At 38.9% G+C, this 1,153,433-nt stretch overlaps 8 protein-coding genes across 19 annotated transcripts; 6 read left to right on the forward strand and 2 right to left on the reverse strand.

Moving 5' to 3' along the window:
* Window positions 1–12,552: 12,552 nt before the first annotated feature.
* On the forward strand, window positions 12,553–15,278 carry SMIM15 (small integral membrane protein 15). Its single transcript, XM_075079374.1, has 3 exons — window positions 12,553–12,622; window positions 12,836–12,911; window positions 13,523–15,278. Exon 3 carries the CDS (start codon window positions 13,550–13,552, stop codon window positions 13,772–13,774), a length of 225 nt encoding a protein of 74 aa, XP_074935475.1. The 5' UTR covers window positions 12,553–12,622; window positions 12,836–12,911; window positions 13,523–13,549; the 3' UTR covers window positions 13,775–15,278.
* Window positions 15,279–15,994: 716 nt separating this feature from the next.
* NDUFAF2 (NADH:ubiquinone oxidoreductase complex assembly factor 2) lies at window positions 15,995–88,975 on the reverse strand. Its single transcript, XM_075079373.1, has 4 exons — window positions 88,732–88,975; window positions 39,959–40,048; window positions 30,768–30,808; window positions 15,995–16,357 (listed from the first exon to the last, which is right to left on the reverse strand). Exons 1-4 carry the CDS (start codon window positions 88,964–88,966, stop codon window positions 16,100–16,102), a joined length of 624 nt encoding a protein of 207 aa, XP_074935474.1. The 5' UTR covers window positions 88,967–88,975; the 3' UTR covers window positions 15,995–16,099.
* Window positions 88,976–89,013: 38 nt separating this feature from the next.
* On the forward strand, window positions 89,014–119,930 carry ERCC8 (ERCC excision repair 8, CSA ubiquitin ligase complex subunit). 4 transcript variants are annotated; one of them, XM_075079369.1, is made up of 12 exons: window positions 89,014–89,152; window positions 91,237–91,332; window positions 91,482–91,583; window positions 96,370–96,493; window positions 98,065–98,146; window positions 98,784–98,852; window positions 100,925–100,991; window positions 103,720–103,823; window positions 106,347–106,471; window positions 111,040–111,237; window positions 116,375–116,461; window positions 118,187–119,930. In XM_075079369.1, the coding sequence occupies exons 1-12, from the start codon at window positions 89,076–89,078 to the stop codon at window positions 118,253–118,255; spliced, it is 1,200 nt and encodes a 399-aa protein (XP_074935470.1). In that variant the 5' UTR covers window positions 89,014–89,075; the 3' UTR covers window positions 118,256–119,930. The 4 variants fall into 4 exon arrangements, with proteins under 4 accessions (XP_074935470.1, XP_074935472.1, XP_074935473.1 ...); XM_075079371.1 differs by having other exon boundaries at window positions 89,031–89,173; XM_075079370.1 differs by lacking the exon at window positions 89,014–89,152 and adding an exon at window positions 89,299–89,548.
* An 18,040-nt stretch (window positions 119,931–137,970) lies between these two features.
* On the forward strand, window positions 137,971–168,443 carry ELOVL7 (ELOVL fatty acid elongase 7). 3 transcript variants are annotated; one of them, XM_075078740.1, is made up of 9 exons: window positions 137,971–138,088; window positions 138,197–138,361; window positions 156,749–156,842; window positions 158,557–158,747; window positions 160,600–160,680; window positions 161,095–161,151; window positions 162,929–163,034; window positions 165,864–166,000; window positions 167,278–168,443. In XM_075078740.1, the coding sequence occupies exons 3-9, from the start codon at window positions 156,779–156,781 to the stop codon at window positions 167,479–167,481; spliced, it is 840 nt and encodes a 279-aa protein (XP_074934841.1). In that variant the 5' UTR covers window positions 137,971–138,088; window positions 138,197–138,361; window positions 156,749–156,778; the 3' UTR covers window positions 167,482–168,443. The 3 variants fall into 3 exon arrangements, with proteins under 3 accessions (XP_074934841.1, XP_074934840.1, XP_074934839.1); XM_075078739.1 differs by lacking the exon at window positions 138,197–138,361; XM_075078738.1 differs by lacking the exons at window positions 137,971–138,088; window positions 138,197–138,361 and adding an exon at window positions 139,679–139,766.
* A 2,647-nt stretch (window positions 168,444–171,090) lies between these two features.
* Window positions 171,091–196,191, forward strand: DEPDC1B (DEP domain containing 1B). Of its 3 annotated transcripts, XM_075078635.1 has the most exons (11): window positions 171,093–171,227; window positions 171,815–172,080; window positions 177,120–177,255; window positions 179,518–179,645; window positions 184,604–184,734; window positions 185,797–185,844; window positions 186,296–186,436; window positions 192,163–192,329; window positions 193,780–193,956; window positions 194,628–194,813; window positions 195,133–196,191. In XM_075078635.1, the coding sequence occupies exons 1-11, from the start codon at window positions 171,180–171,182 to the stop codon at window positions 195,292–195,294; spliced, it is 1,590 nt and encodes a 529-aa protein (XP_074934736.1). In that variant the 5' UTR covers window positions 171,093–171,179; the 3' UTR covers window positions 195,295–196,191. The 3 variants fall into 3 exon arrangements, with proteins under 3 accessions (XP_074934737.1, XP_074934736.1, XP_074934738.1); XM_075078636.1 differs by lacking the exon at window positions 194,628–194,813 and having other exon boundaries at window positions 171,091–171,227; XM_075078637.1 differs by lacking the exons at window positions 171,093–171,227; window positions 171,815–172,080 and adding an exon at window positions 172,809–172,946.
* Window positions 196,192–223,230: 27,039 nt separating this feature from the next.
* Window positions 223,231–837,087, forward strand: PDE4D (phosphodiesterase 4D). 5 transcript variants are annotated; one of them, XM_075078147.1, is made up of 18 exons: window positions 223,231–223,364; window positions 264,073–264,240; window positions 311,938–312,063; window positions 393,852–394,087; window positions 712,084–712,275; window positions 725,859–725,895; window positions 730,726–730,799; window positions 731,975–732,024; window positions 786,467–786,579; window positions 819,826–819,919; window positions 823,445–823,617; window positions 824,606–824,704; window positions 824,795–824,959; window positions 826,713–826,812; window positions 830,496–830,650; window positions 831,171–831,293; window positions 831,781–831,963; window positions 832,558–837,087. In XM_075078147.1, the coding sequence occupies exons 3-18, from the start codon at window positions 312,022–312,024 to the stop codon at window positions 832,966–832,968; spliced, it is 2,247 nt and encodes a 748-aa protein (XP_074934248.1). In that variant the 5' UTR covers window positions 223,231–223,364; window positions 264,073–264,240; window positions 311,938–312,021; the 3' UTR covers window positions 832,969–837,087. The 5 variants fall into 5 exon arrangements, with proteins under 5 accessions (XP_074934248.1, XP_074934249.1, XP_074934250.1 ...); XM_075078148.1 differs by lacking the exons at window positions 223,231–223,364; window positions 264,073–264,240; window positions 311,938–312,063; window positions 393,852–394,087 and adding an exon at window positions 471,419–472,034; XM_075078149.1 differs by lacking the exons at window positions 223,231–223,364; window positions 264,073–264,240; window positions 311,938–312,063; window positions 393,852–394,087 and adding an exon at window positions 544,792–545,984.
* A 31,297-nt stretch (window positions 837,088–868,384) lies between these two features.
* RAB3C (RAB3C, member RAS oncogene family) lies at window positions 868,385–1,001,262 on the reverse strand. Its single transcript, XM_075078935.1, has 5 exons — window positions 1,001,166–1,001,262; window positions 992,031–992,258; window positions 938,158–938,276; window positions 887,111–887,235; window positions 868,385–876,742 (listed from the first exon to the last, which is right to left on the reverse strand). The coding sequence occupies exons 1-5, from the start codon at window positions 1,001,187–1,001,189 to the stop codon at window positions 876,555–876,557; spliced, it is 684 nt and encodes a 227-aa protein (XP_074935036.1). The 5' UTR covers window positions 1,001,190–1,001,262; the 3' UTR covers window positions 868,385–876,554.
* A 53,413-nt stretch (window positions 1,001,263–1,054,675) lies between these two features.
* PLK2 (polo like kinase 2) lies at window positions 1,054,676–1,060,760 on the forward strand. Its single transcript, XM_075078434.1, has 14 exons — window positions 1,054,676–1,054,978; window positions 1,055,411–1,055,518; window positions 1,055,677–1,055,793; window positions 1,055,989–1,056,118; window positions 1,056,399–1,056,486; window positions 1,056,904–1,056,999; window positions 1,057,230–1,057,428; window positions 1,057,522–1,057,669; window positions 1,058,093–1,058,190; window positions 1,058,826–1,058,949; window positions 1,059,211–1,059,451; window positions 1,059,551–1,059,680; window positions 1,059,765–1,059,875; window positions 1,059,997–1,060,760. The coding sequence occupies exons 1-14, from the start codon at window positions 1,054,751–1,054,753 to the stop codon at window positions 1,060,186–1,060,188; spliced, it is 2,010 nt and encodes a 669-aa protein (XP_074934535.1). The 5' UTR covers window positions 1,054,676–1,054,750; the 3' UTR covers window positions 1,060,189–1,060,760.
* Window positions 1,060,761–1,153,433: the final 92,673 nt, after the last annotated feature.

Here is a 1,153,433-nt window from a genome sequence, read left to right on the forward strand (position 1 = left end):
GGAAAATATTAAGCACAAATTTAGGAAAGGTACATACTGCCCCACACATTTTTTTATAAAAAAGACTCTTTGCTTTAAACAATTTAAATGCTGTAAACACAAGAAATTGCTTACAAAGTAAGTTTTCTTGTACATAAAGAACTGGTGCATGATAACAGTTACTGTTGCAAAAATAAAGTTAAAATGTTCATAGTAGAATTTATTAGTCTTGAGAATCTGGGATTTTTATTCTTTATGAATATGCCTAGCATAAAAAGGGATGTGTTGATGATGAGGTTGGATATCTGGAGTGTTCTGTCCACTTCTACACTCTCATACAAGGGAGACATGGAGACCAGAACAAGTCCAGCACATGTCACTGAAGATGGTTAAGGGCTTAGAGCATCTGTCCTATGAAGAAAGGGTGAAAGAGTCAGGACTGTAAAGTGTGGAAAGGAAAAGGCTCAGAGGAATTTTATCAACCTGAATAAATGCCTGATGGATGGGGAGGAGAGGGTGGGCAAAGAAGACGGAGCCAGACTCTTCGTATTGGTGTCCCAAGAAAGGACCAGAGGCAATGAGCATGAACGAGAAAACTCCATTTAAATGTAAAAAAACACTTTACTACTGTGAGGGTAGCCAAACACTGGAACAAGTTGCTCAGAGATGTTGTAGAGTCTCCACCTTTGGAGACAGTCAAAACCCTACTTGCCATGGTCTTGAGCATCTCTGTTTAAGTGACCCTTCCTCAAGCTGGACTAGATGATCTTGAGGTGCCTTCCAAATTCAACCATTCCATGGTTCTATGAAACTAGAGGATGATGCTGGCATTAAAAAGTGTTTATTACCTCGCCACAAATACATTTAGATCAGAAATTCAAAAGTTACAAACCTTCAGAATAAAAAAAATCTGCATAAACCCTCCAAAAGGAAAAAGTAGTTTAGCAGTTGAATTTGATCAGTTTATGAAAAGGATTAGAAGACATGGTTTCCCACAATAGCCTGTAGTAAGACTAATCCACTTAGAAGATACCTTCCAGCCTTAATTTCCAAAACTAGGGTTTTTAGAGCATGAAGTATGTAAGGACATTTTAGTCGTCCTGATCTAGCCACAGTCAATTTGAATTAAGAGGTTGCTTCCCCTAATGGCCTACCAGCACTAGCATGTATGTAATTGCTCCCTAACCCAGTGCTGTTAAATGACTTAGTTTATCTTAACCACACTTTAAACAGAGTTTATCTTAAACATGTTTTTAGTAGATGGTTTTAAACTAGATAATTTTGACAGAACTGTTAGAGACAGGTCCAGTTGGATGGTGGCGCCTCACGTAAAAGCTTTGGCAAGTAACACTGGGTGCCAGCTTAACTTGTATCAGATATAAGCAGAACAGTTCAGCTTACCGTGCCCAAATTTTCAGGTGCATTTTATTTTTTTTTTTTCCAGACATTAAAGCAAGTCAGCTCAGACTAAATAAAGATGCAGTTGGCATATCAAGCTTTGTTAGGGCCCTGAGTGCACCTCTTCTCCAGAGATTGTGGCCCCACCTCGAGTACTGTGTGCAGTTTTGGGAGCCTCAGTATATGAAGGACATCAAACTACTAGAATGTGTCCAGAGGAGGGCAAGCAAGATGATTAAAGGTCTTGAGGGCAAGACTTAGGAGGAACAGCTGAGGTCACTTGGTTTGTTGAGCTTGGAGAAGAGAAGGCTGCGGGATGACCTCATCATAGCCTACAACTTCCTCATGGGGGCAGCGGAGCGGGATGTGCTAGCTTCCTCTCTGGTGACCAGCGATAGGAGACAAGGAGATGGCATGAAGCTGCATCAGGGGAAGTTCAGATTGGACATTGGGAAAAGGTTCTTCACTGAAGAGAGTGGTCAGTCCCTAGAACAGGCTCCCCAGGGAAGTGACCATGGCACCACGCCTGTCAGAGTTCAAGGAGCACTTGGACAATGTTCTTAGTCATATGGTTTATTTTTAGGTAGTCCTGTGAGGAGCAGGGAGTTGGACTCAATGATCCTTATGGGTCCCTTCCAACCTGAGATATCCTATGATTCTGAGATTCTTTGTTTCTATGATTCCATGAGTAGTAAAAGAAAGACTGGGGAAACTGTGGGCTCGCTGCTCAACTAGGTGGGTGCCCTGGTGATACAGGATGCAGAGAAGGCAGAGTTACTGAATGCCTTCATTGCTGCAGTTCTTACTGCTAAGGCTGGCCCTCAGGGATCTCAGCCCCCAGAAGAGAGAGAAAATCTGGAGAAAGGAGGACTTCCCATTGGTTGAGGAGGATTGGGTGAGAGATCACCTAGGCAAACTGGACTCTTGCAAATCCATGGGCCCTGATGGGATGCACCCGCGAGTGGTGAGGGAGCTGGCAGATGCTGTTGCTAAGCCACTCTCCACCATCTTTGAAAGGTCATGGAGGACAGGAGAGGTACCTGAGGGCTCGAGGGTAGCCAATGTCACTCCAGTCTTCAAAGACAGCAAGAAGGAGGACCCAAGAAACCATAGGCCAGAGAGCCTCACCTCCATTCCCAGAAAGGTGATGGAGCAGTTCATCCTGAAGGTCATCTCCAGGCATGTAGAGGACAAGAAGGTTATCAGAAGTAACCAACAGGTGTTCAGCAAGGGAAGATCAAGCTTGACCAACCCGGTAGCCTTCCACGATGGCGTGACTGGCTGGGTAAATGGAGAACAGTGGACGTTGTTTACCTCCACCACATCAAGGCTTTTGAAACTGTCTCCCATAACATGCTGTCATGGTTTTGGCTGGGATAGAGTTAATTTTCTTCACTGTAGCTGATACAGCACTGTGTTTTGGATTTAGTATGAGAATAATGTGGATGACACACTGATGTTTTAGTTGTTGCTAAGTACCGCTTACACTAGTCAAGGACTTTTCCAGCTTCCCATGCTCTGCCGGGTGCACAAGAAGCTGGGAGGGGAGGGGGCATAGCCAGGACAGCTGATCCAAACTGGCCAAAGTGATATTCTATATCATATGACGTCACGCTCACTGTATTAACTGGGGAGACATTCAGAGTTATGGTGTTTGTCTTCCCAAGTAACAGTTATGCATGATGGAGCCCTGCTTTCCTGGAGATGGCTGAACACCTGCCTGCCAATGGGAAGTAGTGAATAAATTCCTTGTTTTGCTTTGCTTGCATGTGCAGCTTTTGCTTTACTTATACTGTCTTTTTCTCAACCCATGAGTTTTCTCACTTTTACTCTTCCAATTCGCTCCCCCATCCCACTGAGGAGTGGAGTGAGCAAGTGGCTGGATGGTGCTTAGTTGCCAACTGGGACTAAACCACAACACATCTTCATAAGTAAGCTTAGGAAGTGTGGGTTGGATGAGAAGACAGTAATGTGGATTGAGAACTGGCTGAACGGCAGAGCTCAGAGGGTCGTGATCAACAGCGCAGAGTCTAGTTGGAGACCTGTACCTAGCGGTGTTCCCCAGGGGTCTGTGCTGAGTCCAGTCCTATTCAACATATTCACCAATGACCTGGACGAAGGAACAGAGCGTACCCTCAGTAAGTTCACTGATGATACCAATCTGGGAGGAGCAGCTGATACACCAGAAGGCTGCGCTGCCATCCAATGAGACCTGGACAGGCTGGAGAGCTGGGTCATGTGGAACCTGATGAAATTCAACAAAAGCCAGTGTAAGATCCTGCACCTGGGGAGGAACAAGCCCATGCACCAGTACAGGCTGGGGGCTGACCTACTGGAAAGCGGCTCTGTTGAGAAGGACCTGGGAGTGCTGGTGGACAACAAGCTGACCATGAGCCAGCAGTGTGCCCTTGTGGTCAAGGCGGCCAATGGTATCCTGAGGTGCATTAAAAGGAGTGTGGCCAGCAGATCAAGGGAGGTTATCCTCCCCCCTACTCTGCCCTAGTGAGGCCACATCTGGAGTACTGCGTCCAGTCCTAGGCTCCCCAGTTCAAGAAAGACAGGGAACTACTGAAGAGAGTCCAGCAGAGATACAAAGGTGATCAGGGTTCTGGAGCATCTCTTTTATGAGGAAAGGGTGAGAGACTTGGGTTTGTTCAGCCTGGAGAAAGAAGACTGAGAGGGGATCTTATCAATGCTTATAAATATCTAACGGGTGGCTGTCAAGAGGATGGGCCCAGACTCTCTTCAGTGGTGCCCAATGGCAGGACAAGGGGCAATGGGCACAAGTTGGAACACAGGAAGTTCCACCTAAACATGAGAAGAAACTTCTTTCCTGTGAGGGTGACAGAGCAGTGGAACAGGCTGCCCAGGGAGGCTGTGGAGTCTCCTTCCCCAGGGACATTCAAAACCCACATGGACACAGTCCTGTGCCCCCTGCTGTAGGTGGGCCTGGGGCGTTGGACAAGATGATCTCCAGAGGTCCCTTCGAACCCCTGCCATTCTGTGATTTAGCTGCCTATAGCTCAAGCTCAGCCCTGGCTTCATACAGCTCTGTGGCCTTGAGTCAGAGGGCTGTGTAAAATAAGTGGTGTAAGAAAAAGCTGTGGGCAGTGGCATCCTGTCCACCTTCACTCCAGAGCTGTTTCTAAGGTTGGGCTCTTGCTCTCAGTCTCTGCCTGAATTTTGCTGCAGGAATGCCCGTGCTTTATCTTCTACATTCCTGAGCCTTGACTCTTATCCTGACCTGCTTACTTGAATTTCTGGCTTGGTGTTGGACCTGTCTCATCACTACAGAATTGCCTGGTGATCTGAACTGTTGGCTGAGCCTTGCTACCATCACTGGGCCTGCTCTGCTCTTCATGCTCAGGTACTGTGGGACTGCACCCTTGTCAGTGAGGCCACCGTCCTGCCTGCCTTGGCCCCTGGCTCACCTTCCCTTACAGAGTGGCCTGCCCTTGCTGCTTCCTGCAAAGTATGACTGTGAACCTTTGGAGGGTACAGAAAAAATTCCCATGCTAATTCTGTGAGTAGAGCTTTTAAAAAGCATGAATACAGGAAGGAATATTTCCACCTTTAAAAACATATCTGATCTCTTCCATAAAGGCTTTCTGCTACTGAGAGAAAGGAAAGTCAGATGAGTGTCCAAATCTACTGCTGTTGTATGCCTCAGAATGGAGAAATAGACAAGGAAAAAGCACCTGATTTTCTTGCAGGGCTGAAACATCCCAATGGCAATTTTTAGGTGTGTCAGCTCAACTGTCTGAGCTTTGCAAGCTAGACTACCAAGCTGTTTCTAAATGAATCAGATGTATCCTACAGGATTTGGTGACAATCTAAGTTACACAATTTTAGTTGGTTGCTTTTGCTACAGGATGCCTGTTCTGAGTGCATACTCCATACATTTGAAACGTAGAAGTGGACCTGGCATTGGCTAGGATAGGCAAGCTGGCAGTTACCCAGATTGATAGGCATGTCATTAACAATTCAATTTGAAGAACATACATTTATGGTGTTTTGCAAAACTCTTGCTGTTACAATAAAGGTAAATTTATGTCAGTGAGATGTCACAATTGTGAGGGAATTTCTAAGAACAATACTTCCCATAACTTGAATCAGAAGGAAATAAGTACAAGTTCCACAGGAGTGAATATCTTATCTTTTCTGATTGTCTTTTGAACATGCAGTATCATTTAAGTATATGATCCTGAAGCTGAGGTGTTTCAGACCACAAAATCAGCATCGACTGGTCTACGTTTAGATATTCCAGTCTTGGCATTGTTCCTTTACTTTTGATCATTCTGCTTTGCTAAGAATGAACTAAAAAGCTCTTAACTTCAGGTGTTCTAACTGTAGCATGAAAACTAGGGAAGAGAACATACTAGGATTTTCTTTTTTGCTAAAGACTACTTTGCTGCTGAGTAGAAGGCAGGAGGGATGTACACGTAATGCTAGCGACTGCTATAGCATTCCGTTCTGTAGGACAAAGAAATCAAATAAGGTGCAGACTCCCACTTCCACTGAAACAGTTTCTTTCCATATAAGACAGAGCAGGAAGCAGCCAACAATGCTGGCTGTCTTTCAGATATATATATATTACACTTATCAGTTAATTTAATACTGAAATGGGCACTCATTATTGGTACCGAAGATTTATACAACATCTTTCATCAGCAGAGAGCTCACAATACTTTCTAAAGTGTTTCTAAACACACATAAGCAAAAGAAGATACTGCCATGTTCAGATGGAAAATAGCAGGTATATAACATACAGGAAAAATGGTACCATAGCATATAGGTCTAGTTCCCCAAAAAGAAATAAGGAATTAGAACTAGGGTCCTTTGTTATGACAGCAGTCCTGACTTGTTAAAGTATATCCTAAAATGAGAGTCTCAAACTCCACTTTTACCCTGGATCACCAGAAAACCTTCTGTTACCCTGTAAAAAGGAAATCAAAATCATTGGATCTCTGAAAAGGAATTTTTGTTTAGGAAAATGTGTCACTTGAACTAGAATTTAGCAAGGACACGAGAACAGATGTGAGAGATAATCCCTGGCTATGTGATGAGCATTTCAGTGCACTGAAACACTACACAGTACAATTATTATTACTACAAGTGCTAGGACATCATTCTTACACAATATGCAGAGCACAATGATTCAAGTAAAGAGGTTCTTGCAGGCACTATCCTGGGACTTTTGTTCAATTCCAGTTAGGGACAGTATGACCTGGTGAAGCAGCTGTGACACTTAGCAAAGCAGTATCATTGCTTCCTACTGCTCTTGGAAAGTAACTATTAAAATGTTAACTATGCTCTGCTCTTCTATGAAATATGATGGATTACACAGAAGTATGGTTCTGGTTCTTTAATTCTTCTCAGAACATACACAGTACACACAGACCAGGCTAAGTTTCTTACCTCAGAGTGTACATCAGTTATGTTCTAAAAAGAATGTCATTTAAGACTTAAATGTCAGTCAGTCTCCTCAACTGTGGCTTCCCTTCGGAAGAAGCCACAAAATGAACCTGCTTGTACACATTTTTGGGCAGATGTCTAGTTACCCACTAGAAACATCAATTTATAATAAGTTTTTATAATATAACATAGGGTAAGACCACAAATAGAAGTAGTATTAGAACTGCACCCATATTTCCTGAATTTGAAAAGGTTCTGTTTTGATCCATTACTTGCATATGGCTTTATAATGGACATAAACTGCTGGTTAAACTCAGGCTTCTACAAAATCAAGGAAAATCTGAATCCTAAAAGTTAAACTAATAGGCATACTGGCACTGCTTCTTTTATTCAACAACCTCAAAATATATTAAGAACGTGGATAAATAGTACCACATACATATACATAAAGACATGAAGTTGATTCACCAAAGGATATGCTGTTTGGTTTGGGTTCATTGCACTTCAATCTGGCATTTAACTGAGGTGTTTAAGTTGGGAACACGATCCTCAATCCTTAGTGCCCTCTGTGGTCCATGAAAGGAAACAGGCAGCTTCAGAGAGTGACTTGCATCATGGTGGGCCTGAATCACTGCTCAGAGGCACCAATCTTTCTCTGTTGCCTTTCTCCATTTTTCCTGGGACATCAGATATCTGTGGAGATGCCTAAAATTTTCAGAGTCAGCCCAGGCCTAGTATCACAGTTGGTATATGACTCTGTGATTATCAGTTTCTTGCCTGAACTTATAAAGGTGTATTGATGCTGATTTTTTCTCTCCTTCCCTTTAATATAACACAAGAAAATCCAGTTAATACTCATATCAGTCATGACTATATCAGAATACAGTAATGACCTAGGAGAAGAAAAGATCTCTATTATTTGAATAACTTCCATTTGCATCTTTGATAATTCTTTTCCCTTTTTGAACTGGAAGAAGATATAAAATAGGAAAAAATGAAGGATAGAGTAAGGCCTGACACACTTCAGTTCTTCAGTTACATGATTCATTATAAGGGTAGTAAAACCAATGCCATTACATAAATGAGTCTACCTAGCACACAGAAGCATTTGATCATTCTTTAATGGAACATTAGATATACATACTTCTATGTTCTGACACTTTCATACGATACAAAAGTGTGCAGCATGTTACTTGGCCTATGGGCGATGCACTGCCCCAACACATGCTTTATCCTTGAAAGTATATAACAGCAGAACTATTTGTAAGGATGGTTTGAAGTGAATTAAGTAGAGCACAAGTATTATGCATGAGTTTGACTACTTTTGTCTTGGATACTGAGACCTAGCTGTGTTGAATGGTAGCCAAACTACAAATATAAGGGGTTGTTCATGGAATTTACAGAATAAAGTTATACAGCAGATACACTTAAACATAAAATACCAATGTTTTTAAACAGAGATTTGCAGCAGAAAAAGAATCCTTAATCCCCAGTAGTATAAAGGAGTTCTGTCGGCTTAAGTAAAGCTATAAAAACTAGAATGTTTATTGGCTGTCACATACTATGGATGTATCATACCTCGTCAAAAAAGTGCCAATAAAGGTCTCACAGATTAGAGGTTTTACAGGTTGGAGAAAAAAGCAATAGCCAAACTACCTTTCAAAACTCTTCATAAAAAACACCATTGTGCTATGGCACAAGAATTCTACCTAGCTCTTCTGAAACCAGCAATACTCAGCAGGTGGAGTACAGCATGCCCAGGACATTAAGTATACATGAAGATCACTGGAGAATTCATGCTGTATGTAGGAAAGAAAGTAGCTTCAAGGAACTCAGAATTTACAAATAAAAGGGTAGTAAGAAATTACACTGTGAGAAATATTTAGCAGCTTCCTTATACAGAATGATTCTGGACCACTGATACATGTCAACATGTCTGAGTGAAATAAATATGGTTACTCAGAGCTTGTCTTCACCACACATGCTCACACACTCACCATCTTTCAGTCACTGTTGGCATGAGAAAGGCTTCGCTTTCATGTAACTCTTCCATTTTCCATGCCTGCATTATATTCTCAGCAGATTTATCTGCATTTTATCTTACTTTATTATTGCTGGATTTCTGGAGTGCCATTTCCATTCCTTCGCCCACTCATTCTTTGAAAGTGTGACAATGGACAGTAATGCTTGTCCCCTGCAACATGCTCTCATTAAATTCTATTGAAACAGAACTTTTAATGCTGTTAATATATGTTTATATATATATCTATAAAAATTAACTACTGATTTAATTTTATAAAAGTTGGTGGTTCATAATTTCATACTATATTATATTTTGATGCTAATTCTGTCGCTGCTGCCACAGAGGTTATGTAGTAGCTGAAAAGCTTAACTCTATCCTAAGTGAAGTTCCTTCCTAGCCTAGATATCTGAGATGACATCTAGGTAAACCATTACGATGTTTAGTATGAATTGTGACTTTCACGCTTTAAACAATGTGATCTTCCATCAGTGGATCCTGTCCCACTCCTTCCTAAACCCTCCAGTTTTCTTGGCCATCCACTTACAACTGACAGATACTAAATTAAAGCTCGTCTGTCTTAAAATACACACAGGCACATACATAGCTATAAATAACAGAACTGGGTCATTTAAAGGAATTCTAGATTAGATGCAAAGGAAAGTAGTTAACTACCAGAATTATAGTTAACATAAACATATGCTTTATGTGGTCTTTTGAAGTATTCGGATTGTGCTGCTTTGTCCAAGTTGTAGTAAATTCTGGAATTTCTGTTCTCGATGACTACTTGAGGTACAACAACTAACTCAGAAAAGCAAAACAAGTACCCTGATCTCCTATGGCCTTTTGGTTGATTTATTCTGAATTTGGTAGAGTGCAAGCCCCAAATGAAGCTTTCCCGTCGGGCAGTAATCCCATAACATCTCTTCATTCCTAACACAGACGCACTGCAGGTTTCAGTCAAGGATGTAGCCTGGGCTTCTCTTGTCTACCTAGGCTGCCTACTTTCACAAATCTTACATGAGCAAAATTATTATGTACGAGACCTCTACTACTTTGCCAATATAACTGGCCAACCTCTTTGGAAGCTATTAGGGTAGAAGGATACCAGAAAAGGTAACTGCATAAACCCAGTTTTCTTAGAATAGCAAATTAAAAATCCTTACTTTTTATTTCTTCCCTGCCACAATGAAACAGGCACTTTTCAAATCAATGAGGCAGAGAAGACACAGAAAGACAGACAGATGAGACTATTACTACTATGTGAAAGACTGCAACTGGAAATTAATTTTGCAGCAGGTGTAAAGGTGCTGATATTAAGCAGCTTGTATATAGCTGTTGACTAAGTTAGTGCTTATTTTGGCTTATGTACCTGATTTTGACATCAAGCATCAGAAATATAACTGTGTTCCCTCTAGCCTGATACGCAATTTTACCAGAAATAGGCTATACTTATGCAATAGCTCACCTACTTCCAACATAGCTACACAGCATGCAAAAACATCTTATAATGATACCAACAAATACACTGCCACAGACTTATATCTAAGCTCCAACAAATTTAGATTGTTATATTTGCTAATATTTACAAATTACAGACCAACAGGGACCCGTAAATTCTGTAACAGTTTTAATGCTCACGAAAATGGCTGAGTAACACATGTACAGAGATGCATGTACAGGTATCTACACCAAAGGTCTTGCGAGTCTGGGGAGGTCCTCACTTGACTCTTGCAGAGGGACCTAGATAGATTGGAACATTGGGCTATGATTAATGGGATGACATTGAACAAGTCAAAATGTCAGATTCTGGGTGGGGTAACAGCGGGCACAAGTATGAACTGGGCGAGGAGTGGCTGGAGAGCAGCCCTGCAGAAAGGGAGCTGGGGGTGCTGGTCGACAGCAGGCTCAATAGGAGCCAGCAGCGTGCCCTGGCAGCCAAGAGGCCAAACCGCATCCTGGGGTGCATCAAACACAGCCTAGCCAGGCGGGCGAAAGAGGTGATTATCCCGCTCTGTTCAGTGTTGGTGCGGCCTCACCTTGAGCACTGAGTGCAGTTCTGGGCCCCACAAGTTCAGAAGGGTGTTAAGGTACTCAGATGTGTCCAGGGGAGGCAACAAAGCTGGTGAAAGGGCTGGAGGCCTTTCCTGTGGGGAGCGGCTGAGGACTCTGGGCTTGTCTAGTTTGGGGAGAAGGAGGCTGAGGGGCGACCTCATTGCTCTCTAGGGCTTCCTGAGGAGGGGAAGAGGAGAGGGAGGTGCTGAGCTCTTCTCCCTGGGATCCAGTGACAGGACGCATGGGAATGGTTCAAAGCTGCTCCGGGGGAGGTTTAGACTGGACCTTAGGAAGTGGTTTTTTTTACAGAGCGGGTGGTCAAACACTGGGACAGGCTTCCTGGAGGGTGGTCGATGCCCCAAGCCTGTCATTGTTTAGGAGGCATTTGGAGAAAGCCCTTAACAATGTGCTTTAGCTTTTGGTCAGCCCTGAATTGGTCAGGCAGTTGGGCTAGAATATTGTGGTAGGTCCCTTACAACTGAAATATTCTATTCTATTCTATTCTATTCTATTCTATTCTATTCTATTCTATTCTATTCTATTCTATTCTATTCTTATTCTATTCCAATTTTCAAAAGATATTACGAGATCCTGAACACTACAGACAGGTTTTGAATAAGAGTGAACAAATAACGGAAATTTGCACATAGCACAAAATGGCATTCAACACGCTCAATTTAAAGCAGTTTAGGTTAGTCACATCTCTTGTCAGTGACTCTCTCATTGACAAAACGTATTTCTGATTTGCCTGTTTGCTGCCCTTTTAAGAACACCAGCATCCACAGCAAGAAAAGACATACAAAAGCAGAATGCCCTTATGGCATTTGCTACTATGCTACAGAAAAAGAAACTCCTGCATTGACCAATGCAAGTGACTGTAAGACCTTCTCATTTACCAAGCTGGTACTCTATGATTAACTATGCGTTGGAAGCATAATGAAGTTTTTATCCACATCAGTGTGTGCGTGCACACGCGTGTGTATGAAGGGAGAAGGGAAGGCTTGGTGCAATACACATAAGGTGAAACCTCAAACACGGAGTTTTCGGTATAAAAATATGAAAGGCTTTAACAGTCACTGAGGTTATACTGAGACCAGCGGAGTATTTTCGCTGAAGTCAGTTCAACAGGGAGCAGCGCAAGAACCCCAGCTCTGACAGCAGCATGCACGCACTGCACAGCACTTTCACCTCCGGAAACTGTAAGGCGCACCGCGCAGAGTCCATGAAGGCCAACAGCGAGGGCCAGGGTTCCCCAAAGGCGCGGGAGACACCTGCGGCGTCTTGCCAAGCTACCGGCAGCAGTTCCCCGCGGTCTGCCTGCAGAACGTAACCGCGCGCTTGAGCAGCACTGCAATGGGAGAGCAAACGGGGACGCTGCAGGCCGGTGACGCCACGGTGCACGCCGGGCACCCGCCCCAACCTCGCAGCGGCGCCGGTGGGTCACGCAGGGTGGCTGCCGGGCCGCCCCTGCGCGCGAGCTGCGTTCCGCCGCCAGCCTCGGCACGGCGCCAGCACCGCGTGCCACACCCCCGCAGCAGCGGTGCAGGCCGCGCGCCGGGGCGGGGCACCGCCGGGGTCGGCGCAGGGCGGGGCGGGGCGTGCGGGACGCTGCCCCGCCCCCGCGCGACGCCGTGAGGGGCGGGGCGAGGCCGCCTGGGCAGCCGGGCCCGCCCCCCTCCGCGGCAGGCCGGCGCGGGCGGGGCGAGCGCCTCCTTCCTGTTTCCGCTCGGCAGGCCGGCGCCCGCCGGGGCAGCGGTACGTGGGGCGGCGGGAGGGACGCGAGGGGCGGCAGCGCGGCGCTGCCCGGACCCCCGCCCGCTCCGGCCCGAGCCACGGCGATGCCTTCCCGCCGCCGCCATCCTCCGCCGCCGCCCGAGCGGCGTTACCTATGCCGGGCGGAGGCGAGCGCCGCTGGGCCCGCGCCGCGGCGGCCGCCGTTCCCTCACGGCCTGTCTCTTCTCTCCGCAGGGAGCTCGGCGCCACCCTTCCGCGGTTCGAGGTGCCCGCAGGGTGCCGGAGGCGGCGCCGGGATCCGCCGCCGCAGGTGAGAGCGGCGCGGGACGGGGCGCGCGGCCGGCCGTTACGGGGCGGGGCGGGGCGGGGCCGGGCCGGGGGGACAGCGGGAGGCAGCCGGTGTCCGGGTGGCTGCTGCGGGCCCAGGGGCTCCGGCTCCTCCATCCCGCGGGTCGCTCGCAGGGGACCGGTCCGGAGGGCTCCGCCGTGCTCGGTGCCGGCCCGGTTCGGACACTGCCGTTTGCGGGCTGACCGCTGCTGGCTTGCTCTCCACAGCCCTGACCCGCTCCCTCGCCTCCCCCCGTAAAACCTGCAGATGAGCCAGCTGGGCTCTCTTCCCTTCTCTTCTGAAGAAGCACAGACCTCACTTTTTTTCCACGTAGCAATTTTTTTCATGGTAGTACCTGAAGCTCTGTGGGATTAAATGCCTGATTGTTTTGCAAATGCTGTACTTTAAAGTAAGGTCGACACCGAGTTCGTATTACACTTATGTTCGTGTACTAAGCTCTGCTTTTAACTTCTAGTAAAAAAGAACTTGCCCTTTAATAACGAAACATGATGACTTATATTAAAAGGGCGATAGCTGTGTATGTGCTCTTTATTTTCTGAATACTCAGAAATTATTTTGGTATTATTTCATAGGGTTTTCCCAGCAAAAAAACAGAGAAAATGTTTGATGTTAAGGCTTGGGCGGAATACATCGTGGAGTGGGCTGCAAAGGACCCCTACGGCTTCCTTACTACGGTGATCTTGGCCCTTACACCATTGTTCGTAATTAGTGCAGCGCTTTCATGGAAACTTGCAAAAATGATCGAGGCCAGGGAGCGAGAGCAAAAGAAGAAACAGAAGCGCCAAGAGAATATCGCAAAAGCCAAACGAACGAAGAAGTATTAAATGGAGGAAAAAAAAAGGCCTTTTCTAATCAAACACTTGTACATTTTGTTGTAACTATCCTTTGATACTTGATCCTGTAATTTCTTGAAGTATGACATTTAATCCCTTCAGCATTTTTTTTCTGCTGAGATGATTTGTGTGAAAGTTTGCCCAAGTGACACTTGTTGCAATCTTTTAATCTGCTACTTGTGTTCTAGTGCAGGTTGCCTTTCTAAATTTGCATGTTAAATTAAAAAATCTGTTGGGTGGCTCTGGAGGTAGATTTTTTTTTTTTTCCCCCTCAGTTCAAATTAGGGGGAATATGTGAATGGTAAACTGGATTATAGAAAGGCAAGTTTTGGTATACTTTGGTATACTTTCAGCAGAGCTGCAGAGATCATCTAGCTTCACAGTGAGATAGCATACCTTTAAGGATGCTGCATATGGCCCTGTGGGTCTTGAGCTGCGTGCCCAGAAGAGCTGCTGAGTTGTCTTTGATGGTGGGGCTTGTCTGCAACAAGAACCTAACTTAGCTTTTCCCGTTTCCTGACCTACCAACCATCAACAGTCTGTAAATTCAGCCCAAACTCTAGGAAACTGATTGCTTGTTCTTATGACCTTCGTCTGTCTTAAGCCACTCATGTTCTACAAAACACACTACTATGTTGTTTGGCTCTCCCTAATGATGCATGTCACCTGCAACTAATTTGTTTCTGCCTTCAGAAACTTTATGCCTCAAAGCATAGCCATAAATGGGGTGAGACCAAAGACCCCTGTGGCCTGGTGCACTGTGTCCTAGTGACCTGTAGCAGGTGGCGGTGGGAGAGTACAGGAGGATGTACTGCTGGTGCCAGTACTTCTCCTGCTTGCTAACCTTCTGGCTACCTTTGACTTAAGGACCTTTTGATCTTTGGGATCTTTGTTCTCATGGCCTGTGAAACTGCTGCCTTCCAGGCTGCAAAATGCTGGCATACTGGAAAAAGTCCAAGTGAGGTTTGTGTTGTAAATATGCCAATATTACTTAATATTAATTCCAATTTATGTTTTTCTAACAGAAGTAATTTTTCAAAGCCTAATTTCTATTAATAGTCTAGTTCTAAAGAGCTTGTGGCAGTCATCAGGTTAGACATGGCATATTTCTGAACAGCAGCACAGGGCTGTGCTTTCTAGCAAGTAGTCCTTCATTATGTTTAAAAATAAAACCTTAAAATCATACCGTTGTTCAAATGAGGAGACCTGTAGAGCTGGCTGACACAAAAGGGGATTAGAACTGCGGAGCCCAGCTGGAAGGACTTAAAGCTAATGTGAAGTATTGTTGATCCTCTTTCAGTTTTGTTGGTCAAAGCAAGCATTGTTAGCAATGACACCTTGGCATTTCATAAATACATGGGGTTGTCTCCACTGTTTTCTCTGTGTTGTCACATTTGTATGCGTTCCACCTTTGATACCTATACAGCCTGAAACACAGAGCAGAACTGATGAAGGACGCACTGCATAAATAAATTTGATACTTTTTTCCAAAAAATTTTGTGGTCTTTATTTTGACTTGAAGTTCTCAAACATTATCTCTAAGTAAATCATCTGCACATTTTATATATCTAAGCTATGGCCAAATGGATCTGATCATTTAGGGAAGCTCCTGCATACACCAGAAATAAAAATGTCTCAGACCCTGTGTTATTTTCCAGCAGCTTTACCAAGTGCTTCTAACCTCTATTACAGTAGTTACATGTAGTTTAGCTCATCCTGATTTTATCCTGTGCTTACTTCTGGCTGCAAATCAAGCACCATGCAAGTATGTTGGTTGCTTTAAGTTAGAGGAATGTCTCTCAGATTAATACAGCGTGTAGTGTCATAGTGATTCCTGTTAAATCAACTTTTCCATCCACTTGCCAGAGGAAAGCACAATGGCACTGCCAAGGGAATTAATAAGCATTCTGAAGAACTATCTTAAATTGATGCCTAGGTTTGGGAAAATTTAAGTGTACTGATTAACATTTGTTACATCAAAAACAAATGAGTCTTCAAGGAAAAAATCAATTTAGAATTAAGAAAATTAAGTTAGCTAGAAAACCTCCTACCTATGATTTCATGAGTAAGTGATGAACAGCAATGGTTAGAAACTTGCTTATACATCCTGTTATTAAAAACTTGTAATACATCCTGTTTTTTCACTACACCCAAACATTTTACAGTAGTTTGTCATGACTAAGCCTATTTGAACAGTTCTGCAAAAATAAATGAAACTTCAGTATCACTTTATTGCACACTCACTTATATACAACAGCTGTGTATGTTGTCTGTTAAAATATTTATCCATTAGCAATATCTGTACGTGACAATCATTTATTTATTGTGACTGCTACCACTGCCTGGTGGCATCCAGGAGCCTGGCTGAAAGGTGCTCGCAGTGCTTGTTGGATCTTGCGAAGGCTCACTCTTTCCATAGTAAGGGGCTGATGCATGGCCTTTAACACGAGTATGAACTGGTTCAGCAACAAGTCCCTCCTTGTATTCCTTGGCCTGAAGGAGCTTATCCTTTTCGGATACATCTTTGATTTTCTGTTTCATTTCTTGTCTGTAATTTTCATTCTTGAGTATCTCCTAAGAACATAGTAGAAAGATAAATAAATAAATCGGAAGTAAATGCAATACACAACGTTGGAAAAAAAACCCACAACATTTTAAGCAGTTATTGGTTTTCCTAATCTTATAATCCAAATTTTCAGGTACCTAGGTAAAATAAAATGTGGCGAAATTAATAGTGTGCAACTGCAATTTCAGCCCTAATGTTTTGATTGTGTTGTTGAAGCAAAACTGCATTGTGGTGTCCCAGTTTCACTATTCTTTTGGATCACAAAGCAAATAACAGTCATCAATGCGTTGAAAAGGCATTAAAAATAAGGCTACCTTTTAACTGTTTTCTGGGTAGGACTTGCTACTGTATAGCTACTTATCACTTGCATTTCTTCCTGTAACTCACTATGCCTAGGACTTTAGGTATCTGTGGCCCAGAGTGCAGTTTTGGGAGAAGCAGATGTGCAACCGTGACTCTGCTAGTACATAATCCGAAGCCATACCAGATTAATAAATAAATAAAACAATTAAAAAATACCAAAAAGTTATATAAGGAGGCTGCTAAATTTGAGGGGGAGAAAAAAGCATTAAAAATCACTGACGGAAACCCTGCCCCAGAGACTCGGAAGACACCTCAGCAAAGTCAAGGAATAGCATGGTCCAAGAAGGAAGGGAGACCAACACACCCTCAGCTGGTGGCTGCCTGGCCAGCAAAGGTGAACTGGGTATTGCGATGAGGCCACTAAGCAGAACACTGCTTAGGTGAGCTGTATGTTAGCTCTTGGTATCTAGCAGGCATGTTAGCTAAAATAAATGTACTGCATTCACAAAGGGTGTAAAATCATACCTACTGGCTCTGCACAGGTGAAAAATTCAAATAAAAGTGTTCTAGTTTTAGAGGTAAATAGATAAACTGAAGCAACAATCTGACACATGATCCTACTGCAAAGCCAAAACACCCACTCATGATGTGTATTCAGAGTGGCTTGTACAACCTCCTGATTTAGCTTCATGAAACTCTGTACTGAAACATGGTTGTGTATGGGTTAAAGCTGCCAATGCACTAATGAACATGACCTGAATTAGGATTTGGCTGTTTCCACTGAGAAATGCTGAGGGCAATAGTTGAAGCAAGTGCAATTACTGGCTTGTCCACAGGTAAAATAGAAAAACAGCTGTCAGTACACTGTGCCATATTGTTCAGAGGAAAACACATGAGAACTCCCAAAGTAAACACAAAGAAAAAAGCCCTGAAAAATACTGAAGATTGTTTTTTATCTGTTAGCATATGTTTCCTATCAGAAGGACAATTTGCAAATTCTGCTAACAGAACTTCTCTGTGCTTTTGTTAGGGCAGATAGTGAAAAGTATTAGAAACCAAAGCAGAAAAGTGATAAGAATTTTTACAACACTTTGAACCCAAATGCAACTTAACTGTAATCAACATCATTTAATGAGGAAGCTGCTAATATCCATGTTTAGAGTGGGATACAGGAGAAAAAAGGCTGAACAGCTTTCTCTGGATTACAAGTACATGGAAGCGCTACGGAGAAACTAGACCACTACACTTCTCTCTGAGTAGAAGACCATGACATTATTTTAGGAATGGCATTAAAATACATGTGATATTGCCAAGAGTTGACAGAACAAGTATAAAAACATTTAATAACATTTTAAAAGGCAGTATGCATAGAGCAGAGGCAAAACACTTCACATACCTATATAGCATGCAAATACACAAGCAGCACATAAATGACTTTGCAAACTATAGGGAGGGAGGAGAAGATCCTCCCATGCTCAAATAAAAATACTGCCAAGCATAACAAGGTCAAACTTTCAAAAGTCATTATAGCAAAACCTCATTATAACACCTCTCAATTCTGTCTGTGTTTGCCACGTGCCTGTATAAATCTACCATGACCTTAATGATTTCAAGGGGATCACTCCTTTGGTGCTTGCATTACCCCACTACTAAGAAACAAGGTTAGATACCTTTGTGGTATCTGAAGACTGCATCACAGCCTCTGCTAAAACACCATGAAATGATTCATTAAAATATGAATATGAACAGCTACTTACTAACTTCAAATCTTTTTCCAGTGATTACTTTAACAAAGTTATCTTGGTCAGGTAACAGCAGCTGTAACTAAATTCCAAATGCTCCAAGTCCATTTTAAATGTTGATGTATAACTGTCATCTGGTTTTCAGGCTCAAGAACAGTGCTCTTAATCAGCTTTTACTGGCTGAAGTATAGTTGTGATCTAGTAAAATAACCATGTTAATCTTGAAAAAAACCATGAGGAATAATCCACATTAGCAAACACAGAAAAAAGATAGTGAAGTGACTTGTTCAGAATCTTCTACACAATCCACACCAGGGCAAAAATTTTTCAAGTTCAAAGTGTCTGCACACATCCATTTTATGTATTAAATTCATGCCACTAACATGTACACTGAAATCAGGGTTTATGTGCTCAGACTAAAGAAAATGTGAATCAGGAACCTTGCGTCAATTGGCACGTTAGAAAATTTGGGTCAAATACATAAGTTTTCTTAGCATAAACATCTTGTCCTTTGATACTGGGAAAGTTTGTTCTGCAGAATTCTGTCACAGGCAGTGAGTCATTCCCGTTTCTAATATTATCACCAGCAAATACTTCATTCTCAATTCTCACTAGAACATACACTTTTTTTTTTAAAACATTGTGATTGTATTTCTAAATACTACTAGTTCAATTGCCATAGCCACTGCAGTTTGAAGCATTTATGAGACTGAAGTTTCCCTGCCTTTACAGGCATTTAAATAAAAGATCCAAGCAGTTCTAAATCTGAATAGCATAATCAACTTGGTTCAAAATGCAAATCATAATGAAACTATTGTATGCATATTTATAGAAGGAATTATCCTTAAAACACACCAGAAATGTGTAGGACCTTTATAACTGATCTTCCAAATTTGGCTTCAGTTGATCTGCATGGCTCACTGCAATTAAATACAGTGAGTGTTAGAAAGGTTACTCTTCAGATACCCTCCTGGTTATACAGGGCTCCCTATCCCCTGCTGAACAGCAGTGGAGACGCCGACATCTGCTGGGCTCTTCTACACATGACTCGTAGCCTGTAAATCTGCGTGGCACTACAGGCCTTCCCAACTCACCTGCACACGGCTACACTCTCACTTCGAGGCCCTGTTGCTACCCAGCCCTTTACCGCTTGATATACTGTGAACAGTGACTGCTGGGAGCTAAAAGTACTTTTTTAATTACCCTAGCAGGTTCAGAGCAATTCTTTCCTCTTCCAAGATGAATGGAAATATTTCATAAAATGGCTAGCTTCATTATAATCTGCCCCCCAAAACACACCATTTAAATTTTCTGCTGAAATATAAGAACATGAATATGTAATATGCTCTGACCTTTAGGGGAAATACAAAATCATTTTATCCAACACAGAGGACGTGGTATCTACCAGGTAACTGCAGTTTTCTAGGGGTTAGCTTGTTCTTCCAACTCTCTCTTCATACAAATAAATGATATAAGCCCTTTGAACCTGCAGTTCTCAGGAGGCACATGACATCCAGAGTATCAGAAATGCCCTTAGTCGTTTTCATTAAAAGAGAAATCTAAGGATTTGCATTATGCTGCAAAACTAAAAAATGAAAAATGCTTGAAGACATCCAGCCATGTTTTATACCAGTTGAAATCCGTACATGTAGATGTTCACCTTGAAAACCATCAGCTCCCAGCATTTGGAAGAAGATACATACAATGTGGTGAGAACTAGGTCCAATTACATGTTCCACAGTTTACTTTTAGGTGGAATGTAAAAGAAAAAATTCTACTCACTGCAGGTAACAACTTGTCCAGCTTTGCTGATTATTGTAACCCCTATGACGATTTAAATCCTTCTAATGATTGAAGCTGCATGCCTCCCCTCCTTAGAAAGGCAGGGTTTAAGGGAGTGATCTCTAAGGTTTTCTTGAAGAACTTAACGTTATTAAGGAAATGCCAAAGTGACCCTATGTGGAGTTTGAGGCGGCTACTTTTCATCCAGCAACTGATGACTTCTGCATATTCTGACATCTTAGTAGTGGTAACAGCTGCATGAACAAAGAATGAAAGACGGCCTGCCCATGGGGGCAACACAGCCCAAGACATGTTGCTGCCTTCCGAGTGCATTGCTGCAAAAGGGATCAGGCTGTATTTCATGCCACTAGGATGAAATTTCTACTTTTCTTGCAAACGTATTTTTGTTTAAAGCACTCGCTCAACTCTGACAGCTGAGACGTATCACCAAGCATCCTCTGCTGTTTGGAAACTGTATTCACCTCTACTCCAGGGGAGAAAGATCTACAAGTTTGTCTCTAGTCAAATGACTTTCAGTGCCTACCATGCTGTACTGTTTTGTAGGCTGTTTTGTAGGCTGAAGATTTGGAGTGCAGCATTCTTCCACTTTTAAAGGATCTCATGTTGTCACTGCTTTCCCTTTGCTGAATAAACTTGTAGGCTTATGGAATAAAATAAATTACTTTAAAAAGTTCCTCCTGGTAGGAAAATGTCATAAATACAAAAAAGGTTTCTCTAGACTTGCTTAGTCCTTCAGCTGGGGTCTTGCTCACTAGTGACTAGCCTTTGCTGAACACTTCTTGCTGGTCTTCTCCACAGGCAAATACCTGTTGTCCTGGTTTTGGCCGGGATAAAGTGAATTGTCCTCCTAGTAGCTGGTACAGTGCTGTGTTTTGGATTTAGCATGTGAATAAATTGATAACACACTGATGTCTTAATTGCTGCTCAGTAGTGCTTACACTTGACAAGGACTTCTCAGCTTCTCATGCTCTGCCAGGTGCACAAGAAGGTGGGAGGGGGCACAGCCAAGACAGGTGACCGCTACCATATGACATGGTGCTCAGTATATAAGCTGAGAGGAGTTGGCCGGGGGCAGCGATCGTTGCTCAGGGACGAGCTGGGCATCAGTCTGCAGGTGATGAGCAACTGTATTGTGCTCACTTGCTTTGTACATTATTATTATTACTACTACTGCTACTACTACTGTTACTTTATTTCAATTATTAAACTGCTCTTATCTCAACCCATGAGTTTTCTCACTTTTCCAATTCCCTCCCCCATCCCGCTGGGGGGAGTGAGCAAGTGGCTGCATGGGGCTTAGTTGCCATCTGGGGTTAAACCACGACACCTGTACTTAATTTCTATCCTGCAGCACCTCCTGAACGCCACAATCTGAGGAACTCATCTCCTTCCTCTTACTGTTTCATTGGTTATAACCAATATTGTACCAATATAATTGGTTTTATAACATTGATTACAACACCACTTGCTCCTCATTGAGAATTTTCAATCTCTTGAAGGCAACAGGCAACCCAAACTTGTGAACAAGTAGCTCTAGGGATACAGATGGCTAGACATACACTACCAATGTAACTGTCCAAGAGGGATTGTTTAAAGGTTATTTTAACAGACTGGTACTTGTTTTGTTTTTGTTGTCTCCAGATGATTTTCTAAAGACACTATACCCAAACCTATAAATCCAAGGGCTTTTTTGAGCAAGATGTCACATTTTATTTCAGGTGGGTTTGTTTTTGATTAAATTAAAAATAAATAGCTTCTTTATGTTGTCTTAGAAACTATTCCAACTTCTTATGTTGTCTTAATTACATGTTGAAATAATCATGACTTCTCTTGATTTGAATAGGGTTAGCTAACTATTATTTGATGCCAGAACTGAGAAACATTTGTACAGATTAATGTTCTTTGTTTGAACTGTACAGACACTACAATTCATCAAATATTTGCATTTTGGTATCCTGTTTTTTTTATTTTTAATCATGAATGAACTTGAACTTGGAACTCTGCCTGTTAAAAATTCATGAACACAAGTTAGAAAAAATTTTAAAAATACAAATGGAAAGGAAAAAATCTGTTTTGGGACAGTATTAAAAAAGTTGATTGTTATAACACAATTTAACAGGTCAGATTTTTTTCTTCACTGACAAACCAACTAGAAGTCCAGTGACGTGCTAGAAGTTAAGCCAATTCACCTGGTTTTATAATACTGCCTAACTGGTTAACGAAACTCCATTTTCCAGTTTGACAAGTTAAATAGGCAAGATGAAATAATCGGGTATTACATCATATCTCAGGAGTAGGAGGTAGCGAGAGGACCTCGTCACTGGGAAGCACTGAATGTTCTGGTCCAGGGCAGGTCTTGTTAACTCTGCAACTGAGCATGAGCTCAGTGGTTGGGAATAAGAAATAACATGGTAAATGAAGGGCTGTGTCAGTGCACGGCAAACACAGAGGAGCAGTTTGAATTACAAAGGCATATCTGGCTTTGCTAAAGCACTTATTTAAATCAAACACTGAGCCAACTGACTACTAATATTGTAAAGAACATACATGCTAAATATCTTTGGTCAATCAACAATCAACTTTAGGCAAATCAATGTAAGATTTGCTTTATTCAGGTTTAGTTTTATAGCAAATCTCTTATCAGTTCCAATTCTAAAATATGGACTTTTTGTGCACCCAGTGTGGTTTTTTTAGTAGGATGTACCCTGCATAATTCAAAAGTAAACTGATCTGAATGATCTTTGTTGGATACATCACGATTTATGGCATCGCTCATTGTCTAGGCTTTGTAGAACAGCTTTTTTGACCTTTGAACATAAACCAGAAAAATTATCCAAACAAATTATTAAGCTAACATAGCTGCTGTTTTAAAACAGGCACTTTTGCCTGCAACCTGCAATAACCCCTTGAAGACAAGCAGATACAGAAACAGACCTCTAACAGTCCACTGGTTTTTGAAAAGTGAAACTGGCTCCTATTCTGTTTTAAGGGGAAGGTAACTCCTTAGGATCGGTTGTTACAGTTCACTCAAGATGAAGGCTGTTTGCACATTTTGGGTTCCTAATCCTGTAAATGAGAGGTGTGCTAATTCTTTGGAATCAATCAGTAACAGTCCAAAAATTGCAGTTAAGGTTTAAAGCACTCCACAATTAGTATGTAAGTGCTAAACCAATATATTGATTACAAATATACCTAGAAATACATGCTTTGATGACGGCCCAATACTTAGTTTTAAATGCAGTGCTAATACCACAGCTACTACCAAGCTAAATCAGTTAAATACTAATTCTAACTCACAGCAATTTTTGTTTAAATCAAATCTACAGAGAAGCAACACTAACCATTACTAAATTACTACATATTGCTAATTCTGAGCTACAGAATCTCTGGCATGAGCTGACATAGCCTCTAGGGCACCACAGTCTAGCACACATGTGTTTGGAAAGAACATGTAATGAGAGGCAAAAGGAAGAGAAAAGGCACACACACTGGAACGTAGAGCATGTTGGCAACATGTGGAGACAGTAGGGGTTTGACCCTGAATTATTTTTATAATACTGCAGAGATTTTTGTACAGGGCTACATACATGTTTAAGACCACAGATGAAAATGTGAGGAGCAGCAAAAATCACAGGCTATCCTGGCACCACTTCACTCTGCCCTGAATAAAGGGCAATGCACAGCCTTGAGCAAACACAGAGCAAACAAGGAACTGTAGCTGTGACTCAGTCCCAGCTTGGTCCTTGCTTTCCCCTTACTCTACTATGATGTAATCTGTACCAGCCCTTTTCCTGGTACGCATTACTTCTCTCTCCACCCCCATTCAGTTGTACTGACAGTGAATTAGGAGACAGAGCCGATGCACCACATGAAGAGGAGTAGCAGAGCAGCATCAGCTCTCTCCCCTACAGACTTGGGATCTGCAGCATACACAAATGCAAGTAACGGGACAAATTGGTGCCTCAATACTCTTTTGTGGAGGCTGATAAGCACCTATGTTTCAAACCTGAGGAGCAAGTTAGAGCAAATAAGAGAGAAATACTCCAAAAGATGATTGCTTCTTCAAGTTTGGTTTTTGGTTTTTGTTTTTTTTTTTTTTTCCTGTTTTTTACCTCACTTCTCTGACCACTTCCTTCTATTTAGACCTTTGTAGCTCAACTCATTATATTGTCAAATTTTACTGCCCTTTTACAGTGAGTAACAATCCCCTCTGGAATCACATACAATTTACTATGCAAAACGCTATTTAGTGCAAGTCAAGTCAATTGAATACGTCCCAAATTTTCAGTCCTGGTTGTGATCCTGGACAACAATGGTGGAAAATATTTTGCTCAGAGAGCTGTTTATCCCTGTGCTTTTTTAATAGCTTTTCCCAGAACTGTAAATCATATTCTACAGCTTTTTGTGGCTCCAGGAGTAAGATACTAATTTGCTAAGCCCCATTATCTATGCACAAATGTGCGATCTCCATGTCAGAGTTCTCATTTTAAAACTTCACAGCTGAAGCATCTGAAAGATGACAGAAGTAAAACTATAACATGCAATTGCAACAGTGTCAAAGAGTTTTTCTAAACTGCATCCCACTCTGGTTAAAAGAATGTGAATTCTGTGTAAACTAATCTCCATGACTGAAGCTAGTTTTGATCATACCACCTCTCAAATAAATAACACTTTTGATCAAATAAATGGGAAAAGTGGTTATGCATTGTGGCAACCAAACAGAAGTAATTTCAATGTAATTATCAGGGAGGGAGGAAGGAGAAACAATCACTGAAACCTTATGCTTATTACAACTCACTGAAGTACACTCTTCTTCCCTTGACAAGGAGGTTGTCAAAACAGATAATTATGGAAATGCTAGAAATAGTCTGAAAGAAGACAGGAGCTGTCACAAAAAGTTTCTTTTTTTAACATTTTACCTTCTATCTAACGGTGCAGTTCAGAAGCCACTGAGTTTTATTACTGTGTAACAAGCACATAATGCGTGAGAAAAGCAGTCATTTACTGTGGTTTTCTATTTCAAACTATTTTCAGGCTCTTGACACTAATTAAAGGAACATGCAATTCTACTTTACTTCACATGAAATATTAACATAAATACATATGCATACAAAGCAACAGTGAGGTTTCAATTTAAGCTGAGAATACTTGTAGCTATGCAGCCCTCTGTGCACTACAGAGGAAGCACCATCTAGCTTAGCAGTGAAGTGACTTCTAGTAGGAAGATCTGTGTTCACAGAGTAGCATGACTACAGGTACACGCCTGGCAATTGCAGGATAGCATGTTGACAGGTTCAGAGAGAAACCACAGTTCTCTCCATACCAGTTTCTCTGGGCATTGCCATGAGAACCTTCTCTGGTTTGCCTCATGCATTTTCTGGCACCCCAAGATAGTCTGTAACTTTATTTCTATCTCCATTCTGCAGACAAGGCCATTAACCATGCCAAGTTACTGAGGTATTCTTGAACCTCAGGGCACTGTCAGAAGTAGTGTGTAACTACAAGGTCTGTTATAGGAAAAAATGAGGGTTAGATTTCTAAATACTTTCAGGTACCTCATGTTACAGACAGCAGGTTCTTTAAAAGCCCCTACAAATCTGATGCCCTCTGAAATCGGAAATACTAAAGAAATTAAACAGAAGTTAGGCACAGAAAGGCTTAAAAACTCATTGTACGCCTGATATTTTTAAGGTTTGCTATATCCTTAAAATATGCCTCATAGTTCTTTCCAGGTTTAGAAGCTGAAGACTCAATGTGTCTTAGATACAAGATACCTACACCAATTTTGATACAACTCCCACTATCTGTGTGTGGGAAAAGCTGTCTGTGTGTTACATATGCACTGATTGTATAAAGACGAGAGACAGAGAGGTAGATACTCTATTAGGAGAGGCACCATAAGTAAAGCTTACAAGTGTCTTATGCATTCAGCCACTATCTCATTTAGGAGCTGCACCAACAGAAAATGACAATTTCATTCATTAGTATTTTTAATATATTTACATAATGCTATCTCCAATTTTAAATTAAGCTTTTTTTTTTTTTCAACGGGAATGTGATCCAGAATGAAAACAGGAGATGTAGAATGCAACAAAGCTTGTGAATGCCATGTAAATTTGCCTATCAACAAAGTGCTAAGAAGTCTCTTATCAACAAAACTGCCTGAAATCCATGAAAGTGCATAAAAAGAGACATACCCACACTGCTCCTATAGGTGTTACATTGTGTAACATCTTTTAAATATGGGGAGTTCCACTTTGGTGATGGAATAGCAACGTAAGGCCCAAAAAAAGGAGTCCTGAAGAGAAGGACTTTCCCCCTGGCTCTCAAGAGCATTTTTTCTTTCCTGCAACCAAGAGGTGAAAAATCCAAAATATAAAGATGCCATGTTTTAAATCAGGAGTGAAATATGTAGCCAGAAGGAAAAGTGGGAAGCAGGAGTGTGTGCGGGACAGCACACTTACGTAGCTCATCAACCTGGTTGACGAGCCATACTGAAAGTGGACTATGGCTCAAATAATGGAAGTGATTAGTCTCTTAAAGATATAATTTGTATGGATGAAACATCACTCCTATAAAACAACTGCTATATCCCAAGACAACTTTTGTTAATAAATTCTGACAACATTAATGCTTAGCAGGTAAACTAATTTGCATATAAAGTGATAAATTATTAAATCTGCTTCCACAAAATAGCACCTGATTAAAAATATTTTAATATTTGTAGCCTTTAATTAATTTAGAACTGTAAGCCCTCTAGACAAGAACATATTTCCTATTTGCCAAAAACACACTACATACACCTAGTTTCCTATATACGTAATGAAGAAATGTAATAGACTACTTAATTATTCATCACTTGTTAAATTGTTTAAAATATAATTTACAGCTGCACAGGAATAAAGGTAATGAGAAGTTTTCCTCAGCCAACCATATATGACCATACACAATATATATAAAGGCACAGATGACAGAATGCTATTGTAATGCAAAAATGTACATATACAAGCTCAGATTCTCACCTGTTATAAAGCAGTATGTGTATATGTATGTGTATGCACACAAAAACGCTTCCACTAGGTGCAGACATGATCTGAAATTTTCTATCAAGATGGAGTCCCTGATTACCGTAGGAACAGAATATGTTTAAGCACAAGATAAGGAACAACTTGATCTGCATTCATTTGCAAAGTTATCACCCTCATCATAACTGAGTTGAGAATGAGGCTTGGCATATTTCAAGCTGTAACAAAATCAAAAGGCAACCAACTGTTTCCAGTATCCCAGAAGCTAGCTTTTAAAACTCAAGGCTTCCAGCCACTAACATGCCTTACGTTACTGGTCAGACTAGAAATAACCATGGCAATGAGCAGCATTCTTGGGTTATGACTAGCCCAGTACACAGAATTCTAAGTGACTTCCTCCAAAAATGGGGGGAAGGCAGTGGGGACAGAGAGAGGAAAGAAATTATAAAGTATGTGAAACACTTAACACTGAACAGGTTGTCTTGTGAAGTCACTGGAGTATTCTTCCATAAAAAAAAATAGAATCTAAAGAAAAAGAGATGTAAAGCGATTTCTTCTGTGAGGAAATGAAAGCCTTATAATGGAAACAAAAAAATACCAGTTTGTGGAAGAAAGAATGGCCTGAACCCAAAACATTATCAACATCGTCAACAGACTTAGCTGGTGTCATGACCCAGCTACCTTGACCAGTGTAAGGAAGGGCAACTCACATTCATCCTCACTGAAGTGACTGACACATCATCATGATTATGAATGACGTTTTGTTGGCCTACAGTATTCATCAAAACATTGGTTCCCAAAATGTGGTCATGAGGGCTCTCAGTAAGGACAGTGAGATCCAGTTGATTTGTGAAGCCACACCTCTGTAATATTTTCAGTTAAAGTTTGATCATAGAGCTCATCGTGAGATCTGATAGCCTGAGCAGTTTGGCAACCTCTATCATCTATAGCTGAGAGCTGAATGAAAGACAAGTCTGACAAATATAGAAAACCCAAATATAAAATACTAAAGGGGGACGGTAGGCAAACAGAGCAGAGAAGGGGAAGAGAAATGTTAATAAAGTTTAACATATGTCATTTGATATTAGAAAGAAAAAAATATTATGATGGGCAAAGGACAGGAAAAAAAGGAAAACCATTAAAAAAAAATGGTATTACAGACCACAAAGTTAGGAACATAGGCACAGCTCCAGAAACTTATGCTTTAGGAATTGTAATGCTTTTTTGTGGTGTTACAATACGATGTTGACAGTAAAGTGTCATTAAGCAAAAATGCAAAATTTGTGAGCTTTGCATCCTTTTTCAGAAGTAGTCTTGTCTCCTGAGAAATATGTGAAAGAACAAGGAGATTTGTCATACAGGGTTTCAGTATGAAATATTGTCACAAATATTCCCTCGTTCCATAGCTGTCAAACAGCAATTTACCATATCAGCATTACCATCAAAAAGGGAACATAATACAGAACAGCAGCCAGTAAAGTTTATGTAGCTAAAACACTAATGCCAATCAGTCCTACAAATAGGGACCAAACGGTATTCTATATGTGCTTCACTAGTATAATTATATTCATAATGATATTGTGGTATAAGGGTTTGTGGTATAACAGTTTCAAATCAGGAGAAAAGTAGCTCATATGTATCACCCTACACTAATAAAGGAAAAAAAATTAAGCTGCACTATCACATATTTAAAATGTGACTGCAGTATTATTTTCAAAATATTAGTAAGAATTTTCCTAACATACATATATTTGAACTACCTTTTCTAATTCCGGAAAAAAACAAGTTAGAGATTACTTGAAAGAAAAGATAGCTACTTTTCAAATTCCTGGTATATCACTTCTACTCCGACAAGGTCAATGTACAGCCTTGCAGGCAGAGCACTAGCTGCTAAGTTATTTTTCAGACCTATTACCTCATGAAACTGAAGATATAAGCAGTCCTGTAACTCTGAATGCACTATTATTCCCAATAGTATTTCATTGTCCATAAATTGCTTTTTCTGGAAGGTAAAATATTTAGAACAGTATTGATCCACAGTTCTCTCACCTGTGGAGACTCCTTGCTCCCTATTTTGAAACAGAACCAACACCTCCAACAGCAGGACAAGCTTTATTGCACCAGTTCAAAACCCAAGGCTGCCCAGATTCGCTGCAGGAGGTTTATCTTAGAAAAATTATCATGGCAGTCTGGTTTATGCAAATAATAGGACAAAAGGTGTGCAACACCCCCCACCTTCAAGTATCCTGAGCTGGTAATTTCAACAATAAAAGCTGTATGTATATGGTTAGCATAAGCCAGAGCTACTTTAAAAATCTGGCCAAGCTTAGGCAGAACAACTGCTGCAGTACCGCTTCTGCACAAGTGCACAACTTCTGCACACTAGAATGAGGCAGGAGAGGGGAAAAAAATATTTAAAAATCACACTTAATACTTCCCTGAATGTTAATGCAAATAAAAGTTAATCTGCTTCAGGTCCTAAAAAGATTTGAGGATAAATGTAACTTAAGCTTCTTCCATTCACGGGTGCATTATAGCCCTTATTACCTCTACAACCTCAGTGGCAAGTGTGAAACGGAGGCAGAGAGAATTAGCTGAAAAGCTGTAAGTTGTGTGGGAGGTCATTTGAATGAGTTACGGCTGTAAACATCAACTGACAAGCTTCCCCAGGTCATCTTAACACACAGGTGGGCAGGACAACTTTTCACAAATGAGTATATTCCAGAAGATCTCAGTGACCAAATCTTTGCCTAGAGCATGCCAGCATAACTTCACTGAATTTGACACAGTTATTTCTACTGATGCAAGTCAAGTATCTGCCTCTGTGGGTGTCAGTTTGAATCTTCTGTAGTTAACCATGCCTCATCTACTCACTCATACCTAGCTGGTGCTTAGCAACTTGTAATACAAATCCAGGGCAAGTAGCATATGTGTGTGCATCTGCATACACAGATCAACAGCCTTTGTAAAGAGTGTTCCACTCTTTACAAACTCATCAGCATGAAAGACTGTAGGATATTTCCCTACTTCATTCCATAACAAACCACTTACGGAAAAAGTCATGCCTGCATCTCCCCCATCTCATTAGCACTGTAAAGTGCTAGTGCAATTTGTTTTTCTGTATTGATAAATCCACTGGCAACTGGATGTGAAATCTGCATTTTAATGTCAACTACCATGAAAAAACATTGCATTAATACATAGAGGACCTATTTTAAAAATTCATAGCAGTAATTTCAGAATTTGTTTCATTAAAGAGACTCTTGAATGGCCATGATCATCTTAAAGAATCTATGTAGATCATCCTGAAGAATTCATCTAGATAAAAGTAACAACTAAATAACATTGGAGTTTATATTTCCAGTTGGCTTTCTTTTTCCTAAGTGTTAGATATCTAGTTTTTGTATGATTTCATCAATTAGGCAAGCAACATGTAAATTCTCCAGCAAAAGTGACAAATTACTGGACAGATAAGTCTGCTATAAATTAATTATTGTAGTTTAATTACAATAATGGAAAAATTAAAGACACTTCATCTTTCTCACCTCAATGGTGGGTGGATCATTTCTTTTTTTTCTTATCCATGCTGCAAAAGAAATAAAAATCAAATTGATTATTTCAAACATCATGGACAGTATTAAAACTCAAAATTATGATGAGTTTGTAACAGAGAGCAAATGTGTATATAGACAATTACAATAAAATTTGCCGCAACCTGGCAAGCCATATAATTTCCCAAAATACTAAGATCCAGGATGTTACTTCTCCTGTCAATACTCTCAGTCATCACAGAGGGAAAGGTGGTGGTGCGGAGGGAATCAGCTCTGTGAGGAGAGCTTGGGCACAGTTTACATACCACTCTGGCTGCCAAAACAGGCCTTAAAAAGCAGGGCTCATGGCCCAGGCCCATTGTTGAGCTTGTTATAGAGCCGAGCTTCACCCTGAGAAAATGATAAGATGACCGCTGAAAAGGATGAAAAGCCTTTGACCACTCCGTAGCAAAAGGACTCCTGTATATGTCTCAGGCATTGCTAAAGCTGAAAACCTATTTATGTTAGTGCCACCTAGAATTCCTTTACAGGGATGCAAGACACAGCCCCAAACCTAACTGAAGGTCTGCAGAGCCTTGACTGTACCATGTCCTACAGCTGTGTGGGACTACCCACTGCACTGAGGCTCCCTCCATCTCAGTCAATTCATGCTGGAAAAGAGAAGAGAGGAATGAAAGCAGTGGCAATGACAATTGCCCTGGGGCTCAGGTTCTCCATGGTGAACCAATATCAATAGACTTACGCCCACTCCCATTGCAAACACTGATGGTTAGTGTGGGACTGACTGGAGGTAGCAATCCAAAGGGACCCCACTGCAGACAGAGAAGCGGCACTCCATCGGGTCTTGCTTCATTCAGCCAATGAATTATTAGAGGTAGCTCCAACTATTACAGGCATTATTTAGACAAACAAATTACTCGACTGTGGACAAGGCAATATCCAGCACTCTCTGAAAGTATCACCACCACAGCATTTTTTCATGCCTTTTCAATCCACACAATTGGTTAGCACTGGGTTCTATATTTTATAGACATTGGTCTTTTCCGCTCATATTTTTCAAATGAATGAGTAGCAGAATGCAAGTGGCCAGTAATGAACAGAAGGACAAACATAAGGAAAGCCTGTTCCAAGTGCCGAGACGTGGCAAAATGTTCTTTTGTATGGTTGTTTTGATAATTAAGAGTTTTGTTACTGTGCTTGAAAATCAGAGCAAAAATGACATTTATCATTATCACCCAGTCAAATTCCTGTTCTAACCTGCAGCTGTCTATAAAGTATCAGAAATGCTTTAAGAAGGAACTATTCCAAATTTTAATTTTCTAATACTATTGGTGTTGTATTTTGAGGGGAATGAATCAGACAGCAAGTCCAGAACACTAAAAGCTGCACAGTCATAACGTCACCTACCACTGAAAATGCAGTTACACATAGGGTGAAACACTAACGCCACTCTGCTTCAGCAACATTATGAAACTGGTTTTAGGAGGAATAGCTTCCATTTAACATAAAAATGGAATTAAGGGAAACAAAATGGCATTACACAGTTTGGAATTTAGCCATGATGGCAAGGCCAACAGACTTAACTCGAGGTTAATGGTAAAATACCTGTGATGATATGAAGCAAGGTACTACTTTTGGTTCTTGTCTATCAGATGACATTTTCTGAAGATAAGCTCTTTTAAATACCATTCTCAAACACCTTTTCTTAAAAGCAGTCCCTGTCAGCTCTTCTCAAAGGTCTTTTGGTCCTAATGAAGATGAGCCACAAGTTTACCATCGTGGAGAAGCAACTGAGCACTGAATAGTCAACATCACCCTTTCTGCCAAAGTTTTATGTTACTGGAAAGAAAGAAAGCCCATTAAGATAATCCAAAATACAACTAAATGACTTTCTATTAAATCTATGGAACTGAAAGATATTGCATGTACCTGAAGCATTTTCAAACATTTAAATTTTATGAGGATTTACAAATGCAAAATCTGGCAAGGTCAGAGACTAAACTGGCATGACTGAGACTGGCACTTCTCAGCTGGCAGCCTTGCAGAAACTCTTTGTAAAAGGACCAACAGCAATATTAGAGAAAAACATAGCACACAAGGCTTTCTTCCTGACAGAATTAGTCTTTCTCTGAACTTAGCAACAGTTCCAACAACATCCAGAAAAGCAAAAAAGAGGTAGAAGTACAGGGCATAGTGAAGAACATAGACCAGACACTAACTGATACAAGAGTCAGCTGGAGAAAAAAGGAAAAGCAGTAGTTTAAAATGTTTTGTAAAAAATTAAGTCTTAAACCTTCAAAATTTAAGGGATTACTTTCAACTAAGTATCATCTTCTGCCTTCCCATACCTTGGTTCTATCACATAGATGTACAGTACCACTGGTTTCAATTCCACAGCTCTCAGCACCTAAAAATTGCTTCATTTTTTTTAAATTGCCAGTATTTTCTTACAACATGAGCTGCATTTTAACATCAACTGGTTATAGTTAGTGATTCCTAAAGAAAAATTCTTAAAATTTGAAATCCTACAAAAATTAAGCTGCAGTTAGAAACTACTGCTGAAATACAATTATTACAATAGATTTTCTTTCAATAGCAGATGGGACCTTTAGGCAGTTATTTGATTAATGATTTTCAGATTAATAGAATACTTCTATTAAAAGATTTTACCATTTAAATATCTGCCTCAGTTTAACAAACCACAGACAGAACAGTGAAGGGTAACACAATGACACGTGTTCTGTGAACAGAAGCTGTGAAGCAAGGAACGTTACATGACACATTCTCATTCATTAATAGATCTCAATTAGTATCAACGCTCAAAAGCAATAATAAACTTTAATTTAGGAAGATTTCTCATATCGAACATTCCAATATCAGACTGTATGTATTTAAATACGCAAATAATGCACACAGTTATAACGATGTGCTATTTTTCTTTCCAGCTATAATAAGCTGGAAATGCATGGTTTTATAGGAGCTATCAACCTTCCTTCTTTCTAATAAATGTCTGAACTACAAATCTTTTTCAGTTTAACCCTAAATAACTTGCTGATACAAAGACTGGATACCATTTTCCAAATAACTACAGGTAAATTCATTTTAACATCTCTAATGAGCTGCATTAGAAAATCGTTATTTAATGAAAAATTCCTTCACTCCTATGCAACTGAAGAAGAAATACAGTAACAAAATTTACTAAAATCTCTTTATAGCCATAAGATTAAGTTAGTTAGCTTTATACAATATTCCCTCTGTGCAAATCCATTTCTGAACTATTCCACATAAAGCACCGCTCAAGATGTATTACAAGATTAAAAGCAAAGAAAACATCACCTGAATTGAGTGTATTTTAGTACACTGTACTTTAGTGTCTAATAGTTTTTTCAGTCTTTCAAAAGCAATACATTTTTCTAATAGTTCACCTAACCACTCCTCAGTCTTCGGGGAGAGGAATGGGAAGACTCTGATATATTTAATTCCCACCAGTTTTCAGGTGGTTCTCTTTCAGACAGAAAACTTAAAAACCCTTTCAATTTTTTCTAAGGTATCAACAAAATTTTGAACATCCAACATAAGGTGCAAAAAACCACCAACTCCTCATAATTCAGGCTTAAAAGAAATTAATGGTAACAATTAAAGGAAGAATGAATGTATACAAAAATACGACCAGTGATTTACTACTGAGTTAGCACTGATTTTAACAAAATCCAAGCAAATGATATCTTGAAATTAAGATACCTTGCATTCTCTTTGAAAAATACAGTCAGGAGTATACAACTTAGCAACTGATAAGCTCCCCCACCTTTCTTTGCACTCTCCATTACTCTTTTGGTCAATGCAGGTTTAAATTACTGAACAGATTTATACCACAGTTAAATACTTGTTGATGGAAACAAGGCAGGTAGGTGCTTTATTACATATTATTTGAATACCATATACACACATGCATACACTTAATTAAAATGTGTCCAGTGACAGTTATAGCTAGAAAAGATTTCCACATGAACATTCCCATTCCCTACACAAACAAACTGCCCTCACCATTGTCAGCCAAGATGTTTTAAACTTGGTAAAGTAGAGAAGGTAACGTGTGTACCGAGTGCAACCAAAACATGCCTCCCTGCCCCCCAAAGCTTTGGCAATGTGAATCATTGCCTCCTTTCAAACTAGTTATGCTGCTGCTTCTAATTTTATCTGGATGGCACTTCTTGCATTCTGTACTTATTGTAAAGCTACTTTTGTCTAAAAGGAATTTTGCAAGATAGCTGGACATTCCCTACCTTAAGACCCTTGCATTCTTTCATCAGTGCTCATTTGCATTCTCATTAGTATGCATGAGATTTTCATTGAGCTTTAAGGCTCCTACTGGCACATAACACACTGTAATGAGTGTAAAAGTGAGCATGCAAATTAAGAATCCCATTAATCATTAAATTTCACCAGGAAAGAAAAAAAACAGAGACTAGGACTAGATGGGCAATAAAATGCTGCATGAAGCATGCAATCTTATGAATCTCTATAGGTATGTAGAATTACTGATCTCCTCTCAGGAGCACTATTGACATGTCCCGAGGAGGTAGATTACACATTCTACAGAAGATGAACATTCAGAACTAAGATTACAGAAAGGTTATCTGTTGTGTGCATCCCTATTGCCTAGGGAAAGGTATGGACTCCCACTCTACAGTAAATACAAGAGGCTTCACCTAAACAAAAACAGGTAATATGTGAATTGTGCTTATGGATTACATTCTGAATTCAAAACTACAGTACAAAAGGAAACACACTTTGGGATTTTTAAAATAAGAATTGACTTAATTTTCGTTGTACAAATAGCTAACACTAAGATTAAGGAGAACACAAGGGATTATGATTCTATTCTTTTAATATTGAGCATGTTTCAGTTTTACAAAAGCCTTAATGGCCATTCAGAATGTTTGTAAAATTCACAGGTCTGAGAATCTGGGAAATTTAATCCTGGGGAGCACTCAAAACTACCATCTTCAGGAGAAAAGTTACAGGCAAACCCTTCAGGAGTACGCCCTCGGCCCTGTGTTCAGTAAACTCTCAGGACTAACACACAAACATCCTCTCCAGAGTCTGAGAAACATCTTGCACAGACTGAGTCTGTAATCTGGATGATTGGTTTATCTACTTGCTTTAGGTCTTTCTACTTTGTCTCAGTTACCTTATTACATGTTTATAACTTGATAAACGCAGCACCAAAATCAGTCCCTTAGTTTACCAGCTGTCCAGGCTGCATGTCTGAGATACACAATGAGATTTAACTCAGACTCTCTTCAAATTTCCCTACAGCCTGCTCCCACTCCTTAAGCAAACCCTTGTCCGTGATTTTATGCAAGTTCTGCTCATACAACTCATGCCCTTAAGTATTTCCAGGGACACTACTTTATTCATTTGGATCACAAGAAGCTGCTTTTCTGGTCACAGCAGCATGGTGTAGGGAAACAAGGAGAGGGAAAGGCTGCTGGGATGACTGCTTTTAAATCAGGCAGCCATTAATGATTATCCACAAGTGAAAAAACTGAGCCCTGGCACAACAAAGACAGCAAAGGTGAAAGCAACTCTCTGCAGATTCCAAGAAAAAGGAGAGGAAATAAGGCAACAGAAACTTCAGCACAGTCCTTGAAGTGAAAAGCCTGAGAAGGCTAGGCGAGGAGACTGATATTGCCAAACCAGCCAAAACTGAAGCCGAGAGGCCAGAGACGTCAAAGTGCATACACAGGATTTGGAGAGAAGGCCCGTGGAGAGGTAAGCATGTGCTCAGTACAGAGGACTTAGAATACTAAAAATCAAAATAATTTCCAGAAGTAAAGAGAACACAGAAGTAACAAATATTATAAAGCCTTCTAACCTTATATTCTTCTTTTACTGTTCAGAGAAAACAGCAAGTATTTTAGAAATCCTTCTGCAAAGCCTCAGACTATTTGCTGGAATGATCAGCATCTACAACACCAAGAATTGTAAAGTGAACACCCACAGAAAGAATGCATTGGGAATTTCAAGAGTCTAGACAGAAGATACAGAGTGAAACTTCAGCACAGGTCTTGTGGGCCTGGTAAACTTCTTGACCAATCTTAAAGAGGAAAAAATAGGGAATTGAATTGTAATGAGCCTTTCAACAAAGTGTGTCTAAAAACCTCATATTAAACCCTTCCACTCAGATAAATGGCTTCCATAGTATTATCTGAACTCTTACTCTTTCCATTTTTTCCCCATTTCTTACTCATTGAGAATTTTTCATTTTACAGAAGGCAGAAAAGTAGTGAACCGAACTTCAGAGCACTCCACATCACTAATTCACAACCCAATATATAGCAAAGGCACAATAGTTCTCTGAACAGCCTCTATACCCACAGCAGAAGTACCAGTTTTCACTTTTTAAAATTATTTTATAGTTCCACAAAACTGTTTGTAATGTTCAGTCTGGCATTGGACATAAAAATACAGGTTAGCCTTTTTTGTGAAATTCTCGTACTTTATATGTCAGAAACATGCACTATACATCCATTCTGCTTGAGGAAGGCACAGGGCAAAAGAAGATGCATGCCTCTTCTCTTTCTGTTTCTAAAGAAATTCAGCACTTAAGAGGAAAAGACAGTTACCTATCTGCATACTGTAAATTTTACTTTTCTCTGTGAAGTCTATTTGATGCTGATAAAATCACTAAGAAAAAAAAACACAGCTACAAAGATGAGGAAGCTAAGCTTTAAAAGTGTAAACGGAGTTCATAAAAATGGGACTGGCCAGTTGCCTTTTCTTCTTTAAAACAAACCTGAATAAGATGGCTTGACTTGCAAAAGTGTCTCTCAGGTCTGGCAGCTGCATCTTTTTATGCAAGTCCATACTGCAGGGTACCTGACTCCAGGGGTCTTGTACTGGTGCTTGCCAAAAGCACCCTTCCAAACAGCTGTACCCTCCCATGTACCACACTGTCAAGTTATATGGATTTGTGCTAACGTTTCTGAAGAGAGATCCAGTGCAGGCTTATCAATGCCACATCAATTACATCAGTCCTAAGGAACAGGTTCCTATAGCAAGTTGGTTGAACCAGTCTAAGACCCTTTGTGAAAGGGTGATTAGCCCACACCCATCCAAGACTGTCTGACTGCCCATGTTGTTTCCTGTTAACTCCAGCCAAGTGCAGGTAGAGTGTGCAGGTAGAGACTATCAGGTTGTATTTTTTGGCTCTGAAAAGTCAGCAGCAGGTCTTAGGTGAGAATTCATTCACAGCAGAGTTACCTGAGGCTTTATACATGCTTCTCAGTGATGGTGGTGCAGAGTGATTGCATGACAGTCACACAGACCTGAGATAACCAGCAGTAACTGGTGGTTTTGCCACAGTTGGCAAATGCTGGTAATAGGCTTGAAACACCGTTGAGAAGCTTTTAGCTGTTAATACTAGCCTTAGCTGATCATTTTAAAAAATCATAGGAATCAGTGTAACGACAATGATAAAATGCAAGCCGGGAACATTTGATATTTCTCTACTGACTCTGCTAAGGAACATAATGGGACCAAAGGTTTTTTTTAGGTATCACGTCCCTAAGGGGCCAACAGTGAGCGCAAAGGAAAGAGAATGATGTCAAGCAAGTATATTGCAATATTTCATCAAAAACCACTGTAGCTTCCATTAATCTGCAGCTCACTGACAAATTAACCACAGTAATATGTGTGTATGAGAAGGATTTTTCTTTCATGAATTCTTAAAATAATTTTCTGATCTCATGCAAACTCCCAGCAAGCAGAATATTCAATGACAAGAAATTCCCCACTTTAACTACATATTGCTTAAAATTTGTTTGCTTTAAACCTATCAACTTCTGGGAGATGCCTATATATTATTCTCCCCAAAAAGCATGCTGAATGATGGATAGACTCTGTCTACTATTTCAGGAGTTCCTTGCTTATGCTATAGTCCGGATTTTAAGCCACATTTAACCCCACACTTGGCTTGAGCTCCTACACCCTCAAGGACCAACACACACTCCCTCTCTCCTTTCTCTCTTTGTCCCAGGGCTGCTCAGCTAATCCTAAGGAACACCACTGTCATGGTTTCGGCTGAGATAGAGTTAAGTTTCTTCACTGTAGCTGATACAGCGCTGTGTTTTGGATTTAGTATGAGAATAATATTGATAACACACTGATGTTTTATTTGTTGCCAAGTAGAGCTTACACTAGTCAAGGACTTTTCTAGCTCCCCATGCTCTGCTGGGTGCACAAGATGCTGGAAGGGGAGAGGGCTCAGCCAAGACAGCTGATCCAAACTGGCCAAAGGGATATTCCATATCATATGATGTCACGCTCAGTATATTAACTGGGGGGCATTGGCTGGGGGGGAAGTCATCATGGCTCAGGAACTGGTGGCGTCAGTCAGCAGGTGGGGAACAGTTTCATCACTTGTTGGGGGTGTGTGTCCCCCCCAGATGTCACCTCTCTCTTTTGTTACTTTTCTTTTCTTCTTATTCTTAGTAGTAGTAGTATTAAACTCTTCTCATGTCAACCCATGAGTTTTCTTACATTTGCTCTTCCAATTCTCTCCCCCATCCCACAGGGGTCGGGGGAGTGAGAGAGCAGTTGTGTGGTGTTCAGTTGCTGGTTGGGGCTAAAACACAAAAACCTCTAACCTCCCAGAATTTCTTTCTATGTCCAAATTTTTGGACAAAATTTTAATCAGTAGCAGTGGAGAAAATAGTTAATTATTAACAGGTTCTCCAGCATACTACAAGATTGTGCAAGGAAGAGTATAGGAAGCCAAATACTGCTGTAAAGAAAGAAGCCCCATCACTGCGCCACCAATAATTCAACTAACCTACAAATTAACACTGTAGTGAAGGCATAATTAGGAAGTGTAACACATGTAGTTTTGGTTATTCTATCAGATCTCCCTCAGGCACAAGTATTTTAACATTTAATAGGAGAAAGACATGATCACACAGGCTTTATTTACATTTTTATTAAGTACTGATTTCCTAAACATAATTTATCCTATTTGTAAAGGGGTTACTTTAAGAATTCATAATAACTAGGCAGTTAAACAAAAGTCTGCATTACTCAAAATGAATGATAACTGACAATAGTCAGGCTTTCCATTAAAAGCATTGAACCTACATTCAATGGCAAAATTATCTTGAAATAAAACAAAAAATTTCAGGATTTACCTTCCCATTCTGTTGGAAAGTCACCCATTTCATACAGATATGCTTGACGATTTATTGCTTCTACAAATCTTCTTTCTGGTATTATCTGCCCTATAGAAAAAAAAAAAAAGGCAGTTAAATGTATTTCTATATTGTATTTAAATTGCTGATTATGTTATTGTTTTGAAAGAACTGTAGTTACACAAGTGCAATGACGTCTACAGGATAAAAAATGAAGGAATAAAATACTCAGAAAATTATTACCATCTAGATGTCAGTTTGAAATGCTATGTGTTTCAGTAACTTGAATAAAAGCTTGCATGGTCTAGAGTTGACTCGGACTATTAATAACAAATACATTTCAACTCAAGTTATCCCCCTTAATGAATCCCTCCCTTTGAGAATGCTTCTCTGAAGAACTGTCAATTAGTTTTCTACCAACTGTTTTTACCCTCACCTTGGTATTTTCCACACCATTGCTGGTGAGGGATCAGAAACTTGATGCTGTCCTCAAGTCAAAAACCAGCACTGAAAGTTCACTGGTTAGCTTTGCAAAGCAGTCAGGCCACATCATCTCCAATCACTGGCAACTGCCCTGTGCATGTGAGTTTTTCACATATGCATCGAAACTAAATATTTTCTGTGTTAAAAAACAAAAGCTAGTAGGTAGCTGTCTGATAGCGAACATTCAGTATATTGAAAGGGGACCCAGTGTGGACAATCTGGATCTACATCCCACGCACAGATTATCCTACTGCCAAAGAGGAAGAATTAAGGTTCAACTGGTGAAGTAGCACACAGCAGACTGACTGTCAGATGTCATGCTACTGTACAGAGACAGAGTATTTTAATTTGCTTTTTAAAATTAGCCGATACTGGAAGGATGTGCAAGTTCTCCATCTCTCACAGGGAAAAAAACCTAACAACATTCCCCAGGCTTCTTCTGCCAGCTTTTTCTCTTCTTGGGAAGCTGATATGGAGAAATCTGGCCTTTTAAGGAAACACAAAGAGGTATCGGCATAAAATATTTTTGTCATAATTATGTGATTAATGCAGTTCATTCCTTCAGTATGCTTTCAACAAGTATTTAAAATGAAGTTATTTTAAAACTGATAGCAGTCATCAGTTACCACTCAAAATTAATAGCTAAACTTAATACTATTGTTTGTTATTAAGTATTTAATACAGTAAAATAAGAACTTGTATAGAAACTGCAATTCCTTTTCTAAGTACTTTCTTTAGCTTTATAATATTTCTTTTTATTTTTAAGCAATGCAACATTTTTACTGTTTCAGATATGCTATCAGGCAAAGAAAATAATGTAGCATACTTTCACCTCCAAGATCAGGTATTTTTAATCAGTGTTGAAAGATACACGATTTATACTTATTTGTTTTATAAGTACACAATTCCTATGTTGAAGATATTATACTTCATTCACTTGCTTTAAAATAATTTCCTTTCAACAATACCATGTATAATTCAATTTCTCAAACTCTTAATCTACAAAGCAAAACAAAATTACAGAATTACGTTCTTCCCATACAGGTTTCCAGAAAAGCTGAAGACCTATCTAATTAGGTCTGATCCTATGTAAGTCTCAGAACTAACACTCTTCTCCACTGTTGGAAATTCACTAGATTTCACTGTTAGCACAGAACCTTTTAAAAAGCAGTCCGTAATTTGACTCCTATACAGGTAGAACAGCCTAAGTAAACTGACGTAAGCAAAAGTAATGAAGAACTGTAGTTTTCTACTTGCTTCCATGACTCGTGATTGATGTTGTGTCTTTATACATTCCCAAATAAAACGTTTTTAACTAATCTACTTTTAACAAAATACACCACTTTATCTTCTGCTACAAGCTTTTATAAGACACATGTAAAAAATTATTTCTCCAGATCCCACGCTCAAATCACATTGTAGAGCCAAACTCAGAAAGTCATTTCGCAAAGATGTTATTTTGAAGAATCATCACACAGTAGTGCTGGTGGCTTTTAAGCCTCTCTGCATTTGTGATGTACACACGACACTTCACTTCTGCCCGATTTGCCTTGTCCACTAGGTTTCTTTTGCAGACCACCACTGACAAATAGTTGACATAGACTTTTCTATTGAAGATCACGCTCAGTCCACTTTAGATGTAATTAAAACGTTTTACAGTTAAGAAGTGTGGTTTTTTTATATATGAAAGGTATTGACTGTCTTGATTTATATAGACTAATTCATTCACATGTTTTCAAATAAACACTGTGTTCTCTGCTACTCCAACTCAAGAAACTTCACTTCTAAGTATATACAGGAAGCAATTACAAATAGCAATATAAGAACCAGTATTTAGAGTTTTAACTTTAAAATTAACCTCATTTTCATGTGACCACTAGATCTTAGAAACATAGAAGCACCATTAATACTTCAAGTCGGGTTTATATAAGACACAACATATCCAAAGAATAACAGCCAATAACTTACAAAACAAAAACCAGATTACTTCAGAAAGAATTTAACAGATGTACGGAATACATAGCACACGAAATACTGAAGTAGCCAAGATTTGCAACTTTGCAGGAGTTACAAGCAGGCAAAATGGCCAAGGAGTCTAAGAAATGGACAGATCTTTCAGCAAGTGATACAGTATTTACACATTTTAGATTTATATACTTTCTTACTGTACAAATATATATATATATATAAAAGCCTTTTTGTCCCAGTCTATCTGAAAGTCAATGTGTGATGGCTGAAGTGAATTTGTATAACGGCCTGAAAACAAGAGAGTTTAAGAGAAGTTAGGCAGCCTGCCAGCATGAGAAAGGGGTAGCCAAAGCTGGCAGCGAAATAGTAAGTGAAATGTGAAGGTGTAGCAAATGACTTAAATGAATTATCTGCTAAATTTCTACAGCCATATCCATTGTCTATGAAGCCTAGAAACTGAGCCGTATTTCCACAAAAAAAACATGGTTAACTGTAGATATGCACAGATATTATGAGTATTTTAATTTTTCCGTTTCCTCCAAGGAAGAGCTCCTCTTCTATGAACAAAACATCCTAGTTGTTTCCGCTGCAGTCACTAAATCTGATATATCCACATTTACATTAAGAAAAACCCACTGAAGAACCTTCCAGATCAAAATAAAGTTAAATAATTAATAATCCCACATTTTTATTGTTCTATAACCAAATAGTTTTAAGAACTTGATATGGGAGGAATAACCATATATACACACGCTATTTTAAAGATGTCCAGCAGCCCTAGATCGATTTTCACTGTTCACAGAACTGTTATGTGAAACAGATTTCTCTGTTGACCTCCAAACAAGTTCGTCTAATGTGTACAGCTAGAACAAACTATGATCAGTAACAAGATAAACGGGACTGTCAGCAGGTAACTTGATGGTTTTGGTACCTGAACTGTGCAAGAGCCCCTGTCGGCTATAAAATACCAGTATGTTTTGCAATAAGCAGATGGAAATGGGACTCTTTCACACATGTGTATGTATGGAGGTACCACATTAAAGCAACAATTCGCAATTCTCATTCAAACTGAGTTAGTCTCAGCTGTACATGAGAACTCAGGACTAGGAGACTTTTGGCTTGCTGATTTGCACTGTCTGCTCAGTAAGAGTACATGGAGGAAACACTTTATCAATTACTTAGACAAAAGAAATTTTTTTTTAATGGACAGATGGAATATGCAGCCTTTGTTAATTAAGACAAATGGACTAAATTTCAGTTGCACAACACTGCTGTACTGTTTATGAGGAAACAAGCATTTTTAAAGCATACCTATTTACTGAAGCTGTATGTACTCTGAAGACATTAAATTGTACTTCATTTACTAATGGTACGTTATTTCACCATCAGTAACACAACATAAACTTTACCTACTGGAAACAAAGGTTTCTAACGTTTTTTTCAGCAGTATCTTACAAAGCTCAACACAATGGACCCCCATTTCTTTCCTCTTGTCTAGTAACACCTCAACAAGTTGTAGTTTTTGCTAAATATGAAGCAGTACCTAAGTTAGCAAAGCAACTGAACTACCAGCAGCTCTTCACACAAAGCAGAGAAAGAACTACTTTTCTAGAGGCAACAAAAAAATAATTATTTCCTCTATAGGTTGCAGGAGTGGCCCATCACCTTCAGAGCAAAATACAAAGTTCTCATCTCTATTGGAGGAGAAGGAAAAAAGAGTTTGTTGTGGAGAAAGGGAAAACCAACCCTTTTAAAGGTGAACATTACTTTGTGCAAGCCTAGATCACTCCTTTGGATAGATTTTCACTTGAGGGACCCTGTTCGTTTCCAACTGTCTTCATGTTAGCTCCTGGTCAGAACTGCAGTATTTCTGCAAGAATGAACTCCACCTTAGGATATATGTCAACATTTTTAAGATAATACTTTTTCCCCAAAGAATTTTTACTTTATTTTTTCAATATTTACATTTCTATGATGTTAATTAATTTTAATAACTTTCAATAGCTCATCATATTTATTTATACAATAAATCAACAGAGAAGTCTGAAATAAAATACAAAAATTTTAATATTTGCTCCTAACGTCTATCACTTACACACGTAGTTATGTTTTCTTTAATAATTCATATACTTGAGGTCATCTAAACTCTTTATGCTTTACAAAATCATAGTAGAAACTCATTTCAACTTTTAAGAGCAGCAAATAAGGCCATAGGATGCTTTGTTCTATGGTTCTGATTTCCATTAACCTCAAAAGAACCAGGATCAGTGATTTCCAGTTTCACAGTGATGCAGGATCAAGCAATATTAAACTTGGTACGTAAGTGCTGAATGAGCAAGTCCAAAAAGCTGGAAGTACCAGGCACTCAGGGTCAAAAATAATGCTTTGACAGTGCCAGTACCATAGCTATACCATCTTAGTATAATTTGTTATTTTGTATTAATTGCTGTTCCTACTACCCCACACTGCATACCAAAATAATTGTTCTCACCTTGCCCTGATTTCTTAAAGCATTTACAACTAATGTTCAGTAAGGAGGAAATGGTCTGCCATGTTTAATTCACATGGCTAACAGATTTTGCCAATACAATTCATTAACTATTATCTCTATCCCACTAACAATGCATTTGACATAATACAAAAAGGTTAAGGGTAGGCGCATATTGCAACAGAAACTGAAGACAGCCAAGATAGTTTTGAGAGAGTTTATTTACATCCCAGAAACGCTAGCCACAGCAAATTCAGAGCTTTGATAATTTTTCCCACCTTATCTCTGAGTTTGACAGTCTTCTGGACTTCAGCCCCAGCAGGTAACACTAGCCCAAACAGCATATACATTTACTGCAGCCTCTAGGCAATGTACAACCCTGCAGTCTACGTAGTTTAAACATAGATAAAATCTGACTTATGGGTCTGGGTCTCTTGGAGGTGAGTAAGCTTTTTGGTTTTATTTCTCATTAAGCAACCAGAGAAGATGTCAAATTTTGATGTGGAATTTAGATGAGAGAGTTCTAGCTTTGCCAGAGCATGTGCAACATCATTCCTTTTGTCAGAAATGGGTATTAACATAATCACAGCACATCTGATGCTGTCCCAGAAGGCTTTGCTTGTCCTCTGAAATTTCCACTGACACGGACTTTTCCCATCTTGACAGCTTCCACTGTCAGTTTCCCAGGGAAAGGGATCTGTACTTAAATCACCTTCAACAGCTTCTCTAGGATGGACTGTTTGTGCTCTGGAGAAGTCCTCACTCTTGTAAATGTGACCAACATGCACTTACAGTATTGTTAGCCTGATTTTGTCCCAAATTTTAATGCAGAAAGTAATCTCAACAAATCTGACTCTGGACACCATCTAGATTCTGCTCTTCTTACAAGCATACCTGCTAAACATTGAAGTTCTTGCAAACAAGACTTACTACCCAACTATTTACTAGCTAGCAATTGATCTATAATTCAATCCCTGGGAAAGTTATGAAACAAATCCTCCTGGGGCCATCACAAGTCAAACGAAGCACGTGATTGGGAACAGCCAACATGGCTTCAGTAAAGGCAGATCATGCTTGACAAATCTGGTGGCCTTCTATGACAAAGTGACTTGCCTGGTTGACAAGGGGCGGGCAGTGGACATTGTCTACCTGGACTTCTCCAAGGCCTGTGATACGGACCCCGACGGCTGCCTCCTGCAGAAATTGAGGCATTATGGCCTAGACAAGTGGTCTGTGCAGTGGGTGGGGAACTGGCTGACAGGCCACACCCAAAGGGTGGTGGTAAAGAGCTCCTTTTCCAAGTGGCAACCTGCCACAAACGGAGTCCCCCAGGAGGGATCAATATTGGGCCCAATGTTATCCAACACCTTCATAAGTGATCTGGATAACAGGATCAAGGGTAGCCTGATGAAGTTTGTGGATGACACCAAATTGAGCGGGGAAGTAGACACTGCAGAAGGGAGAGCTGTTCTGCAGGGAGATCTGGATAGGCTGGAAGAGTGGGCCAGCAAGAACCTTATGAAGCTCAGCAAGGACAAATGTAAGGTCTTGCACCTGGGAAAACATAATGCGGGAGTGCAGCACAGACTGGGATCCACCTGGCTGGAGAGCAGCTCTGTCAAAAGGGACCTGGGGGGTCCTGGTGGACAGAAAGCTCAACATGAGCGAACAGTGTGCTGCTGCAGCCAAGAAGGCCAACAGGATGCTGGGTTGCATCAAAAAGGGCATCACCAGCAGAGAGAAAGAAGTCATTATCCCGCTCTACTCAGCGCTGGTCAGGCCACACCTGCAGTACCGTGTACAGTTCTGGTCCCCACTATACAAAAAGGATGTGGACAGGCTGGAAGGGGTCCAGAGAAGGGCCACCAAGATGATCAAAGGACTGGGAAGCCTGCCATACGAGGATAGGCTGGGAGAACTGGGTTTGTTCAGCCTTGAGAAAAGGAGGCTCAGAGGGGATCTCATCACCATGTACCAGTACTTAAGGGGCAGCTACAAAGAAGAGGGAGGCTCCCTTTTTACAAGGAGTCACATGGAGAGGACAAGGGGGAATGGACACAAGTTGCTCTTGGGAAGACTCCGATTGGACATGAGAGGGAAATTTTTCACAGTGAGGACAGTCACCATTGGAATAATCTCCCCAGGGAAGTGGTTGACTCGGCCACGTTGGACAACTTCAAGAGCCTTCTGGACAGGGTGCTGGGACATCTTGTCTAGGCTGTGCTCTTCCTAGAAAGGTTGGACTAGATGATCCCTGAGGTCCCTTCCATCCTGTGATCCTGTGATTCGGTGAATATATACACCCTTGGCAAGCAAACAAAACCCAAATAAACCTATGCCCAGAAGGAGGACCACACATTATTCCCTGAAACAAGAGCCACATTCTTTATTTCTGAGAAAATTTTCATTTCTTAAGTGCAGGAAAATTATTTACATGCAGATGTAACAGGAGAAACTGCTCAAGTTTCAAGTATGACTGTAAGGAAATTAAAAACCTTATCACGTTAGATAAAGAAATTTTGCCAATTTTCCTTAAAGTAAACAAGAAAGACTTAGAACAGCACCTTCCAAACAAGCAACAACTCAATCCTACCCTTTTTAACCCAACACAACACAAGTAATGTTGCAGGGTAACCAGGCCTATATTGATTCATTCTGATTTGATACAGCAATTTCTATCTTTTGTTTGCTAACTAGAATGATTTTGATGCTGTTAGCTTCTTTGTTTCTTTGGACAGATATATTCTGTATTTAGCTTAATGCAGAACAAGCTTATCCCTCAGCCCTCTGAAAAGACAATCTGTCAGACATCTAGAGTGTCCGGCTGCAACATGATTCCATTTTGCAGTTAAAACCAGCTATGCATATTAAAATTTTGCAGTTTGACACAAATGGCAGATTTTTTCTTCCCCTTTTAAATCAAAAGGCCTATGCTCGTGAGGGTCATTGGTCCACGCTAATCACATTTTTGCTTAACCACTCCATTGCATACATCCAGTAAGTGACATATTGAATGTATATAGACATATGTACATATACACATTTTCTGTGACCCATTACCTAATTATGCTTTCAGAAAAAAAATACTGTAACATAATATGTGTAAGATAGGTAACAGCAATGTTCAAATGACAGTTACTCAGCCAAAGTGCTGATAGTAAAGACGTGGCATAGACCAATGAGACTTTGGAAAAACACTGACAAAATTAGCAGGAAGGACTGGGGTAGGATGGGAGTGGGGAAGAAAAAGAAAAATAAAAAAGAGAAAAAAATTTAAAACGAACTCTGAGTTTACAAAGTGCATTTGCTGTAGTTAAAATGTGCATAATGAGTTAAAAAAGAAAACAACACAGGCTTTGGGTTTTATTGTTTTTCAAACGCCCATGTATCCCTCCACTCTCCTAGTTGTATGTCTATGATATATTTTTGAAGACCTCCCTAGTCTAGGACTCTGCCCTACACGTGTCTGTCAAGAATGACATTTTTCAAAGGTGATCTACAACAGCAGACCTTGCTGAAATCAGAAGTAGGTGTCCTCTCAATACACTGTTCCTCCATTCAGTTTACTAAGACCAACCATATAGTACCACATCATTGTTAGTACGGTTACCTTTACTGAAAGAGCTTAGTACATTTTAGAACCAAGTCTTCAAAGGTGATCTTCAGAATGTTTCTCAATTCAAACTTTAAGCAAAATTTAGTAGGAAAAGGGTCCCAGAAGTAATTTAAACTAATGATTAGAGAATCAAGAAATTCAAAACACTAACATACAGGTGTCCCACTTTCTCCTTCAGACCGGTCTTTTAAAATTAAAAACCGTATTTCTGCCTGATTGCTCCAACTGCCAATAGTTTAACCATTTCTATACGGATTATGGCCAAATGTATTTAAATGTCTCTTAACTGTTTGCTGAAGTATAGACAAGTATTTTTTTCTAAATTAAAACAACTTTTGCTATGGAAAGCTAAAGTTTTAAAGAAAATTTACAATAAATGTTTCATTTAAATATTATACTTCTGGTTTTATAAACATCATCAAAAACTCTAGAAAGTATTCTAGCTAATCATTAATGGAAGATGCCACTTTTTACTTTGGACTTGGCAGGAGGGAATCTGCAAGGAGCAATCTGATATTTTTATGACAAGTAAAGCCAAAACACACATGCACAAAAGTCAATGAGCTTTCTATTGAGTTTAATGGCATCAAGCCACAGCCAGAAATACAAAGTATAAAATACATCAAAAAATCGATACAGTGTGAAGAACTGTCCCTGAAGAATAACCAGGAGCAGGTCAAAAATTTATGGGTAAGATTCAGAGACAGAGGCAACAACGGGAACCTTGTGGTTGGTGTCTACTACAGGCTGCCTGATCAAAGGAAGCATACCGACGAAGCCTTCTTCCTCCAGCTCTAGCAGGCTTCGCGCTTGCAGGCTCTCATCCTACAGGGGGACTTCAACCACCCCGACATTTGCTAGAAAAGTGGCATGGTGAGCTGTAGGCACTCCAGGAGATTCCTAGAATGCACTGAGGATAACTTCTTGAGCCAGCTGATAGACAGCCCTACCTGAGGGAATGCAATACTAGACCTGATGGTCACCAATGCAAGTGAGCTCTTCAGTGATGTCAACATTGGAGGCAGCCTGGGCTGCAGTGATCATGCACCAGAGTTCACACTTCTGAGCGATATGGGAAAAGCGAGGAGTATAGTCAGGACCCTAAATTTTAGGAAAGCGGACTTCCAGCTCTTCAGTGAATTAGTTAGCAGGACCCCCTGGGAAACGGTCCTCAGGGGCAAGGGAACAGAGCAAAGCTGGCAGATCTTTAAGGATGCATTCCATAAAGCACAAGAGCTCTCAGTTCCCAGGTGTAAGAAATCAGGCAAGGAAGGGAGGACACCCACATGGCTGGGTCGAGACACGCTGGCTAAACTAAAGAGCAAGAGGGAACTGCACAGGCAGTGGAAGCAGGGACAGGTATCCTGGGAAGAGTATAGGGACACTGCCCAGCTGTGTAGGGATGGGGGTCAGGAGGGCCAAGGCATGGCTGGAGCAAGATTAAAACTGGCCTTAAATATAACAGAAGACAAGGAAACCAGAGAGTTCTCTGGATCCAAATGTTCTGCAGTATCTTCTCTACAGCCAAATAAGCAAAAAAATAATAAAACCCCCTCACCACTCCCCATAAAAATCGCCAAACCCTCAGCTCTAGCCAATGACAGCAAGTAAAACAAGGACCAAATCAGCATGTGCTCACAGCCCAGAAAACCAACTGTATCTGGGGCTGCATCAAAAGCAGTGTGGCCAGCAGGCTGAGGGAAGTGATTCTGCCCCTCTGCTCCACTCTGGTGAGACTCTACCTGGACTGCTGTGTCCAGCTCTGGAGTCCTGAACACAAGAAGGATGTGGACCTGTTGAAGCAGGTCCAGAGGAGGCCACAAAAATGATCCGAGGGCTGGAGCACCTCTGCTATGAGGAAAGTCTGAGAGAGTTGGGGTTGTTCAGGCTGGAGAAGCAAAGGCTCTGGGGAGACCTTATTACAGCCTTCCAGTACCTGAAAGGGACCTACAAGAAAGCTGGAGAGGGACTTGTTACAAGGGCATGTAGTGACAGGATGAGGAATAATGGGTTTCAACTGCAAGAGGGCAGATTAGATAAAAGAAAGAAATTCTTCACTATGAGGGTGGTGAGGCACTGGAACAGGTTGCCCAGAGAAGTTATAGATGCCCCCTCCCTGGAAGTGTTCAAGGCCAGGTTGGATGGGGCTTTCAGCAACTTGGTCTAGTGGTAGGTGTCCCTGCCCATGGCAGGGGGTTGGAACTAGAGGCCCTTTAAGGTCCCTTCCAACCCAAACCGTTCTATGGTTCTATAATTGTGGGCTTCTGAGCAGTCAACATGTATTCACCTACATCTGTGTCATAAATGTATGAAAAAAGGCATTCTGTGTTCTGTATTTACATTTTAGGATTGACAAATTTAATAATCTGGAAATGCTAAACCTGTAACTTCCTGAGGGATCAGAGCCCATGGCTTTTATATATGTTTAAGCAAACCTTATGTTTTGAAAGCCTGGTATATCCAAGACTCTGGTGGTGAACTCATGTGAAAACACCTTTTAGGGCAGTTTGTCCAAGTAGCAAGCTCCTTCAGTGGAGATTTAAAAACCCTCTGCTAAACGCCCATTGTCATTGCAATCCCCAGGCTCTCTTCATCTGGTAGCAGGATGCACCAACACCAGTTTCTGTTCCCTGCTCACTGAAGGACACTACAACTTTACAAAGAACCACTGCTTTGTAAATGACTCTGCAATAAGCTTACTAGAAATATCCAACATTACATTCTTTTTGCAACAAAAGTGTAAATGATACTTGTACAAATGTCACTTCCTCGTAGAGCTGATGGATGCTTGGTGCTCTGTCATGCGGAAGCTTTCTCCCAACTGTTCTTCTGGTTTGTTTTGGTCTATCAGATTCAAGAAACAGTCTTCTACGAATTACTGTCATAATGTGAATAAATCCAGGAATGAAGTACTGAATATTTTCTGTAAATGTATGAAAAATGGCTTAAAATGGGGATTTAGCATGTATAAAGGGAATTTAGCAAGCAGATAGAAAGTGTACAATAACTTGTACTCTAGAAATAAAAACATAATGCAGGAAGATAAACAAGAAGGCAGCCATGCAGGGAAAAGAAATGGGGAAATGACAGCAAGGGTATGAATTGTAAATGAAATTAAAAGAAAGTTACAGCTGTGGAGAACATCAGTTAAGCAATATGACCCAATACAGCAGCGGTAACAGTCTGGTTTGGATGATTAATTATATTTCAATTACAAATAATTTGCCAAAGCTCATTTACCATCTCCATTTTTTTTCAGAATAAATGGAATTATTACAGCTAGCTGCACATACACTCTCAAGGAGCTAATGCTATTTCTGTTTTTTAGGAAGTTCTAATAAATTTTACAAAAGGATTATAGGTTTGAGATTCACAAAGAGAATTCAGTCTTATGGTCTGAATACAATTACAGCTGATACTGTGTATAGCACTTGAAGGATTAGAGAATACTAATACTGCTATTTTATTATGTTTGCTTTTCTTTGCAGAGTATAGGGGAGAACGCTCATGTATTTCAGCCATAGTCAACACAGGAGTGCAACTTCTAAAGCTGCACTTGCACTATTCGTATACGTCAAGACAGAGCATTTTAAGAATGTAAGAGGTATATATATACATAAATGCCACCTAGTGCTTTCACTAACAGAAGTCTCACAAATACAGACTCAGATGAAAAAGTGGGATGCAGATACATCAAAGTAACACAACAAATAAACTCCTACTGTAGTTAAGCTGCTTGTTCTCACCTTGTGTAAAGCAATTACACAAAAACTCTTGCAAACTTCGCATGTGAGCAAGATGTGAATAGAGGTCCTAATATTTCAGACTCAGGAGGTAGAAATGGTCCCCCTCTAGTTGGAGGTGTGGCTGAAAATCTGAGTAGAACAAGACTGTGCTCCTGACCCCCTCTGCAAATGTCACAGTCAACTCAAGAAACACATTGAATGAGTATATTCTATTCAAATAAGCCTGTCAGTTCATCCAGATGGTGAAAAGCTTCTCTTCATAGCTTGAAATATGGCTTTGGGAAGAAAACAAGAAATACTGTTGTAAAGCACAACGAAAAAGGTGACAAGGGATGAAGCAGTGGGTAATATCAGAGAACAGGGCCTAAACCTGGTGTGGTCCTCTCAGAACACCACATGTGGAACCCTGCCAGTCCGCTTTGCATTTCACTGTCATTTTTAGCTAGGGTGATGACCACCAAAACACCGTTTTCAAAGGAAAGCTGATAAAGGGAACAGGTTAGTGTAGAGTCAGAGGGACAGCCTCTAGGCAAGAGAAGGACTGGCGTGATCTCAGAAAAGAGTAAGAGCTCTTCCTTGGGAGAAGAGGAAGCAATTTAATACAACAGGACAAATGACTACAGCACGACCCTGAACACACAAATGGTTTGCAGTGACGTCCACTAACTGTAGCCTACTGGAGTCAAGAGAAACACTATACAGCTTCAAGGAAGTAAAATACCTAACAAAAGACTGAAATAAATGTAAATAACAGTAGAGACTGCCAGGGCCGCCAAGTAAGAAAACATTTCCCATTTTGTCATGCAGCTGGGTCTGACACGAAGTTTGTACTTTTATAAATAACCTCATGGCAAAGATATGTTTTGTGAGGTGAGGCAGCCACAATTGACACAACCAGGTAAAGTGGCAACCAGAACTCCTTTTCCTCAGCTCTTGGATAAAGCAACCTAAAGGGCTGTGAAGACACAGACACCGACATGACAAATGCTGTTATTCCACAGTGTCCTAGTGTGCACACAGGGCACTGCTGCCTAGCTGAGAACACAACCACGGGTCTGAAGGGCTGAACAGCAGAATCTTGCAACCATGTTTTGCATCCAGAAGTTTTAATCATGCTTTATATAAAACAATACTGAAGTTTCTGTTTGAAAATGCAGACCTTTCACTTGGATTGAGCTTTAAATGGTTCCAAAGAATCACATTTGAGATGAAACAAAAATTGGTATTGGAAAAAAACTAAGAACATGAACATTACCTGACCTGTGAAAGAAGCACTTATGTTGAACTGATAGCTCAAAACATATCACAAAAATTCCCTGTGCTTCAAAATACCGGTATTATGTAGCACGTACGTATTGCAGTAGTGAGTTAAAACAAAAGTATGTTATCATCACTTATTTCCAACTTGAAAGTTAAATTTTCTACTCAAGATAAACTAACTGAACACCTTACCCCATAAGCAAATCATGTCTTTCACTGTAAGACAGTAAAAATATTATTGAAGAGGGCTTAATATTACAGATATGACATGGTCTTTATCATAGGGGTATACATCCTGAATCCAAACCTCTCATTTCTGTTCTAAAAAAGAGAGGAAATGCCCCATCATTTGTAATTTATAGTAATTATTATAATAGCGTTTGACCATCAGGATCCTTAAGAAGCTGGGTAGACAGTTAACAGGTCAAAAAACTCCCCACAATTCTACTCTTGTATCCTGATTTGTTTAAAATGTATGACGGCTGAAAGGTGGGGTGCTTAAAATGAGATACCTAAAAAAGGGTGTACACTCATTCAGAAACAACTTTCTAAACATGCTTCTGACTCACTAGTTTGACACTTGAAATGTGAGTGCAACATATTTTCATCTTCATCACTCATTGTATTTTTATTTACTTTCAAGTTTGCTTGTAATTACAACAGATTTCTGGTATGCATTTTCACATATCTTTATTATATACATATGTTACATATTCAATATTAAAAAGTTATTGAATTTTAAAATAGGAAATATATTGGAACCATAATTAGTAAAATGTTTTGCAAAAGAATGCTATACTAATGCTTATAGCAACTTAATTGTCATTGTTTTTCAGGTTAGTATGTACTTCTATAGATTTTAATATTTGAAGTTTGCAAAATGTCATATTTCATTACATATAGGAATTTTTTTAAACCTTCACTTGGTTAGAGTTTTAAGAAAAATAAGTATTTCAAAGGTAACTAGTTATTTTTAAAAATGAAATGAAACAATATTTAACAGAAAGTACAACAGTTTAGTGGATTAACATTAGCAACCTGGAATCATTTATCTTTAAACTGCTGAAAATTTTTGCCTGATTTAACTCTTACCTTACATTGTCAGGTTACTTTTAAACCTTTGCTTAGAGAGTTTTTTTTCTTTAAGCTGACCAGTACTAATCCATTAGTTGAAGTATTTTCCAGTAACACTGACTTTGGAGAAAAAGAAAAAACGTTTTAGCTGGTTTTGGTGAGCTCAGAATGGTGTAGGTGGTGAAGAAGTAAAAAAAAAAAAAAAAAAAATCAAATCACATTGCCAAGGTACTGCAGCAGTGCCTGACCTGTTTTCAAAGCTACTTTGAGCAGACAAAGGATAAATTGGGACAGCAGGGAGCAAGAACTATCTGAAAGACCCGAGTCAACTCATTAGTTTATTTTTCTACTCAAATCTGAAGAGTTTCTGTGGTCACTTTGCAAGTTAGAAAAACAAATGCACATGCAAAAAGCAACATGCAGTCGCCACGTAACAATTTTTCCTACTTTCTACTTCCACAGTTCCAGTTAACTAAGCAAATTTTAGACTAAACGGTAAATACTGAGGTCCATGGGCATTTGCAATAAGTGCACACCTAATCATCAAGTATTTAAATACTCAGTTGTGTGCCCATTGATTTTAGAGTATTTTGCTGTTACTAGAAGCTAAAGCACTCAGTGCAACTATTGTAGCCAGTAAGCACACATAAAGGTTTCTACACGAAAGCATTTATGCTGGTGCCAATGAAAGAAAAGAAGAAAGCCTGCCTTTGGACTGCAATTTTTAGACTTGCATAGCTTGTAATAACCATAATAACAGTTGTTTGATACATGGAATTTATGACCACTGAAAGAACAAGCTGCGAGGCTTATGAACTCTACAACCAAAGAACTTCATTTCCAGGTACATCAAAGGCTCGTAGGTTCCTAAAACATATTTTAAATCTTAGATGTAAAATTAAAGAGAGTTACTTTACTACACCTAACAGTTTAATCTCTAAAACATAAACTCTCAGAAATAATGACATTCATAGAGATTCTCATTATTGCAAAGTTATTCAATTAATCTCATTAGAATTCTGAATAATTTCTTTCTGGTTTGAGCAACTATGTCCCTGTGATTTTATATTAAGATATCACACAAACTCTTTCATTCTTAAATGTCTCCATAGACTAAGAAACCTTACTGATATGAAGACTAAACAAGACTTGTCTCTAATCATACTAAAGCACAGCTCTGCACTGTCCAGCTACGGAAAACTCCCTTAACAGTTTCTGACCTCAAAAGAAAAAAAAATTTACTCTCCTAAGCTTGGCAAGACATGATGGAATTGCAGCATAGTATGGCGCGGGTGCAGACTACTAACTATGAGGAAAAGGCTTCTGAATACAACTCAGTAAGTATAGCTGCCTTGCTACACATTGGGAGTTGCATGCATAAATCTCTGACATCACGATGAAAGAAAACAGATACACAGTAAACCTTCCCATTGTCTTAAGATGCAAGGTATTTTGAAATGAAGGTGCTAATGGAGTTAGAATCTCTCAAGGATGATAACAATGATTCTGCTTCTATCAAAAAGAAGATACTTCAAAAATATTTAACCTGCCCTCCCACCACCCCATTCCTTCCATGAAATCATGAACAGACAATAATATACACAACCTTCTAAACAGAAGATAATTCTGTTCAATTTTATTATACTGTTTGTCTCAGTGATGTTTCTTACTAATTGTTTTGGCAACATGGACTTGTTTTTGTGAAGGCGTGTTTGCTTTTTAAGTGACCAATGTAATGAGAGTTGCTACTCAGAAAAATAAGCACAGATCTTGCAGAGCCTCTCCTATCTGTGTGTGTGAATGAATGAGAGGGAGCACTGCCAGAGATGGGACAAGATTTTCACCCCTAATAAAGATGACCTACTTCTGCACATTTCTACAACATTCATTTTCCATCCTGGGCATTTATTATAAAATCAAATTATCTGTATGATAAACCTTCTGTAATTACCAGTAAGAGCCTTATTTTTCAGTTTAAGGACACTTGATTTGCAGTTGCATTTTGCATACTGTACAGATGACTAAACATCTATTTAAACATCAAATTCAGACATTTTTAGTTCAAATCAATTAAATTGAGAAATCATTTCCTTCTGGCTGACTATATTTTTCTTTAATCCTGGTCAATGTAGGACCTTATTACGAGTAATTTGCTACTATAAGGCTGAGGAAAAAATGCTAGCCTCACAATTTTTGTCATTTTTCCCTCACTTCCCCTGCAGGCTACTACTGTTGATGGACTTTATGGAAATATAAATTCAATCAGCAGCTGCAAATTTCATGAGACGTCCATCTTCATGCTGAATTTCTAACTGAGTGTCAAAACAATCTGTGGATTTCTCCCTGATGAAACACACTTTGAATTGTAAATTTCTGCAATTTCCTCATGTTATAATTCGAGCTGCACTAAAATAGAGCTAGCCCAGATATAGCACCTACCAGCTTGAGCCAAGGCGTTTTTCCCCTCATTATCTCTAACATTGAAAGGGTTAAATAATAACTAATGAAAAATGACCTGTTTTTTTTCTTTTACATAAAAAATTAAATAACATTTTCTATTCTTTGTAGTAGAATATAATAGAAAGGCCTTAAATATATTCTAAATGGTCCCAAATCAGTTATTTGAACCTGCTATTCATTTTGCAGTATTTTGAGTGATAAAACGCGAGAAATTAGCTGCAATAAAACTTAAAGAATTTCCTTTAGTGTCAAAATGGTGCAATAGATTCAAGGAGAGCAAGTTCAGTTCACAGAGAGAGTTTGTTTCTTCTAAATCTTGACTTACTTTAAATGTTGATGGATAAAATATATATGTAAATTACTAAAATTGAAACTTAGTACAGTATTGAACAGTTTGCTGTTCTCTGAGTACCGTACAGCAAAACACAATTTCTGATTCAATTACTGTTTCTTACAATAGCTTAGAAAGTACAAATAACCTAACAGGTATATTATAGCAGCTTAATTATTTTGCTTTAGAAGCATACTTGTTTCCCTCTTTTGTAGATAATAACATGAAATATGTAAAACAATACCACTTTTCCTATTTGCAAGCAAACCAAATGGTCTGTTTATTACATGTTCTTCTCATCTCCTTCCCATATATAAAAATACCATTCACAAAGAGAAATTCACTGATAAAAACAATTTATTGATTCATGTGGTTAAGAACTGGCTGGTTTTCTATTTGTTTCTCCTCTCCAGGAACAAATAAGTGTAATGGGGTGGGCTTACTGAATGTATTTCACTAACGCTGAAAAGAATGATTGCGTTTTGGATGTTTCAATACAAATACCATACTCCAAAACACAAGACTGTCTGTCAGTTTACAGAAGAATCCAATGGGGCACTTTTATACAGGTAATTCCCAAAACGAGGAAAGAAACCTAAAAATGAGCAGCTACAGAATAATTCTTTTACAGAAGACTTCCAGCGTACTGAGGTTTTATCGCAGCTTTTTTTTGGTTAAGCCCTCCCATCCCCTCCTGCTTTCCTGCACTGCATTCTCTTTAGTGTGAACTTGAACTACGTGAACGTTGATCATATTATCAAACTCTCAAAACTAACTGATCTATGCAATTTCCCCGACCAGTTTCTTAACCTTAGGTATTACTGACTGACTTAAACCAAAACAAAACACCACCACAAACAAAAAAATCCATACCAAGAAAACCTGTATATGTAGATAAATAAGCTTTATCTCAAAAAAAGGCCCAAGGAAAGAATGCTGGCATACAGCCACAGAGGGACACTAGTTAGGTGAAATCTTACACTCCGTCAAATAAGCAGGACAGAGGGGCAAGTCGCCCAGAGAAAACTACTGGGCTCCCTTTTAACCCATGCTTATTAAACTGACCCTTATAAACTTGCTATTATTTCAATGAAAGCTCCCTGCTCAGCATAACAATAAAACCCCCACTTTTTTTGAAACATTTCAACAGACCTTTGGTGTTGCTTCGTTGAGCCACAACATCCCAGACCAAATAATACCAGGCTTTTATTTCAGTTTCACAAAATCATATATTTATTAGCTTTAACAGCAAAACAAAAGCACACACACCGGTCTCTTCTCTAATGCCAATAATTTAATACAGTAAAGCAGATGTTCTGTAGCACACACAGAGTTTCCAGTCAAAAGCTTTAGCTACTGATTCTGCTAGGGTAGATGGCAGATTGTATTATAATAGCTGAATGTATTATAATAGCTTTCATTGTAACAGCTTCTTGAATATTGCATTATTTAGTTACATTTATCTGTGGAACCTGCCAGAAAGGAAGGGAGGCATAACAAGAAAATCTGGCTCTATTTCTCAGAAGTATCCAGAGTACTACTGATAGAGGTCACGGTAATATATGTGAAGGACTGGCACCAAGAATTCATTCTAACTGTATTAATATATCATCATGGGGCATTTGCTCCTGTTCAGTTTTAGGGTTTAGCTTTGTCTCACATTATTTCAAAACCTCACCTCTATTTCTCTAAATCAATTACTTCTATTTTATTAATATCTTTCATGTTGTAGGCCATGATGCTTTACTAAAGTGCGGAGTGCTGAAGCACTTCCAAACGGAGCTGATTAAACTGCCATCTAACACATATAAGTGCAGAAATTTCCAATTTCTGTGTGGGCTCCGACATGCCAACTTCCAGCTTCCTACCAAAACTGAAAACACCAAAAAGTACTCTAAAACCTAGGCATGAAAATGAAAATTGAAAAGTGTTAATACACAACACAGCTTCACAAAAGAAAACTCACTGTAGTGCAAAACCGACAAATGCGATCCCACAAAACCTAAGATGTGCAACATATTTCTTCAGTGCCATCTTCTGGCATCATAGTTCCAGCTACTAAACAAGCGTGATTTTTTTTTTTCCTTCCACTATAACCTTGCAAGTCGTCAGCATATCAATTACATATGTATGTTTAACAAGAACAGTAAACTTATGCACTTGAAAAGTGCATTAATCTTGAGTGAAATAGTTTTAGAATTTTATGTCAAAAGTTGTATAATAGGGGAATTCAGTCATCTATGGATATTTAAAAAATGCATCAAGTAGTAACGTCACAAGTCAGATAAGCCTAGGATTAAACTAAACTTACATTCTAGCAAGGTGTCACAAGTATTACAAATAAACGGTCATTTTTATGGCATTGAGGTACACCACCTCTAGAAGTATTCACCTCCTTCCATATGCCCCCAAATTAACATATTGAATTACTTGACTTTCAACTACTTGATTGAAATACTCGACTTCTGACTCAGAACTGAAGATATGTTTCTGGGCTCAAAAGTTGGTTATTTTTTTCTGAAAATATAATTGGTTGTTCTAATAAAAATATTGCCTTCTACCTATAAACCTTGTCTTGCTCATCTCTTAACAATCATGGCTAAAATTTCACCACAGTATTTTCCTTGGCTTTTCTACTCAATAGCCAATAATATTAAAGAATTGATTTAGCTTTTTTATTAAATAACACCTCTGGCACACACACATGCAGAAGTTCATGAAGACCTCCTTTTTCCGACCTTCTTCCTAAAGCAACTGGATAAGTTTGTGAATTGCAAGACAGCTAACAAGGCTTTGCTTAGAAAGGTTGGTAGCACTGCCACCTTGTGAAGCTCACTTTTGTTTTAAAATACAGCATCATCATTGACAGTATTAGAGGCAGGCAAAGGCATGAGTGAAGTGAATCATAAAAGGGGCTTGATAAACAAAAGGGCTTGATTTGACTCTGTTTTTGTAACTCTCAGTTACTTTTTCAAAGGCACTTTCTAACATGACAATCTCTAAGTAAGGTAATCGTTCCACTTACAAAACTCTAAAAATGTCCTCTTAAAAATTGCATGAAGTTTAACCAAGCCTTGTAATGCAAAAAATAGTTTTCAAAACAAAAAATATACAGCAGTTAAAACTACATTATTTGCAGGACTGCCACCTAATTCACCACATGGCATAAAAGATATGCCCTCTCTAGGAACATTAACTTTTGAACTTTCTGTACAGTCTCCATTGTTTATGGCATATTAACAAGGAAACATGGGAGTGATACACAGAGAACAGTTTAACAGTGCAACAGCAGCAAGTTGTCCCGTGGGATATCCTTGTACTTAAATGCTCTCAGGAACAGTTTGTGGAAAATCACTTGGACACTAGCAAGAATGGAGAAAAGAAACAGCATGGCAGCTTGAAAACTATGTGTCTTTTTGGAGATACCTTGGCTCTTAGGTGCTTGCATTTTCATCTCCCTTCTGCTTTTCTTTCTCGCTGTGGCCTCTCCTGTTGCCCATGGGGAGAAGGAAACAGAATCAGAGTGCTTCCACAGCTGCTGGATCCATAGAGAAAACTTGTCATATTAACCAAGTAAAGCCCTAGTGAAATTAAAAAGTGAATGGAAATCCTTGTTTTATCCCTCAGGAAAAGACTTACAACAAGCATTGCTAGGATGTCACCTATATGTCACCTATAAGAACATTGCATCACCCCAATACACACAAGGTTCATCTTTTAAAAGAAAACATGGTCAATCTCCAGTCTCAAAAATAGGCCTCAGTATAATATTAATTTGTGTGTATGTTTCTGGAAAGCCTTGCATTCCAGAAGTGTTGCAGCCTTTGCAAAACAATATAAATAATCATGTTGCTCAGTGAGATTCAATGTCATTATATTGGATAGATAGTCTGGAAAGCCTCATTTCGAGTAAGGCCATGGTAGTTAATGCAAAATCGGGCAACTTATTATCCTATTTCTGTGATACTACACATTAAGTCTCATTTTCAAATATTTTCCATCAATGAGATGATCAACAATAATTTTTAGTCATTAAAAAATATCCTAAATAGTTTGTGTGCAGAATGTGAGAGAGTTCTGCACAGCTTTGATACAACAGGAAGAAGACAAGCATTAAACTTACTTTTTAGGTATCTGCCATCAAATCCTAGCCTTCTGTGCTCATTAATATTTACAATTGCATTCCTAGTCCCTCCTAAAAGTAGCACACATTTCAATGGTTGTTTCATAAACCTGTCTTTCTTTCACTTGCTGCATCAAAGATTAGCCCAAACACCTTTCCGTTATTCTTGTATTTGCTCTTAAGGGAAAAAAACACGCCAACAAACCACCACCGCTACCAACAGAAAACTATTTCACAACTGCTTCAAATGACAGTGCTTCTCCTCTCACAAACTTCCCTCCCTGGAGTCCATGAGTCTCACAGAACCTGGCAGCCAACAATGCACACAGAGATGTTAAAGGCTCTCTAAATTGAATTGCTTTTGTAATCTGCATCACTAATAGCAGGCTCAGAGTACTGCACTGATGAAAAAGTATAGAAAGGAAAGCACTGAGGAAAACAGGAATGTGGGACTTCCTTATACAGAGGTGTGCACAGGTTGACAACCTGTTAAGTCAGGTGGCTGAACTGCAGGAAATGGTTAAGAGGCTGCGCAGTACTAGAGGAGCTGAGGCAGAGATAGACAGGTGGCTTCAGAATCATGTTCCTGTGGCAGACACTGCCGAGAATGAGGCACCGTGGACCCTGGTGACTCACAGAAGCAGGATTCCACATCAGCCTGCGCCCTCCACCATCACAATCAGAAAGAGATATGAAGCCTTAATGATTGAGAACACCCATGAGCAAGGTCTGCAAAGTCCCCTGCAAGGGGAAACTGTACCAGCAACATATAGTGGACATTGTAAAAAGAAACGACGAGTGCTCGTGGTGGGTGACTCTCTGTTGAGGGGTACTGAGGCACACATCTGCCAACCTGACAGGGAGTCATGAGAGGTATGCTGCCTTCCAGGAGCCAAGGTCCGAGACGTGGGGGAGAGGGTGCCACAGCTCACCATGAGAACAGACTACTATCCACCACTACCATTTCATGCAGGCATGAATGACACTGAGAGCTGTAACCTGGGTAAAATCAAGGAAGACTTTTGAGCCCTGGGGGAGCAAGTGAAAAACGTTGGTGCCCAAGTGATCTTCTCTTCCATTTTGCCAGTTCGAGGGAAGGGAGCAGCCAGAAACAGGTGCATAATGTATATCAGTTCCTGGCTACGTGGCTGGTGCCACCACGAGGGGTTTGGCTTTTATGACAATGGGGTGTTCTTCAATTACGAAAACATGCTAGGGAGGGATGGAATCCATCTCTCTAAAAGGGGTAAGGGAATCTTCAGCAGTAGGCTGGCTAACTTGGGGAGGAGGGCTTTAAACTGAAGGACCTGGGAGGTGGGATCCGTTGCGAAAACACTCACACCAGCACATCCAGCAGGGGAGTAAGTCAGGCCAAGCAGTGTGGTGATAAAGGTTCCTTAGCTGTTTCCCAAGAGGTGAAAGAGTAATCACCTCAAGTGTATGTATACAAATGCACGCAGTCTAGGTAACAAACAGGAGGAACTGGAGCTCGGTGCCCACTCAGAAGGGTATGACATCATAGGAGTAACTGAAACATGGTGGGACAACTCAAATGACTGGGGGATTGCAATAGATGGTTACAGGCTCTTTCTTAAGGACAGGCAGCGTAGGAGAGGTGGAGGAGTTGCACTCTACATCAAGGAACACCTTGAATGTATCGAAGTCAACTATGGTGATTGCGACTGCTCTATTGAATGCCTCTGGGTTAAAGTCAAAGGGGTCATCTCCAAGCAGGACCTCACAGTGGGCATCTGCTATCGACCTCCTAACCATGGTGACAAAGCCGATGAAGTGATATTTGGGGCACTAAAGCAAGCTTCTGGCCAACGGATCCTGGTCCTGATGGAGGACTTCAACTACCCAGACATCTGCTGGAAGAACAATATGGCAGCTTGCATGTCATCTACCAAGTTCCTGCAATGCATCGAGGACTGTTTCCCGATACAAATGTTAGATGTGCCAACCAGGAATGAGGCGCTGCTGGACTTGCTATTCACAAACCGAGAAAACCTGCTTTGTTTTATCTCGGTTAGTGATAGCCTTGGCTGCAGTGATCACAATATTGTGGAGTTTGGGATCCTGCTGAGTGTGCTGAAGGTCAGCTCTGAGACAAGGGTTCTGTATTTTAGAAGAGCAAACTTCAGTTCACTCAGGGCTCAGCTGGGAGGGATTCGATGGGAAGCTTCCAGCGAAGACAAAGGAGCTAGTGAGTGCTGGGAATTCTTCAAGAACTCTCTATTGGAAGAACAAAGCCAATTTATCCCCTACATAGGAAATGGAAGTAAGTGGAACAAGAGGCTCCCTTGGCTCAACCATGATCTCCTGGGTCTACTCAAAACCAAAAGAAAAGCATACCAGAGATGAACAAGTGGAGGATTATCCATCGAGAACTACAAGGGCATTGCCAGAGTGTGCAGAGATGCAGTTAGAAAAGCAAAACCCCAACTCAAATTGAAACTGGCTGTAGATGTCAAAAATAACATGAAAGGTTTCTTCAGACATGTCAACCATAACCCGAAAAAGAAGGAAAACATAGGCCCACTGTTCAACAGAAAAGGAGGGTCAATCACCAATGATGCTGAAAAGGCAGAGGTCCTCTACACCTTCTTCACCTCTGTCCTTACCAACACTGTCAGGTCCCAGGCTTTGGGAAAAAAATTACTGATTGATCCAAACACTGACCCACCATCAGTGAAGAAAGAGTTAATACCTGAATTATTACAGGAGCTTGACCCCTACAAATCAGTGGGTCCTGACACCATCCACCTGAGGGTGTTGAGAAAGCTGGCTGACATCATTGCAAGGCCACTCTCCATAATATTCGAGAAGTCGTGGAGAACACGGGATGTCCCCAAGGACTAGAGGAAGGCAAATGTTACCCCTATCTACAAGAAAGGCCCGAGGGAGGATCCGGGTGACTACAGGCCCATCAGCCTTACTTCAATCCCTGGGAAAGTTATGAAACAAATCCTCCTGGGTCCATCACAAGTCAAACGAAGCACGTGATTGGGAACAGCCAACATGGCTTCAGTAAAGGCAGATCGTGCTTGACAAATCTGGTGGCCTTCTATGACAAAGTGACTTGCCTGGTTGACAAGGGGCGGGCAGTGGACATTGTCTACCTGGACTTCTCCAAGGCCTGTGATACGGACCCCGACGGCTGCCTCCTGCAGAAATTGAGGCATTATGGCCTAGACAAGTGGTCTGTGCAGTGGGTGGGGAACTGGCTGACAGGCCACACCCAAAGGGTGGTGGTAAAGAGCTCCTTTTCCAAGTGGCAACCTGCCACAAACGGAGTCCCCCAGGGATCAATATTGGGCCCAATGTTATCCAACACCTTCATAAGTGATCTGGATAACAGGATCAAGTGTAGCCTGATGAAGTTTGTGGATGACACCAAATTGAGCGGGGAAGTAGACACTGCAGAAGGGAGAGCTGCTCTGCAGGGAGATCTGGATAGGCTGGAAGAGTGGGCCAGCAAGAACCTTATGAAGCTCAGCAAGGACAAGTGTAAGGTCTTGCACCTGGGAAAACATAATGCGGGAGTGCAGCACAGACTGGGATCCACCTGGCTGGAGAGCAGCTCTGTCAAAAGGGACCTGGGGGGTCCTGGTGGACAGAAAGCTCAACATGAGCGAACAGTGTGCTGCTGCAGCCAAGAAGGCCAACAGGATGCTGGGTTGCATCAAAAAGGGCATCACCAGCAGAGAGAAAGAAGCCATTATCCCGCTCTACTCAGCGCTGGTCAGGCCACACCTGCAGTACCGTGTACAGTTCTGGTCCCCGCTATACAAAAAGGATGTGGACAGGCTGGAAGGGGTCCAGAGAAGGGCCACCAAGATGACCAAAGGACTGGGAAGCCTGCCATACGAGGATAGGCTGGGAGAACTGGGTTTGTTCAGCCTTGAGAAAAGGAGGCTCAGAGGGGATCTCATCACCATGTACCAGTACGTAAGGGGCAGCTACAAAGAAGAGGGAGGCTCCCTTTTTACAAGGAGTCACATGGAGAGGACAAGGGGGAATGGACACAAGTTGCTCTTGGGAAGACTCCGATTGGACATGAGAGGGAAATTTTTCACAGTGAGGACAGTCACCATTGGAATAATCTCCCCAGGGAAGTGGTTGACTCGGCCACGTTGGACAACTTCAAGAGCCTTCTGGACAGGGTGCTGGGACATCTTGTCTAGGCTGTGCTCTTCCTAGAAAGGTTGGACTAGATGATCCCTGAGGTCCCTTCCAACCTGTGATTCTATGATTCTGTGATTCACACTTATGCCAATCTTCTGATGTACCCAATAGAATAATTTATTTTGAACTAACTCCAGGTTCCTCTTTATAGTTTGGCCAACTTTCTTATGCTGTATCTCTTTTTAATAAGCAATGTCACCATTTTTTACCCAGGTAATTCTTCATCTTAGTATCCTCTTTCCTACCCCCATTCAGTTCATCTAGTTGGACTATGACTTCCTATCTCGTCACAGGCTCAAAAACAGAGTCAATGCATTCTTGAACCTCATCTCACAGAATTTGAGAGAAAACAGCTGAAATGGCTCAATACATTACAGAATCACTTCAGAATCTTTCTATCCCCACTCCCTCACTTACAAAATGCATCAGAACCACATTATGGTAGTGTCAGTCCACGAGCTTGCCATCTTCTTCAGGCAGACTATCAACCCTTGCCTAGAAACTACCTCCTATATACAGTTTCAATTTCACCTAGCTATGGGTTATTAGTTAATAGAAGACCTAGTTATGAGGTCTTCTATTACATAAGATTTCAAGGTAACATCTTTATTTTAAAGTGCTTACACTTTAAAAATATTAAATAGTGATATTATGACTTAACCTACTGCATAAACTTTAACTACAGTTACGTAACGTTAAAGTTCCAGTCTGCAAATAACTCCTCAGAAATAAATTTGAACCTCTTATGAAGAGGCTTACGATAAAGCAATATACAGTAAATTACAAACTTTGATCTGAGAATGCAAAATGTTCTAAATTAAGAGAAATATCAACTTCATCATCTGTGAGCTCCTTCAGCATGACAGAAGGCGAGCCACGGAACACAGCAACCCTGAGAAAAAGGAGCACATGCAGCTAATTCAGTGGTATGCCAGCTACAGATGAGCAGCGTAGTCATACAGGGGTAAAACGTTACTGCTACTTGTGAATTGTTACTAAAATTAAGCACAGTGGTTGCTATACTTTTCATACCTTGAGGGTGTAAGGGGGAAGTAAGTGCAAAATCTAGTGAATACTGCATACATATCATAACTTGCCTGGCCACTACAGCACCACAGAAATTACAGAAAAACCACCTCATCATCTGAAACAGGTTGATTTTAAGTACAGAATTACTTTTTAATCAAAACTGTACCAAGAGACACCTGGGGAAGTGGGACAAAATAAAAAAACCCAACAGATTATGCTGTCAATTTTAGATATGATAATGTGCTTCAGAGGTAACACATTCTTCTACATGACAATTGAACAGATGGAATTTCTCATTTTTTTTTCTTAACTGGACCAATACTTATAATTCAAAGTAAGCTGAAAGCTACTCTCTTCTAAGAAGCAGGTGCACCACCCCAAAAACAATGAATTGAATGCTGCAGAGATTAAACTGACATTATAATATCATTTTTGCAATACTTCAAACCAAATGTTCAAGGAACAACAGACATTAGTGCACAGTGCATTAATGTGAGAAAAAAATACACATTCCATATATGGTGGAGAAAAAAAGAATAACAACTCTTCAGCATAAGACTCCCCTGAATATTAAATGTCTATCCATTTCTGTTCCCTTTCCGTCCTCTGAATTTTTATTGCTTCAAAGACCAGCTGTAAATGGACTAAACCCTAAATACCAATCACTACCCAACACTGAAGCTCCCATTGAAAACTGCTTTTTTTACCTCTTTAGTCTCTCTAAATCCATTTCTTTCTAACTATATTAATTACAAAGTAAAATCTGATTTGATAGAAGTCTTTGTCCTCTCTCACCTTATCTCCAATGTATGCTGTTCAGTCTTTCATGATACTTCCTCTATATAGCCTGTCAACAACACTGCTTTCAAAAAACCGCACCATAATCTTTCTTGCTATAGTTAAATTTTCTCTCTTGCTTGACTTGCTTGGCTTCCAGCATTTTCTGGTGTGTCAGCGTTTTGAACAGCAAGATAAGCTAGAAAGCTCCAGTGTACTACAGGATTGGCAGCAACTGTTCTAACAGCTGCTCTCAGAAATACATAACTAATAATTATCTTGCAATACTTCCAAGGTTACTGCCTCATGGCACTGGCTGTCCTTGATCCCCTCATCTTTTTCTGTATTTCATCTCTGGAGACACTGCAATCTTTGCAACACAAACACCCTTCAGACATATATTTTGTAGTACAGAATGCCATAGCACAATGCCAATCTGTCATGGCTTGTTTCCAATACAAACGATGCTGAGCACACTCCATAGGTGTTTTGAGTTTACTATCAGGGTTCACCAATCTCATACAGAAAACCAAATTCTTCCCTTCTAAGAATTTCAAGACTTGCCTCCTCCTGCCTTAAGAGCTCTCTCTTTCTCTCTGACACCTCCAAACAGATGCCTGATCTTCATATTAAAATTAGCATGGCTAAAACAGATCTTATTCTCCGTTCTTTCCCCACAATCATGATGAAGAATGCCATCACTCTTCTCCTTTCTTTCTGGTAGTGTTTTAGAATTGGAGCTCCAATTCTCTATACTCAGGAACTCTCTCACACATATAGTTTCTTTCTGCATATGATTTTTTCAGGAAAACTTTCCTGATTTTCCACACTACTAAATCTGTCATCCAGGCTCAATTACTATGACATAAGTTTCTTTTGATTTGGCATATGCCTCCTACCCTAGTCATGGATTTATAATACTGCTGCAAAGATTGGTTTTCTAGTCAGAAACTGTCAGCATTTCAATTCTGTCTTTAGACCCTTCACAGGATCTCTATTTCTCTCTTTGGCTACAAGCTACTTCATTACCAGACTCCTCCGAACTGTCACCTTCTCCTCTGTCTTCCTATAGCCTGAGACAGTTGACTCCTATCACATACAGGTCTGTATCAATCCACCTAAATTTGTTTTCTGCCTCCTTGGCTAGACAGGAGATTTCCATGAATATCCACAAACTGATTTCAAAATTTTCCTTTATCTTCTATTTTGCCATGAAGTATAAAAAAATCTTCAGCAACTCAGGCTGCAGATGGGTTACATTTTTGCTAATGAGGATGACCATACTATCCATATTTATCTGAAGTACCTTTTCTTATGCATAAACTTTAAACACTTTGGATAAAGACTATCCTTCTGTCTAAAGGACCAAGCAGGTACTCAGAGATGCAAGACTATGGTTTGTGGCTCATAAGTGTAATACACCTGCAAATAAAAAGAGTAATACCTGAAAACAAGTTTAAACTACATGGGTGGGAGAAATAGCACTGCAATAGCCAGGAAGATAACACAAAACTACAGAGGCTGTTCTCGCTCTTTGCCCATAACTATAACCATAAAATACAGCAAATTTTGAAGTAGTATTACAGCAGGGTGTTTTTCTCCTATTAGACCAAAAATTTGAAATAAGTGTATATAAACAAACACATTTCACCACGTCGCAACTGAACTTCATTCTTCTCCTAATGCAATTCTGGTTTATTCCAGGTTCAGAAAGAGGCGCTTCTTTTTAATATTTTTTTGGTAGAATATGGGAGAAAGAAAACAGTTCCCTACATAATAAAATTGCAGTGAGGAGGAAATTAAATATTTGAGATTGCCTAACTTTTTTTAAAAAAAATACATTTGAAGGGAGAAAGATACAGTAAAGGGGGCTGCCAGAAGCAATGACCAGGAATCATCACTCCTATTGTATTACACCAAGCAATGTCAGCGTTAAGAGTAAACATGCCTATAATCCACTCAGCAGCATATATAAATCCCCACCTCATCAATATGCAGAACATATAACCTAGTAGCTGTAATTCTAGCATTAAGTAATGCCTAACAATATTTTGTCTAGACTGTTCAATACATCTACTCTTTCTAGCCAGCCAGGAAGCCAGCCACTGAAGCCATACCTGGTCTCAGGACATGCCCCCCAACAAAGGAAAAAAAAACAAAAACATTTTTAATGAAAAGTCGCTAAAATTTATTTCCTTCCTTCATGCATCTCTAAAGAGGGCCTGCATTTGCACTTTACACATCTGGACAGAACAAAGCACCACACTGAATTTGCCTTTGGCTTCCACTCTGCAACTATGACAGATTACCAGTTTCTTATGTTTTAGCTCGCACTATTTATTTCCACTTAATTTTCTACTTATATTTAGTTAGTTGTACTCCTACTTCATGTTATGCCATACCTTCCCACTACAGAAGGATTTCACTCATGAACTCTGCACCCAGGGTAATACATCTGCGGGGATCCAAGAACACTTCAGGAAGTGAACACAATCCATTTCACTCAAAAGAGGCCGCGAGACTGCAAGTTGACATATTTTTATCACTAGGTCTGGTAATCAAGACAAAGGAGCTTGTCTTGATTGTACCACCATTTCCATTACAATCCCTTTTAAAGAATAGCAACCAAGCTTTAAAAATTTGCCCCAAACCAGATTACTGAATGTATTCAAACTGCACAGTAAGCAGAAGTATGTGGATATTGGTAAGCAGTCTGAAACAATTAATATATAAACTTCTTGCTATTCCAAACTTTTAAGCAAGGACAATTCAGATTAATTTGGGCAAACTGCAGAAGATTTTAGAAATGTTTTGAGCCAAAAAAAATTGTTCAACATAACAGTTTTTCCATCAGAACAGATTCATACCTTCTAGCAAGGAATAACTAACACAAATCCCTGACGATCAGTGTCCATCTTCACCCACCGTCTGATTCATTCTTCTCCTTATGTGAGAGGGTGGCAATGTAGGAAATTCAGGAAAGTGCAGCTGTGTCTTCCTGCTGTTCTTCACGGTAAAGCCCACAATCCATTGAAGCAAGATATTCATAGCAGCAGGCCTCCAGAGTGAAAACTTAGATCATTCTTTAGATGTGGACATCCAACAAAACAGTATCTTAGTCTTCCATCTTCCCTTGGGTGTTTGCCTTTTCTCCACCCCCCCTACTCCCAGAATTACACTGATTGTGGTAAGGTGACTCCCATGGTCAACTAACAATATTTATAGCTATGCAACCATGTGACAAAACTCAGTGCAGAGCCTTTTTTGGGTCATGAGGTAGAAATTCATATTAAAAGAATTAAAAGTCCTGATTTCTTAAGTGCTTTAATAATTTACATATGCATTAAGAATCTGTGATGAATATTCTTCATACAAAAAGTTACCACACAAACTCACTACAAGCTTAGAGACATAAAGATTATGTCTGACATACAGACACAATTTGTAAAAACCTGATAGCCAGCCAGTGCACAGCTGTCTCTCAGGAGGGTTAGGATGTGTTACTGGTTGAGGCTCGCTTTCTTTTGTAGGCGTGACTGGAACTGGCTCCAAGGTGCTTGAGTGACCCATGTTTGTTCTTTGTTTGAACTGTCTGCTCACCAGCTCCCTGAATGTTATTAAAGCAAAATATCAAACATAAAACAACTGGCCATGCAACTATGTGACTTATGCAATTAGCACATTTCTTGCTGCTTTTCTGGAACACTGAGGCTGTTTTGGTAGGCTGTTGTTTGTGGTAAGGCATTCTAGGCCTCTGGTTTGGATTAGCCGCCTTTCTTTTACTGAGGTGAAGGTGTGAAGCCCCAAAGAAACCAAAGAGACTAGGTCAGACCTATGGACTGTACTGAACTGCCTTGCTGCACATTGGAACAGCAGAAACTAGGCAATCAATTATTCGTCTTTGAAAGAGATTGCCTCTGTTTCTGTTTCAGAGGACAGAGTTAATTGCACTCGGGAATACTGTGGCTGTTGCAAAAGTCTAAAAGTTACTATGACCTCCAAAGAAACTGGGCCTTCATACCTTCTTCCCCCTCTCAGAGGAAAGCAGTGGCCTGACACTGACAATGAGCTCCTCAGTATTACCTTACCATCGTACAGGATCTGTGCAGACCATACAGACCTTTGCTCCAGATGAAGGTAAGTCAAATGTTAGCAGAGATTCCACTGTCAGAAACTTTCTATAGTCTGTTAAAATCCTCAGTTTGGCAATCTTCTTTCCTGGTGAGAGGGTTAAATGGCTTCTTCCAGGACTGGAAAAATGTTTAATATACCTGCCAAAATTCCCTGATCACAACAACAAATCAAACTAAACTTAATATTTCAGCAAATACTACCACTCCTTTCTCATATAAAAGATCCATGTTTTGTTCTAACACAAAACAAAAACCAGAATCTCATAGGTGATCCTATAAAAACTGACTATTACACAAGGTGGGTTGTGTTCCCCTGGCAAGTCTCTTGGGTTCCCCTGCCCATAGTCACCAACCTCCTACGATGCTTTTAGCTCAAAGGCTCCACCTTCCTCCTTTGTCCCAGCTTCACAGCTCATTGGACCATTTGCTCATCTTTTTCTACTGTGATTTAAACTGGCAGAACAACAGGTCTCATGAGAGCCACTGCCAGCTTGAGGGAGAGAAGGTAGGGAAAGAACAAGATCTCTCCTTTTCAGCAACAGCAAACTTATGTGAATCAACTGAGTCAACCTCACTTCACCTTCAGGTTCACAAGGGATCCTGGCTCCAGTTTTCTGGACTTTATCACTTCTTATCACATAACTGGGTCAGACCCAAATCCAGGAGCTGTCCATTTTCCAGCTCTGGCTTGGAAATTGCTTACACGACATGTGTTTTTGATCCGAGATGAGAGAAATGTCACAAAGCCAGCTGATTTCATAAACTACTTGTCATTTTCCCACTTAATTATTTCAAGAACAACCTAGGAAATTTTGGTGCCTCACACTGAAGCAATGCCATGATTTGCTTACAGACACTGTATTCTTAGTCCTCAAATCAGGAAGGGACTAAGCAAACTTTTTTTTTTTAAAATGAGAAAACATCCATATACCAATGTCAAGTATGTTTTAATAGCATGGACAAATGTCTCTTTCATCTGAAGATATTCTTACAAAGATAAAAAAAAAATTACACCAACTAAAAAAAATCCCAGCCAGATAATAACCACAACTTACTTCTAAAACTAATCTCTTTATTATTTTATAATCATTATACTAGGTTCCATTCAGAATTTTCCTTTGCATGATAAGGTAACAGTGGCAAAGTTCCCAATGCTATTACAAATATAAGCTAAGAAAAAAAATACTAGTACTTTGCAAATCGCCACTGGTTATTTACAGACAGGTAAAATGAACAGTGCAGCCCTTTATTCTTTAGATTTACTAAAATCACTCCACACTGAACATGGATCAGCAGTTCAACTAGCATTTAAAGCTAGAAGAGCCACTGAAAGTAGCAGATCTGCCTTGTTCCATTTCCTAGGTGCTTTTTGCTCCCTTACGCTGTTGCACTTGCACAGCTTGTGCCATGAACCAGAGCAGGTAACTACTCCTTCTGAAAAAATTAAGCACACTATGTTATAGAGATAACAGACCTGGCACAAGGCTGCAAAAACACTTGTAATAAGAAAGAGGTAGAGGCACATCTTAGAAGACAGAAGTGAGCAGCCAGACAAAGGACAAAGACTGCTCTGCCTTTTTTTGACAGAAATACTAGCTTCCACTAACTCTCAGATCAGATATTTATTTTACCATGGAAATAAACTTTGACGTTAATTTTACTACAGCCAAGTAGTTTCCCACAAAATGGAACCATGAACAGTTTGGTTTTTGGCAATTTTTTAGAGGCCAGTGTTTCCAGCATCTTGCTTAGATCAAGTATTCACAGTATCTCAGCAGGTATTTTGCAAGAATGGCAAAAAGCTAGGTTAAATTCCGGAAGAGAACAGACATTCCATCATTGACTTCAATGGAATCAGTTTCTTCTAATTTCTTACAGAAAAACAATGAAAGTCTGTTTTATAATAATCTGATGTAGTAAGAGAGAAAGCATAACAGATGGGTCTGGCCATGACCAAGTCATCATTTACAAACAATCATTTCTTGACTGACTAAAAATAGAAAAAGATACATTACATCCACTTAAGAAAGTCATATCACTAACTGAAACATTCACAGCCCCACAATTAGAGGTTGTTTACATAAGGAAAAACCTTTTAAAGCTTCTAGAAGATCGGTTCATCTGAAGTTTAAAATAATATGTAGTTTCGATATTGTGATGACTACACGAACCACCATTCAATATTTCAATTTCTAGCTACTATGTTAGAAAAAGTCACCACTTCTCCAGTACAAGTAGGCAAGATCTAATAGGTAAACAGACAACTGTAACACTACTTTTAGCTCTAATTTTGAAACAGTCTTTGTAGAGTGCCCTGGTAACCAGACTCTGAGGCTTCTCTCTTGCTTTATGTGAACCTTTCACAGATCTTGTATACCATGAAGCTCTTCATCACTAAAACTTTTTTTAAAAAACATTTCTTTCAACACAGAATGAATGCTTGTTGACAGGGAAACAAGAAAAGCTGCTAGATACAAACGAATTAAGCTAACACTGAACACACTGTGCCCTGGCCCTATGATGGTCTGAAAAAGTAGTAGCAAGGACCACCTTGAGTAAGGGCACAGGACCACCAACAAGACAATACCTAATGCAAGATGATCTGAAGTGGTGATCCAGGGACCAAGCAAACAGTACCACGCCACAACATCCTCACAAGAATGACCAAAAATTGGCTTATCTTAAACAACTATCCTTGAAGTTCTTTTAAATTGCAAGGTCTTCTTAAATTGCCCATGTTTTTTTCCACACACTGCTACTGTAAGCTGTGCCTTCCGAATTTCTTGTCATTTCTTCAAAAAATAATCTTTTGTGATTGGTTTGGTCACATCAGCAAAACAAGTGTTCCTTTAGTACCCTGCTGCTGGTTGCAACTGCTTGAGATAACTGCCTGCAGTCCTACTGGAAGCCATAGATTCTGCCACTCTGCATGACTGGGAACTTTACTTCTCTCCTGGTCAATTCCTAATTGCCCAGTCTGCAGGAGCAGCTGGGAGGCTACAAAAGGAAGTCCTCTCTGAAATCCAGTTTATTGTACCTATGATGCTAAATTAAAAAGATGTTCAGTTTCTCTCTTATGCTCCCTACATTCAGAGAAACAATACCAACAATGCAGCTCACTTAAGTTTAACAGTGCACTAGTAAATTTCATTACCAACCTACACGATTAAACTTTATACTAATCAAGCATGAGCTATACTCCTGAATGAATTCCTCCCCTGCTTCAGGTGGAACCTCACCCCGGCTACTATCAGCCTTTGGGGTAGTGTATCCTGATCCAAACAGCAAAACATGATAAATACTATTGCAAACCAAATGGGGGCGGGAGATAAATTTAATTTTCTACAGAACAAAATATGAAGGAGCAACTGCATTCAGTTAATTTATCTTAGTTTCTTCACTATATAATATCTTCCTGTTACAACTTAAATTAGACCATTCTTGACCATACTAATGAGTTGCTGCTATACACTAAGCAAAAAGAAGAAAAAAATCAATACTGTTTATGGATAGGGCTGAAAAAAGTGGGCAGGACTGTGAGGCTGGGGAAACACCGGTAACATTCTGCTATTCTAAGCTGCCTCCTTCGATCATCTTAATTTAAGATTTCCCAGTCGAAAAGAGACAGTTACTCCATAGCACTGGAAGCAAAGCCTCAATTTATGTCCTGGACCTTTCTGCATTCTTTTTACAGATAAATAAATGACTGACAGGAATATATAGTTACTATTGAGGGTGTGGGAAATCCAAGTTGCTTAGAAAACTATGGTGTTTGGAAATTCTGCATGACAGGAACTTCTGCTGCAAGACTGGAATAAAACCCAAGCCAATGTAGACAGGCTGCTAGACACAGAAGTACCTATTTGCCAAACAGGCATTTTCTTCCAGCGTGGTTTCAAACACCACCCCTGTACAAATACCGATGACATGCAAGTAATGGACCCTTACATAACTGCACTCCCCATTCTCTGTTAACTATAACAATCTAACATTTTTAGCTGAGGCGATGCCGCTCTCACTGACATCCATTTTCACTTTCTCATTGGTTATCACTGACTGGATGTGACCCCCTTTCCAGTACATTAGTTCTGCTAGACTAAAGTCTGCTATGGCTAGTATCTTCAGGGTGCTCCTCAGGCACTGTAGTGGTCATACCACGGCATAGTGCTATATATCTTTCCATTCTACCTTTGTGGTTGTATTTCTGTGGGCCAACTTTTCCTCATCCCTGAGTTCAATATTTGTCTTACAGGTACAAAACATCAATCAGTGCACGTGCTTCGTGAGTTCCAAAGCTTGTGACATTTTCAGTTCCTACAGCACTGACTACTGCCTGCAGTAGTCTACCAGAATGCACCCATTCTTTGGCCTCTCCTGATCAGAAGCACTTTTCATACTGACTGTAATTCCCCTTGATGGTCCCTCCAGGTCACCTAGACAAGGGAGGCTAATCAAATTAGTCCTTTACTTCAAGAATGGTGAAATGATAATCCCTTGTGTTTCATATGCACATGGCCATAAATAATGGATACCTAGGAACTAAGATCCTATCTCCCTGTTTCGTCGTTTCCATTTCCTCAGCCTGTTGTGGTCATTTTTAAGTATTCCTCCCTTCTGCGCAACTCCTGCACCCAGAGGCAGAGCATAAAATTGACTCTTCCCTCTCCTCAAAGCAAAGCAGTTCTTATCTCTCTAAATCTGCCCTTAACACTACCAAGCCTCTTATGACAGAAACTTCATTTGGTATTTTAAAAGATCTATAATGAAAACAAAAAACTTATGGTATAAAGCAGAAGTCAAACCTAATTCCTTACCACCTTCTCTGTTCTTCAGAGGAAACTGAAAAGGTTACAGTGGCCCGCAAGGTAGCATACCAACCTTCCTCAGCTCCTTTCATTTAGCCTCTCTTTTACTACACTTTGTCAACTGCACCCTTTTGTTCAGCTCTTTACCCTTCTGTTCTCTCTTCAGTTTTAAAATAATAGTGTAGCCCCTCCACTTTTATTTCAATGCTTTAATTTTTTTTCTAGTCTTATTTTACAGTAATAAACCATTTCTAAAAAGATATAGAAAATAAGATACCAGTAAAAGTGGACATTGGAAATTTTCATATGAAAGTCAAAATTAACAAAGTATTGGGACAGTATTTATAATATGGTTAATCCAAATTCATATAAATAATCAGCTGAAATTAATCATACAGACACATTGGAAAACGTTTCCTGTACCAGCTACAGACACACTTCAAGTTTCTTTTATATAGTAAATCTATTCTTTAGTTTGCTAGTACAATTGCAAACCCTAAAGCTTTCTACAGAGTAAGTCATTTGTTCTTATATATATTAATGACCAATCTTTTTTCCCTCCTTTTGAACAAGAAAAAATAAGTTGAATTCTCCATGTATTTCAGGATAAGGAAACTAGAAGTGATAGAATTTAGCCACAAAGGAGGTGTGACGATATGCTGACAATCCTCATTGATATAACGATCATGTTTGTAACACACATAGCTCTAGTGATTACGTTCCAAGGACGAAATACAGGCAAGACTCCTGAGTTTCATAAGCCCTATTTCTGGGACAATTGTCCTTCTCCTGCCATTGTGAACCCACACAGGCTCACCTGTGCTAACTTAGGTTGGAATGATGTAGTGGTGAGTCACACCACTTTTTAATACGCAGATAGGAGAACAAAGCACGAGCAACTTCATCAAGACAGCACAGGTACCCTATAGATATTTTAACTCTTAGAAAAGACATGCCTAATGAAATATGTTTGTAAGAATTACCAAAAGGGCTGCTGTTTTGACCCTGCAGGTGGCAGCTGTTTAAGTCAGGAGGATTAATAATATCAAGTGAGTTTTTTCCAGCTATTAAAAACATGTATCTGTACAGCACTTCACTGCTTCTATCTCTGTATAAAGTAAACAGAAAGCTATTAACACAAGGAAATTTTTTAAAAAATATTTGTTACTATCTGATTTTTGGCCATCAAACAGACCTCAAAACCACCCCAAACCATCACAGACCCCCCCTCCCACCTCTACTGCAAGAATCAAAACAGGTTCTCAAAACAAAACAACAATAATTAAAAGTAACAACTGTACAGCATATAAAACATAATTCTGGCAGGAAAAATTCAGCAAGATCAGCATCTCAGTTTAATATCAATGCATACACTGAAGATCAAACCTGGCCATAGCAACAGATAACATGCAAGTTACTGCCTGTCCACATGACTACTTATTGCTACTTCTCGTTTTCAAGTCAGCAAGATTAACGTACCATGCCTGTTGTCACTTCACTTCTGGCAGCTGAAGGAAAAACATTTCACTGAACCCGAACACTGTTTTTCAATATTAATGCTTTTGTAATCTGCAGTGAGCTCTTCACAGCGTAATTGCTTTACCGCATAATGTATCACCCAGACTGAAAAAGTATTTTGTCATTCCGGAATTACTGTCCCAGAAGCTGGCAATCTGCAATGTAAGTTTTATTCTGTGCAAACACACATACATGCAATTCTTTTGGAGCTAGGTTTCTCTGTTACGTAGCTTCGCCCCGAAGGAACATTAAGTGAGCTGTCAGTATGCACTGTTTCTGAAACAACGTTGCCACCATCTGGACAAACCTGCAGCTGCCAGCTATCACTGGATGCGAGAGTATGCCTCTGGAGAAAAAGTTCCTGTGTGAAAAAAAACCACTTTCTCAATATACTTATGTCTGTATCCGAAATATTTAAGCCTTTTAAAATTTGGTTTCATATTCATTAATAAAAATTCAAATTCTGTGTTTCCTTAGTATCTTAAAAATTAGACATGTAAAACTAAAATGAGTTAGTTAGATTTCCACCAACACTTGAAAAACTAGATTGCAAGACTTGTTTTTTATATTCAGCAATATTCTGTAGAATTATCTGCAACGCTTGATAATCAGTTTAAAAATGCTTCATACAGTCAGAGTCAGTTTGTCTCTTCCTCAGACTTCATTCCTGTTAGTGAGAAAGGTAATATTCAAGTCAAAAGAAAACCAGAGCTCTAACCCCAGAAGTTACACTTTGGAAATAAGATGTTCATTCCACTCTACCCTATTCACTGTAAAGCACTACAGGAATGTTTCAGACTAGTCTTCAACTTAAAATTTTATTTTATAGCAAATTTTGAAAAAAAAAAAAAATTAGAAACTCTAGTCCGCAGTTCTGATGCACAGGAAGGCAACATGTTACTGTATAAACCAGAAAACAAGCAGCTACAAAAACAAGCACAGAAGATTCCATTATCTCAACAGAATTGTAAATTTTTCTAACTTTAAGAAAAAACATATCTATTTTTATTGAAGCCTTGATTCAGTAAGATTAGGACATCCTACATGCTTCATGCAATTGAAAAATTAGTATATTTTCCTTACATCTTTTTCTTATTTGCACATTTCTGGTTTGTAGAGAAAAGGAGTTTACAAGACACAGGCCTTTTATGCAAACCTGAGTGGGCATTTCACATGAACAAAAGGTTTCCCACAGAAGTGAGTGCTTACACTCAATTAGCAACAAGGTTTACAGAATCGCAGAATCACAGAATGTCAGGCGTTGGAAGGGACCTCTGGAGATCATCTTGCCCAACACCCCTGCTTGAGCAGGCACACCTAGAGCAGGGGGCACAGGACTGCGTCCAGGCGCTTTTTGAATGTCTCCAGGGAAGGAGACTCCACAACCTCCCTGGGCAGCCTGTGCCACTGCTCTGTCACCCTCACAGGAAAGAAGTTTTGTTTCACATTGAGGTGGAACTTCCTGTGTTCCAACCTGTGCCCATTGTTTCTTGTCCTGTTGATGGGCACCACTGAAGAGTCCAGTCTCATTGCCCTGACACCCACTCTTCAGAAATGTAGAAGTATTGATAGGATTCCCCCTCAGTCTTCTTTCTCCAGGCTGAACAAACCCAGGCCTCTCACCCTTTCCTCATATGGAAGATGCTCCAGTCCCCCGATCATCTTGGTAGCTCTCTGCTGGACTTGCTCAAGCAGTTCCACATCCTTCTTAAACTGGGGAGCCCAGAAGTGGACGCAGTACTCCAAATGTGGTCCTCACTAGGGTGGAGTAGAGGGGCAGGATACCCTCCCTTGACCTCCTGGCCGCACTCCTTTTAATGCACCCCAGGATACCATTGGCCATCTTGGCCACACTGCTGGCTCATGCTCAACTTGCTGTCCACCAGCACTCCCAGGTCCTTCTCAACAGAGCTGCTTTCTAGTAGGTCAGCCCCAAACCTGTACTGGTGCATGGGGTTGTTCCTCCCCAGGTGCAGGACCTTGCACTTGCTCTTGTTGAATTTCATGAGGTCCCCCTGGGCCCAGCTCTCCAGCAGGTCCAGGTCTCGCTGGATGGCAGTGCAGCCTTCTGGTGTATCAGCTGCTCCTCCCAGATTGGTATGATCAGTGAACTTGCTGAGGGAACACTCTATCCCATCATCCAGGTCATCGGTGAATATGTTGAACAGGACCGGACCCAGCACAGACCCCTGGGGAACACCACTAGTGACAGGCCTCCATGCAGACTCTGATCCATTGATCACAAGCCTCTGAGTTCTGTTGTTGAGCCAGTTGTCTGTCCACCTCACTGTCCACTCATCCAACCCACACTTCCTTAGCTTGTCTATGAGGATGCTATGGGAGACAGCATCAAATGCCTTACTGAAGTCAAGATAGATAACATCCACTGTTCTCCCTTCATCGACCCAGCCAGTCACACCATCACAGAAGGCTACCAGGTTGGTCAAGCATGATCTTCCCTTGATGAATCCATGCTGACTACTTCTGATAACCTTCTTGTCCTCTATATACCTGGAGATAACCTTCAGGATGAACTGCTCCATAACCTTTCCAGGGACAGAGGTGAGGATGACGGACCTATAGTTTCCCAGGTCCTCTCTTCTTGTCCTTTTTGAAGTTTGGAGTGACATTTGCTTTCCTCCAGTCCTCGGGCACCTCTCCTGTCCTCCACAACCTTTCAAAGATGACAGAGAGAGGCTCAGCAAGAACATCCACCAGCTCCCTCAGCACTCGCAGGTGCATCCCATCGGATTTGCGAGGATCCAGTTTGCCTAGGTAATCTCTGAGCCAATCCTTCTCAACCAATGGGAAGTCTTCCTTTCTCCAGATTTTTTCTCTCTCTTCTGGGGGCTGAGATGCCCGAGGGCCAGCCTTAGCAGTGAAGACTGCAGCAATGAAGGCACTCAGTAATTCTGGCTTCTCTGCATCTGCAGAGAAGATCACCAGGGCCCCTTCCTTGTTCAGCAGCGTGTCCACTATGGTCCCAGCCCTTTTTTACTGCTTACTTTTTAAGAAGCCCTTCTTGTTATCTTCGACATGCAGTACCAAATTTAATTCCAAGTGGGCCTTGGCCTTCTTCGTTGCATCTCTGCACACCCTGACAACATTCTTATATTCCTCCCAATTGACCAGCCCCTTTTTCCATGTACTGTGGACCTCCTTCTTCCATTTGAGTTTCTCTAGAAGCTCTCTGATCATCCATGCAGGTTTCCTGGCTCCTCTGCCTGACTTCTTCCTCCTGGGGATGCACCAATCTTGAGCTTGGAGGAAGTGGTCCTTGAATACTGTCCAGCTCTCTTGGACCCCCCACCTTCTAGAGCCCTAGCCCATGGGATTCCTCCTAACACGTCTTTGAAGAGGCCAAAGTTGGCCTCTTGAAGTCCAACATCTGCCACTGGGTAATGTCACTTCTGTTTCAGATGGTATTTATAAGAATACTGAGAAATATGTTTAGCTTGCCAGTTTCCTTCTTAAAGCTGGTATCATCACAGGCTCAGGCCTCATATGCCCCCTAATACAGAGTTTATGCAACATGTAAAAACCTGTGGATACAGAATGGTTTGGGCTTTTTCCAGCTGCTCCTGGTAGGCTGCAGCTCCAAACCATGTCAAAATTGAGTCTGATATCTCCCCATAGGAAACCTTAAAACTTAAGCCATGCTTTTAGCATTGATACATAATCTTTTAAAGAAACTACCACTTTGGTGTTGATTTACTGTTCTTATAACAGCTTGCCTATGCTGGTATTTCAGAGAGCACTCATTTTAACTCTTAATCATTACAACAGATGACAGTACAAATGAAGATACTGAAAAACTTTAATGGGTAGCTTACATTTAATCAGTCTTTAGAAAAGATGAAAACTATATACCATATCTTAAATATTTAATGCCTCTTATCTTGCTGCATGCTTTTAATAATTTGGCTATTAAGGGTGTTTATAAATGATTTTCATTGGAAAATGGAATCAGCTATTTCCTTTAAGAAATACCCCGTTGTAATAAATGCATAAACTGTATGAGGAATTTGTTTTGTAATTAAAAAAATATGAACATTTTAAGTATCACTCCATGTTCTGCAGCAAGAACAGTTTATCATGTAGCAAAGCTATAGCAATGCGCTGACAGCATGTTATACAATAAAAAAAATAAATGCATTACATTGATAAATCTAGTCTGTTTAGTGAAATACTTGTCTGAGATACTGAAATGAGTCATCAATCACCACTACCCAACTGTCTATTCCCACCTTCTATCACATCCAGTTTGAAAACTGGCAACTGAAGAGTCATCTCAGCGTTAATGAGTTACGCTGTCCTCTCATGACAAGCACAATGCAGTTGTACTATTTAATCACTGTCATCACTTTAAGGTAATCTTGTTAAAAAAAATACAACTTGCAGAATGCCTTTAAATATAGAGTCATGTTTCCTTCCAAATGAGTCTACCTCACCAGAGCACTGAAGGTGTGACTTGGCTTTGAAGATGATAGTTTCTTACCACCTGAAAATAACAGTGTCTCATAAACATTACACAATATACCTTCAGTCCCACTGTGTCTGAAGGTCCAGGTTTTCAGAAAACTACCTTAATTCTGAACTTTTGTATTCCTGTATGCAGAATGGTTCCTTTTTCATGGTCTTTGCCTCTGTCTTGACACTTACGTTCTTCTTAACTCCTATTTTTAGCAATTACATTCTTTATTGAATCTACTAACTTCTTAGTATTGTGACCTTCTCTCTTTCAAGGGAATTAACACAATCAGACTCAAATGCCTCAGTTTTACATTTTCCTTCCCTTCCTCTCCAAACTGCCAATCCTTTCTATACTCACCCAGCAGAACTATGATATCCTTGCAAGCTCTTAACTGCCATTACTCATTAGAGCTTTTTTAAAAAAAAAGGCGGAACACCTGTTAGAATCAGCACCTTTGCATGTCACTGACAGCTGATACCACTATTTAAATCTCTGCAATGATTCCCTACACCACAATGAAACACATTTAAGTTGCCAGCTCTTCTTCTAATAACCTAATTATCTGGATACAGTCAAAATCAGGAATGCAAGACAACTCTCCTGTGACTACAGACAGGTAATGGTGGTCTCGGGGTACAGTTGCTACATCTTGAGTTTGACCTGGGCATCCCAGATTTTAGGATATTTGTGAGACTATATCTACAGTAGTGATGTGTTTCAAAGCAAGTGTGCTTTTGTAGTGAATCCTCTGTTGCCTCTATTTGCCACGTGCTGATTTGGACCTTGAAGTAGTTTGTGTGTGCACAACTTTGCTTTTTTTAAGAAGAAATCCTCACTTATAAAACATTTCAAAATTTAACAGGATATTAGGTGTCAAGGCAATGTGAAGGTCACGCCTGCAGCATTTACCTAACACTCTCTTACCTTTTTGAGAACTTCAAACTACATGTGTTGCAGACATTCAGCCCTGGGAAACAGACTAAATTTAATCTGAAGTAAACTCTCTGAATCACATGAGATGGAGGTGCAAGGAAACTCAAGATCAACCACTCGGATCCACTGATCTGCTCCTATCAAGCCTAACTAATGCAGACATGGCCCCAGGGTTGAAGGGCATCCTGGACTCTGGACTGAGCATAGGAGAGAGTGGTTCACAACTGAAAGAAACTAAACATTAATTCCTTGCACCACAGGTTCCATGTATTTCTATTCTAAAGCTTTGTCAGGGGCTAGGCAGGGCAGGCCAAAAGAAAGCTCTCAGCCAGCTTTTGCTTGAAAAGCACAAGGCACAGATACTACCTACGCTATCCATTCTCACCTCTAGCTGAAGGTGGGATCTCCCTGCTGGTCTGACACAAAGCCCACCCCCAGGTCCTTATAGACCTACCACATCCAGGACATGCAAGAGGAAGCAGCACCTGTCTGTTCTGCACTCTCCTTCTGCAAGAGCTTATTCACTCAAGTACAGTACAAAGCAATAAAGCACATTAGGCTCAGCATTGTGCTAGAGCTAATCGGTCCTCCCCAGATCCCAAGGAAAGCAAAGCATGGTGCAGACACACTGTAGTGTCTTCCCAGTGGAACCCGTACACAACAGCTCAGTGTCTCTACAACATTTTCTCTGCAATTAATTTGCTTTCAGTGCTGTTCCCATCCTGCACTGATCTCTATATGGCTAGAACACAAGGTAAGACATGAACTATATATGCTGCAGATTTTCCTAACGTACAATAAGTAATGCTCTCCAACACTTAAAAAGAGAGCATTGCTTCAATATGGTTATCTTCCACACTTCTAAATTCCTAACTTCTTTAAAAACTGAGCTTGGGAAATCTTCTACATGTGGACATTTTATTTTCTACAGACTAAAATAAATTTCCTTACCCATCCCACATCTTCAAGCTTCTTCACAAGTTTTAAAAGCCCCCAAGTCCTCGTGTGACCTGCTGAGTACACAAGTGTGACCAGCACAGGATGGTCTTCAAAAGTGTTATGAGAGCAAGTTGGTTACCACCCCACCCAAGGCCATGGGTGTAACCACCTGTGGTCACTTCCCTAGTGAATGGATTCATAGTGACGGAGTGAACTGACTGATCCTCAGCCACAAGATACTACAAACCTAAGGGAGGACTGGCATACTTTCCTGCTCTGGAATAGACCAAACCTAGTATCTTTGCTCTGCTGACATCACAAGGATCACCATCCACAGAAGTAAAAGCACAAATCACTGTGGAAATGAGTCACCAGTGGGTGAGGAAACTGAACTGATATAGAATCTCCTACATCCAAGTAGCCCAAAGTCACACGTGACTGCAGTAAGAGGCTAGCTAGGCTTAGGGAAGACTCTATCTTAAAATAATAACAAACACTCATGAGGAAGTCTGTTTTGCCAGGAAAGTGGATAATGATCTGTAAGGTGGAAATGGAGGGAGAAAATGGGTATCCAAATTAAGAAGACAGAAATGAAATTTACAGCTGCTAATATGATACATGCTACACCACAGAAAATTTGTCAGTTGTGTAGATCCATGTTCTCAGAACACGTTAACCGCTACATCATATGCTCTTTGTTTAGAAATAAGCAAGGCTTGATCTTAGCTGATTGCCCAGCTGAATCATATGACAGTTGACCTGCTGTTAGATGCTCAGAGCTACTTCCAGTTCCCTCCTGCACAGATTGAACTGCAAATTTAATAAAAATACTTTCTTATTCTTCATCCAAATCACTAAGAAAAACTTTGACTAATTCTGGACTTCAACAGACAGCTGGTGCATCCCTCTGGATACTCACCTCCAGCTAACAGGTAACATTTCCAACTATTCCAGGAACAGTTTCCAACCTGCTATGCACCCACATAGCAAATTCATAATCTAGAGTCTTAAATTTTGCATACAAAAAGATCTAAACACCATTGCTGTATTGTGTACTGAGTAAACAATTTTGATAAAAAACTATCTTGTCAAACCAACAATTTCACATCAGTTTTTACTCACTATCTGGTGAGTATACTTACAAGTTATTACTTGTTCCTCTATTTTTCCTGCAGCCATGCCAGTTAACCTGATTCACAGAGGGTTTTTTTCTTTTGAGGTCACTGAAAACATTACGATTTAGCTAGGTTAATTTATTTCTATACTTCTTAGCCTTCATCCACATTACAGTAATTTGTACTTGTTCCTTTAACAGTCAGAGGAGGTACAGGTATGAATTGTCCTACACACCTTTTCACTTATTCCATTTAGACATTCACCGGCTCTCTCCTATCCATTTTCTGTTTTCATTCTCTTTATTTCCCTTTCATCCTTAATGATCATTACATCCCACATTTCATGGTCAAGTGTGTCTGATTGTAACAGTGAGTTCCATCAATTAATATAACACAGAACAAGTCAACAGAATAAAAAGCAATGTTTGAACACTTTCATGAAAAAGTTTCACCAACAGTTTCTTCTTCCTGTGGGGAGGTCTTGCCTACTTCATTCTGCGTTCTTTCATTCTGCTGATGCTGAGGGGTTAGGGGTTTTTAGATCATCTAAAGTGCACAGTGTCAAATATATGTCAGTAAACTAAACAGAAAACAGAATTTTCAAAAGCAGTATTTTCACACAGAAATCTAGTATTAGTATTTTTCACAAGTGAATAAAACATTAACCCTTTGCCAGATATTTTTTTCTTATTCTACCTGTTAATATTTTTAAAAATACACTATCTTTCCCAGATAATATGCATTCAACTGAGTCAGATCAGAGGAATTAAAAAGCCTAATAGCAAACTACTAGATAGCAAAGGAAAACTGAGGTGAATACGGTTAGGAAGTATTAGAGACTCTGTAAAAGTTCTACCTGTTGATTTTGTTTCAAGACATCTTGTATACCCTTATGCTATCTAACAGCATTCTTCATTCCCACTTCTGTGCCAGTTCTAGTTTACAATTTATTCTTCATCAAGTAATTTTAATCCATTCTTCTATTAAAGTCTTCTGTAGGAAGGTCAAATAAATGACAGCGAAAAATCAGCAGTGGTGAGAAAGAAAATGGGGAAAAGATCTCTCCCTTTTGGTGGCAGTAAAATATCGCATGTGCAAGGCTGGTGGTGGAGAATTTTCAGCAGGTCAAGACTGTTGTGGTTTAGCCCCATTTAGCAACAAGCACCACGCAGCTGCTCGCTCACTCCCCCCTGGTGGGATGGGGGAGAGAATTGGAAGAGTAAAAGTGAGGCAACCCATGGGTTGAGATAAAGACAGTTTAATAGGTAAAGCAAAAGCTGCGCGTGGAAGCAAAGCAAAACAAGGAATTCATTCACCACTTCCCATCGGCAGACAGGCGTTCAGCCATCTCCAGCGAAGCAGGGCTCCATCACGCGTCGTGGTTACTTGGGAAGACAAACGCCATCACTCCAAACGTCCCCCCCTTCCTTCTTCTTCCCCCAGCTTTATATACTGAGCATGATGCCATATGGTATGGAATATCCCTTTGGCCAGTTTGGGTCAGCTGTCCCGGCTGTGTCCCCTCCCAGTTTCTTGTGCACCCAGCAGAGCCTGGGGAGCTGAAAAAGTCCTTGACCACTGTAAGCGCTACTTAGCAACAGCCAAAACATCTCCACATGATCACCACCGTTTCCAGCAAAAATCCAAAACATAGCCCCATACTAGCTACCATGAAGAAATTTAACTCTATCCCAGCTGAAACCAGGACACAAAGAAAGTAAGACAAGTGGCACAATGAGAGAGGAGAATCTAGTAGCAGAAGAGTATTGGTAATTCAGTAGACCAGCATCGTGTCATCTGTATCACTAAAATACACTTCATGTGCAAAAGCCTCAAGATTTGTAGAAGTGCTCTTCTCACTCACATCAGCCAGAGTTGCAACTGCACAGCATTTAAAAGCATTTAAAATTTTCCTCCTATTTCAATTCATTACTAACTTTAAAAGCCTCTTATACTGTGCTCCTGCTGAGTTCAATAGCTATGTCCCACACCTCCTGCCCTCTTACCGGCATTACAACTACCATATAATTATGTTCTAAATACAGAGATCAATCTAAAAGTTTAAGCAGAGGGCTTTCACTGTGAAAGACATGCCAACATAAATTCAAATATTGAGAAAAAGACTGCAAATATTTCTGATGAAACAAGTAATTTTTGCTGGTAAATATGGACTGACACTGGAATAATCACACACAAGAAATCTGACTGTAGTTTTTACTACTTCCTATATGCTAGAAAACACAGCCTTCTGGACATCTCTCAAAGCCACCATGAACCCCAACAGTGAAAGGCCAAAAGCTGAAAGCACGATGCAGAAAGCCTGGAGATGTTACACTGTCATATTAACGCAGAGGGAAAACACACTGCTGACGAAAGGGTGTGCACATCACCTTCCAAAACACTTGTTTAGGCAGACCTGCTTGAAGTCACTGCTAGTTGTTCACAAAGTTGCAGAGCAAAACAGGTCAAGGGAACTGCTCTGAAGGCAAAATAACTCCAGAAGATATTACATGTTTCTCAAGGGAAGGCACGTGTCCCCTCCCTCCCTAGCTTCCTTTTAAGAAGGGTACAGACTTCACTGACTGCACAGCCTCTGACTTTCTGCTTCTCCTTGTACTCCAAAGAATTAATATCAGGCAGAAACTCTACACAGCCTGGGGGTGCTCTAGTTGATGTGGTCATACAAAATATATGGAGTTTAGCAAGCAGATGAAGAAGCCTGCACAGGGAGAGAAAACAGGGCTGTAAAACAGTGTAGCAGGTGCACTTAGACACCTGCAGGGAAGCTGCCTTCAATGAGTTATACGTAGCTGTGCAGTGTAAGTATTAGCATCTATGGAGAACGACGTGAGGACGTGCCATAAGAGCACCCAGGCTCCCGGAACACGGCCAGAAACCTACAAAGCTATTTTTCGTCAGGAGTGCAGCGAGCACACGCAGAGGCATTCACTTAAAAACGTATGCAGAATTGCTCTGAATTATCAAGAAGAGCCAGTTTGTTTACTGCTGCCCACCCGCCTACTGCAGGGTGATGCCAACGCTCTAAAACCTTCTGACGGCCGGCGTCAGGCTCTCCCTTGCACCAGAGCACCAGCCTAACGCCAAAGTGAATGCGGTTCCGAAGCGAGCGGCGCAGGACGGGCCCCGCCCGGCCCGCTCGGCCGCCGCTACCCTTCCTTCGCCCCAGAGCCCGATCCTTTCTAACCGGCCACCAGCGGCCGGGCCGCCAAATCGCCCCGCTGCGTACGACAGACAGACAGACAGCAGCAACGCGGCCACGGACCAGGCAGGACCCCCGCCCGCCCATGCCTACCTGCGCGGGTCTCGTGCTTGGGCACGCGGTAGTACTTGTTGCCGAACTGGTCGGTGCCCACGAGTTCCTTCTCGGGCCCGAGGAGCCGCAGGCGGAGGGCGCGCAGCGCCCGCCACGGACGGCTCATCCCGGCGGGGAGCAGCCGCCTCACGCCGCCAAGGTCGCCGCTGCGGCTGCCGCCACCACCGCTAGCGAGCGCCGCTACCGCCGCGCTCCGCCCATCGGTGGCGGGCATGCCAGCAAAGCTGCTGGCCATTGGTGGAGACCGGCCTGTCCCGAGCCAATCCCGACCACCCCTTGCCCCAAGATCGCGGAGCGGCACGGGGCGACTCAGCCGTCTCGCCATGTTGGGGTTCATTTCGGCCCGTCAGGCCGGGCTCGACGATCCAGTGCGGCTGCGCCGGGCTGAGTCCACCCGCAGGTAGCGGGGGCCGGCGGGGAGGTGGGGCCGAGCTGCGCTGCGCGGCGGGGGGTCCGGGACGGCCGCCTCAGGCCGGCGAGGCTGCAACAGCAACCCCGGGCTCCGCCCCGCCGGGAGCCCTCGCCCGGCATAAGCGGGGCCGGCCTGAGGCGGGGTGGGTAGGTGTGAGCTGGGAGGGAGTCCCGGGGCCGGCCCAGGCTCCCCGGCAGAGCCTTTCCCGTGTCTGCCGTGCCTTCTCCCGTCGGCCTTCCCCGCGGGCCGGTAACGGTGCTTTGGCCGGCTGTGTGGGCGCAGGGTGGTGAACTGTGCCTCGATGTGGCTGCCCTGCCTGTCCTAGCGGCTTTACCAGGTGCTTGGGTTTGCATGCGGCTGCGCTCTGCTTTGTGGAGAAACAAGGTTTGTGAGGTGCTTGTGTGCCCGCGTCATTTTCCCCTCTGTCTTCCCAACACTTGGCCTGTTGGCAGGCTGCAAAAGAATCAGATGTGAGGGTTTTATTAAGTTCCTAACAGATATTGAGGAAAGTAGTGACTGCATAGAGAGGCTTATTAATATTCCTGCTGAAGTTTACAATGGGGTAATATTTGCTCCTTGTCAGAGAATCAGTTTTGCAGCTGTGTTTCAAGGTAAATCCAATAAAGCCAACCGCAGTTCCGTCAATCGGACAACTCCATTAGCAGGAAGGATTTGTGTTGGTGATTCACCCATACAACGATGCAGCTTTTGTAGGTGTATCATTGTAAAAAGAGCCTGTTTAAAATCGAAATTAATTTTGGTGATTCAGGAAGCTCTTTTCTGTGTGCATTTTGACAACATGATCATGCCCTTTCTGTGCCCTCAGCACTTGTGTAACTTGTGTAGCGTCGGTGTTATGAATGGAAGCACAGTGGGTGGAATTTATGTTACTTGGACAACTGTCTACTTAACTTTTCCCTTCCTAAACATTTTAATTCCTATTTAAAAAAAAATCTCTATTTTTGGTGGGTTATATTTATAACTACATTTTAAAGTGATATGTTTTAAAACATTTCCTTGGAGAGGTTTGTTGCTTCACTAAAATTCTATCCTGAGCTTGAAAGTTTTAAGCTAGATATCTTGTATTGTCAAAATTCTTATTCTAGGTATATTCTTACAAATCCTATACCACATCTTTTAAAAGAGCTTGAATGACTTGCTGCTTTTGAAGCATACCTACAGACATGCTGTTGGGGGTCTGCCTGAGCTTCTGACATCAAGATTTTTGCTGCTGAAGCTGAGTAGTGGCACTCAACTAAAAAGCTGTGAGGCAATCTACTTAGTTACATTTTTGCTGAGAGTAGTTCTTACAAAACAGTGCTGTAGAAAGCATTGATCATCTTATAAGGCTAATTTTATATTGGGTAGTATGGTTAAAGGAAGCAGAATCTTTTTTTTTTACTATGAAATATTAGCATATTTAAAGATACAGGCTACTACTAATTAGTACAAGATACTAATGGCAGCTCAGAAAAGTTTGTCTTGGAAGCTTCATCATGTGGATAGCATCGTTTTTATTTAATATTACAGAAAACATAACACACAAACCTTGTTTCATTAAAGGAAATACTGTAATTTGTTAAACTAAATGAATCTGTCCACTAGGTGTCCGTAGTTCCAAGTAGGATGAAGCTTGGAAGGATGGTACATGATGAAGGTTCAAAGTAACTAGTATTTGTTGCAACTACAACAAATGCTTCTTAATGTTTCTTTTCCTCAGTGTTTTCAAATTACATTCTGGTTTGTGTTTCATATGTTGACACCAAATGCAGTTTTGCTATTTCTTTGAGCCTATTTTATGTATTTATTTCTCTCTTACCTTCCAAACAATACCAAGGTAAAATGTTTTGGGTTTTTTTCTGCCAGCTTCACAGGACTTACGTCCAGTCTTGTATCATGTCTGCAAGTCTAGTTTTGCAAAAAATAACGTGGATGGGATAAATGCATTGAAGAAGCACAAAACTATAGTTTGAGCAGTTCAGAGCTACATAGTATAATGTTGTACAATTCTGTTGTTCTTGTTGTTCATATCTCTGTTTTTCTTCTTTGTCTTCTTGTTTTGTTGTTTTAAGGGTTCTAAATTTGGAATTAAATAAAGATAGACATGTGGAAAGAATACATGGGAGTGGTATCAACACCCTTGATATTGAGCCTGTTGAGGGAAGATAGTAAGTATATACCTGAGTTGGTAAAAATGTATATGAGAACTTTACTGTGTTTTGGTACTATGGATTTATTTTCTTCCTGAACAGTCAATTATATTGAGCATATTGAGATTATGAGTGTTGTAACTTGTCTGCATTATTAACATTTTCAGCATGTTATCCGGTGGGTCAGATGGTGTTATTGTACTTTATGACCTTGAAAACTTGAGCAGAAAACCAAATTACACATGTAAAGCACTTTGTTCTGTGGGAAGGTAGGTACTCAAAAATTCTATTAAAAGTTCATGTGGTATCTCTTGTGTGACTAGGATTAAACTCACAAATTAATGTGTGTTCTTATTTCTAGCATAAAAAGACTGTAGAAAATAATGCAAGAAATCTTTGCAGGCTAGCATGATGCATTATGTTTTTTGGCATGCAAAAATAAAAGCAAAAAACCATGTAGGGATTTATGTCATTTACTAAGTCGCAGGAGTTAATTGGTTTTTCTTTATTTGTCTCACAGTTATATGTACAACGACTCTGATATTCTTTGAGTAGATCTTTGATAGTTCAAAAGTTAAAACGAAGGGTGTTAATTCTACTCATATGGAAACTAGAGAGGCTTGTGTTGCTGTAGACCCCACAAAAAAGTCAGAGTTAGTACTCCTACCTCATGTTTTAGCACTAGAAAAAAGAAAAAAAAAAAAAAAAAAAAAAACCAACCCTCTTAGAGGTCACAGTTCCTCACCTGTGAGTTTTCTTATTGTTTCATGTTGAAATTTTTTGACTCTATGCCAGTAATGATGAGGAATTAATTTTGGGTCTGTTGTAGAAATATTCCTTGTATCCCGCAAATGCATATAATGCATGCCTCTCTGAATAATTATGTGTTTAAGCAAAAGTAAAATAATCTTTGCATAACCTTGCTCATCTGACTGGAAAAAAAAATCTAATACAGATTTGCAGTTGTTAGTTTTATTTCCCCTCTCCCTGCTCCCAGCTTTACTAATAGCGATTTTAAGTTCACCAGGTGTTCACCAGGTGCAGAAGTAATTAATATAGAACTTATTAATAACACGTTTGAATTAAGGCAGATGTGTTACAAAAATGGAACATATTTCTCTGAAGAACAGGGTACTACCATACTGCCTGTAATCTGTATGAAGACTCAACACCTTTATTGATTTGTCAGGTTTTCCCTGCAGGCAGAAAAAATTTGTCCGTTATGGGCATTAAGCCTTCTAGCAAAAGCTGTTTTTTCCCTTGTAGGCTATCTAGTAGGTTTGGACTTCATCTGAGGCTTACAATAAGATATACACTGCTGTGTAAAAGATTAGGAGCTACATTTCCCCTTGTTTTTTCCCCAGTCTTCAAATTATTTGAGGTCTGAGAGCTTCATGAATAAGGTTGGCAAAAACAGATTTGTAACAATAAAAGGCCTAAATGGTATCTGGGACCATAAGAAAGAAAAAGGGTAATAGAACGTGCATCAGAACAAATGGTTAGGAACAGAATCTACTGCAAGTAAGCTGCACTGGGTAAGTGTTGATGGCTGGGACTTCTTGAACAAAATTAATTAAAACTGTAATTAGGGACAACTAATGACAACACATCCCCAAATCTCAAAATGGAAGTTAATTCTGAAACAGATACAGCACACTGAAGAAATACATGCTGAGAAGACACAGCATAAAAACGGGCAGATCTGTGCGAAAATCATGCCACTATTATCTTCAGTTAGGCCATCAGAAATATTCCATACTTGAAAATTCTCTTTATGAGCATAGTTAGTTGGTGGTTTGTTTCTTAAGCAGGTGTTAATTTGCGTAGATTCAGCTTTTATTTCTTGGCAGTTGAGTAGAGACATAAATCACAGTAGTAGAATATGATTTTGTGTGACAGTGTTCTAAATGGTAGCCTTATTATTATTGCTTAAAGTAACATTAGTAGGGTTTTTGCCTCAATTATTTATTCCTGGTATTCATGTAGCTTCCTAGTACGTTTTACATACTTATTATAGCTAATTAGCTACAGATGCAGCTTCAGATATCGGAATATTGTAAATTAATTTATAATTACCAGCAAGAAGCACTTCCCATCTGACTATCTGGCTCCTATCTTTGAAGCATATGATAACGTGTTGCAAAAGTTTGACTGTGTTCCAGGTTCGCAGGGCACAAGGCAACTCTAGTCTCGAAATTGCTTAAAGAATAAACCCTTGGAAGAGGCTCTCTGCAGCTGTTTCTGAATAGACACTGAACTGGGCCTGCTGAGGGTCCAGTAGTTTAGAACATCAGAGGAGATAATTCCTGATGGTAGGCTGTGATTTACCCAGAGTTTCTCATCTAGAATGTAAAGCAACTATTGCAAAAACCAAGAAGTTTCCTCGTTCCACTGGGAGTCAGCACACAAAGCTTTATGTGGTTTCAGATGATCCACACTGTCCTGTGGCAAAAACTGGCATTGGAGAGTTACCAAACAGTACCAACTTCCAGATAGTGTATACGTGATGCTCGTGTGCAAGGTAGTCTCCTCTATTCAAAACATGTCTAGGAAGAATGAATGCCAGTGACATTACACAGAATTCATTCTGTATTTTTCTTTGGTAGAAAAGGTTGGGGTATTCTGAGTAACTGGGGAAAATATTGCATATAGAATGAACTGGGAGTAACATACAGCCCTGAGACATGAAGCCAGGTTGAATGGCATGTGGCCACTACTAAGCTTAGCCAGATCAAAGGTGATTCCTGTAGAGCTACTCAAGAGTGTTTTAGTTCATTCCTCAGCCCTCTGGATTATGGGAGAATTGATTGTTCTGATGCAGTGCTGAACACAGTACCATGTGGGGCGCTTGTAATTGTTGTAACAGGAGAGTTAGTGCCATCAGCTTGGATTTTTCTGCACAATGCATGCAAATGCTTCCGCAGGAGTAAGTTCATGCCAAGTCAGGCTTGATCTCCTGGCACTGCAGGTACTGAAGTTTTTTAGCTTGACCCCCCTGTAGAATAACTGCACAAAATCTGTTGATTTTTAGCACCGTGGCAAAGTAATGGGCTGTTCTAGGGTATGCTTCAGAGATAAGCAATGCAGGAGTTGTTAAACTAAGCTCAACAGTTGCTCAGTAGCTCTTGCTTAGTATTGTCAGTGTTGGTTTCTGTGCTTTCTAGCGACCCAAGTAAGCGGGAAGGTATATTAGCTTAGGTGTAGTACCAGATCTATACAGAAAATCTGCATTTCTATTTACCCAGTGATGCCCCTGAAATAGTTACTGCTTTAGAGGCCAGGACACTTGAGAGAACAATGCAAAGATAAGAGCTGAAGTGAAGAGATCCTGCATGCTCTTCACTAGCTGCAGATGGAGCCAGCTGGACAACCTTCGTGTGTGTACTCTGTCTAGATAGGATGGGATTAGTTTTCTTCACAGTAGCTTGAATGGTGCTATGTTTGGGATTTATGAGCAGTCTTGATAATACACTGATGTTTTAGCTATTGCTGAATGGTGCTTGCATAGTGTCAAAGCACACTCTGTTCCTCACTCTGCCCCCTCAGCAAGTAGGCTGGGGGCAGACCAGAGGCTGGGAGCGAACACAGCTGGGACGCCTGACCAGAGTTGACCAAAGGGTTATTGCTATTCCATACAGTGTCACCTGCAGCAATAAAACTGGGAGTAGTTTTCCATTGCTCAGGCTCTGGCTGGGCATCAGTCAGCCTATGGCGAGGGATTGCTTTTGCATCACTCACTTTTCCTTTTTTTGTGGGTTGTTTTGTTTCTTTTTCCTTACTAAAGTGTCTTTATCTCAACCCACATGCTTTCTCACCTTTGCAGTTTGGATTCTCTCCCCTATCCCACTGCAGGGGGGCAGTGGTCAAGCGGCTGTGGTGGTGCTTAGCTGTCTAGGGTTAACCCACAACAGCATGGTACTTCCGAGTCTGGGAGTATGGGTTTGGGCCTTGAAGCTGGATCCATGTGGATCCAGCTGAGCTATGAGTGGTGTAGTAGGTGTGTGAAATGATCTGTGTTGTTCAGAGCCTGGGTGGTTGAATCATATCCTGCAGCTGTCAAGATTGACTCTGGTGTCCTTTCTTCCCACCACTGTTAATGTATTATTAATTGTATTACATTCTGTTACTATGCACAGTTGAGTTGAAAATTTTGTGGTGGTGTTCTTTCTTTTCTGAATGCAAAAGTAATTACCTCTCAGTAAATCAGTCCACTGCTATCTGGTAACTTCAGTATACAGGAATTTCCAATAACTGCATAGCTGTAATTATTAGCTAATAATCATGAATTTTTTGAACTGTATATGTTATTGTATTTTTCAGTGGATCCATTTCTAAGACGGAGGGATTCCACAAGCGTAAATGGTTTGTAGTGTTAGGCTCTCACTTTAAAGATCAGATTCCTTAAACATTAGAAGTTAAAAAATTCAAAATATGTTCTTGCCTTTTATGCCTCAGACTGAGTGTCTTAACTTGAGATATGCTACAGATACCATATTTTGAAAAGGTAAATGATCTCTAGTTTCTTGAAATGAGGGGTCTTCGAAGTAATTAACATTGATTGAAAATCAGCTGGCCATATGAGGATAGGCTGGGAGAACTGGGTTTGTTCAGCCTTGAGAAAAGGAGGCTCAGAGGGGATCTCATCACCATGTACCAGTACTTAAGGGGCAGCTACAAAGAAGAGGGAGGCTCCCTTTTTACACGGAGTCCCATGGAGAGGACAAGGGGGAATGGACACAAGTTGCTTTTGGGAAGATTCCAATTGGACACAAGAGGGAAATTTTTCACAGTGAGGACAGTCAACCATTGGAATAATCTCCCCAGGGAAGGGGTTGACTCGGCCACATTGGATACTTTTAAGATTCGTCTGGACAGGGTGCCGGGCCATCTTGTCTGGACTGTGCTCTTCCTAGAAAGGTTGGACTAGATGATCCTTGAGGTCACTTCCAATCTGTGATTCTGTTTAAACTGTTTTCAGATTGTTTTTGAATATAAAGACAATTACAAGACAATAATCAAGACTCTAAACAACTGGAATCTTTTGCTTGGTTTTAGGAGCCATCCTGATGTACATAGATACAGTGTGGAGACAGTCCAGTGGTATCCTCATGATACTGGCATGTTTACATCCAGCTCATTTGATAAAACTTTGAAAATATGGGATACAAATACTTTACAAGTAAGAGAGAATTTCTACAGCTTGCAGGCTTCTTTGTATGTGTGTTACTCATTTTGCGTCTGCAGTTCACCCAGAGGTCAACAGGACCAGGCATCCAGGAGGATCAAAACCAGCCAATTTTTAGAACTGTTGGTACAGCAGAGGGTGGCATGGTTCTGGCGTTCATGCATATCTTGGTGTGTACCTGTCTGTTCCTGAAGAACTGAATGTCTAAACTCTATGAGAGCCTGGAACCCTTGGGACAATTTCTTTCTGCTTTTGCTTTGAACAAGAATACAGCTAGTTGAATTTATGCTATGTAAACTTGTCTGCCAAGGACTGGTCTGAAGTTCATTCTTGGGGATTGTTGAATATAATGGTAGTGTACAGCAGGGTTAGTTATTTTTAGTAACCAAGGCCTATATACTGCTCTTGAGGGACTGGTGGTCTTGGCATTCAGGGACTTTAGGTCCAAAATCCTGCTTTTGTAAGTACTATAGACACCATTTCTAAAAATTGGTGGGGAATGAGAGAAACTATTAAGAAAATGCTAACCAATGTAGCAGGCTTTAATAAAGTAAACAGATTCTATAAGACTTTAGGTTGCTTTGACTTGTTAATCCTCACATCTAACTGTTGAACTATGCATTCTGGACTGCAGTTTATCCTGTTTGCAGTATGTGTCTATTAGTGGTTTTACACTGATGCTACTTGAATATTGTTTCATGCATGGTGTCAAAAAAATAAGACATCTGTCATCCCAGGGATGAAACAGAAAATAAATTTTGACCTCTTTTTGTGAGGTGTGAAGCTGTGTTTGCAGTTACTAAATCTTCTCATAAATGCAAAGCTCAATTCACTTCCCAGGTAGTTCTGTAAGCATGACTTAAAAGATGCTCAGTGTTCATGTGAAGGTTATTGACTGAGCTGTTCTGCCACCAAATGGTGTATTTGAAAACACAGACAACTTAGTTTCAGGGTGCTGGAGTTTTTTATATACAATATTTTAGAATGAGACAACAAAAGCAATTGTTCCTGAAAGTAATTGTACTGATTAGTAAAGCAAATATTATATTTCATTAATTTTTAACACTTAAAAGGGGGCTAATAATTTTGTATGTTTGTTCTGGGGTGTTTTCATTTTGGCGGGTTTTTTTTGAGGAATTTAAGATAGTATGTGATGTTTGTCAATGACAAGGGGCTTCTAAATTTAGTCTTAAGTGCTTATTTCCTGTTGACTTCTATCTCCATATTATAACCTACTTTTTTGCTGTTTTTTCTTGCTAGCTTTTAAAATTTTTGGTAATTTAGAAATTATTTCCATTCATGCTTCTGATTAGCCAGTTTTCCTTGTCCTTCTTTTGGGTTCTCTCTGAGCTCTGGCATAGTTGTTCTAATGCTGGAAACAGACTTATTTGCTTTGCGATGTTTGTGTGATCTGGGTTCTAACCAGGAAAGTTATTGCTAGTATGTAAATACTAATATTTGTATTAGTCTTATTTGTAGCTGTTACTTGAAAAATACTTAATGATAAGGATTTACATTCTGGTAATATACTTGGCTCTGTGATAAATTAATCGTTTTATTATCAGCCTGCAGATGTATATCACTTTGAGGGAACAGTCTATAGCCATCACATGTCTCCAGTTGCTACAAAGCATTGTTTAGTAGCAGGTATGTATGTGTGTGCGTGTGTGCATTTAAGAAATGCCCTATGTATTTTGGGGTTATAGTAAAATGCGGGTAATATTTGGTTTTTTATTTTTTTTATTTTTACATAATTGAGTCTTTGTAAGACATAAGGTCACTGGTAAAATAAAATATTATCCATTAGTTGGATGATGTCGATGAGAATATCACATTTCTTATTCTGAAATAATGCATCAATCAATTCTCCTTTGAGATAAAAATTCCTAGCTATAATTAGGTTACCTTTCATTACATCAGTTAGCATTTCAACGTTATTACATCCAGACATAGTGAATTGTGTTAACTGGGGTGGCATGTGTTGCTTACATGTATGCAATTTAACTACCTTTAGCAAAAAATAAAAAACTTTAAAGAGGAGATATTTTTAAGTTTCATAAGTACTGTCCTGTTTACCCCCAGTTTCTGAATTTTGTTTGTTATATGGTAAATTTACTTGGACTAAAACTGTAAATCTGCTAATAGAAAGCATTGCTCTGACTAAATGAACTGTTATGCAGCTAACATTTTTCTTCTATTTCTTTGTCATTGCTAGGATTTTTTGTTGTTGTTGTTCTCTCAAAAGCTTGGGTGTTTTTAGCTGTCTTTGTTTCTCTTGTTACAGTTGGTACCAGAAGCCCCAAAGTACAGCTCTGTGACTTGAAGTCTGGATCCTGTTCTCACATTCTGCAGGGTACTTTTTAGTCTGAAACATAAACGTTAAACAATAACTACTTTGAGTAAAACAAGTCCTGTAAAGAAACACTGTGTACAATGTGTTCTTTGTAAGTAACATGACTTATTTATTGCCAGCTGTGAAAGTTACACTGTGGCAAAGGTTCTTCTGGGTGTTACTGCTAATGAAGTGGAGAATACAAATATTAATTAATAGTTATTACAGATGTTTGGGCATTTTCATTATATAGTCATTAGTGATTACTGTTTATTACATCGTTAACTGTGGGCACTGGTTTTGTGTTCATGGGAAGAAAAAAACCACCAAAACAACAACAACCAAAAAAAAACCTTCACTATTTTTCACAAACTATCCTGTGGAGGTGCTTGCTTGGATTTGTTTAGAAGTTTCTGTGTAACAGGCAAGATACTACTTGCTATAGCAGGGTGGTATCTAATCCTTTGTATTTACCTAATCCAGTAAATGTAGGGATTTGTTGTTGCATAATCCATTATTTTTTGCACTTAATGAGCATTTGCCTTTAATGTCTCTGTTCTAATGTTTACTTTTTGGGGTATGGGTGTATATGCACATGCTCAAGTAAAGGCAATTACAAAGTAAACCTTCATGCTTTAAACCACCAGGGCAAGACCCAAATCTGATATAGAAACTGTACAAAACTGCAAATGCAGTACTGTTTCTTCAGTGCCCAGCTCAAGTCTAAAAGCAGCCTAGGTGCTTTCATGTGATGCAGAGTTTAAGCCAATAAGACCTTGTGAACTGAATCAGCCACATTGGGTGTCTCAATGTTCTGGTTCTAGAAGTGAGAGCACCACAGAGTGCAGACACAAAAATAATTCTGTAGACAATCAGTGTGGTTTCAGCAGGGCTTCTTAATTTTGACACAAGAGTTAGTGCTTTCCAGGCTCAAGCTGGTTGTGTCTTTGTTCACAGCCTGGTGAAGTGCAATATCTGAGGAACAAGTGGAAGCAGATTATGTCCTCCACTAAACGTAATCTTATCACCGAAGCATTCAGTAGTGTCTTGAAAATAAGTATGAGTATTTTTCACAAAGGGTAACTCTAGCAGCTGAAATGAAGATGAATGGTTGGCTGTAGACTACTTAATGAATCAAAATAAATGTACATACCCTGAGCCTTCCAAGTGTATCCTGTAGTACCTGTATTATGGAGATTTTTTTCCATTATCCTGGGCATGACAGCCCTGTGATTACTTCAGGTAATGGAAAACCATCTGCTAGAAGATGTACCAGAAACAAAGTAGTTCACATAGCTCTAAATTGCGGTAGCAAAAATGTATTTTTATAACTTGGTTTCTTTTTCAGCCATGTGTTTCTAATATTATATGAAATGTGATTGCAGTCTTTTAATTTAGAAGACCTTACACTTCCTATAGTCTGTATTTGTCTAACATTTTTTAAATTTTCCAAGTTTTAAAGTGCATGTGTGTGCGTGTGTGTATATATATATGTATATATTACTTGACACTAAGCTGCACTGGGTATGACACTGCTAAGAAGACAGTTGTCTTAATATTGTACTATTTCAGACCTAATTAGGGAAAAAAAATCCCAAATTCAGGACAGGAGTATTTCAGGATAAGCTGAAAAAAGTTTTAATCTTAAGTACATATGGTAAATGTGTTTAATAAAACATTTTGAAAGAATTTGAAGAAAAATAATTTAAAAGTTCCTTCTGCATGTGAGAAGACCAGTGCTAACACAAAATTTAATAGCAGTATTTGAAGTAAACTCAGTAGCTGTCACTGTGCTGTAATGTGTTTTGCATAGGTAAAACCATCTTTGTTAACAAAAGTTACATTAATATTTCATGTATCACTTCCAGCTCACTGCAGTCCCACTCCAGCAAGAGGAAGAAAGAGAAATAACTTCTAGCCCAAAATAATATATTTTCACAAAATTCAAATTAATGTTACAATTTAGGTTATTGTTCTCTATTGGTGGATCCAACAGAACTGAGTATTGCTTTTACTTTTAGTTATTTACATTAAATGGTGTGTATAAATATTTTCCTAGAAAATCATATAAGCTTTTTCATCTTAATTTTTAGGTCACAGGCAAGAAGTACTAGCAGTGTCTTGGTCTCCACGTCATGAATATGTTTTGGCAACAGCAAGGTAAGGATGTTGCTGGACTGTTATAAGCACTAAAAATGTCTGGTGGTAAAATGTAACACAGTCATTATGTATGTTTTAGAGTTAATCTTTATCATTTACTTTAACCGCTTCAGTTTTATAGATCTTTGTTAGAAAAACTAAGCCTGAAAAGCTATCCAAGTGATGTTTATTTTATAGGAAGATTGTACGGAATTTTGAAATAGTAATTGCATGGAAAGGTACAGGAAACTGATAAATCATTATAGAGATACTTACTGTTTACTAGTGTGTGCAGTGCTAATCTGTTTCATAACAAAGTAAAACATGTTTAAAACATGTTTAGCTCAAAGTATTATCCTGGTTAATCATGCTCAATTATATCAAGGAGTGTAATGCAGGTAGCTTAGCTGACAGGCCATAACTTTCCAAGCTGCAGTGATTTGGTGAGTATGGATTGTATGTTGATATTCCTGGGTCTTTTTTTTTTTCCTCCAGCCATTTTCAGTCTAAAAGATCCTCATGGCTTTGCTATAACTTCTGCTTATGTTAGCTTTTGATTATAATGTGACATTTTGCTTCTCAGTTTCATAGTTGGCATGTGTTTTCTTTTGAATTGCAAAGGGGAATGTCCATTTTGTAAGTTGAGAGATAAATTTGAATTAGTTGATATCAGAATTGCATGCCCTTGACTTCTAATGCCAAACTTCTGAAAGGCTCAACAGAGTTGGGAAGTTTTCTAACAGTGTGATCTGTTTGTTTGTTTTAGCAAACGAAAATGTGTTTTCTTGTTTTTTCCGTCACAGAAATAGTAACAAATTTTGTTTATTAATATTGACTTATTAATGTTTCCTGAAACATTTTGCTCCAAAGTCGTATAACTATAAACTGCATCTACCTATGTTGTGATACTGCTTTATTATAACCGGATGTCAAACATGTTTCTTATGGCTCCATTTCTTTATTCAGTGCTATAGATGGACTACTAGTTCCTAAAAACATAAATCAGTTTTGTCATCTGTTAAGAAAAATATGGGCAAGAACTGGCAACACTGAGATATGAAAAGGTAGTGAGGAGAAACCGACTGGTACTGCTAAAGAGAGAATCTGGACTAATCTTGCGTATCAAGAGATGTGATTGTTTTCCAAGACAATTTGATGTTTGCTTGTGATCACTTCAGGGAAGGGAAGGGAAAATAAATTTTGGGGTTTTATGTGGCTCGCATGTAAATGTGTTATTTCAGATTTCCCTATATGATGCTTGGCTCTTCCATCGCTTTGGAAAGAGGCTGAAATGGTCAGAGAAGAGACATGTTTTCTGGGTGTCTCACTTCAGTTTCAGACACTAGAGAACGTTATATGCTCTTTCTTCCTCATTAGAACTGGCCAGAAAAGATTAGCCAATAGAAACTGCACCATCAAAAATGGACGACTGTAGCCTTTATAAGGAAGCTTTTTCTATGCCTTTGCTAAGAATATTTCAGTGAACTACCTGCAGTTTGTATCTCATTTTACAGTCAGCTCAAACCTCAGCGATACCTCTACTTACAGTCTTAGAATATTTGTTTGCAGCAAAGTAATATGTTGTCAGCATGCTCAGCTGGAATACCACGTGAAGGTTAAGAGAATCAATCTGTTGTGGGGGGGAGCACAAAAGAACAAATTAGCTATTAGCTCTGTCAGATGCAGAACAGATAAGGAATAACAGTTGGTTTTGCTTTGGCCAGTTGGTATATGTATACCATATCTTCCTGATACTAATGCACTGATCTAACTTGAAAACACACAGGAAGAAGCATGTAGCACTTCAGTTAGATGATGTGGTTTATGTTTTTTTGGTTTTGGGTTGTTTTTCTTTTTTCTTCCAAGAGGACAGATAAGTTTCTGGGAACTGTCCAAATATTTTCAGTAAATACATCTACCCTGGTGATTTAGTGCATGGGAAGCGTTTTTAATATGAATTTGCCCCCTCTCTATACCCGGGAGTCTTGTGGTAAACACAGAAGTATAGTGCTGAAATGCTCAAATCAAGCTGTACATCAAGGTGCCATACAAAGTGCAGGGCCCGCAACGTTGCTGCCTGAGCATGTACCTAGCGCCAACGTTTATCATAGCTTTTGTTGCTTGTAAAGACAGAGTGAGCAAAGCATGAGTATGCAGCCTGGGAACCAGAACGAGTCACAGCAGCCTGTACATTGGCCTTTTCCTCCTTGTGCCACCCTGGTAATGGAGACAAAGCCAGTGAGTTACTACAGAAGCAACCTCTCAATATTTGTCTGCCATAGCACTGTATGACAACAGAGCATGTAGACCTATCCAGCCTACGTGTATGTAGCCAACCTGTGTACCAGTCATACTGTAGACCTGTAATACAAGAGCCTGAGTTCCCAGACAATTCTGGAGTCTGTAGGTACAGTTGAATCAACAGAAGAATTAGCAAGTTTATTCCTAGCCCTTGTATGTATGCAAGTGTGTTACGTCGTAGACAGAAGCAAGTGTATTGTATTGTAGACAAAAATTCACTCTTAACTTAGGTGCCTGTACTGTTTCTTCTATATTTATTAATTTATGTAAATGACTGTCTGAAGTCTGTCTTAAAAATCTTTTAATGAAATTCTGTTAGCTTGAATGTGACTGCATAAGTAGTTCAGAGTAGTTGCTGGACCCAGGTGAGTACCGGGTAGGTTGGCTAAAGACAGGTGAACCAGAGTGCACACAATTTCCCTAATGTATGCAAATCTGTTTTTCTTAGTGCTGACAGTAGAGTAAAATTATGGGATGTGAGGAGATCATCTGGATGTCTGACTACGCTTGATCAGCACAATGGAGAAAAGTCCAAAGCATCTTCTGAGTCAGGTAAAACAGAATATAGCTAGTGGTAATCCATATGTAACTAGAAGCATTCTTATATTTCATAAATGCATTGAATAATAAGACCAGCAAGGACAGTAGTGATAATCCTGTTGTTACCTACTGTGTAACACAGGCCGCTGAATTTTATTCAGTTATTTCTATTAGTGACAGTGTGGTTAGGGGTCTTGTTTAGCAACATCTCCTTGGCAACAGTGTTGTATCTGTTCTAAATGTTTTTCCCTCTAAAATGGGAAATTTTGCAATCTGTTTTATGGAAACTAGAATTCATTCCTGCTGTAGATAGGTTTCATATAAACAGCAATCACTTCATATTCCATAAGCTGTTCCAGTAGTTAATTACCATCCTTTAAAAACAAAGACATCACCAACAAAATCCACAAAAGCACATTTCTTTCCTGTTTAAATTAGTCTTGCTTCCAATGCAAGCCTCTAGAATACTTTGTCATATGTGGTGCCATAAAATCAATAATAATCCTTTTATACTGCATAAAGTATACAACAGAGTATAAATTTATTATTATATTTAATTTTTTAGAAAGCTAAATTACACTTTTATTTCAGTACAGTTAATGCATTAATAGTGCCTTGTATCAGTTATTAGCTACAACATTAACATTTTTATTTATCATGAGGTCACATTACTGTACCAAAAAAAAAAAAAAAAAAAAAAAAACAGCAAAACAAAAACCAACCACCTAAATTAAAGCGAAGCACCTGAACTTTAAATTTTGGTTCATGAATTTTGGTTAATTCCAGACAAAAGATGTTTATTTTTGGCAGGCCAAAAGAGTACCTGAACAGTCACTGCTCTGAGGTAAAACTACACAGTATTTGGAATTGAATCACAAGGTACAAACTGTGTAACATGGCTCTGAACAAAGGGATTTGCAAAGCAAAATCATAGTGATTAAAGCTACATCCAGTTCACTTGTTATGTGCAACTTCAGTTGCATGTGGAAATATAGGTGCAAATCTCTGAAGTCAAACCAATTTTCCAAAATGTACAGTTAGAGGATATGAAGTAGCAGTAAGTATCTGTTTTAATAACCATGCTCTCTGCTATGTAAACTGTTGTGCGGTAATATAGATGTTAGGTTTTGACAATTTTAAATTTCATTGAAATTCAAGAAATTTATGAGATGAAAATGCTCTAAAGAAATCTAAGACTTCTGAAAAAACAGAAATTTGGACAAGTTTTGTTTTATGAAAAACAAAATTCTACATAACTCCCAAGATAATTATGCCATTTTATCGATTCCTTTGAACGATATGTTGTCTTGTTCAGACACAACTTTCTTTTCAACTTTATTTCTCTGACAGGTTCAAGATTATTTTTTGATAATCTAATAGCAATCAGATAGATCAGGGTATTAAATATATTGAAATATAGCTGAACTAAACCAAATGCAGCTAACATTTTTTTATAAAATCTTTGAAAAACAGATAACACTTCTTACCTAAGAGGTATGTCTAAATTTTGTACTGCAGTATAATGCAGAGATACCTTATAAATTTTTCCAGTGAGTTATTTTATAGACACTATAGCTTTATAAACAATATAGAATATTCAGTTGGAAGGGACCTACAGCTATCATCTAGTCCAACTGCCTGACTAATTCAGGGCTGACCACAACTTAAAGCACGTTGTTAAGGGCATTATCCAAATGCCTCTTAAACACGACAGGCTTGGGGCATCAACCACCTCTCCAGGAAGCCTGTCCCAGTGTTTGACCACCCGCTCTGTAAAAAAAACGCTTCCTAAGGTCCAGTCTAAACCTCCCCCGGTGCAGCTTTGAACCATTCCCATGCGTCCTGTCACTGGATCCCAGGGAGAAGAGCTCAGCACCTCCCTCTCCTCTTCCCCTCCTCAGGAAGCCCTAGAGAGCAATGAGGTCGCCCCTCAGCCTCCTTCTCCCCAAACTAGACAAGCCCGGAGTCCTCAGCCGCTCCCCACAGCACAGGCCTCCAGCCCTTTCACCAGCTTTGTTGCCTCCCCTGGACACATTTGAGTACCTTAACACCCTTCTGAACTTGTGGGGCCCAGAACTGCACTCAGTGCTCAAGGTGAGGCCGCACCAACACTGAACAGAGCGGGATAATCACCTCTTTTGCCCGCCTGGCTAGGCTGTGTTTGATGCACCCCAGGATGCGGTTTGGCCTCTTGGCTGCCAGGGCACGCTGCTGGCTCCTATTGAGCCTGCTGTCGACCAGCACCCCCAGCTCCCTTTCTGCAGGGCTGCTCTCCAGCCACTCCTCGCCCAGTTCATACTTGTGCCCGCTGTTACTCCATTCTAGGTACAGAATCTGACTTTTTTTCTGTGAAATGTCATCCCTAATGGATGATCATAGCCCAGCCAGATGCTTTTATAAACGAAGGGTTAAATTATTAATTTACTGATATGTTACCATTTAAACAACGTTTTCACTACCATACATTGAAATAAAAATGTGTATACAAAATAGCAATTCTTCTGTAGAAATCTGAACCAGCTTTTTTCCTGACAGCAAGCACTGCTCACAATGGGAGAGTTAATGGTTTATGCTATACGAATGATGGACTACATCTTTTGACCATTGGTACAGATGATCGGATGCGACTCTGGAATAGCTCCACTGGAGAAAACACGTTAGTAAGTTTTCAAGAATCTTCAGTTGTGTTTTTACATAGCTTTTTTTCCAGATTTCTTGTTTCTACTTATTATAAAGAAGAGTATAAAGAAGCCTGGATCTACTTAAATATTGAACGTGCTAATTTTAGGTTCATTAATTTGTAGGCATAGCTGAAAACACTTCAGACAGTAATGAAAACCTCAATATGCAGTGACTGTTGGTAGAAATTTTTTTTTAATATAACTTATTGGTTGTCATCATGCTATCCACAGGGCAGGTGTCTATACCTGAGAGTTTCACTGTTTGACTGCTTGGCTTTCTTGCAACTTTCTTTGTGTTTCTGTGGATCCTCTCTGGTGGAGTTATATAGCAATGTTAAAATATCTATCCTTCTACATTTGTATACAGCTGAACGGGGAGGGATGGGAATGGATGTTAAATCTCTGCTGCCGCTCCAGTCCTTTCTATGGCTTGTTTTTTGCTGAAGGTTCCTGGTTTAATTTTCTGTTCAGTAAAGAAAATTTGCCATCTTTATTTTGAAAGAAAGACATGCTAGGTAACTCAGTTTCCATGGGATTTTAGCCAGTTTTGATCATGGTCTGTCCTTTCTATCAGAAAAGGAAGAAATTTTACTCTACCTTAGAAATCTTTTACTTCTGCTACTTAGTTTCAGAACACAGCAAAAAGAATTCCTTACAGACATTTAAATGAAAGGACTTTTCTATCTCCACACTACCCAGCTTGTTCTCATCACTTCATATGCAGACATCTTTGTCTTCAAATCACCATCACCAAAGTAGATAATACCGTTGTTCACTCTCCAATCACCAGCTGGATCACTGTTTTTTGTTTTTCTGTCCCTGTTAGTTCCTTGACTTGTTTCATAGGCTATTTTACAATTTTGTTATTTGATGTGGAATAGCTTGATCTTGCCTTGCTTTTTCAAGTGCAGAATTGTATTGTCCAGAGTACTGTATTTTCACACACTACCCAGAGGTATTGCTTAAAATATTTGTCTGCTGGTGGCTTGAAATTAAATTCATGTACTGGTAATAAAAGTTCACACCATAGTCCTTTATTCCCCCTACTAGCCAGTCCTTTCAATCTCCATAATTTTTTTCTATACCTTTCAAAAGGTGTAGAAATTAAGCCATGCATATGTTGTGGGTTTTTTTGAGTAGTAAGCCAAATTTGGGGCCAAATTTGGATTGTTTCAGTTAGTAAGAGAAATTAATGTTGGAGTCATACACATCTTCCATCCATCCTTTATCACAAAAAGGAACAGAAGGTTCTGATTCACTGAGTATAGGAAGAATCAAAGAGAAGGAAGCAGGTTTTCTGTTTGTCTGTGTGTTCAAAGGACAAAAACAGCATTTAGGATCTTCAGTTCTTGTTTTGCCAGTTCTTGTTTCTCTTGCTCCTCTGTCAATCAGGAACATTTACACTGAATATATCCGTATAACTTCCTTTTCCCAGCCTCGATCTCCCTTTCATTTTATATGCCTTTGTTATGAGCAGTGTTGTGGCTTGGGGACTGTTGCTGTTTCATGTCACATGCTGTGTAAAGGAGTTTAATTGCGTTTTACCAGCAGAGTAATATGCCTCTGAAAATGACTTGCATTAACAAGATTTAACACAGTCAATATTTACAAACGTTGTATTTACAAAATGAGCAGTATTATCCACAAAGGACATGACATAAGCTCTGCCTCTCATGAAAATATCCTCTCAAAATGAAAAAATATCAACCTACTTGTATGCTAATCAAACTCTCTTTGTATACGTTTTTATGATGATTCAGAGGTATTTTCTCAGGACTCCTTTTTATACTTTTCTTACATAAGTGCTCTTTGCTATGAAAGACTATACTTTAAAAATAGAGCAACAAGTAGTCATCTTTCTTGCCTCGCTCATGCTGACTGATGCATATATTTGCCTCAAACTTTGGACCAGGCAACTGATGTAGTATGGATCAAGAGCCTGAGAAGGCAAGACATTCGTATTAGAATATTTACCTGTTACACTTTACAAATCTGTTAGCCTGTAGTCAGAAGATTTCACACCTAGGATTTTTTTCCTTTAAAGGCCATGAGGTTTAGGTATGGAGCTTTAAAATTAACACAGAGAGCTTTGCTAGAATTGTATGCATAAGTGAATATCTGTTTTTCAGCAGAAATTAAAAGCATAAGCTGTAGGACAATACTACTTGAAAACAGAATATTTTATATATAATGCTATGTATTACTAATAAATTTAAATCTAAAATACTTTTATTTTTGTTTGAAAAATGCTTCTTTTAAGTCATAAAACAATGTGTGAATTTCAGATGTTCACAGTGGACATCTCCCTCTTCATGAAAAAAAATGTGTATGTATTAGTTGTCAAAATTCTAATGCTTTGTTTTAATTAAGTTTATTTAGAGTTAAGCTCCACTGTTCTCATTAATACATTTCTATATTTTCTCATGAATACACTTTTGATGTCTGATAGGACCTAATTAATATGCAACTGGAATATTTCCTAGCATGTTGGGAAACTTTCCACTTTCAACCTTTGCAGAGATTTTTATGTGTATAGGACTTGTCAAGAGCTTGGATTGTACAGATGCTAATATGCTATATTTCTTATACTACTTTTATCTGTTGGACTTCCCACACACCTCACAAGCCAGGTCTTAGAAATGTAGTATTTGTTCCTATCCCAGCTACCCTCATAGGAAACAGTATGGAATTTCTCAGTCATGATTTAGCTTTCGTAGAAGATAGGCTTTTTCTTATCACTCTTAACTAGTCCGTAATAATTTAGCAAGTTATTCTTTATTTGCTTCTCCTTCATGAGTATCTTCCTTCTAATCCCTTTACCGTCTTATGCCGTCTTACTGATTGCCCTGCAGTTGTTTTCATACTGCCTGTTCATCTCCTACTGTTTCTTGGTAACTCATGAGAGAGAGATAAAGAGTCTTTCCATACACTGCAGATGCGTTTCCTCTGTTCCTTCTTCCCCAAGCAAGGGATGACTTGCTCAGAAAACCTCCGGCTGGTTCTTGCATTGTCTAGACTGATGTTTCTGTTCTTTGCCATCCTACTGGCATATATGCTTCAGAAATGTAGTTTTCTGCAGCATCAGTCAACTCTGATATCCAAAGGGCACTTACAGGGGAGAAGGTAGTATAGATCAATTTTTATTCAGTCAGTGCACTAAAGTCTTGCAGTATTGGGACCAGTACTGTTTAATATCATCAATGATATAGTGGGATCAAGTGCACCCTCAGCAGGTTTGCAGACAACACCAAGATGAGTGGTGTGGTTGACATGCCTGGGGGATGGGATGCCATTCAGAGGAACCTGGAGAAGCTTGAGAAGTGGGCCCACGGGAACCTCAGGACGTTCAACCAGGACAAGTGTAAGGTCCTGCACCTTGGTTGGGGCAACCCACAGTATCAATACAGGCTGAGGGATGAAGGGATTGAGAGCAGCCCTGTGGAGGACTTGGAGTGCTGTTGCATGAAAAGCTCGACATAAGCCGTCAATGAGCACTTGCAGCCCAGAAAATCAATTGTATTCTGGGCTGCATCAGAAGAAGCATGGCCAGCAGGTCAAGGGAGGTAGTTCTGCCCTTCTACCGCGCTGGTGAGACCCCACCTGCAGTGCTGCGTCCAGCTCTGGAGTCTGCAGCAGACAGGTGTGGACCTGTTGGAAGGGTCTAGAGGAGGGCCACAAAAATGATCAAAGGGTTGGAACACCTCTCCTATGAGGACAGGCTGAGAGAGTTGGGGTTGTTCAGCCTGGAGAAGAGAAAGCTCCAGGGAGACTTTATTGTGGCCTTTCAGTACTTAAAGTGGAGTTACAAGAAGGGTGGGGACAAACTGGTCTTTAGCAGGGCTTGTGGCGATAAGATAAGGGGTAATTGTTTTAAATTAAAAAAGGGTAGATTCAGACAAGATATAAGCAAGACATTTTTTATGATGAGGATGGTAAAACACTGGCACAGGTTGCCCAGAACGGTGGTAGATGCCCCATACCTGGAAACATTCAAGGTCAGGTTGGACAGGACTCTGAGCAACCTGATCTAGTTGAAGATGTCCTGGCTTATTGCAGGGGGTTGGACTAGATGACCTCTAAAGGTCCCTCCCAACTCAAACTAGTCTATGGTTCTGTGATGTATAACTGTTGTAGATGTGGAGTTCTTGTAACAGTTTCAATATCTGAGAGAAAATTATTATGTTGGATCATCTAGGAAGAAGTTTAAGGCAGTAATTGCTGAACCAGTTCTAATTTCAGTGATAGTTAAGGTGCTTAGTACAGATCTGGCATGCAATAGCCTATGCAAATTCTATTTCTAAGTGTGGAACTTCTGATTTTTAGGCATATCTTTCTTAGAGTTGATATTGAGAGTGAACTTTGATGAACAGAAAAACTATTCTCTTGTTAGACATCTGTTATTGGAAATCTCAAGAGTTGTATTAACGTTGGGAGACTTAAAATTAATTTTATTAGGTATTAAAGATTAAATGAAATTGACCTTTTCAGGTAAAGTTATTTCCCATAAATTTAGTTAATAGCTAACTGTTTAATCCTTTGTTTTACAGGTGAATTATGGGAAAGTCTGTAATGAAAGTAGAAAAGGACTGAAATTCACCATCTCTTGTGGCTGTAATACAGAGTTTGCCTTTGTACCATATGGTAGTACCATTGCTGTTTATACAATTTTCACAGGAGAACTGATAACTATGCTTAGAGGGCATTATAGTACTGTTGACTGCTGTGTATTTCAACCCAATTTTCAGGTAAGTAAAATACAAATGTTATTCCAGACAACCTGGAATATTTATGCAGATTGTCAAACCATGTGCACAGAAAGCATTAACTTTTCAGGGATGTGCTTTAATCAAAGATCTTGACATAACAGGGAGTTCTGTGGCCTGTGTGTCAAGCAAGAAAAGTTTGGTCAAGCTTTTGGGATGGCCCTTTCTGTATTGGGTTCCTTCCACTGTTAATTTCATCTCATAGGTAATTTTTCAATATGCCTGGATATATTGTCATTAATAAATTGTCTGCATTAAGGCTTTTGCCTGTTTTCTTTAAGAATGGAGGCATTTGTCTTTTTCTGAGGTACCTAAGGCTAATCACAGTAAGAAAGAATGTGAAGTGCATTTAGGTGAAGTGCATTAGTATTGCTATCAGTACTGAGAAACCCCTCAAGTACTTTGCCAAGGTGAGCTTGCTCAAATGCCTGTAGTTATACCAATCACTGGATCTATTAACAGTTTGGATGAAGTGTTGAGAACGTGATGAGCTTCTTAAATTAATCTGAGAACATTTCACCTAAGAAATACCATAGCATTACAGGGACTCATGGTGCCGAGAGCCTTTTTTTTCTTTTCCTCTGCCTTTTTTTTTCCTTTTCCGTTTCTCTCGTAATAAAAGACGAAAGGATAACAGAGCTTAATTTGTTATGAGATACTTTACCACACATTGTTCTTGTGGTTTGTGGTGTGGCAAGGGCAGAATGAATGTTAGTATGGATTTTAAGGCTGTTATGTAGTTGCCCTCAGGCTCTGAGGATTATACATCATGTTCCAGCTCCTCCTCTCTCATCTTTTGTTTCTGAAGTATCAGGCACAAATATTTGAGGCAGAAAGGGCATATGGCTATCTTTTCATGACCTCATACAGTATATCATAGAAGTGAATCTGGTAGCTCTTTCTTTGAGTCTAGTAACTTTAACTGAAACAGTATTTCCCTACCACTGAGATGGACTTCACTGAAAGTTTTGGCCACATTACAGAGGAGGCAATAATGCCCAAGATAATCAGCCTTGCTAGAGCTGGAAAGCCATTCTGGCATGATTAAGGCAGTGAGATATGAGATCCACTGAAAGGTGGAATATTCACATTATAGCTAAGGCATATCTTTCTGGACTATTCTTGACTAGCTTAAAAAGCCCTTTGTGTTTAAGAATAGTTTCCCTATAAAACTGCTAGTATGTTTATATTAAGTCATCTTTGGTGTTCTTCTTCAGAAGTTGAAGATGTGAGGCTCACTAAATATCCCTGTAAATCATGTGTTTCAGCCCTGGAAATGCGTATCTCTTCATAGTGCCCCTATCTTGGCTCTTACAATCCTTAGAAAAGGATCACTCTTGTGTGAGCATGCACACAAGAACTGCATCAGCCACTATAGCTGTGGGTTTATGTTGGCAACAACTTCATTTGTTTATTCATTGTGATTCCTGATTCTCTTTCAGAATCACCCTTTTCCAGAGTTCAATTCTGTATTCTAGAAGTGTGACTGGATTTTCTTTTTCTTTAAATGCTCTGCATTTAGTTGTGTTAAATTGTTGCTCTGACGGAATAACGTTACTATAGTCAGTGTGTCAACACCAAAGGTGTAGTCGTAGTGTTATTTTGGCTGTGTTTACACCTATACTTCCAAATAGCTCATTCTGTCTTGAGACAATAACATATGTTCATCAGGCTTCATATAATTCCAATGGAAATGATGATTTCCTAGTTAAAATTTTTCTGAGAATGCAATTGTTTGTAAAATTTATTGTTTCCTCGTTTATTCCACTCTTGCAAACAATATTAAATCAGTGTGTTGCAAAGTTATTCATAGCTGTGTATTTCTATTTTCAGTTACTAGTTGTAAATAAAATCAGTTTTGCTTGACAAAACCTGTTTTGTTGCAAACTGCATTGACTGATGTTTAAATTCCTATATCTTAACTCTACAGTAACTGAATCGTTTTATCACCTTTTCCATTGTCTTGTTTAGTATTAAAGAAATTTCAGTTAGTTCATTTGTATCTGTATCATTCCACTTTTTTCTTTCCTTATTTTTTTCCTAATGGCATATTAGCTCTCTTTCAGCTTTTTAGTATTTCAATACATATTAAAACATATAATTAACTTGAGCAAGCCAGAATTTTTCTTGGACAACTCTTCTAAGCCTCTGCTAGAAGTTATGCATCTACTGGTGAAATGTGTAGCAAATGGCTTTCTAACATTTTTCTTACTTATTAGCACATTTGAAATTAGTACACTATCTTCATATGAAACAAGGTCTACATCTTTTCTGTTTATGTTCTAACATTTCTATCTAGTAGTGAGTCTCTGTCACTGTTAAGAGTTTTGTTTATATTAATAGTCTTAACTTCTTCTGCTGTCTTTAACCTTGCTGAGTGATTTTTGTCCTACCTACCCCCAGATTTGGTCCTTAGGTTTTCTTACTATTTTTTATAATGTTCAAAACTCGTGATTGATGTTGGTTGGTGCCAGTCCCTCATGTTCTTTCTGTTCATCAACTGTATTTGAATCACTATCTTTGTTTCACCTCATTACTGGAATAGGCTCGAAAGGAACTCCAGATTTGCACCAATTATGTATTTGGGGTGAGAACTATCTTCTGTTTGCGCAGAACCTTATAATCAAATATGATCGCTGATACCCAAGCAACTAGCTATTTGCAATCCAATGATATTGGTCTTTATCTGTTCTTATGAGGTCCAAATTAATTAGCAGGTTTGTGTGGAATACCTTTTGTGTTTGAGATATTGTATGGCACTGTTTCCACAGAGTGGTGTGAGATTTAGTTAATGTGTGTGTATATATGCCTTTTGAGATCCTGGGAATGGAGCCATAAAATCCACTGTATTATTGTTGGCCTAAATTGTTCTTACATAAATATCTCTGTAAAGTTAATAGGTTGTTAGTCTGCTTGAGTAATAAGAACTGCAGAATTTGACCCTTTAATAAGAGCCATTAATTTAATAGGAGGTCGGTAATTTCAAGGGTGGTGTGGAAGAGGAAGTCTTCATTGTGCAATCTCTTAGGTGATGTTTACTATTGGGTCTAATATGCTATATACCATTGTGCCATGTTAGCTACTTAAAATAATTTAAGTAAACAAACAAGACCGATGTTTCCCTTTCAAAAAAGAAATGGAGTAAAGCACCATGCACGAATAACGTGTAAAATATTAGGTATGCATGAGGAAACAATTTTGCTTTCAAGTATATATACTTCTACTGTTCAAGAAATGCCAGTGACATCTGCAAAGGTATTTGGCAAATCCAGTGGTAGGCTAATAAGTAAAGATAATGGAAAGTTAAATTAAGTTTTATTTCTCAACCTTTCCTCAGAGTCTTAAAGCATTATATTTCCATATGTTGTACCGTAAACATGCATGGGGCATGTTTGGAGTACAATACATGTGCATGTCCTGTACTGTACCATAAACATGCATGGAGCTCCCTGGCTCTTCTTTTGGCTGACTTAAGGTATGAGTCACCATTTCAGGTTGTAGTAATTAATTGTAAGTATTACCCAATGCAGTGGATATTAACTGAAGATCTTGCAATGCCAGGATCAGAAAGTGAGACAAGTGGTAATAAAGATGAAATAGAAGTATGCTGATGTCACTGTGAGATTGCTCATGATGAGATTTATGGCGTGGGAAGGTTTTAAAGTTCTAGTGATATTCTGTATCCTGACAAAGACAGGAGGCATGAGTAGAGTACTGCTGACAGGATAAAGTGGGATTTGACCTGTATCTTGGTGTAACTTTGACCTGTCCTCTTTTAAGCAAGACAAGTAAGATGTTTCTCTCTCATAAAATTATAGAATCTAATCTTGTGTTTCATGCATGAATAACTTAATGCATGGGACCAGTTTTACAAAAGTTGAGTATGTCAGCTCTCTTGAATAAGATTACCCACATAAATGGGTGTTTACAGGAATTAGGCATTAAGTTCCTGTACTGTCAGCGTAATTCATACAGTTCTGGAATTAAATGTGCCTAATATAGGAGGCTTTCTGTGAAGACAGAACTGTACTAATTTATTGAACTTATGTTGAATCAATGTATTAATAATGTGCACTTATACAGAGTTGCTAGTGTGTTAAAGCCAACCTGCTTAAAGCAAGGGTTTCATACTGTCAGCCTGAATACAGAAAAAATACTTCATATGTTTCACTTGGGTAGTTTAAATGCACAGCAATACTCAAGTGTTGTCAGATACCGTATGTAATATGCTGGAGTATGATTCAAGATGGAAGGCATACGAGAATACCATCATGTGTGTCAATTTAAGTAGCACTTTGGAAAATAGAAGCATTATTAGTGCAAAATATACTGCAAAAATGGTGTAGTATTTCTCATTAGCAACATTTCTTCAGTTGAAAGTGACAGAGATGTCTGTTTTTCCTATAATGAAGAACTAACAAAACAGCTATATTTGACTGTTAGGTGTTTGGTGTAGAGACTGTTTGCTTCCATGTGTTTGCAGGGTGCCTTGCACAATGGGATCTTGGTCCTTAGTCGTTATCATAATAGAGTTATTTATATTAAAAATAATAAATTGGTCTTTTTGATCTCTGCCTTCCCAACAGGATACAGGCTTCAAATTGTTCTTTTTGTTCTTTTCGTTTCCTAGGCATGCTAAAACTATGTTTACTTTTCTACTTCTTTGTTCTATACTTATGCACTCTTCTAACATGTATTACTAGATGCTTTTGAGTTATTTTTTTTAAATTATAATTAAAAATATTTTCTTTTTTTCCTTTCTCCATGCAACATCTCATCTTTTAAGCTTAAGTCATCACTTAAGCTTCCAAACTGGTAAAATAGGTGTCTTTTTAGGAGACATAAGCAGGGGAAGAAGAAAAGTGCATTTAAGCAATACAGTTCATTTAAATATGGGTAGTGCTGTTTTGGTGAGCAATCTGGGAAAAAAAAAGATCTATTCATTTTGGTTTGGCATATTATTTAAAATACCGTTTATCAGGATTATAGTACAAATTAGAAATTGTATATTTGTCTTTATTTTTAAATAAATATTTCATACCTTTGTTTTCCCAACATTATATCTATGTCACTCATCAGTAAATTTGTGTAAATGTAGTTTTTGCTTCTTTTCCTAAAGGAACTTTATAGTGGTAGCAAAGATTGCAATATCCTTGCGTGGATACCAGCTCTTCGAGAGCCAGTTCCTGATGACACTTCTGAAAAGGTAATGAATTTGTGAGTTTGAGCTATACTTTTTATGACCGTTATACTTGGTGGGGGGATGGTGTGGAAATTAAATATGATGTGTTACACCATCAAAATTTGTAACAATTCTTAATTAAGAGGAGAATCACGTATTGTTGCTCTGTGATCTTTTGATCTGTGGGGTTTCGAGACAGCATATTCTTTCATAGTCTAGTAGGATCTTCTGCAGACTTCTAGCTTCTCATTTAATTAAAAGTAGTACTTGTCATTTGGCTATCAGTCTTTTAACTTCTACTTTAGCTTCCTTAGTGTCCATACTGTTTTCTGTAGTTTATGCTATTTTGGAATTGGAGAGGTGCCAAAGACTATATTTTAAATTGTTTAAGAGTATACTGTGTGTTGAACAGTAGAGATTTAGGCATGCCACGCTTCACACCCAAATATTTTTGATGCAGAGGTATGATAAAGAAGATTCTAAATGAGCTTATTTTAGTGTTTGAGGCAAGACATTTAGGCTGTTATAGGGAAGATCATATATAATACTGTTTTCCAAGAGAGTACTTTCTTAGTATATGAGCTGGGCAATAACAGTGAACAGTTTGAGGGGGAAAAGTTCTAGACTTTAAGGAACTGAAACCAGTCACAGAATCAGAGTCTGGAAAACTGTACTAATGTTAAAAAAATCAGAATCTATTAATGTTTTGGCTCAGTGTACAAAAAATCTGCTTTTTAAAATTTCTGAAATGTTCCATTTTAGGGAAATGATAAGCATAAATTTTTTGTAACATTTGCTTTGCTTTTTAAGGCAACTTATTTCAAAACTATCCTACATTTAAGTGAAGAAGAAAAAAGTGGTTTCAATGTTTAGTTGACCTAAACCCAAAATATGTTCAGTTGCCCTGAAATGAACACTTTTGCTGTAATTGAGGCTTTTGATGTGTGTGATTTTTTTTTTTTTTTCCTTAGTCTGAAAAACAAAAACAAACACACAGCAACAAGATTATTTACCCAACTCTGATTAGAACTGCCCCTTTAAATTTTTCATGGTAGAGGTATGTAATATGTGCCATTGTTTTGAAATCTGTTAAGCTACAGCTGCTGTTCGCAAATGTTGTAGATGAGCAGTGCCTCTGAAAGCAGCAGTTCTGCTGTCCACAGGCCACTAGTTCCTGCTCCCTCTGATGTGCTAGAACGGCCATTGGAGTGCCCTGTATGAATAGAATCTGAACCCAGGATAGCTGTAAACCAGAAAAAAATTTTACCCCACATCAAAACTGTGATTTGGTGCACTGTGTAGCTGCACAAACCCTTTAGCTTGTCCCTGGGTGGGCTGAGGTGAGAAATAGTTGTTGGATGAGGATAGAGGCCAGGACTACTTCTTGAGACAGTAGTGCTTAGTTATGCTGGGCCAGGGAAATTACAATTTAAAACCAGTAACTCAAAACAAACATAGTAATATCTATCTGCCATATTTTACACCAGACACCTGTAAAACTACCAGTCAGTGCTCCAGATATATTTTTGATGAAATTGGAATTAAATAGAATACTATTTCATTTATAATTTAGCCTGTCTCTAATAAGCAGAATGGCCATAGTAGTAGTTAAAAAAAATCCGGTACCCATGAGAGACATCATAGTTTGTCTACATATAGTAACTTAAGAAATGCCTTTAGCATTGCCCTTATTTGATTTTAATACTTTTAATTAAGCAAACTACTGATTTTTTTTTTCATTTTCTTTAGTGTCTGCCTCAACAGCATTTAAATCCAGCATATGAAGACGCATGGAGCAGCAGTGATGATGAAGGCTGAATTTCAATTATGTGCTGACATAAAATTGACATTCAGGCACTGCATCTGTGGACTTTATCCACAGAATTGGATATTGTCAGATTTATTACAACTGGATTTTTGGTACAGTTCTGTCAGAGCAAGGTCTTTCAGAAATAAGTTTCCACTGTTCTCTGTGTTCTTTCTTCACTGTTACAGTTAAATCTAAAGGATTACTTTTTCATACTTACTGATTTTTATACTTACCGTTACACATTGGTATACTTTATCCAGTGTTGAACAGCTGATTAAAGGGAAAATAAAAGCCCTTGGGACCAGTTACTATTGCATTGTTTCTGGTATCCCTAATGCATAAGGAGGCAATCCCTATGTTTCCAAGAGACCTGATACAGAGGACTTTGCCTGAAGGAGGACTAGCTCAGGGATGCTTCCAGCTTATTTTTATCAGATGGAGCAGACTATTGATTTTCAAGTGCTTATATGCTGTGGGAGCCAACAGGATTTTGTGCCTATTCTTTTGCATTTTCAATTTTGCATAAGTTTCTGCATAAATTCAGTATTCAGTTCAGGAAGAGGTATAGCTGGGATCATCTATTCAAGTATTTATATGGTGACCCCATCAACTAGTATCTGAATCTGTCCCAGAAAGTTAAGAATAAAAACTATTTTAGAGGGTTTTTTGTTGCTCCTGTTAGCCAGCTTTTAAGATCAGCTTTCTATATATGAATCTCTCTCACTTCCCTAGTCAGCATGAAGAATTCCTGGACAGAAACAGGCTTAAGGTACAGTACATGGCAGCAAGTGGATCACATTTCAAGTTAGAAATATCAGATATAGTCCTTTGAAACTTTTCATCTGAATTTGTGGTCCTAATGCCTGCTCTGCTTTGAAAGGGAGGAGCTTTGTGAGGTTATTGTCTCATCTCAATCACTAGTTCCTGCTTCAGATATAGTGTAGTCACCAATTTGAGAGCCAAGTTAGAAGTTCCCATCAGATGTAGATGCAGCTCTATTGAGGAAAAATTCCTTCCAAAACGAATCAGATATTAGGACCACAAATTCAGATGGAAGGAAAAAAAAACTATACAAATAAATGAAAGATAATTTAATCTTTGTATAGTGTGTATTATATCTATTATTAGTATGCATGTTAGAATTAATTCACAGTGCTTCTATAATTTAATATCTATACAAGATAGAAGCTGTCAGTTCCTGTATCAATCTAGAGTCTAGGTTTGTAAAATGATACCAGGTGAGGAGAGGGCATATCAAGAGAGTTGTAATTAAGCAAGCTTCATCTGTAGTGCATATTTGCTGGGAGAGACACAAAATTTAAGTTGCGCTATTAAGTGGGTTAGGTGCAGGGTGGAAGACTTCTGGAAGTTTTGGCTGAAGTTAATGACCAGCCTGAGACTATTCCTGTAAAGTGACAGAGAAGAGAATTTTCTGGGTTTTTTTTCAAATTATAGTTTTCATTACCAAAGGTAGCTGTTCCCCCTAAAACTGGAAAAACTGGGGAACAAATTTGAAGAAAGATTATACATTTTGATTTTTGTTTTGAAGATTACTTTTTTGTGTGTTATAATTTTACATATCATTTGTATATGCCAACTGCAGTGCATGTATTTGGTATGTGAATTTCTAAAAATGTGCTCAATAAATCACAGTTATCAAAGAATAAATGTATTTTTTAAATGACCTATAAATGGTGTTGATTTTAAAACAAACAAACAAAAATCTCACCAAAAAACCCACCGGCTCTATGGTGGACTGGGAATGGTATATAAAATGGAAGAGGTAGAATGTTGCATTAATTCTCCTGTTTTTTGGAATGGCCTTTCTCAATTGAGTTCCTCTTCCTCTGCTTTGTGTACACAATTATTGACATTGGAAGAGATCACTGGAGATAATCTAGTCCAACCTCTCTGCTTAAAACACAGTCCCCTAAAAACAGGTTCCTCAGGCTTGTGTCCAGTTGGGGTTTGAGTATCTCTACAACCTACAAACCTCTTCCTGTGTTTGAGCATTGCTGGAGTGAAAGTTTCTTAGTAGGTTTAAATGGAGTTTTATGTATTTCAGTTTGCACCCATTGCATCTTGCCTCATCATTGGAAAACACCGAGAAGAGTCTGACTTCCTCTTCTTTATTCTCCCTCTCCCTGGCTCTGTCAAGATATTTCTACACATTGGTGAGATCCCCCTGAGCCTTTTCTTTTCCAGGCAGAACAGTCCTAGCTCTTTCAACCTCTCCTCATAGGAAGAATCACCTCCCTCAGCCTGCTGACAGCACTCTTCCTAATGCAATGCAGGATGCTGTTGGCCACCTTTGCTGCAAGGGTACAGTGCTGATTAATGCCACTTTACTGTCCACCATGAGTGCTGAGTCCTTTTCTGCAAAGCTATTTGCCAGCAGGCTGGTCCCTGGCCTCTTCTCGTCCATGGGCTTCTCCTCCCTGGGGGTAGGATTTGGAATTTGCCTTTATTGATTGTTATGAGATTCCCATTTGCCTATTTCTCCAGTCTACTGTGGTCCCTCTGAATGGGAGCAGTGCAACCATTGGGTGTGTCAAGCAATCCTCACAGTCTTGTAGCTTTTAATGTTGCATCTCTGTGGGCTCAAGGAATTCAAGCAATCGGGGTCTGTTTGTACGACAGTTTGGGGAGTAATCTGCAGAAACGAGCTGTGCTTGCAAGGACTCGATCATTCCAAGAAACAAAACCTTAAGTCCAGTTTGATTGACTTAATTTCTTTTTTAAGCTTGTTGAAGGCACATTCTGTTCTATCATCAAGGTCTTTAATGAAGATGTTGAACTATATTGGCCCCACTGTCAACCCCTGGGATACACCACTAGTGACTGACCTCCAACTGGACTTTGTGCCACCCGTTGCAACCCACTGGCCCTGGCCCTTCAGCCGTTTTTTAATCTTACTGTCCACTTACCTAGTCTGTACTTTGGCAGCTTATCTGTAAGGGTGTTTTGGTAGAGTGTCAGGAGCCCTGCTAAAGGAAAAGTAGAGATCACCTGCTGTTCTCTCCTCATCCACCAAGCTAGACACTGTGTTGTAGAAGGCGCTCAGGTTGGTCAGGCAGGCAAGTTCTTCCCATCATAAATCTACGCTGACTGATACCTTCTTGTCCTTTATCTGTCTGGAGGTGACTTCCAGGATTATTTCCTCCATCACCTTCCAAGGATTGGTGGTGAGGTTGACTGACATGTGTCTTCTGGATCTTCCTTCTTGAAGACAAGGGTGACCTTGGCTTTCTTCCAATCCTCAGAAGCATCTGCTCACCATGACCTATCCAAGATAATGGAGAGTGGTCTTGCAATGGTATCAGCCAGCTGTGGGTGCATCTAGTCAAGCATTGGGCTTGTGCATGTCCAGTTTGTGTAAATGTTCCTTAACTGATCTTCTTCCACCAAGGGTATGCCTTTCTTGCTCCAGACTTTCTAGTGGTCTCGGGAACCTGGGGTTGCTAAAGTCCAGTCTTATCACTAAAGAGCACAGTGAAGAAGCATTGAGTACCTCAGCTTTTTCTGTGTCCTTTGTCTCCAGTTTCCCTGCCCTGTTTAGCAGTGGGCCCACATTCTCCCTAGTCTTCCTTTTGCTGCTGATATACCTGTAGGTTTTAGTTTTACTTTTCATATTCCTCACCAGATCTAACTCCACATGGGTATGGGCTTACCTAGCCCTATCTGTACATGCTAAGACAGTTCCTCTATACTCTTCCCTGCTTCTGACACTCATATGCTTCCTTTTTGCACCTAGAGTTTTGTCAGGAGCTCCATTTTCATGCATGCAGACTTGCTTCCACCTTTGCTTCATTTTCTGTACGTGAGGGTGGACCATCCTTGAAAATCAACCAGCTCTCCTGGACCCTCCTTCTCATCAGGGCCACATTCCATAGAATTCTTCCAGACAGACCCCTGAACAGGGATCTGTCTGAAAACATGGAAACTTTCCTCTATACTTTTATGGGGATCATTTTCATACTGTTGCTGAATAACTTTTTGCATATTGGTTTTGCGTATGTTGCGCGATGAATGCAATGTGGGATTCAGCTCAAGAGGAGGTGGGCTGGGGATTATTTGCCCAAGTGTCTATCCACCCCGGTACCTGTCAGCCTAGTGTCTGAAGCTGTTCCAAACAGTTGAAAATAGAAATTAGTTGCCTTGGGGGCTTATTGCTCCTAGTAACAGCTAGCATCTTCTACACAGGAATCTTTCCAAATTCTTTTCTGGTATCAGTGATGTCATTCTCCTTTTTGACTGTTGTCCTCTGCTGGAAGGAGAGATGTTTCTGGTGAAGGAAATTTAAAACATCTGTGTCTCATCTGGGGGAGAATCCAGGCACGTTCTACAATCCGGCACCTGCAAACCTTCCATATAATGGCAGTAGCTGCTAGGTGATACTTCGTTTACAAGATTTGAAACCTCTTGGACCTAGCCAGAATCTCAAACACCAGTTTCTGTGAAAATTCTACTTTGAATAATGGCATATATGTTATTATTTTCTTTGGTACTTCTAGTTTTCTGTAGATGTGGCAAATTTATTATTTAAGCTTTTTCTAGGAAAGAAGATTATTTTATTTCTGCTGCATTCTTATGGTAGCTGTACTTAGTTACTAAGTGCTGGTATCTTCAAAATGAACAATTTTAAAGGACAGTGAAGGTAAGCTGTATATTATTTTTCACTAGAAAGAACCAAATACTAAGCTAGCGGTGTCAGTTGCAGCTATGCATGTCTTGCTTGTGTGTAAGTTAAATGTGATAATTAAATCTGAGTCTTCCCCTTCATTTGTGCCTATTCTGCTTCTATGCTTATAGCATGTATTTTTATAGTATCAGAGCTCTTTCAGAACCAGAAATGCAGGACTGGGGTAGTACAGACTTAGTTGCATTTCCCATCCTTATGTCAGTCAGGAAAAAAAAACCACATTTGAAAATCCAGTCAGGTGTCAAAAGGGGTGCTGTATTCATGTTGAAATAAAGGTATTCACTTGAGAGTCAGCTAGCTGATAGCTGGATTCTAGGTTCCTACTAAAAACAGTAGGAAAGTTAAGAGTTTAAAAAGAGAGCTTAAGCTGGAATGGACTGCACTCTTATCGTAGTAGCGGTACTGTGATTTAGTAGTCATACTCTGTATCAGAATACTCAGAGAAGTGCTTTCATCTTTCAGGCTGTTCCAGGAATTGACTATTGCTTAGAAGACTTGCTTTGCTTGCCAAGGCAGACATTTTCATTTGACCTTGAAACAGTAGGTACCAAAAGAGGGAAAATAATTTATTTGTTCTTACAAGACATCAAAGTATTTCCTTTCCATTCTAGCCTAAGGAAACAGTGGAGGTAGGTGTCAGCCTGAGCCAGCCCGGTTGAAGAAATCCAGAGGGCCTAAGACAAGGCTCCTTCAGCTTGAGTGAAAGTTGAGTTTTGCAGAGACAGTAAGATTAGGACTATGTTTATTTATGTCTATGTTATGATGCTCAGAAAGAATCTGGTATTGAGACATACAAGCAAAAACCTGGTTCTTTTTTTCCTCCTGTATACAGACATGGAAGAAAGCATTAGCACGTGAGCATTTAAATATGGTTAACTCCCAAGTATTGGGAAGAACAAGTTAACACCAAGTGCTTATCTCCCTTTGCCCTTTTCTCTATCACCACTACACTCACTTTTGTATACAGGCTGAAAAGACTAAAAATTTACATATTTGTTTGCCACCTTTTTTTGCATTGTTTGGATTTATAGTCAGGCCAGTTTCTCACTGCACAAGATATCTGTTTCTTTTAATCAAGACTGAGTTCCTCATACACTCAGTCAGCTCAGGGCCCGGAATTTAAGACCCCTGTCATTGTAAAGCAGAAAAATTCTTAGATTTGGAAACAACAATAGAATTTACTTGTATTTTTTTCCCTTATGTTTACCCTTCTGTTATAGTCCTTATACTACCTTGAGTGGAGATACAGAGATATATATTTATACACGCACACATATACATATATATGCACACAAGATATAAATATATTTAAAATACCACTACTTCGGCACCACTGGAGGATAGTCCTTGGCTTTCTAACCTCATGCAGGTAAAGGTCTAGTGCATACCACTGAGAACTGAAAGCTCTTCAGTGCACGTTGGCCTAGGATCTGCCGCAATGAATGGGTAAGCCCGCTGTTAGCTTAGTACAAGTCAAGTTTGAGATACTTAGTCAAGTTACAAGCATATCAGTTAAACCACATAAACTGTCCAGATACATGTTTTTGGCATGTAAAATATAGGATCTAACATAGTTAAAGCAATCTATAAAGAGAACTTGAGTATTGGCCATGTGCTTAGCTGCTAAGATTTGTGCTGAGGTTTTGACACCTGAGAGTTGTTCTTCAAAGCAGTATACTAGTCTCAGTGGACAGCAGTTAATGCTTATTATACCCAACTAAACAAAACTATGTAAAACATATCAATAAAGTCTGATATTCCCACTGTTGGAGAAGATCAGCTTTGTGACCACCTGAAGAATGTGAATATAAATAAGTCTATGGGACCTGATGAGATTCCTGAGGGAATTGGCTGATGTCATTGTCAATCCACTCTCCATCATATATGAAAGTCATGGCAGTCAGGTGAAGTCCCTGGGGACTGGAAAAGGGAACCATTGCACCCATTTTTAAAAAGGGTAGAAAGGAGGACACCGGGAACTACCGACCTGTCAGCCTCACCTCTGTGCCTGGGGAAGATCATGGAACAGATCCTCCTAGAAGCTATGCTAAGGCATGTGGAGGACAGGGAGGTGATTGAGCAGCACCATGGCTTTACCAAGGGCAAGTCCTGCCTGACCAACCTAATGGCCTTCCATGATGGGGTGACTACATGAATGGACAAAGGAAGAGCTATGGATGTCATCTATCTGGACTTCTGTAAGGCCTTTGACATGGTCCCCCACAGCATCCTTCTCTCTAAACAGAGAAGATGCAGATTTAATGGGTGGACTGTTCAGTGGATGGTGAACTGGCTGGATGATCACATAGAGAGAGTAGTGGTCAACAGTTCAATGTTCAGATGGATTAATGGTGTCCCTCGAGACTGTATTGGCACCAGTACTGTTGCATATATTAATCAACGACATAGTGGGATTGAGTGTACCCTCAGCAAGTTTGCAGATGACACCAAGCTCAGCCGTGCAATTGACAGACCTGAGGGACAGGATGTCATCCAGAGAGACCTAGACCAGCTGGAGAGGTGGGCCTGTGTGAAGCTCATGACGTTCAACACGACCAAGTCCAAGGTCTTGCACCTTGGTAAGGGCAACCCCTGGTATCAACCCAGGCTGGGGGATGAAGGGATTAAGAGAAGCACTGCAGAGGACTTGAGGGTACTGGTGGATGAAAAGCTGGACATGAGCCAGCAATGCGTGCTCACCACCCAGAAAACCAGCTGTATCCTGGGCTGCATCAAAAGCAGCTTGGCCAGCAGGTTGAGGGAGGTGATTCTGCCCCTCTACTCCGCACTGGTGAGACCCCACCTGCAGTGCTGCGTCCAGCTCTGGAGCCCTCAGCACTGAAAGGACATGGATCTGTTAGAATGGGTCCAGAGGAGGCCACGAAAATGATCCGAGGGCTGGAGCACCTCTCCTATGAGGACAGGCTGAGAGAGTCAGGGTTGTTCAGCCTGGAGAAGAGAAGGCTCCAGGGAGACCTCATTGTGGCCGTCCAGTACTTAAAGCTGGACTACAGGAAAGATGGGGGCAACCTCTTTAGCAAGGCATGTTGTGACAGGACAAGGGGTGATGGTTTTAAACTAAAGGAGGGTGGATTAGGCTGGAAAGGCAGAAAACATTTATTACTGCGAACACTGGCACAGGTTGCCCAGAGAGGTGGTAGATGCCCCATCCGTGGAAACATTCAAGGTCAGCTTGGGTGGGGCTCTGAGCAACCTGATCTAGTTGAAGGTGTCCTGGCTTATTGCAGGGGGTTGGACTAGATGGCCTTTAACGGTCCCTTCCAAACCAAATTGTTCTATGATTCTAGCATTCTAAGTCCTTTTGTGTGGTTAAAGCTGAGTTACGAAATGGACATGCCTTCTTCCATCCTTCCCTTGGTTTTGTTTTCTTTTAGTCTATTTTATAAAATCAGGGCTAATAGAGGATAAAAAGGGATGACTGAGTGGCCAGGAATTCAGGCAGGTGTATAACTACTCCCCACAGCTTCATGCCTTCTAATCATATCTCTGTGCTCTGTAGTCAGCCTTACCCACCAGCCCACACGTTCTGCCCAGATGACAGCTAACCAATGTCATCCACCACACCGGCAAGCCTTAACCACCCCCAGTCCTGCCAAATTCCACCAAGCCCAAGACACTGGAAAAAAATATTTGGGGCTATTAAGCCATCTTTCTATTTAAATATGAAAGAAGTTTTCATTGCATAGGCATACAGCTTCATTCTTAATTTTCATTTTATCACAATTTGGTTTCAATATTAAGGCAGAAAGAAACCAGGCTATTTTTAGTTACGCATCTTAGCTTTGTGCTAAGAAGGAGACTTTCAGTTGGTCACTGATCTCTGTATGCTTGGAAGATTAAAAGACACCCTTTTCTTGCAACTGTGGGACAGAAATGCGTCTGCAATCCTGAACAGGTTTTATAGTAAATTTCCTCATGCCAGATAGGAGATTAAAATCAGCAGTTTAAATCAGTCCAACCAGTTATTTTTACAGCCATGTGTCTGTAAACTAGAGTAACATGTTTAAGCAAGAATAGGGTAATTTATTCAGCCACAAAAATAGTATGCCTTTGTTTAATAAAAAATAGGTTAACATGTGGGGGAGAGAAAGGGGGCATTATAAAAACAGTTTTTGCTGTTCTTAGCAGCCACATTTGAAAGGTACTGAGCACTTTGCTTTTGCGTTGACTGCAAAGCCTTTATTTAACAGGATACTTGCTTTATATTAGTTACAGGTCTTATCCTCCAACAGAATTATTAAAACATTCTAAGAAAATTTGGAATCACAGTTTTAGTAAAGTTAGCTCAAAAACATATTAATAATAAATTAATAAATATATTGTGCTCTTGCTTATGATGGAGATCTTTGGCAAGAATAAACTTATATTTGGTAACCAGCCAGTTCCATTTGTTGACACTTAGTCCTCTTTGTCAGTAGTTCAGGATAGCCTCTGAAGGAACTGTAGCTATTAACGCCTCTTTGCAATGTTTTACTTTCATCCACACGAATACGTCTTGGTCTGCATAGTGGATCTTTAATCAGTCAGTGCCATTTTAAGAAAGGAGGGTAGCCTGGGAAAAAGAAAGAGGGAAAAGAGAATCCCTTCCTCTAACTTAGGGTACACCTGTTCTGCAGTCATCAGCATAATACAGAGGTGTTAACTCTAGCTGTGAGCAACCCCACCACAGGCTAACGTACCTTTCTGGGATGCTGCATCAACTCACCTATACAGACGTTAATACTGCCACAGCTAGTGTACTTTGTGTTAATATGCTTCTTTCCTGTTTTCTCTAAATACGCTGTGTCAACAGGGCACAATGGATGCAGCAGTTTGGGGTGCCCATGTTTTCTCTGATAAATGATATACCAAACAGTAGGTGTATGGTAAGAATATCAAGTTCTCATATTTTCTGCCAGTCAGTAGGGAGTGTCTTGCATTGCTCAACTGTTAATTACTGTTGCTATCGCCTCCTACACTGTTCTGTTACACCTCGGAAATCAGCTGATTATGATTCTCATGCTAGCAAACATGAAAAAAAAAATGTTTTGGGACTATATAAAATAGTAGATTTGGATGAAGATCTTTTTTTTTGCCCATCACTAGTTTTTCCAGGTGGAGTATTGGCCCAGAGAATATATTTTCGTACCTGAATCATGCATTATGGCCTATGTGAGCTGAAGTTAACTGTCTTAAGTACCCGAACGGTCTGATGCTGTTCTGTGGTTTTGCATTGCCACTAGTGCAACAAGAGCCCTATAATGAGCTGTTCTTCTGCACATCTTCTGTGGGAAATGGTCACATTTGGCACTTACTTGGAGCGTATTGCACATTCTCAGGGTAGTACCTAAATTGTTTCCCAAAGAAAAAAATTGCATCTCTAGAGTTGCATAGAACTTTGCCATCTGAATGCTATTCATCATTGTTTATAAAGAAAGTTTCCAGGACATTTAACTGTTTTGCAGGCAGCTAATATACCTGAGGGCCTAAATGAATGTTTGAAACAGCTGCTTCATCCTGTTCTGCTCTATGGATAACTATTAAAGTTTATGTTGACTAATGAAGTATATCAAAGTAATTTAAATAACGCTCAGTGATGGGCTATTATATGAAATGTAGATACCTGTGAGACATGCAGAAATCCAGAATATAAGAATTATATTGCACTTAGCAGAGTTCCCCTGTGTTGGATTATTGGTTTCAGTACTTTAGGATGCTTGCTCTGTGTGCCCTAAACATGTATAAGGTCTCACTGATACATACCTTATCAGTAGGAAGGCTTATTATATATTCTAGTAGCCTTGAAAACTGCGCCAGCAAAGGGGTTCTTTTTGTGCCAGAGTAAGCAAAAACGATGAAAGTCTAAGGGTGGAAAGTGATCCAGTAGTTCACAAGACTGCTCAAGCATTAAGCTTGACAGGGACAAGAAAAATGAAGATAGGAAAAGCTAAAAAAGGCACCATTCTAGTTTATAGAAGGGAAGGTAGAGCCCTGTTTGTGCCCCAAGACACATAGGATATGCATGTTTGACAATCTTCCACGCTGCAGTGGTGCATCCCGAGGGCCAGTGCTCACTTCTGTCGTGTCCTCATCCACGAACCCTTAGGTGAAGATCCTGCTCCACGTGGGCCAGTGCATGGGAGCTGTGAAAGCAATGGCTTTGACACTACTCCATCTTACCTCTATCTCTCTTGCTTCACCTTGCGTCAATTAAATTCAAATCTTTCATAGTCCCCAACTCCTGCCTCCTCTCCAGCTCTCCCAGAAGGATGTTTATAATCATTGCTGTTACTTTGCATCTCCTTTCTCTGCAGCACACAGTCATGCCCACACACAGCTCTCTACGCCAGGACTTAATCCTGGCCTGTCTCTACACTGAGGTCCTCAAACTTTTACTAATTCAATATTATTCATCCAGTTCTTCTGCTTAAAATTGGTAGTTCTATTTCCTTTTGAAATATCACCTAACCTTTCTGAGCAGTCCTTAGGCCTGTCGTCCCCTTTCTTCTCCATTTTCTTTTGGCTGGCACGGCTGCATGCTTAGATGCCTACAGTGGTTTGCCACTTCAGATACAGTTTTGAGCAGATGAACATGAAAGCGTTGATCTGAAAGCTATTTGGCTATGTTAAAGCAGAACTGTACCCACAGAATAAGGAAAATGGGAGGGAGGTTTCATTAGCTTTTTTGTAACCCTGTGTTAATATACACATGCAGTTTCCGGAATAACATTAACTGCTTGTTAACGCACTTGGACCAGCACAATATTTTTCGATGAAGAAGCAGCTCATTAGTTCCCACATTTGCAACATTCGTTCATTAAAGTTGGTAGAAAGGAGTTGTATTGAAAACCTGGCATTTAAATATTATTTTCATTTTATAATTGACCTATGTTCATCATTATTTCCTCCAGTCACCTGCAGCATCTTCAAACCTTACAGTCATTAAAAAAAGTGATCATATAAATTTGTTCAAGGTCTGGTTTATCTAAAAAGAGACTTAGCTGAATAAAAATATAGCTGAAGTATTGCAGAAATCTTTGAAAATCAGCAGCGCTACTATCTGCCACACTAAAGATTTTTTCAGTTTCATATCTTTGTGCAATATAAAACAGCTGCCAGCTTTGCCGTTTATCTTCATTTGTAGACGCAATTCTCCATGATCTTTCTTTACCCAATTCACATTTCTGCCTTTCTCCCCATAATTTCTTAAATGCCATTTCACTAGTTCAAACTGACTTATTTAATTTCTCTTGAAATGTTCTCACTGTCTTGTCTCCTGTCACCATATATAAGACCAGCAGCCTCCATGATACGAAGCTGCAAGCTCTGCTCCATCCAGTGTTGAGATTTTACCACTTTTTCCTGTAACTATTCATAAAATCTGGCCTAACATTTTTTTTTGTGCCCAGAGTCCACTAACTTTCGTCCCCTCTCCTCCCATCTTGATGGCTTCCTCTTCACTTACTCCCACATTTCCAGTCTGCCACTTATTTAATGAAAGGTGCCACAAATTTTAAGATAGCTCCTGTGCTAAGATCTAGCTATTTTTTTACCTTTTCTTTTTTACCTTCTTTTTACCTTCACTTTTATTCTCCCAACATATCACCTCCTCTTTAAATCACCTTTTTTCTCTTCAATACATTTCACAATTCTTACCTAGCCTGCCTGCATAAGCTTTGTTCATTTACTCTTCCAGCAACTATCTCCACCCTTTTTACTTTTTACTACCTTACTCTGAGCTGGTCTACCCAGATTGTAACTTTTCACTCTTACCAGATTTCAAGACTCACTTCTGTCATTATGTCTTTCGAAAATGAGTCAGACATTAGTTATGTTTACCTCTAAAATATTAACGAGATGTTTCTGCATTGTGCTTTTAGCTGCATCCCATGATGTCCCATTGTTGTGGGTGTCCCAGGCCATCATTAACACAGAAAATGGACAACTCAACATAGCTGACAAGCATTAGACTTTGTTTATTTTGCATGATCACATCATCCACAACTCTTCCTTTCTATTGTCCTAAAGCTTTAACCCCTTCATTGTGTCGGGACTCATATCACTCAACGCTATAACATAGGTATATTAAACATATGACTTGTTTAATATAGGAAGTAAACCTTCATCTAACATTAGCAGAAAAACAACACAGTGTTTTATTACACCCACAGGTATATCCCAAACTATTACAGGATAATTAACCAAGAAATACAGGGGATATCTAAGGTACATTGCATTACAGTGCCTTGACAGATATGCTTAACTATGTTAAAAGCTGTTGCAAAACTGCTTTGAGGAAAACAACAGTTCTCCCAAATCTTATAAAATCTGAGCTCATGCTGCACAAAGCAGAAAGGATTTCCTTGACTGGACTTGCAGAAATCTGCAAGTAAGTAGATATTCTGCATTATTCCAAATCCACCCAATGTTATCCCACACTCAGAGCCATCACCTATTCAAGAAGACAAAGGCATTACCAGAGATGACAAAGTCGGGGACAGTCAGCAGAAAGAGCCCTGTTTGTGTCTCCACCATCTCTGCCTGGGCTGCAGCACAGCAGCCACCAAAGCCTGCAGTGCTGGAGCCCCTCAGGGCTGTTAAGTTAAAGACAGGCTAAACAGGCACAGGGGCATCCTTGGCAATTGGGTGAGTTCAAAATGGCTAAAATTAACTTTGCTTCACCTCTCCTCAGGTTGCAAAAAGGAAAGCTCTGGTGCAGAACTGGATTGCTTCTTTACTTCCCATGGACGAAAATCCTGCTGTGTCCTGGCAAAGTCTTAAAAACAAATCCAGCATAACGGAAGAAGTTTGTAGGGGAAACTTCCCTACTTTGTCTACTGCGGTTATTTCTCTCCTGTTTTTCTGTCTCATCCGTCTCCACTTTTTATTTTATGACCGTTGTCATCCTCCCCACCTTTCTTTGTAGCCTGTTTGGAAAAATAGTGTGTTTTCTTAGGAACTCTAATCTAAAAGCCCTTTAACTGTTAAAGATTAACCACTAAAGCACCTGTGGAAAAGCACACATTTCCCTGACACCTGACTCTAGCTTGCTGCATTCTGAAACTCAGCTATTAGTAATGCTTCAATAGCTAATTCAGGCTTAACAGGTTGACAGGAAGGCAAGCTCAGATTCTACATGGAAAACATACAAATGCAGGCTAATATCATATGTCTGGGTGAGGAGCCACAAATGCCTCTAACTGTGGGCAAGGATGTATAAGAACCCGTCTTTCAGTGGCACAATTTGTTGGGGATTTTGATTTTGATGAAGCTTTCTAGTGAGTTTTCTGAGGGTGGTTTGGGTGCCTTCAGAGTGGGAGCAGAGGGCTGCACACATGCCTGTGCACAGAGGAAAAGGATGAATGCAGCAAATCAGGCCCAGGTGGGGGGCATCAAACAAAAAAAAGGGCTTTCTAGAGAGGATGATGCACACGTGCAGCTGGAAAAGCAAAGCTCTGAAATTATTATTTCAATGCATACAGCATGCTTCTGTTAAGAAAACTCAGTGCTATGGAACTGGTAGGAGTTTCCCAAAAGGTTATCTACACTCATGTTGAATTTGGGGGCCAAACATGGTCTAAATGATAAAAACTTTACAACTTTACCTGGATTTCCCTACAAGGTTAACAGATATTTGGACCTTTCCTTCATACAAGGTGATCAAAAGCATTTTCCAATGTCAGTGAGATGTTTCCTACACATTTTGTTTAAACCCCTTTTAGTGATATTGAAATATTTATTTCTACCTTACCACATAATCACAGTAGAAGCCATTTCACCATTTAAACTGAATTAGCTAAACTATTTTTAAAGAAACAGTATAAGGCAAAATAGACCATGAAATTTCTTTGGTTTTAGGAATTTCATTGATATTTCAAATGGCTTTTCAATTTCTACCTTAAAAATAGAAGTAATTAGTTTTATTATAAATTATTTTCTGATTTGGAAGCATCTAGATCCTGTAGCAGAATCAAAGACCAAACATCCCAGGTCAAGAACTAACCCAGCTAACAACCAAAAACAGAGTTGGAGAAAGAGAATGATGTTGGCTTTTCTCAATTATTTCATTTTAATTGGGTTTTTGTTGTTGTTGATGGTGGTGTTGTTAATAAATTAACTGGTAGTATGTAGGATGATTTAATTCAGTATTTCTGCAATTTGCAGAATCTTGGACCAGAAGGATTGGGGGCTATGTCCTGACAAAGAGGACTAATTCTTGTACGGCTTGTATATGAAAATACTGCCACCAGAATAAACAAAGATGCTTGGGGATAACTTCTTGTTCCTCATCTTCAGTACATGACAATGGGACATGTTGCCTTAAAAATGGTAAAAGAGAACAGTAAGCAATAGTAAGTAATTTAGTCCTTTTTTTGTGTCACAATGACATTATATCTGCCAAGAGAGATTTCAGCTGCATTCATATGTATGAGTTTGTGTAGCCTTTGAGATTTTATATGTATGCAGAACTCATTATAAATAATAAAGGCTAAGATCAAGCCAAGAGCAACCTAGAAGAAAAGAGACTGAGATATCTCTGAAAACCTCAAAACAAGTTTAAAATTTCCATTCTGTCCTCTTACTGCATCTCTTAGTAGAAAAGGTGAGCACAATAAATATAATAAAAGTTTACCTCAGCCATAGTAAGTCCCTGAATGAGACAATACTTGTCAGGGAGGAAAGAGAGTGGGGAGAAATATTCAGAGTATTCTTTAGAAATACTTGAGAAGCCATGTTAGAATCACAGAAAAAGACCAGTAGCCTCAGTTAATGGTTTTCTACTATCCAGTGGTTAAGCTTCGAAGATAAACTATTGGCTTCTAAGAATACATAATTTTTCCTATGCTCTGTCTAAAAGTCATCATTTTACATGTTTGTGAGTGTCATGTGCACAAACAAGACACTACCTCCAGTGCAAAACTGGTCTATGAATGTAGGTCTTGCAAACTTTACCAAAGATTTAGCCCCAAAAATTTCTCCAGATGGAAAACATCAGACTGTATCATTTCATAGTAACATGCTAATGTATGTTAATGCAGAAGTAACAATTCCTTGAACAGTAACAACCAAGGAAGTGTAAGCTTTTTTTGAAACACTGGATTTTTAACTAAGGTTCAACACATTGTAAAGAGTTGCATTAATCTCAGCCAATCTGTTTGAGCTGTTCTTATAAGTCATTACTTTACCTGTGGCTACCCTACAGTGAGTGTAAAGGCATGACAAAATGGGTGGAGATATGAAAACAAGTACACTTAAAAGGATTTTTTCTCAGATCCCACCTACACTGAAGAGTCAAATAATGCTCTGCCATCTGATATGAAGCCAAATTCCCACTTCCACCTTTTACTCTTGACCTATTTAAATTCTCAGCCCCAACAGTGAAGAAATAGCAGGAGAGAAAGACGACAGCACCTACTATGAAGCACACTGTGAGACATAACGCAGTTTCAAGCAGTTCCCTAACATGTCCCCAGATGCAGTTGTTGAAGATGACAGAAGTCTGCCTGGGAGAGCATCCTCTGAGAGAATATAGGCCCGGGATATACCCTGTAGCAAAAACATACCCTGTTGCATTTAAAGTCTCTCACTGACAAGTCTAATTTCTCAGCTAGAGCAGGAAGATGGTAATCTTTTTTGGAAGAAACTATTTGGTTCACTGAGTTTGGACTAAAAGTCTCACTGGTTTGGTTGGCTGGTTTTTCCCCACCTTCCTTGCACACTGCTTTTAGACTCCTTCACAGAATGTTTTAGGTTTCGTGGCATATTCTCCAAGACAGAATGTGTTTTTTCCAGTCACACTACTATTTGTGTCTTTCAGCCTTTTTTAAGCCTGTTTCATAGCTCTGCTGCCCTCCTTTAAACACTTAAAGAAGACAGCTTATCTGCAAAAAATCATTGTTCTGAACTGTTGCAAGTGACATTCATGGTGAGTAGTAATAAAGCAATTTCTCCTCTCTGCTCCACTCCTGCCATGGTGCCAATTAAGTACAGCTCAGTTTTGTCAGGCTCAGCAGTTTGAAGAGTGTTGGCTCAGCCCTCAAGGAAGCTTTAGTTACTTGCTCCGTGTTTTTTGTTGCTGTGGTATGCTACTACAGGCACTTGAGCTGGGAAGAATAAAAGGAGTTCAGGTATGTTTATGTGAACTGCTGTGATAGTAACATGAGTGTGTGTCCTTCTTTAGAAGGAGAACTTTAATCACATTGGGAAGGCATGTATTTTCTTGCTGGTGCATGGTATCAGCTCAGGTAGTTCCTGCGAAAATGTCAGATTTGGTTGTAAAGGTTAAAGAAAAGAGGGATACAACAAGTAATGCTTTGAATAGAAGTTTCTATTATATTCTAACACTGTCTGCCTTCTTCCTCATGGAGGAAAAGATAGTGATGTGTGTGCATGTCTGTGCTAGCTGGTCAGGAGCGTGTAGAAAGGATTGGAATTTTTTGTTTGGAGAGAACTAGGGATAGACTCCTGTAAGTGAATGAGAACTGTTGAGCACAGCTTAGCTATTTGCACATGTGATTTTATTTTCACTTGTTTTTTTTTAAGTCTTAAAACGCAGACTGTGGCTTCTCTGCTACCCCTGGGAGAGAGTGTAAAAGGTACCAAAGAGAGAATATGCGAGAAAGAATTATATTCTTGATGCCTATTTCCATGGCATGAACTTGCTGGCCGAGAGGAAGGGGGAGACCAGGGGCAGAACTGAGCGGGAAAGGTGGTGTTGTTGTTGGGTAACAACACTGTGAGGTGGAATCTGCATCATCCCCTCAGGGCAGAGTGTTGAAAGGACCAGCCAATGTAACAGAGCTGCAACATGTTAGTGAGGTTGACTCTTTTCTTCACGTATTGTTTCAGAGATGGGACAGATTAAAATTAAAAATGTGGTAATGCAAGATTATGATTTTTGGGAAAAGGTTTGCAAAGTGTGTTGGCTTTGGCTTTCTCATTACATTCAGTAAGGCTTCTTTGGCTGGCTGCAATGCACTTTTTGCAGGTGATTTAGTTCTCCTTCCCGGTATAGATTGAGTTACAATCAGCCTGCATTTAAGCAATACACTCTGAGGAGATGTGTCACTACCAGTTTTCATTTGAGGAGCACAGTGTGTATATAATAAACTGTATTATATAATATGTGTGTATATGCATGATATGTCTATTTATATATACAGTATACTATACATGTGTATATGTGCCCTTAATGTATATGTACAATACACACATTCTATATAAACTTTAAAAATAGATAGATATATCATTGAATGTATATATATCACATGTATATCATATACATACATGACACCATTACAGTACCTCTGTTAAACATGCCCTTTAAAGACATTTTTCATATGTTTAAGATTATTGCTTCTACTCTTGCAATAGCCATTTTTGGAGTACCTTCCTTCACTCCTGCCTACCACTAGTCTCAGCTGCATAGTAGAAAAACAATTTTTCACGGTAAGGGCCTAATGAATTTAATACTGTTACTTGAGATAGGTGGGTTTATATGGAAAGTTCCCTACCCGAATACCTTTTCACATTTGCAAAAATTTATCAAATTCACTGTTGTTCAAATGGCAAAACTGGAGCTCAACCTGTAAGTAAACCTATAACTGTTGAAACAGAGCTGACTTGACAATATTGCAGTAGCTTGCGGTGGGCTCACAGTGTCAAGAGACTGTGCAAAACCAGCAACAGCTACTCACTTCTGTAGTTACCTGCAGTGTATGTCCGCAGAGAGAGGGGGGGGAAAACCTTCTTGCACAACTCAGCTCATCCATAGACAGATGAGCAGGACTGCATCATCTTCTCACCTTGTGCTACAGCAAAAGTGATGATACATGTCTGAAGAGGAATTTCTCTACCATTTGGAAACTGCTCCTGGAAGGTCACTGAGAGCATTATGCAAGGACCCATGCATGGCCCTCTGGAACAGCCCTAGGCAGAGAAATGTTCAGAAATGCATCAGCTACGCAAAGGACACTGTTGCAGCTCAGAGGATTAGGTAGAAAAAAGCATTTTTTTTCTGAAATAAGCGGTAAGCGAAGCCAAAACTCCAACTGGAAAATGAGAAGGACCACCAAGGGCCCTTTTGTTTACAGCCCAGCTGCCAAACACAGCAACACACTGTGCCATTACAGCTGTGGGATACATGCCACTTGCAGCAGAGCCTGCCTGGGATGAGTTTGGCAGTTGTGACTCAGGAACACCAGTATAGGTGCACTGGCAAACCAGTTGTTCTCTAGGAAAGCAAAGCTTGCAAACAAGGTCTGGGTAATGTTTGCATCGCTTCAAGATTGGTATGCAGATATCTGTTGGTGTTGTTTGGATGACTACCTTGCTTGGTTACAACTTACTATTTCAGCAAAAGCTCCCAACAGTGTTGGTGCACTAGGGAGCGGTTCTTGTGATTCTCCTGCTGATCAGCCCTGCAGGCTTCGAATACAGTCCTAGAGAGTACTGATCTCTAAAAGACTCTTAAAACACCTTATTGACAGAATGACAGTCTAAACATCCTTTAGTTAGTAGAAAAGTAGCACCTGAGCTATTTGGATTCTAGTAAGGCAATAAAATAAGGAGAAGCGTTGGTTAGCAGTATTCACAGCAAGCACAGCTCTTCATTCAGTGTCGACCCAGAGTTAAGTATTCAGCGTCGACCCAGAGTTAAGTATTCAGCATCCTGTGAAATCCGGACAGCTGACTTCCATGCCTGCATTCATTCCCATCTTGCCCTCTTCTTGGATGATGAATGTAGGGAACTTAAAAGATTACTTAAATTTACAGTAAATCTCATGTGCCACTTTCGTGTACTAAGCACTGAGAAAACCTGGTTGTTCCTAGCTGCCTCTTTTACAACTTAAATGCCTCGGACTTCCTGTGTGTCTCTGCTTTCTTTGTATGTGCAGGGCACAGCTGTCTCCTTCATGCTGCCCTTCCCCTGCTGCATGTTAATCATCTACCTGCCACGAGCAGGTCAGCCACTGTTTCTGCCCTCTCCCAACCCTCACAGACTTGCTGGATGTTTCGAATTACCTTTGCTCCTGAAGTGCATGGAAGGCGAGGCCACTGACTCTATGGAGCTCCAAAGAAAGAAGTAGCGGCTGCCGTTGCTAACACCGTTGGCATCCAGTGTGTTAGCTTGCATCTGGTAATTGTTAATTTTTTCCATTAACGACAGCAGCCTTGCATTTGGAAGTCTACAGGTGACCTACTTATTTTTTATTGCTATGCTCCACAGTGTCTCATTTTGTTTCAGCCAGAGCAGCCCTATCAGGCATGGCAAAATACATATTACGACACATATGAGGAATACTAGTTCCTTGCTGAGCCACATAGCCGCCATCCCTCTGGACAAGTCAAGACTTATTCGTCTCAAGGCTCCCAGGGGCTCTGTCTGAGCAGGGATGTGCTGGTCACTAAGGTCTGTTTGCTGTTTTTGTTGGCTGATGTCTCAGAAAAAATGTTTTTGACCCAAGAGATCAAAGAAAAGGTTTCGACTTCTGAAAATTAAGGGGGTGGGGGAATGGGGTGTTTTAATTTTGTTTTGTGATTTTCCCTTCCTAAGTAAGACATACAGTATTGCTCAACAGATTATAATGTTTCTACATATCCTTTTTGGCCAAACCCAGTGATCTTATTAAGATGTCCTTCCAAAAGCCTCAGGATTTCTTCACCTGCCATAATCCTAACAATTCCAACAGGAACATTAAGTAAATCCAAAAGCTTAAGGTCTTCCTCCTAATCTCCAGCCTAATCAATTGCCCAGTGATGTGGAGTTTCTGCAGGACATCTGTTACAAGCTATGTTTCTCCATCCCCACCCCACCACCTGTTTTTCAGCTTCTCATAATATTTCCACATTCTTAACAAGTTTTCTATGTTGGTTCTTCCTCTTGTGGTCTCAGACTTCTGGTCTGAGCTTCTTGCTGTCCTCCACCTCAGAGGCCCCTTCTGCACTTACACGTTGACTACGCGTTAATTTCACAGCATCAGCTCACAGTCCCTTCATCTTGTGCTTTTCTGCACATCACAAAAGGACTTTGCCTCTTTTCTTCAATTTGCCTTCATACTCTCTCCTTGCTTTTGCCTCTTCTTTCGACTCAGTCTATCATCTCCACGCCAACCATCTCAGAAAGCTGTAATTTATAGCCTTTTGTGGACTAAAATGACAGACAAACGAAAGCGGAGCACCTGTTTACCCGTCACCGTTCCCTGTGCCCCGTACTTCTCTAGATGGGAGTCAGCGGGGGGTGTTATCTTCATCCTCAGTGGCTTCTAAGAGAGGAGTACTGCCGTCTTTCTGGGGTAAGAGCGTGCCGTAAAGCATTGCGCTAAAGCTGAGCAGCTGTGCTTTGTTTTTTAAAACAAAGAGTTATTACGTCTTCCTAGTATTGCCCTGAGTGACTCTTAGCTGCTGCCGCCGATCCCGGAGCAGGGTCAAGGAGCCGCCCCGCAATTCGGCGCTGGCAGAAGGCGCTCGTGGGAGGGGGACCTGGGGGCGCCTCGCGGTCCCCCCGAACACCGCCGCGGCGGCTCTGGCAGCAGCCGGAACCCCCCTTGCTCACAGCGCCGGCACGGGGGAGCCCGGCCCTGGGGGCGCCGGTGTCAGGGGGGCTCCGAGCCCCCGCGCTGCCCCCCGGCACGGGCAGGGCCAGGGCCGGTGACTCACGGTCGCGGGTGCCGGCGCGCCGGGGGCCGAGGCGGGGCCGGGGCGGGGTGGGGCGGGGCCGGCCGCCCCCTCCTGCGCGCCCTCCCGCGGGCCTCCCCGTTGCGCCGCGCAGTTGCTGCCCGGCGGCTGTGGAGAGCGGCGAGCTGCGTCGCTGCTGTGTGAGTGGTGCTGGCGGGAGCGGGGAGCGGGAGCGGGGAGCGGGGAGGCGCCCGCCGGGGGCCCGACGCTCCCCCGCCTGACGCCCGCTGGGCGCCGTGGCGTGGGGCGCCGTGGCGTGGGGCGCCGTTGGGAATGGGCACCTCCGGCGTCCTTTCGCGGGGTCCCTTCCGCGCTTGTGCGCGCAGGGCTGGGCGGGGTGGTCTTAGGGGTGATTCTGGCCGACCCCCCCCCCCCCCCCCCCCCCCCCCCGCCGCTAACCCCCAGCCCCAAAACTCCCCGATTGTGCTCGCATCCCCAGTGCCTCTCCTGCAAAGCCCCCGGCTGCGCTCCGCTGTGTCTTTTCCCTCCTCACTCCATCCTCTGGCTGCACCCCAACACTGCGGGCAGCACCTGCATCCCCGGTCCGTGTCCGTACCTGCACCCTACTGTGCCTTACCCACAAGCCCTCAGGCTGTGCCCCATGGCACCTGTTTCTGCTGGCTGTACCTCACATGCTGCACTGCCTGCCCCTCAAGCTTTCTGGCTGCGCCATGCACTCCATGGTGCCTGTCCCTCTGTGTCCCCCCCCACTGACCTCACCTTCCTGTCTTGAACAAGTAGCACCAAGGATGAGACATGGCAATGCCCTTCATCTTGCACAGGAGGCTGCATCAGGAATTTTAATTTTGAAAAATGCCTTTTCCATGCCACACACCCCAGAGGAGAAGGGTGGTCCCAGGCATCAAGAAATGGAGACCTACTTCTTTGCAGGGGCAAAGGTCAGAGGCAGCCAGAGGAGAGGTGTGGCCCATGTGCTTAAGATCATGATAGTAAAATGTGAGGCTGGAGGGATAATGTATAGTCAGCGTTTGTCTAGCAAGTTGAAAGCGGGGCAGCTCTCTGGTTTGCTGCCTTCGTTCTTTTCAGAGCCCAGTTTCCTCTGCTGCTGTGCGTGGTGGGTCCGTCCCTGAGGACTGGCAGCAGCAGTGAGGCCATGAGCTGAGGAAGCTGGTGGGTGCCAGCGTGTGTGGCTGGCAAGGCTACATTGAGCCAGTCTCTTGGACTTGGCCTTTGCAACTGTGGATGTCACATATGTTGAGTGTTGTAATTGCATTCATACTTACTTTGTAAATACATTTTAAGTATTGTGATACTTTGGCTGGGTTTTGGGTGTTACTACCGCTGGGGTAGAATTTGGTGGCGCTTGAAAAGGCATAGTGAGGCTGCAGACCAACTTTTACTAATTTCTTTGCTTTCTTGTGTAGGAAATAAAGATAAATTAACTAAAGCTGTTTGGACAAACCAGAAACCTCACAGCTGTGTACGGATATCCTCTTCCTTACTCCGTTTTAACTCAGCCCTTCCCAGACCTCTGTGTAGGTCTGTACTGAACATTGCCATGCGGGAGAAGTTTGAACTAGTTTTTCTGGTTGTCAGAAGCAGCCTGGGAACAGGTGTGCTGCCTGACTTATTCTGCTGCTTGGCATCTGGGGTGCTGACTAGGAAGCATTCAGGATTCCTTGGAGCTGCCTCAGGTGCAGGTAGCATTGTTGTTCATCAGCGTGGCGTTAGGCAGTGTGGACATACTCTGAAAATGCTTCACTGAGGAATGGGACCGCTTGTACTTACATGTTTGCTTGAAGAAAAAGGACAAAGAACTAGGATACAAAAACATAGCCAAATGTAGGCTTAAAGTCTTCCTAGGCAGCACCTCTGTTGCAAGTGTGGGGAATAATGCATCTTTATGGTATTTCATTACAATGTGTTGATCAACTTTCTATTAAATAGTATTTATTTACTGGTAGAATGAGGCAGGTTGTGGTACAGGAAGCAATATTCATGGAATGTGTTGGAAAGATGCCATGTCATTAGTCAAGTAATACATGCCAAATAGGATTTAACTAGTTATGAAGCTCACTGAATACCATGAAAAACATATCAACTAATTACATATCAATAAAAGAACTAATCAGGTACATTTCTGTATCCTGACATGACTTGACAGCCTTTGCTGAGTGTGCTCCTCTTGCTGTGCTGTGCCCTTCCTGGCTTCATTTCACTTTGCTGCAATAAACCAGGAAACTTTTTTCCTAACGTGAACTCCTGTTCTTTCTCTTGAATCTACTTCTGCCCAGTGCTTCTGGTTTAATCCTTATCTTATCTCTTCCTCTGGCCTTTCCCTGTCTGGTTGCTTAAGACAGATTTCTGGAGGCGTGGGCAGATGCAGAGCGAGGTAGAAGGGGTGAGCAGTGAGTGGAATGGGCACGGGAGGTACGTGGGCAGTGAGGGTAGTGGGAGGACATTGCCTCTGTGCTGTGTTCAGGTGCAGGAGGTGAAGCTGGAGCTTCATTAGTTGCTTGTGAAATCATGTTTGTTGTATTCCGGATCTAACTTGGCAGACTTCAGGTGGCATCTCTCCCGCCCTGATGCCACTCAGCCTTGGTGTGGCTGTCAGAGGCCACTGTCCCATAATTCTGGTCAAGGCTGGTGTGAGCTCCCTGGTCTGCCCCAGCCAAAATGAGATTGTTTAGCTCCTGAGTATGAGTTAAACTAATCTGACTCACTTTGTCTGAAATGGATTAAGGACCACTTGTAAAATAGGGGTAGTAGAGCTATGACACATAGGCAAGGATGAATAGGTTGGGTAGTGTCATCTTCAGTGGCACAGTGTGATTTTATAAAAATAATTTTATAGCCTAGTACTCATACTGACTTCAGGCTAGTGGATATCTGAAGCTTTAAGCTACTTCCCAAAGCCCGGGTAGTTGAAAAGGAAGAAATACTCCATTCCTCTCACTAATCCTCTGTCACTCACCACTGCTCTTCACTCTTCTGTTTTTTTTCCCCCGAAGTCACAGCAGGTGATGCACACAGGTGCAATGTTTGTATCAGTTTCCCCATTGCCCAAGTACACATCAAGTTTGGGAACTGACAGGTTTTTTTCTATCGCAATTTATGGATGCCTCAAAAAACAGTTCTGGCAGGCCTTCTGAATGTTTAGGAGGAAGCTGGTCTGTGCTTGGAAGCTGCTTCTGAGGTCGAAAGGGATAGGAGCTAAGCACTGAGAAACTTGAATAGAGGCTATTCCAATATTAAGAATAATTGTTGCTGTAGAACAGATTTAAAGCGTGTTACAAAAGTTTCACGATTGTTCTAGGTTTAATATTAGGATCTTCCTGCGCACTTAAAATTACATGTTATTTAAAAGTTGGGTAATTACTCTGCATTGTTGGACAGTGCTAGGGAGCAGGTCCCATGTGCTTGCCTAGGGGCCTCCCTCCTTACCCAGGATCAGTGCTGCATCTAGAATGTAAATGCAGCCTAAATGATGAAAAGTAAACCTTTTACTCCTCGGAAAGATCAGATCATTAGAACAGAAACATAACATTAACAAAATAAAGAATTCATTTTGTAGGCCTGATTGTACTTTTTTTAACGCAGTTCCTTTAAAAGGCAAGAAAATGAAAGCCAGAGGGTCGTGCAATAGCTTTCCTTCCTGTAGCCTGTTGTCACGTGTTCAATCTGCAAGAAGTTTTGCAAAGTTGCAAGTGATGTAGCACTTAAGAATTTTTTTCTGTCCTTCAGGTACTTAGTTGAAATCCAAAAAGTAAAAAATTATTTAAGCTGAAATTAAATATGTATGTTTACATTAAGGGGAGACACCAGAGCAACTCATGTGTCTCCTTTCTTTAAAAGAAACTATTGTCTTTGGTTTCAGTGTTAAGTGCTGACCATTGAACTGGAAATGCTGAATAGGTTTTTTAATTTTTTGTCTCTTTACTAAATTCATACAGTAAAATGCTTTCTATGTGTCTGTTGATATATGTCTTGATTTTTTATTTTGTTTTCTGCATGTATTCTGCTATTTATATTGTCTGCTTATGATGGTTACACAGAACATTTTATCACTGAAGACATTGACTAGAAAGGACCTGGAGGTAGTTCATAAATTGAGTAATGTGAGAAGAATACACAGTTTATAGCACCACAGGTGTAAAAGTGTCTTGGTTGTTATCTTGGTTCTGGATGAGAATCTGAGAAACTGAATTTCAGTAGCATTTTTAACTTTGAAATCCTCAGCTAGCACACAAAACTAATCTCTTAAAAACTACTTGTAAAGCTTATCCAGCCCAAAGCAAGCTCTGGGTTCCACCTGCAGAATGGCACAGATGTCACAAGGACAAATACAGGTGTCAGTAAACTCTATGAATCATCCTATTTGCCAGGAGCAATGGTATTCAGATTGCCCCTGTTAACTGTGTCAGGGCTGTATTACTTGCACCATAAAAGCAGTGAACACCGACTCTTATCTCCACTCCACTCATGATACCAACTTAGGCTGATGTTGTAGTTTCGCCAGCATTTCTTTTATCCTGAGTGCTTTTGCCCTTGTGTCACCTTTCTGTTGTGCTGGTATAACCCTTGGTGAAGACTGGCGCAGAAAAGCACTGCGGAACTGGTCTGGGTTAAAAATGCCCTTTTCTTTTCTGTGAGGCTGTCTCCCCTGCCCTGGATCTGTTTCCCAATCTATTTTATTATGCAGCCAGAAAAACAGTTGTTCCAGCACAAGTCAAAGGTGACATTGGAGCAGGTATGACTAATGGGGGGAGACGTTGATTAAAATGGCATTAGTACCATTAAAAGTGCACGTATCATTACAAACTTACCCTGTAGACAGTCAGGCTTGCTCTGCTTGAGCAGGCTGTGTTCAAGAGTAGCTGCTTGTAGCAGCTTTATGAATTCCTACACACTGCCTGCGTGCATGTAATTGTATTGTGAATTCTTTGTAGTTTGGATTATATTTTATATTTATGTGGTGCCTGGCCCAATGCCTGGAGCCTCTGTTCAAAGTCTTTTTAAAATTTTTTTTAGAACAGTACCTTGCCAAATGTGTGTGAATAAGAATGTAGCTTTGTATGGTGCACTGCAAAAACCTGTACAAATGAATAGTATGTACGGTGCAAAAAGCTGTTAAGCTTCTACAGGCATCTCCTGGACTGGAATTCAGGAGAATGCTCCCATCCCAATGACAACGTTCTGGGTTTATGGGTACGTCTGAGATAAAAGCATAGCTTACTAAGAATAACTCTATTCCTTTTATTCTTTGTTTTCTAACAAAAAAAAGGGGACAACTCTTGCTGGAGTCTGAAACACAAAGATCAGTTTGTTGATTTGGGAATAATTTGCATTGTATCATCAGTCCTGAAATGGCTTAAAGCAAAGTCACAAAAACCTGATCCAATGCTTCGGTGCATGCTTTTGGAGTACAGGTATGGTTCATGTTAGTACCATGCCCTTTCTTTCAGGAAAGTTATTTGAGTTGACAAGTAGTTTTTATTTATTTTTATTTTAATTGGGTTTTGCCTGATCTGTTGAAGTAAAATGGCTGGAAATTGTGACCAGCAGTTGAAGCTGATGTTTTTTGATGTGTACCTGAGCAGAGTGCAAAGTGACTGGGAAGGAGAAACTCCTTCTTTTAGAACTGTTGTCACTGGTAGAGGAGAAAAGATTTTTTGTGTGTGTGGGGGTGGAGGGGAGAGCAGGTGGGGGTAAAGTGTTTCTGTTTAGTTACAGTTTGAAATACAGTATTTGTCAAATGTATCTGATTTTTTTGTTAAAGACTTTACAGCCAATATTTTAAATTATTTTCTTTTGGTAAAATATTTTTTAATTTGTTTTTAATGTAAATGTATTGGCTGAAGCAGCAAGAGTATCAGGGTTATTGGTCAGATGTGCCCATTTATTCTGTTAAGTAAATACTGTGGTATTTGTTTACCATGTAGCATTATGAATAGATGGGGATGGGCAGCATGGAAATGTCTATAGTCTCTTCAGAGAAGTAGTAGCTGGTAATTTGCCTTCTTCTGTACAGGAGAAAATTACTTAGATTCAGGTAAATTGCAAGTAAATTGTAGTATTTTCATTTATAACATCCACTACAGTATCTTTTTTGTTTAGATGTACAGTTGGAAATATCTGGGTTAAATACATTCTTTAATAACTTTTGTAGTTGCAGTTCTGTGGCTTGTCGTTTCAATACTGGAATAAAAGATTCACTTTTGAGTCTTTAACTGTACATAATGGGTCTGACGAGCTCAATGAAATTGGGGAAGTGCCCTGTCCATCCTTGCCTTTTGTGACTGAGATGTGTAGAAGACACTGTGTACAAAAGCCAAGAGGCTAATGGAATAAGCTCAGTGTTCACTGTCAGCTTTGAAACTAAACCTTTCATGAAACTACTTGTGAGGTGTATTCCTAGAAATGTCGTTACACATATTAAATTTTTTGTTCACTTTCATTATTACTGTTGTGCCGACAACATTGTTTCTGCAGCACCTTTTGTTCTGTGCAAAGTTAGGTTGTAAAAGAGGAGTCTGCTGGAGTTTGTTTCAACATGAAGAAGTGATAAGACTGTAAGGCAAGGCTGTAAATAACTCTGTGAATATATCTCACGTTCAGGAAGACCACTTATTTTAACTTCTAACCATGATCATGACTCTTACGTTTTGGAGAAGGAAGAAGGTGGGGAGGAGGAGGAGGGAGCGTAAGACAAAGGAGCTGTTAGAGCTCTCTGTGCCTCCCTTCAGCAAGTCCTTTAGCGAGTGTTTGAAATGTTACGGGGCGAAAAAATCTTTTCAAAGAGCCTCCTAGGGAGGTGCGGTTCCTGATGTTTACAGTGCTCAACAGCATGTCCGCTAAGCTGCGTGGTAGCTTAAAAAAAGGGGCGGAGGGGAAGGGAGGTGTCAGTTCTAGGTCAGCTGCCTTTAAAATTTATGCCTGCCTAAGGCAACGCAAGCAAAATTGGAGCAGAAGGAATGCATTATTTTACTGCCTAGGATATCGGCCTAGGACCCAGGGGGTGGGGAGGTTGAGCAAGTGCAAGGCAGTGGGAAACAATGCTAAAGGAAATTAGCCTACATCAGCGTGGAAGAGTGGTGTGGGAGCAGTTCAGCTTTTGTAAATTGCTGCATTAAAGAGTGAGCAAAATATGTTGCAACTCTGCACAGGTGGTATCTGTGTTACTAATATTTTGAACTGAGCAAGATTACAGATGATGCAATAAAAGTTCCACAAAATGACATTGACTTTGCAATGTCAATTTGCCACAGCAATTACAGTGACAGTAGCTCATGCTATAGGCAACATGTGATTGTAGAAAAATACTTCTTCCTTTGGTAATGATGAGTATTTTTCACTTTACTTGCTCACCTCTTCTTTCTTAAGGTGAGTATTGTGTACTTAAGGTAATTGTATATATTTTTTTGTCTTCCCTCCCTATGAAACTCCTTTTTCATGTTACAAAAGGCAGCACAATCTCCCTGTCTTTGTCCACTACAGGTGGAAGTTTATGGTCTAGTTTTTCTGTATTTATTATTCTCTACTGCTGCACGGCTCTAGGTACATTGCCATTGATTACTTGGTTACAAGATGTCATTGGAAATAAGAAGGCTTCTCTGCTTTTTTCCTATTGGTATTGGCTAGATGAGCAAGACGTTACCTGTGTAACAAGTCTTGTTCCCATTTGTTTTAGTCTTCTCTGGAAGCTGAAGTCTACCTCTGCATTTCTTTTTGTTTAGCTTCCATGGAGTACCCCCCACTGTGACTATTTAATGACAATTTATGCCATTGTTCTAGTAATGATTGGTAAACACACTAAGTTCTTTAGGCAGCAAGCTTGCTTCTATTGTAATTAAATGGATGTATGAGATTCTTATACGCAGTTAATGCATATGAGTTCACTCCTAACTGTTAATGAAGGTAGATAATATGATGGAACCAACCCAGTGACTCAGCTTGCCCCTGAAGGAGCAGGACGGTCTCACTCGTGTCCCTTCTCATATTTTGACGTAAGTAACTTTAATCAGGCAGGCACATACAAGCAATAGTACTCATAACCAGAGTCAATTCTAAGCCATCCTACCCAGAGGTTCAAGAATGATATAGGGTTCAGGTAACGGTGTCACAGGGGAGAAGAAGGGAGAGCCTCTGACTGATCACAGATGTTGGCAACATTATCTGAGTTTGTTGTGCTTGTGGTCTGCCTTTTGCCAGGTATAATGGGAAGGTATTGATAACTGATAGTAGGGTGCTCTTACCTACATTCCATATGCTTCATCTTAAAAGGGGTGTCTGGTAGAAAGCTGAAGAGTATTACCAAAGCATTTAAATAACTACAGTGTGTACTCAAAAAAAGCAATCTTCATCAGCACAACGAGAAGAGATTGAATGTCATTTGTCCTATTTTGTGGACACATCCACAAAGCCCCCTCCTTTTTAGTCTTACAAATGCAAATTTTTGATGTCATCAGACACCTCTGATCACTTTCATTCAAAGAATTTAGTTAGTGCTTGCAATCCCTCTACCTTTTCAGAGCTTACCTATAAATTGTGTCTTAAAAATAATGTACCTTCCTATGCAGGGTAAAAAACCTAGACTGTGCTATCTTTGCGGTGTGGATAAATACCACTCCTTACCCTCCTAGTTCAGTAGAGTTATATTCTGGTTTGCTTGGTTGCTAACAGTCTTTATGCACTTTGGAAACATGGCAGTTGTATATAATTCTTACATATATTTATCAGAACTGTCCCTACTGCAAAGGAAAAAAAACAGAATGAGTAAAAGCTCAGCATATTACAAAAATGTTGGCTTGTAGAGGAATGAGCAGGAAGCACTGGGTGTATGCGTTAGCATGATTGTGTAGCGTGGCTGAAAATACTGGATTGTGTTACTGCGGGGGCTACAGCCCCCGGTTCTTGTTTTGTGAAAGCCTGTTTAAAGTGACCCAAAGCTTAGTTGATCTGATCTTGAAAGAAAAATTGAAATGCTGCAGAAAGTTTTCTAGTTATATAATAAGCAAGGAGGAAAAAGAAGGATCTGTTAAGTCCTTTGGGTAAGAAGATTAACCTGAGTCAGATAGGGCCCAATTACTAGATCAATACTTTGCCAAAGGCCTTGGATAGAGTAATACTATATCATTGTCTAGTGGAGGTGAGGTTGCATTAACAAAAATAATTACATTGTGACTTCTAGGTGAAAGTTGTCATGTGGTATGGTGCCACAGGGCTCACCATCTAGGCAGGGCTGGGTGCCTTTGTGAACTGGCATTGCTGAGCTAGAATGAAACTTGAAGGAGCCAAATACAAGTCATGCACTGTGGGACCAGTGAGAAGAGCTTCTTTCCTGAGTTGGTTTCAGGAGCCACTCACCGTAGCAGCGGAGTAGGCAGGTGAGACTAGCTGGCTGCAGGATGGCTGACATGCAAATGCTCAAGTAAAGAGTTCTTAGTAAAGGCAGGGGAACACTGCTAACAAGTTAGAATTCTAGGAGCTTTTCGCCTGCTTATGTTGTTGCCTTTCTCCGAAACATTGGGCATACAAGGAGAGGAGACTGGGGAAGATACGTGGATGTCCATGTTCACTTCCCAAGTGAAAGTGGGAATCTTTTCAGGGGCCTGCCCAGAGTCTTTGTCATACTTGAGTTAAACGAATAACTGGGTTCAGTCTTGTAAAGAAACTTCTTTCTAGCCTATGGCTGCAGGGATTGTTTGGACTTGATGTGTCTTTTTATGTGATGTGGGACGTTAGTCCCTAGGATCACTTTCACATGCATCTCTGCAACCCCAGGTGATGCATATAAGATATTGGCAATGCCAGATCTTTTTCTGCCTTACTGTAGCACAATGTAATTTTTGTGCCTTCGGTTCTTGTGTTGTAGAGTATCCCTTGTGGCGTGTGATGGACTGAGTGATGATTTGCTGAGGTGCAGTGTGAGAACTTCTTGGCTATGGATCTAGTACATGATTGTCTATGAGTATGCATGACTGGACATGACCCTGTCCTCCCTACACGATTTCGCTATCAGCTTAAAGGGATCTATGACAGGGCTGCTACTCCCACCTTTCTCCCTGCCTGTGGCATCCCAGATTACGTGTCTCAATGTTTCCTTTGCATGAGCCTTTCATTTGGGTCAGTGAGCTGCTGTGGCTTGTCCTGTAGCTGCCTGAGGACCAGACCCATCGGCAGTGACGCTGTGGAACTGCACGTTGGGGCTTTCCCGTTCCACTGTTGCTGGTGGTTGGATCAGTGTACGTGGACCAGGAGAATAGCATATGATTCTGGCTGTGAGTTGGGCACAAAACGGGGCTGTACCCGTGAAATAGTTCCCATAGGAAGGGGCTTCTCTGTGCCTGTTGCCAGTGTTCAGCCTTGCTGTGAAATCTGCAGTATCAGTTTTTTTAACAATTTATATGCAGGTGTGGAAGCAAATGCAAATTGGTCTTTATTTTACACAAGGTCAGAATGGTAAATCCATTAGTCTGGCAGAAAACCAGTCTGAAGTGTGATTGAAATGAAATTTGTTTTTACTGGTTCTGCTGCTTACAGAATACTTTATTCATATGGTGAAAGACAGACTTGATACTAGTTTAAAAAGCAAAGCATTAAATAAAGAGGTACCATGTAAATAATTCAGTAAAGATGACTATACAAGCTAAGTATTAGATCTCTTATTGAATACTGCCAATGGGGAATTTTACAAGTCGACATTCTAATATAGTTTCTAAACCTCTTTCATCTGTTTTTAGAATGTCCAATTTTTTAAAAGGAATTTGTATTTATTTTAAAATTTGTTATTCTCTCCCCAATGTCTACTCTGAAATGTCCATACAGAAATTGTTTATTCACTCTAAGGAGTTAGGATTTGTGTTTTAAAATGGACTGGCTTCAAAGACAAAGTTTGAAATTTAATCAAGGTAGTGACTAACTTATATATCTTTCAAAACTTGGCAATTTCTCAAAGCACATCTTGCATAGAGTTGCCTCGCCTGTCTTCTGTCACTTATTTGGGAAGAACTGTCATCTAACAGGAACAGTGTTTACAATCAATATTACTGAGGGGAAAAAAAAAAGGCCACCAACACTAAGCAGGATATAGACAACTTGCCTGTGAGATTAATCTTTCAAAAAATACATTGGGTGGTTCAGAGAAGGTGTAAAGGATGGGGAAGGTGATGGAAACTTCCTTCAGGGAAATTGGTAACAACAGGCAATACCCAGCTAAAGTTTAAAACTTTATTGCAGAATATAGGTGAGTAATCTGTTTAATGTAATAGGCAGTTTGTATTTGTTTGCCGCATGGCATAATGGAGTAATGTAGTTAAAATAACTGCAATTATGTAAGCACACAGCCTTGGGAAATAGGAAGGGCAGAGCTGGCATTTCCCAGGTAAAGCTTAAGATACCATCTGTGAAACATCTTGATTTAATTACCTTCTGAACTTCAAGAGCAGAATTAACGACAGTATACCAAGTGATTCTGAAACAGGAAAGTTTCATAATTGTGCCTGAATATGTACGCCAGTATTACTGTCATTTCTTAAGCTATCATTTTGAAATCAGACCTGCGTGGGTCAATGCTTTCTGCAGGCTCTCCGCACCTCCCAGCAGGCTCTGCTGGGTAGAGGATCCTCCTGTCATTACCTGCTTGCCAGGCCAGGGATGATGCTCTAGAACCTTTGCTTTTGGGATCTGCCTGGGGTGGAAATTATCTCACAGAAGTTTTGCACTGTATTGTCATGTTCTCCAGTCTTTTGCTAAGAGGTCCCTGTAAAAGTAGCATGTCCATCTTTATAACAATTAGCTTTGCTCTCTAATGCAAATTCTTAACTTTAAGTGTTTTAAGTTCCCACTGAGTTTTAGCATTTGTTTTCTGGAGTGACAGAGCTTACATTAGACTGCTTAATTTTTCTTGGTTTTCTGTCATGTTCTTTTGATTCCTTTTTTTTTTTCAGTAGCCATCAACATAAAACACTTGTTCTAGAATTACTATTTAGAAGCAAATCTTGAGATCTGTTTTAATATTTAAAAACTATGTAGGGGGAATAAATGAGCATCAAGAATGGCAAATATCTTTCATGTGGGTTAAGCAAAGGAATGTGAGAACTTCTTGTTCTCTTTTAAAAATAAGGAATGTTTGAGGCATACCAGTAATTCCCATTACAAGAATCACTAATAGTTTTGTGTACTAACTGAACTTGAGCACTTCCAACAACTTACTACCTACTACTTGTCATCATTAGACATTCTCGTACGGTTTGCTGTGGTATTTGTGGCATTTTTGGCTGGTGTAAATGATCTTATCTGCCCTTGCCCTTCCAGTACAGGTAATGGTCCAACTTGCAATGGATTCTGCCAAGCTATATGCCTTACTCAGCTGCAGTTACTGAGCTCCTTCAGCTGTCTGCTGAGCTGCAGGGAACTGGAGGCCAGCAAATGACTTTGCTCTTTTAGCACAGCCCTTTTCCTCTTTTGCCTCACTTATATCTTACACTTATTTTTCATAATGGCAAAGACACATTGTTTAAAGATGTCTTCAGAAAATATGTTAGTACAGCTGGCTTGAACGTAGGTGCACAATATTACTTCCACTGACATTTTTAAATTAAAAGGAAAAAAAAGGCACTTATTTCTTTCAAGAGCTGAGTATTTTCCATGTGTTTTAAAGATTATTTCAGTGCTTATTTTCCAAATGCATGTGCTTGAGAGGACTGTGTCTCTGTTCTTTAGAACTTTTCAAGCTGGACAGATAAGCTTTTATAACTGCATTTTTTTTAAGTTTATGTAAATTGCTTCCAGGATGTCATTTTAAAAACCCTAATTTTGAAAGTGACTATGCTGGTGTGACTTCTATAATTTTGAGAGAGTTTACTACAATCTAGACACTATTTGAAAAAGAAAACTCCCTACTGTTAGTGCATTTTAGTTGTGTTTTTAAATTTTGGTACATGCAAAAAGTGGAACATTGGAAATAAAAATCCTGATGTGCTGATTCTGTAAGTCCATTAGCAGGTATGTAAACTAAATATATATTTCCCTGATAGAACTGTGGCTATACAAACGCTTACTGTGCAGGTGAGTTTATAGCATGGAGAACTAAAGTTATGTATTTAACAAATGGCCTTCTCTGCCCCCAAGTCTTTGTCCCTTCAGGCTAAATATTTCCAGTCTCACATTTAGAGGATAAGTTCTGTAGACTTCAAAACTGCCAAACATGATGGAAGATTGTATTATGGTCAAAGCATTACCAGGTTACATCTTAACAACATGGTTGTACTGTAAAAAAGCAGTCCTTCAAAAATGATTTGGTTTTTTGCTGAAGCACAACTGGTGGTTTATCTTGTGTGTGGGTACGTGGTTTTTTACTCTTCTATGTAAAAAAAAAAAAAAGGCAAGCCTTGATGGTATTATTTTCCAGTGTGTATGAATTTCTGTGTGAAATAAGTATAACAGGACAAGAAAAAACACATTCCGTGTTGCTATTAGCTCTACTTGTAGGTAGTTAACAAACAAAAAATCCTGAAAACCTAACAGTAATGCAAACAATTGTTCATAGAAATGGACTTACAAAGGAAAGCTAGGTAGCTAGTTAAGATAATAAGTAGAACTGTAAAGCACATTGAAAGCGAAGTAGTAGTGTTATATATGAAAGTTGATTTTTAAATCTAACTGTAGAAAAGTTTTGCATAGCACTGTCTTTCTTGCAGACATTACTCGTACTCTCAAAATAATGAGTTTTAACTTATTGTACTCTGCTGACCTTCAGATTCAGGGTAATTGATCAGTCAGTATGTCTGTGTGGTGAGGCTGTGGCAGCCCCCTGGCTGGTACATCCTTCTCTCAAGGACAGTAACTGAACTGCAAAAACTTTAAAAGTTTAGCAGCTGCTGTGGAATTGTGTCTTGCTTGGTTATGAACAGAAAATAAACCTTGAAGGCTAAGAGCCTGTGCTGTCTTAGCTCTTGTAAAATGTTTTAAAAGGTGAAGAGCTGCAGGTGCTAGGGTCAGGGGACGTGGCACAAATGCCACTCAGTATGGCAGGGGCTGGGAAGCAGGAGGATTTGCTATTTTCAGCTGCTGCCTTTCTACTACAAGCAGAAACAATCTATTGGTTTATCTGGTTCGAGATAAAAAGCTTGCTTTTGGTCCCAGTGCCTAGCAGGCATAAAAGCTGCTGTTTAAACACCGACAGCACATTTGGCTGACTCCTAATGCAAAATTAAAGTCGTGTCAACAAGTCAAGTGGATAATTGTAAAGAATTGTCTGTTTGTGAGGTTGCATTTGTCGGGATGAGAGGTTTGCACTGTAAGAGGAAGGAAAAGTCAATCAACACCCCTAAGCCTGTAATAAATAGCAAATCATTTTGAGCCAGCATCCATGTAGAATTTTCTGGATTTTTGAGAGTGTGTTTCGAAGTGATGGGTTACTTGTTTAACTTAAGTTTTGGTCAGCATGTTGAGAGAGCCAGTCTGAGTTCCAGTAACATCTTCATCAGGATGAGAGCAGGAAAACTGACTGGCAGGGAAATCAGTAAGCTATTCTTATTATTGAGGAACTGATTATATATGGTATGATTATTTGCTTTCAGTGAGTATATTGAAATATTGAGCCATACCGTGCACAAGGTGTCTGTAGGCTTTGGTAGAGTATCGTAACCACTGAACAAAGTACCTTGTTTGCCATGCCTTGTCTCTTTATAGACTATTTTCATGAGACTGAAATGGGAAGAATACTGGATTTTAAGGATAACTTTTTGTAATAAATCTATTTTAATAAAATATTCATAAAGTACAGATTTTTAATACTTGCCCCTGGCACCAGCTACATACAACTGAGTTGCCTGGCTGTCGTAGTTAGGCAGTCTGAAGTATCTGCAAGACAGGGTTGGCCTTATATATGTTTGATATCATCCAACGTTTGGTTTACGGAGCGAGGTGGCAGGGATATTTATAATTTGTCTGTAACCATAAAAATCTTTTCTCTCATGTGATTGCTAGTGACAAAAGGAAGAGGACCGCTCAAGTTTCCACTAGAAAAGGAAGAGCATATCCTCTGCTGCTGCTTCTTTTGCCAGCACCTTTATAAATATACAGCTTTGTAGCAAACACCATAATATGTACACAGGGCATGTGAAAACGGTCAGCATAAAGGCAGTGACATTGAGTTGGGAAATGCTGATGATGGAGCATGGTATTTCTGAAAAATGTGAACTTTGAAGAGACTTACAGAGGGAATCTTTTCTGAACATGAAATTGATGGTGATTGCAAATGTTCAGATGCACAGGACAGAAAAGCAAGCAGGAAAACAAGGGGTAGCAACATGAGAATTGGGAGGAGGTAGATCAGATGAACTCTAATGAAGGCAGGCTTGTCTGTGTTGCATCTTGTAATGAAGGGTGGGTGTAGTGTAGTCCAAGGTGCCTAAACACTCCTATGAAATGACAGTGACCAGGAGGTACTTGTAGAAGTGGAGATAAGGGTGAAATTATTTTTCAGAAATGTTAAGGTGAGGAGGGATGAGATGATGATAGTGGGGAGATCTGAGGAGAGAGGCCCATTGTGAGGGCAGAACTGTTTGGCCCATCATGAGGGCAGAACTGGCTCGCCAAACCTGCAGCTAGCTTGTCCTGGGGGAGATGCAGAAGGGCAGCCAGCAGAAAGCTGCTGGTTATCAAAGCGTGCTGCAGCCTGGACTAACAAAGGTGAATACTCCACAGGGGTATGGAGAGAAATTGTATGGCAAAGTAAAACACTGAGTGGGAAGAGAAAGCTCAACATGCACGACTGTTGTGCTGCTGCGGCCGAGAAGGCCAACAAGATGCTGGGTTGCATCAAAACGGGCATTGCCAGCAGGGATAAAGAAGTCATCATCCTGCTCTACTCAGTGCTGGTCAGGCCACACCTGGAGTACTGTGTACAGTTCTGGTCCCCGCTATACAAAAAGGATGTGGACAGGCTGGAAGGGGTCCAGAGAAGGGCCACCAAGATGACCAAAGGACTGGGAAGCTGCCATACGAGGATAGGCTGGGAGAGCTGGGTTTGTTCAGCCTGGAGAAAAGGAGGCTCAGAGGGGATCTCATCACCCTGTACCAGCGTTTAAGGGGCAGCTACAAAGAAGATGGAGACTCCCTTTTTACACGGAGTCCCATGGAGAGGACAAGGGGGAATGGACACAAGTTGCTCTTGGGGAGATTCCGATTGGACACGAGAGGGAAATTTTTCACAGTGAGGACAGTCACCCATTGGAATAATCTCCCCAGGGAAATGGTTGACTCGGCCACATTGGATACTTTCAAGATTTGTCTGGACAGGGTGCTGGGACATCTTGTCTAGGCTGTGCTCTTCCTAGAAAGGTTGGACTAGGTGATCCTTGAGGTCCCTTCCAACTTGGGATTCCGTGATTCTGTGAAATATGTTGGGATTTTTAAAAAGTGTTTTCTAGGGACAATGAGGCAGGGAAAGGGCTGATAAGTACTTGATTTTTCAGCAAAACTCAGTATTTACATAAGCATACTTTGAAATTTTTTACATGTGTAGGTGGTGCTGCATGCAAACTGGATGTGCTGGATAATTTTTGTAAGTTAAAGGTATTACCAGTGGTGCTATGACACTTCATGATCCTGATGTGGAAACAGTTGATTCATCAGAGTGTGATTGGCATACTAATTATGACATAGCTAATTATTGTATTTAAAAGGAGTATGCAGACATATTGGTACCTTTCTTCCTTCCCGCCTACCTTAGAAAAAATTCTTAGTTAGAAAATTAAAATTTTTAATAGTAATTGTTGCAAGGTTATACTTCATGTATCAGTGGCTTGGACTTTAAGTGAGGATGGTAATAAAAATGAATGTAAGTATCTGCTCTTTATATTTCCCCTTAACTGTAATGTTAAACACAGCATGGTTATTTGAGATAATGCTCTATGGCACAGAAGCACCTTGTTTGGTATGTAAAGGTTACAAAATCATACTGTGCATAACAGCTCAGCTATAAATTGTCCCCAAGCATAGTGCAATGTGGTCAGCTAATGCTCCCTGATCTGTATTTCACATGTAGTGCTTTGTTATCCCTTGCTATTTTTTCCATTCTGTTTCGTGAAAATCTTTTCCAAAATCAGTTTATTTTATTATTTACATATTTCTGTTTTGGTTTGTTTTCCTGCAGGCAGCATCATAAAATCTTAATAAAGTGAAAATGGCTTTTAGTAATCTGACATCAAAGGCTGTACTCCTGTATGATGAATGGATTAAAGATGCTGGTGAGTCATTTAAATCTAAAATTTACTAACTTTCAATAATTTTGAATAGCAGTGTGTAGCTTTTCTAGGTGGACTGTTCATGAACTTAAAGCAGCTTTGTCTTTCCGTAAATCTTTCTAAGCCTTGCCAGGTTACTATTGACATTTTTAACTATAAAGAGCAGACTAGTTTCTGCATTTTAAAAAAGGAAAAAAGGAAAACTCAGCTAGTTTATGGGTATAACCTCAGACTAAATACAGAAGAACCACTGTCTGCACTTTAAGAGTTTCTGGCTTGCCTGAATATATAGTTTGTTTTTCCTCTGTTGCTGAGTGTAAAGCTTTAACTCTCTTTCATTATTGAACAATGGTATTCTATCAGTTTATTGAGCTTAGGTGCATGGTGTTACTGTATTTTGCTGTTGCAAAGTTAAAGAAATAAAAACCATGATAAGTTACAGTATCTTGAAATTAATCCTCAGAGTAACTAACTCTGTCATAGTTCTGTTTTGAAAAGCAATATTGGTCTCTTGTTGGAGCTGCTATGAGGATATTAAACACGCTTTGCTTTAATGTTGCTGTTCTGTAGTTCTGCACGCTTATGAATAAAAGACAGAGAAGATACCAAGTTTGAGGTTAAGATCCATCAGTTGCAGTGCTTGAATGTTGTGGGTTGAAAATTACTGACTTGAGACATTTGGCCATGAATTAAACCCTTAACAAAAATTGCAGTCATATAATTTCACCCCCAAAATACAGCAGCAAACCATGAAGGCAGCAGTTTACCGGGTGAATGGTTAAATGTGGGGTCATTCAGAAATCAATCTTACAAAAGTCAGTTTATGAAAACGAAAAATATATGTATTAAAAATACATTAAGTTCATATCAGCTCTCCTCCTTATGGAGAAATGTGGAAGTCTCTGGTGATCTGGGACTCAGTGATAAAACACAGAAGGGTGCAGTGGCATCATGGTGAAGCTCAGAGGGAGTGCCTGCCAGCCTCAGCTGCGGAGACAGGGAGCAGGGCGTGCAGAGGAGGACTCTCTGCAATACTTCTGTCTGGGATAACTGGGAATGAACTTGCAACACTTTTGCCATTTGGAGGCTTGCAATGTGAAAGTGTGTGTTTCATGGTGCTGTGAAAGTGATGAAGTGTCTGGACTGAATAGGCACAAGCCTCAAGTACTGAGCTATGAATCTAACTGATGGGACAGAAGGTCTTCTAACTTTAAAATCCCCATACTTATTATGTCTAATGTCATACTGCTTATAAAGCTCGAGGATCTTGAAAAGTGGGGCTACTCCCCATCTGTGACTTGAACTTGTGAAATAAGGTTCATGCTTTTCCAGAAGAATGAAGTCTCATGTGGAAATGCAGCCTCAGTGATCTGCTTGTGCATTGCCTTTCTGTGCCGCCCTCTGAGCCCTGCTCGTGTGCAAAAACAGACTTTTCACGAAGGACAGCTCTAGACCAAAAATCGTGTCACTCATGATTCTGTGTCTCTTCTTCACTACATGTGAAGAATTGATATTAAAAGAAGCATTGATTCCTACAGGTGCTAAATCTTGTTATCTAGTCAGTATGGATTTGAGGTGAATGGACTCGGAGGCATGATCAGTGACAGCAAAACCTAAAGTATTACGAATTATTAAGTACCTTTCTGAAGCTGTTTTAGGATTTAGGAAATACTGGAAAAATCTGATTTCTGTTTTTTTTTCTTCCCCCCCGTGCCAGATCCAAGACTGGAAGGCTGGCCACTCATGTCTTCACCTTTCCCAACAACCTTTATCATTGGAACCTACATTTATTTTGTCACTTCTTTGGGACCCAAACTAATGGAAAATAAAAAACCTTTTGAACTCAGGCAGATAATGGTGTTTTATAATTTTAGTGTGGTAGCCCTCTCTTTATATATGACTTATGAGGTAAGTACTACTTTTATGTGTAATGTATTTAATTATTTTGTCTTGAACTATCCTTGTACTGACTTTTAATAAACCTATTAGTATTATTCCCACTCTGCAATTCTCAAAAAACTATTATACTGATTGTTATAATTATGTTCTGCCAAGCAGTATGCTGAAGTAATTGAGCTGATACTTGGAAAAAAGGGAGTAAGTCATACCTAGAAAGAAGGATTGTAAAATATTTTGTGTCACTTTTAATTTTGTAAATTATATATAATTCTTATAACTTGATTTAATTTCCCTGGGCTGTAGGACATAAAGCAGACAATGTGTTTTTCTTAGTTTGGTGTAATTGTTTCTGTCCTACTACGTGATAGTTAACACTACACAGTCAAACACTGCGTAGAGCTTGTTTACTGTGGAATAATCTTCAACTAGATCTGCCTTTTAAAGGACAGAAGTTAACAATATCTAATTTGGGCATCTTCACTGTTTTTTTAAACAAACAAACAAAAACCAAACAAAAAAACCCCACAAACAAACCAAAGAAGCACCCAAAACTCAGACCATGAAAGTCTTTAGCATTGATTTTCTTCCCCCACCCCCAAAACCAGTAAATGTTCTTTCTCTCAGAAGGAATGTTGAGATTTTGCTGTAGTTCAGAACTCAAGCAAATGTTAGACTTTAAGAGTGGAAAGCCTGATGAGTTGTATAACGTTATGGGTTGAATGACCTAAAAATCCTTAACTGTGAATGGTATAGACTATGTAGAAGCGTTAATTTAGAACCTGAAGCCTTAAGATAGCTAATGTCTGGGTTTTTTGGTTTGGGTTTTTTTTTTGTTGGCTGGTTTGTTGTTTTTGAAAGGGTAGCCATTTAACAAAAGTATTGTGTGAATAATAGCCTCATACATTTGCTTGCTGAAGCATCACTATGCTAGAACTGACCCTCTTTGTGTTAAATCTGGCTATTTCAGGTTTGGCAAACTGGTAATGAAAAATTGTCAAACCGTTGTGCTGAATGGTCAGGATACCTTTCAGTTAGCTCCATCTGTTAAGAGAGCTGAACCTCCTGTCGTGCATGAGTGGATGAAATGATCAGTGGACGAGAAGCACTTCATAAACACCTGTAAGATACAGTAGTCCTAGTGGCTGGCAGGGGAATGAGCTAAGTGTAATAATAACAATGCTGCTCTTGTCCAAGCATTAATATATCCCAAGAGACAAGATTAAATTATATTTGTTACAGTCCTTTGGTCGTTTGTGTGCTCTCAGCTGTAAAACTCTAGCTTCTCATCACTCGTATTAGTGAAAGAGTAATTGAACCATGCAGTTTAATTAAGCAAAATTTTAGAAACTATGATACTAAAAACAGAGTGTATATTGATTCATGCCTTGTCTTTAATGGTATTAAGCCATGTGTTCTGTCGTGCTGGTTTTCTTTCAGTATTAAGGTGCTATGCTGCTTTCTTTCCAGTATTAAGATGTTTGGCTATGATAGCCATTTTCAAAAAATTTCAAAATGTTTGATTTGGTTTTGTGGTCTGGTTTACACAATAAGTTGCTTTTTTAACATTGGCTTTGAGACGTAGCTGGTTTTCCTCTTCGGTTAGTAATGCTGTGATAATGGGTGTAGGAAGAATTTCTTGTCCATAGGCATGGTCCTGGAATTAGAAATTCACTAATCTGCAACAGCAGAGGATTTTATGGTAGCTAGCCCACACAGAGGTAGGTGATCGAGCGGGTTGCTGGTTAAACGAGTTTTTAATATTGTTTTCCCTCCTGCTGAGTGATTGCAAAACTAATCTGAAATTAATGAATTTTTCAAAAGACAAAATAAATATTTGCCTTTTCCCTTTTCTTTGCTCCAGTTTCTTATGTCGGGTTGGGCCACAGGGTACTCATTCCGGTGCGATATCGTTGACTACTCAAGGTCACCTACAGCTCTAAGAGTAAGTCACCAGACACAAAGCTGAATTGTTGTGCTACACTGACTTTGTTTTTAGAAATGCTTTTTGAACAACCAAGTGCAGTACTGTAGAGTGGAATGCACTAAATGGAAATGCCCTCTTGCATAACGTAGAGCATGTGAGCTAACTGGAGGGGTTGATTGTTTGGGAGAAAGAGGGAGGCACGGTATTTGTTGACTTGTTCTTCTTTGTTTTAAAATTCCTTCAGGATTAAAAAATATTTTGTTTTTAAAATAAAACCAAACAAACTGTACATTTAAATATTTCTGTCAACCTTGTGATCCTACTTACTTGTCCCAATACTTTTTTTTATATGGTTACTTATTTTTCCTGCAGCTGCTTAGTTTTCTTTATGACTATTGCAATTTGACCATTTTTGTTTTTTAACTCTTGCAGATGGTACGAACTTGTTGGCTTTACTACTTTTCCAAGTTCATTGAATTATTAGACACTGTAAGTATTTGTAGCCTAATCAGAGAAGTAGTGATGTTTCCTTTTCACAGTAGAAGAACCAGTGCTGTTGGGGACTGGGAGCATAAATTGCTTTTTATTTAGCCATCCGATCTTCAATTATTGGAATACCATCAAGGTGTTTACCTATGTCTCCTTTCATCTTATTGTCCCATTACACTGCCATTCTTTGATTATCAGGAAAAATACTAATGAGGGAACACACCTTTAAAAATTTAGGAAGCCCTGATAACTTCTGTTTAACAGCTGAATACACTAATCTGTTGTGCTATGGCAATGCTTGTTTCAACACTGCAGATAAGAAACAGCGTTGATCATGCTGAATTTTTTTTTATGTCATCTTCAGATTTTATCTTTTAGATTAAGAATGTTTGTATCAGCACCTCTGAATGCCGCATAAATTGGTATACCTACCTGCTCTAAATTCATGTGTATGCTTTGGGGGTCATGACTCTAGCTGTGTTTGATATGACTATAACTCTAACCTGTTTCAAAGAAAGTCTGAGCAGCAACGCATTGAAGCAGAATGCACAACTCATTGCCAGCAGCCGTCTGCCTTCCCCTCTTCCTGCGGCCAACACCTAGTAGGGTGCATTTAGCTATTCTGAAACCAGCTTCTGGGTGTTGGAATCAGCTGCGATTTCATTTGCCTGTTGTGTGGGGCACAACAGTGGTTATTCAGGACCTGACTCATGAGCAGTTAGGAAGCTCTACAACATGAGAGCAACGTTAGCCATCTAACTTTCATCTGCAAATACTCATGATTCAATACTGGAAGATCTTACTGACTGAGCCAAATGGAATGGTAATGGAAGGGCCAGGAATGCTAAAACTGGACAAGCCTGACAAGTTTAGTCCTCTATTTACCTTTACTGGTTAGTCAGCTCCTTTTTAATTAGTCCTGGGCCTGAAAAATTATTTTTTTTAAAAATGTGTTTTGTTTGAATCCACCTAGTCAGGTACCTGTTTCTCAGCAGATTTTTGGATTTATCGCAAAAGTAATTTCTTAGCTGTATTTAAGTTAGCTGTTTCCAAAAGTTTTCCCTGGCACACCAGAATTCTCTTCTGCATTCCTTTGCTTGTCATTTAATACTACCCTTTGCATGACCTGACTTCTCTCTACACAGTTTTCTTGCTCTGTTTTCCCTTAACACTTCCCTCAATGTCTGTCCTTTTAAAATGTGGCCCATCAGTATCAGTTAAGAATACCTACATGTATTCTGTCCAATTTTGCCTTTTTCCAATGGTAGCTAAGTCAGTGTTCATAATAAACTAATAATGAAATTATTTCGTTTGTTTAATTTATAATGAAATTAATGAAATAAATACAGAAATGCTTTTTCTGTAACTTAATATTTTCTACTGTCTCTATGTGTTGGTAGTCCTTTGGTTAATTTTCTCAAATGGCCTTGCTTTTGTAGTTCAGGGAACTTAAAATCAGATGCTTCTAGATACTTACCCATCCAAGCAAGTCCATCTTATGCTGTCTGTTGCACACATAGGTGATGGCTGAACCTTGGACATTTGCTTTTGAAGCTTGCCCTGGCTTTTGAGACTCCACAGGTGGATTTTACGTACTGATTTTTTTGAAAACTAGTCTGCATATCCAAAGCCTCAGTTTCTTCTCCCAAGACTGCAACTATGAAGAGTGTTTAAATGTATAGTAGTGAGCAGCCAGCACTGTTGCATACAGTCTTCTGTAAGTATGTTGGGCCCAATTATCTCCTGTAACATTCTGTTCATTAAAAATCTGTTTCAGATATTTTTTGTGCTGCGTAAGAAAAACAACCAAGTTACATTCCTGCATGTCTTTCATCATTCCATCATGCCATGGACCTGGTGGTTTGGAGTCAAATTTGCTGCAGGTAGTGGAGAGAGAGTTTAAGTTGTACATATCCTCTGGTAGTAAAAGTTAACTATGCTAGACAAAAATACTTAAAGAACAGAATTAAAATCTTGCAGACATCACTGCTTTTAAATTGGGATATCTCTAGTATTTTGTGGAACATCTGAGATCACCATGATTATTTAAATGGGTGTGGAGTATTCATTTTTCCTATTTGATAGCATTTTGTGCAGTGTTTTTTTTCTTGGGGGGGTTGGGGGGGAGAGTGGGGGAACGGGGAGGAAGGTGCAGAGGAGAGAGCAAAGAGCATTATTACATGAAAGAGATGTGGCTGCAAAATCAGACATGCTAGGGGACACATATGAGGCAGATAACTCTGTTGAAACTACTCCAAAGCCATATGTCCCCCCGAAATATAAGAATGGAGTTGGAGGGGAGGACTGTGTTCTCAGGTTTTTTGCCTGTTTTAGGTAGCATAATTGGTGTTTATTTACATCTAATACTTTGGCTTTCACAAAGCTACAGAAATATTTTCTGGACCGTACTTATTACAGAAACTTATTTGAATTGTACAGAATTGAAAGTTTGTCCACTTCTAGCTTACCTTCACTTTTTCCTTTCCTGCTCTGTGTCTGTGTGCATAGATACATTAATATAGCTAATTATTCTATTAATCTAATTAATCTATTTAATAATATAACTAATAATGTTGTATTATTAGTGTGCACCACTAACATGTAGCTTGCCATGAGAATAACATAATAAGCACAGAGTGGAGAAATGCACATTCATCTAATAGTTCGTCTCTAGGAGGGTGTGGGGTTTCTTTCAGGAGTTTCTACCAAGAAATAGATTTATTTTGTACGTATTTCTTCTCATGTTCTCTCTGGCATGTTTTTTTTTCTCCCAGAAAATTGGTGACAAATTGATGAAAAGAACCATTGCTTATTAAATCTGATTTGTTGCTGTCTGTTTTATGAATACAAAAATAAGACCTGGAAGCAGTCCAGATTTGTAGAGAGGATCTTTTGAACGTGTCCAGTGTGCAAATTATCCTACTGTATAAAAGGATATACTTCTGCTTTATTTGATGAATTTCTGTTTTAGGAAGGTGGTGTCTTGATCATTTCTTTCTCAAATGTTGATGAGTAACTGGTATTTTAAGTTAATGGTGAAATTCTGAATAGTTTTCTCAGCATACAGTTCAGTGTGTTCATAGAATTGCCACATAAAAAAGCCCCAAACCCAGCAAGTAACAGCCCCTCCTTTTCAACCTTGAAAAGTTTCCATTTATATGTGATTAACTTTCTACCTTTTATCTGCACATCGGATCAGTATACCAGCTACAGGCTTCTGATTTTGCGTCAGATTCACATTTCCCATGCGATAATTTGACAGATACTTTCAGCAAAGTGTGCAAGAACTGTTTTGTCTTCTGCTAGTAATAGTCCCTCATAATCATGTAGAGCTGTGTTTATTCCTACAACTCTATTGCTTATCTTTAAGCTAATCTTTCCAAATACTGTTCTGTTTGACAACTTAAATTTTTTTCTAAGAATTTCAGTCCCGCTGATGATTATCTTGTATTCCGTTTCATCGCTGTTTGTCCTTCTCAATAGTTTGAATGGAGATGCTGATTGTTCTCTGATCTGATGTTTACAGGAAATGGTAAAATGGTGCTTATGTATGGTGTAGCTTTTTGGAGCGTATTTTTGTACTGTTGATTAGGTTGTTTTTTCTTTTCTTTTCTCTGCTTTAACTATTTATTTTTTTCTTTTGAATGTTCATTGTGCAAGCCAAAGAAAGTATGTACATTTGAACTGTAAGAACACTCAAATTATTTTTAAAAATACGTAGAGCTAAATTTCAAAGAAAGTTTGCAATCACAGCTGGAGGAGTTCTATCAAGCTGGAATATTAGTGTGAGCTACTAAAATCACAATTTTTATTTTTAACTTTAATGATTCTTAATGGAAAACTGGTGCTTTTTTCTCACTAAATGCCTGCTTTTATGTCATCTTGTTTTCTTCCTGATGCTCGCTATTTTTATGTTCATATTTCTCTTAAAAATACTTTTCTGTCTGCCACTTCTTGAATCATTTTTACCTATAATTTCTTCTGTTCATTAAAATAAAATCACTTTGTGCAGGATCATCTAACTCCATAGTTGATCCAATGGAAAAGGAAGTATTTCCTTACTTTGTGAAATGTTCCTATCTTACCAGTTTCAGTCATGACTTTGCCCCAAATGGGGCTACTTGGCCTTAAATTTCCTCTTCGCTAAGTATGGTTTTGAGATGGACAATGGATTTGTGCGACCCTCACTTAGGTCATGATTACAAAATCTTGCTGTCTGAAACTGTGATTCTTTTCCTGGGAATCTGGAAGTCTGCTGGGGAGGGAATTATTGCTCATCCTCCAGAGCTTTGCAAAGTTCATCATGATGCCTAGAGAAGAGGTATAAAACAGGAGGAACACTGTTTCTACTAAATTCTCTGTATCTCCATAACACATATGCTTTGATTAAAAAAAAAAAATAAAAAATTACCACCCCACCCCCCCACCCCCCCCCGAACGAAAAATTACACTAAAACCTTTTACAGATAATTAGAACAGCTAGGTTTTATTACTGGTTTGGAAATGCTTAGATAAGCTTTTTCTGAGAAAGGAAGCTGATGCGATATCTCGGAATTGGTGTTGACCCAATTCAGGTTAAATACCTTGACAGTTTTAATGAAAGTCTGTAGGGTGTTGTGGTATGTGTTTTTTTTCAAACCAAACTACTAGGATGTGAGGAAGCTTTCAAAATATGTGACGCAATAATACTACTGTGTTTTGTTTTTCTACAGGTGGTTTAGGAACATTTCATGCTTTGCTGAACTGTATTGTCCATGTTGTCATGTACACTTATTATGGAATCTGTTCTTTGGGACCAGCCTATTATAAATATTTGTGGTGGAAAAAATACATGACAACTATACAACTTGTGAGTAACTTTGTTTGATGTACATACCTCTCAGAAAGCTCATTGTGCCTAACACAGACTTAATAAAATACATTTGTACTTTTTGTATGTTCATGTGTGTAGCTTACAGTTCATATAAGGTTTACTGATGTTTTGAGTAAAGCAAAAGTTGTGACCTCCCCTCAGTTATATACTTAAATCTGCTGACTTCAGCATTCACTGTAATCACAGATTTAGACACATGACCTTTTCAGTTATGCAGTACCTTGAAATTATATTTACGAAACTCATTGCCTGTATAAAAGTTATTAGATTGTGATTTTACACCAAGAGAATATAATTAATGTACAGAATACGCATGTGACTACTAGTGATGATAGGGAAAAAGTATTTCTTCAGCATTTCATGTCTGTTCTTTCATAGAAAATGTTTGCATTTAAAGAATTCATATCTCTCTCACTCAGAGCATTAAAAAACCACTGTTGCGGTAATTACAATTAAGTGTTTTATCAGCATTAGATCACTTTAGAAAGGTTACTGCTCTGGGTGACTTTTCATGCCTGGCTTTTTTTAAAAGCTGAAATTTCAAAATTCAGCTTCTGATTAAACAACTAGTTTAGCCTCAGCAAGGATGCTGATGGAGGAGGGAAAGGAGCTGGGAGAAGCAGCCATGCCTGGCTGCTTGCACCAGGTCTGATGTTAATAGAATAGTTCATGTAACCGTGTGTAACTGAACAGTCTAGCTTGAATATTTATAACTTGAAGTCTTTTTGTCTTGGTGGCACTACCAGTGGATTATTAACTTGGAGTTCATTTGGAATTTTTTTAATCATCCATTAAATTGTTTTTTGGGACCTGCGGACCTCTGTGTCATATGCTAGCGTGCAAGGAAGGTGGGAATTCATGCTCACCAATCCTATAATGGTCACCTTTTTGTTTTTCTGCCTAATTTTTCTGCATGAGCCTCCCATTTGTCAGAGGTCAAACACTTTTTGTTCTTCTCTGAAGTGGATGAGGCAAATTCCCATTCTCCTAGTATGGGTTTCTCAGTGCTGCCTGTAATTCAATTTGTTCCAGGACTTTTCTTTCTTTACTCTGTGAAAATACTTTTCGGTGGAGTAACATTTTGGGAGAGGGGCTCTAAAGGTGCAACTGTAATTTTAAAAAGCACCCCCTGCCCTGGCCTCGCAACACCTTCTATTTTTCTGTATGCAAGTTATGCTGAACTTTTTAAATCTTCTGTAATAAGTTTGTCATGTATTTAAAAAGTATTTATTTTCTTCACCTTTTTCCTCCAGGTCCAGTTTATTATGATTACAGTCCATATAGGACAAATCTATTTCATGGAAGATTGTCCATACCAGTATCCAATTTTCATGTTTATTATTTGGCTATATGGCTCTATGTTTTTAGTCTTGTTTCTCCACTTCTGGTACCACGCTTACACGAAGGGACAAAGACTACCGAAGATGGCAAGAAATGGAATCAGCAAAGATCAGTGAAACAAACTCTTGTCTATAAAAACCAGAAAGTGAATATGTCAATGTGGAAACTTGCACTACTTGACAATCAAGATATTTAGGTGCACACACTACATGGTGTATATTTTGTATGTTTTTTCCATGACAGAATTTGTATTTTTACTTTAAGTTATTTGGGATTCAGAATTCAGGGGGTGGGAGGAGCAGTGTGGATCTGTAATTAACAACAACAAAAAATTTTTTTCAAAAACTTATTTGTTTATCCTGTAAGAAATCACCTATTCATTCATTTCTATCTAGAAGATGTATGAAAATAAAGATATTCATCTGGAAAATCAGAATTTGTATGACAAGTACTGAGTACTTTGAACACAAAGGGGAAAAAATTACTTCACCTTAAATGTTGTAAGTTGTTGAGACTGTCAGCTGCATTTTCTTAAAAGAATTAATCTTTTAACAGAAGTACTGTTTATAGAATAAAGGTTATTATTAATATAGTTGATACATAAACATTGTTACATGTGTTTACAAACTATATTACTTTAAAGAAAGGAATGTATGTTAATCTGTCAAGGTATGGTGTTTTATTTGAAGATCACAGATTTTGGGGTATACTCTCTGTTACTAAGAACTTAATTCATTTCACGTTCTACTCACTTGAACATTATTCTAGGTGTTGGAAACCTACTAATTTGAGGATTGTCTGAACTGTCTTGTAGTGTAATGACAAAAACATCATACTGATTTGTTCACCAAAGTAGCCTAATATACTTCTTACTCAGTGTATCTATGGATGTATTTTGATATTGGCAGCCTAGGCTGCTTAGGGGGGGAAAAAAAATCTTGTAATTCAATAGCCAAAATTTTAGTCCTCAAATGACTTAAAAAATTTTTTTGTGATTGAAGCCTAAGTATCACCTAGCATGATTGTACTGTGCTTTATTTTATTTCCATTATCTATTGAAATACATGCCTAGAAAGATTTTTCTGCTGTTTTTTCATTATTATTATTATTGTTTTTAACAACTTTAACCTCAAGTTTCTCCATTAATAGCACCAGTTACCTTGTCTGGAACTAGGCAAAATGATATGTGACATTTTCTGAGCTGCTGAGTGTTGGGCAGGCAGGGGTGACAGGGCATGACTCCAGTCTGTGTAGAATTAACTAGTATGTTGTTTTCCATGGTTAGGCAGATTGTTAGGGTCACGCCTGTATAGACATCAAAACGTAGTTGTTTGTATGCAAGATACTTTGTACTGTATGAATTAAGGAATTGGTGCATGCAACAGACCTGTAAATGAGGATTTAAAGGAGTTTGAATGAATGGTACCTTTAAAAGTACTGGGTTTTACTGTGTTCACTACTAATGGAAAGGAAGCTTGCAGTATTTGTTTTTGTGCTTGATCGATCTGTGGGATTTTTCAAATAGCCAAAACTTCGAGGCAGGCTTTAATTGCCTCCCTGTTGTACAATTCCAAGAAAGTAAGTTTTGTTACCTGAATTCTTTTATGAGAATACTGACATTTAGGGTGCATTGTTAATGTTGAGAGAATTTCAACTTTATCTTGGACATGAGTTGCAAATGATTTCTTATGAGATTACATACAAGTTTTCTTTGTAAAACAAATAAAAACATGTTTTATCTTTCCACTATTTAATCCCTGTAGCTATTAACTGTCATGGCAGACTGAAATGAGATCCCAGAAAGGATTTGGATGGCTTGAGATGTTTGATCCTGGAATTCTCAGTGCTGAGTTTTGGCTTCCTGACATGCAGAGGGGTGCTTTAGCACAGAATCTGAGGCAGCTGGGAAGCTGCTCAGGGGCCATACATGTATTCGGTGGGAAAAGCAGTCACAGGTGCCGTCTCAAGTCCTGCCAGCCTCCAGCCTGTGTGCATGCCCTTGGCTTCCAAAGCAGGGAGTCATCTCCTAAGGACAGAGCCCTGTTGCTGTTTTTTTCAAACAGCTGGGAAGGGTGCCTCTGATTTATTTTTAAAGCTTGAATGGTACCTATTTTTATATAATAATTTACTGAGTACTGATGAAGAAAGTGGGACAATTTGGTTCATCTAGGCCTTCTTGAGCCTGAGGGTTCAAGCATGTTTGGGAAATGTAGGCCTTTCGGGGAAAGGCTGTAATAGCTAGTCTGTAGTGAACACTGGATGATGCTGCCCTCTGCTTCCTCTGGAGAGAAGGAGGCATTACTCCCTAGTCTGGCAGATGACTCCAATGCTGATAGGGGAAGTCCTAGTTCTCATTCCTGAATTTGCAATTATTCCACTCCCCTGCACCCTGCAAATATGCATGGAGGAATGCATCTTGCAGCTGGGAGTGAGGGGTCAGATACTCGTTTGCTGCTTTGGGGTCTAGATCTGCAACAGATTCTTCAAGCTCACTTGAGCTTAAGTAGGATACGTGATCAAAACTAAGCAGCTCTGCGGATGGACAGATGCTGAACAGGAAGGAACCAGGAGGAACTTCCAAGTCCAGCAGTTGTGCCATAGCCAGCTGCCTCCAGAGTCAGTTGCTTATGGATTACTTAGCAGGAGCGGAAACTGGAGATGCTAATCATTCAGTGGGCTGTCAGCAAGTGCCTTTTCAGATTCCTACTGCATAATTTCTTGTGCACTGGTTTAGTTTTCTGTAAGTTATGGAGTATTCGGAGAAAGAATGCACTGTTTCAGTGAATTGTGTGGATGTATCCTAAGAGGCTGCACATAGCATAACTATGCTACTGACATCAGTACAAAATGTTACTAAACCCTGTCCTATGCACAATGTTGCAGCCTGTGAGAATCAGTGTCTTGATCTAGACAGTTACATTTTTCCTACCTAAAATTTGTGCATCTTACATGCTGAAATGTATGATACGTTAGAGTTGTACTAGAAGGAGGAGCGCAACGGTCAGAAAAATTGTTGTAGTGACTTTACTGATAACGAGGGGACTTGGGTTAAAATTTTGTAATCCTTTGATTTGGTGGAGGAGAAACACTAGTATTACTAGCTAATCTTCTCCTAAGAAATTGAGCCTGGAAAATTGGTTTGGGTTTGTTTTGACGGTGGTTTTGGTTGGGGTTTTTTGGTTGTTGTTTTTTGTTGTTTTTTTTTTTGTTGGTTTTAGGATTTTTTGGGGGGGAGGGGTGTCTTTTGGGGGTGTGGGGTTTTTTTTCCGTTTTGGAGTTTTTGTTGGTTTTGGGGGATTTATTTTTTGTTTTGAGTTTTGGGGGTTTGTGGGGTTTGTTGTTGTTGTTCTGGTATTTTTTTTTTTCGGCGGGGTGGGGGGGTGTTGATAAATGAATGAGAAGGCTCTATCAAGGTGGCAATTGAGCAGACTCTGTTTCATTGCCACGGTTTGACCGCTCGCGAGGCGGAAGCCTGGCCCCCCTTCTCGCTCACGGGGGGCCGTACGAACCGCAACAACGCGTGGTTAGCCTGCGTTTCAAAAACGCAGTAGCGCCTCTCCCGGGCGCCACAAGGCCCCGCCGCCTCGCTCGCCCCGCCCTTCGCCCCCTCCCGCCGCGGCGCCCGGGGCCGGCCCGCGGGAGGGCGGGCGGGGCGGGGCGGAGGGTCTTCTCGCCAATCAAGGGCGGGGCGGGCCCGCCACGTGCCGTCGCCACCACCCAATAGGCGTAAGACGTTGCCTCCCGGGCCCGGATTCAAACGGGCGGCGGGCGCGGCTGCCGGTTTCCGTGGAGACGGGAAGACCCGGCAGCGTCCATGGAGCCGCGGCTGGTTGGGCCCGGGCCCTACCGAGCCACCCGGCTGGTAAGTGTGTCCCCGGGGCCCCTGTGGGGCCCTACCGCCGCCCGGTGCGGCTCCGCGCACGGAGGGCGGCATTCTGGGCTCTCCTGGACGCTGGCCTGGCCGCCTGGGTCTGCCCCGCCAGGCAGCGAGCCCTGCGCCTCTCCCGGGCAGCCGCTGGTCCGGAGCCGGCGGGGCGCTCCTCAGCCGTCCGGGTGTTGGCGCTCCCCAGGCTGAGCCCTGCGCGGGGCGGCTGGACCTGGGCGCCCCGCGGAACTGGGCTGGAGCGGCGGCAGAGGCCGGCAGAGCCGATCCTCGGGGCAGCCTTTCGTCACAGTGAAGAGCCAAGGGGCGGTTAAAGCTGTACCCGCAGAGCCGCAGGTAGTGGTACGGGGCTCTAGATCTTTCAGCTTCCTAAATCTGGTGTTTGTTCTCAGATCTGAAGGGTTTAAACTGTACTTTTAGGTTTTAGTGTGGTTGTAAACGCAGATGATCAAAGTAGTACGTAGTTCCGCGCTCAGATCTGGCTGCATTCTCATCTCCCTTGGCACAACTGAAACGCTTCTAGGGGAAGAGCTCCCGTAACGGTTTGCTTTGTTCCTCTTCCCTAGTGGAACGAGATCATAGAACTTTTTCGTGCCGGGATGCCTTTACGGAAGCACCGGTGTCGGTTCAAAAGCTACGAGCGTTGCTTCAAAGCCTCGGAGGCGGTGGACTGTTTACATGAACTGCTTGGCTCTAATCAAAACTTTGGCCCAGAAGTGACCCGCAATCAAACGGTTAAGTTGCTTAAAAAATTCCTGAAAAACCACGTTATCGAAGATATCAAAGGAAGATGGGGCAAAGAGGACTTTCAAGATGATGGCCATTTATATAGGTAAGCCTGTATACGGTGACTAAAAAATTTTGGGTTTGGGAAACAGGGAGTAACAACTCGTGTGTATTGGTCTTACAAATGTTTTTGTAGAATGCCTTTGAAAAGGTGTTAATGTCTCTTCCCTCCCCCTTCTTTAGTGAAAGGCAGCTGTCATGATTTAATATTTGGCTTGGGGTTTGTTGGTTTTTGGTCTTTTTTCCTTGTTTTTAAAAAGTTTTGAAGGGCACTTTTGCTCGATTACACTCTATGAATACCAACAAAAACTTTTGCAGCTTTTACAAGGTAGTGAGTTCTGTTTGCCCTTAGTAGGCATCAGGTTTGTCGGTGCTGGAATAGTGCATATTGGGAAGATGTTAATGGAAGCCAGGATGCCTTTGAGCATCCAACTCCAATTGTCTTCCCTCTCCCCCAACCCCCTGTTTTGGATGCTGTTTCCAATCCTGAGAGAAGAGAAAAGCCCTCAGAATTTAAAAGTCATTAATGAAAAAGCCTTTTTCTATAGTCTTTGTGTTGTAGGTCAAAGTTGTCTTAAGAAAGACAGAGTTATGTTTGCCCATCCTCAAGGATTCTTGCTTACTTATACTTGTTTAGCCTCTCAGCTGGTGGCATGTTAACAGAGGAAAATAATTTTCTTTGTAATGAAAACTTAGCATTAGTGGAAGGGTTTTTTTGACCCCTTGTGACCTCAGTTAAGGTTTGGGTGTCCAGAAGTTGTGGGCTCTGAATTTTTACCATCTTGTATTGTCCTGTTTAGTGAAAAAGTCGTATAAAAATGACCATTACCTTAAGTATGGATCTGTAACTTATGGTGAGTCGTCTTCTGAGGAAATGGGAGCTATCTTCATGCAGAGCAACAGGAAAAATAGGTCAGCAATAATGCTATGTTTCTACTTCTCTATATATTATTATATGCTTAAAGAAATCTTATGCATTACTTTTTTTTGGTAACGATTTCATAATATTGTCTTTGGAGAAATGCAGGTAGTACTGAATTTCCACTTGATGTAGATAAAGTCAATTTTTCATTTTGTTCTGTGATCTTAGTTAGTTTGTAGGGTGTGCCTACGCTTTATTGCTGTCTAGCCTGTACACCTATGCTGTAAGTACAGTTGTTCATTACTGTCTTATATTTTAACTTGGAATACTTTAAAAGTAAGAGGTAAGTATGATGTAATTCACTTTGCCATAAGCAAACCTGGGTCAAGATACTTCTTGTAAAAAGAACTATGGTTTATGTTAAACTTTTTTTTCCTGTGCAGTTCAGTTGATTTGCAGTCAGACTGGGTCATATTTGTATTTAGTTGCAGTAACAAATTAGCACCAATTCAAGTTGTTCATTATGGTACTGTGTGACATCTTTTAGTAAAAGCAGTAGCTGTTTTTTAGCCTGCCATCTGAAGGAAACGACAACGAATGCTACAGCTTCCCTGCCAAATCAGTTAAATATTCAAACCAATTTCAATCAACTTTAATAGAAAAAATTTAAATAATTTGGAGGGAATAAAGACTGAATGTTCTCTCCAAACTTAGTCCCATAAAGGGAAATTGCATGTTAAAAATGTTACATTTTAGAATTTGGGACTCTAAGTTTGGAGGACCAGTGTATCCAAGGACTTGCATCTGGTGATATTTTGAGAAGCTCACCCAAGAAAGTCTGTTGCTAAGTATATAGAAACAATATACAGCTCTGCAGTCTGTGAGCTGAAATGGCTGGGAAAGCGTGCTGAGGAAGCATTATGCATGCTTGTCCTGTTCTTAAATTCTTCTCTGGCCATCTGCTCATGGCTGCTATAGAAGGGCAAGATACTGGGATAGTTTACCTAGTCATTGGCTAGTTCAGGTTGGAAAACAGGCATGGAAGACAAGAAGAGCTGCAGAGGATCTTAGTCTTGACTTCGGGCTGGAGAAGGTTAAATGTAAAGGAGTGGTGTGGAGTAGGCTTTCTACTTGTTTAAACAGAGTTAGAAGAGCAGTTGAGTGCTGGTACAGCACAGGGTGGTAAGTGTGTTATTGGTTTGGTATGTTCCTAGCTGAGTCCTGCTCTGCCTATTCTTCTTAGGACAGCACTACCTGTAGTTTTTTTTTCACTGGTGCCATAGGTTTCAAGTACTTTGCCTCCTTTCTCTCTGGGCATTGACTCTTTGTCAAAAGATTAAATATGGGTTTTGGTAACCACTGGTAGTATGCTGCATCTCTTTGGTTCGGGTTTGATGTGTTTGTGTGGTTGTGGTTGGTTGGTTGGTTTGTTTTGCATTGGCATTGTGACACATTCAATATATTTTGTTCTTTTTCTCCTTTGTATTTTAAGCCATGACTTTCCTGAGCTGCTGGCTGTGGAAGTTGTTTGGGTGAAATATTTCTGTGCTTTTCATTTTCTATGTCCCCTGCCTAATGATCTGCTATTGGGCAAGAGAGGTCTTTTGTTATATCTATCTTAATGATGTTCTTTTTCCACCTCCCGTTCAAAAGCTAACTGAAAAAAAGTTACTAAAGTTATTAACTGAACAGGTTTTTTACTAAAACTGTGTATCTTTCATGCATCTTGAATTGGAGATAGGTTTTTACTGCTGGGCTTGGTGCATAAATAAACAATGTATGCTACTCACAGTTTTGGTGTTTGGCTTTAAGTATTAAAGCATGCTTTTCTCCTATTTATGGAGTTCCAGCCGGCCTTTATGTGTGTATTTAATGTTCTGGCAGCACCCTCTGGTGGACATTCCTGATGTTACGTTGCAAATACGTTTCTCACCATGTTGATACAGGTAACAGTACAACTCGCTTTTAATTCCACTGACAGTGTTTACTCTGGAAATCTTGATATGTTTCATACCTTTTCTATAAATTCCTGTGTTAATTTACTGTGACTGTACACTGTGGTGCACAGGTGTTTCATTCATTACCTTCACGCGTAAGTGTAGATGTCTGCTCTTGTTCACTCCACAGAGTACGAAAAAGAGATGTTGCTGATTGTTGATTTGCCTGAGAGTATTGGGCAAGTATTAACTGTGAAGGTGACAACTAGTGTGGCTTCTAGAAACAGCAAAGACTGACTGTCTGTGTGTCCTGACTTACTGGCTCAGTGTAGCCTGCAATAATAAATGAGAAGTTACAGTTCTGGAAGATGTCAGGTGTTACATTTTTGGAATCTAAGGAATTTTATTAAAAGTTGGTACTCTGCATTGCTAATAAACTTCTGGGAATTCAGCTGTGGGACTTGTTATACCATCAATACCTATGTTAGTTGACCCTGTTCTCTATCTATTGCCCTGGACACAAATGGGTACCTCTATTCCCTCCTTATATAAACTCCTAAAACTAGTGTTGCTGGTGCTAAACCATGTTAATCTTGACATGCCAACCTTGAAGTGCTCCTCAGCTGCTAGCTTTAGGTAACTTTATTCTGTCTATCATGAAACCAGAGGCTTTTTATTGTTCATCCAAAATCTTGGCTCTACCTAGACCTTGCAGTAATGTTACCTGAAAAAAGGGGATGCACCTCCTTTTTCTGCTTTTAAGAACTCATTCATTTACTGGTTGGTTGAGAATCAGGACAGCAAATGACATAAAGCTAAAAATTGTGAAGAACTGGAGGGCAAACAGGGAAGTGTTGAGAATACTGTAATGCAAAGGAATAAAAGGCTGCAGATGTTTTAACATTAAACTCTAAGAAATATCGAAGAAATATTGAGTAGTTGAAAAATAGTTGAGAACACTCAACGCCTGAACATCTGCAATGTAATCTGAGTTACTTTCAAAAGGCAGAGTAAATCTTGCGGGATTAGTACCAGGTGCTTCTTACTTTTTCTCCGGGTTTATCCGAAGGAAGTGTTACTTCCCTGTGTTGCAGGTATTCAGATGAAGAGTGTTGTGGAACCTGTCAAATGGACACAGTGTGCACGGTCAAAATCATAATGTGTTTAATCCATGCAGTATAACACTATTGGACTAACAAAGCTGCAATATTAAACTAATTTAAAAACTAATTAAGTGTTGGAACTGCCTTTAGAGGAAACCTGAGGATTTCCTGAGCATTACAATCTTTCTGGTAGGATATAAATGCATGCTATCCAGCTGTGTACAAGCTCTTACTGCAAGGTCACAGACATAATTGTCCTTTACGTTCTGATTAAAGAGTGAGTGAGGCTGAAGCAACTTCTTGAAGCATGAGGAATCTTAGCATCTAAAACCTAGGAGTGCAGGTAAACAAGGTCTGGTCTGGTCTGGTGATATGCTGCCATTGAACCTGATTTGCCTTTCTGATGTGCTGCCACTAATTCCTGTGTACATGCTCTGACCTAGGTTTGGCAATAATTTAATACTGATGAAGCTGGAGATGTGACTGAGCTGAATGTGATCTGGGACAGTTTGTTTTCCTTGTGTTCTGCAAGGACTAGGTTAGGTTTTATTTCTGCTAATTTCTTCAAGGCACTGCTTGAAATGCCTTAGAAAGTGAGTGAGTTTCCTGCACAACCAGCTGGAAAAAGACTGCAGAAAAGAACTGCAGGATATGATCTTTGCATAGAAAGCATATAAACACAGAAGAATAGGGTAGTGTGGACAAAACTTTGTGTGAACACTTGCATGCATGCTAATTAAATCCATGTGTTAGTCATGTGACTTGTTTATGTAGCTTTGCTTTAGGATGTGCATGCTAGCAGTGCTCTTGGCACAGGGAAAATCTATCCAGAGCTTTTTCAGCAGAATCAATGTCTTTTAGTGAAGACTGAGTCAGTTGTGTATACATAGGCAGCTGCTGTTATTTGAGATGCACTGGGATTTCAGACATTCGCCCAAGGCTCAGCTGTGTTGTGGGAGGTACAAAGGACCTGACCTGCTCTGGAGCAACAGATGGAAGCCAAACAAGACACCTTAAAATGTTTTATGTGCCACTCAACACCAGTCTTTGGGCAACTAAGTCGCACTGTGAATGTCCAATGTATTTGTTGTATTTTTGCATGTGACGGCCTACTACGGTTTTGCGATGGTAAATACAGAATAGGGTGGAGTTCAGAGGCATTAAAAGTATTCTCTAATTATAGATTTCCTCCTTCCTCACCACTGAAGCCATATCCAAAGAAACCTTCGTGTGGAAAAGAAGTAATTAAATTTCCAGATTGGAATGAACCGAATGCTGGCACTTCCCAAGAACACATCCCAGTGAAATCAGTCACAATGGTAAGATATACAGTTTTAATTTCCCCAGACGTAAGCATATTTGGAAAGCAAAACTGAACTAATGATCTCTTTGTTGTGGCACAAAATACTTGGTTATAAAATTAAATATAAAGTACTTTTATTTTAAACTTATGTGAAGTAAAGTTGTTCTTAATGTTTGCTGGGCACGCTGGCTTTGCGTGTTCTTTTTGCTACAGAAAATTGTCTTGAGCATCCTGAGTTCAGTATGGTTGTATTTGCCCATATGCTTGCGTTCCAGTCTGCTCAAATTCCAATAGGGCATTTATTATACTTCGAGACGAAATAGCTTCTTTACTGTCACTTACACTGTAACTCTTATTCAGAGACTTCATGTAGCGGAATATATACAGTATTACTTCCTTCCTAGCTGCTATGAGGTTGTTAGTGATTCAGTTTCCTTTTTGATAAGGAATATGTTGTGGCTAAGGAGAAGTGATCCTGGTTTCATTGCTACCCATTTTGACCTTGGAGAATCATCCTGCCCCATACTTACCTGGACTGATCTGGCCTTTGTAATTTTTTTTTTTTTTTGTAAATTATAAAAGCTGTTGCTTTTATTAGTAAACCAAAATTGTACCAAGTCTTGCCGCCTGGACGTCTTAAAAGCCTAGGCTTCTGGAGTTATGTATATTCTAAACCCTTCCTCCTGTGTATCTTGTATGTGAGTGTTCTCATATTTTGTGAACTCTTGGGACTTCTTCGATAATATTGGCCTTTTTCGTAATGCTCATCAGTGCAGGACTCTAGCCTTGGATTTCTTGGTGATCAATAGTCTGTTTGGAAAAGTAGCTCCTACCATTGTGCTGGACATCTAGTGGTCCTGAATGAATGGTTACTCAGTATTTGTAATCCAGATCAAGTGCACCTTCCATGTACACCAGTCTTCTGAAGAGGAAGAAGCATAGTCCTTAGAACTTCAATAGTAGGTAGAAGATTAAAAGGGAAGAAAGAAAAGACAGTGCCAAAGACAAGTAAGGACGATAGAGTATTTTAGTTACTGAGCAAGTATCTGCTGCAGTTTTAACACGTTACAGCCTCTAACTATCTGCTCCAAATTTTCATCCAAGCATCGTGGCCTGATAAGAGTTAGCAAAAGACTACTTATATACATCTGACTCGTGACAGCGTATGGTCTGGCATAACTCAAAATATTTCATTGACAGTTTGGTTAATACAGGGGACCATAAGTTGAAGTAACTGAGGCAAAGGAATGAACTTCTTTCTGCTGGCTCTTTTATAGAAAGGTGTAGCTTCCACTGGAATGGCAAAGTAGATAGGTAGCTGAAAGTGGTAGCACCTTAAATTGCTTCAGATGAAATCTGAGCACTTATTGGCTGTATGTGGGTTGATGGGTCTCTGTAGTGAAATACTGATGTGGAAGACCACGTACTAATTTCAGAGGGTGCTATTTGTTTCAAACTAGCTGTAGTCTAATGTCATGGAATGACAGATGATTAGTGCTTGGTGTAATTAGGTACATTCCTGGAGTGCATTTTGTGGTTTGGTTGTGATCACGAGGAATACTGTTAATGTACTTTAGGACTGCCCTGTGATGTAAATCAAAGAACTGGGAATGATTAGGAGTTTTGCCTTGAAAACTATGCTGCTGACACAAACTGTATTGTATGTCCATGCATTGACACATTGATGACAATCCTCAAGCATTGAGCTTGGGTGTGAAGGAGTATTAAAGGATAGTAGTCTCTTGCATTCTCTGCTTTACTTTATTCTGTTATAATGGTGGACTAGACCTGACGGGTCTCCTCAGCTGTAGTTATTTCCTTTTACTTTCTTCACAAATAGACCCTGCTAATGAACTCAATGTTTTGTTATGATCAGTATACGCTGAACGAGGATGAATATCGGTCTTTCATATCTCATCTAATAATTCTCCCAATGATTTTTCCATTAACAGATGTTTAATCTTAAAGTGGTAGCTGAAAACAAGTGAGTTAAACTGATTTTAATCTTGGAGAGGATCTGAACACTAAAGGCCATTGACTCCTGAACTTCAACTGCTATTCTGACACATAATTTTTCTGCTCTGGACAAGTTACGTAACTGAGAAAAGATGCTGCACTTCTATGAAATATATACACTCACTTGCATTCTGGAGATTTTACTGGAATTCAGGAATATTTAACATACTTGTAATAGGGAACATGCTACACTATAAATGTATTCTAGTGTTCAATATTTGAAAAGTCACCAGTTAGTGAGGAGTGGTTTTTCTGATTTCAGAACTCTGAGATGTGGTACAAGCGACACAGTATAGCTATAGGAGAAGTACCAGCATGCAAACTGGTGTTCCGCAGAGCGCTAACACAAGCACATATAGAAGAGATATGGAAATCCATGACTTTGTCACGGTGAGTATACTTGTGAGTCATTTGCTGTTTGAGTAAAACCATGTAGTAGGTGATAGTCTTGTCTGTGTTTTCTGGTACTGCTTGTAATTTCATCCATTCGCCTTTGATTTTTGCCATCAAAGCCATAGTGGCTAGACTGACTATACTGCTTGTTATTTGGCTAATGAATTCGGCAAATAAAGTTTGCAAAGAAACTTTATTGTGCTTCATCCCTTTTGACTTTTTCCTGTTGTGTTATCCAAGTCCTTTTGTTGTGTGTGTTTTGTCTTGTTTTATAACTTTTTCCTCAGTCTTTCTCTTTTTTTCTTGTTATGAAGCACTTCTTCAGAAGTGCAATATCATGAAATCTTTCAATGACAGGTACAATACTTTGCATGAGATAAGAAATGGAGTTAGCTAGTTGAGTGCAGAAGGCTTTGAGATTCATATATTTGTTACTATTTCCAAAAGGAATATCCTATGCAAAGTTAAAGGCAGTGCTTTAGATTATTTATGCAAGAGAAAAAAATAATATTCATTAGTTATTTTTACAGCACAGTTTGAGGCTTTACTAATGATTACTTTCATATAAACCTAGCACACTATCTCCATGTAATAAGCATGGTGCCGAGGCAAGAAGCTCTGGTACCGGCACAATCTGCAGTGGAGTGATCTAGTGCGGTGCTCAGGGGAGTTTCCTCGACCAGGGGAACTCAGGGAAGTGGAGAGACCCACTGTGAGCCTGCAGCTTATGCCACAGTGGCTAATGAGACCTCTGTGAGGCTAGGAGCAACAGTGGCCAAGATCTCCACAAGTATAAAAGAAGCCCTTAGGGAGCACTGGTGACCAGGAGCACCATGAGTAGGGTGGGCAAACAGGGCATGGTGCAGCAGTTTGCATGGAAGGGTGTGCAGGAAGGGCGCTGAAGCTCTGCCAGCTTGACCAGGGATTAATGGTATCCACCCGGAAGAAAGCCATGGCCTCTCTAAACTCTGCACCGTCCCAAATGACACAGCTTCCCAGACAGAGCTCCAGTGGGAACACACTGCCTCCCAGCTGTCCAGCTGCAGAGTGTGCCCTGCTCTTATGCCAGTATTGGACAGCAGTAGTGAGCACACCTGTGGGTGGTGCGCCCAGGTAGAGGAACTCCTCCACTTAGTGACAGAGCTCTGGGAAGAGGTGAGTAGGTTGAGGAGTACCAGGGAGTCTGAGAGAGAGGTGGATTAATGGAATGGCACCCTACCTTCCCTGGGACAGGACTGCAGGCAGACAAGGACATATGACATGGAGGATTCCCTATCCTCTCTCCACCTGGCCGTACACGGTGACTTAAGGGATGGGGGCAATGGTGACAAGTTCCTGGCCAGTGCAATAAGTGTATCTCCTCCGTGACTATCCCAGCTTCCCTGGTGCCCTTGCATAATAGGTACAAGACTCTGCAGGTTGAACTAAATAATAATGAGGACAACGGTTTATCTGGCTTGAAGGTGTTGCCGAGGTTAAGTCAGCCTACACCCTGGGTCAAAACCACTTCCATAAAGAAAAAAAGACAGGCCATTGTCATAGGAGTCTTTCTTCTGAGGATAACAGAAGACCCAACATGCGGACCAGATCCACTTCTTAGGGAAGTCTGCTGCCTCCTTGGGGCCCAGGTTAAAGATGTGAAAAGAAAACTTCCTACCTTGGTACGGCCCCTTGGGTTATTATTCATTATTGATTTTGCAGGTAGGCAGTGATGAAGTTGCAACAAGAAGTCCGAGGGTGATCAAGAGAGACTTCAGGGCCTTGGGACAACTGGTGAAGGGATCAGGAACACAAGTGTTCTCCTTCCAGTGCAGGGAATGATGAGGGAAGAAACAGGAAGACCCAGCAGAACAATGCCTGGCTCTGAGACTGCTGTCACTGGCAGAATTTTGGATTTTTTGATCTTGGATCCATCCACACAACAGCAGACCTGCTGGCAACAGATGGGGTAGCATAGGAGTTAGCAGGGCTTTAAACTAGAACTGAGTCGAGAAAGGGATGAAACCAGGCTTGCTAGAGATAAGCCTGGGGGCAGCACACCAATGTTTGAGGGATGGTGTGCTAAGCAAGGTCCTTCAGTCTGCTCCACAATGTGCTAAGTACGCTGGAGCACATTTGAAATATCTTTATCCTAATGCTTGCAGCATGAGGAGCAAGCAAGAGGAGCTAGAAGCTTTGGCCCAGTCCCAGAGCTATGACATCACCGGCATAAGTGAAACCTGGTGGGATGAGTCCTGTGACTGAGGTGCTGTGATGGACGGTTACAAGTTTTTCAGGGGGGACAGACAAGGCAGGTGAGGTGGGGGGGTGGTGCTGTATGTAAGCGAGGGGTTGAATTTTATGGCACTTACAGTTAGTGATAAAATGGTTGAGAGCCTGTAGGTAAGGATGAAGGGAAAGCAAATAAAGTGGATGGTGGTGTGGGAGTCTGCTATGGGCCACCCAGCCAGGACAACAAGACTGATGAATTATTCTACAAGGAATTATGGAATGTCTCTAGATCAACTGCCCTTGTTCTTATAGGTGATTTTAACTTCCCAGACATCAACCAGGAATATCATACAGCAGACACAAACAGGCCCATAAAATTTCTGAAGATTATTTATTGGTGCAGGAACTAAGGGAGATAACTAGGAAAGGTGCCCTCCTAGATTGTTTGTAAGCAGAGAGGGACTCATGGGTGAAGTGGTGATTGGTAGTTGTCTTGGTCACAGTGACCATGAAGTAGCTGAGTTTCAAATCATGGTGATAAGAGAAAAACTGCCAGCAAAACATTGACCCTGGGTATGGGGAGAGCAGATTTTGGGCTGCTGAAGGAGCTAGTTAGTAAGGTTCCCTGGGAATCTGCTTTTGAAGGTACTGGTGTCCATGATCAGTGGTCACTTTTTAAGAGCCATCTCTTAAGAGCACAGAGGCAGGCAATTCCAAAGTGTTGGAAGTCAAGAAAGCAGGGCAGAAGGCTTGCTTGGCTAAGCAGAAATCTTCTAGAACTTAGGCAGAAAAGGGAAATGTGTGGACATTGGAAGCAAGGGCAGGTGACATGGGAGGACTACAGAGATCCTGTTTGCCACTGTAGGGAGAAAATTTGTGTCACCAAAGCTTGATTAGAGTTCAAGCTGGCCAGCACTGTGAAGGACAACAAAAAAGGCTTTTTAAAATATGTTAATAGGAAAAGGCGAATCAGATAATGTTGCTCCATTGCTTGACAAAGTCAGTCACCTCGCAAATAGGGATGTAGACAAAGACGAAACATTTAATGCCTCCTTCACCTCTGTCTTCAGCACTGATGATGGGCACTGGGTCCTGCAGAGCTTTGTACTGGAAGACCGTGACTGGGGGGATGATAAACTCCCAGCAGACCCTGAACTTCTTTGAGACTTGCTGCTCCATCTGGATGCACATAAATCTACAGGGCCTGATGAGATTCATCCCAGGGTGCTGAAAGAGCTGGCCAATGTCATTGAAGGACCCCTCTCCATTATTTTTCAATGGTCTTGGGGATCTGGAGAGGTCCTGGTCAACTGGAAGCTGGCAAATCTTGTCCCAGTTTTCAGGAAGGATGAGAAGGAAGACCCTGGTAATTACAGGCTTGTCAGTCTCACTTGAGGTCCTGGTAAAATTACTGAGAAGGTTATTCTGGGAGTTACTGAAAAACATTTGAGAAACAATGCAGTCATTGGTCATAGCCAGCATAGGTTCACAACGGGAAAATCCTGCTTAACCAAATGTAAATTTCCTTTTATGACAAGGTCACCCATGTAGTTGACCAAGGGAAGCCAATAGATGTGGCGTTTTGGGATTTTAGTAAAGCTTTTGATACTGTCTGTCACAGTATCCTTCTAGATAAGCTGTCCAGCACACAGCTAGATAACTCCATAATATGTTGGATGAGCAATTGGCTGATGGGTCGGGCTCAAAGTGTTACAGCAAATGGGGTTACATCAGGCTGTCAGCCAGTCACCAGTGGGGTTCCTCTAGGCTTTTGCTAAACTTCATGTGGTTGGTGATTGCCCGGCTCTCTAGTCTATCCAAATCTCTCTGCAAGGCCTCTATACCCTCAAGGGAGTCCTAAATTTAGCAAGAGCAAGTGTCAGATTCTACACCTGGAATGCAGTAAACCTGGTTATACGCAGAAATTGCGGGACAAGAGGCTGGAGAGCAGCTCCATGGAAAGAGATCTGGGGGCTTGGGTTGATGGCAAGTTGAATATGAGTCAACAGTGTGGCCTGGCAGCCAAAAGGGTCGACTGTCTCCTGGGGTGCATCAAGCAAAGCATAGCCAGCCAGTCAAGGGAGGTTTTTGTCCCACCCTACACTGTGTGGTGGTGGCCCCACCTCAACTACTGTGTGCAGGTTTGGGAGCCTCAATATAAGAAGGGCATCAAACTATTAGAGTGTGTCCAGGGGAGGGTGACAAACATGGTGAGATGTCTCAAGGGCAAGACTTAGGAGGAACGGCTGAGGTCACTTGGTTTGTCGAGCTTGGAGAAGAGAAGGCTGTGGGGTGACCTCATCACAGCCTACAACTTCCTCATGGGGGGCAGCGGAGCGGGATGTGCTAACTTCCTCTCTGGTGACCAGTGATAGGATGCAAGGAGGTGGAATGAAGCTGCATCAGGGGAAGTTCAGATTGGACATTGGGAAAAGGTTCTTCACTGAGAGGGTGGTCAGTCCCTAGAACAGGCTCCCCAGGGAAGTGACCATGGCACCAAGCCTGTCAGAGTTCAAGGAGCGCCTGGACAATGTTCTTAGTCATATGGTTTAATTTTTAGGTAGTCCTGTGAGGAGCAGGGAGTTGGACTCAATGATCCTTATGGGTCCCTTCCAACTGGAGGTATTCTATGAGTCTATGAAATGGAGAGGCCTCTTTTTCAGAATCATATCTATCCTAATACTGCATGTTTGCCTCTTTCAGATTAGATTATGTATGAACTATGTGTTTCTTTATTTTTACAGATTACAAAAGGTCTTGGGTTTAGATTCCCTGGATGAAGTGTTAGACACAAAGCTTGTGAATTCAAAGCATATAGTCCAAAATGCATACAATGTCAATAAGCAAGGCATTGTCACTTTAGAAGATAAATCAAGTGAGTATTTTAGAAGTTTTCATTTAACTTTTTATATTGTAGTTTAGTAGTACAAAAAAGTATTAGTTCTACTCTCTACTAACGTAGCATCTTTATACTTGTATGACCATATCTATCTAGAGCTTTTACAAAGTATGCCATTGTTATCCTCTGACACCCCAATAGTAAGAATCAGCATTTATTCAACATTTACTCTCTTCAACTTATTCCTGCTTTAGCAGCAATGAAAGATGAAGGTGAAAGAGCAGCATATTTTGTTTTATAAAGCTGGGGATATTATTCACTTTGAGTTAGCTTTGTCAGCCTAGCCCTTCACTCCCTGAAATGGAATGTTTACATGAGGGAAATGTGTATTAAAAATTGGGAAAGAATCAAAATGTACACTGAGATATGTTTAAAATTTCTCAGTTTTGAGTTTTCAGTCAATGTGGTTTGAAACTAGTACTAAGTTTAAATCTGCTTTGCACATCAGGGAGAAAGTAAAGCATCTTTGCTGCTGGTATGATCTATTACAATAGTATTGCCACCATGTTTTCCACAAGATTTATAGAGAAGTGAAATATGAGACTGGGACCTGATTTGGTTTGTGAATGAAACCTCCAGAGTGTATACAAATTCATATGAAAGACAATTGGAGCATCTCAAGATATTAACTTTGTACTTGCAGAAATGACAGAACCAAATGTATCAATGCTTTTCATCATCTTCAGTGCAAAGTAAACACTTTACTATAATGCACTAGTGAAGGTGTAGGTTGAACTAGTTTGGCTGAGTTTTGCAGGGCAGGTTAAGGATTTGCAGTATGGTCCATTTTGCTGATTGAGTTATAAGAGCAGTAGGCATAACTGGTTGATATTGAGTACTGGAAGTACTAAAGTATAGATGTAATTCAACCTAGATTCCACATTAAAGTATAGTCTGCCTGCCTTTGCAATCAGTCGATCTACTATATAGAAGGAACTTAAAGAATTTTCAGCTTCACTTTTATCTTACAGTTTAACATTTTTCTCATTTTTTTCACCTTTTTCACTTTTTTCACCTGTCTGTTTCTCCCCTATGCAGAGGAACTACCTCACTGGATATTATCAGCAATGAAATGTCTAGCAAATTGTAAGTAAATTCAGGAGGGGGAAAAAAAGAATCCCACAACCCACACCTGTAAAAACCAATTGAACTTACTGCGCCTTTACTGCTTTATCAAATCCTGTTTATATTCACAGTCAATATTTTTTCTGATCATTGCTTTAAACAAAGTTGGAAAAGATCAGGCAGCGTATATTTTCCTGCCAGTGCAGCTTATTTCAATGAAATATGTAAAGGTTTATTCTATTCATATTTTTCCTCTATGTGTTTTCACTAGACTTATTGGAAATAGATCATTCAATAGATCAATACAATTTCAGTTATATTTTGAAGAATGAGTCTAAGTTTTTGTTGGTTTTTTTTATTTCCTTTCCTACTTGACGTAGCATTTTTATTGGCTGGAATAAAAAAATAGTGATCTAATTGGTGCCTGCAAATTAATTTTCTCTCTTTTTTTTTTTTTCCCTCCTCTTTGTAGGGCCCAGCTGCTCGGATTTGAAGCAGCCTACATACTCAGGATTTGAAAGAGATGTCTTCAAAACTATAGTGGACTACTTTGGCCAGATGAAAGAACCTCTTCTCACATTTCATTTTTTTGATGTTTTTGTTAGTGTGTTAGGTAAGTAGTTTGGGATGTAGTGAAAAAATTATTCTTTTTATTTGACTTCCTGGAATTAATTTACCATACCCAAATAGTATCACAGCTCATTTCTTTAGGACCTGTCCTGTCCATTCTACATGGGGAACAGTTTAATATTAAAATTTCTTTCATATCACAAGGTGGTTTTGAACTAATGTGATCAAAATGACAAGAACAAAATTCTTCCATTGCTTGTGTCTATAATTTTTAAAGGTGTCTGTTCACTGCTTAGCACTGCTGCACCTAATAGATGGATTTTAACAGATTTTTCTTTTTTTGCAAATGCGTAAGCATCTTAAAAATTCACATAAGCTTTTAGAAATTGCTTGACTGAAGTCTAGATTAAAAACTATTAGGGCTGGAAGGACTGTTTTTAATCGTGGTAATATGACATCTGAGGAAATTGAAATCTTTCATTGCTTAAACTTAGAATAGATGTTAACTAATCTAGTGCTTCAAAAAACCAATAGTTTAGTTATTAACTACAAATTCTTAAGGGTTCACACTAGGTGATATTCATCCATCCTGCAGCTAGAGATGGCTAATTGAAAGACAGTAAATGTGAAAATATTATATTATATTCTATGGTTAAATTTCAGAAAAGAGCAACTGAGTTGAAAAATAAGCATGCTTTGTAGCATGTTATTTTTCTGAGCTTCTTTAAATGGTAAAAACATTGCTTTTAATAAGTTATTGAGATGAAAAAGGAATTCAGAATCAGTTATTTCTGGAATTCAGTATTTTTAGACTTTGTGGACGATCTTGCTTCAAACTGAATATAGTTCCTTTTATGACTTTTTCTTCGACAACAGATATTCTTATAATATCTTTAAAAGTTTTTCCTGTCCTTTCATACTCTATTTCTGTTTGCTTTTCCATTGTTTTGCACATCTTTCAGGATTTAAGAGTTTTTATTTTGCAGTACTTGACAGACATAAAAATTCCTTACTAACAAGAACAGATTTACACACACAAAAATGGGAATACAGGCTTTCAGGAACTATTTAGTTTGTTTTTCATCTTCATACTTATACTGCCAGTACTTTAAAGTAAATTGTATGTGTTTGAAAATGCCATGTGTCTCTAGAAGTCTTGCCCAAACAGCCTCCTCCAGACACCTAACACAGGTATTTGAATGGCTAAAAAGCTGCATTTGGCCTGAGTGGGATGATTTGGGATATCTGAGCTAGGCACCCTTGCTGACTGGGGGATGGGTTTGGGCCAGATGATTCCCAGGTGTCTTCCACTTTTTTAATAATTCAAAACTATGCCCCCTATCTAGCCAGTGGAGGGAGTTCAAGAAGACAATTCAGCACACCTGTGGTGAAGCCTAACTCTGCTCAATATGTAATTCTTAACAATGAGGCTAATGTACACACTGTTATGAACCTGTAGGTAAATGTAGAGGATAATGCACACTCTATAGAGTACTATTTTGTAATAAGTGTTAATGCTAGCGTTGCAAATACAGATTTGTGGATACTGCCCACTACACCAATTTGTCATGAACATGATTTGTTACACAGCTTTGATTAGCAATTTAAGACTTATTAATATTTTTGAGATAGATCACAGTATTAGGTTGTAGAATTCTTAACAACACTTAAGCATCAGCCAGTTTAAAACAGCAACTTGATGGAATTTGTTACAATCAACATAGTGACTTAAAGGTTCGAGAATGGCAAGGTTCACTTTATTACTTACATGGAAGAAGTGCACAAAGGAAAATTTAGTTACACTCAAATGATTCACAGAGGGATTGTGGATGAAGGGGATAAGGCAGACCCTCCCACTGAGTCACAAGGTTCAGAATAGACCCCCTTGCTTTTTAAACTCCTGTCAGAGAAGTCTATGTGCAGCTAGGTCTAGCCTTAGTTGGCGAGCTCAGAAAGGTCTCCCTCGTGGATCACTATTTATAGGATCTCGAGATGATTGGCTTTGGTCAGTATTTTACATTCTGGCCACAATTCCTGCTCAAGTCCTTATGACCAAGATAAGAGCACCACAGTGCTTGTCCTTAGATCTCAGAGTGGTGCTGTGTACCATTCAGGGAGGAGATAGCCCGGCTGTGGACAGAGACTGCCTGATGCCCAAGTCATTGTGATCAAGATAACAGCACAATAGAGCTTATCCTGGGAGCTCAAAGTGGTCCGGGGTGGGGGGTGGGTGTGTGTGTCTGCACCACCACAGCTAGTACTGGAATGCTGCCTGTGAAGCAGTAATTTCTTAGCAAGTTGTGCATTTACAAAATATGGACAAGCAGATCAGTCTTAAGACTTTTATAAACCAAGATTTCAATCTTTGACTTTTCATATTGCTACCCTCAGGGAATTACAACCTTTCCACAGTGGTTATAGTATTTCTTCTTTCAGTAAATAAGCTTTCTGTTTAGTGGAAGTCTTCAGGAAATACAAAGAAAGTGTTATCACATGATATTTTTAGTAATTTAAGGCAGCCATGATGTGATCTGTACCTGTCTAAAAGTTCCATCTTAAAACCTGAGAAATAGAATCACAGAATCATTAAGGATGGAAAAGACCACTAAGATCATCAAGTCCAACCACCAACCCAACACCATCATGCCTCCTAAACCATGTCCCAAAGTGCAATGTCTATATATTTTTTGAATACCCCCAGGGATGGTGACTTCACCACCTCTCTGGGCAGCCTGTTCCAATGCCTGACCACTCTTTCAGTAAAGAAATTTTTCTTAATATCCGATCTAAACCTCCCCTGGCATAAGCTGAGGCCATTTCCCCTCATTCTATCGCAATTTACTTGGGAGAAGACACCCAACACCCACCTTGCTACAGCCTCATTTCAGGTAGTTGTAGAGGGCAATAAGGTCTCCCCTCAGCCTCTTCTTCTCCAGACTAAACAAGCCCAGTTCCCTCAGCTGCTCCTCATAAGACCTGATCTCCAGATCCTTCACCAGCTTTGTTGCCCTTCTCTGGACGCGTTCCAGCACCTCAATGTCTTTCCTGTAGTGAGGGGCCCAAAACTGAACACCACATTCGAGGTGCAACCTCACCAGTGCTGAGTACAGGGGCACGATCACTTCCCTGCTTCTGCTGGCCACACTATTCCTGATACAAGCCTGGACGCTATTGTCCTTCTACACCACCTGGGCCCACTGCTGGCTTATGTTCAGCCAGGTGTCAACGAGCATACCCAGGTCCTTCGCTGCTGGGCAGGTTTCCAGCCTTATTGAACCTCATACAATTGGCCTTGGCCCAATGATCCAGCCTGTCCAGGTCCCTCTGCAAAGCATTCCTACCCTTGAGCAGATCTACAGTCCCACACAATTGGGTGTCTGCAAACGTACTGAGGCTGCACTTGATCCACTCATCCAGTTCATTGATAAAGATATTAAACAAGACTGGCCCCAACACTGAGCCATGCGGAACACTGCTTGTGACTGGCTGCTGACTGGATTTAACTCCAGTTAAACTCAATTCTAATTTCAATTAGAATTTATTCTATTTATTTTACTCAAATAAACTCAAATATTTGCAGAAATTATAGGTGGCTTGTGTAATCATATCACGATGTCTCACTTGCTTCTGTTTTCAAATGAAGTCTGTCTAGGGCACTTTTCTTCCAAGACATTGGCTGAAATTAGTTTTCAGGTTGGCTAAGAAAATAGGATTAAGGTGTCAGTGATCATCAGATACTTTACTAACGAGTTAAGATTAACCTTGCTCTTTGCACAGGTTATAATGATTCTTTATACATAAATCTCGTTAAGCTTTATTATTTCCCAGGGCCTCTTCTAATCATATGCACTAGTGTACTTGCCAAATCTTCCTTAGAAATTAGAAAAAGCTTTGCTTTGAAAATTAAATTAACTACAGTGCTTTACCATTGTTTTCTTAGAATGCTATGTCTTTTGGCTGCCCTACTTACTGCTGCACATTTCTGTTCTTTTTTTTAATAACAGTTTCCATTTTTTATACAGTGTGAATTGACTGGCATGGCGGATGAGGGGACAGCAGTGGATGCTGTTCATGTTGACTGTAGTGAAGCTTTCAACACTGTCTTCCATCACATCCTTATAGGCAAACTGAGGAAGTACAGGCTAGATAAGTGGCTAGTGAGGTAGACTGGAAATTGGCTGAATTGATGGGCTCAGAGGGTTGTGATCAGTGGCACAAAGTCCAGCTGGAGGTCAATCAGCAGGGAGTACCCCAGGGCCAGTATATGATAAAGGGGCCAGTAGTGGTTAACACTTCATTAATGACCTACATAGTGGGATATTGTCCTAAGCAAGGCCAGAATGCCCTAAACAAGTGCGCAGATAATACAAAATGAAGAAGGATAGTTAATGCAGCAGGTGGCTTTACTGTCATGCAGAGGGACATCAACAGGCTGGAGAAACGGGCAAACAGGAATCTCATAGTGTTCAGGAAAGGACAATGCCAAGTAATCTTCTGGGGAGGAAGAACCCCATGCACCAGTGCATGCTAGGGGTGACTAACTTGAAAGCAGCTTTACTGAGAAGGACTTGGCAGTCCTTGTGGGCACTAACATGATCATGAGCCAGCAGTGTGTCCGTGTGGCAGTGAAGAGCAGCAGCATCCTTAGCTGCATTAAGAGCATTGCCAGCAGGTTCAGGGAGAGCTTTCCTCAGCACTAGTCAGTGAGTCCAGTGGAGGGCCACAAAAATTAAGGGCTTGGAGCATCTGTCACATGGGGAGAGACTGAGAGCAGGGACTGTTCAGTCTGGAGAGGAGAAGGTCAGGGAGGATCTTATTAATGTGTATAAAAGACTGATGTTGGAATAGCAAAGAAGAGGGATAGAATAGGAGATATTCAAAACCTGACTGGACATAGTCCTTGACTGTAGATGACTGTGCTTTGAACAGGGGTAGAAGTCTAGCTAATATGTAGAGATCACTTCCAACCTCTGTAATCTACAGAAAAAGAGTAATGTATCTCTTTGTCATCTTCCTTATTCCTTTTTTAAGAGAAATTACTGATAGACTTCAGTCATGCAGATATTTTGCTCCTGACTTCTGTGTTGTTCTTATACTAGTGCTATTTAGTCAAATGTGTAGTAGCTGCTTCCTTCACTGAGTCTTAGAAACGCAAAAGAGGATGACATTTTGGTGGTGAGACCTCTCTATAGGTACCTAAACTACCCTTGGATTCTACTGTGTCTGTCCAGTCTTCAGATATCTCTGCCATGCTTACATTCTGTGTTTTCTCAAGAGTTTGTAGGTAGAATTATTAATATATACTACAGGTGTGAGGCACATATCAGTATTGTTTTACCTGTCATTGATGCATAAACATGTTTTGTTTAAATTCTCTGACTGTTGCCCCAGACTTAACTTTTTTTATGTGGTTGGTACATCTGTACATACATCTCAGTTGTGTTAAGAACTGAGGGTTAAAAAGAGCAAAGGATGAACCAAAACATTGTAGTTCTTCATGTCTACTAATACCTAGAGTTGTTGGTTATGATTATTAATGTCTCCCAATGCATCAGAAGGAAATCCTGTAAATACTTAAACAAGGTATCCAGTTCTAGTAGTTCAGTTCACGGGATACCTTCCTAGACTCTTTGGGGAGTGGAGTTCTAAGGCCATCTTGAATGAGTAGGAAAGGAATTTGGGGAGACAGATTTAGAAATTCTATGTTAAATGCTATGGAAATACATAATTGAGAAATGTTGCCCAATTTTCTGATCTTGTGTAAACCAGGTCTGCTGCAAAAACATTGCAAGGCTGTAGAAGCTCTTCAGATATCTTGTCTCCTGCTGCCGCCAGAAAATCGGAAAAGACTGCAGCTGCTGGTGAGGATGATGGCAAGAATTAGCTTTAACAAGGATTTGCCACCTCTTTCTGAATCAGTGAGGACCAGAACCTTGGTATGTATAGTGTAAGGCAAAATGTCTAGATAAGGCTTTTGGCACAGAAAAAAAGATATTTAATGGAGAGCGTATATAAAATACAGTTTCGTTTTTTGCTTGTTTGAAGAACAGTTTGCCTATTCTAGCTATGTGGAAAACTACTCTGTATTTGAATAAATTGGGATTTCTTGTTATGTTGTGAGCAAATGAAGAATTTGCTCAGAATTTGGAGGTTTCCTTATCTTTCAAAGTTAAATCACCACTGATTTCACTATTGAGTAGAAAAAAGTACAATACAGTAGATGAAGTCTCTGATGTTCTTAATGACTGCAGATAGTGTGAGAGAAACAGACTGTGTGTTTCAGTCATAGTTATAAATATGTAGCTGAATGTTTCAATTTACCTGTTTTCAGTGATTTAAAAGAATTCCTACCAGTTTATTTCAGTACTAATTTTTTTCATCACTTCACTACAGCAATCTCTGGAAGTAATTTCAATCAGAATTTGGCAAACTCTAGTTTCTGCTAATGGCCTTTCTGTAGGACTACTTGAGGAGTTACCACTGATGTTTGCAACAGCATGTTATTAAAAGTTATTAGGCATAAATTAGCAATTCATACCGGCTAAGAACACATATTTCTTTTGGTTAATTTTCACATATTTTGGAAGAAGGGCAAAAGAAAACAGCTGTAGAACCACTCGATAAAAGTCCTATAGTAGCATGCATAAATCTAAATTTGTTCCATAGCAATTAAGTTTTTAATTAACTGTGGATAGTATTTGATTAAAGTAATTAAATTTTTAACTGCTACGGTTATAATTTAATTAACTGTAAATGGTCTTTGATTAAAATAATAATGTTATAATCTAAATGTTATTTTTAGAAAAGAATCCTTCACAGTCCAAGTATTTTGTACTAAGTTTTAATTCAGCAGTGTAGTCTACGGTACATGACCAGAAACCTTGATTGCCTTCTGTGCTTTTACTGTTAGAAGTGACTGGTGCACAGACAGAAAACTCTTGTAATTGAATACTTAGGCATAAGACTACGTGAAGTGAGCTGTATCTGAAATTTCAAAATAATTGTATTAAGTTTTCCCACTGGTGCTTAATGTGTATTAAATTCCTATGTTATTTTTTAAATCTCTGAAATGTTTTATGCCCTGTTTAACTGGAAAAGTGGCATGTGAAGTGGCTATTTGATAAAGTCTTGAGAATAAAATGGAATTCAGCCATTCTAAGTCTAAAGTCAGGCTTAGATTATATGTATGAGACAAGAGCCGTCTTCAGTCCACTCAGATAATGTCACTGTACACAATACCTTTTATTTTTTTAAATATTAATGTTGGAATTATTATAAGTATTGTGCTGTTTAAGTCTTTTTAAGAAAAGATTACTTTTTAAATATAGTCTGATTCCCCACCACAAACAGGAACATACACAATAACGGTGGTTGTTTTTCTCTCAGATGGTTCAGGCATTTTCCCGTTGTATTCTCTGCTCGAAGGATGAAATGGACTTGGATGAACTGCTTGCTGCTAAACTAGTATCTTTTCTCATGGACAATTATCAGGATATCTTAAGTGTACCTTCTGCCTTAAAATCTTCTATAGAGGAACATGTTGTACATCTCCAGAGAGTCCAAGTAGGTATCTAGTGAAAAAAAACCTCTTACGCCTCTGAGCTTCTAGACCAAGTTTATCCTTTCTGCTCTGAAGTTCAATAGTCTTAAAGATTTTTTTCTGTCTCTGCTAGCTTATGAAGAGCTAATTAATTTTGGCTGCTGATATTCAATCATAACTATCTATTTGAATGAAAAATAAGCAGATCTTGAATGGTTTAGACACAAGAACGCTAAGATATATTTTCCTGTTGGTCAGCACTATCTTCTCCATTAAATGGGTTAACTATATTTGTGGTAGTGAGGAAAACTGAATGGTTAAAAAGTGTTGCCATTAATATTCTGATTTTCTTCTAGGGTCGTCCTTACTTGCTCAGCTTTTTCTTCAAAATCTCTTTCTGTTTCCTGATACAATATTCTGTTTTGTTCAAAGCCGCTTTTTAGTTCTTCCTTCATTAATATCTAGTGAAAAAGTAACTCTTAACTTATTCCAAGAGTTAAATAGGCTTCCTTGGTGTCATTTTTCTTGACTTACTAGAACTCACTCAATTAGTGCAGGAGATAGGAGGTACGATTTAGGATCTTTATTCCATATCTTCTCTACTTAATGACTTCAGGTGGTCAATTTGATTAAACCATTTTAATGCAAATTTATTGCAGAAAACATAGCTGCTCTTTTTTTACTCTTTCTTCAGATAAAATACGCTGGGGCTGATACTGATGCAACTTTTCCTCCTCCATCATTTTGTCACCAAATCAGTACAGATGAATTTGAATCCCAGAGGGCAACTGGCGCTCAAGAACCCCTGGCAGCTTTATTGGAGGAAATTGCAATGAATAAAGAAATATCTCTGAAAGATAAGAAGAAGAAGCTCAAGCAAGTAAATAAAAATTCCTGCCCAGTCTTTAATTTTAATTTAAAAGCGTTATCAAGTCTTAGACATGTAGTCCTGTAGAGAATTACTGAGATTTAAAATAGTAGGTACTCTTGGGGATTTAAAACTTCTTAATCATTTAGAACAGAGGTACTGTGATGAATCAAGCTATATTAGAAAATATTACCTCATTCTCTATATAGAGTTTTAGAAAGTCCATTAGAGAAATAATAATTTTCCTGCTCCAGAGGTGGAGGTTGCACTGTAATTGTTTGATATTACAAGTTAGAGTGAGTTCTTCATTTAAATTGATGTATTTTTCTAGTTTCAGAAATCTTACCCTGAAGCGTACAGAGTACGATTTCCTACCCCTGAAAGTGAAGCGGTCCTATTTCCAGAAAAAACTAAACAGAAACCACCAATTCTGATGTGGGCCTTAAAAAAGCCTTTTCAACCATTTCACAGAACCAGAAGCTTTCGGATGTAAATGGTTTGAAATATATCAGCGAACTAAGTCAGAGCGTGTTATCAATGGATCTTATACAAAAGGAGTCTGAGCAGCATGTAGTTACTCAAAAGACTGCTGGATATACTGCCAAGATGGTAAAAAAGGTCAAAAGAAGAGGAAAGTATTGAGGTGGTAGAAATTTGAGCCATTATCAGTATTTTTGTAAATCATTATTATTTTAAATGCCTGTTATTTAAAAAACAAACAAAGTCAAGGTGATAAGCTGAATGGATGACAAAGTACACTTGCTGTGGTTTGATTCGACCATAATTTCAAGGTCTAAATGTATATTTTTGTGTAATGTATTATTGGTAACTAATCAACAGCTTTTTTTCCCCTGAAAATGAGTCTCTTGCATAAGATAAGCTGTGTTTGTTCACATAGAGCTTGAGGAATGAATTTGCTCTACGTGCTTGAAATAAGTATGAAACACTGGATTTTGTTTTGCTTTTGTACACCTTAGTGCTTTTGATATGTAAGATTTATTTTGGAAAACTGTAAAAACTCTTAATTTTCTGATTCATGTGATGCATTACAGCTTGAGTCAACTCCTCTTGAAATTCCAGTAACTTCTGTAGTGGTGACCCGTTTTTTAAAGCAGCTCAGTCTTTTAAGTCTTTTCCTGTATGCTCTTACTAAATATTGCCATACAAAATTGGATGCTTGACAATAAAATATATTTTTCCAGGAAAATTTGAAGCCTTCCATTTCCTCTGGAAATGGAATTCAAATATTGAAGAGATATTGAAGCATACATGCCTTTAATGATTTCATTTGTTTTGCATTATGAAATCTACTGTACCTATTATCTGACTGTGCATATAACTTGATTTTGACAGTACTGTTGATCTATTAAAGCATTACCGTCTTCAGATATTTACTTAGAGTGGTGTGTCTTCATGTTACCCATTAGAGATTTAAAGAGCAGCATTTCATACCTTACTGAATGTCAGAGTAGCCTATGCAGGAGAGAAGACAGCTGACATCTCAACAAATTTTTATCTGACATTTTAGTAAGCAACACGGTGACCATCCTGTAATGCAACATTGACAGTATTTTCACTTTGCTAACCTCCTAACCAGTCAATAAACTTTAAGATGTACATTACAAGGTGCTTGGTTTAATAGATTAGAGTATTTCTTTGGCAATGTGAGTTTGAAGAGTACATGTTTCCATTATTTGTTTTCACACATCAGTTATACTTGGACTTCATATCAAAAATATTTTCCTTAAGCAAAATTGATACAAAAGGGTACACTTTTCAAATAATAAGTAAATATTAAAGTTAATATTAAAAGTAGTCTGAGGCCAGTTCTTACCCTTTGTACTAGGTCTTCAAGGGTGACATAACCTTTTAGATGTCATACTGTTCTGTGTATACTTACGTACAGTCAAACTTCGACTATGACTAGACTATTCATATATAATTTGGTTACAGCATGAATCCATGAAGTATAATAATGAGTAAGGCTAGTTGGAAAGCATGTCTTGCATAGAAGTGGAAATGCACCCTAAGTGATCTCTGACAGCAATTCTTAAATTGCAGAGAAGTAGAACTAATCTATTTGCCTTTGGAATTATTCTCACTGCCTGCCAATAAGCCTTCTACTGTCATCTTGATTTTTTTTTTCCCCATTGTTACCTTTTAAAAATGTGTAGCCTTTCTGAGCTGAATTTAAACAGCACTTATTAGAGTTTATTTAGTTTCCGTGAGAACTTGAAGTTGCGCCATATATTTCTATGGATCAATTGTACTTTTGTTTCAAAGAATTATTTCCTTCACTGTGGTAAAAACAAACCAAACAGGTCCATTTGCTCAGAATTCCCAAGCCTGTGAAAAATACCGCTACAAAATGTCCTCTAAAACCTTGAAAGGACTATAGGTAGGGAACTTTGTCTGAGGTAATCTCACAGACTGAGGTTTTAACTGGTGCCCTACCTTGGGAGACACTTAAGAAAGCTCAACTTAGTAATAGAAGAATTGTGACTATGGCCCCTCCTTACAGCTATTCCCTGTCTCATAACTGAATCAACTGCAAATATGCCAGACAAATCGGGTATGAATACAAAAGTAAGTTTGCCTATGCTTTTTAGGGTGGAGGTTAGAAAAAGAAAGCTTGAAAGCTAGTTCAGAGAAGACTGTGGGATTGATAAAGTGTCTTGGAAGAAACACAAGTTCTGTATCCCTAAGCTTTAGTCAACAGAAACTTCAGTTTTGGTGTTAACTTTCACAGGAATTTAACCTTTACCTCTGTGTTGAAGCCCTGCAATGTCTTGATGTTGCCAAGACTGTACAACATGGGCTCTATTGGGTTTATTTCTCTTGAACCATAAGGACAGTAAGCCAAACATTCTTTTGCTTAATGTAGTGGCTATTTTCTGAAGAGGCTCACTAAATGGAGTACTAGCTGACGTTCTTTTAAAGTACATCAGGTGGAAAACTTGATAAAGGTAGAACATGTTGTTTTGGCTGCTTTTCACTCTACTTAGACCAATGTTTGTCATCCACCTGAAATATCCACCTGTAAGCTTGTATGTAAGTAGGAACTATTTCTTGCTAAATTTGGACAATGCTGTTTAACTCCTTAGTACTGAAACTTCCAGTGTAATGCTATTAGCTGTCATGGTACTGTTAGGCTTTTTGTACAAGATCTTTGAGTAGAAACTTCTATCCGGTGGGTATGCTTGTTCGGTTTTGCAGTGGTTTTTTTTTTATTTTTGGTTGGTTGGTGGTTTGTTTTTTTGTTTTTTTGCTTTGCTAAGTTCTTTGACCCCAGCAGAGCAATCTCTTTTTCCTCACACCCCTCCCCACCTTGAGCATAACCTCTCTCCTGATCTATTGGTTCCTAGTGACAGATCTGTGACAGCTCTGCTCCAGCTTTTCTGGAAGCGGGAATAATAGTATTTATCCTCCTTCTTAAGAAGGGAGCTGTGTCTTTGCTTAACATTCATTGCTCTTGCTGATTTTTGCATTGCTTTCTTTCCTTTCACAAACACAGCTTGCTCCAGCCTCTAAATGACAATCAGTCAGCTGGAAAAACTTTTGGTTCACATGTGCCTGTTTCTGCTCTAGTCTTCTGATATTATTTGAGTAATAGCTTCCATTGTTAGTTGCTAATACATAAAGATTATTTAATTGGTCATATTTTGTATTGTCTGTGTAATGCACCTAATTTACCAGGATTGTGATATCAGCTGTTTACACTTATGACTACAGAGAATGACTGATGACTGATGTTATTTTCTGAAACTGTTTTCAGATGTTACTTCACCTCATATTGGAGGAAGCTTAGGCAAAATCTGGGTGGTCTCATCTTCTCTTTCTACTAAGTGGAAACAAGGACTAAGGTGAAGAAGGTAGTATGTTAAGATACCACACTCTTTAAGTTATTACTGTGATATGCCAGAGCTTTTCCCCTTCTTTTCTATTCTTTTCTATTATTTTACATTGTAAGAGCATTTATCTCACAGAGACTGTGCTAACTCGAATGACTTGCTTTGTCTCTTTACCACAATTTTTTAAGTCTTCTACTTCCTCAGGACATATGGTTCTAGTTATTGTAGCTTTAGGAAAGCTTATATTTTCTAGATTTTAAATCTACAAACTAATAGATACCGTTCTGTGGGTATATAAGTTCACTTGAATTAAGTTTATTAATTTGGAACAGCTGATGTATTTTATACCAACTGTAATGCATTAACAATACTATTTTCATCAGTTCTGGAGGCTTGAAGCAGAAGTGTGAGGTGACAAGCTTTTCAGGAAAACAAAGCCTGTAAAATGGGATTAGAATTTATAGAAGTTTTAGGTCTGTTTTCAAGTATTAAGTATCTGCTGTATGGTATTTGTTTATCAACTTCTCTTTCTGTGTTAGATGTCAGTTCTGGATTTTTTTGTTTTGTTGGGTTTTTTGTTTGTTTGTTTTTTTCCCCCCAGAAGCTGAGATTATAAAATAGTTATGTACCCAGGACACTATTTATCTCTTCTTTCCATATGAATCATATTTGAGAAGTGAGTGTTGCATTGTACTGTCTCTAAAATGAGTTGACCAATTTAATAAGTATAAACATAGAAAATTAGGTGAAGTAAGTCTTCATGAGCGTCTCTTGGGGTGCCTAACTCCCGTTTAATTTGACAAGATAATTAAATAACATAGAGGAGACACCGAAGTCTGTGTGTAAAAAGAAGGAAGCTGATACCTGTTTGTGAAGTCTTTTCTAAAAGTAGTTGAAAGAGGCAGGATATTTAAGCAGTATTGGATATGGACAGTAATTTTTAAAATTTCTTTGCTTTTTTTTGAATTCTGTGTATCTAAAGCTGCCAGGAAAAAATCTCTTGCTTGTCCTGGCAAAAGCAGAAAAAACACTGGAACAGTGCCAGATACACCATTATTCAAGAGGATAATTGAGAATAATCCAAATAGGCAATAGCAAATTAGTCAGATGGCAGACCTGGGCAAAACAGTGGAAAAACCTGAAGCACAGTAATAGAGCTAAAGCTAAGTCCATTTATTGTTTTAATTCTTTATAGAGAGTATACTGTTTTGCATGTCAAACTTGCTTTTCGTAGTGATGGAGATTACAAGTTTATTATGTGTGTCAGTTTTTGCTGAATTTTTTTTGGTGAAGGTGAGATATTCATATAGCAGATTTAGGTAAACTGACAATAGACTTAGCTTTTATTTGTTTTGTATAATTCCTTGGAAGTACTCATGGAGCCATGGATATGGCTGAAAACTCTGGGTACAATAGGCTTTTTATTTAGTAGCGTCTGATAAAATAATTCCTGGATAATATCAGTAAGTGTTTCAGTGATTAAGACCTGCCTAAATGTAGGCATAAGGGAATCATGATGTAGATGATTTTATGGGTATTTGCAGGAAGTTGGTGCTAGATTTTGCTATCAGCCGGTGTTTTCCTTGAGGATGTGAAAATAACTATAAAAATCACTGTTAGTATCATTACCTAATCTCATTAGTGTTTTCAGACTTAAGTAATAAGAAAGGCATTAATAGAATAGCGTGGGTTGAAAATTAATTAAAATGTGGTCACTTCAAAGTTACATTGAGAACTGATATGTAGGTCATGTAAAAAAGAAAAAGAGGAGGAAAGACCATGTTCTGGAAAACTACAGCTCTGTACAAGGTTTCTCTCACAGTGAACAAGGCTTCTTCCCAAGATTATGCTGAAGCAAAGAGCTAATGTGGTTCTTGAAGGTCTAAACTGGAGGTTGTTACATAAAATCAGCTGACTCATCTCGTGTGACCTCTATACTCTGTACTGACTGACTGACACCGACACATTGCAGTTTTTGCAGCTTTTGTAAAACTGTAGATGATACAACGTGAGTATTTGGAATTATTTCCTTAAACTGAGAGTTTTCTTACTTCAGTCTTCCCCTTTTATGAGAAACAAGAACAGGAGATCAAGTGATTATCTTGTGGAGTACATTCACATAAAGAACTACTTTTATTGGTAAGCAGCAAAGACTTCAAAAGGGAGTAATACTCAGTAGATGGAAGGTGGAGCTGGATATGGTTTTTTTATGTCGAGGGTACTGAATGATGGGAATCTAATGCATTTTAACTTTTCCTGGTGTCTTCAGAGGAAAATCTCTGTGGTGGATATTTACTGAAACCCAAGTTATTGAGCTCAGGGCAGGGTGAGCAGAGGGAAGTATCATGACTCGTGATGTGTGGAAGACTGGACAAAATTTCAGGGCTCTTCAGTCTTTGCTTGCTGTGGATTTTCACTTATGAGTCACATATCTGTTCAAATTCATTAGCTTCACTCAGTGACTTGATATTCAGGACGTAATGTGAAACAGTTGATTTGTTATTCCTCTCTTGATTTTTGAGGCAACTAAAGAAAACAGCATTTGTTACTTTTGCTCTTCAGCCAAACCTGAGTGAATATAGGCAAAGAGGGGGTCATCTTTTGAGTTGCCAGGGCACAGCTTCATCTGGGGATAATGAAAATAGGCTCTGCTCTGCCCAGAACTCTGGTCAGGGATGGTGAGATCTGTCTCCGGTGTGCTGCAGTTTCTTTGCCTGGGATTGAAAGAGAGAATAGGATACATAGAAATGTGATCTGGTGATTGGTATGAATTATAGTAATACAGTGGTTGCTGCTTTATGATCTAAGTAGGTATTTTAAAATTTATGTCTTAGTCTTGGTGGTTTTTTTTTTGTGTGTGGGTTTTGTTTTTTTCTTAACCTGGGATTATGTGGTGCTGAACTGATCATATTCATATCTAGGAAAGACAACTCTTGAACATCCAAAGCAGCCTGAAGTATCTCTAGGTTTAGCACTAATTTAAGGCTGTCTATAGCTGCCGCTTCCTGTGAATTTCTTACACATTCTCTATAACTGTGATTTGAAATCACTGCAAGGTTCTCTGAATCTTTAGTGGTGACAGAGAGAAGATTCTGGTCATGATTCCTGAGCTTGCCTGCTGCAGAGAGGATAGGCTGACCTTGGCACTTCTAGACAGATTCCAAAGGTGAATAAAAGGCACAGTGTAATATATTTAAATGTTTGCAAATCTTTCTTTTGTTTCCTTGTTTAATCTGAGTGCTTATTCCTGTGAGGATCTGGCCTTGTGCATGACTAAGATTTGCTATGTGATTTCAAAGCTTATATGCAGCGTTAGCTTTTACATTTAATCTCATAAAGAGCAGTAGTTCTGAGTCCTCTAGCTAATTTTGTATTCAAATACTGATGAGAGAATGAGTAGTGGAATTGCTAGTTTCTTGTTATAACAACTTGCAGTATATTCACTTTCTTGTTGCAGAAGACTATGTGAAGACTAATATATACTTTTGGTGTTGAAATCTATGCAAAATATTTTGGGATCCTATGAAAAATTCCTTCCTTTTCTCCTCCTTGATAATTATTTAACATTTTGTGTATTACTCTAGATGCTTGGTAATTTATCACCCAGCAGAGGTCAGCCGTGTGACATTTTTCAAAACATGCTGAAAGAAAAGGAGTAGAGACAAAGTCCTTATTATAAAAGCCCTTGGAATTTTGTGATGTAAAATACATTCCTGCAAATTAGAGTTGGTGTGATATTACTGTGTTGTAGCTAGATGTGAGGCTTAAATATCTCAGTGTAACTTCTCTTTACATAATACAAATGTTTATTGTTTGTAGAATTGTTACCAATTGTCTTAAATGTTAGCCTTGTTGTTATACTAAAACACCTACTTACCGATTTGGTTAGATAAAAGTATTATATTTCCAGAGTTGGTTGTATTGTTCAATGAAACATTAAGAGGCAACACAAGGAACTGTCATCTGAATGTTACATGCTTCAGGTTCACAATGACATCCTGCAGTAGTGTGTCTGTATAACATTAATGACTGGGGCAGGGCAACAAAAAGTGCGGAGGCAGGTTGGACAATTAGGCAAGCATTTTCTTACTTCTTTCTAAGAGTCTATGAGAATAAAAGGAATTTTTACCTTTTCATAAAAGAACCTGTTTTCCTTTGTGACGCTTAAAGAAATGAAACTTGGGGAGTAGGAGGAAATTAAAATTTGTCCCCTACACCAGCTGAGAAGCACAAATTATTTGTTCACAATGCAAAATTCTATTCCTATGTTGTATCACAATGCTAGAATGATCAGTGGTGGTTTCTTTGATGCTAATAAGGGTCTAATTGTATATAAAGTTTATGATTCAGATTATAATCCTCAAGAATAGTGGCAGTCCTGTCTTATATTGGCTGACTACTACCTGGTTTATAAGTTTAGTTTCAATTGGCAAACTCAGCAGTGGCTGATGTAATTGCTCTGCTCTGCTTGAACACAATCTTCTGTGTACCTTGAGCTAGCTCCAAAGTAGTTTTATCCAGTTAGACAGTAGAACTGAATATGCAGTAACAGCATTGTCAAGGCAGCAGCTGAGTCTTCTGCAGTAGAACATGCTTAAATTACTTAGCATGACATTGGGAACTAGGAAAACAAGTTGCCTTTTTTGTTCAGCCAGTTTGTTTTCTGAACCTCACAGAGATGTTTTACTGTTTTATTTTACTCTGCAGTAACACATTTTTTGTATACTCAGACGTTGCAAACAGACTGTGATGAAAACAATATTCTGAAGTTCTGGAGTAGCTAATAAAAACATAATCTGTATCTTTTGAAGAAGCAAGGCTGCAAGTAAAAATCAGCCTCAGGAATAGAGATTGTGCTTTTTAATGCTTGCTTTTCTTTTAAAACCCTCTTCTTTTTTCCTCTTTTTTTTAATTTATTTGCCTTTAAGGAGGCAAGATCAGCTTGGAACTACAGCAGCTACAATGTTTACCTTTTGCAAAAGATGGTTACAAACCACCCAAAAACCTGCCAGGCAGAACATTATTTTACAAAAATGTTATCCGATTAGAGAAAATAAGAACTTTGTTGAAACAGAAACCTTTCCTGAGGTGGAAGCTTTTATTAGTGTGCTGTGACTAGAATGCTGTAACACGTTCTTTTTGAATATGTTGTTGACGACACTTAACATTTATTATTTGCTGGAGAATAAGAAAGCAAAGGTATTAAGACAAACGACCCTTTTTAGTGTTAATCAGCAACAGAGTATGTTGCTCCTGTCCACTCACTCTGAAATGAAGATAGTGTTGAATGCTTTGGGCATCCTGTGTACTTAATAGTATGTCCTTATGTAATTAGGCACTAACCTAATGGGTATGCAAAAGAAAAAAAAGATATTGTGAATTAATGTTGCATGAGTAACAGTAATTTTATGATGCTTGCTAGCTCTTGAATACTTGACTCTGCTGCCTTAACAGTCTCTCATTGAAAAGCATATTTCGTCCCTAACAGCTGTTGCCCAGCACTTCAGCTGTTATACAGAAACCCCAGATTTGTAAGCAACTCTTCAATTTCATAAGCCTTCCTTTAACAAAGAGAAAGAAAAGTAGGTGCAGAGACAGGTGCTCTGAATGAATCTGCTTAGGTCTACGTGTACTGAAGCTAATAGTCCAAGTTTACTTGGATTTATCTAAGTGAAAAATCACTGGGACATTTGCACTGTGCTCCCCACCACACCCTATTTTGAGAACACAATGCAGAAATGCCTGGTCTGGTTTTGGCAGAGAAGCCTGCTTCTCAGGGTGTCACACCAGGTACTAGCTGAGGCTTACATACCCTTTTCAGACTTCAGACACCTGCAAACATAAAGAGTGCATAAACTTACTTTGTTCATAAACTTACCTGAAAAAAGTAATTCAGGAGAATGGAAATACACAGCACTGCTTAGGTTCTTCTGGGATGCTGTCTTCATAGCTTGTCCTAAAACTTCAAAAGACCTAAATGCTTTTACTCTGTGTGTGTTACTTTTGAATTCCTACACATCTGGGTTAAAGACAAACAACATCAGCCCCTTTCTGTCCATCCAAAATAAGCACGGTAGATTATGAGGCAGATAAATAACATGGCTATGAGAAAACAGCATATTCTGGTAAAATTTACTTTCTTTTTTTCCAGTTTGGGGTGAGGAGAGGTGTGGTGGGTTTACACTGGCTGGATGTCAGGTACCCACCAAGCTGCTCTCACTCCCCCTTCTCAACTGGTCAGGAGAGAGAAAATGCGATAGGCTTGTGGGTCGAGGTAAGGACAGGGAGAGATCACTCAGCAATTACTGTCATGGGCAAAACAGACTCAACTCAGGGAAATTAATTTAATTTACTACCAATCAAATCAGAGTAGGGTAAAGAGAAAAATAAAAACTAAATCTTAAAACACCTTCCCCACTCCTCCCTTCTCTCTGAGCTCAACTTCACTCCCAATTTTCTCTGCCTTGTCCCACCAAGCAGTGCAGGGGGATGAGGAACGGGTGTTGTGGTCAGTCCATCACACATCCCTGCTGCTCCTTCTTCCACTCCCTTCCACTGCTCCAGCATGGGGTCCCACCCATGGGAGACAGTCCTCCATCAGCTTCTCCAGTGTGAGTCCTTCCCACAGGCTGCAGTTCTTCGTGAACTGCTCCAGTGTAGGTCCGTTCCATTTCTCTGTTCCATGGGGTGCAGCCCTTCAGGACTGGATTGCTCCAGCATGTGTCCTCCAGGGGGTCACAGGTTCTGCCAGCAAACCTGATGCAGTGTGGGCTCCTCTCCACAGGTCCTGCCAGGAACCTGCTCCAGCATGGGCTCTCCACAGGGTCACAGCATCCTTCAGACAGGTCCATTTGCTCCACCGTGGCCCTCCATGGGCTGCAGGAGGACAGCCTGCCTCACCGTGGTCTTCACCACAGGCTGCAGGGGAATCTCTGCTCCAGTGCCTGGAGCACCTCCTCCCCCTCCTTCTTCACTGTCCTCGGTTTCTCTCACATATTCTCACTCTGCTCTCTGAGCTGCTGTTGTGTAGCTGTTTTCTTCCCCTTCTTAAACCTGTTATCTGAGAGGCGCCACCACTGTCACTAACGAGCTCAGCCTTGGCCAGCAGCGGGTCCGTCTTGCAGCAGCCTGGCATTGGCTCTGTTGGACATGGGGGAAGCTTCTGGCAGCTTCTCGCACAAGCCAACCCTGCAGCTCCCCCGCTGCCAAAACCATGCCATGCAAACCTGGTACAAGAGGCTTACAGGACTTGAGAAAATGTGAGAGTAATTATGGCAAATCTGCACAGAAAGGTTGCACCATGTGCATCTAAACAAGGAACACTATATATTCAGACAGTCCAGGTTTGGAGAACAGGACATACTATGATGCGTAACTAGAGCACACGTTCAATTTTATAAAGGCTCTATTTTTTTTTAAACGAACTAGGAATATGGAGTGGACTATACAAATCAGGCTTGACTTCCTGGAGCTACAGGCTCACCTGTGAAGTTATTGTTTAGACTCATCTGGGTAAGACCTGTCTGAGTTTCTTTAACTCAAAGTAGTCTTGTTACAAGAATGACTACTAAGAGGGTTTTGTCTGGCTTAGCATCAAATAGGCTTAAATTTTCCTTTGTTGACTTCCTGTCATGACTTTTTTTTCAGTAATAACGGGTGCTGTTTTTCTGTAGCCAGGTTCATCTACTACTCTGTGATGATGTGCAGATTATCTGAGTGTGGAATAGTAATGATTCTGCTTCCTGTGATGGTGCTCATTTTCTTACAATTAGGAAAGAAAAAGAAGGGAGTAAAAGTTTTTGTTGAGCATCCTGTTTTACTGCCTGATTTCCCAAACAATTCTGTGTATTTGGATTGTATTGTGTCTGAATATAATAAAAATATTCTGCAAAATATTAACCGATATAAAATAACTAATGATTTTTTCTAGACAACCTGTTTGCTCATTTCACACGTATCTCAAAACAGGAATAGAATTTTTAGTAGGTTTTGGTTTCTACAGTGTCAGGAAATAGAATCAAAGAAAAAAGAAAGTGGTATACTATTTCAATGCCAAATATCAGTAAAGACAAAAATAGACTTGGTTTATAACATCTGAAGAAATTCTGTTTACCCATCTAGAAAGTTTTATTTAATAAAATTCAAATTTATTCCAATTTCATTTTGAAAGACTCTGCAACATTGAAATACTATTGTTACCTGGCTTCCATTAAGAAATTGCCTTTGTTCAGACACTTGAATCCAGGTTGGAATAAAATATTATTAGACATAGTATCAGTTTTGTTATATTGGCATATAATATTTTTCCTCCCCTAGCTTTAAATTTAGTTGGAAGTCAAGCTTGCACTACCAAAGCAAATTCACTACCAAATATTGCAATCTTCTTTGTACTTTTCACCCAATTTTGTCAATTTTTCAGATTCCCGTTAATGAAGAAAACTATTGCCTGAAACCATGAAAATGAAATTTAAATTCGGATGTGGAGTGATTGAGAAAGCTTGGCAGGCTCATTATTCTTATTTCAGGTGGGAGTCTTTATATGCAACTTCAGCCATGTAAAAGCTAAATCCCAACTGAATCCCTTTTTATTGCCTTTTTCAAGGGACTACTTGTCTCCTGAGAAGAAATTAATTGCTTTCGGACCGTGCCTGCATTGGTATGTTGTTGCAACAGAAACATAGATAATCTTTATAATAAAAATACAAATCAGCCTGGAATTTTCTTCTCATGTTTAAGAAGCCAAATTTAGGTGAGACTGCAGCAATCTAAAATATGCTACATTTAATTTGATGTGGTAGCATGGATGGTAATGGTGAAAAAACATAGCTTTCGGCACAGCTTGCAAGCCTGCCAGGAGCCACTGAGATGTACTCTGGCATACTCAGAAGCCCTCGCTCTCCTGATCTTTGGTAGGACTGTTATTAGTGCTAGCTTAACTCAAAGCTATAGCTGTCTCCTCTTTGTAGGTATATATGTATTTAGGAGAAAGGAGGTTTTAGAGGCTATTGGACCAGAAGTTTTTGAAGAACACACTAATCCAAAAACAGGTTTACAGAGTATTGTCTTGTATACACTTTTGATGAGCTTGTTTGTTTATTTAAATTGAAAAAATGTTAGTAAAACCAAACTGTAAACATATATTTAAAGAAAGGAAGTGATAATCTTATGTAAATTGAGATAAATGAAGAAATATCCTGCTGTCTCTTAAAGACTGTTATGATGCATGATAACTTTAGAAAATGAAAAGCTTAAAAAGAAATATTGTTTTCTGAAATTTTATCTGATTCTTAGTATTTATCTATGAAAGAAGTGCTATGACATACATGTATGAAGAGATTTTCTTTAAGACAGGGGAAAAGCAACTTGACACAGGAATCACAATAAAAGGGGTACCCAGCCATGAAATAACCAAAGGGAAGTAAAAAAAATAAAATTGGATAAATATTTATATAAAATCTCTAACTGTTTAAATGGAAGACATTAAGCAGTGAAGGGGGCAGGAGGGACATTGACCTCAGGAGTTTTTGAAAGATAAATTCAACATGCAGAGGAAAAAAACAATTTTTTTCCTCCCTTTTAAGCTTATTATTCCTGACAAACTGAAGAGACAGGGATAAATTACCCCAAGAGCACAATGACACGGTAAGAACTTTAACTTTCTTGCCCTGCATGGATAAGAAAATGATAAGAAAATTAAAACTGTACAAATAATGGTTCACAGCATACAATTAAAATTTTGCCCTGAAGCTTTGGATCATGGGGTGCTTTGCTACTCTTAGATGTCAGTAAAGACTAGTGTGATGCTGCTTGAGGGCACTCTACATAGTGTTCACATAGGAGGGCCAGGTGTCTGATGTCATTGATTGCTAAACACAAAGAGCATGTGGACCTCTTTTTTGTATTATCTCTGGTATTCTTCTCTCTTGGGGAATTTCTGTCATACTTCATGTTTAATTTTATTTAGAAAGTAAAGAAGAATATTGTCTGCTGCCATCCAGCCTGGACAAAGGAATTGCCTTAATGCTTGTCGGGATAAAATATCTTGATAACGATGCTGCAGCATGTCATGGGTGTAGCAGGGAAGAGTGGCCACCACTGTTGGTACAGGTAGGTTGTCTCAATGACTCGCAATGACTCTAGTCTCAATAACTAGATAATAGTATGCTTAAGCAACACTAGTGATACCATTCTAAAGGATAGCACAAAGTAGAAGCTATCTTGCGACAAGTGTTGAACGACGAAGCTGAATGATACACACAAACTGGATTTTGCCACTCTATGAAAATTTTTGGGTTTTAATTTTTTTTAACACTTGTCCACCAAGGTGTTTGCTTTTGGTAGGAAGGGCTTTTTAATATATGTAACTATCTTTCCTCAGGAAGAACAGCCACTATTAATACAAACTTATTCCAAAAAAATTTCTATGCCACTGAAAGCATTAAGTAAGCTGACGTTAGTCTTCAGCTTCCCATATCTTCAGTCCTTGCCCTAACATCGTTATAACTTTGATGGAAGTTGCCTAAACATAGTATATGCAGAAACTCATCTTTTCTCACAATTTTTTTCTGATGCTTATATACGGAACACTTCGACATTCTCTGTTACCTGAGTAAGGAGCAGGTTATGTATATGACCTCTATAACTTTAGCTCCAAACTCGATCCTTGTGAAGCCTGTTCTCCAAGTACGGTCATGATTGTACTTGATTGCGTCCAAGAGTAGCAAGACTGTCTTAGTGTTTTCTTGAACCACTGCACAAGACCATTGTGCAAGTTTGGCAGAATAAGTTAAATTGTTGAAGGTGATATAAAAAGAGGATGGGGTAAAAAACAGGTGTGTGGAGGAAGGTGAGCCATGAGACTAGATGTTGTTTGGACAAAATCAATTGAGTAATGTTATTTGAAGGAGATGCAACCTTTCTGGCTGTCAGAGTGCCTGTTATAACCATGTGGGAATTGTCTAGTTCTGTTAGTACTTAACATGGTTTCATTCAGCTTTATATATGATCATATGAACAACAGAAATTTAAATAATGCACAAGTGTAATAAAAAAGATTCAGTAAAGAGATTAGCCGAGTCTGATTTTCTCTTTGCTTAATAAAAATTAAACTAAGAGAAGACTTGAAAAGTAGAGATGGCTACCTGTGCTCAGGAGGCAGGAAAGGATCTTTCAGACAACTTTTTAAAGGACTGTTAATTTGCAATAAACGTTAAGGGAGCCATGTAGTGTTCTGTATTCAGAAAACCCCTTGCAAGTTTACCTGAAGAGAGAAATAGAAAAACAACTAAGCATCTTCAGAAACAAAGCTGAATCTGAATGGTTATATATTACCTTTTAGGATGAGCAGCGTATCTCTGCTGTTGCTACCTTGCTATGGTCTCAACAGTATCACATGCATTTCCCTATCTAAAGAACACATGGAAAATTGAAATAATAAAATATAATAAAAAATGCTTTTAGTCTTGTTAGTATTTCCCTTTACTGCAGACAACATTTTCTGTAAGGATGTTTGCTTCACAATACTGTGCTATGGTTTAAATAGCACTTAACTGCTGTGGGTTTCAAGAAAGACTGATGGGTAAGCTGCATCTGCAATGTCTGCATGAGCAGAGATACTCTTCTATTTTGTAACCCGTTTCAGGACTTGTCAGAGTGGTAGGGCTGATATTTCCTCTGATTGCCTTAAAATCTTAACAGGTGCTAAATGTAGTCTTGGTTTTGTGAAGTAATTTTTAAAATTATATCCTTGGGAGGTACAAACTGGTAGGTTAAATTAGGAACTCCGTTGTCACCATTTATTTTTCGTAGTTGTCTGTTGGTGTCTGTGGGGAGCATGTGGGCACGTTTTACTGTTTTTCTACAGCTGCCTCAAAAAACATACGGAGAATAGATATGCTATCATGTAAACAATCCAAGGCATGTTCCTGGAATCTCAACCAGAACATTATATTCTTTGTTCAAAAAGTTCTAAAGGTTTTGAGACCTATAATTGTAATGTGTAATTACAAACACTGTAAACAAACAAAAATCAATGCAGCTTCTAATTGCCATTCTTTTGCAGGGAGTGTGCAAGGATGATGTTTATTACAGGTAGAGTTAAAACTATATGACATAGCAGTACTTTTAATGAATAGAAGAATCACTAGAATGATCTGTATATGAATAATAAACTGCACAGGATTTGCCCATATGCTTCAGTGCTTTAGTTGTTCTTTAAAGTACGCTATCTTGTTACTAAAGCCGGTGCAATGTTAGTATTGTGGATTTTTTTTCTTTTTTTTTTTTAATACACCCTGTTGCACCTTCCTTTTCCCCTCTTACACCTTGATGATGCTTCTCTCAGTGAGCCTATTTCATTGCCTGTGCTTTGAGAGGATCCTAGAAAGCTTCTGATATTTAGTGCAGTTCTAGTCTGTTTGATGCTGCTGAAACGCCTTAAGTTTGGAATTCCGTTTTGTAGTACTTTATGTCTTTAGGGCAGCTCGAAGATACTGTTACCCTTCTAGAGGGCCACTGTGTCTTTGGGCCTGGCACTTCGACATAGGGCTGGGAAAACAATTTTGCTGCACTGCAGGCTGTCCTGATGCTGCAGGAAGTTCTTCAGAGGAATTGCCCTAGATGGTAAAGAAGCATAATGGCTTTTTTTATTTTACACAGTGCTAGTAATGCTCAAAATGCCTCACATCAATCATCCTTTGGGTTTTCACTGAGACATTGGTTTTCCCTTGCTTGAACCAGTTGCCGGTGAATCTCACTGATTTGTGCCAAATTGCATGCTGCAATTGCCTCTGCAGACCTGCCAACCCTGCAGTATGTGCCAAGCTTGCACCATGCCTCTTGAAAGCACAAAACCATATTTCCAGGTGCTGTTTATGACTTCATTTCTTTCAGTTAATAGGTAAGCTTCCTCCCCAGAGCCTTACACCAATGAGATTCATACATCTTCCAGGCTAATATCCAGGCATCAAAACCTATATCAGCTACAACTATTCAGCATCAACCGTAGCATGCCACACCTCTCTCCTTGTGACAAGTCTACTGTTCCCCTGCCACCCCATGGATTCTTTGCCTCCCCCACCTTAAAAGCCAAAACCGTCTTTGCTTCTCTTACTCAATCTCTTGAATTATTTCACCCTTCCTCTTTTCTTGTGAACACTTTTGTTGATAGCGACTGTATTTCTTTATAACTGTTTCATAATTGCTGCCTTGTTTAACTCCTTTCTTGGCAAGTAGGCTTCGGAATCCCAACAGTCATAGGTAAGTGCTGTCATGTTTACACAGTTACAGATTCTTTGACTCTATCCTGGGTAGCTTGTCCAAAAGGTTTAAGTGTGTGTTCTTTGAGCTGAAGCTTCAAAAAAAGCTTGTCTCCTGTATGAGAGTTGAGAATTTTCATCTACTGTGCCTAAATCTCATGGTTTCCTACAGGACACGTGCTTTTACTTTACTCCTGTAGTTTGTAATGATGTCCTTAACAAAAGTTCTGCATAACATTCAGATATTTTAAGAGATGACTTCGTCATTATGAAGAGAGAAATTTTAGTAATAGCAGCCTCATTGTCTATGAGATGAAACATAACAGAATTCAGATGAATCTGGATTAAAAATTAGGAGCCCCTTATTTATTAAACTAGTAGAAAAAGTTAACTATTAAAATGCTTACAAAGGGGTTGTAGTGGATTTTCAGTCAGAACCTTAAAATCAGTATGGAGTATACTTGAAAAGTCTATGAAGTTTTAGTCTTCCTTACTGAAACTCATCTTTTTCCTGTTCAGGAAACAGACAGCCATTCTCCTTAATTAAAACAAGAATTGTTTTACTTAGGTTAGGTATTGCCTTCTATACTGGACTAGCTAGGCTTTCTACTCCAATGAAACATGTCTTTCTCCCCTTCTATTGTGTGGCACATGAGTAAGATTCAATATCAAATGTCTTTCACATTGGATCTTTATAGATTCTGCAGCAATCAATATATTGACAAATATACTTGATAAAAGCATTTAAATGTTTGTCTATAAAGTTTGTAGATAATTTTCATAGAATAATTTTTATTTATAAATAAAAACAAGTATAAATAAGTATCTCTTTACTTAGACCACCTACAATATTAATCACTTCGGTGTTATTGAGCTCCCAAACTCTGTCTCCGGTGTGTGCTCATGCTGGCTTAGCATGGCAAGACAAGTTTGAGCTGTTAAGTCCTTTTGAGGGAAAAGACAGTAGGTTCAAAAATTGATACCTTCTGCAGTTCATTGTTAGCCTGGGAGAATTAAGGACTTCTTTGTGCTGATGTTTGCTGGCATTAAGGTGGGATGCACGAAACTCAGTAACCGGAATGCTATGGTTCAGCTATTGACAAAGGTTACTTTGTAAGGGTATTTTTCTTTAATAGCTCCTGAGCTCCATCATCTGTATTATGAAAACAGGAATTATGCAAGAATGTGTCCAGTGCCAAATCCATACTTATTAAAAAATGCTTGATAGTCAAACAAATACATTTTAAAGGTCAGTTGGCTAGAATATAGACTGTCTAATGTTTTTGTTGTCAAGTGACTTGAACAATGTTATTTTAAAAGAGGAAAAGAATTAGTGCTGTTCCATTGCGACACCTAAAAAAGTTACAGTATTCATCTCATGTAAATACCCAGAAGCATATTAAACAGTGCTGATCTTGCATACTTTTTTTTTTTTTTTTTTAAGAGAACAGGTAATGCCAATGGAAAATGCTAGTAGTCTATACCAGAAATGAAAGATGTTTCCAAAGGGACTACCCATCGTATTCAGTATATTGCAGTGTATCTCTAAAAACAATCTCTTCCTTACCTGGATATAGCCTGAAGGGCCATTTTCTTGAACATGAAAAATGGAAAGTCATATGAACCTTTACTTTGGACATTTTTAGACACTTATTTTTAATATGTAGTGGCAAATCACAGAACAACTTTTTGTCAGTTTGTTGCTTTTTGATTTCAGTACCTGTCCACTGGTTCTGGGTTTTTTTGAGACAAATATGTTTCCTTTTTCGAAAGAGAGCTTATGTCATGATTTCTCTTAATCGCTATGTAGGGTTCTCAGCACCTCTAAACACTTTGGTAGTCCTTTCCCATTTACCATTTATGCTGTATCCTCTTGGACGCCAAGTGACCAGAATTGAAGAGGTAAGAAAATAAATTGGTACTATAACACTTTCAGTTCTTACTCTGTTCTTTTCTAAAAGAAACTTAACATTCTTTCTGGCACTTGGCAGCTTATATATTTTGTGGCAATTATTTCATTAAGCTGTCACAATGTTAGCTTCTTAGGATACACAGATGTGATCACAAGCAGTTTTTGGTTCATGACTGGCTGAGCCAATTGAATGCAGTTGGCACAGTAACATACTACTACTCTTTGGGATGAGGTGATTTCCTTACTTTCCTTGGAGGGAGAATATGCAGGGAGGTCCTTGTGGATGTTTTGCAAGCCCTTACCTGTGACTTGTAATGTACTTCATGGGCAATGTGGTCCCCGGTGAACCATTAACCGCCGTGAACTCTTAGTATGAAATTCATCAGATAGTTTGGATACTTTTCACAAACTCAGAAAACTTAATCTGGCCTGCAGTGTTTCAGCAGCATTTATCAGAGTTTGCTCTGTAAACATAGCTTTCTTAGAAACATAGAACCGTGAATTAAATTTCTTTTTTTTAAGTGGTCACAGCATTTGAGTTTTTTAAATATATAGCTTTGTTCCTGTTAGCTCAGGGAGTGGACACTGGTTGCCTAAGACTGCCCACGTGTCAATTCTTGACTAGTCAAACAAGCCTACGTGATATGTGAATCTGTTTAAAAATCTAGATCATAAAGTTTTTCTGTGTAATTTCTGTAGATTTCTTTTCTATGTGGTTTTTATAATCTGACTGATCTTTTGTACTCTTCCACTCCATCCCTCCCCACTACCCCCTCATCACCAGGACGTAGAAACTCTTAGTGACATAACTAAAATGACTGAAAAGCTACAGACTACTGCTGTGTTCAACCTGATGTGTCTAGTCAACCTAAATAATTGTCTGGCTATTTACAAGTACTGTTCGGTTTCAGTACTAATATTTGCAGATTAATGGAAAGAAAACTAAATAAATAATTAGCAGACAATAGAAGCCTAAGGCAGATTGCAGGAGTGATTGGAAACAGTTTGATTTTTTAGAAGTAAAAATATGAATGCCTAAAGACAGGAAGGATATATTGTCTAGGCTTTTGAACATATGTCCCAAATTTCAGTAGCTTTCATTGTAGCAGATAGTGGATTAAAAAGTATTATAAATGCTGCATTCAATGTAAATGTTCAGTTGGAATGGTCAGGCTAGTAAGGACTCTTCTTATTTAGTCTCACAGATACTGTGGGTATTGTAGCTGAAGTGCTTGAGGCACTGCCTAAGTGTAGCTGAGCTGCAATCTGCATACTGTATCAATTTATTTTAAAGACTATAGTAATATTCCTGTTTTCTCTTACTACTATACAAAACAGGCCACAGACAGATGGTTGAGCATTTCAGTGATTACTAAAATTGGTGTTTTGGTAATATAGGAGAATTAACATTCATAGAATAGTCTGAACATTTTTCCTTATATTGAGACTGTAGAAATTACACTATCCTGTATTATTTCTGTGTCTGTGTGTATATATGTAGCACAATGTTTCCTCTGTTAGGAGGAAAGATAAGGAACCAGTCTTTTGGTAACAAGAACACATGGCTGCTGCTCAGCTTATGTGCATAACATCAGGCTTGGGGCATCAACCACCTCTCCAGGAAGCCTGTCCCAGTGTTTGACCACCCGCTTTGTAAAAAAAACGCTTCCTAAAGTCCAGTCTAAACTCCGCCGGTGCAGCGTTGAACCATTCCCATGCGTCCTGTCACTGGATCCCAGGGAGAAGAGCTCAGCACCTCCCTCTCCTCTTCCCCTCCTCAGGAAGCCCTAGAGAGCAATGAGGTCGCCCCTCAGCCTCCTTCTCCCCAAACTAGACAAGCCCAGAGTCCTCAGCCGCTCCCCACAGCACAGGCCTCCAGCCCTTTCACCAGCTTTGTTGCCTCCCCTGGACACATTTGAGTACCTTAACACCCTTCTGAACTTGTGGGGCCCAGAACTGCACTCAGTGCTCAAGGTGATGACATTTATGAATTTATTAGAACTTATTTATGAAGATGGAAAGATAGGGCCTCTCTTTGGAATAAGGGTAAGAGGACACAGGATGTTCAAGTGTCCTCTCCAAACTTTTCATATTGTGTATGGAGTGGAAAATGTCTGAGCAGAAAAGGATGTGGATGATCTATGTCTAGACAGTGGATAGACTGTGACTTTAGAGCAGGATGAATTGGGTAGAAATGTGACTTAAACCATGACTCAGCTTCCAGGCTATTACTTGTTATGAGTAGAGCTACAGAGAAGAGAGGTTGAAAGAAAGAGCCAATATGGTTTTCCCTATCACAGGCTTATACAATTTGACAGTGGTCTAGAGATGCCACCGACAGTTCTTCAAAAACTATTTCATGTTCTTAAGACAATTTCAGTTGGCATTTTGCAACCAGAAATGTGACCTGCTCTGCTTATAACTTGATTGCTTAATGTTTCCCACCAGAAAGAAAACTCTTCCTCTTAAATCTCCTGTGCCCTTGCTCACAACAGTTGTTTGAGAAAAAGAATACCAGGACTGAAAGAACTGTTTTATTTAGGGCTTTTTTTTCTCTACCCAGTCAAATCCTATCCAGGACTAGCTCAGCTGCCCTAAGTATTAAATTGCCAGAATTTTTTCTGAGAAGAAAGAAGAAGGCAATGTGCTAAAATAACTGCACGTATGAACTCAGCTGGGCGCACACTGCTGTTGCCAGAGTGACAGCTGCTGCTTCACTAAGAACATCTGAGACTGCCGGAGGAGGTGAGAGGGAAGATTGGGGCAAGAGTCCAGCCCTGCACTACCATTGAATTTGTGGGGTCCTGAGAAAGGTAAAGGGTAGGCTGGTTTTGTTTTTTCCTCTTCCTCTCTGACGTTGTAACTTTAATTTTTTCCTTGACAGCCTTGCACTTCTCACTTCCCTCTCCCAGTGACTTGGTGGGAGTCTCACAAAGTGCTTTTAGTTTTTCAGATGTTAATATCACTCTGCATGGATCTCCTGACTCATAGTGCCTCTGGGAATTGCACTAGGCAGGAAACATGCTGGTTTAATCTTCCTTGCTTTGTTTTTTACCTGGTTCTATTTATAGGAGACCAATGCAACAAATAGTTTGAATATTTCTACTTTTCCCAACTGGGAGCAGTGAAAGAAAAGCCTGATGCTCCCAGGTGAGGATAAGGAGAGAGATAATGAAAGGGCTCGTTCTTCAGTACTCATTCTCACTCCTTGAGAGCCAGTGCTTGGACCCAGAGATCCATCCATGCCAGCAGGCTACCAAGTTCCTGAGCTCGTCAGTAGTGTCTTTAAATGGTAACTCTATGCTTCAGTGCTTACTCTGCTGCATGGGCCGACAAGTGTCAGGTCCTCCCAACCATCACTGAAGGTTTAGAGTGGCAGATAGAATGGATACTGTTTTTCTCAGTATAAACCCAGGAAGTTACATACATATCATCTCCCTCACCCACCCCCCTCACCTCCTTTGAAGAAAAGCCTCCTCTGCAATTCCTGTGCAACATATTACACTGTTTCTGAAATCTAGTATTCAGAAGTTGGAAATGCCAGGTTTTATAGCTAGTTTCTAACACAGTTTCTATATATTCTCAAAGGACTCTAAATTTTCTTACTGCTGGGACTGAATGCATCAATTTTGTGTGCAACTGTAGAGCTGTCATTTTGAAACTTTCTAGTGCTTAAGTTCTCAATGCAAACAAGTGCTTGTAATACGATCAGACTTTTCTGGGAGCAAGAAGGTGCAAAGCTTTGTGGGGCTTCCCCAGCTGGTTACTTACCAGGTTTATCGACAGGGCTACAAACACATTGGGTGTGCTAGGTGCTGAACTTCAGTTGGCTGCTTTCTTAGCTTGTCTGGCATGTGTCTGAGCATAAGGTATATTGTTCTTTTAAACACATGCTGTCTTAGGCTCTTGGGAGACAGCTTCATCATTCCTGACCATCATAGTAGGTACTATGATGGTCATTCATCATTCATAGTAGGTACTATGAAGAAAAGGAGCTCCTTCTTCTGAACATTTGTTCTCCAAATCATCTCTTTGATGTTCATCAAATCCACCTCTTCATCTGAATTCCTTACCTTTGTGGGTGATAGAATATGTGCAAATGAAAACATTTTTTTTTCTCTCTGTTTCTCTCCTGTGGTCCTCTCCCTTGGATCAAGCTTTCCGTGTATCTGTGTAAGAGTCTGTAATTTCTATATCTCTTTAGTTACTGAGGCTCATAATGATGTCCCCATATCTTCTGCTGTTTCTGGAATAATTTTGTTACCCTTCTCCCTTCATGGACCAGCCAGTGTGGATGGACTGCTTTCCCTTGGCTTCAGCCTCTCCTTAGTCTAAATGCAACTCTGCTTTCCAGAGGACTAATGAAATTTAACTGTCTTCCATCATTGCTGGTCTGGGATATAGGTAATATAGCTTTGATAGGATAAAGCTGATTCTATGTATGCAGGACGCTCAGTCGTACAGTAGCAGTTTATATAGCTTCACTGCCTCATAGGTAGTTTATAAACTGTAACTTGCTGCAGTAAATAGTGATGGAGATGAGTATCTTGTGGCTTGAATCCTGGAGTAAGACTTGGAAGATTGCATTCCATTCCAGAGTCAGCAAACATGGGAAAGGTTGCTTAATATTGTGTCTCCCTTGGCATCTGTCAAACTGAGAGGAATTCTACACTCCCATATTTTTTAATAAGTGCTATATATAGTATGGGTTTTTCCTTTCTTTGTATGTGAAATGAGTTGTAGATTGCAGTCAAACCCTCCAGGCTGCATTGAAAGGCAGAGGATACTAGGAATAAAGCCTATCTTTTATTTTATTTTTTATTTTTTAAATTTTGGTGGTGGTGGGCATGTCTTCTACTAAGCATCCCATGTAGCTAACTTTCAAATTTGGGATACTGGACTGAATTAATTTTCAGTCTGACTTACTGCAACTGTTCTATTAACAAAATCAATAATAGGTTGTTATTCTAGCTACGGAAATAAGAATATTTACTAAATATCAAGTTGTCTTAGGATTTCTTTAGGGTCTTGAAGTATCTCCATCCTGAGCACAATACCAGCACATGCATATAATACAGCATAATTTTCTGCAGGCTTACATACTAGGGTGTTCAAGTAATACAGCCAGATTGCACAACACTCTTCTCCTTCCACGTAGAACCAATTAGCTATGAAAATTACTTATACTGCCTCTGTATTGAAGTTGTCAGTTAACTGTGCATCTAGTAGTGAGTTTAGCACTGGCTGAGCTTGTTCGTGTGCATCCAAACCAGTAGTATAGATGCATCTTTGGGTTCCTAAATTAATATATGTATATAGGATCTTTTTCTCCCCACCCAAAAATCTGCTATGCTGATACACTGATTCTTCAGCTTGGTTTTTGTAGCCACATAATGTGACCTTAACTAAAGGTTGTTCTTGTTTACTGTAAGCAGGAGTTTCACATTCTTTTACATATTGTTTTGCTAAATCATTATATAGTTACATGCTGGATGAGGTCCTTCTCCTTCTGACGTAGGATGTGTATTCATGGATCATATGTTCCATTCCTTGCATATTTTCCATGTTTGTTTGTGCACTGTTCAAAAGATTTCCCTCACAAAACTATCATACAGAGCACAATTATCTTTTACGATCTGGTATTTGTTGGCATTTCTGCTGTATAAAACAAAATCAGCATCTGGAGACATGAACAACTTGTTTATTAAACTATTGTGTGCTTGTTTATACTTCACATCATTCAGCACACAGTGCTTGTTTCCTAATATTATCAGAGAAACCTTATTCTTCATGTAAGGTTCACTAGTGGATTATACCTGCTGATTAATCAGATGAGTAAACAGTCAGAATTTGTATTGTAGCCTGCCTGCAGACCTCTACTTGCATTGTTCGTATCTGCTATTTTCAATGCTTTCCTAGCGTGTAGAATTTCCCTGCTGTTTGTAGAGTTGTGTGTAATAGCAATATACCTTTCTTTCCATGTATTTTGTGTGTGTGCATTGCAAGGAGTGATTTTGTAGATACGGCTTGTATAGTTAGTCCATACAGAGAAATTCGTAACACTCACCTCTGTATGAACTTCATGGATTGCAAGTAATCCTAGGAAAGCTAAGCAAAATTACCTTCTGTAGGACCAAGTAAAACTGCAGATGTTTCAGCTCATATATATCTGGACATCTACAAGACACTCTTGGAACTGCAGGGATAAAGGCATGTGAAACCTAAGGGATGAATGAACAGCATCATCTACAATGGGGTTGAAAGTGTGTTGAGAAAATTGAAATATATTGATATGTAACTTAACCTTGCATCCTTCTTTTGGACAACCTAATTGCCACTAACAGAAGTAGCCCTTTGTCCACAGGTCCCAACTTAGCTAAGGAGAGACGAGGAAGGAAGTGGGCCCTTGGCACTTTCCCATAGAGTCAGCTGCAACTACTAAGCTGCCTCACTCATACCTAGGCTGTGCCTGACTCTTCCAATCTGTTAAACATTCAGTGTCTTCTATTCCCGGACACTTTCATGCTTGAAAATGGGATTCCCCTTCAGTCTGCTAGAAAGACTAACCTCCAGGAAGGTAAGTGTTGAAGTTCCTGCTTGGTACGTTTTCCTTTTAAGCAGTATGCTATAGTGTTTAAAAAGTTTTCAGCTAACAGAAGCATTTCAAATATTGACAAAGAGAAATTATTTGTGGGTGAACCATTTAAAAAAAAATGTAACTGGCAAAGGAATACATTACTTTTAAGGTTGCTGACTTTATTGGTAGATGTGAAGTTCATAACAGTGTGGCAGACCCAGAAACACAATAAATCAGGGAGATCTGAGAGGCAGCCTAGTACTTAAAGAATGAATTACGTGCAGAAATATCCTAATATGGAGATGGATAATTTAACAAGGTAGTAAAAAATGAAATGCCAAGGATATGATATATTAAGTACTGAAGGATTAACTGTATTGCTTTGCCTCAGACATTCCAGTTACTTAGTAAAGGCTTTTCTTAACTGCGGATTTTGTTTCTGTAAATTATTTGGTTTTAAACTTAACAACAGTAAACTGGCAATGTGATACTGTCCAGAGTAATACAGCAAATAAGGGAATGGTACCAATTTATTATGGTACTGCAGTAGATTTTGTTTTCAAAACACTGAATGTGGGTGTCAGGCTATGGATATGTCCTGCACTGGTGGAAATGGTAGGAGCTAAGGCTCTTTGTGATCCTGAGAGGGAAAACCAGACACTACCACTCTTTGAAGGTGTAGCTGAGAGTTGCGGTAGGTTTCTTTGTTGAGAGAACTAGAGCTATCACGTTCATGTTTTAATTATAACAATTAAACAAAAAGAAGCAAAAGGTGTAGGGAGGATTTTTCTGGCAGGGAGGTGGGGGAAGCATTCTTCCTCCTACATGCAGAGCCTGTCATAGTCTCAATAGACGTAAGGGTAGAAGAAAGCACTATGAAACCTATTTTGGGGGGAAAGGCAGCACCCTGCTTGAACTAGGCTGAACCCCAGCATGTATGTATGTATGTATATTAATTTACCCCTTCCATTAGCAAATGCTCTTCTATTGCCAGGCTATTTCTCAGTCATCATGGAAAGAAATCAGGTGGTAATTTCTTTATTTTCATTATGTTATGGCAGCAGGAAGCTGGAGTTGAAATTTACAGAGTTTCCTTTTTCATTTTGGAGGCATGGCCTGCATTCCTTTTATCTGTTGCTCAGAAAGCTGTGGGACATTAAGAATTTCTACTAATTAATGGTAACAAGGTAACTGAATGTCACTTTCATTATCTGTTATAAACTGTTGATTTTCAGCATTATTTTTTCATTTTGCATAGTAATTTTTCATCAAGAGCAGTTTAGAAGGATGCAATGCTGAAATAGCTTATGGTTACTACATGTAGTGGTAGACTGGAGACCTGTGGAGGAGACTGCTTAGGTATGCAAAAAGACCTGATTCATGAGATTAAAGGCTTCTGTTTCTCTAATTCAAGTAATGATGCTCAGCAGGGGATGGTGGTCCAGATGGTCATGTGCAGCCACTGTCTTCTGGGAAAGTATCTAAAGCGGCAAAATATCAGTAAAAGCTGTTGAATATGGGTGCCATGTCAGCAAATACTGGAATGGATTTTATAAAATATTTTTTGCCAAGAAGATTTCAGAAATTATTAAAGCATGGATTACAAGAGGAAGGAGAAAAGGGAAGGGATGTGAAGAATAACCATGTGTAAAAGGATTTAAAGATAAAGCAATCAAACCTATGTGATTTCCATCCTTGTAAAATTCACAGAAACTCACCCCAAATTGCCTATGTTTTCATTAAATATTACCAGGATTTCTCTATAAACAGGCTAACAGCTCTTTTAAAACCTGTAGCTTTTTTATGTATTAAATTTTGTTTCTTTTTTGAGTAAATAGAAATCTATCAACATGGAAAATTCATGTGTATGTGTATAGAAGATAGTTCTGTAAGGTCAAAATTTCTTATCTTGCCAGATTTCTATGTATTTTTCACTAGATGAAACTATAAATTGTTTTTTATAGTTTTTTCTAAAGTAAACCAGAATTGAGAAATAAATGTTTTCTGCCAGTCTGAAGCACTTCAGAAAAGCTATTTAGCAGAAATTGTTAAAGCAGTTTTAGTTTCAAATTGGTCAAACCCACATTTCAAAATCACGGAATTTCCCAGGAAGGACAACTTTGGCTCCATGTGCTCTAGTGTGTAAATCCTGGTCTGTTCCAGATAGTTTGAAGTGTTTCTTTTTTGGTTATTAACTGAAGACACACATTCTTCTTATCTGATAAATGATGGTCTTTTAAATCTTAAACGCTCGGACCATGCAGATGGCTTTCCGGTAAGGGCTGCTCATTAATGCACTGAACATGCACCTCTGATCTAAAAAATAAATAATCTTACTCTAATCAGATTTTATGGAAGGATGTTTCACATTAAGCAGTAACATATTTAAATTAAGAGCAGGAGAGCACGGAACAGTTACATAGGAAATACCCAGTTTACATAGCTTTCTGTCAATAATGTGAAAAAAATCACTACTAAGGAGGATGGTGCTCTTCTGAAAAGTTTTAGCTGATGCTACGAATGTTTGACTATAGTACAAGCCATCTGACTACAATGGAAGATTTGCCTATTGATGAAAATTTATGCTATTGTTTCAACAGTGAAGCTGTGATTTTTCTTTCTTTTTTATTTTTTTCCTCTCCTTGTTACATGCTTCCCTCTCTCCACACAGAAAGCAATCCTAGATAAGCAGATTAATATGTGGGATAGCTCCTCTTCATTGTTCTGTGCAGGACTTCCAGCTTTTCATAGCCAGTTGGACTTGTTAGGAGGAGCTAAGTGATTGGTTGTTTCCTGGGCTCCGTTTCATACATTATAGCCCAGCATGCACGAGCATGATTTCTACAGTTGCAGTAATCCAGAGGCCTGTCAGTTCCTGACTTTATGCATGTTTCTTCCTACTTGTTTTATAATATTGCACTGGAATTTCCTGTCTTAGATAGTTTGCTCTTGCATCTTCGGGACTCTGTGAGTAATTTTGACTTTTTCAACTCTGTTAATTACATACCATAAACAAGAATGCTTGTGTTTAGGAAGTAGTTCACTAGCAGCTAACGTCTGAGATTCTGTGCTGTGTGGGATCAGGTACAGTTAACTTTGTAACTCTTCTCTTGTTAGGGTTAAAATAACTTCATGATGTGGCATACGGTTAGTGCGTTTGGGGTTCATTTATTTCTGAAATGGGCTGTGTTTGATCCCTGTATTTTTTGTTCTTCTAGAATAAAATATAGTGATGCTGCATTACACCTCATTTTTGCCTAATCAAGACATGTGGCATGTCTTACATTTTTGTACAATTTGTATATTGTACACTAGTAATTGCGGTAGAAGTATTGAAGAAATGTGCACAATTCTCAGCTTGCAGTATAATAAAGAGCCCCCACTCCTCTCATACTCTCCCCTTGCATCTTCTCTGAATAAGAACTGACATACCAGTAGAAATCAGGACAGTGTTAACATATAGTATTTTAAACAACTGCAGAGCTTAACTAACATCCTCCCCCTCCTTGTTTTTTTATGGTGCTGTGATCCTTTCCTTCATTTGTTTTTGTAGCAAAAGAAATGCCAGCATGTTAGAGTTCACATGTTCAAAAACAAATTCTACTCATAGTGAATTAGAAACCAGTGGGAAATGCTGTTCAGGATCTGCAATTTAATCAGATGGAGTTATCACAGTGACTCCCTTGTTGGTTTCCTGAGATTGTCGGGTGTTACCTCTGCTCAGCTGAGGTTTAAAACAATAGAGCAGCAGATTGAAATCAGAAATTAGAAAGCTACCAAGCTAGTGCTCTACAGCTCTCTAGTAAATGCTACAAGGTCATATTCATTTCTCTAAAGGCATTACTTCATGCAAAGAACTTTCCATGTTGTTTGTTTTTCCACTGGAAACATCATTTCATTGTGTGGTGTAATAAAGCCAGCATTTGTGGGTAAATATCTTGGGTTATACCAAGAAGTACATACTTTCTACTAGCAGGATACAACCCAGTGCTGTTTCTTATTAGCTTTTTTTCCTGATGCCATAGCTTTTCAGATGGATTTCTGTGAGTAAATAATTTTTAAATAGTAGATGTTCTTCAGACAGCTGATTTGCTCTTTCTAGTGAATATTATAGCTTCTGTTGATATAAAATGCCCTTGTAAATCTTCTGTAAAAATATTTATTTGCTAGCAAAGGAATTATTTTTTGAACCCATAATAGAAAATAGAAATGTAATTTTAGCAACAGGTTTATCATTTATTGTCAAATTCTTATTTTATATAGTGGTTGGCTACATTTTCAACTACCAAAATAAAAAATAAAGGTATTGAATTTATGCTTAACACTGGAGTAAAACAGTTTCTTTTGTATTGGTGGCCTTATGCTTATTGAATTTCTTTTCATGAGGGGTGTGCACCTGTATTACTCCAAATGGTGAGCTAGCCTGTGTCCTATGGTGAATCAATATTGCTGCTTGCACGCCTTACATTGTAATGCATAGAATCATGCAAGATTAAAGGGACCATGCAAACTGAAAGGGATTGCTTTGATGGTACTGTCTAAGGTATTTTTGTTAGATGTGGTTCAGGAAAGTAAATTGTTTAATTCTTCTAAATGGCTTTATGAAGTTAAACAAAAGTGTGTTTTGCTCACACAGGTAATATTCGATATAACGTGCTGGCTTTGCTCAAATATAGTAAATAGGTACACTATTATCTATGTAATATAAAACCTAAACCATAGTGACATTAGTTTGACTGAGATGGTATGTATTAAGTGATGCAGCAAATCATAGTATAAACCGCTAATTTCTATGATAGTTCTAAAACAAGAAATCCAAAGTAGTTCTCTTAGATATGAAAGGCTGGTTTCAGCATAGTTCCTCTGACGTGTGTGAAGCACAGGGAAAAAACCTCATGAGATATTAAACTTGGAGAATGTGGTATTATAGTCTGAACAGCCCTGTGACTTGTCATGTCTCATTTGAATGAAAGTTCTCTCTGCTGTGATAATTTTTTTAATCTAGTCATGTTATTTAGCTCTGAACATTGTTACTGTACTTTTCCTCTGCTCAACAAAAAAGAGGCTATGGAAAAGAACTTGCAATTTTAAGTGAATTTCTCATGGCACTCTGTTTGTTGTGATCCTAAAGGGTATAACGTAGAAAATTGGTCCTTATGCTGTAGCAGAGTATGTGCACAGTTTCAATACTGATAATACCATGTTTCCAGGAACAGAAACTATATTGATACAGAATTCTGTATAGGTAATATTTGGAATCTAACATACTGCAAGCAGTGCCTACAGGCTGGATCAAAGTCCTGTTGTGCTGGATGCTGTTCAAACAAGTAGTAAAAAGCAGTCCCTGCCCTTATGAGATTATAAACTAAACAGGATGGTAGGCACAGGATGGAAATATGCACACTTTAAACGTAACCTTGGGCAAGTCAGAGCAGGTCAGCAGCCAAAGAAGGAATGAAATCCTGGAATATAGCTGCAATATGATATTGTATTAGAGTTATCTGTATCAAAGAGCTGGGGCAGTGGAGGCGCATTGTGCCAAGGCTAATTATGGCAGAATTATCTTGTACTCAACATTTTACTGCTTCTTATATAGAAGCTCCCCTAACTCATAGTTCAGTGTTTTTTTTGACTATACTGATGCTACTTGGACAAAACTTTTTGTCTCCTAGTATGTTAAAAAACTATTCCAATATTTTACATCCACTCTAGGAAGTCAGGATAGCTGTTTTTTTCAGAACTCTTTGAAAAGCTTTTACCAATTGTTTAGTAGAGAGTCACAGATTTTTATCCTTGTTCAAAACATGCCAGCGGCTTTTCTCTATAAAGACAAGGGAACTTAACTTGGCAGGAAAGACAGCCAAAGTTATAGCTTTTATATAGCGCCTACCTTGAGGTCCTACTGGCTGAGTTGTATGTATTTGTATTTGACTGAAGGAAACAAAATTCGTATGTTTGTCTGCTTAAATTAAGACTGATATGAAGAAATGCTTTACATAATTTGGAAGAGCTTATAAAAGCAACTAAAATTCCCTTTAAACCTGAAGGTCTGAAGCTTTGCGAGTGAATTTTCTGTGTGAGGTCAGGTATCCACATCAGCAACATAATTTATATAAAAACTTCAACATGTTTTGGGAAATATTTTTGTAAATATTTGCTTACAGATATTGAGGCTATGTCTGCACAGTACAGCACCAGAATACTGGCTGCAGGTGTGCCCCGCTTTTTACCCATGTTACGGTCTCCTGATGGGCAGCTAACGGCAAGCCATTTGCAGCTGGTAGAAGCATTTATTCAATTTGCGTGTCTCTATGCCAGCTGTCAGTTGTGTGAAGAAACCTCCATCCCAAAACACAAACAAAAAAAATTGGGGAGGTCACCATAAAAAAAAAAAAAAGTGCCTACTGTAGTCACTGGACACATCTTAAGCCTGTACAAGTGGTGGGCTCTTCATGCAGACAACAGGCAGGAGTGATCCTACAAAACCCCAGAAAGGCACGAGCATTGCTTAGTTATGGCACTTAGCCCATCCCCTTGCTTCTGCTAATAAGTCATGGCAGCCTGGGAGTTAAGTGCAGGTCAAAATTAGTAAAGGATCTGACAGGGCCTTCTGCTGCTGCTGTTACGTAATATTATTTGAATGATAATGTTAAGTGACTGTGTGTGTGGCACTGTTTATCTTGGAAATAAATATTTCTATATTGCTCAGTTTTACAGATCTAAAATATTTTGGCTTCACAGAAGAATGTATTAGTGTGACTGTGTTGTTATGATTTTATGCTATAATCTTTCACACAGAAAGTATATAACTTACAAACAGAAATTTAGACTTCACAAGAAAAAAACCTTTTGCTTCACCTAAGGTATACTGAACTTTTTCTTCTCTCATTTATAGAGGTCAATTTAAACTTCTGAATTGACTATGCACTATATAAAGATTATTCCAGAACTTGAAAAATAAATAACTAGGTTAAGATCAACCAAAAAAAAAAAAGTCTTTTTTTTTCTTTTCTTTTCAAATGGGAGGAGTTTTGCTTTCTTCCTGGCAGAGTTAAAACAATTTTGGGAAAAAATGAAAAAAATGAAAAAAATGAAAAAAGTGTAATCTCATCAGCACAACAACGTTGTATATCATCTTAAAACAGCATAAACATATATCTGAGTGTTCTGGTAGATCACTCAGCAGATTGAAAGGTGTGGAGTGTGTGGGGCAGAGGGGGAGAGGAAAGAAAGAAAGAAATCTAGAAGAAAAAACAAGTGAGTTCCCATCATATTTAGAAACCAAAGGGAATAAGTGGGAATGTTGAAGCTAAAACTAGCTGTTCAAATGAGCGTCTTCAAAGTACCTTGAAAATGTTGGTTTATACTTTTAAACAGTGTGTGTGACACAATTTGGCCCAGAGGGGAAAAGAAAAAACCTCCAAGTCATATTATTAATAAAGCAGCTTCTGGTTTGCTTGTGTAATTCTGTCTCTGCAGCCACTTTCTGTAAACTGTTGTGCAGCGATGGTACTGGTATTAAAATATACTTCAAAGATGCATGTGTGGATGTTCATAGCAGGTGAGAATTTACATTGGTATACATGTGGGAAAGGCCTTAAGCAAAAATGATACTGGTTTTTGCATGTATTTGCATTCCTAGGATCAAGGACAAGGCTGCTTTGGTTTTGTTGTGTCAGGATTTGAGTTTTGTGTATTTGAAAAAGTAATACTCTGTTCCTGTGCTGCATCCTGCTTTCCGTGAATGAAAGTATTGTTACCCAAAGTAGAATACAGATGTATTTAAATTTTCAGGTAGTAACACAAATATTCTCCGCATGTAGCATAGCTCCTGGCTTGTGTGCAATGAACACACTGTTCCTTCAGGGTCTTGCTGGAACTTGCTGTTCTCCGTATGAGAAATGATAGTGTACTTTGCATTAGATAATTTGCTGGCAAGTTTTATCTGTCACTGTGATTTTGAGAGCTAGCAAAGCTCAGCCTTGCTATAACCTGGAATCTGAATTACAGCTCGTGGATAGTCTGTTAGCTTTCTTGACACATCATATCTTAAGTATGATCTCATTTCTCTCTCCAGTTCTTCCAAACCAATGCAGACCAAAGCTTTTTTGAATTTTTGTGGTTGGAGACTCTCAAGTAAGGACTGCAAGTATATGAATTGTAGGTTGCCAAACTAAAAAGTGAAATTATTCCAGTTCAGTAATGGATTTGAAAACATGATAATGGCAGAGAAACAGCTTTTTGTATATTATCTGTATGGAATTAGTTGTATATACTTTTTTTTTTTAGTTATGGATGACGAATATTTTCTTTGTGCTTGATGTGTGTTTGGAACTGGTCTGAGGGCAAGTTAGGAGCTGAAGTGGAAGAGGGTGGAAGGTGGCTTTATGGCTGTGATGGTAAAGGATCTAGATGCACCAAAAGGAATCTGCTGTGTAAACTGAGCTGGCAAAGCTTGAAAGCTCTTTTATACTCAGCTTCACTGGAAAAACAGAATTTTGAGAACATAAAGGATGTGCACGCCATGAAACATGATTACCTGAATCTATGTTTATCCATGGTTGTAGTTAGCTCAAACAGCTCTCCTGTATCTTAAACTTCCTGGTTACTGTTAAAAAAACTGCAGTTGACCATAGTACATAAATATCTGACACAGTAGGGGAGAGCAATACAGCTGTTCTTGCTATGCTGAATTTCAATATGTGACTCAACCAGTTTTCAGTGATAGCTGTATAAGGTCCAACCTTTTTAAAATGCAACTAAAAATAAAAATAAAAAATTTCTCATTCTGTCTTAGAATTTTGAAAATGTAGACCCTTACTTAAACTTAAGCTCTGTAATGTAGATATTTTTACAGCTATAAAAAACATGGTGGTTTGCATATGATATTTTTGATTATAAGCCCCCAAAAGGTAGTTAGTGTGTAGTTGTACCTGTATAAAAATTTATATGCACAATGAAAAGTTAAATTTTGGTGATGATGATTTTGCTTGCTGTTTTTAAATCTTTAATATAAGATTTTATTCAGTCTGTATCAAAACATTTTGATTTTTTTTAAAAATCAACATTTAGGAGTTAAGAAGTTGAAATGCAGTCTGTCTATTCTTTATCTTATTATCTAGTGATCTCACTGTCCCTAAGCTCTTTGAGATCTGAGCATTGATGTGAAGGGTTGTAGTTTCATTACTTTACAGCCAAGGAGTCTGCATTGATTTCTCTCTTCTTTCCTGCCTCGTGAGTAAAGTAATAGAGAAGAGAAGATATATTTGTGTGAGAATGTGTTTTCTACTTTCCTTACTCAGTAATACAAATACTGAAATAAAATTACTGTGGTGAGTAGATATTTATGTGTACAAGCAATCATTTACACAGAGAGAAGCTATAAAATGCAAATTACACTTGAAAACACACTTAAACCAAGGGCTGGGTTTTTAATATTTACACTTTTCAGAAACTGAATACTGTATGCAGCTTCCAGACTCAGCTGATATGGAGGTTTGAACATCTGTGGCTCATCCATTTAAACAGATGGTAAGATCTGTGATGTCCCAGGCATTTGCGGTGCAATGTGGTGTCTGGCACAAATGTGTTTGTACATCCACCTATCTCTGACCATTGAAAGATTGGCCTTTCTCCAGCCTTTTGGTATATGAAATTTCTAGCAGTGTGCTGCCCTTGGACTTCAGGGATATAAAATCTGTTATTTGCCTCTGTTGTCTCCATGTGGATGCTTCCTATCAAGATATTTAATTATGAACAGAAGGGAAGTTGTTAATCACCCTTTTTTTTATAATAGGCTCCTCTATAGTGGATATAGCACAACATGTGTGTATAGAGTAAATGAAACAATGACCTGAGACCTGAAAAGACCAGTTAAAAATATGCTGTGCGTTTAATTAAAATTACAAGGTATACGAACATCTACCTAATGCCCTGCTAATCAACATCATGGGTTTTCTCTATTTAAACATAAATCTCTTTTTGAGAAATGTCTGTTGCTCTGAATAATCTGTTCAAGTTTATTTTGGACGAAGCCAGCTACTCCTGATGACAAAACAAAGTTTGAGAACATAAACCCCAGTCATTACAGCAATTTCCTGAAGCCTTCTCATAGAAATAACACTAAGACCCTTTATTCAAACATTCAGATTGAATTGCCTTGTCATGTGCCTAGCTGTGGGAATACTGATGTATAGGATAACCCGTGGGAAGAGATAGTTGTAATGCTTGTGTTCCCCAAAAAGTGCAATACAGACTGATCAAATGGCATTCTTCTAGTAATTATCTCCTGCAAAAGAAATAATGAAAGATAGCATTTAAAACCCACAAAAAAGTAGCACTAGAAAAGAGCTACATCACTGTAATGGGGCTACATGGCCTTCTACGTCCAGGTTTGGAGTGCAATAGAAAAATACAGCAATAGTAGAGGGCAAAAAAAAAGAGGCAGTTTTCTGTTTTAGTAACATTTCTTGGCATTCTTGGCAGGGTGGGAAAAGAATATGGAAAAAGGTATGAAATAACCCTTTCAGAAGCCATTAGTTGGAAAGACAGCAAATGTCTACTTTTGCAATGCGTTGGTCTGAGAGATTTGAAGGAGGAGCTTTATGGCTTGATTTTTCTGGAAGTCTTAACAGTAGCTTCTTTCTGAAATGCTACATTTATGCGCTGTTTTAGCAAAAGCAGAATTGCTTACTTTTTTATATTAGTTCAGATTCAGCTACTGACTCTTAATTCTATCTCTTAGTAAATCTTATTGCAGCTTAAGAGCAAAATATCACCTTCAGGGTCTGTTACTAATGTGTGATAAAATCATTATAAATAATTTTCAGTCCTAGCTAAGATTCTATGGTTTTTAATATAATCCCTGGTTTTAGATACTCTTGATTCACCTAAACTGTATGGAGCATTACTTTAAAGATTCCTCCCTTCATTGAGGATGCTTTTCATCCTCAGGAGGTTTTCATGGCTCATTGCAGTTTCCACTTTCAGAGGTTTTAAGCAATTTAGTGTGTGTTGTATTAGTGTTAAGATAGCCTGTTCTGGAAAAAAAAAAACTTATTTTCTTTTGTACTTACTCTCCCCGGGTTCTGCTCTTTCGTGATCTTTCCTGATCACAATTTCCTGCAAGTTGATCAGTAAAAGTTACAACTGTACTTTCCTGATGGTAAGCAAAGTTTGTGTCATTCTTGGGACTTTTTTTTTTTTTCCTAACTGGTAGCTATTTGCAAGACTGCAGTGCTGGAATCCTTAATAAAGCAGGAATGAAGTTCACTATGAACTTGAGGCTATGCACCCACCCATGGTATGCAGTTCTTTACATCCCATGGCCCTAAAGCAGTTCAGGCTTCATTTATTTATCTTTCTGCCCCTCACACCAACATTCCTGGTGGAAAATACCTAAAGTGATGTTGAAGTTATGCTTTCTTGCAGAAAATATCCTGCAGGTGAAATTTTGATAGTATAAAATATGATATGTCCAGTATGCTCTCAAGTATGGCATGGTAAGGGTATTTTAATGGTAAAAAGCCAGCTTGGGATGGTGAAGGGTGGAGGGAGCCAAAACCTTGTCTGCCTTTCCTACTGGGAAGGGTCCCCACAAGGTGCTACCCTTCAAGACTCTGCCACCTAGCACGCGTTGTCCCCCCATGCTCGCTGGCACAGCCAGTACCGTGCTAGGAAACATGTTTGCAGTTCCTGTGGGGGATCAGTGGTCCAGGGTTCAAGCTTGCACCCCAGCCACATTTTATTTGGCTTTCAGGAGTACAGATCTATCCACTGTGTTTACTCATTGTGCTACTGCATTGTCTTTTGTCTGGATAACTTCTCAGACTGCTGATCAGCTTCCTGGTCTGCTCTTTGCTTGCTCGGGAAGGCAGGTCCTCCCCAGCCAACAGCCCTCTTGTTGCCTAATGAAGGACAGCTCCCTGAAGAAAACCCTACAGGTAAGAGGAATTCCTCTCCGAAGAGCAGGGACTGCGTGTGCTTTACCTCCCACAGGACATACGCCGCCTGGGGCACCCGCCGTGTCCTTTGTACAGGGATTTGTATGCGTGGGCTGCTGATGGCTTTGAGCACAGTCTGCAACTAACCTGAGTCACCTCAGGGGTGTGGCTGTAGACCAGCTGCCTTTCCTGCTTCAGTTGCTTGCAACTACTCTGGGAGTTTTGTGCACAAAGACTTAAGAAAACTTTGAGTTAAAAACATTGGATTGAGGCTTTGCCATGGGAAGATGTATCAGGGCTCATCGAGGTGTTAACGTTTACAGTATATCAAGGTAGCACAAAGAAACAGCACAAAACATTTTAAAGTTTACAAGAAGTTAAGCTAATGGGTTTCAGTGGAGTTACCTTCTTGAAATTAGGCACTAACATAGTCCCTTGTTGTCTTTGGTTAGTAATGCATTTCAGAGACCTACAGTGAAAAGTTTCAAAAATGGAACTTTCCCCTGCTTTTGTAGCTTGCACTATTTTTATATTAAAGCCTGTAGTTTTTGCTGTTCATCATGGGGATAATCCATGGGCAGCTTAGTGTGCAGGGATTTTTTAAGCACTTTGTATTTGCTTAGTTTTTTATTGATTTGCTTTACAACATCATATGTCAGGCTATCCAATACGACATGTGTACTTTAATTTGGATGAAGTTGCCCTCTTCTGTGGGAAAATAAAATATCATGCTGCTTCAGTGAACTGGTGATATGTGCGTAAAATAAAAATTCCAAAATCTGGATTGATGATTCCTTAGGAAATCTGAAATAACACAATGATGCTGCTTGAGAGAGCTCATCCATGAACAGACGGGCTGTGAAAATATAAATACACACACACACATCACCAGGTGAAACAAATTTGACCCTGAAGCTACTATTGAACAACTGAAATTTACACATGCCACTTTGTAGGTGAAGCCTTGCTGACGCACACACTAAATATTTTAAAGTGTGCTATACTCTGTGATGATCAGATATGCACTAATGACTGAACTAAAGGACAGCCAAATTGGGAAGCAAATCACATAGTTATGATAGAGTGACAACTTATAGTAATTTATTGGTTTTATTATTCCTCTTTTTTCCCCTGTTGCTACTTAAACTCATTTTCTCATCATTCAGATTTGTAAGTGATCAGTAATTTTGAAATTCAATTACACTTTTATTAATAAAAGTCAGTGAAATAGCTTGTATAAGACCATATAAATCATCAAATTGCAAATAGCCTATTTTAGAAGGAGCATAGTGCTAGAAGTATTTATAGCATTAATCCATTGACAAAATTTTACATTTATACTTGATAATTCTAAAAGCCCTAGATTTAAACAAAGCCAGTTCCATAGCAAGACTGTACATGGCACTAGATTTAAAGAAAGCAGACATATAAATCAGCATTGGATTGTGACATGTGATGCACAGCTGGTCCCCACTGGCTTCGATTTGGATCTTTGAAGTCAAAATGCAGGTCACAGAAAACATGTAACTGTAGCAAAATTTTAGGACTAGTGCTGCCAGTTACTGCTGTGCAGATGATTCAGTAAGGGAAAAGGAATGGATGTGGGCAGTGGTTTCAGCTGCGTCTGCTGCCTTGGGGTAGTGCCATTCAGGGACACTGGAATTCTGGATTCATGTTTTCTGAAAAAAACCTGAAAATTCAGGTTTTCTGAGGGACTGTTGTTCAGCCTGGAGAAGAGAAGGCTTTGGGGAGACCTTATTGTGGCCTTTCAATATATAAAGGTGGCTTAAAAGAAAGATAGAGACATTTTACCAGGACCTGTAGTGACAGGCCAAGGGGAAATGGTTTTAAACTGAGAAAGAGTAGGTTTAGATTGGATATAAGGAAGAAATTCTTTACTGTGAAGGTGGTGAGACAGTGGAACAATTTGTCCAGAGAAGTTGTGGATGCCCCCATCCCTGGAATGTTCAAGGCCAGGCTGGATGAGTCTTTCAGCAACCTGATGTAGTGAAAGGTGTCCCTGCCCATTGCAGGAGGGTTGGACTACGGATGATCTTTGAAGGCCTCTTCCAACACAAACCATTTGGAGATTCTATGATTGTAATCTGGTGGTTATAACGGTCTCTGTGTATCCACATAGCTATTCTTCCTGTACACCGATCCAGTCCTCAGCTTTGGCAGCCTCTTCTATATTTTTCTGTGCAGGTCTGTGGTAGCTTCCCCCCTCTTCTAGCTAACTAGCCATGTTGATTCCTGTTCCTACTTACTTTCCTCTGTTTTTCCCAACTTGTTAACATCTCTGTCTCAGTTGTTCCCCTTTCTATCCAGATACTTTCACTCCCTGATGTAGTGCCATCGTTGCTTATGCCTTAGTACTAGCTTTGTGTAAAATCAAAATCAGTCTTGTAATAGGAGAGTCGTGGCGGTTAAGGCAACATGTACTTGCTCTATATTTGGGATGTCAGTCCACTATGACTCTCCAGCTGTAGATATGTCAACTGTTTATCCTTTTCAGTCTCTGTACTCCAGCATGACATAGATGTGATGCCTGCAAGAACTGAGAAAGGACAGAATATGATCAGTTGATCCAAGTCTTCTGAAAACTCAGCTGCAGAACTTGGTCCTTGTAGTGCACGTGTCAGATGATTTTTTTCTTCTTCTTCCTCTCAGAGGTTTTATTAGTTAGGAATATTTACAGGGATAGCTGAAAGCAAGTCCCTGATGTGCTTCATTTATCCAAATTTTCCTTTCATTGCCTTCTCCAGATTCCCTGAACTCTGTGGCTAACCTGTGTCCCAAAAATTCAGCTTAAAATAAACATCTGTTAATGGAAATGTCGTTTCAAACAAATGAAGTTTGGCAAAATTTATCAGCCTCAGAAGATACGTTCATATGAGAAGAGTAGTAAAGAAATTTTCTCTAAGAGGTGTAGTCCCATGAGCTTTGTGCAGCTGTATCAGTAAGGCTGACAAGACAGGTGTTGGTCTCTTCAGAGAGCAGTAGGGAAGGGGAGCTCTTGGTGCTGCTCGGAGCCACGATGGGTCTAGGCTAGACGGCAGCCAGCTTCACAGTGATGAACCATGGCAGCTGTGGCCGTATTTGCTGCCTTGCTTCCTCCTGTAGCTGGGAGCTGGTTTACACAATTGCCCCTAAACCAGAACAGACATGTGTGTTTGTTGTCGTCTGACAAAGCATATCTGCGTACCAGCATTAGCCCAGCTTGAGATGCAGCTGACCATCTGGACCATGAATTTCTAAAGGATTCTTTCCAAATCAGGCTTAGCATTCCCCTCTGCTCCATGCTCATCTGGTTTTAATTCTGTTTCTTGGGAGATTTATTGCTGATATGTACAGCAGGCAATATTTCACCTTTAATACAAAGCTATTTTAGAGTGAATTATTATTTTTAATCTAAATGTTTTTAAGATTTGCTAGACAAGCTCAAATAAAAACATGGCTCTCCCAACTTAGATGGGAATTAAAAAGCATTTTTAAAAGCTTTGCACAAGCTTTTCAGAGGAAATGGAAGTTTTAAAGTCAGGCTTATGGTTTTAATTTCTCACAGCAAATGTTTAAGGCAGTTTTGCAAATGTTATGGAAACGATTACGTTATATAAATTATGTAAATGTTGTGATAAGTACAATTAACTTGATACTTGAATTAGTTTTGTTAAAAAAAAACAACCAACCCAAACAACAACAACAAAAAAAACCAGAAAGAAAAATCCAAGATAATACTTTATATTTTCTCCCTCAAAACTGTCTAAATAGTTTGGTTAAATGAAGACAGGTTTACAAAGATAGTTTCCTAGATCCAGCCTCTCCTTTCCAAAGAAAAGTCAGGAACAAATATTCCTGTTGAAACGTATGTTAGAGGTGCTGAAAGATTTATTTTAAAGTGCATAGAGTTCTTTCAGCTGCTTAAGAGGATATCTGTTTTGTTGAACAACTGACCAATGCTTATGACAGTATAAAGTTAAATGTTATAAACCTAAAATTTGAATTTTTTAGAATCATATTCTGTACCTAGCAAGCTCTGTTTCCTTTTAATTATAATAGTGAGAATCACAGAGTAGGTGAAGCTGGAAGGCACCTCTGGAGATCATTTAGCATAACCCCTTGCTCAAAGCAGGGTCGCCTAGAGCAGATAGCCCAGGACTATGTCCAGTCAGGCAGCTCCTGTAATGTTTCTGAACACTTTATTTAGTTTCTTTTGCTACTTTTCTATTATCAAAACATTTTTGCCATTTGAGTCAAGCAACATATGAAAATGCCTGTCATAGTCTGTTTGCCGAGGATAGACTTTCTTTGATGGAAAAATATTTTTCAAGATGATTTTCCCCTGAAAAACTTGTCCCTCTTTCACATAATGAACACAAAAAAGTCTCAGGCTATGGAAACAGGAAAGTTTGAATATTCTTTTGAAAGTAAATTTGAAAAAACAGAAATACCTCGGGGCTCACTCAGTTGTCACAAACACATTGTCCTGAGAACAGCATTATGTCTATAAAATAAACAAGGCGATTTGTGACAAGTAACAGGAGGACAGGCCAGCAAAAACTGGGGCAAACAGGAAAGAAAAAGAACATGTATCCAAGTCCAGCCCCAAACAGTTTGTAGATTAAAGGTCATTTTCATTAAGGCCTGTACCTGTAGGAGGAGCAGACTTGTGATCTGTTGACAAAAAGATAAAAGCCCTGCAGATTCTTGTATGTATTTCTGAAATAAAAATACACATTGCCATATTGAGAAGAATGCAGTGGTAAATACTTGGATATTTACCTATGGTGGAGTGTTAGTACTGCTTACCCTAGTTTGTTCTTTACTTGCATTCTTCTTCCTTTATTGAATGTTTCTGTATTGTACAGATGTTGGCATTTCTAACTTTCAGATTAATCTCAATGCACCCTTTGTCTAGATATTTGACTATGCAAAAGAATGGGGATCTAAAGGTAGGAATGTGTGGCATAATCTCTTGTACAGTAACAGGTAATGTAAATATTTTAAAATATTCTTTATGTGATTAGATTAAAAGTTATAGGTACTTAGAATCTGCTATAGAGTAAAATAGAAAATCAAATGAAATATTCTACTGAGCACCATGATCTTTCCAGATGTCTTTGTGATGAAAAGAACTCAATTGTTGGGAGCAAATCAGTGTCCTGCAGGAATGCCTCATATCATCAGGTAGTCTCCTCCAAAGTCTGAGTTAATCTGTAAATACTTGGCACTGTCTGTGCCCCAGCTGTGTTTTGCCAGAACATTTTGCAGGAATTTTTTCTTTTATGTAAGACCACTTCTCCCACTGCCAAAGTGTCTCAGAGGGCTTGCTGTAGTGCTGTCGTGATAATAGATAGGATTTTTTTTGTGCTTGGATGGCTGATGTTCCCCTCAGTAGAACAGCCTTCACAGCCTCTCTGAGCCATCTGTGCCATTGATCCATCACCCTTACAGTAACGAAGTGTTTCCTGATGTTCAGGAGGAACTACCTGTGTTTCAGTTTGCCTCTGTCTTGACACTGGAAAGAATCTGGCTCTGTTTTTGCACTCTCCTGCCATGTATTTGTACACCTTGATGAGATTGCCCCTCAGCCTTCTCCCTTCCAGACTGAACAGTCCCAGATGTCTCAGCCTGCCCTCCTCCTGTGGCGGGTGCTCCAGCCCATGAGTCCCCTTTACAGCAAGGACACATTGCTTGCTCATGTTCAAGTGGGTGGGTGTCCTCCAGGACCACCAGGGCTGTTTCTGCAGAGCTGAGAGGCCTCAGCTGCAGAAACACTGCCTGGGGTCCTTGTAGGCTGCAGTGGGTCACTGCCTGCAGGGCTGGGGGAGTCCTTGCAGGGTGCAGGGCAAGAGCTTTTGGGGGCATACCAACGTCATGAGGGGGTGCTGTTTCAGGGTCTTGAGGACACGTGAGGCTCCTCATGGGCTGTCTTGGGGAAGGCCCCATGGTGGGGGAATGGGATGCATCCCACTGGATGGGGGAGGAAGCAGTGTAATCTGTAATATCACTTTTCTGCCTGCCAGCCTGTCTCAGAGGGCTCAGTGCTGTGCCATCACAAGAATAGATGGGATTGCTTCTCTCCATCCTGCTAAAATCGCTGTAGGGACCAGTGCTCCAGTTTAACTGAAGCCGAAGGTATACAGACATGCTGGCTTGTTTGGAAATGTATTATGTCTTGGGGACAGCTTGATCAAATGCCATTTTTTTTGGAAATAAAGTATTTCTGAACTGCTGTTGGCACCGGTTTTATTAGAAGCTAAAGACTAATAAAAAGAAGTTAGAAACTCAGTTTTATTTTAAAAAAATGATCCTCGAATAGAGTATGTTAGAAGGGTACCCTGGAGGCCTTGCCACCCTCATCTGTTCAAGCAGGGTGAGGCAGAGCAGGTTGCTCAGGAGGACAGGGACAAGGCTGTCATGGCACCTGGACTAGCAGGTGTCCAGGACCTGCAGCCCAGCTGCTGGTCAGAGGGCTTGGACAGCCCTGCACTGGTGCTTGGAGGCATCTGGATGGTTACTGGAGCCTCCTTTTGGAAAGCTCGATGTGCAGAGGCTGCAGCATTACCAAGCTAATGTGGAGGACGGGTGGCACACTGGGCACTGCCCTGCAGCCTCCCAGGTGGAGGCATTGGAGGGCCCCAGAGCTGTGCCACCCTGCACCCCTCAGTTCCTCCCTGCAAGCCCCCCTCTCCCAGTAATGGGACCAGTGTTGGTGGACCCCTGGTGTAGGAGCTAGTGCCACTGCGGTGCTCTGCTCTACACCTGCTCCCTGGCTCTGTTCCTCTGCTGGTGGGCAGATGAGCCAATCACATACTCTTGGTAGCCATTGTCCAGAGAGGCTGCCTGCAGAAGGGGGAGGCAGCTGTCGTGGCGGCCCACTGCCAGATATAGACAAAGCAGAAGTGGTGGCAGCAGGCATCAATGTTGGCTGCGTTGTTCACCTCACCCAGGCAGATGTGGCACAGGCTGCCTGCCTCCCACCACACTGCCTGCTGCCTCTGGCTGATCCTGGCTGTGCAGCAGAGCTGCTCTGCTCTGGAGCCTCCTCAGTGCTTGACACCATGTCCTGCCAAGAGAAAGGTGCAAAGTTCCTGGGGATTTCTGGTGCCAGCAGTGCAAAAGCAAAGAAAGCCTGAGAGGGTGGTGGGAGAAGGGAGGTAAGGCCCTCCCTGAGGGTCTCCTTGCAGGCTGGAAAGTGTCTTCCTGCAACCAGCTCTCAGGTCTTCCTGCATACCCTCCTGCCATTCCGCTCCCCACTTAGACAGCCAGCATGAGCTGAGCTAGCACAGGTACCTGCAAGAGGTGGTCAGGGAAGGCAGAACAACTGGCTGGGACCATCAGTGTTGCCAAGGGTGCTGGCACGCTCCTCGTGCCCACAGCTCTGGCACAGTGACCATGTGGGACCTGCAGCCCCAGTCAGCCAAGGCTGTGCCCAAATGCAGCACTCCCAGTGTAGGTCCACAGTCCTGCCACAGTTTGCACGCGGTGCATGTGCATCTGCAGCTCTGGACCGATTGCGGCAGTGCAGAGCCTGCAGCTGCTCAAGACCAGTGAGGTTGGCATGATCACAGATGATCCCCAGAGATGTCAGGCTTCTCTGGGACTGCCCTCCAGCTGCCGTCCAAGTGAGGACAGCAGACAACCCACAGGGGAAAAGCTGCTGCTTCAGGGGATGTTGGCCATCTTCTTGTGCCCTTGTTGGAATGGTTTAACCTCAGGCCAGGTCCCATGGTGAGAGGCTGGTGCCTGCAAGTGCAAGGGCCCAGCAGTGGAGCAGCACAGCAATGCAGGCAGGGAACCCTGGTGACCTCCTTGGGGCCAACAAAGCACCCTGGCTCAGCTCCTGTGAGGGCTGTCACAGGAGGAGGATTCAGCCGTGGTGTCCCCTGTGAAAGCCCTGGAGATCACAGAATGGTTGAAGTTTTCGGGGACCTCTGCAGGTCATCTTGTGCAAGCCCCCTGCTCAGGCAGGAACTCCTAGAGCAGGTTGCCCAGGACCACGTCCAGAAGATTTCCAAGTATGTCCAGGAAAGGAGAATCCATGATCTCCTTGGGCAACCTGTTCCAGTGCTTAGTCACCCTCACAGTAAAAAAAGGGTTTCCTAATGTTCAGAGGGAACCGCTTGTATTTCAGTCTGTGCCCATTGCCTCTTCCCTTGTCATGGGGTAACACTGGGAAGAGCCTTTTCTCCAGGCTGAGCAGTCCCACCTCTCTCAGCATTTCCTCCTATGTGGGATGCTCTAGTCTGTTCATCATCATATTGGCCCTCTGCTGGACTTCCTCCAGTGTTTCCTTACATATTTTTGTCAAGGTGTTTGACAAAGGTTTTTAAACCCTTGAAGATATTTGAGGTTTTTGTCACACCTCAAATAATTGGAACAATAAGGGAAATCAAATTGACCTCATAACCTAATAACATTTTTGAGAGGAATGAAATGGAATAATGAAGCAAATTTTCTCAATAGTGTGACTAGGATAACACTATTAAACAAGAACTGATGTTTCAGGCTGTGATTATAATTAGAATCATTAGTTCTTCCTCTTCTTACGTCATCCTTTCCAGACTTCACCATTAAATATTCAGGAAAGTGTCCTTCTTTGGCCTGTGCCAGAGGTAGGCCTCAAACTACTTTTATTAAATTCTTCAAAAGCTCACAACCTACAGGCTGCAATAAATAGCTATGTGGTGTTGTGCTCCCATGCAACTCACACAGCTTCCTGTGCATCCTCTTGAAGTGTGAAACTATCTCAGCTGGTATTTATTTAGCAGCAAAAGCACCTGTTGAAATGAAACCAGGGTTTAGCAGAACTGAGAATTATAGGAGCATTTTCCTTTGGGTGGCAGATTCCATTCAGGGCAGCAATTTTAAGTCTATATACACGGTGTCCTTGTGAATTAATTCTCAGTACTACATTTTGTAAATATGTATAAATGTACCTTAAAGATTTTTGGCTACAGGTAACAATGTTGATCCTGGTTGTGACTTATTGTTTTTTTTTTTTTTCTTCCCGTTTTACTCTTGTCTGCTTCAAGAAAGAAAGCACGGCAGGGTTTTCCCCTGTACTCAAGGGTCCAGCTGAGACTCCCTCTCACTAACTGAGGTTGATGCTTTGGGTAAAAAGGATATGCCAGAGAGAGAGAAGAGCAGGATATTTCTGAAAAATACAGGAGCCCTTGGCTTGGGGCAAACCTGTTTGAGAAGGATGTTCAGGTTTCTGAGGTCACCTGGTGCTAATCATTGCAACAAAAGTGGGGCTATTTGTAAGAAAACTTCATAGCATTTAAACAAATTGAACTCAGGTCTCAGTGGGGATTGTGGGTACCCCTCTGGAGAGTTTGTTCTCAAAATTGACAAATGTAGGTTTTGCTGCCTGGTGGGTAGAGGGCTCAAGGTCTTGCAGGTCTTGATAAATGCATTGAACGGGATTGAGTGCGTTCATGTGCTAAAGCAAAAGGGGTTTGCCAAGGAGTGTGGGACTCTGGGAATTCTACACATTTCTTAATCTATGCATGATTTCTTCACTTGGTATGAAGAAGCTTCTCAAGTCACTCAAGTGATCTCAGGACTAATTATTTTTTTTCCACTACTGCCCTCTACTTAAAATGCACTGAGGAGAAAAAACACTCAAAGAATTTGCTTGATAGAATCACCCTTAATTTCTCCTTCACAAGGGCTGCCTATGTTTGATGTTTGTTAACATGATGTTATGTTTTGATGTTACTGTACCTCTAACTCATTCTTTAATACAACATGTCTGAAATTCATCCTTAGTAAATTTCCTACATGCTAGAACTTGGCCTTGAAGGAAGCTTTCATATCACAGGCTGAAGAGTGGTGTGAAAGCTAGAAAAAGCATATGATATGTTACCAGCGGGTGAAGAGCTAATGCTACATGATGGAAAACGAAATAAATTTATTCTGTGGTGAGGTCAGCTCCTTAAAATTAACAACAGCCTTTTTGTGATGGCCATGTGCTAGGCAGTGTTTGGACATCCTGTATTGCACGAATAAAGAGTACATTGATAGTACATAATGGAGATGTGATTATAAAGAGGCGATTCTCCTGTTGACTGAGAACTGAATGTGGTTTTAAGGCTTCTTAGTTCCAGAATCAGTAGTTCAAGAAAAGAGAGCAATAGCCTGTTTCTGAGAAAAGAATGGGATTACTGTGAGTACACACAGCAGCACTGTATGCTTTACTTATGTTGTAAACGTTCTATAGGTATGTGCATGGGAGCTTCTTCTAATGCTACCTCTAAAGCTTGTGTAGAAGTAATTGTGATAAATAGCCAAAGGTGACAACTTCAAGGTAGCACTGCAGAAAGATCCACAAGGATGTGTCAGTCATGGCCCAAATCTTGCAAGTAACACTGTGAATCTGGTAGTAGAGAATATCCAATACAATGCATTCGAACTGGATGAGAGTATTTGTGAAAATTAAAGACCTAACATAAAGAAATCTAGGGGTGCTTAGCCTGTAAGCAGAAGTTAATAATACAGAGAAAACGTTCAGAAAACAAACAGTCAGCAAGCAAGAAACCAATTATGACTTTCCATAGTGCAGAAAGGACCTCGCACATGCAATTCAGACTTTAAGCAGCATGCCTAGAGGTATGGTATGATGAAGCTGAGAGGAAATAACACCTTTAAATATACCCCTGATGTAAAAAATCCTTTATTTGTTTGCTTACTTGGGTTTGGGTTTGGGGTTTTTTTTTGCCTTTTTTTGACCAATTCAGTATGAGAAAATTAGACGAAGCAGAAAGTAAAAACAAAAATAATCTCAACCTAATTGCAAGCTAGAAATCAAAGATGACTCATAAGCTAATGGAGGCAATTCAGTTGCTAGTTTCAACACTTTAAAGAAGGGATGGCATTTGCACTAAAACACAGCTGTGGATTTTGTTGACCAAAAATGAGGATGGGGATCCTTGAGCAGTGGGAACTTGTAAGCTGCTGTGTATGTTCTGTGTTCTCTGAATTTGCATTTCTAGGTTTAGCTACACTTCATCCTGGAAATCTTATTATGAGTGGGGATGCCTGCCAAGATGGTGCATGTAGGGTTAAACAAGAGAGGCTGGTATATAAAGCTGCTCAGGAAGAAGGGTTTGTGTTCACTAATGTTTCATGTTGATCTATTTTCTGAACTGGGGAAGTTTTCTAAACATGGCTCTAGCTAAGTACTGACGGATGACTTCAAGAGCCTAAATGTGGGCATCCACATAAAAAAATCTTAGGCTATCTTTTGGATGCTTTAAGGTATCTGAAGATTATAACTATATAGGGAATTTTGCTCCTGTTTCCTTTGAAAAATCTGTTAGTTGCCTATTTACATAGTTAGGTGCCTGGCTAAATTTTAAAATTGTTTTTGTTATGACTGACATAATGGCTCTGTACATTGGGAAAAGACATGCAAGAAACTAGGTAGGAAAGGTACACTGAAATGGAAGATATTTATCTTCCTGACAGTTCAAGGTTTTTGTTATGCATCTTTCACAGGAAAATCCCTGAAACTTATTAATAATGTATCTTCAAGTGTGTCTGGCTTAGCTGGCATTGCTCACTGACTTTTTATTATAACAGACATGAATAAGAACAGTTCAAGTAAACTTGGCAATCTGCAGAAAAAAATTGCAAGATATTTATTTACTTTCATGTGGTATCCTTCACACTCATTAGCCATATATTAAAATGGAGTGCAAATATAAATTACAAAATAATTTCTAACATGTGGCTGGCAAAATTATGCTTACTTTTATGCCTTGCCTCACAGTAACTTAAAATTGTTATTCCATATTTTTCAGAGAATATGCCTAGGCTGTTTATAACCAAGCATGACCGATCTCACAAATTGATAGAAAGTGTCTTCCAGCCAACAAAGAATAATCTTGTATTGTCAGTAGAAAATTAAAAATGAAACCACTATCAAGAGCAAAAATGGCATGGAAAAAAATTTATTAAAGAAAACTGAAATATTTCTGAATGGAAGAAATCTGTATTTATTACATTATCAATAAAAATAAGACTGTTCACTTATAAGGTTTGCTTCATCTAAGGTTGCCTTGTGACTTGCAAGCTACTAATCTTTGTGTGCTGTCCATATACATATTTTATTAGTCCTAAGTTAACAAGCCAACTTGAGGTACATCGTGGTTAAATTATTTGTCTGAGTTAACAGAATAACACTTTTTTATATAATAATTACCGACTGTATATCTTAGGCCTCTTGAGGTTGTCTATCAAAACAGTATTTGAGCCCCTTTGTATCTTTCTACTGGCATCTGAGGCCAGTATTTGGGAAAATAAGCAAGCACGCCATATGGCATTAGAGTTCAGACTGGTTCCTCTCCCTTCCTCCATACAAAAGTACAGGTCTTCCCTTTGATCCCAGGTATAGCTGGGCACACAACTGGTCTAGATGAGACATATGGTAATATGACAACACCCAAAGGTTAAGGTGAAGTAAGGGAGCTTGGTTATATTGAAATACAGTGGTAGAGATATATCTATGATACAAACTTGATGCTCATAGGAGCACAACAGTTTTACATGATAAAGAAATAAGAGCAAATGCAATCTTCTGGTTCAACATAGAAACGCAGAGAAGTACAAATCTGTATTTCTAATCTTAGATACTAGCAAGCTTTCTCTGTCATGTCATCATTGCTTGTGTCAGTAGTGTCCTTTATTCACTGTAAAATAGGCCAGGATAAGATTTCAGATGCTTTGTCAGTCTGATGTTATAAATACATTTATTTGCTCTTAGTACCTCTCCTAAGAGTAGCTTTGATCCTTTTGACTTAAAATACATCATGGTTAGGGATTTCGTACTTTTCTGTCTGGGAAGTCCAGTGCAAAATGTAGATGGCAGGCATCTGATAAGCATCAAGGGAGATTCAGGATAGAAGACTGCTTTAATTAGAAGCTGTACATAAAAGGAAATGCCCTATGAAATTTGCTTGGTTGGAACAAGATTTGTAAAGGGAAACATGTTAGCTCATTTAAAAAAACCTCAAACCCTGACAAAATACATGTGTACACAGAGACATAGAAGCATAATTTTTAATTATGGTCTCTCACATTGCCCATTTAAGAACTTGTATAAACTTATGTTTTTCTTTAAACAGTGTTTTTTCAGAAGCTAATAGTCACAAATATAATTGTGAACACCTTTGATACCGATATAACCTCATCCAATGTTGGTGGGTAAAAACAGGTTTCTGTTTTAATTTGAACTGATTTATGTGAAGTGGCATGGCCCATGTATGTGTGTGGAAACGCAATAATGAAAGTTCCTTCAATGTGGTCATTGTTTTGGGGGCATTTCTGGCTTTCTGGCTTTCATGTCCAATGTTCTCTCAGCCTGGAATGGGCATAATGCAGAGCTGTGCAGTGAAACCTGCAGGCACCAAATCTGACTTTCTAAAGGGACTGAAGAAAAGACTTTTTGCTGTCCCTCTCAATGCAGAACTGCAGTTTTGTTTTGTTGCGGTCACTTTCTGAAGCTTTTGTTCCACTGTGATAAACAGTTCCTGTGTAAATTTCACCTGGGTCTGTATTGTTTGACCCCTTTGCATGAGCTGATTATTTCTTCCCCCATTAGGAAGAGTTCAGGTATAACTGCAGCCCCTTTCTCAGAACATCATTATCCATCTCTCTGGAAGGTTATGAGATTCATGAAGATTGTCATGACATTCTTCCATCCACCCCCACAGTGTCTACTGGGTAGTAAGGAGCTGCAAAGTTTGACAAATTATATAAATATATATCTTAAAGCAAAGCAGCTGTTCAGCTTCCTCCAGCAAAGCAAAGTAGCTCTGGGAGTTCAGCATTCCCATTGCTATATTCCCACACTTCAGTTCTCAGTATCGTCCTGACCTGCAGTCCTCTCTTCTAAGGGTTGGCTTTTACTGTTTGTTTCTTTTCTGGAGAAAAACATCAGTGATGCCCTACTTCAGAACAGGCAAGAAGGGCAGTTCTCCCTTTTCCATGATGACAGCAGGCACGTGATGGACATGGAAAGCAAGCTGCAGTTCTCCAAAGCATAATGATGTTGTTAATGTATTCCAGGCCAGCAGGAGACAAGCTGACCCTGCTTCAAGAGCGTATGAGACACTATAGCACATTAACATGCCCCTGTTGGCAAGTGTAAGGTGGATTTTATTAGCTTAGGCACTGTCCTGTGAGTATGTGCATCTACTTGTTGTCAAAGCTGCTGCACAGCCCCTGTCACGGGGAGCACAGGACAAGTTAACATAGAGCAATTTGTACCTCCTTGTGGTATCCAGATGCCCATCATTCCTCTGGAGTCTTACTTAGGAAAAAAGTAACTATCTAGCTGCACTGGTTGTGAAAAAACGTTCAGAAACAAGGGCTATGCAACCAACACAGAGATGCTTACAGGAGTCCATAAGGAATATGTAGTAGGATACTGTGATCTGCTTGGCTGTAAGTACTGAATAGCTCACAACCATCTAGTGATCTGAGCACAGATTCCTTGTTTCTGATTTGCCCCATCCCATGTTGGTATTCTTTTTATCCTTTCAAGGACAAATTATAGGCAGCAAGTAGCATATAGTCTATCCTGATGTATTTATAAAGCAGGTACTCTTTGCTTTAGAAAGTACAGGGAATGCATAGCAATAGGCAGTGATCTATACAGGTATAGTGGTCCAGCATGGCTTCGTTTTGTGCTGCTGTCATCAGCATATTTACACTACAGCCTGCTTGGAGTAACACTTTGTAACACTATGTATACAAGCTCAGTTTGACTACAGGATCTGGGCAACACAGTGAATAATTTCTTTGCCATTTCTGGTCTCAGTTTCCTCTGCATGCTCGAGTGTTCCTGGGGATTTGGCTCCACATTTTTTTGCAAGTTCTCTCTACCAAGGTTTTTTCAGGCTGCTCGTTTGGCTCCTTCCTGTTTGCTAGCTTTCTTTCAGCTTCAATGGGAGCCAAAGCTCCTGCTTACTAAGAATCATGTGTCTCTATACCTTCCTGGTTTTCTTAGTATTTTAGCTTTTAAAAGTCACTTTTGTTAGCTGGATTCTTTATTTTCCATGTAGGAATTTTCCATTCCCCTGACCCTGCTCATTTCTTCCTACCAACAAAGTAGGGCAGAATGGGTTTCACCAAGATTAGGCTTATGTTTTACTTTAGGCCAGGACTGTTTATGTGCTAAAAGTCTTTAACTATTGCCTTATTTGGAGTAGATATGCATGGGCTAGCATCCTTGTCTCCTAAATTCCAGGAATGTTTCTGGGAAAATGCAGTCTTGAGAACAAGTAGGTAGAAATTACTGAGAATTGTTACATGAAGTCATCACTTCTTCATTCACATGCTCCCATGCTCTTTACACCTAGTTAAATTCCAGTAATGCAGCATTCTCCAGAAACATTAAATGTCACAAAAGTGAGCCACTGTAAAGAAATCTAAGAGAAAGTAAAACAAATGTCTTGTATAAGTTAATGTAAACTATGTGGCATTTTGCTTCAGCAACTCATGTGAGCCAGAGTAGTTCTAAGTGCTTTAGATAAGGATTACGCTGTCTTCAGCCTGACCTGTGGCCACCCCTAGGTGGCTTTGGGAATGAATATGAGTTACTCACAGTGTTTAGGAGCCTGCCTTCTAATTTCTGCCATTGCTTGTTAAAGCAGTGTGAGATGTCTGTTTCTTTTCAGTTCTCTGGAGAGCAAGGGCAGATTCTTGCTCTTGGTGCCCTAGAATGGACATATTTGTAGGGTTCCTCAGCAGTGTATTTTGGCACAATAAGGACTTGAACTGGGTGGGACCTTGGTTTATATCTGCAAATCCACAGTTAGAAAAAAATAATATCTGTCCCAAAAATCTAATGAAAACTATACATTTCAGTGTTCTCAGTGAAACAAACTCTGGAAACTCATTTCAGTAAACATGAGATGTTTTGTTTCCATTTTGGTGGTAATCCTGTGTTCTCTAAAACTAAAACGTGAAGAGTTCTGTTGAAATGGCAGCTAGAAATGTTCCTTTTTAAAAAAGGTCAAAGCAATTCTTCAGCTATATCAAAATGTTTTTTATCTCCATAAGCGCCTTTTTGAAGCCATTACTTTGAAATTAATAAATTTCCACATAGCCATTTTTCCTTGATGAAATATCTCATTAGAAAATTTTTAACTGTCTTTACCTAGTATCTGAGGAAATGCCCCAGTAGTAGCTCATACTTTTTGGGCCTCTGGATGAAAGCTGTTTTCAGATCTCCCCACATTCTCCTCAGGTTTGCACTCCTGGTTCTTTCAGTGATGAGAATAAACTTGGTTTTTTTCATCAGGTTCAGATTTTGTTGTAGTTGTATGGTGGGTTGCTGGCAGTTTCATCCACTTTGGGCTGAGACCTACAAGGACCCCCGGTGGGGGTCCTCTGCACAAAGGGGCCAAGCATCTGTGTCAGACAAGCACAATCACAGGCCATGTGGACAACCAAGAAATTTCCTGTAAAGCAGCAAACACAGCCAGAAGCTGAGAAACAAGGTTGGCAGGGGTCTTAAGGCACTTTGATGGTGTGCAGAAGAAAAGCCAAGAATGACTGTTAAGCCAGGTACCAAAGTAGGAAAAAAGCTTAGCCCCGTGCACGAGAAAAAAGGGTGGAGTTAATTTGTAAATGGGTTGCCCAGTGAGCCCCTCAGCATCTGAGATGAGGATTTGAGGTGCAATCTGCAGAAGCAAAGAAGTGAGGCATGATGACATCCAGTTTGGAAAAGTACTGTGAGTCTTGATATTGAAGTCTCTTGGTGGAAAGGCAGAGAATAAAGAACAGTAAATTGGAACTGAGAATAGATATATGAAGATACTGGAAAAGTTGAAAATATATTTAGACAGATTGTTTTGTAATAGTCATGATATTAAGAGGTCAAGAAACTCTAGAAGAAACACAGTGATCTTACCATAATATTGCTAGGGTGGAATGCCAGGCCTCCAGGTCTCTCATTCCCTTATTTCCACATGATTAATTCTAATTCCTTTGATCAGCTGGAGAATCTCTAATAGATGATTCAATGTCCCATAGTATAATGGCATAAGTAATAATTGTATCTATAAATATTTCTCATATTTAATTGAATCTGGAAATTATGGACATGGCTTTTTAGATCTTTAAATTGGTACTTTTAAAATGTGCTGCAGATGTAACTTTAAATGTCTGGTTTGAAATTGCTTCATTATACAACTTCATTTTGGAAAGTAACACACAGAGAAATGGCAGATGAAATTAATGCACATGAAGAGTCACCCACATGTATACTGGTTCCCTATTTTACTTTCACTTTTCCAGTGTGCTGGTGAGGTAGTACCTTTGTTTTGATGGTCTTTGAAAGCTCATTAAGAACACTCATTAAACTTTGCAATACGCAAAGTATAGCTGCTGCTGTTACAGGCAGGGTACAGTTCAATAACCTCTTCAGGTGACAACAATTTGGTGGTAATCAGGTATAGTACTCCAGAGACTGAGCTACCAAAACATGATATAGATAAAAACAAACATAGGGATGTTTGGTGTCAGGCTGATATATTGTCTAGGCTGGCAAAACTATAATATTTTAAGATGCTGAGAGTAAAACTTCGTCATAACGGGATTGGAAACCAAAAGAAAAGTACTGACACTTCAGTGAGACGTGCAGATTGGTTAAGCATTATTCCCTTTCCTGCTGACTCTTTCCTGTTACATGAGTTCCATTATGCATTTATTCTTTCATCAAAGCCTACATTTTAACTACACTGTTTTCTGTCCCCTCCTTCTCTTTCCTGGGAGGAAATGTTTCAGGCCCTTCTCTAATCTCTGCCCAAACTTCCTGAATTTCCAGTAACTTGAGCCACATCACTGCTGCCAGCCTCCTCAGGTCCTTCCTGTGAGATTTGGCATCTGTTTCATGGGTCTGAAAATGTCTGCCTTGGGATAAAATGTTGCATTTCAATGTAATATGTTCTCATAAAGCACTTGGAAAACCACCAGCCAGCTTCAGCTCGACTGAGGGACGAAGCTTGTACAAAATTCTGTTAGAGTGAATTCCCTTGTGCCAGCGTGGAGGAAAAATCATGTTCATCCCTACATGAGGAATGTAAAACTTTCCATAAAATATTAGCTGGAAATGATCATCTCCAACTTTTCGTGCCCACAACAGACCCTTTCCTGTTTGCTTAATCTTGTCTCCCAGTCTACTGCTATTACTTGCTCATGAGGCATCTTCTCTTTTCCCCATGATGCTCACTCTGCTGTGGGAAATGCCCTCCTTTTGGTAGACTCTATCAATTTTTGGCTCATCCTGCAACTATGATGGCTCCTGTCTCTGCCATCCTTTCCCATCCCTGCTCCCTCCCTTCCCCGAATACGCTCAACAGCTCTTTATTTTCTCTATTCCACATTTGGTTCTCTGACTCAGGTATCAATTAAAAAACCTGCCACATATGAATGGGAGCAAAGCTGAGAACTCTATCAAAATGATTTTCTTAAACGCTGCTTGCTTCATCATCTGGAGGGTGTGATGAACCTTGGAAAGGTTTTGAAGGGTCCATGGAGGTTTGGGCAGTCCAGTGACCCAATGAGGAATTGAGGAGGCAAAGGCATTGGGAGATGCTGTCTACTGTAGCCTTGAAGGACTCAGTGGGACACTTGGGCTGGGCAAAGAAAAAGGCAGTCCCCTCCTCCATTTTCAACTCTTTGTTGTCAGAACAGGGAATTGAGTGAAATGGAGCCTTAAACAGGGATGTGGCTGGGTCCTACTCAGCGTTAGCTGGGCACACGGTTTGCTGAGAGTTTTCTAGCTGAACTATGAGAAAACTCCATTTCTGGTAGTAATGAATAGAAGCCTAAAACTTCAGTAAAGTTTTTATCTCTGATATAGCTATTCTGATATCTGGGGCAGGTATATCTCACAGAATAGTTGCTGGGGCTAGGTTTCAACTTTAAGCCAAAAGCGCCCAGAGCCTGAGGGCATGTGAGTCACCCAAGGAAGAGGGAGCTGTGGCAGAGCTGGGCTTGAGCAGTCCAGGAAGAGGTAATCACAGGAGAGCTGGTGTCTAAAGGGAGAAATGGTTTCCTCAGCCTTAACCAGAAAATCAGCTGGACTAGTGGTATGGTGCTACAAGCATTGTTTTGAATATTATCAGACCTTATCCAAGGATACAGTGAATAAAAGCTTCCTGTATTGTTGTGAATCAATGAGTTAGGATAAATAATTATTTGGATTTATTTGCAAGTGTAATAGTCATATTTAGTTACTGCTAACTAATTCCTTTTTCAGTTTGGACTGATAGGCACTTAACTTTTTAACAATTGTAATCAGACTTAGTTATAATGAAACTAACTTCTCTTAACTGTCAAAATAAATTTAAAATTTTGGATACTCAATGTGGCTTTTGAGGGGAATAAGAGATCATCAGGCTAACTTAACTTAGAAGTGCAACTGGGAAAATGAAAGCTTCCCACTTTACAGAGAATTCCAGTATTCAACATGTTTATTATTCGGGAATATTCTATTCCAGCTTCAGAACAATCCAAGTCTTCAATAAGAGATCAATTCCGTATTAAACCAGATTTTCCTGGCTGTTTGAATTATTGTTGGGGTTTCCAGTTATTAGACTGCATCTTCACATGACCTGTACTTTGAGATAGCCGTTCCTTAATATAGCATGTCAGTGTCAGAGAGGATCATGTTTCACCATGGAAGACATAATCAAGCAGAGAAGCCTGATTCATCCCAGATAGGCTAATCTAGCAAAATGAAGTATAACTTCAGTAAGAAATTCAGATGCCTGAATCTCATTGAAAGGCCTGTAGTGGCAAAGGTCAAAGGCCCATTTTTATGCATAAACTGTCTCAATTTTGGTGGAAGATCAGTTGAGAAATATGTAAAAATAAAGCAAACATAGACGGTGCCTCCGCATAATGTTCTCCTAACTTCCAATGCACTCCATGCATTTCAGCACGGGGACAATGCATGTCCGCGTATTGAAACAGGTGTGAGATTTTCTGAACTGAGTGTGGTTTCCATGTGGGTAGGAGTCATACAGGTCAATAACTCATGTGAAAAAGCACTTAATATAAGCTTTGTCTTATCTACCTCCTTCACTGCAAGCACATCTTCTGCAGGCAATGAATGAGAAATTCAGCTTAATATTGGACTGATTTAAAGAGAAATGTTTTGCCTCTTTCCTGTTGTTCAAAATATGCTGTGTTATTTCAAGTCAAACAGAACTAAAAACCTATTTTCATCGTTTTTTTTTTTCTTTTTTAATAAAGTTCAATTTTGTTCTGGGTGGGAACAGAAAGTCTGGTTTTGCAGAAATTGCATATTCTGAAAGAAAATCTCCCCTAGAGAAAAATCTTTAGCTGTCTCCCATCCTGCTCTTGGAAACACATCCAAAAAAGAGATGGTAGTGATTTTTCAATAACCAATGCTGAGCTTCAAACAATAAATCAGTAATCCTTTAGCAAGATTGAAGTAATTTTGTTCTTTGCTAGGCTGGTTTGTCACAAATTATTAGGAGGATTTATTTCCCTTTGGGACCAGGACACCGCTGCCATGACAACAGTTATTCACAAAACCAGATTCATCCCATGATATGTAAAATTATGGAAACTGTCTAGGATGTTGCTGAATATTATATCGTTTTTTCTTTTGTTAGTAATTTAACTTGGTGGGTGCGTAATAAGAACACCATTTGGAAGCTTTCAGATGTTTATTTTTAGACTTTTTGTCCTGTATGGAGGGTTTCTGACAGAAAGGTTCAGATCTAATACAAGACATGTTTTGCATGTGATAAGCCCTTTGTAACATGCAACAGCATTAGCAGAGGTAATTCATCCAGATTGGTTTACATGCATGACCATCATAGGTATTTTTTATGACTCAAAGTAATCTTTTACATTTTGGGCAGAACAGGAGCGTTAGCACAGTTCATTCACTACTGTATATATGTTCTCAGACTGTATGACAAATAGATACTGTTTCCTGGGCATTGCAAGGGGCTTTCAGCAGTAGAGAAGTTTGTTTTGAGCTCAGGAAACATTAAAACAGTTCCCATCCAAGTTTTCTTTTTATAGAAGAAATATTGCAAATTCCAGTGCAAGCCTGATTTCAGCTTGATGGTGGTTTTCTCAGCCCTTGCCATCAGATGTCTAAGTTGTCAATGCAGAATTTGCATGGTTCTCTTGCATTTAATCAGTTGTCCTCTTCCATTTAATAATTTTTTTTTTCAAAAAGGAAGAGTAAAAGTTGGTATTGTTGGTACTTTTTCTTAAGTAATTTAAAAAATAAAGCAAACCAAAAAAAAAAACCTTTCCCATTTCCAGAGTCTTTTATAAGAATTAACTGAACCTTCCAGTGACTTGTGCAGGGTGGACAATTTGGAGGAACTGAATCACAGATTTTGTACTCTCCAGTTTCCACATGTTGTCTGCCACAGTAATATGGAGAATCTTTAACTTTCTCCCTCCTCTACTCTGTATCAGGCTATCTGGGGTTTGAGCCGGTAGCTACGTGTAGGTTTGGGAGTAGTTATTTTGCTGGTGGTAACACATGTTCTGGAACATCAGGTCTTCCGTACTGATGAGGAGAAAGACTGAGCTGAGTATTTTTAAAACAAGGTGGTTTGGCCTTTGTGCTATCAGCTAGACCACATCCAAATCAAGCTAGTATTTGTGCTTTCTTGCTGCTCTGAAAATCTCCTAGTGGTACTTTGCAGGCTGGTTTTTGTTGCAAGACTGTGTTTATAAACTCCCTCTGGTTTTTGGATCAGCCCCAGTGCTATCGAATCTACAGTGGCCACCAACCCCTTGTCTTCTGTGAGTAGAGTCTGTCACATCCCTTCCTGAAGTGGCATCTTCTACTCAGTGGCAGTGACTACTGTGCTATTCCTGAAAGATACCTCTATGAGGATAGGTGGTCCCACTGATGTTGTTCTGGTGTGTGGTTTCCAAGAGCAGAAGATTGTTAAATCAAACTGGGACTTTGGACTGAAGAACAGTGATTCCTTTTAGACATTTCAGATTCATTTTAGACTGGGTGAAGCAGCAACAGACATGCCTGCCATTCCTTGTATCTAGTTAGTTCCTACTACTGTGTGCCCTTTGGACTTTGAGTTAGGATCCTTTCAAATTTTCATGTCTCCTTTGGTGTGCTAAGCACGTCTAAATCATGTAAGTCTTGTTTGACCTCCTCTGTCTCTGAAATTTCTTCTTTTTATCCTCCACTTTTTCTGGGTCCCTTTTTAACTTTCTAAATATATACCTTTTAGCTCTTCCAGGAAGATTCTTCTTCCCTCCTTCATCTGTCCCTTCCTGTTGTTATAGACAAGGCAGAGGAAATCTGGTTTCATAGATTCCAAGTTTTCTGTTTTTCTGTGTTGTGACCATCCTAATGCCAGCCATTAGGGCTGAGTCTCCCTCGTCTCCATTTTGTAGAAATTTGTATTCCTCAGTACTAAGTAGCAAAATTGAGTATGTCATGCTGTTGGCATTCAGTATTGAAATATCTTCCTTAAATCAACCAGATTTAATAAGTTTTTGTGAGATAAATTGCCCAATAGTTTTGGAGATTGTATAGAAATCGAAAGAAAAAGACCCTGGCTTTCATGTCCATGCTTAGACAGTATGATTCTTCCCATTTTTTCTTAAATGCTGGCTGTGTCCTCCCTTCTGCTTTCATGTATTTTGTGGGGTCATACTGACACTATATTAGTTTGGCATCTTCCATAATGCAGGGCTAGAATTCCTCTCAGTAAGTATTCCTGGACAGAAGTCTGTGGCTATGTAGTGTGGATGCCATTGAGAAACAGCCTCAAATCTGAGTTGCAATATTTTATTTTTTCTTTAAATTCTTAAAAACCTGTGTAAGGCTTCTGTCTCTCACCCATTTTCTTGTATAACTGTGCTTCTAAATGTGTCTGACAGGTTGTCTTAAAACTGATTTTGATCTAACCTCTCTGTATCCTGCCTCTGGATAACACAGCAATCCATCCTGCCTCTTATCCTTTACAATGCTGGTACAACACTGGCAGCAGCAAAGGTTAGTGTTGAGACTTGCCTTCTGAAGAGGACAAAGTTGGACATACTGCTGAGAGTAAAATTAACTAATATTAAATAAAATACCATCCCCTCCAAATATTGTGTGCATGTATGGCAGTATGCCTGTGTTCCCTTGCTGTATCTTTATCATTTTCCCCTTTTAGTTTGTATAGAAGGGGAAGAAAGGCTTATACTTAATTTGAATAGAAATGATTTTGTTACATTAGAAACTTTGGGAAAGTTCACATTTCTCAACCGCTTCTAGATATAGCTTAATTCTTTGCATGCTCAATTGCCATGAGAACTTGGGATGGGACATTTGATAAAGGTGTTCTGATTTCAAAATGCAAACTGTTTTTACCAAGTAGAATAGCAGCTTCTTCCTCTATCATAGTTTTTATAGTACATTAAGTTGTGAAACAGCTTTTTGTTTTCCTGCAATTGCTCTTTTTTTCCCTCTCACTTTTCATGATTTTTGGGAAAGTCTCAAATTGCCCACTATTACGCTATCCTATTTCAAGGATTTCTACTTTCTTATGCTGTGTTTTTGTTTGTGATTTTCCTCTCTGAATTCAGCACATTTGTGCAAAATAGCTATTTTTGAAAATGTGTGCTGTCTGTGTACTTGTTTTGTAAGTCAGCCAGTTTGAGAGAGAATTAACGTAAATGTTGAATCAGAGCTGAGAAACTGCAATTACAAGTACTTCTTCCCATTACCTATTTCTGGGAATTGTTTTTTCTTTTTTTAATCTACCAAGTAAAGCTATTCTAATACTTGTCTAAAATTTGACAGTCACTTAAATACAAATGCTGCTGAACACTTTAGTTGGGAAGATAGATTTATTAATCTCTAGATCTTTTTAAAAATGTTTTAATTGGATGGATTATTTTAAATTGTACTGCTTTCATGACACACTTCATAGCAACTGATTTCTTTATCAGTTCACACTGAAGAGCAGGTGCACAAGGGATACATTAACCAGATCATGTGTGTGTGGAAGACATGTATGGTTTTTTTAAGAGAAAATAAAGGCTTAAAAATGCTAGAGGAAATGTATTTATTTAATTCTCCAAAGTCTCAGCTCAGATTTCATTAAATATTTGGGTTGCTAAGATGCTGGTGGATATTGGATTTTGAAAGAGGAACATGGAAGATAGTCTGGGGGAAGCCCTTGCCCTAGACAGGCTATCTTCAGCCAATCAGCCTGACAGAATCAGATACAGCTTCAGAGCCCTCAGAGTAACAAGTGAAATGAATGAGTAAACTTTTCTAATAGAACAGCTTTTTCCTCTTGGTGTTGGGTTCCCAGCTGCCACCTCTGTGTTACATCGAAGTTACTAAACAGCACCTGTCAGCACAGCACTCTGCTGTGTGTGTCATGCTGAACTTTTTGTCAAACGGATATATAATAAGGAATTATTACTCTCAAGGTTACTAGATCAGCATGGAAGGATTTTTTTCTGATGCTGAATTTATGCCACTTGTATAGTTTCATAGTTCAAGAGTTGAATATAGAAACCTTGAAGAAATTCCATTTGGAGGTAATTTTTTGACTGTTGTCTTTTATGTATAACCCATTCTTGTTTTCATGAAACAGCTTTTTACTGCTACTTATTTCTCTGAAAGAAATACTGTTTTGCTTTGGAACATTAGAATTGTAAGGGGCCAAAATAGCATGAATAAATGAAGTCCAGGCAACTTTGCTTAAGAAGAAGAGATAAAAGAATCTAAAAGGTTGTTAGTCAACATGTAATTAGCATGTTCAGGATGCAGAAAAACTTACATTGAATACAAGGCATGTAGGACAAGAAGCCTCTCAGCTGAGCTGGCCACCTCCTTGTATTTTCATGACTTCAGACTTGGCCTAAGCAAGGTACAATACTGAATGGCTCCTGGATGACTTGCCAGGTGATTGCTTTTCTTCTACTCTGCCTTGGCTCAATGTACCTGTAGTTCATAGTCCTCCTAGCATAGTCCTGAGAATCAATGGTAAGGGGAACACGAGTATCTAGGACATGCAAAATTTCTCTATTAGGTGCTTCTTGGTCACTACAGATTACATTAAATACTTCTGTTCTACTGCAGGTGGTTGTAAGGGGTCAAAGGTTTAAATAAAAGGGCCAGGCATAGTACAGGCAAATCAAACTATTCCTTCTCTTTGAGCATGCATTGTTTGGGCTTCTCTTTCATCAGTCTGCTGCTCAATGAAGAACTCATACTTGTGGTACTAAATTTGATAGCTTAATTTCATGGCTTACAAAGGAGTGAGTTAAAAAAGCAAACATGGTTCCATTTAAGGTACTTTGCTGTTGGATGAATGTAATGAAGTGGAAGCTAATCCAATGAGGGATAGTGAAGTTATATTCTGAAACAGTCCCTGTTTAGCCTCTCAGTTTTTGTAGAATTTATTCATGACATAAGTGGAAAAACTTTAGCTTTAAACTTGAAACATTTTATGAGGTTTCACCTACTTAATGATACCGTCAGCTTCTGAGGGAGAAAAAATCTTAAATGTTCTCCAGTTTTAGTGGTGCAAGTGTATGGGTCACTGCTCCTTATACATGCTCAGTTTTGAGCTCACTGCAAAAAATTGGATTAGTCCAACTGATTCTAAAAGGTGCTTTTGTGGAATTTATTAAGAACTCCAGGAACAAATATAATCAATATTACTGTTTTTTTCTGCTGCTTCCTTTTTATATTTCTTTTACCTCTTTGTGCTTTCCCTCTTCTCTCCTGTCAGTGATCCTACCTGTTAACCACAAAAGTCTTGGCCGCCCTAAAGCTACACTGAGTACTGAATTCTCCATTTGATGATGGCCCGAAGTGGATGCTTACAGAAGGCAGCATGCACAGAACAATGCTTCCTCTGATATAGCAGCCCAGCTTCTCGTATGGTGATATGCATTGCAAATCTAACTAGTGGTTTGAATTCCAAATATCTGCTTTGTTTTGGGTTAATTCCAGGAATGCCCAAACAAGGAAAATAAAAAAGGAGTAGATTTTTCCAATTCTAAATATGAAAACTATCTCCACCTCTTGATAAGTAAAGCATTGTTGCTTTGCAGGCACCATGAGGAAGTCCTTTAAATATTGTGACTATCCTTTCACTTCATAGTGTACTTCAGTAAGATGTTATCCTCAGGAGGACACAGGCTTTTCCAATAAAAATGAACAACAAATATAAATTTTTTTAAATACTAAAATGTGAATTATGTTTGTGCTTCATGGGTTGCAGAATAACTTCCCAGGTGCTTCATGCAATTAGAGTGTGGAAAGCAGTAAGAACAACGAGGTCTTTATTTCTGTTGGATGAAAGTAAAGTTATCTGTTATACTATACCTATTAAAATATGGAATTTAATGCTGCTTATTATCTAGTATCTGAGCTCATGCCATTTTTTCAGCACTTGTATTTAGAATACAATTAAACTTATACAGCTTTGAGCTTTATTATACATATTTCTTCACAAGACTTGCAAGAAAACAGCTAAGATGGTCTCTGGATTAACAGCCCGATTAAATTATCTGTCTTCCAAACAGGTACAGGAACAACAATTGCTGAGACATGCTGCCATAGCAGTATGCCTGTAGTATCTCGCCAATGGAACACAATGTAATCATTTTACATGTGTTCTAAAATAGTTCTTATGTCATCTTTGTGGGCACATTTACTTGAAAACCAAGAAGATTCCTGCGAAGGGCATGAGTCTTTATAACGAATACCCACAGGTCTGGTTTTTTCTTTACAAATTTGTTAATAGTGGGCTTAAAAATTGGTCTTAAAATCAGTGCATGTTCTTAACTGTGCATGTTCTCATTATTCATGTACTTTTTTATGTCTCTGTAACTGCTTGGTTTGTCTGGACAAGTAGCATGGAGTATCTAAGCTTCATGATAAGCATGACTGCCCTCTATGTAAACCTGATATTTAAATTGGGGATGTTGATGATCAACTTTATCAAAGGATTCAGATGGCTAACCTCATAAGGAAGTAAAAGCTTCAGTGCCTAATTTCCAAGTTCTCTTTTTTTATGTCACTTTTAAGTCTGTCTGTCTCCAGCCCCCTCTCCCCCCTCAAGTATTTGGCAAAGAAACATATTTTAAAGGGGTTTGTAATTTTGTTTGGAGTTAATTTCTTTGTCTTCACTGCTCTTGAATGAAAACCAGTTGGTCTTTGTGCTGTCTAGCTAATTTGCATCAACTATAAAAAGAGAGGATGAGGAACTGTATTAAGTTATTCTACACATTTCTCAGAGGCCACCAAACAGCTTTTATTTGATAAAGGCTGTAAAAAACTATGCAGCATTAGACCCTAAAGCCAAGTGTTCTGTAACAGAATTGTCTTATTATGTGACTAATCATTTATCCATCTACTCTTGCACTAAAACCAAGCAACTCCCCCCTCCTCCACAAAAAAGAATGACAGTATAATTGCACAAGGAAGAAAGGGGTAGGAGTGGAACCAGTATATTTACACATACTAACATTTAATATTGATTTGCCTTTAGCTGATTGCTATCAGTTTATACATCCGAGTTGATATAGCATTTATGACATTTGCACACTTTACTAAATTATTATTCAAAGGAAATAGTTACTATTGGACTTTTGAAGGACAGTTAAGCTAAATGAAAATCATGGCTTGTTTTCCAAGATTCCTCATTTAATTTCTGCTTCATGTGAATATGGTAAACTTCCTCAGGCAGCTGGTAGCTAATGTCGTGGTATACATGAGGGAGAGCAGCCCTGATTTTTAATGAATGCCTCAGCATCAGAGGTTTAAGTCTACTGATGTTCCCCTTCTTTATCCAACCTGACATTGGTCACACAAAAAAAGTAAGCTGTAGGGCATAGTTTTCCTGGGGGAGAGGATGTGGAATAAGAAACTTGCATGTGGCTGTGGTTTGTGATGATGGTTTTCTGCTGCAGATGCAGGCTCTGGCCCAGTTTGCTGCTGGCTGGCATAAGGATTTCTCTGTGCCAGCAGGTGTGGCTCAGTAATTGCTGAAAGCAACAGGAAACCTCTGAAATGAGTGGCAAACCTATTTGTGGGAGAACCATTCAAATAGAGAAAGATAAATTTTAAGCATCTAAGTTAAAGTCCTTCTGAAGTAGTATTTTTGTACTTTAAAAGCAAAACTCAGTGAGTGGCATCAAATCCCTTTCTCCTCCACAGGAGAACTTTAGTGGTGGCAATAACTGCTGTTGGTTCTCCACTCTATTTTATCATTGTATCTTTGCCCTACTGTTGAGAGGCTGCTTAAGTGGAGCTACTTTCTTAACACTCCCAGTAAGTCCACATTTGTGATGATTTTGTGGACAAACTGGGATTGGGCGTGAGTTTGTGCTGTTAATACTTGCCCAAGGAAGCACTGTCAAGACCATACTTTCATTTTGCCATAGCTGCTGATAGTGGAGGATTAAGAAGTCCTCTAAATGGTTTCTACCACCTGAGGATTCATCATATTTTTCCTGTAAAGAAGGCAATAGTGTACTCAGCAGTAGGGGAGAACACATGACTCTTTGGGCACCTCCTCATGTACTTTTGGTGTTGAATGTATTTGACTGAGTGTTCTAACAAAATGGCAGAGAAGTAAATCCTGGTAGTATTTACTTCTGCTGAAAACAATGGATACTTCAGGAAAAGTAGGACCTCCAGCCTGATGTCTGTTTCATGCTCCTTTGACAAACAACCTGTAACTGACGCAAGCAATTAGACTTTACAGAGTGTTGAAATGAGAGCTGTTGTACCTCCACAGAACGGAGCATAAAGTTTCCAGGTAAAAATAAGTGTAGGTAAGGTAGCAAAGTGTTGGTAGGAGATAGCGTTTTTTTTTATTTGGTGAAATGAGAATTATTCAACTGTCTGCAGTTACAGTCACTCTGGTAAGGTCGGAAGAAAGTGCGGGCATTTCCCATTTCATTAAGAGATCTCTGCAGTAACAAAGTTAGCCTTGCTAACATAGATAAGAGGAGCAGATGAATGCCCTTTTTATTCCTAGAAGATTTTGTAGCTTTTATGAAAATTTCTTCTGTATCTCCGTTTTAGAGTTTACGTGTGTTACCAATTATTTTATGTAATGTGACTTTTCTGCTGTAATATAGAATAACCCAGTTAAACTAAGTGGATTCAGCATATGCAGGACTTGTCTGGCACAGTGCTTCAGTATATTTAATGTCATTGAGATGGCTTTCAACACTTGTTTAAAACCTATGCTCCTATCTCCTCTTGCATTCTTTTTTCCCTGTCTTTCATTAATTTTTTCACGCTTCGTATGTGGCCTTGCTAGCCTGTTGATTGCAGGCCTTATTTGTTTGATCAGTGTTTGATGCCTGAAGCACTGTAGTGTTTCTGTATCCATTAGATCAAGAGTATTAAATATTGTCTATGAATACTGATTGGAAATATGCAGTGTCAAGTACCCTCTTGACTTTTACAAAGCCTGCACTGCTGTTCCTGAATATTCACTGTGATAAGTATACCAGTCACTTGCTGTTTTCTTCAGCTTTTTGCCTTTGACTAACGTGTATGTTTTGCTACATTTAAGGAGTGTTCTGTGTTGATATCATTACCAGGGCTGTTTATTTCCAAAGTATGTGGAAAAAAGTATTGGTGGGGATTTACAAAACTAAAAAGTGAGATGAAATTTTCTGGTAAGTTAACTGCAATGCACCCTCATTTTGGCTACAATTATTTTGAAATGTTAATAAATAAGGATATAAAAGGTGTATTCCTTTAAAAAAATTTACATGGCAAGTCAATAGGAAGAATGAATGTGACTTTTTGTTAACTATAACATATGTCTGACATGACTTGCCCCATCAAAACGGGCTAGCAAGTCATTACACCTTCTTTATTCAGTTCCTGAACTTCCTACATTTATACTGGAAGATGTCTCAAAATCTTGACACTCTTTAAAATAAGTAACTGCTTTGTGGAAAAGACTAAAGAACCCCAAAGGATTCTTGGCTCATTGTTGGAACTTCCAAAAGTCATGGTTGGACACTGTTGCGCTTTCTGGAAATTGCAGTATTTATTTTTACCAGAGAAAACGTGGCTAGTTTTAAAGGTAATGGTGTGGGGGAGGCAGGGGAACTCAGGGAGGGAAAAATGCATGTCAGTTTCCAGGCTGCTAACATTCAAATAAATGACAAAGCGTGCAGAATAAACATTAATTTGGGGTCAGTAGAAATGTATTCTAGCATACAGAGTTTAGAAAGTTATTTGGAACATTTTAGCTTTCTTGTACGATGGTTTAAGTAAGTCAAGGTGAAGTATTTCACTTTTTGGAAAAGCCAGTGAGGAAGAGAATGGCACCAATTCAGACTCATTTCTCCTCTGTATGAGGAAGTCATCTTTCAGCCAATCTTTGCTGAGAAAATGGAGAAAACATTAAGCTGTCTGAAATCAGAAAAGGCCACAACTTTGAAAAGAAATGCTATTGATCCAGAAAATTAAGCTACAGTTGTATAGCTAACTAGTGTAGAGCTTTCCTTCTTGTTACCTGTTGTCCTACACAATTTCCAACTTACTTTCACACTGACTGGCTGGTTGCAGAGTGAGCTCTTGCTGCCAGTGTCTGCCTGCAGAAAAAAACACCTGTGTTAGAAAACAGCTTGCAAAAGAATGGTAAGTTTTGGAATTGATGGTAAAATGGGATTTGTTTGCCATGTCTACCTCCTGACCAAAATGACAAGGAGAATATTTTTATGGATTCTCCTGGTCACCATAGTTGAGACAAAGCAGTGTTTTGAGACAAACAGTATGCAATGATGCAAAATAAGTTGAGAATGAAAAGAAACCACAGAAGTCCATTTTGCCATGGTGCTTTAATGCTGGCTTTAATTTTTGTCACATATTTATAAGCAACTTGTCCTTATAATTTTAAAACCATTCAGGCATGGAGAAGAATAATGGAATTCTAAAAGATTGAAGATGACAAACTCTTACATGGCAACCACAAGCAACTGTTGAAAAACTGGATACTTGTAACCTTTGATCATTTTTAATGGTGACAACAGAGCGTCATATACAGAAAATAATTAGTATGAATCTTCTGCAGTCAGGTGCCCAGCATCTGAATTGCTCCTCTTTGCTGAAAAAGATGTTACCTTTCCTTAAACGATTGCATCAAGGAGAGTCTTAATTGAAATAAAATACATTATGTTTGTTATGACAAGAAGTTATTCGCGATTTCTCTTTTTTTCTCTTTTTGCTCAGGAAAAAAGAGCAGGTTTCCTTGCTTCTTCTTGGCTTCCTTGTCTGGCAGGTTTGGGCTAAAATATATCTATTAATGAGTGCAATATGCTAATCTTTTTATAACTTGGGTTGTTGTAATGGTTTACAAAAGAGATTTGGATGGACACAAAACCATTAAAATAAGGAGAAATTAGCTGTTTCATGAAGAAACATCTATTGTCAAACAAGATGTGCTGGAAATTGAAGGAAAATCTTTTAAAATGCCGTAGATGTATTGACTGTCCACCTGATAAATACAAAAGTAGCCTTCCTGATATATCTGAATAGTAAGAGTTACCCAGATAAATCTGTAAGTTTTTCACTTAAAACTTTAAAATGGCTTGTTCTTAGAAGACATTTCAGTAGCTTCTTTTTATGTTCTTTTCTATGTTGTTTTCTACTCAGTCTTTTTCCTCCTGTTTATTAATCCCTTGTGTTTTTCCATGTCAAGATAAAAAAAAAAACATAAGTGGAGAAAGAGAGAGAAGGAGGAAGAACAGGAGTAGAGAATCCAATCTCCTGGATAATTTCCAACGTTAAAAAGACTGGAAAGACCCTTAACTGGTCTAATGCGGCAACCCAGGCTGAGCAACCACAGAGCCCTGGTGGTGAAGATTTGGTAGGAACTGTGTGATTTCTTGCTTTCATTCTAGACTTGCTCCTCTGAGAGCTCCTGGACTCTTTGCTCTTCTCTATTGTGTTAGTATGTGCCTACTGTGATAAAATTTATGTGTGATGGGTACAGGGGATTCCAAATTTTGGAGAAAAAACCTAAGTATACCTAGTGTTGTATGCATCTAGAAAGTGCATGTGATTGAAATGGACTCACTTTCTCACTTGATGTTTCTGATAATTAGCTAACAGTTTTGGTGAATATCTGACTGATTAATTAATTGTTACATAGGGATAGTTCTCTGTTTGTGCCTGACTGGCTTGGTTATTATTCTCTAGATAGAAAGAGACCTAGTCAAGAATAGAAATACACCAGACGCTGTATTTTCTATATAAAACATAGTGTTTGATCAGTAGTTAGGATGACTCCCTAATGTCATTGTTTGGGCCTGGAATTTGTTTTAAAGCCTCTAATTTCTTTTTGTCTTGTTATATGAAGGTGAAGTAAAATGCATTGCTCCTAGTAGTATTCACCTCTGTAAGCATATTTGCTTACAGACTATACATCTCTCTCTATAAGTCCACTTAAAAGCCTAAACAACACCTTTTTGCATGTGAACTGGTCTATTATTAAGAGAAAAAGACATTTACTCCAAGGAATGGGAATAAATAACCAAAATAAAGGGAAGAGTGTGTTCTCTCTGCCTGTAACGAGGACTGTTTTGTAGGAATATGTTTATAAAAAGCAGTAATCCATTTCTCCTTAATCTGAAAATAGGTATGCATTTAGGATTATTCTTTTATATGGGCTTTAATACCAATTCTTAATATATTTCTTGAAGAAAAACTCTAAGAACTTGCAGAAATTTTCAGCTGCCTCCTATAGTAACTATCCCAGGCACCTAACCTAAGGTGAGGAAGAGGGTATGCTCTAGGTGAAATGACATACGGAGTCAGAGCAAAACACAGCTCTGTTAATGATTTATTTTCTGTGGTGTAGTATACTGGAAATCACTAAAAAATTTAAAGTTCTCTGTGCAGCCCCATGTACTGTCAAAGATAACCTTCTAGTGAGCTTCCTTGTCTTTAAGCTGAGTGGTCTGTAGAAGGCTACAGATGTCCTCCCTGGAACCCAGCTACACCAGCTGAAGACAGCCCTGCTGTGTTGCTCATCATCTTGTCGCCAATACTGTCTTACAAGTCCGTGTCTGAAAGAAGGGTTGTAAGACTACTTCTTATATTGCTTCAGGCAAAGTCAGCTGGGCAAGAATAAACACCTGATGAAGGTGGTTTGAGTTATCTTAATTGGCCTGGATCGTGTGAGTGCCTCATAACCCATACCTTCCACTGGAAAAGCCATTGGGAGTGTGTGTTAGATGGATGGTAAAAAAACAGTCGAGGGACAGGTAACACCTTCAGTTAGCACTGATATTTGCTAAGGTGGATGTTGATTCATTATGAAAAACTTAACATTTCTTTAGGTTGATAGCATTTTTGACCTGTGCCGTGTTCACATCTGGAAGGTATAGTCTGTAATTTATGCTTACAAGTGCCATTTTTGTGGTCTGCTTCAATATCCCCTTTAAATTGCACAAAAACGATACAGAAAACATGCTGAGGCAACAGGCAATAATAGCAAACAGTCCTTAACTTCTCCTACATTGCATTGTGTATTCTTGCTTATCAATTCTCCATCTGATTCTTTCTTCTTTTTTTTTTTTTTCCTGCTACTGTGTTGGTCCTGTGCTGACTCCTCAACTGTGTAACTAGGGTATTCACACTTTCAAGCTGCTTTTGAACACAGCCACATTCATGTCTCTGAAACGTGAGCATGCTACATGCACCTCTTACTGTGTTAGGTTTTTGGCATATCAAGCTTTTTTAGAAGCCCAGCCCAATGCTCTGATGGCTGTTGCTGTTCAGCATAACGTGTTTCAAACTCAGCTAGTATAGAGTTGTCCATGACTGAATTCCCCTTAAGAAATCTGATGGAGACTTGGGGAATGAAGGAAGCGGGATGGGGGTGAAGGCTGTTAAAAAAGGCTGTTAATACATAAAATGTACTCCTCAGTATATTGTCTGTCACTGAAATGTTTGGGGTATATATTTTGTTTGCAAATTCTCCACCTTATTACCAAGTATTTCCTGGGACAGTCTGACAATACTAGCAACTGCAACAATTTTTACAATGTTTTCAATATACGTTTGAAAGCAACAAGCACTTAATGCTGCTTAAATTGCTAGTTAAACCACGTTTCCTTCTTTTTGAAGTGGCAAGAAAAAAAGATACTGCTTGAGGGGACCCTTTTCTGACAATCACTGCCAGCCATGAGTCAGTCTTTTAATACCAGATGGAGCTGCCTTTATGCAATCCCATATGTCTATAGGTGAATGCAGAACTAACCAGAACTCCTGTCCTGCAGGCCTCAAGGCAGGTGCCAACCTGTCTGATGCAGTTGGTAGCCCTTTGGAAATGCTCTATCATGTGTGACAGCCATTTGCTTCATACAGGAGCGGTGGTATTTTCAAAAAATATTTCCCCTCTGAATTGTTTTATGCAGCTTCACTAGAAATTGGGGGGTGGGGGAAGAAAGCCAGTTCAGAGCTTACTTTAAGAGGGGGGGGAGAGGAGGTACCACTTTTCTCCTCCACCTTCCTATCTTTTAAGAAAAAGGAATTTAGAAAGCTCTGGCTGTCATTCTCTGTGCTTTTAGTGCAGAGTTGGGGTGGAAGTAAACACAGCTTTTCCACAGGGTAGAGAGGAATGGCTTTGTGATCTGAAATCGGTGGCTGAAATGACAAAGCACTATAATAGTTCTGTATCTGTCATGAGGAGTGTGGTGGGTTGACCCTGGCTGGATACCAGGTGCCCACCAAAACTGCTGTATCACTTCCTTCCTCTACTGGACAGTGGGAGAAACTATAACAAAATGCTCATGGGTCAAGGTGAGGACAGGGGGAGATCGCTCACCAATTACCATCACGGGCAAAACAGACTCGACTTGGGGAAATCAGTTTATTACCAATCAAATCAGAGAAAGATAATGAGAAATAAAACAAATTGTAAAGCACCTTCCCCTGATCTGGGTTCAGCTTCACTCCTGATATTCTCTACCTCCTCTCCCTAAGTAGTACAGAGGGATGGGGAATGATGGTTGTGGTCAGTCCATCACACATTGTCTCTGCCATTCCTTCCTTCCTCCTTGCTCCCTTCCCCTGCTCCAGCATGGGGACCCACCCACAACAGACAGTCCTCCCTCAGCTTCTCTAATGCAGGTCCTTCCCACAGGCTGCAGTTCTTCATTAACTGGTCCAGCACCAGTCCTTTCCACCGAGTGAAGTCCTTCGGGAACAGACTGCTCCATCGTGGGTCCCACATGGGCCACGGGCCCTGCCAGGAGCCTGCTCCAGTGTGGGATCTCCTCGGGGTCACAGCCTCCTTCGTGCATCCACCTGCTCCAGCATGGGGTCCCCCATGGGCTGCAGGGAGATATCTGCTCTGCGGTGGACCTTCACGGGCTGCAGGAGAACAGCCTGCCTCAATGCGGTCTTCACCACGGGCTGCAGGGGAATCTTTGCTCTGGTGCCTGCAGCATCTCCTCCCCCTCCATCTTCATGGACCTCAGTGTCTGTCGGGCTGTTGATCTTCCATATTCTCACTCCTCTCTCCCAGCTAATGGTAATAGTGCCCAGCCATCTTCTTTTCCTGCTTAAACATGTTACCCCAGAGGTGCCACCACCGTTGCTGATGGGCTCAGCCTTGGCCAGCAGCAGGTCCGTCTTGCAGCCGCCTGGCATTGGCTCTGCCGGACATGGGGGAAGTTTCTGGCAGCTTCTCACAGAGGCCACCCCTGCAGCTCCCTCACTGCCAAAACCTTGCCATGCAAACCCAATACAAGGAGACGAAATTCCTGTTATGAACTCAGTACTTCTTATTCAGATGGGACAGCTAGGTCTGTTTCTGTGTATCTCCAGGAGTCTAGGAAGAAGAAAATACACTTCTAGTTAAGGTGGCTACCTTCACTTTTCCTGGCTCAAGCCTAAATAATCTGTCTGCAGTATATAATTTTGTATTGTAACCAAGGTTGACGTTACTCTGAATATATTTTTATGCAAACCGTTTAACTTTGAGATTGTAAATACTATTATTTTTACAACAATTAACAGGGTAGTTGGACTATGGCAGACTAATGTAAAAAGCTGCTATCTAAAGTGACTTTAATATCCTAGGCCAAAGTTTGGATTTACTTGTGTGCTGTCTCGTTATGACTAAATCATGATGCAGTTTAATTTTGTGAGATTTTGTGCAAAAACTGCACATGTGAGCAAAGTAAAACAAGGAATTAATTCATCCCCATGGGCAGGCAGGTGTTCAGCCATCTCCAGGAGAGCAGGGCTCCATCATGTGTAATGGTTTGTTGGGAAGACAAATGCCATAACTCCAAACATCCCCCCTTTCCTTCTTCTTCTCCAGCTTTATACGCTGAACATGATGTCATATGTTCTGGAATGTCCCTCTGGTCAGTTTGGATCAGCTGTTCCAGCTGTGTCCCCTCCCAGCCTCTTGTCCCGCTGGCAGACCATGGGAAGCTGAAAAGTCCTTGACTAGTGTTAAGCACTACTTAGCAACAACTAAAACATCTCCACGCTACCAACACTTGTTTTTAGCACAAATCCAAAACCTAGCCCCATAGTAGCTACTATGAAGAAAATTAACTCTACCCCAGCTGAAACTAGGACAAGAGTTCAAGGAGTTCTTCCAAATATGCATAGATCTCTGAAAATATGATATGAGTTTCTACTTTCCATTTATAGGTGCAAAATTATGACATGAATTGGACTTGGGTGTTTTTATGGTGTAGGTGTCTTTTCACTACTCCTCAGCTGGTACATTCAAGAAAGAGCTATAAAGAGAGACACGTTTTAAGGGCGGACTTTCATGTCCTCTATAGCTGCCTATGTAGAGTGTGTGTGTATTTGTCAGTGTGAGTGTAAACAAATTGTATTAGCTGAATAAGTTGAAAGGAGACACTATTATAAAAGTTTTCAGGTTGTGTGCATGTACCTTGCCTTATCCAATAATTTTTAATACAATTGTTCCATCGTAGAGCTATTGAACTTGGCAAACCTTTCTTTTTTGGATAGTAACTCTTTGCTTATTTGATTCAAAATCAACAGAAGCTTTGTTATAAAAATAACGAAAAATCCATTTCCTGAATGAGTTTTAGATTTTTCACTGAAGTCTCCAATATTCGGTGTATTTTTGCTCACTTATTACTATGGCTCAGAAGCAGTCAGCAGCAAAAAGTTTTTCCTTGGGCCTTTCATACTTCTAACTTGGCAGAATGGGATATAGAACCTTTACTGTGGTGGTGAGTCAGATCAATAATATGCACACTTGAAAGAAAAGATGGCTTCTGCCATGTGAACTACAAATGTTTGTAAGTCCATGGATGGTTTTCAACATATTCACCTTTAACTGCATACAAAATCACAGGCTGGTGTGTGTTTGCTCAAAGCCCTGTCCAAACTGGCTTTGAATGCTTCCAGGGATGGGGCATCCACAGCTTCTATGGGCAACCTGTTCCAGTGCCTTACCACCCTCACAGTAAAGAATTTCTTCCTAATATCTAATCTAAACCTACTCTGCCTCAGTTTAAAACCATTACCCCTTGCCCTATCACTACACTCCCTGATAAAGAGTCCCTCTCCATCTTTTCTGTAGGATCCCTTTAAGTATTGGAAGGCTGCTATAAGGTCTCCCTGGAGCCTTCTCTTCTCTAGGCTGAAAAAAACAAACTCTCTCAGCCTTTCTTCATAAGAGAGGTGTTCCAGGCCCCTGATCATCTTCATGGCCCTCCTCTGGACTCGCTTGAGCAGGTCCATGTATTTCTTATGCTAAGGGTTCCAGAGCTGGACACAGCACTGCAGGTGGGCTCTCACCAGAGTGGAGTAGAGGGGCAGAATCACCTCCCTCAACCTGCTGGCCACGCTGCTTTTGATGCAGCCCAGGATTCAGTTGGCTTTCTGGGCTGTGAATGCACATTGCTGGCTCATATTCAGTGTTTCATCCACAGCAGCAGCTGAAGTGTGTAGTGTGTTGTCTTCTCCATATGCACTTTTAAAACCTACTGAGCCTGTAGTGATAGAACAAAAGATTGCAGGTATCGGTCTTTACTTCTACTGGGAACCTTTAACACACTTCAGAAATTATCTCCACAGGGTGTGTGTCTTTTTACATATAACCCTTCATTTTTACTAGGTGGAAATTGAAATTTAGTTTGAGCTGGAACTGCTCTGTATTTCTCGGTTGTCTATTTCAAGTTATCTTTTTCTTTTGACCACCCACAAGTCCTCTCTAGTGGTTTTTCTCCAGCAGCTCCCTGCTGCTCCAAGGCACTCCAGGCTGTTATGTAGCAGACAGATACCGACAGAGCGTGGGTGTAGAGCAGCAAGTGTGCTAATCAGCTGTGTGGCCCTTGTTATGTCAGAAGCACCCCTTGCCCCTGAATACACACCCTGAAGTGTACTAATGCAAAGAGAATATAGACTACTCGGTGTGAAGGCAAGGAAGAAGGGAACATCTGGAAACACCATAATGAGCAATGTACTTTACTAAAATAGGCTTCTGCCGAAAAAAAAACCACCAACCTGTCTAAGTAGAGTCTCTTGAGATATGCAGACTCTCTTCTTCCAGGGCTTTCTCTCGCATCAGACAGATAAAATGTTCAGAAAGCAAATGTGGCTTATATTAACATATTGTGTTTTTTTAAGTGTGAAAGAAGACTTGTTATCAGATAATCAGCCAATTCTCATACCAGAGATGTAATGAAGTTGGCATGATTTGCATCATATTGAGGATGTGTGATTAAAATTCTATTCTTATAAAGATTTGTTCCAGAGAATAGAAGCATGTATGTGATTGCTCAAAGTCCAGAACAAATCATCAGAAATGCACTGGTTCTGTTTCATAATTGAAGTGCCTATGTTCCTTTTTGCTTCCTTCAGAGACATGTCTTTTCAATTCACCCCAACTGTACACCTTATTTTCAATACGTTTTCCTGTTGCATAAGAGATAAAAATAGTGATTACAGAAATTTCAGAGGAATTTCTAGTTTGAGCAGGAATGGGTCAGGAAAAGATGATGTAATATACTGTAGTATAAAAATGTATCAGTTACTTTAGTACAACCTGATTCTATAGCTACAGAAGATCATTGCCATCTTAAAACGGCTTGCAGGCCGCACTGAAGTGAGTTGATGGTTTTACATTTCTGCTTTGCAGGTCTCTGTACTGAAAGCAGCAGTCTTGCAGCTATCTTTGTTAATTATTCAATGAAAGAAGAAGGAGTGAATACAGAAGTGTTGATCCACAGTCCCATGTGTACAACCGTACAGGTTTTCTTTTCACAGGTTTTGAATATATGGCGCCACTACAGTGAATCCAAACTTTTGATGGCATATTTTACATGGACTCTGAATAGGACGTTGGAGAGGATGAACATCTCTCAGGCATAGTTGGCATTCAGAGAACAAGAAAGCTAAACTTGTAATGTGGTTTTTGGCATGAGAGCTTCTGGATAGACCTCAAACAACCACAAAGGCAGATAAATGAACAACAACACAGGATATTCTGGAAAAGCATGGGATACTATTTTTGCCTAAGTGGTCTGATTGAATAAAGGAGGCTCGCTTTCCTTCAGATGAAATAAATACTAATGGAGCTGCTAGCAGCTCCATCCACCTTCTGCTTGAAGCTATGGAGCCATTCCCCACCAAAAAGCCTTTTTAAGCATCTCGGGTTTGTCCGCAGTCAAATTTAGCAGCATGTATCATCAATGGGACTGTGTGGGGAATGTTGCAGAAAGCTGCTAACGGCTGAACTGTGGCTGTTCCCCAAACGTCACACCACAGATAAACCGGAGCAGCCAAGTACATACATCAAAAAAACCTTCTTCTTTTTCAAAAGATACAGTATTAGGACTACATAATGCAGGTTGCCAGAAGCAAAGTTTCAGTGGTAGAGACTGCAATTGATAGGTGCAGCAGAGTTGCAAAGACTGTGTGGATAATGGCAGACTGTGCTGGCTTGGCTACTTCACTGCAATTTTTTTTTTTATTTTCATAATAAAAGATAAAGCCATTACACTGCATGCAGAACCCTCCAGAATAGTGAGTTTTGTTGGTTAAAAACCACAAAACTCCTCCCATACTTCTTGCAAGTTTTCTTGTAATAGAGATTGAAGATGGTAACTCCTACTTAACTGTACCTATGGCAACACTGGAACACAAGTGTTTGCCTGATGTATAAGTGATTCTCCGGGTTTAGCCTTGAATAGGCTTTCAAACTGTGAATGCAAGATCCCTGTTAGCCTATCCATCCAGGACACTAAAGTCTGGGGTACTTTGTACACTGTGATCTATATGTAATTTGTTTATCTTTTCTGTTGCTGCTTCAGTCCTAAGTGTTTCAAAGCATGAAAACGTAAAGTTACTACTGAGAAAGTAAAGGTGAAATAAAAGGTCAAACCTTTCAGTACAGTGGCAGGTAAACAGGGATTTTAGCTGCCACCTTTAAATTTGTGGTAGGTTTTTTTATGTTGTTAAGTACTCTGCTTCATGTCCTCTTTCACTCTCTTTTCTGAGACAGTTTCAGACTAGAAGGTATTTAAGGTGTTTTAGTTTCGACTGCTGCCACCTGTGCTTACGCTGCTCTACTGTCTTGCACTTCATGGTCAGACAGGTTAGTCGCCTGGATTTTGCACTGAAATGGAAGAAAAGCACTCACATGGACAGAGATTGGTCTTGGTGATTAAATGTCATATGATGTGAATCACCATCCAAAGAGCAGCTCATGCAGGGAGTTCAGTTTCCCTAAGGACAGCTGACTCACTTCTGATCCCCTGCTCATCAGAGAGCTGATTGAGAGCCAAGGCTGTTTGAACAGTCTGTGAGTTATGGCTAACGCTTGGACTGTAACAAGGAGGCTCTAACTAGGCATGCAAACCCAGCCTGTTCCCATGCGGCTCTGCTCAGCTGGCAGCCTGCTTGGCAGGCTTTTGCTGAGTGAATTGCAGTGAGCTGTTCGAAAAATGAAGGGATGTTGCATGGAACAGAGGGTTAAACGCTGACTGTGTATGAACTAGAAACTGTCTTCAGGTGTAGGCAGTAGAGTGGGAAGTGAGTAAACAGAAGCACTGGAATATATGCAATACTCAGACATTATGGGATGGAACCAGTCCATTATCTCAGCACAATTCATTTGCATCTTCACTCAGTTGACATACTTGGCTGCCTCTTCACTGAAAAGAGGATCATTTGGAGCTTGTATAAAGGAAAAATATGGACTTCAACTTCTATCTACACTTGCAGAAGCTCAAAAAGAATATTCAATGTATGCTTGATTATAATGCATGGTTTAAGGCCTGTTGCTAAAACCAGTGTAGGAGCAGAGAACCAGCCTGAAGTGTCAAAATAACCCCTAGCAGTCTCAGGAGCAAGGAAACTATTACCACTGCTGAGGACAGAGTGCAGCAAGGATGCCTGGGCTTAGCTGAGCGGTAGGGATGGAGTCATCTGGAAGTGACACAGTGTGGTTAGCTCTTTTGGCTGGGGTCATGTCCTCCTGTCCCCCTCCTTTAAAGACAGGCTAAAAGACATCTCACTATCTTGTAGGTGCTAAGAACAGTCAATTCAGCTTGCACGTTGGGCTTTGCATAGTTACATTTTGAACCAGGGGAAGACAGGAAAAATTACAATATATTGTCCTTGCTTCTTCAAGTAGGCTGGGAGGCAGACCTTCACTCAGCTATAACTGAGTGTTTCCACACTCTCTTGAGGGACTCTGCAATTGCATGTGATTGGGAGGTGAATAGAAATAAATGCCTTGTGCACTAAGGTTGAACATAGTTCATTTCCCTGTCTGAATCCGTTGGGCTGTACTTAACGTGTAAGGAACTTCTGTGTGCTGCAGGTTGCTCTGAGCAGTTATCTACCCAGGATTTAACTCGCTCACAGCATTATGGCAAAGTCACTGGGCTGGAATAGAATTTGTTGGCTCATGCTGCTGTCCCATGGCACAGTTAAATATACCTATATTTCTACTTAAGATAGAGGTTTTTCTAGGAGGCCATGGTGCTTCCAGTCAGCATATCCCACTACACTAACTCCCACACTGTTAAAGTTGTCCTAATATCAAATTGTTCTTATTGAAATAAATGGATTCAACTCAGTGCTCCGAAAGTGGTCACAGCCTTGCAAAGGAGACGTTCCACTATTTAAATTCCGTATATTTGAAATATTATCTGTGTTAAATATTGAGGAAGAGACTTGAAGTTACTTGTGAATCATTCACTGTTGTGAGTGGTGATTTCCTTTGTGAGCTTGAATTATGCAAAACTATAAAGAGCTTTCTTGCTTATGTCTATGAAATTTTGATGGATAATTTATTTCATCCATAGATCAGTGCTTGGGAGTCTGGCCTTTTATAAGTGGTATTTAGGGTCCAGATGAGCCAAGATAAAACATACAGGTACAAAAGGCAATCTTGTTATTCCTGCTGCACAAAACTGTTGAGTAAAGTGTCCCAGATATTGTTCTGCTATTTAGATGATCATGGTAATGTCAGTGGAACTGATTGTTGTGGAAACCAATTTCCTTCCATTCTTTTTCGGATACCACATTTGTCAATCAATTTACTAATTCAACTGAAAATTAATTTGAATTGACATATTCTGAATTCACTTAGGAGCCACAGTCATGTGCACAAAATGGTATTTTTAACCTGCAGTTGTCTTCAAGAACTGTCCAGACCTGTGCAAAGTCCTCAAATCTCTTTTTTTTTTTCCTTAAGTGAGCTAAATGGATTCACACATGGAAGCATTACTTTTGATGTCTGATTTTTCACTTTTGTTTCCACTCTTAATGATACCCTGTCTTAAAGGTATATGTATCTGCTGCTGTTCATACTAAAACTTTGTAGATGAAGGCTGCAGCAGAGACACCATTGCTCTGCTAGCTCTGCATTTCATTATATTTTAGATAGAAAAATGACTCATTAACAGCAAATGTTGCTTTTACTAGGCTGTGTAAACCAGAATATTTAAAACTATCCTTCTCTTTTAGTCTATCAGCAGATAAAATGTCAGATAATGAAATTAGTGCTATCATGTCTGTAGCATACCTTATTAACATTTAAAAGAAAATTACTTATTTAACTCTAGTAAATAAGAAAAAAAGTAATTGTAAAACAAAAACATGTTTTCTAGATTCCTGTCCATTCTATATTACATGTATTCTGCTTCTCTGTGGTTATTTCATGCAAGCAATTGGATCTTTCTTCAAGTACACCTGACAGAGAAGAGAAAAGTAACTTCAAAAAGCATAACTAGTTCCATTTCCCCAAGTGTGGTCTGCAAAACTGTTATACAAGTGCTACTTTGAAAACATCAGGTTTTTTTACAATGCAGTTTAAGTAACCCCCCTGTCCCGCCCCGCCCTGTACACTCTGCTTTTCTGTATGTTATGTTTTTTAGTAAGGTACAAACCTAGTCTAAAAGAAGATGATCTCCTTAGCTGTCTTCTTGGTCCATTTGTCAAATGGAAGAAGTGGTACAGCATTTTAGAGCACTAATATCATTGCCAGACTTGTTACTGTGTTTGATGCATAGAAAAGCTATACTGGAAGGAATACTGAGTTGTATTAAAAAAATCTGAATCTCAGCTGGATGTCTGGTTCAGAACTCTGAAAATACCCTATGCCCATTTTTTGGAAGTAACTAGTATCCCAGGAGACAAGGTCCTTCATCAACAGAGTCCCACAGATACCTACAGACTGAGCTAAGCAATTCCTGAAACTTCAAACAGTGCTTATTCCTGCAAAACCTATTGAAATCAATGGAAGGCAGATGCCTTGAAGTTTTCAAAGCTCTCACTCGGTAATTTTTGCGACTAGTAAGTCTCTGAATATCTTTGATATAAAGTTTTGGTCTTTTTTCCCTGATGTATATGAACAAGAACCAAGAACCGATGAAGTCTTTATATAATAATGGAGAAAGAAATTGGAAATCTGAGGTAACAAATTTTTTTTAAAGGGGAACTTTTTTAAGAGATGTAATAAAATTAGATGGTATTAAAATTGTGGTATTAGTGGACATTTAACAAAACCATCAGAGAAATAACTGATTTTTGGAAATGTTTATTACACAGCTACTTAAAGGCACTTTCTAAAACGCCAGTGTTCTTTAAGGTCACTAATTACTTCCAAGTGTGGTGTCATGATTCATAGCAACTTGAGTAATGGTGTGTGAAAAAAGACTTTGTTTATATACATGGAGATAGGTGATAAGAGATAGTTCTTATTTCTAGACCAATGATACCTAAAATGTGCTTGGCTTTTTCAGTTGTCAGAGAAAATAACTTCTCATCTTTATTTTTACTAGAAAACCAACTGCACACTGACCAAAAGGGAATAGTGTTTGATCCGCATTTTAAGGGGCTGGGGTGTATGTGTGTTATTTTTGCAGAAGTTTTGTTTTTAACATCAAACAAATGCATATGAAAATAGAGCAAAATTTTAATGCATTCTGTTTTAATGGAAACCCATCAAAAGCTCTGGCTAGCAGTACTCAGATTTGTAAGGGACCAGTGTTACTGGGGGGGAGGTTAGTTTTCCTGTGTTTAAATGTAACGCAATCTTCCTGTGTGTAAGCATAACCAACTGGGTAGTGAAAACCACACATCATTTTAAACCTGTCTGATGCTGAAGCCCAGGTTAGACATCCAATCTTCCCACACAGCTGGAGAAATGTAAGATGCTAACTTCACAGATAGTCACTTGATGTTAGCCGTAGAAATAAAGCCGGTTGAGGGCTCATCTGCCCCATCCCACCTTAGCCAACTTTTTCCCATGCAGCAATTTGCTGTCCTGTCAGCTGCACCAAGAGACCAGGCTGCAAACCAAAAGCACTGCAGTGATGTGGATTAAAGCAGCCCTCTACAAAAACATGTAGTAGGGAGAGGCATCTTTGCTTCCTTCAGTGATCTAGTTTGAAATGTTGTCATGATGGCTATGGCTCTGTTGTGTTAATATAGCTGTGTGGAGGCAAACCCCAGTGACACACAGCTGGAATAGTAGGGATAGGAGAGTTTTAAACTTCCTTTGCTAAGTGTCTGGTACCTCTACCCTCAGATAGTCTATATTGTTCACTGGAAGAGCCAGTGGCTATATATGTGCCTTACATCACTCAGTTATAACCCTCAGTCAGATACATGACGTAAAATGGTGTGAATACTCTCTCTCTGTGCTACTATCTTTTTCGTTACAGGAATAAGCTATATACAATAACATAGGAAATGGGGAATTTGTAATGCAAAACTTGTTCCCCATTAATTTCTAGGCTTTGTGAAGACTATTCTAGAACACCTTAAAATGGAAATAATTCATTAGATAGAAGTAATAGTGATATGTACTTTTGCTTTTCTCCAGTTTACAATGTAAGAATTTCCTTTCTTGCCTATTTTGGCATAATTGTTCTATGGTAAAGTAAAAAGGTTTTGAAAATGCTAGATATTTTGAAAACCTCAAACGAATTGTTACACATACTTTTGGAATATATAAAAGATAAGTTGGGAGATATACTATTAATAAAAGGGATTAGTTTTGTCAAGGAAAGACTTGATCTGTCATTAGCTGCCCCAGTGCTTAACTCAGCTTAACTCTGCTCATGTTCTTCAATTCACCCAGGGAATGCAACGTACCTTAGACATGATTATGCTAAACCTATTCTGCTCACAGATTCCTATCCTTACAAAGAAGAATGAATAAAGAATTAAACGGAAAGCTTCTGGAATCATAGCATTGATTTTCACAGAAAAACGAATATAATATATATCTTCATATTTAAAATATCCCAATTTTTCTAAGAGGGAAACAAAAAAGGTTATAGTATTGTTAGATAGCAGTCTTCTCACAAACTAAACAAAGTATTAAATTGTTTAGATTCTGTAAAAAAGACAGAAAATGGGAGATAAACCTTCAATAATAGAGAAGCCCTCTTTTTTCTTTTCAAGTGTCACTGTAATATATGTTGATAGAAATCTCTCTTCTCTTGCTAGCACAAACAGATTTAGATTTCTGTCTTCCTGCATAATTGTTTATTAAGGGATTCCCATTTAATCACTTTCGACATCTAATAAGGAATTAAAGGAATTGTGAAGATATTGCTGGTTTTATCCAATTCCACCATTTTTCACTTAAACATGGAACTGGCTTTGATAACTTAACAGGTGCATTTGCATTTGGCATTATTCACTGCTGGTTTACTATGCTATTTATGAGGGATTCCAATGAAAATGATTGCAAATTCAATTACAACTCAAACGTTTTCATTTCTGGCTGAACTTGTCTTTGCTTTTTGTTGATGTGTAGCGATTGCTGCTGCATTGTCTAGACTTAATTTATATTTTAGTTGAGTTTTAAAGCTTCTTAACAGATGATGATGTACCAAGAGATTATGCAACCATTTAAGTAATGGAGAGAAAAACACTTTTTATAATTTGTTTTAATATGGGAGACTCAGCCATAAGGAAAAATATGTTGCCAATAGAACAGAAGTTTAACTTTGATAGTATTTTGACACGAAACAGACTATACTAGAAGAATCATAGGAACCAGATGGTAAAAGTGATATTTCCCATAACTGCCAGCATTAGAAATCCAAGCACTAGCACCAGCTATATAGCTACAGGATATACTTATTTTGAAGTCAGCTGAATTGCAAATGGAAAGGTAGTTTGTGTATTTAAATTTCCTTTTAAAATTAAAATTCCACTTATATTATTCTTTCTGAAATTTTAGTGTTGCATCTGCCAGAGATACAAATTAGCAATCTTCAAGTTGCCTAAAAGAGAATTTTTTTTCCTCTCTTTCCTTCATGGCATACTGATAGGTAACTGAAAACAGAAGTTTTGATGTTCAGTTCATAGTTCTACAGGGGTTTCTTTTACGGGGAGAGTATGGGAAGAACATCAAGAAGTCTTTGCTGATAGCAAGTTTGTATTTGTTCCCTTTTGGTAAGTGACTAATTGTTTTGTACTTAAGTAAAAAGGAGTTAATACCAAGCAAGATTATTTAAAAGAGAAAATGTATTTTGTTTTCCTAGAATTCATGACTCAGAATGTGAATACTGCATGCATTTGTAGGAGAACTCTCATTCTGACAATGTTCTCATTTCAATTAACTGCCACTTTATCTACTCAAATATGAACCAGACTAATGTGATCTAAGATTAGAGAAGTGCTTGATGCACTTTAGAAAGTTTAATAATTCCAAATGAATGAAAAGCCTAAAGGAAATTGTAATACTTGAAATAGAGCTCTGAAATATTATAGGGCCTACTTTCTCTCATGCTTTAAAGTTACTGTTCCCATAATTTCACGGAATCATTTTCGTGGCACTCTCTTTTAAGCATTGTATTTGGACTTCTTAAGGTGGTGATCTAATACTTTTGAATCATCATGCTGTGTGTGATGTGGATTTGATAAATTTGAAGACAAAATTATTTCAGCATAGACAATGAAGTCAGGAATAATTCAAGGACCTTTTGAAATCAGTTATAGTTTTGCCTGTTTGTTGAATAGATTAAACTTTACTCATGATTTACTAGTGATATGTTGGGGGGGGAGAGGGGCGGCAGGAAAGATAAGATTTATTTATTTATCTATCTATCTATTTATTTACTTATTCCTTGTCAGTGTAAACCTCTGCAATGTATCTCCTGTATATTTAAGTATAGCCTACCGCAATTTCTGGAACTTCTAATTTAGTCCTTCCAAACAAATGAGAAGCCTTAAATTTTAATGTAATTTTGGAAAATAAGCTCATCTGATTATAATAGTCCTATGAAAACCATTTAAGCAGAGTATGTATTAAAAATCATTGTAAAATATGGTGTATTTTTATACTTTAGTTAAGGACCAGTGGTTCTGAAATGGAAAGTAAAGTAACTTGCACCAATACAGCTTCAGTGTTTTGAGGCATTTTACAAACTTATCAAGATAACAAATTTATTCTTGTGCTCACATTTTTTAAATTGAAGTACAGAGAAAATCTGTCTTTCTGTTGCACTCCATCTAAGAAAGGAATGCCAGGAATTTAATTCAGTTTCCTAAAATCCAGCTTTCACTACAGCAACAAGGCAAGCTTCTTTCTAATTTTACAGCTGAAGTAGTTGCTAAGCCATCCTAAACTCATGGGCAGAGTCTGATTCAGTTCTGTTGTTTTAATGAGATGCTGCTTGCAATAGAACATAAGAAAAATCAGCAGCAACATGATCAGCATTTTGTAATTTCCTCACTCATTTATCTTCTAAAGCAGTGTAACTGCATTAGAAAGGTAAAATTAAGATGAATATTTCCTTTCACTTTGTTCCTTCCTAGCTCAGCTAACGCTCTTATGTAGATGTTATTTGTTTGCGTGATCTAAATCAGATCTCGTTCAATATATAGAATATTTGCTAAAAGGAAAAACATATGCTTTAGTGAAGTGAAGCTAGAGTCAAAAGTGCTGCTTTTGACAGTTAGCTGCTTGGTTGTACTATTCCTGACAAATGGATGTTCTGTTTGAGGCGTCTCTCTAATCTGTTCTTGAAGCTGCATCTTTTCTCCTAGTCGCTGCCTTCTGTTGTCTTAGGATTTTACCTGATGCAAGCCATATCCTTCTGCCTGGGCCAAGACAAACTCCTCAGCTGTCAGGTGGTAGTTTGTTCCTCAAATCCTACTGTTCTGCTCATAAGACCATGCAAAGTTAAGTTATTGTCTTTGGCAGTAGGAGCTGCTTTCCAGAGGAACATTTTAGTTTGCTCTTGTTGGTCTCCTGGTACACACTTAGAGTTTTTAGAGAAACAAGTCTTGCTAAGAGCTCTTACAGAGTGGATTTCAGAGCCATTAATAACAACAAATCTTACTGCAATTTCAAGCACATTTACTTGCCTAATGAGTCATAGGGTTCATAACCCTATGAATATAAGGGTTATTGTGAAGGTAGGTCTGGAGTTGATAAATTATTTGCATTTATTGATTAAAAGTTGCACCTCTACAGTGACTAGAAGCTTGTAGCCATACCTAGATAATACTGGTGCTGTCTTTACTAAAAGATAAAGACATGCACATTATATTTGCAATGTGTTGTATATAAACAGCATATTCTGAAGACTAGAAGGGACCATTAGTATCATATAAACAAATCCTCATAACACAATCTCCAGGAGTCCACAATAAGTCTTGTACTGCACCCACAACATACAGAAAATCATCCAACCTGCAGTAAAAACTTCAATGAATGTAAAATCAAATGTGTCCCTTAATAAATATTCCAGTGGTTACTTAACCTTCTTATAGTTATTACTTGTAGTTTGAATTTGTGTAATGTCCGTTCGATCCTTCAGCTGGTTAGATTCTTTAACATTATCTCTAAACATAGATTCAGTGGCTACACCCTTATGTTAAGCAAGTATGATGTGAAGATTGCAGTAGGGTTAAAAATTAAGTAAGGAACAAAGGAATCAATTGGTAGTCAGCTCAGGCACACTGCATCACAGCAGTGCTTTGTGCTTAAGTGGTCTGCTTAAATTTAAACACTTTTCTCTGCCTTAAAAATGGTGCTGACTTGCTGATGAGTATCTATTTAGATTCAGGGAGTCACTTCTTCCCATTCTCCCTAATCTGAGAAGATTTCTTTGAGTACCACTTAGGTCTCCCAACAGATATATAGCACAGGAATGCAAATTTGGTTTGGAATATCAAGTGTACAGTTAAATTATATAGTCTATGCATAGCTGACCAGAATGAACCTCCTTTTCACCCTTTGTCAGTCTGAAGTTGATACTCAAGATAGTGAGTGCCTCCAGCTAGTGCTTTTGGAAATCATTGAGTAGGTAGGTCTGTGCAAACTCTCATACAAGACAGCCTGAAACTCCTGTGTTACAATCTGCAGTATTCCTGCTGGTCCAGTCCGGGGCTCCTTTGAACAGAAAGTACAAACTGTGTGGTGGTTTTCTGATATGCACAAATGTTAATCAGTGATTGGGTTAAGTGATATCATTTGTCTTTCCAAATATCCAGTGACTTTTGCGTTGCCTACTCTGAAGAATCTTAACTATTAGCAATTGGAATACAGTTTACTAACTCACATTTAAGTATGATGCATTTGCCAGCTTGTGTAGCACACCACAAATAAAGAAAGCATTTACTAATGTTCTGCACTTTCACCCCAAAATAAAAGGTCCAGAAACTATAAATGTTTTCTTTAGTAAAAAGGAAGAAATTTTTTTTATGATGAGGGTGGTGAAACACTGGAGCAAGTTGCCCAGTGAGGCTGTAGATGCCTCATCCCTGGAAACATTCAAGGTCAGGCTAGATGGGGCTCTGAGCATCCTGATCTAGTCGAAGATGTCCCTGCTCGCTGGAGGGGGTTGGACTAGATGACCTCTAAAGGTCCCTTCCAACCAGACCATTCTGTGATTCTTTGAACATGGTTCCTAAATATGGATTAATAAATGAGGGGAAGTTTTAAAAATTTCAGTAAAAAAAACTTATACTGATTCAGAAAGTGGAGACTGAGCTTCAGGAAAAAAGGCAGCAGGAAGCCTCAACAATCACTTCCTTTCTTGTTTCACATGTTGTTGGTTTGGTTTGGTTTTACCACCTTGCTTAGCTATTAGACCTGGTACTTCTGCGGTAACTGGTCCAGCCCGATACAAATGTGCTTCCATAGAAAAACAACAAGGTGTTCAGATACTCCAAATTCATAAATAAAAGTTAAATAGTTCATAAGCGTTTTTTCTTTGAAAAGGAGCTGCATGAAAAGCATGGGTAATCATGGATGAAGGTATTTCAAAGAGAAGGGTTTCTTACTTTACCTTGGGACACAATAATTTTTGCTTTTAGAAGGCTGGTCTGGGAACAGTGCTCTAATTCCATATGTTATCCTCTTAGTTAAATTATTAACTGGCAGGTTGTCTGTCCTCTACCTTCCTCTTTTGCCTGTTGCTGTTTCAGGCAGACTTCTCAATTCTTTCACCTACTTACTTGAGTTTTACTCAAATAGCAAAGGCATTAGGACTAAAGCTATTTGTTCAGCCAAAAATGAATGTCTTTTTATATCTTCGTAAGCTATTTGACAAATCCTCACTTCTGGGATGCCAGGCCATTTATGGCCTTGGCTTAAAATGCTACATTTCTGTAAATGAATTGAAGACAGCATGGACAAATGATACAGCAGAAAACCTGTCAGTTTTTCTTGGTTGTAGATGCTGCCCCTTTTCCCACAGTCCCCAGCTTTTCATTTTTTTCCCCCAGTGTTTCCCTGAAAAGGCATGGGTTCGCTGTGCTAGTATCTGGGGCATTTGATCATTCCATACAGAATCATATATTTAAAATCCAACATGATAAGTGGATTCTTATTGAAGTTTTGAGTAATCATTACTCTGAGCTGAAACTACCATTTGTTTTGCAATATCGAATAAACCAGTTGGCTTCTTTACCAAGGAATTACATTGCAGATTAACATACTATCAATGCTAACACTGGTATTATAATAATGGGTAAAGACCTGGGAGCAATCTAGACACTAAAAATGGATTATATTAGGCACTAGGGGAGGCCAGGGTGTTTCCTTAAATTATGTTTTTAAATACTGATAAAACTGTAGCTGTGTATGCTTCCAATTTACAGGTGATAGTGTCCAATGTAGAATGAAGGCCAGGTAATGCTAACCATGTCTTGTCTGTGCTTATCTAGGAGTATACTGAAGTTATTGATTGAGACCACTGGGGATTTTTTAATGCAGAGTTTATCAAATATTATTTATTTCTCAGATTTTAATGGAAATAATAGAAATGGTATCTTTCTAGTCTCAAAAATCCATGGTAAAGCATAGTGGAGTTATATTAATAATTAGTCAGCTGATTTATCTTTGTATGGGGAACTCAGGGATTTAAATCAGAATTTCCAGTTTATTTGGATGATGTGAGAGTTTATTTTAGCTGTGCAGTGAATATTCTCAATTTAGTTATATATTTTATTTATTCTAATAAAGGAAGAATAATAGGTACGACATTTCTTAACTGAGATGTAGCTTGTATAAAGGACAACTGTGCTATCTTAACAAGTTTTGTAACCATTCTAGGTGGTATCTAAGCAATTTGGCAATGTCTGGTTCACTGCATATAAAGGCTTTTAGTGCTGTGTGGCCAGAGGTAATCCTATCATTTTAGGAACAGTCTTAAATTGGAAAATGTTGCAGGCCTTTATAATGTCATCCTTTCAGAGTAAGTCTTAAATGGAAGGCAGAGAATGAATACCTACACAGCTGCTGCTACATGTTTATTTCCAAAGTAGCTTTTTAAAAACTGTCAATGTTCTCAGCCTGGAGAAGAGCAGGCTGAGCAGATCTCATTGTGATCTACAGATTTCTCACAAGGGGAGGAGGAGGGGCAGGTGCTGATCTCTTCTCTATGGTGGCCGATGACAGGACCCAAGGGAATGGCAGAAAGATGTGCCAGGGGAGGTTTAGGTTGGGTATTAGGAAAAGGTTCTTCTCCCAGACAGCGGTGGAGCACTAGAACAGGCTTCCCAGGGAGGCAGTCACGGCACCAAGCCTGACGATATTCAAGAAGCGCTTGGACAGTGCCCTCAGAGACATGGTGTGAATTTGGGGTTGTCCTGTGCAGGGACAGGAGTTGGACTCAATGATCCTGTTGGGTCATTTCCAGCTCAGCACATTCTATGGTTCTATGATTCTATGAATGCCTTAAGAATTCACATTGTGTTTTGAGTTTAAGGTGTTCTTTAGTTGATGTACTGTCAATCACAGAATCATAGAATCATTTAGGTTGCAAAAGGCCTTTAAGACCATCAAGTCCAACTGTAAACCTATCACTGCCAAGTCCACCGCTAAACCACCTCCCTAAGCACTACATTGACACATCTTTTAAAATACCTCCAGGGATGGTGACTCCACCACTTCCCTGGGCAGCCTGCTCTAATTCTTGACAACCCTTTTGATGAAGAAATTTTTCATAATATCCAATCTAAACCTCTGCTGGCACAAGCTGAGTCCTTTTCCTCTCATCTTATCGCTTGTTACTTGGGAGAAGAGACTGATACCCACCTTTCAGGGAGTTGTAGAGAGCAATAAGATCTCTCCTCAGTCTCCTTTTCTCCAGACTAAACAACCCCAGTTCCCTCAACCTCTCCTCATAAGACCTGCTCTCCAGACCCTTCACCAGCTTCATTGCCCTTCTCTGGACACGCTCCAGCAACTCGATGTCCTTCTTGTAGTGAGGGGCCCAAAACTGAACAAACACAGTATTCAAGGTGCAGCCTCACCAGTGCCGAGTACAGGGGCACGATCACTTCCCTACTCCTGCTGGCCACACTATTCCTGATACAAGCCAGGGTGCTGTTGGCCTTCTTGGTCACCTGGGCATACTGCTGGCTCATATATTCCCCAGGTCTTCTTCCACCAGGCAGCTTTCCAGCCACTCTTCCCCAAGCCTGTAGTGCTGTTAGGACCCAAGTGTGGGACCCAACACTTAGCCTTAGTATACACTTAGTATATTCTGATACTGTTTGGAAGTCATCTTATTTTTCTCAGCTGAAAACTCAATTGCCTTTTAAATGATTTTATAGTTGGCATTAGATGTTCCGTGAAGCACAGGAATGAAAATGAGTACAAACATTTCATGCTTTAATGGTTGCAGCAGCAGTCTGTGCAGTGGACTAGAGATTCAAAAATAACCTGTGACTAATCATTTTGTGACCACATCGTGACTCTGAGATCCCCAGTGAGACTGTTTATGAGATACATATGTCAGGGTCTTGCTGGTTTACAAAGTGATGATTTGTGATTTTTTTCTATATGCATAGTTGTGTGCCCTGTTTTTTATTGGTGAAAAGTGGCCCTGAAAGTGTCAGGAAGGACTGCGGGGAGCAGTGCGGTGAACCCCTCACTGTGGAACTACACAGAGGCATGGGAATAAAGAAGGGGAAAGTACAGTAGCTCCTGTGACCCTTCCCTTTCTCTTTATCTCTGCCAAACACATCGCATTTTTGGGGACAAAGGAGGTGAACAGAAACCTGTAAGGCTTGTAGTGAAAATATACTATGCTTTGTTGTTTTTTAAAGAGTCCTTTTGATTTTTAGTAAACATGTTTTAAACTGCTCTGTGATTACACATCAAGTCAGAGTTCTTCAGTTTCACACGAATAGAATTAAAACATTTTTCTTTAATTAATCAGCCACTTGCTTTTTTTCCTGTGTATTGTGACAGCACACTGAAGAAAAATTAGAAAAATGTGATAGAGTTCAGTTAGGCAGGACACTTCCAAAAATGATGTACCCTTTATACTGAGTATTGCCCTTTAAAATATTTATGCCTGATATAAAAGCTTGCTGCTTAAAACCTTCTAATAAATGACAATTTTCATGCTAGTGATGCCAGTTAATTTTTGTTTTTTTTTTTTTTTTTTCTTAGGAGGTCGTGTTGTTGTATGATTTGAGTTTTTCAGTTTGAACCTGTCAAAGCTAAATTTAATTGCAGAGTTGCTGAAATAAATTTTTCCTACAGTCCTCCTGTAGATCATTTGCAAACCTGTTTTGTGTGTGTTTTGGTTGGAAACCCTTCTAATGAAAGGAGAAGAAGCACTGCTAGCAGCAAGGAGAACAACTGCTCCCATGTTTGAGTCACAGGCTCCAAGGCTTCATTTTGCTATGTCTCTGGTGGAAACTGCAGTCAAAGGCTACCCATTCTGGAGTACTGATGTGAGGAAGTCTCTCACTTTCTCCTTTTCCTGGCTTGACCCATTTCTCAGAATGTCTCCAACCTGTGCTGTTTCCTTCCACTTCTTGAGCTTCTATATCTCCCCAGATGCATGTGCAGATGAGAGATGTCACCACCACTGTCCAACTTTTTTGCTGATAGGAGACTTTCTGTACACTTAACTTGCTGCACAAGCAGATTTCACTACTTACAGTATCAATCAGATACTGCAAACTTGCTCTGCAGCTAGGTAAAGGGGCAAAATAGGAGATGAAAATAGAAGACTAAGGTTTTTGTGCTTAGCCCAAGGTCCATGATACCTCCTTCTGAGCATTATTAATTTTTAAGAAGTTACTGACTTGTGTAGGAAATCTAACTGCCTTTCAAGTAGTGCCTTTAGTACTGTCCTAATACAAAGTTACAGAAGAATTAAGAGCTTTTACGTCATCAATAGAAGCAGATGACAGAAGAGTGAAACTGAGGTCTTGTTCACTTCTGATCATTCAAAATTCTATAGGGCTATTGAAACAAAACAAGGGTATTAAACTCTGTGTCTGGACCAATATCTGACATAAGTATTTTTAACAAATACTCCATTATTTAAAGTTTATCTTTTGTGAAATATCTGAAGGACTTTTTGATGAAAAGGCATGAGTGATTGAATCCTGTAAGGTTAGGTTCTCAGAAGCAAGGAGACGTAGCTCTCTGGTTAGGTGTTTTGCACTTATCTCTACTCTTAGAATGAAGAATACTTGCTTTTCAGGCCTTGGCTGATGTAACTCACGGCTGCTTTGTGTAGAAGTACTTGGAGAATGCTCTAGATACAGAACATATTACATTCATGTACTGCGAGACATCTTTTCTTTGAGAAGTCCAATATAAGACAATTCTGCCTATAAAGTAATTTCTTAGCTCTGTAAGAGTTTCATACTAAAACAATTCAAGTCCAATCCTTTATTTATTTGCACCTTTTGGACTCTTGCTATAACTGATTATCTTATACAGCTCTAGAAAACAGGGCCAATGATTTAAGCTTGAATGGGATGTCCCAAAAGTAAAATGGGGAAAAAAATAAAAGAGAATATCAACTTTGAACGCAGCACTATGGAATAAAAGTCAAATAGGTAATGAGCATTTTTATTAGCCTGTTGATTATTTGACTATGAATGGATTTTCATAAGGGAGAGGTATAACTTTTTTTTATGCCGTTATTTAGGTGGATGTCAATGGCATAACAAAATTACTGCATTTTTAAAACAATTGTTAGTTCTGATAGAAAACCAGCAGACATGTGAATTTATTTTTTTAAAAATAGTCTCCAAGATTGGATTTGTATAAAGGCCAGTGCTAGAATAACCTTCCTACTCAATTTATCTTTCAGTTTGGGAGAGGTGCAAACTGTTACTGGAGTTCTGTGTTGAGTTATGGAGACTGAAGTTCAGGGATGATGACGAATTAGAAAATGCTCAGGCAATATGACTTGTCATGAAAGAACTTGAGTTCAATCAAACTGATTGGAGAGGACTGAAAGTCGGACAGGATTAAATGGCTAAATATTAAAGCAAGACAAAATCAGATGATTGAGGTATTTTTTTTTCTTTTTTTTTTAATTTAAGTGTAGTCACTCACAGAACTAGTTGTTAAGATTGCCACAGAGTCTTCTTGTGGCATTGTGGCAACACTTTTAATCAATCAATTCAAGAATACATCTTCCCAAATGACAATTAAATCAGGGTAATCATTTAGTCTGGATTAAACAGGCAATCAGTTCTGATCACAGTGATGATTTCTAAGTTTCTAATTTATATAAGCCATTTAAAATGAGAAGCAGAGAAAAGGGGAATACATTTGAGTCCTGATAGCAGATTTCATGTGTATAAAATTTTTTTATAGTCTCGGATAGACTTTCCAATTAAGGGCATAGGGTTGATGCTGAAACCATTTTGAAAATTTTGTTACATTGCACTGTTTGCAAGGGGTTTTGTTGTGCACAGGTTTAAGATTGTGCAGTATTTTCTTCTCCTTGGAGGTAAGTGAAAAGCAGTTTGCTTCAGAAGTTCTTGCTTGCTGACGCTTTGCAACATTGTGAGCAGTTAATCTAAAAACATATTGAGCCGTACATGTCATCCGTATTAGCTGCTCTGTACGGTGGGACATGAGTGGTCATGTGGTCATATATTAACACTCAGCAACTGTTTTTTAAAATAAAAGTGTGTTTTTGGCATTTATCTAAAGTTAGAATTTATCATAGTGCAGAATGAATACTTGGTTTGACATGCTTCATGTTAGAAAGATCAACTTTATCTTTTGTAATTCTTCAATCACAATGCATTTTGTGGTTTGGGGGTTTTTGTCTGTTGTCTTAATTGGTTCACAAGGTGCTCAACATTTTATAGGCTTGCACTACTATATTGGTCTTCTAAGAATGCATAGAACTGTAAGGGTTGGAGGTGGTTTTTGTGTGTTTTTGTGTGTTTTGTGTGTTATATGTGTGTTTCAAATATTTCTGTCAGCATAATAGTTCCATTTCCACTCATTAACTTGGTATTTTTCTCTTTTATTTTCTGGGTTTGGTCTGTCTGCTCTTACAGCTACAAGTAAATGTTTAACCACCTCAGTATTAATTTCTGAATTGTTGACCACAGCCACTTGAAATTTACCAAACGGGGAGATATAGATAGGCTTTCCTATTTGCTTTTTATAGGCTCCATCTGATTAACGCTTTTCTTACAATAAGTTAGTGTGTGTCTCTTTTGCCATTGTCAAGGTGGCACATTGCTGATTTTACCCCTAAATTCAATGAGAAAATTCTTGTAAAGAGACAAGATCTAAGATAGATGTAGTCTCATGAAGAAAGTTTCTTCAAAGGCAAATATCAAATCCTCAGTGCATTCTCCTACTCTTCAGTCTTCATCAAGCAAGCAGACCTCTTTTTCTAGGGAGAAAAACATGATGTATTCCAAAAGCCTTTCAGCTGAACAAATTTAATTACTAGTCATTACCAGTATTTTCTACCTCTCTTACTTTCTCTACTATATTACTCAGATTCTGTCTTACCAACAGGCTTAAAAAGAGCATTTTTACAGTATAATCTCTTTAGATTCCAATAGCCTACAATATGACATGACATTTATTTATCAGTCTAAATTGTATAGCAGATAATAGTGATTATTTCAATATTTGGCTGACTGTAGAAAAATGTTCCTGTAACATTTACGTTACCACAGGTTTTTTTCTTTTTACCAAAATATTCAGTTACTCTTCTTGTTCTATCTCATGTTAGCCCATTTCTTAGAAGAAATAAAAATAAATTACTTCAGTTCTGCTCCAAGAAATAACTTTGTTTGTGATGATGATATAAGCTTACATGTTTATCCTTCCATTTCTTCTGGACAGTTTTTTATATAAAAGGGAAATATAAGTATAGTCTATAAAATGAAATGGGTGACATTTATGTTTCATTAATCTGTGTGCTGTAAAGTGACATAGATTGTAGGAACACAAACTCTTGTAACTTGGGATGTAAACAGGGACCTATTCTAGTACCCGTGCTTATTCGTTGAAGTTAAAATGTATTTATGTGAAAAGTGTGAGTATATCTGAAAGTAGTCTTTTTAGCTGCTGCAGTTTATACACATTTCACTTAATTAATGATAAACAGATTTAACAAAGGCTATTTAGTACAAGGACATTACTTTGGCTCATGGTGTCCCTGAACTGGAAGTTGCTGGAGTCTGGGAGATTATGCAAGGAAAACATCGTCTATACGCTTGCTGCGTTCTGCTTTTCCATGGGCACCTGGTGTTTACCACTGTGAAAAACAAAAAGATTGGGTTGCATGGACTTTTAATCTGATGATATCATGATCCTAGTAGTTTTAAATTTTGACCACAATATCAATTCGTGTAGTCACAGGCATGCTTCAACAAGGAAAAAAAAAAATAAAGAGGGTGGATAAATAATCTTATGCAAAAGTGTTCATACTAACTCTATTTATAATGGGCATTTGTAGACTTTTCTATGCATTACCCTAAGACGCAGGATACCTTTAAATGTCAGACTTTGTATTTTAGTGAGGTAGCATAAGATGTTACCACCCTTTCTTATGGTTACTACACCACTAGCTGGGGTAACACAGTAACAGCTCATACTCCTTTTAGGTCAAAGTAAACCAACTGGCATCGCTTTAAGTGCCGATTCATAGCCATTTGTTTTACTTTGCCCCAGATTAGGAACATGTCGACAGCCACTAAGTTACCTATAGTAGGGTTTTGCGACTTCTACTCAACTGCTGCAACTAAGGGTCTAGGTTGCAAACCAGTTTCCATTCACACTGTAAGAGTTTCCATTCACTCGGTAAGTGTGTGTCTACCTCTGCCATAAGCACTCTTCCCAGTAGCTTGGCTTTCTTTTATCATTGACAGAACTTTTAACGCCACTTCACATGCATGGTGGAATGGTTGGCTGTCGAGACTCATGATGGTAACAATCAATATAACCTCTGTCTGTGTGTGTCCCTGAGAAAGTAATTTTGGCTGGCATTTCCTTTGGCTGGTGATAGATAGGTTGCTAGGTAAAGGCCTTGTGTACAGGCAGCTGTGAATTAATTTAGCTAAAGCAGATCAAATAATTTGAGCAACTTCTGTATAGATGCTCTTGATTCCTTAGCTTAGCTATACTCCATTTCTACCTGACCCTAGTAAATCTCCATTTAAACTGCTAATTCTTATCAATTATGTGAAAATCGACAAATTCCTTGCATTTAAACACATTTATTTAAATTGCCTACTTAAAACTTCTTCAACCAGTCAGCATGAGGACCCAAGCTGGCTGCGGACTGGATGCAACCCACATTTTTCTCAATTAGGATAAAGGCAGAACAGTAATGATCAGGCAGTGCTATGACATGAGCAATAGAGTACCCTAGGAAGATATGCATCTGCATTTTCATGGTTTGGGTTTTTTGTTTTTGAATGAGATTTTCATTTGTAAGCATCCATCTATGAATAATTTCTGGTCTTGCTCCTTGCCTGAACTCTGGCCATAATCCTTTGACCGTGATGCTACTGTTCCCAGACCAGTTAGTGATGCCCAAAAGAAGTTTTTCATACACAGTAGGGAAGCTGGCCTGATTAGACAGACTGTATGGTGACAAAGATCTTGATTTCAAACTCAAATATCTTTTGTGATGTAAAACAGAAGTTGTATAACATGAGGGCTAAAAAAAGGTGAGAAGTCATGCAGAAAGTCTAAATGAAATTGGATTTGAATTGTATTTTACTTTTAAAGGTGCATCTACAGGGTGTGGGTTGGGGTTTTTTGGTTTATTTTGGGTTGGGTTTGGGTTTTGTTTTAGGTACTTTCAGACTTGTAAATCTGGAGATAATTTACTTTTACTCCCAAATCATGTGATTTAATGTATCTTTTTAATCTTTTCAGATGTTTTATCATGTTCAGATATGTAAAGATTAGGAAAAGGGACTTGAAAAAAGGAAATATATTCTCATCTATAACATGGCTATCTAAGGGAAGAAGCTTATTTGAGCACATTCTGTGGGAGGGGAGAAAGAAAAGTATGAAAAAATCTTTTTTAAAGGTGCCTGGAAACTGAAGGGGAATGAATGGGTCTTAGTCATCTCCAGCAGGATTTCTGTCCTGACCAGTAACTGGTTAGTGTCCTGGGAATAGCAGCTACCTTTGCAATCAGTGAGGGGTCAGAGAACCACCTCTTTCTCCTATAGGCACTTAATCAGTGAAGGCTACGGCCTTACAGATCTGCCTACAGAATGGACTAAGTAAAAGATGGGCTTAGAAGCTGAGAAATTACTTTGACTGCAAAAGAAGTAAAGGAGCCTGTGGTTTTGAGGAAAGGCAGGAGAAAACAGCAAAGCAGAGGGCTAGAAAAAGGTATGAACTTACCAAAGTAGCATTTGTAATGTGGTCCCAGAGTAAGGACAGAGTGCTAAAGAAGGGATGGAAAAGGGTTTCCAGACCCTTTCTATAGTGGGGAGTTATATCTCTAAGGAAAGGAACTAGGTTTTACTTATTTTGATGAACTAAAAGAAGAGGATCTTTCACTTCTTCCTCCCTCAAGAATAGCTGGGACTGCAGCAGAGGAAAAAAACCTGATGCTATTATAAAGGTTTTCTTTTTATTCAGTGATATAAACTGTGAATTTTTGGCTACCTCCTCTGTGCAAATACAGAAATCTCAGTTTCCAGATAGAAAACTGGATATTTATAAAATGGTTTTTGTCATTAAATATATCATCAAAGCACTTATTAACATTTACCATTTCTGAGAAGTGGCACTTCAGATAAGCATTTCAGTATGTATTCAAGAAGTCTTAAAAATTTTTCTTGGAGAAGGAGGAAAGAAATCAGTTTTTTCCACTTTTCCCTGGTGTGTTAAATCATAAGCTATTTTTCTAATTTTCAGCCACCTTGTGTTCTACCTGCAGTAGCACTTGCTGTACTTTGTATCTGATCATATTTCTGACTCCTACGCTACAGAATCCCTGAAGATCCACTAACTGAGGACACGGAAAGAAATAAAAATACTTTTGTTTTGTTTTATTTTCTTTGTTAATCGTGCATGGTACATAGTAGACCTATGTCTTTCACTTGCTCATATACTTCCAGCTTGTTTAATCTCAGCAGAGAATTGACATGGTTAACTGACTCCAACCTGTGGATCCAAGAGAAGGTGAAAAGAGCTTTTCTCTATTTGCTTCTAATTTCTCGAAAATCATTAATTCATCTATACTGTTCTTCATTGCACAGGTTGAACATAGATGCAAAGACAGATGTTTCTAGTGTCATTCAATTGTGTAGATACAAGAACAGCCCCTTGAAGGGACTTGGTTTTCAATGACAGCTATTAGCTGTCATTAAAATTTAGCAGTTCTAGGGGCTTATCTTGTTATACAGCTGTAAGCCAGATGTGGAAAGGATGCTTTGATAGGTCCCATAGATAAGTTTACTATGGGGCAAAGGGAAACTGACCAAGCTGGCTTAAAACAAAAGATTTCTGGAATCTGCTTAAAAAAATCTTCAGTGATTAAAGGAAAAATTGTGAAATCTTTATCTTTAGGGCCTAAGTCCACTTGTAACATTCTTGTCTGTCTTTGCCTATTACTTTTAGTCAGCCTGGATGTTAATACAGGAAGAATGAGAAATAAGCAAGAGGAGCCAAAAGTCTTAATGCACAATTGACATTACGACTTAACCGACATAACAGAGACTTGTGGAACAACTTGTCTGACTGAAATATTACTATAAAAGGAGTGACAGATAAGAGGGCTTTCATGTTGTTCTATAGATGAAAGATGTGTATGTTTGGTCTGGAATTCAGGATGCAGAAGAAATGGGATCTGCTGAAAGTCCATAGACAATATTTAAAGGAGAAAAAATCAGAGGCACTATTGTGTTGATGCTGCACAGTACGCCACCAAACTTGGAAGGACAGGTAGACAGTTCTTTCTGTGAGCAATTACATTTTAAATCAAAGCACTGGATACTGCAGTGGGAAGGATTTTCCAGAAATCTTTTGGGGAAGGAATACAACAAGATATTTACTGTCTATCAGATTCCTGATGGTTCTGTTAGTCTTTTGGTACAAAAGGCTAAAACACTGCTCAGACGGATACTCTCTAAATAGTGGGATTTTCTTGAGAATGTGAAAATGGAAGACAACTTCTTGAAACTGACAAACAGAAGGGAAAGTCAGAGAACAACAAAACCAAACCAATGAACTTCAAGAAGCCAGACTCCAGACTTCAGTGCAGTGAGCAAGTGGTAGATTAAGTTTCTAGAAAGGCAAGTTTAGGAAAAATTAAGCTATGGTAGTTTAATAAACAAATGGGAACAGCAGCAAAGACACAAACTTATGGTAGGTTTAGTGAATGGCAACATGAAAATAAATGAAGTTATTTGTGTTGTCTCCAAAATGTTAAGCATCACACGCGGATGTTGCAGTTAACCTGATGACGTTGCACAGGGAAGGAAGGCAGAGCTTTAGAAGCATTAGGTAGGGATGGACACGTGGTATTTACATTTGGGAAAAATTATTGTTTGTGCTTTAAATGTATGTAACAATGTTGAAACCACTTTACTGTGAGCTTTTCTATGTAATTTGGTTGTTCTGTACCAAGATATACATATTCATATACTTTAAATTTAAAGGTCAGAAATATTTATGTTTTAAGGAATGCTTTTCTTGGATTTAAGTATGTATGTAATTTGAAATCTGTCTGTAAATTACATGAGTTTGAGAACAATGTTCCCTTTTGGTTGTAATCTCTCCTTTGTACACCTCCTCTCCTTTGTACACCTTTGATATTTTTTTTCTTTTATTGTACATAATAGGGTTGAATTAAAGTTTACCACTCAAGTCGTTTCTTGAAATGATGAAGACTTGTGAAAGGAGTGGACAAAAAAGCCCAAAATGTCTAACTTTATCTTAAATTGTCAAGACAGTATTTGATTTTCTGGTTTCCAATAATATCTTCCTATAATATAACGTATAACTGGTTTATAATGTCTGGTTGAAACACGGTACCATTTTGATAATTTTTATTCCTGTTGCTTTAAACTTATTAACATGGTGACTTTATAGCTGTGGTGGTTTGACCTTGCCTGGATGTCAGTTGCCCACCAAGCCACTCTATCACTCCCCTCCTCAGCAGGACAGGGCTGGGAGAAAATAAGATGGAAAAAACCCTTGTGGGTCAAGATAAAGGGAATTTAATAATGCAAAAGCAAAGGAAAACAAAAGATCTATTCTCTACTTCCCATCAGCAGGCCATGTCCAGCCACTTCCTGGGAAGTAGGACTTCAGTATGTGTAGCGGTTGCTCTGGAAGACAAACATAATAACCAGTGCTCTCTCCCGTCCTCCTTTCTCTTAGCTTTTATTGCTGAGCAGACATCAATATGGTATGGAATATCCCTTTGGTCACTCTGGGTCGGCTGTCCCAGCTGTGGCCCCTCCTAAGATCTTGCCCATCCCAGCCTACTGGTGAGGGGGAATGCTGGAGAGACAGCCTTGATGCTGTGTGAGCACAGCTCAGCGGTGGCCAAAGCACCAGTGTGTTGGTGACATCCTTCTGGCTACCAATACACAGCACAGCATGATGAGGGCTGCTGAGGGAAAATTAGTCCCATCTCAGCCAGACCCAATACAATGGCCTAGGAAGAAATAGATATATTATGAATATTTTTGCCTGGATTTTTAAAGTGAATATGCCACATTAACTGTGTGTTTTGTGAAAGAAGTAGCATGCTGAAAATATTTTAAGCAATCCTTGGTTCCCAGGCTTTTAAATCTAAATATACATAATTACCCATTCATAAGTTCTGATCAATGCAGATTCTCTTATTTAGTTCAGAAAATATTTTCTTCTGGATTATATGGTATCAGATGCTTTCTCACCTTCATGTGATTTGCTTGAGCTGTGAATCCTTCTGGTTATAAGTAATGCTGATTTTTATGGTCTCTTTTTAAGTGCTTCATGAAGTCATAGTCACACAAATTATCTTAGTCACATTCTAATTAAATAGCATGAGATCTGTGTTTCCATTTCAGAATTCCGTCTCCCACTCATCATAAATATAGCAAAATGTATGTATTTTTACACAGGCAAATGTAGTGTGTATGTCTATATATGAAAACACATAAAAATATGACATGCCTCACACATCTGCTTCCAGACTGAGCTCTCAGAAAATAAAGCAGTAGGATTCAAAACTAGTTTTTGGTTAAAACTGTGGACTTTAGTGGTTAACTCGGCAAGCCAATTAAAAAACAAAGCAAAGTGAAAAGATACTGTAGATATTTGTTACACTGCCTGGGCTAACAATTTAATGCTAGATAGTGTGAAAAATAGTCAAGCAGAACTGGTTTTGTAAGATGATGATGTTTTATTGCCTGATATGAAGACTGCTCAGAAAATCAGAATTTTTAGTGCATTGCTTATGTAATGATTACTTTAACAGTCTTTGGGACAGAGCTTGATGTTTAAGGAGGAATTTAAAGAAAGAAAAAATCTTATTATTGTGAATGGTGGAAGAATGAAAAAATAATATAAACATTAATATAAAAGTGTAATCTAGAAATTAATATGAAAACCTAGACTTATGGATTTAAAGTTCCGTTTTGTAATTGTACCAGGATGATTTCAACCAGTACTGAGCAACAGACATCTAATGAATAATGTTAAAGACATGCAATTAAGCTTGTTTACTTTCTAAAGATCCACTTATTGGCACTGTATGTACTTAGGTTACCAGAATTAGAAAATATACAGAGGTCTGTGCCTGATGTAGATTTGTTGTCATAGTTTCCTATCATTTCATGATCCAGCCATCAAATGACATAGGTTTGAAAACTTTACCCACAAATATGCTTGAATTTCTTATGTACAGTTCTGCAATATTTCAGATTCATAATAATACTAAAGAACCTACTAAGATAAACTCACGCCATTTTCCTCATCTGGAAGAACACACACTGCCGAAATGTCAAGGACACACTGAATGGCAAGTTCTTTGTTTGCCAGCCATGCAGTGCAGCAGGTTTAACCAGCCGGTAAAGTCCTGGCTCAGTGGGCCAGGCCATGCAGTCTGTGTGCGATCATCCTGGTTATTGTTGTAGCCACAGCTCAGATGGGAATGTAATCAATTCAAAAGCAGAAACTTACAGAAATATCAGCACCATCATATATATGTATTTAATAGTAATTGTACTGTCTGTTGTGACTGCATTCTGCTATTTGCATTTATCTCATGTTCCCTGCCTTGTTTCATGGTTCCTAACAATTTTTTGAACTTTTCACAAACAATTTAGCAGTATCTCTGCTGTCAAATCTGGGGAAGAAGTTTAAGCCCTCAACATGTAAATGCCAGGTCTCATTAGTCTTGAAAGAGGTTCTGTAGAGGAAGGCCTAGGCCTAAAACAGATCCTCAAATCTTCTCTTCCCTACTGGTACCTATAGAGATACCTATATTTCACAAGTGTCATTGTCTGTAAAACTGCTACCAGTGAATTGTACCATAAACAGGCACCACTGAAGAGTTTGGCAGTTAATGCTCTTCATGTCTGTGGAGGGTTTCTCTGGTATCTTTCCTGTGGGGGTTAATCTAATAGTCATTCTATGATTATAAGATGCTGAACAAGTTCTTGTGCAGTAAGCTAGTGCGTGTACACATGCTGAATGTCAGTTTCTTTGTAAAAATTGCAATGCATATTTTTATCTTGCAGAATAATTAAGTGAATTTCTTCTTGTTGAAAGTTCAACAGAAGAAGGCAGGTTACTCCAGACTCAGAATTTATCTAGTGTACATACTATCCTGCTATTTGAAATATTAGCTTAACTAACTGCTGTTCTTTGGTGTCCCCTGATAACACTGTTACCTAACTTGGTCTAATCTAAAACATAGGCAGAAAATAATGAGGGACTTTAAGGACAAAGCACCAATTTTCTTCTCCTTTAGACACTTGATTATAGTAGTTTGTGCAACTCCAGAAGAGAGATCCACCTCAGAATCCATGAAACATACATCACATGTTACACAGAACACTCCCTTGTGAACTGGCAGATGAGTATTCAAGGCCCTCTTCCAAAGTGGGCAGGGGGTTAAGCTCAGCCCAGAGCACCTCCCAGAGCTCTGGGGGTACTTAGATCTCTTAAGACTTTTTAGTCTCTTTACTCTCTCTATTTGAGCTGAAGTATCTACCTCCAGGTTAATCCAAAGTTCAGGACAGGGATTTCTGGCTGAGAGATGCATTGTCCTTCACATTACCTCTAGCTTGACTTTTCTGTTGTTGTTCTTGGTTAACTTGGTTGGCTATTTCATGGCAGATCATATTTTTAATTTTCTTAATATGTCCTGTATAGGAAGTCAGGGCACGTGTCGTTAAGAAGGATTTTTCAATACTGAAATTGAGCACCTTGAATTCCCCTTCCAGATTAATGCAGCATACATTTTCTTGATACTCCTTCCTTCTTTGACAAGTAGGCAACTAGTAGGCCTCTTTTTGCTTTAATTTCTGTGATAGCTTTGATTTTTCACAGCTTCTGTGATTATTTTGGTACACGTTATATGTGGATTCATTTTCACTTTCTTTCTAGAATCAAAACTCCAAAAGAAGTAGTCAGCATTTTTATCTAAGAAACACAGCAAAACTGAATCCTCTGTATGTTTCCCAATTGCTCTCAATCTGCCAGAAAAGGAGAGGGAGAAAAATCCAATCACATAAAAGTTGTTTCAACCTTTCCCGGGATAGCAGAGGTAAAGATTTAGATGTATCTTTTTTGTATCCAAAATCAAATGTTTGTCCTGGAGTTTGTCTTAACCAAAAAGAAATCTTACCTGCAGCACCGGAGATTACAAAAGTTAAGGTATCATGAAGCCAGTGCTAGGTGTATCTCTGAAAGCTGCTGTCTAGCTGGATATAAAATGGTAGCAAAGTCAAAATACTGGACTATACTTTGGACATAGACACAAATTTTTCTTGGATTTTTCATTTGTGGGGTTATTTTTACCCTTTTCTTTTGCAATTCTTTCAAGCACTTTTAATCCAAATACTTTTTTTTTTTTGCTGTAGCAAATGGATTACTTGTGTATTCAGAAAAACTGTATTTTAGCTACACTGTGAAGATTCTTCTCTTACTCTTTTAGATCTTATTAACTCTTTTTCCATAAGGAATTTGTCTTCCATTGGCAGACTGTAAACACAATTAAAAGTAAATTAAATTTGTTATGTAATAAAAGTCTAGTATTTCTATTAAAGCTATATATTTCTGAAGTATTGAACAGCAGTTTAAACAAATTGATTTTTAGCTCCAATCTCCTTCAATTAAATTCAGCCAAAGGAAGAATGACATAAACATGTATTTTGTACACCTTCACAGTCTAACCTTATAAAATAATAACCTTTCATATTCAGGTTTGTGAAGCCTGAGGACAGCTCATTTTCAGTCACTTCAAGTAATTTCAGAGTAACATGCTTCTCATTTTTGGTATAATTTAAATAAGTTATGTCATTATCAAAAGATACATATGTATCTTATTTTATGAAAGCCAAGATCATTGTCACTAATATTTTATGTTTAGAGTTTGTAAACTAGAGATTAGCAATTTGATCATGACAGTCATTGGCATATGACAGGAATAAAAAGCAGGAGATTTCTCTGGAGCAAACATGTTCAAGAGTCTGTCTAGTGTAGAAGGTCTCCTAATTATTTATTTCACTATTAGGCAAAATAGTACTAAAATCATAGCCAACAAGGTTGTTCTCTAAATCTACTTTTAGATTTGCCAGCTTTGATTTTACTCTGTCACTTCCATGGCAAAATTCTACCCAAATATGAAGTAGAAAATTATCATACTTAAAGGTTTTATTTCTGGCTTTTTACAAATCTCTTCATCTGTTCCCAGCTCTCACCTGTATGAAGGATTCGTACTTGCAAACATCTGCCTTAAATGGTACAATGGTTAGCCTTGCATAGCAAATTACAAGGGTTTGTTGCTTGGGTCACATCTCTCTCTAAACAGTCATTTGTATGCAGTGTGTTATGTTTTGATATAGGCCAAATTCTGAGTTCGAGTGCCTCGCTACTACTTCAGTCTGGACCTGTTCTTCTGGAAATGATGTGAAATGGTGATAGCATGAGTTTGAGTAGCTTGGGGTGCAGGGATTAATTTTTAATAATCTTGAACTATAAAAAATAGGAAATACATGCAGTAGCAAAAGTGAACAGAAGGAAGGAAATTATGATGGGTTTTAGAAAAGCATAGAATGTCAAGAAATTATAGTACTGTGAGGCACGTGTGATGTTAGCGTTGCCTGTTAAAGAAACAAAAACCAGCATACAGAAGGGGACACTGAGTTGTTTTGTAGTTATAATGCGAATGGGTGGCATGGGTGGAAGATGGAAAGCAAACAATTACTGTTGCCTTATAGTAAATAAAACATTTTTAAAGGGGACAGCATATGCTGACTTTTATACAGAGAATATGCTATTTTGAAGTTAAGCTGTCAAATATGAATTTTACGTGCTAGAACTGCACCAGTAAATTCTAACAGATATAGTTATAATAGAAAGAAAAGGTGGCTGTGTTATTCTGAAATGATGTTATTGCTGTCCTTCATTCAAATTAGTATGTGATAAGATGGGAAAAGCATGAACACTTCCAGAAAAATATTTCAAAAGTGTAAGTAATACTCCACCTCTGCTGTGGTATTCTCTCAAGTGCTTCCTGTATTGCATGCAGAATTGCAAGAACAAGCAGACGGACAAAGTTTCATCACACAGATGAGAAAATAGTACAAGAATGTGAGGGATCTATGCTTCTAGAATAGAAGAATTATTTTTAGGGGGACAGATTTGAACCTCAAAGAAAGCAGGTAGTGTATCAGATCAAGACACTGTACTAAGGTTTTAAACCCTTTAAGGTTGAGTTATACCTGAGGTTTTAAATTCAGGAGTGAAAGAAGGCATATAGTTCTGAAAAAGCACCTTTCAAAATGATGCATTCCCCTAGGTAGCTTTTGTATCTCTGAAGAAAAGTAGAGTTAGAAAATTTTTATCAAATAGGAAATTTGAAAGGATAGAACAAGCAGTACCATTATTATTAGATATAGTAAAGAAGAAAAAGGACATGCGTCTATAAAAATATTTTTTGTACAACTAGTAGAATCCCAAGAAAAACTATAGGAAGAATATAAATGTATAATTTGCAATTCTTTAGAAAATGAAAGAAATCTGACATGGTGAAACAGTAGGATAAAGACAGTCCTTGAAAAGAAAAGACATCCTTCAAAAAGTTAAAGTTTTGCCCTAATGAGGAAAATAAAAAACATTATAAAATCTGAGAAGTTACATAAAAAATTGCAATGAGGAAGACCTGAAAAGGGCAATAGGAATAAAAGTATGAAGGTATAAATATCTGCTAAGAAAGATTTTCCAGATCATAAAGTCAGCTAGAGAGATTGGAGGCATACAACTAGGATTAAAGGAACATTTAGCAAAGGCTTAGTACAGGAGATGTTGCAAAGCCAAGACGGAATTTTTGCTTGTAAAACTCATCAAATGATCTGCCTCAGACTTAGGTAACAGTAGAAGAGCTTAATAAATAAACACATAAGGTGGACAAGGACAACCAACAGAACAATGCTAAAGGAGCCCAGGAATTAAATAGGTGAATTACAAGCTCTGAAATGTGAGCTTGCCAGGAAGAAGAGCTTTGTGCTGTTCTACATACTAGAAATGGTTTGGAAAAAAAAAGTGTGGTGATACTAAGCTATTCATGGCATTAAAGACAACTATGTAAAATTGCAAAACTGCAGAATGTGATAAAATAGCAGATGAAATCTAAAATGAAATGCAAAGTGATGCATATGGTGGGAAGGGAGCAAGCTTAAACTTGTGTGATGGACTCTGAATATCGCTGAGTCAAAATGAGGTCTTTGAGCAAAAGTAAACAGTTGTACGAATATGTCAGTTTGATGTTCAGAGGTCAAGGAGGAAGCTGAAATGTTAGGAAGTATTGTGGAAAACAACAGAAAATTAAGCAGAGACTATAATTATGCTGGTGTGTACATGCCAGGACCACCCGCATGTTGAGCAGTGTGGGAGGTTCTGATCAGACATCTTGCAGTGTACCCATATTTGTTAAATAAACATAGTATCCATTCAGTGCCAGGAGGATATGCACACGCTTGAGAACTTGCATTGTATTACAGCTATTTTAAGTCAGTTCCTCCATTAAAAAGAAAGCACCCTTAGAACAGATATTATCCAACAGGCAGAAAACTGGGGCTAGCTGTGCCTGACCTCAGTGCTACTCACCATGTTGTGTGTAGAGTCAGGTCATGCACAGTATTCTCTTGCACATGTAACATTCAAAGAGTTTGTGAAAGGAGAAAGCCTTTCCAAGTACAGTGGGATGGAACAGGTTCAGAAGAGTGACAGGGATGATTCAGGATGAGAAATCATTAGACTGACTAAGTCAGTTTAGGCTATAAAAGAGACGTCTGAGGGAGAATGGTGGCTGTCCCTCAGGGGTGTTCCCAGTGTGTCGTGGGTGCAGTCCCCAAAGGAAGGTGTCCCCACTCTGGCACGGGACGCCAATGGGCCACAGTCCCCTCAGAGGGGCACCCTCTGGGGCAAAGTGCCTCCCTTCTCCAGCCACACCTCCTGCAGCACCCCCAGCCACCCTCGGAGCGAAGTGGGTGCCCTGGTCACCTCCGACCAGCTGAGCCCTGGGGCCTGCAGGGCTGCTGGCAGCATATGGAACCACCCGAGATGGGCACAACTGCCTCAGGGCAGCACATGGCTGCCTCCCACACAGAGCACTGCTGCTGCTCTGGCTCCTTAAACCCTACTGTTTATGCCCAATAACCTACATAAAAAAAGGCAGGTGAGTGGTGACAGGCTGAACTACAATGGCCTCCACAGTTCTGTTCACAGGGTAGTTCCCAGCCTGGTCCAGGTCCAGCCTGCTGGTGTGCTCCCAGGCAGCTGTGGTAGTTTGGGAGCTAGTGCAGGCAGGCTATTCTCCCCTCCATACATGGTACACTGCCATACTGGATTTGAGGCTAAATTTAATGTTTTGCATGCAGGCTAGCAGGCTTTGGTGCCAGAAAACGCTCCCAGGTATGTCTAATTTGTCAGGCCAGACATAGAATGATGCAACCTAGTATCAAACATGTCTTTCACTTAAGTATGAAAAGGACTTCCTTGACAATGAAAGATGGTGTTCTTTTAGTTAAAACTATTTAATTAGAAGCTAGCATTACATTATAAAAAATGCTGATATCTAAAGCTACTCTTATTTCCTTTGTGCCAGAAGAGGGGGAGGACCAGAGAAAAAATAAATTGTGGTTTACTCTCTCCAATATTACCTATTTCCCTTTGATGTGTTTTTAGCATGACAAAAAGTTTGGGAAAAAAAATGTGTTTACTGTTTAAAGAAAATAAAAAGGAAAAATGTTACTTGATTGTAAAATAAGATAAGATTTTTCTCAGTGTGTTAAAGGTGTGCACACTCTTCTTTTGTTGTGGTCACATTTGGTAGTTAGCCTTGTACATGTAATACGGCTGCACATACTTTGGGAAAGGCCTATCTTGTTTTGTTCAGTCTTGATACAATCCCTAGGACTGAGTCAGCCCAAGTCCCTGGCTGTAAGTCCTCAGTGCTGACACATAAAAGTCACGAATAAAATACTAACAATTGGTCTGTAAGTTTATAAATGCAGTTATCAAATATACAGTCATAAGGAAAATATATTTAGTGGAATTATTCTTACCCAAAATTGCCTCTTCAAGCACCCTTCCCAGCCTCAATGCCTGAGTAAGTTGCCCAGCTTTCATGTCCCTGTCTTCCTGTTCTAAAGCATTTTTCTGGGGTAAGTGCTGGGCACTTCCTTCTGGGTGGATGGAATTTATTTGAAGGAAAAAAAAAAAGCAAAAAGGCACTAGGTGGACTTTAGTGTCCCCCTAGAGGTCATGCTGTATTCTGCTGAAATCACACTCCCCGTCTCTAGAAAACCAGGCTTTATAACTTTATCCAGAGAAAGAAATAGATAATGTAGCAATCGAAATATCTTTGCATTCCTCTGTGCTTTATAATCTGCTACAGTAATTTTATTCTAATTTTTTTAATAACCCAGCATTTTGCTGGCTAATCTCCATTATCCAATACGCAGCCATGATTAATGACATTTCTAGTAGTGAGTTCTCAGAATTGTCTGACATCAATACTTGCATTGTATCAGTGCAGAAGTATACCTTCTCAAAGAACTGAGAATAGAAGGCTTTTCCTTCTTATATAGGCTGCAAAAATTTCCTGAAAAGTTGTTCTCATAAACTACATTTCAATTGTTGGAGAAAGTATATAGGAAAATAATTCTCCGGTATTGCTTAATTTTGTTTTATAACGTCTCAAGAATTCACATCTCAAAAAAAGAAAAGATAGGTACGGTACTTAACAATCGAAGGCTGACAGTAAAAGTATTCATGTTAGCCTATTGCTGGATTTGTGATTAATACTTGCAGAGGAATTACTGTTAAAATGAATAAAGGTAAATACCATTTCCCTTTGAAAAAAATTAAAGAAAAATGGCTGAAAATACAATTTTCTGCAGGTGTGACAATAGTTCATGTCTGTTCTACTGAAATTAAATTTTGACTTTACCTGGGTCAATGTCAAAATTCCCAGTTTCTCAACTGGATAGATTGTTTATATATCATTCATGCTAACAGAATAGGTTAATGTAGGAACAGGAAATTCCAAAAAAGCACTAAAATACAAAACACTTATGAATTAATTTGGTCTATTTGCCATGTTTAAATGTTGCTTTTATGCACTCTTCAGAGATGTTAATGTTGTATACAATACATTTCTCCAGGGAAGTCCATTGTAGTTCTGAAACACTGGCTTTTATAGCAGTGTTTTTAAACTTTGCAGAATAGAAAGAAAGTAGAATTTATTAGCTTTTCAGTTTAATAATACAAGTAAGGTTTTTATCTCTTTTATTTTTCTTTTTTTTCTTGACTGATGTAGCATTGAAATTTTTTTTGTAAAACATTGATGTTACTTGCATTTAGCTCTGCATTTAGCTAATGTAAAGCATGTGGAATGTTCACAATCATGCTAGTTATGCTTTTTTAAAAGCAGCATGAATGTACATAAAAAGAAATGTTATCTACATTGTTTGGTACTATGACATTCTGTATAAATTCCACTGTATTAAAACAAATTAAAATATCTGAGATTTTGGTAGAGTCATTCAGTTTTCAGTATCAGTTTCTGGATTTTTGTTTTATGTAGAATGGTAGAAATAATTTGCTTTAAACATTACTTTGCACTTCATTATTTAAATTGCTTTCCCTCGGTTCTGAAAAAATCCATGGTTTTGAAAAATGTGTGCAATGTGAAGTGGACTATATAGAAAACATGTCATGCTGAATGAACGGAGGTAAAAGATAGTCTAGCTAGGCACATTTGACTGATTTCTGGGTTATGCTTTACCAGATGGTTAAGGAAAACCAATGGCCAGTAGCATGGTAATAGGAATACATTTGGCCTTGAATATTCAAGTATTTATTTGCACAGATCTCTCTTAAGTATAGAATTCTCATATGTCAGTAATAGCCTATACATACAAGCTGTTTTTTTCCTATTCAACCATAATAACTAGAGAAATACAGTGTCTTGCTTAGCATAAGTGGGAAGAATAAAAATCGAGCATGTATTCTAGAAGAGGATGGATCTAAATGTATTCTTATTTTGGGATCTCTTTCCTTCTCATGCTTTTGCCTTTCTTTCACATCTGTTCCAGTTGTCTAGGTCTTGCACAGCCTGTTGCTTTTGAAAATTTCATCAGTGTGGCTTAACAGATACACTGGAGTCTCTTTGCTCTTTTGTTTTGGCTTCTTTCTTTTGTATGCTCTTGTGCTGGGGAAGAACAATGTCCCTAAACAACAACTCCAACTGAAATTAAACAAGCCAACATTAGAGTGTTCCAAAAAAGTTCCTGGCCACTGAATGAGTCATCCACCACAGAGGGAAGCTCAGGCCTTTTGGATTCTTATCCTCAGTCACTGTAAAGGGACTGTTCTTTGCTTGTCTCTGAGATTAAAATCTGTAAACATACTTTTTCAGAGTAGTGCCAAGTCTCTTAGATCAGAAAGACAGGCAGATCATTCAAGAGACCTCTAATCCTGTATGATGATGTTCTTCTTTTCCTATCTTTTTAATTGAAAATATTTTGGCTACCTTATCAGCCCAGAACTGCTCAGAAGTAAAGACATGTCAGAGATATAAAGAGTTCTTCACCTCACTCATGCATATGGATGTTGGGTAGCAACAGGGAGTAAGCTATATCATAAGTCCTTGTTACGCCTTTTATAGAAAGATTTTAGGCAGTGATTGGCAACATAAACCACTGTTTAAAATCTTTCTAGATCATGAATGTTGCCAAATGATAAAGTATAACATTTGTATTCTTGTCAATCAGAAAGGAAAAAAACTGTAAGCCTAGAGCTATATTATATTAAACACAGCTCTGAAGCAGACACAGGTGCCTTTAGAGACAGATTTAGTAAAATAAGTAGTACCATAGTCTTGCTAGCTGCCAGCAGTCTGCTCCCCAAAATCACTTAATTCTGAATTCATATATTGAAATCCCTTTGCTTACGTATTAGATAAGTACCTGAGTTAAACAATCTTAAACTATGTATATAAGAGTGAGCAAGCACAATATATAGGCATGCAGAATGTTAACTCCTCATGGAATAAAATGCCTTCACCTTAGTTTCAGTTTGTTAAATGCCTGGTAGAGGGTGGACAAGGAACTGCTGTACACAAGCATTAAAGATTCCAGGTTGTTCATGGTCAAGTCATATATATTAAAACAATGTAAGAGCTTCCTGGCTAGTTCAGTGCATGCCTGTGCAAATGTTACTAAATGTTTTTGAAAAATAAATTAAAATTAAAGGAATGTAAGGCTATCTGGCAAGCAGAAAGAGCTCAAGTCCATCCAGCTGTGCAACAAGGATTATTTTACAGTGTTCTATAGCTCCTTTTAAAGAAAATATGCTGCTTCTGTGAAGACAGAGACATACACACAAACAAGGAAGCAAACAAAGAACAAAATCCTAGGTGTTACAAGAACTTCTCTTACTTACTTTTAAAATCTTCTGATTCACCCTGGAATCCACTCAACCAGTCTGGCCAAATTTTTTGTTCTTTTTCATTTCTCCTTTTTGAATATTTCTCTGGTATTTTTCTTTTCTAAACTTCTTAGCATTTCCTGAAGTGAATGGTAGTGTTTTGCTTTGTGTGAATATGCTGTTTTATTCCATGCAAATATCTTGAAAGAGTAGTAAGACATACAGCTAGAAACAGAACACAAATAGTATGTTGTTTTTATCTATTTTTATCATTTCTAAATCTCCTGTTCAGAAAAATAAAAATGTTTTGTAATTACACTACCAGCTCAGTAGAAGCACTGGCATTTTAATTGTCCTCTGTTATTTAAAAGCTAAGCAAAATCAGAAAAATCTTCGATTTGAAGTCACTAGGTTTTTTGTCCATCTCTGTTGTGTTTGACGGTTTCTATATAAATAGTAATTATCGAGGCTTAATGACTAAGGTGGTGAAATAAAAGTGTATATCTATATGGTTCTGCTTGAAGTCCATGATGAATACCTGCTGTTTGTCCTATTTCTTTGGCTAATATTTTGGTCATACCTGTCATGTTCAACAGGAATAAGGTTCACAGTGCTTTGAATGAAAACTTGGGAACTTTAAAGGTCTGCAAGTACGGCATCTTTCTGTATGACTCATGTCCCTGTTATAAATAAACTGTACCAGTCTGGATGCTGGAAGCAACTCTGGGCAAGTTCAATAAGGTCTCTTCTTGTGATGTCATGTGACAATTCTAAATATTACATCCACAGAAAAACAGTGATCAGGGAATGCTCTTCAGCCTCTTTGAGCAAATGTATATTGGGCAAGAAGTACTCTCTTCAAACTTCATCCTAGCAATGAATAAATAGCTTTTGATTTTCTCTTTTTTCCTGTAAGAGCTCCGCTATCCTGCTTTCTGGCTGTGGTATGGATATGTACATTGTGGATGTTCGTACAAACATGACTGAAAGTGTTTAAGACGGAAAGGCTATTAATACATGAAAGAAATAATTGACCCCCGTCTAATGTGCTATTACTCTTTTCCTGAGTTAAAGCTTGTACCTTGGTTTCATACTTGTACCTTGGTTTCATACATAGTCCCAGATATTTTATGTGACTTCTGTGAATTTTGTCTAAATGCATTAACTAGTCTAATTAGCTAAGTATATTTTTCTCTAGTGTGTATTTTGAGCATAGCTGGAATGGAATAAGCAATTATTTATTTACTTTTGTGTCAATTTCATCCTGTAGTTATTTTAAAATAGAAAAAGTAATGTGAAGATACTCCTTTGTGGATACTGATTTCTATGTAGAGACGACAAGTGAAAGACTTGTCACTGAAAATTCTTTTTTCTTTCCACAAAACTTAGATAGAGATGGCTTTTATGTATAGCTATATACATATTCACGTATGTTAGATACAGTGTATGAGTAGTATATGTATGATTTATAATAAGGTAGTTTTCTAGGGATGTAAATTATCTTAAGGAAAGACTATAACAATATCTCACAAATTGATTAAGAATTTGTGGGTTTTTTTCAACACAGTCTCCACTACTCACCTCTTGTGTGCTCACAAATCTACTGATGCGATTCTTAGGTTTCTCACACAAAGACTCTATCACCTCTGTGCAAAAACAATACATGTATTGTTTTTCCTTCTTTCAGTGGATTCCAGAGAATGCTGGAATAAGATGTTTCTCTTCCCATGTACTTTCTTTAGATGTTCAATCAGTCCCAACATTTTTCCTATCCAGTTTCCACAGCAGGGACATGATGGATTTCTTTCTGTCTGGGACCTTCAAAACTGGTGTACTCTCATCTGGGAAATCTCCACTGGTAACCAGGGTAGATGTTGATGGCAATGGAGAAAATTGAGCCATGGCTCTGGGGCAAGGATTCCCCTCCCTGCTCACTCTCTGCCTCCATTGAGGTTGGGATGATGGTATTGCCCTTGAGATTCAGAGATGTAGGCACCTCATACACCTCTGGCAGCCCGGTCAGATTGTCATTCCAGGTGGAAGGATGACACTGTTCCAAACCATCAGTCTCTGAGTTAATAAATTCCAGTCCATGCAAATCAATTTCCTCTTCCACCAGTCTCTAGTGGCCTTTGATGTTTCTGATGACCACTTTGTCACAGAAGTCCAGTGGACTTGTTTGTGTGACTACTGATATGAATGTAATCCACGACAGCTGACCCGTATTGTCAATTACAATATAAAGGTGTACATAAGCCAGACAGCACTACCCTCAAGAATGGCAGACCTGGGCTAACTACATACCTGTGGGCACAGGCTCTGGGCAATGATATGAAATCAATGCCAGAATTTGTTTCACCTTTGTAAATAGTATCGGTTGGTCGGTGAAGCCAGTTGATAGGGAAGAAGCCATTATAACTCCATCACACTGGGGCAGAGGCTAACTCAGTTACCCTGATGGGCATCCAGCAGGACCACAAGGAGGTAGAGCCTCTGCAGCTCTAATTGCAAATTAGGTCCTCCATTTCATTGTTGTAAAACTGCCAACACAGTATTTGTATGTATGATATCTAAATATGAAAAAAATTAGCTGTTCCCTCAACAGTTGGCTTTCCTTCTCTGTTACTGGATGCTGCCTATAAATAATTAAATACATAAATAATCAACACATATTTATTATTTATCTGAAGGAAGTGGCAGAGTTTTAGAAAACATCAAAAAATCAAGTAGTGTGCTAGAGACTCGCTCATGCATTGAGATGACTGGGTTTCTCAGGAGGAAAATTAGACTTTTAGATCTGTCACAGGTCATGATGTTCACCTGTGTGAGAAGGAAACTACACCTGTATGTGTGTATATCTGTGTGAATATATTTGAGTCTTAGTATCATACTGACATTCAAGAGTTAATTTTCTGTTTTGGCAGAGGTGGGTTTTGGAGATTCTCAAAAACTTAGTAATTTTAAAAACAGTACCTTATGCTGGCAAAACTATGCTATTTGGATAATGCCTAACCTAGGAAAATACTTCTTGCACCCATATGAGTTGCATCAGTGATGTGCCTGCCCATGAGGGAAATAAGCCATACCTGTAATTTTGCTGGTATGATTGACTCTATATTAGGAGATTTTACTAGAACAGCTCTGTTGGTCAGAAATTGCACTTTACCTCATCTTTGGCTGACAGAGCTAAGGAAAAAAAGGTGTGCAGAGATGTACCTGGCCTAAATGAGAATATAAATCTTTGAAGTGCCTGATCCTGGAGGGTATGAATTTCCCTTTAACTCTACTCTTCCATGATTACTGTTATACACTTACCCAGAGGCTGATGAATGCTACGTTTCAAAGCTGCCATGCCATCATCAGTTGCTAGGGCTTTTGTTAGTTGTTGTTATAATACAAAGACCATTATGTCAAACTTCACAACTATATGAAAGTACCTAACTACTGCTTTAAGCATCCTTAGGCACCTGGATTTGAAAATTACTCCAGCTGACCTTCTGCCCCTAAATTTAGCATATGTCCACTTGTCTGAATAGTATATAAGTTAACAGAACCACTCAGATCGAGAAACTGGGTAAAAATACCCAGCAAGGCTTATTTCATTATTAAAAACAATACTGCTGATACCCAGTTAAATAACATGCTTCTTGTATGGTTCAGGGTAACTGTATGTTGTATGATTTAGTGACACATGAAACTTCTGCTCTACTGGATCTTGCCATACAAGGATAGGCTGGGAGAAATGGGTTTGTTCAGCCTTGAGAAAAGGAGGCTCAGAGGGGATCTCATCACCATGTACCAGTACTTAAGGGGCAGCTACAAAGAAGAGGGAGGCTCCCTTTTTACATGGAGTCACATGGAGAGGACAAGGGGGAATGGACACAAGTTGCTCTTGGGGAGATTCCGATTGGACACCAGAGGAAAATGTTTCACAGTGAGGAAAATCAACCGATGCAATAATCTCCCCAGGGAAGTGGTTGACTTGGCCACACTGGACACCTTCAAGATAAGCCTGGACAGGGTGCTGGGCCATCTTGTCTAGGCTGTGCTCTTCCTAGAAAGTTTGGACTAGATGATCCCTGAGGTCCCTTCTAATCTGTGATTCTGTGATTAAAATGTTTACAGCTTTTATACATAAACTTATGCTGGATGTTGTACAGCTTGCAAAGACCTTGATGCTAACAAGATAAATTAATTTCCTTTCAGTATAACAGCTGATATTTGGATGGTCAAGGGATAAAACATCTCCTTTGAATCCTGCAGAACACTTCTGGTTTAGTCATAGACACCATGAACAAGAATACATGTACTCTACATGGGAGGAGCAAAAGTGTGAGTAGAAGGTTTTATTTTCCTTGCTTCTGTTGTTATTATCCATATTCTTCCATATTATTTATGTGCTGTGTTAGCCTTTCAAATACCACTTTCAGAGTAGAACAGTAACTGTGATAAAATCTTTGATAGTTGTTTTATCAACTTTGATAGTTGTTTTACCCTGTTCTTTTATCTCTAGCCTAAATAAATATGACTTGCACTTATGGAGATAGTAGTATGTTTCTGAGTGTTTTTTTTTAATTGAGACATTCATTTTTCAGAGTATATTTTACACTTCGAGTTATTAAAAATGAGTTTTTTCTTAGGCATTCATTGACATGTAAGCTTACATATTAGCTATAATATACTCAGTCATAGATGTATGCCCCTGCACTGATATGGATATCAGGAATAGCACTTGATTTGATAATGCATTGTTGAAAAGGTAACTGTGTAATATTTCAGGAGATCAATGAGCCTATGCTAATAATGTATACATAGAGTTGGATGAGGCTTAATTTTGTTTGTTTTCTGGTCTTTTTGGTGGTCGGGTTGGGTTTTTTTTCCTATGTTTATGTGTCTCCCAGTCTCCAAGATCACTACTGAAATAGGTTTGGAGGCTGCTGTAAGATTTTCTGTCTTCCAGATGCTCATGGAATAACATTAACGTGTGGTATTATATACCAGTGACTCTGCCTTACAGGCACAGACAATGACTGAATGTTTCTTTCTAATATGCCACTGCTATGTTTAAGTTGTTGAATATGCCCTTTCCCCTAATGGACAAGGACACTTTATTTAAAGTGCTTTCATAAGTGGCAATAGAAAAGTTCTAGTGTGCATCTGTAAGAACACTGCATCTACAAGGACAGAAGATACAGTTATATTTCCTAGTTTTCTGAGGGGCTCCCAGCTTGTATGTAAACAGGGTTCACTTGACAAATATTCCAAACCACTCTGGATCCAGATTTTTTATTTTTTCATGAGTATCTTCCACCTTGCACTGTAATGACAATGGGACAGCTGTCTCTGCTTTGTCACTGCTAATAACTTGAAGTGTCTGCTTCCTTCTCCCCCTTCCTGCCTCAGTTCCCTAATCCAGTGAGGTTTGTTGTTGGGCCAAGAGGATAAACTTAGTTGACTTTACTGAGAATTGCTCAAGTTCTTTCCTGTTGTCTCAGGTGTGGAAGGCAGCACAGACATCTCTTGGTGCAGAGCTTCCTGAATCTGGCAGGCTGTATCTGCTTGAGCACCTGGCTATTGGGAGCACTTGCTCTTTTTCACTCATTCTGAAAAATTTCTTTTTTTAAAAAAACTCTATATAGATTTTTTTTTTCCTTTCCTTTAATTTAACTGTATGCGCTATCAACATATGTATGTATAGCCATGGGGGAAAGTGACAGCAGTATGCTAAATCCATCATGGTGCCACGGTTTGGTATGTGGATCAAATGAACAGCCTGATATGTCTCAATAAACTGAAGACAGGTATTCAGAATACTTAATAAAGCTTCACTGTTGCTGTTGTCTGATGTGCTGAGAATTATGTGAAGCATGAGGCTGTCCATAAAATTTTTAAACCACTGCAAAGCATAAAATTTTAATGTTAGATGATTTGGTCGAATCTGGGGGAAAGACCAGCATTTTTTTCAGTTTCAGTTAACAGAACAAATTTTTATCAACTAAATTAATCTTTTTTAATTCAAAAGATCATCATATTTTGGCACAAATGTCCTAGTGTTTTTTTGTGAAATTAAGTTATTAAAGTTCAATAAACTTATTGAATATTTCAGGCCCTAAAAGAGGATTTTTTAACCTACGAAATAAACTTCATTAATTTTAGTGTTAAATTCTAGAACATCTTGCTGTGTGAACTTAATCATAACCACCTGCAGCCATCTTTCTTTTAACAGGGTATATAAAATATATATAAATATATAAATTGAAGGATATGAAATCCCATTTCCAGTTTTTTTTCAGATAAAACTCATTGAAAATGTGTTGTTAATATTTCGTTTAAAATTTCCTCTAATAGATTTTTATTCCATTGCTTGTACTTCATGTCTTCAGATGGCACATTATGCATAATTCTGCAATCCTCCACCCTTTCCCTGGCTGGTTTGCACAGAACTGCTATTCATTCTGTGTTTGTAGCCTAAGGAGTTGCATTTAACTGTATTTGTAATAAGGGTTTATATAGTAGTCAGCTCTTCATGCTTGCTCACAGCATTCAGTGAGGATGTCTGCATTTCTGTCCTTTCAGTCTGTGCATAGTATTTACTTAGGCCCTTTTAGTCAGTTTCCTTAGGTGGCTGTTTGTTTCTTTAAATGACTTCCTCTTAAATAAATTCCTCCTTTCCTGAAATGTCTTTTTTTCTCATGTCTTGAACTGCTTAGAATATTCTAGGTGTTTCATCGCTTTAACTTCCATGACTTACCATCTGGTACTTCTGAAAATACAGCTAAATGTTGTTCTTTCCCTCACTCCCTCCTTCTATCTAATTTGATTCTCTCCCCCACCCCTTACAAAGTTAATTCTAGTGTAGGGTAGGGGTTTTATTTAGTACTGAGCAGCTATAGAAGGAGACTTTTTTGAATATTTTTATTCACTGAACTTTATTATTTGTATTTTAGAAGGACTTCACGTTATTTTCATAACTGGATGAACAAGCCAATGTATTTCTACAGACAGCTTTACGAATGTCAACATAATTTGTTCTTTACCAAAAAGCATGATATAATACATTAGAAATTGGGATTTTTAAAAACAGACTTTCAACCTGTCTTCAGTTAAATTAGCAGAGCTTTACTGACAATTGATACACTATCAATAGGGCATAACTTTTCAATAGAGTATTATAATAACTAGATTGAGTATTATAATAACTAGATTTCTATGGGAGTATACTGGAGGCATATTTGGTCAGCTGAAGGAAGTAAGATCCCACTTTCAGGTGATGAGAGGTATGTAGAGAAAAGAATGAAGTCTAAATGTTACTCTGTGTGGGTGTTCATCTTGGAACATTGTGTCAGAAGTGAGTCAACTCTTGTGAAATCAGAAAGTAGCTCTATTGCAAGAAAATGAACTAACCAAGAGGATATGTTTAGCAACTAGGCCTGCTTAAAATGTGGAATTTCAACAGCTTCAACAACAACAAAAAAAAAAGGAGCAGGAGCAGAAAACAAAATTAGAGCATTTATGCTGTTGTAAAGAACAAAGGCTGCTGCGTGCTTCAACAGTATTTGGTCAGCCTTTTAACTTAGAAATATCTGTAAAAGCCTAGAAACATGAGACTGTTTTGAAGTCATAAGTGCATTATGTATAAAACGTATATTTTCAACAACTGTGACTTCTGGATAAACTACAGATCACTATTAGGAGATAAAATGGCTGTCTTATTCTATGATCAAAACTTCAAAAGCAAAGTTGTGAGTACTGATGGGATCAAAAGATACTGGACCTCAAAAAGGAATGCTCAGAGAGTTTGCAGCAAAGCTTCTGCGAGCTTAGCTGCATGCAGAAGTTGCGGGGCGTGGGGGAGGGAGGGAAGGGAAAGGAGGTGGGATGGAACTCATGCTAATGCAAAGCAGGCAGGGAGTACCCATAGAGATGAAGCGCAAAGGAAGGTGGAGAGCTATTTGCAAACAGCTGACTCACTGAGATGTTTTTATCCAAGTACTTAAGGCTAGATTGGCATAACCTTTGCTTATGATGTGGGGGAGTGAAAAGGAAGTTAAAGACTTCCTTTACTCCTATGCTCATTTCTGCTTAGATTATGACTCACAGAGATGACATAAGCCAGGGACTTTTTGTCCACTCCTCCTCCTGTAAGTGAATGGTCAGGGAGAGGGAATGTCATCCTGCCTGCCCCAGACAAATCCAGAACACTCCTCTGCTCCCCAGCTAGAACAGCTATTCAGCAATAGGTTAAGATATTCTACACCATGGAGTAGAGTGATGTAGTTCTTCACAGAGCGTGTGAAGAAATTGCAAATAAGTTCAGTTCTAGGTCCTTTTCTGTCACAGTGCAGTTCTGTCAAAGAGCAATCCTTGCTTTCAGTCAATAGGTATAAGAAACCAATTCGTCAACAGAAATGGGAGAAGCTTGCAGTGTTCCAGAAGCATTTTTCATAATAAATTTGCATTACTTCCAAATAAATTGATTTTTCTTTCATTACCAATGGTTAGGCCCATTTGTTAGCCGATAGAAGGATACTTAGAAGGAGATTGCTTGGACTAACCATTCTTTATTAAAGGGAAGCAAATACATTACATATTCTTTGCCTTCTTCCACCTCTCCACTAGTAATACAGCCTTTGCTAAGGAAACAAGGGACAGAAAAGGCAAAGATAAGTCATTGCTAAAGGGCAAATTGAAGCCCATTCAGTGGTGCTGCTTTTCCCTTGATGTGGGTTACTGTGGTTGCCTGGCAGAATAGACATTTTAAGCAGCAAGTTCCCTTCAGCAAAGCAGCAGCTGGTGCACAGGAAATGCCTGAAGAAAAAGTAAGTAATACCTGGAGCAACTTTAACCCTTTCTGCATGTTTTCTAACATTCCTTCTACAAGGGTTAGTAATTTATGCCCATGGTGAGAGACCAGTTTGAGAAAGAATGTCTGGATTTGACCCCTAATAAATGAATCCTTTTAATAGTCAATTACCATCGATTAAATTGGTTTGGATTGATTTCCTGTATTCACATGTGTAAATTTGACAATCCTCTTTTAATTGTGGGATTATCTTTTTGGAAAGAGAGAATAGGTTCTATAGCAGGAAGATACTAGTGTGTTCTTGACAAAGCAATTGCAAATGTATTTCTTTCCTCCCATTCATTCTGGATTTCTTCCTTTCTGTCTTCCATCCTCTCCAGTCTTTCACAGATATTCCAACTAACGGTTCCAGCCATCCTACTCCGATCAGATCTCAATATCAGTTCTCCATGCTTTTCTTCCTTCTTGTCTGCTATTTCTGACATTAATGCACATGCTTTTGTCATCACTCTCTCTCTTTTTTGTGACTCATCTCCTGGTTCAGCTCCTGCCTACCTTCTTAACTAAGTTCCAGACTTTTTGAAGCAAGTCTTACTTACCTCCTTCTTTCAGGCTTGGGCAGCACTGAGAAGTTTACAACTTATAACTTCACCATTTTGGAACATGAAAATACCCCCACCTATATGCTAACAGCCCTAACAAGGCTAACCTGTAACTCAAATATCATCCACAGTTATGCAGATCTAAAAAATAATCTGTGGGCCAATAACATTTATTTAGTGTAAACTACATCAACAGAAAAATTCTCTTGATGGTTTGAGTGGGTCTGACAGAATTTTACAGCTCAGCTACACTAGCAAAGCCTTGAAATTTAGCTGAGTCTTCACTTTTCACACTTCTTGCACATTACTGTCACAGTCGTCCTCTGTCCCAGTTCTTCCTATCACCCAGAATAATTGTCTGCATGTGAGACTGCATCTTCCTAGCAATATAGATTATTTTTATACTTCTGAATCTTTCCATCCAGTTTTGGAATTCAGGCCATCTGCGAGAGGCCCAGTGGATTGTTCAGGCCCAGTTTCATGGGAAGGGCTGGGAGGTCTCAGCCATAGATTACTGAAATAACTGAGGGCCTGGAGCAGATGAATTCAGAATAAAGACTATAAAGATCAGGACTTTACACATTGGACTTAACACTGAAGAAAGCTGCTGGTTAGGGAGGAGTAGAGGAAAAGCATGAAGGTGGTAGATAATGTAATTAAAGCATGGTAGTATTAGAGATTCAAACGACAGGCTCTCTCCCTACTTTTCTTTCCAACTTATTTATTACTGTATATTTCTAATCCATGATTGAGTTTCTCCACACTGTTTATCTTCTTTAAATATGAAGGTGGTCTTTCAGGCTCTCCAGTTTGCAGTCACTGCATTTTTTGCTTCCCTCTTTCAGACAAATTCCGAAATGGTGCCTAGGAGAAGGCGGACTGATGCTGATAGAGTGAGCAGCATATAAAGTGAATGAGCATGAGACTGATGCACGCTATATATGGAGGGAAATGCGATATCATGTAATTCCTTTCCTAAAGTACATTCCTTTCCTGCTTATCTTTCACTTGTCATTTTAAACTGCAGGTTATTATGGTCAATATCCCTGTGTCTGTCAGAGTACCTGAAATGGCTAGAACAACTGGTTCTCCAGCAAGATGAAGTTCTTGGCATACTTGCAATATAAATATTAAATAGTTTTAATAGAAATATACAAATATCAAGCATTTGGAAGTAGGATAGATGTAAAGATGTAAGAGTACTAAAAAGGAGTAAGAAGCAGCTACATGCAGGATGGTTGTAGGGGAACAAATAGGGTAGTCAGTGGCAGAATAATTTGCTAGACGTTTGTGGGAAATGGAAAGGGTTTTATGCAAGTTGTTATGGATAACATAGATAATTCCCTGGCAAGGATTATGGTGATCTTTGGCCACCGGCAGCAACAGAAGACATGAAGAACTTGAAACAGAATGCAAGTAACAGTTGAGTACTATTGAAGTTTGAGGAGGTTGATGACAACAGTATATTTCAGAATTAAGACTGCCCTGAACTCTTAGACTACTCCTTTGTTATTCGAGTGTTGCCATTTATATTGTGTTCCTTTAGCAGTGGCTTCAGACACCGCTGTGATTGTTTGTGCAAAATTAGCTTTTTTTTCTTGTATGCTATACACTTTTTCTCATGCAATGTATCTTATCTTCTACCTGTGTATACATATATGTCTGCACACATCAATATACAGCCTAGAAATGCAGAAAGCATGTTCAGTGAATGTATATCAGGAAGCACTTAATGAAAAAAAAATATTATTTTTCTTTATTTGAATATGTAGTTCCATTCAGAAAAATTTCAAATATAGGCTTGATAACAGGTACTAGCAAACCTGCTTATCTACAAAATATTAGGGTTTTCTCCCCTAGTGCACTACATTCAGAGTAACTTGAGTTTGCCTACCTTACATAGCATCTAGATAGAACACTGCAAACTCTCCTCCTGCCAGCAGATGAACAAGGAAGCTGTGTGATCTGTAGCCCTGGGGACAGATGCTTCTGGTGGCTTGAGGTTGGGAAACCTAGTTATATCCATGAAAGTGCTGGTTAAATCTTCATGTTCTTGCCTATTTCCTTCAGCACTGAAGGATCTGGGAAAATTTGGTGTGTCCATTTCTTTTTTTTTTTCTCTCTCTCCCTTTTAACTTTGATGTGATTTGGACCAAAATCCAGCTTCAAAAAAGGAAAAAAATGCCCAAGTTCTGGGGAAGTTCTGCTTTTCATTAAGTTCCTTTAATGACTATATTGAGCAAATTGGTTTCTGGAATCTTTTTATCTTATATGTATTGAATTAATACTAGTTTGCTCAGTAACAATACTGTAGAGTTAAATCAACCTACATGTGGATATTGAAAGCAATTGACCATATCATTCCTTCATTTTCAGTCTCAGTGAAAAAGGGTCTTCATGAGGTTTCAAAGAACAAGCATTTTGATAGATCTTCAATACAGTTTGAGAACACAGCTAACAAAAAGAGATGAGCAGCATTATCTTCAGCCAAGCCTGTGCAGAAAAATACGCAGTAAAGTGCTGGTTTCTTCCTTCAGAGCTGGGGCTGGGTACATGTAAATGTTTTGATTTTCAAAGTAGATATAGGAGACAAACTGTTTCCAAGATTTTTTACGAAACTTTTCGGTTGGTTGCAGCTGATACTTTGGAGATAGATCTTGAATAAGATTCGCAAAGGACCAAATGACACCCTATGAAGTGTTTGTCCCTGTACAGAGAGAGCTCAGAGGGAACAGTATTGTGCAGTTTGCCCTCCTATACTCAACTTCTGTTATTTGTATTTTTCACATTTAAACATGCAGAATAACTAGAAAATTTTCCAGTTCCTCCTTTTCATCTCTTCACAGAAAGAATTAAAATTGTCCCAGCCCACCACACTTTCAGTAAGTTGTAACAAAAATAGCTTATTATTTTGATTCCTCCAAAAGATAGTTTGTGAGTTAGCAGCCTCTGCCTTGTCAGTCTGAGATGGAAGAATAAATGAGGCTCGAACTTGTTCTAGGGTTAGCATTGCTATCTCAGATACTGCATTCTAGACAACTATTTGTTTTTCAGATCTATCTGTTTTTATTATCGCTCTGCAGTCTGCGCCCCTCCCCAAATATCAGGCTTTCTTTGGTATAACTTTCGATCTTTGCAGCTGCTCCAGGTTCCTAGCTGTTGGCTTGCACCTATGCTTTTCAGACTTGCTTATAGTTATTTCATGGTCCTACATGCTGGGTCTCTCATAAGATGTTAGACCAGTCAACTGCCTTTCCTATGTAAGATCCAGAATAGTAACAAAAGCAGTTATGCAATGTCCAAAATAATTAATCTTTTACAATGTGTAAACTGAGCCAATTTCTGTTAGCTCGTATATACCAGATCGTATAACATCATCCTAATTGGGACATCTTGCTGTAAAATGTTATAATAATAAAAAAACAATTAAAAAATGTTAGGGCTTATCTGAAAAAGCTAATGCAGCAATATCAAGTGATAATTAGGTAATGTGCGTGCTCTTAAAAAAACATTGCAACAGAGTGCAACATAATTTTAAAAAATGAACAGTCAATATTTTTGGCTAAAGGATTAAGGAAAACATCAAATTTTGTATGAGTTTGGGGATATTTTTTTCAATATACGTGCTGTGTTTCTTCTGACAAATTCTGAATTACCAAGTCTTGAGAAAACTGACTTTCAGACATAAGTGAACTGTTGAAAATATGTAGAAGCAATACTGCTCAATTTCTCCCTTAGGTAAATAAATTATTGAGTTTTTATTTTATTTTAGTTTTGTTTTGTTTTAAATGAAGTTTGAAACATAGACAAAGGCTATGACACTCTTTTCTGTGTTCTTTCACTGCATGTGCTTTATAAATAATGTCACTTAATAGCCAGCTTCCATCTCTTTCTGGGACAGAACATTCCATATCGTTGATTTCCCAGCAGGGATCTATATCTATATTATATGCCACAAGCTGAGACCTTGATATTGCTTAGTGGCAATAGTCTCTGAATGGCAACGTAAGAGCAAATGAACTAGGGTGGGAGGGGAAGACTTTATACATGGATAGTGAGGAAAAGTTTTAATAAAATTGTTATGTATCTACAATCATCTACTTCTGGCCTCTTCTTTGGTTGCTTTGCTTTGGGAAATAAAGTGCTAAAAGTTTCCTTGGTACCTTTAAAATCTTCCCTCTAGAAAAAATTTTCTGCTGTTAGTCTCTCCATAAGAAAGCACCTCAGTGGCACAATTTAGACAGTGAAGGCTCAAGTCTCAAGGGTTTTGTTATGCAACTTTCAAAATAAAGCAATCGTCTCAGTCCAAATACTCTTACTTAGTGATCCTCTCTTGATAGAGAAATTAGGCTTTCTGTACTCATCTCTTGAAATGGCAGCTCCTCTGTCCTTGGAAGGGGTTGTTTTAGGAAAGCAAAAAGAGACACTACCTTGGAAAATGAGGTGAGATAAAGCAGTGAATATTAATGTTTTGCAGAGAATGTTTGGTTTTCTAATAAGACCTGAGTAAGGAATGTGGAGGTGACCATCACAAAACCAACATGATGTTATGGCTATACTTGGACCTTTTCCAAGTTTCTTTGCAGGCTGTTCTGGCATCTCACTCTACGTGTTATCCAGCAATTCACTCCATTTGCATACAGAACCAGTTTAAAACACCAAATACAACCTGAAACTGGAGTTTGGAGACAGATACTGTTTTCTTCTTAGTGTCTATGCTGTACCAATTTCCTTCCACACTCTGAATGTTTGCCTATTTTTCTTCAAACTACATTCTCCTTGGAGCAAAAGACGATACTTTTAGTATTTTAATTTCTATGTTGCAAGGGTGAAAATTACTTTTATCTCAAATGAGAACCCACACTGTGATGAAGGTTTGCAGGGTCCTCACTATGGAAAGGTACTTCTGTTTGCCATAAACTATTGAGCTGTAAGCACTGTAAAACTTCTATCTGATGTAAACATATTTTAACCCTGTTTTTTTCTCTCTCTTACATCATCCAATGGTACTGCATCTTATGTAACTTTAAGCAAAACTAAACTGGTATAAAGTAGAGACAACAATGATACATCTTACTTATCCATTTAATTACTCTTGTTGTTCTTTTCCACCCTATGCCCTTTGGGATCACTTCAGACTGAAAAATCTCAGGTCATAAAATTATATAAAACTTAGTGTCTTGGATTTCATTTGCACGTTTTCTTTTGACAAAATCAAAAGTTGCTATGATACTATCTAGACTGCAAGATTTAAAAAAAATACTATCTAGGTTGCTAGGTAATAGGACTATATAGAAAATAATTGTAACACTTTGACAACTTTTGAACATAGTTATAACAGCAGTCATAAATACTTCTACTGAAAGTGCTTCTTTATATTCTCCAGGCTGTCTTCTCATTTCATTGGTTGTGCAGTACCTTGTACAGTAATGCAGTCCCAGCTAACCATTTATATTTCCTTAATCAGGCACTGGATCAGACGTCTGATCAGAACTGTTGCTATTTTACAAGCATCTGTTATTTTCATGATTGCTTTTTACTTTTCATCTGCACATTGGTACAAAGATTTAATTAAAGTAGTTAAAATAACAGACAACAGATGTGATCTACTCAGCTACAAGTCAGCACTTCAAGGTTCCTCTGTGGCTGAACAGAAAGTAAAACAACTACGTTTCTGTAATTTATTTCAATTACTTTGTGTACCAAGTTTAATTAATCACTGTTGTCTTGCACTTTCTGAATAGCTAATAGCACGGGAATTCTCAACAGTTACCTACGGCCTTCGCAAAAAGTATTTTGGAGATGTGAAATTCCTGACTTTTCCTAATTTCCTACTGACAATGTTCTCTACTGTTTATTTCATTCCTGGTTTTTTACATTAAGTAATTCACAATGCTCTTGGATGAGCTGTCAACAGCAAAGGTGGAGACTGGAACCTCCAAAGCTTATATATTGTGATGGCAAGCTCATCAGTCACAACTGTGCCACACAGTGCATGAAGTGTGACTTGCATAATTCCCTGGGAAAGCAAACACCCATGTTTTGATTGTTCCTATTACAAGACTCAACATGCTAACTGTGGCTGAGTACGTCATAAATCTTCACCTGCTTTCTTCAATTATAGTGTTTTATATTTGCAGAAAAGTGTGTGCATATGGAAAAGAGAAAGAGAAACTCAGAATCCCCCCCCCAAATAATCTAATTAGAATTAAATATTTGAAAATTAATAAGCCTGTGCTAACTGTAATGTCTTTTGCTGAGTTCCTGCCTAATGGATTTTATCAGTCAGCAGAACAGTCAAGCAAATATGGGATACAAATTAGGGAATAGATTTATTTGCTATTTCTTCCATATTTATGCCTTCCCCTCCCTCCCCCCAGTGTTCAAAAGTACTAGGTCTATTATTTTTTCCTTTAGTTAACTATATGTTCTTATTCTGTTTCTTACTGCATAACAATTCCTTCTACTGTTCCAGTTTCTGTTTGTGGCTCTCTTTTAACTTTAACCTCTCCTCTGGTTGTGTTTCTTCATGAGCAATCCCTAAAAATAGTAAATGCAAATAATTTTAAAAAAACCTTCCATTGATTCTAAGGTTGAATCAATGAATAGAGAAGGCACAGTAAAGTAGTAAGTCTCGGAGACACAACATTATTTTGGCTCCAAGAGCACCAAAAGCTAGCTGTGATGCATAAACTGAAAGAATAAATATGATACAATTAATCCATTACAGTATCTCTAAGGAAAAACAAAAAAATTAATAGTGCAGTAAATATCATATGATCGAGAATACCAAAATACTACTTTCACAGAGCTGAATGATATTCTTTCCTCTGGAACAAACCCACTACCTCAGGAAAAGTATCTATTGGCTTTACAATATGCCTTGAAGGTCTGGTAAAAGAAAGCCCTCAGGCTTTGGTACACTGCAAGGCAAAATACATTTAAAATTGATTTACTGCTTTTGTCAAGCGTCTGGTAAAGTGCCTTAGCTGGCATTTTACAGAAAAGAAAGGTAGCAGTTTGGGACAGACGAAGGTACCCTTTATGTGGCCTTGAAACTGCTACGCAGCTTTGTATAGGTGTCTTTGCTGGGAATGATGAAGTTTTATAAACCCAGAATATTGTCTCTAAAAGGGCAAGAATGCCATTTCCCTACTTGTTGCTGCCTGGTTGTGGTATAGAGAAGGTGTACAATTGAATGCCCTACCTACTTTTACAGGGTGGATAGAAAATTGATGCCAAAAGGATGGTCTTCCTTCCATGCTTACCTTTGGTTGTTTAGCTTTTTAAATTACTGTGTTCTACCTAAAATGAGTTCCTGCATGCTGACTTTCAGTCAAGTGCAGTCTCAGTCAAAGAACTTTAAATGGTGGGACAACATGCAGTTACTAAAGAAAAGATGCAGAACAGATGACCATGCCTAAACTAATGGTAATGCTGTCCATGCAGTCTTATCTTTTTCCCTACCAGCCTTATGTATGAGTCAATAAGAATGGGAGAATCTTGGCGCAAATTAAACTTAAAACTTGTGTGATGTATTTTGGGGTTTTTGAGAGCAGATAGATAAGCAAAACTGTCTCTTCAGCCGGGGACTGCAGACTTGTTAATGACACGCTGTCAACATTTTGAAGACAGTTGATGGACCTAAAAGAAAACATTTGCATTTTAAGAGGAATGAGCATCATAATCTTTAAATCTTATTCAGTCAGAAAAGCCTGAAGGAGACATGAAAGCTACAAATGTAGCTGGGGTTGTTTCAGTGTGCTCAATATCCTCTCCTCACTTCCAAGGACAGGAGTGGGGGAGGGGAAAGGGAAGAATACCGGTATAGTGACTCTTGAAGCATCCCAGGATGAACAACAATTAAAACTTGTTGTGTTTTAATTGTTTCAGAGTTGAATTTCTAGGAAGCTTGCATACTATTGCTAACACACTTTTAATTCCAATACATTGGTGTGTACCCAAGGCTATAGGTCAAGGATACTGGCAACTAGTTCAAGCATTAGCACTCCTTTCTGCCTTTTTCTGCCAGTGACTTACCCTCCTCACCTCTCTCCCACCCCAGTCCTTCTGGGGCATTAAAATAAACAGTCATGTTACAAAAGTGTTTTCAGAGGGGAAATAATCAAGAGAAGGAAGTGTGCAGTTTGCTTTAGTTGGGGTGGAGGGGAAATGTTTGGGTGTTAAAACTCAGAGGAATAGCTAATAAAACCTTGTTCACACAAATCTCAGAAAAACAATGATTTTGTGTTCTTCCCTATACAGCAGTCCATTGCAGATGTCCATCATTATTAAAAAAAATCAAACCTACTTCTGATGTAAGAATTCCCTTCTGGGTGCTATAGAAACAAAGTACATTCATGACTTCACCAAGGCAACAGAGAAATAACCTTGTAAGCATCCTTTCATTAGGGTGTGAGGAACTCTGAAATTATGGACTGGACAGTAGCAGTTGCAGATATGTTTGAAGATATGTGTTGTTTAGTTGGTGATCAGCAGTTACAAGGCTGCCATGCGGGATGATTGTGTAGTAAAGACTTCAATTTGTTGGCTGGGTTAGTGAACAGGAGCAGGGAAGGACAAAGATTCAAACAACAAACTGTATTTCTAACTATTTCTCTCATTCATGAAGTACTAAAAAGTACAATTTTTTCAAAGTACCAGAACAGAATCTAGGAAGCTGTGTCTTCAGCAAAGCCAGTTAAGGTCAGATACACAACTTCATATAGCATTTGATGAGCAGAAGAATGGGGGAAAATGTTTTTAAAGTTTGGACTTCTTACTGGAACATAAATATAAAATAAACTGCCAAAAATGTTGATCGTATGAAAACAACAATCTAAATAACAAAAAATTCCTTTATAAACTCAGGATATCTGGAGTTGAGGCTGTTCATTGACATTCCTCTGCTGGAATAAAAAGAAGAAATTTTCCTCTTGCTGTGTAGTGTAAAGTTTTTAGGGAACCTTGTCTCAACATTTTTAACTATGCATAAACGGATACATGAGATTTTCTAAGGGTTGAATTTCTGGAAGCTTGCATACTATTGCTAAAGAAGTCTTATATTTTAGAAAAGGACAGTATTTTTAGTTATGGGACTGAGTTTGTATAGTGCCAGTTTCACAGTAGGTTAAAATTTTGTCAATGTAGGGAGTACTTGTAAGAACAGAAATAAGCAATTTATCTTGAGCACTGCAATAAGGCATTACAAATTTGCGTCCAGATCCAGCACATTTTTATCTCTCAAACCTATCCATATGGCTAACAGTCCACCTCCTCCCCCACCTCTCTCTACAGTACACTGATTTTTTAAAATAACAAATCTCTATAAAAAATAAACTTGTTATGTTATTGTACGAAATGGGTTCAATGGGTATTAAAGGATTATATTCGTAAGCACTTTTATTTATTGGTTGTGAGAAATGGCATGTTAACTGTTAATTTCCTGATTCTCAGGTGAACACAGCATGATTAGATGGTCCTGCCCACATGTTGAGTTGTAGCCACTTATGTCTATACAGCACTCTATGTAGTGCCAGAAATCTGGTCCTCTGTGGTCATTCGGTGCTCCTGAAGACTCAGAGCTCAATCACTAAATTTTAATTTTAAGAGCCACAGAAAATTTTATAAGTGAACACAAGGAACGTGAATTCTATTAAAGCTCAACAGCAGGCACCTCTGTACAGATGCCTACAGTCACAATCTTTTTTTCACGCTGTTGTAATTTCATGATACTAGCCATAGGAGCTTGTATTTATTAAATGTAATACTTCTGTGTTCAAAGATCTGTGTGAGACCAATGAAATTCGTGGCATAATGAAGTATGGGAAAACAGTGAGGGCAATGTCTAAGGGGTTCCACAACTTCTTTTGGCATCATAACACCAATCTTACACATAATCTTTTAGGAGAAAACAAATTAAATCAATCAATTTGACTGTTTTTAAAGAATATGCCTTATGGAAGTTTTGTTGAAGATGCTTAGAGTAAATTCTGTTTTCTGCTTTGAAACAAAGGAATACTGAATTTAAACATTTACAAAACTGGCAGTTATGATCCCAGAATTGAGGTCTCATTTTATTTTCTTTTTTGAAACAGAAGAAAAATCTAGGAGGATACTGGCAACAGTATGACCCAAATTCTGTTCTCTTCTGAGCAAGTTTTCCGTTTTTAAGTTTTGAATATTTGCATAAAGGAATCTATTGAGGAAGTTATTTGGAAATTTGTTTTTGGAGCAGGATTTCCGTGTGTCTTACACTTTTGCAGGTCTTAGGATGAGTTACTGATATGCCATTGCCAAATACAGCACATGCTGCAACTCTCCCTGCTTGACCAGCTTTTATTAAAGGTGACAGGTAATGCAGTCTGAAAATAATCGAGGCCTTATGTTGACACAGGAGGGCACTTCAACTGTCATGTAAATGAAAGCTGTTGACATTTATCTGTGTTTTCTTTTTCTTTGTTTCATTATTTAATTAATGTGATCTTTGGAAGTGGAGGAAAAGTTCCCATTTTCACTGTGACATATAGTGAAAAACACATTTCAGTTTTCTTTTTCTTTTCATTAGACTCAGATGTGTAAAATAACTGGAAAATAATCTGGAAATGGTAAGCTGCTTTTAGATCAGAAGACATTAAATTGAAAAGTGGTATGTATCTGTGTTTATAGAAGACTTATAGAAAATAATATTAATCGTTTGAGTGGTACAATTACAGTTGTCTGTGAGAAACCACAACAATAGTTAGGTTTTTATAAACCCTATGCTAGGCTGAATAGCCGGGACTCCCAGTCTCTCCCCTTTCACTGATGGGATGAAAAACATAAGGATGTTATTGCTTATGTCAGAAATGGACATTCAGTAAGTCTTGAGCCTCATGTGGACTGCAAAAGCTTACTAAAGAGACAAGTTTGATTTGTAGTTTGATTCTGACAGTTTATTCACTAATGCTAAATCACTCAGCAAACAGCACAGACTCAAGCCTACTGCATGCACTGCAGTTGATTATATACTTTTCCTATAATAGTTTGATTATACAAATACTATTATGAGACAGTTTAATATAAATATGCTTTAGTTAACTCTTGAGTCTTACTTTCTGTCTTATAAATATTAATCTATATAGGTCTAAAGAAGGGAACCCTAGGAAATCTGTTATTGTGGCTCACATTTTGGATTTAAAAGTCCACTGACATATTTTTCAATCAAAAGGCTACTTTGGAAAAGTGGCCATACTCCAATTAAAACTATGTGTTATTCTTTAACTCAGTGTAAGGCTTAGACTGGCCAGTGTTATTCAGTTAGATGTTTCACTTAACAGTTGTCAGATAGCTAAGGCCTTTTTGTCCAACTGAAATCTGAGAAAGTCTCACTTTAAAACCTCACTGTTTGAAACTTGTGGGGTGATACAATCTGTGCTCTTGGACTGCCTTCTCCAAAGTACAACTGAGAGCTTATATGGGAGTAGGAACACAAGTTAGTGACAAAAATGGAAAACACATACGTGCAATATATTTACTATACGTATTGTTGTTGGTAAATTTATGTTGCAACTTAAAAACAAATTCTATTTCAAACACAATCTATTCATATCAGAGTAGAAATTAGCTGTTGTAGAGATTTACAGTTGTCAAAATATACAGATAACATAAAACTTCTTACAAAGCAATATCTAAATTGAATTCATGTGGAATCTATATATTACTAATTTGAAGTGAACTGAATTCCTAAGGAGCTGTAATTATAAATTCTTGGGTTTGAGATAAGCCTGGGAGTTTTCAAGTCAACCTTGTATTCAGACATACTGAAATAGGGAAGGTACATAGTAGTAGCATGCAAAGAGAGCTATGGTTTACTGGCATCCATACTAAAAACAGTGAAAATACATACATACATAGTCTTGAGTTAAAACTAAACTTTGTGCATGGGTCATAAATTGTCTAAATCAGAAAGATATGCTTTTATTAATGCTTTTACTGCAAGAAAAGTTTAAAGTTTCAGATTAATGAGAAAATTTTAAATTGTGAAGAATACTGTTGAGTAGAAAAAACCCCATAAAACTAAATTTTAGATAGTGAATGAAAACATTATTTTAGAATAAAATTCCTACAGAACAAATTAAGAATGTTAAAGTGTATAAAAAGGCAGAATAATAGCCCTACTTTCCTTGTCATGTCTGCCAAATGGATCTGTCCAGAGTGTATTTTTTGTTCGTAAAAAGAAAAAAAAGATACTTTTGCTTGTTGAGCCTGGAAGTTTGTCCCTTATGAATTACTGTTGTTTTTAAAAAGGTTATTAGCGGCTTCCTATCATTTAGGGTGGGGGAAGCATGGTGCCTGACAGTTCACTGAACATGTTTTAAAGGAGAAAAAAACAAATATGGAGTTAAAAAGAAAAGAATGTTAAAATGCATCACCACTTTGCAATAGCGTGCTCTGACTAAGCACTCAGACTTTTTCTTGTCTAATTCATGTTATAGATAAGAAAATGCAATCCATGTAAGCTTTCCAGGCTTTGCTGAATTATTTGACATGACAGCTCATGTGTGTTGATTAGTTAGTGTGGAGAAGGCAGTGGGCAGTTTAAGAATTGCGAGTTGGGCAAAGAATTTTCTAAAGGACAGGCAGCAGGTTCTACTGGACTGATATTTATAATGTTGGTGGGAGGTTACACGATTTCCTTTGTGGTTTGGTTGACCTGATTTATTTGAAGTCGTGAGACATCATCAATAATGGAAGACTATGGTTATCTCCTGAGAAGATATTAGTGGCCTAGTGGACTAGCTGAAATAGGAAGAAATTTAATAACTTGAAACAAAAAGTCATGCACATAGAGGACTAATAGCAAATATTTCTGCTACAAGTTGAAGGCTCATCAACTTCGAAGCAGAGAAGACAATACAGACCTAGTCTCTTAGTAGGTCACTTATAGTTAACAATGTGAGGTTGCTGTGAAAAATGGGATTCTAGAATGCATAAGGCAAACTTTTTTCCAGTAGCGAAATGAGTACTGTTGTCTTGTATAAAGGAAAATGGTCCAGCTGGAATCTAGTATACATTTCTCATTACTCAAGTTTGAGAAAGTTTACCCACACTGGGAGAAGTATGATGTGGACCAGTAATATGATGTCATGCTGCTGAATCCTCTTAAAGAGGAGAATATAAATAAGAGCAACAGAGAAATAGGAATGAGGAAGGCTTAAGATCTTGCTTAATCTGAAAGAAGGATCAGTACAAAACCAGAAATTAAAATCAGTATTAAAATAAAATAAAAATGTAGTGGCTAGGAATAAATTTAGGCTGAATGTAAGATGAGTCTCAGGGAAGTGAGATTTCAGAGCAATATTCCAATGAGGTGAGTTGGAACAATTGATTTTGGTTACTGTGTGAGAGGAATTATACGTCTGTAGTGGTAGTATAAGGCTTAATTTGATCACAGAACAAGAGTAACAGAATCCTTAACAGTAAGATAAAATTGAGGAGCCTTTTCTAGTTTGTGGTTCTGTACTGGATTCACAGTTAGGCCTTCCAGATATATAGGATATGTAGTTCATTGGCTTCTTAATACAGTTTCATTTGACAACCTGACAAGATAGATGCGCTTTCTGTTGAGGCAATTTGTCTAAATGATGAGATTTTGTTTATGGCTCCTATAAGTAATGAAGGCAGAACTTTTAAGTATCAAAGCAGAGTTGCTTGGGATGCAGTCACTTTTGGGATGCAAAGGGCATCAATGGCAATCATACCAAAGGTACTCTGTTCGGATTCCAAGCTTAGGAGCTCGTGTTTCCCACTGACTGGGGAATCTCCAGGGCAATTCAGAGTATCTAAGATGGGAGAGAGTGTGCCTTTTTCTCTGCTGAATAGGTAAGGAATATAGGTTCCTGATTTAAGCCCCATTCCTATATTCAGACAAGTGAATATCCACTACTTGTTCCTCACTTCTGTGTTAGAAAATTTTGTTTCTCTTTCCTGTCTACTTCCTGACACAGATTTTTTCCGGTTTGGGCTTTATTTTCAAGTGGCTGTGAAGCTACTGGGAGGGGGAAGAGGACGAAAATAAATGATGTTAAGGTAGTATTGGATATTTTTTTTTTGCCTACTTGAACACTTAATTTTTCAGTAAAGTCTGCACATTCAGATGATAAATGCTGTGGAGAAAACTGTATTGGCCAAATATGTTTGCTTTTATATCATTCTGGGCAGCTCTTCTGATACTAGTAACCCTCTGTGGAGAAAGTATTTTGAAACTAGAAAAACAATGTGAGATTATGTCTTCATTCTGAAAAAAAAAATCTTATTCTGATAAATTTACACTAAGAATACAGTTTATGAGAGGAGTAAAGACATATGTGTACATGCTCTGCTTTTTAGGACACTCAGTTCTGCTTGTAATGAAATTTGGTGACTCACCTTTGGAAATCTGGACTTGACTCTGAATATATGATTTACTTCCTCTTCTGGGATTTGTGGGTTTTTTTATACAGCAACTCCTTTCAGTAGTGTTTGGCCTGAAATGACTGATGCAATGGAAGATTTTATGGAGCTCTTAGACTGCATTGTCTGTAGTATTCAAAGGTAGTTTGAGCAACATCTTTGGTAAAATTAGAAGATATGGCATGGCTTCTCCTCTCAAAAAGAGTAATTTTTGACATACATTTCAATGAAGTGAAAACAGGGTAATGTAATAAAATCTTTCTTTTCATGGAAAGCCACTGTCTTTCAGTTGATAAAAATAATTTATATTATCAGAAGGATAAGTACATCCTAATCTGAAATTAATTCAGGCAGCTTTTCATACTCCTAAAATTCGAAATGTCAGTGGCCAGCTCAGAAAATATAACCACCATGGGATTTACATATCATTCATGGGCTCTGCAAAACATAGTGGTTTCGTTTCTCCCTAGCTACAAATGTTCCTCCAAATTGTTCTTTCCTTCTCCTACTTCTATTTCCTGCACTATTTTCTTGTTTATTTTTTTATGTTTGATTAGGTATTCAGGATTTATTATCTAAAATAACAATATTAATGGAGTTCATCATAAAAGCAGACAAAGTTATAAAACAGTTATGGTACATTAATATTTTGGCTTTTCATTTTTGATATTAAAATATTTTAACTTGCAGCTTTTAGCTTTAAGGACTCTTTCTTGTTAGTAAGCCATACCAGCAGCAAAATTTCACTGAGATGGAGAATGGTGGTCTTCAGTTTTGGGGTTTTGTTTTATTTTTGTTTGTCTGGGGATTTTTTTTTGTTCCTTACCCCTTCCCAAATGAAATGGCTTAAATTACATGAATTTAGACTCTGGAGTCAGCTGATGCAAAGTATGAGACAGGACATTTGTGACAATTTTTAATGATCAGCAAAATATGCTCAGGAGAAGTTTATTACCAAATGAGTGATGTACTGCTGCAGATAGTCATGAAGTGCACTGGTGGAGGTGCTTGGGGGAGATTTTAGGAGCACTTTGTCTGAATGTGGCAAGTAAGATTAATCCCTAGTGTTCAAGAGTACTAAATTCAGCTTTCATAACAGCATGAGAGCTGGCTAGCACACAAGAAAGAGGTTTCTTGCCCATCAGAACCATTATTTGTAATGCCTCATGAGCCCTGAACGTATTTTTGGCAAATCCTCAGTTGCCTGCAGAGCTGATGCTTTGGGTCTCCAGCCAGCATAGGTGGGTTTATCAGAGGTAGATTGTATAATCACCATGTTTAAAACTGTGAAGAACTGTTATACACATTGTGTAAACAAGGTCTTGGTAGAGAGACAGGCTATTGTTACACAGAATTAATAAGGAGAAAAACTGGTCTGAAAAATTGGAATCTATGGTTCCCACCAATGGCAGTTATGTGTTACCAGAAACTGTTAGTTAAAAGACCATTAATGTAAGAACAGCTGTATCAGGTGAGAACAAGAGTTCATTTAGCCAAATATCATCTTTCTCAAGCATTCATTAGGAAGCTTGAGTGGATTACTTTTCTGTGAATGGATATGCCAACTTTCATCTTGAACCCACATAAAATTTCATAATCTGCAAGTCTCAGCAAGAGTTCCACAATTCAGCCAGCTGTGTGGAGACTCCTTTCCTTTGTCTGTTTCAAACCTTACTCCTGCCATCTTTCTTTGGTGAGTCCTCCCTGAAATTTTTATATTTATTTTGGAGACTAAAGATATTATTCAAGACAAACCAGTGCAGTGGCTTTTAATGGAAAGAGTGGAAGTTTTGACTGGATATGAAAAAAATATTTCTCACTGAAGACCAGTTTAGCACTGGCAAGTTGCACAGGGAGACTGTTCATTCTCCCTTCATTCATCCTCTCTTTGGAGGATGATGCAACAAGACCTAACTTGCCAAAGCTCTGAGCATGTTAGTCTGACTTTGGTATTGATCTCTTGTATTGAAATACTGACCCCCAGTATTGAAGGGAACAGGAAGCTGAAATAGACACAACCAGAGGTTCCTCCCAGGCTTGAATGATTCTTCGATCAGTCTATCTCTTCATGTTGCTTCTGAGTGTGGTTATTATTGTTATTTTATTTAGCATTTGTTGCAAAGAAGCTTTTTCCATATATTTAATAACCCTTGTTACAGATCTCTGAACCTCTCTGAAGTTTATAAAGTTCCTTTTGAAATGGGGGAAGATCAGAACTATATAGAGTGTTTCAAGATGTGCCTGAACACTTATACAGTGGTATCATGATGCTCTGGTTTTTTTCCTATTCCTTTCCTAATAATGTCAAGCATCTGCACTTTTTTTTAACCATTACTGACCAGTGAGATTCTGTTTCCATGGAGTCTTAACTCCACAGACTCCTGAGTGGTAATGATAAGTTCAGAGCTCTTGATTTTTAGGTAAATTTAGAAACATTTTTCCATGTCCATTACTTTACATTTATCTATAAGAAATTCCAGCTGCTGTTTTATTGTCTCGTCACTCAGTCCTGTGCTCTTCTTCACAGTTAGCTGTTACTTTTAGTACTGTGGCTTAATATCATCATCAAACTTTGGCATCTCATTGCTCAGTCTTCTTTTTATAGATTGTTTAGGACTTCATTGAATAGCAAGGGTTCAGTGGACATTCCCATGGAACTCCAATGATAATTTTCCAAGGCAGAGCCTGACCATTTACTCCTATCTTCTGTTTCTTTTCCTTTAACTAATTACTTATGTATGCAAAGACCTTTTCTTATGTCAGGATCTTCCTAGTTTTCTCAAAAGCCTTGGCAGAAAACCTTCTCTGAGTCCAAGCAGGTTATTAGCTAAATCAGAGCCATGTGACCCCCTTCAAAGAAATTAATTAGAATTTTTGTGGCATGATTTCCCTTTAGAAAAGCTTAAGTAGCTGTTTTCAAGAAGAAATTTTTCAAGATATCGATTTTTTATTTTAATTTCATTTTATATTTTACCTGTAGACTTATTTAACAGGATTCTTAATTTTTGACTCACACATTACCTTTGCCATTGATTTACATTTACTTGTATTTCTTGCAATCTAACAAACAAGCAAGGACTAAAAGGAGATGAATATTTTAAAATGAAATCCCCAGTCTACAAAGAAAGAGTTCAGTGATGCAGAAGGGCTTTTTGCGCTCAGAGCAGATAGACATGTAAAACTCTCTGGGACTGTGCTGTAAGAAGTCAAATAAATTCTTCACTCAGCATTAGTAATACATTAAGAACAAAACCTATACACTTTAGTATCATAATAGTGCCTTGGAGGAACATCCCTTTCGTTTCATTCATCTTTGTTGTTAAAATCAAAACTTCAATTCAGATTTGAAATTTTTTCAGATACTTTTCCATGGCAATTTGAATAGATATCTCTGTGTATTCTGGACAGAAGGCACTTCAACATTTGCCTTCAAGGTCATTGTATTCAACCTCTCTCTGATCTCAGCTGTAACCCTTTCCTTAATATAACTCCTGGCTCCTGATTTATAGATGCTTTGTTATTATTATTCCTACAGCAGATCATGACAGCATTAGGAACTTTTCACCAAGAGTGATCTCCTGAGGCACAGAATTTGAATACAGTCATGGAAAAATAGCAGTTTGTGAAAGTAATAAGAATAGTGTAATCTGAAGTAGCAGAAGTTTATTTAACTGTCCTTTTAAAATATATTTATGATTTTTATTTTTTTTCTAGACTTGACTATACAGAGCATAATGTAAAACCAGATTCCAATCACCTGGCAATTCCTGCTGGTAGGAGTAAACACTTTTGTGTACAGTTAAGTGCTAATTCCTAAGATAATGCTATTATACAGAATATGAGAATGGAATACATCTGTAGAGAATTGTTGTGCTAAGTTTAGAACTGTTAACACAATATGCATTGTTCACAGGGTGCTAAAGACAGAGAACTTCTGATTTTGAATAAAGACTGTTTCTCCAGTGTAAGAGTACTAACACAATCAAGTTATAGAATATTTAAAACACTGAAAATGGATTCCTTCCTCACAAAGCGGAACCGTCTGTCTTGAGCATTATGAAATAAAAAAGCAAATTAAACTCCTTGCTGAAATGTTTGCAGTAGGCTGAAGCCGGTGCCTGGAATCTGTTATACCATAAATCGCCATAGGGTGGAATAGTACAGGGAAAATCCCCCAATTTTTAAAAGTATTCCAGTAAATCAGTGTAGCCAAGAACAAGCAGAATTAATTCACAAGATGAAATCATAGGTATGCATAGATTGTTTGTCACACTTTTTTGGCTGGGAAATCCTGTTGTGAATGTGATACATCACATGCAGAGAATCCATGGCCCCTTCCTAATATTGGCAGGAAATCACAGAATCATAGAATCCCAGGTTGGAAGGGACCTCAGGATCATCTAGTCCAACCTTTCTAGGAAGAGCACAGCTGAGACGAGGTGGCCCACCACTCTGTCCAGGCGAATTGTGAAGGTGTCCAGTGTGGCTGAGTCAACTACTTCCCTGGGGAGATTATTACATTGGTTGATTTTCCTCACTGTGAAACATTTTCCTCTGGTGTCCAATCGGAATCTCCCCAAGAGCAACTTGTGTCCATTCCCCCTTGTCCTCTCCATGTGACTCCATGTAAAAAGGGAGCCTCCCTCTTCTTTGTAGCTGCCCCTTAAGTACTGGTACATGGTGATGAGATCCCCTCTGAGCCTCCTTTTCTCAAGACTGAACAAACCCAGTTCTCCCAGCCTGTCCTCGTGTGGCAGCTTCCCAGTCCTTTGATCATCTTGGTGGCCCTTCTCTGGACCCCTTCCAGCCTGTCCACATCCTTTTTGTATAGCGGGGACCAGAACTGTACACAGTACTCCAGGTGTGGCCTGACCAGTGCTGAGTAGAGGGGGATAATGACTTCTTTATCCCTGCTGGCAATGCCCTTTTTGATGCAACCCAGCATCCTGTTGTCCTTCTTGGCCGCAGCAGCACACTGGTCACTCATGTCTTGAGCTTCCTGTCCACCAGGACCCTCAGGTCCCTTTTGACAGAGCTGCTCTCCAGCCAGGTGGATCCCAGTCTGTGCTGCACTCCGGCATTATGTTTTCCCAGGTGCATGATCTTACACTTCTCCTTGCTGAACTTCATAAGGTTCTTGCTGGCCCACTCTTCCAGCCTATCCAGATCTCCCTGCAGAGCAGCTCTCCCTTCTGCAGTGTCTACTTCCCCACTCAACTTGGTGTCATCTGCAAACTTCATCAGGCTACACTTGATCCCGTGTACACTTGATCCTCTAAATTATTTAAAATAAGTCTATACCTATGTCATTTATACTGCAGTGCGTGACTATATGTCTAACTTTTTATTAAAACAGTTCCTGAAGTGTTCGTGAACACTGATTCTCTGTGGTGGTATTTCCCTCATATAGCTAAATAATTGCAGAAAGGTTTTAAAAGGACTGGCCTATCTAATTTCTCATCTATAGTGTTCTTCCTGGCAAATAGATACAGGGACTGAGAAATTCCTTACCACTAAGAATTTGTTTCTCTTATCTTTGGCCTTCTGCCTTCAAATCATCAGGTGAGTTCAGTTCATTTCTGTTTTACAGAAACAATTAATTTAGGATTAATGTAACAGTATTTGGGTTACATTTTTATAGTTACACTGATTTACTGGAATAATTTAAAAAATTGGGGGATTTTCCTTGTACTATTCCACCCTACGGCGATTTATGGTATAACAGATTCCAGGCACTGGCTTCAGCCTACTGCAAACATTTCAGCAAGGAGTTCAATTTGCTTTTGTCACACAAACTAGGTACAATGAATCATACATTGGAGTGCTGTGGTTGACAGTTACAAAGTATTCATAAGGGACAGGCCAGGAAGGAGAGGTGGGGATGTTTCCCTCTGTTTCCAAAATGGGATTGATTGCACAGAGCTGCCTTTGAAGAACAGCAACACACAGGTCAATGGCTTATGGTGAAAATTAGTAACCAAGCTCATAAAGGAGCTTATTGTGGCTGGTGTCTACTATAGGCCACCTGATCAAGGAGGAAAGGTTGATTAAGAGTCCTTTCTTCAACTGCAGACAGCATCATGCTCACAGGCCTTGCAACTGCCCAGATATCTGCTGGAAACAGTGAACTGCAAGCGGTCTAGGAAACTGCTGGAGTACGTTAAGGACAACTTCCTAGTACAGGTGATGGAGAGCCTGACCAGAGGAGAGGCATTGCTGGATCCGTTGCTCACTAATGCAGTAGAATTTATTGGAAAGGTCAAGACTGGATGTAGCCTGGGCTGCAGTGATCATGCCTGGTGGAATTCTCAATCTTGAGAGGTACAGGATGGGTAAAAAGTAGAGTCAGGACCCCAAACCTCAGAAACACAAACCTTTGGGTGTTTAGGGTGCTAGTGCCTGAGATCCCTTGGGAAACTGCATCCAGACGCAAAGGAGTGAACAAGAGCTGCGAGGTATTTAAAGGCATTTTTCTTAGGGTGCAAGAGCTCTCAGTCCTGATGTGCAAGAAGTCAGGCAGGTGAAGCAGGAGGTCAGCTTGGCTACGCCAAGGCCCCTTAGCCAAACTAAAACACAAAACCCAAATGCAGTGGAAGCAGGTGTATACATCCTGGGGAGATTATAGGTATATGGCCTGAGAGTGCAGAGAGGGGATCAGGAAAGCCAAGGCACAGCTGAACCTGAACTTGACTAGGGACATGAGAAATAACAAGAAGGGTTTCTTCAGGTTCCGAGGACAACAAAGGAAGATAAAAGAAACTGTACCCACTGTGATGAGCAAAATGGGAGACCTGCTTAGAGCTGACATGGAGAAGGCCAAGGTACTCTGTAACTTTTTTGCCTTAGTCTTCACTGTCAAGTGCTCTAGCCATGCCACCCAATTCACAGAATCCAAAGGCAGAGCATGGGAGAATGAAGTACTGCCCACCATAGGAGAAGATCAGGTTCAAGGCCATCTAAGGAACCTGAAGGTGCATGGGACCTGATGAGATGCATCTGAGGGTTCTGAGGGAACCAGCAGATGAAGTCACTAAGCCACTCTCCATCATCTTTGGAAAGTCATGGCAGATTGATGAAATTCCCAGTGACTGGAAAATGGGAAACATAACTCCCATTTTTAAAAATGGAAAAAGGAAGACCCGGGGACCTACAGGCCAGTTAGTCTCACCTCTGTGCCTGGCAAGGTCATGGAGCAGATCCTCCTGGAAACCACACTAAGCCACATGGAAAACAGAGAGGTAATTGGTGACAACCAACATGGCTTCAGTAAGGGCAATTTGTGCCTGCCAGATCTGGTGGCCTTCCACAATGGCATTACAGTGTTGGTGGATACGGGAAGAGTGACTGAAGTCATCTACCTGGGTTTGCGCAAAGCATTTGATACTGTCCTGCACAACAACCAGGTCTCTAAAATGGAGAGACATGGATTTGACTGGTGGACCACTTGCTAAATAGGAATTGGCTGGATGCTGGCACTCAAAGAGTTGCGGTCAACGGCTTGATGTCTGGGTGGAGACCAGTGACAGGTGGTGTCCCTCAGCATCAGTATTGGGACCAGTATTATTTAATGTCTTTGTCGGGGACAAGGACAGTGGGGTGGAGTGCACCCTCTGCAAGACTGTGGGTGAGATGGAGCCCTCAACACAAGAGGACATGGACCTGTTGGAGTGGGTCCAGAGGAGGCCACAAAAGTGATCCGAGGGCTGGAGCACCTCTCCTATGAGGAAAGTCTGAGAGAGTTGGGGTTGTTCAGGCTGGAGAAAAGAAGGCTCCAGGGAGACCTTAGTGCTGCCTTCCAGTACTTAAAGGGGGACTATAGGAAGGATGGGGGAAACCTCCTTAGCAAGGCCTGTTGTGACAGGAAAAGGGGTAATGGTTCTAAACTAAAAGAGGGTAGATTTAGACTGGATATAAGGAAAAATATTTTTACAATGAGGGTGGTGAAACCCTGGAACAGGTTGCCAGAAAGGTTGTGGAGGCTTCACCCCCAGAAACATTCAAGGTCAGGCTGGATGGGGCTCTGAGCAAACTGATCTAGTTGAAGATGTCCCTGCTCATTGCAGGGGCTTTGGACTAGATGACCTCTAAAGGTCCCTTCCAACCCAAACTATTCTATGTTTCTATGATTATGTGATTCTATGACATGAAACTGAGTGTTGCAGTTGATACTCTAGAGGGAACGGATGCCACCCGGTGGGACATTGACAGGCTGGAGAGGTGGACCCGTGCGAACTTCATGAAGTTCAACAAGGCCAAGTGTAATGTCCTGCACGTGAGTCAGGGCAATCCAAAACATGGATACAGGCTGGATGATGAGTGGGTTGAGAGCATCCTTGAGGAGAAAGTCATTGGGGTGTTGGTGGATGAAAATCTGGGCATGAACCAGCAAAATGCACTAACAGCCCAGAAAGCTGATCATATCCAGGGCTGCATCAAAAGAAGTGTGACCAGCAGGTCAAGGGAGGTGATTCTCCCCCTCTACTCCACTCTGGTGAGACTCCGCATGGAGGACAGCACTCAGCCCTGGGGCCCCCAGCATAAAAAAGACATGGACCTGCTTGAGTGGGTCCAGAGGAGGGCCATGAAGATGATGAGGGGGCTGGAAAACCTACCCTATGAGGAAAGGCTGAGAGAGCTGGGGTTGTTTAGCTTAGAGAAAAGAAGGCTCCAGGGAGACCTTATAGCAGCCTTCCAATACTTAAAAGGGGCCTACAGGAAAGATGGGGAGGGACTTTTTGTCAGGGAGTGTAGTGATAGGACAAGGGGTAATGGTTTTAAATTGAAAGAGAGTGTATGTAGATTAGGTATTAGTAAGAAATTATTTACTGTGAGGGCGGTGAGGAACTGGAGCAGGTTGCAGAGAGAAATTGTGGATGTCCGCTCCCTGAAAGTGCTCAAGGCCAGGCTGGATGAAGCTCTGAGCAAATTGGTCTAGTGGAAGGTGACCCTGCCCATCGCAAGGTGTTGGAACTAGACGAACTTTAACGTCCCTTCCAACCCAAACCATTCTGAGATTCTAAAGATCTTTCTCTCTAAACAGACATAAAAATCCAAGATTTATACTGTTCTATTTTAATTATTTTACTTCCTTTTTTTAGTTTCTTTATCTCAAATGTGAAGCACGTACCCTTTTTTTGAGGTTTGTTTTTTGTTTTGTTGGCTTGTTTGGTTTTTTGTTTGTTCCATCTCCCCCCTGCCCCAAGCTGTCATTAAATAGTGCTATGCCAAGATAGGTTATGGCAGATTATGGATAGAAAGAACAAAAAGAGCGGTATGGCTGTTGCTGCTCTAACTACAAGTGTCCTTCTTGACAGGAGCATCTGATATTCATTGGGTCACTGCATCATGTCGCATTGCAGTACTGTTGTTCTGGCTGCAGCAGGCATTTCAGGCTGTATCCATTTTAGGGAAAAGGCTGAAAATAGGAAAAATGTGGGATAAATGCAAACATAGCACTTCTATACATAGTTTACATTTGATTCTTCAGGTATTGTATTCAAATTCAACACAAAATGCAACTCAGTCCTGTTCTCCTATTTGTTGCACATTCTAATGGTCTCCAAGAAGGATCTCCGGTATCAGTCACCAGTTTTTCACCTTAAATATAAGAGTAGAATGGTATAGCATATATGCCACTGTGACCTATTGTTGGTATGTAAGAGTATGTTTGGTAGCGAATGATAAGTAGTTTATTCTACTCTTTTATCAAATCCAAATCCTTTTCTAAACTCAGTGAAACAGATTCTGTACCCCACAGTTTTATATCAATTGAATTTCCTACAACTTTAGAGTTTTCTTTGTTCTGAGGTCAGAATCTGTCCCTTATTCTTCATAGTTACTAATTTCAGCTGTGCCAGTAATCAAGGGTTTGCATAATGACTCTTATTTAGTGGTATTGCACACACATATGTGAATCTGGTGGATAAGCCAGCTTGTGTAATTCCAACCACTAGTGATTTTCCTCAACGTCATTATTAGTACTTAATGGATTGTTAGACCACAGTTTTTTAAAAACAAACAGAAATACCCAGGTTCAGCATGCAAAAGGATTATAATGAAATTAACTACTAATTTCTTATTTTCTACTTAATCTGAAATAGTACTGGTCTGATCTGAAATACGTAGCAGAACAGCTGTAACCAGACAAACGCTGTCTTACAGAGTTTATAAAGTAATCTAGCGTAACACAATGAATGAGAGTAAGAAATAAGAAGAGGAAAGGATACACCCATAAACATGTACAGCAACTGTAGTTTTTATGATTAGATTCCAAAGTTTGAGGGTTCTTTTCCCACAGGTAACATTTTTATGCTGACATTGCTGAAGTGATACATCAGGAAATGTAAAACTAAACAAAAGCGCTAAGAAACCTTTACAAATAGATACCACACTGAAAGTTGTGCGGTTTATGGACTGCAGTCCACAATTGACTTTTGATTAGTATGGGATGAAAGTCTAAAAATGCTAGTTTTAATTGGACCTGAACACAATTTTAGAAAGTAAGCTGATATAGAGATCTTGAGAATTTCTTTCAAAGAAACATCTTTAATTGTTTATTTTCAGGCTGGCTTTTGCTTAGACTTCTTATCTGATATCTAGCCACTAGCTATCTCTCCTTTTCAAATTTCTGTCACATCTATGACTATGCATCTAGACAGGGCAGTAGGCACTTGCTTCTTTAAACGCAAGTGTGCGTAAACACAAAGTGCAAAGAAATACATAGTGCTAAGCTAACACTGCCATTGTCAGTCCACTGCATTTTACAGTTACTGTTGTAATAGCTTGAGTTTAATTTAAGGCAATCTAATAGGTCAGGGTCACTAAATTTTGGTTACCTTTATCTATTACTGAGATCAGAGTGCTCCAATGTTTGGAGGTACTGGTACATCATCTGCTAATCTGCTGTTACACTTCATCTAGAAAAGCTATTTTACCACTGTGGCTAAGTGTCTTTTTCTGACATTAGAATAAATGTATGGTAAGAATTAGAATTATATTCCATTTTTATTTGAAGTTCTGAAATATGCTGGATTCAGCTTTGAGCCTACCCAGTACAAGAGGGATGAGGACAAACTGGAGAGAGTCCAGTAGAGGAAGGTCCACCAGTGGCAGTCAGGGGTTGGAGCAAATGAAATTCAAAGGGGAGGCAGAGGTAGATGGCAAAGAATAAAATAATATATAGCTTACAGAGGTGCTTTCCAACTTGAATTTTTCTTTTTTTATAGGGGGTCTGTATTTTCATTTGCTCATTTTTCTCTACTGCTGTGACCTGCTAAGCGGTATCTGGCTATAATGTAAGAGCATCACTTGAAAATGTTCTTGCCAAATGTTGAGTTCTTGACATCAGTACCAAACTCTTTACATTTTTAAATATTTATATTTGTTAATTATTTGCATGCATGATTATTTATAGGATGGTAGGCACCGCTTTTTTCTTGCATGGAATTGATACTTCTTTGGGCATTATACCATCACAATTGTTACGTTACTAATCAGTTGTTTAGTAAGACAGTGCTGGTACTGTGGGTGGAAGTCTAGGATGTGTGTGTCTGCCTCACCCCTTAGGCTCTTTCAGCTGACCTGAAGTCACCATGCAGAATTTCATTTGTCAGGCCCTACTTGAGTATCTTTCTTGTCTATTAAGGCATGTGGTCATTTCCCCCCTGCCCCTTAAGTGGTAGCTAGTTATTGCTAGATAGTTATTGCTAGCTACAGCTTGGACGAGCAATTGACAGGTGAAGTGTCACTGGACACAAAGAAAAGAGAACAAGCAGTGCGGGGTGAGTACAGCATAGCACCCTGAAAACAGGGCTGGATGGGGTTCGGATAGGAATGTTTATAATGAAAGCACAATATAGTTTTAGGAAAGTTACCACTATGCTCTCTAAAACAAAGCAAAAGAAAGCAAACCCCATGTTAGAAGAGAGTGACTAATCAAATATCAATTTTAGAAACCCTTCAATCTGTTAGCAGCATATTAGAGGGTAAGATACAGGTGGACCCATTGCCCCTCGCACAGCAGAGAGTAAAAAGGAAAAGGCAGCCAACCAGTCTGCGGACCCAGAAATATCCCAGGATGGGTTTTTCTGATGCAGCCAAATTCTTCCTGGAGGTCCACTTGTAGCATAGCTCTGTTCCTCAACTGTTGCATCGCTAAACTATAGGGTCAGATCTAGTTTGAAAAATGACATTTGTTGTCGTAGGAGCTTTTGATAGAAATGACAGAAATGCAGGAAACAATTGCAGCATATAATGGACTGTGAGGTCTGTGGAGAGTAAGAGTTGTTCTTGTCTTATTCATGTGTTCTGAACTCTCAAGGACAAGGTGAGGAATGATTGTCAATATAGGCCATTACAAAGGACACAATAAATTTGCAAACTTACAGAATTAATTATTTAAGACAAATTTGTCTTAATTATCATTGTTATTTTGCTATTGAAATGAACATAAATATCATCACATAATAATTATTATTACCATTATTCATTAATAAATTAAAAAGGGAACTTTCCTTAAATAAAGTTGTATTCAACAGCTGTTAGTTTCGAAACTTTTTCTAAGCAGTGTTTTGAAGAGATTTCAGGATTATTTTAAGTAATTCAATGGTAGCCCAAAATGACAAGTCTTGTTTTGGAATGCTGTTTTCATGCTAGGTGAAGCCTGAAGGACTTAAGGTTTTCTTTCTAGTGCTGGAAGGCGGTTCAATATAGCCCTCAATACCTGGGGCAGAGCAAGGAGATGAAGGAATAAACTTCCTCCTTCTGCCTTATCACCACTAAAAAAAGGTAATCTCTAATGTGTCCACAGATTAGTTCAGCAATTGCTTTCATTTTCTAACATATTCTGTGTGACTGGAGGTTGTTAACATAGGTCTAATAACACTTGGTTTTCTTGGAGGACCATCGGTAAAGAGACTTGCAGCTCCAATTCACTAACATGTATCGGGTAAATGCAGATTTGCAGTGTGAAAGTAGTTGCCTTCTGACAAGCATAAACTTCTAAACTGAGCTGAACTGATTGCTGTGGATTAGTGTCTACTGCACAACTTCTGTGTAACAGGACTCAAAACTATGCTGGAAAGACAATGTTAATTCTACTTTACAGACAAACTGGAGGATAATAAATTGCTTGGAGATTTGTTTGCCATCTTGGAAGCATAATCCATGTCCTATTTGAAACGTATTATGCTATCTAGATCAATTTTCCTTCCTTGCACATAATGACCCTGAATCTGTATAAACTGTAGGAGGTTTTATACAAGTTCCTCCTGCAATGAAGATATGTTACTTCTTTCCCTAGAGCATGAGTGGTAATGGGAAGATTACCTTGCGTGTTTTTGTTTTTGTTTTGTGTTTTCTTTATGTCTTCTTGCAAATTGAAAGCATCTATATTTGGGGGAAGTATAATGAAAAAAATAAAATTACGAAGTGCAGAGGTACCAAATGCTGAATGGAATTATAGTGTTCTTGAATAGTGCACAAGTGTCCTTAAAAAGGCAAAACATAAATGAAGGACAACATATACTCTGCAATAATGGAATTTTGTTTCTAGTGGTTAAAAGATCTTTAAAAGTAATTTTTGTGGTTATTGTATTTATGTTTGTCATAGATGTGTGTATGTATGTAGCTTTTAAAATATTATTTAGATTCTGAAGTTAGAGATTATACAACACAGCAGACATCATAAAATGCATGCTGAATATTGCAGGTATGTATATTGTGTCTTTCCCTGGATTAGTTATCATAGAAGTGTATAAATATAACATTACTGCATTTGTTATTTCTAAAGGAATAGAAGTAGGATACTGCTGTTACTATTATGTAGGCAAAGCTGAAATAACCTGTACAGTACTTATAGAGGAATCCTGCTGTTCTCCAGAGGCTGATGAGTCACTAGCGGTTGCTGTCTGCTTTTAAGAATGATGACTACCTTATCGGAACAGAAGTATTTGTTTTCTTGAAGTGGCACTAATAGCCATGGATGGGGAGATTTCTGTACATGACTGCTAAATCTGCCTTTCTTGTATATGTACAATATCATTAAAACAGTAGATTAACATAGCTGTCTTTATTTTCATAATTTCTTCCAGTTTAGCATGAAATGAGATTGTGAGGTCTTTTTGTTTCCTGGTACTTGTCTTTTAACACAGTCTCCATATGATTACTTTTGAGGTGAGCCTTTTGTGGGCAGACTTATGTCCTGCTAAGGACTTGTGTCCTGACACAGTCCAACAATGAGCTTTATGTAGAAGAGAATCAAATGAAATCAAAGTTAGCACCACAGTCTGAGCACCACAGTTTACCTAAGAGAACTCTGTTCCTAAGATCAGGGGAAGAAAGATACATGCACTGTGCCTGCAAAGTTGACTTTGGCCTGGATCATCAGCTGTCCTATAATAATACTGTTTAGTGGGATATATAGAACGGAAGATGAGTGGATGATTTTGTAAGGAAATTTTTGAAAGTCTAAGCTGAAAGAAGAAAAGGAAGATCAGAAGAACCAAGGGATTGAGAGCTGTGTAGGACTTGGATCAGCAAGTGATATTGTTGGCAGTTCCACATCTATGGGAAAGCCTTTCATCCCATAGCAGGAAAGCCAAGAATAGAGACATGTAGCTGGGAAACCCAGACAATGAAGAATGGTAACCAAAAACCCAATGGAACATTCCTAAAGCAACATAATATCATGCAAGCCAAATGGAGATTTCTCTAGTCCAGAAGAGAAAAATTAACTACCTGAAGTGTTCAGAAATTTTACTCTTTTATTCATCCTTTTGCCTGCTTAGGCAGCATCCATAGAGAGTGAATGCATTACTGCTTACTTTACTGATACTGAGAATCAAATAAGCAAGCAATTCAGTGGACTGCTAATCCTTCTATTGCTCCCTTTACATGAGAATTCAAGAGGAAAAGCATGAAAAAAATCAATGAAAAATCCTAAGTAGTTTTGAATTATTTGACTTTAAAATTTATTATTCTATTACAAACCCAGACATTTTAAAAGAATATGAAATATATAATTTTTAAACCATTTGTGTTATTATCTTCAGTTAGGCAACAATTGGAGGATGAATTAGTGCTTTGCAAACCTATTTTAAATATTTTGATTGGTAATTTTTTCTTACTGGGCAGGCCTGTACAAGACTACATTGTTATGCCTGACCTTTATAAAGGTCTTTAATATTTAATCTTTCTTACCCTCATTACTTTAAGTGCTAGAAAAGTTTTCTACACAAGCAGACTTCGATCAGTTTGATATTCTTGCCAGTGTACACACTATTGTCACTATTCTGAAAGGGTGATTGGTTAATTCATTTTTCTTTAGCTATCCACTTTGAGGAAATCCTACAAAATAAAAGTACTCCTGCTTATAGTACCACTAAGGAAAATACTGATTTCATAAAATAAATATTAATTAATATGCATTCTAAATAACTTTAAAATGTCATATTTAAAAATAAAAACCCATTTGATCTGAGTCATGAACCCTGTACAAAGAACAGCTTGAAGCATAAAATTGGTGATGGCAAATAAAAACTTGACAAAGGAAAGAAGGAAGGAAGTGTTACAAAATATAATTATGTTTTTGTCACAGATCTGAGTTTGCAAGGTTCAGCCAATGCCTTTGCTGTTGTTCCTTGGCTAGAAAAATATCCTAATCATAACCCAGCATTATGTAGGATCACACCACAGAAGACCTGATATTTGGTGACAAAAAGAAGGAAATTTGATGTAATCTAACTGGTAGTTAGTTGCCTTATGAACAGTGACTACAGCATTGATAACAAATATCTGCATTGAAGTTATTTTTTTAAAAAATCTGATTGTGAAGAAGGACAATGTGAAGTGAATTGCAAATGATTACAGTAAGAAGTGATAGCAGGGCCAGCAACTGAAGCCTATACTCACAAATAAAAGCCAGTTGTCTCTAGACATTAATACGGACAAAACTTCAATATCCTGCTTTCATGCCTCTGATTCTCCAAGAATAAGGAACCTAAGACAATGTCAGAAATATAATAAATCGGTAAGGGAAAATGGCTATTAAGATAGTTAAGATGTCATGGAACAGAGACCTACTGAAGTAGTGATATTTTAATATGAAATACGTGGACATGATCCTACCTCTTCTCTGTTATGTTGAAAGCTTCATGGGTGATTATCAAACAGATTTCAGTGCAGCCCTTCTGAATAACTGCTGGTGCAAAGAGGCACAGAGAGGACACAGACCACTACTAGCTGCTACAGTGTGCTATTAACATTCTTTTTCACCAGTCTGGCCAAGAATCACAGAATCAGCTGACAGCTGTGAAAATTACTTTACCAGAAACCTAGCTAAAAGCTCTACCATTGTCCATTTTAATGACCCCAAGTCTTTGAATATTCAGTGAGATGGAAGACATGGTAACTACCAATTCATTATTTAATCATTAAAGATCTTTTCTAGATTAATAAAGTGTAATTCTCTTCTGGTGCTAATGACTTACTAAACAAAAACATCACTGAAACATTTTATTCTAAAGCAGCTCCAGAAGAGGACCTCTCAAGAGTAGCATTTAAATATTGATGTAGCTGACCCACAGGGTTCAGATCCAGAAGCAGATATAAACTTTTCTGATAATTAAGGTAGGTGACTTCAGGATTTTCTATCTACAGTGAGAAAAACCAAGTACAGTTTTAAGACTTGGAAATCAGATTCCTCGGATGTAGAACACTTTTAAAGCCTAAGCTTCAGACTAGGCTTATCTTCCAAATCATGATTTGGAGGATGAGCTGTTACCATGCATTGATAAATAATAATGAACGATTTGGAATAAAATATGGATGATATGGAAAGCTTGCCTATACCAACTGAAAATATCCTTTGATTTTACAGCTTTATCTGGAATTAGGAATTCAAATATGAATGTCTACATGGGAGTTTGTTTAAGATTTTCAGGATAAGATGAAAAATGAAATAATATGCATTTCTAGCCTGACTGGATTTCCCAATGAGTTCTGAAGTTCAGAACTTTGGAGATGCTGCAAGCATCCATGCACAGCCCTTGCCACTGCTGGACCACTCTCATGGGAAGAATTTCTACCAACAAGGTACCCCTTGGTGCAATTTATGATTGCTGCCTCTTGACATTTCATTGTGCATCTCCAAGAAGAGTCTGTCTCTCTTCTCTACAACCATCCTCTAGGTCATGGAAGACTGCAGTTAGTTCCCCCCATGACTGAGCCTTCATCCTCTAGGCCAAACTGGCCCATCTACCTCCACCTCCCCTTTGAATTTCATTTGCTCCAACCCCTGACTGCCACTGGTGGACTTTCCTCTGCTGGGCTCTCTCCAGTTTGTCCTCATCCCTCTTGTACTGGGTAGGCTCAAAGCTGGATCCAGCATATTTCAGATCCAGCCTCAGGAGTGATGAGAAGAGGAAAATAGTCACTTCCCCTGACTGCTGGTTGTGCTTTTGCAGTCTGGTATGTGTTTGAAGTTAATTCCAAGATGCATCCATACATATTGAACTTCATAAGGATTATGTTGGAATAGCACAGATGAAATATGGATTTCCTCTTTTGCCTCTGTGATTGATTTGCCTTTAAAGGACCTGTGGGCTTCACTTTTATTTTCATTTAGCCTTGATGAATCTCTGTATGTCTTATAAAATATGGTTTCTTTATGGAGGTTTTTTTTGCAATTAGGTCACTAGCCAAATGTTTCATCTTTACTCATATGTTTTCACAAAACAACATCAAAAATATATAACTCAAGTACCTATACTCTAGTCATATTTTGTTGATACTAGTTAAGACTTTTTAAAATCATAGGGTAGGCAAGATATGAAAGAAAAAATTTGCACAGAACCAGAGACACAGAAGTATATACAGTGAACATGACACCTATTTTGAGCTTTATTTTCTTTTTAAATACCATGATTTGTTGGCAAAATTGTAGGTAGCTACACTGTGAAAGTAAACTGGAGACAGTGGGATGCTGCAGGGGAAAAATAAAAGATGCTAAAGTAGTGTTTAATGGTACTTTTCTCCTATGATTCTGTTTTCAACAAGGAACACGCATGCATATTTTTACTTTTCATTTTGAATGCTTCTTCTGGCATATATTTCATGTGTTCTATAAGACAATGTACATTAAAAATGCTATAGGTGGGTGAAATACAGTATCTATTTGCTCATACTCAAAAAAACATTGGCTTCTTTGTATTATGTTTATTCGGTGTTTATATTAGGGCTGGCGAGGAATGTGGAGTCATTTGTACTTTTTTAGCAAATATACAAAATAATAAACAAGGAGACAAAAAAATCTTAGGCCTGTGTCAAAATAACCTTTGGAAAAATTCAGCACATATTCAACTGATCATTTTTGCAAACGTGACAAATATCTGTCCCATATTGTGCTAATTACCAAAGTAATGTGTAAATTTTTTCAAAGAAGGTAATCCAAATAAGCAATCTAAAATATTTTTCTGTTTTTCCAGGCTTTCTGGGAAAAAAAAAAGGAGGGTAAAGCAAAGCTAGACACTAGTTATTAAATTTTTTTCTTTCAGTTAATAACCTCTGGAATGATGACTATTACGGCCAATGTAAAAACCTATTTCTAGCTTTTGAAATGCACTCCTAGTTTCCTTATTTGATATTATAACATCATTTTTACTGCAAGATAGGACATCAAGTTTTTCTTCAGTGTGTAAAGAAGAATGGTAAAATCACTAATTTGCTAATACAATTAAGAGTCTATGTATATACTCTGTTAAGGGTGTACGAAAAAAAGAAAGTTATAAAATTCTTACATACTTGTTTTCTAATAGAAAACTGAGGCTTTTAATCTTTTATGCTGAACCAGGAGTGTAACTCTTTAGTGACTAATTAAATGTCAAGGTATTTTTGTAATTTTTAGAAATTTTATTATAGAAATGGAGAGGAAAGATGTAAGACATTCGTAAAATCCCAGACTTTCATTTTTAAAGTAGGTACCAGTGGTCTACAACATTACATAAAGATTATTATTGTTTATACTTTTACTTGTCCTGGCTAATGTGTCCTGTACAATGTAATACTGACGCTGAGATGCTTTCAGTGTGCAGCTGTTTATGTGATTAGGAAAAAACCTCAGTTGCCTAAAGTTGATTAAAGAAGAACTTTACATCCTGACTTCCAATTAACATCATTGCCAGAAAATTAAAAGCCATCTGGTCTGCAAGGCCTGACTGGAATTCTTACATCTGAATTGCTTTATCATGGTGCACAAATTAATTTTTCATTTCTTTTGGTCCCTTCCTGGAGAAAATTAAAATAATAATAATAAGAAGGCTTGCTTCCATTTCAAAAACCTTGTTTCAGTAGACACAGTGTTCTTTAGGAACAATTATTTTCATGCCTATGCAAAAATGAAAGGAGACAGATCTCCGTGTCTGTGTTAGCAGGAAACAACATATACTTTGGACATTTATTTACAATAAAATAAAAGTAAAAACTTAAAAGATATTAAAGATTTAACATTTCCCATAAGGATTATATCAATTGTTACATTGCTTTGTAGTCATTATACCCACTGTTCAAGTTAAGAGTACACATGCTGACTATGAACTTCTTCTCAGTTGAACAGCAGTCCAATGTTTCTTCACCAAGATGAGTCAGTATGTAATTTCGAGTATTGAAAAATGCAATCTATTTTAAGGGAATTTGTAAGCCAGAGAAGCACAGAATTTCATTAAACTCTTGTTACAGCTTTTTTGTTTTATTTTTCCCCAAATTATTTGTGTTAGGCCACTTGCCAACATACTCCCTGTGGTGGGATTTTACTGCACTCATTCAAGAATGGCCATGTTTTCCTTTCAGTGGGGAGCACTCCAGATGTGCGTTTGCTAGGGCCGAGTAAAAGGAAAGGATCACTTCCCTTGATGCACTGACAGCAGACTTCTTAATGCTGCCCAGTGTGCTCTTGGCCAATGTTCCTCAACTGAGGGTAGGTCATCTTTGTTCCATATTTCCCCTCTGGTGTGATCGTCCTGGGTTTCCTGAAGGCCAGCGTTACCAGTAAGGAGCAAGGGAAAGAAACATTGAGCAGTTTGGAGATTTCCCTGTTGTTTTTCATCAGGTGTCCTGACCCATTCAGCAGCAGACCCACATTTTCCCTAGCCTTTCTTTTGCTGACAATGTACCTGTAGAAGCTTCTCCTGTTGCTCTACACATCCCTCACCAGATTCAACTGCAGATGGGCTTTGCTTTCCTAGCCCCATTCCTGCAGGCTCAGACAGTATTTCTATTTTACCTGGGTCACTTGCCCCTGCCTTCACCTCTTGCATGCTTCCTTTTAATACCTGAGCATTATCACGAGTTCTTTCTTCATCCGTGCAGTCCTCCTGCATGTACTTGACTCTCCCCTCTACTTGACTTCCCCTTTCTTGGCATGCACTGTTCTTGAGCTTAGAGAAGGTGATCCCTGGAAATCAACGAGGTCTCCTGGACCGCCCTTCTCACCAGGGCTGTATGCATTCCTAGCAAATCCTTTAACAGGCAAAGCCTGCTCTCTGCAAGTCCACGGCCATGATCATGCTATTTGTCTTTTCCCTTCTCTCATGATCCCAAATGTCACCCAGCCAAGGCTGTCACCTATGTTCAATTCCTCCACAGGTCATCCTTGTTTGTTAAGTATCAGGTCCATGTGAGAGCCTCTCCTTGTTGGTTGCCTTCATCACCTGTGCCAGGACATTGTCACCAAAGCACTCCAGAAACCTCCAAGGTTGCATGTGCCTTGCTACGGTGTCTTTCCAGCAGGTATCAGGCTGCTTAAAGTCCCCCATGAGGACTAGGACCTCTGACTGTGAGGCTTCTTCCAGTTTATCTGCTCACCTACTACCTCTTACTGATCAGGACGCCTGTAGCAGTCCCCTACCACAACATCGCTGATGTTGGTCTGACCACTAACCCCAGCCCGTAAGCTCTCAGCTGGCTTGTCACCTCTCCTTGTGCAGAACTCCTTGCTATTCTAGTTGCTTTTGAGGCACCTATGAGAGGGAAAATAAGTTAAAAGGAATTTCCTTGTCGCTGTTATAAAGACCTAGTTAAAGAAAGATTTTTAATGAAAGTCAAATGGTTAGTTCCAAAAAATTTAAATTATTAGTTGTAAGCAATATCAGTTTCTAAGGAACCATGGTTTAAACACCTACATTTTGCACTGAAGTAGTTATACAACAAGAGAAATTCCATTTTGCTGATATGTCAGTATTGTGAGTAGTGACCTCAGCAAATGGGATTTAAAGAGAAGTAATACTTTTAACTCCTGGCAACTATTTCTTCTTTGGATACCTGCCCAAGGGTTTTTTAAACTTGCAAAAGATATGTAGCCAGCTCTGTGTTCCTATTTGTCAGTGCCCTGCCTGCCTTAGCCTGAGCCTTGAGTTTTTTAGATCATCTACCGTAAACTCCATATATTATGCAATCGAATGATGGCTGAAGAAATGTAAACTTTGCTTTATAGCAAGAATTCATAGCATTTCTCTAGGAAGAAGTCCATTTAAGTATTTCAGATTTTGGGATACCCTTTCTTCCCATTTCTGCTTCAGGTAGATGTAAAATTTGCTATTTGACAAGAAGAGCTTCTCCAGGAATCCCATTGATCTTAACCAATGATGCTAAAGCTTTTGTGCTGTTAAATTTTTCTGAGAGTGTTCATCTAGGGATGCATTTTAATGGATACATTTTCATTAATTAATGGGGGAAATGGCGATGGGGCTTATGAAATATACCCGTGGAACGAACCTGTGTGTTGTGCATTGTGTTTGCCTTCAAAATCTGTTATTAAATATTTTTTGTAATATTTTTCAATATGTCATGTTCTTAGATAGTAAGGGATGAAATTTTGTCTTGTTTGCCAAAATACGAAAACATCTTTCAGCAGCAATTAGTTGTTAGTGTATAACAAAAATATATTGGATGTCTTTAAAATCAGCACCTAACCTTTGATAAGGTGTAATTTTCACATGTAGTTCATACTGCAGAAAAGGAATTTTGCCATGATATTTTTAGTGCATCAAGTATATATTAAATGCATGGCATCACTTATTAAAATATTTTTATTACTTACTGATTAAGGTATTTTGCCTCCCTTGATTGTTTGGGTTGCATCATAGAACTTACTTGTTTGGGAGGTTATAGTGTCTGTTATGTGCAGCTTTCCTTGGGAAATAAATGCACAAAAAAAAAAAGGACGTTACGTGTATTGATGTGTTGAAAATTACATTAGATTAATGATTAGCAGAATGCTGACTTTTTTCTCTTTCTGTAAGGTAAATCCTGTACTTATTGCTCAAATAATACATTAATCAGTGTAAGAGAATTATGTTTATTTGCCATAGCATTAAAAAAACCCAAGTAATGATCAGATTCTCTTGATAAACATGAAATAGTCTATTTCCACCCAATTTCTTTCTAGCAGTCAGGTAATAAAATGTTTAATTTTGAATGTTAAGAATCCAAAAGTAACCTTTTTGAGATTCTCAAGGATGGGATCTTTAATGGCCTTTTATGTATGCCTAGCTGCAGAAAGCCTATTTCTTTTGCTGGCGGTTTGTATACAATTGTGTTGCTATGCTGAAATACAGATAGATGTACAGGATAATGAATTAAAATAAATTTAAACTACATTAATGTAGCTTCTGTAATTCTAACTGAAATAGCCTTCAGATCTGTCATAAATTTACTAATGGATTTTAGTCATGACTAAATACTTAACAGGAACTTGTTAATTGTGAAGTACCATTCATTTGTCTTAATCTAATGTTCCATGAAGACAAGCAACTTGGTTGGTTTTGACTTTTCACTTAGTTTTGTTACTGCTGCTGTCAGAAATTGATCCATTAGGCAAGATTCATTTCACTTTGGAAGTGTTTCTTATTGAAAATAAAGTATTTTTAATATATCAAAATATTATTTCAGTTATTATTATATGACCTTAGCTTTCATATTTCTAAATATTTTCTTTACAATATCGGCAGGAATAAGAATATGCATATTGAAATTGTTCATAAATACATGCTTCTACTCCACTAAATCTCTCTTTGAATTTCAGAAGTCTTTGCCACACATATGCTCTTTTAAGGGTACAGTTGCAATTTTTGTCCCACTGTTCCTCATTTCTTACATGGGGATAATTAAAGATCTATACAACACAAAGGAATTTTGAACATAATTATATTAATGTATGAAATTGTGACACAACAGTAACAGGGAAGTATATTAGTAGTTTACTTAACGTGTACAGGTAGGAGAACGGAAAGAGAATGCAGAAATTAAAGATGACCTCAAAGGAGACATACATTGGTTGGAGCATGAATGAAAAGCTAATACATAATAAGTGTTACAAATCAACTCATTTCTTATAAAAAATATATAATGCATACAAAATACTCTAATGCTATTCATGTATGTTGAGTTATGATGTTTCAGTAATACAATTTTGAGAAATGGAACATTTTATAAAATCATATGTTTATGAATTGTCAGCTGAATCGGCTAGTTATGACTGGCCACCAGAGACATGGAGTATAGCTCATCTTATAAAGGAACATTTTTTCTGCTAGGAATTTCCTGTGCAGAAGCTGATTCAATAACAGTAATCATTTAGAGTGAAATTCTGTATTCAATTGCCTCTATGTCTAGATGCTATTCCCACTAGAATTATTACATACCTGCATATATATGTACAAATACAACATAAACTTGATTTCATTACTGAATTTGAATGTTGCTAAAGAAGATTTACTAGCTGTGATTCCAAAAAAGCGCATTTCATATCCTTGGAATGAAGCCAAGATAATATCACAGAAGACCTTCAGCAGGAATAGTGGATGTAAGGGGAGGAGAGTGAACTTTGGTTAGCTCCTTTTTTACAAGTCTGCAAATTGGTGCTCCAGTATTCCCTGTGTATCTTCGGAAAAAGGAAAAGTAACTTCCACAACTTGTTACTTTACTGTATGATGTTGCATCACTGCATATTAGTTGAGGGCCAAGGTGTGGTGAGCTCATATCACTCCTATGAGAAATAAATGAGTAAGTCTAAAAATCAGATTAACTACACCCCACCCCCCCAGTTTTCTGTAGTAAGTAAAATTAAAGAAAATTCATATAACCAAACTATACTACAAGGATTGAGGTCTAAATTGTATCAGTTTCTAACCTCACTTATTTGAAGAGAGTAACAGAAGCTAATTTCAATGTCATAGCCATAGCCATAGGAATGTGGCCAAATATATATTGTGGACACTCCTGCTGAAATAGAACATGTTGTCTGAAGAAGCAGAAAGTATGGCTTCTTTAGACCTCTTTTAGCAGGGGAAGGGAAAAGAAAGTAATCCCCAAGTCTGCAGAATCAATGTGAGTACTGGGGAATGTGAAATCTTTTCCCATCAAATAGGAATTGTGAATGGTTGTTCTCCAATGTACCACTTTGGAGAGACATTCTTCCTCCACGGATGTGCTTGGGAAAGGGGAGTATAAATTTGTTGATTTTATCAAGTGTGTTATGCAGCTTCAGCTGGTACAGATTCTCTTTGAAACAACAAACTAAGATTTTGCCTACATCACTTGACTTCAGGGGAAAAACTCTAGGGATTAATTTGGCTCTCTGATTTCATTACTTCATCATTCTCTGAAATTTGTGCTCCATCTGAATTAATGCTTTATTGGGCCTACATAAAATTTCAGTGCTATCTTGGATGAGATTTATCCATTATAGTAATTTTGTTTCTGATATCCACTTGGTTGTGTTTGAGAGTCCAGCTGCGTTGGTCTGCACTCAGTTCTTTCAGGATTTGGTGCCATGTAGCAGAACTCCATTTTATAACTGCTTTGGACACTTTCTTCACAGTACTCTATTCAGTATTCTGGGCTACCCTTGGTTATACCCACAGTCCTAAGTATGCTGCTCTAAAAGCTAATCTAGAACAGAAGCTAAGATTCTGCAAATGTTGGTTCTGAATTTTTCGAGACAGACAAGTATATTTTCTGCTTGTACAAATATGCGCTTTTCCTATTGTAAGGCCACTGACTTTTAAAAAAAGTTTTGGTTTTGTTTTTGTTTTTTAAAGTCAGTTGCTTATTTTAAAACTATTGTCTTTGTAGTTTCCATAATTGAAGAAAAGGAAATTTTAATGTTGTCTCCTCTGATGCTCAGGAAGCATAGGAAGATAAGTGTTGTAAAATACGCTTTTGTTAATATCAAGTTATAACAGGAGGAGCAGTTGAAATCTTCAAAACAGTGTGAATTCAGCCCTGAGTATGCAGGACCTATGTGTGTATGCTGAAATGTATAATTTTGCAGGTGGCATTATTTTGTGGGAGGAGAGTACACAATCTTTACGCAGAGAGGAAAAACATCTGTTCCCAACAGTGGAGGTTAAGGGCATCATGATAAGCATTGCATTCACATTGTTCTACCTCCCTTGTACTCTGGGTTGCCTCCATAAACAACAATGGGCTTTGCTGCAAGTGTTTTTCGTTCTTGAAGTTGTGCAGTTGCAAAGATAGGAGGGCTCAGGAAGACAAATCCTTAGAAAACGAACTGGAGGAAATGCCTCCCATCTTGGCAGAGCAGCAAGAAATAAAGGCATTTACTGTGAAGACATACGACAGTTCTTTCCAGTTCATGCTGTACGGAAGCCAAGGACCGGCACCTTGCTTTATCTTCTACTAGCATTTGGCAAAGAAAATCTGTATTCAGTGGAAATGCAAATAGGTAATCTCTCTACTTCAGTCTCTATTCAGTGCTTTGTGGCGACTGCTGTTTCTTTTTGATGCATGACTCAGATCATGATAGAAATTTGAGCAGCAGCTTTGCTTAAACTTGTGAGTGGGGACAGGGATGGGTGCCCTGTGCACTCCTTTGTGGGTATTCAAGCCTGACTTCCCCCTGCCTTCAGGCAGATCAATGGGCCTTCTGCTTTTGAACTGGAAGGTGAAAGTCTTGTTAGAAAAAAGAAAGCAGAACAGTTCTTGACCACAGTACTTCATTCATGCCTTACAGGTAAATCGCTGTTTAAAAGGTTACGTGACATGCTCGTTCTACAAGTTTTCTTTTTCTAGGAGGAGAGACACTGAGCGTGTACTTTCTTACTGGTTACTGAACGCTTTAAACAGGTCTCTATTTACCATTTCATAAAAACAGTTTTGAGGTTTTATTTTACTGCTGCAATTGCTAGATTATTAAATTGTTTAAACAGATATGAATCCTGCTGTGTGATACGTTATTTTATTTTTATGCCATTCCTTGTGTTAGAAAATAATGATGGCCTTTACCTTTCTAATTCTGCATGAAGTGGCTATTTGCAATGCTTTAGTCAGCACAGTCATATTTTTAATTAAGAATCTGATCACATTTTTAATTCTTTAATGAATGAATAATTAAAATAGTAAGTTTAGTGCATTTTTGCTGTGTTTAACAGCAATTGTGCTGGACCTACTAAACAAAAATTGAATCAGTCTGTCTCTGCACCTGCTCAAACAGATTTTATTAAGAAGCTGGAGTTCAGTATTACTGTTTTATGAATGACCTTGACAATAATATTTTGAAGAAACATGCATCACAAAAGTTGCACCAAAAATTCCACACTTGAGTTCTATTTTCAGCTTTAATAGGTGCCTTGCAAGAAGAAAAATAAACATTTGGAGTAGGGAAGTGTGAATAGGAGGTTCAGTTTTTGCATGTTACTTGCATGTACATACTTGCTGCAAATGTTAAGACTCCGTGATAAAAAGCCAAAATTATAGAAGTAATAATTAGTAAAAACTCAGGAAGCAGGAAAAAGGAGGTGAAAGAGGGAAAACTTTAAAAGATGCATACAAAGAGCACGGAGGATTGGTTGGCAGGAATTACTAAATGTCAGTGGTCATTTAATGTATTTTGGCTGCTCCAGTCTTAAGATATGCATAGTCCTTGTGTTGGGCTATATATTGAAAAATGCTGAAATCATATCCTTAGCCTATTGCATCCACATCAAGCCTGACTGAAATGTTGTTTTCAAGAATTCTTCGCACTTGTATCTTAACAATGACATATATCTGTACAAACCTAATGCTGGTCAATAGACTTAGCTACAGTGACTATGTCCTGTAATAGATATGAAGTATAGAGGGAGAGGTTAAAAAAACCCAGCACTTAAATGTGGGAAATGAGAATGACCAGTTGCTTCTCTTACCATGTCAGTGACACTTAACTGGGGTTAGGTGAATGGAACTGGTCCCTCAAGGAATATGAGGTCAACTAGAAGACTATGGTGTTAATCAGCTACCGATGATTCATTTGTGGTTCCTAAATTAAGTTACTACCCAGTAGCATATATTAGACATTTAATAATCTTGTAATGAAACTCAGTAACAATGTGGTAATACAAAGCAAAGAATTCATACAGGGGTTAGCTCCTGTAGAGAAGAGGGCTGAAGTAACTCTCATTGATTCATGTTCTGTGGTGTCCCGTGGGGATGAGGTTGCAGAGTAAACCTTCCACCTTGATGATGGTGGTTAATGATAGATAGCTCAACCAGGTCCAGATTTTGAAATATATATCTGTGTAACATTTTGCTCAATTGTTGGACGCTTCCTGATGCTTCTCTCTTAGGAAGGTGTAGAAAAAAATCTCTTTAGGGCAAGAGGTCAAATCAAGTCAATGATAGGGCAGACATAGAATTTGAATAAGCAACATGTGAAAAAAAATTTCCAAACACTAAAATTCCATTTGCATAAAGAACTAGATATAGATAACCTTTATTTGTCTAAGGAGATTAATTTTCATAGTGTGTCTCAGATTTTGAGTTCTGAGCAACATTATACTTGTCAAAATCCAGTCCTGTATTGTCATCCAGAAACTTTTGATAGGATAAAATGTTATCACTGAGAAGAAAAGCATGGCATGATTATGATACCAAATTGTGTGCTGACGCTATCTTTCTAGCAGTATTTAAAGTACAAGAATAATTCCAGAAAATGTACTTGCATGCAGATGTTTTGTCAGTATGTGCAAAGGAGGATATGTGATGGCCTCATGTACAGCAAAAATCATTAATAAACTGGTTTGTGGTCGGTCTGATTTGCATGGCCTCATATGCAGCAGACACCAGTGTTGTTGGAACGAAAAGTGGAACACACAGTTAAATTTTATTTGGATGGGGAGGACACTCTTACCTGTGAGAAAAATTAACTTGGATTTAGAACTGGACTCAAGACATCTGTATGTAAACTTCCTGTGAGAGAAAGCAGGCCTGCAGGCCTGGAATTGCATAACAGTATTTCTTGGTTTTGGTTTTCATGTTATGGGGTTTTTTTTGTTTGTTTGGTTTGTCTTTTTTCCCTGTGGCTTTCTCATGTCTGGAGTGGAATGTTCTATATCCTGCTTTTATGGAAGAAGTGGTAACCAGGCCAAAATAACTGCTTTTGCATCTGACCAGGCACACAGCTGTGGTTTCTCTGTTCCTCCGGGAGTAGCAGGGCAACACAGCCCTTCCATTCTACCAGATGATGTCAGCCTCAAGAAACCACTTTTCATGTTCTTTTCCAAGAAGCTGTGGCCTCCACCAAACCTGTAGATTCCCTTCCTCTTATTCTCCTTTTTGTGGTCACTGCAGTGGTTGAAAAATATAGCTGGAAATAGCTGCTCTAGACTAGAAAGTACTTTTAAAGAGAAAAGAAAAAAAGGACAGAAAGAAAAAAAAAGAACACTATACTTTGATTTTGGATTAGACTCACATGCATCTTAGGAGGAGGAGAGAAGTGTGTATATAAGAAAGACACCAATGTTAGATGCTTAGTAGGGTCCAGTTCTAAGGGACGTGATATAAGAAAACTGCATTATTTAAAGTGAGGCTCCATTATTTATGAAAGCTTACGATGCATAAGTTCTGTAGCTTTATTTGAAAACAGAGGAAGGATGAAATGTTTGCATTTTATTTGGAGTTCTCGTTACTATACATTGGCATATGCTGCAGTCAAAAACCAACCGACAGCTCCCTCTCCCCTGCAAGCATACACTTAAAATAAGTATTTTATTTAATAATGAAACAGTGTCCTTCAAAATTATAATCTAGTTTCTGGCTGTGAGTTAGTATGTGGATTGTTTCTGGTTTTATATGCTATACCAAAGGAGCTGCAGCACTTAAGAATCAAGGGTCTATTTTGCCAAGAATGCCAATAATATAGCAGCAACTAAAAATTAGTGTCATTATTGTTTTGTATTTGTACAAACAGGTTTTTGTTTTGCACACTAAGCATAGCTTTTTCACAGGTTCATTCTTTGGGTTTTTTTCATCAATGTTTTCAGCATTTGTATCTTTGCTATTAACTTGTAATAACTCCCAGAATGTAGAGATAGAGCCCACTTTTTTTTTCATCACAGTGGCTGCTTGTTTAACAAGCCTTTTTGAGGAACTATGTGTGAAGAAAAGCTGTGCCAGTAGTTCCCCCCCAAAGTTTTTGTGTTCATCCAAACTGAAAATTGAAAAGTGCTTAGGTGTTACATGCTGAAGTTACTGAACCTGCAGACTGGTGTCCCCTCAACCTTAGGCTTTTCCTATAAACTTTCTCTTTGAAGTAGGTAATTAGTTAAAAACATGTCTTGTTGATGAATAAATGGTTTTGTCATTCACCACTTCAAAAGAAAACTCCAAGAGATTTAAAGGCAAAAATTGGAATAAATATTCAAATTTCTCTCTGGAGAAATAAGATTCCCTTTGGACTAAGTCCTTGTGGTACATGGAGTATCTGCAATAAAAAAGGCAGAATCCTGGATCTGCTTCCTGAGTTAGGATATAATAGAATGGAACAGTGCAGTTGGAAGCAACCTATAAAAATCATCTAGTCCAACTGTCTGACCGCTTCAGGGCTGACCACAAGTTAAAGCGCACTGTTAAGGGCTTTGTCCAAAAACCTCATAAACACTGACAGGTTTGGGGCATCGACCACCTCTCCAGGAAGCCTGTCCCAGTGTTTGACCACCCTCTTGGTAAAGAAACACTTCTTAATGTCCAGTCTAAACCTCCCCTGGCACAGCGTTGAACCATTCCCATGCCTCCTGTCACTGGATCCCAGGGAGAAGAGCTCAGCACCTCGCCCTCCACTTCCCCTCCTCAGGAAGCCCTAGAGAGCAATGAGGTCGCCCCTCAGCCTCCTCCTCTCCAAAGTAGACAAGCCCGGAGTCCTCAGCCGCTCCCCACAGGACAGGCCTCCAGCCCTTTCACCAGCTTCAATTCACCAGAAATTAGGAAATTCTTGTAACACCCATTTCTCTTTAACAGTACAAATCTCGATGCACCACACTAGATGTTTTGTCCAGCCCTGAGAACTTTTTTGATACATTTTTGCTTGGATCACAGTCATTAAACATCAGCATGTGAGTAGAAGATATTACAACGCAAGTTGGGATAATCCAGTGCTAGTTTGAGCATCTTTGTGGGTGATTGGGTGCTTGAGAGTATATGAGAACCTCATTATCCCATGCATGAGTGGAGGAAAAAGAAGTTGCTGTGTAAAATGTGTCTGTCTGTTGTGACCTATGCCTACCATACAACACATAAATCCAATACTTCTTATGATACATGGAAAGCAGTATAGGCACAATACCAAACTGAGAGGAATTCTGTTTCCTTCTCTGTGCTGTAAAGACCTTTGCATGAAGGAACTGAAAACTAAGGGGAAAACATGCATAGGACAGAAATGAAGCTCTGTAGCATATGTATACACATTAATTTGACCAAAGTGGTATGTGGTCTGTAATGCAGACATTGTTGTCTCATGGAGCTAAGGAATATATTCTGTATGCATCGTGATGTTTTTGCACCAAGCAAAGCCCTTTTATTTGCAAAGGTTGGCTTCTATCACTGTAAATTGTGAATTATCACTGTAAAGCTTGTTCTTTTTCAGTCACAAATGTAACAAGTAATATATTTACTGAGTATTCATTTAAAATAACTTAAAACTGAGAATATATGGGAACTCCATTATCCTGTGCATGAGTGGAGGAAAAACAGAATACATAGAGACTTGTGAAGAAAATATTTTTAGTCAAATATTCTGTACCCATACCAAATCTTAAACTTCAAGGTCTTGAGAGTGAAAGTGAAAATGTAGACTCTAACTTACCTCTTGCAGTGTTATCTTTGCTAATGACATGGCTCTCTATGAGTGGCCTCAAAAGAGAGAATCATTTAACATGCTAAACAAACTTTAATGCTCAGATACAAAGTCAATGTTCAGCATACTGGGACTTTTGTGTTTGATCCAGTTTCTTATTATTGTTTTAGCAGGACGATTATTTTCTGTGTGAATCTGTATTAATTCTTTAGGAGCTTCATGGGAATTTATATGAAACCTGTGATAAATCAGTAGGTGACACAGTTATTCTATAAAAAGCCATTTTGTTCCAGTTCATTAATGTTGGAATACTTATTAAATGATGTAGTTAGCGTTAAGGGATTTCACATTCAGTAATAAACTCCTGTGGACCTGTATTCAGAACAGGAGATTCCTTAGGTAGAAGTGTCTGATGTTTTCCTAAGGCACTTTAATTCATCTGAAGTGATGCATACTATTAAAGTATATTTTCCTCCCGTATTTCATTAGTTTAAGTTTACTGAAGTACTTAGAGAGCTGAGAGGGTTCTAGATAATAACATGATCATCCAAGAAATGAGATAGGGCACTGCTGAGAATAACTCAACATTTTTCCCTTATTGTGGCCAACACCAGGAAATGAATGCTCAGAGTGGAGTGAGGTAAAAATTTTTTTGTGAAATAGTTTGGCAAAAGGTAGCAAGAATGCAGTAAAATCGTGCAAAGGACACAATAACTCTGTCAAAATTTCTGCTGGAAATTTGGCAGGCCAGCAGACTCTCCAGGACTCTTTCTTGCTTGGGTTCCATGGCAGCCTAATCCAGGAGCCAGTCTACAATTTTACACTGTTTATGATTCCTGTGAAGACAGAATACTTAAAAAATAATGTTCTATCAAAATTCTTAGCTTTAAAAAAAATCAGTCTAAATTTAGAAGTAATTAGAAACACAGAATTTATAATGGGCTGGTAATTCTTGTCACTGTACAGACCTATTTAAAAATACTGTCATTAAGATTATGTAAATCAGTGATTCAAAATGGAGAGATTTGCTGGGATTTTGACCATGAGCTATCATATGAAATACTGATTACCTCATCTCCTAAAAGATATTAGAAAGCTGGGGCTGGATTACAAAAGGATAACGAATATAGCCTGGGTCAGGAAAAAGAAATCAGGGGTTTGGCTACGCAATAGGCAAATTATATGATGATGTCCAAGTGTTGTTCAATTAATCTTTAATTTAATAATCCTCTCACCTTTAATTCTATAGATCAGCCTAGAAAAAATACCTTGCTGTTATTTGAATACATACTTTTTGGTTTAATTCTGTTCTAACTGAAGGGGCTCTTGCTGTACTGCTGCTACTGTGAAAACCTAAGCTATGACAGAGCTACAGGAGTTATGCTTCAAACTATGTTTAAAGAAAGTAGATACTCTTTTCCTAGTATATTTAAAACTTTAAAGTTTTTTCTCCTGTCAGTCACAGGTGTTATAGAAAAGCCAGCAACAACAGTTACAGGAAGAACTCTGTTTTGATTCTGCAGATGTTTTATATAGTAAGTTATTGCTGCTAGGGTTATAGAGTACCCCATGACTGATCAAAGTACATACAGTTAGACAAATGCTAAGAAATGGCAGGGTTTGAAAGCAATTAAAGGGATGTGAAGTTAAAGAATTGAAATTGCAGAGTGATGTACCAAATTTATACTTTCAAGAATAAATGGAAAAATGTTGCCTATAGGGAAAGACTTAGATGTAGGTTCTCACTCAGAATGGGACAACCTGCTTTTGTTTGAATCTTACAGTTACAGGAAATAATTGTTTTAAATATCAGTAACTATTATTGTTTTTTCTCCTCGAGAAAGTCTAAAAATGAAAATTAATAATATTTTATCCTCTTCTTCATGAAAATGCCCCCAGTAACATAAATATGCTGATGTTTCTAAAACAAAGAATGTTTATTATAACGTGAAATTATCAATACAGCATTTAGAGAGGCTCTTGGGAGTCCTATATAGACAGATTAATATATTATATAATAGATACATCTTTTGCCTTCTATTAGAGTTGAGCTGTGGTCTATATAAGTTTCAAAGTGAAGAGGTTGTTTCATACATCCCAGCAAGGAACAGGAAATACATAAGGTCCTGAGAGTAAGAATGTCTTCTAGATTTGTGGCAGATCTACAAATCTTCTAGATTTTTTAGGAGATAAAATATTTGAAATCCCACAATGGCCTTGCAAGACTAACCTTTTTCTTAGTGTTATAATCTAACTTTTTTGATTATAGTTTTCTTTTTACGTATAATGAAAATTTACATTTATTATTCTAGCTTTCAGACAATTCTGTAGACAGCATGTACAGAAATGCTGCCTAGTAAATTACAACAGGTCTAATCAATTTTGTGAAGTTGCCTAGACTGGACAAGCCTGGGTTGAAGAAAATCCAGAGAACATTTAGCACTGAATACTAAATTATTTGAATATTGAATATTTGACTAGTATTTCAAGTTGCTTTCAAAGTTCTATTTTTCAGCCATCAGTTTTGGAATGTAGTCTATTTTGTACCAGTTACATTCTTTTTAAGACTGAACTAAGATTTAGGCATGCCATGCACATGCCAGAGCAAGAAGGTGACTTTTCAGCAATATATATATGCATGTGTAAATATGGATGTAGTGGTTTGTAATCATAATACAATATGTTTAAAGCTTCAGGAGAATATTTTGTATGTTGTTTTAAACTGGTTAGGTGTAAATTTATTCTCATCAATCCTTCGGTGACTCCCTAAATTATAAGAACATGCCCTGAAAACACCCAATGTAATTATTTTTTCTGCATAGCTTATGTTTTCCTCAAGAAAAGTCACAAAATATTATGCAGTACTGTGGTGTTTAGTTATTAAATATGTAGATGTGTTTGGGAGAAACCAATGAAATAAATGCTGGTTAATGTAACATTCATCTTACTACAAAATAGCTTCACCTTGAAACATATTCTACACTTCTACCTTTTTATAACAGCTAAAGAATATTGACAGTCTTATTTAGGTAAATAGTTTATTTGGAATACAGTGTATTACCTTTGTGTTAACATTGTTTCTTTGAAGTGTAGGGGTATTTGAGTAGAAGATAAACAACTGTTTAGTTGTTGATGGAAGTTTATGGAAGACTGCGAGGCATTGCTAGTCTTCAAGATATGCTAAGGGAGTGCCTTCCAAAACCATTTCCAGTTTGATTCTGCTAGGCTAGGATCAGAGGAGTTTCTTCCTTGTCACTGCAGTTAATGTTCAAGTTAGCATGGTCTTGATCATCTTCATTTAGTAAGGACCAAATCAGCATCCACATCGAAAACAGGCAAATTTATTTGATTTGAAAGGGAATTTAGTTCAGGAAATAACATAAAGGAATAATATTTTTTATACAATATGTGATTTTATAATTTATAGCTATGCAGAATAACCTATTATTTTCCATAATTTCGGATTTTCTTAAGGGTATCTTATAGTGAGTCAAATATTAGTAGAATGATATGTTTTATCACAGATGGATTTGATGCCTTGTATTAATGTTTAAATGCATCATAGAACAAAGGTAAAATTTTACAGGATTTATTTATATGAATTTGGAGTTAATTCTTGGGCGGGGGTTATAATGACAAGAAGGGCCACACATGATAGCAGTCTGATGCACTAAGAAAGCAAGAATTTACCCTCTTTCTGGTCTCAGTTTCCTTCGGACTGATGGGTGACAGGATATTCCATGTTCATTCCTGGCCAAGCCAGAGAAAATGGCTTGAGCATTGATTTATTTCTGTTTAAGGACTTCCTTCTTCCTTAGACTCTCTCATTTCTGACTTCAGAGAAACTATGTTCAAGGAGGGAAAGTCCTCATCAGATTGAAAAGATCTGTAACAGCTTCTATTGTTCTCAGAAAAGGCATCCAGACATGATATCAGTGGTAGGTAGGTAGAGGCTTTCCACTTACAAACACAGTTTTTGGACTGAAATACATTCACATGCAGTCTGAAAATATTGATAAAGGGTTGAGATCTGAGATACATAAGGCTTTTCTTGTCCTAATACAATGTTGTTGATAGACCCCAATGAAGAAGGGAAGCCTTAAGACTGGATGCCATGTGTCCTACGGTATATATTCTTTTACTGCCATGGCAAGGAGAATACTGCCAGTAGTTTTTCATTGTTTCTAGTAGCACAAGTATTGGGAAAGGCTGTATGGAGTGTCTGTGACCATAAGGTAACTGGGAGTTACACAACCACTTTCAATTTCCTTCTTATAATCTTGAATTCTTTAGTGATTTAAGGAACGAAGTAATGAGTTTGTACTGAAATGAGGCACCACAGCTAGCTAGGAGAAAATAATGGCACTACTGCAGTGATAGAAAGAAGGTTAAAATCTCCTTTCCCGACAAGCTGAACTCATCAAAGAGCATAGGTACCAATTAAAAAGGAAATGCGTAATATTGTTATAATTCAGATAGAAGCAGTATGAGAATAAGAGGTTGTAGAACAAATGAAGACCTGAAAAATACACTAAAATAGTTAAATAAAAGTAACACGAAGACAACCCTAAACAAATTAAATTATTATTTTAAAATATTTTCCATATGTAGAGAAGGTGGAGGAAAAAGACAAACTATAATGAAGTAACAGTGTTGTGCAGGAAAGAAAAGAAAGATTATGTTTCATTCTCATGCTAGAAAAAGTTTGGCAGTAGTCAGTTTGAAAGCAAGGAGCAAGCATTAAAAATTTGGGTAAAATCATAAATAAAGTCATAAATGGTATAACCCTGAAAGAGTGAAGCAGTGAAGTGAGAAACTTTTCACAAAAGATAAGAGTGAAAAGACAATATTGTCTGGAATGTCAGAAATTTTGAACACTGTCAGTAAGCTGTAATGTTGCTAATTTTAAGGATTGACTGATATGTAACAAAACCATTCTGGGCGTATAAGACTTACTCCGAAAAGAGTGTTTACTATGGGAACTGGGAAGAAAAATCTAGTATGTCTCTAAAACTGCAGATAGAGAAGTAATGTAATTGAATTTTACAGGAGACAGAGCACAGGGCATGAAAATGGAATATATGTGTATATTCTCCAATATGTTATTTGAATCAGGCTCAGGAAATGCAAGTTTATGATTTTTTTTGTGTGTGTGTATGAAGAGCACTGTTCAACAACTAGTCAAAATGAGAGTGAAAAGTGCACACACGCTGTACCAGCTTTAGAACAGAACAGACTGTTCTCCATGAAAAAGTCAAAAGATGAATGTGTATACAAAAGACACAGCAGGTCGCCTAGTGGTAAAAGTGTCTTGTGAGTACTCCTGCATCCTAAATGCATTCAAAATATGAATGCAGGTGATGATTTGGCTTTTATAAGTAAATAATAATACTCTTTACATTAGTGATTTTAAATAATAACTTGAGTATCACAGGCTAGCTAAAAGCTCTAATAAAGTATTGGTAGTTTAATGATTAAAATGGAATAAAATCAATTAGAAATAATGTAAAATATGAATTAAGATTAAATTGGAGGCCAAGTATAAAATTCTAATAGAGAAACTCAAAATTCAAAACGTGGATAAACGAGAATGACTGATAGCTGAAGGTGAGTCACCTGTTTTGTTGCTTTGGTGTTCAGAATATCAGCACAGTGAATAACGTGAAGAAAGAGATTTGCAGTAGAGAGAAATTGCACAGATTTCCAGCAGGGGTAGGCTGATTCATTTTAGGTTGAGGGGACCTCAGAAACAAATACAAATTAGAAACAAAAAGAAGTGTGATGTACACATGGGTGCCTACGAAGATGGACTATTAGAATTTTTATGCAACCCCAAAGAACTGAATGAGATTATTCAGAAAATAACTATAAATGATCTTTAAAAAGCATAGTACTTTTGCCAGTGGAAGCTAAGAGACATAAAAGCATTTTTGCAGTCTAATGTGAAATATTAAAGTATTATAACCTAAAATGATGATAAATTTTATTACCTTGATATGTCAGAACAGCAGTATTCTTTGGAGTCATATTGAGCTGAGTCACTTAGTGTAATATATAAAAGCTGAACCTGTTTTTCACTAGAGGATTCATGGGGCTCTGCTCTGATACTCTCCTTTCTTAGCAACATGCTTACATATCAGTAGCATAAGAGTTCCCTCACAGGATACCACTCTATTATACATGTAGATATAATTCCTTTTCTATGCCATGCCTTTGCCAGGCCTGAGTAACTAGGCAAGGTTCAAATACACTGAAGAGACACTGAAGGGAGGGATTCCTCACCACTAGTCAGACTGCCCTGATAAAACGCTGCCATTCCCCCGCTGAGCAAACCTCAAGCACTGATGTACCATATTTGCTAATTTTTCTTTCTTTCCCTTCCCTATTTTGGCCTCTGATATCTGCAGCACACAAGGCAGGGATGGGGCTTATTAGTGCCTGCAAATGTGTGTCCAACTCACTCAATCCAGCCTTGTCTGAACAGTGATGAAAGTTGCAGATTTGCTGTGATCATGCAATGTTCTTTCTGCTGCTATAGTAGAAGTGGCTGCGTTTGCCCACCAAACTGACACCTAGGGAAGCACTCGCTGTATCATTGGTTCATTCCCACTTACAAACATTCTGGATGACTACCCCCTACAGTGCATTCTAATATGACCAAATCTTTGTGTTTTTTAAAGCCAAATCCAGAACTATAAAGCAGTATGCTGTTTGAACCACTGTATGACAGATTAAGAAAATTATCACAGTTGCTTGCCTCTCTCAGAAAATTGATTTTAATGAGCAGTATAGCTTGTTCCTCCTTATGGAATCCTAATGAAAAAAAAAAATCTTTTTGGTTTGGTTTTTTTTCCCTGGTAGAAATTACTACTGCAGTGAATAGTTGCTGAATCATTGTCTCTAGTGAGTCTTACTGTAGTTGCTGTATATAATGTTTTGTAGGAAATGAGACACTACCTCTCCCTTTCTGGGTCTTTTGCATACAAGTTTAAAACTGATTAACTTACTCTGCGGCAGACCGTGTCCTGCATTATAAAACTTCCTTTTCATTGTTGTAGATGCTGACTGTATCAATTTGTGTGTTCACAGTCCTGTAACATGTATGTGTTGAGATTTTTTAATTATTGTTACCATTAGAAAGGAAAACAATTTGTGAAAACTAAAACTTTTCATACAAATATCAGAGAAACTTGGTGAGTCGTTACCCTGGATACAGAACCAGATTTATGGTTAAAATAATTAAATTCCTTGCTCTTCTCTTGACATGCATTGTGCTGATGTGTTTTATATTTAATTTGAACAAGTACTAGCCAGTAACTTGTCTACTTAGATGAAGAGTGAGTCTCTTATCACCCACCTTGTAAGTAATCAGTCGTAGGTAACAAACTGTTTCAGCAGGAGAGATTGACAAAAACCTACCCCAGCACAGCCAATACTTTAGCAAAGTCCATCTGAGAGGACAGCAAGTGAGCAATAACCTACTGTTTCATGACTGGAGTATTGTGATGGATGGATACTGGTTCCTTAAGAACAGCAGGCCAGGAAGGTAGGGAGGCGCATTGCCTTACATTTAAGAGAGCAGCTGGAAAGCAAGGAGTTCTGCACAGGGAGAGGTGACGAGCCAGCTGAGAGCTTACGGGCTGGGGTTAGTGGTCAGACCAACATCAGCGATGTTGTGGTAGGGGACTGCTACAGGCGTCCTGATCAGTAAGAGGTAGTAGGTGAGCAGATAAACTGGAAGAAGCCTCACAGTCAGAGGTCCTAGTCCTCATGGGGGACTTTAAGCAGCCTGATACCTGCTGGAAAGACACCGTAGCAAGGCACATGCAACCTTGGAGGTTTCTGGAGTGCTTTGGTGACAATGTCCTGGCACAGGTGATGAAGGCAACCAACAAGGAGAGGCTCTCACATGGACCTGATACTTAACAAACAAGGATGACCTGTGGAGGAATTGAACATAGGTGACAGCCTTGGCTGGGTGACATTTGGGATCATGAGAGAAGGGAAAAGACAAATAGCATGATCATGGCCGTGGACTTGCAGAGAGCAGGCTTTGCCTGTTAAAGGATTTGCTAGGAATGCATACAGCCCTGGTGAGAAGGGCGGTCCAGGAGACCTCGTTGATTTCCAGGGATCACCTTCTCTAAGCTCAAGAACAGTGCATGCCAAGGAAGGGGAAGTCAAGTAGAGGGGAGAGTCAAGTACATGCAGGAGGACTGCACGGATGAAGAAAGAACTTGTGATAATGCTCAGGTATTAAAAGGAAGCATGCAAGAGGTGAAGGCAGGGGCAAGTGACCCAGGTAAAATAGAAATACTGTCTGAGCCTGCAGGAATGGGGCTAGGAAAGCAAAGCCCATCTGCAGTTGAATCTGGTGAGGGATGTGTAGAGCAACAGGAGAAGCTTCTACAGGTACATTGTCAGCAAAAGAAAGGCTAGGGAAAATGTGGGTCTGCTGCTGAATGGGTCAGGACACCTGATGAAAACAACAGGGAAATCTCCAAACTGCTCAAAGTACAGACTGTGGGCTGCCATCTGGAAAGCAAGTGGGCAGGAAAGTACCTGGGCATCCTGATGGACAACAAGGTCAACATGACTCAACAGTGTGTCCTTGCAGCAAAAAAATGCTAAGAGCATGCTGGACAGCATTAGAAAAAGCACTGATAATTTGTCAAGGAGAGTGATCCTTTACCTCTGCTTAGCCCTAGTGAATGTACATCTGGAGTGCTTTGTCATGTTTTGGGCTCCCCAGTACAGGAAAAACATGGCTATTCTTGAATGAGTGCAGTGAAGAGTCATGAAGATGATTAGGGAAATGGAGCACGTGATGTACATGGGGAGGCTGAGAGAAGGCTTGTGTATAAATGCCTCTTGGGGGTACTAATAATGGAAACAGATTCTTCTCAGAGTTGCCCAGTGTCATGACAAAAAGCAATGGGCACGTATTAGGACACAGAAAATTTAATCTGAACAAAACAAAACAAAACACTTTTTTTTGTTTATTTGTTTTGTTTTGTTTTGTTTTCTAAGAGGGTGGTCAGACGCTGGACCAATTTGCCCAGAGAGGCTGTGCAGTCTCCTTCTGCTGATATATCCGGAACCTGACTGGACACTCTCCTGGGCAACCTACTATCTGACATGTAATTTTTGCAAATGTATTTGTTTTACTGTAGAACTTAAACTGGATCTATAAGAGCACTCTCAGATATTCACTTACTCTGAACAGAGTTTTCTGGTGGGGACTGATTACTCTTGGTGGGTAAAGGGAACATGCTAATAAAACTGAAGCCTTTGCTAGCAAGCAAATAATCTGTCAAAGCCTTTTTCACGCAGTAGTTCTCTCTTGGTGAACTAAATGGATATGGTGTCTGTACCTTGGGATGCAATTTCAAATGATACTATGAAGAATTCAGAAGCTTCCTTAATGTACTTTTTGTTAGTGTGAAATGCAGAAATATCTTTCTCTTTTAATTATTCGTGATAAAGTGAATTGCCTAACAACATACACTTAGAGGTACAGTCATGCCTCCAAAATTGCGTATATTCAAGTTCAGTATTGTCCTGCTTATGAAGTTGCTTAGAAACAACTTGAAATGCAAGAGGTACGTCCCAGAAAGAAGGATGAAGTGTGTTTTTTTCCTATTTAGACAATAGATGGATTGCTTCAAGGCAGCTCTCGTCCCTGATCATAAAAAGATTATAATACATAATACCTTGGAGAACAGCACTTGAAAAATTCAGTTTTGCAACATAGAAGCTTCTCGCTCAGGTTTCTTTACGAAAGTATACTGTCTTTCAGGAACACTTGATAAAGTCAGCATGGAATAATTTCTATTTGCATTATTAGAGAAGATTTTGTTTAGTTTTGTGTTATTTTATTTAGTTCAACTACGTCTAGCAGGCTTTTATCTAAGAAAATGAAAAATTTCAAGGAAGGTAAATAGATATCTGCTTATCTAAACTTCATTGTTCCCTCTTTTTTTTTACAGTCTGCTAAAATTTATAAAATTTTAAAATTTTATAAAAGTAAATTTTAAATTGAAAGTTCCTAGACAATATAATAGCAAGGGTAGATGTAGTTGAGCTGGATTATGTCTAGAGCAGAATCTATTGTTTCTTCCAATTGGTGCTACCGGAGGAACCTATTCAAACTGGTAATTCACTCTGTTAAACAGTTTTTCAGTATTACTCTTTCCTATAACTTTTCTTTCAGATGAGAGGATATTTCATTTCATTTCACTCCTATCCCTCTATATTTTATTTCCCCTACAAGTTAGGGAGCTTATTATGTTGTTCAGCTCCATTCACAGAGAGAGGATAAAAAAACAGGCTAATACAGAAATCAGCCTATGAACAACCTGTAGTCTCACAACACTAAAAAAGAGCATTTTGGAAGTGTGATACTCCTTTCTACAGACTTTTGACAAGTAGTGTGTTATATGTCATCTGTCTGCAAAAAAAAAGTAACAATTATTTTCTTCAACTCAACTAAGCTTTGCTCAGGTAAGTCACAAAACATATTCCAGTAAAACTCATTTCCAGAAAAGAATCTACAGCTTTTCTACATGAAATGTTCCTTTTGTCCAGGAAGTTAACTTTCTAAACTTGTCTTGCATCTAATAGATAACCGTGGAGCTAGCTTCATTTGTCCTTTCTTGCTGGAGTGAAGATTTTTTTTATACCTATTTTCTTCAGCCAGACTTCCACAGAACATGCTGGTTTCTTGTCCTGGTGACAGAAACCTTTGCAAAGATTATTAGTTGTGGCACCAGAAAAGTTGGGTCAACAGAAAGCATCTTCAAGAAAATTTTGAGGAAAGATTCTTTCAGATGTGTGAATGTCCTGAAAAACTCAGTCATGCAATTTTTTGCATGGTAGCAAGGATGGAAGAAATGAACAAAGGTAGTGTTTGTAGTAAAAAAAAAGACAAAACTTACTTCACTGACATTGAGGATAATGTGTTTTACTTTGCATTCGTGAAAACCTAAGAGTACATATGTAATAATTTGCTCTGTTTGACGAACATTAATTTGTCGAATCATGGTAACAATGTTATGGCGTGCCTAACTTCCCTTCTTTCCTAACTGCCACTTCTATGTTTATGCCTTTATTGTAAAAACAAAAAAGAAAAAAATGTAATAATTGATATAAAGTCCCTTATGGAGAGAGTGTATTGGTAATTTTTATCTCTGTGTCCCCTTTGTGTCTATCATCATTATCTACAGAAATGTAAAAGAGTAGAAACTTTTCACCGGCTTGATGTAAAATACTTCTTCAGCAGAGTCTGCGATCATCTGCAGAATGCATAGACGAGAAGTGAATTGGTTGAACATGCTCACTCATTTCCATTGCTGATTATGTTTCTGTGGAAGACTGTTTAGTATTCTATAAGTTTACTTCTAGTTTGTGCAAAAGTTCAGTGTTTCTGTCTGTTACACATAGGAGCATTGGAGATAAAATAGGAGGTATTAGGTCTGTAAAATATATTGTTGGTCAATGGATCTACCAGCCCTTCAATTTTATAAGAAACCTCCATGTTTATCTTTTTTTGTTCAAAACCAAAGATGTGTAGAGTTAAAGGAAAAGGAACCATACCAGCTATTTGAAACAAATCAGCTTGGCATACGGTTTCTGTATGATAGCAATGTAATAGCTGGGTAGTTGGAATACTATAATCCAGAATATTGATATTAAAATTATTTATGTCAAAAACTTTTTTCTAAGAGAGGTTGTCTGAAAAGGCAAACCCCTTTATCAGCTCAAAGGGTTATAGCAAACGGGGTTACGTTGGGCTGGCGGCCAGTCACTAGCAGGGTTCCACAGGGATCCACCTTGGGGCTGGTACTCTTTAATCTCTGTGTAAATTACTTGGATGCAGGACTTGAAAGAATACTAATTAAGTTTGCTCATGACACAAAACCGGGAGGAGCTGTTGACACTCTCAAGGACAGAGAGGCCCTGCAGAGGGATCTGGACAGGCTGTAGAGCTGGGCAATCACCAACCGTATGAAGTTTAACAAGGTGCTGGATTTTGCAGCTGGGGCAGAGCAACCCTGGACGTACATACAGACTGGGGAACGAGAGGCTGGACAGCAACCCCGCAGAGAAGGAGCTGGGGTTCTGATCGATGGCAAGTTGAACATGAGCCAACAGTGTGCCCTGGCAGCCGAGAGGGCCAACTGTGCCCTGGAGTGCATCAAGCCCTGCATTGCAGCCAGTTGAGGGAGGGGATTGTCCCGCTCTACTCAGCGCTGTTCCAGCCCCACCTTGAGTACTGGGTGCAGTTTTGGGCGCCACAGTGCGTTAAGGATATAAAACAACCAAAGCGTGTCCAGAGCAGGGCCACAAGGTTGGCGAATGGTTCAGAGGAGCAACTGTATGAGGAGCGGCTAAAGTCACTTGGTTTGTTCAGCCTGGAGAAGAGGAGGCTGAGGGCAGACCTCATCGTAATCTGCAGCTTCCTCACAAGGGGAGGAGGAGGGGCAGGTGCTGATCTCTGGTGACCAACAATAGGACCCAAGGGGATGGCAGGAAGATGTGCCAGGGGAGGTTTAGGTTGGGAATCAGGAAAAGGTTCTTCGCCCAGAGGATGGTGGAGCACTGGAACAGGGTCCCCGGGGAGGCAGTGACGGCACCAAGTCTGGCGATATTCAAGAAGCGTTTGGAGAACACCCTCAGAGACATGGTGTGAATTTGGGGTTGTCCTGTGCAGGGACAGGAGCTGCACTTGCTGATCCTGTTGGGTCATTTCTAGCTCAGGACATTCCATGAGTCTATGATTCTATGATCCTCCAAGGTGGAAAGGAAGACTCAATCCTATAGTTTACCAGAGTTAGTAAACTAACTGCTTGGAAGTGCACGAAAAATATCTTTAAATGCTGAGATAACAGTGTGTAAACACTCTGTAAATACCTTTTCACAATTACGTATCCGTGAAGTTAAAGAAGTGGGAGACTGTCTTGTTTCCTGAAGCCTGAAGTTATTAGAGAGTTATCAGATTTTCTCAGATATTAATCTTGCCCAATGACTAATATCTGATACCTGCTCAGTGTTCAACTGAAATGGATTTGCTTTTGCAAACCTGACAATATCTAAGCCTGAAAAATGTCAAAACATATACTGGAAATACAGAGAGGCCTAAGTGCACACATTATGAGCTGCTAAATAAGTACGATTTCTGGAGTTGAAAAGTAGGAGGTAAAAACTTCTGGGAAAAGCTCTATACTCAGAGTTGTATCTGGACTAGCATTAAAAAAAATTCATTTCCCTCTGGGAAAAAAACAACATAGAAGAACCTCTGTCCGTTCCTTTGCTATGGCCATGTCATGCGATCAAGCTCCACTATCAGGGTTCCCCAACATTTTGGAATGTTCTTGCAATGTCACAGCCTTATTTCAGGATGTTTATTGGAAAAAACTCACTAATGAATAACCTTATTTCCAGAAGTTGGTCAAGAATAATAAAAGGACTTATTCCAGGTCATCTGGTAATCAAATTATTTGTTGAAATGTCCAAAGAGGGATTCAGAAGCTAAAAGAAAAACGTTAATATGAATTTTTTGTCAACTTCCTCTAGTATGTCCCTGTCAGAAAGGTACATTTACAGCAATAAGTAAAGTATCTATTTCAAAGTTTTCATTTATCCTGAAGGATTTGACATCTGTGATGCCACGTAACTCTTTTCCTTATGAAAACGAATGGAAAAGGTATTTGTCCATTTTAGGAACTCTACTTCTTGCATGTGTCCATCTCAGCTTCCCATGCTGAGGGCAGTCTACTCGAGTACACTTAGCAGGAGAACTCCAGGGAACAGTAAACAAACTGATCTTTTCTTTTAATAACAACAGCTACCAAACAATTCGGGCATTATACGGGTGAGCCTTTGTTTCTTGATTTTTTTGACTACCATTTTTGAAACATGTGGACAAGTATGTCAGCAGCTGCCTGACACATGTTCTTAGTCTAGTTACTGAATTCCATAGGATTTGAGATTATTACTGAGTGAGGTCCTCCTACACAACTGACAATGCATCATGAACTTGAAATCAGAGTGGTTCTGCCTTACTGAAGCCCACAAAACCTAAATCTCTATACCTACAGTTTTTCATTATATGTGCAGCAGAGAATGCAGTACTCTTGGCACAATCTCCTATTTGAACTGATCTGAAATGCAAAACTGTTTGCATCATCATCGTGACTTTGAATAACTTACTTTGGTTATTATTTTTTTTTCTCACTTTTGGCATGAATTTTTTTTTTTTTTGCATTGCTGAGCATCTGCCTTACTGCAGACATCCTTTCAAAAAAAAATGTATGCTCCAGACAAATAGTCTCTAGAGATAAAAAAGAAGAGTTTGTAGGAAAATTTCTGATTGAAGAAGTGAGGGACCAGGAAAGCTGTCTAATAAATCAGTACCTGGGCTGAGGATGTTGGAAACGCCCACACAGTCCTGAGGCTGGAGCCTTGGATGTTGTACTTCTGGGATAGACCTACTCTATCTTTTCCCACCTAACAAGTGGTATGACAAGAAGAAACGGCCTCAAGTTGCACCAGGGGAGGTTTAGATTGGATATTAGGAAAAACATCTTCACAAAAAGGGTTGTCAAGCATTGGCCCAGGCTGCCCAGGGAAGTGGTTGGATCACCATCCCTGGAGGTATTTAAAAGATGTGTCAGTGTGGTGCTTGGGGTCATGGTTTAGCGGTGGATTTGGTAGTGTTAGGTTTATGGTTAGACTCGATGATCTTCAAGGCCTTTTCCAACCTAAATGATTCTATAATTCTAAGAATAAAGCTCAGGACCAGGGAGTGCTTGCTTAGCTAGAGCTCAGTACTCTGCTAAATTAAGATGCCTAAAACCTCATGGAAATGTGGCTGGGAAGCTGAAAGTCCTGTAGCAAGTTCCCAAGGTATCTGCCTCAGAGGCAGTCATAGTCATGTAGCATTACTTTTGTCATCAGTTTCATGCTAGGGCCCTACAAAACTCTGTTGTACATGCAACCAAAATGCCAATGGTTTGTTTCAGAAGATTTGTTTCCTATAAAGTCAGATTCACTGGATTATTCTTACATCTTTATAGTAATATGATGTATATCTTTTTGTGATGCTGACAGGCTCGCTCTTCTGCTGGAATGTCATCTAATTTGTTCCCTTAAAAGTTCCTCCAGTCCTTTAGGACTTCCCTTGCTTTCCAGGATTTGTTGTTGTTAGAAGAGCTAAAGGACTCTCAGCCAACTTTTTTAGGGTTTTTCTGTGGAAATCATTTGATCTGCTGACTTAAAACCTTTTTTCTTAGAAAACTCTCCATACTAGTAACCTGGAAAGTAATTCCTCTTCATTTGCTTTGAATAAATCATGTTCATCATTCTAAATACAGAAGACATAAACATGGGTACTTCTTACACCATTAACAATTCCACCATCTCCATCGCTTAACTATACTACCACTAAGAATTGTTCATTTTCTTACATACATTAATACTTCTGAACTTGTGCTGAGATACACAATCACATTTAAAATGGTGTAAATATTTTAAACCTCTTAAAGAAAGATACAGCAAAAATTTATTCTGAACATGTTTTAGAGGTGTTTTTCCACTAAAAATATTTGCATCATAGACAAAAGATGGAAAGAATTGCCTGACAGTATAGAATTTCATTTTATTTAACTATGAGATTAAGAGTATGACTCATCGTTGTTTTCTCCTTTTTCCATAGTGCAAGTAATGAGCAGCAATGAATCTAGTCACAGCAAAACACAGCATTGAAATGGTCTGTGAATAATACAGGCTTATGTAATAAAAATTAAAGAATCCAAGAGCAAAAACATCTTACTGGTTTGATAGTTTCCTTGGGTTATATTTTCAATGTATTAAAATAGCAATGCTAATGAACAGTGCACGTGGACCTCAAAGACACTCGTAGCTAGACAGGAATAATTACATCAGTTCTTCACATGTAGAAGCTAAAGTGTGGTGACGGTGAGAGAATTGCCAGTGTAACAACAAACATCCATAGTAAAGTTGAGAACAAAGTCCAGATGTTAATACTCTCAACCCAGCACCTATTCTTTGTGTCCTGTAAATGTATTACTGGCATTTAAAACAGCCAGTACCCACCTACTGTTTGTTTAGATGAACTGTTTGAATACTTTAAGTCAGCATAAATACTACTATATCAGCTTTTAGTAAAGCATAAAATAATAATTATTTATTCTAAGTAAAAGCATAAAACAAATATTTGGCCAGTTTACTCAAAATATTTTTGTGCGGATGAGAGAATTATTTTGTACAGAAGTAGGTAGAATTATTAGAGATAATTATTTTCTGACTCAGGCCAACCACACAGCTGAGTCAAGAAGTTGTTCTGTAGGTGGTCTAGAAACAACCCATTATTCATTAGAAGACATAGTTTACCTTGTGTCAAACCTCCAAAAATAATTATCATTGTGGCCTCTGGCCCTTTGGTACTCGCTACGCCTCTGGGCTGCAAATAAAAAAACGGAGGTGATTATTTTTACCTGTTTTTCAGCTACCTTCTAGTTTAATTCTACCGTTGTGTGGGCATGATGTATACTGTAATATAATAATGCAATAACACACACAGAGGTTAAGAAGCTATACCTTTTTTACCCAATTATTATTCTTTTAAAGAGCACTGTGCTGGCATGGTAAGTTGTTAGAAGAACGACTGCAGTCATGACTTGGAAGTCTCCTTATTTGTTCTTGGAACAGAGTGGATAAAGTTTAGGATGTCAGTAATCATTCGATCCATGTCACAAGATTTAGCAACAGATGGAAAGGATGGGAGGGTGTGTCAGGGTGGGTTGGTTATGGATGATTCAAGAACCGGTGCTACACAACTACTTTGTTAGAGATGTGTGCTGTGATACTTCTAAAAATGTTTTTCAAAGAGAAGCTAAAGAAGGTGAGGAATAGATAATCTTGTTAAGTCTGTCAGTAGACCTGCAGAGAAATGGCAACAAAAACCAATCCATATTTCTGTGTCACAGGTCTGCTTTTTGACTTCTCTCAGGCTGTTTTTATTTTCTAGCAAGTTTGTGATATATGGCTGACTTTTGTGCCTTAGATTACAATCATTTATTGTTGCAAAAAATCTATGGCTACTAATGAGCAATTACGAATACGAACTAAGAAACATACCTGCTAATTAGAAGGCTAGCAAATTATCTCATGAGCAGTAAGTTAGCCAGCAAATGATTCACCCAGTTCATAGAGGAACTTAAGGAAGAAATGGAATAAGGAGGCAGACACTTTAAATGACCTAGCCTGGAGTCTGCTCTATACAAAAAGAGCTGAAGTAGGTTAATTGGTATGTAAAAGGATGTCATATTTTAGAATTCAATTAATTGATTGCAGTGCAGGGATTAAAAGAGAGTCTTCCAGACCTCTAACATAAAAAAGAAAGCCTAAAATGTTCTATTTGGCTGATTTCATTAACAGACACATTACAGGAACTTCCTTTCTGTTGTGTACATTCTCAGAGATCAGAAACGTCAGAAGCAGAACTATTTTTTGGAGTCGCTTTGTTTTTATTAGCAATTATGATCTTGGATCACTGTATGTAGCAAGTCAGATACTTGCCATTCCAAAGCTTGGTTGTCATTCTTGGTGGTTTTGTGTTAATGACAGCACTGGTTGTTGCTATGCTTGCCCAGCAATTTCATAATGGAATATGGTATAAATTGCTTGTGACTGAGGAAAGCCTTAAATGCAACCTTGGATAACATCATCTACATCGTTTGTCTTTCCTAGGATAATTCTTTTCACTACTCTAATTCAAGATACTTCCACTGTTAACAGGAATGAGGCTTTTTCACTGGTTAAAATATGAAGGTAAACTTCCTTTCAAATAACTTAGCACTCTCACACTTTAGATCACAGACACATCTGTTGCCATCCTTGAGAAAATTTGCACAGGAACGGTCAGAATATACACTTCGGGGCGGTGGGGGGAAGGTATATTTATTCTTCAATCCTATTTTGTCCTGGAAAACAGGACCTCAACATGTGCCATGGCTATTTGGGAAGACAAGTGCCATAACCCCAAATGCTCTCAATCTTTCTGTTCCTTACCCTGAGCTTTTATTGCTAAGCACAATGTCATATGGCAGTGAATACCCCTTTGGTCAGCTGGGGTCAGATGTTCTGGTTGCGTCCCCTCACAACTTCTTGTGCATCCTCAGCCTACTCCCTGGGGCTGCAGCACAGGAAACAGAAAAGGCCTAGATGCTGTGTAAGAACTGTTCAGCAACAGCTAAAAGATCAGTGTGTTATCAACACTGTTTGGGTCACAAATCCAAAACATAGCACTGTATGGGCTCCTATGAAGGAAATCAACTCAATCGCAGCCAGACCCAGTGCAGATGCCAAAGCAAATTATAGAAATCTGTTTTGCAGTTGTCTACCTTCTTCCCCTGCCCTCCATGGGCTCTTGGAGGCCTTCTGCTGACATTAAGAAAATAAAAAACATAAGTAACCGATTCAAGAAATGCACAGAGGCAAAAGGCAGGGCAAGAAAAAAAAAATTAGTAGGGATGAAAATTTTTATAGTTTTTGAGGAAGAAGAGGAAAAACTGAGCTTAGGTTTGAAAAGTAACGTGTTTGTGTGGAAAACGCATGGTACTGAGGCATCCAGGAGCATATACCTTCTTCATTACTGCAGATGTGAGCAGCAACACTTCTCCAGCCAGACGCTTCTGAGCATGTCTGGCTACTTCTCTGTGGGGAGTGGGGGAAACAGGACATCACATGTATACTTTCTCTCCAAGAAGAAACTACATTCCATGTATTCCCTGCAACTTCCAGAAGGGGTATTTCTGCTATGTAAAGATGTGATAGTCCCTTGCAAAACATAACATTGACCATGTTTGGCAACATATTGCAGGGTCTGCTGTAGCACTTCCTAGAACATGCAACCCAAATTATGGGTTACAAAAACTTAAAGGTATTTCCTTTAAATATATAATATATAATATATAATATATAATATATAATATATAATATATAATATGATATATGATATATGATATATGATATATGATATATGATATATAATATATAATATATAATATATAATATATAATATATAATATATAATATATAATATATAATATATAATATATAATATATAATAGAGTAGGATAAACTTTCATGGCATGATCACATATTTTCTTGGACATGACATTGTAGGTTAAAGCTGCTTGTAGGATCAGTAAAGACTGTGTAGTAATTGTTACTAGAGTACACATTGGATTCACAATTCTTCTGCATTAGCCACCAAGTACAGAAGGTCCTTGAGCAAAAATAGTCACACAAATAAGTTTGCTCTTTCCCGAGAGAAGAGTAACCCAGACTTTTTTTTCCAACCATTTCCTTATACATACTACAAGGATCTTATCTACTTCCACAGTGTGGAGGGGTTTTGATTGGGCAGGGCCAGGTTGACTGGCATATCTCTAGTGTTAACTAGCCAAGCGGCTTCTGCTAACCTTGTGTCCTAATGCTTGAATGTCACAGCACCCATTGCTCTCAGTGTAGTTTTTAACAATCCATTGTATTGTTCAGTTTCCCAGAGACTGGTGCATGACAGGGGATGTGATACACCCAGTCAATGCTGTGCTTTTTGGTACGGTTGTTTTGGAAAGTTTGGAATTATTTAGGTTGCAAAAGACCCTAAAGATCATTGAGTCCAACCATTAACCTAACATGGCCAAGTCCACCAATAAACGATCTCGCTAAGTGCCATGTCTACATGACTTTTAGATACCTCCAGGGGTGGTCACTCAACCACTTCACTGGGCAGCCTGTTCCAATGCTTGACATCCCTGTCAGTGACAAACTTGTTCCTAATATCCAATCTAAACCTCCCCTGGTGCAAGTTGAGGCTGTTTCCTCTCATCACTTGTTACTTGGGAGAAGAGACCAACACCCACCTCACTATACCCTCCTTTCAGGTAGATGTAGAGAGCAATAAGGTTTCCCCTCAGCCTCCTCTTCTCCAGAGTAAACAACTCCAGTTCCCTCAACCTCTCCTCATAAGACCTGCTGTCCAGACCCTTCACCTGCTTCATTGCCCTTCTTTAGACAAGGTTGATCACCTCAATGTCTTTCTTGTAGTGAGGGGCCCAAAACTAAACACAGTATTTGACGTGTGGCCTCACCAGTGCTGAGTACAGGGGCACGATCACTTCCCTACTCCTGCTGGCCACACTATTCCTGGTAGAAGCCAGGATGCTGTTGGCCTTCTTCGCCACCTGAGCACACTGCTGGCTCGTGTTTAGCCAGCTCTCGACCAGCACTCCCAGGTCCTTCTCTGCCGGGCAGCTTTCAAGCCACTCTTCCCCAAGCCTGTAGCATTGCATTGGGTTGTTGTGACCTATGTACAGGACCTGGTACTCAGGTTGAATTGCATACAGTTGGCCTCGGCCCATCGATCCAGCCTGTCCAGGTCCCTCTGCAGAGTCTTCCTACCCTTGAGCAGATCAACACTCCCACCCAACTTGATGTTGTCTGCAAACGTACTGAGGGTGCACTCAGTCCCCTTGTCAACATCATTGATAAAGATATTAAATAGAACTGGCCCCAGTACTGAGCCCTGGGGAACCCTGCTCACCAGGGTCACCAACTGGTCACCTGACCAGTCACCAACGGGATTTAGCTCCATTCACCACAGATCTTTGGGCCCAGCCGTTCAGCCAGTTTTTTACCCAGCAAAGAGTATGCCCATCCAAGACATGAACAGCTGCTTTCTCCAGGAGAATGCTGTCAGAAAATGTCAAAGACTTTACTAAAGTCTAGGTAGACAACATCCAGAGACTTTCCCTCATGCACTAACGGGTCATCTTGTCATAGAGGGACATCAGGTTAGTCAAGGAGGACATGCCTTTCCTAAACTCGTGCTGCCTGGGCCTGATCATCTGGTTGCCCTGGGTATGCCATGTGATGGCACCCAAGATGATCTGCTCCATGAGCTTCCCCAGCACCAAGGTCAGGCTGACAGGCCTGTAGTTCCCCAGATCCTCCTCCCAGCCCTTCTTGTAGATGGCAGTCATGTTTGCTAACCTCCAGCAACTGGGACCTCCCTGCTTAGCCAGGACTGCTGATAAAGGATAGAAAGTGGCTTGGTGAGCAGTTCTGCCAATGCCCTCAGTACCCTTGGGTGGATCCCGTCTGGTCCCATTGACTTCTGTGTGACTAAGTGGTGCAGCAGGTCGCTAACCATTTCCCCTTGGATTATGGGGGCTTCATTCTGCTCCCCATCCCTGTCTTCCAGCTCAGAGGTTGAATGCCCTGAGAACAACTGGTCTTACTGTTAACGGCTGAGGCAAAGAAGGCAGTAAGTACCTCAGCCATTTCCTCATTCTTTGTCACTGTGTTTCCCCCCACATCCAGTAAAGGATAGAGATTCTCCTTAGCCCTCCTCTTGTTGCTAATGTATTTAGAGAAACAATTTTTATTGTCTTTTATGGCAGTAATAAGATTAAGTTCTAGATGGGCTTTGGCCTTTCTAATTTTCTTCCGACATAACCTCACAACATCCTTGCAGTCCTCCTGAGTTGCCTGTCCCTTCTTCCAAAGGTCATAAACTGTCCTTTCTTCCTGAGTTCCAGCCAAAGCTCTCTGTTCAGCCAGGCTGGTCTTCTTCCCTGTTGGCTCATCTTTTGGCACATGGGCATGGCCTGATCTTGTGCCTTTAAGACTTTGTTCTTGAAAACTGTCCAGCCTTCCCGGAATGTGTGACAAAATGAACCTGCCAGGCTTCCCCATAGTGGTATTTCAGCCATCGTCCTCTATACCAAAAAGGCTTTAGCTGCTGGGCTTGTTTGATTATGGTGCATGTTTGACATTCATGGATAACCTGCACAATGGAATCAATAGTTAAGTCCACCGCTCAGTCATGAGCCCATGTGTATGCTGCATCCCTTCCTAAATGTCCTGATGTGCCAGCAAGCTATAATGAGCTCACCCTTATGTTCACAATCCAGATCCACCTGGGCTGCTTCAATTTTAGCAGCCTTGTTCACCTGCTGGTAGTCTTGATGTTCTTCAGTGGCCTGACTCTTGGATATGTGAATATCTACATGACATACTTTTACAGCCAGGTTCTCCACCTGGGCAGCAATGTTCTGCCACAATGTGGCAGCCCAGACGGGTTTGCTTCTGCGCTGCCAGTTGCTCTGCTTCCATTGCTGCAACCACCCCCCACAGGGCATGTGCCACAATCCAGGAGTTAGTATAGAGATAAAGTACTGGCCATTTTTCTCTTTCAGTAATATCTAAAGCCAGCTGGATGGATTTCACCTCTGCAGACTGACTTGATTCACCTTGACCTTCAGCAGTTTCTGCAACTTGTTGGGTAGGACTCCACACAGAAGCTTTCCACCTTCCATGTTTCCCCACAATATGACAGGATCCATCTGTAAACAGGGCATATTGCTTTTAATTTTCTGGAAATTTATTATACAATGGGGGTCTTTTCAGCATGGATCATCTCCTCTGGCAACACTCTGAAGTTTTCATTCTTCTGGTCTATCCATGATCACTTCCAGGACTCCTGGGAGGCTGGGGTTTCCCAGCTGAGCTATTGAGTTATCAGTGTGACCTGCTTGCTCCGTATAGCACCAGTTGCATGATGCATAGAGGGGACCTTCCCTTTGAACACCCAGTCCAGCACAGGCAACTGAGGTGCCAAAAGGAGCCATGCTTCAGTACCCACTACTTCTGAGGTAGCTCAAACTTGTTCATATGCTGTTAATATTTCTTTTTCAGCTGGAGTGGAATGGGCTCAGATCCTCTATATCCCCAGCTCCAAAACCCTGGAAGTCAACCTCGAGTCTCCCCAGGCGTTTTCAGCCAGAGGCTCCAGGTGGGGCCATGGTATCTGGCTGTGGTGTAAAGCACATTTTTTACATCTTGTCCTGCTTGGACTGGCCCAAGTGCTACTGCATGAACTATCTCCTGTTTAATTCTTTCCAAGGCTTGCTGGTGCTCAGGTCTGACGACATCTGTCTTGCCATTTTATTCCTGAAAACTGGATCTCCTGTGCAGGTCCCTTGACCTTACTTTGTTTCATGTCAAAAACCAGCCTTCAGCAGGATTTGGACTATTTTCTTCCCTTTATCAAAAACTTCTTCTGCTGTGTTGCTCCACACAATTATATCATTAATGTACTGTAGGTGTTCCAGAGCTCCACCCTATCCATGGCAAATGGCAGGGCTGTGTTTCCACCCCTGGGGCAGTTGATTCCAAGTGTACTGGATACCTCTCCACACGAAAGCAAACTGTGGCATGCACTCTGCTGCCAGAGGGATAAAGAAAAAATGCCTTAGTGATATCAATTGTTGCATACCATTTGGAAGCCTTTTACTCCAATTCATACTGAAGTCTGGTACATGTCTGGTACAGCAGCACTCAGCAACGGTGTGACTTCGTTCAGGCCTCGATAGTCCGCCGGTAGCCTCCACTCTCCATTAGATTTTTGCAGTGGCAATATGGGACTGTGAGGGATGAATGTGTCTTACTGATCACTTCTTGACTCTCCAGTCACTGGATCAGATTATGGATGGGAATCAGGGATTCTCGATTGGTGTGATATTGTTACCAGTGCACTGTCATGGTAGCAAAGTTGATCTTTAAACCACAGCAAGCCCACAATAGAAGGATCCTCTGAGAAACCAGGCAAGATAGACAGCTGCCTGATCTTCTGTGTACTCAAGGCAGCTACACCAAAAGCCCACCGGTCCTTGAAGTACCCTCTCCTGAGGTAATCTATGCTAAGGATATATGGAACCTCCAGATCAGTGACAATAGAATGCTTTTGCCACTCATTCCCAGTTAGGCTTACTTCAGCCTCCAAGACAGACAGTTCTTGGGATCCTCCTGTCACTCGAGAGATGCAGATTCTACTTCTTTGTAATCTGATGGTATTAGAGTACACTGTGCGCTGGTGTCCACTAGAGCTTTATACTCCCATGGGGCTGATGTGCCACACCATGGAACCCACAGAGTCCAGTAAACCTGGTTGTGCCTTTCCTCCACCTGGCCAAAGGCAGGGCCCCCTCTACTCCTGGATGGAGTCTTCGTTACTTGGTTTTTGTAACTGCAAATGAGAAGTCTCTTCATTAAGGTCAAAAGTACAATCAGCCATTCTACTCTGCCCAACAGACACTGGAGCAGTAATTTTCCTGGATGGATGCCTTTTGGCTGCTGATTTTTCTTGTACTTCCTGTACCCAAGCTTCTTGTCTCCAGGTAGGTTCAGAATCCCATTTCCTCATGTCCTCCCCCAATCACGCAGGAGGAACCACCACACAGGAACTGGCACGTGATATGTGCCACTGGTACCCTCTCCATTGAACAGAAAAAGGCTGACTCTTAATAGCTGAGATATTGGTCAGTGTGAGTAAGGATGACCTATCCTTCTCAGATTGCTGGGACAATGTTGAATCGGATTCTCCACAGCCGAGATGCAGGCCAGTAGGGAGAAAGTGAGCTTCTCTTGGAATTCATGGAGCTGACTGGCCAATCCATCCACAGCTGATACCTCCATGTCTGTCCAGTTCATTATCTCCAGAATGTTGCCACTTCATACAAACTTTCTCCACAAGGACCAGGTGCATTGGATTTCATCTGGGTTTTTGGATACCTGGTTGTCATGCAGGTTGCTATAGATCACCTCCACCACAGATAATTCCCTCAGATACTAGATACCTTCCTCAGTGGCAGTCCTTTGGCTTTGGGAATTTGTAAGTTCTTCCTTGAAGGGATACCTCCCTTTCACACTTGAACAGGAGTCACCTCCAAAGACTGAGATCTACTGCCACTTTTATGATGCCATTGTCAATGGCCTTATCTCTCACAAGGGATCCTACCTGGGCTGGACTTCCTTACCATCTATTTCCTGACTATTGGCCCCTATATCCAAGCATCACAGTAACCAGCTGAAAATTTTCTTGCCTTATTGACAGCTGAAATCTTTTTGTATATCTCGCAGCTCACTCAGGGTAAAAGAACGGGTGGTTTCTGTCCCTTCCTCATGTTCCTGTGACTGCTCTGCTGCAGAATAAGCTGCCTTTTCTGATTCGTTTTCCTGCTCCTTCTTAGAAGAAGCTTCTTCATCCCTTACTAAATGCCTTGATTTCCGCTTCCATTATATCTTTTTAATTTTAATAATTGTGTGCAAGCTAGGACTTGTGTAATGTGTAGTAAATAAAGCATGTAGCCACAGTCAACAATACAGTTAAATAAAACATTAAATAGATACTTATTAGTTGAGAAGTGTCAATTTTGTACAATAAGTCAGGCAAGGTTCCTCCTGAAATATGGACATATTGATCATGTGATTAACTGCTGTTTTGTAATGTGTAAATGTAAGGTAGCACACAAGTCTGTTAATCTGCCATTTACTAATATTTAGGTGTGTGAATTTCCAACCCACTTAGTGCTGTTTCTGTAGGTTTTGGTTTATGTTGTACAAGCATGAAATATGAGACCAGTTAACTTTTTCCCTTTTTTTTTTTTGTTTAAAAGAATGTTCAGAAGGGCTGATTTGTGCCCTTATTTAGTTTTTCATAGGTTTAAAATTAAGCTTTTGACTGTAGTTTAAAGTATTTTTACCAAATAATGTAATTGTGTACTCTATTCTGAAAGGACAAAACAGTTATTGCTAGCACTACAGTTCTGATTATGGTGCAGACAGTTTTTCTCTCTGTTGCCGTATGACATTCAGTTCTGTCCAAAGCTGTCATTTTTGTGCTCTGTCTTAACTACTTGGAAAACCCTTATGAAAAAGACTACAGTGGTGGTAGCTGCCAGCAGCTGTACTTTTGATCTGCTGATCAGTAAGTGCAGAGCTTAATGGATAAGGTAGCTATCTTTTACTCAGTGAAAGAAGCAATTGAAAATACTTTATAGAACAGAGACGAATTGAGGTAGTGACATTGTGGGAGTACCTATGAAAGTACTAACATGGTGAAAGTAAGAAGATTTTGGGGGCACTGACTAAAATCTACATTGCAAGATAATAGGCAGTCACAAAAAGAACCAGAGACAAGCAGAAGCAGCCAGGGAAACACCTTCAGTATAAGTCTGTGAGAAATCCAAGGAAAAGTCCTTATTATATAGAGAAATAAGTTAAAAGAAAAAATTATAAATTAAAAGGAAGAAAAAAATTACTGACTGCAGAGCAAGTGGATTATGTCAGTATTTGGTTTTTTTCTGGTGAATTATAAGGTCACCTTATGCTCCTACTGAAAAAGATATAAAAAATTTGGGCTTTGAGGACACTAAGGTTGAAGGGCAATGAGGCTTTACTTGTAAATAAGCATAAAAACTATCACCTCACGGAGTAAAAAAACCAGTTACTGCTTTTTTTTTTTTAACTTAACTGGTTTGTATGCACAATTTGATGTAAATAATTCTCTAAGTAGCACTCTTCAGTTCTTGCAAGAAAACATAAGGTCTGCTTTCCTGGTGTTGAAAGAGGTTTCTTTTCTATTAGATATACATTAAAAAGAAGTTCAGTTTAAACATTTTAAATGATAAAATCCTAAATTGAGATCAACATTACAGCAGTCAGAAAGACAATATGAAAACAATTATAGTGTGCAGTGCAAGTTCATGCAAGCAAATATGAGTTATCACCCAGTGCTTCTGTGAACTGGTGTGCAGGCAGCATTGCATATGCCATTTGAATGAATTAAGACATTTTGCCTACAGCTGAGAAAAGTTGAAGCATGATGGTGAAGTAATTCCTTGGAAGCATCTGCAGTGGTGGCAGAACTTCTTAAACTAAATAGATTTTGCCATGTTTTATTCGAAAATTGTTGTGATTTTGTTTATGCTTTTTCATCAATGACTTGCCAAGGTCATCATGTAGTGATTGTAAGGTGTACATTAGAAGCTGACTTTAGAATTGGGTTCTGTGAGTGACCAGCAGTCAAGGACTATATAAAAACTTTAACTGGTTGTTTTACTTAATCTTTTATCATAAAATTTTTATTTCCTGAAGTTGATCATTGATTAGTGTCAGTTTGCTGTCATCTCTTTCCTCTTTCAAAGGCACGCTTCTTACGGGTTATTGACATGGAGAATCTCTAGATCTTGCTCAGTGTTATGAGTCTTTGTTTTTCTTGATTAGGCGTAAGATCACATACAGTTAAGGCGGCGCTACAAGAATCCTTAACTGGCCCACTATCATACTTTTATATTCCTTTCTGACTTCTTTCTTCTTCTTTCTTCTCTCCTCTGTTCAGAAAGTACAATTTTTCAGTAAATCGTAAATATATTAACTAAGTAAATTCACTAATCCCTAAAAATTTTTATATTATTTTTTCCATATCCATGTTAAATAAAGAAGAAAAAAAAGAAATACAAATAAAACAAGACTTTTCATTCATACTTAACCATCTTTATGTTGCCAGTTCAAGGTATATACTGCCCTAGTAATTTTATCAGGCATTCCAGATTCTTTCATTTTATCACGAAGGTGGTATTACAACATATTATGATACACTACTTTAAAATTTCTTTTTTATATGTGTACAACCTGTCTATCTCACATGCATGTGTTGCTGCTGTGAATGTTGGAGCTGAAAGGTGTGGCTTAATTTCTGTACATAAGTAAATGCTTTAGAGACAGCAGGAAGATGCCAACACCAAATATTTTGTTTTTCATATATTTTCTGTATTTCTGAAAATTCAGATCTTTTACAACTGATTTTGATGTACAATCGTTTGCTGTTTACCTTTACCTATCTGGTAATTAGGAGCTCATAAAAATGTCACCTCTATCCTCATGTAACTTCATGCTGTGTGATCTGAGTTTTCTATTTTGCTTTCTATCAAATAGGTTAGTAGTTTTCTTGTCTTTCATATAGTGATAACATTTTAAGTATACCTACATTCAGATATGTGACCTGTTCCATCTGCTCCACAGAGCTAAACAAATATGAGCTTCTTGGCCTCTGTTTGACTTTGTAATAGTCCTCACAATAAAACAGAGTCTGGCTCTAAATAAAAATGTCCTCTATCCTTGGCATGCTGTTCCTCATGCTTTTATATACATAAGTTTATGTAGCCTCTTTTGGATCTCTCTTTGAAGCCCTTTGCATCATTAGATGTCTCTTACTCTGTGTCACTCTTTCCCATAATACCTTTTGAAGCTTTCAAAGCTTCAAAAGTAATCTTATTCATTTAATTATATTCTGGATTTCTCAATCAATAAGTCTCAGACAGCAGTTTGTTTGATCCCTCCACCCCTTCGCTATCATTATTGTGGGAAATCTCTCTTAACAGACCACAGTCTTAAGAAACACTGGTTTGAATTCCAGTCAGTAAACGAGGGCTGGATGCAAAGGCTGCTAGGTGGGCAGCAAACTAGTTCCACTGCTGGTATCAAAGTACAGGGAATTGTGTCTCAGCATCCGGCTGGCAGCTGGTAATGAGCACATCACCATGAGGGGTTGATCCCAGAGCCCATGTTGAGGTGCAGAGTTTGGCACCCAGACAGGATAACCTGAAGCACCGGCACAGGCTGGCATGTGACTGACTGTGACACAACCCTGCTGGAACAGAGCTGGGGGCTTTGGTGGACTGCAGGGTGGATAGCAGCCAAACGGTGTGCTCTGCCTCACAAGTAAAGCAAAGTACATGCCAAAGGCACTGTGGCGAGTAGATCAAGGGGAACGCTGGGAGCCCAGGAGAGGGCTACCAGGATGGTCAGGGCTTCCTTGGTCTGCTGCGGAGGAGGTGAAAGGCGCTCTGATGGCAGCCTGCAGCTACTTGAAGGGTAGCTGCAAAAGACAACAAATTTAAGCTCTTCTCAGCAGTGTCATGCTGTTCAAGGAGGGGCAAAGGCCCTGAACTGGGAGGTTCAGACTGAACATCAGGAAGATCTTCTTTGTTAGGAATGTGGTGCAGCACGGGAGCAGGTTACAGCAGTTCTATGATTCTGTGAGTAAATATAATACTCTTTACAACTACGTTCACAAATAAAGTGAAAATAACAATGCATGTTTTTATTCTGTTTTGCCAAGATGAGTAAAATCAATATGAGCAACATTTCCTGCTTTAGATGCCTGAGTATCTGTAGCTGAATTCATGGCCTGTTTTTCCACAAATTGATTTATTTTTTCATCGTCATCGAAATACACATTTGGCACCTCTTGTTTGATTTCTCAAAGCTTAACTTTAACATTTGGGTTGGAATTCTTCCCTTCCCTCATTATTTTCTTTATGCCATAGTATTCTACTTCTCTAATTTTTGCATATGAGTTGAGGAAGTTGCTCAGTGAGTTCACTGTCTCAGTTCAGCTCTCTCATTCTGATTGCCTGTGGGTGGAATTCAAGTGATTTTTATGATTTTCAGAGCTGCCCAAAAAATCAGTCGATGAAGTGGATCAAATAACCTCATGTGATATATTATTTTTAGCTCTGATATCAGCATTCTTCATTTCTTGCAGAACTATAATTAATTTCATTATTATTTTTTAATTTATTCAGCTGTCTTCAATATCCACTATGCACATACTGAAAATGCAAGCCTGAAGTTAAAGTTCTCCCTGGATGACTATAACACATTAATTCTTGTAGTGTTTTCACAGTGATTGATTTTGCTGTTGATTTCCTTCAGAGTACATGCATTAATGCATACCATTTTATAATTTTCGTTTTCTTAAACTACATTACAGCTAGATTAAGAAGAATAGCTAAATTATGAATTTAGATCTTGTTATTAAAAATTTAATTAGAAATAGTTTGCTCACAGCAACTGCTCAAACTCTGAGTATAAATGGAGCTCATTAATATTACTCATCATGAAAATTGTTTCATTAACGGCCTTCCCTTTGCGCACAGAATGAATACATTGCCATGGAAGTTTTTCTTGCAGGTGTGCATCAGTCCTCATGAGACAGGTCAAAGTGGAGGCCATGTCTGTACTGTAACTGGAGGTGTGATTGTAAATTGTGGAATAGCCTATCTTGCTTTATTTTGTATACATGTATACCATAATATGCACATGAACTTTAGTTTGGCAGAGGGGAATACTTGGTGTACCAGTCTCAACTATTGTTTGAGACTGTGAAGCTATTGATACCTGACTTAGGTGGAATAATATATAGCTATATATGCTGTGTTCCTAATTCTTACTTTAGATGTAGAAAAGCTTTACACTTGCTCAGAACTTGTGTTTCTTCACAGGAAAGCAATCAAGGCAATAGGCACAGACAGTGGTATCTGTGCTAGGGAATCTATCAAGTAATGGTAAAAGACTTTGTGAAGACATGGAGTAAAAAGTCAATTTCTTCTTATAATTACAACAGGCTTCTCAGAATATCAGTGCTCTCAGAAAAGTAATTCTTTGAGAATTTTCTCTCACAATGGTGAGCTGTTTGCTAAAAGTTCCAAAAACTTTCTAAAGAAATTTTCTCCCCTTTAGATCAGTATCTGCTGGAGATTTCTTTCCTGGATTGTCTGCCATTCTTCCATGACCCAGAGAATATTACCAGCAGTTTAGATAACTAAATGAAGAGTAATGTTTACTAATGCTTAGGTTTAAGATTTCATTAGGGCCTGACCGTCAGAGGTTCTAATTATTCACCGTTTCTAAGCACTACAGTGGTTGTTTTAAGTACTCATCACTTACTATTAGCATGAAATTACCATGACCAAGAGAGGAAGATGGGAGTTGGGGCAGCTGAGAGAATTTAAGGTGAATTTTCTCCTATTTTCAGTCAGGAGGTGCATAGTTGCAAATCCCTGACTATTACTTTTACTTTATATTATTATTGGTATTTGGACTCTTACTTCTTCCAAAAGGTAGATAACTTGTAGGGAAGCAAGCATATTGTGGGAAATAAATCTGTGTAATGCAGAGCATTTTTGTCCCCTATACACATATGAGTACATATTTTAGGTAGTATAGTGTTAATCTCATCATAAAATAGTTTTCTGTTTGTTTTAAAACCCCAAATTATCTAAACCCTAGAAATTTTTTGCTGAGTTTTTAAAATTCCTTTTAATTTTCATAATAATGATAGTAAAATATAAATCATATTTGTAAGAAACTAGCTTAAAAGAATTATCAAATTAACATTATAGGTATTTTCTTAAATGATGGGTATTTTTTTTTGCCTTCATCATAGGTTTCAGAAGAAGCTCTGCATCACAGAACTGAAGACGAAGAGTCTTTCCAGGGAATGGAGCCCTATCTTGTGCGAAGGTTATCATCCCGTAACATCCAGCTTCCCCCTCTGGCTTTCAGGCAGATAGAACAGGCAGAGTGGGATAAAAAGAATGATAGCGAGACTATCCCAAGGCCCACAACTCTTCCGCTGAGGATTCCTCCTCTGATTGCCATTACATCTGCCGAGTCCAGCAGGTAAGATCCAGCAATTTCTTCTTGATTTGATGTTTTCAGTGGCAGGTGCAGGATAGCACAGATGTTTATTTCTTTTCTAATCCCCTAAATAAGTGAAAAAGAAGAATAAAATATTAATATGTAAATTTGTGGCTAACACTTGATAATACTGCTTGTAAACCTTCTGGTCATGTCCCAATACAAACACTAAAAGACTTTTTCTCTGAATATTACTAATACTTTACAGTCAGAAAGAAGACTTCTGGAGGCTTGAATAATCCTTTTTTTTTCTTATTATAATAAAGATTGGAGCCTTTTTATACACAGAAAATTATTTACATAAGACTGTTTCAAAACAAGTTTCAAGGAATCATGAGAGGATTTTGCCTGCTCCTGTATACATTATATGTAATGTAAATAGTTGAATATATTTGGTTATAGTGATTGGTATTATAGTTTCTTCATATTACACCTGTGACTTCTTATATCATGCATGCTTTCTAGAGTAACCTTTCCTGTTCTTAGATGTTTCTGGTACCGTTTGTTTTCCAAAATGTGAATTGTTTAGTAGGAAATTGTTGCTTACAATGGTAAAGGGAGTGCAGCCATTTGTTATCCTGAGAATATATATAGGAAAAGAAAGGTGAAAATCCTGAGAGCTGAAATGCAGGACTTAAGAACTTTTGGACATAACTTCAGACAGAATACTGTATTCTGAATAATGTAGCTGTGAAAAGAATGTAGGATTTGTATTACATGAGAAAAAAACCCAATGTATTCATTAGGGTGCTGTGGCAAAAAACATCTAATACCAACTTCAAATTTAATATCACCTCCCAGATCTTGTTTCCATGTGGATATCCTTATTTTTGGAATAGGTGAGACCAGTTCTCGAAACATGTTCATAGAAATACTAACTACATCCATGAAAGCATGTAAACATTTAGACTGTTTACAAATGTAAGTAATAGTTGGAGAGATAAATATAATGTCATTTGGTAAATTTTTGAAGTTAGATTTGTGCCTTGATTTTTTTGTTTTATACCCACGGAGGCTGGAAAGAAGACTGGTCTGAGATATGGAAGGAAAATAAGTATAGGTGGAATGACTACAATTCACATTCCTGGCCTTGATAAATTTCGGAGTATTTGGCTTTGAAACTTCAGTAGTATTTGGGATGTCCTGTGTAAACTGTGTAATACACAGGAGGTGCTCTATGTTTTGTTAGCTTCAGTAACACTGACTGAAAAAAATATATATGCTCCTGATGTGGTAGAAGGTCAGAAAGCAGAATGAAAAATATTCCTTCTGCCTTATGAAAAAGTCTAAGTGATTATGGATTTCTGGAGACTGCATCATTTTCTAGGTTGGATCCAAATATGCAAGAGCAAGACAGTTTGAGAGGTATTCAAATAAATAACAAACCTAATCCATACTGGTTATTCTGGGGAGGTCTCTACTGTACTCAAGAGAACGATCGCTTCTGTGAGAGGCTTCTCTGGCTAAAAATCTGTCCTGTACATGAAGAGATAACTTTGTATCCTTCCTACGCCATTCATTCCTGTGGTTTGTAGAACGTGTTTTGAAACTGGACAAAACAAGATTTATCTACAAGTAAGATTATTTCTGAGACTGACAGGGAAACAGCAGATTGTTGAATGGAGTTGCTAGGCTGTTTGAACAAACAAACAAACCAAAACTGAACACAACAGCAGAAGCAATTATAATTTTGATGTTTCTTTATAATATATAATCTTTAGCTTTTATGATTCTTTCTTAGCTAAAGAGCAATTATGCTGTTACAGGAAGAATATTGTTCAGGAAATTAAATTTCTCTAGATGTTTAGTGCCATTTTTCAGTTGTTAGCTGTCTCAGGCAGCTATGCATTTCCCATTTACGTGCTTGTAATGCCAGATGGACAGCTAAGGAAGTTAACCTTTTACCCGGTGTCTTGTCTGCATGGAAGTACAGAAACTTAGGGGACCGAAGTCTGTGGAAATAGAGCTTACCTCCATTGCCTTTGAATGTATGGAAAAGTGCCGTTGAGAAGAGGAAACCAAAATGTGGTGGGAGACAAGAGGACCCTCTGTCTTCAGTGGGTAGGTGAAGGTAGAACAGCATTTGGGTCATAGAAACTCATTCTGAGGCAGAAAAATTTCACCACTGAAAACATCTTAAATTACTTTTTTTCTTGAGTTTTTGGAGGAATATGCTAAAAGACCCCGAAGATAACATTATAAAGCATGTTATGCTGTGATTTAAATACCTGGAATGTGCAAAACTAAAACCAGTGACAGTGGGTATAGTTTTTAAAATAAAATATGCATTCTATTCCTAAACATGCACATACGCATGCACATATATACACTCCATTTTTCTCTCCCTTTTTATCTCTCTCATGTTTATGATGTCTCAGGATTGTTTCTGGTTTTATGTTAGCCTTGTAGAGGAATGAGCTACACTAATTCAAACAAAGCTTCTCCTTTTTAAAAAAACCAGCAGAGTAGGTAAAAACTAGAAAGCAAATATTCAGTAATGTTTTTGTAAATCTTCCACACTTTGTAAACTCTTACTCTTCTGGATCTAAGAAGACATCACAGTGTCTTATAATTCCTTTCACACTTCTAATTTCTTTCCATGCATTCAGGGAGCCAGATTCTAATTTCTTTTTACCCAGGTTAAACTGAGACAATAATAAAGATCATAGTTAAGATGATGGATTTATGTCTTATGCTGAAGTTTCACATGCAAAATTGCTAACATGAGCTATAAAAACAAGCGCTTGCAAATTGATAGACTGACCTTGACCCTGGTAGCAACAGTTACATTTGTGAAATGTAAAAATTTCCAGACCTTCAGTGGGGAGGTTTAGAAACAGGCAGGCAATTGCTTTTCATATTTCGGTTCTTCCTTCTATTTTTTTTTTTAAATAAGCAATATATTCAGCCTTTATGTATAGAATATTAAGTACGATATTTTACTGTAAGATAGGATAGCTAGGATATTTGGAGTATGCATGTGACCACATGCTTTAATAATTGCCAGTTTTCCTTCAAATAACTATAAGTTTACCAATTGTTTTGGTGTAAGTAGCAGCTATGATGCCATTTAAGATGGCATTCACGGACAGGAAAGGCTTGACAGCAGAATACTTTTGCTCTCACTAAAGCAGCTGGTATTAAAAGGGTGGGGGACTGTTATACATGGGAACATATCTGTTTGAGGAGATATAAATATTTGATCTTACCTCCTTTACAGTAACTATTTCAAAGAAAGTTCACTTTCCTCTATATTTGTTTTGCCCAATAACCACAGTTCCCACCCTGATTCAATACTCAAACAAATATTTATATTATAATAATATGATACTGTAAATTTGACTTCTTCCTCCAAACACTTGGATGTGATTTAGAACAGCTGGTCAAATCTATATGTAATGATGGTATTGATTTGTCAAAGATCCACGGAATGTGATGAAAGTCTCTTCAGTCACTGTTGTTATAGAAACTATCTCCGCATTTTTTAACTCCGAAAAAAAGATGGGATAGGAGAAGATAGAGTAGGATGTAGATATTCTTGAGCTGGCTGGACCAGCATTTGTTGGATGCTATGAGCTGCAATGGCACATATACATACCCCATTCTCAATGGTACAGATCCAAGGTGTCAGAGGCTGATGTAGTCTTTCATTTTTCCTTAAAAGGATATGTTTTTCAGTGACAAAGGATCAACTACCTCAGTGGTGCTGTGATTCTTCTCTCCTCTTAATACATATGACTGGATAACATGATGGGAAATGCCATGTTCACTGGATGTAAACTCCAGAAATGTAAGAGTATATCATGTACTTGAAGACTTCATTGAAAGGGTTATTTGAAAGCAAAAGGTTATTTTGGAGTTGAGGTGTGGTTAGAAAGGCTTTCAGTACAAAAATATATAATTTTTTGTGTTTCTTTTAGTTAGCTGTAATTCAGTGTATAAAGTGTCTCTTCTTATGCTTTACCCTATTCTTTGCTCAAACATCATTTGGGAGAGATTATTATAATTGTACAACATAAGTTCTATTTTAAATTGCTTTTGTATTGCTTCTGTGCAACTGAAAGTATGTATATTGGTGTGTTTATGAAACTTCAGGGAGCTACAAGAATGACTTATGTGATAGCTAATTTCCGATGTATCTTTTTTGCAATGTTCCTTCTGTCCTAATTTATCAGGTTTTACTTAAGTTAAATTCTGTGGATTAGATAGGCACTGTACTCCTTAGAAACAACTGTGTTTTATTATCCATTAAAGAGACAATCAAAACTCTCTATATTTGAAATCAGATAAAAACTTGATTTAAAATTATACCCAGTTTTCTTTCTGCCCTTTAAAAATGCACTTAAACTTTTTAATATCTGTTTTTGAAAGGAAACAGAAAATTGTTATTTGCATCATCAATGTAAGTTTGATACTATGGCAATGTAGACTAAGAGTCCTAATTTCAAACCAAACTTGCCTTAATGTCTACCACTTGCTCGTTCATTGTCTTCCCCCTGTCAGAGTAATGCCTCAAAGACTAGATTTTGCCTTCTGTAGTCAGGGCAAGAAAAGCTTTTTCAAATGTTAAATGACTGAAAGGGGTGAATATTGAGCCATAATTTTGCAATTATTCACTTACTATACCAGCAAAGTGTTTTTAAAACAACAGGTAGAATTCTAAATTTTGGTTATTATTTTGAGGAACTAAGTGTTAGAGAGAGATGATGAGAAGAAATCTGCTAAAGATGGGACCTTAGCAAAGTAACATGTAATAAAAATAAAAGCTGGGGCAAAGCTGGTCTTCAGGTTTATTTATTTGCAGCTCAGTAGGGTAGTGTATATAGTGAAAATAAGTGGGAACTATGGTTTACATAGTGCTGAAAGAGAAAAAACAGAAAATTTGCTATTTCATTTCTTTTTTAACTCAGAATTGTGACCCTGGGCCTGCCAAGCTGTAACTCTTCTCAGGAAGCTTCTCATGGGTCTAGACTGTTTTCAAGAGCAGCTCTGTTCCCTAACTCACCTGCCAGTTAAGAATAATGAACGAAGAACAGCACAATAACTCTTAGCACATTTATTGCACATTTCTTTATTTTAAAAGCATTAAAAACATGACCAAATCCTCACGTTACCTTTGGGAGATCAGTTAGTGAGCAAGTGATGTTATTTTCATTTTATGCATAGGAAAACTTGCACGTAAAGGGGTAGTGCAACTGGCCAAGGCTACAGAACAAACCAGTAATCAAACTATGAACAGAATTCAAGAGGTTTTGCTCCTGGTTTTGTATCTAGCCTACACTACATGTTAGAAAGCTGAGGATGGAGCTTGTGAAAAAATGATGCCTCAAATTTATCTCAGCTTTTAAAAATAAACTTAGTATGTCAAGGAGAATTTTACTGACAAGGTCTGAGAAGGTTTTTAATTGTTATTAGTAGGAGTTAAACACGTAACTCTTGTTATGTATCCAGACTCACTAAACCTAAGTTTCTATCATACTGACTCAGTCCCATCGAACGCTATCTGACTGCAGTATCTGTTACAAAGAAAAGTATATTTAATTAGTGTGGAAACCAAAATTGAGTCAGCATTTAAGCTCAGATCTATCAGTGGGGACAAGCTGTGGCAATTTGTGAGGTTAAGTGGATATTAGAAGACTTAATGTTTTGTGGCATCCAAGCCTTGGCTTTTGAGGGAGTCTTCTGTTCTGTGACCAGCATCAACAATTTAAGGTTAAGTGGACATTAGAAGCTTTAATGTTTTGTGGCATCCAGGCTGTGGCTTTTAAGAGAGTCTTCTGTTCTGGTGAACAGTGTCAACAATTTCTATGCTGCTATATGTATACTGGAATCATTTTGGAGAACAACTTAAACAATAACACTCTTGGTCAAGACTTGCATTGACTAGGTGCTGAAGAGAGGTAAGGAAGCTGTGAAGTTGACAGGTCCCATGCCAGAATACTTGCATAATAGTAATTCTTAATACCTGTGGAAGACTTCAGATCTCACACTTATTGCCAGCCCCATATCTCACAAAGAAAAGGATTATTTTAACTTATACCTAGCATTAAGTGGATGATTTAGATCTGACGCACAGGTAGACTATGGAAGACAGCAGATACAGTGTCCAGTCCAGCATTAGCCTTTCTGAAATCCTCTTTAAAAATCAGAATTTTTATTAAATGCTACCAATTTATTCAGCAGTGGTAAAATTTCTAATTTTTCAGTAATTAAAATGACCTCTTTGTCCTTCGAAATCATTATTTTTTATAGCATAGACTGATATTAGTGTAAATTGTGGATGAATAGTGTGTGTATGCATGTATTTTTTAATTTCAGAAAAAAAGTACAATGACTATTTAAAACAGGCATTTTTAAATAGTTCCTTGTAATCAATAGTTATATCTGAAAAAAATCTAAAACATGGTATAGCCCTCTTTTACTGCAGGGTTATAGAATTAGCACATAAAATTTGAGATAAAGGTTTTAAAAGTCAGGTAACAGCAGATAATAGTCTGAGCTGAGTTTATTTTTTGCCTTTGCTGAACTTTATATGATTCCTGTCATACCATTCCTCCAGCTTGCCAAGGCCCTGTGAATGGCAGCCCTCCAGTGCATCAGGTGCTCCCACCATTCTGGTGTCATCTGCAAACTTACTGAGGGTGCGTTACATCTTACTGTCCAGACAGTTATTGAAGGTGCTAGTCTTGGCTCTGGTATTAACTCCTGGGGAACTCCAATCTTATCTAGCTGCTACTTAGATTTGGAACCACTTGCCCACTGCTTTTTGACCCTCATGGTCCAACCAGCTTACTGTCTGCCTTGTAGCCCACTCATTTAGTCAGATCCTTCCTGCTTGTCTACAAGGTTTCAGTGAGTCTGTCAAAAACCTTGCTGCTGCTGCTTTTGTCTTTCATAGAACCAGGAATTTCTTCATGAAAGGGAGTCAGGTTCATCATATATGATTTACCTTTGGTAAATATTTGTTCAGTCTTCCCAACCTCTTCTTGTCCTTCATATGCTTATAAATTACTTCCAAGAGAAGTTGCTCAATAACCTTCCCAGGATCTAAGATGAGGCTAGAGCAGCCTGTAGTTGCTTGGGTCCTCTTCTTCTTCCTTTTAAAGATGGTCTTAACATCAGATGTTTTCAGGCCACTGAGGACCTCTGCTGATCACTGCAACTTTTCAGAGATGATTAATAGAACATGGCCTCACAATGACATTGACCAGCTTTGTCAGCACTGTTGGATGCGTCCCATGTGGTCCCAGGAACTTGAACATGACCGATTTACTTAAGCAGAACCTAACTTGATCTTTCCCTGCAGTGGGTGGTACCTTCTGCTCCCCCAGACTTTCCTTCTTGACAAGGTGACTTGGGAAGCCTGAGAGCAGACCTTGCCAGTAAAATAAGGCAAAGAAGGGTTTGAGTACTTCATCCTTTCCATGTCCTTCATCACTTGGTTGCCTACCTCATTCGGTGGCAGGCCCCCATCTTCCTTTTTCTTCTTTTTGCCTTTGATGTACCGTTTTGTTCTCCTTCATCTCTGTTGCCAGTTTCATCTCCAGCTGAGCTTTGACTTTACTGATACCATTCCTGAAAAGCCAGGTCATACTTCCATATTCCTCTGTAGAAATATGTTTCTTCTTCCCCCTCCTGTATTTTTGTGGGTTTTTTTGCATTTAATCTCTATCAGAAGTTCCCTGTTCAGACAATTTGGTGTCCTGCTATTGTTTCTAAGCCCTTAATCAGAGCTTATCCAGCGTACTACAGGAAAGTGAGTCACTGGTTGATTATGTAGGATTTTTATTATAAAATATTATTTTAATTTTCAATTATTATTACATTTGTGTATGCATTCCATAAAAAGGAGGGAATTCTTAATGTGACTACAATCCGTTCTCTGTTTTTGTGTTCGCGTAATTTGGTGCTGTTGGGTTAAAAAGAATAGGAAAGACTGTTTTCTTGTTTCAGAGCTGATTTAATTGTAGGTGTAAAGAGACAGGTCATTTGCTACATGATCTCTTTAAATGATTTCTCCTAATGATTCTTCCTAGTCTGTTGCTCACTTGCCTGTTTAGATAATTACTGGTGCCAAGGTCTCCAGCTGGCTCACCTTGCAAAAGAAAGCTCAAGAAGTAAAAGACTGCTTCTAATTACAATTTGTCAAAGTTGCAGTGAGGTAGGTGAAGGCTGGGAATTCATTAATATCAGCTTTACCTTCTGTAGCATAAATGGAGGAGGCATTACATTAATAGCATTATATTTTATAAAAAGTATAAAACTATTTATACTTTTCATATATTGTCTTTTTTTTTTTGAGCATTTAACCAGTAAAACAGTTACTTTGTTAAAATATTTCTTTGGACTATCAGGCAAACCCACACACAATGTTTGATTCACTATTGAAAATGCAGTGTGAAAAGAAATGCATTACAAAATAATCTCTTAATAGAAATATATGTCATATTAATGTTAATATAGAGATGGCAAAAGAAATCAGAAAGTTTATGCAAATAGAGGAACACATAGTGCTTCCTTACGAGGATTTTTTCATGTTGGAAATTGCTACTTTAGATTACCTTTACTATTGGTGTTTTCTTGGGCTCTTTCTGATTTGCATTTCAATCACCCTTATAAGCGGCTGCTTATAAATACAAACAAGAAACCTACCAGACTGTCACAGGCACATAAAGCTTAGGCAAAGATAGGAATCACTTCAAGAGGGTGATCCAGCCAGCAGCTGTGGGTGAATCCAGCCCTTAGGACAAGTCCATCCAAGCTGTCTTGGCCCGGAAGGACATGGTGAACGTTTGAAGGATAGCATAGAACAGCTTGAAGGCCCCTCGTGTGGTTGTGTGCAGAACAGTGCCTAGCGTCTGTGCAGTCTATGCATACCTGGGAGAGAGAATCAAAGTAGAAGCATATTAATTCTGAGCATTTACATGATCCAGTCTTTCTAAAGGTTTGTGTGCACAGTCACTGTTGTATCATCCCTATTAAGGATGATTACAGGCTGTATTTTTTCTCATGAGTTGCTTTCTCTAAATCAGCAGAAGCAACAAGGTGGTGCACAGGCAAAGGACCTGGGTTATGTAGCAAAAAAAGCTGTCAGCATTCCTTACCTCTCCTGCTTCAGTACAGTGCTGTGTGCAGGCAAGCATCATATCACATAACCTATCAATTAGTACACAAAATTCATAATAAAATTGGATGCTACTTTAAAGCCTTATTCTATTTATAAAAACATACCTGGCTAAAGAAATCCTCTGAGAAGAAAGTTGATGGATTTTGGGAGGATACTTGGGAAGGTCTGTCTTGGTAAGCATATCAGCTATGCCTGTTCTGTTCTTTCTTTTGCCACGTACCTGCTTATGGGCAGTATGGGTTACAGGGTGTTGGCTAGAAAGACTCTTTGGTTGGCTAAGTATGGCCATTCTTACATAAAATGGATTGTAATAGTTTCCCTTTTCTAGACCACTGTCACCTGTTTGTAATATGCATTCCTTCAACTTGATTCTGCAGGATTTTCATCTGTGTTCAGACCATTGGTAACCATAACTTTACTAATAAAATTATATTTGTATATAAGCATACACATAGTAAGGCCTTAGTTTGTTTTATCATTGGGTGAGTACAGATTTAGAACTACAAATCTACTCCATGTCTTTTGAACATATTTCCAGTAACATTTCACATTGCAAGGAAATGATACAACTAATGCAGATTCCAAATCTCACTTTGGAATTTGAACATTTAACACCCTTAAGGGCTGCTGTTTAAACAGCATACAATATCACATACAAAAATATATATAATATTTTAGACAGTGGTGATAAGGCATTTCATTTGAAGGATTACACACTATTGGAATAGGATGAACATTTTATAATGCAAGATTTTTATCAAAATATATTTCATTAAATGACATAATTTTTTGTTGAAGTTTTATTTAGAGCAAAAAATTATTTTGTCTTCTCACAGATGAAACTTATTTTCTGTCTTCCGTGTGGAACAATTTTTTTGATTTGAAAATATTGTCTCTTATTAAATAGAAAGCTCAAATGCAGAAAGTAAGATCTGAATTTATTAAGATGATGTTTTGATTCCCATTAAAAAGTTTAAGAGGAAAATTTATAGAGCAGACAATGAATGATTTTCCAGACTGGAACACAAGGGAATAAGTGGAATTTTTCTGGATACAGGAGGAAGTTTATTTCTTTACAATTGTAATCAAAATGATACTTCAAAATGATCAAGCATAAAAACTGATTTCTACATACACATTTTGTATTAGGTGTACTCTCTGAGAACAGCCTGTTACGTACATTCACTTATCTACTGACTTTCTTTTTCTGTTTCTAGTCTAAGACTTCAAACTTTCTTCTGATTCTTTTAAACAACCTAGTTATAGTTTTCCCTTTCACTTCAGATGAAGGCTCGACATCAGTTCTCTGAAAAGTAAACGGATCAGATCCTCTTGGGACTTAAATATACTATAATTTTTGCTTTCCTTAAAATGGCCTTCTTTAAAAGAGATAATGTCTATGAAATGGAGATGAAAAGAAAGGACTTCAAAATTATCTTGCAAAAATATATGGGCAGATAATTTTTAGTTCCTGTAACAGCAAAGATAAGAGATGACCCAAGCCATGAAAGGCTCTAACTCTGGTTTTACCTCTTTCGCAGCAGTGAATCAATTTTATGAGATGTTTTTCATAGGTTTGTTGCTTGAAATTCTGAGTAGCGAGTAAAAAGGTGGGCCTTATAAGAGGATCTACTCCATGTGATAGACTAAGATCTAGTTGAATGCTATTGCTTTCAACAAAATAAGTTTCTGTGCAATCTCAAGTAATGGCTATGTAATGGTCTCATTCTGTTCTCTCTTGCCACATCTTTTCTCAACTATAATTTTCTTTAATTCAAAAGTTACTCTGGTCTTTCTTCTGGTATAGGTGACAGGGTGATTAAATGCAACAGTTTGATGATGAGAAATGTGTGAGTAGGTGGCTGCAGCATCTCACAGACTCCACAATAAAAGGTTTCATGGTGACAGTCTGTGGCCTTATGAGGTCTAACATGTTAGATATGTCTGCATGTCCCTTACAGAAAATAAATATATGGTGATAATTTTGGATAGCTAAGTATGATCTGAAATTCACTGAACAGGCAAACTGAGACTTCAATGGAGACAAATCAGTCATGTAGGTTTGCAGCTGCTTTTATCTAGCTTTATACTCAAGCAATTGGATTTTTATTACAACTTTGAAAAGTTTGAGGGAGTTGTGTCTTTCTCTGACTGCAACCTTGCTGCAACATTTCCTTTCTTAGTTTCTGTTACTCTGTTTTGGCTCACATCTCCTTTCTCCTCCAGATGTTTACATCTTTCTGATGCTTACAGGTGTTTATGATAATCTCTGTCTCCTTCTAAAACACCTATTGATCATATATGTGCTGCTTTTCTTGGTCTTCCACAACGTAACATAGTTGTCTTTCATGTTCTGTATTGTTTTTGTAATTATTCCTCATCTTTGGCAGAAGACATGAGTTCAATGTGTTTTGAAATTATCATCACTAGACACGTGCTTGATTGATGGAGAACACTGGGTAGACTGTATCAAGCAACTTATACAATGTGTCAAGTAATTTATACAATATTCAGCATTATGACAATGAAATTTATAGAAACTTTTATGTAAATCTGGAAAAAGAATTGTCAACTTTTTCTTGGGTAACGTAAATACAGATGTGAATAGCACAACTCTTCTTTTTTTTTTTTTTTTTTTTGTATATACAGAGAGAACTACACAAAGATATTCAATAATCAGTAGCAAAAACTTGATGTCATCCTAGTGATTTTCCTCAAAGGTCTAATCTGATTTTTTAATGACAAAAGTAAAATATATGAAATAATCCGTAGCCCTAAATGTTTCTTTTTAAATGCTTCATTTATTACATATGCATGAATCAGTAGCAATTGCTCCTCTTCATTGAATGTGAATAAATAATTGTGCTTTTTGAGTCACAGAGTAATTGGTATAAATCTGGACAATAGCTATGCTTTTGTCATCTTTATGTTTGATGCTAAAATTTCTTGGTTTAGAATATACTTGCAAAACCTGATTGCTCTACATGTAGAAATAGTGGCAAAATCCTGTTTGTTTAAATGTGGACAGGATGCGGCCTACACAGAGGTACTAAAATCTGTGTGGGAGATTAATGTAAAGTCATCAGTAGTCTGGGGTTTCCTCTGGAGACTGCTTTGTAAATCTAGCCTTAACTGAAAGCAGAAAAAAAGATCTGAAGAGTTTCTCTGTTAAGTATAAATGACATGCTAGTTTAAAGTAAATAACAATTATTTAAAAACTACAGAATTATGACATTTTTATTGTAGCTGAGGAGGAAATCACCAAAAATGAAGAAGGTGTAGAAAAAGCCATTAAAATCCCAACATTAAGATAATAACATAAAATAAGCAGTGTTGATTTCTTTGGGAGTTTAAAAATCTTTAAGCTCTTCATTAGCATGCTTGTATTTCAGATGATTGTCATTGATTTCCTGGACAAATCAGAGGCTATATGTACTCTGTCATCATTTTTTAGAGAAGGGTTACATAAAATAAAGTAGGAGTTGCTAACCTGAAAAGCCGCTGCATCATTGCAGATGAATATAGAGTTAGATTTCTTTCAACACCGGTTAGTACTGAATTTGTATTAGAAGCTTTTTTGTGGTTCAGATGACCTCACCCCTCTGGACTTTTCTTCTTGCCAAATGCCCTACCGAGTAATGGAATCATGGATGTTGTGCTTTTTGGGATCTCCATTACAGCCATGAATAGAACCCCAGCATCCTGAATCTCAGTTCAAATGTGAGTGGCATTTCAATTACAGGCTGAGTTGGAGATCCATTATTCCTTTGATGCTCTTGGAAATAGGTGCTGCCCTTATACAACACTTGCTGGCAGGTGCATAATCTGCAGTTTCTGAGAAAGGTGAGGAATTGCTAGGGTTTGCTAGATGTGAGAGTTGTCCCTATATTTGAGGATAGTCACTTTGATATTGGGCTATTTTGCCTATCTTTGAGACACCTTGAATTTGGAAAAAAAACCAAACTACTGTTAAAAATAGTAGTGAGAGCAATCTACCAAAGACCAAGTACAGGTGAACAACAGACCTTCTTGACCTGTGATTAAAAAAATCCAGAAAATCAAACACTAAACTTTTCAAGATATTTTAAGAGGATTGAATGGCAGTAGCCCAAGATAGTCAGAGTCAGGATTTACTATCAGCCAGAGAACACGTATTTCAAAGATAATTTAAATGCTATTGTTGATGTTGCAATTTTCTAAGAACATTTGTTATTTCTGCTTAGTTGCTTGAATGTGTTCCACTGGCAGCCAGGTAGCAAAGAATAATTGAAGTCAGAGAGATCCAAGCATAAAACGTTTTAATTTTAATTTAGACCTCTGAAAGGCTGCAGTGCATTTGACAATGCAAAATTCTTTTCAGCCTCAGAGTGCCAGCACAGTGAGTAAAAAAAAAAAAAATTGCAAAGCCTCTCTACAAAGCTTTCTAATGAGCCCTGAAGATAGTGTGGGAAAAGAGAAGTCATATTCATGGTAGTCCTGTAATACAGCAGTAGCAATTCCTACTGTCTTTTGCACCAATTCATGAGATGCTATTAGCATTACAATGAAAGGAATTGTTTTGGGTACTCTCTTTTGGTTTTGAATCCTATTTAGAAATCCAATAATAGAAATTTTTTTGGTGATCATCAGCATCATTCCAGGAGGTAGGACTGGCAGCTTTTACACAGGGAATTCAGTAAGGGTTATCTTTTTTTAAATTATAAAATAAAATACCTTTAAAAAATACAGATAGCTTACAAAGGTTATTAGAAAAAAACCCCTACACTCCATAAAAAATTTTGAAGAAATCTTACTCTGCAAAACACAGAAAGTTAAATTTATTAGCCAAGATTAATTGTGGTAAGGGTTTTGCCATGAAGCACAGTGAAGACGAGCAAAAAATCTCATGGAAAAGCTATCCTACCAGTTTTCCACCTTGAGTCAAGGCTAATAAAATGTGCCTAGAGTATTACTGAAGTAACACAGAGTACCACGGAACTGTGACAAGAATAAGTAAATGACGCTGTTGAAATTGTTTAAATTATCATTCCTTTCTTGTATAACATTTTCCATAGGAAAGAATAGGACCTGTATGATGCTTAGTAACTGCATAGTTACTTAAACATATCTATTACATGATGTGCTTAACTACGAATTAAAAGGGCATGCCACAACCTATTGAAGAATACAAAAAGCTGTGGAAAAGGTTGCATGGATAAAAGAAAATGAAGCAGCAATATTGTTGCTACCAGTAGAGTGGTGTAAGAGAATGAACTAAGAATGTGAACTTCGCTTAGAAGATAGGGTTGCATTTTTTGTCTTGATGATTTCAGCTGAAACTGCCCAACTCTTTCTATTTATGACAGCATTTACTGTCAACAATTATTTCAGTGATTAAAGCAGTAAAAGGATTATAATTTCTTACTCAGTACACTATATCTCAGTCACAGAAATTATAACTATTGAGCTACAGGTGGTAGGTTTTCCTTCAGCATTAAATCAATATTAGCTATCCATCATGAATAAGATCCAAACCAGATTATTTCATTGCCTGAGTGATCAGTGGCACTCCAAGTCCTAATTCTCTGAAGTATGATCTGTTTGCTTATTTGCAGAACCTGGGAACAGAACTTTGTGCTCTATATTTTAGAATACCTAGCAGCTTGTAAGAAGATAAACCTGTACTTAGTTTATTCTGTAGGTAGATATTGAAATATTCATTGCTTCCTACAGGACATAGATTACACAAGGTTTTCAGAAAGTATTCACAACCAACATTTTATGTGTATGGAAAGCTGCTGTATTGTTTGTGAACACCCTGATGGTACTGAATATATGAACATTTCTTTCTTTGAAGGGTTCAGTTTTAAAAAAAAACATCAAGACCTACAACTTCCAAACCACCAGTAACAAAAACAGAAAGACAAAATCTTAGAAGTATTCCCATTAATCCTGAGATGTTAATCACATCCTAACAATAACAGCTAGGCATTGATAGTTTCCGGTATATCTGACCCCATCTTAACCCCTTTTTGAGTACAAATTTAACACTTTCTGATTGCACTGGATCATGTTAGTACAAGCAGCATGTAGTCATACTGCTTTAAAAGAGGTAATAATTTCTAAGTGTACTATTCTTGCCTCTGTAAGGCTCCATTGATGAGACAGAGGGGAAGCAGAGCAACAGTGCTTCAGCGAACACTGACTCGAGAGGACACAGCTGGGAATGGTTTCAGAGTTTCTCCTCTTTGTTATTCCTGCTTTGGATAGTCACAATCTGACTTGCATCCCCTACAGGGTTTATGAACCCAGGAAATATCGAGCAGAAGCTCAGCTGCTTTGTTTTTTTTTTAATGAGCAAAAAGTAGGCTTTAATCATTTAATCTTTCTCTATTTCTCTCTGCCTGAAAATACTGGTGAGAGGAAAGAGAGAGATGGAGCGAGCAATGTGGGCCGTAGCTGAAGTGATAAGACAGGATCAAAGCATTCCACCATTTTTGTAAATTAAGTAACTTGAGAAAAACGGTGTTTTATTGTGTAAAGAGTTGTCTATAAGATCTTTCACATTTGTCTCTGGAGGGCAGTACTTTTCTTATGCAAGTGATTCATTTGACAAATGTGAAAGAATTTTCATCCAATGAATTTCGTATTTTCAGATCATAACTAAAACTGATATATTATACATGCTACAGGCAAATATTGCGATTCAATTAACATTCACTTGTAGCTCAAATATGAGCTGAACAATCCAAGTTTCAATGAAGACAGCAGAAAAACCTCTTAGTGGTTCTAGCTTGAGGACTACCAAGCCAAAATGAGCTAAGCTTAGTAAATAAAGCCATTAATATCACCAGGACATTTTCAATGAGTATGAGATGCACAAGTAACAAATGACAATTTTGATAAATAACGCTTTAAACCTTTTTTTATGTCTCAAGTTAATATCCTTCAATAAAGGCCCTTACTTTGGAGAGTTACAGATGGGAAATTAAATTGGCAATATTCACACTTACCCGCCTTAATGAATGCTACTTTCTTATCTATCCTTCATTTAAATAATAAGTAACCCAGTGACATGCCAAATTACATTTTACTGTTCAAACTGTTAATATTTTGATTCACCAACAGCAAGTAATTAAAAAATTTTTTACTGGGAATATAATTTGTTAGGCTAATTTTCATCTATAATATTTATTTGTTTAAAAATAACTTATTGAAAAAATTACTGATACTGGTTCCTAACTTTGTAATTAAAAAAAATGTAGTTTCTGCTGTGTTAGAGATTTCAACACTTTAATTAGTTTCAATGCATTATATTTTAAAATTTTAGTCTATATCTAAGAAAGTTAAGATTAGGGACATATTAATTAAGCTGTGCAGTAATTGAAATATATTATACAGGAGAATGTAACGTTCTTTTGAATGCTGTTTCCAAGAAGAAAATAAATTCTGTTAGTCATTCTAACATGTTGGATAGACCTACTGCTTTATGCAAAGAAAAGAAAAGAAAAGAAAAGGAAAAGAAAAGGAAAAGGAGAGGAAAAGAAAAAAGAAAGGAAAAGAAAACACCCAGAAATACCTTTAGGAGGCTTTGAGAGTAATTGTCTGAATCTTTTGGCATAAGCCTTTACATTCATTTGCCTTCTAACTACCTGTGAACAGTCAACTGAAATACCTGTATTACTCTTCCTGCAAAGTGACAATTTTAAAGCCTATTTTAAAAACATTTTTAATTTTACTTTATCTTGCTTGATAAAGTTGGAGAAAACTGTTAAAGCTTATGTGAGAATCTGAAGGAGTTAAAGGGATGTAGAAAGAAAAATAACTACTTTAAAACGAGTTCTTTCAAGCTTAGCCCTACCAAAAATATTGGTTCAGTTGAATTAGTGGAATACCTAGTAGCCTTTTTTGCCTTTTTAAGAGAACTTAAATAGCAGAAATCTTTCAGATTGGAGAGGGGCTCAGTAATCCAAACACTCATTAGAAATTAAGAAACTAATTAAGACAATGGTAGCAAGCTTCAGATATGGTTTGAGTAACACAAAGCAGCCAAAGAATTATACTGGCTATTCTGAATAAACATCTTATCCAGCTTTATCCAAAAGCACAATATTTACCAATTAAAATTTGAATGGTCCTGAACAGTCCTGAATTTTCTAGCAGGTTTTTCAAGAGATTGATTAAAACTTGAAGTCATGCAAAACTCACCTGCCTTGGAGTTTGACTAAGCACTCCAGTTCTTTTTTGTTTGTTTGTTTGTGGTTTTGTTTGTTTGTTTTGGAATGTTTTTCCTCATGGTTATTAGTCCAGTATGGTTTTATGCTTTTTTCACTGAGAACTGAATGAAACTAGGTTTGAATGAGGTTTGCTTTTACCTTGTAGGCTTTCTTGTTTGTAGAAGTCAGAGTAAAATTAAGAGGGTTTAACGCTGTGCAAGTCTTATAGGAATGAAATGCTCCTAAAACCCTGCAAACTGCTCTTTATGTTTCATACAAGTGTACCCTTAATAAAATATCTTGGATGCCACCCACGTTCCTCTGCCTGAAGTGAGCAGATCAATAATTCAACTGAGAGAGTGGAAAATAAACATGAGAAGTACCTTTATCCTTCATACCTTGCTCAAAATGGGCTAGATTCTCACTGTGATTTCTCCAGATCAATGGATGATGTGCAGATGTGTTATTCAGGAACCACTTTGCAAACAAAGTTTGAATCAATATAGGACCATTCCCTATTGCTACAAAACGAAGAAACTCTACAGAGCCTCCCTCAGGGCTTATTCTTCATTTAATCTGCTGCTCTGGTACAGTGGAGAAGAGGACCAAGCGTGCTAAGTCCCTCCACTCTTGCTCCTGTACTATCCAACTGGGAAAGTAATAACTGTTGCTGTTGTTTCCTCCTCCAGCTGCAAATCAAGGCAGTCAAGGGAATGTTTTTAAGATCTGCCCCTTTTTATGTTCAGTAATTATATAGAACTAGAGAGATTCTAGCTTGTGGTATTTAGAGTGCTTCTGAAATAGACTGAGCCTTTGCCCGTTCCTCTAAGTGGGAGGTTACATGGAATTGTGATCTCAGTGAGTGCAAAATGCCTTTCATCTCAGCCAGCTCAACTTTTCATCAATAGAGCTCTGCATCAGCCTGGGGGTGTCAAAGCTTAAGCTTTAGTTGTGTCTGCCCATGTACCTGCAGTATCAAACACATGGTCCTTATCTATCTGAGAGATTTTAAATTACCTGGGTGAAAGCAGAGGGTTGGCTTTGTGTGTCAGGATATTTCTCTTCTGTTTGGCTGGGTTGTGATGAACGTATTCCACAGGACTGCACTCAGTGCTTTAATATACAGAATAAGAATACAATCTGTATCGAAAGCCTATGCTCTTGCAGCTGAAATTTTGGTAAGTTCAGAGAAACATCCTAGCATATATATTCTCTGTAAGAAACAGAAACTGTGTGCTCACAAGGAACAGTTACCTTTTGGTCTGTATTAAGATTTTGAAAGCCATGTAGCAGTCAATATTGTAGTAAATATGTAAGTTGATATTATTTCTATTTCACTTTATACTATAAATTAATTTGGTATTTATACCAGACCTATTCTAAGAAAAGTAGATCTTTGAATCAATTGTGACTGAACACAGGTGAAGTTAAAGGACACTCAAAAATATCATCCACAGGGTAATAAATTAAGCATTTTAATTATCCTTATGTATAAAAGGCACTAGATCAGATACCTAATAAAAGCACAGTGTTGGGGTTTTTTTTTTTAAAACTGGAAGGTGTTATTCTTTACTAAAAAACTGTATTAAAAATAAGACCCCATTGGGCTACCTGCAGGAATATCTTTCTGCGAACTGGAAAAGCAGCATTCCTAATAGGCGATAAGCGTCAAACCTGCATACTTACACAGTTCTAGATTAATCCCCCTTTTATCATGTTAATAGTAAATTTAGTAGAATTAAATTATGGAGACATTCCGTAATTTACAAAAGGCATTCAACACAAAAGACTATTGATTGATAATTTCTTTCTGCAGTAGGATTTCAGAATATATATTGAACTGATAGAGTGCTCTTACTGTACTTGTCCCTTTGTTTGCAATGGTAAATAACTCCACGATTAATGTTAATACATTCTGCAAGTAGATTATGTGAAACCTATATGGATATGCTATTGTTATATTTTCCTTTTCTATGAATTGTAGGTCTATGTCTAACAATATATTCTACATTTAATCACACCTCTACTTTTTAAAGCACTCAATAATTCATGCTTTCAGTTGTTTTATAGAATATTATCTGCTGAATTTCTTTTCCATTGCTAATAGCAGGAATGTGTTTCTGCTTCATGAGTCAGACATGATAAAAAAACTTATATGAACAGCCAGTGAACCAGTGACTGCCCATTGTATCTGAAATTCAACCTTACTGGACTTTAAAGAACTCAGTGAAACTTTATCATTATATGTAAAATATAGTACAGTTTCTTAAGTGACATTGTGCTGAATTATAACAGGATTATTATCAGTGCTGTGGTCAGTGTTCAAATTTATCATCATCTAACATGCATGTTTTATCTCACATTGGTTCATTTCTTGTGCAGACAATGCACACTCACTTCACCACTGTTTACAAGGCATGTAAACTATTACAGAAATATCTTCTCTGACATGAAGTGGGTGGACATTATTAGCTCCCTAATTAAATTGCTGTACGGTTTATTCCTGATCCAGTTATACTTGTTATCTCCTTAATATATTGGCCTTCAGTTTTATGTTTTTATCTCTGTTGTCAGTGATTTATATTGCACTTAGACAACATACTTCCCTTATATTCAGGCCAAAAATAAAATACAGTGGGTTGTAAGGACTGCATGTCATTATTAGTCCAGGAAATTAAGGGACAAAGTAAGACATGCACAATTATTTTCTGTATGTCAGGATTACTCTTCTTCATTGCACTGTCATCATAGATATCTGTTGAAAAATTGCAGTGCCATTCTGAAGGGCTAAGAGATACAACAGTATATCTAGTACACTGTTAATGTTACCACCATCAGCTGACCAAAGCCTTGAAAATAATGTCAAAACCTTTGTCAAAATAAAGGTACAAAAGCAAAAAAAATTGTTATTTTTGAACACTATTCTATTTCTCTAAGTAATCTTAAAAGCAAGGGCATGTTTTTAAAAAGAGATGTGAAAGTTTAAGACTCGTACCTAACTTAAAATGGCATTTTCTTATGAGGTAAAATGTTACATTTTATTTTATGGATCTCTGTGCATTTTGGTGTGCTTTACACAGAGAACTCTGAGATGCTAATACAAGGCTAATAGGTGGGTACAGCTGGAGCAGTAGTTCTCATATTCAAGCCTCAGCTCACTAGGGAGGTTCCAGTCTCCTGTGAGGAGGCTTAGGCAAGTTCCAGGAAAATAAAAATAAATGTATTTTTCTAAATAATTTTCAGTTACAACTCTCAAATGTAGAATGTTCTGTTGCTCTTGAGTCTTCAGCAGACTTAGTACTTTTGAGGATTCTTTGGTGAGATAAGCTAGGCAGGTAAGAAAAAAGATTTGCCTTGACTTCATATAGGAAATATTGACAAAAAGGTATCTCATATATATATACACACATATATTTTTATTTTAGATAAAGCTGCTAGGTCTTATTTCTAGCATGTTTTGCAGGGAAGTGTAAATATTCTGTGCTTTAGGAACAAAATGTTCTGGCAGTGTCTTAGCACACTGGTATAATAAACAATGGGTCATACACATGTTGTTTTTTAAAATTTATATATAAAGGTGACTGGAATGAAAGTCAGATGTTAACAGTAAATGAATGTCTGCCTTAATACTGTGCCATGTCTTGTGCCCTGTGGTTCAGTTTCCATTTGTGTAGAATACAGGCAACAACATCCTAATTCTATTTTTCAGATGAAGTGGATTAAAAACACTATGTAAATGCAAACCCCCATTATTCTTAATAACATAATACTGTTACTAAGTATAAAATAGGTATACAAATGTAAGACACCAATGCTATAATAAAGATATAGCTATTACAATATACATGCATTACTCTTCCTTATTATAAATAATTTTTAAAATGAAAGCTGGGTAAGCCTGTGTGTTGGGTTTGCATGGCAAGGTTTTGGCAGCGGGGGAGCTGCAGGGGTGGCCTCTGTGAGAAGCTGCCAGAAGCTTCCCCCATGTCCAGCAGAGCCAATGCCAGGCGGCTGCAAGATGGACCCGCTGCTGGCCAAGGCTGAGCCCATCAGCAATGGCGGTGGCACCTCTGGGGTAACAGATCTAAGAAGGGGAAAAGTCAGCTGGGCAACAGCAGTCAGGAAAGAGGAGTGAGAATATGAGAAACAGCCCTGTGCAGACACCAAGGTCAGTGGAGAAGGAGGGGAGGAGATGCTCCAGGCATGGGCACAGAGATTCCGCTGCAGCCCCTGGTGAAGACCACGGTGATGCAGGCTGTCCCCCTGCAGCTCACGGAGTCCATGGTAGAGCAGATATCCACCTGCAGCCTGTGGAGGACCCTGCGTCAGAGCAGGTGGATGGATGCCTGAAGGAGGCTGTGACCCTGAGGATAGCCTGTGCTGGAGCAGGCTCCTGGCACGACCGGTGGCCCTGTGGAGAAGAGCCACACTGCAGCAGGTTTGCTGGCAGGACTATGACCCTGTGGGGGACCCATGCTGGAGCAGTCTGTTCCTGAAGGCCTGCACCCCATGGAAGGGACACAAGGAAAGGACTTACACTGGAGCCATTCGTGAAGAACTGCAGCCTGTGGGAAGGACCCACATTGGAGAATTTTGCGGAGGACTGTCTCTCACGGGTGGGATCCCATGCTGGAGCAGGGGAAGAGTGTGAGGAGAGGAGGGAACAGAAGAGACAATGTGTGATCAACTGACAGCAACTCCCATTCCCCATCCTCTGCACTGCTCGGGGGAGGAGGTAAAGAAAATTGGGAGTGGAGTTCAGGTCAGGAAGAAGGGAGCCTGGGTGAGGGGAAGGTGTTTTAAGATTTAGATTTTATTTCTCATTTTTCTACTCTGATTTGATTGGTAATAAATTAATTTTCCCAAATTGAGTCTGCTTTGAACCTGATAGTAATTGGTGAGTGATCTCCCCCTGTCCTTATCTCGACCCACAAGCCTTTTGTTATATTTTCTCTCTCCTGTCCAGCTGGAGCACGGGAGTGATGGAGCACTTTGGTGGGCACCTGGTGTCCAGCCAGAGTCAACCAACCAAAGCCCAAATTGAATGGGGGTGTGGCCACAGAGACTGATCTGGCTTTGTGAGATCCAAGTCCCATCACCTCTGTCTCTATGGTCAGGTAATCTGTTGCCTTGACTGGCCTCTAACGTGGTGTATCATTTCACAAAACTGAATGAGTGAGTGGTCAGCAGAACTGTTTAACCAGCAGAACCAAAGAAGAGATGATTTGCAGTTTGTGAGGAGAGAAAGATGATCTGGGCCAGTTAGTGGGGATGTACTGCCTCCAGAATAATTAATCTGATTACTCTATAGGAATCCTGTTTTTGTAGGTGGAGGCTGAGAGAAATTTTTGAAGCTTCCAGAGAAGCAGATAATACTTCTAAAGAGGTAAAATAATTCCTCCAGAGGTTCTGAGCTAAGCTTAGCTAAACACATTTTAACCAGATCCCTGTAACTGGGACAATTTCAATTTTATAGTGATCTTCAAAAATGGAAATGTTAGCAAGAGAGGATTAACATATCTTTTTTTAATTTACTTGTATTAGTGCTTGCTGTATGCTAGATTTTTAGGGAAAAAAAAAGGAAAGATTTTGCTCCAAATAGTTTACAATGCAGGAAAAAACCATATTCATATGTTGCAGTTTCATTCTTGAACCCTGATATTCCAGGAAAATTTTTAAAAACAATTTAGGCCCATGTTCTCCAGGGAAAGCAGGTGTCAAACTGTGAGCTAGTTTCTAGCATAGAGCTCAGGCTCCAAAACTAGACATGTGTCTGTCTGTGTTTCATCTTAAATTTGCTAGAAATTATTTTCCATCCTTGAAAAGGCACGGGAGTAATCAATACCCCTTGCTCAATGTATTTAATTTTTTTCTTAAATTTCAAAAAAAAATGGATAAAAAACCTCCAACCTAGTTGACTTCTGTATGGAGTCATGAGTTGTCTCACTCCAGTACAAACTTAAAATAACTTCTACATATATGCTAGGTTTTGGTAGAATTGTTAAGAGTTCATGTAAACAAAAGGGCTTGGAGCCATAGGATGCATGTGTGCAGTTTTATTCTCATTGCTTGTATGGTGCCATAAATTCAAAGATCTGTTGTGTCACTCAATAAAATTTCCTATCCTAAAGAGGATACAAACAAAATATATCTTTAAAAAATTAAGCCTTCCACCACAGCAGTTAAGTTATCAGTTTGTTAGCAAACTGGGAGCTGTTGGCTTCTTTATGTCTGGGCAATTTTGAAAGTCATAGAATTGCTAGGTTAAACAAACTCTACAAAATTAGTAAAAGTTAATAATACTGTAAAAGTTAAGATGGACTGCATTTATACCTCTGTTACTTTACATGAGTATTGGTGAACTAGTGCATTGACTTCAATTCCAGAAACTTGGTGATTATTTTCTGTATTGGCAATTTTAGTCCCTACAAATAAATATTAATACAGTCAGCAACTGAAGTTGATCACAAATGCTACATGACAATGTAGAACTAAGGCTTTAGTCTGACATGTGTTTCGGTGGTCAAGCAAAGGTTTCTGGGTCTTTGAACACCATCACGCCATGCTGCCCAGTAAACCAGATCACTAACTAGATCAGTTCAGCAACCTAGTGAAACAACCCAGTTAGTGATCCTGTCTGCAGCAAGCTTGTGCATGCTGTTGTTCTGCCACACCTGAGGGGGTGAGGGATTGCTGCATGGTAAGAATTACAGGTGGGAGAGGAAGGATCTCAGATTGTCTTGGCCACTGATGCCAGTCATCTCTTTCCAACAACCTTGCCTTTCAATTTTATCCTTATTTCAAGTATATGACAATCTGTCATTATTTCACTCTGATATCTTTCTGTAGCATTACTACAGAAAAAAAATGTAAAATAGGTTTCAAAATATACAAAACCCTTACTCATTCTTAAAACAATCCACTAAATTAGTCACTGTCATCATAAGATTTAACAGATTAGATCTGGACTTTCTAATACTCTGTTCATTTTAAATCACTTGCCTATTAAGCCTAGTTATAATTACAGTTTAGATTGTGTTTTACAAATGTTATCTATGGTTATGGATTAAGATTACAGTTTGAAATATTGTTACAGTTACGACATTGCAAAATTATTTTCTTTTTTCGTATCAAAACATATATTAAGATTGACAGCATACCTATTTCTTAAACTGAGGGCAGGTGAAAAGGTAAACGAAATATGGGGTAGACTGAATCGAAGAAAGTCAGGAAACTGAATATGAAGTAGGAGGCTACTGGTACAGTACTTTTAATCAGTCTTTGTTCATAATGACTTGAAAGTTGTCCCATATGGCCTATGTGAAGGACTGGAAAACTACTTTAATTCTGCATTAAAAGGTGCCCTTTTATAATACGCCATCACTATCCATGTGTCTAACTGGTTCCCTTGTTTCCAGTCTCATAAGAAAAGCCAAAAAACTAGCAGGGAGGGACTCTTACCAAAAATGACTGTCCGCAAATCTATCCTATCTTACATCAATATACACATCAATGCAGTTCACACTACTGACCTGAATTCAAACAACAACTCTCATTTGGAAGCTGAGGAAGTTTGGATTGGATGAAAAGACTGTTAGGTGGGATCAAAGTACAGGGGATTGTGTCTCAGCATCCGGCTGGCAGCTGGTAATGAGCACATCACCATGAGGGGTTGATCCCAGAGCCCATGTTGAGGTGCAGAGTTTGGCACCCAGACAGGATAACCTGAAGCACCGGCACAGGCTGGCATGTGACTGACTGTGTCACAACCCTGCTGGAACAGAGCTGGGGGCTTTGGTGGACTGCAGGGTGGATAGCAGCCAAACGGTGTGCTCTGCCTCACAAGTAAAGCAAAGTACATGCCAAAGGCACTGTGGCGAGTAGATCAAGGGGAACGCTGGGAGCCCAGGAGAGGGCTACCAGGATGGTCAGGGCTTCCTTGGTCTGCTGCGGAGGAGGTGAAAGGCGCTCTGATGGCAGCCTGCAGCTACTTGAAGGGTAGCTGCAAAAGACAACAAATTTAAGCTCTTCTCAGCAGTGTCATGCTGTTCAAGGAGGGGCAAAGGCCCTGAACTGGGAGGTTCAGACTGAACATCAGGAAGATCTTCTTTGTTAGGAATGTGGCGCAGCACGGGAGCAGGTTACCCACGGAGGCTGGGGAATTTCTGCTGCTGGAGGTTTTTGAGATTCAGACAGAGCTGTGGCTGATGGGATCCAGTGTTGATGATAGTCCCATTCTGAGTGTGAGGCTGGACTGGATAACCTCACAAGGGCCTTTCCAAACAGCAGTTCCATGGTTCTGGGAAATTATAGTGAGATTGATCACAGAAGCTATGTCTGATTTTAAAAGAGTAGAGGGAACTAGCAATTGTGAAATACAGTCCCATTGCAATTTGGGAATGGAGGTAAAGCGAGGGGAAAAAGTTATTTCTCTTCTCTGATTTTTTCATGGATTTGCATCCTATATGCCTTATCCCACGTTGCAATTATCCCTGATGTTTATTTAATTTTGGATATCATTCTCTCCTTTTGTCTCACTTCAGTCTTTCTCTCCTGCCATCTTCTTCCAATTTCTGGGTCTTATACATACTGTGAAAACTGTCACGGCCTGCTACAGCTGGACAAGGGGTGTCATCTAAGGTGACTTGTTTGGAAATAGTCTTGTATGTCTGGATGAATATCAGAAGAATCAGAACTTGATAAATGTATGAGTTCAAGCTCAAGTTTCCTTCAATGGAAGTACTACTTTAGCTCTTTCCCAGTATTTACAACACTTATCGCAACTTATTACCTTGTCTGAAATGGGTTCGTGAAACCAAAAGTTATTAGGGCAGGTAAAAAGAGGTGAAGGGATGACAAATGATTATCAGGATTATCTAGGAAAGTACTGTTGGCTTGGAAAAAGACAGACTGGGAGTTTTGTCCGACAGAAGCTTGAATATGCATGGTTAGATGGTGAATCTTGATTTTAGGAGTGCTGTGTGTCTTAGGAGGAAGGCTGACTTTGAAGATGGAGAATGGAGAAAAGTGTGTCAACGTGTTAAAGAGTTGACATAGGTGTACATTTCCATTAATAAGAAATTAAGAAGTTTAGAAAGACATTTATGAGGTTTTAAATGATCTGTGATGGAAAGGGGAAAAGGCTGGCAAAAGCAATTTTGTGATTGAGGAAGTAGAAGTTGTGTATGAAGCTAATCAGAACTGTCTAATGAGTAGATGAGTAGATCACTGATTGGATGAAAATACATGTTTTTGCAAAGATACGGTAGGAGAGAGATTTTTGCAATGCGTTCTTGCTTAGTACTGATATCTGGCAAACAGAATAGAGGGACCAGGCAAATACATATTAAGGGTTTTCAAATGAACACCTGCATGTGTGTTTTTCGTATTTTGTCAGGAGTGCGGCAATTATAATTTTGTCGTGAAGAAGGAGAAGTGTTAGATTTTAGAATATTACCACACAGGACAAATATGAAGTCTACTTTAAAATAAAATTTTAAAAGGCAAAAAAAAAAGGCAACTTTTAAAAAATGCAACTTCCATCAGTTCTGGATTATTGATTGTACATGAGCACAAAAGCATTTGAAATGTAGAACTAGTTTTAAAAAATGCTTTTTAGGATGAAGTTCCTGTTCTGTAAATTTGAACTTCAAACGATTTTTTTTTTCCTGCGGCAGTTACAAACTCCTGAAACTACTAGTTTATCATATAAAAGCTCCTCTGTAGCAGTAGGCTCAGCATTGCTATAATTAAACCTTCCTCGCACTGATTTACAGCCAGTCTTACTCGCAGGGGGGAGTGAGCTTACTCATCGGTGGAGGTGGCTGAGCAGGGGAAGGTTTCCAGTTGGGAAACAGACGATTTCCGAACCCGACGCGGCAGAGGTTAAACGTACGATATAGGGAGCAAGGAGTGGCGGGAGGAGCAGTTTAGGGAGTAAGAACTAATTTTTAACCCGCTGCAAAGTACTCGGCAAGCTGGAGCGCGAGCAACTTTGCCTCTTGGCGGTGCGACCCCGGGAGGAACCCGCGCCCGGCCCGCAGCCCCTCGCCTCCCTCGCCTCCGGGGAGAAGGGAGCGCCCGGGGAGAAGGCGGGCTGGAGACGCGGCGGGTAGAGCCCCTCCGCGCTCCGTCGTAGTCCCGCTCCTCCCCTGGGCCGGGCCGGGCTCCCCGCCGCGCCCCCCCGCTCGCGCCCCCGCGCCCCGCCTCCTCGCGCCCCCCCGCAGCCCGCTGCCGGCTCCACTCTCCCTCGCGCTGGCTCCAGCCCGGCTTTAAGTATACCCGAGCGGGAAGCCAGCCCCTCTCCTCCCCCTCCCCCTCCCCCTCCCCCTCCCCCTCCCCCTCTCCCCGCCTCCCCTCCCTCCCGAGCGGCCGGCGGGCGCGGCGGCCCCGGCCGCTCCCACTCCGGGGCGAGGGGCGGCGCGGCAGGAGCTGTCCAACTTTTCAGCACAGTTTCCCCGCCGCTGCCCGAGGAAGGCGCCCGCCGCCGCCGCCGCCGCCCCGGCCCTCCGCGCCCCGGCCCGCCAGCCCGCCGCCCGCCCGCCGCCGGCAGCATGGAGGCAGAGCGCGGCGGCAGCAGCGGTTTGTCTGCGCTGCCCGGCGGCAGCGAGGGCGCCAGCGGCAGCGAGGGCGCCGGGGGCAGCGGGACTTTGAAAGCCCCCAAGCATCTGTGGCGGCAGGAGCAGCACTACCCGCCGCAGCTGCGGCAGCACCAGTTCCTCCAGCACCAGCAGCCCCCCGGCCCGCCACCGCCCCCCACCTCGCGGGGCCGCTGCCCGGCCGGGGCCCGCGTCAGGCACCGCGGCTACTCGGACACGGAGCGGTACCTTTGCTGCCGAGCCATGGACCGCGCCTCCTACGCCGTGGAGACCGGCCACCGGCCCGGCTTGAAGAAATCGCGGATGTCCTGGCCCTCCTCCTTCCAGGGACTCAGACGGTAGGAGAGGGCTCGGCCCACCGCTCCGGCCGTGTGCGTGCGGGGGCGCCGCTCTCCCGCCCGCCATGGTGGCTGCGGACCGCGGGGAGGGGGCGCGGCGGGTCGCCGAGGTGCGGGCGCGGCGGGACTCCCGTCCGGCCCGCCCCGCTCCCGGCGGCGGGAAGGAGAAGAAAGGGGACGCCGTGCGGCTGCGGAAGCTGCGAGAGGAGGGAGGTGGGGCCGGGCTGGGCTGCCGTGTGGGGGAGCCCGGGCTGGGGGGCTGCGGGGAGTGGGGCGGCTGGCCTCCCCGCAGTCCCCCGGGCAGGGCTTGCCGGCGGCGGGCGTGCCCGGGCACGGGCGGCAGCACGTCGTCCCGCACACGCCTGCCTGTGGGTGGAAGAGCAACCGCGAAACACGTGGGTGGGAGCGGGACGGCGACTGTGCCAGCACGGAGCCGTGAGCCGGGCGGCCGGTGCGCGGCGGCCGGCAGTGCGGGGCCCTGCGCTCCGGCCCGGCCCCGCTCCGCTCCGCCGCTGCCCCGCTCCCCGCCGCCCCGCTCCCCGCCGCCCCGCTCCGCGCTCCGCCGCCTCCCCGGCTGCCGCTTCTCGCCGGAGCTGCCCGCGCTCCCCGGGAGCCGAGGGCGCTGACGGCCGGTGGGAATGAGGATATTCGTGTGCTGTTCGCACAAAGTTAAAATAATGAGAGCTCTGGGAGGAGGGAGGCAGCCGGGGAAATCCAGGGTTAGGGTTCTGCTAGTTTGAATGGCCTCAGACGAGAAAATAGGCTAATGGTTTCTTAGCCAGAGGGGAGGAGTCCGTCATCTACTAGTCTATTGTTCCCTGTTAAATGAGCTGTAGATCTGGTTTGCAGTGTGGAGCTCACCAGTGCCTATTTTGCCCTTGATGGCTATCGCAGGCACCTGTTTAAAAAATCAAATTCTCTGTCAAAATCAGTAGGATATTGTATTTGATCGATCAGTTTATTATTCCATCTTCATTTCTAGTAGCTGGAACCACTTCCTTTTAGTGGAAAGCCACACTCTTGTATTTGAATATTAAGCGGACATTGTGTGTAAAGGATTTAGGGAGAGAATGGCGGGCAGGGGGACAATACTTAACACTCAATTACTCTGTAGTTTTTTGATTTCCTCGATAATCAGATTTTTATAGCATGATAGGCTTGATGATTAAATAATACCATCCTTTCTGAACAAAGATTGCTTGTCTGTTTCTGTGGTGCACACTGTGTTCTTTATTATGGAGCCTTGGCCATAAATCTGAGCAAGACATACCTGAATATTCTCTGGCAGTGTTTGCTCCATTTCTACCTAATGATGGCTTCATTTCCACTTCATATGTAATTGAGAGATAAAAAGAGGTTCAGCAATTCTAAATTAGAACTACACTTTCACATCAGTAATCTTTAAAATCTGTCTTTTAATATCTTTGGTTTTTACACAGTCGTGCTGTTGGTACATCTTTGTATCACTTGTGTGAACTCATGCTTGTCCAAAGTTAATGATGTTAAATTTTTTGCTATGTAAGATTTGAAAGAACAAAATATATGCTTCAAAAATGAACAAATGTTCAGTTTAGTGCTCTTTTCAATGCATTCCTGTTTTCTTTATAGGAAAATCACTAGGTGTCTAGGGTTTTCGATCTTGAAAACTGAATGCATTTCTGTTTTCTGAATGCAAAGAAGTTCAATTTTTGTAAATCGTGATGGTTGATTTGAGTATATTCAGCATTATTCTATAAGTGATTAGTTACTGAGGGGATGACGAGTCAAGGTGGCAAGGGAAAGTACACATACTATTTTTTTGTTAGGGTTTTGGAGGCATTTAAAAATTCTTAATTACAATACTTATAATGCCTATTTAAATATGAAATTAATATCCTCTATCAACAATATTTTGTTTTTTAAACTTCCATTCTTTTTATAAGTGCAACTATGTTATTTCGACAAGACATGCTGCTTTAAAAACAAGGTGGGGGCGTGTCAGCGGATTTTATTTTCATGCTTCAGATGTGCCTCCTTTTTAGAAGTACTAAAGCAAAGGAGAGTAAAGAAGCTCCGTAAAATTGACCATTCCATGACTTTCTTAGCAAAAATAAATTCTCACTGTTGAATGAAGCAAATTACTGTAACATGGAAACACAAAGTGAACTGTAACAAATTGCTTTACAAATATGTTCATTTCAAGTTCTGGGTTAACTGCTTTTTTTCATGGAAGGCTAAACAAAGCATATTCTTAGTATTCTTGTAAAACCAGTAACTTGCAAAAAACCCAATACTTTTGAAAAAGGCACCAGTCCTTTTCAAAGTATTTAAGTTCCCTTTTCATTTTAAAACTTTTTGATATTTCTCCCTTATTTACCCTGTTTGTTAGAAGAACTTTTCTTAATAGATTCCCATAGATTTATTATGGTCCAGGGTGATAAGCTTGTCTTTCAGAAAACACCAAATTACTCTCAATATGAGAGGGTGGAAAAAAATTATGTGTAGAACTGTACAGAAAACACATCAGGTATAAAGGATAGTATCAAACATTAATGGATCAAAGGTGCAAAAATTATATCTATAGAATTGTGTTTCTAGAATTTGCTCTGTTTTGCTCTGAAGATAGCCTAAATTTTAAAACCTCAGTGACAACCATAAAGGAACGGTTAAGAAGCCAAACATTCAACTTTGAAGTTTCTTCTATTTTAACTTTTGTAGAAAACTTAAAAATATGTGATTTTTATTTTTCAAAAGATATGAGAAGAAGGAATTACATATGTTAAAATCAGAGTTAGAACAGACTAGTACATCTTCATTATCCAGACTGAAGAGAGTTAACATTTAAAAGGCAGAATCAACCAACAAAAATTCTAAACCAAATTAGTTGAAAAACACAATGCACTTGCAGTTTGGAAAACAAAATATTATTTGTAACCATTTTAATGCTTACTCTGGCTCCGTATAATCTCCAGTAACTTTGTACACAACTTAGTATAGCTCTGTCTTTCCTTCAAGGAATACAACAGCATTTCATTACACAGAACAATGTATCAGAATCATCAACTGATGTCCTTTTCTTAAAAGTCAAGATTATTCCTATATTTTCAAATTAGAAGGTAAGTGCTTTGAATTCATATACGCAAGAGCTATACAAAAGGCAGTGGAGTCAAGGAGATAGCTGGGACTATCTGTGATCTTTTTTTTTTTTTGCCATTTGTTTACTATGTGGTCTTGGGCAAGTCATTTAATCTCTCTCTGGCACTGTTTTCTCATGTGTGAAATAAAACCAGAAACAGTCATTACAGGTTTATGTTAAAGTGATTTTTTTAGATCATAGAATGAAAGGTACTATGTCATAATAAACAGTACTAGTGGAATTTGGAAATAAATACATAAATTAAATTTTCCAGTCAACAGTGCAAAAACATTCACTGTAATAAATGGAACTGATATTCTGGTTATCTTCAAAAATTTCAGGTACCCCTATTTGCTTCTCACATAACTATCATTATTGCATGGTCTATAGTCAGAGTTCAGTTGTTTAAAAAAACTTAGCATTTTTAAGGGCCATTAGTCATATGTCAATTAAATCATCTTGCCATATCATCTTTCTATGTTCTATTTTTCACCACTGAAATTTCAGACTGGAAAAATAGAGAAGAAATGCCATCGGTCCTAATTCCGTTAGTTGTGGAATGTCCCATGGTGTTGTATTTATACATAAACAACTGCACAAAGGTGAGGCAACATTAGCCTTCTGCAATCCGGTAGTTCTAGTGTTTGTTCCCTAATTCTGTCTATTTCAAAACTGTACTTCGATAAGTGGTCGTTAAAATTCATTGCTGTCAAAAAAATGTACTTCCTTTCCATTCCTTGTATGCGACTAGGTCTAACCAGGTAGCACCCACCACTGCATTGCTTATATGTGGAAATTGCTCCAAAGTATCAGTTTTTTCTTGACGTGTCAATCTTGTCCTTATAAGACTCAATAAAGGGTTAAGAAACCAAAATAACATCCAAGGTTGAATGCAGTGTAATAGTTCAGTGGCCCAGAGGCTTTATTCTCTGAGAAGGAAGGAGTTTTAGGTGTTAGTTTCTCATCTTTCTGATGTCTGGGGTACTGTAAGACACTGTAATCATTTAGCTAATAAGCCCTGGGTTTCTGTACCTGCAAATAGAACACCTGGAAAAATTATGGTGCCTTTGCAAATCCTGGCAAAATTCTCTGTTTGCTCCAATTAAAAGCACCCTTCTTTCCATCCTAAAAGCCATTCTGTTCTGCTTGGTTTGAAAAGCTGCTCTTGATCTATTATGTCCTAACTACTTCCACACAACCTATAGAAAAGGAAGATGAGAGTTTTCCAACTTACAGGCCAATAGAAAATGCTCTCAGAATTTAGTAGCAGTCTCTAATTAAAAATTTTGTTGTTTACTTGTCTGGCAGCGTTTTATTGCTTTGTTTACCACTAAGTGGTACTAGCACCCAAGATGTTACAATAACGGGCATATGCTAGCCCTCCCTCAAAGTTACAAATAATTTTTACAACTTAGTAAACATTGCGGGATTAATGTTCTTTATGAATTGTTCATAAAGATAAATTAAGAAACTCATGTTGTCAAATGTTTTAAATAAGTGATGATAAGGGCCTTATTTTCATGTGTGTTTCAGAAGGCTTACAGCTTTGGATTGTTACAGTTGTGTGACCGGAACAAAACAAGTGGCATTAATTTTCATACTGTTGGAATTTGTAAAAATGCTAGCTTTTAAAATTCACATATTCAGATATGTTTATTGTAATATGAATATTGCTGCAAATGAATGGTGCCAATTTCCTAATTTAGTGAGTATAGAAACCTGGTAATCTAGCTGGACAAGCTCATCATAATAATATAGAGATTGATCAGGACTTAAACACTTTTTGTTACAGGCATAGCCATGTAAAGTTCTACCTTAAAATTATTAACATAATGGTGTAATGTATTTCTCAATGGGAACTACGTAATCTGGTATTTCTTTCAGTATTTTTAAAATAGGTTTTAATATAGCAACATTATTTAAGTATTAGTAGAGATGGCTGCCCAAGAAGTGGTTATGTAAAGGAACACACAGAGCCATGGCGTCAGCTCCGTGGCACTCCGCTGATGTTCTAAATGCCTCTTCTTGGGAATTTTGCATAAAACACTGAAAGAACCTTAGTGAATTTCTTAGAAAAATTATCTTAAATGGAGTTTAATAATTTTAACTACATGGTGCTCCTCCATTAGAGAGGACTTCGGAGTTAGCAGATGATTGGAAAACCTGTGAGATTATATCTTAAACCTGTATATGTGAGAGGAAGCCAGGAATGTATAGGTCCAAAATCAGCTCAGGGCTGTGCTGTGTCCAGTTGAGTCTTGAGCATTCCCAAGGATGGAGGTTCCACAGCATCTTTGGACAAACTGTTCCAGTATTTGACCACTTCATGGTAAAACCTTCTTCCCGTGTCTAATCAGAATTTCCTATGATCTGACTTGGGTCCTTGGGTTCATGTCATGTCACTGTGCACCTCCAAGAGTCTGGCTCCATCTTCTTTGCATTCTATCTCAGATCAGGGAGGTAGCACAGAACCAAGCATAGCTGTCTGGGTGCAGTCTCAGAAGTGCTGAATAGCAATTCCACAGTGGAAATTCTGGTGCTGGAAGTGTTGTTTTCCACTGCTATTTGTTAGATACACAATTCTAGGAATGACTGGATGCTTAGGTAGGTTAGTTTGCATAGACTATCCCTTCACTCTGTTTCTCCCTCTGAGGGACCTGTAGCCTTTTTTCGGATTTCAGAGAGAACGTTCAGCTGCAAGGATAGTCAGGGAAAAAAGTGGGAAAAAAAGAACTGTGTCTTCCTATCAAATAGTTTGTTGGGGAACATTCCCACTCTTGCCCTTCCTACTTTGGCCCAAGCTGATCTAAGGCCATCCAGCTCCAGACAGGAAAAATAGTCATGATGGGAATGGTGTGCTCCAGGGACAGCCAATTATCCCACCAATTCCAGAAATTAAACCACTTCAGAACAAAACTCATACATTTAGTCCCTAGGTCCAATACCTGAACCTGTGCCCCTGACTGTTGAGCTTAACTTTCTATTACTTCTACTATTCTAAGGTTTCAGATGGAGAGCATTACATAATGCAATGCCATGAAGATCGGAGATTCCAAAATGAGCCTTGAAAACCAATTCTTTTCTTTCCTTTTGTTGCTGTCATTATAACCTCTTCCAAAAGGTGTTCCCAAATTTGGCCTCTCTGGAAGATTTCTTCCGGATCGTACAGCATAGAAAAACTGCTGGGGAGCTCCTCTTAAACAACAGCAAAAGGCTACAGAGGGAAGAAAAGCAAAAATCTACCATCTCTGAGGTCTTAAAAATCACTAGAAACTTCCATATATTTGGAATAATAGCTTAGCTTAGTTTTATTATTCCTCCTGAACCGAAGTCTTAGAGCTTTATGCCCACAGGGAAGTAAATGTGTAAAATGAGCACTTGGTCATACATGAGGGGAGCTAATCAATCCCACCACATTAAATATCTGTGTAAACAGATATTTGAATGTGTATTTAAACGCACACATGCAAAGACAACCAAAACACAGTCAGAGGGAAGTAAGTTTATCTGTTTAATTTAGAGTTAGGGGAGTCAACTAATAATATAGGTTTATATTAAATACAGACAGCAGCAGAGTTTCAGGAGAATACATAGTGCTGCAAGTCTGTGCTCAAGTGACTTGCAAGTTCATGAGGCAATGTGCATTTTCCACCCCCCTAGGATATGTTATAATGGAAGGATGAAATTTTCTTGTCAAATTTTGAAACTGAGAAATCACTGGATAGACATCACTCAGTTATCACCACAGGATATCACACCTATGTTTTGGAATGTGGTCATATTCACTTGTTTACAGCAGCTGACCTTAAAAAATTATGAGAGTGAGAGCAGCTGCTATGAAAATTACCTTTCCAGTTCTGGACACATTCATCAGTATTTTCAATTACTAGTTCTAAACTCATAATTTCAGGTTAAACTCATCAACTTCTTTTATTTATTTATGTTCTCTTTGCTTAGAAAATGAAATAGCACTATGTATTTCAAGCCAACAGTTGGGTTCTCAAGAACCAGTGAAAGGACTTCTTATAGAAGTGCCTAGAGACGCTACTAGTAAGGAAGTATGGTAGTAAACGGAAGGAGGATAAATATTCTGCTGAACTGTTCTACTTGATTTTGTAATATAAAAAAATAATATCACAGATTTCAGTCTGAGATCCCTTTTGCGGATCCACATGCGTGTGCTCTCTCTTTATTGGACACTTGAGATATCATAAATAAAATAGTAGTGAAATCCCATCTAATGACAGGATAATGATATAAAGGACTGCTACATGTATACCTGTGCTTCAGGAACTGGTGTTTATTTCATTTCCCTCTGTCCACTAAACCTTAGATTATCAGCAACTCACATTTCTCTGTGCATCGATGTTCTAGGAATTGTAAGGCATAGTCTGTGCTTGGCTGTGAGAATAAAAACAGTTTACACTTACAATAGGTGTTTTGATATATCTACATTGTTTACAGGCTTTCCCATATGTGAGGGGAAGAATGCCTCTGTGATAATTAACATCACAGGAATTTCACTACAGATCCATCTTATTTTCATCAGTCAACAGTAAATAACAAATACCATTAAAAAATTACTGAGGTGGTCACCAGCATTTCTGTTTTTTATTAGTGTAGCTTAAAAAATAAAGAAGAAACTGGTAATTTTAACAAACAATAACACTCTGAGGACACTATGAAACAAAGATATTGGATGAGAGGGATAGGAATTGGTTTGAGCAAACAAAGCCTAACACTAAAACTTAACTAAAATTGTCTGGTAAGTCTCACCATCTTTCATTTTTTTCTTTTTATTCCATATTTTTATAGTTCTAACCTAGTTGCCCCTTTCTTCTACACTCTTTCCGATTTTGATCCATACCTTTAATTATGTAACATGTCCAAAACTGATCAAAGCCTTCAGCTAGGGAGATGCTAAGAGTGGATAGTGCAGAAGCATTGCTTAAGTGTTCTGCAAGTTATGTTGCTGTTTATTTATCTTAGTTAGATGACTGACTTTTTCCAACAGCGTGGCAATTTTTATCCTAATTGGCTTCTAGTGCACAGTAACCCAAAATACTTTCCAACAGAACTGCTATCTAATTGTTATCTTGCAGTTGTGCAATTTCCCCCAGTTGTATGTTCCTGCTAATCCTGTAATAATAAATAGAGACCAAGTACTTCCTTGAACTCATGAAGTATGAAAAATTACTATAATCAAAACATTTTTATTTGTATATCGTAACTTGTAGTATAGGGTCAGTAGGAAGCCCTATTAGATTGTTAAAACTTTTCATGTAACATTTAGTGTTCTATAAACAGCCTGAGGAAAAGCTTGTGACTCGATACTCCCTTTGAAATAACAAGCAAATATTGATGCCATAGTAATAGAAGTGTTAATGTAATACAAAGTATAGTGTGGTATAAAAATAAATATAGGGTGGGGTTTTTTTAGTAACAGATGCATACTCAAAACAAGGTAAGGAAGTAACTTAAAGTGCCCCTTTTCTTGGGGTGAAGTACGCAGCAAATAATTAAATTATTCATTGTGAAATTTTTATCTCTGCTAAATAATGCAGCAGTAGAGCATAATCCACATGAGTGGAAACGACTGACTAATCCTTACCTGGATCACACTCAGAAGCAAAACTATGTCAGCAAAGTTTATATTGAAAACTTTTTCTATATGCTTGTCCAGAATGTTCATTAGATCTTTTCTGACCTATTTAACTTTTAATGACTGTAAATGTGGTTGAAAAATTAATTACTGTGTCCAGGAAGAATAAAGGAAGAAAAATATCCAATCTGGGAAATATATTTTATATTGTTTTAGGAAACATTGATGCCCAAAATGTGAATCTTAGTATTTGATTCTAACTCTGTTTAAAAAAACCCTCTTTTATCAAGGTATGTCTGCACTTAGCAAGGGTAAGGAATCTTAAAGTGTAATTTGAAACACAGGTCAGAGGAAAAGAAAATTGGTTTGAGTTGGTACAGCAAACTGAAAGAACAAAGAAATTAAACCGGTCTAGAAACCTAGAGAAATGAGCAGACTGGAACCCTCATGTACTTCTCTGCTCTTCCAACCATATAATATTTTTCACTGGTGCATGAGTAGGAAATTAGCTGAGAAATTACACATAAATAAATGTCAATTAATTTCCTTTCATAGAACTTAATCACTTTGATTCTAGTTTTAAATCACCTTTAGCTTAAGATTATGCATTATCATGCACCAAATAGTGAGAAAGTCTTCTGCTTCCTCCTCTGCCTCCCCTTTGTGTAATAATCTAATAATGTGTAATAATCTAATTGAAGTCTGAATTTCATCGAACTTTACCTTCTTAGACTTTGCAACAGGAGGTGATAAGGCCAAGAGATCCCAGAGCATTGCTGTCTTTACAAGCTTATTTATTAGGAGAAAAACTCTTCTGTTAGTACTAAAAAGATCTTTGGCTTAATATGAGCCATAACATTACTCAAATTCAGCTTCATGGCTTGTTTGCCCTTGGCACCAAAAGAAAGAGAAGCAAAAGAGAGGTATGCAATATACAATTCAAACAGTCCTAATATTTTTCAGGTGTATAGTTTTATTCAGATATGCTGAATGCTTTTTCAAGATGGTGCTTTGTGACAGCAGTGATTACAGTCATTAGTGACCTGAGGATGGACTGAACATAAGTTTGATATGTAGGATACCAAATTCTGTTACCAATTTAGCCCTATTCTTGCCTTATCTCTAATGTACTCAAGTCTGAATTTTTATTTAAGTCTTCCAAAGTTTTGGTGTTCCAGTTTTACCTTAACGTGCAGCTTAAAAAAAGGGAGAGATTATTATTATTTTAGATGGAAAAATCACCCACAACTTTAAATTAAAATCAGTGGTGAAAATCAGTAATGAATATCTCAAGAGGAACTTCCTCATGTTCCCAAAAGCTGGAAGTATTCTAAACTTAGCAAGTGCTTATTTTAAAAACCCTAGATCAAATTCTGTCATTTTCCAAACTAAGTTTAAAGTACACAGTGTCTTCAAGGGTAGACCACCCTTCTGCACTCCCGTTTTCAGCAGGAGAAAAATAAAGATGCCAAGGCATCCTGTGCCTTGTGTTGATTTCCTAAGTGCAAAGTGTTCAGAAGAATGGAGCTAAGTTCCTTAGTGTCTGATCCCTACTCTTATAGTCTCTTGGCTATAAGGGTGGATATGTCCATCTGTATCAACTCTTACCCCATACCTGAAAACCCTGTAAGAATATCAAATATGTATATGAATATGTATTCCTCAGCATGAAAAAAGATGTTTAAAGACAGACTGAGGTAGTGTTACTGTTCTGTTTTTAAAGTTCTTACCACGATATACATGTAAAGGTACACCATTTGAGCAGACTTTATAGAACAAACAAAACACAGCTGATGGATCTTGAATTGTTCGGAAGTGTTCAGTCTGCTTTCCTATCTACTATTCTATGTAATAATGTTGAGTAACGGCTTGTGTATTAAACGTACACCAATTTCCTTGCTTCTAAGAAATGACTTTGTTCTGCGACTTACATAGCTATCTTAGTTTATGACATGGATCATATTAACATTAAGGATGTTAGCAGAAAGAAAAGAATATGTTACTTCCACAATACTTAATTTCCCACCTGGATCTCTGAGCTTTAATTTCACTTGTGATTATATAATCTTCAACATACTTAATGTCCCTTTTTGTCATTTATATATTATTCAATTTGATTCTTCAACATTAAGCTGCCTAAATTTTGTGTTATTTATTTTAAAGAAGTTAATTCCATATTTATAATGCTCTTCTACATGTTAAAAAAGAATCTGAAAGCTGTAGGTAGGATAACTGTTTTCTGAGTAATTGCTGAAATTCACATTAATAAAAATCAGTGCAGTGATAAAGTTATTTTGGTGGAGTTGGAAGAAACTGGATCAAATCCAGAGATTTATGGTGTTGTGTTTTTATCCTACATAAATCAAGATTTAGTTATATTTATGTATTCTAATTATATAACTTATTTACTATATAGAACAATATAGTATAATAAATACATTGCTGAGGAAAACCATTTAATGTTGGTTTTGATTAATAAAAATGCTACATAGCTGGAAATTAAAAATAGGTAACATTATTATTTGTAACTGTTACATTATTTGAGTTAAGTTTTGAAACTGGCACAAACTCTTCTCCTTTTTCATGGGAAAAATTCCTGATTTCTGATATGCATGTCACCTTGTGGATATAAAATAGATTTCATTTACATAAATACAATGTAGCTGGTTACTCTGAATGATATAAAGCATTCTTTTATTGAGACACAATATTAAATTATAAAAAACAGAAAATATGTATTACTTTCTGACTTAGACACAAAGTGGTTATTTATATGCATTCTGAATATGTTATTGTTACCATGTTATCATTGCCTTGGTTTTGGTAGTGTTGAAGCCTCTAGCAGAATAATGACTCATTCTGAAGATCAAGCCATCCGGTAAAAATTCAAAAGATTCTAAAATTTAGGTGTATGATATGAGATTTCAGATGCAGAAATGCAAAGAACAGAGACAGTAGTTATGGGCAGCTTAACCTGATCAAAATTCCAAAGTCCACTAAAAAAGTTTTCCTTCCATATATGAAGCTGCTTGCTCACTTGAAACTGTAGAGACAAGCATCCCACCCGGGGTATCTTGGAATATCGGATCAGCACAAGAAAACAGTGTTTTAGCATTTACATAAGGCAGAGTAGTTGTAAAATACCAACAAGTGTTGATACTGAAAAAGCTGCACCTTCTGATTATGTTCATCTCAGAAGGGAAGCATATATCCAAGTCATCCCATGAGCACTGTACCTGCACTGTACAGCTTTTAAATCATATGAACTTCCATTTCTGCTTCCACAGATTTTGTAAATGCCTCTGAGTTTTATTTATTTCTCTATGATCTGTCAGCACTTCTTTCTCTTGGGACGAGCTGAAGGGCATCTAAGTGGGAAGAAGGTGGTGGAGTCAGACAAAATCGCCTTTTTTTCCATTACTTAGAAGGAACTTAATGGACCTTTGGGAAAATATTAAAATTTAAGACCAGTGAAATTCGTGTATGCTACAAGTGGTGCAGATGCTAATTTTAAGTGGTTTTTGTTTTAAAAGACTTTATTATTTTTTTCTGTTTCTGTTTTTTCATCAGGAGCTGTCAGCCCTTATTTTTGATATTGAAGGATTATTTTATGTGAGATGCTAACACTGGATATTGCCTGTCATCTGAATAGGCTTAATATATGAGAGGATGTATGGTTCGCAATTAAATCTACAGCACTTGATCCCTGTTTGACTGGTCAGGCTTAATAACTTCAAGTCATGTTCATGTAGAATGTTATCAATATTTTTGCAAATATCATGGGAAAGCAGCCACTCCAATGCATTTAAAATAGAGTAATGCGTTAGTTTTGCAAATTACTTTCTGGTGGATTTCTCCCTAGCAATAAGAAAAGAACATTTTCAACTTGTTTGAAAATTTGACAAGTGTTAATTGAGGGTTGGCATTGTGAGCTGATTTAGAAGTGGGAGTTGTCATACAGGAAATAAGATGTAAATAAGGTGGGGATAATTAATGAGTAACCTTGAAGGTGAAAGGAGCAGCTTGAATTTGATGTTATAGAAAGGGGAAAAGGCAGCAGGGGAACACACCAAGGGAGACAGGGATGTTGAAGAAATTGATTAGGTAATTTTCTTTGGAGCAGCGTTCTAGGAGAATAAAGGAGATATTATAAGACTGTAGATGCTAGTGCTATCTTTGCAGGTGCATTTGCAGGAAAAGTTGCATCTAAAATCTGGAAGAAGGGTTTTGCTTTTCAGTGTGTGCTTACTACCTTGTTTAGAACACCCCTGGACAAGTATCAGTTACAAAAGGTGATCATACTCTTAGGCAGCCACATTCACTGTTGTTTAGTTTCTTGCATCATCTAACTTCAGCATGTGTAGAGGAGCTGTGCATCACCTGAGCTTATTTTGGAAATTGTATAGGTACAAGATCATGTGTATGTTACTCTAGTACTTGATGTCTTTAATATCCTATATATTTTTAAAATACTTGTATTTTCTAAGGTATCTCAGTAGGAATGTTATAACATGATTTTAGATAAATATAAAATGGTACTTAACCTGCTACCCATTTGTAAGTCAAGTATGAAAAAAAGCCCTAAGGGATGTCTTCCAGCATGTCTGGATTATGCCTATTAGTAACAGAACAAGGTAGCTCCAGATTTTTCATACCACGTGCGGTATTCCAGTGAAAGTCTATGTTCATTTTGCCATGAAGGTCTGTTCTTTCAGAAACATGTACGTGATTGTGCTCAACTATCTCAACTGTTTGAGAATGAGACTCCTATATGAATACATTTTATTATATTATGGCAAATCCGCTTATTATTTCACCCAAACAGTCTGTTTTAGGCCATGGCTTATTCTTTGCTAACATTAATGTCCTAATAATCAGACAAAGTTAATGAATGAACTCGATTTATCCAAAGGATACCTTGAGACGTATTTGTGGAACTATAATAAAAGGTTTTGTTTCTGTGCTTCCTTTGAAAATTGTTTGCTTTGCACTACTTTCTGCTCTCGGTGATATTTTCACATTCTTCCTTAACAGAATGTAGTTCTAAAAATGACTGAAAAGCGTGGATCACAATACTTGAAATAAGAGTATTCAGTAACCTTTCACAGGGATGTAACTTGATCCCACAGTATATCTAAAGTATTTTGTATTACTATTATGTAACAAATTGAATGCAAATTGCAACGTACCTGGTTTCCAGTATTTTCTTAGCAGATTCCAGTGATTAATTTAACTCTCTACATATGTTTTTTTTGTCATTTTTCTATTTTAATGAAAAAAAGTGTATTTGCATGCTTTTTTCCAAGTTCCCCAATCCCACTAATATTCTCGGCTTGCCTGCTATAATTTTTTAATAAGATATTAAGAAATTTGATGTCTCCATTAAAAAGGAGTATGTTCTGCCTGAAACTGTAGGTACTTATAATTCAAAATTCATTTCAGGCAGTCAGAGACTGATATATATTTATATATATTTAAATCAAAAGAGATAAAATATAACTGACAAGTATATATGCTTTACATGTAGGCTAATAAAGTTTCATACCACTTGCCAGATGTCTGTTGTAACATGAAGATGGCAATGTGATAAAATTATATGGTAAAAAATTGATTAGAATGTTATCAGCTAGTCATGGGTTTGTATGTCTGCATGTGTGTGTTTACTTACTATTAGTGCTATGATTTTCCAGGAAGCCTGTGGAAGCTAAGCCATAGCCAGCATTTGAAATCACAGGCCGAATAGTTTGTGTGGGAATTAATATTATTGTAGCACAGAGAGCGTAGTTAAAGTAAAACAAAAATCAAGATAAATGGTTAAGAACAAAACTCAGTTTCTCCTGAGATTTGTGCTCTACAAAAGTATATGTTGCTTGCAGAATTACTATTGCCATGTAAGTATAGGACTATATAGTATTTTCAGAGGTACTGATCGCATCTGCTACTGAACTCGTAGCTGCTGCAGTTGCTTGCCCTATTTAGTGAAAAGTATAAACCCTAAAGCAGGTTATGTGGAGTAACGGGTGTAAGCAGGCTGAACTGAAGCTGTTTTGTGATAATTGCATACTTGGCTGCTGTGTCATCAGATGAAATTTTACTAAGGATGAAGCTACTTCATGTTTAGCTCAGTACACTTGGATGGCTGTATGGAATAGAGGACATGCTGCAAGCACTTTAGCTTACACCCCATAGCTTTTTAATGAGTCTGCATACCTGTATGCCACTTTTCTATAGAGGCCAAGTTAAGAAGGCATTCATAAAGCAGTTCACAATGAATGACAGCCATTTCTGCTCAGCACAGGTGTCAGACAAATGAACAGTAAACTCCTTATCCTAGTTGACAGACATTCTCCCAAAGCCAAACCTATAGGTCTTTGCCTGTAGGTATTGTTGTGTAATTGCTTGAATCTTGATTTTTCAGTATAAGTGAAGAAGTGAATTGCAGAACTGTGAGCATTTTGCCTAGGAAAACCTTAATAATCCTGTTCTATGTTTGTTAGTGTCAGCTAGGAATTGAGTCTAGCCCTGTTTAAGGGGTGTTAGAATGCATCCTATCTGTCAAAGTAGGGCATTTACCTCACTATTCAAACAAACATTGTGGCTAGACAGAAATTGCACTAATCCAACAGCAGAAATAAAATAAGTTTTACATGTCAACCGATTGAAGCAGTGTATTTTTTTTTTTACCCAATACATATGGATAATGAAAGTTTTTAAGCAACCCTTGCTGCAGAAGGCTATCCATGTCTGATGGGTCCAGGCTTAGACCTACAGGTTTCAGTTAGTGTTTTGGTGTCATTGTTGACATTGTGGCATTGTTGGCATGTGCCATATATTACATTGAGAAAAGAAGTCATCCCTGCATTCAACATATTCAAGTATTTATAGATACAAGCAGTGGGCTTTTTGATCCAGTCTAATGCTGCCACCCTTTTTCATTTAATTTCACAAAATAGATCACCGTAACATCAATAATGTATATGCATAAAGGAAAAAGAGGTGAAAACTTGGACTTAATTCTGAGTTACTTGCCACCTCTGGATTCCAGGGAGGTACTTAAATCAAGCTGAATATATTATATGTATTAGGTCTCAGTAGTTATTTAACTGATTTTGATAGAAATATATGAAAACTCAGACTTCAGAAAGATATAAAACATATTTCAACTACTTGCTTTAGAGCCAGGACAGGGAGGAAATAGGCTGGAATTTATGCAGAGGAATGCGCTCCAAAAAGTCTGAATATGTATGTTAAGTGAAAGGTTGGAGGGTGTTCCAGTGCATAGTAGACCGTTTCAGCTTTCTAAAAAGTGGCAATAGATCCACCTTTTACAAGGATCATGACTGAAAATAAGGAAACTTCTCGGAGAAAATACAAAAGCATTAGGGAAATGAAAGTGAATTTTAACAGTATTTCCACACTTGGCTGGGAAAAGAACTGTGAATATGTAATTTACAGTGTTGTAGCCTGAAGTGGGATTACAAACCTAGACTTTTCTAGCATGCACTGTAGGGGCTGTAGCATGCAGAAAACTTCAATTATTCATAGAGGCCTCACAAAACTCCCATTTTGAAAACTTACTTGCTCAAGGATAGCTAGCTAAAATGGAAGGTCATACAAAATAAGATTATAGTCTTGTGTAGAAATTTAAAGTTTCTTGTAGAATTAAGTCAATAATTTCTCACTGAGGAGTTTATAATTTTGAACTCTAATTGAGGAATAACTGTAACTGAGGAATAAGGTACTCCACATTTTTTATGAGGTGAGGGTTGAAATCAAGGATCTACTTTGGATTAGTTAATGCAATATTAACCCTGTAAGTCAGTTTAATTCCCAGCAATTAGTTAATACCGATTCATGAAATGGCTAAAAATGAGGTATTTAGGCTTTGGATACCTAGTGGTAATTCTATATCATACTATTCATACAAACTTTGTTCAGCACATAAATGCGACTTCGTCAGAAGCACTGCATTCATTCAAATGAAAAAACAAATCAGGTCAGAAAGTTGGGCCTTTTGGCAGTTATCTATCTTTTGAGATAATTTTCAATATAGTGAATTTTGAAATATATGATATTTGGGTAGCTAGTCTTGGCAGGAAATTTTGGAATGTATCTCATCCATCTGTTATTAATATTTGATGTTTCTGTGAATATAAAATATAGATATATGTACACTTATTATCTGAACATTCATGTGCATGTGTGATTCTGGTTATTTATTGAAAATAGGTAAAAAGACTAGCAACAGAGAGGTTTTAAATAGAAGTTAAATGTATGTACAAACAGTTATTCTATGTTAATACTAAGGCTCGTTGCACAGCTTTCAATTTCTGCGTCTGTATGAATCTACTGTCTCTATGTATAGAACTTAATGAAAAGCGTAAGCTCAGTAATACTCAATAGATTAAATATGAAGTATCTTGAGACTCAGCAATGTACATAATTTACAACTGTGACACCTTGATTAAACGGGGATTTAATATGCACATGACAAAATATAGTAGTAAAATAACTGAAATAAAGTAATCAAGAGATCAATGTTAAAATCATATATATAATTTAATCTTGCAGTTACCTTATAAATTACCAGTTTGATAAATAGAGTTGTAAAATGAATTTATTGTGAATTGGGGAAATATTGGGATTTTCTCTATTCCCTGCTTTGATCAGTTGGCATACAAAGTTATGAGCAAGAAAGAGGGAAGTCTTACTTTTTAAACCTACAGCATGAATTCCTGCAAGTAATGAGAAAACCAGAACATGCATTAGTGCTGTGTTTTCAGTTTCTCCTTAGAGAATATAAAAAAGGTGTACTCAGCGAATGGTTATCAGGTCCTCTGAAGCTAGCTATTATCAATTTGTATATGGCTGTATGCATATTTGAATATGGTGTTGATAAGTTATTTTTCAGTGTTTTTCCACTAGTGTCACTAGAAGCACAAAACTTCTTTAAAAATGCAGGTGAATGGCCAGTTTCACAATCTATGAATGTGTTTTGTCTTCTGAGTTGTACGTTGTTTTTTGATAGTAAGCCCTGAACTTGATCACTCTTCATTTCCTTGCTGCTTAATGTGGAAATGACCAAAAATGTAACTGTAGCTGGGTAATCTGAAGTCACCTTAATTAGATGATAAAGTTTCTGACATCATGAACAGTTTTAAGAGAGAGTGATGTCACCCCTTTCCAAAATCTGAAGTATACGATGATGTCCAAATGTGTATTCTGTTTCATGGTGGTTTTTTTTTTTTTAATCACAAGACATGTTTTCTATAAAATTATGCAGAACTAGTTACGTGTTTGTACTGAAATCCACTACTTACCCTGTTTTACTGGTAGTTTTGAAAGATGATACAGTAATGCATACTGTGAGGTATTCTAAAAAGTGTGGGGATAGGGTATGCTATGCTGTCTGAAGACTGGAGGGGAAGAACCTTACTTAGAAGAACACCTTTCATTGCTTTGCTTTTTGTAAATTTAAATTACCTACCACAATATCTAAATGAAACAAATTCTGCAAATATCCTGTGAAAAGCTTTCTAGGTTTCCAACAGCAAAGGAAGAGACCTATGGCAGAGGTTATTTTTGTAACTAGGTGTTTAGCTTAAGTACTGCTTTACCACCTTAGGTAATTTAAAAGCGAATGAAGGCTTTGTATCTTACATCTTGATCTAGACATCCCATAGCAGAGTATAAAATAAAACTGTAAAATACTAAACTGTGAAATGAGATACAGCTTTTTTGCCCAGGCCTTTTTACAGTTTTCATAAAAATGTTACTTTGTCTGGAACATCAGGTAATAAGACATTAGTAAAATTTAATATTAAGTGTCTATGGAAGAGTGATGATACAATAGATTTGTAATTGCAGAAGTCTGTAGAATACTGGATTCTAATATTTTTTACTATAAGCTTATAAGTGCAGCTCTGTAGAAGGGAACCTATTGTGTGACTCATACTTCCTTAAGCACTCAAGACCATATGTTTCGCCAGAGAATGGAAGGGTATTCTAAATGCATAAGTCTGTCTGGTGGGAATAAGAACACAGAACTGTAATTTGTATTTCAGGTTAGTTTAAAATAATGATTTTATTGTAATACAATTTAGAAATCTTGGTACTTTGAGATACTTTAGAACAGATAGCTAAAGTGATGTTACACTGTATAAATGAAATATAATTTCAGTTGCAGGTAATTATTTGTGTTCATTTGAAGATTGCTATCTTGAAAACTTTGGTCTATGATTTAATCTCTTTGGGGAATTCTCATATGAGAGTTATTGTTTTATTAACTCTCTTCTGTAGGATATTCAGTATATCTTGATTGCTACTTGATGATACATATTAACAATTTTTATTTCCTTTCTATATTTATATATTTAATATTATTTAAAAATGAGATTACAAATGTCACTACCACAGTGTGTTATATGATTCTTCAAATTCCTTGAGCTGTTTGACTTAGAACTGTATGATACTCTGATTTAATGAATTTAGACTATGCAAAAATCAGTGTAGCACTGAGTAAGACTTAACTGGTAATGTCAAAAAGTAAGTCTGGTAGAGAATCTTCAATGCAGGTGTTTCTAGAAGGACTTCACAACACTTTATTATTGACTTAGTGACACAGGGTTTGGAGATAAAAAAAAACTTGAACAGATAGTTTGTAAATGAGATTAAGAAGGCAGTGAAGTCATAAATAAAGATGAAATACCAGCAGGGACCTACAGAGTGATCTAGAACACAGTAAAATTAAAAACAGGTTTTAAAATGGTAACATCCAAGGTCAGACATCTAGAAATGGAGACTACAGGTAACAGAGAGGGGTACGAAAATCTTTGAGCAAGATAAAAATGCTGAATTGTAGTGAACAATATTTGTTGTGAGTCTACAAATTTTTCCATACTGGTTATAGAACATTTTAATATTTTCTTCACTTACAGCTGTAATATTTTGATGCTATAATAGAATCATAGAATTATAGAATTATAGAATCATAGAATCGTTAAGGTTGGAAAAGACCTCTAAGATCATCAAGTCCAACTGTCAGCCCAACACCATCATGTTTCCTAAACCATGCCCTGAAGTGCCATGTCCACATATGTTTTGAACACCTCCAGGGATGGTGACTCCGCCATCTCTCTGGGCAGCCTGTTCCAATGCCTTTCAGTAAAGATTTTTTTTCTAATATCCAATCTAAACCTCTCCTGATGCAACTTGAGGCCATAATGGTAATCCAGTTAACCCTATGCTGTAACTGCTCATCATTAAAGAAACATTACCACGGACAAACTTTTTTTACTTTAAAGTGTATGCTTGGATTCTTTTTGGTGGAATTGAGGTAAAGATATGGAACTGGAGAAAACAGTGCAATTTGGTAATTTTTGCTATGTTTATGCTGAAATTTTTTTAGTTTTGGGACAACATAGTTGTCCTGTAAAAAGTTGGGGGTAATTATTTTTCTGTGTAGGATCAATTTCCCTGGTGTTCAACCTGCCATTTGTTTGTCAGTAACCTGACAGAACAAATTGAAATGATAATTTATCATTGCTATTTGTAAGTAGAACCTTCACAGATGTATTGTTACAAAAACACTGTCAGATTTCCCCAGACTGAGTTTATTGCCATTTAAAATACTTTTACCTTATGAGATTGTGTTTTGCACTACAACATTTCATTTTTTGGTAGCAGTAGTTATTCTTCCAGCTTACTTAAAAATGAATTTGGAACACTTTACATCTAAATGATTACTTGCACATACTGCCAAATTTTAAATATATTTTCTTGTTATTAAAGAGTATATAAGCTTCAGCTGCCCAGTTATCTCGTGGGAAGATGGACAGAAGAATATTCTATTATTTTAGTTTTGTTCATTCCACTTTCTGCTGTTTATTGCCTTTATGACATCTTAGTGACCATTTTGCCACAATAGTGGTTTACAATCTATGGACAGAGTCATATATGGGCAATGGGAATGCCTGCCCTCAGTATTAGTATTTTATTAGTTTAAAGATTGCTGATCCATATTTATATGAGCAAAATATCTCATCCTTGAAGTAAAGCTCACTTATAATAGAAGTACATATTTTTTTTTTTTTTGTAGTTGTGTATCTCTGTATATGAAGAAAAGATGAACATTATATGCTGGTGTACAAACTCTTCTTGCTAGTCATTAATGTAGAAAATCATGGTATTCAGACCAGTGCCTCCAGCTGATTGGAATATGAAGGTCTTCTTGCCTAGCATCATATTTTCTTTGGGTGATAAAATGCATGTAGTTCAGAAACAGAGTCTGAAGGTAAGCATATGTAATGCAGAAGAATTGTAGTTGACTGAAGCTATTATAGGTTTTGACTGTGTCTGCTCCAAGAGAGACAATGTGTCTACTTTAAGCATTTTAGATTGCATCAGGACTGTGCTTTTGAAAAACTTCTGATTAACCACTTATTTTGGTTTACACTGGGTAGGTGTCTTAGAACACATTAGTTTAAGTCCTTTCATGTTCTAAACCTAAACCAGAAGATGTTAGAACATCTCTGGCACTCCAGCCACTAACCAGCATTTTGTCTGTCAGATCAGAGAGAGGCAGACTCAAGTAAAGCTTCTGAAACAAATAACATGGATGTTGGGTCTCCTGTACCAGCTATTTCACTCTCCAGGTGTGGTCCTATTGGGCCTCAGTACTTGTTAATGTAGACACAGTCTTAGATAACCTCCTTCATTTTTCTCTCTCTCCTTAAAATAATGCATAGAGGTTGTTTATTATAATTATAGTTTTGGCTTGGGGTTTTTAAACAGATCTGAATTTAATTATTTACTTTAAGGCACTTCTTTCAAGAGATCTCCTTTTCCAGAGTTTTCAGTATTTAGAGATTCTCTAAAATATCTAAATATTTGCTACAATGTCCTAAACTTTAAAATATTATTTTTGCATTTATGTATAGTTTTATTTTAAAGTTCACCAGGAGACAGCTGGTGAAGATTATGGCCACAGTAGTATGAGGCAGATGGCAGATTTTTCAGGAGAAACCTTGTCTGCTTTAGGCACCCAATTGAACTACCTATTCTGCATTGAAGGACTCCTTTGAGAACAATAGGAACATTGGGTATAGAATTATTCTGAGTATGTGGGCTGAATACCTGTTATACTGGATACTCAGAAAATATTTCTATAGTTATTATTTCTCATAAAAAGCAATACTTGTGTAATCACACGTGTAAATGACAGTTTCTTCAAGGAAACTGTTACTCAATGTCATGTAAAAACCAAAGAAAATGAATGAAAGAATAGCAGAAATTTTTAAAACTCCATAGTAAAAAAAAAAAAAAAGACAGCTGTTTCATAATGAAAAAAGTTAAATATCCCTATTTCCTATCTAAAATTGCTCAAATACTGTTCAATGATACAAATATAATTTGCAGTCAAATAAATAGAAACAGGTCTAAGCTCAGTATCAAACTGTAGTAAATTGAGTAACATGACAGCACCTGTATCATCTTCTACCAATAAATTGTTTTTACCATGTTATGCCTTTAGTTTCTGTGTTTAAAGATGTTTTACGTTCAAGGTACATGGAGTAGTTTTCTCATTCGTACAGGCCACTCAAAGAAGAAACATCAGCCTATGAAGCGCTTTGTGTGATTCCCTCTGAGGCCAGCAGAGTGTGTTAAGTTTAGCAATTCTCTTTAAAAAGCAATAGTAGAAAACAGAGACATACTTTTAAAATGGATCAGGAAGTATAACAGCAATGACAGCAGAATACTGTTGCTTTAGAAAGTAGACAGTTGGTCCCCAATGTAACCCTTTAGAAGGAATATTTAACCAATAAGCTATTGCATTTAATATAACTTCTGATCTATTCCGGAATTTACAACTAGAGAAAAAACCCAGTAAAGACAAAAGAGAATGCAGTCCATCACCTGCTTAGAATATTGGTGGCATTAAAAAATTTTGGCTGCTCTATATGTAGATCTGTTAGAATTTAAGTATTTCTTCAAAAAGCACCTGAGATTTTAAGATTTTGCTTGTTAACATTTTCTAATACAAATGCTGTACTGTAGAATTTTTACCCTGTGGGAATATTTCTGTTAGGATAAGTATCTCCCTTCAAGATAACCATTCAAACTGATCTAAACCTGGCTTCCTAAAATCATACCCGTGATCTCACATCTGAACTGTCTGCAACATCTACTACAGATATTGTTAGTTTGGACTATATGCAAATTTAACAAGCAGTATATTGTTAAAACTTCAATTTCTTTCTAAGAAAAAGAGATAAATACTAGTATAATTTTAACACAGGCCAATGGTACAAGCAGAATAGCCATAGTCCTGATTGCATACCTCATCAACACCACAGAAAAAGCCCTGAAAAAGACATTTAATGAACCGTAGAACTAAGAGAGCCTGCTTAGCTACAGATTGGTGTCTTTTGTCTGATTGAGTTTGGTGTATGAACCAGTATGTTCTCAAAATGAATCTTATAAATTAAGTTGGGGCATTTATAAATATTCTATTCTGTGTATTTGGATATAAAATTCACACTAAGCCTGCTAGTGGAGCTGCAAACATAATTCTTCTTTTTTACATAAGGTCTTGCAGAATTTTTAATCAATAAATAGTATTGTTTTGACTTTCCTTTTAATTGGTCAATTTCTTCCAAAGTTGTTATGAAAGTAACACAGTGTTATAAAGCTTGATTTTCTTAGGAAAATTGACTCAAAATAATCAGGAATTTTTGGTAGAGTAATATTTAATCTTTTAACCTAAGACCTTTTTTTTTTTCTAGCCAAAGGCCTATTTCTGATAATGTTGATTGAAAAAGTTTTCTTTAAAGAATTTGTTTAAACTTTTATTGAAGAAATTATTCTTCATCTCAAAATGTAAAGCTTAATTTGTGGAAAATACTCCAAGAATAAAACCTGAAAATACAAGTTTTCATAATTGTCTAAAGAAGGTGTAGAGCTATTTAAAAATACCTCGTTGTAGAAGTTTAAGACTATAATCATGTTAGGATACTCTTTTTCTTTTAAATTTAAGTTTAAAGAGAGGGAATCCTGTTTAACTACTCTCTTGAACTTTTCTTGTCATTTCAGAGCAGCTTTAATAAACCTACCCTCCAGCTGCCTCATTTATTTCAGATTCTATAGAATAAACCATCATATGTATTTAATGCACCTGTAAACTAACTGGGATTCTGTGGAGCTTTTGGTGGGAATAATTTCAACTGACTAAATTTGACCAGATTTACCATAAAAGTCGTAGGGCTGTTTCAAAGGAAAAGGTAAAAATACACAGCTTGAGGAGTGAGGAGATCCAGTTTTAAAGTGTGATCAGCTTGATCTGTAGTGGACTAACATTCTGAGCATTTGAGTTTTGTGTAATGTTTTCTGGTTTACCAGTACTTGGTTCTAGTGAAGAATTTTGTCTGGAGCTGATTACACCACAGTATAATCCAGCCTCCTGCAATGCAGAGACTTTGAAATATCTTCTGGGTATGTTTAACAGGTAATACTCTGCCTAACAGTTGAGTTCGATAGCTTATAAAAAAGTTCAGTCCCTTTTTTTTTTTAAAACTATTATTTTAATGCGATCATTCTGGCATTCGGATGTTGAATATCTCTTCCTACTTCTTTTTTCTTCAATATGTTTGTTTTAGCCCTTGTGACAAGGCTACAGTGAACAAATATATTTTACACTTCCAAAGCAATTAGGTTGCTTGGGTTTTTAATGCATTTTTTTTTCATTCCTGTAAAAATGTTTATTATGTTGTATAAGAAATGTCTAATAGATGCCCGTATGAAAAATTAATTGCTTTCATAAGATCTTGTTGTTTTTTCATATTCTGAGAGCTCAAGGTTATGTGAACAAATTTCTTCCAAGCCTCCTTTGAACTCACTAACCCCTTTCTGCATTCAAGTATACTTATTTACCTATGGAGCTTTGTAAAATAGATTTTGTGGTTTGTATAGTTTTAACTGTGTGGATGACATGATAAATTAATCTCTAGCAATGTGCCTAAATCACAAATGTCTGTGTAATTGATTTGGTTTCAGTTTTGAAAAGCAACTGCTGGGGCTGGTTTAGAAATGCGGCCTTCTAACTGCTGTAGTGAGGGCCACTGTATTCAACTGTGAGGATTGAAGAGAAAATAATGTGTAAACTTTGTAGATTGAACAGTTTAACTCTGGGCAGTGTCCCAGAGAGGGGTGTTGTGTATTAAAAAATCAAAAAGAACAAACAGATATTAAATAATTTTTTTAATGCATTGTGAGGCAAAATAGTTTTTTATATGCACAAAATCTGCCTTGTACATCTTAATTGTGATCTTTCACAAGTGATAGTACTCATTAGTGTGTTATCCTTATTGATTTCCTAAGATAAAAAGTTGCTTAATATTATATTGAAGCCCTTTTTGGATGTATTTTTAATATACCTCACCACCGTTTGTTGTAACCTGGTTTTGTTGCTTTATTGAAGCTTTCAAGGCACTTTTCTGAAAAACTTGAACGTTGTTAAATGTTCTTTGTAAGAATATTCCCTGTGCAAAAAAAAAAGCTCCAAAGGGATTCATTATCATAAAATACATGCCATTGTAATCGTTTTAGAAAATTTTGATGGCAAAGGAACTTGACTAACTTAGTAAAAACAGACAAACATTATTAGAGTGACTATATACAGTTACAAAGAAGATACACATTTTTAATTTTTTTTAAATAATAAGGTTAAAGTTTGGAAATCTTAAACCCTAAACAGAAAAACTATTGTTTTCCCATTTTAGTATTTAAATCATACTCAGGCCAATAAATTTTTATTTTTTTTAATGCTAATAGTCTGCAGGCACCTGTAGGCTGATTTTCTTGTATTTATTTGTATGGGATTATCCTAAATATATGGTGAGTGAAACAGGTCAGCTAACAGGAAGTTACAGACTACTTGTTATGATAGAGAAATAAAAAGGCTATTACCTCAGTAGGTGTAATTAAAGGTGGGGGAAGAAAAATGAGACATTACAATGTTTTGTTTGTAGAATGGTAATTACATTTTCAGTGGGAAGAATTGGAAAGAAAGATTTATATGAATCCTCGGTAGAATCAGACAGCTGATTTTATTATTATAGCGCACTAAGCTCATTTAAAGAATATATGGTTGTGGTTTTATTTACTTTTAATGTTCATAAACCAACTTATTAAGAGCATGACCCAAAGCTGAACGAATCAATTAAAAGACCTCCTATGTTTTTGCTAAGCTTTGGCTCTGGTCTGTAATACAATCTTCATAACTTTGAGGCAGTATTTAATATTTTTTAAATCACATTTGATTACTTAAGAAACAAATAAATATTGTAATTCCTTGTCTTTCTTCAGAAAAAATAGTGGTGAGAAGGAATTTGAGTCTATTGCAAAATACATTCCAACATGTATCCCAAAGCTGCAGGTGGTGCTGTGGCCTTTTGCTGCTGTTGTTTTAAAGTTAGCTTTAGAAAGTAAAAATAAAAATCATCCATGAAAACAACTTTTAAAAAGTATTTCCCCCCCATGCTAGCATATTCCTTTGTCTTCTGAGTCATGCATTGCTCTTTGTACTGCTGATCAACACAAATATCTGTCCTGATGGAGCTCCTGTCTCCTCAGAGCGTAAGTTCCCATACATAGTTTTATCAGACTGTACTGATAACCCTCATACAATTTCCATTTCTGTGTTCTTCACTGGGTGGGAGTCTTATCTCTTATCCTGGGTAGGTAGTGGTAGCTGTGTGCTATAATAGCCTTTCCTCCTTTTTATTGTTCTGACTCTCTTTCTGCGCCGGTTTTTATAAAATGTAAACAATCTAGGTAAAATCAGTGTGGGTTTTCACACTGAATCAGAACTCTCTCAATTTTCAAGTTAGAACTGAAACGAACTCTTTTATTTTCAATGCACAGCAACTTTGCCAGTGCATAAAACTGATTCTTTTTAAGGAAGTGGGCCCCCTCTACTGTTGAACAGGAGTAAATGCTGTTGCATTTTTTTTTTTCTTGAGCTAGAGCAAATATGAAGAGGATGACATAGGAGCATTGGGGAAAATGCGGTAGCCAAGATCTCTGAATTTTTTCTTTCTTCATTAATGCTGCATGGGATTATATGTGAAGATGAGGCATGCTATTTTCATTTTATACATGTGCTCACAATCTGTAGAATTTCAGGAAAAATGAAAGGCAGCTTACAGGACACCCTGACTTAACTAAAGAAATGCTCTCAAGATTGTTTCAAAACAATCAGCACTGTTCAGCACTGCTTGTCAGTTCTGTAGCTTGCATGGTTTGGCTGCAGAACTTCAGACCTCTGTTGTTTTTCATCTATACTTCCATCTGTGGGATAGAACTCATGCTTTAGGATTTTATTTATTGTTGTGGAAATATGTATTTGAATAGTAGATTATTTTTCAACAGCTTTTAAAAAGAGATTTGATTGTACGACGGCGTGTCAGAGAGCCATGTTTTTACACAGGGGTTTGGGAAAAAATAGTCTAAATTTATTTCTTGGTGCTGGTAAAGAAAAGAGATGCAGCAGGTACGGGTTACTTACCTAATTACTGATGAAGAATCTACAGAAATTACACTGTCAAAGATATGGAGAGGGGCTTCTCTGATCAGTTTCATAGATATTTTAATGATAGCAATATTGTGTTTTTTTGTAAATTAGCAACAACTTTAAAGGTTCTTTCATTGGTACTAATGAAGGGATTTCTTAAGACATATTCTAGCACTATAAAGCCAATTTCCTTATCTCTGCACAAATTTTCAGAGTCAGTATAGAGAACCTTGTCAGATGTTTTGAGAAGTAATTTGAATGATCCAGGTTTTATTTAAAAAAAAATTATTTGTGAAAGGTAGTCTTTGTGGTATGCAAAGAGAATGATTTATCATACTGATCTGTTGTCTTTTTAAAGTACAAAAACCTTGGAACCTCTTCATAAAGGGTGGGAAGGAATTTTTAATATATTATGTTCCCAGTTAATAGAAGCAGGAAATGGGATTTCCTTAATTTTAGCATGAGCCAAAACTAGCTGAATATCCTGTCCCTTTATGACAGGAAAATGGGATTTGAATTACCATACACTTACTACAGTTGAAGATAGGAAGTATGTAAGAATCTGAGGTAATGTTGTAGGAAGGGCATTCAAAAGACTTTTATAATTATATTTCTGTATTTTTAATGCAGTCCTTTATAAATGTTTTCAAAGGTAGGAATTATCTACTGCTGTGCAGTGCTCTCTAGGATGGCAATTATGGGAGGGGAAAACGGATTTTTAAAAAGCTTTGGCTTCAAGTGGTATTTTGAAAACAATATAGCATCATCATTAGAAGTCTCTAAAAGCCTCTGTGCTTCCTCAAGAATGATTGCATTATTGTTATTTTTTATCCCAACAAGCATGTTTTATGCAAGCAGAGACAGTAGTGTTTTCTCCCTTGAAACTACTTCATTTCCTATATATTCAGGTCCAGGTTCTTTTAAATCCAGACTTTTAAATATACTCTCAATCCATTCAGAATTGAAGATGGCTAAAAATCAGTACCTTTAAGAAATGGGATTTGCAACAACCAGTGTTGGGGGGTCCTCACTGTAAATTTTCATCAGTTGAATGTGGTTTTCCAACTATCTGTATGTACTCATTTTCCTTTTACTCTTCCTTCCTCCCCTGGTACTTCAGCATACCTAGTCTTTCAGGTGTGCAATACTGTAAACAAATTATTTTGTGAAAACTGCACTGTTAAAATTCTCTGCTTTCTTTATAGCATGTTTCTAAATTCCTTACTCTCATTTTCTGATCCTACAAGCAAAATTTAAGCTTATTCGATGTCTTCAGTTATCTATTGTGATCTGTTTTCTTCTGGTCTGCCCATTTTTCCCTCTGCGGTAATATGCAGAACACTGTTGTTAAATAAGTTCATTCCTATTGTTCAACTGAGGTTTTTCCTTTTGTTCCTAAACATATTGCTGAATGTAATTGCTAGCTGTCTTTTTATCACATCACATGGAGTTAAAACTCAAATTGCTTATCTTCAAATCTAGTCACAGTTTCCATTTCAGAAGTTCTTTTCTGCTAGCTTTCCCCTCTTGCATGTTACCAGGTCTCTTAACTGTTAATTGGCTGAGCATCGTCATCTCTCTCTCCCTCCCTCAGAACAGTTTGGGGGAGAGGCCGATGGTTCATCAAGCACAGTAGTTTGTTTCTGACTGTGTTTTTCTCCATAAGCAGGTCTACAAGAAAACGTATAAGAACCGCACAAGTATTTATGATAAGCCTATTAAAGATTTTTTAATCTCCCAGCCATTTTCAGCAACGGTCCTTTCTGAGCAGGATGTGGGTCCTATTAACAACATGAAATGGATTTCTCTTGCATGAACTTGCTTAGTGTGCCCTTCAGCTGATTAAAACTTGTTATCTACAGCAACTCTTCACAAGTACTTTCACAGTTCAGCTTTTTATTGCATGAAATACTAAGTTGTTTATCTGTGAACTTCATCCCCAGTAGCTTCATATTATGCCCAGTTCTCAAATCAGAAAAAAGGACAAAGTATTTAACCTATGCCCTTTCCCTATACATAATCTTGTAGATGGGTTTGCCTCTCTCTCCTGCATTTATCATAGAATCATACAATCATAAAATGATTTGGGTTGGAAGGAACATTTAGAGGTCATCTAGTCCAACCCCGCTGCGATAAGCAGGGACGTCTTCCACTTAATTAGGTTGCTCAGAGCCCTGTCCAGCCTGACCTTGAATGTCTCTAGGGATGGGGCCTTCACAGCCTCTCTGGGCAACCTGTTCCAGGGTTTCACCACCCTCATTATAAAAAATGTTTTCCTTCTATCCAGTCTAAATCTACCCTCCTTTAGTTTAAAACCATTACCCTTTGTCCTGTCACAACAGGCCCTGCTAAAAAGTCTGTCCCCATCTTTCCTATAGTCCCCCTTTAAGTACTGGAAGGCCACAGTAAGGTCCCCCGCAACCTTCTCCAGCCTGAACAACCCCAACTCTCTCAGCCTGTCCTTGTAGGAGAGGTGCTCCAGCCCTCGGATCATTTTTGTGGCCTCCTCTGGACCCGCTCCAACAGGTCCATGTCTTTCCTGTGCTGAGGGCCCCAGAGCTGGATGCAGCCCTGCGGGTGGGGTCTCACCAGAGCGGAGTAGAGGGGCAGAATCACCTCCCTCGACCTGCTGGCCACGCTGCTTTTGATGCAGCCCAGGATACAGTTGGCCTTCTGGGCTGCTAGCGCACATTGTTTGCTCATGTCCACCAGTACTCACAATTACTTGCTTACATTCTGCTTTTCATGTAAATTTGCAGTGTAGTATAATGGGCTTAATCTAATTATGAAAACCTGAATTAATTTTAAAAAACATTCCCTGTTCCATAATAGTGAGAGATAGGACAGGATACAGACTCAGAGAGACAGTTGCATAGGTTGGAAGGGACTTTCTGAGTCCAGGATATAGTCCAGTTGTGTTTCTGAGTCCAACCTAGGAGGTTAGTCTAGCCTCCTGCATGAGCAGTTCAGTAAGGAAATGCCCAGTTGGCTTTTGAATATCTCCAAGGATGGACTTTCTACAGCCTCTCTGGACAATTGGTTCAGATATTTGACCATCCTCATGGAATTCCTTGTTTTTGGTTTTTTTTTTGGGTACATCCAGTCAGAATTGAACATGTTGCAGTTTGTACCTGCTGCCAATTTTCCAATCGCTGTACAACTTACTTAAGAATATCACTCCATCTTCTCTACACCCTCCTACTAGGTAGCTGCAGGCAGCAGTAAGATCTCTGCTTAGCATTCTTAAGGATGAACAAACCCCACTTTTCTTAGCCTCATCTTTGTGGCTCACTTCAGTATGTCAGTGTCTTTCTTGCACTGGGAGGCCCAAAACTGACCATGGTGTTCTCCATGTGGTCTTCAGACAGGGAAAATCACTTCCCCCAGTTTGCTGAGAACATTTTTGTTAATGCAGCTCAGTATGTGGTTGGCTATCATTGCTGCTAGGGCACACTGCTGAAACGTATTATCTTGTTGTCCACCAGGAACCCCTTGTCTTTTTCTGGGTAGCTGTTTTCTGGCTAGACAAAAGAATACCTGTACCGCGGGGTTATTCCATCACAGCTACAACACTTTTGCATTTACCTTTGTTGAACTCCCTGACATTCCTGTCCACCTGTTTTCCCAGCCTGTTTACGTCCTGAATAGCAGCCTTGCCCTCCAGTGCAGCAACCACTCCCAGTCTAGTGTTGTCACAACTTTTGTTCTCTAATGCAGATGCAGAAAACTCAGATTTAGCAGCAGCCTGGAGGTACAGGGGAAAAACAGAAAGTCAGATTTGTGAGGGCTCAAGACTAAATGTGTCTGAACAGGGAAAGAAACTTTTTATTATTGGGAAAAACTACTATGTCACTAATAGAGAATGTTCAAACGGTATTTGAAATGTGGCAAAGTACAAAAGAGTACCTGCTTGTTAAGGTCAGTGCAAGGCAAGATGAGAAAAAGGCCAAAAGACATTGCTAAGGAGTGTTAGGGAGTTTTCAGGTACCATAGTTTTTTTCCTACTCTGGAGTCCTATGTGGCATACTTACCTGATGGGCTTGCCTCTGCATCTGTCATGTTTGCCATGTAGTGTTTACAGGGCACTTGGAGCTCAGGTAGAAGCACAGTTCTCAGTTTCAGCCTACCGCCTGCCACTTTGTCTCCTGTAGCTGATATGTCATTCCTTCCATCCACCACTTTGTCACCTTGTATACAAGAAATTATATCCTTGGTGTTTCTGTTTCATCAACTGAAATAAATGAAGCTCTGTGAACAGATTAGCCTCCTGTGAAGAATAGAACTGAGGGCTGAACACATTCCATTCTTCCCAGTATAGCCAGCATGACGGGGCAAAACATGTTTAACTCAGTTTGGGATGCACAGATTTTGACCCTTCAGACAGGAAGTATTGACCAAATATTTTTTACTGACCAGTGATTGCAAGCAGATATGGTTCAACTGGGATGAAGGATCACTGGTCATGTTAGAGATGTACTTGAATTAACTACATTTGATTAAGGTTCTTTAATTTGGGATTACTTTATAACTCTGTGTGTAATATTACTGTCTTCTAGGATTTCATTTTATTCAGTAAACACAGTGTTTTCTTGCCTGCTACTTTTCTTTGAGATATATCGAGCTAAACCTGCCACTTACAATTTCTACTTTGCTTCCTCCACTTCAAACCCTGGATCACATTTTTAATCAGGTCCAGCCTCTCTCTTTTTCCAGGCTGTAGGATTTGCAGCTGTGTTTCCTTCCATCTGGACTGCAAGTTATAATTTCTAGCTATGCTCAGAAGGCAAAAATTAACAGGGGAAATGGCAGCTGCAGCATGGAAAATTGGAATAGGGAAGGGGCTGAAATTAACCCAAAATTCTGAACAGAAGGTTGAAGAGAGAGGGAATAGACTTTGTAATCATGTATGTGAGTGGACGAGGGAGGAGAGAAAGAAACTGGGACTGACCAGAAAGCACAACCATCTGGAGCTCTCAGCAACTAAAATCTAAACACTACTTTAACTGTTTGCTTTCCACAAAATTGAATATAAAATCCTTCAAGCTGAACAAAACCTCAGAAATAGAAGTTTTCCTTTTCCTTTAACAGTGATAAAATTTTAAACTAAGTCTTATCATGCTGTGTTAGACTTCATAATTCTGGACTTGGAAACTGTAAAACCATTTTGTTTACAACCATTCAGGCAAATCATGAACACAATAGAGCGGTTTCCTTTATGTCCACTTTTTTTTTTTTTTTTGGCACCAGTCCTCTAACTCTCTTTTCTCTATTACATCAAAAACCAGCTGCTGTCTTCCCCTCCAAAATTCATCATTACTTCTGTCCAGCTCAACAGTGATGCCCATTGCAAGAAATGAGCACCTTGCTGTCATCAGTCCATAGATGAGCGTTTAAAATCTTCCTCTTAGATTTCTAACAAGCATTTATATTTTCTTCTGTCTGTACGCCTTACATTTGGCAGAAGCTATCTTTGGAATATCTATAGATATATTTAGTTGTTCTCGAACTCCTCCTTAAAACTTTGAACTTGTGTTCAAAATCTTGAGAAGTTGTTACTACTTATGTGAAAAAATTTTTCCATATAATCTTCCTTTCCCTTTTTCTTACTCCTTTTTTCACTATTATTTCTGTTAAAATTTAAGTGTTTATTCAAGCTTTTTATTCTGTAATTGTACAGAATCTGCCCCAGCGGGGCTGTAGTTCTTGGCTATGGCTCAGAGCTACTGCAGTAGGGTAGATGTTAAAATAATAATTTTTTAAAAAATTCATTCATTAGTAACAAATTGTAAAAAAAGAGCTTTTTGTTACTTTGCTTCAGTTTACTGTAACTCTGCACTTCTCTTTCGAGTCTGCTAGAGGGAGAATTTCTGCTTGTATTTCCCCAAATGTTTACAGGTGTCCCATTTGGTAAATTTTGAACATTTTCTTACTGCAAGCTTTGTAGCTAGCATAAACTTGAGTTACAGCAGATGGTAACTGATACTGATGTATCTCTTTAGAAGTTATAGCTCATTGTCTGCTGTTGGATATTAAGTGAACTGTATGATACTGTAAGCCAAGCCAGAAATATAAGAACCCTCTAAAACTCAGTTAGTAGTTTTAGAGAGCAGGCATTCTTCATTGCTGTACTACAGGCATTATATGTGATGAAAATATACATATTCATTAGATTTCTCGGAAATAATTTCCATATTCATACTATTCTTGGAATTCATTAACATATGCAAATATCCTTAATGCTTGCATATTCATGTTCATTGGTAGTCTTCCAGGGTCCTCTGATGGTTGTCAATAGTCTTCCTCACCATGTCCGCTGGTTGAACTCAGTCTTTGGGCATGCTCAGTTTGTTTTTGGCTTGGTTACACAATTCTTATTGATACTAAACTAGCTTATTCTAGTACATTTCCCTTATTTATTCTAGTCAAGAATACAGTGTCTCCAGACTCCCTTCTATCTAATTACATATAGCAAGATCTAAGACTATAAGTATTCCAAGTATTTAAAAACTTAGCTGTGTTGCTCCAATTAGAGGAGGTCACATGTTCTTCTGAAGTCGGCATCAGGTATCATACAGACTTAGGTTTTCAAGAATTCTTTGTTACTGTCTTTTTTTGTTTATGTTGTCCCAAGTTCAAATGTACTCATTTGTACTCAATTGGAAAAACATGAGAATATTCCAAACCCAACATTCCTTGCCAAAGATATCTTGCAGTTTAAAGGAATGGATAGCAGCAGATTGATACAGAGATTTAAAAGTATGTGACTACAGTAACTATTGTTTTCAGTAGTCTGGTTTGTCACTTTTCTAAATTCACTGCAATGATGAATTCAAAAGTACATAATGAGATGAAGTTTCCAGATGTTCATAGGTGGCTTCTCCGAAGTTAAATACTGTCCTCACGACAACTTGAAGGCATTTAGTAATGACAGGGAGGGAAATAGGTATCTTAAGTGGAAGTTGACATTTCAGCAAGATGAAAGAAAAGAGGTAGGGTGAACTAGTCACAGACTTCTAGAAGTGAAGGCAGGCAGTCTATGTCAGCAAAAAAGGAAAAGAGGCAGACAAAATTGAGTGGACTGGGGAAAGTATTCTTGTCGGCATTCTTCTGAATTGCTGACAAGACTGTATTTGTCAAGGCCAGGAGAAAGGATGAAAGATACTGATTTTCTGGATGACAGTTCTAGCTGTATGGATGGATGGGATTGCTACATCATCATAGGACTCTGAAAATTGAATGCTAGGCACAAACTCACACCATTTCCTATGCTGGGCATATGTTTCCCCAGGTTCTCAATTTACAGTGTTGAAGTTGTAAAGCTTTCTATCAGCATAATGACATTGACGACCTATAGGCAATAACAGAAACATCTCACCAGAGTTTTGGTTCCTTCTAGGAGTTTCCAGAAAACTGGCTGTTCATTTAGCAAAATTGGCAGAACTAACTTTTCAGTACTGTTCTTTGTCTTGTACCATTCATTACTGCTGTTTCTTAGACCTCCAGATTTTCCTTTTAGTTTCTCTGTTCTACCATTCTTCATATGCCCTTTTCTGTGTACTCTTTTTCTTTTGTACCTTTATTTTTCCCTTTGAGTGTTTATCTGAAAGCCCATTTACACCATTGAACTTATTTATTGTGCAGTTAGATAATTTTTTATCAGACCATTTATTTTTAGTTGTTCATCTTCCTGTAAGAGGAGTTTATGTAATAATAGAAGGATCTTGGACACATTTGCAGGACATAGATGTTGTTTTCCTATTTCTGCTCTTTCTGTGAGGCTACAAGACTCTCTGACCTTTAGGTGGTCAGGAGAGCTTGTTTTGAATATGAGATATGCATTCTTACAGCTGAGCAGGGGTAAAAGAAAACTAAACACTTTAAACATTACACAGTAGGAAGGTACACATAAAGTGTACTTTCTGGTTCATTTCCTGAATTGCTTCATCTTCTTTTGGTGCCATGTGCTTTCTCAGAGGACCACATATCACCTCCAGGTCCTTTTCTAGAGATGGGAGATTTAGAGGCGTTTCTGGGTCCATTTTTCATAAGTATGCTGTAGTGTCTGCAAAATGGGATTAATGAAAACATTGGCAACTGAGTTGGTTTAAGAGTTGTAGTATTCACCTGTGCAGAGGTTCTTGGGGACTGGAAAAAGACAGAACTTCAGCCCCTTGCTTTTCTTAGCCTGTACCTTCTCTGTAATCCCTTCTAACCTTTCTCTGTACCCATCAAGAGAAAGCTCCTCAGGGAACCAGAAACATTTATTCTGCAACATCTTGCTCACCATGGTATGTACTCAGCGCTCTCTAGTAGGCCACTTTTGGGACCACTTAGTTGGATATTATTTTGCAATAGAATGTTTCAATTTTGGTATAATTGACATCCAAGCAATAAACCACACCACCACTCTCCAACTCTGAGGTTGCAGCAGTGAAAGTATTTCACTTTACCTTTCCTTCCTTCAAGCACTTTAGAATTGTCCTTCTGAAAATCTTTCCGCTGACACCAGCAGATCCCACAAACTTAAATCCAATATAATTATGCATTCCTTCTCCTATCAGTACATCCCAGGTTCAAAATGAACCAAAATGCATTGCTGTCCACAAAACTTTTAATCAAGTTGTGGAAGTCCTTTTATCAGAAATTGTGTATGTTAAAAGTTTAGATGGTTCAAGAAATGACTGGGCAAACACATGGAAGAAAAATCCACTAATTTTTTCTGTTAAGACAACATATGGTGTGAGATGTCCCAAACACTGCAAATTATTGGAAACTGGCTATTATGGCAAGTGTCATGGCATGCTTCTGGCCTTCTACCCCTTAATTATTATTCAGTCTTAGCAGCTGTCAGAGAAAGTATACTGAGCTAGATGGGCCTTTGGTCTGACCCAGTATGGTTCGTATTTTCTTGGTATCTAGCACTCTTCTTAGGTTCATTGCACTTGTTTCTGGACATCTTCTGTCACTGGTTGAGGTGACATTATTTGTCAGGCCTGCCATCTTGGATCCTGCTGATCTCATTTGGCAAAAAAATGGCTTCTTATATGACCATATTAAAAGAAATAATTAAAAGATGTACATAAGAGAGATGAGTTTCTTCTTCACTAATATAAACTGCTGCCACTAAAGCAACAGACAAGCTGGAACTTCGGTATTCATGAAGGAAACTAAGTGCCTTGATGCTTTGGCTGAACACTTATGCTTTTTCTGATACTCTTAATTTCTACACCAGCATTTTTAATCAGGTATAACAAAAATCTATTGACTCCATTAATTCTTTTTTCATTCCACCAAACATCTACGGGAGTCCTGACTGCCAGAGAGGGAGCTCATTTCTATGACAATAATTCATTATGCAACCAATATCCTAAATGGAGCTCTGTGGTTACGTGCTTGTGTTGAGAGGTGGTCTTGATCTCTTAATTCCCTCAAGAGGTACCCAGTCCCAATCTCCTTTGATAACAAAGGACTTTTAGGCTTACATGTGGATAAGATTATGCATTCTACTTGTGATTCTAGAGGCACATTAAAATCTTTAAAGGTAGTACAACCTTCCTAAAATGAGAATGGGCTGTCCTTAGGCACCTTCTTCCAGACTGTAGTATTTTACTGCTTTGATTCTGTACAAGGGCAGGCAGCAAGAATCCCCAAATGCAAATAGTACACTGTCTAAAGGCACCCTTCTAACCTGAATATGTCAGGCCTGGTGCCCTCAATATCAAGAAAGAGTTTTTGGCAAGAGTTTTTGTCTAGTAGAAATTTACTTTTCGTAGTTCTCCACCATTTTCTGATTCTTCCTAGAAAAATTTTTGTAGCAGAAAGGTACACCCCATAACTATGTTAAGGTAAATTAAGCATGGATGACTTTTTAATTTTTTTTTACTTTTCTACATTTCTGCATTCTGTGAACAGTATAATTTCAATTTTGTGACCTCAAAAGTCACATAAGGCTTGAACTTGTAGTATTTTCATGCATTGCTTTTTGACTGAATGTTCTGTCAAGACAGACTATTTGAATATTCCCTTTTGACTATACATTATAATAATATATTTCACTGAGTTAGATACAGTTAGTGGTATGACTGTGTAAGGGAGTGGCGAGAGTGGGGCTGCTCACATGTGCCAGAAGTAGAGGATCCCCACAATGCAGGCAGGACACAGTCCTGGAGCACCTGAGCAGGGCTGCTGATGGGGATAGCAGCCAGCAGCCCCAGAGGAGGCCAGGGAACGAGTCAGGTCCAGGGTGTCCAGACAAAGGAGCAGGAGATGAGACTGGAGACAAAGTTACCTACAACAGAGGTGGAGCCAACTGGGACAGCAGTTGGCCACAATATGGCCACAGCGCATCGCTGTGCACTTACGTGGGGCTACAGCACAGAGTGGACCCAGGGCCCATTAGTGTGCTTGGGGCCCCGCGAGCTCTAAGAGCCTGCCACTTGCAAAACATTTTATTTCCAAGCAACAATGATAATAAAATGTGGAAAGGTAAATCCTCCTGCTACAGAAAATTAAATTATCACCCATTATGCTGTGCTATCTTAGTCAATGGAAATAATATAACCTCAGGAAGAATTTATCTCTTTTTTCAGTTTTTTTTTTTTCTTCCCTTTGGCTTTAGAGCCAAGGTATGAATAGGCTCAATATTTATTCTTGATGTTAACCTTAGAACCTTATCTAATTATCTCGAATCTAATAATAAAACAAACATTGTGAAAACAGGGAACAAACAGCAGAATTATAAAACTAAAAAATACTAAGCTGACTCATGGTCTGGCTTTTGGATTATCTCTTTCAGTTAATGGATTTCATGTTTTACATTGAAATGCAAGAAAATCCCTCTGAGTCCTTACTTACTTTTCCACTTGATGATAAACGTTATTTTTAGTGAGCTCTTATATGTGTTCTTTGTTAACATTAAAACCAGAATATCCTATCTGAGCACAGAAAGGATACTTTAAAATTCAGCTTAGAATTTTGGATTCTGCAACTGGCAACTAAAATGTTTCAGATAATTTTTGGTCATAATAGTTTGGTTTGTTTTCAGTCAGTAATCCAGGGGTGTAAATGTAATACAAATGCTGAACATATTCTATAAAGATCTGACAGTTTTTCTTGCCCTCAGCTTTATAGATGAAAAAAGGGACATTTTCATTACACTTAAATCCAATGAGAACATTTGAAACATTAACTTATCTGAAAAAAGAAATGTCCCTTAAACCAGTGATGAAGCAGTGGAACAGATGTGTATAATTCTGTATTAGGTAAGACCTGCTTCTGGTTTAGGATTTTTCCTGTAATGGATGACAGAGGACTGATGATTTCTTCTACTCTTTCATTGTCCTACTTCCAGAGGTTGTTCCTGTCCCCATTTGAAGTCAGTGAACAAAGGCTCAGACACAAAACCTCTCTATAATATCAGTTTTGGGCAGTCTCTATAGTGATCTTAAAGGTCTGCTAATTATATTTGCTTTCTATCAGAAATATATTAATTTTCTTTACCTGATAGACTTTATATGACCATCTTATTGAAGTACTTTGGAGTATCTGAGAGCAGCCGTACTTCGCTTTCATAATTAATCTTATTTTTATTCCTCTGTAATTACATATGCCATAGGATGTACTTAAATAAGTTATTTGAGAGGTCTCCAGTTAGATGCACTAAAAAATTGACTTTGTTACCATTGTCTTTTACAGCATTAGTTACATATTACCTTTTTTCACTTTGCATTGTGGTCTAGTTTACATTTCCTAGTTTCTTTCATGCAAAAGTTAAAGGAAAATTTCTCCAAAGTTTTGGTCAAGTATTAGGATGAATAAAATTGATTATACAGAAACAGATCTCTTATACAAAAAGTTTATAAGCCATATGCAACCAAAAGTAGCAAGGAATTTTGAAGTTGTTTTTTTCTGTACATTCAGAAGAAAATAATGGTATTTAAGAATGCAGGGTAGAATTCTGCAAGGTGGAATTAGATTTCCATTTATTTCCACAAAATGTTGCCTGAGACCATTTAAGTCCTGGTTTTTAATATGGAGAGAGACACACATTATAGAACTGGCAAATACACAAATACCTAGTGTGAATTCCAGAAAGTTTTATGAAAATCATAGTTTCTGGGAAACTCTATAAAGGAAAAAGTGTGATACGTTCATAGTATGTCAATCACAGGTTTTTACGTGCAGGGAAGGAACTTTTTTCCCCAAAACTTGTTCAGAGAGCTTTGTCACCTGACTGGGAATAGAGTCTGTCAATTCTTAATAACAATTCTTAATAACAATCCTTAATAACAATCCTTTGCATTATTTAAATTTCAGTTCTTACAAATATGTAAAGTGACCACTTTAATCTCTATAGAAAAGGTACGGAAGAAGTGACTACAAGTGAATTGTATGAATGGGTTTCTTCAAAGGTATATTTTCATTATCTACTCAAAATTTTAGTAACCTGAAAGTTCTAAAAAATTATTTACAATAACAAGCTTGAATTGAACCATTCATAAATTCAACAGTCTAAGCAGCAATCTCTGAACTCTGAAGCATGCTGTGGTATTAATGCTTTCTCGGTAGATAAGTGCTCTATTTTAATGCACGTATTTTTTTGTCATCAAGTAGTAGCTTAGCTCCAGACAACGAATTAGTTACGTAACCTTACTGTAGACTTTTAGACTTACTTTTTTTACTTTCTAACCTCTCTTGATTTTGTAAATATTTCTTTGAATTTCTCCTAGCTTTTAAAGTGTAGTCAAAATAATGATAAGTTGAAATATACCAGATGGTCTAGATTCCTTATTAAGTAAACTTTCTGTGCATGTGTGTGACCTCTCAGATATGTTCTTGTTTATTTGTAAATTATACGCTGGCTTAAGCACCATGCTTGGAGGTCCTGGGTTAAGTCTAGTTTGGGAAGAGCTATTGCTCTTCCTAGCTTCAGGAATAAACTCTGGTTTGTGAATCTGGAATGTTGATATGCTTTTTGCCAAGTACTTGTGATAACTTTATAATCCTTAGATTTTTACAAAGCCATCATGCATTCACTGACATCAGCAAGAAAAATTATGCTCTCGCCATTAAGCTAATTCATTTTCCAAAAGCTCTAACAGTGTCTGTCACAGGTCTAGCCCTAAGAAATCTGGGCTTACAACCACAACTAGCCTAGCTGCTATACTTTTTAATCAAGCCCATATCAATATTAAATACAGACTGGGGAGTTGGGGCTCAGCTTGGCTCATGCTGTGCTCTGCCCTTTCCACTGTCCTCTCCTTTGCCCTCTGCTCAGGACTTCTCTTCAAAGCAATTTATGCTTATAATTGTTTTCTGCTCATGTGGGCCATGTCCTTCAATTGAAATTAACTAATAGTTAACAGGCAGCTTTATGCGTTGCAGTGGCAGGAATGCTGCCTTATGCTCCTGTCTGCTCTTTGATGTAATTGTCTAGAAGTACATTAATTTCCCTTAATCTTACCCCAGGAAATGTTTTCTTACACAATTGTTTAGAAATTACAGTTACTGCTACTCTGTTTATTCTTATTTGTCATATGACATCATTCACTTCTATGTTAATGCATATTTGTGGGGAATGATGCATCTGCGAAACTCTTCCTGGGAAGCCAAGCTTCTTGCCACACTGAATATCGCCTTTTTAAAGAAATGCTGCTTTTATATTTGGGAAGTATCTGTTAGATATTTCAACATGTATCACAGTGGCTGAGGCTTTTTTTCCAAGGGTTCGTATAGTAAAGGCCTTTTATTTTCAAATGTTGATAGCTTTCTTTGTCGTCAAACAGGATTGTGCTGGCAGTCCTTTCTAATGGAAGCTCTTGATTATAGAAGCAATGTTTCTTAATCCTTTTCTTTAAATTAAGGAAGATCTAATCTTGTTAGAAGAAAATCTCCAGGCTATCCTATGCAATGTTGACATAATGATTCCATTCATCACCAAATGCTAAGTGGACTGCTCTTGAGATGGCTGCTTCCCCTACTTCTTTTGGTTTTTTTTTTCTTGTGTGCATGTAAGGCAATGCCTGTTTTTGAGCTGGAGGTCTTTGACAGACCATTTACTGTATTATTTACAGGACAACAGTGGATGCTCCCCTACAGAGCTCAGTTTATACAGTTTTATTCCAGAAACAAATTGTATTCTGAAAGTATCCTTAATTCATTCTCTGTAGCAGCAAGGATTGTAGAAGGGGCTGTGGAATCTTGCAGTTTTCAGAGAATCTCTGTTTTCAATTCATTCTTCAGGAACATATTGTACTGTCCTGTTTAAAGTTTAAAAGTTCTGTTATGGGTCTCTATTCCATTTAGCAAATTATTTTGAAAGTATAAGACTGTTTTCTCTGACATTTGCATAAAATACTACTGAAGTCTTTGTGCATGGATTGCAAAACCTTCCTCTTTTTTCTTAGAATGGTACCTGGCCGTATTGTAATACGCAGGTGTTGTAGCTACTTGTTTTCTTTTATCATAATAAACCCAGGGTTCTCTTATCACTGTTGTTTCTGCCATGCACGGGAAAGAGAACAACAACCCAGCAGCTCATTTGGGGGAATCAGCAATTGAACAGTCTGACTAAATACAACACACTCTACTAGATAGCAAGGTCAATCTGAGCTGATATTATGAAAAAAAAAATTTTATTAGGTATTTCTCAAGAAGAGAAGCGCTCTAAAATTTTAAGTGACAGCAAGTGTTTTGTTGATGGTGGTGGACATACCATACCCAACCTTGGCTATATGACAAGCTGCTCTTACTTTTTTCTGTTCATCTCCTGAAAATATGCTTCTAAATGTATGTCTATCTGATTATTTGGAAAGTTGACCTGATTAAAATTTCTAATGCCATTTTAGATCAATTGTTCTATTGGAATATTATTGAAAATTTGCTTAGGTCATATATGCGGAGTAAACACAGCAGCCTGCAATTTTCTTGGAATAATTAGAATTGCACATTTTCCATACCTTTGTCTATTAGAGAGTTTTATCTATCAGAGGATGCCTGCCATTTCTTTGCTAAGTACAACCAGTCCTTGTTTTAGTAGCTCCATGGTACCTATGGTCTCCCCAGCAGGCCATGCATGTAACTGTTGGGACAACGATCTAATATGCACTTAACAAATCCATAAATATTGTATCACCTTTTTGAGAATGTGGCAATTAGCAGCTATTAAAGTGATACTGTGGGCTTTGCTGCTACATAACATCCTATTAAGACTTCCTATTACCTATTAATTTCTTCTTTTATCCTTATTTTCTTCCTTGACTGCTATGCTCCTTAGTTCATGCGTTAACCTCTCTTTCACAATAAGAATCATAGTATCATCTAAGATTCTTATTTTCTACCTTATCTAGAATTAGAATTCTCCTCAGTCACTCCATACCTTCAGTTTTCTGTTATTTGCTTCAAGAAATTAAAGCAAGGTTTAACACCCATTTTTCACAACCTCTTCTGACTTTGTCTTCTTTTCTCTCCACTTCATCTGCACCATTCTCAGGTGCTCTAGTACTTCAGCATGGTCTGACCTTACAGCTGGTCCTGCTTTGAGCAGGAGAGTGGACTTGATCACCTGAGGTCATTGCCAACCTGAATTCTTCTATGATCCTGTGATACTGATCTGCTTGCTTTCAAAGAAGCAATGCTTCGGAGGGTTGTTCTTTCGCTTGCATTCCTATGTGTCTGGAATTCTCTACTTGGTCCCAAGTAAGATATTTTAATAACTTTTCTTCTTCATATTTTATGTGAAAGAGTTCTTTTCCTCCTTGTGAGTGACTGCATTTATGCTTTAATAAGAAAATTTTGTTAACGGTAATTTAAAATAGCAACAATCATATAATATATTTTATATATTGATTATTAGTTTGAATATTAACTTTATCATACTCTGTGTTCAAAGTAGTTGTGACATGGAAATTACTTTTTAATCGTTGTTTAGTCTCTGTGAGATCAAATACATGTTTAATCTTGCGCAATATTACCTGCAGAACCTATTAGCTTATTCTCTTCTGTGTGCTGTGGCTCTTTCTAGTCTCCATGATTAACAGAAATATGAGCACTTTAAGCCTGTAATATTTAAGTGCATTTATCATAAGGAACATATTTCATAAGAAAGTTTATGAAAGTACAAGAATTAAATGTTTGAATTCCATTTTTTAATATCTTTAAGTGGTCACTGGAAGAGAATAGAAGCTACTGGCTCTTCTAGACCTTTGTAATTCTGGATTTCTGTTATAAGGAGATTCTAGTTCTCTGCTTTCATCCTTAGCCTTATGATGATTTAGTTAAATGCATAACAGGCAGAATTAAAGATCTTAATTAAGAACTTGATATAACTTTTACCTGTACATCTGTGACTAACCAAAACATGTAAAATTAGATTTACCTGTGAGTGTTTTAGATTAGACCATTTAATCAGAGATGTAATCAAATGCACTTAGGACATACAACATGGACACGCTTAAAGCACTATTAGTATTACTTTTTAGGAATGTGATAAGGTCAGCTCTCAAATGTTCTTATTTCAAAAGAAGCAGCAAATATCTTTTTTAGTCGAATTTCACAGACCACTTTCAGTGATCTCATTTCTCCACTAGGACTGGGGAAAAGCCCAGAAAATTCACTCATCTGTAAAAAACATTTTTAAATCCTTTTTTAAAATCTTGATTAAAAACCCTACAGCAATTTTTGGAATTATACCCTCTGCTTTCCTTTCTTAATGTGTGTGAAAAACACATACTGTGGTTTTTACCTGAAGAAATTTTTCAAAGGGGTAGCTGACAATGTTGTCCGGTTTTAATAATTATGGTGACCTTTGTAGAAAAATTAGATATGTCTTTATTAACACACAGTCAAGTAGGGCTGTTCCTTAATCAGAATCTTTACAGAAAAAAAAGATCGTACCTTACTGTCTTTCTAATGTGTAGGTAGGGCAACTGGAAATGGTAATTTTTCCTTATGGAATAGTTTTCTTTCAAAACTTTACTCTAGCACCTGGGTAGGCTACCTCATGCTACTGCCCAATTTCTGCCTTGTCATCTCCCCCATCCTGGCTATAAGATGCGCATTTTATCTAACTCACATAGTGGTTATTTGATATTGCTGGAAGTTAGACCTCTGCTTTTTGTTACAGTGAAGTTTCTAGTCTGTAATAAAATGACTTCAAAGACTTCTGTTTAAATGCATGAGCATGCTTGAGAGTTTTCATAGTTCATATACATGCTCGGCACTATATAGATTAGCCTAACAGACTCTTAACTCATTTATATTGTGAGACTGTTCATAGTAATTAAAATTATTGTTCTGTGGTTCTGAGTGTGTGAATATCTCAATTAGTACTTCCAGACTTTTTTTTTTTTTTTAAAAGGAAGAGACAGGCATATGTCAAAATAAGGCATCTGGGTGAATGGGACATCTACATACAGAAATTTAATCTGTTAGTTGAGTAAGGAAAAGCATTTTAGTTTTAGATGGTGCTACTTTACAATGACTGAGTTAACTTTTCCTGTTAAAAGACCTTATGTTCTACATGCATTACCTATTGGTTCTCTGAATATGTGGCAAACCCACTCGATACCTGTAATGCAGGGTGTCAAGCTAATAGTCCTTTTTGACTTAGTTCTAATATTCTTAAGAACAAGGGTAATAAAAATGTTGATCTGTGGACCAATACTTTAATCTTCTATAATTAGCTTTGTAATGTAGTGCAACTTAAAACATGATCCCAGGCCCACTGTAATAAACATTACTAATCTTATTGACGTCATTGAATCATTGATCTCCAACGGACTGGTTTCTCTAGTTTTATAAAACCACTGCAACTATCTGAGGACCATGCTTTGGAATAGACGTCAGATGGCAGTATTTCATAGCATAAAAGAAGATAGCTCTTAGTACACAGACTGCATTCTTTTAAAAAAATGATTGGACTTATATGGATTTGCTAGTGGTTTTTAATAAATAGGAAAGAATAATAGACTTGGGAGGCAGTCCTGAGTGGCAAAGGAGTCCAGGAAGGCTGGGCAGTTTTCAAGAACAAAATCTTAATGGTGCCGGAGGAGTCTGTCCCCATGTGCCAAAAGATGAGCCAACAGGGAAGAAGACCAGCCTGGCTGAACAGAGAGCTTTGGCTGGAACTCAGGAAAAAAGGACAGTTTATGACCTTTGGAAGAAGGGACAGGCAACTCAGGAGGACTGCAAGGATGTTGTGAGGTTATGCCGGAAGAAAATTAGAAAGGCCAAAGCCCATCTAGAACTTAATCTTATTACTGCCATAAAAGACAATAAAAATTGTTTCTCTAAATACATTAGCGACAAGAGGAGGGCTAAGGAGAATCTCTATCCTTTACTGGATGTGGGGGGAAACACAGTGACAAAGAATGAGGAAATGGCTGAGGTACTTACTGCCTTCTTTGCCTCAGCCGTTAACAGTAAGACCAGTTGTTCTCAGGGCATTCAACCTCTGAGCTGGAAGACAGGGATGGGGAGCAGAATGAAGCCCCCATAATCCAAGGGGAAATGGTTAGCGACCTGCTGCACCACTTAGTCACACAGAAGTCAATGGGACCAGACAGGATCCACCCAAGGGTACTGAGGGCATTGGCAGAACTGCTCACCGAGCCACTTTCTATCCTTTATCAGCAGTCCTGGCTAAGCAGGGAGGTCCCAGTTGCTGGAGGTTAGCAAACATGACTGCCATCTACAAGAAGGGCTGGGAGGAGGATCTGGGGAACTACAGGCCTGTCAGCCTGACCTCGGTGCTGGGGAAGCTCATGGAGCAGATCATCTTGGGTGCCATCACATGGCATACCCAGGGCAACCAGATGATCAGGCCCAGGCAGCACGAGTTTAGGAAAGGCATGTCCTCCTTGACTAACCTGATGTCCCTCTATGACAAGATGACCCGTTAGTGCATGAGGGAAAGTCTCTGGATGTTGTCTACCTAGACTTTAGTAAAGTCTTTGACATTTTCTGACAGCATTCTTCTGGAGAAAGCAGCTGTTCATGTCTTGGATGGGCATACTCTTTGCTGGGTAAAAAACTGGCTGAACGGCTGAGCCCAGAGAGTTGTCATGAATGGAGCTAAATCCCATTGGTGGCCGGTCACGAGCGGGGTTCCCCAGGGCTCAGTGTTGGGGCCAGTCTTGTTTAGTATCCTTAACAGTAATGGTGACAAGGGGACTGAGTGCACCCGCAGTATGTTTGCAGACAACATCAAGTTGGGTGGGAATGTCGATCTGCTTGAGGGTAGGAAGGTAGAAAGGCTCTGCAGAGGGACCTGGACAGGCTGGAATGATGGTCCGAGGCCAACTGTATGAGGTTTAACCAGGCCAAGTGCTGGGTCCTGCACTTGAGTCACAACAACCCCACCCAACGCTGCAGGCTTGGGGAAGAGTGGCTTGAAAGCTGCCCGGCAGAGGAGGACCTGGGAGTGCTGGTCGAGAGCTGGCTGAACATGAGCCAGCAGTGTGCTCAGGTGGCGAAGAAGGCCAACAGCATCCTGGCTTCTATCAGGAACAGTGTGGCCAGCAGGAGTAGGGAAGTGATCCTGCACCTGTACTCAGCACCGGTGAGGCTACACCTCAAATACTGTGTTCAGTTTTGGGCATGTGCTGTTAGTGTGCACATCGCTGGCTCATGTCCAGCTTTTCATCCACCAGCACTACCAAGTCCTTCTCCTCAGGGCTGCTTTCAATCAGTTGCCCGACCTCGGTGCAGGATGTTGTACTTGGCCTTGTTGAGCCTCCTGAGGTTTATGTGGGCCCACTTCTTGAGTTTTTCCAGGTTCCTCTGTATGGCAGCCCATCTCTCAGGCATGTCAACTGCATCACTCAGCTTGGTGTCGTCTGAAAATTTGCTGAGGGTGCACTCGATCCCACTGCCTGTTTCACTGGTGGAGATATTAAACAGTACTGGTGCCAGTGTGGACCAGTATGTTTGTTCATCATAGATATAAAATAGTTTTAAGTATTATGCCTTTATTTTGTCTGCTTGGGGAGAACCAGTGCTGTGTGCGGTATTATTCCAATGGAGAAGGAGTTGAAGCAGTTATTATGTTAGTTCCATGTTAATTATGATTTAATCCAATTCTTTTTCTGTCTATGGATTAAGACCTCATTTCCAGTTTAAATTTTGTTCTTAATAAAACATAGTTTAAAATTTTAGTTTGTAGTTTTAGTACTATCTGGGTTTTATTGTATATTTGGACAATGTTAGTTTTTACATAGTGATTAACCCTTCTATAAAATTTTAGAATAATACAGAAAAACATAATGCACAGTGATTTGTGCATTCTGTGGTACTGTTCTACATTGAGTTAAATGTATAAATATATTGTTATCAAATTTCACATATGACGCAGTACAGTTAAACTTGTCTACATAATGGGGCTGACACCTGATAGCAAGGTCATTCTTAATGTAAGTTGACCTTTCAGTTGCTGTTCTGCTCTGCTTCTGTCAGCACCATGATGTTCTCTTTATAATCCTTATCAGGAATTGTGGCTTCGGCAACATACAAAGGTGATTCCTCTCCATTGTTATGGAAGGCTGCTTTTGCAGGATTTTTGATTTTGCCATAAGACAGAAAGCCATATTTGCCTTTCATACCACGCCATGTAATTGTGGCCAAACACCCTTCACCCCACTGAAAGCCTGGAATCTGTGTGGGCTTCAAAAGGAAATCCTTATTCACAAAGGAAAGCTGGATTCTAACACACAGTAAAAGAGGAAAAATATATTGCACCAATGAAAATTATATATAACCAATGTTCTGACATTGAAAAGAAATCTCTCACACAACAGTGATGGTTTGTTGCTGTAGGATGAACAGGAAGTATGGTTATAAATGAAATGATTGTTGTTGCTTTAAAAATGAATGTACCAAGCTTAAGCAAATATTAGCCTACAACCAGTTATTACAGGTCTTTGTCCACTGTCAGTGAGTTCTGAAGAAAAATGGACATGTTTATAAAAACTTTGTCTTTCAGAATAGCTGAAGGGAGTTATTTTAATTAAAAATGAAAAAGTAAATTTCAAGGTAGATTGAGAAAAGTTTTGTTGGATCAGAAAACTGCACCAATATCTTTTTTGCATACTGCTATGAAAAAAGATATTCTAAAAATGAAATCTAATAGCAGTATGTATTCAACAAATAAATGCAAGTACATTTTTGCCTTTTAATATTTTGGAAGTTCCCTTTTGATTTCTGTTGATAGTTTATTTCCCCACCAGCTGTGAATACAAAAAGGGCACTTCTTTAGTTCGAGTAGTGGTCATGATGTGATGATATACTGAATTAAGAACATCTCATTAAACAGATGCCAGTAGCTGTCATAGTCTGATTTCAGTTTGTGTGCACATCTGAAATGTTTGGTTTGTTCTTCTGGAAAATATAACTTAACAAGTATTAGCCTTTCCTAAATGCATTTGAAAACTGTTTGTGATAAACTGACTTGGAGGTTACAGGGGGTGGAAGAAGGCAGAACATAAACCCTTTTACGTTATTTAATTGTAGCCTTTGCTAGTTAGCCTAAGAGGTAAAAGTTTGTAATCTTGATTTGTAAATAGGGACTACAAAGATAAATACTTTATATCCTGGAAAAAGTAGGAAAGGTTGTTCAGCAGTCCCCTTTCCTTTCAGCATCTCTGAAGGTTCAGGAACAAGCAAACGGAAAGAATAATCAAACAAAATGAGAACACATCTGATGTTTAAGCCCTCCTCCAGCACTTTTTATGTACATAACCAGAAGTCACTCAAGCAGCTGCAGCACATTAGTTCCAATAGTTTAACAGGCAGCTTTACAGCTCCGACAATGGCTGTGCTAAAGCAGTTTCTTCCTCCCATGCTCACTTGCTATGATAGCTAATAAGTGATCTTTGGCAGTGGGGCTGTGAAAGGAGTGGTAATGTTTAATAGGTTTCTGTGGAGGAGTTAACTTGCTTTTTTTTGTAGATCATTATCTATAGAGAAACGCTGAGGGCAGGTGACACCATGTTGAAAACAGAATAGGCTGAACTGGAGTTGGAGCTCTGCACAGTTCTTGGGAACTGATTTAGAGGAAATATTTTAAGCAGTTAAGCCAATATTTGATTTTACTGGACCTTAATAACAACCTTACTTGGGAAACATGGCTCAGCAGACCAGTCCAGGCACTTTGGCTGTTCCTGAAGTGGATAATACACATTGTCAAAATCCATGCTTAAATGAAGATCTTGTGAAGACTCTGAGGGAAAACCTGTTGCAACACGAAAAGTCCAGGACATCTAGGAAATCTTCATCTGCTTCTCCCCGTCTGTCTCCAGTTATTTCTCCTCGAAACTCTCCAAGGCTTTTGCGCAGGATGCTTTTAAATAGCAACATACCAAAACAACGGCGTTTCACTGTGGCACATACCTGGTAAGCAGTGAGGGGGTTGTAATGAAATGTCAGGGTAACTTTTTTTTTTTAGAGCACTTATCTCCTTGTTGTCAGTGCTTATATTTTTTTGTTTGGTCTCTGCATGAATCTCTCTGGTTAAAAGAGAGAGTTCTAATTAATGACTCAAGTTAATTTCAGACCTGATGTTTAAAATACTAATTTATATAAAGGAAGAAAACATGTTTGCCTTCATGAAAGCCATTTTATTGCCTCTGATTTCTTAGGTAATAATTCCTTTCTTCCCCTCCCCCAGAAATAAGAACTGGAGTCTTAAGAAGGAAAAGTACTTATTTCACTCTGGGCTGTTCAGGCCAGAGTGAGTAGACAATTTTTTTCTTTAATGTCCCTTTCAAATATCTTTTGTTTACTTATTTATTTATTGGCAATTTATGACCCCTCCACCCCTAAGCAGAATAACGTAAGTTTGTTTATCTTTTAACAGCACTCAAATTCAAAAGGGCGTGATAGAGAAGAATGGTGGGAATAGATACTATATATTAAACGGTGATTTTTATTACAGCAGTTGCTAGAAAAAACAGAAGATGGAAAGGGAACCCCTTGTTAAATGATTCACTATTACTACTTTTTTGTAACTCAATCATTTCTTAGACGTGTTTGTGATCAAATCTGTAAAAGACATTAATTTTGTTGCATCCATCTTCTGTAAAACAGCAGCACAATTTCATTACTTAATATATTCCTTTTTTTAAAATCTTACTTACAAGATTATTGTAACTTAGTAATACATTCCTATTTCCTTTGACGGTCCTGAGATCTTGATGTGTTCTGGGCTTTTTTGTGAGATTCTCCCCCCGCCCCAACCTGCCCCATTATTTTTCAAACAAAAATGTAATACAAAGAAAGGAAGGCAGTGAAACATGTCCAAAGAAAGTAAGTCATGCATTGTAAGCAACAAATGGATATGCTATTCAAGTTTATCTTTGTCAGAAATTAGATTTACACCTTAGCTATGCAAGTGGTATGTGCATTGCACATTGTATATATGTGTGCCTAAACTTCCACTATGTATATATTTGTGTAACTAAAATACTCTTTTGATAAAATAATATTTTTACCCCAAAAGGATAAGGAAAACCAAGTATGCCTTTATTGTTAAGGATTATTTGTTTTGAAACCAGTGTACCTGGTCAGAAATTGCATATGTAAATGAGGAAAATGAATGAAATTAGGATATTTCATGTTCTTTTAACAGTTATGCATAAATCCCAACAACATTAAGGATCTTTAACTGCTGGTCTGCATTAAACAATTTATAAAACAGTCTACACATAAGAACATGCAGTATAAAAAAAATAATTCAGGGAGAGTTATTTTACATTATAAGATGAAAATAAATAAGAATTTGTGAAAGTTTACAGAGGGAAATTATGTGTGATGATAATGTCTTATGTGTTATGACAGTTATTGTAGACAGTGTAAGAAGGCAGTGAAGGGAGGGTTATTAAAAGGGACAGATATGAAGCAAACGAACAGGTTTGGGCAACATGAAAGGGCAAAGGCTGGCATAGTATCGAAAAGTGGAAATTTGTTTAAACATGCTTCCTCTAGTGAGCTTCAGAAAATTTTGAGTTTGGGTAGAGTGCCTTTTTCAGCATGACATGGAGTGTAGGAAATTCTTGGGTTTTTGTCAAATATGTGAAATATTAGGTTTGCAAAATACTGTTGTTGAACAACTCATAGTTATTTCTAAATTATTTGTAAGGCAGGCTCATCTTAGCAGCACATTTTTTGCAGCAAGTACGGAAGTAGAGTCAAGCAGAGAGTTGCAATAAATTACCTGAGAACCTGCAAAGAACAGTATTTCAGAAGTGAAAATGGAGGAGAAAAAACCCACTAATCTTAAGTAATAACGTATGTGATCAGATCAGGTATATGAAGAGAAGCAGAAGCACTACTGTATGCTTACAGAACTTATTGGTTACCAAATCCCATCAAGTCAGTAGTTACTGATACATCTTCACTTGGTTATCTATTTAGAAAACTGAAATACTGTGCGACAGCCATGTGGTTTCTAGATGCTTGGGCTATATAGGCAGTAAAGTCATTTTAATTCCATATGCATATAATCCATTCTAGGCAGCTCATATAAGAAAAGTGCTTTTGAAAAGGGAGCAGTTGTAAGCTTACTCCAAAATGTTGTACTATGGAGGATCCATTCTGGTTTTAGTGCATATAGTTTGTTCCACCATAGTTATGACCTTCTCTGTAAGTGCTCTAATTGTCTCGTATTTCTAATTTAGTCTCTTTTGTACTTTAAGAATAGTTATTGAATTCCTGTATACATCTTTCTTGTTCAGTCACAGGCATTAAAAATTTTTAATTTTAGCCATAATAAGGTGGAAAGACATTCTGACTTTGCAAAATACCCTAGTTTTATAAATTTAGTATTTCCTTATGTTTTTCTTATGATTAGAAGTTTATGTATATAGGTGGCATCAGAACTAAATGTATAACACTCGAGATACTGCTGTGTGTTGCAGTGATGCCAAATACAGCCACCACAGATCCCATACACCAGAAAAACTCAGACTGTACCTAACTCCCTGATTTCCAGGCTCCGAAATGGCATTCAGATAGAGTCAAGAAGCAGGTGGCAGACTGATTAATTGTTCTGGCAACTGGTTCTTCCCCTTTCATAAGGCCCATAGCTCTCCCCCTGTAATGGTCTGTAGAACTGTAGACACCAAAATACTTTTTCTGTATCATGTGACTATTATCCTTTCACATGAACAATTGAGTTATCATTTTCAGTCATATGACAGGAATATTAAGTCTTGTAGGGGCAGCATAAATGGCCTGTTTGTGAATTGTCAAAATGCCTTAACTATTTTTGTTATGTGATGGGTATACAATCAAGTTCACATACATCTCCATTTACACAGTGGGAGAATGGTATAGTATGTAAAAGGCAAGTTAACTACCTGTGATTAAAAAAATGTGATGTAGTAGAGTATTAAGATCCTTTAAGACACTCTACAGAGAGTGTTACAGCTAGCCTTGCCTATAGCTGTGAAATTAAAACTACTTAAGACATCTTGAATTTTAGCCTGGATCACTCTCAGTTTATAGACAATGTCAGTCAACAGCCTATAAGAAATAACCATTGCAACTGAAAAGACACAATTGTTTCAAAGCTTTGTGGCTAGGAATTCAAATATACTCTAGCCAAAACCAATTCAAGTTCCTCAGAAATATGAATTGTATGTCTTACTATAAAAGTAACCATAAGGCTTTAATATCCGGTCACTATAAAGACACAGCAGCACGTATTACAACTGGACACAGGCAAGATAAATCAGGTCCTCTGGTACGTGCTTGACAAATTCAGTTTCTGGATTGTCTTGGTTGGCCCTTCATATGCCTTTTCTAAACTGCCTATTACCCCAGTGCAGTTTGGCAGGGGAGGTCATTAGGGTGGGATTTGTGAGAAGAGACAGCCTTCAGTGAACGGAAGGAGGTGGTCAGTTCCCCAGCTGTGTGAACAGCCAGTGTGTCTGAGACATGACCGCAGGTCTGTGGAAGGATGTTTAGATACTTTAAATCATACAGCTTTAGTAATTCATGTGGGAAGTAAGCTTTCCTTTATTTTCCGTGAAAAGTTATTTTCTGTAGGAAAGGGAGGATAAGCAAGAAGCATAAATATTTGTAGCAGGATGTTAAGGTCAGTGCAACATAGCAACTAAATTGTAGCTATTTAACTGGAAATATGAAGTCATGGCATGCATGTGCCTGATTTCCATGGCCTTTATTGTTTGCTGCTTTAATACTTCTCAGTGAACACAAAATGTAAAAACAGTCATTTTTTCTCTGTTGTATAAAAATTTGGACAGAATATCTGCTGCCTTTGTGATTTCTTTGTCTGTATTCACATACACCAAGTAGTGATATATGACATTTTTTTAATTATATAAAGTGTGTTTGTGATCCATGGGTCTGTTGTCAGTTTACCCCTTTGATACCTATCCCCTCTCCAGCTCTTCTGGGATTTACTTAGTACTTTCTGATGTTCAGGGTGTTTATGTTTTTGCTCTTTAGACTTTTCTTTTTTTTTAAATCCACCCCAAACCTAATGATTTGATATGATTACCGACTATAAGAATACAAGTCTGTGCTCAGTTACATAAAATACTTTCATCTGAATTCAGCTGGCCTTTGTCCCCACCCATAGTAAATAGTTTTACGCTGACTTTGGTATTCAGATACGAAAACGATAGATAACTTAGAAATAGTTTAGATAGATATGGGTAAGGTGTGCCATTTTAAGTTTCAGGAATGTAACTGACATAAGGGTACTGATAAACTCAGGTCTTTGTTTACTTTTGTTGCACCATATCTTTTCATGGACTTTTAGCAGTGATTGCAAAAAACAATACAACCACAATTGTAAGCTATAGGCAGATTGCAGGAGAACAATGTATTTAACCTGAAGTGGTTCTAAACTGCCTGGTTCAGTGTATTTATGCTGGAACTACTAACCTATACTAAAACTACACAGAACTGAAACTATAGACTTTTTCTCACTACAGTTTTCTTCCCATTTTCAAGTTATATTTTCTTTAAAGGTTTTTAATGCCTGTCTATGTTTTCCTCTCTTTCACTACTCAGCGCTTTTCAGTGAATTAAAGTAATTACAATTTGGTGTATGAAAAGCACTTCAAAAGGAAGCTCCACCAAAGCAGAGTAGGATAGCTATGCTAAGAACACTAGAGGACAGGATTTGTAGTCTCTATACTCTATGTATGTATCCTAACAGCTAAAATATTCTAGAGAGTCATGCAGAGTAGTTCAAACTTCTGTGGAAAAAAATTTAGTGTTGTGGAAGAATATTATAGAATCATAGAATGATAGAATCATCATTCTCCTCAATCCGGTCAGTGGCAAGGAAGAATACTGAAACAAACAGGAGAACTCACCTGATTAACACGTGGCTCAGAGGCTGGCGACATCAGTGGAATTTTGTTATTTTTTGATCATGGGGAGATTTACTTGGCACCGGGCCTGCTGGCGGCAGATGGAGTTCACCTGTCTCAAAGGGGGAAAAAGATTCTCACTCGTGAGTTGGTGGGCTTTGAACTAGGTTTGACGGGGGAAGAGAGTATAGCCAGGCTCACTAGAAAGGTGCCTAGGAGTGGTGTGCCAAGGTCAGGGGTGAAAGCAGTAGCCCAGCTCAAGTGCACCTACACCAATGCATGCAGCACGGGCAACAAACAGGAGAGGCTGGAAGCCACTGGGCAGCAGGATAGCTAGGACACAGGGTTTTAGTCAAAGTAAGAACAGGCATATTACTGAGCACTCTCTTCCACTGGTTTTCAGACTTTTTAGAATGGGTTACTTTACTCCTTTTCTGGAATAGTATGTGATCTTCCTCACATATAATGTAAATATATTAATAATAAATGCATAAATAATTCCCAGGAAATAATTTAATTCACAGTATTGTCATAGAGACATACTACAAAAGTGTAAGATAACCCAATCCACTCTTTTTTTGAAATGCTGTTATGTAAAGAGGGGCATGCTTTTTTGGATGCTTATATACGAATAGGCAACACGCTTGCAAAGGCAGTAGGTGTATTTGGTGGGATCTGTGCACACATATGAACGGGTTAGTGGAGCAGAGGCAAGGAATGAGCTAGGGGAACATGATGCTGTCTTGTATGTACTGAGTGGCTTGCAGTAAGATGAGGGTGCTGCACAATGGTGTTAACTACTGACAAGTTAATTTACCAGAGAAATAATACTGTTTCTCCACAGCTCAAACCTGAGGAGAGACAGATGAGGACAAAATTCACCTCCCCCTAATAAAATAAGACACAAAAATACATTCTCCCAAATGAAAGTCATGTTAGAGCAGAAATGAAAATGGCATTTTCATTGAGCCTTTCTGTCTTGTGGATGACCTCCTTTTCTTGTAGATTTGATATTTCTTCATAAGTTTTAGTAACTGAAGTGCTTTGGCTAGGCCATGCTATTGTCTGATCTATTGTCTTTAATGGTGTGTTCTGTGTTGGACAGAGTTTTGGAGAAATTAAAAATAATTTAGCAGAAGTGGAATTGAGTTGCGATAGTTCTGCTTCTTTTTAGTAGTTACCTCAAAAGCAAAGAGCTGCTTTGCAAGAGTGCTTTTGCATCCACAAATTTTTATTATATCTTGCTATAATTGTATTGCAAGTTATGTGTTACTGCAAAGGTTTTAACTATTGTACTCTTCCAGCATGATAAGTTCTCTGATTTCCTTTTCCTTTTTTTTATTTCTTAAGAGTTTGCAAAACTTTCCAGTAGTTTTTGTAGGATGTTTTTATTAGCTTACTGTGTAACATCTTGGGAAGCCTGTTCAGCTGAAGCAGTCTTCCACGTTGTTTCATGTTGGATCACTGCATTCTGCAAAATTGCTGTCTTCACTTCCACTTTGCATGTATGTATCACAATTTTATTTGCAGTTTGCTAAAACAGGTTATTTGTTCTTGCCCCAGCCTGTGCAATCCTGTCTAATAGTCCTGCAGTTTGACACAATTTCAGTGTTTCATGCAAGCTGAAATTGCTATTGCATGGTACCCTTTTCCTCTGTTTTGAATTTCAAGACTCCACTCTACCTTGGCCTTAAATTGAAGATTTTGTAGGTATTGTGCAGTTTCTTATACATAAACTCAAAGTTTCAAATGTGTTATCAAAGCTTCAGGAGTTTCTTGTACTTTTTGGTTTCTCATAGTAATTCATATCTCTTAATAGATATATTTCTTATGGGAACAGATACCAAAACTTCTTTAACACAGTCCAGCAACTAGCTAACTTTTCCTTCCATATGTTCTTGAAGAGCTTCATCTTTTGGGGAATTTGTAGGTAATACTAATTTCTTTTCTCTTGTGACTTTCCTTCTGTGTCTCATGAACTTCTTGTGGTTTTATACTTCTGTTTCTTCTAGTACCAAGTACAATTTTTTCACTGGTGGACCAGGAGAACACTGAGCTCAAAACTTGCAAGAGTTCATTCCAAAAATAGATAAGTTAACATTTAAGTGAGAAAGAAGAGTAGAAGAGGGGTCTCAGCATCTCTGCCTGTCAAGCTACCAGTCCCATAAGGAGCAACTATTGACTGGAACCAACAAATTTTACTATGTCAAAGGGCAGAGTACTGACAGAATTCTGATTTATACAGAAGTGCAGTGAAGCCTTTGCTGGCAGAAGGCTTATTTCTGTTCTGATCTAGGGAAAATGGCCAGTCTTAGAACTGGTCTCTAGCTGGGGCAAGTTACTGGTGCTTAGACTGCATTTTCAGTAGTGTGGGCGCTGTCGTGGTGGGATGCACTGCCACACCTGTCCTTTCACTCATGCCCAGCTAATGTTTGATATTGGTCACTAGACAGTGTTGGTAATATTGGCATCTCCACCTATCTGTTATAATAGGAATATTTAACAAGTGCTGATAAGTTTAGTACACCAAAGAACAGAGAAGAGATCTGATCACTCAGAAAAGTACAATCTAAGAGGAAAACAGGTTACAATTAACACATTACGACATGACCACAAGTATTTCTTTATATAACAATAAACGAAACACAGCATGTCCTTCTTGCCTTACATTTCATGCTGTGCACGTACAAAATTTTACTTTTTTGTGCTGTTAATTCTGTACCTGTTCTTCTTTAAAGAATTGAATGCAGAGGTTTAGTAAAAGTAAGCTGGTGAAAATAATGGATAGAAGATCCTAAATGTTTACTGACAGGGGAATATACAACTACCAGAAGAGAAGTGCTGTGCTAAATGAAGTGTTAGCCATGCAGTGTCGTGCCATGTCTGATGAAAGAGAAAGAAGATGAGTGCTTGCTGAATTTTGAGGGTTTAGAAAATGGAATGTCAACCCACTATAAATTTACTAAATGTACTAATCTACACAGTATAAAGCAATAGAGGTTTTATAAAAAACAATCTGACAGCAAATAAGTTTTATTCAGAATAGATTTTATAAGTTGTGTGATTTTTTTTCCAACTTTATTTGAACAATATATATTTCTATATGTATATATATCTCTATATATTTCTATAAAGGAGAAGTAGGTATTTCTGATGTGCCTTTCAATACTATAACATTTTCCAGTGATATAAATAAATGTTTTATTTGATCATTAACATAAATATAATTTTGTCATATAGAGAACATATGCAATGATAGGTAACTTATGTTGTTTTCTCTTGGGGATGGGAAGGTTCACTGAAAGATGAATCAGAAAAGTTAGCTATTTTATTTCCAGTCTTGCTGTGCAGCTGTAAGAACCTTTAAAATCTGCTGTACTTTCATAAGCAGAGTCATAAGCAATAAAATCTAAGTTACTTAAAAATATAATCTACCTCTTTGACCTATTAATTATTATGCACATTCACATGACATAGACTGCATTCTCCAAAGGTGTTAATTACAATCATAGCATGTAGCACGTTACATGATCAAAAAGAAAAATAAAGACTTGTGTAAATACATGCTGTCATGGGAAATAGATTAGACCACATAATTAAATGTGGAAATCCAGCAAGATCACAAAAAGTATTTATTAAAAGGTCTAAGAACTGGCTGTACAATGAGCTTTATTGCCCCCATAAAAAGAAATATTTGAAGCTCAAAATGACAGTGTGTCTTCAAGTATGTAACACTCATTTCCAAGGTTTGCAATGTATGTGACAGAGAACTAAGTTAGATAGTCCAACTACAAAATTATTATTTAAGAACAGTTGTTCATTTAAATATTTCTTACTTACTGTGATAGTCACAGACTGGAGACTTCTGTGTGTTTCTCTTGTGGAAGCACTATATTTGTCTGCAGTGACTGTATGAGGTGTTTGTATCAGAGGAGTTGTTGCTGGTGTAATCACACAACAGTTGTGATAGAAGCAGCTGTGAGAATACCAAGCTTTTGGTCTTTCATCAACAAAAGCTTGCCAGGAGAAACAATATTAAAACACATGTTGTGGGGCAGGGGGAAATGTGTTATGAGAAAAATTAAATTCCATCATATGATTATTGTTTAACACTTTAAAAAGTAACACTAAGGCTGAAGCATGCTGAGTTCAAGATTAGACTCAGTCTTTTGGTGTGTAAAAACATTTCTCAACAGGAAAATAGGATTTTTAGGCATGAACTTCAGGATAGGGGTTGTGAGGAATTTTCTGATAAAATATTGGAAAATACTGACTTACTGTGTCTGAAATATTTAATTTGAAATACTTCAGAATTTCCCACCTCCATCCCTAAGTAATTGCTAAGAGCAAGGAATCCCTTGTTTCGCCTCACTTGGAGGCTACCCAGGAGGGAGCTATGAGATACTAATCACAGTATCATGTATTCTGTTCAGATAGGTGGCAATGAATAATAAATACATTCTATTATACATGTATTAGTATTATATTATAATGTATTATATATGATATATGGATATCATGATCCAATAGCAGGTTCTGTCATTTTTGCTCTTCTAAATATATACTACTTTTCCTTTAAGCTGCCTCTCTTCTTTTAGCAAATTCACAGTATACCTAGGGACTACATCCGCAAACTATTCTCTGTCTTCTCCTTTTAGATTATAATTTTTTTTTTCTGATCTGTTTTGTGGGTTTTTCCTTCAATCTGGAAGCCTGCCTTTTTTAAACATCTCAGTGTGATCTTGATAGACCTTAATGAAATGCTCCTTGAAATACTACGATACACACTGCTGTCTCTTCGTAGTGGTGGTCTGCTACCCATTATTCCACCTAGGAAAGCCAGTGGCTTATCAACCATTCTCCCAGAACCTCCATATCCTATATTTGATCATGTGGAAGTTCTTCTGTAAGAAAAAGTATATTTTGCTGGTAATAATATTTTATGTTTACCAGATTTTGTTGGGACAATGGTCTATTTTTTTCTATGACCTATGCAGGAATCTCTTAACCTGGCTTGTAAACTGACAGCCACTAAAAGAATGTGCTTCCCAGGAATACAATTTGTCAGTGTTCCTATCCAGTAATTGAAAAAAATTGAAAACTTGTCTTCACAATTATAAAATCTTTCTTCAGAATCTTTGTCAAGATTGTTTTTGGATGAGCTGTTCCAAGTCCCTTTTCTCTCCTTGGTACAAATAACCTGCCATCTCATGTAACAGTTGTGGGCTTTTTAAATTATAAGGCTTCTTGGAGAATGATTTAATCTCTGCTCCCTTCAGAGGGTATATTAGAATGTAGAACTTGTTCTCAGTGCTGATGAATATAAAGGACATGCCTTAAAAACCTTTGGGAATGTATCAATAAAAGTAAAAAAAAATTTATCACTACCTTTGCAAACTGTGAAACAAAAGTAGTTTAAGCTTAATGTCCAATGAAGTGGTAAGAAATGGGATTCATTACTAAGAATTTTTAATTTGTAAATTAAACTAGACTCCATATAGACGGCGTTGAAAAGGGTTTTCACAACCCCTTTTGTCCCTGGAGCACATGCTGCAAATGCCATTGATAGGCTGAGCAGGAGTAGCTCGTTTTCTGATGTGAAACTTATTTCACATAATGGGGGAAATAAAAACAAAGTCTCAGCTGAGACCAAGGAGGAAAGCCTCTGTCTTTCATTCTCCATATATCCTCAGAGCTATCTAGTTCTGCAGACTACATGCTGTATTTAATTACAAAGTTGCTCTATACATAACTTACACAATAAAAAATGCTTTGTGTCTTGTGGCTGTGCTACAAGCCGCTATTGGCGTGTCCAAAGTGCAAAGATCATCAGCAATCAAAAATGAATAAAAGGAATTTATTAATTATTAAAAAAAATATGAAAATGTAATCAATTACTTCAATGCACACAAGAAACATCATTGTTAAAATACATAGAGAAGGTGAGGGGAGGGAAAAACATGAAGTGACCTTGGTCTCTAAAAGGTGTTTGGTAATATTTTTTGCATATAAGCTTGTGCTATGAGCTGGAATTGTTCAATAGTTGCTGTTTCCATCCACACACTTTTGGTAGCAGGTTGTGCTTTAGTTGTCTTAGAGGGAGTTATACAGAAGACAAAAAAGAATTACTTTGAAATGGAAATCCCATAATACTATAAAGGCAATTATCTCTTTACTAAAAAATAGGGTGGCATATGGTAGCTTATGTAAGAACTTATGCTTAGAAAACTTGACTGCAAAGTTCATGAAGCCCAAGTAAGAAATGACTAGCGCTCTTACAGACTTTAGTGGATATAAGGTGAAATAAAAATACTTCAATAGAAGGATGATATGGTCACCAATGGATAATTTACTTTTTTTTTTTAATACAGTCTTTGTTTGTAAAACAAAGTAATTATATAAAATGTAACTTAATTATTTTTTAAGGATGGTTAGGCCTTAGACTAGACTTACCTCATTATATAGAGTCTGCAAAGGTAACTAATATTGAATGACTTTTGCATATTAACACCATCCATATAATAATTTTGTAGTGGTACAGTGAAGGTTAGAGTACATTTGCAAAGAAGTAGTCTTCTTAAATATATTACATTTTGCAGACGATTAGATAAGGAATTTGAGAAGTAGCAGGCTAGCTAGTGTTGGAGCATTTAAATGCAGATGAAATGACGTGTGTGAAAGTAAGGACAAGATTCTACCAGCTAGTAATAATGTCTTGTCAGCAACTTCCAGATTTGAGGCTCAGATGGGCTGGAGAAAAGCAGGCATCGTAATGCTGGGACTTATATGAAATTCATCTGATTGAATGCCAGTAAAACTGCCTGACTCATTTTTTGTCTTCTTGAAGACTGATGATGTCTTAGTATATTGACCAGTGGGTTATAATGCAGGCCATGTACAGTATTAAAAATGACCATCTAATTTCAGACTATTTTACCAGGAACACCATTGTTGTTTGCCTGTTATCCCTCAGTCTAAAGAGTGAGAAATAATGACTGTTTCTCTAGCAAACCCCTCTTTTGTCTGCTACCTGACATCAGCGGCAAATTTATTTTTCAGTAGTTCTCTAGGAAACTTCTTAATTGCTTTCATACTCATCCTGACGTAGTTCCATGATTGCATAGTTACCTGAGGGATTTTGATACTAATTTAGAGTTGTTTTACCTTTTCAGGATCTTTGTTGCCCCTGAAATAATGGTACTTAAATCTTACTGCACTTTCATGCAAGGAATAATAAAAATAACCAGTATCATGTTTAGAATAAAGTGTGATGAGGTTCAAAAATATTTTTCATACTGTGAAAAATAAAATTACTACCACACACATAAAAAATTCTGGATAATTAATTTCCTTATTTGTAACTGCAAAAAGAAAATCCAGCTTTTCTATAAAAAGACTAACACAACATTGCTTAAACTGGTACCTTGTGACTCCCTCCCCTGAGTGAAAATCTTTGGGTGAGGGTGAGGATGCATTATTATAAAATCTGTTTTGGCTCACTTCATTTATTTGAATAGAGTACTAAATTATAACATCTAAACATTAATTATCAACTGCTTAAATGGTTTTGAGGAGGAGACAAATTCAAGTTACTTGACCAACATAGTAGGAGATGAACTTTGTGTATCTCTAAATTTTTCAAGGTGAATTGTACCTTTCTGTAAAAACTGTAAAAGTAGAGTTTTAACAGTTGAGAAAGATTTTCCTGATTAAATAAATTATCTACTGAGGAAAACGTAAATCAGTAGAAAAAAATGATGGTATCCCTTTTAAATCAATGTCTATGACATCATAGTGTTATTACTATGAGTTCACAATGGAAAATGAAAAGATAAACTGCAGTTGTGCTTCTATTTTTCTCTGTTGAAATAAAAGTATGATTGCTGTGTGATTACTGTGTGCAACAATCATGACGATCTAGAGAATGAGCTTCTCAGCTCAAAGAGAAGTTACATGCATTAAAAAAATACAAAAATCCAATTCCCACTTAAAGTAATAGCAGGCAAATAAGTGCTGTGGTTACTGAGTCTTGTAAGTTCAAGCAGAGGGACACACGGCCTTGTTGTTATAGTGTGAGACTAGGTCAAAATATCCTGAGATTTTAAACCTAGCTCTGCCATCAGTCCCCACTCTTTGGATTCAGCGGACTTGCTTATACACTATTGTCCTAATTTCTATATAGTTGAAATAAAAATTATAATAATTATCTTAGGAATGTTTTAATATTTTTCAATGCTTTCCAAGTATGAAGTGCTGTTGTTTCTTACAGATCAAGTGAATGTTCACTTTCATCTTCTAACTATTAAATATCCATTTATAGCTTCTTGTAGTGTCAACGCAATAGGTATTGGAGGATTCTAAGAAAACATAGAATCATAGAATCATTAATGTTGGAAAAGAACTCTAGGATCATCAAGTCCAAACATCAACCCAACACTACCATGTCTCCTAAACCATGTCCCAAAGTGTCACATCTACACATCTTTTAAATACCTCCAGGGATGGTGACTCCACCACCTCTCTGGCCAGCCTGGGCCAATGCTTGAACACTCTTTCAGTAAAGAATTTTTTCCTAATATCCAACCTAAACCTTTCCTGATGCAGCTTGAAGTAATTTTCTCTCATTATATCGCTAGTGACCTGGGAGAAGAGACCAACACCCACCTCACTACAACGTTGTTTCAGGTGGTTGTATAGAGTGATAAGGTCTCCCCTCAGCCTCCTCTTCTCCAGAGTAAACAACCCCATTCCCTCAACCTCTCCTCATAAGACCAGCTCTCTAGACCCTTCACCTGCTTCATTGCCCTGCTCTGGACATGCTCCAGCCTCTCAATGTCCATCTTGCAGTGAGGGGCCCAAAACTAAACACAGTATTTGAGGTGCGGCCTCACCAGTGCTGAGTACAGGTGCAGGATCACTTCCCTACTCCTGCTGGCCACACTGTTCCTGATAGAAGCCAGGATGCTGTTGGCCTTCTTCGCCACCTGAGCACACTGCTGGCTCATGTTCAGCCAGCTCTCGACCAGCACTCCCAGGTCCTCCTCTGCCGGGCAGCTTTCAAGTCACTCTTCCCCAAGCCTGCAGCGTTGGGTGGGGTTGTTGTGACTCAAGTGCAGGACCCAGCACTCGGCCTTGTTAAACCTCATACAGTTGGCCTCGGACCATCATTCCAGCCTGTCCAGGTCCCTCTGCAGAGCCTTCCTACCTTCCTACCCTCAAGCAGATCGACATTTCCACCCAACTTGGTGTTGTCTGCAAACGTACTGCGGGTGCACTCAGTCCCCTTGTCACCATTACTGTTAAGGATACTAAACAAGACTGGCCCCAACACTGAGCCCTGGGGAACCCCGCTCGTGACCGGCCACCAATGGGATTTAGCTCCATTCATGACAACTCTCTGGGCTCAGCCGTTCAGCCAGCTTTTTACCTAGCAACGAGTACACCCATCCAACCATGAGCCATCAGCTTCTCTAGGAGGATGCTGTGGAAGACAGTCACAAAGACTTTACTAAAGTCCAGGTAGACAACATTCACAGACTTTCCCTCATCCACTAGGCGAGTTACCTGGTCATAGAAGGAGATCAGGTTGGTCAGGCAGGACCTGCCTTTCATGAAGCCATGTTGACTGGGCCTGATTCTCTGGAGGTCTTGCACATGCATGGTGGGTGCACCCAAGATGATCTGCTCCATGATGTTCCCGGGTACCCAGGTCACGCTGACAGGCCTGTAGTTCCCTGGATCCCCCTCCAACCCTTCTTGTAGATGGGTGTCACATCAGCAAGGCTCCAGTCATCTGGGACCTCCCTCGTTAAACATTGTCCTTGTTTTGAACTTTTTAACTGTAGCAGAAACCAAACCGATAGAAGCTCTGGGGGCTTTTTAACTTGTAATTGTGAGACTACCCCCTGGTCTGTAGCAAAAATCTGGAACATAAATGTAGTTTGAGTACAACAAGTACATCTCAACTCATTTATCTTCTTTGTCATCAGGCTTATCAGTTCAGGGATATGCCATGCTAACCTTGACCATGTGGTTCAGAACTCAGCTGTGTTTCATTCGCCGAATGAGCAGGCAATGCAAAAGCGTGCCTGCTTTCAGAAAGGTGTAGGCACCTTCTGGAGTGGAGAAAAGATCAAAACAGTTTTACAGAGTAGTGTTTCTTTCATAATACAAAGCATATGTTTCGTGCTTTGCTTATTACGGTTTCCAACGTCTGCAAAAACTGATGGGCAATAGATATTTGCCTCTTTTTCTCTCTGTACAATTCATCCATTATGCTCAACCAAAGAAGCACTGGCCTCATGGAAAAGATGATTGTGATGCCTGTTAAAGATCATAATGTGTGCCATATGTAAAGGCCAAATAATGGCCGCTTGGACAAATAATTCTGGCATTTCTTAGCATTTAAGAAACTGTCTTACAAACTCAATATCTTTTTCTGTAAGCATTTTTTCTGAGTGTAGGCTGTGAGTTTTGGGGTTTTTTTGTTGTTTTTTTAATGCAAAAAAAATTCTTATGTGATTTTATGATTACTTTTCTGCAGGCTTACCTGTACTGTATTGACCTTCCATACATGTATTAAGAGGGATTGACAGGGAGATGAATGAACTTTCTAATGTTGGGATGCCAGAGTCACATAACACCTGACTAAGTACATTAATCAATCTAACAGGCAACACTGCAGAAATTACACATTTGTTTGCATTTGTGGGATTGTATTTTCCAGGTGTTCAGCTTGTTGTTGAGCAAGGCAATGTAAATATTCCATTTTTAATATAATTTCTCTTACTTAAAAGTAATCTAAGCCTTCTGGGATAAAAAAAAAAGGCTTATCTTTTCCAGCAATCTTGGCTGATCTTGGCATATTTCTAAAATTATTACCTATCAGTGACTCAGTTGGAAGGGCTATGGCAACTAGCTGGAGTCTAAAACTGGGTTGTTTTTCAGGTTCTGCACTTGTAAGGAATACTGTTCTATTTTCTCTGCTAACCTGAAGATCTGAACCCCAAAACCACCTTCAGAGAATAGACATACAAATTAAATATTAAAGAATTTAAGTTTGGAAATTCAAAGTCTAAATATATATTCTCTTGGGTTTTTCATTAATTTTAATGTTACATTCTACTTCTTTATATATTTTTCCATACTCACAACTCTGGCAATTAGTCCACAACTGCAGAATTATAGAACGGTAGAATAATTTGGGTTGGAAGGGACCTTTAGAGGTCATCTAGTCCAACCCTGCTGCACTAAGCAGGGACATTTTCAACTAGATCAGGTTGCTCAGAGCCCCGTCCAACCTGACACTGAATGTTTCCATGAACAGGGCAATCTATTCCAGTGTTTCACCACCCTCATTATAAAAAACTTTTGTTGTTCATAGCATTGCTTTCACTTAAATGTCTATCATATGAGTGGTGAGTCATTCTGTAGATGAGGCGTTAAGACCAATGTGGCAAAGTAAACGGTTTCTTTGCAGTCTGATTCCTCTTGGATATTGTAAGGGCTTTAACTTTCCTGAGACCTTCATGTGTGCTCTTTCTGCATCTGTAGTCTTTTAAGACCCCTGTATTTTGTGCAGAGCACTCACTGAAACAGAACTCTGTTTCTACAGCTCTGAAAAGAAGAGCAAATGGGTAAGAAAGTAAAACAAAAAGGTCTTATTCTAATAGTTGTTATACTGACATTAGAACGATAAAGTATTTTTCTTCCAGTGCAAAATAGGAGTATTTGTATGGTTGCAAAGAAGTATTTCTTAATGAAAAATTCAAGTTGAGGCAATGCAAATATTATGCTACTGTGAACAGCTGAGATTCTTCAGGGGGTGAAATGCTTTGAAATTCTTTCAGAGTGAGGAAAAAGAAAAAAAGTAAAAGATCTATTTTAAAAGCAAAATAATTTAAACAAAACAAACTCAAATTAGATATTGGAACTTGAAGGGGATTCACATTCTCTTTGAATTGCACTCGGAGAAAAATATTAAAAGAAAATATAAAATTAATATGATGCTGTCCATTTCTTTAATGTGATAACTATGGAGGGAAGGGTGGCCAAACTGTTATGAAAGCTTTGCTAAAAGAAATGATAATGGAATACTTTTGCCAAGAATATTATCTTGTAAATAAGCTTTTTTAATATCTAAGTCCAACAGAAATGTAAATATTGTTTTCTTAAATGTAGATTACATTTTTTTACATCTCAAAGAAAAAAGTCCCAAATGCGTGAACATTTATTGCTGCCAATGCAGGAGAATATGCATGCAATGTTGAAATGAATCCATGTTGACTAAAATAATAAAAAAGTCAAATCAGGAATAAAAGATGAGGGCAAAATTTAATAAATAAATAAATAAAAGAAGAGAAAGGAAGCACAAGTAAATAATTTACATCTTGAAGTGTAATTAAGGAAATTGGCTTGTTGCTGTTGAAATGAATATTAACCTGAGACTATTTATGTACATAGTAAAATTACATGAGTATATTGTTGTATAGCTTTGAATTTTTTTCTGTTGTTTATCGTAATAATCCACCCATTTAGAAACTAAACAAGCAGTTATAAAAATAACTTAGTTTAGAAAGCACAATCTATCTATGCTTGTTTCTGACCAGCTGAGATGACCAATGTAGATCTGTTTTATTTGGGGGGAGAATAAACATACAGAATTAACAGCAACAAGGCAAAATAAACAATTTCCTTGCAAACTGATTATTCTCAGCCATTGAACAGAGCATAAATAGTGCAGCAGTGAGAATTTGTTATTCTTTGAACTGCATTGCTTTCAGTACTTCGAGAGCAAGGATGCCAGAGAAAGACCAGGTCTGAACATGTAGGATAAGGGTGTGGGTGGTATGTCATCAGAAGTCCGTTGGCTGTTGAGTTCGCTCAGGTTTGAGATTACTTTGCAACGAAGTTTTCCTGCCTGGAGGGTGTGATACCATGTCCCTGGCTCTAAGCAGGCCTCCTCTCACAGGCTGAGCCCAGTTTTACCTGTACTTGAGGAATAAATTGTCTCCATGCAATCAGTGTTATCATATAACTGCATATTTAATTAGGGAGAGGAAGCAGGAGCTTTGCTTATTTTCTTTTACCATTTTATACATTAGTATATTCATGTATTTACATAGCATTGTGCAAAAGTGACATAAATGTACACCACTACATAAATACACGTTTCACATGTGTAGTGACAGAAAACCTATTGCACTTGGGTAGAAGTAAAGCATAGGATCATAGAATGTTCTGAGCTGGAAGGGACCCAGATCATCAAGTCCAACTCCTGTCCCTGCACAGGACAACACCAAATTTACACCATATATCTGAGGGCGTTGTCAAAGCGCTTCTTGAATATCGCCAGGCTTGGTGCCATCACTGCCTCCCCGGGGACCCTGTTCCAGTGCTCCACCATCCTCTGGGCGAAGAACCTTTTCCTGATTCCCAACCTAAACCTCCCCTGGCACATCTTCCTGCCATCCCCTCGGGTCCTATTGTTGGTCACCAGAGAGAAGAGATCAGCGCCTGCCCCTCCTCCTCCCCTTGTGAGGAAGCTGCAGACTGTGATGAGGTCTGGCCTCAGTCCCCTTTCCTCTGGGCTTAACAAACTTCTCAGCTTTGCTATAGATGTTTGTTGTTACACTGGCAATTCTCTCACCATCACCACACCTTAGCTTCTACATGTGAAGAACTGATGTAATTATTCCTGTCTAGCTACGAGTGTCTTTGAGGTCCACATGCACTGTTCATTAGCGTAGCTATTTTAATACACTGAAAATATAACCCAAGGAAACTATCAAACCAGTAAAATGTTTTTGCTCTTGGATTCTTTAATTTTTATTACATAAGCCTGTATTATTCACAGACCATTTCAATGCTGTGTTTTGCTGTGACTAGATTCATTGCTGCTCATTACTTGCACTATGGAAAAAGGAGAAAACAACGATGAGTCATACTCTTAATCTCATAGTTAAATAAAATGAACTTCTATACTGTCAGGCAATTCTTTCCATCTTTTGTCTATGATGCAAATATTTTTAGTGGAAAAACACCTCTAAAACATGTTCAGAATAAATTTTTGCTGTATCTTTCTTTAAGAGGTTTAAAATATTTACACCATTTTAAATGTGATTGTGTATCTCAGCACAAGTTCAGAAGTATTAATGTATGTAAGAAAATGAACAATTCTTAGTGGTAGTATAGTTAAGCGATGGAGATGGTGGAATTGTTAATGGTGTAAGAAGTACCCATGTTTATGTCTTCTGTATTTAGAATGATGAACATGATTTATTCAAAGCAAATGAAGAGGAATTACTTTCCAGGTTACTAGTATGGAGAGTTTTCTAAGAAAAAAGGTTTTAAGTCAGCAGATCAAATGATTTCCACAGAAAAACCCTAAAAAAGTTGGCTGAGAGTCCTTTAGCTCTTCTAACAACAACAAATCCTGGAAAGCAAGGGAAGTCCTAAAGGACTGGAGGAACTTTTAAGGGAACAAATTAGATGACATTCCAGCAGAAGAGCGAGCCTGTCAGCATCACAAAAAGATATACATCATATTACTATAAAGATGTAAGAATAATCCAGTGAATCTGACTTTATAGGAAACAAATCTTCTGAAACAAACCATTGGCATTTTGGTTGCATGTACAACAGAGTTTTGTAGGGCCCTAGCATGAAACTGATGACAAAAGTAATGCTACATGACTATGACTGCCTCTGAGGCAGATACCTTGGGAACTTGCTACAGGACTTTCAGCTTCCCAGCCACATTTCCATGAGGTTTTAGGCATCTTAATTTAGCAGAGTACTGAGCTCTAGCTAAGCAAGCACTCCCTGGTCCTGAGCTTTATTCTTAGAATTATAGAATCATTTAGGTTGGAAAAGGCCTTGAAGATCATCGAGTCTAACCATAAACCTAACACTACCAAATCCACCGCTAAACCATGACCCCAAGCACCACATTGACACATCTTTTAAATACCTCCAGGGATGGTGATCCAACCACTTCCCTGGGCAGCCTGGGCCAATGCTTGACAACCCTTTTTGTGAAGATGTTTTTCCTAATATCCAATCTAAACCTCCCCTGGTGCAACTTGAGGCCGTTTCTTCTTGTCTTACCACTTGTTAGGTGGGAAAAGATAGAGTAGGTCTATCCCAGAAGTACAACATCCAAGGCTCCAGCCTCAGGACTGTGTGGGCGTTTCCAACATCCTCAGCCCAGGTACTGATTTATTAGACAGCTTTCCTGGTCCCTCACTTCTTCAATCAGAAATTTTCCTACAAACTCTTCTTTTTTATCTCTAGAGACTATTTGTCTGGAGCATACATGTTTTTTTGAAAGGATGTCTGCAGTAAGGCAGATGCTCAGCAATGCAAAAAAAAAAAAAAAATCATGCCAAAAGTGAGAAAAAAAAATAATAACCAAAGTAAGTTATTCAAAGTCACGATGATGATGCAAACAGTTTTGCATTTCAGATCAGTTCAAATAGGAGATTGTGCCAAGAGTACTGCATTCTCTGCTGCACATATAATGAAAAACTGTAGGTATAGAGATTAGGTTTTGTGGGCTTCAGTAAGGCAGAACTACTCTGATTTCAAGTTCATGATGCATTGTCAGTTGTGTAGGAGGACCTCACTCAGTAATAATCTCAAATCCTATGGAATTCAGTAACTAGACTAAGAACATGTGTCAGGCAGCTGCTGACATACTTGTCCACATGTTTCAAAAATGGTAGTACAAGATTTAGCCTCTTAATGGCAGACAAAAAATCAAGAAACAAAAGCTCACCCATATAATGCTCGAATTGTTTGGTAGCTGTTGTTATTAAAAAAAGATCAGTTTGTTTACTGTTCCCTGGAGTTCTCCTGCTAAGTGTACTCAAGTAGACTGCCCTCAGCATGGGAAGCTGAGATGGACACATGCAAGAAGTAGAGTTCCTAAAATGGACAAATACCTTTTCCATTCGTTTTCATAAGGAAAAGAGTTACGTGGCATCACAGATGTCAAATCCTTCAGGATAAATGAAAACTTTGAAATAGATACTTTACTTATTGCTGTAAATGTACCTTTCTGACAGGGACATACTAGAGGAAGTTGACAAAAAATTCATGTTAACGTTTTTCTTTTAGCTTCTGAATCCCTCTTTGGACATTTCAACAAATAATTTGATTACCAGATGACCTGGAATAAGTCCTTTTATTATTCTTGACCAACTTCTGGAAATAAGGTTATTCATTAGTGAGTTTTTTCCAATAAACATCCTGAAATAAGGCTGTGACATTGCAAGAACATTCCAAAATGTTGGGGAACCCTGATAGTGGAGCTTGATCGCATGACATGGCCATAGCAAAGAAACGGACAGAGGTTCTTCTATGTTGTTTTTTTCCCAAAGGGAAATGAATTTTTTTTAATGCTAGTCCAGATACAACTCTGAGTATAGAGCTTTTCCCAGAAGTTTTTACCTCCTACTTTTCAACTCCAGAAATCGTACTTATTTAGCAGCTCATAATGTGTGCACTTAGGCCTCTCTGTATTTCCAGTATATGTTTTGACATTTTTCAGGCTTAGATATTGTCAGGTTTGCAAAAGCAAATCCATTTCAGTTGAACACTGAGCAGGTATCAGATATTAGTCATTGGGCAAGATTAATATCTGAGAAAATCTGATAACTAATAACTTCAGGCTTCAGGAAACAAGACAGTCTCCCACTTCTTTAACTTCACGGATACGTAATTGTGAAAAGGTATTTACAGAGTGTTTACACGCTGTTATCTCAGCATTTAAAGATATTTTTCGTGCACTTCCAAGCAGTTAGTTTACTAACTCTGGTAAACTATAGGATTGAGTCTTCCTTTCCACCTTGGAGGATCATAGAATCATAGACTCATGGAATGTCCTGAGCTAGAAATGACCCAACAGGATCAGCAAGTGCAGCTCCTGTCCCTGCACAGGACAACCCCAAATTCACACCATGTCTCTGAGGGTGTTCTCCAAACGCTTCTTGAATATCGCCAGGCTTGGTGCCGTCACTGCCTCCCCGGGGACCCTGTTCCAGTGCTCCACCATCCTCTGGGCGAAGAACCTTTTCCTGATTCCCAACCTAAACCTCCCCTGGCACATCTTCCTGCCATCCCCTTGGGTCCTATTGTTGGTCACCAGAGATCAGCACCTGCCCCTCCTCCTCCCCTTGTGAGGAAGCTGCAGATTACGATGAGGTCTGCCCTCAGCCTCCTCTTCTCCAGGCTGAACAAACCAAGTGACTTTAGCCGCTCCTCATACAGTTGCTCCTCTGAACCATTCGCCAACCTTGTGGCCCTCCTCTGGACACGCTTTGGTAGTTTTATATCCTTAATGCACTGTGGCGCCCAAAACTGCACCCAGTACTCAAGGTGGGGCTGGAACAGCGCTGAGTAGAGCGGGACAATCCCCTCCCTCAACTGGCTGCAATGCAGGGCTTGATGCACTCCAGGGCACAGTTGGCCCTCTCGGCTGCCAGGGCACACTGTTGGCTCATGTTCAACTTGCCATTGATCAGAACCCCAGCTCCTTCTCTGCGGGGTTGCTTTCCAGCCTCTCGTTCCCCAGTCTGTATGTACGTCCAGGGTTGCTCTGCCCCAGCTGCAAAATCCAGCACCTTGTTAAACTTCATACGGTTGGTGATTGCCCAGCTCTACAGCCTGTCCAGATCCCTCTGCAGGGCCTCTCTGTCCTTGAGAGTGTCAACGGCTCCTCCCGGTTTTGTGTCATGAGCAAACTTAATTAGTATTCTTTCAAGTCCCGCATCCAAGTAATTTACACAGAGATTAAAGAGTACCAGCCCCAAGGTGGATCCCTGTGGAACCCTGCTAGTGACTGGCCGCCAGCCCAACGTAACCCCGTTTGCTATAACCCTTTCAGGTTGTTTGAGGGTCAGCCAGTTGCTCACCCACTGCATTATGTGTTTGTCCAGCTGTATGCTGGACATTTTGTCCAGGAGGATACTATGAGAAACAGTATTGAAATCTTTACCAAAATCCCCAAAAAGTACATCAACTAGCTTCCCTTGGTCAGTTATGGGGGTGACCTTGTCATAGAAGGAAATCAAATTTGTTAGGCAGGACTTTCCCCATGTGAACCTGTGATGGCTGGGACCAATGACTGTGTTGTCTTTCAGATGTTTTTCACTAACTCCTAGAATAATCTTCTCCATAATTTTACCAGGCAGAGATGTGAGACTGACAGGCCTGTAGTCACCAGGCTCACCCCTGTTGCCCTTCTTGAAGACTGGGACAATGTTTTCCAGCTTCCAGACAACTGGTACCTCTCCAGATTCCCAAGAGCATTGAAAAATTGTTGAGAGAGGTCTCGCTATGACATCAGCCAGCTCTTTAAGTACCCTTGGATGAATCCCATCAGGCCCCATCAACTTACAGGGATCTAGCTGGAGCAGCAAGTCCTGCACAAGTTCAGGGTTTGCTCTCCTCATGTCCAGAGTTGAGGTCTTGCTGGCAGCTTTCCTCCTGTCACCATAGATTTTAAACTTGACTGTTTCATGGTCACCATGGCCAAGGTGGCCCCCAATCTCCAGTTCATCCACAAGCCCCTCTCTGTTAGTAAGCAGCAAGTCCAGGAAGGCACCCTTAGGTCCTGTACCAAGAAGTCATCCAGATGGTTTAGGAACCTTTTGGACCTGTTTGTCCCAGCTGTGTGGTATTCCTCATTGACATTTGGCAAGTTGAAGTCCCCCGTAAGGACAAGGCAGATGACTTAGAGGCATCCTTTAGTTCCTTAAAGAATAACTCATTGGTGTCATCCTCCTGACTTGGTGGCCTATAGTAGACTCACACAACAACATCTGCTTTATTTGTCTGTCCCTTAATCCTTACCCAGAAGCTCTCGACTGTGCCATTGCCAACTGCAAACTCCATGCATTCCAGCTCCGCCACTACATAGAGTGCCACCCTGCTGCCTCGCCTGCCCTGCCTGTCCCTCCTGAAGAGCTTGTAACCATATTTGACTATTTTAAATAACAACACAGTTAAATTTGCAGGAGATGTGCAACAGGAAATCTTGTTGAAGATTTTAAAAATTCTGGTTGCCAGTGATAGTGATTGTATGATGCTTAAAAGAGTGAACAGGAACGCTCCAGAAAGTAAATCAAAATTAGTAAGATTAATTTTAATTGATCACTAATAAAACCATTAATTTTCTTTAAACTCTTACTTTATAACTTTAATAGTTTTAATTAATATTTCTTTATGTATTTATTTATTTAGGAGGTAAGTTTCACCAAATAAAGTAAGACTACTTTAACTCAGGATGACTAACCCTATCACTGTTGAATATAATTTAAGTAAGGTGCTTTAAATGAAATCTTCTGTAAAACAGTCAGTGCTCAAGCTGTTAGATGCCCTCTGTCAGAATCCTACTTCCTCTCCATTCTCTGATCCATCTGGATCAAATGAGGAGCAAGTTCCAGGGCTGGCAAAGTTACGTGGTAGTCATTTGACTTTTGTGTCATTTCAGTAACAGATATTTACCGAGGGATTTTCTCCAAGGAGTGGCTACACTGCTTATACAGGCAGACAGTACTTTAGAACAAAGACGTCCTCCACACATGAAGACTAGAAAGGAAGGAGGGGAAAAAAAAAAAAAGGAAAAATTAAAAAGAAATGGTTTGGAATACATGAGGTGGAAGAAATAGAAATGATTAAAATTAAAACCTATAATAAGTATGAGTTGTTACACCTCGTGGAATAATGACCAGCATGCTGTGCAGTCATTACACTTTTCTGTGTTGCCTGGAAACCAAAGTGAAATGGCCTCAGTCATTTGCAGCTTGCCCCAGTTCTCCCCTGCTGTAGCATTTGATACGTCAGAACAGAATACGGACTGAGCAGAACACAACTTAGGAAGCACACTTCGGTAAACTTATTAACTGTGTATTTTTTCTAAAGTGTGATTAGTACTACTACATTTCAGTATAATACTGCAGAAAAAAAAATTTTTCAGTTATACAGGGCTATTTCAGTTCTGTTTATCTGCAGTGTTTTTTCAGTGAAAAATAGAGCTAGCTCCAACAATTAAAATGGCAATTTTTAATATCCTGTCTGAATAACTGGTATGTTTCATGCCTGGCAAACTTTGGTTTATTATGTTGTTTGCTAAAGCAGGAAGTATTGTGTGTCTCAGACTGTTAAATATTTGCAATATATATATAATTTAAAATTGTTATTAAACATAGTAGAATTAATAGTCTTAATGAGAGACAAGTGAACCTATACAATTTAATGGAAATTAGCTATTTTTTGTAGCAAGAATCTTCAAAAAAAAAGAAAGAAAAAAATTAATACATTAGTAATACAAGGGATAAAACCAAACTTGTGTTATTGATCAGGTTATTTGTCAAGGACTAGCCTTTTCTGTTTAAACAGCTGTAGAATAGAGGCTAATGTTTAATAATGCATGGTTTCTAAGTAAAGTTCTATTTTTTTCAGTCATAGCTTCTTTGAAATATTTTCATGTCTGGACAAAAAAAAATATTTCTCAAGTGTTATTTCTCAGTCCAGTGAAGTCAGTGGAAAAAAATACACTGCTGGTGTATGGCATTCTAGATGCCTGCATGCCTCTCTAAATAACTAAAATTTAACTGTACCATGCTTTGTACTTGATCAAGCTTAATTCCAAGTGTAAGAGGCCAGTATTAGCATTTCTGTAGTTGTGTAAATTCTATTGTACATTACCTCTTGGAATAAAGTGTATTGTGTAACACCTAAAAGGTGGTAACATACCTCTCTTTCATCAGAGCTTGTTTCAGGTTTTGTGGTTTTACACAGGGAGATAATGGGCTTTTTCTAGCCCACATTATAACTTATTTTGGAAAGAACTGTGTTACATAAGCTGATAAGTGAGAGATAAGAGGAGTATTCAAAGAAGTCAAACCAACAGCAGAAAAACAAAACAATTTTTTTCCTATCACGGTTCTCTGAGAAATAACTTAGGCTATGTCTTGTACTAGAGCTTTTATTTACAAGTGTTGAGTTCAAGTCTTGCTTCAAGCAGAGACCAAAACTCAAAAAACTAAAAAAAAAATTAAAAACTAAAAAATCAGGTTAAAGGTAGTAAGTTTTCACGCACAGGTCTTACTCACTCAGGATTCACTCAAGATTTCCAAAATAACTCAAATACAAAATTGTAAAAATATTGCTAACATCTATCTGTGAGATCAGTGTTATCACCAAAAAATCAGATGGTGGCAAACATGATGCCAGATTTTTATAACTGTTTGTGAAGAGATGTCGTGGTTTAGCCCCAGTCAGCAACCAAGCACCACGCAGCTGCTCGCTCACTCCCCCCTGGTGGGACGGGGGAGAGAATCAGAAGAGTAAAAGTGAGGCAACTCATGGGCTGAGATAAAGACAGTTTAACAGGTAAAGCAAAAGCTGTTGCGCAGAAGCAAAGCAAAACAAGGAATTCATTCACTCTTTCCTATGGGCAGGCAGGTGTTCAGCCATCTCCAGGGAAGCAGGGCTCCATCACGTGTAGTGGTTACTTGGGAAGTCAAATGCCATCACTCCAAACGTCCCCTCCTTCCTTCTTCTTCCCCCAGCTTTATATACTGAGCATGACGACATATGGTATGGAATAACCCGTTGGTCAGTTTGGGTCAGGTGTCCCAGCTGTGCCCCCTCCCAGCTTCTTGTGCACCCGGCAGAGCACGGGGAGCTGAAAAAGTCCTTGACCAGTGTAAGCGCTACTTACCAACAGCCAAAACTTCTCCTCATTATCGCCACTGCTTCCGGCACAAATCCAAAACATAGCCCCATACTGGCTACCACGAAGAAATTTAACTCAATCCCAGCTGAAATCAGGACAAGAGAGAAGGAGGAGAATCCAGAGAACTGTAAGCAAGCATGTCTGATTTCTGTATTGAACAAACTCTAGAAACTTTTAGAGTTGAAGTAAACCCTTCAGTGCATATGATAAAATAGAGAAGGGTGAAATGAGCATTATAGAAGAAAAGCATGCTTCAGAACCAGTTAGAGGTTGGGTTTTTTTTCTGCAGTGTTTTTTGGGGTTTTATGGTTTTGTTTCTAGGAGGGAGAGTGTTGTTTGTTTTTGTATGGAAGTGGTTTTGTTTGTTTGTTTGTTTCTTTTTTTAAGGAGTCAGCAAATGTAAGTAAAGGTAATCCAGTTCTTTCTGTATATATGGATTTCAAAATAGCTTTTTATAATGTACTCGGTTAAGAGCTCCCAAAAACACAGAGCTGTTGTGCAGTACTAATTCGATGGGAAGGAATGTGTTGAAGAAAGGTCATTCAAAATAAATAAAAATGAATACATAAAAGAAAAGCAACTTTAGGTATGCATAGGTAACACTGGATCTTAAATTAAACTGCACCTCTGAGGACAGGGTTCTAGCAATCATTGTGGGTAGTCCTTTGAACATACCAGCTTGGTGCTAAGGAGGAGTCAAAAAGGTACTGTTAACTATTAGAAAAGAAATACAACAGCAAGGAGCAATCGGACAGGCTAGGATGCTTCAGTTTGGAAGAGAGCTTGGAAGCAGAGGAAACGTGAATAAGGAAAGGTCACTTGCTATTTCTCATGCAAGAGCGGGGTCACTCAGTGAAATAATCAGGCAGCAGGTTTCAAACAAGGTATTTTTTCACAGAATACACAGTGAAGTTGTTCATGTGGTTGCCAATGTAAAAATGAATTCAAAATATGGTTAGGCAAAATCCTAGGATAAAAGTCTATTGAGAGCTATTCAACTCAGTGATGATATTAATTCAGCCATGAATTTAGCTTGCCGTACTTTGACAGGAAATATTGAGAGAAATGGCATTCTGTTATTGAAGTATTATTTTCACTTTTTCTGTGAACATCTGTTAGTGTCCTCTGTCAGAGAGTGAAAAATCCAGCTAGGTGAATTTACGTTCTAATCCAGCGAGGTTGTATCCATGTGTGCATGTGACTGGGGAGTTGTTTTATGTCTGTATCCAACCAGTGTAACCTGGGGCATTCTCAAACAGAAAAGAAATATTTTTAGAGCTGTTAGTGTGAAATCAGGACTGCCATCTTTGGCTGAAATTATTCATCAATATTTAAGAGTGGAAATTCTGTCTATCAGAGGCAAGAAATCCTTCCCTTACTTCTAATGCTTTTCAGTCATTAATAACAGTACCTGTGACGACTTCACTTGCTCACCTGAATTGGCTAAGTCATTTGCATATATTCTGAATTTTGTTTATCTGCCTGATAGACAGCAGCATTGCCTCAGTCTCAAATTCTGTTGAATTAACAACTTTGCTTGTCCCAAGCAAACTGTCCAATTCTTCTTTTGAAGGATTTTGCACTTGCTTTCGATAGAAATAACATCATATCTTATGATCTTTGTTACTTGTAACAAGACTAAACTGAGATGAGGAAAGGGAAAAGAAAGAGTGCACATAGTAATTTAGATGATATCCAACAAACCTTTACCAAGAAACTCAAACAACTTGGAAAGGTTTGGTTTAAATATTTTGCTCTTTGATAACTTGACTGATTTGATTTATCACTTTTACTTGGTTTGACTCCTGAATGTGCCTGTATGAGTTTCATTGTGTTTAAGCACAAGAATTTAATAGATGTTTGGGGTGGAGGTGTGTGTGGGAACTATACAACACTGCTAAAGCCACTTGTAGAAGCTTGGGAATATCTTATTCTTGGTTTATTGCTAAAATTAGCCTTTTTTTGATACTGCAGAAAATAAATGAAAATACCATGTGGTTCCTCTTGCTTAGGTTGATATTTTTTTTTGGTCATTAAATAATTACAGAGCAGAACTCTTTCAAGAATATTTATAATTCCATCACTATGATTTTAGGATATGGGAGTCATATTGCCTTTGTTAAATGTCTTCTGCTTGTTATTCAATAGAGACAGATTAAGAATGTTCAAGATAGAATTATATAGGATGTGGACCACTGCTGTCTTTTTTTCTTAAAAATGGTTTTCTTGTATTACCATGTAAAATCTGCTGTTGTCTTCCACGGTGCTTTAGCTCAGCATATGTATGACATGCATCAGGAATGTGTAAGGCAAAGAAGAGGCTTTTTAATTTTTTTTCTGAAGACCAACAAGCAGGAAGGCAGTGGCACACTGTCAGGTAAACATACCGTTCCCCAGAATTTCAGAGAACATTTAAACTAACTGGAGACCAGCAGAGATTTTCTATGATTACTGTTTTTGTTTTTTTTTAATATTTCCTTTATTGAAAACTTATTTGTCACATTTTCCCTCTTTAAAGGACATTTTGGGGTAGTGTTATAAAGCAAGTTTTACTCTACTTCAGAAGGCATAAAAATGAAATTAAATTATTACTTTACAACTCTTTCATATTCTGCGTATTTTTTTAAGGATAGAAAATGAAAATTAATTTACTGACTTTCTGTCTGCTTTCGTCTGGAAAGATTTCATGTGGTTTTGTGTGTACATTTTCATATATCCTTTACTAAAATATATAATTTTTATCAACTGTGTTGCACCTTCTGTGTTAATATATTATGCATATTTGGCATTTACCTAGAAAAGACTCTTCACCTGACCATCTATAGCTGGATTAGAGTATGGGCTAAATATGTCAAGTAGAATAAGTTAAACCAGAGGTTGAAATGTATCCAGCTGAGTTATGGACTTACAGAACTGTACAAATACAAAAAGCATACATTCACTGCAAATCAGTTTTAATGAATGGCAAGATAAAATGGCACTAGCTGCTGCGTACCCACTTCAATCTATATTTTGTCAAGTAGGATATTCGGGATTGAGAGATCCTGAAAAAAGGGCTACGCATGAAAAATTCATGAGGAGACCAGAATGTCTGAATTAACAATTGATTAAAAGTTAACAAGTGATAAGCTGTAATGACTTCAGCTCACGTTATAGGGAAGTCAATTACTCTGTTCCAGTACTGCGATGGAACAGAGCATATCTACACAATATAAAGTTATATAGCCACATTTAGCCACAAAACCAGCATCTGTGATGCCAGTGTTGTACAGTGCTTTGGGCAGCTCTTTCAAAGTTGGTCTGTTGCTTGGTCCTACTCTGCCTCTGTTTCCCTGGCCTCCTCTGACAGTAGCTGCTTGCATGAACCCTCTACTCAAGTTATAGGAAGAAGAATGTGATAGGGGTTAGCCCCACTGCCTCCTTCTTACTTTGCTGAGAAATGCATTTGAACACAGCAGATTTGGAGTGTTTTTGTAAGTTTGCTGAGTCCTAAGTAAGAAAGAAGCAAGAACGGGAAATTCTAGTGAGGGCTGAAGGAAGACAAGAGGGTTGCAGTGGTTCTCTTTACACTTCACATACCAGACCTGAAGCCTTCCTGAGTTATGTTCCATCTCTTGTTGAAAGCATGTTGGCAGAGGAGCAGGTCCATAAAGCAGAAGGGAAGGAGGAGCTTCCTGGGGAAAAAGAAAAAGGGTGTTTGGGGGTTTTGATGTTTGGAGGACCTTATGGTACACAGTGTCAAAAGTCGTCCAGAAGTGGGAGTAGACAATATCCACTGCTCTTCCCTCATCTTCAACCAGTCATTTCATTGGTAGAAAGTTGTAAGATTGGTTTGCATGTTTTGCAAGGTTGAATTTTTGTGCCTGCTTCTGAGAAACTGGTTTTGGCCATCTAATAAATAATGGACATAAGGAATATATCTGCAGCTATGGGACAGCATTGAGTTTAAGGAAATCTAAATTCTTTATTTTCTTATTACTAGATGTCTTACAGGAGAATCCTCTCCTGCTCAGGTGACTTTGCACAGCCCAAAGTAATTGTTGGGGGGATGGTGATTATTTTTCATTTCATGGTGAATGTCATACGTACATAAAAAAAAGTTTTAGTTCAGTTGGTGTATTCTTTTTTTCCCTCTTTAAGACATGAGACTTGGTTTGGGCATGGGAAAGATCACCATCAGTGGCAGAGGAATTTCCTGTGGACTTTCAGAAATGCCTATCTGTTCTGCTCTTCTGTTCCGATTAATGTATGTTCTGTGATGGTATAAGACATAGTTAATTTCTGTTGCTTTTAAGGATGCAAAATTATGGATACTGTTGCCTGTAGTTCCAGTAGAAGAAGAAAATAACAACAGAAAGGTTTGTGTTAGAATGCTGACAACTTTGAATACATGTCACCAGACTGAATGTACAAGATTTATGCTTACATAGAAAAAAGCCTCATGTTTTTGTATCAACAATATTCCCTCCTAATTTGCTTTGGGTTGTTGATACACTGAGAACGAAATGGACAATGAGAGACAACATCCTGCACATGAGATTCTAATATCTAAAAGAGGATATGTAATGTATATAATGCAGGTGTTACAGCAGGGTCATGTCTGTGGACAGCTAATAATTCTCAGCTCCTGTTTATTTTACTGCAAATTCAGTACGTAGGAAGTCAGCCTCAGGCTAATTGGAAGTCCTTATTTTAGAAATAAGGGGGAAAATAAATAATATCTATAAAGCCCTTGATAAAGAAATCTGAGAGGAAATAACTGCTTGAGTGTATCATTTTCCAGCTGAGTATTTGCATTGTTTTTATACCATATTTTCCAGTTTTAATAATTCATAAGAAAGCAAACAGCTGAAGTTTAGTGAAGTAGGATTAGTCCTTTATTTAGACTAAACTCATAATTCTTTTTTTGTTGCATAATATCTCATACATTGCGCAGTTAAGTTGTCATTTTGTTGGCAGACGTTCACATTCATGTCTCCTGATGTTGTAAACCTCAGTATGCTTTGTAAAGATCTGGTTTTCTTATGTTTAAGCATTAATTAGAATGTTTTCAGAGATAAAATTTAAAACCCCAACCTTGCACAAGTCAATACAGAAAATGTGTGCTTGTGTTTACTGGTTAATTTCTTTATGATTTCTGTCATCCTAATACAACTGAATTAATCAGGAACTGCAGTTTGCAAAGAATTTTGAAGTTATTTTAATGCCATGAAATGGACCTGAATCATTCGGCTAAAGTAGTTTCATTTCTGATAATCCTTATAGAGTTCTAATGTTCCAAACTCATATCCAAAAAATAATTTTTGGATTATTGTTAAATTTGTTTCCTAACAGGAAAAATGCAAACGTTCTTGAGTTTTTGAGAAACCAGAAAAGTTAAGTTTCATGTTTAATGGAAAAAAATTAAGCAGCCACAAAGAAAACTGCACTTGAGTGGGTAACAACCAAGAACAAAATATTTGGCCCGGTGCTAAGGGAGGATAATATTCTAATGTTTCCTATCCTATCAGCCACAAGGAAAGTTTACTTGCAGCTTTGAATTATTAGTAATTTTAAATGCTTAGTTAACTCAATACTATATAACATACAGTGGAAAAAGTGCTCTTTGCCTCAAGAATTTGTATTTAAAAACCTTTGAAAACATTAATAGTGTCTTATAAATCCACAGCACACTTAAGTGTACTTGCTCCTCTGTTGTCTAGAATGCTACAGAAGCGGAATGACAGAAGACCTGCAGCTTGGAAGTAAATTTTCTTGGCACAGTTGTGTAGGTAGAATGGGCAGTGCTTACTGAGACATGCTTATAAGCTTTGAGTTGCAAAATTGAATTGAAAATTTCACAGAATCATAGAATCATAGGATTATTAAGGTTTGAAAAGGCCTCTAGGATCATCAAGTCCACCTATCAACCCAGTATCATCCCACCTCCTAAACCATGCCCTGAAGTGCCACGTCTACACACTTTTTGAACACCTCTAGGGATGGTGACTCCCCCACCTCTCTGGGCAGCCTGTTCCAATGCCTGACCACTCTTTCAGTAAAGAAAATTTTCCTAATATTATTTCAGTTGAATTTAAAAATCCGCTAAACCCAACAAAAAATCCTGGAGCTATATAGTATTGAAAATTGCAATTGTTTTATACTTAAATTAGCACTGATAAGGTTTCAGTTCTGCTAAGCATGTGAGTACTGTCAGGCAGATATGTGATTTCATACTCATGTAGACTTCTGTGCAGGGTCAATTGGATTAGGATATTTCAAGACTGACAAGCACCTGGTTGGAGCCTACAATTTTATTTTCAGGTTTTTGAGAGCTGGGGTTGACAAGACATTATTTTCTTTGGGTTTTTTCTTTTTGTTTTTTCTTGCTATTAAAAAAATAATAAAATTACTTTTGTTATCTGTGGATATATTCAGTAATCAGTGAGCAATTAGATTGTCTCCAGGTCTCTGCAGATGAGCTTTCCATTTTACAGGCGAAAGCTTCCACACCTATATGCAGTGGGCACACCTATCAGCCTGCTAAGCCTTACATATGGAGCTGGATGTGTTGGAAAATGTCAGAGAAGTTGATTAGATCAATCTTTCCAGGAATCTTTGAATGCTGTGGTTTTTTTTCTATTAGAGCACATCACATTCTGCGTAACGTCCTTTTCATTATTCTTTAGCTTGATGTAAATAATTTTCAAAGACTAATACCAAGAGGTCAAAAATTCATGTAAATCAAATAGACATAGATTAGGAATTTCAACCTGATATTTCTTTCATGAGGAATGATATAAATTGTGCATGCATTTAGAAAAATAAAGACATTCAGGACAATTTATAGTATGATTTATTTTTTAAAATTGTTTTCCATTGTTTAATACCTGGAGTAAGGACTTTTCTAAGGCAACTGCAACTCTCGCAGCTTCCATTTGTTGTCTTTTAAATTTTGTTTGGAAGAGTTTTTCAGTGGCTGAAATGGAAAATTCTGAATTACATTGCTCTTTCCAAGCCTTCCTAAACTCAAATGTCTGACAGCCTTGGCGAAATACCTCCAATACATTTACAACTCAAGTGTATGCTATCACAATGATTATAATAAAAAGAGACTGTACGGAGCATGACCACCTACCAGTTTGGATGGTGTAAGACAAGTCTACTGTTCTGAGTTTGAGTTTGGGATAGTACCTTTGATTTATCACAAGTCACCTTTGTCTGATGGTTTTCTGTCTGTATGTCATGACTGTGATGAGAGTCAGTAAGGCAAAGAGGTTTTTCTAAAAATATACGCACATCTTTCCAGCTTTCTCATGCACATCATGCATGGACAGGCATGTTTGCTTGAACCAAAAAATTCCTAGGTTGGCAAACGTGGAGCATTTGTGTTGTAGAGCCTAGATAAGGAAAAGGAAAAAGCAAAGTCAATTACCACTGTGACCAGCTTACTGGGCACAACATTACAACACCCGGTGCAGCAGCTTCACTGCTAATTCATAAATATGTAGTATAGCTCAGTTTGATGTAGGCCCTGACACTGTGTTTTGCTGTGCAGAAATAGCTCACAACCAATAAAACATATTGTGAACAAATGAGAGAGTCTTATATTTGCTAATGTCATAACAGACCTTATGTATCAAATCTCATTCTTATCTCTAGTTTGAACAGAAACTGAAACTTTTCTGTAGCTAACAAATGCTGAGGTGTCTTTGTTGCTGGGGTGTACTGGAAATACTGATTTTATTACAGCCTGCAAACACATAGGTGTGGAAGCATTTGCATGCAGCAACACAAAATAATTTATAACACCTGTACCAGAGTATGGACAAACCCTATGCAGTAATGCCAGTATCTGGGCGTAAACCTTGGCGGTTTTGGGTTTTAGGGTTGTTTGGTTGTTTGGGGTTTTTTTTTTAATTTTTTTTTTACATGCATACAGTGCTTTAAAGCCTATTTTGCACAACTGTAGAATAAAACTGCATTCTGGTGACTTTTGGCTAAGCACAGGGGAGCAATTTCTCCTGGTTTTTTTGGTTTGTTTGTTTTCTTTTTCCTCCCCTTCAAAATAACGTAAAACAAGAGAATGCCTTATAATTTAATGGTATGAAATTACTCTAAAGGGCAAGATTAATCATGTTTATCCACTCTGCATTATGTGTCACAAAACTGTGTATTTGAAGACTAAAATACTATTTCAATCTGAATATTGACTGATTTTTGTGAAGTTGGCCAAGTCTGTTCGTTTTTTTACTCTATAAGGGTAGACAACATGTGATTGAAGAGTCAGACCTATGAATAAACATTGTTATTGGGTGCTAAATATTTATAATATTAGAACAGTTTTTGGAGCAGTGATATCAGAAATAGTTGGAATTACAGAGTAACAATACCTGAAACAACAGCATTAAACTGTATAAAAAAAAAATAAATTTTAAATCTTCCTGATAACCTGCTTAGGAATATGCTAATTCTTCTTATTACAGCTGTTATTATAGCATTATTTAATTTTGTAGCTAAAACCTTGTATTTTTTAAACATATTTTTTCATTGTAACAGATTCTTAAAATTTAAATGTAAGGTAGACAGCAAAACTTTGCAAGTCTTTCTGGACCTTTAAAAATGTGATTTTCCAAAATTGAGAAGGAAAAATGCAAAATAAAGCTGCTATAAGAATCCTTTAAATTATCTGTGTCTATACGTGGCCAGTGGTATGTAAGTTGTAAGTCTAGGAATATGTTTTCACTGGAACCTTTTGTAGTACAATTGAGTATAGTTGAGTATAGTTGAGTACAATATTGTCATCCTCTGACATCTTCTAGGATGCTAATATGTACATGTGTGTCTGTGTTGTTATTTAAGTTCTGTTTCTGTTTGCTTTGTAGGTAAGTACCACTTATGAAGAAGTACATTGTTTGGTGAGTGTTTGCATTGTGCCCTTCTGTGAATTCATATGTCCAGTGAGTACACATAAAAATGTTTTAATGTCTTGACTCATCAGGAATTGCTATTATGTGCGGTGAAATTTTTCTGCTGTGTTCTCTGGATTTTGGATGAGTTCTGTAGGAATACGTCAAAAAGTATGCTTTTTACCTCTTGTCTGACACGTCCTGTTTTAGATCACTGCAGACCTAAGCAATATTCATGGTAATCCTGTGGAACTTTTGGGTGTTTGGAACTCAAGTAAGAAAACCTATAGATGATTTAATTGCAGTGTTTTCAACTAGCCATGATATTGGCACATTACCCTCAGTTTACTGAAAATTTGAAGTCAGATGAATTACCTTGAATGCGGCCTTTAAAAAATAAATTGCAGTCCTGCATCAAGATTTATAGCAATGAACCAATAAATATAAAATGGGTTTTTGTGGTATTTCCTCCAAAGTTGTTGAAGCTTGTGTACAAAGAAGATTTTTAAGGACAGATTTTAAGGAAGATTTTTATGGCAAAATATGAGCTATTTACCCAGTGGTAAATAGTGGTTGTCAGTGGAAAAATATGGCATTCAGGATGGGCGGGAATTTGCAGAAATCAATAATCTGACCTCTAGTGATGTGTTCTAGCAAACTATGTGACGGGGCTTTTTTAAAAAAAGAAAATAGATTATTACTGTGTAAACTTCAAGACTACTAATGTCTGATTTGCAAGGTTAAATTACGCATTTGACTTCACAGATGCTGTAAGTAATGTTAATATTCTTGGGTGATTGGAAATGATTAAATAATTTAATATTAAATTTTAATATTAAATTTAAATCCAAACTTTTATTAAATTTTTAATGTTAATAAATACAATTGGTTTGAGTATTAAATTTAAACGTTATAATTTAGATGAGTATTTGTGATCTAAAGCATAGATACAATGATATCTTTAAATACATTGTGAGCCAAATGATACACAGAAATCTTGTATAATGATGACATTTCTGTGGTCTTTACTAACTGCAATTCTTGCAGACCTGAATGAAAGCTGAAACACTCAGCATACCACAGCAAGGGCCTTTACATTTCAGTAATTCTGATGAATCATTCTCTTGGACTATATGTAGGTACATGAGCTGCTTAAACATTCATGCAAAACAATAGTGTATTGTCAGATGATACATTTCTGCTTCATATTATGAAAATCAAGAAGATTTGCTAGGTGCAAGACTGAAAGTTACAATTTTCATCTCTATTTACAACTGATATGTCTCTGGCTATACACACCCTGCCTTAGGAAGCAGCAACACATTCAGAGAGCCACAGATGTGCATTAACTGTACAGATGTTAGTATATGTTGGAAGATTTGAATCACTGAGGTAAGCACTACTACTCTTCTGTAAGACAAGCTCACTTTTTAGTTTGTTTTTTTTTTTCTACTATCCCTACATTCACTCTGGATTTTTACTGCAGAGTATGTTCCATGTTAGAAATTCATACACACAGGCATTTCTTCATAGTATAACCTGGTCTCCCTGGAAAGTGGGAGAAGGGGACTATACTCTGATACCTTTGGGTATTCCAGTATAGAGGCAGATTGGAAAATTCACTTCATCTAGCACAGGTGTTAGGGACTTTTCTACTAAGGAGTTGTCAGTCTTAATAATGGTGTATGACAAGACAGACATTAACCAGTGACTTCTACAGTGCAAACATAGACATCCTCAGTTTGTCAGGACTTTGCTCAGAGGGATTGTTATCTTTGAAAACCTCTTAGGCCTTATCTTAGCTGGCAAATGAGGTGTCGTAACAGGGGGTTACTGCAGTGGGAAGCAGTCAGTACTGAGAAACCAGTGCCTCTACTGCCTGTGTTTCAGGGGTTTTCCTTCAGATTAACTCTAGTTAGGGCCTAATGACCACAGTTCACTGTGTACGTAGTCCTTGTACATACCTTCTGGTTTCACTTCATTTGCGTTTGGTTTGTGCTCCAGGACTTCTCCTCTATGCAAACCAAACTGGTAAAAGTGGACTAGCTTCAAAATGCACTCCTAAGCCAAACCAAAACACAAATATAGATTCATCCTTGAACTGTGGGCATAAAACCTGCTTTTGTTGTTGCTGAGTTTGCTAACTTGTTTTACAGAAAGAAAATATGTTAATATTCTTTACAGACCAGTACCATAACATGGGTCTTATCTTGAAAAACTCTGAAAGGAATGAAAAATTGTCCTCATTTCAGAAATGTAAAATTTGGTCAGCTATCTATAAGAATGGGCTGTGTCTCCTTTTAAGATAGCTTTTCTCCCTGAACAACTATATGGACCAGTTAATTAAATAAACCATTTCATGTTTTGCAGTTCCAGTTACAAATTTCTTCATAACTTGTATTCAGTTTCTTATGTGGAAAACCAGATCAGGTTTATAGTATAATTGCTTATAAATCCTCCTACTTTAATGTTTTTTTTTTCTTATTAGGCAAACTGGAGTTGTATTTACTACTATATAGTTTTATCATCATCATAAACTTCAACTAAGTTGGCGGTTCAGATTTACCATTACAATGAGAAACAATACATTTTATGTCTAAATTATGCAATCAATTTAATGAATAATTTAGTAATAGTTTTATTAGTAATTAAATGTTAGTTGTTTAGGCAGGAAAAACAGAACAGATGGAGGATTCTTTAAACTAGAAGCTATATTTTGACAAGCATGATCTATTAGAAGAATTTACTAATGTAGTTGTTTTGGTTGCTTTTTCTGAAGTTCTGTGGCACAGGTCTTGAAGTCAGCGTGGAATTAAAAGGAAAGGAGATATGTTTACCAATTCATTCAGTCCCTGCAGAGTTGCTCTGTTTAAAACTTGGTGCAGACTTGAAAGGGAAAACACCTTTGCCCACTTCTATTAATGGGAATAAGTACACATATGAATAGATCTCTTATTTCAAAATGCCTGTTTTAGGAATTGTCAACATTGTTGTTTGCATATGTAACAGGACAGAGATGATCTAAGGTCAGCACAAAAGTTGAGTATGTTTTCATTTGTGTTACAATTCAGAACAGCACTTGCAAGTATGTCCAAATTTAATAATTATCCAATGGAATTCAGATATATATGTGAGCCATCAGGATAGATTTCCTGAACTAAAATGGGCCAGTATATCATGTGCAATCTTTCTTTAACAGGGAAAGAGAAGATTAAATTACTTTATCATAACTGAAACAGCCTTCTAGATTAATTCTAAAGTTAATCAGGAAGAAAGGAAAGAACTGTAAGATGATATATAGGGCATGTTAGATAATGTAGCCACTGTGAAAATAAGAATTATGGTTTTCTGTAACAAATTTCCAGTTAAGAACTCCTGGAAATGAGCGCAGAATGGTACAATAGAGCCAATTACATTACAATAATGTGATATAGTTCAGTGCCTTGTTTTGTATCACATAATTAATAGAACATGAAATGAACTGCTAAATAGTAAAAAAGTTGCTTTACGCAATGTTATTTTGTCAAGTTGGTGAAGTAAAAGCTGGAAAAGATACATAATATACAAAGGCATTTGTAGGCCAAGATCAATATTAAGAAGATCTGTCATGCAGAAACATGAGTACAAATTTTATATCCCAGAAATTCATTCACTATCTAGGACAGTGGGAGGGAAGTAATGCCCTCTTGGGAAAAATAACCCTAACTGTTCAGAAAAGATTACAGAGACCAGTATTGCCCGAACTCCTGTATTTTAATCTGGATCTACAGTGTTACCACCAAGCTTTTTTGTTATTCTTTATGTTGCTAGCAAAATAATACAAAACTCTGAACCTTCTTGGTGCAGCATTCCTATTGGGGATGGGGACAAAGTATATAAATAGTGCTCTTATTTTTGCTAATTTTTTTTTAAAAAAAGTCTGTCAAATGCATGCTATAGTTTACTGCTTTCTGAACTTGTCAGTATGTGAGTAAGATAAAGTATGAGGCAAAATTAAAATGCTGTGAATTTAAAATGAGGCTGGATACAGATCCAAGAAAGCTAGACAATTTAAGTCTTGTCTGGTTTATAATTTCTGCTAATTTTTACACAAGAAAGAGTTAATCTTGAAGCTGCAGTGAGTATATAGCTACCGTAAGTGTAGACGTGAATGTGTATTCAGCCCTGCATAGGGAACACAGAGCTGTGATTTTCTGTCTTGTCACTAGATGTCATTATTTTTCTCAAGAATATAGCTGGTAAACATTTGAAAAGCTGTCCAATATTCCAGTGAGTATTTGAAACATAATTAGGTAACATCAGTTGTAATGAACAGAGAGGCCTTTCCTCTTCTTTAAAGAAAATGAGATGTCTTGGATGATTTGTTTTGTTGGTTGTGATTTACTGCCTATTTGTGTTAATTTCTGCACCCAGACAGCAGGAATGAAGGCTGCCCATTCACCTTGCTCTAGCCACTTCACACTGCATAGGCAAAGCTCTCCGGAGAAAAGGGAGTTTCTACCATTACAGAGGGCAGCTAAGGATGAGTGGAGCAGCAGAGAGACTGGGAGACAAAGTGCCAGGGAACCCACAGCATCAGGAGAGTGAGGCACACATTCTGAGTAAACAAGAGGGTGAGATACATGGCCAGACCAGGTCAATGGAGAGAGAGGCTTTTACTAGGGACATGGCTGGGGATGTATCACTGGCAGAAGCTTAGGAAATTTTTGTTGAAATGAGGGTGAACTCTAAGGGAAAAACCCACCCTGTGGTGTGGGTCAGCAATACTGATGAAAAGTCATCTTTATTGACTAAAAGGCATTCTGGTGTACCTGATGTGCCTGTCTCAAAGACAAAGTGCAGGCAGAGCTCTCTCAAAACAGTGCTTGAGTTGGCCTTATCACCAGGCTATGCTACCTGACTCCAACCTTTTAAAGATGTGCAGAGGGCACCTGCTTCAATTATTCCCAAGGCACTCATTGTTAGAGCTAAGCTTTTCTATTTTCTAATTGACTGTCTTAGTATTTTTGCCTTACTGTGTGTTGATAAACGTTATAAATAGTTGCAGGTTAGTGTTGCATGTTGTCTTCTTGCTTGCTGTGTGCTAAATGCATTAGGAAAGAAGTTGGTTCTAAAGGACAAATACTATTTGCACAACATTACTATAAAAAGGGGAAGTATTTCTATTTGAAAAGCCATAGTTCATGTAAACAATTTAGTAGATATTTATGTTCTATTGTTTCTTAAGGGCAATTCAATCATACCTTAGAAAAGCAAATTCTTAGAACATTTAAAACACTGTTTTCCCCTTTCTTAAGTGAGATCCAGTATATTAATTTTTATTCCTTCACTAGTTAAACATCTCATGGAGCTTTTATGAAAATCAGATAGCTAATGCTCATAGTATTCTTATGTTAATGGCACACATGGGCTAATTGATATCTCAAGATATCTTAAGATCTCCTATTTAAAATAGCTAACATAGAGATTTTATATGTTATAACATTAGTTTTATTGTCTAAATTCTGTGGGAAAAAGCTGTGACTTTCAAAATTGTTTCATAGTAGGCAGATGCAAATGGGATCTCAGAAAACTATTTCAATATGAACATTAAATAAAAATATCATAAGTGGTTCCAATGCAAAACTTGTTACTTTCAAGTTCCTATAAGGCATCCTTTCTGAATGAACTTCAGGGCAAAATGTGTACAATAGGTTGTTTGCTGATTACATTAAATTAATTGGATAGCAACTTTTCTAGCATTTTGCAGCCATGTTTTCAAATTCTTTGGAGAAATTGATCTATGCAGGAGGTACTGCATGTTTAAAAAACTTGTGTATTTTGTGTGCATTATTATGTTTATATATAAAAACATAAAAATAATCTTGCACTTCTAAAATGTTTCTTGTCTTGAATGTATATAGTCTCTCACTCTTTAAATATTTGCACAGTTATGTTATACAATATACAAATACATGTTGATTTTATAAGTTTCTATTCTTGTTATTGTTTGCAATGTAAGCTATGAATTTTAAGGGTTTTATAACTTGAAGATAAAAGGAATATCAATTCTATCTTGGCAAAACCAAATAGAGGTAGAATTTTCCTCCTCAAACTGAATTTTAGTAGTGAAAGTGATTCATATTGTTGCAAATTAAAGATTCAGATTCATAACTTATCCTCAAGCTCCAGGTAAATTCATTAGTATGATTATTTTTGATAATAGGATGAACAGAAGAAAGGGTGGGGTGGGGAACATGAGTTCTTAATGCTGGACTACATGGCTGAGATCAAGACTTCAACCCAATGAGCAGCCTGCAGTTAATTCTGGTCTGGGGTCTCTTGGTAGTGCCTGAGAGAACTGTTTCCATCTCTATAATAAATTATTCACCTGACCAGAGAGACTGGTAAGAGGCTTACAGTTTCCTACCTCTGTTACTTGCCTTCTGTTAATGGTACTTTTTACTGAGCCCAAGAGTGCTTAAAACACTCCTTGGGATTAGCTAAGCTTTTTATAGTTGTGGGATACAGGCCACCATCACTATTATGCGCTGGTGGTTGCCATCAGCATCTTTCAAATCTATCAATAATAACAAAGCGGTTTTGGAATATAGCCATGGTTTGTTTTCCTTTTCGTAAATTGCTGCCTTGGTTTTTGAGACTTTTTTTTAGCGTCCTTGATAAAACCTTCACTTACAGATGTCTTGAAATTAATTTCATTCCAGAATGCATCATACCTCCTTATAGTGCTTGTTATAAACAGGAAATCTGGAGCTCTGCAGACTGACAAATGAAGTCAAACTACCACTTTGTTGTCATATTAATGAGGAACATACCAGCATAGTTCTTACATTCAGGCGGGCCTTGGAGGTTTGTCATGTATCTGACATAGCTTAGCTAATTATAAGCCATAGTGCTTTAAGCCATGAAAGCCCGTGGCACTGAATGAACAAAAAGGGATTTAGCTTCTTAGGGACTATAAGCATGAAAATGCATTATTGGTAGGAACCTTTTTAACTCAGCATTGTTCTTTCTTGTTAGAATCAGCAGTTAGAAACAATGTATCTTTCAAAACAATTGGATTTTAATAGTTGGAGTTGAAACAGCCATGTTTGTTCTTAATAACTATGTTTATTAAACTTGAAATTAGGCTGTGTGTCTATATTTTTGTAAAACAGGCATTTAGTTGCCTTTCACAGGAAAAAATTGCAAACACTAGTGCTAGCCTCTCCCCAAGTCTGCCTGTACCTTAAGATAATTCCAAACCCTCGTATATTTCTGTTAGCAAATCCTTCCCACAGCAGTGCTGTGATCGTGGGTGTCCAGTTTGCATAATAACAATGAAACATGCAAGTGTTTAGAGACAGTGAAAGGAAACTTCTGTGTTTTGGAAATGGATGGTCCTGACTTTTGCATGTCTCTGTGTATATCGTTCTCAGTAATCCAGTACTGGATTCAGTCAGTCAGCTCACTCAAGCAAGCTACCAGGCGGTGATGTACACTTCACTGGTGAGATGTACCAATACCAAAGATCTCTTGGATTTATTATTTTGGGGACAAACTGATGTTTACAAAGCAAGAAGGTGAAAAATTTGTGGAGGAACAACAGTAATGCTGGTTCAGATAAATGTCATGGTGTGAAGGGATGGTGTTGCAGGGGGAGGGAAAGGTGCTAGTTGCCTCTTAACCTTTAGGAGCTGGGAAGCAAGGAATAGGACGAGGTGAGACAGGCAACTTAAAATAATGTAAAAAAACCCCAAGAAAACACTTAACTTACTATTACAACATTTATGTTGCTTCCAGGTGCTACCAACAGATGGTGTGCATCTATTACTACTCAAAAAAAAAAAATTATTTCAAATCTTCATATCAGCTGGGGATGATGGAGTTAGACATCATAGAAAGATCTAAAGTTTCCTACCTTCTGAAAAAGCTCAAACAGATGTTTGCCTTTTGATCTCAGAAAGAAAAGAAATACTAGCAGGAAACAGTGAATTTAAGATACTAACAGAGTGGCAATTCACTGAACTAGGACTGAGATGGGAATTCTGTTAATCTTATGCTTTCAAAGCACCTTATTAGTTTCTTCTGAATGTCTTCTTGTCCTAGTGATGTTGAACATTGAATAACTTGCCCTACTGCCTCTATGAGAGACCCAGCACACATATGTTGGCAATTAAATTTGCCACTGGATTTTGAGGTAAATTTACCTGGGTTTATGTTTCCATTTTAGTGTTATGTGATATAAAACGTTTTGGAAACAAAGTGTGAAGCTAAGGTGAAGGTTTTTCCTTAAGGACAAAATAATCAGTCATTTTATTCTCTCAGGATACATCCTTTTTGTCATTTAATTTCTTAGAAGCTTACTGGAAAGGCTAAGAATGAGGGAAGTTTAAGCAACACAAACCAAGACAAGAAAGCATATGGCCATTCAGTAAATTGTAAACAATATTGTAGATTCCTACACTGGAGTGCTATATACTCACTTCTTTTAGAAATGAGTGTTTAATAGGCTGTTAATATTGGAGCTTGCTACTCTAGGTTATGATTATTAGGAAGCTATCACAACTTTGTCAGGGAAGAAATAGTACCAGTACATTCATGAATAGTATACAACTGAAAAGGTCATGTAAGAGTTTTATGGAGTAGTCTTTTTGTAGTAAAATATTAGTTTCGTTTCTCTAGATGGAGCTTCATAAATGTAAACCCTTCTGTCAAAGTGCTACAGTAATAGCCTCCTTTATTTCATAAGCATTGCTGTTAGTTTCTTTCTGTGTAATACTGTATATATGATGTCAGAGGGGATTGTTATCAGAAGTTTAACAAAATATAATTCCGTAGATTAAGCTTTTACTCTAGTTCTTCTTGTTATTTTAATTGAATATAGATACTGAATCATATTTTCCAATTACATCAGTTAACATTTTACAAAAGGCTGCATGAAATGTAGTGCTGTACACAGAGAACTGTTGATAGCGATATTTAGTATTGGACTGTTTTGCATAGTTTTGCTGCAGTATTATAAGAATTGTGCATGCCTAGTGATGATGACAGATATCCTCAGCAATGAGGAGAGAATAACAAGTCTGTCTGGAAAAGGGGGAAAAGAAAATGGAAGTATATGCATCTCTGTGGCATTCTAAGGGAGAGGCAAAATAAAATAATTTGTGCTTTCACTGGGCAAAAGTAGGGTCCTGGGTATCAAAATCTGGCTGGAAAATGAGAATTGTCTTTTGGAGGAAGAACAGATCTTAGTGTTTCCGTTATATTCTGGAACAAACCCAAACTCTAAATTTATTAACATAAAGTCAGGTGACATTGATCAGGTAGTCCCTCATGCTTTCCAATATGCAAGTCGTTAAAAGGGTACTTAATTGTGCTCTAGGAAGCCCAGGTACAAGTTCTTGCTCTGCATGTGAAAGCACTGAGGCTTTAATGTGGATTCCTCAAAACACAGCTGACTCCTCTAACAGTGGACAACTAAGCATTGGGTTCCCTGGAATGGTAGCCTGAGTCTGCAGACTGACTTGGCACTTCCTTAGTCTGTTTAGCCCTTCACCATCTGCAGGGCAGCAGGTCCAATTCTCATTTCATAGAGAATGAGGACAAAGCAAAATGATTTAATTTTTTTTATCCTCTTTAATGCTTGACACGTTTTTTCCTTACCTTCTTCCCTCTGCTCTCACCATGCTAGGCTGGATTAAGGTTTCAAGGATATACGGTTTACAAAATCAGAACACCGTAGGTATTAAAATGAGGAAAAATCTGCAACTGCTGTCCTGTTATTTCTTCCTGCTCTCCAGTTAAAAGCACTGTGAATTTTCTGATTAATAGCAGAATGTGTGTCAAACCTATTGTGCAATAGTTTTTTTGTTTTGTTTTGTTTTTATTTGTTTTGCTTCTGAATTAGCCATGGTATTATACAAAGAGTTACAAACAAAATATATGTATAGATGTTTCCAGCATCTCCAATATTTGCAGCAAACACCTGAGATTTCTTAAAATTCAGCAGCATGAAAGCTCTCTGGATAGAGAAATTCCTCTTTCTGATAAAATCTGCTGAATTTTAGCTTAATTATGCTGCTTAAAATACCATTTTCCTTCTGCTGATTGGATTTCTCAGAAAGGTTTGGCAACCTACCGAAACAACTAAACACACAAACCTTCTAAAGCCTAGGGTTTGCCCCATCAACAAGGCAACAGCAGCAGACTTGGATAGGCACATCTCGAAGCTGATGGGGCAGTTGTCTCAACACATATAGCCCTGGCAACCCACAATCTGACCAAGTTTTAGCAGAGAGTTTTCACTAGGGCTATTATGGTTTAGCCCTTCCTGAGCAGTGCTCATGCCTAGCTGCCCCCAGCTCCAGAGCATGGCCACAGTAGAGACTACAGCCATTTCCCGCAGAAGGCCATCACCTGTGTATGGCACAGGATTCACATACTTCATAGGGGCATGCTCCCAGTGACACCTCACGTGTCTGGTGTGAGACACAAGCAAGGAGCCATTGGAGACAGCTGCTCTCACTTGTCAGCTCCCTGGGGGACCCAGACTCTAGGGTATCTCAGTGTTCCTACTTCAGGCTAAAGAAATTGCTTATCATTTTCACATGCTCTGTGAAAGGTAGGACCACCCATCTCCTGTTTAATTGCTACCCTGCTTATCTTGGGAAAGAGAAGTCCAGTCTGCTGCACAACTCTGCAAGGTTTGTGGAGTCTCAGTTATCTCTTTCCAATTTATGTTGCAAGTGTTTTACCTCCAGTGGTGGAAATTTGTACAGTATAGTGTCTCCCTCTGTTCTGTGCTGGGGTGGGGAGTGAGGAGAGGGAGGGAAGGTGCAGGGTCCATTATGAATCTCGGTGAGAAAAGACCTGACAACAAATGTATGATAACTGCTTGCACAGGGCAGAAAAGAAGCGGAATATAAATAGCAAATAAGTCTTGTGTCCCTTCAGATGCTGAGCAGCTATGTTTATGCAGCATCAGAGAAAGCCTAAATAGATTTTCCTACGGCACACTGTAGAGCAGAACAGATCCTGCCCATGTTCAGAAGCTTTTCCTTTTGGTCCTTTGAGCTATTATATTATTTCCTTATGAGCAAACAACTCTATTCCTAAAGGATGTCCTCATGAGAACTCCTTGTTGTGCTGTTAGATAAACACCATGCAGGTGGTGTAATCATGGTGCCCAGTGGGAGCTGCCTGCAGGCTCCCCTGTTGCAATTGAGCTGTGTGAGGTTATCCTGCGGCAATGGGATTAGTGCAGCACAGCACTGGCTGGCACCTGCTCAGGTTAGCTGTTCTGTGGGATCGCTACCTACTGGAAGTGCAGCAGTCTCTCAGTCAGCATCCATACATTCCACCCCTGGATCCGCATACAGTTTACATTTCCCAAAGATACCTTCTAAGTTACTGGTGATATGATTGACATATAGGTTTCTCAAGCCTTAAGTATGAGGCCCAGCAGAGCATGCACGGCCTGTTCAAGATCTCTGACCCCTCAAATACAATGTCTTCTTGCAAGGCTCCCAGTACACCACTATCTTGATGAAAATGCACTGTAACCACATCTGGATGTATGGCATAAATTTAAAAACATTTCTACCATTTCACTATTCCATGAAAGGCTATCACAGAATCACAGAATGGCAGGGGTTGGAAGGGACCTCTGGAGATCATCTTGTCCAACCCCCTTGCTTGAGCAGGGACACCCAGAACAGGGGGCACAGGACTGCACCCAGGTGGGTTTTGAATGTCTCCAGGGAAGGAGACTCCACAGCCTCCCTGGGCAGCCTGTGCCACTGCTCTGTCACCCTCACAGGAAAGAAGATTTTTCTCATGTTTAGCTGGAACTTTCTGTGTTCCAACTTCTGCTCACTGCCCCTTGTCCTGTCATTGGGCACCACTGAAGAGGGTCTGGCCCCATCCTCTTGACAACCACCCTTTAGGTATTTATAAGTATTGACAAGATCCCCCTCAGTCTTGTCTTCTCCAGGTTGAACAAACGCAAGTCTTTCAGCCTTTCCTGATCACCTTTGTGGCTCTCTGCTGGACTCTCTCCAGCAGTTCCCTGTCTTTCTTGAACTGGGGAGCCCAGAACTGGACATAGTACTCCACATGTGGCCTCATTAGGGCAGAGTAGAGGGAGAATAACCTCCCTTGACCTGCTATGACACAACATAAACACAACATAAAACTATTAATTAACAATTTGGGGCCAATGGGAAATCAAAAACTGACAGCTTTATGCCTGGGCAGGTGGCTTTCATTCTTGCTTCTTGTATACATGTGTTTTGATTCAGTATTTAATTACTTCATCTTATTTGGTTTTTCTGGCATGCAGGATAGCATTGTTAAGGTTCATTGAAGAATGGCACCAGCTAAAACAATTTTATAGCAAAAAGCAGCAGAAGGACAAAGACAGAAAAACAATAAGGATACTAATGGCAGGGAGACCATTCAATCTACATACACTACATACACTGAACTGATATTAAATTTATGTGAAGTACTTGGGGCAAGTTTCTCTTGAGTTTATTATTGCAAGTTATCATTTTAAGCTAGTACTTTAAAAGTCTGTGTTCAAAATCTTTTTGTTTAATATTCCATTTTCTTATTATTTTTTCCATTTTACATAGCCTCCCTATTGTTTTAATGGTACAATTTTATCTTCCACTTTTTCTCATTAATTTTAGTCTATTGTACTCTCTTCTTACCCAAATGTTTAAGTTTCTTTGTAAATCCAGTATTAAATTTATTTATTGGCAGTATCAATGATGACATTGATACATGACATCAATGGTGTCTGTTACTTGTATTACGACAGCAAATAAAAGATGAATTGCCCACAGACATAAGAAACATAAAATCCCTGAACCAAAAGGATTAAAATGCAATATTTTAAATCATATGTAATATTAATATTTCCTCTGTCACCTGATCACCAAAAAAGTACTTTGCAAACATATGAAGTTTTAAAACTGTGTATCAGTTGATGAAAAATACGAAGCAGTGTCATCAAAATGAGTAAAATGTGGTGAAATCTATAACTGTAAGTGCGAATACATTTTCAGCCCCCAGCAAACGAAATATCTATGAAACATATTTAGTACTACATGTCCTTATTAATCTAAGTTAGTACTGTCGGAAACTGGATACCTTGGGAAATAAAATGGGGTTCTTTTAAAAAGTCCAAGGAATCAACTATTTCAAGGAATGAAATATTAGCTCATTAAATAAATCCCTGTCTTCCCCTCCTGTGTTAGATTGTGAAAGATGTCAGAGAAACAGGTCTATTTACAGAATTTTTACAATGCATTTCTTAGGCATAATTTCGGATTAAAAAACAGTGTCTCAGGGCCATTTGCTTCAGAAAACTGTATTACTACTGTAGGGAGATTTTTTAAGTATATTTGTCTCATCCCCAAGTTTAGACCCAAAATAGGCTTATTCAGGAAACAATGTACAAAGAAATTTTTAAAACAATCCCACATTATAAATCCAATGAAACAGTAATAGTCTTGTTCAAGCTTTAGCAACATGATCTTGACATCCTGGTACACTGATACAATGCCAAGAAAAACTAACGCTGCAATAAAGTGTTTCTTGCAGATTATAATATTCTTTCCATGTCCCAGGAAAGAAAATTCAAAAAACAAACAAGCAAAAGGAAAACCAGAAAAACCCCACAACATTTTAAAAGGGTTGTTTCATTACTATTCTGTCCCCTGCTGAATTGGAAAAAATTGAAGGAACAACTTTATTAGAAACATTGTCTTTCCACTGTTGTTCTTATTTGCCTTTTCAGTTTATGTTTCCTTTTGTAGCTGTTGCAACAAAAGATGAAAAGTTTAGGAAGCCAAAACATAAATATGTAAACCAATTACATTTATTCAGGAAGAGTCTGATCACAGTTTCTTGGAATCAGATGTGAAGTTATATATACATTGCTAAATTATATCATAGATATTTGATTTTTTTTTTTTTTAAGTTTACTGAATGCATAGCCTGACATGTTAAATCTCAGGAACAAATTAACAATTTAGCATTGTACATGTTAGTATTGCGTGTACTATTCTGGTTAATATGTTTAAGCATGCGTTTAAGGACTTCTTGTAAAAAGTATGTAAAGTCTTAACTAAGCAGGATTGCTTGGCAGATTTTTATCGATACAGGAGTTTTCTGAATCACTACTTGAAAATCTTGAGACAGTGGTGTTGAAAATTATAATCTAATGACTGTGCAGTAAGATTCAATTCAGTGGGAAGTGAACACTTTAACTTTGCCTGAATATAGTAGCGGTATGAAGCTAATAATTGCAAAAGGGACAATAATTAGTTAAAATCTATATCTTAACTATAAAGAGGGAAGTTTTCCTGAACCAAAGACTGGGTAAAATGTTTATCCAAAGAATATCAATTTGTCAAGTGAGTTATCAAGTCTTGCCACCAGCATTAAATTTTCCCAAAATGAGTTTTTTATGACACTTCTAAAAATGTTGGTAAATTGAAAATGAAATCTCTTGAACTATTGTTTTGAAAAATTAGTGTTAAAATCAATTGCATCATAACTGCTTAAAGGAAGAATTCCCGTATGCATTCAGTTGAGAAAGATGTTGAGTCCATAAACTATCATGTAATATGTGTTATCTTACTGAACTGATCCCCTTTGGTAAGGAAATATTTTATCAAAGTAGTAAACGTTATTGATGCTGATTAGCATTTATTACTACCCTGGAAAAGTATTATGTTAAGGAAGAAGTTAATAAATGACCATATATTGTATTGTATCTAAGACCTCTGAAATGTAGCCATCACAGTTCTGGAAGAGACATACATTATACATAATCATAATTAATATTTAATTATAAATTATTATGTAATTGTACATATTTATGTATAATAGAGAAATATATTATTGATTTTGCAGCTCATTGTCCAGCTTCATTGAATCTACTAGTTTAAGTAGCATACCTAAGTAAATAAATATTTAAACTGTTAGTTTATTTAAGTAGAATAATATTCTGCTTTTTAGATACACTGTGAAATCATCCCTAATCCCAATCCCTAAATATTGGGAATTATACTTGTTATTGTCTTCCCAAAATAAGAATATGGCCAGGTGTGGCTGAACAGTGAGACTATTTCTGAAGTTACATATATATTGATTACATAATTATGTTGTGGTTTATAACTTCAAGAACAGCACATTTCTTGGTTCAGGACACGTATAAATAGAACATCTTAAAAGTAAGTCTCATCCCTCCAAATTATAAATTTATAAAAAGGAAACCTTCTAGACACATTAATTATTGAATGAATGTTTTACTGTTCAACAAGTTCTATCTATTTGTAGTTGGAGATAGCACCAGATACTTTTTACTTTGCTTCCAGGATCTGTCATGATGTTATCTAATCTCACGCAGCCTAATCTAGACTGCTAGATTAGGTTTCGAACAGGTTTTATTTATTTTATACCTTTCATATTTCTGCCTAGTAGTTATTTCTGTGAACTAAACTTCTGTTTGTGAAAGGTTCAATAGGTGAATGGGTTTCTCCCATTCTATTTCATGAGCATAATTTCATGAGCAGAGTACTTATTAAAATAACGCAAGCTGTTTTGGTTTGAGGGGCTTTTTTTTTGTTGTTGTGTGGGTTTTGTTTTTCCAAATAGACCATTGTGCGTATTTACTGCTCAAGCTTTACAGAAAGTTCAACTGTTGTCCTAATTCCTAACCAAGCATTTAAAACCTGTATGCTAAATAGTTAAACTGGCTGTAAGAAACAGTAGCTTATTCTTCACAGCCCAAAGCAAAAACAAAAACAAAACCAAGTTTATTTTATTCAGATTGCTTTTGGCAATAATGAAATAGAAAAGCTGATTAGATTTCCTGCTTTGCCAGCTACTACTTTCCTTCTAATAATTTTAAGAAAGGGAAAAAAAATCCAAATCCCATAAATCTTCCAAGCACCCCAAAGCTGAATGTCAGTTCTGAAGACTGGAAGGACACAAAGAAGTCTCTTGGTGCAGTTTCAATTATATGCATTCCAGTTGAAATCCATGCCCATCACTATCTTTCTTTAAATATCTATAGCATAGTAATTCTTTTCTGTAAATAACAACAAACTCTAAAATGCTGATTTCTATACTGCAATTGAATTTTGGTTTCCAGTGAAATGCAGCTTTCTGGAAACCTTGAATAAAACATGTCATCATCAAATTTTTAAAAAGTGACATTTAATATATTAACATAATAAAATAGTATAAAGACCTAAGAAATTTATTAAGTGTCTACTGAACTGTATAATTACTTAAAATACATGTAGGTATAGTGTACCTTGATCAGTAAAAATAAGTGTGAACGTTAAAGGAGATTAACATTTCTGTAGGTAAAACCCTGAAAAATGCAAATGCAAACCAAGATTTAAATCAGTTATTTAAATCATTATTTCCACTTGCTAATTTAAATAATAATGAATTTTGAGATTTAAATAATTTATTTAAATCTGTCCAACAACATTAGAGGAGCTAGTCTTCTGTGCCTGTGTTTGAAGAACCTTTATCTTAAATTATCGTGACCTTCTGCCTAATTTCCTGAGTGTGTTTGGGATCCAGACCTTACTCAATTTCAGAGCTTTCTGCTCAGACTGTCCTCACAGCACGAACTTTATGAAGACTGAAGAAGTCATCCACTTATCCCACAAAATACATAATTTCTGGGTGTGATGATTAACCCATGAATTAAACGATACAGAATTGCCCAAGTTGCTCAGGACTATAGAGCAGATGGCGTGTCTTGTCTTTACACAGCACTTGGCTCTGAATTCCCCCTGGGCCCTGTATGACGCTGCTGTGACAGCAAGATAATTATTATTTTTTTATATGTTTGTTCAGTTGAAAGTGTTTGAAATAATAATAACACAGACTGTAATGAAGCCCACTGTACTGTAGCTTTCATACTGCATATCTTAAAATGTTGCATGAGAGCATTTCGTGATGTTTGGGGATCAAAACTTTAGGGTAGCATGGAGGGTTATGTAGGTCGAGGGAAACCAGTCTTGACGCAGCCTGATCCATCTCACCTGCTGGGAGTCATCTTTAGGGAGAACTACCTCAGGAACCTATCCTGGTTCTATCATGGAGAGAGCTAACTGGGGTGGTCTGAAGAAGACCCAAGGAGAGATCGCGGTTCCAGAGCGTGGCAGCTCCTTGACTGCCTTTTGTTTTCATTGTGACACAGCCTGTGCTAAGGCTGGCAGTGTTGCAGGTAGCAATGCTGTTGGTAATTAAGGAAGTTCAGTCTTCCTCCTGTATGTGTTTTGATCAAAAGCCACTCTTGAGTGTGGGGGCTGCATAGTCTGTGGAGCTAGACAGCCTCATGATTTGAATATTTTAATCTGTAGATATTTGGTTCTTTCTTGGAATTTAGAGACATTTTCAGAAACTGATTCAGTACTGGTTGACAGTTGCTGAAAAGGAATAGTGTTCTTTACATAACTGAGGGCAATTGAAAACCATTCAACCTTCCTTATATGTTAGTTCCCATATTAAAAATACTTGGATGTATACTTTGGTAATCCCAATGCAGACTTTGCACTTCCAAATTTATGTTTAATTTATCTTTTTCTTTTTTTGATAGCAGAGTAAATGTTGAAAAAAAATTCTTCATAGATATGATGAGTTGTTGGTTTCAATACATCATACTCAACCTGATGTGTTCACTTTTAGAGTATATTTTAAAGCTTAAAGCAGCTATTATTTACTTTTCTTACAGCATTTAATTATTTTTAAAATACAGAAGTTATAGTTCTGCATTTTGCTTTAAAATAATAATTTCAGGGCTTTTGTTTTGAAAGTATTTTCAGATTCTGGAAAATCAGAAACTTGTAACTATTTGTGTTCGAAAGTTATTTTTGTTTTGTTCTTATATTGCAATACAATGTTATACTATTAGCAGTAATTATTAACTTTACTGGCATTTTTTTTCAGAAAAAAAATTAAAGAAATAATTTTGAAAATATTAAATGTTTGGTCTCAATGAAGTCACGAGTGTTTGATGTGACAGTGTCTGATGACAAAAGAAGATTTAAATTAAATTTACATTTCATCCATTAGTAAGTATAGAAAGGTATATAATGGGGTTGTTTAGCCTGGAGAAGAGAAGGCTTGGGGGAGAACTTACTGCAGACTTTCAATACTTAAAGGGGGCTTACAAAAAAGATGGGGACAGACTTTTTCAGAGGGCCTACCGCAACAGAAAAAGGGGTAATGGTTTTACACTGAAAGAGCATGGATTCAGACTAGATTTAAGGAAGACATATTTTACAATGAGGGTGGTGAAACAATGGAACAAGTTGCCCAGTGAGGTGGTAGATGCCCCATCACAGAACCACAGAATCACAGAATGGCAGGGGTTGGAAGGGACCTCTGGAGATCGTCTTGTCCAACCCCCTTGCTTGAGCAGGCACACCTAGAGCAGGGGGCACAGGACTGCACCCAGGTGGGTTTTGAATGTCTCCAGGGAAGGAGACTCCACAGCCTCCCTGGGCAGCCTGTGCCACTGCTCTGTCACCCTCACAGGAAAGAAGATTTTTCTCATGTTTAGCTGGAACTTTCTGTGTTCCAACTTCTGTTCATCGCCCCTTGTCCTGTCATTGGGCACCGCTGAAGAGGGTCTGGCCCCATCCTCTTGACAACCACCCTTTAGGTATTTATAAGTATTGACAAGATCCCCCTCAGTCTTGTCTTCTCCAGGTTGAACAAACGCAAGTCTTTCAGCCTTTCCTGATCACCTTTGTGGCTCTCTGCTGGACTCTCTCCAGCAGTTCCCTGTCTTTCTTGAACTGGGGAGCCCAGAACTGGACATAGTACTCCACATGTGGCCTCACTAGGGCAGAGCAGAGGGGCAGGATAACCTCCCTCGACCTGCTGGCCACACTCCTTTTTTTTGCAGCCCAGGAAACCATTGGCCTTCTCGGCCACAAGGGCACACTGCTGGCTCATGGTCAACTTGCTGTCCACCAGCACTCCTAGGTCCTTCTCAACAGAGCTGCTTTCCAGTAAGTCAGCCCCCAACCTGTACTGGTGCATGGGGTTGTTTCTCCCCAGGTGCACAGCTTTACACTTGCTTTTGTTGAACTTCAGGAGGTTCCACTTGGCCCAGCTCTTCAGCCTGTCCAGGTCTCACTGGACGGCAGCACAGCCTTCCGGTGTATCAGCCCCTCTTCCCAGCTTGGTGTCGTCAGCAAACTTGCTGAGGGTATGGTCTGTCCCTTTGTCCAGGTCATTGATGAATAATGTCAAACAGGACTGGACCCAGCACAGACCCCTGGGAACACTGCTCATTATGGTCCTCCAACCAGACTCTGCGCTGTTGATCATGACCCGCTGAGCTCTGCTGTTTAGCCAGTTCTCAATCCACCTCACGCATCTAACCCACACTTCTTAAGCTTGTCCATGAGGATGTTGTGGGAGGCAGTGGATGTCCCTGGATACATACCAGGTCAGGCTGGTCAGGGATCTGAGAAACTTGATCTGGCAGGAGATGTCCCTGCTCATTGCAGGGGGGGCTGGACTAGATGACCTTTAGAGGACCCTTCCAACACAAACTATTATATGATTCTATGGTAACAAATGTCATCTGCTTTGTCTCTTCAGACTAAAAAGGCCTCCATGCATGTTGGTGTTGATACGTTCTTAAAAATAGAACTACTGCAACTGATTAAGACCTACCTCGGGCTTAGCATTGGTTTGTTGCAAAATTTCATTTCATTAAATATAGAGAACTCTTACAAATACTTTGTTTATTATTGATTATTGATTATCCACTTATTTAGGGCTAACTGAAAAGTATTTGGAGAACAGTTACTGCAGATAAGTACATGATGAATCTCTTGTATACATGTCTTTTATACGTGGTTTTCCCACCTTTGTATATTGACCATGTAACAAGCTTTCCTGGGAATGGTTTTAGTTACATGATCCTTACAAATATGCTGCAGTTTATTGCAACTTCTGTTTAAAACAAATGCTGTTGATATTCCATTCTTTTCACGTATGTAACAGGTCGGACTTGTCTATTGTAATGGGCTACATCATTTACTGTACACTGTCAGATTTCTTTTCAGCTTGATTGTGATGGAAGGAAAAGTAGGAATCTGTCTGAAGGATAAAGCCTGTAATGGTTGGTAAAGGGAATGTATGTAGTTAGTCATTAGCAATGTAAAAAGGGGATTATAATTAGGGATATATTCTTGTTCAAGGTGTTGGGGTGACTACAACCAGAAAATTGTCCAGTTCTTGATACCATTAGTTAAGAAAAGTGCAATACCACAGATGTTTCAAAGAATGACTTGGTAGTCTGGAGAATATTTTCATGGCATCAATAGACCTGCTATAGGACAGGTCACTGACTTATCAAACCAATCAATAGGAAGGGGTTTATAGTTGAGTCTAGGAAGGTATTTCTACTCGAATTTTTTGATTGGTAAACCTTCGTATCAGAGATGCATCTTGTTCTTCAGAAGGTTTTTTTTCCTTGTTGCTCAGGCTTGAGTTTATTACCCAAACAGAACAGCATATTCTAATAGTGGCCTGTGCCAAATCTTTGAGCAGGCAGTGTTGGGCAAAGTCACACTCTGTCCATGAAAGGTATTATTATATAATTATTAAAATAATTATTGGATATTAACTGTGGAAAGACTACAAGAGACTACACAGAGCTAAAATACTGAATGTGTATATGGTTTCTAACCTGGTAGGGAAAACTGTAACAATATTCCATCACTGTGTAAAGTTAGCAAAATATATAAAGATATTTAAAGAAAAAAACCACTTAAATATGAAATAAGCTGTCCAACATTTGAAGTCTCTAGAGTAGCTCTGTTAAAAAATCAAAACAAAAACCAAACAGCCCAAATTTTTAAATGGCATGTTATTACATCAGGTGAGGGAATTCCTGAGGTAGACTTTGTTGACATTTACTTTTTTAAAAAACTGCTGTAGTATCTCTCACAGTTTTAAAATCCATGAGCCATACTATTTTATATATCCTACAGAGAATTCTAGGGGACAATCTGGGGAAAACCTAAAAATAATGACAATAAATATTGGTTTGCATTTACAACCCTTCTGTTTCTTAACATTTTTTTTTTTACCAAATCTTGTCTTTCTTTCCCAAGAAAGGTTGGATCTTGTGATCTTTCAAGGTCCCTTCCAGCCTGGGCTGTTTCATGCTTCTATGATTCTAAATGGCATTGGAATGATTTTTTTAGTTCACCAGTACCTGAAAGGCAATTATTAACTCAGATGTATGGGCTTGCAGAATTGCTGGCAGTCTGACCTTCAGACCAGTACAAATGTTGATCATTGAAGCATTGCTTGTCCCTGTGCCTTAAAAAAAACCAAAAACAACCCAAAACACAGGCAAATAAACCTACCCTAAAAACAAATAAAAAACCCTAATAAACCAGAACTGGCTGATCTTCCCAAGAATTGATTTATTCTTATTGCAAAAGAAAGACCACCAATTTATGTTTTCTATTTTTCCAAGTATGCAACAAGCTGCAGTATACCCTTACAGTGAATTCTTGCATGTTTTGTTCAATTGTCCTAAAACGTCTTCCATATCATGGATAAGGGCTTCCACTTTTAGTAGTGCAGGTGTTTACAGTTTCTTATAAGCATTGGCCATTTCAGATCTTTGCTTTTCTGGAGTAATGCTGTCATCACTTTTCAGCTTTCTTTTCAATAAGCTTGTCAGCTGATTATCAGGCATAGTATTGAACATGATTGGGCTGTAGTACCTTCAGCTATTTCTGCATATGTGTATGCCTATAAATTGCCTAAAGACACTGAAAGTTACACAACTTTTAACAAATGTGCACAGTTTGGCTATATATTTTGAAATAAGTAGAAAATTCTCAATCTGTGTCCTCCAGGTCTTGCCTTGAGATTTCTATAAGATAGTTATTTATTTGCAAAATAGTTATCATATGAACACACCTAAAACTCAGAAAGAGAGAGTCTACTTTCTGGAATAGTATCTTTTGAGAGTTTATTAGTAAAATTATATAAATTTAGTGCTGGAGGTGGGGGTGTTGTTCTTATAAGAGGAGAAAATAATGTTGTCCCCAAAATCTGTAGTTATATTTTTTGCATTAATACCTGAATTAAATTGAATTGCATGAAAAAATAGCTTTTTATGAACAATTTAAAAATAGAGTCCTATGGAAAAAGTATCTTTCCCAGTAAAATGAATGTAAATCTAGAGTCTTTATCACCTGACTGAGCTGTATGTTCACCTGAGCCACACATGAACAAGCAGGGGCATATCCTTAAGCCTAGCTTAAGAACATGCCTCAGATTCTGTAAGATTTTTTTACATTTTTATATTTTTAAAAAATCTTACTTCTGGATATATTTTATAATGAATATTTTCATAATTATGATTGTTTTTTAGTTGTGGTTGGATACCATGTTGTTTCAATAATGCCACCAACTTCATACCTAAGACATCAATGTTTAAGTCACACTGTATCTTATGGCCCCTTGAAAATTTTAGGTTACTATGCCCAAATGCAGTGTTTGACTAAGCACTATTTGTGATATCAGTAATTTTCTGTGCCTTCAGAACACATAAAATGTCAGGGTTAGAATGAACCTCAGGCCTCACATTCTGATCTGAAGGTACCAAACCCTTGTCATATTGTGCCTATAGTTTTGATGAGACTGTTAATGGGAATTATGATTAATTCTGCTATTCATGTGACTCTGTGATTATTGTCTACAGCCAGACATTTTAGGTGCATTGTTCCTTATCATTTGTCAAAGCTTTCCACTGTTGTACTACTCTTCAGTTACAACCTTGGTAACTTGTAAAACCTGAAATCGTAACAATTAAATTGATCCAAAACTAGAAGGTGCCTAGAAACATGTTCTTTAAGAAATGTGTATATTTTGGGACTTAAAAACAAATCTTGAATGCAGTTGCAGAAAAAGGCTTGAAACCAAATGAGCTTGCGATGCAACCTCCATTATATCTCTTTCAGGACAGACAGCTATCTTTTCATTGTTATAAACAAGGAGGGCCTGTTTACAAACTTCACCTGGGTCAGTGTAAGAGTATTCCGATAACAACATTTAAAACATCACAGTAAATTTAGAGCCAATGAAAAAGATTGCTCCCATAAAACTTCCCTGTCCAAACTAATTAAAGAAATTTATCACATGGGTCTTGAACCTGACATTAATTTAGAATGTGTAGTTTTAACTTCATGGGTAATATACAATACCACCTGTCATAGGATCTTCCTTATATAGTCATGGGAGATCCCAGTTCCTTGACTACTTTTTGGAAATAAAGAATTGCCATTCTGTTCAGTTTTCAACTCTGTTAAGAAATACATTAAGAACTGATAATTTAAAAATATTCTCTATAATTATTTCCATGTATTTTTTTTCAGATGAAAATCTTGATGATGGCATATTAAGGCTTCAATTACTAGGGAGACTTTCTTTAAGCATTATTTCCTATCATATTCAAAGAACTTTGTTCAGTTTTTCATATTATATATATTCTTTAAAAAATTCATGAAGGATGATGAAATGCTCTTCCATGAGTCGTGTCATGGTTTAAAAATAGTACACTCTAATATTTAGTTGCAATTGGCCCTCAAACTTGTATCTAAGTATCACCAAGGAATTTATTATTGAGCAGTGCTACATACACCATTGCTTTATTGCAGTGTTGCTATATTAATTATACTTGGCATTCATGGTTACCTTTACATCTTTAAAGCACTTTATAAAGAATCATTGATCTTTGTAAAATCATGTAAGATAGATCTAACTAAGATTGAAAATGTTTTCTCCAGGAATGATTTTTTTGTGAGACACAGACCAGGTACCGTACAATGCTAAAGTAAAAAACCTTGTATTGAAAACTTTCTGGTCATCCTTTTAGGTAGAGCTTATGCATAATTTTTTGTAAAAACATTTGTTAATGCTCCGTTATAGAGTATAATATTTCATGTGTAGAAGGCATCTGTGTACTGTTGAAATATGAACATGGGAAAATATATAAAGACTGAATGAAAAACACTGTAACTAAGAGATTCAGAAAATATTCATAAGCCTATGAAATGTCCCAGAATAGAATGTCTAAGAATAGTTCAAACAGTGGAAGCACTATGACATGATGCTTCAATGCACTTCAATTTCTGCCTGTTATTTTATAAAATGTATGTAAAATTATCTGAAACATGCTTTGATTTTGTCATGATGAGCTCCACTAGTGACTGCAAGGTAAAATTTTAAACATTCTGAATTAATTATAGAAAACCTACATGACAAAATTTCATGTTACTTGATTTAACATCAAAAATTACATTTGGGTCTGCTGACATTGAAGGAAAACACTTTTGCATGTAATAATTTTCTGTGTTTCTATTATGGTGCAACACCTCTTAGTTTAGAACTGTTTTTCTGCAATTAATGTAAGCTTAAGAAGTGTGGGTTAGATGCGTGAGGTGGATTGAGAACTGGCTAAACAGCAGAGCTCAGCGGGTCATGATCAACAGCGCAGAGTCTGGTTGGAGGACCATAATGAGCAGTGTTCCCAGGGGTCTGTGCTGGGTCCAGTCCTGTTTGACATTATTCATCAATGACCTGGACAAAGGGACAGACCATACCCTCAGCAAGTTTGCTGACGACACCAAGCTGGGAAGAGGGGCTGATACACCGGAAGGCTGTGCTGCCGTCCAGTGAGACCTGGACAGGCTGAAGAGCTGGGCCAAGTGGAACCTCCTGAAGTTCAACAAAAGCAAGTGTAAAGCTGTGCACCTGGGGAGAAACAACCCCATGCACCAGTACAGGTTGGGGGCTGACTTACTGGAAAGCAGCTCTGTTGAGAAGGACCTAGGAGTGCTGGTGGACAGCAAGTTGACCATGAGCCAGCAGTGTGCCCTTGTGGCCGAGAAGGCCAATGGTTTCCTGGGCTGCAAAAAAAAGGAGTGTGGCCAGCAGGTCGAGGGAGGTTATCCTGCCCCTCTGCTCTGCCCTAGTGAGGCCACATGTGGAGTACTATGTCCAGTTCTGGGCTCCCCAGTTCAAGAAAGACAGGGAACTGCTGGAGAGAGTCCAGCAGAGAGCCACAAAGGTGATCAGGAAAGGCTGAAAGACTTGCGTTTGTTCAACCTGGAGAAGACAAGACTGAGGGGGATCTTGTCAATACTTATAAATACCTAAAGGGTGGTTGTCAAGAGGATGGGGCCAGACCCTCTTCAGCGGTGCCCAATGACAGGACAAGGGGCGATGAACAGAAGTTGGAACACAGAAAGTTCCAGCTAAACATGAGAAAAATCTTCTTTCCTGTGAGGGTGACAGAGCAGTGGCACAGGCTGCCCAGGGAGGCTGTGGAGTCTCCTTCCCTGGAGACATTCAAAACCCACCTGGGTGCAGTCCTGTGCCCCCTGCTCTAGGTGTGCCTGCTCAAGCAAGGGGGTTGGACAAGACGATCTCCAGAGGTCCCTTCCAACCCCTGCCATTCTGTGATTCTGTGATCCTGTAATCAATGTAACTATTTCTTGCCAGCTGTGAAAACATGAATTTTATGCTACATGTTTATGCTATAAATTGATGGTAGTTGTTGTAAATAATTATTGTTACAGTAGTTATTGCAAAATATGTTTGAAAATTTCCTCTGAACTTTATTGCTCATTTATCCACAGATGTTTCAGGGTTTCTTTTTCAAATTTTGTTCCATATAAAAAAGAAAATAAACTAGGTTCCGTTATCAGCTCTCTAAAAGATGAATCAAGAAAAGTACTTACTGCTCAAATAATGGAACTGGTAGTTTCCTATCCATTTCTGAATATTCTTCTCTAAGATCTAGGCTAAGAGGAGGAGCAGGTGATCTTGGATTTAGGCAGCATTCCTTTCTATACAGATGTCATTGTTTCTGCCCAGATGGGCCATTACTCACACTTGTAATCTACAACAGCCACCTCCTCCCTTAAGTAGCAACTGGCAATTTTATGTTGGGTATTATTTCTGCAGTAATTTAACCTGACATTGTCCAAATTTAATAAAAAAATTTGGGTTTCAGTGTTACAAGCCTAGTGTGCATCACTCAAAACTATTGATAGATACACAGAACATGGAAAACAACAGTGTGGGTTTTGTTCATACCATGGTTTGTTTTTTCTTTGTTAATTATCTCTCATGAGCAGAAGGAAATGGCAATATGGAAGCTAAAAGTGTTAGAAAAGCAAAGTACAGAAAGAAACTCTATGTGATAGGAAAGAAAAGGTCAGAAACTGCCTAATTTTTCAAGCGTTGAGCTTTCCAAATTCCTGTTCATTCAATGGAGCTGCGATACATCCAGCAATCTAAAGGAGAAAATCAGATGTTCAAACATTAATTTAGGCAGTTCTGTTATTCTCCTAGGTATGAAAAATACTGGTTTTCCCCTGAATTTTTTCTTTGGAAAATCTGAGCTCACATTAGGGTTTTGTTTTTTAAAACAAGAGTATTACATCATATACTTTCAAGAGATTGAACCACCAGAAAAGTTCTAAAAATGTCAATTAGTTAAAGTTTTACCTTTTAGAGTTTACACATTTATTATGAGTGCTTAGAACTGCTTTTTCCAATCTTTTTGCAACCCAATATCACTTGAGAAAACTGGAAAATTTCTGAGCCTTCTTATAAGTAGTAAACTTGTCTTCCTCATAACAAAAATCTGTAAAATAATACAGGTTTTTGGTTGACCTGTGTCAAATGCAATATGAATCATTTCATTACCAAGAAATTAATTCATTCTTTCCTCAACAGAATATTTTATAGAGAGTGAGAGTCTTCTGAATGAAGTGTCAGTAAAGTGTAACAATAAGTAGTAGAAAATGGTCCAGCAACAATTTTCTGTGTCATCTAGTATTGGAAGAAGTTGAAAGTTGATAACTGAGAAAATACATTAATATGAGTCTTTGTGAGAAGATATAAGGTAGTCAGATGCTGGCATCAGGCTATATTTGTAATGATATATTGAATTTTGATAACAGGTTTATTTAGTTGGCAACCTAAACCAGTATTTTGTGAAGAAGTCATTCAGTAGCTTTTCAGTTTTAGCTTAGTATTGCAATAGGAAGCTGTAAGTCATATTTATTATAGTTTTGTCTTATATTTAAAGTGCTAAAGATAATTTCCACAATGACTTATCTACCTAATCCACAGGAGAAATACCTTGGGCACAGAACAGAGTTTCATTATTTTAAAATGCAAATCATGAGGGCAGTAAGAAGTTATGTGTACAGCTTTACTGTCATTCCATAGAGTAGGGAGATGCTTCTGTCCCGTTATCTACATTAACTGAGGGATAATTTTTGAGAATGTAAACATATCAATGCTGCTATCCTCCTTTAAAGACAACGTCATTTACTCAAAAAAATGAGTTTGTGGCCTATGATTACCGATAAACATCTGTTCTATTTCTGCATATGCACAAGCTTTCAAGCTATAGAGTTGAAAAAATCAGAAATCTTCTCAGAAGATGCCAGGAAATACATGTTATGGGGATCACTTTCTAAGGAAAAAATATTTGGGACTTATACAGACAAATATTTTTGTTTCATTTAATCATCAAAAAAGACCTGCACAATTTTGAAAATAGGGAACATCATCAAAATAGACTTTGAAAGCATGCTCTCTTTCTCCTTTATTTTAGATAATTTTTCCTATAGGCAACTTTGTTGGAGGATTTTATATGAAAGCAGACACAAATAAGAGCTTTTAAAACTACTGTTTAGAGGAACTATAGCTACTTATCAGACTATCAGGAAAAAAAAGTATTCTAGTAACATTAGTTAAAAGAAGTACTCTGAAAAATGAACACATAGGGAAAGATAACATTCAAATTATCCATTTTCTTGATTAATTTTTCTAATAAGCTCTCTTAGATTTTGTCTATATTGCACTTGATAGTTATTACTGAGGCACTGCAAATAGTCTATGTTAGTGTAGGTAGCTTTGGATAAATAGTAAGGGCAGCACAGTCACTATGGCTCAGGCATAGCATGCCAAATAAGTGTTTTCTACTTCAAATGGTGTTGCCTTGGCTTTCTGTACTGCTAAAAAGTTTCTATGTTTCTGATGGGTCATGTTGGCAAAACAAACTAAGAACAAAAAATGTCATGACACCTTTCCAAATTTCCCAAGCGTTAGGCCTCTAAAGTCTAGCCCAATGATCAGAGGGCTAGACTTTAGAGGCCTAATCTTTTAACTGGACCTGAAGATGCCTGCCTTTGTACCAGTTATATGGTTCCATTTTCAATAATCAAACATCTAATTTATTTATTTTTAATGTCACAGAGGTGACTTATGTTTGCAGGAATATTTTATTAGAGCTGCAAAGTAAATAACTTCTCACTTTCCCTGACTAGATCTAATATTTAGCATGTAAGCATAGAATACAGTGCAACACTTTGCTATCAGTCTCCAGGGATAATGGGGAACTAGGCATAGATTCAGTTGACTCTGCAAAGACATCAAATATATGCCTAACTTAAAGTGTATGAGTCCCATTGTGTCTCACTGTCTCATCTTGCTTAAATAATTTGCTAAATGGAGGGAATTCTTTGAAGAATATTTCAGTAGCCTGACAGGAGACCATTCTGCTTTAGAGTTCTCTAAAGGAGCTGAAGTCATTGCCTGTCTCAGAGATGCCCAATTTAGGAGTCTTCAAAACATTAGGAGCATATAGGAAAACAGGCATGTTTTTATCTTTTGTGTGCTTCATAAAAGCTGATTCTCCAGTTTCTTAGCATTATACTTTTCACAGTCTGAGATATGTTGTGGGGGAAGACTTCCGTTTCTCGCATTATATGTATTTGAGGAAATAATCAGTGAGGCTTCTCAGGACTTCTCTGTTCACAATCACACTAGAGTGGTTAACACCATGGATGGCACTAGGTTACTCAGCATTTTCAGTGATGTAAATGCAGCAGGATTTGGACTTCAGTCTTTACAAAAAGCTGCTATAAACTCATGTAAATTTGTACTTCAATCTGCAAATCAGAGAGGTTTGCTACTTAGATTGTCAAATGTTTGCTCTTTATTGTACTCCTCTAAATAAATTAAAAAGAAACCAAGAATGGCTTTGTATACAGGGAATATTGGCCCATATTCATTTAATAAATCTCATTGAGTACTTTATAATCAGCTTATTATTCCGCTTCTGTTAAGAACATTTTAGTACACTTCTTTATGTAATGAGTAATAGTTTCCCACTGTTTTCTACTTAATTTAGGACTGTAAAACATTTGAGATAAAGATCTTGTGTCCTTTATGTTTCCTAGTTACCCTAAGCATCTGTGGTTCTATGTTGCTATAAAATACTATGTACTTATCACTGAGTACTTGTCTATACACATTCCAGCTACATATGCACAAACAACAAATTTTTCGTCCAGCAGTATATATTAAAGCAACATCTGTATACTATTCCTGGAACAGTATCTCTTAACAGGGAATCTCTTAATACTATAAAAGGTCTAGATTTTCCTCTCGTTTGCAGCTGGGAGACAGAACTGCTATCTGAATTAGCTTTCATTTGGGCACTTTGCAATTTAAATATGTGGTTTCCTTAAATTCTGAGAAAACAGAGAAGTTTAGGGACTGATTCTTAACCACTTTTTACTTAAGAAGCAGACACTGGCTGCGATGTGTTTTTAATGATAAGCTCTAACCCAAGTTACAAATATATGTATTTTTGTTAGAATACAAGTTGTCACTTACTTAATTCCAGAAACTGCCAGACAGGAATATACAATTACACATTCATATTTTGTGCACATCTGACAAAAAAGAAGTATTTGTGTACAAAAGGTAATTACCATGATAATTCCTGTCCTACCAAATAATGAAATAATATTAACAAGAACCTGAGTGTAAAGGTAGCAGGACAGCATTATGCAGTTTGTACAAGTTCTTCATACATGTGCTCTGCAGGCTTCTGGGGGTTGGACTGGTTCTAGAGGCATCTGTGAAAAGCAATTAGAAAATAACTTAAATATAGAAATTTGCTCTATGGGATCTGCACATCCACTCATAGGGGAAAGGGAATCAGAGATCTACAAATTGAAAAAAACAATGGAATGAAAGGAAGGTGTTGCATAGATGGAAATGAATTGTTTGAGTGAATGTTACTAGGTAGAAGGGGGTCTTTTGCAAGAATGCTTGTATTTGGATAGATGTATCCCAACTTTATTCAAAAAAATAGTACCAGGAATTATGATATTATGAGAAACCTAAACTTCCCATGTTTGTGTTGAAAAAGAATCTGTAAACTCTGGTAAGGATTAAGTAGTCTGACAAGATAAATCTGATGGATTTCTTTATCAAATACTCAATAAACCAACAGAAAACAAAAGGTGCATAAACTGTAAAAGCAATAGAAAGAAAGAGAAACAGCAGCATAAACTTATGCTATAAGGTTGGGTTTGGAACTACAGTAAAGGGAGGAATAAATTTCTTTGTCTTAGTTTTAATTAGGAAAATTCTTTTAAGCATCAAGGCAGGCATGATAGGTAATAGGAACAAAGGTATGTAAATCTAAATTGCTACAATTGATATGGAAGCAAAGCTCAAGCATTAATGCTCTTAAGCTATGGGATCTGGTTAATCATTGCTCAAGAACTTTGAAAGAACTGGTACAGGAAATCTCAGTCTTGTAGTAGGGATTTTTAATAAGATCATAAAATCAGGAATAGTATAATAGTAAATTTGTTACTTGTATTTAAAAAGACTGGAAGTGATATAAACAAGTACCACTGTCTTTTCCTTAAATTAAATAAATAAATAAGTAAAGTTATTAAGACCAGACTAGACATCAAGACAAACAGAAAATGAGATAAAATCATGTGTGCTTAATAGATTAAGTTGCTGTCAGAAATCTTATTTTCCAGTCAAAGTAGTAGGTGGACTTATGTAGATGATCTTTGTTAAACTATTACTTGGGAAATTGCTATTTAAAATGGAAAACATGGGTATCAGTAAAAGAATTTTAAAGCAGGTGAGGAGCTAGTAAGAGAAACAAAGAAAGAAAGTACTGTCAGAAAGTAAGTATTATTTCCCAAGTAAGACACCACTAGAGTGCCAGGACTTCATGTAGTATTTTCATTCATGATTTTCTTAAATACAGTAAGCTGTAGGAGTGCACTAGTAACACTTTAATATGACTCAGTGTTAGGAAACTATCACTATAGAGAGGAATCAGATAACAGGATCCTGGAGTAGTTCAGTAGGAGGGAATAGAGTGCTTAGAAGTTTTAAGGCCTGAAACTTTTTGAAACTAAGAAAGAAAATATTTGTGTCAATAAGGATAGGCTGACCACAAGGGAAAGACAAGTTCAGTGACTCAACTGTACTTATATTACTTTTGTAATTCCTAACCCTTTTAATGACATAATCTCAATGTTGAAATGGTTTGATTTTGCAGGCCCTGAAGGTTTTGACGTAATAAATTTATTGATGACTAAGTTACAGACAGACAGAAATTCTTTACTCATAAGTAAAATTAAAACCAGCAAAATCAAGGCAAATCAGGACAAATAAAAAAGGTTTTCATTCATTACCTCTCAAATATCTGACTTCATATTCTGATTTCTGAAAGAAATTATACTAATCTTTTTCAGGGATTTTTTTCTCAGAAAAGCTATATCAAAGGTTCTAATTTGACAAAAAGGTTTATGTTTTCTCATACAAGATTCTCAGCTACTTTTGAATACTCATGTCAACAACATCTTGTATAGGAAAGAGTAGGAGTCTTTCTAGAAGTTATCAATACCTTTTTTCAAGTAACCTAAGTATGGGCTGCTGGCAACCACTGTTTTGTCAACTCTGTCCTGTAGGCTCACATGCAATCCTCACAACATTCTTAGTGTACCCAGGTTTGGGAAAAAAGAAGTGAAAATAGAAACCAGTTTTATCGGATAAGTTTGTGAGCAAAAGAAATAATCCCTATTTTAGCATCACTTGTTAAAATGAAGACAAACTACTTACATACATAGAATTATCTTAAATCATGTGCTTTGTTTCGCTTTAAGCTTCTTCATCCAGAATGGATATAATATTGTATCATACTACAGTAACTAATATTTACAGGAATAAATTGCATTTCTCTTTTTCCGAAGTATGAACAAGTGAAATTTCATTCCACCTTGTTGTTTAAGAGTCAAGTACTCTGAACTATGTTCTGTTTGAAATAGAGTACGGCTAAAAATAACACATAGTAGTCGCCATGTTATAGAATAGGTTATGACTATTCACTGGAAGTGTATTTAATATTACTTCAGTTTATTACCATTATATAAATAAAAAACCGTCATTTTTTCTCAATGTTTCAGTTTTACAATTGTGAAAACAATTGGTTTTCTTAAACGACTTCTGCCAAACTGTGGCAATTTCACTTGTACCGTATATCTTCACTGAGGTAAAATTTTAGAATTTGTGGTTACCAGAAGTCACTTCCTGTTTCCCAGCAGGTACATCCAAACTGCTAATGTAGTGCCAGCCACATATTCCATAGCAGTGAGTTGAATAAAATGACCCTTTACAGAGAGCTCAAGCTCTGCTTCTGACCGTAAATAAGATAGCTAGGACATAGGAGGCAAAATGATAAATATGAGCTTAAATTAACCCCATTTTAATATATTAAATCTCTGTCAGTGAACTGGACTTAGAACTTTTCTTCTCCCTGCTTTTCTTAAGAAAAAAGAGATTTTTGGATCAGTAGGTGGGCAGTCAAAGGGATCAAATGGAAAAAGAGAGAACAATGATCTGCAGTTCCTATTTACATTTTTTCTGCATATGTGTAAAGCTTCTGTTTATATTTATGGGGTGATCTTTAAGGCACCTGAACCCTATCTGGTGCAACAGGGAAGAGATGAGTCTGTAAGCATAACCAGTGCTGCCTAATCTAGGGAGGCAGACTGTGCAGGACAGTTATTTTTCTTCAGGCATCACCAATTGGTAGTATCAAGGAGAGCAGGACTATTTATTTTCATATGAGACAAAAAGGTAGTTAATCTCCCTGAGATGTACTGGCATTCCTTTGCACACCACTCCATCTATTCCACTTTAAATCTATGCAACTTTAAGGATCTTTTTACTTCAATTATAAGAAATAAATGGCACAGCAAAAGTATAGTGAGAACTGATGTTTACCAAGTGAGATGAGGAACAATAATTATTTTTGATACACCTGAGCAGATCTTATGCTTTAGAACAAGATCACCTGAAACCATCTCTTGCCCTAATTCAAGGAAAAAAACAGAGAGAGAGACATAAGTTAGGAATTTAAGAGGAAGCTAAAGAAGTTAATAGAAGACACATAAGATATTAATTTTTCAGAGTTCTAGATCTGAAGATTCTTTGGAATTCTAAAAGGGCTGGGGCTTGGACAGAGAATGTTCTGCTCAAATTACGTTTGGAGTCAAGCACATAATTTTCAGAACAAAAATATACTTGATAATTAAGCTCATTTTCTTCTTAAGGGATAGCCACAAGCTCTTAGCAACATTACCCAATATGTGATTGTTGTTCAAAAGTGAACTGTATGGGTTTTTTTTAAGTTTTCACTTTTAGTATTAATTTCAGTGAGTTAATTATGGCTCCAAGCTCTCAAGCCCTCAGGGCAAGTTATGTGGAGTGGGTTATATCCACAATGCATAGCACTCATTTAGACCTTCTCTGGGTACAGAGAAACAATTTTTCTCTGTCATTTTTCAGTTCAAAGTGTCTGAAATCATGAGAGGATTTGTCAGAGTCCTCTGGAATGGAGTTTCTATAGCATGACACCAAAATGCATGTGACTTGCCTTATGATTTGTCATGAAGGTATCTGAGGGTGGCATGCCTGTAGGCGTGCAACAAGACTGTATAGGAAGGGTAGAGACAAATAAACCTACTGTTATCTGGGCTGCTTGTAGCAAAATGCTTAGCAAGTTGCACAGGTTTTTCTCTCTGAAGGAATAGTTTACTTACTCCAGAAGAGGGTCTGACAGTGAGCTAACTTCCATGCAGGGTGGATGACAGAAGAAGCAGACAGGACAAAAATCTAAGTTACTTGGCTTGACAGACACTCACATAACACCTGCCTGTGAGTAAAGCAGTCTAAAATGTGGTAAGGAGCTTATCAGGCTTACCTGCTCACTCTGTTGAGGATTCTGATGAGACAAATTTGTGTCTTTACTTTCTACGCTATAATTATTGAAGATAACTTCTGTGGACCAAAAATTTTGTGTAACTAAAGACCTGTGACTTGGATGATTTCCTTTAACTTTGTGCAGCGGGATGCATTTCTTACTACTTCATTAATCAAGTTGATTTTTTTTAATCTATATGGTTTTCATGGAGAATGCGTAAATAACAAAGGGATCCTAACACTCAAAATACAGACATTAATCCCAAGTATGGAGAATTGTCACATCCATACATTATATTTTCATAATACTGCAGATGAATCAATATTAACATTTAAGTGACTTAATTTTTATTCAGCTCTTTCCTTCTGTTTTGGGTAATCTCTACTCTTTAAAAAATGCATGCAAAAATGCCATGTTTTGCCTTTTATTTCTTTAAAAGAATTTTTATTTTAACCTTCTTCCTAAAGGACTTTTTATAATATTACCAAGTTTGATAAGGATTTTTTTTGATACTTACCCTGAATCTGCTGGTTAAGGTCACCAGGTCATCTTGCATGTTGTCTCAAAAAAGCTACCATTGTTTATTATCACTATTTAGCAATGACTCTGATGAAATTTTGTGTACTTGTATTAATAGGTGGCTTATTAAGAGCTGGCTTTTCAGCATTTCTTAAAGCATTAGTTTTACCTTCCTAGATATATGCTTTGCCCTATATGTTATTACATTGTCACCAAAATATTTGATTCAATTACTTTTTTTTTACCCCTTTTTATAAAAATCAAAAGATTTAGTAAGTGAAACTGATCTTTTCAGAAAATTTGACTTTTTCTTAGCATATGAATGGTAGTTCTGTATGCCCCAGTACAGTTTGTTTTTCATGACCTGTATGGTTTTTATCATATATTTGCATTCATTTTGTTGATTTTCATAATAAAAATCTGACACTGGTAGAGCAGCAGTTCTTTCCTCTCTTAGCATTATCATAATTTACTAGGAACTGTTGTGACAGGACAAGGGGTAAAGGTTTAGGGGGCATGGTATTGTTGGGTTGACAGTTGGACTTGACGATCCTAGAGGTCTTTTCTGACCTTAATGATTCTATGATTCTGTGATACCAAAATGTTTATCTGGTCAAAAAAAAATTGTGCCACTGAAGTTAATGTCACAATGTCTTTAGCTGTTGCATTATTCTTTTCAAGGTGAACTGATTAGCAGACTATTATGGGCTTGAACTGGAAGAATTTCACAAGTCAGCCTATATTGAAAATATAAAAAAAATTCTTTACTGGTTAAAGTCTCAGGCTTTAATTTATCCGTGCTCTGGAAAGCCTCTATATTGTGTATTCCACTTTGCTGGTGAGTTCTTTACCTGGTTTGTAATGGTACACAGTAACTTTATATATGCCGACTCTCCTGCAACTCTGCTTCTTAATGAAATCAGCTGAGTCAATGGGTGCTATGCTTTGTGCTGAACTTAATACTAGAGAAAGCCAGATAAATTGACGTATAGATCCAGAATAGACTTATTAGCAGATTTCAGATGCATTAGGTGCCTGGTCAGTGTTGAGAAGATCTTTCTCAAGATAGTAAAAGGCATTAAGTAAGTCTAGTGTTGAAAATGTCAGTGCCCGTGGACGATCAGGCAAGTATTCAGTTAGGTAAGGACAATATGAAGTAGTAATGATCGTGCATATTTGTGCAGCATTTAGTGTAGTTAATACTTCATAATAACTGGATCTAGAGAAAGCAATAGACAACTGGATTAGTTAGATATAATGTTTCTTTATACTAAGATTAGTCACACAACCTTGCAGTTTCTGCAGTTTTGTTTGTATTCTTTTCAAATGTCTCTGGTATATATTCCTAAAGTAATTGGGGGGCGGTGGGGGTGATTAGTACTTTTTACATAAAGCATGAACATATCATAACAGTTGTAAGGTCTTACCTGGTCCTTTTAAAAGTTATACTGAATATACTGAATATATATATATGTATATGTATATGTATATGTATATATGTATATGAATATACTGAATATATATATATTATATACTATGTTTTGTATATATTTCTTAGTGAGAAAAGGATAATTTCCATTCTCACTTTTTGTAACTCTTAGTGTCTGCTTTCTATCATGGTTGTATTTAGATGACAAAAGAAAACGGAACCTTCTGCATAGAGTAATAGGGCATAAATGATGCTAGAGCCCCTTTAAATTTTTGAATCTGTTGTATTTTGGTGCTCCAAGTCTTCAAAGTACTGTAATATACAAATGTGTGCAGCAGTAGAGGCTCCTTTTTATTACTGAATTGAAATAAATACTATTTCACTGTCAACACATTGTGACATTAAAGTAGTTTAATATTTTATTCTTCCTTCAGAATGGCATCAACTGTGCTAGGGCTAATTTGGGGTATTGTAGAATAGAGCTGTGACAGCAACAGAACTGAGCTTAGGGAAATAAGATCCATAAAAATGTGCAGTGCAATACCTTATCATGTTACTTCCAAGTCTGCCCACACCCTAATCAAATACACAGTCTTATCACATGTTTTAATGTCATTGAAGTTGCAGCTGGCTTCCATACTGCAGATTTCCTGTCCAAAAGGGCAAGGGGTCGTTTGAAGTTTAAAAAGTCTTAGTGCAGCGTAAAGCATTTAAAAAGAATGGCAAGCAAACGATGTATGGCCTGGGCACACTGAAGTATACCAGCTTGTCTAGAAATCTTTTACATCTCAGTAGAGATCAACACTCTCTTTCCTGCACGTATCTTTTCCTACAGATTTTTGCTTTTCCGTGCAAAATTTTCTTTGCTTTCAGTCACCCGGGAGAAATAGGTTGTTTTAAGGAAGGCTCTCCCGCTTTGTTCTTCCCCAATGCCCCCGTCCTTCCCCTCCATCCGTCGGTGGGAGAGGCAGGGCAGGATGTGCTGTGTCAGGAGAACCCACCTAGAGGGCCCCCTTGACGCCAGCACAGCCTCTGGCAGGCAGAGCCCTCACCGCAGCCGAGCCCAGTCTGCTGCAGAGTAAGTGCCACGGAGTCCGCAAGTGTCCGGAGCTGCTGCTGGGCGAGGATACAAGAAGCCCGAGGGATAGGTTGGCAGATCTTGTCAGGGAGAAGGAAGCAAGAGCCTGTTGCCTGCGTTGCTTCAAAATACACGCCGTCTCTTTAGCTTGGGCTTAAGAATCTTCCCGAGGATATTTACCAGAGCATCAGGAGTGATAACTACTCTCTGTGAGCCGAACTGAGGAAAAAAGGACAGCAGAGAAAGAATGCTTAGGTAACACAGGACTTAAATCTTTGCTTTCATTTTGCAAGGTACAAATTAATGTACGTGGTTTTACATACAGTATAACCTCAAAATAGAACTAGATTCTGCAGTGAAAGAGTCGATAGCTTAGTCATTTTACTTAAAGGGAGCAGCCAGCCTTATTATGGGGTTAGACAGCAAAAATGAATTTGATCATGATACGATTGTGTCTTATAATGGTATCTAACTGTAGTGGTGACCTATGGAGCGGAAGAAGCATACTTCCTTCCTTCTTTCTTAGTTGAAGAAATAAATCCACAGTACGAAATTCAGAAAGAAGTTTGGGTTTGTAGTACATGGCTATTAAGCATCACCCTGTTCCCTGGGCTTGTAAGAAAGGAAAACTGCATTAAAGTTATCACTGATGAATATGTGTCTAAGAAAGAAGAAAAAGCAATATTCATTTCTGAACATGGGAAAGCAATCTGAAGTTACACATCTCCCCCTAACCACTGATTTGGCATGGATGACAAGAAACTACCTTTTGACTAGCCTTTTCCAACTGTCAAAAATGCTGCATATGAAGATGCTTTAATTCCCAGTCAAAGCACTTGGATTTTTATCAAGGCAAACTGTTGGCATTGTCGTAACATTAGTTTAATGTTTTTTAAGTAGCAAGTGATGCATAAATGGATGGACATATACCTAGAAAACCATGTGAGAAGTCTTTCTTCGGATCCTGGAAATTTTTATTTTTGTGGATTACAGTAATTCTTGCAATAATCCCTGCTGTTAGCTGCTCATGCAGTTGTTCTGGAATGCATCTATGAATGCCATAACAGATAAATCTGTCTGACAAGGAAAACACTGATGCTGGAAGATCTGTGAACATGATGCACGTGAATAATTTCCCCTTTAGGAGGCATTCATGGATATGGTGAGTAATCAATACACATTACAGGTTCTTAAACTCAAAATGCTTGTTTGCAAAATACTGTGGCAACTGACAGATGCTATGTTTTTCCCTACATTAATGTCAAATGAGGACTAACTGGGCTACGAGAAAAATTAAAATCTTGCAGAGATACTAGGATGAAGTAATATGAGTTTGGCACCCCTTTGCCTTTACAAAACAGGCAAGTCACACAAATTGTGTTGTTGTGGTCATGTTTTCTTACATGATAAAAGCCTCCTGAGCAGGGAGATGTATTTTCTTCCTGTGTTAAAAGCACACTTCTTCCCATTTCTTTCTTAGTGTGTCTTGAGGGAAATAATGAAGACATATATTCCCCCTATGATATTGCGTTGTTTGTCCTGGAATTTATTTATTTATATACATTCAAGTGACCTGAAAACGGGAAAAAAATGTTCATTCATATGATAATTCAGTAATCTTTAGTAAATGCATTTGTGTAGTAGGTTCTCAAATGTGGCTGCTTAGAAGACAATCATATGTCATTCAAATCCCTTTATCATCATTAAAACATCTGTTTCCTCTTTGAACCACAGGCATCTATATTTCTTGCTCACTGAAAAATCTTTCTCTGTAACTTTCTTTGCAATATAGTGCAGTTAACTTGCTTATAAATTCTACCAGTGGTGGTTGTGTCATGCCTTGCTCCTGATGTTGGAATTAATGTCTTGATTAGTGCTTAACGACTATTATTAGTTAAGGCAAAAATACTTCCCCAGAAAACTCTTGCTTTTTGGGTAAATACTGAGTCTTTCAAAACATTAGAAACAAACATATTATGGAAGCTCATTTAAAAAAAAGAATGCATTCAAGTTAAGGGATTGGCTTCAGGGTGCACGTTTGTTTGACAGATTTGCCCTTAGTGTATGTCAGCCTCTGCACGTAAGTGATTTGCAGGAAAACCTGAGAAAGGATCTTCCCTGGGAAATGTGTTGGCGAAGTTCTTTTTATGGTATTTCAAAGTTGTATTTCAGAGACAAAAGCCGAGACCCCGGAGGCTGGCAGCACCGGCGCTGGCGTCAGCCGGGTGTCATCCGTCGGAGGCGCCGGCTGCTCCGCCTGCAGCCAATGGCAGGAGCCGGGAGCCGCCCGTCAGAGCGCGGGGCGGGGGCGAGGCGCCGCCGGCTCCTCTGCTCTCAGCACCCAAATTTTAACGAACAATCAGCAGGCACGCTCTCCTTTGAACGCATCTATTGGGGCTTTTTAATGACGTGTTATTCCACTTTTCCATAAGACCATTTTAGTCTACAGAAAATCCTTTTAGAGCCAACTGCAAACCACATCACCTAAAAAATGAATAATGTGTTCTTGAACGTGTTTCATGCTTTTGTTTTGGTGGTTTATTTAGCAAAGTGTGTTGAAAAGGGTACTGCAGTCCAAACCTAGCAGGAAGACCGTTTCCATTCTCTTCTAAGAATTTGGCCTACTTCTGTTTTTAATAACTTAGAGAAATTATTTTAAGCATCTTTTAACACCCGGGGTTCATCTTCTGACTAAGCGGTTTTCAAATGTGAACCCTGAAGTCTGCTAAAGGGGGTTTGGAGCACACCGACTGGTTTTTATTTCTCTTCTGTAAGAGGTAGTTACGTGTTTTCCCTGTGTGCTTCTTGCCGGCCCCTTGCTGTCTGCCACAGCACGTCGACCTATTGTCTAGGAAAGACTGGCAGAAGTGTTTGCTGGGAAGATATATGGAGATAATCATATGTTCTATGTTTACTGTTTTAACCAAATGCAAGCTATACCATGCCTATGTTTGTGCTTACTGAATCATAGACTTTAATTGAGAATGGAAATGTTTTTAGTATGCTGTTGTTCACCTAAACTCTCAGAGAACTGGCAAATTTGCTTATTCATGCTACAGTAGGTCTGTAAGGAGCATTTATGGGTACCAGGGTTTTGAGTTGCCTGTCATAGCTTTTGTTTTAGTTCTGAACCTTCCAAATCTAGGCATTGCCTATAAGGTATGCCATCCCTTTCTATAAGGTATAAATAGAATTGGCTCAAAGAGAAGTCTTCTATATGTCTATAACCTCCCCTTAAGCTACTTCCAGATGCCCATTAAAGGATAATAATGAAGATAAGGGAAAGGATATCTTTCATGGGACCCAATTAGTTTTGTGTTTGTTTAATACAAATATTAGTTGATCATCTTTAATCATGTTTCCTGGATGCTGATACAACACATCAAAGGTGTTTTGTGGCCAGCATCACATATATCATAATATTTGTAACTTTTTTATGCATACAGAACCAAGTATTTCAGAAGTAGGACTAAGAATTTTGTGTACTTTAGAGATGTTGCTTTTCAAAGGAATTTTCTGTACCTTAGAGACACGCATTATGCCTTCATGTGCTAGTTCCTGCCCATCTCACATGGAATATGGGGAGAAAAAGTCATGGGGGATAAAAAAAAAAATGAACCCTTCTGAAATATAATTTATTGTTTTGAATGTCCAGGATTTTAATGTTGTGTAACCAGTCAAGGGGGTGAATGTGTTTTTCATGTTTGGTCCTCTATGTGGGTTTAGGGAAAGAATAGCCAAAAAGTGATGGCCCTGAGAGTAGGGTTTGAATGTGAACCCACAAGCTTTTGGAAGTGTAATGAGAATTCCAGTATCTGAACCCTTCTGGTAATGTTGGTAATAGGTAGGAACTGACTACTGGCAAAAAGCAGCTATAAAATATATATGTTCCAGGCAGTATGAATGGGAGCACAACTATATCAGACATATAAGGGTAGCTATAATCTGAATGGACTCTAAATGGCATATAAAACTAAGATTGGAGTAGACAAAAAGAGGCATTTCATTTGAAGCTTTTTAAAACAGTTTGGATTGTAGAGAAGCAAATACAAAATATATACAATTAAAGGGGTGCAGTGGTTGGGGTAAGTGGTGTCCCAGGTGAGGATAAAGTTAGTCCTAGCAGTAGTGAGAAACATTTGTGATGATAATAAGAGGAGGAGTACGATTTTATAACTACTTACACATTATGCACTGTACAACATAAATTGTGTTTTAATAATATGCAGCTTACAGCCATTCACAGTGAAAACAATTCTAGAAACATTTACTGATCCATTATATAACCTAGATTTTCTTTCCATTACATTTTATCTGCCTTTTTGATGCCAAACCAAATAAAGATAAACGTGGTATTCAATTTTGGCTTGCCTAATTCTGTAAACAAATATTGCACATGCCTTTTAGCTTTACCATAGGAAAAATAAAAGTGAAAAACCTGTGTTCAAGAATATCTGACTTTAAACCTGTAAAAATTTGAAAATAATCCACATGTGAATACAATAAATCTTCAGAATCAAAAATTTAATCTATGACTGTCCATCCTTTTCTGTCAACATTTGGCCTATTAAGATTGCATGAAATTTAATTTGGTTACCAAGGCAGTGAATGAAGAAAAAAAATCCTTTCTTAGTTCCTTTTTAATCCCACTATATTTACTTGAGTTGATCATTATTGTTCTATATACTTCATCTTGCAAAAGGATGCAGATGCATGGTTATACATGTTATCCTTTAGTTCAGATTAATTTGATGACTAACTAGCTTTTTGAAAAGCACCTTAGTAAATCCCTGAATGAATGCAACTGTTAATAAGCTTCTGTATTCTGTTTTTGGCAGTATTCTAAAACAATGATACTAAATTGTTTATTTGTACATCTTATAGAACCCCAGATGGTTTTCAGTCAGCCAAAAATAGGTTGGCTTTCCATTGTTATGCAGGGCCTTCCATTTTGTGAGAATAGGACAATATGTAACTGTGAAGAAAACTGATGGAAAATGAAGATCTCAATGTTAATGCATGAAAGAAATGTTTTGTTATGTTCTTAGGACATGAGTCATCTCAGCTCACTAAGGTATCATGGGGAACTGAGTCTGACCAGTGCTATGCTCTTCTCTTCTAACCCAAACCAGGGTGAAATATTTCATGTAGATATTTACTTGTGTTTGTTCTAGAAAATTTTGTGTATTTTATAGTGGGGGAAGAAAAAACCTTCTTTCTGAACTGCTTTTCAGCACAGTATTTAACAAGTTTTTAGATATTTTATACTTAAGACATTAACATAAAAACTGTTGAGGAATATCTCTGTTATTCCGTTGGAAGTCTGGATTTGATCCTGAATTTGGGGGAAAAAATAATGATTTCTTAAACTAAGAAGAAATCTTTTTAAGACCAAAGAATTTTGTTTAATCCTCTGTGGCCAGTAGATTTTCACAGTACTGCTAAGTATGAAAGGTCACCTTGTTCCCTGTATTCTTATGCTCAGTGACAGGTGTTACTTTCCTTCAGGCACTGTTGAAGTTTATCGCTCAAGTTAGAATGAGTGTAGTAAGATGTAGTAAGATACTGAATGAAACAGTTTAATTTTAAGGTATCTATTGCCTTTTCCTTTATATTTCTGACACCTTATCTGCCTGGTGGCACCTAACCAACATTCAGCATGCTGAATATCAGTGAAGAGATTAAAATATTTCTACTATTTGCAAATAGGGCAAGGGTTTATTTGTTTATAATTTATATTAGCAGTGCTTTAACTTTCTGTAATGTTTCCATGTCAAAAGCTGAAAGTTCTCCAGATACACTAGTCAGCTAAGCCTGACAACACCTCTTATGGGTAGGTTAAATTTGTATCTGTATATGTAAATAACATCCCTCACCACTGATGTGCTCTGTAGTCTTCCACACAATAGTTATGGCACTTTTGCATGCAAAACTTCTGCACAGGCAAGATAATTTAACTGTATGAGCTAATGTAAACTGTCATTGCTCACTTCGTGTGTCCTAGACAGGTAAGTATCCTGTTGGGACTTTAACCTGTTGTTCCAGAATAAGAAGATCCTTTAACCTGTGTTTTCAGATAACTAATATAGTCACCTTAATATTACTGCAACCGATTAAAATCAAACTTTTTTTATATTTGAAGTGTGGGATCTTGCCAAGGCCTGCCTTTTGTCCTCAGTGTATGATCTGTAAATGAAGTTATTTCATATCTCTGTCCTTTGGATGTGCTACCTGTTTTGTTCCTTTGGACTGAAAACACTTTGAAACACTATATCTCATTAGAAGTAGAGTACATCTTTTAACTAGTCATTTTCAGGCTACGTTAGAGTCAAGTTATTTCTTGAAGGATCACATAAAAAAATTCACAAAAAGTCTTGCTGTGTCTGGATATAATCCTGATTTATATATTCTTGGAAACCCATGCCACAATAATAGAACTAAATTGAAGCTTCTTCCACTCATAAAGCACCTGTTGAGTGTTCATGCATTTCCTCTACAGTGTCTTCACTCTTATCTGCTTACAAAGAGCCATCTTCTTTACTCTGGGAAGTGTTAATCCATACCTGCACTTTGACTCAGCAAAAATTACCCTACTTGTCTACCTCTTAAACAATAGTTTAATAATGAAGAAAAAATTAATTATTATTACATTAAATGTGTTCATTAAATATTACTTATTATTTATGCTGTTTCATTTATAAAACAGGTTTACTTGACATCCACATATTTGGCATTCAGGGACAACCAAAGAATTGTCCAGGTCTATACATGAAGTTTTATTATTTTGTTTGATATTTTCACTATAATATTTGTGGGCAAGAATTGTAGAGGGAGAGGAGAGGAGAACCACTAAAAATATCGGAAGCTGACAATTACAAAACTGAAGAATGCTGGTCATCAAATATAATTTACAGCTTATCATAGTTTCATCTCTTTAAAACAGAAATAGTTAGGTTTCAGTTGTACACTATGCTAAGTGACAATTTTTATGGTAATATTAATTCAATATTTTCTGCTGAAACCTTAACTGAATACATGATGTTTTATTTTGTTTTGTTTTGTTTTATTACTGGATTAACTCTAATAATAGCAGAATGATTTAAGATATTTTTCATTTTAGCCTTTAAAAAATGAAAGAATATTTCGAGTAAAAAAGTAAAAGCTACTGGTCAGTAGCTGTTAATATGCAGAATAATTTTCCTTGTGTGACTCACTCCATGGAATTATTAAAATGGAGCACACAAAATAAAAACTTTGAAAGGAGTGGATAGAACGAAACACAGCATCTGAAAAAGGAATGAATAATTTTGCTTAGGAGACTTGTAAGCATTTTTAAGTGTGTGATCCATTTATATTATAAAACATTTATAAATATTAACAGAAGGAAGGGGTGTTTATTTCTCTACTTTTAGAACTGGCTAAGTTGATATTCCTAGATTGCCTTGAGAACTTATTACTGTTTCTAAAGATCAGTATGGGAAAATGGTATGAAAATTAGTATTTTGCCCTATTTAGGCAGTAATCCTTTTCTGCTGAGAACTGATTAAAACAATTGCCTGAATATTAAAGATATTCAACCACTGGAAAACTATACTGAGTATACATGAGTCTCAAAATCAGCTATCTGAAGGGAACTGTTCCTTTTGGTTCTAGTTAGCTTAGTAATCTCTCAAAAGGATGATCTCTAGTCTTCTTATATCACAACTTTTAATTCTACAGAATTACTTTATTCAGTAATTTTACAAGAAATGTGGAAGGTTTTATTTTTTTTCTGAAGTAGCATGGCTTCATATTTTCAATTGTCTGAAGCAATTGGTTTAGATTGTATTATTTAGTATTTTCTCATTTTTATTGGGTTACTTTGAAATGAAAGATGACAGTTTATCCCTTCAGGAAAACAGGTAAGTCTTACTGACTTTAACCCTTTCCATCTGCAATGAAATGTAGCTCCTGATTTAATGATTTTTATATACCACTTATCAAATTCATAATTTAAGCCACTAACAAATGGTTTTTGATATTTTATCAGAAATACAGACCTATTTTAAATATGTTAGTAGCTGTTAGTAGCTAAGGATTAAATCGCTTACCTGTGTTTATCCTGTAGATGTAACTCTAACAGAAAGTCTGAGTGTCCTTCACAAGTTGTTGGGCTTGACACAACAGTTATTTAGTGAAATTCTAAGGTCACTTGTATGCCTAGTTGAACAATCACATAATCTTCAGTACATTTCAGGAAAAAAGGTATTCCACATTGTGTCATAACATTTTATACTGCATTCCTTTCACATGTCTTATTCCATGTTATTACTGGATTAATTTTTCTTTACAAATTCATTGGAACAGATTTTAAAGAGTGAGTTCCCAAACCATCAGTTTTGTAAGAGTGATTTGTTTTCTGGTGATGTGAATACACCCTCTGTTATTCACAAGCAATTTAAAGTTTTCAGAGCTTAACTTCATTTGAACTGGAAAAAATGCAGCTCGTTTGTAAGATACCCTGCACATTCAGAACTGGGCAAGACCTTCAAAGTAAAGTAGCCTTTCTGGTTACAGTAGAAGCATCAAGCACAGAAGGTCATATACCCCAGTGATACGTGTGTCTGGATGCTAGGAAAAAAATGTTTCAAAAGTTGGTTTTGTTTGCCTTTGTATCCAGCTATATTCTCTGTAGGCAAGTAATACCTTCAGGGAAGTGAATAAGATTTTAGTTATCAAACGATGAATTACAGTATTATTTTCATTTAGTATACAACTAAATACTTGAGACATATTAAAAGTAGCAGGTTAATTGTGTTTTTGACTGCTGTTTTAATGGGAAAATTTGGTTTTGTGAATCTGGATTTTAGCTGTTATGATATTGACCAAGTGTCGACCAGTTAAAAATCATCTTAACATGTTGAAGTCTAAGATTTTTATGCCTCTTACACCATGTGTGAATTTTGTTTTCATGTGGATTTAAGAATGCTATCTTCCAGTATTACTTTTTTCGATAATTCATCTTTAATTGGGTAATTTTAGTAATTGAAAAAGTAATTATATGCATAATCCATACCCAGTCTCAGAACTTCAGACAAAGAAACAAGTATCCTGTCACATTCACTATCTAGATACATTCAGAAATATATGGAAATCAATGCTCAACTGAACTAAAATGTATGTATTAAGGAAAAAAATGGGATTTTAGTAGGTTGGATTTAGTACATTGTGAAATAATGATATATTATCATGCCACCCTCCAATGGCAGAATTATTTACGAAAAAATACTGGTGTGAGGACTTAATATATTTAGCATTGCATTTGATTGCATCCATTCATCAGCTTATTTATATTTAGGCATCTAAATAATAATTTAGACTTCCAACTACAGACACTTTAATTTATTTTAATACTTAAACTCAGATAGACGTATTTTATCCAATGTTTTTCAGCTCATGGAGGATCTGAGAATTTGCAGCAACTTCCTGAAATCAAATTTTCACTCCAATGTTTCCTACCCATTATAAAACACCATTTCATGCAACAGAGCTCATGACATAACTGCCCTAACAAACACGGCCTACAACTGCTATTGAGTTCTCATGTTTTGCCTTTCCTCAGTATATTAATTTGGAAATATTGGGTCTGAAACTTTACAGACATTCCAAATTAACCACACCATTTCATTTTATTGCACTATATTTGGCTCCTGTATATGTGCTACTATATGACACTGTTTTTCATCAGGCATCCCATCGTGTCATCTTTGTAGTGTACCTCCTACAAGTCTCCAAATAAAACAAAGAAGCCGTGGTAATCAGCAACAAAAATGATGATAGAATAGTTAGTTTCCAAACAGGTCATAAACCAAACAGGCACAGTGAAATAAAAATAATCCTTTTCCCCATCTTGTACTTAGAGCATTGAGGTACGGAGAAATTTAAACCTGGGAGAAAAGTGGAAGACAAATTCCTTGAATGATAGGGTCGTGTCATACAGAAAAGCTCATTTTCCTGTACAGGCCAAGAGATACCCAGCTCTACATCCATTTTTTTTTAAATGTACTTTCAGGCCTCCCACATTTCTTGCTGTTTGTCTTTAATGTTGTGAAAGAGTAGTTTTCTTGACTGTAATTTAACAGAGGGATCCTGAAATCGAGATTTGGTGAAGGTTGCCAATGAACAAATACCTTTTTTTTCCTGTTGCTGTTTAGGATTTTGATCTTAATTGTCCTTTGAATGCTTTTCAGGGTAAAAGTATAGTGGCAACTGTACAGTTCCACCAGAGAATTTCCAAGCCCTTTGTATAATTGCTATAGAAAGTGGTCTTTCCCTCTTGCAATATCTGTACCAGACTGACCTGTCCCATGGAAGTATAATAATCCTAGGAATTGCCCAGAGAAGGAGAAGAGTTAAAGATTGCTGGGATTTTTTTCCTTAATCCCTTATTGTGTGTTGGGCATTCCTTATTTGGAATGTCCAACACACAAATACTGAAATTACCCTTTCCAAAATCACACAAATTATAATGGGGGGATTAGACTGGGACATTACACCATCTTTATTTGTTAGAAAGCTGTAGCTGGATAAAAAGACAGTTGAAGTCCTATGTTGGTCATCTATATAATAAACACTTTGAAGTTTTAAATGCTGTGATGCTTAAATTATTGCAGCATATGTTGGTAAGCTATATACTGTACAGTATCTTCAGCAAGAGTGGAATCTCTATGCACTGTATACTCCTCACAGCCTAATCATATTTCTTCATGTAGGATTTTTTCATGTATATCATGTAGGATATTTCTTCATGTAGCATTTTGCAAGTAGATGTGGCTTGTGGTGAAGTAACTGCTACAGGGAATACCACAGTCACAAAAAAGTGTGCATGCTGAGCTGCAGCTGAGCTAATATATGGCTATTTATGGCAACCAAGCAGGAATCAGAGATTAAGTCATAATACAGTAGGGATTGTACCAGCTAGAAGCTCACTTGCTTGTTCCATGAAGTAGAAGAAGGATTTTCGCGTTGAAGATTTAGAGCATTGTTTATCCCCTGCAAAGTGAATATGAATAAAAGTTTTATGAGTTTATTGCATAATGTACATTTTTGAACCACCAGTTCATACAATCCTACAATAAGACTGGATACTCAGGCAATTGTTTTATTAATTATACAATATTAAAAAAAATTCTGTGAGGCAAAATGAATCTACTTCCTAAAAGAGAATACATAACAATGCATCAGGATATACCTTTAGAACCTTTGTTTAGAAAAGATCTGATCAGATAGGTAGTGGCATCTGTATTAAAAAAAGAATCACTAAGGAAAATAAATATATGGGGTATTAACTGCAAGATTTTCAATTTTTGTCTTTGCATCCTTTGCTGAAATATTTCATTGTTGCTGTCTCCCACTCCCCACAAAAGGGCTGCTCATTTCCTTATTCAGTACTTTTAAAGAAGGTTTTGATACTTGGAAAATATAAAATACATCAGCAACACTTGTGACTGAGTTTAAGTTCACCACTTTCCTGAAATGCCATTTGGTTTCCATTTATTCATTAGTACTTTACTGGGTATTAATCAGGGGAACAGGTGCAGAATGCTGCACAGGAAGAAGTGCTTTAGGACCCTCATTTGTGTATATATAACTATTTATAGATGAGATAATTTTTTTCCTGGTTTCTTAAAGTAATGAGGGGTACATGATCAAACAAATCTGTTTCCCCTTTCATAGCTTTGGAACCTGTTGTCTGATTCCAACCAAATTTTAGAGAACAGAAGTTTTAAAACTTATGTTATTTTTAAAAAGTGTTGGTTAGAAAGTGCCTTCAGTTTGTGCTCCCCCTGAGGAAAGGATTCCTCTGTCCTGGCAATGCAGCTTCTGGCAGCGGCTGGCCAGGCAAAGCTCTTGCAGAGCTTGCCGAGAGCTCAGTGCTTCTTGTCTCCTGTACCCTCAAACTGAGCATGTGCAGATGGGTCACTGGAGAGGGAGGTGGCTAAGCTTCATGTTCTTCTTGCAACAACTTAACTGTTGCAATTTGGACGCACTGTGAAAAAGTCTGTTACATACATGTGGGTATAGAAACAGTAGAGTCAAAGTATCGTCCATGCAGACATGTTCAGGACAGAAACACAGACAGAATGGGGTTCACAGTAATGATGAACCCATATCTCTGTTAGCCAGAGATTTTAATCTGTTAACATCATATTCTGAATATTTTCAAAAGCTTCTTATTTAGGTCATAAGTGCTTAAGCTGCCTCTGAACTCCTGAAGAGGAATTTATTTAGAAAGTGACAGGCTAGTCCAGTTGTGTTATTCTTTCCCATTAGCAATAGTGTAGGTAACAGCAAAGCTTTTGAAAGCACCAGAAAACCTTTAAAACCTCATCAGAACAACCATGATATTATAATATTTTCCATATTTAGAATGTACTCAATATTTTAACTGTCAGTTACAGAAAATGCAGAATGAGATAATTGTAAGCATATCTAAATTTCTAAGAAATTACTTTTCTTTCACCAGTGCTTGAAGTGCTCTAAAAATCCTGAGTATTCAAGAAGCGTCAGCTCTAGCTCTCAGGAACACAAGTTGAGGATATCAATGCAGTTGGAATGAGATTCATCATAGTAACAGTGACCACCACAGGCTTTAAGAGGTATCATATTTCTGATGTCAGGAGACTTTAAGTGTCCTGTGCCATGAAGAAAGAGCAAATGTACTTGCATGTCTAGAAAAATAAGGAAGACATCTAGTGTTCTGAAACTCATGGGATCCTGCATGAAAAACACATTGAATGTTAGAACTGCAGAATGGTTTGGAAGGGACCTTTACAGGTCATCTAGTCCAACACATCTGCAGTGAGCAGGGACATCTTCAACTAGATCAGGTTGCTCAGGCACCTGTCCAACCTGACCTGGAATATTTCCAGGGATGGGGCATCTACCACCGCTCTGGGCAACCTGTCCCAGTGTTTCACCACTCTCATCTTAAGAAATGTCTTCCTTATATCTTGTCTGAATCTACCTTCTTTCAGTTTAAAACCATTACCCCTTGTCCTATCACAACAGGCCCTGCTAAAAAGTCTGTCCCCATCTTTCTTGTAAGCCTCCTTTAAGTATTGAAAGGCCACAATAAGGTCTCCCTGGAGCCTCCTCTTCTCCAGGCTGTACAACCCCAACTCCCTCAGCGTGTACTTGTAGGAGAGGTGCTCCAGCCCTCGGATCATATTTGTGGCCTCCTCTGGACCCGCTCCAACAGGTCCATGTCTTTCCTGTGCTGAGGGCCCCAGAGCTGGATGCAGCACTGCAGGTGGGACTCACCAGAGCGGAGCGGAATAGAGGGGCAGAATCACCCCCCTCGACTTGCTGGCCATGCTGCTTTTGATGCAGCCCAGGATACGGTTGGCTTTCTGGGCTACGAGCTCAGATTGTTGGCTCATGTCCAGCTTTTCCTGCACCAGTACCCCAAGTCTCCACAGGGCCGCTCTCAATCCATTCATCCCCCAGCCTGTATTGATAGTGGGGATTGCCCTGACCACGGTGCAGGACCTTGCACTTGGCCTTGTTGAACCTCATGAGGTTCCCATCCCTCAGGTGTGTCAACCACTCAGCTTGGTGTCATTTGCAAATTTGCTGAGCGTGCACTCGATCCCACTGTCTATGTCATTGATGAATATATTGAACAGAACTGGTCCCAATACGGACCCCTGAGGGACACCACTCATTACTGATCTCCACCCAGACATTGAGCCATTGACCACTACTCTCTGGATGCAGCCGTCCAGCCAATTCCTCATCTACCAAACAGCCAATCAAATCTATATCTTTCCAATGTAGAGAGAAGGATACTGTGGGGGATGGTGTCAAAGACCTTAGAGAAGTCCAGGTAGGTGACATCAGTAGCTCTTACCTTGCCCACTCATGTAGTCACTCCATCACAGAAGGCCACTGGATTGGTCAGGCAGGACTTGCCCTCGGTGAAGCCATGCTGGCTGTCTCAAATCACCTCCCTGTCCTCCATGTGCCTTGACATAGCTTCTAGGGGGGTCTGTTCCATGACCTTCCCAGGCACAGAGGTGAGGCTGACAGGTCGGTAGTTCCCGGTGTCCTCCTTTCTACCCTTTTTAAAAATGGGTGCAATGGTTCCCTTTTCCAGTTACTGGGGTCTTCATGTGGATACCATGACCTTTAGGAAGCTAGAATCAAGGATTTTTATGCAAAACTTTTATGAATTGATGCAGTTTAATTTTCAGGAGAAAAATATTAGATTTCATTTAATTCTTTTTGTTTACATTAGAAGGCAGAATAGGGAAGTAAATTGTGTAGGGAATACAATGTGTTTGTCAATATTTTTTGTTACTGCAGAGGTTTTTCACTACTGAACAGAATTCCTCATGCACTGTGAAATTAAATGGCAAATGTCAGAGAATTTTTGTGTTCTAGATATATACTTGCAATGATGGGAGATGGTTAGCTACACAGTTTAAAAGGATTATTGTTTACAAACCCCAAATATTAGAAAAGTTACTCTTGATGAAGATGTGCTTTAGATGGTAAAAAGAAATGTCATGCTTGTGGATCCTTTAACAATACAGAGTTCTAAAGCAAGTTAAACCAACATCTGCTATGCAAATTTATCTACAGTTCTATTGGATTTTCTAATGCTTCTCTGTTAGAGCTGTGTTGGCAAAATAGAAAAAATCAATGGGGTTTAATTGGTCACTTGCACCTGCAGGCTGGAAATTAGAGTACTCCTAAACTCTTTCAGACAAGGGAAGCTCTGGAACAGCCTTCCAATAGCATATTCGAGAAAAGAATGAAAATAATTGACTGTTGCATGTTAAAAATAGCTGTAAAAAGCATTGTATGATGCGGAGCCTGTGACAGGAGGGCAACTACACTGTGTCACCTGGAATATCCCTTCTACTTTTTAGTTTCTTTCTGGTGAATGAATTAATTTAACTACATTTTAGTTTGTTTTGGGTTTTTTTTTTTTGGTCACTCTGGGACTTTAAAGCATCTTTGGACGTATTTCTTAAAGATAATTCAAAATTATGTTCTGTGGGTTATTTGTCTGTAATGACTAAGTAGTACTGCCTCTCATTTCTGAGGACTAAACTTTGGGAATAACGGGGCTGTGGTAGAATTGCTTTAGTGATACAACTGGTATATTTCAAATATTTTCTGTATTGTATCTGTAACATAAATAATATGTAGAATGTGTAAATGTAATTTTTAAGTATATTTTCAATTATCTTTGATACCCATTTGGGTTCTTTCATTCTATTTTTACTATTAATGTTGTCTTTTCAAAATAATGTATTCATTATTTATCTGTCTGAAAATAAATCGCTAAGGATCAGCTACTTTTCTGAAAGTTACTGAAAAAAGGAAAGAGAGATTGATGCAACCATCAACAAAATAGATTATTAATCTAATAATAGATTCAGGAAGATAGTTCAAAAAGTCATTTAAACCTCTGAAAATGTGATTGATACTGGTGGAAAACTTTTGTACCAAGTTATCTAACCTCATTTTAATAAATAATGCATTCTTTGAAAATGAAGCAATTGCAGTAGTAATTTTGTCTTAAATTGAATCATAGAATCACAAAACAATTTGGGTTGGAAGGAACCTTAAAGATCACCTAGTTCCAACCCCCCTGCCATGGGCAGGGACACCTTCCACTAGATCGGGTTACGCAAAGACCCATCCAATCTAGCCTTGAATGCTTCCCCGGAGGGGGCATCCACAGCTTCTCTGGGCAACATATTCCAGTGTCTCAGCACCCTTACAGTAAAGAATTTCTTCCTAATATCTAATGTAAATCTACCATTTTCCAATTTAAAACCATTATTCATCATCCTATCATGACATGCCCTTGTAAAAAGTTCCTCCCTAGCTTTCTTGTAGACCCCCTTCTGGAAGGCTGCTATAAGGTCTCCCTGGAACCTTCTCTTCTTCAGGCTGAACAACTCCAACTCTCTCAACCTGTATTCATATGGGAGGTACTCCAGCCCCCTGATTATAGAATTACATAATCATAGAACGTCCTGAGTTGGAACAGTCCCACAAGAATCGTCAAGTCCAGCTCCTGTCCACACATAGGACAGCCCCAAAATTCACACCATGTCTCTGAGGGTGTTCTCCAAATGCTTCTTGAATATCGTCAGGCTTGGAGCCATGACTGTCTCCCTGGGGAGCCTGTTCCAGTGCTCCACCACCCTCTGGGTGAAGAACCTTTCCCTAATATCCAACCTAAACCTCCCCTGGCACATCTTCCTGCCATCCCCTCGGGTCCTGTCATCGGTCACCAGAGAGAAGAGATCAGCACCTGCCCCTCCTCCTCCCCTTGTGAGGAAGCTGCAGACCACAATGAGGTCTGCCCTCAGTCTCCTCCTCTGCAGGCTGAATAAACCAAGTAACTTTAGCCACTCCTCACATGGCTTCATCTTTGTGGTCCTCCTCTTTCTTGTGCTGAGGGCTCCAAAGCTGGACGTAGTACTCGAGAGCAGAGTAGAGGGGAAGAATCACCTCCCTTAACCTGCTGGTCATGATTATTTTGGTGCAGCTCAGGATACAGTTGGCTTTCTGGGCTGCTAGTGCACATTGCTGGGTTATCTTGAACTTCTCATCCTCCAGTATCCCCATGTCCTTCTTGGCAGGGATGCTCTCAAGCCCTTCATCCCCCAACCTGTACTGATATTGGGGTTTGCCCTGACCGTGGTACCTTACACTTGGCCTTGTTGAGCCTCATGAGGTTCACATGGGCCCACCTCTCAAGCCTGTGAAATTGCTCTTCTCTTATCCACCAATGTAGTAACCCCATCGTAGAAGGCCATCAAAATTGTCAGGCGTGATTTGCCCTTAGTGAAGCCATGTTGGCTTTCACTAATCTCCTCCTCATTTCCATATGCCTTAGTATAGTTTCCAGGATGATCTGCTTAATGATCTTGCTGGGCACAGAGGTGAGACTGACCAGCCTGTAGTTCCCTGAGTCTTCTTTTTTTCAATTTTTAAAAATGGGGGTTACACTTCCCATTTTCCAGTCACTAGGAACTTCACCAGACTGCCATGAGTTTTCAAATATGATGGATGGTGTCTTACCAACTTCATCTGCTTGTTCCCTCAGGACCTGCAGATGCATCTCATCAGGTCATGTGGACTTGTGCACCTTCAGGTTCCTTAGATGGTCTTGAACCTGATCTTCTCCTATTGCATGAATAGTTTCAACATGTAAAAAGGTAGTGGATAGGAGGTAGTAATTCTGTGCTGGAGCAGGTTGCCAAGCTCAAATAGGAGTTTATGGTTTTGATGGTATTCTCATCTACCAAAAATATCACCAAGGATGCAGAGACTTGGCTTTTAGTTTTCTCCCACTCCATAGTCTTGTAGAATGACCTAAATGATAGGCCACATTGTAATCTTATGTGTCTTTATTTTTGTCCTTTTATCTGAGCTGTTATGTTTTATATAGGATGCTCTCATACTAGTTCTATATCAAGGTGAATAGGGCAATCTGCAAAGAGCAGAAGCAATTAAATATAGATCCTATTGTCTCATGGCTGAGCTGTTTAATAAATTATGATGCCCCCAGCAGCAGCTTCTTATCTCAATAGGTTTTTCATCTCAGTGAGAAAAACATATTAAAAATAATTTATGAATAATCCAAATAGATTTTAATTTTTTTTAATAAGATAGACAGCTGAATCAAAAACCTAGTTACTTCATCAGCATTATTTGCAAACTTCTTTTCCATTTTCCTTGTTAGATTATACTGTAATCTTTTAATAGAGAGGAATTGTATCTCATTGGGATCAAAGAACTAGCACACAATCAAGCACAACTGCTTTCTTCAATTGAGTATAGCTTTAATGACAACTTTCAGTTTAACTGTGCTGTGTAATTCTAGTATTTCAACCTGGTCTGTTATGAAATGTCTATGAAATAGTCTTAATATAATAATCTATTAAGTATAAAGTATACAATGTGCTTAATTTCTATGCATTACAGGTCTAATACTTCTATTATTTCTGCTGAAGATTCTCAGTACTGTACTGTGTTTCCAGACAAAATATATCTTTCTGAAATTTCTGATTTCTAATATTTTTCAATAAACTAAGTAACTAAAAGAAATATAGTAGGCTTTTTTGCTAATATGCTAAATAGATATTACCAGCCTGGATATCTTTCACTGACAACCTAATTTTCTCTTATATTATTCATGGCTTATTTGGGTGGAAATTTATATCACTTTAGTTCCTTTGTGCATATTCTGTCAGGAGCCATAGTGTAATATCTTAAATATGGTGACAGGCATACTAGTCTTTTTCTGTCTCATTCAATTATATTAATAGCTACTATTTCTGTTTCATTTGAATTTGGCAATACCTTAAAATGTTTTTCTTTTCCTTACTGTGGACAAAAGATAGGTTGATGTTTTAAAAGAGGTTTGTTCAACTTCCAGATAACTTTCCAAGCATGTAATTTGTGCCATATTTAAGAATGCTTTCACCTTTTTTATTTCTTCTGTAATGTCCGGTACATTTGTTGCTTATTTGCATATTAGTTCACTTTCTACAGTTATTTTCAATACTTCTATGGTGATATTGTCAGTTATTTATATTTCCTATGAAATACTTATATCTTTTCTTCATAAGACAAAATTGGTACCTCAGCTGAATTTTTTGTATATTGTTCTTGCTGCACATCTTGCTGTAAGCATTATGGAACACTGATGCTAATACATGAAATAGTGACTATTGCTGGAACCTAATAAAGAATATTCTATCTTAAAATTTTTAAGGGTAGTGGATTCCTGAGAATATGTTTTCCAGAAATGATATGCTAGCAAATCTATTACCTTCTTTTCTTGGTTTTTTTTTTTTAATCAAGTTGTAATTTCTTTAGCAGAAGTTTCAGAAAACTTATTTCATTATTTTCTTCCACATAGCCTACTTCTGTGTTAGACTGTGACTATAAATATCAGAAAGTTTCTATTGAAATACATTCTCATTGGTGAGAAGAAGCAGGCTTTTAGTACCCAGTATGGCTTTTTAGCTCTATATGTGATTAATAGGTCAGTTCTGAGTTCTCTTAGTACTATTTCAGTGCCTCATAATCCAGCTCTACTGTAGCTAATTTCATTGAGACGTCAGCAGCTATTATTCTCACTAACGTTATTGGTATCACTCTTAAGGACCCACATGACTGCTTTTCTCTTTCGTTAGTCCTAATTATATCATTAACTTTGCAACACATCAGACACCTGTTTCAGTGTTATTAGACTTCACTTCTACTGTGTCATGATTTAACCCCTTGACTCTTACATTCACATCTTATTAAAAAGAGAATCATGTGCAGATTTTTGGAACTAAATTTTTAAAAAAAGAGGCCTGTGTTCTCATCACAGTTGGGCAGAAACAAACAAAAAATCCAGCCAAAGTAATTTAACACCATTGATCGCATTAACTACAGGATAATTTTATGGATCTGCCAACAAGATAAAAGGGTACATTTTTACAAGGAATATAAGGATAATTAAAATCTTCCATTGCAAATGGTCTTTTGTTTTCTACTAGATATGAATCTGTTTTGACTGAATATTAAATAGAATTCTAATTTGGAGTGGTTGAAAGATAGCGGAGACAGTGGAAACCTAAAAACTCAAGATATTTTTAGGGGAAAGCTTGATCAAGTTAAGAAAGTAATGGGATGATGATGCTCCAGAAGTTTTCTAAAATCCTGTTAGATTCTAACAAGTAGGAAATGTGGGTAACTGGAAAATTGTGCCAGTGTTAAAAAAATCACATGCAGAAACACAACAAAATAGCTGCTGTCTCTGATAGACTTCTGTTGAGAGAAATTATCTCAAAAGATACATGTCAAGTGCTGTAATTGTAGGAACAAAGAACTCTGCATACTTGTTTTTTATATCATCTAACAAAAGTAATTTTTGACAATTTAAATAGCTCTTTCATTTCTAGTGGCAGCAATGAAAACCTGTGTCAGAGCTCTCAAATAGCCTACTTAAGTGTCTTTCAAAATTTAAGGTAATTTGTTCAGTGATTCTACAGAATCAAAACTTCATACTGAGATTTTTTGATTGGGTTTTGTTTTGTAATTATAAAATGATTAAACATCATCTAATGTTTCACTTTGCCTTCCCCCTTCTTTTTCTCTAGGAATTGCTTACAGGTTTCAAGTCAATGTTCAGGTCTTTGGCATTTAATTCTTTCTTTTTAAGGGTATGTAAATATGTATTGCCACAGTCATTGCTTATACTCAGCCTTGCATACACATGATCATGCCTTTCTAGACACTGGCACTGCTGAACACAGAGCAACATGCTGGGACAGATTGGGGAAATTTAGAAAGAATGACCTTGGTTTTCCTGTGTCTGCCTACAGTCTGTATTTTAGGTTCATTAATATCCATTTTAGAAAACTTTTTGTTTTTGTTAGCCTCTTCTTCCCCAGATGTGTGGGGCAGGTTTCTCCCACTTTTTCCTTTCACTGCGTTTTCTTTCTTATCTGAAACCTAATCTAATGAAATCAAGATGCTTGAATGAAAAATCTTGGTTAAAAAAGTGGGAATCTAAAATAATCCAGATCCCCTACCTTCCCTTACCCCACAAAATACTACATTACCTTTGCTTAGTCAAAAATTCAGGTATTTGTTTATTTTTTTTTTAATAAACTACAATAAATCATCACTTGCTGGCACAAGAGATTGATTTTTGGAACCAGTGAAATAATCAATTTCTAATTTTAGAAAGTAGAGACAGAAGTCAAAGACAGCTGAACTTGCTAAATGACTGTCAAAGTCAAGCCATTTATTAATGTGTATGTGCCCAACTCCAGGTTGCAAATTTGAAAATTGTTCTGGGTAGCTTTTTATTTAAGGTAATATTCCAGAATTATTATATTTTTTCTATCCCCCAAATTAGTAAGCTGATTGTTTGCAGTCTTTTCAATGTCAAAACAAATTCCTGAGGATAAACATTTTGCCTTTTAGGAATAAGAAACAAAATACACTGTGTTAAACAGCATATTTTGTTGTGTTAAACAGTATACTGAGTACCCTTAGTGTTTCTGCCTGGAAGAGAGCCCCTTCCTGTATATGAGGAATACCATATTGCCACTGAACTGCTGTGTTCTCAGGGATTCTCTGAGGTGTTTAGCTGCTATGCTGCAGCAAGGGAAAACCCCCAAAACACCCCATGGCTCATCATCCAACTCAGTCAACTGTGTGTGGTGGAAGACCTGAGGGTTATACTCATCAGAGCCACAGTGTGTTTATTACTGGTGATAATGTCCTCTGTAAAAGATGATTATCGTTGAAGATCAAACCTCTGTCTGTTGAATAGCGTTCTGAATAATTTTAAAAGTATGTTTTTACAAGTTAGTAGATATTCTAAAATGACATGGTGTTAATAATACCTATTAAAAGTGTAGGGCTGATCTCAGTAACAAAGTCTCTGATACCATTCTGAAATTATTGTGTTACTTGTTCCCCTGTGAAGCAGTGTTTCAACAGGGTTCTTAAGGTACATAGTTTTCTTGTGTTCCTTTCAGAGCCAATTATTAATCTTGTAGATTAAATCTTAATAATACTAGTACGAGAGGTGCTTTTTGTTGAGCCTGCCCTGTGCATGACTCATGAAAAATAAATATTTAAAGAGAATATATATTAATTATACACTGGTCTCTGTTTTCATGCACTAATTATTCTTGACAAAGCTGTGTATCCAGCATCACTCTGTGGCTTCAGTGCTTTGAGAAGATCCGTTTCAAAAATCTGAGAGTTTTATGCCAATCCAAACTTCTGAATTTTCACTAAATTTCATGTAAGAAGATTATGTAAAAAGTTGTCATTTTGTGTTTGACCTGGAGTTCTTTCTAAATGCAGATTTTTTTAAGATGGGAGACAGTAGAAAAGAATCCTCAAAATCCTCCAGGGTTATCTTTTCAATTGGGTAGAACTATAAAAACTTCTCTCATATAGAAACTTGGCAGGAAAAAGTGAAATATCTGTAATGTCAACCTAGTATCTTAATTTTGGTGCTTTTTTATAAAAGAGAATACTACCACTATATGCAATATAATATTAGCAGACGTGAAACACCGAGCCTTATACGGTGGCTTGCAAGAGAGTATGTGTCAGAGGTTAATGAGAAAATAGAGAATATTCAAATACTGAAAGGCATAGCTTTGTTCAATTCTGCTGCCTTCTTGGCATCCTGCTTGATATGTTTGACCCCAGTTCTCCTTAGTTATGATTCTGTTGCACAAGTCACATTAGATCTGGATTTGGGAGGGACCACACAAGGTTGTAGGCCACCAAAGCGTCTTCTGTGACAGTTCATGTAGGAAGATTATAGATAAATCTGAAGTTTGAATATCCCTCAGAACTCCCCAGAGGACACAGCGATTTTCTGTGACTGTCTGTCAGCAATGGAGCTAGGACGAGACAAGACAGGTTCTAAACAAAATGCAAAAACTATATTTTAGTTCTTTTACAGGAGGAATTAGAAGTTGCTCTCAGGGGGAAAAAATAATACTGTAACATGCAACATCCATTTACCAGAATCTGAAAAATGGTTCTTTTCTTGTTTTAAAAAAATCTGAAATTTAGCTCTACAGTTCTAACGTTCTTACTGTTGTTTTGTTCAATGATGCTAATAAGAATGTTAGAACTGTAGGTCTAAATTCAGAGATGAAACTGAAGGTTTATTTCTTGTGATTTCCTTATTTATTCCTTTTATTTCTGTATTTTCCAGGATACTTGATTTTAATAGTAAATTATTGATTTAACATTGTGTTTGCTGTGAGAATATCAAAGTGCATTTTGGTAAGGTAATTAGTAACATTCCTTTCTGTTTACCAAAATTACAGAGGGATAAATGGAAGCACCAAAAGCAACTTCTCCTGTAGTCTTTGTTTTTAAGAAATATCTTACTTGTTCTTTACTGTTACAGTTAAGTGTGAAGATTATAATCAAGTTTAAGATTTTTGTTTTCATGTTACGCATTGTTAAAATTCATAGTAAGAAGTAATCCCTGCCTCAAAGTGTTTAATCTAAATGCAGGGGCTGGAGTGTGGTGGAAATTCAAAGACAGAGAGAAGTGCACACCAGAGGACAAAACGGTGGTGCTTCCTGGAGCTTAACTTCTTTCTGATTCTTTAGATCATGCTAGCTGTCATGTTTTCCAGATAAAAATGTTTTAGTTCAAGTTTATTCTATACGCTTAAGCTAGATCGTATAAATCTAAGAGTACTATGGGAGTGGATGTAATGGTTGAAACCAAGGGTACCTCTAGGATGGTGTTCTGGACATAAGCAGGTGTCCTCAGGAGAAAGTGCAATACAGTAGTACCCACAAGTACTCTCCCAGCCTTCAATTATTTTCAGCTCAAATATTTCCTAAGTTTTTATCTAGTCTTCTCTGGAAGCTATGTAAACATTTCATCAACAACATCCTTTGACAGGGAATCCCCCAAGTAAGAACAGCCTGTTGTATGGAGAGCAACCTTCCTTTTCACCTGGAATGCAGAATATATCAGGTTACTTCATATTAAATCATATTTTTGTCTCAAATGGTTACTTATTGAAATTTAGATTTGTGAAACTTAGGGAATACTGGGTACTGTTTTTAGATATTACAGTTTCTAACTGAAGAAGAGCTTGCTTATGATCTTTTATTTTAAAAAAGATTTATGCCATATGTAAAAAAGAAACAATCTTTGAGGCTGATAGTAGTTGTCTGTCAGCCTGTAACTTTGATTTACCCTCTTTGGGATACGATCATTGAGAAAGTCTGAAAATAACAGCTCTTAACAATTTCTGGACATCACATAATTCTTTGTCCTCTATTTATCTGTGTTCAAATGTGGACAGTACCTGATAACAAAGATGAATATAACTGGTTTGTTTGTTTTTTTTTTTTTCTATTACCGTTTTAAATATTCTGGCAGTAGAAATTTTATTTTCCCTCTTAAGTTTTTTTGTGTCTTGTCTTTTACACTACGTGGAAAACATATATGGTCAGGCCTATTTCCCTTCAGAGCCAGCTATGGGTGGGAATAGGTATATAAAGCCAAACCCCTTTTACCCACACTTTTGAAGACAATTTCAGGACAAGCAATTATTCATCCTTACTTTGTATACCTCCATATAATGGGATGTAATGTTATTGATCTGATTCAGAGTTAAAAATATTTACATATCTTTTAAAAAGTGTTTAAATACTTTCCTGGCTTTACCAGACCAACTTGCTTCTTAAATCTCAGGTGTTCAAAAAGTATACCAATGCGGGATGTGGAAATAACCAGTTACATTCTCATGAGCTTGTTATGCACATGCAAATTGAGTAGTTGCAAAGAGGCTTTCTAATAGAATCCCCGTTTCCTCCCATTAAAGATTACAGAATGTGCTAAGGCATAATTTTGCATGCAGCTGTTTGAATGAATTTAGCACCATATAAAATTCACTTTATTAGCAAAAAGCAAAACTGTTGTTTATGAGCTTATATGAAAACAAACGTAATCGTGTTAAAAACAAGAAGGTTCAAAATATCCAAAAACTAGGAAATGTTACAATTCTGGTGACTCACACCATATGGTGACTTTAAAGTCATCATTCCTATGTGTGTTAATTACTTGCTCCAAATGCATGAAGGCATACTGTAGCGTCCACAGAACACCTTATTCCTTCACTGTCTTGGCAGTTGCCCAGTATTTCTTGTTTAGTAGGCAGCCCTGCTCTTCTTTCCAAAATAAATAATTTAAAACCTTCACCAGATGTAAAATGGCCTATTTCTTCATTGCATTTCCTTAGCTCTTCCCATTGTAGAAACTGGGTGCTTTACAAAAATTAAAGGAGGTGCTGTAACAGCACTGGCAAAATATCATAGATCCATTCTATAGATGGGGATTTGAAGTACGAAAAAGTATCTGCTAATGTGGATTAAGTAATTTGAAGTATCCAGAGACTAATTATCCAGTATTTCTAGTACTTTGATAGTACAAAATGTAATCTGAATAATGTTCAAAACAGCTTCTTTTGCAGTCGGGAATGCTCTGCATTCCTGATAATCTCTCTTCAAAATTCAGAGCTAGGTACCCCCAAAATTGAGGGAGGTACCTATGGACATCATCTGTGAAGGGTGTGAATGAGTTTAGGTATCCCATTACGGCATGGGAGCTTAGAAACTCATTCTGCAAAACTACTATGTCAGTAATGAACTACTTTGGGATATATACCCAGCACAAAAATTTTCTGACTGGATGGTTAATTTTGGACAAAGATATAAATAGCTGAAAAATCACATCTTAAAAGAAATATCAAGGAATGTTAACTATCAACAGTGCTGATAATTTTGTCAAAAGAACTTCCCTTGAAATGTAATCGTAGATTAGTAGTAGATTCTGTCCCTCGCATATATGAATAATTTGCACAAGAAAGTCGCATTTTTTGCATGTACTTTTTAAAATGGAATTAAATAATGACCATCAAGTTACTCCTTAAATATACCTTTGACTCTTACAAAAAGTGGTTTACTTTTCCAAGGATTTATTTTCCTGGAACATTACCTGATAAATAGCAACTTGTTTCAGTAATACTTGATGATGAAGAAGCCATCTGGTATTATATCAGGATGTGCAGCTGGCTATTAATTACTGAAACCTCCTCTACAGCTCAGACGAAAGCATCCGCCAAAGATCTGATTCAGCAGATTCTTTTTCCTTCTTTCTTCTATAGTACCAACCAGAAAAAATGGTAAATTCACACTTACTTAGTCATGGATACTAAAATTGCCAACAACATGAATGCTGATTGCAGTAATGGTTTCTATTCTCCAGTATTGATTTTTAGTCTCGAAACAATATAGTATATTTTTGAATTTTCCTTCAAACTTTATGGGGGGAAGTAGCATTCTTTTTTTCTCATGTGTTTACATACAGTGTAATGATGTGTGCAATTTTGCACATAAATGTGGATTTTTGTGTTTTCTTACATGCCCAATAGAGGTGAGGCTACCACAGCATCATGTTGTCAGGTCCACTCTGTGTGCAGCATGAGCGCGGCTTTCCCATAGGCACATGTACTGATAAACACATGTGCATGGTCACGGCCACACAGATCAGCACAGGCAGAAGCACTCAGCATTCAGGCAAACACTAACAGCACCACTGGCAGCATCCTGTTCTCCCCTCTGGCTGATCAGGATGAAGGTCCATTAGTAGGGCATATATACAGTGTCAGCCCCTCCAGGAGCTGGACTCAAGTGCCCCAGTAGCTACATATCCAGTAGCTGGTGCCTGGTTTCCTCGTTTGTGTGTGTGCACATGCGCACATGCACACACACCTTGGATCCCTTCATGACCAGTCTTGGAGACCCAACCTACGCCATCCACCCCATGCACACACACATGCAAACGGGCCTCTTGGTAAACCTCCAGCCCTCGTAGCTTGCACCCCCTGTCCCTCTGGTAGCCACCTCTTCCAGGTGCCTCACTCACAGTACATTGGCCCCAGGCCACTCAACCTACTCACTGGCTAGTCCATCTTGATGCTGGTTAGTGACCACACATGGACTTGGTCTAGTTGCTGGCTCCACGGACAGAGTAATAAGCTGTCTGACTATGGCTGCTGCACACTTAAACAGAACAGAAAGTCCCTTGCCCAGGAAGACAGTTAGAAATGCAGTTTAATAAGGGGACAAGGCAGACTGTGGGGATCTGCTGCATGGCACAGCCAGAAAAGGGAACTGACCTGTTCTTTTTAGCCCCTTATCCTTCTATTTTCCCATGCTCATTCCTCTCCGAACCACCGTGATCTGTCCCTTTCCCCGCTTTTGCTTCCTCCCCTGTACATCCCATGATAAGTCCCGTGCAATCCCAAAGCGCTCTTCCCCGGCGTCCCATAACGTGTCCCATGTACACTGGCAGCACTGTCTCAGTCTGTAAGGTGCTGTGGCAGCCTCTCCCATTGACTCATTATGGTGGGCTTCACCCCCAGCCCATGGAGCTGAGGGTCCCCAGTGAGGGGCCAGGCTGGGGCTCCCATTCTCTGACCGGGCTATTGGGGTTCCCTCTCCTGCCATCATGCCTCCGTGCTCCTCTGTTTTTGTGTACGTGTAGAGTGTGCGTGTAGACGAGATTTTTAATTACATTGCATGTATAGCTTTACTGTTCCTCTGAAAATGTTGGCACTTTATGCATCTCTGTTGGGGGACTTCTTAATTGTTTTATACACACTAAGTCAGAAGTATGTAACCTCACTGTTACAAATCTAGTTTAAAAGCATGTATTAAGAAAAAAATTACCTGAAAGTGTGACATTACTAAAAAAATTAAAAGAAAGGCATATTCTGAAAAAGTAAAAAATTTTCATGGAAACACACAGGAATATGTACCTGAAGAATAGCCTCATAACTGTAATGGGAGATTACAAGTAAGGAAATGGCCCTGGAAGCTAGGAAATGGGAAAAGAAATGGAAAATAGTTCTTTCCGTTGAGATTTCACTGAATAATTTTAGTAAGAGTTTTATTGAAATGTATTGGGGGTTCTACAAGCTGTTTTTGCTGTATTATTGTTCACCTCATAAAAAAAGGGCTAAATGTCTTTCCAGCTTTGACAAGACCCTTGAAGTGGCATTGACAGAGAGCTTGTCAGAGCAGATAGGCTCCGCAGTCCCACTCCAGACTTGTACATTTTGTAATATATTTTTGTACACTCCTACAGGTCAGACATCCAAACAATGCTAGCGGCTAAATGTAGTCTGACTTTACCAATCATTTAGTTGTTGAAATGAGCTGTCCTGAATAAATAACTGAGACTGGGAATGTGAAAAATGAGGGCACAGTGGCTGGAACTGAAGGCTTAGCAGAACTGTTTGTAAGGGGGTTAGCATCACAGGCAAGTAATTGGTTCACACATCAGTATTTCTTCTGACCTCAGAGAGGGAGAAGTCTCAGTCTGTAAGTTTCTTTCAGAAGACTTTGCAATTCACCATGCCCTGATATTCTCATTTTTAGAGGAAAACATACACTGTGAAAGGTCATTTCTGATTCTAACTAAATATTGGTTTTAATGTATTTATTAATTCACAATAAAATTTTTAGCAATCTGTTTATCAGAGTAAAATTTTTTGTAGCAAATATTGCACAAGATTGGTTGTCTCATTTCCTAGAGAAGTTGGGAAAAGTACGTTTGTGGTAAGCTGTTGATATGTCTTCCTAGTCTAAAATATGTCAAAAGGGCAAAATGGCTATATGCTTCGTTTACACAGACTGTGTAGCTGTGTAGCTACTTTGTTGTTTTCTGAGTTCCCTTTTCAGCTTGACTTTTTGGTTTGTTTTTTTCTGGCAAGTGGTGAAAACTTGAACAGTAAATGAGGTGAGGAAAGAAGGACTTCTCTACATCTGTAGCTTATAACAATGCCTTCATTTTGTGTAAAAAGACTACAGGCACAGGGAAAACCTCACACATTCTAATCAGCAGTATTTCAACCTTGAGGGATCAAAAATTAAAAAAATCCAAAGTGTGTCCATAAAACTGTTAGATCAAAAAAAAAAAACAACCAAAACAAAAAAACAACTTTGTATTTGCTGTTTGGTTGATGCTTGAGGCTTCTCAGTAGTGCAGATGAGATTTGTCATTCCAGGACAAAGACTGTAATATGTTCCAGCTGGTCAGTTGAGCTGAATGCCCTAGAAAGATGAGTTTGCTTCCCTGGCTACTGCGATCAAGGAGCTGGGAGTAGCAAAGTTGCTGTTTAAAAGGGTCACCCTCCACATCAGTAGTCTTCACTTAGCCTACAAGAGCCATCCCCCAACATACCACTGTCATAAGAGTGGATGCAGCCTCACATTCTCTGTGTGTGGCTGTGTGAGAAAGGAGAGCTGCAGTTCAAGCAGCCCCCACTTCCCAGGCAGCCAGTCCTCTTCCTCCCCAGCCTTGGGGGCTCCCTCCCCACCCTGGATCTCACTGTTACCTGTGGTGCCCTGCTACAACAGGCAACTGCAGACATGAAACTGGCTCTGCATTGCATTCTCAAGTTTTGCCTAAAAAACAGGAAGTAGGGTGTAAAAATAAAAGTTGAGGTGCTCGCACAATTATTTTCTTAGCTGAAGTTTTAGAAAGGAATTTGAGGTCTTGTCAGACTGTGTAGTGATACAATGAATGGTGAAATTCCTACAGAACTTTGCAGAAATTCTATAGCCACGTCAAAAAATGTGCTGATTAATATTACACTTTGTGTAGCACAAAGCTTCAAGATAACAATAAATATGCATAATTGCACATCTGCATCTGTTCATTAGAAAACTGGAACTATTGTTGACAAGATACTTTCTGTTGAAAACTTTGTATTGTCTATCCATTGTTCTTAAATGAAAATTATTTTTTAAAAATGGAAGGGTGAATTTTAAAAGTAAATTACATACCTACATTCAGCACAAGGAAAGGGTTATGTATCCAAGAGTTAAATGAAACAGCTGCAGAGTAACTTCAGGTAGGAGACAAGAGCTTAGTGAATAGACATAAAAAGACTGAATGGGAACACACAAATCTATATTAAGGTAATTACTTTAACTGTACCTTCAGAACTTCAATGTATCCATAAAAATTTTCTGGAGAAAATGGCATTTTTTTGCATAAAAAATTCAGAAACAACATTAAAGGTCATAAATCTTTTAAATTAGATAGAGTGCATTGCATTAATTTTGAAAGGCTGTCTCTAAGATGAGAAAAAGATGGAAATAAAAATGCCCACTTTGTGAAGTAACTTTGGTAACAGGAAAAGTATGCTCATGAAATAAATCCTAAAATTCGGGTATCTGAAGAGAAACAAGAAGTCACGTCAGATTAGATCAACAATTAATGATAAAGCTGACTTTAAAAAAAAGGTATTTAAGTCAAGTAAGAGTCTGTTTTTATTCAATAAATAAGAAAATGCTTGAAAGCAATCGCTTCTGTTTTTGAAATAATCTGAGTAGATAACTTGTTTTGCATGGAAGTCACCTTTATACTGGAGCACAGAATAACTGACGTGGAGGTAGTTACCTAATAGCCCAAGAATGTGAGGTTTTAAAATGACAGCTATAACCAGCCTGGTAGGAAAAGGCATCTACAGTGCTGTCACTTGAAAAGGCCCCATTTAGTTTCTCACAGAGTTTGTGTAGAAATGTTTTTCTTACTTGGGAACTGCTGACATTTCAAGGCAGCCCTGGAAAAAAAAAATAAATTACATTAATGGAAGAGAGGTTTTTTAACAGAGTTCATGAATTTTAAAACCCTGAAGTCTAGCTCTGCTGTTGTCTGCCTTCTGCTTTGACTCAGAAGGTTGAAGATCCTTATGTTTTCAATTATAAATATGGGGGAATAGTACATGATTAGTGCAACTTTACAGTATAATGCCTTAGCAATTTCAAATTATGATTTAATAATAATAAATAATATCTTAAATTGTTCCGCAAAGATCTGAAGTAAAACCTGATCCTGCTGGGGCCAAAGGCAACTTTCTTGTTGACATCCTAAAGGTGAGGATTTTAAAAGGGTTTGAGAAAAAAACCTTTAGGGATATGAAGATTAGTTAAAAATATTCTGTACTTTTAACCCCTTAGTAACATGCTGAAATTGGTCGGACCAGTGGTTTTCTACACAGTTCAAGTATATGTAACATGCACATTACAATGCTTCCATGGAGAAAGTACCATATTTTGTGATAGTCTACTTATCAGGACTAGATATTCCTGCTCATTTGTCTGGCTGAAGAGCAATATATAGGCTGCAGAGCAAATGTCCCTTTCTTGTGCTTTTTGTGCCTTTTATAATTTTAAGAATTCCATCATAATTCTGAATCCTAAGTACGAACTAGAGTGACCATGAGCCCTAGTGCTTTGCACAGAAACTGGCCAGGCTTTATACAGCAGGCAGGAACATTTGCTGCAGTAAATAATGCAAAGGAAAACCACATGCAGGATGTATGCCTGGGTTCTCTAGACCTGCTGTAGCCCTAGAATGAGTAAGTTGGTGCTAGGGAGGTTTCTTCATATTGTTCTATTATGTCTCACAGATTTCTCTATTTTTAAATTATTCTATATTTCTTCTTAAATGAGCTGGAAAAATATTTGTAATGGAAGGATTATCTTTCTCTGTATTTATATTTTACTAGTGTAACCATGAGTTTAAAACACCTTGTTACTGTTTTCTTGAGATTCTGCTATCTTTTGAAAAATGAATTTTATATAAGTATAGCATATTCATCTAATTAATCCATACATAGTCTAGGAGTCTACTGCAATCGTAAAAATTATATGTTACTTAATCTAGGTTTGAAACCGTATATTTGGGAAAAAAATATAAAATAAAAATATTTACTTTTAGGAATATTTACTATATAGTAAGCTATGTAAGTATGTTGCAAATTAAGCACAGTGATTGACCTGTTTCTTATGATACTTTCTAGCCCTGTTATTTTTTAGACTTTGCCTTCATCTTATAGCTTCACCAGAATATCTTTGATCTCTTCTTGAACCAGATTTGCAAAGGTCAGATGAATATTTTAAATCATTCTTCAGTTCTCTATTTCTACATAAAAAGAGGAAATGAAAATATGTTTTTCTCATGTTTGTTTCCTAAATATAGTTGGATTTGTCATATTTTTACATTCCTTGTAACTGTGTACTACTTTTTATTTTCCAGCTTTAGTATACGCAATCATGAATTTTGAAGTGGTACCCACATAATACCAATAACAGTTGAGAGAATTGACAGATTATACTCTTTGGTAAATTTAGGCCAAACTTAAAAATGTTGCCTAGTCAGTTATTAAACAGTGCCAAGACACATGGGTCAATCCATGTATCACAGAAATATGCAACAAAGGAGAAAATGAGAGTGGTAAAAGGAGAAGTCTTTTCATATACAGGCTGTTAACACATCTAAAAAAGTTTCGGGCTTAAGATCTGTGACCTTTTTGTCAGCATAATTTATATTTGCCACAGTGCGGTTCAGAACTCTAAGTGCCTAATGCCTATTGATTTTTATACAGGAAGTTATATACCTAAACTGGAGGGGAGAATCAAAATCTCCAGTGCCTTGCTTGGCAGTCAGTATTTTAATTTTCCATGACAACAGTCTGAAGAGAGTCCAAAAAAAGGTATTAGTTTTCAGAAGCAGTCAAATGGAAATGAAAAATTAATTTACCTATCTGCCTCTCTTTTTTTCTCCCTCTATCTTATGACTGCTGAATGTAAACTGATCCTACTTATGCTCAATAAGTTAATCTGCTTTATTGATAACTGTTGCACAGGTTCTTAGATCAGTCTGTATGCCACTCTCTGTGCCACAATGTGCGAAAAATATAAGCTGTGACTTGACTTCTGATACGCTATACTACTCCCACCATGCTGAAAAAATACTATAGAATCATAGAATTGTTTAGGTTGGAAAAGCCCTTTAAGATCATCAGGTCCAACCGTTAACCTCTCACTGCCTAGTCCACTGCTAAACCATGTCCCTCAGTACCACATCTACGTGTCTTTTAAATACCTTCAGGTATGGTGGCTCCACCAGTTCCCTGGGCAGCCTGGGCCAATGCTTGACAACCTTTCTGGTGAAAGAATTTCTCCTAATACCCAATATAAACCTCCCCTGGCACAACTTGAGGCCATTTCCTCTTGTCCTATTGCTTGTTACCTAGGAGAAGTATTTTTACTATTTACTATATTTGCTATTTTTACTTTTGTCCACAGTATCTGCGTCTGCCAAATAATGATTGAATCTAGCCCAGGTATCCCTATGTTTTTTCTGTGTATGTCACATAAAGCAGTATCTAAAGTTTCGCTAAACTCAAGATAAACAAAACCTATAGCTTCAGTTTCAACTTATATCTGACCAGTTACTTCGTCAAAGAAAGTTATAATAGTCTGGCAAGATTTTAAACTATTTTGGCTGGTTATTGTCAGCTTATCCTCTAGATTCTTGCAAACTGATTAGTGATTTGCTTTCAGTATTGAAGTTAAGCTAGTTCCTTCTCCTTTTTCCATGCTGTCATTGTGTGCCCTCTCCAGTGCCCTGTGCTCTTACCATTATTGTGCAGTTCATGAAAAAAGTAATTTGTGATTTAGATATTATTTTAGCTTCACGAACACTCTGCATTAAATTTCATTGAGCCCTGCTGATTCTCTACTGAATATGTCCAGTATCATTATTTGGCCACTGTTTTAATGGCTTGATACCTAATAGTATGACAATTCTTCTATTATATTTATATTAAGGGGGAAAAGAAGATATTCTATCAAAACTTTGACAGATATCAAACAGTGCTTTAAAGTTTTTAAACAGGCTTTGAAGTAGTTATTACAACTGGGAAAGTAATTAACAAGCTTTTAGAATAACTCTGAATTATATCTTTTTTTATGTTGAGTAAACAAATATTTTTGTCTGGTTGTCCTTTGGATCAAAATATCTTAAAAGTAACTCAATAATTTCTATCTGTAAAACTTTCAGTGCCAGTAATGGAAAGATTTCATAAGATATTTTATGTAATATGCCTACCTTGAGTGCTGCAAGTGTTATGAACCTACATAACATGGCTGATACAATATTCCCAAAACTAGGCTCTCCTGGTCTTGATACTGTTCCCTAGGGAAACAAGGACATAGGTTCATTAAATACTGTGCTTGTATGAATATGTTCTTTGGCTTGGAGATAACCATGTGAGCAGTGTATTTTTTATTTTCCTCTGTGTTAAATCGGTAGGTCTTTGCGTACTCCTTTTGTGAGAAAGATGAGCCAGATGACATTACTTAATTTCGCTAGAAAGTGTGTTTAGATTTTTAAAACTACAGAAACCTTTCAATTATTCAGATAGGAATTTATACTTTTCACTGTTAATGAAGCAAAATTTTAAAATATTGCTGATGATCTCTAAAGCTTATTATGATACTAATACCTGTAAGACGGATCTATTTCTGAATTATTCAGATCTTCAACATAAGCACTAAATATTCTCAAGGTATAGATAAAAATTAACCAAATTTGGTTTACACTTTGTGATGTAGATTTATTCTGAACTGTGATCAACCTAATACATTTCTCAACACTAATTTGTAAAGATTCATCTGCAGGTTGTATAGATTTTAGGTTTTACTCTGAACAGTTCTTTGACATACCTTCAGGTCTGTGTCAAAGATAAATAACCTTGTATATTTAAAATAACATAGATAAATAATAAAACAGTGCAGACCAGCTTTGGCCTTCATCTCAAAGTCATGCTCCTCTGGATTAAGGTAGCACTAGTGCATCTCAGGCATTTTTTGACTATGCTGCTTAGTGCCAGTTTTCCACTGGAAGCCTATCACCCCTGTAGCATCCTGCAGCATGTGGATCCTTAGCCTCCCCAGCAATGCGCCTTGCTTCATGTAGAAGGCTGAAGCATACAGTAGCATCTGGCAGGCTCAAATATATGGTAGTGGTGACTGGGAAAGGGCGCTTGTTTCCGAATATGTTCAATTACTTTTCTGCCACATATAATCACTTTTATTAGAAGTACTCTCTTTGATTCTAGGTTGGGTAGAAGAAAATATATGGAACTCAACAAGGCTTCTTAAAATAGATAAATATATGCATGGGCAAAATTGAAAAACATTGTTTTCACTCTGGCTTACAATAAAATATAGAAGATTGTGACAAACTATCAGAAGAAAATCTAGGGAAATCTGAAACCAGCTTATATTGATTGGGTCCATAGAATCATTTTCTAAAGTGATGTTTAAACTTACCTTAGATCACAAAGTAAACGGTGTTCCTAAGTGTGATCTTATTGCTGTATATTGCACCATTTACCAAAGCACAAGCTATATGTTGAAGCCACTGCATTCATTAGATGTTCAGTGCAAAGGTAAGCTGACGACTCTGGGTGTGACAAAATGAAAAAATGGGTTTGTGTAAGCCTAATTATAATCACTTTGCAATATCTGTTATGACAGGACTAAAAAGGCCCAAAGAAGATACAAATATTTAATTTCCCACCCTCAACTAAGACTCCTAGCCATTTTATTTTCTTTTGATGGATTACTTAATGAATTAAAATGTTTTTCATCTTAGTTCCCACTTACTTCTGTTACTGGTACAATTCAACTAAATGGGATATTGCTGATGAAAAATAGCCCAAAACTTGAAAGCAAAGATAATCAGGTCAAGAAGTTATCTCAGGTGCGCTCTTAAGCCTACTTAAGCAGACATAACTTTCTTGAGCAACTGAGGATGTACATTGCATTACATTATTTTCCTTTTTACCTTTACCTTTGATGTCCTGAAAGGTGTAAATGCAGTCTTTAAAGTGGTAATTTCTCTCTAGGGCATGTGCATACACTCTCTCACACATATGTATCATAGGCTTTTTTTCATGGTGGTTTTTTGTCTTGCTTTTCCGGGATTTTTCCCGCCCTGTGCAAGGGTGGGAATAGAATTCACCCAGTCATCTGAGATCTTTAACTCCATTTCTCTGCAAGCACAACACCTTTCTTTACCAGCTTTTAATTTCAGAATATCCTGATCTTCAGTACAGAAATAAAGCGTTTGAGTTTTAATTGTTCTTCAGGATTGATTCATTCCTGTTCTTAATTCTCATGTGAAAAACTTGAAATAAGAAATCATTTTAGTAGCTTTAATTATATTTTATTGTTCAAGTAGCTAAAAGAAAAATAATCTTAAAACAATTGAGCTAATAAAATTTCCATTACTAATTCCTTTGTGTACCTGGCCAGTTACTTTCTGTGTTTTTGCCCTTTAAATTGTAGGGGTTTTGATACAGCAGCTGTCTCCCATATTTGTACACAGTATTAAGTACAGTAACTCTCTGGAGCTGGTAGGAGTTACTGGAATACAAATCTTAATTTAGAAAATTAATTCAGTTGATTCATCTTGTTGTCCTTTTCAATCTTTTTACTCTACGTAATAGATGCATTGCTTTTTTTTTTTTTTTTCCCCTTTCTTTTTTTACTGTTCCTCGTAACGAATTAACTCTCTTGTAGCTGGGATAGGGTGGTGGGAAGATAAGGGGTTACTAAGGAAATCTAGTCTCTGATCACACTTCTGTGCCAGAGTTAAGCGGGGAACTGTCCCCTTTACTCCCACTCACAAAGTGCTCTGCAGGTCAGCTAAAGCACAGGTAGTATCTACTTTTGTTCATTTTTTTAACAGCTTTTTAGTATGCTTTATCCAGGAGGAAATACATATGTTTTGCAAATTAGGCCCATAGTTCATGTCACGTCCCTTTTTGGCTCTCTAGACTCTCTTTTAAAAGTGGTAGCTTATCTCTTGGTGGCAGAACTGCTCTCTGCAGTTCAATACAGATATAATTTCCTGAAGTGTATAAAATGTGTATAAGTACAACCTAGTGTGATATCTGTCATCCTGGCTGAGTCACTGCAGGCTTAGTAAGGAGAAACCTCCAGTGATGAAACTAAATCTTTACAGCTTCAACTGCAAAGTCATAATTTTATAGCTGGGATTTGTGCAGAAATCCCATACAATCTCTGAAGTTGGAAAACCCATCATCACTAATGTTACGGGTCCACTCACTGCCTCTAGTTACTAGTTATATGTAGTTTTCAGAATTATTAAAGAACCACAGAGGATGCAATCTGCCTTTTAATTACATCGTCCCACAGAAACAGCAAAAAGCGCCACTGTATACATTCAAATGCAAGAAAACTGTAAAAGAAATTCAGGAAGCAGTGTTTCATAGTTTCAGTTAGTATGTGTTATTCACTGCTGCAGGAAATTAATATAGAGTCAAATGCAGTAGTGGATTTCAAATGACGCCAGGTATTTTTAGAAACGAGCTATAACATTTTACTGCTGAGCATACCAGGAGAGGCATAGCCAGATAAGCTTCCAAATGCCAGCTATTTGCTGCAGAGTCCATGCGAGGGCTTCCCTCACCCATATACAGAAAGCAGTTGACAGAGTGGTCTTTTTAGAAATATCTGGGACTTTCCAGCCTGTCCTGAAGAAAAAAAGATTAGTGGTCATGCCCCTGTTTTAACAGCTAGTGAGGCTAGGAAACGCCACTTCCAGGATGAGAAAGATTAGTAAATAGATTCTGCATGGCATTGCCCTCTTACACACATGTTCAAAATGTCTCCTATTCATAACTCTTGTTGCTGTTCATAGAGTTGTCTTAAGCTGTTCACAAATTTTGTACATTTTACTCATTTCCCTGAAATGTGTAAATGATTTTTCTCCAAGTTAAAGTGGGAAGCAATTATTCATTGAATTTCATTGTGTCAGGCTTTATTTTACTTTAGATCAAGAATCGAAAAGTCTTAAAGCCTTTTGTTACTATTGCTTTTAGAATTTGCTTTATCTTCATGTCCCTGTTTGGGATATTTTTCTCTCTGTAGCAGAATCTTGTGCAATATACATTGTTTTAAAAAAAAGAGACAAATACTGATGCAGATAAATTGTCACCAGTGAGCACTTGCTAATTCAAAAGGTGCATTGATACCATTCTGGGCATATGTTTATATGGAATTCAATAGCTTGTCTATCTGAAACTCTTCTTTTGGAAGGTCTGTCAAATCGCTCTTCATGTTTGTCATTGACTTGCCTTTCACCTCCTCTCCACCTCAGGCCATAGCTGTAGGAACTCTCTGATAGTTTCTATGCTATTCTCTAGTAAAGTTCTAATCCATGAAATAATGTGCTATATTTAGCATCATATTTTGAGTTAATATCAGTGATTTCTGTCTCTAAAAATATTTAGAAAATATTTTCTGACTTTTGTTTCATGTTTTCACTCATCAAATGCCTTTCCTCCCTGCATTCTTTTCTCCTAGTACACTTTATAATTTGATTCTGACTTGGGGGGGGGGGGGGCGGGGGGGGGGGCTACGTTAGATCATACAGCTTATCTTAGAGCTCCCCCTGCTGTAGCACGCCCCTATGAGTTATACCGCTTTGTTGTTTACAACAAATAATACAGTCTTGTCATAAAGCTTTTTCTTTGGAATTTTATTCCTATTATACAGATGTGCAAGCTGAGCCAGATCAAGGAATTTGGTCCTAGCCACCTAGCAAATACCTGGTAGGAGTGATTGCCTAAAGGGTGTAGGTGGAACTCTTGCACTTAGAGTCAATGCAACTTTAAAGTGACAGCAAAGGTTTCAAGAAGCTGTTAATTAGGTTGAATTCATTAGGATTTCTACTTCTTTAATTTTTTAAATAAGTTAAGGCTTATAAGTTAAAATCAGGTGTGGTTAAAAGGTAAGATACCAAGACAGTTTCTCCTGGGATGACTTCAGGCCCGAGTATTTAATAATAATATGGATCCCTGTTTAATCTTGTCATGACACCTAGACTGGTCTATACTTTAAACCAGTGAAAGGAAAGCTTCCCTCTGAGAAATAAATGCTGAGACATCGAACTACCCTTTGTACCTAATGTATGAATCTGGTAATAGACACGATCTGTGAGAAACAAAAAATATTTTAGTTCTGAAAATTTATATGTAAGACAATTAAAATTATTTTTTCCTTCAAAATCATGCTGATTCATACACTAAATATTTGTTTTCTTCTCTTTCCATGATAACATTTTTTCTGTAAATATTGGTGTTTGAGTTGACACTGTGCACACCTACATAATTCATTTGTAAGAGGCAAAAAGAAACAAAGCAATGTAATTTTCTGCTCCTCTTTCTGCAGTCTCATGCCAATAATGTTGCTTGAACATATTACAGGAAGAATGTGTATGGGAAAATCAATTCTTTGTTAGGTTGGTGGACATTTTCTAGTATTGTTATAATAATAGACATAAATGCCTCGATAATCTTTTTTTTTTCCTTCAGGGTTTGCTAGAATTGCTAGACTTGCTGTTTTGTGAAAACATGTTTACCATCTTTTCAACAGGCCAGACTGAGAAAACTGGAACTGTACCAAGGAAAAAAGCTAGACTGAAAAAGCTTATCTCTGCAAGGAAGAAAAAAGAAAATGTGTTGTATTTCTTTAGTTTACATTCTTGGTAATGCACAGAGAGTTGAAAGGTTGAGACTGTGATCCTGACTGTCTTTCAGAAAGAAGTTTTGCTCCCCGAAGTCCGGCAGAACTTCCTAAGTTTAACTGATGTAGCAGAGCAAACATTTAGGCACAAATTTGCTCTGACAAAGGAGGAAAGAGGGGTAAACTGAAATAAGACACACTTAACTTTAATTTGCCAAATAATAATTTGTCCTGTATCAAGTCTTGTCTGAGCATTCACTATATTTTCATATATTTTCAGGACTATGTAATATCAGGAACAGGGAGACACCAGTGCTTTGAAATGAAGGAATGTCTTGAGATAAGGGGAAAGTTCAGGCTACCTCTGAGCCTAAAACTTATTAACAGCCTATACAAAAGTATTTTAACTTTTAGATGCCCTGAGAATCCTCAGCAATCTTTATTGCAAAGCATATATTCAGAGCTTGCTATGCATCATCAATTTTGGCTATGGACAACTGTCTGCAATATTTTTTTTACTTTCAGTACATTAGAAACATAAAATTCTGTCAAGGAAAACAAAAATATCTTGATAAAAAACCACAAATATTTATTTGAAACAACTGTACATGAATTGTGACAGAAAAAGAGGATGTGAGTAGCAAAATATATAAATTAGAAATTAATCAGTGTAGAAAACTGATATAGTGAAAGGATGCAACAAGGAATCTAAAACCAAGAGAATTAAAAGTGTTTTTCAAAATTGTGAGTCAAATCATCTTAGTAATCCACTTTATGCAGTATGAAATGAAAGTTGTCAGACTGCAATCTTAAGTAAGCAAAAGGATTTAATGAATACTTTTGTTCTTTTGTTGGAGAAACAGGGAGAACAGAAATCCTTTTGTGAAAAAGTAAGAAGTTAAAAAATTGAAAAAAGTAATCTGTACTGATAAAATGAGGAAGTTCAATCCATTTTACTTCTTCAACGAAGTATTGAAAGGTAATCCAATGACAGCATAGACATACTGACAAATAAACAACAATTTAATAAGGGAAGGCCACTTTACCTAGGAGATAAATCTTAAAAAAGAAAGAACAACATTGAATGACTGGAACCTGAAGCTAGGAAATTAACAGCAGAAACAAAGTCTATATTTTAAGTATAATAGGTAATTACTAAGTGAATTTACCAAGGTTTGCTATGGATTATTCAACAGTATATTTTAGAGATGTATTCTGTTTCAAAAAGGAATCAATTTAAGGCAGTTTAATGATCTGCCTTATACAAGAATTTGGTTTAGGTGATCACAGTAGTCCCTTCAAGCTTCAGAATTTCTAATGCAATTTCTGTTACTCAGAGTACAGATAGTATATCTTTCCATGTGCCTTCATACATATGGCTGCTTCCAAGGTGACTCTCAGATCTCACATAATAGTAAAATTCAAAAAGCTTTTATTTAGGTGGTGCGCTGATTATGCCTTCATAATGAGGAATGAAAACTATTGTCAAGGCAATAGACTATATAGGAAAGCACAACTCAGCATATCATATACTAAATACATATTAAATCATTTAAATGTTTCTTTTTTTGTGAGTTGATAGTCCTCCATGCATCAATAAATTTCAAAGATACTACTTTGGAAAACAATGACAAAAAAAAAAACCTGTGCTATTAGCACACTTCTGTTGATATATCTAAGAAAAAAAATCTTGAAATATTTGATGACCTGAACCCATTCATAAAGTTGCTACTGAACTGGTAAGGTATACTTGTCCAGTAACTACATGGATTCAGTTCTTGTGCTAAGGAAATGGCTAGTTTATGCACCACTTCCCAAAAAACAAAAAGGAAGAAAATGTTAGAGTGCCTTTGAATCATCCCCAAGGACCTTTGACTCATATTAAGTGTTAGGACCCTATCTGCAGATGCCTCCACCCTGTAGCAATTCATCAGCTCAAGTGGTGTAAAATTTGCTATAAAAACATCTGTTAATGGACACGAATGACATGAACATACACTACAGAAGAAAAACAGAGCTTCCTTAATGCAGCAAGATTTGGAGCATTGAAAATTTTTGAGGTACTACATGAGAAATGAAGGATTGTTTTACATTATAAGAACGAATTATGTTGTCCTAAAATCGTCTATTGAGGTGTTTTTGGTGGGAGTTTTATTAACATAGAAGCAGATAATTTGGCTCAGTAACACAGTCCGCATTATGCTCAGATTTATTCTTATGTTTCTCAGCTTCTCAGCACAACCTCCTGTTAAGATTGGAATATGTTAGGGAAAAAAAAAAAAGATAGCTTGGTTACATGGATATGATTGTATTATTTCCTGCTGTGATATTCTGTGGTTTATGATGAAAGCTGTTAACATTGTTAACTTCAAGGAGAAAAAATAAATCTTCATCTAATTAGAGCAAAAAAGTAGAAAGCAAATAAAATTACTGCTTGGGCTTGCCTATTTGTTCATGAGCAGGTTGTTGTCATCATCTATGACTGTGAAAAATATTGCTACAAAAGAGCAAAATGCCTTTTACAGAAGAATAATTATTTTTGAAAATACTACTTTGAGTCATAATGGTTAAAACTTGGTGGAAAGGTAGAAATATTTCATAGGAATACTCTGGTATTGTACTTACTCTTTCCTAACTCAGCTGGCTATTAATTTTACTCATATACATTGATCTCAGATATTATTCTGAATAAGCTAAAATAGCACAATGCTTCCTGAATATAGTGTTCTTTAAAACATTAATGTGTGCTTATTTTTATATGGAAATATTATTTATTGAAATATCAGTTTCTTTGGCCTTTTGTTAAAGATTGTAAGAATTAATTCAAGCTGAATAATAGCTTGCTTATTTCTGGCTATAACTTGATTTTGTTACAAAGTAAGAGTTTGAAATGCCTTTTAAATTGTATGTTGTATATGTAAAAAGCTTTAAATGATGGAAGGACATACAAAACTTTAGATAAGTGTATTTAGGTTACCTAGAGTATTTTAGAATAAAATACGATAAACACAAAATATAATCAACATGCAGTATATTTAGTTTGTAAAATCAAATTTCAAAACATATGCAGGGAGTGTGCAAAGTGATTCATAATCAGGTTTATTATTCTGTCAAAATAAATATACCCACTCATGTAAAAAGGGACTTATTTTGTAAAGTATTGTTGCATACCAATAGAGTTATTAAAACTTTCATTAAAGAAGATGACACACTGTGCCAGGAGATCCTGTAGGGAAAATGTGGTCAAGAAGCTCATCTCCATTAAATTCTGCTTAAGAAGTTAATTTTATTCCAATTTCTAGAACAAAATCCTAGACAATTATTCCAAACTTGCAATTATCTGAATAAATGATATTTTTGTTAAAGCATGAAGTATAGGCAAGGTGACTCTTTTGCAACAGAATATAGTTAAAAATGTGACAAAAATCAGACTTCATCATAAAGACTTCTGACTTGATGAGTTTGAACAGATTATTTCAATCTTTATGACATGCAGGACACTCCTATAATTCAGGACACTCTGCTGTGTATTAAGATTGCTGTCCATTTCAGTTATTTGACCTCAGAGGTGATATGACCTCAGAGGTGAAACAACAAACAAGAAAGCCAGTTTGCACCCATTGCCATCCCACTTCAACAGGAAATCTCTCCACCACCTTTCTACCACCCTTCACAATCTGAACTGGGATTCCGTCATTAGGCATGTTTTCCAACCATACTATGATGCATTCAGTGTCTCTGCCTGGTGCTGAATAGTGCAAAGATGGGAATAATATGCGTTTCTTGCTCTAATGCACTGCTAACACTATAATAAGGCATGTCTGATCTTTTGGGACTTCTTATGTATGATTCTTAAAGTATCAGTCACCTTTTAAGAGAGTCTCTTTCAAAGCACTTATATTTAAATTGTGAGTTGGATAGGCCAGTGTGAAATTTTTTGCTGAAAGGCATGTAGCTATCTCAAAATTGGAGATTTCATTCTATAAATATATTTGTACATGACCCCATTAAAATTTGGGGATAAAAAGACATATTCATTTTAATTTGAACTATTGAAAACACATTTTGCAGAGCTGGCACAAGGAAGAGGTTTCAATTTCATGCTCTTCCTGATGGTCAGAATTCATTTCAGTACTAATTACAATAAAAATAAGCATTCTATCAGTTTTCATGTCTAGCAGAGTACATCGCAAATACGTTTTTGGATCAAAATTATAGGTTTCTCCTCTCTATTATTTCAATTAATAGAAGTACCTAGTTTGGTTTTAACACCATTCTGGACCTCAGAATATTTCTTTTGGAAAATGCCGTTCAAACATCTGTATCACTGTGAAATGTGTTGACTAAAAACCAGCATGTTTTTACTCAAATACATTCTCTTGAAAAACAGCAAGCTTTGTACCTTGCTTTTGGCTTTAGCATGTTTCCTGCAACTATAGGACAAATTTGGCTGTTATGGGCTGCAGGATGATAGGATCACTGCCTTTACAATTTTAGGAAAGTCAATAGAACTGCCTTTTTTCAAATACATGTGTGTACATATTTTACTATATTAAGTGCTTCACTTACAGTTAAAAGTTTGGCAATGGGCTTAGAGAAGTCTGTGAATATAAATCTCACTTCCTACAGTGATGCAGGATCATGATCCATGATACAAGGTGGAATTAAGTACCATGAGATCCTTCAATATGTGAAATATCTACCTAGCTAGCTATTGTGAACATTCCACTGATATCTGTGAACGTAATTGCCAGCAAGAGTAATATTTTAAAAATTTTCAGTGAAATTAAGTGTGCAGAGAATATTACTCACGAGGCATCACTGATCTAACATGGGAGAAAGCAGCAAAGCCCAAGTTTTCTGAACCTGACTGGTCTTTACTCATTCATATAGTACACATGCCTTTGCTTAGCAGCAGTTTTCTTATTATATATTTAAGAAGTCCCTCAAAAATGAAAGCTATTTCCATTAAATGTTTATTTAAAGGATTCACGTTCTTACAGTGTGGTCTAAGACCCTCCATGACTACAGCATTTTCTTGTTTGGGATGCTGTATTTTGTTAGTGAAGGTATCCTTACCTGCAGGTCCAAAATACCTGAACGTAATATGTAGCACGGCAATAAATTTTGTCTGTTTTCTAGAAAATTGTTAATAGTAAGTGCACAGGTGGTTGGCTTGTGTTTTTGGTTTTGGTTTGTTTTGTTGTTTTTTTTTTAAAGAAAATGAAAAGCCTTTGTAGCAGAATTTTGGGAAAGATTCACCTTTCCTCATAGTAAAAGGCTGTTGTGTTGTCTTTTCCTTCTCTCTGATCAGTGGTGGGGAGCAGCAGACTGCTGCCCTGGGTTGCATATTTAGCCATTGAGACAAGCTGCTGGTTGTGAGGTTTCACATGCAGGAAGCACCTTGGGGGACAGTGGGGACAGCAGGGACAATGGGGCTGGGGCTGGAGGTGAGGGTGCTTGGGGAGGGGGCGAGCCTGGGTAAAGCAGGCATGGCCACTTGGTACACCCAGGGCCCTGGCAGCACCTTTGTCTCCGACTATTTCTTAATGGAATTGAAATGTTTGAAAACGTAGTATTTACTGGCTAGGTATAATTCCTGCTCTGTCTACTGAAGCCAGAAATGGATGTAGTTACTGTTGCTGTTGGGAATAGTTAATCCACAATTTCTTAGAGACTGAGTAATGCTATCCATTTCTGATCCTGTTTCTGTGTTTGGTTTCTATTCTGTGTCTGGGCTCCTCTCCTCTTCTGTTTTTGTTTTTAACAATATTTGGGAACTGGTTTTGTTTCCCAAGAAAAGGCTGTGAAATAATGGTGAGCAGGTGTAATCCTCTGGCTCTGGGAAATGGGGTATCATCTTCAGATCAGGCTGCTTCACCTCTTGTTTAGGTGCCTAGACAACTACAGGTGGTCCGTTGGGAAACAAGGGCCTTAAGGAAACCCAGCATGATAAGAATGCAGAGTTTTCTGTGATCCATCTTTACTGTTCAGATTGGGTTTTATTTTTTGATGCAAGTAATTGGCTACTAAATCTTGGTTGTATTGCTGAGGAAAATCTTTGTACCTGTGGTTACATCTAATGAGTTGTTCCACTGGACTGCAATCAATTATAATAGAGACACGGCTCTGTGCATATGGCTAAGCAGGATCAACAGTCTGAATACTAGAGCTTTTAGTAGGAGTGTGATGGTTATAAATATCCTATTATCTACTATTATTCTTTCTAAGTTCTAAAGAAAAGTCACAATTTATGATCTCCTGTCTTGCTAATAAGTCTTCCAAATTTGTGATATTTCTGGAACACTATGCTACTTTGAAAGGTATTTGATAGTGTTATTTTCCATATGTGTCAGCGGTCATGGAAACCTTTTTCTGTTTGCCCTTGATGCAAAGGATGCTGAAACACTGGACTAAGGAAAGGGGGAGGGAAGAGAGGAGTGTGCAAGAGAATTATGCTGTTCCCTTGGCAACAGGCACTGTGCTGCTGCTCAGGGCACAGGTGGCATCTGTCTTAAAGACTGTTAAACAAAACGTATGCAGGCAAATATGAAACAAAGCTTAGCATTTCTGTGGCAAGAGAAGACTTCCCTCAAACGGTCCCAATAACTCTAAACACTTCTGAAAACCTCAAGGTTTTTGGTTGAAAATTTGACTAAAAATTAATAGGAAGGGACATTTATGTTTATTACTTAAAAAAAAAAAAGTCAGAGAAAAGATATTAGAAATGAGTGAATTCTAGTAATCACTGGTGCCGATGTAGCAAAGTTATGATGGTCAGCGTTAAGTTGTGAATAATTTTGGAGAGAGGGAACTCTCACAAAGGTCAGGAGATGTCTATGCAGGTTACAGCTTTTGATGAAACCTGGCACCACTGGCATTGGGGATACTGAAAACCATTTGGAAGTTGGCTTATGTGGGTATTCTTTTGTCAAGGAGGATGTCTGCGCTTTTAATTTTCTGCATGTAACGGCATCCTGAGACCCAGTGTAAAATGAAGAATAAATAATATACTAATATAATTTTGAGCCTATATTCTGTCCTGAATTTTCTCAGTTGTTGATTCACAAAGCTCTGTTAAGGCTCTGTCCTGGCATTGCTATTCTTCCATTAGGCATATATTCACAGGAATGAAATTCATGCTCAACTTGGTTTAAATTATGATGGACAATATCCTTTTCTCTGAAGCATACTTTTAGACAAAATTGTCTCCAATTAGTTGTCTGGATACAATAGTTTTGCAATGAAGCTTCAGTTGTGCATATTTGTTCTCACTTGTGTCTGGAATAGTGGCAGTTATGTCAGAAAAATACCAGCAAAGGGATAGATGTGGGTAGTGTGTGTGTGCACTGCAAAAATAGCCAGCAGAAAGAAAATTAAAAATGGCCTTGTAGATTTCATATCTCCGCAAGTGTACCGTACCATTTGTAGTAACTCTGCCTCACTTTTATGCATGTTGTTGTCTTTTCTGATTGTGTCTTTCCGGTGTTTCATTTGCATCCTTCCTAGACAAGTACAAGTACATTTGCACCCTTTTTGAGAAGTACAAACATGCTGGGTGTTACCAGAGTTATGTGCATGATTTAAGCGAAGTACATTTAGCATGTTATTTATTTCAAAGCAGAAAAATAATATATTAAGAATTTCACTTATCTGTTAAGAGGACAGTGATAAGTCCATTTCTTGCTTCTGATGTTTAAGAATATATTAGGCAAGGTGAGTATAAACCAGCAACCAGTCAGAATCATAGCAACTTAGACTTGGCTGCCATTTATTTGAAGGACGAGTTAATGTCTACACAAAGTTCATGGCAGTGGAAAAAGAGAACCTAGGAGTCCCCCTCATTCTTCTGGAATCATGCTGGCCTTCTATGTTTAAAAATTACTGAAGTGAGAAATAACTTACAGTTACTCCCAATGGCATCCTTTTTTTTCCATTCAAAGAAAATCATTGTCAGCATTTAGATGAGATTGCTCCAAACCATAAGCAACATTTAATGGCAGTGTTCAGAGAAAAAAGTGGCATCTGTCCAAAGGTAGAAAAGGACTAATGAGATTAGTTTAATATTTCTTAAAGGTTGAGGAATTACTTAATAAAGATAATATTATATGTGATAATACTAGAAATAAGGTCATGTTGGCAACCCATTCTTTTATTTTACATAGTAATCTATGTAAGATAGTATCAGGAAGTAATTGTTCCCTCCAATTAAATTAAAACATTATTGCCTAGCTCACTGTTTGAAGGAAATACTTTTTTACCTTTCTTTGAAGTATCCTGTCATTAGCGCTCTTTCTTACATCATCATGATGCAATTTGGAAATGCAGTTTGGAAAGTCATATGGCTTTACAACATTGAAATGTAAATATGCCCCAAATGTTGTATTCTAAAACAAAAAGTATCTTTTGCTTATATAAATAATTTATAGCTGTAAATGTATATGTAAGTATATATTTATAAACTTTACTCATATATTTGGGTAAGTTATATTTTTATATATATACTTATCTACTGTAAACTTATATAACTGTATACTTATAAGTATACTTACTAGTATAAACTCATAGGTGTATAATTTGTAATGGAAAGACTAGATATTAATAAATAAAAATTCGTTTTGTTTGCTTTTCTTAAAATTATTTTATGCTGAGGTTTTCGACAGAGTCTAAATCCCTTATGATTCTCAAAGAAAACCAGCTTTAACTGTTACCTTGATATTTAGCAGTTTACATTATATATACTCCGTTAACATTACAGACCCTAGTACTGTAGATTGTTGAACACATGTAACTCTATTCATGTATGTCAGTCTGTTTTTTTGCTTATGAGCGTAAAATAAATATTGTGTTTGTCACGCTGAAAAAAATGGCTAGCAAAATTAGGAGACTTCTTGTTTGATTTGCACTACCTCAGGAAAATATGAAAAAGGATGGTTAGAAAAAAAGGGGTCCAATCACTATGTGTTTCAAGGGTCTAGGTTTTTTGTTCATTTGCTTGTAAAAGCTTCAACTTTATAGTTTTTAACAGAAAAAGAGAATTTAGGCCTTTTCAAGGATGGCCATTTAAAGCAATGAGAGATGAGGCTTTCAAACAGGTTTTTCTTTTGGAGTGGCAAGGTTTCCTGACCACTGGGGTGCTTGGAGATGATGCTGCCCTGGGGACATCTTGACTCTACTGTGTGAAGTTCGACTAGATATTCAGTTATGGACCTCTGGAATCTTTCTTGATCACTTTTTTAATATTCAAAATGAATAAGTTTCTGTGAAAAAAGTATTTTTTAATAATTTTTTTAGTAATGCAGAGTATTTTCGAAACATTTCTGACCCTTTATATTTGTAAATCTGAGGTACAAATAAGGTTTTTTCCAGAAAAATAAATTATAGCAGCAGGGCTGGTGACAGCAGAGCAATCATGTCATAGGACCCCTTTTTTCCACTATGGTTTCACTGTTGCCTTGACTGCTAGCCTGACCTGTCAGTCTGTGTAACTCCTCTTGGCATGCTAAAGATTGCTAAGTGAGGCAGTTGCACAGAAGCTCTGGGAGAGAAAAATGAAATGTCATTCAATAGATGACTAATAGAAAACTCTTACTGAGTATTTTCAAACACAGCCTGTTTGATTTTGCCTTTTGGAAGTCCTTTTTTTTTTGTAAATACATCCACTCATCACGTAGGAAGTGTTTCAAAAATCAGAGGAATGGAGCAAATTACATTTGGTTCAGTGGGGGGGACTTGGAAAGAAAAGACAGCACTCGGCTGTGTTGCTGTTAGGGGCAGTTATAAACACTGATCACAGAAACACTAGTAAATATAGCCAGTGAATGGCATAGAGAAATACATAGTGATACATTGATATATATATATATATATATGTCATGTATATAAATATTTATGAATGATACAGTGATATAAGACCACTGGACAGTATATACATTAGCGGACTGCATCAGTGGACATGGGAAGAGCTACTGATGTCATCTAAGCCTTTGACACCATCCCCCACAATATCCTTCTCTCTACATTGGAAAGATATAGATTTGATTGGCTGTTTGGTAGATGAGGAATTGGCTGGACGGCTGCATCCAGAGAGTAGTGGTCAATGGCTCAATGTCTGGGTGGAGATCAGTAATGAGTGGTGTCCCTCAGGGGTCCGTACTGGGACCAGTTCTGTTCAATATATTCATCAATGACATAGACAGTGGGATCGAGTGCACGCTCAGCAAATTCGCAAATGACACCAAGCTGAGTGGTTGACACACCTGAGGGATGGGAACCTCATGAGGTTCAACAAGGCCAAGTGCAAGGTCCTGCACCGTGGTCAGGGCAATCCCCACTATCAATACAGGCTGGGGGATGAATGGATTGAGAGCGGCCCTGTGGAGAAGGACTTGGGGTACTGGTGCAGGAAAAGCTGGACATGAGCCAACAATCTGAGCTCGTAGCCCAGAAAGCCAACCGTATCCTGGGCTGCATCAAAAGCAGCATGGCCAGCAAGTCGAGGGGGGTGATTCTGCCCCTCTATTCCGCTCCGCTCTGGTGAGTCCCCACCTGCAGTGCTGCATCCAGCTCTGGGGCCCTCAGCACAGGAAAGACATGGACCTGTTGGAGCAGGTCCAGAGGAGGCCACAAATATGATCCGAGGGCTGGAGCACCTCTCCTACAAGTACACGCTGAGGGAGTTGGGGTTGTACAGCCTGGAGAAGAGGAGGCTCCAGGGAGACCTTATTGTGGCCTTTCAATACTTAAAGGAGGCTTACAAGAAAGATGGGGACAGACTTTTTAGCAGGGCCTGTTGTGACAGGACAAGGGGTAATGGTTTTAAACTGAAAGAAGGTAGATTCAGACAAGATATAAGGAAGACATTTCTTAAGATGAGAGTGGTGAAACACTGGGACAGGTTGCCCAGAGCGGTGGTAGATGCCCCATCCCTGGAAATGTTCCAGGTCAGGTTGGACAGGTGCCTGAGCAACCTGATCTCGTTGAAGATGTCCCTGCTCATTGATTCACTTAGGTTGGAAAAGATCTTTAAGTTCATCAAGACCAACCATTAACCTAGCACTGCCAAGTCCACCACTCAAGAATGTCCCTAAGCACCACGTCTACATGTCTCTGAATATCTCTAGGAATGTGACTCACTTTCCTGGGCAGCCTGTTCCAGTGCTTGATAACCCTTCAAGTGAAGAAACTTTTCCTAATATCTAAGCCTCCCCTGGCACAACCTGGGGCCATTTCCTCTTGTCCTATTGCTTGTTATTTGGGAAAAGAGACCAACACCCACCTCACTACAACCTCCTTTCAGGTTGTTGTAGAGAGCAATAAGGTCTCCCCTCAAGCTCCCCATCTCCAGACTAAACAACCCCAGCTCCTTCAGCTGCTCCTCATAAGACCTGACCTACAAACCCTTCCCTAGCTTCACTACCCTTCTCTGGACACACTCCAACAACTCAATGTCCTTCTTATAGTGAGGGGCCCAAAACAACACAGTATTTGAGGTGCAGCCTCACCAGTGCCGAGTACAGGGGCACGATCACTTCCCTACTCCTGCTGGCCACACTATTCCTGATACAAGCCAGGATGCCATTGGCCTTCTTGGCCACCTGAGCACACTGCCGGCTCATGTTCAGTTGGCTGTCGACCAACACTCCCAGATCCTTCTCTACCGGGCAGCTTTCCAGCCACTCTTCCCCAAGCTGGTAGCATTGCATGGGGTTGCTGTGGCCCACGTACAGGATCCAGCACTGAGCCATGCCAATTAGAGGTAGTTTCTGCTAATTCAGTTCTTCTTGAGCGTGGTTGTTTTTTTGACGTCTTTAACTACATTAACACTATGTTTTACCTGATTCCCTCTATGATCAAATAGTGAAAAAAATTATTTATTTTTATATAAGAAGTACAGAGTCCAACTGTGGCCTAAGCCAAGCTTCATTCATCATGATGGTATAATATAATGTAATATTCTGTTAATACCAAGGAAGATGCATTATTACATTCCGTTATTACATCATCAGATTTCTGCATAACAAAAAATATCTAAGTGCGCCTGTAAAGAGGCACAATAATAGTTATTAGTAATTTTACACTAATCATGTTTATAATAGACATTTTCTTGTCCAAAGACATTTTTTGCCTATCTTATCCCTTTCTACAAAAATTACTTAGTGTTTTATATTACTTTAATGTGTTTGCATATTGAAGAACCAAGAAGAAAGTAGAATAAAAATGTGTTTACTGTGGACTACATAATCTCTAAAGAGTTCAATTTTGATATGTTTTGCTACTCAGAAGTAAATTTACAGATTTTTCCATAACACTAACTGATCATCTTGTTGATTCAGAACATATATGTAACTCATTGAATTCAGTATATCTAGACATAAATGTGCATCTGTTTATATTTAATGTGTGTGTACACAGATGCAGCATTCACCAATGATTATCTCAACAAACGTAAGAAATGGTAATCAAATTATTATCTTATAAGTCTATGCAAAGTTTTTACAAGACATTTATTACAGAAAAATCTAATATTCATAGAAAATATGCTGTTAAAATATTTATAACTGTATGTTGCTAGTAATTAACACTACTCAGATACTCAGAGTGATAGTGATGATTGTCACTGTTGAATTTATTAGGCATAGTAGATGTTTTCTTGCCAATCAGCATTGCTATATTACTGACTTCTGCTCTGAGTAACTTTACATCATGTAAAGCTATATAAATTTTGTATTCTATGCCAAAGATAATGCATCTTAACACAACACTGTTATTTTGCTTTTAAGAATAAATTTGATGCAATATTAAGTCATGAAAAAAATAACAGAATTTAAAGTCTGTACTTAAGATGTAAAAATTCATAGAAAATTAAACAAAAAAAAAAATAGAATTGAGAATCTTTTCTGTTTATGTTTTTGCATAGTTGCCCACAAAATAATTATAGCAAGTGGTGCTGTAAAAATATTAAGAATAATTTATTGTTCTTCATTTATATTCACAAGTATCCTAAAGGATGCTTATATGTTCTTATATGAATGAGGCACCACAATACAGTACTCTTCGAAGTGCAAATGTTTCTGGAGTCGCTAACATCTTGAAGTCAGGGTGGCCATAAAGAAGAATTGACTGGCTACAAATGGGAGTACTGATTGCAGAACTAGTGTGTTAGAAATGTATCATGACTTAAACTTTTGAAGTATCTGTCTGTGCAACTCTTGTTAAACAGCAGCCTGGTTTGTCTCATGTTGTAAGGAAGTTTTAGGTGATCAGTTATTAGGGTTGGTCTGTGTGGTAGGTAGCATGGATCATAGCGTGGTTGCATGGTTGTTGGTTCAACCAGAAATTACGGGAAGCAGTTTTGTGGGTGTCTGTCATTTCTTGTCTAGTGTTTCCAGAGTTGCATGCAGCAGCTCGCCTTTTAGGCATGTTCCTGAGAAATGCTGTCTCAGCCATTATGAGCAACAAAGCAGCAGTTTCTGATCATGCCAATGTAAATATTATTGAGTAAAATGATACGGACATTATCAATAAATAATAATAAGAAAAGATGGTGTCTGTGGAAGAGAAGGATACCTAGTGTTACCTGATCGGCCATGACCACATTAACACTCTACGTGTGTTCTTTGCCTTTAACAAATATAAGTCAGTTTGTGTTATCTTGATCATCTTCCACTGATGTCATTAGCCATTTTTCATAACTCTCATGAATAACACAGCATTTTCATTGTCATACCAACTTTTGAAATCCTTAAAATATAACATATCACTCGTTGTTTTGCTTTGAAATGCAGTCCTTTTCAACTGCAGAGTGTATCAGAAATGTCATATTGGTCACATCTTATGGCTAGAATAGTTATGCACAAAGTATTACATGGTGGTAAAAGAAGAGCTATCAGATCAGGCTATCAGCTACTTGTATTTGTTTTCCAGAGGTATGTTCTTCATTGAAATGTTTGAGAACTATTGGAATTATAACTACCAAACTCTGTCTTCAAATATTAGGGAAGTTGTGAGGAGAGGAATTGCAGTGGTGAAGAGGACAGAGCAGCAGTAGGTAGAAGGCAATTCAATACTACAGCTTGTCTGAGATATTTTAAATAACGGGTTTAAAACATGTTTTCTACTCTAGCCATCATGGTTCCAGATTGTGTGATTTAGAAGCCTGCATAAATTTCAAGTGGGAGCACATTAAGGTATGTTAATAGTTAAGGCTCAGAGACATAGGCATGGACATGATGTGTTCAGGAGGTGAAAACTCATCACTGCTTTATCTTAGCTGGTGGTCATGGGAAACAGGCTTTCTGAAAGGGCCTGGTCGCCCTGGCATCAGAGCTGACGCAGCAAGCACGATAAGCAGATGCAACAAGGACTGAAACCCTCAGTCACTCCACAGGGTAACACAAGATCCCTGCAGGACCTGCTGCAGGTGCAGTAATGACAAAGCAACCTGCTGCTGCACCGAAGGGCAAAAGCCTTCTGCCCTCTCTCTCCAGAGGCTTGTTACTGAGGGGGCTGTTCTGACAAGAGTGCTATCGACTGCCCTGCTGCTCTGGCTTCTGTGGATAGAAAATCTCTTCTGAGCCCTCGCCTTTCTTGGCGATGCTGCTGCAGGATCTTCACTGGTTTCTTTTTCAGGATGGAGCAGAGATCATTTTGCAAATAGTTACAGGCATCTCTCTGTCCCCATGCTTTTATTACCATCCTCTCACAGTGTTTGCATTCCCTGGAGCTTGGCCAGGAGTGGTAGCCTGAGAGTACTCCTTGGCCGCTTCAGTCCAAAATCCAGGAACTTAGTGCTACTTACTTTCAACAGCCATTGAAGTGAGTCTTTGTGCTGAAGTGGGACAGCAGCAGTTGCATATTCTATTTCATGAGCTTCTCCCTGGAAACAGCAACCTCTCCCAGGAGGACAGGGATACCTTGCTGGGCATGCTGGGAGTGTAGAGGAAATGGCCGATGAAGAGAAGCAAAACTCACAGCCATTTACTAAGCATGTACATGTCCAGGTCATAAGTGTTTAAATAGCATTTCCAAATGGACAAGTATAAAGGCAGTGAATTTATGCAAAATTAAGGAAACAAAACTATATGGAAGCGTGAAAGTATGGGGGACAAGGAAAGATGGAAGAAGACAGTTTTGGGTGGTAGAAATATTGTGGTAGGCAGCAATTAACATTTTTTCCTCATGATGAAAAGACATGTGACATTAGACCGTAAATGTCTCTTATGTTGTCAGTTTCTCTAGCTGTCAGTGTTACACTCCCAAATAGCCTGCATTTCAGAAGCGTGCTGAGATGACTTTCTCTGTCTGATGTGTATCATCAGCATTTGAGAGTCATTGTTTTCAGAGTGGGCATCTTTCCTCTCTTTCCCTAAGGAGAACAAACAAAAGAAAGAGTGGAAGGAGAGTTAAGGGTTTGTGTGTGGCAGCAATGCCATATAGCAATCAGTTTTCAAATATTCGTATGCAAGTATTTTTATTTTGCAGCCTAGTAAGAAGCAAATTATGCTTCTTCATCTGGTATTGAGCTTTTCTACAAAAAGGCTGAGAGGATTTGAGAGTGTTTCAGGGAGGAGGAAACTAAAATTGCTCCAGATTTCTTGTCCTTATAATTCTTCCCCCAGCTGTGTCTTTAATTAGGAGTTCTGCAACTACACCACTGACAGTCTATCCATCAATGCCCAGATTTGAACATTATAAATGTACACTGGTCTTGCATGTAATGAAAATAGGTTTAGAAAGATAGAACTTGTTTTTAAAGCTGTGTATAATTTTGGACTTCATTAAGATGTCCATTGTAATATTTAAACTATCAGAGAAGCTCATTTAAACTGTGAGAAAAGCTCATCCTTTCCATCCTCCCTCTGTGAACTGGAAAACATACAGAATCAGCCTTCCTAATGCTTCCAGGATACCTGTCCTCATATGGTATTAGGAAACGTGGCTGGCTGACAAAACAGGTAATGGTAGACAGACATTATGAGAGAACATATTTAATCTCTTATAATACTAATTGAATATAGCAAGAAATGTTATTGTTGTTAATATATTTAATATTATACTCTGGTTTTGTTCCTATGTGTCATTTCCATAATATTCCTTTCACAAGACTGTATTAGGAAAGAACATAGTCTAGGCCAGAATCCATATATACAAGCCACAATAAGAAAAGTTTACAGACATTTCAGAAATGTCATAGGAATTAAAAAAGTAAATCTCAAATGGATTAGATTAGAAACGATCAAAAGCAAGTATCAATTTACACATTTGAGGCGTACAACTGGTACACTAATAACACTGTCTGCTCCTTGGAAGGTGTTTATTCCCTTTCCTGAGTTGCAAAACTGTTTTATAACGTGGTGCATAATGAAACAGGAAATGTTTAACAATGCTTATGTGTTTAGAGCATGGATTTGTAGATTTATTTCTTAGTTTGAAGACAGTTGTTCACAGAGCATCTGGTCTGCACAAAAAAAAAATGATAGCACTAAGGAAGCTGTTAGTTTTAAGCATAGAAAACAAAATTCAGCCCTGTTGCGGAGAGGGAACAGAATGATGCCTACAGCTGATGAATGCATGGTGGTGTATCAAGGAAAGGGAAGGGTGTAAAGAGTGCTCTGGCCTTCTCATTCCTGTTCTCTTTTTATAAAACTATATTATTATTAGTTCTAACTACAGAGTTAGAATCACTGAATCATAAAACAATTTAGCTTGAAAGGCTTCTCTGGAAGCTATCTCATCCAATCATCTTCTGAAAGCAGGGATAACATTAAAGTTTGACGAAGTTTCTGAGGGCCTTCACCAGTGAAGCTCTGAGCATCTCCAAGAGTGGAGATTCCACCATACTTTTTGGCAGCTAGTTCTTAACCATCGTCACTGTCATTATTTTTTCCCTTATGTCTATTCAGAACACAACTTTGTGCAAACTGTGACTGTTGTTTTTTGTCCTTTCTCCATAAATCGCTGAGAAGAGTCTGGCTTTACCTCCCTATATCCTCACTTTACGTAGCTGAATACAATAATTATATCTTTCTCCCCTTATCAACGCTATCCAGACCCAGTTCCATCAATGTTCCTCACCAGGTGTCCCAGTGAGACAGTCATCCATTCGACTCTCACCAGTTTTCTAGTATCAATGGAAAAGTCCTGTGCCCTCTCCATTAATGCTCTGAAGTGCCTGAGATACAAGCCAGACTGGCAGACAATCTAATAAGCCCCACCAAGAAACAGAACACATTAACCTGGGTTTGACTTTGTCCAACACAATTACACAGCACAGCCTTCCAGCTTCTTCTTGGTCCTAGTGCACCTAGCAGAAGATGTGACACTGCATGACACCCAGGAGTGTATGAATTATTGCTGCTGTGGTGGGAGAAGTGGATGTCTATGAGCTGTAGTTCAACAAGCAAACCTACAGCTCTTTGTCAGAAGCTGGTATCCTCTGAAGATCCTGCTATTTGAAAATCACAAATGTTCTAGCTTTATACATACTTATAGCCTTTTTAGCTAAAGAGGGAAGGAGGACATAATTAAAGCTAAACCAGTTACCCTAAAACTCTTTCTGCTTACACGACATACAGAAGATTCTTCCTTTTCTCTAAATTGTTTTGCAGCTCTTTTATCACTGAAGCAAGTATGAGGGGAGAAGAGATAGATGATGCTATTTTGGGATAGTGTACAGGGATACGTGCCTTGTTTTGGTCCTCTGGGTCTGAAGAAGCATCTAAAGCTATTTACGCTGCTTGGCAGAGTTAGCTATACTCTACACTAGTAAATCATGCATTATTATGCTGTCTTAACATCCTGAAACAGAAAAATCTTTAAAATGAAGATTTTTTTCTAAACTGCTAAATTTTCTTTTTCCTTAATATGAAAATATTCCTCATGGCATTTGTCACAGGTATTTTCTTATCATCTTCTTATTTCTGCTATCCCCTAAAGGCCACAGAATAGTTACCATGAAAGCAAAACATATGTCTTAGAAACCAGTTTTGAAGAAGAGTGAAAATATAACTCATCCTACAGGTGTAAAACATGAAAGTGTCAGTAGTCAGCTTCTCCAGTTTATAAATATAATTAGCCTTCATGCACTGAGGTCTTAAATTAATAATATTAATTTCTTTACCCAGTAAAGATCTTCATTCTGTTTCCCCTGAACACTGTACCTTCCTCCAGAAAATATTTTCACTCTTTTTTTTTGCCTAAAAATTATTTCCAATGTAGAAGTCAGTATTATAACAGCTCTAAATTAAGTGTAGTAAAACGCTTTTTACTATACTTTTCTGCTAGAGTTGTATTATTAATTTCCATTTCTAAATCATCAGGCAAAACTATTAAAAAAAATGACAGTTTTAACACAAGATACTTATGGCATTTGTAGGAATGTATCATGCGCACAAAATTGCTATCAAGCAGATTTATAGGACCTCTAACAAACAGATGTGGTGATTTAACAGTAATAGAAAGTACAGATTCATCTACAGTGAGGCTATGATAAAAAACCCATTTGATGCACATAATGAATTGTTTTCTTGTCCTATAACCTTTTAATAGATCTCATGTTTGGGGATTTTATTTATTTATTTAGAGTAGTAAATGCCACAGCTCATGACAGTCATATCATGGCCAGGATTCTAATCAGTTTATTATATATTTGAATGATTTTTCCCTTGAGTAGAACTGGATATAGGAAACAAAGTTTAGATCCCTATTCACAGCAGTCTGATCAGTTTGAAGGCAGGCAAGGAACTTTTTCACTCTGGTATTCTCCAGTTTTGCACCTGTCATTGATTAACATCTGGATAGGTGTGGGCATGGAGTCTTATTAACTATGTCTAGTTGACTGTACCAAGAGGAAGCAGACAGGAAGCCCAGAAAGTCCAGATGTTAAGCTAGTCAACAACACCAGGGGGGAAGAGATCATTAAAAGCAGGCCAGAAAAATGAAGAATAAAGCATCGAGAGACGAGTTTTACAGCAGCAATGATTTTTAACACATGCCAGATCCATTTGTACAGCCTTGTATTCCTCATGAGGCTGTTCAGTTCACTTCTGGACTGAACATTCAGCCACTCCTTAATCATATTTTCATGGTATTTCTGCTGAAAGTAGGATAGCTTGGAAATTCAGTAGTGCTGAAAAATAGGACTTTTTTCGTTCATTTTACTTCTTTAGGTTGCAGCAGGGGGGCTGGCCAGGAACCACCCTGTGTATCTAATTAAGGTGACAGAACATATGTTTTTAAAATACTGAAGATGAGATTTTTTGAAACACTAATTCTTTACTATTTATTGTTAGCATGATTTGGGCAAATTACTAGAGAGAAACACTGTCCTGACCACTGGTAAAGTTCCTGGTGGTCTAGCAAAACTTTAAATGCAGGGCACTGTTGTTTCCTCTTACATAGTTCTTCGTATAATTCAACGTATTTTTATAATCTTTTTCTGTTGTCCCAAGTTTTGGCACAGAATTTTTATTATGGAACTAAATAGCACAGGAAATTTAGAGATCATAAAATGCCTGCAATACTTTATTTTAAATCTATCTAATGTTTGATCTGTCTGTACATATAATGGCCGCAAAACTTCATTTTCTATGAAGATCTGAGTATTCATATTTTCCTTACATGTTTTTATATTTGTAGATAGAGTGATATTCAATACTACTAAACTAAAAACTAATTTTAAACTCAACTGCACAAAAAACATAGGTTGGCAGCTAATTTTGTAGTTGACAATTGAAATTAAAATTTATACAAGATTATCCACTGGAAAAGAGAAATATATTGTACAGAAGCTGTCAAAAGTAGGAGCTGTATCAAATGTTACGTATTTTAAGAGACTTAAAGAACAGTGCCTGTAAAAAAGAAGTTCCTAACAAAATTTGGAAATAAGTTTGAATAGCAAAGAAATAAAATGTCCTTATATGTATATATTTATGTGCTAAGTTCACATTCATGGTGCAGTGTAATGAAAAATTAACATTGACAACTAAACAGAAACAACCAATTTTCCTAGTGCTTCTGTAAATACTTCTATGTGATAATGATGTAAGTAAAAATTGTAAGCTTCCGTGTTCTAATAATTCCTTTCATAATGTTCTGTTTTCTAGGTAAGTACTCTGTATTCCTCTTCATTAAACTGACAGAAAACCTAACACTCCCCTCTGCATTCTCAAAGTGCAACAGAAGAGGTAAAAACCAAGACAACAAAAATGAAGGGCCATTTGGTAAGAATTCACTTTGATTTAAGTCCTAATCTAATTTGCTTTTGGAGGAACGCATCTATTCCAGTGGATTAGTTTGTGTGGAAGTGCTGAGAGGAGAGAAGCTGTTTACAGCAACTGTTCATGAAATTCTCATTGCGCTTGCGGGCTGCCCAGGTGAACTGTAGGCAGCGTTCCCTCCTCTCCATGGTCCAGGATTACATTATTAATTTAAAGGCTTCTTATCTCCTAAAAGGTTGAAACAGAACATAGCCAGAGAGTTTTGACGGCAGAAATGTCTATGTTTGACAATTATTTGGATCATATCAAAGATGTAAAAAATTGCACTTTTGGGAAAACGATTATGTAAGGTATCTGAAGCGGTGGTGATGCTCTTATTATTAAGTATAATTTGATATTGCTTACTTGTAGGGGAACAAGGCAAGAACAAAAAAAAGTAAAAGGCGATAATGAAAAATGTAGCTAAGTGTGGTTAACTGTGCTGTATTGAAGCTATTTACAACATTGCTGATCGCTTCGATTGTAGTTGTAATCACAGAAATGGAGGCTGCACCTTTAGCCAGCTGGGACTGATGGCTTTTAGTTAGAACATCAAGGACAGTAAAAAGAGGGAGAGAGGAGGAGGATACTGCAAAACAGATAACTACAAGGAAAATAACACAAGTGAAGGTTTTTGCTGCAGAAACCTGAATCTTGCACTCCAGCACTTTTCAGGACCTAACCAAAGACGCTGGAAGTAGCAATGTCACGTGGTGAGGTCCTCTGGACTCTCCAGATGTGAGCTTTGAAAGCTTAATGGTGCTATAGGGGATTCCAGGGGCGCTGGACATGAGACTGAAGGCTGCCGTACTGGCAGAGATGGATCTCATCCATCTACCTGTCCTTTCTAGTACCCGTGTAAAACTGTGGATCCTCCAAGACTGGTACTAGCTTAGGAATCTATATTTGTTTCATTGCAAAACCCAAGATCTTGGGCTCGATAGCCATTAAAGCTTTTCTGGCACATTACTGAAAATTATTAACTTTAATTTTGTATAAATTTTAGTTTGTCTAATTATACACTGCCTACATTAAATTTTCATGTGCTTGTGTTCAGACACAGACACAGACACACACAGAGATATCTGAAAAAAATAACAAACTCTTAAACTAAGTCTTTTTGAGCTAGATGGAGTTTGGAAAATGGAAATGAAAATAGCTGAATTTCACCTGAAGAAAGATTCAAAGGCTAAAAAGGAGAAGACTAGGCAGTATTTACTGCAATTGTAGGAAGGCTGGAAGAGGAACTCTGTCTTGCCTAAAAGTAAAAAGAGCAGGGGCAACATTTTCAGTATTTCCCTCATTTTAAAGAATGACTTATTTAGCTTTTCAATAACTGAAGATGTTCAGGCATAGAGGAATATTCCCTTTGGTTACCATTTCCTGAAAACAGGAGATTGTCATGTCTATTTCTAATGCAAACTTATTTTTTTTCTATAATACATAGCTAAATTATTCAATCCAGCTATTAAAATCAAGTATTTGTGCAATTAATGAAATTAAATACATTTAAAAGAACAATAACAACAAATCAAAAGCCACACATGCTGTTTCTTTTCACATTTAATGTGTTCATTTCTGTGGCACTTGATGCAGTTTTCTTTCCTGATGCATCTACATAGCTATTCTATATTGAGGTCTTTAAAACATCTGTATTCTTTCTGAGACTATATGGGACACTAATACTGGCTATTATTATAATAGAGACATAATTTTAAAGCTTTTCATAATAGATATGATAGTTCAGGTGTATAGGACCTAACATGCTTCAGGCAAACAGAATGAATGGTTCAGTAGGGAGTACGTTACTAAATCGACCTGAAGAGGGCAATATGGTGGTTTTGGCAAGGAAAATTTATGTGGCTGTAACAGGGAAACGAGAAAGCTCATTGAGACTTCATTATAAGTAGTTTAAAAGTTCGTACAGAATACCTACTGTTACTATATTTTGCTGCTCATAATACTAAAATAATATATCTTTTTCTGAATTATCATGGAATGGAAACTGTCTTGGCTCAGTGATTTTAAAAGAATCTTTTTGCTCCGTAATTCTAGAAAGAACAAAAATAACATTTTAATAACCAATACAGTCCTGTAAAGCTTTTGATACATGAAGAAATATACTTTCCTGCAATATTTCCCTTCAAAATAATTTGTTGCATGTAAAGGGAGAGGATTAATGTGTGTTAAAATATGACTATGTGTCCATTCCCTACAACTTTAAACTTCTTTCTTCTCATTTAAAACAGTCTCTGGGCAAAAGGAGTGAGTCCCATGATACAGTAAAAATCAACTGTGAGACATGAGTATGGCAAACCTTGCACTTTTTGTGCAAGCTCATTTCATAGTGCTGAATGCTTTTTGACAAAAAATAAGGTTGAATCTCACTTTTGTGAGTCCTTTCACAAGAAGTCTGTTGAGAACTGGCTACTGGGGTCCCTCTATTACTATGTCAGGGTAAAAATAATAGAACTGTTCATAAAGGGGTCGCTAAAAGGAAAGGAATTGGGGCTTGGAAGGTAGAATAAGGCTTTTTTGTACCATGCAAATTAAAGAAACAAGCATATTTCAGGTAAGATCTTGTATTTATTTGTGCAGGGACCATTCAGCTAGGCAAATTGTACTATTTAGGTAACATCTTGCATACGTATACAATATCTTACTGTATCTCATGCATGCATAAGTAACATGCATGTGAGTGCTGAGAAATGGCACAAACATTATTGTGTGCTCATAAACACAGATGAAGTTGAACTAAAATGCAGCCTTGCTTTGGCGTTCGTGGGGGTTTTTCTAACCTAATCTCTTTTGGTTTTAAATATTGACATTTTACCTGGAATAGTTCTAGCCACTTCTACTAATGTTTTTCTAACATGTTTTGTCAAACCAATTTAATATGCAGCTGTTCTTTCTGTTAGAGGAAGACTGGATGCAAATCATATATTCAGTAGCAAAGTCTTACTTATTTAAAAGCTTGAGTATTAGAATGTTTTTAATGAAGGTTTTCTGTCTGGCGTACAGTGGGATTTTACGGGGTTTTGAATGTATTTTCCATGTCATTGCCATACTTGCTGCATTATGCTGCAGGCACAGAATTAAGTACTGAAAATGCGTTCTTCAAAAGAGCAAATAACATCTCTTCTAACAGGCTGTTACAACAACTAAAGCTGTGTAGTCACAAGACAGAAGTGTAGTCGATTATAGTGTTAGAACAAATGTGCTAATAAAAAGAAGCAGTCATGAGTAGTGTGTGCTACAGCTGATAACAGCAGAAATGGAAATGTACCTGGTTTGTCTTGTTACAGCTGAGATGAGCTCAAAATCTTTGTTCACATCTCAGTTTGAGGCAAATACTCTCACATGTTTAAGATAACATCATATAATTATAAGGTAACATACTGCATACTTTCTATATTTGGAAAGTATGTAAAACGCCTAATACCATGTCATATGTTCAGAGAGACTGCTGAAAAACCTTAATACATATAAGTCTGGTCTATAGGGCCAGCTGACTTTGGTATGGTGACAGACTTCTCTTGCTGATAGAAAATACAAGGGATCTAGAAGAAAACTATGGGAGCTAGTTTTTCTTTTTAGTTTTGGTTTTGTGACTCATCTGAAGGTAGTAATCCTTTCATAGATTTTTCTAAATCACTCCACTAAGTAACAAGAAGGCAGGGTTTTCGTTCCTTACAATACAACTGAGATTGTGGCAGTTCGCATCTTCTACACTCTGTAAGAAATGTCCATGGCTGTTGGATGCCATTCACAAAAATGTTTTAATATTGCCCTGTTGAGTCCAGAAGAGTATACTGTTTCCTGCCTCTTCCCCAAGTTGGATGGTTTTACCCTCTTCCAGTTTGGACCTGAAACTAACATACACAGTCCAGCATGCCAGTCCACACCCTCTCACGAGAATTCTGCAAGAAATTTTCAGCTTTGCTGGGTAACCATGGACTTTCTTGCTCTTGCCCGCTGTTCTGTCTCTCATCCCTTCTTGCCCTGTTTTCTCAGCACGACACTATTCCCCATATTTTCCTTTGTTCCAGCCACCCTTTGGGCATATAGTCTGTCTGTCCTCCCCAACCTTGTGAACGACAAGACTAGCAAAGAGTAAGAACACAGTTCTTAGTACAGGTTTGGTTTTTGTTTGTTGTTGGGTTTTTTTTTTTTTTTAAGAGAAAGGACTATAAAGTTCACTTGGGAATTTTGTTTATTATTGTTGAGTAGCTGGACATTTTATTGGACTTTAGTGCGGTTAATATATTTGGATGGATAATTTTATGAAGTTTTTGTAATTAGGCCACAAAGTGGCAGAGTAACTACAGCGGTATCTATTGGATCTTTTTTTCATTCCTGCTTTAGAGATTTATTCTGTAATTGTTTATTTTTAAGCTTAAATATGATGTTCAGGACTATACTTGCTTTTTCAGTGAAGGCTTCCAGAAAACAAAAACTTGTCCTGTGTCTCAAAATATTTTAGTATTTTAAAAAGTAAAAAACCTTATTTTGAAATTTTGCCTATGAACTTGTACACCACTGTGCTATATCATGGTACTATACTACAAAATTCAACTCTTGTTACTTCTCCACCTTAGCCTTTTTTGCTTCAAGGGTTTGGCACTGAAATGGAACTGACTTGCCAGACATAAGCCATGGTGACTCATGCTTTTTAATTGTTCAGGTTCTTAACAGAAAATTTGCCCATATTCTGAAACTATGTTTGGATGAGGCCACATCTTCTGTACTCAGTTGTTGTCAGTAGATCTATATACTTGGTCTGGAAAGGCACTGTCATGTACAGTGACTACATCCAGGGTAGAAATTAATCTGTGCCTATCTAGCTCTGAGGTCTGACTTCATGGTCAGATACTTCATCCAAATGCAAAGTCACTACAACTGACTGTTACATGCTTTGTACCAAAGAATGCCTTCCTGCATCAGACTTACAATCACTTCCCTGTGACTCGTGAACAGTGTCATTTTGGCCTTTTTCAAACTGTTATGCTCACAACATCATTTCTGCAGTTTTTTTTTTTTCTAATGGCTACTTCCTCAGCCAGAACAGTACCAAGGCTTTGAGGACAATAATGGCCAAATCTCCTTAGAATACTCTTCACAGCAACATCAACTTAAATCAGTTACTAAAGTGGTTTCAAAATTCCACTGAAATCAAGGTATTAATTAATGATAAAATCTTCAGAATTTCACTTTGAGCCTTGCTTTATTATGTCAAAAGAAAGACACTATGCAGAGTCTTTTCTGTGATTTCTGAAAAAGAGCTGAATTTTTCAAAGGTGACAAAGTCCATCTGAACAGATAAAAAGACTTCCAGTTCCATGTGCTCTCTTTGAGTTCTGTCCTGCTATGATAACAGATTGTATCTTTGAGAATCTCTTCCATCAAAAATGAAGGCTTGCTCCATCCACATTCAAGCAAGACTGCCAACTTGGAGATAGAGCAGTTCTCAAGATCTTCAAACAAGCAACATGGTGTTCAGCTGTATCAAACATATAAAATCAACAGGATCATATGACAAGTCTGAATGCCATTACAGTCTTTTCTGACTGATTATGCTGGCACTACTCATTTTCACCAACCTGATGGGGTAAAATCATCAGTTGTCCACAGTGGCATCTACACTGACACAGAAAACAAAGGGATGGTGACCTTTATAATTCACCCAAATTCAGCTCCAGAAATAACTTGCTACCTCTGTCTTAGGGCTTGCAGTGCAATTTTCCTAAAATTTCCCTCTGGCTTTTTACCTGCTTCAGTTATACCTAAGATGGCATCATGTGTCACCTGTTGACTGTTCATGGTTTTAACCTCAAGCCATAGAAAACATTCAAATGTTGGCAAGGGCACTTCTAGAATATTTAATTTTAAGATCCTGATTGGCATCAACACTACGAAGCAGAATTAATTTTCTTCACTAGTTTAAGGTTATGATAACACAGGAGTAGGTAGCCTTTATTGGTAGTCTTTAGCAAAGCCATATGTTTAACAAGTTTGAATAGCCTTCAAATTTAAGGTGATGAAGGGAAAACTAGCCTTTTCTACAAAGCTTCAAAAACTTTTTGATGATGTTTACTTACACATTACTGTGCGTGATTATGTGTGAATGATTATTTAGAATAAAAAAGTGAGATAATGGCTTGATTTTTATTTTTCTCCTCACTTTTATAGTTATCTTCAACATATGCTCATCAAATTAGAGAGGGGTGTGAACTAATTTTTCCAAACACTCAGTGAGTGGATGTTTTCCCTAACTCTTGTTCTGCAGCTTACCCTGGGAAGCAGTGAATCATTTCATGCAATGATGCCATTTTGTAGAGAGTGATTTCCTATGAGATGGTGGTGGGTTGTGTTTTATCGTGGTAAAAATCAGAATAGACATAGAACAGAAACAGGTATATCCATTACGTAGCAAGAGAGGATGACTAACTACCAAGTATTTCCAATGGTTTGAAAAGGGAAAGGAAACCCTACCCAACACTTCCTGCAAGAGAAATAAACCCATTCTTTTCTTTCAAAAGCAAATCATAATATCATACCTGTCACAATGCCACATGCAGTAATGCAGAAGCTGTGCCCCTGTGTGTGAACACAGATTCTCCACTGGTTTCAGTTGCAAATCAGCACACAATTTTCTTTGCAATGATTGAAGCTCATGTCCAGCAGAGATCAGGAATTAGGATGACGATAGTAAGGAAAACAATCCAATACACTGTTTTAGTTTGACGTAACTTGGCTGATGCAGCACAAAGAAAAGTGTTACAGTTATCACAGTGGAAATGTTAAAGTGCAGTACATTAAAGATCTCAGTGGAAAGAAGGGATTTTGTTTCTTGCATACAGACTATGATTTCTGCACTATTTTCATAGCTGTGAATTTTTTCACCATTTTTCAATTTATTTTATGTATCTACTGCAACATACTTTAAACTCCATACCAAAAAAAAAAAGCATTGAGAAAGATCTGTTTTGCAAACTTTGACACTTCAGCTTTGGAAAGGATTAAATTATCCTTACTTTATGGACTTAATTTTGATGCTGCATACATGGAATGATAGTCTTCAGTTGTATAATTGCCAGCTTTTACAAAGGACCTTAGTTGTCTCATGTATGCAATGAGATAGACAGGACTGACTGGTTTTTATTTTATTTTCACTGTTCTTTGTGGAGAATCCCTATTTTTTTAAAAAAAAAAAAAGGCAAAAAAACCCATTAAAGCAACAAAAAACAAGTCAGTTCCAAAGTCTGTATTACATTGTGAGTCCTGACCAGCAAATCAAGTTGTTAGTTCTTTTGTTCTTTTTTCTGAAATGGTCAGCAGTATAATACCTGAGGCCTTGACAAATGTCTGTATATTTATCTTTACAGTAACCTGATCAGATGAAATGGTAGCAGTGCTTCTGTTGTCAGACACTGGAAGATTAATGGCAGAAATATACCTAAGTATCTGGGTGCTGAATTTAAATACCAGGGTCCTGATTTTTCAGTTTTGGGTTTGGGTTTTTTTCATAGGACCTTTTTTCTTAAATCCCTTCTCAACCTCACTCACAAATGAAAACGTTCAAAATTACTGCAAATGGAGCAGTAGGGATGGGACCCACCTGACTAAAAGCAGCCACCTGTATTGTAGATATTAGGTTTGGGTATGTTGCACTAGCCAGTCGGAGTGGGAAGACATTGGTATTCTTAGGCAATAGCTTATCTCATTCTAGCAGTCCAAATGCTTAGCATAGCAAAACACTACTTTTTTTCTTGCTGTTTCAGTTAACAAGTTGAATCAGTTCAGCAAGGGCTCAAATGAGCACCCTAGGCAACACAACAAAAGGAGTAGTGTATGACCAAGAGCAAAGTGGAGGCTGGCATGCAGCTCAACTCTATGTTTGTATACGACACTCACTTTTATCCACACTCAACTTCTGAGAGGTTGGTGTAACTTCAAGACTACTGTGAGACACTCAGGAGCCTAAGAGTGATTCTAACTGAAACATAAGGAAAAGATATTTAAGGTTTGATTCCTTAAGTCTTTAGACTGATAGATCTTATTGAACAGTGTTGTAAACAAAGGACTGTGAAAATTCTTCATAGCATGAACTCGGCTTGTTAGGACCAGCATCAAGCTTTATACCATAATTATGCTACATCACCCTTTTTTAGAGCAGAAGTTCCTCCTTTTTCCTAGACAATGTAGAACTTAAGACTGCTTTGCCTTCAGGAAAGGATGTCACTGTATGATTAGGTTCATCAGTGAGACTAAGCTGGAGACATGTCCTCCTTCTCTTACTGTCATGGGTGATTTGTGTAGAACATGAGACCCATGTGCACGGTATTTTGGAGGGGGTTTGTTTGTTTTGTTTTTAAAGGAAGGTTTTAAGACAGCCTAGTTATATCATGTTGGGAAGAGCTAATGAATACTACTAGGTCAATATGATACATTTTCAAATGTCATAGAATGTGGAGGTCAAATTATACGTACAAATTCTTTGCAGTGTTTCTATGGGAATCAGAAAGTCTTAATAATAGCGGTGTTAAAGAGGACAGCATAGTTCCTTGATTTATTAATGAAGTTATTAACAAAACAACCAATAAAAGTTGAAAATTAACCAGAAATTATAACCTTCATAAACTGACAATTTCTAATGGAAAATATCTTTCTTGAAAATTCGTTGTCAGTGGAAACCTGTAATGGGATACATAGTCTTTCACCAGTACACTGTAAATTTTAATTTAGCCCTGATGAATAGTGTGCAAATACATGATACATGTTTGGTTTTGGCAAAATAAGAAATAAATCCATGGAAGGTGATATCACATAAAAAGAACATAGGTATATACCTAAGAAATGGATTCAGAAATTAGTTGATTATTAACCTGTTCAGACTATACAAATTTAATCCTAAGTGGCCAAATTGGTAGTCAGTATGCTACAGAAATAATGCATATTAACAGCACCTAACATTTCTAAAATGTCTTTATTTTGCCTATTCAATAAACAATGTTGGCATTGCTACCTTGCTATTCTAAATATAGTATTAGCAGCTGATGTTCAAGGAAGATGTTCATTTGGAAAGATGAATAAACAGAATTGTTCTGCTGTGTAACTACAGCAGTATGTCAGTAATGTTTTTTAATGAGTAACATTATATACAGTGACACTATCTATGTGATAGACACAGGATTTAGTAAGAACTCTTGATTTTTTAATTGCTTCCATTTATGAGCTACTCTATGCCCTCAAATATTTTTTTCTGTCAGAACAATATGATTTTTTACAACATGATTATTGAAATTCAGTGTACAGAACCCTTATGGTTATGTCATTAGGATGATGCCAAATAAATGGTAGGTTGCTAGACTAGTGTTGCAAATGGGGTGCTGTGCTGAATGGACCCAGTGTGGCTGTAATGGTTTTCTGATATGCTATGCTATGATATGGCTATGTGGTAAGAGAGAGAATACAAGGATTTCACTGAAGGTTCTCTGGGGTATTTAATGAAATAAAAGGAAGAAAAATCTGTAGGAGTCAATTAAAAAAAAGGTCTTCAAGGGCAGCAATATGAAATCCCACATTTCAACAGCAAAAGTGTGTATTGGCACAGTTAAAAGAAGGTATGTTAAAAACAGTTTCATCTTCGTAAGGCAAATTTAAGGATAAAATATGACAAAACATCACAAAGTCAAGCCAAGCATATGTGAGTAGTGAATATTTGTCTCACTTCTTTGAACCTGAGGTCTTTTCCAGCATGTGTGTTTGATATGTACTGTATAAAACCATTTTTGTTATTCCTATATGTAACAGATGGACTCATAATATGTCTGTGCAAACTCTGCAGTGGTATAAAGAAGAGCTTGGTCTTATTCACAACTTTATTATACGTCCCTTATGGTAGTGACTTTTATTTGTGTTTGTTTTGGCTGACACTTCTTGAAACACACAGCATACTTTCTCAGATCACTGTCAGTCAGATTCCTGCAATAATCTTCTTTATAAGTATATCAGCAGTACATTTCTGAAGAAATTCATCCTCTAAAAGATGGGAAGAACAATCAAATATTCATCAGCCAAGGAGAGAAGTATTGAAATAACACTTATATTCCCGGATTTCTTTCGCTTCTCTGCTGAGAGGTAAATAGTTGCCAGTATTGAGCAGTCAGGGAATGTTCAACAGCAAGATTTAGAAGAGTTAGTTAAACAAATAAATACATATAAAGGGAAAATCTTCAAAACAATTAAAGGAGTTGGGAAGCTTTGTCCAATTATGAATATAAAGAAGAAGATTCTTAACTATTTCTGTATTCTGGACAGACCGTATCTTCATAAAAAAAAATTGTCACATGTTGTCAAACAATGTTCATGTCACCTGTCAATTTTTAGTCATTCAGGATATTTCTAGGAAGAAACTCTTGTCACAAGAAAAAAGATATTGTTAGTAGATAAACTGACAGCATGCAGGGCAAGAAAAACATTTTCATGTGCTTGGGCTGTCAATGTAAGGAACACCTGCCTTTTCCTTAAAATGTTCTGTAGTCTGGCAAAGCCCATGACATTGGCCGAGGCCATATAGTCTAAATAAGCAGTGCCATCTAATACGAGTAATGAGTCAAAATGTTATATAAAATGTCTCATACACCAAGATAAGATTTTCATAGTTATTCTATAATATCTGATTATTTCCTGGTGACAAACACAAATAAAACTAACTTTTAAAAGCTTTGCAAACTTTGTCAAAACTTGATACAGACAATATTAATACATATATACCATGTGCCACAATTAATGGAATTCCTTAAAAGACAGTTGTGGTAGACTTCTGTTTCACTGGGGTTTGGGTATAAGAATAAAGGATAATAAAAATGTAGCTGTTTGTAAAGTTCAACATTAAAAAAAATGTATTGAAAAACTATTTATAAGACCAGCAAATGGGAAGATGTTTAAGTAACGCTTGAATCTTCAATTATGTCATCAACACAAACTATGATTAGAGTTTCATTTTTGCTAAGAATTTTGAGATACCTAAATTAAGATGTCTGGCAACCCAAAATATCAAAATTCCTCCATGAAGGAAAATGTCAAATGGATTAATTTTATATCGACTTAAGTATTTCATACTGAGAAATGTATTTTTGTATAATGTAAAATACTCTAAGCCACATCTTAGTGAAAAATTCTGATCTCTTAAAATATCAAAATTAAGTGTTTTTAATTTTTCTGCCAAAATTCTATAAAATTCAATCTCAAAATGCATTTGATATATCCTGATGCTACACTGTTCCATTGAAATTTCTCTAGTTGATAGTGATATGTATATGGTCTGATTACCTGCACACACATTGTTTCTGAAACATTCTGGCTGCATATTTTGCAAAGGTATTAAAGCTGAAGACTTGTTTAGTGTATAGTTTTCAAAGATTCATACTTAGCTGAGGAAAAAAGGGGTCTCAGGTAAAAGCCAAGTTCCACTGCCCATAACTGATACCAGTGACATTCAAAATTAGAATTTTTCCGTACTTAAAATCTTCCCAAAACCCAGTAAAAATAGTCACGCCCAGCGGGCGCTTCAGACCAGCAGGAAGTGCTTTGCCATTGGTACGATACCCCATCCAACGTGTGACCGCTCACCTTGTGATGGGAAGACATTGTTCGCCATAAGTTTCCCAGTAAATCAGCATTACCTCTAAAGAGGGGAAGGCTGCTGGGAGGGACACTGGAGTCTCCCAGATCTTCCAGCCCAACACTGCTGAGAGCTGCCCAGGCAATGAGATGGTTGGGCATCAGCAGTGCTATGGAGGAGAATTTACCAACACAGCTTGGCTCCTCCAGTGCTGCTCTGCACACTTTAACTCCTTCCTGGAGGAATCTTAAGGGCATCAGTTAAGTCGGTTTTTGTATCTAGAAGAAATATTTTCAGTTGTGTGCATGTACCCATTACGAAATGGAAAGAACCTATTTCACCTCATTAATTAGGAAGAATCTGTTCCAATATAGACATACAGCTTTACTGCTGTCTTTAGTTGCACTTTAAAAAAAAAACCACACCAAAACCAAAACCCAAGAAACCACAACCAAGGAAAAAACCTCTTAGTTTGAATTTAATCTGATTATTCTTAAATGATTGTTAAATTTCGCTGCTTTTCTTGTTTTTATTCTTTTTATTTCTTAAGTAAAAAAGCTGAAAGGTAGGGGGCTTGAGGTTTGTTTGCTTTTTAGTTTTTTTTTCTTCATAATAGCTGTATTTAGAATTTGGAGAATTGCTGCTTAGATTAGACTAATATATTAATTTTAATTTTCTGTTGTACAAAGCTGAATTAATTTCTAAAGGATCTTTAACTGCTGATATCTTATACCCTAAATAGAATCAGATATAGCCTTATACTATTATTGTCACATTTAAAAGACAAATGCAGATTTTCAGGTGTTCTCACTTCAGATCTTGTCTCTCTTTCCATAGAGTCACTCCTTAGAGTCACTTCCTTAGAGCGTCACTCTTTCCTTAATGCAGTATAAAGTTTACCTAATTTGAATTCAGTCTTACAATAGCTGTGCATCCAAAATTGTATTTCAATTATACAGGCAAAAAAGTTTCAGGACACAGGATTACAACCAACCTAAAAAAGGTTTATCTTTTCACTGACAGTTTGTATTAGATGCAAGGAAAGGGTGAAGAATAGATAACTGTCCACCTTTTGCCTGGCTTCTTGTCACTTAATAAAGTCCTACAAGGACTTTGACACCTGCCACGGCTACAGGACAAATTGTTTCTGTTTACAGCAAGTAACTTGGGGTGGTAGCACACAGAGCACCTGCATTGTGGTTGCAGCCAGAGCACCAGTCACTTTTGTTACTTCTGACCTGAGAATTAGATATATTCGTTCCCAGATCAGCCTTTTCGAAGAAAGGACTACTTTTTTTTTTGTCTTTTCAAAAGTATAAAGCACATAGAGCAAAAGGTGAACAAGCGTATGTGCCCAGGGTTTAGCAACTGAACTTTTTTGGCACATCATGCAAGAACCCATCCTTTCAGTTCATTTTAGCAGCGTCAAGGGGAGGCAGCCTGCTTCCCATTCTGTTGGGTGTCCCTGCTGCTTGTCTGCTTTTGCTGAGGCGTTGTGGGCATGTTCTTGCTGCTCATTTCTTTTTGCTTCTGTAGTGCTCTGCAGCCTGGGAAAGGTAAATGTTGCCACCCTCACTGGAGCCAGGCAGAGGGTATTCCCCTTTTGGGAACACCCCCCGTCCATTGTTTTTGCAAGGAGCCTTATCTTTCTTTTTGTCTTGTTTCCTGTTGGGGTTCCACCTTTGAAGCCTCCTTTGATTTAATTCCAGCAATTCAAGAGGATTAATATGAGCCAGACAGATTTAGGTGCATGTAATATTTTCTATATTATTTACACAAAAATCCTCCAAGTTTTCTGGTTGTCCATAATAGAGCTTTTTCTGGACTGAACGTAAATCTCCTTTGTATCACTGAAATTCTCATGCTAGGGTATAAAATCCATTTCAGAATTTGTGTGTGATAGTGGTACCGAAGTACTGCTTTTCTGCTTTTTGTGATTGGGACCTCTAAGAGCTTTGCGCAGAGGCTGAAAGAGTGGGGGCCAAGTAGATGCACTTTCATGAATAAAGGCAATCTCATGGATAATTTTGAGTAGTTGAATGCATAAAAAAACCCACAGTGTCTTTTATAAGAATGAATTCTTATGTAAGGTTTTACATGTTTTGTTACTTTGCATTAGTGGAAAATGCACTGCTGTGCAATAAGAAGCATACAACAGAATATAACACTTCATAAAATCTATCATAAACTATATTATAATATTTTTGTCTTTACATAGATTAAATCCTGAAATCATTTGTAGAACAAATCTAATCAGTCTAAGTTCATACCATGAATCTGAAAAGTTATTTGACCTTTTCAAATGTACCAGTGGGTAGATTGTCTGCCTCCCACAGCAATCTTTTGATATATGCAAAAGTATCTCTTCTGGCCCACCTGCTGCTTCAAAGTAAATTCAGTCTGTGGCTATTTTAGGTATTGGTCTTAACTGATTAAGCTGTGCTTACGGCCTGTCTCCACCAAAAAAAGATTAGAGAAAAGATTAGTGCCCAGGGGTGGGGGAAACCGTTCCTGAGAGACTTTCTACTTTATCTGCTTAATCAGTAATTGGTTGGAGTATGCCTGGGTGGAAATAAGCAGCCAACTTCCTGCATCCACGAGGGTGGCAGCGCAGCTGAGACAAGGAACATTTGCTTTCCAGGCACAGGAGTGTTTGGCTCCTTTGGACCAGCATACTTCAGTGAAGTTGATTATGTAGCATTTTGTTTCCAGTTTTCTCAAGAATGCATCTTTTTGGCTGTTAGCCTTATGCTGCTTCTGTTGGGATAAAATGAGTTTACCATCTAGCTGCGAGCACCTGACTCTGGAGAAAGTGGCTAGATTCCGGAGTGCTTACATTCACGGATCGCCTTATGCTATTAACAAGCCAATTGATATTAAACAGCAAAGGAGATGGTATGAGACTTTATTATTCTTCAGCAAATTGTATGCATTGTCTATAGCTTGCTGCCTTTAAACCTTCTGTGCTTGTGTATAGAGAAAGGGGGAGAAGGGACATGCTATAAAAACATCTCACTGTGTTTGTATTCAATATTGAATCATGGAAGACAAGTATAGTGAAGAAGGAAAAATATAATACCAGGTAACAATAATAAATGTAGCAGCACAAAAATATATCTGCTTTACTCAAAGATATGAACAGCGTATTTACCGTTTGGACAGGACAGTATTGTATGTATGTATGTGCAGCAACAAATACTTAGACACTTTTTCAGGGAAGAAATGTTACTTAATTTTTTAAATATGAGTAAGCTAGAGCTATTGTTTCTAAATTTCAGGCAAAGAATATACTAGGAGTTTGGTTAGTCACAAATCATTTCTTAATACTATTTGTTGGATATTATGCCTTTCATGCAATATTTCCTATTTTTTAATCTGGAATATATTTGTGTCATATTTTAGCAAAATAGCTGAAACAGCCTTTTGTACCTTGTTCAGTGTGGCAAAATATTTTTCTCTTCTGTTTTATCAAACTGAGTCATAAAGAGAAATTTCCTTCATGACTGGAATTAAAAGGCTTACTGAAACTTCTTGTATAAAAAAATCAATCTACCTTGATTTTGTCCTAGTGGAAAAAACCAGATGTGAAATTCCATGTGGGATCAGAGAGGTGCTGATATCTGGTTTGTGTTTTAGCAGAGGATCTTCTGAATAAAATGTAAACTAGTGAGATTCTAAAAAAAAAGTTACCTTAAGAAAAATGATCTTTTATTCCAGCTGTCTTCCCAAAAGTAGTTTCAGGTTAAATCAATATAATCTGAAGTCCTTCATGTGATTAAATGGTACATAATACTTTTTATTAAAATGACAAGGTTAAATAGAAGAAGCCAGGCTTTAACATACAGAGTGAAAAATCTAATGTGAAAACTTCAATTAAAACCTTTCTCCAGTTTCAGAAAAAAATGATGCTTTTCCACAATTTTTCTGATAATGTAATTTAAAAATAGTACTTTCTTAAAAAAAGTAATCAAACTAATCAGAAAATTTTGAGTACTATTTCAAGAAAACTTCCTACTTCTAACGTTAGGAAATTGCTTTATTACTTTAATGTAAGATACTTGGAGATCTCCATGATTTTTCTACAAAATCTGTTTTCCTCTTGAATATGCTATTAATTGTTCATAGTTTAAAAAATCAGTGCAATAAATAACCTTTCCCAAGTTGATATTTCCCTGTCCTAAGATAGTATCAGGCTATATTAAAGCTTTTTTGGTATTAGAGTAAAGCTGTGTTTTGGTATTAGAAGGGCATATTACTCTGTTCTGTAAACTATTTGCCACCATGTAGACTCCAGTCTTTGGTGGGTATACATCAATATAACTTCAGCAGAGCTGGTGGGCATATTGAGGAGGTAAAAAAAACCTGGTGAAATTCAAATGCTGTTGTACAAATTTGTAACTTGATTTTACCACCAGTGATAAATTTATGTGTGTAAGCCAGAGAAATTTCCTCCTTTATACTTTCTTAACAATGGGGAAGGTATTCCAGTCTCTGCTACCTTTGAAGAACATTGTGGCTGATGCTAGCATCTGCTGAATATGATGTGATACCTCTGTCGTCCTCCATCTCCAAGGCCTTTCTAAGACACCACACTAATCTGAGGCTGCTGTACTACTGTCTTTCAGACAGAAGACTCACTCTTGTTTAATAAGTATTCTAGTTAAGATTTTAACTTCTTTTATAGTTGATATAACGCTTTAGTCTCAGGGTTTTCATAGAAGAGAGATGCATTGTGCAACTGTGCATTCTTCTTTCTTTTTTGCAAGCTCAGACCCAAATCAGTTAAAAAAAAAATTAAAAATAGCATTAGGAATTGAAGCTCTTCCACATGCCAAGCAATTTCATAGCTGCTTACCTGTTGTTTCACCTTCTTTAGAAATCTCATGCAAGCAACAATGCAAGATTGCACTACATACAGCTGGAACTCCTTGCTGGGTTTTTTTTTCAGGAAAAAGAAGTAGTGCTACACACAAGTTAATGTCAAAAATACAAAATGTTCATGCATCATATTTGTCAATACACTAGTTTAAGGCAGAACTTGCAAAAAATAGTAGGTAAGGAATTTCTAAGCAGAGTATAATTATTAGTTTTGTAGTGCCAACTATTATTTAGGAGCTCTTGAGAGAATAGAGCTCATAATTAAAACACTTTAAAGGTTAATGGGAGTATTCATATAGTGGAAATGAAATAAATTATTGGAACTTTGGGGCCAGAACCTGAATTAGACCATGCAATATTTAAGATGACTGTGTCACTAAGAAAACTCCTACCTCCTAATACACCAAGTTAGTCTTATGGAGTGTGGATTTGCAACGAGACTTTTCATGGCTAAAAGAAGATAACACAGATTTAACTGTCTGGGAAGTGTGTGGATGGAAGGAATTTTAGGGGAATTGTGTGCCATTCAGTAGCATTTATTTATTTTTGCTTTTTGGTAGGTGTACGAGTTACAAGGGTTTCTCTCAAAGATTATGCTATTTGTGTTACTTGATGTGCAAGAAGTCTTTCAGCTGACTTGGTTTTTGTCATCAATGCAAAAAGATATAAAGGTCTGGGGAAGCAAATGCATCTTGCATAACCAGGTGCTCACAGGAGGTGCCAGGTAGATATATCTAGCTTGTGGAGTTAGGGCTATGAATTATTGAAAGTCTCTTTCTAGAGAAAAAAAAACAATCATTCATATGTGTGCATATAAACCTTCTATATACACCACCCCCATCCCCCCATATATACATTTTGAAATGTTTTCATGCTTGCTTCACAGCTGTTAGCAAAATTGAGACAGCATTTTTCTATTTTAATAGTCCTAGCTGAAATTTTCCAATATTTCTTGAAAGTGAAAACTTTTTACAGAATTGCACAACACCAAATTGTTTGGAGATTTTCAAACTGATAATTCCATTTTGCCCTCAGGAAGAAATGTGTAAAATTTATGTCTCAAAGGAAGATTTTGTGTTTAGATTTTCATATCATGAGGCTTCCAGAGCTAATTAAAAACCTAAAAAACCCAAACATTCCAGGTGTTTAATACCAAATACATTTCAATTAAACTGAAATGTAAGCCTTTTAAAATTTTGGGTCACTTGAAATTTCAGTTCTGCGCAAGGATTCTGTTCTGGAATATGATGAAGTTTCAGAATTGCAATATCACTGGTTAAAGCAAGAAGACTTTCTCATATAGGCCTGCATCTGAGTACAAGTAGGGTTTTTTGTTAAATTGCCAAGCTAATCATCAGTTTATAATGCTATCCATGGAAATGTTTCAGTTACAATGGCTCAGTGGTGGGTGTTAGGACTTGGACTAATGTTCATGTGTTAGTTGAATCTTCATGTCCATAAAATCAGAATGAAACACTCAGTGATCCCTGATATACGGTGAACCATGCCACCAAGCACATCATGTTGCAAGAAGGAACTGATTTGATTGGAAACTAATTAGTGGGGAAAAAAGGTTTTTGTTCTTCCTGATATATAAAAGAAGGCCTGCTTTTTCTTCTGTTGACAAAAGAATACAGAGGGAAATTATATAACATGTGGGGGGAAACTTTTAACACAATATATAGTATGCACTGCTTGTGCAGTGCTTAGGTGAGCTGGTAGAGCTGGAAGTAATGATGTAATGAGCATGTGGCTACTCTGATATTGATAGAAAACTTGCTTATTAAAACCCATCATTAATGTTTCCTAATCTGCAACACAAGTTGAGACGTAACAGGGAGCTGACTAGCTATATAATTTATTTCTGGTCTGTTCTCAGGTTGATATGAGCAACTTCATTTCGCAATCAGGTCCTGCATTGTAATATTGTAGTACTCATGCTCTATTCTGTCTGAAATGTTCTCTAAAAACTGCTTTTTGTTTCAGTGTCATTTTAAGGTATCTTGTTTTGTCATACTAAACTGTGTCATATACCTTCAGTTTGCCCATCATGAGTCTTCTTTGGGTAGATTATTTTGGAAATTATAGCTCTCAACACTTCTAGGATTCTTGAAGTAAATGCTGCTTTAGTAGATAATGGGTTTTTCAAATCAGCTTATATCATGCTGTAGTGGCATGTAGTGACATCTTCAACTGACTTACAAATGGTCCCTTATGGTAAAATTCCCATTCCCTTTCCTACCTCATCCTCCATTGCCATGGATGGTGTTTAACTTGTTTGAGAGCTTGCTTCTTATATCCTGACCTTTCAGTATAGAGAAAATGCCTAACCACATTGTATGTATAGCACTGGCACCATCCCTGCTCTCACTAGGTTGCAATTTCTGTCCCTTTGTCCTCTCCATAATATGTGATCTTTTTTGTGAGCAAAGTGACTGAAATAACTTGCTTATTGCCCATCCTCCTCTATATAGTTTCTATGAAGCACACATTCTTCCCACTGTGAATGTCAGGTGATCATGAACATCCTGACCCCCGCCACCTTACATCCCTGCAATATAAACTACTGTGTGGAGGCTAATGAAGTGCTTTGTATTTATGTATTTTATTTGCTTTTTGTTTGTAAGCAGTACTGGTATAAATTTAGAATAATAATTTATGAAGGACATTTATTCTATCGCCAATTTCCAGTAGTAGAAAAAGAAATTTTTATTTTTTTTTTTAATATTAAGCCATCCACTTTATTCCTTCTGGTGTTTCTTCTCACAGGCATGAATAAAATGTTATCACATATCTGCTATTTAACTTTTATCACTAAAAATGTTCTTATATCGATTTATTTTAAAATAGAAAACCATGGATGATTGACTACTGCTGCAAAGAGCTCTGAGACTGTACCTTTTTTTTTTGTTTTGCCTTCTTTAGAAACATTGCTGCATCTGAACTGAGGCTTAAGATAACTGTGTAAAAGAACATTTACAGCATAGTCTGTTTTACTAGCTGCTATGCTTTATGCATGACTTTCAACTCTAATTCGCTGAGACAAATTGTAAGGTGAGAATCTCAGGTTTATTCTTAAGTTTTTAAACCTGCTGGCCTGGAAAAAAAATGCATGGAAATATTATGCAAGTACGTCCAAAACAAAACCAAAAAAGTAAAAAAAAAATTCTTTAATAATTGTTTTTGCAGTTAAATTGTAGGAATTTCAGTTAAATTTTAATTATTGCATCTAACGTTTCATTGTTCTCTTTCATTGGATTCACTTTGTAACTGGGAGAAATGTTCCAAAGAAGGCTTAGCTAGAGGACACTGGCAAATTATTTATATCTTTCACAACCTAAAAAATGAAATAGATATCTTTCATATACATTCATGTGTCTCTATATCCTTCTAATTAAACATATTTTGAATATTACATGCAAAGTTAGAGAAAAGTACCTTTGCTTGGATTTTTGTATATTTTTTTAAGATTAAAAGGAACTGTAGTAAATATTGACACACAATGGAGTAAAGATTTTCATAAAAAATTGGAAGTTATTTCAATTTTCTTTTGGAAGGAGCTTCAGTAAGATTCTGAAGCATAATGAGAGATGAGGATCTTAAAATAGAACAATAAAAGGAATCATTACAGCTGTCAACACTACAAGGCATGTATAGACACTAAAATGATGACTCATTATGAAAATACTATATCAGAGTTTTTGTTATCTTCCTTTGAAGGCTTAAGATAACTGCGTTGATTGATTTTGTTCAAAAAGAAAAAAGGCAAAAGATGCTTTTCAACAATAAAGAAAAAGCAGTCTGAACAGCATAAGCAGAATTAGCCCAGGGAAGAAATGATGGCACTGGATATTTTCAGGAATTGTAATGACTTGCACAGTAAGAAAGTAGTTTAGAAATGGAAAGTTTTTTGTATTTTGTAAGTATAGGATAGTTACTATTGAAGTGTGTGTGGCTTGTTGCAGTTAGAATGTAGTTCAGTAATCACTTATTAAATATTACATAGTAAGTAGCAATGGCTGGGGAAAAAGAGAGTAAGACCAACTAAGTAATTTTTCTTTGTAGTAGTTTAGCATGCAAGTGGAGACTGATTTCAAGTTTTCTCTTCACTGAGCACAATGTCCTGAAACTGAGTACTGATACATCCTAAATGACCTGGCTTAGGCAGCCTACATTTCAGGGAAAAACACCAATGGATGATGGTAGGTTTACGCACTAGGGGAGATGCCAGCAAAAGTACTGAAACTTGAAGTCTGTCATTTCTACCAGTGAGAATGTAAATTGCTGTTTCACTTAAGGCAATTCTGTCATAAATTAATAGCAGCTCTTATCATTAATGTACAGTTTTCTGTTGACAGCCATGCTTCTTAATGTCTTTAAATGAGAATATCTAAGAAATTAGAGAAATAATTCAGTATCTTCTAGATTTTCATACAGTGGCATAGATCAAGAGAAATAGTGAAGGAGAAAAAGGCTCCATCATTAAAAAGCTGGGGAAAAGCTAGCTGAAGAAATAGTACAGCAGTCATCTTGATAGCTGAGGCACAGTGCTGAGTTACCGCATTTCAGCTGGTCTTTGTAACAACCTTTTAACCTTTTACAGTGTGAATGAAAAATACCTTAGCTTCAGTCTCCATTAGTGAGATCTGAGAGCTTGGACAGATGTGCAATCACAAAATAAAACCAGATAATGCAAGCTCTCCTTGCTCTCAGCCAGCTCCTCTGTTCCTAATATTGAAACAGATGTTTGATCTATTTGTGAATCAATTCCTGAAGCAGCTGTGGCTGGTTTTGGCCCTGTGTATTAATTTTCTTTCCAATTTACTGGGGCAGAAATCCTTTCTGCTGTTTCTAGCTTTTACCTGGTTTAATATATTGTCCTTCATCTGGCAGAAATCAAAGCTAAAATATTTTGCCTTGGGCTTGCAATAGCCTAAAAGCATGTAGTCCTTGTGCCTTTGTGGAAGAATGGAAACTCTTCAAGCTTAGTCACATATCTGAGCCTTAGTTTTTGTGCCCAGGACAGTTAATACTTTCTCACACAATCAATTTACATGAAACTAGCAGACAATTAAGTGGAAAAGAACCCTGACAGCCAGTGTGTATTAAGACAAATTATGTCCAACCAAAGTGATACTGTTCTTTAGGAGGATAACTGGAGTAGTATTAGGGAGAATGCAGAGAATTGTGTGTAACTATAGGAGAGCTTATGGTACTGTCCCATGAGAGTCTTGCAAGCAAACTAGTTAAATGTGGTTTAGATTAAAGTAGTACAAACTGCGAATCCAGCTGGTTTAAATGTATTTTCAGAAAATAGTAAACATTTAATGGCAAGTAGGATGAATTAAGTGAGCTTGTGTGAAGATCTTTATTTAAGTAATGAAATAGGAAGTATCTGCAAAATGTGTGGATGACAATCTGAGCCTTCTCAGATTGTCATCCAGTTAGCTGAGAGCAAGACCAGATGAAATTCACTGCAGATGAGCACAAAGTACTTAGAAAGGAGAAACAGATTGTATAAATATAAACAGATCAGCAGCTGTGCTGCTGTACCAACACAAACAGGCTGGGGAAAGATCTCAGTGTGATGAATATCTAATAAAACAGTAGATTTAAATAAATACAGATAAACATGAGGTAAGGCATATGGCAAAAAGGATTTGAACTTTAGGGCTCTGAACTACCAAGTTCCATTCAGGAACAAAATCTTGGTGTCTCTGATAATGTTATCTCGTCACTCTGTAGCAGACAAAGAAGAAAACTGCGTTAGAAATTCTGAGGAAAGGAACAAGGAGCAGAAAGGGAAAATTTATGCCATTATCAATAGCTGTGTTATGGCCATGTTTTTGAATGTCAACGGCTCTGATTTCTCTCCATTTCAAAAACAGAGAAGTTGAAAAAGCTACAGAGAAAGATAGCAAACATGATCAAAAGTACGAAAATCTGAGGATTGGAACAAAGATTAGGGCATTTCAGCCTTAAAAAAAACCAAGACTGGCAAGCATGAGGAAGATTGCGAAGCATATGGCTGGGTAATCTCTTTCAGAGAACTGAACAAAGCACAAGTTGGAAGGAGTTGGGAGCAGTTCTGTAACCGACTCATGGAAGTACCTCTCTGTGGAACGTGTAGTTAAGCTATGGAACTCCTCATTGAAGGATGCTGTGAATGTTGACAGTTTCTGTGGGTTAGAAAAGCAATTGGAGATGTTCATGGAACAAAGCCCCAAACTTTAATTCAGGAATTCTTCAGTCATTAAAACATTTATTCAAGCTATATGGAATACATATATCTATATATATTTATTTGCAATTAAATCATATGAAATAGGATATGATATGGATAGGATATAATATGATCTGGATAACGGGATCAAGTGTAGCCTCATGAAGTTTGCAGATGACACCAAATTGACCTCTCCAGAAGGGAGAGCTGCTCTGCAGGAAGATCTGGATAGGCTGGAAGAGTGGGCCAGCAAGAACCTTATGAAGTTCAACAAGGACAAGTGTAAGGTCTTGCACCTGGGAAAACATAATCCAGGAGTGCAGCACAGACTGGGATGCACCTGGCTGGAGAGCAGCTCTGTCAAAAGGGACCTGGGGGTCCTGGTGGACAGGAAGCTCAACATGAGTGACCAGTGTGCTGCTGCGGCCAAGAAGGCCAACAGGATGCTGGGCTGCATCAAAAAGGGCATCGTCAGCAGAGAGAAAGAAGTCATTATCCCGCTCTACTCAGTGCTTGTCAGTCCACACTTGGAGTATTGTGTACAGTTCTGGTCCCCACTATACAAAAAGGATGTGGACAGGCTGGAAGGGGTCCAGAGAAGGGCCACCAGGATGATCAAAGGACTGGGAAGCTGCCATACAAGGATAGGCTGGGAGAACTGGGTTTGTTCGGCCTTGAGAAAAGGAGGCTTAGGGGGGATCTCATCACCATGTACCAGTACTTAAGGGGTAGCTACAAAGAAGATGGAGACTCCCTTTTTACACGGAGTCCCATGGAGAAGACAAGGGGGAATGGACACAAGTTGCTCTTGGGGAGATTCCGATTGGACACGAGATGAAAATGTTTCACAGTGAGAACTGTCAACCATTGGAATAATCTCCCCAGGGAAGTGGTTGACTCGGCCACATTGGATACTTTCAAGATTAGTGTGGACAGGGTGCTGGGCCATTTTGTCTAGCCTGTGCTCTTCCTAGAAAGGCTGGACTAGATGATCCCTGAGGTCCCCTCCAACCTGGGATTCTGTGATTCAGTGATATTAATACAAGTTATTTGCAAACCAGAATGGTCAGAATTAGTTTAGTGCTTACTCTGACAAATTCTATTTAGTCAGTTCTATTTCTTTGGTACAAAAATATATTTTAGAATATTAAAACTTGGTTAATAAACAGTAACACACTAGAAGTTTAGCCTTTTTATGTATAATCTACAAAAATAATGCAAAAGAATAATGCAATAGGCAGCAATGGAAGTATGCATATTTGCTAATATACTTGTAGCTAGGTCTCCTACCATCAATGCAGTAAACAGAAAGCTTGCACTCAAAACATGTCATTAACATTCCCCACCTCTTGCACCTCTTATTTTTTTCAATGTCTGAGGAAGAACATGGCTGATAATGACCTGCCTGCACCTTGGGTTGTATCTAACATGTTCAAGGGAGAGGAAGTTGAACAACCTATCATAGCAATTACTGGACTGAGCTGCTGAAGCTGTGCATATTGTGATAATCCAAATGGGCTCTAGTAATGTGCAAAGGGAAGTTGAAACATGGAATTGATGAGCAACACTCGCATATTGAGTGACAGCTGTTATCACACAATATGAAGCTGCATGTCACGTTTACTGTCTGATGGAAGAGCTGTTGACCAAGCCATGTGGATTCTGGATGCACTCTAGAAAGATTATTTTGAAACAGAAAGCAAACTGTGAAGAAACAAAATACATTCTGTTGTTTTGTACACTTGGCAAAGCCAATGGCTGTCTTTTTCTACAGCTGGCACTAGTTTTTCTATTTTTGTTGGTGTTACAAATCTGCCCACTTGAGTCACACAGCTGTACATTATTGTATAGTAAATAATTCCCTATTTTCTTATTAGCAAGTCTCTTCTCAGTTCAAAAGAAAAACATTTTTTTAACTAATTAATGTTAACATATAGTTCAAGGATTAGTGTGATAAGTTTTCAGAGCTTCCTTGACTTAGGGCCATTTTAGACAATTCTGAATCTCCTTTCTAACACATGTCAATGAATTTCACCTTAGTCTTGTCTAAAAGATAACTAATATTTTTTTTTTCAGCTACTAACATTCCTGTTGGCTTATGTGTCCTTTCAAAGAGTAGTGCAGAGGCATTAAGCCACTTAAATCTAGCTGCAAAATTTTCAAAGGAATTCCAAGGGACGTTCATTTATACGTTTTTCTACTAGTTAAATGAGATTCCATTGTTTCAGAAGTTTGCCCATTATATAACACATTTAAATTTTCAGGCTAGAGATTTGGCCAAAGCTGATGCAAGCTTTCAAAAACTGGTTACGAGTTGAGTAGTAGGTTTGAGTTTGTACCTTTATCCCCGCCTTGTATTATACAAAAATCCAGCTAAGATTTTCAATATGTTACAATACTAATTTGTATAGCTGCAACTTCCTTCACATGGAAAAGGTCTTTGTATGATATGCTCCTATGTTTTTTCTTTCTGCTTCTAGTAATCCTAGTCTGGTTTGTAACTCATCTGGCAAATATTCATTTTAACATTGTTCTCAAATCACGCATTTGTAATTTTAATGAAATCACTGGTAAGAAGTAAAAATACTAGGAAGCTCTCCACTGAGATCTTTAATTGACGAGAGTCCTGGTAAGTTATAAGATGTATGCTTTGTGTAAACATGTAGCACAATTGTATATTTTCCTTAATCTCTCATTACTTTTCAATAAAAGCAAAATGAAATAGCTATTAGAAAAGCTTATTGGATGTCAATTAACAAAAGTCTTCCAAAAAGTAAATAATAAGAACCAGCCACAAAGCAACAGATGTTGGTGAATAGATAAGCACAGCAACTGCATTGTTATTACTTTTTAAATTTAGCAATGGACATGTATGTTTAAATAGCTTTATGACTGAGACAAATCAACAAAAGCCAGGAAACTTGAAGCAGATGCTTACATTTTGGGGTATGTTCATTACTTGATAAGGGTGAAAATCACCCATTATCATTGCAGGAGTTACATACATGCAAAATGGAAGACTGGATTATATACCCATTTGTTTTCCACCTATGTTCCTCTGAGTCTGCAACTGCCAGATTCCATAGCCATATGTGCTTGGAGTCTTAAGTAGAAATATTAAGACGTTGTGGAGACTCTTTCAGTTATTTACTTGCACTTCTATGCTTTAGGAAAAAGATTAGTTTTGCTGAGATGCCCCGGTGTGAAGGTTTCATGTTACAAACTAGTGGCTACTAAGGACTAGTAGTACTGGGCCACAAATCTAACTGCAGTAGTTGCTATTTTACTCCTGTTCTTTCAGGGAATTATATTGATGTGCTTTTCATGCCATACAGTTACTTCCAGTCTTACTTGCTCATTCTGTCATGGCTTTCAGTGTTCATAGAGAACAACACAAGGTTACTTTCTCTGTTTATTTTTTTACATCTTTTTCACTCTTCTGAAATTTGTGTCTCTATTTCTTGCTTGCATTTTCCTTTGCAATCTGCTTTATATTGTTTTGACCATCTAAAGTAGCCCTAAAATGGAAATTAATTTTCTTGCAGCTCTTTATAGCCAAGATTTTGCTAAGTTGTCTTTCAAAAGGTCAACAATGTTGGGTTTTTTTAAAAGCAGGTTGTTATTTTCAAATGGATTTGCAATACTATCCTTTTCAATTTCTAAGTCACATGATTGCTTGTAATTACATTCCCCTCTGATCAGGCTGCTCCCTTTTACTGGTGTATTCTTTCCCTCTCTTTCATGGGTAAACTACCACAGTTGTTTTTCTTGTGATGAAATAATTTGAAGAAAAAGAGTTCTGTGTACTTTGCTGGTTCATTAAACAACTCAAATTTTGACCAGGACTTAGAACCTCACATAACAAATATAGTTCTCGGTATTATAGCAACTGCTCAGACGTGTCTTTCATTTGCATCTGCTGAGGCGCTGTAGTGATTAAGCCCTATAATGGTCTCTAAATGGAATATATGATGACGATTTAATCCTCTCTTCAAACTTTGTTTTTTAATGAAATACTTAACTTTTTCTTGTCACTTAGACATCACTCAGCTATAATGTTCTGATATTAACAGTGGTTCCTAAAATGTTGCTGGGTTAGAGAGGATCCTTAAAATATATTCATGAGCTGGTAAGGCAATTATATCAGTATATTTTATGCCTAGGTAGATAATTCTAGGTAGGTAAAGTAGATCATAGATAATGCTGAACTATATTCAGGTAAATCAAGAAAGTTCAGAAACCCAAAGATTTTCTGTTGAATTTCAAGGTGTAGAGAAAGGCACTTCATAAAAGACTATATTTTCTTGAAAAAATTCAGACATAAATACCAACTTTAATAAACTTAGATTACTTTTTTTCTATCTATATTGATTGATTTTCCCACTGGAAATATTTGAATTAATAGAAAGTCCTGTCCATGATTTAAATATGCTTCTGTCATAATAACATAATTGCCCCACACATTATGACCGCCTCTGTCAAGAAGAAGAGGGTGGTTGTTGTAGGCAATTCCCTTCTGAGGGGAACAAAGGGCCCAATATGCCAATCAGACCTGTCCTGCAGGGAAGCCTGCTATGTCCCTGGGGCCTGGGTCAAGACGTTACTAGGAAACTCCCTGGTCTGGTACCGCCCTCTGGTTATTACCTGCTATTGGTTATGAAGGTTGGCCGTGATGAGATTGCAGAAGTCCAAAAGTGATCAAAAGGGACTTAGGGCACTGAAGCAATTGGTTGAAGGGTCAGGAGCACAGGTAATGTTTTCCTCAATCCTAAACAGTGGCAGGGAAGAATACTGAAACAAACAGGAGAACTCACCTGATTAACACGTGGCTCAGAGGCTGGTGACATTGGTGGAATTGTGGTTTTTTTTTTTTATCATGGGGAGGTTTACTTGGCACCGGGCCTGCTGGTGGCAGCTGGAGTTCACCTGTCTCAAAGGGGGAAAAGGATTCTCACTCGTGAGCTGGTGGGGCTCATCGAGAGGGCTTTAAATTAGGTTTGACGAGGGAAGGGAGTATGGCCAGGCTCACTAGAAAGGTGCCTAGGAGTGGTGTGCCAAGGTCAGGGGTGAAATCAGTAGCCCAGCTCAAGTGCACCTACACCAATGCATGCAGCACGGGCAACAAACAGGAGAGGCTGGAAGCCACTGGGCAGCAGGATAGCTACGACTTAGTCGCCATCACAGAGACGTGGTTGGATGACTTTTATGACTGGAATGCTACAGTGGATGGCTATAACCTCTTCAGAAAGGATAGGCAAGGAAGGAGAGGTGGTGGGGTGGCTCTGTTTGTTAGGGTTTCAAGTCTATGGAGCTCAGCCATTGTGATGATAAGGTCAAGTGCTTATGGGTGAGGATGAGGGGGAAGGCCAACAAGGCAGATATTCTGCTGGGGGTCTGTTACAGGCCGCCCAACCAGGATGAAGAGGTAGATGAATCATTCTACAAGCAGATGGCGAAAGTATCATGGTCAGTTGCCCTTGTTCTAGTGGGGGACTTCAACTCACCGGGTGTCTGCTGGAAATACAACACAGCAGAGGGGAAAGTCTAGGAGGTTCCTGGAGTGTGTGGAAGATATTTTCCTGACACAGCTGGTAAGTGAGCTTACCAGGGCAGGGGGCCTCACTTGACCTGCTGTTCACAAACAGAGAAAGACTGGTGGGAGGTGTGGTGGCTGGAGGCCATCTTGGGCTTAGTGACCATAATATGATTGAGTTCTCCATTCTTGGGGAAGTAAAGGGTGTGGGGGGGTCAGCAAAATCACTACCGTGGACTTCTGGAGGGCAGACTTTGGCCTGTTCAGGACGCTGGTTGAGAGAGTCCCTTGGGAGGCAGTCCTGAAGGGCAAAGGGGTCCAGGAAGGCTGGACACTCTTCAGGAAGGAACTCTTGAAGTCCCAGGAGCAGGCTGTCCCCATGTGCTGTAAGACAAAGCTGCAGGGGAGGTGACTGGCCTGGCTGAACAGGGAGATTTTTCTGGCACTCAGGAAAAAAAGGAGTTAACCACTTTTGGAAGAAGGGGCAGGCAACTCAAGGAGAGTACAGGGGTCTCGTTAGGTCTTGCAGAGAGAAAATTAGACAAGCAAAAGCCCAGCTAGAACTCAACCTCACCACTGCTATAAGGGATAACAAAAAAAGTTTTTACAAATACATTAACAACAGTAAGAGAGCCAAGTGGATCTCCATCCTCTTGGATGCAGAGGGGAACACCACCACCAGGGATGAGGAGAAGGCTGAGGTACTTAATGACTTCTTTGCCTCAGTCTTTAATAGTCAAATGAGTTATCCCCAGGACATTCAGCCCCCTGAGCTGGAAGGCAAGGATGGAGAGCAGGATAAACTCCCCATAATCCCGAAGGAAGCAGTTTATGACCTGCTGTGCCACCTGGACACACACAAGTCTATGGGGCTGGATGGGATCCACCCGAGAGTACTAAGGGAACTGGCAGAGGAGCTTGCCAAACCAGTCTCCAACATGTATCAGCAGTCCTGGTTAACAGGGGAGGCCCTAGGCAACTGGAGGCTTGTGGATGTGATGCCCATCTACAAGAAGGGCCGGAAGGAGGATCTGGGGAACTACGAGCCTGTCAGCCTGACCTTAGTACCGGGGAAGATCATGGAGCCGTTCATCTTGAGTGCACTCACCAGGCAAGTGCAGGACTATCAAGGGATCTGGCCCAGCCAGCATGATTTCATGAAAGGCAGGTCCTGCCTGACCAACCTGATCTCCTCCTATGACCAGGTGACCCGCTTAGTGGATGAGGGAAGGGCTGTGGCTGTTGCCTACCTGGACTTTAGCAAAGCCTTTGACACTGTCTCCTACAGCATCCTCCTAGAGAAGCTGGTGGATCATGGCTTAGACAGGTGTACTCTTTGCTGGGTAAAATACTGCCTGGGTGGCCAAGCCCAGAGGGTTGTGGTGAACGGAGCTAAATCCAGTTGGTGGCTGGTCACAAGTGGTGTTCCCCAGGGCTCTGTTTTGGGGCCAGTCTTGTTTAATATCTTTATTAATGACCTGGATGAGGGGATCGAGTGCACCCTCAGTACGTTTGCAGATGACATCAAGTTGGATGGGAGTGTCAATCTGCTTGAGGGTAGGAAGGCTCTGCAGAGGTATCTGGACAGGCTGAATCGATGGGCCAAGGTCAACTGTATGAGGTTCAACAAGGCAAAGAGCCCAGTCCTGCACTTGGGTCATAAGAAACCCATGCAATGCTACAGGCTTGGGGAAGAGTGGCTTGAAAGCTGCCTGGCGGATAAGGACCTGGGAGTGCTGGTCGAGAGCTGGCTGAACATGAGCCGGCAGTGTGCTCAGGTGGCAAAGGCCAACAGCATCCTGACTTATATCAGGAATAGTGTGGGAAGCAGGAGTAGGGAAGTGATTGTGCCCTTGTACTCGGCACTGGTGAGGCTGCACCTCGAATACTGTGTTTCCTGCCCATCAGTACAAGAAGGACATTGTGTTGCTGGAGTGTGTCCAGAGAAGGGCAATGAGGCTGGTGAAGGGTCTGAAGAACAAGTCTTATGAGGAGCAGCTGAAGGAGCTGGGGTTGTTTAGACTGGAGGAGAGAAGGGTGAGGGGAGACCTTATCGCTCTCTACAACTACTTGAAAGGAGGTTGTAGTGAGGTGGGTGTTGGTTTCTTCTCCCAAGTAAAAAGCAATAGGATGAGAGGAAATGAACTCAAGCTGCATCAGGGGAGGTTTAGATTGGATATTAGGAAAAAATTCTTTACTAGAAGAGTGGTCAGGCATTGGAACAGGCTGCCCAGAGGTGGTGGAATCACCATCCCTGGAGGTGTTCAAAAAACATCTGGCCGTGGCACTTTAGGACATGGTTTAGGAGACATGGTGGTGTTGGGTTGATAGTTGGACGTGATGATCTTAGAGATCTTTTCCAACCATAATGATTCTATTCTATGATTTCAATAACCTGGAGAACTTTGAAGGATCCTAGGTACTATGGTGACTCAGATAATAAGCAGTGATAATAAATTCAGCTGTTGCATTTCACAGAATCAAAAGTCATTTGAGATGATAAGTTATTGTCTTATTGATGAGAAAGTAAATGTGTAGGGGTAGACATGCCTAGGAATGATGACTGCTGAAACAGGAAATATGACAGCTCTCTGAAATGAAACATTGATTCAAGAAATGTTGCTTATCAAAAGGAAGCTAGATATGAATTGCTGTGAAGGTTGTATGGAAATCACATTCAGCTTCAGAAAATAAAATTATTAGAACTGTGGGTTCTATATTACAAAACAGCATCTCCCAGAGGAAATGTCATCAAACATGAGGAAATACCAGGACTGTCACTAAACATGCCATCCTCAAGACGACAGCTGCAGTGGGACCTATTCTGCTGATTTATCATAGCAGCCAGAATATGCTGTCTCAATGAGAAAGAGCAAATTTTATTATAATTAGTCTGGGATAGGTCCATCATAAGTCTCTAGTGCCGTATTGCTCTATCCCATCATGCTGTGGCATTTTGGAGATGGAGCAGCCAGAGAGTTCCTAGGCCAATTCCACTGTTGTCCCCCCTGCAAAAAAACCAGAAACTGAACAACACCCCATCCCAATCCCTTATTTGCAAGGCATAACTTGGAGCCAGATGTACAGATAATTTGAAAATGGGTAATAAACTGGTCAACAAGAATTTGTTTGGAAAACGTGAAAGGTAATCCTCCAACCATCGCACAACAAGTTGCATAAAAGAAAGATCATTATAGTACTATGTAGCAAGAGGTGTGTAGAATACATATTCCACAATCTAATACTCCACAACCAAGGAAAAAAATTTAAAGTATTGGTTAAAAATGTAAAAAAAAACAACCAACCAACCATTGATACTCATGAATTAACTTTTTATCCTTTTTGTCTCTTAAGTAATTTTTTTGACAAAAAAATAATGTATTTTTAAGGTCAGAAGCTTGAAGAAAAGCAACTGAACTAGCAAAAGAAATTAAATTAATACAGCCACATACTAGTAATTAGAGCAGTTGTGTTGACATTCAACACCGTAGTCATTTAAAGGCCAAGCACCTTTGTTAATAGTCATCCAAGTTTCTTTTGAGAGTATTGAAAAGAAAGGCATCTCCAGAGTTTTGTCCAAAATTGACCTTTAAGGCAGGTGGAATGAATCACCATTTCTTTGTCCATTACTATACATAGACTTCTAAAAGTTTATTGAACTAAAGCCCTAACCTTAAAATGACTGAAGGTAAGTGAAGTAAATTCTGTTCCTAATGAAACAATAGATTTCTTTCATCCTCCTTCCTTTGCAACAGGAACAAATAAGCTATCTAGAACAGTTGCTCGAGTTACCAGAAACAGTGTTTGTTTCTGGTATTGGAGAGAAGTCAATATTATTTTTCATATTATGTTAAAAAATTCCCAAATTATTAAGTGAAGAAAAAAATAACATAAAAGCAGTTATAGGAGATTAGACTAGGACTCCATCAAAAGCAGTGTCTTGCCTCCAGTGGTGGCTAGTAGGGGATGTCTTTGTCCAACTATAGAACAGGGAACACATAATATTTTCAGAAGACCAGGTTCTTGATAATGTTGCCAACAGCAATGCCAGAGAGTGTGTTGAAAAAACCTTATACATAGGAGCAATATGGGTTTTTTATGAAATGGAGGTTTGCTGCCTTTCCTCTCTGCAGTGTGTAGTGCCTGCTGCAAAAGAGTCTATGCTGAGATTGAAACTGTGCTATGAGGGTGTTCAAGTCTCCAAGATGCTCTTTACTAAAAGAGGAAAGATTGGAGGTCCCAGAATTATCCTTGAAGATCCAAGTCTCATTTTTAAGAATGAAAAAAACTTTATTACTGGAACAAAATGGCACATCAATAGAAAAAATTGCTGTTTTAAATGCACATGTGAAGTATAGGTCAATGACAATGCATGTGTAAGTTTTTGAAGAATTAAACAGGTTTTTATCTGAATTTCACATTGCAAAAAATTTATTCACTAGTTGGTTACTACTGTGAAGTTCACTTGACCTTTTTCATTCAGCCTTTTAAATTCAAAATAATCTAAAAATATCATAAAACACAGTACTTTTATAATTAACTGATTCATAACTTTTAAATATTCAACATTTTAATTTAGACTCACCTTGCTTGATAAATACCCTTTGAGAATTAAAAATGGAGACAAAATTGAGGCTATAGGCATGCCAAAAGAAGCAAAGCACATTCAAGATGCCTTTTTCTTTGGAGGGCAGAAGACAAGTTACTAACATGACAAATGTCAGGACATGAGGTTTGGGCTAACCTCATGAAGTACAGTAAGGAGAAATGCAGACCACTGGGTCAGAATAACCCAGGCAGGGAGTGAGTGATTGAGTAACAATTCTACTGAAAGCACGTGCAGATTTTGATGGACACCTCATTGAATATGAGCTAACATGAACAAAGCAAGCTGCATACTGAGCTACATTAGGAGGACTATGGCCAGCAGATCAATGGAAGTAGTTATTTCCCTCAGAACTTGTAAGTTACTGAAGTACTTCCTGTAGTTTTGGGGTTCCAGTTGAAGAGAGATTTGGAGAAGCCGTCAGAGATCCAGTGAAGGGCTAGCAAGATGGAATAAGGAGAGGTTGAAAGAGTTGGGCTTGTTTACTCAAGTAAAGAGAAGACTGAGGAGAGCCCTAATAGTCCGCAGCTAGTAACAGTCTAATAAGAGCTACTGAAGGATAGTTGCAAACAGTGATATAGCAAGCCCTTCTTCACAGTGGACAATGATCTAAAAAGGGACAACGGTCACAAATTGTGGCTTTGGGGCAGGTGGGTGTGTGGTTTTGACATATTTTTTCTTTTTTTCTACTGGGAGGGTAGTGCAGTGCTTTAATATGTTGCCTGGAGATGCTGTCAGATCTTCACCCTTGGAGGTTTATCCAATTCAAGTAGACAAAGTCATAGCTGAAGTGTTCTGTGTTGGTGATAGCACATCTTTCAGCAGGAGATTGAGTGAGGTGACTTCCAGAGACCCTTTCCAACCAATTTGTGATTCAGTGTTTCATTGCTGTAATGCTCAAGGACTTTACAGCAGAAGTTATTTTTCTTCACAATGAGAACTGATTGGCGAGGGACTAATATTGCTTTTTTTTTTGTAAATGTGTACTGAATATAACAAAACTAAGGTCAGTGTTTCACTCTTAATTTTATGTACTTAGTTGGATGCCGCAGGGACCTGTGATAATATTTTTTACATACTCAGAAAAAACTTGCTTTAACTTCAGTTGTGTTTATAAACTCAGAACTTTAGCAAAGCGAGCTCAGATAGCCAGAATATGAGGAAAATATAATTGCTATCTATGCCTTTCTTTAGTCCTGCTGTTTCCTTAATAATAAGATCATCCTTTCTTTTTTCTATAATTTTCCATCTAATGTACTACATACCTTCTGATCTGGGCCAAAGGGATGGCTATGAGACATACCTCTCCTCTCTTTTCTGTCTATACTTCCGCTCCCCTCTGCAGCTCCATCTTAGTGTATGAGGTAGACTCCAGTGGATAAAAAGTCTGTGTGGTCCTTTCATTAAAGATTGTGGCACAATTCACATGTACAAGGAGGACAAAGGTAATTTGCATAGTTAACCTTTAGCCTGATGTCTCCTGAACAATATATATTTAAAGTATTGGTAACTGTGTACTGGTTGTATCCACTTCAGTTCTCGGTGTGTTCTTTCTACTCAAAAATGGATACGGTCCTCTTTGTATCTTAGCTGCTTGAAATAAAGCCAGGTGAATTTTTTTGTTAAGAATAGTATGCTAGCTAAAATTATTTAACAAATTTTAACTGGCATGCTAATTAGAAAAATAGTCAGGATAGGATTAATAAAATGGCTAGTGGAAAGCCAGAGGTCTTTATATTTCCCCCAATAACTGATAAGAAGCTTTCAGGGTTAAGGAAGAATTTGTCTAATCCAATTCTCTTGCAGATTTTTGAACCCAGGCTTGTTGACAAAAGGCTATAAAATGTGAGGTATTGTAGACATGGGATAAAGGGTTCTCCATCTCGACCAATAAAGATGTTGTGCTCTGGAACATATTTCCCTTCCTGATTTTTCAATTGAAAAGCTGGAGTATTAATTACTTGCACATTCCTCACCTGAAATCCCTGTCTTACTCTAGAATTTATTTGCCTGATTAGAAGCTGGAAGGAGGGTATTAGTTAGCTTTGATAGTGAGGTGACAACTGGGCCTCTTCAGTGCCCACAGAAATCACTTTTAGAAGAAGTGTAATTTGCTGAGACATTTACAGTCAAAGAGAAAGGAAAAGGTACAGGAAGATCTGGCAATCTAAGTCCTTGAGGAAATTGCAAATAATTTTTTTCATGTTCTGAGTTCTTTTCACTAGGAAGAGAAATGGGTTAGCCAGTGGCAACTCTACTGAAGTGACTCATTTCTATTTTTTCTCTCTGATGTTGTTTCATATATTTTCTTTGTAAATGGTGGGACAAGACCAGACTTAATGGATCCACGAGTCTTTGGATGTCCTCCTGCACAGACACCTTCTGTGCAGTTTCATTGTGAGCCAGAGGGACTCTATAGCTGATCTTTTCTGAGCCTCTGGGGAAGGCAGGAACATAAGGGTGATATCTCTGAAAATATGGAAAATTATTTTCCAACACTAGAACACTCCAGACTTCCCACTTTCTTCAGCCTCTCATATGCTAGGCCATTTTGCAAAGAATACAGTAACTACGCAGGGCTAAGTGGATACAATTATTCAGTCTGCCCAAATACTTTATGTGAGTGTTATGTAGTTGTTCTTACTAAGTGAAAAGCAGTCTATTACAAAGCAAACTACATAATGCCAAGGCTCTAAAATAAAACCATGCAAAACATGGTGAATTAAAAGGGCAGAAATTAGACTTTAAACATCAAGTGGTTGCAATGTGCTTTTCCCCCCACAGAAGCCAGCTGCCTGATATTGTTAACACTTCTAAGATACTGTATTAACCTTGACTCTAATATATTTATCTAAGTAAAATCTTGGAAAAAAGAGTTGGTTTTTTTCTTATCCTGGTTTGATGATTTTTAATTAAATGTTTTGCAGTGTGAATCTTCATAAGCATTTAACTAAATTGTTTGGTATAAATTATTCATCAGTGGAGGCAGTAATGTTAAAATATAATGTGTATTATTGGATCTAAATAAAAAGCTTTTCCAGACAGGGATTGTAATACCATTGTTAAAATAGAAGGCCTAATATCAGTCGTACCTACCAGACAATAGCAGGTGAGCCACATACAAAAGTGCAGGTATGCTTTGAATTTGAAATGCCAGGGCACTGTTACTACTCTCCTAATATCTGCTCTTGAAAACTCTTTCAGAAAATTACAAATTACCTTTTAAATAAGATGATCTATTTCTGTATACAATATTACAAGCATAATCTACTTCAAAACTCATTGTAGCCCTCAAATGAAGATGAACCTTGCAGGATGCTGCAAGAGAAATTAGTAAGCTTTTGCAGTGTTACTACTCAACTGGCAGTGTTTAACTTGCTGTTTAGCTTTGAAGTTAGTTGAAAAGCATCATTCTTGTTAAACAATGGCTATACCAATATTGCTGTGCAATAATTTTGAGACTAGCCTTGAGGTGAGATTTTTCAAATATTTATCTGCCTAGATTCTTTTTTTTTTTTTTTTTTTTTTTTACCTGGAGGAAGTTCAGCTCTTATGTCTGGGAAGGAAAACTCAGCAGAGCTTGTGGGATTAACTTTATTCAATGGTGGCTTTAGCTGCCAAGTGAGTAGGTCATGATAAACTGTGGTGAGCCAGAACTTCACCTATTCTTGTGGTGAAATTGCATGTTTGATGTCAGAGGGTAAGATAATCCATTACACCTCTAAAATAGAACAGTAGTGAAAATTTATTTTCATTCATTCGATTAATGAATATATTCACTATATCCACTACATATTCACTAGAAAATACCTATTATTTAGGTTTGAGATTTTTCGCAGAATAAGGCAGGGAATGTAGAGTGTAGACAGACATAGGAAATCTATCTAAATTTTGGAAATGCAGCTCTACAGACAGCAAAAGTCTGGTATTTTATGAAAATCACACTTCACTTATGTCCATTACAGCAGATGAAGTTCAACTGATTCTCAAAGGAAATCCATCAGAAAAGTTTATGACTGAAAATACTTAAAATATCTAGGCTTCTAGTGAGGAGAAAAGTTAACAAAAGACAAGAAGAGTCCAGCTATCTGAACTCTTCAAAGCCTTTTCTTATAAAGTAGATGAAATTGTTAAATAAGATGACCTATACTTAGTCAGAGTCTGATCAAAAAGGGTAGAATGTCTTGAAACTTTCTTAACAGCATAATAGACATGACATCAATGCATTCTGCAGCTGTACTTCCTGATTTCAGCCATGATTGACTGATGACTCAGCTTCATCTGTTACAGTCAACTGTCAATTTACAGAAGTATCATTGAAATAATTTCCAAAATATCTTTATCCATTCAATTAAATATTGTCTGTTCTGCAGAATTGTGAAGCTGATAAAAACAATTTAGTGTACTGGCAACTGATGTTGCAAATCAGCATAGTACTCAACATTTTGTTCAAATGTAACCTTGCAATCCAATATATAATCACAACTTCTACATAATTTAAGAATATCAAGGAACAAAAGTGCTCATTTACACCTTGCAGACAGGTCAGAAAGAAATCCTTTTATGAAACCAAGTTGAAAATCACTGCTGGAAACTTTCAGATCTCCATTTTCCTTTTACTTGTGTTTTTAAAATTACTAGTAATTCTGTTCCAAAAATTATATTTTTAGTATGAGTAAAGTTTCTGTATGAAGCTCAGGATTTCTCTTACTAGTTAATGCAGCTGTAAAAGCCTAGGACAAATTCCCAAGGTAATACAGCCAAAGTCACATAAAATGTCCCAGTAAATCTGGGGGAAGACCTCAGATTTTTGCATGGGTTTTCAAGACTGTCTTTCTTATGAGAGAAAAGTAATTTTTGGCTGAAAATATTGGATATACAGAACATACAGTCTCTCTGACCAAAATATGTACATGGTAATGAAACAGTTTCTTCCATGATTTGGAAAGAAAAAAAGCAGAGAAAAAAGAAATTGGAGTAGAAATTACCCCTCTCCCTTCCCCAGAAATTTTTTCCTGGATTGAAACTGGAGGTCTCTTCAGTTGTATTTCCTCTTTCATCTCTGTGCTTCTTTTGACACCTCTTACTCCTTCCTTGTCCCCTAACTCCTACCTGTTTTTACAGCTTCTCTGGTAGATTTCCTCCTTTTCTTATTTTCTGAGAGTTCTATGATAGTCTGCGTGAAGCCCTTTTCCTATGGCTTTAATTAAAACTTCAGCACACTCAAAAGTTCACCTAGATGCACCTGGCTCCAGGGCTGATATGCTGCTTTTTCTGTAAGGCCTTGACTTCTCATGACAGAACATTGCTACATTGCTTCTGAACAAGGGGGCTCAATTCATCGTCTTCAACAAACATGCTGTATTCTATATAATTGCACCTGTAAAACTAAGGAAAAAATATGTTTACTATAAAGTCACACTTTACTGTAGCAGTAAGTAAAAGATTGCATAATGCAAGATAAAATTATCTGTTCTGATAATCTGAAATATAGCACAAAAAAAGCAGTTGGTTAATAGCTTCTTTACAAAGGTTACTGTCATGGTTCAGCCTCAGCTGGCAACTGAACACCACGCAGCCACTCGCTCACTCCCCCCCCACCCCTGTGGGATGGGGAAGAGAATCGGACAAGCCAAACAACTTGTGGGTTGAGATAAGCACAGTTTAATGATTACAATAAAATGATAATAATAGTAATAATGATTATGATAATAATGACAATAATGTTAACATAATAAAATGGAAAAGGAAGGGAAAGGGAAAAAAAGGAAAAAACCCATGGAAACACAAACAATACAACCGCTCACCACCCGCCGACCGATGCTGCCCATCCCCAAGCCGCGACTGCTTCCTCCCCCCCAGCCAGCTCCTCCCAGTTAACATACTGGGCATGACGTTACATGATATGGAATATCCCTTTGGTCAGTTTGAATCTGCTCTCTTAGCTGTGCCCCCTCCCCTCCCGGCTTCTTGTGCACCCAGCAGAGCATGGGAAGCTAGAAATGTCCTTGATTAGTACAAGCACTACACAGCAACAGCCCAAAACATCTGTGTGTTATCTCAACAGGTTTTTTTTCCATGCTAATTTCAAAGCACAGCACTATACCAGCTAGAGTGAAGAAAATTAACTCTATCCCAATTAAAACCATGACAGTATCCACCCCTTATTCCATATCATTTACATCATGCTCAGGTCCCATACTATTCAGTACAATTTCAATAATCCCTACCCACCTTCTCATCCTTTAACAGGATATACAGATTTTCATTTATCATCCCCGTAGTCTATGGACCATCGCTGTAAAATGCCTGAGAAATGTCCATTGAGTTCATTTAGTCCATGACTTTGGGTTTCATCTAGTGTAAGAGTCTTTCAGAGAGGTGTGTGGTGTCAGATTGTTGCATGTCAGTCCTTGTTCCATCACCACTGCACTGGTAGTTCTTGTTCTCTCACTGCTGCACTTTGCTCGGTTCAATTGAAAGTTCATTTGCTATTATTATTAACTGGGAGATTCCCACCATGATACCATTCCATTGATATGGCATATAGCAACCATAGTAGTGATGACATACAACATTATATAGCAATTAACAGCATATTATTCAGTTCATTGGCTGGTTTCACCCAAGATTAAATCCCCCTGAGGTACACACTGGACTCCTCCATCCTCCCACATCACCCACCAATTGCACCCAGGTCCTCGAGCAAACGCAATCCCACGAGTGGGTTTGCCTCTGCCTGAAGCAGGAATAACCCAGACTGTCTTGCCCAACATATTTCTTATGTGCACTACAGGGACTCTATCCCCTTCCACAGTACGTAAGGATTCTGAATGGGCAGGGCCACCTCGCCTGGCAGAGCCCCTCGTGTTGACGTGGCTTTTGCTAAATGTGTATCCCAGTGTTTAAATGTTCCACCCCCCATTGCTCTCAGTGTCGTCTTTAATAGTCCGTTGTATCTTTCGATTTTCCCAGAGGCTGGTACATGACAGGGGATGTGATACACCCACTCAATGCCGTGCTCTTTGGCCCAGGTGTCTATGAGGTTGTTTCGGAAATGAGTCCCGTTGCCTGACTCAATTCTCTCTGGGGTGCCATGTCGCCACAGGACTTGTTTTTCGAGACCCAGGACAGTGTTCTGGGCAGTGGCATGGGGGACAGGATATGTTTCCAGCGAGCCAGTGGTTGCTTCTACCATGGTGAGAACATGACGCTTGCCTTGGTGGGTTTGTGGGAGTGTGATACAGTCAATTTGCCAGGCCTCCCCATATTTATACTTCAGCCATCTTCCCCCATACCACAGAGGCTTTACCCGCTTCGCTTGCTTGATTGCAGCGCACATTTCACATTCATGGATAACCTGCGCAATAGCGTCCATGGTCAAGTCCACCCCTCGATCACGAGCCCATCTGTATGTGGCATCTCTCCCTTGATGGCCTGAGGTGTCATGGGCCCACCGAGCTAGAAATAATTCACTCTTATGTTGCCAGTCCAGATCCACCTCAGTCACTTCAGTCTTGGCAGCCTGATCTACCTGCTGGTTGTTCCGATGTTCTTCAGTGGCCCGACTCTTGGGGACGTGAGCATCCACATCATATACTTTCACAAGCAGGTTCTCTACCTGGGCAGCAATAGCTTGCCACAATGTGGCAGCCCAGATGGGTTTGCCTCTGCGCTGCCAGTTGCTTTGCTTCCACTGCTGTAGCCACCCCCACAGAGCATTTGCCACCATCCAGGAGTCAGTATAGAGATAGAGCACTGGCCACTTTTCCCGTTCAGCGATGTCTAAGGCCAGCTGGATGGCCTTTACCTCTGCAAACTGGCTTGATTCTCCTTCTCCTTCAGCAGTTTCTGCTACTTGTCGTGTAGGAGTCCATACAGCAGCCTTCCATCTCCGGTGCTTTCCCACAAGGTGACAGGACCCGTCAGTGAACAGGGCATACTGCTTCTTCTTTTCTGGCAGTGTGTTATACAGTGGGGCTTCTTCAGCACGTGTCACCTCCTCCTCTGGTAATATTCCAAAGTCTTTGCCTTCTGGCCAGTCCATAATCACTTCCAAGATTCCTGGGCGACTGGGGTTTCCTACTCGAGCCCACTGGGTGTTCACTGCAACCCATTTTTTCCACGTAGCATCGGTTGCATGGTGTGTAGAGGGGACGTTTCCTTTGAACATCCAGCCCAGCACTGGCAGTCGGGGTGCCAGGAGCAACTGTACCTCCGTACCAACCACTTCTGAAGCAGCTCAGACCCCTTCATATGCTGCCAATATCTCTTTTTCAGTTGGAGTATAGCGGGCCTCAGATCTTCTGTATCCCCGACTCCAAAACCCTAGGGGTTGACCTTGGGTCTCCCCTGGTGCTTTCTGCCAGAGGCTCCAGGTAGGGCCATTCTCCCCAGCTGTGGTGTAGAGCACATTTTTTATATCTTGTCCTGCCCGGACTGGCCCAAGGGCTACTGCATGAACTATCTCCTGTTTAATCTGTTCAAAGGCTTGTTGTTGCTCAGGGCCCAGTTTGAAATCATTCTTCTCCCGGGTCACTTGATAGAGGGGGCTTACGATCAGACTGTAGTGTGGAATATGCATCCTCCAAAAACCCACAACACCCAAGAAAGCTTGTGTTTCCTTTTTGCTGGTTGGTGGAGACATTGCTGCTATCTTGTTGATCACATCCATGGGGATCTGACGACAACCATCTTGCCATTTTATTCCTAAGAACTGGATTTCTCGTGCGGGTCCCTTAACTTTACTTTGTTTTATGGCAAAACCAGCTTTCAGGAGGATTTGAACTATTTTCTTCCCTTTCTCAAAAACTTCTGCTGTGTTGCCCCACACGATGATGTCATCAATGTATTGTAGGTGTTCAGGAGCTCCACCTTGTTCCAAAGCATTATGGATCAGTCCATGGCAAATGGTAGGGCTGTGTTTCTACCCCTGGGGCAGTCGATTCCAGGTGTACTGGACGCCCCTCCAAGTAAAAGCAAACTGTGGCCTGCACTCTGCTGCCAGAGGGATGGAGAAGAATGCATTAGCGATATCAGTTGTGGCATACCACTTGGCTGCCTTTGACTCCAGTTCGGATTGAAGTTCTAGCATGTCTGGCACAGCAGCACTCAATGGCGGCGTGACTTCGTTCACACCACGATAGTCTACTGTTAGCCTCCACTCTCCATGAGACTTCCACACTGGCCATATGGGACTGTTAAAGGGTGAGTGGGTTTTACTGATCACTCCTTGGCTCTCCAGTCGACGAATGAGCCCATGGATGGGGATCAGAGAGTCTCTGTTGGTGCGATATTGCCGCCGGTGCACTGTTGTGGTGGCGATTGGCACCTGTTGTTCTTTGACCTTCAGCAACCCCACAACAGAAGGGTCCTTCGAGAGGCAAGGCAAGGTAGACAGCTGTTTAATTTCCTCCGTCTCCAAGGCAGCTACACCAAAAGCCCACCTGCAACTTTTTGGATCCTTGAAATACCCTCTCCTGAGGCAGTCTATGCCAAGGATACACGGAGCCTCTGGGCCAGTCACAATGGGGTGGCTTTGCCACTCATTCCCGGTTAGGCTCACTTCGGCCTCCAATACAGTTAGCTCTTGGGATCCCCCTGTCACTCCAGCAATGCTGATGGGTTCTGCCCCTATACAGTTTGATGGCATTAAGGTGCACTGTGCGCCAGTGTCCACTAAAGCTTTATACTCCTGTGGGTCAGACGTGCCAGGCCATCGGATCCACACAGTCCAGTAAGCCCGGTTATCCCTTTCCTCCACCCGGCTGGAGGCAGGGCCCCTCTAGTCCTGATCATGGCAGTCACAACTCACTTCCTGTAAATATGAGTCACGAGTGTCTCTGTTAAGATCAGACAGGACATCAGCACTTCTGCTCCTCTGTCTGGAGAATTGCTTACTGGAAACTGGAGCAGCAGTTCTTTTGAAGAAACTCCCCTGTGAGATTGTTCTCCCTTGCAGCTCACAGACCTGTGCCTCTAGGGCTGAGGTAGGTTTTCCATTCCCACTTCTTCATGTCCTCTCCGTGATCCCACAGGTAAAACCATAGGGTGCCCCGTCGTGTGTATCCCTTCTCTTGAGCAAAGGGACGCTTACTTCTAATGGCTGAGGTACTGGTCCATACTGGTGGGGAGTAGGACATATCTTCTTTGAGTTGCTGGAACTCTCGGGACAGTTTCTCAACAGCAGAGACGAGCGAGGAAGAGAGATTAGCTTCATATTCCCGGAGTCTATCAATCAACTCCGCCACCGTTGGTATCTCATCATCTTTCCAGGATGTCACTGCCAATGAGTTTGCATACGAGGATGGTGCGCTCTGTACAAACTTCCGCCACATGGGTCGTGTGCACTCGGCTTCATCTGGATCTTTGGAGGACCGTTGATCATCCAGGTCACCATAAATCACCTCAAGCACAGCTAATTCCCTTAGATGCTGAATGCCTTTCTCCATGGTCATCCATTTTCCTAGGCGAAATACAATATCTTCTTTGAAGGGATACCTCTCTCTCACCGCGGACAGGAGCCGCCTCCAGAGGCTGAGGGCTTGTGGTCCTTTTCCAATTGCTTTATCAATGCCCCCTTCCCTAGAGAGGGATCCCAGTTGTTTGGCTTCCTTCCCCTCTAATTCCAGACTACTGGCCCCATTATCCCAGCATTGGAGCAGCCAGGTGATAACGTGCTCACCTGAATGACGCCCGAAATCTTTCCGTATATCCCGGAACTCACTCAAGGATAGGGATTGGGTAGTTTCCATTTCTTGTACACATTCTTCCTCTTCCTCCTCCTCTTCTCGTGATGGCCCTAGTTCCTCATAATCTCTTTCTAAATGAGTTGAGCTTCTCTTCCATTATTTCTTCTTGCATATAGGAGCGACTGATACTGGCACAGGTTGGTCCTCTGGTTTAGCTGCAAAGCTTGGCACTGGGGTTGAAGTAGCTGCAGTATCTGTCGTGAGGGTTGGAGTGGCCGCAGTGCTCATCACTGGGGTTAAAGTAGTTGCAGTGTCTGTCGTGGGGGGTTGGGTGGCAGCAGTGCTTGTCACTGGGGTTGGAGTAGCTCCCTTCTCTTTCCCTTGGGGGTACTGAATAGTGTTAAATAGGGCTCGATAGGCCTATTTATTATTTATTACCTATATTATATTTATTACATATATTTATTAACTATATTTGCCTCTTCAGGGATGTTGTGCTACTCATTTGCTTCCCCATGTGTTCTCATTCATGCGTTCTCATATTTTCTTTCTGAAAAGAAGAAAAAAAGTTCTGATCCATGAGTTGAAGGTAGATACCTGGATAGAATGGCCATGTCTACGCTTCCATCTGTAAAACGTTCTACACTTCCATCTGTAAAACCTTGTAATCACATATACATGCACTCAGATATTAGGCAAGTTTCATACAGTTTGTACATGAAGGCAGATAGTATTTTAATGAAAGTACTGTATGATAGTTATTTATAAGGCTAGACAACTTATTTGGTTTCTGGTTATTCTGGTTATTCTAACCAGATATTGCTGTATCACTAGAAGTTGGCAAATTACATTCATGTAATAGATTTCTTAGACATTAATAAACCACATGTATTTATATTTTCTGATTAGGATTGTCTTCTGTCTAATTTGGTCTAATCTGGTTAAGATATTAAAATATTAACTGAGTAGGTGAGTCAGTGGAAAAGTAATTCTTCAGACTGGTAGTTAATGCAAGTACTAGATTAAAAATCTATGGTTCATTGTGCCTGCTCCAGTGATTATTTAAATTATTTATCCAAAGAGGAGCAAAAGGAGGAATACAGATAAAACAGGCTAACAAACCCTAGACCAGAGTGCCAGAATTCTTCCGTGGCAGTAAGGATTTTCTCCTGATCTATTTTTTGACAGAAGATAGCTGCGGTAGGTATTTTTTCTTAAAGGCATTTCTTACCATTACACTTCTTATGGTTAAAATGGGAAGCCTGAATTAGTGTTTCAAAACATTTGCTAGGACACTAACGTTCCTTAACAGATTCTACAAACTAGAATACTAAATCTAGAGTTTGATACTCAGCAAAACAGTGCAGGTATTTTCTGCTTAACATTTGCCACTATTTGTGCAAGTTCATCCTCTTATGCGTCATAGTAAAATAATTGTTACAGAATAAACCTTATAGTGTTGAGTCCTCTTAAAGTATACTGATAATTTCTGTGAAGCTGTTTATAATTGTTTTCTTTAAATTTAGCAGATGAAGTATCTGTACTAGTTAATCTTTGAACTATGGCTGCAATTCCTCATGCATTGTAAATCACCCGAACAATAGGCAACTTACTGTATACTTCATGTGATTTTTTTTTTTGTTGCAGAAGTTGCTCAATTTAGAAAGTGCTGTCTCAATGTAGCTCTGCATTTGTCTCACTGCTTTTATGCTAGAATCATTGAACCACGGTATCTTTGAACTTACTACATTATTTTGTCTTACTAAAAGATCCGCTAACCTAACAAACAGTTCCCTTTGTCCCCCTTTTGATCACAGTCTGAACTATTTCTCTTGATCAGAGGAATGACCTAGTTAGGGAGGTATTATTTTTTAAAATGTAATGGATCAAAGTGAGAGAAACAGTTTTTATTACTTTGAACACTAGAGGGCATGAAAGTCTGTTTCCAGAGGGAGAGAAATGCTTTGCCAATAGGTTAAAGCACTTCTAAAATCCCAGTTTTCGTGATCTCAAAAGCTATGGGAAGCTAGATTGGTTTACAGCATCACAGGATCACTCAGATGGGAAGGCACGTCTAAATATTCCCCTAGTCCAACCCCCCTGCTCAAGCAGAATAACCTGGAGCAGGTGGTCCAAAACCATGTCACTTGATAACTTTATGGCTTTATTTGTAGTCTTGATGTGCTCTGAACATTAAGTGGCTAAAACTATTATGCTATGGTATTGTGTCATTTTTTATTTCAGTCAGTGAATCTTCAGTAAATTCATTACAGTGAATTTTCTTGAGCCACCTGCAACAACAAGTGTTCTAATATTACTTTTGGATCTGTTCAGCTTTTAGGGTAACTTGCAATGCCAAGCATTGCCTCTTTATTTCATCCTCTTCCAGAAGTTAATTATTTGTTAGAAACTTTATGATAGCACTTTCTATATAAAATCTAAATAAAACAGTTCTCATCATCTTATACTGCAATTCTTATATTAGGATTGTGCAATTAAATAAGTCACTAAAGCTAAAGGGCTTAATTATAAAAATAATTCTTTCAATTTTCAAGACCTAATGAGAAAATTAATGGGCATAAATATACTGAAAAATTAATAAAAACATAACACTCTTTCTTACCTGCAGTATAATTCCTTGTTTGAAATTTATACTATTACAGGTTTTGATTACATTAAAGGCATTTATTAAGCAAGATTCCAATCCTAGTTCAGGTACTGATTTTCTTTTTGTTTTAGATTAAATCAGCTCAGTTCCCTACTTCAGCTTCCACTTCTGTTAAATGAGAAAATACTTTTTACTTCCAGATTGATAATTTGCTTTTTAATAAGCTGGTGGGAAAAAGAAAAACCAAAACCAAAACAAAACAAGACAAAATAGATATTTAAAGTCATATTTAATAAGTAGTTCCACAAATGAGGTTCTCTTTGAATAAAAATGTATAGTATGTCGGTTCAGTCAATTTATTCAGGAAAACCTTAGCACTTCCTGGGAAGGTTGCATTTTAAGTCAATGTTTATGTATTTTAGACAAGAGAGTTGATCTCCGCTGTTTTCTTGCAGGCAACTTTTCTGGCGTTTTTCAGTGTTTTTGTCTTCCATCTTGTCTATGATTTCACTCTACTCATTTTCACAAGGTACCTTTTTCACACAGGCTAAAACAAGACCACAGTTGGCTAGTTCCCTAGCAAATGGGTCCTGGGCAGCCCTAATGCCTTTTCTCTAATTGTTCCTGTCTTTTGAATAAGGCTTTGATACATAACACGTATGTACCCATTTAAGAACGTACCTGTAAATATTGTCTATCATTTCTGAAAGACAGATTCACCTGGCTATCTGAGCATCAGGAGAATTGACACATGCTTTTTAACTGTCAGACAAGGAAGGTTGAGTTGAAAAGACTTTAAGACTCAGATTTTCCAAGACCAGCTGGCAATGTTCTATGTTGTGCTCAGGCATTAAACTATTTCCACCTTTACAAAAGATCACTTAATATTATAAATGATGCAAATGGGATGTTGTATGTGTTAACAGTAAAATCAGTAAATTAAAATGCAGACTATAAACTTAGCTTGTGTCTTTTACTTTTCAGTACTGTCCAAAGCTGTCCCATTTTTGTCCTTGTCCTATGGCAGGACTTCTCAAATTAGCTCTGATCTAAGTGGGTCTGATGCCACTTCTGTTGCAGTCAGCTAGAAGTAGAATGGGTTCCTGCCAAATCCCACTAAAAGCATAGGATTGGAAGTGTTCAGGGCAAGGAATGACTCTAGTTCATGATTCTTGACAGGTCTTTGATGAATCAGGGGATAGTTCAATGTCCCTAGGAACAAGTGAAAGCTTTCCTAGGTAATTTGCTGAATATACATTCCGGTTATTTGTGAAATCCCCTTTCAATGAGCCAGCTCCAAACACGAGTCAAAGGTGTCTGGTAATCATTCGCACAAGCTCTTCAATTTCATTTGTACTAAAATTAGGTTCCTCAGTAATTCCTGAGACACCACTTGTCCTTGAAGAGTATCAGCATCCTTTGAAAGAATAGATAAATAGAAGAGCTTTTGTTTAAGCAACGATTTAAAAATAATGACAACAGCATATATTGGGACAGTATCTTTTTGTTTTGTAAAATAACTTTTTGTTTTAAAATACAGCTCATACAATTTATTGGAAAATTATCAGGACTAAGAGCATTTCTATACCACATGTTATTTAATCTGGCTACCTTTTTAAAAATAATACTTCAGTTGTGGCTTATACAGAATTTTGTAGTTTATAACTCTTTAAACTGCAGATCAGTGTGCAGTGCTTGTGTAATGGCCATAGATGAACATACAACTCTGCACCAAGGATAACATCTGCCCTGCACGTTCAGTAAAAGATCTTTGTGCAAACTCCGTAGAAAACTTGACTAGACACTTTTCAATAGCCTTAACATTCCTGCCTGGTCTAGCACCTTCCTTTCCTTCATGATTAAACCAACTTGTTTCTGAGCTCAGGTCTGTCCTGGCTTTCATTCTGATGTTCTTGATGCTGTTACCTATAGCAGGTAGTGTCTGCATACAAGTTTAATGAAAGAGCTATCTCGTACATTTTTGACATCTCTCTTGTTGCTCTCCAGTATTAGTACTTTAATCTCTAGGAAAGAATTTTACACTTTTTTATCTTACATACATTGTGTTCTCCATGTGATTTGCTTCCAGCACAGCCACATCCATTTCACTTTCTGAGAGAGCTTGCTGCTTCACTGCATGGCTTTAATAACAATGACCAGAGCGCCAAACTTTCTCTCACTTTAAATGTCACCACTATTTAAGAATAATTTCCGCACAAGAGATACCTGAGATGCCACAAATATTTCATGACTTCATATATGCATCTCAAATCATCTTATATTATAATCTGTAAAACTAGTGCTAGCAAAAAATTACATTACTGTAAAGTTACTGAAAGACCAAAACTCAGGTATTTTGTGATGTCTTCAGAATTTTTTTATATCTCCTATTTACAGAATAAATGTGTGAGTGCATGTTTATGCACATATGTTTGTATGTCTTCCTTCTAGATAATTTTTAACCATGCATGATTTCAAAAAAAATGTAATATTTTTGTAAGAATCTGGGAGATAATTAAACTATTGGAAGTTCACAACTATAGTACATTAGATATGTAAAACACCCCAGAGCTGCTTTTTGACAAAAGGGCTGCAAACACCAAAATATTCTTATAGGAGAGCATTCTTGTGAATGCTCCAATCTCAGGAATATTATCAGTACTACAAACAACTTCAGATACTGTTGTTCAAGTGAAGAGGTCTTACAGAAATATTCCCCTTTAGCCACCTATAAGGCAGCCAGATATTCGTAGAGAAACAAGGGTTGCAGAGTAAAGCACTAAAGCCAACAAAGGATGATAAGTAATAATAATTAGAAAGAATTTGCAGGGGAAATAGATAATAGTCCTGGGTGGAATCATGTATAAGCCTAACAAAATATAGTCAGTGCATGCATTTTTCTTGGTACTTAGTCCCCAGTGAAATAATTTGTGATTTTTTTTTAATTAAATACATTAATAGGGCCAAGCTGGTATCGTAAATAATATATTCAGACTTTCTGACCTGTTAAAATAGATCAGAGTGATAGAAAATATTAAAGACTGAAGAAAACATACTTGCCTTTTGAGGGGTTGAAAGTTCAGACCTTCAGTTTATTACTCATATTCAGAATTAGGTGGGGTGTTTTCTGCTGGGTGATTCTTTTTCTAGGTGGAAAAGTAATACTTCAAAGCCCAGATACTTCTTTCAGGAGATATATGACACAGGAAATACCTGTGTCATGGAAGTATAACATTCTGAACAGGAAGAATATAAAACGTGCAAGTTAGAAGAAATTTTATAAAAACAAACTTCAAGTTACCTAACCTCTAAATAAAATGTGGAAAATAATTTTATTTAATTCTAGGTCTTATGTATTCTTAGCCTTCCAGCATAAACTTTTATGGAGGTAGCTCTATATGAAACTCTAGACACTATCACGCTACTGCGAAAAATTAAAATGCAGGTTTATCTTATATTCAAATTATTTACTTGTAATGCTTGTCTTGTCAGTTGTCTTTTGTTCCTGTCTTGATAATGGCAAGAGAGGGTAAAAAAAGCTGGAAAAATATCTTGTCTGTAAAAAATGTACATAAATATTATTAAACTGTTTAGAATTCAGATTGTGCAAGCCATTTCTTTGAAAAAGTCAGTAAATACTTTATTTTAGCTGCATAATATTCCGTGGCATTTTGTTTGGACATGTCCAATTAAACCATCAGGCAGTGTTTGAAAACAGAAGAAATAACTCTGGGAGAAGCATCTGTAAAATACTGTATAGTCTAATGTAAACCATTCTGTCCATTGTAATGACACCCATTTGAAGACTTTGAGTTTCCAGTTGTTGATAAATAAGCAATTTTAGACAACAAAGTTTATATATTGATATTGTCCCAATAGTAACTGTAACATCCTTTTTCTCAAAGTACAACACTGCATACAATAGACCAACACGCACGGGAGAGGTTTTGGGAAGGCTGCCTGGGGAAGGAGCACAACTGCAGTATTCTCGAGCCACGAAGGGAGCATGCAGGAAAGCCCTGTTGCTTTCCACAACTTACAAAATAATAACCTCAGCTGTTTTTTCTGTTTCCTATATCTATCGCTAATTCATCTATCAAAATGGGAAGCAGCGGTTCCATCCACTTTCCCATGTTGCTCCAGCAACGGTTGGTTGAGTTGCAGCCCCTGCGCCCCCGGCACGATACACTGCGGTGTAACATCCCTTCCACTGCTCACTCGTGACTGCACATGTCAAATGCAGTTGATGAAGCTGGCCTGGTTTGTCACAGGTTGCACCTGACTGAAGAGATCAAGGCATGAGAGGGAGGGTACTTAAAGAAACTGTGGTAGGAGTCATAGTGTCTGGGTCCAGGATATACTTCTGTCAGGTGCTGTGTTGAACAGCACGATCTGTCACACATCCTGACACTGTACTGGGTTCCCATCATATGACCCAAAGCATACAGCTGGGTTAGAGTGAAGTGGAGATCTCTGTGAAGACACCATTGCCACCGCTGACGAGCCTCCTGGCTGCAGTCCCCTTAAAGCTGTAATTGTTTGAACTTTGGATACATTGAGAGGAATTTAGGGATAAAACTTGGCTCTTTGAGTTCTAAAATGCATCAGGACATGGCTGGGAAAGTGAACCAAGTCTGTAAAAATATTTATGCTTATCACCAGATCTGCTTACTACCAAGAGCTTTTACACTTACGTGACTTCAACTGACCATGTGGGTTTCCGTGTTCATTATTAATTTAAGTTTCACATTTTTAGTTATGAAAAATACTCTTCTACTATTCACTTATATGAACCTTTCCTTAAAAAAAAAAAAAGCAGTAGTTTACATATCTGGGAGAACAGTAAAATAAATATTTCATTATTAATTCACTCTTTATAGATCCTGTAAACCTGAAGCCATCAATAATGACATACTATATTGGTGCCACTGACCGGCCAGGATTATGAAGCTGATACCCCAATATCTGTCAAAAATGTAGAGCAAAAGTTTCAATCACAAAACTGCATAGAATGTCAAAGATATTGCACCATATATGCTTATTACAGTTTGCACTTCTATAAGAGGTCTGGCTTATCACTGAGTGCAATGATTGATTTTACCTCTTTTATATAAAACTAGATATTTCCTTATGCAATTGAGCTATTCTCTTCCACAAAATATTTGTATTTGCCTACAAATAACAACTTTATGTCAAATTATTTTATGTTCTTTGTTTGTTTCTAGAAACATTGATTTTTTTGTCTGAAAGAAAAGAAAAAAAAGGCAGGAAGAGCCTAGCAACTTCTCTGTAAAAGTTAAGGTGTATTACAAAGTTATTTACTTCTTCATTTCCCTGAATTTCCATAATGACTGTGATTCATTTTCATACAGTCATCTATTGCATGCCACTACATAGTGACAATAAGTGGTTTTGATATCAAGGTGTAAATTTAGTCTTTAGTAATCTTGTAAGAAGCTTATTTCTATGACCTTACTGTGGTTGGCTGCATTAACAGGTTTAGTGATTATAGCGAAGGAAGGGCATTAACGAGGAGGAAAGAGAGCTCATAATAAGTGTGTTTGGTTCAGTTTTCTTTATAAAAAACCCGAAATGTTGCTGTTGTATTAATATGTTGTACAAAATCTTTTTTAGAAACAGAATATGAAAAGAAAACATACTTGGCAATATTAAGTTTTTTAGGATATAATTATAAAAATGCCACCTCCCTTGGTTTTATTTGCTGGAAGAGAAATATTGACTTTGGCAACACTAACATCCAGTATTATCATTCAGGTGTGTTTAAAGTTATCTAATAATCACTCTAATTTTAATGATTTCAGGATTGTGAAGAAAACTATAGCTTATGATACCCAGAGAGCACCTTACTAACCATTGTTGGAATGTTGACAATTCTATTTTTGTGGAAATCAGATGCTATATTATTATAATTCAGTTATACAGTGTATTCTTTAAACTGGTCAAAAATAGTGTGACTTTTGGCCTGGAAACAGTGATTTCAGCTATGAAACCCATATATTCAAAACTTATTTCATGGTGTGAAGAGATTTATTGTCAGTTGGCCTTGTAGTGCATTTGTCAGTGTAACAGAAGAAAAATGTTTCCTACAGACAGAAACATCCACTGAGCTACAGTATATTTATAATTTTTCTGAAGATAATTGTTTCTCATAGTACCATTTACCGTGAAAATAGTACATTTCATCAGATAATTGACGGACAGTCATAATTTATCCCTGGGAATTTGTTTCCTAACTCCCTGGCTTCGTAGAGCTCTGAGTAATCTGAAAATTTTTCAACTTTACTCTGGGTGAATAATCAATTTCTCATCCATCACCTTATGAATAAAAATATCTGAGTTATATTTCTTTCAAAGATCACCTGAATCAGAGAATCCTCTGCTTACCAGTGCTGGGAGGCCACAGCCACATTCAGAGTTGGTAGAGGAAATAACGGTGTCCTCCCTTGCACGACCTCTGTCGATGTCAGTTTTGAATCGCAGGCTGGTTTTTGCCTTCAACACTACTAGCGCTAGGCTGAAACAATTTCATGCAAGTGCTGGGGCTTGAATTAAAAATAAAAATAAAGAAAATAAAAATACACAAAAAAATCCAAGCCAGCAAAACAAACAACAAAAAGACACCGAACCAGAATGACCCCAGCTAGCAGGGTACTGGGTTCAGTTCTCAAAGTCACTGGCGGTAATTCAGTACGGGGAGTAATGTCTTTGAGCAAAGCTGCCAAGAGGCCTGAAAATTATCTACCAGTCTGAGACGTACTTTCTTAGAGTGGCTGATCTCTCATAGATGATTAAGCCCTTTCAGAAAAGCTACTTAATGTTATAAACTGATTCTCTTTAGAAACTCTGTGGAAGAAAGACACACTTGAAGAGTTAAGAATTAAACAAAGAGGCAATTGAGGGGTTTGCGGGCATGTTTTCAGTAGCAGTTTTACTCCCTGGTTACTAGCTCCTTACTATGCTGTGGGGGGGGACACCCTGGGGGACATAGCAGATTTTGGTTTGGGCTTCTTTTTGGGGATTTGATGTTTTTTTTCTGCATACTCCGTAGCTGACACCAGCCAAAACAGATTGTTCAAATATAATCCATATTAAAAATATTTTCAATAGGCTGTTAAGAGCTTGAAGGCCTTTGTCTGGGCAGCAGGGAATAATCAGAACATTGGCTATTTCTGGCCTGCCTTAGTTCTACGGTTCTGTGCTCTTCAGTGTTTGCTATAACTATGCAAGAGTTTACCATAAGAGTTCTCACTTGAACAATGCGATAAGAGCCCTGAATATAGGAAACGTTCATGCAAAGGGCAAGTCGCATGCAGCAGGAAATCCCAGTTATCCCTTCTAGCCTGTGCTCTCAGCCAGCCACATCTCTGCCAAAGCATACCATAGGAAAAGGACGTTCCCTTACACAGTTATAACAGCTTCATGATTAGTGCGGGGCACATCCAGCACAACTGTCCTGCTTCCCCTCAGGGATATATTTTTTAGACGATTTTAGAATTAATTTTGCCAATGGCCTTTCTGTGGGATCCTTTTGGAGCCTATATCCCTCGTCCATCTCCAAGAAATAAGATGAGATTTCGCTTTTTGAAGTCCTACAGGTATCTCTTCTGGTGGCTTATAGTGTAATTGACAGTGATAATAGTTGCAGCTGGGGCTTTTTTTATTCTTCTACATAGTATATAAAAATTTGGAAATATCTTGTATTAATTGTGACTCTTTTGAGCTCCTAAAAGGCTTTGCTGAACATGTATATCAGGAAAATAGTAATTGTTTCTATGTGACTGGAAAAAATTATGAATAAGTAACCATGGAAGTTTATGAAACTGCACTTTTCAAGCAAATAATAATTTTAAATCTTTTTTGCACACCAAGTAGGCAAAAATGTAGATTAATATTTATGTCAGTGTTCTTATAAAATATTAAATCTGAATATTATCAGTACTTACTATAAGTAAACATATTTAGTTATAAATATGACACACTGATACAGCATACCAAATCGAATTAATATTTATAGTTGAGGGGCTTTTGCATAACCAGAAAACCATGTTTGTTAAATATTTTTGTGTTCAATGTTTTCATAGTAAGTATAATCAATGAGAAAAATATGCAGATTCTATTTTTTCCTTAGCTGTTATTTAAAAATAATAGCAATATATGGTTTCCCTTATTTACCATAGTGCTTTTTGCAATTGGACCAATATTTGTCTTCCAACTTCCTTGCTTTCATCTGTAAAAGATGCAATGTACATTTTCAAGTATAAAATTCTTAAGCTCCTTCTGTCTGTATATAATGCATTGAAGATCGTACTACATATCACCTTAATGATAACTTTTTAATATTAATTGTTGCAACAGTCACATTTATTTGCACACATGTACAATAACAAATGCCCAAGAAGCTAAATGCTTTGTGTAGGATTATCAACAGCAAATGCTGTCTATGTGAATACTGTAAAAAACCTGGCTAGGTATAGTCCAACCTTCTCTCAGTGTTTCCTTTTGCAAAAGCTAGGTTGTTCATTCAGAGGGAGCTGGTTGAATGACAAAAAAAATATAATAACAGATAAAGGGATTTGAGTAGAGAATAAAAGTATGGTATCTATAATAGTTTAAGGAAGTCTTCTTATAATGGATTTTTTTTGGTTAAAGAAAGCTACTCACATTTCTTTTACAAACATATCAATGTTTCAGAAGCAAAAAGAAAAATGTTTTGAGTAGCATGTTAATACAGGATTTGATTATTTTGATGATTAACATACATAAATATAGCACATTGTGAAATCTTTCAAATCTATCGAAGTCTTAAAAGTGGATAATAAAAATGAAAAGCAAGAAACTCTTACCTAAAGTCCAGAGGTGTGAATGAATTTTGTCTTACCATAGAGAAAGTGTTATATGTTTGTTTTTCAGGAGCTTTAAAGGATTATCATGAAGTTGAAGACAATTTTATAAAAACTGGATCATATTTGTATTACTGAATGTGAGCCATTTCTGTTGTTACTGTTTAATTTAACTGGAAGTTTTGACTGAGAAGAGGATTAAAAATCCTTAATATACATATTGCCGTGTCACTGCCATGGCTCCATTCACACTGTAGGTTATATTTAGAAATCTACTACAAAATTTTACAGTACCCAGTCCCTATGTAATTTAATAACCTTGTTTATGTCAACTGACAGTTCTGCTCACGTCACTCAACTATCTGATGTCAAGGGGCTTTGGTTTCTAAAACTGAATACCTGATAGTACTGTCTAGGCTTTCCATGATGAACATTGTTTAGCACATCTACTTCATAATCTTAATTTAAATTGTGAAGTTGGCCATGATATTAAAATTCCTTTTGCTGCATTTTGGGCAAAAACATAATGTTTCTTCTGTGGGATACTCAGAATCTATTGGTGAAAGGGACCAGTATGTTTTAATTCACATATTATGTTTTTGGGCGATTCTGTGACACACGGATGTCTCCTTATAGCCAAATTGTGATCTGAATTTCTTTGTTGATCAGCAGATGCCGGGGTTTGCATCTTTCAGAAGGTGGTGGAAGAGCCAGGCTAATGCAAGTTTTCCCAAAATAGGAAAAAAAATGCCTTGAGACATGAAATTTTTACAGGAAGAGCTGGAATGCAGTGCAGTCACTTAGAGCTCCTCCTCCTCTGCTCTTCCCATCAAATAAACCATAGCTTAAAGCCTCAGCAACTTGTGCTGAACAAAAACAGGAAAGCAGACCAAAAAATCCTGGTTGAGATTCACTTATGATTCACTATACACCAGAAGTGCAAGTATTCAAATCATTAGATGTAGAGCCAAGGCCAGGAGTGAGTTCTTCACAGATAAGGAAACTCAGGAGACCATCAAATCATTTAACGGTTTCAGTATATTTTTCAGGCTGGAGAAGGAAGATGATAATTTAGTTTTGTAGAGAGGTCTCCCCATCCTGCTCTCTGGTAGATGAATATTCCATTCCTCTCACAGACAAAATATTTGTAAATCTCTGCTATCTTTCCAGAACTCACAGACAAGCAGCTTACCTCTTTTCAATTTTTTTTCCTCCCCCCCCTCCCCCTTCTTTTTAAAGCCTTCAGTCTCTATAAACTAAAGCACACCTCATTTCCTGAAATGCAGACAGGAATTGTGTTTCCTGCTGCATTTAGCTGTGCTCAGGAAAATACCACTAGATGTGATTGTAAATCTGAGTCTTAATAGTAGCACAGGTAGAGCTTTAGAGCCTCCCAAGACCTCTGAATAACGGATGAAGACAGAGACCTTCTTCATGACCTCTAAATCCTATCACGCATGGATGACAAAGAACTAAAACACCGATCAAAATTTCCTGCACGTAACCGAGATGTATGAATAAGAACGTTATATGATACTCAATCCTGCTAGATGCTAAACACTCACATCTCATGACATCACTGACTTAATGGCAGGTCCTCAGGACCACTTAGAATATTCTCCAGAGGCAGCAGAATCTGCCCTGATTGTCTGGCTGTCATTAAGTCTTTTTACACAATGAAGGATTTGTGAATAACTCAGACTGAAAATCTGCTGACTAAAACCTCTTTGTGGAGAGAATTTTGTAGAGGTAGTAAGGTCTGAAGTAAAACTGGTGTTATGGGGAAATGTCACTGGCAGTAGTATGCATTAGACTGAATAATCAAAGAATTAATAAGTCCACTAAATTATTGCAGTGTCAGAACTACATCTTTGTTTGGTTAGCTATGAAGATACACTTCCTGAGACAGTAATCGTGAGACTTACATCTTCATATGGAAAAGAAAGAAAGGTTCTTAAGGTTCTTTGTTGTTTTATGTGAGCTTCTTTTGTTCCTTCCTCCGCTTTCTTTCTGTTTTTCTTCTTTGGCTGCCATCTGGCGTATTTCCCTGGACTAGAGGAATCGTCATGTGGCTGAAGCTACTGCCAGCACCAGTTTGCAGCCAGCTGCTCATGGCATTCATACATAAGGAGGCAGATTCCCTCCTGCCAGATAATTGTACTCCAGGCCACTATACTCTCGGGACCTGGGCTGGAAAGTGGAATCTCTCTCTCAAACAGCAATTTTCAGGAATCCCTTCTCTAAGAGGGTTTCTTAATAATGTCAAAGCTTCTTAGTGAGCAGAGTGTAATATTCTAACTTTTTTGTTACTGTAAGCCTTGTAATGAAATGGGAACAGAAACCAGATTAAAGTTTATTATTTTATTTATTAGGGATTAGAGTCTGCTCGCAGCAGAACTAGTTTGGGTCTTTTTCACTAGTTATTGAACATCATCTGGGAAATAAAATATTTGATGCATAAATGTGGACTTTTCTAGTGAACATGATGATGTTCACACAGCCATGTCACCATTAAAATGATGTTTTAAGTAGTCTCAGACTTATTTTAAACAAATCTGCATGCCAAAGTATCATCATAGCCAATTCAGACATTTGGTTATGTTAATTTGAAATATTGGCAAAAGTGGCAAAATAGCAAGGCATATTGCGAATCAGGTTAAGCAGCAGTAGGAAAGCAGGTGCAAGTGAATCATACTTGACACTTGGTGTTGCTGCAGACTTATGTCCTTGACAAAACTGCCTAGAGTCCTTGATAGTGACTAAATATAGAGTCTCTATACCATTTCCTAAAACCTCAGAAAGTTGAGTACCAGTCTATAGGTCCCCAACAGCAGGAAAAAAAACAGGGGACAAGTTACATATTTGAAAGTTTCAGCTTTTGCTTAAATTTCTCAGACGCAGTAGATTCTCATACAGATAGGTTGAGTGAGCCTATCACAGTGGGACAGGTTGAGTCTGTCAGTGTTTCTTATTGCTGCTTTGGGCTAGGGTTACCTGAGTGCTTATTCTGTGGGATTTTCTTCTTGCTACTGCCTTGGAAGTGATTTAGTTAGTGTGAAATAAACAGAAAACTGAAGTATATCTATAGGTATTTTATCAACAAGTTTTTTCCAATTTATGTTTAAATAAGTTCTAACAGCCTAGACTGATGCTGAGCCAGAACCTGTATGAATAACCATGAAGAAAAGTTCTTTTATACGCAGTGGAGTGAATTATGATGACTAGTGTTGCTATGGTTTACAATAAATAAATGGCTGGGCTTTGCTGTTTGTAGCTGAAACAATCCCCATACAAAGCTGGCCTTCCAGATTAGGCTGGAAGCAGACTTTAGAATCCCTTGGAATGCAGAAAAAGATTACACCAACCATAAACACCAGGAAATACTCAGTTTGATTTACAAATTTTAGATGTCCATGAATATTTACGTTAATGTCAGGACTATCTGACTTGCAATTCCCTGATGTATAACAAATTCTAGGAGCACTATAAATAGAACTATCATTCAATCTGATACCAAATACAGCAGGAACAAGCTGACGCTAGTTCAGCATGTACCATGCCAAAATGTTGTAATTCATTTCTAGATATTGCATTAAACAACAAGAAAAGCGGTATGGGCATAACCTAAAAATGTTTGGTTTATGCCACTGTAGAATATATTTATGTTCACTGTGGATCTGAATAGATTTTTTGTTTTAAAGGAAATTGAAAAAATTGAATTTCTTACTGGAACTAGTAATTACAATTTAATTCTGAGCCCCAGAAACCACTGAGATTTACAGGTCATTTTGTGTTTCAGTTGTCTCTATGAAAGCCATGTGTAAGTGTTGATTGAAAACTTCTGCAATATGCTAAAAGGTAGTTTAAGGGTCTAATCTGCATTTCTCGAGAGGCAAAAAAGAAAAAAGAAAGGTCTGGCACACACACTGGTCTGGGCTTCAGCCATAGGGGCGTTGTTATATTTCATCACAGGGGTGGTCCGTGCCAGCTAATCCAGCTCCTGGGCTGTGACAGCAGCCAGAAGCAAATGTTTGAGAGAGAACAGTATGAAACTTGGTGGTTACAGTATAATTTTCCTTGAGGGAGAATCTCCTCAACAGATTCACTGGTTCCCTATGTATGGGTCATCCAGAGCCCTCCTTTACTATGTGTACTGCTTACTCCACTGAGTCTGGGTATTTTATTTATTCACACCAAATTTTGATCATTTTTTAATAAAGGAGTTGTTGAATTTTTGGCTTCAGCACTATCTTTTGACAGTCACTTCCACAGGTGAACATTCTGCAATGTGCAGGAGTTTCCTCATCCTGTTGTCATCTTTTGCCTTGGAACGTTTTAATATTGTGACCTTATGTTGCTAAAGGCTTAGTTGTTTTATATATTTGTACATCACTCTTGCTCACCAGCTTCTAAGTAATCTATATTTTCACTGCCTCTTTTCATATGGAAAAATTTTGTGTCCATATGAGTTACGTTGCAGATCTCAACCCCTCCCCTATTGCAATGTTCCTTCTAACGCATGGTGAGGAGATGTAAACCCAGAACTTCTGATGAGGACACGCAGCCTAGAGAAATTACAATATACATGTTCTCATGGAAATATAATTTTAATAACATTTCTGTTATAACATTTCTATTATTACCCTCTATCTCATTTCCTATGTAGTTTAACAGATCTGCTGATTAACTAATTTTGAGTTGTGAGCAATAATCTCCCATTCCGTTAAATATCTGGCAGTGTCTGTACTGGGCAGGCTAGATACTCTGTGTTTTTAACCCTGTTGGAATAGTCTCACTTCCATTACTATGTACTTTTTCTCTTGTTCTGTGTATGCCCATTCTCCTTCCTCTGTGAGAAGTTTACAAGGACACAGTATCGAGTGAAGGCAACAGGGATCATTGCAGGAAGTAGCATCTCAATCTCACTGAAATTTTTCATTTCTAAAAGAAAAAAAATAATCTTGTGATGAATAGCCAGTTTTACACAATTTTCTATGGGACGAACATGTCTTTTTTTTTTTTAAGATAATGAAATATAAAATGCGATCTGGGTCTTTTTATAGCCTCTGTTCTTCAGGATTCCTGACTTCTTTCTTAGGAGGTTAGAAAGTCCTTCAGGCAAGCTGCCAGAATTCAGGCAACCACAGAACCAAGGGTCTCAGCAGTAGGAGGAGACAGATGTTTCCCATCAACATACCCATACAGTTGGTCATTATATAAGTGTATGTTATATATACAGTATGCATACACACACACACATGTGTGTGTATATATCCTACATCAAAGTGAGCAAACTATCAGAAGTTTGCCAGGAAGAGGCTGAATACACAGTATGTACTTTATTGCTTACGAACTCGGCTTTCCTTTATTTGTTTTACCTTTGCAACATTTCCAGTCAATACTCAGCTCTTTAGTGGCTTAGTTTGCACAGGATTTGGTACAAATTTCTGTTGAAGTTGTAAAAGCAAAATGACATAGCAGAAAGAACAACAGCAAAGCCTAAGAATATCTATTGTCTCTCCCAAGCAGTACCAGATAAAATCCTGTTAACTCTAACTGCAGTTATTCAGCTAGTGAAGGAACCTAAAATGGAAAAAAGCAAAACTTCATAAATGGGATATAGTTGCCTCCAGATGGAGAATAGGAAGCCTCATATTTTCTTGGTCATAACAGATGTAGGTGAAGCAAAAAGCCAAATATAAAAAAGCAAAATACAAAATAACTCCAGCTCGATCTACATATGTATGAGTTACCCTGTGAATCCAAGTTAATCTGCAGTTTCAGTGAAGCAAGCCATACCAGATATTTCCGTGCCCTCATGACACTTCAATCTGAAGGCACCTTTTTGTTTCCCAAGCTATTTCCAGACATGTCTATACACCTGCAGCCCTTGTTACAAGCTGCTACAGAAGTACGAGCAGCAAACAAAGCACTTGGGCAGGTTGACACTCTTCAACGACTTTCCTTCCACTTCTTTTGTCAGGAATTATATTTGGCCCACATCAGATCTGCTGTTAGAAGCCTCTCACCTGCAGAGAAAACACAGGGAGTTCATGTTCCGGGGGAAAGTTTACCAGTTTCTTATATGGTGAATTCTCTGCTTCTGTATATGACCATTTTAGGCGTAGAGAGCACAAAGATGATGGATGGATGGCTGAAGTTTTCATCCCTTCAAAAGGAGAATGTGTGCCTAGGGAACAGTACACCAGGGTTGGTTGTTTTGTTTTGGGTTTGGGTTGGGGTGGGTTTTTTTCTTTTTTTTTTTTTTTTTTTTCAAGTTAGAAACACTCTAGTCTCTTCTGTCCAATTTGAAGTTCTCCCTTCTGATAAACGGAAATGAGGCAATACCTGGAACTCATAATTGCCAGTTACAATATTGCAGTTGGAGCAGGATCTGGTGCTCAGACAGCTCTGGTGTAAGGCAGAAGCATCATGTAGCACTATGCAAATGATGGGGTTTTTTTCCTTAATTCATACGATACTAATAAGTGTTGATATTTTCCTTGGTTTACTTGGTTTTCCTAAGTGTGTGAAACTCATTTCAACTTCTAGGTAATGACCCAATTACATAATTTTTCCTTGGTTTTTGCTCTTCTTACTTCTAATATAAAAAGAAAATGGAAAAGAATACGGTCATGCAAACATTAAATGGGAAAAGCAGAGGAGTCAGCTGTTTTAAGCAACAAAGTTCATCTGTTTCATATCAAGCTTTGGAAGCCAAGCCAAATGTTTCAACATCATTTGCACTCCATTGAACCAGGGACCGAACAGTCAGAAAACTGGTAATTTGAAAACTGGGGTATGTCTGTAAAACAGTAGAAGTAAAATCCACTGGGTTAGGCTTTTACTGGTGGCAGAGGAGAAAATTAAGTTTCTTCTAAACATTGTATAAGGAAAACACTCCCATGAATTTGCTGTGAGATATCTAGAAGTGATGGGTTCCTGAACAGAAGAATCATTGGCACCTGAGAATCAGGAAGAAGTTTACATTATACTAGCATGTGTGGTTAATCATGTCAGCCTTCTGAAACAAAATACTGATTTTTGCAGATCTTTTTGTCTTAGGAATTGAAAGAAAAAAATACATCTATGTAATTTCTTAACACTAATCCCAGAGTCCAGATGGCGCCCTTAACGAGGGAATAATGAATTCTTAATAAGCATGTAAGCTGCAAAGTGTATTTGTTCCATGATTCCTCTTGGCCACAGTCTCTGTTTAAGCTCTCTCCCACATGACAGAGTACAGTGTATACTGCAACATGGCATGTTTTGAGGCTTAACCAAATTTGGCATAAAAATACATGTAGTTCTGTTTTGTGATAAACTCTGCTTAGGATCATAGAGAACAGAAGGAATTCTAGCCAGAGTGGTTTTGCAGCACAAATACGAGCACATTTTAATGCCAAAATAATATTATTGTTTATAGACAATAATATTAATGATGTAACACAGATAGTATACTAATTTGTACTTGGGGCCAATAGCAAAATATACTGTGATCTCATTAATAATCTGGTTCAAGATACAGACAAAATTTCATCCTCACATGCAGAGAAACAGATACCTCTGTGATCCACCAAGGGCCTAAGCTTTGTTGTCACAGTTCTTCCTGCTTGGCTATCCCTGCTAGTATATCATAAAAAGATATAAAATTTTAATTATGCTGTGCATACTTTTCAGTCTGGACTTTTAACTACACCAAATATTAGCCTGCAAATCCATACAAAATTTAAATAGAACTATATAGTAATCCAGGTAGTGTCTGCTAAACATTTAGTCATACTATAATATGATTGTCTTATCCATGCTGAATGTCAAAAACTGTATGTTTCTGTAAAATTTTGATGTGAAAGCTCTTTTTGAGATAGCTTGATGCTATCAGAAAGTGATAGCTGGACTCATATTAGTAAGTGCCATGTCAGGGCTCTGATTTTTCTTTGGTTATATGTACACAATAAAACAAACCAGGAATCCTTCCAGCGGGTGAACTGGGACTAACTGGCATGACAAGGCTAGTGCCCATCATGCTAACCTTCCCTGCTCCCTGGAGCAGGATGTAAGGGGACAAATTACTCACCTGGGGAGGTCCTTGGTCAGGTGGCCCATGGTGGCCTCCAAACCAAGAATGGTTTATTCCTTTTCTGGTCCATTAAAACAATCAGATCACAGTTTTCTACTGGACTATATTATATTCTGTTTTATTATATTGCAGTACTATCAATGCCATTGTTTTTTTTTAATTATGCCTTGGAGAGTCACAAGAGTTTCTTTAAAAAGCTTTGGGTTTGTTGTTCATGTTTTTGTTTGGTTGGTTGGTTTTGGTTTTGGGTTTTTTTGCCTCAAGTGGTTTAATCTAAAAGGGTTTCCCAAAAGCGGAAAAGCCAGGAGCTTTCTTAAGATACAGTTTGAAATTTTCATCAATACCTGGACTCTAGGAGCTTTAAGGAAGATACCTTAGTCCGTGAGATTGGAAATAATATTTCAGAGTTTGGCAGGGCAGGATAATGTGACTTCAACTGTCACACCTTGAAAATGTCATTTATTTAAAATTCTACTTCTCACAGCACAGAGGGTGGAAGCATGGCCCAGACTGCTCCTCACCATGCCCTACTCTTTCTTCTGCTGTTCAAAGTGGAAAGTCCTAATGTGTTACTATAAGGGACTCACCCAGGCAGCTGTAAGCATACAAAACACACCAGCCTCTTCTTCCCTGATATTCTTTCAAGATGTAGGTTTCACAGCTGTATAATGGGGCTGATTTAAGATGCAAAGAAAGCAGCAGACAATCCTTGGAAAAGTTGTGCTCTCCACCGAGATTTGCTAAATTTGCACCCTCTTCACCCTTTCAAAGGAACAGTTGACCTTTGACCAAGAAGATATTTCACAATTTGAACCATTCATTTTGAATGAGTCATTTTGATTATCGTTTACAATAGCTAATATAAGTTTAAATGAAGGAGGATAAAAAGCAGTCAGAGAACATCAGTGAAAATTTTTTATTACAGTGCAGAACTGTCTGATGGAGCTGCAGTTTGCCAGGTTCCTAACTTTGATAAAGAGAAATAAATGTATATTATTAGCAATTTGTTGTAAATATTGTCTCATTTGATACTTTTAAATGGTTTAGATAACATTTCTTTTTGGTACAATATATTTTTTTTCATCCTGGAACATTTAATTCACTGCTAAATGTCATGCACTCTGTTACTATAAAAGTATAAGAGTAAAACTGCTTCCAAGTACACACTGTTTCAGTAAGACATGAGTTAGTTCATGCCAGCTCTTCGGATTTCCAGACAAAGTCACTTCCCTCAAAATAGCTGCTTTAGAAGTTATGGTAATAATGTAAAGCAATGTAAAGCAGTTTGTGGTAACAATGTAAAGCATTCTCAGGCATCTTCATTTGAGGTGCTACAGTTTTATCTTAACTTTGGTGCAGCAGCATCATTTTTGTATTTATACTGCACAGGCTAGGAAAGCAAAGTGTGAGTATGCTGCTAGAAAGATATTATGGCTCTACATACTTACAGAAAGGGATTTTTTTCTTCAATAAATTTTACATCTGTAGTTTAGGAACATTTTTATATTCAATATTTTTATGTATAACCTAAAATAATTTTTTTTCATTATAGTTGTTAGTATTCCTATTCCTTAACTGAAGTCATTGCAGAATTTCTGCCATGTTTCTGGGTTACAGATTGCCTGCTTTAGTTACCTCCTTTCTGTTTGTTGTGTCACTAAGTATACGTAATAGCACTACAATTTGATTTATCATTAGTAGACTAACACTCTGTTCATAGTACATTTATGGAAACGTCTTTTGTTTTCATACTTGGCAGGAAGATAAAGAAAACCTTGTCTTTATCTTGTGTATTTCTAATAACCTAGTAATTTGCTTAGGCTCTGTCAATATCCCTTCATGTTAAAATTCAAAATAGCCTATTTTTCATCTACAAATGTTGGGTTGTACAGTAGCATCTTAATACCTGTGAACTGAGAACTGCAAATTAGGAAATGGATAACTGCAGAAAATTCAGAGGAGTCACAGAATTAACTTTTACAGCTTTAATACCCAGCTTTGATTTGGCCACATGACAGAAAAATATGGGACAAAGAGTGGAAAGGAGAGAAGAAAGAACTGTTAGGGGGAGAAAACATGCAGAGGTGGTGTGCTACAGTGATATATGACCACTGTCTAAGCAACCATTAGCAAAAGCTGCGTCATAGTGCTGCAGCTCAATTCTTTTATTTCTCCCTTTTGCAGGGCTGAAATTGGTTCCCAGCTGCCTAGGGCCTTTTCATCTGTAATACCTGTCATTAACAAAACAAGATTTGTAGCTCCTTAGGAATAGGAGTTCCTGGAGGTGACAGTCTGCCCCACTGAGTTACCTTTATAGATACACCTGGCTGAGTTCAAGAGATCAAGATATATATTTGCCTTCCTGGAATATAAATTTACCTATTAGAATTACTCATATAATAAATGACCAATTTTTTGTTGTGACCAGGCATAGGTTAAAGCCATCCCCAGTTGCCAGTAACATGCAGCACCTTGATTAGAGTCATTTAACAGCTTCAATACAGTTTTCAAGGCAAAATTTTTTGGAAAATCCCTAGGTATTTAGTAGAGAGATATGGCAGGGCAGTGGTGCTGCCACCCAGAAAGTTCCTCTTCTGGATATCAGACTGCATTAATAAAATTGTTGCATTGTTGTTTATGAGCTCTATATCTCTCACAATGTCATTTATAATATCTGTCATGTTTTCCACTGTAGGGAAAACAGATTACTTTTGTGAGTGTTATATCTACCAAGGGGAGAGCAACGCATTCTGTTGCTCCGGTGTAGCTGCTCCAGCTTATCAAAAGGGCTTATGTTAGAAAAGCTGAAGGGGGATAACTTTGAATGTGGTACTTTCATGCATATTCGTATTTAAACCACAGATTCATGTCTACACCAGAGATTAGGATTACTGAAGTTCTGTGAGTTCAATATATCTGTGGATAAGTCACTGCAGGAGAGAAAGACTGAAGTTATTTTGTTTTAAATACTATGTATTGCAAGAGATAAAAGATAAATGTGTTTCATATTCAAACTAAAATTAGACCAAAGCCAGGATACCTAAAGGGTGAAAGGATGACTGTACAGTAGGAGACGCCTTAAGGCTGTTTAGAAAAGTGATTTAACTATTCTGCTGTTCAATAGCTTTTTTTCATTAAGATTTCAGTTGCTGATACAAGTTGAAGAGAACTTTGTGTCAGGGAAATAACACCTGTTTTACTAAAGTTCCAATGCATTTTTTCTTACTCTTTTCTCTAATGCTTCATTAACCCCTTCTCCACCTTAGTATACTGAGCTGAAGGAGGCCTATTTTAAATGGCATTCTCAGAAAAACAATACCAGACAGATTTGACCAAGCTACACAGGTTAAATTCTTAGGACCTCAAGCAAAGCTTTAATGTTGTCATATATTAAGAAGGCCAATGCGTCTCCAAAGCCACTACAATCAATATCTTCCACAACAGAAATATCAAAATCCATAGATCCTACATCTGCTTCTCATTACTGTGATATACTTTATCCCATGCACTGGATATCATCGTAGAAACCGTGGGAGTTAAAATACACATGTTCTGCAATCTAGAATCATCTTTCTGAAGCAGTGGAGGAAGGTCAGAAACAACAGCAGCCATGTTTCTGACAATGCACCATCCCTCAGTGTGACACACAAAGGGCACACAGCAATATCTTCAAAAGGCAAGCCTGGGAATTAAAAGTTGTCATTTTACTGGACACTAAAATTAATAGAATCCACAGAAACATGTTTTGGTTTTTTTTAATCTTATCTTTTCCCCATCCTCTCACTGGCCACCTTCTATTCTATAGATGTTGTTTCTCTCTTTTTGCTCTCTATGGATCTTCTGTTTCTTCCCATTCTAGCATCCCTTCTTCACAGGTACTGCATTTTTTTTTCCTCTAGGTCTAATTAATGGGGAGAATTAGATTGAACTAAGAACATATTTGGTTCTAATTCATATTAATCTTTTTTTACTGTTTCTTAGCTCTAGATGAAAGCATATTTAAGGCAAAATTTGTTCAGTTTTTCTAGTAGTGTTAATTCAGTATTTGAAAGTTGTCTCTGCAAATCTGAATTCTCTAGAAATGTCTAGCATTTATTATGAATTTACAAAATTAACATGTTTAAACTCTGTTTTTTTTTGGTGTTACAGATTTCATTGAGAGTATCTATATTTGTGAAAACTTGGATTTAGATCTTAGAAGAATAGTCTCACATCTTTCCCTGTTTCATTTCAAAAAACCAAAACAATCCTTCCCTGACATTCTTGTTCTTTTAGAAGTCAAAAGCAGGTATTGTTTAGATACAAACAGCTGCTGGCCCACATTTTGGAAATACATGATCATCCCTAACAAGGTTGCGAATGAGTAGATCTGAAGGTACTCCGTGCCTGCTCCCTGAGAGCTCTCAGCCTCCAGTGGTGTGCAGTCTGGCACACGTCTGTGTCAGGCAACGCAGCAACAGATGTTGCTTCATTTGCTGGGACTGTGCGTGCAGGGGGTCCTGTATTAAGAAAATATGCATACCCTCAGACAAGAGGACATGAATCTTTTATGAACTGGAAAGCTGTGGACTGCAATCATAATTTTACTAGCTGTGGCTTTTAAATGGGTTTCTCTGTTCCTAGGTTACTGTCTTTCTCTAGCTAGTTGAAATTTTATTAAAGATTAGAGAGATTCTTGAGTCTTTCTTTTCCTTAGGTGCCTTTCTGAGAAATAATATAGGCAGAATTAGTAGTTGTTATAATCTCCTTCTGTCTACACCTTTTCAGAAGAAAGATTTCTGTCCAGAGCTTTCTCTAAAATGATGACTTTTTGAACCGCCTGGCCAAGGGTCGTAAAGCAAGTAATCAGTAGAGGGCTTAAGTGGGGAAAATGTTAGGCTAGAAGGAAAAACAGTGCAGATGCAAACCATGTGTTAGGAGAACTTCCAATGCAAAGTTTGGAGGACTTTAGGCAAGAAAGGTTGGCATAACTAAGCTTCAAATTCTCATAAAATTATTAAATTAATTAACACTGTTAAATACAATTTAAAATAAGCATTGAGGAAGTCGTAGTTTTCCAGCTGCAATCAGCACAATATGTATTAGATTGAGAAGTTTTTAGGCAAAACATCCTAGTAGCTCATCCTTATCTTCGCACAAATGACATCGTAACTGAGAAATGTTTTACATACCGAGACCTTTTTTTCAGTTGTAAAAGGCGAAAGCGAATCATTTTTTCGTGTTCTTGTCCAAAACAACAGAACATGATGGAAAAGAACAAAAGAGAAAAAAACCTCAGCCAGTTTTTCTCTTCTTAAATGTCACCTTATCTGGGTGCTGTTCAGCTGGACATGACTTTGCAGGACTGAATTTATTTACACAATTAGAAGTTGCTTAAACAGGAAAAATAAATCTCAACATTTTATAACTTCATATTCCAGAGATAAAAATGTGCCTTTTGCTGTGATATGTAAAACTGCCAATGTATTTTGAATGGTAGCTCAAGTTAGATAATAGTTATGAAATATGTGCCTATGAGCATGGAACATTTTAAAAGATATTATTACAGCCAACATTTAATGTCAGAAGTAGTCTTCAACAATATTTACAATATCAAATATAACATAGTTTCCTGAATTGTTAAAATTGTGCATGAATATTAAAGAAAAAACTTTACTATTGAAATATTTATAGATCTAAAACTTTCTGAGATTTTCTATAAATGGATCAATTATTTTCATGTAAACTTCCACATATTCTTATAGAAGTTTCTTTTTTTTGTAGTATTTTCTTAGGTAATTTAAGGTGGGAATTAAAAGAGGGTAAGAATTCAGAATGGTGTTTCCAAGTACGCTTTATTTTTTAACCTTCCCTTGGGCATGTAACAGAAACTAAACAAAATGCCTTTCAAAGTTACATGTAAAATACTAACAGTAGAATGAAAATGCTGAATCTAGTTTTTCTAGGTTTCATGCAACCACACTGAAGTACAGCCCAGATGGTCTCTAAAGCAACCAATAGTGAGCGCATTCTATTATACACGCTGCTTAAATTAAGTAGTTTCAAATAATTACTGCTGCAGTTTAGATTTAGTTTTACTGTAAAGTTCTATAAAATCATTAAATATACTTTTCCAATACAGCATACTATAAATCCGTATTGGCACAAGGACAAAGCAAACCGCCAAACACAATTTAATATGTGTACTCTAATTTTACATTGTGTCTGTGACCAGCTTCAACACAGACTTAAAATAATTTAAAAATAATTTATTCCTTGCATAACCGTTTCTTAATTTCTTGAATATTTTCAAGTTTCAGGTGTGGTATAGACATACTCTTCCAAGGAGTTTGTGATTTTTGTGACAAATAGGACACAATAGTAAAAAGGCAACTTTAACACCTGTGTTTGGAGAAGAGGTAGTCACCATAAATTGCAGACAATGTGACCCTGGATCTACTAAGTAGCAAAATTTCTGTGACCACATCAAGCATAGGACTTTATTCAAGCTTATACTAAAGAGAAGTCCAAGTTACTGTCCTCTAGCCATTGTCAGACATGACCATTCTCTGGCCATTCTAGCAAAAGCATGTTTTGCGGAGCAATGTAAGAAAAGGTTGAGGGGATATGAAATTTGAAGGGGGCTTTTTCCCTACACACAGGATATGCATGAAAAGCACAAAATATTTGTGAAAGAAGGAAAAAAAATGGTGACTGAAGCTGTCTTTATTTTCAGACTAAAGTCAACTCTTTGACAAACTAATAGGTACAGTGGAGATGAAAATGTCTTAGAGGAAAGAGATGAACAGCCTTTAAAAAAAAAAAAACTAAGTCAAGAAAGAGAAAGACTTGGTGCCTTTCCTCTTTTTTTAAATTAAATGTTCTTTCTTCTGCATTTAACACAGCAGCAAACGTCTACAAGGAAGTTAGCTGGATTGGATTCAATGGTTAAAAATAGAGATAGCCTTTCTAATCAAGTACGGAAGGAGAGCATCAAGAAAAGAGAAAAGATTGATTTGCTATATTAGAAGGCTATCATTACACTATGTGAAAGGAAGACACTAGCTAAGTATCAAGTAAAACTTTGCTAGTTTCAGAATTGCTGTTCTACATGTAAGTATGCCTCTGTGCAAACCTATATAATATACTGAGGTATGACATATTTTCAGGAATTTGATTACACACAAAATATCTGTTTTACTCATGAAAGGGCAAAGAGGAAAGATGCACATTGTCCATGTCCAATGTGGCACTGCATCTGCAAATACTGAAATGCTTGCATCCAATTTATGCAATTTATACAATCACAACAGTATGAAGTTTCTGGCTATCCTCATCTCTGGTGGTATTTAACAGTTAGTGTAGCTGTCAGTTTCTTTGAGATTTATTCTGCAACATTCTTTTGTTATGCCTGGTACGTAGTCTAATAAGGGAAAACTCAAACAGATAAAAATGAAATCAAGAATGCAGATAGAACTAATAAATTAGCCGTAGACTGGGGAGATATTTAGAATCAGTGAACATGAGAATACACTATCTCCCCTTCCAGATGTCTGGTATTCAGGAGAAGTCAGTCTTACATAAGTTTTAAGTGGTAGGCATAGCTTATGTACTATATATTTATATATTCTTTTTGATCACTTTACTTTTTTCCCCCTCTGGGGAGGAAGGGGTGAGAGGTCAGAGGTGTAGCTTTTTTGAACCATGATAGTTACTACATTACTTATGGACTGGGGAGATGATGTCTTGACATTGTTCCAAATATGATAATATGTGAGGACAAATATGAAAATATTTTGAAATGTACGTTTCTATAAAAGCAAAATTTTAATCCTATCTACATTCAGTTCAACTGCTATAAGTGAGAGAGTGAAGAGGGGAAAAAAACACGTTATAGAAGCTTATAGATTTTAGACAGGTGCCATAGGATTTATCAAGTACCTCCTGAATCACCCAAAATCTACGTTTCTTATGTAAAACAGGCACAAAAACATAGTCCACAGAAAGATATGCAGACAGCTGTGAGAAGCAGTTCTCTCTGTCTTAAAATAGATGTCTGAATCATGGAACCCCAGCAATTACCTATCTGAGTTGTCTATAGCAGGAGCCTAGCTGACCAGTTTAAATCAGCAACCAAACCTTCCAACAGCTCAGGGCTAGTGAGAAAACTCCTTCCTTAGTGTGTCTTGTTTAGCTCTCAGTAAATAATTCACGGCAAGTAGTGTACTCTCAATTTAACCTTCATTTGTGTGCACAGAATATTGTCCAGTAAGTTGCCACATTTTTAAACACATAGCTTTTTGTTTTGAATTTGACAATTTTGTGTTAAAAATGAAGCAAATTTTATGCTTTTGAGTGTTCATATAAAATGCTTGCTTTTTTCTTTCTTTTCTCTGTACCAGCTAGATTAAGCCTTTGGAGTTTTCCATATCTTAAAAATAAATAGGAGAGAAACAAGATTAGAGAATTTTGTACAAATTCAAGTGGATTTTTTGAAACAGAAATGCCCTAAAGGTGTAGTTCCTCTTCAAAAAAGGTTTGGTGGCATGATGAGTAATTTAGATTTAATTTTGCTTTTCTGAAGGACTCAGAAGTACAGATGATGTCATTCTACCAAACAAGAGTCTTATCCATGTCTGCCTTATTCTGGTCGTGGTCCAATACCTGTGGACACCAAGTTTTCAGTGAAGAACATGGGGAAATCCCCTCCCCTGTTTTGTAGAGAACTGTGCTGTTACACTGATGCGAATACCACACCTCAGATTTGTTTTCAGGAAGACTTTCTGATATTAAAACTTGATTTCTTCACTGCTTTCAAAAAGACAAAAGCATTACTGAAACATATGCATTTTAGAATATGTGTGGTTGGAGAATACAACTTTGCTATTAATGGTAGATTTTTCGTCTACATGAGATAAAGTTGAAAAAAAGGTGCTTTAATATATAAGGTTAGCTAACATACTTAAAATTTAAGTGTATGTGTAAATTTTCAGGTTGTATATGTAAGTTCTGTCTTCTTGAAATGGTGGTATATTTTGTATTCTTGAAATATATACTTAATCTTCTTGAAATGATGGTATTCCTAGGGGTCTTCTAGATGTCTCTGCTTCACCTCCCACTTCTGTGTTTGAGTGATATCCAACAGAACTATCACATTCTTCTGAACAGGATGATGATAAAAGAGGATATATCCTACAAAATATCATTGTTCTCAAAGTTGTAAGCCTGGCACTTAACAGTAACTTTGTCCAAGAATAGCTCTGATTATTAAATCTTTGTAAAAGGGATACAGTTCTCTTTTGCTTTTCCTAGCACCCACTGCTTCATTAACAAAAGAGGAAAAGTTGTTAGTCTTTACCTTTTTTTCTAGCCAAAAGACTGACATATTGCACTCAGAAAACATAGCTACTGCTTAACTCTGTACTAACTTAAGTATGAGCCACTGAAGTTTATTTTTTAAGCAACTATTTAGTTAAGAAATCATAGTCTGAGTTTCTGTGGAGCAAACAGTTGAAAAACAGGAGTCCTGATGAAAACGTCAGTAAGTTTTCCCTTTAACAGTGTAATTTGTCCTGTAATTATTGCACTATGTCCATTTATAGCTGACAAAAAGACTATGTTTTTAAAATACAATCCATATTTTTATAGTTTTATAGTTTTATATATAGATAGATATAGAGAGAGACATAGTTGAATATCTGGGGGGATCTTTATGTCTTAAAAAAAGGGAAAAGCAGCCTGACACAGTAGGCACCTTTAGCTCAGCTCAAGTCCAAAGTCTTCCAGTGGGCTAGTATTTAATTTTAGGCTACCCACTGTTACCCAGTATTAGTCCAACATTAGCAGGTACCTTTTATTCCAACCTTAATTCTAGGCACACCTGCAGACCACAGTCATAGCTGGCAGCACGAGCTCACAGTGTTTTCCTAGGACATAATATTTGTCAGAAAAAAATAGTCTCCTACTCCTAAAAATATCTTTTTTTTCTTCTTTTTGAATCTCTAGCAATGAAGCTGTACACAGGTACTAGGCCTATCCTGATAAAGTTTTATTTCTGCAGCTGAGTTTATGTGGACAAGCGATGGCCATTTAGTACTGAATTCGCTAGTATCTAGTTGCATAGCTAACCAAATCAAATGAAAATTGGGCCAGAAAAAAGGCAGAGGGGCATGTTTTAAGCCCAGCGTATATCAAGAACCTGCTTTGCTATGTGAGGGAACAAGGCACCGTAAGGCCTCTCTCTGAGATGCCTCTCATTTGCTGCTCACGGTACAGCTCAGGCAGCAGCACCTGGCAGTTTCAAAGGATACTGAGTATCCTCACACAAGGCATCATGGTAGAATAGGGTATCCTCACATAAGGCCCTCTTTGCCATGCTACCTATGAGCCGTTTTGCACACTTGGGCCTCGATAAAGCCTTTGTAGAGCACAGAGTAACTTTATTTACAATCTAATCACTGAGCAAATAAACCATATTTATTCACAAGTCAGGTAGCTCGATCCAGGCAGATAAATGTAAATGTAAATAGAAAGGAAACACTAATGACATATGTTGTATTTCTTTTACTCTCTTTGGTTTGCCTTTTGCCATTCCTAAGAATTCTAAGCTGTAATTATTATGAATTTTTTTATTATTTTATTTATGCAGTTATGTATACCTTTTTCCTTTTTGATAAAGTCTTTCCAGTCAAAAGAGAATATGCTGTTACCTAGAAATGAAGAGCACAGTTTAATTCCCTGGCGTTCCATCAACACCCTACAAAAGGATACTGTTTACATCATTTGCTATGGTGTGCAGTGGCAAAATCATCTGATGCATCAAAAATTTCCTTCTTTAATTCTCTGGCTTAATGCTTATTATTGAAAGATGTCCCTTCTGAACCTACACCTGCATTACTACTTCTCAAAACCACTCATGCAGGTAATATAAGAACATCTTGTTAATCTTTTCTGTCCTTCAGTCTTGTTCTGCAGTACAGGACATAAGAGGATAAGCTAGTGCTGTGGATGAACTAGGATGAACTGTGCAACTCACAGTTTAGTAAAACTAACTGGTATGGTGCTTAGCTTGTGAGAAAATGTTTCCTACTATAGAGTGTGTGCTCCTAGAGACTAGAAAGGTTGGGTTCAGATATAAGTGCATATTCTTTGTATACTGAAAACAAAATTTCATATAAACATGTAAGCTGGCAAGCATATATGAAGAAAAGAAAGAAAAGATACAAATTGCACCTGTACACAAGACCAGATGCAGTAGTAGCTAAGCAATGCTGGGGACAGTCCTGAGTGAATGAGCCCATCTCCAGGTTTTTAGAGGTACTTTAATAATCCTGTCTGAAATAAATTCATGATGAAACTAAGATTTGTGATGTGCCTATGTTGTGATTGCACATTGTGATGTGCACTTAATTGCACATCAAGAAGCAGCAGCTTACTGCATACCTTTCATTTGCTAATGTGCATTCCAAACAACATACTTAAAAGCCCAGTCATTCTTTAAGCCTTAAGACTTGATGCTAGGCTTCCAGGATTCTGTTTCTCTTGACACGTTGCCAGCATCCCTACATGTCCTAAAGCAATGCATATTTGCTAGAAATTCCTGCATTTTTAACCTCAGTAAACAAGAAAAGTGGTAATTTACAATGTTAAACTCAAGTCTTATCAGACTACAGGGGCTCTTTACTTTGTCTTCATTTCTACAGCTTCTATACAACACCAGTAATATCCTGGCACCTATTGCAAGTTTTCAGCCCTTTGATGTCCAAGGGCATTTCAAGCAGCATGATGTACGTTATCCCTGTTTTACAAAGGAGGAAGCCAAACTCAGAATGTTTAAGGCAATTTTCCATACTCTGAAGACAAAGATGTTCCCAAGCATGGAACAGAACAGTCAGTCCTGCACCTCATTCCCTAAGCTGTAACATTGTGCAATGTAACACTGGTTTAATTCAATCAGTTACTAATTTGAAGATGAGTAACTAAGATGCAAGCATCCTCAAAGTGGGTTGAATCCTGCACACATTTTATTATTGGTGTTTTAATTACTTCTATCTTTTCTTCCTTAGACAGCTTAACTATACAGCCAAAACCTCAGCCAGTGGATACATGCAGATAAGAAATATTGTTGCTTTTCTTTCTGCTTTTATTATTAATGTATTTAATAGTACTGTATTTAATAATAATGGATGGCTCCATTATTAGTATTTTCATTAATTTAAAGTAATTTCTTCTTTATTTTCGTTATGCAATCAACACTTGCCTTAACTGTGATGGCACACCAAAAAGAGCTCAGTTCAACAGCCTTTATTCCTGCTACCCTAAAAAGGATTCTAAAAACAAAAAAAAACCCAACCCAAAGCAATGGTTTTGAAGTTACAGAATTACATGTACAAATCAGATGCTGCAATGCCTGTTGCATTTGTCTCAAATAAATGCTTGTTTTTTTGTAGTATGTATACTATATATGCACCTATAAAGCCATGCACATCTTTTTATAAACATGAGATGTACCATTTGGATTTAATAACATAAAATGCAGTAGCACTTATACAATAGTGTTCTGGGAAGAAAGAATGCTTGCAATTAACATAGATACCTTTCCATCTTCTGATATGCAAGTCTTAGGTCTTATAATGAAGTTGTATCTGATACTGTGATTTCTTATGTCTTTAAGAAGTTTCATCTACTTCTTTTGCTGATGACTGCTTGCTGACAATTTTAACAATTAATTAATCAATATCACAATTTTCCATTGCTTTCAGAGTGGATTGTCCATTTGTCTCTTTATTCTGTTAATGTCTCCTAATTTCTCTCTCTCTTAATTCCTCAAATTATAAGAAATTGAAAGTTAATATTATTTGACCCCATACCAAGACCTGGGGCCTAAAATAAATGCTGTGTCACCTTCTGTGAGCACAGCAGACTGGTATGCTCTTATCTTTATTTAAATCTCAGATAAATCTGCCATTGATATTAAAGGTAGCACAACAGGTTTTATGTACGAATTCGAAGCTATTGCTAACTGCCAAAGTTGGTGTAACCGTTTCCCTAGAAACTTCTCCAGAAAGCGTTTCTCTTTCTCATACTGCCTATCAAATCCCTGGGTTCCCTACAATAATCTTTTCGCTGGATGATGAGAAATCACAGACAATTATTTTTGCTTTGCAAATGGCTTGTGATATACCAATCCAAATGAAAAATCAAGGGTTTTCTTTGACTACTTATTGTTGTTCTTTCTTTATGCCTCATTTTCTCAAACTCTTTTTTTTTCTTTTGGCTTTACCAAAGTCATTTTTTGAAGTTCACATAAACCTAACATTCCCTGGTGGACTGTGAGCTCTCCTTCCTATTGACACATTCGTTTTTGCAGGAAGCCTGTGTTTCTACAGTTGCTACCTGAGGAGAGGCTCTGCAATATGGTTGTAATACTCCAGTCTTCCTGTTGCTAATTAATATAATATTCATAATAGCACCTGGTCTGAAGGTGACAGGCACTTGAAAAGCAGGTGTTTATTTCTAAGGAGCTGATGAAGGATACCAAAAAATAAAACATGTTAGCATTGGGTGTTAATATTTACCTCTGCATCTCCACCAGAATTTTTTTTTTTCTGAATCTGCATTGAAAAACAATACCTTAATTATATAAGTACCTGTAACCATACTGTATTTATATTGTATAGTAATATTTAGTATATAAATATACTACAGTATATTTCTAGTTATATTTCTATTAACTACAAACAAGAGGCAGCATCTTGACTGATATGCTTTTGAAAAGAAACCATTCTTAGATATGTGGCACAGCAGCAGTAGTCCTTAAATATTCCATTCTAGCATGGCATTGTGATACCACGTAGTCAAAGCTTACTTTTCTGTGATTTTGTGTTCCTTCATTGATACAGGAATAATGTTGATATTTATCAATGATCAATAATCAGGCAAACTTTGAAAAAACATCTTTAATATGGCTAGCTATTCTGTAATAGCCCAGCACCTCTATTTCATGATTTCTGTTTTCCTGATCGATTCCATCTGCTTAAGGCATTAAAAAGTTTCACAACATGGCGCCTGATTTATGTCTACTTCTATAGACGTGTGACTCGCACAGTGACAGACCCAACTGTTACTAAGGGTCCCATGACTGTATGACCCTTTGAGCTAAATATACCACTGATGCTTTTTCCACTCATTGAGGTTGACTTTTATGATTCCACAGGATCTTACAACAGGTCCTGCGTTAAACCACTAGGTGATATATGAAAGATAGGTGCCAGAAAACATGAAGAACAGAAAGCTTAGCAAGAAACCTTATTAACATTCCTTCTGCTGTTGCACAGCACTTTATATGCAGGTGACTGGCACAAGCCTCCAGGGCAGTTAGGATCATTCCTGTTGATACACAATGTAGTTGGTAATGCATTTTACTGTTATAAAATAAAGTGCAAAACTTCTAGACAGCTTTACACACTTAATTCACATTCCTATTAGATGAATTTTTTAATATTTTAATGCATAGCCTGTTTTTCATGTTTTCCTTCTATTTGCCAAGTCTATATAAATTTTATAAATACAGTTCTTAGTGCTTGCTTTAACCTAGCTGCACTACCATAAAAAGTAATATACTGCAACACTTGTAAAGACTGTACAATGGAATGGCTATTATGCATGTAACCGCTTGTTGAGCAATAACTTTGCTCTTTCAGATTAAAAACAACTGTAACACAGTTCAGAGCAAATTCAAAATGTATAATTTAAGTGGTATATTCACTATCCCATTCTCTGCATTTTTTTTCCTCTTCCAATGCTGAAATTGCCAAAAATGCTTACACAAAAATTTCCTAACAGGAATTAACTCTCAAAGCTTTTATGATAAGTTTTTGGCTAGAAATTATAAATGCAAGTTTGTTTGTAATGCATAAATTGTTAATTTTGTCCTTCAGTGATTTACAACAGTAGCTGTCTGTATGTGTGTTTGACTTTAACAGTCAACAATGAATTTTATTTTTACTTAACTTCCCCCCAGTGTTCTGAATGTCTTTCAGACACGGGCTACTTTCTGTTTTGTGAAGTTAGACGATAGTACTTATTCACAGTATCTAAGCAGGGGTTAGGAGAAAAAGAAAAGGAAGAATTAAACTTCTAGATAAGGCTTTTAGTTAACTTGGAATGAAAAATCTTTGTTCCTTTCTTTACTCCACAGAGACTAATTTATCTAGCATGTCTTTAAATGGAAATTCCTTGCAACCTCACTAACGTTACTGTAACATGCATTCATCTTTTCCTTTCATTTATTATCCATCAGTATTGTTCTTTTTTTTTTTTTTAAATGTGATTGACCTTTAAACCTGTTGTTATCAAACTGCAAGAAAGAGATAGAGACTCTTTTTAGCTGCCTTCGTTCCCATGTGACCTGCAGGGAGAATAGATTCAAAATAGACTAGTTCCTCCCAGGGCAATACAAGACAGAAGAGAAAAGCACTGTCATTTCCGAACAGCACAGTGCTCGAGTAAATTCAGCGTGAAAAAGGAAAGAGTTCCAGCGTGTTAGAATTCCTCCTCCACAGCCTGGATTATTACAGGAGGCAGATTTCAAGGGTTTTAAAAAGCAGAAGATTTTAAAAAATACTTCGAAATTGAGTACTTTGAGAATGAACTTTGTAAGGACAACTGATGTTTGACTGCTTGAAATACTGAAGGAATTTTTCAAAATGAGCATTGTTATGAAGCCAAGATCCCGATCTACCAGCTCCTTAAGGACTGCCGACGCAATGTGGTAACGTGTTTGGTTTGTTTCTTTCAAGCTCCCCTTCCTATTATGACACACAAACATGTCCCAAGAAAGTCACAGGGTTTAATTTTGACTTGCTAGATTTTGCATGGCTATTGAAACAATATTATTTAGCTTTTTCTTGTACAATACTCCAAGTAGCATTCTTTTAATGAGAACCCATTACATACCATTTTTAACCCATTACATACGTTCTTCCCATTCAGTAGTCAGGTCCAGTCTTTACAGGTACCTTCTAAAAATTTTCAGTATATTTATTTCACAAACAAAGTTATAATAGAAAACTTTTAGTTCTGGAGGCTGGAGGGTAAAAAGAAGCTATAATTTCCGTGAGCTATTTTGGGATACTTACGTGTAGTTTTGCTGCATAAATAGACTGACTGGTAAAGATAAGTGTCCTGGGAGGAGACAGACTTTATAGTGGCAAGTGTAAGACTGCTGTGTTATGCTTCGTACATTTCCCCTCCTCTTAGAGGTTCAGAGGAGTAGACTGTAATAGTGATCTTTGTGTATGATTTTCTTGCAGATTTTTTCAGTTAACAATCAGCAAAGTTCTGTCTTTTGATTAATTATTTTTTCTTGTGAGAACTTTATCCTTTATATAGCTTAATAGGCACCGACTGGACAGATTTCTATTAGGTATGAGAAATAAATTACCTCTTCTCTTTTAATGCCTCACACTTTTTTTTTTTCCTCTCTCTGTGTTTTAAATAAAATCACCATCATTTTAATAAACACATAATAGACTAATTGTTCAGGGCTATATTTAACTGGTATAAAATGATGTATTTTAGAATATAGCCTTTGTTTAGAAATAAATGGCTGATGTCTTACTGTGGGATAGACCAGTAACTAAATAAATTTCTATGTGAGAAATGTATCAAGTTAATTGAACAGTAGCCTATTAAAAACTTTAAGTTTCAAATAGTCTTGGTTCTGAGTCAAAGCCCTGTCAGTACTACCACTAAAGTAGTTAGTAATTTTTTCCAGTTATCGTTTACTAAAACAATTTTGTATTAAAAGAAAATGAAATAAGTATATCACTCAAGCTAAAGAGTAGTCCCAGTTGTTCTCAGAAACTGCTAAGGAAGAGTCTTGCTGAAATAACTGCGGTAACTTGTGGCTCTATATCTTTATTAAAATGCAATAAAGTAATACAAAGTTGGTGAACTCTATATTGATAAAGTGTTACACTGTACGGGTTGTCTCCAAGGTAGTGAGCTAAAACACACATATGTTCATTATTACATACAACTGTGCGAATAAATCAGTATCTTTCTAATTAATTCTTCTGCATTGCAATTATTTCTTTTTTGACTGTTTCCATTTATTCTTGCAGGGAAAAAAGAAATCATTTCAAAGAAAAAAGTCCCTGTAGCCAATAGGTGCAGGCTGATTTGACTACCAATATTCTGTCTAAAATACCTGCCTGCCTCCCTTTTGTTGCCAATGTCTTTAGTTATAACACTGATCTGGTAGGTGAGAATACTTGTTCTGCTAACTGTGAATTGGGAGTCCTCTGCTACCCTGCCATTTGGAAACACTACCTGACCTCGGAGGTGGCTCTCGGGGATATCCTTGGAGGCTGACTAGACAAGGTACATGCTGTTCTCTGGAAGCATGGAGCGAAGCCAGGCAAGACCTGCCCAGCCAGAGGCTACAGGGAAACTGGAGTGCAGAGGGAGGAGAGAAGGGGAGGGAGATGCTGGCTGCTCTGCACTGAGCTCAGCTCCTGGCCACCTCTGGGAAGGTGGCAGCTCAGGCCAGCCCACCCTACCCGTACCACCCAACCAAGCAACCTTTATGGCGGGCCTGAGTAGGATTGGTTTCCAAATCAGCTGCATGAACTTCTGTTGATGTCCTTAAATCACTGGATTCAGGAGTCTGCAGGTTTGTGCCCATGGGTCAGCGCAGCTCCCTGCAGTTCTGCGGGGCAGAATAGCAACACTACAGTCTCGCCACAGTATTAAACAGCATTGAAATGCTAAGGGACAAGTAATGTGTTGAAGTCAGGAGCACTGATGGATGTTCAGGCCAGGAGACCTACAGCATGCAATTCTCCTTTCTTTATCGGTTAACATAGAAATCCTGCTGTGTGTTGGAAGAGCAGGGGTAACTGGGGGGAAGAAGAACATAGGAGAATGTGAGAAGAAAAGCCACAGGAGGGTTTGTGGGTCCCAGGAGCACAGGGACTGATTGACAGGGGTGTACTGAAGTATGGATAGCTCTCTTGCAAGGATTTAAGAGAAATGGTCCCAGGATTCCTTGCATTGCAGTATCCCATGGGAACAAAGTTCCCATGAAGAACAGAAATCAGGCTCCCAGTGAGAGGATGGAAGAGACTTAGAGGCAAGGCAGAGAAACCCCTACTTTTGGTTCCCTGAAATCACATTCATGCTCTGTCCAAAAGATGCAACAATTTCAGCGGATGCGGTAAAAGCAGGATATTCTTTTTGGTATCAGTATTACGAAGCATCTGAAGGGTATCACCTGCTGGTAGTGTGCAGAGGTGCATCAGCTGCCTTTGAGGAGGCGCAGGTGAGCCCAGCCTGTGCTGATGCTTCCCCTTGCAAAAGGGGAAGGCTTGGCCAGGGGTGGCTGCTGTTTAGCATGACAGTACAGTCTGTAGGCAAACCTTCTCTTTCTCATGCACCTTGGAAAACTTCTTCTGGTGTTATAGTGACTGAAGTAAAAGCAGATGGTTGGTATTTATGCAAAATAACTAGGTGTTTTATATAAAGATTATTACCTGTTATGTTAATGCTGCTCAATTCTGCCGCTCATTACTATTCAATCCTAAATTCAGGATGTGATTGTGAAGTACGGTTGTGACTCAGAAAATTTCTGGGGAAGAGTCTGGAAGGGATAAGTGATGGTATAGACTTTTCAGTGAAGACGATTGGCTCGTCTTGTTATTTGTGAGAAGAAATAACAAGGTAGTAAGGAAACTCACTGTAAGAATTTCCTCCTTGACTGAGACAGGAGTACATACATTTAAATAAGAATATGACTCCACTTTCTTGACTATTTGCCACCGAACAGTAGAGCAGCAATGTTCACAGAAAATGTTCTGTTTCTGTTGGTTTTTTATTTCTGCAATGTAGGAAAAGTTTGAACTTATAAAAACACCGTTTTGGAGGAACTGAATTAAAATTTTGGAAATTTAAGAGAAGAACTAATGGCAAGTCAAGCAGGCAACAAGAGTTGTTGGACAACCACTTACTGGCCGGAAAAGGTGCAGCTGATCAGATTTTAGAACTTCTTTATTTTTTCATGATGCAGATAATTAGTGCAAAGAGCTCATAAGCCCCCGGAGTATTGTTAGCTTCTTGCCACAGTCCTTTCTGTGTGGGTGTCTAGAGTTGATAGTTATCTGTTTACTTTGTTGGTTGGCCTTCCTCTGTCTTTATTTATTTTCTGAAATGTATGCCAGTTTAGGCCTTCCTGTTTTTTGGAACTTAAGGTTGGCTGATCTGCAAAGGGCACATCCCAGCCTCCTGAGAGCAGGCCTTCGATGATTCAGTCTGTGGTATTCTGTAGAACAATGCATCTTTTCTTATTTAACTCCAGAAGTGGGTGATACAGCTTGTCTGCAATATCATGAAGTTTGGTATATTGGAAGTTGCTGAAGGATGTTGTCAAGTATGACTTTTTCAGTCTATAACATATTTTTAGGTAAGTGGGACAAAACTGATCTATTGGATGAGATTTTCATGACATATATGTATATATGTATATAATATGTAGATGACAATAGGGATGGCAAATAAAACTTTTATTGAATGGAGACGAGAAAATGCTTGTGGCCTGACATCAGTGGATAGTGTTGTTTCTGGGGCAGAATAGCTAGGATGAGAAGAAGGGGTTGAGATCCAGTTGTACTGATCTGAGGTAGCTACACTGGCTTCCTGAGTTAAGGTACCACAAAGGAGAACTCTGCTTATGAGCATTACCCAGTCTTTTGGTACCCCTGCCTGGCAGGAGGAAGCTGTGGTGATATCACACTGCCTAGAGACTGGCCATCCCAAAACAGTTCAGTTCCTCTATTAACCGCTTGGTGCTAGCAAGCCTATTGCCACTATAAAGATGATGAATATATATAACAAATGCTATTGAATGAGTCGTATACCTCTAGGTTATTGTCACCACACCTATATATGAAGTAACTGCTGACTTTCAGACCGGGAATCCCAGTGCTGGGGAGATCAAGAAGGTATTCCTTGAAGGAGTCTTTGTCTGCAGGGCAGAGAACAGTATTTAAATGTAACTGTGAATAATAGTAACAGCATGCTTGCTGAAGAGTTAAGGTTTTTTATTACCTTGGCTGGTGAATAGTTAAGGTTTTTTATTCCTGTACTGGATGAATCTTTTTTCCTCTCTGGTATTATGATTGTTTGTGGGAAGCAAGTGCCTGTTGTCATTGTTGGCAATATTACCGGTCCCCTGTTGCCATAGCTTATGAAACTACTCTTGAAAAGAGGGTTGGGACCTCACATAATTTTCAGTTACACTTTCAGTAGTTAAAGATGTTGAATACAGTCCTTTGGGAAAGTTCAATGCAAGCTGCACAGTGTCCAAACTCACGGGGCTGAAGTACAAAATCTCATATGCAGAATTGGAGGATTTCTGAATGCTGAACAAAGCCTGCGAGTTAGAGATGACCTTCCCTGCATGAAGTCTGACTTTGATGGCATCATTAGGTAACTTCATTTAGCAAAATAAGCTTCCATAAGCAGTATGGACCTCAAATAATGACGACCACAGATATTTGAGGGAGTACACGTGCTTTTATTCTGCCAGTGTCAGTGCTAATAAGGAAGCCTGCATAGTCAGCATTGCACTATTTTCCAGAGTGTGATATGTTAAACACTGTTATTTTTACAAAATGAAACGGGAACAAGTGTTATTTTCTCTAGCGAATTAAGGGTAGAGTTTGAGGTGATCGAGTATTCTATTTTCTAGCAATATAAAACATGTCCCACTGGGCCTGAACAATGGTCTACCTAACCTAGTATTCTGTCTTCACTTCCAGGAACGTGAAAGCCTGTCCAGTTTCTGCAGTCCATTCCCATCATATTGTCCAGCATTTACTAGTGCTGTATTAGGGATGTTATAGGGTTCATCTTTGCCTGTCCCCTTTAGAGTCCACCTAATGACCTGTTGCCCATGGATTTGTCTAATCTCTATTTTGAATTTGCTGATACTGTCTTCCTCCGCAGCCTTCTGACAACCTTTCTGAGCACTTTCTTTACTGTGCTTTAAAGCGGTATCCTATTAGTTTCAACAAATGTCCCTTAGTTCTGTCATTCTGGCATTTGCTGAAAGATTCTGCCTTCACTTTATCCACTAATTTCATTATTTTGTAAAGCTCAGTCATAACCTCCTCAGCCTTTTCCTTTAGTAACTGAAAAGTTGTAGCCTTCTTAGATTTTACTAAAAAGGCTGCTGCCCCATCCCTTGATAATTTTAGCTGCCTTTGTTTGTATTTCCTCAGACACCACTGTATCATTGAAATATAGGGACCAGACTGCACACATTATTCAAGGCATGAACACAACAAGGTTTTTATACCGTGGTAAAATTATGCCTGCTTTTTTTTCTCAGTACCTTTGTTGATGATGCCCAGTATGCTGTTAGCTTTTTTGACTGCCATTGTTGAGTCGGTGATTTTAGATAATTTTTAGTGTTTTTTCCTGCCAATGCAATCTTTTGGCATAGTCTCATATCTGCATTTTTTATAGCAGAAGATTTAGACTTCCCAACATAAAATCCAATTACTTTAACATGAATATGATAAGAACTGCTGTCTTGAAATAATGTTCTTTTAGACAAACGAAAATATTTCAAACTATGCCAAACAGAACAAATGCGACTTTGACTCTAGCAAAGAAAGACATTCTCTTTCAAGCTGCATACAGGAAAATACATGTAATATTCTTTCCCCACCACATGCAAGCACACAATGTAGTTCTCTGCCATTCACTTCAGTGTACAAACAATCCATTCTCAATTTTACTGGATGTATTTTCTTGTCTTTACAACACAGTTTGTTTTCACAGCTTCTCCCTGTGCACGTCTGTAGATTATCAGGTTGTGGGCAAAGCTCTGTTCAAATGAAATTGGACCATGAGGCCAGTGGAGACAAGGCACTTCAATGTCTATCCCTAGCATAACATAAGGGAGAGCTTCATGGGGAGCTCACTTCGCAGCTCAGCCTGAATGACCAAAAGCCCATTTACAGCTGGTTCAACAGAGGGTAGGAGGTAGCCCAAATCTGCAACAATGTTGAGATGCCTTTATAGAAGTCCTGTTGCATTTATTCCCTTCCATTACACCATGGCTGAACTGGTTGGCTGTATTTTCTTCCAAGATAAGGGGCACCTTTCTTCCAACACAATTTCCTGAGAAGCGCAATTACAGTGCAAGGCGTAACAGCCAGGATTCAGCTCACCTAAAGACAGAAGTCTGCCATACCTGAACTAGTAACTAAGAAATACTTGTTTTCAGGGTATGACTTATATAACGTATTTTAGATGTCTGCCTCAGGAGGAGATGTGCTCTTGATGTCACTGATTTTATCAACAAAAGCTCCACTGAATATAAATAATACATATAAACGGAATCTAACTTGTATATGGGCACCTGCAGTGTGCACATTTAACCAGACTAACTCTTTTTAATGCAATTAATTTAGCTTATGCTGAATACATACTTCAATATTTAGTAGTTGTAGCATTATTTTTATAATATAAGGAGAGTATACACATAAAGGAAATCCAGTACAGAATTCCATACTGGAATAATGTTTTGGAACACAGCAGCAAGAATAAACCAGCTACTTAGGCTGAACATAATATTAAAAGATCGTTTTGGTCAAAGCATAGTCAATTCACATACCTGAAGTCACTAAGTGGGGATGTCATCGTTCTCATGGCAGCACAAATAACTCAACCTCATGGCTGTGATTCCCATGAGATTTCAGCTATGGTGGGTTTTAATTCAGACTAATATGCGCTGCAGCGTGTTTCTTAAGTCACGTTACAAAACGCTTCTTTATTTGTTGACATTGGTGATACTGTGAAGATGTGTGTATGTATGCCTTAAATAGGTGCATGTCTTGGCTATAGCATGATAAGATCTAATCCTTTAAATATATTTTTCTTTCATCAAAAATTATGAAAAATTTTCAAACCTGTCATGTATAAAAACACAACAGTGCACAGCTTTAGAAACTAAATGGCAGAAACTGACTGTGCTCATCTGACCTCTCTTTCAACAATTCAGGAAGCACAGAGAGGAACTCATGACTAAAACTTATTTCTTCTCCATTTCATTTGCTAGTTTTATAACAGCACCTGATGGTGATATTTAACACTAACACACTGAAAATCTCAAGCACTAAGTCAAAAATACTTTTCTTTACGGGTATTTAAGAAAGACTTTCCCCTTTCTATGAAAGTGTTAAACATTAAAAAAGGAAGAAGATTGCTTCAGAAGTATTAATATGTCTCGTAATATGTCTTTTAATAGAAGTTTTAATAATGTCTTTTTTTGTCAGAGATCTCAAAATAAATTCAGCACAGTTGAAAAATTTCATTTCATTAGTTTCATTATGCTTTGTTTCAATTTAATAATTTGAAAATATTATTCAAATTAACTATTTGAATAAAAATCTCAGAATAGAAAAAAGTTTTATTTTGTTCAAAAAAGTTTTGATAATCTGAAATATATCCTTATATTTCTTTAATAATAGTAATAATAATTTTCTTTTTTGAGACAAGTTTCAGTTTTGATGAAATTACATTGTTTCGTTGTCAACATTTTGAAGAAATTCCCATGTGTAATTATATAAGATCCTACAAAAAAATAGCTCTATAACATGTACCCATAATGTGTTTCAAAGAAAGACGTAGACGATACATATGTAGAGTGCAAGACAACACATGGCAAAGGCTTGCACATTGGTGCCAGCTGTGCTGCCATGGGAGCTGGTGGGATGATGGTGTACCAAGGCCAATTAGCCCTCTGCCACAGGGACATGGCTACACTGCTTTCTGAACCCCAATGACTAACTCCACGTGGTGTCACACTACATCTCATAGCTGCTGCCAGCATCCACCCACACAAAATCAGGGCAGATTCCAGCAGGCATTTTTAGGAAATTCTTTCTGAGACGTATACACAGAGATAAAATGGCCAGTCACTACAAAAGCTTCTTGGTTGCTGCTGCCCTGAGGCATCCCCTATACAAGATCTGTTGCATAAGATCATCTTCCTTCTCAGAGCTTTATATTCATAATCATCTTTATTGTCTCAGAGATTTCCATATTTAGTGATTTGAAGCTTGTGAGCAGTGCTGTCATTTGACATGTGATGTTTCCTTGACTTAGCCAACATCTATTTTCTTCTTGTCATACCCCTGTATGTTTGCCTTATTATCTGGGGTCCAACTCCACACTTTACTTTTACTTACCCCTTTTTTTTTCATTTGCACTTTTTCTGCCCTCCTTATTTGCATTTAAATCTTCCTTTCCAATTGAGTTTGAAAGAGCCTTTCTCATTTGAACGTCATAAAAATTTGCCTTTGCAAGACTGCAATAAAACCTTTACTTCCATAATGTTAACTTCATTTCATGGAAAAAAAAGCCCACTTTGTTTCAGTTTTTGCCTTCCAAGCTTCCAGATATAAAACAGGTATCTATACGCCTAAAACTGAGCAGTTGCATAATTGTGTTATTGCAGCTTTCATCTTCCTTTTTCAACCTCTCCCACATTCTTTGACACCCTATTGTGGTATCACAAATCCAGTTATGTTGTAAACAGCTTAATCCTTTTAGTTTATTTGCACTTTAGTTGTGTGATGCCTATAAACTTGGACAGTTGTGCTTTTGTGGAGATGTGTATATCTACATATAACGTATCGTATGTTATATACCATAACTTTCAGTTTCCTCTTTTTTATCTCTGTGTTTTCCAAGTGTGTCCAGTGTGCTAAAAATATGATTTAGCCCTCACAAGTTATGTTTCTTCATATTTCATATGAGAAGCCACACTGTGATAAAGCCTGTACTCTTTATGGTGTATATGACCAAATGAAATGCATCACACTTCCATAAGTGACCTCCTTTGTCGTAACAGTTTGTAGTCTTATGGCTGTCATCTCAGGCTATCCTAAGGTGTGTCTGAATCAAACCATTTATGTATACACTATTTTCTTTTTCGTATCTTGACTTTTGCTCCAGTCAAGTTTTTTTCATTCATAAAAATGCATCTGCTGCTATTATTTTCTACTGGGCATAGTTCCAGTAATTTTTATATAAACCTATGTCTTATAGTTTTGTGAAATTCTCAGTGCTTACGCTTAAAAAGAAAAGATTTAACGATGACAGAAAAGGATGTAAATTTGAATTCAAAGTTTCAAAAATTAAAAGGTGAGAAAAAACTCTATTAATTGTTTTTAAAATCTCACCATTTTAAAGACAATCCCATCACCCATGATTGTATAGTCGGTGGAAGAAACAGCATAGGTCTACAGGGCTGTTCAGGAAGTCAGGAGTGACACCCTAACACAGGCAGGTGCTCCCAGCTTTCCTTGGAGGTCTCTCCCCAGGGACTGCTGGGGAGCCTGGCCACTACTTTCAGACATCTGCACAAATCTGTGCTGTAAATCTTCTCTGCATGATCTATAAACAAATGTTTTTTCAAGTTTTGCCAAGTGATGTTGACAACTTTTTAGAAAACAAAAAACATCTTTTTGTTTTGTGTATTTACTTCGTATTCTTGATTCATCTGAATATTTACTTTTCATGCGTTGCATAAAGACGGTAGGATAATGCCTTTATCTGCTGGGGTTACAATGTACATAGGAAAAAGGAAATACAGAGAAAGGACCTCTGGTAGACTGAAATGACTTTTCATAAATGCTAGATAGATCTCATCCAATTCCTGTGTACAATTTTCCATCATTTTTTATTCTGAAAGTGCATTAAAAATTTGTCAGCAGGTGTAGGCCCATTTTGTAAACAGAAACATGATGAAGTAAAGATGAACTTTTAAAAGTTAGCAGGCCTGCACCTACAGTAACAGTGTAAGACCACTGTCTAAGCTAGCTCTGACAGACCCAATAACAGTAAAACGGAACATGTTTCCTTATGACAAATGAAAATTTACGACAAATGAAAATGTCAAGTCACAAAAGAACAACAGTAACATCAGTACATCTGCTGGTAGATGTTCTGGTTATACTCATCAGCAGACGTGTTTCAGTAGTAGGGGCATTATTAGTCCCTTGTTGCTGTTCTTGCATACTTTTTTGGCTACTGAAAAGAAACACACACAGAGTTACCCTAAGAAGGTCCGTAACAGAAAAGGGAAAAAACTACCATACATTCTTTCAGACTGGGAATGGAACTGAGGCCCTGAAGGGATGCCTTGCTGATGCTGGAGAACCAAGTCCCTTTTTCCACCAACTTCCATTGTAACACAAGTTTTCTTCTAAGCATGTTTGGTGATGTGAAAGCAATTTAAAACATACAAAGGACTGCTCCACTTGAGCGTGCTTTTGTAACATACAGCTTGAAAGCAGTTTGTAGCTAGGCAGCAAGGCTGAAAAGGACGTTTAGGGAGATGTTGCTAATGCTTCAATATGAGTTTCAGGTTTTTTTCATGTCTCCTTCAATTTTACATTACTTTAGTCTTAAAACAGTACTAAATTCTGAAGGTGAAATATCCTAAATTGTATAATAATTTAATTTCCTACTATTTTTGTTATCTCTTGCCAGTCATTCAACCACCTGGATGTTGAACAATTCATGCCATACGGGCTGTTGTTTTAAATTGACTCTGCTCAGGCCATTCCTGGCACCTTCTTTATTTGGGAGCAAATCTTCAGTTCATTTAAATGGAAGAAACTCTATACCATACATTAAGCAAATGCTTAATTATAGCAGCAGACAATTGGGTTTCGATAGGATTTCCTTCCTGGCTCATATTCTGGCTCTTGTTCCTTTCTTTTCTAAATTTCTTTGGATTTATTTACCCTTTAATACCCACTATTTCACAGTTTATTTTTTCAGAGTTTCTGAAAAAGTCAAACCAGAACTGATTGTGTTTTTTTCTACAAAGTTGGGCTGAAAAGAGAAATTGGGCGTGCGTTTCTCTCCAGACTAGAAACCAAAGGATGTTTCCTTGACTTCTTTTCTATCTTTATTCTACAGTATAAACCTCTGTATGAATCAGATAATGTGCCTTTTCTGTGATGAGGAAAAAAACATTCTGCTTAAGTCACTTTGTCTGGTCTTTGGTTTACATCTCGCATAGTGAGAATTTTGTCTGTTTTGTCCACAAAGTATTCAGTACTATAGATCTGCTTTTACATCACCTTTTGTAATTTTCAGTTCTCTTGTGCTTCAGCAAACAGACTGTTAATACCTGAAATTTAATATTTTCCTCCTTAGCAGCTCATGATACACCAAAACCTGCACTGTAAGTATCCCAAAAACCAAGTTTCAGTATTACTGCTTATTGTTCAGTGCCCATTTTGATAGCTACTCTACTAGCTCTGGAGGACAGCCAATGTCTGAAATACTTAGAATGTTACCTTCTGCCCCTCTTTATTATGTTCAAGTCTTGATTTGATACTTTTGTCTGCCTTAAGCTGCTAGGAGTTCAAAATGTACTAATAATCTTTGTAAGAGAAGGAAATCAGTGAATTAGGGCCTGAGGACAGTAAAGCTATTTACTAGGCTGAAACTGCTGCTACCTGTTATCACAGGAAATCCCTGTGATTTTAACCTTTCATTTGTACCCACATATAGAGGAAATCTGACAAGAATCAAGAATTAATAGACACAGAGTGAAAAAAAAATTACAACATTCAAGTGGAAATATACATGGCATAAAGGATCTTTTAAAAGTCAGAATATTTTTGGAAGGCATGGCAAGAGAACACATGGATCAAAGCTGATGGGACCCCTGCTTCAAAACTTACTGGTGATCAGTGGTAGGCCCCAAAATTGCATAATTAATTACTTTTAAAAAGTTCAACTTCTTCTGTGTCAGTTCTTAGGCAAACTGTTCAGATGCCCTTTTTTTAATAAGCCTGAAAGTGATGCTGGCTGGCTTAGTGATATTGAAGATGTGCCCTTTCCTGCCTAGTCTTCAGAAGTTTATTTTTTGATTTATCCTCTCAGAAACACTGGCCAAGCCAATGTCTGGTTTGGTTTGTGTTTTAATGTCCCTCTTGTCCTGTGATGGTCACCTCAGCGCCATCTGCTCTGAATTTGATACTATTAAGGAAAGACCCATGCTTGCCTAGGTTTCAGTATGACCGAAATGACCATTTACATTCAATACCATGTAGGGTCTGGGACATTTGAGAAAACATACGAAGTGACTCAGTTGATATTGGCACAGGCACTGGTTTTATGCTTCATAACACTATGATTACTGACTTAATTGCTGACATATGTTTTCCATTTTTTTAAAGGCCAAATATTTGAGCGGAAAAAATGTTAGGAAGCATTCTTTGTACCCCTCGTATTAGTGGTGGTGGCAGTCTTCATAAAGTCTTAGCATTTGTGGCAACTCAAATGCCTCAATTGCCTATTAGAAGGATTTTATCTCTTAACAGCTATGTTCCTCTAGGTACCAGCCAGTTTATAACCGATGTGCGTGCTGTTATACACATGCACAGATAGCCCTTGCAGATGAATATGACTTCCAGCTCTAAAGGTCTATGTTTCCATGAAGTCGTTACTGATATTTATCAGCAGTACCATAATTTGCATCGTTGATTCACAGATAGTGATTACATTTGCATGTTTGGCAAGCAGGGTGTTCACAGCTGTGAAACAATGTATTTTTCTTCTTGGAATTTCCATTCTTGGAAAAGGCTGGAAATTAGTAACTGCGAAATGGCATTTTGTAAAGCTATCACAGCTTTTAATATTGTCCAGACAGCTTTTCCACCTCAGAAATGCATTCCCGTCTGTGTCAGTAAGACCACCTTATAACTTTGAAACTGATATTGTGCATTTGCAACTTTCTCACAATTATTTATTTCAGCAGTAAAATATAACTTTGTGTTTATGATATCAGTATGATATCACGGTTTTAGATGGGTGGGAAGCATGCATTTTTCAGTTTCTAGTAGCTCTTCAGAACATTTTGCTTAATCACCCAAAACCGATTGGTTTCCTAACCAGTAGTTATTTTCTTATTGGTTGCTGGTACTAGAAACAGAAGTCCAGTATAATTCCTTGTAACTGAAAGCAAAACACTGTAACCATTTTATCATTAAGACAGACCAGCTGCTCTCTCTGCCTTCTCCATTTTTTCTGTTTCAGATACTGATCATGGTAATATTTGGGCTTTTGCTCCAAAACAAGATTTTAATTTAAACATTCATTGGCAATTAGAAATCCAGAATGACAAAACAAAGAAAAAGTTACTTTCCAGTAACTTTCCAGTTATTTTCAAAACTCCTTGGAAAAGACTATTGAAATACAATAATAATAAAATGATAACATTCATTAAAAATCCACTGCAGTTGCTTTAACTGAAGAAAATCTAACGGCTAGAAGCTCTTAAAATGTACTTTTGCTCATGAGCACATCCCTTGTCTTCACTCTTTCATGAAAAGTATTGATAAATAGAATTTTGTTTGCTAGAGATATTTATGTGCAGGATAAGGATCCTTTGTTGTATTTCTTCCCTTTTCCACACACATCTGGCCCATTCCACCCTTGCCTGCTGCTCTTCCTCACTAAGTGTGTAAATATTCTCTATCATTTTATGGATTTTACCATAATAATCCTGGTTAACTAGCATTTTAAGAGCAGCCTTCTGAACCTCCCTGACATTACCGTACTATTTCTGCGGGGCTCAGGACCAGTATCTGCTTTCAGAATTGTCTTCTAGTTCTTGTAACGTTAAATTAGCCTCAGACATTATTCACTGAAGGCCTCATTTCCTGAAATTTAGCTTTGCAGAGTCAGCTCTTGCACAATATTCTTTATTGCAGCTGCTTGGAAAATAAATTAAATACATCTCTCCATAGAGGATGGAACATAGAGACTATCACAAACATTACCATGTTACATCATGATTCCTGAAGATTAAAACTATACAGATATTCACATTATTGATTATTTCAGCTTCTCAGGTGTCAGGGAATTGTATGAACTTTAATATTTGAAGTATAAGCAGAGATTTCCCCTCCTTTCTTCTCTACTTTAAATATTCCTTGAGGATTTTGTTTTGATTTAATAAAACGCTTCATGTCTCAAGCATCCTTGTAGAAATCTCTGAAATTGTACAAACCTATGAATATTCTGCAAATTTATGCTTACTGTTTCTAAGTTGCACTCATATGTTGACACTTAATTTTATTAATGAGAACTGTATTGGTATTTCACTCACACTACTTCATTCACACGTTAACGAGGTCAGATATAAATGAGTTTCTGTCTTTATTGCCTTAACTTCTAACACTCAAAAAAAAAAAAAATCAAGGAAGAAAAAACTATTACACATCCCTGCTTAATTGGCTATCCTTTTTAATAGTATGTCTTTCTCACAGATGAGCAGGTTCTCACCTGTTGGCAAAGAACCATGGCTGGAGGAGGTAAAAAAAGAATAGTACAGGAAAATATGTACTGTCAAGGCTTCCTTAAGGCACAACTACCAGATTCCCGGGAGGAGACACTTGCCCACGTGCTGTTCTGGCGGGGCTATATAGTAGGGCATGCCAAGCACATATTTGGCCACTGTCAGGTTTTTCTCCTTTAGACCTCAGTAATGTTTCATCTGCTGCAATAATTACTCTTGTTTAACTTTTTTTATTATATATCCTATAGTCTCTTTTTTTTGTTGTTCTGGAAAAAAAAAAATTTCATTCTGCCAGAAAGGAGAATTCATAATGATTTTCTGTGTCTTATAGAAGTACAGAATAGAGTGGACAGAAAATAACAGCCACATTATAAAAAAAACAATCTAACCCACTTCTTGGCTGAAGTGAAAAATATTTTCTTCTTTCTTTTCTAAACATTTTTTTCATAAAAATTCTTGTAATAGATTTTTTGTGAATTCTTGTTTTCTTTTTTTTTTTTCTTGGTCTTTTTTTTCCATTATTCCCTCAATTTGCTTCCAGATATTACAGACATACCAGGTCTAATGTCTTCTTCCATTCCATTTTTAATGATGAGAAGGTTTTAAAAAGTAAATGTACAAAAAAAAAAAAAAAAGCAAGTCTTTCTTTCCTTCCATTCCTCCTATTCCTTCACAAGTTTCCTTTTAGGAAATACAGCAAAATTTCTAAATTTCTCTTTTCCAACCTAAATCGACTATTGATAGGTATTTAAAAGGCAACATTTCTCATATTTCTACTGCTTTTACTACTAATCCCAATAAAACTAATTTTAGCTCTTACAAAAATTTTTTTTTTTTCAATGACCAGAGCTCCAGGCACTTTTCAAAGCACCCAATTTGCAGGTAGGGAAATGGAAGCACAGAAGGGGATAAAATGATTCATTCAGGATGACTCATCCAGTGAAAGAACCGGGTTTTGTATCCTCTTATCCTACTTCATTCCTGCAAAAGGAAAGAATGAAACAAAGGATTTCCTGATAGCTTATATAGTAAACCAGCAGTGTCCCTCCCTCAGCTGCCTGGGGGCCCCACATCTGCTTAAAGCTTCTCCTTGAGAGCCAAAGACTTTGAGAGTTCTGCTCCAGAATCATAGGCTGGACACAGAGATGGATGGTGCATCCGCAGTGGTGCCAGCTGTGGAGGGCACATAACCTGGCCATGTGTGCAATCCGCTTAGCAGAGTTTGGACATGTAGGTTGAGTTTTGCTGGAAAGAATGGCTTGAAAAGTACTTTTTATTTGGCAAAATTGTTTATTCTTCTGGGAACACTTCACAGGATGAAATAACCAGATGTCAGGGGAAAATATTTGGAGACAAAGCTTGTTCCAAAAGCAACGATGTTACAGTGACATTTTTTCAGCTGTAGGGCCTGGTGCTAGACGCTGTCATTTCTTCTTCTCGGTCTCTTGGATTGCACATTTTGTAATGTTTCCAGAGTGACATAATCACCTCCTTGGCACCAGCAATTATGGCATGTCCTGTCCCAGTTTTAGTAATGACATCGGAATGAAGAAAATAGACTTTTGGAATCAAGTTGCCAAACAGCTTTTTTGCACAAATTAAAAAAAACATACACAATTTTTCCTGAAATTTTTCTTGAAAATGGGAAATGACTTAATTTAAAAGATGCCTTTATGTGTTTGATTTATTTGTGGTTTTTTTTTTTTAAATTTGTAAACAGATGGCATTTTGACTGTTTTATCCTAAGAAACTCCACAGTTCAATGCTTTTGGTAGTTTAAATATGTAATCCTTTGGTGTTAGAGGGAGGGCTTGCAGAAAGGATGAGGAAGGGAAGCACGTTTTCCCTGATGAAGAGTGGCAGCAGAGGAACAGTTTCAGCAGGGGGGGTGGTTGATGGACGAGCGCAGCGGTAAGCAATCAGTCTGCTCCCTCACACATTCTTAATGCAAACTGGAGTACAAAGTTCATTTTCCAGAACTGGCTTGCATTTATAGATAATATCTGTAAGTGATGAGAAAAGCTTGAGCTGTCCTTGAATGTATTCATAGTTATATAGATACATATTTCTGTACGGGGCAGGCTGAGTTGTAAATTTTAGTAAAACTCTCTGGTAATGTTTAGTAAGGACAATGTCTGATTTTGTTTTGCAATACACAATGATTTTTAACAACTTTGGCTTGTCATATCACTCACTTATATAAAAAAAAGTGGGGGTTTTTTCAGTTCCTGTTTCAACCCACTACATCAAATCTGCTTCCAAGTCTGTTTAATACTGGAAAAAAATGCTTTCTTGCAAGTAAAGAGTGTAAACTGATATTTCTGTTACCTCATTCCGCCACAGAGGAGGACTATCTCTTTGATGAGACATGCTTAGCTTAGCTCTGTGTGTGGCTTTTGTAGACTCTAGCAGCTAGTGTTTTGTTTTTTCCTGTTTCTAGTTTGTGAATCATTCTTGAGAGCTCATAGACTTCTGCTCATTTAGGTATTTTATCAAATGAGAGTTGCATAATATTATATATATTATTATTATTATATAGTAATTTTACACCTTGCAATATGTTCTTTATTTTGTAATAAAGCACTGTATTTGTAGCTTTTTAGCTTTTTCTTTAGAGCTTTTGCTTTCAGAGTCCAACAGTCAATAGGGATTTTACAGTGACTAACAGAAACTTCGTAGACAATATAGGAGCACAAAAGATTTTAGTGAGAACATGCTTGTATTACAATAGTAGTTAATCATAATGAGACTATGAATGAGATGTTCTAATGATCTTGAAGTCTGCAGAAGATGGGGTTAATCAAACATGCATTACAACCAAAATGGAATGTGCACTTGTTAATCTGTATACTAACCATTAGAAAGCAAATCTGAATCACTGCATTTGAATCTGTAATTTCTGTTGGTCTACCAGTAATGGCTGTTGATAGTGCTGCAGTAGGCTGGAAAAGAAAACTGGAGAAAAACAACAGCAAATGCAAGAGTTTAGAGAGATCAGGACATCTCTCCAACAGGTGCACAAACATATACACAATAGCCTTATATCCACATCATTATGATTGAAAAGTCAAGCACAAAAGAAGGAAATGCCAACATTACGATTGACTTAGGAACCTTGATTCAGTCCTCTGCATAAATAATTTGATAAAGACTTTAGCTATATGGTTCCATACCGCTTTTACGTCACTGAGTGCACAGAAGAAATGCAACTCAATTCATGAGATATTCTGTATGGTATTATTTTCTTGCTGCTTATTATTATATGGCCATCTACTTTACTGACAACCTGCTGTTCAAAAAGCAATTATAGTGCTTTCATTGGCTTTTGTATAGTGTTCATCACTATGATACCTTACTACTTCTGAGATTATTAAATCAATTTTCTTATCACCCATGTGATATGAGGAAGTATTATCATCCTTACTTAACATAAGGATGATTGAAACACAGAGGTTAAAGTGAAAGTGTTCCCTAAACTGAGTATCCAAAATGAGATGTCTAGGACTTTGGTTTTTTGATCTTCTTGACTTATATATTCAGAGAATAGTTTTCATGAAAGGGTGAGAGAATGCTGAAGGACAAGGGTATACTGGCAAGGTATCACTTCTACTTGCTTGGTCTTACCCTCTTCCATTGGCATTCACTTTTATCCATTACTAGAGACAAAATAGTAGAGCTGATGGACCTTTGATCCATCCAGTAGCTGCTCAGATGTTCTGAATTAATCTCTGTTTCTAAGTGCTGACACCCACATGGCTCAAGCAACAGCTATTCAGAGTGGATACCTCAAGAATGAGAAACACGTAATTAGTGACGTATGATAAAGTTCATGTAAGTGACTAGTTCAGTATCAGGTGCTCTGCAGCTTGGGCAAATATTATTTCCAGTTGCTGATGATAAAAACACTTTTACCTTTCTGTAGTCCTTTGCCTTATTCAGTACTGACCTTCTGCAGTGAATGAGACAAATATCCCACTGACAAGGGATATTCCTCAGAGACCTCTTAGACCCTGAGCAAGGCAGGAGATTAAAAAAAAAATAATATAGTATCACTTAATATATTTTCAATAATGCAGATACATGAGGTGACTGACTTAAGGTTGGCCAAAGCTTATAGCTTTTCAAAATTTATGAAAATATTCACAGAATCAGCAAAAAAAGCATTTTGCAGACACTTGGCTAAATTCTACCTCTCTGTTGCAAACTGTGAGTCACTAGACGATCTCCCAAAACAGCTTCCAGATTTTTTTTTAAATAGGAATGTCTCTGCCACTTTCTCATCAACAGCTGACCCATTTTCCCTCAAAAAAAAACCCCAAAAATTGGAAGGAAAATTTCAGCACCACTGGATAGAATTTAGTAATAGTAAAAAGAAAACACAGTCTTATAATACAGAGCATCAGGCAGCCCTCTTATGTAATGTTACTAGGCATTATAACAATATAATATAGCATAAAAATAATATAATAAAAATCAAGAAAAATAAGCCCCAAATGATCCATTATTGTAGACTGCAATTTGTGTTGTACTAGTGACAAGAATTGTCTTCATTGATATACCAGGTACTCAGTGAATGTGCTAGGGTCTACAATCAATATAAAACAAAATAACAGTATGAGTGCATACACTCAACATATTCCAGTCTTAGCCCCCTTCCAAGGTGAGCTCCTGACCTTTTTGGTTGGTCGTTTTGTGTAAGTGGCAAAGCTGTAGAAAGGATTTCTAGAACCCAAATCATGAAGTGGACCTTGATAAATTTAGTAGAAATCTAGGGAAGTGGAAGCAACTACAAATTTAGTGAATTTGGTAAACTAAATACAAAAATACAATACAAAATACAAAATAATACAATACAAAAAATACACATTAAAAAAAAAAAAATCCAAACAGCCAGACTGTGAAGAACTGAAAAGGAAAGAACTGAAGTGGAAAAGGATTTCAAGGAAACAATTTTAAAAAAAAAACAAAGTGCAAAAAATTTAGGGCTCTGAAGTTCTTAATACCTTGCCCTTTTAAGCTTTAAATAATACCTGCCATGATTTAAGTGATAATTGTTGCTAACATATCCCAACACAAATTCTTGTGGAAATAGAATTCATATGTAATTTATTGCCAACAATTGCTAATTGCAATTAAAGGAATTTTACAACAGTGTGAGAAAAAAATATTGCTTATCAAATATAATTATGTCTTCTTTTCACAGAGCTTTCACTGGCATAGGGAGTCTTCGCCTAAAAAGACAACTGCAATTTCTTATCCAGCTGTCTCCTGTCCAGTCTACTCTGAAGCTGGCCCTGATTTCTTGTAGATATCTATGTGTGCACATTGTATTGGTGAAACAAACCATCTTATCTTCTATGTGCAGGGTTCTTAGTTTGGGCTATAGCCCTTCTTCTCTTCGGACTTTTCTGTCCACAGCCTTTACGCATTTTCTGGAAGACACACTTTTTGAAGACAGGTTGGCTCAAGCTCAGTTGTGCAAAAGGCTAATAGTTATGATCAGGGTGATGCTGAGGTATGAACTTCCCCTTGCCAGGACGATTGCGCATCCTGGCGTTTTGGACCACCTTCTGTGCCACATTCTCTGGGACAGCAGAGTAGCCAGGAGTAACCACAACTGCTTTTTCCTGTCAGCTTCTGGCTGGGGCACTCTTTCCCAAAGATCTCTGTCCCTAAGCACAGGGTACATGTAACCATATCTTCTGTGACCATGCCAAGTGTTCATCATCATTGTGGCTATATATGATGATTCTTCAGAAGGATGTGTTTGCCGGGAAGCTTCCCAATGCATACCAGTGTTAGTCCTGGGGAACATTTATACCAATTTTCTGGACTCTGTGTGCTTTCGTCAGTACTGTAGGGTATTGATTTAAATATTACTGGTCTGAGGAACTACCTCTTTTCCTACAAAATTGCTTCAGCACACCACTAATTCAGAAAGAATATATAAGAAATTTAGCCACTTCTGACCATGGCATTTGACTGAATTCACAAAAAAATGATACTGAGCTCTTTCAGTGAATTAGAGTTTTCTTCTTTGGCAGCAGTCTGTTTCTCGACCATTATTTACATTCATTTTGATATTTTAGTTTTTCCTGAAAGAAAGGTATTATGCTAATAACTTAGGAGAGCTGCTTTTTAATTAGGATTAGTTGGTAAACTACAGTAAATACATCAGTAAATACATACTAAATACACTAAATACAGTAAATACAGTAAATACATGCTCTATAGTCACACTCAGTGCAAGTTGGTTTTGTATCCCAGCGTCTAAATACTGGTCAGAAAGTAGTGCTGCAGAAAAAGAATTGGGGATAGTTGGATCAAAACTCACCCTGGAAACAAAAACAGTGTTGTTCTAGAATTTCTTCAAGAAATTAGGTAAAGTGATTTTTTAAAAAGAGTTTGAAGGTACTTTAGCATTTAGAGCCCAGATAAAAGGTACCTTATGGAAAATAAGTGCAGACCACATTATGGAATGATTTAAGTGAATGGTGACAGATAGACTGTAATTAAATAATGACAATAATAAAGTGCAGAAGCATCAGTCCTACTGAGACTGCGCTCCTAGAAATGCAGGGGCGCTGACAGGTGCCCACAGCAGTGGGATCCGGCAGGTGGCTGGGGCCAGCTGGCTGTCAGGCTGCCCGGGAGTACTTCCGTATTTGCTTCGTACTATTTCTCACGTCTGGATTAAGTTGATCTGTTTTTCAGCCTTCTTCAGGTTACCCAAAATAGTTCCAACTCTAAAATATATTTTCTGCAGATTTCCTCACGCAGACCACAACCTGCCACAGATTTTACCAGAAGCCTTGGGGAAAAGAATTAATGTCTCAATGGACTTTTTTTATTATCTAAAAATGGGGATACTAGTCCCAGTAGGATTATTAGATCAGAAGAAACATACAAAGTGGCTTAAACCTAGTAGAGGCCTGAACGGATTGCCACATTTATTGGAAATCATTCTGCGTTTTGTTTCTCTTGTGGGTTTTGTTTGCATTTTTACTATACTGCAATAAGAAAACTATTCCAGCTTCAAAGAAACATCAAAACATCAAATATGTGTAAAAGGATCTGGAATCTGGCATTCTTATCTGAACATCACATTAGGAGGAAGATGTTCACTTGCAGGAGCCAAGTTCAGAGAACAAAAATTGCTGGGTGAGGGACGATCATGTCCCTGAGGAAAGAATAAAAGGAATCACAAAAAGAATCCCAGTATGCTTGAGCACAACAAGCAAGTTGATTTAATAACTGCAGCAAAGTTTTGTGTGCCAAATGCATAAACCACTGAGGTGTAATTAAGAATAATGAGGTGACGTTATGAAAAGTACACCTTGAACTGAGTGTGAAGAGATTGTTCTAAGGAAAACACCCAAAGATATGGAATAGTCGTCACAGAAAACTCCTTGCTTGGAAATTTCATAACAAAACACGAAATTGTTTGTTTAGAGAGATTGGCTACATTTCCTAAGGCACTTGCTAGAAAATCATTAGCCAGAAGTTCAGTTACATAGTTGGAGTTCCTTTGCCAGCGTGTTTGAGTAGGCTAGCTCTTACAAACCTTCTGTGTATTTTGTGTCCTACATGTGTTCTATTTGCCTCTTATCTGGGCTTTTAATATTAGTATTAAGCCTTGCTACACTCTAAATGTTTCCAAAAACAGTTATGCCAAAAGCAAAAGCCAAGTTCTGCTGCTAAAAGCATATTTCATTAAATGTCACATTTTCTTCTTTTGCTTGCAGTTTTCATACTGGAAAATCTATCCACACCACTTCTAAAAATGGAGTTAATCATAGGGCTTGCTTGCTGAATTGCTTAACTGGAAACCCAAAGCCACAAGTAGATAGTTGGCTTGAATTCTCCAGTGGTACAAGAAAATTCAGATTTAGATCATATGTTCCTTTTAATATCATTTGCTTACAATTTGCTTAACATATTTTTAAGCAATGGAAGGCAAAAGTCTTTGTTAACTTTGCTACAGATAAAATAAAAATATCAGGTCACATAAATTATTTTATTCTTCAAATGTAGACCGTTGATATGATAACTCTTCTAAAATGTCAGTATAAATATTTCTCTTTTTTCTCCCTAATTTTACTGAGGTTTTTAGTTTTTAATAGGCATGGGGGAAAAGAGAGAAAGGAAAGAAAAGGGAGAAAACCAGACCAGATGTGGTCTCTCCTGTATCGCTGGGTAGACATTGTCAGAAAGGAAACATTTTGAAAGGTCCCAAGCAGAGAATTAATATAAGAAATAAATTTTATCCCTGGTATTCAATCATATAAATTCACTGATTTATTTTTATAGTTTTTTTCTTTTGCTGCAGGTTAACTTAGTCTAGTGGGAGCCAATGGCAGGGGCTGATTACTGACAACTTGTTTCTTAGTGATAAAAAATACCCTACGGTCTTATCTTTATTAAACCCTGGAGATAACTTCGTCTGGCAAAAAAGGGGACATCCAAGTCAGCTTTTGGCTCAATTTAATCCTTAGTTTAATAATAAGCAATAAAAAGGGCCAAGAGAAGTCATAAAGACAAAACTGAAGTGCTTTTCCAGTCTAGTTAATTAATGTAAAGTGTGTCTAAAACCAGTATTTCACAAAGAAACTACGATAATTATTTGGCGTATTACCAACTCTTTGGACAGATTTACAACTGAATTTAGTGGATTCAGTGAATATATTTAGTGTATAAAGTAAAACAGAGTTTACCTAAAATGCATCAGTGAAAATTCAGTTCTTATTAGCAGATGTCTGTTCCAGAGGAAGAGGTATTTGGTTCTGTCTTCATTCATTCCTTGCACTGTCTTTCCTGACTGAGAGCTCTAAAATTAATATAACACAGTCAGTGTCCACCTCACACAAAATTCTTTCTAATGACATAGTATCTCAGGATTCTGTACATTTTTTGAAGAATTGGGTCACAATGGGTGTGATTTCCCCGGTAACTGAAATGGTCTGTCCTACTAAAAAAACCTGTGACTAATGCAGAATAAGTCCATCACATCTAAGAACAAAACTTTAAACTGTCATGCTTTGATTTGAGACACACACATCTCCAGGATACACAGTAATTAATGCACACAAGGTCAAGCAGCAGACTACACCCTGCCCATCGCATCCCATCTGACAGGGAATGAGCCTTCCCCTACCCTGGACTTCTATACTGATGGATCCTAGAGACAGGCACGCTTTGGCCTTTCTATACAACCCTCCATGTTCACTGCCCAACTGCTTTTTCATCCAAAGCAATCCAAGTAACAATTTCAGATTCTGTGTTTGAAGGGACCATCCAACCCTTCCCCTTCTCCAGTAGCTACAGGCTGCCTCATCCAGGAGTGGCCTCCTGTCCCAGGGCACAGGACATAAATAGCTTACCTTTTCCTTGGAGATATAAATAGACTTTTATTACCTTGGTTTTGCTCTAAATAAAACCCTGCCCAAAGGAAGTTGCTGCAGGGGTGATAATTTCATTGAAATACAGCTGCTATGCCAAATGCACCCATTTGGTGTGATGGTGGGATTCTGCTTCCAGGTGAAAATACAGGTGGGAACTTCTGGGAAGTAAGAATATTGAGATACATAGGTAGGTGCCTCCAGCACAGAGAGCTGGCTGGAAAGAATGCTTGACACTAGGACAACAGATTCTTTTGATGTGGGACAAAATTTGCTCCTCTAGAACTTGCTTGTCCGTCTCTAATATTTAAAGATGGCCTTAAAAGATAAGGTGTCCCTAGAGGATCAATTAATTTGGATCCTACCTTTCTCCCTCCCCCTAGTTTCCAGATAGGATGAGCTGAAGCTGGAGAGACATTTAAAAGGGGAATATCAGGAGTGCAATCTGTAGTTTTAAAAAGTCTAGTAAATTCTTCATTTTGGGATGGATTTTATTTCCTTCCCTCCTCTACTACTGCTGACTACTCTTAAAACAAAACAAAACAAAATTCTCCAGCAAAAGGTACAAGACTAAATTGCTAAACTCTCAGTAATAAGGAAGACCAACATTAAGATTTTCTATGCAGCCTTAATTACAAGCTCTTATGCATATTCATTATGATGCCATTATTCCTTATGTAACTGAAAGCTATATTTTGTACACAGATCTTCCCCTTTTTTATTTTAGCAACCTTGCAGAGAGTAGGAGAGAGTTATTTAAGGACTCAAAAGGAAGTCCACAGAGGGTTTCTTTCACTGGCTAAAGAAGCTGTGCAGTTGTTAACAATGAAGACTGCAGCTGAGATCCAGGGTCCAGAACCTCTCCTGTCCTTGCCACAGTGCACTACCATTGCCTGAAGCAAATCATTAGTAATCCTCCTAAAGGTTGCTTGTGATGTTATTACTTCTTGTCCTATTAGGAGCACAGGGAAGATCAGCCATGAATGTTTACAAGTTGCTCAAGAGAGTTCACCACCTTTATCCCTCAGTACAGGGCTTGGGTGATACACAGTGGGCAAGACATGCAAACGTGATAAATAGCCAAAAAAAGGAAAATAGGCTGAACTTTCCTCTCATGCCATGTTCATCACCCCTGAACACTGAATAAGGTAGCTATCCACTAACGCCATAAAACATTTTGACAAAATGCAGACACAAAAGTTGTTGAATTAGCACTGGCTTTTCATAGCTTTGGCACCTCTGGAGTTGCAGCAAAGCTCTTGGTACATATACAATTCTGTGATGTGTGCTGCGCCAAATGCTCCTGTCACTAAAAGCAGCTTCAGTTGTGCAAAGTGCCCGAAGCTGGCTGCAGAACAACAGTGGAAAAATCTGTCTTTAAAAGGCAGCTTTCTGCCTGTGAAACTGTAGCAAAACAGTTCCTGTGCCTTCAGTAACAACTTCCATGCTCCTTCTTCCTTTCCAAAGACTACCTTTCACCAAGAGTGCAAAGAGGCTGAGGAACACACTAGGAAGAGAATAACTTTTGGTTTCTCACTGAACATGCACTTTTTAATTCACAGCATATTCTTGCTGTGGCTTAAAACTTAACAGGAGTGGAAAGAAAAATATGAAGCAACCACAGCTGACTTTCTGCAATTTCTGTTAGGTAAAATAAAGAATCTATCCTATTTTGTATCTTAAGCTTTTTTTTTTTTTCAGTGTATGCAGCAAGAAAGAACAAACTTGTATGAAAATCTTCAATTCCTCATTCTGATTCTCTGTTCATTTGATGCATTGTGATCAGCAGCACCATTTCTTGCAATTAAGACTTGTGATTCAGCAAAAGAAACAATTAATTTAATTTCCAGTGTAATAACACATTTTTCATTTAGATTTCTACAAGCTTTTGTATCTGAAGTATTAACAAATGTCTTGGTAAGAGCTAAACAAGACATCACTACTGTAGCATTCTAGAAACTTTTTAATATCAACATACATTTCTAGCAAATCAGTGTTGTATTCACCATCCCCTTTGACTGTAGAACTGAACATATTATTTTTTTGATGCATACTTACATAAAAGATTTCATTGCACAGTGTAAGTCAAACCTTAGCTGATCTATTTGAATCCCTTTCATTACTTTTGACACCCATCTAGTGGACACAACCAGTATCACAGGATAAAATCAGGTCACAACAGCCATTTGCAAGTCTTGCACATAGTTGTTATCTGGTGATGCAAACCACAGGGCCTCTCTCAGCCCATGAAACTGCAATTTTATCTAATAGGCTTTTAAATTTTAAATACTCACTATGTTACAACCTGAAAGTGAAATCATTCATAGAAGCCTGCTTTAGTTTCTAATGGGGAGAAATAATACTGCCAATAAAATACTGGCAGTATTATTATCAATAATTGCTAATTAATATTTATTATCAATAACTAATTGGAAGTATTATTATCAATAGTCACTCCTTATTTACAAATTTCCTGATGTGAGACAGATTATATTTACCTTCATTTATTTTTATCCCACTTTTAAATTCTGCGTTAGAACTTTCAGACAAGCTTTTATATATATTTGAAATAATACTGCCATTGCAGAAATTAGTCTTATTGAGCACATGAGTACACAACCCTCTTCTATTTTACCTAAAATTGCATGGAAGATCTGCCCTCCTGCCCTCAATAGAAAAACAAAACATACAGACTGCGTATTGTTTAGGAGTCTGTGTATTCTTCCAGTTGTTTACAGAAAAAAAATATTTTATTTAGGCAATGAAATAGAACTGTTAGGATATTTGGAATCAGTGAGCTCACAGATGTTCCAGTCCCTTCATTGGCACTGTGAGTATTTTGTGCTCCTCGAATACTCAGGAATTCAAACTCAAAAGATACTGATTGCTAAAGAAAATAGTAGTCATGCTAGTAGTAATGGCAATATGGTTATTAACTTATGGCACTATGAGCTGCAAAGGATGTTTTACTCTAGTATTAATGGTATCTTGCCCTTTCCAATATTTTTTTCAATAGTTTTTTGTGAGCCAATCTCACAATGACCACAAAGATGCAATGACTAAAAATGAAATGCAGAGAGTTTTGCATTGTCCAAGGTCACCCAGCAGGCCGGTGGCAGAACTCTCATTTGATGTTCTACTGATTATTCTTTGTTAGGTTAAAATCGATAATGTCATGTTGTAGTAGTACATTTGAGAACACAGAAAAAAGTATTCAGGCATAATCAAAAGATTTGGGAAGAGTGTATGTGTTAGGATTTTCTAACAGTGAATTGCTCTGAAAACTACAGTGAAAGAGGATTAAATGGCTAAGCTCTCTTGAAGTTCGCTTAATACTATTTTCTGAATAGTTTTTTTTTTTTAAAAAATGTTCTTTTCTACATTCAAACTGTGAAAGATGAATAAAAAATAAATAATATAGTCTGACAGCAGCAGAAAATTTGCAGTTCCAGGAACATGTGCAAAGTAAGATGAAATCAAGGCCCATTCCCTGCCAGGCAATATGCATCTCTGTCAAAATAGGCAATATAAGTTTCTTTGATTAATTCATTTAACAAAGAAATCAAGGCCATGGGAATGCTGTCACTTCAGTAAAACAGTAAAGCGGCAACCTCACTGCAGCCTCAGGTCAATGGTAGATAACAGCCAGAAACAAGCTAGTGCAGAAAGTAGCATGTACCTGCTGTGACAGTTGTGCCAGACTGAAGTCTAATCAACAGATGACATGTACTGAGTATTGCCTCTTCCGCTGTCATTAGATATAATTAAAAACTGGTGGTTGTCTCTCACGTGAACACTGTTTTAAAAATGAGTAGTTTAGATGCATTCATTACAAATACATATTATGATGCTAACACTTATCCATGTTTAAAAAATTGTGAAAGATCCTCTATTCACCCCTCATTCCTAAACGCTTTAGCAGTATTATTTAAGTTACCATTAGTACAGCAAATAAGCCTGGGTAGTTACGAGCCAAGGTCTCAATCACACCTTTCCTACTATGCTGTAAAACTAAAATTGGTCTCTGGTTTTCGATACGCAACCAACTAGGGAAAGAAAATCCATCTTCCGCTTCTGGCTGGATAAAATGTGTGCCATTGCATCAGATGGAGACATAATCTTGCTAATCCACACATTTGTGACCTCTGAGATTGCATACCACAACACATTAAGTCTAAAAACAGAGTCACATGCTTCAGAAAGACTCCAGCTGGTACCAAACTCAGATATCAAGCTGCTAAGCAACAAGGGTTGCCATGAGCACATCCTCCCAGCACTGCCCACCCTGTGCTAGTTTCTAATTGATTACAGACTCTTTGCACTGATTTCAAAGCCCTTTGTGGGAACGTCACAGACTATGTGAAAGACATCTCTACTTTTCTTGCTTTCTCTCCCCTCACACATCTGCCTCTTGCGACAGCAGTGTTCACTAGGAATGATAAATCTGTTTACCACTCTTAATACCAAATACAACAGCTATAAATGCTGGATCTAAACTGTGTAGTTCAAAGACATGAAGGGCCACAGAAGTCACGCTTTTTGGCAGCGAGCAAAGAACTCATTTCTTCAATCTGGTTGTAAAATAGCAACTCTAATGCAAGTAAACATGCCCAAGCACACACACATACCTTAATCCCAACCCAGCACTTTGTTTACTAGGCTAAGACAAAATATGTTCTTGACCTATTTGGGTAATAATGAAATATCAGGGTACTTGATAACAAAAGAGCCCCAACTGCCTCAACAGTGGGAGGCAGGATAATGAGGATCCAGCTCAGGAGAGATGGGGCCTGAGGAAGAAAACAATGAAACATCACGTTTCCCCAGGTATAGAGCCCATGAATACTCTACATGCAAAGAAGCATAAGGCTTCCTGTATTCCTAATAGTGTTTTCTTTCTCTACCAAATTTCTTTTCCTTCACAGTTGTTCTTTTTGGTCATCAGCGATTTTAAAGCATATTTCTTACGTGCCTTGCTTTTTTGGCTTGGCAGTGGAATTGACCAGGTCTTTATTTCCCCATTATTATCAGGAAGCAATTACCTAGGGATAAATTTGTCAGAAGAGTGTTAATTACTTTCAAAATTCTTATGTCAATGGCATAAATCTTCTCCTTTCTTTTTGCAGTTTCGATGTAGACAATGGAACATCATCAGGACGAAGTCCCTTGGATCCCATGACGAGCCCTGGATCAGGGCTAATTCTTCAGGCAAATTTTGTCCACAGTCAACGTAGGGAGTCTTTCCTTTACCGGTCAGACAGTGACTATGACCTTTCTCCAAAGTCCATGTCCAGGAACTCCTCCATTGCCAGTGATATGTAAGTACATCATAAAATACTTTTAGCCTGTGTTTTATCCTGTGTCTTAAGATTTGTCAAGCCACAATAAATTTCTTTTAAAAATCAAAGACAGTAATCACTTATGCTACTGAAGTAATGGATAATTGTTTATTTCTTTAATGAAGCTTGTACTTGTTTCTGCAGTTTTCAGAAAGTAAGGATATATTTATACACTTTATTAGCTCTGACAGAATAACGAAGACAGTCAATACTGGTGTATCAAAACACTAAGGAGAACTCTGATTTCCTGGATATTATTTTCAAGAAAAGCAATACAAACTCAATTTCTGCTTTTTAAGGTTCTTAAGAAAAAGATTTCCTTTATTTGCACCAGATATTTTTAGGTTTTTAGATAAAAGATTTACCAGCTGACAGAAATTAATAAATTCAAGGGAGGCAAAAATTGTTTCAAATATCATTTCTATTAAACAGCGAATTTTTAACAAAAGGCCTTTGGAAAGTTGTTCGGTCCTCTCTCACTATTTTTCTGCTAGTGGATCATACTTTTCAAGTATGTGTATACCCCAGGTTGCATGGGTAGTGGAAGTCAGATGCAAATTTCTGTTTATTTGTAAGATACTAAAAACGTTGTTAAATGTCCTAGCTTCTAGTCACTTGTAAGTAGTAGAAATTAAGAATAATTAATTGTTTGTTTGTTTTGGCCAAGTAAGTGTTTATGGTTAAATTCTAAATCACTAAAATAAAGGACCAGGCTTGTAAAAGTCCCCATCCAGCATTAATATCAACACTGTTTTTTTAATGAGGCAAAACCCAATCAGTATAATCTTTAAAAAATAACAGAGTCAGTATGCACAACAAAGGAAAAAGGTTTTCATAATGATGAGTGAAATTTCATCTAATATTTAACTTGCAGTCATTAGAATGGAACACTCGTATTTTCCGCTTACGTATCATTATTAGAAATGTTGATTAGTCCATCTAATTATAGCTCTTTTCCTACGTAAGTGTCAAGATGAGAAAAAGTCATGCCTATAAAGAGGGTTTGTGTAAGGTCCATACCTCAGTGAAGCCCTGTAGGTTGGATTACTTAGTAAGCTTTGTGCCCAGTGTGACCAATTTTGGTTGAGACAAAATGAGTGAGAAAAAGACCAATCTATCTTGCCTTGTCATAAGGAAAACCACATTTCACTTGCAAATAGCGAGCCCCTTCTAGCAATCCTTCCAGATATCCTTTCTTTTTGGTGGACAAGAATCAAGTTTTTAGTGTGGCACCTGTGCCATGATACCATTCGGAAAGACTTTTAAGTTCAGTGGGGCAATCCAGGTCACTGTGTTGCTTAAAGTCATTACAGTTAAGAATTCAATTTGTGCTCCGTCCTTGAACTCATAACACATTTCTGCATTTCTTACAGTTCTGGGTAATATTTCAGCACATAGCAGTAAAATGGATAAACAATTGAATTACTGAAACACTGAGCACACTTTTTCCTCTGGATATTTGTATCTATTCTTCCTTTCAAAATTTTCTTAAAATATATCTGCATTAAAATGTATTGGACCTCACATCTGTACAGATTTTCACAGTCTCCTATCACAGAGGAGCTGTTGTGCTAAGGAAGTAAATATTTCCTGCCACTGTTTAGGATGGAAGCACATTAGGAAATGTGAAAGGCAAGTTGTTATAACCATGGAATATTAATCATATATCAGTAAGCCTAATTACAATAACCGTGGTTATTTCACGCAAATGAAGTTAAAGTCAACCTAGGAATGAAAGAGGGGAAAGCTTAAAATTATAAAATAGCAGAAAAAAACCCCAAACCACAAAGCTCTTTATATATGGGTTCAAGGAGATACTGGATGTGCTCGTGAAAAGGAAACCCACTGAATATTATTAAAACAGAGAAACCACTCTGGTTCAGGATATTCCTAAACAAGGTGGAGGCTGGAAGAGTTCTAAGGGAAAGAATCACACAGTTTTAGATTACTCACAAATTACCCTATTTCCCTTTTGCATCCCTACATGCTTAATTTTAAGTATTGTATGTTTCTTAAGCATGAGCAAAATCATTCAGGTACTGCAGATGAATTAACTGCACATAACAGTTTAACCTAGAATCCCTTGATTCTTCAGTACTTGGGTTACCAGCCTCAATATTTCACTTTGTAAAGCAAAATAAAAAGCAAGAGGCATGCATCTGTTATTTGGAAGGAATATAACATAAAGATTTCTGGCATTACATTACTCTTAAATAGTGTGCATATGATAATTCATTCCACTTCGGTAGAAGCAGATGAAACAAAATCAAAACTTCACGATTTTAGTCAAATATGGAGTGTCATGATCAAAGACAGCCAGTGGATGGCAGTGCTAAAGTACTGAATTAATCATTCTGTTATTATTTATTATTTGTGCTGCTACAGCAGCTCTGAGCTCCAGCTGAAGGGAACACAGTCATGCTCAGTTCTTTGCAAACCCAAGATGAAAAGATGGGCTCTGTGACAAACAAAAGTCAAAGCATAAGATAATAACCAAGAGACTAATACAGTCAGATATTATCCCCAGGAAAAGGTACAACGTGAGTCTATGCCCAAAGTAGTAAATCTCACAGAGCAACCAAAGGGAGTTTAATTTAATGAGTTGAGACGGAAAGTAAGAGAAATGAGGGCAGAGAAGAAGCAGGTGGAAAGTTTTTTAAAATCAGAGACTAAAGTGTATTTTGATGTGAGGAGCCAGACTAGCTAAGGGAAAGAATAAAATACAGGATGAGTGCAAGGCTTCTCAGATGAAAAAAGGTTAGTGGGATAAATGTCGGTATAGTTATGGCAATAAAAGAGGCAGAAAAAGCAGTGCCTGGTAAAAAAGGAAAAACAAATAAAAAGGAGTGGGAGTCAGTAACATATTGTTATTTATCTGTTAGAAGAAATAGCATGGTCCTAGAGAGGGAAAAAAGCAGAACTTGGAGATGATATCAGGAGATGAGAAAAATCCATGCAACAGTGTGAACTGGAGAGGCAGGTGGTTTAGACAGGGAGGTACAATGTCCAAGGCAGAAGAGCACAGATGTGTTGTGAAGCCTGGCTAAGGAATTGTCAGCAGAGAGATGAGGATGTGCAAGAGAAAGAGAAGTGAATGAGTAAGCCAGTGAGGATCAGTGAGCCAATATGAGGAATTACAGGGTAGGATCTGTGATGACAGACAGGAAATCGATTTTAAAAGAAGGAGAATAAAGAATAGAAAATGGGGGGAATAAAGGTCCCCAAATTTGCACAGCAGCAACACTGGGAAGAAAGTGAACAGAAACCACCTGAAAGATGAGAGAAGTCATCAGTGTTGTACTGGAAGAATTGTCAGTTTTATATTTGAAGGCATCAGTGAAGCAGGGAGCTCTAATGTGAATGTCTTGCAGAGGTGGCCTCATTACTTAATACTCACCTGTTTGCACTGCTGTTGCTGCTCAGAGCTTGCAAATGCAGACAGAGGTGGCAGTGGTGACACTTTTTATGTCTTTCTTGCTAAGGGATCACTGCTCTGATTAAGGGAGTATCAGATCAAATTTGTAGAGAATCTCTGTTTTAGCAAAAACAAGTCTCTAACCGGTTTAAAAAATGGATTCTTCAGTGAAATCAGTAGCACTCTCATGAACACTAGAAAGAAGCCAACAGTCCATTAGCTAGGGCACAGCCCGTGTTTCAACTGCCACTCTAAAGGAGAAAAATCATGTGTAGTCCCCCTGTGATCCTGAGGAAGCAGACCAGAGTGTAGCAGACCAGACCAGAGGACCAAGACACTCTTGATACAGGCACCTCTCTCAGCTCTGCTATACCTTCTGAATGTACCTAGGGGGAAAGGTATGTGAAAATAAGCACTGCTTAAGTCTGCCCTTTTCCCATTTTTCACAAGGTCACAGAACACAGCTTGGTGGCAACATCCTGGTCTTTCCAGGACTGGGCCAACTGAACCTCACTCAGTAAAAAAGTAGCTGGTGTGGGGAGTTTTATGAGCTTCTTAAGAGAGGCCGAGCCTGGTTTTCTTGATCAGGTGGAATATCAATATAAGCTCTAGTTAGTATAATTGCACAAAATTTCATAATATCTGTTAAACCCTGCTTCCATCTTTTAAGCACCACAGCCCAGCTAGGGAACACTGACCGTAGCTGCAGGGTCATTGGCCTGATGATCTGCTAAATGGCCAAATGTCCACCAGAGCGCCCATTGCCCAAACTGGCCACCTTACGGCTATTCTGCCAATGCCTTCTGTAGATAGAAGCATCCTTCTGCTGCTTTCCCTGGTAAAAAAAAAAAATGTAAAGAGAATGTCATTTACTGCAGGATTTCTTCCCTATAACTACGGTATTATCCTGCCTTCTTCTAGAGGATGTGCTGTTTGTAGACTGTATTTGAACATACCTGTAAAGCTTGGATCCATACTTACCCAGAACAAAAAAAATCCTCTCTTTGAAAAACAAAACCCAAATGTGGACCACTTTGGAACAAAAAGAGCATCTATAGTCTGATAAACATGGATACTGACACACACAGGTTTGGGTTATTTGTCAGGATGAATTATTCCCTTCTTAAATAGCTGGAGAAATAGTTGTGGGGTTTTTAATTTGTGTGGGCATTTTTTCCCAAAATAAAGCCAAAATAATCTGTAGTTTTGCAAAGAATAAAGAATTACAGAATTACTCTGGCTGCAAAAATTAGCTTAAATAAAGGGAAATTCCAAGGTAGGGAGTTCCCTTATTTGTCAGTGACTGGCAGGTCTGGCCCTGACCTGAAGCTGCAAATGGGCTGAAATATCCCTTTAACTGGCATGTGGAACAACTACCAGAGAAGAGAAATTTTGAGGTAAACTTGCACACATGTTTCCCAGTTCTCGATAGTCTGCTCAGCTTTTAAAAAAATTGCATTGTATCCAATCTGGATCAGATTCACGAAGGGAATGTACTTTAAAATAATGGCAGACAAAGATGGCAAAACCGGACAGTTAATAAGGTTCACTAGGGCCTATAATACGCCAATAAAATCATGAAATGAGGATATATTTTCTCATCCAGTATGGGCAGCCAAATTTCTACTGATACAGCTTGTTCTTCTGTTTCTGAGCCAGGAAGGCCTGGATTTATTAATAAAATGATGTGAGTATGCATCTGAAGTTACAGAGAAAAAAAACCCCACCTTTTCCCAGAAAGGTTCTGTCCAAGACTTTAGGAGAGCAGAAAAGACATGCAGTTACTGAGCAGAGTAATTTCACCTCTAATTTTTAATTTTTAAAAAATTAAAAATAATTGTCTTTCTTTCCAGATAAACTGCTGTTGAAATTCCTTATGATTTATGGGATTCTTGTCTCAGAATCCATGATATTCATATATCACAGATATTACTGGCTGAAAAGAGACAGTTAAACTTCAAAGTCTCGCCTGCTTTAAAAAAAAATTTTTAAGGTGCATTTTCTATGTCTCTGTCAGCTCAGGAAGAGCTTTTAATGAAAAAATATATTAACTGCTTGAGACATTTATTTGTCCATGGAAAGAAAGGTACTTACACCACTTTAGGAAAAACAGGGCAATATTTTGCTTCCTTGGGTTTTGCTTTTTTGTTCTTAAGATCTTTTAAATTGAAGAAATCTCTGGGTTGCAGCTTAAATTAAGCTAAGTAATTAGTAAGTTGCTTACAATCTTTTTTTGAGTTGCAAACAAACACAGTCTGAAAAAAGACCACTGTATCCTTTCTGGTTGTTTGGGACATTTTACAAATGCAACTCAAAACAAGTAACTCAGTAATATCCAGTTTGCTTAAATTTAAAGAATAAGTTTCCACTAACTTCCTTTGTTGATCAGGAAATCAGTTATGTTGTAAACAAAAAGAGAGCATTTTCACATTGAGAAGGCTTCTTTAGATCCACTTTTTAATTCAGGAGCTTCTAAGGTGTTCTAATATGCCTTTATATGGTTGTTGAATCAGGATTTTTTTTTAATGAAATGCAAATTGATTTTATCTCATGTTCAGACAACACAGCATCATTACTGGGTTGATGTCCACATGCTAAAACCTAATCATTTTCCAAATATAACTCTCAGTTGTTACACACATCACTTCCCCTTCAAACACTTTTAATGTGTCAGGCTTTTTTTTTCCTTCTTCTGGAAATAACGGGTGTTTGAAACAAAAAGGCAAGTTACTGTTCCTGTGCTAAACAAAGCAGACTAAATTTCTAAACTTTTTCAGTCAAAGGTGGCTTGTTATTAAAAACATGGTAGCAAAACCAATTCTTAGCTGGGATTTCAGCTACATCTCAACACCACTCACATCTGGGCTTGCCAACAGATCTGACTTGGAGGGGAGGGAGGATGGGCGTGTTTAGTGTGTGCGCACATGTGCATGAAATACTGAAGGATGAAAGCAGTGTGGAGAAAGGGAACTTTGTAAAGAGGGACTTGCATGATTTTGGGGAGACCTCTTAGACTGTTTGTCCGGCTCTCTGATCACCTATGTGCACAGGCTGAATTTATTTCACAACCCAGAACATTAGTTCTTGTTTCACCCCTCAGAGCACAAACAACCCTCTGCATGCTTCCAATGGCAGTAATACTGTGTTAGCTGTAGAGTTCATTGCCTGAAAATGGACAAACTGAAATTCTGATGGTTTTTCTTGAATTCTTCTTGTTTCTTCTTATATACATGCATTTAGAGGCCTTTGAATTTGGTTAGGGAACTGTTTTCTCTAAACCTTGAAGCTAAGATAATCTTTCTGTGGCTGGCTGAGAGCAAGCTCGCTCAGTCTGGGAAGTTACCTTGATTAGGTGCTGTCCTCAGCAGCTCTGCTCTCATTTCTTTTAGAAAAGAAATCTTTCAGTCTGCATCAGTAGGAGATTCACATGGAAAGTCACTTATTCTTCAGAAGTAGCACAATCTTATCTGTTATTAACACTTAAGCATGTGAGGCTGGGACAAGCATGCAACCAAATATCTGTTGCTTAAAAGCAGTTCAAGGTAATACATTTTATTTTTATTTGCAACAAGCTAAGAGTTTATGTATGACAGCTAATGCAGTCACAACTGATTAATAGTAACTCATTAAGTTGCACTAGCTTGATTGCTTCCAGTCATGTGTGCACACCCACCCATTAATTTTTCTCTAACCTGAGCAGAGAACAAACCTATCCTTTAGTCACTGATGCTTGTTTGTTTTACAGTCTTGCTTAGAGCTAAATCATGATTTGTGTTGTATGAACAGTCCAACAATGGCACTGCTGAATTTGCCAGGACTCTTCTGATTGAGTTCAGTGATTTTCTGGTTCAAAGTCCTATATCCTCTGGCTTAATCCAGCCCCTCCTTCAACACGCAAACCAAATCCCCGTACTGCAGTAGCTTCTTTTCACCTGCCATCGCCTCAGTGACCTCCAGGCAGACTGTCTTCTGATTTTAGAAGGAAAACCACCTATGCCAGTGAAACACTCTGGCAAGACCATGCTCTGTTTCTCTTTAGGACTGAGTAATCTTCTGTCAGACTTAATACAGCCCAGTCACTCAGAGCTGTCCACCATTCTTCTGTCATCTAAATGGTCTGCTATATTACAGTTGGATTAAAGCATTGAAGCTTGGTGACCGTTGGGGGCAATATGATACAGCTGATTTCTTGAGTTGTTCTGTGTTTTCATTTCTTGCACATCATGCTAGCATCCTTCTGTGATGGCCCACTACATTAGTACCTACATGATTTCCCCAGGCAGATTACCCAAGTCAGATGTGCAAGTGCAGTCTCTTTGGAAAACATTTAAGCTTCCTGAGCAAGGAAGTAGATGGGTCTGACACAAGAGGCTTTGATCTTCCTTGAACTCTTCCAATGGTGCTACAATACTTTCATGGGAGATGGAAGAAGCCTGACAGTGTTCCTATAACATATTGTACAGAATGGGGGAAAGCAGTAATATTTCCCACTCTTTGAGTTAGCTGATGCTGATTCTGATACCAGCCCACTCAGCAATCCTAAATGATGCTTCTGGATTCAGTGGGTCTTGGTTCAGATCACCATCACTGAGACATAGTTAGATGCCCTTATCACCCAGCAAAGTCTCCTGTTTCTAGTCTGCTCAAAAGCACAGGTGCTGTGATATGGTGCTGGTGATGCACAGTAAAGTACACAGGTAACCAGATAATACTTCCTAATACTGCCTGGATTAAATCTCAAAATACTGTTTTAAAAACACCTTGGTATTGACTGTTCCTTTCCAGACCTTTAATCTGTAATAGATATGATCATTCTGTGTTTCCAAGTCTTGAGACAGCTCGTCATCTTGGGTGCTAATGCAGTTCAATTGGAAGTAAGATTATAATTCAGTAACTAACACTGATGACTTCAACAGAGCAGACTCCAAGTATTCAAAGGCTTCTTTCAGCATACCTAATTCATATATTTCTTGTGTGTTTATTTGACTTCACCTATAAAACCTTATTGGGCAGAAAAAAACATCCTAGCAATTAGAATAAATGGTCACCTTACCCTCTGTTCTCCATTTGTGGTTTTGCACGTGGTATATTTGTGTTCCAGTGTATGTGCAAACAAAACACGAATGTCTCATCTAAGCTGTATTTATAGCATGTTATTGGAAAGTAAGTCTGAATCAGCCTTGTATACAGAAATGAGTGGATGTCATGTTTAATCCAAATTTAGATGTCTACACTGAGAAAGGAGGCTGCAATAGCTTTTCTGCTTCAAATAGAAGACTACTTTCATGTTTTAATCTTTTTTAATCTTTTATCCTTTTTGCATGTTGTGTGTAGACAGTATAGATTTTCCCTTGCTTTTATGCTTGCTATGTTTCTATATTAAAAAAATTTTTAAAATGCTCCAAAACACCTCTGTAAAAATGCAGTCAATTCCTGTGACAATGTGACAAAAGCCTTAGTTCTCACTCTGGAGCACAGTGCAGGGATTCCAGACAGCCACTGTCCCCTAGGGCTTTTCAAAGTCTGTTGGCAGCTTTATTCTTTCAAATAGGCTATGTCCCAAGTTTGTAGACAGAGAATCCAACGCAGACTATATCAGTTGGATTTAAAGCCTGGCTGGCATCCTCAGCCAGTACTTATCCTGGGGAGACACATGAGTTTTTCATTCAAATGGAGGAGTGTGGCAAACCAGTATGGTCATACGTTACACCAATAGAAAGAGTCAAGATTCTTTACACTGGTTTTATAATTTATGATATAAAAGTTGTATCAAGATTAACCAGGAATTTTATCTTGACCATATCTCCTCTATGAAAAGGTATGTGTCAAATTGGTGTAAATACATTTTGTACATTCTCCCCCGCCTATTTAGGCAGAGCTCTTATTTATCCTGTTTATGTCTCCCATCTGCAATACGTGTCCTTAAAATTACTCACTTGGTATTCTTCACGTGTGTCTAGCAAGTCTTGATCTGAGTTTACTATGATCTTTATGAAGATAAACCATATTCAGGACCTTCCCTGTGAAGCTCCACACTGGCAAGTGCAGACTAACATTTCTAGTGGTTTCTAAGTTCTGGGACTCAATTCTCCTTAATGGGTATCATAACTTTTTTCTGAACACATTAAAAACCCACCCTCTCTCTTTTAACTGTATCCTAGGAGGTCTGCAGAATGTCTCTCTACCTACTTCTCTTATTAGATTATTATATTAAATTACCCCAACTTAATTAATAAATAAAGGTTATGCAGTCACCCTGTCTATCCTTGTGTTAAACTTCCTGCCTGCTTCTCTGTCTGTCCACGCATGCATCTCTAAGTTCCTTTTTACCAGGTGCAAAGGTAATTACTGGCCTGTAATTGGGATAGAAGAGGCAAATTAATGCCATTCTTGAGGAAAGGAAGCAACATTTTTCTGCTTTTTATTTGGCAACAGTCAGCTGAACATGTTCATCTAACTTCTGACTTGGCACAGAACTTTAATCTCTTCTCCAGCATGGGGACTGTCGTAGGTTATATGGGGCAAGTTCCAAGTATGTCCCATAGGAAAGGTTAGGAAGAAAAAACCCAGAAAATTTGCAGAAGGCCAGGCCTCATCCCTTTAACGTGATAAATAACTTGCAAAGTGTTATATAAGCTTTGGTCTGCTAATGGAAATGTTTTATGTAACAGTGATTAATCTCATGTGGACTGATGTGTGCTTTAGCAGTCTTTTAGGGTGGTGGTGGGTTTGATTATTTTAAATTTTAGGGCTACGTGAAAATTATTCTGCTTTCAAATTTTACTTTCCTTTGAAAAATGAAAATGTGAACAAGTATGTCAGGCATTCTAGTTAACACAGTCTAACACTGATGTGAACAATTTCTTCTAACCTTAAAGGTTAACAGCTCTGTCTATGTTTAGAATTTCATGATATATTGCACAGGGTTTGTGCTTCTGTATATAGATATGTGGCACTATCCTGCCCAGAATCCAGGCAGGATCATCTATCAGCTTCCATATCGTCTGAAAAGAAAACAGCAGGACAGTCATACATTGCAGTGTTTACTACACCACAGTACACTGTGGATCAATGGCACTTTGATTGAATCACACGTTCTTGTTCTTCTGTACAAAAAATAACACAGCTGCTTTAGACATCTCTGTTCCCTTTTTGAGTGCTCACACCTTTTCCAGACTTCCTGATCCAATGTGGATTAAAGATTACCCACCACACTATGCAATTGCTTTTCTGTTCAAGTGGGTCTGGTGCATGCTTAACTGGCTTGCAAAAGCTGTGGATATCTCTACTTTCTGTATTATGCTTTCACCAAACTAATGACAATTTCTGGAATTGTTGCTCTTGATAAGGGCATTTCAAAAGTGAAAATTAAATCCTGAGTTGATTTCAGTGTATTAAATTAATATTTAATAATGCTGCCTCCAAAAATAACAAGCTACAGTATTTTATCTGTATTCTCCAATGCACTGCAGTCCCGCAAGAGCTCAAGTAGGATGAAGTTTGAAAATTAGAGGAGTGGGGTCATGCTACTTTATAGAAAAGAAGAAAAAAAGTCCAGGGCAGAAAGCCCAAAAACATCTACTTGTTGCCTCTTAGAAGTCCCTCAGTATTCAAGGGGTGGCAAATGGGCACTGAATGGGAAGAGCAGCAAGAAAGCACCACCTCCAGTAAGGAAGCCCACAGGACATGGTGAGAAGAAGGACCATCCTATTTTCATAGTTTTGCCAATCTGCCCTTTGACAGTTAATAACCATGTTGCAGCAGTTGCCTGGGAATTTGAAGTACTGATGAATATTTTGTGCATTTGTGTCAATGTTGAATGTTGGGCATTAAGAGTGTTTGCCACTGGCAGATGCTTTTGAAGCTAGAAAGAACTAGCTCTACTCTGTCTGGCTTATTTACAGATAGAAACGATTTAATATTTTTGCTCTTTGTCCAGTGCTGCTGCTACTTGTAAAACTTTTCATGTCCAGGATGCTGCCCCTTCATCATTTCAAAATATGGGAATTAGACTACATCAGTAAAAAATGTGTTTGCGTATTGATTTTACATACAGTTTCTATGCAGAATTTGATCACTCAGAAAAGATGATAATTTCTAAGAATTTGCTCAACCTGTTGTTTGCTATTTGCCTCAACAACCTTAGTAGCAGATAAAGCGGGTAGGTGTGAGGAAGACTGGCAAATAATTTACTTGAGGCTTTAGGCTATTCCATCTTCACAGAATTCATGCAGATGGCTAACACAGGATTCCTTGCTCTACACAGCTGTGCCCTTTTAAGTGTCAGAGCACATGAGAAAATGGAGTAGCTATATGCAAGTAGTAAAAATATTCTTCATAAAAGGGAAGAAATTAAGAGATTTTACTGAGGAACAGGTAAACCAGCTGTCACACAGCAGATAATACTATGTCACAGAATTTGAAGACAAAAAGCATAATTTTCTGGAATTGAGGTGGCATACATATTCAGAGTATGGCTGTTTAAGTGGACAACATGAGAGAAAAGGAAAAGATGGATATGGCTTCTCTTCTGCTGAAGCCTTTGTGTAGCTGCATAACTCATTATGCAATCCTGATGAGAAATTATAGTCTAGGCCATTTCCTGAAGTTTTCACGACTCAGTGAAAATATGAAGAGTTACTAAACCCATCTGGACATTAACTGCCCTGTTAATGCCCTGGGCTGGTTCATGATGGGTATAATAACCAATTGGATTTGTCTTCACTGGGCAATTAAAGCCCCTGAGTTCCTCCCATGGTGCCATGTTTTCTTTGACTTTGGTGTGAGGATCAGGCTTACATGCTTTCCAGCTAGGCTGGGAATGTGGTTTCACCTGAAGCAACACCTTATTCCAACCACTCTTGCAAAGACCTGATTAAAAGTGCAGACTTATTCCATGGGCCCTATAAAAATCCATTTCTCTATTTTAACTAACAGAAATAAGAGAGATGGTAACAAAACCAGCTACACAGATATTAAGCATTATGATAATTTTGAATATTGGGGAGTTTTGTTTCATCCTTACAGGCTCTCCAGTTGTACTTAACTGCTTTTTTGTTAGGTTCTTGCAATACCTGCAAAAATGTTACTACCTTGTGGACAGCATATAAATTATAAGACTGATGTTATAGCAACTCAAATGCAAATCATATTTCTCCATTTATCAGAAAGCCTTTTTCTGATTAGATTTTCATGGAGTTGAAATCCATGGTTTAAATACACATATTTTATGTTTAAACCTAAATAATATTAAAATAGCATCAAAGCAATGGTAATTTCTGCTGAAAGCTGCAACCTGTAACCCATCACTATGAATTTACTGCAGGAAAATACAGGAGAATTAAAAACAGAGTCATATTGGATGTTTTTCTTTAGAAAATTTATTTTCTTCTTAATTGCTGCCATATACTAGATATGACAACTGAAAACTCCAAGTTTTCCCTATCCCTGTGGTCCCCTGGAGAGGTCTAACTCCGTACCCTCAATGCTACAGATGCTACTCTTAAGATCAACAGCCCTTCAGACTACTTGTATTTACTAGACTATGTTTTATGGAAACAGTTTCAAGTGGCAGCTTTCGGCGCTGAAAAGAAGGAACCCCTCTTTCCCTTCCTTCCTTCTCCCCTATATTGCATCATCCTGACACCTTGCCCATACGTCACCCTGAGGTGTGGGTGAGGTTGTCACTGCAAAAGCACACACGTGGTCACAACCCCTATAGCGCCAGAGGTGTGAGTGAGTTTGAAAGTTTTACCAGGTTTTTATTTGTTTGCAATGCGCTGCCCAGCCATCTGCAGTGTTCACAAACCTGCTGGTAACCCTCAGTGGGGTCATTTTTGTAATTTTCACCTCCATCCTTTGGGATGAAATCTCTGCAAATCAGTCCTGGGCGGTCGGTCACCTCCCCAACCCACACCACAGAAACCAGCTGGTTCATCAGCCATCCCATAGACATGGCAGGCAGTTGGGCAATAACTAAGTTGATATTTACTTCTCAAAGAATATATAAAGCAGCAGTAGTGAGTAACTGCTGAAGAATGAAACTGGAGTTACCTACGGTGCATTGTAAAACCTGATTTTCTTTCTGTTAAAGCAGTGAGATAAGCTTCCAGTAATACCTAACTTACAACTCTGCTCATTTTTTCAGACATGGAGATGACTTGATTGTGACACCATTTGCTCAGGTAGGCACAGTTTTGGCATATTTCTCACACAATCTTGCAATGTAAAGGCCAAAGGGCCAAACCAGTTGTTTTCCATTGTTAATATTATATAAGGTATGTTTGCCTGAAACAGGAAAAAAACTGTCTAAACAGAAAGTCATAAACCTCCCACTGTTACCTATACCTCTCTTTTTTAATGCTTTTTGATTATCTGGAATGTTAAAGTGCAACAACATGATAAACACCTTCCACTGATCTCTTTCCAAATACTGTAGCAGTCATGATGAAGACAAATCTGTGCTTTCTGTTACTGTCCTGCTTTTTATAATTACAATTTCTCCTTTGAACATCTTTCATGCCTTCAATACAAGGTAGTTTTTAGATTCAAGATAAGCTTTACCCAGAATACTTATGTTCTTTTACAAAACCATCTCTATATATTTGATTTTTCCATTCAGATTCTTTTATAAAGTATCAGTTCAAAATTCTATATAATTTAGATCAAAACTCCACAATTTTTAGCAATAGACCTGTCGTGTTATGTATGAAAAGTTAACATTGATATTCTTTGAACTCTTGATGACTGGTTTTACTGTGTAATAGACAGGGATGAAAGTTAATTCAGTGTAACTACATGGGAAGAAAAAATCTGGAAATCACATGTGATTGAAGGTGAATAGAAAGAGAAAGGTAGAGTCACACAGCAGTCTCAAATAAGAAGAGGCTGTCTAACTTCAGTCTGAATATGCAAGTTGCTTTGGTCTAATGATCAACTGTTAAAACAATAAATACTCATTTAATAGGTTGTTATCTATTTAATTATATTGTAAACAGATACAGTGTTCATAAAGACACAGGCTGATCAAATTCTTGATATGAAGGATACCATCTTTTGTTAGCAGAGAAAAGATAAAGCCAGGGCCTTTTCTAAGACTACTTTAAGCTCTCTCAAATGGTAAATATACTTCAACAATAATGGAAGAGAAGAAATTACAAATAAACAAAAGAAAAAAAAAAGTGAAACCACTTCTGATTTTAGTTCCTCAGGAAACATAAAACCCCTAACTCTTGAGCACAGGAAATATTCAATTTTTATGGTGGTCAAGCGATCCAATAATATATACTATAGCTGAGTTTATGTTCATTGTCATCTGAATTTTCATTACAAATTATGCCACATAGGTAAGACAGGTTATATGCCTAGAAAAAGAGCAAATATTACAAGCCATTTAGGGATATTTTTTTCCTGGGACAAAGCACCCTATTTGTTTTAGGGGTGGTTTCATATTCTGGTTGGTGTTGATGAATGTGATTCAGCTATTAGAGGAGGAGCAGTTGAATGTTATTGCTACTCGCACCGAAGTTCCATAACTGATTGTTTGAGAGCTTTCAGTATTTCAGTGCAAAACCCTGTTCGCAGTGGTTTAAATCAACCTGCTTTCATCTGTATTGAACAGAAGAAAGAGCACTCACAGGGTGAGTTATCACATCACATTCCCTGGCATAGTGGGAGCTGAAATGCGGTTGCACAAGGCCCACCCCTCAGAGTTACATTAGCAGTGTTAGGACCTCATTCAGGACTTTAGAAACTGGATCCCATGTGGCAGTACAAGGTCTATACATCATACAGACCACCCTTCTAATGTCTTCCTAGAGCCATATTTCATCATGTACATGCATTTTTGTGTTGCAAACAGCCAAAGCACTGCTTAATCCACTTGGGGCTTCCTGGTGGCAGTAGATCATGCCACGTGGAACACGTTCCAGTTATTTCAAACTGTCTGTATTTTCTTCAAATGATTAGGAGGCTTGTTTCATCTGACCACGAGCCACCTGGTAGTAATAGTTCCAATTTTAGCACTTCAGTTACTATTCAGCACATCACCATGGTAGGGGTGGCTGCATTTGTTAACTGGATGGCACACTACGTCCCCCACACAGAATCTAGCCCCAGGACAAGATAATTGACTGTTTTTACCAGAATGGAATTGTGTAAGCTAAAACTAAAAAATCTATCACAACGGTATTATTACTTGCACTTCCCTATATTGTAATATACAGCAATTGCTGTAATCTAATTGTTCATAGAATTTTGCTTTTCAAATTAAAATAATTTGCGTGATTTGAAATTTAACGACCAGTTCTGCAGGGTTTTTATAATAAAAAAAGTTTTATATTTTTCAATTCACTTGCAACTGTTTGTATATAACTTGGTTATGAAAATAATATTTACTTAGGGATTAAACCTAAAGAGGTTTACAGGTGACTAGTTGCTTTTTGCTCACAAATCTGACTCTAAAAATATTAAGCACAAGTGGAACCTATGTGGGCAGAGAAACTGTCATATTATAAAGCAAATTATAATGAAAATTTGAAATATATTTTTATGTACCTTTACTATAATATACTAATTAATACCTTTATACAATAAATCAAGTTGTTTAGCTCCACTGTAGCCAATGGTCAAAGTTTTTGTGGTAATTTTTACATTTATTGCTATGTATGTGGAGACACCTTGCACTTGCATAAACTGAAAATACGTGCATATATGCTAAAGCACCTGGGATGCTGGGCAGATACTGGCCATTTCACAACAAAACAGTTATCTCACCTGCCAGAAGAACAAACAGAAGGGCATACAAACCAAACAGTCAAGTCTCTGCTTTCTGAAAAAGGAGATAACCGTAGTATCTCAGACAGTGGAAAAATCTCGTCAACATGCAAAGCAGTAGGTATGGTAGAGAGACCCCCTTGCAGCTCTTCAGGGATGCAAGTGTGGGTCCAGAAAGGCTCATTAGCCTCTACTTGTAACTGGCCCTGAGCAACCTTGCAGCTCTGCACGCTTCTTTCCCAGGTACTAAATGACCCGTTATTTCAGATCCAACATGTACCTCAGCTAAGGTTTATGTTTTCACATGGCATTGTGCCCAGCCTACTAACCTTTTTGAAACTAAGCCCTGCACAGCATGTACAGAGTCATTCATTGCAGTCCAGCAGAGGCAGAGGCTAATAGGCATGGCTGTACCTGAGCTCAGTCACTGAGGAGTCACTTAGCTACATTGGTACATGCTCCCAATTCTCACTGCACCTGAATATACCACCAATTCAAATCCAACAAGGCTTATTGAGCAGGCAGTTGCAGCCAGGAAAACTGACTACATTTCTTCCTGGCCTGAGACAGCTCTGGGAGCCACATAGATATGCTCCTCTGGTAATATAAGAACATACAAGCTGTCTCAGCATCCTGGCAGACAAACTGAACCCAGGCAGATTGACCGAAGGGAACAGCAAATGGACTGCAGTCAGTACAATGTGTGTCTTACCTTAATAGGTCCAACTTTTTTTCCATTTATGCTTTCCTTCTCCTTCCACCTTCAACTCACTGTGCTCTTTTACAATATTTTCACACTTCAGCAGTTTTCCTATTTTATGTATTAATTTTTCAACTTTTGAACTCCAAGATCTTCTTTCCCCTTCTGCTTAGTTCATGCCTGATTCCTATCTGTGTATATCCAACATTTAAATACAACATTTGTTAGGGTCACTGTACCCTGAGCATGCAGATTTCATGGCATATATAATTATTTTTATTCCATGCTGCATGTAAAATAGGTGAGTTTGGCTCTTGATATTTGGAAAAGAAAACAATGACATTAAGACTGTCTAATTAGGCAACAAATATATTTTTATATTTATTATCTTAATTCATTTGGGAATTACCTATAATGGCTTGTAGTCAGTACATGCCAGTTATTATTATCTCCTGAATATTTGCTGTCTGTTACAAGCTTTCACTAAATCCTTCTTTTCTCTTCAGCCTCCTACCCCCTTCCTACCTCATGTATAAATTTAAGGGGCTACAAAAAGAGGGTTGTAGCCTTCTCAACTCAGACCTCTGGAATCCAGGTTCTCATTCCCGCCTTTGTTATTCCTAGGATGGGTTCACCAGGGAACCAGCCCAGTCTGGGTTACGAAACAACAATGGGCAACTCCTGCAAAGACACACCAGTGATTAGTGTTGCTGCCTCCCTCGGTTTCCAGTCTCGTTCCAAACAACTTGTGGTTCCTTTCTGACATCAGCTAGGCTGCCTCTCCCTAATCGAGAGGTGCAGCTTCTTATCCTTACATGGTACAAAATTTGTTGCATTTCTCCAACTGCCTTCAGAAGAGAGAGCCCACACCACTAATAACAAGAAGACACTCCTCTACTGCCTCCACTAGCTGCTGTCTTGCATGAAATTAAGTCCATAAATGAAGTAGTTAATTTACATCATCTTTCCCAATGTGCAAAGCTCATAAGAGCCTGCAGACATGTGCCACCCGCTCAGGTGATACCTTCCTCTTACTCTGGCCTTCTACACTAAGTCCCCAAATCAACTGTGCCCCTTAAAGGAGACACTTCATTTTCCTGGCAGTCGAGACAATCTTATTCCCTTTGTCCTTTGAGGTTTGTGGGGGCTGAACTGCAAATGGAAAATTCTGTAATCATTTCTTATGCATGAAGAATTAGGCTTGAATGGGCTATTATCTTCCAAACATGAATGCTTTTATGGTCATTTTAAAGAACTAAGTAGTATTCTGTGAAAATCTTTCCTCCTCTTCAAGTAAGTCTGCCTTTAAACAAATAATGAGTTGTTTATGAGAAAAAAAGAGGAATAAATAAACTATTGTCCTTGTATTACAGGCATGTTATTGTCCAATAATTGTCAAAGGCTTCAGACAAACCAGCCCTGGAAACCTTTTACAGCTGTTTTGCAATGTCCATTCCTTTTTCTTTCAGCACAGTGCAGCAGAGATAAATCAGTCTCACCTGTGCAGAAATTTAGACTGAAACTGTTTTGTCTGTTCTAGGTGCTGGCCAGTCTGCGTACTGTACGGAATAACTTTGCTGCATTAACCAATTTACAAGATCGGGCACCCAGCAAGTGAGTGTCAATTTTTGGCCGCTGAACCTTTTGCAGTGATACTTTTAAAATGTAAACTAAGAATAACAATCAGATGTTACAGATTTCAGTCAGTTCCACCAAACCTGAATAAAACATGTGGATAAGTAATGAGTTTATTAATCCCTTGAAGATGCTATACTTGAGAGCTGAGACAACCACCTCCTTGCCTACTAATTGCTCTTGCACTGCTGTCCTTCCATAACCTTGAGTGCTTTTGTGCAATTTATATGATTTTCAATAAATTAGTCATATGTCAAAGATCATTCAAAGATGATAATTCAGGCAGTCTGACTTTTGTAAATAAACCAAAGTAGCTCATTGTGAGCTACTTGCATGATCTGAACCCAGAACTCTGCCTAACTCATCCAAGATAATGACATCCCACTTATCCACAGTAGTTCATCATCATAAATGAGACATTATAAATGTGATCTTTCTCCAATCATGTTACAACGTCACAGTTAACATTAGCATTAGTTACACTAGCAATTTCTGTAGTGGAGAAATTTCCCTCACTGGAACGTGCATCTCTAGAACTTAGAAGTATTTACCATTCCAAAGACAATTGCCTACCATTGCAGAAGCAGTGCCACTAAAAGATATTTCCAGCCCCCATGGTTGGAATATGCAGACCCTATGTGTCAGTCCAGCAGCTTCTTGCTTTCTTCAGTGGGCAAAGCAGTCCACTGAGCTGTTTGCCCTGAAGATAATTGAGAAAGGTATAAGCAAAATAATGTGTGAGACGTATATGCAAAATAATGAAATGAAAAAAAAAATTTAAAAAGTATTTCGTGTCAGAGAACATTGAAAGTGCAAGCCATGTTAGAATAATTATAACTATGTATACAAATCAAATTTCAAGCTAGGTATAAGCTCTAGATATGATTAGACAGGTCCTTAATGAACTTGTAAAATCCTAAAATATTCCTCTCTCAGAGTTCCTAATCTGCAGAGAGGTTTCAGGGTCAGCTGTGGATTCCCTTCTACACTACAAAAAAATATCTATTCTAAACAAACTTTTTCATTGGCAATGCCATGGTATTCCAGTCCTAAATAAATTTACAAGGAAATGTATTTCCTATGATATTCTTCAAGGATTCAGTCATCTGTAAGTTTATCAGGCTTACACCTTTTTTTTCTTTTCTTTTATATAGACGATCACCAATGTGTAACCAACCATCTATTAACAAAGCAACAATAACAGGTAAGAAGAATTAATACAGCTAAAATTCCTCTGTGAAACCATCATGGATTTATAAATTTAATACTTATTTATAAAAAAGTCTCACTGAAAACTGCATTTTATTATAATAACCTTGTATTTTTTCATAAACATATATGTGCTTTGTAAAGGAGGAGCTGAGCCATGTGGTGACTCAAATTGGTGACTTTTGGTGTTGTATCGTGTTAGCTTTCTGATTTCTGTCTTCTTATCCTGGCTTTTATTTAAATTCTTTCCCAAAGTTTTTTTTTCCTTATATACCAGTGTGACCAGGTCACACCTTCATCAGTAACTTTTTGCAATGAAATGTAGTAGGAAGAACAGATATGAGGACTACATCAATCTTTCATTTGGGACTTGGAGTTCTGTAGCTATACTGAGGCAAAGTCTTCACATTACAAGCCTTTAGGCAATGAGAAGAAAGTTTCAAAACTGAATTTTCTGATTTAGGATAGTAAATTCTAATTCTTAACATTTGTAGGTGTGTAAGAGAAAAATAATTCCTATGTAAAAGACATTATTATTTTTAAAGAAACTTTAACTTGAAAACAGGACTGACATTTTAATTTATGTGAACACTTTTGCAAATTTTGCCCTCTGGCACTTTTGGTGATTATTATACAACTTGGACTTGGACATCTTTATGGGAACACACTTTATTTGTCCTCATTTTTTTTACATCATGTTAATTCACGTCTTCTTACACTGTGTAATTTTCCAGGTAGTTATATTCTCTATGGTGTGTTGGCAGAGTAAAAGAATATTTGTTTTGCCTCTTGATGAATGTATACAGACACTTATTAAACAGACAGTTTACCATTTAAACCAAATATTTAATGTTTCCAGAATTTTCAAAATAGCTCGTCTTTTAAATTGTATAATAGATTTGTAACTCAAGGAAGAAGTGGTACTTCAGCTCTTTTGAGGAGAAGTGTGTCTTTGCCATGTTCAATATTTTCTGTCTGTAAGCTCTGGAATGCGTTAATATTGTTAGTTCTTTTCATCTAGCCTTACACATATTTACCTCTGCAAGACCCAATCTTGGCAGTTCTGTACAATTTTATTCTCCTAGGAATTCATCATGTAATCTGAGCATTTGTGTGTATGGCTCATCAGCAAACAGAAGGTTAAATCTTTAAATGTATTCTATAAACAGAAAAGCATCCTTATTTAAGAATGTTCTGCAATCATACTTAAATTAATGGTAATTAAATAAATAGGAAGGGCAGACAGATAAATGCTTGCATCAATTACAATCATAATCCTTTGTTAATGTATGCCTTTAAGAGGTAATTCTGGGCACTGGTTTCAAATTACTCTCCACGAGACGTTTCAGTTATTGACAGATGTTACACCTATTTCTAATTGTGGGATTTGTCTCATGCAACACAGTCATCCAGAAGTCTGTTATCTTAACTGGAGATAGAGATACTGGAAAAGAAAGCTCTTTCTTTGGTTCCAAGGGACTGACTTTAGAAAGCCTGTAACAGACTAAAAGAAAATGTGGTATCCAGCAGAGAGGATATGCATGCATGTGAAAAACCAGCAAGTTTACCTTACATGCTCTCCCACAGTTGTTTGCCTGAGGTCAGCTTCTTTACTCCAGCAGGCGAAGCTGCTCAGGCAGCAGGACCCAAGACAGACCCTGCTGGAAGATGCTGCTCTTTTTAAATTCCCTCCAATCTGAAGGTTTCCATTCAGTTAACTCCATTCAGTGCCCTCTACATGTCAGAATAAATCAGCTTACATTTTAATGTTTAGTAGGAAGGTGTAGTCAGTGCTGCAATTAATCTAGAAAATGCTTCTGTGCTGAGAAATTTAAAGGAAGCAAGAGAAGGCAAAGAATAGTAAGGATATTCTAATCTAATTTAGTCTAATCTGATTTCTCAGAGATGCTGCTGGAATTGCTGCACCCAAGTTATGCATTGAACTGGGTGAGCTGTGGCCTGTGTGCATTGGATATAAGTAGCTAAAAAACTTTCATGATACAGGAAAGATATTAGGTCACTACAAAGCATGAAAATCACTATAATTCATTTTGATTGTTGAACGGAGATTGAGGCTGGACACTATTTTGCCTGAATGGGTTTGCCTTTTCTTAGTCATAGACTGTTTCTGATATTTTCATAGGAACAAATTTCATGGCATAACCACAGAAGTATGCTTAGGTGTTTTCTTGAGGCACAAAATCCTAGTAAAACATGTTGCACTGCAGCACTATGCCAAGAAGGAAGATATGTCACACTCTTCCTGCTCTTCACAGAATGACTGAAAACTCTTTCAGATGCTACTAAGCTTTTTGAGTTCTTCTGGGGAATCTTTGAAATGAGGCTTGTGCAGATCCTTCCTGCTGAGAAATCCTCCTGGTCATGCTGTTGTCAGACCTTGTGTCATGGAGTATCCAGAAAAACACACCAGACAGGTAGAGCTGCATCACAGCATCCAGACGGCTCAGTTAGCAATCTCAGCGAGAACTGATCACCAGCGCAACAAACTAGGTGACTGGAAGGTACAGTGTCAGTAAACTATGTCAGTGCTAAATCAGAAAGATGGAGACACTTAAGATGGAGAGTTTATTTTGCTATGTTTGCTGTACAGTGCTTCCATGCATGGTGCTCTGTGCTTCAACCAGGAGAGGGGTTTCTCTCCCTGAGTCACATTTTCCAGGCAGTGATATGAATGGTGTTTCATTTCAAGATTATGGTAATTCTCTTAACACAACCAGTGAATTATAAATAACGTTTCTTTTTCAAAAAAATGAAACTAGCTGTGACTCAAGAATTAAGCTTGGAAGTTTTAGTTTTTGACTGACAAAGTGAGCAAGCATCAGATATCTTTTGATTACTACAATTCTAATATCTGCATTTCTAAATAAGAATAATTTGAATTAGGAAGGAACCATATAAGGTATGTCTTGATATGCGTCAGATTTAAAACAGATAGCAGATTTCACAATTTCTGTGTCTACTAACAACAATTTGCAAACTCAGTCTGGCAGCTGCTTTTATGTGCAAAGATTCTGCATGCAGAAGGAGGTAAGTTTGTCCAAAAGAATGAGCTTCTGAGCCTCCAAATACTATCACAACTACTGATTAACTTGCAAGTCTTAGTTAACCTGAAATCACAGACACAGGGTCTGAGTAATATATATACATATATTACATAGACATAATACCTAATTCATAGTAATAGCTTTAAAGTGGACTTTAATGTAGATTACATAAGTGGACCTTCATGTTACAAATGCAGTGCTAAAGGACTGTAAGTGAAGACTTGTATGTGTAAAAAAAAAAGTCATTTAATTTAATAATAAAATAAATAATAATTGCAAAACTGCACTTCTTAGAAGTTATTTACACTTCACAATTTTGCAACAAAAACTAACCCAAAACTATTTCATCAGATAGAGGAAAATATATGGAATTTTTCAATAACAAGCTACATTTCATTTATTAAAATGTAGGAAGCATGTGGCTTAGTGTCAGGAAAACCCTTTCAAATTTTGTCATGTATATAGAAAACATGGGAATAGAGAAATAAACTATTTGCAAAGATTATGACGTTTTAAATCCAACCAAATTAATTTGCTATTCCATGCTCTGATTGCTTCTTACTGGACATGAGTTACAGTCTTTACATGCATGGCTCTGCATCTTGACTCCAGCAGAAATCAATATCCTGCTGATTAAATGGAATTTCTTCCATATTTTTCACGGACTTCGTCCAACACATTTCATTATTTGTTTCAATTCGTTTCAGGTTTCCCAATTAAGTTTATGGTTTTGAAATGGGATCTACCAGTCTTTTGCTAGTGATTTTATTTTATTGCATTGAAAGTATAATCAATCACTAATTAATAATTAAATATTAATTAATTAAGATTAGCCTACTGTCTTTCAGTATGAAACACTTTTAAATGTCACTATGGTAAGCTAAACATCTATATGATTAGATAGGGGAGACCTTATCGCTCTCTACAACTACCTGAAAGGAGGTTGTAGTGAGGTGGGTGTTGGTCTCTTCTCCCAAGTTACTAGTGATAGAACGAGTGGAAACGGCTTCAAGTTGCATCAGGGGAGCTTTAGATTGGATATTAGGAAACATTTCTTCACTAAAAGAGTGGTCAAGCATTGGAACAGGCTGCCCAGAGAGGTGGTGGAGTCACCATCCCTGGAGGTGTTTAAAAGACGTGTAGAAGCAGCACTTCAGGGCATGATTTAGGAGTCATGGTGGTGTTGGGTTGACAGTTGGACTTGATCTTAGAAGTCTTTTCCAACCTTAATGATTCTATGATTCTATATAAACATAAACTAGACTAAACTTATAAACATAAAGAGACTAAACTCCTAAATACAAGCAGCCGGACATAACAAGAAAAAAACAAAGGTTACAGATGAAAATCAGTAGGCCACATGGCATTGGGAATAACAGATTATTTTGAGTGTGTATATCTCTATCTAAGTGTATCTCTCACTCACACCAGTTCTGTAACTGAAAGACTTTCCCAACTAACAGGATGGAGTTAAAATAGAATAAAAACTTGTTCAAAATGAACTAACGTTCTTGATATGCTTTAAACTGTTCAAAAGTCTAGAAGGCAAACTGTTACATACCCTGTTGACTCCCAGGGCCTGACTGGACTGTGGAGTGTATCACTGCTTGGAGATGTCCTCAATAACCAAATGCCTTTTATTCTTTCCTGTGTCTGGGAGTCTGCCAGAGCACAGCAAGGTGTACAGTAAACATGAGAACATGAGAGAACAAAAAAAAAGCAAAAATGCATGCCTTACAGCGGGTAATTCATACAATACTGGGGTAATTGCCACTAGCTTGAGAGTGAGTATATGGGATTGAGGGGTTCCTAATGTCTATGAAAACAGAGGAAAATAAAGAATATTTCAGGTTTTTAACAAAACAAAACCTGTAATGCAATATCAGTGTCACATTTTAAAATGCTAAAGACCTTAGATTTCATACCCAGATTTAGGCAGATGCACAAAGCATGCCCTATTCAAGATGTAATTGCAGTATACGTATCACTCCTTCAGATTTAATCAGGAGGGTTACATACATCACAAGAACTTCCTACTCTTACTTAATTTGCCCACTGAATGTATTTTAATCTTATTACAGAAAAGTACTTCTATGGTAAACTGCACTGCCAAACTTTTGTCAGAGGCAAGGTAAAAACTTTTGAAATCCTCATTCAAGTTTATTGAGTAAAGGGTGCTTTCCTGAAGCACTGGAGAAACCTGACACCCGGGCTTTAAAGGGGGATGTTTTTGATAAAACGGCCTTTGTTCTTTGTGCAGTATGTTGAATGATATGTAAATGTTCTGCTATTTGTACTTTTGCTTATACCCATACACCTACAGATATGTTTAATTAATTTAAGTCACCTCAGGCAATTATTTTAATTTCAGGGTAAATACCACAGACACTTGTATTTACAAGCGTGGATGTGGTTTGTAGCATTTTCACATCTTTCAGACTGTGGTAAATGCCATCTATTATTTGAGAAATTAGCAGATGCGTATCTGCAGACTCACGGTAGGTTAACAGCATACACCACTAGTGTTTGAACTCAAGCATTACAAGTGCTTTATATGCACAAGTCACTGGCACACACGTGCCAGTCCAGCTCAGTTTACCTCCTAAGGGAGTATGTTCAACACTCGCATGTAGGACCAGAATTTTTACTAAGAGTCATTTAAATGTGTCTTTTTAACTTCTGTGAATGCTTCTGAAATTCCCCTTTCATATGAACTATGTGAAGACAGCCACATTCATTACAACTGTTGCTCAGACCGAAAAAATAGCACATTGTGTTGTTTGGTGTAGATTTTATGCTATGTGAAAAGTAGTAGAACAAGAGAGAGGAACTGACAAACTGAAAGAAAACTATGTGGAAGGTCACGTACTTATGTTAAGCTGTTCATATTAATGGAGTCCTGAAAATACGTTATTTGGAAGATACCCATAGCACGTATACATGTAAGTGGTTTGTCACTGTCAAATGGATAAATAAGTATTTATCATTTTCTTATTTCTATGCCACTCAACTCTGCCTTTAAAAACAGAAGGCCTCTAACAAATTCCCATCGCAGGCCTAATATTCTATTTTATATTACACTGAAGTACGTGACACAAAGAACATTGTCGAATTCAGAGTCGACTTATTTATCCTGGTTTCTTGCATGGCTATTCATTTAGTTATCGTCTATGCCACCCTATTGCTCCTTCATGTCTATAACATCCTTTCAGAACTTACCCATCCTCTATAAAGAAGAATTTCCTTTCTAATAAAATAAAATATTGCTGGTGTTATGTAGACCTCTGTATGGCACAGACCAACGTGAAAGGACAACTCTTCCCTTCAGTTGTTGCTTTCTCTTGCTGCTGGTACTTCTGGCAGCCTTTAAGCATCCACAGTGGCATCAAATTTTGAAACTCAGTAGGCAACTTGAAACTACAGAGAAAAATGCTAAGGAAAATGAAAACATTTTTTTGTCAGAAAAAAAGTATTTTATCATAACTTAACACAGGTCTGTAATCCACTATCCGGATTAATCAATCTAAATTCGGTATAAATACGTAAAACCAGAATGCAGTTAGAATAAGATCAGTAGTCTTTCATATGGGATGGAGTTTCAAAAGGCTTTGTGCATTTTTCATTAAACTGATGTTATATAATATTGAACTTTATTTGTGGTCTGCATCCTTGTTCAGTTTTAGAGTTAACATTAGGTACTGATCTCAGGGCTTTACATACTGAAAGGACAGCAGAATCATGGTTGAGATGGAAGGAAGATTAAAAACTAAATGACTGGTCCACATGGTGTACAGTGCCTTCTTGAATAGGTTTCTTTTGATGGGTGGCAATATTGCAATCGTGGGTAAAATCTAAGATACATCTGAACCTAGGAAGTACTCCTTTCTATTGTCTTTTTGGACGAGACCTCAGTTCACAGTTTTGTGATTAACTCTACTATGAATGCATGTGTCAAGCTTCTGTTTGAGAAAAGAAATTATACTTTTGAATATTTGAGGTGATGCATTTTGGACTAGCAATTTTTCTTGTGCGATTCAGTTTGCATGGCAGTTTGCACAGAAGGGTGCACAGGGAGGGCAACCTTCAGAAAATGGGCTATTTTGTTCTGGGAGGCAGGTGGAGGTAGACTCCTGTTGAAACAAAATGGTTTCCACCCACCACAACTGCAAAGCTGTGACTGAAACCCAAGTGGAAGTGATAAACCTTTCTGTGTGGACATCTACACTCACACTGAAAGAGCTGCTCAGACCCAAAGTTGCATGGAACTCCAGAACCTGCAAGTCCCCTAGGGTCTGAAGGCAGAGGTGGACGTCATGGTGCAAGTCTGCCCAGCTGGAGGGACCCTTCAAGCAATTCCCCATGTTACAAGAGGAGCTTAACAGGCAGCGCAGTATCAGGGCTTCTAAGCGAGAGATGGATGCATGGCATTGTGCGCTGCCACAAGCTGAGTGGAGTGACAGCCCTGCCATCAGACTTTGCAAAGGGAAGGTGAGCTTGCTTCTGACACTGAGTTGATAGGCTCAACCACCTCATGAGACAAAGGAGACTGGACTCTTGTCTCTGCTTTGGGCAGGAGGAGGAATGTTCCCCTTCCCCTGAAGTGCCCGTATGTTACAGGTACAATGCCCTGGGGCTGGAGAATGAAGAGAGAGTACCAAGCAAGACACAGGAAAGGCCAACTGTTCAAAGTTGGTCCAACCACTCACCCGCATTAGAACAAGTGCCACCAGAAAAGTACACAGAGTGTTAGTATTGGAGATTTATTGCTGAGAGGCAATGAGGCACCCATTTATTGTCGAGCCAATATCTCTAGAGAAGTTTGCTGCTGCTGGGACTTAGCGTCTGTGATGTCATGGAGAGGCTACCAAGCCTGGTAAAGTCTGCGGACTATCACCCATTCCTACTTTTCCAAGTAGGATAGAATGCTGCAATGAGGTTATTTAGAAATACTAAAAGAGACTTTATGTTCTTTGGAACAATATTAAAGGGGTTGGGAGCACAGGTGGTCTTCTCCTCTATTATCCCAGTCAGAGAAGGGGGTTTGAGGAAAAGGAGATGAATTCAACCAGTGAATGGCTGGCTGCGTAGCTGGTGCCATGCTCAGGGTCTTGGCTTCTATGATCTTAGACATACCTTTGAGAAACAGGGCCCAGAGAGAGCTGATGGGGCTCACCTGACCAAGTGTGAGCAAGGGTTTCCTGGACAATAAGCTGGCTGAACTTATGACAGAGCTTTAAACTAGATTTAGCAGGGCCAGGGGATTAAGTTTTAAGTACTCAAGAACAGCTAGGTGCTACTGAAGCATTAGGAAGCAACAGGAAAACCCCTGCAAACTGCCTCAAGGGCACTAGGGCAAGCTCCTCTAAAACAGGGATGTGGCCGCTAGCCTAGCTGAAGTGCCTCTATGCCAATGCACACAGCATGGGAAACAAATAGGAGGAGCTGGTAGCTGCTGCCTAGATGGACAACTGTGACCTGATTGCTATCACACAAACTTGGTGGGATGAAGTGGGATGAAGACTGGAGTGCTGTGGCTGACAGCTATAAAGTATTCATAAAGGACAGGCCAGGAAGGAGAGGTGGGGGAGTTGCCCTTGGTTTCCAAAATGGGATTGATTGCACAGAGCTGTCTTTGAAGAACAGCAACACACAGGTCAACGGCTTATGGTGAAAATTGAGACCAAGCTCGTAAAGGAGCTTATTGTGGCTGGTGTCTACTACAGGATGGGTAAAAAGTAGAGTCAGGACCCCAAACCTCAGAAACACAAACCTTTGGGTGTTTAGGGTGCTAGTGCCTGAGATCCCTTGGGAAACTGCATCCAGATGCAAAGGAGTGAACGAGAGCTGCGAGGTATTTAAAGGCATTTTTCTTAGGGTGCAAGAGCTCTCAGTCCTCAAGAAGTCAGGCAAGTGAAGCAGGAGGTCAGCTTGGCTACGCCAAGGCCCCTTAGCCAAACTAAAACACAAAACCCAAATGCAGTGGAAGCAGGTGTATACATCCTGGGGAGATTATAGGTATATGGCCTGAGAGTGCAGAGAGGGGATCAGGAAAGCCAAGGCACAGCTGAACCTGAACTTGACTAGGGACATGAGAAATAACAAGAAGGGTTTCTTCAGGTTCCGAGGACAACAAAGGAAGATAAAAGAAACTGTACCCACTGTGATGAGCAAAATGGAAACCTGCTTACAGCCAACATGGAGAAGGCCAAGGTATCAGTAACTTTTTTGCCTTAGTCTTCACTGTCAAGTGCTCTAGCCATGCCACCCAATTCACAGAATCCAAAGGCAAGGACCGGGAGAATTAAGTACTGCCCACCATAGGAAAAGATCAGGTTCAAGGCCATCTAAGGAACCTGAAGGTGCACAAGTCCATGGGACCTGATGAGATGCATCTGAAGGTTCTGAGGGAAACAGCAGATGAAGTCACTAAGGCACTCTCCATCATCTCTGGAAAGTCATGACAGATTGATGAAGTTCCCAGTGACTGGAAAATAGGAAACATAACTCCCATTTTTAAAAATGGAAAAAGGAAGACCCGGGGACCTACAGGCCAGTTAGTCTCACCTCTGTGCCTGGCAAGATCATGGAGCAGATCCTCCTGGAAACCACACTAAGGCACATGGAAAACAGAGAGGTAATTGGTGACAACCAACATGGCTTCAGTAAGGGCAATTTGTGCCTGCCAGATCTGGTGGCCTTCCACAATGGCATTACAGTGTTGGTGGACACGGGAAGAGTGACTGAAGTCATCTACCTGGGCTTGTGCAAAGCATTTGATACTGTCCCGCACAACAAGCCTGTCTCTAAAATGGAGAGACATGGATTTGATGAGTGGACCACTTGCTGGATAAGGAATTGGCTGGATGCTGGCACTCAAAGAGTTGCGGTCAACGGCTCGATGTCCGGGTGGAGACCAGTGACAGGTGGTGTCCCTCAGGGGCAGTATTAGGACCAGTATTATTTACCATCTTTGTCAGGGACATGGACAGTGGGATGGAGTGCACCCTCTGCAAGTTTGCAGATGACACCAAACTGAGTGGCATGATTGATAGAGGGAAGGGATGCCATCCAGAGGGACCCTGACAAGATGGAGCTTGTATGAAGTTCAGTAAGACCAAGTGTAAGGTCCTGCACATGAGTCAGGCTATCCCAAATATGGATACAGGCTGGGCAATGAGTGGACTGCAAGCAGCCCTGAGGAGAAGGTCTTGGGGGTATTGGTGCATGGAAAGCTGGACATGAAACAGCAAAGTGTACTAGCAGCCCAGAAAGCCGATTGCATGATGGGCTGCATCAAAAGAAGTGTGGCCAGCAGGTTGAGGGACATGACTTTCCATCTCTACTCTGCTTGGTGAGACCCCACCTGGAGGACTGCATTCAGCCCTAGGACCCCCAGCATAAGAAATACATGGACCTGATTGAGGTGGTCCAGAGGAGGGCCACAAAGATGATGAAGGGGCTGGAGTACCCTCCCTGCGAGGAAAGGCTGAGGGAGTTGGGGGTGTTTGGCTTAGAGAAGCGAAGATTCCATGGAGGCCTTCTGGTACGCAAAAGGGGCCTACAAGAAAAATGGGGAGGGACTTTATCAGGGAGCGTGGTGATATGATATGGGGTAATGGTTTTAAAGGGAAAGAGGGTAGATTTAGATTAGATATTAGGAAAAAATTCTTTACTGTGAGGGTGGTGAGGCACTGGAGCAGGTTGCCCAGAGAGGTTGTGGATGCCCCCTCTCTGGAAGTGTTCAAGGCCAGGTTGGATGGGTAAGGTGTTCCTGCCCATGGCAGGGGGTTGGAACTAGATGATCTTTAGGGTCCCTTCCAACCCAAACCATTCTATGATTCTATGAATTCAGATAGCAGATAAAAAGAAACAGTTTTATATTGTGCAATCCAGAACCAACATAGATTTAGCTTCCAGTGGAATCCCTCCAGCTGGTCCACGTAGTTCAGTAACGAATTAGCAATGAAGATGTCCTTTGTTTCCGCTAGTTTCAGCTCATCTGTTTGCAAAATGAGCTCAGAATTTTCCCACAAATGTTCTGAATAAAGACTGACAATCATCAGCTTCACTGGAGTCGAACCGAATCCCCATTGCTACTGTACAAAGTACTTTAAAGAGGCTTCTATATTGTTTCTTTACACGATCAATAATATTTTGCATAAATAAGATTTGGAAAACAGCAGTATTTACATCAGCTTCTCAGTTAATCATTAAGGGCCTTATCTAGGTCATGATAGCTAAAAGGAGAGTTATCTCTTTTACAGACTTCTTATCCACAATAAAAACAAAATCATATTGCTTTGTGAGATACAGGGCACAAATTACATTCAGAATGAAATTTATTCATATGTCTCTTGCCCATAGTAAACAACATATGCAGCGAACAGGCAGGCAATCATGGGAGACTAGTCTGCTCCCCAGCCAGTCTCTCACAGTCACTTTGTCACCTTTGGGGGTGAACTAGCTGCTTCCTTCCTTGCACATACAGAGTTTGTGGGCATTTGATATTAATAAATTGAGGCCATATTTGCTTATGTTCTATGAAAAACTAGCTCTCTGTGTCACTGTTTGTGCAGCACTGTCATGTGCTCTAATGAAAAAATACCTGCTTAAAATGGGTCATTTGAAAAGATAACTATTAAATTATATTTCCCTTTAAAAGGGAATAGTCTTTGTGCACCAGTCAGCCCCCTTCCTTGATTTAGGGAAGAAGTTTTTATTGACAGGATAGATCTGTGAAGGCTTACTGAATGCCTTCTCCATCTTGATTTGTAGACCTTTAATTAATACTGCAAAACTTTTCTAACTGAATGACAGATTTCAAATTAAATCTTTATCTAGTGCTCCTTCAGGTTCTGTGGATTTGTTAAACGGTGATTAACTTTCTTGAGGCAGAACAGCAGGAAGAGTATTGGCATGGTTTTGGACAACATAAGCTGTTCATGTATCATATCACATTCAAGGAAGTGAACACAACCAGGATACAAAATAGAATACTCTCTACGTTTGATTACTGCACAGTACTGTAGAAAAATCTGAAAAATTCAGGCTTTCTATACAATGAAATAATGAGAAACCTAAGAATTTTCACGACCACCTAGGATGTTTAAACAGTGACTTGTCCTGACTATACTAACTGCAAAATGGTGGCTTCCATTATGTCATTTAAAAATACTAATTAGCATATATTACAAAAAAGATCCATAGATGCGTCTTCCTCAGTATCATGTGCACCTTTTGTTTTGCACTTAAACACTCATACCTGGTAGTCAAATGTGTAAGTTTTCATGAAACAGCAAGTTACTTAAACAGAGAAGTACAATTATAGTTTAAAACATTCCTGGCAAGAATGACCCCATGATTAAAACTAACTATCTGAATCAACAATTAGAAAATAACTGTAGTTGTTTTGCAATGTGTAGACTACAACACTCAGCCCTTATGTATGATTTCTAATTTAACAGTCTGTTTTGATGGAAACACATGGTTAGGTTATCAAAGTGCATAGAGACGAGAAGGCACCATAGGGCAGACCTCTGCTTGTAAGCTTCATCCAGCACTTGTTACTTTTCCCCAGGACTGCAGTGTAGTACAGCCTTGAGTTCACAATAGACTTACACATTTTGGAGTTAGAATAGTGATGAGTTTAAAAAGAAAACATAAGAGGCATTATCAATCTCCACATCAATAATGTGGTATGCAACCCAACATAGATCTTTGCTTCTTACCTTTAAATGGGTCTCTATTTTGCTGCATCAGTAGAAGGTACTATATTACCACTTGACCCAAACTGTCTATTTTACTGGAAAGACAGTCAGGATGACAAGCTTTGTGTGCCTTCTCTTCTCCTTTCAGCCCAGCTGTGTCACTTACGGTCACTGGTAGTTGAGAACTGTACATGACCCTAAGCTGCATTTACCTTATCGGTAACAGCAGAGCAACTGAAAAGAGTGAAAGGTGGTTTGTTTTGTAGGACTGAGGTGAGAATAACCAGAAAGAAATATAGCACTCTTGTCTATGTCATTTTTCTTGTTCCTGTTATGAATGGAGCCTGTTGGCTGATGAATATAGAAAATAAAACTGTGCAGATGTGGCTTCTGGTATGACCGTTGGATGCAGTCTGAGTGCACCTTTGTTTCACACTCATCCAGCTTCTGGCAGCTCTGGTCAGTCCAACTGAAAAGGCAGACTTGAAAGTAGATCTTTTTTCCATTAACAGGTTACCCAGAAACTTGTCCGTTAAAGCCTATTTACTTCCCTGAGTATCCATTTAAAAACTAAGGGCTTCATTGAGATCACCCATTGAAGTGCCCAAGTTCTGCTTTTATTTTACGTGGGCTCCTGAGTATAGAACCTGAACAAAGCAGTGAATCAGTGCTGCCAGCAGCCAGGGTCAGACAACCCCGGACACAAGCAAGAATGAGAGCTCTTCTCTTGTGGACTAGGAAGTTCTGCAGGTCCCTCCACACAATCTTTTGTCTGTGCTCAGATAAAACAAACAAATTAGTCTAGGAGTAGTGCTGACAGTATAGGACCTGCCCCTGCACAACATCTTCTCCAGGAGTAACCTCATCACCCCCCAACAGGGACAGTATCCCTTTTGCCCATTCTCTGTCTGACCTCATGCATTTTGCATTACATTCTGCAAAGTGACTCATCTTCAGCTGGAAGGAGTATTTCCAGGTCTGGCAGTAGGATACTTGTCCCTACTGCACTCTGTCAGGAACTTGGATCAAAAACTTCAATAATCAGGAGTGCCGAAAACTCAGGCTTCTGCTCCTCAGGGCAGGAGTTCTAACATCTCACATCTACATGCAAAAAGACCTTTTCTTCCTACGTTAGGTGACTCACCTCAGAAGACCCTTGGTAGCAGGAACTGGGAAGTATGGTGTAACTGGTTAGCATGGAAGTAACTGGTGCACACACCCTTGTCACATATTCAGACACGTCCCTGTGTTTCATGCTTCCAACTGGCTGGCTCAGTGTATCAAATCCCTGTGAGCAGCCACAGTCTGTCTTTACAGGCAGAGGAGGCAAGCAATTCAAGCGCTCTGCGGAGGGCCTAACGCTCCAAGTGCCTAGGCAAGACCTTGAGGGTCACCCAATAGACATTACTTTTGTGCCACTATTCATAAAAAAGACACCAGCAGTGGGCAGCCTAACATAGTCCCAAATATTGTAAGGTATATCCTAGCAGAAACCTGCCAGCGAAAAATTGCAAAAAGGAATTTACGAGGCTTGCTTCTGGGACCTTGGGGGAAATGACAGGACACGCTGAAAGAGCCAGTAGTTCTTATGAGAGTACTTTCACTTGAAATGTTAAAAGCACTGGGTTAGGTCTTCAAAATTTCCTAATCAAATCCAAGCCATAGTACTCAGGCAGGTTTGCACAGCTCTATGACTCTTGCTTTCTGTTAATGGAACTAGAAAATTTGGGATTTTTATCATAATCCTTAATCAGCTCACAGTTAAGAAGATTCAGCTCCATCTTGTGTAGGAGCAGACTTTTCTGTACCAGTAATGTCTTGATTTATTCCCATTATTGCGATATTCTGGATTAATGAAGCAGCTCTGTCCACATGCACAAAGATTTAGTCAATACTCAAAAATTATTCCCAAATATTCACATTAAAATACTAGTAGCAAATTGCCAATCTAATTCATTACTCTTTCCCTATACAGTATTTGAAATTAATTTAGGCAACTGATATTTATCTTTGAAAGTATAAATTAGATATGAAGTTGAACTGATTCTGATTCAGACAAAAAATGAAGATGACAGACAATAAATTAAGGTCATGTCTCTTAAATATGATAAAAATAAAGGGTTTCTTTCCTTAATAATAGTGAACAAAGTAGGATCACACCTGAGTGAGTGAATTTTGCCACTAGATAACTTACTACTATGCTAAAGAAACAGGAATTAACTCAGGAATATATTACAGAAGTGACTACTCGATTAGCAAGCATTTAAAAATTCCCCTTGTATTAAGTAAGCCATATGCTAGTGGCCTACTTAGTGGACATAGGAACCATTGACTAATTAGTCTGTAATTGAAAGACTAGAAGAAAAAGCCCCCGAAGAAGTCAGTGCCAAAGAAATGAAGGAGCAAATCGGAAAACAGTTTGACATAGCCTGGCTACCTGAGCTAACTAAACGTTACCAGTGGGATGCAGAAAGTTCTGACAGATGATGGAAGGCAGATAGCAGGAAAGAAACCAACATTTGTTTGGGGAAGAGTCTTTAATACCATTATTGTTATTGTTGTTGATGTGGTGGTTGTTGTTGTTATTAATATTACTGGTTTTGAACCCCACTTCTTAGAGGGAAACTGCAAAATCAGAATTTTGGGACTGTTTGTTTCTTTTTAGTTGGAGTTGGACAAATAGAAGCAGCAGCAGTGGCAAATGAACATGCCCCACACACTCCCCGAAACTGCTTTTTGTATTCTGCCCTTTCTGTTTCCTAAATAAAAAGGGTTCTGCAGCACTTCAGCTGCAGAAGTGTTTTTCTTCTCCAGTGTGTTTCTTTTTGGGTTGGGTTTTTTTTTTGGTGAATCTCAAAACTTTTTTGCCATATCAGATAAAAAGGTTGTTTGAACCTTGTCATTCCCCATTCAATCTTCAACTCTGAAAATCTATCAGACAAAGGAGGCAGGCAAAGAAGGAACCTACATCTTTGCAGTTCAAGACGCTATTTTCAGAGAAAGAGCAAGTTACTACGCATATGCCTTTCACACAGGAAAGCAACAGTCAGGTGGTGAAACCAGTTAGTTCTCATATGTTTCTGCTACTTGGAAATGTATGTAAGCATGTTACTTATCAGCCATAGATTGTCACTGTATGATATTGTGAAACCAAAATGTGATTTCCTTGCTCCTGCTAATTCTCACGATGAAGGCTGCAAGCCTTTGTTTTGCTGAGTAAAACCTGAAGCTGCAGAACCAACGAGTCTATTACAACAATTTTCTCTGGTCTAGTGCAGCCCTACCCTCCTTGCAGATTTATGCTGCCTTGAGTTCGATGTCTCACACCCTCCCCTGTTTAACTTATTTGTTCTTTAGGAGGTACAGGTGGGTATGATACGATGCTGTAGCCTCAGTACACATTCCAAAGAAGAAAAGCACAATTCGGATCCACAAATGTTATTTTCTAAATGTACTCACTGGAACACAGAGTTGATGCTCCAAGAAGTAACTGTGGCTTCAACAAATAATATGTGTTTGTGGTAAGACCTGGTGCGTTGAAATACTTGGCAGTTATACTTTGAAATGCCTTTTCTCCAAAGATGATGTTAGTCTTGTCTATAAAATAGAGGCTATAAAAATAGCACAGATTTTCCAATAATCTCTTTGACGATTGGTTGTTAAAATAAACAATTATTTCTACTTCATAGTATACATAGGTTTACCGATAGACATTGATTTTTGAAAACTGTATGTTTTGATGTTTGTGAGAGGCCAGTACTATAAGCATTCCTTCCAAGCACAGCACAATCCTGCAGAGCTGGACTATAAAACATCTTTAAAAAATCTTCTTTCCTGTGAGGGTGCCAGAGCAGTGGCACAGGCTGCCCAGCGAGGCTGTGGAGTCTCCTTCCCTGGAGAATCCAAAACCCGCCTGGATGCGTTCCTGTGCCCCTTGCTTTAGGTGTGCCTGCTCAAGAGGGGGGGTTGGACGAGATGATCTCCAGAGGTCCCTTCCAACCCCTACGATTCTGTGTGATTCTGTGATCTGCTAGGGCCACATTTCCTTTTGCAAAATAAAAAAAAAGTTTGACATCAGTATTCTAAAGAATAAAATTTCATAGAATAAAATCAAAATATAATAAAAATTTTCACATTGCCTATAGTTCTTTGACTAAAGTAACAACTCCATCCAGCCAAAACATTAAAATATAGCAAAAAATATCCATCTTCTTCCCAGGCTGTTAGATGCCGCCTTCTAGAGGCAATAGTTCAAGATGCTGAATGCTACTGCAATGTTCTGGAATAAATTTCTCAATTTTGAAAAGGAGGATGAAAAGTGATCATGCAAAGGGACATGAATCCCATTTTCAAGCAGGCTTTTCTGATTATGTCTGAAAAAGTGTTCCTAAATCTCGATTTATATAATTTCCTTTGGAGTCATTAATGGTATGAAACAGCTATGAGTTAAATCCTTATTTAAAAGTAGTCAGGACTACCATCTAAACTCTGTAATGCATACTAGATAATGTAATCAACTGAAAGAAGTATAGGCAGTGTCTGTACTTAAATTTACACTCCTCAGGAGCCTTTTTCCCCCTGAAAATCTACAGACTTTCTGTCTACACTTCCTGTAGAAGTGTTTGCAACAACTGGGAACATTTTTCTTTCACAGCTGGGAACTGAATCAAAGGACATTTTACTTTCTCATGTGCTGCATGGTTTCTCCAGGTCTGCCTCACACACTGATATACAGACTGTATTCATTTCTGCTTCACTTTAAACTGCTCACTTGAGAGACACCCCCAAATTTCAACCCAATTAGTTTGAATATTACCATTCTTATTTTTAATTGCCTATGGTTCAACTACTTTAAGCCTTGTTTCAGAAAACCTGAGGCATGTGTTTAGCTCCCATAGATTTAAATGGGACATAGGCTGTGGTTCAAAATGTATTTTTGAGCAAAAGAATCAGTTTATATAATTCCTGAACCTCATCACTCATTTCTTTCCTCTCACTACTCCCTGCAATATACTATCCCATTGTCTGTGCTGACACAGGGTGAAATAACCAAGGAACCCAACCGACTGAAAAATAACCTGCATTATTTTTCCTTTTTTTTTTCAGTCCGTAAGTTTTCCAGTTGATTCACTACACAGCTTCATATACTACTTCACTACACAGATTCATATACTTGTCTGAAAACAAATTAATGGGCTGCTGCAAGGATCGATTTAAGCAGTGAATGGTGGGTTAGCCTGGGAACTTGAAATTAGCTTAAGTGGTAGTACTGCAAAAGAGTAGTGGTGGGTTTATACAGGTTTCTGAAGTTACAGATGTTTTAAGCGTTGCCTTAGATCATTAGCTGCCATTGAAACCCTTAGCAGGCAGATGCCACTCCGCATTCCAGAGCTGGAAAGTTTCCACAAAAATAAACCTGTTATTTGACTGGCAGAAAGATGGCCCAGATCACAGGCAAACATTTCAGTATGATGCTGAAGTAATTTAATCCCAATAAAAAAGTTACACAGATTAAGAGATTTGACGACAGCCACATTTGTAAAATAAATTAAGGAACTGTGTATAAGTATGTGAACCCATGAGCTTGCCTTTCATCATGCTGTCATCATTTAATGTCCACAAAGTGGCAATCTAAATTGCTGAAGATGAAACTATAGACTGAAATATGGCAGTAGCAATAAAACCAGTTTTACTGGAATCTCAGTTAAATAGAGAAATCAAGCTTGGGTATTAGAGTCTTTCCAAAATATTTAGAAAAAAAATAAAAATTACGCAAAACATCACATAGATGTGCACTGCCATCATCTACCCGAGTAACATTTAAAATGCAAAAGCACACATTCAGGTTTCATGCCTCCAAAATGTCTTTTTATTTTCTTTTAACCTCTTTGTCTCAAGTGGATTTCTTTCTGAAACAACGATTTAGTTTAAAGCTTTAGCTGCCTTTTTCTCATACATGTGAAAAAGTCTTGTACATCAAAGTGCAGGAGATCACTATCCAGATGTGACATTCAGACACGAAACTCAGATGCATAGCACAGCAAGTTCATGTCTCTGATAAAAGAAGAAAACAAAACAATCCCCCATCAACTCTAATGCGGACTGTAGCTGAGAAGACATATAATTCTTGGACAGAAAAGGTCCAAAGTAAGATTTAACTGTAGACACTCCACTGTACTGTGAGTATAAGCAAAGTATTTTAAAAACTGAAATGAACAATGATGTGGTCACCCAAAATGCTTAACTTGGAGAGCAGTTTGCTGAGAGTCTCGTAGCCCTTTTGTTGAGAAAATGACTGTATGTCATAAGTATCCACAGCTTGTTAAAAATGAACTTAGTAAAGATTAACAGTGCTTATTACCTGGATTTCAAAGTGTAATAAATACAATCAGTTGTTAATATATCCAAAACCAGTAACTAGACATTATCACACAGGTTATTTTTCAGTTTAGACGTAGTGTTTTAAAACTGTTTTGGAAAGTTTTCAATCTTCTCATTGGGAGAAAGGTGCAAGATGCAGAGTGACATTTCCAACATGACAAAACAGTCAAGGGACTTGAAAGATATTTTCATGTGTTGCAGCTTTGAGGCTAAGTTGTTTGGGTCCGTGTGCGTAGGTCTGACCACAGAGGAAAGCTTAAACAATTTAGTCAAAACAGCAGCAAGCTGAGCATGGAGCTCAGTGTGCAGCTGGGAGTTCTGCAGCCTGAGCAGGACTTCACGGTCCTCAAACTGAGCTGCCACGATTGCATGACAGAGATTGTTTATGGCCAGCAACACTAATGCCTTTGACTGCAACATAGGCTGCCTTCAGAAGCTGGCTGTACAGACACAGCATTGCACTGAGACTCACACCTGGAATTAGTTCTAAGCTTTCTTGTATGATCACAAACGCGCTTGTGGCTTCCTCTCTCATGCTGCCTACCTCATCATGAGGACAAATCTATTAATGTCTGCAAGATACTCTGACAATCGGGTGATCAGGCATTTAAAACTCCAGTTGCAGACAGAGACAGAGGGGGTAACTCTGTATGGTGTCATCGTACCAGTCCGGAATAGCATGAGGAAGGCAAGAAGTCTGAAAACGTCTTGAAACAGTCCACTGGGTATATTCCAGATTTAATGTAATTTTTCACATTCGCATTTTCAGCAAGTTGCAGAGGGCAGAGAAGGCTTCTTTTAAAGCACAGAATCTTGCTAAAAATTGAATGTTTGCTCTTAATTTCAATTTTTTCCTTCAATTTGTTCCCTTAGAACAACAAAGATCCCTATTTTACTCTCTTCTCCTTACACCTATTTTTTCATTCAGCTTTTTCTTCTACCTATTTTACGACTTCACTTATAATCTGTTGTGTTTTCTCCTATTTAAATGTCTTCATGTTTTTCTTTAAATGCAGTCCTGTAATGTGTGATCATATTTTGCAATCTATTATCTTTATAATCTTTATTTTCATTCACATCCTCTTTACAAAACAACAGCAGCAGCCACAAAAAAAAAAAATCTCAGGTGGAGAGACTTAGAGAGATTAGAATATTTCTAGACCTACATGGAAAAACTTGACAAAACAGATCATGTATAACCATTTATAAAAGCAAGGCTGGACCCAAGCACATTTACAACTTTACTCATGATACTGGATTCAGTTAAGTTTCAATGCTTTTTAATCTATTAAATCACAATAGTTCTCAAATCAACATTTTTCACTCCAAGCTTTTTAATTCTTTCAGAACTGCTGTTTATCAAGGAATATCTCTACCTGTTTGGCAATAAACTCTCTTAGAATGGTCTCTTTTTTTGCCTAGTGTGCCGTTTATGCCAATGCTATAGTTTCACCATTCCTAAATACAAAATGATTAATATGAAATGCCTTATGAACTTTATCCTAGGACAAATAATGAATTTGTTAATGTTAGCTCAAATATTCCCCATGACCCAGTATTACAGTATTTCAGCAGATTACTGAATTATCTCATCATCTGGCAATACTTAGTCAAGGTTATTTGGAAGCTAGCATTAATATTTCAGTATAGGGGAAGAGCTTCCCAACATGTTCTGAGGCAGCCTCGCAAATATGGAGAATTGCAGGACGTATAGATACACCCGAGCTCACTATATTTAGTTAGCAGGTACCAACAGGAATGACAGAGGAAAGTATGCCTTTCATCCACTTGAGTAAGAGCTCAGTATTAGTAAAGTCCCAGGCTAAAGCCCAGGGTCTAACAGATTCTTGGCTATCAGATTAAAGCTGATTTAGCTGTATCTGCTCATGCTACAATCACGTCCCTGGCTGTCGTGACGATGTAGCTTTAAACAAAACATATTGTATGTGTAAAGTTCTAACTAGTCACTTTCCTGTTATACAAGATTTCTTCTAGCAGTGCTCAAACTCAGCCACATGTTGTGCTCCTAGAGGGTGGACTGTTACCAGATGGCAGTCAGGTTCATTAAAAAAAGCTTTAGTCTATGCAATTGGCATAGTGAACTAAAGCATGAACTGTTTCATAGAAAAGTGTTCTTAAATTCGTTCTCTCCATACAGTCTGTTCTGTTAGCTGAGGCTGGAAACAGGAATTGTTCTTTAAACGGGAGGGGGGGAGGGCGGGGGTAAGGGTTCTGCTTACTGGATTTTTCTGTAAAGGCTTTCTCCATGAAGGTAATGTTACTCATGATACTTACATGGACACTGTGTCTATCTAGCCATATTTTAAGACTGCAGTTTCTACTTCTTGCCATTACAGAAACTCCTGTAATGCAAAAAGACGGCTTCAGTGTTAATAATACTTTGGAAATATATAGCTGAGAATAAACATCAGGCTCTCCTGTGAAGTAGAAATGTTAGCAAACCAGAATGTAGTTCATCACAACTGTAAATGGGAATGGAATTTCTAGGCTACTCCTCAAGCAAAGAGCATGGACCAGAGGCTGTAATTGTGCATGTGTCTGCTCGTTGGATGTATCGAAAATATGCAGTTAAAAATTACAGTTGAGGAAATATATATCCTCTGGCTACTAATCCTGGAAAAAAATATAATCTGGCTTCTAACTTTAAAATTGTTTGGCGTTTACTTTCTAATATATTAATATCCCATCCTGGTACAGTGTATATAGTAACTTTGTATACGTAGGTATCTGCCAGGTCAATAATGTTCTAGTATCTTCATATTAGACTCAGAAAAGCATTACAAGTCTGTTTTTTAAATATGCTAATAGGAAGGGTCAATTTTACAATCTTTTCAGATGGTCTCAGAACACCTTTAGAAATGTCACAGTCACTGGGATTTTATTTACTCTTGGAAGTACAAAGCACTTTGTAGGTTGTAAAAATTCTTTTCTGGCAGGCTTTGCTGTTATATTGGTGATCTTAACTGGCATCTACATGCAAACAGAATTTTTATCTCATTTAAGAGAGTTACACAATCAGAACTGTTTTTTATAAGCTTAGACTCAGAGATCTCATAATAATTTTTGAATTTCATTCAAAATCTATACACAAAGAGCAAAATATTATTTTCCTGGTGCCAAAGACTCTGAGTTCATCATATGCTACAGTGATGGACTTTTGGCATAAAACCCCCCATTCAAAGCTGCCAGTTCTACTGGATCTTAAAACTATTGCATTCAATATAAAAAGCATTCAGGCAAAATTGTATTCTAAGATTCTCTTGCTGGCCAGTATGCATGAAGCCTCACCATTTTTTTAAAGTGTATTTTGACGAGTAGAAAGCTGGGTTCCATTTCACTCGCATCTCAGTTGCTGTTGCTCATTTGCCTGTCCAGTCTGGAATTGGAAAAACCACTTCAGCAAGCAGGATTTGATTAGGTCTTTTCAGGCCTGGCCTAGATTTGACTTAATTTCTCAGATGTGCTTTCACTGGATTTTCACCTCACCACAGAGGTGGCATGAATGATAGGAGTCCTGTCACAACACGCCATTTGGTGTTGTAGCAGTTGCTTTCACTGACAAATCTGATGGCTGATCTGTATTTGCACCTTTATTGCTGCAGGTGGAAGAGGGATAACAACAACAGGCCAATTTTAAAAGCTAAGGAATTTACTCCTGGCTTTAGGGAGCTGCCTGTGAACAGATCAAGCCAGGTTGCCACAAACCATTTCTGACACATTTTTTTCAGTCATTTTTCAGCAAAGGCCAAATGTGGCTTAATCCTGCTCATGCGGCAGGACATGCGGAAGGATCACCTAATCTGAACAATGTAGATATTGGACAGACTCTGTTTTTCCAATTGCTCACGTACATTTTCTTCCAGTCTTGCAAAAGACAGCTGCCACCATGACCAGGAATAGCACATGATTATCAGATTAAGAAAATGTTGCTAGATTTTCACTAATTTCTCTTATAGATCAACCTGTTTAAGTCCTATTGGCTTCTGTGGAAATTACTCACTTCCTGTAATTGAAAAAAGGGCATGTGAAATGAGTGATGTGCTTACTGAGCAGGAAAGGAATAACTGCAGTCTCTGTATCATTTTTCTATTCCACTATCTGTGCATAGGCATCCATTTGAAGAAAAGCTTTTCAAAACAAAAGTAACAACAATATTCGTGAAGTATAGGTATTACAATGAAAAAGTGCAAAAACCTCAGGAGCAGCAGCTGCATCTGCAGTTCTCCAGTGCGTCACACTTTGCCTCTGCAAACCCATGCAGGTGCCGCTTCCCACTCTGTGGGCCAATTTCATACATAGGGCCAACAGGTCTAATTATTTTGAAAAGTAACGGAGTTTTAACTGTTTTTTCTAGGGCTGAGTGTGATTTGGCACTCACTTTTTGGGTGGGTGGGAGTGTTACCACTTCATGTCCCGCACAGTAACAGAGTACAGGTGGGTGAACTGTGTTAGTGTGTATCTGACTTTAAAAAAAGAAACAATCCTGCAATGGATATTAGTATGTAGAAAAAACTGGGGCTTAAATGATGCATTTAATTCAAAAGGGAATTTTGCTTCAGAGACGAGGACATAAACTGCAATCATTTTGCAAAATTAAATTTGTTGGATTTTGTACATATGGCATGCGTATGTATATAATACATCAGGTGTGTGTGCACATGTATGTGTACCAACAATACATAAAGCCATGGATGTACAGTAGGCGGGCAGACAGGAAAGGAAAGGCTTGCAAGAACAGACGTTTTAGGCCATTTGCAGTAACAGCTGATAACTCACAATCAGCTGAGCCAGTTGTGAGGCGCAAACTAGACTGACCCGCTACACTTTATGAGCCTTTAAATTCAGAGGCACTGCAGATTTCAGGGTAAATCCAGTTAGACTTGACAGCACTAAACCAGCCTGACGAACTAACCGCCATCCCCCTCTGCCAGTTCTCCCACCAGCTCCGGCTTGGAATTAATTTAATCGCATAAAATCTCAGAGGTCTTCTGTCCTTTTTGTCTTCTGCAACCCGGCATCTGCAGTTTGACGTCGTATCCCGCCCGCTTATCAGCAGCCTTGGCCTGCCACGCGCACTTCAAATGCCTGTTCTTTCCACGAGGTTTCCACCGCGCCAGGGTGCGCACGCGGTGCCAGATCCAGCGCAGCTGAAACGCTCCCCAAGGAATGCCGTTTCTCAAAGCTCACCGGCTACGGTGCAGAAAGAAACCAGGAGCTGCCGGGTCTTTCTCTCCCTCGTACTGCTGTCATAGGTGCAACAGCACGGAAAACAAAGGATGCTGAGCATGACGGGGAACAGGCATGAAAGGGGAACGACTCGGCCCCTCGGGGTTAATATTTTAGATTAGACACTTCAGCTGCAGGCCGCATTTTTAGCACCTTCCCTATCTTTAGGAAAGGAACCTTTCCCCTGGCTCCCGGCTGAGCTCCCCGTGGTGCGGGGACGCGCCGCCGCCGGCCGGAAGGTTCCGCGGCCCGGCCGCCGCCTCAGCCCCCCCGCTCCGCCGAGAGCGGGGTACGAGAGCCGCCGCCGGCGGGAGCGGCCCGCGGGGTCGCCGTCACCTCGGCCCGGCGTGGGGCGAGGCAAAGGCAGCTTCGCCCCGAGGAGAACCCCCTCGCCGGGCGGCCGCGCCGCCGCCCCTCCGGCCGCCGTCCCCGCGCCGCAGCTCGGCGGCGGCCTCCCTCCGCGGGCTGCCGCTGCCGTCGCGGGCGGCGCGATAAGAGTGCCATTGACGTCAGCGAGGCGGCAACGGGCGGGGGGGGGTGGGGGAGGGGCGGCCCCCCCTCCAGACGGGGCAGGGTCCGGCCATGCCGCGGGGCCGCGGTGGCGGTAACCGAAGCTCCCAGGCGAAGCGCCGTACGGGACGATGTACCCCCCGCCCTCCCACATCCCCTGAGCGAAGCGGGCCGCACCGCCAAGCGCTGCACGGGCGCGCCGGGACACCAGCCAAAATAAGTTACTTCTCCCATTTCTGTGCTGCATCACTTGAAATAATTGCACGTGGATCATTAAACCAGGCTTAATATAAAAAAAGTTGTGACGGGTAGATTTTCAGAAAAAACCGCACACCTGAAATCCCTTTCCAGTGGCTGTGATCGCCAGGAGGGAGCCAAGCTCTGGGCGCTTTCCCAAGCTAATGACAACACAGATGGAAAAGTGTAAGGGCGGCCCGTGGACCTGGGCACAGGCCAAGGCTGTGCCGGGCAGGCTGTGCCTCCCGAACCAACACCTCCGTTCGGGAGGCCTGTGCGCGTTGGCAAACCGCTGCAGCTGCGGGCGGGCCAGGTAGCAGCTTTTTCTTGTAAAATTAAAGATAGGGAGCGAATTGTCTGAGCAGCATCACCCATACGGCCCACTGTATTTTGCAACCAAGCTCTACAGCATTTGAAATCTATGTGATCATGTTGATGGACTGGTTTTTGTAGCAACTTAGTTCTCTGAGGGAGAGAGTCATTCTAGGCGCTCCTGTAAATCTGTGTTTCTGGTGGGGAAGAAAACAAAAGTGTTAACTGGAGTCACCTTAAAAATATTCTGTGGTTACCAAGGTGGAGATTGATGCAGTTTCACACACCGTAGAAGTAATTTTGTATTTACTGTAGCTCAGTATTCCCTAACTCATCAGTATCCCCATGAAGTCGTAAGAGTCATCAACTATTTCTGTGTCAAGTAAGTGTCACATGAAAATCAGATGTGTTTTTCTATCTGCGAGCAAATCCCAATATCTCTGACTTGTTCCATTTAATCTTATTTATGGCTTTATCCCTTTTTTGATGTTGGGTAACTGTAATGCCCTTCCCTCTCAATACATGCTGAAAAATAGGCTTCCAGTGAGATAGTGTCAGTAGGATGACATGTTTCCCTGTTTTAGGCTGGGATTTCGTTACAGTACTGCACATAAAGCCATACAGGGATTTTCTACCTTTCTAAAGATTTTGGGAGGCTGTGTAATGCGTGAGAATTCGGTCCTTCAAGACCACCTAAGAGCCATTAGTTAGGCTGGTATATAGCAATAGCGTTAGGAAAGCTGCAAATTTCCCTTTTCTAGAGCATTAACATGTGTGATCAAAAAAACTTTCTTCCGAAGCCTCCGGATCAGCAAGCTGCTTAGAGGATCTTTTAACTCTGTGTGCGTTTCCCTCTATTGACTTTGGATGTGTCACTGTGACCTCTGAAAAGCCACGTGTTGGCGATGTGAAACAGTTCCTATTTTCAGAATGAAAAGTGGGTGAATTATCAGATAGTCTAGAAAACATAGCTAAAAGAAACAATCCGTGCCAGTCTAACTGTGCCAATCTGTAAGTGGATTGTAACTGGATGCTGCTTAATACGACTGAGTTCCCATAGCCTTATGGATGTGGGAGTGAATTTACTTAAATGAAACACTTCTAAACTAATTTCTAAGAAAGCTGTGGTTGCCCTGAAGTCAGAATACCCGTTTGCTAAGTACACATGACCCACTGTAAAACACCCTGAGCTTGCTTAGCTCCTACTTCATTTTCCGAGTTACTTTTATAGCTTTCTTCAGCTTAACCCTATATACCATGTGTCTGGTACTGTATGAATATCATATCTATTTGTTCAGTAATCCATAAAATCTCTTGGAAACAAGACAGATATGTATATAAAAAAAAGAGATAATGTAGAGTGATACTTTCCGTGTTTTTCCAAAAGGATTTGTTTAAACCCCCTTTAATGAGAAATTTCCTGCCCATAGATATTCCACTCCATGAAATAGCTAAGGAGAAGACAAGCGGTATTACCTGTATTCCTTTATTTGGTGCATGACCTGATTTAATTTACCATTCAAAATCCTTAGACTGTATCAGAACTATTGCAATGTACATTATTTGTTACAGTAGTTTTATTATAATTGAGCTGTCCTTGAAGTAAGTCTAGAGTGACTCTGACTTGATCTGTAATATTTACCGTGGGTTGTTTGTGCATTATTCAATTAGATAGCAAAGCAAAGATTTATTATTGGCTTTTATCTTTCATATTTCTGATATATTTGCTCCAAACATCACAATGCAGGCATATATTTTTATGAATGTCATAAAGGTGCAAGAGCTACCAGGAATGGGATTGGTTGTATTCACATCACTTCATGTAATAAAATGTACCCCAGTGATAAAGCTGCAGGCTCAGTGTACATTATTAACACACACAGTAGTAGGTATGGTGCAGCCTAATCAATTTAACCAGGAAATATATACTGTAACAAAGGCCTGAGTCACAGTAGCAGAGGCCTGACTGTGCTTCCCGGGACTAGTCAGCGAGCATCGATCAAGGTTACAACAGATTAGTCCTTTCATGTAGCCTTTGGTGGTCCGCTGGCTCCAGCCTGAGCTACTGCGTGGAGCGGTTGCCATTCTGTGCAGCGCGTGCAGCAGAGTCACCATCAGCGAAGTTTGCAGAGCAGCTTTCTTGCTACTCGTGACTTTGCAAGTGTACTGGATTTTTTCATGATGCAACACCTCTGGTATCAATGCTGTTTTGAAAGATAACAGCATGATGCTGTTTTGTGGCCTTTCAGAATCACACTCTTAGTAAAACACTCTTAGTTTTTCTTAAAGGGTTAACATTTATAGTGAAAGATCTGCATATTATTATAAAATATCCTGTAAAAAAATATTATTAATATAGTCGGCTTCGGCAAATAACGAGCACATAAATAATTTCTGCACATTGTTTCCTCCACAAATTCTGTCCTGTGCAGAATCTTAAACCTAGAATGTGGTTAACACTTTAATGAAGTGTCCTAGAAGATTTATTTTTCAATCTGGGTGTTGAATATTTATCCTGTTACACAGTTAGAAATACAAAGGCAGTAACAGAGGCAATGAGGTCAGGTGGACCTTCTGTGTGAACATGCCAAAATACTAAAGATTATGGCTGTCATCTTTTTGTCATCTGATTAAAGTTTGCAGGGCCAGGACTCAGTGGCTGAAGTGTGAAGTACAGTAAAGAGTATCAGAAGAATTTACAGGTTGCAGCTTATGAGATGCTTTTTAAAATGGGATTTTTCAGTATTTCTGAAGCTGATTGAGTCTACACTCTGATTTTTTCAAGTGTTGCCATCACTGATTTAACAAGAAGGAGAGGTCTTGTTTACTGGGTTAGAGACAATGCATACATGCAAAGATCTCCGAACTTAAGGAAAATGTCAACATTTCATTGTCTTTTCTTTGTCAGTACTACCGTACCAGCAAGGAGCCCCAGGCCTAGGCTAGGGCTTATACTGATAAGCTGTAACTGGTGGTCTATGTCGCAAAGAGGTTTCTATTTGTAATGTAAAGGCAGAAAGCTAGAGATGGGTACATTCAGAAGAAAGGGATGAAGTCGTGGATGATGAGGGATAAAAGTACTGACAGTATTATTTGGCATGAGAAACAATGGACCCAACACAGCAGCAGTCTTAGCAAGGTTTTGGATGCATCGCAGCAATGGAGAATTTAGGGACACAATTTTAATGAAGATGGCAAGGCAGCACTGCTAACATATAGACAAGATCCTACATGAGTGCAAGCAAGATAGAACTGCAAATGCATTAGTTTAAAGGTACAGTGACCTGATCAGTGAGGGAAAATAATGTCCCAGGGCTAAATTAGGAATGAGATTGGGAGGAGACAGTTCTATAAAGTACTTAAAACCTAATAAAATAGCATATTTTTGGCACACTGGAAAATAAGTAGCCAGAAGAAGGGTGTCATGGATAACGTGAACATACAGAGACTGGATGAGTTGCAGAGTTCAGATCTATATCCATATTTTCCTGGAGTTTTACACCTCTTGTGTTATCTGTTGTCTTGATGGAAGTCATCATTTGGGTCACATCAGCTGGTATGTCCATTTGCGAGGTCCTGCTGCCATGCAACACCTGCTGGGTACCTTTTTTCTCAAGCTCTGAAGTTGTTTCTAAGCAGTTTCTAATAAGCATATGTCTTTGTACCTCTTGTTACTTTTACTGCAATTGCATTGATTTTTACAGCTCTCCTACTGATGGAAGGGAGGCAAAGTAGGCAAGTTATATGCTGTAGATGTTCTCTGAACAGGTTAACACATGCTCATTACAGGAGCTATTTATTTTCCAGATTCGCCTGTGCAAGCCTGAACTTTTAGGTTCTGCGAATCAATGCTAACAACATGAGAAGCAAAAGCAATACATTTTAAAGCCTGAAGCAAGTTACACTTAATCAATATAAACAATAATATCTAGGGTCTTTTTGGCAATATCTTGAGGAATATTAGAAAGCCTGTGCCCCATCATTAGCCAGTTGTACAATTTAAGGTTCTTCGGTGACTTTATTTAAAGATAATAAAGAATAGGGCTGTGCTGTCATTAAATGGTGCTCAGCTACAGAGTTCAAGAAAGCTGTAAGAATAAAAACTGCATGCTGAATTTTTATTTGTGACTTCTGATAATGGTAGGATACTAGAATATTTAGTAAATCGTTCTGGTTTTTGCATAATTTCCAACAGAAGAAATAATAGCAAAACAGGGTATGAAATAAAAGCGTAGCGCACAAGTTCTGTAAGTATTTTCAATAAGATAATTGAATAGCTTGGAAAACACTCAACAATAAAAAGTTGTTAGGCTTCCACTGAGGCTGTTATGGAGAGTTTTTTAAAGGTCAAGTTTCTGTTTAACTTGGTAATAAAATAATAAAACACTCTTTTTTTCTAGGTACTTTATCTGACATTAAAAATACAACTGAAAGAGATCATAAAATCAATAATACCTCTTTGTTCCATTAACGTTATGTGCATGGGACTACGTTAACTGTAACAAAAATGTCCCTTTGTGTCAGCGAGTTCCAACAGAAAAAGCAGAAGAAAAAAAACCGAAATACTTGAATACACTGCCACTTACAGAATAATAGCTTTAAAAATTAATAAGCATCCTGCCCTGGGTACTGCTTTTATTCATTTTGGGTTTGTTTTTTTTTATTTAACTGTATGGGGAAAACACAGTCCTTTCTTGTGTACTTCGGAAAAATGTGCTTCACTCCACTGCCTGTATCTTGTTTTCTTCAGGCCTTGACATCAGACTGCTAGATGACATCACTGCAAACCACTAATTTAAATTTTATTGCTGGTGCTTTACATTTGTTTACATTTGAACTTGACATTCTCTTTGAAGTGTATTGACATTATATATAGCCTCTCCCTTACTCTTTCAACTTTCTTACCAGAGGATGTTGGCTGACGTTATTCTTTACCTCATTAGTGTCGTAATAGTTGTTGTGGGATTTTTAATTTTAATTATATTGCAGCATGCACTGGTTTGTTAGGAATCTTTCACAGAGTGCAGGAGGCACCATGTGGTATCAGAAGAGTGTATTTGTGCTACGGTTTCTCTCTGATTGATTATAGTCTGCTTAAAAAATAAATAAGCAGGAATAGCGTCTGTGAAAGCCTTAATTTGCACATGGTGTGGCTGGAGTGGAGGAACTTGAAGAATAGTCTGTACTTCTTTGGTAAGAATTTGTATTTCAGCCTTTCATCAAAAGAAAGACTAAACAATGGAAGTTAAAATCCTTTTAAAAGGATATATATAATTGAGGCAAAGGAGAAATTAATGTGAAACTCAGACATACAGTACTCATGGGTGTTAATGGAGATTTGTAATTAGGTGTTTGAAGGAGTGTCTATATACTGAGTTAGTAAGACATGACAGGGCAGACTCTGAATTTATGTGTGCAGGTGTACAGTGATAAACCACTTTCTGGTATCAGATCATTAATTGACAGTGTGGGGCAAGGGTTTGATTCTTCTCCAACGTCCCACCACTAACTGGCTTCACACACTTTGCTGCTGCGGATGGGGTGGATGTGGGTGAGTGATTCTGAATGTTTATCCATATTAGAGACTTTAGCTGAATGTCATTACACTAATGTATTTGTAGGGATAATAAATGCTAATCTGGGCAGATCATGCAGTGCTTCTCAATGGGGATTTGTACAGTAAAGTAGTGCTGTGAAATCCTTTGTAGTTTATGTGTAGGTAGTATAAGCCAATGGTCCGTGCAAAAAGCAGGAAGAAAATAGAGTAAGAGAATCCTAAACTCGCTGCTGAATTTTGGCAGCAAGTAGAGCTGTAATTGCAGTTTAATGCTAAAAAGAAACTACTGTTAAAGATACTAGCTGAATTATATTTGATCATCTAAAATAGTAACTAGAAGTAATCTGAATTATTTCAAATCATGAATAAACCAAAACTGCTCTCATTTTTATTAAAGTAGGAGAGAAACTATGAGTGAATTTGAGAGGCTGGGAAGATTAACCTTAGTCTTGTTTCAGGACATCACCAAGTGTGAGGTTCTAAGGACATATCCCATTGCTGCAGTCATCTGTGAGAGTTGTGGTGTCAAATACAGTGGTTCTGTACTGCCTCATGACAGCGTTTTTCTTCTGGGTGTCAGTTGTCTGTAAATTTCCAAAAACATTTAAAATATGAACTACTAATCCCATAGAATGTGCATTAGTTGTGCCCTAGTGTGTGTTAGGACTGAGTCATTTGGGAGTTTGTAATAGGATAATAAAACTTTCAATCTTCAGTTATTTTACCGAGGACCAGTTTCAGTTGGTAGGAGCGGCATTTGTGGCGGATTAGCAGAATACAGTCCCTGGTTGCAAGAAACACCTGGGTTTTGGCCTCATGCTTCACTGTTGAGTTCAGCGTGCTCTTACCCCATCCAACAGCCAGTGCCTTAAGTGATGATAAGGTCAAGGGCTTATGGGTAAGGATGAGGGGGAAGGCCAGCAAGGCAGATATCCTGCTGGGGGTCTGATACAGACCACCCAACCAGGATGAAGAGGAAAATGAAGCATTCTACAAGCAGCTGGCAGAAGGCTCACAATCAAAAGCCCTTTTTCTCATGGGGACTTCAACCCACCGGGTGTCTGCTGGAAATACAGCATAATAGAGAGGAAACAGTCTAGGAGGTTCCTGGAGTGTGTGGAAGATATTTTCCTGACACAGCTGGTAAGTGAGCTTACCAGGGCAGAGGGCCTCACTTGACCTGCTATTTACAAACAGAGAAGAAATAGAGGGAGATATGGTGATTGGAGGCCATCTTGGGCTTAGTGACCATGATACGATTGAGTTCTCTATTCTTGGCAAAGTAAGGCAGGGGGATGTGGTCAGCAAAAACACTACCGTGGACTTCTGGAGGGCAGACTTTGGCCTGTTCAGGACGCTGGTTGAGAGAGTCCCTTGGGAGGCAGTCCTGAAGGGCAAAGGGGTCCAGGAAGGCTGGACACTCTTCAGGAAGGAACTCTTGAAGTCCCAGGAGCAGGCTGTCCCCATGTGCTGTAAGACAAAGCTGTAGGGGAGGTGACACTGGCCTGGCTGAACAGGGAGGTTTTTCTGGCACTCAGGGAAAAAAGGAGTTAACCACTTTTGGAAGAAGGGGCAGGCAACTCAAGGAGAGTACAGGGGTCTCGTTAGGTCTTGCAAGGAGAAAATTAGACAAGCAAAAGCGCAACTAGAACTCAACCTCACCACTGCTATAAGGGATAACAAAAAAAAAATTTTTTTACAAATACATTAAAAACAATAAGAGAGCCAAGGAGAATCTCCATACTCTTGGATGCAGAGGGGAACAACACCACCAGGGATGAAGAGAAGGCTGAGGTACTTAATGCCTTCTTTGCCTCAGTCTTTAATAGTCAAATGAGTTATCCCCAGGACATTCAGCCCCCTGAGCTGGAAGGCAGGGACGGAGAGCAGGATAAACTCCCCATAATCCCAGAGGAAGCAGTTTACGAACTGCTGTGCCACCTGGACACACACAAGTCTATGGGGCCGGATAGGATCCACCTGAGGAAACTGAGGGAACTGGCAGAGGAGGTCGCAAAGCTACTCTCCAACATTTGTCAGCAGTCCTTGTTAATAGGGGAGGTCCCAGATGACTGGAGGCTTGTGGATGTGATGCCCATCTACAAGAAGGGCCAGAAGGAGGATCTGGAGAACTACAGGCCTGTCAGCCTGACCTTAGTACTGGGGAAGATTACAGGGTGGTTCATTTTGAGCGCACCCACCATGCATGTGCAAGACCTCCAGAGAATCAGGCCCAGTCAGCACGGCTTCATGAAAGGCAGGTGCTGCCTGACCAACCTGATCTCCTTCTATGACCAGGTGACCCCGCCTAGTGGATGAGGGAAAGGCTGTGGCTGTTGTCTACCTGGACTTTAGCAAAGCCTTTGACACTGTCTCCTACAGCACCCTCCTAGAGAAGCTGGTGGATCATGGCTTGGACAGGTGTACTCTCTGCTGGGTAAAAAACTGGCTGAATGGCCAAGCCCAGAGGGTTGTAGTGAGCACAGCTAAATCCAGTTGGTGGCTGGTCACAAGTGGTGTTCCCCAGGGCTGAGGGTTGGGGCCAGTCTTGTTTAATGATCTGTGAGTGCGCCCTCAGTAAGTTTGCAGATGACACAAAATTGGGTAGGAGTGTCAATCTGCTTGAGGGTAGGAAGGCTCTGCAGAGGTATCTGGACAGGCTGGATCGATGGGCCAAGGTCAATTGTATGACATTTAACAAGGCCAAGTGCTGGGTCCTGCACTTCAGTCACAACAACCCCATGCAACGCTACAGGCCTGGGGAAGAGTGGCTGGAGAGCTGCCCTGCGGAAAATGACCTGGGGGTGTTGGTCAACAGCCAGCTGAAAATGAGCCGGCAGTGTGCTCAGGTGGCCAAGAAGGCCAACAGCACCCTGGCTTGTATCAGGAACAGTGTGGCCAGCAGGAGTAGGGAAGTGATCGTGCCCCTGTACTCAGCACTGGTGAGGCTTCACCTTGAATATTGTGTTCAGTTTCAGGCCCCTCACTACAAGAAGGACATTGTGTTGCTGGAGTGTGTCCAGAGAAAGGCAACGGAGCTCGTGAAGGGACTGGAGAGCAGGTCTTATGAGGAGCAGCTGAGGGAGCTGGGGTTGTTTAGTCTGGAGAAGCCTAAGGGGAGACCTTATTGCTCTCTACAATGACCTGAAAGGAGGTTGTAGTGAGGAGGGTGTTGGTTTCTTCTCCCAAGTAACAAGCAATAGGACAAGAGGAAATGGCCTTAAGTTATGTCAGGGGAGTTTTAGACTGGATATTGGGAAAAATTTACTGAAAGAGTGGTCAAGTGTTGGAACAAGCTGCCCAGAGAGGTGGGGGAGTCACCATCCCTGGAGGTGTTCAAAAAACCTGTAGATGTGGCACTTTGGGACATAGTTTAGGAAACATGGTGGTGTTGGGTTGACAGTTGGACTTGATGATCTTAGAGTCTTTTCCAACCTTAATGATTCTATGATTCTGTGAGAATTTAGACCTTAAGAAAAATATTACAAAACTGAGAAAATTGACTATCTGTTTTCTTGTACTTCGAATTTCTCCATGGAACAACAGAGAACAAGCTTCCTTCAGGAACGCTTTCTTTCAGCATCTGCCTTCTGTGTCACATTTGGCTGCATGGCCCAAGCATCTGAGGGCTTTTGTTATGTTAGTTGTATTGATTAAAAGCTTATAATTGTTACGTCCTTGCTTTCCTAGTAATAAGTTTTATTTTCTGGCAGAGCTAGTTGCACAGTCCCCTTTAAAATTATCTGTGTGGCATCAATATGTCTCTTTTCTTTGCCCAAACTTTGGGTTTTTTCAAGCCTGACGCAGAACTGCTAGCTGATGACACTATTGCAAGCCACTAATTGTATTTGTATCACCAAGTTGTGGCCTTTGTTAGCACACGGGCAGCCCAACAAGTATATCATATTCCTTCTGAATGCTACAGATACTGCATTTCTTCTCACATTCTCTTCAGGAAATCTTTCTTTCACTTAAATGTTTTACTGACAGAAAGTTTTTCTTATGATAAGCAAGCAGATCTTAATTGTTTAATTTGATTCCCTAGCTGCCTCAGCTAGAAAGCTCTTATTTATTGCAACAGATATAAATGGAACACTTGCTCCCTTCCTAAGCATAACATTTTGCGCTTTTGGGTACATTGAAGACTTTCATTCGAGTATCACAGCCCTTGGTGGTGCATTGTTATGGAACACTTGAGTTAGATATGTCTTTATTTTCTCTGAAAGCCTGTCGTCACTAAAACATTAAATTGAGCTGCAAGTCAGATTTTGCCCCAAATTATTCTCGTGTACCTAGAGCTGCAAGTCAACTCATACCCCAAAATGGTTCTTGTTTTATGAAGGAAAACAGAAGATTTTGAAAGTAACAGTGTACGTGTGAACCATTTTCAAACCCTTCTGGGGCAGTGTGATTCCTAGTTGGAATCTGGACTGTATTTCAGAAGCCTGCCTTCTGGTCACAGCTGTGGGACGAACAAGGTATGTAGTATAGACTTGGGCAACTCATTTTGACCCTCTGTGCTTCTGTGTTGGAATATGGATATTTTAGGTCATGGACTTTCTCTTAATGCAGTGTTCTGTAGTAAGTAGCACTAGAGATTTCAAGTTCAGTTGTGAATTTGTGAATTTGTTGTGAATTTTTATAGTATATGTAATTAATCCAGCTAACACCAACTAGTGAGCAGGCTGCTACAGAATGTACAAGAAAAGTCCATGAAAAGTTAGGTATTTAATTTTTTTTTAATTTGATGTAATTAATATTTCCTATTGCTTCACTTTCTTGCTCTATAGTATAACAAAAAGTCATTATTAGACTGGTAAGCATCGTAAGTTTATCTAAACTGAATTTTTAGCTATTATTCTTTCTTGCACAGAGCTGTACCGATTATACCTAGGAGCAGATGAATGCTACTAGATTCAAAATCTTACTTGCTCCAAAAGGTTGAGTATTTTTTCCACTTGATCTTCATCTGTAACGATTTATAGAATTTATGGCTGGTTCTTTTGATGTGGCACTACTCCACATGTGAGTGATGGGGAGCTGGAAGGCATGATGAGGATGCTTGCCAAGAATAATTGGCTTCTGCATTGTGGAGCAGCTCAAATATTTATTGTGAGTATTGCAGTATGTAATTTGGGTGTGCATATTACCTGCAGTTCAAAGCATTTCATCAGTCCACAGTGGCAAGCTGAGCTTCCTGTTGGCTGGCTCCTTGTATGTTTATTAAACAAGCTACATGCAGCACTTGAGAAAGGGTTTCTCATTTCCAGCTATAGTCTTGGGTTTCTTTGGAAGAGATAGAAATTAATCTGAGTCATTTTTCTTTCCATTTGCTTTTCTAATGATTGTCATATTCTGCCAATCATTGCTTTGACTTTCTGTTAAATCTGAAAATATGTTTGCTGGCACAGGGAGGTTGATGCAAGACTAGTTGTGGTGCACTGTGTGGACTGCTAAAAGAATTGTTAGATCCTGATAAACATGCTATTTAGTAAACTTTAGCAATGTCGTCAAAAGCAGCCTTGTGCCAGTTCAGATCTGTGACCTGTAACATGTAGAGACTAATATTAGAGTTCTTTGGTCGGCTAAATCTGTCTTGTCTCATCTTCAAACACTTTTTATGTGCTTCTTCCACTCTTGATCCATACATATTCTTTTAGACTGTGCTGTGATATTTTTCTCCTTCAACATGAAGGGATGGGAAGGAGAGAGTTTATTTCTCCTAGACCTCAAGGAAGAGCTCAAAGACTTTCAACTACTTAGGTCTTTACCTATCCACAGTCGAAGCTGACAATTGTCTAGGCTATATCACATTTAAAGTACCAATATCAAGATTTATTGGCATCTGCCTTAAAGAGTTAGCATTTAAAGAATCAGTCGAGTACGGCTAATTTTGTAGCACAAGGATTGACCAGTTTCCATTTATTAGAAAACTATTCCTTTGGCAACCAAGAGCCCAATGTTTACCAAATGTTCCCCCAGTGTTGTACTTTTCACTGAAAGTGGAGAGTTGTACTTTGATATGGAACTTTTTTTTTTTTTTTGCAAGCCTGCAAACAAAATGATTGTCACTAGTATGTTACTGGTCAAAATATGTATTGTTAAATTCCAATGAAACTTGTTTTGCTGGTAAATGGTCATTCCACGGGGACTGCATTTCCACATACCTTAGACACAGTACCAGGATCAAGAGATCTATGCTATGTCTCAGGCCACACTTTCCTACTCTGGGGCTGTCTCCTCATCTGTGCCAGTGCTACTTTTTATGAAATATTGATTTTTAAAATTATTGTTTTGCCATGTTATGAATTAGACCAAGCTCTGAAAAAGGCAAATGATGGTGGTTCCACTGCAGTCTTCACACTTCAATTTTAGTTTGTCATGAAAAATCTGACCGCAAAAGAAGTTAAGAGTTGTGCCCAGTGTTTTACAGGACAGAAATTCTGCGGGAGAAGTACCTCTGGCAGGAGGGAAACAATGCACAACTCTGATGACTGAAATATCAATGTGGTCTGGCTTCACTGAACCTGACCAGAGGAGAAAATCAGATTGTCTGATTTCTCACACTGGATATAACCTTCCTGCTGCGAGATCGCCAGCACACAGCACACCACCAGTCTCTCTCATCCTATGACTCCGTGTGTCAGATGAATTGGGCAGCCTGAGCTGCAGTTCACCACCCAGCTGCGCTTAGCAAGCAGGGCCACCAGTGCTGAACCAAGGTCAGGTATTCTGCCAAGCTGGTAGCAGAAATCTTGTCTGTCCTTCCCAACTGCACATCCTGACATGCCAGAAACAAGATTCAAGGATGTGGGTTATGTGTGCCCCAGCATGCTGGATGTACTGTTCTCAAAGAACAGGGAAATCACTGCATGATCCAGTGCAAGGCTTTTCACAAGGCAAGGAGGTCAAATCTTTACAATACCTAATGTCTTAGGGCTTGGAGAACACAGGATTTAACTACTTTTTTTTTTTTTTAATTCAAAATTGCAGCCCTATTTAAGCTGGGACAAGCTTAAATGGAGTGATATGCTTTGGGGAACTGATTCCCTTGTTCTGATTTGTTTGGTTGGGTTTATTTAAAAAAAATACAATAAAAATTTGTTGAAGTAAGTTATTTCCTAAGGAAATAATAATGCAGTTTGGAAAAAGAGGTTATGATTCCTCTTAAAAATGAAAAATAATCTATATTTTCTCTTTGTGAAACCCATTCTCTGTTGACAATAAACCATTGTAAGACTGTGTTACTATGAGAGAACTTTGCAGGATATATGAAATACTCATTTTTGCCTTGCACATTTCATTACCTTGACCACTTGTCTAATCTCACAGGAACACATAGCCTGTGTTCTTGTCATGCTTGCTTGACTAATTTTACATATTTATTTAGCTTCTTACTTATGAGTATGAATTCAGTTGTCTTTGTATATTTTACTACATTTGTGTAAACAAATGCAAGCTATGGATCACATCCTTTGCAGTAAATAAGTGTGCCACTATTAAAATCACTGATACCTACCTGTTGGCTAAGGAATAGCCCTTTATTTTTCTGTACTTTCCATTGCAGAGACTTACTGTGTTTTAGAGGATAAGGTGTTGAAACTATACCCATGAGTATAAAACACTCGTCTTAAAAACCCAATGTCCTTCTTTACACTAGACCAAATGGAATTTAAAGCAGAACATTGTTCTGTGTTTAAGGTTACGAAATCCATTAAGATGAAGATGCAATTTAGAGTGCTACATTAGTTATGCCACAGAGGTTAACAGTTTACCTAATAATCAAAGCCTGATTCAGCATTTCTTATGGAAGAAGGTTCAGCTACTTTGTACTACCTTGCTATGTGTTTGCTTCTACTAAGTAAACATTCCTTTTGAAATCAATTTTCAATGTCAAAAGTCTGAAACTTCCCACAAAGGTATGATGTACAACTTTCCAGATGGTACAAGAAGCAAATCTGTGCACTAATGTGCACTGTACACTGTATTTCTCTTGGGAAGTCCTCCAAAAGTAGCCTTTAAAATAGTAATTTAAAAAAAAGAAAAGAGTTATATCCAACTAGAACAAACATTAGTTGCATGTTGGGTGGCAATTGTTGAAAACCCTTAGTAAAAAAAAGGTCATTTGAGGTGTAAACAAATTGTGATATAGTAGCAGCTTGCTTTTCAAATCCTAAAAAAAGAAAACAACCAGCACTGTAATTTTGCCACTTCTCTTCATCAATCCTGCTATCACTCCTGACAAGTCTATGGAGTAGCTCTTCAGTGAAAATCTGGTCTGTTGCAGTCAGTGGGATTCCTGCACAACAATTCACTGGAGCCGGATCTTTGACTGCTGTCCTTTCCCTGTTGAAAAGTTTTACGATCTAAAGACTATTTTTCAGTTTATACCTTTACGCCTTTTTCTTCTTTTTTCAGAACAATTGATTGTCTCATTCTGGAGCCTGGACAAGTTGTGCGTCTCTTCCCATTTTAGAGCTAATCTTACTCTTTTTCAGCCAGGTCATATATACTTCATTGAATTTCATTATCTACAACAATTACTGCAAAAACAGTCAAACAAAATGTTCATCATAAACTATGTTTGGTATTTTTTAATGCCTCCTCTGGGAGGCTTGCCTCTAGCTCTTACAGGAAGCTTGGTGTGTATGCTGCTGTCAAAACCAACAGATACTTCTTTTAAGGACATTTAGCGTGAATTCTTTATTGCACAGGTACCCTGTAGAGACTAAGAAGGTGGAAATGAAGGGATCCACATTTTCCTTGTAGCTAAAACTGGTACACATTTTTTCCCTCCTTTAAAAAAAAAATGTTTTGGATTACTTCCATTGTTCAATTTTGTGGTTTATTTTTTACATCTTACTGGTTTTTTTCCATTTCTGCTTTGATTTGTACTTTTTAGTGTTTCTTTGTCTTTTATAATATCTTTTACAAAGTATTTTTGCTCCATTCTCAGAACTTTGCGTTATTTTGTGTTAAACTTTTGGGACTGCAGCAAGGGCTGCCAAGGTCAAGAGTGACATCCCACCAAGAGCCTTTCAGTAACTGCTGAGAGAGGCACAGACAGGCCACAGATTCCTCTGCCTTTTACAACTCTTTTTAAAATTGCAAGTACTTTTTTTCAATGTATTCCACTTTTTTTGTTGGATGAGATTATTATTTAGAAGCTCCATTCACTCACACCTTAAATTAGGATTCGAGTTAGGCATTTGGGTTAGTTTTTTAAAATAAAGGCTATATTTTGTACAATGGCTATACCACCTGTTCTTTACCACTGGTTCTTGGCTTCATAACACTAACTTTTTCTTATGTTTGCCTTTACCATATTTTCTCATCTTGTAAATAAAAAGATCACTTTTCCTCCTAATTGCCTTTCTTCTCTTGTGAGGGCAGTCTCTGAAAGAGTTCAGAGTAAAGCTGGGCACCTTCTATGTGTGTATCACCACCACAGACATTCATGTAGGGTACTGAAACTGGATTTTACAAGTGGAAGAAAGAAAAAGGAAGGTTTTTCAGGACTCTTGTTGATTTCATTTGGCAAAAATTAAAAAACTATCCAGAATTCTTATAATGACATTAAAAAACTCGACCTCATGAGATGATTAGATAAAAAAAACGTTCTTTTTTAGAAAACAGTTCTGCGAGCAGCATGCTTAGCAATGCTTGGTTTCCTAAGGGTTTATTTCTGACTATTAGATTCCTTTGTTTCTAACAGATACAACTTGCAGTGGAAGTTTTCCCTACCAGTGCATAGCCCTGTCTCCTTTGCACCTTCTGTATGCTCTACAGGTAGAGTGAGCACATTCTACATCTCTTCACTCAGTAGAGGCATTAATAAAGATTTTTCCTTTAGTTGATTGCTTATTTTCAATAAACTTGCCAGAATCTAGTATGCTTGAAATCTATACACCTCTGCTAGGTTTGGTTGAGGTTGACCAAAAGATTTAAATGTAGAAAGAGATTGAAAACCAGAATTATTTTGTGAATTGCTTCCACTCATTTATACTAATGCAGTATGTGTCCGTGCATGTAGCCAATAGTCTGGTATATAGATGAGTTCTCAGAAAGTTTGATTTCCTTGTTTTTATATTTTTTTTTTCTGGATTGTAGAGATCGTTTGTGAAATTAAAAATTGTTTTGAATTTTAAAGGTAATTCTGGTGAAAAGATAAAAGGTGTCAACTCTTTTCGTGTAGTCTCAGATGTAATCACGAATTGTTCTATCAGTGTAGATGGATTATGCAACAGAGAAAAAGTTTTTAATGGTTCCTGAATAAACAGCTGTACAATAAAGTATATATATTAGATATTTTATGGGGTTGCAGGAGCAACTTTGTAGTACAGCTACCAAAGTTCGTTGTGTCAGCTTGTGAGAAATAACTACTTTTCTGTTGAATAAATAGAGCAACAAGCATAGCTGCGCTCAAGCTGAAGTCTTGAGACTTGAGAACTGAGGAGCACCACAGGTCTTACTTTGTTTTCTTTTTGAGCTTTTAGGGAAATATCACCATTTAAAGCTGTAGGCAGATGCCCTTTTTCAGGTTCTCATCACAGAGGCTACTATAGGCTGCTAAAAGTCACTGCCCAAATTTGTTTTCAGTGAAGTAATTTCTGCGTGTGCTTTCTAATATGCTCCAGACAAAATCAGCTCATTTATCTCAGATCAGCAATTAAAACAGCTTGAACTGTCTTAGCTCTTCTTGTTTCAAGCATATTAGGTGTCATAAACCTTTTCTACCAGCAATGTGGTGACATTAATAATTTATAGCAAGGAGCTATTACTGAGAAGATTTGAGCTGAGATGAAAGAGGACATTTCTCCATCGTCCATGTTTGAGCACCAGGTAATTTGATACAGGTTTTGGAAGGACAGATATGCTCAGGTGCATAAAAATGTTTGTCACATGTGATAGGGTTCTATGAAAGTATGACTAGCATGGAAAAAACTAATTATATATATGTGTATGCATATATAAAAATACAAAAATGCTAGTGAATTAAAACTAAGAACAAAAATTGCAAAATACAAAAATACAAAGGTATAATAAATGTAGGTTTGTGAGAACCTGTTAGGAATGACTGACATTACTTACTCTTGAGAACTGTGTGCTGTGCTGCCTCTTTTTTTGAGGCTTTTTCTTGTTGTTTTATAAACTTATTTTCTTCCTTAGCAAGATTTAAAGAAACTGACTTGTAGTAAAACTTGCTGTGACATGAGCACAATATCATAGTGAACTTTCCATAGCATGGAAGGTTGCTAAATAGATTCTGGGAAATAAAAACCCAACCAAAAAGCCAGTGCTGATTTGCCCGGGCACAGCATCACTTGCTTTATCAAACTACACACATAAACCTAGCTAATTTAAAATTAGCTAAAATTCTATGAAGAAACAACCAGTGCTTTTGAAACTGGCTCTAACTGATGGCTAAGTAAGTTTTGCCAAGCAGAACAAAACCATTTTACCAGAAGTTTTGAACTTGTCAGGTCTCAAAGGAAACATAGAGACACGTTGGGTCACACCGAAACAGTACATTCAGGAACATGCAGTGGGAGAAGGTGCTCCTAAATCAGGAGTTGGTGTCCTTTCCTCTATATCAACCTTAGGCTACACTAGTTAGTAGGCAGTCACATGGCTTGCAGTTTAAAATATTATATTTGTCAAGATACAAAGTTGGTGCTCATAGACATGGCTGGCTTGCCAGGAAAAATGTGGCTAAACCACTTTTGTAGTTTCAGGTAGGTCCTATAATTTATATAGCTTTTTGTTATCAGCTGTGCAGTGCACTGTACATGCCATGCCGCTACTGTTGTGTGTCAGTGTTCAGCAAAATGAGTGTAATGTAAATGGATATAATTTAGATACGGTATGTTAATCCACTGTTGCACCATTAAAGGAAGGTACTGCATTTAAGTTTTTATTAGATTCCATACTATTATTATTTATTTTAAAAGAAATGCAATTTGGTCTCCCCTTTTGAAATGTAATAATTCCCCCTTTCAAGTTGTTTTAAAAAAATCAGAGAGCTGCACAACACTGCTGTCAAGGACCTTCTGGCAACTACAAAAGTCCACAGTGTTGTGGCCCAGGCAATGATTTTTTTTTTACTTTTAACAAGAAATAGTGTTTATTAAGGTCAAGCTTGCTGTAGTAAATGTTGGTAAATGTTGTTATACAAATGTACAAAATTAGAAATTGTCCTCTAAATTCCTAATGGGAGAAAATATTTGTAATTATTGGCAAAATATCTGTTTAGAGAGGTTATTAGTAGAAGGTGGAACACAATAAAAAAAATGTAGACTACATCTGAATTAGAAAAACCTGGTTTTTTTCTGACAACATGTAATGGAGGAGATTTCTTTTGATTAAACCCTCTCTGCTGGCAGAAAACCCAGACATTACTTTTACCAGATCTCCCAGGCCTGGCAACTGATTACTCTCCTATTGCAATGTCTGTATATTCCTGCTGCCTTCATATTCATACCTTGAGCTGCAGAACTTTAATGGTTTTGCACATAGCTCTGTGGATTTTGCTTGGTTTTATATCCTAGAACAGACAGCGCAGTTCTTGTGTAGGATATTGGAACAGAGCTCTAGGGTCCAGCTACAGGTTTGTGCACAAAAAAGAAGAAGTTATCCATAGTGAAAAACACAGTTATTTGTGTTTCTTTAGGTACATTCCAGTATTTCCTTTGAAATCCATGTAGATGAGAAATTCTTACAGAAATTATATTTTGAAATTGGGACAGCTCTAGCTCACTTGGTAAAGTGTCCTGGTTTTGGCTGGGATAGAGTTAATTTTTTTTTCTCCTAGTAGAGGGTACAGTGCTGTGTTTTGGATTCAGTATGAGAATAATGTTGATAACACGCTGATGTTTTAGTTGTTGCTAAGTACTGCTTATACTGGTCAAGGACTTTTTAGCTTCCCATGCTCTGCCAGGTGCACATGAAGCCGGGAGGGGAGGGAGCACAACCAGGACAGCTGATACAAACTGACCAAAGGGATATCCCATACCATATGACATCACGCTCAGTATATTAACAGGGCAGTTGGCTGGGGGGCACAGCGATCGCTGCTCAGGAACTGGCTGGGCGTTGGTCAACGGGTGGTGAGAAGTTGCATCTCTTGGTTTTTTTCTGGATTTCCCCCCTCTCTCTCCTGCTGTTTTCCTTTTCATTACAATAGTAATATTTTGTATTATTTTTATTAATAATAATTTTGAATTCTTAAACTGTTCTTATCTCAATCCTCAAGTTTTCTTACTTCTGCCCTTCTGATTCTCTCCCCCATCCCACCACAACATAAAGATAACCTTAAAAGATTATTAACAAACCTCATCTTTCAGGGGAAAAAAAAAAAATGGAAGAGAACCTGTTAACATGTTGAAATGGTCTCTTTGCATAGATAAATGTCCTAGGATTAAGGATAATGTGCTTTTAATGATGAATTGAGTCACAAAGTACAGATCTTTATTCCACTGTGCTCTTCCTTGCTGTTAGAAAATCAAACATTTTGAGAAACAAGCTTTTGATTATTTACTGTGCCAAGTCTCCTTCTGTAGCACTGATGAGGAATCATTAGTGAGCTTGTTAAGGCTCCTTCATTCTCAGGGAAAATTTACACAAGTCCCAGGTAGCACTATGAAACCTATAGCAATTGCCTGTGCTCAGATTCCAGACTGACTGCCAAATGTAGATGATTATCTTCAAAGGTTCAAGGATCTTAGTTTTATTTTTCACTAGAAAATAATAATTTTCAAAACCCAAAGACTTTTGTGGAGTGTACCAGTATCATTGAAGTGTACTCCGGGGAAAACTTCCTTGCTCCCTTAGAGAGTATTAGGAGAATAGCAGTACAAGGGCATTCCCAGCCTGAAGTATCTCCCCATCCTCATGATAATGACGAAGAGGAGGGATCTCAAACAGTGCAGTTGTGGTGTGCATCTCAGCATCTTCTTTTGGATCTGCTCCACTTTGTATAAATAAGTAAAGAGTAGAACCACAGAGATACTGATCATTTGCAGTGCTAGGATGGGACAAGCTTCCTTTTTATTATTTATCCATACCAGAAGAACTTGAGCAGAAAAAAAATCAACAGATCCACCTCAAAAATACTCAACAATGCTGCATGCAGGACACTTACACAGGATGTGGGAAACTAGTAAAAATTTTGAACCCTCTCTGTTCCAGGACAGTTGCATAATAATCAGGCCATTTTAGGGTAAGATTTTCTTTTATTGCATTTCAGAAAAAAAAAGCCCCAACTTTGAACCAATTGGTGTTACCCATCTGTAGAACAGAATACATATATGTTTTGGGGTTTTTTAAATCTCAAAAGTTTTCTGGGATGGAAAAAAGTTTCCCATCAGTTCTGATTTGTATCTATATCCATGGGAGGAGAAAAGAACATGTTGGGCAATCTTTCCCAAAAAAAGAAGCCCCAGAATAAGGTTGATTAATCATTGCTGAAACGTATCTCACCTGAACATTTTTGTCCTTACCCTATTTTTGATCTCTTTTATTTCGTCTACCTAAAAATTAGGGGCAGATCATCAGTTAATATGAAGAAGTGTGACACCACATAAATCAATGCCAAGCGTTTGGTATGGATCTTCTAAAAGAAAATATGAAGCAAAAAAATCCTTCTGTGGGTTTCAGGGAAATGAACTGTTAATGAATATTGTGAAAGAGCTGAAATTTGCTGTAAGGGAAAGACTGACACAGTGTTTGTTGAATTTTCAACTTGACGCATGGAGGAGCAGGTTGAGCTGTCTTGTGGTTTTGCTGGATGACGTTTGTCCGTTGCCTACCTGTCATCCAAAACAAACTGTCTCCCAGCCTGGCCTTTTCACAGCCACAGAAACAGTGACTGATACTTACAGTGTCAGCTCGAGGGTTAGTAGCCTCAGGGATAATTTCCTGAAGCAATATGACACAGAAGTGTAGCAGAAATAATGATTGACTCATTGTCCAGTGTAAAGAAATTGTATGACTAACGCAGTTCATTCAGTTTAAACTGTAGGTTTCTTATCTGTGACATACGTGTACTAATAGTGAGGTGTATCTGACTTCCAAAGGAGTGTTTGTGTTCCTCCACAAAAGCCAAAAATCAAACCAAACCAGTGGAAACAGTATTATCTTAAAACCAGCATAAAAAGGAAGTAGTATTGTGCTTAAAAAAATAGAGAAGACCCACAATTTTTATGTATTTGCACCCTCTGTTATTTAATGAGATCTAATCCTGAATGGGGCTCTTGGGCACTACTATAATAACATTTTTAATATATTAATAAGTAACGACACTAAAACAAAAGAGATAATAAAAATATTTATGGTAACAGTAAAGATTCTGTTAGAATTATCTTACTAAAACCAAACTAAGTTTATCCACCTCCTTAGAGTTATAATTTGTAGGCAGAAAGATCATCCACTTCTTAGCAGTGTCAGAGATAAGCTCGGAATTTTACAGGAGGTGCAGCAGATGATCTGCAGATTTTATAGTGTAAAGCTCTGATTCAGCACATACTCTCTGGGAATAATCCATCAAGAGTATACATTCAGACAGGAATTTCACATTTTTCTGTTATCTTTCATAGGGCACAAGAGTCCAGTGATACGGAGTGTGCTGCTAGCCCAAAGGCTGATTCACTTGACCTGAGAAGCAAGCATTTAAAACTGAATCAATATTGAAGCTAAAAGCATTGGTTTTTGGTTTCTTGTGTTCTTAGTTTAGGGAAGAGTGCAAAAGTGTAGCCCATTTGTGCCATGTAAATATACCCCAGCTAATCAGGTGTGAAGGGAAGAACAGTTTCATAAAAGGGAAGGAGGAAAATTCATTCACGCTATTGCCCTTTCATCTGCTTTCAGGAATGAAGATGAATGAGGTTGCATGTTCTTGTATTTCTCTTTTTGCTTTGTTGGAAAGAGACCAGGCTTCCTGCTACCCAGCTGGGGCAAGGCTGAGAGGTTTCCTCTCTCCTGCAGTCTCCAGGGCCTTGAGATAAAGACTCTCTGCAGCTGCTCTCTCTTCCCATCAGTTCATTTAGTTGATCTTATCAATATAATGCAAATCTGGTTCAAATGGAATTACTACCTGAAACAGTTGGGACATTTTCAGAATGCTTTCCTTAGGAAACAGCTGTGTATTACTAACAGTCACCTATGAACTTTTGAAATCATTGACCACTCTTAGCCAAGCCTGATAGTGAGGTAGTGATTTATGAAATTTATTAAATATAAACTATGTAAAAATGGGCAACTTTATAGACGAGCCTATTAACACTGTCTCTTAAGAAAAAAAAACGTGCAGTTTGAGTACATTTCTTGTTAGACACCAGAGGATCTAGATGGAGAAGAGCCAATATGAATGCCTCAACTCTTGGAAAGCTTTCATTCAGCTTTCCCATTTTATCAGACACCAGGAATTCTATTGAGGTTTCTTTGGCAAAGAACAGCTGAAGCTTTTTCCTAAACTTTGGCATTTATAACTTTTTAATATAGTGTGAGCTCAGGCTACACCATTGGATGTTGTGAAGTTAGAAGTTAAATCAACCAGGAGACACAAATGCTTAGGGAAACAGACGTTGTTAGTCCTGGTACTTAACAGATATCTTTATTTTTATTTTATTCTGCAGTGTTTTCTGAATACATATTTGTAAAGTTTTTGAGGAACTCTCAAAAACAAATAGGAATCCTGAAATTCTTCCAAAGATGGGGCTCCCAATTTTCGTATTTTGGCTTGATCTAAACAAGTTCCAGTTGGTAATAAAGGTTTTGTGACAGAACAAAATTTCTGGGTCTTGGACATCTCAGACAAAAATAGCAGTAATCTGCTTAAAAGTGAAGTTGATGGTTTCTAATGGGCTTGTATCATTTTTTGACAGAAACTTGAGCTATTGCTTTGTGTTCTGATCATATGTTCTAAGAAAGTAGGAAAACAAAATCATTTGATCTTTTTAACAGTAAAGTTTTACACATATCAATTTAATGATTTGTATTCCTTCTTTTCATTTTAATGCCCAGAATAATATATATGAGTTGAGCTCTTCAGCAAAATCCCGATGGGGAAAATGTAGTATCCTTTGATCACTTCTACTAGGGTCAGAGACTATTACAGAACAGCAAACATAACAGCTATTTGGCTATCTGAACCACCCACTTTTTGCCAAAATGCCACTTTTTATTTTTTCGATTGCTAATTTAATCACCAACTCACAGAATGGTTGAGACTGGAAGGGATCTCTGGAGGTCATCTGGTCCAATCCCCCTATTCAAGCAGGGCCACCTACAGCCAGTTGCCCAGGACCGTGTCCAGAGGGCTTTTGAAGATCTCCAAGCATGGAGACTCCACAACCTCTCAGGACAACCTGTGCCAGTGCTTGGTCACCCTTGCAGTAAAGAAAGTGTTTCCTGGTGTTCAGAGGGAACCTCCTGTGTTTCAGTTTGTGCCCATTGTCTCTAATTTTGTTCTACTTTAAAAAATCTCTCACTTCTCTCATTATGTAGAATCAACAGCAATATACTCCTCAGCAACAAACCACTTTACAGCTTCAGGGGAAACTGATCTTGAGGATAAATCCTCTCACCTAGAAAAAATATTTTTTGTATGATACAAGAAGTATGAAAAGAAACCAGCTTGAGCAATGAATCCGTTATTGAACTGCTTGCCCACAAGCCTCAGAGTGCAGAATCAACACAAAACAGTTGGGAAAAAAAGAGATTTAAAAAAGAAACAGACCTCTTCTCAAAATGCAGTTTGTTCATGGAAAGAAAGCAATAAAAATGCATGCAAAAGACATTTTGCTACTTGAAAATCAAGAGCTTTCCTCTTTTTCTTCATTTTGAGCAAGGTTGATTACTTGATTCAAGGGCTTACTTCTTTTCACCAATGAGTGAGTGACAGTGGTCCTTCTGTCAGATTCCTAGAGACAGTGGGGTAAGGAATGCATTAGTGCTTTGCCAAAGAGGTCAGAGGGGAAAGGAACACTTGGTAGGGAGGAGTGGTAACAGAAGAACGTTCATTCGGCTTTGCTGGGTATTTTATAAGAGCAAAGAGTGGATTTAAACATTCACATTTTGATGTGCTCTGTCATTAAAGCAGTAAATTATTTAAGTATGCTGTATGTACTGGATGTTTTCCTGTTTGACTTCAATGAAAGATACTTTCCTGCTAGTCTGCTGTACTACTCTGACATCACAAGACTTTCTTAGGATGAATTTGCAAATACTTAATACAGAAATTCTTCTAGACTTTAGAACAAATTATATCAGTATGAGTAACTTCGTTCCAAAACTTTTTCCAAGAAGTAGACCAAATGTTTAACAGAAAAAAACAGGAAGCTGGCACAAGTAACATCCCCATCCCCACACAGTGAAATTGAACTGAGAGCCTAATGATACAATTTTTCTGTAAGAGTCAGAAGTGCCGTATTTACTTTGAACTAACTATAATAGGCCTATTCCAGGAGCCCAATAACAACTTTGTAGATATCTGCAGCCTTCCTGTTACCTGGTTTTGTAAGAATATAAACACATGTTCTTCCTACCCTTGCCCTTGAAATACTGTTTTAGGGCAGGAGAGATTGTTATATAGCATATGTGGATTTCCCTGAGATCATGAAAGAAAGAAAAAATATTGGGGGAAAACCCCCTAGATTCTAGGAAAAATTCCTAGATCCTCATTTAATGTGTGTTTTATCCATGTATTTCTTTATATGGTCCTTTTTTATTATATAAATGGATTATCATTTTGCTCCTATTGTTTCCTGGAGGTTACCACATTGTCTGTTCAAGGAGATAAGGCAGTTTCCGTAGGCTAAGGCTAGCACTTCTAGCATTGTATAAAGCAGTGCGTTGGGGGAGTCCCGACGTTGAGATCATCACATCATGAAAGAAGACTAGTCCTGGTCATTTGGACGCAGTCCGTCTACGCATAAGGCTACTAACCAGTACAAAAGATTTTTCTTCACTAGAGTGGAAACTTGGAGAGATTCCTGGCAGGGAAGAAAGTGAGTGTTCAGAGTGGGACCATCAAAACAGTTTCTCAGAAATCTGCTGCAGCTGAGTTGTCTTCCCAAATGTGCACTCCAAAATGTGATCAAGAGTATTTTGTTTTACTTGTGATTGTGGAGGGACGTCTGCAAATTTCTAGATGTTAAACAAAAATATCTTTCATAATAACATTTTATCCACAGTAAGACATATGAACACTCCACAAAGATAGCCTCTTAAGTCACAAAATTTACAGTTTTCTCAGTAAAACCTAAAAACAAGATGAATTTATTTTTTCAGTTACAAAATGGGTGACTAAGTAAACGGACGCTATTTCTATTCTGAATCAGTGTTAATATGGTGATGTTTAATAGAAGCTGCCAACATTGACTAAAATGTCAGTGACTTCAATATATAGGCCATCAGTTAAGGCTGTAAGTACAAACATCCTCATTTACAGAAAAATTCTTAGTTTGAACCACAGAGGATTTTTCTGAAAAGCTGTAATAGTAAGAGAAACTGAAACTCTTGGCCCAGCAATTCTGTTGCTCCAAACTTCAAGCATACACCAGGTAGAAGAGCAAAAAGACAGAAAATCCAGGGAAGATGCCCAGGGCCTGAGCCTTACCCTAGATCTTCAACTCATCTTCATTTAGAGTAGCCTGGAGGTTTCCACAGCTTCTTCCAGCTGCCTGCGCCCCCAAAAGAAAATACACATGCTGAGCCTATCTGGATCACACCACTGCTTGGTGGTGAACTTGTCTCTTACCTCCAAGACACTTCCATTTTAAGGCAACACAGTGGTCAAAGCCCTTGGCTTTGTGCTTGCTGAGTCAACTCTTCAGCCTCTTTGCATCACTTAGACAGTCTCAACCGATCAGACAACAATGAAGAATCAGCACTTAGCTTTTCCTTCTGCTGTACTGAAGCTCCTTAAAGTACTGCGAAGGTTAGTACAAACACAGTTAAGCGCTAGTAGGAAAAAGTAGTATTGCGTTTTGTTGCCTGGGAATAGTAGGATACCATATATGAAAATCATGATGAACCATTAAGTGGGTACTAATTACTGCCTAATTACTGCCATATAGTAATTTTCCCCTCTGAAACTTTTGAACAGAAGTTGTTCCCAAAGAAGTGTGTGAATACAAGTACAGGTATCTCTGATGTTGCATTATGAGCTGTGCTAAGAATCAAGCCTTTTATAAAAACAGCTAGCAGAACATTCTTTTTTTAAAAAAAAACAGGTGTGCAGTGCCAAATTATTATGGTGGAACTTTTTCTTTCTGCTAGACTTTAATTTGTTTTTGTTATGTACTGTACCGAAAGCTACATGTGGTGGAATTGTTTGTAGTGATCTGTGAACTGTAAAGAGAATGTTTGCTGTTGCTTCCTTTTTTCTAAAAGGATATATGAATAACATGCAAATTGTTAAAGCAACTGGTGCTAAACTGTATTTCTCTCTCTCATTAAAGCCTAATGAGAATTAAAGAGCAGCTTTGAAATTTCAAAAACCTTGCATTTACAGAAGTTAATCTGTTATAGGACTTCATCATCATGGGGAGTGGGGGGAAGTTTGACCATGTGCCTATACCAAAAAAACTGATTAGTATCTCAGTCCCGGCTGGGAATAATTACAGGGTGCTACCTTAGAGGTAATGCAGAGGTCAGACACAGTGTTGTGAGACTGTCAAAGCTGCAAGGCTGATAATTATTTTTTTTATTCTTAGCTTAGTGGTGACAGGGTGTTATACTTGAAAAGCTGTTAACCTCGACAACATTTTCCACCACATTGTGTAACAACAAAAGTGTGGGCCAAATTTAGAGCTTCAGTACTGTTTAGAAAAAAGCTTTCCTATGGTTGTTCTGCCCTTCAGAACTGCGGGAACAAAGCGGGCGTGCTTGTTTGATGGGTACTTTGTCACCAGTTAGAAACTCTTTTATTTCCATTTAAGCTATTGGGGCTGGCCTGACAGCTCTGAGAACTGGCAGCAGGTGCTGAGTCCAGTAAGTCTTTAGCCTAGCATTGGCCATCAGTAGTTACTTGGTCTGAGTGGTCAGTCGGGTCCCTGCAGCAGCCACAGACTCTTGCAGTGTGGGAGTTGGAAGCGAGAGATCGTGAGACACATCCTAAGGATGGTGGGACTTCCTTGTGAGTGATGGATTCTGGTTTCTAATATGCTTTGAGATATACTGGGAAGGTGGGTAGTAGATAAAAGATTCCTGAATGTAAGGTGCTGTTGGTAATATATATTATTGCTACATGGGTAACAAGAAAAATCGGTTTTAAAATAAATAAACTGAGCATCTTATTACTTTTACCTAAATATGGTATCCCTCAAGTTTATTTTGTTGTTTTCATACTTCTTGGAAAAACCTTACCCTCTTACTCTTAAGTATTAGAAAGGATGATGATTACTTGTGGGGAAAAAAGCTTTCACAATATCTAATTTTTAAGAACTGCTGGAGGAAAGGCTGCAGGCTAACAACAAAATAACATCATACAGATTTGGTTTACCTCACTTCATCATGCATTTTATCCTCAGTGATATCATTCTATAAGGTTATCAGATAACTATGCATACATTAACTGCATCTCCACTTCATCAAAAGCATTTAACACAGTACACTTACAAACATATTAGAAAGTTATTTCTATTTTCAATATTGGTCTTGATGAAATCTACACTGTGAGGTCAGTAAACCAGTCATGTTCAAAACTAGTGAGCTGTGATGTCTGCTGTGTTGCCGAATGTCACAGATTCTCATTTGATGGATAAACAGGCTGGAAAATCCTTACTTTGTTTGCCAGGGGAATTCTTTTAGATCAGCTAGCATTTATAGTAAGGATGACACATGTGAAAGACAGTGTTTACAATTCAATGGCGATGTTTTTTGTTGAGTACAGGTTAGTGTTGTGTTTGCAGAAGTGGCAGGTTAATCATGATATAGGCAGGCAATGCAAAATTTTTTTTTAAATGGTTCTGCCAGTTAATCTCAATCCAGGCTACTACTTCAAGCATTGCCTTTTCCAGAGGTGAATGGCCATTATTCAAAATTGTGCACTGTTTCTGTGGTAGCCACAAGTATGCAAAGTTTAACAGCTGTGAAGGAAGCCGAAGTTTTTGAGCATGTGCTCTGAAATGTAGAAAGATTTGAATCTAGCATCCTTGATGTTGAACAGTAATGCACTGAGCTATTTGGCAGTAGCCCATGCCGGGGTGTTTTATTTACAAAGGAGTTTTAGGTAATTTGTTTGCCTGATTTTTGGCTTGTCTGGCATTTTGAAAATAAGGTTAATTTGATGTGAAACAAGGTAAGAGAGATGTTTTAGAAGGCAATAACAAGCCCACTGCACTAACATTTCTCTACCTTGGAGTTCAGTTACACACCTTGCAAGATGGTGTGCTTGGGCTAAAATTCACTCAGCTCCGAGTTCAGTGTGGAAAAGCATTATCCTCTTCTGATCTACATCAGGAAAAAAAAAAAAAAAAAAAACCACAAAAACCCGGAAGGCTTTGTAGGTGGGGCTCGCACCCTAGACATGGGATTATTTTTCTGAAATTATTTGCATACCCACAGATCCCCTGCTGTTGGAGTTAGTTAAGAAGGGAATGCCTGCCTCTGTTAGTGAAACTTCTGGAAGTGTTAAAGACAGCTGGTGCCGATGTGACATGTAGCAGTTTTGGTTAAACCATGACTTTCCGCGCAAATGCTACTGCAGTTATTTGAACACTCCTTTAAAAGCCGGCGCTCCGGCAGGCCGTCATTATCTCGGGCACTTACACGTGTTTTACATCTTCCCCGCACTTTACAAACGTTAACCACTTAATTCTCATGGTACCCGCTGTGGGTAGGGAGGGGACCGGGGGGACGGCCGCCGGCGGCGGGGCCGACTCCGCGCCGGAGTTTGCGGGGCTCCCCCCGCCGCTTGTGCGGGGGTGTGCGGTGGCACCGCTCGGTGAGAGGCGGCGGGTCCCCGCCACCCGCCCTGCCCCTGCCGCCGCCGGCAGAGCTGCGAAAACAGGAAGCGCGGTGGCCGCAGCGGCGGCCGCGCTGATTCACCCCCGCCCGCGCCGCCCCGCCGCCGCACGCCCGGCCTCCCGCCGCCGCGGGGCCGCTCCGGCCCGCCGAGCTCGGCCCTGCCAGCGGGGCGGGGGGCGGCGGCCGCCGGGCGGGAAGGCGGGGCCGGGGCGGGCGGCGAGCCCGGCCGGCGGGAAGTTTCTGCCGCCGGTCGCCGAGCCGCCGCGTCCGAAAAGGAGCGCGGCCCGGCGGAGGTGAAGCGCCGCGCTGCCCTGCCCGCTGCCCGGGCTGGCAATATGAGGGAGCAGCGCTCATGTGTGGGCACTGGGCAGCGGAGGATGGGCCCGCTGGAGCTCGCCGTTAGCCCTGTGAAACGCCTGCGAACTGAGTACGCCTTTCCCTGTCTCTTCGCAGAGGAGGCCTACCAGAAACTGGCCAGCGAGACCCTGGAGGAGCTGGACTGGTGCCTGGACCAGCTGGAGACCCTGCAGACCCGGCACTCCGTCAGCGAAATGGCCTCGAACAAGGTAGGAGCCCGCCGCCCCGCCTCGCTCCTCTCCTCCCCGCGGGTGGGCGGCGGGGGTCGGCCGCCGCACCCCGCGGTGGGTCGCACTGCCCCGTGCCGGCGTGGGGGTGGGGGGCCGCTGCGGGGAGAGCCCCAGGCTGAGAGACCTGCGTCGGGACGTGCAGCCTCCTTTGGGCGCCCGGCTGCAGGGAAAGAGGCTTTTGTTGTGGTGGAAACGCAAGTTTTTTTAAATTTCAGGAGAAGTTGTAAAAGTGATGCAGGTCTTGGAAGGCTGCGCTGTTTCCCTGTGTGTCTCAATCTTAAAACACAAAGAGATGGGTTTTAGCTGCTGGCGATAATCCCTTCAGATGCTCTTGCTTCTTGCAGCATCCCATTCTGAACTAGGGACTTTCCGTAGAAAATGAGGTAGAAAGTAGCATGGAAAGGCAACAAAGGTAGCTCTTGCGCCTAGAGGAGCTCAAGGCTGCATTCGATTTGTAAATAGTAACGCATTTAATAGCTCTCATAACATGGTTTGTGACGGAAGTTCTCGCTCGGAACCGGGGTGCCATCGCAGTAGTCACGGGAGACACCTCGCTCCAGAGGCGTGTTCCTGAGAGGGGAGTGCGCCCGCCCTTCCCTCCCTGGAAGCTGAGGATGCGCGTTAGCTGGGGACCGTGTGATGGTATATGGTTTGTGCTTGTGTTTGTTTTGCAGTTTGAAATAGGGTTTCCATGTGCTCCATCCATAAGTACACTTTCTTTCGTGATTTGGGTTAGCAGGCAACATGTAGTTACATTTCCAGAGTTGATTTTTAAAGCCGAGTTAATAAGCCTGCAGTCTTGCTTCAGAATTTGTGTTCGTCATCAACTGATATTCTGAGTATTTGGGGAGCTCCATGTTTTAATTAAATAAATAGGCTTGTTTTGCCTTTCATGTCTGCCAAAGCAGCTGATGATCTTTATTTTCGCACCTTTTAAGCATTTTAGTTGCGGCTAGGATTTTTTTTTTTTTTTTAGGCAGAAAATAAGTGGTTTTGACTCAGCTTGTGCTTTTTAAAAATTCTGCTGCCTTGCTTTGACTGCCAAATACCTACTGTTTCTTATTGACTCGTTTCAAGTCCTTGTTCAACTTGGGCTGCGTGTAAGATGTGAGGTGTTTGCACTTTGGTGCAGTTTAGTCCCATAGTATCCCTTGTGCTTTTCTTGTTGTTGGAGACTTTTAGCAGGAACTGAATCTCCGTTTGAAGAGTTATCTGCCTGGCATTGCCCTATTCTCAGAACTATGTTTTCATCTTTTATTGCAAGTTGAAAGGTCTCATTATTCAGGGTGTATTGCACACCTACTGGCAAGTTACAAGCGAAGAGTTTCAGGGTCTGTTTTAGCACTGTTTGAATCCATTGATGTTGTTTTCAGAGGGAATAAGATCAGACCAAGACATAGGGCGTGATCTTTCCTTGGTAACATGTTGGAACACCTATCGGTTCCCCAGTTTGTGACATCTGTATAGCCACTGTTTCACAAGACCCTGGCCATTCTTCAAGTATTTATTTATTACGTCCCTAAAACGGAAAGGTATGCAGTATATTTTATGAACAAAGAGGACAAGCTGCTTTTAAAATAAGATAAAACTAATTGTAAATCAATGCATCTTTAAGTTTTGCCAAGAATATTCAGATTTTTACCTAAAAAGCATTTGTTTTTAAAATAAGACATGACCACTGCTTTACATCTTTGAGTAAACACAAAGGTGCTACATCTGATACTATGTTTGTATTTTGTTTGAACTAGTTAAAGAATTGTTTGGCATAGATTACAGGATAAACATTCTTCACACATGTTTATTCAAATGAAAAGCAAAATGTGATTGAGAAAAAAGTTTTAATCTTCTTGTTTCCAGTGTAAGATCATGTAGACAAGGGATCAAAGCAGGGCACACAGTAAACCTAGTTGTTATAGTTAATCTGAAGGCCCCTAAGAATGATGCCAAGCTTTACATCAAAACTGGAGTGTTTATATTGCAGTAATGTATTGCCTCAGTCTGCTTGAGCCAACAAATATGGATGTACATGTCTAAAGCACTTTATTGCTACTTACTGTTTCATGCTGCAGTATTTAGGAAGAGCCTGGTATTACTATACTGGGAAGGAATAGCTGCTGTTTGGTGTCGCGGGTCATACTCAATTCTTAAGGTAAACTTTTTCTCCTTTCCTGGGGAGATCTGCCCCCTTTATATAGAAATCTGTAGCATCTTTCAAGTGTTTGTTTTGGTTTGGTTTTTTAAAGAAATTAACCGTTACACAAACTATCTTGAATATAAACCAGCAAGCTCATATAAAAATGTGAGAAAATTTAATGCAGGAGGATTTTAATTTTGGGTGTGTAGCAGGTTGTTCTAAAGGATCACTTTATTCTTGATTATTAAAACGGAACCGGCATTTATACAGCACCTCCTATTATAATATAACTGCAAACTGCGACATCTCTGTGAGGCATATAGGTAAATTATACTATTTTAGTTTAAAGAGAAACTGAAGTAGAATAACTTTCCTCCAGGCTAAGGACATAGACTTCAGTATAGCAGTGAATATGCAAGAGTATCCAGTTCTCTATCCCAAGAGTGAGTCCTTTAAACCAGATAAGAAAATCAGGAGAAGGAATGTTGTTGGTACAGAACATGGTGTCTCACCATCTTTCCCTCTTTCCCTTTCTCTGGGATTCATTAAGAGCTATTCTGCAAGATTGATGGATTGGGTTTTTTCCCAGACTCTCAGCTACTTCCCTTATCTATCCCCCTCCCCGCCCCCTTTTTTGCATATAACAGCATTTTTATCAGTGTTAGTTTTCTTTTCTTATGTAAGCATGTGTGAGGCATAATGGGTGGCATAAGAGCTGAGCTCTCCACCAAGTAAGAGCTTTTACTCATGCAAAGGCTGCCATAGCAGCGGGTGGAAAAAAAAGTCCAGGGAAGAAAGACTATTGTTTGTCCTGAATGACTGAAGTATGTCAGGGAGTGAGTGTTATCTCCAGTCCCTCTCAGTGCAGTGAGTTGGCAGTCTGAACCATCAATTGCATGCGTCTGAGTGGAATCCCCTTACTGTCTCTAATGCCTGCGTAGGACTCGCATTAGCGTATCCCAGTCCAAGGGTATTTATTTTGTTTATGTGCCACTCATGCTCAATTAGCAGTAGTCTATGACGTGCCAGCTTACAGCTTTGGATGACTGAAAGTGGGATGACGCAGACACATGGAAAGATCCTTCTTTTCCTTGCTTAAAACTGCTTGAAGCAGTAGGCACGGGGTGCCCTCCACAAGCTCCAGATGAGCCCTGGTGTGTTGTGGCAGTAAGTGTCACTCGAAAAACTTTGAGAACATGCTCTAGGTCAGTTCTATCGGAAGCCAGCCATGATGGTTGGCTGCCAAGGTTACACCAGGTTGACTGTAATATCTAGGTGACGTCCCATTTCCCAGCCATCCTTGTGATAAGCAAATTTCCAAGTGCCTGGAGGCATTGCACATGAAGTAACTGAAGGATAGGTCTCTGATGCATCCATAGGTGTAGTTCGTAAATAAATCTGATTTCAAAAGCACATAGTATTTAAAAGTATTACCAGTTGTCATTATGTTGTTATGATTCTTAAAGTACTTTGGTGTTTTCTTAAGCTACCATCTTCTGGAACTGGGTACTAAACAAGAGAATCCCGGGTTCTTTTTAAAAGCACAGGAAGTTTCTCATACTCCTGCAGAAACCCTGTAAAGTCTTGAACGGCTCTGAAACTAGAAAACAAACAAGAAGCACCTTAAATTTGGAAAAATAACTGAAGTGTCTTAAATTTTTGCAGACCTATTTCAGATTTTCTGTATGATGTACTGTTAATATTGGCTAATGTCAGTGGACTGTGGCTCTGTTGTACTTTTCTGCATGATGCTTACTTGGACAGAAATAAATTCATTTTAGGAAATAGTTTACCAATTTGGGCCACTAAAGATAGGATCCCAAGGCATAATTAGATGCCTGTATTTAAATGCTCTGATTTCCAGAGGTGCTGACCCCTATCAGTTTCTGCTAAACAGAATTGTGAGTAATATCTGTGTTGAAAAACATAGTTTTTAGGTGTGTACTAGCTTGCTGATTGTGACTTCTAACTTTAGACAGAGGTATGCTTTGATACACTTGTATGAGCCAAAGATCTTTTTAAAATTTCCAGATAGCAGAGTGATGGCGTTTTTTAAATTTGTTTAATCATTTGCTCTTTCTTTTTTTTTAACGAATAATCCCCTCTTCCTTTTCTGTCAATCAAGATTAAAGCAAAAATTAATAGATTTTAAGTTCTCTGGGAGAAGATTTATCTTCTTCCAGTGTTTGGTACCTAGCTTAAGTCCCTGATTCTGGGTCTGACAGCTGTTCTGTGATAGGCAATAAATAAATGAAGAATGCCAATAATAAAGATGTAGCAACCACTTTCTGCTAGACATCATTAAATGTAGATTAGTCAAATGTGGAAGGTTACTTATAATGAAACTGATACGCAAAAGTATATTTTCACTTCTGTAATCATGATTTTGCAAGCATCTCTAGTATGTTGCTTTTGTGTGTCTGAGTATCTGAATTTAGACGTGGAAAAAGTTTCAATTCATGTGCTACTGTTTCAGTTTTAAGTTTACCACAGATGGCATTTTTTGCAGGATTTGCTGATACAAATAAAAGTTTGGAAAAGGTCATTCATTGGGTATTTCTTTCGCACTGTAAACTACATGAATGCCTTTTCTCCAGGAAGCTTTTTTATGTATCAAAGCTAAGAAGATTTAGGTTTCATTTAGTTTGACCATGTTAACTATGAAACTACTTCTTAAGTATAAACTATCTTATAGTTGTCCAACTTGTATACCAGGCTGTGCAAATGCTCACAGATTAGAGGTGAAATCTACTTACAGACAGTTAGTAGTGCTGGTTACTATTAAAAAACCCTGACATTTCTGAGTGATTTGAAGATGCCCAAAGCATCAATGTTACCAAGCAACTAACTTCCAAAGACTACACTAACATAACACTTGGTGCAAATGTTAGTGGGATTTTGGTTTATGTTTATGGTCTTGTACTTGTCACCCATTACCTGTGCTCAAACAATAATCTTAATGATACTTTGTTTAAAAAAAAAAGATTACCTACCTGTAAGTGTTTAGTGTAAAGTAAAATTACACTTGAAGGAAACAAAGACAACTTCAAATCTGTTTAGTTACTTTTTTTTTTATTCCCTCCTGAAGTACCCTGCCAACTTGAGCTGTTTTATAATCACATTTTCCTGCTGCTACAAAGTATTTTTCCTTTCCTCCCTTACAGTACTAAAAGGCTCACACAGGCAACCGGGAGCTGACCAATGTAGTATCCAGGGAAAGAGTGAGGCTAAACTAATTACTTAGTTCAAATAATGGACTATGTATAAAATCCCTAACATGCTTCAAACAGAAGTGCTCTTTCACCTCTGCTGGGTTTTCCCGGGGCAGGGGAGGAATGCACTGCCTGCATTCCTGCGTGACCCTTGCTGGGACGAGATGAGTGGGGCCAGAAGGTGCCTCTTGGCAGCTCTTCACAGGCACTAGCTGTGGATGGAGAAGGAGCAGCGTGTTCCTGCAGGCTGACAGCAGCTCTCTGGGTTTCCCCATGTCCAGAATATATGGAGCTGACAACAGACTCTGACTCCTCACTTGGTCCATTCATCTGTTTTATCTTTGCCTTATTCTATGGAAAAAGCTTAAGTGCTGTGGTGGTCGGTAATTTTGGAGGAGCCTAGACAGGCTGAGTCTAGAACTAGTAAACATCGATCATGCCACTGACTCAGTCTTTTATTAGCAGACTAGTTTTTAGCATTGTCTTTTGAATTCTTGCTGCCAACTTTAGGGACGGGTTCGTACCGTGGTTAGGAGCTTGTCGTCAGAAATTAGATTTCATACGTAGGAACATAATTTTTTGCAGTACTTTTTCCAATCGTGGAAGTTCAGCTAGAGTAAAATTGTATCCTCTTCTTCATAGCCACCGATTAGAGTGACCTGTTTCCAATTAAGGGGCAGGATAATGTTGTCATATCCATTTAAGAGGATTTAAACATCTGTCATTCTCTTGAGTTTCAGCATTTATTGCACATGAAAAATATGTGCTGGAAATGTAACAGTAGAAAAGAAATTTGTTATTGTCATGACTAAATTGTTGCAGATCAGGCAGCATCTCGGTTTTGCTTCTCGGATTTAAAAGCATGGATATCCAGATGAAAAGCTTGATGGAGTTTGTTGTGTGACAGTCTTCTTGTATAATATCTGGCAATGTCGTTGCACTTGACTGGCTGACATGATAGTTTAATTGGTTCTTATGCTCCCAGATCTTCCTAGGAAAATCCAAGGGTTGGGTAGCTCTTTAGAGTGCTGCTTCTGATGAAGATTACAATTAAGGAGCAGCTGTTAGCAAGAAAATGCTTGTTGAGTGCAGCATCAGGAAATTTTTTATTCGTCAAGGATTTTGGTTAGTACAGTGGTAAAGGGATACTAATAAAGTGGTGAGCATGAATTTGAGTTAATGCATATTTGTGTGGGTTCCCCAATTTTGTTGTGCTTCATAACAAGAGAAAAGGAAGAGGACTATGGAGATAAGGAAGGACTACCTTCACAGGCACACTCCTCCCCTTCCACGCACTGAAGCTAGCCCAAAAGGATTTAAAAACCTCTGGGCAGGAGTGCAGTTCCCTGTGCACAACCTTACTTGCTCCCATGTAAGACTTCTGGAAAACAGCAGACTTCCTCTTGGGTAACCACAGTGATGAGTGCGGGGGTGTGTGTGTGTATGTATATTATTATTTTTCATATATATAAAACAAGGAGATAGCACTTTGCTGGCTATACTGTGCAAGGACTTGCTGCAGTGAGCTAACAGGTGAAAGTTGCTCTCGTGCAGACAGCTTGCACCAACCCCTCCTTACCATTTATGAACACTTCCATCTTCTCAGAAATGAGTGGATGGAGTAGTGGTGCCAGTTTGGCATTGGCTGCATCTCTTCTGTGCAAACGTGTGCTGCTTCCATAGGAACTGTCGGGTTGATTTCAAATGAGAAGAATCGTGAAATGTCCCCTTCTTCTGCAGGGATAGTAAGTGGGGCCGTTGGTGGCACGACAGAGCTGGAGGTCTGTTGTTGAGAAAGAAGGAAATGTGGTGGGTGAGGCTCAAGGTGTCCGAGTTGTGAGCAGCCCCTTCTCCTTGTGTGGCTATGCAGGGGCAAGTGTTCGCCTCCCTGGGCCATGACGAGCAGGCATTTGTGACTTGGAAACATCTTAACTGGGTGGTGGGGTGAGCCCCTTCCAGTGGTCGGGGCACTTCTCAAATGGAGGGACACCAGACAGGCTATCCCATTCCACGCCAGTGGGAAGGAGCCTAGAGTTGCCACATCATGGTCGATACAAATAACACTGGCATTTCAAGGCTCCAAAACCTGTCAGATCAGTCTGTATGTTAAATTTTAGAAAAAACTGATTGGTTTCTGCATCTTCCAATCAATGCTTCTTAAAAAGTCTGTGATGTGAGAGCTACATAAGAGGAATAGTGCCTCTCTGAGGGTTGCTATGATTTAATACTTGTCAGCTTTTTAGCTGCTTCTAGGATTGCATAGCTTTCCAGTCACAAAAAACTTGATAATTTTTTTTCCATAAATATAGGCAAATGGTCCATACCAGCACACAAACAGTCCTTTCTGTAGCCTTTTTAATTATAGGAAAAATGACAGTACAAAAGATTCTTTCCTCTTAGTGTAATGGCACAGAATAATATAGACAAAAAGTTACTGAGTAAATAACTAGGACTTGATGTGGGAAAATAACTTTACTTTCAACCACTGTAACAGAGGATTTGAAAATTATGAAGCTCTTCCAGCAGTTGAATTAAAGTTAAAATGCAAACATCAATATGGCTTTTTGTGGCATTTACAAAAAATACTGTGTTTTTTTTTTCCCCAAGGTTTTAATGTGAAAAGGCTTCATGGACATGAGTACTTCATAACTTTTTGCTTAATAATAAAGGTGAAATTAATGGCTACTGAAAGGCATGATAAGTATCTAAATATTTGTGGCTCCTTGAGCCGAGAGCTCTTGCATTGTGTTCATAATAGCATGCTGCTGTAGTCAAGGTTAGACTGTAAGGTGTGAAACATTTTGGAGAGCAGTGGCCATTGGTTTTTTTTTTTCTCCTTTTTTTTTTTTCTTCTCTGAAATACATTTTGTGTTGTCTAAAGTTTTGGTACAATGAATGTGGCATTTGCTGAAACGTCAATTCAGCCTCTGCCTCATAAAGAAACTGCACTAAGAAACTGTTCTGTTTCGGTTACGTTAGTAGGGGTTTTGGCATCATCTGCCAAAACTTCCCATGTTTTAGGAGACTTACCATAGATAGAATTAAGTGTATTATGGATGGATATGTCCTGTACTCATTTATTTTTTTTAAATAGAGCGTATGTCATTAGAAATTGATCCCAGATGTAGTTAATCTGCAGCCCATCCGCTGTGTGGCTGCAAATCTGAATTTGCAAGGCAAGGTAAGGCATGACAGAAAGTGATGCTACTCATCCTGCTTTGAAACTGTGTAAGCAGGCCAGTGGCCAGCACCTGCCTGTTGAGCGGGGGTTCAGCTGCAGCTTCCCTGTGGCTGCCCTGATATGTGCCTGGTACACTGCTCTGCTAGGGCAAGTTCTGCCTGTCGTTGGCTCTGCTTACCTGCTACGGGTGTGGAGATGGAGCTGCACAGGCAATAGTATCATCTGCCCTAAATCACAAGCAACACTGGGTCAAGCTGGTGTGCGGGGCCTGTTTATGAGATTAGCTACAAATATAATTTAAACACTTTGCTATGTCTATTAATTAGGTGGTAACCCACTAATATATAATCAGTTAATGAATTTGAGCTGACTAAGTACTTCTATAAGATCCCTCAGCAAGACAATGTTTAGCTAAACCCTCTGCTCATAATTGCTATGGGAAAGGCTGCTGGTTTATGCATTTTTGCTGTTGGTTATGTTTGGGGAGGGAAAGCAAAGAGGGCAAAGGAAAGCTGATCTGGAAGCAGACCTTCCAGTTAAATTTGACTGATTTTGGTCTTTATTATAGATCAGAATTATCAGGGTTGCAATTAAAATACATGTAGTTTTGCATAGTAAGAGTTCATTTTTCTTGGTCAAGGATAGTTTCTAATTTGTACAAAAAGTACAGAAGTAGCTTACAGATCTATTTAAAATGGTTCAAAATATAAAGCATGTTACAGCAGTATCTGAGTTAGCTTCTCACCTGTGAAACAATACAGATCTTTAAGGTCCCTTTTTCATCTATTTGTACTGCAAGTTACATTTAAAAAAAAATTGCCTGCACTGTGCTACAGTGATAAACAATGACACTCACGTCACTGTTGACAGGTCAGAAGTATTTCTGTTTCACAGTTTGGGGAACTGAGGTGGAGTGGTTAAGATGTGTTTGTGGCGAACTGGAAACATACTTCTGAGCATCTTGCTGATGCTTTCATGTGTTCAGCCGTGCTGTCCAGTTAGTGTCTGCACGGCACAGCTCGGTGACAGGACCCCCTGCACTCCCCACTGCATACAATCACGTGTAAGTTAGGTTTTCAGCTGGAAAGATCACTCATTAGCAGATTTCCTGAATGTCAGAATGCAATCCACTCTCATCAACACTAGACTTTGGCAAAGTGTTAATCAGACAGCAATTACTTTACTGTGCAATAGTCCAGGCTGGTTTTCAAGCTCCGCCATCATTGTTCCTCACTAATTTAATGTGTGTTAATGGTAGCTTTCACTTGCCTCTGTTCATAAGCACCATATACTAACCAGTGGTATTTTCTTTTTGCCTGAAGTTTTGTCGTTTTGAAGAAATTTAGAAACAGGTTTTCCAAAGTCATATAAAGCAATCAAAACAAGTCAGTGTTCATTTCATTCTGGAATAAACAGCTGGACCTTACAGGAAATGTCTATGGTTAACTGCAACCTTGTAACCATTCCACTTACATGAGTGATATTCCCCAGGTACATAAAGCCAGGAGTATTGTTTGATGGATATGATGATGTGTGGTTTTTAATTGAAGTAGTTTAAATGATTGAAAGGACCTGTTCAAGCAGGTGTTAACATATTTAAACCAGGGCCGTCTGATCTTCTCGTGGCTAAGGTTGACTCTGAAGCCTTAATGCAATAATTTTACCCAGAATTACAGACAACCTCATGCTGCCAGCTGAGATAGTTACATTTTCCTAAACCTTATTTTTGTGATTCAGAATGAACAGTTGTAACAAAGATGTCTCTTCTAATGGCCAAGAGCGAAATGACTAACAATATATTTTAAGTACCATAAATCAAATTTTAAGAGGAGAACTGCCAAGTGGATAGGCAGAATTTTATCATAAAATACCCTTCTCTTGCTGTATATTGATTCCTTTCAATAGATTCAGGATGGCAGCACTGCACCATTCGGTACTGAAAAGTTATTTTAGCTGCAGAGAGTAGAAATGAAGGTGTCAAATATTTTTTCTTACCCTTTCTAAAGGTGTATATTATGCACTGTGGAATGTAAACTGAAAGGTACCTTACCCTGAACATTTCTATTATGTGGAAACAATGATTTTCATAATACATCAGCCACACATTGGAGCTTCAAAGAGTGATCTAAATGAAGAGTAATTTTTGCAAAGTGGGAATAAGATTCACGGTACACACTGACACAGGGAAGTTGTTAGTTTTCAGAGCTGATCTGAATAAAAAAAGGATAAACACCCAAGGTGACATTTTGGCTGTGCTCTTTAGCGTTGTTTCTACAAAATTCATCCCTGGGACACTGAAAAAGTAGTGCAACTCTAGCAGGAAAGAATGGTGAGCAGAAGGCACAATAGGGATTAGTGTAAGAACAAAAGAAATAGCAAGATAGTGCTGTTTCGTTAATAGAGCAAGAAAGAATTTGAAGAGCAGAAACAACTGAAAAGTAGGCTGCCAAGTAGATGTTGTGGACTTGAGCATCTTTGAGCGTATTGTAATGAAAAATGGGCAAGATGGACTAGAAAATAAACTTTTTATGCACACAATCTTTTGAGCAATTAACATATTTTCTGTGTTTGAAATTTGCCAAACTTTACTGGGGCCGTGATAAGTAATGACAAATACAAGGAATGGTTGAATTTTAATTTTTTTTTTTTAAGATTTGATAACTTTTGCTTTTGAGAAAAAAGAGTTGCTTTACTGTGTGCATCTTTAAATTATTTTGAAGGATAATGGCTGGGCTGAGCTTTGCTACTGCTGAGTTTGCAGGTGGTTGGAGCTCTTGAGTGTGTCAGGAGTATTGTGAATCTTTGGCTATTGTTGGTAAGCTTTATTGCCACAAGCATGTCATTGGTGACTTAGTTACCTATTGCACGGTGAGTAAGCTCTGGAACATTACAAGTAATGTGTGGGTAGTGTGGGAATTACCATACGTTTGGTTTTGGCCATGTATTCCCTGTGCGCAAAAGGACCTCCGCTACAACGACACATGAAACAAAATGTTTTCAGTTTAGTAGCTGGAATGAATGAAACAAGCTATAAAATACTGGAATTACATTTGAAAGTTAATGATGAGCATGTTTGTAAGGATGTTTTTTACTGTGCTCTTGTTATGTGATTTAAAATGCTGACCTCTGATGCTCAATAGCAGCGTCTCAGAATCAGGGGTACTTGAGACCTTGAAAAATGCAGTATTTATTTTGCTTTCTAAACGTGGTTCCCTGGGATTCTCCCTTCTTAGCCTTAGCTTACCTATGTTCAGCTTTTGCTGCCACAGAAAACTAGAGTTAAAAGGTCGTCTTCAGCCGAACCCAGATGCATTATCTGCACGCTGTGAAATGTGTCTTGCAGCAGCCCTTGTGTGCAGTGCTGCAAGGAGCATGCTCGGACTCCGCAGCATCTCAGTTCTCTGCTGCATGCTGATCACCTTGGCGGCAGCTGCTGGCTCCTGCCGCTGCTGCTGTGAATGCACGCTGTGCTGATGCAGGCACCATAATAGGAAGCACCTAGGCCTGTCAAAAACGAACAGGTCTGGGGGGAAAAAAGCGCAAGCCTGACATATGGTGTGGCCATAGCAACAAGCAGAGATGAGGGTGCCATTTTGGAGTAAATGCAAGCTAGCGTGGCTCAACAAGAAGCAAGTACCTTTGGATTTACAAAGCAGTTCTCTATATGCACGTCAGAGGTGTTCTGAAACACACTACTTGCAGGAAGACAGATTCCAAAAAACAAAATCTGACATTAAGTATGTAAGGGTGTCTTTAAATGAAGTTATTTTTCACTTGCAATGGAAACTTTAGCCAGAAAATTTATAAGCATGTTTACTGCAGAGAAGCACTAATATGATTAATTATTTGACAAATCATAGAGTATCTCTTTGGATACATAAACTTTTAAAGCCCAGAGCTCAGATCTCTTACTAAAATGAATGTGTTTTTCTTGTACTATGAAGCATGGCCAAAGTTTTGTATGTCTCAATACTGGACCCAGGTAAGATTGCATTTCATAATTTGGTAATTAGTTGCTTTTTCCTCTTTTCTTAGCATAAGTGAAAACAAATATGTACTTTTTCCAGCTGGGAGAGATTTTTTTGCAGCTCTTTTTGGTTGTTGCTGAAAAGGTTTCAGAGGCTTTATTATGGGAGAGCTCTTAAAGCTCGTAACTGTGAAGATGATGCAGTTGGTCGAATGATAGTCAGAGCTTGGTATTTCTAGCACAGCATTCAGCACATCCCTGCTTATAGAACTTGATTTTTAAAATGGAATGACTAAATTTTAAATACAAGAAGATAAAGTGATCTGGAAATCTTCTGCAGAAACAAATCTTGGCATTTGGGGGCTAAAACTTAAGTAATGATTTTTTGGTGGTTAGGAATGTACATCTGTAACCTGATCTTTGTTTCACAGAGCTATGAAAGATATATTTGCTATAGGAATGATGTAACAATACAAAATAAAACTGTGTTCTTGGGATAAAGTAGAACTGCAGGAAGAAAAAAATTTAGTAACTGTGTTGTAGTGAATTTTTTACCTTTCCCGGTCAATACTATTCCTGTGCTTATGTGTCTTTTAGATTTTATAAATGTGGTGTAAATAACTGCATGATGATGTACGTAGGGGTTTTAGGTTTGTTCTGGCAATTATTGTCAGAGCTTGAAAAATGTCCCGGTCATAGAAGACTCAAGGTGCCTGAGTGACCTAAGTGGAGGATGAGAGGACAGGTGTTGGTCTTACACCTTGTTACACCCTGTCATTTGAATAGTGTGCCTAGGTATGAAACCATGCCTTAATTGCTCTTGAGGGAGGAGTCATCTGGGGTTTGTTTTTGTGTTCTTTTTTGGTTCCTTCCACAGTGTCTTGGCTGTTGTGAAATAGCACGATCTACACAGGTCTATCTGCTCCCCAATCTGTCTTCTCACCCCGCATCCTGCCTGGTGATGGTCTCTTACCTTCTCTGATGCACATAGCTTTGAACAGCGGAGTCATGCTGACCCACACTGCATCTGCTGGGTGGCTTGCTCATGGGCTTATGCATGGAAGCAGTGGAAGTGATAAGATCATTTTGATTTGTACCTTTTGACTATCAGGGACTTCAAGGAGTCTGTTTGCAGACTCGGATTAATAGCTTAGCTTTGCTTCATCGTCCTTTGTTTTTGGAAAATTTTCTGATCAAGACCTGGGACTTCATGTATTTATACTGTTCTTTTAATATGAAGTGTTTATACAGCAGTACACTGAACAATGGATAAGGTAAACGTTTGCTCTAGTCTGGAAAAATGTGTGTTGTGCTTTCAGTGGAATGGGCAATACTGGGAGTTTGTATCACCTAATGCGTGCTGAGAAAACAGTCTACAAATCGACAGCATGTTTGTTTTTTAAAAGCTAGGAATATGCCTTTTAAACATGTAGTGTTAAATTAAGCAGTAATTAATAGAATAGGCATATCAGTCTTAAGAAGTGGGTATGAACATTATCTTAATAACATCAATGAATATTAAAATGTTACATCCTAACTAATTTTTAATGGAATTTGCCTTAGACAAGACATAAACTCCCTAGTTAACTACACAGTCTGATACAGATGAACTGGACTTGTTACACCCTTTGAGTTTTATTCTCTAGTTTGGAGGCTGAGCAGAGGTACGGCATTGCGGGGGCTGGAAGGTGGTACTACTAGAGCATCACTCCTGTTGCCCAGAGCATTTGAACAGTTTGTTCGGATTCAACTCAAACTTGATGTAATGCCTGCTGGGGCTAATGAGAGTCTTTAAATTTACTTCATCAGGCTGTGGATGGAGCCCATAGCCAGTTTTATTTAGCATTGTTATCTCTATGGTAAAGTGTTAGTAGAATAATCTGTTAAGCAGGGACTTCGGAAGACTGGAGGAAGTTTAATTTGTTGCAGGCTGTGAGCCTTTTTAACACTTCTGTCCTTTTGACGGCAAAAATGGGCTGGTGCGTGTGTGTGGGACCCGCGTATATGGGTATGTGTGTCTATATTTTGTATTCTTATTGCAAGTTCATCAGAGAATATACCCCAATCTAATGATGTACTTTTTTTTTTTTTAAGTGGAACCTGATCAGTTTTCAGTGTGTGATGTAATTTTCAGGATTTTTAGTCTACCTTTGGTTTCTACCTTTGCATGAATGGCAGGGTTCATTACAGTTTAGTGTTCAGCAAAGAAAATAAGTGATCATGGGTTATCATTGATCAAACAGAGGTCTTGAATTGAAAATTATATTCTCTTTAGTGCTTTGCTATATTATAGAAATTCATAAGTGACCTAAATTATCAACATTAAAGCATATTAATCATTACTAATGTACATTTATTCATAGTTAAATACAAAATATTCACTGGTATAAAAACCCTGAATAAAAGCAGCATTCACAAAAGGTGATTACTGTATGTTGTTACAATAGATACTGGAAATAGAAAATGCTAAAATGCAGCTTGTATTTAGCAAAGGAAATACTGATTTAGCAGTAGAATTATTTTCCTTGCAAATATGAATTTATTGGTGTTCTGTCAAACTGAGATTGCTGAGGAGCAACCCACAGTAACATTGCTGAGGGTGAGTACATTGACATGGCAAGTAAACCTTAATATCTATCCATACTATTTATTCTTCTAGAAAAGTTAGCGTGAAAGTGTTTTCTACGTTTGAACAATGAGTTGTAAATAATGCAAAAATAGTGTTTTTTTTTTAAAAAAAGCAGATGTTTAGTAAAAGGGTGCCTTTCACCTGAAATCCAGGTCTACAAAGTTAATGAGAAATGCGTGTTTATATATTGTGTGACTTGATATCATCTCGGTGCTTTGTTTGGTCTTAGTTTTATTTTGTAACAAGAAATTAAATTCACCCAGGTGAGAGGGCTCCTACAAAATCCTCTCAGCTGCTGTGATGAGGCTGAATTGGAGACTAATAGGTGTAGGAGTTGTTCTTCAGCAGCTCCCTGTAGCTACCTTAAACAAAACTTAGTGCAAAACCAGCCATGTTTGGGAGGGCTCCTGAATGTAGGCCTTGGGTTCTGAGCTGGTGAGACCAGAACGAAGTCCAGCCTGGAGGGTACGTGAGCCACGTAGCACAAGAGTGGTTCTGGTTTAATGCCCCTGTCTCGCAACAGTCAGCAGCATGGGGTGGAAAGGAAGAAAATGTTCACAGGGTAGAGTGGCATTGCAAGCCTACACTCATGGCAAAACTAGGCATCCAGTTGCATTTCCTGACCCTCAGTCGTTGTTCCTGATGCTTTCACTTTCCATGAGCACCCCCTCCCGAGCAAGTCTGATCCTTTTTATGTTCCTTCCTGTCTATATTGAGTGGTGAGCTGCATGGAAACTCCACTAGCCAGAGATGAAGGATGCTAACAATCCATTTCTTCAGCTGCATCTCAGCTGTCGGTTGCTGCCCAGCTGAGACTTGTCTGTGACAGTGTGAGCACTTGCCTGTTCTGCTCCAGTGCAAGGTTAAACGGGGTTGCCAAACTGAAAGGCATCTGTCTGTGTTGGCATGGGGAGGCAGGGAGTGTTCTCTATCAGGTGTGGGTGCGTCACTCGTCCTTACCAGCACTTGGCCAACGCCTCCCCAGCGTGGCCTGGTCTGAACCTCCCAAGCCCTGGCCAAGTATGCAGACATCCACGGCTGGCAAATCCATGTCTATGCATGATCTGAATGCAGCAGCACCCCATGGTGCGCTGTCACCAAGAAGTCAGTGTCAAAGGGACACTCGGATCCATTGTGTAGGATAAGAAGCAAATTACTGGTATCAATAGTAAGGGAACATGAACATACCATGAGCTTCCTCATGCAATTATTGAGACTTCTTGTAAGAGGAGTTTAAATCACGCAGGTAGTAAGTATGCAATTCAGGAAACTACAGAGGTGCCTCTGGCCTGGTTTCGTTATCTTGTCCCTGTCTCTCTTGCATACCAGTAAGCCCAACCTCACAGTACACCTGACTGTGGGACTGGAAACCACTTGGGTTTTGTGCTTGTTTGCTTAATTTGACCTAGAGGCATTTGGGTGAACCACTCACTCAGACAAAGAAAGAAGCATTACAGTTTTGTGTTTCCCTGTATGCATGAGACAAGGGTGTAATGGATGAGACTGTTGTTTCTCATGTTCTGGATGGATCTATCTTTGCTTCTTCTGAATGTATGTAGATTTAGAGCATGTTTAGAGCATCTAAATAAATAATCAAATGACACGTATGAAGGACATACTGGAATTAATATTAGTTGGAGGATAACCTTTGAGTTTTTCCTTGAAAGAACAATAACACTATCACGTGCACTTTAGTTGGAACAGCCACAGTTTAACTGAACCAACAAACTTGCATGAAACAACTTGCAGTCTGCTTTCAAAGTGTTGGTATCTACTGTGGATGTTTATATAAGGCGTGTTTATATCTGAGCTGTACTGAGCTCACTGCAGTGTTAGTTTGCAGTCCACAAGTCTCTGCTTTTGTCTGCAATATCATTGCTTTGTTGCTTTTTTGTTGTTTGTTTTTTTTTTTAAAGGATCTTTTTTACCTTCTGTTTTTGTAAAATGAGCAATAGTATTTAGAAGGATAGGAAATAGTTTGGTTTATATTTGGCTTTATCATATATTAGAATTAGAAAAAAAAAGTCATGTTTAATTTTTGTTTTTTCACAAGAACTGTATGTTAAGCATGACTGTAGCTTAAAAAAAAAAAGATAATTAAAAGACTCATTTCTTTTAGAATGAAATGGCAACCATTCAACAGGATTTCTGATGAACTGTTAAAGCATGTGCTTGGCCAGGTCTAGAGTAGGAACACCTCATTAAAATAAGAATGTTGTATTACAGGAGAAGTAAGATTAATCCAGCAATAACAGAGAAGCTGTTTTTTGTCCTTATACAGCAAGCCAGTTTTCTGTGTGAAATAGGCAATATCCGTAAAGCTCAGTTTTTGCTGGTGTATCAGTCTTAACGTGAATGCACCATCGCAGCTCTGTGAGTGAAGTATCACTCCTCTTTGCACATTTGTTAGACATAGCTGTCTGCAGAAATGCATGATGTGGGTACAAACATCTTTTGTGGCTATGCTACAGTAGATATTTACGGGGTAGGTATTCACTTGCAGAGTGCATATACATATATATATTAAAAATATAAGTTATTAAGATGCTTCTGCATTTTATATTCCTTTTATTACAGACTATTTCTTAGCCCAAACTGACACTCATGTTAAGGGAAAAAACCCTTATAAAGGACAAAAGGAGGGAAACACTGCAAAAGTTTTTCTTCCTAGATATCTTTAAATTGTGTGTGAGTAACAGCCTGAGAGTTGCATGAGATCTGTGAGGTGATCAAGGAATAAGTGCAGTATTCCTTCCTGTAACTGGTGGCAAGCTGGAATTTTTTACTCTTATTTTTTACCTATTATGTCTGTCAGACATGACTGCCAGTGTTAACTAGGCAAATGATAATTAGATATGGACTAGGAAAAGGAAAAAAAAACTTTGTCAGATATGTACAAAGCCAAATCTTTTCCATTCAGTAAGAATGGAACTGTTAGAATTTCCTGAAAATATATGTTAGAAAAAAAAATCCTGTTTTTCTTTTCACGATACTTAAATGACAAAATACTTGTTTGCAGAGGAGCATTTTGTTATTAGAAGAAATCACCTTTAGTGTTTCTCTAGCATGAATTCTTTATGGTTTTAGCACAAGTTGTCTTGGGAAAGGCTTAAACTTCAATGAGTTTTTATCCCATAATATAAGTATCTTTCTAAAGTGTTACACTGATGTAGCTTGTAAATCTTACTTCTGGAAATAAGCTGTAGAAAAAGCACTTGCAGTGGGCATAGCTGGGATAACACGTACAAGTCACAGGAATTCCTGCGCTGCAGGGCACAGGCGGTTAGCTGGAGCTAAGAGCACATGTGTCTCTGTGGCACAAATATTTTTTTATTAACAGCAGCATTCCTTTGACATCGGTATTGCATAATTTTAGGTGCATTATTGAAGTGTTACGTCTTTGCAGTACCTCTCACACATTTACTCTTCTTTTTCTAAATGCCTTTGGACTGCCTCTGCACAGATGCACTGAAGTGGGCATAGCCACATGAAGGAGATGCACGTACTAGATCACGCTAGTCTTCTGAGTCAGATTAATTTTTCTTTGCTTTTTGTAAAGCATGTTAAAATGTCTGTAAAACAGGAGCTTACTGCTGAGGAGCATAGGAGCAGCCCTGAGACTTCCCTTAGAGCAAAACTTGCCTGTTTTTTGTATTGGTTGCCCTGACAAAGCATCCTTGGCTAGGGCTGCACTTCGGGAATTGGGGAGTGGATATCAATATGTTGTTTGGAAAATGTCCAGATCCAAAGCATGACAAAGAAGTGGCACCTCAGTGAAACACAGAAGTATGGTATAAGTTAATTGCGCAGCAGTATCTAAGGCTGAGATTTCCACCCGGCTTTCTTGCTGCACTTTGCTGGGAGGAGGTGGAGAGGCAGGGTGCATTTTTGTTTGTAGGTAAAGGGAAGGACTGAAGGTGATAGCAGTGCTTTGTCTGTTTGGTCATCATTGTTCCCAAGAGAGGAATGGATATGTGTAATGGAAAGAATTGAGGAGAAAGACCAGAAATGACAGTAGCAGATCCTCCCCAACAGCAGTCTCTAAGAAACAATGGACAAAAAAAAAAAATGTGACTGAGTTGCTATGCCACCTGTGGATGCAATTTTAAGGAAGAAGCCCTATCTTTTTCTTTTGTCCCACAGCTGATTTATTTTTCACTTGGGGTTGTTCTGGGTTTTTGTGTTTTGGGTGTGGGGTTTTTTATTATTATTTTATTTTGGGAATTGTTATGGTTATCCACTGGCCTCTACAAGTCACCATATATAGAGAGATATAGATATATATAGTTTACATAATACAAGCATTAAGGGAAGGGGAATAAATGTTGTTTCCCCTTTCATACATCTTGGTTCTGCTCTTCCAAGAGAGGACTCTTCCTAAAATGAGGTTGGAAGGCCAAAGAGTGGGTCTTCTGATGGAGTACAGAACTACTTGGTTCTGAGACTTGGTTACAGTAAAGCCTGAGCAGCTTGTGTAAGAGGTGTGTTGAGACAAATCCTGGAAGTGAAGTGATAATTAAATAATTTCTATTCTGTTTTCCACTTCTTCATCCACACTACAGTTTCTATAAAATACAAGAATTATTGTAAAGTAAACAAATTGCTGCTAGGGTATTGTAAGGCAACAAATCATTATAAAAGAGTCTAGGTTAGGGCCTTCTCTTGGTGGTATTTTGTGGCTTCTTCCAGAGCTGTTTTGAAATACTCATTTTTAGATTGTTCCCTGCAAAGTTGGTTGGACGAATAATAGCAGGAGAAGCATGCCATGAAATAGCTTGCATAAATACGACAGATTTTTGCATATCAAATAGATATGAAAAATATGAAATCTGAAATTTCGGTTTGCTCCAGGTTCCCTGAGCTCATGTTCAGTGCAAACTGAGCGCCCGCTTGATTTGTGTGGCAGCATCTTTTATAGATACAGAGAGAAACTTTGAGCAAAATGGTTTGGTGTCTTTTGAGAAATATGCTGATATGATGAATTAACTGAGTGGAGTAGGTATTTCCACTAACATTGCAATAATTTAAGCATAATTTTAAAAGATATTGCCTTAACACAGGATATTTATTTGATGCATATCCAGGCCAGAGGTACAACAACTCTGGTCTGTTGTTTCACGACTTCTTCTGTTGTGATGCAGGCATATTGTATTTTTGTATCAGTGTGCTGTGCATATGTATTGACACATGCATAAAAAGATGATGTGTATTGTGCTTTTATGATGTGATACATATACATATCTATATATCCAAGTAAAGGTGGTTTTTTTTTCAATTATATTTAGGGCAAAACTTGAAAAGCCTTCTGATCACATCGGGTACTGTTCACAATAGTAATTTCATGGACAAAACCACGGGATTTTGTTTGGCATTTCATTCTGTCACTTGGTAAGCACGGTAGAGAGAGAACCACCTGAGGTATTCATCACTGCTTTCTGCTAGGGCAACCACCTCCTCAAATCTGCTGTCATAACTGCAGCTGTCATCATACCCTGATGTGCTTTTGTCTGAGATAAATTAGATTTTACCAGTAGCTGTTCTGTAAAATCTCAGTTTTGTAAAATATATTTGTTGAAAGGAAACTCCATTTACTGCAGGGATTTGTTTAAGAAACCATTATGTGTGTACTGTACTCTATCATTATGTAGAATTCCTGCAAGAAAATTGTGGGTGAATATTGCATCTTAAAGATCGCCAGTGGTCCCCAAAACATGGGTTGAAATAGGGTGTAATTTTTGTTGCTTGTGCAATGCTCGGGAGTGTCTATTGAAAAACTGCAGTTGTAGAGAATACCTGTAAAGGCCCTGCTGTAGTATGGTTGAAAATTAGTGGACCACATCATGAGATTTCTGGTCTGAAAGAAATGCACTGCTATATATTCCTAGTTAATGCTTATATTATCGCTAGAGGGCAGTAAATACAAACACTGAATTATGTATTTTACCAGAAAGTCCTTTCTTCTTTTATTTTCTTTTTCTTTTTTTTATTAACAAAGAAGCCGAGCTCTTTAATAAACAAATCAGGTCTTGGGCTTTACTACGTATTTTCCTCTAAAATAGCTCAGAACATTGTCATCTCAATGTGTTCAGCAACATATTTGATGCATAAGAATGATATATTCCCAAATAAAAAATCTGTAAAATGATACAGTGTAGGCTATTCCATTGTGTTTAATGAATGTAATTCTGACAAGCAGGAAGCTGCCAAGAAAGCCTTTTTAAAGCAGTGTAATTATGCTACAGTTACGGTCCTTAAAGCTGAGACTCCTTCAGAAGAGTTAGGGATTTGTTCCAGTTACAGGATTGGTTCTCAGCCATGAGTGGAGTTCATCTCTTCTTGATATCAGTGTAAACACAACTTTGTCTCCACCCATGTTGCTGACTTAGTGTGTGTCAGCTGATGATTGCTGCAGCTGGAACAACTCTTTGTATTTGTAAAATAATTTTTTTAAAAAATATAAGTTCTACATTTTCTCTCCTTTTAGTCAGGGAGTCTTAAGTGGAACCCAGAGAAGTTTGGTAAGGCTGGATGATTTGGCATAGTTTCCTTGTCCGTAGTTGTCCTGCTTCTTCCTCCAGTTTTAGCTCTCTTTGAGTCCATCCACATGCCCTTGGTTGCTTGGTTTGCTCTTGGATGAAATAACCATTCTTTGCTGCTGTGGTCTCCCAGCACTGAGCAGACTTTCCATTTTGTGGGGATGCTTTCTGCTGGAGTGCATGCTGGCGTAAATGCTAGATGGAGTTGGCTAACACTGTGAAAACAGTCTTGTGTTTGTGACTGGTAGGAGCTGGATCTGAGATGGGTGGTTATTGCTGTTCTCTGGTGTGTGGAGGTCAGCCTAAAAATGTTTTTTGATGTTCTCAGACAGGCTTCTCATTTGGCTCATGAGATGTGTTCAGGCTGTCCCTGTTTGTAATGCATACAACCTTGCTGTGATACATTTAGCTGTCTTCCTCTTTACATTTTGGAGCTTACTAGACAGTGTGCACTACATCCAGCACACCTGTGTTCAGGATTGGTGCTCAGACATCTCTTTGTAGGTTCCTAGTGCAGCTTCATAGTCAATCCATGGGTTGCAGTTGAGAGTTAAAAAGCACTGTTCTCCTGTCCTCAAAGCTAAGCACGTTTCTGCTGAAGCTCCCATACTACCCATTACTGACCTGTGGAAGGAAAGACCAAGAGTGTAAGCCTCCTGTGGGACAGTTCAAGAGTACTACAACTGAATCAGCAATGTGGCCCCTCACTCTTCTTCCTGTCCTTTTCCTCAAGCCTGAAACATTGCCATCTTACTTTTCTGTTGACTAAACCTTCAGGAATCTTTGCTTACTAATGAACTGATGGACGAGAAAGGAACAAAAATACTTTATTTCAGAGGATTAAGGTTTCTCCCAGGCTGCTGAGGATGCATTTCTCTTCCTTTTCCTTTTAAATGCATAAAGTTGCTTTCAAGCAGAAAATGTTCATAGATGTATGAACAGCCTTCATGATACAAGTTAGTTAGAAAGTAGAATTTCTAGAAGGATCATCAGCAATATGTTGGTTAAGTTGTTGCAGACTCATGGGACCAAATGTATTACTGGATGTCCTGTGTGTCTCAGGTGGCTGATTTGCAGAGAACTCTAGAAGTATTGAACAATGAAGAAATTTAATACCATAAAATAGGCTAGGTCTTGCAGAGCCTTACTTAAAACTGTCCCATTAGATGAAGACAGCCTGTTGATGGTTGTTAGAAATGGGTCAATAATCAAGTTCCTAAACCATTTAATGTGTCCTCTCTCAACGTTGGCATTGCTGTTGCAGGATATTACACAGTACTAAATCAAATGCCCTACAACAATCCACAAATATTACATGTTCAAAGGCTTAAAATGATACTGACTGGCATTAACTACATTCCTATGTCAGTTCTTTATCAAGCAAATACCTATAATATATGTACTTCAACTTTTCCATTGTTTTACCCAAGGCTGATGTTTTGTGAAGTGGCCTAAAGTTGCCCAGCCACCTTGCTTGCAAATTTTGTGCCAATTAAAATTAATATTTTAATGTCCTTCAAAATTTTAATGTCCTTCAAAATTTACTAAAGCTGAACATTACCACTCCTGGGATCTCTGCCACCTCTTTTTATGATTCCTGTGGAGAAAGTTGTCCAGGCTTGTTGATAAAATAATGGCTAACGTTTTCTGTGGGTATTAAGGGACTTCCATAATCTTTCTGCCTTTCTGCTCATTAAAAACTTCCTTTTTTCCTGAATTATTTTGTTACTCAGTTACTGTCATTTCAAATTATAGCTTTCTCATTTCCATATTCTTTGCTTGATTGGAGTCATTGTAGACAAGTGTCATTATTCCCTTCTTTCCCCATGTTTTATCTTCACAGATATATGTGTGTATGAAAACAAATTTTTCCCTTTCATGTTGCTGGATTTCCACTTATCTCTAGCTTCTGTTTTTCTTATCTTGAATTACTCTAGGTAGTTAGTTGTGTGTGGCAGCTATTTGCTGTGCACTCATCTATCCACCATAACCTCCTCTAAAGCTAATTATTCACTCATTCCAACCAGGGAATTGAGGATGAAAATCAGCCAAAATGATTGCTGTAAATCAGCGCTGGTGTGAATTTCCCAGCTATAAATTTCGAAGATCATACTTTCACATGTAGCCGAAGTCAGAAGGCATGCTTTTTGAATTAGTGGAATTGTACTAGTACACAGGAATTGGTAGTTTTATGAGGTTAGGGTGTGAGTCTTGGGAAAAAAACACGCAAAAATTAATAAGCTGTCAATATCACGTGGAATTTCCTATTATCAGTACAGCTAATATGCAGCTAAAATAAATTTTTGTAACATATGTACATTGGAGGAAAATGGTTTTTTCATGCGTTTACATCAAAATTATCTAGCTAATTTGCTCTATACCATCCTTCATGGATGGTTCTGTCTTTTGTGTCTTATGGATGCGTCTTTGTCTCATACATTGGTGGGGAATAAAAATATTCAAGGAAGATTTTTTTTTAATACATGCTAAACAACTAGTGTAATTTACGTAGCGGTGATTTTAAATATGCCATATCTGAAACAAGTTATTTCCATGTGGGGACAGTTGTTAATAAGATTTAAGGAGGAACCAGCCTTAAAGTAACAAAGCAAGAGAAGTGATTTAAAAGCTTGGCTTTCCAATGTCTGTTTGTACTACCTATTGCAACCAAACTTTCATACCTTCTTCTTAAGTAGCCAGAAGCGTAATGGCTGTTACTTGACCATTTTCTAAGTCATGACTGAAATTGCCTTCTGAAGGGAAGCAGCATATTTTCAGTTCTCAGTGTTGGTGCAGGGTAGGTGGCAGCAGTGCTGTCTTGTGGGTAATCAAAATCAACACAGATGTAGACAAGCTTTATATTCAGTGTTACAAAGCTGAGCTGAAATCTTTTCCAGAAATATTTTTAGGCTATTTTGATGTTTTCCATGAGTCTCTAATAACCCAGGTCTATTTTAAAAATGTAATTGTTTTATATTCATCTAGATCCAGGACAGGTATAACTGCATATTATACAGAAAATGCATCAGGAGTGTGTTCATTCACATGTTCTTTATTACCTGTTGTAAGGAAAACAATATGCTTTCTGTTTGAAAATACGTAACTGCTGGATGACCTGTATCCAGGTGTCACATTTCTCTCCTGTAAGGAAGAAATTCATTAATATCATATTTTGCCCTGTTGATTTTTGCAGGTTCTACTCTTTCTCAAGCATTTAGTGTTGCTGACATTGCTGTTTAGCATCACCCAGAGAAGTAGAAACCACTTCAGCCAAAACCTCCCTTATGACTGTTGTCAGTCAGCATCTTCTAGTGAATCAGCAGTGTGGACTTAGGCTGCACGCTCTACCTCATTCAGCTTGTCCTTAGATATTTGCCCATTGTCATATTAGGAAATTCTCCCTTCTTTTGATACAGCAAAAACTCAGAAATTTGCCGCAGTAGTGCATATGCTTTGCACAGAGTGATGCAAGATAATGCATTCCTCCTTTTAACTTTTGGTCTCTGAATGGCAGATGGTCGGATATTTTATCTGATGCTCTGAGTCAGCTCACTGAGACACTCCACTTTAAAATAACCCCTTTTTTTTTTAGCTATGATGTATAGCTGTAATTGATTGTATTAATCTGCCAAGGCAGACAGAGCAAAAGTTGAACAAATACAGTGAGAAACTGAGGACTCTTTATTATCTTACTTCTGACTTCTCCATGGAAACTTAATGTTTACTGGGAATTGTAAGACACATGACTTGCTTTATCATAATAATAACTGCTTTTATCTCTTAAAATAAAAATGCAGTAGAAACTGGCAGACTGGCCCAATGGTCTATGTAGATAACTTTTTAATGTAGATGGCATAAAAGCCAAAAACATTTTGATTGTTACAGTACATCAGAGACCTGTCAGGAAACCTGATAGCTCTATTTTTGCTGTTTTTTTCTTCACAAAAACCTCAAAATATACTTCCCTTCCGTATGAAAAATTAAGACTGCTAGGCAATCCACGTGAATATACACAATACTAATTTTAACTGCTACTGCTGGGATGGCATGTTCATTGAAGAGAGCTGGTAAATGCTGCTGAAATGAGGAAACCTTAATCCAATTATTTTTGAATGGCATGTGAATGCTGCAGACGGGGATGCCGTTATCAAATGGTATTTGCTTAAAGAAAAAAAAAAAAGGAATACCCGATGCCCACGAGAGTCTCTGGCACTGGCCAATGGGAAAATACTGTACATCATGTCACCAGCCCCTTGGATTTATATCTTTTAGGGTGACATACTATTGGCTGCTAGTTAGGCTCTATGGGAGGGATTACTGGCACTGTTCGTGGCTTCCCCTTCAGGTCCTTATTTGGTAGCTGTTGATAGAGCAAGTCTTTCCAGCAGCTGAACATCTTGACATCCATTATTCATTAAGTCCTGGTGTTCAGGAAATATGCATATTCCTAGCTCTTCAGATATTTCTTCAGCTTGTACAATATGTCTCTTCAACATTGCCTCTGAATGCTTGGAGTTTTACAAATGGCATTTATACAATCGGAAGACCACGCGGTTGGATTTCATTTCAGTATGCCTCCTGTGCACACAGTTGCTGAGAACCTGAAGATCAGCAAAAAGAATTAGAGATAAAAGAAGGAATCTTTCTTCTTGGAAGTCTTTTGCAGTATCAGATAGCAAAGAACTGATTAGCTTAGATTGGTAGTATAGGAAAAAAAAATCAAAAATGCCTGAGGCAAACTACTTACTCTCAGTTTCTTGGGGCTACATAAAGGTAGGATTTTGTTTTACCTTTTAAGAACCTTGATTTGTGGTGTGTGATTGCATGATCACTGGAAAGCACGATTATTTGTGGATGATACAACTATGTGTAATATGAATATAAAGTAAAAAATGAGAAAAGCAAGCTTTTGTTCAGCAATGAGAATGAACTGCACAGCATACACTCTTTCTTAGGAACTGTGCTGGGACTTTTAAAATAATATAGCTTCAGTGGATAATCAGGCCAATTTTAAAGCCAAAAAAATTCAGAAGAGTTTTGTGTTCTTTTAAAAAAGGATTGCTACAAAACTGTATCTCTAGACGTTAAAAGATTTAAATAAAAAAAACCAAAACACAGCCTCAAAACTGAGGTAGCATACAATAGGAGAGAGCATGAGTAAGGGGGATGAGGATAATGGGCGAATACATGACTCATACTGGTTTTAACAGCTGAAGAAATGTGAAATTATCAACAGTCTGTTCCAGCAGCATTTTTTCGTAGCCTCTCTGTGTGACACAGCTTATTGATTAAACACTGGAAATTTGTCATCTTCTAATATTGTTCCACATTATTATTTAGAGCAGCTTTGAACTAGCTTGAAAATGCAATACTGCTAGAATATGAAATTAAATAAGCTTTTATCTGTTTTCCATAAAGTTTTGCACCAAGGTATTAAATCAATATGCCTGTTAACATACCGAACTGAAATTCACTTAATACAAATCACGTTTGGGCTTTGTTTTAGCCCTACTTACATATTTGTGCTTAAAAAAATGATGTTGCCTTTATAATTGTAACCAAGTGTGTAAAATCAAAACAAAAAAAAAAAAAAAACACAAAAAACCCATCACCTTGTGCTTGACATCCTATAACTGTTCCAAATCATCCTATTTTAAAGAAAGTTCTGATTTCTTTTGCACTAAATAACTCATGTTGAATTAAATTACTAAAAATAATACAAGCATTGTGTTCATGCATGACTGAATCTCGTATGCGTGCTTGTAGTAATATCTACTTTTATCGTAGGTTTTTTTTTTTAAGTAGAAATGTAAAACCCTGATTTGGTCATTGTGTCCAATTAGGTCATTGTGACCATTCTCTGCTAATGCAGAATTGTTAAAGTACGTTCTCAAGGATTTTGGTCCGTCATTTGTGAAGAAATTGGATCCCATTGTGCTAGCTAGGTGGATTCCTTTTCGTTCACCAAAAGATAAGATGAAATTACGTTCAGCTAAAAGTGAGGTATTTATTGTAATTTACTTATAAGTATTTCCTGCATTTCCAGGCAGCTGATCTCATGTTCTTACTTGCTAAATTAGAAAGATTCAATCATCAGTCTTAAAAAAATTCTTAACTCTTACTGTTTAGCCTTTAAAATTAATAGATTTTTTGCTAATTTAAGTTCAGCAGAGAGCATGGTAGCTATAATTGATTACACCTGGAAGAAAAATGTCCTGTGTATAGACAGTGTCCTGTACTGTCTATACACAGTGATTTTAGATAAGAAGCTAAATAGTATTTGAACACCATTTTAGTACAGTGCTTTTTGAGTTCACTGTGTGCACACTGTAGGGAAAATGTGAAGGGAGGCAAAGAAGGTCTGCTTTTTATGACATTCAAAACAGAGTTGATTTAGGGTATTTATGAAATTCTAAGGAAGAATGAAACATGTTAGTCTCAGATCATTCTACATGTTTACATCCCTTACTATACATATACTTCTGTAATTTCTGTATGCTTCAGGCTGTACTTTATCATCTTCCATTAATTATATTTTGGAGAATGGTTGTCATGTGGAGCATTTACCCTTGGCTTTCATTGGGTATCTTTCCTTGAACCAATGAGCAAGCACCATTATCACTAGACCAGGCTTAGAGATATGTACTGCACTGTAGCTTAGGTATAAAAACCAGTGCTTTACCTTGATATTAATTAAACACATGGGCTCGCCACCCAAATCTTTAGTTATTAAGAGTGCTGCTAAATTTGAAGATAGTTTTGCATTGATAAGCAATACAAGCAGAAGTCTTACATAATTTGTAAGGCTAGCCTGTTTTAAGTTCCTTGTCTTGTTTTTGTAGAATACGATTTTCAAACTCAGTAAAAGAATACAGTTTATTCTTTTTTTTGGGGGGGTTACAAACAACTTTTTCAAATGACATTGATAGATATTTCAGAAACAAAATATAGTCATGTAAGTTCAATGTTCCAAGTATTGAGTGCATGATCATGGATATAGTCTCTTCATGTAAGCTTTCAGAAATGGTGCCTAGAAAAGAGGCAGCCAGAAATGTTGAAGTTGGCATCTGCTGGGTTTGGGAGCCAGTGCAGTGAAAGGCTCCAGGCGCTCTTGAGCATTTTGGTTCCAGCCTCTGCTGGACTTGGAGCTTGATTAACACTCAAACTGAAGGCAGGATGGGGTCTTTTGGTCCATGAACTACCTTCTAGCCCTAGCTTCACCTTCTGTGCTGGTGCCAAAGGTTTTAGTGGAGGCAGCATCTTCACAGTCCTGGGGATGCAGCAGATCACCCATTCAGGAACAGAAAGCCTGGGTGGAAGAGGCCCTGCCAAGAGAGGGTATCTACACCAAGGGTGGTTTTACATGCTTCCTCTCCCACCACAACTAACCGCAGGCTGCATATTTACTGAAGCTTTTTGTTTGTGAGTCAAGACCTCTACGCAAAAAATGTAAAATGTTCTGAAGTGTCATCAATAAACCCCATATATATTAAGCATGTAGCCCAAACTTTTTCTTGCTATGAATTGATTCTAGTTGGATCTTCTCCAAGTCTTGGGAGTTGAACTTGAAGTATCTTTCTAGTGTAGGTGCAAAGTCTTCCCAAAATTATATCAGTGCTCTGGTTGCCATCTGAAAACATGGTTACTGCAAAAGTTTGTCTAAATTTTTCTAGGTACCTTTGCTGACATCAGAAAAGTATCCTATTTTTTGCCCCAACCCCTCAATGTATATTTATCCTAGGTTGACAGCAGTAATATATATGCAAAGATATGTACACGTTGAACTTAATCCCAGAAGGACCTAAATTACAAAATTCATTCCCTCATTTGAAACCTGTTCTTTGAAAGTGACTACTGTTTAGGAAACTATTCTTGTCTCATCAACTAACGCACATTTATTCTCATGTATTAGAGTTCTCCTACTATCATGCTTCCTGGGTTTTTGAAGGGAGGTAAAAGTAAACATGTATTCTTGTCATTTTGGGAGACTTCTGACCTCTGCTTCCTTGCCATGCTGAGCTGAGAATATTATAGTTAAAGTGTATGGTGTAAATGTTTATTAGTAACAAGTGTTTTGATGTGTTATGATTGATTTTTCTTCAACTAGGAAAGTAGATGGCTTTCAGACTTTTAAAATTCTTATTTAAAATATTACCTTCAACATTTACTATTAGTGATAAGGTGGTTTCATGTTTTGTTTCATTTGTTTTGAATAACATGCTAAATGTTATTTCTGAGAGGACAAATGAGAGTATAGACAGTCTAGTCAAGTTTCAACTACTTAAGAGGCATCTGCTGGATGACTGAAACAATGTTGACCCACAGATGTAACAGAAACTTCTCTGGTTTTGCAGTAAGGTCTTGTGAGAGCCACATGAGAGGCGGAGTTTCATTATAAAGTAATAGTTCAGGGATGTATAAATATGTGGAATGCTGATGCTCTTTGAAGCAGCAACTATGTATGGGTGCGCTCGGGCCCAAATGAAATCTCCAAGAAATATGTAAAATCAGGAAAAAGGGGCTTTGGGATGTTTTTTATTTTTTTAGATGATTTTGGAAAAAAATATTTGATTTTTTTCTCAAAGGACAAGTTATTAAACATCAGAGGATAAGTAACATACAGATATATTGAAACTGGGATAATCAACAAAAATGTCTAAACATTTCAATCACTCTTCAACTTGGGGGAGGTTATGTTCTCAGAGCGTTATTGTTCTGTATTAGAAACTGCTGTCTGCATATGGTCTTCCACTTCATCTGTTTCGATGTGGATGATAGTCATAAGGCTTTGTCATAATTAGAAAATCAAAACAGTTCTTTGAACTGCTTAGTCCAGATGTTTTCAAAATAAATGTCAGTTCAAGTCTTGTTGCTGTGGTGTCAGCAACATCTGAAAGAGTATGAGGAAATCACACTGCTGCAGTTCTACAAAGCCAAAGGCTTCTTACGTTGAATTTGCTGTTAGCAGGAGGGCCTTGCAGAAGCTGGGGGACTTGTTTTACTGTACACCCATGTGCAGCAGCAGCACAGCCTCTTCTGCAGGTTTCTTGCTGATGGTTGAGCTTTATGTTCTGGTAACTTATGGGGTGATGGGAGGTGGGAAGACAAGGCTTTGCATCAGACTAGTGGGGAGCACAGCATTAGAAAAGACTGCCAAGCACCTTCCGTTTGTTGTGGACATCTGTACAATAAATATTTAGTCAGAAATTCTTAAGGAATATATAATCAATAAGTTCCACCAGATGACTTCCAGTATGCAATAACAAACCTTCTCCCTGCCTGCTCCCCACAATTAGATTTATGATTTGGAGGAAAAAGAAAAAAGTCCCTCCTATTTGTTGTGTAAGGTAGCTGCAGAAAAAGCATACTGCAAACAGACATCAATTTGTTCTCCTTTCAAAGCTGGGAAACTTTCAAGGAGAGTTCCTGAAGAGTACATACCAGCAGTAGCTAGATGTTCTTTTTCCGAAGTGCAGAACGTAACCCAGTAGTGTTGCTCTACAGCAAAAGCAGCATTGCAAAGTTGGGAATCGTCTAAAGATTTTATTAAGAAACAACTAGACAGATCTGTTTAGTTAGGATCTGGTGAGCTAGCTGGTTTAAATTAAAGAAGAGAGAATATTGGATTGGTAATGGATATACAGATGACAGGCCTGGAAGTTAATGTGATTTTGTGAACTTCCTACATTTTATTAAGATTCCTATACATGATATTAAATTTAAAGCTGCGGTTTCTGGATACCATCTGGAGACAAGCCATGCTATGAGATCTACAGTTTTTGCCTCACCTTTGTGGGTACAGAAGAAAAAGTTTGCAAGCGTGACTTAAGTGTGTGTTAAAAGTTTAAAGAAAGGTTTTTAAAAATAATCCTAGGATTTTTGGACAAGTTACTACTTGGCAAACTTAAACTTGTTTGTTGCCGATGTCAAATGTTTAAAAAAAATAATCAGACTTCACTGTAAAGATTGATACTGTTTCATTCAGATTCCATAGCATGTAGTTCATAGCATGTGTAACTGTATTTGCAGTACAGTTCTAATTTTCAGAAATGTGTTGATCACTTACTAGTACACAGCTATATCTGAGATCAAAGCTGAGCCTTTGGCTTGTGAGTAAAGTAGGATTCAGTCTTTGTAGCAGGAACTGCCTGACCTCATGGCATATCAGGGTGACAAGAAAATGCAGTGGCTAATGTTTAGAGTGTTACTTTAAAGGTAATTTTTATTTGGCACACTGTGAGCAATACAGTAATGGTGACTTTCAAAGATATTGAGAAGAAAATAACACCTTTCACTATGCAAGGCCTCTTTGAAGAAAGGGCTTTGATCATTGCAGTGGGATGGCAAGGAGGTGGTTAATGTTTAGTCTAGTGCTTTATCTTGTATGGAATAATAAACTACTGGTTTTCAACATAGAGGAATGTTTACAAGGATATATACTAACTACAGCTATAGCTTGATGTAATAGTCATAATTGGGTGAACAAGGTGAAAGACTATTCTGTAAATGGCACAAATTATTTGACTTTAAAAGATGACTGAGAAATATAATAACAAAATGAAAGGAAGGCACAATGGGAGGCAAAATTCAGTAGTGACAGATGCTACTTTACATTGGCAAGAGTTGTTTGAATTGCTAATAAATATTGCTGAGTTCTAGTTGTTGATAATATCAGGGCAGAGCTATAGGAAATGAAAATGCATGTGAGATAGAGCTGTATTATGGAATTAATCTGTTGAACACAATGCCACAAGATATCATTTAGCCCTAGAGTCTAGAAAGAATCAAGAAAGGCTCTATGATAAGCCCCTAATCAATTACACATTTCCCGGAATATTAATATTCACTTCTACCCTATAGAGTGCCTAGAAGGAATTGCTAACTTAGAGGGAAAAGGAAGGTGTTTCCATAGATGGGTATTTTCTACTCTGATGTTTCATCAGATACCGACAATTTTCTGAGACTATGGAATGGTCAAGTCGTTGGACTGATGCAGTATAATAATTTTAAGTAAAAGACAACAATGCCTACCTGTATTCATATTGGTGTGTAGGAAATCAGTAAGATATTTTGGCTGTTTTGAACAGTGCTGTCAAATATATTTGAGCAGATTAATGATGAAAGGCAAGATAAACTTGAAATATTACAAAAGAAATTGAAAAAATGCATAAATAGATTAATTTACAAATATGATAAGAAGGTCCTATTAGAGAAGGGGTCCTATGTAAATGCATTTGTATTTTATCTCCAAATTAAAACAAAAAAATTTGAAGAGACAGTAATGTTACTTATTTGTGTGCATACATATCTGTTACAGTTTTCAGTTACTAGTAGCACCCTGTGCTTTAGTAACTGGAGTATTTTAGGAGTTAAGAATTATGTTGTCCAACCCATGAATAAATTAGTAGGGTAGAGTGATGTTACATGTGATTTTTGCTTTCATAGTTATCTTAGTCTACTATATACTCTTAATGTCATGTCCTTTCCCTGATTATAAATTGACTGCATTTTCTCATCCTAACTAAAATAAATCTTGATCACTAACTTTACGTCTTTTGTTTTCCAGTTTAAAAGAATGCTCAATCGGGAGCTAACCCACCTATCTGAAATGAGCAGATCAGGCAATCAGGTCTCAGAATATATATCAAACACATTCCTAGGTAAGACTACGATGGGAATTATCTTTTTTGTCCTTTGGGTTTTTTATTTCTCTCTGAGCTGTGATAGAGCTTAAAAGGAGGTAGCTTTCCATATTAATTTCTGTTCTCAGAAACTGTACATTTAGTATCTCATTGCTCAGTGTTTGAGCAGAGAGATCATTTTAGATCCATTTCCTTACAGCTCATTTAGTTTGTGTATGTGGTTTCTCTGTGTGTGTAATTACAGATAAATATTCATATACATATATTCATGTAAAATTACAACTACTATATTCCCACTGTATTAAGAAATGAATTTATAATGGATTAATTATATACTGAAAAGAACTCTTCTACTCTGTTTCCCTTATGAAAGTAACTGCAAAGAGGTTTCTGTGTGCTGGAAGCACACAGTACAAGTAACCTCATAAAATCTTGTAGTGCACAGTTCTGATGCTTTGGTATTCCCTGCCCGCATGAGCAGGTGGATGAGTATGACTAAGTCAACAGACTGCTGCTAGAGGAATTTGTGTGGCTCAAGAGCTTGTGTGGAGGCATGTGAGCATTAAAAAAAGCCTGACACAGTATTACAAAGAGTATGGTTCCTCCTCTATGGCTTTGCAGATCTAAATATATAATTCTTTGCTAGCTGTGGTGAAAACTAATAACATGTGGTTTCATACTGTTGATTTTGAACATGAAGATAAAGGTAATATACCAATCTCAAACATGTTTTGAGCACAACACCATTGGTTCATAAAGACTGCATATAAGGGGGAGGCTCGGGTGAATACATCTAAATTAGGATAACAAATACTTTAAAAAGCACCAGTCACACATGTTAGGATACATCTTATTTTACTTCTGTGAGATATCACAGCTAGTGCTTCTTGTGGTTTTTTTAAAAGAAGTGGGCTTTTTAAAGTACACTTTATCCTGCTTGTCACCATATCCTAAGTGGATTGCTTAATGTGTCTGTTCAGTTTACCCATGATTGCAGTAGGCTGCCTGAGCGCGGCAGCACAGCAGGGTTTCAGACAATAAGAAAGGAATGAGCCCCTGTCATGGAGAAGCACTATTGCACAGCTTCAGGAGCCCTGAAAGTCACAGCGTACGGTTGCCTGGAAGATGACCCACCTACGCTGAAAAGACTGAAATAACATTTTCTGCTTGCTTTTACTTGAAAACTATAGCCTCGTTTTGGCAGGGTAAGGGAAATGCATCTGTCAGCCTTTCACATGAGACCTCAGTCTTGAGCAGAAAGAGAGCTGGAAAGGCACTTTTAGGTTACTGAGCTATGGGTATTGTTTTGTGGCTGCATGAAAACCTACAGTACTTAAAACTGTGTGTGCGAGAGGAGTACTAATGGGAAAAATGTCATCTACAGAATTATTGCTTAAACAGAATATTTAAAAAATATGCAGTCTAAGTATATAGGTTCTGAGCAACAATGTGAAGAGAGAAAACATTTTTCGACAGAAGATTTTAATTGATCTGTTGAGTCAGGGGTTTTTTTATACATAATCTACCTCCTGAACATCTACACACTTTCTCACATTTGAAAGTTACGAAATGTCATGAGAAAACAGGTTTTTCTGTTATTTTTCTTCTTCAAAACAAAAATACTCTTTTCCCAAATAGGGCTATATGACACATCTGAAGTTATTCATAACGACAACAAATACATTCCTTGTAAGAATTAAGGCTCCTATGTTGAGCATAATAATATGCAAGGTTTTAATTCTTCAGTGTCATTAACCTGTTTTCCTGTGAACATAGAATGTAAGAGAACCTGCCAACATGCATAGCATAATCAGGGTCAAAATGGCAAGCTGTGTTTTCTGGATATTCAGATGGGCGCAGGATCCTTTGCCCTGTGTGCTCGTAGTTACAAAAGCAGAGACAGTCTCGTGAAATTCCTCTGGAGATTTGAAGTTGTTCAGACAGACACTTCCTTTCACTTGAGTTAGTCCGACAGCTCAGCTTACGAACCTCCCTTTGATGGGTCTAAGCTTTGTGCATATGACCAAAACCATAAACATCAAAACACGAACAGGAGTCACTGTTCCTCGTGTGTTGCCAGTTTGCACCAGTCAAGAGCTGCAGCACTACGCTTCTCCCTTTTCTTGATGTCCGTATGAGGAGAGTGGTGAAGTATGGCGGGGGCAATTGGAGAACTCGGTGCCGCAGGCTAAAGCTTGGTGACATTTCCACAGTCTCTTCTTTGCTGAGACTTGTTTGGAATTTGAGTTGTCCAGTAAATGGAGCTGCTAAAGGGTAATTAAATAAAAAAAATGGAAAAAAGAAAGAAAGTGAAGAAGCAAACGTAATAACAATTGGGAATTAGAAATGAACTTGCTACCTTCGTCTGCTTTCAATGTCTTTATTGAAAATTACCATTGCAGGAAGTGAAAAATAGACATATGTTTTGAAGAGCCCAAATTTATTTTCTTTATTTATGTTGTTCTAAGGTGTTTTTCAAATAGTAGCTTTTGCTAGGCTCCTATGTTAGAAGCACCTGCTCTGGATTTTCCTGGTTTTGCTGGAATATTCCTTGAGGACTAGAAAAGGTGCAAGTACATTTCAGCAAAGAAGAGATAATTTGGAGGGAGTCGTTAAAAGTCTGTGTTGAAATATAGTATGAATAAAAAGGAAAAAAAATAATGCAAATACCTAGCAGTTTTGGCAGGAGATTTCTTTGGGGACCACCGACGTCTGCAATGCTCCACACCCCCATACTGTTTCTGCCTCAGGCAGCTGGCAATGGCTTTAAATATACTTTTACTCTCAGCTTAAAGTTTTTCTGGCACATATGTTGAGGTATGTGAAGTGGTGCGGCTGATACTGCTATGGAGGCAAAAGCCCACAGCAAAATGTTGGGTTTTAGCAAAACAGTACTTCTGTTGGTATTACTTATTGTGGTTGGGAGGTGCAGAAGTGCACTGCATTGCTGGTGTGAACTGCCTCTCCATCCAAAGTACCTCTAGATGTGGCTGGCAAAAGGCTTTGAGTTGTACAGAGTGCTAACACAAACAGAACCGGTTCCCACGTATGAGGTTCTATAAGTCCTGAAAATGTTTTATAAAGGTTTACATGAGATTCAGTTTTGATTGTTTCTGAAGTACAATTTCGGAGAGTGTTTTTTGCTGGAAAAGAAGACATTTTAAATTTTCTTGCAAAATGAAAGTTTAGATTTCTGTTCAGTTGTAATAACATTTTTATAATGAAAGAATTGACCCTCTCTACAGCGCTACAGGTGCAGGGGGAGTGGAAATCAGTCACAAGTCACATTTAAAGCCAGTTCACAAATAATGAGGCAATTTGTGAAATCAGAATCTACTTATACTGAGGTATAGGTCCGTGTTTATCTTTTCATGTTTTTACTGCTCTTGATATGAACTATTAGTTGTAAAATGTCCAAACGTAAAAATAAAACAAGTTTTGTTAAGAATTACAGTATCCGTAAGATACTTCTCAACAGTGAAATGGACAAAAATATTTGTAGTTCCTTTAAAAATTGTTCTCTTTTTCTTCACTCTTTTGAAGACAAACAACATGAAGTTGAAATCCCCTCTCCGACACAGAAGGAGAAAGAGAAAAAGAAGAGGCCAATGTCGCAGATCAGCGGAGTCAAAAAACTGATGCACAGCTCCAGCCTAACTAATTCCAGCATTCCCAGATTTGGAGTTAAAACAGACCAGGAAGATGTTCTTGCCAAGGTAGAGAATATATAAATCCTTGAATTTAAATGATTGAGTTAAAAGAGAGGAGGGTGGACTTGTCAGTATTGTTCTCTGCTCTGCTTATAACAATTGATTTCAAGCTATAGCACCAAAGGCTAGTCTCACTTGAAATAGTATAAATTTGGTGAAGTGGAAGACTAACAAGTAAAATCAGAATCAGGCCATAAGGGTTAATTTTTGCATGAACAGCATTTCAACTGGAGATGGAATGTAAATTAGCATTTGTGTATGCCTTAATAAAGCTGCTTATTCATAAATAATATGAGGAATGAAGACAACGTACTATATATTGTCACAGGAATGAAAATATATAGTAGCCCTATGTTTTTTGAAAACACACAACTGGTATATAGCATTAGCGTCCTTTCAGGTCCTGTCTTTAGCCATATAATTTTGCAGACGTTATTTCTGGTTTTGTTTTTAGTGACATTTCCTATATTTTTTGTACCATCAGCTAACTGCTTGGCAGTAATCTAAAACTGGCATAAACTGATTATTAATCTAATTTTAGAGTTTTGCATTTTGAAATATGCTTATCTTTATGTTTTCAGGAATCTCCCTCTTCAAATAAAGAGTGTTTCTGAGAACCAGGGAGACAGCAGCATAACCGCAGCATCTCTGGAGGTTTCCTCCTCGCTGAACTCTGCTGTCACTGGGTAGTGAGATAGCAAAGTGTGTCCATTCAGCTTACTCAAGATACTGTGGCATTTTTGCCTCTGGAACAATCCACTTAAGAGACACTCTTTCCTGCTGAGTGAATTAAAATCTGAAAAGTTGGTAGCTGCAAATTCAAATATTACAAGATTAGTAGAAGCAGCTTTCCCCCTTCCAGGGTTTAGCTTATATCTTTCACCATGGCAAGGTTTGAGTCGTCATGAGTCTGCTGTTTGTAGCTGTTTCAATCAAAAAATGCTGGAATTTGTGTGTTAGGTTTGAGTGTGTCTGTTGCTTCATCCTGCTCTAGGAACTGGAAGATGTGAACAAATGGGGCCTTCAGGTTTTCAGAGTAGCAGAGTTATCTGGAAACAGACCTTTGACAGTCATCATGCACACAATTTTTCAGGTAAGTAGCAGCAGCCATGCTGCTTTTTGCTTATCTTAGATATTTTTTCTGTGCTTTGTAATCTTAATTGCTTGTCTTTTCCTTTTCTAGGAACGGGACTTGTTGAAAACATTTAAGATTCCAGTAGACACTTTAATAACTTATTTGATGACCCTAGAAGACCATTACCATGCAGATGTGGCATATCACAATAACATACATGCTGCAGATGTTGTTCAGTCAACCCATGTCCTGCTATCAACCCCAGCATTAGAGGTAAACTGTGCTGAGGTGGGAAAGAGGCAGGCATGAGAGAAAGGGACACACTAAGACTCTTCTAAGCTAAATATTCAAGATCTTGATTTCTGCAATACTTGAAAATAAATCTTAACAGTTCTTTCATGAATTATGCTCTTTTAAAAATATTTTGTGAGGATCAAACCTTATTTACATGTACATATCGGGCAGATGTCACATCTTTTAAATCATGGTTTTATACTTGCAGATTTATACAGTCGTAACCTTTCTCATTGTAACACAATGCATAACTTGTTTCCACCATCCCATTATTAATACTACATCCTGTTCTGTCATTGTTTGTCACGTGGGATTCTCACTAACTACAGTGAGTGGAATTGCGTAGGAAAGATAGTTATAAAATGGGATTCCTTCAATAGGGCCATTTATTTTTTGTTGTTTTTTTTTTCCTTTTGTATATTCATTCTGGTCCTGAAAGGCTACTTTTTTTTTTTTTTCTCAGGCAGAGTGGAACATGTACTAACTTTTCACTGGAATAGCTAATTTTTTTTATAAATATTTCAAAACTGTTTGGAAAAAAAAAACGTTTTGTTCTTTTCTAAAGAATTTTGTTGTTGAAAATGCTTAAATCTCTGAAGTAGAAGTGGAAGAAATATTGAGATTAGTTTCCCTTTTTTAAAGCGCAATTCCGATCTTAGCGTAGCGGACGTTGATATATTGCAGTAAATTCTTGGAAAAAGGCAGATAAAGCAAGCAGTTGCAATTTTTGTAGTTCAAAAGGATTCGCCGCCATTTTGACTCTTTTTCGTAATGACCATCTTTCGTGTTACTGTATGCTTCTGCTTTACCTTCTTCTTAACAAGAGGCTTATAAGTGAACCTTAAGACTGTTGGCCGGTCTTCATTGACAAAGACTTGGGAATTCTTCTGAGAAAGTTTTTTTTTTTTTTTCCTCAAGAACGAAGAGCAGAGTGTGTTCTTACATCACCACTGGCTTCACCAAACAACTGAACTGGTTGTCAGTAGCATTTTTTGAATTTTTTTCCAGATCAACTGTTCTTCATGGCCTTGTTCCCAGCAGAGCTTTAGCCAGTAAAATAGCAATGTCTGGCCGGTGCCACTGCTGACCTATGCACTTCTGAGCTGTTCTTGATCACTTAGGAAGGCAATTAAATAATGTGGGTGCTTGTGGCGACAGGACTTGGTGACGTGCCAGGTCCACTGCAGTCCTCTCTCCCTATCTTCCTAATAATATCATATGGAAGAAAAATCAGTAAATGTTAAGTAAGATGCCTTGTAGTCTGTCACTGTTTCCTATAGTATCATTTAGGAGATGTGTGTCTTTCAAGTATACAACAATAAGTAGGAGTTAGGCTGAAATTTTTAACTTCAGTTTGTGCTATAGGTTAGAAAACTGTACTTATCTAATCTGTACTTAATGATGTAATAGAAGTGGATTTATTTACAGGCTGAAGCTGAAAAAACATCAGTTGTTACGGAATTTAGTGATGCTGTCAGTGTGAAGTAAGAATCATTTTACTTTGGCCACACTTGAAATATTTATGAAACTCTACATAATTGACAATTTGACAAAAGACTGTGATAGCCTAGGTGTAAAATCTTGAGATCTATGTGTAAAATCTCTTGAGATCCCTGATACATTTTGAATGTGTTTTCCTTGCTCAGACCTAGATTCGGAGTAGAGTCATTTTTATTGAAAACACTTTCATTGATTCATTCATGATTGTAATTTCTGTTTCATGATTTTCTAGGCAGTGTTCACTGATTTGGAAATTCTTGCAGCAATTTTTGCCAGTGCAATACATGATGTAGATCACCCTGGGGTTTCAAACCAGTTTCTTATCAACACAAGTAAGTTTGATGTTCTGTGGCTTTCTCAAAAATTTTCTGCAAGATCTGCACATAGCAACTGAAAAATGCACAGTTCATTCCCTGTTTACTTCTATCTTTACCTTTTCTCAGTAAATAGATAGGTGTTTGTATTTTAAACTGTATTTTAAGTTTTGCATTTCTTGTAACTTTAGAAATAATATACATAGTACCTTCTATAACGCTGGCACTGTTTCAAGGTATTGGATGTGGTTTCCTAGAAATTAGTTGGTTTACATTAAATAAATAAAGTTGTCGAGAAAAATGAAGAAGAATTAAATAAAAACAAACAAACAAAAAAGGAAGACAACATTTTATGGGCTTATATTGGAAGCATATATGATATGATCAAGAATAGTCATACATTTGTACGAAATTCAGAAATCAAGCTTCTTTTTAGCAAACAGACTGCCAGTCCCATCTCTGTGTCACCCTAGCTGCTGCCTCTTGGACTGAATTTTCTCATCAGCCTGTCCCTGCAGGCTATGTCAAACCTTTTTTTTTTTTTGTGAGTCTCTTGCTGACACTCCATGTGTGGAGGAGAAAACCCTAATAAAATGAGACCCTAATGTCATCTCCAAATTTGAAACCCAGTGTACTTGTTCGGCATTACTCAAGGCTATTCTCTGCAGCATTGCATGAATCCCTCCCCCCTCATTAATCTTCTACTAGAAGAAAAACAGCGTTAGCTTTGTTGAACGTGATCATGACACATTTACTGAATGGCTTGGTGCCCCAATGTAGCCTGCTTTGATTTCAGTGGCGTATGTTACTATTGTAAGTAAAATAAGCATGTTGTAGGTCAGTCCAAGTTCCATCATACAATGTTATTTCTTTTGCTGACCACTTCTTTTATGATAACTGACCCAGAAGTACAACAGTTGAAATAATACAATAGAATAATCCAAGCACAGAAGATGAAAAAGCTACAGAAGTGGAAACATACCTAGGGTTGTGTATTTGACCCATCTGGTGGCACATTTATAGATACTGTCATTCCTGCACTTGGGTGAATTTACTGCACTGGTGCTAAAATAGTATGACCCCAAATCAGCAGTATAGTTTGAAGAAGGGAGCTCCTCTTCTGACTCACTGCTGCTGTATACTCAAATAAGACCTCCACTCCAGTTTAGCCTGCATCTAATTTTATTTGCCTTAATGGGCTGAGGTCTGCCCTGTAGTGAAACTCGGTTTGATGACTCGCCTGCAAGGAGGATTGGGATTGAGTCTAGATTTCTGGTGCTTCATTGGTAATTAGTACAGTTCAGCAGCATGGTATAGGAAGGGACTGAATCCAGCTTTGTGCACAAAACAGTGTGTAATACCTAAATTCTTAAGAGTGGGCATATATAAGTAAAGTTTTTATTTGTTTGTTTAATCAGAAACTGAATATCAGGATATATTGGTGGCTCTGAGGTGCTACAGGGAGACTACTGGGTTGTTCAGGTTTAAGCAGGATGACTGGCTAGTTGAAGGAATCAGTAGTGATACGTAAAGCTTTTACTTTTCAGCAAACACTTGAAATTCAGTTAAGTTAGGAATGATTCTGATGCTGCTTATTTAGTGGCTTAGAGGAAAGGTATTGTTTTTCTCAATTCAGCTTTTAATAGAGAAGGCTTTCATGTCAATCAAGTAATATCGCTAACTGGAACGGCTCTTGCCAAGCTGAAAGAGACAAAGGGCTTTTATCTCTTTTGAGTTGTTCTGTGTACAGAGAAGAAACTGTAACAACAGCAGCAGAGATAAAAACCTTCTAATTTAGGTGTCTGAAATCCTGGATTTTCCTAACCTCTAGAAGATCATTTGCTTCCACCTATTTTTATTTTCCAGTGTAACTTACAATGTATTAACATTTCACTAAGAAGTATAAGAATACATTTTTCAAAAGCGTTACAATTACTTAAAGTATGTACACATTTGCCATATTTCAGCTTATTCTGTATAATTGCTCACATGTGATATTTCTGAGTATTATTTCATTATTTAAGGATTTAAAGTCTGTTTACACAGTTGTCTAAAAATCTGATCCCCCCCCCTTGGATGTTATTAAAGAACAAACAAATATGGATTGTATTAGCATCAGAGGAGATGCTTATTTGATCACTGTAACTCTGTCCTTCCAGGCAAATACTCTTGAAGCTTATAATGTGTTGCAAAGATTACCAAGGGGGAACTTCCTTCCATTTCCACCCCCGTTACAAAGTGCAGCACATTTTAGCTCTCTCTGTAGCTTCAGCCCTTCCACAGTGTTTTGGCAATGTTGGGTGTTTTGCAGTTGGGGCTCATCAGAAGGCTGTTTGAAAGGAAAATAAAATAGTGCCTGTCTTCTTTGTAAGGAAAATAACAAATAGGCAAGCTTTGTAAATGTTGTGTGAAAGATGAAAGAGCAATATTTGACAAACTTTGTTTTTCCTTTTGCTATTACGTTTTTTCTGCCATTGGGACAAGAAAAGGTAGAGGAGGGGTTTCCTGATTCAAAAGATCGATGTATTCAAGACAGCAGAGGAAGACAGCAGGAGAATAGATAATGAGACTAATGAAATCTGAAGAGTGGAGCTTTTATAGGCACCCCATTGAGCCAGAGGGATTTTAAAACAAAGCTGCTGTAAAAGCAGATGAAGAGGACAAGTAGTAGGATAGACTGATGTATGGTTAGTTTTAGGGTAGAACAGTTGTAATAAATAAAGTTAATAGCACACATGACAAGTGTGATTGCATAAAAATTATTTGCTTTTTTTTTTTATGACCGATTCATTTGCAAGCTGTGTCTTAAAACATATGCAAGCTGACTGTGTGGTATACCCAAGCAGAATCTAAAGCCATGCAGAGCTGGCTGTTCAGCAGGTCTGAGCAGACAAATACAGACTTTGCGTGTGTGCTTTAGCACAGGTGTTGCTAGGAAGGTGTATGTTATTCTCACAGCCAGATGGAGGGACCGAGTTAAGAATACTTCTTTTGGAGATGGCAGCATTATGGCACCAGGTGCAGACCATGCTTAAGTATAAGGCAGTAAGCAAGGGCACTGCTTGCATTTTCAAGCCACATGACCTCCCAAGAGAAAGACCAGAAGCATAACTGTTACCAGCCTCCTCTCAAATTTTCTAATTGTTGTGGACTAGTTGGCTAGGCATCTGAGTTCCTTAGCTAACTGCAGAAGGACATGGTTTGAAAACCAAGATGTGTGCTCTCTGCCTGACTTGCAGCAAAGCCTCAGCCGTGTGTTCCTACTGCGAGTGCTGGATAGCTGCAGCTTGACTTAAACAACAAAATTGTAGTAGATGTGATGGGAGGGAGGCATGAGGAAACATTGGAGTGTGTTTTAGTTTAGGTGTGTTTTTATGCATTTAATATTTTCAGTGTGATCTCATGCAGATATGAAAATGTATTCTGAAAAATACCTTCCTTGTGTTTTTCTAACTTGCCACTGCAAGTTAGAACATGCTTCACTGCAAAGCACTTTATTTTGCTGAACATGCTTTGCCTTGATTTGTTCAGATGTTCAGTCATGAATTCTGTAACTTTTGATACTGTGTGAACTAGAGGAACTCTGTTTCTGAAAGTTCATCTGTAAATCTTGTTATGAATGTCATGAATTTGAAAAATCTTATGGGATTTGCTAGAAGCTCAGACTTTAGTAATGTTCTGCCTTGCAATTGTTATTGCAGATTCTGAACTCGCCTTGATGTACAATGACTCATCAGTACTGGAGAATCATCACTTAGCTGTGGGCTTCAAGCTGCTGCAAGAAGAAAATTGTGACATTTTCCAGAATTTGACCAAAAAACAGAGGCAATCGCTGAGGAAAATGGTCATTGACATTGTGAGTTCTGCTTGAGAGTCCCTCTTCCATAGTGCTAGCAAATGGACTAATAAAGCACAGAAGCATGTTATGATAAATTACATGTCATTATACCCATAACCAATGAAGTAAAAGTTTGAGGTTTTGTTGTTTCTTACTCAACATGAATAGTGGGTTCTTTCCAGTTTCAATAACCTTCTAATATCTTTTTAGATGATATACAATCCTGCTTCAGGCTGGTTTTGTACAAACATGTACAGCATTTCACCATCACAGTTCGATATTTGCCACTGAACTGATGATGAATTTAGGCTGATCAGATCATTCTGAACAATCATTTTGTCATATTCTTAAATTAACCAAAATGAAAACTTAGTATTTTGGACAGTAATGACATACAGGACTTAGACTTCTATATTGTATTCAGACTCAGGAGGTATGGGTTCCCCCCAGAACTGTTTGTTTATGTGTTCAAAAATTTTTTAAAAAATTCAGTATAATAATTTACATCATATTAATTTATTGCTTTGTTTCTTTCAAGGTGCTTGCAACAGACATGTCTAAGCATATGAATCTACTGGCTGATTTAAAAACTATGGTTGAAACCAAAAAAGTGACCAGTTCTGGGGTCCTACTTCTTGATAATTACTCAGACAGGATTCAGGTAAGAAAATTAACCTGCAAATGGTCACTTCCGTTAACTTACATTCTTAATAATATTGGCCTGCCCATTCTCCAGCATTCTCCAGCTGTCCATTCTCACACCATGACTCACTACCTTCCCTCTACTCGCTCTTAGGTTTCCTACCTGTGACGTATTCTGTTACGTACCGAGTGACTCTCTGAGAGAGTAACAAGGTACTAGAGTACTTCTGAACTAAACGAAGCTTTTGCCTTCCCTTCAAAATTATCAGCACCTGATTGGTCTTTCTGTCAAAGATTTTCTGTCCTTTATACAGGCAGAAGCAAGTAGTTCATGGCTATTACTGCAAGTGTGAAAAACAGTGAATCACATAAGTTTTTGCTGTTTAGAATAAATCTTGCACTGTATGTATTTTCAAGATTCTGTTTCACAGTCACCAAAAGCATAAATGGAAAAGGAGCTGGTTTTCTCCAGTGTAATAACACAACTGGTGTTCAATCTATTTTAGGTTCTTCAGAATATGGTGCACTGTGCAGATCTAAGCAATCCAACCAAGCCACTCCATCTCTACCGCCAATGGACTGACAGAATAATGGAAGAATTTTTCCGTCAGGGAGATCGGGAAAGAGAGAGGGGAATGGAGATAAGTCCTATGTGTGATAAGCACAATGCATCTGTAGAAAAATCACAGGTAATGGATTTAAGTAGGCAGTTAAATAACACAGTATGACATTTTAACAGAAAAGGATAGTCCATATCCATGTCTTGATTAATTCCTGAATGCAGTATTTCCCTTTTTTCCTCCTAGTTAATTAATTCAGCTCTTGAATAGTAAGTGAGGGGAGCTGAGATTTTTACTGTGAAAACGTATTGCGTGGCAGTGTGTTTCCTGAAGGGATTCCATCACTGTTGTGATCTGCAGTGAAGCATACACATCGAGAGAGAGTATTGTACGACTGTTTATTAGGGCTTCCTTCAAAAGCAGAATTAAATATAAAGCAGCTGTTTGGCTCATTAGATGCAGAGAAGTTGTTTGGAATGAACAGTTCATTTGAAAACAAATCCTTTCCAAGTCCTTATCAGTATCCTGAATCAGACTTTTGGAAAGTAAAAGACTCAATTTACTACATAAAACAGCATGGTTTGGTTTCGGCCACCTTTAAAGGTAGTGCATCTAATGTTTCTTACTGGCACTATATTTCTCATACTTTATGTGACTTATAGGCATAGTTGTTTATTTCTTTGTGAATAAGAGCACATCATGATTTTCTGTTATTTGAAACAGGTGGGTTTTATAGACTACATTGTTCATCCTCTGTGGGAGACGTGGGCAGATCTTGTTCACCCAGATGCCCAGGATATCTTGGATACACTGGAGGACAATCGAGAATGGTACCAGAGCACAATCCCTCAAAGTCCCTCTCCTGCACCTGATGACCAGGAGGAGGGTAGGCAGGGCCAAACCGAAAAATTCCAGTTTGAACTAACACTGGAGGAAGATGGTGAGTCAGACACTGAAAAGGACAGTGGAAGTCAGGTTGAAGAAGACACCAGCTGCAGTGACTCCAAGACTCTTTGCACCCAGGATTCAGAATCCACTGAAATTCCTCTTGATGAGCAAGTAGGGGAAGAAGTAGAAGAGGAGGAGAACCAGACAGAACCTTGTGTGGTAGAAGACCATTCTCGTGACACGTAACAATGGAGATGCAGTCTTTCTCTCTTGCTCTCTCCCATTCTTTTCCTCTTCTTCTCTCTGTGTTTTTGTTTTGTTTTGGTTTGGTTTTATTAGGGAATGGTTTCCAAAGTGTAAGTCACATGCTACAACCATAGTCACAACTTGCGAGGACGTTTGTTGATCAAAACTGACCTTGATGACTCAGTTTGGCACTCAGGAATATTGTAACCAGAATTTTCACCTTCACGGCATCAGAAAGGAGGGGGAGAACACCCATAAACTACATTTTAATAAGCTCTCCATTTGGCAGATTTGATTAAATAAAGCAAGTATTTTCAGAGGAGTACCACCTGCCAACCAAATTCTGGTATGCTTTGATAGTTTTTGAATTCATTGTATTTCACAAGCAAGGCATTGGATAATGTTCATCGTGGGAGGAAATAGAAAACAAACTGAGATTCCTACTGGAAAACAAATGCACATAAATGATGGGACACAACACAATTCTGTTACCAATAGGAAGATGAGCTGTGGAAATTGCATAATTTTCTAATTTCAAGTCTTCCTGATATGTGACTGAAAAAAGTGTAACCCAGTGGGTTGCACTAGCCTCTGCATTTTGTATAATATGTAAAAGAGAGATCTTTTGTAGAGCTTACTTTTATTATTAAATGTACTGAGGTATTATATTTAAAGAAAAACACTTTCAGACTTCATCTGCCACTGGTTATATTTTTTTTCCAAAGAGTAATTGCAAGTTTTCAGTACAAATCTGTGCTACACTGGATAATACTTCTAGGTTTTTTTTCCTTTCCTTCTCTTTTTTGCACCTTAGAATCTCATGTTAATATTGAGCTGTAAGAGCCTATGTTATATATTAGTGAGTTCCATTAATATCCTTCATGTTACATAAAAATCTTTCAGTATGATAGCTTTTTTGTTTGATTTTTTTTTTTATCACAATTTTCCCAGACTTATTAGAGGAACTTGTGTTGTGCTTTTGCCTTCATAGTGGCCTGATCCTGCCAATTCTGTCTTACTACAAGAAGTAAGGTCCCAGTTGGTTTCACTGCAACCACTAAGATACGGATTTGCAGGACTAGAGCCCATAATAAAGGTCATCTTAATACAAAAGCAGCTCTTCTGCTATACTAATAAAAATAATCCCTCTGAAACATGATTTCCAGACCATTTTTTGGCTGGGAGTTATAGACTGCTAAATCAAAACAGACAAATACAATATGTGGAATATTTGTTCTGGCGAAAAAAGCATTAGTGTAATATTTCCAATTTTGACTTGTTAATAACTTATCTGTGTCAGCTATCTAGTTAAACCATTTGCTAATCTGAGATGTGTACAACATAAAAATAATGATTAGCATTGTTTTTTTCATGTCTTTGTTGCAAGAGCCTTTTTATGTTTTCATGTAAATGAAATGCATCATGAGAGTTGTAGTTTACTCCACATTATTTCAGTCTTGGATCTTTTCATCCTTTATCCAGCTTGTGCTAAGGGGATACTAATTTTCAGTTTGGTACTGAAAGCTTCTGTAACTTGGAAAGTTAAAGGGAGGTAGGAGTTTGTATTTATCATTATCCAGTCCTGCCATTTGGTGACATGAAAGAAGAAGAAATTTTATTTCCTCCACTTTACTCTTCATTAAAATTTGTGGTTTTGAGCATAGAAGTTGGGAAATTGTTGCCTAGGGAAGCTAGCAGATTCCCACTCGGTAAAATTCTGGTAAAATGGCAATACCAAGATGATTTCTTAACAAAAGAAGACAGCAACAACCATTATTTCCCCTTTGGATTCATTTTGAGGTAATTTGCAGACATGAACAAAGGTGGATCTTTTACATATCTGAGACCTAGAATAAAAACTGTTTAAAAATGATTGGCTAATAGTTCAGCTTTTAAATGCATTTTACATCCTTCTATATCCAGGTTGTAGTTTTGTCCACCTTTAGCCCTCACAGGGCCCTAGCACAGAAGGTGCTGAAGGAGGAAAGAGAATGAAGACAACTCATGGGGGTTTTTTCAGTTTTTGACTCTTTTTATTATTCATCCTGAACCTGATTCATCTAAAAATCCTTTCAGTCCCCAAGAGTGCCTGGAGCCTTAATAATGGAAAAGCAATATAAGTTCCAAAATAAACCAATAGGGACCTGAAAAGGTTTTGTATCTGCACTAATGGAAGGTAAATGAAAAGAATAACAGCATATTGTGAGACCTACACCCATACACGTGGACAATCAAATAGTAGAAAATAATATAATTTCTTAGAGCTGGGGATACAATGCACTGTACAATCTTTTTTTCTTCTTTTGCCAAAGTGTGTTTAGCATTGCACACTGCTTTAAAACAATACAATTTGCAAGTGGCTTTATGTGTTCTAAATATTTTTGCTGTAAGAAAATACAGTGAGTAGGTATTGAGTGGGGAAAAAGATAATTCACCTTGCTTATAACAGTACAGTTTAGCTTGCAAGTTACTGTACTCAGTAATGCTGTATTTGAGCTATTAAATTGTTTTGTGTCGTTATTAAAAAAGATAATGAAAGAATACAGACAGAACAAATAGCATTCAGAAGTTTAAAAAACTTGAATGAAATGGATTTTACGGAAAGCTTTGACAGTTCTTTTCAAATGCATTATTTATTTTATTTGTGCCATGCATTTTTCTCACCAAATGACCTTACCTGTAATACAGTCTTGTTTGTCTCTGTTTACAACCATGTATTTATTGTAATGTACATACTGTAATGTTAATTGTAAATTATCAGTTCTTACTATAACATCATCCTTGTCAGGGTGGTGTTGCTATATTTGGAAACTCTTGGTGAGAGAATGATTATTGTGTATACATATTCCTTGTACTTTTTTTTTCTCCTGTAATATATTCTATGTCACCTTAGAGCTTGTTTATGGAAGATTCAAGAAGAGTATAAAATACGTAAAGATATATCAATAAAAAAAGCTGCAGGTCTTTGGTCCCAGGGCTGTGCCTTAACTTTAAACAATATTTTCTTGTTTTGCTGCATTTGAAAGTAAGGTAGCTGTGGGGCTAGGGCTGGGCATTTCTACCATATTTTTAGTTGCTAATTGATGGGGTTACTCGTACGAGCTAATATGCATGATACTGTAATGAGCTTCCATTCATGACCCTACTGGAAGTTCAAGCTTTTCCAGTCTTCTGGCAATATAATCGTATTGTGTCTCTGATTATCTTTTTACCGGCTATCATCAGGGATTATTGCAGCCATTTTTTGCTCATTAAAAAAACCTAATCCTGATGCTGTATTTCAGTACTGAATTGCACTGAAACAGCTTTGGAAAGCATATCTAATAAGCATTTGATTTTAGTGCATATTGGGAGATTGAATAATTTGAATTAAAAGGGTATAAATCATACACTTCTACAATCATTGTTTTTTTTAGTAGTACAAACTATCACTGTATAAACAGAATCCATGAAGTAGGAGAAAATACAGCTTTTAATCTTGGAAATGCTTTCCAACACCAATATTAGTGTTATAAGCAGCCGAAGTTTTATTTTATATTGATGTGTCTAAGGCTTTGTACAAGTAACGCACTAGATCTACAGGGGAGTGGTAAACCTTTAAATCTTTTAATAACACTAGTATTAGGTTTGCAGGTTGGACTGAGCAACTCTTGCTGTTTGACTTGTCACGTTTCTCTAGACTACTTACTGCTGATATCAGCGAATTTGCCAGAGCGAGGTAGATACCCCTCCTCCATTCCAGCTATGCCCAGCCCTTGTAGCATGTGACTTCTTTGTGAAAGGAGAGATTCTTTTTCAAGGAAAAACAGAGCCTCCTTTTTGACACGAACTGTAGATTTTAGCAGCCCTGGCCCAAAGTAAATCGATTGCTTTTGTTTTAAATGATATAAAAGGGACACTATAACAACAGAAATCCTGAACAATCTTTTTTTATTGCTTTAATTTGAATTTTCCTTTGGGGATGTCCTAAGAGTGGCAACTTGTGTGAACATTGCACATGACTATTCTTTCACTGGTTTCTTAGCCTCTCTTACAGCCTATGGGATAGTACTGTACATCAATACCTTCATATGAAATTTTATATGCAATGGAAATAAAAGCATGGGTTGATTCTGCCTAGTTACTGTATTTGATCTTCTTTTGCAAGCTTAATTTTTTTACATACATCCCATAATCATGACAGCTTAAGAAAAAGAATATTTCCAGAATAATTTGACTACTGTATTTTTGTCGTCATACTGTTTTGCATAGATAATAACAAATAAATGTGGGGGCAAATCAGAAAAGTCAATCAAATGTGGTGTTTCATAAAGAAGTCTAATATGCAAAGGTGTTCAATCTCAGTTTTCAGGAGGTTTTACCATTGGCTTCAGTGGCAAAAGCAGCCTATTCTGAGAGAATAAAACTTCAGCTTTAAAGAAACCAGAAGACTACAGATTGCCTAGAGGAGCAATATGCTGGATACCACAAAGGAAAATTAAAAAGAGTACCACAGTAAAATATTGACAAGACAATCTCGGCCCTAAGTGGATCATAAAAAGAAATAGTATTTTAAAATGAAAAGCATAAACGACAGCTCTTGACTTGAAGAAGAAATGTGGTCTTAATGCAGGTGCAGTTCCTGAAGTGGCTTTCATGGACCTCTCCTTGATAAGAGTGAGGGTTTTGTTGTTTCGGGGGTTGGTTGTTTGCTTAACTGAAAATAGGTTTTGATTGAATACAAAAAAATTCTATGTCGATTTTTTTTTTTTTTTTCCTTAAGTCTCCAATACTACTTGGGTTTGGGGTTAGTTTGCAAGGAGTACTGATCCTTAGGCCTCCTTTTTAATCACATCTTGGTGTCAGAAGAGGCTGGTAAAAGCTGTGCTGGGAAGATGAAGGATGCTGCACTGAGCATAGCGGGGTGGATAAACCACATGGTGGCTGTTGTTCTGGGCAGGCTCATCCTTGCACACTCCCAGTGGCCCTAATGGGAGAATGGTTTGCATACATCAAGGCTATTTTGAAGGGAAGCAGGAATCCCAAATTCTTGTGAGGAACTCAGGTTCCACAGCTGTGCCCATGGTGAGCCTCAAGCTGCCAGGATTAGCTCACTGCTTCCTATATCCTCTGACAGCACTTTGTCAGGCAGTCTCTGTGCTTGGCAACACTGCATCAGAATACGCAAGTGTCAGAGCAAAACCAAAATGGATTCCCTGTTTCACTGCAGCCAGCTGCTGCTATAGGAATTGAATGTATTTTTGAACAACTGACTCCTCTGTTTCCTAATGAGACAAATAGTCTGAATAGCTGGAGCGTTGTTTGATCTCTGTGCTGCAGTGAAAACAAGTCACAGCTGCTAGCGCACATAATGTTTACTGGGATGACGAGCCCAATTTCTCTACCAGCTGTGAATAATTTTGCTTAGTTTTTCCAGGAAAAAAAGTAAAACAACAAAAGAGTTCAAAGATGTTGTTAAAGCCTTTAGTTACTTCAATTTAGTTCAGCCTGCAGGGTAAAGAAAATCTCCAGTTTCCTCCTGTCAAACTGCTTGAGAAATATGCAAAAGTAATAAAGGGGGACAGGAGGTCCAAACAGAAATCAGAGTGACAAATTGAGGGCAAAACCTGGGCAGTGAGAAATATCCTCCAACTAAAATAATATCAGAGGCAATCCCATGGCTTGGGTAGGGACATTAGAACTGAGTTTGATTTTGATTCTGTTTCAGTTCCCCAGGTACAAAGCTGTGGGTTTTTTTCTTCTCACAAAGCAAATATTTTTAGGTCCTTGGAGTTATTGTGGTAGTAAGAGCTACATATGTATTTATGATGGACTCTTGGAAAATAAAAAATTGTTTGATACAAGGCAGACTTTAGCACAGCTTTAAAGACTGAAAATGTGTGATTACTAACTCTACTAAACAAGCCCTTAGCATGGGGGTAGGAGGATGATGATGGCATCATACCTGGGTAAACAGCCCTTAGTGAGAGGGTGAAGATACAGGACGTGTGGACCCAGATAGCATTAACTGTCTAGTGCTGATGAGCTGCGCAGACGCAAGCGCAGATCAGAAACTCAGCAGTCGCATTGCATGGTTACCTCCAAACATTGAACTTCTCACTCGCACTAGCTTTTACCCTGTCCTCCTCCAGCATCCATGGAGTTCAGGTGCCTACGCTATCAGCATTTCTAATATGCTGCAGAGACCATTGTTTATCTGAAGAAGGCTGGAAAAGAAAATACAGGTTATGTAGCATGTAGTAATCAATGTACAGTTGGCAAGCCTGTTATACATATATAGGACTTGGCCTATGGCAGATGCATGTGAGCCATCATTACTGGGGCTACACAGAAACAGTTAAAGGTGGCTTAAAAGCTTCCATACCTTCTGATAGCTGAAACTCTTCAGAAAACTAATACTCCAAGTCTCTTATTAGCGAAAGTTTTCAAAACCTTGACTGACCGCAGCATTGACCAAACTAAGAGCTGTGCATGGCCCATCGCAGATGGTGGCTAGGGGCTTACATTGGCTGTCCTGACCACAGCCAGGGGGACACATCCTAAACTGTGGTGCTGGTCAAAGCCTGATACAAAGCCTACTTGATACAAGGGATCACTTGTATGCAGAGATGCTGTGCAGTGCCCCTCTGATGAAAAGAGCAGCACCAGCTGATGTAGAGCTGCCTTTATAATCCGTCTGGCTGTGGACCTCTGCCAGCACCTCGGTTTCTTACAGAGACCCACATAGAGCAGTTCTTCATTTTAGGATATTTTCCATGATGTGGAAAGAGAACAGAAGCACTCCGTGGAGTTTTAAAATTGTATGTGTTTATTTATTGTGCATACTACGAAGAAAAGCTTGCAGCAAATGAAGAAGCAGCCTTAGCCCTGCTTCAAAGGAATTTTGCTTGCTCTCTCACATTCTCTCCCTCTCATTCCCTCCCATAAGCTGAGGTAGTATGTCTCTAATAACTGCATGCAGGTGGGGATGAAGAATGTGGGACACATTTATCAGGTGAGAGGCTAGCAACGAATCACTGATACAGCATGTGTGCGATGATTTTGTGCCGACAGTAGCTGCAGAACAATGTCCCTTACAAAGCTATGCCTGTAAAGGGCTAATAAAAAAGCTTGAGAAGCAGTAAAGGGAAGCCTATTTAAACAATCTTTAGTATTGCTAAGGATGTTATTGGAATCAGTGTTCAGGTTTGGTACTGATGCCTGGAGATGCAGTTTGGGGAGGAAAAAAAATGCAATGGAAAAATAAGTTAACAACCTGGAATCTTGCTGTCTAGTGGGATTCAAGGAGTATGAACTATTTATGTTACCCAAGAGAAGGTTAAGATACGCTTGATCATGTGAGGACAGAAATGTGATAGCCTCTCATCCCATCTTTTTGTCTAGCAGGCAAAGCCAGCTGCCAGCAAGGGAGCCAGATCACTGGAAGCTGACATGTTCATGCTACAGGACAAGCAGCTGCATCAGCTGGTTTCCTTCACTCTTTGTGCTTGCCTGGGGACCTCTCTGGGGCCCAGAACTTGGGGAAACGTCACTGTAACAAGTGAGCAACGTGCTGTGTGTGCTGGGAGCTATACACACTTAGTGCTTAGTGCCACAGGTCCTACCCTTAAAATTATTTAATTATATGTGCAGTTCAGTTTGGTTTAGCTTTGCCTGAGAATGGGCTGGTCCCTTGTGCGAATGATGGGGAGTGGGGCAGGGACAGAAGGAGAGGGAAGTGCTCTTTGGATGGGTTTTTTCTATTGCAGAATTTTCAAAACATAAAGCCCTAGGGCTATTGCAAAATACCAAAGTATTTTTTTGGCAGGCAGAAAGCTTTCTGTCTCTATTTATAATAACAGCTTCCAGTCTCAGCTGAAATTCTCACTTAACCTTCTGAATTGTTCGGCTCTTTCCCCATGCACTTGTAGGAGGGAAAGGACACCTCTGGATTTAGGGGTGCTGGCAGTCATGTTCCATCTAATGCCAGTGTGGAGTCCTGGGCTTGTGAGCCACGTGGGGAAGGGAGATGGGGCTGCAGCACTTGGAATATGGCATTGTGCTGTTCATGGCAGCAGTGGTGTGTCACACTGTGTTAGCAGCACAGCATTGGCCCTGTTTTCCTCAGCTGAACTGATACAGCTGGGTGTAACTGCACATGTGCCACCCCTCATTTTTTTAATGAGCAGACCCCCCATCAGCCAGGCTGCCAGCGGGTCAGGGCATCCAAAAAGACCAGGCTGGCCTGCTTCTTTCTCTTACCCAAACAATTGTTTGGATTGTCTTCTCCCATCACCAGGTAGCTGAGTTTGACAGGGTTGGTTCACTGCGTCGGTAAACATGGCTTTGTCAAGCTAGGGGATAAGATGCCTCTGTCGTAGGAAGGGATGGGTGCAGCTCATGGACGCAGGCTCGTGCTTTCTGCTCTTGCAGAATGACTAAGCTGTGTGGACAGATGTGAGTGTGCCCATTTCAGATGTGTCTCCTTCCCTTCCACGTACATCAACTAACATTGCACTTGGATGGCACCACAATGTCCTGGAGCTTGTGCTTCATGCACCACTCTTCCCCCATCCCTAAGGATGGCAGTTACATCTCTTATTCAGGAGCTGTGAAACCTCACTCATGTGCTTAGACACTCACCAGTCAACAACTGGAGGATGACCTGGCCCCTTGCCTCAGTTTCTCACTCTCTGGGTGACACCATTCCAAAATCCCCACAGGAAGGACCACTGCGCTGTCAGTGCTGCAAGAAACTCTCCCTGGCTGGAGAAGAAAGTTTTGCAGTTTGTCCAGAGGTGGGCCAGAGCACTGTGCTAATCTGTGGGATGATGCATGGCATGATGGAATCCCACCTCGCATGCTCCCAGGGGCTTCTTTTGAGTGGGAGATGAACATTCACTGTAAGACAAACGCACATTTCTGTGAGTCGCAGAGCTTACAAGGCTGGTTTTCTCCTGCTCTGCTGTTTTTTCTGAAGTCAAAAGGTCCTGGCAGAGCCTACCCTTGTACGGGTAGATACATGTATGGGGTTCTTCTCCTCCAGCTGGCCGTTTATTTTCATGAAACTATTAGAAATTTAGGCCCTTAAATGTGGTAAAATTTGGCTAGGCATTCAAAACTTAGAGGACAGCCATGTAGGGAGCTTGTGATGGTGCATGGGCTGTGTTTCCTGGCAGTGTTGTGGACAGGGACTCCACTGCTTAAAATTAGCAGCTGTCTCCTGGACCCCAGAGGAAAGAGCTGCTTTGCTGGAGGCATCATTTCCCTAGCAAGTACTGTCCATTAAAGAAGAATGATAGTTTCCAGTGCATCCCAAATATGAAGGGAGCAGCAGATGCCACCCTTGGGAGGCTCTGCTTCCAAACCTTCAGCACCAGGTGAGGGAGCAGCAGATGCCACCCTTGGGAGGCTCTGCTTCCAAACCTTCAGCACCAGGTGACTGTGGGAGGGGGCAAAGCACTGTTGGGAGAGGTGCTGGGCAGTGAAAGTCACCCTCTGGTACACTTCCATGTAATTAAACAAGTTAGTGTCTGTAGGTAGAAGGAGCAGGCTTAGGATACAGCAGGTGTCAGCTAGTGTGTTTTTTCAGAAGAGTATATCTGTAATGCCTCCAGTTTTACTGAAAGTTACTCATATAAACTAGCCTCAGATGCAGTTACCTAATAAGAGCTCATTGAGACCTATCAAAAATCGTCTGTTTGGGATTGCCCAGAAGTTGAGTATGACACTCTCAAGGAAACACACAAGTGAGGAAAGGGAATGGGGAAATGTTTCAAGGAAATTTAGAGAAAAACAGGGAAAAGAAATATGAAAATAAGATTATTGTCATCTGGCCCAGGGTTTTCACACTTAGCAGAGATACAATCTCCTGCTGTGTCCTCTGATCTCCACAGTCCCTCAGTGTTGTAGGCACCTGGGCCTTCATGCTGAAAAGCTGTGGAGGGGCTGAGGTGAGACTGAGGGCAGAGAGGGAGAAACAGGAGGAAACCAAGGAACAAAGCCTTACTCAAGAAATGCCTCAACCACAGACACTCTGCTGCTCTGGAAAGGATTAAAGAGCTACAAATATCAACCAGAAAAATCCACTGTGACCTGAGGCTGTAAAGTACTGGTGTTCTGGCCTGCACAGTTTTCTCCTGCTCAAGCACTGCTGCAGCAGACTTGCCCGGGCTCAGCTAGAGTAGCTGCTCATTCCTAAACGCAGTGTATATCCCTTGGTGCAAGCTGCTCTGAAGTCATCAGAAGGATGGGTCCTCCTGAAAACTGCCAGTGGCCTGAGGCTGAAATGCACCCCCAAATGTATCCCAGGTGGTGCCAGCAGCAGCTGCGGTGGGAGGGAAACCTGCTGGTCTATTGAGGGTTGCCCTGCAGCATCGCTGCCCCCGCTGCCCTCACTGCCCCCTCGCTTGGAGCTCGCCAGCATTGGATGGAGTGGTCTGTAAATTTAAAGGGTCTTTAAATCCTACTTCCCAAAATGGGAGTGGGGTGCTCTGCTGTTTGCGGTGAACTACAGCCTCTGACCTACACCGCTCAACAGCACAGCAAGTCCAGAGCATATGTGGTGCCAGGCATTGGCCTCAGAAGGGCTATGGGAGCTGTGTGGTGGGAGCCATGAGACCCAGGCTGGCTCCTAGAGCCCTCCTTCACAGTCAGTAATTACTATTAATGAACACCATTAGTTTCCAAACGATTTATCCGTTAGACTCCCCAAGCTGCAAAAGCCTTCAGCAGCATGACTTGTAACTGAACTGGTCACGGTTTGTTTTTTTTTTCCCCTGCAGGTAGGCAAAGCAACTCACAAACTTATGATTTATTAGAAGTATTTGGTAACATTGTCCCTTTTTTCCCCACCAAAATTCACTGCAATCCCCACTTGCATAAATATTAATACCTGCTGGCACTTCTTCTTGGCCCACAGCTGTCCAGAGAGACTAATAGGATGTCCTTTTAAAATATGTTGTTGCAGATCCCACTCAGCCCTCACGTCTGACTCAGGTGGCCTCAAGCCTCAGGCCTTTTGCTTTACTGGGTTTGCCAGTCCCGGTGCTCTGCCAGCCAGTGGTGAGGCCCCTGCACTGTTTCCCGGTGGGACAACTGCAGCGGCAGTGCTCATCTGTTCCAGATGGGCTGTTTGCACAAGCTGCCAGGTGTCCAGGTGTGAGGAAGGGTGGGCAGCGATGCAGAATGTTTCTTTGGCAGGTTGATACGCTGGCGAAATCCTCAGGGCTTTGTGCTTGGTGAGCGATGAAAATCACAACTGGTAATGCTGTGCAGGGATGAGTGGGGTGTGGCATGGTGAGCAGGGTGAGGTTTTGGGCTACCTGTACTCTTGCTTACCCACAACCAACTTTAAAAGCCTGGAGGTTTATTTTAGATACGTTTGGGTAATTTTCTACTGCCTCTCTGCAGAGTCTTGCAGCCCTCCTTGTAGTCACAGCCCTCGCTGGAAGCACTAATGGTGACTTTTTTCCTGGGGAACAGATGCTAAGGTTTGACTCCTTTTACCAAAAGCTATCTTCATGGTGGTACCCAATCTTTCATCTGCTGTATGGATTCAAAAACAGAGATAAAATCTCAGTGCCTCTCCTTCCCCTCCCAGTTGCTACCCAGTAGCAGGCAGTGAGTACCCACCGCTTTCTGGGGACAGGTCATGAACCCGTGGGCACCCTCGCTGCCAGGGTGCTGCTGGCTGCACTGCAATCCTGGGCTGCACAACCTGCTGCCATGCTGCTGGTGCAGCGCCACAGAGGAATGGCTTGGCCGATCACCAGCTGCTGTGACGGTATTTTGTGTGTTCATGGCAGGTGGGAAATGCTGCTTTGGGCACACAGTAATCTCTACAATTCATTCCAGTATAGAGAAGCCCATTATTGTGAAAAATAGATCATAGGTGAAAAAAACCCCTTTGAAACAAATTTCATACCCAAAACTCCATATTGCATTTCAGGTGTCGCTGTGGGGCTGGTCTGTATGTGGCCTGACGGTATCATATACAGGCCACTCTGCCTCTCATAAATCAAAATTTCCTCTAACGGGAGAGTTTTGCCCCTGATTTAAAAAAAGGGAAGGGAAGGGGGATTTAATTATGGGTCACTGGAAATGCAGTGAATTACTCTGAAAGCATTAGCGAGAGTGGGTATGAATCACTCCTTTCTCCTTTGTGCTGCTTCAGCTGAACTTCTCTTGTGTTCAGCTTCATTAATAATTAATATGGGGAAGCGGGGCTCGGCCACATTGTCTTCTGTCACAGCCAAATGGGAGAGCACGTCTGCAGATCTGCACAGCTGCTCTTATGCCAAAGATCTGGAAAGGACAGCTGGGTGTGTAAGAGAAGTAAAAAAAATCTGTGCCTTTTGCTGTAGCTGACAGTGATAGGTGAGAAAAGGTGAGCCTACCACCCAAGGTGAAATGAAGGTTCCCCAGGAGGAGGAAACAAGCACACAATAGAAAAGATGATATATGCAGCAAGGCTCACACAGCAACGTAACCACGCTTGTTAGAGGAGAGGTAAGCACAGGGCCTCTGATGATCCCTTATTAACAGCTAAAAAAGCCTGAACTTTTTCAGGAGTGGGCATCTGAGCACAGAGGGTGATGGTTGATGGAGAGATGCTGGGAGCACCCTTAGGGTAGGGGTAAAGCTCTGCATCCAGCAGGTGTTGAGAGAGAAGGGCCACAACTTGCTCACAAGGCAAGGGAGAGACCTCCTGCTCTCATGGTCCTGGGATGTGCATGGAAAAAATCCTTTGAGGAATGTCTACAGGACAGCTTGTGTAGAGTAAATCAGTCCCTGACAAACAGCAGCAGTGAACAGCTTAACTGTGTGCATGGCAGATTGGGATCCTGTTTTACTCCACCTACAATGTATTTTATTATCTCTTCTCACCAAGATGAAGTAGCAACTTCTTCCAACACAGAGGGAAGTTAAAGTCTGCTTACTCTGAGCAATTGTCCATATCAAGCTGGTGGGTTGGTGTTTGACATCAGCTAACAAGCTTTAGTTCAGCATGGAGTTTGTTGTTGTCGTGGTTTAGCCCCATTCAGCAACCAAGCACCACACAGTCGCTCGCTTAGTCCCCCCTGGTGGGACGGGGGAGAGAATCAGAAGAGTAAAAGTGAGGCAACTCATGGGTTGAGATAAAGATAGTTTAACAGGTAAAGCAAAAGCTGCGCGTGGAAGCAAAGCAAAACAAGGAATTCCTTCACTGCTTCCCACGGGCAGGCAGGTGTTCAGCCATCTCCAGGGAAGCAGGGCTCCATCACGCGCAACGGTTACTTGGGAGGACAAATGCCATCACTCCAAACATCCCCCCCTTCCTTCTTCTTCCCCCAGCTTTATATACTGAGCATGACATCATATGGTATGGAATATCCCTTTGGCCAGTTTGGGTCAGCTGTCCTGGCTGTGTCCCCTCCCGCCTTCTTGTGCACCCGGCAGAGCCTGGGGAGTTGAAAAAGTCCTTGACCAGTGTAAGCGCTACTTAGCAACAGCCAAAACATCTCCACATTATCACCACTGTTTCCAGCAAAAAACCCAAAACATAGCCCCATACAAGCTACCACGAAGAAATTTAACTCTATCCCAGCTGAAACCAGGACAGTTGTACATGTCTGTGAGTTAAGGCTTTCCAAAAAGCTTTAACAGTACTCTCACTATTTCCTAGTAAGCTTTTGAAACTAGAACCTTAGGAAAGCTTATTATGTTTCTATCAGTGAAAGACATAAGAAATAATCTAGGCTTGGTGTGAAAAGCATATATATGTATATATATACTTCCCTTTTTTACTTGTTGAGAAGGGGAAGCTCTGTGTGGGTGTGTGGGTCAACATGTTTCTCTTGCGGAGTAGTTGCACTAAGCAGAAAACAGCTGCACCGCACAGCTCATTAGTGCCCAGGCTAGCCAGGCTACCTGGAGCGATTCAAGCACTTACCAGGAGTGAACATCTGGTTGGGCTGCCTATAAGAAAGGACCTTCCTTGAAAAAAAGTGTCAACAGGAAGAAACATATGAATATTGATTGACAGCTTCAATGAGAGGCCTTCAGGCTTTGGCTAAACGCACCTCTGTAAGCCATACAAGCTATGGTGGGTGACTATGCACTGCCGTGGCTGGTATCACCCCTCCTGCTCTGCTGCGAAGGAGCGAGCTGGCCAGGGAGTCACAGAGGCTTGCAGAGTCTGGCTGTGCAGAGTGAGTGGTAAATACTGCCTCATATTTCTCTTTCTTTCTTTTTTTTTTTTCAATTTAAACTAAGAGGATAAAGCAGACTTTCCGATGTTTATGTCTGGTTTTCGTTCATGGCAAAGTCATTGGCAGTAAGTTTTGATAGGGCCATCTTAAAAAGTACCAAATGAGTCAAAAGATGAAAGATAGTTAATCATATGTTCGTCTGCCACGGTCAATAATTTTCTTGGATGTCAATGGAGACCCTGTGCAAGTTTGGAGCTTGCTGCAACAGTTGTGGTAAAGGCACTGACACCGCTCTACCACCCCTCTCCTGGCACTCACTGCCAGCATTGCTGCCCAAAGCTCTTACTCCAACCCTCTTCAGCTCAAATAATGCACATTAGCCACAGCACTTTAAACAACAGAGTACTTCTTTTGTACCACCAAGCCTAACCTTTGGGCAAAGTATGAAGGGCTGTCATTGTGGCTGTGTTAGCAGCATATTAATTTTGCTAGCTTCCACACCCTCACCCCCAAACATGTCACCTCCAATCTTTACTCCTTTTCCTGTTGGGCACTGAGAAAGGGATTAAATATCAGGTCCCCTTTCGGTAGCTAGGCTGCAACAAAATCCCTTCCCCCAAGCAGCACTCAGCCTCTGGGACGAGGGAAGGGGTTGGAAGAGGTTGCAGAGCTGGAGGGGTTGGAGACCATCAGCCTGCCCCCCCTTGCAAACTCGCTTCTCTCACAGCTCTGCCAAACTAAGCCACTGGTCAACTACATTTTAACTGCAGTTCATCACATTTGTCACATTTCATTATCACTTCTCACACCTTTCCTCTGAGTTACTTCCCATACTCCCACAATTTTGCTGCACATGTTGGGGTTTTCCGTGTTGGCTGGGGCATTCAATCGCTGTCAATTTCCCTGGCCACAAGGTTTCTTTCTTTGTACTTTGTATGTCATCACCTTATACTCTCGCACCTTCCGCTTCCTTCGTTAAGCACTGCAAAGGATGTTTTTGCTGTTGCTAGGACAGAGCAACTCACCTCTTCCATATTATGTTGTTTGGAATGGATATCTATAGCGAGTGCTATAGGTAAATAGATACATAACAGGCAAACATTTTCCTTGTGGCACTGAGTTTCCCAGAAACATCCTCCTCAGACATTCCTTCCTGGTAAACATCATTCAACATCATTCAAGAGCGAGTATTTTCAGCCATAAATGTTGATTGATGCTTTGATGCTGCATTAGAAATAAACTCTTGCAGTATTTATGCAAAAGGATTTTGGCCCCATTCTCCCATCAGAGCATAAGCAAGCTCAGTTCAAGTACCAGAAGGTGCAAGGTTCCCTCTGGTGACTCTGGATGAAGCAGATATTGAGTGTGTGGGATCCCTGACCTGCCTGCTGTACCCCTCGGGGAGATACCTCTCCCACAGCACAGTCCCCCACAGGGAACATTGCCCTTGACTCAACCATTGCAACGCAAAGCCCAGCATCACCGATGACACTGCCACCGAAGGTGGATTTGTGCAAAGATGTGGAAACATGCGCTGAAACAACAAATGTTTGGGTGCCTGTTCCCTTCCCCTGTCTCTGCAGAGGAAAGAGTCAGGCAACTTCTCAAACAGCAGAGATTATGCTCATAAGAGAGATAGAAGCCAGCCCAGTGTAAATGGTATGCTCTCTCCTACCTACCCAGTTTGGTGTAGCTGTGTTCACATTGATGCTATCCACATCTCTGTACGGATGGAGTGGGATGGTTCATGTCCATGCACACAGGCTCTCTGCTGTTCACTGACTGTGGGGCTGTGATCTGTCACTACAAGGATGACACCTTGCTCTGAAGCACCCAGCAGCCTTCTCTGCTGCCTGGAGAACTGCAACCAGAACAAAAACTATAGAGAGAAAAAGATGAGCTGGTCTTGGTAGATGTCATCGTAGGAGAAAGGTTTTAAAAATAAAAAAAGGAAAATACAGCCCAAGTGTCCAGGTGTAACTGTTGGGTGGCTCAAGGAGGCCCAGCAGTGTCAAAACCTGTCAAAGCTGGTTCTTAGTGCAGAAAAAGCTAGAGATCCACTTGGAAAGGGTTGAAACCTGGGCTCAAGCCCATATTTTGAGCTGCATCTGTTCAGTGGGGGCAAAAGCATCTGCTGCCTTTATTAAAGCTCTTTGCATATGCTTGGAAGAGGTACAGGGTAGAGCAGTGCCCAGGCCAGGCAGAGTTTTACCGTTAACTGCAAACACACCTCTTAAATCTAAGGTTATGTAATTCGAACCATGCTCTGAAGCTCTGCTTGATCCTACCTCTCCTCACACTGTATTTGGAGAGATATCCCCAACCAGAAGGGGGTTGAGTGGCATATATTGGGAAAACAAGAGGTGTTCACGCTGCCACCGTTCCTTGCTGCAGGCTGTCTGGGTGAGAGTGCTGTGCCTGACCCTGCTGGCACCAGGTATGTAGTCATGAAGGCAGGTGTGGTGTCCCTAGAATTGCTGGGGAGGGAAGGTGCTGTCTACAGGCAGTCAGATCCAGGTGCACCCTCTGGCCTGGCAAAATGCTCCATGAACTGGGTCTGAGTAAGTAATTTCACGTGGGCGCCAAGATGAAACATAGATGGGTCCAACTGGATAACTGCAGAGATCACAAGAGCATTTCAAACAGAAGGTGGAGGCCCAGGACACTGGCTGGCCTGGAAGCAGGACAGTAGGCTCTGACAGGAGTCTCTGTCTGCATTGCAAGGGGAGAGGCCCTACAAGGCACTGGAGAAATGAAAGAGAGAGAAGGGCTGTGCTGTGCAAGCTGGCTTCCTCCAGCTCCTGGAGACAGCCCAGGGCTTTGCGCTATCTCATGAGGGGATATCCCAACCAAAGGAATTTTCTCTGCAGCCTGGGTTCCCCCCGGACCATGGAAAAACATGTGCTAGTGGCCAAATTATGGCTGGGTGCCTTAGTGCTAGTCCTGGATATCCTCCCAGTATTTAATTAGAGACAGTAATGAAAATAGCATGCTGTTCTCTGCTGCTGAAATGGGCAGGGAGCTGCTGAGCCAGCAAAGATCACACCACCAGGTCTCCAGGATGCTCATGACTCACTCTGCAGCAAAACACCTGACACAGAGCAAGACACTTCTTGGGAAATCCCATCTGTGTCTGAAGGGATTCCTCATCCCAAGCTGGAGAAAAAAGCAAAAGGGAGGCAGGGGGAAGAAAAGCCAGTCATAAGTCCTATTTTCCTTTAGGGATGTAGAAAAGCAGTGACTGCAAGGCAGTTCTCCACACAGCCTGTGCCAGCTACTGCCCTAATAAACCAGTTTGCTGACCTAGATCAGAGTCCACTTATTAGGATGCGAATTCTGCAGCATGGACCATTGCACAAAGTCTTTGAGGGCACGTGTGTGCAGTGAGCCACAGCTACGCCTTTTCAGGTGCTCCTCCCAGGGCAATGCACACTCTGACATCTGCCCTTCTGTGTTATGGGTGCAGCCATACAGACCTGCAGTTAGGGCACATGTCTCAGGGCCCCACCATTTCAGGGAACTGCCCTCTCTGCTCTGTACTGAGCCCTGGCAGCAAGCATACCTTTCTCTAGGTACTGAATGCCTTGCGGAAAACTCACCTCAACAAGCGAGGGAAGCAGATTGTGAATGAAGCAGTGCGGATCCCACGCTGACAGCCAACCCCAGGTGGATTCAGCCTTGACAAATTCCCAATGTCACTTGCGTGACACATAAAATCCAATGAACGAATATGCTACCTGAACCAGGGATGTACAAAAGCACAGCCGCGCTGCCTGAGTCACCTGTTATTCCTGCCTCCATAAGTCCCCTGATACACTGGTGGCATGCTAATGCCAAACTATGTGAAGCAATGACTGATACCTCCCACCCTCTTTTCTCACCTATATCTTCCGGGCAGGTATACGTATCTTGACAAGAAAGGGGGACATGAAGGGAGGCTTATGAAGTGATGGGTTTTTATAGGGAGGAAAAAATAAGGTAATGATCAGTTTTCTGCTTTCTCACTGTGACATCTGACGATGCAGGTACCTGTGAATAGAAGTGGCAGTGGCAGGGCAGGGCAAGCATGGATAGCTTCATTAGCCTTCACTGGGTCATGCTGGGCTCTTGGACGAATGTGTGCAATGTCCATTAAAGCAGCAGGAGCTGTGCCAAGCTGTTCAAGGCAGAATTACAACACCGTCTTGCTCCATTTTTCTGCAGCATTGGGTCATCAGTCTGACCATGGCAGAGCTTAACCCTGGGTTGCTCATGTCCAGGCCACTTGGTGCTGGCCAGACCAAACTCCCTCATGCTGTGAGAAAAAGCTTACTCCTAAGGTGTTAGCCTTCTGAACTAATGCCTGTTTACCAGCTTCACAAACCCTTTTCTCACAACAGCCTCAAACTTTACGTCCTGTAGCAGTGCTGCATCTTGACCCAGGCTTTTCATTCAGCCACACAGAGGACATCCTGTTATGAAAGTAAAAACAGCCAGTTGCTGTTTTGTTTACAACTTACAGCATGTGAATGTTCTGGGGAGAGAGGGAAGAGGAAATGGAATCAGGATAACATGTAGCTCTAAGTCTCTGCTCCTTGAATGGCTCGGTGCTATGAACAAGCATAAACAAGCAGATGTTTTGGCTTGATGTTTTGGCTTCATTTTCCTCAATACCCTGCAAAAGCTTGACCTCTGTGGCTTAGCCTGCACCCTGTCCCCCACCCAGCACATTTAGGATGTTGGGAACAGAATGGGGAGCTGAAGCTGATGTCTTTATCGTGTTTCCAAGGAGACCACATTTAGGGCTGAATCCATGCTGTGACCTGGCAGGACCACTAAACCACCTTGTGCGCAGTGGCTTCACTTCTGATTGATATCAAAGATGAGTGTGATTCTTCCCCAAAAATCAATACAGACTACTAAGCTGTTCAAAACACTCCTTAAAAGTAGGACCTAAGTGGAGCACTGGTCTTCCTAGATCGCCCATGCGGTGCAAATTTCATCAAGCTGTCTTGTAACTAGAATCATAAATGTGCCTTGGAAATTTGGGCTCCTAATGGAAATAACAGGAACTAGAGAGTGAATATTATAATGTGAGCTCATTGCCTCTGTTGAATCACCTCCAACACAACCAGCATCACGTTGCATTACAGCATGTCAGTGCCACCTGATCCTAACCTAATTTGGTCAATTTGAAGTAAAAAAAATCTGGCTATGCAGACCTCAGGGGGCATGCGTAGAAACAATTATATGCCTAAAGGGTGTTTCTTCTTCTGTCTGATGATATGCAGACCTCATTAGAAACATGGAGAGGTTTAAATGCCTGCTGTGGAAGACTGGTTGACGGTTGTCTGCAGGAAGCTGACAGCAGTAAATTCATTCATGAAAATTTTTTATCTAAGTACTGAAAACGTGTGCTCTAACAAGTCACCATGTGAAAATAAGCTGAAAGCCAAAAGTATTTCACAGAATGGTAGAACAAAACTGCACATTTGTGGGCATGTGAGGTTTTTTTTTTTTTTCTTCTTTCCCTTCCACCCCGATAACTCCAGCTTTTAGCAGCTCCTGCATAGGAAAACATGTGAGGCTTTCCAGCCTGGCAGGCAGCAGTTGGAAGCTGGGCACATTGCCCTGAGATCTGACTCGTGCTTCCAGAGGTACTGCTTGAAGTTGTCAGCATGAAGGAAAATAAAATAGCCCTGAGCCATGGTCATGTGTGCTTGCACTCTTTAAACCAGGCTGCACTGCTCCAGGAACGTGCAGCATTTTTGGACTGATTGAGAATGATAGCATCAGGGGAAATGATTCAGGGGTTTTAAGACTGTTTCTTCATATCCTTGTCTTATGTCTTTGAAGTGTGGTTTTTGGAGAGCATGGCTGAATGACAGGTGACTCATAAATGCCTATTTTAGAGATGGGCTCTAGATAGCATGTCGTATACAAACCAGACAAGGTGTGAATCCACTGGTGAAAGCCAGTGACATGAGCTGGTGTGGAAAAAACCATCAGTCCTGGTGACAGAAACACTATAGATACCGATAGTGGAGGCAGGAATTCTTTGTGGTTCTGACTTCAGAGTCATTCAGCTGAGAAGAGCCAAAATCCCCAGCTCCCTCCTCATTTACTTATCCACACACAGATTTTGAGGATTGCAGAGTCATTAGATCATGTAACATGACCTTTTCAGCTCTTGGAATTGCACGTAGTTACTCAAAGCAGTGTTTGACTAAAAAACCCATATCTTCCAGTATGATATTTAAGTAGCTGGAAATTTTTCTTTTACTATCTTATGTCAGAGTGCTTTACCTCAGAGCATCTGTTTATATCAGAGATGCAGTTAGAAAAGCAAAATCCCAGCTTGAATTGAAACTGGCTGTAGATGTCAAAAATAATAAGAAAGGGTTCTTCAGGTATGTCAACCACAAGCAGAAACAGAAGGAAAACATAGGCCCACTGTTAAACAGAAGTGGAGAGTCAGTCACCAACGATGCTGAAAAGTCAGAGGTCCTCAACATTTTCTTCACCTCTGTCCTTACCAACACTGTCGGGTCCCAGGCTTTGGGAATGAAATTCCTGGTTGATCCAAACATAGACCCACCATCAGTGAATGAAGAGTTAATACCTGAATTATTACAGGAGCTTGACCCCTACAAATGGATGGGCCCTGACACCATCCACCCGAGGGTGTTGAGAGAGTTGGCTGATGTCATTGCAAGGCTACTCTCCATAATTTTCGAGAAGTCGTGGAGAACGGGGGATGTCCCAGAGGACTGGAGGAAGGCAAATGTTACCCCTATCTACAAGAAAGGCTTGAGGGAGGATCCGGGTAACTATAGGCCCATCAGCCTTACTTCAGTCCCTGGGAAAGTTATGGAATGAGTCCTCCTGGGGGCCATCACAAGTCAAATGAAGCATGTGATTGGGAAAAGCCAACATGGCTTCACTAAGGGCAGATCATGCTTGACAAATCTGGTGGCCTTCTATGACAAAGTGACTTGCCTGGTTGACATGGGGCAGGCAGTGGACTTTGTCTACCTGGACTTCTCCAAGGCCTTTACTACAGTCCCCCACAGTCTCCTCCTGAAGAAATTAATGCGTTATGGCCTAGACAAGAGGTCTGTGCAGTGGGTGGGGAACTGGCTGACAGGCCGCACCCAAAGGGTGGTGGTAAATAGCTCCTTTTCCAAGTGGCAACCTGTCACAAGTGGAGTCCCCCAGGAGGGATCAATATTGGGCCCAATGTTATTCAACATATTCATAAGTGATCTGGATACCGGCATCAAGTGTAACCTGATGAAGTTTGCAGATGACACCAAGTTGAGTGGGGAAGTAGACACTCCAGAAGGGAGAGCTGCTCTGCAGGGAGATCTGGATAGGCTGGAAGAGTGGGCCAGCAAGAACCTTGTGAAGTTCAGCAAGGACAAGTGTAAGGTCTTGCACCTGGGAAAACATAATCCAGGAGTGCAGCACAGACTGGGATGCACCTGGCTGGAGAGCAGCTCTGTGGAAAGGGACCTGGGGGTCCTGGTGGACACGAAGCTCAACATGAGCGACCAGTGTGCTGCTGCAGCCAAGAAGGCCAACAGGATGCTGGGCTGCATCAAAAAGGGCATCACCAGCAGAGATAAAGAAGTCATCATCCCACTCTGCTCAGCGCTTGTCAAGCCACACCTGGAGTACTGTGTACAGTTCTGGTCCCTGCTATAGAAAAAGGATGTGGACAGGCTGGAAGGGGTCTAGAGAAGGGCCACCAGGATGATCAAAGGACTGGGAAGCCTGCCATATGAGGATAGGCTGGGAGAGCTGGGTTTGTTCGGCCTTGAGAAAAGGAGGCTTAGGGGGGATCTCATCCCCATGTACCAGTACTTAAGGGGTAGCTACAAAGAAGATGGAGACTCCCTTTTTACACGGAGTCCCATGGAGAGGACAAGGGGGAATAGACACAGGTTGCTCTTGGGGAGATTCTGACTGGACATGAGAGGGAAATTTTTCACAGTGAGAACAGTCACCATTGGAATAATCTCCCCAGGGAAGTGGTTGACTCGGCCACATTGGATACTATCAAGATTAGTCTGGACAGGGTGCTGGGACACCTTGTCTAGCCTGTGCTCTTCCTAGAAAGGTTGGACTAGATGATCCTTGAGGTCCCTTCCAACCTGGGATTCTGTAATTCTGTGATTCTGTGATTTCTTTTGGAGAAACTGCCTATTCTGAAGAGACTTCTTTCTCTAGAGGGTAATTTTTTTGTCAGAGCTGGACTGACAGGCTTCCCAGCTGCATTATGAATAATTCTCTTACTAATCATCTTCAAAAGTGAAATTTGCTTATATGCACAAGTCCTGCCTGAGCTAGCAAGACAGGAAAGTCCCTGGGTGTCTGAGCAAGGGCACAAGGATGCTACTGAGGATTAGGAAGTCGCACCTGAAGTCTCTACATTGCACAAATGTCCAGGTTTCCATGCTGAGTGAGGAATTGGTCAGTACGGATGTCACGGTGCTGCTTAGGGGTGCGTGATTAGAGAAGGACTTATTGGTGCAAAGAGTATTTGAGTGTGATCAACACCCTGCATACATCTGACGAAACATTTCTGTGGGAAAAACAAAGAGGCATCTCTGAGGAATGTAAAGTAATAGTACAGTGACAATGTGGGTTCCTAGAAAGTCTCATTCGAGCTCTGAAAGGCCACAGCAAAGCATATACAGGTAATGCTTTGTTGCAAGTGGTCTTGGGGAAGGAAGTGTACAGTACAGGTACCTGATCCGATGCTATATGACAGAGGAGAGCTGATATACCAAACTGGCCTGTGCACAGTAATACAGGTGTGGTTGCTTCTGTTTGACCACAGAGACAGTATCAGAGCACCAATAGCTTCAGCCTTTTATGAAATTATGGTGCATGGACACCTGTCTGGACAGCTGCAGACCTGATACTGATGTCTTTGGCAAGGCAGGAGCAGCTGAATGCTCTGAATAGGTACAGGATTAAAAGTACATAGAATCCTTTTTGCAGTGGTTCCTGACTATTTCTCAAGTCCTCCTTCCCCTCCAAACCAAGCAAAACATAATCTGATTACATCGCCCATGTGCACTGGTCTCTCTTTCTATCCCTGTTTGGTTTTGCACAGGCTTTGGCAGTGCTGCTTCCTCAGCCCAGTGTTTCATTCTCTTTCATCTTTCCTGTGCGCACCTGGTATCCTAAATCTTAAACAAAGATGCACCTTAGGCACACCCACAGATCTCAAAGCATATAAGTAGAGAAGTGAGAGTAATCTTCAGCATTTAAATTAATAAGTATTTTATGATTAACCATTATATCGCTACTGTATCCTAAATCAGGTCACACACCTACTGGCCAGCGCACTCTGGCCTTCATCCTAGATGCAGCAGCATTAAAATACCCTTTTTGGAAATAAATCACTGAATTGGTAACCTTGCAGTAAGTAATTTTGGAGTTTTATTGAGAAATTCTTTAACGTGAGCATGAAAGGTGAATCAGACTTCACACATTTAATATGCACTCATCAGTGTGCTATACTGTGTTAGACAATTACCGTTGTCTTGTGTGGAACACCTCTATTTATACACACTGCGCTTTTTCTTTTCATGTAGATTCTGACTTTTTTGCAGGGGCAACGCAACCTTTGTTAGCACATAATAACAGTAGACTAATTTGTGTTGCTCTGCTGACTCAAAACTATTTTTAAAAAAAACCAACTGAGCTAAAAAGTCATGTAGTGATGTAAAAGATTTTGGAAGCGTTTGGCATTTAACAAATGTTTCATTGGATTGTGCTAAAAATTGCTCTTTCTGGAGACTTGTCTTTCCACTGTGACCGTATGAAAAGTGTTTGATGAGCCAGAGGAGCATGGCAGAGAGGACGCTGACTCTCCTGGGAGGCTGTTTTGCTTTGCTGAAAGGTAAAAATGTTGCACACTGTGAACTTGCTCCAGAGACAGTCGTATACAATAACAGGTAGTGAAAACACAGCTATTTTAACTGAAGAGTTCCTCCTGTTTTAAACCTGAACACAGTGGCATTTATTGATGAGCACTAAGTGTCTATAATACAGGTGAAACCTTAATCTCCAAAGCCTAATCCATAAAGTAAAAATGACGCTTCAGCCTAGGTACTGGAGAATTAAAGAGACTGTAGAATATTTGTAAGATTGCAAGCAGGTATTTGAACTTATTTTTATTTGGAGAGTTATAGCCTGGTTCTCATGAGACAATGCTCACCTGAATCTCCATGGGAAGCCACTATCTGCTTGAAGCGGTGTGTTGTGGGGCAATCTGTTTGGGCATCAAGAACTGGAAAGCTCCATTACAGCAATCAGCACTATCTCACAGCAAGTCCAAGCCATTTCTTTTTTCCTGTGTATGTCAGTGTGTCATCTAGCTTTAAATGAATTTGGGAAAGCTAACAGTAAGAACCCATGAGTCCAAGGAAGGGATTTTTCACTAAAATAATAGGAAATGGCTTTCTAGTACTGCAAGGCTCTTCTCCACTCAGGGTTTACTTGGGAGGGACCACTGCCTGAAATCTTTACAGGACTTTTATCCCTGACCTCTGGCCATCAGCAGAGGCATTGGGGCAGATGCAGATTACACTCCCATTGCAGATATGGTTATGATCCCCAGCAGTTTTTCATGGCCCTCCAAATCCTTGGGATCACTGGATCCTGCAGCAGAATTTTGTGCAAAGTTAATCCCGGTCCGCTGCAATCCCTGGACCTGGATTAAGGTAGCCTTCACCCAGCATTAGGGTAGGCAGCAGGGGAGCAACTAAGCTCGTGAAGGCATTGGTGTTTGTCCCTGAGGGATATTCAGTCATAGTGCCTATCAAGTCAGCCACAAACCAGCAGGTTTCCAAGGTCCCTTGTCAAATGCAGGTGCAGGACATGACTGCGGATGACAAGAGGTCATGCAATGTGCAACTCCTATCAACCTGCCCTCTCTGGCCTGCAAAAGCTGTGCTTCCCTTTGCAGAAGGGCAGCATGGCAGCATCTTCTCTTGCTCAAAAAGGAGCAACTACAGAGGTGCCTGGCATGAAAAATAAGATGTTTTCATGGTCTGAAGCAGCTCCCATGTTATCTGTTTCAGCTTTTCTAATTGCTTGCCCTTTTCACTCAGTATCTGCGAACTTTCACAACCTGCTCTGTACCTGATACTTCCTAATTCTCACATGCCATTTCCTTCACCCAGACACTTCATGAATGGTCTGTTCACTGCCACATGTCTCAGTAAGGTCTAAGCTTGCAATCTCTGCCATGCAGCCCCTTGTGCTTGCAAGTGCCTCTCCCTACCTGACACTTGGGACCTCCTCTGCCCTGCTTTGCAGTGGGATCCCACTCTGCTTTCTTGGGCCTTGCCAGTCAGCCTTAGTTTAAGCTCAGAAACTGAGAGTGAGTAGAAGCCACAGGGGAGGCAGAACCAGGATGGTGCTGGGAGCAGGGATGAGCTCTCCCAGACCACTCTTGGTCCACCAGGGAAGCAAGGTTATTACAAGTCAGCTGTCTCTCCCAGAGACACCATTCAGAGAGAAAGCCTTGACTGGTAGTACAACCAACTGATGGCCAAGATAAATCAATGGTATAAAAGGGTGAAAGTGGACATGGCAACTTCATTGGCTGGTCACAGCAGTCCTCCCCAGGAAAAGCCACGGCACAGTAGACTCATGCCTCAGTCTTGTCACCATTTTTGGTCTTGCTTTTCATGTTTTTAATGCTTCATGCTCTTGCAGACGATGATCGTTGCCATTGCTATATAGATTGGAGTTGGACTATTTCTCGTAATCTCTGCTGCAGGCATATTAAGGCAGGATGCTGAGATCTGGGAGCACAGCCCCAGCAGAGCCAGACATTAGCAGAGCTAACTGTGGCTGTGGGCTGGGCCAGGCTGTCTCCCCTGGGGAAAAAAGGAGTACAAAAGGAGTCACAACTTTAAATAAGAAGTCATGGGGAAGACTGGTAGAAAGAAATGCATAGCTTTAGCGGATTTTATATGGAACATAAATCCTCCCCTCCCTTCCCCCTCTGTGAACACATTTTTGGGTAGCAGCATCGGCAATGCGCTTTCTCTCAGTAGTCCCTCCCAGCCGCTTTGGCACACAATGGGCAAGAGCATGTGTTCCTCCCTGAAAAGCCTTCAGAAATTAGGTTGGCATACTTTCCCAAGTCATAAGGCAGTACTGGGTTTCACACCCTGTGTGTATCCCTGCTGAGAAATATTTCTGTGTTGTCTGCAACAGAGGTTAAGAGGGAACAACACTAGGCACCACATGAAGGGAGCCTTTGTGCTCCCAGCTGACCACCCTGCCAGCACCACAAGACTGGGGAAGGGCAAGCCGCACAGCTCCCTGGTGAGGGCAGGAGCACCAGCATCGAGCAGCAGCTGTCTGAGCTGAGCATCTTCTCACAATGCCTTCTGGCTGGACAGGGGCAGATCAGTAGGTTGTAATAGTTTAGGTGTGGGGGATGCGAGGAGAGAAGCAGCCTCTTCTCCCATACAGGAATGGGGCCGGCTCCCCTGACATTTTAGGAGGACATCAGCTGAGAATTTGCATTCAGCTCTGCTTTCTCGCAAAGCCTTAAACCTCCAGTTAATGCAAATGCCAGCCCAAAGCATCCAAACCTGGTGGTCCTCAAATCTGGGGCAGATGGCAGGATGGGGAAGACTGATATATCTGCAGCCTCTGTTCGGTGCGGTGTGGGGCTGGTCTGTCCCTGACCGCTCCACACCCCCATACATGGTACAGCCAATCCAGAGGACCACAGGTCAGGACTGGGCCTGCTTTTCCTGGGTGATGAGTTAATAAGAAATATACTTGGTGTTCCTCCTATTTCACCATTCGGTCCGGCAGTCTTTAGAATTCATGTTTGCAGGCTTACCTCTATAATAAATGTTCTGGAAAATGTAAACCTTTTTTAAGCATTCTGACGAGTCAGTCTTAGGGCTGGGGTTTTAAGAGAAACCCTAGAAAGTGTGTGAACTGCAATAATATCATGTGAATTAGCAGTGGGATACACCATTTTTGCAGACTGTAGCCTCATGCACCACATGCCTGCCATCTGGCAAAGTAAAGGTAGCAAAGGATTGTTTGTAGCATGCTAAAGGGTGTTTCCTATACACTGTATAAGGCTTCCTCGTTTTGCTATCTTGGCAAAATCCCTTCCCATGGCATGTCAGGGTACTTTCTCTACTGGAGGGTGGGATGCATTAGGCTACAAAGAAGGGGGAAAATGGCTGTCTCCCCACTGGAACCAGCTCTGCTGCACTCCTGTTTCTGGGGTCACGGGGAGGGGGGAAGAAATGGCAGGGAGGAGAGATAGGAAGACCCTGCCTACACAAAGAGCACACCCTGCATCATGGGCCCCCATTAAAGCTGTATGTTTCTGCCTCTGCAGCTGCTGTTGGTGGGAAGCTCTGTCCACCTGCCAGCCCCCTGCCCAGGCCACTGCCGGCTCTGGGTCCTGTGCAGCAGCACCTCCTGCTTCTGGCTGGGTTGCAGGACCTGAACAGGAAAGCCTCTTTGGATGGGCCTGCGAGCCCACCTGGAAGTGTTAGCAAATGCACAACTAACCTTGCTGTCTGAAAAAAATGCAGAAATTTGGGTAAGCCTCCAAGTTTGTCAAAGCTGAGGTGTTTCTGGCTATGGACCTGTAACGTATTGTCTTAGTTAGTACGAAACAATGAGCGTCTTTCAGTGCTAATTCTCCAGGGATTTTCTAGCCCCTGGTGCTTGGAGCAAGACTGACAACATCGGAGGTGTCAAGGGCAGATGGAGCACTGTGGTGCTGAGCTTGAAGGGGAGGCAGAGACTGGGGTACCCACAAAGGATGGTGGAAGAGCATCTTTAATCACTTTTCTAAATATATATATAGGTGAGCTGACAACGCGAAGTATTTTGCCTTCTTGCTCTTTCTTCCCTTCACCTAAGCAGCAACTCTGTCTATAAACACATGTCAAGCGCACTTGGAGTATGGACAAAAAACCCTACGCACCAGACAATAGAAGGGATGAAGTCAATATATTATATAGCTTTTAGGCGCCTATCTCACAGCTTTCCTGGAGTCAGACTCATGGTTTGGGAAATTAGAAGAATGGCAATATTTGAAATCTGTAATTAAAGACAGGGTTGAAAAGCATCAGCAGCTGCCGTCAAAATGCGTGCTGCGGGCAAAGCAGGATGGGGTCTGCGTGGGAAAAGTGGAAAGGGACAGAGTGGAACAGAAATCTTTCCCACACATGGATCCAGGCAGGTAAAAGGTAGCAGATACGGGTAGCAGCAAGAGATTCAGCAGACGGCACAGAGCTAAAAAAAAATGCCTTGTCGCCGCATCGTGGCCAAAAGAGGCCACTCAATTCGGGCGTGGGGAACCCTTCTCCGCCTGCTGAAAAGAAAAAAGGAGAAAGAGCTGTACGCAGACGTAAAGGCAAGCTGCACGGAATTACATACGAAAACGTTCGCGAAGCAGGAAACGGGCACGGCAAGCCCGGCTGCGTCCCGCGAGGGGCGGTGGGGCGATGGAGGGGCTGTGGGGGGCGGTGGGGCGATAGGGGGTGGGTGGGTAGGTGGGGCGTGCAGAGGGGGCGGGGGGTGCTGGGGGTGCTGGGGGTGCTGGGGGTGCTGGGGGTGCTGGGGGTGCTGGGGGTGCTGGGGGTGCTGGGGGTGCTGGGGGTGCTGGGGCGGGGGCGCCGCGGGGGGTTGCGCCGCGCCGCGCCGCGCCGGCTCCGGCGCTCCCTCTGCTGCCCGCCTGCGCTCCCGGCGCAGCCCCGGGCGGGCGCAAAGCCCCCGTCCTGCGGCAACGGCTACAGAAAACGCTGCGGAAGGGTTAGGTCAAAATGCGCGTTCATCAGACGCAGCCCCTTCTAGGTTTAGAGCTGGGCTGTTCCTGGGGCAGATCGATGCTCGTCTCTACAGCCTGTTCTCCAGCAGCCCCTCTTCGGCGCACAGCTGCGGGGTAAGGCCGAGGAAGGTGGTCAAAGCCGCAGTGCACAGTGCAGCAGCGTGCATTGCAACCTCACCGAGCCCCCACTTCAGCTCTTCCTCTGATCAGGAGAGCAGCTTTTAGGCATCACCCCGCCCTGTACCGAGGGACTGCGGCGCACGCCTGCTGGCCTTGTGGCTTGTGGTGAACGACGGGGCAATGCCACAGCCGGAAAGTGCAGCCTGGCTTGGTGCTCAGGCCTGACACTCAACTACAGAGATCAAAGTGAGAAAAGTGAATTTCACACGATGGGGTGGCTCAATCTATCGACCAGGCTGAGCAGCAGCCTGGTGTTGAGTGAGCAGGTTAAAAATGGAAGCTTCTTGCCATGAAATATGAAATGACAAAACTTCTCCCAAGGCAAAATGCTCTGAAAAAAAAAAAATGCTGCTGCTTGAAGAAAGGGATTTCTTCTCTGAACAAATGAAAGTCTTATTGTTTATTTCCCAGAGCTGGCCTTTGTAAAGGATTACACTATTTTGACTTGTTTTGTCCTCATTTTTAAGTCAAACAAAAAATTGTCATGTCTTGAAGTATTTTAGACATATTTGCTGAACCAAATCAACCAGCCCTTCCAGCCTCTATGAATATCCCAATGTGACATTCAACTTCAGAGCCACTTACGACTGCACAGGTGTCCTCAGCAGCTCTGCGGTGAGACCTCACTCTTGCTTCCTATCAGCAGGGTGCTCTGCCAGCTCTTCCATCTCTTTCCTCCTCTTCATATTCTCCAGATTGCTTAATTTCCCCCATTTATCATGTATTTCCGGAAGCTCACATTCTCCTGCCCTAGTGTTTACCAGGCCTCCCCACAGCTCTACGTGCCCCTGCCATCTCTGCTGCCACCTCCCCTGCCATGTCCCCTGCTGCTGCTCAGCTCCAGCTGTGTACCTCAAAGCTGCCCCTTTACATCCTGCCTCTTGGCTGTTCCCAGGGTCAGCGCTGGTGCCCACCTTGCCCCACACATGCCTCAGCCTTGGTCCTCTCTCCTGATTTCTCCCAGTACGGATCCCTGTGGTCTTCCAAAAAACCCCTGCTTCGATGGTTAAAGTTGCTGCTGGACGGGATCAGTTTCTGAGCCAGCCCTTCCAATCAGGTAGGTGATGAGGAATCAGGGAGGTGGATGAATGCTCTGATGATTACAGTAATACCCATAACGAATGGAAAAGTTAGTAAATGACAACCATGCCTTTGACAAGCAGATCGCCCCAGCGTTGAAGGAAAAGGCCAGCAGCAACCCCTCAGCCTGCAAGCACAGTCAGGAAAATAATTTCTGATCCAGATTCCTCTCAACTGCTTTCTTTTAGGCCATTTAATACAAAAAGGTTAATTTTCCCCTCTGTGTGCCTGTGTCTCCCCTTGCTGTCTGGCAGAGGACAGGGCCCTGCCAGGCGGCTCCGAGTGGCTGCGATGTGCAGCGAAGTGTGTTTGCGGCACACACACATTAGAGGGCTATCTAATGCAATTATAAACTGCAAAGCAGAAAGGCACCTGCTGCTTCTTCCTGAGAGGCCTGGGGAAAAAGGGACTGGGAGGCAGCTGGGAGAGATTTGAGCCAGCAGCACCTGTGTGGGGTGTTGGGTAATGCAAGGGCTGGTTCTTGCTCCGAGGCCAGAAGTGACAGTCGGTTAAAAGACATTTCTGGCCTTTGATTTTTCTTTCAGTGCAAAGGGACAGAAGGGACAAAGCAAGTTTTTCAGATAAGCCCATCAGCACAGGGCAGTTCAGTGTCATGCTGAAGTAACCCAACTAATTTAAGGGCTGGCCATGCTGACCACAGCAGCAAGGGGCTGCAGCAGCAAGTCCTAGTGACCACGCCATGTGACCTCTGAACCCAGGCATGCATAGCCCAGAGTGTAAGACCCATGCCAAGTTTTACCAACGGCACACATCAGGGCTCTGACATGCCAGAAGCCCTGGGACCTCTAAAATGGACAGAGGGAGTAGGTCATTCCTGATTCACCAACTCTACTTCTGTTCCTGAGGAGTATTGTCTTTACACCAAGATTCTGTGCAGCTCTCGTAGACCCACCTCTTTCCCTTCCCCTATACCTTCTTTCAGCACAATGAGACGAAACCATTAGCTGAGCTGTGTGACTCCCCACTTGTTGGGCTGGAGCAGCACCTTCCAAGCAAATGCATGCTCAGAAACCTTGTGGCTTGATCATGATGGGTGGCTGAAGGCAAACAGATGACCAGGAAAGCGGCTGCCCACAAGATCATAGTTTCCGTTTCTCATACTTGGAACTGGCTTTGCACAGTATCTGTGGTCATCAAAACCATCCAGGCCCAGCTGCCTTTTCCTGCTGTGGCTTGTCTCTCATCATCATCATGCGCATATGCCGTGGCTTATTATTTGCGTGCAGCATTTATCCGTACCTTTTCTGGTATGGTGAATGGTTCTTCTGGTTATGTGACCTCATTTTAAAAAAATAAGACTCACTTCCCAGAATCCCAACGCTAAAAGGTCAGAGTTTCTCTTTGGAATATAAGTGGTGAATGAAGGAGAAAGCATCTGTTTGCCTAGAACTGAGATGCCAAGGCCACAGACCCAAGCTCATGAGGTTAGCCCACCAATAAGCTCAATGCAGGGGGAACGTCTGTTGCCAGTACATCTCCAAAATGTAGTTCTGTGATTTCTCAATTTCGCTTTGGTAGCAATTGCCAGGCACCTGCCACACTGAGTTAGTGATTTCTGCATTATGGGACTATTTAGGCATGGATTACCTTTAGCCAGGACTGATAAGGCAAGAGAGAAGGCGTAGCAGGTTAGTAAGTTGTCTTTCTGGCTCCTTCTGAAATGTAATAGTGAGGTCATTATCTGCTAATGCAATAGGAAAAATCCCTACCCTTATATTTCAGGAATCTCTATTATTTTTTTATTGTAGTTCAGGAAAGTAATTAGTGGAAGAAAACTAGAAGTCACATGCAGGAGGGGAATTGGGCACTTTCCAGACCGAAATTCTCATTCCAGGGCCAGGTGCTTATGTACCCTAACAGTTAGGACTAAAGTTGCTGGCTGGGGTTAAACCTCATGGTGTGGAAAGCACCCATATAATAGAAGCAGACAGCAGACAGCCTATTGACCAATCATAAAATGAAAGGCTGTGTCTGAAATCCTGTGTATGCCCTGGGTTAAGTGACCTCCTGTAGGCTTGAAATGGCCACCAAATACCTCTGTCCTGGTAGATGGTCCCCATTCCCTGGGAGGTGAAAGGAGGCAGTTTAACCAGCTTGTCAATAATGCTAGTGCAGGGGTTTTTATCCTGCATAGACATGAAGTAACACTTCTTGCATGGTAACTTTAGTTATATAGTAAAACCTTAGTGTTTTTCTGCTTTGCCAGGTGGCATGTGGGCTGTTATGTACTCTCATGCAGAGAAGACATCAGAAAAACTCATTTCCCATTGTTAATTATTGAACAGAGACACTGCCATTTGAAATGGGCTTTATTTTCTATATGATTTCTGATGTTGTTCCCCAACAGAAATAAAAGAGCTGGCCCAAAGGCAAGTTCCACCTGAGACACCCACCAGATGTTGCCTGAGCGGATGGCTGCCTTGCTGCTGCTGCTGCAGGGCAAGGTGGGCTGGGCGGCTTGTGGAGCAGTGCAAACAGCACGCATTGCGTTGCTGACCTGCAAAGGATCTGGTAGTATCGGGGTCAGGGGCTAAGCTTTTTTTCTCCTTTGAGTATTGAGGATAACAGTAAAAATGAAGACATGCTGTGGCCAACTTTGCTCTTAGGGTACATCTTGAAGGAAAAGCAGGGCAGGGTTTTAAAAAATGGCTGCCTGATGTTACATTCCTAAATCCTTTTTTACGCTTTAAAACTTTAAGAGGCTGGCAAGAGGCAGACATCCTGTGTGGCATCCCCAGATGTTCTACAGCTATTCATAGACTTATTTTCTAACCACAGGCACTGGTTTGAAACAAGTGCATACGCACTTCCTGGGGCTTCAGAAAACACAGCATGGACCACAGAGCAAGGTTGCTGTGCTATGAGCACGCTTATGTCTGTGCCCGGACAAGCTGTATCAGGCTAGCTGTGCTGCGTCATTAGGGGTGATAATTTGCCTGCTCAAGGTCACTTTTTGTGTATGCCTGGGCATGAGGACAAGGCAGTATCTTCTCAGGAGGAGAGCATGTTCCTACTTAGGGGAGGCCCCACATACCATCCCCTGGGGCAGCAGTTAGGAAGAGTGTAATACTAGAGTTTCTAACTCTCCAAGAAGATGTTTTTTATCTTCCTAACAACAGGGAGTCGGGGTGGGGGGGGGTTGGCCCTTCCACACCTTTTTTCTATGGTTGGATTGGTCCCTGTTCCCATTTTCCATCCCACTGCAACGAGTTGCAGAGCTGCCTGACCTTACTCTTGGGCTTGGTCACTCATTGGGCTGGGGTGTCTCCTCATCCTGCGACTCCTCCAGCACCTCCAGCTTCTTGAGCCCTGGTGGAGCACTGGGACCAGACCCTAGGGACGCTCTCTGGCTAGGACATCACAGAGGACAGGACCTCACACCAGATTCCCATCACCTGTGCCTGCCACTGACGACCTGAGTTCACCATGGCATAAAGCACATTTTTTCCTGATGTCAACCGGTTAAGATTGAAATCTTCTGGCTTACAGTATATTCTTCAGGAACTTGACTGGGTGCAAACAAGCACACAGATATAGCAGGCACTTCACAATATTTTTGAAGGCACCTTTTTTTTTTCACTTTACAGCTCAAGAGTTGTACAAAAAACAACTAACCCTCCTTGCACTTAACTGCCTCAGTTTTCTCATTAATTTGCAGCATCCCTTCAGTCAGGTGTAAGCCCACAATTTGTCTTTCTTGATTTTGGTGGATCACACTGCTAGGTCATCCACCCTCACTTCACTGGTACATTCTGCCTGTTTGCACTTTCTCACTCAAAGTTGGGAATCTTTTCTGTGCCACTTTATATCTCTCCAGCATCTTTTCTGACATCTTTTTCTTTGGGGGTCAGGAACTTTCTGTCTCTGCCTCCAGCCTTCTGACTGGAAATAAGATAAAAATGGGTTTTCTTGAGCAATAAACACCTGTTGTTGAGACAGTTTTTATCCTAGTAGATCACTGTTCTCATCTACCCATCTGTAACTTTCTCTAGTCTAGTTCTATGTATTAGAAGTCCCAACATATTAAAAATAACGGCAATTCAAAAATACCCTCGTTCCAAGGTATCTGTCAGAAGTCATCTGTTCCTTCCCTGTTATCCTCCTCTTCTTGCCCCTCCATTCTCTTGTCTTCTGCTCACCCTAGTACGCAGAACAAGTACATTGGGGCCAATCTTACAGAGCAATGGCATGAGGAAGGTGGAAGGAGAAGACACTACGTTTGCTGGTAGCCAGGAGAAATGAGGGTGTTTCGTTCTCAGAGGTGATTTGATTACAAGAGCCAGTTTCAGAAAGAATCTCTATGAGTGAGAGCAGTGAGCTGCACAGATAGACCCCTCAGCAGAAACCTGCTTAGAGGTATGGGGTCCAAGCAATACGCTAGGAAGTACTTGGCATTGAGTGAGACCTAGACATTAATTGGGCAATGATTGCTCTGCAGTTGAAATGTAAATATACTAGAAAAACTGGGGGACTTGATTGAAATACTGTGGAACAATGAGAGGGAACACATACTAAAGGAGTTTGCAGGTAGACTTCTGTGAGCAGGAGCTGGGAGGGCACAGGGCACAGCACGACCTGTTGAACAGAAGATTAGAACTTACGTGAATGGAAGATAAATTCAGCAGCCACAGTAGGGTTCAAATTAGCACAAGGGGGTATATATGTCTAGAAAAAAAGCAATGCCTGCACATTAATATATCACAATTTGTGTGCAATACCACCCACCACAATTGAGATTGCATGATCTGTCATGTATGATATGAGATGTATGATCAACTGATAACAGCATCTAAAGGCACAGATACTGTTTAAGAGTTTATACAGTGAAAAGTCAAAAGGAAAAACAGCCCTACTTTAAAGGGTCAGTATATAGGCTCAGACAAGTGTGCTTTTGGTAGGGAAATGTCTAATCTTTCTCCTGCAGACTCCTAGGGCAAAGACTCCAGGGAATTCTGTGGGATTCAGGCAGAACTACAACTCACCAGTGCTACTGAGAGGATCTTAATGGAATTAATTATTGCAGATGTGGTATCATTGTCCCTTATTTTGTCAAAACTGAAGTCAATCTCTCTCAGTTTAATAAGTGAAAGGAAATAAACAGAGGGAGGAGGAGGGTAAGACCATGTCACCACAACTGAGATATTCATGAATATAGTCTCTTGAATATTTATTGTAATCGCAAAAGGAAAAAAAATTTCCAACAAAAAATCAATCAAACAAAATCCACTGGGTATACAGAAGCCACATACAAACAGAATATCCAATGGAATACACATGGTCTCTACGTCCACATAGAATTAAAACTCTGCACATGGATAAAACTGGTACTTCACGTTCAGACAAGAGATCCTGTGGATGTATGCAGAAGATTCACAAAATATGTCACCCAGCAGCATTTTTAACTAACATATTTTTTAGAACCACAGTAACTATATATTGCAGTAAGAGTTGGTGGAGGAGAGACAGATTGAGTCTCACCCCCTCACAAATGTATCCTAAGCAGGTACTTCAACTTGTCTTCAAGAAGAATTCAGCAAGCAAGTTAGCTTGAGGGAGCCAGAACAGCTGCACATTTTTAAAGCATTTATCTTTGTGTATGTAATCACATGTCTGAGAGGAATTATAAAAAGGTAAAATCATCTGCCAGCCCTTGAACAGTCAGGTCACTTAGCAATAAAAAGTTTAGGTAAAGCATCCTCAGTCCTGTAGCAATCTGTATATCTGTATTTAAGTGGTAGCTCATATTATGACTGTTGCTTTCTCTGCTGCTCAGCTACAAAGATATCGAGAATCTCCTTTTTTTTTAATTAAGCAATCCCAAGTTTCTCTCCACATACATTTTCATTTCACTCTGGTCTGTATAATTTTGCGTAAGTTTTCATGGCAGAAGGTATAAAAACAGGGAGAATTTTAAGGGCTGCTCAGGTCACTGCAAGTACCGTCCTGTGCTACTTAATGTAATCTGGCTACTTTGCTTTCTCAGAGAAACTATATGGTGACACAGGAAAGGAAACCCATGATACTGATTTCCAGTAGGCCTTAAGGTTGGGTTCTTTTCCTGATCAAGCTAGTTCTAAAAAATCCCCAAACCTAAATCAACCTTGAAAATTGTCACAAAAATGCATTGGATCCAACTGAAAATCTACTTATGTACCTTTTCAAGAGGTACTAATTAAAATAATTTGTTATAAAAATTATTCAGCAAAACCTGTTACTCCCCTTGGCCCAGACTCAGTGGCCTATCTATTTAGCAAATTCTGAAGGCAGATGATGCATTCCTTTGAAACCAGAGAGGTAGCAAGGCTCAGAATGAGCTTCTCCTCTACAGAGTCTCTGGACACAGCTGGGAACCCCATTGCAGATCTGTGATTCAGGGTTCAAGATCCCAAATGTACCCAAAGGTTTTGCTGAATAGTGATGGCCTTGCTCATGTACTTGTACTTACAGAACTATTAGAAATATGCAAAGATAACATGAAAGAAAAAAAGACTGGATGTCTCTTAATTTCATGGTCAGATTCTGGGCTGCATTTTGTTTCCATTTATACCACAGCATTATGGCTAACAGTGGGGTTGTTCAACACTGAGGGCCATGTAACAGTTGAGTGAAGAGTCTGGGTCAATGTATTTAAGGATGCTTCTTCCATCTTTAAGATATAGAAAAGTTAACGAACTTCACTGGCAGAAGCGACTAATTAAGGTCACCATCCACCGTGCTGGACCATTTTGACTGTGCCCTTCAAGCTGTTCCCAAAAATGTTAACTCAGGGCACCAACTGAAGTTTGCCAAGTTATCTGCAATAGTATTGGGTACTCCTATTTAATATTTCAGGTAAGTATTATGAGTTAACTATATCAGATTAAAGAAAACATGCCCATATGATATTATGCAATACAGGCAGACAGAGCTGATTCTTTAAGAATAAATAACTCACCGTAACTGCTGAGCTCTAGGAGGTTCTTTTAATGCTTCTAGAGAACTTGCTTTAAAAATATAGGCAGATAATTTAGAAATGGTTACAAACATCATCTGACTGAAAGCACTGTCCCACTAGTGTTGGTGTAACATGATCATTTTCAACAAGGACACTCACAACTTTAAAAGTAAAATTGACATGCACTTGCAGTAAACATACAAATATCTTTACCATTGTCTCATATATGAAAAATAGTTTAAATGACTTAAGAATAGAGTTTTCTTACACTACACTGGTAAAGTGTTTACTATATAAATTTCACTACCAGACACATATATCTACCGGAAATCTCAAGCCACACAGGCATCATCAACAGCTTATCACACATACATGACACTTCTCCCTTTCACACGAGTTTATATACACCGAGTAAATAATTAAATATTGCACTTATTGGCCCATGATTCCTCAGTTTTGAGGTATTCAAAAATAGAAAACATATCTATTTTTATAACATATTTTCATGCAACGTTTAAGACATTTGAATTCCACAAACACTAGTATATAGGTAACACAGTCCAACTGAGCCACAACACATATGACATTACTGACAAAATATTAAACAGGAGTTACAAAACAAACATTTCCTTTAACACTAGTTGCAGGTACATGTCAGAATTACTCAACAAAATTTATCGCCTGAAGTGGTAAGCGATCTCTAGCTTTAATTTCTCCTGAAGTTATTTGGAAGATTAGGACTTTTGCTTCCTGTGCAAGCCAAATACCAAGTACCTTATGCTATAAATGACAAGCCACCTACATCTGCTGGAACCATGGGTAATAAATCTATGGTCTGCAAATGTAACCCAGCTGATATCTGGTGCTAATGAGAATTTATGGATAAATTCCACTGTGGTGTTTAGGGAAGGCTGCACTGAATGTGAACAAATGAGTGGGAACTGAATGAGTGTCAAAGATGTACTGCTGTGTATATGTGTGTACTATATGTGTGCAGTTACAATTTCTGCTTCAGTAAACATCCATGGTTAACTAAAGTGAAGAAAAAGAAAAAAAAAAAAAAAAGGAAAAGAAAAGCTTAAATTGCAAAGGTGAACTACATTTATCCCTTAATAAAGAAAACTGGTAGAAATCATTAAAATAATTGAAACTAGTTGCTGCTTTACATGAGACTTGACAAATGAGAAAATGTAGAGTCAGATTGTACTGAAGAGGCTATGTATATGGATTAAACGGTGTAAATCAACACAACTCACTCCTCTGTGGGCATAAGTGAAGACATGTTGCTTTACACCCCTTGAGGGTTTATCTGTGAGTATTTACATATTCATGGCCTCACATTGCTAAATCTGTCATCTTAAAGAAGAGCCAGTCTCATCCACTATGTGTCTGTCTGTATGAAACAGGTCAAGGAGGAATCTGTCCGTAGGCGTAATTTAGTTGATGCCCTTAAAAATGCAAGCAATAACACTTGCCTCTCACAAACAAATATAGAAAAGAGTAGTTGTGGGGAGAGGAATTGGGAGGCGGGGCTTATTTTGGAATGCAAATGCAGCATAATTCATCTGCTGTTGAGGAAACAAAGGCATCATCATCAAATGTAGAATTTGTACCACCTTTTTTTTTTTTTTTTCCTAGAAGGGACAATTAAACTAAAAGCATTCTAAAAGTTAGGATCAAACTCCAGCAGATTTTTTGCACCCTGAAATAGCACTTCATTCCTAAAATAAAGAAGATGCAGGTGCTACAGCTGAATATACAGAGCTGAGCAGACTGGGAAGAAAACGTAATCTTTCAGACTGGTGCTCTGGAAAGGCCACATAGATGTAGTTGCTCAGGTAGTTTGTCTAGACATTACATTAAGTATAAGCACAAAGGAACAAATAGTTCCAGGTAACAGTCACGTGCATAGCTGTTCAGAGAGAAAGACCATTGTTTGACAGAAAATCGGGCTGGCTCATATGTATTTCAAACATGAAACAATCAGATCTAAATAAACTAACAGTAAAAAAAAGATACAGTATTTAGTTGCGCTACAAGGACCAGAATGCGTGTGACCACAAACTCTTATCAGAATCAGAAACATGCACCTGAAGGTTCAACCCAGCAGGGCTTGCTAGCTGTTCGGCAGGTAGGTGCCAGGAGGCACCACAGAAACCAGTCACATCCCATGCTCTTCTGTGCTCCCAAGGCATATTCTGAGCACTAGTCGGACCATGTGGCAAGCGAGACACTGTCAGAACATGGTAAGGCTGGCACATTAACCATGCACATGATTAGCCTGCTGCTAAAAGCTTTAGTCTAGGTCATAACTTGGAAGATGGTTTGTGTAGTATTAGTTCAGCTGGCACTATGGATCTCAGGACCCTCTGCCCAAAGGCATCTAATCTCTCAGAAATTTAATGTGCTCCGTGTGTCAGTTGCTGCATCTCACTAAGTGGCCTAAATCTCATCTGAAAGGGTTACCTGTGGCTGGACCTAAGGCTCCACAACATTCAGTCCTATTTCTGCACTGAGAGTGACAAAAACTAGTGCAAAATGTATGAGTACTTTTTCACCAAGAATTGTGATGAGGCTGAAAATAGTTTTGGATATCTTATCCCAGGTTTCAATTTAACAATCCAGCCCTCTTCCATCGCTGAAATAGAACTCTTTTTAGCTGATACTTTCTCTTGACAGGACTGTGCTACACTAGTGGATAGATCAGGGATCTAACCAAATCCTGCTTGTCTCCGCCAAGAAGTCATAATCGGTGACTATTGGATATGCATGAAGAATGAGTCATTGATTATTTAAATTTTGGCCCTTGATCAGGTTGGGATGGGATTTCCAAAAGTGTCCAGCCTAATTCTACTTGCATTTAAGAAAATTGCAATTCTTTCACATAAGTCATTAGGAGCAGAGCTGGATTGAAGGAGCCGAACTGGATTGACAGAGGTTGTTTTTGGATATCTTACCCTAAGAACAGGCCAAGGCATAATTTTAAATAGAATGAAAATCCCAATTCTGCTAGTTTCCCCAGAACTCAAACTAATTTTTTAGAATGTTTGGGGATGGGATAGTAAGTTACTCCCCAAAACCCTTTCTGTCGTTTGTGTTTCTCTACAATAGCCAGGTTCCAGCTGACAGAGGTACTGAGAGAGATCATGATGCTTCTGATCTGAATCTGACCACACTTTATAGCAGAAAGCTCAATATCGCTGTGAAACATGGCTGCGAAAGCCAACCTGTGGTGGGAATGCAAAGCTTACTTTTCCAACAGTAGATAACCCTGATTATTAAGAAAAGGTCTACTTGAACTTCTGCATTTTCAGTTTCAGAGGAAGGGATGATAGGATAAATAGGGTTTGATGGGACATCAGCAGGTCATCCATCCCAACTTGCTGCTCAAAACAGTGCCAGCTAAGAGGCCTGAGCAGTCTGCCCAGGGCTTTAGCCACTCTGGTCTTGAAAACCTCCAAGGATTTAATGGGAACACTTTAAAAATTAATCTGACTAATTCTGAACTGTATGTCAATGTCCGAGTGTCAGTTCAAAGATCCTAGGAGTTTGCAAATACTGACTGGTTCTGCTGCTGTACTTCAGATGAGCCTTTTCCTAATAACACAGGGCTAGCAGTCTAATGAACAGTGCTACTCTGGCAGCTGCTTCCCCCACCCTCCCTGTCCCATGCAGGTCAGACGTGTTGGAGGCCTGGGAGGCTAGTTGTCTCAGAAATGTGAAGGAGAGATTCTCCTTCTTTGATTTTGCTGTTACTCTTCTGCCCAGACTCCTGATGTAAAATGAAAAGCAATTAATTTATCCTATTTAAGTAAAGAACTATTTATCTATCATTCCATTTGTTTAAAAAGATATATGCTAATAATGTACTGTCACCACTGATTAGAGTCTACATGGTCATAAAAACACAAGGAGGGTCTAGAATTCAGAATTCATTGCAATGGAGTCCAAGCAAGGTGTGACTGGAGCAAGGGCCACCTTGGAGTCTTTTTTGCTTGTTACAACAAGCACAGGAGATGACCATTTTGCAGCAAGCATCCCAGAGCAAAGCTGGAAGAATACTTGCACTTGTAGCCATGCTGCATGATCTAGAATATGCCCAAGATCGTGTAAAATCTGGCTGTCCTCCTCTCTTCCTGCCTTGCCTGAGACTAATAATACAGCCTAAACCTTTTCTAAAGGACTTGAGGGCTGAAGCTGAGTGCTGTCTCAAGGATTCCCTGCTACTTTTTCTCCATCAGGAATAACTGCACATAATGAGAAAAGGATGGGAAACTGCCCACCATCTCACACAAAGCATCCTCAGCTTCTTATCACCTCTTCTTCCAAACCAGATAGTGGGTGAAGACGTATTAATGAAAGTCTCTCAGCACAGTTACCAAACATGCTGCCTTAGATGGGGGAAAGAAAAGCAGCATCCCTGGAGAAAGGCAGGGTTCTGACTGGGAAAGCACATGTCTCTTCCACCTTGCTTCTCATAGGCCCCAAATTGGACAGAGTTTAGTGGAAGTAAACAAGTGAAGTCCAGTCTACATGTCTACTAGGAAAACAAGTGCTTAAGTAAACTCGCTAACAGGACAGATGTGGTTTAAAACCCCAGAATGAAGAAAGAATATTTAAGAACATTTATTCATCTAAGTTAGGCAGCCAATGTAGTGCCCTGATGGCATATCCATTTTACATATGTCTATATGCCTTGTTTTGGAAGTAATTTTTACTGTGTCAATTTGTAGGTAGGTTATTTAATCAGTTTAAAAAACAGAGGCAATTTTCTCCTAGTGTGTTTCAGGAGTTATATAAACTACCTTCAAAAAAAGTAATGTGTGTAGAGGGATTTCTTTGCAGTTGTGAACAGTTTGCAGTACCTTGGGTTACTTCCTAACTTTTTTGCTCGTCTTCCAATTTTTCCCTTTGCAGACATTTAAGAAATGTCAGCCTGGTCCTAAGTTCTATCTAATTGGAACAATAAAACAGTTAACGCTTCTTCAATTATGCCATTTAGTTAAAAAATGTCACTGTGACGCAAGTAAAGCAGTTGTTCAAAGTACTCCAGAGCACAGATGTAAGAAACTGCCACCAACTACTAGAGGAGTACTTTTAAAAATGGTGAAATACAATAATTTTTAACACTTTATTAAAAAAGAATTTGTGTACTTTATTCTGTTATCTTCACAGCCTTTTGCTGATCTTATGAATGTATTCAGCCTAGCACTAGAAATGTTGACAATTTTTTATTACTCCTAAAGTTTTAAAAAATCTTATGGAATTCTGATTGTCTTGTCAAAATAGATATCCTCATCAAAGTAAAAATGAGGTCAAACTCCAGTTCACTGACACCAGCAGCACTTCTGCAATAGGTCTGAGTAAAATACAGGTGTTTGTAGCCAGTGTGGTGATGGTCGTCTCAGTGACTGAATGGGAGATGAAATTCCTGAAAACCTAAGTATGCAGGTTTGACAGCAACATGACAAGACAGTTTTTGGCTATGAACACCTGAGTGTAATGGATTTGGCTCTGTCAGGGGTAATATAGAACTCTGTTTAATATGTATGTGTGTTTAACATCTTGTGCAAGTAGAAGTGAAAAGAGCTAGTCAGCCCTCCACTACTGCAGTAGGTACTACCACAATCTCTGTAATGATGAAATGAGAAATTAAGCCCAGTTTCAGGAAGGTATTGGATAGTCATGCAGCTCCCATGGAAAGGTAAATATATTAGCTACCCAAACAGGATGAAGTACCTAATATCTCTGAGGGTCTGCACTGAATACCCACATCCAGCTGGAAACTCACAGGGAGCTTTGGTGGCTTTGGGTCCGGAACTAACAGCTACTAACTTCCGCAATTTCCAATCAGCCATGATGTGTAACATAATGAGTGTAGCTTTGCCAAGGCAATATGCTCCAGGAAGTGTCCCTTATACAAATGATCTGGACAAAATGAGGGATTGGCTCACTAAAGCAGTATTTCTAAATTATTTTTTGGTATTCTAAATAAATTTCGGCTTATTCTAAAACACCTTGGCTACTATAAGGATTTGACTATATAATTTGAAACTGATGAAGCAAGAGTCAATTCTAGGCAAATGTGGTCTGAAGACGTGGCACCAGCTGAAGTAAGTGTAATGCAAAAGAGTAAAAAGAAAAGAGAAACTAATAGCCATACTGCATGCAAAAGCCAGATGCTAAAAAATTAATTGTCCTTTCAAACTAATAACCTCTCGATCCCCATATGCATACCCAACCAGCTGCTGATGTAAAATAAAAGACTTTTCTCCGAAACAAATTAAAAAGACAGTATAAATAAAGGCATATAGACCATTCATAAATACTCTGTTGGCAACAGAACACACTGGAGCTGCCTTTGCTGGTAGCTGCATTAACAGCCGCAGTTGGGCTGCTGTGGAGGAGGGGTGTCCTTTAGCCGTGTGTTCTGCTTGCTGGCAGCAATGGTGGGATCTGTCTCCAGACTTTCCGACATTTTGTCACAGATGATATCCACGAGTCGCTCAAACGTCTGCTTGACATTAATGTTGTCCTTGGCACTTGTTTCAAAAAATTCAAATCCTAAGAAAATAAATAACATGTTTATGCTCGATGCATATTCCACTATTTTCAATAATTATACAAACTTCTCTTGGGCAAGGAGGAGTGGAGAGACACTCAAAAAGCAAACATGTGAGAGCACACCTATAAAAAAGTGATGTTGGAAGAGCAGTTAAAATGGTAATACAATCAGAGTAAGTACACTAGCGCTATTTGCTTTATACCAAGCCAGATAAAATCAGGACTGGCCCAAATACTTTCTCTTAGACAAATTCTACTTTAAAACAGTTTGCGAGTGTTATTATTTTAGAAATGCCCTATATATCCAGACATTGGGAAGGGATAATCTACTGCTCTAATTATTAGTTCCTCTCAATCATTTTCCAGCTGGAAGCATCCGCTTCCATTGTGTCACTAACCTAATGCCAAAATGGACAGCTGTAGTTGGAAATAACCAGGTAAAACCCAAGCAAGACAAGGAAAGATTTCTGCAATTTGATATCTACTTAAGTTAGAGGAGAATATATGGGACCAAAGGGACTCCCAACCCCACAAACCAAACTAATAAAAAAATGTACAAGCGCACTTAAGGAAGAAAATTTCTTAAATTAATTTACATAGAAGGACTTTTTATATATCCATTCCTAACTATTACCCCAAAGGCAAAAATCAGGTCTATCGTTAACCCAGAAGGGACACTGAAAGCCTTTATGGAGCAGAGCCAGCTTTCCTAAGCTCTCTTCTCTGCCTCCTTTTATCCCATGTCTCATCTCTCATGTCTGCGTTCTTCATCTGGGCCAGGTTTGCAACTTGCTGGTCAGCCTGTAACGCAGCAGGCTTCTGCCAGCGCTGGGCCTTCCCATGTTCTTGCTTTCTTCGCAAAGCATTTCTATTTTTTAATTTGTTGGTTTTCTAATTCTTTTCCCCCATGCTCCACCTCTTCCCACAGTTACCACATTGCTTACCTGAGGGTTCCATGGTAATTTAAAACTTTTTCTCCTATTTCCATCTTTCCACTACCTAAGGGTTCAATATTAAAATAGTTTACAAAAAGTCTAATCCACTAGTAATTTCACAGAATTGGCTTAGCCTTTGCACACTGTTTTGAATCTTCCTATTTAAATCTGAATAAAAATATGAAAATACCACCATATTTTATTAAAAGAAAAATCCCATTAAGAAAAGTCAATCACTTGAAACTCTTGGCAGAAGGGCAGAAAATGGCTTTTCATGTGGTTATTTTTTTTTAATGTTGTGTGTGCTTTCTAGTGAATGGGCTAATCTGTTTCAAAAGGCCACCTGAAATCTAAATGCAACTTCTTTGATCACATTAGTGTTATGTACTCAATATACCATCTAAACAGGATGTAGTGTGCACATCGAGTCCTGTAACTGCTTACCACGTAGCTTTTGCATGTTTGAGTACTGGCCTAGAATTACAGCAGATATATTTTGCTTGGCGTGACACCCAGCATGCACTAATAACCACTGCAAAAACTTAAATCTCTGTTCTGAATTTTCTCCATATTTTTAATTTACATAAGGTGACTTGTGCTGAAATGTCACAAAATGCTAAATTGTTTATGTATAGGAGCTAAACAGAGGCCAAAGTTAATGTTCATAGGTAGCTTAGATAATAAGAGGTAAAAATATTGTACAGGGATTTGGTCATACAACTTCTATTAATATCATCAAGAAGTGTAAAGATAACCTCACAGGTATGAGTATATATTGCTGTGAAAACTTTTCCTTTCAGCATTTCTCTGGAAAGCTGGAGAAGTGTGCATAATAGAAGACTGTCTACAGAAATCGTATATGGGGAGGAGGTTTGAATCTACATGGCATCATTTTAGTTTAGCTTGGCTTACACATCTCCTTTGTTCTAAACTAGAAAAAAATGGGGAAAGCCAAGGTAGCCTCACTTGCCAGTGGCTTCAGCCCTCCTGCAGAGCTGCACACAGGAGAAGACTGTTCAGATTGGAGACTGCTTGGGGAAAGGAAGATCCTCCACATTTCCAGTGCTCAGTGTTGAAACTTGGCTGCAGCTCTAGCACACCAACACTGCCAGATCCTTCCACAACTATTAGTGCCTGCTCCACAGGAAGCAGGAGGAAAGCAGCCCTTCCAAGGAGGAAAAAGCAGGACCAATGGGCAGAAGGGTTGAGGGACAATTAGAATATGCCTGAGAAATGGCCTTGGAGAAGACCACAGGAAGAATAATTAATCTTAAGGACGTTTATGAGGGGAGCAGTTTTTACAGATAAGAAGACAGAATAACTGGCACAAGAGACGATCATGAAATGGCAGATATGACAGGTAGGTAAAAGATCTGGACAGAGAAAAGCAGAAAGAGAAAGGAAGGAGTCACAGAGAGGAGACCCACGTGAGGGGATCAAATACTGTCACACGGACAGGATCAAGAAAACAGGCCCACTACCACAGTGAGGATGTTCTGCATACGAACACCATGAAAAACTTAGACGCACCCATTCTCCAAATAAAAGAGAGGCTCACAGAATGTTCGAGCACAAACATATTTATTCAAATAAAATCAAACTGGACACTACAGCTGTGATCAAATCTATGGAATTTCAGTTACAATTTTGATATAAAAGGGAAATTGCAGTCACCCTAGTGGTGTAGCTGGATATCACGCAGTGCGTGTATACACACCTGTCCTGGTTTCAGCTGTGAGAGAGTTAATTTTCTTCATGGTAGCTAGTATGGATTTATGTTTTGGATTTGTGCTGAAAACGGTGTTGATAATGTGGCGATCTTTTAATTGTTGCTAAGCAGTGCTTACACTAGCCAAGGACTTTTTCAGCTCCCCAGGCTCTACCAGGTGCACAAGAAGCTGGGAGGGGACACAGCCGGGACAGCTGACCCAAATTGGCCAAAGGGATATTCCATACCATATGGCATCATGCTCAGTATATAAATCTGGGGGAAGAAGGAAGGGGTTATGGCATTTGTTCTCCCAAGTAACCATTACAAGTGATGGAGCCCTGCTTCCCCGGAGATGGCTGAACACCTGCCTGCCCGTGGGAATTAGTGAAGGAATTCCTTCTTTTGCTTTGCTGGTGCACATGGCTTTTGCTTTACCTGTTAAACTGTCTTTATTGGAATGCACAAGTTTCCTCACTTTTTCTCTTCTGCTTCTCTCCCCCATCCCACCAGGGGAGAGTGAGCAAGCAGCTGCACGGTGCTTGGTTGCTGTCTGGGCCTAAATCACAACAACATCCCATCAACTTAGTCATTATTTGCCTGGGTAATCCAGGACCTCCCCAGCTGGACCCTGCATAGATGAGACAATGCACTGACCTGTGAGAAAGTGACTGAACTCCTAGCTGCCTCCAGAACAAAGTATTTGTTTTATTCTTTACAGGAACTGTACAGGTGGGAATTTTGGACAGTCCTGGAGACTCCCCCAAGCATCCCCTGCTGGGCATAGGCCATCTGATAGAAACTATTTATATGCCTAAATGTGCTGATGAACATCCTAAGCAGAGAATGGGGCATGCTGGTGGACTACCCCAGGCAGTTCCTGCTGTGGTACGGATTCAGCTTCACATAGGCAAGACACTTGTAGATGGTCTGTGGAAACTGTTCTTGCAGATGCAGAAATGGTCACACAGAACAGTCATCTGATTTGTGCAGTTTAAAGTAATCACTGGCAAAGGATCATGGTATGTAGTGGGCATGTAGGACCAGCTGGATTACAACAATTCAGCAGAACAAGAGTTCAGAGAGTCTCATTTGATGCAGCTGAAGACACCATTGCAAAGACCCTTGCCACAGAAGCTCCTGTTGCCATCTGGACAGCAATTGACTGTCCTGTGCAGAGGATTTAATTCCCCACGTTTTACCTTATGCAAAAGATCCCAATAAATTAAAGTGATGGGTTTTTTTTGTTGTTGTTGTTTAACAGAACTCTGTGTAACAGTTTCAAAGAAATATGGGGCATTTTTCCTAGCAGACTGTGTCTGGAATAAACACCTGAATTCTGGTTGGTTTCCATTTTGTTACAGAGTATTTTGCAGACCTTTCCCCTCATGACCTTTCCTCTCCTCCTGACTCATCTTGCAATTATTTTACTAATAGTGCTAAGACACCCTAAGCTTCTAAAATGCCTGTGTATGAGACCCTTAGAACTATGCCTTTTAATACTTTATTCATTTTTTCCCTATCACTTGTTATTAATGGAGAGAAAAGATTTTCCATATGAGTATAAGCCTGAAGTGAGGCAACTTTCTGACTGCCTCAGGGCAGCAGAGCTCAAAGAACACCATGTTTCCACCATGCATGATGACCTGTACTGCTGATGTGGATGAGACCGGGCAGAGCTTCAAAAATATGACAAAGTGCAAGAGGAAAGTGGGTAGGTAAGGCAGAACAGAGCTGAAACTGAGAAAATCCAAAATATCAAAGTGTTGCCTTAGCATATGAACAATGTGTGGAACATGCATTACCATGTTCTAATTTAAACACCTCTTTTGCTTTTGATTCCATTTTCTCTTTGCTGTCTGTACACTATGTCTCTTTCCTGTATCTATCTTCTTCACAATAGTATTGACTCAAAGAAAGCTGGCGAGCTCTCAGCAACCCCTGCAGAGCACTAGAGCAGCAGGGCCCAGCCAGGACACTGGAATAGTGCTGCTGTTCACCTGGTGAGCTATAATGCACACCGAGCAGTTTAGACAGCTGCCCTGAAACACATAAACAGCCCGAATTACTGACTTTATTCCCTTCCTGCCTCACACTTGTACTGGCTCTGCAGTGGCTCCTTCATCAATGCTCATTAACACTTGTTTATGCCTGCTTTCGAAAAAAAACCCAGAAAGGAGAGCCATATGCAAAGGGAAGAACATCCTGCACCCTCTCATCTGCCTGAGAAAAGAGTGACATCAAGAGGACACGCTAGCAAATTTAAAAGTACAATTCCACAGACAATACAGACAAAAGGTATATTAATGTTTCACCAGCTGATCAGGAAGACCTTCTGGTTTCAGCGTGTTTGTCCACAGCCAAGACAATTTTATTTACCACCCTTGATGTATGGTATGTTTAACAGATGTCCTCAAGGGTATGTTTCTGCAATAACTATCCTTCTCGAAAGATAAGCTTGAACTGTGATCCTTAGTGCTGTTCTCACCAGTGCTCTATGCAATCAAGTATTTTCAGGAGCAGTAGGAGACTGCAATGTCAGAGCAAGAAGTGGCTGCAGGAAGTTCCTCTCTTTGTAACACAGTGGTGTACAAAGGGCAAAATCTAGGAAGCCATGAGAATGAATCATTTAGTAGTGTCATAGTATATAAAGGAGAGAAGCTAACAATGACTTATTTTCTTGGTTTTGCATCCCGTGGGCAGTTCTGAGGAGGCACTGGTAGGCACTTTTCTCTTGCCTGTTGTGAATAGTAACTAATAACATTTGCATTCACATTGCAGACTGTCAGGCAAGGCAATTGCAAGACCCTTCTTGTCTGCTCAGATGTCCACTTCCTCAGAACTGTTAATGTCTTTGAGACCTCTACCCCTCTCTCAAAGACTGACAGGCACATGTGGCATGACTGCAAAAGTGACCTCCTCTAGGAAACTGGGCTGAAAGTAGCTGGTGACCATTGCTATTCTTCAAAGTATCTCCAACACCTGCAACTATGGTAGCAGATCTGGTTGCCCTGTACTCTGCTTTGTAGACCAGTTGGATGAAACCAGCCCAACAGCTGGACTATGTCAAGAAAAGTATTAAAAGAACGTTAAGCCTCAAAATAGGATTTTATTAATATTATCTCAGTGAAAAGTGGTGATTTAGCACTGTTCTGGCTAGAGCTAGGGTAAAGACTGTTAACATAAATGCTAAGATATGTAACCAGCCTTTAGGGTGGCCAGATTTGTTAAAAAAAACAACTAAAGGGGGACTCTCAGCTGTGACAGAATGGACAGACTTGAGGGGCACTTACTGGTAATGATCTAGGAAACACCTTCTTTTCCAGCCTTCCAGAACAGAAAGTTTCCATATAAATTCCAGTTGTACTGACTTTGACTGGGGCTTTCAGATACCTTTCAAATGTGTGCATTTGGGCAATAAATTAGATTCCTGGCAAACTTTTTTTTTTGTCTACATGAGACATCTGTTGAGCAAACACAATCCCTTGCTTCCCATTGTCATTAAGTAACTTTCCTGTAACACAGCTCCAAGTGTGTGAAAGCAATGCCAGGTTGGCATTTCCCTCCTGTAAAAAAATCATCCCAAGGACAGAAGCCTTTAATTGCTCTGCCAACACCCTGTGTGTGTTGTAACTGAACAGAAGACTGTTGTTTGTCAGTGCTGTCAGTCTGTCTCCTTCCTCTGGCACTAGCATATGCCCTTTAAAAAGAGCTAAAAAACAGTGAAGGGTGGAACTATGAACAGGCATGTTCCTGCACAGGCCAGTTATTTTCATTTTTAATGCAAAGTTAGATGCAGCTGTATGTCTGTGCTCTCAAAGCTGCTGGTGACCCTGCTTTCTGTACCGCAGACTCCAGCTAGCCACGGCAAAAGAGAACTTGCTGTTCTAGCAAGCTGTGTGTTGAGGTGTTAAGTCCTAGTTGATTCCTGATTTAGATACCAGAATTACAGCCCTAAAGATGCCTTTTTAGTTGCTGCCTAACCTCACAGATGCCTAATACCCCCAGTGTACCCACAGATGCCTGATGTACACATTAGCCCCCGAGGGCTCCTACCCCAAGGCAAGTGAAGGATCACTCCAGTCCTGGTGCTAGGGAGCTGCTTTCTTGTGCCTCAGCCCTGGTGGGATTCAGAAGCCAGCCATGTTCCTGCCCCATCTCAGCAGCCGGCCTGGTCTTGCAGGCTTGGTCAAATCATGTAGAAGTGCTGGATGCCAAATTGCACCCTGTATAAGCACACAACACTGACAAACGCTCCATTTTCAGTGCAAAGTGGGTTTAATTTGAAGAAATTTAAGCACCCCTGAACTGGGTCTCTGGCATCTCCCCAGCATGACCATTATGTACATACATGTCTGAGCCAAGAACAAAACGAAAACAAAATAGGCAAGGCAGGCTGATTTTGGTTCAAAGTGAGAATTTTTCTTGTTTTTGGTGGAATTTATTTTCAAAGCAACGGGGAACAAGAGAAGGAAGGAAAGAAAAAGCTGAAAATAAAGACTTTAAGGAAGAAATGGCCCAAAAGAGATGAGAAGAGAAAGGATGAAGAGGGAAAAACTACCCCAAATATGCAAAGTAAGGTATGTGTTAAAATCTGAGGGGTAAAATGACTACCTCTCTGAATGGCAAGCTGTGGAGGTGCACTGAAGCCCCAGGTACTGCCGATGCTGGGGCATGTGGAATTCAGAGCCCTTTGCAGATGCTCTGAATGCAGTGTGAAGGCTGGCTTCTGTCAGCCCTTGCAGAAGGGAACATGAGAGGACACCCAGAAAGGGCCTGTTTAATTTTGTTTTCTGACATTGGTTGGTGGCTTCTGGGAGAGACAGTGTGCCAGGATACATTTAAAAAGCAGGTAAGTGCACCCTAAGGCATGCTTAGACGTGCTGGTTGCCCCCAGCCACGGGTGACCTCGGGTGGCAAAGTGTAAGAAATGTGGAGGCACAGAAAATCTGATGGGAGGGCACTGTCCTGAAAACTTCTGGACAGAACATAAAGCCAGAAGAAGATTGTAGTGGGACATCACACTAGATGGTCACCAGAGGTCCCTTCCAGCCAACGTTTCTGTGACAAAACAGCTCTGCTTCCCAGAGCCAAAAAGGTGGAATAGGACAAACGGGACCTTACAGAAGAGGCGGACAGACATTTGGGGCAGATCTTGATGTACCTGCCTAGTATCTAGTGCAGCGTGAGCACAAGAGGCATGGTTTGGACCTATGGCAGGATTGCACTTTTGCAGCAACCTTAGGGGTCCTGGTCTGAAAGATAGAATATACTCTGTAATGGCAGTACTTGCAATTAAAAACTAATGAGTGTTGAAATAATTTGTAGCACACACATAGCAAACAGGAGTTGTACTGAAGTACATGAGCAACCAAAGAACATATATAAAATCATGTACCTAATTTGCATGCACAGCAAAACGTCATTAAAAAATGGAGAAGCTGTGTGTCAGACTACATATGCAACTGTCTATTTGCACGAGCACTTACTCAGTCTATTCAAAGATCTGTGCACACCTCTGCCTGCTAATCCTTTGCCAGAATGTAGGTCACAATATATCATACAGACCACAAATAAAAGGAACGAAGAAATTCATGCCATCTGTGAGTCATTCTTTTTATTTCTGTTCTGACAAGTGATACCAAACTTTTATGAACACATGAAGCTTTGAACTCAGCTGAGATACAGGAGATGAATATGTCAGAAAAATTGTGTGAGTAGTGCAGCTGGCAGCGTGCATGCATTTTGCTTGCACGAAGTTCCAAGCCTTTTTCACTAAAATGCTTTAAAGCATGTAAGTGATGGCTATATTGGGGTTTCACTCAATAGCCAACGTATGTAGTGGTCAGAGCAAACATTCCTGAAGAGACAAAATAGCATAAGCATTGTGTTCCACATCCTTTTTTTTATATAGTTATTAGTGAATAAACTTGTTTAAATGTGTTTGCTGTGATTCCTGTGTCAATCATTAGTCTTACATTAATTAGTTATTAGTTCTCTCTACTGGCTGGTTTGTCATGTTTCTGTATTTTCTCGGTATCATATCTCTGTAAGGTAAAGTTACATAACTCAGCTGAATTTATTTGATCCTGTTGTTTTTACCTCATTCTAACATTACTCTTTTAATCATGCTATTATGTTAAACAATCATGAACTAATTTCTGGAAAAAAGGCTGCACCATTTACAAAAAGTACTGAATAGGATGACAAGGAATGGCTAAGGTGTGAGATGGTCTTTGTGTCTGGAATGATGAAATAGTCTGGGAATTTCAGCCTTGAGAAAAAGGAGGGGTATGACAGAGGTGTCTGAACCCAACCGTATTACAGAGCAGCTAACAGCAAACAGTTGTTGACTGTTTCTCAGAATATAACAATGAAGAAACATCAAATATAACTAACAAGCAACCAATTCAAAGCAGAAGCAGGTAGCTCAGATAAACTGCACATATTTAAAGGATGTTGTGGATGGTAAGATTTTATACAGTTTCAAAGGCATCATTGGACAGGTCCATGGGAAAAAATAATGAAAGGGCAATTGAACATAAAGAAACTGCCTTTGGTTCGTTAGACCCACGAATATAATTTACTGATGTCTGGGAAAGTATCACTGTATGTTTGCCCTTTTATACCTTTCACAAGGCACCTACTTCTGGCCGTTACCATAAGTAAGGTAGTACACTGCTTGCAGCTATGATCTGTGGTGGTATCCACAGTGTCAGACCCTATGTCATTAACAACAAGACAAATTCTGTCTTCATAAACATTATGTTAATTTCCTTTCAAGGTCAAATCTGGTTTTCTCTTTTGTGAACTTCCGTTAGTGTTATAAGAGAGGTACTTGGAGCTACCCCAGGGTACTTGACTAGTTTAGCCAGACCTTCACAGGTAACAAGGTCTATTGCTGGTTGATATAAACCACTTGTTTTGGTTACACTTGAGAAATAAGCCAGCACTGAAATTTTAAAAAATGATTGATTACACCTTGTTAATAAAATTGAAGGCCGCACATTCCAAAGAGGTCAGCAGCCGCAAAAGACAATTTTACAATAATGCTGTTCTCAACAGGACACCGTGTTTCCTGGAGGCTTAAATGGCCAGTGCTCTTTTTGACCTTTTGAAAGTCCAGCCCTAAATGTATATGCATTTATTTTCTCAGTGACTTCAAACAAACCAGGTCTGAAAATAAAACCACACTTGAGAACAGAGTGTTTCACAACATATTATTTGTACAGCACTCACACATTGTGCTTGCTTGTAATTGTGGCTGCAGCCTACGTTGCAGACCATGGCATTCAAAGGGCCTGCAGTCTTAAAATGTCTTGCTGGACACAGAAATCTACATCGCTATTTTTAAAACTTGCCCACAAGAGATGTTATCAACTCACTGGCCATAATATACTTCCTATATAAGGAGAAGCAAAATGAATATTTTATCAGATATGTCTTTAGTCTAAGCCAGTCTTTGAGCCAGCACTGGTCTTATGGACAATTTTATATGACAGACAGCATCTGCATAAGGTCATCCCTGGAAACACGTCCATTTTAATGATGTTGCAGTATGAGTGATATCAACAAGGACAGTTCAGACCTCAGCCTGCAGAAACAAAAGGGAGGCCGTGTATGAGTACTCCTTTACAGTGAATGTATAATGAACATTTCATTACAAGTACTGTCATAACGACATTCTCACAAGCATCATAAAGCTTTTGTCATTTCTTTTCTTACCAAGTTGCTCTGCTAAATGTTTGCCTCTCTCAGTGAAGATTACCCGTTCATCCTCCATGTCACATTTGTTACCGACCAAAATAACCTGGGCATTATCCCAAGAGTATGTTTTGATTTGAGTTGACCTTGAGAGAGAGAGAGAGAGAGAGAGAGAGAAGTCAAAGAAAGCAAATTCCCCTAAATCAATTTCAGACAGAATTGCAACAAGACAAAAAGGACAATACTGATTTTGACATCTAGGGTAATGTGATTCTATTTAATTCTGGATTTCAAATAAACTAAGGTTTATCTGTCAGGAATTGTTATTACAGGAATAACACAGGTTTTACTTTTGCTTGTTAAAACACGGCAGTCTTTCAATATTTTCTCCTGCCATCAACATTCTTCCTATATTTTTAGAAAGAAGTGGTGATGCTTTCTCCCACACAATTAAAAAATATTTTCACGTTTTAATGCAAACCTTATAATCTAAAACCAGAGCTTTGAAACAAAAATCAACAGCTTATTAATCAGGATCTAAATTTATCAGCAAAACTTCAAAGCCATTCTGCCTTCTGTTTTTTGTTTCCAGCACATCCCACTATAGGTCTTTGACCTACCAGGATGACAGCAACATTTACATGTGCTTTAAGCCATGGACAGGGGCTGAATTTGAACTTTGATTTACCTTCCATTTAAATTTTACAAGCCCTAACCATGATTATAGCTGAACTGGAGCATCTGAGGCCTTGAAACACCAAGGGACTTTGAGTGCTGGTGGTGAAACAGCTTACCCTGCAAAGGTCTCTTCTGAAGTTTGAATGCTGTGCAGCTAATGGGCAACTTAGGACCACATTTGGAGCACCTCTCAGTTGCTGACTGCCAACATTCTGCTATACTCAGACCTGCTCTTCAGGAAGGAAAGCTCCATCTCCTGGCTCCAGGCTCAGCCAGGAGCTATGCTGCTAGCTACCACCTTCTAACTGAGAGCAGTACCTGCTCTTGAAGGTAAAGCAGGGTGCAGTAAGCTTACTCAAGCACTTACCCTTTGCCTTGGAATTGTGACTTATCTGGCTTTAGGCTCTGAGTCAAATGCTTGGTAGGATATTAATATATCTTCTGTTCCCATATGATCTTTGGAAAGAGAAAAAGATGTAGAACATCTCTCTCTCTCCCCCCACATCTCTGTCTCTCCCCCCACTGCCTTGGACAACACAGGGTGCTTAGAAAAACTGCACTGGAATTGAAACTAACCTGCTTAACTACACATTTAGGAGAGGGTACCCTAGAAGGGAATCCTGTTGTGTATCAGGGCCCTGGGTCTTTGCAAGAAATTATTAAATAGCTTTAAAAAGTCTGTCTCCTAGTGTTTTGGAAGCTGGTGTGTGTGAGTGCTGAGTTCACTAGTGACCCCTTCTCATAAGACAGCCATTATCCCTACATATTCAGATCCTTGTCTGCAAATGTTTCATGCATAAAAAAGATCATGATGTAATCTGACAACAATTTCCAGTGAAAGACAGAAAATGGACCAAATCTCCCTAGCTGGCTTTGCTTACTGCAAGACCGGAGGGATGGACATGGGCAAAAACTGCTACAGCTATATTTGTAGCCCTGGGTCCAATGCCATTGCCCACAGGCCCAGACACCCTGCATGAGTCAAAGCACCTTTAAGCCACGTGTGATGGGTTTGCATTGCTGGGAAGAGGAATTTAAGGGGAAGGATCACACTGCCCTTAGGGTTGTTTTACTTCATCAGATTGACCAAAAAGGAGCTGAAGCAAACCCCAGGCATTTTGTGCTACAGCTTGTTCCCTTGGGCCTGCCCTGATCTTCCTTTAAGAAATGGACACTGTGCTATTTTAAATCTGTTTTATAGCAATTTAAGTAGGCAATCATAAGATACTGTGACCAAAGCAGAGGTCAGACTTCCCTATATACTTACATATCACTAAAGGTACAATTGCTCAGAAAAAAAGGGCACCATGCATTCATTTTGGCAGAAATATTCTTTTGGAACCATGCTGAGTTCTTCTGGAATTTGTGGTTAAGCAAAATAGAATTATTATTATTATTTTTAACCAGAACTACATTTGTCACCATAGCAACTTTGCAAATACTAGTAGCTCAAACGTCAGAGGATGTTAGTCCATTAAGGACACTAAAAGAGCTTAGCTTTGAATAGTTATGATTTGGACGTCAATTTGTTCCCCTTATGTCAGCAGGAAATTGAAGACATTTCAAAAGCAAAATACTCAGTGAAAATATTAAGCTTTACAGAATGAATTGCTTGCATATTCTGCAAAGGGGAAATATTAGAAATTGATGAATGAAGAAATATAACTTGGAGAAATATCGTCACACCAATGTAAAGAGAATTAATTCAGCCTTGTATTGCAGACTTTTGCTCCAGAAGCTTACATAAGTTTCTTTGCTTAAGAATGTAACCCTCTTCATTTTACTGCAGCCAGGTGTGATTTTTTGTTCTATGAACTATGAACCTCTGCTTTCAAATTCTTCACATTACCAAAGTGACTTATTTTATTCTTAGAGTTTTTTTATGTGGTGTTCTTACGTCTTATCTTCTAGTTATAAAGTATTTTTTAGGCAACAAGAGATCTTGTCCTTGATAACAATCCCAAAGGCTTATGGTTTGCAAAACATTCTGTAGTGCAAAAATACAACTGACTGACTGAAAATCAGTCAAATGTGCCCCCACCCAACCAGACATCAGTAGGAACTTGGATTCAAAGAACAGAATAGGCTTATCACTAGGTTTATCACTGTTATGTTTTCTTTTCAACATACATTTCCACTAATGGTTTCTATAGATTTTGATTCCCACAATTCTTCACAAAAGCCAACAGGCAGGTCATTTAAAAGAGATTTTGCTGTTTCTTGCATACATGACCTTTCAAATGACTGAGGCTTCTGATTAATCCAAAACACAAACCATTGTCCTTGTAAAGAACTTTAGCCTCAGGAAGATTGAAGACATGAAAAGGCAAAGCTGATGTTTGCGGTAAGCTGAATACAGCAATTCTTGTTCAGTCTCAGTGACCTGGTGTATGTCAATAGTAATTTACTCTGTAAATCTTTCACATTCTAGTTGTATGGCAGGTAGACAATCTGCAACATGCTTGAATTTTTATAATGCATAGACATCAGAGGAGCAGATTAATGCAGGAATTCAATGATCCATTACTTTCAGTGATCACCACAAGGCTTGTTCTCCCTGTACTGCAATTCTGCCATATTCCTTGTCAGGAAAGAGCACTTGCTGAATGCTAACTAAAGCAATGCTATTTGCTCATCTTAAAACAGTGCTGTGTTTTCCACTACTGGTTCAAAATACTATAAAGTTACAGGAATAAATCTCCAAGAGTTTTGGACTATTATGATAGAAGACTGTCAAAGATAATATGAGGCTTTTTTCCTTTGTTGATGGAATGAAATACTATATGAAAAAAATCCTACTTTGTTTGAAATAAGCCTAAAGGAAAGGCAAAGTTAAACAGTTCACACTGGCGTATGTCCATACACACACTGCTTCAGGTTTACTGCGCTACCTGATTCTACTCCTATGAAACGACTTGTAATACTTGTTAGTTCATAAAACATTCTTCTGAAAATATTGCTTTTTATTTCAATAGAGTATAACGAGACTTTATATTGCTGCCACTTCTAACACCGTCATTTACTGAAGGAGAGAATAAAACCAGTGTTACCTAGGCAAAGCTATTTGCTGTTACCTCATCCGTCATGAGCATCTAGGTTTCAAAATGAATATTACAATGATTAAAATGGTGAAAACACCATTATAAAGACCAAAGACACCATTATCATGCACTAGCCCCCTCCAAGTCTGCCAAAAAAATTAAACGTCAGTTCTGGCTATAAACAAGCACAGTGAAATGCACCTTCATGGCAGAGATGTTGCAGTAAGTAAAAGGTCTATGTTGCAGCACATTATCTTTTGGGAAAAGATCAGGTACAAGTTTCAAGGGCTACATCTATTCTCAGATAAGATTCTGCCTGAGGTCTATAAAAGAATCCGTTGGTTCTAGATGGAAAACTGAAACCAGCAATGACAGAACAAAACTTTCAAAGAAGCAGAAGACTAACCTTAGTGCTGCAGTGTGACCCTGCACCTCTGAACATGCAAGAGTTTCAAATAATTGTCCAGGTGACAATGGTGGGGTGTCTGTGTGTGCTTGTGTGGGCAGCTTACAAGCAGTGTCGCACAGTATGATGGAGTGAAGTTCAGAAATACGCAGCCCCAGCTGGCTAAGGCAGCTAAGATGCTGGAAGCCAAGGTAGCTAGTACAGAGCAATATGGGAGCACTGCTGTGGTGTTACCATTGAGCAAACTAGCTTGCACACATTAAATTATGTGATAAAAGCTCATCTGCACATCCACAAAGGAGCACAGAGAGACGATGGCAGGTGTGAGAACACAGATAATATCCTGGCCCTGGCTGCTTCAAGGCCTATTGCAGAAGCCATCAGCCTGTCCAAGGCCCATGTCCACAAGCCTAGAGGAGCACAGGGGCACAAAGGCAGGTGACAACCAAAATTAGGGACTCAGAAGGTACACCACATCCAGGCCCCTCCCAGGGTTGTCCTAGGATACCTTCAGCTCCACTGTCCTGGTGTGAAATTCGTGACCATACATCAACACTGGAGGCTGATATGTCCAGGTGCCAGGAACTGGGGAGACTGGGATCTACTGGGCAACTGGGCAGACTGAGTGTACAAGCCCAGCTGATGGAGCGGCCCATGCTGTTTATATGTCTACACAGATATATATACTTACTAGTGGACCTCCGTGCTGCTCTGCCAGGGAGGGGAGCACAATGAGGCTGTTGGTGCTCTCTGTGTTTGTGGGAGTGCTTTGTGAGTCTGTGATCTGTGCGGCTGGCCACGTACATATGCGTATGTATATGTTGTGTGCACATGCCTGCTGGGAATACATCTTCAGCCTCAGTACTGGCTGGACCTGGGGCATGGAGCTGCAGCAGCCTTGCCCCTCTTGAGCTGTCAGATCCAGCATGATATATTTTCCACTAAGAACTCAGACTTAACGCAGCTATGCCTGGGTAACACTGTATTGTACCCTGGGGAAACTGCTACAGAAGTCAAATCTGCTGCTTCTTGTACTTGATACATTTCAGATTGCACCCACTGATTAGCATATGTTAGGGTTCACTCTGAATATACCTCCAGAGAATCACTTTTACTAACTCATATATGCCCAGAATAAACATTAATCTTACCTGGAATAGTCTCACCCACATACAGCAAGGATAGCAAAAAAAAAAATAAAAATTGATACAGATATGCCTATATAGTAAATATATCAGGACTATGAACTTTTAGAGACAGCTGCAATCTATGTGCCACTGTTTGGACCTAGAACTCTCCAAGGATGCCTGCCATCCTTTGAGGGGCTGGTTTCTGTGGGCTTTTTAAATGAATTATGTAGTAAGTCACATGCTCTGACAGCAGAGAAGCACCCTAATGAAAATGCTCCAGGGGATCCATGTATAATGTTTATTCCAGCAAGTTCAGGGAACATGTTGTACTTCTGGTTCAGAAAGGAGTATGCAATTAACTGGCGTGCATCGTCTTGCCAGGAAAACAAACAAACAAACAAACAAACAAAAATCCAAAGCAAAAAAACCCAACCCAGAACCAAATTAACAAAACTTCTACCAAAGTATTTTTATTTTTTTGAAGTTACTGTTACATTGAGTTCATTAATTGATCCTTAAAATTATACCATCTCTATCTATATCATGGTGCCTCCAAAGCCCATTAGCTCAACTGTTGGGGTTGCAGTGCAGTGACAGGATCTGGGGGGTCGTCCAGCTTATCTATTCTAAAACTTTTTCAGTTTATTTAAATACTGGTGAGAGGGAGTGTCAGAGAAGCAGCTATGATTTTGGAGGTGTGTCCAAAAGCATTCAGTGCTGCTATTTGGACTTTATTTGCAAGTGAGCATGCCAAATCCCTGGTTACATCTGAGCAGGAAGGCTTGCTTGCCAGCATTTTCAGGAGACAAAATTTTCCTTCTGTACTTGAGGCAATGGAGAGTATCTCTCCTTCCTTCCCCCAGTCCCCATCCTATGGTGTCGGAAGATATGGCAATGCCCTCTCTAACCCCTGACACAGACTGGGATGGTACGGGGAAGGTCTGCCATTCCTGTCCTTTCAGGGGATAGGATCATGTCAGGAGCCCTTTCACACCCTTCTGTCTGTGAGGAGCTGTGGCACTCCCCATCAAGCCATCTTTTCCACAGGATGAGTCTGAGGACTCACCTCATACCTGAGGACTCCCTCATACTACCCAGTTTCTTCTATACTTCAGTGTGTACCATATGCTCCATGCTTCACCCTGTGCCCTCCTTTACATCTCCTAAACCCTTTTATTCCCAGAAATCCTGATAGGTTATGTGTCTTAGGAATGCCCCTGTGTTGTGGTTTAACCCGCAGGCAGCTAAACACCACAGAACCATTCACTCCGTCCCTCCCTCCAGTGGGATGGGGGAGAGAACTGGGGAGGAAAAATCCATGGGTTGACATAGAGGCAGTTTAATATCACAGAAAGGGAAGGTAAAATAATATTAATGGTAAAAGAATATACAAAATAAGTGTTGCACAGTGCAATTGCTCACCACCCCCTGAGGAATTCTCAGCCCATCCCTGAGCAGCGGTCACCACCCCCAGCCAGCTACCCCCAGCTTTATATGCTGAGCATGATGTCATATGTCATATGGTATGGAATACCCCTTTGGCCAGCTGGGGTCAGCTGTCCCGGCTGTGCCCCCTCCCAGCTTCTTGCTGGCAGGGCATAAGAAGTTGAAAAGTGCTTGACTAGTATAATCCCTACTTAGCAACAAGTAAAACATCAGTGTGTTAGCAATATTATTTTCATACTAAGTCCAAAACCCAGCACTGTACTGGCTACTAGGAAGAAAATTAACTATATCCTAGCTGAAACCAGGACACCCTGTATCTTGGAGTTTTCCCATCTCCTCTCTCTGTCCCACTCATCTTGGGGATACGATGGAGATGTGGCCTATATAGGATGATTCTATACAGCGCATTAAATGATTGCAATGGTCAGTCTTGATGGCCATTCGGAGCTGGCTCTGTACCAGCTGCTCTGCACTTCGCGCTCAGACCCTGCCGTGGGGAGGGCAGGGAGACAGGTGGCCTCAGGCTTTCCATCTGTTCTCCAGTAAATACTCCACTGTTAGTGGGAGATGACCCATCCAAAATGTATAAATCTACCAATCAAATACTCCAACTCAACTTTCTGATGGGGATTTTGAAGGCAGTGCCAAGGTTAAAAATTTGAAGCACTCTAAGCTAAAACAAGACAGAGAGTCCTGGAGTAGTTTAACACTAGACTTTTTGTGGCCATGGTTACTGCCACAGTAGGAATATAATGAAAATAATTAGTAATAACATCAGTGAAAATAAAAAGAAGTTCCTAACAGTTGCCAGATTTTAGTTGAACTGATGAGCAGCTGGGGGTGTACACAGCCCCACAAAACAGAACTAGGTTTGAGAAACAGCTCAGGATCTGTCCTCCCTTACTGACGAGAAAGATCAGTATATTTGCAGCTTTTAAACTCAAACTATTGCTACTTATTTCATCATTCTTGCAAGGTCCAGCTGAGGGCCATAAAAGCTAATCTATTATGGCTAATACAAATTCTTTTACCTCTTGCATTCATGAACCCCGTTATAATTATTGAAGCAATTAGTGAAATCCAAGAAAAGCAATCAATAAAGGAAATAATAATCAAAATAGAAAGCTGAGGTAGATGAACATCTGACAGGAATGGCGAAATTGCACCTCAGTCCTTCTCACTGAGGATTTAAATCTAATGGATGTCCTAGCATCTTCACTTCTATTCAGAATAGATGACGTATACTGAATTTGCAATGCTTATTTTCAGTGATGGTACCAGCACCTGCTGACTGCAAGTGCTTATTAACATGTGATAGAGAACACACTAAGATGTCCCAGCAACACAGGAATATTGAATATGGTTGGAGGTGGGCAAAGAAGGGGAAAGAATGAACAAAATAAATTTCTTTCATTCTCAGTATCACAAAGCAGCAAGGGAAAAGGATCTGGAGAGAAGTGGATGTAATAGCAAAACTGGGATATACCAACCCTTTTGCTCTCGCAACAGACCAGGATACATGAATATTGGCCAGGACTGACTGTATTTGATGTGCCAGTTATTGTTTATACAATATTATGTTTTCTGTTTGGATTGAAGGGCAAATGAATTGAAAAAATGCCTTACGATTGTGAAATAAGCTGGTATTGAAGAAACCAGAAGAATACCAATGACTCAACATTCCTTCTGATAGCCTTTATCTTCTTTGTGCAGAGCCAAAGAGTGCACACCATGCAATGAAATGCTACACGTTTAACCTTCCCTTGGAGGAAGATAAATTGATGGTGCAGAAGCTGCATGACAGGTGTGACACTAATGAATTTCTGGTTCATTTTCAGCCAGAAGGCTAGTCAAAATGCCATTACCCAGAGCATCACAGGTTTTCATTGTTCTGGTAGGAATTGCATCTACTTTAAGGAAAATAAATTTAGCTTTGCCAGTGAACAAATCACAAAAGCTACCTTAATAGAAGAGTCCACCACAAGTTTCTGAGTTCATAACTTCAATTTAGAAAACCACATGCCACATTTCAATTTTGAAGGTTATAATGATAATCAAAATGAATTTGGTTCTTTTGGAGGATAAAACTGAGCTAATCTTTAACATATGCATTTTTATATCATTTTGCAAAAAGTTTAGTTATTCAAAAGGAAAAAAAGAAAAAGGAGAGAACAGTTGAGATATAAGAGCTGATATTCTGTGATTATGTAATTTATTCTTATGTAAATATCTTAGTGACAATCCATTACCATAATTGTAATAAGGAACTATATGCTTGCTCAATAACTTCCACTGTGGGCCTGCATTTAACACAATGCAATAAGAACTGACAGGGCAATAATAACTATGTAATATTGCATGGTACCTAAGATGGGAGGTAGGCATCACAGAGATTTGTCAGTCAGAGTTTTCCTTTTCTCTGATCAACCATTTCTATCTGTTCTTACCTTTCACACAGAAGTGCCTTTCCATGCAGAATCCTCTGCTGAGTACTTTATTGAATTACATTCTATTTTTAATGTAATATACAAATAATTTTCTTAATAGTCCCTGAATTAGCTTTGGTGTCTTTTCTGTACAGTGTTGTTTCAAATAAGAGTACCAAGTTTCTGTTGTCAGAAGATTATTTTCTGACAATAAAATGCAAATTCAGTGGATAATTGTATATGCTATCAAAAGAATATATTGTGGGCAAAAGACATGCATGCTCAAATGGTAATTCTTATGTATGTCCCTTTATCTGGAGTTACAATGAAGGACAAGAAGCCTGCAGGGCATACTTAATTTCTATTAATCAGATTGCAGATGTCCTTAAATTTTGCATCTTTGGCACAGTCTCTCCATCTTGCTTTCTCCCAGATGTCAAATACACCTTGAAACTACTTTCTAATACCAGTGTGGCAGGAGCCAAATTGTGCACTTAGCATCATAGAATCATAGAATTGTTAAGGTTGGAAAAGACCCTTAAGATCATCGAGACCAACCGCTAACCTATCACTGCCAAGTCCACCACTTTCTACATTCAAAAAAGAAAAAGAACAGTAGTAAAAAAAAAAATATTGTGCTCTAAGTTAGTACTATGTTCTCTGTTTCTTCTTCCCAGTATCTCCTGTACAGAGCCTGAGCTCTGATGGCCATCTATTTAGTAGAAAAGCCTACCAAGTGAGGTGTTTTCCTGTACCTCACAGTCAGAACACAGGAGCTGGCACTAAACAGCTGCTAGTAAGTCTAAGAACAGCCTTAGGCAGAGTAAGGTCCCAACACACAGTATGCCACCCTGATATTGCACACCCTGGAGGCTTTTTTGTCGTGGAGGCAGATGACAAAAGTACTTGTATGGAAGCTCCTGATCTAATCCTAGGCAAGGTGGACTTTGACTGAAGGTGTGCGGAATTAATAAAAGTAAATTCCGTGTCAAAGTCAAAAGTATTTCTTTCATTTTCTAATGCGTAGTATATACTTCTTTCCCAGGCTTTCTATTTAGAAAAGTTGAACAGATAGTGAAGAAGAGACAACAAATACTGTGTTAGACATGAAGGGCAGAGATATCTTCCAACCTACTTCCTTGTATTTTGTGTCATGATGAAACGATATAAAATACATTTAAATATTTCATTCTTATTCACAGGATTGCAAAATCTTCTCCTACAACAAGGTTTACTTATGATCAGACCAACTAATATAGCACATTTTTCACAGTGGGACACAGTAACGACACATGTTAATGAAGAGTTTTTATGCCATGGATAATGCCACAAGATGTGTCATACTGTGGGAAGTGATTTAGCAACTCACCATGCAGACAAAAGGCTGTACATTTTAATTTTCTCCCCACAGAGAAACCCGCCATTAAATTATCATCCTTCAAAGCTACTACTACACATGCACAGCGCACACAATCATCAAAAATTAGAGTTTGAAAGGAGATGGAAAAAAGTATTTACAGGAAAATAATATTCATGGAAACAATAAAAGTCAAAATACAGTCTGCACTTGCACATTTTGACTACCCCCATGGATTCGTGTTACAGATGCTACCAAATAAATGATCCTGTTAATCACCAATTTGTGTTGATTGCACAGACTGTCACTGGAACTCTGAGTAATGACCCTAATCAATACACATGATCCTAACCTTGGTGTTTGAAAAACATAGCTGTGAAATAAGGGAGTACCAAAGTAATTTACTAAAGCACCTACAGCATCTGTTTGAGTATGTTACACTTTTAAGTAAATGAGCAATTTGCTGTCAGTTAAAAATAAAATTTTTGCTTGCCATGTTGTATTCATATACATATATATCAGGAAACAGATACAGACACATATGTATGTGTCCTCACATTTGCTGTTTTTCATTCTCACAGTGATGTGCTTTTGATAATTAAAAAAAAAAAAAAAAAGATAGTTAAGCAAGCAATAATGATGCTGAGCAAGTCCTTTTGGTCCTACATGATCATATGTAATACTTCCCTCTGGACTGCAGCACCAATGGTCCCTTAACCCTGGACTGCACTACTCTGCCAAAGAGCCTCTCTTGCACTTGTGGGGTTATCTATTAGCCTCTTGCCTTCGGTCCCAAAAAGCACCTGCACAGCAATGGCATTTTGGAATTAGCAAAGTTTTTACTGACACAGTCAAGTTTTTTTTGTTTGTAACAACACTGATAGTTCTGTAGCTATAAGTTAGCTGGGTCACAAAGAGTTATTTATTTTTCCTTTTTCTCTTTTAAATACCAAATCCAGATTTGTATTTGCAATATCTATGGTAAGTGTCTGGCAACAAGTCATCCATAGTTTAGGGAACACCTCATTAAACAATTCTCTGGCATTCTGGATTGACCCTGACTTTTAACTGTCATATCTCATTAGGAAATTTGTTGCATGTTTGTGTCTATTAATCCCTTTCTGCCTGTTTTGCCAGGTATGCCTTTCAAGTTTCTCTCACTTCTCAAATTCACTGGTTTGGATTTTATTTCCTCTACTGTTTTAGGTTTCATTTTTCAAGTTTAAATGAATTCTGTTATTGTTTCTCTTATATCTGATCTTGTTAGATCATTTTGGGTTATTTTTCTCATTTTGTATTTTGCACAAACTCTTTTATAAACAACTCAGTCTTATATGCACATAAATTGTGTTCTGAAATGCCTGTGTTCATGTTTTAATGAAGGGTTTAAAACAATCAGACCTAATCTTAATCACTGGAAAAGCTTACTAGGTCATTGGAGACACCTGTGATAAATTATCATGGACTATCCTTGTTAAGGAATCACACAGCCTGCAAGCCATGTCTCAAGGTTATCATGTGAATCATTTTATTTCGTGTTGATAAGATAAGCGGCACTGTTTTCCTAAAACATCAAGGATATGTTACTTCTGCAGTAGTACATTTTATACCAGAACTGGCATAAATCCTACCAGGATTTTGTCTTTAAAGTTACTTATCTTGTTATCTTCTGGAAGCAGAGCAAAAGAAACATTCAGAACTATACTTGAACCCTACACATAAAAATGTGATACCACCATTGTGTCCTTGCACCAATACTTCTTTGGAAGTAATTTCCCTATGTGGCTGTACACTTTCAAGCACAAGAGATTCAAGGTCTGAAATTCTGAGTCAGAATACGTGTGGCCTAGTTTTCATCTGAACACTTGAGCTTCTGCCTTTTTTCTCAGACACCTGAAACTGGACTGGCAAAATGACAACTACTTCGATCTCACTGTTAACTGATGCTAGTTAATCAGTGAGAATGAGTTATATAATTGAATTTTTTTTTTTTATTATTTTGAGGCCCTGAATTTTGAATTAGTAAATTTTTAATTATGCTAGTCACACTTTGCTTTTGGGATACTGCCGATCAAAATTCATTTTGTGAGGGCTGCCAGGAGCCAAAGACAACAGTAAAAACCATTTCACTGCCTGCATCCTGCCTGGCACAGGGTGGCAGGATTGTCTTGCTAACTCACTCTGCAAGCAAGTAAAGTGCAGGTTTATTTCTGCTGACTCACAGAGGAGGGCAGGAGGCATTAGACTTTAGATTTTATTTCTAGGACTAAAAATAAAGTGAGAAAAAAAGTTATAAAAAAAATGAGAGTTGCATATTCAATCAGTGTGTCAGTAGTGCTGCTATCTGATTCACAAATCAGAAGACTGTGTTTATATATACATATGTGTGTATATACATATTTGTCTCACAAGCCCTACCTGTTGTATATTTTAAATTTATTATTCATCACAGCTTTTAAAACCAACGTATATTGCTTGTCCCTGACTCCAGAAGCCAGATTTAAAAGGAAATCCTGAGTATGGTGGAAGTTGTCAGCAACATATGCCGTCTTGAATACAACTTTGTAGTAAATAATTTGGGGATTAGATTTAAAACTAACACTTTTGGAAACTGAACATAGTGCCATTTCAGTATGATATGGCCTAGCTTCTCCCAGGGCTCATGTTGAACTTTTATAAATTAAAGTTTATCTCACTCTGCCTGTGAGCACTTTAAAGCATACTGTTTAAGCCATGTTAGCTAACACATTCTTAACACATTACAGCTTTTCTCTGGTAGTAAGAAAGAATTGTTTAATATTGTCTTAATGACACTTTGTCACTGACTTCAGATGGTAGATACCCCTCTTGGAGGACATAACTGTATGCGTTAAACAGGTGCTTCGGTAGACAGTAATGTCTGGATGGAAAGCTTATTAGGGCAAGCATCACAAAATCAAAAGTTCATCAGTGAAATTGCTGTGTATCCTCAGAGTGATAGAGTGAAGTAATGTACTGGAAAATCAAAAGAATAAAACACTTCCTATGCACTGTTCCAGAAATGAAAGCCTACATCTGCAAACAAATAAGTGTGAATGAATGAGTTGGACAGCAGGTCTTTATAAGGCATGCAGTAGAGGAAATGACTGTGCTTTACCAGAAAGTGTTTCCAGTGTGGATATAACTGTATCAAGAAAACTGTATTTTGCACTGCAATGTAATAAACTATGATGCACTGCCAGCTCTGATCCTGTAGCAAATCAAAATAAAGCAGTAAAACTTTTGCCCATATAACCACATCCCTATTAGAGATTTCTTTTGGCAGAGACAGGCAGGTTGAGAGTCACAGCCCTTCACAGCTCTGACACAGATGGGCTGGCAGAGGTCTTTCTGGGTGGATTCATCTGGTCTATTCTAGACAAATAACTTTAGATTGAGATGAGTAATGAGCAAAAAGTGTCTGTTTCTTGCCATTGACTAGAAGGGAGCCTCGTGTTTAATTTGGATATGGAAATCTGCAATGCATTGGCGAAATTTATTCTGAGGAGTCTCATCCACAGCTTTGGATGTTGTCAAGGTCTCCAGGGTTACAGAACTCACTAATAGCCTACAAGATTTGTCTACAGAATAACAGTATCAGGTGAAGGTTCCACATACACCTTTACTTTATAAACTAGCAAACATCCATGTAGACTTATATCAGAGAAAGATTTATGCAGAGCTATAATACTCAGAGACAGTTTAGCTAATGAACTTACATAAGCTTTGTTGTTATGAAGTATTTCTAGCCAAGGCTGATCCCCTAAGGCATGTTCACTACTGTAACTCAAGAAGAAAAAACACAGGACTTAGCTTGTGGCAGACTACAAGGACAGCTGAGCACACCTGTGCATATATTGCAGAACTGTGGAAGGGTTACCATCTAGGGCAAGATGGCACTATCTCCTGCCATCCAGCTTCCTTTCCCCCTTTCATCTACAGTCTCCACCATCTGATCTCTTTCTCAGAAGGAGCTGAGAGCATCTCCTTTTTCATCTCTGCTGTGGACAGAGCATTATTCTCCTCATTTATGTCCAGAGCGAGCTGTAAAATAAGCACTAAACATACTGAAATGTAATCACATGTATTCAAAGAGAAGGCAAACTGTCTTTTCTTTTTGCAAACCCAAGAACTAACCCAACTGCCACAAAACAGATCTGGGAAAAAAAATTTAAAGGGAAAGGGAAAGGGAAAGGGAAAGGGAAAGGAAAAGGAAAAGGAAAAGGAAAAGGAAAAGGAAAAGGAAGGAACATACCAAGGTTAACAAACCTCTCTTCTTCCCTTGAGTTTAGTTCAGCTACATCACGTCTGTGACCATTACTCAATATGGAGTGACTCTACTCCCTGTTTCTGAAGCTTCAGTTTGCTGTGCAGAAACTCAGCATTCATTACTTTCTCAAAAAGGTAAAACTTAATTCATTTTAGTTGTTAAAACTCCCAAAAATGTTACTGCTTGTATATGCAGGGAACCAGAAACCCAGGTGGTACTAACAGCCTCACTCACCACTGCTGGATGTAACTCAGAAAGGCCTATTAGAAAGTCCATGGGGAGGACAATTCCTCATCTGACCATTTGTCTGTGAGTGGCACCACATTGGACTGTGAGTGTATCTGGGGAAAACCATGTGTTTTCCTGTCCTGATTGACAAAGCTAAGAAAGACTAAAAGGGAGTAGTGACATATCTGAAAAGCGTGATAGGATCAACCACCAGGTCTCACAATAAAGAGGGGCCATGGCTGTCTTCATGTAGGAAAATACCTGGATTTCACTGAAGGTAAATTCTGCATAGCAACATTTGAAAGTGAGGTCTCTCTGGTAAACAGCTGAATGGGAGGTTACAGCAAACCTGGCTTCATTTATATGTGCCTTTGTCAGCAACTGATGGGACTGGAGCAAAAAAATCACCCTCTATAAATGCTTTACAACTCAGAAACTTCAGCTAGACCTCATTGTCTTCTTAGCAATGTGTGCTGCTCTGAGCTCCTTTAACCCTGTAGGCATGAGGGTTGCAGGTCAGAGTCACAAAAGCAATTTAAGTGGTTAGTTCCTAGTTCTGCCAAATTATACTGTGATCTGAGTGTTGATCTTTCTCAAGATTTGCCCAAGAGAGCTAAAAGGTCATGTCCAGATTGTTATCTAACTCGACGACTTTATTGATAGCTCTGCTCACAGACAAGAAGGTGTGCTCTATAAGTAGGCTTTTGTACTGTGGATTGTGGACTTGCAGATTGGGGAACTGTCAGTGGGAGCAATCAAGTGGCAAAGAGAAGGTCAATGGTACTCTAATAACAGAAAAAAACAGAAGAAATTTCAAGCAGGAGGTTCAGTCTCATTATGGCTTGTATTCAGAGACACAAACAATGACTACCTCTCAGACCATAAAAAGGAACGTATGCAATCGAAGGCCAACTTGAAGCACAGATGTGGGAGGTTTGGGAAGGGAAGCAGAATGAACTGCAATGCAGCTGAACTTCTCTCTTTTCTTGAGGGCCACAGAGCCCCTGGGGAACATGCAGAATACTTCCAGAGAAACAGGGCTTGTCCCATGGACCTAATGCTGCCCATGGCAATCCCATGACCTCCAGGTGAGGATCAATAGCTTCATCTTCCACACAGAAGTAGAGAAGATATTTTGGACAACAAGGTTTAAATCTATATTCTCTTTTCCCATTTGTCACAGCAGTGCTGAATAGATTAATAATTTCATAAACAAATTTTAACTTCCCCGCCCCCGACATCTGGCAGGGGAAGGGTTTAGAATGGAAGAGAGGATGTGACTGAGAAAGAAATTATGAGTTATCTGAAACCCAACTATTTAAGTAAAGTGTAAAGTGGGGTATGCATGAACAGATGCTAAAGGATAATCAAGTACCTTTTCTAACATTTGTGGCAGATAATTTCTGAAGGCTAAAGTGCCACACTATCCTAAAACAATTCAGAATAAGAAGGTAAATCGGATAAAAAAAGAGAGACCACCGGAAGTGACACAAAAGGTCCTATTAATTTGTTGTAAATTGCATGTTACATATTTATATAACGTGTGTGAGTGAGCGAGTCTGAGAGAAAAAACAAATAGCCTTAATCACCTAAAGCTCTGAACAAATATGCTCTATTTTCGTTAATATATGTTTGCTAAATTAGAAAATCTTTCCTCCCTCTCCTCAAATTTGCCTTGAAGGTTTTTTCTAAAATTTTTGCATGGCATTAGAAAACACTCATTGGATTCTAACAATGGCTGCTTAAAGAGAAATCAGATGAATAACCTGTATTAAATAAAAAGAATTGTCTAAAGGCAGAAGACAGCTATAAATGATATAAATCCTTAATATAACCAAAAGTCAGTTTGCTGATTCACTTCCCACTTAGTCACGCAGAGCAAAAATATTTAAAAGCAAGATAAATTAAGAACATGCTCTCAGTCAGTGTGAAAAACATTGAATATAAAAAACTCACCTGAAGAGAAGAGATACATGAGAAGGAGGTAGCTGCTACATTACCCACCGAAAAGGAGCTGGGCCTATAGCATATATAAGCAATATGCACAAAGCCATCTTTGGCTGCTTTCAGAAGAGAGGCAGGGGTGCTGCAGGAAGATACCACAGAATCCTTATATGGAAAGAAGACAGTGTGGCACAGCATGCAAAGCAGGATGAATTAAATGTGCTGATTAAATGAACAGCTTGCTTTTTGTACTTCAGTGAAGTTCAAAGCTGTCTGGCCAACCACTTTAAGCATACCTAGCAATCAAATAAATACGTTATAAAACCACCATGCAGAGAAACAGTAGGTAATGCAAAATTGATCTCGTTACATGCCTCTGTCCCTCACCTTTGTTCAGGGCTTTAAAAAGAATACGTAATACTTTCTAATGCAGGTATAAATGCTAAAGGCTGGAAGAAGCAAGAGACTCTCCACTCTACCACTGTAAAAAGAAAATGAGGACAACACCCTCTATCCTGACCCTTGAAAGATGGTGCAAATGGATTTCCCCAAAATTATAGCTCAGGCATGCTGCATATTCATTCCTTGTGTGCAGATCTTTAGCTTTTGCGGTATAAGAGTCAGCGTTGCCTGCCCTGTTAAGGGTACATCTCCAAGCAGCAGGACACCTGGACTCTAATCCTGACTGTAACAGAGTCTTACTGCTGACCACAAATCCACAGCAGGGAATAAGGTGACACAGGTGGTCCTGGGGACTCACTGTGAAGAGCAGGAAGTCTAATACCTTTGATTAGAGAGGTCATAGGAAAAGCAAACACACCACAACTTTTAATTCTCAGACTAAGGACAAGAGGAGGAGAAGTATTTTTACTTGTAATTGGAAGTATTGCTATATAAATCTCTGACAGATACTAACTGTAGCATCCTGTAGCAGATTTTGGTTTGGTTTGGGGTTTTAGCAATGCATTTTTTGCTGTAACACTTCAAAGTTGATGAAAATGATTTTCAGAGAAAGGACATCTAAAACTTGGAGTCATGCTGTCCTGAGCTTTGAATCCGCGTGTTGAGATCTACCAAACTAGGTTGTTTGTTCAGGTGCCTCAATATGGATTTATGAGTCTATTTTTGGACTCTCAATTAGAATAGTCACAGAATGGTTAGAGCTATGCTCTGCTTGAACTCTCACAGAAGCACTAAATGGATGCAAACACTAAACCATCCCTCTTTCTGAGCTTGCCCACAAGCTACAAGAACCGTAAGCCTCTCATTTTCAGTGCTTCCTAAGGGTCTTTAGCATAGTGTGTGATATTTGCATGTCAGACATTCACATATTTGACCTTGAGGTGATCTTGACATGATCTGGCTCATTCTTTCAGTACCAAAGAAAACAAATAGAAGAAAGCTGCTGTTCTTTCACTGAAATCCCAGATTACTGCTTCTGGTTGGAATACTTCTATAAACACCCCCCCACATTTCCCATATGGTGACCAAACCTGCCTTACTGATAAATTCAGCCTGGATGGCCAACATGTTTCATTACTCTAATAGCAACCTCCACACATTCTCCAAAGCTGTTCTTTGTAAAAAGCAGCATGATGTTATCCCCCTTTAAATGTCTGCTGAAAAAAAACCCTGTGTAGTGATGTATTTGTTTGATGGGTAGCTAGCTGAGATGCTGTGAATGAAGTTATTACACTAATTCTCACTGTTTCACTGGCATCCTTTATTTCTTCATGTTGCCTTACATATTTATTCCTTATGGTTCTGCTCATGCTTTACTCATACTTTCTGGTCAGGGATTTTTACTTTTTATTTTTTAAAAATTAATGTACAGTGATTAACACAATGATATGCCACATACTCCCTCAGACTTGACAATAACAGAGAGCTGCAAACACTGAAGGAAAAGCCCAATGACTAAGCCAAACACCAGGTTAGAGTAAATCATATGGATTAAAATATAATATTGTTTTGTAGATGTCTTGCTCTTGGGGCCAAAACAGAGCCAAGTGAGGAATCCAAAACTAGACCTAGAAGCAGGAGGAATACGTGAGAATTTTATGGACTGATACACATTAAGACCTTCTATTGTGACACTGCATGCATGTTTGTGAATGAAAAAGATATTATACCTCATTAATATAACAAATTTCTCCATCACAGAGAAACATCTCTGCTAAAGGCTGAATATCAGCAAACTGCATGTGCTAAGGAAAAAACAAGAATGATATAAAAAAAGCAATGCACCTATATTTAAAGTTGCTCCTAATTATTGCTATAATGACAGAATGACGTAGGGTGCTTCAAAGGCATCATGAAATACACCGCCACCCCCACCCCCCCCTCCACCCCCAAATTCATAGCATCTGAGACTTTGGTAATAAAATAAAAACAGAATATAAATTATTGACATTTATTGTACTTTCAAGGATTTTATGTGTAGCTCTACAAGGTCAAGGAGGGTAACATTTCTTTTGCACAAAATCTAAGAAGGAAAAATTGTACTCAGCTCAAGTACTCTGAAGAAATGTTTTCTATAAAGCTCGGTAATTTTTTTCCTCTTAGATATGAACCAGTTGGTTGACACAGTTTCTTTGGACTGTTAAAAAGTTTGAAACATTTTTAAAAAGCTCAAGGATTTGGCCACAAAAAATCCCAGTTGTCTTTCTGCTCTTCCTGCTGGAGTTTTAGTGTAACAGACTACACATGGTGTCTCTCAGATATTTACATCAACAGCAACATATAAGCTTATCTGATGGTGAACTACGGCTCTGGGCTGTGAGCTGGTTGAGGTGCAGGTAGATGTTTTGTTCTGCTGAGCTGTGTATAGCGGCAGTAATATGGAGGAAGAGCAGATACAGATAGATGAGGCAGGGAAGTAACATCTCAGGCTATTGCAGCTGTTTGTAGTTCAGCGTATTACAAGCACTAAAATATCATCATAGAATAGGAGCTGGCTAAGAGACAAGACAAAGAGGGAGAGAAAACCAACATTTTAATTTGGTGAAAAAGGAGCAGAAATGCCTCCATTTTTGTGAAATGGTAAAAATTACATTCTGAAAAACAAAGTAAAATAAGAATGCATGGATAAATCCATGTTAAATAGTCAGGATGAAAGATGACTGAAAATTTCTGCAGGAGTAAAGGAATCTTAATGAATGGACAGACTCATGGGTGCTACAATTTAGTGTTGGAAAATTCAAAACATGCATATTAGAAGAGATAATCTGAACTACTCATCCTCTCTAATGAAGTCTAAATTAACCACAATCATTTAGGAAAAACTTCAAGTATAATTGCAAGCTGCTTAATGAAAACTTGTGCTCAATATGCTGCAATAGTTAAATAACCAAGCAGAATGTTGGCTGCATGCATAGCATGACTGAGGAGAATACTAAAAAATTCCTTCTTGCCCAAGGTCATTAGCCAAATTTAGGGGGTTTTAGGCAGGGTTCTTTCGGGGGTTTTTGCTGGTTTATTTATTGTTTAATTTTTGTAGGAGAATATCTCAAATATCTTTGATGCATTTTTCTTATATACAAAAAATATGCTCAAGACTGAGGTCACAGTAGAAATGAAATAGAAGATAGAAATTTTTCTCACAGTTTCCAAACCTCACAAAACCAGGCTATTCCCCAAAGATATCCCTGCACAAAGAACTCCTTGCATTTTCTCTGAGGAGCACATTTAATGTTTTTGTCTTTTTTTGATTTTTAGCTGTTTCTCTGTCTTCTGCCTTTAAATACATGCAGTAGACTCCACCTAACCAAACCTGAGACATTTACAGTGTAAGTGTTCATGACTGCAGGTCAGTCATTGCTGATTCCCTCACTGAAGAAAGAAAGGCACTTCTAAAGAACAAATCACACAACCCATTTTAGATGTCTGTCTTAGGATGAGACAAATTATGAGACAAATTATGAGACAGAAGTGCCCAATTCTCTGTACTGACTGTAAAGTTACCCCAAAGTAATTATCACAGGGCAGATGCTGACATCCTGTCAGTTAATGCCAGCCTTACAGATTATCAACATCTCATGATCCCAACTCAATCATAAATTCTTTCTTTTTTTTTTCCCAAATATTTTATGTTTTTATATATATATATATATATATATAAAGAGAGAGAGAGTAGAAATTTTCAACTTTTAACTAGCTGTTTCCAAAAGAGGAATTTTTACTGGTTCTTCCATTTCTTCTTAATGACATATGGCCATTGTATCAATAGCATAGTTTTACCTGACCTTCATCATAAAAAAACCAATGACTTCAATACATAAATTGTTTGCAGAAGCTTGCTTGGATCAAGCTCAGTTCCAGTCACTTTGGCACAGAAATGTCTAAATAAAACCAGCCTTGAGATATAAACAAGACTTGAGAAAAAGCATGCTGTATGACATGGAAATTGGAATTTTTATGTGTCATGAACTGTCAGTGTCCTATGCACCTAAAACAAATGATGGCTTCATTTATATTTATTTTCAGTTCAGACAAGTGAGTTTATTAGTTTCACTGACAGAAGCATGTCATATTCACTCTGCAAAACTGTTCAGTTATTTTTGAAATTTTCAGAAAAGTACTAATAATTATTCTCTCATCTTATAGTGGACTGAATAACTGAGTACACCACAGCTGCCTGGTACATGGATTAAAACCTGTCTTGGTGTTTCAGGTTTCTTAGCTGCAAGCCAGAGTTATGACCAGTTTAGGGCACTTGAACACAAGAATCTGAAAGTCTTCACCCAGTGTGTTGTAACTGATGGATAGAAATAACAAAAAAAGAATCCTTATTTAATATGTAGCAGAAGGAAGCCAAAACCCAACAATTTTATCTGAGAAAAGCAATAGGGCTTACAAAATTGCAGGCCTCAAAAAAAAGTATTTAAAAATAGCTTTTCCAGACCTCAGCCTTTTACATGAAATTAATTCTATTCTTTATGCCCAATATCTAATTTTTCTTATTAAATCCAATAATGATTGCCCTACACAAAGTGGAGGTGTCTGCTTGGGTACAGCACTAAGTAAATCAAGGCCTTCTGATAAGTATAGATAACAGGGATGCTTTTAACCCTCCTGTAGCCAAGTAGTTCTTAAAAAACAACAAAGCACTGAAGGGACAAGTTTGTGAATAATTGTAGATTAGTGGAACAGGCTGTTTAACAATCTTTGAATCCATACAGAGGTGAAACCTCATGTTCTCTTGAACAAGAGCAACAAGAGCTTGAACAGCTTGCCATGATAAAAGAGCTAGAGGACAAAAAGTTAGTCAGTGCCTTCTTCAGCTGTCTTTTATAGATAGAATCACAGAATTGGAGAATCACAGAATCCCAGGTTGGAAGGGACCTCAAGGATCATCTAGTCCAACCTTTCTAGGAAGAGCACAGTCTAGACAAGATGGCTCAGCACCCTGTCCAGACTAATCTTGATAGTATCCAATGTGGCCGAGTCAACCACTTCCCTGGGGAGATTATTCCAATGGTGACTGTCCTCACTGTGAAAAATTTCCCTCTCGTGTCCAATTGGAATCTCCCCAAGAGCAACTTGTGTCCATTCCCCCTTGTCCTCTCCATGGGACTCCGTGTAAAAAGGGAGTCTCCATCTTCTTTGTAGCTACCCCTTAAGTACTGGTACATGGGGATGAGATCCCCTCTGAGCCTCCTTTTCTCAAGGCTGAACAAACCCAGCTCTCCCAGCCTATCCTCGTATGGCAGCTTCCCAGTCCTTTGGTCATCTTGGTGGCCCTTCTCTAGACCCCTTCCAGCCTGTCCACATCCTTTTTCTATAGCGGGGACCAGAACTGTACACAGTACTCCAGGTGTGGCCTGACAAGCGCTGAGCAGAGTGGGATGATGACTTCTTTCTCTCTGCTGGTGATGCCCTTTTTGATGCAACCCAGCATCCTGTTGGCCTTCTTGGCTGCAGCAGCACACTGGTCGCTCATGTTGAGCTTCGTGTCCACCAGGACCCTCAGGTCCCTTTCCACAGAGCTGCTCTCCAGCCAGGTGGATCCCAGTCTGTGCTGCACTCCTGGATTATAGCTATGGGGTCAGAGAATCACAACAAAACCCATCCTGCAGGGACTTGTTCAGTGCCAGAATACTTTCAGAATAATTTACAGTAAATAAATTATATAGTGGGAGAAGGTCCTTCTGATTTAGTGTTTGTGTAAGTAGACAAAGTATGCTTTTTTTTTTCCAGCTTGCCAACTCATCCGTTTATAAATATTCGTAACTATGTTATGCATTTTAAACATATCTATTTGTACCCTGCCTTACTGCGGCTTGAATTTAGAGTGGTTTGAGGTAATCCAAAGATGTCTCTGCAATTTTCAAATACACTGAATGGCTTAATAAAATTAACACCTTTGCGTATTGATGATTCTCTACTTATGTCTTTAGAACATCACAGTTACAACAACTATTGTACCATTCCCTGTGAATACTGAAAATTTTGGGGTTTGATTTCTATATAAAAATGAAGGATTTGCTCAGACCTCCCTGCTTTTTAGTTTTGACACTACAAGTGATTCTACTAATTATGCAAAGAACTAGGGAACAGACAAATACATAAATAAAAGAGACCTTCCGTAGGAGGACTAAGATATCTTGAAATTAGCATTTTGAGGTAAGGTATGCAGTCTTTTTCCAAAATTATTTTTGTTTAGGTTATGGCATTCCTACACAGAGAAACTGGGGGAGGTGTAACTGTTAGGATGTAAAAGTAAGATGAAGAAAGATGGCACCAACTTCAAGTGTGTCATAATCGGTATGTAAAATTCTTCCAGTACTTTGGCTGAATTATCTTTGTTAAATCAGAAATAGATGCAAAGTTACGCAGACCTACAGAGGACTACTCAGAATTGTGAGCAAAACACACTAGTCAAGGCATTGTTGTCCTCCCCACACCCGTCACACATCAGTATTTTATGATATCCCTTGGCAAGAGGCTTTGAAGTCAGTCATCTCAAAGTTTACCATTGTGACAAGAATTTGTTTACAAAGTATGACCACTTTGTCTAATCTCAGCCAAAATTCAGTTTTATTACATATATTTAGCCCATTCATATTTTTCTGGGAATATCACCTGCTCTCATAAAACTGTAAAAAAAATGCATATTGATTCACAAAATAGTAGAGGAGGTGACTTGCAGTCACTCAGTCAAACAGTTGTTAATTGACCAACCAAATACAGTACAGAGTTCCTCTTCCACCCAATTGGCACTTGTGTCTCTGAAGACATAAATGTGTCCTTAATTTAGGTAGTGCATTAAGACCACTCTTTGAATAAGCTTGCAGAAGATATATTTTGGAAGGAAATATGAAATCTGTCTGAATCTCCTGAAGGTCCCTAAGAAGCTTAGTTATAAAAGCTGGCATTTTCCAACAGAAAAGTGTTTTGTACCTGATGAGTAAAACCTAAGACAGAGAATACTCCAGGTGAAAAAATTCTGAACTGGCTGTATAAGGAAAGCATCCACAGAATGTCAGCTGCATACAAGGAGACTGGCCAAGGAGGTAATATCTTTTATTAGGCAAAGTGACAGAGCTTGGAAAACAGAAAAGCTTTCAACCTCATATATCCTTCTTTAAGTCTTCAGAAACAAAGCCTAAAATCTTGTCTCTTTATTCCAGCTGTATTCTTGGTCCCATCAAAGCAGATTTTATTTGCATTCAATTGTAACCTGACTTGACTAAGGAGTGATTTTGAAAGTTTCCTCATCTAAGGTGGAGAGGAATCTAAAAATGGGGATTCTGGTGCAGGTTAATAAAAGTGCTTAGCTTCCCAACATGTCTTCCAGAGTACCCAAAAAGTAGGAGAATATATGCATACAGAAACTGCATTTGCAGAAATGCCTTCAAGTGATTGGTGATAAGCAGAAAGGTGTTTTACATGGAACACAGCTATGAGTACCTACCTGAATTATTCTGGTTCGGTAGGAGTCTGATTCTTACAAGGAGCAAGAGTGTTGGTGGATATATAAAAGTAAGAAAATTCAAATAAAAAAGTTCTATATATGCATTAGAAATAAGCTGGAAATATGGGAAATACAGGTCTGCTGACTGAGTGGGGAAGAGTTACTGACGAAGTCTAACAAAGTCCAAGTGTTCGGTATCCTATACTTGATAGCTTGTTCAGTCTTATTCAGTAAAATAAAGATTAGTTTTCATGCATAATGCAAGTTTAACAACAGGAGAGAAATGCATGCCAAAATAGCAGAAATGTTAATGAATGTTCTGGCAATTTAGACATATTTAAGCCAGCAGAGCCTGATGTTTCCTAAGGCATTAAGGAAACTGTTGAGGCAATCTCCAGACTATTAGCGATTATCTTTGAGTACTTGTGGAGTAGGACCCAAGAAATTAAACACAGGAAAGCTTAGAATAACTTAAAAAAAAAAGTTAGAAGAAAAAGCTGAGGAATTATAGACCAAGAAGCCCACTTAATGCCTGGAAATATTTAACACCAGAACAGTTTCCTGGCTCCTTAGGTATAACAAGTTTGTAAGACACAGCCACCGTATATGTTACTGACATTGCTATGTCAACAACAAAGAATGTCAGACCAATTTGGTTGCCTTCATTGATAGGATAACTAACCTGGGAGGTACAGGGGAGAAAAAGAATGAGATTCTCTTATTTTTAGTAAGGTTAACATGTAACAGGAATTTTCTATACAGCAGCAAAGGAAATATGCAGAAGAGCAACAGAACAAAATTACTATCTGCCCTCAGATGAGTTATGAATAATTCACTGAGAGCTAGAAAGGCACTCTGAACATGGGCTGTCCATGTGTTTCTATTTACTGCTGTATTAATTACTTGGATAACAGGATAAGGAAGACGTTGATCAAATCTGAAGACATCAAGCTGGAGGGAAGTATTTGCAAGCACTTCATAAGAATGGGATCAGAATTCTAAATGGTCTTGATAGACTGATGGATCAACCAGGAATCAATGAGATGAAATTTAATATAGACAAGTGCAAAGCGCTACCTTCTGGAAGAAAAGAGCAAATGCATAAATATGAGCTTTGAAATAACTGACTAGATGGTGTTTCTGAAAAAGAGTCTGAGGTTGCAGCAACCAAAAACTGAGTACGGGTAACACAGTGACAAGACAAATCTGACTCTTGGCAGATTTAAGAGGTGTTATGAAGAACAAAGATTATTTATTCTCAGCATTTGCAGGACTTTTGCTCTGTTTTGCATGCTACATTTTAAAATGGAGGATTATAGGGGACAGAAACAAGATAAATCAGAGGTTTAGAAACCTGTGAACAAATATTAAAGGATTATAATTTTAGTTTAGAAAGCGTGGTAGAAGAAGCAACATAATAACAGTAATCTAATACTTTAAAAAACAGATACAAAGAAAAAGAAATTATTAACCTCAGCTGGAGGCAAGTTGGATAACCTATGAGAAATTGTGAGCACTGACAGTGGCCCATGGGGAACGTCTAGCATAGGGATATGAACCAGACACTGTTCTGGGGTTCCCACAGCCCCATTGGTAGAGAGCGTTTTGATTTCATGCCACATCTTTCATAGTGATGTAGTTGACAAGCTTGGCTTACTATGGTTCTGAATATGCTTTTCTGTGGCAAATCAGTTTGCTGCACTTCTTATTAGAGTCACCCAGGCATACAGCAGCATTTCTCTTTGTGCTTTGTAGATGTGCTATGTACACTGTGTTTCAGAGAGAATTCCTTTATATGCATTACAGCACCACAATTGAAAACATGATGAGTCTCTGAATCTCCCAAACTGCCCAAGTCCCTTTATTATAAAATTCTAAGAAAAGATAAAACTAAGATATTTGACAAAAATTGAGGGTCCACACTTCAAGAATGGAATGATGTGTTAAAGTGGGCAAAACAGCCTTGTATTCCCAAATCCACCAAAGTGTCTTAATCCATGAACAGCCAGCCACCGAATGAATACTTGTTTAGCTAGTTAGTTAAATACCGTGTCTTCACATTTTGATCCAGAACATCCACAATATTTTTACAAGACTTCTTCATGGAACAGTGAACCATCATTAAGTCCAAAACAAAATACGTCAACGCTACGATTCAGCAGTTTTAACTTCAGCCTCTGAAAGCCTAGGTACCCACTCTAAGTCAGTTACTTTGGCTCCTTCCATAGTCAAACCAAAGGCACAGGACCTGGCAGAGAGCAGTTCATTCCACTGTATAATGACTGTGAAAGCTTGGTAGATAAATTTCCCCTTCCAGGTTCTTACTTCTCTTCTTTGATTCTAAATAGAGCCTTGGTGACTGGCTTAAACTAATATCTAATTTAAAGTTAGGAGAGATTGATTCTGTTACAACTAACTGAACATATTGCTTAAACATCTATATATACACAGATCAAAAGGCTCCAAGGCAAATGAATATTGATTCATATGCAATACACATAGAAAGTAAACAGACTTCTAAGAGGTTAAAGATGCTAGATATGAAAAGATAGAGAAAATTAACTTTGGACTAGAAATGTAAAGAGAGATCAAAGGTAAAAAAAAATCCAGCCAGTGACCTGAGCAATTACTAAGACAAATGTTTACTGACAAGCTCCAAAACTCTCCCAGAGTAGGAATTTACTGAACATGAAGTACATGTTCTGAAACTTCTGTATGATCAAGATAATAAGCAGTTTTTAAAATAACACAATAGGTCTTCTCTTTTGACCAAAATGTTAAAGGCTATTAAACAAAACATAAGCAGGATACTACTATATCAACAACTTTAATTAAGGAATATTGTAAAATAAATACTTTAAAAATAAATATGCCCATATACAAAGGATGCATTTTCCTTTCCCGATGATGTAGGCAGAAATGACCTATGATGTATTTTATGCTGATTGTTATAAGACATTTTCCAGAAGAGGCTGTTAGAGAAACGCTAATGACTGTCATAAGAGAAACATGAATCCATTTCACTGCTTCTCCTTGAACTGTGCACGCTGCACTGAGACCCTGCAGAACTTCTGTTACAGGTGGAAGTGCTTCTGAAAGCCACCTTCACTAGAGTTACCCAAAGCAATTGCAAGCCTTGAGGTTTACTCATGGCAGTCACTTTCTTCTTCTAATTCTGTCAGGGGAAGACTAAATACAACACCCTCTCAAGCTGAAGTTTAAGATGATCCTTGGAATTACGAATTAAATGTAAGGTGTGGATATCTGAACAGCACTGTATTCACTCATATATAGTTGAAGAGACCTTGGCAGAACTTTATTTGGTGAATCACCTGTTTCTTTTATTTGAGACACTGCCTGTCACAGGAAGTATCTTTTATTAAGCTGATTTATCTAACTGATAAAACTGGTCACTTTTCAGATAACAAATTAATGTTTCAAAAGCTAAACCAAAAGTGTATTACCAGACTGCAGAGAAGTAATTTATGAATGACTTAAGGCAATTAGACTTTCTTTGATTAATATTAGTGAATTATATGATTAATAGATTAGTAGATCTAGAGCATTACTACTAGATTATTATACAGAAGAAAATGTGTTATATCATTATTAAGTCCTCTATTAAAGGTGAGCTATAGATTTTATACAACTCTTACTGCTTCAGAGCAGGAGCAGTTTCTGTCCTGCAGCAATTGCTTTGTTTTATTTTACTCTGAAACATTTTTAGGAAACTCTACATTGCCTTTAGGGTCAATATTTAAATAAACCAAAACAAATTATAATTGAACATACTTTCCATAAAATTCTAGCAATATTTAAAATATCCTTAATTAGGTATCACGTCCATGCTTTTTTCCAGATAAAAGAAATACTTTTGCGAGGTTCTTTTTCATTGCCTCCCTCCACTGTGTACTATTCTGTGCTATCCTGCCATACATTTTTTGTTGCTACCCTCCCAAACGCTTACTATCTCTACAGAAAAAATAATTTTATGAAAAAAAGAATGATCTTTCAGATCTTTCATAAAAAATATTTTAGTGTTTGTAGAAGTGTGTGGACTGTGCAAGAGAACTCTCTAAAGTAAGCATTCTGCCTTTACATGCTATTATCAGATGTGTGGAGCAACTACCTAATGCAACAGAGAATATGGCAATTTGTGCATTAAAAGATATTACTGAATATCATTTGCCTCTATTGACACATCTTCATTGCTCTCTATAAAATACAGTATCCTTCCTAGCCTGTGTAGAGGCAGAGAACAAAGGAGACTACAGTGACCTGACATCCAAGTACCCAGGAATTCATCCAAAATTAATCTGCTTTTCCTGTAAGAGCTATTTGGTCAAGTGCTGCTTGGCACCACTTACAATACCTCTAAAAGAGTGCTATTGAGACACCTGCATTAACAGTTTAAATATTAACCACCTCCTATTTACTTCTGTTGTCTCCTTTGTGACAGTGGAAAGAAATCAGCATGTGGGGTGTGTGTACACGTGTGTGTTAAAGTTCAAACTATATCTCAGGAAATTAAAAAAGCATTCAGCTTCACAAAACAGGTGGAGACAAGGCAGAGATTTATAGAGAGAGGATTGGTTACCTTGGAAACAGGTTTGAATTCTTTCATCAAATAACAAGATGCTCAGTGTTGACCTATTTCCAAGTGCTCTGTATGGATTTAAGGTGGAACTTTTTGCAAAGTTCATACAAAAATGTCTTCCTATCAACATTTGAGTATTTGTGTACTGCTTATATGTATTTCTTTGTTTCCTCCACACTTTTAAGCCTTTAAAGTGAGAAAGATAGTTGAGAACAGAAAAGCAAAAGTGTAGAAGGATGTCATAATCTACTTGACAGCAATTTGTTTCCAATGCTTTTGAAGTATTTGTGAACACTTAAAAATGTTTTGGCCAACATATTCTCTTCTTTACAATAACTACTTAATGAATATAGGTAAACAATTTTTTAATGGAAACCAGCCACTCCCTATCTTATTACAGAACTTATACACATGGGATAAAGTTCCACCAAATATTTAGCATTATTTTGTCTTTCATGACCTCAGCTCCAAAGGCTTGTTTTATTTTTGTGAGAGCTGTCATTTTACATGGCATTTTTGCATGAAGCCTGTTACAGCTGGCACTGAGTTCTGATAAGACCTTTGATGCAGTGCATTAACAATAGCAGGGTAACTGTGACTAAATCAATATACCTTTCTCATCATATCCTATTAAACTTCAGGGTATAGAAAAGTGAAAACAGAAGGGATCATTAATGTAGGGATGATATACACACACAAATACAAATGAAGAGCATGTGTACAGCACCATGTGTGACTTATTTAGGGATCGTCCTATGTAGTCTGGATGTCTAGGTGGTACAATGCAATGCAGCATCACAGAGATGTGACATCAAATCCCAGAAGCAGTCAGGTTGCCTGCCTGGTGTCTATACGAATTATCATCTGGTCTGAACTATTTTGGGTGAATTTACTTTCTGTTCCCTGCCACCATAGAAAGCCCAAGCTGGGGAATAAGCAGAAAGAAAGGAAAGCCAAAACCAGATGGACTTGTTTGTGGTAGAGTATGTTTCTTGCAAGAAAATATATTAAAGATTATATGTCTGTGGCATTCCAAATGCCAAGATTTTATTTCTTTTAAAACGTGTCATAAACCCCAACATTTTCTTTAAAATACCAGCTCTTGAAACTGTGCTATTACATGTAATTTTTTTTTTTAAAGGGGTATTATTATCCCTCATGGTCCTTGGTAAAGGTCTGAAAACATAAAGGTCTGAAAAAGGTGCAAAATTACCTCAGAACGCCAACCCATGGAAACAAACCAAAACTGATTCCTTTGCAAGTCACACAGTCCCTTTCACCACAAAGTCTTAACAGTATTAAGAGAGAACAAAATATTTTCTTCACTCTGATATCTTTCTCCCCAGTTCTTACTTTGGTAATAATATTCTTTTGGAGATAAAAGAGAAGATTCCTGGACTGACTGAAATATTTTGTTTTAGTTTGGCCACAGAAGCAGGACTTGCCGAGTCCAGCGATGTAGCCAGCTGCAGGTTAGATAGGATATACTCTCTGCCTGTATACAGGGACCTACTTGTCTTTAAAATGCTGGACATGTATCTGGCAGAGCTCAGCTGAAAATTATTATCACAGCATTTATTTCTAGGTCCTTCTTCAGTGTATACTGTGTTCAGATCAGATAATTATTGACACTTTGACAACAGAGTTTAAAAATCCATCATAAAAATCATTCACATGGACAAACTATCAACAGTTAGGCTATAATCTCTTTGCAGTTCATAATGCCCCAAAAGTCCAATTGTCTGCTTTTCCTGTTACGTGTTGACATACAAGTATAAGTAATATATTTTACAGACCTCATTCTCATATCCTTCCATTATTCTAATTAACTCTGTCTAGTTGAAGACCAACCCCTTCCTACCCAAAACATCTGTCAACAGTGTGTCATCACAGATTGCATTTTACCTAAAGTAGAAATCTTTTGTATGTTAATACTTTCATATTTGTGACTCCATTCTTCCCTAGATTTTTTCTTCTCTTTTTGGTCATAGCTCAGTACAGATCAGGAACATCAAAAATCATGAAGTGTATGTGGGAAAGCTGATACTGGCTACTCATCAACAGCACAGTTGCTTAAGCTGAAGAGCTGAAACCTAACTATTTCTTCAGTTCTGAAAACTGAAAAATGGTGTTCAACTGGTAGATCTTCCAAGTACTCCTTTAATAGTCATGCATTTTTGAAAATGACAATAAAGCACTCCAGATGTGTAATTTGTGCGAGGTCTAGTCCAAATAATTACACAATATTAATGCTAATCTATAAACAACGTACTTTAAGTTTTAACTTGCTTAAGGAATACAGTGGCAATGTCCTTTTAATCACCATGAGAAGCAACATGCTGGCTGAAGTTTTTTTAGATACTTTAAAACCCAGTGTCTCTGTTTTCTTTAATGTGGGTGAGACACCAAACATTGGATGTGCTTTGCTCAACAGACACTCTGGTGTTTGTTATGTCTCTAGTTTATGCTATATTTGCTACCTGCTCACTAAGTTACAGATATGTGACTATATAGTATTGTGTTTAAATAAACAGATATTATAAATGAGCTGCTACAATGAATTAAGATACTGAGCAAAGCAGTAAATGTATGGAGGAAGAAACAAGCTCAGCTGCGGTGTATTTTATTTTCATTTTTCATCTCTACAGTTTTATATATATCAGGAGGCATACATTTTCATGTATTTTTACTGTGAACATGGCAATGTGTCTCAGAATTTGTCTGGAATTTGCTTAAAACTTGAGTCTTATATTCTTGAACCCCATCCCATGGAGGTCTAAAGCTCTGCTGATGACATCAAGGACACCAGTGGTCCAGTAAGCTTGGCCAGCCCTGGCATGTGCCCTGGCTGAGCAGAAAGATTCCTGTGGCTTCTGAATACAACTTGCACTGGCTTTAAATTGCCCTGGCCTGGAGGCTGAGCAACACTGCTCTTTCACGCCATGTGAGCTAGCACAAAATGTGCACTGCTTGTCAGCCATCAGTGAAGGCACCAGGAGTTTCCCAAAATGGAAAACGACTGGAATGAGTACAGCCAATGCTGCTGACCTGATGAAAGCCCATCAGAACCACTTTATTTCTCAATTCACTTTCCTTAAAAAAGTGAAATGATTCTTACCATTTTTTCCTATTCTTCTTAAACACAGTTCTCACTATTCACACTCTTAAACCCCCTTTCTTATAGCCATTTAATTTGGGCCTTTTGTTTTGCACTCATGTTTTTTTCTGTTTTATTATATTCTTTGGCCAAAGCCCAAGGAAATAATCCCTACATCCCACAACTATCCCAATTTACACCTTTATGTCCACAGAGAACAAGGAGAAAACCACAACAAAATAATTAGTCACCTGATTTAACAGAAAAGATTCCATCTCATTTTCTTCATGCCTTTGGCTTCTTTCTCCCCTGTCTAAATCCTAAGCAAAACGGAAAGGTATTCCCAGCAGACTTCACTGCTAAGGCTCAGAAGGAAATCATATACTCCACAGTAAGGTATGTACTCATTCTTTACAGAAATTCTTTCTTTTCGCTCCCTTAGTTTCCACGGGTTTTTTAATAAATGCAGATTTCAATTTAAAACAAAAATAATCACCAGGAAATGGTAATCAAAAGAAATGTTAAAAATGCTGATTAACTGCTGATTATTAAATAAGCAATACTCCAAGCATTCATATTTTTCAGGCACTTAATTAGGAAAGATTGGCTGATTTAATCCTTGATGGCCTTAGCTATAGCTGATAATGAGAAAGCAAAAGACATTTAAAACCTGATTTTTAATAGTGTGGAGGACTTCAGGTCTTTCTGCAGCAGGTTCTCATGTGTAAGAAATTGGCCATGGGAGTAAACAAGCAAAAAATCAAACAGGAGAGCAACCAATGTAATGAATCAATACTTTTCAATTAAGTATACCTAGGAAAGTGTGACAGTGCCTTCACCATAAACAAAAACACCAAAAAGCAACACAATAAAAATGAAGGTAATGAAATCTGTATTTCATGAGCAGAGGAGCATAGGAGAGAATGTCGAGCTGTCTTCACTTTTGCATACCACATGGAGATATGAACTGCCTTAACCTATCCAGTAATTTAATATAAACCTTTACTTTCATCACCTTTCTGTAACTCATGGATGAACTCTAGTACTTGAAATTCTTCCTTCAGAATGCAGTGTGGGTTACCAGCCATGCTTAGGGAGAAGGGCTGACTATGTTCTTACAGCAGGGTGCTGCCCATATAAAGTGGGGATAACTGTGCTTTTGCAAGCCATTCCAGCACTTCTTTTTTGATAGCACAGTGCTCTGCTGGTTTAAGCTGTGTGCTTTGAAAGTGCATTCTAGCCCATCGTGCTCAGGAAATGATTTTGTGGAGAAAGGACTGTCATGATCAGGTTCAGCTTTGTGCCATGAATATACCAGATCAATATTGAAACACCTTTGTTTGGTCTTTTGCTGCACTGTTCTCAAGATAAACTTTGCTGCAGAAAAGTCAACTTCAGTAGTTTCTTCCATAAAATTGAACTGAAATACAAAAGAGCTGCTTCAGAGGCTTTCAAGCAATATATCTGTATCTACGAGTGGGGTCTGGCAGCCCCTAAGTGAAAACAGAACCATTCCAAGACTTGTTTAAACACATTTTACAAACCTCCTTCTACTTTATGAAGCGCTTTCAGTCTGCAGCATTCCCCTTCTTCCTAGCAAAAGCCTTTTCCCTTAGTCCTTTTATCCCTTCCCATGAAGCCTTTTGGCAGTTAAGTGAAGAGGGGATAAACCCTACTTTTGGAAGAGGAGTCTCAAGAAGATGCTGGTGTTACAGACTCAGAAGAAAAACTAAGAACACCAATGAGAATTAAGATGTCAGTAGGCTACAGAGTATGGAAGATAGCCACAGTGTAGTGAGAAATGATTTTTAAAGAGCTGCAGTGGAGACTAGGGAGAGAAGTCAGCATGAGGAGATGTATGAATTAAATAAAGATCAATAACAGAAATACCAAATAAAGACAAGCTTCCAGTGGCAGCTTCTTAGTGATTTTGCTGTGTGAGCCCTCCTGCTCCATCCCAGTTACAGTCTGAAGACAGGTGCTCAAGCGGTGAGGGATGATTCATGCTGCCTCGCTCCCCAGCCCTCACTCAGTTCCCTCCGATGAGTGGCATTTTCTGGTTCCTGCAGGTCCCTGTGATACCTCCCACAGTCCTGTGACCCCCCACTCCCGCTGCAAGGACTGTGCCCCTCAGCGAGAGCCCTTCAGCTACTGCAGAAGCTCACCCGAGGAAAGTTCTGAAGGATGTCTGATCACTATCCAGTCCTTCTTTACTAGAAATATATCTGCTTTCCAGCATAACTACCGCTCTTGGCAAACACTTTTGGTTCTCATTGGGTGACTTGGAGGGCTTATTACTTTTTTTCAGACCCTTTCTTTAAAATCTCCTTTCTGCCCATTTCACCATCCTCTCCAAAACGGAGACAGGGCCTCAGATGATTCATTCACTCTGTCTGCAATTCCTTGTTTGCTGTGTGGGACAGCTCTTTTGGTCTCTTTAAGAGAGCTGCAATTTTGTCACCCTGTTGCACAGTTTCCTTTTGCCTCCTGGGACATTTCACATTAAGCTGGCAGTATGACTCTTGTACGGTCTGACTGGATTTTCCTTGTGTGACTTCATTGGGAAGAGAAATATTTAAGTATAGAACTGGAATTGAAACAAATTAAGATTTAGATCAAGGCTTGCAGTTTAGACAGTCTTATAAAAGAGCTTGTAACATACCCCAAATTTCTTGAAAATATGAGCCCTGGAAGTTCTGTCCTTTGGGAGGGCAAAAATGAAGACACCTAAATAACTATTTATATTTTAAAACCTTGACTTAAATGTGAGGAAAATATTAGTTTTTCTGTTCTTAGTAACACACTGGATCTGGAAGACTGTTTTACTGTGGTAGACAATATGAAAAGCACTTTAAGAACCTCAGATAAACCCAGACTTCCCCTCTAGCCATGGTACCTATGCTTCTGTTTATATGTCTAAGCTTTGATTGCACTAACTAACCCAGTGAAGAGTCTCCATGGAGACTAAAAAGTCATTTTAAATAGTAACGATTTTCAGAATAGAAATCTCTCTTAACAGATATTGTATGAAATTTCAGCTAGAGGCAACATTTCCTCATCATTCTTGGTTACTTTTGTATTTTCTGTAATGTACTCATGAAAATACACACATAGACAACAAAACTCTGTGAAGATTATAAAAGATGAATAATCATTTGTATTTAAGATGAATTACCAATATTGATTTTCCTTGATCTATGAAGGAAATGTCTTTAAATCTGCTTAGAAATACAACTTCAACAGCTATATAAAGCACTGAGCATTTGTGGTTTAAAAGCTCAGAAAAAATGTAGATTATAAAGGTTGCACTAAATATGGAGAGAGGCTAAGATGGCTAATTTCAATTTGCATATCTAAAAATACCACACAAAAGTGATATTTATTATTTCTCTCAATGTTTCTGCAACCTACACACATGCAATTTTAATCTATGTCTCTTCTTTTTTTTCTTTTTTAATTGCACATGCAGGTTTCTTGTGGGTGACTTGTCACTGGGCCTTAATGATGTGTTGGCCAGTTCACCCCCAGCAAGCAAAACTGAAAGGACTGACACTAAATATCACATCAAAGGAAGGTCTGCACCCTTATCCTTTCTGGCTGGTTCATATTTTGTTCTCTCCTTTTCTCCCAGAGCCTGTAATATTCAGTTCTATTATCTTCTTGTTTGTAGCAAGGGAGTTGTTATATGCAGGCTCCTCTCACTGACTAGCAGCAGAAACTGCTAGACTCCTTTCTTCAGAATTGTTTTGAAACAGAATTTATTTGGGTTTTTTTCTTTATTTTTGCTTCCCTTAGTACACTTTGCCTCTGATGATATATACACATAGCTAAGTATGAATTTAATGTGTTCAATTAATATGGATTTCCTACAGAGTTTTGCCCTCCAGGGACAACAGGAAAAACAACCACCTCACATGACAGATGCTAGTGTTTAGTTTAATGTATGTCTGAAAGGCACAGTTTAAAATGTAGATATGGAAGAACTGGGGAAATCATACAGTTCTGTCTCCATCAAACTGGGCCTGAAATCATCTTTGCCAGTATTATGATTTTCCAGGGGAGCCATTCTCTATTGATTGTTTTTTAATTGAAAGAATGCTTTCTTTTCACTTGCTGTGAACAAAGCACTATAAATAGAGATTTATAGTGCAAGTGACAGGAGGCATTTCAAGACAAAATACATTGATTTATTCTTCCACTTGGAATTTGTTCCTCTTATGATGTGAACTCGTGGAACAGCATGTTTGCTACAAGTAGAGGGGAGCAGAGAGCTTATGAAAGCCTTCCCTGCTGTGAACATTGGACAGCTACAACTCTTCTCATGATTCCGTGGGTGAATCAAATTTTAGCTGCATTTTTAAAAATCCCAATGGTAGCAGGAAAGAGGAGAGGATGGAGTGAGGTCCTTATTATCTCGGGTAGAGTTAGAATTGACCAAAGAAGGAGCATCTGCTTCTCCACATTTTGCTCCATGTTTCTAGAAGTTATTCACAGACCCAGTACTTTCTAATTCCCTCTCCCCAACTCCCCTGAAACCATGGTTCACAATCTTCTGCTGAAGCACTAATGTATAGATGAAACACTTGTCACATGTGATCACTGAGCTGTCACTGCCTGACCCCTTACAATGAACATCCCTAAATTGCTGAGGCTATGTATGCCGGGTTTTGTCACAGGGAGAACTGCAATGACTTTGCAGGAATAATATGTACTTAAAGTCTATACTGCATGAACTAAGAACTGCACAGTGATATCCAAGTTAGGATGGAGGATATTCTCTTAAGTATTGGAACCAGTGTTATCCCAGAATCTCACTGGGGCATCTCAACTATCTTGCATCTTTCTGTCCAGCATTGTGTTACACAGCAAAGGTAACAGCAACAGATTCAGCCACTGAGATGGTCCTCAGTTGCTTGGTGGCCAGCACAGAGGAAGATTGAAGCTGAAAGGCAGTCCCTCCTCTGGTCCCTCTGGGGAGTTTTATAAGCAGCTTATGACCTCCAAGGCTCACTGTTTTCACTACCAGATTTGCAAGGGTATCACACAATGTCTAGAGAAATTAGGTGCTGTTGAAGTATGTTTTCTGCTAAAGTCTATTTAATAAATAAACAAAACCTTGTCCAGATAGGAGACAGGTTCTTCTGTGCTTTTTATTACACAGAATCACACAGAATCATACAGGTTGGAAAAGACCTTTAAAATCAAGTCCAACCAATAACCTGACACAGCTAAGTTCACCAATAAACCATCTCCCTAAGCACCACGTCCAAATGTCTTTCAAATACCCCCAGGGATGGTGACTCAACCACTTCCCTGGGCAGCCTAGGCCAATGCTTGACAACCCTTTCAGTGAAGTAATATTTCCTAATACCCAATCTAAACCTCCCCTGGCACCACTTGAGGCCATTTCCTCTTGTCCTATCGCTTGTTACTTGGGAGAAGAGACCAACACCCACCTGGCTACAACCTCCTTTCAGTAGTTGTAGAGAGCAATAAGGTCTCCCCTCAGCCTCCTCCAGACTAGACAACCCCAGCTCCCTCAGCCACTCCTCATAAGACTTGCTCTCCAGACCCTTCATCATCTTCATTACCCTTCTCTGGACAAGCTGCAGCACCTCAATATCCTTCTTGTAGTGAGGGGCCCAAAACTGAACACAGTATTCAAGGTGTGGCCTCACCAGTGCCGAGTACAGGGGCACGATCACTGCCCTACCCTGCTGGCCACACTATTCCTGATACAAGCCAGGATACTCCCCAAGCCTGTAGCATTGCAAGGGGTTGTTGTGGCCCAAGTATAGGACCTGGCACTTGGCCTTGTTAAACCTCATACAGTTGGCCTCGGTCCATCGATCCAGCCTGTCTGGGTCCCTCTGCAGAGCTTTTCTACCCTCAAGCACATTAATACTTCTGCCTAGCTTGGTGTTGCCTGCAAACTTACTGAGGACACAGTTGATCCCCTCATCCAGATCGTTGATAATGATATTAAACAAGACTGGCCCCAAAACGGAGCACTGGGGGACACTGCTTGTGTCCAGCCGCCTACTAGGTTTAACTCCATTCACCACAACCCTTTCAGCCTGGCCATCCAGCCAGATTTTTAGCCAGAGGAGAGTACACCTCTTCAAGCCATGAACAGCCAGTTTCTGCAGGAGAATGCTGTGGGGAACACTCTCAAAGGTTTTACTTAAGTCCAGGTAGACAACATGCACAGCCTTTCCCTCATGTACTAAGTGGGTCACCTTGTCATAGAAGGGGATCAGGTTAGTTAAGCAAGACCTGCCTTTCCTAAACCTATGCTGCCTGGGCCTGATCACTTGGTTATCCTGTATGTGCCATGTGATGGCACTCAAGATGGTCTGATTCCTGATCTTCCCCAGCACTGAGGTATTTTCCAGAAAGAGATAGGCCTTAATGCCTTTTGTATTGTAGGAAACATGAGCAAGCACTGTGTAGAAGTAGAACCTCTAATTTGGACTAACAAGATATTTTCCCTTCTTTTTCCTTATTTTATAACAACTCTATATTCATAAACATAGAAAGTCAGAAATGTTTATTTGTCTTTAACATTCTGTCACCTGACACTAAGGGGACAGACAGGTTCTATTAGGAATCCTTGGCAGAATGATGACAGTACTAAATTGTAGTTACAGTTACAGTTTTATTTTCTTAATAGAATTTTATGATTAGTATAGCACAGAAATTATTATTAGAATGGCACAGGATTTCTACAAGCAGAATCAATGTAGTACAATCTATAAGTAGCATAATACAGAATTTATCTTACAACTTAAGATTTCTAATTACTTAGACCACAACATGCAATTTCTAATTACCTATACCTTAACTTAAAGTACAATTTCTAATCACTTAGACCTCATTTAACTTAACTTATGATTTCTAATCACTCTCTGCAGACTGGGTCAGATTTTAATACATGGTATTGTATCACTGTAACAATCATAATCTAGACTCAAGAATCATATAAAAGAAGATGAGTCACTCAGTCCTCAGAGGACTCAGATGATGCTGGAGGCATCCCTGGCCACCAGGGGAACCCAGGTCTCACTGTCCAGCAGCAGCTCCAGCCCAGGTTCCCCACTTAGGATTTGTAACTGCTTAATTTTGTAGACAGTGCTCTGGGTTATGATTCCCCGCTCTGTGACAGGGTCATCACCACTGGGTTGGCTGGGTGCCTGGGACTTTCAAGACTGGTTAGGAAGGGAGTAATCAGCCTGGAAGCCAGGAGTCTTAAGGCCAATGGGGAGGGGAAGAAGAAATCTGTTTGGTTTGTCTATTTGGTTCACAAGATCTTCAGAGTCTGATAATGAGGGGAAAGGGAATGAATACATGACCAGCTCGGACACAGAGAACAACTGTTTGTCTGATAAAATGGTGTTAGTTATGCTAACCATATTACCAGGGCTTGGGAGCAGGGGATACTAGTCACACATGCATATGATAAAAATAGATTTCCTGATGTAAATTCCTTCTTGACGCTGTAGCTTTGGATTTTTTGTGGCAATCAGACAGAGCTAGATTGCAATGCTTTTACAGGTCTGGATTTGTACCGACATAGTCTGTTCAGAAAATATCTGTGTCCTGAGCTTCCTAAGAAGCTGAAATTACAGTTCTTCAAGTGCCACGCAATCTGCTCTGGCAGCCAGCTGGAACCTACCACCATAATAGTTTTAAGATCTATCTTAAGTCACTGTTCATGACTTACTTGAAACAGAGGTTTCCAAAAGTTACATTGTTCATGGTCTGATATTCTCTGTATGGATTTGGCAGTGGCTTAAACAACAAATGGGACTGAAAAAAAGACTTTTTTTTAAAAAAAATTGAAAATATTTGTTATTATGCATTCACTGCAAATGTCTAGTTTAATGGTCAAGGCCTTGCAATAGTCTGAGGATAGACACTCTAAACGTTGCTTCATTTGCAGGCCAGAGCTAAATAGCATTAAGTTATACTTTGAAAATAAACACTATTACTGGGTTATGTTGGCATGTCACTTTGCACTTTCAGTTCCAATATAAGAACATTGACAGCACTTTTCCTGCTTGACCAGAGAGCTGAATTACAGTAGAACTTGTTTTACTCACCCACATACAACCTGTATCTCACATGGCTATCTTCCTTTTAAAACTGCCAATGATTGACACTCTAAACAAGCCACGCTGAAATCAGATGGAGAGGAAAGGAGGAATCAAAAGCAGAAGAGCTAGCAGGAGGAAGTAAGAAGCCTGAGGAGAGCAGAGGTGAGGAACTAATGAGAGACAGGGAACCCAGCTGAACTTCTTCAGACTGCCCACAAGGCTGTACGGTGCTTTGGTGCTGACTTGTACAGCTTCGGTTTTGTTTGGTTTTTGAACAAGTAACCTCCAGGCTGCATGAATGAAACCGAAGCCTGCAGTGCTACTGACATATATCCCAATCCACAGAAGATTACTGAAAATCTGAAATCCCCCAAAGGAACAGCTCCTTCAGCAAATCTCAAGGTTTGGGTTTGGTGCAGGGGCCGTGACATTCCTCAGAAGTTAAGAATAACAGATTTAGAGTATTAGACTACGGGGAAAAGTAAATCTTCTGCAACTAGAGCTGAGAGTGTGAAGTGTTCAGGGATATTACTGAGTCACTGATAAGAGTCACATGTTGGCTGGCAGCAGAGCTTTCATTTGGGAATGCTGAGCGACAGTGTGTAACTTTGTCAACGTGCACAGTTACAGGGAGATAAAAAGAGTATATTTCTTCCTGTTCAGCCAATAAAACCTATCATTGCCACAAGATTTTATGACATTTATTATTAACAAAAGTAAATATTGTGACTTGATGATAACATGCCAGGTTTTGTTTCTTCTGCTACTGGATGTGTCTCTCTATAAAATAAAGAGACAGACTAGACTAAATATTGGAATTAGTCTTTCATATACCTCCTTTAGCATATGGTTATATTACCATGCTTAAGCTGTTTGTCTTCCTAATAAAATCCAACAGCTCACCACTGGCCTCTCAGAGGCATTTTCCACTTCAACTTTTTGAAAAATAAAAGCATTATCATAGGAAAAAACAGACAAAACTGAAAATCTCATTAAGAGTATCTTAGCATGGTCTAATTAATGGATAGCAGTTCAGCATGGCAGCATTTAGATGTTAATTTGATCATCAGGTCTGCTTTCATCTACCTCAGTGTAACCCTCAGTGACCATATCTAAGGAAGAACAGGATCTGGTACAGAGTGGAAGACACCTGCTTTATTTGACAACAGTTCTTTGAATGGCTCAGTATCTATATTGTCTCCTCAGCCATGCAATGAAACTCCACAGTGAAATTTCCAGTCCAACAAACCAAGTTTGTGTTCACACTGTCACATCTGCATTATTATTATTAATGATTGATGTTCAGTTCGGTTACTGGCTGAGGGATAGCAGGCTACAAAATAGGTATGTTCTGTTTCTTGCTGTGTGATTGTAAAGAGCAATGGGCAGAACCACACAAACTACAGAATAAATCTACCACGTATGCTCCTGGGAACTAGAACTGAAGTATGGGGATAGTTAAGCACAACCTTTCTTCTTGCCAGATGTAGATAGTAACCAAGCATGATTTACTAGTTTGTCATGTTTTCCCAAACAGAAGATACTGGTGGTTTCATATCAGACAGGACTGCCACATTTTTATGAGTGAGGAAGAAGGACCTAAGAAAGGAATGAGGCAGCCTTCCTTACTACTGCCCAGCTCTAATAAGAGGAGAAAAAATTAATCCACAGAACTGCAGCCCTTATCTGTAGGGGTGGGGGTCATAAAGGAGGTGCAGCCACACTCATGATGTAGTTACCAGTCTGCAGCTGGTGCTAAAAGAGAGGCTGCAATCCATGATGCTGCAATAAGTCATGTCTAGTTATGACCAACAGCAGTCCTAATCAACTACCATGTGAGCTGAAATAGTAATAAAAAAAAAATACACAGTTATTTAAGCCAATCGCTAGGCCACTTAGGGCCAGTGGAATTCAAGGATGACGTAATCTTGCTGGTGAATTCCTGAAGCATGTTACAGAGATTAGCACCAGTGACTGAGCGGGATCTGGGTGAATGATTGCTAGCAACGACTTCATGACTGTGCTACCCAATCTCAAATTTGAGGGAAAATAAAGACATGGAGCACCCCGAGAGATTTCTGTCCAGGCAGTATTTATTCACTTTTCTTATTAGACTCCCCACTGGCAGCATTAATATGATTTCATGCAGCTGAGGACAGCAGAATGAACACCATGATACCGGGTGGCTGCCTAGTATCTAAGAAAATGGTACATCTATAGTGAAGGAGGTTTAAGGTACGTGCAGGACCCTCTGCAGAAGCACTTAATCCCACAGCAAAATGAATGAAAGGAGCAAGTGTGAGTAAGGGTCAACAGGACCAAGAACAACATATGGCTAATTTCAGTTCCACAAGTATGTTTCTTTTGATGGTTTAAGAACTTAAAAATAGGAAAGAATGAAAAGTGTAATGAAAACTTAACAGCTGTCTTTCCTGATTAATTGCTATAATGCATGAATCATTTTTTTGACAGTAAACCTACTGAAAACATTTTATGATGAGGTTTGAACTTTTAAATGAAAGGTTTTCTGTTTTCAAGACAAAATCACTTGGATAAGGTTTTGCATAAATTTCCATATGTAATATACATATTTAAATTCTGGGTTTAGTAGAAAGAAAAGGATAAGAAAACATCTTGATCAAAGCAATGCTGTCCAGGCTACAGTGATGTTTAAGCCTAACATCAGATATGTTATCAGGAAGAGCCTTTAAAAAAACAGCCTATATTCTTTTTTGTCACTGAGAGTTTTCCAGGCAAACCTAAAGCCATGTATTTGGCAATGTCAGTGATAAGAGAGGGTAATACATCCCTTTCTGGCACATCCAAAACTTCAGCCAACAAATAAATAGCTTGGATGGCATTGAATACTTTTTGTTGGTCTGTCATTAGTGACCCACTGAAAATTATAGAAACCTGTAATTAAAAAACATGAGACAATCCATTTGCAATATTTTCCTGTCATCATGGGTGCCTTTTTATTTTTTTTTTTTTTTTAGGAAGACTCAGTTGCAGTATATGCTGCTCCTCAAATCTCTAGGAATATGCCCTGCCCTTGAGTTAGAAATGCAAGGGTACTCTTTTTTTGGGTATGCCTGGAGAAACATTGTGGAAGACTTTGGAGTGGGTCTGTGAAACTGGAAAACATGTATGTGGTTTGAGCTAGCACCAGTTTAGCATTTGTGAGGCAAAGTTTGATGACAGAGTTTTGAGGGAAAAGATCAGTTGTCATCACAGAGCTAAGCAAACTGACCCAGAATACAGAGTTTTGTTTAAATATTTTAAAACACATTGTTTCCACCAAGAATAACTTTTTGATAAATGTCTTGATACAATATTGAGTGAGAAAAAATACATTTTTTAGAAAAAATTTCTAATTTTTCACTGGCCTTAGTTCTCACAGGAATAAGAAGTGAAAAGAAAAAGTGAAAAGAATTCTAGTGTCATTTTGTACATAACAAAAGTCCATTTCCAACAGTGAACGTTAAAAGGGAAAACTGTAAATTTCATGTAATTGCAACCATTAACCATGTAAAATGTGGGTTTGTTTCCTATATTTATATCTGTAAAGAGTACCACTCCCCTTTCCCCTTACGTCCATCTGTTGTGCAGAAGAAAGACTTAGACACAAATGAAAAAATATACCAAGTTGTGATTCTTTTGAAATATTCATCCTTAAATTTCACCCTTTTCTTTTCACAGAATATATTTTATGAAATAATAGCATTTCATTCTTTTGTTTTAAATAGAATGACATGAAATTATCCACCAATGTGCAACTTCTTGCACCTGCTTGGTGCTATGTCCATATCAAGCCCAAGTTAATAAATTTAATATCAGCATGGTCTATGAGAATATTTTTCCAGCTGGCTCTAAGCTGCATTGTTGTGTGGAGGTTGCTGTCACCAGCAGACATGAAGCAGTTCATGTCTGGACAGAGCCCCACCGGACAGAGCTCCTGAGGATGTGCACGGGGGATGGCATACCCAGCATGAATCTGCACTCTCTGCAGCAGAACTGCACAAACTGTGCTGCTTGTCAGGCCATAAGTTCTGGCAAAGATGGATGGAGGCCAAATTTGCCTGGAAGCACTTTCCAGATTTGTTCCCTGATATACAGCAACTAATGGATTTTTCTTCAATGATAGAACTAAGTTCAATATTGAGAGGTAAAAGAAAAATAGTCTGCCTGTAGATCAAGCATATGCTGAGCATAAATATTAGGCTGAAATTTTAGAGGCGGAAGCAAAAAGAAGGAAACCTTTACAACATATGCCTTTTAGAAAGTGCATGTAGCAGTGCTGACATTAACTTAATGGGCTTAATTTACTTCTTACATTCGCCCATTAACATGCTAATGTATTTTCCAATTTTATTTTTTCTCTTAATGACAATTCAAAAAATGTCATCATGTCGCTTATAACAAAAAAGACACGACAGAACACAGGAAAAACAATTTCTAGTGCACTGTAGCTGAGGCTGCTAACTTAGAGTTCACTTGAGGTGCTAAAACGAAAGAAAAAGCTAATAATTTAAAGAAATGGAACAATTTTTTCCACAACGTTGTCCGGAACAACAGCTACTACTGGCATACCAAGTAAATTCAGCTGCCAAATGTCATGTTGTAGGGGATACTACAGATCCTCCTTCTGGCCCCTTATCGATGGGAGTCACATTTGCTAAATCTAGTCAGCTGGGACCTCCCTGCTCTAGGCAGGACTGATGATTGAAAGTGGCTTGGTGAGCACCTCTGCCAGCTCCCTCAGTACCCTTGCATGGATCCCATCTGGCCCCATAGACTTGTGTCTATGTGGTGCAGCAGGTCACTAACAATCTCCCCTTGGATTATGGGGCCTTCATTCTGCTCCCTGTCCCTGTCATCCATCTCAGGGTACCCTGAGAACAACTGGTCTTACTATTAAAGAGTGAGGCAAAGAAGGCATTAAGTACCTCAGCCTTTTCCTCATCCTTCGTCACTATTTTTGCCCCCACATCCAATAAGGGATGGAGATTCTCCTTAGCCCTTTTCTTGTTGCTAATGTATTTATAGAAACATTTTTTATTGTCCTGTACTGTGGTAGCCAGATTAAGTTCTAGCTGGGCTTTCGTCCTTCTAAATTTCTCCCTGTATAACCTTACAACATCTTTGTAGTGCTCCTGAGTTGCCTGCCCCTTCTTCAAAGTTCATAAACTCTCCTTTTTTTCCTGAGTTCAGCCAAAGCCTTCTGTTCAGACAGGCTGGTCTTCTTCCCTGCCAGCTCGTCTTTCGGCACATGGGGACAGCCTGCTCCTGCACCTGTAAGGTTTCCTTCTTAAAAAATGTCCAGTCTTCCTGGACTCCCGTGCTCTTCAGGACTGCCTCCCAAGGGACTCTGTCAACTGGTCTCCTAAACAGGCCAAAGTCTGCCCTCCAGAAGCCCAGGGTAGCAGTTCTGCTCACCCCCCTCCTTACTTCTCCAAGAATCAAAAACTCTTTCATTTCATGATCGCTATGCCCAAGACAGCCTCCAACTACCACATCACCAACAGGTCCATCTCTGTTTGCAAACAACAGGTCCAGTGGGGCAAATTCCCTAGTTGGCTCCCTCACCAGCTGTGTCAGGAAGTTATCTTCCACACAGTCCATGAAGTTCCTAGACTGTTTCCTCTCTGCTGTATTGTATTTCCAGCAGACATCTGGTAAGTTGAAGTCCCCCAAAGAAAAAGGGCTAGCAACTGTGAGATTTCTCCCAGCTGCGTATAGAATGTTTCATCTTCCTCTTCGTTCTGGTTGGGTGGTCTGTAACAGAATTTCACCATGGTGTCTGCCTGTTGGCATTCCCTGTGATTCTTACTCATAACCACTCAACCCTATTGTCACCATCACTAAGCTCTAGACAGTCAAAACACTAACATACAGGCTCTCCCACCACCTCTCCTTCCTTGCCTATCACAGAATGGTAGGGGTTGGAAGGGACCTCTGGATATCATCTTGTCCAACTCCCCTGCTTGAGCAGGGACACCTAGAGCAGGGTGCTATCCCTTCTGAGGAGTTTATAGCCATCCATTGCAGCATTGCAGTTGTGCGAATCATCCTACCATGCTTTGGTGATGGCAACTATATCATAGTTTTTCTGCTGCACAATGTCTTCCAGCTCCTCCTGTTTGTTACTCATGCTGCGTGCATTGGTGTAGATGCACTTCAGTTAGGCTATTGATCCTGACACCTTCTGGGGGAACAAAGCCCTAATTCCAATGTGACCATTCTCAGGTGCTTCTGTGGTTTCTAACACATCAATAAGCCTTATGTCTTTGTTACTGCATGATCTCCATCCCCTACCTGCACTGAGACAGCAGACCAAAGGACCTCGCTAGCACATTGTCCCTCAAACATTAGCATGCGACCCTCAGGCTTATCTCTAGCAAGCCTGGTTTTATCTCTTTCCCCCTTCAAATCTAATTTAAAGCTCTTTCAATGAGCCCTGCTAACTCCTGTGCAAAGATCACTTTCACCCTTTGAGACAGGTGTACCCCATCTGTTGCCAGCAGGCCTGCTGTCATATGCACCGACCCACGATCAAAACCACCAAAATTCTGCCAGTGACACCAGGCTCGAAGCCAGGTGTTGATCAGCTGGCTCTTCCTGCTTCTTCCCTCATCATTCCCTGTGACTGGAAGGACAGAGGAGAACACTACTTGTGCTTTGGATCCCTTAACCAGTTGTCCCAAAGCCCTGAAGGCTCTCTTGATTCTTCTTGGGCTTCTAGTTGTAACTTCATTGCCTCCTACCTGAAAAATCAATAATGGATAATAACCCAAGGGCCGTACCAAGGTAGGAAGTTTTCTCTTCATATCTTTAACCCGGGCCCCAGGGAGGCAGCAGACTTCCCTGAGAAGTGTGTCCAGTCTGCATATTGGGCCTCTGTTCCCTTCAGAAGGGAGTCTCCTAAAGAATTATTAAGGACCTGTCAATTTTGTAGGTCAGTCTGAACTGTCTGCCAAGCTAGGCTTATTTAAACAGCATCTGTTGTAGTACATGTGAAACCATACAGGGACATAGCTATTTAGAGAACACAAGTTGAACATACCCCAGAAGGAAGCAGTTCTGAAGTGATTGAACATGGACATGAGCACTGGCAGTGTATTCTTAACATCATCCTCTGGCTCAAACTGAAGGCAATAAATCACTGGGTGTACATACAGCAGAACTATCAGCAGTACCAACTCAGGATTTCTCATGCCAAAAGTTTCTGAACCTTAAAAAAAATCTCTATTTAGTTTACAACTTTTGTTGTTATTCTTATTTGCAATTTTTAAAGGTTTTTTATTTTAATTAGGGAAGGTAAGATATGAATCCTGAAGTGTCTGCAGCGTGGCTGAAGTTTATTAGACCTTCAAGTCATTTACTTAAGCTTTTAGGCAAAAGCTTTTCTGTCTCACAGGGTGGTGGACAAATGCTTGGCTACTATACTATTGCATATATTGGTGCTAATATGCTGAGATAAAAATACAGATACTGATTTTTTTAAATGTAAAATGTTAATAGTCAAATTAGATGCAGAATTTCTCACAGCTGAATAGATTCATGCTGACCCAGGCATGGCACCTGGAAACATTACTATGCATCTGTGGCTGCAAAGGAGACATGTCAGCCAGACTTTAGACTGAAAAATCACCTTTCAATGACAGTACAACTGCTTTGAACTAACTGCTTTTAAAGAATCATCCCAACACACATTTTAAACCAAACTCCTTTATCCAAATCTAAAAGGTACCTGTAGATTCATAGGCCTGACTGCAGTGCAGTTTCTAGATCAAGCTTGAAGCTGGTGTGATTTGAGCTTGTATTTGGCCCGTTGTGTACATATATGAAATGGCACCACCACCTTCAGAGGCACATTTTTCCCACAGAAAAGCATTTTAAGCCCCAGAGAGGCTTGAATGGTCCCGCTCCCTCCCCCCCGTATCTTTCACAAATGCACAGGCCCATGTTCATACCCAATGCTTGCTTTCCTGCAGCATTGGTAATTGCAAGTTTTCTTTAACTTCTCTCCCATTCAGAAGCATGCTGTAGTTTTGTAATTACTATCAAAATTGGAGCACGGGCTAATCAGAATCAATTATCAGCTGTGAGATGGGAAGAATAAAACAGGAAGAACAGCAGGGCAGCAACTGGGCTCATGAAATTAAAAATAACAAGCAAATCTATGTCTCATCCTGACAAGTGAGGCACTCCGCCTCTCTGTCACCCCTTCCATCATGCAGATGACTGTTCAGTAGCTCTTGGCACACAATAATGCAATCCCTCTTGTCCACCAAATTTCTACACTAGCTGCCAACTGTTTATTCTAGATAAAAATGATACAAAAATAATATTTCACAATTATTTAAGAACTACAGAGTTTTAAAATATTTTCTTGTTTCATTTTACAGGGACTATTTTTTTTTTTAATGAGTATGATGCCTAGTTACTTTTCACCAGGAGACGAAGAGTGCGAACCATACCAGATCTAGGAGACTGGAAAACAAACAGTTGGGGAAATTAATAATAAGTACTCATATTTACACTTGCTATAAAGAAACCTTTGTGTCAGAGGAAGCTAGATAATACATGGCATGCCATCTGGTTTGCCCTGAGATGGGGCAATGAGATTTGCAGACTACCACTGGTCCTAGACAGCCATTATCACCCAGTTAACCCAGTGCTTGAACAGAATCAGCCCGTGGACAAAGAACAGCAGAGGGAAAGCAAGGAAGTGCTTCACCTGGCAGGCCCAGGAAGCAGTGGTGTTGGCAGCCACAACTGCAGGTTTAACTGAGAGGTTGGGTGTACTCCTTGATTCCCTGTTTTTGCTAGACTTTCACAGCAGCCTGTATGAATAACACTTTCAGCTACCTCCTGTTAGGTAGCAGATTCTGTCTCATGCTGTTGAAAAGAGCAGTACTCACAAATGTGTAACAGCAAGCACTCAGCATGATGCCTCCTTGTACAAAATGGGCAGAGCAACCCTTTGGTGTAACAAGTCACAGTGAGCAAATATGTCCTTCTCTTTGAGTATCAAGCAAGAGACTCGTCTCAGATACATTCAGTTGTCCAAAAGCTATTTGTCTGGTCTATACTAGCCATGTAAGCTTATTGATTCTCTAGTGAATGGAAAGAGCAATTCTGTGTAGAGTCTATAGATAACTGGTGGAGGGGAGTAGCTGGGACATGCTCTGGAGTTGGTCCTTTCCCTGGAGGAGTGTGAATGACTACATCCCTAGGACTTTTACACAGGAAATGTTAGGCAACCCAAGATCCCATTTCTTGTAGAGCAGAATCAAGCTAAAGTTCTCATCCCTTATTTTCAGAGTGGTGAAACTCTGAACCAGGCTCAGCATATACAGTCCAAGAAGAACTCCAGGTGTAGAGAGGGAAGGTGCTCCATGGGTTCAGTGACAGTTTCTACCACAATAAAAAGTAGAAGAGTGTAAAAGAGAGAAAGTTTTTCTTGAAGAATCAGGCTGGGCAACAATTCCCCTTAGAAACAGGCATCACAGCATCACTGCCTTTTACTTTAAATGTGAAACATGTTTCTGACCCCGCCTGTCCTGAAAGAAGTACAGAGTAGTGCATATCTTAAAATAAATTTTTAAAAAGCCAAAGAAACATACTGAAAAAATCGCACAAACGCTGAAAAAAATCCTCTCTCAAACACAGTTCTCCCATGGGAAAAGCATGCAAGAGAGCACGTGGAGCGCACATGACAAATGCTATTCATATCCCTCAGAGCACTGCTAGGAGGCTCTCTGATATTAAAATAACTTGTAAAGGCAGCGAACACTGATATTAACTCTAGCGTTCCTTTTGGGTCAGCTTTACTCAAAAACCCCTGAGATTGTTTGGATCCTGACTGACACATGTCTGATTAAAATGACATGCTTTTATGGAGACATCTGGACATTCACATAATACAAGGCAATATAAGTACTGGCCGTTTGAGGTTCTGCTATTCTGATGAAGTGTGCTCATGATTTTTACACTTGAGGCACAAGACTGACAGCATTATGTATAACCAGCTATGGTTAAAAGAAACATGATGAAAAATTAAATTAAAAGACAACCCCCACACATGGTATCTTATTTTTTCCTATGAAATATAGAAATGCTTTCTAGTATCTTAGCAGTTACTTTCCACACTAGCATATTGCTGGTTTTAGTTTTATGAATAATGCACATTAACTAAAATCACAGAAAACAAAATGGTTACAATGAATTATATGCAACACATTGTGAAGTATTCATTGCCTCTCCAGAAAAAGACCCCACTGTATATTTGGGTGTATGAATGCCTGGACACTGTATTTGGAAATAAGGTTTCCAAAATAATTTACAGTGTCACAGCAGGTGAATGATATCAAATATTCTCTGTGCTATTTAATAAGAATTCCAAATTTTACTTACCAATCCTGCACAGCATTGAAAGATTCTTCATTCGTGATGTCATACATTAAAATGAAGCCCATGGCACCTCGGTAGTAAGCCGTGGTAATAGTTCTGTATCTCTCCTGACCTGCTGTGTCCTGAAACAATAACAAACAAAAATTTTACATATTGCAAATATATCAACAAATAATATTTTTTTTAATAGAAAGAAAACTCTGACAACAGTTATTATACAACTCTGCAATCCTACTCATAAAACTAATCAAGAGGGAGAAAACTGAGAATAACAGGAAAAAGGAGAATTCTGCATTGAATCATAATAGGAGGGACACATCCATTCTGTCATGAGGTGAGAGTGGAGAGAAGCAGAAAGGCACAGCCCTCTGTCAAGTCATATATCCTGAGTCATCACTGATTCTTGTCATTCAACCTGAGAGCTGGGTAAGAACCTTGCCTCCTGCTCCTGCCTTGTACCTTCCCAGTTTGACAGAAGGGGCAGGTAAAATCTCATGTCCTGGATAAAATGCTGGGACAAAATAGCATCCTTAAGATCTTCATTATAAGACCAGAATAGTTCCTGAAGTCTGGAAACATCCTGACCAAAAAGGCAATGTTTAATCGTTCTGTTCTTGTGACTGGAAGCCATTGGTGGTCACGTCAACTTTAGCACCATCTGTGCTGACAACATAAAATCTGGAGGGCAGTGCTTTTAAAATAAGTATATCTGACAAAAAAAAAAAAATGTTTTCTAGCAGTCTCTTACCTCAAACCAGTTTTCTCCCTCATTCTCTGTGTCTCATTCAACTGCCTTTAAGGTAAGGAATGTTAAGTCTTCCTTTCTCCTACTGCTTGCTTTACTTATTTCCAATAAGAATCTTCAGGTCAGGGACTACCTGTTACTACATTTATACGCAACGTCTAGCATAACCACCCATGTCTGTACTAAGATTGTGAGACAACAGCAATAACTAAAATACAGGAAATGCATAATTATTTCCTCTTCCAGCATACCTATTTAATATTTTTAAACAATAAACATTAAAAGCTTTAGATGACATGTAACATTTTAGTGCAATCCTATAACTAACAGATCATCTGCACATATTCAATTTTAAAAACTTTGAAACTTAATTTCAGTACTTCAGAGTTTTTCAGCAGATAAAAGAAATAGCTTACTTTACAATACAGACAAATTTAATTTGCCTTCCTATAGAGAGAGAAGAATAACCAGTGATAAAAAATGTTTTATTTGGTGTGTTTTCTGAAATGGTTCCTGGGCTAGCAGTACTGCATATGAACAAGAGAGAAATAGGTTAAGTGGGCCACCTTCTTTACACATATATCATTCATCTTGTAAATTAAAAAAGTAAAAAAAAGAGATTCTGCATACTTCAGAAACCACTTACAGAATAAGAAACATAACCAAGACAGTTGGTGAAACCAGACAAGGTCTTAGGTAAAATATATGGATTCTATTCATTCTAGATTACAGCCGCTACTGCTTTGTTGTAGTTTCAGTGATCCAAGATGGAAAGCTAATGCAGAAGTTAGACTCTAACAGGTCTCACAGAATGTTAGGTTATGTCTTTGTGGGAAAAGGCCAGAGAGATCTAAACTTTTTCTGCCTATACTCTGAGTTGGCTAAGCCTGTACCAGCTGTGGTCTGGAGGTTTGATAGCTGCATTAGAGAACTGCTCCCAAATTTTCTGGTGGTATTACTGAATATCAAGGTATTAAGGCTTGTGCTTTAAGCCTGTGCATATTCTAATACTCAGAGGTCAGTTCTTTCTCAATATGTCATAGTCTGTCAATAAGACAGAAGTATCACTGAAAAATGAGTGAAATTATATATTAGCATAAGAAATATCACCTGTCATTATTCAAAAACTATATATTTGTATTTTGTTTCATGGAATAAGGTTTACTCTCACATGGTTTGTTGGCTTCTTTTATTTGATTTGATATTAGAGAAAAGAGCTGGAAGGTACAGAAGGAAAATATGGCCTATAGCAAGCACGCAGCCTTTCTGTACATTAGAGATAAGTTTTTCAAACAAGTTTTGTTAGTGCCTATCTGCTTGTTTGTTAGTCAGAGACATGTATGGTCGGAAATATGATGGTATGACAAGCAGGAACCCACTGATACTGGAGCAAATCTTATTTTGCTGCAGGTGATTTCCACTGAGGCCTGTCTGCAGATAAGGGTGAACAGCCCTAGCAATAAAGCCGTAAGTCAGTGAGGCTTCCTATCCAAGGCACCAACTATACTCTGCACAGCATTATAGGTAGGTAGTGCAGGCTTAGGCATCCTATATTACAGAGGACGAAAAATAAGCATAAAGGAAGACAAATCAAGATAAAAGTTCTTGAATAATCTTACACAAAGGGAAATGAACCTGCAGATGAAGATCCAAACACTGACTGACTTTGGGATAGGAGATGCTTTTCTGGACCTAGGCATTTGAGTTGGGTCAGTCTGGGAAGTAACCAGGTGTTGGGGGTTGTCACCAATACAGGCATCTACTATGTGCTTGTAGCTAATGTGTAGTTAATGTGATGATAAAAAAGATTTTATAAAGTGGTATTTCAGTATATGGCATAGATGGATGACCACAAATAAAGTGGAGTTTATTAGTTTCAAACATCGATAATCACATTCCTGTTGGTATTTTTTTCTATTCACTTGCTATAAGGAAGCTACTAAAATTTTAATTGGGCTAGTGTACAAACTATGTAGTAGAGTGTTTATGATCATGTAAGAAATGAACCCAAATATCAGTAATCAATGTTGTCAAAACTTTTGTGTTCCACACATTCGTAAGCATCTCCTTTGTATTCTGACTAGAATACATTCATAAATGCCCTAAAGACAGCTCCTTTTGTACAATGGTTAAGGAACTCTAATACCAATTGTCAGGAGAAATAGCACACTAGAAACATCAAATACTTTAATATTACATATTATTTTTTATTACATTGATTTAATTTATTTGAAACAGATAATGCAACAATGTAAGTGGCCTTTCTTGCTGTTTACTAGCTTTTATTGTTATGGAAGAACTGAGCAGAAAAGAACTAATTTCCATATTTCATCAAATTTCTATCTGTAAATCAGTATGATTTTATGCTCAGGTACAGTTTTGTACTTGGTCTTGCAGAAAACCTTTTCCAATTCAGGTATGGTTACTGGCTGCTGTTATGTTATCTTAGTCTTTTTTGCAAGACCGTGGAATTAATCTGACGACCATCTTTTTAGGTTTAAATTCTGAAATGTAACATCTGTATTTTGCACAGACTGATGTTTGTTTCTAAGCAAACTAAATAAAATAACCCTGAGGAAGAATAAAATTTGACCTATTATTGACTGGCATCTTAAGCAATGCAGTAAATTTCCATCTTTGATGGGGAGAAAACAAGACACATAGATCATCCTGGGGGCCTTTTCATTCATGTAGGTAATGTCTGTTAAGGACAACTGACTGTTCATTAAAGAAGTAGAGAGGAAAAGCAGAAGGGAATGAATGACAGTGAGGGAATGCTTTATGAAAAGTTCCATGCACAGAAGGCAAAAGAGGTATTTTATAAATCTTAGTCAAAACAAAACAAAGAGGGTTCCATAAGTTGCAAGAAATATTTTCAAATATTATATTCACTTCCATAAATTCTGTTTTCAACAAAGTTCCCACAATTCCATTAGCTTCTGGTTAGATGACCCTATATTAGTGAATCTTTTTTAATAGGTACCAGATTTTAGATATTAAATCACAGAATGATAATGTTTAGTGGACATAGCACTTTAGAAAATATCTAGTTTCTGAGCATTGGATACAGCACACTGGCTAATAGCCTATGGTCCTGAGTATTTAGAATACTCTGAGAGTTGCACAGTTTTGCCTTGTGTGCTCCGATTTTTCTGTATGTTTTTTTTCCCTAATTAATTTTTTTATGTGTAATTGAAATTAGATATTTGCAAACATTTTTATGCTCCAGATCCTGATATGTATAATTTCATATTACAAACTTTCATGACCTTTTTCCAGAAATCTGATAGCTAAAAGGACGAGTAAAGCTTTTCCATCAGTAAAGATATTGAATAGGGCACGCATATCTATAGGCAGTGAAAGAGGAATGGCAGAGGTATAGATTGAGTACAAAATATATGTTTCTGGCTCAGGGTGAAGTTAACAATCTGGTATGTATTCCGCCAACTCTGTATCAAATGGTATGGAGATATAATTCTAGATTACCTTGGCTGTTCATCTGTGTTAAAGCTGTGAATTTGAAGGTACAATAAAGCTTAAAGTGAAGATGTTAGTTATCTTCACAGCAATGATGTGAATCAGGTTTTGTCCTGTGCTTCTCTCTTGAAACAATACCTTTAATAATGTTATGGGAAAGTTCCTACAGATTCTCATTATTACTTTGAAACTGCCATACCACTGAAGGCCTTTGCGTATGGGGAAGGCACCAGCTGCTGAAAGCAATGCTCCCACAGGAATGGAGAGATATAATGTAATAGCCATCTGTGGAAGCAGAAACACTTAGGAATAGCAAGCTAGCTGACTCAGGAAGAACCTGTATTCCACGTGAAATTAAGAGTTTACAGGGCTATGAAGTTTCAAAACCAAGGTTCTGATAGTAACCTTGAAAATAACAACTATTTAGGCTTGCAGTGTGCAGTTAGCTAACTTAGCAGAAGTAAATCCGCCTTACTGTCAAATACTGCTAAACTAGACTTCATCCAGATTATGCCATACCATCTTAGATGACACCAATGTTTTTTGAGCAATACATTAAATCAGACCCTTGAATTCATTTGCTGACTGTGTGCTCTCCCTCCTGTCCTTGCCTAGCACTGCACCACTGACAGGAACAATATTTTATGTAAACAACTTCCAAGTGGAGTTGCTTACTACTAGTGCAGACAGTTTGGAAGGTGAAAGCAAAGAGCATTTGGCAGCAAGAACTTTTAATGAGCTTGTCATGAAGGAATTCAGTCTGCAAAACACACTTGAGTGACTCTGTGCCTCTGCATTTCTGTCCTGTATGCTAAACATACAAATATCTTTTTAGATCCACTTCCCCACATTACAAGTTTTACTCATATCACAATGAAGCTTGTGTTATGTGACAAACAACTGGCAGCAGTAGAGGAGGCTTTCTTGGATGGCGTTTATATCTCTGCTGCACATCCACAACATCTGAAGACAAGGCAAACAAAGATAAAATTAGAAATGGGAATTGGGTGAATTTCACTTTTCAGCTCTAAATTTTCTGTTAAGATAAACAAAATTGGCACACAAATCAAGAACTGCTGCTCCTATGAGTTTCATATTTCTTCCCTGCTGTTGCTTCCCAAAGGTTATTTATACACTCCATCAAAGAAACTCTATATTTCTCTAATTTCTCCTATTGATATACAAAAGGATTCAAGGCAGTAAGTGAATGAAAATCTAAACTGACCCTTTTCAGAGCAGCACAAAAGATGTCTTCCCTCAGGGATATCTGGAGTCTCAGGGAAGAAAGGATAAAAAGGAAAGTATGATTAAAGAAAAAAAGAGTCCTGTGCAGGGAGGTGCAAGGGACAACCTCTGCAAAAACCCTCTAGAGATGGGGGGCAGACAGGGGTAAATCCACCCAAAGCCTGCTGCTCACCACCCAGGAAGAGCAGCTGTGGGTCTGTAGCAGGAGCACCTGGGCAGGGCACAAAGAAGACTGGGAGAAAAGCTGCTGGAGCAGGAGGAGCTGACTATCCTGGGAGCACTGTTTCTCAACAAAGAACACTTCCAACAGAAAGTGTTAGGCACATAGAAACACAGACATATGAACATTTACAACTAGGAACAGAAAACACAGTTCAAAACGGTCTCTTTAGCTAATGTATGCACAAAAGATGTAACACTGCATATTGCCAACTGTCTTTGCTTATGCACCTCTCTCTAGTCCAGACTTCTTATGGCTTTGGTTTCCCTGGAATTCTGTCTTTTATATACATACATGTGTGTATATATACATGTGCACATGTTTGTAGAAATATATACATATATGTGTATCAAAAAAACATATGGAGCATGAAAAGCCAGCTACTCAGCTTGCCAGTACACATCTGCTAGACCTATATGCTAGCATTTAGAACACACCCCAAAATCACAGCTGATAGTTCATTAATCATGTGGGAGGGATGCAGGAGCATGGCAGGACCAGCTGGAAGTAGTTGGGGCCAGAGCAATGGGGAGAGGTATTACTCCAAATGCAGTTAGTAAAAAAGAGCTTGGGAGGGCTCTCCTGGTAGGCAGAAGGTGGGGTAGACTTTGTGCTAGAGAGATAGTTTGGCTCCTAGAAAGTCCAAACGGGGGTTGTAAAAGTACTTTACTGCCAGATTTGCTTTCTCTCACTCCATCCGTGCAGCTGGTGACTGCGCCTGAAGTTAATTTCCTTTTAAATTTTCTGGTTTTCTCCTTTCCAGTTCTTTCTTCTCTCTCCTTCTTTATTTTTAACACTCACATAAAATGTTCATTCTCCACAGTTCAGCTACCATGCCTTCCTAAAGCACAAAGTTTAGGAAAGCCATGCTATCACTGCTTTATTTCTAGCTCAACATAGCTTGGCCTCAGTTGCCGTCGGTTCCGGAAACAAGTTTTGAGCCCAACTGCTATTTCAGTGCATGCCTCCATCTTTCCCTGTCACAAACTGCAGCTTTCTCCTGCAGCGTCTCCATTTTGAATATACTTTATAAAGCATCTGTCAGATCAGTAGGAGCTGTCATTCTCTTCAGAAATAAAACATTAATTAAAGTACCACTTTATAATTTACTCAAGTTTCACATTAGGTCTTAGGAAGAATTTATCTTTCTGGAAGGGCTCAGGTTTTGCTTCTTTTTTCTTTTATGGGAAGTGTTACAGACCCAAACATTAAGTACAGCTGCCAAAACGTATACTGGAAATCATGAATTTACAAAATCTAATTTGCACATCATGTAGTAATGCAGGTATTTTTTAATGAGTGAAATTAATAGGCAAATTATTATCGGAGCCAAGCTTGTAACTACAGCTACAGAAAAATCAGCTGAATAACTTCCTACTTGTATTATACTTAAATACTTGTAAATCAGACTGTAAAATTTCCTTACATTTTCAGAAAAAGAATGAAGCAACAGAGAGCCATCCTGAAAAAATAGTTACAAACAAAACCAGCAAAGCTGTGATAAGGATCTTTGTTCTACAGGGAGCTATTACCATATGGTAAGCAGCAGTGGAAAAACATGTGATATTCTTAGTTTTGTAATATTATGTTTTTAAAGCTCCTGGTCCCAGAGTCCTGTGATTGTACAAAAAAAAGCAAATTTTTTTCTCTCTTTTTTAATCCTTGTACTCAAGAGACCAAGAATATGTCCCAGTGCATAATGAAAAAACATAAGGGATTTATACGGACTGAAATTACTGTATTAAGAATAAAACTTTTACTGAAACCAAAATAATTTTGGAATGCTGGCATCTGGCACTGAATTCTGGCAAAGCTTGAGAGGATCAGAACAACCTGTTTTTTAGTGAAGGGGACACAAAGAAATGTTAGATCTATAATAACATTACATGGAATCTTAGGAACCTGACACTCAAATACACTATGGACAACCTTCAGCCTTGACAGAAAGTCTCCTTAAGCTCTAAGAGTGCACTTGGTATTTAGACACTAAACAAACAGTGGTAATCACAATGGGATGAGGATAGGTTACAATAGAGTCAACCCTAAGCTGTGAGACTTATGCCTATTAGGAAAATAAGAAGCAGATCTGTGTCATCCAGAGATGAGGCAGGAACTAAACAGTCCTTCAGTCCTTGTCTCACTTGGCTCTGGGGACTGCTAAAGGTATTTGCAAGTTGCCAGTGTTTCAAACAGGCTCTTCCATCCACAAAGCACTTGGTAGACTAAAAATAGCTCTATTCTTGTCCTGCGTTACATGTGGGTGTCTTTTTCATTTGTTGGTTTGTTTTGTTTGTTTGGTTGGTTGGTTTGGTTTTCTTTTTTTTTTTTTTTGGGGGGGGGGCTGTGTGTGAAGTGTTGGTTTTATTTTTGGTGGGGTTTTTTTTACAGCTGTACCAAAACTTTTATATCTTTGCCTGATGTTCCACCATTTTTAAAAGGCATTTGCCTTTCATTCAGCAGAGATAGGAAAAACACGGAGCTATAATATAAGTTCAGAGACTTACAGTCAGGCTGACCAGTATTACATAAGCAGAGAACAATGTTGAGGTATATTGGAATGCCAGAGTAACTTCCTCTTCCCCTTTCTATACTTAGGTTATATACTTATAAATCTTTTGGATTAAATACTTCCCTCTAGAACTTGTTATTCATAAAATAAGAATAATAAGATTTCAGCTTTCTCTCTCTCTTGTCATTCTGTCCTATTCTGCATCCTGAAAACAGTTTTCTCTATTAATATTCATTACTCACATTTAATTATCTTGCCCTTATTATTCAGGATGAGGTGAGATCCATGGGTAGAGAAAAGTTTGACCAGCCATTTTGATAACAGCTCTATGTTAGTGGCCTATTGCACTGAACAAATTTGCATAATAGTGTCATCATGTTACAATTTTATGCAAATCCTTGTCCACTGATTAGCTAACAGTACCTCTTAGCTATTTAGAGCTATGAATATAATTCTTTCCTTGTGACACCACCCAGCTTAGCACATTTTTGTTCTGGGCCTTTTTTAGAAGCAGTTTTGTAACTCCAAATCTAAGAGAAAAATTAATTAGTAGTACAAAGGACCTTTTAAAGCATAAATGAAGTGCTCTTGCCAGAAACTCTCTCTCCACCTCTGCTTTTCCTTGTGATAAACCCCTGTGTTTAAATCTGTGGTGAAGTTTCTCTCATTTGGAACAAATTACAGGAATGACCCTATTAAATATTAATAACCTTCCAGACCTTCCCAGGAGTAAAAGAATGTATTTCTGTGCAGAATATTAAGTTTACAAAGCATGCGTAAAGGCTCATTAGAATTACTATCAACTTACGCTTTCTCCGAAAACATGTTTTAAATCTCAATTACCTATGAAAAGGAAAAGAGACAGTCTGCAACACAGAGCAAGACATATTTCACATATTTTAAGGAAGAAACTATAAATGCAATATTTCTAGAAGAGTTCAGCCATGGCTGAAGTTCAAACCCATTCAGAACTTCCATGAGGGCCAGTAAAAGGCACAACTTAGTGCTTTAGAAAACCTGCAGTGCTGGATTACAGTGTGGTCTGTTGCAAAACATTCCTCCTGCCTTGGCAATACAATGCTGCTTTAGAGCTGTCTAGAAGATTCCTTGTGCAGTGATCTGTAGGTAACCTCTGTATCCTCTTTCTATGACTGTGGCAGACATTGTCTTCTGGGGCAGACATCAAAGACACCTGAAGAAATTCTGGTAGCTTTGTACATCATACCTTAGGTAGGTATTTTAAGATTTTAATGCTTAGCATTAGTATCAAAGGTGCAGAATGCCACCATCTTTTCTCCACTAGCAATGCAGCCCCTTTCTGCCTCTGGGAGCTGTTCCCTCCGCTGACACAGAAGTATTGAGAGCTGTGTTTGCAGAACAGTCTCCATCAAACTCTGCTTTCTTCCACTTTATCTCCTTCGTCCTCCAAGAGCCTGTCATCGACAAACATTCTCTTAAATGTGACTGTGGGTGAGATCTTTGAATTCCTCGTCACCTTAGCTTTTTCTTTTTCTTGGGTCTGATTGTAGTGATTAGTAATTTAGATTGCAATGACGGGTATTATATGGTGTGGTCAGCTAGCCAGAATCATTAAAGGACAAAAAGTTCCAGGTCAGTTCTTCTGTTGTCTTCAATACAGTCAGATGAAACTGTCCAAAGTGTTTCTGTGTTAAACGGAAAGATGGAGAAAGGCTAGGTGGCACAGGACAGATTATGTCAGCCATCAAGTGCTAGGTTTTTTCTCCATCATTGGAGTCCACCGCTGTATCCAGACAGCTTGGGAAACAAAGGTGATTAATGACAGATCAAGAATCTGGCTCTGAGGCTTGGACTTTGAATGACTTCTTGTCATGGTATAACCCCAGCTGGCAACTAAGCCCCACATAGCTGCTTGCTCACTCCCCCCTGGTGGGATGGGTGAGAGAATTGGAAGGGTAAAAGAGAAAACTTGTGCATTGAAATAAAGACAGTTTAGCAGGTAAAGCTAAAGCTGTGCATGCAAGCAATGCAAAACAAGGAATTCCTTCACTGCTTCCCATGGGCAGGCAGGTGTTCAGCCATCTCCAGGAAAGCAGGGGTCCATCACATGTAATGGTTACTTGGGAAGACAAACGCCATCACTACAAATGTCCTCCCCTTCCTCCTTCTTCCCCCAGCCTTATATGCTGAGCATGATGCCATATGGTATGGAATATCCCTTTGGCCAGCTGGGGTCAGCTGTCCTGGCTGTGTCACCTCCCAGCTTCTTGTGCACCCCCAGCCCACTCGCTGGTGGGGCAGGGTGAGGAGCAGAAAAAGCCTTGACTCTGTGTAAGCCCTGCTCAGCAATAACGAAAACAATCCTGTATTATCAACATTATTTCCAGCACAAATCCAAAATATATCCCCATACTAGCTACTGTGAAGAAAATTAACTCCATGCTAGCCAAAACAAAACACGCTTCTGTAGTTCTTTCAAAGCTGATCTTATATTAACAACACTTACAAGACCCTGGAAAATCTATTTTTCTGGTTTTTAATTATTTTTCTTGCAGAAAAATTAAGAGGACACATCCTCTATAATAAAAAGAGATTTTTCATCAATATGCTGCTAGAATTGTCTACACCTAGATAGGATTTATCTATTAATTTGGGGAATCTTTAAATTGTATTGAAGTCACAAACAAAAAAGTCCTATCAAAACAAGATGTAATTCTTAGATACACCATAAACACTGCTAGAATTTCTTCACAAAGGAAAGAAAGGTTAAAGATTTCAAAACAGAAACAACAATATAATGTACTATATGATTTGGGGTGGGGTTTCATCTGGAAAACATATTTTTTAAAATAAAGGCCTCTGTGTTGTCTTACTTGTCAGTAAATACTTTTGCATGATGGCTGCATATCGAAAGGTTATACCTAGAACACTTCTCTAATGTCTGGTATTTGATGACAGAAATGTAATTTAAAAGAACACAGGTTATTCTGACAAAAAAAATACTTATCTACCCTGAAAATGTGTCAGTAGCTGACATAGTTAATGCACATCAACCAGTCATGACCTTCATGTTGTTCCTGTTTAAGACTGTAAATTATTAAATAGAGAGCTGTAAAAAGATGTTAAATATGTCAGGTGTGATTATCCATGAATCTTACATTATTTCATGTACGGTGCCCTCCTCGCATTCTCTTCTTGGGGAGTTCTGGGATAAAGTGTCATAATTAAATTAGATTTCAGCTAAGTTACTCTTTAATTTGGCCTCTGGTCTCTCTTCTTTTTTAGCTCAGACTGGTTGAGAACTATGTGTTTAGCCTATGTATAATAATTTTTAGCAATTCTGATGACTTCTTTGCAATTTGAAACTCAAACTTTTGAGAACAACACAATCTCATCAGAAAACATAATTGCCAGACCTATTAGAATAGAATAGAAATAGAAATTAGAATAGAATAGAATAGAATAGAATAGAATAGAATAGAATAGAATAGAATAGAATAGAATAGAATAGAACAGTTCAGTTGGAAGGGAACTACAACAAACATCTAGTCCAACTGCCTGACCAATTCAGGGCTGACCACAAGTTAAAGTGCATTGTTAAGGACATTATCCAAATGCCTCTTAAACACGACAGGCTTGGGGTATCGACCACCTCTCCAGGAAGCCTGTCCCAGTGTTTGATCACCCGTTCAGTGGAGAAATGCTTCCTAATGTCTAAACCTCCCCCGGAGCAGCTTTGAACCATTCCCATGTGTCCTGTCACTGGATCCCAGGGAGAAGAGCTCAGCACCTCCCTCTCCTCTTCCCCTCCTCAGGAAGCCCTAGAGAGCAATGAGGTCGCCCCTCAGCCTCCTTCTCCCCAAACTAGACAAGCCCAGAGTCCTCAGCCGCTCCTCACAGGACAGACCTCCAGCCCTTTCACCAGCTTTGTTGCCCTCCTCTGGATGCATTTGAGTACCTTAACATCCTTAAAAATTTAATATATTTATTCATAAATGATAATAAATAATATATAAAATTAAGCACAAATATAAATACAGTAAAATATAAATACAATATTAATATTTCTTGTTTTATTTTAGTATTGAGAAATTAAGCCTTTTTATATATGGCAGCTCTTTTGGAGTCCTGGCCACTGTGCAATGGACTGTTGTTCAGTTCGAAGATAGATATATTTATTCAAATATGGAGCAATAAGTGAAAAAAGAACAGGTATCAAAAGAAGAGAATATCAGCTAGGAATTTTTCCTGTATTTATATTTCAAAAAGCATCAGGCAGACAAAGAAGCAGCAGGATTTCTACACCTGAAGGAATAGGCTTTGAAGTTTTACAAGTATCTACAGAAATAGCAAGAGAATCTAGACCCAGTTCTTAACAAAAAGTGTATGACAAACTTTATATATGCATAGGTACGATGATGCACTTTGAGATAAATAAGTGTCTGGAAGTCCCCATGCAGAGAAGTAACTTCCAAAAGGATTCTAGCTTTCAGGGGCTTTGCTGGATGAGGACTAGAAAAGTAATCACATTCTGGGATCAAATCTTAGATGAACAATCGTTACCTCTTAGACTTTCAAGAAAATCTGATTTTTTAGACTTCGGTAAAGAAGTAGATGAGAAGGTTAGCATAATTTGTAAAACTAATACTTTGTGTTTAGAAATTCAGAAATGGAATGTGAAACTGCTGATGCTTTATAATTTAGAAGTGATGACTTCTTACATATGAATAAGAGTTTGCTGACTACTCACAGACAGTAAATACTATTACCATATCAAAAAAAACCCCAACAAACCAAATACAATTTTTATTCACTAAAAATACTCATTATTTTAGTGCTAAATTAACTGAAGAAATATTACTTCCACTCTGGATTTTTGATGCAATGTTATTTCACTGGCAAATACTGAATTATCCAAGTAAACTTTTGCTGAAGTTTATGTTTGTGTGAAAAATTTCATTACAGCAGGTAATTGGACCAAATCCAATCTATCAAGGAATTACTGGCCAAAAGCATAAAACAACTCCCACCAGTTATAGGTACTACATCATAGGCTGTAAAAACCCATGGAGTAAAAGAATCATAAAAACATCGGCTGAAAGAGACATACATATGTTAGGCTTGACTATCCCAAGCTGTCTTATAGTTCATATTTACAGGCTTATAGAGCACAATATACACAAAGGCACAAGAGATTCCATATCATGTTACACCTGAGAATTCATGCAATTATTCTGAAGATTCTCTCCTATTATGTCACCCAACACCAAAGATCCTTTTAGAATCATAAAATCGTAGAATCATTAAGGTTGGAAAAGACCCTTAAGGTCATTGAGTCCAGTCGTTAACATATTACAGCCAAGTCTACCACTAAACCATATCCCCAGGCACCATGTCTACCCTTCTTTTAAATACCTCCAGGGATGAAGACTCAACCACTTCCCTGGGCAGCCTGTTCCAATGCCTGACACCCTTTCAGTAAAGAAATTTCTCCTAATACCCAATCTAAACCTCCCCTGGCCCAACTTGAGGCCATTTCCTCTTGTCTTATTGCTTGTTACTTTAGAGAAGAGACCAACACCCACCTGGCTACAACCTCCTTTCAGGTCATTGTAGAGAGCAATAAGGTCTCCCCTCAGCCTCCTCCAGACTAGACAACCCCAGCTCCCTCAGCCACTCCTCATAAGACCTGTGCTTTAGACCCTTCACCAACTTTGTTGCCCTTCTCTGGACGTGCTCCACACCTCAATATCCTTCTTGTAGTGAGGGGCCTGAAACTGAACACAGTATTCAAGGTGCAACCTCACCAGTGCCGAGTACAGGGGCACGATCACTGCCCTACTCCTGCTGGCCACACTATTCCTGATACAAGCCAGGATGCTGTTGGCCGTCTTGGCCACCTGAGCACACTGCCAGCTCACGTTCAGCTGGCTGTTAACCAGCACCCCAGGTCCTTTTCCTCCAGGCAGCTCTCCAGCCACTCTTCCCCAAGTCTGTAGCATTGCATGGGGTTGTTCTGGCCCAAGTACAGGACTGGCACTCAGCCTTGTTGAACCTCATACAGTTAGTCCTGGCTCAACCAACCAGCCTGTCCAGGTCCCTCTGTAGGGCTTCCTGCCTTCCAGCAGATCAACACTTCCACCCAGCTTGGTGTCATCTGCACACTTACTAAGGGTGTACTCAGTCCCCTCATCCAGATCATCAGTGAAGATATTGAACAGGACCGGCCCCAACACTGAGTCCTGGGGAGCACCACTCGTTACTGGCCACCAACTGGATTTAGCTCCATTCACCACCACTCTCTGGGCTCGGCCATCCAGCCAGTTTTTAGCTCGGCGCAGAGTGCACTTGTCCAAGCTGTGAGCAGCCAGCTTCTCCAGGAGGATGCTGTGGGAGACAGTGTCAAAAGCCTTACTAAAGTCCAAGCAGGCAATGTCCACAGCCTTCCCCTCATCTACTAAGTGGGTTGCCTTATCATAGAAGGAGACCAGGTTAATGAGGCAGGACCTCCCTTTCGTAAACCGATGCTGGCTGAGCCCGATCCCCTGGTTGAATACCTGTTGGTATTCAAGATGATCTGCTCCATGACCTTTCCCAGCACTGAGGTCAGGCTGACAGGCCGGTAGTTCCCCGGATCCTCCCTCCAACCCTTCTTGGGAAGGGCCACCATGTTCGCTAATTTCCAGTCACCTGGGACCTCCCCAGTTGACCAGGACTGCTGATAAATGATGGAGAGTGTCTTGGTGAGCTCCTCTGCCAGCTCCCTCAGTATCCTCGGGTGGATCCCATCTGGCCCCATGGACTTGTGAACATCCAGGTAGAGGAGCAGGTCGGTGACTGCCACCTCTTCAACAACTGGGACTTCATTCTGCATACTATCTCTATCTCCCAGCACAGGGGCCTGACAACCCTGTGGACGACCAGTCTGACTATTAAAGACTGAGGCAAAGAAAGCATTAAGTACCTCAGCCTTCTCCTCATCTTTCCTGGCAAGTTTACCTTCCGCATTGAACAAAGGAGAGAGATTCTCCCTGTCCCTCCTTTTGTCACGGATATATTTATAAAAACATTTTTTGTTATCTTTAACGGTGGCAGCCAGTTCAAGTTCCAGCTGGGCCTTTCCCTTCCTAATCTCTTCCCTGCTTAACCTTACAACATCCTTGTAGTCCTCCTGAGTCACCTGCTCCTTATTCCAAAGGTGGGAAGCTCTCCTTTTTTTCTTGAGTTCCAGCCAAAGCTCCCTATTCAGCCACGTCGGTCTTCTCCCCAGCCTGCTTGACTTAGGGCACATGGGGACGGCCTGCTTCTGCACCTTTGAGACTTCCTTCTTTAATAACATCCAGCCTTCCTGGACTCCTTTGCCCTCCAGGGCTGCCTCCCAAGGGTCTGTTAACCAGACACCTTAACAGTCCAAAGTCTGCCCTTCTGAAGTTCAGGGTAGGGTTTTGCTGACCCCCTTCCTTACTTCTCCAAGAATTGAAAACTCTATCATGTCATGGTCGCTGAGTCCAAGACAGCCTCCAACCACCACATCACCCACCAGGCCTTCTCTGTTCATAAACAGCAGGTCCAGCAGGGCACCTCCCCTGGTTGGCTCACTTACCAGCTGCGTCAGGAAGTTATCTCCCACACACTCCAGGAACCTCCGAGACTGCTTTCTTTCTGCTGTGTTGTATTTCCAGCAGATATCTGGTAAGTTGAAGTCTCCCACAAGAACAAGGGCTACAGATTGTGAGACTTCAGCCAACTGCTTGTAGAGTACTTCATCTGTCTCCTCATTGTGGTTGGGTGGTCTGTAACAGACTCCCACCAGGATGTCTCCCTTATTGGCCTTCCCCCAACCGTTACCCATAAGCACTCAACCTTATCGTTACCATCATTGAGTTCCAGACAGCCAAAACACTCTCTAACATACAAGGCTACCCCTCCACCTTTCCTTCCTTGCCTGTCCCTTCTAAAGAGCTTGTAGCCATCCATTGCAGTGCTCCAGTTGTGTGAGTCATCCCACCATGTTTCCATGATGGCGACTACATCATAGTTCTCCTGGCGTGCAACGGCTTCCAGCTCCTCCTGTTTATTGCCCATGCTGCGTGCATTGGTGTAAATACACTTCAGTTGAGCTATTGGTCTCTCTTCCAACACAGGCGTGCCACCCCTAGGCTCATCCCTAGCAAGCCTGGTTTTATCCCCTTCCCCCTTTGCATCTAGTTTAAAGCTCTCTCAGTGAGGCCTGCTAACTCCTGAATCCAAGCAGATAGGTTTCTCAGTTTTCTGAGGAACTCATAAAGTTTCTTACATTACAGTCCTGACTTTATTTCCCTTTGTCTTAATTTTTAAGCAAGTGAAACACTGTATTATGGGACCTGATAACACAACATTTTCAAGCAGAATACAGTTAGATAAAAAGTCTTCTTGATTCTGGAGCTGTAATAGTTGCATTATATCCATGCTTATTTGTCTTTTAAGTAACAAAATATATGTTTAAAGACAGAAAACCTAGATCTTATAGTTAGTAAATCAATTAACCTTTTAGGAAGATCCAATCCAACCATTTATGCCGATCAAATAAAGGGGGACAATTCTATCAGTCCTGAAACTGCAATGTTATCACAAAACGTCAAATCAAGTACTGAAGAAAAATAGAATGAAAAGATTTTGACCAGTTAAGGTAGAAGTCCTGACTGAAATGCACCTTTCTTTCAAAAAATATTCTATAATTCTTACATGTGTTACTAGGCAGAATGATTACCATAGGGTTTTTGAAAAGTTTTGAATGCAAATATTTCAAAAAAATAAAACATGCTGTTATAAATAATTTCTAAAGGGAGGATTTAGATCATATATGATGTACTATAATTAGTGTTATTCTTCAGCTGTGATTTTCAAACTACAGGTATTTTTTCAATAATCAGAGTTATTCAGTCTTAATACATCATAAAGGAATATGAAATTATAGTCTAATGGGAGCAGAAAAATGACCAGCTGTGAAATTTGTAGCAAGTATAATTATAATCAGAGCTACATTAAAGCACTAGCTCCTACAAAACCAGACACTGGGGTTACACACAGCCAAAGAACAGTCCAAAAACAAATTGAGTGTAAATAACTTTCAAAGGGCTTTGCTGCCTACAGCACAGCACCAACTACATGGAAGCGGTAGATGTTTGATGAAAATTCTGCTTTAATTTATACACTGTGCTATTTCTCCTCTAATCTAAAATTCAGTAAAACTAAGACACAGCTTCCTGGAAGCCACCATATTCTACTACAGGTCTATCGCATTCCTTCCCAGTGTTCTGTCACATAATAGTTGTTTTATACTAGTAGTAAGGTTTATTAGGTTGTAAATAACATAGCCACATAGGTGCATGTTTCTGTGTATATACACATTTATTAATATATATATGAATATAATATGACCATATGTATGTATGTATGTATTATGTTGTATAAGTACAACATAAATAAAACATATATATTCCACTATTCTCATTGTGATGTAAAGGTTTTTTTGTAAACTGGCCCTAAGCATTATGTCTTTATGTCAGGGTTGAAGAAAGCAAATTTTTCACATTGTATATTTGTGCTTACAGTTCCAGAATTCTGACTGACCTCTTCAAAATGTAAGGAGAAGAAAATATACCTATTCATAATTGTTCCCATATACATTTACATTTCATTAATTATAAACAAAGAGGAGAGTTACCTTACAGAAGAGTTAAACTCAGGAGTATGAATCAGAAATATAAGCGTACTAAGATATTGTAATCATTTCAAATTCATATATTAATTACCAAATAAATTCACATATAAAGTTAAATGTAAATGATAGCCAATCAAATGAACCTTTCTCAATTACAGGTTAGAGTAAATTAATTTCAAAAGCCAAGTTAAGAAATCCCTTAATAAAGTAGCTATTAAGTACACAGCAGATTTAACATAATTCAGATTCCTTAACCATGCCTCTCCAGACTTCTTTCACTGCAAAAGACATCTTTTTGGGTCAATGCATATTTTTTCCTGCATGCAATCTCTTCCTTTGGCTGCTGCACCTTGAATAGAAACCCCAGTAGTCTTTTAACTGAATATAACATGGACTAGCATATTAACTGGAAATTGCATTAATAGACACTCAACCATGTGTTCTTTGATCCTAGATAAAAATTGAAGATTATCTTTACCCTGATTTGATTAAACTGTGGGACATGTTCTCTCATTATGCAGACCTAAATGAATTATCATCCACCAGCTGACAAAATGTTACCATGACTGACAAGACAGACTGACAGCCAAAGAGAAGACTTGAATAAAGAGAGATCAAAGTGAGAGTTGACCCCAGAAAGGAGTTTTTTTGGGGGATACTCTCTAATAGGCGGGGGGGGGAGTGGGGATTAAAAAAAATAAAATCCTAATTCAGATCATTTCACGTGTAAGCATGCTCAAAGACTGCTGCTTCATGAAAGCAGGAAAGAGGAGGATAATTTGCCAGAGTTGTTTATTAGCCAGCTTCACATAGGCTCCTAGGGGTTCATGTTTCAGCCCACAGCACATAGGTCAAACAGAAGTTGTTAATTTTACTAAATCTAACTGATACTAATAGGATGGGGAGAGAAAGGAAATAGCCCTTTCCAAACATCTGCTGTCACAAACAGCAATTTTAGAAGATGACAGAACTCAGTACTTAAACCTGGAAATTATATTCAGTTCTAAAAGCACTGAAATGTGCTTTGGGTTTCAAAGTCACCTTTACTGATGAGCAGAGGCAACAAATGAATGTGGGGAACATAGGATTTTTCTCCCATTTTTACCCTTTTAATCTTCAGTATAACAAAAATGTGTTCTCTATGACACACAATTTTGGCTAAGATGGATGTACTACAATCCTTTGTTTTGTACTACATTTTCTTTGATGCCCAGTACCACCAAAGTTACTGGACACTGCAGGAGGTTACATGTTCTCCAAACTTCTGAAAATCAAACTTCTCTTCTGTACCTATACAGTAGTTTCTCAGTACTTCAGGTACCCAGTCTTCAAAACTGTGAATGAGGACAGTTCCAGAGGACAGCATTAGGTGTTCAAGAAGGCCAAGGATGCAAGTGATGCTAAAGAAATAGCAATAATTTTTAGGATTTGAAATCTAAGAGGAAGGAGGCTCAATTCTGTCCTTAGTTACACAAAATAATTGAACTAGCACATACAGCTCAATGAAATCCAGACTGATGCAAATCAAAGTGATGATCTAGCTTCTGAAATGAAAGAATTAAAATATTGAGTAATCTTTTCCTACTGACATTGGTTTCACCATAACACTTACCCTTTTATATAATGCAGTGTTGTATTTATGTGTTTCTGTGTTTTAATTATATTAACATCCAAGTACTTCCTGAGGAAAAATTATGTGGGGGTTTTTTGGTGTTTGGTTTTGTTTTTTTTTTAAGAGACTATTTCAGCATTAGACCTTTCCCAAAGCAGATACATCAGGAGCAAAAGCAACTCAAGTATTTACGGACAAATTGAACAAACTGTTGACTCATCACCAGATACTATATAGTAAAAGTTCAAGTGGTTCCAACATGGAAGTTTCATAATAAAGTATGACATGTACTTGACAATGCAACACAGGGAAAGAGTAGCTTCAATCAATAACTAGTTAATACTTTTACATTACAAATTTAAGCAAAATATACTCAATTTAGTCCCTTCATATACCCAAGCATGATCTTAATCTTACAGCACAATTTAACTGAACTTGGAGTAAAATGACTAACCACAAAAATGATTTTCTGCTCTCAAATCTTTTATTAGATTTACCATATGCTTATCTAAAATAGAAAAACTGGAATGTCAGATACAACCCGTATTTTTTCAGAACATGCTGTGAACAAACAAGACTTTGGAAAGATTGCTGAAAACAACCTGTTATCCATACCAATAACGTTTAGCAGGAAAGTGTATAGCAACAAATCTGTTATATATAAATATACATATATACTATATATAAGTCCCTCCTTTAAAAAAATATACAGGTTCAAACATAAAATTGTCAATTCCATTTTAATATAGGACAAATTAGTTTAAATACTACCAAAAAGGGGGATAGGGGAGGAACACAGTCTAAGGTAGGTGTTATACTTTCAACCTGTGAGGTCCAAACAAATACGTATCTTCTTCTCCAACCATCAACCCAGGATCCACGTAGTATGATTAGGGCTAGTGAAGTTTGAACTGACTAAAGTGTAGCATAAGACATGGCCAAGGGTATGGGTCATGAGGCACCAGTGACAATAAACGAAACATGGGTCCTGACTGAAGACCTAAGATCATTCATATTCCATGATGGTGGCTCAATAAAAATTCATCTAACTTAGGAACTTCAGAAGTGTTTGGGAGTTTATTTGTTTGTTTATATTTTAATACAGTAAATAGTATTACAGAATGATGAAGGCTAAAGCAAGAAAAATCTCTCCAGGGCACACTTTTTTCTTTCTTAGTGCTCCATATGACAGCTATACTTTGCAGCTTAAACATGATGCATTGCCCTCTCTGTCTCCTCTCTGACTCTTAAAGTTCCTTTTTGCATTAATAATCTCTTTATAATACTATGAAATAGGTAAGCTGAATACCTCCCAGGTGGAATGTCTGAAACACAGAATAGCTTGAGTGAATTGTCCTTGTATAGCGGCACGGAACATTAAATCCAAGACCTCTTTTAACCATGCCAGCTTTCTGCTTCCCTTCCAACTCTCCCTCTTGCTGAGGAGTGACTGAGTCCTTAGTACACAGGTCATCTGCTGTATACTATCATGACATATCTTCCCTCTAATAAAGAAAATGCAATTGCAACACAATGCATGACTGCAGAACAAAGACGCCTCCCACTATTATATTACTTACATTTATACTCAAGGGACATGTAGTGGGTATTTCATTGGATTATATGACAAAATTTGATAGCATTAATAAAAAATATTTGACATTAGGCTAAGGAGTGAAATTTAAGAAAGATACAGTTACAATGATTTACTTCTGTAAATAGAAATAACTTTTTCTAATAGGTATCTTGTAATCTTTTACATTTTGTAGGTTATTAACCATACAGAACAAACTTAGAAATTAGGTCTATGTCATCAGGAAACAACAGCACAGATAATATCCTCTGTTATGTTATATACAAAAATGAATGCTACATTAATGCTAATGCTATATATCCTAATGCTGTATATCCTAACCCCAAACTTAGATCCGATAAGACAAAGCTTGATTTTCAAATAATCTTTAAGAATTAATCATGATGTCTTTTTTTTAATGAAAAACCTATCACATCAAGTTGCATTTTTCTTAAGCAGGGACAGGGACCATAACTGCTGCATATTTTTAGGAGGATTCACTACCATGCATTTAAATGAAAATCAAAAGAATCGTTTACCCAAGTTGCTGAAAATTGAAAAACTCAACATTAAAATATTTATCTTCAGAAGATAACTGGCAACCACAGTAATAAGGATGTGTTGTAGTGTGAATTCTAGTGTTATCAGCAGAAGAGGAATCTGTTAGACTTCCTGCTCCTGAGCTTCCCTGTTCAGCTCCAGTGCAGCATCTCAGGCTTTCAGCTCTGGAGGAAGTTCCCTTTTTCAGTCTCAGTATCTATTGTCCAAGCTGTCCAGTATGTACTGTCCACCCACATACAGCAACCCAGCATTTGTCAGTTTGGGTACCATCAGTTGGATACTGCAGCTCTGATCGTACACCACATGCCACTACACTAAGGGACAAAAGCTCAGCCCCAAGACCTTTAGCCCTATTCCACTTAAGTCCTTTGCTATACTATTCTACTATACTGCTTACAGAGAGCCATTGACCTCTTGATATCAACTACTGCAAATTGCCCCATTACACCTCTTGTGAGTATTACATTGAGCTGCTTGGAGCAAGAGTTTGGCAAATCTCTGGAAAACAGGAAGCACAGTGTGAGCAGTGCTGCAAACAAAGAGCAATAATATAACTGTGATTCAGATGTTTTCTACGCAAAGGTGTGTATAGTGGGTAATACAAAGTGTTGCTCTGAAACTAATCTAATTGTGAATCGTATACTCTTCCCAAGCCCCGCTGAATGCTCTCAGAAGGCAATCTATAAATTACATTAACATAAGTAAGGTCACTTGAACTACACAGTTAACGTGTATTTGAACACAGAAGAGATGCCCTTATTCGAAGAAGATAATTCAGTTTAGGCCATATTTTCCATTCCACATTTAATATGAGCTGTGGGTATAGCTAATACCTATTTGGATATTCAGACACATTTTCCCATGATTTGTGGTATTTACTTGTTAATACTTATGGTATTTTCTATTATCCAGTTTTTGTAGAAGCATCACACATGTATATGATTGTGATTTCTCTCTTAGAACCCAGGAACTGCCAAGTATCTCTTGAGTTGCTCCAGTCATGTATGGTGTGGAACATTTGATCCAGCAAAACACACACAATCTTAAACACAGTGTTTAGATAGTCCTCTGCTAGTAGAATTAGTCACATGTTTAAAGGTAAAATAAGCCCTGACTTCATTACTATTGTCTAAAATGAATTATGATTGTTGGTTTGGAGTCACCTCTCCTATACAAAATTTTGGCTCCTAGAATCATTTGGCAATTGAAAAACTGACAGAAAACACTCGTATGAAGTAATTTACTTTTCTCAGATCAGTGTTAATAATTCTTATCCTGGATTGCAAGACTCATTCAAAAGCCCAGTGAAGATCAAGAACAAGCTTTTATCAAATGTAAACTATTTTTAAATAACTGAGATTAGAATCCCTCTGCCCCTGAAATGAATTCCATATGCTGACAGTATCAAGTTCAGCACAAAATACTGCAGCTACTGCCACTTCTCTTTTCTAATGAAAAGCACAGTTCTGTGGTGGCTATGATGTTAGTCACCATTTTTATATGGTAACCTCACAGTTACAGCTCTTATCCAGAAATAAATAAAAACAGCTCAATGTCCTGCACAGTACAAGGGCTGAAGACTCTTTCCCACTTATCAGGAAAGTATTCTTATCTCTTGACTCCCCTCACCTAGTGAATGCCCTCTCTTTTCTCTGGCCTCACATCACTCCTTCAGTAAGGCAGACAGGCATAGAAGGAGAAGACGTAAGTCATCTACAGACAGACATGGAAGGAGAAGACTTATATTCAGACCCTGCAGGTTAGACTTTCTCCATGAAGATGAGAACAGTGGCTCTGACTCTGGGTGGCCGTGAGCACTGAATTCTGCCACCCTGGCTAAAGTCTTTAACCACCACCTCCAACAGGTTAGGAATAAACTGGTTACTCAACATGAAGAGGGAACATAGAAGCCACTCAGATCCAGCAAATGTCTGCATGCATTGGGTTAGGTGAAGGAATTCCTGAGCTAGACTTTGCTGACACTTTTTTTAAAAAAAAACTGCTGCCTATAGTGGTTTCTCCCAGTTTTAAAATCTATCAACCATATGAACCATTTTAAAATCTATGAACCATATGAATGATTATATATCCTAGAGAATTCTAGGGGACAATCTGAGGAAAATAATAACAATAATTAAAAATTGCTTTGCATTTCCAACCTCTCCATTTGTTTTTAATAATCCAGTTTTTATTTGTTTTACCAAATCTATGCTCCCTTTCCCATGAAAGGTTGGTCCCTTCCAACCTGAGCTTCTCTATGCTTCTATGCTCACATGATGTGAATTCTGGTATCATGAAAGTAACTGATTCAGGAATATAAAATTGCAGACCTGTCATTTCCCATGCTTCCTACTGATGTTTTACAAATACCAGCCCTTCACACCAGGCACTATCTGGCTGTTTTAAGTTCTGGTCCTACGTGTTCAGCTACCTGTATGCACTCGGAAATGCAGATGTCTAATCTACCTATATGATTTCTACTCTGGGAACCAGGCCTCTGGAGAACAACCTGGCACATCTAAATCACCTTATGGATCTGTGTCTTAATGACTAGGAAAAGGACAGAGTAAAATCCCCACACTACAAAGGCTGCTAATCTGTGTTATAAAGAAACATTAAAAAAAAAAATTAAGTGTGTAATAAATTCATATGAACACAAACAGTAAACAAAGTAATGGTAAACCTCTCTGTTGTAAAACCTAATAGCATGTACAATCATTCATACATGGAAAATAGCCACTGAGCTGTGGACAGACTTCTTTCATAATCACTATATGAAACTGGCAACATTTTCCCCACATCTGACATGTGCTTCATTACCATGGTTATTTAAATTTGGAATAAAAGCAGAATGAGCCAATTCCAAATTTAATCAGGAAAAAAAGCAGAATAGAGCTCGAATTTTTGACAATGATACTAATTCAGGAAAATAACAACAACAACAACAAAAAAGAAATTAAAAGGAGACCGAGATTTTAACTGTTTACTAAGACATGAATTACCAGGCCTGGAACATCAATTTTTTAACTGGACATTTGAGCTGCCAATCCTCAGCAAGCACTGACAGTCACAGTTTATTCTTTAAATAGACTAACTTCAGAGTTGAACCTCATTGCAAATTAGAGAAATATGAATAGCTCATAAAATACCTATTTGATTTGTACCAATAGTGATCAGTGAGGTATAATCGAAGCATTCCCGCACTAAATCTTTGCCAAAAATTATGCTCTCAAAGAAAAAAAAAAAAGAAAAAATAAAACGCTATTCAGAAAATATTTTTAAAGCTCTTTAAATACCAAGAAACAAAAAAAAAAAAAAGAAGGAGAGATTTAGTGACAATACAGACATGCACACATCATTTGTTTGTAAAATAGCACAGCTAGGCTGATACATCTCATTTAAAGTTTTTTTTCCCTCTGAACATCTTTTATTTGCTTCTTCTCATGAGATATTGCAAGTTTTTATATTTACGTGGAATTTTAGCAACACTGTCTTCAAGCCTGCTGAAATAGATGGGTCATTTTGTAAAGGCTGTAGAATTAGGCTTACAGCACCTTTAAAATAAATTTAATTATGCCAAATTGAAGCAACACCCACTCCTTGGTATTTTTTCTTTTCTTTTAGGAGTTTGTCTTTTTAATTCCCATAAAGAACAGATCAAATTAATGTGAATACTAGTAGAAGAGCACACTATTATTTTAATCGTTCACTTTCCGAATGACATTTTTTAGAAAGGGGAGCTGCATAACAGCGCTTGCATTACTAAGGTTCAGTTCTCTATTTTAATTTGACAAGAGTATAATTTATTTACTATCTGTTGTGTAAATCACTATAGAAATCATGGTGACACCAGATATTTAAAGAAACAGCTTTTCATGGCCTTTAGACTGGCTATGGTAGGTCAGATGTCAGAGAAATTAAAAATGTTTTAACCAACATCTTCACATTATATATCTTGATAAATCCATCTGACAAGAAAAAAAGGAAAGCACTTTTGCATGGAGAGTTTTATCTCTGTATTCTGAACTCACCCAGAGAGTATACAATATGTTGCAGAGTTTTTTTAATATGAACCAGTTTAGGTTAAGACACTAATGTTTTAAGACAAAGGTATTCCTGGATTTGTACCAATAATTTTTCAGGGTTAGCAGGGTAAAGGATTGATTTTTTATGGTGCAATATATCTACCCATAGTTTCCTAATAAGGGAAAGGAAATGTTTTAGACATCCTCCATTAAATGTGGGTGATTTATTCCAATTCAGCACCTCCACAAAAGCTCTTATGTAAAAATCTAAAAGCTGTTTCAATTTTCTGAAAAACACATTGATAGTTCTCAGCTTAAATATTAAGGCTACTCCAATAAAATACTGAAGTTCCACATTTCCGTCTATGACTGAAACCTCTATCTAAGTAATATTAAGACACTGGCAGCCTTTCTTTTTTTTTTTAAAGAGAAAACCCCTGAAGGTGTTAAGCTGTTTGCACTACACTTCAATATAGAAAATAACCATCCTCTCTGCATCTGTCCATGTCCCAAGGATAGTAACAAATGAATGCATTTCCATTGCTTTCCTCAATGATCTTAAGACTAGAAAGATAGTCTTCTGGTATATTACAGCTTGATGTTCATATAAAGTCTGTTTTATCAAGACTTGTGGAATATACATGCAGTTATCACAGCAATGGGATTCTGCCAGAAACCTTATTTTTCAGCTATATTTTTGGAACTTCTGAGTTATTTCCTAATGACATTCATGCTTCCATAAACTTATCCATTGCAGCATAAATTTGATCCAGATCCAGAACTGGCAACTTGGCACATTTTTACTGTATTACCCGGAATCCACCCTTTTAGAAATTAATTTGATATCATGATTATATAAAATTTGCACAATGACAGACAATATTGATTTAGCGTAAGGTTAGAGTGACTCAGGTAAATATGATATAAAGCTGTCTCATACAAAAGGATTGCAAACATTTATCAAACAAATTTGATCCCACAAAATAATTTACAGAAGATCAGTGCTTTTTATATGCAATGGTGTGGTGACAACTGTGATTCAATAGTCAGTGTTCTACATCTACCACTGTTTTCTCAGAAAACCACAGTCTATCCTGAGAAAAGAGTGGAACTTGATCATTTTATCATCTCTTAGCCTGGAGCATTTCCCCACTTCATCAGAATTAGATTTTGCACTTAATCTTGGTCTAAAATAAGCTCTGAAGTGGACATAAAATGTTTGAGAGCTCATCCACATTAAAAGGCTCTCTTGTACAGGTCCTGCTGAGCCTGAAAAATAAAGTTGTAGAAGAAATATTGGGAACAATTACAGGCTTGCTGCTATGAAAAAGAAAAGGCCTGAAGAAGATCTGGAAAATATCTAGTCAATTCATAGACATATGCATATAAACAGTCCTTATCCACACAAATTTGCTCAATTTCCTTCTTGTTTTATCTTTTAAACACTGAGATCCTCTGAATTTTGTCCTCAGGTACTACTGGAATTGGGATGGAGACTTGAAGGCTCACTAACAACACAAATTAAGGTAGCACTTGGGGATGGGAAGCTTCAAGTGTCAGTGTGTTCCAAATTGAATATAGGACCTAGAGAAAAAGAAGGAGTAAAAGTATGGACAAATCAGAAGGAAAAGCTAAAAGGTAAAGCAAATGATGAGAGGGCTGGCTAAGGTGCACAAGCAGAAGTGCATGCATGCTGCAAGTACCGTTCAAAGGCAGGTAAAAAGTGAGGAATGCCAGCCACAGAGTAACACAGGGTCCACAACTAGAAGCAGACATGACAGATGACAGGCTAAGAAAGTCAGTCAGAAAGGAGGTATCACCGTCTGCATGACAGAAAACAAAATCAGGAACAAGGATGAAGGCATGAACTAAGTGGTTTAGGAGAACATGGTGCAGAAGCTGATACACAGACCAGGACAGAGCCAAACACAAGGGCAATAAAATAAAAGCTGAAGTTAATATAATTCAGAAACTGGCTCAATAGCAATGTGAAACAGCAGATCCCGTTATACAGGAGCAGGGAGACAAAGTCAGGTGTATAGGCCAGTCCTCAGCTGGTAGGGATTTTCTAGGCTGTCAGCTGCTACGGATGCTAACTGAAGCTAGCTGAAAGGCTGATAGTTGAATTATAGACTGACTGAGACACGGTTTAAATGGCATACAGCTTTCATGTTCCACAAGGTGTTGCAGAATCAGTCTTCTGAGAGCTTCTTTTTATTACTGTAATAAACCAAGGATGCTTTATAAACTGAACATCATATCCCATTATTAAATTCACTTCAGGGAATGATGCTGTTTCATCTTAAAACCCATACATTGGCTTCTTTATGGGAAAAGAATGCCCCACACTAACTACTCATTCAAAAGGGATACTGGACTATCACAAGCAAAAGGTCAAGGGAAGGAAGCCCCTGCTTCCTTGGGACAGCTGGCATCAGGAAGTCTGTAGAGAAATTCTGGCTTCTTAGAAACAAGGGCAAATTTTCCACTGACTTTAAAGTGTAAGCATATGCCTTGGTGATAAACTCATCAGTATGGTGAGAACTGCATATGCCATAATGTTATTGCAAAATGGCTGGGCAGAAAATGTTCAGACAGTATTGGCTTCTACTGTTGGATCAAATGACAACTCTTTGTATCTCTCCTGCTAGTATTACATATGGAACAGGCCCTAAAACATTGCAAGAATATGGTTTATTTATATATATATATTTATTCAGGTAAAAATATTTAATGTGAATAATTTTGCTCCAGAGGGTCATGCTAGTCCTTCCTGAAATTCAAGCAGTAGTACAGATGGATGTACATGATGGGTGCACATTAGATTAAAAGCCATGACAATCAGGCTTAGGCAAACCAATTCTTTAGTCCATAATATGGCCAAATTACTAAAGACTTCATTAGGGAATGCAAGGGAAAACTGCCACGGCTTTCATGTGATTCCTTCCAGCTAGGAAAGACTGATACTTTCATTCAAGCATCATCTATTAAATCCAGTTAATTATAAGAATTACACACTTGTATTTATGATCCTGTTGTTTCCTGTACAACTTAGGAGCTGGAACATTAAAATTCTGAAATTATAGAAGTATAAAGATGAAAAGTGTTTAATAAGATCCAGATTCTCATTGTTCCTATCCTGTAGGACCATAAGAAGCTGAACATTGTGGTGAATACAAGCACTGGTCACATCTTGCAGCCATATCATCTGTGTAATCTACAGTCAGTTTGATCCATTAACTAGGTTCCAGAAGACCTGCAGATAATCTTCTTGTTTACAATTTTAAAATAATTCTTTAGAAAAATATCTGCTTACTTCTCATGCTGGAGAAATAAATCAGTTTTACTCGTACAAAAATGAATGGCAGATCATAAATATTTTCATCTAATCAATACTGCATTGCTACAATATAAGCTTTTTAACTGTTGTATGCCATATCTTCTTCTATCCTCTATAGAAAAGAAACCTGAAGTTAACATAGACATGAGATGAAAGAATCTGCTGCAGGGTTCTTTAGTAAGGCAAAGTATATGCCTCATAGGTCTCAGGCGAATACAGGAAAGCCAAAACAGAATATGGAAATTCTGTTAGGAATATGTGAATATTTATTTATTAAACCCTAGTGGTTCCTCTGTGTTTGAATCAGATTTGCTGTCTCAGAAGAAGAGTGATGTTATTTTCCCCAAAATATTTTCCTCTTTAATGTCCTAGCTATAATCCTATTGATTTGTGATTCTTCATACTGCATCCTTGCTTCTTTTCTTACTGCATCCTGCAGGAAGCAATTACTGTGAGAGGAAACTTTTCCTTCCCACTGCTGCCCAGGAAGGAGATTTTGGCACTGACAACAGCAGAGCCAAATCCACTATTCACTTGAGTGGAAGTAAGATTTCCAGCTCTTTCCCTTCAACAGTTCTTTCCTCCGCACCCTTAACACAGCACAGCTTTCCTGTCATGTGGCAAGGGAAGGTGGTAAGCAGAAAGGCCTCATGAAGTCAGGAGGAGAAGAAACATTGGGGTCTATATAACACTGACTATAGTCAGTGTTAGGATATCCAAACTCCAGCTCTTGTCAGTTTTGTGGGTTTGCAAACTAAGGCTAACAAAAACATCAGTGAACCTCTTGAGACCTTCATTCTTGGATATCAGAAGAAGTCTTAGGATCTGCTGCTTCCCATTCATCTCAGCCACCCACAGGACATGTATAATTACTTTTACCTTCCTTTCTACCAGAACAGGCAACTATTTTCTGTAATCTCATTTTCCACAGAGACATTTATATTCCAGCAGTTACTCTGTGTTTAAAGCACAACAGTTCACAGTGGAGATGGCGATCAGCACATGCAGAGTTACTATTCATCTCTGTAATATATCCATATATTAATTAAAAGATTAGGACTTTCCTTAGCTGTTTATTACTGAGGAGCAGATCTGGAACAATAGTGAAAATAGTTATTCACAAACAAGTTAAACTGAATCCAATTGGAAGGCAATTGCTTCTGTTCCCTTTTACTGCCTCTTCCACAAATGTCCTTAAACTATTTTTTCTTGGGAAAGAAAAGTAATTGCTAAGAAAACAATGCAGTATTATATGAATATGTGTGAGGAAAGCTTACTCATATATGAACTACGGCACCACTTGCTCAACTAGCTTTTTGTCTTCAGGCATGTCCTCATTACAAAATAACCATTTGAGGAAGGCAGAACTTTATTAGCACCTCGGAAAAAAACCCAAACCAAAACGCAGCTGAACAAAGAAGGGTAAGTTCAAGGACAGCAGATGCACAAAGATCTACTGATTTCAAGCATTGATCTGGACAGGCTGGATCGATGGGCCAAGGCTTACTGCTTGAGATCCAACAAGGCTGAATGCCAGGTCCTACACTTGGGCCAGAACAACCCCATGCAACACTACAGGCTTGGGGAAGAGTGGCTGGAGAGCTGCCCAGTGGAAAAGGACATGGGGATGTTGGTCAACAGCTGCCTGAACATGAGGCAGCAGTGTGCTCAGGCGGCCAAGAAGGCCAACAGCACCCTGGCTTGTATCAGGAATAGTGTGGCCAGCAGGAGCAGGGAAGTGATCGTGCCCCTGTACTCGGCACTGGTGAGGCTGCACCTTGAATACTGTGTTCAGTTTCAGGCCCCTCACTACAAGAAGGACATTGTGTTGCTGGAGTGTGTCCAGAAAAGGGCAACGGAGCTGGTGAAGGGTCTGGAGAACAAGCTTTCAACTCATTTATGAATGGGGCTTGTGCAGAATAAACTTCTGGTTCAGAAAACCAGACATAAACTGTACCTTTTGAAAGATATCACTGGTCTGCATTATTAGTGTTCTTGGGGAACATCCAGTATCGCAAGCAATGGAATAATGCTGAGGATTTGTCTTCCATACCCGAATAACCTCTTTTTGAAGAATTATCAGCAAGAAATGCTAGGTAAATCTAGAGTAAACCAATGAGGTAAGGAAGATTAATATTTTTAATTCAAAGAACCCTTGTACAGTGGGGAAAAAAAGGGAAGAGAAAATCCATTGTTAATTGCTTTCAAATCAAAGGAAAATCATCCAGGTAGCATCAATACAAAACAGGCCTTTTATTTTTAATGAATATTCTTTCAGGAATGAAAATGCTTTTCACTTCTAGGATGCTGATGTAATTGGAGATTTAGAATATAGTGTTGACTGATTGCACTGATTGTTGCTTGCTCTATACATACTGCCTCAGAAAAGTTTTCTGACTCATTGGGACTGGCTTGGAAAATATTTTATATGCAAGAATATTTTTAGTTGTAAAGCTTAATTAATGGTATTTTCACCTATCCAAGCCAATACAGCAGACAACAAGAATGCCTTCAGAAATACCAAAACCTGAAATAAGTGCTCAGATAACCCATGTAAAATAAGGAGGAAAAAAAGAAAAGTAAATTGATCTTATCAGAGAAGCAGACCTTCAGCAACCAGAGACATTGGGGAGATGATTTAATCTTTCCCTACAACTGCCTGCACTCTTATAAAACTTGTACTGCTGCTGATTGCCAGACTTTTGGAGTTTTTGGGTCTTCTTTTGTTCCGCTTGACACCTCCTCCCCCCCTTTTTTTTTAACCAATGAATATACTGTAAACAGGGATTAGGTTTTAAAATAAAATTAATGATTGTTTCGCTGCAGAAGTACCTTCCCAAAAATGTTTCTGAAATGCGTGAAATATATATAACTTCTTAATTTAAATGAAGAAGATGAGAAGGCAAAATTATCCAAAGTCTCATGCTCATGTCAGATAATGGAATAAGCAACACCAGCACAATTGCTGGGCAGGGGATGCAGGGGAGAGTATTCCCATAGATTCTGTGAAACTGCAATTGCCTGCACTATATGCAATATAAATGCTATATATATAGCACATGATTAAATATGCAGGTATATGCCAAACATGTTAGAAAGCTGTTTTGTCTCACATTACAGAAACATTAATTTCAGAAAAGAACCTACAAACAGAGACCAGGTGAAAACAAAATCTTCTACTTCAAATTTTGATGAAATGGACCAAAATTTGACCCCGATGAATTTTTTCTTTATTCTTTATCTACTGGACAGAACAGCATCAAAAGAATTAGAAAATATCATCCATATTTCACTTTGACTAGAGAATTAACTGTTGCTCTCCTCCACTCAGATTTTCCCAAGAAATATTAAAACCCAAATCCAAATGTGATTCATTAAAATACCACAAAAAATGTCCTCTTGAAAGAGGTCTTCTCTACTCTGTAAGGAGAAATCAACTCAGTTGGTTAAAAGGCCTACCCACTGCATCAAGCAGAGAGCTTGAATGTCCTTCTAAAAGAAAGCGTCCTTATACACAGGGTAATCGAGCAGGAGAACAGCTGCTTCTAATTAGAAGTTCAATCTGTCTCAATTCATGACATTTATCTTTCCATATCCTTCTTAGATAGGAAGCTTAATACTTGACCATTTCTTTGAAGGAAGGATGCTCTCCAAAGAATTCGCAGGCTCATAATTTATTTTCCCACAATAGACTGAAGATGGGCCTTAAGAAGTATCAGAGGTATTTAACAACTTATGAGTTTTGGTGATGCTTAATTACCAGGACAAAAAAAGCAAACTGATTTCTGTTAGTACGTAGCTTTAAGTGTAGAGAATATATTTCAGATTTGAAATGCCACTAGAATCACATAAGCAAAAGATCAGAAAAAAACCCTCAACATTTCCAGTACAGATTCTAATAATTTTTTTATTACTACATATATATATAAAGGGATATTTCATTTGACAGCACTGTAATATTGCTATTTTTTAATGCACACTCTTCTTTTCAAGTTCTCAAAGGTCTGAAATGAAAGCACCTGGAAAACCATGCCACTAGGAGACTGGAGTTACTCTCCCATGCTGCTGACAATGTCTGATTTAAATATTTTCTTTGCAGGTATAAACACAGTGGAAGATGCATAACATGTTAGTTTGATAACTGGTGCTTATGAAACAGTGGTTAGTTTGTCCCTTATGGAGAATCATGCCAGGAGAGGCAGGCTTGCTATTATTAAGATGTGACAAATCTTTTTTTTTTTTTGCAAATCATTCTTGATTCATCCTCTGGTACATTCACATAATACAAAAGAATCTAGAAAAAGAAAATATCTTCTAGCCACTAATTGCCCTTAAAAAAGCTCCAAACCATACCAGTAATTCATGTTGCCAGAGTAACCTCTAATTTCAAAATGCAATATACGAGAATGTATGCAAATAATAAACATTCTTTATATGTCTTGCTGAAGCTCAGCCAGACCCAGTCAAATTAGCCAACACAAACGCAAGCCAATACAATTAGATTAGCCTAGTTTGCAAGGAGAGTTAAATCTGCAGTTTGACTCAAATTTTACTCCCTGTTTGTATCAGTAAAAGTCTTCCAGAAAATTAACAAACTTATTAGGAAAGCTGTGAAGAAAAAAAAAACAAAAAACAAACCGAAACCTAAAAAAACAAAACAGTTTTCTCCTCTATTCCTGTAATCCTACTCTCTTCCATATACTGAACACTGGAATTGGAAATAATTTTTTCCATTTCAGCAGAGGGATTTCTTAAAATGCTCCCTAGACATATCCAGACAAATCCAAAAACCCTTAAAAATTTTTAATGAACCAGCCCCACCCCACCCCACAAAAAACAAACATACAAACCCAATAAACAAAACCCATATCAGGAGGGGGAAACAGACTCACCCCAGAACATTTATATCAACATCAGTGAGAACTCATTTGGGATGTGACAGTCACAGATACCTACTGTCTGCTTTGGACTCTACCGCTTTTTGATTACAGACAGAAATTCTATGCAGAACCTCAGAAACCTTCCTCAGCAGAAATTCGATCAGAAAATTTAATTTCAACAAAACAACACAGAATTACCAGCAAACATTCTTCAGTAGCTACTTTTTGTCCTGAATCCTGTCATTTACTCTATTACTACTAGTTAATATATCTGTCCACTCTCAGGTTTTGATGAAAAAGCCAAGGTTTTACAGGACTTCAGAAGTTAAGAATAATTCTGAGTAGAAGAGAAAAAGAACAGGGAGAGATGCTATGATTCCCAAAGCTTAAATGATGTTCTGTTAAGACCAGCTATACTTCAAAGATAAATTGGAGAATGACATTATTCTCCTGACTTAAAAACAAAACAAAAAAAAATGTTTTGCTGTATCAAAATTTATGTGGTTTTATGATACAATGAGACCCTGGAGAAACAAGCCAAGAAATAAAACAAGAAAAAAAATATCAACATTTATCCTTACCAGTTTGTTATTATTAGGAGTGGTTGCCCTTCATTATTACAAGTGTACACCTCTCATTGATCAAGACACCTCCATCCCTGTGGCAATGGGCAAAACTGAAGTCTGAATGTTTCCCTATACATTTGACATGGAAACAAAATATACAGCTCTGAATAAAACACGCAGGTTCTAGCAAATGACAGAGAGGAATATCTTATGTTTGCCTACAAGTGTCTAACAGGAGCAAATTTCAATGAATCACGCTCTAGGAGCAGTGTCAGGACATGGACAAGGCAAAAACACTCTTTGCTTTCAATATTAGCCTACTCTTGAGGCAGCACCTGTGTTGCAGTGCAAAACAACTTCCTGTCCATTGTAACACATACCTGATCACCACAATAAACACATCAGTAATCCTGTTTAGGACTATTATCCTTGTGGTTTCAAGGTTGCCAGTCATTAGAATCCTACAATGCAAGGTTTGTCAGTGACACTTAGCCTGACCAGTTAAGGCAGAAACAAGTGCTGAACTGCCCCAAGAAGTACAGTGATTTAAATACATGCAAGAAATGAGATCTTTCAGTAGCTTATTAATATGACAAATTTACATTGTCCTTGTTTTGTTAATATAATTTGAACTGATGAGCAATTCATTTTTTCATTGCAATTGTATGGCTTTTTCTCAAGTTGAATAATTGTGTCTAAAATAGACTAGCCCTCAGAAAGTTTATCCGAACATGAAACTGCTACCTGTGTAAATAATACACATTGCTCCACTAGAAAGAATGATCAACTTTAATGTTCACAGGTTTTGGAATTACTCAGAGGCAATGAGGAATAAGGAAGATAATTTTCAAGCATATTAGCTGATGTGTTAATTGGTACTGGGCTAGATCCTATGCTTATGGAAGTCAGGGTAGCTCCACAAAAGCCAAAGAAATAACACAGATCTCAGCTGGTCATCTAGTGTATTACTCTAAACCTCTGTGTTGCATAAAATAAAAAAGCAGTCCTGTCTGCCTCACACTTGGACAACTGATCAAAGAACTTGGAAACACCAAGAAAAAAAATTCTATAATGAAGCTGTTAACTAAAATGCCTTGAAAACGTCTAGAAAGATCCAGGACAGATTTTGTAATAATTGGGTGGTAACCTCACACCATTTACAGCTCTGTGTGGATAATGAATGGATAATGAATCTACTTGTCCAAATAGATTTGTTTTGCCAGGAATGTTACTAATATCATACTTTTTTTGCACAGAATATCTAATATTCATCTGACAGAATAAGCTTAAATTCCTTTGGCAGAATAGGCAATGATACTCATGCCACACTGACTATCCTGGAAGTTTGGCAGGAAACTATGATGCCCCAGGGACTTCAGTACATGCCTTTTATCTGCCCCATACAGAAGGGATACTTGTTTATATCAGGTGACAAAAATAACTCTTTCCCAGCTGTTAGCAGTTTCGTGCTAACGTCTGCACATTGCTGTCCCAAGCTGAAGAGTGGGACAGCGCACAGATGTCCTGAGGCACTGGTTCCACTGAAGCACCTGCACACTAGGCTTGTTCCAATTGCTGTCTCCTTGAAGACAACATACACAAAAATGTACCTGTGTCATTCACAGTCCACACAAACCACCACTGCTTATCCCAATAACAGAGAGGCTTTATAATAAAACCAAAGAAAGCTGTGCTTAAAAATTGAGATAATTTAAAAATTAACAGTTCTGACCTTTCACCTGTGCTACGTTCTCTATTTAAAACCCAATCTCTGCAAACACAGAGATCCAATGAAGATCGGAATAATGATAGGAGGAGGAACCTAATGAACTAATTACCGAAAATGGAGCAGACTAAATAATGTACTCCCAGAATCCATCCAAGGGGAAAAATTACTGCCGTTAGTTCCACTTGACTCCTACCAATGTGGAATTCAATCCTTAAGAAGCAAAAACATGAGGAACAAGCCTCATGTTTAGGTTAGAATGAACATGCCAAACTAAACTGAATCACTCACTATGAAGTCTTGAAAGGCAGCAGCGAAGGAAACACATGAAAACAAAGTAAAACATATGAATGCAGAATTACTGTTTTCTGAAGTAAGAACAGTGTTTTCCAGTTTCCTAGTTACTCTTTATCTCAAGTACTGGCAGACATTAATGTTTGTTTTTCATTTTAGCATGAAAACAGTTCAGTGACTTTTGCTATCCTATGGGAAATCTTTGGAAATGTAGCTAGAAATTCTTCACTACTTAAGTAGTACCATGTTCTAATATTAAGCTGTCGGTTTAGGATTAAGACTGATATTTGTCCCTATACAAAGAGCTAGCACAAGATATACACACTGTTTAGGTACACCTAACTTCTACAGAATCCATTGTTTTACTGTTAGGATTGTCACCTAGCATGTTTTCTATAGCAAAGGCCTGGGGTCAAATGTTAGTTAGTGAAAGTTATCGAACTTCTCTGCCAGGCTAAGTACTCCCTGCCCACTGAATTCTGTATTTCCAAACAACATTAGAGAATAACACTGGGAAGTTATTAAGCCACAGTATTTCATTAAGTGTTTGCAGGTAATTAAAAGCCCAGCATAAATTAAGGCAAAAATCACACTTAACTGTAATTTTGTGCTGTAGCTTTTAATAAGCTTATTAGCAATCACATAGGAAGGCCATATGTTGTTTACTTCACAGATGTTCTGAGAAATTAATAGCAGTGAGTGGAAACAATGTCAAAAAGCAGGAGGAAAGCTGAGGAATGACAGCTCTGCTCTGTAATCCTGTGTAAATCATTACAATCTTCCATGCCTCACTTGCTTTGTCAACATTGTGGGGAAGACACCACTATTTACCTTATTGCCAAAAGCCCGGTCCCAGCAACTACAAGGATGCTCCAAGAGCTTCAGTGATATTTGTCATAAGAGTGGAAAAGCCATGCTGATTCCATGGTTCATATCTGCTAAGTGCTGAAAAAAATCTCTCATCCAGTGTAACATGAGGCACTCATAGAAAGAAATAGTGATGACAGAGGACACACTTTAATATTTGAGAATATTTTAAAAATGCGATAGCATACTTCTGGCCCTAAATATGGTTTGTTCTCTCTTATTTCACCCTCCCTAGCTGCTATTCTAACCTTCTCTATCTTTTTCTTCAAAAAGAAGGTCCCACCGTAACCCTACTCTACCTGAACAGGTCATGTGTGTACAAACAAGAAAACTAACATGTTCTGAAATGTGAGAGTCTGCTATGAAAAGCAGTAGGTTTCTTGAGTCTGTAAGTCCACCTCTCAGCTAATGTTATTCTTCCTCCTTCCTTTCTGAAAAACTTAGTAGGGAACCCAAAGATCACTAACATACCTCACAAAACGTAGCAATTTTTTATTACAAGTAACAAGAAGATAGGGGCATATACATTCATCTAACATAGATGTTTCATTTATTCCATCACAAATTAGACACTCCAGAAATATGATATCAATATGAATTTTTTCTCCTATTTCTGAAGATTCTTAGGCATTCTTCTCCTTCACAGAGTGGAAAGTAGATGCTTTCTTTCTCCATGTTAATTCTTATGATTTCTCTCTATGCAGACTCAGTCCTACAAAGATCGTACTAAGTGGACAGTGCACCTGACCACAGGCAGCCCTGTACCTAATTAATGAGGGTCTCTAAGTGGTTGGACTCTAATAACATTTCCAGGTCCTCCATTATAATTAAATACATCTGTTGCAGGCACATAGGTACAGATTGTGATTTCACAACAGGCAGCTGCCACCAGGAACTAATTGTTACTTGGTAGAAATATATTTACCCATGATTCAAATGAGATAAGCTGAAGGTAAGATTTGAAGCTGAATGATTGCAGATGCAGACCTCTAAGGGGTAGGTAGTACGGACCTAGCCTTTCAGTCTCTCCTTGCCTGAGTAACCTCTTTCTTTGCAATAGTCTAATTGGTGTGACCGGGAGTCACTCACACAGAGGCTGTAAAACTGAGATCTAAGACTGACGATTAGGATCTTGCAAGTGATTTCAATTCTAGAAGCTCCTGAGAGCAGGAGGGAGTAAAAGACAGAGAACATAGTTTTTCTTGAACATGTACGCATGAATAGTAAAGGCAAGCATGTTATTTTCATGCACATGAACAGTATACTGGCATAGAGGCCAAATCACAAAAAATTAGTTATAACTCTACCCTTTGAAGAGCCCCAGAAATAATTTTGAAAAGACACAGTAAAGTACAGATTTGTGCCAAAGCCTATTACAGACTGAAAAAGAGAAACCTGAAATTATTAGTATCACATGCAGCTCATTTACTTAAGACATATGCTGCAAAATCTTGGCTTGCATTCAAGGGAAATGCCTGGCTTTTAGGAAAAAATATTATTTAAGATTTCTTATGCAGAGCAATATAAGGGACAATTAAATTATGGTCCAGATAATTAACAGTAAGAAGAATGACAGCAGGCATTACACAGCGTTCTCTGACAAATAGAAAAAAATCAGAAAATGGGTTGATGAGCAGACCTCACCACTGAGAGAATGAATTACATATCTTTTTCCTAAGCTATGGTTATGAAGCAAAGATTCCTGCTCACTCCCACAGATAACAGGAGAAAACAAGGAAATTCTTGCCAGGTTGTTTCAAAGTTCTTTCTTGATCTCAGTTATTGCCTCAGGAGTCCTTTGGCTGCCTGGCCCATGCCCCATTGGAAGAATTTATGTGATCCTTTTCCAAACATGGAAACATACTCATCTGTAGAAGATTTTGGCAAGAGAAGACAACTCTTAGAAGTGGTTTTAAAAATGACCATTCAAAATTTTAAAAGGCTTAAGAAATCATACAACCTCCTTAGCAAGTTCTTTATGAGCCACTATGCCACTGACTGTAACAAAACTAGGTTTTCCTTGTGGAAAATCATGGCCAGAAATGCTTGATAAAATAGCAGATTTAAGGAAGTGCAGCCTCTTTCTCCATGGGAAGTATCCATCACAAACACCACCTCTGGAAATGATTAGCAGTGTACAGAGGATCATAAATCTATCAGCCTGCAAGAGGTATTATGACCTATTTTTGACAGACTGGAAAATATAATCTCAACCCAGAATAAATTGTATGAGCGCTATTCTCAGTTCTCCACCAAAAAGTATAGAGACTTTCTAGAACATTCTGGATTATGCCACAAAGGTTTTTCAAGATAGGCCCATGATTACCATAAAATTCAGACAATTGTTTGGTGTCCACAGAGACATCAGACCAAATCATGAAGATAACTTTTTCCATAAAATGGATGCAAGCATCTACCCATACACAGTGAGAGTAGAAAGCTTTATTGCTTTGCTTAAAAATTCTGCCTCAATAGCTACTCTCCAACCACCTTTCTCAAAAATTTTACAAAGCAGGCATATTCATGTCTTTGAGTTCTAAACCTTCCTGACTAGTATGTATTAGTAACTGTCTTAATTTTCCTTCTACAAAATCCTTTCATTCACCAGACAGTGAAATTCACAATGAGAACAGAGGCACCTAGTTCTAATAAACAAAACATGCCTTAATGTTATTAACCACTGGCATCATTTCAGCAATGGCATCCAGCTAAAGGAGGCTTCTGCATGCACAACACTGATTCATCTGTTAGTGTCTGTCTCCTTAATATCATTTGTGGTACTCATAACCTGCCCAACGTGCTCTGGTGGTCATTAATTTACAGCATATGGATTTTTGCAGAAATTACGAAAACCCATGACTAAACCAAGTGTAATCTCCCAGCTACTGGCTGTTCTTGTCATCAAAGGTATCCCTTTGTTTTCCAGCTGCTAAGGGTAGGATTCAGCTATCTAAAATATAAGCATCTATTTTACTATATTTTAGGCCTGCTTCTTTCTCAGTTTAATAGAACATATATTTCCAAAAGAGGAATTTTTACATGGTATTTTTCTTTTAGAAACCTATTTAGGACAGAATAAATCACCTTTTAAAGACATATATTTCTAACCACCAGCTGTAGAGCCATGGAAGACTACTAGCTTAGAGCAGATACCTAAATCTTAGGTGACTAAGACCTTAAGTTTCTGATTCCACATCTATGTAACCTCTCCGTCCCTCATTTTCCCAATATAAAACCTGCATCTCCACCTTACCAAGCTTGCTAACTTGGCTCTTTTCACTTTGGTGGAACATCACTGACATATATCAACTGACAATCTGTCCCTAAGTGTAACAGCTACTTGCAATTCCAGAATAGATAAAATGAGAAGTTGCTATTGCATACTTTTCTGAAGGCTTTCTTGTTTGAACTCCTTAGGAGCAAACATCATCAGATTTGGAAGTTCTGCCCACAGGCTTAACAGATTTAGAAATCTGAGTAGATATTCCATCAGGATAGGTCCAGAAAACATCACTCAATTTTGTTATGTAAGAGAAAAATCTTCTGACATAATAGTCACAGGGCAACTTTCCTTCTGCTGACTCAGTCACAACAGTCACAGAACTTGATAAAATTGTTAGAACTTGAACTTGACATAATGTTGTCAAATCCACCTGTTTCCTTGCTGTAATGAAGCTAAAATCCTTCCTAAATCCTTTATTCGCTTTAAGGAGTTTGGCCTAATTTGTGTGCAAGATATGTAAATTTTACAATAGTTACTAAGTTAGATTTACAGGTGATTCAGTTTTTTATGAAGGACTGTCAATCAGTTAAATTAAGACCATCAAGGATGTTAAAAGTTGTTAAATTTATTTCTTTTCCCCCTAGCCTATTCAAAGCCAGACTACAAAATCCCGTCCAGAAACAGAGAACAGAGCCTGTTAATCTACAAAATCCTAGTAGTCTGGCAGCCCTGGAGATACAATTTGGGTTACCAAGAAGATGAATCACAGTAATTCAACATCAGTTCTTTCAGACTTGGAAGTAGCTTGCCATAGAGGAGGATTTGTTCTACTACTAAAAGCTGTATGTGATAAAAAACTATGAAACAGTCAACCACATCTAAAACCCGTGTTCATACACCACTGACAAAATCCACAAGGCAGCCAGAAGGCATATCTGAAAAATAACTGACAAAATCCACAAGGCAGCCAATATTACTTAAGTTTGGAGTTATATTTAATGAGACAAATCAATGAAAGATATACTAATGGACATTTTATGGGGGTAACCCTACCTATCTTTTTAAAAACTGCTAAAATAAAGGAAACATTCAGCATTTAAAATACATTCTTCATAGGCCATATTTATAAACACACTAAACAAGATATCACTGTGCCACTGGGCTGTACCTGTGGATTTAACTACATGCTTCCAAAAGAAACAGCCACAGTAAAGCCTGAGTGCTACTCTTGAAAACTTAAGTCACCCAAAGGGTATATACTCATTTTGGTCTGTTGAAAGTTATATTTGGGCAAATCATTAACACAGGCTCCCTTCTGCATAATCAGAAAGAAACGGCTGTAGCAAGTAAATTCTCCTGGCCTGCAGAACGATCCTATTTCCTAAGAACTTCTGTACATAGGGGGAAAAAAAACCAAATTTGCCTTTGCACTCAGCAGAGTTTATCTAGAGTTGGGCTGTAAATTAGGCAAACCCACTGGGTACTCTTTATGTTCTCACTGTGCTACATGGAAATAGACCAGGTAAAAAAGCAAAAAGGGAAAGAAAAAAGCCCCCAAACTTAAAAAGGTTTAGAAAAACATTGCCTGTTGCTACTGTGCAAGGGCTGACATTCTGTGCTTCTGTGTCATTGCTTTGTGTTTGTGACCCTTTGTGTGGTAGCATGCTGTGTGCTGGAAACTTTGCTTTGCACAGTGGTTGTACTAAGACAAAAGATGTATTAGATGAAAGTGTGTTCATCATTGTCAACAGAGTCAGCCCCTAGCATTTTTCCAGAACATGTTCAAAACACAACAATCTCCTTATCCAAACCTAAGCCAGCCGTCATTGAAAACCTTCTCCCTCTCTTACAAAGAAAGTGTATGTATTTACTTATTCTTTTATATGCAAAGAGAAGGAAAGTCATACAATTTTATTTCACTTCCTAGCTGGCAACACAAAGTGGAAAATATCAAAGAATTAAATCCCAAGGGCTGTGCTGTGCTCAGAGTGAACTGCATAGTTTATACAAAGGGAGCAGGAAAAAGAAACTAAGACCTCAAGTGAGATTGGTTATTACAAGTCAGGTAGAAGATAGTAGTGTTCCTACATTTGCAGAGGGAAAATAGGGCTTTCTAAGTCAAGGTTACTCATTTTTCAGAGATGCCCTACAAGAGTTTCTATTTCTAGCCAATTAAAGGTTGGACTAATAATGTAAACTACTAATTTTCCTTCATTTTGTTTCCTTGCTTACATGTGTAAGAATGTATTTTATTTTTTAATCTGTGATCATTTCACAGACCATGTCTGTCTGTCCTACAGGACACCTTGGGCCCAAATATAAATAGCTAAGAACCACTGCACTGGGGCCTAGGACTTCTAAAGGAATTAACAAGAAAATAGACTAATGGACTGATATCTCAGGCTTAAGAAGAAGTTAAGAAATTTTATAATTCAGCAAAAGAAAGCTAGTATGCAATCTATCAAGAACCACTTTAGCCTCTTAGCAGGCTGATGGGAATCAAGGCACAATCATTACCATAAGACTTCCTGAAATCTACCCAGTTCCTGACCCTGCATCCTTCACCATGATGAAACAAGAAAACTGCAGTCCTGCCATGCCTCATCTCCAAACTCTTCTGTGATTACTTGTGTACTACTACATGACAGCTCTCAGAAATCCAGTTGTAAGGGACAGGCAGCTGAAATTATTTCCCTGGATCCCATTACTTTCAAAGTATTAAGGCTCATTTGTATATGGCAGAGGCTGTGACTGAATTTTCTTGTACTTTTCTAGCTAGGAAATACAGCTTCACAAAAAACAGGGACGCTTTTCCTGGAAGAAGGCAAAAAACTGATGTTTCACAGGTAAATAAACATTTATGCATGACCAGTCTTGCTGGGTCAGATCAAAAGTACATCTAGTTGGTGTCCTCTGTAACAGTGTTGATGACTAAATGCTTAGGGAAAATTGTAACAGCAAGGTCGAACCACATGCAGATCTGTGATTTGAAGAGCTAGAAGTAGTTTCTATGTCTATAAATACTCTTACATGGATTTACCCAGACTTCTCTTTACTACTCATGTAAGTTTTTACCATATGGAATGTCATTTAGTAAGAACTTCCATTGCTTTTCTACATGCATGGGACTGAAAGAATGTATAAAGAGATTCCAGGTTTTTTTCCTTCTATCTCTCTAAAATCACAGGCTCATTCCTCTCATATAGGCCAGCCCTTATAATGGCTGGTTTACACCAGGACATTTCTGTAGGCAGTCGTCGACTTTCAAATAAAGAAAGAAGCACTCATGATTTTAGCTCTAAAATATATATGGGTTTAATCCCCAGAGATGATGTCCAATTAAGGGTGTTTATTACAGATGTCATCTTCTATCATTGTTTCTTCCATTTAGCTTTTAAGACTCCTGTTCCTGTACAATCATAATGGCATTCATTATCTTCAGCGCAGAGGCATTTCTCCTGGACTACCTGACTTATCTGCAAGGTCTTTTTATCCTTCAGGCTGTTAATTACTGTCTTGCTTCAGGTTTGACATTCATCTTCACAGGACTCCTCATATATGCTTCAATCACATAAAGTTTTCCTCTCTTCCCCTCTAATTAGCACAATACTGGTTTTCTCAGCCTTTCCATTTCCCAGCCAAAGCAACTATAACTCCCCCTTGCCGTTATGTGATCTTTTAAATGCCTTTCCGCCTGGATAGATTCTGTACTCCCTGCAACATGGCAGACATGATCACACTCAGCTGCTGTCTAGTGAGTTTGTCTACCAGACTCATCTTATCCAATGACCAAATTGATTTTCTTTTGATCCCCCTTGAGTCACGCTTCTGTTATGACTCTTCCTACCTGCCACCAGTTCTATCTTATGGCATGCTACCAGCTAATGACACTATCCTGACCCCCCTCATTTCATTCAACTACCTGAAGTAGAGTGCTGTGAAAAAAGCATTCTTAGCACCTGCATGGATGGACTTTCTGAAAGGGATTTAGCCTAAATAAGAACAAGAAGGATGGTGGCTCATGGACATGAGGCAAGACAAATACTTGAGTCCTTGAGGTACTGTAAGACAGACCACTGCCAGATTCAAATACGATACAAACAATAATTTCTACTTCATATTTGGGGAGGGAGCAATTGGGAACATTCAGAGCAGTGCATGTGCCATTTGTCAGCCCAACTCCACACATGTTTTCTAAGGCAATTCATGAATGCCTCTGTCTATTATACAGATCATCAGTCCATATCCTATTAATTTGTTACAGATTTCTTCCGACAGAACATTGATGTCATATAAATAACAGGCCTGCCTACATATTTTTCCCATACGAACTCTTTCTCAGCAGAGAATTGTGTGTTTTGGACAAAATTAAGTACATTTATTGAAAAAAATTACTTAATCAAAAATCAAAGCACTAGTCTTGCCGTTGTTTTCTAGAGTAAAAATTCCACATTTTTTGTTTCCTTCTATTTCCTTTAGTTCCTCTACAAATTACAAAAGGGTTTTTTTCTGCACCTGTCTTCATTTTGAGTTCCTTTCTCCGTATGAAGTATCTCTATCTCCAGTGCATTAGATAATGGAATAGACCCATTTCCTCTGGAAATACTTCACCAGGCACACACAAGAGCTATATTAACTATCTTTCATTGGATTGTTGGTAGGAATCCTTTCTCTTTCTCATATACCCAGATCATGACTTTCTTCAGCGGTTGCTAGCTGATTAATTTCTAGTTTATAAAATTATTTCTTATTGTTGCTCTCAAAGTGCCCAATTTGGTACTATTAAATTTAATTACATTTCTATTACCTGACACTTGAAAGACACTATTTTTTTCTGTATGATATACTGATCCTCTCCTATACTGGTAACACTTCCCAACTTCCCATCATTAACAAGTTTTATTAACATATACCTACTAGATACTAAGTTTACTAACTATTTAAGTCCTAAAACCTTTCCACAATGCATTCTAAGTCTGATGTCCTCTCCTGTCAAGACAGCTTGTCATTGGTTCCTTACCCACCCTTCTTTTAATTACCAAACTATTTTCTCCAGGAAATTTCCTTGATCCCTTTTGTTCATACAGTTAAAGACTCTTACATTTACATCCAGCCTACAGGGATGTTTCCACACTTCACTCTCGCATTTCTAGTTCACAGCATAGATGAAGCCATCTCATGTGTGATCATATCCACTAAAGTCTAGGAACACTCATCACAAACAGATTCCTCTAAAGAAATTCCATTTGAAGTAAACTGCACTTATTGCTGTTAAGAAGTCTTGCATGATGACTAGAATTTTAATATCTTTTGGAGAAGACATCAGAAATAAGCAATCTCATAAGATTTCAGGGGACTGCAGAAAATACGACTCCAAATTATAGGTGAATATAGAATTATAAAATATTACGCTTCCAAGATTTTTTTACCTCAGCTCATCCTAGAATGATTTATTAAGCTGAACAAATATTGGCCTTCCTAGCCAGTGTGATAGACCAAACCGTCTAGAAAGGGAAACCAGAAACCCCTAAGAGAAGTTACTTCGTACTCCTTTCTTTAGGGTTGGCATTATTTACAAATAAAATAAACCAAAGTCAATAATATCCAATCTATATTGGGCAAAAATGCCCACCAAGTATCATTCTCATTGTCAGAACAGAGCAACTAATTTCCTGTGACAGACCTAAATTCCTTTTTCTTTTTATAAATACACTTAAATAATAACCTGATGGACAGGAAAGTAAGAACTCTATACCTAGGTACCATCCTAATTTTAGAGTAAAACAGTTGGCTACATTACACCATTGACAACTTCCATCTGAGCTGTTGACTGAACTAATTGAGACAGAATTCTCTGTATTTCACAAACTGCAATTAATGAAGAAATAAAGTCATAACAGGTGAAAACTGTGGAAAGAATTTGTTTATGAGCAGTGAGTAATAAAACAATCTGGGTTAAACCAGAAAATACCTAGATGACTACAGAAGAATAATATATTTATTCAGAGAAGATTGAAGGAGATTAGCTTTCAACTACATTGAAAAGAAAGAAAAGTGGAAAAAGCAGCTTCTCTACTAGAAAAAACATGCAACCAATATCCTAACTGATTTTTTCAGCTGACCAAGAAATGTAAGTACAGAGCTAAATCCTCCAGGGATGCTGTTTTACTTGATGTTATCATTTCACATGTAAAAGCTGGGTGAATTGTCCATAATGGGTTAGCTCCTACAAACATTATGCTGACATGACACAGAGCCCCTTATGGCTCTGGCTTCTTACAGAATACACTTAAGCTTACTTCCAGAACATAGTACAAACTGGGCAGCATTAAATAAAAATTAGCTGCTTTTGTGTGACCTCCATCTTCTCTCTGTCACTTGCACCCTTCTCAAACCAGCATAATTTCACAATGACTTCAAGCTGGTCTAACAGCACAGGAAAACAGCTTCAACTGAGCAGAAGGAGAAGGCAAAAGTGGGCTTTAAATACTGCTTCTACACTCCCCTTTTCATGGTATTTACATTATGCCTCCCATACAAGGCTCTGGTCCCCCGATTTCAAAGCAACAACTGCACAGCAAGAGGGCAATATTTGCTGTAATCTACAACATGAATCTTATTTAAATGCAACGAAGATCCTGTATGGGCTTTTTTTCTTTCCTTTGTAGGTTCACTACAGCTCTACAGATGTCTTAAACATGCCACTGAAATGGTTCACAGGACCTGGCAGCATGGTTGATTTCACTTTAAGGAATGCTGTCAACATTAATTTCATTTTAGAAATAAATTTATTCTTGCTTTTTAAAATGATAGCTTAGTAAGTATGAGTTGCAGTTTAAAGTTTACTGTCAGATTTCTCTAAATTTTATTGAACCTCAACAATTAAAATAGATTATTTGTTTTTCAACATTAGCACAAAGTTATTGCTCTTACTTCAGACACTATCACAGCAAAATCATGCCATTCCATTTTTCCTTCCCATCCTGAATCCTCACTTCAAGCAAAATCAAATATCTTCCTATTCAGGTACACATGTATGAAAGACTTTTCTATCTTCCCTTTCCCTTTCTCATCACCAGTTTTTAAAGAGCCTATGTAGCATCTATATGATGCTTGCACACAGGTAAGTACTGGTCCATGACAGTTCTTCCACTGGTATATGCTTCCCTACATGGGAAAGGTGGTGAATCACAGATCATGATGTGGCAGGCAAAGGCAGCTGAAAAAATGTTACACCAGACTGCCTGGTCACAGTTCAGGGTGAGCTGCAATTATTTCAGTTCTGGCAGGATGATGATTTGTTGGCCTAAATGCAAGATGCAATCCCCAGGAGTCTGATGCAGAAAACTGCCTAAGACACACTAAAGAAAACTGTTCTAGAGAGTGTATTAAACTAGCTCCATTTCGCTTAAAGAACCCCCATGGAAATTTCCACTTAAACAGCAAGACAAGCCTTATTTAGAATTTTAATTATGCTAAATGGCACCTTCCCTTTCCAGTTAATTTTTGCCTTTGAATACAGATGTGTCGTTTTACTGATAACAGGAGTCTTTGTCAAAGAATATTTAAAGTCCGTCTATGATATATATAGTGCTAAGCTGGTCACGAGGACCTGATCTGCATGCAGCAAACAAGGCTATACAGAAAAATTGTTGAAGTAGGCAATAGAGGGTTTTGTAAAGGACAGAACTTTGTAATAGTTTTGTGACCTAATATTACAGAAAGCTTTCACAGAACCATTGGAATATTGGGAAAAATAGTGGAGTTTAAGGCTAGTTGCATTGATATTTACCTCAAGTTTCCTCTCCAAACTATCTGAGGCCCGGAGTTTGCAGCCACTTTGGTGCATATGAGTGTAAAAGCAAGCACATGAGATCAGGCCACAGGACTTTCTAGCCAGGGTGCTGAAGTGGTAGGCACCATCCTTTTTCTGAGTTGTGTTTAGAGCCAATGTCTGAAACCCTCAAGATGTGCTTTATATAGCAGTAAAATTGTAATGTCATATCAATATTTGAATAACCAGTGCTACTTTTTAAATAAAAGTATATAAATTTTGAAAGTGCCATCTTGCCAATGTGGACAGTCTCACAACACATACAGCATATGCTCTTTGCACTGAAGTCTGCCTGAACTGCGATGCATTTTACACTGCCAGGATCTTGTTTGGCACTGAAGACTGTGTATTCAAAGCAGCAGCTGCACATTGTCACCAGCACCTGAGAAAGGGATAACGAAATAAACTTTGATGTGGCTATCATACTAATTAAAAATACTCAGATGAGTCAGATGTGACAAAATCAGGCCCTGAAATTCCTATGATGAAACATTTGCTACATTTGCTATCTGCTATCTCCACACGCTACTCTTAACTACCTTTTTATTGCTTCAGCTTTAGTGTCCTTTCTTTTGAACCAATGTATTTAGTGATTCTTGCACTGATGCTATAGCCTTAATCACTGTTCCAGGATATTTCTGCAATATTGCATTGCCTCCACACTTGCAAGTTAGTGTGGGATAGCCCTTAAATGCTCCAATATCAAGGCAATTTTCATTCATACTGGTACTCCCACAGACCCCTCTGATACACATATGCACATGCACAAGCATGCACATGCACACACAATTAGCCTCATTTTAACTGAGTCTCTTTTTACTGCTAAAGCACTGCTAGGGAATTAGTTGCCTAACATTTATAGATTTTTTTTACAGGTACTATAGTTTTAATTATTGAATTATCACATTGGATTTCCTCATTCAGCCTATAAAACCTAGTCCTCACTTAGTCCCTAAGCTCTATGGCAATTTATAGAAAACAGTTTATGTGAAGACAGCAATATTTTGGATATCAAATGAAACTGTCACACACAGTTCTAGGAAGGGTATGTTGACACAAGCAGCTCTAACACTGTCTTGTCTAGGAGGATATCTTTCATTTGTGTGTGATCATAGTTCATAAGTCTATGGCTAGTCCCAGGGAAAAGCCATCTAAGCAGCAAAAGGCAGTGCAGTGTTCTTATTTGATACTTGCACCAAAGTGCTACAATCAGATAGAAACTATGCAAATAGTACTGCATGAATGCAGTGAGTGCATTTTTGTGTAATAAACAGATCAGAGAAGGAAAACTTGATGCTTTATTCCTCAAACAAAATTTGTACTGAAGTTAGTTAGAAATCACATGAGAATTCTGATCAACTAAATCTTAAACATGAGCTAAAGACGTTGTATGGATACACTGTCCATTAAACAAATATGTTGACCTGTCTGTAAATCTTATTCTGTTTTCTAGGAATCAATATCTGCACTTTATTTTTCCTTTTTTACCCTATTTAATGATTTATTTTGACAAATGTTAGCTAACAAACTCTACTGTCCAAATTAGCCTTTATTTTCTCCATAAGCCCTTGCAGTCTGTTATTTCTATTAAACCATTGACAGAGTTTACAAAAGACATGCAAACCTTTATGACATCACAGCTACAGGGTATATGGAATATACAATGAATACAGTGATACATTTATAAAGTTAAACTTAATTTTATTTTCTGATTTGCATGTATTTGAGCTTTGAATAATTTTCTTTAGCATGTATTTTTGTCAGAATTAGTACTGATCAGCCATTTTTCGAATTCAACATCACTTGAAAACTAGCAGTTTGAAACCAAAAGAATCTTACAGCTTAAGTCCCGTTCCTTTCATATTACTAGCTTAAACCAAATGGAGTAAAACATATTGCTGTTTATTGTTTGACACTGTAAAACATCCTAAAGTCCTCTGATGGACTTTTATCCTATGCACGTGTGCCACATACAGACACAATTTTTTTCCAAAATTTCTTGCAGTTTCTGTTGAGAAATCAATACCTTTTTAGGTAAAACACCTTTTTTTAAATGGATATCTGTCCTTTAAAAGGTAAAAAACCTGTCAATATGCTGTCTTTCTAATGTCCATACCAGGATTGTCACATCTATAACTTGCCACAAAACGAAATTTCAGGCCAGCTGATGGTGCTATGACAAGGTAATGTGCTATCACTAATGAATATAGCACTTGAACTCTGAACCTCTCTCAGTTCCAGAAAGAAATATAGTGGAAAGAAGGTGTTTGGCTGAGAAGAAATCAAATGTTACAGTGCTCCCAGCAGGCTCTTCCTGACCACAAACCAAGATATAAAGGTAAGTACCAGAGAGAGCCTCATCATCCCTGACTTGAACAATGAAAGAAGACAATTCAGTTAGCTCCTTTGAATCAAAGAACAAGAAACCATTGCCTCTAAGCAAGAAAAAAACTCAGACAAACAAAAGACCTGCAGGCATCCCAGTATTTAAGACAGTACCTACTTCAACCTGTTAACCCTTGCTAGTTCATCTGTGATAATCACACAGTGAATTTTACTAAGAAATAATGACTCTGCTTCCTTGAGTGCCCATGCTGAATTTCAAACAAACTTGCACCATTCACTGGTAAGCCTATGAGAGTCTTATTCTGAGGAAATCAGTTTTCAGGCTCCAACATACCTTAAGTTGAACACAAAGTATCATGCTGAAAGGGCAATTAAATGTGAAGTTTAACTCTCTGTCCTAGAAGAATATGTACAAACTTGTAACAGGACACATGTTGGATTAACTGTGCCTCTGTCTAGGGAATTTTAGTGAGTTAACAGCATTACTATTTACACATTTCTGCACCTTACTGCCAGGCAAGGACAGCAGAGCAGTGACATTTCATGTATTTCTTCACTGCAGTACATGGCAAAGTAATTAAGTTCTGATGTCATCATTCAGAACACATTTTAAAATTGTACTTCCAGTTTCTTCTGATTACTCAAATCAGTGAGATTTTTCAGAATGTTTTATTTCACATATGCTGAATACCATTTATCACATGATGTCACCAAATACTTTGCCAGTGATTCTGAAGGAGGTGTTTTAACCTCATGCATGTTTCTACTCAGAATTAACATCAAATCACACTCACTATGATTCATTCAATTTTATATTTCATCTAATATAAATGGTCTTTCATAAATGCAGTCTGAAGTTGAAATAGATATTGCAGGAGTACTATCCATTTTAGAAAGACATTTGCAGAATCAAAGAAAAGTCATAAAGGATTATATAATATAGACAGATGTTCCATATACAGATACTGCATATTAAGAACAATACAGCTATTGATACTGCTTACAAGATGGGGTAATAGTGCTCTGTTTCAGATTTCATGCACTAAAATAGCTTTCTGAGATACTTAACTGATTTTATTTAAACTCCCAGAGGTGCAACAGTCAATCGATTTACTAGTAAGCATAACTGCAGCACAATGCTCCAATGCAGAATACACCATCTAAAAAGTGCAAACAGCAATAGTAAGCTGTTGCAATTTGAGTTAATTTGGCAATGACAAGGCCTTTTAAGAACTGGCATTAGAATTTTAATGGGAAAAAAAACAAAACCAAGATGCAGTGCTGGCTGGTGTAGAAAGTCTTAGCATGAAAGTAAGATCTGAAGTCTTGTCTCTCACCCTACGTCTTGGTAGGTGACTTTAGGCAGGTCTCTTCCATGTTCTGAGCCTCTGTTCCCTCTTCCCTAAGGGACATGGAGCCCTTGTGTTTGTTGCACTCATTTCAAGTGTTTTCAGGCAAGGACTGTCAGAGTCCGTTTGGACTCTTCATGTTACTGCCATGCAAAGAAGCACAAAATATCAGTTTTGCTAGAAATGAAAGTTTATTCCAGCTGGCAAGAATACAGCTGCTACATCCTCCCTGTGCCATGGATAGCCCTGAACACATTTATATTACTGGACTGCTCTGAGCCAAGCACATATCTGTGCTGTGGAGAGACATTATGAGAAATATACCAGTGTCAAACTAATCACATTAATACAATATAAACTAAGGCTGCTTTTTCTAGGAGAGACGTGAACAAAAATATCTATTGTAGGGGATAGTTGGTGATTAAAAGCAGAACTGTGTAAAGTGCATAATGTGAACACAATTTTCTTGCCCCATTATAAAAAAAATAATAAGGCAATGTCAATGTGAATTACCATGTAATCTCCAACATTAAAGTACTACAACAGAACTAGTAAGTTATTGCAATGAAAGCATGCACCACGCACATGACATAGCGTTACCTAGTATGTAGCACTGTTATGAAAATCTAAGCTTAAAAATATAGAGAAGTTGAGAGGCAAAGAGTCTGTGTTCCAGTTCCTAGAGGGCACAGAAAATGATCTGAGATATCAAGGGCTGAAGCCTACCTAAAAAGACATGAATGAGATATAGCCTAGGAAACTCCAGGAAATTCACCTTTGTGGCATATTAAAAAGATATTAGGTTTATCTGCTGTTAAAACATGTTAGATGAACTAGTCATATTTGATCCCAGGTTTCCTGGTATTTAATGGCTGCCTATTTTTAAATAAAGTTTTTAATTACTTGTACTCATGCACACACAAAAAAAGAGAATCTTGGTTAATAAGGCTGTTATGAACATGTCACAACAGAAGCATTGCTCAAAATCTTCAAGTACCCAGGGAAGATGGCAAAGGCCTGAAGCTTTAACTCCAGGTCCCACTTTGTTAAATGTTCTGCTATCCCCCTGTCTCCTTTAAGTAAGTATCACCCTATGACCCGAGAATTAGGACGTGTGAGCAACAGTGGCTCACGCATAAATGAATTTTGGGTATCCTTTCTTTCTAAGAAAAGTTTGCAGAAAGGAAGCCCTATTCCCTGGCATCACACTTTCCTACATTTGGTGTCTTTCTACCGCATCTAAGGTGTAGGCAACAGACGAGTTTTTATACACTTGGGCAACATCGCTGTTACGCTCTCTCTTTCTACACATTTTCTTCCTCAGGAGAAGGTGTTTCAGGTGATCAGGACAACAAACATAACTAACAGATCAAAAAAATTATGCCTTCTGTTATGAATCCACTAACATAGCTCCTACATGAATTTATAATTTTTGTGGGAAGAAATCAGACCCTAACTGGTATTTCAAGGTTTTTAATAACATTTATCACTTTCAATATTATATATTGCACAGTTGTTTATACCTCACTGCACAGATATCAATATGTGTCAACCTGTGTTATTTCTTAATGAAGTTTAATTCAGAATATATACTCTGCTGTACTTCAATACCTTAAAAATACCACCTACATTCTATTATTCGAGACAGCAAAATGATGCAGGAAATAATTAACTGCTTTTTCATTATGATGCCATAGATATATATATGCTATAACATTCAATGCAAACCTACAGTAGCTTAAATGCTATCTATCAAACTGCTACAGCTTGCTTAGTTCATAGAATTATTATTTTTGGCTTACCCAAATTTGTAGCTTAATTCTTTTTTCATTTTTGAAAACCGTTTTTACTTTGAAATCGATCCCAACCGTGCTTACAAATGCAGATGTAAAGGAATCATCAGCATATCGGAACAAAAAGGAGGTTTTCCCAACACTGCTGTTGCCGATAATGAGCAGTTTGAACATGTAATCAAAGTTCTGGTCAGATGTGTCTTTCTGGCCATATCTGGAATCTTGAGCAGATGCCATCTGTAATTAAAAATAAAAAGAAATAGTTTATTGTCTCTTGTATCATATAAAACTGGAAACATTTAGATTTTATTGGAGTTTTTGATATCAGCTATGAATGAAATCAAGAGGAAGTTCACAGACGTTTAATTCTTTTTTATGATTCTTGTATCCATGGTAATAGTTCTGGTTGCAGAAGAGGATGTAAACACCACTGATGACTGGTACCAAAAAAAAAAGAATAATCTAAAAATCCAGGGCAGTCCTTGAGTATATCATTAAAAAGATATACCTTCAGAAAATGTGATGAATGAAATAGACAGTGAAAATATAGTCAAAGGTACTTCACTTGTAAAAGATGGAAATAAGTGATCAATACTGCATTATGACACAGGAGGTATATTTCCATGCAAAAGTTTAATGTGTTTTACACCTGATAAGATTATTGAACCATTTCTTGTACTGTAAATATGCTGCTGTCTTTTGTAATGCCTGTAGCTTTAATCAAAGCATTTTGCCGTTACTAGCTTTCATAGTTCAGTTAAATAGTGAGTTGGGTATATACCTCTTAAATAAGGTCTTGATTTTTTCTAGTTCTAGTCTGTTTTATAGTTTTGAAATTTGCAATGTTAATGCAACATCAACATAAGTGGCAGCTGTCAATGTTTTCAAGTTTGTGTTCTAACATACCGTTTCTAATCCATATAAAACACCGAAATAAGTACAGATTATTGAATACTGCTTAATAGCAAGCTTATTTCGGTCTAGGGACTTCAAAGATCCTGAGTTCCGTTTATAAAATGTACACTTTTGTCTTTCAGCAGAGTTGCAGGGATTAACTTGAAAACCTGACAAAAATTCTACTCGGGATGCTCAAAAATCAGATGGCAAAAATAAAGGACTTAGAACTAGGTAGTGCTTCATTTCATATGCTTTTTAAGAAAAAATCTCAAGTATTTTGGGACCCTGTCAGGATTTTAAATTCTTGGAGTTTGGCAATACTAAAAGAAATACTTTTGCACACTGATTTCATACAGAAAGACAGACATCATATCCTCACATATAGGTTTACGGAAAAGCAGCTCACAGCAAAGCTTTGTAAGTTAGACATCTCAGAGTGCATTTGGGCAATCATATAGGACAGCTGGAACCAGGGTGAGGGCTCCACACTAACCAAACTTCTCACCAGAATTTCAATTACTGCATAAATGTTCTGAGCTAATTCTGCTGTCTCATAGTAGAAATAACAATACGACAGCTTCTCTGGGCTACTGAAGAGGCATACAAAAGTGAGGACAAACAGTCCTGAACGAGACAGTAGAAGGAGCGAGCTTTTGAGAGAAAATTTGGTGTAAGATTTATATTTCACAAATAATGCCATAGGGAGTGTTTGGTTTCAGAATTACCCTTTTATTTGGTAGTGACTAAAGTTCCTACTTAAATGTAGTCTTGGGTACCTACATGCTTGCACCCTGAGTGTTTGCATTGGCCTCAATATTCACTTCTTTCACAGGCATGCAACAAAGAAGTCTTAGAACAAAAACTTAAATTTGACCAAGCATACACATCACTAATCTTTCATCTTTCTGATTTCTATAGCAAAAGACAGAAACAAATCTTGTCCACCTTCACTACTCTCCCTTATTGTAAAACTATTTGGAGATGTTTTGCTTAGAATATGAGAAAAAGAAAATCAAATGCTGTTTATACCAGTCTAATCACAACTGGCTATAAAGTAGTGAAGAGTATGCTGATGTTGTGTACAGTTTGCAACAGCAAGCCAATAAAGTCCAGCAGAAAAAAGACTGTGCAGTGGCTGGGGATGCCAGTGTGTAACCTGTACACTTTCCCCAGCATCCTGTTCCACTGCCCTTCTGTCTCCTCACTGTAATGCAGCTGCTGAAACTAGTAGTTACCACTTCTAGGAAGAAGAATAGTTTTCTTCTTTTATTTTATCATATCCTTCCATGTAACTTCTCCAACTTGCTTAAGGTTTACAAAAAGGGATTTTAGCTTTTGTTTGCTGTCCTCAGTCCTATGTGCCTTACAATTCATCCCCATGCACTTTAACACCTAACACTTCAGGAACAGTATGATTCAGTGAGCAGAGGAATCAGGAGACCTGGATTCTAATAATAGTCTTGCTTAAATTTTGTACATTATGTAGCCTTCCTGCATAAGAAAGTGTTTCCTGTGGATGGTTTTAAACAGATTTTCAATACAAAGAAATTTCAGTGCTCCTCTAAATGAATGGGTTTATGTGTATTAAAAGTTTCCTTAAAAGCCCTTAAAAAAAAAATAAATAAACCCCAACACCTTCAGTGTGCCTTGAACTTATGGATTCATTACTTGCAGCACCATAGGTAGAATTATGGGCAAGTTGAACACAGAATTGCAGCCAGCTTTTATTTCAGGTGGAGGAATATGTCTGCCTGTTACAGGATACAGAAGGCATAGGAAAGGCATGGGAAAGGACTACCTGCTCCACCTCCCACCTGGGGAACCATGAGATGATTAGTGAGGTATTGACAATAATTCAAACTGTTTGGAGAGACTAACTTTACCCTAGAAAGCCAGTCTCCCTGGAGTACCAATAGTGATCCTTTCTTGTATCCAAAATCCAAATGAGTTGTAGAAAATTACTAGTGCCTGTACTAGTCTGGAAAAACATCACACTCTGTATGCATGCTAAGACTTTGCCATTACTTCCCAAGCTCACTCATTCTGTAGTAAGCACAGAGAAAGATTATTCAGACAACAATTCACATCACCTACACTAAGCTCCCATTCTAAATGATACTCTAGAAGAGTCTCTCTTTTTCTGCCGACTTTAAGGGAAACCTCGTTGCTTGGTCCTCTTGAACTTTGTGAATATGACTGCAGTGCTTCTCTTTCTTAAATGCATGCTGCTGACTTCGAGTAAGCATGGGATGCACTGTAGCTCACTTCCCAATATATTAATATGTCAGTTCACTCCTAACAGGACTTGTCCCTACTATGGAGGCATTTGGCAAAGAAATGTCAAGAAGCTAGTGCTGATGTTATGTTATTCCTTTGGAAATGATGCTGGAAATAATCACCAGTCTTATGTTCAGCTGTTTCCTTGATCCCAAAAGAAGAGGTTAGAACAGAACCTGGTTGAGAACAAATATCTGAAAAAGTAGGTGTTCACCTGCCACCTTCATGATAATAACAAAACACTTAGGTATGTTACTCTTTATAGCCTTAGATTACCTCATTCTTTGACAGAATTAATCTGAACAGCTTTCTCACTTAAGCAAAGCAGCATGCCATGACCTCCCTGGCTGACACATCACTTCATTTTGCACTTATATATTCACCCCGCTCTGGATGTGTAATGCAGAATGAATTGCCCTGAAAAATATGGTGCAAAAGGAAAGAAAAACTGGGGTGGAAAATACTGAGGTTCGTTCCTGTGTGCATTTCCCAAATACATTGTTTTCTTTTAAAAACTATAATAACAGGCGTGTCTTAAAGCCCAGGGAAAATGCCTTGTTTCTATCTACAGTAAAGACAGATAGAAACTGTTTAGCATATTTACAGATGTTTCAAAAAGCAACACTCCTTTCCTATATACAGTGTAGAAATACATGCATTTCCATTGCTTTCTAAAAAGAAACTGGCTTTAGTCTTTATTTTAGTAAAAAGAGTTCCCTGCACATGCAGCTTTTTGTGAGGTTATCTTTTTGGTTTTTGTAAAATATAATTAGTCAAACATAATCAATGGATATGGAAACAATGGAATACAATGGGAAAATGTTTGTAACTCACCAGAGTGTATGTAGGATGCACTGCAAGTGAGTGTCTTTGATGTGCAGATCAAATGCCACCATCAGAGTAGTCAAAATGTTACCAAGATCCTTATATACAAGAACACTACGACAACACAACCCAGTCACAAAGAAATCAATGATTTCCTAGGTAAAATACCAGACCAATAATCTAGAGATTTGATTTTATTCCTAACTCTTTCAGAGGTATCCTATGAGTTTTGTATTCCTTTTTTCTATGTCTTGGGCAAGCTGCTTAACTTCTCTTACTTTTGGTGTGCTCTCAACAAATACATCAGTATCCACAGATGCAGTCCACAGTCAGTTCTCACAAATCCTTATAATCTAATTTTTAACTGACCAATTAATAAGACTTAACAGAGTTCAGTGGACAATGCACCAGCCACTTATTTGGAATTTACAGATTGCCAGCCATCTGCAGAGCACAGCTTGTAAACCAATGTACTTGGCAGCATCAGGAGAAGCTTATCTGCTTCAAGTTATTATCAGGTTAAATTTATTAATATGTGTAAGCATATCATAACCCAGTGTGAAAGGTGTAGTTAGAAATGTGAAATTTTATTGTACGTGGCATACTGAAATGCCAAGTTGGGGAACATTGGGAAGATAAAGAGAGGTGAGAGTCTAAAACATTTTAAAGAAGCTCAACTTGCCTCATATCAGCAGAAGTTGCATGAACGTGGCCACCGTGCTGGCAGCTGCCCAGGACAGCAGAATGCAAGGTGCAGTAAGAATGGTTTGGGCAAGGCTCTAGCACATGGATTCTTGTGAATCTGCTTGTGGTGAGCTAGGGCATTATACCTTGTTTGTCTTTCTTTAACATAAGTTTACCTTATCCATTAAAAGGGTAGCTTAAGAAACATATTTCCAATTCCCACTCTAGGCTGTACAGCAAAATCCCCTTCTCTAAATAGTAGCAAAACCAGAGATAAAGTCCTAAGTGGGTTAGTCTAACACAGGATGTCAAGAAGCCACCAAAATAATGCAGCTCTGAAAAAAAGAAAATACAAGTTGTGTCAGGCCAGGTACTCCAGTAGAAACAAATTTGGATTTACTGGGGGTAGGAACGAGAATGAAGACGAGATGGCTACAGCCCTCTGCCATTTGCCGTATTTAGTGCAGCACTTAGGGTCATGAGACCAGCAAAGACTGCAACTTCTCAATTGCCAGAGCCACCACATCAGGTGAAGAAACAAAGTTAAATACTAATGCCACTGCCTGAGGCACTGGTGAGATGCCATTAGTAACAATTCTGGTCAAGCATGCTTATGAAAGCTGAGTTCAAACTGGAAAGTATGGAAAAAGGTTATTAGGAAGACCAAAAGAATTAAGATCTTATCTTATGAGAAAAATCTTACCAAAAAAAAAAAAAAAAAAAAGATTAAGCAAAACATTACTTTGTTTCCCTAGATAGTAATCTGGAGTGAACATTAGGGATGACAACTATTTAGACTGATGCATACTGGAGCAGACATTGGACATTAAGAAGTCAGTAGAAACTAGCCCTGAGTGCCTCTGAGCTGGAGATTAGGGAGTATCTAACCAGCAAGGCAATGAGCTTCCACAGTACACATCCAAAAAGGGGTAGTGACAGAAAGAGGATGACTAACTCCAAATGTAGGTTGATCAGTTAACAAAAAGGTGTATATAACTTGCTCTGTGGACTCAGTGGCATGGCAGACTCTTCAACTCCAGTGCTTCCAATCTGAACTAATAATTTTCCTGAGTGATAGGAGATGAATTGCCATGCTAACTCCTGTGTCTAATAGCTTTGATCTGGCTTTTTTCATCATTATTTTATAAAAAGCTCTAAAATATCTGGAAGCAGCCTTTTTGCTTGCTATTGCCCTTCTCCATTGTGTGTGGATGTGTCTGTTATAAACCTATTTTGTCTGGGTATAACCATCGTCAGTGACAAAAGGATATGAAAAGCTAACAAGAACATGTTCTCAGTTATTTCCTTGGCAAAGCAGATTATTTACAAATTATTTCCTAGTTTTCCCTCACCTCTATAGCCCCAGTCACCTTTGAAATGATCTGATGCCCTGGCAAGTGAAAGAGAGGGTTTCTAGAGATCTAACATTTTCTACAAACTACCACCATTAATGCTCTGATAAACAGTAAGAACAGGTTATTCAAACTACATTCCCACTTTTTTATTTTGGAAAAGTGCAGATATATGGAAAATTTGCATGCTACAATCAGATAGGCAGTGAAACTTGAAGGGAGTGAATCAGTGTAGGAATCGCTGAGAATTTCCCATTGAATCTTCACTTTTGAAAGCACCACCAAAGCCTTAGGGAAAACTACCAAGAGATCACAGACATTTCATCTAGTTCAGACCAGTTCTTAAAAGAACATGCAGAAACCATACAGACATCTATGTTTCACAGCAAAGAAAGTTCATTGTTTTTGACTTCTAAACCAAAGCCCTCTCCATGGCCATAAGCATGACTAAAACTTATATCTGCTCTTTGAAGACATGGCTAGAAAAATGAAAAGTCATCTCAAATTGTGACCCAGCTCCAATTACACCCAGCAGATGACAACAACAAACTTTTACACTAGGTAATTCCTTTCTGGAAGGACTGTTTGGGCTGCCCTTTGGTAATTGTTGGTCCTTCTTGACTACAGAGAAATGGCATGAGCTTGAGATTGAATCAAAGAATTCATAAACATGAAAGACAGTGCCACAGCACAGGCCCTTTTTTCTTGTTCTGCTAAAATATTTTAACTTTTTGCTTTCTTTTTAATTATTGCTTCATGGAAATGGAAAAGAATGCTTACACTTTGCTCTGAGTTGTTTTTATCACAATCAAAAGACGTACACTTGATCACTCTTTCTGTTGCCCTACAATTCAGAGATGGTAGCTCTGTAACAGACTGTTCCATAAATCTGTTGTGTGCAAGGAAGCAACTGCATTTGTTTCATATAACAGGAAATCAGATAGCTAAAAGAGATAAACCAAGCAATTAGTTCAGCCAGTCTAAACCACATTTGGATAAGGCCCAACCATACTAGCCTGATGTTGGAAAAGGGAAGAACTCTTAGGAAGAAAAATCTGCAATAGAATATTGTTTTACTGGAATCTTTAATAAGATGATATTTTAGTATGCTGGGAATAATGTTAGTAGAAAAACATGCAGAAATTAGAAATTAAATCAAACTTCATCTGCCAGACTGCATTTTCACGTCTTCAAAAAATCAAGATACTTGCGATTATAATTTTGGATGAGATACGCTTAAAAATAGACACTGTTTGACCGTCTCACCAGGCTTGAAATAGTGGAATTTGTAGGGGTTTTATAGCTCTCTACTGTTTCTTTTTATACTAAGGCTGTGATTTCTGCTGACTTTTTTTCAATTATGTTTAACAATAATTCCGTTTGTACTGGCAATCATATAAGGAAACCCCAGGAAGCTGTTCTCTGATATGTGTCAAGTACATTTTTTTTACATCTGGACCTTCCTTTCTTTAGATTTTATTTTAATGTTGTACCACCATTTTGTTTCCACAACTATTTAACAACATTGGTGAATTCAACACCTGCCAAAAATGTCAAATGCAATAGTGACCAATCTGTAGTTGTCAACCTTTACCAGCAAAATTTGCTTTTAATGAAATGCTTTCCAAAGCCAATACATGCTAAACATTACTTCAGAATCTCAATTATCATGTGTAAATAAATGGCAAATACCACATAAACATTTCCAACACATGCATGTTGCATGCAGATCTAGGCATTTTAAAAAGCGTCCTAATTATTGCTGGTTTTCAATCAGAAAATTGAAAGACATTCTTACTGAAGAATGGCTTATTTCTAGTGCATCTTTTTGGGTGAAAGGTTTCAGCATGTGACATCCAAGCAATTGCTCTGCAAAAGATTTATAGGATTATCAGTCTCTGTCCAAAGTCAAGCAAACCCAACTCTGTATCAATGTAACTTGTAACAATGCATATTGAAGAAGATGTAGGTCTTCCCTTCATGATGAAATTCTATTACTGCCAGAGTAGATATCCAGCATGAAGAATATTAGCTAACAGAGCTGCAGTTCGTAACTTAAATCATGGCAGACTGCAGAAGTGCTCTTTGCACTGTATAAAATCAGTGGGATTGATTGTTACCGATCCACTGGTAACATGACCAATCTTCCATTAAAAAACAATCATGTGTTCAAGTGTGTAGTCTGGGGCCCGCAGAGCTCCTGCAGGAGATTATAAAATAGGTGCTAATTAATAACTGAAGTACAGTTCAACAGCATAAACTGTTTTGAACCAACAATCTAGAAACTGCTAAAAACTCTGCACGTTTAACTTGTATCTGTATTGCATCCAATTATCCAGTGCTAAGGGGCATTATACTTTTCCATATATAAAAGCTGCTAAAAAGGGGCCACCTCTTTGCTACCCCTAGTTCTAGCCATGGGCCATCTCTAACTGGTGCAGACGATAACTGCTCCTTGAATAAACAGGTGGAGTTATCGTGCCAGCTTCCTGCACATCCAGGTGGGACCTTGTTACCTCTCATCACCTAACAACTTAAGTCCATTCACTCCCAGGGGAGCTGTGACCAATGCTCATAGGGCAGTGTCTGTAAAAGGCGGTTTGGTTGGCCCAAATGAGACCCAAAATCCACTGGTGGCCACGATGGCAGGGTGGTGCCCAGCCTCCCATTCCAGCTGTCCCCCAATTTAGGGATTGAGGGGGCCCCACCGCACCCCCGCCTCACGGTGGGCTGCAGTCACTCCCCACCTGCCAAGGACCCCTCTCACAGGGTCACAGCCACCTCTGGCCCCATCGCACAGAGCCTGGGACCCTCACACACACCCCCCGGACCCCTCACACACACATGCCGGGGCCCCTCACAGACACCCTACGCAGCCCCTCACACACACATGCCGGGGCCCCTCACACACACCCCCGGGCCCCTCACACAAGGCGGTCCCTCACCCCCTCACGCCCCCCGGCCACCACCGGGAGCGCCCGGCCCGGCGGCCCCGCCATGCGGCTGCAGGCGGAGGGGCTCCAGCCCCGTCCCGCGACCGCCCGCCTCTCGGCCGCGCTGCCCCCGCCGCCCGCCTCGCCGCTCGCCCGGCTCCGGCCCGGTGACCGACCTGCATGGGCACTTCGTGCCTCATGGCCGGGCGCGGCCCGCCGCTCGCTCCGCTGCCGCTCGCCGTTCACCCTCGCTCGCCAACAACCGCCGCCGCCGCCCGCTCGGGCTCTGGTGACAAACCCGCGTCGCGATCAGCACCGGAGCTGTCCGCGCTCCGCCCCCGCACCGCCCCTCCCTCCCGCGCACCCCCGGGGGCTGTAGTCCCCCCTCCGCGCTCCCCCGCGCCCGCCGCCGCCAGGGCGGGGAGGAAGGACTGCAGCTCCCGGGATGCGCTGCGCCCGGCGGCCCGCCGCCTCGGTGGGCGGTGCTGGGAAGAGGCCGGGCGGCTCGGGGCGCCCTGCAAGGGGTCCCGACGCGGCGGTTTGCCCACGTTGAGTCGGAAAGCAGGGACGGAGCTGGCGGAGGCGGGACCGATGTGCTGCCCCCCACCGCCCCAGGCGGCGGAGGAGCAGCGCCGGGGCGGCGGAGCGAGAGCAGTGGCGGGCACGGCAGGCAGCGGCTCTCCGTGAGCGGCGCGGAGTCGCTCGGCCGGAGTGGGGCTGACAAACCCGCTCCACTGCCGTGCGCGGCACCGCCTCTTGCGGGGCCGCCCGGGCTGCGCCGCCATTTCACGTCCTTTTATCCCGGAGCCGTGGGCGCTGCGGTCCCGCTCCGCCCCGTCCCTCCGGCAGGGGGCGCCCGCACCGCCCGGGGCGCGGAGGGGGGCGGGTCCCGGGCACGGCGCGGGGGGCCTTCGGCGGCCGCGGCCCCGCGCTGCGGGGGTGCCCGCGGTGCGCACCGTGCCTCGGTCCCGCTTCTGCCCGTCGCCTCCCGACCCGGGGCCGAGCGAGGCCGGGCGCCCTTCGCGTGGCGGCTGCTGGTTGATGTCCTCGCCGTTGCATGGTAACGCTCCCTACACGCGCCATGATCTCTCCGCCTCTTCCTCACATCCCATTGTCCCTGCCTTCTCTTTCCACACTTGGATTTTCTCCAGCCTTTGACAACCAGCAGCAGGCAGGCACAGGGCTTTGCGGCTGTACAATGGCAGCAGCCCCGCATGGACATGGCATCTTTGTGTTGGGGTGGTGGCACTCATTTTTGATGGCAGTATCGAGGTTGTCCTGAGGAAATGACAGTAAAACGCTGGAAAAGCACCACAGCTTCTGCGTGTGTCTCCGCCACTGTTTTTTATTGTCCAAGAAGGTGCTTTGGACACCTTTCTTGGCACTTGCTCCACAGCTCCATCCTCTAATGCAGAGTCCGTACTTATCTTGGGCCCAAATATACAGGTCCGTAGAGAGTAGGAAAATGTATCAACAGTGTTGTATTCAGATTTAAGCTTTGGCATGTTCTCTACTGAATGGGTGAAGACAAACCATGGTTGTGAGCCTCAAAGGTGACTCACTCTGGGGATGTCTGCTTGAGGTTGGAGAGCTGGATGTCATCTGGGCAGAGAGGGAAGGACAGGGGAAGGCAGGTGCAGTGGCCGAAGCAGCATGAAAAGAAACAGTCTGCCCTCTGGACTACCCACTTCTACCTACGTGGTATGCATTGAGTAAAGTAACTCACCTATAGGAGTTATGACATAGGCAAATTGTATAATAGAGGCATGAATATGGATTAAAGTGCATGTTGGAAGCAATTACATTCTAGCTCTTTAGGTTCTTAATTTCTTTTACAGCCATTTAAACCTACCCCACTATAACATGAAAATAGGAATGAAGAAGAGTGTTTTCCAAAGACGTGACATATACCATCATGCATTTTTGCAGCTCACTCTTCTTTCCTGCATGAAACACTGAATGTTATCAATCAGTGTGGGCTTGCAGACATCATGAACTTGCTCAACATTTTAGATGGTCTGTATGTGTGCATGCATGCATAAGCATGCTAAGCACTGATTATTTTTTGTATGCTCGTGATTTATTCTTGCTATTGATTTTAGGTGAATACATACCATAAAGTTAGTAACAATCCATTTCCCTCTGAAAACAGGGCACATTGTATTTGTTATAAATTGCAATTACGGAAAAACAGAGATTCTTCCACGTATTAAGGCTTTCTTTTGTGGAGTTTTCCTTTCAAGAAAGTACTATAAATATATTACACAATCATGAATATATTCAACTATAGCTTTCAATAAAACAGTTCTCATTTTGGAATGTCATTTTAAGTCTTAGCTAAATAGGTATGTGAAACAGTAGATTAAAATATTCAGAGAAGCTTTTGATTATAGAATTTAGAAAGTAGATACTCTGGATTTATTATTCTATTAAACTTCTAAAGTAGATTTAATGCAGATACTGTATTAGAAATTACAAGTCTTAAATGATGCTGGGTTCTTAAATGTATCCCAAGACAAAGATCCTCCACATCTTTTTATTATATTGGCATTTATCTTAGCATTGAAGTGTCTAAGCGATGTCTCACCTAAAGTCTCCATACAGGGAACTATCAATAGAAAATAAAGCAGCGTTACTTTTTAAATTGTTTTATGTCCTTCTTGAAAGCATGGGATAATATTTTTTTTTAAATGAAAAATGTTAAAGTAAACAACATCTCTGCACAAACAATACTTTTCTGTTTCTTTGTTTAATTTTTAAAAGGCATAGAAATGCAAGAAGTAATGCTGAGATTTTGCTTTTTGTGTTGGTTGAAGAGACGATACTGTTTATTCTTTTTTAATTTCTCAGGTTTTGTTTATTTATCTTCTGGCAGTAACTTTGTCCTTTTCTTTCTGTCTTCTGCAGAGGCTTTTGAAGATAGTATGGGAAAGAAATGGACCAGAATTAAGTAGTATAATGCTAGACACAGCTAAGATTTTGCACCTCAAGCATCCTAGTCCAGTGGCATGCTGTGACAATACTCCTGAATACTCTTGTCCACAGAGCACTGTTTTCATGGGACAGGAATTTCTGTTGATTACCAATCACTGGGTTACAATATGTTAACATTTTTGGAACATGATGTACTTGAAGCTCCCTTTTGTACATAATTACTATGAACAAACTATTTTCACCAGGTGATTTTCACAAAGTGATTTTTTTTTCATACTAAATGCTGAATCATGGAATACACACAACAAGTTATTTGCTAAATTGGACTAAAGAAAAGAGAGATTTTAATTTTCCTTAGGTGATGCAAACAGTCATTCAAATAACATAGATCGTCACAAAAACTAGCCTAGAATGGGCATGCTGCCCATGAGATGGCTAGTACAGTCAACCTGGCTTATCTAGAATTAGAACAGTGTGATTTTAGGACATTTTTTCAATCTTTGTAACACAGTTTGGTTTTTGCCCAAAACACTAGTTTTATAATACATAGAAGGCAAACAAGAACTTTCAGTGCTGCATACTATACATAAGAAACTTTGTATTAACAAAGGCACCAGAAGAGAGCTGTTTTGTATGTAACTAACTGAGTTGTTTTGGATGAGTGAATTCTGGAATGATGGACACGTTGACAAAGCTGTTTCTCCATTTCACATTAGAGGTCTGTATAAGTAAAAATAATATAAATGCAGTGTAACTTTTATTTCACAAGTTCAAGGTATGTGTTGGGAGCAAATGTTTTCTGTGCTTTCAAAACTTTCAAAGTGTAGGCCATGCTATAGAATTAACAGGTAAGTTAGATTCAGAAGTAGAAGCAGCTTAAGTTAAGAGGGAGAATAATAAGGCAAAGAGATGTTCCTCTCTTGTAATTTTTAGACCAAAATACAAATCCTTTCAGAAAAGAAAGGTTCTTGCTAGGTATAAAATGCCAGCTGTTTTGAAATATCTATACATCTTGACAATGTTTTCTCTCATGTTCTCTTCTCTAATGTCAAATAGCTTTCTTTTTATCTCTGACCTTTTAGAACACAGTATTTCTTTATTTCTTTTACTCTTGCATGCCGTTTGACTTATCCTGGGATTGGACTTTGGATGCAGAGAAAAGAAAAAAAAAAGAGTCATGGGTCTTTCACTAAGCAGTAAAGGTCATTCTCCCTGACTCAGTCTGTTGTATTTACAAGTCTGGCATATGCTTGCAAAATGTAAATGTTGAGGTATGCCTTCTTTAGACAATTTTTTTCTTTTTTCTTTCTTTTTTTTTTTTTTTGGTTGAAGTATAGGATCTTTATATTTGACTAGATAAACAGGAAATGAGGAGAACAAGAAAATTGTGATTAAAGATCTTAGGAATGTTTCTTTCCAATGACAGTTTTAAATGTTTCATCAAGAAGGCAAGCATAAATTAACAAATTACAGTTCTGAAATGAAACTAGAAATTCTGTTGAGAATAATTGTGACATTGAAACAAGACAGGCTCTGTCTCAAGCACAGATCTCAGATACACACCCGTTGACAAAAACCTGTGGGGACTTCTGATCAGGCTAAAAGACAGATAAACTACATAGAATTTTGTCATGGGGTAAACCATGGAAGTTGTTATATTTGCAAGAGATAAAGATGCTTCACTGCTCTATAGATGTTTGGTTTTGTGACCTTGTCATATTCTGCAAGTCCCTAAAATCCCAACAGACGAAGACTCACACGTCAGGCTGCATGACAGCATGCTCCTCATGCATGAACTGGAGATGCCATGGTGGGGAATGAGAAAGCAGGGGCTAAAAGACCAAGTGTGGTGCTCATCACATGAGACTTGACAGGTCTGCATTGCAATGAAAGACAAGTAAACGGTTCCTGTCAGTGATATTTTTTTTCTTCTTCTGATTCTCAGTGTACAAAATACTGTCAGTCTCTTCCCTGTTAAACTTTGTAACCACTAAAACGGTAACAAAGAACTGAAATGCAGCTTTTCATTTTGTGGATAAGGGACTAGTGTAAATCACTACAGTTCTGCTGTTGATGGAAATGAGCACTGGGGTAATCTGTCTTTGCACTGTTGTTGCCATGGCTACTGGGTCACAGCACCAGATACACCATCACATTTCCTGCATCCTCATATTCTATATGCAGTTGTTTCATTGGAATATAGAAAAGAGGAAATTTGCACTGTGTTTTGCATTTTCTGATGCATAGCACACTGTCTTGTCTGCAGTAAACTCACCCAGGTCTGTGGAGTTCAAACAGGCACTTCATACATCACCCTTTGAAGGCATCTCCCTTTGCTACGTGTCCTGGGACTGAAGAAAAAAGCCTCTTACTATGGACTCCAGTCACCTCCTAATCTGAGCACCCACACAACTATGCATCTGCATATCAGTGACCTCTGCAAGCAAGGGACAAACTGCCACCTAGAGCTCAAGTTGGCAGTACTTTAAGTCTTCTAGCACAGTTTTAGGTATAAAGAGTAACTCTAAAAATCTTAAAAATGTCTGCTTAGCTGTTTCAGGGAGAAGGGCTTTACACTCAGAGTCTGCATACCGTTCAAGAGGAAGACCAAAACAGTGTAGATTCATCATGATGGGCAGGTTATAAAGGTTACAAAATTATGGAACTAAAACCCATGCTTGGAATTGTGCATATACCTGTACAGCTATTTAGTAGCAGTGTGTGAACCATCAAATTAAAAAATGCACTTATATTACAGATTAAATATATTGCTTATGCAGAGCTTTTGCAACAAGCTTTCTATTCATGGCAAAATGTCATCATCCTAAGCTTTCTGTATATAAGAAGAATGATTCTTTCGCTGTCATGCATTTCTATACCATTAATCACAAGATCCATCCTAGACAAGAGGAAGTTCTGATGGGAGAAAAGAGCATGAATTTGTTTCTATCAAGCATGGAAATTTTTAAACACAGTAAGCAAAATACAGTTTTGTTAAATCCATGATATACCATGTCACAATTCTGGATGGTCATTGGATGGCATTGACAGCTCAGCACTTACAACCGCTCAGATCAGTTGGTAGAGAGAGGGGTTCTGGGGCTACCACTCTGGTAGGAATTTTCACACAGTTCCTCCTGTCAAGTAATTTGTGCACTGCAAAAAAAATAGTTGTTAAAACAGCATAGCGGCAAACGCTGTGTAATGAATTCAGCTGTATTAAGTTCTGCAGAACAGCCAAGGGAAGCAGCAGCCATAAACAATGGGTTAAGGCTCTCAGAACAAGCAGGCTGACTGTTTTTTTCTACTTGGTGAAAGGCTGGTTGGTTAAAGAAATAATCTTACTGATTTTATCAGATATATACACAGCAAATGAGACCTCTAGGGGTGTTGTGTTCATTCATTTTGCATCTGAATCGTCTGTCTTTCATCAGTGTGCTGGTAGCATAAAGCTTCCAATAATTAATGGAAATGACAGAAACAGATATTGCTACAGTTTCTAGTTCTTCTACAGTTCACTATATTTTCTTCTGAAAGTTTTGGCTACAGTAACTATAGACTGAAGTAAAAAAGAAGGCAAAAAAAAGAAACCTTTGGTTAAAAGGACTTCATGTAGTCAGACTGCATATGTTACAGACAAAAATGTAAAAATGAATAAGGGAATAAATGCATTAACATCTAACTCTAATATAATTTAATTTTACTTTCTTTTTCTCATCTAATAAGCATTTCAAGACAGTAACACAGTTGCTGCTAATGATATAATGGTGATTTTATCAAGTACTTCCCATTAATACTTTGCAGCTGTGTCAGAAGAGGCTGTTGTGGCAGGAAACAACCTAATAGGTATTTTTGGGTCCCTTAGCTATGCATGACTCAGGAAGAAAAAGAATCGTTGCTTGATTTCCTATTCTGCCTAGGTACTTAAAACACCAATCACCAGGCCTACTCAGACATCAGGCCTGTTTCTTCAGGGAGATGAAGAATAAGCCGCTGGAGTTCAAATGTGAGGATGCAATTCTGTGAGTGGCTGATCCCCTGTAGATCTCATTAGCTTTCAGTTAGAGGCATCCACCTTCTCTCAGGTCTGAGATCTTAGGCTGAAGTTCAAAACCTAGGAAGGAGCCCCAACTTGCCCTTAAATGTCACATCAACTTCATAAGCATCATTTGGAGTCCCTAAAAGCAGCCAGGTGTTTTTTGACCAGAGCAGAGATGATGTGTGGTTGGCAGGTTCCATACATGATTAATGACTTATTGTCTGCCTCCAATTTACTCCTTATTTCCAAGTTAAATGTTTTCACACTTCACCATATTCCATGCTATACATGCAGCACATTATCATGCTAGGGAGCTGGCAGTAGCCTCATTTTACTGCTCAGCAGTAACTAAAACACCCATGTATTTTCAACACTGTTTTCAGCACAAATCCAAAACATAGCCCCATACTAGCTACTACTACCCCCAGGACTGCCAGGCAAAATGAGCTAAACCATGTCACTATGGCTGAACCTGCCCTTATGTTAAGATGTTCATGTTCAGTTATTATTTTGGGAAGATGTACAATTTTGCAATGAGAAAAAGCAAGAGAAGAAAACAAACATTTAAACTCTGGATGGGTTCACATAGGACACAACCTCCTCAATGCTTTTTACAAACAGATTAAGAGACAGTTGCAGATAATACAGATAGGATGTGGTGATTTCCCTGAAACAGTCAGAAAGGTCTCCTTTAATGGAAAATAATGGTGACCTAATGTTACAGGCTACTGCCAGCTCCCTAGCATGACAATGTACTGCGTGTATAGCATGGAATATGGTGAAGTGTGGAAACTTTTAACTTGGAAATAAGGAGTAAATTGGAGGCAGACAATATGTCATTAATCATGTATGGAACCTGCCAACCACACATCATCTCTGCTCTGGTGAAAAAAAAACACCTGGCTGCTTTTAGGGACTCCAAATGATGCTTATGAAGTTGATGTGACATTTAAGGGCAAGTTGGGGCTCCTTCCTAGGTTTTGAACTTCAGCCTAAGATCTCAGACCTGAGAGAAGGTGGATGCCTCTAACTGAAAGCTAATGAGATCTACCCTTCTGATTCTCTCACCCATCCCACCATGGGGCAGTGAGTGAGAGGCTGTGTGGTGCTTAGTTGCTGGCTGGGGTCAAACCATGACATCTACACTCATTTGGCACACAGGACTGAGGGTGCAGAGGAATTAATCCGGAAGTGAATCAGGCTGTTTGCATAGTCTGTCCCAAGTGCTTTGCAACCTCCAAAATATCTAGATATCTGATTGATAAAGATGGGATATTGTAGATTAATATTTTTCAAAAGAACCCAGTTCTACCATTGTGGCTTCTGCAAAAGGTACCAAGCAAAATAGTGACAGCTGGCCAGAAAGACCACACTTAGATATTCACTACAGAAACATTGTGTCATTTTAAGCCATTGCATGGAGCGGGCCAGCTTCCCACCAGATTTGTTGATGGGCACTCACACAACTCATTCTATTAGCTCTTCCCCTGCAGTAGTAACCTCTAGTAAGGAGTTACCGGTAGTTCTCAGGGAAGAATCCCTTACACTGCTATGCTGCAGTGAAACTCTCAGCACAGTCAGCTTCCATGTTCCTCATTTTTAGGACGCCTAAGTACAGTCTAATCTGCATACATGTTTAGATCTCATAAGTGCAATCAAAATGCCAAGCTGCATATTCTGGATGAACAAATTTGGTTGGAAATTTGTTTGAATGTAGTTTTGTGTTCTGCCTTTACCACTGACTCATTGGGTGGCTTTAAGGAACCTCTTTGTCTCCATTTTCTTTTCTGTAAAATAAGATAATATTGTTATCTCATCTGAATTGGTGCCAGTTTTGGTTGTTAGGGAGGGAAAAAACAAAAGTTGGGAGGAAGGGAAAAAAAAAAAAGAAAAAAGACCTTGAGGAAATTAATAAGTTTATGTTCTTTAAAAATGGTGCTTATTATGATCCAGTAAAAGAGAGATACCTACAAATAAGGATAAAAATAATAAGTAGGCAATTATTCCTGAAGCAGCATCTATCTATACACTTTCTGAAGAAGAGAAATTAGTTCTACAGTTGGAACTCTATACTATGAGAAGCTTATTCCTACATTTCTGGTAACTGTGTTGAAATGCAGAGGAATGAGAATTAATGTTGTGCTGACAACAAATTTTAATCTTCCTTGCTGACATCCTCTGAGGTACTTTTTCACACAGCATTTTGCCAGTTCAAATAACTTCAGGTAAAAATATTCCTTCAAGACAATGCAAGATTTGAGAAAATGTTATTTTAAAAAATATTTCTCAAAATCTTGCAACTAGCTTTGCATAACAGAAGGAAAACAAAAGTCTCCATGGGATACACAGTTCCAAAATTATCCACTGAGATATTCTAGTTAGTTTTCAGCAGGGCCTGATGGTTCATGTTTAAAATTTCTTCTGGTTTATGAACAATTCTTTATGTTCTTGGAATAGATACATTCATAAAGAAGGATTTACTTTAAGCTGTATCTGCTTCCTCAGATTTCAGTATGTTATTATTCTCATCTGTTTAGAAACCCAAAGCAGGGTCATATGGCTCTAGTTTCAAGAATAAGAAATGTAGATTTGTGGTTGTTAATCTCATTTGTCGCTAGGATTGCCTTCATAATTACTCACCTGTCAGCCTTGTAAAGTAAAAACATATGTTCTGTGGTAATGTCTACCTCTTTGTATTCATCCAGTGTCCCAGATCATTCCAGCCCTATGATAGCTACTGAAATATATGACAAGTTCAGTCAACCAACAATGGCAATGAACACTGTGGTTAAGGGCACATAGGCAAAGCATTACATCAAGACCCCTACTGTTCAAATATATTTTTAGGGTGGCCAGAGCTGCAATGTCAGACATCAGTAAAGGGGGAGAAAAATGCATTAAATGGACAAACACATATTGTATCTTTCATGTATGGATCTTTTGGCATCACGCCAAAATCACACCATCTCTAATAGCTTGTAAGAAGCCAGGGCAAAGACTTTCTTTGAACTGAGCTGAAGAAAGAAGTAATCTGTTAGACACAGATGGCCTTTTTTTTAGCTAAAGGAACATGACAACAAAGCTGTATATTTTCTGTTTTATTTCAATGGTCTAGTATCATAAAGCTCGGAGTGTAACTAAGCAGAGAACTTGTTTTCCATGTATTTTTAAACCTTTTGATTTAATTTCTTCTGGGAATAATTAGAAAGCTGAACCTCTTTTTCTGCCTGAGACTTGCATCCATGTGTATTCTAATGTGGGTGCTTACTGACTTCTGCAGCATGTCCCTCTCATATGGGAATAGTTTCACTCCATGAACAATTGGCTTTACATAGGTAACAAACATAATGTTGCTTTCTAAAAGCAATGCGTCAGCAACTGAAGACAAAAGCCAGCAGGAGCTTCAATTATATAGAGTAAAAGCAGATGTATTGATCAATATGTTGTATGTAGGTAGCAGATCTCGAGTCAGCCATGTCAAACAGAATTCAAGAGGCTTGCTTCCTTAGCTTCAGAGTCAAGGTTTATCACAGATACTGCACCTGCTCCTATTCTTCAGTAGAAAATTCTATTTGATTTGCAGCAACATTATTTACCAAAAGACAGAGGGTTGTCATAGAGAAGAATTTCAAGAAGCCTGCCTGAGCTGCCTCCACAACTCAGGGTAGTACACTGATGCAGTGCCCAGGCTCTGAATAGAAAGAAGAAAGAGAAGCATGAGCAACTGAGGTACCAGAAATTCATATAATTGTGGACACTCAGGGGAAACTGATTTTCTGCAATGACTTCAAGCAGAAGTTGGTTGTGGTTGCCTTTGCGTATGGCAGTGGGAGGTGGGGGCACAATAGGAGGAAGGAAAGAAACATTACTGCCCAGAGGCTGGGGAGCACTTTGCACATATTGCCAGAAGAAGGAAGAGATCTTACAAACTTTTCATGACCCCAGGATGTCTCTTTTAAAGAATCTTTGATGCTTTCTGGAAAAAAAAACAAACTAGCTGATGCTGAGAACAAACATAGGCTTTGAGTGCCACACATCATAAGTAAACCTGTCACAGATTCAAACCCAAATACTTACACTAGTGCCCTGTACTTCAAAACACTTTTCTATAAGAGAACAAACCTGGTTACCTACCATGCATTTTTTTCCTGCTCCTGCAGGTTTTAGGTATCTGAAGTAGTGTGCTTTTCCCAAGTCCATAGCTTTGCACTTCAGGGCTGAATATGTAGCCTACAGCAGTATTTCAGACTCTGGGCAGCGTAGGTAATTTTGTTGAGTGGTTCTAATAATAAAGGACACTTACTAGTGCAGCATAGCTGGCAAAGGAAGAATACGTGACTACTGTCCTCCAGCAGCTTTGACCTATATGGTATTAGACTCCAGCCATGGTCTTTAGGCTCTCCTCATGATTTTCTTTAGGTCTTCTCACCCTAATAACCACCATCAGTTGTTTCTGGGTAAAAGCACCAAGAACAGACAGAATTAAGATCTGAAGACATCTTCAATGCAGGAGATTTTTCTCTGTGCAAACCAGAAGTGCATATAGATCACACATACATTATTTTCAACTGTCACAGTAGAGGTTTTTGTTTACATTCATATTACATGTCTGTGTATTGCATATATCCATTTAAGTAACAGAGGTCAGAGTTAGCAACTCTCTATTACACAGTACTAGTAGCTGTGCTGTATTTATTCTGCAGTAGATTGTAGCATCCATTCTAAAATCAGAGTAGAAAAGGTAATTAATAATATTTAACTGTTCATAGCTAATTTGCCTATATAAAAATAATACAGGTATCTTTCATATCCATTACAATCTCAATCACTTGAAGACAAGAAGATCAAACTATTAAGAACATAAAAAATCTTCTCTAGCAAGCATAAAGAAGTCTGTGTTTCAAGGTAATAAATTAATGCTTATACTAGTTTAATAAAATGCTGAGTACTACTAGCATTGTCAGCAATATCTTTCAAAATAAATATGCAGATATCATAGGATATTTCCTATTTATTGTCTGGCATTATTGATAGATTGAACAAAGGCAATATCATTAACTATGTATAATTTACATTGACTTCAGTTTTAGGCAGGCCAGTGTTTAATTACTGGGTACACAAATAATGTGTATGTTTCCTTTATTTTGGAATTATTTTGGCTGAGATAATAATTATAGATGATTAAGGAAAGGGGTGGGTTTTTTGGGTCAGAGTCAAGTAATTATACTGTGATAAACATGCAAGTGCTATCAGTATATTTTTTTAATGTAAAACATAATTGTTTTGAAAAAAGGGAGACTGAAGATTATTTAAGCCTCATGGAGGGATTGCAGAAAGATTGAGTTTCTTTAGGACACTGTAAAAGACAGTCTTTATCTTCCACATTCCCTTCCTACCAGTGCTTTCCCAGAACCCTGTGTTACAGTCACACTCTGATGTCACATCTGGGCTGGCTAATGTCATCATACAGCTCTTTCGGGCTGCTTTCAGACTCTTATTACTGCATTTCTTCTACCATCACTTTCTGCATTTGCTAACAGAAAACATTCATGTTTACTTTCAAATGTATACTGGAAAAGCTGGCAGGTCCAATCTGACTTTCTCTGGAGAAACAGTATCAACAGCACAGAGCTCTTCACCTATAAAAAAAAAATTGGAAGTGGGCAATGCTGGATTACATGTGCTGCTTCTCTTTAAATGCTCTCAACAGCAGGAAATGAGGAAGTATCTTAATATTACCGTTCCTGAACACTGAGACATTTGTCTGAGTCTGCATTACCTTAACAGTCAGCAAATTACTAAGGAAGGTCATGACTACATCCACCCATAATTCACCTCTGAGCAATCAGAGTTGACTTATCCCATGTAATTATGGCCAGCAAATGTATTTAAGTTATCTGTACTGTGCCTTTGATGGCTGTAACTCAGGCTCACATGGTGTATCTCTTTTAGTGGACCCTCTGGTAACTGACAGAGGGAAATTAGTTGAAACAGCGAACAAGAAAATAATAAGCAGCTAAACTAAGATCTTGGCTTGTGTTAACAGGTATAATTTATGCCATTTCAGAATGCCCCCCTGGTGAATATTTCTCCTCCAGAAACTAAGATAAATGGAAGAAAAATATCCGTGACTATTTTAATCTTATTATCCTGCAGTGATCACCCCATTTATTTCTTCTTCCTAGGATCCTGAACAAAATATTCAAGAGCTGTGTAACACTGATTTTCAGATGTGACTTTGACACTTTGCTTTGTTTGCATTTTTCTACCCAAAGAATCCTGCCTTTATAAGCTGAAGGAATGCTTAGTTTATATAGGCTAAGCTATATAGTCTTGGTTTACAAAGGATTGTGTAAACTAGGCCTTTCCTAAGCTTCAAACTGTGCAGTTAAACATGGTATCCAGAGGTTTGCCGTTTGTGAGCTGACAGTATTGCTGTGAGCGTTAGTCTCCCATATTTACGTGGAGCAATGACTTTCCCCTTTTTAGACTAAGCTAACTGGGACTTTAAAAATAATTTGCACTGTTTCCTCACTCTGTTTTCTCTTTAGTCAGCAGAGGCTCTTCCAAGTAGACAGGCTAGAAACACTTTTTGGACAAGATTTGTCAGGATCTTAATCATCAGTGTCAGTGGCTGTGAAGATGTCTTTAGTGTAATTGGTCCCTTGACTTTTCATATGCCTCAGTTCCCTTGGTATGCTTTTTGTGTTGCAGAGATCATTCCCTTAACAAGGTGCATTAAAAAGCATATAGAATTTTGCTTTTGAACTCATGCAATATTTAGTTCAGATGGGCAGCTGAAGTGTTGGAGACCTTAAGTGAATTTCTGGTCCATAAACGTAAGTAGTTTTTCCACTAATTTTGATGAGCCCAGCATGTCTTTGCCACTGAACAGCATCTTTAGAAATGGGCTTGGGGCTTGTTTTCTTTTACTTCTGATCAGCACTGCAGAATAATTTTACAGAATTAACCGATCTTTGCTCATGTTGTTTGCCCTTCGAAGCCACGGGGATCTGTATCACAAGGGATTCACTCTTCATATCTAACTCCTTCTGTGGACTCACGAGTTAACTACCGGATACAAATCCCTGAATGCACAGAAAGGAAAATAAACTCTCCCCATAGCCTCTGATTATATTTGACTCAATCTTATTATCCAACTTGTTTACATTGTTTCAGATTAAACTTACTAAATGAAAGCCTGATGCCTCCAAAACAATTTTGATGTATTTTCTACTGTTCACTGCATTTTAGCTACTCAGCATATGTTCTTCTTTTGAAAATATACCCTCAAAGTACTCGGTTCTGATGACAACCAAATAAAGGTCATCAACAGCTTTATACCATTTGCATCCTCCTCTTGTCATGTATTACTTTCAGGTACTCATTGCTTTCCTCTTCAGAATATTCCCCAATATTTACTTGAGAATATTTCATAATATTGTTGAGTTCTTCATTATGAGATAATGAAAAGATTAATATTAGTACTGTGGCACCACATCACATTTTAAATATACATCCAGGCAGCTTTTTAACTTTCCTTTTTACAACAGTTGTTGCCAAGTTTGGTGATGGAAAGCCCTAAGCAGAATCTGCCCCCTCCATCCCATGCTATAGAGCCAGGTAGAATTCAGAGGGGTGGACATCTGTGCCACTTGCATCTTCTCATCTTTTTAGAATGTTAACATTTCACCTGAAGTTCTTGTTCATAGAGGTTTCACGTGATAATAATTTTTCATCAGAGCATTAAATTCAGCCCTCAGATCCTATGCACTTTTAAGGGGTAGGAGTTCTTAGCTCTGTGTGCATTTCCACATCCTGTGACCAAATCAGCACTGCTTCTCAGCTATTCTCTCTGATAGCTATGTTTCTGTAGCTAGAAGGGACCAAGAAAGGAATCTCAAAACAGAAATTTCATGTATACAGAAAAACAACCACATTAAACACAGAACGGGGCAAATATTTTAACATATTAGTCAAGGCTATACTGGCAGGTTTTCTCTTCGTTTAACTGTTCAGTTTTGCATCATCCTGATACCTACGTAGCTTTCTGCTATCTCTCCTCTTGCAGTCTGGTGTCTCATTTCTCCTTTGTGAATAATTACTGTTCTACTGAATCCTTAGTTAGGAGATTGATTTTTCACAAATCTATTAGCAAATGTTTTCTGGGTTATTCATTTCTTACTGGAAGTTCAGTGTGCACAAAGAGTATTGCCAGTACAGTACCTGCTAAAAACTTACTCCATTTTCTGGATCAATCACTAATAAAGAACTGAAATTCAGCTTGGCTTGACAGACTTTTGGAGAAGAGTGCTTTTCACAAACCCGTGTATACATACACGCTCTCATCCAGGCAGTTCTCCACCCTGTCACCATCATTTGTTTACAGACGTGCAGCCTGTTTCTTTTCATTTAACACTGCTCTTTTCTGAGCTGTTTTCAATCAAATTTTGTGTTAAGTTTTTGTAAGGAACTGAATCAAATAACTATTAAAGTCCAGATTGCACTGACCGCAGTCAGTTTTTCTGTTTCTCAGGGTTGACCACTTTCATCTGGTATCTTTTCTTCATACACTGATACCATTTATTGTTTTCAGTTCTGTTAACTTTGAAAGACCAAACCTTCCTGCTGTCATGTGCACCTCAGCTTCAGGGAAGCTAACGGATATTTTCTGCACTTGGAATAACTTTAGAATGAAACTTAAATACACTTTTTATTGAACATTTTTAAAATCTTGCCTAGCACATGCTATCTTTATTCTTTATCTGTTCTTGATTTTCTCTTATTTTCTTAACTAAAACACTGATTCTTGCCCTTACACTTGACCTCCCAAACAGACACATCTCTGCTCTCCATATTTATTACTTTCTTCCCTCAAATTTCCGCTGACCACAGACCCTGACACAAGTTCACTTCTCTCTTGGCTGAGCTTCAGATCTGAAAGTCTTTGATTCTGTCCCTCCTTGTGCCCTTCATAACCCTCCCAGGCTTCCATGTCTGTGGGTGAATTAGCCACAGGATCCACAATTGTGAAGTGAATCAAAAATTCTGCATCATTTCTAAGAGCAAGAAAATCCAGGAAATCCATGATAGAGTGACTGGCAAAGTGAATAGACTCATTTGTGCAAACTACTCAATCAGATCAAAGAGTAGCATACACATATGGATGTGTTAGTTAACCAGCATGTCCCACAGAACCATTAGAACTTGCATCTTCTGAACAAAGGTTTTCTTTCAGGACACCATACTACTTGGAAAGGCAGTCCTTCCTTTTTCATGATCCAGTTACTTATTTGATAACATTTGCAATTAACACTTTCTAAAGTGGACTTTTCCCCTCAGGCAATTCATTCAAAGGGTGCACCTGAGTTTCAAAGCTGTGCTTACGATATGTGGGAAATGTGGCAGTCTAGAAGTGCCTGCCTGTCTTAAAAGTCCTGTTATAATCCTTAATCTCCAAGCTCTCTAAATTAGATAAGAAAGAACTCCAAACCAGGCCACAAAATAAACTGGAAAGCTGCTCTTGTGCTCTACCATGGACGTCCAATTTTGCAGTATTCTTGTTTTGAAAAGTATTTCTTACCCACCAAAAGTCCTAAAAGTCCACCTGGAAAGTGGCCAAGCACCCTTGTCTGATGTGATCTCATTCAGCAGTAAAGGCTGCCATTTCTTCGCAGCTTTGGACAGTATGTACTCATTTACACCAGTACTTGCAAGTGTAACCCGCTCCAGGTGGTTTGTACAAGTGCAGCCAGTCACACAGACTTTGAAGGAATAGAGAATCAGATTCAGCAGCTCTGGCTGGTACCACAAATGCCTCTCTTAATTTCTCTGGCTGGTCTTCATTATGACAAGCATATGAAGTAAATTAATTACATGTATACCATTTTCTCAGAAATACTCAGCAAAAATAGTTCAATACAACCATCATGTGACAGGACATAAATCACAGTCTAGCTTGAAATTTGCTTAGCAGGAAAGCACTTAGTCCATGATTTTCAACCTGAGGGATATCTCAACCACTTCGTTTGGAAAAGAGCATCTTTAAAAAAGCCTAATTAACAGCAGGCTTAAACTACCTGTAAGGCACTCTGTCCATCCACTAAACAATGGTGAGTCAGTCTGCAAACATAAAAAATTTGAAAGATGAAGATGATCAGCTCTCCTCCATGTGCATAATCCAATTTTTTCCATACACAGATCAAGAATTTTTCATTTAAGGCAAGGAATTTGCTCACAAAACAAAACCATGAACACTCCAGAATCTATATTTTTGTTAAACCAAAAGGTGTAGACAATTAAAATATTGGCCAAAAAGATTCTTATATTCATCTGAGATAAAAGGATTTAAAATCAATGCCTTTCACACAATTTTTCAAAGCACTGGCTGGTTTTTTTTCCAGCCTGCATCCTGGCAACAGCAAACACAACTTCATTTACTTAACAGGTATTGTTGATCATTAGGGACTTTGCCCTACTTTTTTTTTACTGTTCATTAAATACGTTTCTTATAAGACTGTTCAATTAAAATGATAATTTATTGACAAAGATTAGACATAATATTATCGTTACTGAATGCAGTAGTGTATCAAGCCATTCTCAGTAATCATTAGATTGTATACCTTTGAGCACTGAGGGAAAGCATATTGAAGTAATTAAAATTGCTTTTTAAAAATATGCCTTAAAGATCAGACATCAATGTAAGTTGAAAAGCCTGATATGAGTTACCAAAGTTCAATTCTAGCAGCTGCAGCAATTTCAAGAGATAAAGACTGGGAGCTTGTAGGTAAAAGTCTTTCCATTCCTTCCTTCCAAACAGCCATGGATTTCACAAAAGGCATCAAGTCTAAAGCATGAGTTACCCAGAAAGGGTCTGGCAAGATGATGATAAAAGAGTAATCATTTGTTATGGTCAGACTCTTGAAATCCCTTTTTTTTTCCTTTGGTCTTCTTTTTCTTTTTCAATGGCAAAAAAAAAAAATAATGAGGGAAGTGAAGAAGCTATCTTCACTATGCTTCACAGCAAGTCCTGCACTTATAGTAAATGGGACTGACAGTTTACCTCAGCACTGCCAGACACCCACCATTGTAAGACAGTTGTCAGCAGCTTCTAATTTTTGTGAAACTGTGCTAAAATTCTCCATTTCTGTGGGCAGAAAATACCTCAAAGTAATGTTAAACTTCCCTGTTGAATATGTATTAAATATCCAGTGTCCTCTAGTGACACTTGATTTTGTTGAAACTGAATGTTACCTAATAACAGGCCTATCCATTAAGTTCATAATTATGTAGGATCTGCTTAACAGCAGCAGCACTGAATCTAGAGGAAACTGTCTAGGTCACAAGGACAGGACTCTAAGCATGCTGAATAATGCTGCTTTTCTTTAAGTTACATCTAAGAGATCTGGGATTGGGTATTAAAAAAAAAAACAACAACCAAACAAAAAACCCCAACAAAAACCCAGAGGTGACTGTTCTCTTACTTAAATCTTTCTGTTACCAACTATAAAATGGGAATGACTAAACTCTACCAGCAGTTTGGTTTTTTTTAAAAAAAAGACGTTTCCCAGGTACACATAATATATGTGCTTGACACAATATTAATAATGTTTTCTGGTGCTCATTCCATGCAGTTTGATATTGTAAAGATTCCTATATATATATTTGTACAAACTGATCTGGAACAACTGAAATCCATGAAAGCACTGGATCTGCCTACAGGTTCATCTTCACAGAGAATGAGCCTTGGCCCTCTCCTCCAGTCTATGGTGATGGCCACACAGTGCCACATATTTTGCACTCAGGTGTCACATGACATACTGGTCACCTCTGTTCTAGGAGGTCTTGTTAGGGTAAGACCTGTAGTTTTCCCAGCTCTTCTGCCCAACACTGATGTACTCGTTTGGTGTTGTTTGTGAAAGACTAGGTCCTATTTCTGAGCTTAGTCTACCTGCACTACTTCTCTCCATACCTCAACTTGTGTTGAAAAAGCAGAGTCCAAAGCAAAATGGAGGTTTGTCCAAGACCTCAAACACCCTTAAACTATGCTCATTCTTCCCTAGGCTGGACATACACAGACACACTGAAGGCAGAGCCTTAAGGACCTAGATGGAAAGGGTTGACAAAAATTATCTCAGGCTTCCTTTCGCAGCACAGTGTCTGCCTGCAGTGGGAAATCCTGGCAGAGACGAGGCATAGGCAGGTTTTATCATGACATGGGAACACGGGAAGAATGAAATAGTCCCCTCCATCGCCTTGAGGCCTGAATTTTCGTCAGGTCACATCAACTTGATTTTCCAGGAAAATGTCTCTGAGAAGGTCACAGCTAAATAAAGCAAAGAATAAAGGCCAGAGCTGCCCCTGTCTTCACTGCGGTACGAACCCCTGGACTTCCCTGGGGATCTCCTGGTTCCTGTCCAGGCACCAGCATTTCTCAGCTCGTGACGTCTTTCACACGCAGGTCATGCCATGTCTGATCGTTAAAGCCAATGTGCTACAGTGCCTGCACTGAACACCCACAGGCTTTGTGCCATCTGGCAAGGCTGAGGCAGTCCTTCAAGTCCTTCACGCCCTCCCTCCAGCTATACCCTGCCACGCTCATCTGGGAGAAAAATTGAGAGCAGGTCAAAGATTTTACATTTTCCCTCTGCCTTCACAGCTTCATACATGTAAAGGGAAGGATAATAAATGAAAGGGAAAAGAAAGATTAAAGATCTGTACTGCCTAAATGTATTACACAGTGAAATCAAAATGCTGATAGTTATCCCCTGTTTTTTCCATTTCTTGTACCTTTAGGAATTTTAAAATAGCACAAGCTTCTTTTCAGCTTTTTTTCCTCCACAGTTATGTCTCATCACTTGCAGCCTGCTTTCTGTTCAGCTGGTGAGTATTTCTGGGCAAGTCATAGTCCATTCTGCTGCTTCTATTTTCTTTCTACCACTCCCTCCTGCAAAGGTAGAAAATATTTTACCTTCCTTGCTAATCAGCTACTACCTGATGTCACATTAATAGTCAACTACAAGAGAAGGCTCTTATTAAAATATACTCTTTTGAAAAGTGTAAAGAAGGAATATAGAATAAAGAAAAACACAAAGCTGGGCACATCTCCATCAAGAACAGTTTGTTATAAAGCTATAAAGCTGGTAATTTCTAACAGGCCCTCCATATTAATCATGCTGTTTACAGCTCACACAATCTGTTCACACCAAGCAGGATTGTTGAGTCAACACAACTTTTTAGAGTGTTACTGAGTAATGTGTTTCTTGTCCTGCTGAAGCTTAATGTCCTTCCTTCACACAGATCTGCTTTCGTTTCTGGTGCTGTTAGCATAGTGAGAAATTATTTCATGCTTTACATGTTACAACATTCCCAATAAAACATAGATCTTCCACTTCTTACTGTTGGTCTGATTAGCTCAAAGACTATCCTGACCTTACCAGCCTTTCAAAGTTTTGCCGACCTATTTCAAAGGGTTATTTTGATCACGACCAAGGTGTGAGTCATTTGAAAGAACTCTTCTCTTACTTAACTACAGTCTTGAAAAGTCACTCTGTCTCAAATTGGGATCCTATTTTAATTTCTGTATGAATATTATAGCACTAAAGACCACAACACTGATTGCCAGAGAGATAACACACAGTAAAAAAGAAAAAAAAAAAACAAAAAAACAACAAAAATCCAGGCAACACCTGAGAAACGCTGACTTTTCTTCACTGTCACGTGTGTGTGTTGTGAAAGAGGTGGCAGGCTGTGACAGCACAGGGGGCCAGGCATCACTCCTGGCATTCAGGAAGTAAATTTGCAGAATATACTAGCCTTTTTACAAGGCAAAGGACCTTTTCTTCTGGCAGCCACTTTTCTCAGTACATCCCATGTCCTGCCCTCTAGAGTTGAGACTGGACCAGCATCATATACTTACAATACATGTTATTATTTGAAAAGCATCCAGCACAACAAAACCCTAATTCAGATTGAAGCTCTGGCATAGAAGTAACATAAATAATTGTAATTCACTGTGAATCCCCTTTCCCAAGAGTATATTGGGAAGAGTCATCAAATGGCTCTTATGCTTCCATCTAAGTACTCACAACAAATATTTGCAGGTCTGAGATCCCATTTTGTGCCAGATCCAACCTAATTTGCTTTGTCTGTTTGAACTGGGGAGGGATGTACAGCAGTGTTGCCTATGTGCCCTGATGCTCCTTCTTCCACCTGGGTCCTAGGGTCCCATCCTGCTTTCCAGATAAGGTGACTTGAGTACTAATACCAGAAACAGTATAAAAGATCAGTGTCCATACTTCAGTTTAAACAACTGAGAAAATAAGATGAAGAAGAGGAAATGAAAAGATGTGCCTCAGCAAAGAGACTTTAATATCAAGGGTGTTTTTTGAATAACACAGCAGCTGAGAATAGACCAAATCATGTCAGAGGTGCCTAACACAGGCACTGGATGTTGATTCTTAGTTAGGTAGTTTAACATTTTAATATTTCCCATCTGGGTGCACTAAATCAAACCAGAGGGATATTCTATTGCATCTTGGCTCAGCCAATCTCCTAGATGTGAAGGGCCTCTAGTGGCTGAAGGTCTCATTATATTAAAAATAACTCCTAACTCTCCCTTTCAAAGTATTAGCATCAGGCATTTTAAGGTGACAATTTCTCTCTGCCTATCATCCTTTATACAGTCTTAACGAACAAAGAAACATTTGGCAGAAGGATACTAAAATGTAGGATGCTGATGCTACCCCACATGTGATAGAGTGATATGGAAGGTCAGAGCCTGAGCCATACCATTTCAAGCCACCAAAGCATTTTATATGCATGGGTCTCCCTTATACAGTCTTCCTTTACCCTTAACATCCCTCACCTGCACTGGAGTTAAATGTCCAAAACATGTATTTTTTTTTTTAACAGCTGACAGATGCCTAATTGATTTAGCTTGTGAGAGAGGGGGTAAGAGATGATGTAATTGCACTCTGCAACATGGCTAACAGACGACTGATGGTAGCATATTATTTCAGTATAGCAGAGAAAGGCAAGATGTAAGAAGTTTGAAGCTGAAGTCAGCAAAACTCAAACTGGAAGTAATGCAGGATTAAGAGAAAGAACAGTTAAGCATTTAAAGAGATAACAAGGCAGAAAAAATTCCAAGTGGTGGAAAACAAGCATCAGCATCAGTTGACTTTCTAAAATAACCTAAACCCAGCAGGTCAAGCAAAAGCTAGTTAGGGCTAAATGAAACATCACTAGGCAAAATTATCTGATCTATATTTTTAGGACAGGAGATAACTAAATAACTTTTTAAATTACTTTTTCTGGGCTAAAAAAAAAAAGAAAAAAAAAAAAGATTAAAAAGTTTACCTCTATCTGAGATATGAGATCCATGGTAGGAAGGGAGGAAGAAACAGGAAAAATTGAAAACAAGGGTCACAAAGAATTGGGGAACTAGCAAAATACAATATCTGAGAAAGGCTTCAGCAGGTGAACTGTCATTACTGCAGTGTAACTGGAGTGTTATATGAAGGGACAATGACACCCACTTCTCTTCAAAACAGCCCATAGGATTCATCATCCCAAGATACAAAAGTCAGCAAGTCTGATGTAAATGCCTTGTAGGTTAAGGTGTAAAATCAGAGCTCATCTCTAGTGATTATTATTGACATTATGGGAAATAAGTACAGACCCTCACACGTGATGATCTTACTTTGCCACTGCTATGGGGTAGTAGTTGGGTAAAGCACAAAAACAGTGTGCAAAGTAACCACGTCCAACAAGAAAACAGTAACCATCTCTGAGCCATCAGGATCTTTCAGGCTAACCTTGTTTTAAATGTTCCCCCAGTTGCAAAAGGTTTTTCAGTTAAAAGGTTGAGCTAATTTTAACAATTATTTCCTGTTTCTGATCAACTGTTTTGGTCAGGCTGGTTCAGGCCTGCTCTTTTTTTTTTTTTTTTTTTTGGTTTAAAGAGAAAGAATCCTCCTGAATACAATAATTGTTAATAAAAGTCAACATACGCTTCACAGATGAATAAGGTATTATGGTAGCCAAGATGTGAAATCCTGAAGGTTTAAGTACAATTCTCTTATTCAGAAATACAACTATTTAAAAAAAGAAACCACAAGAAAAATGTTCCCAAAGATGTTTGATAAGACTAAATCCATAAGCCCAGACATTTAGGACTCACTTTGCTGTCTATGTTCAGAGTTCAGAGTACAAACATGAAGAATATATAGGTAAATACATATTTTAATAAAAGCTGGTGATTCACACTGGAATCCGTGTTTGTCCTGATGCTTTTGTCATTTCAGCTTATATTTTTTGTACTTTTCTCTGAATTAACTGAATTAACAACATATTTTATGGAAATTAAATTACTATCATGGGTAAGTGGGAGTGACAGTTACTGGCAGAGGATAGGGGATATAATAACCCTCTACCTATTTCCGGGATTTTAAATGGCTGATGGCTTCTAAGTGCACTGTTACAGCAAGTCACTATGAGCTATTTTAATCACCTGCAATTGCAAGGAAAAGTGTGTCCTGTAATAGTCCACCTTCAGGGGAATTGACATTGAACATTCAAATTGATTAAGAACAAAGCAAACAGCTATCTGGTGCCATCATGTTGGAGGTCACTGTCATTCCTGGCAATTCTGCGGCAAGCTGACTTTATAAGCCAGCAGGACATAAGCTTGCACACACCAAAAGGACCTGCAGCTAGACCTTTGCAACAGACCTAGCTATGCTAGGACATGAGCTTGAGCATGGGAATGGAGCCTGGCCACCTCAAGTGCGTAAGCATTAGCGTGCTCCCCAGCACAGCCAACATGTACACCTAAGTCAGTGCCCAGCATCAGCCCCAGGGAAGGCATAGGACTAGGACCCTTTACAAAAGACCATATACAGAAGGCCATGCAGTTTCACTGGTAGAATGGGATTTTTGTAGTATAAAGATCCCATCTAAACCCCAGATCCAGCCAACCATCTGTGTGCCTCTTCCATGTCCTTGATACCACCCAGGATTACCCCAAGCAGTGAACTCTAGCATTTGCCACTAATTGCCCTAATGTGAGAAGACAAAGTTATGAAAGAGGATTTTTCTTGCAATTAAACTACTGAAAATATCAGCTGTGAAAATTGTGCAAGGTGTTTCCCTCCCTCTGCCCTAACTCTGAGACAAAAAAAAAAAAAAAAAAAAAAAAGAAGAAACTGGACTGCATCTACTGAAAAAATAGGATGGAAAGAGTGAAGGGAAAGCAGTAATTTCCACACATGGAAATAGGAGCAACCAAGAGCAAGGACTTACAAAATGGAACAACTGACTGTACCGCACTTCTATGAAAGTGTATCTAGAGCATAAAGAGCAAGAAATTATTAACACCACCATATAAAAAAGAGCAATACTTTGAAAAATGGGACCAGCTAAAACACGAAATCTGGAGCACAGCCAGGGACACATACCACACAGTCCTCCCATTGCATGCCACACTTGCAATGCTTTGGTTGCAGTCCTGACATGACGATCCTGCTTCTGGAAATTTGTGGGTAAATTGGAAAGTATCTAGAGGAGTCCAGGCAGCAAATACAAGCAGAGGCATAGAAATTGTGTGAGGAAAGAAAAAACAAGAATTGGATTCATTTAGCCAAGAAGAGACTAGGAGGCAATACAACATTCTTCTAATGACTGAAAGGGAGGAAAGTAAGAAATTCTTCTCTGTATTCACCAGAAATGGGGTTGGGAATGATGAACTTATACTGCAGCAAAGTTTGACCACACAGAAAACTAACAGAAAGGCTAGTTAAACATAACCATTATATGTCTGTGAATAGGATAGACAGTAACCTGCAAGGAATAGTCTTGGTGTCATTGATTCAATTCCTAATCGCAACTGGTTCCAGTTCAATGTTACCAGCTACAATTCTGCCATAAAGCACAAGTTTGAAGTGGAGCCTACAGACTGTACTATGAATGTATATACACTAAGTATGGCACTATTTGCCTCCTTCAACCTTAATTTCACCCTTAGGAGCTATTTATAGCTTTCCATAACCTAGACATGAGAAAAAGATATCTGTGTTTCTCAGGAGGGTGTCTCACTATCTGCGGCTGGAAGGGAAGAGTTGCTAAGGCACAGTGTTCAACCAGGATTGCTCTTGTCACATTGGAGGATGCTGTGAAAGATGAGAAGTAACTTGTCATCCTTTCAGTCCCTGGTCTTCAGGCTAAAACGCCCATTTTCATGCTACACATACAGTTGCTGGAACCAGAAAATTAAGCTATGACTGTTTATTTCATTGGTATCTTATTAGGGTAGGAGGAACAAAGAATATAATTTCATACCTGCTTTTGGTAGTCAGCCACTTTTTTGTTTTATTTTGTTTTAATTTATCCCTTCCTCCCCTTTTTCCTCTGTTGCTTTATTCTTTAGCATTATAATCTCTTGCTGAAATGAGATGTTTTCCATAGTGCTGTTTGCCTAAGGTCTTAGAGCTTGGAAAACTCTGCTTATTAAAGTGAGTCTTTTTCACTGTCAAGGTTTTTGAAGCTTGAAGAAACTCACTCCATTTTTCCCTTACCCCGAAGGAAGGTGGACACAAAACGAACATTGGGGCAGCACAGCTGAAGTACATCTGCCAAGATGAAGGGAGGCCAAATTATATATCACAATTTGATATAGAATATAAGCAGACCTTGTCATCATTTTGAATCAGGGTCACTTTGTCATCTTATTAAAAACTGAGAAAAACAAAACACAATTAGAGCAGTCTTCACATGCTCTATTGAAATCTCTGTCCAGCAAAAGCAAATAAGACCCTTTTGTCCAATGTTTCTTTGTACATTTCTACAAGATGATGAGATAAAAATGTTGTTTATGTCTTTCACCAGCACAACAAATATGTACCATCTGTAGATGCAAATGCAGGGAAGCGTGGGGAATATGCAAACTTCAATTCAGGGTGAATCAATGGAAGCTCATTTTAATATCACTGGCTCTTCTTTATATACTGAGCAAAATCAAAGAACATACCAGAATCACAGAATCACAGAATCACATCTTGGAAGGGACCTCACAGATCATCTAATCCAACCTTTCTGGGAAGAGCACAGTCTAAACAAAATGGCCCAGCACCCTGTCCAGACTAATCTTGAAGGTGCCCAACACGGCTGGGTCAACACTTCCCTGGGGAGATTATTCCAATGGTTGACTGTCCTCACTGTGAAAAATTTCCCTCTGGTGTCCAATTGGAATCTCCCCAAGAGCAACCTGTGTCCATTCCCCCTTGTCCTCTCCATGGGACTCCGTGTAAAAAGGGAGCCTCCCTCTTCTTTGTAGCTACCCCTTAAGTACTGGTACTTGGGGATGAGATCCCCTCTAAGCCTCCTTTTCTCAAGGCTGAACAAACCCAGCTCTCCCAGCCTATCCTCATATGGCAGGCTTCCCAGTCCTTTGATCATCCTGGTGGCCCTTCTCTGGACCCCTTCCAGCCTGTCCACATCCTTTTTGTATAGCGGGGACCAGAACTGCACACAGTACTCCAGGTGTGGCCTGACCAGCACCGAGTAGAGTGGGATGATGACTTCTTTCTCTCTGCTGGTGATGCCCTTTTTGATGCAACCCAGCATCCTGTTGGCCTTCTTGGCCGCAGCAGCACACTGGTCACTCATGTTGAGCTTCCTGTCCACCAGGACCCTCAGGTCCCTTTCCACAGAGCTGCTCTCCATCCAGGTGGATCCCAGTCTGTGCTGCACTCCCGGATTATGTTTTCCCAGGTGCATGATCTTACACTTGTCCTTGTTGAACTTCATAAGGTTCTTGCTGGCCCACTATTCCAGCCTATCCAGATCTCCCCGCAGAGCAGCTCTCCCTTCTGGAGTGTCTACTTCCCCACTCAGCTTGGTGTCATCAGCAAACTTCATCAGGCTACACTTGATGCCGGTATCCAGATCACTTATAAAGATGTTGAATAACATTGGGCCCAATATTGATCCCTGGGGGACTCCACTAGTGGCAGGTTGCCAGTTTAAGAAAGAGCTATTTACCACCACCCTTTGGGTGCGGCCTGTCAGCCAGTTCCCCACCCACTGCACAGACCTCTTGTCTAGGCCATAACGCATTAATTTCTCCAGGAGGAGGCTATGGGCGACTGTATCAAAGGCCTCGGCGAAGACCAGGTAGACAATGTCCACTGCCTGCCCCATGTCAACCAGGCAAGTCACTTTGTCATAGAAGGCTACCAGGTTTGTCAAGCATGATCTGCCCTTAGTGAAGCCATGTTGGCTGTTCCCAATCACGTGCTTCATTTGACTTGTGATGGCCCCCAGGAGGATTCATTCCATAACTTTCCCAGGGACTGAAGTAAGGCTGATGGGCCTATAGTTACCTGGGTCCTCCCTCGAGCCCTTCTTGTAGATAGGGGTAACATTTGCCTTCCTCCAGTCCTCAGGGACATCCCCCATTCTCCACGACTTCTCAAAGATTATGGAGAGTGGCCTTGCAATGATGTCAGCCAGCTCTCTCAACACCCTCGGGTGGATGGCATCAGGGCCCATTGATTTGTTGGGGTCAAGCTCCTGTAGTAGTTTGTAGTAACTGACATACTTATCCTGCCCACTATTTGCAGAAGTGCTTCTCGTCCTGGTTTCAGCTGGGATAATTTTCTTCCTAATAGTTGGTACAGTGCTGTGTTTTGGATTTAGTATGAGATTAATGTTTATAACACACTGATGTGTTAATTGTTGTTCAGTAGTGTTTATACTATATCTAGGACTTTTCAGCCTTCCATGCTCTGCTGGGTGCACAGGAAGCTGGGAGGGGAGAGGGCACAGCTGACCCCATCTCACCAAAGGGATATTCCATACCGTATGACATCATGGTCAGTGTATATACTAGGGGCAGTTGGCTGGGGGGCACCATGATTGCTGCTCAGGGACTGGCTGGGCATCAGTTGGCAGGTGGTGAACAGTTTCATCACTTGTTTTTCCTCGGTTTTGTTTCTCTCTCTTTTTTTGTTGTTGTTTTCTTTTTCACTACAGTTTATTATTGTTATCATCAACATTATTATTTTATTTTAATTATTAAACTGTCTTTATCTCAACCCGTGAGTTTTCTCACTTTTGCTCTTCTATCTCCCTTCCCACTGTGGGTGATGATCAAGCAGCTGTGTGGCGCTTTAGTTGCCAGCCAGGGTTAAACCATGACACTCCTGCAAGGCACTGGAATTTATTTAGATGTTTGGGCTCGGGGCAAAGGGCTCATGATCTGCACCAGACAGTTGCAATTGTTATTCCAGCTCCCAGGCAACAGAAGCAAACCTAAATCTGATCAGGAATCTGGGTCACTGCTGGGTTTCATAAAAAAAAATCCCAAAGGAAATTAAAAAACCTGAATATTTTATATTCTCTAAGTGTGTTTCATCATAGTTGCCAATGACTTCAAAGTAATTGGAGACTTGGAAGCTGCTTCTGAATAAACAACTGAGCCATTGCAAGCCACAGAGCTCTGCATCAGACCTCCATCTTGCATCAGCAAAGCCACCAATTCCTCTGGGTTCAGACTTTCCCCTGTACGGAGCTTGTCCTTGCAAATAAAGCTCAGACATAGATATTACAACAAAATTCTTTAAGGAGAAAAAAGAAAACTTTTTTCATGAGAGCTGCAGATCAGCCTGCGAAGTGTATAGCCCAAGGGTATAATGTTAGAAAACAGATCTGGGTTTTGCACCCTGGGTGTTTTAACAGGAGGACCACAGGCAGGTAAAACAGCTAATTGCCACCATTAGAAAAGGGTCTAAGAGTAGAGACAGCAGTGATGATGGCACCTGGATGATTTGGGTAGGTAACTGAATCACCAGGCACTGCAAAAGAAAATTTAGCTTTCCTTTGTAAGCTGATTGGCATTGTTAAAATGCCTGTGAAAGGCTGATATTTGGCAAGACCAGGGTGCTGAGGAATGATAGAAACAGGAATTGGGAGGGAGCTGAGGCACAGGAAAGGTTACAGTGCTCCTGAAAGCACTGTTGCCATTGAAGTGCTGCAGGAGAAGCATCAGGTGTTGCAAGCCCAGAAAAAGGGGCATTGGGAGAATTGCAGTGTTTGAAAGAGTTATGGCAGCACATGCATTCTACACTTTAATTTTTCAGTCAGCCCCCTTCAATAACCAACATGTATTTTAAAATAGATCAGGCTTCAGAACCTTCTACCAAATTTTTCCCTGATGATTTATCTATTGTTTTAATTGCATAATACAGAATCATAGAATGACTAAGGTTGGAAAAGACCTCTAGGATCATCAAGTCCAATCGTCAACCCAACACTACCATGCCTCCTAAACCATGACCTGATGTGCCACATCTACACGTCTTTTAAATACCTCCAGGGATGGCAACTCCACCACCTCTCTGGGCATTCTGGGCCAATGCCTGACCACTCTTTCAGTAAAGAAATTTTTCCTAATATCCAATCTAAACTTCCCTGACACAGCTTGAAGCTGTTTCCTCTCATTCTATCGCTAGTGACCTGGGAGAAGAGACCAACACCCACCACACTACAACCTCCTTTCAGGTCATTGTAGAGAGTGATAAGGTCTCCCCTCAGCCTCCTCTTCTGCAGACTAAACAACCCCATTTCCCTCAGTCACTCCTCATAAGACTTGCTCTCCAGACCCTTCACCAGCTTCATTGCCCTTCTCTGGACAAGCTCCAGCAACACAATGTCCTTCTTGTAGTGAGGGGCCTGAAACTGAACACAATATTCAAGGTGAAGCCTCACCAGTGCTGAGTACAGGGGTACAATCACTGCCCTGCTCCTGCTGGCCACACCATTGCTGATACAAGCCAGGATGCTGTTGGCCTTCTTGGCCGCCTGAGCACACTGCTGCCTCATGTTCAGGCAGCTGTTGACCAACATCCCCATGTCCTTTTCCCCCGGGCAGCTCTCCAGCCACTCTTCCCCAAGCCTGTAGTGTTGCATGGGGTACTTGTGACTGAAGTGCAGGACCCGGCACTTGGCCTTGTTAAACCTCATACAGTTGGCCTCAGCCCATCAATCCAGCCTGCCCAGGTCCCTCTGCAGAGCCTTCCTACCATTTTGCAGATCGACACTCCCACCCAATTTGGTGTTTTCTGCAAACTTACTGAGGGTGCACTCGATCCCTTCATCCAGATCATTGATAAAGATATTAAACAAGACTGGCCCCAAAATAGAGCCCTGGGGAACACCACTTTTGACCGGCTGCCAACTGGGTTGAGCTCCATTCACCACACCTCTCTGGGCTTGGCCATTCAGCCAGTATTTTACCCAGCAATGAGTACACCCATCCTAGCATGAGCCGTCAGCTTCTTTAGGAGGATGCTGTGGGAGACAGTGTCAAAGGCTTTGCTAAAGTCCAGGTAGACAACATCCACAGCCTTTCCCTCATCCACTAGGCAAGTTACCTGGTCATAGGAGGAGATCAGGTTGGTCAGGCAGGACCTGCCTTCCATGAACACATGCTGACTGGGCCTGATCACTTGGTTGTCCTGCACTTGCCTGGTGACTGCACTCAAGGTTTATCGCTCCACAATCTTCCCTGGTACTGAGGTCAGGCTGACAGGCCTGTAGTTCCCTGGATCCTCCTTCCAGCCCTTCCTGTAGATGGGCATCACATCAGCAAGCCTCCAGTCATCTGGGACCTCCATTGTTAACCAGAACTTCTGATAAATGATGGAAAGTGGCTTGGCAAGCTCCTCTGCCAGCTCCCTCAATATTCTTGGGTGGATTCCATGGGCCCCATAGACTTGTGAGTGTTCAGGTGGAGCAGCAGGTCATAAACTGCTTCTTCCTGGATTATGGAGGGGTTTATTCCATTCCCTGTCCCTCCTTCCAGCTCAGGGGGCCGAATACCCTGGGAATAACTGGTCTGGCAGTTAAATACTGAGGCAAAGGCAGCATTTAATACCTCAGCCATTTCCTCATCCTCGATGGCGATGTATCCCTCTGCAGCCAGTAGAGGATGGAGATTCTCTTTGGTTCTCCTTTTGTTGTAATGTATTTGTAAAAAACAGTTTTTGTTATCCTTTACAACAGTGGTGAGGTTGAGTTGTAGCTGGGCTTTTGCTTCCCTAATTTTCTCTCTGCAAGAACCTAAAAAGTTCTCTGTACTCTTCTTGAGTACAGGTTTAAGGTTTACAGGTTTAAGTAAGGAGTTTATTAATTCTGCTAAAAGAAGCATAATGCATGACTAAAGTACACTGCATCTTTTGTTTTCAGCATATAATGAAGGCATTATTACCTAACCAATAGAGACCATTCAGGTGGACTGGCTTTTCCCAACCAAGGGTCTTTGCTTTGGGAGACCTTCTATTCCAGAAGATCTCTTCTCTGTGGTGACCGATGACAGGACCTGAGGGGATGGCAGGAAGATGTGCCAGAGGAGGTTTAGGGTGGATATTGGGAAAAGGTTCTTCACCCAGAGGGTGGTGGAGCACTGGAACAGGCTCCCCAGGGAGGCAGTCATGGCTCCAAGCCTGACAATATTCAAGAAGCACTTGGACAACACCCTCAGAGACATGGTGTGAATTTAGGGTTGTCCTGTGCAGGGACAGGAGCTGCACTTGATGATCCTTGTGGGTGCCTTCCAGCTCAGGACATTCTATGATTCTATTATTCCATACAGGGTGGGCGTTATGGACACAACCCTTTGACATCTCTTAATCTGGGACCCAAATTATTATGCACTGTACAAGTCTGGCATAATACTGAACTAACTTCAGCAGAATAACAGCTTCACAGTGAAAGCTAAGTTTCCGGTTTCACTTGTTGGTTCCTCCTTCTCTCCCCTGATTTGTTTATTGTATGCAGACAGCATGCTTTGCTATACACAGATTTAGGTGAGAAAGCCCCTTTTTCTTCCCTCCAGCCTTAGTCTGCCCCGTAAATATTGGCTTGCCTGATCCAATTTGTCCCTAAAAACCCGTAAGTGATGTTCAAGTAAGATTTAAAGTTTATACTTGAATGAATTTCACCTACACAGAAATGCATGTTCTTCAGCAGTTTCTCCTGCAATACCAGGAAACACTGCCAGCTTACTATATTTGTATCCTGCTGTCTGGCTTGAACAAAAAAATTTGGGAGGAATATGGACATTGATTGATCAGGACACCACAGCAATGGTCATGTGCCTGGGCTGGCAGACAGCCAAGGCACTGCTGCTCCTTCTGTGCTGCTGCACTGGACAGGCTGGAACTCCAGTGTGAACTTGAGTTGGAGGGACTGTGACCTGTGGGTGACTGCATACGGGAGCAGGATGCCTCAAAGCATCTGTGGCCATGGTTATGTCTGTGCTGCAGCAGGTATACCTCTGAAGGGACTGTGGCCCAAGGATAAGTCCATGCTGGAGAAGGGACACCTTGAAACATCTGTGGCTGTGCATGAGGCCAAGCTGGAACACCTCAAAGCCTGTGGCCATGGATGAGCCCATGACAGAGCAGGTACTCCCCAGGAGGGACTGCAGCCATGGGCAAGGCCGTGTTGGAGTGGGTTTACTTCCGATGGGACTATGGCTGTGGGTAAGGCTGCACTGGGTAGGTACATTTCTGAAGACATTGTGGCCCATGGAGAAGGCCACACTGGACCAGGTGCACCTCAAAGCAACTGTGGCTGTGGATAAGTCTATGGCACAGCAGGTATAGCCCTGAAGAGACTGTGGCTCACAGATAATGCTCCACTTGGAGCAGGTACTCCCCTAGGGGACCGCAGTCTGTGGATGAGTCCAAGCAGAAACAGGGGCAAGGGGAGGAGTTCATTACAATATTATACCCTATAATGTGGCCTAAAGGGGCCAGAAGTGGAGATTGTAATGGTTCTACCTTTAAATTGTAACCCATGATCTGAGTTGCATGTTATAGGAATTACTATAGCAGGAACCACCTGAACCAATGGAGGACAATCCTTACAAGAAGCAGTGCAAGTGCAGCAGTGACCCAACATGGGTTGGCTTTGGCGCCCAGTAACTCTACAGAGCGCACCAGCTCTCCTGTCCTGGGTGACTACCACAACAGATGGAGCCCAAAGTCATGGACTGAACTAGTTCAGTCAATTTTCATCAACATTTTAGAGACATTTTACAGGTGTGGTCCATAGACTGAGGGAATGATATCTGTATAATACTATATGAAATATATTCTATTATATCAAAGGATGGGAAGGGGTGTGGTTGTACTGGATAGTGTGGGACCTGAGCATGACATAAATTGTATGGAATTAGGGGTGGATACTGTCCTGGTTTCAGCTGGGATAGAGTTAATTTTCTTTGTAGTACCTAGTATGGGGCTGTGTTTTGGATTTGTGCTGAAAACAGTGTTGATAATGTGGAGATATTTTAGCTGTTGGTAAGTAGTGCTTACACTAGCCAAGGACTTTTTCAGCTTCCCGAGCTCTGCTGGGTGCACAAGAAGCTGGGAGGGGACACAGCCGGGACAGCTGACCCCAGCTGGCCAAAAAAATAATTCCATACCATATGACATCATGCTCGGTTTATAAAGCTGGGGGAAGACAACAAAAGGGGGGGACATTTGGAGTGATGATGTTTGTCTTCCCAAGTAACCATTATGCATGATGGAGCCCTGCTTTCCGGGAGGTGGCTGAACACCTGCCTGCTGATGGGAATTAGTGAAGGAATTCCTTGTTTTACTTTGTTTGCACAATTAAACTGTCTTTATCTCAACCCACGAGTTTTCTGACTTTTACCTTTCTGATTCTCTCCCCCATCCCACCAGGGGGAGTGAGTGAGTGGCTGTGTGGGGCTTAGCTGCTGACTGGAACTAAACCACAACTCTGTAACACACCTTTGGGGTTTTTTTTGAAATTTTGAACACATAACACCACCAGAGGATTAAAAACCAAACCAGGACATTTGCATAACAACATAAGTTTAGAAAATTTCCGTAATTGCCAAAGTTCAAATACAAGAAATAAAAAACATTTTCCCTGCTTTGTAATATGCAGCAAAAAAGTTGCATTAAGCACACCTGGGGGCTGTCATCACAGCCTAGAGCAATAGGGTGAAGGAGCCCTGGACAAGGCAAGAAGCAGACAGGGAAATTCTCCAGTTAAAACAGAAACCTCAATGCACCATGGTTTTCTCCCTGAAAAGATGAGCTGGTGCAAAGGCAGTGAATCAAGGTCTTTGATGACTTTTGAAGCAGTGAGCAAACCAAGACTCCTCACCTGAGTGAAAGCTGTCCTGAACAAAGTCACAGCTGTTCCTGCCATTCAGAGGGACCTGGACAAGCTCGAGAAGTGGGCCTGTGTGAATCTTAGGAGGTATAACCAGGACAAGTGCAAGATCCTGCACCTGGGTCAGGGCAACCCCCAGTATCAATACAGGCTGGGGGATGAAGGGATTGAGAGCAGCCCTGTGGAGACAGACTTGGGGGTACCAGCGGGTGAAAAACTGGATATGAGCCATCAATGTGCAGCCCAGAAAGCCAACCATATCCTTGGCCAGTAGGCCAAGGGAGGTGATTCTGCCCCTCTGCTCTGTTGAGACCCCACCTGAAGTGCTGTGTCCAGCTCTGGAGTCCTCAGCGCAGGAAAGACATGGACCTGTTGGAACGGGTCCAGAGAAGGGCCACAAAAATGATCAGGGGATGGAACAGCTCTGCTATGAGGAAAATCTGAAAAAGTTGGGATTGTTCAGCCTGGAGAAGAGAAGGCTCCAGGGACACCCTAATGCAGCCTTTCAGTACAAAAGGGGGGGTGGGTGGGCAATTATTGAGATGAGGACAAACTTTTTAGCAGGACCTGTAGTAATAGGACAAAAAGGGCTAGTGGTTTTAGACTAAAACAGGGTAGATTTAGACCAGTTACAAGGAAGAAATTTTTTATGATGAGGGTTGTGAGACACTGGCACGGGTTTCCCAGAGAAGTTGTGGATGCCCCATCCCTGGTAACATTCAAGGTCAGGCTGGACGGGGCTCTGAGTAACACTATCTAGTTGAAGATGTCCCTACTCACTGGAGGGGGGTCGGACTACATGATCTCTCAAGGTTCCTTCCAACCCAAACCGTTCTATTATTCTGCAACCACTATTACCCTGCTACAACACACACTTAAAAAGAAATTAGACATCATCGTCCATAGATAATAGACCAGGATGCTGCACAGTGCAAGAATGACACTGCCTTTCTTGCTTTCAGCCATTCCGGGGAAACTCTCTCAATGCTATTGCCAACATGGCAATACTGATGACAAAATAAAATGAGAACTGTAGGCTCAAAGCTAGATTTTATTTCCCTCCCAGTAAGATTAATTGGTTTTAAGCCTCTAGGCTCGTCCTTGAGAACGGAAGGTACTGCTTATTACAAGTACCAACCTGTTGCCCCGACTACTAGCTAGGTTTCTGGCTGCTAGCAGCTAGGCATTTGGAAAGAGGCAGCCAATGATCCAGTTTTGAGATATATAACCCTCCTGCTAGGTGCTGCTCATAGTTAAAAAGTCTGCTTCCTTATCTTCATTCTTGTTTAAATGCTGAAACACCTTACACCTAGTCCCTGTGAAATGTGTTAATTACAATCTCATCATATCTTTGATTTTTCTGAATATTATCATTAAAATAATCAAACCATATTTGACTATGTTATTATACTTAGACTGTAACAGCCAAAACAATCAAGCTATTTTGAGACAGTCACAGCAGGTATCTTTCTCTCTGTACTATCCTCATTACACCTAGTCTATTCAGTAGAACAACAAAAGGCTTATTTTACCTTGTTTATTCTCATGCAGGGTACATACAAACACTGGGAACACAAACATAATCTCTTCCTAGAAGTTATGAGTCACACCTGCTTCAAAAGAGGAAAAAGCCCCAGGTGTTAGGAGCCACAAACATAAGAAACAAAGCACTTCAGAAATCATCAGACTAGGAGCTGGATAACTGTATCTTATGTAGCCAGAAGCCTTCTTGTTTTTCCCTTCCAAGCTTCACTTGCCTGAGAAAAATAATACAATCCTTCCTTCTCCAAAGTTCTCATCTTAGATATAACTCAGTCTACATGAGCCTCTGCATACCACTATGCTGCTGAAATAACTAACAATATAGCCCTTTCTATAGTTGACTCTCCCCACCAGACATCCAGCAAAACCCACCACACTCATACCACCCACAACTTACCTGCTTAAGAGCTCTCCTTAAATATATGCCTACTTTGCATGCATATATTACTAAGGTGCTAACTGACAAACTTATAGATTGCCCTTAATAGTCTGTATATAAAGTTGCTACATCAGAGGCACCCTAGTAGGCAGGTTTATGTTATTGCTAGACATGGTGTCTGCTCTGTAGCTAAACAAGACTATGTATCCCTTAATGAATAAACTTATTCTATTAAAAGTCAAAGTTGTAGTTTCAAAAGACAAGTCTATGTTTCAGCAGGCAATCAGCAGAGAAACAAAGGCAAGCCTGGCAAGGCCAGGGACATCACCTGCCTGAGCAGCCTCCTGAAGCCAATGTTCTGTGGCAACTGACCAGGCACACCTGCATTTAAAGTTTTTAAGTTTAATGCTTGAACAGAAAATTCCTTTAATTGAATCGGGTTGCTGTAGTTAAAGGAGAATTGAGTGCTGTACAGACAGAACACAGATTAAATGTGTGTACAGTAGCTTTATGTACACTGCCTTTTCTTGCTTCAAATTACATCAGAAAGGGATTTCTGTTCTTTCCTAACAAGGCAAGCTGTAGTCTTTGGTGATAAGACATTGATACTGCTTTAGCCTGTTTTATTCCTTATTTCTGTGAAAGCAAGCTGCTGCACATCACCAGCAGCCTTGCAATGTAGGGTGAATGCTATTAACAGGAGGGTGGCTGGCTGCTACAAAGTGCTGTTTGTGCTGTTGGGCTTTTTTCACTTCCAGCTGTAATTAATAACAGATAAAACTGGGAAGGAAAGAGTTGAGTAAATAAGCTGGGAAATGTTATTTTTAAATGCAGATATTAAACAATGTGAAGCCTGATAAGGAACAAACTGTACCATTCATATTACCACATATCTTGCAACAACAGGTTCTCATGTCAATGTTCAAATGATTATGATTGCCCACTAAAAATAGTCTCTATTCTGCCTTAGCTTTCTTACAACACAAAGGATCTTTTCCCTACTTTTCCTTTCCTCTTCTGCCACTGATGCAGCAGAAAGTTTCCTTCACAAATGTCCCGTCTGGAGTAGCTCTTTGCTGGCTGCATCAGGTGCATAGCGAGGAAAGGAAGGGGGCACTGGTTCCCAGGAGGCTGTGGCGAGTGGGGGCTGATCTATGGGCTTCCCAATGGGTCTGTTGTGCTGCAATGAGCAGAGGTCTTTTAAAGTGGCGTCACCATTGCTGCTACATTTTTGATCAAAACACAAAAAAATCAGGGTACTGGAGCTTTCATTAATGTTTGTACAAGGCAAAACATGGGATTCAATAGCTCACCAAAACTGGGCACCCAAAAGCAGATGTTTATGCTCCAGACCTCATTCCATTTACAATCCACTGCAGTAAACAGGCTTGTACATAGAAACATAGAATCGTTAAGGTTGGAAAAGACCTCTAGGATCATCAAGTCCACGCAACATGTCAAACTGATCATCTTCTCAGATAGCACCTGTTTAATAATGTGCATTGAAGTTATTCTGTGTTTTGATGAGCATGGGATATTGCATGAGCGTTGCAAGTGTATGTTAATCAGTGTTTTCCAAAGTGCTGGGGGACACTGATGAACAAAGCGGTTAAAGTGATTAAGCATAGGGCTAGTTCTTGTGACTGCTGTGATTGAATTGGCCCCACATTGAAAGGGAACGCCTTAGCAATGCATCTATTCCAGTTTTACTTGGGAGAGTCAGGACACAGGGTCTCTATATCCACTATGCATCTCCAGAGATGTCCAGAGAACTACTTCTGCTGCTTTCCCCAGCTCATCCTCATGACTCTGGGAAGCCCCAGCCAGCATGTTGCACCCATATACAGAGCAGGGGCTGCACAGCAACAGCTGAATACTGTTTTCCCCTCTTGCTTGAAGCCAACTATTTTTTTTCCCCCAGTAATATTCTACTGTAAGTCTGGTTTAGTACTGATGAGTATTCCCAAAACGTCTTAACACTTCTGACATGGTAGTACAACAGACTTTCAGGGGTGTTTGGCATCACTGAATGCAATGCTGACAGTCTTGAATGCTTTGCTTTGAATTGTGGCCAGAGTAAGGAAGCAGGTAGACTTCCTTTCCATGCCAGTGAAGGATAGAAATATCTCTTCCTGCTTTTATTAAGAATTTGTTATTTATCAAAAATGGCACTTCTTAAAGGGACTTGAACAGTATGGTCATGTCTTGGAAATACTGAAAAGGGAAAAGAAGAAAATAAATGCTTTTATACATAAAGTGTTTACAGTTACATACTGTAGGACAAAGCCACCTCTATCTTGAATGAGTGAATAAGCTGAAATCAGAAACTGATGTAATGGGCAAAACTTGAAACTGATGGTTAATAAATGCATTTAATAACTTTATATTTTTAAAGCAAATACATACATTTAAAACGATATAACCAGCTATCTCTTAATAGGGCTATTAATCTTTTCCCCCTCACTCATGGGATCTAAGTGTATGATGTGAGTGTAAATGTTTGTTTTTCACTAGGTTTCTCTTTCAAAAGTATGAAATACTCAGACACTTAAATTGTTACCCACAAATAATGAGGCAACAAGTCAGACACAATATGACCTTACTAGAGCTGTTATTAAGAAAAACAACCTTGCACAGACATACTCATAGCAATTTACTGGTTTCTTACCTGAATAGAAAAGAATAATTAATTAGCTGCCAGATAAAAAACTGCTCTGTTTTCTTCCCCTTTGTTTTCAGAAGATACTAGGACAATGTGATAAGAACTTGTTACTTAAAAATTAACAATCATTTGTAGTAATGTTTTAATATTTAATTTCTTAAAACTTAAGAAGAGACGCTATTACCTATTGCAAGTATAGTTTACCTTTACAAAGATACTTGTCTGAGTGATGAGTATGAAAGTATGGAAGACACCACTCTAAGAACTTGAGAAAACTATGAAAAAATGAAACTTTTATAGTCATTCTTTGTAGTACATTGCTTTTCTGTGTATTTTCTTCCAAACATGAGAAAAGCATAGGGCATGGCAGTGGGAAGGGGCACCCACTTCAGGGGTGAGGACTGGAATCTCTTTCCTACCTGCAGGAGGCTACATCTCCAAAAAAACATATTCAGTTGTGAAAATTATTATCTGTTAAGGAGACAATTATATTGGAAGCTAAGAATTGCTTGGGAACTGCTTCATTTTCAAAGGCTTTCTCAGTTAGAGATTCTTTGTAATAGAACATTTTAAAACTAAAGCTGATTACCCTTGAAAGCTCATGTGTCTCCAAAATAATACCTATTTATAAGGGTTGGAAATTCCCCCTGTAACACCAACATGTAGACTGTAGCCATATTCCTTAGTAAGGTAGCCCCTAAATAAATGATCACCAATCTAGGGCTGCACATTCTAACACTAAATCATTACCCTTAGCGTGGAATTACTGCTGAGACATCTCCCAGCAAATATGGGCTTACTTTGGATTTTGAGTGCTGCTTGCAGAGTGTCGTGGTTTAGCGGCAGCTCAGCCCCACACAGCCGCTCGCTCACTCCCCCACCAGTAGATGGGGAAGAGAATCAGAAGGGTAACGCTCGTGGGTTGGGATAAGAATGGTTTAATAATTAAAATTAAAAGAAACAACAACAGAAATGCAATGTAAAGGAGAACAACGAGGGGCGCAAAACCCCAGGGGCGGACGGGACGGGACAAACAGCCACTCACCACCCCCGAGCCGCCAACTGCCCCCCTTCAATACACTGGCCATGGTGTCACATGGTAGGGAATGAACCTGCCATTGGCCAGCCGGGGTCAGCCGCCCCCACCATGGCCCTGCCCCTCCCAGCCCCCCCACCCCGCCACGCGGCAGAGCGCGGGAAGCTGGGAAGGTAGCCGACCCTCCATGGTGAGGAGAATTAACCCCTTCTCAGCCAAAACCAGCACACAGAGAAAACCCTAGTGATTCTTGTTGTGAGTGAATTCTTTGCCTGGGGCCATTCTTGCTAAACAGTCTGCTCTGAGTATGTCTTAGTATTAATGAGTTTTTCCACAAGTAGGTGGAAGTGAGAGCCTGCAGATATACAGTCTAAAACAGAACTACAAGCTGCTTTGCTTGTAGTAAAATATGAGCAGTTCTTGCTAGTCAGACTTATGGGAACATTTCTCTGTTACTTTTTCATAAGCACTATCTCATGAACTAAACCCTTTAGGAAAAGTAGTTTATCTCTCGTAAAAGGTATTGTCTAAAGTCTGTGAAAGGTGGAACCTGGAAATATTTAGTAAGTGTCACTGCTTTGTTTTTAATCTCCTCTTGGGTCTTCTCTTCCCCTTTTGAGTTCCATGTGCCTCCATCTGTGCAGTGTCTTCTTGATGCCAATACTCTTCATGCAAATAATGTGTCAGGTCCTATAAATCTTGCATGCTTTTTTCTCCTGGTATAGCTTAAGCCATTTGAGATCTGTTTGAGCACCAAATGTGTTCAGACAGATATTCAAAATAGAACTAGGGCTTAGTCCTGCTACTAACATTTGTGTATTGGAAAGAAAGGTAATGTAGTCCATTATAAGCTAAAATTGTACCTGTAACACCAAGCTACAATTTTTAACACTGCTGATTGTAAAAACTTCTTTTAATCTTCCCTCAAGGTCCCTATAAGTGTCACTGGCTAAGGAAAGACTGTAAATCATTATATTCCTTTGGCTTCCATCAGTCACAGTTCAAATAATTAACGTAAGGAGATGGATAACATCAGTTGAGCAGTTTGAAGGCATTAAAATTAAAGAAATATCTGACTGTGGTCACTGGGACTATTAATTACATGAGCATGGGCCACTTACTGAGGATAGAAGTGTACCCTTTTTCCTCAGACCTGCCGGTCAAGTGGCTGGAAGGAAGTGATGTGCTTGTTGGAGGAACATGTCACGTTCTGCCTCTCAGTGCAATGTTCCACTCGAATGTAGAGAGGCAGACCTGAAAAAAGTTGGACCCAAGGTATTTTTTCATGCCTTGAAATGGATTTGAATCCAGGGGGTTGAAGATGGATGACCTGACTGCTGCCATAGGAAGTTTTTTGCATTTTGAGTCAGCCAGAAGGCCTTGCTCCAGTCCTGGATGGACAGATTGTTCATGTGTCTGTGCCTCACAGCAAGAAGCATGGGGCCCTATTGTAGAAACAGGCAGTTGAAAATACTCAAACTTTGCTTAAGCTGCCAGCCTTCCTCTGCTATTTCCAGGCACCAGAGAATGGACTCTGGCTTTCTTGCTCTGAGGAAACTGTTGAGAAAGGGAAACCTCTGGTGTTCTCTCCCTGGAAGTGCCTGCACTTCCTGATAAGCTGGAGAAGGGGAGGGTGGCCTGACATAGGTGTGCTCAACATCTATTTGGAATTACTTATGGCAAGATAGTTCTTAGAAAAATTACTAGTAGATCTGCCCTGCCCACTTATTGCAAAGAAAAAAAAATGCCTCCCATGGATGGGCAAGAATGATTTGCTCACTTTTGCAGTTACGGCTGTCAAAAAAGATGTATATTCTTTAGAAGTGAGCACAGATTAATTCATTGTGCCTTTATACAGTGAGGTTTTAGAAATATGGGAGTTTTGTGGCGTAGTCTAACAGATTTTTAGTTACATGTTAAGAGTTCACAAGGGTAATGTTAATGATGAGTTTTTAAATGGTAGCTGGACATATTTATTTGACTTATTTGGAAGCAGCATTGTCAAGCATCATACACCTAAAGCTGGAGGTGAACTGTCATGTTCTTCTCTTGGGAAACATTTAAATGACATGGCAGTTCAACTAATTTTGAAGCCATTATGTCTGCTGACGGAGATTGTTATTAGGAGGGAATCTGCAGAGATATCAATGGGAAACACTCTCTTGAGGAGTGGGGAATCACTCTTTTGGGTGTTGTCATACCACAAAATGCTGTGGGTATAAATTACACCTATTTGCCTTTAGATGAAAGCCACATGCGGAGTCTCCCAATGTTCTTTTCTTTCTCTTTGCATTATGTGTTTCCTTCTGCTAAAACATTTTTGATGTGCTTTTAGCAGGCTCTTGGAAGTTACTGGCTGCAGCCTATTGAACAATGGCCCTGGGTGCATGGGGGATGGGACAGTCAGGAACTGGCCAAATGGTGAGAGTACAACAGCTCAGTTGGTGGGAGGTGGTGGTGGAGGGTCATAGCGGTGGACCTGGAAGAAGCAATGCCTGAAGGAAGGACCAGAAGTTTACCTCATCAACACAGCTCAACACAGCTGTGAAAAGAGCACGTATCATTAGTTATTCCCCTCTCACACTGTTTGAAATAGGGTCCTGTTTAATGGTGAAAAAGGTGTTTTGCACCCAGCAAGAAGATTCTTCCTATCCCTCCACTGCCCAGTGAATGAACTCAGCCTGTGTTAACTCCAAACGGTCAGGTGAGTTTCATGATTGTTTTGCACCCTCCATGCCTGGAGAGCTATGCCCTAGCTGCATATGCACACACTCTCTTTGACCCTGGTACAGTGCAACTCATGTCCTGAGCAGATCAGTCAGCACATCTTTGCAGGTGCAAAATTTTCTCTCCACTTCGGGAGGAAAATACTGGATTTAGCCACAAGGCACGAATACAACAAAATGTAACTATAGATAAACACTTTACAACATTCATTCCTGAATCAGTCTTTTGCAACCCCTGAGAAAGGAGTTGCTCATGATTTCTCATAAGATTACAAAGTAGGTGATAGATCTTATTATCCCCACTCCCCTGCAAGTAATTTGAACACTAATGACTCAAATCTGTTGAGAGGATATGCAGTGGATGAGTGTCTTCATAACTGTTGTTTGGAGAGTATCTCAACTCCCTCACAGGCACTGCTTTGTTCCCTTGATGAAATGGCTGTTTTGTGAGGCACAGGATGATGCCCACAGAACAAGCAGCTGTATAATTAGTGTTCATGGAACAAGGTTTTTACCAGTTCCTGAGCCTGTTGCTGTTTACTGAGGTGTGTATGCTCTTTCGCCATAATATTCTTCTCTTTCTAAACCCCATGTAATTCAGTAAAAGCTGCTTGATGCAGTATCTCGGGAGGACTGTTGAATACATCATTCTTTCTCAGACAGCAGTAAGGGAGAAAGCACCTAGGAGTTACTTCAGGAAAGATGACCTGCATCCATCTGATCCCAAACTGTTAACCTTAAAACGCATCTAGCTTAGTGTTTGGCATCAACTTCTTGCAAAGCAACAACTTCTAACACAGTTTATCCTCTGGATTTATTGCATTGTTTTGTTCTTTCCACTGTCTATACAACTTGGTTACTCTCCTCTCCTCTCACCATAAGCTTAATTTTCTGTATGCTTCCACACGTTCTGTTTCCTAATGTTTCCAAAGTTGGTTTTGAGCTTTTTCCCAAGACTGCTGCTGAGTGTGACTTTCTCTCCACCGGAAGATGCTTTTCAAACTTTGTCCTGGAGCAAAGTGAACAGGTTTAATTAACGGATGTGGGAGAGAGCCCCAGGCAGCTGCTGGAAAGGGTTTAGGCTGTGCAGGAAGGTCTGAGAGCTGCCTCAGAGACTGACTTGTGGAGGCCAGTTAGCTTAAGAAATTAGTGAAACAGAGGATATCACCCAACCAAAAATCATAAGAGGGACACAGTGAGTAAGAGAAGGTAAGATAGATTAAAAGCAAGAAAAATACCCAAAATAACCAAACCTGAAAAAAAACCTCAACAAAAGAACAATCATAGATGGAGGAAGCAGGAAAATATTGCAGGGCATAATTTTTATTCCCAAAGTTTTCTCCCACCAGTTCTAGCAAAGAAGTCCTAACAGCTAACTCTCTCAATGTGGAAAAAATGTATGTCAGTCCAATACAAATTCCAGGTGTTCTTTCCCCTGTTTCTTCAGTGCAGAACACAATATGGTCTGCTTTATTTTCCCTTTGCTCAGCTCTTTGTTCTCATCAGTGATGAGACTGTGCATTGTGTTCATCACTACAAAAAGTCTCAGTCATCTGGTGGTAATCGATGGCAAACCGTGATAAAAGAAAATAGAGTTTCTCTGAGACTGAATTAGACCTCTGCTTGTAAAGCTGGAGCAAGTCTTCCAGTACCAAGCAAATATTGCCAGGCATGGCAAGGTTTGTGTAGGAGAAGGAATTCTGCTGGCAGACTCACATTACAATTATTTCCATGCATTGAGTTGACAGGGGAGAATAACCTGGTAAGCCTGGGTCTAATGAAGTTCATCAAAGCCTCTAGTCATTCATGTGTATAGATGGGTATCTGCATTTCTTGGTCAGAGATCTTGTTAAACAGTTTATCTGCTTTGTTTCTTTCTGTACAAAGACATGCTTGTGGACCAGCCTAACTGAACTCAGGATAGCTCGAAAGTGGGATTTTGACGCAGTGCTCTGTGTGTGACTGAAGTGTGTTTGAAAACATTTGTTCCAACCACAAATGGCCATGTATATTTAAAGTCTTGGTATGTCTTTTTAAAGCACGCGAAGGTAGTTGCAAAATAACACCACAGTGTTTTGCACATAGGTGACCTTCTCCTGTCATTTGCAAAGCACATACAAGTATGAACAGTCCATCTGACTGCTGAAAGGGTGGGAAACCAGAGTTTTGTCATCACTGGACTTCTTAAAGCTGCTCACTCTCTGCCCCTCAATCAGTATTGCTCTTCCAGAAGCAGACACATTTCCTTAAAGCACCGTACATCTAACCAGAAAAACCATCACCAAGGAGCCAAAGGGCAGGAAAACAAAGTTCTAGTTCTTAAAAATAGGTACATTTTGTGCAAGTGAGTATTGGAGGATCTCCTTCATACATTTTACTTATGAATTGGGAATTACTTGGAACCCTGACCATGACTCCCTGTCACCATTTGACAGATGACTGAAAGATGTCTGTGTCTGTTAAAGTCAGAATTGTGCTGATTCCATGATTCTCAAATCTGTCATTTAAGGCTAACAGCAGTGAGCTCTTTAACTAAGAAAAAATCAGAAAGTTTTTAGTGGCAGTATCTCTGCCATGAGAATCTAAAGATATAAACCAGACACAGGAGAAGTAATATTTTTTTATTTACTCAGGCTGAAGTATCTAAAAAAAGAGCCAGGTCTTTCAGCACACCAGCCCTCCTGGAAATCTAAAATAGAAGCAGACACTTTTAAAGCTGAATTCAGGCTTCGATAGTAGAAACCTCGCAGTTCACTGTGAAGGTCACTGCTACCCTTTCACTGGAGGAAGTACCCAGCTCTACTTGAAACACGGGCTAAAATTAGCTCAGCTCCATCTCAGAAGTCTAATAATCCATGTTGAGGACTGAGCTATCTTACCCTGTTGCTAAAATTATGTTTGCAATATTTTACTTTCTCTGTGAAGGCTTGCTTTTTGTCAGGTACCACAGCTTCTCTTGGCGTTGCAGAGCAGCAATAACTATTTGTGTTCACTTTTTTACTTTGTTGTAAGTTCAGTTGAGCATTATCTTTCCGCATTATTTTGCATTTGCTGTGGGTTATGACTTTAGACATGAAAGTGTGACGTACTTGTCACACGATAAATTCACTGCGGTTGATCTGAGCCAATAGTAACTGCTCTCAAAACTTAAAAACAACTGCATGTCAAGTAATACAGACCACTAAAGGCCACCTGAGAACCCACAACCCAAACCTGATTAAAATATCAATTTGAAATAGAGCTAAAGATTAGATAGAACTAAAGTTTCCAAAAACACCCCTATGCTGGACAAAATGCCTGGGTCTGTTTGTAGCTGTGGAACTGAGTTCTCCTTTTCCCTTTTGGAACTCCTGACTTTCTCTTCTTAATGCAGGTGTGCGAAAAAGCACCTGCCATGGTGCTTGGAGGCATACATATTTTTTACTCCACAGCGTGTGTCCAGCCTGTGGGGTCAGTGACTGCACCCAGACAGATCCTCCATGTTTGGAGGAGAATATTTACCCATCTGGCTAGTGGATTTAGTCATTTTGCCAGCAGGTTTTCAGTCATAGTTCTGGCTTAGTTTACACTTGTCAAATACCTTCCTCTGGGTTTTTTTCCTTTGTGCTGATGAGCAGCTTTATTCAAGGTACTGGCTTCCCTAGTTAAAAAAGGAGATGTCCAATAGGTGCCTGAGGTCTTTGGCTATTGGTGGATGATGCAGCTAAACTTAGGAAGATGAAAGTACCGCACTGGCCTACCTACTTTCCCTGAGTGACTGATGCTAATAACAGCTTCAATCAAAAAAGGATGCTAGAATGAAAAGATCAAAGTGAGTTGCTGGAAAAAATTTAGTGGGGTTTTTCACTTTCACACCTAGCTATTCAGGACATGCTATTTGTCCATCTTTTGTTTTATCCATCCTGTCTTAACAAGCACCTGCTTTCATTTCCATTCTTACAGAGGCCAGCAGACCAGAGTTTATGTTTCAATTTCCTGGATACCTTAACTTTCATCAGAGGCCATTTTTTGTGTGTGTGATTTATTTTTTTGGTCCACTGACCTTACTAATGACATGCTTCAGCTCTTCAGATTAGCAACAAGATTAGGACAAGTGTAACACCAATAAACCAGTAGTAGTAGTAGTAGTAGTGCCAGTCACTTTTAAATTTTTATATAAATATAGAAAGTACTTTTATCTCTGAATCCTTTACACCACTCGAAAAGCTGTGGTGATCTATGTATAAAACAAAATGGAGGTAAGGAACACTTAGAAAAACTTCCAGTGTATGCAGGGCAGAAAACAGCTTATTGGAAAGCATCATTCTCAGAAGCTTTCCCCAGAATCTCTGAACGTGTGTCTCTGTCACATCATGTCTGATGAACCAGGGCTCTGACAATAACATATGGTGCTAACTCTCCTTTCTACATGCTTTTGTGGAAAGCAATAAATGTAGAAGGCAATAAATGTTAACTGGGTATAACTGGGTATAATCTAATCCAAATGGGCAAAAGAGCACAGGATACCCATCTTTTGCAGATGGTGCTGTTGTGTCACTTGGCTCTGTCAAGAGCAGCTTTCAGCCCACCTTTCTTCCCAAGCCAGGTCTCACTTTGCTCTGTTCAGGATTGCTTCTGGCACATCTTGCTTTAGTAGCAAAGAGCCTCTGTAGTACCTGCAGTGCTGAAAGTAAGCGCTGGCTTATATCTAATTACACAGTTACTCAGTTTTCTGTAGGCCATCAACTCTTCTACCTTCAACTCCAACTTCCCAGAGTTCCTCTACATGTAGGCATGCATAAGACATGCATCACTTTCTTGCTGAGTTTGAACATTGTACACAACTGTTGACGATTAGGAATAATGACTTGTACTCCCGTCTACCAGAACATTTAGTTCTTTGTAGCTGTTTTGTTCTACAAGCATAGTTAATTGCAGAAAAAAAAGGCACCAAATGCTCTCCATTTCCTAAATACTTTTTATCCTCTTCTGTGTTTCTTGTTTATAATATATAGTCACAAGTGGCCTGTACGTGTCTAGTTACTGGCAACATGTGCATGAAAAGCAGATATGGTTGTTCTTGGCAGAAAAGAATATCACAGAGGCAGATAACCTGTGACATGGTCTCTTACTCCATATGTGTCATAACTGTTCCTGTGTAGTCAGTGTTATCTCGGTGCCAGCAACACTGACTTCTGCTCTGTGGATTCAGGAAACTGCTTTCCTACCCATAGAAAGGAAATAAGTGCTTAGCCTAATCTGTAGGAAACTGTCTCCTGTCCTGTGTCCTGCAGCAGTTGAAGACTGAACTTGCAAAGGGGAATGGAGAGCAGGAAGGGAAACAAACTGGCTGAAGCAGTGAACTCTTTGTTCTGTTTAGAGGATTTTGACTACCCTTTGGCATTATTTCTTTAACAAGGAGGTTTTATGTTTAGGATATTTGGGCATTGAGAAGGGCTACCAAAAAAAAAAAAAAGCAAAGGAGTCTAGACAGTTCTTTTAGGACACAAAACACTGCTCTGATTGTTCCTCAGGTTTGAAGCCAAGTGTCTCTAATACTGGGCATGGTGCTTTACCATCACATGGATCTTTGTTCCTTCTGCATGACTGATGCAATTGTATAATGGAAGGCAGGCTAATTCTGGGCATAACCTTTATATGACTGGCATGCTGTATCTTAAGTTCCGATCTCACAAAGTTCCAAGTGCCTTCAACAACGTACCAAAAATCACCAGTGCTTCAGCAGAAGCTGTAGCAGCATCTGGAAAAATCTGGTGCTTGGCAGAATGGGTGACCAGGGTGTCAGGATGTCTCACTATATATTTTGTGACAGATGTTCTTTGGCTAAGTGAGCGCTTAGGAGGGATCATATTGCAAGCAGAGGCAGGGTGGGTGTGATTCCTACAGATCACTGCACGAAGTATTTGCATGTGTCTGTGGTCAGTAGGTTAACCTGTTTCTTATAGATCGGTAATACAGTTGGCGCTCTTGGTTCTCTCCAGTGCTTTGCAAGGGGGTCAAATAGAAGCAGTAGAGAATTTCATTGAAGGAAACGATGTATCTGACAGTGTTGTCTGTGCAAACACACCCTTAACTACTAACCTCACAAAGTTTAAAATAAGAATCTTGATCTACCTTTAGAGGTAAAGGCAAAGGCTTTAGAGCCGTTACATTTGCAGGACTGGTTTGAGGTTAGTAAAATCTTTGTTTTGGTCTGGGATGTGCAAGAAAAACAAGTCAAGCTGTGAAAAAAACAAAATGAGAAAAATACCACAATGTGCAAACCTGTGGTCTGTCTCCACTTATATAAGTAGGTGCTGTATGAAGGTGCTATTGCACTTTCTGAGTGCAGGGCTAGTGCCTGAAATCAAGCTGTAGGACATTACTGAACCCAAGCAGCACAGGGAAGGAGTGTGACAGTAGTAAGGGGTAAGAGACTGCTCAGCCTCTTTAAGGATGTCTTCACTTAACACTGACACTCAGTTGGAGCTATATTATTTCCTGAACTCAGTCTTTGCACTGTGGGAATATCTTTCAGAGCCAACCAGGCACCCTGTCCACATAGGTACTCATAAACTCCAGGAAACACAAAGAGTTTTGTAACTTTGGGGACCTAATACAGGATGCTATAACCATCACAACTGTAGCCCTGCCTTCCTGCTGGCCCCAGGGAACACACAGCAAAACGGCAGGGTGGGAACAGACCTTGGCACCATCCCAGAAGGAACCAAAAACTAGCACAGCCTATGTGACCACTGGGCTAAGAACCCTCTTTTCTGGAGATTTTTCTGGGAAAACATATGATTGCCTTAAGCTCTTGGTAGTCTGCCTGCTTTTTAATTAGTAGATCGCTTCAAATGAAATTGTGAAGGAATTCAGGCCTTTGGAAACTTTACCATGATTCAAACAAAGGAAATGAAAATACATTAATTATAGCAGAAACAAGTGCTTTGCACTAGCTCTGCAGTGAGTTAGGGCGGACAAATGATATCATACCTATGTGTGAGGATGATCTGCGAGAATAAAATCTTGCAGGGAAGTGGCATGCTGAAACTGCATGGCAGCGTCACAGCAAATACTTAGTTCTGTATCTAGTTCAGCTTTTATGTGTTTTATACTTTATTTGGTGAGGCTGCCTATGCTAGATACCCTACAGGTTATGAAATTAGTATTTTTGCACAACAGCAAGTGCCCCGGAGAGCAGGGAAAGTGTGGAAAGCAAAAGCAGAGCACAACAGACCCATATGGAGTGGTGGGAAAACGCTGGTGTGGAGCTTGTGGGATAAAAAAGGTTAAACCAGAAGAATAAAATGAGGGGGATGAGCTAGGGAAGAAGTCAAGAGAAGAAACGAGACTTACTGCATTTTAGTGATCAGCTAAGATCAGCAATAGTTTCTCCAAACATAAGTACTCTTTCTTCCAACAAGTCCAAAAGATTGTGAAGCACTCTGTGTAAAAGCCACCATTTCAGTAACACAGTTTCTATACGGTGATGCTCTGGAAATAAGCTGCATAATTTTTATCATCCGTATATGTTGGTACGCATTCTGGCAACAATGCTATTTGTGGGTCTAATTAGTTTGTCACATCCTTAGGCAGAATACGCTTCTCTTTGGACAAACTGCCATAACTCCATTTCAGCAGCTGAGGGCACTCCATGACCGGCTAAGTGGAAAACAGTCCTGCCAACAGCTAACCTGAGGCAAGAGAGCAGATGTTTTGATACCAGAAAGCAAGTGATGAGGCCAGCCAGGTAAAAAGGCAGCTCAGCCTGCCAAACCAGGGTGGGCTGCCACCTCAGCCCAGCATGGACTGCAGGGCTACCGGTGTTTGTGACTTTAGGAGCATAGTGAATTGGCTCAGACTGGCATACTGGTCATGGAAAAGCATCTTAGTTGCACCATAGGAAAGAAGATCAGTTGTGAGACAGTCTGGAGGCAAGGTATATGGTGTTGATACTGATTTCACATATGGATTTGGTTGCCCTGGCAAATTCACGGCCATGAACACAGTGCCAATGCTCTGTAATTTGCAGGGAGTTGGATATCCAGGATTTCATGCACTTCTTTCTAGAAATTTAAGTCTTCAAACACCTCTTTTTCCCAATGCTAGGGTAAGAATGAGTGGTTCCTGCCAAGACCTTCTCCCACAAGCATGTAATTAGGCCACTTATGACTCTGTCAAATTCCCATTCCTTATCTGACCCAGGGATTTATACATGCCCAGGCGTCCCACACTCTCAATAATCAGGCTTTTGTGAAAAAGCTCTATACTTGTATCAAAATGAAGCTGTAGGGATAAGGGATTTTTTTTTTTTCTGGAGCCAGAGATAGAAGGCATGTCTGAAACCTAAGTTCGGGCTACATTTGCCCTGTTTCTTGGCAAGGTAACTGCAGTGCTGCATACTGATCTGGCTACAGAGCTGCTGCTATCTCAGCTAGCTTGCAAATGAGCTTCTCATGCAGGCTGCAGGTACACTTGAGCACTCTGCTGATGTAACTTGGAAGAAAAAGTGGGAGATTACGGAACACTGACTAAGATAGCTTTCCTCTTGCAAGATATGAAAGGGTCAGTATCAAGCCCTTGCATTAATGTTATTTTATCCAAGAGAACAGCTTTGGAAAGAAAAATTGAAATATATTAATTGCAGAATATCCAGTAGCTCTCCACAGAAGCTAAGAAATGTAAGTAATGTAAGTATAAGAGTATAAGTGCCAGCACATAAGCTTTTAGAGGCCTCTGAAGCACTTAAGTATTGAACTTAGTGCCGACAGCTAAAGTTAAGTAACAACCTATGCATATTTGCACTTAGAAAGCAGGGCAGAAGTTGCAAGCCAGTGGAAAGACTGGAGAGGAGGAATGATGAAGGAGCAAATTCAGAGGCAAAAAGGCTAGAAACAATTGATCATTAGGGTTAAGAATGCTGTCAAAAATTGTTATTCTAGCAACAGCTTTTGCTTTGTAAAACCTTGCAATGAGTAGTATGGTAAACTTGGCACCTTGAGATAAGTGTTAGGGAAATGCTACCTGTGCCAAAGTGGGAGAAGCAAGCTTAGAGTAATTGAACAGGCTGCATGGGGCAGCCAGGCAGCCTTATTGTCTTTTATAACTCAGAGGGAACACAGATTAAAGATTTTGCTTCAGCAAAGAGTGTGAGAATAAATAGTCCTAGTCCTGCTTATTAGAACACTTTGTATACTCAACTTTAACCATGTTCTTTTGTCCTCTTAAAGTCAAGCTTAACAATCTTCCCTAAACCTTTACTAGACAAAGCTTGTTTTTCTGAAATTTGCTTTTTGCCATGTGTAGTACCACTTCTTCCCAGTGGAGGGAAAACGTGTACGTCTATCCTTACTTTCCCCTTCCCCATAGCCTTTCAGCACAGCAGACCGAAGCAATTTACCGGCAAAAAACAAAGCATCAAGAAATCATCTTTACATTAAGTAACTTACTTTGCAATAACGGATACTAATTTGGAGAAAGTTAAATTGCCTGAGGGACGCAATAGTTGCCCAGGAAGCCAATGCTTGTAAGGCTAAGGGGTGAGTGGGCACAGGACTGAGTACAGTCTGCGCATCCCAATTTTTCCCTCTTGTTTTTACCTTTCTCCCTACAGTTGATCACTAGTAATACTAACATGACCGGACTAGACTTTGCAGAGTGGGGTAGGAAGTAAGATACCTGCATGCAGGAGTGCATGTCCAGTAAAAAACTGTGGATGGGTTCGAGTGTACACAATCCAATATATTTGACTTGAACAGTTACCGTCATAATGCAATACCTGTGTAGGGAAACTTAAATATTGTTGGTTCGCATTTTCGCTGGTTTGGGGGTGGGGGGGGGAGTGTCTGATAAAACATGCCTCCTGATGTTCACACTGTAAAATAAGTATATTTTGCTGTCATTTTAAGATCTGCAATGAAGATTGTTCAGAGACTAACACTGAAATAATTACACAGTTACATGCTCTGGGAGTTATTTTCGTTAAGTCAACTAGACTTTGATTTTTACCAGCAATGAAAGTGGGTAGAAGTATTCTTAGCGTGCACCAACAAGCAAATAATACTTCAGAAACATGTAACAAACAAAGAAAGTAATGAACTTAAGCATTTTTGCATCTTCAAAGTGGGAGACATGTAAAACTATTTCATATTTCAAAACTTTTCTTCCATACACTCACTCAACCATCGCTCTTCAACAATCCCTACTTAAATGTCTAGATCAGACATCCCAGACTACAATTGCCTTCAGGGGTCTTCAGAATTAATTTATGTGCATTTAGGATATTTAAGAAAATGTTTCTGCATGTGAAAAGATTTTAGAGCTGACTGTTGCCAGACAGCTCTGGGGGAATGTCACTAGGCATGGGTTGTCTATGCAAAAGGAGGGGCAGGGTAGCTCCTTGACACTGGGGCATGCACCCCGATGTCTGAGCAAGTCCATGGGCCTCAGATTCACGCTGAGATAAAAAAACAGGCCCTGTCGTTCTGCTATAATGGAGTTGCTTAGGCAGAGGTGGGAAAAACTCCTTCCCTCCTCCATGTGCAGCAGCAGACCTGTCCTGGGGCTGCTGACGGCAGCACTAATCGTCTGTCAGAAGCGCCTGCTGCCCCACAAGCAGCGGCACTCGAGTCAGGGAAACACACCTCGCGCCGGATTCCCCCTGCCGAGCTCCCGCCCGGGGGGCGGCGATGGGCAAAGCAGCCACTGCAGCTGGAGCGCGTTGCGGGGCGATGCCAGAGGCGCCCGGCCCGGCTGCCCCGGCACGCCAGCGGCTGCACCCCTGCTCCCGCCAGGGTGCTGCGGTCCCGCTCCCGCCGCACGGCTGCGGCCACCCGGGTAGGGCAGCTCAGGCCCAGGCACGGCGGCCCGACCCAGCCCTGCTCCCTTCGGGCCGCCCCGGGGCTCGGCCGGGACGGTGGCCGTGCCAAGGCGGTCGGGCGGAGTGGGGCCGGGGGCCGGGCCAGGCGGGCGGGCGGAGCAGCGCCGGGGGCCGGGCCAAGGCGGATGGGCGGAACGGGGCCGGGGGGCGGGCCAAGGCGGGCGGGCGGGCGGAGCGGGGCCGGGGGCCGGGCCAAGGCGGGCGGGCGGAGCGGGGCCGGGGGCCGGGCCAAGGCGGGCGGGCGGAGCGGGGCCGGGGCGGAGCCACCGCCCGTCATATAAGGGACGAGCCGGAGGGCTGCTGGGGTCAGGAGCGCATCGGGAGCGGGGCGTGAAGGTGAGGAGGGGGAAGGCAAGGCAAGGCGCGGTGATGGAACTGCTGCGGACCATCGCCTACCCGCCGGGCGGCACCGGCGGCGCCAAGGGCTGCGAGGCGGCGCTGGGCAGGGCGGCCGCTGGCGAGTCGCGGAGGAAGAAGGCGGAGGACCCCCCGCACCAGCACCCGTACCAGCACGCCCACCTCGCCGCCGAGGTCTCCCGGATTATAACCGACCCCACAACGGGGAAGCGCTACTGTCGCGGGAAGGTGCTTGGAAAGGTAATAACCGTGGCGAGCCGGGTGCCGCCCTCCTCCTCGGCGGCGCGGGGCGCAGGGCCGGGCGCTGCCTCTGCTGCCCTCGGGGGTGCCGGGCCGCGCCGCCCCGGACACGCACGGACCCCGGTTTGCCCCTGCTGCGCCCCGCTCCGGCCGCGGCGGGTCCGAGCAGACCTCCCTCCGCCCCTGCGTCCGGGCGGAACCGTGCCATCAGCTCGGGCAAGCCTACAAAAACCACTTCGGTGTTGCACGCGGGGTGGGGGAAAACCGCAACGCGAACCTTCGATAGCTCTCAGGTTCATCGCCTGCCTTTTACCAGATCGTCCTTTGCGAAGGAAGTCGCGCTCCTTGACTAATATGTGAGCTGGTGAATGACTAAGTGTGGGACTTCTTTCATACCTGCTATAATTGCCTTTTTCTCGTGTGTCTCTCTAGGGTGGATTCGCCAAATGTTATGAGATGACAGATTTGACAACAAATAAAGTTTATGCTGCAAAAATCATTCCTCACAGCAGAGTAGCAAAACCTCATCAAAGGGAAAAGGTGTGTGTGCATGAATGACTTTTTTTTTTTCTCCTTGAACTCCCTTTGTATGCTGAATTGCCCAGCCCTTTTCCTGAAATGGTTCTGATAAAGCCATCCACTGAACCTAGTGGATGCAAGGCTAACAACACTTTTTTTTCCCCTTCTTGTCTCTTCAGATTGATAAAGAGATTGAGCTGCACAGAGTGCTTAATCATAGACATGTTGTACAGTTTTACCACTACTTTGAAGACAGAGAGAATATTTACATTCTTCTGGAGTACTGCAGTAGAAGGGTGAGCATCAACTGGGAGAAATCCAGTATTTACTTACCTGGAATCTGCAACTAATTTAAATGTGTGATATGTAAAAGGTATTTTTTTCATGTCTTCTTTAGCTGTCATTTCTCCATGCATTGATTTACTTTTGCTTAAGCTGAATTCTGTGCTTGAACATTCAGTGACATTTCTGCCTTTGTTTTTCCTCTGCAGTCGATGGCTCACATCTTAAAAGCGAGGAAGGTATTGACAGAACCAGAAGTGCGATACTACCTCAGGCAAATTGTGTCAGGCCTAAAGTATCTTCATGAACAGGAAATCTTGCACAGAGATCTTAAACTAGGTAAGTTCTGCACCTCGTTGACTTCAAAACATGCTTCTCCAGCCCTGTCAGCACTGTACCACTTTACACTTGTATGGTGATTGCTTAATTAATAGAATCAGCTCAGCCTGTCTTTACAGTGGAAACTTGAAGTGCTTAAGGGATGACATTAAGCATTCCTACTTAAAAAAAAACAATCTTGGCTAGCTTCTGGCTTTGAGCAAAGTATGACTCAGCACCTGTCGCAAATGCATTCTGACCTTGCAAGAGAAGGACTAACTGGAATTTCTGTGTCTGCTAGGTAACTTCTTCATTAATGAGAACATGGAGCTAAAACTGGGTGACTTTGGCTTGGCAGCTAGGCTGGAACCACTGGAGCACAGGAGGAGGTAGGAACATCAAAAAATGTAAAGTCTAGCAGCAAATGAAACTAAATTCATCTAGAAATGAGAAATCTGGTTCCACAGCAAAAACTAATTTCCCCTGGGATCAAGATTTCCCCTTCTAGGAAACAGGCTGCCGTATTTTGACTTTTGCTTTCCTCTGAGCATTTGCAAAATAGCAAATGTCAGAGGCAGGATACCTGACTGATGAATAGTGCAGATATGAGCCTGCTGTTCAAGTATACTGTATGTGTGCTCACACACCATGAGACATGTTTACACTATTAACATTCATACAGCTCCTCTTTAGGAGTCTCTAAGTTCTTGTCCAAGCCTGAGAGGAAAACTTGCCCTGTGAAAAACAGCTTCTCTCCTCTTTCTATCTGAAATACTGACTGCCTCTGTGGCCTCTTTGATTTGCAGAACAATATGTGGCACACCAAATTACCTCTCTCCAGAAGTTCTCAATAAACAAGGGCACAGCTGTGAATCTGACATCTGGGCCTTAGGCTGTGTAATGTAAGTACTTCACTGCTTTAGAAATTAAAAATATTTCTATCACTGGCTTAGGCTTTTAAGAGTTCAAAGGGGATGCAATACTGCATCAGTTTACAGGCCTTCCTACACATATAGCCCAAGTGCAAAAAGTCTCCTTTCTGTTAGGAGACAGACAAATCCTTTTCAGTATTGTAGATAACTATTGTGGGTGTGTAAAATAAATAAAATTGGTTTCCTTTGCTCTTAAACAGGTATACAATGCTGTTGGGAAGACCCCCGTTTGAGACCACAAATCTTAAAGAAACCTACAGATGTATAAGGGAAGCAAGATACAGCCTGCCTTCATCTCTCCTGGCACCTGCAAAACACTTAATAGCTAGCATGTTGTCAAAAAATCCTGAAGATCGGCCCAGTTTAGATGAAATAATTCGGCATGAATTTTTCTTACAGGTTTGTGCTGTTGAGTGTTCTGGCTGAAAAAATATGCACCCTAAAAATGCACTCTATGGTCTAAAAATTACTTTTTGAATCTCACTTCCACAGGGCTTTACACCCGATAGACTTTCTGCTAGCTGTTGTCACACCGTTCCTGATTTCCATTTGTCAAGTCCTGCTAAAAATTTCTTCAAAAAAGCAGCTGCTGCTCTCTTTGGTGGTAAAAAGGATAAAGCCAGATACTTCGACACACATAGTAAGTGGATTGTAGCTATGCTTGAAATCTGTCTCTGGGCCATCAATGTCATGCTAGTAATGTACAGCTATGAGATAGGAATGGAGCAGTTGTATTTATGTCTCAGAGCTTCCCTGGGTTAGTTCTGAGCTCCTTATCAATCATTATATTTGGTAGCCTGAAACTTACACCAACTTACGTAAGTAGATGCTCCTTACGGTGTACTGACAATCTATATTGGGCATCTGTTAGTCTGTAACATCTATTAAAGTTTAGTCTCTTAGTGATCTCTGTGTAGTAGTCTCCTAGAGCAGTGATGCCATGGCAGGCTTAGAGGAAGCTACTGGAGGGAGACAATGAGCTTTCTGCAGCGAAATTCATGGGCTTTCTGTAATTGAACAGCACTTCCAGATACAGCATTAAGTATTTTTTTCTGTATTACAGACAGACTAGCTAAAGAAGACGAAGAAATCTACAAGCTCAGGCATGATTTGAAGAAGACATCGATAACCCAGCAGCCTCAAAAACACAGAACAGATGAGGTAAATGCAAGTGCAGTTCAATTCAAATCCAATAACAGTTGGGTGGAGTTGCTATAATTAAATTATATTTGACTTGAATATCAGAGCTGGGGCTGTACACAGCATAATCAAGCTTAAATGATTAGCAGAGTTGCTTTAAGAGGGCTTAACTAAGCTTCACCAAGGTATGGTAGCCTTTGTAAAGAGACTATCAATTTTGGCTTTTGGGTAATTATAGTATCTGCCTAGACTCCATTGTTGTCTATGTGGTAACTTGTCTGCCAGGTGTTCTTTCCTAATATTCCAAGTACAGGGCTTCAGTTTATTATTAACTAGGACTTCTTAAAGAATAAACTGCTGAGATCTAACTCTTACCATTTGGTGTTCCGACCTGCACACAGCTGTTCCCTTGCTAGGGCGGGAGAGCAAAAGACAGATTAATAGCATGTAGGATGCAAATTGAAGATCTAAAGAATGGAAAGACCTGGTGTGCTTCAAGTTCAATCTAACAGCAATTCTTTGTACTTGCTGGAAACATTAATACCAGTTTCCCTAGAATTTATCCTTTCCTGAGAGACAGGAGAGCCGTGCAAAACTTGTGTATAAGCCTTGGCTTAAGTTATGTTTGATGTTTACATGTCTGACATCTCTTCCAGGAGATCCAGCCTCTTATCACAACAGTAGGAAAGCCGGGAGCATTACCAGAAACTAAGCAGATTGGAGACTCTATTCGGATGATAGTCAGAGGAACTTTGGGAAGCTGTAGCAGTAGCAGTGAATGTAAGTGCAGCAAAATGTAATCTCTAATTCTAATCCCACCTTTACTTTCTTCATGTCTCAGACTTAGAAGCTTGAAATGAACAGCTGCTTTCCTCCCCACCCCCTATTTTTGATGCTCTAAATTTTACGGCCAATATTTTGGAAGAATTAAAACTGGAAAGCCATAAAGGCTAAACTTAAAATTATAGTCTAGATAACTGAAGGGTTTAGAATTAAAGCTTGGTCTGTGTGCTCTTGTCAGTCTAATAATCCTTCTTTCAGGCCTGGAAGACAGTACCATGGGCAGTGTTGCTGATACAGTCGCAAGAGTATTGCGAGGATGTCTGGAGAACATGCCAGAAGCAGACAGCATTCCCAAAGAACAGCTGACAGCATCCTTCCAGTGGGTTACGAAATGGGTGGACTATTCTAACAAGTATGGCTTTGGGTACCAGCTGTCAGATCACACTGTTGGTGTCCTTTTCAACAACGGGGCACATATGAGCCTTCTGCCAGACAAAAAGTAAGAATGATTACAAAACTGCCAACTCACTAAGGTGGTTTAAACATTAAATGCTTTTATTTAATCTCTAACCTTCTTACTTTATTTTTTCTCTTACAGAACAGTCCACTACTATGCTGAGCTAGGCCAGTGCTCTGTCTTCTCAGCCTCAGAGGCTCCTGAACAGTTCATCAGCCAAGTAACTGTACTGAAGTATTTCTCTCACTACATGGAAGAGAACCTCATGGATGTAAGTTCAGCACCTTCTGGATCCTGAGCTGTAAAAACAAATTTTGAACTGAGTGCTTAACATAGTGTCTGCTCCCTTTCCTAGGGAGGAGATTTGCCCAGCCTAACAGATGTACGCAGGCCCAGGCTTTACCTCTTACAGTGGCTTAAATCTGATAAAGCATTAATGATGCTCTTCAATGATGGCACGTTCCAAGTAAGTTTGGTAGTATCGCCAGAGAAAACTTATCTAAAATACTTTATTGCAATAAAACTAGACAAGTGCCAGAAACTGAGAGGAGAAAGTATACAAACAGGATCTTGCTTCTCTTTTACAGGTGAACTTCTATCACGATCACACGAAAATCATCATTTGCAATCAAAGTGAGGAGTATCTCCTTACCTATATCAATGAAGACAGGATATCCACAACATTTCGTCTGACAACTCTTCTGGTTTCTGGATGCTCGTTGGAACTAAAACACAGAATGGAGTATGCTCTGAACATGCTGCTGCAGCGATGTAACTGAAGGGGACTGACCGTTAAACCAAATGGACACTGTTGTTCACTGTGAAATCTATAGTGGGGATAGTGGAGCAACTAGTATGTTGATGATGGATGTGTGGTGGTACGAAAACTTGACTGTCCTAGTGTGCTGGGCACACATCTATTAGGAGTCTAAATGTACTGTTGGACTAAAATGGTGTGACAAGGAGTTCTTCGGACCATAGTTTTCCTTGCTTCGTGTGTGTGTTAAGGATATTTTTGACCTGAACTCTGAGGAGAGTAAGAGAGCATTTCTGATGGAGTTAAACTGTGAATATGCATCTGGATAGGGAGGGAAGGGAGAGCTCCATTGTTGTGGAATAGCTGTAATGAGCAGCTTCTGGCTCCTTAACTGTGAACTATGGCCATACTTTTTTTCTCTCCCTTATTTTTCGAAAATACCCACACTTGGGGCTGGCAAAGTGCATTCCTTGTTAATAATTTTTTTATTTATTACAGCCTACAGCCTGAAGTGAAGTATTTATTACACAACTTTTTTTTTTGGACCTTTATATTTAAAACAAATCTGTTGGCAATAAAGTGGACAGATTTGAAGTATTGTTTTCCACTCTTTTTTACATTACAACTTAACACGGTTGCATTACCAAAAATCTTGCAGGTCTGTTTTCCTTATGCTATTTTAAAGAAGTCTGCTACATGTCAGGATATGAAAGACAGGCTCTAACATTGAGCAGTTTGTCCGTGTCTATGCACATTTGTAGTCAAAGCACCAATGTGCTGCTGCTTATTATAGCAGCAACCCTAAAATAACAGCACATGGAACTTGCAGAGTAACGATGTAGGCCTTGACACTCACTTATTGTCCTAGGGCCTAAAACCAAAAGTATGGATCTTCTCAAGATGTTACATCCCAGAATTTATATTGATGTCTTACACTGGCTGAAACGAACTCCTTACTTCTGGATGATACTTGGTGGACAGTAGCTATAATAATAAGCTGTATAAGCTTCCTCCTCTACTTGCTGTGGAAGTGTTGCTCTTATCAAGCAACTGAAGTATCCTGACACCTCAGTGGTAGAATGAATTGTCCACACCTAGCACTTGTGCTTTCCTTCTATCGTGCTTTATTGTGTGTGTGTCTTTCTGCCCTTGGTTAAATGGTAACCCCAGTAAAGTAAAATCAAAAAGGTGAGAACATTAAAGGCTGACTTAGTATCAACTTTGGGCTTTAGCAAGTTGATACCATAAACAAACACAATGTTAAATCAAACACCATTTATGGTGTGCTGTAATGCTCTGTAAAGTAGCTCAGAACTGCTGAGGACAGCATAGGGATGGCCTGCTGCTTAGTGCCATCCCACTGCTAGTAAGTGTATGTTTACTAGAGCAATTGCTTTCCTAAACTGAAAGCAATGCCGTTCGTCAGTTAAACTATGCAAATAGATGGGATTATTAAGGACTTGTGACTCAGAGCAGGGGTGGAACATCTACTTGTAGGCTGGGTTAATTTCTCTCTAGATATTATGTAGTACCTGGACCTAAATAAACACATAGCTGTCTTCAAGCTACTTTTCTGATGCAGCTGCAAGCAGTAGTTAAATTGCTTATTTGGATTAATCTTCATATAACAGAATGATGTCTTTTCTGAAAGAGAGACCTCAATTGCCATCAGTTTCAATCAAAGGAGCTAAATGCAAGGAACAGGTAGTCAATGTGAGAAAGTGCGAACTTAAACAAAATACAGATGTCAGCTCTAAATAGTGAGCAGAGGAGGTATCACTGGCTTGCTTCATCTTGCAGCAAGTGTATATAAGTGCGATTGTTTTCCTTGTATTGAATATTATGCATTAGGTAATATTTATTTACATCTTAAGTCTAGACAGGAAGACCTAATTGAGTTCTTCTGATGGATTCATTAATGTAACTCTAGGCAGTTCAGTGAAGTTAAATATATGCTTGCTATAGTGAGCAGAATTCCGCTTCTCAGCTGTCTAGTTTCTTCAAGGGGTAATGATTTTATTCCTAGGAGCCCATGACTTAATTCTGTTGCACACATACAGCTGCTGGTTGAACCTTTTTCTCTTACAAAGTAAGATCTCATTTTTTGTTTATGACACCAATAAGCATATAGATTGTGTGCATCTGAAACAAACAAAAAAATTACTTGAGCTATAGTACTTCAAACGGTAGAACAGTTCTTCAGCTGCTATAATTTATTTGAGTATCAAAATCATCTTTCTATGGCTAAAATTCAGGCTGGTGTAAGCAAAGAAATTGACTTCAAGTGTAGGATGTTTAAAAGTAGATGTAAAGGCCCCAAATCCTATTGTAGGATGCTAGCTGATTGTGGACAGTTGTAATGTACCTCGCTCAGATACAGCTAAGTGAATCAGTTATTTGTATGCAATGTGTGAATGGTACCAGGATGCTTGGTGCTTTCTAAATCCTTCTGTATCTTTCTGGTTAGTGCTCTGTATCCTTACCTCACTCTTTATTTTCATATTGCAAAATAAGAGATGTGTTTAGATTAGGTTAAGGAGAACTACCCATTTCAAAGTACACTACCTTTGCCCTATTCCCTCAGCCCAAGAATGGAAAGCTGCTTTAAAATTTGTAATGTAAGAACTTGCATCTGGAACAAAGGTTCTGAAATTCTTTCCCAGGGTGTATCCTGTCTTAAATAAGACACTGTAGTGCACTAATTGACCTTCTTTACCCAATCATGTAACATCCCTGTTGTAATATTGTCTCCTTCGCTATATAACAAATGTCTTACCTTCTCTTGAAAAAAAGGTATATGGCCTGGATTTTATGCTTGTCAGACAGTGGTCCTAATTTTTTCTATTGAAAACAAGAGAAAACACAGCATAAGAGTTTAGTTTAGGAGCCTATGACCTTGAATGAAAATGTGGGGATTAAAGGATTAGGTGAAAGTTGGCACATAGGTTTCTCAGGTATGAGTGGTGGACAAAGGAAATAACATTGCCAAGAAGAAAAAAAAATCTCTTGTACTCTTATAAAAAAATCTTTATCAAATCTTAAAATATGTTTTTGCAAATATATATATATACTTGTACAGCCCAGTGGACTAGCCTGGCAGTAGCAAACAAGTCAAGGAAATGAATCAAATGGGTCATGCTTCAACATTAATGTAATGTATTATCCAGTGATGCCACTAGTCGGTCAAATGTTCTAGGGCATTCTGTAATCCATTTAAGGTGTTCTGAAAGATTCCATTTCATTAAATTACTTCATATACACTATATGAGGGAGGGAAAAAAAGAGATTTTAGGTTATATGCTACTCTGCAATATTGAACAAACTTTCTGACGTTGTCCAGGTTACTTAGGAAACTAGAAGAAGATTCAGTCACTTTAAAGCTATTTAATTACTTGTGAAAATAGCGATTGGAGAATGGTCCTTCAGCTGTCCGTCAATAGCTGTGAATTTTCTGCCTGATTAAATGGGTTCTAAATGTAAATGTCATTAAAAAAAAAATTATAGATTCTTATAGGTAGTTATGAACCCCCAACTAGATGCATACATAAGGAATCAACCAGAATCATGCATGGCATAGACCATACCTTTTTTCTTTTGGTCTGTTCTTATACTCTTTAACATCAATAGCGGCAGACATGTCTTTGATTGAATTGCCACATTCTTAGATCAATACATACAAATAAGGAGGTTAAACTCCATTTAAATATTGGAAACAAATATCATGGTTCATCAGTGTTTGAAAATTAGTATAACAGAATGTAAAGATTTAGTGTCTAGGATTTATCTTTGTAAATTAGCTTCGTATGGAAACAAAATTGATTTGAAAGATTCTGTCGTACTGACATAGAATTAGGCTAAGTTTGAAACTTGCAGGGGTTTTTTTCTCTACCATGGGGAAAACCACATTTTACATTGTCTGTATTGTGTAGATGTGATCTGAACAGGAACAAGATATTATCTTGATTGGCCATTTACTGCTCTTTCCCACTTACTATTTGAAGTAACTTAAACTATTTGAAGTAACTTAACTATTTGAAGTAACTTAACTATTTGAAGTTACTTAAACTTAAACGGTCATCACGGGAACATTGAAGAGTTAAGGAAATCAATAGTACCTTACACAGAGGCATTATTGGTTGCAAGCTGGCCTAGTTAAGGAGTTACTAAACACTTTTTCTTCAGAGGTTAAAAAGGGATAAAGTACTTCAAGTTGCCCCCACGAAGAATTTTGAGTGGAAGGACTAAATGAACTCCACAGCACTTTGCCAGAATGTAGTGCTGCTCTCTTTTGTGGCAGGCCAGAAACGAAGATTCTGCCATGCTCTGCCTACCTTACTTATCTTGAATGATCATGAAAATGGCTGCTTATTTTCCATTGGTAATTTCAAAAGTCAGATAAAGGAGAGGGTGGAACAAACATGCTCCTTGAGTAAGCACATGGGTGGGTGGGTGTCTTTCCAAACACTGAGAATCTTAGGCAGAGGTGGACAAAAGAAAGTGGAGGGAACCTGTAGTCAGCCCGGAGTCCCAAACATGCACTATGCTGTTTTCCTTTCACCAAACCTTCCCAATGACTTCAGAACAATGTCTGCAGTCTTCCTACCAGAGGACAATCCTACTCTCTACTGACCTGTTAGACTTAGTCCAGAGAAATACTCATATTCTGATTAAGGATACTGAATGGATAAATAGCTCAGATTCTTATTAATTCAATCACTTTCTTTTAAAAATATAAAGTTAGAAACTTGTTCCACAGCATATTTAGTGCTTTACTACTATTATTACTACAGGTCTCAGCTAATCATTTTTCCCTTCCTGCAGGTTTCATTTCCACCCTCCCTGTGATTTACTGTTCTTTTTTCTCAAGATCCCACCCTGTAGATTTAAGATCTTTGGGAATGAAAACATCACACAGGTAGGTCTTCCTAGACGACGATGACTCCAAAGTGCTGCAGTGATTCAAATAACCCATTTACAACCTGATCATCTCAGACATTATTCCTGTGGGCCATTCTTCTGAAGGACTCAATTCACAGAATTTCACATCAAGTGACCACCGCATCAACACTGTTAACAACATGAATAAAAGAAGCTTTGAGGCACCTTTTAAATCTTACTGCAAACTTCAGAAAGACCTCACCTGCTCATATTTCAAACACCAATTTCACAGACACAAGCATTAGAATCAAATTAATAGGTAAACTCTAACAATTCAGAACAATTCCACACATATGAAATTTTCTGCTCTTAAAAGTAGCCTCTGTAATTTATAACTTATGGTGATAAGGCTTATTTACTTATTATAAATAAAGACATTGAAAATTTGAAGGAGGTTTAGGGGTTTGGATTTGCATTCGCTGGAGGAGAGAAAGAGACAGAGCTTTTGTAGTGGCATTGTGGCTCCAGTGGATGAAGACTACTGGTTCTGGCACAAGGAGATGGGGGAAGTATAGTGCATTATAAAGCAGGCTGTGGCAGAGAAGGTTAGTCAGTGAGAGTGGAAAAAAGCAAGCAAGGTTATGCCATCAAAGAGAGTTTAATCTTCTAAGGGAAAAAAGGGAATTTGCTTATCATCCTCAAGGCCAGCTTCTCATGCCTGCCATCACATTAAGTCATGGATAGCTGCAGTTAAAAGTGCATGAGAGGTACAATAAGTGGATAGAACAGGAAAGGCTGGACTTTTTAGTACAGGGAATGCAAGGCAGCTGAGACAAACTCATGCTAATTAAATGTCTTTTACTTGAACAGTTGTCTCTGATGTTTTCCATAGAAAATGAAAAAAGCTGGCCTGCTTTTCAGACACCCCCACCTGAGCACCTATGGAAATGAAAGTGGATGGTCTCTGTTTACAGTTGAGGTTAGATATCTCGTAACAGGACGCAGGGTGTGATAGTGTCACGCAGGGGTTATGGAAAGGGGAATGTACACAGAGTGATTATAGGATTATCTGGTAGTATATGATGCTCTTTTTGTCTCTCTAAGCATTTACACTGAGCTTCTCATCATCATGTCTGATCATCTCCACATCATGTCGGTTCCTTCTTGTTATTGTTAATGATAAATAATTAGAAGGTTAGCTTTGGAGGGTGAATCATGGCACAAAAGGGTGTGTATGAAAATGTGGGTTTGTAGAGGGGCTCTGGAAAAAGTGAGGGAGCTCGTAACACCAGGAAGGGAAGGTGCTGGAGAGCCATGACTCGTGGAAGGGAGCCCTGGGAAGGAAACATGGGGGAGGGCTGGCTGGGGCAGCCAGTGGAGGGGAGATCCCGGGAGGCAGAGGCAACCGTTTTGAACCCTCCCCCAGAGCAAACATGTTGTGAAGGAAGTGGAGGCAGGGAGGAAGAAGACAGCCAGGTGAGGTGCCTGGGGGGGCAGCAGCAGGCAGGCCTGGGGCAGGCCTCGAGGCAGACCCAGGGCAGGCCTCACGGCAGGCCTTGAGGAGATGGGGACAGCCCTGGGACGGGCCTTGCTGCAGGCTGAGGCCCAGAGAAGGCCTGGGGCAGGCTCAGGGGAGGCATTACAGAAGGCCTAGGGCAGGGGAGGCCAGCTGCCAGCTACCTTTGCCACACAGGTAAGGATCACAGCAGGGTTGGAGAGTGGGAGAAGAGAGTGGTCTTCTTTGGATGAGAAAATCATAGTGAATAAAAGCCATAGGGGAATTGACCCATTATCAGTCAGTAAAAGGGAAGGAGTAAGTGGAAGCTCATGCATTTCGAGCATAGGAATGAGCTCGAGTGTCATCTCATGAGTTTGTGTCAAAGAATGCTGTTAGTGACAGTACTCTGAGGAGACGGGAGACGACACTGAAGACAGCTGGCATGCTGTGCTGGTGACAAAAGCAGGCATGGACCAGGGGTAAAATACCAAGTGAAGAAAATGTTGTGACCAGAGAAAAGACAGCAATAGGAATCAAGAAACATGAAGGGAATGAGTCAAATGGAGAACTTCAAAATCTCAGAAAAAATTGACCCTTTCCACATTAAATGGAGCTGAGAACGAAAAGAAGATATTTTAACTTACTTATCAGTAGGATTTCCACATGTTCTGCCAGGACAGCTGAGGGAGCAGTGCTGAAGTGGGTCAAGCAGAGGATTAGCAGTGCAAAAGTGAAGGCATAGACACAGGCAGCATGCTGGCAGGAGGAGACAGGAGTGGAGTGGGACAGACCAAAGCAGGAGGTACACAGGGAGAGTAAATTCCCCTCCACGAAATAGAGAAGGTGCCATGTCAGAAGGCAGGACACTTATTACACATAATATGTGTCTCTGAGGAAATTAAATTTGAAGTAAGTGATTTTCACATTCTCAGTAAAACAAAGGATTAACAATGATCCAGTTAGATTAGAGATGCTAGCACTGCAGAACAATATTGCAAGACAATGCATTACTCCTCTGAGTCACTGGTTTCATTCTCACATGGGCCTTTATTAACTGCAAATCTTTACCTCATGATGATTGCCTATGGACCATGTGAAATGAGTTGGTGGCTCATTCCTGTTCATACTGAGAAGGTATTCACATTACAAAAATCATCACTGCTAATTACAAGCAATTTGCATTAATTGGTATCACTGCTGGAAGTCTTCAGAGGGAAGACGGCTAATGACTAAACAACAAGCATGGCAACTAAAACACCATGTTTCCATGAAGCTGGGCTCCAGACTGGTCAGGGACTACATGGGAGTGGGTGACTGGGGACATGGTGGTTGTTGCCTGAGGTGTGTGAGATACAGGTGGCCCTTTTAGAACTGACCATGGATTTTTTAGGCCTTAGCTTTTGGCACTGATGGTGATTTCTGACTTTTGTATGCTGTACCTGCTCTGTACTACTACTTGCAATGAAAAGAGCTTCCATCTCTAAGTAGTTTATCATGATTTACTTTCTGACTTTTTGGTTGTTGCTGCTTTCATTTGATTGCCCATCATCTGCATAAATGATAGAGTAAATAACTTCTAATTTATTCATAAGTGAAATCAGTGTCTTAATAGATGGCTTCTTTGGCCTCAGATTTTCCTCTTTAATTATTTTCAGATGTAGAAGCACAGTAGAAAGTCATTGTAACCATCCATCATTCAATGAGAAAAGTAAAATGAAGAAGAAAACAGTACGCCTCCTGTCTCCTGGTTTTACTAGTTACTGGCTGAATTTGCATCATGCAGCATCTGTGTAACTAGAGAAGTAGGGGGAAAACTCCACATATTAGCTAACCTAAGTAATAGCAACAGCAAATATACCATACAGCAGGAACCTTACTGTTTCCTGTGTATCCAGATATTGCAAATTTGGCATACAGAGCTCAGATAATATGAGACATTTGGAACAAACAAGCAGAAGGACAGTTTATGGCATAAACAGATTTCATGGAGGTGTGTAGAAATTGGAGATACAGTTACGTGAAAAGAGTAACAGCTTGGTAACTTGAAACAGGCCTGATGCAAAGTGAGGCACTGTAGCATCATTGCCTCTCAGACTCATGGTCTGTTCACCTTCTTCAATGTCATATCCACCAAATTAATACCTGGAGTGCTGGAGGGCCCCTTGGGAATCTGTTTAGCATTTAGGGGCTCTTCTGCAGGGCTTTCCACTTCACAAATTCTTCCTGGATACTAACCCAGTTCTATGTGGAGCAAGCCTGTCAGATAAGGAGCACTAGTACATCCATTTTGCAAAAGAAAAACAGACCTCAGATGGAATTTGTTTATCAGTTAGAGATCTCTCTCTCTAGTGTTTCTCAAATGTTCAGATCTTTTACTGGTATCAAGTACTCCTCCTCTTCCTCAACTTTTCTCCTAATCAGGTTCTGGGGTCTCAAAGTAGGAACTCGGAGGATGAGGAACTTGCAGCTAGTGATGACCTTGCTTTTGGGGAGGAGAAAAAAAAAGCAACCAAACCCGTGAAAGGATCCTATAGACAGACATGGTGTTTACTACTTAACCCCAATTCTTTCCACAAACAGTGGATTTATGCTGTGGACTTACTGAAACAAGGGGCTTGGAAAAACAAAGGGTGATCCTGTAATTATGTGTCCAGTTTATGTTGTACAAATAATCTTTGTTCTATCATTTCCTAAGGTTGTGTATTGGACACTGCAATTGTAATTATGTTCAATAGCAGTGGTTTATAAATGCTGGGGTTTAACAAATTTAGGCTCTGCTAAATTAGAAAATGGAGGAAAATGTAATCAGTGTATTGTCTGCCATTTCAAAGACTTTTAGAAATTTAATTAAATTAATTCTCTTTTTGATAGAAAGAGTATTTTCATATTTGTAATTTCAATAATGCTTGTAAAAGGCTTTCTGAGTTTGCTAGAAGGAAGGGGTCAGTTATTCAATGCTTTCTACTAGTGAACAGATGCAAAACAACCATAAAACTCTAAGTCCTTTAAATCTTATGCTTTCAAGAATGTTTACAAAGTAAGATTATAGCAGGAACAGAGAACAAGTAGAATAACTCTACCTAATATTATCTAGGGGTGAGTAAATCCATAACACAGTAATAAATTTAGGAAGAACCTTGTAGTATTTCAGGTACTGCATGGCAAGTTGCAGAACAGATTTGACTCCTTTTCTGAATAGAAGAATAAAGAAATGTAAAAAAGTTTTGTAATTTTGGCTGAATTTGACTTACTAGCCTCATTTTAAGAAGGAATCTCTTTCTTTGTGTATGACGAATTCTTCCCAGAAACGAAGGAATGTGAAATCATTACCAAGTTTAAATGAAATAAGCACCTGGGTCACATTAGTAGTTCCACTGATACCAGGAGAACTGTACAGAGAAAAGGAAGCTGTGTTTGTTTCTAGTGCTTTCTTTAGGTAAGGGCCCGAGATAGCAGATCTTTTGGAATGTGACCAGCGCTGATGATTTCTAGGGGCAGCTAAATGTCTTTCTGAAGAGAAAAGGCATGAGATCCCTTCTCCCGAGGGATTTGCCAAGCAATTGCCATCAGTGGCTGCTGTTCTGTGCAAAACCCTTCTGATTTGAGGAAATGTTCAGACAGGCCCAAGGAGCTGAGTTAGTATCTCCTGTTGCAGCAGTGTGAACTAATTATAGACATAGAGTAATTGTTGAGTAATAAGCCAGTGAGGAATGACAGGAGGAACAACAGTATGATTATGTGGTCACTTGGCAAGGTATGGTGCTTGGTATAATGGAGTTAAGGGTGTTTGTTTGTTTGTTGCTTTATTCTAATTAGGGTGCACGTCCTATTCGGCTAACGTTATTACAGTATTGTGTCTTGAAGATGGACTTAAGAGAATTCAGGACAGTGAATTGGCAGAATGACTCAGGACAGGCACTCTGTGCAAAGGGCATGATATAGAGAAAACACAGAGACAGTTGTTGGACCAAGATACAGAGGCCGCTGGCACAGGACTTTGCATCACACACCTGGGTAACAGGACACAGCAAGACGATGATATGGCCTGTTCTGACACCACTAAGATCAGTAAACCATTAACCTAAATAAAAAACATGATCAAGTCCAGAGACATGATTTTAAAAAAAAATGTATCCACAGGCAGAAGCAGACAGGCCTGAGCTCACACTCCTTTTGCTCCAAGTTGGTCAAAACCAAGCATCTCTGGTCCTTGTAGCTGTCATCCCAAATACACTCTGAAAAAGAACAGCTTGTGTATGTTGTAGCTATACGGCTTGTGGATGAATCTGGCTTACACTCAGCCTGCTTGGAATGGGCAGTAGTGATCACACCTGCTGTGCCCATCTGTGTAAACATAATGACTCTTTCACTGACTCTGAAATCTTCAGGTCCGGATCTAGTGTATTTTCACACAGTGTTTAAATTTGCAACAAATGGGTAATTCTAAACATGTCCTCTGAAGTGTGAATTTTCATTCATGTTCATGCATACCACCTGGGAGCACACTTCAAAGATGTGCTGCCCCTCTACTCCCCTGACAGTAGCATAGCTTGAATATGCAGTGGGTGAGCTCTGGAGCAAAGATTCAAAGGCTGGCATGTGAAAAGCTGGTTTCTGATCATGATACTTGTGGTTGGAAGTGTGTCCCTTGGGAGAACTGCTTCAAAACTTGCCATCTCCTCTGAGGCATGGGACTTGCCTTTTCTGAGCTATGGAAAATATGCTCCCTGCTTGTACTCGATCTGTTTCATGAATGCTGCTAGGTTTTACTAGCCTTCCTAATTTTGGGCTCCTTTTTTTTTTTTGGTGGTTGTTGTTTTTTGTTGTTGTTGTTGTTTGGGGTTTGTTTTTTTTCCCCCCACCATGATGTGGAGAGCCTCCAAACTCACACAGACAATAGTTGTCCAGTATTCCTCATACGAAGTTTCATCTGATAAGGTGCAAAGTCCTGTTTCCTTTCTGTGCTGGTTCTTGTGCTAGGTATTCTCACTGCCTCTTAAAAGCTTCCTCAGATATTTTGCTCTTTCCAATGCCGAAGCACAAGTTAGATGGAAGTTAGCCTATCTGAACATGACTCCATTTCCTTTTGCTGCTAAAGGAATGTTTTCTTATTAAGACAGTTTAAGAAAGCTGCTTTAAAGATAGAGAGAAATTGTCTTTTTATATCAGAACTACTAACCATTTACAAGTGTGAGTAAATATGTACAAACACACACTACTGTACACACAGCAAGTCTGACTCTTTGGATTTATTGTATTGGAAATATAGTTTACCCTGGATCAGTCTGCTCTGCATCAGTTAGGGAAATGTGGAGTATTAAACACTGCGAAAAGTAGCCAGTTACTGCAAAAATATGATAAAAGCCCTCTCTTTTGTGTTGGTTTTTTTGGTTTGGTGTGGTTTGGTTTAGTTTTTTTATATACCAAGTGGGTATAGTTAAATTTATAATTAATACAGGACATTTAATACAGGTCATCCTGTTACTGTAAAGGATGACCTGAAAAGCATGAGTGGCGTCACACCTTTTCTGTACTTTTTTATCAGCTGCTTTCCTTGCCATCTTAACTGATTCTTACTTTGGTGTTTTATTATTTTGTCTTTGTTCATTGCCTACAAAGAGACCACACACCTCCAGTGTGAATGCACGTGCCTTTGGTTCCCCTTCATCTGACCTTGCTGGAGTTCCTCAGAAAACACTGGATTTGTTTGCCTAACACACAGTCTTATTCTTTGCTCTGGTTTGCTAGTGTTGGAAGTAGAACTGGATCAGTGCTGATGCAGATCAAAAGTTAAACAATCTTTCCCTGCTAAATGTGGCTTATACATACTATGTGTGGCAAAATATAAAATTATAATAAGATGACTAAAATCTCATTAATTACAGAAAAAGTGGTGCTACTCAGACCTGAATTGTAGATCTCTTGACTGTAAGCAGTTCTTTATCCAGGTTAAAAGGAAGATACATTTTTCAGGAAGTGGGTGAACATTTCTGGTTCCTGTAAGAAACAAATAGAATTGAGACACTCAAATTCATTATTCTTCTTTTTCAAAATCTAAGAATGTTGTCATTATGCTACCAGATAATTTAACACTTGTTCTAACACATCATCCTGCTTATCTGCAGCTACTCAGCTAAAAGACTCATTAGCTTTCACATGTTAAATATTTCCCATTTTCTTTTTGTGGTTTACACTTCTGCTCTATTTTCAAAATTAACTTTGTATTGAAATCGATGAGACTAAAATCCACTTAGCCACTTTCTGTATTTCAGCTTTTATTTTTTCTCACAAAATATAATGTAATTTATTTTTTTACCCCATGAAAGAGCAAGAATTAACGCTACTCTCAAAACTAATATGTCCTATCCATCTCCTATTTGGATGAATCTACAAAAGTAGATTATATCTGGAAAGGGGGGAGAAAAAACGGGGGGGGAGGGGGAGAATTTGCTGATACTCTATGGCAAAGTAAAACTGAAGAGTTAAATTCTGACAGCTTTCTCGTCTTGCGGTTTTTCAGTTTTGATTGGGATTGCATGACTACTTCCTGCATGATGGAGATTGTGATGATTTCTGTGACTTTTTTGTATCATTTATAGGTAATCTAGGGAAGTTAATCTAGAGGAATAGTAAAGAACTCTTACAGAATAAATGAGGTCCTTAATGGAAGGCTGTCTACCGTGGGAGCACAATGCCCCCTCACTTTTCCTTCAAACTGTTTGTTGTTTTTTTATTTATTTTATTTTATATAGCATAATCCAAATAAATGGGTGAGTACTTTGCAGGCCAGTGCAAGATTCTTATATATGGATAGTCATATTTAGTTAATTCACAGATTAAATTGCAGTTCAGGAAGAGATTGGAAAGGAACACAGGGCTTACTGATCACACCGTGAGGCTAGGGAGGCATGCCATGTGTGCCATGCCTTATAGTCTCACTTCCCAGCCTCCTCGCGGCAATTCTCTGAGGTCTTTGTCCTGCTGTGCAGGTACTCTGGGAACATGGGAAGAATTTCTTGCTGAACACATGTACACACATTCTATTGACTCACAGTTGGCTAACTGGAGAGGATTTCTCCTGCTGGGAATAGATCCTTAAATATTTTTGCTGGGCACACAGGCAATCACAGGGTAATTTTCTCTTTTTTCCCAGATAGGAAGGTAATCATTAGAGTACTCCAAATGCTTTCCCAGCATAGGCATACGTGTGATAGTAGTAGTGTAAAGAAGAGTTTTTAGACTGATGAAGTCTCTTTATCTGGAAAAGGAAGCTGTAATGCAAGACATTCTCATACAGGTTTGAAAGTACCAAGTAGGAATTCGGTAAACATCACTGGCTGGCATCTCAACAGTTTTATGGGACTTTGCCTTTAGATCACTCATGAGCTGTTCTTTATTCAATATTTTCTTACATTCAGAAGTTTCCTTTAAGTTCAGACTTAAATACATTGGCTGCATCAGACATGTTAAAATTAGTAACTGCTCTGTAATGTCCTTCTAGGACGCTGGCCCAGTATAAGAAGTGTAAGTCATAGTTCACATGGCACTATCAAGTAACATTTCTTTAAGGATACTGGTAAGTCAGTTTCTTAACATGAACTTTTTCAGGTCTTGAAGTACTTTCAAAGTAATACTAGGGATTAATGGGGTTTTTTTTGGTGTCTAAATGCAAATCTGTCTTAGATTCATGAATGGGAAAGTAAAACTTTTCTGCCAGGTTCCATTCAGAAACCAATGCTGTGAACAATCAGGTGCTTTTCTAGTCTGCATAAGTACTTTGGAGAAGTCTAAGGTGATGGAACAATGTGATAGTTTTCACTTTTTTTATTTTTGTACAACAGATGTATAGGGCAAGGCTCAAGATGTCTTTCTCATGTTGCCCACCCAGAAATTAATATATTTCTACATACGTGAATTTTAAATAAGCGAACTGTCTTTCTGTAACAGAATAATGTTTATTATTATAGAGGGTTCTCAGATTCTTTGAAAGCTACCTGCACTTTTAAAAGTACAAAGGCCTTTTTCTTCCTTTTTTTTTTTTAATACAAACTTGTAAAATGCAATCTTCATTCTAGAAAATATCCTGTTTCAGGAGAAAGATTCAGCTCTCCCTGCCCTTAAGCCTCTGTCACACATGTAGATCTGAAGAATGTATGAACAGAATTTTAGAAAAATTTAGGGTGGAAGATACTTCTGGAGACCATCTAGTCCAACCTCCTGCCTCAAGCAAAACAAATTAACAGGTGGACCAGTGTGCTTAGGGCTTTGTGCACTCCAATTTTGAAACCCTCTGAGGATGGAGATGTCATCCTCTCCATCTGAGGATGGAGACCACAGTCTTCCTGGGCAGCCTGTTCCAGTGCTTAATAACCCTCATTGTGAAGAATTTTTCCTTTACATTCGACGGCAGTTTCACTTGTTGTAGCTATTATAATTTTGTTGTACATATCCAAAAGGGTCTGGTTCTGTCTTCTCTGCAATGATTCTTCAGGTAGTGGAAGACTGCAGCTAAATTTCCCCTTAGCCACTTCCCCTTGAGTATTGAGCACTCCCCCAGTTTAGTGTCATCCATGAACTTACTAAGGGTAAGGTTCATCCCATGGTTGCTGTCCTTGATGAAGATATTAGGCAATATGGCCCCCACATCAACCCATAAGGAATGTTTCTTCTAACTATTGGTTATACCCTGCTTACTAGCCAGTTCTTCAGCTACCTTGCAGACTACTTATCCAAAACTCATCCTCAGTTTTGCTATAAAGATGTTGCGAAAGGCCATACCAAAGCCTTGCCAAAATCAAAGTAAACAACATCCACTGCTCTCCCCTCATCCATGTAGCCAGTCATTTCTACAGAGATGACGATCAGGTTGGTCAAGCATGATTTGCCGGTGGCAAATCCATGCTGGCTACTCCCAGTATGTTGAACAAGGACATTATTCCATGCTGAATTTTAAAAGCACCTACAACAGACCTGCATAAGTTCAAGTCCTTCAGAAGTACAAAGTTTAACACTTGTCCTTCTTGATATATATTTTTTGTGAGTTTGGCAAGCTTCTATGACTGATTTGGCAGAGTTTTTTGGAGGTACCTTGTGCTCATGCTTATCCTGGGACTGTGGATCCCACTTCTGGTAAACAGTTAACAGTTGAACACTTCAGTGCTCAGTATTTTAACACTTTCTTTCAGAGTTGTCACCTTCAGACTTCTTTGGACCTTCTTTGCTGTTTGGACTGTTTGAAGCAATTGAACAAAATGTATCTTCTTTTTAGCATTTCAATGGTTCAACCTTGAAATAAACATTCACAGTATGATCAGAATATTAATTTCATTTTTCTGCTAGCTACTGATGTTTAAACCTCTTGCTATAGAACAAGGCTTGATTTTTGTTTTTTTCAGTACTTAGACATAATAAAATTAGAAATCTCAAAGCCTTTTAATAAGCATTGCTCTGAGTTTTATATAAGGCATTGTAATCAGAAACCAAGGATGTTAAGTGCTATATTTTCAAGGTGAAATCTACCATAACATCGTATTGTCTGTGAAGACACAGATGGTTTTGATGTTTTGTCCAGTGTATACGTCTCTTATTTAACAGCCTGGTTCTTTTGGAATTACCCTGCTGTATTAATTAACATTCTCCAACAGTAATGCTGCGAATATACTGATTTTTTTCCCCTAAAAAACTTGAATATATTGTTTTTCTAGTGATGTACAGTTATTAATCACATAAATGTAAGCTACCTCAGGTTTTATCTCAGCTTTTTAGAGCAGATTTACACATTTGAGAGTTCCCCTGTGCTATTCTGACATCAGCATGAATAATGAAGAGTGTCACAGTAAGGTAATTCTTTACAGCAGCACCACCAATACGGTACTTTTCCACCTTCACTGACCCATTTACCACTGTCTTCTCCAGCCCCTTTACATAGCCATAGTTACAATCTAAATTAATATTGTATGTTATCAAATGGGAAGCCATTTGTAATTTCTTACTTTATAGAAGATAAACCAACCCCTCTTCTAACATAAGCGCTGCAAGTTGAGAGAAAGGAACATAATTTTCTCTCTGTCATACTTGATACTGTGATTATTTCAGTGCTCAGGCCATAGAAATAGGGAAAACATTTAAAGGACAGGGCTAGGATTACTCCTTCAGTATTCTTTACTGACCCTAGTCCAAATTGTGAAATATTTCTCAGATTATAGTCTCCAGACAAATGCCTAGTGAAGAACACAGCAGATACAAAGAGTATGTTACTCATACTAGGTATAAACTGTAGAGTTTCAATGTGAATTTAGAATAGTAAAGGAGATTTAGTACGAAAGTTTCCTACTTTTGTAAAAGTTGGGGGTTGAATGTGTGCCTGGTGCACTTGTTATGAAATACTCTCAGACTGCTGTGATGGCTCAAATGAAAAGAAAACTGAACTCATCTGTATTTGTTTTCTAAGCATCCTATCTATCAATGTAGCCATATACATAAGAAATAATAACAATATAGATTTGACAAATAAACAAGCAGCCTGTTTTATTTTGTTGATATGTGGTGTTTGTCTCAGGTCAGATTTAGCTTCTAAAAACAATAATTTTGAATATCACAATTAATTTTTTCCCCTTAACAGAGGCACTCATAGATGAGTACACAGAAAGAAACATGATTTTTTTAAGTGAACCCATGCTATTCTGAATAGATTCAAAATCACAAAGGGGAGAAAAATACTGATTTTATTAAATATCTACCAAAAGCTTTCAGGAATTGGTACAGTAGGAAACTGTTAGCAAAGGTTGTAGATAGTTGGACTAGAAAAATAATGTAACTTACTTACATATGTCATCTCATTTGTAGGGATAAAAGGTAGTAGCAGGGGCAAAAGGAGAAGCAAATACCAACTGCTCTGAAAATGTAATTTCTTTTTTGCAGAGGAAGTGGGAAAACACCAATTTAGAGGAACATTTAATATTAACAGAGCACCATGGCAAAAGGTTTTGGTTGAAGTGGTAAATCCTGTGTTTGAAAATTGCCTGTGAAGATTTAATTTCATTTACATTCTTTTATGCATGTTTAATGAGTATTCAATCTTATTTTAAAGTATAGTGATAAATATGCTAATATACTTTTTGTTCTTCCCAAAAGTAATTGAACATCTTATTGCAGTGCTCTAGGGTAACACAATGTGAATATCTAATGCAGGAGTTCATGCACTGTTTTATTTAAACAACACAGTCTGGACACTGCTTATTTGGAGTGAAATCAGGCCTGGCATCCATCAAATCCTTGATCTGCCTAGTGCTGCACTGGGCACAGTTCCTGGCTGGCTACAGTGCGATGTCTGTCCCTTTATGACATAGAACAGTAGGCAAAGCCTCAGGAAAACCCCTGTAAGGTTACTGTGTAGAAGCCATAGAACAGCTGGGGCAACTCCAAGCCAAGCCATCTACCAGCTGCTAGCAAAAGAAGCATCTTGCAGGTAGCCACAAGATTCTGTAATCTAGGCTGGGGGATGTTATGCTCCAGTTCTGCAATGCTGCCAGTCTGTTGGATGCGGTGGGAATAGACCACAAAAAGCAGCCTGGCAGCTGATTTGCTTGACACTGCTGGTTGAGCTGACTTTGATTCCTTCCCAGAATGAAGGAAGCACTGAAAAAAAAAACCAACATTGTTTCATCTGACTGCTTTACCCTTTCCTGAGGATTAGCAGTCCCTAATCTATTCTTCAGATTTCTCCTTTCTGTTGTTAAAGCAATATAACAGATCTAAAGTAAATAATTTCATTTTTTCATATGCCTGAAGTGTAAATTAGCTGCTGGGCAATTAAATTGTTTATTTAATGTTGTGTTTTGTATTTTGAAACTGACATTTGACAATTAGCTTTGAAAAATTCCTGTTGTAAGAAACACTTCAATCCATATGTGATTTACTTGTAATACACATAAAGTATCTCTGCTATATATTTCAAGCACCCTATGGGAAAGGGCACATTTTCTTTAACTTCTGTTCAATGGTACACTGTGACTTTTTTTCTAATTGTATTGAACTGATTGTACTTTTCCCCTTGATTGCATTATTCTCTAACCTTAGCACTGCATTTTTCAGTTGATTAATTTGACAATTCACAAAAAGGGTAGAAATTATCAACTGAAACTAACAAGTTCATGTTATTTCACCAGATTTTACTCTCTGCAGAACAATGTGAAAAGGATGACCCATTTTCTTTTCTTCCCAGGACTAAAGGCCAATACATCAAGAATCCTGAAACTATCACTAATTTGCAGTGATTTCTGTAGGCCAGAGATGCTTCTTTTTATATATTCCACCCTTTACAGTTCTCTACCTCTTTGATAAAGACTCCCCTGCCTTACTATAAAATGAATTATTGACAAAGGTGGAGAAGCATGACTGAAAGCAAACACAGATATAGTAATCTGTATAGAAATCCTACAAGTTACTAACATGGTCAATTAGTTTTCAGTGATTCAGATGCAGATACAACCTTTGGCTGACAAGGGCAAAGCTCCTTTTGTAGTACTTGGTGCAGCATACCATCTTCCACATCTCTGCAGTTCTTCTTGCCTTCCTATTCACCCATAACATCAATAAAGTCAAAGACTGAGTTTCCATCAGTGCTTACTGTGTCTTACAGGAGTTTTGTAGGCTATGATAAGTGGTCTGTAGCACTGCACTTGTTTTCTATGTGAATTTTGATGACAATGGTACTTAATAGCTTACAGAAAATGTTGGTGGTTGGTGTTAACAATTTGGGAATCAGTCTGTAAAGCTGATATTGCTGTTGAGGCCTCTCTTATAGGTATACCCAAAGTAGTGTAAACTGCCTGATGTGGGTATCAGTAAGCACAGAGCCCAGCACAGGCTTCAGGACCCAGTTGACTGCTTAGTAAATTCCAGTAATTAATATGTTTGAACTCCCATACTGCTGGCACCTAGTAGCAGTAGTACCGCTGCTACATTTTCAGTAGGAGACAGTGTGTGTGAAGTCTGTAAGGAAAACGACACTGGCTTTGTGTTTTCCTGATCTAATGATCTAATGCACAACATGGAGGACAGGAGGTATTGTGACTTCTGTGTTACTATGAGGTCCAGAGAGCTTTTATGAAATATATAGTAATCTGGAACAAAAGCACACTGATCCCTACGCATATGTAGTATGTTGATTCTATTTAACCACACAGCCATGCATATCCTGCATGCAAAAACATTGCACAGTGAAATAGGTGAAACAGCGGAAAACCTGTAGCCATCAATGTAGCTACATAAATATCTATTTTAAAACAATCATGATGGTGTGATGAATCATATAATCTCCAAACATTCTCTATCTCTGTATCATTAAACCTCCCACTACTTTAGATTTCAAATCAACACATGATCTCTGCTTAAACAATAAAAAACACCCAAACCCTCTTAAATATAGAAAATTACAATTTTCTTCTTTGAAATAATTTTGTCCCTTCTATTTTGATGCACTTGTCACCATTAAATTTTCACTGTTAGTTTGGAGTTTTCTGTACTTTCTTTCTGCCTGCAAAAACACAAACAAAACATGACTGAAAGTCTTCTTATCCATAGAAAGTTTTAAATCTGTAAATACATGTCTCAAAAAAAAAAAAAAAGGAAAGAAAAAAGGCTGGAGAGACTACTAATAAGGAGACCTCTAGGTATTTTAAATGTGGATTTGTTCCTGACAGTAGAATATAAACCATTATATTTACTAAATCTTTGAGTTCTCTATATGGCTGTGTTCACTTTATGCTGATATGAACTTTTGCACAACTCTCTCTTTTTGTCAGATTTTAAAGGGAGGTTTGTTCCCCCTCATCAGCAGCATTACAGCACTGCATTTACCATTGCCATGTTGTCCTCTCTCCTGCTCTGTTGTGAATACATAGATTTTTTCTCCCAGAAGATATCATTCTTAATTGTCTGAGGCATGATATTTTCAGTATGAGATCTGCCTCTTCAGACAGTTGTAGATAGACTAATACCTATAGACATAGGGCCTAAATAGGACTGTCTACTACAAGATGTTCTCGAGAGGCTATAGCTGCCAGAGGGCTCCTCTACTTTGGTATTGCCCCATGCCCATGAGCCAGGTACGTTTTTTCAGCTCTTTGTAAACATTATTCACTGAGGACCAGATTCTGATCCTCTTGCTTATCCTCATAAATACCTTATTTTAAAAATTGGTCTGTTGACGTTTCTTTGTAGAGGAAGGAACTGTGCTGTGCTGTGCTAAGAAAGAGATCTAAATCTGACTCCTCAGAGATGGCATTTGGATCCATAAGATAAATCTTAGCCTATCACGCTAAATTCCCTGATAATATACTCTCTGGACAGCAGATATATGTGATTACATTTCACTGATTCTTATGCTGTTACACTCTTAAGGGTTGATAGTTGAAAGGAAATAAATTGGCATTTAGAAGCTTCTCTACCTGGAGAAATAGCCCAAAATAGCCATTCAAAGAGGCACTTGTAAGAACAAAACAGTACAAAATACCTCTTGGTGAGGAGCTGTTTGAGATGATTTCTCTGTGTCAGCAAATCCTTCAAGGTTTATATCCAAGCAGGGCTTGCAGCCTTCTCTCTCACTGTCTCCAAGCCTGCAGAGAAGAAAAGGAAAAGAGCAAGGCTAGCATCCTAGTTTCTTTTTGTTCTTAGGCAGACTGTAGAATTGTAATTTCTTTGAAAAGCATTCTGTTTCCTTTCCACTTCAGACTGACATTCAGAGCATGAAGATACACATTGCATTAAGTATGCATGTGGTCAGAGATAACACATTCTGATGTCTCATGACTGATCTTTGCTAATTTCTCTTTTAATTGTTGTTGACTGTTAATTATTTTTATTTCTTCCAAGTATAGTTGGGCAGATGACGTAATTAAGATTTCTCCCAACAAGAGATCTCTTTTAACTCCGATGCAAGATTTCTCACTATGTATAAAAAAGATAAACCCCAAACCCTGGATCAAAACCCCAAGCACTTTCTAAATGATTACAAATTTAGAGACATCCACACAGATGTTGATTGTTTTCAAATCTTCTTGATGCAGAGCTGCAGGGAGTATATGACATATCCTATCAAGTATGTATTACTGAAAGAGTTTTCTTCTGCAGTTTGGAAAATGTCAGCAATGCTTAGGCAAGAAAACAATAAGAGGAAGATAACAGAGATAGGAATAGTTGAGTGAAAGTAAACTGGGTGGTCCTATTTCCTAACCAAAGAACATGCCATGGGGAGAGAATCCAATGATACTGAAATTGCAGCATACATTGAAAAGGGAAAAAATATTCAGCCTGGGAAACTATTTGCCAAAAGATGCAGTGAGGCCAAGACTTGGAAAAAATTCAAAAGCCAATCCACAATTTACAAACATAATCACCCACAATTACATAAAAGATGGTAAGATTTTCAGGGGAGATATAAAGATTGTTGCTTTAGAATATGAGTCAATTAATTGCCTGAAAGCAGAATGAAACTTTCCACTGGAGAAGTTATTCCTCCACTGTCTGTAACGGGGTTTCTTAGACCTTTTGCTTGAAGCATCTAGTGTTGGCCATTGTCAGTGATAGGGCACAGACTGCATAACTTAACTAATATTTAGGCCAGAAAGAGCTCTGGGATGATCATTGAAGTATTTATACAAATGTTGTTGGATGGTACTCTTGCAGAAGCGTCTCTTAAATAGTTCAGCTAGGTGCCCGTGCTGTTAACTGTGTACTGCTGTGTACTAAAGTAGAGCTATCTGAAGTGTTTAACGATCTCCACAGGGCTGCTCTGTCACTGTGCCACTCCTGTATGACTGCAGAATACATAAATGGCTAAGCCTCTGCAGAGATCCTGATCTTGTCTGGAATCAAGGATGCTTGATGTAACCTGCTACAGAAGGACTTTTTATGTCTTTCCTGTCAGGTAAAAGAGGTCATAGCAGTTGGTACTATACATTTAGAGAAGGCTGTGGGCAGAGATTGCAGGATGTCATGGGGCCACTCATTCCACAGTGTCTTTGCAGTTTCCTTTCTAATAGTGTACAGTGCTTGGAACAAGATAGGGCATATCTCATCTACACAGCAGAAGCTTACAGCACTTTTAAAGAGCAGTTCTGCGCCTGCACCACAGAGATCAGTTCAGACTGCGCAGCTCTGCTGGACAGTAGGGGTAAATACACCTGCCCAGAAGTCTGGTAGGTTGTTGGACTCCTCCACAGAGTTAAATTAAAAAGTGCTAGGAAGCATTCCTGGGCACTGAAACTCAATTGTTTATACTGTTAGATCATTAGACTTGGGCACACCTTTAACCTGAGCCAGCTAACTCTGGGCCAAACAATTCCTGAACATGGCAAGGGAATTAGCATGGTTTGAGGAGCATTCCCAAAAGACAGCTTGGAATGTGATCACCATGTTTGGGGCAGTGAGGGAGTTTAAATTCTAGAAAAGGGCTAATTTTTGCCAGCTAACTTCAAGTGTCAGTGCTGAACATGACCCCAGGTGTACAGAAGTTAACAGTGTAGAAGCAGCCTTATTTGCTTTTGAGTAAGCGTGTTTAATGCTGGCTTGAGTATACATATCTGTGCAGGGGAGACATAACTAGCATCTAGAAAAAATCTGATTAAAATTCCTGTGTTCAGAAAGACCAGGAGGGAAGAAAATAATTGCATTGGAGGTATGACTGTGGAGAGATATTCCACAGGGGAGCAGTTAACTTCAGACTCTGACCATCTTTAGGAGAAAGTCTTTTGTATGTGACACTCAGGATGCCAATTTCCATGTTACACAAAACCCATCCAAAAGACTTAACCCAAAAGACTTTTATTACAAACCGTAAGTCTGCTAGAGATTTTGGCACTGCTATTGGAGTTATGTTGGGGGTTTTTTGTTTGTTTTTTTCCTTGGTACCAGTTATACTGCCTGGAGTACTGGCAGTAGATTGATTAGAAGTTCTATAAACATTCACTGGGTTTCCCTTTGGAAGGACAGTGTGTAAAAAGGCCAGAAGGGATACCCTATAAACTTCAAAAAGAGGTGAAATACCATCTTTTTTTACCTTTGCTGTTAGAAAATTGTTGTTGGCTATTCAAGCCATTTGCGCTAACAACACGTAGGAGGGTATGAATCCAGTTTGTGATTTCATCTTCCTATGTCTTTTACACATCTCTATATTTGAGGGATAAAAGACTTTCATACAGAGGAAAAAAAATCGTCTCACATCAGAATTTAAGCATCTGCTAAGGAGCTTTGGCTTTGATAAATTAGAATTTAAGCATAGGATAGTGCAGAACATTATCACATTCTCTAGAAATGATTTTGCAGGGTATACACCCTGCCACTCAGTAAAAGGCAGAAGTTTCTGAGCTAACTGCAGAACTGGATGTGAAATTGCTTTGTCAGCACAGTGCTACACCCTAATTAACTGGCACAGAGGAGTTAGGTAAATTAGCTCAGGTAGCACCATACTAATGCAACTCTGAGTCTTCTCAGCCACAAGGTTATCATCTGAGCTGTGTTGGATCAGGTAAACGTTGCAACTTGTTCAGAACCTGTAGCTTGGTTCTAGACTGCATCATATACCACATCTGTTGATTACCTGACATTGAATATTGCTGTCTTTGGACAAGTAGCCTAGCTTTGCAAGCAAACCTTAAAAAAAAAAAAGAAAAATAAGAGACTTCAGAAGCAGTAATCTTTTAGAATTGAAACAGAAAATATTTTGATTTTCTGAAATAAAATCCAGAAAATCTGTTTGCATCATAGGCTCTGCATTTATGTGTGAATGTGCTAAAGTGTTTTTCCATTAGAAACATTGCCCCATTCTATTCACTCAAAATCTGCAACAGAACAACAGCTCTTCATCTGTCCAAGCTGAACAGAATGTGGCCTGAAGAAAGCTTCTTTTGTCTATTGTGAATCAATAGACCCTGCTGCCATAGACCAAGTAAGAGATTAAGGAAACCCAAAATAAGAGAGAAAGAAAATCCAAAACGTGGCTGGATGATAGCAGTTTCTGAATGTCTAGTGGGGCAAAAACTCTTTGAAAGGACCATGGCTTTTTTAACACTTTTCAATCCTGTAAGACATAAAAAAAAACAGATAGAGGTTCAAATTTTCCATTCCTCACAGTGAGATATGCTGAGACACACTCTAGGCCAAACTGTATCCTTGATTTTTGATCAGATTATGCACTGGCACACTTAGGAGTCCCATATGTAGACATACATTACACTAGTTTAGATCACGGGGCTTATGTCTTTGGTGCACATTGCAGCACAGTATGATGTGAGGTGGTGCCCTGAATGACTTTGAGTCTCTTAAGCTGCAATTTAAGTATTTCTTGGAAGATTTTTCTCCTTCGTTCATTTTCTGTTTCTTGTCTGGTCATATGGAAAAATTACAAAGCTTGTAATTTATAGTTTTCTAGCCTGAATTCCAAAAGAAGTGGAGCTTAGGTAGTCAAAGTTTGTATGCTTCTACCAACAATTCTGAATATTTTGGCCAATATCTTCTGTGTTTAATAGTCATGTAAAGTGCTTAGAGAGATTAAAGTCCCCCTTCGCTCATGAAGTACTGGCTCAAGTATATGGTGAGAGATGCTCTTGTTCTCCCACTGGCAGAAATGCTGTGGTGTTATCATTTCTCATTTTTGATATCTGAGAACTTGCACGAGAGACAGACATTTATAAAGCAGGAAAAACATCAGTTAGAGCTTGCTTTTTCTTGGGAAGAATCTAATCACATTACAGAAAGCCATGAGCAGCCACTTTCTATTCATTCCATTGCTTAGAGAACCTGCTTTATAAAACCCTCTATCTTTAGTACAGAATTATGACCACAATAATGTTATCACTTGATTTTCAAGGGTTTACAGTTTGACACCTGGCAATCCCTTATGGCTTTATCTATAACTTTGTGATAGACACCTCGGGACAAACCCAATTATTTCACAGGAAGTTTTGATTCCTATCTGTTGATGAATTGTTCAAAGAACTGAAAACTGGAGGTAAGGCACTTGATGATACATGATGATGACAGATTCTCCTCAGGCACCCACAGTCTAAGGAAGCAGGGAGTTATATAAGAGGCTCAGGCACTTGCTAAAATTATAAGCGTTTGCATTATGTTGGCCAACTTCTATTAGGTAAATTAGTTTTACTGATATTTCTAAAATTTGTATTCTTTGCTGTTATTAAATTGCTCTGATGAAATTACAACAGCAAGCTGATGTTTACAGTCCCTGTGCTAGTGTAGGTTGCAAAGAAATGCCTGTGGCCCACCCTCTTTCCATTTCCTAGTGACATTTCAATGTTTTTGTTCAAGTTCTGCTTAACATTTAGTCTGCCAAGGTTTACTACATCATGATTAAAATGAAAAATTATTCTGTCCTGCAATGTTTAAGATGATGAGAGCAATACTGACCTTTCACTTGAGACAAAAAGGATAGATGTCAGTGAGGCGACTTCAATAAGCACAACCTATGCCAAACAGTGATAACATAAAAAGCCTGCAGAACTTCAGGAAAAACACTATTTTGTGAACTGGTGTGACTGAAACTGAATCAGGTAACCAAGTTGCATGTTTTGTCTTTTCTAGCACATGAGACAGCACAGCCATCTTACCTGGTTGGGATATGTGTATGCCTGCTCCATTTTGTGTGCAATACCTCTTGTCTTCACATCATAAGGGCTAATCCTGTGGCAAGATACATGTTGTTTTGGCACTAAACTGCAGCTAGGGAAAATGCCTCGACGCAGACCTCCTATGAATATTGGACACAACTCAGCACTGTGACTTCTCTCCTGCTCTCTGTCCTAGGTGCAAACAATTAGGGAATCATTGTAACCTGCGGACCAGCTGCATCTGGTCCAGGGGATCATGGACAGAGCAAAAGGCCATACGACTGTACTGCATAAAAGCAGGAGGTACACTCTTCACCTTGGGCATGTTAGTTCTGAGCAATGACAAACACTTGATTGTGTCTGTCCTTCTATCCTGGACAGGTGAGCAAAGCATTACACTCCCAAGGGTAAACCCCAAACCGGTAGTAGAAAAGCATTGGAAAAAAGTTCTTCAAAACAAAATTTTGCATAATTAAGAGCTTTCTTGTGTTTTCCTTTGAGCTTCTTAATAGACATTCTAGCATCTCTAGAAACAAAACACAGTATAACATGAACTACTGGTCTAGAGAGATGCAGCAGTCATTAGCAAAGTCTTGCCCAGCACAGGGTTAACACTGCCTGCACTTGATGGCTTCAGTTATACAGCTTTCCTCACATATTGCCACTTAGCTCCCTTCCCCATGACATTGTCACAACAAATTAAAGCCCCCATCCTGCAATCACTTCATGCATGTGGGTAGTCAGAGTTAATCACATGCATGAGTGTTTGCAGGATTGCAGCCTGAGAGATTAAAATCTAGAAAAGCAACCACATAAAATGACCTATTTTGAGCAGGAGAAAGGCCCTGAACGGAAGTTCTCTATAGCTTGCTTGGATATAACATCAACAAATGTTCTATCTCTTACTTTTTTTCCAATACATTGTTCTCTCCCATACCAGCCATATTTAAAGACAAAACAGCAAAGACTGAAATGGGAAACTGGCACTCTGCCAGCACTTTAGATCTGTTGATGTGGCCATGACACTAAAATCCAGACACAGGAACAGCTGCCTGGCACAGGAGTGTCCTAGACTTGTTCATTGATTAAATTCTCAAGTAACATTTGTCGGTTTTGAAGATTAGGAGTTGTCATTATGGAATAGTAACATCATAAAAAATAAAACAGAGGTAGAAAAACAAAAGGAGATGTTGTTTGCTGATTTTCATGCACTGAACAGATTCAACAGCCTAGTTAGCACTTTCCCTTTTAATGGGTTTTAGCAAGAAGTTTGAGACCGGACCCTTCTTTGTTGCAGCAGTTGGTTTGCAAATCAGCCCTACTGGGTTTAAAAAAAAATGTGATGTTTATCCTGCTTTCTTTGAAGGAAAAATGCTAAAAAAAAGGGTATCGTTAAAAATATTTTTTTATATATATATTTCAGTAAATATGTATAGCTGAAAGAATAACGTGGTACTTTGTGGCCTGCCATTGCATTGCCTACATGTTGCTAAATATGTTACAGTAACTTGCCAGACAGAACATAATGTGGCAGGAAAGAAACATGATTTTTTTTCAAGCAATTGCTAAACTACTTTTCCTTTTTTCATCCTGTATCATGCCTTCTGGAATAAAGCTTCATTTTCAATACCTCTTTTAGACTAATTTGATCTGATATCTTTAGATCCTATCACTTGACAGTGATGTGGAGATGGAGATGTAGCACTTATTATGAACTGTTAATTATGATGGCTGATATAAATTCTCCTTCCCCTGCTCTCTTTGTCATCTTTTCACAACAAAAGCACAAAACAGAGTAATACCCTGATGAGGGACTGTGGGGAATAGAATTGATATCCTAATCTAAATTTATGTGCATTAAAATCAACCGCAAATGCTTTGTTCAGGCTGTGCAAGTGATTGGGGTCTGTAGATCCATAAGAGTACTATCAATTGTGTTTTAGCTTAGAAGTGTTCTTTTGTGTTCAGGGACAAAGGTAAATTTAAGTTCTTTGGCTAATCCTTCCGTTACAACCATTTTCGGTTCCAGCATGACATATAGATGAGCTTTGTATAAGGTTACCTCTATTTGCCTGACTTTTTCCCTAAGGGATCAAAGCACTAATAATGGATGGGCTTCGGATGATGATTAGGCTCTCAGATGTTCAGGTTGCTGGAGCTTCCTTAAAACACTGTAACTTGTAACTGGATTTAATTCTCTGGGACAGAATCTGAAGATATTTTTGTATGAGTTTCGTGTGAATCAGAAATATGGCAAGAGCAACATTTTTGCCTACGTTTGGCATTTCATCTTCTAGTTGCAGATGGGGAAAAGAGGAGAACAAAAATATAAAAGATGCTTATCAAACAAGGATAACCAACAGTTTAAAGCTTCAGCAAATTTTTTTTTACAGTATCAATTTCACATCTTGCTTAAGTGCCATGAATACAATTGCCACTGCAGGAATTCTGCTGTGGTTGGGTTGCATGGGAGTCAGTGCTTGTAATTTGGATATAGGACCTGGAATATCTGTTGTAACTTGCCTTTGAAAGAAGAAGCTTTTAAGAAAAATTCCTTTTCCATCCGCTGTGGCTCTCAATGCCTCCATGATGGCACGCAAATACTCTGTAATGAAACCTCAGGGATTTCTCATTGTGTAAACTGCAGTCTGGACTTGACACAATCATTTTATGTTGTTCCTCCTCATAACACCCACAGTTAGTGATGTGGCTGAAAGATTGTAGACTTTTTGATTGAAAAGCAGTCTACAAGGTCTCTAGGGAGTCACCACTGAGATGCAGTGGGGAGTTATCATGTCTTAATGGTGAGCAGATGGGTACAGTTGCTTGACACTAGATTTTTTTTCTTGAGCCCTAGTGGACTAACCTTTCTGTCCTGTGTCTCCTAAGTCATGCAGTAAAAACTGTACATCTCTATAATTCAGCTATAGAGACATACCGATAGAAATATGTGAACATGGCAAAAATTGTGCTGCAAACAGAAAATCAGACATAAGCAGAGAGATGTATTTTCTGTGTTAATGAGGTCTGAAAAAAAAGGAGAAACAGTTCTTGAAAACTGTATAAATAAACCAGATCCAAAGGTTTCAGTTTCATTGTGATAACAGTCTCCTTTTAAATGTGGTGATTATTTTATTTATTATTATACAATATATAGGGGGGTAGTTTCCTAAAGAATTTTTTTTTTCTCATACTGCAAGAATAATTCTAATTAATGCAAATTTGAGTTGCATTTACAAATCAAAAGGAAAGCCTGCTCTTGAATGGTCATTGAGATTTATTTTCTCCAGGTAACACTTTTGCATCAGTAAGCAGCTCTACATTCTCTGGAAGCATCTATCATTTCCTCAGTTGGATGACCTAATAACAATTTCAGCCATTGAAAATACAGTTATGCTTTCATTCTTTAGAATATGCTCATAATGCAGGAAGACCTCTGATGCCTTGCATTATGTGTTGTGGACTGACATTGAAGATAACCACACTAAAAAAATTCTAATAGTGGCCACTGTTATCATCCCTGACACTGGTATAGTCATTCTGTATTTGCAACAAAAGTAACTGTAAGAAATTCTTAAGTGTCAGTAGCGTCTCATTTTACTGGAAGTAGAGGTACGAATCTTTAGTTGTCACATGAAAGAATGCTTGGATAGCTCTAGGGATATTTCTTTAAAATCCTGCTGCACTACACACATTTTAATTACAATTAATGAGGTCTATATGAAAGATTTAGTTTATTTAAAAGCTCAGTATGTAAGCCATCACGTAAATTAAGTAACAAATCGTCCAAACATTCATTCAGTATCAGCTGGAGTCTTAGTCTCTGTAGGCTCAGTTGCACTCTGCATGTCACATTGCCAAGTGTGGAGGCCTTCTCTGAAAAGCTGTGGATATGATGGACAGATATTACAAATGTCCTCAGGAAGGATGAATTGCAAAGCCTGAAGTGTTATCGCTTAAGAAGGGTTATAGCTTAAGAAATTTTGCTCAGTCCATGTCCAGTAAACCACTGATCCCCAAAGACTCTGCTCTCAGCCCTTTATTTTTCCCTACAATGACAGTATGACTAGCCTGGTTGTTATGTTGTCATTTGTTCATGGGTTTTGGCCATGATATTGTTGTTTAATTAGTGATGTGTCACTAGGAAATGCCTAAGGATACTGAGGTGGAGGATTATTTTAGAGATGAAAAGAAACTGGAGTGCTTTTTCCATCTGTACTCTATTGTGTGGAAGAACCCTGGAGTGTATGTGTTTGTGGAAAAAGTTAGAATAAATAAGATGAAGGAAGGCTGTCCTTTTCCATCCCATTGTACAAGCCAGGCACTGCAAAACAAATAGGCACTACCCATCTGGGAAGGCTTGTGTGGTGGGGTCCTTGGTGAATATGATGCTGGCATAGCCAGCACCTCTTCCATTCCCTGCAGGTTCCAGCACAGGCATGGACAAGAGAAGTACCAGAAATGATACTTCAAAGCATATTATTCTGGGGCAATATCACTGATAATGCCCGTTGTAACCATTTCTCTGCTACACTTTCTCAAGCTTGGGAAAAACTTTAACATACCAGTGAACTTGATAGTAGATCTGTCCATCACTAAGATCTGGTATTAGATCTGCTTTACTATTAGCTCTAGGTAAAATGAGCAGTGCAACATCTACCTGAATTTAGCAAGCAGTGAGGAGACTAAGCTGCAAAGATGAGACAGATTCTTACAGGTACAGATGGAGAAGCCCAACCCTGTCCCTGTTTCAGCCTTAGTGCATGTGTACACAATGAGACAGTGTTTGCACAGGAAGATGGTCTGCTGTGGGAAATTATTTCAATACTCAGTGCTAGATGTGGCATTCAGCACCTTACTTAGCGTTCTCTGTGAATCCTGTGTTTTCTTTCCGAATTCAGTGCAGCACTTCAATATATTTGAAGTCTTTCTTTTATTTCTCCTTTTCAAATGTGTTGTTTTAATTTTTGGTTTAAAAGTGAAGGTGAGATCTGTGCTGAGGCTGAGACTTTTTGCCAAATGTTACACTGCAGTAAATTTTTACGGCTGAGCTATAAGGCATGAAAATAGGGATATATAGGAGAAGCCTGACAGACTGTTAATGAAAGCAGAGCTGGAGAGTAGTTACAGGTTAGAAATACATCCCTATCAATATGTATTTCTGTAAAGTACCAGAACAGCTTTGTGCTGCATGTTCTCTCCCGCCTCCAGGAAGAGCCAAGGCTCTGCAATGTGAAAAAGGAATTCTTACTATTTTAAAAAGTGTTCAGACACGTCCTGCACCTTCTCTTAGGAAATCATACAGCCAAGTGCTTACTAATACAGAGTGACTAACCTTCCATTGAGCTAACAGTGACACAAGCTTTGTGTTAAAGCTTTCACTGTGCAAGCATGACCTATCATTGTCATGAATTCCTGCTGTGAACATTTTTTTATCACTGAATTTACTTACTTCTGATCATATTTAAATAAAGCAGTTTTCCTCTCTGATATGAATGTTCCTTTTCAGAGCATAATTATTCCATGCACTGACCTATATAGAGCTGAATGTCTACTAAATGGATAATGATTAAATAAAGAACAAAGAGAGTTACAGGAGAGGTCTTGTTGCCCTGAGACTGTCCTTCTCTGTTAGCGAATGCACTCATATTCCAAAATGTTCCCTGGGTTACAAAGCTGTAGTGGCTAATACAGTGTCAGATGTTCATTGAAGCATTGCCATTTCAAAGTTTTGCTGTCTCATTTCTTCTTGGTAGTTGCAGCTTTGGATTTGTTCTGGTTTTAACTGAAGCCATTATATACTGCAAGCCTGCAGGTGTGTCATTTTGAGAAGAACTTACCCTTTTGCAGATTCAGATACCAAAATTCAAGTATTCACAAAATCTCTATTGCTCAAAGAAATGAAGATATGCACTGTTACAGAGATATTTATTACCACAAGGCATTTTTTGCCTATCCAGGCACTGTCATCTCTGTATAAACCTACTGCTTTGTGGTGATAAAGGAGTTCATTAAAAAAGAGACTGAGGCTGCCACACTTTTCAGCATTGCAATATTTATCTTTCATGCCTGATACTACAGAGGAATCCAAGCCTTACCTACAGTCTCAATACAGTGTACATGGAGAGCTAAACTTCTTGGGATGAGATTCTGCTCAGGGGAGAGACGTAAAAGATCCCCCTGGACTACTCCTACGTGATCCATGACAGCAAAAGTGTGTCTTAAATCCCATGCATCCCCAAGGCTTTTTCACCTTCGTCAGTGATCTGTGGCATCCCTCCACCCGCAAAGGATTCAGAAGCTGATAACCTGGAGCAAGGTACTTTGCCTCTCCAAGTCTATTGCTTCAGGAATGCAGCATCATGTTCCAGTCTGTACATAGGGCAGGGAGGGAAAGTTGTGGGTCCCAGATCTGTTCTAGGGACAGTGACCATTTCATATTGAACAGTCACTGGGTAAAATCCAGAAATGCTTTTTGCCACCCCAAGGAAGGCACAGTTCACATCTGGCAGGGGACCGTGACAATGTCTTCCTACACAAGAGTTAGCTGGCTTTCTTGCCCAATGAATCTTTAATCTCTGTGCAATAGCTGAGCTTCGGTTAGAGTGGGGACTAATCTTTTCAGACAGAATAGCTTACAGTTTCAAAAATGAATTGCATATACTTCTTAGAGGTGAATAGCTTAACTGCTTATTCTGTTAATACTTCAGCAACATGTTTTCCCTCCCCATCTAAAACTTCTGTCCTGCTTAATATCATTAGCACAGTGCGAGCTCTGTATGGACTCAAACACCAGTACTCCATGCTCTTGTGACAGTTCTGTAACTACAGATACACATTTTCAGTATCATTTTTTTAAAATGTGATTTGTCTGACAGTACTTCTGGGGCTATCCCACTTCATTTTGTTATTCCTTTCCACATTTATTTCAATAAAATATTAATATTTTGTAGCTCTTCTAGAGCTGCCATGTGGTTGTGAGTCTGAGTGACTGATTGCCAAGGAAATAAACACCTTACTGTAGAACATACAGCAAGATTTCTGCAGGAGTTGTGGGACCTTGGACACAGGTGGGGATGCCATATTTCAAGCTTTCTGAAAAAATATAAATTGACACTTTTTAAATAGATTTCTATAAAGAAGGTGTGTTATTAGATCATTGCAATTGTTTCCTCTTTACATTTTAATTACTTTCCTGAGAGACTGAACAGTTTATAGTCATCATTGTTGGAAGCTCCAGTTCTCTCACTGATTTGTTGTTTGGCTCTGCTGGCATATAATCTCTTTAGGTGTCGTCTGCTGATAAATAATTAGGTTAGTTGACAATCTTAGTCAGTACTGTTGTATACTAACCAATTTTAAAATGTCAAATACCATATAAAAATCAGATCACTAGATCAAAAAGATTACTGTAATAAATATTTTCATCATGCACCTCAAACTTTGTCTTCCACCAAAGTAAAATTTGCGGAAAACTTTGTGAGGAAAAGGACAGACTTTGTATGACTATCAGATTTTTAAGATACCTCTCACTGTTATGAATAGGAGTCTATGTATGTTTGTGGTTAAAATGAGTAATTACTTAGGAATAAACTGTTGCTGAAGAGCTGTTGGAAAAGTGCTGACGTGCCCTTAACTTGGACAGACTCTTCAGTTCCAAGGGCCCTTGAAACCGCAGGGTGTCTGGGAGGTCTGCAAGATCAAGTGATCAATGAGTTGTAATAGCACCATGAGCCACTGTGACCTTGTCACTAACCCAAGGAAATTATTAAGCCCTTAACTTCACTCCTAAGGGTGAATTTTACAAGAACAGATTATTGCTTTCTGGATATGACTACATTTCTTTTATGTATTTCTCCCCCATTTCTTTTAAAGTGAATCTCTGGCTCTGCCAGCATACATACTGTTTTGCAACGATTTTCTCCACCCCACCTTTATACAATTGTTGGCCTTTTTTTGTTTGTTTGTAGGTTTCTCATGCTGTGCACACTGCTAATACTGATGTGGGAGTCTTATTGAGAGAGTTTCAGATCAGACTGAGTTAACTCTGTTGAGGAAAATACCAAAGACTCCAAATCCTCCGTGACAAAAATTGGACCTGTCAGAGATGCCAAAACTGGCAGTTTCACTGTCTTGCTGCTGTGTCTGAAATGGTAAAGTGTCTTCTGACAACTTTTTCTTTCATAAACTTGTAAATGTGAGAGTCTCAACTTACAGTGCTCAACATATTTTGCAGAAAGCACAAAGGAAATTTGTGCACAAATGAAACTAGGTGCATAAATGTAGCACTGCAGTACTGACACAGATACATCTCACAGGTCCTGTCCTGTCTGAGCACACTACCTTGATGGAAGTAACTGGAAGCCCTGCTGTTGGTAGCACACAATTTCTCTGATATCATGGAGGTGAACAACATGGCTGAAAGGACGTGCCAATCCTATGGCTATGGCATGTACAAGTAATCCCATGGGTAAAGCTTGGAGTTGCAGACTTCTGTTTCTTAAGAATGTTTGTTAACAAAATGGTAAGACTCTAACCATGTAGGCTGTTAGTCTGCATCCTTCCTGTACAATAACAACTTTTCAGAATTGCTCTGTACAGAGGAGGGTACTATATCTTTATGAGGCTCTGCTACAAGCTAGCTGGATCGAGGTGATGTGGTGTGTGTGCTAGGCAGGGCTCAGGGACTTGGTGTGAACCTGACCTTTGCCAGAGGCTTGTCTCTGGTTACTGAGCGACCCTGCAATAAACTTCTCTTTGCCAACAATGCTGACAAAGGAGGAGAGAGGAAAGAGCAGAAGGAAAGAACATGAGTAACCCTGGATGTTCAGAGAGCCACGTGAGACCATGCACTCTGTGAGGCACTAAACTAGCTTGAACCCCCCTGTTAAACTAATGTCTGCCAAGGGCAGCTCTCTGCTAATGAAGTAACTTGCAGGGTGCAGGCTTTAAGGACTGTTTGGGATTGTTTGATGGTCCATGTGAAAGGTAAGTGAACTTGGTCCATTTTCCCAGTGAACTTGATCTGAGGTGTGAGGGAGGCTTCTCCTTTGGTGGAGATTTCTCTCCCAGTTCGTTTGTTAGCTTGCTCTCTGTCCCAGCAGTGCTGCGGCAGAGCATGTCCTCAAACTGTTAGCCTGTCCCCCTTCTGCCTGTCCATTAATTCCTGAAGTCCATCTGTCTTAATCAAGTGGGAGGCAGGAAGCATAGCCAGGAGTGTTTTGCTGGCTGGTGTTCAGCTCTCTACTGTGTTTCACCAATGAATGAAGGCAAGTGATGGATTACTGATGTGCTGCACTGATATCTTACCAAAAGATCAATTGCTTTCATGATGTGTTGCCATTCAGTACAGAGTTAATTGCAAACTTTGACAAAGAGTGGCTGGGGAACACAGCATCTAGAGTTACACAACAAAGGGGGACAGGTTCTTATTTAGCAGAACGATTAGCACAGAATAGATCCAGGTCTCCGTTTAACAATTTGAGAGTCAAACCTTCACCCCAGACCTGATTTTTATATTTTTATTTGAATGCATCAAATGCTGGGAAACTTTGGCTTTCAAATCTACATGACTAGGACCATTTCTCTCTCTTGTTTTCAGTCAGCTGTAATTTGGAAAATTATGCAGCTTAGCCTGACAGTAATCATGGTCATGATTTTCTGCTTATATTATGATGAAATGTAGAACACAATTATTTATGAGTTTTATAGTTCCACATTTTGCTGTAAAATTCTAAGTGATTCATTTGTTGTGTAAGACCTCCTATGCAAGCAAAAAGAGCTTTTTCTGGCAAGAGTGACAACCTAAACATGAGTTATGAACAGGTCTTCTTCTACTCTAAGTGGTGAATGAGCTTTATTTTCTTATTCTGTAAAGAGTGTATAACTGTACAATCAAACCTGAAGACCCATAGCTATTTAACTGGTTTTGGTTGCATTGGTCCTTCTGAGAAAAAAAAATTGTCCCATTACATAATTTGAACAATCAAAATAATCATTTGGCACAACAGATATGTTGGTAGATTTGTTACCTTCGATGGCTGCCTGGCCTCCTCAAGATATGTCCTCAGAGATGACCCAGGAAAGGGCTTACATGTTTAATGATTGTTTCTTTCTGTCCTTGTTTCAATCAGTCATTCAATCACTGAAACCCATCTTATATTCAACAGTACATGAAAGACACATTATCTGAAAAGAAATGCATCTTTACCAAAGAAAAGGATGCAGTCGCACAGGTATCAGGTTGTCAGTAGCAATTCAGGCTCATTTTTGTGCTTACCCACACTGTCAGCTGAGTTGTTTATTTATGTATTTACTTATAGACTTGCAGAATTTCTGACATCCACATGCATCCATATTGTTTCCCTGTTTTTTTTTTAGGCTATGAGCCTAGGAGTTCAGGGGAAGAAATGACATAATTTTGCATGCTGAAGTAACGGAAACTTCATAAGTCCCATATGAAAAAAATTTTCCATTACAGAGAGAATCTTGGGAAGGGATAGATTAGTTTGGCAAAGCACATATACCAAAAAGTCTTTCTAACTTGATCTGAAGACATGAAACAGTAGTGAATACCCAGCTCCCCTTGAGTCTCTATTCAATAACTAATTGCTTCCTTTGTGAGAAGATGGTGTCTTTCTTAGTCTTCAGATTAATTTTCTGAAACTGTTCTGTACAATTTCCAATATTTCAAACTCTTATAAAATACAGCCTATAGCATTGATGTGCTCTAGTAATGACTTACCAATGATCTATGTGAGGTAAAATTGTGTAGATCCTGTTTTCAATTTAGCTCCTAGTTAGGAGCTCCTGCTTTCTCTCTTAGCTCCTATTTTCCCACTTGTTTTGTTAAAGGGTAGTAGTAGCTAATTTGCCAATGTCTTTGGCATTCAAGCTGAGGTTTTACTGATTTTTCACTAGGATCCCTATGCACCTTTTAATGACTAACTTTCCAAGATGCAGTCACTTGTTCTATGTATGTGGCCTGCATCCATTGTTCTTAAGAACTGTAAGGGATTTTACTTTCAGCTATATGTAATATCTGTTTTAATGAATCAGCTTAATTAGCATTTGAGATTACACTGAGGGACTGTCTCAAATAAAGGGACAGTTGAAGAGGTTCTAAAAAAAAACAATCTAATGAACAGTAATTGCTTAAGGCAGGTGGTATTCTCTCTAGAGTTCTAAAAGAACTCAGATATAAAATTTAAATAAGCCTTACACTGAATGCTCTTGTACTAGACAGTTGGAAGATGGCTAACATGTCACCAATTTTAAAATAATTTCAGAGGTGATCCAAGGAACTACAGACCATATCGATAAACATGATATAAACCACACTAAAGAATGAAATTAACACATTTATAACTACGATATGGTGGCAAATAACCAACATTTGTTTGTTCAGAAAATCATATGTCATAATTCTATCAGAATCCTTTGAAGAAATCATTGATGATATGGATTGGTTGCAAAAATGATGAGGTGCATTTGGATTTTCAAAATATTTTTGGCAGCGTTCCTCTCCAAAAGCTTTTAAGGAAACCATAGTGTTATGGAATGAGATCTTCTTGTGGGCCTATGATATATTCAAGTGACAAATTAAAAGACAGAAAAGAGTTTTTAGAGTGGAAGGAGCCTCTCAATGCAGTCCATAAAAAGCTATGATGAATCCTGTGCTGTAAAACATAATCAAGAATAATTTGGGAACAGGGTGAACATGACAGTGTGTGGTGATCCAAAGAGTTTCAGGAAACTTCCATAATCAGTGACTGCACTATAAAATGGCAAATGAAATTAAATCATAGAATCATAGAATCATTAAGGTTGGAAAAGACCTGTAGGATCATTAAGTCCAACCGTCAGCCCAACACTATCATGTCTCCTAAACCATGCCCTGAACTGCCACATCTACATGTCTTTTCAATACCTCCAGGGATGGTGACTCCACCACCTCTCTGGGCAGCCTGTTCTAATGCCTGACCATTCTTTCAGTGAAGAAATCTTACCTAATATCCAATATAAACCCCCCCTCATGCTGATAAATGAAATGTGATATGTTGAGGGAAACAGTCTGAAGAAGATATATGTAACAAAAATCTTTGCATTAACTAATATCACTTAGAAAAAGTAATTTTGAGGCCACTGTGGACAGTTGATGGAGAAATTCAGCTCAGTGTTCAATAGCAACCAAAAGCAAACAAAAAACCTACATAGGATATAAATGTTCAGAAAAGAAATAATGAACAGCACAGGAGTCCTGTAGAAATCCACAATACAGGCATTCATTGAAAACTCCATACAATTTCAGTTATCCCCCATTTCCTCTACAAATGGTAAAGTGAAATAAAATGAATACAGAGAAGAGCAGGAATGGTAAGTAAAGAATCACATACATATACTGCCTGACAGTATTCAACTTGGGAACAAGGCATTTAAGAGAAGATATATGAACGTGTATAAAATCATGGCTGTAAAGGAGAAAGCAAAGACAAAATTGTCAGATGGCACTTTCAAAACAGGAAAAAGAGACACTTGTCCAGATAACATGTAGTTAATCTGTGGAGTCTGGTGCTGCAAGATGCTGAGAATGTTGAAATATTGCATGCTTTCGGAAGCCAATTAGAGGAAACATAGAAAAAAGTCTATCAGGAGCTATTAATCATGAGGACAAACACCTATGAATCTGCCGTTCCTTAAAATGGAATTGAGGAGCGCATTGTGTGAACCATCACAGAACATGCACCATGTTCTTATTGGGTTTGGTAGGCATTCACATTGGGTCACTGTATGGAGCAGGATATGAGGCTAGACAGACTTTTATCTCATCCAGGGCAGTTCTTATATTACTTTTTTAATTAAAGTTGTCTGTATCATTCTGTGTACTGAATGCTCAGTTCAAATGCATATCTGTATCATAGTGCTTTTCGCGTGTTGCAGTTACGCTTAGAGATCTCTCCCTGGATCTTTAGCACTATGAGGTATATGTGCATATAATAATGTTGTGTGCCCTGAGGAGTTCAGTTGTCCCTGTTCTTCAGACAGCACTGGAAGAGCTGCTCCTTTGGTGCTTCACTCGGCTGAGATGTAATGAACAGCCAGTGTACCCTGGTGAGCAGGAAATGCTCCCCTCCTCTCATAGCCTGCTTTAACTGCTCCCTGCCTAGGGCAGTGGCATAGCTTAGGCTATGATCAGAGGGCCAGGACAGGAGGGGAAAAAAGCCATAATGATGATGTACCTATCAGAGAAAAACATGAGTGGTAATACCCCTCAAATATTACAGTTTGACTGATCCCTTTCATCAGTAGTAGGATCCCAGCTGTGGTATTAACACTGAAAAAACACAGTTCTTGATCTATCCTTTCAATTAGGTATTGCTAAATAATAATTAAAAGTATTGGATACATTTTAAGCTTATGTGGGCACAAAATTTATTTAGAAAACTACTGTGTTGCATTTGTAGCTGTTCCATACATTTTGATAGAGTTGGAAATAATCCCTGAGAAATTGGTCAGAACTGTCTAGAGTGCCTCGGGAATTTAATTATCTTTATTTCCATTTGTAAATTCTACTGCAGCTGTTTTCCAGGCAGAAAATTAACCATTGTCAGCTATGTGCATGGACACTTTATTTTGCATCTTCCGTCTTTTCCAACTCCAAGAGAGCCTCAAGAAACTGTCTGAGCTTTTGTTTTGCATTCACCTGCATGACATTATGATGTTGCTTTTGAGACTGGGGATGGCTGAAACTGCAAAGCAAAGTTTGATAGTGCTTGTTGTTAAACCAGTTAAAAAAACCCCAAAGATGTAGACAAGTCTAGTGCTTAATTACTGCAATAAACCAGACCAGGCTGTGCAAGCCTGAGGCATCTTTGTATGCTTTGGGTGTGTTATGAGACAAAGGATTAATCTGGCTAAATTCCCTATGTAGTTCAGATTGTATGGGACAAGCCTAACATTTTTCAATTAGTACGGAAATAAGAAGACAGATCCATCCACTTACAAGAAGTTTCTTAGCATAGAATTTCTTAATGTGTATTTGAAGTCATCCCAAATGGGAGCTGGACAAGTTGCTTCTAACATATTGGGTGTTTTAGAAACAAAGAAATGAAAAATCTCTTTAGCAAACCTGCAGCACTGGTTTTATGCAGGAATCTCTAAATATCTTCGTAAGCTAGCTCAGTATTCTTCATAGTTAAGACTGCAATGATTGAAGTTAGGGTGAGGTGACTTTAAATATGGATCTTCATGCATAAAGAATCTCTAAATAGATCTCACACTAACCTCTGAAAATATTCACAGCTTGGTCAGGTGTTAATTATTCTACAGTGTACCTCTGCTTGTCAAGCCTGAGGACTGAAATTGGGATAGTAAACAGATAGGTAGTTCACATCACTTTTATCTGGGATAGTTCTGGCAGCAGTCTCCACATCCTTTCTGCCAAAACTTTCATCTAGACCCTGAATTTCATGGGTCTGATTCCAGATGCAAATCATATGCTCTGTGATTGTATTTCTATTAGATCCTATGACTCTGCTTGAAAGGAACAGTGATCTCATTGTGCAGAAATTAATGAGGAGTGACCAAATAAAAAAACTAAAATTACATGCAAGGCCATAACCTACATGTGAGATAAGGACACGCCCACATTACAGGGTGCCAAACTCACATGTCAAGATCACACGCTGTGCTTTGGGTTAAATGACTGGGATTTGTTCCTACAAAGAGTGTCTGCCTTCTGTTTTCTCCCTGAGCTCTGTTAAAGGGAACACTTCCAGGATTTTGGGTTATGACATGGGGACAGAGAAACATGCTGGGCTTCAGAACAGAAGACATGTGGAGCAACTGTCTTTAATTGAGGGAGTGGGGATGGAACGATGTTTGGTTAGAAATTTAATTACCAGGCCTGTGTCTGGTATTCCAAGACGCATAATCACCTGTCCATGCTCAGAAGGATTTTCCCATAGAACATAAACGTATGCAGGGCTAGAGGCAGGTTTATGCAGGTTGAACCCGTAGGATCTTGTTTTCTGACTTTATTCCATTGAGGGCAGTAGGATTTGCACTGTTGTTATAGCTTCAAGATAGCATTGCAGCCTTTGGAGACTTATTCTTCTATTCCAAGATATTTAATTGGGGGGTGGGGTGTGTTCAGCTCCTCATCCTGTTTATTGTTTCCTTTAAAGCTTTCATGAAACTCTGATATATGGAGAGGAACAATGAGACATATGACATTTTCAGGAGGGAAATTGCAGAAACATTTGCAGGAGGATACTCCACGCAGGTAAGAGAATTCTGACTTAGATTCTCTGACTTAAACATTTGCTCCCCTTCAAACCATACTAGGCCTTTTCTGTAACAGCCATTGGGTAAACTTTCAACTAGGAAGCTCATGAATTTGTCAAAAATGCAGATGTGTTGAATGGGAGCTTGAATAAAGACTCATGTACCTTATATGTTAAGAACTACCTTGTGATAATACATGTACAGTACAGTGTCTGGCAAAAAAAGAAGGGTCATTAAAATATGTTCATGAGAATTACACCATAATTGCATGCACTGCTGATTTACAGCCTTCAGAATACAAGTTAATGCAATTCCCACCCTGAATACTTTTCAAGAGCAAAGAATATGGGCAGCAAACATTGACTTTTTTTCTTCCTAATTATGATTCCATTTAATGCATTCCCAGGAGATATTCCCATCAGGGAATTTAAATGCACATGCACACACAGTCCTGCTTGGGTAAGAAAGTGATGAACCCAGAAAAATTCCAAAATTACAATTTTGATCTGTGCATAACTCAGTGACACCACCATCAGTTTTCACAAAAACATTTTCAAGACATTCTTCCTCATTAAGAACTAATTTTTTTTGCCAGAATATTTCTCTTTCTCAAAGTTCCTCGACCAGTAATAAAAATGTGGGTTTTTTTTCTTCAGCTTTCTCAGATTTAAAGCACATTAGAGATAGTCTCTTTGCTGAAATCCTGAAGCAGAATGACAGCTCTGGGCAAAAACTAGCCCAGGGCAATTATAACCAATTTCAGGAAGCAATGAGTAATTGGAGATAATTTTTTTAATGGAAAAGCTGGCACAATCTTTGCCTTGGTGTACATTTAAGTTTGATATCCTAACTGACACAGCAGAAACCCTCATACAGGCGTAGACACCATCACTAAAGAAAATGTCCTTTTGCCATCAAAGCTTTTCATTCAAGAAATGAGAGTAATTTATGTCAAAGAGTGGACTGTCCTGCTAGTATACTTGTGTATACCTGTGTACACTAGGAAGGACCACCAGCATAATTGCATGGTAGGGCAAATTAGCATAAAAAATTTTGGAAGAGAGATTGATACAAGAAGCATATGTTTATACCTCATACCTAAAGCTGCTTTACATTTGCTTTGTTTTCCTGTATGTAAAGTTCAGACAGTGAACAGGAGGACTCTACAAAAGAGGATAGTTCCTAAACCTACCTGTTCCAATGATATTTTCTTTAAAGCTATCTGTTTGCATCACTAGAAGGCATTGAGATTGGAGGCCATGTCATGTCATGTAGACTGCATGTTAAAACAGAAAGTATTGTGACTTACTTTAAGCTTCAAGGCAATTTACTGGGAGAATAAGTAACAAAATGTGTCTCCTTTGACTTTTAGGTCAGTGTGCTAATGCACGGAACCACAATGATTATTAACAAAAAATATTTTTAAATAGAGACCTAAGCACACACATTTTGCCTTAGCTGTGATCTGTTTCCGGTTCTGCCTTAAAACACTTACACTGAAAAAGCAACAAAGCAAATAAAACCCAAGGAAATTATCATAACAAGAAATGTCATGGAAATCTTGCTGTAAGTTTTATTGTAATAATTAAAAGAATTGCCTTTGATTTCAGTGGGGAACAGCATTTGCTCCTCTCTGATATAATTCATATAATCTTATAGTAGACCTGACAGAATGATGGAAGAGGAGTATTTGCCTCCGATCTCCCTTGTCTTTTTTAACTTTGTTCATGCCTTACAAGCCTGTGGTTAAGCCTCAAAACAGCCTAGTAGGATCTTGCTGTGACTGTTTTAGACTCAGCTATTAAGTGTACCTTCCTTATATCAGGACATTATTTATGATAACTGCTATCAAAACAACAGCTTTTCAGAACTGGTTGGATGGGTCCTATTTTAACCTTCTCGAAAGAAGGACATTTAGGAATAAGAGTATATTTGGATAGGAGGGGTATATTGGATATTTAGTCCTTTTCTTTTTTATCACCTAAGAAATAGATCTCTGTTTTGACATTAATTAAGGTTCTTGGACTGGAAAATTGCTCCAAATTTCATAGTAAGGAAATGGTTTCTGCTTCCCAGCAGGAATAAGGAATAAAAGTCTTATTTATCAGGGGGATATAAGTAGTGTCTCTGGAGCTGTTATGGAATTCAGAGCATAGATAGGATTGCTAAAGAAATTAACTGATATTTGTGTGATGTTGGACAGCTTTTGGGTTTTCTTTGAAAGTTCATTTAATGATACAGCCTAAAGGATGGAAGTACGAGTCCCTTTGGGGTAGGCATCCTACACAGTACAAGAACTTTCTGTCTCAGGAACTTCATGTCTGAGTGAACAGTTTACAGTAATGTTGCAAACAGCTTTGGGAAAAAGAGATTAAATAGCAAATTCTGCTGCACTAAGCTATGTTTCATTTTTTATTTCCATTCCAAGTTGATACCGAGGCACATATTCTCCAGAGTTACACCACTAATAAGTGAGCAGAATTTGGCCAGGTAACTTGTTTTCTGTGATGATTTCTCACAGCCACCAAAATTTCCAACAGCCTTTGTTGGCCAGTAAGCATGGAGGAATCATCAAGCCCAGTAGTACTAGCAAAACTAGAGAGTGTGAGTGGCTTTATTTTATTTCAGTTTCCCAAATAAGTGCACAGTCATGTATTTTCTAACATTTGATGTTTGATATCAACAAATGCAATTTCTAGATATAGTCTTAATCCTCAAATTTGAAAACTCACCTACTGGAGATCCCAGCATTTGCACCAGCAACGATGGTCACACAGATTTGTGCTATTTGCCAGGAAGTCTGTAGGTCTGCATCTAGTTGAGGTTCAAAGTCAGGTACAGTTGTGGGGCAGGACCTTCTTTGTGGTAAGCCTTCTACAACTGTAAATGTGAGAAGTGGAACCAGAAGGTTGTCAGAGTTTTTATTCTGTAAGAATGTAAGAATAAATGACAATCAATACATGTTTGTACAGGTCTTCTCAGACTGCAATTAGAAAACCAGCTAGATGGTTACCACACAGAACATTTCCATTTTCTCTTAGAAATGTCAGCAGTAAAAGAATTAATCATAGGTGTTTAGTTAGTCACAAGCATAATGACATTTTTGAAACATGCTCACTTAAAATCTGATAATGGATTTCTTCATGCTTCATAAAAGGCATTTATGAATGCCATAAATGAAAAGCTTGTCACAGGCTATATTCTCCACATTGTAAATGTTCTTGAGTGCAGTGAACGCACTGGAATACAGTAACTTTCATCTCTGGTGGAGTAGAGATTAGCTATTGGACTTGGCTGGAATCAACTCTCCAACATGTGGCCAGATACAATAATGACCATGTTGTCTAAGTACCCAAAGGTAGAGAGTCTCTAGCCCCAAAGCTGCAAGGCATGGCATGGCTCGTGTCCACACACCTAAGCCCTCTTATGCTTCAAAATAAGATTATTGCAGTCAAACTGCCTTTTGAGAATGGTCCTTGGTCCTCCTCTCTGGGAGACTGCTTTTTGGCATGAGCCAAAAACATGCCAGGAGCTGTTCTCCAAAAATAATGATATGGGTACGCCTGTGCAAGTACTTCCACTGTGGTCCTGTCTCACTAGCAGCAACAAGGTCAGAAAGACAAAGACTATGGAAAATAGTGAGGTGGGATTCATTTGCAGACATATGAGAGAGAAATGTACATCTGTGTTAGTCTCTGGGACACTACAGTCAATGAAAAGAAGCAGGGATTTCTAATGCATGATTCAGCTGTTCTTTAAGTACGTGTCTAAAATAGGCCAGATGAATTGCGCCCTTAAAATACCAAAAGGCATCCCACTCAATTGACTACAAAGGAAGTCTGCTAGCTTGGAGATAGTTATCTACATTGTTGACACCAAAAGTTAGGGAAGATGACTACACTCTCCATGTCTGCAGATCTAGCACTAAAGCAGCATGCTTAGGACAAATTCAGAGGCATGAAATCTTCAAGGGCACCGTTAACATGTGTTTCTCCTAAGGCCTGAGCTACACAAACATGTAACAACACCAGAGTTTGGTGGTTTTAATATACATAGTTATGCTGGTAAAGTCCATAGGATGACTACGGTTTTCCTTGTATAAAAATACCTAATTTCAATAGATTACTATTTTTTCCCTTCTTGGTCTAGAATAAAAGACATGAGCTCTTTATACTGAGGTAGTTGCATACATCCTAAGCTGGTTATATTGCTTCAGCTTGCTGAAGGATTACAATTCTTTATAGCAGAGAAGGGAACAATGGTTTCCTCACACAGTTTGCACAACATTTCTGTAAGTTAACTACATTTAAACACATTGTCAAAAAACATTTACAAATTAATAAACTCCAGAAGCACTTAAAAACATCACACCAGTATGAAATAAAAAAAGATGATAGCAGAACATTTTGTTTATAAAGGACTCAATCAGGATAATGGATGGGTGGGATTCAGCTCATCTTCAGAAATCTACAGTGTAGTTGTCTTTGAGATCTCTGAGATCTTCTAGCAAATGAAGAAAACTAAGTGCATGCAGAGCGATTAATCTCATTCTGAGAGAGATATCTAAAATAAGAAAGTTTTATTGTATTTTACAAGTTTCTTTCCTCCCACTACACAGGGAGTCCAGATGATTAGCTCTGATGTAGGTGGCTACGGTGTAGACATTTATGGTTGGGGAAGTTAATTCTGTTCCACATTTCTCAAAAGGGTAGCCAAAAATGGGTGACCAAATAAGGGCTAGGATGCTGCCAGAGCTGTTCCTCACATAATCATGGAGTTCTTCCAAAGTAGCATAAACCTTATACTCTTGGCTTAACAAACAAGAAACAAGGTTTTGAAAAAAGGTCAGGCCAGGTTTGCCATATGTTACTCTCCAGGGCTAAACAGAGGACAAGACTCAATGAATTTTAAATTAAAGAGTTCATTAATGTTATAGAAGTATATTATGGGGGATGGGGGAGTGTGCTTATGTGTGAGAGGGAATGGTTAATGAAAAACTGACTTTCCCACACTGATGTGTGAGAAGAGACCTGCAGAATGGCTTTTCTGCTCAGCGCAGACTGCATTAAAGAAAACTGTCTCCAGGAACCTTAGGGAAATAGTTATGGCTACAGCTGCCAGAACTGCTCTTTGCTGCTAAAACTTCAGCTGTGGGCAGAGGGCATGTACTGAGAATGGGTCTCATGGCTCTCCTCTCTCTTCTTCACTATCCATGAGAAATTGTATGCAGCTCAGAGAAGGCCCCAAACTATTGAGCAGACACTAAGGTACCCCTGAATACCCCTTAACCCAAAAGTGGCTAAGAGGGAGGCTGTTTAATAAGACAGCAGACATGAAAACATTTTTTAAAAGATCTATTAATAATGATGCTTTCTTCACCAGCAACGTCAATGAAGAGAAATGACACTACACTTCAACACTTATCTTTCACTTCTGTGTCCACTGGCACCCTTCTTAAATAATCACAATTTTCATCTAACTCCTACAGAACTTCATTTAGGAAAAAAACATTCCCAAACATACACAGAAGAATGAAGCTGGTTAATATCTACAGCATATAACACCCTGAACTGATGACATATCTCTGTGTAGAGATTTACTATTTGGTATAATTCAAGGAGTTGGGCCCAATGTTATTCAATATCTTTATAAGTGATCTGGATAACAGCATCAAGTGTAGCCTGATGAAGTTTGCTGCTGACACCAAGTTGAGTGGGGAAGTAGACACTCCAGAAGGGAGAGCTGCTCTGCGGGGAGATCTCATAGGCTGGAAGAGCAGGCCAGCAAGAACTTTATGAAGTTCAACAAGGACAAGTGTAAGATCATGCACCTGGGAAAACATAATCCGGGAGTGCAGCACAGACTGGGATCCACCTGGATGGAGAGCAGCTCTGTGGAAAGGGACCTGGGGTCCTGGTGGACAGAAAGCTCAAAATGAGTGACCAGTGTGCTGCTGCAGCCAAGAAGGCCAACAGGATGCTGGGTTGCATCAAAAAGGGCATCACCAGCAGAGATAAAGAAGTCATCATCCCGCTCCACTCAGCGCTTGTCAGGCCACACCTGGAGTACTGTGTACAGTTCTGGTCCCCGCTATACAAAAAGGATGTGGACAGGCTGGAACGGGTCCAGAGAAGGGCCACCAGGATGATCAAAGGACTGGGAAGCTGCCACACGAGGATAGGCTGGGAGAGCTGGGTTTGTTCAGCCTTGAGAAAAGGAGGCTCAGAGGGGATCTCATCCCCATGTACCAGTACTTAAGGGGTAGCTACAAAGAAGATGGAGACTCCCTTTTTACACGGAGTCACATGGAAAGGAAAAGGGAAATGAACACAAGTTGCTCTTGGGCAGATTCCGACTGGACACCAGAGGAAAATGTTTCACAGTGAGGACAGTCAACCATTGGAATAATCTCCCCAGGGAAGTGGTTGACTCGGCCATGTTGGACACCTTCAAGAGTTGTCTGGACAGGGTGCTGGGCCATCTTGTCTAGGCTGTGCTCTTTCCAGAAAGGTTGGGCTAGATGATCTGTGAGGTCCCTTCCAACCTGTGGTTCTGTGATTCTGTGTGGGTTGGAAGCAGCACAGTGCTAATATGGAGAGTTTTTTGCAGGGGGGAATGTGGTACTTCAGGGTACTGCTGCCTCTCCCTTGTCATATGATCCAGAGAGCACATCAGGCAGTGCTGCAGCCCTGCACAACAGACCTCCCCCAGCATAAATCCTCCAGTTCAGGAAAATGTAATACACAAATAATGACTGTCTGGAGCAAATTATTAAACAATATTTGATCACTCTAAATTTATGTCAGTAACATAAACTTCTGCAAAACTATTTTTCTTTCCCCTTCCCTTCCCTTCCCTTCCCTTCCCTTCCCTTCCCTTCCCTTCCCTTCCCTTCCCTTCCCTTCCCTTCCCTTCCCTTCCCTTCCCTTCCCTTCCCTTCCCTTCCCTTCCCTTCCCTTCCCTTCCCTTCCCTTTCCTTTCCTGCACACATGTAACAAAACAATGTTATTGCAATTTTATTACAATAATTTACAAGTATTCCTTTGGAAATGTGTATTTTTAATCTCTAAGCTGTTCCTTATGTTCTATTTTCTCCTTGTAACATATGTAGGTAGTGCTGGCCACTTACATTATGAAGATTTCTTACATCTAGGCTGAAACTTTGGTTAATCTTTGTCCTTACAAGCACTGCTAGGGTATCAGTTTCTTGCACTGACAAACATGTGTTTTCCAAATGCTCTTTGTCAGTTTGTGTCCTGGATCTTAGAGATCCAGGTTTCCTCAACTTTCCACTGTGTTCAGATTTGCATGTAATATTACTTCCTCTGGCATGAAACTTAAAGAGAGGATTAGTACTGAACTTTTGTAGCAGGTCTTTAACTCTCTGCATCTCCTCATGATGAGAGGTTTAAATGTGAAGGAGCAAGAGGATCAGGCCTCAGGAAAAGGTTGTTAAGACCTGGTTTCATTTTAGGCCAACTAATTCATTTCAGGGAATTGAATAATAACTTTATTTTCTTTTCCACCTCCCTCCCTTTTTATGGCAGACTAAACTATTCCTTGAAAAAGCAAATGTAGTTGTGCAGATCCATGTTACGTACAATCAGAAATAACAAGGATCTTGGAAATTCTGAAATTTCTTGTACCATCAGTACTTTATACCACTCATGTTGTTTTTTAGAATAGTTCTTGAAATAGATGCAAGCAGTGGTGAACTCAGACAAAACTTTTAACCATATATTTCCTTGCTGTTCATGCTCTGCCTACTTGCAAGTCCTTTTAATAAATTTTTCTCAGCTGACATAATGCTGAAGAATTCCTCTCTCCTTTGTTTTGGAAGAAAATATGGCTTCTGACATCTCCTTTATGAGGAAAGGCTGAGGGAGTTGGGGTTGTTTAGCCTAGAGAAGAGAAGGCGCCAGGGGGACCTTATAGCAGCCTTCCAGTACTTGAAGGGGGCTTAGAGGAAAGATGGGGAGGGACTCTTTATCAAGGCATGTAGTGACAGGACAAAAAGTAATAGTTTTAAACTGAAAGAGGGTAGATTTAGGTTAGATATTATGAAGAAATTCTTTATTTTGAGGGTGGTGAGACACTGGAACAGGTTGCCCAGAGAACCTGTGGATGCCCCATCCCTGGAAGTGTTCAAGGCCAGGCTGGATGAGGCTTTGAGCAACCTGGTCTAGTGGCAGGTGGCCCCACCCATTTCAGGGGGTTGGAACTAGATCACCTTTAAGGTGCCTTCCAACTCAAACCATTATGATTCTATATGAAAATTTTTCAACCCCATCAGTACTTTAGAAAGCTCTAGGCTGGTTTTCAGTGTAATGTCTTCAGTTTAGCATAACCAGGTAATATTAATGGAATTCATTCCTCTTGTGTTAGTTAACAGAGTGTGATTACATCTGACAACAACCACTCAAGTCAATGAATGGGACCTGCAGTTGTCAGGTGGTGGAGATTTTTAGATATCTAATATAATGTGGAAGCTAAAACAAAGCCTTGAAGGAGCAAGAACACACACACACACACACAAAAAAAAGATGCACAGGAGATAAGAAGGCTTTGGAAGGTGATGAAAAAAGATCAAATTCAGCGCGAATAAGGTTCCAGTACTGTGAAGTATAATTATTTTTTCCACTCTCTTCTTTCTATCTGCCAGCCAGTTACAAGCGGTGTACTTCAGAAGGCAATGTTGAAGCCAACATGTTAAACATGGAGTTTAACATCTTCATCAGCAAGAGATAATGGATCTGGATAATGGTACTAAGCAAACCCTCTGTGGGTTTGTAGATTATACCAAAATGGGGGGAGCAATTAACACTTGGAGGGCAATGTTGTTGTTTAGAGGAGCACAGACAGACTGAAGAAATGGAGTGGAAAGAAACTTCAGAAAGTTTAACAGAAACAAAAGCAAAGTCCTGCATCTGGGTGGAATAACTGCACATGACCATAGTGGCCAGGGACTGATTCTCTGGGTAGCAAGTCTGTGGAAGAGAACTGGGGGTCCTGGTACACAAGCTGAATGTGCGTCAGCAATGAAGGCTAACCATGTACTGGGCTGCATAAACAAAAGTGTAGCCAGCAGGTTGGTGGAAGGTTAGGGGAGGTTAGAGGGAAGGCAGAGCTGTGCTTTTCTCAGAGCTGTACAGCAAAAAAGCAGGAGGCAGTAGTCACAATTTACATCAAGGCAAATCCCTGTTGGATATAGAGGGAAAATAATTCTTCATGAGGAGGGCAATAAGACGCTATGACCCTGCAATTAGCCCTCCTTGGAGCAGGCATTTGGACTAGCTGATCTCCAGAGATCCTTGCGAGCCTAAATTTGTCACTCAATCTGTGATTTCTGTGGCTGCATTAAAATACTACCCTCTTCCTCATGCTGCAAAGGAGTAGATTCAGCACTAGGTTATTCTCCTGGAGTAGAAGTTAGCAGTGTTCCTTACAGAGCTCTGTCCTGGGCCATTCACTTCCCCTCACTGCTTGGGTGCCTACTCTGTTCCCCTCAGACTTGTCCTCGCTGAGATTCCCCTTGCTGGTTGACCTCACTTCACTCACCCATTGCATTCTACTTTTGCCCTGTTGCCTCTTGTCTCCTGCCCCTTCTATGTCTTTCTGGTTAGCTCAGCCATTGTTAGCTGAACCATTTCACATGCAAATACATAAAAGAAGAAAGCAATCCACAGCAGTAACATATCAATTGCAAACCAGGATAGTTCATGTTGCCTACTGATCCAGGCCTTTCTACTTGCCGAGTCTTTACCTCATGTTGTTAGCTTGTTCCTCTGATGAAAGCTGATAGTTACAAGCCTGTGCTACCTCAAGAAACACACTCAATCCTGTGTGAGTAAGGCTCTCTGAAGAAAGCTTCCTGTGTGTGGCACTTTGTTAAATAGCCAGGAGTTATCTATACTCCGTCATTGATTTATGGCTCAACTTTGTTGCATGTTTTCTTCTCTTGCTTTTTTTTTTTTGCCTTCCCCCCCCCCCCCCATTTCTATAGGATATTAAATATGTTCCTGTGTATTACATTTCATTCAATAACAAAATATACTTTATATGCACACAATCATTTTTAATAAGTTAATAATTAAAGAAACTCCTCTAATAAGTCTTAAAGAACTAAAAGCCAAATTCCTTGTTGTCTTTAGTCTTTAGATTTCCATATTAAAATGCATGATTGACATGTTCTATTACACTGACCTTTAAATGTTGGGTCTAAAAAAAGTCTTTTCAGGCTTACAGCTGAACATAAGAATTTCAGGTTAGGGTGAGAATGAACTGAAATACAGAAGAGCTTGCAAGAACATGCAGCATTCAGAGCTGCAGATGTACATCTGCACCCACATGCCTCAACTAATTGCTGCATGACTTAGAAGTTATTCCTTCTAAGGCATGTTCAGACGAAAACTGGAAATGTTTAGTCTGTGCCAGCTTTGTAAAGTACTTGCTCCACAAAGGCACTTCACTGTGCTATGTTGTATAGTCCTTGTAAGGACTGAACTCTGGAGAATTCTTATACTGTGTTGCAAGAATTCTTCTGTGCAGTAAATATTGTTGATGCTAATGTTCAAGAAGCATCTCCAGCACTGGGCCTTGTGTGGTGAAGACATTTATGTCAGGCAAAATGTTGCTTAGTATATAGGGAAAGGAGGGCCTTTAAAACATGGACATGTTTTCTATGGGAGTGTTTCTAAAAGTAATGGTAGAAGCCCTAGTTTTGGAATTCTTTAACATTAGATTATTCAGATTCTTACTGTGGCAGTCTATGCTTAGAGATCTAGTGACATCTTTAATGACAAGTGTATTTTAGGAGCCTACAGAGGCCTGGCAGATATGACACACGTCTCTTGGGAGACCAGCACCATCTCCGACTAGTCTGTGTTCCATAGGGCACCTAACACACGTGATACCTACTTTCACACTTGTATTGCAGCCCTAGAGATGGTACAGAAAGCAATAACAGCTTTAGAGTCATGGCACAGACGATCACACAAGACCTTCTGATTTCTAACACCTGTGTTTATTAAAATAAAGGAAATGGTGACCGGTAAAGACTGCATAGTACTCCATAGGAGGCAATACCTTAAAAATTCTAAGATTTTTTTAAAAATTGCTTTGGAGACAAGTGATGTATTTAACCCATTTTCTTCATGAGTAGTCATGATTATGAGTGTGTTTGACATTTTACTCTGTAAAAGGTCTAAAATTTCTTTCAGAGTTGTTTTTGAATATTCCAAATTCAGGCTGCTGTGACTCATAGTGCAGCTTTATCTCCATTGTGTTCTGTTGTTGAATATGGTAAATACCAAAAACATGCTTTTTATGAATATATTGCCACTTAAATTTACTGTTCTAGTGAATATTCATGACAAGAAACTAATTTCATCCATGACTACTGGAAAGTAAGCAAAACAGGGATGCAAAAATAATATCAGTGATTTAATTTAAAGCTTAGATGAGTATTTGTAGTGATTTTTGGTTTTTTCTTGTGCACATTAGTTATTTGTCTCCTCAGAAAGCTATATGAATAAGTGGGGCCACTGTATATGTGCTTTAAAATTATTGTTCTTAGAATACTAGAAAAACAAGGAAAAATCATGTTACCGAATATCGTGAGGGTAATCCCAACAGCAATAGGAAAACAGCAGTTCAGTTCTATATGAAAATTATAAACATGCATTTCTAGCAGTAAGCAGGTATAGGAAAGAACATAATACTGTCTTAAATCCCAACCTTTGAGTATTTTTGGAAGCAAAGCCTTGCATATTACTAGCTTCTCTTATGTTTTTATTTATTCCTTTGCCTTTACAGGAGACCCAAATATACTGTTGATTCTCCAACAGTGAAATTATCCCAGTGGGTTGGCCTAATTCTGCAGTGATAAGCAGTTAGTTCAGTTCATCATAAAGAAAGTGGGTAATTCGCACTTCCATGTGATAAGACAGAAACTAGTCTTTTATGTCTTAACATTTTGTGTGCAGCCTGCAGCTGCCAACAACAATCTCCATTTCAAAACCCAGAACCAATAATGCAGGCTAAATCTGATTCAAAAGCCTTTGTGTTTGTATTTTAATTAACAGTTTAGAGGAATAAATTATTGTCTCCTTCCAGAAGCTGAACAGTTCCTCTCCTCAGAATGTAGCCTGCACTATAAAACAGTAGCAGACTTAATTGAGAAAGGAAGTAGCATTTGCACTAGCCACATAGCTTGTTTGTTACATCATAGCAATTACAGTCTAAATCCTGCCATGTTACATGTCATTCAAAAAATGCCAGACCACATCTCAGCCTTTGATATCTGGAAATATGTATATATATTTACAGGAAGAATATTTTTATAGCCTCTATTGCATTAAGTAAAGAAAAAGATGAAACACATGAAATAATAAAAAGGAGATTAGAATCTTTCTGATCTTTCTTTACACTGAAAGAAAGGGTGAGCCAGCACATGATGCACAGTCTTTTATAAGTAAAATGAGATGAAAAATAAATAAAGTCCTTCCAGGAAAAAAAGGAATAATTTCACCCCATCATAAAATGATTCTGCAAATGAAATAACCTTTACATTGAAATATTAAGGGAGAATATTTCTATTATAGGAAGCTTTGAACAGAAGTAAAGAGATACCAGAAAAAGTTCTCTTTTTTGCAATAATGCCAGTCGAGTTCTCAGCAGAGGTAAGTGCACTTTGCTGTTCTCATTCCCTGAAGCTGTCCAGCTGTGGCAGGGAATGGTGTCAGCTTCTCCTGCTCTACCGATATAACAGATCTGCTTTGGAAGAGCAAATCAAAGATGTTTCTTTGGGTGTGGCTTATGTTGTGTCCCTGTCACCCCTGAATGGAGAGCTTTTATATTCTACCTCATCCTCAAGAGTTACGGGTAAACAGCTGAAGAAAAGGAGAGGAAGCCACATAATCTGTTAGATTGAATATGTGATACAATCTGTAAATTTGTCAATCTGAATACCTAGGATGGCAAGCTCTCGTGTTTCTCAGTGTAACATAGTTCTGCCACTTTTTCTGTCTCTGTCTTTCATGTCTGTATACTTCAGTCCTGGCCCTCTACCAAGAAAAGTGTAATTCAGCTGCACTGATTTACAACTTTGAAGTGTACAAGTGTTACTGATAAGTCAAATGATAGCAACAAATTCCACTTTTTGTCTTTTTGTGCTACCAACTGTTAGAATTTAGTCACAAGTCTCCTAGGGTAAAACGATTTTAATTACTCTTTACATTTCTGCAACTAGAATATCCATCCTAGGTTTCCTGTAGCCTCATAAACAGCTGAAAAAACAGTGTAAGGCCTTTATGAAATGATGCATAATAATCCAAAGGAAAGTGGATTTTACTTAGAAATGCTTTATCCACTAGAACATATATTTTGTTAATTCTGGAAAGTAAACAAAAAACAATATTCAAACTAATCCATTTACCAAGAATTGGTAATGGAAAAGAGTACAAGTAGAATTACATCACTGCTGAAAGTGGAAATAGAAACTGAATTGAAAAAATATAATCTGGCTGAATCAGAAAAGGCAAAAAGTTGGATAATGGGATTGCTCAAACAAAATGGGATTCTTGGCATAATGCCTTTTGATACCATAATTAAGACTTCACTTGAAACACAAGAAAATAGTCAGCAATGGGTTGTAATAATATTCTGTAGGGCCATTAAGCTTGCCTTTCAGTCTTCAGACCAAATTTAGAACTCTAATTTGCTGGAAGTAATGATCCCAGAAAACAGTGATGGGTGGGAGTGTTATGCTTTGGGCCAGCTCACTGACCAAAGATACAACTGTCTTTGTCTGCATCTGCTGGGTTTCTATACTAAGTGCGTTGGGAAATAATATAGTAAGAAAGGCAGAAGAAATATAATTTGCCAGTTCAGAGCAGCCAAGATTTCAAAATAACTATCTTATTACCTCATTCCTTCAAGATGCACTGTATTCTATGAACATTTCAGGAAAATGGTATAGAGTCCTCAAGTTGCTCCTTTCTCAGTCACTGGCCAATAACTGCAGGTGAGCTTCGCCTCCAGATTGAGGGAAAATACTGCCTAATTACCTGATGTCTTCATTTTTTTAATTTTCTGAATGATAAAGACTTCAGTCATTCAGCAGTATGGCAGTTAACCTTTTTATTACATCCAATATTTATTCCACACATATATTGGAGAAGATTGACTCAGATACCCTTTGGCATTTAGGATTACTGAGGAAGTAAAGGTATGTATTCCTACACCTGGGGTAGGTGAGCCCATGCATTTCAAAATGTTACAGGCAAACTAAAAATATGGGAAAACCTAAGAAGTGTGTGTGCAAAGACTACAACTGCAACAGGTTAAATGGAATGCCTCAAAATACATTGGTTTTGAAACCTCAGTGGAATAGCGTATCTAGATCTAAGAAGTACTGGGTACCAGAGTTTACATGGTATGATATGTCGATACCTTGGACTTTGGAATGATTTACATGTTTTAGACAACTGTCACAGAGAGGGACTGACTGTTGGGCTGACATGAGTTTCTTGAGAGCACAAGTGCTGTGTCCTGCGCTTGGGTCCCAATAACCCCATGCAATGCTACAGGCTTGCGGAACAGTGGCTGGAGAGCTGCCTGGTGGAGAAGGTCCTGGGGGTGTTGGTCAATAGCCGCCTGAACATGAGCCAGCAGTGTGCTCAGGTGGCCAAGGCGGCCAACAGCATCCTGGCTTGTATCAGGAATAGTGTGGCCAGCAGGAGTAGGGCAGTGACCGTACCTCTGTACTTGGCACTGGTGAGGTCGCACCTTGAATACTGTGTTCAGTTTTGGGCCCCTCACTACAAGAAGGACATTGAGGTGCTGGAGCACATCCAGAGAAGGGCAATGAAGCTGGTGAAGGGTCTGGAGAACAAGTCTTATAAGGAGTGGCTGAGGGAAATGGGGTTGTTTAGTCTGCAGAAGAGGAGGCTGAGGGGAGACCGTATCACACTCTACAACTACTTGAATGGAGGTTGTAGTGAGGTGGAAGCTGGTCTCTTCTTCCAAGTAACTAGTGATAGAACAAGAGGAAATGGCCTCGGGTTGCACCAGAGGAGGTTTAGATTGGATATTAGGAAAAATGTGTTTACTGAAAGAGTGACCAGGCATTGGAACAGGCTGCCCAGAGAGGTGGTGGAGTCACCATCCCTGGAGGTGTTCAAAAAACCTGTAGACGTGGCACTTCAGGGCATGGTTTAGGAGGCATGGTGGTGTTGGGTTGACGGTTGGACTTGATAATCTTAGAGGCCTTTTCCAACCTTAATGATTCTATGATTCTATGATTTGGTCCTCAAACACATTTTCTAGCAGCTGGTAATAACTTAATTTTAAAGTAAACATAAAAATTACATCACTCTTGTTTTAATTTGTGAACTGAAAAAGTACATGTTGTTCCATCCTAATGATGGTGTTTCTCAAAAGGAAAAACTCTCAGTTTTCTCCAGAGATCTTATTGTAATTGATTTTTTTTTTTTTTTTTCATACAGAACTGCAAAAAGGCTCACTAATCAGTCTCATTCCTTGGGATGTTATAACCTTGAAGACGACACTTAAGATTTTTCCTCTAAGGACTTCAGTTAAAGGCAGCATAAGGGAATTATAAATCACTATGAACTATGCTTTAGCCACAAGAAATACTGGTGATTCTCTCTTGGGTATTGTCCGTATTTCACTGCTGTCTTGATGAATTTTCTTTCACCTCAGAATGGCCTTCTATTTTAATATAAAAAGTTTCAAGCTTTCTTTGTGGTCTTATTTTTCAGGAATGAATACTTCTTTAGTATCTTATTTTGGTATTACTTTTTGTATTTTCTACTTTTTTAAAAAGCAGCAAAGATGCAGTTATACCTTCTATTTCAGAAGCATTACTAAGATTTTTGCTCTGCCACATAACACCAAAATGAGGATATTAGCCTTTGCATTCATTACGCTTTTAAGTAATGTCACATTACCTTTTGTTGTCTTCCTTTCCCTCTGTTCTTTTCATCAGTTGAAGTTAATCATTTTCTCCTTACCATGACGTCCTGTATGCCAACAACAGATAAAGTAATGGAAATAAAACTTGACCACATTGAAACTTATGAAAATTTGTCAGGGAAAATGGACTAACCTTTCACAGAAATTGGGGACATTGCAAAAAGGTAGGAACTAGAATGTTAAAACTTTACTGACTGAATAATAAGATAGGATGCAGTGTAAGACCAATGGGAAGAAAAATGTCCTTCAAAATACAGTTCTTAAAGAGGCTGAAGGGAATTTGACAGACTGCACGGTGCTGAGCCAGACATGTTTTTAACAGGAACACATGACTGTGTAGCAGCAGTCATGATAATCAGCACAGTTAAAAGAAAATACAGTTTGCTATTCTGTTGCTCTTCTTAGAGCAGTTCCACTTTATATAAAATATTGAATATTCATTGAACCAGAGAAAAGTAGTGAGAGGAGGAACTGTACCACCCAGCAGTTAAAAGTACTCATTTGGGAAGAATGAGGTTCAAATCTCTACTCCGAAAAACATTTAATTATTTATACAGTCAGAACTCCACAGGATAACTTCAGTCACAACTTGTCAGATCAGCTTAAAAGTTAGAAGAGTCACTGGGGAGATGGGACCAGAGAGTCCTGCTGCTAAATAATGCATACCAAGGGCTTAAAACTGGGTCTTTTGCATCCTAAATCAGATCCCTAACCATTAAGCTTCTCTGAATTGCTTTGTACCTCTTACTCCTTTTCCTGAGTAAAGATTTTTGTATGCATCTTTCGTATTAGTTTCAAATATCTTGGGTTTATCCTGATGTGGGATGGGAAAATAATAGTGTCTAGAACATTTTTACAGCAAAGAAACAAACTTTCTGAAGCTAACTGTTATTTGAGTGTGTTTTGGAGTGCATTTCTTTCCATCCTCACCCCCTCACTTCTTCAGGAAATTCACTGACTGTGAGAAACTTTCCCAATGCATCATGAATCGTAATGATGAATAGGAATCTTTGGACAAAATATATATCTCTATTCCTAATCCACTTTAGGTTGAAGGCTGATGACACATAAGCATAATTCTTAAGTAGGCTGTTGCTTTTCAACATAACAGTATGTAAGGACTGACCACCTGAAGAAGAAAAATAAAATGCAAAAGTACCCAGAACAGCTTTCTGCACTCGGTGAAGTACTCCAAACAAAGTTCTAGCTTAATTTCTGTTAAAACAACCTTGTTTCTTGCTGGTTAATGCAGAGAAGATTACAATTTTTAATGCCAAAGAGGAGTCAAAGCATCACCCTTTGTATTTACTACTGTAATAACTCGGTCTGTTAATACTGGGAAGATATTAAACAAATGAGATGTGCCCTAACCAGAGGTAAGCAAAAGGGTGCTCTTCAGAACAGGTGGCTGTTGATGTGTAGAAGTATGACTAGAGCATGGAATGAGGGATTGTGACTTTGGAAGAATGGATTAAATGAAGGTATACCAATAATGAGTGGTTTTGCTCCATTTACTAGATGCATTTTCAATCAATCCATCCTGATGGTTGCCAGTACCAGGAATATCAAATGACTTCATACATTCTTTGGGGAAGTTGCTTCTTATACCACATCCTTCCCTACTATTCTTCCTTTGAGATGTTCCATTAGGAAGGGAACGTCATGGCAGTAAAAATGATTGAACAGCACATATTATATGACAAATATATTAAACAGTTCTGACCTTCTATACTTCAGGTATGACACAGAAAAATTACTTGATTTCAGGTCATTTTTGCAATTTGTTGTAAACCACTCTGATTATTGTTAGTTGTGATCCTTTTCCTCCAAAGCCTTTAAAGTGTTTCTGAATCCCGTCCATATTGTCTTGCTGAATCCAAACAGAAACACTGTAACCCAAGTTCTGTAGTGTGGAGGATATGGGTAAAGGCAAACCAAAGATATACATATTCCTATAGTGTTAATTAGTAATAAAGAGGCCTATTTAATATTTTTATAGAGGAGTATGAGTTTTAAACCTACTGAAAAACCCTGGAAAAGTTAAGGTTTGAGATAAAGGAGTAAAAAGAGTGTGAACTTAAAGTTTTGCATTACGTCCCTGAATCCAGTGTTTGAACAGCCAGCTTTACTTTACCAGTTGCCACATACAATACTGTATGCCGTCCAAGATCTTTTATGTGTCACTAGTTATGATTTTTGTAGTTTCATAATATAAAAGGTTTGTTCATAAATACAAACAATCCCAAAGAGGCTTTCACTAATAGCTGCCTTTTGGGCATAGGGAGCATTCCATAGTTAACTTTTATTTAACTGAATAAATGCACCCAGACTATCTATATGTGTGAGGACGGGAGCAGAAGATATATCATGTCCCATTATTTGTTTTCAGCTTCTTCTAATTTCCTTTGCATATTCTCATTTCCAATATATTTGTGCGACATTTTATTTTTATATGTCCTTTCAGTTTAAAGTTAGATTACCTGTAGTTTTTATTTTTATCTCATACGATTGGGGTCTGATGCCTCCCATGTTCTGTCTTATTTTTAAATAATTAGAAAGCTCCTGATAGGTCTTATGGAGTTTATAAGTCTCTTACCCATAGGGCACTCTCAACACATACCCTATTTGTTCTTTTTTTGGGGTCACACTTTGCTGCTGTGCTTTGAACACTTCTCCTTAAATTACAGCTAGTGCTCCTTGAATCCTTGGACTATCTGTCAAGAGATACTATCTATCAGTTTCCAGAGTTTACTGAAGTCTGCTTTTCTGCAGGACACTATCCCTCTTTTGATGTTTCCTTTTCTTAGAATAATAATTTATTTTTCATTAAACTCATGCAAATTTTCTTCCACATTCAGATACGTACTTAATTCTGCTTTCTTTAATAGTTTTCCTTCATTTTATCAAATCATGTTTGTCTAAAAGGGTATTTAAGTGTCTGGGGCTTAGATTGATATAGCATTAGACTTACTACATCTCTCCCACAGTTAACTAGAGATAGAACCCTGCCATGACTCTACGGTTCTTTCTTCACACTTTTCTTTACCGTTTGACTCATTCTTGATGCTTAGAATAAGTACGTATACTGAAAAATTATATTCTTGAATTTTCCCTTCTGTTCTTTGCGAATGATTTGTACTTTTATACCAGCACTTATGTCACAGTTTGTTCTACCACACTTCCTTGGTGTCAGTTCTGTCATGGCTTTGGCTGCATGCTCAGTTTCTTATCGCTTCTCTTTATTTCATACACTCCTGACATATGTAGAGACATCAGAATTTGATTCTGTAAGTCTTATGCCTACTTCCCTTACGATCTTCTTGCTGCTTTCTCCTTTCCCCTAGAAGCTAATTTTTTGCTATTGCTGTATTTTCCTTTCTTATAGTCTGTTATTACCTTCCCCTTTCAAATTTTAAAGCCTTCTTTTCTAGGACTGAGAATCTCTACCTAGTTATTGCTTTCCCTTTCTCTGGGAGCTGGACCCAGCTTTTTTTGCTACAGTTCTTCCTTCCTGGGACATTACTTGTGAAAGAGGCTAAAGCTTTCTTTCCAGTTGACCCCTGTGCAAAACAGTGCTTGTTCTAGAATATGTTTGTACCTGACTGACCACTACTCATGTGCTTATTTCTACCTTTCTTACCACAACTGAGCCTCCAGCATATTCAAGTCACTTCTGACTTACTACAGGTCACTTCTAGCATATTGTTAGTGCTCACATAGAAAGTGGAGGTAGCACTAAGAGAGCTAGATTGACTTAGAATAACACTTATTGTCCTCTAAGAGACAAAACCTGTTCCTGAATTATAGGCCTAATCAGCAGGCCGATTGCTTTACCCCTCACCAGAGAACCTCTAGTCTGCTTCACCTTTTGTTTCCCATTTTGGAATTGTGGATGTATCTTCCCAGCTGCAGCTACATTTCTCCACCTTGGCTGTCATGGTTTGCTGCTGTTTTTAACAATAGCACTAAATGGTTCTTGAATCCAGTGACAAAAGGACTTGGGTAGGAAGTGAGTCATGCTGACTGGGACAGACAGATATCTGACCTCCCCTGCTGAGAAGCAAGTGTTTTTCATCTGAGGTTGATGTAGATGAATACCAGAATATGAGTTCCCAAATCTGCCTTCCTATGTATTTGGGCTGTGGGAGAAAAAGGGGAAATAAAAATATTCTAATGAGATCTTCTAAATTTCTGCATTATATTGGCTGATTAACTTCCTTTTTCTCGTATGGAGACATAATGTTTAAAAAGCTTCCCCAAAGTCTTCTAGCTTCAAGAATCGAACGTTAACATTTCCATATTGGTACCATTCTCCAGTTTCTACATAAAAATACATTAATATGCTGACTTGTGTAGTTCACCAAGGACAGAGGCATTAAGACAGTCTGTACATGGCAAAAATGCATATTTTGTGGGGGAAATTGTATATGGCAAATGATCAAGAGATGCTAGATTTGTTCACTAAGTCTCAAAAATAATGAGAGCAAAATATATAAATTACATATATACAAAATATATAAACATGCGGGGCAGAAAGATTTGTAAAGACACACTACCTGTGACTCAGGCAGGGGCACTGCTTCCAGGTAGTCTGCCTGGATGGAGGAGCCTAAGCAAACTGAGCAAGCAGCAGGAGCTTCCTGTAAGAAGGTCAAGCCACTGGCATTTGGGATGCAGACCTCAGAGGGGAAGTTCCTCACTCTGGACCTGTGCTGTGGAGAGCTGCCAGGGAGTCTACCTGGGACTAAGTTTTCTGCCCTGAAATGGTCACTATAAGAAGGTATTTAGTGAGTTGGTGCTTTATACCAGGTATATTTTTAGAATTGAGTGAAGCTACCTCACAACTGGAGATGTACATGCACATGGTACTGTATATCTAGATTTAAAAAAAAGACTGATCATATGATGCCCTTAAGCTGCAAGTGAAAAATTTCACAGGTGTGATTAAATCTATGTTTATAGAAGGTTTTTAATTTAGTATATAATTTAATATGGTTATGGAATCATTAGAGTAGAAGTTTCTTTAGATTCATGCTTTTTTACTATCTCAAAAGTAGTATGCAATAAAATACTAATATCCTTAACTTGCTTACAACATCAATTAATAAATCAACCATTAAAAGCCATTACATACTAAAACCATGACACAGAGATGGTATATGTCATTCCTGCTACAGTTCAGGAATTAGATTCTGTCCTGCATTCACAAAGAATCAGGAGACATGCCTGTTTAAATATGCTATGTTACACTGAAAATCTACACATCACTTGAGCTAAACCTAGCTAAAGTCGACATGACACTATGGTAGCTATATTCTAAACTTATTTATTTATTCTGTGACTTATCTCTGCACAATGTTCAATAATTTTATTCCAGCTAAAAATACTTCAGCATTTTATTAATTCACAGCTACATTTCCATTAGTTTGGTATAAGCCTTTAGGTAAAATAAGAGTAGACATGAATGTGTTTTCACAAAGTCTCATAGTTTCACAGAATAACAAAAGATTTGAAGTTGTGTAAATTTTACTGCATATTACTATTTGTATTCTGAAATATGTACACTGCTTCAGCAGTATATAACTTTTTTCACATTTTCCAACATGCCTCTCCTAGACTTTTTTTTTTTGTCAGTGAATCAAGATACAGGTTTCCAGTATACCTGGCAAAGAAACTGAATGTTATTTTAAGACACTATGCTGATGTTACTCATAGCATGAAGTGGTATTTTTTATAGTTGGGTCAAACATTTGAAATAGAATTTGGTAATTCTTTTAATATCAATTTTCTAAAGAGACTGTTGTGCTTGAGGAAATTGTAAACAAGAATACAAGTGTGCTTTATTGGTCTCCACAGGTTTAAATGTGAGATTTTCAGAGCATTTTACATATGCATATGTTAATGACTTGAGCTTCACACCACTCCATGGGAAAAGATGGCATTATCCCCACTTAGCAGTGCAGGAAATGAAGGAACATGTTTGAGTTATTTAAAGGTATTAGGTGTCAATCTACACGATGAAGTGCTGAAATACTTAAGAAAAAAAATCTGGCTCACTGAAGCTCAATGATTTAGTCAAGAACATGCAGGAAATCTGTGGGCTCACCAGGAACCCGGAACCCCTAATACCCAGGGCTCTAGTCATAATCCTCCTTCTAGCACTAACAGTACAGTGTGCAGCTGCTGTGGGTAAGAAACTCCTGTTTTTTCAGTGTCTGTTTCCAACAAAGCAATGGTTGAAAAGAAAGTTTAGATCAAACAGCAGATTCTTACAGTAGCCATGCCATGGTTATTAGCATTAGTGGAAATAACATCCTTTTTTTCTGCTGATAGGATGAGAATCTTGATTCTATCTGTGGTGCATTTTAAAGACAATAGGTAAGCCCTGTCTTTTATAAGGAAAGGAGAAAAAAGAGAGACAAATTCTATTTGCATTTTTAACTCCCTTTCATGAAACACTATGACTTCACTTTCTGTAGTCCTGCAAAGGCTAGTGGGTTCACATCCAATAGCTGATTTAAACCTTTCTAAACCTATTCTTCAGAACAGAAAAATCGAATGCTTTAATCTTTTCATATGTTTTGGAGGGAGGTATAAGAAGACAAAGTAGTTATATGAAAACAACCACTTTAAACAATTACAGAAATTTATGTAAAATAATAATGACAAAGTAAACTCACTTAAATAGTTATCAGACCAACCTGGAAGACAAGCTATATAAGATTAAAGGCTTATGCAATTCTTTACTTAAAAATTTAAATAAATCCTTGCATTTACTTGTAAGATACTGAATAACAAAAGAAAAAATTATATAAAAATGCAATTTCTTCTTATGCCATTATGTTCTGCACCTCACTAACAACATGGTGAAGTTCAGGCAGAGTTGTCCGCCCTTGGTTCTGCTGACTAAGTGTTCAGCCCCTAAGTTTCTACTGAAAAGCAGATTTGTAACCGCACAGTTTGCTAGCTGGAGCTATTAGCTCACACAAAAACCCTGATGGAATGCTAAGGCTCTCAATATCTTTGCAGCTGCAAATCCATCCAGCTAAGCACTCCCAAATCATGGACCCTTCCCATGAGGTGTCACGTGTAAGAAGGCTGAGATTTTGGGGACATGCTGATGTTTAGGTTTGTTCTACTCAACTGCTCAGTATTTGGAGTACTCTGATGGATATAAAAGGCTGAGCTTTCAATGCTTACCCTGTCTGATAAGAGGCAGGCACTTAAATCTAGGTTTCCACATGTGAAAATCTTCAGGTTGTTGTCTATTCTTGAAAGGGTCTTTCTTAATCTTATCTTTGAAGCTGTTGTGCTTTATAAATAATTAAATGTTCAGTGAAGCAGAGACTAGAATCTCTTGTTCCCACCTCAGTGCCCTAACCACTGAGCCTGAAAGTCCTTGTCTCCTTCTCTCTGGAGCAATTAATATTTAATTATTATCCCAAGTGGAGTAACGCCAACAGATTAGGATGGCTTTTTTTATAATATCCAATAGTCTGGTGGGTGGGGCACACTCCTAGGATGTTTCTTGTGCCTGTTCCACCCAGTGGTTTGCAAAAGAAATTTCTGACCTGCCAAAGGATTACTTGATGGTGGAGTAGGTCCCTCCATGTCTTTATTTTGCTTAAGCTTGAATATTTGATTTGTGTGAGGAGTCTCACTGGAGTCAAAATGAAGCACATTTGTAGATGTTTTTTGTTGAGGTCTCATTTGGTATTTTAATTAGTAATGTAGAAACTGAAGCTGATATTATTCAATTCCAGACTACATGATATATAGCTTACAAATTAGCAAGACCACCCGCAACATAAAACGTCTTTATAAACATGGTAAAAATTCAAACAAGACAAGAGACAAAGGTGACTTTGAAGGTTGATACTGCAGAAAGGTTATGGGAACTACAGCTGGGAAATTAATGTGGTCCATAGTTGTTTAAGAGAAAAGATGTTGTTGAAAATCAATAGCTTTGAAAAGCACAGGCATATAATGAGGGAGATCAAGATCAATGGAAACTTTTGAGATTACAGGAAGGTCTCTAGGGTTGCATTTAACCTTTGTGGATTGCTCCAGTCATGTCCCTTTTTCCCAAGTGAAGGTCGGTGGGGTTTTTTTTGGTGGTGTTTTTTTTTTTTTTTGTGAGACAATGTATTAAGCTTCTACCTTCAAATGCAGAATGAAGTGGATAACTGACACTATCCTGGATTAGTGATGTCTAGATACTTTCTAACATTTTCAGACTGTGTATATACCAGCATTTTTATGTGACAGTAAAACACAGTAGAAACCTACCATTAAGTGTCATTATGTAGATAGAAATGGAAACCGTTGCTGAATTAGATCTCCTGTTAATGTCATCTAAATTCAAGACCTGGCAAGGAAAAAGTGCTTCTTGAATGGATTGAAAATACCTAGAGAAAACTAAAAGAATGAAAAATAATAGTTATCTGACAATATTTTTTAATCAATATGTCTGACTTTTATAACGTGACAAACTGTTGGCATGCTGAATTCAGATTAACTGATGTATATAATTTATCAACGTTTTCAAATCTGCATTTGTCCAAATGAGTTACCATGCCTGGCCTTGCCTGTGTCATTGAAATGTCCTTTGATGCTCTTTTATTTCAGTTTTCATTATTTATTTTTAGCTACTTTTAGGTAGTTACTTTTAGGTTTTGCTTATTTCTAGTCACCTAGGAAATAATGTATACTGGCTACATCTGTGCCTGTACCTGAGATCTGATATTACCAGAAAGTTGTTCAATCAAGAGTGCTAACATTGAAGAAGGCAGCTGTATGGAAAATATTTGCATTGACATTTAGACATCCACCCAAACCCATTATTTTCTGTTCTCCCTCAGGTGTGGGATCTCATTGGAAGTGGCAGTGAGCGTAACAGCAGCCACCCTAATGGATTTGCAGGCACAGTGATCTTAACAATACATTGCTGGGCGCAAAAGATTTGTTAGATAAGTCTCATAAGCAGCAAAATCTGGTTGGATTGTTCTAGTTTAGGCTGGTAAAATCCCAGCAAACTAGAACTGCATTCAGGTTTTCCTGCTTTCATGCCACAGGTGAAGAGCTCTGTATGAAGCCCAGTGCACCTGACTTGTGGTTGTCTTCTGCAACTTCCTTCCCCAAAGGAATTTGCACCAGCGATGCAGAGGCTGGCTGACTCCTGTCAGCACAGAAATGAATATGGAAAGGAACCTGTCTTTCTTCTCCACATGTCCTTAAAGGAATGAGAAACACAATAAAAGTAGGTATTAACATTAATTGTAACTGAAAACTAGCAAAGCAAGATATACTGCACATGGAGAGGACAAGATGAAAGCTTTGTTTGCACAAGATAAATTTGTTTTCCTGGTGCCTGTGTTACCTCTCTCAAAGGTGAGTGAGGAACTAGGAACTCCAAACACATGGAAATTATGTGGGAGAGAAGTTTTGTACTTAGTTTTAAGGTTTCTGTTTCCAAACAGACAGTCTAAGAAGCATGCAATATTTTAAAGACAATAGGGATAAACTGCTGCACAAAGAAAAGAAATTAATAGGAGACAAATAATTCAAATCAAAAGTGTTAACTGGCTTGCGTTATGGAGTGTGATAATGAAGACATAGTTTGCAAAAACTTATCTGTGTGTATTAAATCTCCCACTGTGTATCCTCCAGGATACTGTCAACAGCTGAAGTAAAAAAGTAGTCAAATGTTGTTTAGCGCAAGGATAGACACACTCAGCTCATGCTCAGGTTTGCATTCATTGTTCAGAAATTGTAAGGGAGGTACAGGTGTAGTACTACACAGTACGTGTCGTAGGTGTTTTGGTCCTATCTCCCTTTACAGTTACATTCAAAACCAGTTCAACTGCACTCATAAATATGCAATGTTACATTTTCTAAAGTAGACAGGGCCTGCTGCTTCCTCACATCTATGAGCTATAGAGTGAAGAATAACCTCCTTGTCTGCCATACATCTGATGTGACTGATTCCTCTATTTAGAACCAGTTAAACTCCTCTGCTCAGAAAGCTTTCTGATTTGAGTCCATTTAGCAACTACCAGCTATAGAGTATAACTCTAGAAAGCCTCTTTCTGTAAGCTCCTTCAGTGTTACTGATTAAATGTTGTTTTCTACTGAGCTTACCTTTTCTGAAGTAGGATGCAGGACACCAACCTAAAGAAATAAAAATGCTTTGCGTCCAGCTATTTTTTTTTCTCAGAGAATCCATTGGTTGGATTACTTAGTTAGAATTTAGCAATAGATTGTAAATGTTTTCTTTTCACACTTTCAGTTAGAGACCTCCTCCCACTGAAGTATAAACTTGTCTGTGGTAGAAAATAATATCAGCTTGCATGACTCACTCTTTTAACTTCCTATAGCAAATAAAATATATAACATTTAAGTACTTAAATTGCCTTAGGGTTTCAGTCTTCTGCTTACTGAAGTTTTCCAAATTAAAGTGTGGTGTAATCTATCTTATTTTATTACATTACAATAAGCTGCATTTCTGGTTATTTTGGGGAGTACACAAGTCTTGACAATTAGAAATAATGATTGTTTGACATCAGAGCATTTCATTTATCTACACACTCAAATCTTACAAGATTTGTGAAGTTATTTATATAGATATCTCCTATCAGTAAAGTCTAAGTAGAAAACACCGGATCTCCTGAGTCTCAAAGTCTCTTGAGCCTCAGACTTTGAAATCAATCTTTCTCCTTTATTTTATTACCTCTGCTGAATCTACCTTGCAAGGTAAACTGATGTTAGAGTAAGATATTAGCAAGACAACTTGGCAATTTAATATTGTTATGATAAAGTGAGCATCCATTTCAGGATTTCTATGAAAATTTCCTAGTCAGCCCTACTGACTATTGCATGTGAATAGTTATGATAATACAGCAGTTGGCTTTTGACCATAGGAGGTAAGCCTGGAAGAATATTCCTGGAATTGCAGTTAACCATGAAACGGACCCTTTGTCCAGAAAGACAAACTTCACACTTGAATCGCTGACACATCATGACCCGCCTACCTCCCAAACACTTCATAACAAATTGAAGATACTGTACGAGCCCACTGTGCAGAATTTCTGGCATGCATTTGTGTATCCAGTGCACATCTGCTCTGCACCACTGAGAAACAGCCTGAACTCAAAACTGCAGATCTCAAAAAAGCCAACTGTTAACTTTAAGATGTGTGTTTTACATGCCAGGGTGGGAGCAGTATCTATGGCTCTGGGTGCTCTTTATTAAAGTTCCTCTGTGAAAACAGAGGTAAGGGGATTTCCTTCCTCCTAAAGGAACTGGTGCTTTGATGAATGCTGTTATACCATCTGTGTCAACAGCAGCTCATCCTGAAGGATCAGGTGAAGAGGATTTTTTTTAACTTTAATTTTCGCTTTACATCTGATGCCAGGGTCTTTAAAACACCTGGAATGAAACTACCTACAGCCTCCTGGCAAGCATATCCTTCCATTTTCTCTGGTTTATCTAAAACACTAGATCAGATGCTGATGGGAAGGTGCTAGTTCATTTCAACATGCCACTTTTAAAGGAAAATTCAACAGTTGCTGAGGATCTATTTCCCATTATGATTCTTTCTGTTTCTATCAGAGGTGTTTGGAAGTCTGACCAAAAAACATAGGATTTGGTTGCTGAGGATCTATTTCCCATTATGATTCTTTCTGTTTCTATCAGGGGTGTTTGGAAGTCTGACCAAAAAACATAGGATTTGGATCTAGGTTGGTAATGTTACTGCCATCAGTCTGCCTGTTTGGTCCTGCATGATAGACCTGTGTGATCATAATAGTATGTGACAGTTCAGTATTATTATCCTTATGCCAAACCCAGTGGGCTGGGCAGGGGGAACCACTTTTGCAGAGCATGCTTAGGCACAGAAGCCCAGCATTGCAGGTCCTGCTGCTTCAGCATCGTTCATAGCTTTAGTTGCACATGAAGGTTAGAGTGGAATGAATGAAGCAGCTCCCCAGGCTCCATGGGGAAGTTCCTGGGAACTTCTTAGTCAGTCTGAAACCAAATCACTGTTTGCAAGTAATGTAAGACTTAAACATATCTAAGGAGTAATAAAACACATAATTATATTTTTCTTACATGGAAGAGTGTTTAAGAGTTGATATGCAAACCTTTTAAGGAATTCAAAACACACTGAATATTCAGCTTCTACCTCTTTCAGTCAGGTATTAAATTCCTAGATCAGTCCCTTACTTTCTCTATTATATTCCTTTGCAATTCTTTCTCATGTGTATTTTCTGCAGTGTTGCTTGAAGTCTATTGCCTTTTGTGAGGTTTAAGTTCCAGTGCCAGCATCTGATCTGAAGTTTCTTGGAAAAAACTTTGCTCCATTGAACTGCACTTTACTCCTTTTGTCTTTCCCCACCTCATCGGAAAAGTTAGAGAAAGTAGGCCTTACAGAAGATGGCCAGTATTGTTCCATTCTTTGTTCAGGGATGGCTGGTCTTTAACTGCTGCTTCCAATCATGGGTGAATGTACTCATTTACACCCCTTTCATATTTTATGCAAACTGCATGACATAGAATGCAGTAAAAAAGCAGTAACATACATACAGGTTTCTAAATCAAACATTGATATGTCCCTTTATGATGTAAAATGTTGAATAAATTACATTTTATTTTCAATACTTGGGTGGTGTTTTGCTAGCCTTGTATGAAAACCCTAGCTGGCTATGCCATCTGCAGTTGAGCTTACCTAGCAGTATTAATTTTAAGACCTTGATGTCTAGTGTAGCTGTAGAACACAGTCAATTCTTGCATCCTCTTCACAGATTGTCTGAGCAATCTGAGTATTTTATGTGGATTATGTCTGAGCATGTATAATAGATACTAGAGTCATAGGCTGAGAACTCTGTTTTTTTTAATATGATTTGCTGTGCTAATATCAGCAGTTTTAAGGAAAGGTGCAGATGGGTACATGCATATTTACGAATTCATACATGTATGTATAATTAAGATAATAAATCAGTAAAAAATATCAACGACAAAAAAAACCACCCTAAAAACCAACAAAAAAACCTGTACCTGGAAGTGTCCCACTGTTTCTTTGTAATAGGATCATTTCCTGATCAGGAATTTGCTTAACATTATTTAGATACAAATAATATATATATGTAAATCATGTTTTGCTGTGAGTTTAGAGTATGAAATCAAGGTGGCTTTTCCTACCTAATAACTAGTTTCATCCTGGACTTATGTGGTTTGTTGGGCAGCCTGTCTGGTCTACATTCAATTCCTACGTCCTTTTTAAGAATTTCAATATCTACAAAAGATTGCTGGTTTTATTGCCAAACAGTGGAAACATTCATTCATAGATCAAAATAAATATGAAACTAATGTGATGTTTGAAGATGTTACAGCATGTTAAATACTAAATGGTGTTTCAAATCCTGGTGGCTGACTGGATTTAAGTAATTTTTTCTTGAAGGTCATACACGATGTGACATAGATAAAAATGCTACAACCAAAGTAAAGGCTGGTTTTCACACTATTTGTCTTCACTTAACTAAAAGTACTTTTAGAATAGATTCAAATAAGCTGGTGCAGATTTCTGCTTGGTTGCTCTTTTTCAGATTGTATAGATTCCACCTGATTAATAATGTGTTAAAATAAGAAAAACTAATGCAAAACTGCTATAAATCTACAAGGAAAACCATTTAACTATACTCATTTCATGTATGGAAATGTAAAGTGAGTGGAGCATACTGACCTTTTGTAGACAATTTGTACAAGCATGAAGGCAAAGCACTGAGAACCAGGCTGACTATGCACAAAGTTGTTTTCCTGCTTCTGTGAAATTATTGTTTCATGTCTATGTATACATGCATATATATATGTTATACACATGTAGAATACATACTGCAGTATTCCTGTGGGAGAGAGCTAGATCACTTCATCAGGGAGGAAAAAATCCTCTTATTAAAGACTAATTTAAATAAGGCACCTTAGGGTTTTGAAAACCTCATTAAAAAATGAATAATAAGTAGTAAACTTTGGAAAGAGGCACAAATGCTTTGTCTTGTCTGAGGAAAATTCAGTATTCTGAACCTTCTCAGAAATATTTTGCAGTTCTGTGGATGAAATGCCCAGACAAGCTCTGAATTGCTTCCTCCTATAGTAAATAAAGAATAGCCAGGAAACATTGCAAAATAAAGTTTCAGATCTGTACCACTTAGACATATCAGGCTATTTACCATAGTGGGATTTAAAGTAGAAGCTGGTAAGAAGATTATATTCTCAGTAGTGCTGTCATAGATGCATAATGAATGCTTCTTCTGGATAAAGGGAGCAAAATCCACATCTGAGTAGCTACTGCAGCTTGTTTAGCTCTAGCACGTGCTTTCTGCTTGCCAGATATGGAAACTGTATGGGTGAAAACAGATGAACAGAACCTGTAGATTTCACTGGATCAGTGATGGTGCACTACTGCTTCTGCCTCTGTTTCTGTGTATGTTTACTTAACCTTCTTCTGGGCCTGTGCTGAGGGGGAAAGGTAGCATCCAGACTGAAAAAAAACAAAAAAAAAATTTAATTGCCTTAGTTTAAAGCAGTGAAGGCCTGGTGCCAAAAGAATAAGAGGAAAAGAGGGAGGACCTTTGTGAATGTTGTCATGGCATCAGACACCTGCAGAAGGAAACGGAAAACTGAAGGGAAACTTTGCTATGGATATTTTCACACTCTTGCTTATTGACTAAAAAAGTGAGCCTTACAATTCTCTTTCCTCTCTACATCACACGTATTTGTGACATTGTTTTCCAGTGAAAAACTGTAATTATTTTTCCAATAGCAATGGGTTATTTTCTAATCTGATTTTTGAGGAAAATATAATCACAGCTTTTGTCTGTGCAAATAAGTTTTGATTGTGTTGGCAAACTTCAGTCAGAGGTTAAGTTTACTAAGACACTAACTGCATGGAAAGTGCATGAATAGGCAGTTGAATAAAGCTGGAGACTCTTTTCACTGTCCCCTCTATCCCCTGTACACCCTCTTTTTTGAAAAGGAGAGGTTTCAGGCTTTGCTGGATACTGGAGGACTCACCTGTGATAAAATACATCGATCTCTGAAAAATCTTCTTATTTTTCTCTAATCTTATTTTGAAGAGACAAAACCTACTCTAGTAAAGTTGTGGGTGAAAATAAACTCATATAGATACCTCACTTGCTATGTTTGTTCAGAGCTTTGTATCTCAAATTTATTGCTTAGTGTTTGCATTATCAGTAAAAAAATACACCAGTGAAAAATCATCCTCTGAAAAAAGGAGCATTACATCAGTCCTATACCAGATCCTTAAATTTCACATGGTTTACATAGTGACTACAAATATCAAGCTGTATGTTTTGAAGATAATGTGCATTGTTGAATACAGTTAAAACTGGCATCCGTTTTGTTAAGACTTCTTAAAACTTGCTTTACTGCAACACAAGTCATGAACTGCTTCTAGTGATGATCCTGTAGCATATCAAATTTTATCTATGTGACTTCGCACTTTGTCAGTATTGTTCATCTGTACAGCACTGTGATTTGGTTTTGGGGTTATTTAATTTGTTAAACAAGATTTTCACTTTATAAGAATGCATATGTTCAAGTTGTTGGGTAGATAAATACATTTTATTATGAGTTGTTTTCTTCTGGTTCACAAAGCAATTGGCCTGAAGAGAAACCAAATAATTATAAATATCACTGAACCTGTTCATACACTCAAAGTGAAAGTCAATGAATCCTGATCATTGTTTTATGAAAATCTTGTTCAAAATATTAAGTTGAGAAAATCTGCTCAGGAAACATGCATGTTGCTGTTGAATCAGAAGCTAGTTTTAATCTTTTGGGGATATAATTTTTGTTTGCTGTATGACTGCCAACTCCAAAATATCTTCATGAAGCTGTCCTAGCTTTAGAGCTACGATCACCTTTGGGTTAAGGCATCGTCCCTTTCACCCCAAGTAGATTCATGTTTATGGTATCTAGGGGTGCACAGTGGGGTAACACTTTAGGCAATCACTGGCCTTAGCCATCCAAACTATATTTCTTATGAAATAGTTGCTGTCTTTGTAAGTACATTGGTAAAACTGACGTTGTGTGATCTTAGTCATAGTTCATTCTGGTATACTACTGAAAGATGAAGTTAATGACCATATACATTAAGTGTGAGACTGTTACACATGATAGCTGAGGCCTACATACACCTCCTGCTGCATGGGAGCGCTGCATGACTGAACCAAGCAGCTAGTCAGAGCATCTCAGATTGCCAAAGCCACATCTGCTACGAATGGAGTTGGAGTTCTCCATGTTGTTGTCACCATTGTTTCGTGCAGATGACCAAACTGGGAACTTCTACAGTATAAAACAAATTACTTTTAAAGATTACAGACAGCTTCTTAAGCTCAGATTTAAGGCATGGCCAGCACAGAATCAGTCCTGCACTCACTGATGGGTGGGTTATATCTGTTTCCATGTTTACTTTCATAAAAGTCACCACAGGCTGTGTTATTCCATTCTCATCACTGTTCAAAACTGAGAGGCTATGTACATATGCTTGACTGGCATATGTCATACTGAGGGATTAATACAGAGTTCTGTAGTTCCAGTTATGAAAATGAAGTACCCATGGCACTCCTACTGCTGCAAAGCCCCATGGGCTCAGTCTTCCACCTGAGTTCATGTCTTTGTAAGAGGAATCCCTGTAAAGGTGCATGGTGCTATCTTTCAGCATGAGAAGGCAGTCCAGCTGTGCCACAGAAAATGCTAACACAGGTACTGAAAACAGTTTATCTAGACCCGTGCTGTGCTGCACCAAGGATGAATAGTGCCTTGTGCCAGGCACATTCCTTCACAACGACTCAAACTTCTTTAATCTTTCACAGGAAAACTGTAGCAACCAATGGGTCAACAATTGCTGGCCACCAAATCTTCTTGCAGATCTTGCCTTGAGATCATGTTTGCAATGTACTGTATCAAAACTTTTCACCCTGACACCTGTATATAATGGAGGAATCCAGCCTGTCTTGTTTTACTCTTTGCTAAGGAACAGTATATTCTGTCTTCCTTCTCTGAACTATTCCAAGTTCTTTAGTTCCATTTTCAATTTTCTGCTTTTGTGTTGTTTTTGTTAGGTTTTTGCTGGTTTTTTTTCCAGCCAAGAACGCAGGCTGTAAAGATAAAGCTAAGAAGCTGGTTTCAGCTCAAGGATGCCCCTGGAGGAATCAGGTCCTCTCTATTTATAAAACTGTGCTATTTTCAAGTTTGGTTTGCAGACTTGCTTCCTTGGGCCACCATGGAATGCCAGCAAGCAAAGCAAGGCCTCGGCACAAAATGTCAGTGAGTGCTCCTATGGGATCAACCTGAAGTTTTGCATACAATCATCAATGATGGCAATTGTGATGACAATGCCCAACTCCTTGGAGTTAGTATTTTGAAAAGAGCGCAGATGTACTGCTGAGGAAAAATGTAAATGTGAGTTGAAATTTCCATTACAGACTCCTCCCAAAAAGTGGCCGTGGTTGTGGGGAAACAGAGCGTCTGATTCTAACCCTATTGCACAGGAGCCAGCATCTGTAACATGGCTTGAGGGTAAGGGAACTGGTGCGAGGTGGAGCTTAGCAACAGAGGGCTACATGCATGGAAGGACACAGTGCGGCTTTGAGTTAGCATTCATTATCTTTGCATTGGTTCCCCTTGTAACCGTTGCTAGCTGTACAAAAGTCCTGTCTACCAGTGGGTCCTATTCATTCTTTATTTTAATTTCCACATGAATCTCCTATTACCTCGATTTTTCTGCATCCTTATCACAAGCCTTGCAAGGAAACAAGTCCTATTTTCTCAGGTTCTGCTTCTGCAATCAAGAGGCAGGAGGCTGGACACACTCTTAGTCTGTCAGGTTTTAACTGTTTTCTGTCTTCAGACTAATTTCTTGATTCACTAAAAAACACCCAAAATAGAAATAAAGTAACTCTGTGATATCTGGAGTTTGCTTACAGCATGAGCAAGTTCTTCTATCTTTTCTTCTCTTTCTTTTTGTTTTTCTTCTTTAATCTCCCACCTTTCCTTACTGAGGATGGAGCACTGCTGTGTGAGCATTAAACAGCCAGTCTTGGCTGAACTATTGCGACACTCTTTTGAGGAACAACAGGTAGAACATGTGATGGGAGTTCCCCATATAGAGTTTGTATTTCCTGAATCAAGGACTGGCTCCAAAATATGGAAGGACTAGAATGTTTATTACAAATATTTACATGCCCATGCACGGATATTTTGCAGTCTGATCCTGTTCAAGATGAATAGACATGGCTAGCTGGTAGTTTTCTTCTGCATGTGAGGAAGTAAGGTCACTGGCTTTTTTTTTTTTTTTGCTACAACTGTGCTCAGCAGCAGAGTGTTATAACTAAAAACATGCTATGCATATGTATTAGAAGTAAATACTGTGCAAGTTAAAATGAGCACAATATGTGGGTCTAGAATACAAACTTAATTTCTCTGAAAGTTATTTTCAACCCTGTTTTAAAGTCAAGATGAACGACACATTGCTGGAATAAACACCACATCTTGCCTGCTCTGTAATTAGTTATGTACATTCTATACTATGGAAATGCAGTAAGATGTTTGTCTACTTGAGCAGAAACATACTACTAGTATCACTGGCCCAACTCCCACTGACTGTGGTTCGGACAACATTTGAGATGCACAGTGTTTGGTCTCAGGCGAATATGCAATCTATCCCCCTCTATTCCTCCTCAGATTCTTGGCTCAGTAACTATTTACGCAAGCCTCCAAATCTGCATGTAAATTCAATAGTCACTGTGGAAAATCACAGCTGAGTCGCCCTGAATATATTCGTACTTGGGGACAAATCTTTTTGAAATTCCCAGCAAACTAATAGGCTAAAACTTTGTGCTGATACCATAGCTACCATGCTTTTGGAAGTGCAAAGGAGCAGGAATGTTTGCCTGAGAAAATGAACATGAATGCTTTTCCAGGTGTTATTTATAGCTGCACAAACAGGGGGAAATGTAAGAAAAATAAATAATAGATTTTTTGAAACTTTTAATTAATTTCAAGATGAAATTTTTAAGCAGCATCGTGGAGAAATTCTTATCTTTGTACTTCCCATGAAGTTCCCTTATTTCTTGTGTAGCAAAGCTGTAAGCAAACAGACATGCTCTGTAAGGAGACTGAGTTGGACATAGCTGGATTGTCGCTTTTGAACAGGAGTAGCAGCAAATTTTGTAATCCCATCTGCATCTCAAGGAAAAGAATACGGTGCTATCTACACCTACACAGCTTTCACAGGGCTGACTAAAAGTGATTTAATAGGTTTGGATTACATTTTAAAATCCTGAAAATCTAGATTGAGGGAAGGCACTAGACACACTTCCAAGTGTACTGCTTACACTGAAAAAGTCTAGTTCTAATAATGAAGTTTAAACATACATTTCTTTCACCATCAAATTCCCCTTAAATATTGCTTTGGTAAAGCAAGTAAGGAGTCCCAGATTTCTGATTTGAAAACTTTCTTTGAGGTATGTAATTAGTATATCAAATTCAGTCTAATGCATGTGTAAAACCTGAAAAAAAGGGCCATCTTTTATATATCTAGCAGCAGAACTTCACCTACAGCTAAGCTATTTAAAAACATCTTTCACAGTATCATGATATTCATTTTTTCCTGAATAATATTGCAAATTCAGATTTTAATGTTGGACATAGCAGTTGAAAGGAGATTAAATTAGTGGTCTCTAAAATGTTCCTGTTCTCTGACTACTGATATGCTAATATTATGATGAAAGAGTAGACATAGGGGAGAGGAAAAAAGACCAAGAGTGAAAATTTTCATTTAATGACTTTTATTTTCAACTGGCTGTTCTGCACCGGCACATACAGAAGTGAGGAGCTCATATACTCCTCATCCACATTTCCTTCTTTGGGTGAACTATGTGAATATACTGAGGAGAAAAACTTGCCCTGACGAATTTAGCTGTGCAGACAAGATAACTTAAGTCCACACTTTATAGATAAAGGACAGAAACACACAGATTTTGTATGGAAGTTAAATAGATGTGTTAGCATAAGACTGTGCTCAAGCCAATAAGTCCTATTTCTCAGCAGTTTTTTGAAAGCTTTTGTCTTTGGAAATCATTCCTTAGGAGGGAATATTTGGTTTAAATATAGGAAACGTGTAACAATGACAGTAGAAGATAGGCTGGAAAATCTCTACCTCTGTGTTTACAAATACTGGTCAGTGGTAATATAGGTTTCATACCATTATCATGATATTGAGTGGTCTCTCGAAGTGTCTTTGGGCAATGAGCTACATTCAGGGAGCATCCAAATGATTCAGTCCCAAGAGAAAGCAGTGAGGAAGTTGAGTAAAAATAGCCAAAGGTGAGGTGACAGGAAAGATTCATTATCTTACGCTAACAGATACTTTGATAAACCCACACAGAGGTTAGAAGTGAATGAAAAGGGAATGATGAACAAGGGAACTGGTTTGGGTTTTTTTTGTGGCTGTGGGGGATGGTATTGCTGGAGAAGAGTGGAGAAACCATAGACGTGATGGCAATTCAGGCATTAAGGCAGTGTGTTATGAGAAAGCAGCCAAAACCCTAAGGCCTTTCTCATCCTGCTGATAAGCATTCACACAAAGCAATTGCAGAAAACAGTCATGGGCATTGCAGTGGGACACCAGTGCCTCCACAGTAACAGCAACACTCCATGAAACTGATCATAGCTGATTTGGGCTGATTCTTCAGACATTACCAAGGGCTGAAGAAGAATGTGGTGACAGTGGGCGCAGGGGAAGCCTGAGCAAATATGGCATTGAAGGGTCTAAGGAAAAAAGTTGTACTGATAATTAAGGGAATGAAGACGATGTAATTCAAATAACAATAGCTGAATTTAGGTGGAAACAAGTACACCTTCAACAGCAGTGGCACAAGCAAGAATTTGTTTAAAGACCATTACATGAACAGTAGCAGGCTAAAAGAGTTAGCTGCAAGATCGCTTTACCCTTATGTGATTTCTGTATTTAAAAAATGCCTGTAGAATACCTGCAGTAGTTCTTACAAGGATGTGTGATGACCTGATTGGGATTGAGGTAAAGGAACAAAAGTTTCAAGCTTGGAGAAATACCCAGAAGGCAGCCTGCATGATGTGTTGTTAACATGAGCCCTAGGAGAGACACCAGGAGGAGCACAACTTTCTGGGGGCACTCTTCTGATAAAAAGTCTGCTATGGATTAGAAATTAACAAAATAAAGGGAATGGTGGATAAAGCTTCACTTTCTGCAGGGCATAGTGTGTTGCAGTTTAATCAAGGAGGCTAATCCAGATGAACTGAGGTCTGCCTCAGGTTACTAAACTGCATGAGGTACACAAAGTTCTTACGGCAACAAAAAGCTATAGGAATTCATTAATGTATGCTTATACAGTGCTTCAGACATACAGTAAATGCTTTCTAGAGAGGAATATTGTGAAGTTACCCAATAAAGGACTCTAGGGCAGGAGCTGACAGATTCAAACCCTTGATCTAAATTTAGGTATAGCAGAAGAAACTGAAAACAAGAATATTCAGTGATTGTCTGAAGCAGTAACAGGATCAAAAAATTGTAGGAAAAAACTTGGATTTAGGAAATACACACATTGTGCAGTAAAAAAAAAGAAGGGTGCCTTTTAGCTCCTTCTCTTTTTAGATTTGGGAAGACTGAAATAGGTGACCTAAATAAGTCTGACTAAACCTCTTAAAACCCTAGAAACTAATAAAGGGTAAAATGAAAGGTCCAAAACAGTGGGTATGCTTCCTCATCCTTGGACTCCTGTGAGAGAAGAGCTTGTGTGGTTGTTCACCCACCACTCTGTCTGCTTGTTCCCTCCATGTACCTTCTTCTACTGCAAACACAGAGAGAATTTCTCTTTCCCTGGTAGAAGAGGACAGTTTGCCTTTGCATCTGAAGATCTGCTTGGCATATAAGCAAGCTCAAATGGGTATATAATTAAGGCATGGTGCCATCACTGTGCAAGTTAACACTTTATGGTCTCCAGCGTGTCTGCTGGGTTCCTTGCTCCATCACCCAAGTAAAATCTCTTCTTCTATAGAACTTTACAGATAAGGTTTTGTTCAGTAATGAAGCTAACTAGCATTCCTAACTCTGCGTAAGGCAATCTAATCTGTGTTTTAGTTTTTGGGGTAGTCTTCTTACACAAGAGGAGAACAAGGAGTCTAAGAATATGGTTATTCAAGTATCAGTCAAAAATGACATGGAGGAAAACTGTTCATAAAAACAAGCCTGTGGATACCATCATCTTTAAAAAACAGCCTATGTGAGTTAATAATTCTAGTTGCACTGAATTTTAATTTGATTCAGATGGCCTGCTCACTTGAACATCTGTGAAAAAGCCAAGTCTAAACTACTCACAACTTGAATTTAATGAACCCGGAACCTTTTTATCTCCACATCTCCTTACCCGTCTTCTGCTACTTCTGTCTCTATAAAGTGTGCACTGAGACTTTGATTCTGTACAATGAAAACTGTGTGCTTGGGCCTGCACATTGTCACAGGTGTTGCAGGACACGAGACATTCTGCCTGTGTAGACTGCAACAGAGAGAGACTGGATTTTAAATGTGTTGGACTGGCATGCCTGCACGCAGGACATCTTTCATTTGAAGGATGCTTGGTAGATGATCTAGGAACAGAGCAGGCTGTGGAGCTTGGTTTGTCTTTCTAAGAATGCCAGACCTGGTGTGAGAAGACAGCATGGCTGAGTTTATAGGGCAAGGCTATGCCTGACTAGGGGAGGCAGTAGTAAATGCTCTTTACTGACAGTCGCCTGTCTCCCCTTCCAATGGAGCATGCACTCTGCCATACGCTCTAATTCAATAGCAGATTTACTGGCTTCAATTTCCATTCTGTAAGGGAATATAAAACAATTCTGCTGCTTGAAACGGATATGTTTATGAACTGATGGTCTGCCCTTACTTGATTGCAACACAGTTCAGAGCAGGGGTGACGCTTTGAAAGGGATGCCAAATTGCTCAGAGCAGCCCTGCTGAAAAGCATATCTATTCTGAGGCAGCTGGCAGACAATATAAATTAGCAGAATGCTTAATGAATACTTTAACCTATATAATCACAAAAAGAAATGGTGAAAAGATGGAATAATAGACATATTTTCTGGTGAAAAAATGGAGCACAACTGAAGTGATTCAATTAGAGTAGTTCTGGAGTTCTCTACTGGTTTTTGCCTCACTAAAACGGGCCTGGTCTTGGATCGTAAAGCTGTCTCCAGGCTCACAGTATTTTGACAATCTGTGTTTAGACTTTGTTGAATCTCTTTCTTTAAGTTTCACTCATTTCATGCAAAGCATGAGACATGAGAGGGGAAGAAGTCGGAAACAGCCAGCCTTGAGGATGCAGCAGAAGCTGTCCTGGAGTTCCTAAGCTGTGACACACTCAGGCTTGACTTTGGTGCTGGACAGTGTAACCAGGAGCTGGGGTTTATGAGGGGGATAGGGCAGGAAATGAGAGATAAACTTTAGCCACAGTCAATTCAGGTCAGGGAAATTCTCAGGACAGCTAAATAATCTGTAACCTGACCAAGCACTGAGGGATGTCTGGGAACATCAAATGTTATGAGGCGTGTTTGGCTTCCTAAAATGGAAGTGTTATCCCTGTGCTGCTCTGATGCGTATTCTGTACAGCTGGGGTAAGCAAACAAACAGCAAGCAAGTATGAACAACAATTGAAAACTGTTAGCTAAATTACCTGTGTCATTATAGAAAAAACTGTCTTTGCAGTCAAAAATACTGAGATTTTTGCTTTTATTTCTGATGTTTGGACTGCTGAGCTGTGTTTATGTTTTACTGCAATAATAAAAAGAATTTTACTTTTGTCATGGACTGCCATCGAGGTTCAAATAGGCACTGTGCAGATGCAGAGCAGAAAGACAGATACAGCCCTAGACCAGGAATGGTAGGTGTTGGTGTCTCATCTGGTGAAATGCCTGTAATTCATGTCAAAAGGGATAGTTTATTGGACAAAAGAACACACAAGATTCCAGCATGGCTGAGTTAAGTGGGATTCTTTTAATGAATATGATAATTACTACAGCCTGAATGACTTAATATTTTTCAGTTGTAGGCAAATAAGTGTGGGAAGAAAATTGTGTTCCTCTATCAGCTATGTAATAAAAAGTACTTTTACAAAAACCTGAATATCCAGAGGGCTCTATGGGCTCTATTATTCTTTTTCTCAGAGACATGGGTATAAGTGACTCAGCAATTTGCTTGTGAAAGGAAAAAAGTAGTTATGTTAAGGTGACCTCCTTATCTCAGACAGTTGGTATCTAACTTGTAAACATCTGGAGATGAGCTGGTTAATGAGAAACGGTTAGAAGCATGGAAAACCTTCAGCTGAAAGGCAAATAAGGTTTTATTTCCAACTTCATTGGAAAGTGAGGTGTGTTGACAGCAAAAGCTGTCATTGGTACTCTCTGAAGTTATATGCAGTCTCTTGCAAAATCAATAAGCAGACAGCCTTTGTGATCCTACCGCTTGCTTTGGCTGCAGATGGGAAAGATCCAATGTGATAATACAGAACAAAGTTCACTTTCTGGATTGTTGAATGTTAAGTAATGTGCTGAAAACATTGCAAAGTGAAAGATAGTACAGGACTTTCCAGACAACCTTTTCCCTTTTGGAGACAGCTTCCATTTTATTGTGTTCATGGTTGTACCTAAAGGAAAAGCTGGACTTTAAAAGGCTGTGAGCCTGAGAGCTGAATACCAACAGATATGTATCTGATAAGTATTTGCTTGCATGATGCTTGTGAGTGTGATTGTACAAATCAGTGAACTAGAGGATCCTTGTGGAAGATTTGGAAGGCATGTCAGTATATTTTGCAGGTGCCTAATCAGGCTGCAGTCATACTGCCAGTGTTGAAAAATTAGAGGGAAGGTTCCTGTGTACCAGAATAGCTCTTTTCTGTTGCTTTTCAGCACTAGCTATTCTTTTGTACCAGTCTGGAAGAAAAATGAATGTTGAACATATGAACAGTTAAATAGGACATATATGAAGGTCCATCTATTCTTTTAACTTGTCTCTGCAAGTGGGCACTAGCTGGTGCCAATCAATATATAACAATGGAGAACCTGCATGATAGTTCTTATCCAGGACAGTCTTCTGGGCTCAAGGAACTTGTGGACAAGGAGTCCTTAGCCAACAGGACTATCATTCATATGAGTGAAGGCTACCAGTCATCATTTTTCTTCTTTGAACTTACCCAAATTCTTTCTAAACCCCTGCAAGTGTCTGTTACCTCCAAGGTGCTATGCCTAGAGGCTCTGCATTGCTTAACTGTGTTACTGAAAAAGAATCTTTTGTTTATTTTGAATTTACTGCCTCACATTTCCATAGAATCATAGAATAGTTTGGGTTGGAAAGGACCTTCAAACATCATCTAGTCCAACAGCCCTGCAATGAGCCAGGACGTCTTCGGCTGGGTCACATTGTTCAGAGCCCCATCCAATGTGACCTTGAATGTTTCCATGATGGGGCATCTACCACCTCTCTGGGCAACCTGTGCCAGTGTTTTACCACCCTCATCATAAAAATTTTTTCCTTATATCCTCTCTAAATGTACCCTTTTTTAGTATAAAACTACTACCCCTTGTCGTATTGCAACAGGCCCTGATAAAAGGTTTGTCCCCATCTTTATTATAAGACCCCTTTAAGTATTGAAAGGCCACAATAAGGTCTCCCTGGAGCCTTCTCTTCTCCAGGCTAAGCACCCCCAACTCTCTCAACCTTTCCTCATAGCAGAGGTACTCTATACCTCTGATGGACCCACTCCAACAGGCCCATGTCTTTCCTGCGCTGAGGGCTCCAGAGTTGAACGCAGCACTGCAGGTAGGGTCTCACCAGAGCAGAGGGGCAGAATTGCCTCCCTTGACCTGCTGGCCACACTGCTTTTGATGCAGCCCAGGTTACGGTTGGCTTTCTGGTCTGCAAGCACACGCTGATGGCTCATGTCCAGTTTTTCATCCACTGGCACCCCCAAGTCCTTCTCCACAGGGCTGCTTTCAATCCCTTCATCCCTCAGCAGGTATTGATACCTGTGCAGGTGCAGGACCCGAGCCAGGTGCAGGACCATGCACTCGGCCTTCTTGAACCTCCTGAGGTTCACGCAGGACCACTTCTTGAGCTTGTCCAGGTCCCTCTGAATGGCATCCCATCCCTCAGACATGTCAACTGCACCATTCAGCTTGGTGTAATCTGCAAACTTGCTGAGCATGTACTCAGTCCTATTGTCTATCTCACTGATGAAGATATGAAACGGTACTGGTCCCAATATAGACCTCTGAGGGACAACACTTGTCACTGATCTCCATCCAGATATTGACCTGTTGACCACTGCAATCTGGCGGTGACCAACCAACCAATTCCTCACTTACCAAACAGTCCACCAATCCAATCTATATCTCTGCAGTTCAGAGGGAAGGATGTTGTGAGGGACCATGTCAAAGGGAATTTGACATTTAATATTGATATGTTTTGTACAGAAGAAGTTCCGAAACGTCATGCTCTATCCACTGTCTCCCTTCTAGTCATACCTTTATAGATTTCTATTATGTCCCGCTGTTGACACCCCTTCCATATCCACCATCTCTTTTCTAGGCTACAGGATCTAGTCTCCCTAATGATTCCTCATAGAATCATAGAATCATTAAGGTTGGAAAAGGCCTCTAAGATTATCAAGTCCAACCGTCAACCCAACACTACCATGCCTTCTAAACCATGCCCTGAAGTGCCACATCTACAGGTTTTTTGAACACCTCCAGGGATGGTGACTCCACCACCTCTCTGGGCAGCCTGTTCCAATGCCTGGTCACTCTTTCAGTAAACACATTTTTCCTAATATCCAATCTAAACCTCCTCTGGTGCAACCCGAGGCCATTTCCTCTTGTTCTATCACTAGTTACTTGGAAGAAGAGACCAGCTTCCACCTCACTACAACCTCCATTCAAGTAGTTGTAGAGTGTGATACGGTCTCCCCTCAGCCTCCTCTTCTGCAGACTAAACAACCCCATTTCCCTCAGCCACTCCTTATAAGACTTGTTCTCCAGACCCTTCACCAGCTTCATTGCCCTTCTCTGGATGTGCTCCAGCACCTCAATGTCCTTCTTGTAGTGAGGGGCCCAAAACTGAACACAGTATTCAAGGTGCGACCTCACCAGTGCCAAGTACAGAGGTACGGTCACTGCCCTACTCCTGCTGGCCACACTATTCCTGATACAAGCCAGGATGCTGTTGGCCTTCTTGGCTACCTGAGCACACTGCTGGCTCATGTTCAGGCAGCTGTTGACCAGCACCCCAGGAGCTTTTCCACCAGGCAGCTCTCCAGCCACTCTTCCCCAAGCCTGTAGCATTGCATGGGGTTATTGGGACCCAAGCGCAGGACCTGGCACTTGGCCTTGTTAAACCTCATACAGTTGGCCTCAGCCCATCAATCCAGCCTGCCCAGGTCCCTCTGCAGAGCCTTCCTACCCTCCAGCAGATCAACAGTCCCACCCAACTTGGCGTTGTCTGCAAACTTACTGAGGGTGCACTCGATCCCCTCATCCAGATCATTGATAAAGATATTAAACAAGACTGGCCCCAAAACAGAGCCCTGGGGAACACCACTTTTGACCAGCTGCCAACTGGGTTGAGCTCCAGTCACCACAACTCTCTGGGCTCAGCCATTAGGGCAGTTTTTTACCCAGCAAAGAGTACACCCGTCCAAGCCATGAGCCGTCAGCTTCTTTAGGAGGATGCTGTGGGAGACAGTGTCAAAGGCTTTGCTAAAGTCCAGGCAGGCAACATCCACAGCCTTTCCCTCATCCACTAGGCAAGTTACCTGGTCATAGAAGAAGATCAAGCTGGTCAGTCAGGACCTGCCTTCCATGAGCCCATGCTGACTGGGCCTGAGCAGCTGTATGTGCTGTCCATGCTTGGTGAGCTTACTCAAGATGAACTGTTCCATGACCTTCCCCAGTACTGGGGTCAGGCTGACAGGCCTGTAGTTCCCTGGATCCTCCTTCTGGCCCTTCCTGTAGACGGGCATCACATTGGCAAGCTGCCAGTTGTCTGGGACCTCCCATGTTCACCAGGACTGCTGATAAATGATGGAGAGTGGCTTGGCAAGCTCCTCCACCAGCTCCCTCAGTACTCTCAGGTGGATCACATCTGGGCCCATAAACTTGTGAGTGTCCAGGGGTGCAGCAGGTTATAAACTGCTTCCTCCGGGATTATGGGGAGTTTATCCTGCTCTCAGTCCCTGCCTTCCAGCTCCAGGGGCTGAATACCCTGGTGATAGCTGGTCTGGCAGTTAAATACTGAGAAAAAGAAGGTATTTAGTTAGAGCTTTTCTAGCTGGCTTTGTTGCTCTTCTCTGGTTTTCTTTTTCCCCCAATTTTACAGGTCCAGAACTGCTTTCCTGACAAGCTTTTGGCTCAAAATGGATTTATAATGTAGCATGTTATTCTGCCTCTTTCTTAGTAATTCTGGAACCTTGATTTTCTTTTTTTGAGAGAGCATTGAGTAGGTATTTTCATGGAACAGCTTATCAGCACTGAAGATCTTGGTTTTGACTAGAAGCAAATAAAGTATTTGGATGTTGAGTTGGGAAGCTTGATTTGCTAATGTGAAATAGTTTACAGCTCAGAAATTTTGGCCTTTCTGGAGTGGGGGAGTGGAACAAGAACTGAACAAGTAAGTCTTCTCCCTGTCCTTGATTACTGCTGGAGCCAGAGGTGGCCAAGGTGTTGCTCCCTGCTCTGCTTTGGTATGGCCCAGTGAGTTTGGGGGCAGAGAGGCACTTGGAAGCTTGATGCAGCAGAACCAGAGTGGAGAACCTTCACCCACTTCCCATGCCACCACTGCTTGTGTGCATTTTTGAGCTATTCTATTCTGAATGCTTTCTGAGCACCGGAATACAGCAGGCTGTGGTGGAATTTTGCCATGATATTCTGTTGCAAAATGCCATTTTTGCAAAACACATGAGTATCCAAAAAATAACTTCTAAGTGTTTGGAAAACACAATATTTTACCTGGAAGACAGAAAAACTGAACTCTTACTGCCCACCTGGAATATCCACATCAGTTTTATTATCAATCTACTGCAAAGTAAATCTAAGACAGACTATACAGGCTTTTGGGAAGGAAAAAAATGTCTGCTTGTCTTGGTCTCTGCTTTGGAATAAAAGAATTATATTGCTATTTTAATTTAAATATATATGTATTTATTTTAATGTTTCTCTTTTTCTGTATATGTGTCTACCTCTGCCGGCTCCTTACCACTACAACTTCAGGATATTGCCGATTTAGATTTTAAGTACTTATCACAGATTCTTTTGCTTTTGGTCCATTACTGTCCCCCAAAGACCTATCAATTCACATGATCTCTCAAATTTGTTATTATTAAATAACATTAAATTGACAGATGTTAATGACTATGATTATTAGAGGATTTGATCTGAAGATTGCCACAGGCTGTGGTATATTCATTGCTCATTTCCTCCACTTTGCAAGAAGCCGGTGAAACTTCTTTGCAAAAGATGAGAGGCTTGCTTATCAAAATGTGGGAACTATCATGGCGAGTAGTGCAAAACTTGCAAAAGCAAGAACTAAAAGACTATCTCTTCAGCGTGTGTGTATTTGAAATAGAAAGGCCTGGATGACTATCTGTGTGCCTGACCCTTGCAAGATTCTTACCAGCTTCATTTTCTCTCTGCAAAATGAGAAGTAACTTAAAAACTTAAACAGACTCTCACAGAAAACAAGTGGAGATTGGGAGTGTTAGTTGACAGCAGGCTCAATATGAGTCATCAGTGTGCCCTGGCAGCCATGAGGGCAAACCAAATTCTGGGGTGCATCAAACACAGCATAGCCAGGCAGGCAAAAGGGGTGACTATCCCACTGTATTCAACATTGATGCAGCCTCACCTTGAATATTCTGTGCAGTTCCGAGCCGACAATTCAAGAAGGATGTTAAGGTACTCGAATGCATCCAGAGGAGGGCAACAAAGCTGGTGAAAGGGCTGGGAGGCATGCCCCGTGAGGAGCAGCTGAGGACTCTGGGCTTGTCTAGTTTGGAGAGGAGGAGGCTGAGGGGCAACCTTATTGCTCTCTACAGCTTTTGGTCAATCCTGAAGTGATCAGGCTGTTGGACTAGATGACTGTTGCAGGTCCATTCCAACTGAAATATTCTCTCTTCTCTTCTCTTCTCTTCTCTTCTCTTCTCTTCTCTTCTCTTCTCTTCTCTTCTCTTCTCTTCTCTTCTCTTCTCTTCTCTTCTCATGCTATGCTGTTAATCCTGTGTCTTTTGTTTCACTTTTTCCTAAACGTATGTTTATATATTTGGGCATACAACCTATGTCTGGAAATCTTTCCATGATTATAATGGGTTTTACATAACATCATCTGGCAAAAACCCAGTCATATCCTGGGCTACATCAAAAGCAACGTGGCCAGCAGGTCAAGGGAGGTGATTCTGCACCTCTACTCTGCTCTGGTGAGACCCCACCTGCAGTGCTGCGTCCAGCTCTGGAGCCCTCAGCAAAAAGTTTGTTGCGGACAAACTTTTTAACAAGACCTGTTGCAATATGACGGGGTAGTAGTTTTAAACTAAAAAGAGGGTACATTTAGACTAGATACAAGGAAAAAGCTTTTCATGATGAGGGTGGTGAAACACTGGCACGGGTTGCCCAGAGAGGAGGTAGATGTCCCATCATGGAAACATTCAAGGTCACATTGGATGGGGCTCTGAACAACGTGACCCAGCTGAAGATGTCCTGGCTCATTGCAGAGCAGTTGGACTAGATGACATTTGAAGTTCCTTTCCAATCCAAACCATTGTATGATTCTATGGAAAAAAAACATTCAAATGTTCGAACAAACCTTAGAAGACAACTTTTCCAGTAGTCCCAAGAAGTGATTTAGTGTTGGGCTTGAATGATCCATTCCGATGACACAGGCTTCTGCTCTGACCTGAAGGAGACCTACCTAAGCATATTCCCTCTAAAGCATTTAGGACTCTTAACACTTTAACAATAAGCTAACACTTAAATTTGAGTACATGGATCTGAATACTGTACGTGATCTGAGTCTTAGTATTTTTATAGCAAATCTCTACCTGCAACATGGGATTACACAGTGCTTCCCAGTGTTGCAGAAACTGTTGAAGGAAAATATAAGGTAGGCTATGAATTGAGCACATACTCTGATACTTTTCTCTCCCTTTTTTTTTTTGGTGGTACTTTTCTCTTTTTCATAGTTTAGGGGAGTGGGAGGGTTAGGATTTTTTATTTGTTTGGGGACTAGTTTGAATCTTGATTCTGTTTTGTCTAATTGGGTTTCTCTTGGGGAGATGAAATTAATTTGGTTTTTTCTTGAAAAGTCCCCACATGTGAATGTTGTGTTAATGTCTTATATTTCAATAACAAAAGTGACAATGTCTCACTTTATGGCACTCAGACAGCCTGAATTTAGGTGGAACACTTTGAACTGCCTGCATGGCTGGTGAAGGGAGAGAGGTCAAACTTCAACTGTTCCCGTGAGTGATTCACCAATGCCTTTCATTATCTATGTAGACAACTCTGAGTATCAACTGAAGCACTTAAGTCTGATGTCTTATACAAAATGGTGAAAATAACCTTCACAGAAGGATACAGTCATACCTTGAAGATTGAAAAGTCAGGCTTGTTTATGCACAAATATCTCAAGGACAGGACAGTGGAGGTCTGTGGGGTGGAGAAGACCCCATCAGTCCTGGAGGATTCTGAGCTTGTAGCATGGCTGTTTAGTGTATGTGTGATTCTTCACCCTTTCACCTTGCTCTTCTGCTGCTTCTGGAGCTACAAACATTTTTATTTCTGTCATAGTAAAAATTGCTCGGCAGCTACCACAAAGAAAAGATGACCGAGGCTGTAGTTAAATAAAGAAGCTGTATTCTTTTCAGCACTGACATTCTTCTCCATAATCATCAAACCTAGGTGAACTGCTGCAGAGGAGTGCATAATTGCCTCATATAGTTTGTCTGTTAGAGAAGACGGGGCAGAAAGGAAAATAATAATAACAGCATTACAGACCTGAGGGATCTCAGCTACCTTGTTCTTGAATCCTAGAGAAAGAGTCCACTGCTGAGTAGTCTTTGACTTCAGTTGCAACTCGTTGTGGTGGAAGATGATTCATCTTCAGTATTAAATAACTGCTTCCTTCCAATACAGGATTATAATTTTCAGGATAGGAGAAGTTTCCTTGTTAACAAATACCATGCTAATAAAAAAGTGTACAGGTTATATTATTTGTTTTTCATAATGGTTCCCACTTGTCCTTCTTGTCTTCTGGAATGAGCTAAGAAATAAATATATACAGCTATTAATATTCTGTATGTAATGTTTCTGCAGATCCAGGAACAACTTTGGAAGTTCTGGATGGAAGGTTTTCAGCGCTGTTCATAAGCCAGGGGCATGTTGTTGTTATTTTAGTGGGCAGATCCTTTCTATACTTTTTAAATTATTATTAATGTTTTATTACATATAGCAAAGCAATATGCCATTCTGGGCACTGCACTAGAAAAGCAACAATGGAAACAATAACTGTCATCAGGTGTAACTATAGACAGCCTCTGGAAAAAGAATGATAGAAAATAGTAATAACACAGGCAAACGGGACAGAAATGTGACATGAATGCAAAAGCTCCACCAGCAGCAGAGCACCTGGGATTTTAATTTCTATTTTAGCTCTGTAGTATTGTTGTTTAGTTGTTGCTCAAATACAGTAAAAACATTTAAAGCAAAAAAGTATTTGTTTAAGGTAGTTATGAGTGGAAAGCCTGCTGGAATGATCCGGGTGGTGCAGGTTTGACAGTCAGAGCTTAGCCCTTCCACACCATAGCCAAGCTGCACTTTGGTAAACTGGTGGCAGTCACTCACTTTCGTACTCTTCAGTCCTTGGTCTAACCTGTACAAGTCCAAGACTCTAGAACTCTTTACAGCAGCCTAAAGGAGTTGCAAGAAGCAGATATCTCTAAGAGCATGAGGTGCTTTAACTCTGTCCCATTTGCCTCAGATGATCCCCCTTCTATCAATGTGAAATATTAAAAAAGCAAAGGCATTGCTTTAATGTCTGTATGTTATCTGAGTTTCACCTCACATAAAGAAAATTCTTGAGAAGCTCAGTAAAACAGATGAAGGCTTGTTTGTTTTGCAAAGCGGTTACAGTTACACTGACGAATTTGAACCTTTGAGACAGTGGGCTCTTAAAGGTAAATGGGGCAAGCATTGTGCAGAGGTAAACGGGGGCAAGCCATCTTCACAGACCTGTTCTGTCCTCCAGAATAATGTTTGTGGGAACACAGCCTCCCCATTTTTGTTCTGTAATGGTAAAACAAGGAGAGGAGTCACCTTGTGTCCATTGTTTGATGTGACAGTATGCACTCTCACACTTGGAGAGCCTCTAGGGCTGCCTGCCTGTGTCCTCAGCAGTAAAACTGATCTCATGAGGTAGCCAGTAGGGAATGTTTGCTATTTGTATGATAGCACTATCTGGTATCATAGCATACAATCAATTCCTAAATATGTTTCTCCTCTGCCTTTCAAAAGCTGCTTGGTTACTCATTTACACTTGGGATCATTGTAGTTCATATTGTCATGGGTTTGGGGATAATTGTGCAACAGTTAAAAGGTCTTAGCTGTGTCAATGACAGAAAACAATGCTTCTGTTTTTCTTAATCTGCCAGATAACAGGTACACCTAAATAATTTTTACTCATCCAAACTCGGAAATAAAGAGCAGAGTTTTCCCAGTAAGTCACTATAGAACAGGGTGATTTCTTGTGGTTTCTTAGGAATATTGTTGCACTCTGTGGAGGTCCTGACTGACTGCCGACATGTTCTTCCTGAGCAAGGGCTAGTAATTGAAGGAAAAAACTTCCAGACAGCATAATGTGTATACTGCTTTAAAGTGAGTAGCACATTAAAGCTAATTGCAAAGGAATATAATTTCTGAAAAATCATTTAGGAAGTCTTTTGATTTCCCAGAAGGGAAGATATCAGATGGCATATTAATTACCATAATTTTTTCTTCTTTCTCTTTGTCATTTGTGCTAGTCCCCACAGTTTCCAACAGAGCATCTATCTTTTAGTCAATTTATAGTGCTGTTTATTGCCAATGTTAACCAGCTTCAGACCATCTAGTGGAGCATAAATTTGCAAACTGACTTAATCTGTAAATCCTGATATTATATTTTGACTTTGAAAGGTATATAAACATCCCTTTATTGTAACCATATTTATATGTAGGTATGACAACCGTAATCATCATTCCTCTGCCATTCTTTGTTTACCTCAGGAGATTTCTTCCCGAGATATTGGTTGGCTTTGTATGGATGGATTTTCTCTTGAACATGTACACTGCAGATGCAAAACCCAGCCAGTCCATATGGTTGTATTTCAGAGAATGTTATTTCATTTAAGCCAAAGCCACGCCACAGGCTGTTTTAACAATATGCATGGTGCTCAGAAATGTTCTTCAGCACAATTTAATTTATTAACACAGATGTAGCCTAAGATGATGTACTGCATTTAGCTCATGAGTTTGGATTTGCTTTTCTGCTTTGATCCTTTAGAGGAAGCAAGTTTCTCCTCCCTCCCCCTCCCACTCACTTCCGTGGGAAGATTTAGCTCACACAATTCACGAATCTTTCAATCCTTGACAATATTCCATGTGTATGTCTGCATTTCTGCCTTGATTCCAGGTCCCTAGACTGGAGATGGCACAGCAGGCCCATTCATCTCCATGCATAAGCACTTCTGCAGAGCTACCAGGTGGTACCACATACTGCCCAGTGTCTGGGCTAAGTTTGACCAGCGGTTGACCATACTCATGTTTAGATGAGCTGTATAACACTGCACATTTTTGTGAAAATCACTTAATGTTGACTGGCATTAGAGGCATTTTTTGATGAAGCACTTTGCTGTTAAGAGATACAGGAAAGTATTGAAATATCCTCAGGGAGTTACAGAACATTGTGGAAGGGAGGGTGGGATTTGGATACTGTGAAAAGCATTTTCAGAAGTTTCTCTGTTTTGCAAACAGTGTAAACAAACTTAATTGCTTACTCTTTGCCTGTTCTTCAGGCAACGTAACATCCTCTGCATTAATGCATTAGTCACCAAGCATGGGCTGTCCTAAATCTTAGCCATCTGGATTTCTTATAGAAGATAAGAAAGAGTAGTGTGGGAGCTAAAGAAAACAGGAAGATCCCATGTTGAGAAGAGAAAAAGCAATTGGATCATACCGCCTCTTACAAAGCAAGGAAAAATATTTTATAACTAATTCTTTACTATGTGATCTCTGAAAGCTTCAAAGAATAGCTGTTGTTTTTTCTTTTTTGAATGTTGTCACTCTGAGAGAAGGTTGGTTTGTTAGCTGAGGGGATGAATAAACATTGATGAAAACTGCTTCTAGTTCTACATTCAGATGCAACAAAATCTCAAAAAACCGGCATTTTTCTCAACAATTGAGCTTGTAATTCTTATACACAGGAAAATAAATTATGTTTCAACTAGCTAATATTCTATAGTAAATGCATTTGTTTGATAAGTTCCAAAGTATGTATGGCGCAATTCTCCTCTTGTCCCACTTTATTTGCTGAGCTAATCTGTTTTGGTTTTTGTCAGCCACTGTTTATCAAGCACTCTGATTTTTCAATATATCTTAAATGAGATAAAAATGTGTTCAGTGTTGTTGACATCAGACCCCTGAAACCAGCTGCAGAGTTGCTATTGTTTGGTTTCAATGCTCACTAAAATGAATTTCCTTTCTGTTGAATCCTAGGGATATGATGAGTGACAGGCCATCTTTTTTTTTGTTCCTAATCACACAGATCTGCGTGTTCCTCTAGATGCCCTGATAAGCAGTGCATATGTG

The sequence above is a fragment of the Phalacrocorax aristotelis genome, chromosome Z (genome assembly GCF_949628215.1).
Source record: "Phalacrocorax aristotelis chromosome Z, bGulAri2.1, whole genome shotgun sequence".
NCBI classification, from domain to species: domain Eukaryota; kingdom Metazoa; phylum Chordata; class Aves; order Suliformes; family Phalacrocoracidae; genus Phalacrocorax; species Phalacrocorax aristotelis.

What these genes read in the sequence shown, in the direction of transcription:
- DEPDC1B (XM_075078635.1), top strand. Translation starts at nt 171,180, where the DNA reads ATGGAGCCGCGGCTGGTTGGGCCCGGGCCCTACCGAGCCACCCGGCTG. An exon ending in CACTTTAGAAGATAAATCAA is followed by an intron (nt 184,735 to 185,796) that starts GTGAGTATTTTA and finishes TCCCCTATGCAG; the next exon opens with AGGAACTACCTCACTGGATA. An exon ending in TACATCTCCAGAGAGTCCAA is followed by an intron (nt 193,957 to 194,627) that starts GTAGGTATCTAG and finishes CTCTTTCTTCAG; the next exon opens with ATAAAATACGCTGGGGCTGA.
- NDUFAF2 (XM_075079373.1), bottom strand. Translation starts at nt 88,966, where the DNA reads ATGCCCGCCACCGATGGGCGGAGCGCGGCGGTAGCGGCGCTCGCTAGC. An exon ending in CAAGCACGAGACCCGCGCAG is followed by an intron (nt 40,049 to 88,731) that starts GTAGGCATGGGC and finishes TTTTTTCTATAG; the next exon opens with GGCAGATAATACCAGAAAGA. An exon ending in ATGATCCACCCACCATTGAG is followed by an intron (nt 16,358 to 30,767) that starts GTGAGAAAGATG and finishes CTATGTTCTTAG; the next exon opens with GAGATACTCAAGAATGAAAA.
- PLK2 (XM_075078434.1), top strand. Translation starts at nt 1,054,751, where the DNA reads ATGGAACTGCTGCGGACCATCGCCTACCCGCCGGGCGGCACCGGCGGC. An exon ending in GCACAGAGATCTTAAACTAG is followed by an intron (nt 1,056,119 to 1,056,398) that starts GTAAGTTCTGCA and finishes TGTGTCTGCTAG; the next exon opens with GTAACTTCTTCATTAATGAG. An exon ending in CTGTAGCAGTAGCAGTGAAT is followed by an intron (nt 1,058,950 to 1,059,210) that starts GTAAGTGCAGCA and finishes TCCTTCTTTCAG; the next exon opens with GCCTGGAAGACAGTACCATG.
- PDE4D (XM_075078147.1), top strand. Translation starts at nt 312,022, where the DNA reads ATGAACAAGAATACATGTACTCTACATGGGAGGAGCAAAAGT. An exon ending in TTGTGACACCATTTGCTCAG is followed by an intron (nt 725,896 to 730,725) that starts GTAGGCACAGTT and finishes TGTCTGTTCTAG; the next exon opens with GTGCTGGCCAGTCTGCGTAC. An exon ending in TAACAAAGCAACAATAACAG is followed by an intron (nt 732,025 to 786,466) that starts GTAAGAAGAATT and finishes GTCTCTTCGCAG; the next exon opens with AGGAGGCCTACCAGAAACTG.
- ERCC8 (XM_075079369.1), top strand. Translation starts at nt 89,076, where the DNA reads ATGTTGGGGTTCATTTCGGCCCGTCAGGCCGGGCTCGACGATCCAGTG. An exon ending in AAAGCATTGTTTAGTAGCAG is followed by an intron (nt 98,147 to 98,783) that starts GTATGTATGTGT and finishes CTCTTGTTACAG; the next exon opens with TTGGTACCAGAAGCCCCAAA. An exon ending in CTGTTCTCACATTCTGCAGG is followed by an intron (nt 98,853 to 100,924) that starts GTACTTTTTAGT and finishes CTTAATTTTTAG; the next exon opens with GTCACAGGCAAGAAGTACTA.
- ELOVL7 (XM_075078740.1), top strand. Translation starts at nt 156,779, where the DNA reads ATGGCTTTTAGTAATCTGACATCAAAGGCTGTACTCCTGTATGATGAA. An exon ending in CTTTATATATGACTTATGAG is followed by an intron (nt 158,748 to 160,599) that starts GTAAGTACTACT and finishes TCTTTGCTCCAG; the next exon opens with TTTCTTATGTCGGGTTGGGC. An exon ending in TGGAGTCAAATTTGCTGCAG is followed by an intron (nt 163,035 to 165,863) that starts GTAGTGGAGAGA and finishes GTTTTTCTACAG; the next exon opens with GTGGTTTAGGAACATTTCAT.
- SMIM15 (XM_075079374.1), top strand. Translation starts at nt 13,550, where the DNA reads ATGTTTGATGTTAAGGCTTGGGCGGAATACATCGTGGAGTGGGCTGCA.
- RAB3C (XM_075078935.1), bottom strand. Translation starts at nt 1,001,189, where the DNA reads ATGAGGCACGAAGTGCCCATGCAG. An exon ending in GGCACGAAGTGCCCATGCAG is followed by an intron (nt 992,259 to 1,001,165) that starts GTCGGTCACCGG and finishes TTTTAATTACAG; the next exon opens with ATGGCATCTGCTCAAGATTC. An exon ending in GAATTAAGCTACAAATTTGG is followed by an intron (nt 938,277 to 992,030) that starts GTAAGCCAAAAA and finishes TTATTGTTTCAG; the next exon opens with GACACAGCAGGTCAGGAGAG.